Source organism: Leucoraja erinacea, chromosome 4 (assembly GCF_028641065.1).
Source record: "Leucoraja erinacea ecotype New England chromosome 4, Leri_hhj_1, whole genome shotgun sequence".
Lineage (NCBI taxonomy): Eukaryota > Metazoa > Chordata > Chondrichthyes > Rajiformes > Rajidae > Leucoraja > Leucoraja erinaceus.
In genome coordinates, this window is record NC_073380.1 from 16,664,065 (window position 1) to 17,817,497 (window position 1,153,433).

Consider the following 1,153,433-nt stretch of genomic DNA (forward strand, 5'->3'; position numbering starts at 1 on the left):
CAAATTAATGGAAAAGATACTTAGAGATAATATATATAAGCCTCTGGATAAACAGGGTCTGATTAGGAACAGTCAACATGGATTTGTGCCTGGAAGGTCATGTTTGACTAATCTTCTTGAATTTTTTGAAGAGGTTACTCGGGAAATTGACGAGGGTAAAGTAGTGGATGTTGTCTATATGGACTTCAGTAAGGCCTTTGACAAGGTTCCTCATGGAAGGTTGGTTAAGAAGGTTAAACTGTTGGGTATAAATGCCGGAATAGCAAGATGGATTCAACAGTGGCTGAATGGGAGAAGCCAGAGGGTAATGGTGGATGGCTGTTTGTTGGGTTGGAGGCAGGTGACTAGTGGGGTGCCTCAGGGATCTGTGTTGGGTCCTTTGTTGTTTGTCATGTACATCAATGATCTGGATGAAGGGGTGGTAAATTGGATTAGTAAGTATGCAGATGATACCAAGATAGGGGGTGTTGTGGATAATGAAGAGGATTTCCAAAGTCTACAGAGTGATTTAGGCCATTTGAAAAAATGGGCTGAAAGATGGCAGATGGAGTTTAATGCTGATAAATGTGAGGTGCTACACCTTGACAGGACAAATCAAAATAGGACGTACATGGTAAATGGTAGGGAATTGAAGAATACAGTTGAACAGAGGGATCTGGGAATAACCATGCATAGTTCCTTGAAGGTGGAATCTCATATAGATAGGGTGGTAAAGAAAGCTTTTGGTATGCTAGCCTTTATAAATCAGAGCATTGAGTATAGAAGCTGGGATGTAATGTTAAAATTGTACAAGGCATTGGTGAGACCAAATCTGGAGTATGGTGTACAATTTTGGTCGCCCAATTATAGGAAGGATGTCAACAAAATAGAGAAAGTACAGAGGAGATTTACTAGAACGTTGCCTGGGTTTCAACAACTAAGTTACAGAGAAAGGTTGAATAAGTTAGGTCTTTATTCTCTGGAGCGCAGAAGGTTAAGGGGGGACTTGATAGAGGTCTTTAAAATGATGAGAGGGATAGACAGAGTTGATGTGGACAAGCTTTTCCCTTTGAGAATACGGAAGATTCAAACAAGAGGACATGACTTCAGAATTAAGGGACAGAAGTTTAGGGGTAACATGAGGGGGAACTCAGAGAGTGGTAGCGGTGTGGAATGAGCTTCCAGTGGAAGTGGTAGCGGCAGGTTCATTGGTATCATTTAAAAATAAATTGGACAGGCATATGGATGAGAAGGGAATGGAGGGTTATGGTATGAGTGCAGGCAGGTGGGACTAAGGGAAAAAAGTTGTTCATCACGGACTTGTAGGGCCGAGATGGACTGTTTCCGTGCTGTAATTGTTATATGGTTATAAGATACGTAAGTTCATAAATTCATGTGGTCCTAATTCTAAGAGCAGAATTAGGCCATTTGGCCCATCAAGTCTACTCCGCCATTCAATCATGGCTGATCTTTCCCTCCTAACCCCATTCTTCTGCCTTCTCCCCATAACCCCTGACACCTGTACTAATCAAGAATCTAAATATCTATTGACTTGGCTTCTGCAGCCTTTTGTGCTAAATAATCCCACAGATTCACTATCTTCTGACTAAAGAAATTCCTCATCTTCTTCCGAAAGGTACATCCTTTTATTCTGAGGCTATGGCCTCTGGTCGTAGACTCTCCCACTAGTAGAAACATACTCTCTACATCCACTCTATCCAGGCCTTTCACTATTCGCTAAGTTTCAGTGAGGTCTGCAGAGAGTACAGGCCCAGTGCCGTCAAACACTTATCATATGTTAACCCACTCATTCCTGGGATCATTATTGTAAACTTCCTCTGGATCCACTTTAGCGCCAATACATCCTTCCTCAGATCTGGGGCCCAAAACTGCTCACAATACTCCAAATGCGGTCTGACCATCCCTTTATAAAATCTCAGCATTACTTCACTGTTTTTGTATTCTAGTCCTCTTGAAATAAATGCTAGCAATGCAATTGCCTTTCTTACTACCGATACATAGAAACATAGAAACATAGAAATTAGGTGCAGGAGTAGGCCATTCGGCCCTTCGAGCCTGCACGGCCATTCAATATGATCATGGCTGATCATCCAACTCAGTATCCCGTACCTGCCTTCTCTCCATACCCTCTGATCCCCTTGGCCACAAGGGCCACATCTAACTCCCTCTTAAATATAGCCAATGAACTGGCCTCAACTACCCTCTGTGGCAGAGAGTTCCAGAGATTCACCACTCTCTGTGTGAAAAAAGTTCTCATCTCGGTTCTAAAGGATTTCCCCCTTATCCTTAAGCTGTGACCCCTTGTCCTGGACTTCCCCAACATCGGGAACAATCTTCCTGCATCTAGCCTGTCCAACCCCTTACGAATTTTGTAAGTTTCTAAAAGATCCCCTCTCAATCTCCTAAATTCTAGAGAGTATAAACCAAGTCTATCCAGTCTTTCTTCATAAGATAGTCCTGACATCCCAGGAATCAGTCTGGTGAACCGCCTCTGCACTCCCTCTATGGCAATAATGTCCTTCCTCAGATTTGGAGACCAAAACTGCACGCAATACTCCAGGTGTGGTCTCACCAAGACCCTGTACAACTGCAGTAGAACCTCCCTGCTCCTATACTCAAATCCTCTTGCTATGAAAGCCAACATACCATTTGCTTTCTTTACTGCCTGCTGCACCTGCATGCCTACCTTCAATGACTGGTGTACCATGACACCCAGGTCTCGCTGTATCTCCCCCTTTCCCAATCGGCCACCATTTAGATAATAATCTGCTTTCCCGTTTTTGCCACCAAAATGGATAACCTCACATTTATCCACATTATACTGCATCTGCCAAACATTTGCCCACTCACCCAGCCTATCCAAGTCACCTTGCAGTCTCCTAGCATCCTCCTCACACCTAACACTGCCCCCCAGCTTAGTGTCATCCGCAAACTTGGAGATATTGCCTTCAATTCCCTCATCCAGATCATTAATATATATTGTAAATAGCTGGGGTCCCAGTACTGAGCCTTGCGGTACCCCACTAGTCACTGCCTGCCATTGTGAAAAGGACCTGTTTACTCCTACTCTTTGCTTCCTGTTTGCCAGCCAGTTCTCTATCCACATTAATACTGAACCCCCAATGCCATGTGCTTTAAGTTTGTATACTAATCTCTTATGTGGGACCTTGTCGAAAGCCTTCTGGAAGTCCAGATACACCACATCCACTGGTTCTCCCCTATCCACGCTACTAGTTACATCCTCGAAAAATTCTATAAGATACAAATTAACTTTTTTGAAATCATGCATCAGCACTCCCAAGTTCCTTTGCACCTCTGATTTCTGAATTCTCTCCCAATTTAGAAAATAGTCTACACCTTTATTCCTACTACCAAAATGCATGACTCCACATTTTGCTGCACTGTATTCCATCTGTCACTTCTTAACCCACTCTCCCAACCTGTCCAAGTCCTTCTGCAGTCCCTGCTTTCTCTACACAACCTGACCCTTCACCTATCTTTGTATCATTTGCAAACTTGGCCACCAAGCCTTTAATACGCTCATCCAAATCATCGATAGACAACGTGAAGAGTAGTGTCCCCAGCACAGACACCTGTGGAACTCTGCTAGTCACTGGCAGCCAACCAGAAAATAAAACCTTTATTGCCACTCTTTGCCTTCTGCCATCCAGCCAACCTGCTATTCATGCTAGTATCTCCCCTTTGATACCACAAGCTCTCATCTTCTTTAGCATGTGGCACCTTGTCAAAAGCTTTCTGAACATCTAGGTAAACAACATCCACTGACTATCCTTTGTCTGTCCTGCTATTTTCTTCTTCAAAGAATTCCAACTGGTTTGTCAGGCAAGATCTCCCCTTTTAAAACCTTGCTGACTTCGGCCTATTCTAATATATTATTAGATACAATATTACTAAACATAAATACAATGAAGCCAAACAAAAGTACAATAGGTGGAGCGAAGGATTGTAGCAAAACAGTTCCAGAGATAAAAGTCAATGTCTGCAATGAGGAGAATTGGACTGTATTTAATGTTGTTCCTTTGTTTAAGGACAGGAGGGAGAAATCAGAATCTATTCTCCGTTTCCCTTGAACTTCGTCCTCTTTGATGTCTCGCTTTCACACCTTACCCTTCCATATCTGTGTCTGAAGAAGGGTCTTGACCCGAAATGTCACCCATTCCTACTATCCAGAGATGTTGTCTAACCCGTTGTATTACTCCAGCATTTTTCGCTATCTTCAGAAAGTTATGCTGATCTGCTTTACATCAATGATAGGGAATTTCTTGGAGGTGATTCTTAGCGACAGATTTTACTCGCATTTGTAAAAGCATGGTTTTATTGGGGCTGGGCGGTGTGGCTTTGTCAGGGGCAGGACTTGTCTCACAAATGAGGAGGTGATGAAGATGATTGAAGAGGGCAGGGCAGTGGATGTTGTCTCCACGTTTTAAGTGAAGCATTTGGCAAGGTCCCTCATGGTAGACTAATTCAGAGGATTGTTACATAGGATGCATGGGAGTCTCATAAATTGGATCCAAAATTGGCTTAGTGATGGAAGACAGAGAGTATTATTAGTAGTAGGCAGAATAGTAACTAGAGGTCTGTGTTCAGCAGTATTTAAACAAGGAGCAGTGCCAGTACCTCCGTTATTTGTAACATTTGGATGAAAATGCAGGTGGTCTGATATGAGTGGAGAAATGGCAGATGGAGTTTAATCCATATAAATGTGAGATGATACTTTTTGTAGGTCAATTGTAAGAGAAAAGGAAAGCAAATGGCAGGACTCTTAGGAGCATTGATGTACAGAGGAAAGCACAAAGTGCTGGAATAACTCAGTGGGTCAGGCAGCATCGCTGGAGTACATGGATAGGTGACATTTCAGGTGGGGACCCTTCTTCACTGGAGTCTGAAGAAGGGTCCCAACCCGACACATTGCCTATCTAGGTCTTCCAAAGATGTTGCTTGACCTATCGAGTTACAAGTGGCGTGGCAAGTCAAGTTCAGTCAAGTCATGTTTATTGTCATATGCATCAGTAAGGTGCAAATACAATGAAAATCTAGTTTGTAGCAGCATCACATGTACATAGATACCGACAACCACAAACCATAAATTATACATACAGTGCCCTCAATAATGTTTGGGACAAAGACCCATCATTGATTTATTTGTCTCTGTACTCCACAATTTGCGATTTGTAATAGAAAAAAAATCACATGTGGTTAAAGTGTACATTATCAGATTTTAATAAAGGACATTTTTATACATTTTGGTTTCACCATGTAGTAATTACAGCAATGCTTATACATAGCCGCCCCCCCCCCCCGCATTTCAGGGCACCATAATGTTTGGGACACAGCAATGTCATGTAAATGAAAGTAGTATTCTGTTGCATATCCTTTGCATGCAATGACTGCTTGGTCTGCGATTCATGCAAATCACCAGTTGCTGGGTGTCTTCTCTGATGATGCTCTGCCGGGCCTGTATTGCAGCCATCTTTAGCTTATGCTTGTTTTGGGGGCTAGTCCCCTTCAGTTTTCTCTTCAGCATATAAAAGGCATGCTCAATTGGGTTCAGATCGGGTAATTGACTTGGCCACTCAAGAATTTACCATATTTTAGCTTTGAAAGACTCTTTTGTTGCTTTAGCAATATTTTAGGATCATTATCTTGCTGTAGAATGAACTGCTGGGCAATGGGTTTTGAGGCATTTGTTTGAACTTGAGCAGATAGGTGTCTATACACTTCAAACTTCATTAGGCTATTACCATCAGCAGTTGTATCATCAATGAAGATAAGTGTGCCAGTACCTTCAGCAGCCATACATGCCCAGGCCACAACACTTCCACCACCATGTTTCACAGATGAGGTGGTATGCTTTGGATCTTGGGCAAATCCTTCTCTCCTCCATACTTTGCTCTTGCCATCACTCTGATATAAGTTAATCTTCGTCTCATCTGTCCACAAGACCTTTTTTCCAGAACTGCGGGTTGCTCTTTTAAGTACTTTTTGGCAAACTGTAACCTGGCCATCCTATTTTTGCGGCTAACCAGTAGTTTGAATCTTGCAGTGTAGCCTCTGTATTGCTGTTCATGAAGTCTTCTGCGGACAGTGGTCATTGTCAAATCCACACCTGACTCCTGAAGACTGTTTCTGATCTGTCGGACAGGGGTTTGGGTATTTTTCTTTATTATACATAATTCTTCTGTCATCAGCTGTGGAGGTCTTCCTTGGCCTGCCAGTCCCTTTGCAATTAGTAAGCTCACCAGTGCTATCTTTCTTCTTAATTATGTTCCAAACAGTTAATTTTGGTAAGCCTAAGGTTTGGCTGATGTCTCTATGAAACTGAGAAACAGTTGTATTCTTGTTTCTCAGGCTCATAATGGCTTCTTTGACTTTCAATGGCACAACTTTGGTCCTCATGTTGATAAAAAGCAATAAAAGTTTCCAAAGGTGATGGAAAGACTGGGGTAAAGACTAAGTGCTGAGAGCTCTCTGAAACCTGCATTAAGGAGGCAATTAAACACATCTAAGCAAATACAAACACCTGTGAAGCCATGTGTCCCAAATATTATGGTGCCCTGAAATGGGGGGACCATGTATAAACTTAGCTGTAATTTCTATATGGTGAAACCAAAATAGCCTTTAATAAAATCTGACAATGTGCACTTCAACCGCGTGTGATTTTTTCTATTGCAAATCTCAAATTGTGGAGTAGAGGCAAATATATAAATGATGAGTCTTTGTCACAAACATTATGGAGGGCACTATAAACTATAAATAAATTATACATAAGTTATACAAGACAGTGAAAAAGAAAAAGGCAGTAGCATAAAACACAATTATAAAACTATCCATGTTGGTGGAAGAGGTGGTCCATTGTGTTGGAGGGAATGGTGTGTTTGACCTGGATCAGGCAACACACAAAGACCATCTTGTAAAGCAGTGGTTAGTTTCTTATTAAGTTGTTTTATTCAAGGCTTTGAGTTTTACGACTGGGCAATACTCTGAGATAACCAAAGTGTTTCGATGATTCACAGCACCCACAGTGTTTAAGAGGTTTTTAGATAGCCATACGGAAGTGCAAAGAATAGAGGGATATGGATCATGTACAGGCAGATGAAATCAGTTTAACGGCATCATGTTTGGCACAAACATTGTGGGCCAAAGGGGCCGTTCCAGTGCTGTACTGTTCTATGTTCACAGCCTTTTTATATTCTTGCAACACAATGATTACATGTGGATTTTACATCTTTGAAATAATTGATCGGTAGTCTTCCTTCAACTCTGTGTTCCCTCTTAGAAACTCCTCTAACTCCTGGTTACTTAGAAAATCATTCACCCGGCTGCAAGACAACTTGGTGTCACAAATGATTCTCTGATCTCACGATTTATTGCCCTCAGCCTGGTGTGCAACCTCCTATATATCTTCTTCATTCCAACTACCTACGCCTTATAATCTAAACACTTCCTAAATCTATTTTTTGCTCTTCCTAAAATAATCGTTTCCTTACCTTCACTAGGTCAGCCTCTTTTTGCATCATGTTTCCCCGGAATATAAGCTCTTGGGTTACGATATATATTACACAGTTTCCCAAATTTCTTTTAATTTCTAGGATTTCCTACAACAATAGTGCTTTCTTCATGAGGTGTGATTAGGGTTGTGCAAATTGGTTCGAGAACCTGACGACTGTAGGAAACCGTGCCGTATGATTCTAAGTTTAGTGACTGTTGCAGAAAAATGAAGATGCAAGAAAACAGTAAGTATCATTTTAATCTAGTTTTTACAACAGCATCTTAGCGCTGTGACAACAGAAGAGTTACAGTGAAATGATGACATTTCTTTGTGTAATTTTCTCACATACATTTTGGACATAAATTATACCTTTTCACATGATTTAACACAAAAAAGCCTTTGTCGGGTAAATTTAAATGAAATCAACAGTATCTAATTCTGTCAAATCTTAATGTCAAGTCACAATAATTTCTGTAAAAAAGAGATGTAGAGTGTCCCTCCACAGAAATAATAGAAACAAAAACTTTCCATGACCACCACATTTATGAATTTTTATTCCTGATCCCAATTTTCTAAAACTTTCCTTGCTATGATGCTGAGTTTTTAAACTCACTTTGATTCTTGAAACCATCATCGCTTCTTCATATTTAAATCAAAAGTCTTGCACGCTAGTTTTTCACAGGCAGGTTATGTCCTCACAAAAACTATCACTGGTTTTGTATTCTTCTTAAATAAAATGCCCAGCACATCATTCAGTGGAATGTTATGAAAATGTCCAGCAAAAGTAAAAGATGCAATTTCATTCCTTTATCGATCTGATTGCTGCCAAACACGGATATGTCCTTTGGCATCTTAGCGTGTATAGAAACAGAAGAGTGATTCCAAACATTACACTTTCAATAGAAGCTCATTAACCAATTTGACTTTGTAAGCTACATGCATGTTCAAATACATGACATTACAATACATTTTGGTTAGTGAAGCGACCAGTACTATGACTGAAGGCGGAATTCAGTATATTATGGGCATCTTTTGAAGCTATCGGATGCAGTTTGAGAGGAGAAAGCATGTAGGATATTATATTTAAATGAATGCATTACCATATGGAATGGGATTTTATATCTTCACACTCTTAATCTTTCTTGTCCAAATCCAGAGCTTTCTCCATTCTCCTTGCTCGTTTTCAGTTTGACTTGGAGATAATGAATCAGTTGTGTAGTGATTTCTCCCAAGAGCTTTACCCTTACTGGGAGTTTCCATCACCGGTGCAGAAAGAATTCTCTTACAGCTCTCTTTCACGTCAAAGGATGATGCAGCATCTGCAGAGTCGTTGTCCACTGCCACCCACTGAAGGTGGTGGCGTAACAGGGGCGAAATAAGCATGAACTTTAATGTCAGGTAGATGGGCCTGAAAAGAGAACACCATGTTCAGGATTGCAGAAGTTTAAATTCACAGCCATGCACAGCAGTCCCAACGTTTGATTCTGTTACAATGTCAAAGAATACAAGTTCATCTGTAGAAACTCACAGCATTAGCCTCCAGAAGTCAAAGGAATTTACCCCACATACTTAAAAAACAAAATCCACCAGGGTTGGTTGATGCTGTGCCAGGATGCTGGCATTCCTGCAGCAATGAAATGGCAATCTCATTGGCAAACAAGTGGCTGTAGTTTGAACCATCAAGGTAATAAAGTGAGGTTGGCTGTGAGGGTTAAGGGCCTGTCCCACTTACGTGTCCTTGACACGCAAATTATGCGACCTCGTGGTCGCGTTGAGGCGCAAGGTCATCGTATGGCTGGGCGGGGTCGGTCCCACTGAGAAGTGCGGAGGGGTATGTAGTTGTGCGCGACATCGCACGGGGCTCCGAAATTTTTGTAGTGAACAAAATCTTCGTGCGCCAACAGCCTGTCGTGTAACTGACGGCCAAGACCCTGGCGCGACGCAACGTCTCACCTTCAACAGAAGCAGAAGCAGGCAAACGATCGCCGAACTCGGCCTGGGGCTCACGGCCATTGCGGTCCGGATCCGCCCCCACTTCTACTCCAAGAGCGGGGCCAAGAAAATTGAAGATAGACACGAAATGCTAGAGTAACTCAGCGGGACCGGCAGCATCTCTGGACAGAAGCAATGGGTGACATTTTGGGTCAAGACCCTTCTTTCAGACTGAAGAAGTGTCTCGACCCGAAACATCACCCATTCCTTCTCTCCGGAGATGCTGCCGGTCCCGTTTAGTTACTCCTGCATTTTGCGTCCATCTTCAAATGGCGTCACGCACTCCAGACGGCTGTGCGGTCGAATGAAGTCGCGCCCGACCTTCGCGGGACCGTCGCGCCTCAACGCGACCACGAGGTCGCGTAATTAGCGTGCCAAGGACACGCAAGTAGGACAGGCCCTTAAATGAGAGCTGCACTGGGCCAAGTAGAATCGGCACTCAGCACTGAGATGTCAGGCTACGGACCGCAGTCTGGCGTGCATGATGATCCTGGGCCTATACTTGGAATTAGTAGTATGGTCTCCCTGTATTGACAGACCACACACAACTTAATGGCTCTCTCCACTTGGTGTACCCTGGCATCTGAGATAAGTCTCAGGGCAGGCTCGGCAAAGAAAAGAGGAAATGCCAACTTTCATTACACCAAATCAAGAGATGATGTGAGAGTCCATAGGACATGGGCAGTCTGCCAGAGCATGGATAAGGTGCTGTCCCCTTGAATGGCCTGCACACGCCACACTGACCAGCATACAACCCAGAATCCACTCAACCCAACAACAGCTATCACAGGGGTCAAATGCATCTTACCTCAGTGGCTCACTGCACAAGCCAAATATCAATGAGATCACTTTAAGTTCAATTACCGGAGGAGTATCAGTTGAAGGCTGTGCCTGCAAACAGGTTCCCAGCATATCAAAGTACATCGCAGTGAGCACAGATGTCGTGTGGGATTGTAAGGTCATAAGGGACAAGAGCAGAATTAGGCCATTCGGCCCATCAAGTCTACTCTGCCATTCAATCATGGCTGATCTACCTCTCCCTCCTAACCCCATTATCCTGCCTTCTCCCCATTACCCCTGACACGCGTACAAATCAAGAATCTATCTATCTCTGCCTTAAAAATATTTATTGACGGTCTCCGCAGCTTTCTGTGGCAAAGAATTCCACAGATTCACCATCCAATGACTAAGGAAATTCCTCCTCATGTCCTTCCTAAAGGAACGTCCTTTAATTCTGAGGCCATGACCTCTGGTCGTAGACTCTCCCACCAGTGGAAACATCGTCTCCACATCCACTCTATCCAAGCCTTTCACTATTCAGTAAGTTTCAATGAGGTCCCCCCCTCATCTTTCTAAACTCCAGCGAGTACTGGCCCAGCACCGTCAAACTCTCTGGGATCATTCTGGTCAACAGCCTGTGTACCCTCTTCAGACCCAGCACATCCTTCCACAAATATGGTGCCCACAAATGCTCACAATATTCCAAATGCAGCTGACCAGCACCTTATTGAGCCTCAGCATTACACCCTGTTTTTGTATATTAGCCCTCTTGAAATAAATGCTAGCATTGCATTTGCCTTCCTTACTACTGATTCAACTTGCCTTCCTTACTACCGATTAGCTTTTTGGGAATCCTGCACCAGCACTCCCAAGTCCCTTTGCACCTCCGATTTCTTGATTCTCTCCCCATTTAGAAAATAGTCTATGACTTTATTCTTACTACCAAAACTCCACATTTTGCTGCGCTGTATTCCATTTGCCATTTCTCTGTCCATTCTCCTAACCTGCCCAAATCTTTCTGCAGAATCCTTGCTTTCTCTACACTACCTGCCCCTCCACCTATTTTCGTTTCATCCGCAAACTTGGCCACAAAGCATTCAATACAATGTGAAGAGCAGCGGCTCCAGCACCGATCGCTGCAGAGCTCCACGAGTCACTGGCAACCAACCAGAAAAAGCCCCCTTCATTGCCACCCAGCCAACCTGTTATCCATGCTAGTATCTGCCCTTTGATACTGTGAGCTCGCAACTTCCTTAGCAGCCTTAAGGTGTGGCACCTTATCAAAGGTTTTCTGAAAATCTAGGTAAACAACATCTACTGACTCTACTTTGTCCTGCTATTTATTTCTTCAAGGAATTCCAACAGATTCATCAGGCAAGATCTCCCCTTCACAAAACCCTGCTGACTTCGGCCTATTTTATCATGAACATCTAAGTACTCCGTAACCTCATCCATTTTCACACAGAGAGTGATGAGTCTCTGGAACTCTCTGCCGCAGAGTGTAGTCGAGGCCAGTTCATTGGCTATATTTAAGAGGGAGTTAGATGTGGCCCTTGTGGCTAAGGGGATCAGAGGGTATGGAGAGAAGGCAGGTACGGGATACTGAGTTGGATGATCAGCCATGATCATATTGAATGGCGGTGCAGGCTCGAAGGGCCGAATGGCCTACTCCTGCACCTAATTTCTATGTTTCTATGTTTCTATTATATAATGGACTCTAAAATCTTATCAACCACTAAAGCTAGACTAACCTGCCTATAGTTACCACTCTTCTGCTTTGCTCCCTTCTTGTACAGCGGGGTAATATTGGCAATTTTCCAATTGTCTGGAACCACTCCTGAATCTAGTGATTCTTGAAATATCACTATTAGTGCCTCCACAATCTCTAAGGCCACCTCTTTCAGAACCCTAGGGTGCAGTCCGTCTGGTTCAGTTGACTTATCCACCTTCAGCCCTTTCAGTTTCCCAAGCACCATCTGCTCAGTAATAGCTTAGTTACGTTTAGGCAGTCATGTCTTTTGCTGCTTAAAACACCTCCAGCCAAAATAAAGCTGAGAAAGTTGCTCTTTACCCTTATTCTTTTGATTCCTGCCCGAGTAACTTGCTGGCAGTCGTACAGTTCTATTCTCTCCAGGTTGTGACAACTCTTCAGATGTTCAAGTGTCACATCGGTGATGAGAGGACAATTGTCCAGTTCCACAATCTGCAGTCTTTCGTGGCCACAGGGACTGTTACTAAGGTGACGAATCCCATCATCTGTAATCAGTTCACAATGAGACAAACTCTGCAAAACAAAAACGTCTGAAAATATGTGTTTCAGAATTGCAAAATAGCAGCCTTTATTTATTACAGTGGATGTATCAATGCTACGGAAACCCATGAGGAAGTGTTACTAAATCCATAATTGGGAGCCAGTCAATGAACATTTGTAGCAGAACCCAGTGTTTTACTGTCTTGTCCACAGTAACGAATACTCTGGTGATAGGTGATGGCAACCAGAATGGAAAACAATGAAAACAAATTAGTTGCGCTGATTATAATCAAAGATTAGAGGCAGAGACTATACACGTACTTGTAAAACATCTGAAGTACACAAACTCATGGTGCTCTTAATTTACCATTATCATTGATCACCCTTTCTTTTCTTTCACCCTGCACTATGGCCTAAAGTGAGCTGTAGTGAGCAATTGGCAAGGTGGAAAATATACCCACCTCCCAAAAGCAACCTCTGTCAAAACATGGAATTTAAGCACTGAAGCATGGCTGAAAAATATACTTTTCACAATATCTTTTACTTGTCTATTGCCTTTAAGATTAAAAAAACATGATCCAGAAGCACAAAAACAACTTGGGAGCAATGGTCCATTTGTGAAAAAGTGTCGATGCGATTTGGGGAATGACATTTCATCTGGGAAATCAATACTCCACGTCAAGGTCACCTTTATGTATGTATGTATGTATGTATGTATGTATGTATGTATGTATGTATGTATGTATATATCCAGCTCTACAGGGTCATCAGATTGAAAAGTAACAAATTGTAAGAAAGAGAATGAGACCAAATAAAAATCCTAACACCATCACAGTGGCTCAGCGGTAGAGTTGCTGCCTTTTAGTGCCACAGACTCGGGTTCGATCTTGCATTTGGTAAATAATGTAACCATAATGTAATAAAAAGGAACTGCTATGCTTGTTTATACCAAAGATAGACACACAATGCTGGAGTAAGTCAACTGAGTTCGATCCTGACTACGGGTGCTTGTCTGTACCGAGTTTTAATGTTATACCCATGACCTACGTGGGTTTTCATTGCCACAGACGGCTGTGGAAGTCGTCATTGGGTATTTTTAAAGAGGAGATTGACAGATTACTGTACCTCCAACACTCCAAAGATGTACAGGTTTGTAGTTTAATTGGCTTGATATGAATATAAATTGTCTCTCATGTGTGTAAGATATTGTTAATGTGCGGGGATTGAAGATCAGCGCAGACTTGGTGGGCCGAAGGGCCTGTTTCTGCGCTGTATCTCTAAGCTCAACTAAATTAGAAAAAGAGGGTAAATTAGGAAGGAACAGGTCACTTCAGCGATCAAAGGCGTAATCTATGCATGGAGTAGGGGATATGAGTGAAATCCGATATGATGAATCCACCACTGAGTCACCCGGGGGGAGGATGTGGGAGCTGGAGAGCTCTACCAATATTCTGCGGAATATCTATAACAGGACTTACTGGAGCATGTTAGGGTGGATAAATCCCCAGAGCCTGAATGTGATGTCAGAGCCAAGTATGCCAATGGAAGCAAGAGAGCAGATTGCTGAGGCACCGATGGAGATTTTCGGATTTTCCTTAGCCACAGGCAAGATACAAGAAAACTGGAGCATAGCTATTGTTGTCCAATTGTTCAAAAAGGGCAATAGGAATATCTGTAAACTGCAGTCTGGTGAGTCTTACAGCAGTGGTAGGGGAGACGTTGATTCCAAGGGACAGGGTTTATGTTCAACGTAAAGGCAACGTTAAGTGTAGTCCGCATGGTTTTATGCAGGGGAGACCAAATTTCTCAAAACCGACTGAGATTTTCGAAGCAGTAACAAAGACAATTGATGATGGCAGAGTGGTAGATGTAATTTACATGCATTTTAGTAATGTATCTGATTAGGCCCCCCATGGTTAGGTGGGTCCATGAAAATAAAGCCTGAGGGAACTGAGGCATGTTGACAAACAAGATCCAAAATTGGCTCGGCTTTGGGAGGTAGAGGGTGCTGATGACAGATCATTTTTAGCCTGGATAGACACAAAAAGCTGGAGTATCTAAGCGGGCAGACAACATCTCTGGAGAAAAGGAAGAAGGGTTTGAATAAGGGTCTCGACCCGAAACGTCACCTATTCCTTTTCTCCAGCGATGCTGTCTGACCCACTGAGTTACTCCAGCTATATGTGTCTATCTTCAGTATAAACCAGCATCTGCAGTTCCTTCCTCCACATTTTTGGACTGGATGTCTAAACAAGTGATGTATCACAGATATCGGTGCTGGGATCTTTCCTGTTTGTAATGAACATAAATGACTTTGATGAGAATGGTGGTGGTCTGATTAGTAATTTTGCTGAGGGCAAGAAAATTGGTGGGGTTATAGGTAGCAAAGAAGGTTGTCCAAGGATGCAGCGGGGCATAGATCAGTTGGAAAATTGGGCAGATCTGTGGCTGATGGAATCCAGATATATGTGGGTTAAATTCTGTAACGATATGCAGAGTAAAGGGCAGGGAGTTTCAGAGCATAGATATACAGAGTGACCTTGTGGCGTACGTCCATGGCTCCCTGAAAATGCCAACACAAGCGGACAGGGTAGTGATAAAGGTATTTAGTATGCTTGCCTTCAAAGGCACAACATTGGACTACTTAATAAGAGTCGGAACATCATATTGCAGCTGTACAAACATTAGTTTGACTGCACTTAAAAGTACAGGTAATTCTACTATAATGTTTGTTCCCATAACATGAAATGGATATAATGCAAGTGATAAATTAGTGAACACTATCTACATTACATGGGACAATTTGGTTATTATTTCAATTACACTTGGGAAATAGAGAACCAATTAAAAGTTACTTTGGAAACTGACATGCAGCGAAAAAGCTGTCTTGCATTTAAACAGCATTGGGGGAAAAAACCCCGTTCCCATGTAACCTCCCCACAGTAATTGCAAGTCATTGTTTCTTAAGAATATAGTGGCTACATTGACTGTGGGGGGGACATTGAAATTGAAGAGCAATCACTTCTATTGACACTTGTGCAATGATACTCTATTGAAGTATCTAGAGTGTTTTACTGCTCTATGTCCCGAAAAGGAACACTGAAATTCTCACTTGCAGCAGCAGCAGCATGACACATTTGGAAACACAGTACTCAATTGATAATATAATAAACAACAAAAACTTCAATAAATAAAAAACCCAATCTAGTACAAAATCAAACAAAGCCCAAAGTCTCTGGGTCAACGCAGGTAGTTCGTAGTTTAGAGTTTAGTTAGAGTTTGCAGTGTTCAATAGCCTGATGGTAGTTGGGAAGAAGCAGTTTCTGAAACTGGACATTACAGTTTTCAGATTCTTATTCCTTCTTCCTGATGGCAGGAGTGAAATGGGAGTGTTGCCTGGGTGGTGTGGATCTGTGACGATGCTGGCTATCTTTTTGAGAGCAGCTCTTATAGATCGCTTTGAAGGTGGGGAGGTCAGTGGACCGGGGCAGTGAACACCACTTTTTGTAACATCCTTTGTTCTTGAGCATTTGAGTTACAGAACCAGGCCTTGATGCAACCAGTCAATATGCTCTCTACTGTACACATGTAGAAGTTCAAGAATGTATTCGTCGGCATACTGAATTTCCTCAATCTTCTAAGGAAGTAGAGGTATTTATGGCCTTTCTTTATGATTGCATCACTGTGCTGGGTCCAGGGCGGATCTTCAGAGATATGCACGCCCAGGAACTTGAAATTGCTGACTCTCTCCACCACCAACCATTAATGAAGACAAGTTTGTGGATCCTTAGTATTCCACTTCGAAAGTGACCAATCAGTTCCTTGGTGTTACTGACATTGAGAGCAAGTTTGTTGTTCTGGCACCATTCAAACATAAACCTTTATGTTATAAAAACCTTTATTTTTTTAAACTCTGCAGGAAAAATAATTTTGTTATAGTGAGTCTAAGACCCTCTAGCCACTGACCCTATCAGACAGTCTTTATAATGCAATTTTCTATAACACAGGGTTTCTTAGGAATGCATCTATTGTGATATATCAGAACTACTAGTGCTGTGTATCATTCTGGTCACCATACTACAGCAAGGATGAAGCAGCAATAGGGTATTGGAAATTCACCAAAATGTTATCTGGCACGGAGGGCTGTACTTAGTGGACATCTGATAAGTCTTTTATTATCCTCATTGGAACATTTTGAGGGGCTCAGATAGTCAAATTATTTTACCAAGTAAAAAAAGTAAGTCTTAATCAGAATGGTATAGGTTTAATTTTAAGGAGATCTAAGGGATAACATTTTCACACAGAATTGTGAATATGTGGAATGAGATGACAAAGAAAGCTGTGGGTGCAGATACACTATAACGTTTAAAAGACATTTGAATATAGAAAAGTATGGATGGATACAGACCTAATGGAGGCAAATGATATTAGCATCACAATCAGTGAATAAAAAGGGCCTGTTTCTGTGTTACATGGTTTTATGATTCTCATTTACAGCATTCAGTACTCCTGATGTGGCCTCCTCTACATTGGTGAAACCAAGGGTAGACTGGGAGACTATTTTGCCGAATACTAGTGCTCAGTCCGCCTGGGCCTGCTAGATCTCCAGTTAGATAACCATTTTAACAGCCTTTCCCATTCCCACACCAACCTTTCTATCCTGGGCTTCCTTCATTGCCAGAGTGAGGTCACCTGCAAACTGGATTACAGCACCCACATATTCTGCTTGGGGAGCAAATAACATCCAATGGTATGGATGTTGAATTCACTGATTTTAAGTAACTACTTATTCCACCCCCCTCGCCCTTCTCTCCCCCCCACGCCTCAACAAGCCCCCTCTCCCCTGTGCCCCTCCTAGATACACCTATTCTCCCCCCCCCCCATCAACAAGCCCCCTCTCCCCTGTGCCCCACCTAGAAACACCTATTTCTCCCCTCCCCCCCCAACAAGCCCCCTCTACCCAGTGCCCCCTACTCCTATTTCTTCCCCCCCCATCAACAAGCCCCCTCCTCTGCACCCCACCTAGATACACCTATTTCTCCCCCTCCCCCCCATCAACAAGCCCCCTCCTCTGCGCCCCATCTAGATACACATATTTCTCCCCTCTTCCTTCCACCTACGTTCTTTCTTCCAGCTTTACGTTTTCAAACTCTTCAACCCATCTTTCTCACACCTTGTGTCTTTGCATCTCTGTCCTTTGTCCATCATCTGCCTATCAAAGACCCCCTACCTATATCATCCACTTGCCTAGCCTCTCTTCCAGCACTCTTTCTCCCCCTTCCCCCCCAAAATGCATTTGAAGAAGGGTCCTGACCCAAAATGTCACCTATCCATGTTCTCCAGAGATGCTACTTGCCCGACAGGGCACGGTGGTGTAGCAGTACAGCTACTGCCTTACAGCGTCAAATACCTGGGTTTGATCCTGACAATGGGTGCTTGTCTGTACGGTGTTAGTACGTTCTCCCCATGAGTTTTCTCTGAGACCTTCGGTTTCCTCCCACATTCCAGACGTATAGGTTTGTAGGATAATTGGTTTTGTATAATTGTATGAATGTAAAATTGTCCCTAGTGTGTGTAGGGTAGTGTTACTGTGTAGTGATCGCTGGTCGGTGCGGACTCTGTGCTGTATCTCTAAATTAAACCCGCTGAGTTACTCCAAAACTGCGTCAGTTTGCAAACCTGCATCTGCAGTTCCTTACGACCACCTATCACTTGCAAGGCTTTTCCCTTTTCTTGCCTCTTTTCTAGCTTTCTCCCCCCCCCCCCCCCCCCTAATACAATCTGAAGAAGCACCCCAACCTGAACCATCTGTATGTTTCAAGGTAGTTATGGAGAAGGATTAGGATTGTCCACTAAATTGGAGGAGAAACAATTTCAACAACGCAAGACGGCACCTGGCAAAAGTAAATTGGCAGCAGCTGCTTGTGGGTAAAACAACATCTAAGAACTGGAACTGTGGGAGCTCAGGACAATCTGTTACCATGAGGTTGAAAGGTAAGGATGGGAAAATTAGTGAGCCCAGGATGACGAGCAATGTTGAGAAGTTGAAGGAGAAAAAAGGAAGCTTATTATGGGCATTGGCAACTAGAATCCCTTTGAGGAACATAGATAATACAGGACAGTACTTAAAAAGAAGATTTGGACAGCATAAAAGGGCCACGAAGTATCATTTGAAAGTACAAGTAAGACCAAGTTATTCTCTAAATATGTTGAGAAGAGTCACAGGGTGAAGAGTAGGGATAAGAGTTGCAATCTGTGTGTGGACCAGATATGTGAGGCAATGTCCTAAATTAATACATCTCATCCATAATGACGAAGGACATGCTTGAGGAAGCATTCAGGGCATGGAATGGTGGTAATCTGGTGCATGTTAGCATTAGAAAGGAACGTTTTGTACGAATAATGGTGGATATTTGCCATGGGACCAAGGAGGTGCATCTCAGATAGCTGTCGGAGGCAAGAGAGGAGATTGCTGGATCATCTTTAGCTGTTGATGAAGTACTGGATTACTGGAGAGAACAAATGTTGTTCCTTTATTCAATAATCAAGTTTGTGGTTCTCACATGATAGGAGGAGAAATTTTTCAAAGGGATAGAATTTATCTTTACATGCAAAGCCTGGGATTGATTAGTGTTTTTCATAGGAAATTCTGTCTCACTCATTTGATATATTATTTAATAGGTTTCTTCACATATTGACATATGAAGTGGTATGTCTTGCCTACATGGGCTTTAGTGAGGCCTTTGACAAGATCCGGGACATTTGGGTACTCCACAATGTTATAGCACAGGACATTCAGAGCAGGCTTCCAAATTAGATCTAAAACTGGCTTGGTAATAGTGGCCGAGTGTGGTGGTCAAGGGGATGCTTTTTCAATTTGAAATCTGTGATTAGTGGTGTTTGCCATATACAGTGCATTAGGAAAGTATTCAGGCCCCTTCATTTCTTCCACATTTTGTTATGTTACAGCCTTATTCTAAAATGGATTAAAACCATTTTTTTATCATCAATCTACACATAATACCCCATAATAATAAAGTGAAAACTGGTGTTTAGAAATTTTTGCAAAATAATTAAAAAGAAATAACTGAAATATCACATTTATTTAAGTATTCAGACCCTTTACTCAGTAATTTGTTGAGGCATCTTTGGCAGCGATTACAGCCTCAAGTCTTCTTGGGTATGACGCTACAAACTTGGCACACCTGTGTTTGGTAATTTCTCCCATTCTTCTCTGCAGGTCCTCCCAAGCTCTGTCAGGTTGGATGGGGAGCGTCGATGCACAGCTATTTTCAGGTCCCTCCAGAGATGTTCGATCGGGTTCAAGTCCGGGCTCTGGCTGGGCCACTCAAGGACATTCACAGACTTGTCACAAAGCCACTCCTGCATTGTCTTGGCTGTGTGCTTAGGGTCGTTGTCCTGTTGGAAGGTGAACCTCTGCCCCAGTCTGAGGTCCAGAATGCTCTGGAGCAGGTTTTCATCAAGGATCTCTCTGTACTTTGCTCCGTTCATCTTTCCCTCGGTCCTGACTAGTCTCCCAGTTCCTGCCGCTGAAAAACATCCCCACAGCATGATGCTGCAACCACCATGCTTCACCGTAGGTATGGTATTGGCTAGGTGATGAGCGGTGCCTGGTTTCCTCCAGACGTGACTCTTGGAATTTAGACCAAAGAGTTCAATCTTGGTTTCATCAGACCAGAGAATCTTGTTTAGAGAGCTAGATAGGGCTCTTAAAGATAGCGGAGTCAGGGGATATGGGGCGAAGGCAGGAATGGGGTACTGATTGTGGATGATCAGCCATGATCACACTGAATGGCGGTGCTGGCTCGAAGGGCCGAATGACCTACTCCTGTACCTATTGTCAATTGTGTATTGTCTATGCCTTTTGGAAAACTCCAAGTGGGCTGTCATTTGCCTTTTACTGAGGAGTGGCTTCCGTCTGGCCACTCTACCATAAAGGCCTGATTGGTGCAGTGCTGCAGATATAGTTGTCCTTCCGGAAGGTTCCCCCATCTCCACTGAGGAACTCTGGTGCTCTGTCAGAGTGACCATCGGGTTCTTGATCACCTCCCTGACCAAGGCCCTTCCCCCCCCGATTGCTCAGTTTGGCCGGGCGGCCAGCTCTATGAACAGTCCAGGTGGTTCCAAAGTTCTTCCATTTAAGAATGACGGAGGCCACTGTGTTCATCGGGACCTTTAATGCTGCAGAAATTGTTTATACCCTTCCCCAGATCTGTCTTAACACAATCCTGTCTCGGAGGTCTACGGAAAATTCCTTCGCCTTCATGGCTTGGTTTTTGCTCTGACATGCACAGTCAACTGTGGGACCTTATATAGACAGGCATGTGCCTTTCCAAATCATGCCCAATCAATTTAATTTACCACTGGTGGACTCCAATCAAGTTGTAGAAACATCTCAAGGATAATCAATGGAAACAGGATGAATCCAAGCTCAATTTTGAATGTCATAGCAAAGTTATTTATTTTTAATTACTTTGCAAACATTTTTAAATACCTGTTATTGCTTCTTCATTCTGGGGTATTGTGTGTAGATTGATGATAAAAAAAATGAATTTAATCAATTTCAAAATAAGGCTGTAACATAACAAAATGTGGAAAAAGTGAAGGGGTCTGAATATTTTCTGAATGCACTGCACATTAACTATTTGCAAGTGAATGCAAGTGGATGTCTAAGGCAACGGCATGATATATTTTAGCTGCAAGGTTGGATGGGGCAATGGCAAATGGAGTTTAATCCAGACAAATGTGGATTGATTTCCAAACTCTTCTTATAGCTGTAACTCTCTAACCTAAGTCCATGGGTCTCTGCTTGAAACAAGCAAAGAAACAATCAGAGAAACAAAGAAATGCAGATGCTAGTTTACAAAAAGAAGGCACAAAGTTATGGAGTAACACAGCAAGGTCAGGCAGTATCGCTGGAAAACATAGGAGTTGTTTTGGGTGAGGACCCTTCTTCAGACTGATTGTGATGGAGGGGGGAAAAAAGCTGGAAGAGAGGAGGGCAGGACAAAATCTGGCAAATGACAGGTGAGTGAGGTTTTTGATAGGCAAAGGTCGGACAAAGGCCACCGATGTCAAGACATAATGTGTGAGGCTAGGATAAAAAACCAGAGGGAGGAATGTTGGTGAGGGGAGGCGAGAAATTGGTGTGAGCCCAGGTGGGGCACAAGGAAGAGAGGGGTTGGAAGGAGGAGGGATGGGTATAGGTTAGTTATCTAAAATTGGAGTATTCAATGTTCATGCTGTTGGGTTGTAAGCGACCCCAAGCGGAATATAAAACAAGCATGTGGGATGCTGGCACATGACCGTTCAAGGTGGAGGGAAACAAAGGACAGGTTGCAAACCTTGAGTTTACGCACTGGGAGCGCACAAAAGCTCTATGTAAATGGCAGTAAGAATATGCCATCTCACAAACTCCACAGGCATGTGCCCTATCAGAGACCTGTGGAAAAGTTTGTCTGTTCAGTCAGCTCAGAACCCACAAACAAGTCAAGTCAAGTCAAACATGGAAGCAAGTCATGCTCAACCCTGAGGGCTGTGAAGGATGAAGAAACATTCTCTGGCGTTTCCCAGTTATGCTACCTTCCAGTCTGCCATTTGAAGGTTATGCATTTTCTCTGTGAATTTGTTTGGTTTTCCAGCTGCAGTAAAAAGCTACATTCACCACAGTTGACGATTATTTGGGCTAAATATTGATTGTTACATTTGGTACAACATTTAATCAAATAGAAGCAATTATACATGTATAAATAATATAATACTGATTCCCAAAGTTCATTCCAGAAGGTAACTAAATGTAAGGTAAACCCCAGGTGGTTACAGCTTACAGGTAGAATGTAAGTTGTTCTATCATGATTCACCTGCGATACAAGTTATTTGAGCTCACTCACCAGTGCCTCAATCCGTGGACAGTGAATCGATAACTGAATCAACGTGTTGTCTGTGATCTGTGGAGAAACACATTTGTTATTGAAACTATTTGTCTTCCACCAACCAATTTACAAATATAATGGGCTGGGTTCAGACTGCCTACTTGGAATCACTACCCACCGTTACCTAGGCTAGATGCAAAGGGATGAACCTGCCGAATCACCCATCAGAGTCCAGCTTAATCGAAATGGCAACAGAGCATCGGATGGCGCAAGTCATGGGTCTGACACACCTCTCATCATCATTAAAACCCAACAAGACTGGGGCAAAACACTACCAAAAGCAGATGGCGGCATTTATTTTAATAGATTTTAAACAATTGTGAGAATCAAATTGGAATAATTCAAAACAATTTAAAATGTTACCAAAAAGCAAAACTAAAAATTAAATGAATATTTAAGAAATCAAAAACAATTTAGCAAAGTAAATTAACGCCACCTTAATCTTCACCATATCCTGCAAATGGTGAGGTAATTCTCCAGCACAGTGCTCCACAGTTAGCAAACAGACAGATCAGGCTCTATTAATCTCTCAATATGTCTCATATTTCACAGTATAGAACATAGAAGTACAGCACTAGAACAGACCCTTTGGCCTACAATGTCTGCCGAACATGATGCCAGGTTTAGTTTAGAGATACAGCATGGAAACAGACCCTTTGGCCCACTCAGTCCATGCTGACCATCGATCACCCGTTCACACTAGTTCTATGTTATCTCACTTTCACTCCACTCCCTACACACTAAGGGGAATTTACAGAGGCCAATTAATCTATAAATCCGCGCATTTTGGGAATGTGGGAGGAAACAGGATCACCTGGTGGAATCCCACGCAGTCACAGATAGCAGCCGGGTCTCTGGCGCTGTGAGGCAGCAGTTCTACCAGCTGCACCACTGTACTGCCCTAATCTAAATTCCTCTGCCTACACATAATCCGTATCCCTCCATACGCTGCATTAGGATTCTCCTTAATGTTATCTGCAGAGCTATCTCCTGTCCACTTCTTGCCATCCCGATTTCTTTCTTAAGTATGCTCCTCAATCCCCTAAACTCCTCCAGTGATATAGTTGATCAAAGATGCCTATACGTGGCCGATGTCTCTTTTTTCCTGACCAGAGCCTCAATTTCTCTCATCAGCTGGGATTCCTTACTTCCAGCTGCCTTGCTCTTCACTCTAATAGGTCGTCCCTTTGCCCATGAACATCCTACTTCAATCAGCCGTAGGAAGATCCTGTCTAATACCATCAAAATTGGCCTAGCTCCAAATCAGAATCTTAACTTGTGGGCTTACCCTGCCCTTATCCATATATATTGTAAAGCTAATAGAACTGTGGTCGCTGTTCCCAAATTGCTTGCCCACTGACACTTCAGTTACTTGCCTTTCCCAATTTCCTAAACTTTGCCCTCTCCCATGTGGGGCCCACTACATATTGCCTGAGGAAACGTTCCTGAACACATTTGACAAATTCTACCCCTTCTAAGCCTTTGGCACTATGACAGCACCAGTGAATATCGGGAAATTTTAAATCCTGTAGCGGCACCAAACGTGGTCAGGAAAAGGCCAGACGCCGTCAGGTTTAAACAGCAGTTTTATTCAGGTGTTACATGTACGTTTGGTCCGCTAACGTAATTGTCATTGCTGCTGTAGCTGAGCGAGGATGTTCTCTCGGGCTCAGCTACCTGTTGACTCCCCAGATCTCAAGGTGAGATAAGCTTAAGTAACAGGACATTCCCCCTAGCCCATGACCTCACGTGCCAGCCCTTGTAGCTACCGACGAGTGTTCGACCAGAAGTGGTCTGTGTATCAGCTGATGCCACAGGACCCCCCCAAGAACCGGAGGAAGGAATAGAATGGTCGAGGGCGGCTCCTGCATGTGGGTCGGGGACACCCCGGGCGTGGGTGGGGACGGAGGGCCCTGCGGGCGCAGTCGACGCTCCGGCTGTGGGCGATCCCGAGGTATGCCGAGGGGTGTGAGGAGACCAATGCAGAGCCGCCAGACGGAAGAGGCACAATCGTATCTCCTCAACCAGCTAAGGGATCGTGTCCTGAGAAATACGGCCCCCAGCAACGGCTGGGAGACGTCGGCAACAATGAAGAAAAAACTAAATAAAATAAATAAACTGATTGCTAAACCTGGCGTGGTGATACAGTGTAAACAAAGTGAAAAGAAACAAAACAAACTAAAGTGAGCAATCACGTGCAAAGTGGTAGGTAGGTTCAAATTGTCCAGTGTCCATGGTGCAGGATGGGAAGCTGTGCTGGAAAACCAGAGGTTGCAGTGACAGCCTCCGACCTGAATGAGGCGCTGTTGCCGGTGGTCAGGCTGCAGGGACGGCATCCGGCTGGAAGGTGGCGCTGTGGACGGCGGTCAGCGGCCGCAGCCTCTCAGCTCCGGTGGTCGGCTCCGGGCAGGTCATTCGGGAGTGCTTGATGGCCGACACACAAGGACTGTGACTGGACCGCACTCCTTGACCCGGGCGGCCTGCGACATACCTTAGGATAGGGACGGGTTGGCGGCAGCGTCGTTCTGCAGGGCTGGGTAATCGGCTGCAGACATCAGGTCTCCCGAGGCTGCGAGCGTCGGGAGAAATCCAAATTTCCAATTTGGATAGTCGGGGTCACCAATGTAGTGGCACCAAACGTGGTCAGGAAAAGGCCAGACGTTGGGCAGGTTCAAACAGTAGTTTTATTCAGGTGTTACATGTAAGTTTGGTCCGCTAACGTAATTGTCATTGCTGCTGTGGCTGAGCGAGGGTGTTCTCTCGAGCTCAGCTACCTGTTGACTCCCCAGATCTAAAGGTGAAATAAGCTTAAGTAGCAGGACCCTCCCCCTAGCCCATGACGTCACGTGCCAGCCCTCATAGCTACTGATGAGGGTTCGACCGTAGTCTCCCATGACTAATTTTTACTGCACAGTAGTTAATTCTTTCTCTGCAAAATTATGAAGTGCTTTGTAATCGGGCATGCTCCCCAACATTCAAATATGGGATACGGGATTCACAATACGGGATTGAATTTGAACCCAATAATCTGGGCTGGTTTGAAACACAACAGGCAAAAACAATCTTATATTGCTACCCAGTTTCTCCTTCCAAAAAATTACATGAATTTCTTCTGATGTTCTTAAAACGCATGAAAAGCAATATTGCAATATTCACAGAAAAAATAAATTCCTACCAGAATGCACTCCTCCAGATCCATTTTTTCAAGTTCATGACAATTCTGGAAGATAAATCAAGAAAATCACTAATGAATTTCAGTATAATGTCCTACTTAAGTTTTAGGCTCTCTGCCAAACATATCAGCATAATTTAAAATCGTGTTTAGCATAAATATGGTAAACCCTCGTTATAATGGGCTGTGGTAGGGAGGGGGGGGGAGGGAATGGTGTCCGTTATTGCTGATTGCCCGTTTACACAGAAGAGACACAAAGTGCTGGAGTAATGCAGCATTACTGGAGATGACGTTGGAACCTTTCTTCTGACTAATTTAGTCTGCTGAGTGATTCCAGAACGTTGTGTCATTTCACCTTAATACTAGGCGCTGATGCCGCTGGTTTGCATCAGTGAGCCCTTCGTCTCTCTCTGCATGGTCTGGTGACACGACTTGTTGCGGCACACGTTGTAGCCGCTAGCCATCGGTGCCTTCTTCAGAACACTGCTGCCGACAAGAAACACTTGGTCACAATGGGGCTCTCTCCCCTCTCACCTGCTGCTGCTGCTTCCAAGCTGGAGTACGTTGGCGACTCCGGGAAATGACGAGAGGAGGAGGCGATGGTGGAAGGGGGGGTGGAGGAAAGGTTGAATGGACAGAGGGCAGGAAAAGGAGGAGGCAGCGATGGTTGAGCGGGGAGCAGTCAAGGCGACGAGCCAACAGGAAAAAGCAGCAACAGTTGGGAGGGCAGAGAGCTCTATGGTGACCGAGTGTGTCCTGTCGGTGGTGGTGGCCTGGGAAAAGCATTGTCCCCAGGGGCTGCAACGTGAACCACAACAACAGCTGCTTCAACCGGACCATGTGGTGATGAAGAAGGGCTCGCTGGTGCATCTTGCGAGTCGGGAGTGGCGTTGGAAACTAGGCCTCGAAACAGCCAGAGAGGCACTGCGTGCCAGGGGGTGATGTTCACAGGTCCGTCCGCTACCTCTAAAATCCCTAAAAAAAAGGGTCTGCTATAAAGGGGTCTATTAAAATTAGAGTTTAATGTAGTATCTTGCTCTTATGACTGATCTTCTGAAACATACTGACTGTTTAATATATTTTTTAAATCCGTTGTTGGTATTCATTTAAAGAAGGATAACATTGAAAACAGCATGATGCTAAGCTTGTTTAGAACCACACTGTGCATTATGAACAATTCAGCTCTCTATTATACATACAAGAATAGAGGCCCTTGAGAAGATGTACAAAAATCATAAAATATGAACCAGGATTAAGAGGATATCTCAGTAGCACAATCTCCAAACAGAAAAAGCATATTCTTTATTCCTTGTTGCAAATGCCTATTTCACTAACTGGACAATGCTAGCACTGTTCATGTTAGAGGTAAGTTAGAGAGAAAGCAGTCTCTTGGGACCAAATGGCAGCAGCAGCAGCCAGATCGGTGACATTATAAGTGGCTCTGTTGTTCATCAATGGTAGGTCGAGGTGGGAAATAGTGATTAGTCAGGGCACAGATGGGCATTTCTATAGTAATGAGCAAAACTGCAGGATAGCGTATTGTCCCGCTGGTGCCAGGGTCAAAGATGTGCCTGTGTGACCACAGTACATTTTGAAAGGAGAAGTTGAGCACACAAGAGGTTGTGGTCCATTTTGCGACCATATTAAAATGTTTTATTCCATATGTTGTTGAGTTGAAACCACAGCTGTAGACGTCATCTGTTCACGATTCCTAAAGTAGTTAAAGTGAAAAGCAAACTCTGTTCCCGAAAGGACAATCGACCATTGACTTCACTTGTCTATTGTTTTTCAGCTCCCAGTTACCTTGTTCAGTAATACAATCTTTTAGAGCAGGATCTACAAGCTAGATTAGATGTATGAATGATTGAAATGTTTGAAAGATACAGCATGGAAACCGGCCCTTCTGCCCACCAAGTAGATGCACATATTTACACTAATCTTATATTATCCCACTTTCTCATCCACACTTGGAGCAATTTATAGAGGTCAATTATCCTGCGGAAAGAACCTAGAGCACCCAAAGGAAACCCACATGGTAACAAAGTAACTATTATCTTTAGGTTGAAGAAAAGCCTCTTCCCATCAAATGTAACTATGTTTTTAAATGTTGTTTAATTTTTAATATTATATAAAACAATTGCTGAAAGTTTTAAAAAAATGTATTAATTAAATTAGGTGATCAGGCCCTTAAACAGTTGAAGCAGCTTTTGGGATGATAATCAGCCAGAGACACCAATAGCAAAAATCAAATACACAGGACAAGATGTTAAAAGTCCCTTGTGCCAATAGGTGGGGAGCATTTCACGACATTCGTTGATTGTTGAGAGTGGTAGACGCTCAACATCGGTGGGGGGCGGGGAGGGTGATACGTATATCTTGGCCTGTGTAACCTTCAGGATAGTTGGGCACAGGACACATCATCAGTAGTGTACCCTTGCATCACTGGGTGTTTCAGCCTTTTAACACTATACACCCTCCACAAGGGCGGCCCGCTGCAGGATGATCAGCCCTCAGCGCGTGTCCCGTGTCAAACCATTCCAAAGATTCACCCTGAGGTACTTGGGGCCCAGCATAACAATATGCACACCAGCATATTTTTGTCTGCAAGAAAAATACCAACTTAGAATAACTGATAATTTATTGTCTATTTATTTGTTGTTGTGTGGCATCTAATGTAATGCTGCAGCAAGCAAAACTTCTATTCTTCCAGTTCGTATCCAGTGCATATGACAAATAAACATTCCTGATCTTGTATTTACCTTTTTAAAGTGATTTTCACAAATATTGTCATAGAATCTCACAGCATGGAAATAGACCCTTCAGTCAAACATGCCCATGCCAACCAAGATGCCCCATCTAGTTGTCCCATCTGCCCACTTGGCTCGCATTTGGCTCATATCCCTGTGAACCTTCCCAATCTATTTTAAATGTTGTTATAATACCTGACTCAGTCAGCTGGCTCACTCAGCTCGCTCTCCCTGGATCCCATGTGATCTAACTTTCCATACAGAAACTTAACAAATGTCTTGCTGATGTCCATCTTGACAATATCTACCGATCAACCTTTATGCTTTGCCATAGAGCCACACCGCGTGGAAACCTGCCCTTTAGCCCACACTGGCCAACATGCCCATATCCTTTAATTAACTCCTAGATCCCTCTGCTCTTCAATACACACGAAAGCCATTCTATTCACTGTGAAGGTTCTGCCCTGATTTGACTTCTTAAAAAATAACTCCTTGCACTTATCTGCATTAAACACCATTCCTTAGCCCAAACAATCAAGATCCTACTGCAATTTTTTTACAACAATATTCGCTCTACTTCACAATCCACTCACTTTAGTTTCATCTAGAAACTTACTAATCATGCCTGGTATGTTCTCATTCAAATAATTGATATGGTTGGCATACAGCAATGGGCCCAGCACCAAACTCTGAAGCACACCAATAGTCACAGGCCTCCAGTCCGAAAAACAACTTCCACCACGCTTCTTTCCATGAAGCCAATTTTTAATCCGGTTAGCTAGCTCTCCTTGGATCTCATGCTATCCAACCTTCCAGAGTGCCTACCATGCAGGACCTTGTCAAATGCCTTACGGAAATCCATATATACGTGTAGCTCTGCCCTCATCAACCTTTTTGGACACATCTTCAAAAAATGCAATCAGATTTGAGAGACACAATCCCCCATGTACCTGCTGACCATCCCTAATCAGCCTTTGTCCATCCAAATGCACGAATATCTTATCCCTCAGAATACTTTCCAACCACAAATATTAGACTCACTGGCCTTTAGTTCCTGGGCTGTTCCTTGCAGCCCATTTTAAATAGAGACACAACATTTGTCACACACCAGTCTTCTGGCACCTCATAAATCTGACTCATAAATCTTACGCAGGGCTCCTGCAATTTCTTTTCTCTCTTCCCAGTGTCTTCAGATATATTTGGTCAAACCTGGGAAATTTGTTTACCTTCATATGCATTAGTACCTTCAGCACCTCATCCACTGTAATATTGACTGCCTTCAAGACACTCCATTGGCTGCCCTAAGTTCCCCGGCACTCATGTCTTTCTCCATAGTAAAAAAACAGAGGGGAAATGCTCATTAAGGGTCTTGCTAATCTCCTGTGGCTCCACACAGATTTGATTCCTGAGTGGCCACATTCTCTCTCTGATTACTCTTTTTCCCTTAATATACTTACAAAATCTCTGGGGATTATCCTTAATATTATCTGCCATTTATTCCTGCCCCCTCCTGATTTCCTACTTTAGCGTGCTCTTCGGTTCCCAAAACCTCTTCAGGAATACACTTGATTACAGCTGCCTCCACCTGCTCCAATGCCTCCTTCTTATACTTGACCCGAGCCTTAATTTCTCTCTTCATCGAAGTTTCCTTACGCTCTTCAGTCTAACAGGAACATGCATGCCCTGAACTCTTGTCAGCAAACTTTTAAAAATATCTCACTTTCCTGACATTACTTTTCCTTCAAACTACCTGCTCCAATCAACTTGAGCAAGTTCCTGTCTAATATCTTCAAAGTTGCCCTTGCCCCAATTTAGAATTTTTACTTGTTTATTTTAATTGAATTTGTTAATTTAACTGCCCTGTCTCTATCCATAACCATCTTAAACCTAATGGAACAGTGGTCGCTGGGCCCAAAAGTCTCATCCATAAACACTTCATCCACTTGCCTCTCCCAATTTCCTAAAAGTAGATCAAGTGTTGCCCACTCCTTTGAAGGGCCCTCTGCACATTGCCTGAGAAAACTTTCCTGTACACATTTGACAAATTCTGTCCCATCTAAATCTATGACAACCATATTAGTTCTGCAGCTGCCTGCAATCTCCTGGTATGTTTGCACTTCTAATTTCCGTGGACTATTTAGGGGCCTATAGTACACCCCAACAAGGTGATCATCCCTTTCTTCTTTCTCAGCTCCACCCATATAGCCTCACTAGACGAACCACCAGTTATTTAATCTCTGACCACTGCCATGACATTCTCCTGAATCAATAAAGCAACACCCCCTCCTCTTTCACCACCACCTCTACCTCTCCTGTAGCATCAGTACCCTACAACATTAACCTGCCAGTCCTAAACCTCTCTTAACCAGGATTCTTTATTGACTACAACGTCCCAGTTGTGCACACCTATCCACGCCCTGAGTTCATCTGCCTTACCCGTCAAACCTCTCGCATTAAAATAAGTGGAATTCAAACCAACAGTACTTACTCGTTCCCTACAATTCTCTTGCCTATTCTGTCCGCTGAACTTTCTTTCATCACCTACCATTCTGACTTCCAGCCTCTCATCTACCTTGGTCCTGCGTAGGATCCCACCCCCCTGCTAATCTAGTTTAAATCCACCTGTGTAGGACTAGCAAACCTGTCTGCCAGGATACTGGTTCCATGCTAATTATCTCTAATAAGTCCCTGTCTATCCAAGTGGACAAGCATATGCAATGTAGGAGTAACAGGGTAATTTGACACAGCAATCTGCTGAATTTAGTTGAATTTCAGATTCAGATTCAGATTCAATTTTAATTGTCATTGTCAGTGTACAGTACAGAGACTACGAAATGCATTTAGCATCTCCCTGGAAGAGCGACATAGCAAACGATTTGAATAAATAATAATAAGTGTCCGGGGGGGGGTGGTGATTGGCAGTCACCGAGGTACGTTGTTGAGTAGAGTGACAGCCGGAAAGAAGCTGTTCCTCGACCTGCTGGTTCGGCAACGGAGAGACCTATAGCGCCTCCCGGATGGTAGGAGGGTAAACAGTCCATGGTTGGGGTGAGAGCAGTCCTTGGCGATGCTGAGCGCCCCCCGCAGACATGGGGAATTTGACCCATTCCCCATGCCCTTTGCCCGTGTGTGCTTACTAGAATAGTATACAATGATTCTCCACGCAATGAATTCTCCATCCTGGGGATCAGACATAAAAGCATAGCAAGATCTCATTGGTAGCAAAATAGCACCACTGTGGCTCTATATCCAGTATTTCGAGGTAGTTTTTAAAAGAACACAACGTTGGAGCATCGCTTTGGTTCTTATCAAAGCAGAGGGGCATTAAAATGTCTCTGATAATTAAAACTATTGAGAATTTTGCTTCCAAATGACATATTCACTGTGTTACAACTTCAAAGTTAACTTGACTTTTTATTTGCAACTGATAACATAGCTACATGCTTACTCTTGCAGTAGTGTGATCATTGAAATCAATGGCTTTTTAAATGATAATTCACAGATACACACACAATTATAACAACTATGATGAATCTGCATCCCAAAGAAACTTACTCTTGCTAACACTGTAAAGCCAGCATCTGTCAAATGTGAACATCGCGCTACCTCCAAGATCCTGAAAAAAAAAAATACAGCAGCCCCCGTAAATCATTTTAAAATCCAACTGTACCAGATTCAAAGTCTTTAATCTCTGCAGTTATTTATAATTCTTGATGAATTAAAAAATTGCAGCAATGTAGAAAATGAAATAATGGATCTCAATGATTACTATTTTATTGAGACAAGAAACTGCAGATGCTGGAATCTTGAGCAGAAAACCCAAAGTGCTGGAGAAACTCAGTAGGTCAGGCATCACCTGGGGAGGAAACAGACTGGCAACATTTCAGGTCAGAACCCTTCTTCAGATTGTCCATTTACTCAATGGCTGCTGTCTGACCTACTAAATTCCTCCAGCAGTTTTAAAAAAAAATCACTATTTTTTTCACTTGCCATTAATTTAGCTAACCCCAGAATTTGTTTGCATTAAGATCAATTTCACACATTATGTCCAAGTATTACAAAACTGCAGTGACTATTAACAGATATATGGACCCCCCTTTGATGGTTTTAATTGAACCAAAAGTACAGACTATATTTCACAAAGTATTATGCAGCTTTGCTTTTTCCTAATGTACAAATATACTGACCTTTAAACACTTCCATTTTACAAAAAACTTTGAGGAGGATTACAAAAAGAACATTCTGGAAGTCAAACTGTTTACAATTATGGAAGTGTTTGCAACCAAAAGGCAATTTATCCTATTGTCATTGTGAGCATGATTAAATGTTCTAATTTAACAGTGTATGTTGAAAATAAATGGTGTGAACTTAGAAATAGTTTAGAACTTATTTTGAGACTCCACATAGCCAGAGTAGTAGGTTAGAGGGTGAAAGATGCACTTCCAGGTGATACAGTAAAACTGTAATGAAAAAGAGGGTGAAAATGCACTTCCAGGTAATAATGTAATAAAAAGAAACTGCAGATGCTGGTTTATACCAATGATAGACATAAAATGCCGGAGTAACTCAGCGGGTCAGGCAGCATCTCTGAAGAAAATGGATAGGTGATGTTACAGGTCGGGACCCTTCTTCAGACTCCTGCCTTTAGCCAAAAAAAACACAGACTATCAGTGCACCTCCTTGCCTGGGGTCATCTGTTACTGGCCCTGATTTCACCAGTTTTTAATGCTTCCAGTTTTTTTTTCACCCACTCTCGCTACTACAATCAGTCTGAAGAAGGGTGATGACCCGAAACGTCTCCTATTCGTTTTCTTCAGAGATCTGCTGATTTACTCCAGCATTTTGTATCTATCTATGGTATAGTAAGAATGCAGACCATGGTGGCTTAACTGTGCTGAATCTCAGCTGCAACAACAAGAAGGTTAGTGCAATTACTCCGAGCTGGAATAGCACAAGAGATGATACAATTAGCTTCAACCAATTAAGATAGGTGGTGATGATCTGGAAGACACTGATGTTATGGACAGGGGTGAATTGCAAATAATACTCATCCAGATTCTTGCTCAGGTGATTAGCATTAACTTATAAATGGCATAAACTACAAAAATCTAATAGCCCCAAAATTGAACCATGAATTTTCAATATTTTGAACAGTCATGCAGAAACCTCCTGGCTTCCAATACTGAAGACCAATATCAACAAGAACTAGATGATGGACAGCTGTACAGGAGTGAATCTCTCAGTTCCTTACTTTTTCAGACTTTCTATCTACATCATTTCTCAATCAGATATGATAAAAAATGAACCACCACCCACTTCAGCAATTCAGTTCAGCAACATTTAAAAAGTTGAGAATTTTTAGAACAAACTAGTCTATTTCAGTCGAGCTCATCATAAAATTGAGTCTTCATTCCCAATCCATTATGTACTGCAGCCACTTACCAAGTTTATTTTTCAACACTTCCCAGGTCTGCAACCTCTCTCCCTTGGAGAAAAACAGGACATCAAATTCAAGAATAGACAGCATCAAGATCCCCCTTTCCCATCACAACATTTTGAGCTGCAGCTATTGACTAATCACATTGCACAGCTGAAGCTGCAGATGGACTCACAATAGAGCATCCGCAATCTCCTGGACACTGCGGATGGCACAGTTGTTAGCCTGTCAGCCCAAAAGTAATAGATGCACAGGGAGAGAAGTGATGAGTGACCACTAGAAAAAGCAGTAGACACAGGCAGGTAGGACTGGAGTCCCTTGTGGCCAACACCAGCATAAACAGATATACACTGTGTCTACTGCTCTGTGGACACTGTTAAGGAGCTACCTGATCAGGAGAAAACCATCTCCTAAAACTGTAGCAACACATTTGACTCTGTTCCCCGGAAGAAAGAGAGCGCTATTTTGGAGGCAATATTGTGAAGGTAACAGACTAGCTTTGGTCCTTTTTTTGGGGGCCATCGATGAGGCCCTGAGATGGTATGTTGCCTACCTGTTGCCAGAGTCAAGAGTATCTCACAGTAGGTGCAGAATATTCTGAGGGGGAGGATGGTGAATAGTTAATGGTTAATGGACACGTCTGTACCAACGACATAGAGAGGAAAAATAATCAGGTCCTGCAACCGCCACGGATGTAAACTTTGGATTATTTCTGATGCCTGGCACTCCTGAGCAAAGAAATAGGAAGATAGGTGGATATAATATGTGGCTGCAGCAATGGTGGCAGATCATTGGGACTGTTTTGGGGGGTAGGTGGGATCTGTGCAAGTGAAATGCAGATACAAGGAACTGCAGATGAGGGTCCTGCCCCTCCTCTCTTCCCGCTCCCCCACCCCCCATCACAATCAGTCTGAAGAGGGGTCCCAGCCCGAAACGTCACATATCCATGTTCTCCAGAGATGCTGCCTGACCCGCTGAGTTACTCCAGCACTTTGTGTCCAAGGCAAATTGGATCCAAAATTGGGTTGATATTAATTGATGAGAGGCAAGGACTATTTATATGATTGGAAGTCTGTAAACAGTGGTACCCGTGCCCTTACTGTTTTCCATCCACATTTATGACCTAGATTTTAATGCAGGATTTGTAAATTTGCAAATGACACACAAATGAATTACAAGCAGGATAGTCTCGGATTACAGAAAGATATTATAGGATGGTAAATTGGGCAAAGCAATAGCAGATGGAATTTAACCCTAATGAGTGGGAAGACAGTCATTTTGGAAGGTCAAATAAGGGTAAAGAATGAAGGTAAGGATAACAAGGTATGGAGGGCACATGGGGAAGAAATTCTTCACTCAGATTAACACTACAGAGATTCTCACAATAGTTATAATGTATCTAGTAGAAGACTTGATATAAAACTATAATCTAGGTGCTGGTAATTGAGATTAATCCAGATGGGTCTGAAGGAGCACAGCCAGTCAGAAAGCATCTGTTGAGGGAAATCGACAGTCAGTATTTCAGGTCATGGATTGAAAGATTAGTATAAAGAAGCAAGGGACTGGGGTGGGCGCTAAAACTGGATAGATACATTCAGGTGAGGAAGGGTCGGTTGGTGGATAGAGTCATGTGGGGGAGGGCATGGATGGCAACAGCTTGTACAACAGTCAAGAACCTTAAAGCTAAATAAAACAATGTAGTCCACTTAACTGACAACCCATTTCCCCCATAACATGAATTCCCTCCATCAACAGCACACTGCTTCGGCACATGTACACAATGCAGTTCTTGCCACAGAAACCTCTTTAGCATCTCCCAATTACACAAGCAGTAACGCTGAGGAAATCCACACATGCATGTTCCCCTCCCCTCCAAATCACAGAGCATCCTGACTTCAAAATATAATGTCATTCTTTCATTATTGCTTGGTTTCCTGGAGTTCACATCCTGAAAATGCCGTGGAAATATCATCCTGCAAGAACTGCAGCAGTCTTGCAGTGATGTTTAAGGCTGCAGGTCACCTTCTCAAGGCTCATTGAGACTAATCAATAAATGATGACTTTGTCCACATTTCAATATTGGAATAAAGAATAATTTTCGGCTCACAATCATGCAGGCAGCACAGACACAAAGAATACAGATTCTAGGAGAAAGCCATCACTAATTTCTAATAGCAACTATACTCCAAACCGCGGAGTGTCCCGTCCCAACGTCAGAGCTTCGATCATCCCGACGAGAGGGCCTGTACATGGGGCCGTCTGTAGCGGCGACTACGGAGGGTCAAGGCCCAACACGGGTGAACAAAAAGCAGGAAGACTGACTGAATTTTATTGCCTTACATCACAGTGATCACTGTGGTGGATGTTTATGTTAAGTTCTATCGTGAATTGTGTTCTTTTAATTGCATGGCTGCATGGTAACTCAAACATCACTGTACCTTAATTGGTGTATGTGACAATAAATGTGAACTTGAACACAGGAAACAAGTGCAAACTTGCTCACTTGACCCAGTTCCTATGGACAAACTTGTGCTGGACAATGTGAAAAATAGTAACACACTACATCGTTGCTTAGCAAAAAACAACAATTGCCACGATAAACAACTCATTGGAAGATTGTTGGCAACAGTGCTAAGATAATTTCTTCAGTAAATTGGAGGCAAAAGAAGGAGAAAATCTACACCTGATGTCTAGATTATAACAATCTAACATCGTGCACTATACACTATAAATGGATTTCTTACCATTTATAGAGTATTTTAAATTACATGATATTAATTTTATATTTGATCTGTGTATCAATTGCCAAACGAGCACAATCTTACTGGTAAAATCATTGCAACAACATCCAGAAACAACTAAAGTTAAATAAAATTGTGAAATCACACCAAAGCCTCTACTTCCAATGAAGGCTTAGGAATTCGGCATGTCCCCAATAACCCTCAAGAACGTCTCCATATGTGCTGTAGAAAGCATTTATCGGGATGCATCACAGCATGATTTGGGAACAGCTCCATCCAAGACGGCAAGAAACTACAAAAAATTGTGGACATAGCCCAGACCATCACACAAACTAACCTCCCTTAATGCATCGACTCCATCTACACATCAAGCTGCCTTGGCAAGGTCCACCATCATAATCAAGGAGCAGTCTCATCCCGTCACTACCCCTTCTCTGCTCTCCCATCAGGCAAGAGGTACCGAAGTTTGAAAACGCCTACCTCCAGATTAAGGGACAGTTTCTTCCCAGCTATTATCAGGCAACTGAAACTGTTGTTTCACCAACTAGAGAACCATCTGTCCTCCTATCTATCTTATTGGAGACTTTCAAACTATCTTTAATTGTATTTTACTAGAGTTTATGTTGCACTAAATGTTATACCCTTTATCCTGTATCTGTTCACTGTGGACAACCTGATTGAAATCATGTATATTCTTTACTGGACAGCACACAACAAAAAGCTTTTCACTGTACCTTTGCAACCGTGACAATAATAAACTAAGCTAAACTAAATAAACTAAACTATGTACAAGAACAAAAAGTCATTGGGTTCAAAGAGGATGTCTGCACTTTGCTAATCTGAAATGCCACCTAGTCATCATGTCAGTTTTCCTTAATCCTATCTCTAATGACATTGTATTGTATTGCATTCAAATTTATTGTCATTGTCTCAATTTGAGACAACAAAATGAATTTCCCTTACAGGCAGTATCATAAAAAAAAAAATCCAAAAAATAAATAAATAAAAAATAAATGATAAACATATTAAAAATAAAATTGAAATTGAATTAAAAAAAAGCACAAACACAGAAAGTCCACGACACAACATAACGTAAATGGCACCAAGGTGAGGATGGCACTATAGTCCAGCCAGCCTCCCCTCCGTGTTCATCCGTGCTTATGTCACCATTTGTTTGTATGGGCCTTTTTTTCCATCTTGTCATTAATTGGAACCATCCTCACATAATTTCCTTATATTTTGTTTTTCTCTTTAAACTGGTTCCATTAGAGCTTCGTTCGCATGAAGCAATTTTAACCATCAAATTATCTCAACTTTTTGATTTTCCAATGAAAACCAGTGTTCAGAAAATAATTTTAATACTATAAAGGCTTAATTATATACCATACAAGTGCAGTAATTATGTGATTAGATAACCAACTAAATAAATACATTCTTCGTCTAAATGAAGAATGACCAACACTGCTTTTAATTTACTCCCTTGTTAATGTTGCTCAATGAAAACATTGTAAAGAAAAAAGTTGCATTTATACTGTGTTTTTCACTACCTTTGGACATGCCAAAGCACTTTATAGCAAATAATGCACATTGGTGTGGCCACCATTGTCATTTTGAAACTCCACGCAAAAATCTCCCACCAACTCCTTTATTGATTAAAGTTAATAACGCAATGACTTCCGGCTTTATAAATTACTGTAAAGGAGAGAAAATAAAGTATTGATTTAATAAATCTAAAATATGCTATTCCAGAGATCATTGCACTTCCTCAGCATTGCATGGGAGCATCAAACCAGCATTTGTTTTCAAGAATATGCAGTAGGATGTGAATCTTCTAACTCTGATTCAAGAGTAACACCAATTGAGCCATGGCTGACAGCACAAAACTACATCACCCTCTTCAAAAATGGGTTGGATATTAAACTGTGAAATATTTGGAATGTTTTGTGACCTAAAGGTACTATGTAAATTGCAAATTATAGTTACTGCAAATAGTAGATAACTATAAGCATTTTATTTTCAGTATTAACACTTGAACATCGGATCTGATTAGTACTCACTTTATTCTAGGACAATTCAATCCCAATGCGGTTATGGAAGCATCAGTAATATTTCCACATCCAGATACACAGAGAAATTGGAGTTTGTGGCAACCTCTGCAAACACTTACTAATCCTTCATCTGTGATTTGCTACGACAACAAACAAAATTTACAGATTATTAACTTCCACAAAATATCACATTGATTACAAATCAAATAGATGCTCAGAATTTGTGGATAATCACATGGAGGCCACATCAGGTATTAATTTTTATCACAAACAGTGATGCCTCAAGGAAGGGTTTCCTCCCAAAAGGTCATGGAGTCTCTGGCAACTTGTTTCATGCCCCCACCACCCTTTGTGTCAAAACGTTACCCCCTCAGATTCCTATTAAATCTTTTTCCCTTCACCTTAAACCCATGTCCTCTGGTTCTTGATTTCCCCTTCTCTGGACAAGAGCCTCTGTGCATCTACCCGATCTATTCCTCTCATGATTTTATACACCTCTGTAAGATCATCCCTCATCCTCCTGCACTCCAAGGAATAGAGCCCCAGCCTACTCAACCTCTCTCTGTAGCTCAGACCCACTAGTCCTGGCAACTAGTAGTGGTAGGCTAGAAAATAAGAAATGGTCAGTTCTCAAGCAAACAATCCCAATCTCTCCACACTTACGCAGCACCTGGCTGCTGAGTAGGTGGGGGTGTGAACAAAAATACTTGATTGATTTTGGATATCCATTTCTTTGGAAACTGTAACATGCTCATTTGGTGGTCCTTCATATTCTGTGGTCCAAATAGAGAAGCCAAGACCCAGGAAAAATTAATGACATTTCACACACAAGGTAATCAATGAATGGCATAATAACTAATTTCAGGTTCTGGACATTCCTGCTTTCAAAGTGTAAAATACATCAATAAAAGTATTGTGCAAAGAATATTCTCAAAAATCCATTATTGATTTCTGCTCCAAATAACAGCGTCTCCTTAGAATTACTTGAGTTTGTCAGTTAGTGAAGGATAATTGGATTCATTGGAAATGCATCATGCTCATCATGTCACATGAACAGATTTCATAGAGCTGTGTTCATTGCAGACTCAAGTGCAGAAAGTTGTGGTTCATGATTCCAGAGCACTTCCTGGTGGGTTTATTGGCACAAATTTCAGGCAAAATCATAATTACGGACAATGATGAGTACTTTATGTAATACATTACACATTTATGAAATCACCAAACATCGATTAAAGATGCTTCAGCAGTGGGAGCACAATCGCCAAATAAAATCGATCAATATAATCTGGTCAAAAAGAATTAAATAATCAAACAATATTTTTTTTAACATCAAGAGATTAGAGTGGGTCCTTTAGAGATTAGACATTCCATTGAACTCCAAGGGAGCAAATTTTTGTATATAGTAATTATCATTCCCAGTTTCAGAACTTCCCCTTAAAGGAAACTAATTAGTAAATTAGAATAGCAAATGGAAAAGAAAATTGAGAATGCTAACTATACACAGAAACATGGGCGGAAATCCTGGGGTGGGGGGGGGGAAGGGATACGGCCCTCCCATGGTTTGAGAGGTGGGGGACAACCCACCCCATGTTTTGTAATCCGGATTTTGAAATTTGGTGAAAAAAAATTGATTAAAAACGCTGTTTACCATGAGACAGTGGGGGTGTCACTGTTAACCGCTTGTTAAATGTCCCTACCAACATCGTATTAACACGATGTGTCACCAATTGCGTTTTGACCTTCAAGTATTACTGAAGGTATTCACGGAGAATTTCTTAAAGTGGTGGATGGGAAAGATTTAAAGGGTATCGGATTTAAATGGGTCAGGTCATTAAGGGCTCCGGTCGAAATTGGGTTTCCTGGCTGGCTTGCAGGTAGGTCCCTCATTCACGGTCACTCATGTTATTTAGTATTTTTTTCCATCTTTCTCTCTCTCTCTTTCCCCCCTCCAAGGTTGGTTCTTCTGTTTGCCTTTATTTGCTTCAGTTTTGTTTAAGGTGTTATTTATCACATTGTAGCTTTTGAAAGATTCAAGCGGGTATCGGGTACTTTCTAAGGGCTGAATCGGCCAGTTTGCGGGGCCTTTCACCGCCCGGCACGGCTTAAAATCAAACTGCTGCATCAAGGCAATCGAGGCTCGCGATGTTGAAGCTGGCCGATTTTAAGCCGCGCTGGGCGATGAAAGGCCCTGCGAACGGGCCGATTCAAGCCCCACGATTCGGAGCGACGAAGCTGCTGTTGCTGGAGTTCGGAGTCGGTCATCAACCAGGTCAGCTCCCATGTGTGTGTGTGTGTGTGTGTGTGTGTGTGTGTGTGTGTGTGTGTGTGTGTGTGTGTGTGTGTGTGTGTGTGTGTGTGTGTGTGTGTGTGTGTGTGTGTGTGTGTGTGTGTGTGCACACATGCGCGTGGCCACCAAGAAATTGTGACCCCCCCCCCAATTGTGTCCCTCCCATGTTTTTATAGCGATTTCCGTCCCTGCACAGAAATATAAAATAAGATAACAACCACGCTGAAATGGATTTTAGTTATTAAAAGAACAAAACCGTTCGATTTTAAAGTAGGCTACATCGTTCTCAACTCTCAATAGTATTTCCAAAGCAAACTACCATCTCTCTTATCCTTGCTGGTCACTTTCATGCCTGTACATTGAAATGTTTTTAAAAAAAAAGTTATGGTTCAGAAGCTGGAGCAGTGGTGTACTGAGCTGAGAGACTAAATGAGTACGGGTGAATTGTTTACTTTTAAAAAAGGAATGCTTTTACATTAAGTTTTAGAACATTATGATAGTTTAAATGTTTTTAATAATTTTTATGATCATATGTACAGTTTTTAAATATCTCTTGAGTAGCAGTAACAGGGATGTAGGATTTAAGTTTGGCTACACCAGCAGGAACTCTGGTTAACCAGTCTAAGTTATAGAATTATGCGGCCCAGAAGCAAGACCTCAGACCTAACTCCTCCATGTTGATCGGGTTGCCTTTTTGAGCCAGATTCATTTTCCTTCATTTGGCCCATATCCTTCTACATCTTTCTTATCCATGTACCTGCCACAATATCTAGTTAAAAGGTATGTATACCTTTCTCTACATTTCCTCCGGCATACATCAACGACCCAGTGTGTGAAAAAATAGTTCCCCATGGCAACATCCTTGTGAATCTTTTCACACCCTCTCTGGATTAATCTCATCCTTAAAAACAAACTGCAACATAACCAGAACTGCTCACAATATTCCAAGTACAGTTTCACCAACGTCTTGTACATTGGCAACATGATGTCCGACTAATGAAGGCAAGCATGCTATATGCTTTCTTGATCATCCTGCCTAACTGTATTATAATTTTCATGGACCTCTGTTCTACAACACTCCTCAGGGATCAGCTATTCACTGAATATGTCCCACACTATGTTAACTTCCCAAATTGTATCATACTGCACTTGTACAAGTTATATTCTATTTGACATTTCTTTATTCAATTTCCCAGCTGATCTTGATCCTATTGTAATCATAGATAACATTCTTCATTGTCCGCTATACCACCAGTTTTGGTGTCATCTGCAAACTTACTAATCATGCCAACTACATTCTCATCAAATCATTAATATAGATGACAAACAACAGGGGAACCAGCACTGATCCCTGCAACACATCACTGATCACAAGCCTCCAATCTAAGAAACAATCCTTCACTACAGCCTATGTCTCCTTCCACCATATATTCTGTATTCAACTGGCTAGCTCACTCTGGATGCCATGTGATCCAACCTTTCAGATCAGCCTACCATGTGAGACTCATATACGGTCTTGCTAAAGTCCACGTGGCCAACATCTACTGCCCTATCATTGACAATCCTCTTCGTTAACTTCTGGAAAAAAGTTAAATTCATAAATATGATTACCCACACTCAGCCATGCTAACTATATCAACTTTCATTTACAAATGCAGGTAGATTCTGTCTCTCAGGATCGCCACCAGTAATGTTTCTGCCACTGTTAAGCTCACAGACTTGGCTTTGCAGCTTTTCTTAAATAAAATTCCAACATTAACCACCCTCTGGTCTTCCTGTACTTCCCTGTGGTTACCAAAGATACAAATATTTATGCTAGGACCCCAGTAATTTCTCCCCTGCTTCCCACAAAATCCTAGGATAAACTTATCCACCTTCACATGCTGCAAGACCATCCACACCATTTCTTTCATTATGTGGATACATTTCAGTGCACTACTATTCAATTCCCTGAACTCAGTAGCTTCCATGACTTTTCCCACAGTAAATACAGGCAAGACATGTTCACTTAACACCTCACCCATCTGCCATAGCTCCACACATAAATGAGCACACTGATCTTTAAGAAGACCTATTCTCTCAGATCTCAGCTTGGCGGATACAGTAGGTACAATGAAATTCCTTGTTAGCATGAAGCTCAGAGAATAAACATTATATAGTAATGATATACCCGAAACATCACACATTCCTTCTATCCAGAGATACTGCCTGAGTTACTCCAGTATTTTGGTGTAAACCAGCATCTGCAGCTCCTTCCTACACACGATTATAGTGTAATCTGAAGTAATACAAAATCAAAATACCGAAGTACAATAACATAGTAACCAAGTGACTTCATGATTTTTCTGGCCTGTGACCAGTGGAGTGCCGCAGCGGACGGTGCTGGGTCCACTACGTTTGTTTAAAAAACCCAATTTGGATGACAATGTAGTTTACATTGTTAATACATTTGCAGATAACACCAGATTTGATGGCTTAGTAGACAATGAAGAAGGATATCTTAGTTTACAACATGATCTAGATCATTGGGAAGGTGGGCCAAAGAATTGCAAATGGAATTTAACTCTGACAAGTGTTAGTGTTTTGGTATGCACTTCCTGGAGCAGGACTAACACTGTGAATGTCTATTCCTGGAGAGTACTGCAGAACAGAGAGAACTGCACGTGCAGATGCATGTGTTCCCCAAAAGCGGTCAGTCAGGTAGACAGAGTGGTGAAGAAGGTGCTTGCACACTTGCCTCCATTGGACCACACTTTGAGCACCGCATGCAGTTCTGTTTGCCCAGCTGTAGAAAGGATGTTAATAAGTTGGAAAGGATGCAGGAAAGGTTCACCACATGTTATTTGAACTTGCGCTTTTCAGTTCAGTTCAGTTTAGTTTAATTCAGTTTAGTTTATTGTCACGTGTACCGAGGTACATGGAAAAGCTTTTGTTGCGTGCTAACCTGTCAGCAGAAAGACAATACATGGTTACAATTAAGCCATTTACAGTGGATAGAAAGCTATTTAAGAGCGTGAAGCGATTGTAAAATACGTTTGGGAGAGGTTGGATAGTTTGGGACCTTATTTTGTAGCATAGGAGGCCGAGGAGTGATCTTAATGAGGTGTACAAGATCATGAGGTACATGGATAAAGTGAACAATCCCCAGGGTAAAGGATTCTAAAACTTACATGGCATAGGTTTTAGGTGAGAGAGGAGAGATTTAAGAGAGGCCTTATGGGCAACCCTTTCATTCAGAGGGTAGTCCGTATCTGGAATGAGCTGCCAGAGGAACCTATAGAAGTGGATACAATTATGACTTTTAAAAGACATATGCATAGATATATACATAGGAAGAATTTGAAGGCTATGGGCTAAATGCAGGCAAATGGGACTTGCCCAGTATACCAACATGTTTAAGAAAGAACTACGGATGCTGGAAAAATCAAAGGTAGACAAAAATGCTGGAGAAAGTCAGCGGGTGAGGCAGCATCTATGGAGCGAAGGAATAGGTGACGTTTCGGGTTGAGACCCTTCTCCAGACTGAAACGTCACCTATTCCTTCGTTCCATAGATGCTGCCTCACCCGCTGAATTTCTCCAGCATTTCAGTACACCAACATGGTCTGTACATACATAGTGGGCCGAAGAGCCTGTTTAGCTGTATAGCTCAATGACATTTTAGAAGTTTGAAAGTTGTGGGGAAGAAGCTGTTCTTTTGTCTGATGTCCAAGCTTCCAAGCACCTGTATCTTCTTCCAAAAGGTTGAAGAGAGAAAAGGGAGTAGCTTGGATGACAGGCATCCTTAACGATACTTCCAGCCTTCCTGATGCAAAGCACTGTGAAATGGACTGGATGGAATGAAGTGACAAGCCTGTGATAGTTGGCCAGTGTTCACCACTCTCTGCAGTTGCAGGCAATCAAGAACAAAGTAGCTGCCATACCAGTTTGAGATACATCCTGACAAAATACTACCCCCCCTGGCTTCCCTTTTACTCTTAATGTACTCAGAATCTTTCAGGTTTCTCTTTCACCTATCTGCCAAGTATATCTCATATCGCTATTTGTCCGCCTGAGTCGCTTCTTAAATGAATTCTGTATCTCTTCTTCTCACAAAGTGATTTACTTGATCCCAGCTGACTATACCTGACATATGCCTTCTCCTTTTTCCTGACCAGAGTCTCAATATCTCTCGTTCCCTGGTCAATATCACCAAGATTCCCTAGTGCTCACAGCCTTGCTCTTCACTTTAATAGGAACATGCTGACCTTGAATATTCCCTGTCAAACTTTTTAAAATGTCGTACTTGACAGATATCCCTTTACCTGCTAACAGCCACTCCCCAGCAACCTTTGCAAGTTCCAACCTAATCCCATCAAAATTACCTTTGCCCCAGTTGAGGACTTCAACATTAAGACCCGTCCAATCTTTTTCCCTAACTATGTTAAAACTAATAGAATTATGGTTACTGGTCCCAAATTGCTTCCCCATTGACCCTCAGCCATAAAAGATCGAGTGTAACCCTTTTTGTATCTATATATTGCTTGTGGAAACCTGTCTTGAGATATTAAATATTTTCTACCCTATCTAATCTCTTAGTTGTATGGCAGTCCCAGTCCACAATAGGAAAGTTAAAAACACCTGCTATTATTCTGACATTTATCTGCAATCTCACTACATACATGCGCTTCTATGTCCTGATAATATTGGGAGCTTATAGTACAATCCCAAAGAGATCACCACCTTCTTATTTCTATGTTATCCCCACATAGCCTCGCTGGACATAACCACAGCAATATCCTCTGTAAATACTATAGCCATGTTCTCCCTGAACATTATCACAGCTCTCACTCCACTCTTATCACCACCTCTATCACACCTGCAGCTGCCAGTCCTGTCCATCACTCAGACATGTCTCTGTAATAACTATAATCTCCCAGTCCCATATACCTATCTATGCCATGAATTAATCTGCCTTACATGTCAGGCTTGTTACATTTTTAAAATCGATGCAGTTTAGCCTCAGAAGCATCTTCACTCATTTTCTGGCCTCTATCTGTTCTATCTACTGTTCTTGCTGACTGTAACTTCTATCGTTTCTTTAACTATCTTTTCTGCTACACCGCGCTGGATTCCATCTCACCGCCAGGCTAATTTAAATGTTCCCGAGTATTAAAGTAAATCAAGATATTGGTCCTCCTCCAGTTCTGGTGCAACTAATCCCTCATGTACAGGACAACCTCTGCCATAGAACAGATCTCAATGGTTCGGGAAGCTGCAAAAGGATCTGGGAAGTCTACTGGGAAGCAATGGTTCTTCCAAGTTGTGGATTACTTACAACAGGCAGGCGAAAGTACTGAAAAAATACCATTTACACTAACTTTGCAAAGTCCTCCAAATTAATTGGAAGGATAGGTGAATCAATGTCAATATTCCATCCTAGGCTCACATTGAAACCATAATTATTTTCAGTCAACTACACTGGGCAGAACACATCAATCGCAGGCCTGATACAGAGCTTTGTTATTGGAGAAGATTTCTAGACAGAAACAAGTACGTTACCCAAAGTTTCCTGGGTAAAGTACAGCATCCCTACTGACTACTGAGAACCTCTTGACCATGACAAAATGCTTAAGGAAAGCCGTGCTCAAGGAGATATTGAGAACCTTCATTGAAAATAAATTGGAAGCACACAGAAGTCCTGGATAAGTAATAAAAGGAGCACACCACCTCATCAATTACCCACCTGCCTGGCTGACCAATCAGCCTCATCGTTACCTATATACAGAAGAATCTACAGTGCCCATATTGGCCTCATTAACCGCCTCATACCTCACAGAACCAGATTTGAAAAGTTATCCTCCGTACCAAGGCCCGTGTTGCGGGGTTGAAGAGCTCCTGGAGCGGGGCCTGACATCACTGCCCCGCGCAGCTGGAATGGCCGCGGGACTTTGCGAGCGCACGCCGGGGGCTCTAACATCAAGACCCGGTGTGCGACCTCGCACCACCCGGCGTGGCTTCAATGGCCGTGGGACAATCGCCATCGCCAGCCGGGGGCTTTGACTTTGACTCTGACATCAGGGGGGGGGAGAGTGCAGTGGAGAGATAAGTTTTTTTGGCCTTCCATCACAGCTATGTGATGGATGTTTATGTAAAATGTAATTATGTTGTGTCTGGGGTCTATTTGTGTGTAATGTATGGCTGCAGAAACGGCATTTCGTTTGTGGACCTCCAGGGGTCCAAATGACAATTAAATTGACTCTTGACTCTTGACTTGACTTCTCAAGACCTCACTCCCACCAATTCTACTTTAGTAGAGATATTGTTTTTTATTGATTTTGTCAGTAACAAATATATATTTAGTTTTTGATGTAAAAAATTAAGTAAAATGAAGAGTAGTGATTATATTATAAAACGGTTTCCATAACTGACATCAATATTAATTAGAATCTTTGCAGTCAATCGGTCAGACACAAACACGAGATCTAAAATTACTTAACAAAGAAAAATGTAACTAAAAATTTGAATAAACCAGTACTCACTGAACATGCTTGCAAATTAAGTGTCATTAGTTCTGGACAGTGGATCTGAATGTGTTTCAGCGAGTCATCATCGAGCTGTTGGAGAAACATACCCATTTTACTCTCTTTGCAACAATAGATCACAATCAGATTACAACAGTGATCTAGGCAAGTCTGAATGGAAGCACGATAATGGATGTTACTTTCGTCATGTAGTTAATAATGATCTTTGCAACAGGAACCACAGGTCGTTCTGCTTTAACGTGTATTGAGCAATTCAAAAACATTATTTGTATTACGAGGGTCTAATTGGGTAAAATTTGATTTTGATTGGGAACCAGTCATAGATTCAGAGTCATCTAGCAAGGATACCGGCCTTCAGCCAATCCATCCATGCGGACCAAGATGCCACATTTAAGTTAGTCCATTTTCCCGTGACTAACCTATATTGCGCTCAACATTTCCTATCCATGTACGCTCGAAGGTATTTTAAATGTAGTTACTGTACTTGCCCCAACTACTTCAACTGGAAGCACATTTTATCAACTCATATATACAAGTGCTTGTAATGCTGCTGCAAGTAAGAATTTCATTGTTCTGTTGTCAGTACATACGACAATTAAAGTCTCTTGACTTGACTCGTTCACTATAATCACTACTCTGTGTGAAAATGTTGCCCTCGGGTTCCCATTATATTTCCCCTCTCTGCACCTTAACCTATGTCCTCCAGTTCTTGACTCCCCTTCCCTGCGCGTTCACCCTATCTATTTCTCTCATGATTTTATACACCTCCTCAGCCTCCTTGCGCCAAGAAATGAAGTCATAGCATGCCAACCACTCCCTGAAGCTCAGGTCCTTGACTCCTGGCAACTTCCTCTCTACACTCTTGCCAGCTAAATGGCAACTTTCCTATTGCAGGGTGAGCAAAACAGAACACATTACTCCAAGGGCAGCCTCACTTACTATGCATAATGTCACAACCTCTATGCTCAATTCCCCAACTGATGAAGGCTAGCTTGTCAACACACGTCTGCACCGCCTATCTACCTGCAACGTCACTTTCAGGGAAGTATGTGCAGTTCTTGTACTCCTGGAAAAAACACTTAAAAATTACTTTGTAAATTTTCTTATTAGAACACAGCTGATATTTTCACCATGGGTTGCCACAGATATTGACAAGCAGTCTCTCTGTGTAATGATGTACTCTTAAACAGTGTAACATGCAGCCTTTAGTATTTTTTAAACTAACCATTTTTAGCTTGCAGTAACAAAAATAAACTTATAGCTATTAGAAATACCTTTATTTTTGAAAATCCTGCAAGGAATTATTATGAGACTGAAACGCCCCTTTTTTACTCATTAACACAATTGTATCCTTTATCTGTGCACTGTGAACTGCTCGATTGTTAATCACGTATAGTCTTTTATTTGACTGGATAGCAGCCAAACAAAAGCTCTTCACTGTGCCTTGGTACATTATTATTTATTAATAATAAACGACACTAAGCCAAAACTAAACTTCCTCACTAAAACTTGCTCAGTGGAACTGAAATCTGCTCAGACCCACCATAGCTCCAAATATTAGATCTTATTTTAAATATGGAGACACAATGGGAAGACAAATGTGTGTTCTCAATGTCAGAGAAAGTTCAGATAAGGTGTGGCACCAAGGGATTTAAAATTAAAAAAATGGAAATTGGAATCAGCAAGAAAGCAGATTTGTTGATAGTATCACACCATGCACAAATGAAGATGGTAGTGTTTATTAAGTTATCCTTAGGCCATCACTGCAGGTTCCTGCAATGAATTATCTTCAGTTGCTTTATCAATGATCTTTTTTCTCTATTATAAGCTAGCACTTCTCCATAAAGCATTTTCATCAATATCCTGGGAAGAGAGAGAGAGACAGGATTATTATCATTGACCACAAACTCTATTGGACTAACTCAGTAAAATGTGTACTTGTGCAGGTCAGAGGCTAGGCATTCCATGGTAATGGAGTTGACTTCTTGGTGCACAAAGCAGTTCCCCTAACTGCAAGATATGCATCAGCTATTTGATGGAAGACTCTACACTTGCCTGGATGGATACAGCTGCTTCAACATTCAAAGTACTCAACACCAGGTATCATCATATTCAACTTGATTCTACAACTGGCACACCTTGGCTGCATTAATCACTAGTTTAGTTTAATTTAGAGGCACAGCATGAAAGAGGCCCTTCAGCCCACCGAGTCACCGCCGACTAGCAATCAACTGTGCACTAGTTCTATCCTCTACAATAGGGACAATTTCCAAGTCAATTAATCTACCAACCTACATGTCTTTAGAATGTGGGAGGAAACTGGAGCATCTAGAGAAAACCTTGCGACCTGGTGTTGAGATAACAACCTTCTCTCAATTTCAGCAAGACAAAGGAGATAGTGATTGACGTCAGGAAGCAAAGCGGTACACATATTGACGGCATTGAAGTAGAGATGGTTGAAAGCTTCAAATTCTTAAGTGTAAATTTCACCAACAACTTCTCCTGGATCACCCATATTGAAGCAATGGCCAAGAAAGCACACCAACACCTCTACTTCCTGAGAAGGCTTAGGAAGTTCGGCATGTCCCCAACAACTCTCACCAACTTCTACAGATGTGCCGTAGAAAGCATTTTATTGGGACGCATCACAGCATGTTTGGGACCATGTGCAGGGAGGAACTGCAGATGCTGGTTTACACCGAAGATAGACACAAAAGGTTGGAGTAACTCAGTGGGTCATGCAGCATCTCAGGAGAAAAGGAATAGCTGAGATTTCGGGGTGAGATCCTTATTCAGACTGAGAGTCAGGGGAAAGGGAAACAAGAGATATAGACGGTACCTAGGATAAATTAATGGAAGATATGTGGAGCCCTCTACTAACACTCTCTGCTGCATAGCGAGCTGGTCGTCACTCTCTACAACTTCTCCTTTGACTCCTCCCATATCCCCCAAATCAAAGGCAATTGCATGGGCCTCTTTGTAAGGTATGTTGAACAATCCCCGTTCCAGGTGTACACTGGCCCTATCCCCAACCTCTATCTCACTACATTGACAACTGCATTGGGGCTACCTCCTGCACCCATGCAGAACTCATGGACTTTAACTTCACTGCTAATTTCCATCCTGCACTCAAAATTAGTTGGACCATTTCCAACACCTCCCTCCCCTTTTTTGATCTCACCATCTCCATCACGGGAGATAGACTATCGACAGACATCTATCGGAGTGGCGGCGCGGCTCTGGCCGCAGCGGCTTACCGGCAGTCCCGTTGTTTTGTGTTTTTTATGTTGTTTATTTTGTTTTGGTTAGTCTAGTTTTTTAGTTTTAGTTTGTGTTTTTGGGGGTGGGGGTTGAAACGGGGTTTGCAGTCTCTCACTGCGGGGGAATACGACCTTTTTGTCGTATTCCCCTTCTCTGCCTCCGTCTGCGATGAGGCGTAATGGAGCTGACGACCTCGAGGCTCCGGAGGCAGAGCCCGCCAGGACTCGCAATGAGCTCGCTCCCGTGAGGGCGGCAAGCCCGTGGGTGGAACGAGGCTCGCGTCGGAGCGGCCGAGCTCGGGGAGGTGCGGCGCTCGCAGCCCGAGGGAGGTTCGGCGCCCAAGTCGGGGTGGCCCGGTCCGGGGGAGAAGCGACGCCCAAGTCGGTGCGGCCCGGTCCGGGGAAGAAGTGACGCCCATGTCCGGGGCAGCCCAGCCCAAGGCTGAAGAGGGCGCAGTACTCACGTGAGGGTGGCTGGGACGGTGTTCTGGCGGTGGTGGCCTGAGTCCGGGGTTCGGCCGCGGGCCAGCGGCTGCGTCTGCAGAACTGGTGGGCGGCAGCTTCAACCACCCCGGGCGGTGTTTGAGCCGCGGGACTGTTTTTAACATCGTCCGGGGAAGTATCGCCCCAGCGCAGAGGGAGAAGAGGAGGGAAGAGACTGCAGATCTAAGACTTTTACCTCCATCACAGTGAGAAGATGCTGGGTAGACTCACTGTGGTGGATGTTAATATGTGTTTATTATTGTTTTATTGTATTGTATAATATGTATGACTGCTGCAATTTACTTCAGACTTCGGTCTGAATGACAATAAAAGGCTATCTATCTATCTATTACAAACCTTATGATTCCCACATCTATCTAGACTTCCCCCACAACCACAGGAGATGCAACATCTGTCTCTATACCTCCACCCTTCACTCTGTCCAGGCACCCCAACAGTCCTTTCAGGTTAGGCAGACATTGACTTGCACCTCCTCCAACCTCATCTACTGTATCCGCTGTTGCAGGTGTAAAATCCTATATATCGGCGAGGACCAAGCGCAGGCTGGGCGTTCGTTCCGATGAACACCTTCGCTGTCTGCCTCGGTCTACGTGAAATCCCAGTTGCCAAACACTGGTTTGGGAATAGCTCCATTCAAGACCACAAGAAATTGCAGACAATCGTGGACGCAGGCCAAACCATCACACATACCAACCTCCCTTCCATTTACTTCTCATGTTGCCTCGGAAAGGAAACCCCCAGCATAATGAAGGATGAGTCACACCCTGGCCACTCCCTCTTCTCCCCTCTCCCATCGTGCAAAAGGTATAAAACAATGAAAAATCACACCTCCAAATTCAGGCAGTTTCTTCCCAGCTATTATCAGGCAACTGAACCGTCCCACAAACAACTAGAGAGCTATCCTGTGCTACTATCAACCTCATTGGAGGTCCTTGGACTATCTTTGATTGGACTAAGCATTATTTCCTTTATCATGTCTCTGTACACTGTGAATGGCTCCATTGTAATCAAGCATTGCCTTTCCTCTGACTGGTTTGCCCTGAACTCAAACCCCATGCGGTCACAGGGAACACATACAAACTCTGTACAGACAGCACCCTTAGTCAGGATTGAACCTGGGTCTCTGGCGCTGTAAAGCCAATTCTTGGAGGTTGTCCTGTAAAGTGGCAGCGATAGAGTTGCTGCCTTAAGGGCCTGTCCCACATTCCCAAGTTACTCACGAATTCTCCCGAGTTTTCCATTTGATTCACTCGGAGAATTACGGTAATAGCCAGCTATAGGTACTCGGGGCTATTTTGTTTCACTCGTGGACATTTTTCATCATGCTGAAAAAACGTCCCGACTTACCTGATGCCCCGAGTACCTACGGCTGGCATTACGAGCCGCTACGAAATATCTACGGACGCCTACGGCCTCCTACGGGCTCGCTACAGACATTCTCCGAGTTTGAAGCAAGGGGAAAACTCGGGAGAATTTGTGAGTAACTCGGGAGTAACTCGGGAAAGTGGGACAGGCCCTTAAGGCAACTCTACCGCTGCCACCTTACAGGACAACCACCAAGAATTCTTCAATAGCACCTCCCAAATCTGCAACCCACACCGCAGACAGGACAGATGAAGCAGCTGCAGCAAGAATAAAACAATTGAGGGGCAGCACAGTGGCGCAAAGGGTAGACCTGCTGCCTCACAGCACCAGAGACCCCGATTCGATTCTGACCTTGGGTGCTGTCTGTGTGGAGTTTTCACTTTCTCCCAGTGACTCCTGGTGCTCTGGTATCCTCCCACATTCCAAAGCCGTGCGGGTTTGACAGATGTAAAATTGCCTCTGGTGTGTAGGAAGTGGATGAGAGAGATAACATTGAACTAGTGTGAATGGGTGTCATGGATAGTCAGCAAGGTCCCGGTGGCTGAAAGGCCTGTTTCCATGCTGTACCTTTGAACTTGAAACATCATAGTTATTTATCATTTCAACATGGAAATGGATAGTTGATTGTCAATGGTCAAAATCAGCACAGTAGGTCCGTACTGACCCTGGTGGCAAACGGCTGCCTTTTTGAGTTGCCTGGTTCTTGGATGCCTAGTTCTGGACTCCCCCTATATTGGGAATATGTTTCCTGCATCTAGCTTGTCCAATCCCTTAATAATTTTATTTGTTTCAGTCCGAGTTTGGTGTTTCACAGAATGACCATTGGGTGGATGGGACGAATGGTGTTTTTGAAAGATTTTAGTTTAGTTTAGAGTTACAGCGTGGAAACACCGAGTCTGTGCCAACCAGCGATCACCTGTAAACTACTTCTATCCTGCACACTAGGGACAATTCAGTGTGTAGGGTAGAACTACCGGAGTGGTTCTATGTTTCCTCCCACATTGTAAAGACAAAGACATTGTGACGGGATGGGTTTGCCCCGGAAGCTGCGCCCCCCCCCCCCCCCCCCCCCCCCCCCCCCCCCCCCCCCCCCCCCCCCACCATGCGGCCACAGGGGACCCCCGAGACCAGGATCAAACCCAGGCCAATGGGACCGCGAGGTAACATCTCCACCAGCGAGAAGTAAACCAACATCGCTGGAGGAAAACTAAGTGTCCTGGACTGAGGTCAGGATGTGGCACTGTAAGGTAGGAACTTTACCGCAGCGCCACTGTGCCGCCCCATGGTATTGTGTATTTTGTGTCCTTTACTCTTTATTGTGTAGGGTATGTTTATTGAATGTTTACTGGTAATATACGGTTCATATTAAACCCCTCATTGGTTTATAGCAGACGTTTGGTAATAACGGACACCATCACCCCCAGTGCGGACTGTTATTGCGATGGTTTACTATAGTGAACAATCTCCAAGCTGCACTCTATCTTATTGGCATTACACGATAATTAAAAGTGTGCAATGTTTTACAACATGGTTGTCCAACAATGTCTGTATCAAAGAAAGGCTCGAGAAGAATTACAGAAGAATAACTGTTATTCAACAGCCTCGCAGACTCCAAATTGCAAGTAAAATGAACCCTGCCTTACAGGCGTTTTTCCAATCATCTCAGCTTCTGGGATTGATCTTTGAGAATAAACAGGGCAGGAGCAGAATATTTGTTCTCCTCATTCCTGCTCTGCCATTCAACATCCAAGTTAATCTGCCACCTCAATGCTGCTTTCTTAACCATAGCATCAGATAAATAAAAACAAGTGTGATGTAGAAGAGAAAACTTGACAATATTTTAACAATCAGCACAGGAGCACCTCAAGGCTGCGAGCTCAGTCCCCTGCTGTACTCACTCTATACTCATGACTATGTAGCCGGACATGGTGCGAACTCCATCATCAAGTTCGCCGACGACACCACTGTTGTGGGATGTATCACTGATGGGGATGAGTCAGAGTATAGAAGTGAATCGACCGATTGACCAAATGGTGCCAGCACAATAACCTGGCTCTCAACACCAGCAAAACCAAGGAACTGATTGTGAACTTCGGAAGGGGTAGGATAGGGACCCACATTCCCATTTATATAGATGGTGGAAATGGTCAAGAACTTCAAATTCCTGGGCGTGCATATTTCAGAAGATCTCTCCTGGTCCCATAACACTGATGCAATCATAAAGAAATCATCAGCACCTCTACTTCCTGAGAAGATTACGGAGAGTCGGTAGAAGTTACAGGAGCCTGAAATCTACAAAATCCAAGTTCAGGAACAACGACCTCCCCACAGCCATCAGACTATTAAACACAACTTCAAACAAACTCTGAACTATAACAGCCTATTGCACTTTATCGGTTTATTTATGTGTATGTATATATATATTCTATGGTATATGGACACACTGATCTGATCTGTATTTATGCCTACAATATTCTGTTGTGCTGCAGCAAGCAAGAATTCTATTGTCCTCTCTGGGACACATGACAATAAACTATCTTGACACTTGACTTGACTTGAGATCTGTGGTGTTGTAGTTTGTTTTTCTGCATGGTGGTTACCTATAAATAAGATCATAAGTGATAGGAACAGAATTAAGCCATTCAGTCCATCAAGTCTACTCTGCCATTCAATCATGGCTGATCTATCTCTCCCTCCTAATCCCATTCTCCTGCCTTCTCCCCATAACCTCTGGCACCCATACTAATCAAGAATCTATCTATCTCTGCCTTAAATATATCTATTGGCTGCCTCCACAGCCTTCTGTGGCAAAGAAGTCCATAGATTCACCACACTCTGACTAAAGAAATTCCTCCTCAAATCCTTCCCAAAAGAAACTCCTTTAATTCTGAGGCTAAGACCTCTAGTCCTAGACTCCTCCACTAAATAGGCTCAACAGTTGGAAAGAGTGGTTTCATCCATAACATAATCTGTTATTGATTGAAGTACTGTTTCTGATTGTTGATGATTCAACTACCCCAGTGGCTCTGATGCTGATTAGTAGGATAATCCTGAGGTAGTGGTTGAATGATGACTTCTTTCCCCTTAAAATATTTCAAACATTTTTGAGCAACCTTTTAAAGCACTATAAATTGTTCCTAAAGAGACTAATCAAAATGAGAATAACAAAATTGGCCACTGAATAGAAATTATATTAATTTTAAAGTGTCATCAATGACAAAACTTGAGAATGAGTACATTGGGATGATCAACTTTGTAGACGGAATAAAGAAAAATAGATGGTCAAAGTTACACAGAAAATTGAAACACTTGTCTAAATTACCACAAATATTGAAAGAAACAAGGCACGTGTTAATGAGAAAGAATGAATATGACAAACATCTTAAGGGAAGAGAGCGGATGCAAACACTGGAAGTGATACTAGCATGACAGCGTTAGAGGAATCAAGTGACTTTCCAGGGTTTGTACAAGATTCACAAAATGTACAGTTCTTTAGTCATAGCCTCTCATGATATGGCAATGCATTCGTTTGTTTATGAAGTTTGAATGGATGGATGAGGAAGAACATAATTTATAGTAAAATAATTGGTGAATGAAAATTACCAACCTGAGTGCACCCTCTTAAAAACATGGCCTTCAGACCACTGCATCCTCCCACTAGAGCCTCTATCCCATCCTTGGTCACCTGATCACACCAGGAAATGTTTAAATGCTCAAGGTTTCGATTGCCCTCACTGAAAGGCAAAAACAGATGCAGTTCAGCAAAGGTTTCATATATTTTATAAACTTAAAAGTTAATTGATGCCTCAAATTAAGTTATTAAACCATACAATATGTTTCTTAAAATCACTTCTTGACCACTTTGCGATGTTAGCAATGCTTTAAACAATAAATTCTATTGATGGCTTCTGACAACATCAAAACACAATTGTATTGCTACCATCTGGTGACAAAAATAGGATTTTGTCTCCTTGGTTTTACATGTTGCTAACAATATGAGGTAAATCTGTATTGTATGAAACTGCTAATAAATGTTTTGTTTTGTGACAAAATAGCACCCTTAGTCAGGATCAAACACAAGTCTCTGGCACTGTAAGGCAGCAACTGCCACTGCACCACTGTGCTACCTTGGTTTATTTCAATAACAGTACAGTAAAATTCTGTTAATCAGGCATTGACTTTGGTGATGCTGGATTGACAGTACCTCAGGAATTTTAGATGTTATTCTAATTAATCTTCCAACACACTTCTAACTTTTTAAAGATATTACACGGTAGTAGAAATAGTACATTTTCCACTGTACCCTGTAAATTTAATGGGTATGAAAAACCAAAATTGTTAAATTTCAAGTGCAAATGGAATCCAGTGAATTCTAAGAAAGCATAAGAACTGGGGCCCCAATGTGTTCATGGGTAAAGCAGGGTACAATGAGCTTGGTGCCGAACCATCTAAACAATCAGATAGCGATTACTGGAGCTTCACTGTACTTCCATCTTAGTCATTTGCTGCCAAAAGTTTGATTAAAAACCTCCATTAAAGTATTTTACATAAATCATTATGTTGAGATACTGGGGAGAGAACTAAAGCAATGTGGGCAGGGGAAGGTTGTTCAGCCTCCAGGCCTGCTCCTCCATTCAACAAGATCATCTTTGGCCTTCCGTCTCAACACCTTTTTTCTACCTCATCTCCATAATTCTCATTCTTTCTGATATCCAGAAATATACCCATCTCTACTTCAAATCTGAATAATGAACGAGCCTTCACAGCTCAGTGGGTAGAGAATTCCAAATATTCTTTCTCTGACAGAAGAAACATGTTCCCTCTTTTCAGTTTTAAATGGCCCATACTTATTTTAAGACCAAGAGCCCCAGTGGGGCAAAACATCTTTCTTGTGTTGAAACATCTAAAATACTTAGAGGGCTCAGAGGTTATTTCTCTTTTCTCTGAATGTCAGAGGACAGAGGGCCAACTAGTTCAGCCTGTCCTCATGTGACAAATACACCATCCCAGGAACCACCAGCCTGGTTACTCTTCATTGCATTTTCCCTTTAATCTTTACCTCCATTCTTAGGTAAGAGGACTAAAATTACAAATAATATTACAGGCACAGATTGTCCCAGTCCTTCAAGTCTACTTGAAATCTGTGAACCAATAAGAGACAATTCATAGATGAATCCACAATTCGCTAATATTAACACGTACAAAAAGTTTCTATTCAAGCTTCTATTCTATTCTAGGATGGAACTGCAGATGCTGATTTACACCGAAGATAAGATAAAATGCTGGAGTAACTAAGCTCACAGGCAGCATCACTGGTTAGAAGGATTGGGTGACGTTTCAGCTAGAGACCCTTCTTCAGACCAATGGGTGACGTTTAGGGCTGAGACCCTTCTTTAGACCTGAAGACCGTTCTCTTCGCTACTCCTTGGTTCACTCATCCCTTCCCATCCAAACCACCCCCTCCCAGGTACTTCCCCGCTTGCAGGGGATGTAACACCTATTCCTATACCTCCTCCCCTGCCTCCATCCAGAGACCGCAGCTGTTCTTCCAGGTGAGACAGAGGTTCACCTGCACTTCCTCTAACCCCTCCCAACGTCTACGCCCCACACTTGTACACTGACAATGACATCAGGTAAAATATGAGTTTATCTGAATCTAAAAAAGGTCTTTATTGTGTGTTCCTGATGGCGTTTTAAGCTTCTTCAGCTGTTCACTTTTAATTATAAGAATTATATATCACCACATCATCAGGATTTTAGAGGTGATTAGGTGGGGCATGGCCAAAAAAAGGTTGGGAACCACTGCTCTAACCTCATCTACTGCATCTGGTGTTCCTGATGTGCCTTCTGCACATCAGCAAGACCAAGTGCAGAAACGGTCACTGAACACTTAGCTCAGTCACCCAAGGCCTGCTGAATGTTCCGGTTGCTAACCACTTTAACACCTCTTCCCATTCCAACCTTGCTGTCCTGGGCCTCTTCCATTGCCAGATTGAGGCCATACGCAAATTGGTAGAACTGCACCTCATATTCCGCTTGCAGCTCAACGATGTGAACATTGAATTCCCCAATTTTAGGTAACAGCTAATAAACCCCGCTCTCCCCCTCTCCTTTCTTCTCCACATACCCGGATCTCCCCCTCCTCTCTCTCCTCCACGATTCCTGCTCTCCCCTCCACTTACCTCTCTACCCCCCACCCCCTGTGCCGTACCTAGACGCACACATATTTCTCCCATCCCCCTCCATTCCTTCATCTGGATTCACAATTCGCAACTCTTCGCTTTTGACTCACATCTTTTCTCTTCCATCTCAGGCCTTTGGCTAACCATCTGCCTATCAACCCCCCCCCCCCCCCCCCCCCCCCCCCCCCCCACCGCTTGTGTTAATCTATTACCTGCCCCTCCTCTAGCTTTCTTCTGATCTCCAATCAGTCTGAAGAAGAGTCCTGACCCGAAATGTCACCCATCCAGGTTCTCCAGGGTTGCTGCCTGATCTGCTGAGTTCCTCCAGCACTTTGTCTTTTTTTCGTACATTTTTCAATTAACTGTTTGGGATTGAATTTATGTGGCAAATGAAAGAACATTATTTCTTCCAGTGATAAGAGTAAATGTAGATGCTGTTGAAAATATTGTAAAAAATGTTGATTAAAAAAAATGCTCCATAATAACAAGGGTCTGAAGAAGGATTTTGGCCCGAAACATTGCCTATCTCCTTCACTCCATATATGCTGCTGCACCCGCTGAGTTTCTCCAGCATTTTCGTGTACCTCCATAATAACAATGTGATTATAACCATAAGCAATTTTCTTATATTGGTCTTTGGGTTCATATTCCGTAAAATAACTTTTTATGTTTCAGTGACACAAAAATAATAAGCTGGAGGGAATTGTTAAGATCTAAACCACAATTGAATGAATTCGATTAAAGGAACATTTTGACAAAGAACATTAGAAACAGATTAGAAAAAAAGATGTGCAGAAGAGTCAGTCTTACAGCACAGAAACAGGCTCTTCAGCCCAAAGTGTTTAAGCCAACCATCAAATACTCTTCGGCACAACACCCATTTCTTAGCATTTGCTCCATAGTCTTCTATGCCGTGGCAATTTAAGAGCTCGTCTAGGGACATTACAGGTATAAGTGCATGAGAATACCATCCACTTGGGTAGTTTGTTTCACATTCCAACCATGGGTGGAAATACCGGGGGTGGAGGGCACAAAGGGGACACACCACCCTCATTTATTGAGAGGTGGGAACAATCCCCCCCCACGTTTTGTAATCCGTATTTTGAAATTCGGTGAAAAAAAAAAAATGTTAAAAATCTCCGCTATCTGTGGCAGTGCGGGTGGGACTGATGATTGAGGGCGCCGATTGGATGAGAGAGACGGCAGTCAGCAGGCAGGGTGGGGGGGGGGGGACATGATGATTTAGCGCGATGATTGGAGGAGGGGGGTGTAAGGGGGTGAGAAGTAAGGGGGTGGGACTGAGGATAGAGCGCTGTGATTGGAGGAGGGAGACGTCCGGGTGAAGCAAAGATCACAGAGCGGAGCTTGAATCGGCCCGTTCGCGGGGGACTTTCACCCGGAGCGGCTTAAAATCAGCCGCGGGATCTTCCACCGACACGCGGTCAAATTGCTGCATCGAGGCGATCGAGGCTCCCGATGTTGAAGCCCCCGCCGGGCGATGGAAGATCTCGTGGCCAATATAAGCTGCGCCGGGCGATGATAGGCCCTGTGAACCGGCCGATCGAAGTCCCACGATTCGGAGCGGATGAAGCTTCTGTTGCTGGAGTTCAGAGTCGGTCCCCAACCAGGTCAGCCCCCGATGTTACCGTCAACAGGGCCCACGGCTGAAGCCTCGCACGTGTGTGTGTGCGCGCATGCGCACCAAGAAATTGTGTCCCTCCCCCATGTTTTGATACCAATTTCCACCCCCGATTCCAACCACCCTCTAGGTTAAAAAAACCCTCAGGCTCTCTCTAAATTTCTACTGTCTTACCTAAACTCTCTGCTTTTAAACACCTCTTCACAATTAATCAGCATTATCCTGAATCCGAAAACTAGTCAGAGTATGAGAGATAATCAGTATGAAACAAGTCCCTCGGCCCATCACTTCTGTGCTGACCAAGTTGGCATTTTGGGCTTGGCCCGTTTGCCTGCATTTGGCCCACAGCTCTCTAAACTTTTCATACATCTGTCCAAATGCCTTTTAAAAGTTGTCATTATATCTGCTATAGCTTCGCCTGGGAACTCTTTCCTGAAATTGACTATCATCTGGGAGGGGGGGGGGGGGGGGGGTATGGGAGGGGGGGGGGGGGGGGGGGGGGGGGGGGTATGGGAGGGGGATGTCTGGGAGGGGGGTATGGGTCTCCCATACCAATGTCCCATTGGTATGGAACTTTTGCATTGTTCAGCTTGAAATTGTGCAATCTGGTGCATACTGTAGTGAGTCTTTTAACTTACACTTGAATGCAATATTTATGCTTTAAATTGGATTATCTATGAATAAGGTTAGGCTACATTACATCCCTAATTACATTCCACAGTAGAGCCAAGCTCTGATCAACAGGTGATTCATGTATGGAAATCAGATTATAATCAAACACTTGGCCCATGTTGACCAACCTGGGTCTCACTGCACACCTGTTACTGCTCCTGACCCTGACTCCAGTTGCATACCTTCTCTCATTCTGACCCTGAGTCCAGCCTTACACCTGGCCCCCTATTCTACCCTAATCATAGCTGCTAACCTGCTTAGGTCCCTAGTGCTGAACACTCCCATTGTCCCAGCTTTGGCTGCACACCTAGTACCATTCCAGACCTTGACTCTGGATGCACACTTGGCCTTTCTCCTAGCCCCTCTGCACTGACAATATATCTGGCCCACACATAAAGCCCCATATCTGACGCCCTGGACTTAACCTATTACGCAAGTCCACAGATGCTTATCTAATGCGGTAATCTTTTATGCGGCACTTCACAGCCCAAATTTTGTATAACAAAATTTGCTACATCCATTGTCTTCCTTGTTATCTAACATGCTAGTTACTTTGTCAAATGTCATCAATTGATTGAACACAATTTCTCATCCATAAAATTATACTCACTCAGCTGTATAAGTATTCTGTTACCATTTCCTTCATTTTCCTAACCAACTGTCCAGAAGTCATTTTCACCCCCAATATTTTCAGTATTTTGCTGTCTTCCTCTCAGCTGGGACTTTTCCGAAATGCAAAGTCCAATAACTATATATACAAGCAATATTATTCTATTAAATGTGATCTTGAGAGTACATAATATTTTCTGTGGTATTCATAACACAACAATGATCATATAGCCGCACAGAAATAGATCGATCAGCCCAACTGATTCATGCTGGCTAAAGTCCTTACCTGAGCTGGTCCCATTTGCCTGCATTTGGCTCATGTTACAGAAGGTTCCTGTCCAAGTTCCTATCTAAATGTTTTTAAACATTGTAATTAAACCCACCTCTACTACTTCACCTGGCAGTTTTTTTTTCATCTACCACCGATCTCTATGTGAACAAAATGTCCCTCAGGTCCCTTTTTAAATCTGTCCCCTTTCGCCTTAAATCCATACCCGAGTTTTAGATTTCCCACCCAGGGGAAAAAACTTTGACCATCCATCGAGAGTACATGAAGTCTTCTAGCTTGGGTAAGAAACAAGGAAGCTTTATGATCATAACCTTGGCAATGATGGACAATCAAACTAGCCTCTAGCATGAAGGAGTATCAAAGAAAGCAACAGATCAAAGAATAAAGAATGCAGCTTCCACTAGCACAATTTCAATGAAATAAAGCTAGTGAAAGACAGCTATTTAATAATTAAGAATGAACTGTTATTTTTCAGACTGGTAAGGATGAAAAGTAATGCTGGATAAATATTTTCCCTTTTCCAACTTGACAGGTGTCATTTGGAGGAGTTTTAGCTGGCAAATGCTGCAAGCACGAATAAAAACCTCATCCAGAGGTTAGGGGGTGGATTTCCAATGGCGTAAAAGACACTGAGGGATGTGTGCAAAATTGTTCTACTCAGGTTAAATTGGTTTCCAACTGCACAGCATTGTTTTACTCTGTTGTGTAAAAGATTTTCTAAGCCTAGATTCTCTCCAAAAGCTGTACAGTAAAAGATAATAAAATGCAAAACAACTACTTGTGCAATAAATGAGCATCACATAACAGAACAACTCCTTGCAAGAATGTCCATACAGCATCACGCTGAATCAGCAACTCTGCTTCTCTCCCTTACAATATCCAACATAATCAATACATCAATATTTTACATTTATATTACACATAGAATGGCCAAAAATCAAACAGCTAGTTTTAATCCCAAAAGGATTACAAGAATATTTCATACAATCCTAAAATATGAAGATTACTCTATTCCCTGAGTAATTTACTGATCTTAACAGGGCAAGTAAAGGTTGTCTCTGTAGGAGAAGAATTAAAAAAATCATTTCGCAGTCTAGTATATTAAAAGGAAAAATAAATCCAAGACAAAAAACATTTTAATGCATACCAGGAAAAATCCTCCAGAGCAACAATTTTCCAACCATTAATAATCTTCGAATATACATAATTATAAATATTCCTAGATCAACTCTAAAGTTTACACTTTATTATTCAACTAAACAACAGTTTGCCTATTTTAATTGTAAAGGAATGAGTATTTATTGCATCTGGGAAAGGGACGCAATCTTAATAGAAAAAGTACCATGACTATGTACTATGACCAAAGGAAAGTGATTCAGTACAACTCTCCAAAACCCAGCAAATGGGTGCAGTCCATTTTAATATCATATTTGTTTGAACATAGTGGGAAGGTGAATAATGAATGAGCTACAATCTCCAGTGTAAACTCACTTACACAAGTCATCAAAATGGTATTCAATAAATATACTTTCCTCGGATCTCACTATATTGAATTCAATTTAGAAATAGTGCAATTTATAAGTAGTGCAAAAGTCTTCACAGAAGCATGAATTTTCCGAATTTTATGTATTATTACTGGGCAGTGCATATTAAGAATATGATTTATTGGTTGGATAGTTCTACACAACAGACAGAATGGATAAAAATGGAGAAGGAGGATTGTCATCCTTGTAATATAGGAACGATCCTCTTTTCCCCAAAAAAACGGAATAACACAATATATAAGAAGAACCCAATTATATATGGTACAATAAGAATTTGGAAACAAATAAAATTATCTTTAAAATTAAGAAATCTATCACTGTTAATGCCAATAGCGAATAACCCTTTATTTAAACCATCTCTTATTGATAAGACATATAACCAATGGGAAAGTCTCGGAATTAGAAGGATCAGGGATATGTACGAAATGGGAAACCTACTATCATTCCAACAACTACAATTAAAATTTAAATTGAAAAACAACCAATATTTTAAATATCTTCAGATTTGCGACTTTGTGAAAAAATATATACAAGGATATCAAAAAGTAACTCCTGACTTATTGGAAGAAGCAATGAATATTGAAGCTGACTCACAAAAATTAATATCCTATTTATATAATAGTATTCTAAATATAGACCTACCATCGACAGAGGTACTTAGAGAAGAGTGGGAACAGGAATTAATGCTAAAAATTACGAAGGTTAAATGGGAAAAATACCTGATATATATTCACAAATGTTCAATTAATGTAAGACATAATCTAATTCAATTTAAAATTGTACATAGATTATATTATTCAAAAACAAGATTGAACAAATTTTACCCAAATATATCCGCCACTTGTGATAAATGTCTAGCCCAAAAGGCAACTATAACACACTCCTTAGTTTCCTGCATAAAACTTTATAGATTTTGGAATGATATTTTTGAAATACTTACAAAATTATTCAAGACAAGAATGGAACCTAATACTGAAATGATTATATTTGGTGTAATGGAAGATGGGAATAAATTGAACACATCTCAAAATTTATTCCTTAACTATGGTTTAATAATAGCAAAAAAATTAATACTTAAATTTTGGAAGGGTACATCAATACCAACGCTTAAAATGTGGATTGCAAGTATGTTGGACACCGCTCATCTTGAGGAAATGCGATTCCTCCTAATGGATAAACCAGACCAATTCATAACGAGTTGGTCTCCATTCGTCGTTTTTTTGGAATCATATGGTGCAACACAATTGTAAAAAATAACTGTTTCAGGACTGGACGAGGGTTGGTCAAGATTATAAATAATGATCTCCTTTTCTTTTCACTATTTTCTCTCTCAACTTTCTTCATTTACTCGTTTTCTTTCTTCACACACTATATATTTCACATCTTTCTATCCTTTACTATCTAACTTAAAAAAAAAAAAAAAAAAGAAGCATGATTCAGGCAGTTCTGCTACAATGCAATAGTTGTATTCCTAAGAAACCTTGTGTGTGAGCAAAAAATGTGTAAAACAATTACAATGAGAAAAATGGGGACATGTGCTAAAGAGATCTGTAAAAAACATTCTGCCCCCACCCCACCAAGGATTTTCAAAAATAACGGTCTTTTTAATAGCTACGAGTTTATTTTTGGTACAAAGGCTGTATGTTATATTATATAATAGCATATAGTTGCACAAGTGTCAATAGAAGCAATTATTGTCAATTTAATCGGCTGTTATTAAGAGATAATGATGTTTGACTACTGCGGGTGGGTTAGAGAGGGAGTGGGGGTAGGGGATGTTGGTAGATGGAAACAGTTTATTTTCAGTACACTGTGTCGTCGTCGTCCCCAAGACAGCTCTCCTTTCTGCTGCTAACTCATACCAAGTCCTGTTCACCCCATAATCTGTGTTTTTGAAAACAAATTCAAGCTATAGTTTCTCATATTACCCTTGCAAAGTTATTTTGAAATACTTAATACTTCACTTTTTACCCTTTCTTTGGTTGGTATTCCCACTTAAAACACATTGGAATAGGAGCAAATCAATATTCAGCATCTACCAATCAGGACTGTGGAGTCAAAGTCATCGAGTCTGAGCAATTTTGGTGCTGCTGGAGTCGGAGTAGGTAAAAAAGTCCCGACTCTGACTGACCTCAACATAAATTTCAGAGACTACGTAAATGGGAAAAAATCCCACTTTTTAAACATACCGCACACTTTATTTCCACCCGAGAGAATAAGAAATCACATTGGTGCTGCCATCTGGCTGCAGAACGACGAAAAACAAAAGGTAAACATTTAGCTCATACCTGTGGCCATAATTTAATATATTTAATAAATTATAATTTAACTCAATGGAATTTTAATTTTGTCATAGTCCTATATGTTTTTTTTTTCTTTTAGCATAATGAATTATGTTTATCAAGAATAAACAATAAAAAAAAAGCCACAATAGCACAGCTACAACCATTAGACTAAAAACTTTAAGGACATGGGTTTAAAAGGCAGCCTGATGATTCATGTAGTTCTTATGAAGTGCCATCTTGTGTAATGTCATCATAGCAGATTTAGAATGATTATACCTAGGAGTCGGAGTTCGGATACACAAGAAATCAAGGAGTCGGGTGTTTTGGGTAACAACTCCACCGCCCTGTTACCAATGCCCATGACCATTGCCAAGACAGTTTTCCCATGTCTGGCACCAAACTGGATACAATATTGCCCACCCCACTCTGATCTGCCTGTGGCCAACAGCACTGCCACAATGAGGCGCAATACAAACATCTTTTCCAAACATCCAAACTCAATATTTAATTCTGTACCTTCAGCGAATTCGCTTTGGGTATAGTAGACTGGCCATTTCTACTGCAAGTTGTCCACCTGTGGTACTGGCTCAGTATAAGTCAATGAGCAAAGCTAATAGCCTTGTCCGACGGCTCTGTATCCCATAACCTTCTAAAAGTTATTTTGTTCATATTCACATAACTGCCATCATTTCTTAGCTCCCTTCACTTTACAACTTCCCTCATTATCATCACAACAACCAGTCTCCCACCCTACATTCTCTGCAATTTAAAACTAACTAGTCTTTATTTATACATATTAAAATATTTTCAACAGATGCTACTCGAGTTCCTTGCATTTTCTGTCCATATTTCAATCTTAAATTAAGGAGTCAGCCATTCATTATGGATGAAAAAAAAATGTCTTCATCTAGTGGATACGCAGATAATTCCCAGGATTTACCAAGAGCCATGGAGTACAGGCACTGACTATATTCTAGACAGAAATAGTTTAGAGTTTTAGATACGAAGAGAATCAATGGATGCGAGATTTGTGACGAAAGGTGGCACTGAGATAAAAGATTAGTCATAACCTTCTAAAATACGAAAAAGGAACAGGTGGACCAAATAATCTACAACTATTTATCTTTCTTGTATTCTTATCCATCACCTATGATATAGCAATTCATGATTTCTCTTAGATTTTTCCACTCTCTCCACTTACATTTACCGTTTCACTATTTTTCATGCAGATTTAGCTTCATCTGCTAGATCAATGTCCCCGTCAAAATTCTCGATCTCATACATTCTCCGCAACATCTTCTAGTCCAGCTTCGCTATCCAACCTCCCATGTGACCTTTCAATTTTGTCCTACGTATGCTTTCTGCTCACCAGCGAGCATGTCAAAAAGTTCAGCTGATTCCATCTTATTATTTTGAATCCCCTTCTGCATTGTTATCGCTCGCCTCATTGGAACCTTGTTACAAATTAGTGCCCATTCTCCCACGTGGGATATTGTTGTATTAAGGATAGAAAAGAAATGCAGTGATAATCATTAGTTTCACTAACTGAATTATTCTAAAACTGAACACTAGATGACAGCAAACACAGCAAGTTTCATTCAAACTCACCCAGCCACTTTCCATCTGAAGGGCAGCTCCTATGAAGCTCATACTTCCATGAACTAAAATCTTTTGAGTCTGTTGGATTTAAAATCATTTACTTAGGTGGATAAATTAAGCACAATTTTACCACATCCTCCTAATTCATCCTGCTTTATTTACTCCAATACAGCTTATTGTCTTTTCCGGATCCAGAAAAAGTAACAGAACACTTAGCAGACAAGATACTCCACGATCAATAAAAGATGAAATGTATCTATTTGACTACAGCACCATGTGGACCTAGCATCAGTTAGGCAAGAGGACAAAAAGTAACTAACAATCTTCATCTTCAAGGACAATGCACTGGATCATCAGAAAAAGACATAGGAAAGTCTCTGAAAAAGATAAATAATCCTTGCCCTGAAGGAAATTCACTGCAATATAAAACATCGGATCAACTCATGTACCTGGAGAATCTCTCCCTTTGAACAAGTGATCCCATGACAATGAGTTTCAATAACATATGTGCTTTATGGAATGCTTATTCTCCAAATGAATTCCCGACAAGACTGGAGTAAATACAAGACTGTAGGGACTGTAAGAACTTCACACAACAATGCCTTCATTTAGGTTACATATACAAATTATTTCAAAAATTCAAAGCCTTTACATGATCCCAGTGGCACTCCACTGGTTACATCTTACTAACCAGAATAGACTACTAATGCCTACTCACTTTCCTGTTAGCCAGCCAGCTTTCTGTTTGTGGCAAAATGTTACCTCTTGCACAGCGAGCTTTTATTTTCCATGATAATCATTGATCCAGTGCCTTATCAAATGCCTTTTGAAAATCCAGGTTTAAGATATCTACCAATTCTTCTTTAACTATTACAAATTATCTCTTCAAAGAATGCCAATAAAATGGTCAAACATGATTTCACTTTCATGAAACCATTCGAATTTTCTTGATTACCGTCAATTTTAACGTGCAGCCAGCAGTATTTAAAAAAAAAGTTTCTAACATTTTGTGCAGTAACATGTTCAGTTAACTGGCATGCAATTTCCAGCTTTGTCTCCCTTCCCATTTATATAAAGGAACCATGTTCACCTTTCCCCAATCTCATGGAACATTTCTCCAAATCATGGGAATTATGTAAAATTAAAACCATGCATCAATGACAACACATGCCACAATTATAACCCCAGGATAGAGTTCGTCAAAACCTGAGGACTTGGCAGCTTCCAATTCCAACAATTTGCTCACTACCACTTCCCTGGTGATTGTAATTTTCACTCCGTTCCTTCTTCCCTTCCCAGAAATAAATGTAACAAGGGAATAGATTATCACTTTCATCTTTTATAAAAGTCCTCCAAAAACCTTTCAGGAAGAAAATCTCATACTGGGTAATGGAGAGATCCAATTAATTATTGGACTATTTAATTGGAAATTACCAAGATTTAAGTATATAAAATGAATTGTTAATCAAATCATTGAAATCTTTGAAAATGACTGCAGAAAGAGGAAGATCACAACTATGTATCCATATTGCAATTTGGATGAATAGCAATTACAACCAGCTAATAAGGCTTAATTTTTGAAAGGATCCAAACTCAAAATTCAGATCTAACAATTCTATGATCATCAGTCACAAAATTGAAAAGACCAAGTAAATATCTGTAAATAGATACAAAAAACTCAGCGGGTCAGACATCATCCCTGAAGAAAAGGAATAGGTGATGTTTCGGGTCGAGGCCCTTCTTCAGACTGAGAGTCAGGGGAAAGGAAAATGAGAGATATAGATGGTGATGTCGAAAGATATAGAACAAATGACAGATATGCAAAAAAGTAACCTTTATCATTGTGACCAAGTTTGCGGATGAAAGATAGGTGTGAGGCAGGTGGTGTTGAGGAATCAGGGAAGCTGCAGAGGGACTTGGACAGGTTGGGAGAGTGGGGAAAGTAGCAAATGGAATATAGCATAGCAAAGTGTACAGTCATGCACTTTGGCAGAAGGAATTAAGGTGTAGATTACTTTCTAAATGTTCAGAGGATTCAGAAATCAGAGGTGCAAAGAGACTTGGGAGTGCTAGTGCAGGATTCCCAAAGTTAATTTGCAGGCAGCATGTCTGGAGAAAAGGAATAAGTGACAATTTGGGTTGAAACCCTTCCTCAGACTTCTTCTTCTTCGCGTCCGTTGCAATCTCAGATGTCGTTCTGCCAGTATCTGGCGCAGGTCACAGCTGGTCGGGTTGGTTCAGCCAGGTCCTGGGGGCTGCATTGGGGGGCGTCGTCACACTCCAGTAGGTGGGACATTGTCTGTACTGCTCCACAGCTGCATGTGTCTTCTGCCTGGTAGTTCCATGCTTTCATAAGTGCTTTGCACCTCACCTGCTCCACTCGTAATCTGTTGAGGGTCTTCCAGGTTGGCCATGGGAGGTCGTGCCCGCTGGCGAGGCATTCAGTCGGAGTGATTCCTCTCTCCATCCAGTCGTGGGCTCGTGTGTTGAGCTGGTTCCATTCATCTTTCCAGATGTTGGTCCTTGCTGTTTCTTTGGTTGTCTGGAGAGGTGGGACTGTCTGCAAGAAACTGGCTCTAGATTTCAGTCGGGGTGGAGGTGCTGTGTGTCCGTGCAGGGGGTGCCTGGTATCGATCTCCTGTGCTCTCCGCTCGTCTTGGGCGACGATGGATCGTCTGATATGAGGGGGAGGGGGCAATACCAGCTAGGGCGTAGAGGCACGGGACTGGCGTTGTCTTTATGCATCCCGTGATAATGCGGCAGGTGTCGTTGAGGGCTGTGTCAACCAGTTTGGTGTGGTGGGAGCAGCTCCAGCTTGAGCACACGTATTCAGCTGTGGAGAAGCACAGGGCTAGGGCAGTTGCACGGATGGTTGGTGGATCAGCGCCCCACTTTGAGTTTACCAGTTTGCGCAGGATGTTGTTGCGAGTGTTGACCTTGGCTTTGGTGTTCTGAAGGTGGGTTTCGAAAGAGACTGAAGCATCATCTATTCTATTGTTATGGAGATGCTGCCTGACCCGCAGAGTTGCTCCAGCAGTTTGTGTATATCTTTGGTGTAAACCAGCAACTACAGTTCCTTCCTACACAGGTTAATTTGCAGGTTGAGTCAGCGGTTAAGGAAGAAAAATGCAATGCTAGCATTCAGTTCAAGGGGACTAGAATATAAAAGCAAGGATGTAATGCTGAGGCTTTATCAGGAGCTGGTAAAGCCACATTTGGAATATTGTGCGCAGTTTTGGGCCCCATATCTGAGGAAGGATGTGGAAGCCATCATCGGACACTTTTAATGTGGACATTGATAGATTATTGTTTAGTAAGGGTGTCAAAGGACACGGGGAAAAGGTTGAGAGGAAAAAATAGATCGACCATGATGGATAGACCCGATAGGAGCAGAATTAGACCATTTAGCCTCTGTCATGTGGTCTTAAATGGGCTTCTAAACCATGACCAGTGGTAATTGTTTGACAGGCCTGGCATCGGACCCCTGATATTTGTAACCGAGATAAGAGAAGGCATTTGCATACCAAGGCCGACCCTTCTGTTATCCCAGACTATATCTAATGTTGTACAGAAAGTGATTCTGGCAAGGTTTACTTTTGGAAAGGTGCCAAAGTGATGGAGGATGAGCATTTTTTTGCTAGAGGAATAAAGTCGCAATGTGCAGATAACCAAGATTATTGGGACTTGGGCAAAGCGGATGATAAAGAAGCAAACTCATGACAACAGCAGCAAGGGGTGGGGGTGACCATTTAAGTTAAAATAAACCACCTACTTCAGGGAAGATGGATACCTCAAAACTGCCATCCCAAGGTAGTGAACGAAACACTGGATATCTCAATCTTACAGTTTACACCTGCTTCAGTGTTTGTGCAAGTCTCATTTATACATTCAATTTTGGGTGATGCTAAATCAGTGCAGCACCCTGGTTAGTATCTCTGCAACCTTTGCACACATGGAAGCTCTTGTATTAACTTCAGCTAGTTTTTTACTGCTAACATCCATTACTCAAGTTTAGCCACTTATAATTTAAATGTAATTTATAATTCTTAGGTTATATTCCGCATATCAGAGTATTTTTTCTTTATGAGAACTATTTTTTAAATTGTTGTCCCTTTGCATACAAGTGCTCTATGAAGAGAACTGAACTAGATCAGCTTCCCAATGCAAACAAATCTATGTTCAAAAGCTCGGCAATAACTTTGGATAAATGTTAACATTGACAACATAACATGGGCCACCCTGTCATGGATCAATTAAAGTACTCACTAATTGATGAAGACTGTTGCAGGTTCTAAATTGACTACTTTAATTGTTTCATTTTACTTTCTTTAATTTAGTAACATTGTAATCAATGAGTCAAAAGGAATGAGGAGACCAGGCAAGTAGTGTTGGGAACACTTTGGATCAACTACTGTTTGTCAATTGGCAGAGTAGTATTGAGGAGCTGACTAGCTTACTCCTGCTTCTCAAATTCATGAAGAGCATTAGGCATGCATTTCACATTTCAAAAATATATATTTATGGTGGTACAGTTGCACAAGTAATTAAATACAAGTGAACACTTAATTTATGTGGAGAGAGATAAAGCTTCTTGTCAATGATCATACATCAACTCATTAATCTGAAACTTTACTTGTTTCTTTCTCCACTGATATTGCCTGAACTGCTGGGTCTTTTTACTTATTTGAATTCACTTCCTAATAGCCATTCCTTTCATGGTAGTATCAGTTCAGGAACTTGGGGAAAGATTCATTGAATTGGAACCATATGATAATGCACAGGGGCAGTTTCAAAGGTATAATTAATTTGCATATTTTTATAGTTCATGGAATGCTCAGCTACTTACGTTCATATTGTAATTATCTCCCAGAGGCAAAGTATTTGTTTGAAAAAAACAATCATGCAAAAACAGAATCTATTGAGACCAAGTGCACCATTAATTGCATTCCTAACGGCCATCAACAAGAGTGTGGTGAATATAATCCTGAAACTGCTATAGCCTTTGTATTCTCGAAGTGTTGCCAGATAGAGGATTTCAATTATCACTACCTAGCTTTGAAGGATCATCAATACATTTTGAATGCAAGATGATGTGTGGCCTGCGAGTTGCTGGCACATTCGTGCATTTTTTGGGTGGTAGAGATTAGAAGTTGGGAGGCGTCAATGAAGAAACCTTTGTCCATTATAAATGATACATTTTGTACTAATGGTGGGCCCATGGAATTAATGTTGTCATGGATGTGGATGGGTGACAAACAGGTAGGTTAGTTTGCACTGGTTGACATGGAGCATCAAGTAATTTGTAGCAATATTCATCCAACGAGAACAGTCTTGAAAGTTCTGGAGGCATCATGATGGTTAATAAAATGATCTGTAGTATGAAGTTAAGCAAATCAGAAAACTGACATCACAGTGCCATTACCATTGAAAAATGTATTCTGTGGAAATCATTCTCGGTGCTGCAATAGAACTCTGGCACTTCATTATGGATATCAAACTTTTCAATATACCCCCTGAGCGACACCGATTCCTTTCAATAATGAAGGGTTATCTAATCAATCTGGTATTATCAAAGATTTACAGTAGAGTTTGGCTGTATGCTGAGTATACAAGTATAACTTATCCAATAAAGTCAAAATTTTAAATACTCATTTATCTTCAGAATAACATGCACCTGAAGGATAAAAAGACCTTTATCAGCTAAGCTTCGTGATTATTTTTTCTTCAGAGATGGTTAAACACATGATTAGAAAAGTCTAAATTTACTAGTTGATGTCAAAGTTTTTCATTAATTTGAATAGAATATAAAATTGATGAGTCTGCAGACAGTTGTTTACTGCATCAAAATCAAAGGCCAACGATCGAATACTGAAACAAGAGCTTGTGGACAAAGATGATTAATGGGCACTTTAAATGCCAGCATTTAATTATGTAAAAGACATGCTCATTATGGTTTTAAAATTATGCAGGTATGGGAAAACATTAAAATAAACTATACAACCATCATTTATCAGCTTCATTAGTATTAAATAAAATGTTCCAATCTGTCAGTGAGATAGCATTGGATATTTGTGGGGGGAAAAAAGCAATTTGTTGTTCCAGGACTTAAGAAAATGAGCACAAAACAAGCTCCATCTTCAATTCAATTTATTGACACTTCCACGCTGACCAAAAGGTTAGCCTTTTTTTGATTAAATAAAATCATTTTTTCCTACTAAACATCTATTGTTGATTTATTCATAAGTATAATGCAAAAGCAAATCTATTAATCACACTGCTTGTAAATTGACTCCCCATTAGCCGATTGCATTTCACCCTTTCATCGTACGATGCATTGCTTTGTTGTGTCCAAACTCCTTGCCCAAGTTTGGTCCATGATTTCAAATAGCCTGCCCAACAATTTGTGTCTATAGAACAATGGATTAATAGTAAGTAGCCATCTTGTCAAATGACGAATAAAAGTAATTAGTTCAGCTACTAAAAGTAATTAGTAATTTCTGGCTGTAAGGAGGACAAAGAGTGCACAGCCAATGTTATTCCTCTCTTCCAAACCTAACTTGCAGTATGACAAATCCCTCCAGTAGGTTCCAATGTGGTGGCAAACAGTACTGTGTCCCTTGATTGTTATTTATAGCTTTCACTTGGAGAACAGATATTTTCACAAGTATAACATTTGTTCCTTTTCCAGATTCAAATGCTGTGAGCAGCAACTGTTCTTGAAACGGATGCAAAACAAATGCAGGTAGTTAATAATGTGAAACAGCAGTGCTAGGTTTAAGCATCCCAAATCATTGCCTTTCAAAGATTACTCCGAACGCTGTACCTATGGTATTTTTTCTCTCAGCAAACTCAACCCAAGCATTAACCTGCCATGGCTGTTGTCTCCAAATCCACATTTGATGTTTCTGCTTGGTTTTGTGGCTTCCTTCCCATTTTGCAAACACATTTACGAACTAGATAAAATAAGGATGCAGAGAGAGAGAGAATATAAAAAAGTAGGAAGTGACTGAGGAATATGGGAGGAAACTATTCGAGCAAAAGTAGAAATATTAAGAAAATTACGGAGATCTGCCTAATCTTCCTAAAAGATTCAAAATAAGAACTATGTTTAATTCCGATGGCACAAAAATCAAATTGTAATTGTAATCAAATGCAAGACATTGGACAGCTCAATAAAATTATAGTGGTTCAATGAATATTAGCCATAACAGTTGTTATAACAAAAGCGATGCAAGATTTGTTAGAGTTCTTAGAAAAATAACTCCTTCAGCCTAATTTTCCGGAAGTGGCGGCGCTGTTCTGCAGCTGCAGCTCGCCTGCAGTCCGTTTGTCTTCTCTTTTTTTTTGTTTTCTTTTTGTCCTGTTTTAGTTAATTTTAGTTAATTTAGGTTGTGTATGTGTGGGGGGTGGGAGAAACGTGTTTTTTGTCTCTTCCTTCGGGGGGATGCGACCTTTTCTTAGAAACATAGAAATTAGGTGCAGGAGTAGGCCATTCGGCCCTTCGAGCCTGCACCGCCATTCAATATGATCGTGGCTGATCATCCAACTCAGTATCCCGTACCTGCCTTCTCTCCATACCCCCTGATCCCCTTAGCCACAAGGGCCACATCTAACTCCCTCTTAAATATAGCCAATATAGTCGTATCCCCCGTCTCCATCTGCGCTGAGGCCTATTGGCGGAGCTGGGGGCCTCCAACTAGGACCGACATCGAGGCTTTGGAGGCAGAGCCAGGAATTTCCAACGCAAGGCTGGCCGACTTCGGGGCTGTGGTGGCGGTGACCCGACTTCCGACCCGACTTCGGAGGCTCGGCCGCGGGCCCAGTGGATGACATCGTCGGGAGCTCGCAGGTCCCAGGTTGGTGACCTGTTTTCCGGAGCTCCCGCAATGACAGCTTCGTCCGCTGGACTGGAGGGTGGCAGCTTCGGCAGCTTCGACCGCTCTGGGCCGCGGAGTTTGAACTGGCCCGTTCGAGGAGCTCGGATGCGGCCGTTGGACTTACCATCACCTGGCGGGGTCACAACATCGGAAGCCTGGATCGCCTCAACGGAGAGGGAGAACAAGGAGGGAAGTGACAAAGACTTAAGACTTTTGCCTTCCATCACAGTGAGGAGGACCTGGTGAACTCACTGTGATGTATGTTAAATCTGTGTTTATTGTGTGTTTTGTTATTTTATTCTATGTTATGACTGCAAGGCACGAAATTTCGTTCAGACTGAAAAGTCTGAATGACAATAAAGGATATTTTACTTTACTTTAATTTGGTAGTTTAAATAACTGATGACTCCACACTTTGAATGATTCAAGGTAATACAATCTAACACACACCATTATCATTGAACACGTTTGAACAATGGCAAATGCTCACTTTTAGCAAAAAACAGACTCCTGGAGGAAGTCAGCAGGTCAGGCACCACCTGTCAATGAAATGGTCCGCGACATTTTGGGTCAGGACACTTTTTGTATGTCCCCCTGCAGAGATGCTGCCTGTCCCGCTGAGTTACTCCAGCATTTTGTGTCTATCCTCAATTTAAACCAGCATCTGCAGTTCTTTCCTACTCAGTATTAAATAAATTGTTTCCATTTTCCAGAAGCCCAGCTTCTTCAAGCTGCAACAAAATATCTTCAAAAAGAAACCTATCTCTTCAGTTTAGTTTATTGTCACGCGGTACAGTGAAAACCTTTTGTTGCGTGCTATCCAGTCAGCATAATGATAATACAAGATTACATAATGGAAGTAATGAAGGTCTTGGTTTACAGGGTGGTGGTGCTGACTCCCCTTTTTTTTTGCACCAATCTGTAATATCCACCAATTTCAGGTTAAGAATATTGAGTCTTCCACCAGCAGTGCTCGTGTCAAATGAGAAAATCATCTAAAGTAAATACTTGCATCAAAGCCTTACACTTTCAGAATAAGCTCCACTGGATGGGTCAGCATATCCAGATGGCCAAGAACTGTCTCCTTTGTCAAGTTCTCTTCTTCTAGCTCCCCGTTGACCAATGCTCAATAAGGCAGCCAAGAGAAAATGATACAATTGCATGCTCAAGGTTGCCCTCAGTCATCGAAGCAGCGACACCAATACTTAGAAAGAGCAAGCTGCTCAGCATGGCACCATCTGGTTCACCAAGGCACATTCCATTTCAATGCTCCACATCTTGATTCTTGTGCACTTTGCAGTTCCTTGTGTCTCTCAACAACTTGATGCCGTGAGGGAAGCTGACCAGCGACAGCTGCAAGTGATGCTCGACCAGGCAGTAATATGCCCCTACTGCCAATGAATATGTGCACCCAGAGTCAAACTCCTCAATCAGCTGAAGACCCACATCAAAAAGAACATAAATGCTATAACCTTCAACTTAAGGCAGCAGTCTACATCATCTGCAAGTGCAAATAATAACATCTGTTGACATTGCCCCTGTTCACTACTTCAGTGTGAACCATGGGTGAACATAGAGGCAGATGACTGAACTTTTATTGCCTTCCCTCACAGTGGGGAAACGTTGATTCTGCTGTGTGGGGATGTTCATGTTAAATTCTATCATGTGTTGTGTTCTTTTTATTTATTTGTATGGCTGTATGGCAACCCAAATCTCGCTATACCAATTGGTACAGTGACAATAAATGTAAACTTGAACTTGAACTTATCACTTCAAACTACATAGCCTTCACAAATCACAAATCCATGTTGATTTGCCCAAATCAACAGAAAATTTAAGGCATTCCATTTTCCACTACAAATTGAGGAAAAGGTCTAATTATAGTTGGAATATCTCAAAGCTCTCATCAATGCATTCAAATTAATCCTGGATGAACATCTGGAGATATTACTATGATAATTTTAATCCCACTTTTTTTCTCTTATGCTACTCTTGATAAATCCTTGTCCCCTGTTCAATATTCGTTCCTATTAAGCCACAATTAGCCAATGTCTACTATTCATATTGCCCATATTCCCATTTTTAACAACTCCACATTTTACAGACTATCTCCCCCCAATATTAAATGGGTTATGAGATTCCTTGCAATATATTTGTATGTTTAATGTTTGCATTCAATCTTTGAATTTGTACTTCATCCATTCTTGTAGCATTTATTGCCTTGAAGATCTGAGATTTTTTTTGCCTCATTTTAAATCAACATAGAACAATGAGTACAGCAAAAGAGCTGTTGGTCATGACATTAAAACTAAATAAAACAGTGCACACTGTGAGTGAACAATAACAATCCAAGAAAGTCAAATATTACATACCTCAAAGCCTTTAACGCGTTGTTTGTTATAGATACACAAGATGTGAGATCTAGATTTTTCAGTTTAGTGCAAAATTTACTAAGGCTGACACAGGTGCTGCAAAAAAAAAGTCAAAAATATTACTCACCTCACAAATAACACAAATCAATGAAATATAGATACCTTCTACTTACCTATCATTAATTTTTGTGCAACCATTGAGATTTAAATCTTCAATATTCTTACAGTTCTGCGCGAAGGTCCTGAAGGCAAAAACAAGTAGATTCAATTTACAAAATAAATAATGAGAAAATCATAAATTATCCTTTAAACTATTGTTTCTGCAATTCTTTTGACACCAAAAGTATTAATTTCACAAGAAATAATGAACACAGTTCCTTCTCGACATATAGGCACATCAATTTTTCAGGATATCACATTAATATGTGAAACATAATTACTGTAAAAATAACAAGTTCGACTCGATACAAATAATAACCAGATAATTGCACAGGCTACTTCCATTGTTGACTGGTAGTATGAATGACAATAATATTCAACAAGATTGATTTTAGCAGCATGGAAGCAGTAAACCATTCAAGAAAGTAGCATATATGAACAATGTCAAAATAAAAAGCCTACTTCAAACATAGTTTTCTTTACTCTCTAGCTTTCACCACCATGTCTCAGCCAAAGATACTATTGCTCCTCACTAGGTCTCATCCACTGCCTGGCCTATCACAATCCTTTCCTTTCATTCGGCATGAGACAATGTCTATCACTCTCTCCACAGATGCAGCCTAACCTGCTTTCTAATTTGTGAAAAAGACACAAAGTGCTATCTGCAGTTCCTTGTGACTACAGTTTGGGTGTTTGTTTCAGATTTCTGCGATCTGCAGTATTTTGCTGACTTTAAATATGACACAAATGCAGTTAAGAACATGAAAAAGATGCAGGAATAGGTAATTGGACCCTTCAAGTCTACTCTCCTGATCAAGGTTATGGCTGATCTACTATTTTTGCAATATTCTACCACACTATCCCCATAAGTTCCTGATTCCCTGCACATAGACATCCATCATGTTAAGTTTGAACAAACTGAATGAGTGAATCTTCACAGCCCTCACGGTCCAAAGATTCAACACACCCTGCATGAATACATCTCAGTTCTGTTTTTGTTTTAATATTTGTTATTATTTTATACAATTTTTTATAACAAAACTGAACAAAACAAACAACAACAACAAAAAAAATAAAATAAATAAAAACTGAAAAAGACAACAGGAAAAAAAAAGGAAGGAAAAACAAATAATTATAATTTTAAAAAATAAATAAATAAATAAATAAAACAAAGCCGCCAGACATAACAGTATTGGTACAATCCACATGGTGCTACACAGTCATGCATTGCAAAAGCAGAAGTAAAGGTCACAGGACTACATCACTGCAGATAATATGAAATTATGAAATTATTGGACTTTGAGATGGTTGATAAATGGTCCCCAAACACTTAAAAAGTTGTTTGGTACATCTCAGTTCTAAATAGCCTATTCTTTATTCTGAGACAGTGTCTTGACTCTTCAGCCACTGGAAATATCCTCTCTGCATCCGACTTGTTGATGTTTTATACAGTAGACCTGCCATCCCTAAAACCAGTTGAATCTTCATTTCATTCCCTTTATGGAAAGTTGCTGACAGGTAAATTCGTAAGAGTTTTCAGGTGAAAATGATGCAGTTATAAATCGTGTCTGACAAATACTCTGCAGTTTGTTTTCTCTTAGTTGTTGAGTACTTGGAATACTGTTGACGGTTCTGGTCACTCAGCTATATGAATGCTGTCATTACATTGGAAAGGATTCACCAGGATGTTGCCTGCACCTATGGCTTGAGTTATAGAGGGAGGCTGAATATACTGAGACTTTCTTTGGAGCGCATGAGGTTGAGGGGTAACCTGGTTGAAATATACAGAATCATGAGGGGCATAGATAAAGTGAACACTCTCAGTCTTTTTCCCAGGATTGAGGATTCTAAAATTAGAGGGCACAGATTTAAAGTGAGAGAGGAGAAATTTAAGAGGGATCCAACTTTTTCCATTCAGACAGTAGTCCGTAACTGGAATGAATTTCCAAAGGAAGCAGTAGAAGCAAATACCATGACTTCCATAATACATTTGGACTGATATTTGGTTTTGGCGGGAAATGGGACAAATGCCGGTAAATGACTAGCCTAGATTTCCAATTTGGTCAGCATGGGCAAGGAGGACCGAAGGGTCTGTTTTCACACTGCATAGATCTGGGACTCTAGGAAGGGTGAACACATTTGCCCGACCTGCATTACAAGTCATTATTGTAGCCTTAACATGTATAGTAATTTTTCAACTGCTACTGGTATGCCATTGCATTGTATTGGTGGATCTGAACCTCTAATTACAAGCTTTCAAACCTTTGCCCAACAGGAGAAGGGAGAAGGAATGACTATGGTATAAATGGTCTGAACACGTTGGCTGCTTTCCCAAGAGCATGAACTGTAAATGGAGTTGATGGTAAGGGAGTGGGGAGACTAGTTTTGTTGAGGCATTGGACTACATCCATGACTTTGCAATTTCTGGCACTCATCGACAATTCTTATTACCTCAAATAATTCAGAAAGGTTCACATGAACACTTTTAAAGTGTTGAAATTACCTCCTGCAAAAACAATTCACTTACTTCAGAGAAGCATCACCAATGCTAAGGCATCCGCGCAGGCTGAGTTGTCGAAGAAATCCACCACAACGTTTAGAGATGTTTTCCACAACACGACCCTATAGTCGTGGACAAAAACATTGTTTATATTTAAAAGCTCCTATGTTAGAAATCTGCATAAATGTAAATACAGAAGAGGAAGACTCCTAAGGAAGGTGAAACTTATTCTTGAAACAGAAAGGCTGTGTTTAGATAAATTACTAAAGAGAAACAGAGAACACCAATTTGAAGTAACTAGCAAGGAGCCAGAACTAATAGTAAAAAATAAACTATTAATTGAATGCATTGTTTGAGAGCGATGAACACAGATTCAATTATGTTTTTAAAATTGCATTTGTAAATAATTGAGCAGTAGCGAGATCTGGCACATGCAAAAGTGAGTGGGAGAGAGTGAACAAGAGCAAATGCAAGTAAAAAGTACATCTAACTAGACAGCCCCATGAAAGAGGCCTTGTTTCAAAAATTGCACCGTGTGTTTTCTCTTTTCTAGAGAGTAAACTGCTCTGATAAATTATAATATCTCTGTTGCAATATTTTTTCTGCACCATCTTGCGTACATCCATTCTTTTTATAATATGAAGATCCACACAAAACACAGTATTCTGTGTGGTCCAGATAAGTTATAGAAAAGGTAGACACGACACCTTTAATGTTCAAATTCTATGCTAGAGCTCTACTTGTATATTTTGTAGAAATTATCTTGTTCGGCCACATTGTTATCTGTAATTGCTCACGATGATGTGATTGATGTGATGATAAACTTGGATTTTTAATCTAATCTATTCGTTTTCCAAATGCGGCTTTGTGTTTTGTTTATACCAAAATGTACTGCATTACACTTCGCCAAAAAATAATTTACCACTTACACATTAGGTAAATTTAATCAATCTCACTTATATTTCATTATTCGCTCAGTATCAGCTATATCCCAAATTAGGTGCCACCTACGCTATGTGAAATTCTACATTGGCTCTGTTTGTATAAGTAAATCCCAAATTTTGTGCAACTGGCTCACCATCGATCTTCATCACTTCCAGACAACAGTGATCGCAACTTTTACTGAAGTGTGGATGGCCGTTGGCTCGCTAGAAGCTCATCCGCCCCTTGACAGGTCTTGTTTTTGATCCTGCTGGGGGTCCACAGCCCCCTCCTCACCTGGCAAACCAGGTGGTGGAGACGGTTTAGTCGCCAACTTGTTACCAGCACAATATAAGGTGTGAATAAGATGACACTGAAATCACAGTAAAATCTTAACTATTTAGGAAAGAACTGCAGATGCTGGTTTAAACCGAAGATAGACATAAAAAGTTGGAGTAACTCAGCGGGTTAGTCAGCATCTCTGGAGGAAAGGAATAAGTGATGTTTCGGGTTGAGACCCAAAACGTCAGTAAATTTTAACTGCTGCTGTCTTTGGGCAATGTTTCAAATAGTAAGCAATATATGTTTTAAAGTTGCAGAATTCTCTGTGATACACCAGAAATGAATGTACATATTCTAAATTTAATTATATCAGATATAAAAATTTGAAGGTACATAACACTGCGAATAGGTTCAAGAAAATCTTAAGAAAAAGATGTACACACGTTACAAATGCATTCATTTTGGATGCTTTTGCAGTCTATTTAAGAAAACAATAAATATGTAGTTCCTCACCTCTATATCCGTCTGAAAATTAAATAAATCAATCCGCTGCCAGTTGCTGCCATCCAATGCCAGGATATTCCACGCCTGTATAATTAACCACAGCAATTAAGACATCATTACAATGTTGTATGACATCAAAACAAGAGTTTTCATTGGCATCCCAGCATATTTACCATGATCATGCACTGGACATATGCTCAAATTACAGGTGGATTTGTATTACTTACATTTGTTTATTCACAGAGGAGTTAAATATTTCCTTAACGCTGATATTTATATAGCTACATTTACCTTCCTCAAATTTCTTCTTTCATCTGTAAATATATTTATTGTTCTTGAAGCAATTGATATATCACAATCTTAGTAGATTTTTTTCTTTTTATTATGCACCTGTCACAATTCATGCTTTGTTGGACAAGTAACTGATTAATTAATTGGAGTTTCAAAAAATCGCAGAAGATATAATGCATAACAGAAAATGTTGGAAGCAGCAGCAGTGGAGGGAGAAATAAATATTTAGGATAAGGACCTCACCCAAGGTTGGAGGCATTCCAATATCATGTATTATACTGGAAATTCTCTCATTTTGATCTTTTCAATCATCTTTCAAGCATGATATGTGTCAACATGCATATGGATTGTAGAACAGCTCCCTTGGGAGTAGCACCAGAGTCCACGTTTGATCCTGACTACGGGTGCTGTCTGTATGGAGTTTGTACATTCTCCCTGTGACCACATGGGTTTTCTCCAGGGTGCTCCAGTTCCCTCACACATTCCAAAAACATGCAGGTTTGTAGGTTAATTGGCTTTTGTAAATTGTCCCCAGTGTGTAGGATGCAAAATTGGGATTAGGTACAACTCGTGTATATGTGATCGTGGTCGGCGCGGTGGGCCAAAAGGCCAGTTTCCGTGCTGTATCTCTAAACCAAACTTCTTATGATTCAAATATTATTTTTGAATTCCTCCATCGGAGTTTAAATTCCAATGTCTTGGTGTTATCATGTTCCCAGGTAATGTGCGTTATGGTGGTAGTGCATTCCAGGAATGGTACTTCCAGAAGATCAAAGCAAAAATGACCTGCAGTTCCTTCTTGAACATACAATAAATCTATCTTTCTCAACCACAAAGAAATTTTTCAAAACTTTAAATTCCAGCACCTGGGCACAAGTGAAATTTTCAATATCACGATCCATGTGCCAAAGGGTAAACAGTAGAAAATCAAATTGCAGTCCTTAAATAAATGTACTTTCAAATAAAAACTAGCAAAATAGGGCATTGACTTCCTTTTTCTTACAGGCATCAATTCAAAAGGATTATCATCCAACGACAGTGATGTTACCAGCCACGCTGGCTGAGCTATCAGAACAATCAATACAATTTTTGGCTAACATTTTACAAACAGCAAGATTAATGTACCCATTTCAAATTTTAATTGGAAATTATACTGGATTTTGGAAATGTAGAATTTTAAAAACAAAATTACAATTCTATTATTATAAAACTCTGATCTTGGATGTGGATGTATTTATTTGTCTGTGTGTGTGTCTTGTTTGTTTGTGATTCACATCTCCTCGAAAACACGATGTGCTAACAGTGAAATCTTTACGTATTCCGATAGAGATTTACCTCATGATTTCAAAAATCGTCTCAACGGAAAATTTGATGAATTATTTCTTGAGTTTTTTATTAAAATTGTTCACAAATCTGAGATATGTTTTAAAGCTAACGAGCTGATGACGTCACAATCGCTCTGCTCCTCGCAGCCAGCTGCGCAGTTTTCAAAGCGCAGCCTGCTGGCCACTGTTTTTGCACGCGCTGCGAGTTACATTACGTTACATTAACCCCCACCCACCCCCCCCCCCCCGACTAGCAGTCATTTTGTCACCTCCCGCTCGCACTCAGTCAGCCGCCCCCCCCCCCCCCCTTCAGAGGTCCCGCGAAGTCCTGAGGCCCACCGCCAACAAGTTGAAGTCCGCCCTCTCCCTCTCTCTCCCCCCTCCCCCCCCCACTCCCCCACTCCCACCCCCCTCTCTCTCCACTCTCCCCCCCCTCTTCGTCTCCCTCCCCCCTCAGCTGAACTGGAATGGGTCGAATATTCTGGGAGGGAGATTTTCTCATGCTATTCGAGAGGGGTTAAATTAGATTGGCAGGAGTGTTGTTCCCAGAGCAGAAAAGAAGCAAGTGGGTTAAACACTGGTGTCAAATTAGAGCAAGATTAGCAGTCAGGGCCAGACAGATGTATGGTATAGACAGAGGAAATTCAATGACGTAGACTGTATTTATTTCAAAGGTAGAGGCTTAACAGGTAAAGCGGATGGATTCAGGACATGAATTGGCTCAGAGACTGAGATGTTTTTGCCAAAACTAAAAACCTGGCTGAGAGAAGGGCAGACTGGCAGAGATCTACAGGCGTGATAGAGGTGCAATTAAGAGAGGATGACATAATTACAGTGCTCAGAGAGGATACTCTTGGGGGATTATCTTGACTATTGGGGGTAGAACTTAGAAATAGAACTCAGGGAAGGATCACTTTGACGAGAGTGTATTACAGGCTCCCTCCTGTAGTCAGCATGAATTAGTCAGTTGTGTAAGAAGATTGCAGATAGCTGTAAAGATAATAGGGTAGTATTAGTGGGAAATTCAACTTCTTTTATATTGACTGGGTCTCTTAGTTTAAAGGTCTTGGGTGGATGGAATTTGTTAAATGAGCCCAAGAAATCTTCCTTAATCAATATACAGAGGGCTAGCATTGGGGTGGGAGATTGCAACCTTCACATGGTCCACCCTGTTTCAACAAATGCAATCAACCTGGTGTGCACAAACAGAAGATCAAACAGAACAAGTTGGCTTACAACTTTAGGCAGTGCACGCCACACGCAAGAAGAAGAAGAAGGGCGAGCATTTATTTCTAGAGGGCCAGCACTTATTTCGAGAGGGCTCGTATAAAAAAACTGGGATGTAATGCTGAGGCTCTATAAGGTGCTGGTCAGGCTGTATTTGGAATACTTTGAGCAATTTTGGGTCCCATATCCGTGGAAAGATATGCTGGCTCTGGAGAGGGTCCAGAGGAGGTTTACAAAAATGATCCAAGGAATGAGTAGGTTAACATATGATGAGCGTTTGCAGCACTGGCCCTATACTCGCTGGAGTTTATAAGAATGTGGGGGGACTTCATTGAAACGTACAGGATATTGAAAGGCTTGAATAGAGTGGATGTGGAGAGGATGTTTCCACTAGTGGGAGAGTCTCAGACTAGAGGTCAAAGCCTCAGAATTAAAAGACATTCTTTTAGGAAGGAGATGAGGAGACATTTCTTTAGTCAGAGGGTGGTGAATCTGTGGAATTCTTTGCCACAGAAGGCTGTGGAGGCCAAGTCAGTGAATATATTTGACAGAGAGATAAATTCTGGATTAGTACCAGTGTCAGGTTATGGGGAGAAGGCAGGAGAATGGAGTTAGGTGGGATAGATCAGTCATGATTGAATGGCGGAATAGATTTGATGAGCAAAATGGCCTAATTCTGCTCCTATCACATGATCTTATGAGGGCACAACACTGGACTGCCTCTTAAGGAACGATTTCTGGCAAGTGAGTGGAGTGTCAGAAAAGGAGCACTTTGGGACCAATGACAATAATTGTATTTGTTTTAAAGTTGTTATGAAGGAGAATAGAATTGGCCCACAGGTTCACGTTCTGAATTGCAGCAAGGCCAATTTTAGACTCATTATGTAAGAACTGGCACAAATCAATTGGGAGGAACTATTTGCAGATAAGGGGGTGGCTGGCAAGTGGCAGGGTTTCAAGTGAGTTAGCAAGAGTACAAGGGCAGCATGTTCCTGTTAAGAGTGAAGAGCTGGTAAGTTCAGGAAATCCTGGTTGACAAAGAGATGTTGAAGCTCTAGTCAGGAGCAGGAGGCATATGTAATATTAGGCATTTGGAATCAAGAGAATTCCTCCTCGAGTACAAGTGTAGCGGTACACTTGTAAAGTCATGATGCAACTTTGTAGGACGATGGTTTGGCCGCTAGTGGAGTATTGTGCCTAGTTTCAGTCGCCCCATTACAGTATGTGGAGGCTTTGGAAAGAGTGGAGAGGAGGTTTACCAGAATGATGCCTGGATTAGGGGATATTAGCTGCAGGGAGAGGTTGGACAGACTTGGATTGTTTTCTCTGGTACGCCGGAGGTTGTGGGGAGATCTGATAGAAGTATATAAAATTATGAGAGGCATAGATAAGGTAGTCAGAACATATTTCAATGCTCGTAGGCATAGCTTTTAGGTGAGAGGGGCAAAGTTTAAAGGTGATGTGTGGGGCAAGATTTTTTTGTTTACACACAGAGGGTGGTGAGTGCCTGGAATGCTCTGCCAAGGGAGGTGCTTCAAGCTGATTGGCAGCATTTAAAATACTTTTGGATAGTCACATGGATATGCACGGCATGGAGGGATGCGATTTATCTGCCGATACGTGTGATAGTCTGGGCATCATGTTCGGCACAGGGCCGAAGAGCCTATTCTTGTGTTGTGCTGTACCATGTTCCAATGTAATCAAGAAGGCAAAAAAGAGGACATGAAATGCAAATAAAGGAAAATCCCCAATGGTTTTGCAAGTTATATTAGGTGGCTAAGAAAATAATAGATGCCCTTGAAGATCAACATGGCCTTCAGCATGTGTTGAGACAATAAATGTATTAGGAATAGTCAGCATGGCTTTGAGCGTGGGAAATTAGGTATCACAAATCCGATGGGAGTTTTTTGAAGAAATTGCCAAGAAGGGCAGGGCTGTGGACGTTGTCTATATGGACTTTAGCAAGGCCTTTGACAAGGTCCCAAATGATAGGTTACAAGTTAACTCACATGCAATCCAGGGTGAGCTAGCCAACTGGATTCAAAATTGGGTTGGAGGTAGTAGACAAAGGTCATTGTTGAGGGTTGTTTTACGAATTGGATGCCTGTGACATGCAATGCCACAGGGGTCCATGCTGGGTCCCATGCTGTTATATACATTAACGATTTGGGTGACACTGCTAGTAAATTTGAAGCCAACTCCAAAATATGTGGTATAGTAGACAGGGAGGAACTATATGTTTACAACAAGATCTAGATTAATTGGGAAGGTGGGCCAAGTAATGGCAAATCAAATTTAACTATGACATGTGTGAGGTATTGCACTTTGATATCTCAAACTAGGGCAGGACCTGCACAGTATATGGTACATATCCTGTACCATATCCTGTACTATCCTGCAGAGCAAAAGGATCTGGAAGGGCAGGTGCATGGCTCCATAAATGTGGTGTCAGGTGGACAGTGTTGTGAAGGAGGCCTTATCTTCACAATGTTATAAAGGGTATGGCAAACAAAAGATTAGTCCATTCATGTGATGTTTCGGTTATTTCAATTGCAAGAAACTGTAACTAATGTTTTGGTACTTCAATTTGGCAATATACCCAGCAGTGTTCATAGCATTTAGTTCTGGTGATTAAAGCAAGAATACTGTACCTTGGAAACTTGAGCGCACCGACACAATGTGACAACATCCAAGAAGGAAAATATTCTATAAAAACAAAATCAAAATATAACACAAATTGTAATTGCAAACAGATCCTAACAAAATGCCATTCTACAATAATGGCCATCAGATTTTCAGTATTCATGCTACAAAAAAAATCTTAACTGTTCTTGCACTTTTACTACAAGCTAACCATAAAAGTTATTACCGGTGTAATTACTTTGAATTTTCTGAGGGAGAGAACATGCAACCCCCCTCTGTAATTTCCACAAATGATTGTCCCCTTCCTTGGTCACAGTTAGAGTATTTCTGAGATCTCTTGGCTCAACTTTCTGGCACATCCAAATACAAAAGATTTATAGACCGCATGGATGAACTATAAAAATTGTTCATCACTGTAAAAAATTGTATCTAGACTTTGAGAAAGCCTTTGATAATGTCCCACAGGAGATAAGTGGGCAAAATTAGAGCAGGTGGTATTGGAGGTAGGGTATTGACATGGATAGAGAATTGGTTGGCAGACAGGAAATAAAGAGTAGGAATAAACAGGTCCCTGTCACAAAGGCAGGCAGTGGCGAGTGGAGTGCCGCAAGTCTCGTTGCTGGGGCCGCAACTATTTACAATATATATTAACGATTTCCTCAGCTCCCCTGCTGTCTCCTCCCACCCTCCAGCCTTCTGGCTACTCCTCCTTTTCCCTTTCTTGTCCCCCCCCACCCCCACCCCCGATCAGTCTGAAGAAGGGTTTCGGCCCGAAACGTTGCCTATTTCCTTCGCTCCATAGATGCTGCTGCACCCGCTGAGTTTCTCCAGCTTTTCTGTGTAACCTTAACGATTTAGATGATGGGATTAAAAGTAACACTAACAAATTTGCAGATGAAACAAAGGTGGGTGGCGGTGTGAACTGCAAAGAGGATGCTAACAGTTTGCAGGGTGACTTGGACAGGTTGAGTGAGAGGGCAGATGCATGGCAGATGCAGTATCATGTAGATAAATGTGAGGTTTCCCACTTTGGCGACAAGAACATGGAGGCAGATTATTATCTCAATGGTGTCAGATTAGGGAAAAGGGAAGTGCAACGAGATCTTGGTGTCCTTGTACACCAGTCACCAAATGTAAACATGCAGGTACAGCAGGCAGTGAAGAAAGCTAATGGCATGTTGGCCTTCATAACGAGAAGAATTGAGTACAGGAGTAAAGAGGTCCTTCTGCAATTGTACAGGGCTCTGGTGAGACCACACCTGGGGTATTCTGTGCAGTTTTGGTCTCGTAATTTGAGGAAGGACATTCTTGCTATTGAGGCACAGGTTCACGAGGTTAATCCCCGGGATGGCGGCACTGTCATATGATAAAAGATTGGAAAGACTGGGCTTATATTCACTGGAATTTAGAAGGGTGAGAGGGGATCTTATAGAAACGTATAAAATTATAAAATGACTGGACAAGCTAGATGCAGGAAAAATGTTCCCAATGTTGGGGGAGTCCAGAGCCAGGGGCCACATTCTAAGAATAAAGGGGAAGCCATTTAAAACCGTGATGAGAAAAAACTTTTTCACCCAGAGAGTTGTGAATTTGTGGAATTCTCTGCCACAAAAGGCAGTAGAGGCCAATTCACTGGATGAATTTAAAAGAGAGTTAGATAGAGCTCAAGGTGCTAGCGGAATCAAGTGATATGGGGAAAAGGCAGGCACGGGTTACTGATAGTGGATGATCAACTATGATCACAATGAATGGCGGTGCTGGCTCGAAGGGCCAAATGGCCTTCTCCTGCACCTATTTTCTATGTTTATGTTCTAAATAGTGGCAACAGAATCTTGAATTATATACAGATTTAATGCAAATAACTTTAAACATTTAAGGTTTATTACATATAACACAAGACAATTTAGTACAAATACAAGTGTTTACAACACATACTGCTCCAACAACATTTGGACAGGTGTTAAAAAGACATTTGGACAGGTATATGGATAGGATAGATTTCGAAGGACATGGACCAAACATAGGTAGGTGGGACAAGTGTAGATGAGGCATGTTGGTTGGCGTTGGCAAGTTTGGCCAAAGGGACCCTTTCTATGCTGTATGAGTATGACAAATGCACAGATTGGTCACGTTCAGGAATTACAAAGCTTTCCACAATTACTAAACTGTGAATTAAATTAAATTATAGAAAGGCCCAACATTTAAAATTTCAGGTCCAATATCTTTTCAGAGACCCTGGAGGGAGCAGAGATTAAAAAAAAAAAACACTGAATGCCAGATTAAACAAATGTATGGTATGGGAGATTAACTTTGTTCAGAAAGAATAAAAAGATCATTTTAAAAATAAGGTCGAAGAGCAGGATGCCTCTCTGATAAAAAGGGATTTCTGATTTGATATGGGAAGTTCAAGAACATACAGTTTTAGTGTGCAGGTATTAATGGTATTTGCTTTCTCTTTAATGCAAAATGTTTGCAAGCTTCCTTACAATAGGACAAGATTTGAAAAACTACTAACCATTTAAGTCCTATTTGTACGTCAACAAGAATGTACACAACTAAGATTGGGTACAATCTATAAATCCAGCGCAATTAAAGGTAATTCACCCATTTAAAATGGCACAAAACATGATAGCTTCTACCATTTGCAATATTTGGACCAATTACATATGCCGTATTAAATTATTGGTAAAAGGATGCCATTTTTCAAACGGATCATAAATGGCAAATAGATTAATTCACAACTTGCAGAGTGAAGGCTTTGTTGTCCTTAAAATCTTCATGCATTTAAACTCTGCATTTTTCCTTCAACTGTAAGAAAACAGGGGACTCAAAACAAGCATGCACAAATATGGATATCCCAAACCTTTTTGAAAATGCTTGCTGCTGATGTCCTCAACATGTTGAAAAGTCATCTAAAAGACAATTGTCTGGACAAAGTGCTAAAATATGTCGCCGAAAAAAATCGCCAAGTGGGACAGGCCCGTAAGACACCAGATGGAGACAGAAGAAGGTGGCATTATCTAAGTGGACTTAGATACCATGCGGTATTTGAGAAGGTCCCTCATGGTCCAAACGGTTAAGTACATGGTGCATTGGCCAATTTTATCCACAATTGGTTTCGTGAGAGGAGTCAGAGAGCACTGGGGGAAGTTTGCTTTTCTGATTGGAAGTCTGTGATCAGCGGTGTACCATGTTTCGCCAAACACATGCGTTCTGTCTGCCAAGATTTGCTGGATCTCCAGATTGCTAATCATTTTTAGCACAATTAGGCCATTCGGCCCATCATCTACTCCACCATTTAATACTGGCTGATCTACCTCTCCATCCTAATCCCATTCTCCTGCCTTCTCCTCATAACCCCCGACACCCATACTAATCAAGAATCTAACCATCTAGGACTTAAAAATATCAATTGATGGCCTCCACAGCCTTCTGTGACAATGAATTCTACAGATTCACCACCCTTGTCCTACATTGTCTTACTGTCCTACATTGCTAGAGTGAGGGTAGACACGAACTGGAGGAAAAGCACCTCAAATTCCGCTTGGGTAGCTTACAACCCCACGGTATGAACATTGAATTCTCCAATTTCAAGTAATACCCTTCTCCTTTCCAGGCCCCCCTCTCTTCCATGGGCAATCCCCCCACCCTCCAACCTGGTGCACAGTCATTTGCTCTGTGTCTTCAATGCTGGAACCTTTGTTGTTTTTAATATATACTAGACCAAGTGCAGACCCGTTGGGTCTGTTCCCCCAATGTGCGGTTGTGGGGGGGGGGGGGGGGGGGAGGCGGCATGCAGCATCACACACACTAACTATCCCCCCGCCCCCCGCACCCACGCTAATTACCCCCCTTGATATTATATTAATATTATTAATTTGCTCCTTTTACCCCATAACCACCCTATCTACTGACGCATAGCCCCCAACTTGCAGACACACCTAGAGAGATGGAGGCGGGGGTAGAGAGTGAGGGCAGAGAGAGAAGAGGCAGAGACACAGAGAGAGGGTCAAGGGGGAGAGGGGGGGGCGAGGAGGAGAAGAGGGAGGGTGGGTGAGAGGGGAAAGGTGGGGGTGGAGGGGAGGAGAGAGAGAGGGTGAGAGAGAGGGGGAGAGAGTGGGGAGAGGTGTGGGGAGGGGGGGGGAGGGGAGGGGAGAGTGGAGGGAGGGGGAGAGGTGAGGAGCAGGGAGGGTGGAAGGAAACGGGGTAGGGGGTGTGTGGAGGGGAGGGGGGTTTAGGGGAGGGACGGTGGGGGAGGGGATGGAGGGGAGGAGTGGAGAAAAAGAGAGAGGAAAGAGGAGAGGTAGAGGAGAGGGGGAGAGTAGAGGGGGGAGGGAGGGGGGGGGGAGAGGGGGGGGTAGAGGGAGGAAGGGGAGAGGGAGGGGGAGAGGAGAGGGGGAGAGAGGAGAGGGAGAGGTGGGAGAGAGGAGGGGGGAGAGAGAGAGACAAGGGGGGGAGAGAGAGGGGGGGAGAGGGGGGAGGTGAGGGGAGAGGGGGTTGAGCTGAGGGAGGGGGTATGAGGGGGATGAGGAGAGGGAGGGTGGGTTTGTGGAGGGGGGGAAGGGAAGTTGATGTGACCGGGGAGTAGGAGGGGAGGGGGGGAGGGGGTGAGGTGGGGGAGGGGGGGTTAGGGGGGGGTGAGGGGACAGTGGAGGAGGGGATGAGAGGAGAGGGGAGAGGAGGGGGGGAAAAAGGGGGAGGGAGAGGGGAGGGGGGATTGAGGGGGGCGTCGGGAGAAAGTGGTCAAGGAGAGGAGAGGGAAAGAGCATGAGTAGGGGGGAGAGTATAGAGAGGGGGAGGGAGAGAAGAGGAGGAGGGGGGGGAGAGGAGAAGGGGGGGGGGACAGGGAGGGGTGGGGGGAGAAAAAGGAGAGAGAGGGGAAGAGAGGAGAGAGAGAGAGCCTTTTTTATTTCAAAACCCAAACCCCCCCCAAACAACCATTTGCAGGCAGTGCTTTTTTACTTTAACCATATTCTCATTTTCAAACCACATTAAGGGTACTTAGTCACAGTTGTGTGGACATGTGCAGTGTTATTCACAGCTCAGAGAAACGTGACCCTCTGCCTTCCTCCAGCTTGCAGACTAATTGAGGCACACCACTTCCTGGTTTTATAGTCCCTCCCCCATGCCGCAAGCAGAGAGAATGGGGAATTTTGTAAAATCATTAATATCTCTGTCATTTTTCATCGACGGGAAAAATCCTCGGCACACATACGGCGGAGGGGGGCTCTGAGCGAGGTGGCCAAAAATGACGGCCGTAGGTGGCGGCGTTCTCTCGGAAATCGCAGCACAGATGGCCAAAACCGGTCAAGAACAGACTTTTAGTAATATAGATAGATAAGATTAACAACATGGATGCAAATGTAAATGGTATGATTACGTCCAGGATGCAGATCAGAGGGAAAGGGATGGTTGACTAAGTCTGAAGAATTCTGACCTGAAACATCACCTATTCCTTCTCTCCAGAGATGCTATCTTCCTCTGTTACTCCAGCATTTTGCGTCTATCTTCAGTATAAATCAGCAATTGCAGTTACTTCCAACATAGTTATTTTCGTGTGTTGGGCTGAGTCTATGTGCCTACGATGCTGCTACAAGTGAGATTTTCATTGTAGAATCAAGAAACTGCCGATGCTGGTTTATCAAGGAAATACATAAAATGCTGGAGTAACTCAGTAGGTCAGGCAGCATCCCAAGAGAACATGAACAGGTGACGTTTTAAGTCAGAAACTTTCTTCATGCTGAAGAGATTTTCAGTGTACTTGTACTTTGTGCAATTGATAATAAACTTGACTTAAAATCACTATCTGAAATGTCTCCACTTAAAGCACAAGTAAAGGACATCTACATTATAAAAAGTCAGGATGATACAAATACATCGATAGATGCTCCTGAACACATCATCAGTGATGTAACCTGGGGTCATTGGGTGTTTCGGGTCTTTCAACATCAGACACCCTGACCCAGGCGACCCAGCCGTGGTTGATCAGACCACGACTTGTGTTCAGGTGGCATTTGCTCCTCCCCATGGACCTCCTCTCCTGATCCAGAGACATCTCGAGGCCTTCTCCGCTGCCTCTGTGGTGTTCTTGATGGCCCTTCTCCTCCCCACTCCGTTGATGCCCAGTGCACTCAAGGCTTATTAGAGTGATTGCCCTGCAAAACCTCTGCGGCCAACCTCGATGGGCATACACCTTGCCTTCCAGCCCTGCTTGTGGCAGTCTATGACCAGTTCTTCATACTTGGCCAACTTCCTCTCGTGGGCCTCCTCCAGACGGTCCTCCCACGGCACTGTCAGTTCCAACAAGACGATGTTTTTGGTCGCCTCTGAGACCAGGAGGATATCTGGCCTCAGGGTGGTCGTGGCAATGTGCTGTGGGAACTTCAGCTGTTTCACCAGGTCTACGGAAAGCTGCCAGTCCTGCGCAGTCGCCAGGATTCCTGACGGATTCCTGGCTGCTGTGGTTCTTGGCAGCTGCACTCCGGCCTTCACAAAGGTGATCATCTGGAGCCTATTGTTGACAATTCCAATAAAACTCCAATTTAATGAGCCTCTTTTAACCCATGTTACAAACAAATTGGATAACATCCAAATTTGAAAGCCTCATATGTTATAGAGAACACTTTAAGGTTGGAGTAGTACCACTGACCTGAAATTGAATTTCCCACTTTCAATCATCCTATAATCCATTAGTTCAAGGTAGAAACTTTTAGAATGAGAAACAATACAGACTTGGCAGCATTCTGTACTTCATAAGAAAAATAATTCAACTTCATTTTATTTGGATTGAATGACTTACTACTTCTAATAGAATCATTCCAATTGACCAAACTACATGAAAGAACCATCCTTTCACCACCATTCTACACATAATCCACCTCAAGTAGTTATTGAAATCTTCTATTGAAATGTATTATTCCTACTTTCATTATACCTTGTCAGTGCATTCCAGATCATAGGTGTTTTCATTAAATTACCCTGATGAAAACATCACACTCCCACAATTTTAACTTAAAAATGGTTCCTTATGGTTTCCAATTTTCTTTCATTTATCCTTCCATTAAAATCGTTCATGGCACCCATCAAATCAACAATCTGGAAAGGAATGGTCATCCTTTGGGCTTCAAACCCTGCATCAATCCTACACACAAGAACACAGATGCTCAAATGATTGTTGCTCGAGATTAAAGAATCAGCAGTTTTTTGTGAGTCTATCAAATCTAATCTTATAGACCACCCCAACTTCCTTGATTTCTCCTTTTATCGCTGGTAGCATTCAAGCTGAACTCCTGTGCACTCTCCCTCATGCACTGAACATTAAAAAAAATAGAAAGTAATATCCTTGGTGAACCTTACACTTTTCATAAGCTTCCATTTTAATTTTCATATATATTTAGCCATCCAGGAAACCATATCATTAGATCAACTATATCCCCCCTCATATGAGCATGACAACATATCTTTGAAAGGCCTCCTACTCATTCATTTACTATATTACTGGCAAATCTGATTCCAGGATCAGATTCCCTCCTTCAATTTTGTATCTTTACACACATTTTCTTGTCCTTTTCTAGGTAAATGGATAGGAAAGATTTAGAGGGATATGGGCCTTACACAGGCAAGTGGAACTAGTATAGATGGCATCTTGGTCGGCATGGCAAGTTGGGCCAAAGGGCGTGTTTAGGTGCTGTGTTACTCTATGACTCTAGGTGCTACAAATCTGGTGACATTGCAAATACCGTTACATTAATTCTTCCCCACTAAAACATGCTTCATGACTTCCTTCAAATGCCAGAACCTCCTACCTTTATTAGACAATAGACAATAGATGTTTGATGAGATACAAATGTAATGGCTAAATTTAAAACTTGCACTACAGATGAGCAAGACTATTACAAAAAATAGGCAACATGGTTGATCGCTATTGAGACAGAATTGAAAATTAGATGTTATGGTAAAACTGAATGAAGCCCTTGTTGAAGTACTTGGGAGTACTGATTATTGTATGGGGTACTGATTACTGTATGGGGCACTGATGAGTGCGGCAGAGATTTACAAAGATGATAAACAAAAACCAAAACACTGCGAGAGACTTGGGGTCAATCTGGAAAGGTCTTGACCCAAAAGTTGACTGCCTTTTTCCCTCCACATATGCTGCCTGTCCCACTGAGTTCCTTCAGCAGATTGTTTTTTGCTCAGGTGCATCAGATAAATTAAGTGTCAATGTTTCTTAGCAAATGAAAAATTCAAACACAAGGTGATAAGAATCAATTTAACATAAGAGGAACATCCACATACGAGGAAAAGATGAATATCATTTTTTTAGATTAGATGAGATTAGATCCTTTATTTGTCATTCTTTAACTAAACTTTTTTCCCCCAAAATAAAATGACAAATACAGCTATCACCACTTGGATACAGACCCATACAAAGATTAATCTCCAAATAAAATACACCAAGCAGAACAAAGCATTGTTTCCACTAAATGCGTGGATAAACACAAGGCAATTTCTTATGAATACATGTTCTTACCTCAACAGAAGCTCTTTGGGGAGTTTTTTATTGATGAGCGATTCATCATTGCTTGAAAAAACCTAACAATCAAGGAACAAAATGATCAGAGGACCAATATTTAATATGAACTTACAAATCATCTTTGAATCCACATTCATTCCACCCTTTAAATATACTTGTTAAACATTGGAGACAACTCAGTCACAGCTTGTTTGGATTCACAGAAAACGGACAAATTATAAGCAAACAAACAAGAATTTATAATTATTATAATCTATATTACTAAAAGTCTGTTCTTGACCGGTTTTGGACATCTGTGCTGCGGTTTCCAAGAGAACGCCGCCACCTACGGCCATCATTTTTGGCCACCTCGCTCAGAGCCCCCCTCCGCCGTATGTGTGCCGAGGATTATTCCCGTCGATGAAAAATGACAGAGATATTAATGATTTTACAAAATTCCCCATTCTCTCTGCTTGCGGCAGGGGGGAGGGACTATAAAACCAGGAAGTGGTGTGCCTCAATTAGTCTGCAAGCTGGAGGAAGGCAGAGGGTCACGTTTCTCTGAGCTGTGAATAACACTGCACATGTCCACACAACTGTTAGTAAGTACCCTGAATGTGGTTTGAAAATGAGAATATGGTTAAAGTAAAAAAACACTGCCTGCAAATGGTTGTTTGGGGGGTTTGGGTTGAAATAAAAAGGCATTCTCTCTCTCCCCCTCTCCTCTCCCCCCCCTCTCTCCCCCTCACTCGCACCCTCTCTCTCTCTCTCCTCCCCTCCACCCCACCTTTCCCCTCACCCACCCTCCCTCTTCTCCTCCTTGCCACCCCCTCTCCTTCTTGCCCCTCTCTCTGTCTCTGCCCCTTCCCTCTCTGCCCTCACTCTCTCTACCCCTCTCCTCCTCTCCCCCCCCCCCTCTCCTCTCCCCCCTCTCACTCTCCCCCCCCTCTCCTCTTCCCCCCCCTCTCCTCTCCCCCCCTCTCCTCTTCCCCCTCTCCTCTCCCCTCTCCCTCTCCTTTCCACTACCATCCTCTCCCCCTCCTCCTCTACCCACCCTCTCTCCCCCTCTCCCCTTTTTCTCCCCCTCTCCCCCCCTCTCCTCTCTCCCCCCTCTCTCTCCCCCCCTCCTCACCCCCCTCCTCCTCTTTCTCCCCTCCTTTTCCCTCCCACACCTCTCCCCTCCATCCCCTCCCCCGCCGTCCCTCCCCTAAACCCCCCTCCCCTCCACACACCCCTACCCCCTTCCCTCCACCCTCCCTGCTCCTCACCTCTCCCCCTCCCCTCACCTCTCCCCCTCCCCTCACCTCTCCCCTCCCCCACCCTTCACCTCTCACCCCCTCTCTCCACCCCTCCACCCCCACCTTTCCCCTCTCACCCACCCTCCCTCTTCTCCTCCTCGCCCCCCCCTCTCCCCCTTGCCCCTCCCTCTGTGTTTCTCTGCCCCTTCTCTCTCTGCCCTCACTCTCTACCCCCCCCCCCCCCCCCCCATCTCTAGTTTGTGACTGCAAGTTGGGGGCTATGCGTCAGTAGCTAGGGTGGTTATGGGGTAAAAGGAGCAAATTAATAATATTAATATATCAAGGGGGTAATTAGTGTAAGTGCGGGGGGGCGGGGGGATAGTTAGTGTGTGTGACGCTGCATGCCGCCTCCCCCCCCCCCCCACAACCGCACGTTGGGGGAACAGACCCAACGGGTCTGCATTGGGTCTAGTAATTATTTTAAAAGTGAATAAGATTGCCATTTTTAAATGGAGAATTCTTGGGTAGTTACCAACAAGCATTTTAAACCCTTCTGCCAGAAAATAAGTTATTGCAGTTGTTGTAAATTATTTTGATTATATTAGAGTTCACCCTAAATTTACATACAAGGCAAAATATATGTAATAATAACAAAGAACAAAGAATTAGTTGCTCAGACGTTGACATTTTCAGACAATCCAATGCTATAAAGTTTTGAAGAGGCAAATCAGGATAACACAAAGTTATGAAGGTTATTTTGCCCATTGTCTGGATAATCTCTTCCCTGAGAAATCCAGTTAGTCCCACTCACTTATTCATTATTTGTCTACTTGCAATGTTTTTTTTTCATTTATTTATTCATTCAATTCCTTGTGCCGACTACTACTGAATCAGTAACCACCTCATTAATAGTACATTTTAAATTAAGAGTAGGTTCGCCTCTGCATGTAGCCAAATAGGACAACAAAACATTAGGTGAATCAGCTACCTTCCTGCTGAACTTGTAAGAGATGAGGTGTTGCTCACAACTCGTCTCTCCTGACTGCTCAAAACTACCCCAGCGATTATTAGCGTGGCTGCATAAAGAATGTAATGGAACGCTCTCCACATGCCAAGATGGGTGCATCATCTACACTCGTGACACTTAATGCCTTTAAGGACAAGGAGTCATCCTTCATGGGCAACTCAACAACCTTCTCTGAACATTTACTTCCTCCAGCAAAACAAGACAGCAGCATTAACCCCCTACTCAGGAATCTGTAGGAAAATGCCATGGTTCTTCAGACTGCAGCTTCAAATCTACCGCTAGAAAAGATACAACGGGTGTGGGAATACCAATACCTTCACATTCATCGTCTATTTAAGCAATGTGTAGGAAAGAACTGCAGATGCTGGTTTACATCAAAGGTAGACACAAAATGCTGGAGTAACTCAGCGGGACAGGTAGCATCTCTGGGGAGAAGGAATGGGTGATGTTTCGACCTGTAAGGCAGCAGCTCTTCTGCAAATGACCCTTTATTGTCCCATTCTTATTTAAACTAAAACTCACACAATAGTGCAAAAATTGTTTCGCTATGACTTCATCAAGGCACTCGATAATTGGAGTAAGACATTCTTGCTGATATACTCAAAACCTCTTGGAATGAAGGCCAACAAACCATTTGCCATATTAACTAATTTCCACTAATCGAACATAGGAAGCCAATGGATTTCAGAAAGGCATTTGATAGTGCCCTAAGGTAGGCTGATTCAGAAGATTAAGAAGCACGAGGTTAACAATGACTTGGTCGTGTGGATTCAGAACTGGCTTACTGATAGAAGACAGAGGGTTGTGGTGGAAGGATAATATTCAGGCTAGAGGTCTGTGACCAGTGGAGCTTCACAGAGATCTATGATGGGGCTTCTGCTGTTTGAGATATGACTTGGACGTAAACGTAGATGGGTTGGTTAATAATTTTGCAGATGACATCAAGAGTGTTGGGGTAGCAGACTGTGAGGAAAGCTGTCAGGGTAAATAGCGGGATATAGATTAGTTACAGAAATGGAAGGAAAAATGACAAATGGCATTTAATATGAGCAAGTGTGAGGTGTTGCAGTTTTGGAGGTAAAATGTAAGGGGCAAATATTCAATAAATGGCATGACACTTAACAACACTGATATACAGAGGAATCTTAGGGCAGGGTTCGAAATTAGCGGTTGCCCGGTTGCCAATGGCGACCTAAAGTGCCGTCAGGCAACCTAACAGCCGTCCCATTTTGCCCGGCTTGGCAAGCAACTCTGAGCGGCCCCCTTCTCTCTCTCTCTGTGTCACTCTCTGTCTTGGGCCGCCGGGTCTCGGGTCTCCGCTCCTCATCCGCCAGCACGGCAGGCCGCCTTGCACATGCGCACTGCTACGGCCAGCACATCCTTTCCCCTGTACATGCGCACAACCACGGCCAGCGCATCATCAGCTGCCCTGTACATGCGCTCTGCCACGGCAACTGGTCGGCGTCGGCCACTTTCTCCCTCCCTTTGCATTGTGGGAGACCTGGCAGCCATGGCAGTCTGGTCCCTGCGACCACTGAAAACCAACGCAGATCACTCCCTGGAGCTGGAGTAACTCCCTGGAGTAACTATTGCTTCTGGTTTCCTGGTCCTCCAAAAATATTCCAAATGGAATTTATCCCACCACCACCAAACTCCAAACTCGGAAAATAATAGCTTATTGCACTTTATTGTGTATATATATATATATATATATGGTCTTGTGTATTATGGTGTATATATGGTCTTGGTATTGTGTGTATATATACCATGGTATATAGACCATGTGTGTATATATATACCAATGGTATATAGACACACTGAACTTTTATCTCCTGTTCTGAATTATGTTTACATATTCTGTACCAAGCAATAATTTCATTGTCCTATCTGGGACACATGACAATAAAACTCTCTTGACTTGGACTTAAGCAAAAAAGGGTTCTTGGGAAAAAAGAGTAACTTAAATTTAGTTGCGTCTAGTTGGGTAACTATGGTAGGGTGAAGACTATTCTATGCTTTAATTGCGCGGGGGAACTCCATGGAGCTGCCAGCATCTCTGGATAGAAGAAAGTGGATGACGTTTCGGGTAGAGACCCTTCTTTACATTTCCTCTGGTTTTAGTGTTTTTAGTTTAATTTAAAGATACAGCGTGGAAACAGGCCCTTCGGTCCACCGAGTCCACGCCGACCTCTGATCACCCGTACACTAGTTCTATCCCACACATTAGCGATATAAGTCAAGAGTCAAGAGTGTTTTATTCTCTCACGTCCCAGTTAGAACAATGAAATCCTTACTTGCAGCAGCACAACAGAATATGTAAAATATAGTACTCTGTAAACAATGTTATAAACGAGAAAACAAAACAGTGTATATTTATATATGAATATATAAGTATATATATAGAATTTACCTCCTGGGATTAATAAAGTTCTATCGTATAGTATTGTGTGGGTAGGAAGGAACTGCAGATGCTGGTTTAAAATTAAGATAGACACAAAAAGCTGGAGTAACCCAACAGGTCAGACAGAATCTCTGGACAAAAGGAAAATATTACGTTATGGGTTGGGTCTGAAAACAGTTCCTGCATAACTTTGGAATGTGGAAGAAAACAAGCACCCGGAGAAAACCCATGTGATCAAAGGGAAAAGGAGCAAACTACATACAGACAGCACCCATATACAGGATCAATTCCAGGCCTCAGGCAATTTTAGGCAGCAACTTTATGGCCAATGTGCTGCCCCATAGTCTTGAACTGAATTAAAACATACAGTAGCTGTAAAGGGGGACATTGTTCACTTAGAGATTTAAGACTGAAAATGGATAGTTCTTTTTTTTAGTAACCAAAGTTATCAACGTATAATTTTTTGTGTGTTGGAAAATAAAATATAGTGGCACAGCTGGTAGACTTGCTGCCTCACATGCCAGGGATCTGTGTTCGATCCTGTCCTCGGGCACTGTCTGTGTTGAATTTGCACATTCTCCCTGCAAGTGTGTGGGTTTCCTCCCACATCCCATTGGCTTTGTAGGTTAACTTGTCTCTGTAAAATTGCCCCAAATGTGTAGGGAGTGGGTGAGGAAATTGGCATAACAGAACTTGTGTGAATGGGTGTGGGATCGGGAAAAAGAAAGGAAGAGGCGGATCATATTTGTTTCAGAATGCTTCAATCTACAATAACTGAAAATGTTATTCAGTTCTCATAATTTTTAAGAAAGTTATGGGCTTTTATGTCAATTGACAGTCCTAGATCACAGCTTTTGTGTTGTTAATGGAAAAGCTATAGGGAACAAGATGCTAATTTCCAAGTATGAAAATGACCATAACTTTTTTAATACTGAAGATATGAAAGTTAATTAGGTATCAAATTAGTTATTTTTATGCTTTATCTGATGGGATAAATCACAGGCTTGATTTTTAACATCTCAAAATATTCTAACATCCCTACTTCATGGCTTGGTTTTTGCTCTGACATTCACTGTCAACTGTGGAACCTTATATATACAGGCGTGTGCCTTTCAAAATCATGTCCAATCAATTTAATTTACCACTGGTGGACTCCAATCAAGTTGCAGAAACATCTCAAGGATAATCAATGGAAACAGGATGAACCTAAGCTCAATTTTGAATGTCATAGCAAAGGGTCTGAATACTTATATAAATGTGATATTTCAGTTATTTCTTTTTAATTATTTTGCAAAAATTTCTACGCATCTGTTTTTGCTGTTTTATTATGGGGTATTGTGTGTAGATTGATGATTTAAAAAAACAAATTTTAGAATAAGGCTGTAACGTAACAAAATGTTGAAAAAGAGAAGGGGTCTGAATACTTTCTGAATGCACTGTAAATGTTGGAGAACAATATGTTGGATGTGGAGACTGATGGGGTGAAAGGTGACGACCAGGGAAACTCTGTCTGTGGGGGGTGGGGGAGGGCGAACGCGAGCTGAACTGCAGGACACAGAGGAGAAATGTGATGGCCTTGTTGATGACAGAAGGGTGGAGAACGTTTTCTTGAGAATGAGGTCATCTCAGGTGTCTTAGTATGCAGCACCTCATCTTGGGAGCAGATGCAGCGGAGACGGAGGAATTGAGAGTAGGGAATAGGCAGGGTGGGAAGAAATGTAGTCCAGATAGTTTGGGTACTCGCATGGGCCCAATCTATGCCTGCCGCTTGGTCGAGTACGTCGAACAGTCCTTATTCCAGGCATACAATGTCCCCATCCCCCAACTCTACCTCAGCTACATTGACAATTGCATTGGGGCTGCCTCCTGCACCCAAGCAGAACTCATGGACTTCACCACTAACTTTCACCCTCCCTCAAATCCACATCAACTATCTCAGACACCTCCCTCCCCTTTCTTGATCTCTCTGTCTGCATCATAGGAAACAGACAATCAACAGACATCTATCACAAACCTACTGACTTCTCCCAGCTATCTCGACTACACTTCTTCTCACCCTGCCTCTTGGAAAGATGCAATTTCCTACCCTCAATTCCTCCACCTTGCCTCCCGCCCTTCATCCCCCACCCCTACTTTTAGTCTAACGAAGGGTCCCACCCCAAAACGTCAACCATCTTTTTTCTCTAGAGATGCTGCCTGACCTGCTTAGTTACTCCAGCACTTTGTGACTATCTTTGGTATAAATCAGCATCCCAGGAAGCCCTGGCCCTTGCTCGGCCGAAAGGAAGACCCGGCGGATGATAGCTTCAGCGGGAGCCCACTGAGCCGGTCCCTGGTTGTCCCCGAAGATGGGAGGATGGAGCTGGTGATGACGTCGGACAAGAGAGCGGCCAGTAGGAGAGGAGAGGGAACTGTGCCTACTGTGCCCTCGAGGTTGGCTGAAGAAGGCAACCCTGAGAAGAAAGGTGGACGGACAAGCAGAGGGTCGTCATGTCCAAGGAAGGCGGTGGCTGGAGACCTACAGCAGTCTGGGACTTGCCTGGAACGGTCACCTCTCATAAGAACTAGAGTGTGGAATGGTGCCAAAACAAACGGGCTCAGTAGATTATTTCTGTACACTTGCTAATCTTCGATTAGGGGTATGGCAATACCCTACTGAACTGCTTGTAATAAAAATAATTTCACTGTGTGTTAGCACTGCGCACGTGACAATAAAAGCCCCATTGATTCTACATATCGTCTAAAGAACAGTTTATTTCCCACCTATCAGATTCCTGAACTAATCATCTATCTCCCTTCCTGTAGGTGGTGCTGCATACTCTTGCTCTTATCTCCATCTCATTTGGTTATTCCATTATTGAACATTAGTTTTTTTCATTATCGAGTATACTGTGTATTCCTTGAGCTTCATGTGAACAATGAATCCTGTGAGCTTCATTGTGCCCCGTTATATATGACAATAAAGTAATCTGAATCAGAATCCCAACAAGGGACCTGTGTACCTCTTCACTAATCTCTTTCAGTTGTAGAAAGTTTACAGTCTGTTTTCATGCCTCTATCAAGTTACACCCTCTCACTAAATCTCCCTACTCAATATCCTTCCCTTGTAAAAATCATATTTTAACCTAACACAGGTTAGGCCTGCTTTTATTTCAGGCAATTTTATTTAATGTATCTTTGGATCTAAAAACACCATTACTTGTCTTGTTAACTTTGGTTGGATCACCATTTATCTTACATTTTTGTGCCAAAATATACACTATGCAGTTCCTGCATTCATTCTTTAAATGTTAACTGGGATGGGGAGGAGGGGGGAGTGTGGAGTCAATCACAAATTGCATTTATTGATAAGGAACATTGCTGCAAGTAAAATAGAAGGCTTGGATTTTAGTAAGGCCTTTGTAATTTTCCTTATCAGCCCCTTCCAGGGGCTCCAAAGAGAGTAGTTTTCAATAGCAATGGCTTACAACTGCTGCATAATTAGTCTACCAATTAAATATGAAGCAAGAGATTTCCTGAATTTGTAGATTGATGATTTTCCAACTGATTCTGAAGATTATGGTATTTGAACTCTCATTAATCTGAGGAGAATGCTACCCAGGTGGTTCCACCCCTCAGGCAAACGCAGTGCCGTTGTGGTCTGGTGGACTGACTTCTAATTTCTAGAGGCCATATAGCAGTTCTCAGAAACTACCTTATACCTCCCCCTTGACCATGATGAAACCACTGATGAAAAATAGCTCACTGGCTCTCAGAAAGTTACAGATCTCATCACGTCAGGTGGGCAAAAATGCTGGAGAAACCCAGCGGGTGAGGCAGCATCTACGGAGAGAAGGAATAGGCGACGTTTCAGGTCGAGACCCTTCTTCAGAATGATGTTGGGGGGGTGCGGGAAAAAGAAAGGAAGAGGCGGAGACAGTAGGCTTGTGGGAGAGCTGGGAAGGGGAGGGGAAGAAGGGAGAAAGCAAGGACTATCTGAAATTGGAGGTCAATGTTCATACCGCTGGGGTGTAAACTACCCTATTCCTTATCTCCATAGATGCTGCCTCACCCGCTGAGTTTCTCCAGCATTTTTGTCTACCTTCGATTTTTCCAGCATTTGCAGTTCTTTCTTAAACAACTAATCATCACATCAGGTGATCTCCACTCCAGTCTCCAACCTGATTAAAGCGGGAGGTGTGTGATTGGGCTGGTATCTCTTTCCCAAGATCCAGAAAAACCAGCAGTGCCCTGCTAGACCCATAGCTTCTGGTTATTCTTGGCCCACCAACTTGTCTCTTCATACCTCGAGTCGAACCGGTTTACCGTCGTTCAATACCTTCGCACCTACATCCAAAACATCTCTCAAGTCCCCCACCATTTTTTACAACTTCCAGTTCCCTGGCCCCAACCACCCCACCTTCACTGTGGACGTCTATAGTTTATACAACCAGTCCCCCATCAGAATGGCCTTCGGGACCTCTGCTTCATTCTGGAACAAAGTCCAACCAGATCCCCTCACTAACTCTCATGTACTTCTCGCAACAACTTCACATTTGATTCCTCTCATTTTCTCCAAATCAACGGTGCAGCCACAGACACTTCCATGGGCTCCAGTTAAATCTGCTTTTTCACTACGTATGGACAATGGTCCTTGTTCCATACCTAATCTGGCACATTTCCCACAAATCTTTCTCCACTGTATCGATCAGCACATTAATCTGCTTCTTGAACTCATCAATTTTATCACCTTTGCAACTAATTTCTACCCCCTCCTCAAATTCACTTGGACCATTTCTGACACATCTCTTACTTTCTGGATCCGTCACCATTTCAGGTGACAAACTATCCACTGATATTTACTGTAAACTTACTGACACCCATAATTATCTTGACCACACCTCCTCACACTCTGTAGGCACACCATCTCCCTTTTCTCAATTTCTGCTTCTCCACATCGGTTCTCGAGCTGAGGCTTTCTATTCCAAGATTTCTGGTGTCTTTCTTTTTCAGGAAAGTTTGTTTTCCATTTATTGATAGGGTCCTCACATACTTCCTCCAATTTCTCCCCTATCTTGATCTCACTGTCTCCATCACAGGAGATTATCGACCGCCGTCTATTATAAACCTACTGACTCACACAACTATCAAGACTACACTTCTTGCCACCCTGCTTCCTGCTAAGACCCTATCCCCTGCTCCCAATTCCTCCATCTATGCCACATCTAAGCCCAAGGTGAGGTGTTCCATACTAGGAAATCCAAGATGTCCTCATTCTTTAGGGAACTGGGGATCCCCTCTTCCATCAGAGATGAGGCCCTCACACGTGTCTCCTCGGTATGCCACAGCTCTGCTCTTGCTCCCCTTCCCCCTAGTCACAACAGGCACTGGTCCTTACCATTCACCCCATCATCTCGCATACAACACATAACCCTCTGACATTTCCCACCTCCTAAGAGATCCCATCATTAGTCACATTTTCCCATCACTACCTCTTTCCGTCTTCCGCAGGAACCAGAGACCTCCATGTCCCTGGTTAATTCATCTCCTCCCACCAAAACCACTCCCTCTCCAGGTACCTTCCCCGACAACCGCAGGAGATACAACACCTGCATATCTTCCCTCTACTTTGTCCAGGGACCCCAACAGTCCTTTCAGCTTTGGCAGAGGTTCACTTGCACCTCCTCCAACCACATCTATTATTCCAGATGTGCTCGTACACATCGGCGAGATAGAATGTGGACTGGGTGATCGTTTCGCAAAACACCTTCGCTAAGTCTGCCTAAACCTGCCTGATATCCCGATTGCCAAACACTTTAATTCCCCTTCCCATTTCCACACTGGTCTTTCTGTCTTGGGTCTCCACCATTGTCAGAGTGAGGCCAAACGCAAATTGGAGGAACAGCACCTGATATTTCACTTGGGCAGCTTACAACCCAGTGGTGAAAATATTGATTTCTCTAACTTCAAGTAAATCTTGCATCCCCCCCTCTATCCATCCCTCCCTCACCCAAGTCGTACTAGCTATAAAGTTGTCTTGTTGAGTCTCATTATCTGTAACTCATTTTCACCTAGCCCCCAGCTAACAATGGCCTGTTTCTTTTATCATTGTTACATTTTTTGCATTTCCTTCTTTCCCCCTCGTTCTATATGTCTCGATATCACCATCTGTATATCTTGTTTCCCTTTCCCCTGACTCTCAGTCTGAAGATAGGTCTCGACCCGAAACGTCACCATTTCCTTTTCTCTACTGAGTTACTCCAGCTTTTTGTGTCTATCCAAATCGTTAATGTCGATAACAAACAACAGCATCAATTGTTGTGGCACACCACAGACCAGAGGCTTCTAACCCAAAACACAACCTTTAACTCCATCGTTCAAGATCATTTTGAATCGAGTTGATTGGCTCAGCTTGGATTCCATGTGATCTAAACTGCCGGACTAGCCTACCACGTGCCTACCTAGGCTTGTCAAAAGCTTTGCTAATGTTCATGTTGCCCACATCCACTGCCCTGCCTTCATCAATCCTCGGTGATCATTTCCAAAAACTCTGATTTGTGAGACACTATTTCCCATGCACAAAGCATTGCTGACTATCCTTACCCAGTCCATGCCTATCCAAATGCTGGTAGATCCCATCCGTAAGATTCCCTTCCAATAATTTTCCCTTCAATGACGTTGGGTTCACATTTCCATTGCTCCTTGGTTTGCCCTTGCTGCTCTTGTTAAATAATGGTACAACACTGAGCACCCTCCAGTCTTCTACAACTTCACCTGTGGCTAAAGATTCTCTCCGCAAATATCGCTGCAAAGACCTCTGCAAGTTCCTCCCCATTTTCAGCCAGTTCGAGGTGGCACGTGGTCAGGCCCAGGGATATATCCACCTTAATGTGCTTTAAAACCAACAATTCTTACAATTTGGTAATTTGCATATGCTCTAAGAGCACAACTCCAATGCTTCAATTCCATAGCTTCCACGATCTTCTCAGTTAAAAAGTGAGAAACAATATCCACCATTTCTTTTGGCTCTGCACAAAGCCGACCATGCTGATCATTAAGGGTTCTACTCTTCCCCTGCCATCATTTTACTCTTAATATACGTAGAATAGATACTAGCACACATGAAGTATCTATTCTCTGGAACATCCATGGGCCTTCTCTCAGCCCTGTTTCTATTTTGGCTATAATGTCCTAGTTCACCGATCCAAACCATGCCTGTGTTTCACCTGTAGCATTGAAGCCTCTAGCATTGAAACAAATACAGTTTAAACCATTGTTCTTTCCTCTCTTTCTTGTTCTCTTTGACGGCAATGGTATTTCCCCCAACTTCTTGGCTGTTATAGACAGTGAAGAAGGCTGTCAGAAGATACAGCGAGATATAGATCAGCTGCAGAAATAGGTGGAGAAATGGTAGATGGCATTTAACGCAAGCAAGGGAATGGAGGGATATTAATTACCGGATTTCCCAGCAATAAAGACGCTATTTTTTACCCAAAAATAAGGCAGGAAAATTTACCTGCGTCTTGGAGGCGGAAGGTTAGGTTGTTAGCCAAGAAAGATTGAATTGGCTATCCCTCAGTACAGCAACATCAAGAACGATGTTGCTGTACTGATACAGGTGCGTCTTCATTGCCGTGTAATACGGTATGTGCAAGTAGGTAGGAGATGATCTTGCCATCATGTTCGGCACAGACATTGTAGGCCGAAGGACCTGTTCTTGTGCTGTACTGTTCTGTGGTCGACTTCTCTAATGCTTCTTGCCTGAAGCCAATTTACATGTAGCTCAGGCAAATAATCCAAGGTTTGCCTTTGAGCCTTTGCTTTGTAATTTGGTGCTTCAAACTGACTATGCAGAATCTCTTTTCCTGTCTCAAAATAAATACTCTGAATAGACATCATTAGAAAAACAGGTATTTGGTGATATTAATTTTAGAGAAGGGCCTAAAAATGTGTGTACACTCAAAGGGTGTTGGGGTTGGGGCTTTGACAGGAAAAGGGAAAAAATAAATTCATAAAAGGGCAATTATTTAAATGTAAAAGAGAAGAAACAACATGTGATAACTTTAGAGTTCTTGACTGGCAACACCATTGTAAAAATATCCTATTGCATGGTGGCAACAAATAAGGCAATTTAAAAAAAATCAATATTTAATTGAAACAATGAGGCAATCCTGCTACTTCATTACATATATATGTGATGAAGTAGCAGGATTGCCATATCACTTGTATATACAACCAGACAATGCTACAAAAGTACCTACCAAACTATTGTCGGTTGAATGCCACATTCAAAAACATTAGCTAATTTCAAACATGAATGGTTAATATCCCAGCTATAGTATCTGCAAACAAACTAATCATCCTCTTCACTAAATTCAGGCTTCAGCTCACCTATCAATTATTCTTCATTGATCCACCACCTCTCACAAACAGGGTCTTGATGGGATTGACTTCAAATGACTGCCAGATTACAACATCAGAAATGCTGTGTCTCACAAATCTGATACGTTTTATTTTAAAGAGGTCACTAAAAGAGGATTGATGAGGGTGTCATGTCTATATGGACTTCAGCAATGCCTTTGACAAGATCTCACATGGTAGGCTTCTCCAGAAGACTAGATCACATGAAATGTAAGGTGAGCTAGTCAACTGGATTCAAAAGTGGCTTGGTGGAAGGAGTCAAAGGGAAGTTGTGATGGGTTGTTTTTCTGATTGTGTGCTGCTGTGGCAAATGTTGGGTCTGTTGCTGTTTGTATGTTAATGATTTGGATGATAACGTAATTAATATTGTTAGTGAATTTGCAGATTACACCAAATTTGGTGGTTTTGTAGACAGGGGAAGAGTATCAAAGTCTATAACAAGATCTAGATCAGTTGGGATGGTGGGCCAAGAAATGACAATGGAATTTAACTCTTGACAAGTGTGAGGTGTTGCAGTTTGCTATCCATACCAGGACAGTGTTGACACTGTAAATGGTAGAGTCCTTGAGAGTATGGCAGAAGAGATTGATCTGGGAGTACAGATGCATGGTTCCCTAAAACTGGCCAGTTAGGTGGGCATTATGGTCAAGAAGGAATTTGGCCTTCATTTACCATCATTGGGAAAGGTGTTGAGAACAAAATTTGGGACATCATGATAAAGCTGTACAAGGTATTGGTGAGACCGCACTTGAAGTATTCTGTGCCCTTCTGATCAGCCAGCTGTAGGAAAAATGTTATTAAATTAAAATGGGTGGAAAAGAGATTGATCAGGATGTTACCTGGCAGGCAGACTTGAGTTACAGGGAGCGGATGGGATTATTTTCTTTGGATCAGAGTAGGGGGTGATCTTATTGAGGTGTACAAGTTCATGAGGGGCATAGATAAAGTGGTTGCCAGTCTTTTTCCCAGGGTAGGGGATTCTAAATTAGAGAGCATAGGCTTAAAGTAAGAGGAGAGACTTTTCTACTCCGAGGGTAGTCTGAATCTGGAATGAGCCGTCGGAGGAAGCCATGGAAACAGATTCAGGTACAACTTTTAAAAGTTGGTCAGGTAAATCGATAGAAGGGTTTAGAGAGGTAAGAACCAAATCCAGGCAAATAGGATTAGCCCAATATGCCAACTTCGTAGGCATGGAGGAGGGGGGGGGCTATGTTTTTATGCTGTACAACTAGCAGTATCTCAAAAAATATGACAAATCAAAATATATACCTACAATTGAAATAGAAAATTTAAAAGCCATTGCTGCATATGTAACTTTAAAGTTTGCATACGTGATCATGTACATATATAAGGAAAACCCAAGATATTAATTAATTCACCTTTCGTTATTTATCCCTGGCATTTCTATGAAGCCGAATGCTCACTCTGAAGGCACCTGTCCATCAGCAACAAGTATCTACGTAGTCCAAAAACTAATGGCAGCAAACATCGCCCCCAAAACACTGAACAAACACCGACGAGACGTGAAGGCAGATGACCAAGATCTTGTAGATTAGAAAGAGCGATTTAAAAGACAGAACGGGAGGAAGAGGTGAAGAAATTGTGAAGGAGATGCAGATGAAAGCTGAGCAGTTGTGGGGTGATTACATTCTGGGGATGCCAGAGCTCTCCACAATTAGGAGTTCGCAGAATCGATGCACTAAATGATTGTTTTGCAATGGGTTATTTCCTTCTGGAAACGCCTCTTAGTTTCCAAGACAGTGGCCGGGCCGTTGCCCGTGTCCCCAGCCCAGTGTAGCCCAGCCCAGTGCAGCCCCGGGCCGCAGCCTCTCCACGCCAGGCCGGGGACCGGCAGGCCCCGATAGCATCGGCACTACCGCCGTGGAGGGAGGGGGGGAGGGGGGAGGAATACACACCCACTGTGGGACCGACTAGCGTGGGAGAAGCGCTCACCTCAAAGCGGCACCTAGTGATGCCGTTCATGGCCGCCGCCGCCGCCCCTCGCCGCTCCAACATGGACACGGTCCGCCCGGCCCGGCCCGACCCGACCCGCCCGGCGCCTGACGTCAGCCCGTCAGCACCAACACCAGCACCAGCACCAGCACCAGCCAGGCAGCGCTGTAGATGCTGGTCCACACCGAGTGGACACACACACACACACACAGTGCTGGAGTTACTCAGTGGGCATAGTGCTGGAGTTACTCAGTGGGTCAGGCAGCATCTGTGGAGATGGACACACACACACATAGTGCTGGAGTTATGGGACACATCACTGTGATAGACACACAGTGCATAGTGCTGGAGTTACTCAGTGGGGTCAGCAGCATGGACACAACACAGTGCTGGAGTTATGGTCAAGCACACTGTGGAGATGGACACACACATATGCTGGAGTTACTCAGCGGGTCAGATGGACAGCATCTAGTGTGGAGATCAGCGGGACACACACACACACATAGTGCTGGAGTTACTCAGCAGGTCAGGGCAGCATGCATCTGTGGAGATGTGATAGACACACACACGGAGTTACACACACACACACACACACATAGTGCTGGAGTTACTCAGCGGGTCACGCAAAATCTCAGGAGATAGACACAGAAGACTGGAGTTATTCAGCAGGTCAAGCAGCATCTGTGGAGATGGACACACACACACATGCATAGTGCTGGAGTTACTCAGCGGGTCAAGCAGCATCTGTGGAGATGGACACACACACACACATAGTGCTGGAGTTACTCAGCGGGTCAAGCAGCATCTCTGGAGATGGACACACACACACACACACATAGTGCTGGAGTTACTCAGCGGGTCAGGCAGCATCTGTGGAGATGGACACACACACACAGTGCACAGTGCTGGAGTTACTCAGCGGGTCAAGCAGCATCTGTGGAGATGGACACACACACACACACACACACATAGTGCTGGAGTTACTCAGTGGGTCAGGCAGCATCTGTGGAGATGGACACACATGCATAGTGCTGGAGTTACTCAGAGGGTCAAGCAGCATCTGTGGAGATGAGATGGACACACACACACACATAGTGCTGGAGTACTCAGCAGGTCAAGCAGCATCTGTGGAGATGGACACACACACACACATGCATAGTGCTGGAGTTACTCAGCGGGTCAAGCAGCATCTGTAGAGATCGACACACACACACACATAGTGCACACACATAGTGCTGGAGTTACTCAGCAGGTCAAGCAGCATTTGTGGAGATAGACACACACGCACACAGTGCTGGAGTTACTCAGCGGGTCAAGCAGCATCTGTGGAGATGGACACACACACACACATAGTGCTGGAGTTACTCAGCAGGTCAAGCAGCATCTGTGGAGATAGTGCTGGAGTTACTCAGCAGGTCAAGCAGCATCTGTAGAGATCGACACACACACACACATAGTGCTAGAGTTACTCATCGAGTCGGGCAGCATCTCTGGAGAGAAGGATTAGGTGACGCTTTGGGTCGAGACCCTTCTTCAGCCTGAGAGTTAGGGGAAAGGGAAACGAGAGATAGAAATGGTGATGTAGAGAAATATAAAACAAATGATTGAAAGGTGTAAAAACATAACGATGATAAAGGAAACATTGTTGGCTGTGGTCTCGGTGAGAACGAGAGTCAACTGGACAACTTTGAAACGAGTACAACGACCTGGGTGGGGGAGGGGAGAGAGAGAGTGGATGCAAGGTTTACTTGAAGTTAGAGAAATCATTATTCATACCGCTAGGTTGTAAGCGGCCCAAAATATGCTGGGAATATGAATATGAAGGAGTTGCAAGCTGCCCCAGCCGCTGCACCTCCATCCCTGTGGGGAAAGCACACATACATTTCTCTGGAGGGCAACGCTGTTCCCCTTCAAGTACTTGAAGTTTACATTCAGCACCATGTCCTGCGTGCTTGCCATCATGTACCCTGTGGAGTGTGTTTATTTGCATTTATCATGTTACAATGTATCTCAAGAGTTTTGTATGTTTTCCCAAAATTCATCAGAAAAAACAATCTGCATGTGCTATCCTGTGTATCCTTTTCTAATGTCTTATTTCCTTTGCATTGTTAAATGTGCCCTCCATTCTTTTGGGTTTTCCCCAATAAAAAATAATGTTATTTTCCTTCACCTCTTTATTTCTGGTGTTATTTTATATTTTATATTCTTACCGTACTGTACATTTTATTCTCTTTTTCTCTATATCTCAGGCTTCTGGCAGAGGTGCTTCCCTTCACTCAAACAATATCAACAATTCACAGCAAATAGAACTGGAACTTTAAAACAATGCGTTAAATGCCAGGTGAAGCCATATTTACTGGGCTCCAGTAAATGTGCACATTAATCGTTTTATACTGGTTTTGAAGATAACTGAGAGATATCCCGGCAGAGGAGGCAATGCATAGAAGTGCTCAAAGCTAAATTACATTTTGTGATTTGAGGACATTAGCTCGAGAAATCTGGCATTTCAAACTTCGAGGGAAACAATTGAAAGATACTAATCCGTTAACATCCCCATCTCATTTTTTAGCTATTCTAATAGCAGTAAGGTATTCAAATACAACTTGTACATTCCTGATTAGAGATAGTCAACATGGGACATCGAGTCGCACTAAATATTTTGAAGTAGTAACCGAAAAGGTTGATGAGGGCAAAGCTTTTTGAGGCTGGGCAACTGACTGAGGTGTCAATTGGGAGCACCATGGGACCAGTGATCATAATTCCATTAGGTTTTAAATAATTATAGAAAAATATCGGACTGATCCACAAGTTAAAAGTCCTAAATTGGGGCATTGTTAATTTTGATAGTATAAGACAGGAACTTGCAAAGTTTGTGTGGGCGAGGGTGTTTGCAGGTGAAGGGACATCTGGTGAGTGTGAGGTTTTTAAAAGTGAGACCAGGGGGGAGCTCAGAAAACTCCACATGTTCCTGTGAGAGCGAAGAGTAAGCCTGGCATGATTGGGGAATCATGATTGATGGAAACATAGAAACATAGAAAATAGGTGCAGGAGTAGGCCATTCGGCCCTTCGAGCCTGCACCGCCATTCAATATGATCATGGCTGATCATCCAACTCAGTATCCTGTACCTGCCTTCTCTCCATACCACCTGATCCCTTTAGCCACAAGGGCCACATCTAACTCCCTCTTAAATATAGCCAATGAACTGGCCTCAGCTACCTTCTGTGGCAGAGAATTCCACAGATTCACCACTCTGTGTAAAAAATGATTTTCTCATCTCGGTCCTAAAAGACTTCCCCTTTATCCTTAAACTGTAACCCCTTGTTCTGGACTTCCCCAACATCAGGAATAGAAACATAGAAACATAGAAATTAGGTGCAGGAGTAGGCCATTCGGCCCTTCGAGCCTGCACCGCCATTCAATATGATCATGGCTGATCATCCAACTCAGTATCCCGTACCTGCCTTCTCTCCATACCCTGTGATCCCCTTAGCCACAAGGGCCACAATCTTCCTGCATCTAGCCTGTCCAACCCCTTAAGAATTTTGTAACTTTCTATAAGAAACTTATAATGAGAATTATCTTCTTCTTATCGAGTCCACACACAGGATTAGAAGTTGTTCAGCCAGAGCTGAACACACTTCTCGGCATCTGCATACAATGGTGTCTGTCTTGTCGCTTCTTGTGCTTCTTGTGCGTGGTGGTGGAAAGATTGGTGGAAACAGGGCCGCGACGTGAACGCTCTTTCCTTGACCCCATGAGAATGATGAAAGATAATAAGGCTCTAGTCAGGAAAAAGGTGGCATGCGTCAGGTATGGTCAACTGAGGTTAAGCAAATACCTTGAGGAGTATGTGATGCAGGATTATCTACACGTTAAGGACTGCTATGGTTCACCACCACCTTCTTAAGGCCAGTTAGGGATGGGCAATTAAATGTTGGCCAAGCCTGCGAAGTAATGAATTGAATATGATGACCAAGACAGTCATGGAAGTCAGTGAGTTCTGGTAAGAGATCAGTGGTGCTCGAAAACATATTGGCATTACAATAGAGATGTTTGCCGTCTTGAAGGACATAAAGGGGTTAAATCCCTGGGACCCAAGTACATCTTAGGATGATGTGGACCGCAAAGGAAGAAATTGCATCTTCATTGGCCACGTGTGGGGTACCGGAAAAGTGGAGAGTAGTTAATGGTGTGCTTTGATTTAAGAAAGGCTGCAAGTTTAGGCCAGGGTGCTCCAGATCAGTGACCCTAACATAAGTTACTGGAGGGGAATCTGAAAGAGAGGGTCTATCTGCATTTGGATAGATCCAAACTGATTAGGGATAGTCACCATGGCTTTGTACGTGGAATATTCATGCCTCACTAATTTGACTGAGTTTGATTATCAACCCTCAAGTGGATTGATGAGGGCAGGACAGTAGATGTTATCTAAGTGAACTTTACCAGGGCCTTTGATGAGGTCGTGCATGGCAGGCTGGTAATGAATTTGACTCAATCTCCCAACCAATAAAGCCAAGTATGCCATTCGACTTCTCCGCCGCCCTGTCTAAAAATGTCACCACTTTCATGGATCTACGCACTTGTACCCCTGGGTCTCTTTATTTTGCAACACTCTCCAGGGCTCAAATATTCACAGCCTTGGTTTAACTACCCAAAAAGCATCATTTTGCACTAGTCTGAGTTGAATTCCATCTGCCAATTTCTTTCCCATTTAACCAGTTGTCCCAGATCCTACTGTAAGCTTAGACAATCTTCTTCACTCGACTGCACCACCGATTTTGGTGCAATTCACAAACCTACTAATCATGCTACCTACATTCTCATTCAAATTATGAACATATGACAATCAACAGGGGACCTGGCACTGATCCCTGCAGCAAAACACTGGTTCCAAGCTTCCAATCTGAAAAGCAATCCTCCACCACTATCGTCTGACTCCTTCCACCAACCCAAGTTTATATCCAATTGGCTAGCTCAGCCTTTATATCCAATTGGCTAGCTCAGCCTGGATCCTACATGATCCAATCTTCTGGATATGGGTCAAATGTGTGACATTGTCAAAGACCATGCTAAAGTCCACCTACACCACATCTACACGACAAGTCCACACCTGGATGGATGTGTGCTGAACCGGTTGCCACACGTTGCGAAGATGTCATTAACCTAGGGAGGGTGCAGGAAAGATTCACAAGGATATTGCTGGGACTGACGGGCCTCAGGTGTAAGGCGAGACTGTATAGGCTGTGACTGTTTTCTCTGGAGTGAAGGAGGTTAAAGCGTGACCTATTCGTGGTTAATGATATCTTAAGAAGCATAAATAAAGTAGATAGCTACAGTTTTTTTTCTCAAGGTAGAGGAGTTCAAAACTAGAGGGCATGTTTAAAGTGAGGAAAAATATTTAAAGGGGAATTTTCACACAGTGAGTATATGGAATAACCGAGAGGAAGTGGTAGCGGTGGGTACAATTACAATATTTAAAAGACATTTGCGCAGGTACATGGACAGGAAAGATTGAGAGAGATAAGGGCCAAATGTGGGCAATGGGACTTGCATAGGTAGAAACCTTGGTCACCGCAGACGTGTTTCTATGCTGTGCGGTTCTGTTGAATAGGATTGCTCTGAAAACCAGCATATATGTCCAAGTCTAAATATTCATGTCCAATGCTTTACTGTATCTATTTTACAAGTCCCATCCTCAAAGAACTCCAGAATGTTTGTCAAACATGATTTCCCTTTGTTGACTATTTATCCCCATTGGTATTTTCAAAGAGGAAGGTCAAACCTGTTTTCATTGACGGATCGGTGGTGAAAAGAGTCGCCAACTTTAAGTCCGTGGCCGTGCATATCTCTGAAGATCTGTCTTGGACCCAACACATTGATGAGCTTTCTTTGTGATTGCATCAATGCCTCTTGAGAAGATTTGGTATGTCGCCGAATGCCCTCTTGAACATCTACAGGTATATGACAGAGGACACATTGTCTGGTTGTACCATGTTCTGGTTCAGCAACTCGAATGCCCAGGAATGAAGAAGATTACAAAAAGTGGTAAGTACTGTCTGGTCCATCACGAGTACTGATCTCCCTGCATCAGGATCCATACGAGACACTGCCTCAAAAAGGCAACCAATATCAACAAGGACCCACACCACCCTGGCCACGATCTCATTTCACTCCATTGGTACAAGATACAAGAGTCTGAAAACTGACATTTAGGTGCAGGAACAGCTTCTTCCCAACAACCATCAGGTTATTGAACACTATGAACTCCAAATGAACTACGAACTGCATTGGTTGCACTCGGGCTTTATGGTGTGTGGGTTTTTATGCACTATATTGGGTTTATATGTGTTGAACTTTTCTCATCCTTCATTTGTTTATTTTATACTCTATTGAGTTCTCTGTTTACAAACCTCTCATGCTGCTGCAAGTAAGCATTTCATTATTCCATTTTAGTACATATGACAATAAAACACTCTTGACTTTCTCGTGACCGTTGACATTTTCCTATTTGCGTGTCCTTTATAATAGGCTGTCGATTTCCCTGCTACCGATGTGAAGCTTTCAATTTGGTAGTTACCTGTTTTTTCTCTTTAACCTTTCTTAAATAGTAAGGCGACATTTGCTACTGTCAATCCACAGGAGCAATTACAAATTCTATGGAATTTTAGAAAATGTTAACTGACATTTCTCTATTCATGTCTTTTGAAACTTTGGGATTTGGTTTTTTCTCTTTAACCTTTCTCAAATAGTAAGGCGACATTTGTTTACTGTCACTTCACAGGAGCATACTACAAATTCTATGGTCATTCAAAAGAGAAAATGACAAAACTGACATTTTTATTATCTCTTTTGAAACTTTGGGATTTGGTCGGAATTGGTCTATTATGTCACATTTATCAAGATACAGTGAAAAACTTTGTTTACGTAACATCATGCAAATCATACTACATAAGTACACAAAGGTCATTCAAAAGAGAAAGACAAAACAGAATGCGGAATACAGTGTTCGACTGAAAAAGTGCAGATAACAAAAAGTGCAAGACTGCAACAAGGTAGATCGGGAGATCAAGAAGTCATCCTTAGCATATGAGAGTTACCATAGCTCATTGGGATTTACTAGCTTATAATCTCATCAATTTATCTTGTTGGGAATTGTACGAGAAGGTCACAAATGTTTGGTCTAATTTCAGTTTTTAAGTGACAAATGGGTACCGTTGACGGTGTCATCGCATGCCCAAAAATATGAGGGAGAATTGTACCCTCTGTTGGGTGAATCTTGACAGGAAAGGGCAGAATGTCGAAATGAGTGCAAAATACTTCAAAATATGAGTAAAACCCAACTTTTGTGCTAAATATGGATAAAATAAACAAACCTAAATGGACAGAATTTATTGGTGTTATTTTTGATGTCGATGTTAGCCGTAACCACCATTTCTCATCAAACAGAATTGGGAAAGAAATAGTGCTAATTCCTACCTTGACAAATTGATTTTTGTACTTCTTATTTGTTTCTAATCATATCACTTTTTACATTTTGTTTTGCGGTTCTTTATGAGCCAAAATTGTGCTTACCTGCAGTTGTTGAAACACCAGCCATTATCTGCTCAATGTCCAGAAGGTGTTGGATTTCTGCACGTGTGCATGAAAACTCAGATGTCTGAGAATCTTTAATGACACACTGAGTTACTCCAGCTTTTTGCATCTATCTTTGGTTTAAATAAGCATCTGCAATTCCTTCCTACATGACATTTGTAATATCAGGTGCTACTACATCTGACGTACACTGCTCCATTGATTTTGTTAAAAAGTCCAGTGGTAGTTATTCATTCTTATTTCTGAAGATATCTTTGCAAATGACTTAAATCAATGTGAATAGTTTGTAAATGTCTAACTTTCAAAGATGTGAAAGAACTAATCTGCTTGTTGATGCAAGCTCACTTTACCAAAGATCTTATAGCGAGCAAGACAGTCCACTCGACGAAAAAGATGTAGTGCGGTCATGGGCGGTTTCATGGGTGATTTAAGGCCCCATTTCCGTAACCGGCTTCCGTCTCCGCACCAAAGATCCCACAGGATAATAGTGTGGAGAAGGAAGCCGGTTACGGAAACATCCTCGTATAAATAAAAGTTATTTGGTAAAAATCTTCTCATTTTATTAACACAAATTGTGCCCTCGTAACGTTGATTACACTGCGAGTCGGGTCGGGTCTGGTTACGGAAGTGGATGAAAAAAAGGCCCACGTTCCGTTCCGTTGCGTACTACACGTCAGCCCATTGCATTTAGCAGAAGTGGTCTATCTTGCTCCGCTATAGGATCTTTGCACTTTACCACACAGGTTTGGAGGGGTGGCTGGTGAGGTGTGATCACATTATTCAACCTTCCACATCTAGTGGTTATACTGTAGGTTTGGGATGGGCAGTAGCAAAGTACAGAACAATATGAACCAATATTTCCCTCAGTACCCCAAGGGTGAACACTGTTTGTTAAGATTATTTTTCCTGTTTTGTTTGGTTTTATGTTATCTCTCATCTCTTTTACACTCAATTCTTTTTTTTATAGGTGGAATATATGAGAGGACACATGGGTTCTACAATAGAACAAACAAATTTAAAGGGAAGCAGGAATAGATATTTTCGTCTCCCTATTTGTGTTTTGCCATTGAGTAAGATTGTGGACAGTCTAGCCCTACATCGTTTGATTCCCTTACTATCTAAACATCTATTGATCCCAGCTTTGAATATTCTTAAGTCTGAGTGTCCCAAAGTCGTCATGTGTAGAGAATTTCATAATTCACCACCATCCAATTGAAAAAAAATCATTTTATTTCTGTCCCGAATGGCCATGCCTTTATTTTGATTCTCTGAGTAGACAATAGACAATAGCTGCAGGAGTAGGCCATTTGGCCCTTCAAGCCAGCACTGCCATTCAATGTGATCATGGCTGATTATCCCCAATCAGTACCCCGTTCCTGCCTTCACCCCATATCCACTGATGAGTATTGGCTACGGGCACTCCATCCAGGACAAGCATCAGTTCCAGTGGTAGGGAAGCTATTGGAGAGGATTATTTGGGATAGAATGGACACGCATTTGGAAGAGAATGGGATTAGTAGAGTCAGAGTCATTGCTTTGCCCGTAACAGTCGTCAGAGTCATTGCTTGTAATCATCGCAAGGTCTCCAACCCCCGGACGCTTTGGGCACCATGTGTAACAGGAAAGCCCAGGGGCTATCCGACCGCCGGACGATCCCTAGGTCCTCCTTAAGTTGAAACTCGTCTCGTGCGATGCGCAGTTTATCGGGTGGGAGACGGCGCGCGCGGGCGTGTACCAGTGGGCCCTTGAGGGGAATGTGGTGGACCACGAACAACCCAGGGAAGTCAGCGAGCAGGTCTGCGAAAGGTTGCTGGATCTCAGCTACCTCGTTGAATTGCTGTAGGGGCGTTGACGGATGGCGCGGCCTGGCAGGGCACGGGCCCGACACAGGGACCATGCGTCCACCTCGCACATCGACTAACAGGGAGAACGTGCAAAAGAAATAGTCTCCCATGGATCGGTTGGGCGACGTCAGCAACGATAAACTTCCACCTGTACTGGCGGGAGCCGAAATTTAGGTTCGCGGTCCGCGTACCGTAAGAGCGAAGATAGCCTTTGCATCTTTCCTGTCATGGGTCAACCAGAACTGTATGCAAACACTTCAAATGCAGTCTAACCAAAGTAGTGTAGAGAAAGCAGGGAACCTACAGAAGGACTTGGATAGGTTGGGAGAGTGGGCTGAGAAGTGGCAGATGGAATACAACATAACACAGTGTGGAGTCATGCACGTTGGTAGTAGGAATAAAGGCGTGGACTATTTTCTAAATGGGGAGAGAATTCAAAGAGAGTTGCAAAGGTCCATGGGAGTGCAGGATTTCCCAATAAGTCAAATCAGTGGTAAGAAAGGCAAATTCAATGCAGTTTTGGACCCATATCTGAGGAAGGATGTGCTGGCAATGAAAGGGGTCCAGAGGTTTACAAGAATGATCCTGCGAATGATTGGATCAACATACAATGAGCGTTTGAAGGCACTGGGCCTGTACTCACTGGAGTTTAGAAGGATGTGGAAGGACCTCATTGAAACCTACCGAATAGTGAAAGGCTTGGATAGAGTGGATGTGGAGAGGATGTTTCCACTAGTGGGAGAGTTTAGGATTAGAGGCCATAGCCTCAGAATAAAAGGATGTACGTTTAGAAAGGAGATGAGAAAGAATTTCTTCAGTCAGAGGATGGTGAATCTGTGGAATTCATTGCAACAGCCGGCTGTGCAGGCCAAGTCAATGGATATTTTTAAGGCAGAGATTGATAGATTCTTGATTAGTACAGGTGTCAGGGTTTATGGGGTGAAAGCAGGGGAATCGGACTGAGAGGGAGAGATAGATCTGCCATGATTGAATGTTGGAGCAGACTTCATGGGCCGAATGGCCTCACTGTGCTCCCAGACGTTAAGAACATGAACTTGTTATTTATATTACTCTCCGAGTTTATGTTATTCTCTGCGTTGCTCCCTTAGTCTTCAATGCTGCCTATCTTGCTCTCCCAGATATTGCTCTGTAACATTCAGTATATGTTGCACTCTCCCCTCTCTGTGTACCTCTCTCCCACCTCCAGATTGTGATTCTTTCTGTCTTCTATCTCTTTGTGTTTTGTTCCCCATATTCCTGTTGCTCGCTGAGTTCTTCCCTCCATCTGTCGAGTCATCATGGTAACATGCCCTTCGACCCAGCTTCCCCATGCTGACTAAGCTGCCCCATCTACACTCATCCCATCTGCCCGCATTTAGTCCATATCCCACTAAACCTTTCCTATCCATGTACCTGTCCAAATCTCTTTTAAATGCTGTTATAGATTCTGCCTCAAATACCTCCTTTGGCAACTCATCCCAAATACCCTTCACCCTCTGTGTGAAAACGTTGCCCCACAGATTCCCAATAAATCCTTACCCTTAAACCTATGTCCAGTTGTTTATATTCTGTAACAGGTTGTGGCGTTTGTAGTCTCTTGTGTCTCCATGATTAAAAGGCAATTGTCTGAGGAAGTCGGGTCAAGCAACAAGAACACTAGAAAAAAGCATGGTGCGCAATTTCCAAATTATTGTGAGCAGTTTTGCACCCATATCTGAGGATGGATATACTGGAGTTGGAGAGTGTCCAGAGGAGGTTTACGAGAATGATCCTGGGATTGATTGGGTTAATGTATGGTGAGTGTTTGATAGCTTTGGATCAGTACTCGCTGGAGTTTAGAAGGAAAGGGGGGGGGGGAATCTCATTGAAACTTACTGAATAATGATAGGCCTGGATAGGTGAGGATGCGGCACAGCCTCAGAATAAAAGTACGTACCTTTAGAAAAGAAAAAGGAAAAAGGCTGTGGAGGCCAAGTCAATGGATATTTTTAAGGTAGAGATAGATAGATTCTTGATTAGTATGGGTGTCGGGGTTATGGGGAGAAGGCAGGAGAATGGGGTTGAGGGGGAGAGTTAGACTAGCTATGATTGAACAGCGGAATAGACTAGATGGACTGAATGGCCTAATTCTTCTCCTATCACTTAAGGGCCTGTCCCACGAGCATGCGACTCCATGCGGCAAACGCAACCTAAAGGGCCTGTCCCACAAGCATGCGACTCCATGCGGCAAGCGCGAACTAACGTGGTCGCTTGAGCTTTACGGCCTCGCGGGACCGGTCCCACTTCGATCGCCGGAGCCATATGGAGTTGTGTGGCGCTGGTCCCGACATCGGGCGGGGCTCCGAAAAACTGACCGTATTCAAAAATTCCGCGCGGCAGCGGCCTGCGGGCCCACAGCCGCCTCGACGGGCATACGCAGTGTCTTGATGCCATACGCACCATCTCAACGCCGTACGTCACGCGAGAACTTCCAGCGGACTTCGCTCGAACTTCATGTCACTCACTCGACCTGCGAGCGGCCCCTGCTTCTGGTTTGGTCGCGCTTGCCGCATGCAATCGCATGCTCGTGGGACAGGCCCTTTAGGTCGCGCTTGCCGCATGGGGTCGCATGCTCGTGGGACAGGCCCTTTATGCACTTATGAAGTTCTTTAGCCAGAGGCTGGTGAATTTGTGGAATTCATTGCCACAGACGGCTGTGGAGGTCGTCCTTGGGTATTTTTAAAGCAGAGATTTTGATAGGTTCTTGTTTAGTAAGGATGTCAAAGGTTATGGGGAGATGTCAAGAAAATGGGATTGAGAGGAAAAGATAGATCAGCCATGATGAATGGCAGAGTAGACTCGATGGGACGTGGCCTAATTCTGCCCTTATGACGTGAACTTACGAACATGATAATATTAAGTTCTCCCTTATTGTACTTAGTCTTGTCATTATGTGTAATTAGTTATACTCTATTATTAAAACAGTTATATTGATTGTTTCTTCAACTTGATTACAACTATACCACATCCTGAGGTGTTATTGAGGTCCTTTCAGTATTGCAGATGAGAAACCTCTTTATTTTCTGCTCATAATGTTCAAAATTAGTTCCAACAGGCGTGCCATCTTGAATTTTGACGACAAAGTATAAACCTGATGAACTGCAACCATGTTCTTCGGACAGGATTTATTTGCAGGGGATAAAATGTTTGCCGCTTGCTTGGGCCACCAAACCCTGTAGCTTTATGACAGAGCAAAAATATATTGTGTTCCAATCATAAATCTGCTCAAAAGAATATATTGTGTTCCAATCATACATCTGCTCAAAAGAATTTTGAATAAAAATTTAAAAACTTGTTTCTCACAATGTTCTTGGTTTACATCTTTTCCTATTCTTCCAACAATTATTTGAACTGTGTGGTTATCCTAACATGAGTTCCTTCTAAGACTGAATGTACATTTGCTTGGAGTGGTGCAATTGCACAACAACAGAAACTCCGTCACGGGGAATAAAGCATGAAAACCACAAATATGCAAATCGCATCTTTTCACAGGCTTAATAAGGTGTCAGAATGAAAAATTACTGCCTTGTTACCAGTAACATTCAACACCTTTCTTGTTCCCTCTTGGGGCTTCCCTTTTAACTGCTCTTTTAATATTACACTTGCAAATTCCCAAATTTCCTTTCATCTCTGTATCTTGTGTAGTAGTGTGACTAAACAGGCACTCTGTTAATGTGAGTCATTTCTACACTAAAAATTGCAACTGAACTCTGAGACCATGTTCCTTGCGCAAAGCAGGTCTCCCATCCTGCACTCCCGGTATTAAGAACTTACATTGGTGTCCTGTTTTCCATTACATATTATACAGGCAGGTAATTAATGAATTAAGGTAATCAGCTTAATTGGAACCAGGATTCAGTTGTACATGAGGCCCATGGTTATTCATTGCAGGCTGGGTTAATAAGACTCTAAGTCACTTCTGTTGACTTGATCTTGATAGGTTAGTCATGGAGTCATAGAGCGATACAGCATGGAAAACAGAACCTTCGGCACACCTTGCCCACACCGGCTAACGTGCCCCAACTACACTAGTCCCACCTGCCTGCGTTTGGCCTATATCCCTCCAAACCTGTCCTATCCATGTTGCACACACCCACCATCCTTTGTTACCCCTCGGATTCCAATTCAATCTTTTCCCCTTCCCCTTAAACCTATGTTCTCTAGTTCTTGACTCCCCTACTCTGGGCAAGAGACTTTGTGCAGCTGTCCACTCTATTCCTCTCATGATTTTGTACACCTCCATAAGATCACCCCTCATTCTCCTGCACTCCAAGGAATAGAGTCCCAGCAATAGTTCCTGTGTAAATATCACCAGTTACTTTTTTTTTTGACGAAATACATCTATTTTTTCTTTTCTTTTATCCATTTACTTATTTGTTTATTTATTTATTTATATTGAAGCATTGTACATACATCTTAGTCATGATATGCAACATGATACATTTTGTGTACAACTTCTCTTTTTTTCCTTTTATAAACTTTAACCTGTAATAGAAAAAGAGAAAAGAGAAAGAAGAGAAGAATGAGGATAATAGTGAAGTGTAGTCCGCAGTAGTTGGCGTTAAATGAATGATGATCGTTAAGTAAACTGCGTGCTTGAGAATGTGAGAGAAAAAAAAAAGGAAAGAAAAAAGAAAAGAAAACAGGCCCCAAAGAGAAGAAGGCCTTAAGAAGGGAAAGGAAATAAGTAAAAAATCCAAAGAAGGTAGAGCTAAACAAAAAAGAAAGGGAATAATAGAAAAAGATAGATAGCCTTTTATTGTCATTCAGATGTGAACGAAATTGTGTCTAATTCATAACGATTCACACCCATCACCTAGTTTTAAAACAATAACTTTCTAGGGTTATGCTGCACCATATTATACTTGTAACAAATCAATAAAAGGTGACCATATTCTTAAGAATTGTTCTTGTTTTCCTGCTAGAACAAGTCTCATTTCCTCGAGATGTAATATTTCCAACATATTTGTGATCCACATTTGGGATAGGAGCGTTTTTCCAGAATTTAAGTACAAGTTTTTTTGCCGTTATCAAACTAGTTTAGGAAACATCGTTGAAATATGGTTAGTTCAGAACAGGCCTCCCTTGCCCCAAAAATAATCAATTCTGTATTTGGGTCCAGTCTTAATTTCAATATTTTTGAAAAGCTTTCAAAAAGAAGACATCTATTTATGTATGTGGATTTGAGCAATAGGATCACAACCTGAATCAGGCTCAAACTTTTTACCTTGGATTCTGCAATTTTCAAAATTGTGTTACATTTGCTGGTGAAATAAAGGTCGTTATTTTGAGCACAAGAATCTTAGTTGCATCTCAAATATCACCAAATATTACTGTTGAAAATACAGAACTGCAGTCCTTGATGCAAGGCATAGCTGATCTTTCTTGAGGTTCATGCCTCCAACAGGAAATAACATTTCTTACTACCATCCAAAAGTAGCTTATTAGTTTGGCAGCAGTGAAGATGATCCATGAAAAGATGGATAGGAAATCAGAACTGCTTGATGCGATGCTGGTGTTTTGTGTGCTCAGCTGGAAGATATCAACCATCGGAGAACTACTTTGGAGTCATTGGAAATCTTTAGGAAGGAACTGCATATGCTGGTTAACACCATGTGTAACTCAGTGGGACAGGCAGCATCTTTGGATAGAAGGAAAGGGTGATGATTTGGCTCGAGATCCTTTTTGAGGAACCTCAGCATCTCATATTTCGCTTGGGCAGCTTACACCCCAGCGCTATGAATATTGACTTCTCTAATGTTAAGTAATCCTTGCTATCTGTCTCTCCATCCCTCCACCATCCTAGTTCTCTGACCAGTCTGACTGTCCTCCTGATCACATTTTATCTTTGTATGCTTCGTTCTCACCTTCCCTGAGCTAACAATAATCTATTCTACTTTTCCTTTATCTTAGAAACATAGAAACATAGAAATTAGGTGCAGGAGTAGGCCATTCGGCCCTTCGAGCCTGCACCGCCATTCAATATGATCATGGCTGATCATCCAACTCAGTATCTCGTACCTGCCTTCTCTCCATACCCTCTGATCCCCTTAACCACAAGGGCCACATCTAACTCCCTCTTAAATATAGCCAATCAACTGGCCTCAACTACCCTCTGTGGCAGAGAGTTCCAGAGATTCACCACTCTGTGTGAAAAAAGTTCTTCTCATCTCGGTTTTAAAGGATTTCCCCCTTATCCTTAAGCTGTGACCCCTTGTCCTGGACTTCCCCAACATCGGGAACAATCTTCCTGCATCTAGCCTGTCCAACCCCTTAAGAATTTTGTAAGTTTCTATAAGATCCCCTCTCAATCTCCTAAATTCTAGAGAGTATAAACCAAGTCTATCCAGTCTTTCTTCATAAGACAGTCCTGACATCCCAGGAATCAGTCTGGTGAACCTTCTCTGCACTCCCTCTATGGCAATAATGTCCTTCCTCAGATTTGGAGACCAAAACTGTACGCAATACTCCAGGTGTGGTCTCACCAAGACCCTGTACAACTGCAGTAGAACCTCCCTGCTCCTATACTCAAATCCTTTTGATATGAAAGCCAACATACCATTCGCTTTCTTTACTGCCTGCTGCACCTGCATGCCTACCTTCAATGACTGGTGTACCATGACACCCAGGTCTCGCTGCATCCCCCCCTTTCCCAATCGGCCACCATTTAGATAATAGTCTACTTTCACTTTTTTGCCACCAAAATGGATAACCTCACATTTATCCACATTATACTGCATCTGCCAAACATTTGCCCACTCACCCAGCCTATCCAAGTCACCTTGCAGTCTCCTAGCATCCTCCTCACAGCTAACACTGCCCCCCAGCTTGGTGTCATCCACAAACTTGGAGATATTGCCTTCAATTCCCTCATCCAGATCATTAATATATATTGTAAATAGCTGGGGTCCCAGCACTGAGCCTTACGGTACCCCACTAGTCACTGCCTGCCATTGTGAAAAGGACCCGTTTACTCCTACTCTTTGCTTCCTGTTTGCCAGCCAGTTCTCTATCCACATCAATACTGAACCCCCAATGCCGTGTGCTTTAAGTTTGTATCTTAGCCCCCTTTGATGTCTCATTTTCACACCTTGCCCTTCTCTATCTCTGTCTTTCTCTCCCCTGACTCTCAGTCTGATAGAAGGGTCTTGACCCAAAACGTCGGCCATTCCTTCTATCCAGAGATGCTGCCTGTCCCACTGAATTAATCCAGCATTTTATGTCTACCGTTGGAAATCTTCTTTGCATCCCAGTGTACAAATGCAAGACAGGAAGTGCAGTTATTGTGAATCTCCAATGTTTGCAACTGTTGATCAAAGCTCGAAATTTTAAGGCCTAATTGCCAGCTGAGCGAACTATGATTTTCCAAACTGCGTATGCATCTATAGTATGCTTGTCGTAAGTATTATGCTTCAACAAGGGGCAATATCTGTGTGAAGGGTGGAAATTAGTTGCATTTTTAACATAATTATAGGGCGGTACGGTGGCGCAGCGATAGAGTTGCTGCCTTACAGCGTTTGCAGCGCCATCAGCGCCAGAGGCCTGGGTTCAACCATGATTATGGGTGCTCTCTGTACGGAGTTTGTACATTCTCCCCGTGACCGCGTGCGTTTTCTCCGATATCTTCGGTTGCCTCCCACACTCTAAAGATGTACGGGTTTGTAGGTTAATTGGCTTGGTATAAGTGTACATTGTCCTTAGTTAGTGTGTGGAGGTTAGTGTTAATGTGTGGGGATCGCTGGTCGGTGTGCAGACTCGGTGGGCCAAAGGGCCTGTTTCTGTGCTGTATCTCTGAACTAAACTAAACTAAACTTTCAATTATGCAATGGATTGATACTGAATATTTTTTTCAATTTAAAAGAGCACTGGGCTAGTGTAGTGAGCTAATGCTGGCCCCTCTTTCCATTAGGTTGAACCAGGCTCCTCTTTTACCTGTTTTAGCTGCTCATCGATTCACTGAGCTCATTCATAGCATTGTATCCATTCAACAATCTTTGGAGCTTGTGCAAGCAGCCCCATCCAATAAATAATAATCTTGGCTGATGAAAATTTTACGTTCTGTTCAATAATAGGGAGAGGTTGGGCAGGCTAGGACTTCATTCCTTGGAGTGCAGGAGGATGAGTGGTGAAGCTATAGAGGTGTACAAGATCATGAGGGGAATAGATAGTCCTTTACCCAGAGTAGGGGGATCAAGAACCAGGGGACATAGTTTTCAGGTGAGAGGGGTAAGATTTAATAGGAACCCGAGGGGCAATTTTTTTACACAGGGTATATAGAAACATAGAACTTAGGTGCAGGAGTAGGCCATTCGGCCCTTCGAGCCTGCACCGCAATTCAACATGATCATGGCTGATCATCCAACTCAGTAGCCCATACCTGCCTTCTCTCCATACCCTCTATAATAATAATAATAATAATAATAATAATAATAATAATAATAATAATAATAAATTTTATTTATGGGCGCCTTTCAAGAGTCTCAAGGACAACTTACAAAAATTTAGCAGGTAGAGGAAATACATGTAAGGGGAATGAAATAAATAGTAGAGACATGACTAGTATGCAAAGTAAAGACAGAATTCAATACAAAACACAATATGAGGCAATTAATGCACAGATGAAAAGGGAGGGGGGGCTAAGGATAGGCAGAGGTGAAGAGATGGGTCTTGAGGCGGGACTGGAAGATGGTGAGGGACACGGAATTGCGGACCACATCTAACTCCCTCTTAAATATAGCCAATGAACTGGCCTCAACTACCCTCTGTGGCAGAGAGTTCCAGAGATTCACCACTCTCTGTGTGAAAAATGTTTTTCTCATCTCGGTTTTAAAGGATTTCCCCCTTATCCTTAAGCTGTCCTGACCCCTTGTCCTGGACGTCCCCAACATCGGGAGCAATCTTCCTGCATCTAGCCTGTCCAATCCCTTAAGAATTTTGTAAGTTTCTATAAGATCCCTTCTCAATCTCCTAAATTCTAGAGAGTACAAACCAAGTCTATCCAGTCTTTCTTCATAAGACAGTCCTGACATCCCAGGAATCAGTCTGGTGAACCTTCTCTGCACTCCCTCTATGGCAATAATGTCCTTCCTCAGATTTGGAGACCAAAACTGTACGCAATACTCCAGGTGTGGTCTCACCAAGACCCTGTACAACTGCAGTAGAACCTCCCTTCTCCTATACTCAAATCCTTTTGCTATGAAAGCTAACAGATTCAGATTCAGATTCAGACCAGTGTTCGCATTTTTCTTCACTGCCTGCTGCAGTCACCGAGGTACTGCATGCCTACTTTCAATGACGGATGGTGTACCATGGTTGGGGTGACAGTCCCAGGCACCCTCCGCAGACAGCGCGCTTTGGCACTCAATACCATGTACCATGACACCCAGGTCTCGCTGCATCTCCCCTTTTCCTAATCGGCCACCATTTAGATAATAGTCTGCTTTCCTGTTTTAGCCACCAAAATGGATAACCTCACATTTATCCACATTATACTGCCAAACATTTGCCCACTCACCCAGCCTATCCAAGTCACCTTGCAGTCTCCTAGCATCCTCCTCACAGCTAACACTGCTCCCCAGCTTAGTGTCATCCGCAAACTTGGAGATATTGCCTTAAATTCCCTCATCCAGATCATTAATATATATTGTAAATAGCTGAGGTCCCAGCACTGAGCCTTGCGGTACCCCACTAGTCACTGCCTGCCATTGTGAAAAGGACCTATTTACTCCTACTCTTTGCTTCCTGTTTGCCAGCCAGTTCTCTATCCACATCAATACTGAACCCCCAATGCCATGTGCTTTAAGTTTGTATACTAATCTCTTATGTGGGACCTTGCCAAAAGCCTTCTGGAAGTCCAGATACACCACATCCACTGGTTCTCCCCTATCCACGCTACTAGTTACATCCTTGAAAAATTCTATAAGATTCGTCAGACATGATTTACCTTTCGTAAATCCATGCTGACTTTGTCCAATGATTTCACCACTTTCCAAATGTGCTGCTATGCCATCTTTAATAACTGACTAGCAGTTTCCCCACTACCGATGTTAGACTAACTGGTCTGTAATTCCCCGTTTTCTCTCTCCCTCCCTTCTTAAAAAGTGGGGTTACGTTTGCTACCCGCCAATCCTCAGGAACTACTCCAGAATCTAAAGAGTTTTGAAAGATTATTACTAATGCATCCACTATTTCTGGAGCTACTTCCTTAAGTACTCTGGGATGCAGCCTATCTGGCCCTGGGGATTTATCGGCCTTTAATCCATTCAATTTACCCAACACCACTTCCCGACTAACCTGGATTTCACTCAATTCCTCCAACTCCTTTGACCCGCGGTCCCCTGCTATTTCCGGCATATTATTTATGTCTTCCTTAGTGAAGATGGAACCAAAGTAGTTATTCAATTGGTCCGCCATATCCTTGTTCCCCATGATCAAATCACCTGTTTCTGACTGCAAGGGACCTACATTTGTTTTAACTAATCTCTTTCTTTTCACATATCTATAAAAACCTTTGCAGTCAGTTTTTATGTTCCCTGCCAGTTTTCTTTCATAATCTATTTTTCCTTTCCTAATTAAGCCCTTTGTCCTCCTCTGCTGGTCTCTGGATTTCTCCCAGTCCTCTGGTATGCTGCTTTTTCTGGCTAATTTGTACGCATCATCCTTCGCTTTGATACTATCCCTGATTTCCCTTGTTATCCACGGATGCACTACCTTCCCTGATTTATTCTTTTGCCAAACTGGGATGAACAATTTTTGTAGTTCATCCATGCAGTCTTTAAATGTCTTCCATTGCATATCCACCGTCAACCCTTTTAGAATTAATTGGCAGTCAATCTTGGCCAATTCACGTCTCATATCCCTCAAAGTTACCTTTTTTTAAGTTCAGAACCATTGTTTCTGAATTAACAATGTCACTCTCCATCCTAATGAAGAACTCAACCATATTATGGTCACTCTTGCCCAAGGGGGCACGTACAACAAGACTGCTAACTAACCCTTCCTCATTACTCAATATCCAGTCTAAAATAGCCTGCTCTCTCGTTGGTTCCTCTACATGTTGATTTAGATAACTATCCCGCATACATTCCAAGAAATCCTCTTCCTCAGCACCCCTGCCAATTTGATTCACCCAATCTATATGTAGATTGAAGTCACCCATTATAACTTTTGCCTTTGTCGCACGCATTTCTAATTTCCTGTCTGATACCATCTCCAACTTCACTACTACTGTTAGGTGGCCTGTACACAACACCCACCAGCGTTTTCTGCCCCTTAGTGTTTCGCAGATCTACCCATACCGATTCCACATCCTCCAAACTAATGTCCTTCCTTTCCATTGCGTTAATCTCCTCTCTAATCAGCACCGCTACCCCACCTCCTTTTGCTTTCTCTCTATCTCTCCTGAATATTGAATATCCCTGGATGTTCAGCTCCCAGCCTTGGTCACCCTGGAGCCATGTCTCCGTGATCCCAACTATATCATAATCATTAATGGCTATCTGCACGTTCAACTCATCCACCTTATTACGAATACTCCTTGCATTGAGACACAAAGCCTTCAGGCTTGTTTTTACAACGCTCTTACCCCTTATTCAATTATGTTGAAAAGTGGCCCTTTTTGATTTTTGCCCTGGTTTTGTCTGCCTGCCACTTTTACTTTTCACCTTGCTACCTATTGCTTCTACCCTCATTTTTACATCCCCCTGCCCCTCTGCTCTTGTACCCATCCCCCTGCCATATTAGTTTAAATCCTCCCTGACAGCACTGGCAAACACTCCCCCAAGGACATTGGTTCCATTTCAGCCCAGGTGCAGACCGTCCTGTTTGTACTGGTCCCACCTCCCCCAGAACTGGTTCCAATGCCCTAAAAATTTAAATCCCTCCCCCTTGCACCATTTTTCAAGCCACGTATTCATCTGCAATATCCTCCTATTACTACTCTGACTGGCCCGTGGTACTGGTAGTAATCCAGAGATTATTACCTTTGAGGCCCTACTTTTAAGTTTATCTCCTAGCTCCCTAAATTCATCTTGTAGGACCTCATCCCTTTTTTTACCTATATCGTTGGTGCCAATATGCACCACGACAACTGGCTGTTCACCCTCCCCCTCCAGAATGTTCTGCAGCCGTTCAGTGAGATCCCTGACCTTTGCACCAGGGAGGCAACATACCATCCTGGAGTCTCATTTGCGGCCGCAAAAACGCCTATCTATTCCCCTGACAATTGAATCCCCTATTACTATTGCCCTTCCACTCTTTTTCCCCCCCTCATGTGCCGCAGAGCCACCCATGGTGCCATGAACTTGGCTGCTGCTACATTCCCCTGATGAGCCATCTCCCTCAACAGTATCCAAAATGGTATACCTGTTTAGGAGGGAGATGACAGCAGGAGACTCCTGCACTACCTGCCTACTGCTTTGCTGGCTATTGGCCACCCGTTCCCTTTCTGCCCTCTTACCTTTTACCTGCGGTGTGACCAACTCGCTGTACGTGTTATCCACGACTTTCTCAGCATCGTGGATGCTCCAGTATGAATCTAACCGCAGCTCCAATCGTTCAATGCGGTCTGCCAGGAGCTGCAGCTGGACACACTTCCTGCAAACGTAGTCACCAGGGACACCGACCATATCCCTGATCTCCCACATGTTGCAGGCTGAGCAAACCACGGGGCCAATCTCCACTGACATATCTTACTCCCAAATTAACTCTATATTAAATATTAAAAAACACAAAACTTTATCCTTTAAACTTTACTAATAAATATTAGTAAATACTATACACTTAACTCACAGAATCCTTAACCTGAAGGCAGAAATGTAAAAATGTAAACCCGGGGTTGCACCCAATCAGAGGCTTCCACCAGACTCCTTCTCTGGAACGTTGCCGATTTTGGTGTCAGGTCCCTGGGCCTCTGTGAAAGCAAGCGCCGCGATGTATTTTATACTTACAGCGCAGGTACTCCTCCCCTCGCACCAACGGTTCCCTGGGCCTCTGTGAAAGCAAGCCCCGCGATGTATTTTATTTTATATGGAACGAGTTGCCAGATGAAGTAGAGGATACAGGTGCTACACCAATATTTAAAAGACATTTGGACAGGTACATGGATAGGCCAAGCATAGGCATGTGGAACTTGTGTAGATGGGGCATCTTGGTTGCATGAACAGGTTGTGCCGAAGGGTGTGTTTCCATCCTCCAATAGTTACAATGGTTACGATTGTAATTTATTTGTCACATGTATCGAGGTACAGAGAAATGCATTTTTGTGTACAGTTCAGTACAAGTATCGCTATACATCAGCACTTACAGTAGATACATCTTAGATAAGCATCTCAGATACAGTACTAGTGTACGGCAGTAATACACTGAGACGGTGTACAGAGTGTCCAGTTTGGCACCATTTACAAGTCCCCGTTGTTGTAAGTGCAGGGATCTTGATCTGATCATGAAGATCTGTTGTCCTGGCAGCATTGCAGGGACGGCCTGGCCAAGCGTGGCTGTGGTGCCCCCTGGCCAGCGCTCCACCGTTGCAGGCCGTGTCAGATCCACGTGCTCGGCCATTGAGAGCAGCGCCCGGTCCAGCCGAGCCCCAGGCTGTTGCAGGGCCACCACCAACCCACTCCCCCGTCAAGACCGTGCATTCCCTTCCACTGCCAGTTTGTCTCCAGGCCCTCCGTCCCACTCCTTCCACTAGGATTGCAGCCTAGTGGTGGGTGACTCCATTGTCTGAGGAATCGGACAGGAGATTTTGTGGCGGCAGACGAGATGCGAGGATGGTCTGTTGCCTCCCTGGTGCCAGGGTTCAGGATGTCACAAGCTGAATTCTGAACATCCTCGAGAGAGAGAGAGAAGGTGAACAGCCGGCAGTAGTTGTGCACGTAGGCACAAACAACATCAGAAAGAAAAGGAAGGAGGTTCTCCAACATGAGTTCAGAGAGTTGGGAAGAAGACTGAAAGGCCAGACTTCTAGGATGGTTACCTCTGGATTGCTTCCAGTACCTCGTGCCAGTGAGGACAGGAACAGGGAGATAGGGGATCTGAATGTGTGGTTGAGGGGCTGGAGCATGGAGCAAGGATTTAGATTTATAGACCACTGGGATCTCTTCTGGGGTAGGGGTGACCTGTACAAAAGGGATGGGTTACACCTTAACTGGAGGGGGACCGACATTCTGGTAGGCAGGTTTGCTAGGGCTACATGTGTGGGTTTAAACTAAATAGTAGGGGGGAGGGATTGACAAATTGGGAGTATAAAGATGGAGTTGAAGGGGAAGTAGCTACAGGAAAAATTACAAAAGTTTCTTGAATTAATGGAAAGGAAAGCTTGAGAATGGACAACCGAGTAAGGGTCAGGGCCAATTGTGAGGGGGGAGGTGAATACGGATGTCAAAGTACTGTATATGAATGCTCGAAGTATAAGGAATAAAGTGGACGAGCTTGAAGCTCAGTTAGAAACTGGCAAGTATGATGTTGTGGGAATTACTGAGACATGGCTGCAAGAGGGCCAGGGCTGGAAACTGAATATTCAAGGGTATACCTCCTATCGAAAAGACAGACAGGTGGGCAGAGGGGGTGGTGTTGGCCTGTTGGTGAGGAATAAAATTCAGTCCCTTCCAAGGGGTGACATTGAAACAGGAGATGTGGAGTCAGTATGGATAGAACTAAGGAATTGTAAGGGTAAAAAGATACTAATGGGACTAATCTACAGGCCCCCAAACAGTAGCCTGGACATAGGGCACAAGTTGAATCAGGAGTTAAAATTGGCATGTAGCAAAAGTAATGCTGTGGTTGTTGTGGGAGATTTCAACATGCAGGTAGACTGGGATGATCAGGTTGGTACTGGACCCCAAGAAAGGGACTTTGTAGAGTGCCTTTGTGATGGATTCTTTGAACAGCTTGTATTGGAGCCTACCAGGGAGAAGGCAATTCTGGATTTAGTGTTATGTAATGAACCGGATTTGATAAAGGACCTCGAGGTTAATGAGCCATTAGGAGGCAGTGACCATAACATGGTCAGGTTTAATCTACAATTGGAGAGGGAGAAGAGTAGATCGGAGGTGTCAGTGTTGCAGTTGAATAAAGGGGACTATGGGGCCATGAGGGAGGAGCTGGCCAAAGTTGACAGGAAAGATACACTAGCAGGAATGACAGTGGAACAACAATGGCAGGTGTTTCTAGGAATAATACAGAAGGTGCACGATCAGTTCAATCCTAGGAGGAAGAAAGATTCCAAGGGGAGAAAGGGACGACCATGGCTGACAAGGGATGTCAGGGACAGTATAAAAATTAAAGCGAAGAAGTACAACGTAGCAAAGATGAGCGGGAAGCAAGAGGATTGGGTAATGTTTAAAGAACAACAGAAGATAACCAAAAAGACAATATGGGGAGAAAAGATGAGGTACGAAGGTAAGCTAGCCAAGAATATAAAGCAGGATCGTAAACGTTTTTTAGGTATGTGAAGAGAAAAAAATTAATTAAGACCAAAGTTGGACCCTTGAAGACCGAAAAAGGTGAATTTATTATGGGGAACAAGGAAATGGCAGATGAGTTGAACAGGTACTTTGGATCTGTCTTCACTAAGGAGGACACAAACAGTCTTCCTGATATAGTAGTGGTCAGGATCTGGGGTGACAGAGGAACTGAAGGAAATACACATTAGGCAGGAAATGGTGTTGGATAGACTGATGGGATTGAGGGCTGATAAATCCCCAGGGCCTGATGGTCTGCATCCCAGGGTACTTAAGGAAGTGGCTCTAGAAATCGTGGATGCATTTTTCCAATGTTCTGTAGATTCAGGATCAGTTCCTGTGGGTTGGAGGGTAGCTAATGTCATCCCACTTTTTAAGAAATGCGGGAGAGAGAAAATGGGGAATGATTGAGTGCCTTTCATCATCAAGCCAATGCACCCATGCCCCCATTTGCAGTAATGCATTTTAATTTCAAGCCATTGCACTCAAGCCACCATCTGCAGTAAGTAGTGCCTTTCAACTTCAAGCCACATCCAAGCTTTAGAACCAATAGTAATTTTTTTGCAAGCTTTAGAAACAATAGACATTTTTTTTTGCAACCTTTAGAACCAATAGACATTTTTGTGCAAGCTTTAGAACCAATAGACATATTTTTGCAAGCTTTAGAACCAATAGACATATTTTTGCAAGCTTTAGAACCAAAGAGACATATTTTTGCAAGCTTTAGAACCAATAGACATATTTTTGCAAGCTTTAGAACCAATAGAGACATTTTTTTGCAAGTTTTAGAACCAATAAACATTTTTTGCAAGCTTTAGAACCAATAGACATATTTTTGCCAGCTTTAGAACCAATAGAGACTTTTTTTTGCAAGCTTTAGAACCAATAGACATTTTTTTTGCAAGCTTTAGAACCAATAGAGACACTTTTTGCAAGCTTTAGAACCAATAGAGACACTTTTTGCAAGCTTTAGAACCAATAGACATTTTTTTGCAAGCTTTAGAACCAATAGATATTTTTTTGCAAGCTTTAGAACCAATGGAATTTTAAAACATGGGTAAAATTATTATGTGATAAACCGATGGCGAGAATTTTAACTAATAACATGTTATCTCAAAAATTTCAACTATCAAGGGGTAATAGGCAGGGATGTGCACTGTCACCCCTGCTATTTGCCCTTATGATAGAACCCCTGGCTGAAAGTATAAGAATTCATCCAAATATTCAGGGCTATAATACCAGGGACTCAAAGAATAAAATCTCATTATATGCAGACGATATACTTTTATAACATTTTACAAAGTCAATAAACACATTCTGCAAATTTTTAGAACTTAATAGAGGACCATTTGGGTTTTTTCTGGATATAGAATAAACTGGAACAACAAGCAAAAGCAAAATCATGACATTAAAACCTCAAGAACCTACTTATTGAAGTTCCCCTTTAAAATCGCAACAACAGAAATTTTTAAATATTTGGGTACCAGATTACTAGAAAATATAAAGCATTATTTTCAATGCTAATTTCATAATTTTATTAAAACATTAAACTTAATACACATTTTAAATTTTGGAAAACACCTCAGCACCCTTATCATTATTAGGAAGAATAAATGCAATAAAAATGATCTTCCTACCACCAATTACTATACCTATTTCAGTCTATACCGGTATATATACCAAAATATTTTTTTCAAAATTAGACTAACATTACAAATTATATTTGGGGACTATAAATCACATAGAATCACAAAAAAAACATTTATGTAAACCAAAAGAGGTCAGGGGAACTGTCACTTCCGAATTTTATGTATTATTACTGGGCAGTGCATATAAGAATATGATTTATTGGTTGGATAGTTCTACCCAACAGACATTTGGATAAACCTGGAGAAGGAGGATTGCCATCCTTGTAATATAGGAACGAATCCTCTTTTCCCCCAAAAAAACTGAATAACACAATATATAAGCTCCCAGAACCCAATTATATATGGTACAATAAGAATTTGGAAAACAAATAAAATTATCTTTAAAATTAAGAAATCTATCCTTGTTAATGCCAAATGCGAATAACCCTTTATTTAAACCATCTCTTATTGATAAGACATATTTGCAATGGGAAAGTCTCCAATTAGAAGGATCAAGGGATATGTACGAAATGGGAAACCTACTATCATTCCAACAACTACAATTAAAATTTAAATTGAAAAACAACCAATATTTTAAATAAATATCTTCAGATTTGCGACTTTGTGAAAAAAATATATACAAGGATATCAAAAAGTAACTCCTGACTTATTGGAAGAACCAATGAATATTGAAGCTGACTCACAAAATTAATATCCTATTTATATAATAGTATTCTAAATATAGCCCTACCATAGACAGAGGTACTTAGAGAAGAGTGGGAACGGGAATTAATGATAAAAATTACGAAGGTTAAATCATAAAACATACCTGATATATATTCACAAATGTTCAATTAATGTAAGACATAATCTAATTCAATTTAAAATTGTACATAGATTATATTATTCAAAAACAAGATTGAACAAAATTTTATCCAAATTTATCCGCCACTTGTGATAAATGTCTAGCCCAAAAGGCAACTATAACACACTCCTTAGTTTTCCTGCTTTAAACTTTAGGATTTTAGATTTTGGAATGATATTTTTTTGAAATACTTACTTTTTTATTCAAGACAAGAATGGAACCTAATACTGAAATGATTATATTTTGGTGTAATGGAAGATGGGAATAAATTGAACACATCTCAAAATCTATTTTCCTTAACTATGGTTTAATAATAGCAAAAATTAATACGATAAATTTTGGAAGGGTACATCAATACCAACGCTTAAAATGTGGATTGCAAGTATGTTGGACACCGCTCATCTTGAGGAAATGCGATTCCTCCAAATGGATAAATCAGACCAATTCATAACGAGTTGGTCTCCATTCGTCGTTTTTTTTTTGGAATCATATGGGTGCAACACAATTGTGAAAAAATAACTGTTTCAGGACTGGACGCGGGTTGGTCAAGATTATAAATAATGATCTCCTTTTCTTTTCACTATTTTCTCTCTCAATTTTCTTCATTTACTCGTTTTCTTTCTTCACACACTATATATTTCACACCTTTCTATCCTTTACTATCTAACTTCTTTTTCTTATTCTCATCTTTTTACAATGTAACAAAAAAAAAAGAAGTTGTACATAAAATGTATTATGAAAATATATATTAGGCACTTTGGTGCCATATGACTGTACTTACTTCTAATAAAATAAAATATTTAAAAAAAAGAACCAATGGAGACATTTTTTTGCAAGATTTAGAACCAATAGACACTTTTTTTGCAAGATTTAGAACCAATAGACATTTTTCTGCAAGCTTTAGAACCAATAGACATTTTTTGCAAGCTTTAGAACCAATAGACACTTTTTTGCAAGCTTTAGAATCAATAGACACTTTTTTTGCAAGCTTTAGAACCAATAGACACATTTTGCAAGCATTGTAGAACCAAAAGAGACACTTTTTGCAAACATTTTAGAACCATTAAGGACATTTACATTTGAGTTGACATGTGTTCAGTGTTATTCACAGCTCAGAGAAACGTGACCCTCTGCCTTCCCCCATCTTGAAGAGACTGTGTGGCACACCACTTCCTGGTGTTATAGTCCCTCCCCCTGCCGCCAGCGGGGACAGCAGAGAGAATGGGGAATTTTGTAAAAACATTAATACCTCTGTCATTTTTAATCAACGGGAAAAATCCTCGGCACACATGCGGCGGAGGGGGGCTCTGATCAAGGTGGCCAAAAAATGACGGCCGTAGGTGGCGGCGTTCTCTCGGAAATCGTAGCACAAAACCGGTCAAGAACAGAGTTTTAGTAATATAGAAGATATAGATAGATGGTTATATGGTATGGAAATGACTGAAGTATAGGATTGGTCAGTGAACATTTCTAACTTTGTTGACGCCAGAAACATGGCAACATTTGTGTACTATGTATGTGAGATCTTCTGCCATATGAGTTTACTGGGTTGTATGCAAAGCAAAGCATTTCACTGTACCTAGGCACATGTGACCATAAAATATCATTGAATCATTTAAGGTACAGTCTTCTCCCTACTCAAAACAACCTTAAAACTTATTATGATCACGATCCTCAAAATATTCTCCCACTGGAACACCAGTCACATAGCCAGGCTCATTCCCCAAGTCAAGGGGAGTTGGGAAATGAACTCAATGTTCCCTTCTCAGGTTGGATTCTCAGAAAATCTCTTGGATACACCTCACAAATCTAGACCCGTCATGGTCTTTGGCACTGAGAAAGTCCCAATTAACACAGGGGAAGTTGTAGCCACCCACTAAGACAACCCTGTTTCCGAAATCTGTCCACATATCTGCTCCTCTATCTCCCACTTGCCATTGGAGGGCCTATTGTATAATCCCATTAAAGTGCTAACACCTTTCTTACTTCTGAGCTCCACCATATCGCCTTGGTGGACAAACCCTCCATTATATCCTCACTGAGTGCCGTAATGACAGTCTCAGCACAACTGCTCCACATTCCATGTCCGAAACAACAAAACCCCAGATCATTGAGGTGCTAGTCATGTCCCTCTCGCTACCACGTATCTACAATGGCCACAACATCATCATCCCAAGCACTAATCCAGTATCTAAGTTCATCTGCTTTCTCCATCATACTCCTTGCATTGAAATAAACACGCTTCAGCCCTTCAGCATGATCATATTCCTTCACCTCTCTTTGCTTGTCCTGCCTTTGAGCCTTACTGATCCTAACCATCACCTTCCCATCATTCCTTCACATTTCTGACCTACTACTCTGATTCCCACCCCCTGCCTTTCTACATTAAATCCTTCTGAGTAGCACTAGCGAAACCCTGCAAAGGATATTGGACCTCCACTCCAATTTAGATGCAACCCGTTCCTCTTTTTTTGATCATTTAGTAGGCACCCCTCGGCCATGACTGACCATGGGTGATGCATCCTGGTCGGATGCAAGCCTGGGCGATGTCATATGGAGGACAGCTTTCAGCTTTGAAGCTTTCAACCATCTCTACTTTGGCGCCGTCAGTGCAAACTGGGGTATGTGTACCGCTTCACTTGCTGAAGTCGATCACTATCCCCTTTGTCTTGCTGACATTGAGAGAAAGGTTGTTGTCTCGACACCAGGAGACATGGTTCTCAATATCCTTCCTGTACTCCGTATCATCATTATCTGATATCTGACCCAGAATGGTACAGCTTTATGTCTCACTGAAACAGTACAGAAGGCCGTAGACTAATGGGTCAGAGTGGGATTGTGATGGAGAATTAATGTGGAGGGCAATGGGAAGCTTAATGTTCTCCCTGCAGATTAAATGCAGGTGTTCTGCAAAACAATCACCTGCGTCAAACCAAACCTCCGTTTGGTTTCTCTAATCTGGAGAAGCCGCGTTGTCAACACCAAATGCACTACATTCGATTGGAAGAAGTGCACATGAATTGCCCCATCACCTGGAGTTTGCAATGGAAAGTGTTGTAAGAAAGGGAGACTCCCTGGGAAGAACAGAAAGGAACAAGCCGTTGCAACGGGAATGGTCTCTGTGAAATGCAGAAAAGGAAGAAGCGGGGAAGGGGTGTCTGGTGGAGGAGTCTGTTTTAAGGTGGTGGAAATTGCAGAGGCTGGAGGGGCGGAAGGTGAATACAAGGGGAGCCGTATCCTTGTCCTGGAGAGAAGGAATGGCTGAGGTTTTGGGTCGAGACCCTTCTTCAGACTGACTCCAGCATTCTGTGTCTGTCTTTAGTGTAAACCAGCATCTGCAGTTCTTTCCTACACATGTATCCTTGTCCTGTGACGGTGGAGAGCAGAGGTATGGAAAATGGATGTGATGTGGTCAAGCACTTTGTTAACACTGAAAGACCAAGTTCAACAAGAAGGAAGTCGTCTTAGAGACACTTGAAGGAAAAGTCTTGTCATTGGAGCAAATGTGGAGAGAAAGGCACTAAAATGGAATATAGGAAAATGGATTAGGGTTTACACTTGTCCTCGGGTAAGGTGGGACAAATGGTAGTCAGTAGAATTGTAGCTAGCCTAGTGATGGCGAGGGGTCAAGGAAAGAGCGTTCACGTCGTGGCCCCGTTTCCACCAATCTTTCCACCACCACGCACAAGAAGCACAAGAAGTGCAAGACGCCATTGTATGCAGATGCTGAGAAGTGTGTTCGGCTCAGGCTGAACAATTTCTAATCTTGTGTTGTGTGTCACAGCTCAGGAGACGTTCCATAGTCTGGAATCGCAATCTGCCATACAAGAGGACATGACTCAAACAAGAGGACATGACTTCAGAATTAAGGGACAGAAGTTTAGGGGTAATATGAGGGGGAACTTCTTTACGCAGAGAGTGGTAGCGGTGTGGAATGAGCTCCCAGAGGAAGTGGTGGAGGCAGGTTCATTGGTATCATTTAAAAATAAATATGGATGAGAAGGGAATGGAGGGTTATGGTATGAGTGCAGGCAGGTGGGACTAAGGGGAAAAAAAATTGTTCGGCACGGACTTGTAGGGCCGAGATGGCCTGTTTCCGTGCTGTAATTGTTATATGGTTATATGGTTATATCTTCAGTATAGCCCACTTCAGCTTGCTCGATTTGCTCCTTCCCATGCCCGTCCGCAGTCTGTTGAGACTGTGCCAGGTTATCCACTTTAAGGCTGAAAGCCACTGCATCTTAGTTTATTTTTGATAAGATCTTAGGTGAAAAGCTGATATTTTACCATTATGGAAGCTTTAATGGATTAGGGATAAATGTCTAAAATTTCCTGATTTTAAATTGTCTGACAATAATCTTAGTGTCTGTAATAACGTAAAATATCTAGGGCATTTTATTACAGAACAAATTACAGATGATGAGGATATTTATAGGCAACGACACATGCTGTATGTACAGGCGAATATTCTCTTGTGTAAGTTTGGTGCGTGTGCAGATGTGGTGAAGATGTCGCTGTTTAGAGCATACTGCGCACCAGTCTATACTGCGCACCTGTGGTCGAACTATGGAAAGACAAGTTTGCAGAGACTAAAGGTGTCATATAATGATGCCATGAGAACACTGCTAAGGAAACCTAGATGGTGTAGTGCTAGTAACATGTTTGTGGCTGCAGGAGTCAGTACATTAGAAGCTATCCTAAGAAATCATATGTATAAATTCATCTGCAGGATAAATGACTCTAAAAATGTAATTATTGTGGCCTTGTCAAACATAAGGTTTAGCACTACACGCTACGAATCCCAGTTGTGGAGACACTGGTATCGTTGTCTTGTTGTAGGACATTGATCATTCTTTTTATTCTGGATTTTAATTCATGTATTGTGGTTTTTTTAACATATATTTTATGTGATATACTAACATTTTATATGTACTTTATGATGTTTTTAATATGCAATGCATTTTTATGTAATGTTGCCCCTTGTCTGGATGTTTAGTTTGAAATAAATAAAGTTTATTCATTTCAGTGTGATTAGTAAAAAAAACTGCCTGATTTATTAAATTCCTTATTGTAACTTGCAGCATGCCCCGTTCAAATTAGAAAACTTTCACCAAGAGTTGCTGGATATACAAGTTGATGATGCTGCAATGAAAACAATAGGCCTCCTGAGGCCCCAGAGAACAATGCAACAAACAGAACATCTCCCTGACAAACGAGATTTAAGGCTTGACAAATAAACAAAAGGATGACTAAGATAGAGGATGAATTCTCTTGAATTAAAATTAAAACTCTCTTGAGTTTAAACTCGTTGGAGAATTAAAACTCGTTGTGGAAGTCCAGAACAAGGGGTCACAGTTTAAGGATCAAGGGGAAATCTTTTAGGACTGAGACGAGAAAAACATTTTTCACACAGAGAGTGGTGAATCTCTGGAATTCACTGCCACAGAATGTAATTGAGGCCAGTTCATTGGCTATATTTAAGAGTGAGTTAGATGTGGCCCTTGTGGCTAAAGGGATCAGGGGGTATGGAGAGAAGGCAGGTACAGGATACTGGGTTGGATGATCAGCCATGATCATATTGAATGGTGGTGCAGGCTCGAAGGGCCGAATGGCCTACTCCTGCACCTATTTTCTATGTTTCTATGAATTAAAATGGACAAATTCAATGTCAGATAAAGTGGAGAACAATAATTTAAAAGAAAGTAAAGAGAAAAAGGAAAGTAAGGCAAGTTTCAAATTTGCCATTTAAAAAAATCTCTGAAACCAATTTGTACCCGAAGGAAAGAGACTTTACATTTTGTATAGTTACTTTCTGAACAAGGGAGGATAATTAAAAAATCATTAACAATCATATTTTAAAAGATTATTTAAGTTCATAATTATTTGTTTTCACTTCGGCTGATGGTTTATTGGGCAATTAATTTGCTAAAAGACAAATAGAGATTAACAGAAATTGCGTCAGAAGGAATTGCAGATGCTGGTTTAAACCAAAGATAGGCACAAAATTGTCTGTTCCTAAAATATGTTGTTATAAGAGATAAGAACAGAATTAGGCCATTCGCCCCATCAAGTCTACTCCACCATTCAATCAAGGCTCATCATCTCTCCTTCCTAACCCCATTCTTCTGCTTTCTCCCTCTGACAACCGCACTTAAGCAGTTAGGTTCTGCCGCCTAAATTTTGTGCACCTTAGGTTAGGTCAACATTTATCATATAATTAAGTTTTGAATTGTGATGTTATATGAATATTTTTCTCTTCCATAGATGAAGTGGTGAAGTGGTGGGCCTGATCTCAGACAACGATGAAAAGGCCTACCGGGGAGGTGGCTGATCTAGCACTCTGGTGCCAGGATAACAGCCTCCTCTTGAACATCAAAAAAACGAAGGAGCTGATCATGGACTTTAGGAGGGCACATCATCCGAGGAAGTACACTCCATTGAGTATAAATGGGGATCCTGTGGATAGGGTGAACTGTTTTAAATATCTGGGAGTCCACATTTCTGAGGATATGACATGGGCATCACATGCCTCAGCACTCGTGAGGAAGGCAAGGCAGCGCCTTTACCACCTCAGGCAATTGAGGAAATTCAGAGTGTCTCCGAGGATCCTCCAGTGCTTCTATGCAGCGGTGGTGGAAAGCATCTTGTCTGGTAACATTACCATCTGGTTTGGGAATTGTTCTGCCAAGGACAAGAAGGCTCTGCAGAGAGTAGTGCGTTCGGCCGAACGCACTATGGGAACTTCACTCACCCCCCTGCAGGAACTATACAACAGGAGGTGCAACTCCAGAGCAAACAAAATCATGAGAGACCCTTTCCACCCCTGCAACGGACTGTTCCAGCTGCTACGGTCAGGCAAACGCCTCCATTGCCATGCGATGAGAACGGAGAGGTTGAGAAGGAGTTTCTTCCCAGAGGCAATTCGGACTGTAAACGCCTATCTCACCAGGGACTAACTGTACAGAACGTTTTTCCTTCTATTATTTATTATGTAAAAGAATATGTGTGTTATGATTGTGTTTATAATTTGTTTGGTTGTTTTGTTGTTTGTCTTTTGCACAAAAAATCCGCGAGCATTGCCACTTTCATTTCACTGCACATCTCGTATGTGTATGTGACAAATAAACTTGACTTGACGAGTTACCGAGGTTACTGCTTGACTCTAAGACACCGCCAGAGGGAGCGTGTGCTCGCTTAAAACTCACTGCGACCTGTTGATTATGTCTAACTAAAATATTGGTGGTTCGATAGAAAAAATGTTATGCGTTCATATTTGAATTGAATCAGGTTACACAAAATAAGTAAATCAACAAGTCCGATTTCATTTTACTACATGGCCACAGTTACATTTCATGGCAGTAAACATGTTGCTGCAATGTTTAACTAAATGGATGGGTGCGATTCCAAAAACATTTTAAATCCCCTTGTATCAATGACAAATACGCTAAATTAAAGGACTAATCGTTTCCAACTACAGAAATTCTGACAAGAATTTAAACAGAAAGGTGTGTCGTTTGGATTCCGTCTGAAGAAGGGTCTCGACCCGAAATGTCACCTATCCCTTTTCTCCAGAGATGCTGTCTGACCCGCTGAGTTACTCTAGCTTTTTGTGTTTATCTTCGGTTTAAACCAGTACCTGCAGTTCCTTCCTATACATCATTTGCTTAATGTTAATCGCCTTTTGGAAAATCACAGAGAAAGATCGACAAGGAGGCAGATCATAGTGTGGGTGATTTTTCTGGTGTAAATCTATTGGGGGCGCACATTCCTTGGCTGCCCCAAGAGATTTACACATTCCTTGTAAACCTTGCTATCCCTGGAATTTGCAGTGTACACTTCTTCCCTCTAGAGTTCAGGAACTGCGTGGCTGGGCAGACTGCTGTTGTCATGTGTCTCGCGGAAAAAAACTAGTACTCAGCTGCTTCAACACTTTGATTTAGCGCTGTGAGAATGCAAGGTTTTTCCTTGATGAACGAACCTTAGTTGATGTTCACAGCTCCTCAGCACCGAAGGTTCTTCGGTCAGTTGGGTCCGCCTCTTCCCAACTTTCGATACCTTTCAAACTTTCGGTCAAATGTTGCCGGGGGTTTGAGACGGGTATCGAATTAAATAGGATGGCGTCCTTCGGGAGACACCGCCTGTATCGGGTTAGGTGTGAGTTTGGCCTTCAATCGATTAGCCTGTATAAATGGCACATTCGCGCCAGATATCCATCTGTCTCCCGCGCACCTTTGACCGTCAGTGCGTATGGTCCCCATTCATAAATGAAGAATGCCCATGTTTCTGCAGCGCCTTGCACATCCGCAGGATGCCCTAAAGCATTGGACCATCACCTCTAAAGTGTAGGCATCCGTGATTTACGAAAACGTCTCAAACCAAATTGCCTTCAGCAAGGTGGCGCTGAAATCTGCGTTAGTATAATGTCTCTACTAAATACGGGGATGGCGGTGATAAATAAGCACAGCTTTTAATTCTGCGCGACCTTTGGCAAACAGATCGAAAGACATAAACTGGAAAAAGGGTACCGCCAAAGTTAACAATGGACGATATTAGTAACATCTGAAGAAGGGTTTCGACCCGAAACGTTGCATATTTCCCTCTCTCCATAGATGCTGCCTCACCCGCTGAGTTTCTCCAGCATTTTTGTCTACCTTCGAATTTCCAGCATCTGCAGTTCCTTCTTAAACTTTTTGTCTACCCCTGATATTACATGGGTGGGATAATTGCACCGCATTTTGGGTTATCACACAAATGTATTACAGGTTCCAACAAGTGGTATATTCTGAAATAATCGTCGAGTTCCCAGTCATGAAATAAACCTGGATTAAATAAAACACTCAATAATTTAACCATGAAACCACCAGATAACAATAAAACTCCACATGGTTCCTTCATGTTATTGCAGGAAGGACATCTGTTGACCCTACCTCGTTTAGGTGACGCTTCGGGTCAAGACCCTTTTTCAGATCTCGACCCGAAACGTCACCTATGCCTTCTCTCCGGAGATGCTGCCTGTCCCGCTGAGTTACTCCAGCTTTTCGTGTCTATCTTCGGTTTAAACCAGCATCTGAAGTTCCTTCCCGCACGACGCAACCTGGTTTGGTCTGTGTGTGACTTCGGATGTACCAACGCAGTTGATTCTTAACAGCCTCCTTAATCCGGGGCGGGGGCATTCACAGAGGAACAAAACATACTGGCATTGCCCCGATGCCCACGTCTGGTGAACGAATAAAGAAACGGAACCGTCTGACAGAAAAGGGGTGCCAGAGACAGATTTTTTCCCCCCAAGATGTAATGGTTTAGTGATTTTCAATAGACTAATTATTAGTCCTTGGCCATAGATGACATGTTTTATTAATGCAACCTAACCTGGCGTTGTGTAGTTCGTGCCTTAAGCCATAACCCTAATAATTCTGCAATTGGTTTTAATGTTTAAACCTAAGACACAGCCAGATCTTTTAGAGTTAGATTAATTTATTGTTAGGATACACTGAAATCCCCTGTTCGCATGAAGCCCACAGAGTGCAAGGTGTACATGATGGCTACAGCAATGGATACAGCGCCGAATGCAAAACAGCAGAATGGTGCGAAAATTGTAGTGCAGTCTGAATTAGTGCAAAAAAAAAAACCCAAACCCCCCCAAATTAATCTAATATCAACCATATCAATAACCCCCACAAAGGGTAAAGACAACCTCAAAACGAATATTTTCTGGAGGGCACGAGATATTTTTCCAATAATTTTATCAATGCAGTCTATAAAATATCGATTGTCATGGGTAATACTTTTTAAAAATATACTCAGGCGCCCATTAGGACACTTTTCGGTTTCTTATTAATACAATGAGATTCTATAAAGCTTATGTTGGACACCTGTTATATCTGTTTTTACATTCCCGTTCGGGAAGTGTGGGAAATAACCAACAAATCCCCTAAACGCAACCTCAGTCTAAAGAAGGGTTTCGGCCCGAAACGTTGCCTATTTCCTTCGCTCCATAGATGCTGCCTCACCCGCTGAGTTTCTCGAGCATTTTTGTCTACTTGATCCGAACAAGTTCAATTCTTGATATATTTTCGAACGTGTTTAAGAAGATTCATTCTCAATTCTGGCGGAAGAGTTTCGACCTGATACGTTTCTCCTTCTTGTGTGCTGAGTGTCTGCATCTTGTTGTACTTGTAGTGTAATCCTTGTGTGTGTGTGTGTGTGTGTGTGTGTGTCGGGTCTGCCTGCCTGGGGGGGGGGGGAGAAGAGGCCGAGTTCATTTGTTTATAGCAACAAAAACGGCGGGTCGGTCTGCAAAGGGTTCACGACGTGAAACGTCAGCTGCCCATTGCCATCCACAGATGCTGCCTGACTTGGCGAGTTCCCCCAACACTTTGTGTTCTGCTCAAATTCCCAGCATCTATTTACTCTAGTGTCTTTCTTGTTTTGTCAATAGATTTGTAGTCCTGTTAAAGTGTTAATCCTTAAATCAACCTGTTAATGTAATGTATTTAAGAAGGAACTGCAGATGCTGGAAAATCGAAGGTACATAAAAATACTGGAGAAACTCAGCGGGTGCAGCAGCATATATGGAGCGAAGGAAATAGGCAACGTTTCGGTCCGAAACCCTTCCGAAACCAGTTAATATAATGCATATTGAAGTGGAATGGCTTCCTGAAGTTCAACAACAGCAGAATATATTTGGACCGAAAATGGCCATGAAAGAACAAGGCAACCTGGGCATAAAGCAGTGCGTGTAGTTAGGAACTGCAGATGCTGCTTTGCACCGAAGATAGACACAACAAGCTGGGAGTAACTCAGCGGGACAGGCAGCGTCTCTGGAGAGAAGGAATCGGTGACGTTTCGGGTCGAGGCCCTTCTTCAAACTGAGAGTCAGGGGAGATGGGGACTCCGAGATAGTTAGTACCGAATATAGACACAAAAAGCTGGAGAAAGGCAGCATCACTAGAGAGACGTAATGGGTGACGTTTCGGGTGGAGACCCTTCTTCAGACTAGTTAGGGATGAGGGAAACGCGAGATATAGACGATGATGTAGAGAGATATAGAACCATGAATGAAAGTTATGCAAAAAAAGTAACGATGATAAAGGAAACCGGCCATCGTTAGCTGTTGGGTGAAAACGAGAAGCTGGTGCGGTTTAAGTGTGTGTGTGTGTGTGTGTGGGGGGGGGGGGGGGGGATAGAGAGAGAGGGAAAGCAAGGATTACTTGAAGTTAGATAAGTCAATATTCATACCGTTGGGTTGTAAGACGTCCAGGCGAAATATGAGGCGCTGTTCCTCCAATTTGCGTTGGATCTCTGATAGTGGAGGAGGCCCAGGATGGAAAGGTCAGTGTGGGAATGGGAGGGGGAGTTGAAGTGTTTTACCAAAAGGAGTGAAGCTTGCGCGGCCTTCTCGGTCATCACAAAGCGATCACTATGTGTCTCTTTCCGCGGGTACTGCCTGACTCGACAAATGTTCCATGCATTCTCCGTTTCGGTTAAGGAATTTGATGTGATTGACTCAGAATGGATAAAACACCAATGGGACCCGAAGAGCAATTCATTATTTTGATTCCGATTTTCATCGCCGGGAAGGGTTTTAAATACTGCTTTAACACGTGGACCGCGTGACTCCATTCATATACTTAAAGCTGTTTTTTTCTTTGAGGTGTTCCATCTAGTAAATATTTATTCTAAGAAACATTTCGTATATAAACCGAAGATAAACATTAAACCAGAAACGAGATGGAAATGCACACACACACACATACTCACTAATAATAAATTTTAAAAAGTGTGAAATCCTCGCCTGTTTATTTTACTCGATGTTAAAGAAAGTAGTTGTGTAGCAAACACGATTGGTCTTGTATGCTGAATCAGTGCTAGTTATTTGATGTGAGATGCGACCCCCATATTGCTCAGGTATTCCAGGCGTTATCTGACGTCCGCGGGACTTTCAGGCGCCTTTGTACTTCTAGGTTCAAACACGCACAAGGACCTATGCGTTCCTCCCAAATCTCCATTACTTACTGGTGCTGGTTGCGGTTAAAGAGGATGCTGCTGAACGTTCTTCGAGCATGAAGCTCGTGTGCTAGATACAGATGGTGCGGGTTGGAAACGGCACAGACCAGGAAACATTAGGGAAGATTAATGATTGAGGCAAAGTAAAGAAAATTGGCGAAATCGATGTCATGCCATTTGAACCGCGGCACACCCGTGCGTGCTGGTTTGAAACATGAACCATTGGAGAAACATCAAGGAAACGGCACCTCGCATTCCCAGAGTTTGCCTGTTAACATTGTCGGTTCCATTGCCTATCTCCCCCATCCCATAACATAGTTGCATATACAACTCAATTCTTTCTACAATAGTTTTATTTTACCCCATTTGAAACCTCGAGTGTGCGCGGTCACTTCAGGACTCTCGTTTCCTCGCTTCTCTGTTCCTCTCTCGCCACACTTCGAATTCCACTTTTGGTGAATATGTTATTTTCTTTTTTCCCCAAATCTCACCTTTCCCCGTTGTAATTACTTCGTTTACTTTCTATCCCTGACTTTCAAACTCCTTACTCTTAACTTTTGTTGCCTAACTTCAGCGAGCCTTCTCTCTCTCTCCCTCTCGCAAACTTTCGTTCTCAAACTTCATTCTGTTGTGAAGTTCTCAGCTCATTCATTCGCCTCTTCCATCCGTCTCCACATCCCTCCCCCTCCCCCCCTAGCTTCATTCCTTCAACTTTCTGCTGTTAAAGTGAACTCTCTGCAGCATCGCAGGAGCAGCCTCCCGGTCAGACAGTGGGCCGGGTCCGGGGGGGAGGGGAGGGGAGGGGGGGTGTCAGGCTGCCCGGGAGGGGAGCGGGTCGGGTGGGTGGGGGTGTGTGTGTGGGAGGCCGGCCAGTGACAGGACCGGCTTGAGGGAGAGCGGGAGTAGCGAGTGTCAGGCCGGCCTGGGACAGGAACGGGTTGGGGGAGCAAGTGAGTGGAGCCGGGACAGGAGCGGGTCGGGGCGGGGGGAGTGAGGGAGTGGGGCCGGGACAGGAGCGGGTCGGGGGGAGTGAGTGAGTGGGGCCGGGACAGGAGCGGGGGGAGTGAGTGAGTGGGGCCGGGACAGGAGCGGGTCGGGGCGGGGGGGGAGTGAGTGAGTGGGGCCGGGACAGGAGCGGGTCGGGTCGGGGGGAGTGAGTGAGTGGGGCCGGGACAGGAGCGGGTCGGGGCGGGGGGAGTGAGTGGGGCCGGGACAGGAGCGGGTCGGGGCGGGGGGAGTGAGTGAGTGTGGGGCCGGGACAGGAGCGGGGGGGAGTGAGTGAGTGGGGCCGGGACAAGAGCGGGTCGGGGGGGGGGGAGTGAGTGAGTGGAGCCGGGGCAAGAGCGGGACAGGAGCGGGGGGAGTGAGTGAGTGGGGCCGGGACAAGAGCGGGGGGAGTGAGTGAGTGGGGCCGGGACAGGAGCGGGTCGGGGCGGGGGGAGTGAGTGAGTGGGGCCGGGACAGGAGCGGGGGGAGTGAGTGAGTGGGGCCGGGACAGGAGCGGGTCGGGGCGGGGGGAGTGAGGGAGTGGGGCCGGGACAGGAGCGGGTCGGGGCGGGGGGAGTGAGTGAGTGGGGGCCGGGACAGGAGCGGGTCGGGGGGGGGGGAGTGAGTGAGTGGGGCCGGGACAGGAGCGGGTCGGGGCGGGGGGAGTGAGTGAGTGGGGCCGGGGAAGGAGCGGGTCGGGGGGGGGGGAGTGAGTGAGTGGGGCCGGGACAGGAGCGGGTCGGGGCGGGGGGAGTGAGTGAGTGGAGCCGGGGGCGGGAGAGTCAGACTGACAGCCCGACTCGTGGGCCCTCATTGGCCCAGGAGCAGGCAGCGAGGCTCGGCCGGGCCGCTGGCTTGTGTGAAAGCCCCACTTTGTTGCAGGGGGGTGGTTTTCCTTTTCAATAAATAAGTATTTGATTTGCGAGCGGGGTGCCGAGGTCAGCGACTCTTCACACTGTGGCGCTGGAGGAGCGCGCTCGGCGATCGCAGGACTGCAGCTCGCAGCCGGTAAGTGTTTCTTCGTGGGGCATCCGTTCGGATCCCCCTCCACGGACACAAGCCTCCCCCTGAAACTGCTGCAAGTTGTGCATGTTTGCAGCGCGCCCGCGTACCTCCATCCACTCTGCCGGGCGGGCCCAGGCTCCGGCATCACTCCGGGCTTGCGGGACACTCACTTGGGGAAGTTTTTTTTGTTTCCCACTCAGGGAATTTCAGGGAGACTTTTTTGGCAAACTTTCTCTCAGGAGGTTTCTCAGTCCGTCCTCGTCCTCGTCCTCGTCCTCGTCCTCCTCCTTCCCCTCCCCCTCCTCCTCTCCCGCCGAGATTTGTTTTCTTTTCAAGAAGCGGCGAGGCCGTCACTGGGGGAGCGGTTTCTCTCTCTCCCTCTCCCTCCTCCCTCCTCCTCCGGGACTGGCAGCTCGGCAACTTTGCGGACAAACCGCAACGGACGCGGGAGGAGGGAGCGTTTCCCACTCACACCGTCAGACTGTGGCGCGCATCCCGGGTTGACTTTCTGCGCTGTTTTTGTCTGCTTGCAGACATGTTTTCCCTCCTAGAAGTTGCTTTTGACCAAATGAAGAGGAATTAGAGGAGGGAGGGAGGAGGAGGAGGGGGGTCCTACATGCCCCAGTGGAGCGGGCGGGAGGATGAATCGCGTTTCCACTTTAGGCTAAAGTTTAGCGCTCCGTCTGAAAACTCGAAGAGGAACGAGAAGCAGAGTTTGGCTGAATCCCCCGAGCTGTGTGTGTGTGTGTGTGTGGATGTGTGCCAGCCTGCGTGTGTATGTGTAAAACATTTTATAACAAGTTGCTTCCAGCTGTTCAACAGATCGCGTCTGCCAGCGAAACTCTGCGCTGGGACCATTGGCTCACTGGAGGGGCTGTGAACCGCCTTTTTTTTTTGAGTGCGGCATTGATTCGGGAGACACAGTCCATTTCAGTGCGAGTTATTTTTCCTTTGATTTATACGAAGCGAACTGAACAGCGCAAATAATGTGAAGTAAAGGTGTGGGGATGAGTTTTAATTCTCGGCATCTCTCTGGTAGTCTAACGTACACCGAGTCCAGGGAGCAAATCTTGAATGGCATTTAAACCAAATTAGTAAAAGTTCCCAAAGTTTCCTGCAGGAATTAAAGGCCTTCAATTCAAAAACATGCAGACATATTTTAGCTGGTTCCAGACAAAGTGGGGCAGAACGAGTCTAATTTGTCGAATCGCACCTCCTTTCGTCATTGAATCGGATTGAGGCCGGAATGGGTTCATTTTAAAGAAAGTATCGCTGAATGTGACACCCCCAGTATGTTGCCTCCAGTATTTGCATGGTAATTGAAACCCGCCAAATACTTATGTAAATTAAAGTTGAGGTTTTTAATAATTCAGGCATTATTTCTCTTCTGGAAATTAAGGATTTGCAGCTGTATTAATGTCCGTTGAATGAGTTGCAGTGTCTCCCAAGGAGAAGAATATTTGTAAATTCCTATAATTTAGTTGTCAATTGCCGCCAGCCCCCCCCCCCCCCTTTCCAACGTGTACACATTTTTACCATGATGTTCTCAATTTAATTGCACCAGGAGGGTAATGCGAAGTGGCAGTTACCAAATTGCAGCTGTTTCTTGCCTGTAAAATAGAATGATGTTTCTGGATTCTGGTTAGGGCAGTAATTTCATTGAATACCGTGATCACGTTTTAGTTTCGGGATGTTTACGCCAGAAGATCCCCCAAATCATCTCCTTTTGCATAACTGTTCTTAATTCTTGAATACAAGATCCCATTTGCGCAGTTGGTCGCACTCCCGTGATTTAAATATAAATGCTTTAAAGACAAATATTTTGCTCATGCTGCCAGTTGTAATTGGTAATGGATTACAATAACATTCTTTTAAAACATTCTTCATTTTGTACACTCAACCACAAGGAATTTCCCAAATACCAGCAATGTGTTTGCTCACTGTTTTTAGGTTGACATGTTCAAAATAAAATAATTCAGTGTGGCTGGCTCTTGTTAGCTTATAGGTGAAATATCTCTTTCAGGTCTTCTGATATGGTTATGGTTTAATTATAACGCGTTCAGTATGGCCACGAATAAGTGAGATTCTTTTATGATTTTCTTCCACTTTCATTGATTTTGTTTTGTGCTTCTTTGAAATATACCAGTAGTCCAGGGAAGGAGCAAAACCAGAATTTTACACTTTGATGGCTTTGTCTTTGATATCTTGACAGCAAAAGGCTACAATTGCTTTATATAGCACAATCAGTAACATAGGGCAGCAGACGAGTGAGTGCCTTGGTGCATTTGTGTTTAAGTGCAGAAGAAAAAGTGATGATGGGCAGCATGGGTTCTTATCAGTTTTCTAATCCCAGATCCCACAATACCTTGAGGGCACTTCTCAGATCTTGGTAAAATCAGCGTAGACTGTTCCTGTTTGCAGATACGCTCTGTATTCCTGACTTCAATAACAATTTTATAAGCTCACAGTGCTTCCTGTTCTATGTTTTTGTTTGAACTTTAGCATATGCTAACAGCAGCCCATTATACTATGTTCATTTTTAAATCTGTAATATCTACTAGGTAAGATATGTTGAGAATGATATGGACCTTTCTAATCAGTGTGTCTTTTAAGAATAAAAACGTGATAAATAGCAGATGCGCTGTATTTTCTGAGGAAGTATATCCAGGGGCAGTCAGTGCATGATTTTTAAACACCTAACGTCCCACTGCATTGCATATCATCTCCAAATATTCTTGATTTCAAACGTAACCACTTTGTGCATTTATAACATTTAAAATGATTTTAGTCCGTGTAGTGGATTCTGTATGAATCATTTGAGAAATGGGAACTGGCTGATAGTTATATGTTACACCAATGTACAACTCCAGTTGTTTTAAAAGTTATCTGGTGCTGAACTAAAGGAGGAAAATTCTATGATAGTGGGGGAGGAGTTGTCCGGTTAGATACAGCATTTAATAGCCTATTCATTGGCGTCAAATTTTTGTAGCATTTTATCTATCTTATGAAATATGTTCTTCAGTACTCCGATACAGAAATTATGACATGTTAAACCATTTTATAATGCAAATTATGCAGAGCAGCATGCTGAGTATCATTGCTGTTCAGCAGTCAGTAAAAATTAATAAGTGTGTCAGGTCCCTTGCTATAGTAGGCAGTTATGAAGTATAATACACACATTAATAAGGTTTTACACCAGAGCTAATGTTTCAGTCATGCTATAATGTGATCTTTTAAATATATATTCCTAATGCCGCAAAAAGACAGACTATCACTTATCTTAGAAAAGACCAATTAGTTTGCAATTGTTAGCATGCTACTGAATTTACCAGAAAAGCATTATTAATCTACATGGCATTGGTGTAAATTATTCTGTGAAATACTTCGTTTCTTACTTCCATTCCATTGGACTATGTAAATAGTTTTTGTATTTGGCTAAAAAAATGTAACTCTTCTTCCCAACAATTGTCATTCCTCTCTTAATGATTGGTTTATGATTATCTAAATACTTATGGTCTCTTCTAAAAGTTAGATTCTGAAAGCAATGTGCTGCACTGCATTGTTTGTGTTTCAAGTGCTCAAATATAATTACCCATGTGATAATGTATTCCGTTAAATATTCTAATAGACTCACTGGCTATTGAACAACCTTCACGACAAAATAAAACGAGGTATCCGTGTTTCAGTATATTGTGAAGGCATTACTTCTGCAGACTCCTCTGCTTTTAAGAATATAGATGTTTGCTGGTGGTTAAAGGGTTTAAGTACACATTCTAAAGGTGATTACTTTTCTCATTGTGATACCTCAAGCTTTTGAGTTACTCAACCATTAAAAATGTGCAGAGAACGTACTGTTTACATGCTTGTGATTTAAACAGCATTCTGCAGTATCTGAACAAACCCAGTTTTTCCATATGTATGTATATTTAGAGATTAAAAATATCTGCTGCACTATTATTATTCAGTAACATTGAATAGTCCATTTTTCTTATCACAGATTATTTTGTGAATTAAATTATATAAGCTTTTTTTGTTTCCATAGTTTTAGTTAGCTCTTAAACTCTCAGCTTGTCCCGCAATGCTTGTCAGCATGTCTGGGTCATTAGTCATCCATGTATTAGTGATGCCTTGAGGGTGTGCGCCCGGTCCTCCTTAACACCATTACAGATACAAAAGTATTTGTACTCTTCGACTTGTAGAATTACTGGTTATAGTTCTGCCTGACTGACTCGGAGGTAAGCTTCTCTATGTCTCCAAGCTGAATGTAATCGTCTTTGTCTTCCAGGGCTAAATTTGGCTCTGATAAATGGTGAAGAAAAATCTCTTTTTCCCTGTACAATTACAGATATTGCCTCGGAGTCACTTCTCTCATTCAGTATGTGGTTGATGAGATGTGTAGAGCCCAGCTGGATTTTATTAAAAAGTATTCGAAAGAGCCATTTAGTAACTGGTTTAAGTGAAAACAGAAAAATGTCAAATTGGCCTTGGCATTATGATATTGTTCATATTTATAGATACATAATTTTTATTGAAAATTAGATTTGCAATTTGGTTTTGAAATTGGTGATTGTAGCCACCCAAAAAATCTAAACGGTTATGTAAAATGTAATAGATGCACAGCCCGGTAGAGTTGTTTTTGAGAGATTACCTTCTAGGCAGAATGGTGCTGTAAATAAGCATGTAGCAGTAAAGAATGCCATTGGATAGTTTATTGTTAACTTACCTATAAAATACTGTAAAACTATGCATCTATCATGTGCACAGTTCATTTATATTTAGTATTGCTGAAAACAGCAACAATGTTTATGCATCATCAGTTTATTGCACAGGTGTAATGGGTTTAACACATTATATTTCATTGAAAATGTTTAATGGAAACATGTTAGGTTATAGATTCTGCTCCAGTGTTTAATGTGAAGATAAATTGAATAACTAAGGATTTTAACGTCCAAAAACTTTTTTAGTGCTTGTATGTTTTATAAAATATTTGTTATCTTTCGTCAGTATAATTGATGTAAAATATGAAGCCAAAGCTTATGATAATTACAGCTGTGAATCGTTGAAATGAAAAGTTGTGTTTGAGGAAAAACTGTGATTTCCATCAGTGTGTAGTTATAGGCATGTTAAGTGCTCCAGACACGGATGCCTTACCCTTCCACCACCGATAGCTTGGTAATTATTTGTTGGTAATGCTTGAGTAATGATTGCAGCATGGTGGAGCACTGTATGAAACGAGGAACATGAGTAATTAAAAGTGTTTTGATTTTCAGCCAGCGTTGAATATTTTATAGAAATGTTGAAATACGTCCTGTAGTGTTTCCTGCCATTGTGATGTTTGTTAAATGTTGAGGGTTATTGTTGCTAAAAGAGCTGAATGGTGTGTACAGAGGAAGTCTTAATTGAGGAGGGGGGGAGGGGGGGGGGGGGGGGGGGGGGGGGGGGGGGGGGGGGGGGGGGGGGGGGGGGGGAGGGGAATGTGAACCAGAGCCAGGCTTAAGAATCGCACCTATTTTTGTTCTAGCTTCTGGCTAGTCGAATAATTTATCTTGCTGGGATCTGGTTTTCTCCTCTTTTCTATGGAACTGATGCTGATGCATAGTTCTTCATTTTTTGCCATTTTAATGTTATCTGTATTACTTGATTTCAGCGTTTAATTTTTTTTTAAATAGCAACAATTGTAAAATGAAAGGTAGAGTTCCATTTAACCTACATCCTATCAATTGTGCCTGTTGGAATAATTTAAACTCCGACTGGTACTATGCATTTAAGGGAAGAGAAAATTGATCACGTTGTGCAGTACCATAATGTGAAACAAAATTCTCAGATAACTGCCTCTCAGTAAAAGAGATCATGATTATTTATTACTCAGAGCTAGATGGCGTATATGTACATGTTTCATTTAGAGTGCTCAATATTATATTTTACAGAATCTAGTGCAAGGGTTCCCAACCTGGGGTAAGTTTCACCTACCCAGGGGGGTAAATTTGTTGATTCTGGATTTGTAAATATTTTTTCTCAATTTCTGACTGCGTTTGGCTCTGGTATACCAGTATCTGTTCATTAGTTGTGCATAAATAAGTGAAATAACATTGTTATGTGCTATTAAAGTTGCCAGGGGTAAACGGGATGAAAAAGGTTGGGAACCCCTGATCTAGTGACTGTACATAACTTGCATTTAATTTTGTTAACCGATGCTTGAATGACCAGTATTTACCAGTTTTTACCTGTTAAAATATTGGGAATTTGGTCGTATACTTCAGCATTTGCATTTTTTTTTTTCCCTGTAAGTGGACCCTCTAGTATCTTGCTTCCTAGAATTTTGTTGACCATTAAAATGGCCTACTTCTGCTTCTATTACTGATGCTCTAATGAAGTACTGAACTGAATTTATTGCTCAATCATTGATTAGTTTTAAAACTCCAAAGTGGATCAAGAAATTAATATCTCATTAAGACTTGTACAGATGCATAACATTGTGTCACAGACATGTGGAAATAGTTTATATAAAATAAGAGTTAACTTGTTGAAACATTGAAATTGAATTTGAGGCCTGTAATGTGAAGAGTTATGTGACTTGCACTTACCCCAATGAATGATGCATTACAAGGAAAAATCTGTGACTTGCACTTACCCCAATGAGTGATGCATTACAAGGAAAAATCAAGAAGAAAGTATTCAGTTTAAATGCATGCAAAGTTTACTTTAAGATCGTTTTATTATTGTGGTTTGGGTGAGCAAATAGTAGATCTTAAAGAAGTTGTTTAATGAAACGCTGGTTCATTAAACAATCTTAATACCATCAAAATATCAATAGATATCTATTGGACTTATTAAATTGCGTGGTGCAACAATTCTAGTATTAACATCAGTACAAGAAAAGTTGGTTTGTTAGATGTCTCTCAAAGTACTCATAAGCCAGTGCAGATTGATATTTTGTCACTATAGATGTAGACTATGTTTTCTCAATGTGATGTACAACCTGTATGACAACCTGGTAGAGGCTGCTTATGTAAACAGAGGGTGTAACTTTGCATGAGAATAAGTTGACTGGTGTAAATAAATTGGATAACAATAATAAATGGCGTCTAAGAGTTGGTGACATTTACATATAATGCTTTCTGTAGCTATAAATAAGAATACAATTTTAGAGGACTAAATGATAGTGACTGTGAAGCTTTTCGTTCAAGAGATAAGCATCAATATTAGAAAAATGAATAATTGTTGTATTCAGGAAAGGAATGACCCTCAAACATAACGCATTCTTGTAGACTGTTAACTTGCCCTGAATTACTAGGATCTCAGCCACTGTGTTGCCTACATCTTTAATGGGAAAGTTAAGTTATAAATTGGCATAGGAATTCAATTGGAACAAACTTGCTGTGACGGGGGATATACCATCATGTTATTAGAAGTCTTCCTCCAGTGTTGATTGAATTGTCAGGAGAGACTACATTGTCTGGGACTGTTCTCCCTGGAGTGAAGGCGGCTGACAACCTTGTAGTGCTGTGTAAAATCATGGGATGGATGGACACAGTCTTTCTCCTGGGGCAGGGTAGTTTAAATCTAGAAGGATCTAGGTTAAAGCTGAGAGGGGAAAGATTTAAAAGGAACCTGAGGGACAACCATTTCATACAGATTCATGGGTAAATGGAACAAGCTGCCAGATAAAGGGGTAACAACAGGCACAATTATGAATTACAACGCTTGAAGAAACTTGGACAAGTACATGGATGAGGAAGGTTTGGGGGGATGTGGGCTAAATTCGGGTAAATAGAACTAACTGAGATTGGGCACCTTGATTGGAAGTGGATGAGTTGAACCGAAGGGCCTGTTTTTCTGCTTATCTGTTTATTAGGAGACAGTATTTTGTGAGTAGATGACACTTCTGTAAACCTCATCAACCACTGCAGGGGATTTGACCACAGTCATGCTTCTTAATATTTCTAGGGCTTTGCAGACACCAATGCCATACAAAGTCATATCTGGACTGGATAGTTTTTATTTTGTTAATACATGTCATGGAAATAGCAACACAAGAAAATAGCCTAAGGATCACAGACAATTCTGAAATTGATAAATTAATCTAGATTATAGTCGAAATATAATTTTACTTATAACTTGTGTTACTTTTATACTCGTGCACGAGGGACCTACAGAGAATAGGCCAGATTGAACATTACCTGACCCATGCATCATGGTAATACCGTGTAGGAGGGAACTGCAGGTGCTGATTTTCACCAAAGATAGACACAAAATGTTGGAGTAACTCAGCGGGACAGGTAGCATCTCTGGAGAGAGGGAACGTCTGAAACATCACCCATTCCTTCTCACTAGAGATGCTGCCTGTCCTGCTGAGTTACTCCAGCATTTTGTGTCTATCTCATGGTAGTATCCACAGTTGCATTATTCATTTGTGGATATGCAGTTCTCAGTGACCTCGAAGATTCATTGCAGTGTCTATTTCATACAGAGTAGGTCTAGGTGTTCAGGCTGACCGCACCGTTATTCCTTTGACAGCTTGTCCTATCGGAAGACCTTTCCACAATATCCAAATGCCTCCAATATTTAAATCTTTTAAAACAATTTGTAATGAAATGTAAAAATGCATTGACCTGATATTAATTGGAAATATTAATAACTTGTAAAATGATGGGGGAAAAAAAGGACAAACAGCTTACCTAAACTCACCCTTGGTGGAGGTGGAACTTGGCCCATACCCTGTCCCTGTGTTGTAGCAGTCCCCAAGCCATCTCCATTCTATGTGAAAATAGAAAATGGACCATACCTGCAGATATATGATGTGCAGATCACTAAAGAAAGTGGGTGGGAACTATACTCATGACGGTCTGCATTGTAATGACTACCTTTCTGTGTGGCTGCATCATGTTATGCTTTGACCTGTATAAACAAGCATCAAATGTAACTATGGCCTGCTGACTCTCTTTTCATGGCGTCATGAAGAATGGGTTTTGATGCTGCAGAATATTCCATTCAACTGGACCATCACCGCGGTACTGCTTGTTGTCACTACAAGGTTTGTGCAGAAGAAGAGCTTTGACTACAGATCAATTAGTCATCAGCCTGAATGGATAATTCTCAAGGACAAGCAGGGAAAAAAAAGGTCAATCATGTCAGATGGTTCCTGGAGTAGACTGTCAATGTTATTTTGGCGGAATATCTCATCACCAGAACTTGTTTGACTGATAGCGAGAAGGGTCCTCACAGACGGATCCTTCATTTACAGTTGCAATCTCAACGCCACTGCATGCTGGTCCAAAGAAGGCTGAAGTGGGGATGAGTCCTGCATCCGTTTCTTGCTGGATTCTGTGTTTGCAAGGGAGTATGCAGAAAGATGGTGTGGTCTTTGTTAAGATGCTTCCAGTACAGCTGCATAACACAAGACTTTGCTCAGAAGCTTATTTCCAGGAATATACACTAAGACAAACATCAGCAGCTGCTGGAAGATTATCTGTTTGGTGAAAGTTAAGCACATTCAGATCCAGGGCTATGTGCTGATGGATGAACTAAAGATTGGTACATCTGCTACAATGCACTGTATATGTCAATGCAAGCATGTATTCTGTCGTGGAAAAATCTTGTATCTGACCCCTCATTGCAGCAACTTGAGAATGAGTCCATGGATTGGGCAGGAGATCAGATGCTCATGTTTTTGAACCAGATAATTTTTGACTTTTGAGATGCAGTCAAGGTCGTAGTTTTATACAGTGTGGAAACAGGCCCTTTAGCCCAACTTGCCCACACGACTAAACATCTACATTGTCACACCTGCCTGCGTTTGGCCCATATCTCTCTAAACCTGTCATATCCGCGTACCTATTTAAATGTATAATAAATGTTGCGATTATACCTGCCTCAACTACCTCCTCTGGCGGCTCATTCCATACACCCACCACGCTGTATGTGAAAATGTTGCCCCTCAGATTTCTATTAAATCTTTCACCCCTCACCTTAAACACATATCCTTGGTTCTCGATTTCCCCAACTCTGGGCAAGAGACTATGTGCGCCTTCCCTGATCTATTCCTCTCGATTTTGCACACCTCCATAAGATCACACCTCATCCTCCTGCACTACAAGGAATAGAGACTGAAGAGGCTGTCCCACTGCGGCGACCTAATCTGCAAGTTTAGAAGAGTTTGCCCTCGACTCAAACTCGCAGCATGGTCGACACATGGTCCTAGGAGGTCCTGTGAGGTTACTGGAACTCTCCTTCATGCTCGAGGGAAGTTCCCGCATACTCGCGGCCTCAGCTAGGTTGCGGAAAAATTTTCAGCATGTTGAAAAATTTTCCGCAAGTAAAAATTTGGTCGGCATGGTTCCTTTTAACTTGTGGTGCAGTGGAGTGGGGTCGCTATTTAGTTACAGGCAGTCGCGGGCAGCCGTAGGAAATCAACTTCGCTGACCGGGCATTTTAATTGGCTCATTGGAGTTTTCAGGACCAAGGAAAACCGACCGGCCTCAGCCTTTGCTGTGTGTGTGAGCTCACGGTTTCATCGCCTCATCAACGTCTTATATAACTGCAACATGACCTCCCAACTTCTATACTCATTGGCCCTCATCAGTCAGGTTATTGTCCAAAAAGGTACTATGTTCCTGCACTCCCAGATACCTTTGCTCTACAACACTCTTTCCCTGTGCCCGGCCTGGACTGGCGCCCATTTCTCCTCTCCCTCTCCTCTTCCATCTACATTCCTTCCCCAGGCTTCACAATTTGAAACTTTTCTATCCTAACTCATACCTTCAAACTTTTCATCTCTGACCTTTATCCAATCATCTGCCTATGAACCTCCACCCCCCCTGCCAAACTACAATCAGTCTGAAGAAGGGTCCCGTTCTGAAATGTCTCCTATCCAGAGATGCTTATGTTAATTCAGCACATTCTTTTGTAAACCAACATCTCATGCACCCATGCAGAACTCATGGACTTCATCAACTTCACCACCAATTTTCATCTTGCACTTAAATTTACTTGGACCATCTGCGACACCTCCCTCTCCTTTCTTGAACTCACAAGCTCCGTCACAGGAAATAGACTATTGACTGACATCTATTAGAAACCCACTGACTCCCACAACTAACTCGACTACACTTCTTCCCACCCTGCTTCCTGCAAAGGATCTATTCTCTAGTGCCAATTCCTTTGTCTATGCCGCATCTGCACTGAAGATGAGGTGTTCCATACTAGAACATCCGAGATGTCCTCATTCTTTGGGGAATGGAGGTTCCCCTCTTCCACCATAGATGTGGCCCTCACTCGTGTCTCCTCGGTCCCTCGCAGCTCCATCCTTGCTACCCCTCCCCCTACTCGCAACAGAGACAGAGTCCCCCTAGTCCTTACCTTCCACCAAATCAGCCATTGCAAACAACACATAATCCTCCGAAATTTCCGTCACATCCAACGGGATCCCACTACTTGCCACGTATTTCCATCTTCACCCCTTTCTGCCTTCCGCAGAGCCATTCCTTTGGCAACTTCCTGGTTAACTCATCCCTTCCCACCCAAACCACCAAACCCCAGCTCCCTTCCGCTGCAACCGCAGGAGATGCAACACCTGTCCCTACAACTCCTCCCTCGTCAGTCCAGGGACCCCAACAGTCATTTCGGGTTGGCAGAAGTTCACTTGCACCTCCTCCAACCTTATCTACTGTATCCGTTGTTCAAGATGTGGATCTTATACATCGGCGAGACCAACCGCAGACTGGGAGATCGCTTCGCGGAACACCTTAGCTCAGCCCGCCTGAACCAACCTGATCTCCCGGTTGCTAAACACTTTAATTCTCCTTCCCATTCCATCAGAGACATTCCTGTCTCCTCCATTGTCAGAGTGAGGCCAAACGCAAATTGGAGGAACAGCATCTCATATTTCGCTTGGGCAGCTTACAGCCCAGTGGTATGTATATTGATTTCTCTCACTTCAGGTAGCCCCGACATTCCCTCTCTCCCTATCCCTCCCCCACCCAAGTTGCACTCGCTTCTAATTTTTACCCTACAAACAGCTAACAATGGCCTGTTTCCTTTACCATTTTTACTTTTTTGCATATCTTTCATTCATTGTTCTTTTATCTCTCCACATCACCATCTATATCTCTCGATTCCCTGATCTCTAACCAGTCTGAAGAAGAGTCTCAACCTGAAATGTCACCTATTCCTTCTCTCTAGAGATGCTGCATGTCCCGTTGAGTTACTCCAGCTTTTTGTGGCTGTTTACAGTTCTTTGTTTTCACTCTAGATTACTTATTGGTTGCTAATTGATCCTTCATAGTTTTTACTTGAAACTTGGATTAGGTTTCCATATTAATCTTTGAGATTAATCCTTTAACAAACAGAGGCCCAAAGAGAAAATGTATTGACCTTGACCTGCAGTGATTGAATTTGAAAGATCATGTATATTGCATGTACTTGTCAATTTATTATAACACTCCTGTTAATTCCCAGTTATCCTTTCCCATTGTGGACCTTGAACTTTATCTCTGTAACTACAACACTACAATGCTGTGACATTATATTCTGCACTACCTATTGCACTTTGTGTATGACAGGATTGTATACTCGTGTGTAGAATGATCTGACTGGATAGCATGCAAACGCAGCTTTTCATGTACCTGGATACACACGACAATAATAAACAAATGCAAAATACCGTTTTTCTAATGTATAAATGTAATTATAAAGCGGTACTGCGTGAAATGAGGCCATTCAGCCCAGCAGGTTTGCTCTGATTCTTTGGAAGAGCCATTAGTCGGTGCTACACTCCTGCACTTTTTCTATGTCCCGACATTTTTTTATCTTCAACTATCTGCAGGAATTATTTTAGTTCTCAACCTAAACTTGAGGTTTATCTCCTGATTCAGTTTGCATGTAGAGAATAATCATTAGATGCTTCTTGTTTTATTTAAGGCTATTCCATTGCCATATTCCAATTAAATAATGTAATATGATGGTACATACACTTCCTGTTGAAGCACGACAGTGAGGATTAATAATACATACTCTAACTATTATTTGGGATACTGAATTTAAAACAATGAAGTGCAACTGGCTGTCTGTCCGATAATCACCATTTTGCTCTTATTATTGCATTCCCATTTGTCTTTGGTTTTCAAATTAAATATTAAGGTTGCCTGACTGGATCCAAACAAATTAATGCTGGAAAGTGGAAAAATCTTGTAGCAGTTTTGATTTGGGATCCAAATGCAGTTGCTTCACCATAGAAAGTGGTGAACCAAACCACAGAATATTCTGGGCACACAGTGAAGAAATGTATTTTTGGCACAGAGTCTGCTTGAACCAATAGAGCAGAGACAAATGACTGGCTTTCCTGAAAAGAGTTTGGAAGCTATAACTTGAAAACTTTGAATCAATCTTTCAAATCCTCTTTAAACCTTGGAATGCACATGTGTGCATCCAATCCTATAACTAAAGCTTCTTTTTTATAAAGTTAGTCTTCCACAAAAAGTATAGGTTGGCATTTGTGAGCCTACGGAAATCAAGCAAACTTCTAAGCATAGTTGTAAGTTCTGGTCCACCTCTGAGGGCCAAATGACATGGAAATATTTGAAGTCTTGTTAGAATTACCACGTTCAAGTTTGTGGCATATTGAGACTATAATCAGTCCAATAAGCTTTTATGGTTTTCCAATGAAATGTTTTTTTTATACAGTTCCAGTTAAAACCGACACAGCCGGATGGAAATGGAACATGGAGCTGTACCCATATTTTAAAATTAACATCGAAGGAGTTTATAGGAGCTAGACAAAAATGCTGGAGAAACTCAGCGGGTGTGGCAGTATCTATAGAGCGAAGGAATGGGTGACTTTTCAGGTCGAGACCCTTCTTCAGATTTTATCGTGCATTATTAAATATTCTGCTGGACAGTGAAGGGATTTCTGTTGTTGAGGGATATTCGTGCATGTACATGTCGTTTTCCTTCAGATTTAATTCCACGCAGCACTGTTTTTCCCTCTTGATTTGCTATTCTTGGTTTTAGCTGGTTTCTGAAATGGAACACATCATTCAAAGTACTGTATTTAGGTAGAATTGTTTCCCCTGCTACGTTTTTTGCTGCCTGCTAGCCTGGATTGTATCATGTCACATGGCTACAGTGAAGACTTAAAGAAATATGAAGTGAAGCAGTTGAATTGTAAAATGGTTACAGTGTTGTGTCAGTGCCCAGTTGAGAGCATCTTGAATTCTAAAGTATTAAACAACTATTCCAACAGAATGTGCGAGGCATGTGTGCAATGCCAGTGTGGTTTTAAAAAATGTAACCATACAATTATGGAATAAGCTTTGAACATTAACTGAAACACTGGTTGTTGTGTAGAAACATCCCCATTTTTTAATTACAGAGTTCGTCAATATTTTGTAAGTGAATGTAGATATTGGATATTTCTCTTTTCTGCACTTGCAAGTAAGTAAAGCAATTCAGATATTTCGATTAATTTTAAAATTAGATAGCTGGTGGTATGATTCTACTTTTGGTACTTGCCCTTAGTTTAAGCACCACTTATAGTTACAAAATAGTAGAAACAAAGCAGTATCAGAATCTTGATTAATATTAATATTTATGATTTATATTGTTTACAGTCCCAGGATTTCCAACTGTTTCTTATTGCAAAATGGTTGTTAACACCACTTTGTTAGCCAGTAAGTTGGAGTCAGCGTGCGACTTGCAACAGTCTGAAGTAAACAGTCTATTTACTCAGCAAGATGAATTTGTTTGAAGAGTTCTATACAGCATGGGTCACTGTGAATTGCAGTAAATAGAATGAAAGAGCAAAAGTATAGGAATGGGCAGATTGGAGTGAGATTCGGGGTCATTCTTACAGTTACCACTTCCCTGGGCTGGATGCAGAGGATTGACAAAGATGATCCTCTGCACCAGGGAGGTCCCCAGTGAGGCATAGTGAAGCCACTTGGCAAATAGGCCCAGAGAGTGGCTTACTGTTGAGGCCTGTTAGCCTGACCTGACAGCCTTTTCCCACCCTCCCCTCCTCCTGCCTTGCCTCCTCTTAGAGGTTTATCTCCCGCCTAAGCTGTCTACATATTGTAAAAGTTTATGAATGTCTCTGACATTCACATATATTTAACTGAATATATGTGAATGTCGTATCGGCTCTTGACCCGAAACTTCACCTATTCCTTTTCACCAGAAATGTTGTCTGACCCGCTGAGTTATGACAGCTTTTTGTGTCTATCTACGGTACAATCTGCAGTCTGTTCTTGACCAGTTTTGAATAGTAGAATAGTTTCTTTATTGTCATTGTAACATGAACCATGTACAACGAAATTTAAAAATGTCAGCCAGTCAGTGCACCATTCAAACATTTCTAAAAGCTAACGATACATACAAGGTAAAATATTAAAAGATAAACAACTAAATAAATATCACGAAAATAGCACGCATAAACACCCAACCCTCTGTGGGTTGGCCATCTGTGCTGCGATTTCCGAGAGAACGCCGCCACCTACGGCTGTCATCTTTGGCCGCCTCGCTCAGAGCCCCCCTCCGCCGTATGTGTGCCGAGGATTTTTCCCGTCGATGAAAAATGACAGAGATAATAATGATTTTACAAAATTTCCCTTTCTCTCTGCTGCCCCTGCTGGCAGCAGGGGGGAGGGACTATAAAACCAGGAAGTGGTGTGCCTCAATCAGTGTCTGCAAGCTGGAGGAAGGCAGAGGGTCACGTTTCTCTGAACTGTGAATAACACTGAACACATGTCTACTCAAATGTAAGTGTCCTTAGTGGTCTAAAACGCTTGCAGAATATGTCTATAGGTTCTAAAATGTTTGCAAAAAGTGTCTCGGTTCTAAAATACTTGCAGAATGTGTCTTTTTTGGTTCTAAAATGTTTTTTAGGTCCCCCTACCCCTTTCCTCACCCCCCTTTCCTCTCCCCCCCCCCCCTCTCCCCCCCCCCCCCCCCCCCCCTCCCCCCCCCCCCCCACCCTTCCCCCCCCCCCCCTCCCCCCCCCCCCTCCTCCTCCCCTCCCCCTCCCTCCCCTCCCCCCTCCCCCCCCTATCCCCCCCCCCCTCTTATCCCCCCCCCCTCTTATCCCCCCCCCTCTCCTCTTATCCCCCCCCCCTCTTCTTATCCCCCTCCCTCTCTTCTCCCCCCCCCCTCTCTTTCTCCCCCCCCCCCCCCCTCTGATTTTAGATGATCAGCCATGATCATATTGAATGGCGATGCTGACTCGAAGGGCCAAATGGCTTCCTCCCGCAGCTATTTTTCTATGTTTCTATGACCTTATCTTATCTGTCTTATTGCAACATGTTAATGGCTTTACTTTTAGATGTGTGATACACAGCCATATTTGCAGGAATTATGGCCAATACCCAGCCTTGAATAATTTTCAAATATGCCAAGTGAATTATTGTTACTGACAGGTACACAAAAATGCTGGAGAAACTCAGTGGGTGCAGCAGCATCTATGGAGCAAAGGAAATAGGCAACGTTTCAGGCTGAAACCCGTCTTCAGACTGACATGTTACTGACAGTCTTCATTCTTAATGAAAATTAAATTTTAAGATTATCTTATTAAAAAAAATGAACACACCTTTTGTATTTTGCTATGCTATTTGCATAGATGGGAGAATTATGCTGGATATAATTCCCATTGATTTAGTGAAGATGTTGGTTTGATTTAGTTGCGATAAAATTTGTAGTGATTTAATATAGTTAGAAACAGATTAGAGACATATATTGGATTAAGATAGATTTAAAGTAATATATTAATGTATAACAATAGCTTCCCAGAATAGTCCTTTAATGCCTGTACTAACCATTGACATTTATGGAGATAGACACAAAGTGCTGGATTAATTCAGCGGGTCGGGTAGCATCTCTAGAGACAAGGGATGGGTGACCTTTTGCATCAAAGCCCTTCTTCGGACTTCATTTCTGCCAGCATTTAAATGCTGACATGATTAGAGGCTTGTGAGTTTTAAATAATCACACCATAGTTTCATCATGGAAGGAGACTTGTGGCCTATGGGAAGAGAGGGTTGGGCCCTAAATCGTTTGGGCCTGTTTTCCAAGGAGAAGAATGAGAGAGAATTTGAGAAGAATGAGAGAGAACCTTGTTTCAACGTACAAAACCGAAATAAAACTTGATGGGGATAGATGTTGGAATGTTTTGCTATTGGGAGCTACTCATACAAGGAGACATAACTACAAATGGATGGGCCAGTCTTTTAAAACTGAATAACATTGAAAATTCTTCTTGCAAAGGCTAATGACTGGAATTCTCTGCCCCAGCAGGCATTGGAAGCCGGATCTTTAGAAGTATCTAAAGTGGAGGTAGATAAATATTTGATAGATTAAGGAATAGAAGGATCTAGAGAAAAAGAGCGGTTGAGGCCTGCGTAGATTAGCCATGTTCAGATTGAATGGTGGGACAAGTACGAAGAGGCTGTGGCCGACCCCTGCTCCTATTTCCTTGTGATCTTGTGAATGTGCACCAGTTCTGCACTGGAGCAATCAAACTATTCCCACTCCTTGGTATCTCTCTGTAACTATAAATACTTTCATTTCAAATATCTAATTGCAGCAACACTTTCTATTGAGTCTGCCATGACTATTATTTTTGGAATGTATCCCAATCCCAAATCACCCACTGATTACAAAATACTGTTTTGTCAATTTCCCTTATCTTATGTCCCTTGATCATTCCAATAGGAAGTTTTCTCTCTGCCCTGTTCAAGATTTTACTCACCGTTGTCAGATCTTTAACTCGCTCAGAAATTTAATATACAGAAATGAAATAGATTCAATGCAGTTCTATGATCCTCACCCTAATAATGTAATTACAGAACTCAAATCTTAAATGACTAGCTCCTTGACACTTGTGTGTGGGAGCTCGTGATGCACACTCATCTTAAGTTCATATTGATGCCATGTGTTCATTAGTGTATGTGTATGGTTGATGTACCTCCAAATCACAGTCAGTAGACCAAGAGGCAATAGATTTCCTTGGAACTTTATGCTGTCTTCCAATGTCAAACAGATCCATTGACTTTCATGACTGTGCACTTTGAGAGAAATTCGAGTGGTCTCCTTTGTGGCTGGAACGACCTTCTGAAACCTCCCATTATGGTGCTTTGATATGACAAAATGAAAAACATATTGGTTTGTAGGACTTTTTTGTGTTTTCAAAGGGCAGTCATAAACTGGATCGTGAAGCTTCAGTTTATACTGGTAATTCTGGTAAATAGTGTTGCGCAATCATCAACATCATTAAGAACATGTTGCAAAAAATCATTGTAAATACATGGATCCTGAAAATGCCTCTTAGAATTTTGTGAGCGGCATGAATTGATCCAAACATGGTTTTAAATATGGTTTACCGTGCGTTAAATTTATTTAATTTTTATAACACAGAAAAGTTCAGTGCCCTATTATCCGACTCCTTGACATTAATCAATCCTGTGTTCTAATCTCATTTTTCTCCAGATTTTTTTTTGTTAGCTTAAATGGCTTATCTTTTATCTATTGATACCACGCTGCCTTCCTCCAGCAGTGTGTTTTTTGTTACATACAGGTCCTCTCCAGGTTATAGTGTAAGTACATACAAACGAGCCCTTGGCAGAAAAGTGGGATGGATTTTCTGGCTGCTTCGGAGCTGCAAACATCGTCTGCTCTGTGGGAACTTGATTTTGTGGCTGCTCTTCCGACTTGTGAACTGTCCGGGTTATGAATAGTTCACAGGGGCACCACCCTGCTGTAACCTGGGGAGCAGCAGTTTGATGAATTCTGCCTGGATTTTAATCTGTAGTTAATGATGAGGCCAACAACATTCATCATAATTTATATGTAAATAGAATGTCAATTGTGGGTGTCTGCTCATGTGCAGCTAAACATTGATTCAGAAACTGCTATCTAGGTCTGAGATCTCAGGAGAGGAGGACTGTCACACCTTCCAACTTGAAGATGTGCAATTTGTTGTGATTAAATTGTGATTAGCAACTAAATATTGATGTGGTTGGACAGTGCAGTGACTAAAACATCATTGCACGACGCACTGACATTTCCAGGGAAAAGTCTCTTAAATAAATAGTAAATAAATTAGTTTTTGATTAGATTGGTTTAGGTATAAAAATGACAAGGACCACTTGGGAATTTCCAAAAATAGTGTCATCAGACTTGTGTCCATGTAAGAAGATAGTGTTGGACTTCTGTTTAGAATCTCACCTGGAAGGAAGAATCTTGAACAACGTGGCATTCCCTCAGGACTAGACTAGAGTTTCATGCCAGGGCACAAGAGTGGGACTTGAACACATGACTTAAAGGTGGGCCTGTCAAGGGTGACAGATTATTGTAGGTTAACAATTTTTGGCAGTAGTCTTAAAACAGCATTGACTAGTACGCACACAGAGATTTGTGAGTCTGTGGAATTCTCTGCCTCAGAGGGCGTTGGAGGCCATTTCTCTGGATACTTTCAAGAGAGAGCTAGATAGGGCTCTTAAAGATAGCGGAGTTGGTTACAGATTGACTGGGCCACATCTAACTCCCTCTTAAATATAGCCAATGAACTGGCCTCAACTATCTTCTGTGGCAGAGAGTTTGGCCATTTGGCCCATCAAGTCTATTCTGCCAATCGATCATGGCTGATCTATCTCTCCCTCCTAACCCCATTCTCCTGCCTTCTCCCCATAACCCCTGACACCTGTCAGACATTTTTGTGCACTTTTAATTTGTCTATGATTAATATAATTGTCCCTTGTTCTTGGTTACCCAGTTGGGTAAATATACTGCTTTTTACTTTGTGACTGTTACCATTCTCTATTATCTTGCACTTCCAAAAATTGTTGGCACAAATATTTTAGGGAAGGTGCCCAGACCCAGCCATATTTGGCCCTGTGATTTCACCACCTCATTGTGGAGCCATTTTACGTTAAAAATCTGAAGAGAACAGCATGTTCAAGCAGCAAAGTGGTAGGAACTTTCATTGGCTGAAAAATTGCGGCTCAGATGAAAAATAATCAAGCAACTTTAGAAGCAAATTAATTTATTTAGGACATTTCACTCAGCAATAACCAAAGGCAACAAGGCAGCCAATTTATGAGTAACATGGTCCTGCAAATGGGCAAGAATGTCTAATTATTATATGTACTGAAAACTGAACAATGAAATTCTTACTTGCAACAACATAACAGGTCTGTAAACATGGTACTTATAGATAACATGATAAGCAAAAGTTCAATAAATTAAAAACCCTAATATTAGTGCAAAAAAAGACAAGTCCATAGTGCAAATAAGACAGTTTATGTTCACAGAGTACTGGTGTATGTAGTATTCAAGAATCTCATGGTTGTTGGGAAGAAGCTGTTTAATCAACCCTGAGGTCACAGTTTTCAGACTCCGATACAATCTTCATGATGGCAGGAGTGAAATTAGCGTGTGAGCAGGGTGGTGTGGCCGGAGTGCCTCCTATAGATCCCTTCAACAGTGGAGAGGTCAGTACCTGCGACGTACTGGACGGTATCCACCGCTTTTTGTGATCTCCTTTGTTGCTGGACATTCAAGTTGCCAACCAGACTATGATGCAACCAGTCATTGCGATTTCTACCGTACACCTGTTGAAGTTCAAGAGAGTATTCGTCAACATATTGAATCTCCTCACTCTTCTAAGGAAGTAAAGACATGATGGCTTTCTTTATGATTGCTTCAATGTACTGGTCCCAGGACAAATCTTCAGCGATGCACATGCCTAGGAACTTCAAGTTGTTGACTCTCTTGATTGCCAACCTGTTGATGAAGATAGGTTTGTGGATCTAACTTGCACAAGATAGATCCTTCCTCTTCAAAAAAAGAAAAATCAATTCCTTGGTTTTACTGATGGTGAGAGCAAGGTTGTTGTTCTGGCTCCATTCAATTTGACGATCGACATTCCTCCTACACTCTGATGTCTCTCCTATATTCTGACATTATTACCCAGAATTGATAAGATGGAAGACTAAATCTTTTTCTGCCTGTTGTCCAGTATATCCCCTAAGTGTTGTTAGTTTTGTGTGTAATAGTACACGTAGTTCTGCTATAGAACAAATTGGACCTAAAATGATTGATGAATTAGGGAACTTTATTTGTATTACGCAAGCCTAATTGGTTATAAAGTTTGTAAATTGGCAGGAAGAAAAAAAGCTGTCATGGAGAAAAAAAGTTTCCACGTAGCCTCCCCGCAGTGAACGGATACCATTGTCTCTTTACAACTCAGCTGCTTCTTTCACTGTAGGAGGCCATGGTAATTGACAAGCGATTGCTTCTATCAACACTTGGGTAATATTACTCCATTAAACAATCAAGGAATAAAGTTGTCACCATAAAGGCTTTAGTACTTTAGCTTGTAGTAACAAAAAATGATTTGTAGATATTAAAAAGAACCTTATTTTGAAAATCCTGCAGGGAAAAATAACATTATTATTGCGTGTCTGAAATTCTCTTGGACCTCATTGCCCCTTGCCCCCTTTTCCCCATTGTCCCAGTTTTTATAACACTATTTTCTAGAACAACAGGTATTTTTGTAATGCAACTCTAACGTAATAGCAGAACTATCTGTGCTACTATGTAATTATATTTTAGTACCAAAGAAAGATCAGTCCCCGAAAGACATTAGTATGTTTTTCAACTGAGCTAAGTGGATGTCACGACAACAAGGTTTGGTGCAAACTCTTACAACTTGACTGAAGAACTGAGAAAATTGCAGTTAATTAGCAAACAAAGTAGGTTAGTAGGACCCTAAAATTAGTGGTTTAGTGGACAGTTTAAAAAAAAAGTCAAAATTTACAATAGGATCTAGATCAGCTGGGAAGATGGGCAAAGAAATGGTAATTATGAAGGGTTTAGAAACATGGAAACATAGAAAATAGGTGCAGGAGTAGGCCATTTGGCCAGCACCGCCATTCAATATGATCATGGTTGATCATCCAAAATCAGTACCCTGTTCCTGCTTTCTCCCCATATCCATTGATTCCGTTAGTCCTAACTGTTATATCTAACTCTCTCTTGAATACAACCAGTGAATTAGCCTCCACTGCCTTCTGTGGCAGAGAATTCCACAGATTCACAACTCTATGGGTGAAAAAGTTTTTCCTCATCTCAGTCCTAAATGGCCTACCTCTTATTCGTAAACTGCGATCCCTGGTTCTAGACCCCCGCAACAATGGGAACATTTTTCCTGCATCTAGCCTGTTCAATCCCTTAAGAATTTTATATGTTTCTATAAGTTCCCCTCTCATCCTTCTAAATTCCAGTGAATACAAGCCCAGTTGATCCATTCTTTCATCATATGACAGTCCCGCCATCCCGGAAATTAACCTTGTGAACCTACGCTGCACTCCCTCAATAGCAAGAATGCCTTCCTCAAATTAGGAGACTAAACCACAAGACTCCGGTGTAGTCTCACCAAGGCCCTGTACAACTGCAGTAGGACCTCCTTGCTCCTATACTCAAATGCTCTCGCTATGGAAGAAGGTTTTAGAAGGCTATGGGCCAAATGGGCAAATGAGACTAGACCAGAAACCAACTTGGTCAGCATGGAAATGTTGTGTTGAAGGACCTGTTCCCAAGCTGTACTGACTCTATAATAAAAGGTGAAGCAGCGCAAAGTATCTCTTTCCTTTAGGACTAATTATATTGATACAGGGTTAGTCCTTCTGTAAAGGTGCATGGTGTGAAAACATTCCGTGGGAGCTCTTTATCATTTCATCAGAACTAATCAATGACTTATGCAAAATAGTTTCTCGGAAAGTATTCTCAGAAACAGGGAACAAACTATTGACTGACATCCACTACAAACATACTGACTCCCATAGCTATCTTGACTACACTTCTTCCCACCCTGCTTCCTGTAAGGACCGCATCCCCTACTCCCAATTCCTCCATCTATGCCGCATCTGCACCCAGGATGAGGTGTTCCAAACCAGGGCATCGGAGATGTCCTCATTCTTTAGGGAACGGGGGTTCCCCTCTTCCATTAGAGATGAGGCTCTCATTAAGGTCTCCTCGATATCCCATAGCTCTGCTCTTACTCCCCCTCCCCCTATTCGTAACAAGGACGGAGGCCCCCTTGTCCTCACCTTCCACCCCATCAGCCACGCAAACAGCATATGATCCTCCAACATTTTCACCACCTCTAATGGGATCCCACTACTGGCCACATCTTCACAACTCTGCCCCTTTCTGCTTTCCTCAGAGGCCGTTCCCTCTGAAACTCCCTGGTCAACTCATCCCTTCCCACTCAAACCACCCCCTCCCCGGGTACTTTCCCCTGCAACCGCAGGAGATGCAACACATGTCCCTTTAACTCCCCCCTCGACTCATCCAAGGACCCAAACATTCTTTCCAGGTGAGACAGAGGTTCACTTGCACCTTCTCCAACCTCATCTACCCGCTGTTCCAGGTGTCAACCTCTATCCATTGGCGAGAGAGAGCAAGCACAGGCTCGGCGATCGTTTCGCTGAACACCTCCGCTCAGTCCGTCTTAACCTACCTGATCTCCCTATGGCTCAACGCTTCAACTCCCCCTCCCATTCCCAATCTGACCTTTCTGTCCTGGGCCTCCTCCATTGTCAGAGACCCAGCACAAATTGGAAGAACAGCACCTCATATTTTGCTTGGATAGTTTACACCCCAGCGGCATGAACATTGACTTCAGATAGCCCTTTCTTTCCCTCTCTCTCCATCCCCTCCCCCTTCCCAGTTCTCCCACCAGGCTTACTGTCTCCGCCTACTTTCTATCATTGTCCCGCTCCCTCCCCTGACGTCAATCTGAAGAAGGGTCTCGACCAGAAACATCACTCATTCCTTCTCTCCAGAGATGCTGCCTGTCCCGTTGAGTTACTCCAGCATTTTGTGTCTACTCTCGGAAAGTATTACCAGCTCCACTCTGTTTCTTATTCTTGTAGGTTATTGTGTGAATATCAGCAACATGATTCTTTCTTTGATGTTGTTGTATCGTGCAGAATGATTTACTCCTTATTTAGATGATAAATTGCAAACAGATTTCTAGAGGCAGCAGAAGACCAGGTTAGTTAATACATGCACAAACAATGCATTGTTTTCACAGGGAGGTTGTATTATTCGCTGTTTAGAAACAAATGGGTGTTGCGCTTGCTTGCTGCAATGTTCAGAGAATCTGTGTGACATTATGAAATGATTTTGATCGTACCGTGAACAAGATGAAACTTACAGCTGTTGAATGTGTAAGAACTCAACATGCGTCTTTACCTTTCTGTCCTGGGCCTCCTCCATTGTCAGAGTGAGGCCCAGCGCAAATTGGAGGAACAATACCTCATATTACCTCAAGCTTACACCCCAGCAACATGAACATTGACTTCTCTAACTTCGAATAGCCCTTGCTTTCCCACCCTCTCCATCCCCTCCCCTTCCCAGTTCTCCCCCCCAGTATTACTGTCTGACTACATTCTATCTCTGTCCCGCCCACTCCCCTGACATCAGTCTGAAGAAGGGTCTCGACCCGAAATGCCACCCATTCCTTCTCTCCAGAGTTGCTGCCTGTCCCGCTGAATTACTCCAGCATTTTTTTTAATGTGTCTTTACCTCTCAATTTCATTGCTCAGGACTTGACAATAATACAGATTTTACAAAATATCCATATAGGTAAGCTCATAAAAAGACTTTCCTTCACAATTCATTACATTTAATGTGGACTTGTACTATTCACTCATGATTGCATAGAAATGATGCAGGACATTTAACAGCTAAGTTTTGGTGAAATAAGCAATAAAGCCAAATAGTTATTAGTATTAGTAGATTTTAGCAAGGAATATCTCTCTGAGTTTTGGCCATTTTGCGGCATTTCCAAGATCTTGGATGCAGTTATAGACAGCTTTCGAACTAAGCTCTGACTCTTGCAACTCTTGAACTGTCATTTATTTTTGTCCATTTAATATTGGTGTTGATCCATTTCTTTCAAATTTGTTAATAAATAGCACACACAGGAAATTAGCAGCTAAAATAAAGGAATGCATAGGAGAAAGGGATTAATGGGCAAAGGTGAGATCAGAAAGGCCAGATAGATGAACTATCCAGCTCCGAGGAGGATATTTTGCCATGGGGTGATGTGATAAATTGGACAGGGGGAAGGGGGTACATTTTAGGGGTTACATTTTACGTTTCAAGGCCTAATTCTACATACATCATTATGAATTCACAGGGATTGCATATATTTTTTTAAATTAAACACATCATCCTTTAAAATCACAAGATTGTTGCTCTCCAGAGTTTCACTTAAGATCCCACTCTACATTTGTAGTTTTTTCAAACAGAAGTTAAATAGCCGATTCATTTGGTTAGTATTTTGTCTCAAATGGTAAAGGTAGTATCATTTGTGAACATACATTAAAGTATTCATGCCTCACAAATAATTCAGGGCATGATCAGCCACGTGCCCTTGAAGGTTATGCATTTCTTTGTTATTTGATAAAACTACAAATCTGTTTGAAGACAAGCGAGTTGGAATGGTTGAATTTGCCCTTCTGATCGGTCTCTGAATATACTTCAGTGTCTCCATTGAAGGCTCCTTCACACAGACCCCTTTTTTTTTGTTCCTTTGCACTAACTCGGAGCACTTGCACCTCATTAACCAATGAATGCACTTGATTCCTTCCTTTTCAGAAAAAAAGGATGCAAATTCAGAATGAGATCTTAAGTAAAATGTTGGAGGGTGGCAGTCATGTAATTTGAAGGCAGCTGTGCAAAATCAAAAGTTGCAGTGCTGTGTGATTTCTCTTGTTTGGATAATGGCATATTCATCTGTATGCCGAGATTGAATAGCATTCAAAGAACGTTGTGAGAATGTCCCCAATGTCGTATTCCTGCTTGAGAGACTGGATACTTGATTTGTGACTTCACCTCTGCTCTTTGTCATGCTGATGGAGACCCTCTCTTTTGAAACACAAAGCAATCAAAAGATTGCTGGGGAGTAGATGGCATGGTTAAGGTGTAACCTTTCCCAATCCATTTCTTTGCTATAAAAATGCCTATTCACTCAAGATGCTGTTTAATTACAGTTAAATTGGAACAAGGCCACTATGAAGGTGGTCTTTGATGTTGTGATAGATTTCCACTATTGTACACTTAGTTTAGAGCTACGGTGCGGAAACAGGGCCTTCGGCTCACCGAGTCCACACTGACCAGTGACAGTAACGCTATCCTACACACAAACACGAGGGACAATTTTACATGTATACCAAGCCAATTAAACTACAAACCTGTACGTCTTTACAGTGTGGGAGGAAACCGAAGATCTCGGAGAAAACCCATGTAGGTCACGGGGAGAACGTACAAACCCCATACAGACAGCACCCGTCGTCAGGATCGAACCCAGGTCTGTAAGGCCGTAGCTCTAGTGCTATGCCAACATGGCATTTTAATACTTTCACAGCACTTGATATTGACCCGATGACCAGGATAAGCATCTTTCTGCAGATAAATGGTACCTGGAGTAGAAACAATGAGAAGCCCCAAAATTAACTGTTTATAAAGCTAGCTACCTAGTCGGTCCAAAATACTAATGTAATTAAGAACGTTGACAATATAGTTGTAAAGGAAATATACCATCCTAATGTTTAATTTAACAAGTCTGTTTGAAGACTCGGCTTGTACTCGTTAGAATTTAGAAGATTGAGGGGGGATCTTATAGAAACTTACAAAATTCTTAAGGGGTTGGACAGGCTAGATGCAGGAAGATTGTTGGGGAAGTCCAGAACAAGGGGTCACAGTTTAAGGATAAGGGGGAAATCTTTTAGGACTGAATGAGAAAAACATTTTTTACACTGAGAGTGGTGAATCTCTGGAATTCTCTGCCACAGAATGTAGTTGAGGCCAGTTCATTGGCTATATTTAAGAGGGAGTTCGATGTGGCCCTTGTGGCTAAAGGGATCAGGGGGTATGGAGAGAAGGCAGGTACAGGATACTGAGTTGGATGATCAGCCATGATCATATTGAATGGCGGTGCAGGCTCGAAGGGCCGAATTGCCTACTCCTGCACCTATTTCCTATGTTTCTATGTCCTTCTTTGCCAATATTATTTTCCATTTGCCCTTCTTGTATTTAATTGTATTTTACTGCATAAAAATGATCCAGATGAACAACCAATGAGACCTGGGTACCAACATTATTGGGTAGAAATTGGAAACTTAACGACGTATTATTTTGCCTTTGATTCTTGGTCATCAGCCAGCCAAATTGAGAGGCTGGCTGTCTTTCATTCAGACTGACATTGCTACGAGTTTAAAGTCAGTGAGGACAAAGAAGGAGGTATGCAGAAGGCCAGTGGGTGTGTAGATTGAGGAAGATGATCAGAGGCCAATAATGGAGGATGCATAGTGGGTGGGTGCAGAGCTAGGTTTGTTTGGAAATGGTTTGTTTGGAAATGGAGGGAAAAGGAATAAAAGCCTACTTTAAAAGGGCACCAATAACACCAATGCCCAAGAATAAAGTGACTAATGCTTCAATGACTACGGACTCAATGACACAGCCAGCGATGAAATGCTCTGAGAGGTTGGTTATGACATATATCAACTCCTATCTCCGCAACAACCTGGACCCATTACAATTTGTCTATCACCATGATAGATCAGCAGAGGATGCAATCTCGCTGGCTCTCCACTCCGTACTGGACCACTTGGACAATAATAACACATACGTCTGGCTGTTGGTCATAGCCCATAGCTCTAGGTTCAACACCATCATCCCCTGAAAACCTGTTACCAAGCTCGGGGAACTGTGTCTCTGTGCATACTTTTGCAACGCCACCCTTTACTTCCTCTTCCACAGAACACAATCAGTACCAATTGTCAAGAACACTTCCTCCTTGATTGCCACCAGCACAGGGGTACCTTAGACTGTGCTTAGTCCCCTGCTCTACACACTGTATACTCATGACTGTGTAGCCAGACACAGTGCCAAATCCATCGTCAAATTCGCTGAAGTCGCTGCCATTGTTGGACGAATTACAGATAACGACCAATCAAAGTATTGGAGGGAGATCGATCGGCTGATTGGTGCCAGAACACCAACCTTGCTCCCAATGTCAGTAACACCGAGGAACTGATTGTTCACTTTAGACGAAGAAGGCGGAGGATCCAAAACTTATCTTTATCAATGGCCAGTGGTGGAGAGAATCAACAATTTCAAGTTCCTGGGCATGCATTTCTTTGAAGATCTGTCCAGAATCCAGCATGTTGTTGCAATCGTAAAGAAAACCCATCAACGCCTCTATTTACTGTAGAAGATTGAGGGGATTCGGTACATTGATGAATATTCTTTTCAACTTCTGCAGGTGTACGGTAGGATGCATATTGACTGGTTGCATCACAGTCTGGTTCGGTAAGTCGAAGGTCTAGGAATGAAGATTACAAAAAAGTGGCGAACACTGCCATCACCCAGTCCATCCATACACTGATCTCCCCACCATTGAAGGCACTGTCTCAAAAAGGCAGCCGCTATTATCAAGGACCCAGCTCACTCTGGCAACGTTCTCATTCACTCCTGCCATCATGAGGAAGGTTTATGTCTGAAAACTATAATGTCCAGGTACAGGGACAGCCTCTTCTCAACAACCATTGAACACTACGAACTCCAAATAAACTATGAGCTGACTGGCCAAAATTTAATTATCTTTGAAGATTAAAATTATCACTGGATATTTATCAAGTGTTGTTACGATTTCTGCCCAGCTTTCATTCGGCATTCCTGATTGCTATGTGGCTTGATCATGTACATAGTCACTGAATTGCTGGTCATTTTTTAATTAAAAAAACTTAGTTTCCATAGTAATATATGTTTTAAATAGATATCTGCAATAATTATGACTTCAGATTTATTCAGGAAATAAGTTCCCATCGTTTCTAAATGTAAAATGTATCCCTGCTCATGCTCTAGACTTCCCATGTCCTGAATCACTTGAAGGCCCAGAAAGGAATTGTAGATATCAATATAAGTCACTAAACCATATTGCGGCCAGATTGACCTCGAGCAACTAATCTCTAATGAAATCTTCCGTACTTCACTCTCTGGTAATAGCTAGAGAAATGTGATTTCTTTGGTTATCTTTATGTCTTAATGCCCTTAACCAAAAGGCTTGGCAGTCAGTTTGGTGGTGATACTGTCACAAGTGGTATCTTTTTATTAATAGGATGGCAAGACCAAGTCTTTAAAACTACTGAAGATTTCTACAGATGTTGAACAGAACTTTCATCAGATTTATAAAGAGCCGCAAATAGTCATTATCAACACATCAGAGCAAAAGGAATGAAATTCCAATTTGAAATGTTTTAAAGTAATAATGGCCTTTACTTCAAACATGCCATGGTAATACCACAAAGCAAACCTACCATACATTTTATAAAAGTAAAATATTGTAAACCCTGGAATCTGAAATGAAAGCAGAAAAAATCAGAAACACTCAGCAAGTCAGGCAGCATCTTAGAGAGGAATGTTTAACAATCAAAATTAACCTGTTCACTGCCAAGATTTCTTTCACTATTAGCCATGACATGAGTATACTCGGGGGTGGCACTGAACAGGTTAATGATCTTTCATGATTTTGCAACCTGATATACCTTCAACATTTTGTCTTTTCATTTTAGGTGTTTAGGCATACTGTAATTGATGCCCAAGTGTATTTTAGATCAGTACCAGTTAAAACTATGAGTTGGAATTCAACATGGTAGTTAGACTCCGTTCTTCTGGGTTAAGGAAGAGGAAATTGTTCTTTAACTTCTTGTTCTTCAGCTCATATTTAAAGTGCCTGACGTGTGTCAAATTAAACAAGAAAACAAACATTCTCTCCACCACTGACATTGATGTAAACTTAGCTGTGATGCGTGCCATCATCACAAAGTCTTTGGACAACAGGAACTGGTCATGTGGCCCGGTGGCACCTCAGGGATTCTTAAACATCTGATCCTTTTAAAGAAGTGAAGAAAGGGTTAAGAGGTATTTGGAATGAAAACCACATCCACATCATTTTGCTAAACCCCCACCTTTACCACTCTTTGTATTCCATCTTACAAAAGTTGCCCATCATGATTTATCTTTGGATAATTTCAAAAACATTAGAATAAATGTTCTGGAATTCCTCCCTTAAACTTTTTAATTTTTCTCTATTCGAACATGGATTTTAATTTTAAATGATATCTGTCCTGTTGTTGCCATAACTTGCTCATTACAACATGAGGGACTATGTGTTCCATGCCAACTCCCAGCATAATGATCCTGTCCGATTCTCCTTATTTTCCTTTAGTTCTGCAACTTAATCTGATGCATGCTCATCAACACCTCTTGATCATTTTCCCACTTACCTGCACTGAGGGTGTGTGTGTGGGGGGGGGAGGGGGGGGTGGGGGAGGGGGGGGGGGGGGGGGGGGGTGGTTCAGTATTAATCTTTCAATCACCAACATTAAAAAAAAGTTATTAGACTATGAGAGATGCTGTGGGGAAACTGCCTGCTACATTGTAAACGTTACACTTCAAGAGTGCTTCATTAACTGTAAAAGGTTTAAAGGCCTCGTGATGAGAAATTGCAAGGTGTTATGCAATGGATGCCCCCTTTCCTTTATTTCAATTAGCTGATGGTTGCTTCAATTTAATTTTTGTTTGAATGAAGCTGTTCTATGAATGTTTTAAAGCTTTGCCGTTCTTAATGATCACATTTGTGAAGATTATAGCGAGGTTCCCAGAGCATGGAGAAAAAAAGTTAGTTAAGGCAATGCTGAAATCACAAAGGAATCCTTAATATAGAGATTAGGTAAATGGCAAAATGCAAGAAGCTAATTGAAATCCTCTAATCTGGGACTTCAGTTGAAAGTGCTCCCTGATACCATAAGATTGCTGCTGCTATGTGACTTTAAGGAACTCATCTAGCTAATCTGGTATTTAAAAGATAGGGGGAATTCATTTTAACAGGTTTTAACATAAATGGTGTTCATGTTAAATTTTACTAGGTTAAATAAAAATTTGCAAAATAATATTATAAAGCAGAATATTCTTTTAAATAAGATTAGGATATTTGCTGTTTTTTATAATCTCGCTCTCTCGCTCTCTCGCTCTCTCTCTCTCTCTGTCTAATTGCTTAAAGTTCAGTCCTGAATGATCACTTCTTAATTAAAGAGCTTATCACGGGGTCATAGTCACACAACACAGGGTTTTTGGCTCACTGGGTCCAGGCTAACCTGTTAAGTATCCCCCGACACTACTGAGATTTCCCTACACTTGGCCTGTATCCTTCTATGCCTGGGCTTGACTGAATACTTCTCAAATGAGACACTGCTTCCATCACTCCCTCAGTGCGTTTCAGATTCCAACCACCCTCTGGGTGAAAAACAAAGTCTTCCTCCAATCTCTTCTGAATTTCCAACCTCTGGTTCTGGATAACTTTGCTGTGGGGGGGAAGGTTCTTTCTATCACACACATTGGGGCGGCACAGTGTTGCAGCTGGTAGAGCCACTGTCTCACATTGTCAGAGACCCGGGTTTGATCCTGACCTCTGGTACCGTCAGTGTGGAGTTTGTGCATTATCGCTGTGGGTTTCCTCCGGGTGTTCTGGTTTTATCCCACGTCCCAAAGACATGTGGGTTTGTAGGTTAATTGGCCTCTGTAAATTAACCCTAGTGTGTAGGGAGTAGATGCAAAAGTGAGTTAACATAAAATTAGTGTGAACGGGTGATCGATGGTCAGCATGATCTGGTGAGCCAAAGGGGCTGTTTCCGTACTGTATCTCTCAAACGGGGGTTGGCAACCTTGTTCTGCATAGGGGCCAGGCCCCATGTCTGTGAAAGGATGGCGGGCCACATCTATCGCCATTGTGTGACACTTGGTGTTGTTTTTCGCATTAGTTTTCACGTGTTTTTCAATTTGTTTTCTGCAGTTCCGAGATCCCCTGCGTGCCCCGGAACTGGCTGTGGTTCCCAGATCAGCTCACGTCCCCGCGACTGGCTGTAGCGCCCAGGTCAGCTCGCCTGCCCCGGGACTTGCTGTAACGCCCAGGTCAGCTCGCCTGTAGTGTTCAGGTTGCCTACGTGCCCCGGGACTGGCTGCAGTTCCCAGGTCGCGAAAAGTAATTGAAAATAAATACGCCTGTGGGCCGGATGATTTCGTTTTACGGGCCGGATCCGTCCCATGGGCCGTAGGTTGCCGACCCCAGCTCTAAAACATCAATGTACAGCATAATTGTATATGCGTAAAATCCGGTTTTCCTCGGCCATCTCTGCTGCAGGGAAAATAACCCAGCCTATACAGTCTCTCATCACAACTGAAATGATCCATTCCAGACCACAATTATATAGAACACTTCAGGCATGACACATCAATATTATATAAACATTTTACCCATATATTCTAGCCCCAGCTGATGAAGATAAATACTTTATATGTCTTCATGTATACTGAATCTACCAATGTTGCCATCTTCAGGAATCCTTGGATTTGTGCACAGAGGTCCTTCTGTCTTTGCGTTCTTCCTAGAGCCGTACCATACTTGTATTCTCTTGAAGTGCATCATCTCACACTTATCAGCCAAATGCCAGTCGCCAGTACTTTGCTCACCATGCTAACTAATCAATTCTGTCCTGTTGCCGAAGACTATCATCTCTGCTGTCACCTACAACACAAATTATCATTTCATCATAGAAGTTGCATTCACATCTAAATTGTTAAGCACCAACCTCTAAGGTACGCCACTGATCACAGGGTTCAATCATAAAAATAGCCATTCAGAATCATCCTCCGCTCTAATTATCAAACCAGTATTGGATCCAAATGACCAATGATCCTATGGGCTCCAACCTTTTGGACCAGTCTTTATTGGACCTTGTTTAAGGCCTTACTAAAGTCCATGCAGACTACATCAGTTATTCTGCCATCATCAATAGATTGGGTTACCACTGCAAAATGTAATCCAATTTGTCAGAAAGGATCACACCCTAATAAAATGATGCTCGTTCTCTTTGATTAATCCCTGCCTTTCCAAGTGTGGTTAATCTTGAGTCTCAGAATTGTATTTGCAATAGCCTCCCTGACATTAGACTCATGGCTCTTTAATTAAAAAGCTTATCACTGCTGCTCTTTTTGAGTAAAGGCATCACATTTACTATCCTTATTATGTGGCACCTCTTCCATGGCTGGCAAAGATGTTCAAATATCAGTCAAGGCTCTCTTGCCTTCCACAGCAGCCTGAGACACATCATATTAGGGCTTGGTATTCAACCCATTTTAAGTCTGCTAATTCTCCATTTTAATGAAAGTATCTCAAAATGTCATTGCTCCTCTCCTCCCTGAATTCTCCATCTATGATATCCTTCTTAATGAATACAAACGAGGAGCATTAATTTCTCAGCTCACCCATGTCCTCACAAACCCAGCGTTTGTAAATTTGGTTAGTGATGGACCCTACTGTTTCGCTGGTGTACACATTAAAAAAGTCACTCCATCTCAGCTTTTTCACATCAAGGTGATCTGAGTTAGCAATTTTCTATGTTTTGTATGCATATTCCCTCTTCTACTTCCTCATGACTGTTAGAAGGCCGTTAGCATACCTCCAGCCTATCCCCCTTTTATCTCTAAGGTCTACCCATACAGCTCATTCAAAGAGCCTTTTGGGGTATTCACTGCAATAATGGACTTGTAGAACAAAAAAGTTTACAGCATAGGAACAAACCCTTCGCCCCATGATGTCCGTGCGGACTTTGATACCAAATTAATCTGCACATCTTCATTGTCTACATGCATCAATTTCCTGCCTGTTCATGTGTTTATCTAAATTCCTCTTAAACGTTACTTCCATATCTGGATCTACCACTTTCCTTGGCAATGCATTCTAGGCATCTACCACTAACTGTAATAGAAAGACTAAGTAAATTGTCTTTAAGCTTTCCACTTTCACCTTTTAAGTTATGCCGTCAAGCATTTGACATTTCCACCATGGGAAAAGAGTCTTGCCTATCTATCTTTACTAGCCCACCCAGATTTTATATACTTCTATCCAGTAACTTCTCAGCCTCCAGGATAAATGATCCAAGTTTGTTCAACCTCTCCTAATAATCTCCATTCCAGGCAACATCCTGGTGAACCTCTTATGTACCTTCTCCAAAACCTCCACATCCTTCAAGTAATGCGATGACCAGAACTGTGCACAATACTGCAAATGTTGCTTAATGCAGCTGACATGACTTCCTAAATCCTGTAGTCCATACTCCGCTCCATTAAAGGCAGTCATGCCGTATGCCTCTTTTCCACCCTATCTACTTGTGTGCCACTTTAAGAGAACTATGGATTTATTTCCTGAAATCTGTGATTATCAAAGTATACAAAAGACACCATGTACTTTGGTAGCCTTCCTTACTCCCCACAAACCCAGCCAATTTCTGTGACATCTGCATACCTTCATGTGCCACCTCGTTTACATTCACCACCATGCCAGCTTCTGAAAATGTAAATGTATATTTATTTCCCCTTTGCAGTTACACAGGTGACTTTTTGCAGCTACTATCGGTGTTCTTCAGTGTGAAATTAATATGCACATGGTGTGCTCAGAGTCACTATTTGGGTTGACAGCATTAGCTGAGGTAAGCTGCAATGGAACTATAGGTAACAGGCTTGACTTTGGAGAAAATATTAATTGGCAAATTGGAGATCTAGTTCTTTCTAAATTTGAATTTATTTACTGCACAGTATTGTTGAATTCTTAAATTCCCCTGATATTTTCTCAGAGTTCAATAAGACTGATAAACAGCCCTTTCTGCTTGAGTTTAATTTACTGCTTACTTCTCTCTCCTTTTCTGCTTCTTTTGCTTGTAGTTTATACCATTTGAGTTTTATTGTATCCCCGAAGACCGCTTCAAATAGAGCAATCCGAGCTGTGCAGGTGCAGATTCAAATACTCAGGAATATTAAAAAAAAAATTAAACCTTATGTTATTTTGCATGGTGATCAGAGTGCTCTTTACACTGATAACAATCAGTATGAACTTTCTTGCTGCTGATGTAATGATGATAAATGCTGTGACACTGCTATTTTGGACAGCTCTTCCCAGAGGAGGAAAAGCAATTGCTAATGAAATGAATAAAAGTAAGACTGCGTGAGGAAAATTGGGCATACTGAAAGAGAAATAAAGTAGGGATGAAGTCAGAGGAGAGAACAAACAAAAAAAAATCAGTTAAAGCAAAATACGAAAATGAGATCTAAAGAGATCCAAGAAGAAATAACTTCACGGCAGACTTAAGGAAAGAATAGACAAAGAACGTTTACCAATTTAGATCTGGAAAGTGGAAGTAAAAAACTGAAAGCATTGGACAAAGAAAGGAATGGAGCTTAGTTCACATTACAGGCGGTATAAGTAGTTGTCTTCAGATCTTCATTAAGGAATATTCATGGAATTGTAGGATCCCAGAATGTTTGTGATACAGAAGGGCATTTCAGGCCATTGTATGTATGCCATTAAAAAGATCTATCAGCCAAATGTCAGCTTCTAGCGTCTTTTAGGTCATGGCTCTTCAAAAAAATTAGCTCGGCTAAAAAAATCATTGGGTAATGATGAGTACAGGAAGGAGATGGATGATTTGATTGGATGGTCCCAGATTAATGATCTTACTCTAATGTCAGCAAGACCAAGAAGCTGATTGTTGACTTCAGGAGGGAATCCATGAACCTGGCTTCATCAACGGGATGGCAGTGGACAGAGACAACAGCTTCAAGTGTACATCTCTGAAGATCGGTGCGGGACCCAGCACAATGATACAAGAACAAAGCAAGCTCATCAATACCTACTACTTCCTCAGAAGTTTGGGAAGATTTGGTCTGTCGCTGCATTGTAACTTCTACTTCAAATTTCTACAGCAGCATTGTAGAGAACGTACTGACTGGTTGCAACAAGACTTGGTTCAGTAACTTGATCTCCCAGAAAGTGGTAGACATTTCCTGCTGCGTTATGTTGGGGGGGTCCAGAACCAGGGGCCACAGTTTACGAATAAGGGTTAAGCCATTTAGAACGGAGATGAGGAAACACTTTTTCACAGAGGGTTGTGAATCTGTGGAATTCTCTGCCTTGAAGGCAGTGGAGGTCAATTATCACTATGCTTTCAAGAGAGAGTTGGATAGAGCTCTTAAAGGTAGCGGAGTCAGGAGATATGGTGAGAAGGCAGGAACGGGGTACTGATTGTGGATGATCAGCCATGATCACAACGTATGGCGGTGCTGGCTCGAAGGGCCGAATGGCCTACTCCTGCACCTATTGTCTATTGTGCGTAGTGACCATTGAAGGGATCTGTAGGAGGCGCAGGCTCAACATGCAGCTGATATTGTTAAAGAATTTAACCACCCTGGCCATGTTCTTATCTTGTTTCTACTATGGGGAAGAAGGTACAGGAGTTTGAGTTCAGCAGGTATAAGAACAGCTTCTCTCCTGCAACCATCAAACTCTTGAAAGCTGTACAACATCAACCAATACCTAAGCAACTATGACCTGCTATGAATTTAAATTTGATTGCTCTACTTATTTTGGTATTACACTATTATGGTCTGGTTATTCTAATTTTGCTAATTTTTTTTACTAATATTGTATTGATTATTTGTTATACAGCACAAAACAGTACAGTGGCACAAATCCACGGCAAAGTAATACCGAATTTCATTGTTTCTATTGCCAGTGCAGTTTTATGACATTTAAGTATGCAGGCAAGAAAAAGAAAACTTCCAAGAAATGGGAAAAAGTGGACTCCCTATCAGATGGTAGAGAGTAGGGTGAAACTATTTTCCTCATCCTTTGATCTAGAGATTACTTAAAATGTATGCTCCTTTAACAGACAAATCGATTCCTATTTGTTCAGGATTCTCATAATTTAATTCAGCTCAATAAAGTTTGCACTGAATCCCAGGTGTTTAAAGAAACAAGAATTGTTTATCTAATCTTTCCTCCAAGATAAAATGTTCCTATTCTGATATATAAAATCAAGGGTTATTTATGTGTGGCCCATCAAGTCTATGGCAGCTTTTGAAACAGTCCCATCAATTCTATGTCTTCACTTATTTCACTACAATCCATTAACAACTCCATATTTTCCTACCACTTAAAAAGCTCCACTTGGGGAAATCGTACAATAGTTCACTTCTCCACAATTTAAGTCAGCTCAATTTTTGGAATATTGTGCCCAGCTGGTGTATTAAAGAATCTGTCCACCTAATCTTTTCTCAAGAAACCTGTGCATTGATTCTGATATATTGTTCTTTTATTGATGTGTATATCACTCCATAAAGTCTATGGCAGCTTTTCAGAAATTTGCTTCATGCATACTTTGATGGAATGGATTTGACTACAATTTATTAACACTCCATATTTTGCTACCACCAAGCTCCACTTGGGGAAATGTACAATAGGCACTTCCCCAAGCAGTAAGCACATTTTTGGAATATTGTGCACAGCTGGTGTATTCTTTCAATCTGTCCACTCCGTGTTCTCAAAACCTGTGCATTGACTGGGTTGTTCTTTGTGATTACATATATCACTCCATAAATTACGTTCAGTGATTTGATCAAAAATACAAATGTCATGGACTTCAGATAGACACAAAATACTGGAGTAACACAACGGGACAGGCAGCATCTCTGGAGAGAAGGAATGGGTGACGTTTCAGGTTGAGACCCTTCTTCTGAGTCTGAAGAAGGGTCTCGACCCGAAACGTCACCCATTCCTTCTCTCCAGAGATGCTGTCTGTCCCGCTGAGTTACTCCAGCATTTTGTGTCTATCTTCGGATTAAACCAACATCTGCAGTTCCTTCCCACACAATAACATAGACTTATTGACTCAAAACTTAGAGAACCCTTTTTTCTGTTTGCTTGTGAAAGTTGATGCATCATGAAAAGTTTAAATTGGAATTTATCTGAGAAATAATCAAAACAGGCCCTTAGTAGTCTGGTGAGATGGGATGCGATTTAAAAAAAAATTAAGCTCATGGGGCAGAATTTCAGGAAAGGTGTGACTTATAACTTTCCTGAAACTTATTCTTGCTTCCGTGATGAATGATATTTGAAAAAAATCTTCCTTGAGTTGCTGGGGGAATAGAAAACTCTGTCAGACTAATATGCTTACAGTTTGCTGGCATTTTGACATTTCACCTGCATATTTGTGAAGCTGCGCATCTTATAAGGAGAAAGATTTTAAATTAAAGTAATGTTCCTCAAGTAATCCCACTTCATGAACACTGATTATTTTTTTTCTTTTCCTTATAGTTGTGCTGGTGTTAAGAACTGACGGAATGAGAAGTCAGCATGGATGCCCAGTCACGCAGAACTACTGCAGCTGAAAAGAAAAAAGTCGAAAATTCCATTGTAAAGGGATCGTGCACAGATGTCAGTGAAAAAGCCATAGCCTCCAGTACTACGTCCAATGGTAAGTAAGTGATGTCGTGTACAGGGATTTGCCAACAGTGAGAGCAGCAGTTTTTTTTTTGTTCACTGCATTCTTTGTGAATGGATCATCTGCACCTGGATTTCTGTTTGTTTTGGGAAAGTGGTAGTGGGTGGAGGAAGAAGAATTTGGAATTATATTAAGCTCTTTTATAAGCCTACCATTGAGCAACTTTTCTTTCGCACTGCTGGGTTTTGCAGTCGTCGAAACCTCTGTAATTGGCGAGATTTAATGTGATTTGTTTTTCCCTCTCCCTTTTTGCTAGCGGGGTAATTGTTTGTGAGGAGTTGTAGTCACTTGCATGGTTGTGCAAAGTGATTTTCCTTCCTCCTTTTAAAAAGTATATTGGCATGTGATGCTTGTATTCAGTGTCATTATTGAGTGTGCAGGGCATGCTCTGGCTAAGTGTTATTAATGCGTGGATGGAAATAGCACAGATTGTACAGGTGATGGCCCAAATTAGAGCTTATTGATTAGCCCTATGTTTTGCAGTCCTGGAGTCACGAAATGAAATGTTAGATTCAGACGAAACTACAAAATTAACAAGCATTCTGTGTGCACAGCTGGAGACTGCCTTACATGAATTGAGAGGTTCAGAGAGGAGGGACGATGTGGAGAGATGTAAAAAGCTGTGATCCTTTTCTTTTTGGCAGGAAGTATGAGAAAATTTGATCACTATTTAATATTTTCTGGAGATTTTGTGCAGTAATAAAAATAAATTGTTTCCATTAATAGTAGAGTAGAATCAGAAGTCACAGATTTAAAATGATCGACAAAAGATCCAAAGGCTGCACAACAGGTCAGAAACTGCTCTGAGAGTTGTGCAAAGCCTGTGCGAATAGGAGACATAGTTGCAGTAACGACTTTTGAAAGGAAATTGGATAAATACTCGATCATAGGGGAAAGAAATGGAGAAATGGGCGTAATGAATGGACATGATTGGCTGAGTGGCCTGTGATGAAAGATTCTGTGTAAATATCCTTCATTTGTTCAATGTGCTGCAATCTTCTGACTGTTTCTTCAGCATTCAGCTTGTACTTGAGACGAGATGGGATGTCACAATCAGTCCAAACATGTTTGTGTGTTTGCTGCAATGATTTTATTTTCCTGCTTAACAGGACAGCTGAGCCCCTAAGAAGGGTCCCAACACAAAACCTTGTCTGTCCATTCCCCTCCACAGAGGCTGCCTGACCCGCTGTGTTCCTCCAGAACTTTTTGTTTTGCAGCTGACTCCTTGGCGTTTCTGATATTTTTTAAGTGTTGTTATTTGATTAATAAGCAGAACTTTGGAACCGCAAGGATTTCTTCAGAATCAGTGAATCTGAGCGATGGCTTGGAAATGTGTAAGATATTGCAATGCGAAAATTAATGAATGCAATGACGTAATGAAATCTACGTCATTGCCAAGGATTACATGGAATCATCTTGTGTTCCAAAGGCATGTGGACATTTCAGTTTTTATTTCAATTCTGCAAAAGCTGATGCTGCAGAGTTTGAAGCATGCCAAAAGGAAATGAAGTTGTTAACATTTTCACCCCAGTATCGCTCTCCACAGCCACCCATTGTCCCCCAACGTTGTGCTGGATCCTAATTCCACCTATCCCCTTCCTTCTTTATTTAGCATTGTTTATTCTGTGGAGCCAGAACAGAGGGAACAAAACATAATCATTGTGGGGTGGCAATAAAAAAAAGCAGTGGGGCTCTTGCTAGAGACACTTCCTGTTGTAGTGATCGCTTGTATTTTCCAGCCAGTGCTGCTGTGAAACCTTTTACCCATTTATGGGCCTCATGGTCAGAATGAAGTAATATATGAGTCACATCGTGTGGGTCAGAGTTGAAGAAAGGCAGTGAGCAACATGGAGAGCTTTGCATTTAATATTCTGAAGGGCAGGGGAGGGGGGGGGGGGGGGGGTGCTTATATTATGATACAAGGCGGTCAGGAATGCCATGAAACCCAATCTACAGTGTCTGATAAGGATCTCTGATTCCTCTGGGACAGACTAGATTTTAGCCCTATTAAGGAAACCTTTCTTGCAACCATTCTGCACTCTCCAACCTTGTTCTTCCCCCTCCCCCAATCTACCCACCTAACAAAGTGAAAAGGAAACATTCCAGAATCTGCTATTTAAAAAAAAAAATGCTTTTATCTGTTTGGAACACAAAACGTTTTGAGATGGAAACATGTTCCACTGGAGTTTTTATTTTTGCTTAATAACAGTTCAGTTTCACAAAACTGCTGGATTTTTTTTTTTATGTCCCCAAAAAAGTTCATGCATTTTGCATTGTTTTAACAAAGTTCGATGTAATTTTCTTTCTGGCAAGTCAGTGCATTTTTTGTATTTAAAGGTTTTGGATTGCTAAGTGGACCTCAGAATCTTTAAGTATTTATTATTCAAACTCATTGAACATACCTGATTTGGAGAGTTAAGTTGGAAAGTGGTAAAGGCTAGGGATTTTCTATTAACTTTCCTTTCATTTGACTGGGCTAATGCATGCTGTTTTTGTTAGTTAAAGTTGAGTACTATCCCAATTATTAAATCTTAGGAGACCAATCCTGTATCTTTCTATAAATGGTAGCTTCATCTCGGGTCCTTTCATCTCTTTTCCACCTCTCCTAGTTTGACAGTTGAAAAGGTCTGACTGTGCAACACAATGGTCTGATTGGTTTCTCTGGGGATGCTGTTCTCTGCCTCATCATCCGCCAGGCAGGTGGACCAGAAAGTCTTCTGATTCTTTTGTTGCTTTGCAAAGTCTGGGCTCTTTGAGAGAATAAATCCACCGTCATGGGATAATTTGCTAAAGGAGACTGGAGGAGATGAGAGAAAAGCCTCACCACTTGGGCGCGGAATTAATGAAACACTGATGTTCCAATCCTTGCTATTGAAAATCTCCAGGAATGCAGTGGGTGGAGAGATAGCACATTATGCTTCACATTTAAAGAAAAAGACGTTTATTTCATTCCGTGAAATTTAAATAAAAGTGAAATTTGCCAAATTATGTAAAGTAGAAAGTAGCACTGGCCTTTCTCCCCCATGCATAATTTTCAATTATTTTAAATGTATTTTGTTGGGAGAAGTGATCAAAATTCGTGCAGAAAAGATCAAGTCTCGCAAATACTCCTTAAGCCTTTAGATTACCCACTAACAGAAAATAGTCGGAATTCCATGACAGAAGTAAGCTTAAGTTAACACAGGATAAAAAGTAAATTACAGATAGGATGTCCTCAGCCATCTTTGTGACTGTAGATAAGGTTTCATTTCAGAATGGACAGGCGACTTTTTCACTTCCAGCCCCATTCTGCTGCACCTGTGATAACAACTCCGGATTCTAATTGAAATTGGTTTGAAAATGGATTTTTAGTTTTCTGTGTCTGTGAAAATATTGAATGGAGTCGAGCTGCCAGTAAGAATCCCAGACAGTGGAAATGTGGCAGGAAACTGGAATCATCTTTCAAGCTTGTATCAATGGTATGACAGTTTTGTGATCTGTCATATTAATGAAATCATTGATCACTTGATGGAGTGGGTAATAAACTGCTTTCTGAGAAAATTGTTCAGAGGGGTTGATCAAAGTCTGTGGAGATGAAAAACTATAAAGCTCAAAATTGTTGAGCCACCTACATTAATAGATGGAAAGAAGCTTTTGTTGTATGTCTTTTCGAACAACATATATCTATTGATTTTTGAATTTGGCTTCAAATATATCGCTGAAGGCACATTAATCAAATCATGGATGTTACGTGGGCAGTTTTACTTCTGAGCATTTGAAGGAGTGCCCGTTCATATTACTTTCTGTTTCTGTGTCATCTTTCTTCAATGTAAGACGGCATAACAAATTCCTAGTTTTTTTCCTCTCATTTATTTTTTCTATAGCCCTGTCCTCACTTGCTGATTCTGGTACCTTCTCATTTTCGAGATCGTTTGCTGTCACTTTTACCCGGGTGCAGAAGTGTTACTGTGGCTGTAAGCTTCCTGAAACTGTTATCATTGAGTAACATGCTTTTTAAAATTTTACATATCATATTCATTACCAAACGCTCTTAACTTTAAGACCTGTATTTAACTTTGTGTTATTTGTGGAGGTTAATCTAAATTGTATTTTTCTCTGCTAAGAGAATTTTTATGTGGTAAGCTTGTGAAACCGATTGGAATCATTCATTTTATTCATTTGGTAAATGAATTGGTCGATCTCGGTCACCGAAGCTGATGGGCTTCTTAAATGCCTGTGTTTGAGGGAAATAATTTCAGCTAGGATTTCTGCTGGTGATAACTTTACCTCGGTGTGTGTGCACATTGTACTGGTGCAGATAAATGCTGGATTGTCAGATGCCATTTGAACAATCTAATGGCCAATAAAACCAATGCTTGTGTTTATCGGGTAAGTAGTTAGGTGGGGTAGTGGCATCTCTGATACTACAGTATTAGATCAGCAAGTGTATATTTGCGAGATGTGACACCAAAGCTGGTTAGGACACAGAACAGTACAGCCCAAGAACAGGCCCTTCAGCCCACAATGCCTGTGCTTAACATGATGTCCAGACCATCACTTATATACATGCTCACATCCCATATCCTTTATTTCCCTGCATAATCATATACCTATCCAAAAGTCTTTCAAATATGACTAACACATTGCCTCAACCAGCACTGCTGACAGCACGTTCCAGGCACTTCCCAACCACTGTGTAAAATAATAAATTTGATCTACACATCTCCTTTAAATGTTGCCCCACTCTCCTTAAAGCTGTGCCCTCTGGTATTTGATTTTTTCATCATTGGGAAATAGATTTTTAATGTCTACCCTTTCATAATTGTATCTATACTTTATATATACAATTATCTCCCCGCAACCTCTGGCATTCCAGAGAAAACAATATAATAGCCCTGTCCCATGATACGAGTTCATTCCAAGATTTCTCCCGAGTTTGCCCTGATTCGAACTCTGAGAGTTGCGGTAATGGCCGCTCGTCGGTACTCGGGGCTCTCGTGGACATTTTTCAACATGTTCAAAAATCTTCACGAGTCTTCCTGAGTTTACCTGCCATAACCGAGTCTTCCTGGGTACCTGCCGTTAGCGTTATGAGCCGCCAAAAGACGTCCCCGAGCTCCGACGTACCCGCTGCGTTCAATCTCCATGCTTACCACAAGTTTGATTTTTTTTTAAAACTCGGGAGAGCTCTTGGAATGAACTCGTACCGTGGGACAGGGCTTTAAGTCTGAAGATAGACACAAAAAGCTGGAGTAACTCAGCGGGACAGGCAGTATCTCTGGAGAGAAGGAATGGGTGACGTTTCGGGTCGAGATCCTTCTTCAGACTGGTTAGGGATAAGGGAAACGAGATATAGACTGTGATGTGGAGAGGTAAAGAACAAGAATGAAAGATATGCAAAAAAGTAACAATGATAAAGGAAACTGGCCAATGATAACAATGATAAAGGAAGCTGTTTGTTGGGTGAAAATGAGAAGCTAGTGTGACGGGTGGGGGAGGGATAGAGAGAGAGGGAATGCCAGGGTTACCTGATGTGAGTTAAATCAATATACATACCACTGGGCTGTAAGCTGCCCAAGCAAAATATGAGATGCTGTCAAATTTGCATTTAGCCTCCCTCTGACAATGGAGGAGGTCTCTGTTGTGACTAGGGGGAGGGGGAGCAAGGGCGGAGCTGCGGGGTACCAAGGAGACATGAGTGAGGGCCTCATCTATGATGGGAGAGGGTAACCCCTGTTCCCTAAAGAATGAGGACATCTCGGATGTTCCTGTCTGGAAGACCTCAAGTTGAGCGCAGATGCGGCGTAGATGGAGGAATTGGGTGTTGGGGGTCTTTGCAGGAAGCAGGGTGGGAATAAGTGTAGTGGAGACAGTTGTGGGAGTCAGTGGGTGTGTAATAGAGGTCAATCAATAGTCTATTTCTTGTAGTCTGTCCATTCTCTCCCTGTATCTTATACCCCCCTAATCCAGGCATCATTCTGGTAAACGTCCTCTGTACCCTTTCCAAAGCCTCCACATCCTTCCTGTAATGGGGTGACCAGCACTATACACAATACTGCAAATGTGGTCTAATTAAAGTCTTATAAGGTTGCATCATGACTTCCTGACTCTTGTACTCAGTGTCCTGACCTATGAAGGAAGCATATCATATGCCTTCTTTACCATTCTATCTACTAGAATTGCCACTTTCAGAGAGTAATGGGCTTGGACTCTGAAGTTCCCTCTGTATGTTAATGCCGTTCGGGGGTGGGGTCCATTGCTGTTTGTCATCTACATCAATGATTTGGGTGAGAACATACATGGCATGATGAGCAAATTTGCAGATGACCCAAAAGTGGGTGGTTTTGTGAAGATGGTTATCAAAAAATGCAGCAGGTTCTTGCTCGGCTGGGCAGGTGGGCGGAAGAATGGTTGAGGGAATTTAATGCCGAGAAATGTGTGATGTTTTAATTTGGAAAGACTAACATGGGTAGGACCTATACAGTGAATGGTAGGGCTCTGAGGAGTGTTGTAGAGCACTGTGATCTTGGAGTGCAGGTACATAGTTCCTTGAAGGTGGAGTCACAGGTAAATGGGGTGGTCAAAAAGGCTTTTGACACATGGGCCTTTATTAGTCAAAGTATTGAGCCCATCTATGCTCATCCAAATGGTTAATGTAAATGACAAACAACAAGGGATGGCACTGCATCGGTTACAGGACTCCAATCTGAAGAACAACCCCCCACTGCCCAGTACTGGGCCCAGTTATCATGCCCAGTACTCTCAAACTTGTGACCACCAATGCAATTTTATACTGAGGAAGGGTCTTGACCCGAAACGTCACCCATTCCTTCTCTCCAAAATGCCGAGTTACTCCAGCATTTTGTGTCTATCTTCGGTTTAAACAAGCATTGGCAGTTCCCTCCTACACAATTTTATATCCGATTACGGCGGAATGGTGGTACAATGGTAGAGTTAGAAACATAGAAACATAGAAAATAGGCACAGGAGTAGGCCATTCGGCCCTTCGAGCCTGCACCGCCATTCAATATGATCATGGCTGATCATCCAACTCAGTATCCTGTACCTGCCTTCTCTCCATACCCCATGATCCCTTTAGCCACAAGGGCCACATCTAACTCCCTCTTAAATATAGCCAATGAACTGGCCTCAACTACCTTCTGTGGCAGAGAATTCCAGAGATTCACCACTCTCTGTGTGAAAAATGTTTTCCTCATCCCTTATCCTTAAACTGTGACCCCTTGTTCTGGACTTCCCCAACATCAGGAACAATCTTCCTGCATCTAGCCTATCCAACCCCTTAAGAATTTTGTACGTTTCTATAAGATCCCCCCTCAATCTTGTAAATTCTAGCGAGTACAAGCCGAGTCTATCCAGTCTTTCTTCATATGAAAGTCCTCACATCCCAGGAATCAGTCTGGTGAACCTTCTCTGTATTCCCTCTATGGCAATAATGTATTTCCTCAGATTAGGAGACCAAAACTGTCCTCAATACCTCAGGTGTGGTCTCACCAAGACCCTGTACAACTGCAGTAGAACCTCCCTGCTCCTTTGCTGCCTTACAGCGCTTGCAGCGCTGTAGATCCGGGTTCGATCCTGACTATAGGTGCTGTCTGTACGGAGTTTGTACCTTCTCCTCGTGACCTGCATGGGTTTTCTCTTGAGATCTTCGGTTTCCTCCCACACTCCAAAGATGTACAGGTACATAGGTTAATTGACTTGGTGTATATGTTAATTGTCCATAGTATGTGCAGGATAATGTTAATGTGTGGGGATCGCTGGTCGGGCGGACTTGTTGGGCCAAAGGGCCTGTTTCCGTGTTGTATCTCTAAACTAAACTAAACCAAATTCTCTTGCTGACCCTGGATCCCATCTGATCTATTCTTCCAGCCCAGCCTATCACCTGGGTCCTAGATAACATCTACCACTCTGCCCTTGTCAATCCCCTTGGTTATTACTTTAAAAAGTCTAATAAATGAGTCGTTTTTCCACATACAAAGCCATGCTGACCATACCTAACCTATCATTGCCATTTCAAGCGCAAATGGTTCCTTTGTGTCAGAATCACTATCAGTAATTTTCCCACTGCTTATGTCAGGCTCACAAGTTGTTGTTCCCTTGTAGTCCTTGTTAAATAAAGGTGCAATATTACCACTCTCCAGTCTTCCTGCACTTCACCAATGGCTTCGGAAGATACAAAAATCGAAACCATCTTCTTCTTCTTTCGTGTGGTGTGCACAGCCTAAAGTTGTTGGACAACTTGTTCTATTTGATCTTCCGTTTGTGCGCGTCGAGTTGATTGCATTAGTCGAAACAGGGCGGACCACGTGAAGGTTGCAATCTTCCACCCCATCGAAACCATGGTCCTTGTATTTTCTTCCCTTCCCATAATATCCTGGGATACACTTGGTCAATCCCTGTGGGTTTATTCGCCTTTATATGCCTCAAATCTGCCAACACCTCTTTTGCTGATATACTCAGTACACTGCTGTTCTTGTAAACTGCTTTGAGCCAACTCTGCAGAACATTGTGTATTGGGTTCTTTCATTTCTTGTGAATGCACAGGCTAATGGCCCACTGAAGATAACAGTGTCTTGGTAATTTGCTGTCCCTCGCAAACCAATTGCTGCTCGTGCTGATGGTTATATGCTCATTGATCTCTATTGGTGAATCCATTAATAGGCTGATGAAAGTGAGTTGATCTGCAAATTATATCCCGTGCATCTTTTGAAGTGTCAGGGGCAAATGTCGTAAGTGGTGGTTATAATTTTGTCTGTTATTTTAGTCAGCATTTGTTTTTGACATAATACCACTGTTATCTTCTGACTATTTTCAGGGTCATATGACAGGCTGCTGTGATCACTTGTTGGTGAAGGAATAACTCATTTTTAACTGTTCATATCTCTTGCTGAGATCCCAGTTTATGTTCTCGCAGTGTTCCTGACTATTATATCTAGAATCATAAAATCGTTCAGCAAAGCTCACCCTAACCATCATGATACTGATCTATGCTATTCCCATTTGCTTGAATAAGGCATGCATCCCTCTTCACATTTCCTATTAAGGAACTTGTCCAAATGTCTTTTAAATGTTTTAATAGAAGCTGAATGGATTCTAATCTGAAACTTTAACTTGCTCAAATGTGAAAAGTTATTTTGTTTAGGAAGGAACTGCAGATGCTGGTTTACACCGAAGATAGATGTAAAATGCTGGAGTAACTCAGCGGGGCAGGCTGAGTTACTCCAGCATTGAATGAAAAGTTATTATTTAGAAAACAGAATTGAGCTGACAAATTTTAGAAAGTAATTTCATAGTAATTCCTTTGCAGGTTATTTAATGTGAGTTTGAAGTGCTGTGCAGAGTCACCAGAGTTCATTTGATAGGAGATTTCAATTTAAATTCTGTCCTGTACAAAGTGTGTATTGTTTTCCTTTATTTTTCCCTCCTTTCCAAAGAACAATTTGATGACTGCTCCTATTTTACTGTGTTGTCTCTGAGGTATTCGCTCCATGCTTTTTATAAACCCAGGTCACTCCAACTGTGATTGTAAGCAGGAAAGAAGATCTGTGATCAAAGATTTTAATGATATCATTGGTCTTTGGTGATTGATTGAGAACAGAAGATTCTGAGGCATTTTGCATGCATGACTTTTTTCCCCCCATTTTTCCAGATTGTGTGAATTTCCATCAGCGATTGGTAAAGTCTACATTTCTTTTGCAATTTATATCCATTAAATTATGATTTTTTTTAAAAAGCAGAAAGAATACTTATATTGCCTTTGCTACACAAGAAGGCTTTTGACATGAACTAGGATTATGTGGAGCCGATCCAGAAGCAAAGAACGGATAAAGTAATTTAATATATCAGCACCTTTTGAAAGGCCTTTCAACTAAGAGCTGATGTGTTTACATTGATGTAATATTAAAAAATAATTGCAAATATGCCATTTTTAAATCCTAACGAGAGGCATTGCAGTTTTACTTTTGTTTCCTGTCCTGACAAATCCAAATTGGCTCAGAAGTTGGAGGGTAATTTTCCAAGAAGATTGTGGGAGCTTTCCTGTGATTATTTCAGGTGCAATTGTGTAAATCACTCCGCCTGCACCAGGATGAGATTATTTCCACAGCTCACCTCCTCCCCCCCCCCCCCCCCCCCCCCCCCCCCCCCCTCCCCCCACTCCCTTTCTTCATCATGCCCAAATTTAGCACAAGGCCATCAACCCTTCATTGTGCTCCCACACTGTGAACTAGGCCACAGATCCTCACTCTCCACTACCCTGTCAGGGATAAACCGTGGAGTTGTCAAGATGGGGGTATGATCGAGAGTCTTTAATTGTCATCTGTACCAGCAATGCGACAATGAAATTCTTACTTGCTGCAGCTTTAAAGACCCATTAATGGCCCCTAACACACAAATTAAAATAAAAAAAATAAAAATCAATGATACAGTGAAGGAATAATCAGTAATACAAGGGAACCAGACAATGAGAGTACAGAACCGAAGTGCGCAATGCAACCAAAGCAAAGTCCATTGCAGATCATCGTTGCTGATGTAACGTTGTGGTTAGTGTTATGCAGTGTTCAAGATCCTGATAGTGATCGTGAAGAAGCTGTTCTTGGACTTGAACTTCTTGCTTATGGTAGCAGAACTTCTTGCTTATGGTAGCAGCAAGAAGAGAGCATGGCCAGGATGGTGTGGTTCTTTGACATGACCTGCCTTTTTGAGATCCTTCAGATACCTTTGATGTTTGGGATATAGCAACTGAAGAAAGGTCTTGACCCGAAACGTCATCCATTCCTTCTCTCCATAGATGCTGCCTGTCCCGCTGAGTTACTCCAGTTTTTTTGTGTCTATCTTCGGTTTAAACAGCATCTGCAGTTCCTTCTTACACATGTAGCTACCCGTGATGGATGCGGCAAAAGCTACCTTTTTTTGTGCAGCCTCCTTTGTTCCTGGGCAGTTTGAATTACCAAACCTGGCTCTGATGCAACCAATCAGTATAATCTCTACCAGACATCTGCAGAGGTTCGATATAGTATTCGGCGACATACCAAATCTCCTCAACCTTTTAAGAAAGTTGAGGCAACTGATGTACTTTTCACACCAGGAAGCGATGAGTCTTAATACATTCCTTTTATCACATTTAATTCGATATGCACCTCATAAAAAGTGTACCTCGTAAAAAGTTTTAGTTTGATTGCACTTGAAATGAATTGTTTACCGAAGTTCCAAGTTGCTAATCCCTTTAAAGAAGCAAAATGCAGAGGAGCTATCAATCACAATGTACTGTGTAAGAAGGAACTGCAGATGCTGGTTTAAACTGAAGATAAACACAAAAAGCTGAAGTAACTCAGCGGGAGACTGACTTACTATGTTTCAGCATTTGCTATTACAGAAGGTTGCTGCAAGCTTATAGTTCAGCGGCACTTTGTCGACAGGCCCCTGGAATGGATTGATAACTGTGTTTATAGCCTTGAGGGACAATCTATAGATAACAGAAAATACAGATAGATTATTACAATGAGATACTAAAGCATTTATAGATTACACCCGGTGTATTTGAATGGCATCTTTTGTACAACTAGCTTTGTCTTTGCAATTTTTTAGCCAGATTTTTTCTAAATTTTCTCAATACCTACACACCATAACTTAATGGGGCACTCAACTAAAGAATTTGGGGATGTTTTTGTTGTTAAACTTTGTGAGCTGCTATTGTATAATACATTGTAGTCCTGCAAACACATATGTATTTTGTTATTCAGGCTGGCCAATATGCTTCTTTTCAATATTATTATCTGACATATTCTGAATTAGAGTATAATTAAATTAACTATATAGCTGCAACAAACAAAAGCAAAACATAGACATTTTTTACAGGTATGAATTATTCCTTTGGTGTTTATATGTTTTTAAAAGTTTAGTTCAATTCTTCAGAAAATAAATTTGTGTTTCAATATTTTCTGAAGTATCACATTTATTTATAGCTGAGTGTTGGTACAGCCAGTGGATGACCTGCATGTTTTCATGCAGTTTGTCCCTATCACTATAATTATGAAATGATGGTATATTTTGATTGAACTATCTCGTGCATTTGGCACAAGCCGCTCTTAAAAATAAAATTTAGTATTTTGCCACCATTAAGAGTTGTATATGTGACATATATGTCACCCTCAGTGACTTTTTCTTGCTATACTCATATTTTAAATTGGAAGATTACAACCATTTGATATTTTTCCTCCTAAAGGCAAGTTGTGATTTGTATTCATAAATCCAGCATTATATAACAGAATATGATTGCCTGAAAGGGTGTTTACTGCAACGAGCTACAATAAAATTTGACGTTACTTTGCACAAATAAGAGGTTCCCTTTTGGGAAACTTCTCCAGTTTTTATTTTCTGAAAATGTGTTCGTTTTGGATTGGTTGAACTGGTTGACCTCTTAGCCAGCAGTTAATAGAAACAAGAGCCATGTGCCTCCATTTTCGGAATGCCTCAGAGGAGTTGTGGATGGTGAATGGCTTTATTATACCCTTTGAGGTACTGTGTGTACTTAAGCTATGGATGAACAAAGTGTCGATTGCAGTTTATACAAACACTCTGCATGGACAATATGCCCTTGAAGGAAGTGATATGTTATAACAGTTTTACTATTTTTGGATGTGTCACTATCTTTTGTTAAAAGTGGGAAATCGGGTTAATCTGAAGTAGCAGTCAACAAAGAAAGTGACAAAGCCATTGTCACCTCTTTAGCAAATGATTAACGTTTCATTGTTTAGATTAGGTCCAGCCAACTCAAAGCCCTAGTAATAAGGACTCATTATTTTCTTTGCACAATAGTGTTTTAACACTCCTGGGCAATTTGTCCTAAATGAGAAATCTAATATTTTCCTGGTAGAAAAAATGATGCTGCTGTTCTATTTTTAGAAGTCATGGATTTCCACATTGTTAATTATCTGTGCGTTGTTACCATAATTTCCATAAGGGGTAGCGTGTAGGATATGGTTGAATTTCATAAATGACACAAGGTATTGGAATGCAAATTCAGACATGCAAAGAATAGCTATTCTTAAATATATTTTTATACTCGGGGATGGGGATGTTTTCTAGCAGGGTTAGCATCTACTGCCGATCACTGATTGCCCTTGAAAGGATGACATTGAGTCAGTAAACAATAGGTGCAGGAGTAGGCCATTCGGCCCTTTGAGCCAGCACCACCATTCACTGTGACCATGGCTGATCATCCGCATTCAATACCCCGTTCCTGCCTTCTCCCCATATCCCCTGACTTTAAGAGCTCTATCTTGAAAGCATCTAGAGAATTGACCTCCACTGCCTTCTGAGGCAGAATTCCACAGATTCACAGCTCTCTGGTCACAGATTCACAGCTCTCTGCTGTAGTTCTTCCACATTGAGAAAACACCCTCCATAATTTAAACAAACTGCTGGAGGAAGTCAGCAGGTAAGGCAGCATCTGTGCACAGTTGACATCTTTAGAATCTGAAGAAAGCTGGAAGAGAGGAGGAGTAGAACAAAGCAGATTAATACAAGTGAATATGTTTTTTTTGATAAGCAGATGGTTGGACAAAGGCCAGAGATGAAAAAGATTGAAGAGTTGCAAATTGAGAATCTAAAGGAGGGAATGTAGAGTGGGGGAGGGGAGAAATAGGTGCAGGTCCAGGTAGGGTGGGCCACAGCAAAAAGGAGGGTTGGGGAAAGGTGGGTAGGGAAAGAAGGAGGAGGTGTGAGAGAATAAGGCAGGGGTTCCTAACCTTTTTCGTCCTGTTTACCCCAGGCAAGTTTAACAGCACATAACAATGTTATATCACTTATTTATGAACAACTAATGATGAACAGATACCGGTATACCAGAGCCAAACACAGTCAGTCATTGAGAAAAAATATGTACAAATCCAGAATCAACAAATTTACCCCCTGGGTAGGCAAAATATACCCCTGGTTGGGAACCCTTGGAATAAGGGATGTGGAGGGTAGTGGGTTTGTTGTTACCTAAAATTAAAGAATTGCCTCACTCTGGCAATGGGTGAGGCCCAAGGCAGAAAAGTCTGCATTGGTAGGAAGGAACTGCAGATGCTAGTTTAAACCAAAGATAGACTCAAAAAGTTGGAATAACTCAGCGGCTCAGGCAACATCTCTGGAGAAAAGGAATAGGTGATGTTTTGGGTTGAGAGAGAAGTGTCAGTATGGGAATCGGGAAACGCAGTAGGCCTTGGTGGATTGAGCGCAAGCATCTAACAAAATGGTCACCAGTCTATGCTTGGTATCGCAGATATAAAGGAGGCCACATCGGGAACTCCGGATGCTGTAGATCTCTCTAAAGCTAGAGTTTGAAGAAGGGTTCTGACCCAAAATGTCATCCATTCCTTATTTCCAGTCCAGCTGAGTTACTCCACATCTTCTGTCTATATTCTGCATAAACCAGCATTTGCAACTCTTTCCTACACATATGTCTGACTGTTGCCTACTTGTAATTATCAGGGACACCGATATCAAGTGCAACTCATTGGGGAGAACAGATGGGAGTTTTTATCTTTTGTAAATGGACCACTAGGGTGTTTTAACATGTCTGATTCTATGATCATGTAGGTAATTCCCAAGGGCCTTAAGAATGTTTATATCCCTTGATATCTGTCACCGGGTGGTTGTTTAGGTGGAATTTGGTGAGGATGATAGCAACATTTTTGATTGGAAGCTTACTCTTGAACAAGAGGATGCACTGATCTATTTACATTGGGCTCCGTGTAATCCACACTTAAGGAATGTGTCTTTTTTTTGGCGGGGAGTTGGTGTAAAGTGCCAAGTAATTGAGTGATGGACGTAGCTCTGTAAATATATTTGTCAGGTTTATATATTTTTTGAATTAAACTCAAATGCAATTTTACTCTTTTGCACATTATTCTGATGTTGTAGTAACCTTAATCTGTTTACTGTTATGGTGCCTGGAGAGAAAAGAGCCAGACAGCAAGATTTTAGTTACTTCAATTAATTGGCTAATGGGAGATCCATTTTGTTTTAGCCAAGATTATTGAGTTTAAAACCAGAACAAGTCAACCCTTTAAAAGCTTTGATTTCAAACCACTAACACTGTTGTGCCAAATATCAATTCAATATATTTTAGTTACACAGTTTAGAGAAGTAAATGAAATGATTGATGTTACAGATTTTAAAGTAGCAGTAGCATGACCCTGAACACATTGATACGCCGATTGTGCAACTCTCAACTGGACCAAACAGATTCAATGTGTAGGAAGGAACTGCTGATGCTGGTTTAAACCGAAGATAGACACAAAATTATGCAGTAACTCAGCAGGGCAGGCAGCATCTTTGGAGATAAGGAATGGGTAACGTTTCTGGTCGAGAGCCTTCTTCAGACTGATCTACCAAGTTTGATCAACAGATTAGATTCAAAGAAGCCATTGAAAATTTGGCCCCAAATTTCTTTAAACCAGAATGTCATTCAGATCAGATTCAGATTAGTGTTATTGTCGCATACACCAGGGTACAATGAATTGCCTTGTACACATAAAACGCAGTGTAAACAATAAACATTACAGTATTGATAAAAACTGCAATAAATACAAGGGTCAAAAGTGTTTTATTGTCATATATCCCAAAATGGAACAATTAAATTCTTACTTGTTGCATCACAACATATATGTAAATATAGTACTTTGTAAACACCATAATAGACAACAAAAAATAGTTCAATATATATGTATAGTGCAAAGACAATAATAATAGCTCCAAGTCTATGTAGTTAGGAGCTTATTTGGAGATTGTTGTGTTTAATAGCCTGATGGTTGTAGATAAGAAGCTGCTCCTGAACCTGGACGTTACAGTTTCCAGGCTCCTGTATCTTCTTCCCGATGACAGGGGTGAAACTGGAAAGAGGCCAGGGTGGGTCTCTGATGATGCAGGAAGTGCAAAACTGCAAAATTGTGTAAAGATTGTCACGCTATTTGTCATCTATATTAATGATTTGGTGAGAATGTACAAGGCATGATCACTAAGTTTACAGATGATACCAAAGTTGTATTGTGTAGAGAGCGAAGATGGTTGTCAAAAATTGCAGCTGGATTTTGATCGGTTGGGCAGGTGGGCTGAGGAATGGTTGATGGAATTGAATACAGAGAAATTTGAGGTGTTGCATTTTGTGATGACTAACATGGGCAGGACCTACACAGTGAATGGTTGGGCTCTGGGGAGTGTTGCAGAGCAGGGGGATCTAGGAGTGCAGGCACATTGTTTTTTCAAAGGGACATCACATAGATAGGGTGGTCAAAAAGGCTTTTGGTACATTGGCCTTCACCATTCAGAGTATTGTATAGAAGTTGGGAGGTCATGTTACAGTTGTATAAGATGTTGGTGAGGCTACATGTAAAGTATTGTGTTCAGTTTTAGTCATCCTGTTATAGAAAATATGTTATCAGCTGGAAAGGGAGCAGAGAAGATGCACAAGGAAGTTGCCAGGACTTGAGAGCCTGATCTATAGGGAGAGGTTTTGCAGGTTAGGTCTTTATTACTTGGAGCATTGGAGGACGAGGGGTGATGATGATGAGGTGTATAACATCATGAGGGGAATAGATAAGCTAAATGCACAGGGTCTTTTACCCAAAGTAGTAGAATCGAGAATCAGAGGACATAGGTTTAAGGTGCGGGGGAAAGATTTAATAGGAACTTGAGGGACAACTTTTTTTTATAGAAAGGGTGGTAGGTGTATGGAACGAATTATGGAACAGATACTACACAACGTTTAAAAAAACATTTGGACATGTACATGGGTAGGATTTGTTTAGAAGGATATGGGTCAAATGCAGGCAAGTGGGGAGAGTGTAGTTGGGGCACGTTGGTTGGCGTGGGAATTTTGGGCCGAAGGGTTGGTTTCCACTTTGTAGGACTCTATGACTCTCTATCACTCCTGTATTAACTTGACTTTATGAAGAATAAGCCTAGTATAGAAGACAGCTTATTCCTCATAATGAAAGATAGATGCTGGATTTAAAAAAATAATAATTAGCCCAAATTCATATTTATCAGTTGGAAGAATGGCACTTGTAATATTGCAATGAAGGTGTAATGTTGGAAATACCCAGCACAGTCGGGCTGTCTATGTGGAGAACGTAACAATCTAGGATATGACATTTTACCAAAACTAGAAGTGGCTCGAATTTGAAGGAACAGAGAAATGGGCATTGATTTAAATTCTTCATTGACCATCGCTACCATCTTTTCCCATTAACCTGCTACGTAGATGTACGTTGAATACTATATGTGTACAGAATTCTTACTTACAAATTAAAATCGGGAATAAATAATGTTGGATGTGCAGTTTTGGTATATCATGTCAAGTTTTGTGTAGCACATTTTAGGAAAATGTTTAGGAAGTACGTGGTGAACATGGAGAGGAAGTCTATTAGTTATGGAAGTAACAATGCAGGACTTGTGTAGAGACCAGATCATCTGCTGGTGCCACCAACCACAAAGTGCTTCTAAAATCTCAGTGGATTATTTCTTTACGGTAGTTTCCTTTCAGCATAGTCCACTGAGATATCAATCACCCAGGTTCCACTTCCCACACTTCTGCTCTCCTCTCACCCAGAATAAGGATGTCCCCCCTTGCTCTTGCCTTCTGCCCATTAGCCTTGATTTGAAGCAGAATTTGCAAATATGATAGGTTGATCTTTTTTTCCTTTAACTCCTCTTTCAGCCTTCTGAAGGGATTGTTCCCTCAAGAGAGACTTGTTTGTTCTTGTGTCACCCACTCCTCTCAAGGTATCTTCCAATTCAACCACGAAAGTTGCAATTCCTATTAAAGTAGAACCTAGAACAGTACAGTTAAATTCTTTAGTTTTACGTTCCATGACCCAGAGCCACGGAAACTCCACTCTGGTGAAGAAGTACATTACTTGCACAGCTTCTAATTTAGTTTAAGGCATGTGTTACTCACTATGTGGTCTCCACTACATTGGAGAAACTCTACACAGATTAAGTGTGTTTACAGAATAGCTCGGTCCAGTCCCCAAGGCGATTGTGAGCTTCCATTTACCTGTCAGTTTAAGTTTCCATCCAACTCTAGATCTGATTACTGCCTTCGCTGCAAAGAGCTTGACGTAAGCTTAAGATGTATCATCTCATCTTTTGCACGTTACAGTTTACTGTAACTGCATTCAATAATTTCAGGTAATCAATAATTTCAGGTAATCAATAATCAGCACTGCATTCAATAATTTCAGGTAATCAGCAGGTAATCAGGTCATATACCACACACCTGGTATGCAATCTTTATTTCTCTCTCCAGGTATTTCAAATTTCATCCTTCACGTCCTATTTGCCCTTTCTTCTGGACATAAATTCACCAAACACTCTGGCCTAACAACTTTCCTACTTGTACAATTCAAACTCTCCTGATCAATGCTAATCCCAGGCCTTTCGTTTTCTCCACCATTCTTCCTTATTTGCGACTGAATTTCTAATTTCTAATGGGCCTGTCACACTTAGGTTATTTTTTAGGTGACTACAGGCGACTAGGCTGTCGTCACATGGTCACCGGGGTGTCACCTGTATGGTCGTGAGTAGTCTCCTCAGTCGCCCAAAGAGTTGTAGCGCCATTCTGGTCGCCCCTGGATTTTCAACATGTTCAACATTTTTCGGTGACAGTCGGCGACAGTAGCTTGACGTCTCCTGATGTAGGTGCTGTCGTAGGTTGTCACTAGGTGATGTAGGTTGTCGCCGGGTGCTGACTTCAGTGAATTCCATTGGCGACTACCTACGTCAACCGGCGACAGGTACCGGCGACTCAGTTGTCTTCAGTTGTCGCCGACAGGGTCGTAGCTTGTCGCGGGTGGACGTAGGTTGACCGGTTGTCGTAAGTTGTCGCCTGTGTGGTCGTAGGTTGTCGTAGGTGTGGTCATAGGTGGATGTCCTAATGGGTTGTTGGTTGTCGACTAGGTGGTGGGTTGTTGTAGCTTGTTGTAGACATTGTCGTAGGGGTGTCCAGTCGCCATTTTTTCGGAGACCTGCTACGACAGTCGGTGAAAAAAATCACCTAAGTGGGACAGGTCCTTAACTCTTCTGAAAAGGGGAAAAAACATTTGTTCGGCATGGACTTGTAGGGCCGAGATGGCCTGTTTCCGTGCTGTAATTGTTATATGGTTATATGGTTATATGAATTCTGATGATAGGTTATTGATTCAGAGCATGGACTCTGATTCATTGTCCATAGATACTGCCTGACTGCTACGCATATCCAGCATATTTTGTCGTTATTTTAGAAATGCTGGATTGTTCTCTATAAATTGTGGAAATTCAAGGAAGATTTTATAGAGTGAAAAAAAATAGGGGAGTATTTTGAGGAAGAACATAAAGGCAGCTGTGTCGTGTATCAGAAGGCGCAGTTACAGGTAATTGAGAAAAGAACTGAAACCATTTACAGATATATTTACAAAATAAATTAATCTTTAGATTGTGAAATGAGAAAATATTTTAAGAAATTAGAACACTGCAAATCAGTGCTAATTAACATTTTATGTTTACCTCCTTAAAAACATTTTTTATTTTGAAGTCTATAAAAATGAATGGAGTTGTCCCCATGGACCCTGGATTGTTGTTATAAAAGGCATCAGTAAAATCCCACCAATGAGATAGTTGCGCGATTGTAGTTCATGCAGGATAATAGTGAGCAGCTACAGACAGGGTCGGGAAAATGACATGTAGCATTCCACAGTTGGTTATTTACTGAACATGATCATTAGCAACTTGCATTATGCGATTCAAAGCCAAATTACTTATGTTTTCTAATCTACAAAGATAGATGCTGTATAAGCAGTAAAGAAACATTATTATTTATAGAAAATAGGTGCAAGAGTAGGCCATTCGGCCCTTCGAACCAGCACCGCCATTCAATATGATCATGGCTGATCATCCTAAATCAGTACCCTGTTCCTGCTTTCTCCCCATATCCCTTGATTCCGTTAGCCCTAAGAGCAATATCTAACTCCCTTGAAACCATCAAGTGAATTGGCCTCCACTGCCTTCTGTGGCGGAGAATTCTACAGATTCACAACTCTCTGGGTGAAAACGTTTTACCTCATCTCAGTCCTAAATGGTCTACCCCTTATTCTTAAACTGTGACCCCTGGTTCTGGACTCCCCTGACATTGGGAACATCAGGAAATATAGCTGGTGACATAAAATTACAAATTGGTTAAGTGAATGGTCAACACTGGCAAAGTGATCTCAGCATTGTCATCCAGGTTGAACCTTAAAAGCTTATACTGAGTACCGAATAAATGGTAGAAACGGGTCACTTGTACCGATGTTGAAATTTCATGATAGGTACATAAACAGCACTAGAATCCAGGTGGTACAAGTCATGTCAATGCATTACAATCCCTAATTTAGCTTCACATGGTATACCGATTGTTTGATTTATTGAAAAATACAGCATTGAAACGGGCCCTTTGGCCGACTGAATCCATGCCGATCTTCGATGACCTATTTACACTAGTATTAGAAGATTAGTTAGTCTGAAGTAGTGTCTCGAACCCAAATGTCACCCATTCCTTCTCCCCAGAGATGCTGCCTGTCCCATTGAGTTACTCCAGCATTTTGTGTCTACCCACACTAGTACTATGTTATCTCATTTTTGCATCCACTCCCTGCACACTAGGGTGATTTACGGTGGCCAATTAATCTAGAAGCCCAAATGTCTTTGAGATGTGGTCGCAGGAAAAAACATGCAAACTCCACACAGATAGCACCCAAGGTCAAGGATTGTGCCCAGTTCTCTGGCGCTGTGAGGTGGTGGCTCTACCAGCTGTAATGCTGCTGTAGACTGTTGGCAGATCTGGGCATATCTTATGCATTGTTTGAAAGATGGATTACCCTTGGATGGGCAGTGAAGTAAAACAAATACTTGCTATTTAGCATGGTTTCTCTTCAACATATGTCAATGGTCTGAAATATTTCTTCCAGTGTAAGAGAATCCAGAACTGGAGAGCATAGGTTTAAGGTGAGAGTTGAAAGATTTAATAGGAACCTGATGGGCAACATCAGACAGAGAGTGGTGGGTATATGGAACGAGCTACCAGAGGAAGTAGTTGAGGCAGGTGCAATAACAAGCATTTTAAAAGTCCTTTCGACAGATATATGTCTAGGAAAGGATTAGAGGGAAAATGGCCAAAGCTAGGCAAATGGGATTAGCATTGGTGGGCATTTTGATTGGCATGGACGATTTGGGGTAAAGGGTTTGTTACATGTTGTATGAATCTGCATCGTCTGGTTTTCGATCCTCCTGCCAGTGAAAAACTATTCTTTCCATTTGATATATCCAAACCCTTCCAGTTTTCAACACCTTTATTAAACCTCCTCCTTACTGCCTCTGCTATAGTGCAAACAACTTTAAATTTTCCGAGTCTCTTCGTGCATCGGAAGTCCCTCTTTTCTGGGATTGTTCTACTCCATTTACCTAACCCAAGGCTGTGTTTAAGTGTACTGTTTTTTGGAACTGAATAAGTTGTAGTATGAGACATAACTTGTACAAAAGTGTGTTGTATGGAATTGTATACAGTATTCTACTGAGATCTAAATATTGATCATATAAACTTTAAGCAAAACCTCATTGTTTTTTTTTTATGTAGGTTCACAGAATATGATTGAATTTGAATCCATATGACAGTGCTCACTAAATGTTCACCAAAAAAATGACTAGCATAATAATGATTTGTAACTTGGCAGCTTGTGGCTCTCCTCTCTCGAAGAGGATGTTAAGGGAATGTTTCCACAAATCAGTATCTGCATTCATTTACCAAGCTTGTTCAGGGCAAGTTGCTATTATATGTGGGCCTTGACACTAGTAGTTGCTTTTTTTTTGTTGAGAAGTAGAGGAAAAGTGTGGAGGAGGAAGGCGGTACAATGTTTCAGTGGTAAAGTTGCTGCCTTACAGCGCCAGAGACCCGGGTTTGATCCTGACTGCAGGTTCGGTCTGTACGGAGTTTATATGTTCTCCGCGTTTCCTCCCACACTCCAAAGACATATAGGTTTGTGGGTTACTTGGCTTCTGTTAATTGTAAATTGTTCCTAGTGTGTAGGATAGTGCCAGTGTATCGCTGGTCGGCACAGACTTGGTGGGCCGAAGGGCCTGTTTCCACACTCTATAAAGTCTAATGGATATGTTTAAAGGATTTCCAATCATAGATACATAGATACATAGAAAATAGGTGCAGGAGTAGGCCATATGGCCCTTCGAGCCTGTACCGCCATTCAATATGATCATGGCTGATCATCCAACTCGGTATCCCGTACCTGCCTTCTCTCCATACCCCCTGATCCCTTTAGCCACAAGGGCCACATCTAACTCCCTCTTAAATATAGCCAATGAACTGGCCTCAACTACCCTCTGTGGCAGAGAGTTCCAGAGATTCACCACTCTCTGTGTGAAAAATGTTTTTCTCATCTCGGTCTTAAAGGATTTCCCCTTATCCTTAAGCTGTGGCCTCTTGTCCTGGACTTCCCCAACATCGGGAACAATCTTCCTGCATCTAGCCTGTCCAACCCCTTAAGAATTGTGTACGTTTCTATAAGATCCCCCCTCAATCTCCTAAATGCTAACGAGTATAAGCCGAGTCTATCCAGTCTTTCTTCATATGAAAGTCCTGACATCCCAGGAATCAGTCCGGTGAACCGTCTCTGCACTCCCTCTATGGCAATAATGTCCTTCCTCAGATTCGGAGACCAAAACTGTACGCAATACTCCAGGTGTGGTCTCACCAAGACCCTGTACAACTGCAGTAGAACCTCCCTGCTCCTAGACTCAAATCCTTTTACTATGAAAGCTAACATACCATTCGCTTTCTTCACTGCCTGCTGCACCTGCATGCCTACTTTCAATGACTGGTGTACCATGACACCCAGGTCTCGTTGCATCTCCCCTTTTCCTAATCGGCCACCATTTAGATAATAGTCTGCTTTTCTGTTTTTTTGCCACCAAAGTGGATAACCTCACATTTATCCACATTATACTGCATCTGCCAAACATTTGCCCACTCACCCAGCCTACCCAAGTCACCTTGCAGTCTCCTAGCATCCTCCTCACAGCTAACACTGCCCCCAGCTTAGTGTCATCCGCAAACTTGGAGATGCTGCCTTCAATTCCCTCATCCAGATCATTAGTATATATTGTAAATAGCTGGGGTCCCAGCACTGAGCCTTGCGGTACCCCACTAGTCACTGCCTGCCATTGTGAAAAGGATCCGTTTACTCCTACTCCTTGCTTCCTGTTTGCCAGCCAGTTCTCTATCCACATCAATACTGAACCCCCAATGCCGTGTGCTTTAAGTTTGTATCCTAATCTCTTATGTGGGACCTTATCGAAAGCTTTCTGAAAGTCCAGATACAACACATCCACTGATTCTCCCCTATCCACGCTGCTAGTTACATCCTCGAAAAATTCTATAAGATTCGTCAGACATGATTTACCTTTCGTAAATCCATGCTGACTTTGTCCAATGATTTCACCATTTTCCAAATGTGCTGCTATCCCATCTTTAATAACTGAGTCTAGCAGTTTCCCCACTACCGATGTTAAACTAACTGGTCTGCTTTACTTTTGCTTTACTTTGCAAATTGTTTTACTTTGGCATAATCAAAGCACAAACTGGTGGATGAATATGATTTTGTGTTACTTCCCAATTGGTGTCAATGGGATGAAGTGCAAGTTGTGATGGCTATTTTACGCAGATGGAAAAAGTCAGTCAGAGCATGACCTTGCTCTCAACAGTAATTAGCACAAGTGTGTGCCCCCTTGGGTCACTGGCTGAGTTTTCTTCTGTCTTGCTCACCCACTCAATCTAAAGCACAGAGGCAAACAGCAATAATCCACTTGGCATTTACTTCTCAGCTGAATAATTTGATGTGTGCCTTTGGGGAATTATCCAGAAGCTATTTTAGACTCGACATTGAATGAAACAATTTCAGTTAACCAGTTTCTCCAGTTTGTATCAAACTAGCCAGTTGTGATGAAAGTTCATCAACCTGTAATGAAATCTCTGATTTTCTCTCTCCAAGGATGCTGGTTGACTTGCTGAATATTTCTAGCATTTGTAGTATTCTTTATGGGTTTTTTGACTTAGATCTACATTCAACTGAGGGGTGGGTAGCCTCGTGTGTTGGCTGAAGCTGCAACCAATGGCATAAGTTAACTGCAAGTATGGGTGAGAATGTTGACTATCACATTGGCTAGAAATTAACTAAGGCAGAGCTCCCAAGTAGTACGGATTTTCAGTATTTTGTACGGAAATGCGATAAGAATACGGATGTACGATTTTGCTTTGTTAAATACGGATTTTTGAAAAAATCGGCCCGACATCCTTTTATCTTGCTGCTTAAAAAATGCAAGGATATAAAAAGTCATACTGTGTCACTAAAAATTATAGCAGATTAAATCTATAAGTATTTTAAATTTCAAGTTCTGGATGATTATTTTTGTAAGCTTTGATCTGCCTGTCCCGCTCCAGGTTTAATAGCGCTATCAGTTTAGCGTGTGGGAATTTAAGCAAAGAGCTGTCGGCTACAGCTCTATGGGTTCTAAATATAGCGCTACTGGCTGGAGTGCTATGGGCCTTAAACATAGTGCTATGGGCTTTACATGGGCTGTTCGGGGAGAGAGAGAGGGAGGGAGGGAGAGAAGGAGAGAGGGAGGGAGAAAAAAAAGGAAGGAGAGAGAGAGGGAGGGGGAGGGATAGAGGGAGAGAGGGAAGGGGAGAGGGAGGGAAAGAGAGGACGGAGGGAGAGAGCGAGGGAGGGAGGGGGTGGCTTCCAAAATGGCTTCTACATCATCTGGTGCTAAAAGTGTGAAGCAGCCGTTCAAACAACAGTATACAAAGAGATGGCAATGAATGCACTATCAAGTAAGTAGCATAGAAGATGTCAATTGGTAGCAAAGTTATGCATTCTTGTACTCTTACATGGGTATGACCGCACATTAAAAAAAAACAACATTTTTTTCAGCATAATGGCACCACGTAAAATACTGATTTCCTCAGCAAAATATTGATTTTCAGGTATTAGAATATTGAAATGCTCTGACAAAACTTGGCAGCTCTGCTAAGACTTGTGACTCCCCTTTGTTGCATCTCTGCCAGAAGACAATGGACCATTTCCAATACCCCTCTCCTATATTTTATCCCTTTTACCATCTCGGGAGACAAACTGCCCACTGACATTGAAAATCATACTGACTCCCACACTACCGTGTCTACTCCAGCTCCCACTCTGACTTTTGTCTGGATGCCATCCCTTTCTTTCAGTTTCTCCATCTCCACTGTGTTTGCTCTCAATATGAGATTTTTCACTCAACGACACCTGAGATGAGCTCCTTTTTCAGAAATGTGTTTCTGCCCCAACCTCCCATATTCTCATCACTAATGTGGTTGGCCAAGCCCTCACCCAGAACTCTTCTATATCCCACACTTCACCCCACCTCCCCCTGGTCAGAATGGGGGATACTCATTGCCTTTCATCCCCCTCACCCCTGCACCAGGTCTCTGCATCTACCACATTATTTTTCAACATTTCCAGCTATAAAGTGATCCCACCACTCATATCTTCCCCACCCCATCCCTCTCTGCTTTCCACAGGGACCACTCTGCATGACTCCCTGGTTTGACCACCCCTCCCTCCCCAGGTACTTTCCACTGCAATAATAGGAACAACACTTGCCCCTATAAATCCTCCATTACCTCCATCCAAGGACATCAATAGCCCTTCCAGATGAGAAAGAGATTGACCACCTCCAATCTCATCCTCCAACTGCATTTGGTTCTCTCGAAGTGGCTTCCTCCACATCAATGAGACCAAATGCAGACTAGGCGATCACTCTGATGGCTGGCAACTACAATATCTGTTCTCCACAGGTATCTAGATATCCTGGTGCTAACCATTTAAATTCCATCCCCATTCTCACACTGATCTGTCTGTACTTGGTCCCCTCCACTGCCAGAGTGAGACCATATGCAAACTAGAGGAACAGCATCATATTTGGATATTTTTGGTGCCTTCCCTCACAGTGAATTCTGCTGTGGGGGGACGTTTCATGTTGATTTCTATAGTGTACTGTTTCTGTGTCTTTTTTCTTTTTCTCTTTTTTCTCTTTTTTTGATTTGTATGGATTTATTGCATTGATCTGTTCAATTAATTTAATCAATCTCTGTAAAGCACTTTGGTTCAAATACTGGTTTTGTTGAAAAGTGCTATATAAATATTATTATTATATATTCAACCAAGGTAGTGTATAAACCAATAGCACACATTCTCGAATTTCAGGTAACCTGCACCACCTGTCTCTTTCTTTCCTATTCACCTTGGTCTTCACACACATCTACTCCCCCCCCCACCACTGCTCTTCCATCCCCTCCCTCTCTTGTTCACATCTGCCATGACCCCTTTCAATTTCCCTCCATAGATGCTGTCTGATCTGTTGAGTTCTTCCAATTGCTATATATTCCAGCATCTGTAGTGTTTTGTGTCACCACATTGAGGGTACCCTTCATCATGATATTTGGCACTATTAATTTGTTGAAGAGTCGAGCATTCACAAAAAGCTCTGGTTCAATGACAGTGCAAGAGACATGCTGGGAACAGCAATAGGTAAACACACCCAAGATGAAATACCATCCTGACAAAATTGTAATGCAGGACTGCTTGCATGCTAATCAGCAAACCAGTAGTTAGAACAAAATGATAAAAAAATAAATCCCAACTGCTCAGAGCAAAGTTTTGCCACATGTGGTGTGAACGGTGGCCAAATGGAGAAAGAAGAGGATTCTCATTATCAATGCAGCAGGGCCCAGCATGTGAGTACGAGAGAGAAGAGGGAAGCAAATCCAGCCAGAGGTGCTGAGAGCACAGTACATTCAGCTTTCTTTTGATATTCCCGCGTGACAACAGCTATTCCTCAGCCACCTTGATTGACTTCACATGGTCCAGGAATGACTGGATTGCTTGATCTTGCAAAGGACCAGACAACCTCTTGACCATAGGACTGCAGACATGGTCCAAAGCTTGCTGGACCTCCAATCAAACTGGCCCAATATAGTTGCACTTTGGCAGTTACTTGGCTAGGAAGGATGTAGAAGGATGCAAAACCTAATGCTGGTTTGTGGGATTAATGTAGATAGGCATCACGGTTGGCATTGATTAGGTGCGCCCATCCATTTCTGTGCTGTATCATTCTGCAATTTGCACACAATTACTTAGTTTAAGCAAATCACGGATTCACCACCTCTTCAGATTAACCATACTGTTCATGGTTGATAGTTCAAAAGCTTTGGTGACTGTTAAAAATCTCGGAGCCATGGCACAAAGTACACAATTTGGGTATTGTATTATATAATAAAATGTATTGATGAAACAGAAACATCTGCGAATGGGTAATTAAAAAGTTTTGTATAATGAGCTGTAGAAAATTGACATGCTGATATTATCTTGCAGACAATATAACTTTCTAAGAGTGCGAAACAATAAAAAAAACTCTGTATTTGTACAGAGGGATTTATAACCTTGGCATTCAAAAACATTTTGCAGCCAATAGTTATAGGATTGCTATTGGCTGGAAGAACATAATGCTCATTTTGGCTTTCTGCCGACCAATCCATGAAGCTCCGCGATAACCCCATGGCCATGTAAGTTTGTACATGATAATGTGAGGTCAATCCTATAATGTTGTTCTTGTTGAACTGGAGGGGCTGTAGCAACTGACCGACCTTAACTGACCACCATTTCATTTTCTCTTATCGTGTGAACTTTACAACCCCTTTTCTCTTCTCGCTCTTTAGAAGCACCAACATTTACTTGGAAATTTAAAAAAAAGTAGTGGGGATGATGAAAAGAACTAGCGGATCAGGCAGCATCTTTGGAAAGAGATACAGATAACATTTCAGGTCTGCTGCCCTTCTTCAGAACAAGGGGGTTTGGACCTGAAATGGTAACTATTGGTCTTTTCGCAAATGCACCCTGAATTTTCTAGGGCAGCTCGTTCCATACCCACCACCCTCTGCATGGAAAACGTTGCCCCTCGGGTTCCTATTAAATCTTTTCCCTCTCATCTTAAACCCAGGTTCTCTGGTGCTTGATTCCTAAGTCTGGGTAAAAGACTGTGCATCTACCCCATCTATTCCCTTCATGATCTTATACGCCTTTTTTTTAGATTACGCATCTTCCATGCGCTCCAAGGAATGAAGTCCTAGTTTGCCCAATGTCTCCCTCAAGTCCTAGCAACATCCTTCACTCGTTCCAGCTTAACAACATCTTTCCTAAAGGAGGGTGATCAAAACTGAACACAATACTCCAAGTGTGGCCATACCAATGTCTTGTCCAACTGTAATATCACATTCCAACCTATACTCATGACCCTAACTGATAAAGGCCAATGTGTCAAAAGCTTTCTTGACCACTCCATCTACCTTTCAAGGAACCAGGCATGGGCGGAAATCCCGGGGGTGGGAGGGGGTAAGTCCCTCATTCATGATCACTCATGTTATTTAGTTTTTTTTTTTCTCTCTCTCGCTCTCTCTCCCCCCCCCTCCAATGTTAGTTCTTCTGTTTGCCTTTATTTGCTTCAGTTTTATTTGTTCAAGTGTTATTTATCACATTGTAGCTTTTGAAAGATTCAAGCGGGTATCAGACGCTTTCTAAGGACTGAATCGGCCCGTTCGCGGGGCCTTTCATCGCCCGGTGCGGCTTAAAATCAAACTGCTGCGTTGAGGCTCCCGATGTTGAAGCCCCCGCCGGCCACTTTTAAGCCACACCGGGCGATGAAAGGCCCCGCGAATGGTGTGATTCAAGCCCCACGATTCGAGGCTGACGAAGCTGCTTTTGCTGGAGTTCGGAGTTGGTCACTAACCAGGTGAGCTCCCGATGTTACCAGGGCCCACGGCTGAAGCCTCGTGTGTGAGTGCGCGCGGCCACCAAGAAGCCACAGCCCCAAATTTGGTCCCCCCATATTTTGATAGCCACCGCTGGAACTATGTACATGCACTCCTAGATTCCTCTGCTCAATAAAACACTCACCAGAGCCCTGCCTTTTTCTGTGAAGGTCATGCCCTTGTTATACTTCCCAAAATGCAACACCTTGCTATTAGCTGTATTAAACTCCATTAGCCATTCTTTGGCCTATTTACCCAATTGATCAAGATCCTGCTGTAATTTTTGATAAGATTCTTCACTATCGATAATACCACACTCTTTAGTGTCATCTGCAAACTTACTAATCATGCCTTGTACATTCTCAGAGAGGGATACTTATTACCCAAAAGAATTGTGACATATCTACGAAAAGAGATACTGATGTCTGAAAAGATGCGAAAGTAAAATCAGGTCTATAAAACCATTTTTAGTCTCTGGATGTCCCAATGTATGTTCCATTTAATGAAATATAAGAAATCCACAGGCCAGCTGAGGTGAAGCAAAGTTACGACAATACAGCATGAGAGTGGCCAGATGATCTGTTTGCTGATGAAGTTTAGTTTAGAGATACAGCGCGGAAACTGCCCTTCGGCCCACCGAGTCCGCACCGACCAGTGATCCCCGCACATTAACTAGGGACAATTTACACACAGCAGGGACAATTTACAATTATACCAACCCAATTAACCTACATACCTGATGTCTTTGGAATGTGGGAGGAAACCAAAGATCTCGGAGAAAACCCACGCAGGTCATGGGGAGAATGTACAAACTCCATACAGACAAGCACCCGTATTCAGGATCGAACCTTGGACTCTGGAGCTTTAAGGCAGTAGCTCTACCACTGCGCCACTGTGGCGCCCATCGTGCCGAAGGTTGAGAGACGAATTCTAGCCAGTGAAATGGCTCTTATGTTTGCGAGTTCTGTTGAGCAGACATTTCAATTTAACGTCACAGCTGAAAGACAATGACTTTGTTCTCGTTCTTCTGCTGAACTGCATCAAATTGTCAGTCTAGATTATGTGCTCAAATTTTTGTAGTGAGTTTGGAGTTGGAGCTACAAATACTACCACTGAACCTAACTGGTGATTCAGTCACTTCACTCTAAGCCTCGCGGGTCGGAGTTGCTCGGGCCAGAGCCCGTGCCTCGCAGGTCGGCGGCAGAGCCTCACGAGTCACCGCGGATAACGGTCGACAGAGCCTGCGGCTGACGCCGGGGTTGGTGCCACGGATGTGTCTAGAGAGGACCCGGTGGCGAGAGTGGCGAGCTTGGTGCGGCGGGTTGGTGATGGCCCGATGGCGGCTGACGCCATGTGGGTTGTAATGAAGGAGGCCACGGACCCAACTTGGGGGGGGGGGGGGGGGGGGGGGGGGGGGGGGGGGGGGGGGGGGGGGGGGGGGAGGACAAAGGGGGACCTTTGTAAGTGCTCTTTATGGGCGACTATTTGTATACCTTGGATATGCTAGCAAAGAATTTCACTGTGACTTGTCACATGTGACAAAGTATTATTCATTAATTAATCCATAAGGGAGGTAGGCTGGGATTTTCCTGCAAACTGTTTATAATCATTTACCCAAAATGTGTCATGAGACTTGATTCTGCTGCTGTCTGCTAAAAAATATGAAAGGGCAAACTGAAATACTGCGTCTGGATCTGAATTCAAAAGAAAATATTATGTTATTTGGTTTACTTCCCATTGGGACATTGCATGAAATTCCAGTTTACATATGTTGTAGACTCATGAATGAAGTCATGATGACACAGCACAGAAATAGACCCTTTGATGCACCCAGTCCACATGGATTGTCAACCAACCAATTGCACTAATTCTCAGTGAACAGCAATTTTTTATTCCTTACTTTCCCATAACTTCACTAGGTTTTACTAGTTAACAATCACTAAGGACTATTCATAGTGGCCTATTAACCTGAAGTGGTCGCAGAGAGAATGTGCAAACTCCACACTCAGAATCAAAGGTCGGGATGGAACCTGGGTCACCAGAGCTAGACAGTGGATTTGCTAACTGCATCACCCTGCTGGATGCTGTAATTTGGAGACATTTTACTTGTTTCTGTGTTGAATATTGAGCAAGTAATTTAGTTCAGTTCAATTTGGAGACACAGCATGGGTACGGGCCCTTGGGTCTACCGAGTCCACGCTGAACATCACACACACATTCACGCTAGGTCTACGTTATCCCACTTTCCCAACCACTCCCGACACACTAGGGGCGTTTAGCCTACCAATCTGCACGTTTTTGGGATGTGAGCAGAAAACAGGACCTGAAGGAAAGTACACAAAATGTTGGAGCAACTCATCGGCTCAGGCAGTATCTGGAGGACATGGATAGGTGACATTTCAGGTTGAGACCCTTCTTCAGGTGGATTATGACAGGGGGGGGGGGTCTAGAAGGAAGCAGGACAAATCTTGGCAGATAATAGGTCAACACAGGCGGCAGATTTTTTTTTGAGTGGCAGTAGATGTGAGATTGTTATGCAGAGTTGAAGCCAGGGGGAGGAAGGTAGCAGGATGGGGTTGGAGGGGAGAAATACGTGGGGCCCAGGGAATGGGAGGGGGGAGGTTGGTTGAAGGTTATCTAAAATTGGAGAATTCAATGTTCATACCGTTGCATTGTAAGATGCCCAAGTGGAATATGAGGTGCTGTTCCTCCAATTTGCATGTGACCTCAATCTGACAATGGGGGAAGCCTGGGACAGAGAGGTCAGTGTGGGAATGGGACGGGAGGTAAAATGGGGAGATCGAGTAGGCCTTGGTGTACCAAGGGCAGGTGTTCAGAATGGAAAGCCTCATCTTGGGAACAGATGCGACGAAGATGGAGGAATAGAGAGTAGGCGATAGCATCTGTGGAAGAGGCTGTGTGGGAAGATGTGTAGTTCAGATAACAGTGGAGTTGATAGGTTTATAGTGGACATTAGTCAATGATCTGTCCCTTGTAGATGTCAGAGATTGTCCAGGTGAATTTGAGGTCCGGGTGGTAGTTAGTCGTGACGATAATGAAATCCACGGGTTCTGCATGGGTGCAGGAGGCAGCCCGATACCGTCATCGACTTGGCAGAGAAAGAAGTGTGGTATAGGGCCAGTGTACGTCCTAAACAAGGACTGTTTGACGTAACCGACAAAAAGGCAGGCATGGCTTGGGCGCATGCCTTTAAAATGGAGGAAGTGAGAGGAGTCAAAGGAGGAATTCTTGAGGGAAGGAAACCCAGGTGGTCACGGGGAGAAGATGCAAACCCCTCAAAGACGCACCCAAGGTCAGGTTTGAACTCTGGTCTCTGGCATTGTGAGGCAGCGGCTCTACCAGCTCCGCTACTCTGCCACCCCAAATATAGTGAAATATTTAAATTGGTTGTTCACAGTCAAGAGCTTCAGCGGGAATCGAATTGCTTGTGCTAGCAATGAATGATTCAGCAAGTTAAAGTGTGGATTCTGTGTAATCTTCTGTCTGATCTTCACCACATTATGTCTTTAATGTGTTTCAGAACAGATAGAACAAAAAATATTTGAAGCACTCCTTCATCTCACATAGCTGTTATCAAAGGAGTAAATCACCCTTCCTGACTAATATTGAGAGTTGCATTCACAATGTTATGCATCTTCATTACCCACTGTCTGTGTACTGTGTTCCTGCTTGCTGCTTCTGAATCTTATCAGTTGGGATGTACTGATATGTTTACAGTATCACTTGCATTCCGTTTTAAGCAAATAATGAGTCATTGAATTTTGTGATGGTCCTTTTTGTGTTTAAAATCTTTTTCAGAAATGTTTCACAATGGGTCCTTAGAATTTTATGGATAGTTTCTTATTATGCTACATATATATCTTAAGGGCCTGTCCCACTTACGCGGCCTATACAGGCAACTGCCAGCACCCTTGATAGGTCGCCAAAATTTTCGACATGACTCTTTGGAGACCTCTCACAACCATAGGAGACCTCTCATGACCATACAGGCTGTATGATGGTCGTGAGGGGACTCCAACGAGTTGTAGTGTCTTTCTGGTCGCCGCTGAATTTTCAACATGTTGAAAATTTTGGAGACCTATCATGGGTGCTGGTAGTCGCCTGTATAGGTTGCATAACTGGGACAGACCCTTTAGACTATTTATTAAAAATACTTGATATTTGTTAAGTTTCTTAACCTATCAATTATATTATTAATTTTTAAATTTCCATTTTATATATAAGAGTTTTGAAAATGGTGTATCGAATTATAAAATTAAAGTTTTAAAACTTGGTAAAGTGTGCCATCCAGCTACAGCAGGGAGCTTCAAGTTGTCTTAATTCAAAATTAATTTGGGGAAAGTTTTGTTTTCATGGTGCCTTTCAAAATTTCAGGATATTCTCAGCCATTGTACGTCCAATGAATTTTTTCTTGAAATATAGCCACTGCAGTAATGTAGGAAATCTGGCAGCCAATTTGTCATCCTGAAGTCTAAAAATGTCACAACCAAACTGCCAAGGTTTGTTTCATTTGCAAACTTTATAATGCAGCTTCTTGCATCTGAATCTAGGACATTCATAAAACTGTGTGAAATTTGCATATCCAAAATTGGAAGTGTACAATTAGTGGCTGTTTCCCTAGGACTCCAACCTATGGCAAAACTATACATTCAGTGGTTTGCCTTTCAAAGTTGCAAAAAAAGGAATGAGCAAAATGTTTTACCGTAATGACACAACATTCAATGTTTAGCATGTTGAAACCTCCAGTGATTTATCTTGGTACTTTGCCAAGAATAAGAGTGGGAGGTCATAGCCAGGTCTTCTTACTTGACAGAAAAAGATAAAGTTTATTTAAAAATGGGGAATTAATGTGATGCTATCCTATGATAAGGTTGTTTGAATTCAGAAAGGAAAAAAAAAGGCAGATTCATACAGGAAATAGGACATTACTGCCTTGGTTAGAATTGGTTACTGTTAGAACCTGTAGTTTATGGACAATAAGCCCTGTATTTGGGTAAACAACTCTAATGCAGAAAGACTTGACCAAAAAATGAAATTATTTAACATTTTTAACACAGTTTACCTGTTGATGCAATGTCACTCTTGAGTTCACTGCAGAAATGTGATTTTCAAGTTTAATTGCAGTTTGCTTATGGTAAGTGAGTGGCCTGGCAAGGTAGTCTTGGACAGCTTTGGCTTCTGTTGGCCTTGCATTAATGAATCAAACGACAACTGCTGGTTTTCATTTTATCTGTTGGTTGTTTTAAAATTGTTGCATTAACGTTGTTTTTATCATGATTTGAGAATAGTTGCACTTGCTGTCAAATCTGTTCTGAAGATAGGTAAAGAAAGCTTTTTTACATTGGCCTTCATCACTCAGGATATTGAGTATAGAAGTTGGGATGCTATGTTACAGAGTTATACCTTACGGAGGCAAGCCCTTCAGCTCAAGACCAAAATGCCCCATCTACACTAATCCCACCTGTCTGTGTTTGGCCCATATCCATCTAAACCTTTCCTATCCATGTACCTGTCCAAATGTCTTTTAAATGTCATTAACATACTTTCCTCAACTACTTCCTCTGGCAGCTTGTTTCTTATACCCATCACCCTCCATAAAAATAGTTGCTACTTTCTTCTTGATTCTCGTACTCTGGTAAATGATTCTGGGCATTCACCCCATCTATTCCCCTCATGTTCTTATACAACCTTATAAGATCACCCATCATTCTCCTGAGTTTCAAGGTCGTCGCTTGCCCAACCACTCCCTATAACTATGGTAACAGCCTCATAAATCTTTTCTGCACTCTTTCCAGCTTAATAACATAATTCCCAAAGCAGGGTGACCAAAATGAACATAGTACTGCAAATGCAGCCTCACAAATGTCTTGTATAACAGTAATATAACATCCCAATCCCTCCACACCTTCCAGCCTTACTGGTTCCCCTGCCCTGCACTGTCCATTTTACCTTCTCCCCAAAATACACAAACAGAACTTCCCTAGCAGACCCACAGAGCTGCCTGAGCCTGCCTGAGCCTGCCCGACTAAACATCTCACATATCTTGATTCCATTCTATCCCCCCCCCCCTCCGGTCCGGTCCCTTCCCACCTACATCCAAGACATCTCGTACACCCTTCAACTCTTCCGTAACTTTCATTTTCTAAGCATTCATTGCGTCATCTTCACCATGGGCGTCCAGTCCCTTTATACTTCTATCCCCACCAGGAAGGTCTCAATGCCCCCTAGTTCATCCTCAAACCCAAACAATTTCCCTCTACTAACACTCTCCTCTGCCTGGCGGAACTTGTCCTCGCCCCCAACGACTTCTCTTTTGACTCCTCAAACTTTCTCCAAGATTAAGGTGTAGCCATGGGCTCCAGCGATGCCTACCTTTTTGTCCGTTACGTCAAACAGTCCATGTTCCAGACGTACACGAACATCATCCCCCCAACTCTTTCCCCACTGCATGGATAACTGTAGCGGAGTTGCCTCCTGCATCCATGTAGAACTCATTGATTTCATTAACTTCACCACAAACCTCCACCCTGCCCTCAAATCCTCGTGGACTATCTCTGACACCTTTCTCCCCTGCCATACACTGTGAAGATCCTGCCCGGTTTGAGTCCCTGAAATGCGAAACCTCACATGTATCTCAATTAAACATTCCCTGCCCATTTGTCCAACTGATCAAAATCCTGCTGTAAAATTTAATCACCGTCTTTGCTTTTGACGACGCCACTTTTTTAGTTTAGTTTTGGAGATACAGCGCGGAAACCGCCCCACACACTATCACTATCCTACACTAGGAACAATTTACAATGTTTCCAAGCCAATTAGCCACCAAACCTGAACGACTCTAGAGTGTGGGAAGAAACCGGAGATCCCGGAGAAAACCCATGCAGGTCACGGGGAGAATGTACAAACTCTGTGCAGACAGCACATGTAATTTGGATCGAACTAGTGTCTCTGGCACTGCAAGGCGGCAATTCTATTACTACGCCACCGTGCTGCCCACTTAGACACCTACTTTAGTGTCTCTGCAAACTTACTAATCAATCATGCCTTCTACAGTGGTAGACCACAGACAACAATGGGATCGGCACTGGGGCATAGAAACATAGACATAGAAACATAGAAAATAGGTGCAGGAGTAGGCCATTCGGCTCTTCGAGCCTGCACCACCATTCAATATGATCATGGCTGATCATCCAACTCGGTATCCCGTACCTGCCTTCTCTCCATACCCCCTCATCCCTTTAGCCACAAGGGCCATAATCATAACAGGTCGCCGAAAAACTGGCGACTGGAACCCTCTACGACAATGTCTACGATAAGCTACAACAACCTCCCACCTAGTCAATGTCAAACTACGGCAAGCTACTGACAAATTGGCGACCCATTAGGACGTCCATCTACGACCACACAGGCGACAACCTACAACAACCGGTCAACCTACGTTCACCCACGATAAGCTACGACAAGTTACGACCCTCTCAGCGACAACTGACGACAAATTCAGTCGCCGGTACCTGTCGCCAGTTGACGTAGTTAGTCGCCAATGGAGTTCACCAAAGTCAGCACCGGCAACAACCTATGACAGCACCTACGTCAGGATAAGTCAAGCTACCGTCATTGACGTCAACCCACTGTCGCCGACGGTTGCCGAAAATTTTTGAATAAGTTGAAAATCCAGTAGTGACCAGAAAGACGTCTACGCTATTTGGGCGGCTGAGGAGTCTACTCACGACCATACAGGGGACACTCCGAACGGCCTTGTGGCGACAGCCTAGTCGCCTGTACTCACCTAAAAAATCGCCAAAGTGGGACAGGCCCTTAAATGCTTTGCATATTGTAACGGCAATTTCTTAACTTTCCAATGTACAACTTTTAATTGCCAACACTACTTGGGAATGTCAGAGTGAAAGAATTTACGCAGTCGCTGATAGTAAAAACAAATCTTTCAGTTGTTATTTCCAGTCCTTTATTGAAGTAGTGCAAACAAAAAAATGATTCATACCAGGTATTCCTTATTTAATACAAACTTTTCGTTCTTACTAACTGTTGTGTGGTAAGAATTGTCCCTGAGGTTAATCTAATCTGCACATTCCCTGTGGCTTCGTTATCCTCCTCAGATGTAGACACACCCATCTACGTATCAAAATCCCTCCCCCAAGCATACAAAAAAAATACAGCTAGAAATATCTAAACAAAATAACACAATATACTAACAGTAACTAACTTAAGCATGAATGGCTCCTACACATATTGTAGTTAGTACACACGGCAGTATTGGTATGTTAGTTTAGTTTAGAGATAGGGCATGGAAACAGGTGAGTCCGCACTGACCAGCGATCCCCGCACACTTACATTATCCAACACACACTAGGGACATTTTACATTTATACCAGGCCAATTAACCTGCAAACCTGCACGTCTTTGGAGTGTGGGAAGAAACTGAAGGTCTTGGAGAAAACCCACGCAGGTCAAGGGGAGAACCTACAAACTCCATAAAGACAAGCACCCACTGTCAGGATCGAACCCGGGTCTCTGGTGCTGTAAGGCAGTAGCTCTAACGCTGCCCATGGTTAATGGGGCAGAAAATCATTGTTCAAACTGGTGAATTGGATGCCAATCAAGTGATTGTTCTGTGTGCTATTAATCTTTTGAGTGTTGGAACTTAGTTATTTCAACCATCTAAATGTGGCTTGGAAATGGTGAAACAGCTGATCAAGTTCCTGGTTTCTGAAGATGTTGAGTGTGGGGTTCTTGGCATTGGTAATGTCATTGACTGTCATGGATGTGTGGTCAGACTCTCTTATATTGGGTCATTTTCTGCCTTGCCTGAATGCTGTTCAGGCCTAGCTGTGTCCATACATGGGTTGCTACATTTATTGAGAAGTTGCGAATGGCATTGAACTTGTGGAATTTTCTGCAAACATCTCTTCCAACATGGTGGAAGGAATATCTTTGGTGAAGATATTGACGAGTCTATCTTGATAGTCAGAGCGTTTGATGGCACTTGGCCAATACTGGCTGGAGTTTAGAAGAATGAGGGGGGACTTCATTGAAACATACAGAATAGTGAAAGGCTTGGATAGAGAGGATGTGGAGGGGATGTTTCCACTCGTGGGAGAGTCTAGGACTAGAGGTCATAGCCTCAGAGTTAAAGGACATTCTTTTAGGAAGGAGACGCAGAGGAATTTCTTTAGTCAGAGGGTGGTGAATTTGTAGAATTCTTTGCTACAGAAGGCTGTGGACGCAAAGTCAGTGGATATATTTAAGACAGAGATAGATAGATTCTTGATTAATACGGGTGTCAGAGGTTATGGGGAGAAGGCAGGAGAATGGGGTAAGGAGGGAGAGATAGATCAGCCATGATTAAATAGCGGAGTAGACTTGATGGGCTGAATGGCCTAATTCTGCTCCTATCACTTATGAACTTATGATAGTGTTCAAAGCAGTTGGTACTTTCAGTTGCCTACATCTGCATCTTGGAGAGTTATAACGGATCACAATTATCGCCTTCGATGATGGGAACTGGAAGAAACAGATTTAAGTTGCCAGGGCAGCACTTCTACTGAGCAGTTATTTAGCTACAGGAGATTTGAAAAATAGAATGTAGCATCTCATTTTTGGTGTTACTCGGAATGCCAGCATCAATTACCCATTCTTAGTTGCTTTTGAGTAGGTGATGGTGAGTGCTTTTGTAAATCACTATGGTCATCTTGTGCAGTTGAGTAGGGAGTTACAGGATTCAGATCCATTGAAAAAGAGGGACTGGTGATATTTTTCCAAGTTAGGATGGTATATAGTTTGGAGAAGAATCTGTTGGTGCTGTGGTGCCCATGCTGTCCTGGTCCTTCTCGCTGGTTAGGGTTGTGGGTTTAGGAATGCTGTTTGAATATTCTGGCTGAATAAGTGCTATGTATTTTGAAAGTAATGTGCAATTAAGTTATTGTGTGTGGATTGTGGAGGGAATTTGTAGGGGGATATATGGGGTGCAAATAAAATGGGCAAATTGTCTTGGATGGTGCTAGACCTTTTGTTTGTTTTTGGAACTGCACTCATCTAGGCAAATGGGGAACATCCCAATGCATTCTTGACTTGCCATGTAGATAGAGGAAAGTGTTTGGCATCACAGGAGATGAGATGAGTCCTTGCTGCAGGATATTCAGCCTCTGATCTGCTCTTGTAATCGTGTCTGCTGGCACTGTTGATTTTCTGGTCAATGAGATCGATGACAAAGATGATGATGGATGGGTTTGGCAATGATAAACCCATTGAATTTCAAGGATAGATTCATCACAAAGATGCCAGTAAACCCATTGTTTTTGTATTGATTAAACAAAATCTATCCTGTCTAACTCCACTCTTCACTATTAGGTCTATGGCCCAGCATTTCATAATTCCTAAAGTAAATGCCCAAGTTTACTCATTTGACACGGTAGGTTACCCTGGAAGGTTAGATCGCATGGAATCTGAGGAGATCTAGCCGACAGGATAGAAACTTGGCTTCACGGAAGGAAGCAGAGGATGATGGTGGAAGGTTGTTTTTTGGTCTGGAGGCCTGTGACTACTGTTGTGCGTCAGGGTTCAGTGCTGGGCCCATTGCTGCTTGTCATCTACATAAATGATTTGGATGAGAAGGTACAGGGCATGATTTGTAAGTTTGCAGACGACGCAGAAGTGGGTGGTTTTGTAGATAGTGAAGATGGTGGTCAAAAATTGCAGCAGGATCTTGATCGGTTGGGCAGGTGGGCTGAGGAATGGTTCTTTTTCTTGCAAATGAAACATAAATAAACCAAAGGAATAGTTAGATCTCAAGCCAGAAGTTGAACAGCCAGGTTGTTGTCTCTGCGTTAATGTCTGCCAGGCCCTGAGCTCCATTTGGTGGGTGGTAGAGCGGGCACTCAGAGATGACATGGTTGGCTGTCTGTTGTTCTGCTCCGCATTCACAAGCTGGGCTCTGGCAGAGCCCCCATCTCCACATGCTGGCATTGAAATGCCCAACTCCATACAAAGTCTGTGGAGCTTCACCCATGCTCCTCTGGGGAGGTCAGACCTTGGACAGCTTTTATCTGGTGAGGAATGGTTGATTGAGTATAAGACAGATAAGTGTGAGGTGTTGCATTTTGGGAAGTCTAACCAGGGCAGGACTTACACAGTTAATTGAGGTAGAGCAAAGGGGTCTAGGAGCGCATAATAATTAAATATGATAAGCTTTCCGCCTCTGCCACATCTTTATGCGGTGATCTCCAGACCTCGCTACTCTCTACTTAATAGGTGTTTTCCACATTTTCCCTTTAATCCTTTCCCCAACCACTCTTCTCCCCTGGTTGTTGACTTAACTGTTGAGGAAAATAGTAATTACCAATGACATTATCAAGGACTCTCATAAGTTTATACACTTCAAGTAGGTCATCCTGTTCTAACGAAAACAACTATAGTTTATCCAATCTTTCCTTTATATTCACAACTTTCCAGTTCTTTCATAATTTTCATAATTTTTCATACATTTTTGTATAACTATGTCTTTCATATCATGTGGTAATCAGAACTGTAAGTAATACTTAGCTGCAGGGTAACCAACATGACCCCCCTGTTCTTATATTCTATGCCTGAATCCATTCAGGAAAACATCTGGTATATATTTTTAACTACCTTATTCATCTGTCCTGTGACACACAAATGTCTAAACATAAACATTTGGAGTAGAAGTAGGCCAATCAGTCACTTGAGCTTGCTCGTCCAGTCAATAAGATCATGTTATTTAAACTTTACCAGGGGTAACCTTTAATGTTCTTGTTTATCAGCGGTCCATCCACTTCTGGATCAGTGGACATACACCCAAGATCCATTTGTTCCTTCACATCGCTTATTGTATATGGCCTTGTCTTGTCGCACCTCTCAAAATCCATTTCCACACACTTCTCCATGTTTAATTCTCTTTGCCACTCTTCTGACAATTTGTTTCTTCCCACAGTCTCATATTTCCTCCTCAATTTTAACCAAAGGCTAATTTTTGTATAATCTCCAGACTTATTCATTATATAACCTGCATTTGATCTAATTCTTACCATTAATAACGAGGGACCAGTGAAACCCATTTGGGAACAGCTCTCCTGTCACAAAAACACCTGTCAATCCTAATCCTTTGTTTCTTATACGGAATCTGTTTGGAGCAAACCTCCCCTTAGATCCCATAGTCTTAGAAATGATCAACCAGTTTGCCACGTGTAATCTTGAGAAAGTTTTGCTAATATCCATTCACTGTATCCTATACATGGGACACATTACCCTCATTGACATTTCTTGTTTTCTCCACAAAACTTTTGGTCAACTTTATCTGACATGATATTTTATTAATAAAGTTATGTAGACTATCCCTAATCAATCAGGAACTTTAAAAATGTTTGCGCCGTCCCTCAAAAAAAGATTCCCGTTGCTGTCCACCATTGAAATTAAATTACAAACAAAAGATGCTGGAAATACTTAGCAGATGAGATGGCGTCAGTAGAAAGAGGCACAGAAAGAGGAACAGAAACTGACAAAGGGTGTGTTCATGAAGGATTCTGGACCTTCTTCTTCTTCTTGCGTATGGCGTGCACAGCCTAAAGTTGTAGGCCAACTTGTTCTATTTGATCTTACTTGATTGTGCACGCCAGGTTGATTGCATTCGTTGAAACAGGGCGGACCACGTGAAGGTTGCAATCTCCCACCCCATTCTGGACCTGAAACAATACCTTTGTTTTTAGTTGTCCTGATGGGAATCAAGGCCAACAGAAACAAAATATATGCCCTGTCTAATCGGTGGCCTTTTCGTGTGCTCCTGTGATCTTTACTATCCTTGTTATTAACTCGCATTGTTGAAATTAACGTAGTTAATAGGAAAATATGCTATTCTTAATGTACATGCTTTGTGTAAAAAAACGAGTGAGCTGGGACAAGTAAAGGTTACTCATAATTAATTGAGGTATTGCCAATTTGTTGAATGCTCCTAAGCCATTAACAGAAAAAAATGAAAATCAGCTTCCACTTCCAGACCAACATCCACTGAAGAATGTGAGCCTTGACCCGAAACATCACCTGTTCGTTTTCTCCAGAGATGCTGTCTGACTGCTGAGTTACTCCAGCTTTATGAGTCTTACCTTCCGCTGAAACACAATAAGCCTGCTGTAATAGATGGTTCATATCATCCACTGTTCTAACACCAAATTCCCAAAACAAGCACTACAAGTTTCAGCGTGGTTAGTGATTTTCAGATGGAAAGAGAAACTGTTTCAAAGTCTAATTGGAAAAAAAATGTTAATGTCTTTACTGAGAGGAATTACTGGCCCTGCCCGGCAGAGGAGAATTTCGGAAGGCAATCTGCACTTGAGCCTCTCAGCGAAGCACAAAGCTCAAACGTGTCTGCAACCCATCCACCTCTGTCATCATGTTCCACCTCCCCAGCTGTGATAAAGTCTGTAGACCCTGCACGGGCCTCATTAGTAACCTCAGAACCCACAGAGCCAAGTGAATCAAGTCATCCTTGACCTCGAATGACTGCCTAAGAATGGAGATCTTTAGATTACTTCATTGTTTTAAAACTTTAAAAGCTTACTTAGTACCAAGGAAGATTTTAAAGACTTTGCATACCTCCTGTCAGGTGTGCCAACATGTCAGCTGCTTAGATCAATGAAGAAAACAGCAACAGTGGACAGAAAGCAATCTCCTCTTTTTTTTGCATTCAGACGCTATACAGGTTAATTCTACGTAGCAGGAGCTAAATTTTGACGTGTTTAGGCATCAAATTCCTAAAGGGGCAAGAGTACACATTCTCCTATTTTTTACTGTGCTGACTCATCGCTAATCCTTTAAATGTTAGAGATACTTTTATTTGGCAATGGCTTTGGAAATTGAAATGAATTTTCCAGTATTTTGCAAAGTTTTTATGTTTATATGGATTTATTTTCTTCTCTGTTCAGTCTTCTTGAGGGATTATCCAGTAACATGCAGGGGCAAGATACCACACTGAAGTTATATGAACTTCTCCACAAGTTGCTTGTCTATTAACTCCTTCAGTGCTATTATGAAGTAAACACAGCCCATACACAAACATCGACGACAGACACAAAATGGTGGAGTAACTCAGCAGGACAGGCACCATCTCTGCATAGAAGGAATGGGTGATGTTTCGAGTGCAGATAACCCATTCCTTCTATCCACAGATGCTGCCCGTCCCGCTGAGTTACTACACCGTTTTGTGTCTATCTTCGGTGGAAACCAGCATCTGCAGTTCTTTCCTACACAAAACATGAACATGTTTGTTTTAATTTTATGTAACCAAGTGCGGACCAATTGGGTCCCATTCCCCCAACGCAATATTTCACCAAAGTGTGCATCCGCACTGCGCAGGCCACATTCAAAGTTGTGCCGGTGACAGCTGAAATTAAGTTAAAGTTAATAAATCGAAGAGGGGACCCGTGGAGGCGTTTGCAAAAATAGAAAGAAACTTGCCCATTGAGCCGTGTGTCCCCGTTGTGAGGCAGGGCATGTACAGGGGAAAGGGAAAAAAAATGGCGGTCTGAAAATCTGCAAAAGGCTCAACCGCGCAGGTGCAGGCAGCTGAGGGGTTCCTGTTGTGACGCCAGAGATCCCTGTTGTGAAGCGAACGGGAACTCTCCCACAACTGCACATGGGCGCCTGAGGGCACTGTTTTAAGTTATTTTAAGTTTTAAATGTCAATAACCTGTAAAATATAATATAAATCTGAAGGAAAATTGCTACTGCACATCCCAGGACAATGGTGAGTAAGGTGGGCCTAACATTGTTGGGTTATCGTCTGCCGTTTTGCGGAGTTTCGGAAACAAATATAGGTACAAACAAATATACAAACAAACAAGATGAGAGTTTTTGTAATAGAATAGATAGAAGAATAGAATAGAATAGATAGATAGATAACTTTGTTTGCCACAGTACATGATGGCAACAAATGTGTTTTGGCAGTATTTTCAAATAATATGAATAATGCAAACATTTTAATAAACCAAATAACAAATGGACTCTTGCAAAGGGATTGACAAGATGGTCCTTTAAATGGGCCTATCCAAAATGTTTCTACAGTGAGTAGAATCTTGTTTCTCAGCAGAAATAATGATAACTTTCTCCTACTAAAGCAAAAAAAGAAAATATTAGTGATGGAATTCAGAAATGCACGTTAGTTATTGCCTTATTTAGCAGAATGCATACGCAAGCATCTGTGGCATTAATTGCACAATTTTTAAAATCTATCTTCCAAGATGGAAATTAGTAAGATAATTTTGACATGGCCAGAGAAGGCCAACTTTCTTTAGTTTAAAAGAATATCCTAAAATATGCAAGAGGAAAGGTCAAGGGATGGGTGGGAAAAACATCATAGGTATCATGGGAGTGAACTAGGCCAATGCCATGGAATCGAGAATTACTAACTGGATGGCCACTTTGGGAAAAAGCAATATGTTTTCAGTATTAATGTACAAAAATTTGAAGAAGTCTAAAGAAGGGTCTTGACCCAAAACATCACCCATTCCTTCTCTCCAGAGATGCTGCCTGTCCCGCTGAGTTACTCCAGCATTTTGTGTCTATCTTCGGTTTAAATCAGTTCCTTCCAAAACAAAATAAATGTTTTTATTTTTAGAAATTGCTTCTTGATCTGCTTTTGGATATTTTTAAATAATCTAACCATTTTACATTTACAGTTGCGGACAGATGAAAGATCACATGACTTCACTATCCACTCCTGTGTTCTTTTCTCCAGAGCCCTGCAAAGTTTAACTTAAGAAATATACATTAAATGTATTTAATTTAATTTAATTTTATTTTATTTTATTGTCACTAACCTGTCAATAACCTGTCAACAATATGTTGCTTTGGCAAGTAAGGTGAAAGTAAATCCAAAGGGTTTCTACAGCTATATTAATAGCAAAAGGATAACGAGGGATATAATTGGTCCATTGGAGAGACAGAGTGGACAGCTATCTACAGAGACAAAAGAGATGGGGGAGATATTGAGCAATTTCTTTTCGTCGGTATTGACCAAGGAGAAGGATATTGAATTATGTGAGGTAATGGAAACTAGTAGAGTAGCTATGGATACTATGATTTTCAAAGTAAAAGAAGTACTGATACTTTTGAAAAATATAAAAGTGGATAAGTCACCAGGTCCTGACAAGATATTCCCTAGGACATTGAAGGAAGTTAGTGTAGAAATAGCCGGGGCTATGACAGAAATATTTCAAATGTCATTAGAAACGGGAATAGTCCCCAAGGATTGGCGTACTGCGCATGTTGTTCCATTGTTTAAAAGGGGTTCTAAGAATAAACCTAGCAATTATAGGCCTGTTAGTTTGACTTCAATGGTGGGCAAATTAATGGAAAAGATACTTAGAGATAATATATATAAGCATCTGGATAAACAGGGTCTGATTAGGAACAGTCAGCATGGATTTGTGCCTGGAAGGTCATGTTTGACTAATCTTCTTGAATTTTTTGAAGAGGTTACTAGGGAAATTGACGAGGGTAAAGCAGTGGATGTTGTCTATATGGACTTTAGTAAGGCCTTTGACAAGGTTCCTCATGGAAGGTTGGTTAAGAGGGTTCAACTGTTGGGTATACATGCAGGAGCAGCAAGATGGATTCAACAGTGGCTGAATGGGAGAAGCCAGAGGGTAATGGTGGATGGCTGTTTGTCGGGTTGGAGGCAGGTGACTAGTGGGGTGCCTCAGGGATCGGTGTTGGGTCCTTTGTTGTTTGTCATATACATCAATGATCTGGATGAAGGTGTGGTAAATTGGATTAGTAAGTATGCAGATGATACCAAGATATGGGGTGTTGTGGATAATGAAGAGGATTTCCAAAGTCTACAGTGATTTAGGCCATTTGGAAGAATGGGCTGAAAGATGGCAGATTGAGTTTAATGCTGATAAATGTGAGGTGCTACACCTTGGCAGGACAAATCAAAATAGGACGTACATGGTAAATGGTAGGGAATTGAAGAATACATTTGAACAGATCTGGGAATAACCGTGCATAGTTCCTTGAAGGTGGAATCTCATATAGATAGGGTGGTAAAGAAAGCTTTTGGTATGCTGGCCTTTATAAATCAGAGCATTGAGTATAGAAGCTGGGATGTAATGTTAAAATTGTACAAGGCATTGGTGAGACCAAATCTGGAGCATGGTGTACAATTTTGGTCGCCCAATTATAGGAAGGATGTCAACAAAATAGAGAGAATACAGAGGAGATTTACTAGAATGTTGCCTGGGTTTCAACAACTATTCCCCCCCCCCCCCCCCCGCCCCAGGTCCCTTCTGGGTTTTTTTGATTCTTGTCTTTTTGCTAAATTGTATGTATGCACTGAGAGTTGATGTGGATCAGTTTCACTGTACAGTATAGGGAAGAATCAAACAAGAGGCATATCTATATCATAGGGACAGAAGTTTATACTAACCTGTCAATAACTTGTTTACAATATGTTGCTTTGGCAAGTAAGGTGAAAGTAAATCCAAAGGGTTTCTACAGCTATATTAATAGCAAAAGGATAACGAGGGATATAATTGGTCCATTGGAGAGACAGAGTGGACAGCTATCTGCAGAGCCAAAAGAGATGGGGGAGATATTGAGCAATTTCTTTTCGTAGGGCCAAGATGGCCTATTTCCGTGCTGTAATTGTTATATGGTTATATGGTTACTTGTACCGAGGTACAGTGAAAAGCTTTTGTTGCGTGCTATCCACTCAGTGGAAAGACCATACATGATTCCAATCGAGCCATTTACAGGGTATAGATACATGATATGGGAATAACGTTTAGTGCAAGGTAAAGCCAGCAAATTCCGATCAAAGATAGTCCGAGGGTCAGCAATGAGGTATATCCAGTTTATAGCTATGATGCAATGATGGGGTATAGTCTTAAATGAGAGAACATTTAAAATTGAATTACTTAGAAATGTATTTTCGCAAGATTTGGCAAGTCTCAGGAATTCTTTACCTTGTGGAAGCTAACTCAGAATAACTTACAATTAAAGTTTGAGAGGTTGAAGGCTTTTGGGATCCACACAGAGGAGGAGTTGAGGCCTGATGAAGAACAGCCATAATCAAATTGAATTGCAGGGCAAACTTGAGGTGGCCTGTTCCTGCTCCTATTTCCTTGTGTTCTGTGTTCAAATTTAACATCACGGGGCCCGTGATCCCTTTGCCAGGGATGGACCTTGGAGCTCCAACCGTGGATGCTTGCGGACTTAACATCACGGAGCCCGCGGTCTCTGATCAGAGACCGACTTCGGTAACTCGAAGCTGCAGGAGTTTCGAACGTTCCCGACGCTGAATTTTTGACCCCCCCCCCGAAGCGGGAGTTTCGATCTCCCCGACGCTTCGACCACCAGCTGCGGGAGCTTCGATCGCCCCGATGGATGGTTCGACTGCCCCGAGGAAAATAAAGAGGAAGAAGATTGGCCATTTTTGCCTTCCATCACAATGAGGAATGTGGGGAATCCGTTGTGGTGGATGTTAATGTTAACTTTTATGTAGTTGTGTGTATTGCCCCAATACGCTTTTTTCGCGTATGGCTGCATGGTAATTTGCATATCACTGTACCTTAATTGCTACACGTGACAATAAAAGACCTTTGAAAACTTTTGAAGTTCAGTTTGACTGGCAATTTCTATCACTGGGCAAAGTAGGTTTGTAAGAGTATTACTCCTCATGGTTCTGGGGCTGCTGTACCTTATTCCCGATGGTTGCAATGGTTTGCAAGCATTGCCAGGCTGGTGTCGGTCTTTGAACAAAATAGCTGCCATTTTGTGGCTTCCTGTGGCTCCCTTCGATGGTCGATAGGTCAGTACCCTTGATGGACCGGGCAATGTCAACCACTTTTTGTAGCTTCCTTCATTCTTGCATATTCCAGTTACTGAACCAGCCCATGATGCAACCAGCTAGTATGCTCCCTCCTATACACCGGTTCAAGAAAGTATTTAATGACATACTGGATATCCATAATCTTCTACAGATGTAGAGGTGTTGATGAACTTTCATTGTGATTGCATCAACATGTTGGGCCAAGTACAAATCTTCAGAGATATTCATGCCCAAGACCTTGAAGTTTTTGACTCTCTTCACTGCTGTTCCATTGGAATTGTAGAATCATACAACATGGAAACAGGCCCTTCGGCCCAACTTGTCTGTCTACCGAGATGACCCATCTACACTCAGCCCATCTGCCCACAACTGGCCCGTATCCCTCTAAACCTTTCTTATTCATGTACCTGTCCACAAGTCTTTTAAATGTCATTATAGTATCTGCCTCAACTACCTCCTCTGGCAGATCATTCTTTACAACCATCGCCCTCTGTGAAAACGTTTCTCCTCGGGTTCCTATTCAATCTTTCCTCTCTCACCTTGATGAAGACAGGTTCATCGATCTTTGGCTTTCCCTTCCTGAAGTCAACAATCGGTTCCTTGGTCTTGCTAATGTTGAGAGCAATAGTATTATTCTGGTACAGCCATGGGTATGGAGAGATTAGAGCAGGCGACTGAGCTCACAGCCTCTTGGTGCCCCCGTGCTGATGGTCAATAAAGAGAAAGTGTTTTTGCCAATTTTTGTTCTGATAGAGGTCTGACTTTGAGAAAGAAGAGGAGCCAATTGCACATGGACATGCAATGACCAGTTCTCTGAATTTGCTGATAAGTTTAGAAGAGATGATAGTGCTGAACACCAAGCTGTCATTGTTGCACTACAGCCTGATGCATGTGTTCCTTTTATCCAAGTAAGCCAGTGGAGAGCCAGTGAGGCCACATCTGCTCTTGACCCATAACCAACCTCTCAAAGCACTTCATCAAAGTAGTGGCGAGTGCCACCAGTTAGACGCTATTAAGTGTTGAACTCTTGTTCTTCTTGGACACCGTTAATGTGGATGTCCTTTTAAAGCAGGTGAGGACCTCAGACCTCAGACTTCAGTAGTGACCAGTTGACTAAATGCCCTAAATGTGGTCCTTAGTAGATTACAGACCTCTTTGTTCATCCATGGCTTCTGGATATGGAACATTTTGATGGACTAGGTGAGAACATACTCCTCCACACATTTCGCCAAAAAGTCGATAACAACTGTGGCACATTTGTTGATGTCCATTGTTGAGTCATAGAGTTATACGACAGGCTCTTTGGTCCATTTTGTTCAGCACTGACCAAGATGCCCATCCAAGCTAGTCTCATTTGGCCCCATCCCTCTAAACCTTTCCTATCTATGAACCTATCCAACTATCTCTTAAATGCTGTTATAGTACTTGCCTCAACTACCTTCTCTGACAGCTTGTTCCATGTACTCACCATCCTCTGAGTAAAAAAATTGTCTGCATTACACCTTGCCCTTCTCACCTTAAACCAAAGTCCTCAGGTTTTTGATTTCCCTATACTGGGTAAAAGACTCTGCAGTCAAGTCCTTGATCATTACTGAATCCACTGACGTCAAACAGTCGCAGCTTCACTCCACTACCTCCCCTGGCGAGCTCTGTACAATCCTCACCGATAGAGCTGTGCTCTCCAGCCATTACCTGTATGCAGGAAGAAGAGGCACAGCCAGGTGGCCCCTGTGATACTCTTAAATTAAACTGCTGAACCTCTTGCTTCAGTATTGAAACCTAAAATTGCACTTCAGACAATTTATTTAACTTTGTTGCAGAACTGGGCAATTTCACCCAGCCATTAAAATCATTTTTGTCATCAAAACTAAGAGCTGACATTGGATGCTTGGGAGAGCTGTGAATTGAATGTGTCAGTTCTCTATAGTACAATTTGTTCTTCAGTTGAATGACAATTTAAGTCGGGATCAATGACTACTAAAGCTTGCCCCAAATCTTGATTATTTAATCGTGCAGACATGGAAAAACACCATGCATGGCATTGTTCTAGTCTAAAATTAAGTTGTCACAGAGGATTTATGGCAGTGCATAAATAACAAATACATTGATGTTCATGAACCAGCTGAACCAGAAAATGTTCTCAATTTATCTTGATATTCAACACCAAGCAGAATATCTGCAAAACATGACATGTCTGTTTTGGCCAAATATTAGAAGTTCATTTTTTTAAATGATTGTAAATGATCTTTCACCTGAATCTGTTAATGACAGAACAACTGCAAATTTTGAGTAATTTAATTGTTTTGGTTTGGACTGGTAAGATAGTAATTTTCCAGCTCTGACAGAAGCTTTATTGTACTGCAAGGGATTGTGAGGCTTGATGTTTAACAAATTAATATTCCAATTTTAACAGGTCACGGTGAACTGGAATGAAGCATAACTAATATGTGTTGATTATTGTCTTGTTGTGTATAGGACATGAATGGCATTGCCAGCATTTATGGCCAAAACTAATCCCTCTTGTCAAGGTGACAATGATGAACTATTGTGGACATCTGATGGAAGTTACATCCACATGGGACATTGGTGAGGCCTCATTTAGAGTTTTGTGTTCAGTTCTAGGCACCATGTTAGAAACATAGAAAATAGGTTCAGGAGGAGGCCATTCGGCCCTTCTTGCCAGCACCACCATTCATTGCGATCATGGCTGATCGCCCCCAATCAATAACCCGTGCCTGCCTTCTCCCCATATACCTTGATTCCACTATCCCCTAGAGCTCTATCTAACTCTCTCTTAAATCCATCCAGTGACTTGGCCTCCACTGCCCTCTGTGGCGGGGAATTCCACAAATTCACAACTCTGGGTAAAAAAGTGTTTTCTCACCTCGGTCTTAAATGGCCTCCCCTTTATTCTAAGACTGTGGCCCCTGGTTCTGGACTCACCCAACATTGGGAACATTTTTCCTGCATCTAGCTTGTCCAGTCCTTTTATAATTGTATATGTTTCTATAAGATCCCCCTCATCCTTCTAAATTCCAGTGAATACAAGCCTAGTCTTTTCAAACTTTCCTCATATCTCTTGAATCTAGGATGCACTGCCTCAATCACAAGGATGTCCTTCCTCAAATTAGGAGACCAAAACTGTACGCAATACTCCAGATGTGGTCTTACAAGAGCCCTATACAACTGTAGAAGAACCTCTCTCTTCCTATACTGAAATCCTCTTGTTATGAACTGAAATCTTCTTGTTATAAGAAAGGTGTTGTCAAGCTGGCAAGGGTACAGAGAAGGTTTAGGAGGATGTTGCCAGGTCTAGAGGGTCTGAGCTATAGGCAGAGGTTGAATAGGCTGGGACTCTATTCCTTGTAGTACAGAAGGTTGAAGGGTGATTTTATAGGAGTGTATAAAATCATGACGGAATAGATTGGGTAGATGCACAAAGTCTCTTGCACAGAGTAGGTGAATTGAAGAGGACTGAGGTTTAAAGTGATGGGGAAAAGATTGAATTGGAATCTGAGGGGTAACTTTTTCCCACAAAGGGTGGTGGGTGTATGGAACAATCTGCCAGAGGAGGTAGCTGATGCTGGGTCTATCCCAACTTTTAAGAAACAATTATAGACAGGTACATGGATAGGACAAGTTTGGACCAACCGCAGGCACAGGTGGGACTAGTCTAGCCGGGACATGTTGGTTGGTGTGGCCAAGCTGGGCCGAAGGTCCTGTTTCCATACTGTATCACTCTATGACTTAATGACTCTATGATGCACTACCATTTAGTGCTGAGTTCTAGTATTTTGACACAACGCGAATGAAAATACAATGATGTATTTCCAAGTCGGGATAATCTAAGTGCCTGCAGACCGTGATGTTTCCATGTATCTATGAACCTGATAGAGGCCATAGATTAGGGAGGCACTCATGAAGAAACTGAATTCCTGCAATATATTTTAGATAGTATAATGTGACAGAAAGAGAGTTAATGTTTAGATTGGGGGAATCAGTGGCAATCGTGATTTAACTTTCATGGTACGGAACCTTGAGTGTTATTTGTGGCTGTACTCATCAGAGTTCGAGGAGGCTTTGCCATTGTATTTGTGAACTTGTAGATAGTTGAAAGGACATGAAGTGTCAGGAGATGAGCCAGTCATCTTAGGATCTTGCAATGTTATTGAATCTCAAGAGCAGATGACTAGTCACTCTCGGGCTGGAGATGGTCAATTATGTTGCAGAAATGTCACATCACTTCTCAGCCTATACCTGTTTCATGTCTCAGACCTGCTGTAAGCAGGAATGCACCACTTCATTTTTTCAAGTGTTACAAATAGAATTGAACATTGTGCAATCTTCAAGCAAACATCCTCACTCCTGCCCTTTTCATAGACGAGAGGCCATCAAAGATACACCATTCAGTGTAGAAAAATGCTCTGCAAAGCTCCATGAAAATTTGGAGCTGAAACCCCTGACCTCTAATCACCACAATTATCTTTCTTTTGTGCAAGGTATGATTCCAATCCTTTATTGATTATAATTACTTTGATTTTAGTACCGAATAGTGAATAGAGTGGATGTGGAGAGGATGTTTCCACTAGTGGGAGACTAGCCTAGGACTAGAGGTCATAGCTTCAGAATTAAAGGACATTCTTTTAGGAAGGACATGAGGAGGAATTACTTTAGTTAGAGGGTGTTGAATCTGTGGGATTCTTTGCCGCAGAAGGCTTTGGAGGCCGTGCCAGTAGATATATTTAAGGCAGAGATAGATAGATTCTTGATTAGTACAGGTGTCCGACGTTATGGGGAGAAGGCAGGAGAATGGAGTTAGGAGCAAGAGATACATCAACCATGATTGAATGGTAGAATTCATGATGGGCTGAATGGCCTAATTCTGCTCGTATCACTTATGATCTTATGACCTTAATTCATTCTGCTTTGCTCTGAATACTAGGCAAATTTTCCCGAATATTGGAACATGCCTATGTTATAACTGCAATGGAATGACGTATTCGCATTACATCTTTTTCTTGAGCACATCAACCTTTTAACCATATAACAATTACAACACGGAAACAGGCCACCTCGGCCCTACTAGTCCGTGCCGAACTTATTCTCCCCTAGTCTCATCTACCTGCACTCAGACCATAACCCGCCATTCCTTTCCCATCCATATACCTATTCAATTTATTTTTAAATGATAAAATCTATCCTGCCTCCACCACTTCCATTTGAAGCTCATTCCACACAGCTACCACTCTCTGAGTAAAGAAGCTCCCCCTCATGTTACCACTAATCTTCTGTCCCTTAATTCTCAAATCATGTCCTCTTGTTTGAATCTTCCCTACTCTCAATGGAAAAAAATTAACCACGTCAACTCTGTCTATCCCTCTCATCATTTTAAAGACCTCTATCAAGTCCCCCCCCTTAACCTTCTGGGCTCCAAAGAATAAAGCCCTAACTTGTTCAACCTATCTCTGTAACTTAGTTGCTGAAACCCAGGCAACATTCTAGTAAATCTCCTCTGTACTCTCTCTATTTTGTTGACATTTTTCCTATAATTTGGCGACCAAAATTGTACACCATACTCCAGAATTGGCCTCACCAATGCCTTGTACAATTTTAACATTACATCCCAACTTCTATACTCAATGCTCTGATTTATAAAGGCCAGCACAGCAAAAGCTTTCTTTACCACCCTATCTACATGAGATTCCACCTTCAGGGAACTATGCACAGTTATGCCTAGATCCCTCTGTTCAACTGCATTCCTCAATTCGCTACCATTTACCATGTACGTCCTATTTTGATATGTCCTGCCAAGAAGTAGCACCTCACATTTATCAGCATTAAACTCCATCTGCCATCTTTGTGCCCACTCTTCCAAATGGCCTAAATCTCTCTGTAGACTTTGAAAATCTACTCAATTATCCACAACACCACCAATCTTAGTACCATCTGCATACTTACTAATCCAATTTACCACACCATCATACAGATCATTGATGTATATGACAAACAACAGTGGACCCAACAGTGGACCCAAAAGTGGATCCCTGAGGCACCCCACTAGTCACCAGCCTCCAGCCTGACAAACAGCCATCCACCATTATTCTCTGGTATCTCCCATTCAGCCACTGTTGAATCCATCTTGCTATTCCACCATTAATACCCAACAATTGAACCTTCTTAACCAACCTTCCACGTGGAAACTTGTCAAAGGCCTTACTGAAGTCCATATAGACACCATCCACCACTTTACCCTCATCAATTACCCTACTGTATGTTGTCTGACCTCCATACCCTCTTCGGGATTCCATCACTTTTGGCTGTTACTTAACATTGAATTGGGTGAAGATTAGCTTCCTTGATAGTGCCCCTGCAGAAAGCGGAGAAATATTACCCACACTGGTTAAAATTGGTTGTAGATAGCTTTGGATCTTACTGATTGGCCCTTATCATCATTTGGGATGGAGGTGTTGATAGAGCATCCTCCAATTTGCGTAGATTGTTATAAAACTATATCATTCATGGATAAGGGTTGCTAGTCAGAACCTTTTACCCAGAATGGAGAAATCGAATACTCGAGGGCATAGCTTTAAAGTGAGAGAGGCAAAGTTTACAGGAGATATACAGGACAAGTTTATTTTAATTGAGGCTTGTGAGAGACTGGACCATGTGTTGAGGGAGGTGGTTGAGGCAGATGCGATATGACATTAAATGCCACTATGTTTTTTGGATAGACATATGGATATGCAGGAAATGGCAGGATATGGATTATATGCAGGTGGATCAGAAATGCTATTGACATCATGCTCAGCACAGAGATTGTGGTTGAAAGGGCCTGTTAGTGTCTGTGCTCTACTGTTTTATGTTCTATGTCACCACACTCAAAATATTGAACATTTGCACATAAGAGGAATGTAGTCTTTGATATGGGCTGTGACAAGGTATTGCAAAGCTGTCTGGTCCAGAAGGTTAGAGAACATGAGATCCAAAGCAAACTAGCAAATTAGATATGAAATTGTCTTGCTGATAGGAGGCAGAGGCTGGCAGTGGAGCAATCTTTTCTCATTGGAAATCTGACCAGAGTTGTACCTGTATGTTTACACCATACGGTTCAGCTGGAAAGTTGTGTAGAGCAATAACGGATGGAATTTAATCCTGACACATCGGAGGTGACAAAGTTAGACGGAATGTGGGGGGTAATTCAGCGGGTCAGGCGAGATTACATTTTTCGGTCAGGTCCTGATCTGAAACATCATCCATCCTTTTACTCCAGAGATGCTGGCTTACCCGCAAAGTTACTCCACCACTTTGTGCTTATCTTTGGTATAACCCAGCATCAACAGTTCTTTTGTTTCCACATTGGAGGTGATGCAGTTTTGGTAAGAGAAGTAATAGTTTTTTAAATTTTAACTTTTATTTTAATATGTTTTATTTATTTAGTATTTATTTTTTATGATGCTTGACTGTAAGGAAAATTAATTTTGTTGTCTCTAATATGAGATAATGACAATAAATTGAATACAATACAAAATACAATACAATAGTAGGATATATACAGTAAATGGAAATGCTTGAAGGAGTTTTTTTCTTTTTCTTTTTTGAATATTTTATTAGAAGCAATTGTACAGGAATAAGGCGATCGACATAACAGTTATACAATTATTGTACAGCTTCATTTTAACCATTGAGAACTAAATCAAAAAGAAAGAAAAAAAAGAGAAAAAAGGAGAGAACGAAGAAAAATAAGTAAATTAAAGGAAATAAAAGAAAAGACCCCTAAACTACCAAAGAAGTGCAAGAGGAAAGAAAAGAAATAAGAAAAGAGAAGATGGAGATATACCTTTCACCCCCTCTCCCTGGCATCGGTTTTAAATTTGTGTTTAACCATTCTGTTGTTAAAGAAATTCATTGAAAGGCGACCATGTTTTAAGAAATTGATCTGCTTTTTCAGCCAAGACAAGCCTAATGTTTTCTAAATGTAGTGTCTCGTACATATCAGTGATCCACATCTTCACTGTGGGAACTGTTGTCTTTTTCCAAAATTTGAGTATTAGTTTTTTGCCGTTATTAGGCCGTAGTCAAGGAGGCTTGAAAGAGTTGATGAATAAGAGACCTTGACAACAAGTTCATCGTACTCTAAAAGTGGCAACACAGATTGATAGGGGGTGAAGAAGGCATATGGCGTGTTTGCCTTAATCGGACCGGTTAAAAACATAAAGTTGGGATGTTATATTACAACATTCAAAATGCTGGTGAGGTAGTAATTAAGCATTATGTGCAGTTCTGGTCACCATACTATAGGAAAATGCAATTGAGCTGGAGAGAGTGCAGTAGAACTTCACCAGAATGTTGCCTAGATGGGAGCATTTCAGTTATAAGTGCCTGAAAAAAAGACAAAGTGCGAGAGTAACTCAGCAGGTCAGGCAACATCTTTGGATAACATGGATAGGTGATGTTTTGGTTTGAGAACCTTCGGGCTGGGTTTGTTTTCATTGGAGGAAAGGAAGCTGCAAAGTATGTAAAATTATGAGAGGCAATGTTAGGGCAGAAAGTAAGAATCTTTTTCTCGTGGTGGGGTGCCTTAAACAAAAATGCATACAGTGAGGAGGAGCTTTGGAGGGGATAAAGTAGGTATGTTACAAAACCTACCTGAATCGTGGCTGAGAATCTGCCCCACCCCGTGTGCGCGATTTTGGCGCTGTTTAGAGGGGGCGGGTTTAAAACGCGATTTTTACTAGGCTGTTGCAATCGAAAATGTTCAGCCTAGTAAATCATTAACGAAAAATCGCTGAAAGACCCCGTCACAAAAGGTATTATTAGTTTTTATGGCCTTGTATAATAGTTATAGTAGTTTAAAAATCACTCTCTAAACCCGCAGCCCCAGGGTTTTATAAAGCAAACAATTAAAGGTATGTACCTTATTTTTACATTAAAAGGGGCTTCTTACGAACCCTGTATATAAAGTTTTCTATAGCGAGTAGCTAATTTTGGGCTCTTTATATCCCGCAGTGTTTTTCTGGGCATTTGAGGGCACAAATCCACTGCAATGTGAACGTTCTAAACCAGCGCGTTCACAGGATCCCACTAGAAAGCCGATTTAAAATGGACTTTAATTTACAGCAATTGAACACTAAATTCCTTCCATTTGGCCTATAAATTAATGTAAATTAGATTTTAAAATCATGTTTTATTGTGAATTATTTATGAATATTATTTGGACACTTGGGCTATTTAAAAACGTTAATCATTTATTAAGAAATGGATAGATGTTTAGATCTAGTAATTGAAGTTTGAAATTTGCTACACTTGGATAACTAACTAATTATATGCTTTAATTTCAGGTCATCCAAGTTAGATTATTTTATGTTTGTTTCAGAATGGTTCAATCTACGATAACTGAAATTTCATTCAGTTCTCTTAATTTTTAAGAAGGTTATGGCCTTTTGACTGTCCATGATCACAGCTTTTTTGTTATGTCCATAGAAAATCAATAGGGAACAAGATGCTAATTTCCGAGTATGAAAATGGCCATAACGTTTTACATACTTGAGATATGAAAGTGAATTAGGTGTCAAATTAAACTTATTTTTATGCTTTATCTGATGGGATAAATTACAGACTTGATTTTTTAAATCTCAAAATTTTGTAACATTGCTAGATAAAGGGGGAGGTGGGATTTTCGCACAGTGGGGCATTGCCAGAGGAGGTAGTGAAGGCAGATAAAATTCACACATAAGTATCTAGATAAGGTACTTGATAAGCCAATACATAGAAGAGTACAAACCCAGTGCAGATAAAAGGTTAGTAGAGATAGGTGTAACAGTTGACCTGGACATGGTGGGCTGAGGGACCATTTCTATGCTGCACAATTCTATCACACTTAAATGTTGCCGATCCTGCCTATTCTCAAATATTCATATTAAATTGATCTTTATACGATACGATACGATAGAACTTTGCTTATTACAGGAGGGAAATTGGTCTGCCATCAGTCATATAACACAAGATGCATTAAATTAAAGTGACATGCAAATTCCATTATTGGGGATGTGCAAAGATTGGGGAGGGAGGGGGGGTGAAGAAGGGGAGTCGGTCTACCCCACTTCCGAAGGGGAGGAGTTGTACAGGTTGATAGCCACAGGGGAAAAGGATCTCTTGTGGCGTTCTGTGCTGCAGTAATTCTGAAGTAAATGTTTTCATGTAATGTAAGATAATACGCTGAACCCAAAACAATTCCTCTATGCCTTTGCTTGAATGCTTCGATCTGTTGTGATTTATTCACCAGATTTCTTACTACTTTGAAAAATCCTTTTTTTAAGAACCTAAATGTAGCTGTTCATGCAAATAAGGAATGAAATGCATCATTTGATTTTGTTTCACTCAATTGGATTAAATCCTTAAAACAAACGTTAAGAAGTTCTATTTAAATAATGATGCATAAATCTTGCACGTGCACATTGTGGGTTATTTACTGCACCCTTGAGAGCAGGTTGTAAAAAATTACACCAAGGATATATTCATCACTGATGATTTATTTTTCTGTGTGCACCATCTTCCAAGTAATTTGCTTCCTTGCATGGAAGTCAGGAGGTCATTCAAGCAGCTGAGGTGTCAGGTAAAACTAGAAGCCCTAATTTTGAACTTTTCTTGAATTTTGCATTTCACAATGATCTAATTTCACTGACCAGTGATGTTTAGAAAAATACTTAGTTATGCCCCTGTCCCACTTAGTAAACCTGAACAGAAACCTCTGGAGACTTTGCGCCTCACCCAAGGTTTCCGTGCGGTTCCCAGAGGTTGCCGGAGGTTGCAGGTAGGGAGACTGACAAAAACCTCCGGGAACCGCACGGAAACCTTGGGTGGGGCACAAAGTCTCCAGAGGTTTCCGTACAGGTTTCCTAAGTGGGACAGGGGCATTAGGAACTGCGGATGCTGGTTAACACCGAAGATGGACACAAAATGCTGGAGTAATGCAGCGGGACGGGCAGTATCTCTATAGAGAAGGAATGAGTGACGTTTTGGGTGAGACCCTTCCTCAGACCTTGCTTCTGGAAGAAAATGCTTCTTGAAATCCAAGCTTAGTAACCATCTTTTGTTGTTGGCATCAGTGTGAGGAAGTGCGTTATTCGTGGTGCAGAAGAGCAGTTACCCTTATTGTGCTACCTCCATCGTGGGATCGATCAAATTCGAATTCTGTTCAGTAACCCTGTGAGACCAGTTGCATTTCAAACAAACATAAATAGTGTATGTCTGTGAGAGTCAGGAGCAAAGTGTGTGCAGTCGTTATTACCAAGGGGAAACATAGAAACATAGAAATTAGGTGCAGGAGTAGGCCATTCGGCCCTTCGAGCCTGCACCGCCATTCAATATGATCATGGCTGATCATCCAACTCAGTATCCCGTACCTGCCTTCTCTCCAAGGTGTTTGGGAAGCTGTAAGATCTAAATGTGAATAAGTCACCTGGACCAGATAGATCACAAATGGAATGTTGCTTAGAAATAGTGCAGGGAAAGCATAAACTAAGGGAATAGAAAATAAATGGAATTCTAAGTGTTATTTTTATTTTGGAATATAACTGGCCTGGCATGATGTGAATGTGCTGTCTGGGTTAGTGATGAGAGCAGTTGAGTGCCAGACCTTTTTTGTATTGTACTACTGGTGATACTACTGTATAATTGTACATTCTGTACAATTTCCATCTTCGCTTGTGCTTTTTCATATCTGTACCAGTGCATATTTTTCACTGGAGAATGTTACACTAACTCCATGACAAACTAAAATAATTTGCTCTATTGGTATGGAATTTCTGTTTATTACTTAAAATGAGGTATCAATCTATTTTAAAAAGTGTCCAGGAAGGAACTACAGATGCTGGTTTAAACTGAAGATAGACACAAAATTCTGGAGTAACTCATTGGGACAAGCAGCATCTCTGGAGAGAAGGAATGGGCGATGAAGGGTCACGACCCAAAACGTCACCCATTACTTCTCTCCAGAGATGCTGCCTGTCCCGCTGAGTTACTCAGCATTTTGTGTCTATCTTGTATTTTAAAAAGACACATTTTATACTTTATTTAAGATTTCAAAATCCTGAACATCAAATCTGGTGTCGGAACACTTTCGCAGAGACGTGACCTTTAGTGTTACTTCTTCAGGTTGAGACCCTAGAACACAACCTTATAGTATGTAAAAAGCAAATACTTAGTCATTCTTGAAGTGGCAGATATTTCCATTGGAATGTTTCCTAGATGACTGAGAGAGCAGAGAATTAAGAAACTGGTGACCCATGGCAGCTCAACGACTGTTTGGTGATTGAAAGCTTTGAGGTGAGTTTAGCAGTGGGAACGTTTTGAGATTGGGGCTTCCTTATAATATAGACAAAGGTAATTCAGAAAAACGTCCCAATAGAGCAATCCCATACTTCTGAATCCCCTTCTTGAGTAATCGCTATGCTTATTCACTCTGCAACAAATTCTCTATCATATATCCATCACCTCCCATTTGGTGGTCTTCTACTTCCCTACAATAACATACAATTTACAATAACCAGTTGACCGACTCACCCATATTTGGGATGTATCAAGGAGCCAGAGCACCCATCTGCAGCCACAGGACAAATGTGCCACGTCTGTGTGGACAGGTTGTGATTGTGGTGACAGTTTAGAGGCTGGCATCATTGTGCCACGAGAAGCCAGGGAAGTATTGAGGTTGGGGTGCGAGGCTAGTGTGCACCAAGTTTGCTTATAAACACCTGAATGTTCTGAGGTTAGGTTTAGAAATTGGATCTTACTCAGATTTGGGTTAGAAATTGGCAATGCTAATGATGGAGCTGGAGATGGACACAAATAGCTGGAGCAACTCAGTGGGCCAGGCAGCATCTCTGGAGAAAATGAATAAGTGATGTTTTGGGTCAGGACCCTTCTTCAGACTGAGAATGTGGAAAGAGAAACAAGAGATATGGACAAAGACATAGAAATATATTGGGACAAATGAATGAAAGACGTGCAAAACGTAACAATGGTCAAAGAAAGGTGGAGCCCACAATGGTCCATTGTTGGCTTTGGGCTAGGTAATAATGAATTATCCAGACAGTGGAACTCAACAGGATGACTGTGAAACTAGTTTGATGACTGGGATAGTGGAAGGACAGAGAGAGAGGGGATGCTAGGGGTACTTGAAATTAGAGAAATCAATTTCATATCGTTGGGGTGTAAGCTGCCCAAGCTAAATATGAGGTGCTGTTCCTCCATTTTGCATTTGGCCTCACTGTGACAGTGGAGGAGGCCCAGGCCAGAATGGTCAGCATGGGAATTGGAGGAGGTGTTAAGGGCCTGTCCCACTTTCACGACCTAATTCACGACCTCAGTCGAGTTTGCCCTTGACTCATACCCGCAGTATGGTCCTAGGAGGTTGTAGGAGGTCGTAGGTAGGGCATAGGTAGGGCGTAGCAGGTCATGATGCTAGTCGTAGGTACTCGTGGCATCAAGTAGTTCGGGGCGTTTTTTCAACATGATGAAAAATGTCCACGAGTAAAAAAGGTGGTGAATTAGGTTGTGAAAGTGGGACAGGCCTATTAATGTGTTTGGCAACCGGGAGATCATATAGCCCAAGGTGAACTGAGTGAAGGTGTTCATCGAAACAATTGCCCAGTCTGTGCTTGGTCTCGCTGGCTGGGAAAAACTGATGTTGGGGTTGGAGGCCAAGGGTAAAGAGGCAGGGACATATTGAGGTTGTGGTTTGGGTGACATTGAAATTGTTTCAAGATTTAAATGTAGTGAAATGGGATTTATTAAGGTTAGGTTAGAAGCTGGGAGAGAGGAGTATTCCGGTTGTTGTGAGAAATTTTGGAAATAGATTCTATTTAAAGGTAAAGAGTTAATAGTTGAAGATAGACACAAAATGCTGGAGTAACTCAGTGGGACAGGCAGCATCTCTGGACAGAAGGAATGGGTGATGGACATTTTGGGTCGAGACCTTTCTTCATTGTTGAAGGCTCGGCGTTACTAAATTTGAGATTAGAAACCAAGAGCTGACAACCGCATTGGGCAATCTGGTTATAACTGTGGTCTTGATGCAGTGAGATCACTGCCAGTTACAGATTTGGTCATTCATTTTAGTTTTTGATATTTTTACACATGACAGCATATTTGCACCTATAATTTCCTGTAATAATTAATCATCGTGCAATAGTAGTCCATTTAATGAGCCTGCAGCATACTGGCAATGTTTAATTCACGAAAGCAACTTCAAGAAGCCTTTTAGTAACCAAGCTAATGGGCCCCATAGCAGAAGCGTCCATGTCACAGGGCTGGAAACTGGAAGTGTCCTGAGCTAATTCTCCTACCACCATCATCTACTGCAACAAGTGATGGCTCCCACTGATTGTCGCCTGAAGCTCGTCAGGACGGACAAAGACAGTGATGTCAACATTTGAAACGTGGAAGATGGAACCGAAAGAAGACCAAGCTAGTTCCTGCAGCCACAGACCATTACACCTCTGTAATATTTGATGTTGTTAGCTCAACACTAACATCAGATAATACATGGATTCATCACAGTTGCATCTGGAAAGCATATTTCCCTTGAATTATGGTTTCAATAAATAGGCGTGCTGCAAAACTTCATGCCAAAAGTAGGTCATGGCAATTTTGAAGGGGGAAAGTATTTACAAGTATTGACAGAGGATCACCAACAGAGCAGACAGTGGAAGATTTTGAAGCTGGTATGTCATTTAGGATGGTGGAGGTTGCTCAGGCAAATTGATAAGCCTGCTGTACAGTGCTGGCAACTCCATGATGAGGCCACCACGGGCGTGCAAGCTGCTAGCTCTCAGAAAATTATGAACAGCAATTTCTGGATTTCTAAATTCATTTAGAAATGGTGGCACAGCAGTAGAGTCACTGCCTTACAGCGCCATAGACCTGGGTTCGATCCCGACTACATGTGCTATCTGTGCGGAGTTTGTATGTTCTGACCTGTGTGGGTTTTCTCCGAGATCTTTGGTTTCCTCCCACACTCCAAATACTACTGGTTTGTAGGTTAATGGGTTTGGTATAAATGTAAAAAAATTGTCCCTCGTATGTGTAGGATGGTGTTAATGTGCGGGGATCGCTGGTTGGTACGGACTTGGTGGGCCGAAGTGGCCTGTTTCCATGCTGTATCTCTAAACTAAACTGAACTAAATCAAGAAGTTGCGGTCTCTTTTATGGAGAAATAACAGGGAGTGCTAGCATCTAGCAGGCAATACAGAATTTGAGTGCAGATAATGGAAGAGAACGTCTTGCTGTCGGCAGAAGCAATGCTACGTAGATCTTCCCACGTCTGCATTTATCCCTTCACTTTCATTTTTTTTCCCATTATTTTCCCGGGAGTTAACACACCTCCAAAAAATCAACTGATATCTTCTGTCAGGGATTTGTTGAAACATTCTGAATTTAATTGCAATCAAACTTTTAATAGTCATATATTGTACAAGGGTGCTTACAGTATGCTTCTTTACAACAGAGTGTATATAGGTTTAAAGTTAACCTCGTGGTCATTTATCTTCTCCAGTTCGAGATATGCATCACTTGGCTGGCTGCTTTGTAACTATTATTGCACCCTAGCGGTGAGTTTGTTCATTCTTCTGGTAGCAGGCTTGTGTCACCACTGTAATTAAATGTAGTACCTTGTCTTGTGTGCCCACAATTCTATGGGCTGAAAGACAGGATATTTTTGGCTGATCTGTCTGATCAATGAGAAATTGAACCATTTTAGTGTGTTTCTTTGCAGTGTTTTGATTGAGTTGCCAGCGCTGAACAGTCGGTTGCATGATCAGTGGAATCCCGAGGAATCTCTGGTGGGAGTAATTATGTGCAAAGTGTGACCTTTAGTTTTTATTCAAGTCAAGTCTCGGCCCGAAATAGGGTCTCGACCCGAAACGTCACCTATTACTGCTCTCCAGAGATGCTGCCTGTCCCGCTGAGTTACTCCAGCTTTTTGAGTCTATTTCAAAATCAAATGTGACTTTGATTTTGAATGTCTGCTTTGCTATGTAACCATACAAGACATGTTTGCAACTGATATGTGAATGCAGTTAATGTAATAACTGCAGCTTATAACACTTCAAATTTGCATTGGGACAATAAATTTGAGTGCATACAGTATTTTTTGACGAAAGAAACTGTAATTAATTTCTTTTGGAATATGATGGGTATTAAACTTAATTAAGTTCTCGCAAGCTCTTGCAGTCATACCAGTTTTCATTCAGCGATAAGCAGTTCAATGGACAGCAAATTATGCAATTTACCATCTTGAAACACTTAATTTGGGAGATTTTTAATCTTATTCCCAGTCATTTCACTAATCCCATTTACTTCCAAATCCACATGTGTGAAAAGTTGATATTAGCTACCATCCGTTGATACCAGTGTATGTACTATTAAACAGTAGAAAGTAATTTTTATCCTCTTGAGAGTGTTCTTGGCTTCTTTGAAGTGGGTAATTAGCTTGCAAAAAGTAAGTGGTGACTATAACAGCTTAATAGAAGCTGCATAGATTTCTCTTGCTTCGTTATGCAAATTATTAATCAGGGACAGCTTTCTGTAGGAAATAAGCAGCTTTTCTTCGTTCTGTAATGCTTGGGTCCTGTGGCCTTGTCACAGTAGTCGTTTTCTCAAGAACGTCTTGAGCATCTTCATAACCCTGTTCTGCACAGTGTGAATATTTGGTGGGAGCAGCATGGAGTTTGCTGTGGTAGGTAGTTGCCCACTGCTGTCTTGACAAAAGTCCAAACAAATATTGCAAGTGTGTGGCTTTGATCAAATCCAGATGAAGTTTGTCCCATCACTGTGACCGCAAACTCAACAATCATTTAAACATGTTTTATAATTAAAAATGATTGCTTGTGCTCAGTGATGAGGATTCGATGTAACATCGAGATGGACACAAAATCGGGAGTGGCAGCAACTCTGGAGAGAAGGAATGGGTGACGTTTCACAGTCACTTCTTCAGAGTCTGAGTAATTTCTGTGTTATTACAGTTTGGCATGATACCATCTCAATAAATAACTCCAATCTTGACATATTGAGTTATCTTCTATAAAGATATCCTATTATCCTTCTATTGTATGTGGTTTATATTTTTTAAAGTTCATGCTAAAGATATTATCTTCAGGTAGAAAGATTAATATTAATTTGTCTGATGTTTTGATAACTGGTTAAATGGTTTGGATTCTGTGCCATGTTATTTTCAACTTAAGATTCTGATGAATCTCACTTTTATTTAAAAGTGGGTAGTGAGGGGAGCAGAAAGGATCATTGGTGTCTCGCTACCCTCGGTACAAGAACTGTTCCAGAGCCGCTGCCTGAAAAAAGCACTGAGCATAGCAAAGGACAGACTGCACCCCCTCCACACACATCTAGATCTCCTGCCATCAGGAAAGAGATGCCGCAGCATCAAAGTCCGGACATCCAGACTGCTAAACAGCTTCCTTCCACGGGCTGTGAGGCTGCTAAACAGTCACTCCACCTGATTCTGGTGCTTTTGCAATGACAATTTAATAACTGGCACTGAGTAATAACTCTGGCACTGGCTCGGGCCACTTAAATCAGCTGCCCTGGACATTTTATGACTGTTTTTTTTTTTTTACTTGTATTTTAATGTTGCTTATTTTTACCTGCACTTTTTTTTAACTATTTGTACTGTTTTTTATCAGGAGCTGGATTATTTTTTTTAATCGTTTTTATTTATGGGTGAAATGTTCAATTTTTTATGTGCGATGCTCCGGTATTCCCTGGGAAACGTCTTCTCATTTTGCACTGTACAATTGTTGCTTTGCAAGATGACAATAAAAGGATGATAATAATAATAATGATGATAATACACTCACTTAAAAAATACACTCACTTATTTTAATACAAAAATTGCACAGATTTTGTTAAATAGTTACTTTCAGTTCTTTACATTGACTCTTTCAAATTACCCTCCCAACTTGAGAAAGAATGGCAAGTTATGATATCTGGTATTATATTAAATATTAAAGTTACTTTCATCAGTTCAATAACGTGAAAGTCAAAAGTATGACAAATGCTGGAGTTCTGACATAAAAATCAACAATGCTCTAACTGGGGGGGAGGGGGCACAGCGGTGGAGACAAATGTTGATGCAGAGTTTGCTGATTCTCAATGTGGGTTTCTTTGGAGTGGTCCAATTTCCTCTTGCATCCAACGGACGTTGGTTGGTAGGTGACTTGGTCACGGTAAATGTGTACGTGTGTGGGCTAAATCTGGGAGTAAATGATGGGAATGAGGAGAGAATAATAATCTTGGCTCGGTGTGAATGGGTGTTTGATGGACGGTACAGTTTCAGTGGGCCGTTGGTCCTGTTTCATACTCTATGACTTTAAGAAATACTTAACGTGCCAGGTAGGAAATACAGCATGAAAACAGGTCCTTACAGGCCCACCACGTCCATGCTGACTATTGATCACTTGTTCACACTGGTTCTATGCTTTATCCCATTTTCAACCCCGTTCCTAAAAAACTATTTACAGAGGCCCATGAACCTACAAACCCACACGTTTTTGGAATGAAGAGCAAACCGGAGCACCCGGAGGAACACGCACCGCCACAGAGATATTGTGCAAACTCCTTGTGCAGGAAGGAACTGCAGATGATGGTTTAAACCAAAGATAGTCACAAAATGCTGGAGTAACTCAGCGGGCCAGGCAGCAACTCTGGAGAGAAGGAATGGGCGACGTTTCGGGTCGAGACCCTTCTTCAGACGGGTCTCGACCTGAAACATCACCCATTCATTCTATCTAGAGGTGCTGTCCATTCCGCTGAGTTACTCCAGCATTTTGTGTCTAGTGCAAACTCCACACAGACATTACCCGAGGTCAGGATGAGCAGAGGTCTCCGGCACTGTGAGGCAGCAGCTCTATGTGCTGTGCCATTGTGCTACCCCTCATTTGTGGAGTGATAAACAGAATTAATTTGATTTGTGGAGTTAATGTTTCCAGTAAGTTAACCTTCATCATGAACAGAAAAATTGAGAAAGCAAATATGTTTTGCAGAGAGGATGAAATGTATTAGCTTTGGTAGTACTTTATCGATTGAAACGCAATGGTCTCGACAGCATGCAATGGTCTCGACCCAAAACATCACCTATTCCCTTTTCTCCAGAGATGCTGTCTGACCCGCTGAGTTAATCCAGAATTTATTTCCTGCTGTGTACTTTGACAGCCTCCCTCGCAGTCCGCAGCAATCTTGGCATCATCTGCAAAAACTTAATAAACAACCCGTCTATGTTCATGTACAAGTCGTGTATATATGTATCACAAATAGCAAAGGTCCTGGAACAGATCCATGGGGGTCTTCAATGGTCACAATCCTTCAGTCTGAATATTGTCCTTCCACCACACCTCTCTGTCTCCTATCAGTAAGCCAATTCTGAATCCACACGACCAAGGCCCCTTCTTTCAACATCTCCACCAGTGCCGGATTTAGATGAAGAGAGGCCCTAAGCTGTTCCACTTGTGAGGCCCCCAACAACCGGACAGCCATGGCGGCCAAATCTCCCACAATTCAAAGCGAGGGAGAAAGTGCCCAGCGCCGACCAGTTGCCGTTGCAGTGCCATTGCGCAGGGCGGCCGATGATGTGCTGGCCGTGGTTGTGCTCATGTGCAAGGCGGCCTGCCGTGCCGGCGGATGAGGAGCGAGCGGAGCCCGGCGGCCCGGACACGGATAGTGGGGGGAGATGGAGAGAGAGAGATAGAGAGGGGAGCCTCGTGGATGAACGGTAGGTGTCCTGCCTTGGCCGGAGGCCCCCCTAGACCTCGAGGCCATCAATTTTTTCAGGGGGACCCTAGAAAGTGGGGGCCCTAAGCTATAGCTTGTTTAGCTTATACGTAAATCCGGCACTGATCTCCACTGACCTCCTTACCCCTCCTCCACACTGCTTCCTCTCCCAGTTTGACCTGGTCACCCCTATTGAAATCTCCAAACTCATCAGCTCTTCCAAACCCACTACCTGCTCCCTCGACCCTCTCCCCACTCCCCTGCTGAAGTCCTGCCTCCCCGTTCTCTGCCCCTACCTCACTAATCTCTTCAACTCCTCATTGTCCCAAGGAATTGTCCCCTCCGCTTTCAAAACTGCTGCTGTCACACCAATCTTAAAGAAACCTTTAAGTCTTGATCCCTCCTCTCTCATTAACTATCGCCCAATCTCAAACCTCCCCTTTCTTTCAAAAACCCTGGAGCGTATCGTTGCGTCGCAACTTCATTCCCACCCCCTTGCGTATAACCTACTTGAACCGCTCCAATCTGGCTTTCGCCCCCTCCATAGCACAGAAACTGCTCTCCTCAAAGTCCTCAACGACGTCCTCACCTCTGCTGACATTGGTTCCCTCAACATCCTCATCCTCCTCGACCTGAGCGCAGCCTTCGATACAGTGAACCATAACATCCTGCTCACCAGACTCAAAGACCTCGGCATTGAAGGCTCTGCACTCAGCTGGCTCCGTTCCTACCTTTCCAACAGATCCCGTTTCATCTCTCTCCACAACCACTCTTTCCACACCCTGCTACAGCCACCAGTCATCTTAATTTTCTGGATTAGCCTAAATGGGGGTGGGTTCCAAAAATCCATGTAGACAACATCACCGTACTCAGCGCCTCCTCCTCTTCATCATTCAAGTTAGTAAGACAAAATTGGGAATAACTTCCCTATTTTTTGGGCATCTTTGTATTTGGGATACTCCAGATTCTTCCACTTGGGAAGCATGGACTTCCAAGCCCCCTACGTCGATGACACCCAGATCCATCTTTATTTTTAACTTATTTTAAACTTTGGGGAACATGGACTCAATCCCCCACAACAGGACCCCTACCCCCTTCCCAGCCCCATTTTGATTTTCTTTCCTTAAGTGTGTAGACCAGCAGTGCAGTGAGAATCCTGACCTTGCATGAACCTTACCATTTCTGCAAGAACTATACTTTTGTTCTCCCTTTCAACAGTTAAAGCGATAAAACAGAATTCTGTGTCCCTCTCTATAGGCTCCAAAGTCACACATCAGCAAAATCATGGTGGCGCAGCGGTAGACTACTCACCATCGACGGACCCACTGTTCGAACCTGACCCATCTCCCCAGCTCCCCGCAACCTTGGCATGATCTTTGATTCCACCCTCTCCCTTGAGCCTCACATCCGCCATGTCATTAAAACCTCCTTCTTTCATCTCCGCAACATCGCCAAACTCAGACCCTCTCTCACACCTCCCGCTGCTGAAAGACTCATCCATGCCTTCATCTCCTCCCGACTGGACTATTGCAACTCACTTCTCCTTGGCATCAGCTCCACTAACATCAACCGACTCCAACTGGTCCAGAACACAGCCGCCCGACTCATCTCCCACACCAAATCCTGGCATCACATCACTCCAGTCCTCAAACAACTTCACTGGCTTCCCATCTCCCACCGGATCACCTACAAAATCCTGATCCTCACCTACAAAGCCCTCCACCATCTGGCCCCCCCATATCTCACTGACCTCCTCTCCCCCTACCAACCCTCACGGTCCCTCAGATCCACATCAGCCGGTCTTCTCTCCATCCACAAGTCCAACCTCCGCAGTTTTAGGGACAGAGCCTTCTCCAGGGCAGCTCCCAGGCTCTGGAACTCCCTCCCCCAACTGATCCGCAATTCCGTGTCCCTCACCATCTTCCAGTACCGACTCAAGACCCATCTCTTCACCTCTGCCTATCCTTAGCCCCACGTCCTCCTCCCTTTTCATCTGTGCATTAATTGCCTCATATTGTGTTTTGAATTTAATTCTGTCGTTACTTTGTGTACTAGTCATGTCTCTACTATTTATTTCATTCCCCTTACATGTTTTTCCTCTACCTGCTAAATTTTTGTAAGGTGTCCTTGAGACTCTTGAAAGGCGCCGATAAATAAAATGTATTATTATTGTTAATACCATGCATCTTAATTTTCTGGATTAGCCTAAATGGGGGATTTTATCAAATGCAAAATCCATGTCGACAACATCGAGCACCATACCCTTTGTTTTTGTCGCCTCCTCAAAAAACTCATTCAAGTTAGTAAGACAAAATTGGAATAACTTCCCTATTTTTTTAATGGGCATCTTTGTATTTGGGATACTTTTCTCTAGTTGCAGATTCTTCCACTATGGGAAGCATCCTCACCCTACAAAGCCCCCTGATTATTTATGTTTCAGGATGATCACATCTTATTTTTAACTTATTTTAAACTTTGGGGAACATGGACTCAATCCTTCTTGCAGGACATTAACTCTATCTGAAGGACACCTTCCCAGCATTACATTTCTGATTTTCTTTCCTTAAGTATGTAGACCAGGCAGTGCAGTGAGAATGTGACCTTGCCATTTTTGCAAGAACTCATACTTTTGTTCTCCCTCTCTCTTGCAGTTAAAGCAAATGTTTCTTTTGCCTTCCCAATTACTTGCTGTGTCCACGTCTATCTTTTTCTATGTCTTTCATAAGAACAGCCAGGTGGAATGGTGGCGCAGCGGTAGAGCTACTGCCTTACACCACGAGAGACCCAGGTTCGAACCTGACTACAGCTGCTGTCTGTACAGAGATTGAACGGTCCCCCCCGTGACCTGCGTAGATTTTCTCGGAGATCTTTGGTTTCCTCCCACACTCCAAAGACATACAGGTTTGTAGGTTTTGGAATTGGTTGCTTTTAATGTAAATTGTCCCTAGTGTGTGTAGGGTGGTGTTAATGTGTGGGTATCGCTGGTCGGTGTGGATTCGGATGGGCCTGTTTACGCACTGTATCTCTAAATTAAACTAAAAATTAAACCAATCGCTGTAACACAGTTGGTATCAATTAAATACCGTTTTGCTTTGCTATTCTTTTTCCAAAATAGATAACCTTGCATTATACTCTATTTGCCATCATTTTGCCCGTTCACTTAACATGGTGATTCCATTTTACACTCTCGTTCCTTAGAACACCTTCTGTGGATAAAATATATTACCAATGTTATTGTGTTTAGCACAGTAATGTTGCTGGCCCCAGTGATAACATGGAAATAGATTATTTGTTCAGTCTATGTCATTGACATTTGGGGGATTTTGTGCATTTCCCCACATTACAAGAGTATGAGTGCTTAAAAAATAAATAGCTGCTATAAGAAATTCAAGATTGTTACGGGTTAAATTTTAGTAGAATAGGAATTGATGTTGGACTTTAGAGATACAGCGTGGTAAAAGGTCCTTCGGCCCACCGAGTCCGCACCGACCAGCGATCACCCCATACACTAGCACTATCCTACACACTAGAGATAATTTACAATTTACAGAAGCCAATTAACCTACCAACCTGTTCGGGTTGGAGTGTGGGAGGAAACTGGAGGATCCGGGGAAAAACCAAGTAGTCAAAGAGAGAATGTACAAACTCAGTACAGACAGCACCCATAGTCAGGATCGAACCAGTGTCTGTGGAGCTGTAATTCTGCAAGTCTACCACTGCACCACCGTGCCATCCCTGGTCAAAATGCTCTTGGTGAAGTGAGAAATCTCACTAAGGCTGACTGACCATTAGTAATGATAGTGATGTAACCTGAGTAGGAATCAAAGAAAAAGATTTAGCATTTGCAGACCAAGATTTAGTTTATTGTTGTTGTCCATGAAGCCTCTGCTTTAGCAAGGTTTGAGGAGAGTGGAAGCACATTACTCTCTGTGGATGTTTAACTGTTCTTGGAACTGTGCATGAAAATATTTTGTTTTAACACAAGCAATCTAACTTTGACATACCTTCAGTCTGAAAAGGTGGAAATCAAAAAATCTGCTTCATTTCTTACCACATTTGTTTCCCAGTATATCATTTGAAGAATCATTCTTCATGATGTTGATTTATGGAGCACTGAATATTTAATAATGGAAGAACAGACAAGGAAACTATTAATCATCGTGTTATGCAGCATGGCATTCCATGCTGACCAATTTCCTTACCTGAGCTAATCCTATTTCCCTCCGTTTGGCCCATATCCCCCAAGATCTTCTCTGTCAATGCACTGTCTAAATGTATATTAAATGTTGTTCATTTACCTGTTTCTCTCTCCTGGCAGTCTGTTATACATACCCAACATATTGAAAGAGTTGTCCTTCAAATCTTTTCTCTATCATCTTAAATCTACGCCCTCTGGTTTCAGCCTGGGAGAATGAGTGTGTTTGAAGACACCTTTCTGATTTTCTACACACTTGTTGCAGTTTGTCAGTGTCAGTGTCCGCTGTGGTTAAGAAGTTATTTTCCAGCTTAACTACTAAACATTTAATTCAGTAATTCAGCCGAAGAGAACAATCTCTAACCGAGAAAGCCTTTCTTGGGTGTGTGGTCAGGTAAGTGACTTGTGTGAAAGGCCTTAACATCAGGTGAATGTCATCCCCCACCTTTCAGATCAGGCAGCTTGTTATTTAGAGGCCTTGTACAGTGTGTTTTACTGTCTATTTAACATCCCTTCTACTACACAATTCCGACCAGTGGCTTTACTTTGCATAAACACCACTTATTTGTCCCCTAAGCTTAGAAATATTTGAGCCTGAACACAAACAAATAAGTAAAATGTTGACATGTGTCCAGGAGCTGAGTGAAACGCTGCAAGACTTCTCTGTAGAAAGCAATCCTGAGTTGTTGCTCCCCATGGGCCACTGTTTTGTATTGTGTGCATTCTGCCAGAACTTTTAAGGGCAGTTTCGAGGGCGGAAGCTTGTAGTTGAGTGAAAATATGATAAAGCTCAGGATGTCTGAAACAGCAATAGCTTTTGTGATCAAGGCCAAGAAGCAAGCAAAGTCATCTAACACGTTTTCTCTCTTGCTGCTCCCGTGAGGGGTAACCTGTCAAGCAGCATTTGGAAAAGAGAGCAGTGAGTTTGATGTATTGGTGCAAATCACCTTTCTTGGGATTTGAAACTTCCCTGACTTGATGATTACTTTAGCTTTGAAGATTGTGCTGCTTAAACGGATGCAGAAATCCAAGTAGCACGAAGAACATGCTCGGGTTGAGCACTGCATTCTTGGCGATGATATCGGAGCTCGTTCCATGTCAAAAATCCAAGGTTTGTCAACCTCTCCTTATAGATAAAATCCATTAAACAGGCAGCATTGCAGTAAATTTCTTCTGCACCCTCTCCAAGGTCTCCACATCCTTCCGACAATGACACAACCAGACGATACTCCAAATGCGGCTCGATAAAAGTCTCATAAAGCTGCAACATGGCCTCTTGTAGTAATGCTCGTTACCCAGGCTGGTGAAGGCAAGCAAATTATATGCCTGCTTTACCACAATAGACACAAAAAGCCGGAGTAACTGACAGCATCTCTGGAGAGAAGGAATGGGTGACGTTTGGGGTTGAGACCCTTCTTCATCCATTCCTTTCGCTCCGGAGATATTGCCTGTCCCGCTGAGTTACTCCAGCTTTTTGTGTCTATCTTCGGTTTAAACCCAGTATCTGCGGTTCCTTCCTACACATTGTGCCTGCTTTGCCACTCTACCTACTTGTGTTGCAACTTTCAGGGAGTTAGACCCTAATGTCCCTGTCCCACTTAGGAAACCTGAACGGAAACCTCTGGAGACTTTGCGCCCCACCCAAGGTTTCCGTGCAGCCCGGAGGTTGCAGGTGGTTGCTGGAGGTTGCAGGTAGTGGAAGCAGGTAGGGAGACTGATAAAAACCTCCGGGAACCGCACGGAAACCTTGGGTGGGGCGCAAAGTCTCCAGAGGTTTTCCGTTCATGTTTCCTAAGTGGGACAGGGGCATAAGACTCCACTGCACATCAATGCTGTTATGTGTCTTTCCCCATACAGTATACTTTCCCCCTACATTTGACCCCCTGAAGTGTATTGCCTTGCACTTGCTCTGTTTAAATTCCATCTGCCATTTCTCTGCCAAGTGCATGGGAATAATTTTGGAGCATGTCCCATGTTAATTATGTTCTTTTTGTGGATCATATCAGAATATGTTTTATGTCTTTGTAGATGATGTCATCTTTGTAGGTGATGTCAGGGCTTGTTCCATTTTCATGCATCATCCTTTGGATTGATAAATTCACTGGTTCTAGGAGCAGAATTAGGCCATTCGGCCCATCAAGTCTACTCTGCCATTCAACCATCGCTGATCTATCTCTCCCTCTATCTCAACCCCATATTCCTGCCTTTGCCCCATAACCCCTGTCACCCATTCTAATCCTGAATCTGTCAATCTCCACCTTAAAAATATTCATTGACGGTTTCCACAGCTGTCTGTGGCAATGAACTCCACAGATTCACTACATTTTAACTAAAGAAATTCCTTCTCATCTCCTTTCTAAAGCTACATACTTTTATCCTGAGGCTATGGCCTCTGGTCCTAGACTCTTCCACTAGCGAGCCTCTGTGGCAATGTGGGCCTCGGTGGCGGTGGGGCCTTGTGGTCGATGAGCGGTCGGGAGGGGGAAGGGCAAGACAATGGGGACCTGGCGTGGGGGGACTGCCGTGAGGGACGGTGGGAGAACAAAGGGGAACCCGGTGTGGGGGAGGGGTAGTTTAGAATCCTCTGTCCAGGGGATCAATCTGTGTTTGTTTGTTTGTTCATTTGTCCCAGTGAAGGTGCTGTGCACATGGCAACCACTTTTCACTTTTAATTTCACGTTTTTGGCACATTGTGTGTTGTGACTGTCGGCAGACCAATTTCCCTCCGGGGATGAATAAAGTTTATCGTAATCGTAGTGGAAACATCCAGGCTTTTCACTATTCAGTAAGTTGATACTGAAGCCTGCTCAATGTTGAATGCATCTCGTTGTAGATGGAATCGGAGGTTCTTCCATGTTTAGTGCACCTGTATTTTCAATGGTATTTGAACTTGTTCCATGTTGAATTCTTGAGGATATTTTTAGCTTTTCTCGTGACAGATGCTGGAATTTATTATGAAGGGATAGAAAACATGCTACTTAGACAAAAAGATTGGACAGACTAAAAAATGATAAATCCCTTTATCTCGAGGTTGGTGAATCCTTTGAATTCTCTACCCAAGAATATTGTGAACACCTGGTCGCTGAATCCTATTGAAAATAGAGATTAATGGACTCTTTGCCATTGGGCAATGAAGAGATAAGGTCACAAGTGATAGGAGCAGAATTAGGACGTTTGGCCCATCAAGTTTTCTCCGCCATGGGGAGTGACTGGGTCTGGGGTGAGTGCAGGAAATTGGGACTTAGGAAAAAAAAATTGAATGATGAAGCAGGCATGGGGAGCCAAATGGCCTACTCCTATCACTATTTCTTATGTTCCTGCGGATATTAGGACTTGGGTACTGGAATAGTATGGCGTTCTTGTGAATTATATCGGAACATGTTCCAAGACCCGATAACTTCCCCAGCGAGCGCACCCTTGCTGGGGAAAATATCAGGTCTTGCTCCAGGTTGAGTTTGGGAGCATAAATGAGATTGTTCCATGTTAGCCTTCTTTGATGATTAGAGAGCTCTCTTCCTTGTCAATTGCTTTTTTATCAGGGTGATATCGTTTGATGTGGAGGAAACCTTCTTGGGTGTGATTAGGCGTGCTTGCTAAATACCAAGTGGACACTCTTTGGGGATGACAACAGGGTTTGTTCTGTGTCAAGTTCACCATCTCAGTTACGAAAGCTCATTCCATATCTTGTGCAATCTTCATGGCGATGATATCAGATGTTATCCATATCAGATGCAGACTGGCTGCATTTTTTATCAGACAGTTTTCAATGCCAAGTGCTTCCATGTTCATCTGCAGTTCTTTCTTAAACAATCTGTGTGATTAATGTTTAAAGCATAGGAAGGAACTGTACATGCTGGTTGACACCAAAGATAGACACAAAAAGCTGGAGTCTGAAGAAGGGTCTGTACCCGAAATGTCATCTATTCCTTTTCTCCAGAGATGCTGTCTGACCCGCTGAGTTACTCAATATTTTGTGATTAATATTTAAGCGTGTTCCATTTTTAGGTTAATTTTCTTGTAAGTTTATATTAAATCAAAGTTTTTTCAAGGTGAGCACCCCATTCTTGGTGGTAATATGGGAACTGATCCTGCGCTGAATACTAATTTAGTATTGGATTCCAGAATCATGTAGTATGCATCCATTATCTAGATGTTGTCGGAGCTTGTTTTATCTAGACTGTTCCCTCTTTGTGAGCAGTTTCCATATTTTTTGTCTTTCTTGTGGATGATATCTGAGTTTTGTCTTTGTCACGTTCATCCTTGTTGGGGTTCTTATTGGAGATAGTTCCATGCCAATCACACCCTTCTCAGGATGATACTGGGGATTTTCAAATGTGGAATCTGATCTCACTGGTTAAAATATCAGAGCTTGTTCCATGCATCACATTGCCCATTCAGTGTTAGTTCTCAAGTCAAGTCAAGTCAAGTCAAGTTTATTCGTCACATACACATACGATATGTGCAGTGAAATGAAAAGTGGCAATGCTCGCGGACTTTGTGCAAAAAAAACAAACAAACAAACAACCAGACAAACTACAAGCAGAATGGAACAGAATTACATATTCTTTTACATATTAAATATTGTGGGCGGAAGGAAAAATGGAAAAAAAAACAGCAATTTAAAAAAAAAGCAGTAAATTGGTACAGTAAAGTTAGTCCCTGGTGAGATAGGAGTTTACAGTCCTTATGGTCTCTGGGAAGAAACTCCTTCTCAACCTCTCCGTTCTCACAGCATGGCAACGGAGGTGTTTGCCTGAACGTAGCGGCTGGAACAGTCCGTTGCAGGGGTGGAAGGGGTCTCCCATAATCTTATTGGCTCTCGAGTTGCACCTCCTGATGTATAGTTCCTGCAGGGGGACGAGTGTAGTTCCCATAGTGCGTTCGGCCGAACGCACTACTCTCTGCAGAACCTTCTTGTCCTGGGCAGAGCAATTCCCAAACCAGATAGTTCTTGTTGAGTTACTTGTTCTTGGGCATGATCGCAGAGGTTGTTTTATGTCACGCACCCTTGGAACATAGAGCATAGAACAGTGCAGCTCAGGAACAGGCCCTCTGGGCCACAATGTTTGTGCTGAACACCTTGCCAAGTTAAACTGATCTCATCTGCTTGTACATGATCCATATCCCACCATTCCCTGGACTTCCATGTACCTAATGAAAGGCCTCTGAAACAGCACAACATATCTTCCTCCACCACCACCCCTGGCAATGCGTTCGAGGGCTCCACTACGCTCTGTGCAAAAACAACTTACCCCAGACATCTCCACAAAACTTTCCCCCTCTCACCTTATAGCTATGTTGGACATTTTAACTTTGGGGGAAAAAAAGTTCTGACTGTCTACCCTCACGTAACTTTGTATACTTCTATCAAGTCTCCCCTCAAACTTTCACAATCCAGAGGAAATAATCCAAATCTGTAGCTGATGGCCTCTAATCCACGCAGCATTCTGGTAAACCTTCTCTGCATTCACTCCAAAGCCTCCACATCTTTCCTAAAATGAGTCGTTCAGATTGCATGCAGTGCTCCAAACGCACACTATCCAAAGTCCTATAGAGCTCCCTACTTGGAGTCGTTATCAGGATGTGCTGGTTTTTGAGCACCAGCCTCGTGTGGATGACATTGGAGTCTGTCTCACAATTAGTGCATCCTTCTTGTGAACCATTTAATGGCTCTTCCATGTAGGTTGCTCCATTTTTTGTACTGACATTGGAGTTTGTTTTACATTGTGCACCACTCTTGCAGGTATTTCCACACCACATCATCTCCCCTTGCTGATCATTTCAGTGCTTATTGCATGTGAGGTGCACCCTTGCTTATCATCCTTTTTTTTTAATTGTCATCTTGCAAAGCAACAGTTGTACAGTGCAAAATTAGAAGACGTTTCCCAGGGAATACCGGAGCATCGCACATAAAAACCTAAACATTTCACGCATAAATAAAAACGTTAAAAAAAACAATCCAGTTCCTGATAAAAACAGTACGAATAGTTTATATATTAAAAAAAAGAAATTTAAAAAAAGCTGCTGATCATACCAGAGCTTGTGCCATGGCAAATGCACCCACCTTGCAGTGGATATCACAGAACGTTCCCTGTGGACACAACACTGATGCGGCTGATAGAATTGCTGCCTCACGGGGTAGTTGTCAGTGTTAAACTCTGACCTTGGCTACTGTTGTGAGTGCATGTGTGACCATGTAGGCTTCCTCTAGGTGCTCCAGTGGCCCTTCATATCCCAAAGGTATGGGATTGATAGATCAATTGGCCACTGTAAATTGTCCCTCGTGTGTTGGCGAGTGGTAGAATCTGAGAGCAGTTGATGGGAATATGGAAAGAATTTAAAAAAAAGGATTGAGGCAGAGTTGTCATAAATTGATGGTTCATGCAGACCCATTGCTCAGAATGTTCCTGCACTATCTCTCTGATCAACCTGTCCAAGTCCTCCTGCAGAGTCCCTGCATTCTCTCCACTATCTTCCTCTCCACCTATCTTCGTATCATCTGCAAACTTGCCCACAAATCCTTCAATTCCTTCATCCAAATCATTGATATACACCGTGAAGAGAAGCGGCCCCAGCGCCGACCTCTGCTGAACTCCGCTAGTCACTGGCAGCCAACCAGAAAAATCCCCCTTTATTTCCATTCTCTGCCATCCAGCCAACCTGCTATCCATGCTAGTATCTGCATTCTGATAATAATAATAATAATAACAATAATAATAATATATTTTATTGTCATTGCACATCAGTGCAACGAGATTTAGTATGCAGCTTTCAACCGACCTTATACCATGGGCTCTTCTTTGGCAGCCTCACATGTGGCACCTTATCAAAGGTCTCGGAAGATCCAGGTAAACTATATCACTGACTCTCCTTTTGTCTATCCTGCTAATCACTTCTTCAAAGAATTCCAGCAGTTTCGTCAGGCAAGATCTCCCTTTCACAAAACCATGCTGATTCTATGAACTCAGAAACCGCGTCTTTTATACTCGACTAAAATCTTACCAGCCTCTAACCGGCCTATAGGTTCCACTCTTCTGCGTTGCTCCCTTCTTGAACAGTGGAATAATAGTTGAAAAATTCCAATCATCTGATTGCTTTACTAATTTAAAGTTTAATACGGTGATTTTAAACAAATTATGAAACCAAAGCATACTGCATTTATGCCCCCCCCCCCTCCCCTCGCAGTTTAGTTTAGAGATACAGCGTGGAAACAGGCCCTTCAGCCGACCGAGCCTGCACCAACCAGCGATCCACTCACATTAACACTACCCTACACACACTAAGGACAATTTAAAATTATAACAAGCCAATTAACCTATAAACCTGGATGTCTTTGGAGTGTGGGAGGAAACCAAAGCTCTCAGAGAAAACCCACACAGGTCACAGGGAGAAGGTACAAATTCCATAAAGACAGCAGCCGTAGTCAGGATCGAACCCGTGGCCCTGGCGCTGTGAGACAGCAACTCTACCGCAGCACCACCGTGCTGCCAATTTACCTGTTGCTGTATGTTCGAATCCCATTTTCCTGTTGCGACCGACATCAATAAATTCTATCTTCTTTTGGTTTTAGTGTAAGTCCTTGTTGTGGGGTGGGAGCTTTGTTCTTGTTATCATTTTTATCAAAGATTAATTTTCCTCCTGTAACACATTCTCTGAGAAGAGACTCTAAAATCATATGTGTAAGCAGGAACTGCAGATGTGTCGGCAAAGGGTGGTAAAATTCCTCTTTCATGTCTTTTACATTCTTAAATTGAATGATTTTTCATTGATCGGTTATAACTGGAAAACTGGTGTTATAACCAATATCATTTTCACATAAGATTGGAACTGAGATGTCTGAGCTATAGATAAAAAAGCATACATGTCCAATACACTTGTTCTTTACCTTTTATAGGTTTAGCTGGTTTAGAGAAACAAATGTAAGCACTTCTGTGAAACTGTTTGATCATTGCTCTCTTCACTATTTTTGTGTGTATTTGTTTTACAAAATTAGTTCATGAATTGTTTCTTGCAATACTAACTTAAACTTCAAACTCATTAAAAGCATTTAGAGCTCATTTGTTCATTTCATTAGTATTTGGACAGTGTGGATACATAAGACATTAAGATACCTTTCCTATTATTGAGGGAACTATTGAGAGAACTACCAGAAATAGAATCTATGCTCTGATCACGGAGGCTGTGGGCACAATTACGTTATTTCAAATCCTTCTGTGACACTACAGGGGGAGAAAGGACTTTGAAACTTGAAAGGCTAGAGTTTGCTTTCAACCTCAAAAGCAAGGAGGCAAGGGCTCTGAAATTTGCGCAGTACTCCCAATTCACCATTAGCCTGTTTCTTCCTTTAGCCTCAAGGCATTCTACACTATTTGAAAAGACGTTAAGAAATTCAATCACAATAGAAGGCCGAGTTTTGAACTTGTTTCAGTTGGTGCATTGTGGTTTGGTCTTCAGGCTTTGTGTGGGGTGAATTGAACTGAGCAACCATTGGAAACTGAAAAAAAAAGGTGAATGAACTGCCTGTGTGCAGACACAAATCTTGGCAGAGCAAAGCCTGCCCTTCCTTGATCTTTGCATACGCAATGTATTGGAGCCTGCTTGTGGCAGAGTTTGAAGCACAGCCCATGCTAAAGTCAATACAGAGCACTTGGTTTAATGTGCAATTCTTGTTGAGTTTGTCCTGCAATTGAAGCTGCTGTTGACCTTTTCTTGGGGACCATTTGTAAAACCAATTATTCTGCATAAACTGAAATAATAAACCTTTTTTCCGTGAGGCCGATTGTGATGGTGTGACATTCGTTTGATTTAATGATTAGCCGTCTGACCTCTGAGCTCCGGAGAGCTGCTTAAATAGAGAATAAGTTCACTAAGAGACACACTGATAGAATACTAATGAGCTGGTTAAACTTTGCTTGGCACCAATCAGTTTTTTTTCCCTGAATTACTCTAATGGGAGAGGATTTGTATGTGAGAGAGATTACGGAGAATTGCCCTGATGCCAGATATTTTCAAACAAGACCGAATGGCTCCAAATAATACATTTTGGACTGGGCTAGATGTAGTGTTAAAGCTTGTTGTCTGTGTCTCCATCACATACTTCAGGCGTACTTTTGTGTGCGAACATTGCAAACCTGTGATATTTTTCTGTTGTGAAGTGCCTTTAGCAAGAATAAAAATATATACCCTTTGATGAGTAAATCTTGGGAATATATAGTTTCATTTCTTTAGTTACATTATTGTGCACACCATGTTTACTTGACATTATTGCTGATGTTCAGCCAACAGAAAAAACAATATCTATCTATATACTTTTAAAACTGTGTGTGTGTGTGTGTGTCTCTCTCTCTCTATCTCTCTCTCTCTCCACCTCTCTCTCTCCCTCTCTCTCCCTCTCTCTCTCTCTCTCCCTCTCTCCCCCCCTCCCTCTCCCCCTCCCCCTCACCCCCCCTCCTCCTCCCTCTCCCTCCCCCCCCTCCCCCTCTCCCCATCTCCCCCTCTCCCCCTGTCTCCCTCCTCTCCCCCTCTCCCCCCTCTCTCCCCCTCCCCCTGTCTCCCCCTCTCTCTCCCCCTCTCTCTCCCTCTCTCCCTCCCTCTCCCTCTCCCCCTCTCCCCCCCTCCCTCTCCCTCCACTCTCTTTCCTCTCTGTCTCTCTCTTTCTCTCCTCTCCCCTCTCCTCTCTCTCACTGTCTATCGCACTGTCTCCCTCTCTCTCTCTCTCTCTGTATCTCTCTCTATGTGTCTCTCTGTCTCTCTCCCTCTCTCTGTCTCTCTCTCCCCCTCTCCCCCTCTCCTCCCTCCAAGTATAATAGCCAAGTGTAATAGGGATCGATGTGAAAGGTGAGATGTGTAAGGAATTAAAAGTATTGTATATGAATGCACAAAGTATAAGAAGTAAAGTAGATGAGCTTGAGGCTCAGTTAGAGGTTGGTAGATATGACATTGTGGGGATTACTGAGACGTGGCTGCGGGAGGATCGGGCCTGGGAACTTAATATTCAGGGTTATACATCCTATAGAAAGGACAGGCAGGTAGGCAGAGGAGGGGGATAGCTTTGCTGGTGTGGGATGGAATCAGTCCCTTGCGAGGGAAGACATAGGGACTGACGAATTAGAGCCACTGTGGATAGAGGTGAGGAATTGTAAGGCAAGAAGCCACTAATTGGTGTTATCTACAGACCCCCAAATAGTAGCCCGGATGTAGGGTGTATGTTGCAGCAGGAGTTAAAACTGGCATGTAACAAAGGTAATGCCACTGTGGTGATGGGAGATTTCAATATGCAGGTAGACTGGGAAAATCAGGTTGGTTCAGGACCCCAAGAAAGAGAGTTTGTAGAATGCCTCCGAGATGGATTCTTAGAGCAGCTTGTAATGGAGCCGACCAGAGAAAAGGCAATTCTGGAGTTAGTGTTGTCCAATGAACCAGATATGATAAGAGAACTCGAGGTAAAGGAATCGCTTGGAGGTAGTGATCATAATATGGTTTGTTTTAATCTGCAATTTGAGAAGGAGAAGGTTAAATCGGAAGTGTCAGTGATGCCGTTGAACAAAGGGGACTATGAAGGCATGAAAGGGGAGCTGACCAAAGTAGACTGGAAAGGGATCCTAGCAGGAATGACAGTGGAACAGCAATGACAGGAATTTCTGGGCATAATCCGGAAGACGCAGGATCATTTCATTCAAAAAAGGAAGAAAGATTCTAAGGGGAGTAGGAGGCAACCGTGACTGATAAGAGAAGTTAGGGATAGAATAAAACTAAAAGAAACGATGTATAAGACAACAAAGAGTAGCTGGAAGCCAGAGGATTGGGAAACTTTCTTAGGCCAGCAGAAGGAAACAAAACGGGTAATACGGGCTGAAAAGATGAAGTACGAAGGGAAGCTGGCCAGGAATATAAAGAAGGACAGTAAAAGCTTCTTTAGGTATGTTAAGGGAAAAAGAGTAGCAAAGTCAAATGTGGGTCCCTTGAAGACAGACACGGGTGAAATTATTATGGGCAACAAGGAAATGGCAGAAGAGTTGAACAGGTACTTCAGATCTGTCTTCACTAAGAAAGACACAAACAATCTCCCAGATGTACGGGAGGACAGAGAATCTAAGAGGGTAGAGGAACTGAAAGAAATTTTCATGAGGCGTGAAATGGTATTGGGTAGGCTAATGGGACAGAAGGATGATAAATCCCCTGGACCTGATGGTCTGCATCCCAGAGTCCTCAGGGAGGTGGCTCTAGAAATAGTAGACGCATTGGTGATCATTTTCCAATGTTCAATAGATTCAGGATCAGTTCCTGTGGATTGGAGGATAGCTAATGTTATCCCACTTTTCAAGAAAGGAGTGAGAGAGAAAATGGGGAATTACCGACCAGTTAGCCGGACTTCGGTGGTGGGAAAGATGCTGGAGTCAATTATTAAAGAGGTAATACTGGGGCATTTGGTTAACAGTAAAAGGATTAGACCAAGTCAACATGGATTTATGAAAGGCTTGACTAATCTTCTGGAATTTTTTGAGGATGTGACAAGTAAAATGGATGAAGGGGTGCCAGTGGATGTAGTGTATCTAGGCTTTCAGAAAGCCTTTGATAAGGTCCCGCACGGGAGACTGGTGACTAAAATTTGAGCACATGGTATTGGGGGTAGGGTGTTGACTTGGATAGAAAATTGGTTGGCAGACCGGAAGCAAAGAGTAGGAGCTGAACGGGTCGTTTTCAGAATGGCAGGCAGTGGCAAGTGGAGTGCCGCAAGGCTCGGTGTTGGGGCCACAACTGTTTACCATATATATTAATGATTTGGAAGAGGGAATTAGGAGCAACACTAGCAAGTTTGCGGATGAGACAAAGCTGGGTGGCAGTGTGAACTGTGAAGAGGATGTTTGGAGGTTGCAGGGTGACCTGGACAGGTGAGTGAGTGGACAGATGCGTGGCAGATGCAGTATAATATAGATAAATGTGAGGTTATCCACTTTGGTGGCAAAAACAAGGGGGCAGATTATTATCTCAATGGAGTTAGGTTAGGTAAGGGGGAGGTGCAGCGAGACCTGGGCGTCCTTGTACACTGAAATTTGGCTTACGTGTACAGCAGGCAGTGAAGAAAGCTAATGGAATGTTGGCCTTCATAACAAGAGGATTTCAATATAGGAGTAAAGAGGTTCTTCTGCAGTTGTATAGGGCTCTGGTGAGACCACATCTGTGTTGTGTACAGTTTTGGTCTCCTTGTGATTGAGGCAGTGCAGTGTCACGAGGTTGATCCCTGGGATGTTGGGACTGTCATATGAGGAAAGATTGAAAAGACTAAGCTTGTATTCACTGGAGTTTAGAAGGACGAGGGGGATCTTATAGAAACATATAGAATTATAAAAGGACTGGACAAGCAGGAAAAATGTCCCCAATGTTGGGCGAGTCCAAAACCAGGGGTCACAGTCTTAGAATAAAGAGGAGGCCATTTAAGACTGATGTGAGAAAAAAACGTTTTCACCCAGAGAGTTGTGAATTTGTGGAATTCCCTGCCACAGAGGGCAGTGGAGGCCACGTCACTGGATGGATTTAAGTGAGAGTTAGATAGAGCTCTAGGGGCTTGTGGAGTCGAGGGATATGGGGAGAAGGCAGGCACAGGTTATTGATAGGGGACGATCAGCCATGATCACAATGAATGGCGGTGCTGGCTCGAAGGGCCTAACAGCCTCCGCCTGCACCTATTTTCTCTGTTTCTATGTTTCTATGTAAAGCAATGACCAAAATTACCTTTGGTTTCTCGCGTGCAGATAAGAGCCCTTTGTGAATATTGACTGTGCCATACAAGATTAAAAGTTGCTAAACACTTTAACTCCGCCTCCAATTCCCACACTGACCTTTCTGTCCAGGGCCACCTCTACTGTCAGAGTGAGCCTCAACTTGGAGGAACAGCATCTCATATTTTGATTGGGCAGCTTACAACCCAGCGGTATGAATATTGACTTCTCTAACTTCAAGTAACCCTTGCTTTCCCTCTCTCCCCATCCAGGTTCTCTGACCAGTCTGAGTGTCCTCCTGATTACATTTTATCTTTGTATGCTTCTTTGTCACCTAGCTAAAAATGATCTATTCTACATTTTCCTTGCACTTTGTACCCTTTGATGCCTTGTTTTCACACCTTACCCTTTCCTATCTCTCTGTCTCCTTCTCCCCTGCCTTTCAGTCTGAAGAAAGATCTCGACCCGAAACGTCACCCATTCCTTCTCTCCAGAGCTGCTGCCTGTCCTGCTGAGTTACTCCAACATTTTGTGTCTACCAGTAAAAAACAGCATCAGCAGTTCCTTCCTACACAGATTAAAATAAATTATCCTCTCAAACAAAGTTCAGAGGGGAAGTGCCATGGCTTGACACTTCTGTCCCTATTGAGGTCATGAAACTATAAAGTGTTGAAATGCTTGCACACCCTTGTATACACATGTACAAACAAACAGACATGGAAACACGAGAATATTTGCCATGTGTTATACAAATTCACGGATGATTACCGTTGCCTTTAGCATATCTTGCATTCATTGTCCTAAGCCGTCTTTGTCTGTTATTCCCCTTTCCCTTGAAAACATCACCTTACTCCTTTACTCCTGAGAAGCTGCCGGAGGCAGCTACTCCAGCTATTTGTGCCTGTCTTCGGAACTATGTGCCTGAGTTTGGGACTATGATTATATTGGTTACATTCCCATGGCAGCATGACTTGGAGATGCAGTTAATGGTGGGGAGCCTGGTCATGTGTTGGGCTGGGCTACATCCACAATTCTCTTCCATTTCTTGCGGTCGTGGACAGGGCTGTTCTCAAACCAAGTTGCGATGCAACCTGATGCTTTCTGTGGCACTTTCGTTGAAGTTGGTAAATGTTGTTGGAGATATGCAGAACAGTCTTCTGAGGGAGTAAGGGTGTTAGCGTGCATTCTTTGTTTTAGTTCGAATATAGTTGACCAGTTGACCAGGACTAGTTGTTTGTGATATTGATGCCGAGAAACTTGAAGATCTCAACATTTTCACTTTGGCAACATAATGGGACATGTACTTCACCATCACGATTCAGCCCATTACAGTAGTCCAAGTCAGAGCAGAATTTGGCTTCACAACCATGAGTGAGTGTACTTTGCGTGTAGTAAGTAGCTGAGAACAGAATCGTGTGAGACAACAGTGTTGGGAATTATTGTGGAGGATGTTTTGTCATCTATCCATACTGATTGTGATTAATGGGTCAGATTGCAGTAATTCTGATCCTTATGTCTGGATTTTGTCTTTCTTCTAGATGATGAAAGTCCTGCCACCTATCACAGAGAAAGAAGAAACGCAATTGCAATGCAGCCACACACAGGTGGGCAGAGTTTGGGCAAAATCGGTGAAGAGCCATCAACTTCCAGTGAAGAGCGAGCTTCTCTAATAAAGAAGGAATTCCATGGGTCTTTGTCACATATACCTGAGCCTTCTATCCCCTACCGCGGGGCACTCTTTACCATGGATCCAAGAAATGGCTACATGGAGTCACACTATCGTAAGTATGGCCTCAATACTTCCATGATAAATAACCAAAGAGGTTAATATCAATGTTCAATGTTTCTTTATTATCACGTGTACAGATGCACAGTGAAATTCCTTTTTTGCATACAGTTCAGTAAAGTATTGCCATACCTAAGCACAATCCCTGATTAGTACAAAGTGCGTAGAAATAGTCCACTGAGACTGCATGGAAGAGTCGCCAGGTTTTGGCCCAATTTTCTAAGTCCAGTCTGGTCTACTTGATCTTCTTGTGCGACACCTGATCCAGGCGAGCCCCAGGCTGCTGCAGGGTCACTAGCTGTCGCCTCCATCCAGATCGTCCAGTGAACCGTCATCCCTCTCCTCACCCGGCCACCTTCACACTCCTTGTCCCCAGGGCACGTCTTGCAGCCGATCTGGGGGGCGCGGAAGGCAAGACCTTGATTCACTCTCTTACCGACCCCTGCTCTCACGTCCGCCATTGGCGGCTTCCTCCATCCTCCTGTCCAGTTCTTCAGTCCTTGTGGCTGGCTTGGCAGCTTCCCTCTGCAGTCTTTCCTCCCGGCCTCTATATCCACCGTGCATAAAGATGTTTCTGAGTCGGTACTATCCTATGAATGCAAATATCTGCTAAACCTGTCCACCGGGGAAATGATCCAAGTAAAGTAGTGCTGAAAAGATTACAAAAGTTCAGGAAATCTATTTTATAGTAGTTGCAAAAGATTGAGCTGTTTCAGTTACCCAGTAGATCAATGTGTGCTGTTTTGCTAAAAGACCATCATGCCTGTACTAATCGTATGATCCCTATTTTGATACATAAATCCGATCTCACTGTGCATGAAACTTCAGAGAATGCATTTGAAGATAGCACCGCTAATCTCATATGATCAGCTTGTTTATTTTTTCTATTTGTTAAAATGGTCGCAGTGTGATTACGAATAAACATCTTAAATCAAATTAAATGAAGACAATTGAGGGATTATTTTGTTTATCCAGTGGTGGTGTTTTGTATTTAATTAATGTCTACTAGTGTCCACCAGAGGAGGTAGTTGAGGCAGGCACTATCCCAACACTTAAGAAACCGTTAGACAGGTCCATGGAAAGGACAGGTTTGGAGGAATGTGGACCATTCGCAGGCAGGCGGGACTAATGCAGCTGGGACATGTTGGCCGGATTGGGCAAGTTGGGCTGAAGGGCCTATGACTCTATGAGTCTCTAATGTTCATTTGCTATTTAAAATGTAAGTCATTTTAGTACTCTCAAGACAGCTAGCCACCCATTGCAGAGAAGAAACAACTTGTAGCAGATTTCCCCCTCTTGGGATAAATGAGATGTGCACAGAGTGAAAATCGCAGCTGGGTTGGCACTTTAAATATTAAATCATGATTTAGCACATCCATATATTAAAAAAAGCATCTGAGATTTGGTTGAAAGGAACATTCTTCTTGTAAATTCAAGATGGATTATATTTAAACAGCAAGCTCAAAGTTAATGCACTTCTAAGTTAGAAAGACATCTTTGAATGAGAAATATTCTTAGGTTTAAACATTTTTGGGTGTATGAAAATTTTTCTTTACAAAAATAAAGAGTGATAAAAATAGCTGAGATTTGAATATTAACACTTCAAAATTGTACTGTAGGTTGTTTGTGATGTTCCCGTCATATATATATTTTTCTGTGAGAATTGACCAAATTGCAATGTTTAATACCGTAATGAAGTATTTTCAACGGGTCTTGATACACTTAATGTCCAGGTTTCACCAACATAGACTTTGCACTGGGACAGTATTAAATCCCATTACGTTTTAGTTTCTTCTGCACATGGTGATGTTGGGGTGAGGGGCAAATGGAGGCTGGAGACACCAAAGAGTTGTAATCATGCCTGTCCCCTGACGCCTATTTGTTTTTTTTTCTCCCTTCTGTGACCTTTTTTCTGTAAGGTGCATTGTTTTCTGGGTGTGTAAAATGCTAAATCAGAACTGAAGGAAAAGGGTATCTAATTTTCGGTATCTTTTCTGGAAAAGGGAATCAAACTCTTTAAAGTGTAAGTGCAACACTTTCTACCGCATGTGAGTTTTGCTAATGGTTTCAGTTTGCTTCTTGTTTTAGCTCGAGAATTCTAATCTAAGCTGCACTAAAAAGAAGTGATTCAAAATTGAGCACTCTGCGAATTAAACATGAATTAATGCCCATGCATTTTCTTGCACAATGTAAAGTGTCCTTGAATTACTCATAATTCACTGTTCTGTCTTCCTTACTAATCAATTTCTTGAAGAGGGAGAATGAATATAACCAATTAGTTAAAGGTAGACAAAAATGCTGGAGAGATTCAGTGGGTGAGGCAGCATCTATGGAGCGAAGGAATAGGTAACGTTTCCGGTCGAGACTCTTCTTCAGTCTGAAGAATGGTCTCGACCCGAAATGTCACCTATTCCTTCTCTCCAGCGTTTTTGTCTACCTTCGATTTTTCCAGCATTTGCAGCTCCTTCTGAACCAATTAGTTAATGCACAATTTAAATTAGTTCACCACACATGAAATAATGTGTAGTGTTTATTCTGCATTTATGTTTGTAGAATAATGCACTTTCTATTAAATGGAAATTGGACTGCACACTAACGTGCTGTACTGAAGCACAACTGTTTTTTGGTTCTATTCCCAAATTGTCCAGAATATTGCCTGAAAGAGAGTTCTGCCTTAAGAAATTGTGAATCGGGTCTGATGAATTCCTATTGCGACCTTACCCAATTTCATAACACTTTTACGCAACATTCAGAAAGGATTGTTAGCATGGCAGCAGGAAAGCAGACACATGCACTTTGCCTGCCATTGCAGAGGCAGGTTGCAAGATGAAGGTAGACGACCACTGCCACAGCAAAGGAGTAGATAAATCTTGGGCCAATGTTCATTGACTGCAGCTCTGCATTTAACACCATCACCTCTTCCAAACACGTCATCAAACTCAAGGGACTGAGTCTCTGCCCGTTCCTATGCAACTGGAACCTTAACTTCCTTATGGCCTGTCCCACTTACGCAATTTTTTCGGCGACTTGCCGGCACCCGTCCTAGTCGCAACAGGTTGCCGAAAATTTTCAATATGGTGAAAATCCAGCGGCGACCAGAACAAGGTACGACTTGAGCCTGTATGATCGTGAGCCTGTATGGTCGTGAGTCGTCTCCTCAGTCGCCCAAAGTGTCATAGTGTCTTTCTGGTCGCCGCTGAATTTTCAACATGTTGAAAATTTTCGGCGACCTGCAACAACTTATGACAGGTGCCGGCAGTCGCTGAAAAGGTTGCGTCAGTGGTACAGGCCCATTAGCAGCAGACCTCAATCAGCATGAATTGGCAACACTTCCTCCTCAATAACCATTACCAATGGAGTACCTCAAGACTCTATTTTACTCTCTCTATCCCATAGCTGTATAAACAGGCATAGCTTGAATGCCTTCTTTAAATTTGCCGATGACACCACAGTTGTTGGATGAATAACAGGTAATGGGTCAGAATACAGATGGGAGATTGAAAATCTGGTTGAGTGATGTCAAGACAACAATCTGGCTCTCAACATCAACATTCAGGAAGTGAAAGCTGTGGGGGGCCATGCACCTGTTGTCATTGGTGGGACGGCGAGAGAGAGAGAGTTAACAGCTTCAAGTTGCTGGGTGTACACATCACTAATGACCCGTCCAGAGCCTGGCACATGGATGTGGTCACAAGGAAAGAATGCCTCTACGTTTACAGAATTTCCACAAGGTTCGGCATATGCAGCCCACCAAACTACTACCGGTGTACAAGGTGGAGCTTACTGATTGAATCACAAACTGGTTTGGTAATTCGAACGCCCAAGAATGAAGGAAGCTATGGAAAATGGTGACATTACCCTGGCCACTCTCTTATCTGGCTGCTGCCATAGGGAAGAAGGTACAGGAGCTGAGAACCACTCTGTCCAGGTACAAGAACAGCTTCTTCCCAACCCCCATCATCAGGTTCCTGAAGCACCCTGCACAACCCGAACCACATCTCTACCTCAGAATCATACTGCTTTGAACTTTGTATTACTCAGGTTGCATCACATTCTTTGGCTTGCACTTTTATTGTCTGATTTATCTGGTATAACCTGTGCAGTTTAACCTGAGGAAATGTGAGGTGTTGCACTTTGGGAGGTCAAATGTCAGGGGAAGGCATATGGTTGATGGCAAGACTCTTAACAGCATGAATGTGCAGTGAGATCTTGGGGTAGCTCCGACAAAGTGGTAACACAAAGAAATAGTGGTGAAAAAAAGGCATATTATATGTTTTGCCACCTTTTGTCAGGAAGTGAGTATAAAAGTCAGGATGTCTTACCGAAGCTCTATAAGACTTTGGTTAGGCCTCATTTGGAGTATTGCATGCAGTTCTAGTTGCCCCATTAGCGGAATGATATAGAGGCATTAGAGAGGGTGCAGAAGAGACTTACATATTGTTAGAAGTTGGACAAACGTAGATTGTTTTCTCTGGAAGACCAGAGATTGATGGAAGATCTGATAGAAGTGTATACAATAATGGGAACCATAGATCGGGTAGTCTGTCACAATCGTTTTCCCAGGGTGGAAATGTCAAGGAGGAGAGAGCATTAAGGTAAAGGAGCAAAATTTAAAGGAGATGCAAGTTTTATTTTACATAGACTGCGGTGAGTGCCTGAATGTTCTGTCAGGGATGGTGATGGAGGCAGATACAAGAGAGGTATTTAAGAGGATTTTTAATAGACGTGTGGTTATGCTGGGAATGGAATGGGGGGGATATGGATCATTGAGTCTGTCCTCACCATCTCCATCATGGTCCGGTTTGGCTCAGCCACCAGGCATGACATCCAGAATCTGCAGCGCATCGTTTGATAAGCCAAGGTTGTTGACTGCAACCTTCTTCCCCCCCCTCCCCCCACCTCCCCAACACCACCATTGACGAATTGCAAGGGCCAGGAAGCGAGCGGGTAAGATCATCTCTGATTCCTCTCACCCTGGCCATAAACTCTTTGAAGCACTTCCCTCTGGAAGGCGATTCCGGACTGTCAAAGCTGCCACAGCCAGACATAAAAACAGCTTTTTGTCCACGAGCAGTAGCTCTACTCAATAACCAAAAATCTGTAGCCTCCTTTTGCTCTGGTATTTTATTTTATTCTTCACACGTTTAAATTATAATGTTTTATTTTTAATTGTCTACTGTATATCATGTTGATATCCTTGCGAGCAAAGCACCACGGCAAATTCCTTGTATGTATACATAGAAACATAGAAACATAGAAATTAGGTGCAGGAGTAGGCCATTCGGCCCTTCGAGCCTGCACCGCCATTCAATATGATCATGGCTGATCATCCATCTCGGTATCCCGTACCTGCCTTCTCTCCATACCCCCTGATCCCGTTAGCCACAAGGGCCACATCTAACTCCCTCTTAAATATAGCCAATGAACTGGCCTCAACTACCCTCTGTGGCAGAGAGTTCCAGAGATTCACCACTCTCTGTGTGAAAAAAGTTCTTCTCATCCCGGTTTTAAAGGATTTCCCCCTTATCCTTAAGCTGTGACCCCTTGTCCTGGACTTCCCTAACATTGGGGACAATCTTCCTGCATCTAGCCTGTCCAACCCCTTAAGAATTTTGTAAGTTTCTATAAGATACTTACTTCTATATACATACTTGACTAATAAAATGTATTCAATTCCATACAGGCAGACGAAGGGCCTGTTCCTGTGCTGTACTGTTCTATGCTCGATAATTTATGATTTATTGTAGATTTATTTGTTGTGGTTGTTATGCCAGTAAAGATGCAGCAAGTAAGAATTTCATGGCTCTGATACTGAATCATATTACAAATAAATTCCCTTGAACCTTGATACCACATGCTTTGAGAGCAGCCAAACCCACCCGAATTCAGCCATAGTAATTTCCTTCAGGCATGAGAATGCAATGGAGTAATCCACGATCTCACAGTGATCTGCGTACCATTCTTTAGACCCGTGGAGTGGAGATCCTCACAGTAAATGTTCATGCATGGGTCTAAGCTCTTTAAGTAAGGTACTACTTATCTGGAATGTCACCATTGCAAGTAAGTAAGTTGAGAGCCATTGTGACTATACCAGCATCAGAGAGGAGTATATGCATGAGAGGAGGCAGATTGCCAAATGCCTCAGTGATGAGAGCTCGGAAAACCTGAGCCGACAAATAGATTGTGTAGGGAGGAACTGCAGATGCGGGTTTAAACTGAAGACAGACACGAAAGGCTGGAGTAACTCAGCGGGTCAGGCAACATCCCTGGAACAAAGGAATAGGTGAGGTTTCGAGCTGAGACCTTCAAACTGAGAGCCAGGGGAAAGGGGAACTCCGTAAAGACAGCACCCATAGTCGGGATCGAACCTGGGTCTCCGGCGCTGCATTTGCTGTAAGGCAGCAACTTTATTGCTGTGCCACCATGCTGCCCTTAGGAAACGAGGAATGGGAAATTTATCCAGAGATGTTGCCTGACTCAAATAATATAATAATCGGATTGTGACATTCCATCGTGATCATTTGAGCTCCGATTTGGAGACAAATTGACACTATGTGAATACGGTTTTACGTGACTGATGATAGGAGACTGCCAAGTGAACACATGTGGATTGTGCACTAAAGTGCCTGTTCCAGTTTTTCCACCTGGGGCTATTTCAGCTCAAAATAATGTCCAGCAGAATTGGGTCCAGGGAAAGTGAAATGAAACTGTGTGGAGGACAAGGAATGAGAGCAACAGAATCCTGTTTCTTGGCCTGGGTGTTGCAAGTTAAACACTTGATTGCAAATACCAGACATGTTTCCAATCAACATACCGAGGCACACAGAAGGGACTGATCTGGAGGTTTATACATTAGCCAGAAAGTTTATTATCTCAAGGTGAAAGGTCATTGGACAGATGACTGGATTAGCCAAGACAGCTGATTAGTGCAGGTTTTAGCATCCACAGTGCCAGGGATGAAAGCAGGTTTGATTGACTCATTAGCTTGGCAGCAAAGGGGAATGCACACTTTATTGGGCCTGATCAAAGGGACTCTAAATGTTGATCTGGGTACTAAAATTAGTGCAGAGAGCCATTTTGTTCCTCTTTTTGGCCAATTGTACATAGTATGACAATGGTGTTTTATAACAGAGAATTCTATCAATTCAGTAGTTGTAAATGGGTCTTTGCAGATGAATGCCTGGGACAACTGATACAAAAAAGATTACTTATGATAATGTTTCAAACTGATTGGAATCAATTCTAGGACTTGTTGCTGCTGGTGCTGTGGTAATGGGCGGACAATCGCGTGTTTCTGCAAATAGAATCATATGATTTTTTTTTAACACTGAATTCACCTTTTTTCCCCCAAAGCAAACCGTTTATTTGCTTTTCTGAAATTGGTAACTTGTCGGCACAGACCCACCTGCATCAATACCTATCCAATTTGAACTCAATTGTGGCTAGGCTTTCAATTACCAATATGATCATATCTTCATTTAATGCGCATCTTATCACGTTCCAGCAACGGCCTGTCTTTGTCCCAGCAGAAAGCCAAAAGCTTTCCATCCTAGACGTAGATGCCAGACTGGCTTCCTTTCTTCCAGGGATGATCGTATATTATTCCCCCTCCATTATCCCATCTAAGATTATCAAGCTCACATCAGAGGAACCACTTCTGAAAACCTCAGGAACATGGCAAGGACTGTTTTTTTTTTAAATGGCAAGAGTTATGTGCAGGTTAAGTAGATTTCAAAGGGACTTTGAATAATATTAATCCCTATGTTCAGTCCAGCTCAGTATACGTTCTTCATCGGGGTAGAGTGAGTGTGGGTGAAGCAGATTTCTAACTTACATTTATTTCACAATTCATCAAGAAATTACAAGTTTTGTCTGTATCTTATCTTATATATTACAAGTGTCTTATTTGTAGTTTGACAGTGAAACATACAGCTGTGGATGTTCAGATGTAAATCTCAAACAGATTAAATAATGGGAGTATTTCAAACTGAGACTTTATTTTATATCATTTGTTCTAAAATGACTTTGGCTTTATTACTTTTTGATATCAGTCACGGATTACTATGGGCATTAATTAGTGGACCTAAGAGAAAGCCCTTTACACATGCGATTTGCAAGCTAAGGTTATAATGTACAGTGTTCACTCTTGTTCAAACAGGCCAACATATTTTGTAGATTAGCTAACTCCTGAGGAGATGGTATCTCAATAGGGTTTAGTTTCAAGTCTGTTGACCTTGATGCTGTTTAAAAGGGAAAGAGAGTGTGAAAGATAACAATAAGATGGATAATGATTTGCTATGACACATATATTGATGACCCTTGACTTTCTGCTGTACCTCTTAAATCTATCGCAGGTGTGGATTATAACAATTCGGACAATACAGCACTGTTTTGCAAAGAACGTTCTTATTTCTGTAATGGGGTGATTTTTTTCCACTCTTATGTAACATGCTAACAGCTGCAGATATAACCACCTGGCTGTCAGTCCCCTGATGCAGTACTATTTAGAAGTCTGTTGTTGCAGAATTATTTTGAAGAACTTTGTTGCTTGCCATAGCAAAAATAATTTAGATGGTAAAGACATTTTTAGACGTCTATATTTTGCAATCCCTTGAGAGTGGTTACAGAATGAAGACCCGCAGCTTTTGCATGCTCATCTTCTTCTGCTCCAAATCAAGCCTGGAGACCTACGATTAGACATTACAAGGTAGGGTATTGCCTCCATTCTTGTGTGGAGAGAACATTAGCAGCTCACAAGACCTACGGAATGTGATCTCTGCGCTTGGCTCAGAGAGTACCAACTGTGGGGGATGGGGATGGCAGGAGATTGGGAAGAGTGCACACCACTAGTGCACATAAAATAGGAGCAGGATAGGTCACCTTGCTCCCAATGCTAGCATCACTATTCAATATGATCATCAACTCCTTTTCTGTGCCGGTTCCCATAGCACTCAATTCCCTCATCTTTCAAAACATTTTTTTATTTCTCCTCCAATCTAGCCTCCACAGCACTAGGGGGTAGTGAATTTCTGAAAGCCACCATCCTCTGAGCATAAATTACCACAAATCTCATTTTACAATGACCTTCATTTGAGACTCTGCCACAAATGGAACCATTACAACTTCTTTCCTGTCATAGCCCTTGAGATCATGCATGTTTCAATAAGATCCCAGGAATTAGTGCACTGAATCACCTCTGGCCTGCATTCAAAGCTGGTACACCACTCCTTAAATAAGCAGACCAAAACTGTGCACAATACTCACACGGCAGTCTCACATATCAAGTACGATTGTAATACTATTTCTAGACTGGAACCCTTTTGCAAAACCTGCCCATTAACCTTTTATGATTCAAACATATGAATACCTGAATTCCCCGTTATTCATTTGCAATCTCTCTTTATTTAGATAATTGTCTTTTATTTCTCCTACTGAAGGTCATGACCTCGCACATTTCTACATGAAACTCTATTTGCCAAGTTTTCGCCCACTCGCTCTACCTCTCTCAATCTATTTACAGACTCCAAATATCCTCAACACAGCATGCACTTCCGCCTATTTTTCTATAATTGGCAAACTTGGTTACCTAAAGTCACTCTTTCACATCAATGTTTTGCTTATTGTGACGTGTACAGAGGTACAGTGAAAAGATAATAAATAGGGTCTTTTCAAATATAGTGTACTGCAAGTCCACCAGCAAGTTCACAGGCACGGGATATTTTGACAGTCTGAAGAAGGGTTTCGACCCAAAACGTCACCCATTCCTCCTTCCAGAGATGTGTGAGGCCTGTGTGAGTTACTCCAGCATTTTGAGTCTATCATTTTGATCGTTGTTATACATTTCACAACAGGGCCCATGCAGTCATTGCTCAGTATTATTTCTAACAAGTGGCAGAATATGACTTTACAATGATTTTTTGTTGTTGGCATGTCTTCTTTATTTGGTCAGTGAAATCCATTTTATTTCCCCAGTCTCTCTGACCTCCTTTGAAATCTAGGTTGTTGTCTAGAACAGGCAAAGTAAGATACACAGGGATGAATAATGTGTAGGAGGGAACTGCAGATGCTGGTTTAAACTGAAGATAGACACAAAAAAGCTGGAGTAAATAAGCAGGTCAAACAGCATCTCAGGAGAAAAGGAATAGGTTACGTTTCAGGTCAAAATGCCTACTATTCCTTTTCTCCAGGGATGCTGTCTGACCCACTGAGTTACTTCAACTTTTTTTGTCTATCTTCAGGGATGAATAATTGTCTGACCAACGTACTTCTGGAGGTCAACGGTTTGGCAACTGGCTCGGTGGAATTGGGGGACAAGATGGGTAGTGGAGGGAATGGAAGAATGGGAATCTTAAGTAAATAAACAAGAAGAAAGTGAATGGCATGTTGGCCTTTATAACAAGAGGAATCGAATATAGGAGCAAAGAGGTCCTTCTGCAGTTGTACAGAGCCCTAGTGAGACCACATCTGGAGTATTGTGTGCAGTTTTGGTTCCCCAATTTGAGGAAGGACATTCTTGCTATTGAGGGAGTGCAGCGTAGATTTACAAGGTTAATTGGCGGGGCCAAATAGCCTACCCCTGCACCTATTGTCTATTGTCTATTGTCTAAATTAGGAAACATTTTCTGTGAGTGTCTATAGGAATGCCCAAGGAGATGATGTGAAATGCAAATCTGGAGTGATATTGGAAATGGGAAGGAGTTGGGTTTGTTTAGGAAAGAGGTCAGTATGTTCCAAAATGCGAGGAGAAAAACATATTGTTATTACAATTTGATAATTAGTAACATAAATGCTGTGGGTTTTTTTCTTATCATGACATCTCTGTATTAGAGTTAAGTGAGATTTTGATTTGGTTGCTTATTACCCTTGAATGTAATATTAAAGGATCTTCAGGAGTTTCCTGAACAGTAGAAGAATCGTTAGCCAGATCAAAGATCGATTGGATCATTATCACCAGTTCAAATTAACTCGCGTAAAACTTGGTAAATATGATACGATAAAGCTTTATTCATCCCCGGAGGGAAATTAGTCTGTCGAGTGTCACAACACACAACGTACACAAAAACCTGAAAAGTGAAAACAAAAAGAAAAGGACATGGTGTGTGAAGAACATAAGTGACTTTTAAGCAAGTATTTGAAAGAGTGGCTGTTCACGGTTTTACTTTAGATGGGAGTTGCGATGTCCGAGAGGCGTCTTGCCAGCAAATGATGAACTGAAGCATAGATCCAGGCACTAGATTGTAGCACATGTTTCCATTTCTGTTTATAATTGTTGCGAGCTTGTTTCTGGGGAATTTTAATTTTTTAGACAAACGATTTAAGTTTGGGAAAAGGTCCATGCTAATTATGCTCCATTCTGTTTTCTTTCAGAGTTAATTCCTATCAATCAAATAAACATTGTAAGTAATGGCAGCTGTGCTGGGTATAAAAATGTCACCGGTAACAGTTACAGCATTGATGTACTTTTGAAACTGCACATGCAAGCAAGGATAGACTCAAAATGCGGGAGTAATTCAGTGGGTCAGCCAGCATCTCTGGAGAAAAGGAATAGGTAACGTTTCAGGTCGAGATCCTGATTCAGACTGAGAGTCAGGGGAGATGGAAACTATAGGTATGAAGAGGTTCAGTAGAAACGGGAAAGAGTGGTCCAGGCATGTATGTCATCAATGACAATAGCCTTGGGAAAACCTGGGCTTGATGAATGCATCGTTAATTGGGAAGATCCAGGTAGGATGCAATGTCTCTGAAGAATCTGTTTGCTGATGGGCATGCTGTATGTAGCCTCATATTCTGAGCTCCCTGACCGATGCAGCATGGCCTGTCATGCCACAATAGCACCCCCAGTAACGCAGTTCCACCCGCCGTCTCACATCTGAGAATGCCACTCAATATGTGCTCAGCAGCTTGATACTGGAGAGAAGCACTCTCCGAGAGTATAAATGAACTTTGTGAATCTCAGATGGTGTTCAAACAGCTGTAGTGAGTTCTAAAGATGCTCAGTTAGGTCTTCCAATATCGGTAGAGTGTCACTTTTAAATTGCAAAAGGAACAAGAAGCTGGTGTAAAGTGTGTCCAGTTGTATAGAGACTGCCTCGTGTCAGGCGTAATGTGAGCTTTCTGCTAGAGTTCCCATCGGTGTGGGTGGAAATCGTCAGAAAATGCGTGTCTTATGTCACGAGTCAAGAGTATTTAATTGTCATATATACTGGAACGGAATCATTACATTTTTATTTGTAACAGCACAATAGGTTTGTAAGCACAGTGTTCAATAGATAACATAATAAACAAATAAAAAGAATGTTTAAAAAACTAATAAACACCTGGGTAGTGCAAAACAAAACTTAAGTCGAAAGTTACTAGTGCAACCAAGACAGTTGTTTGTTCAAAGATTAGTTGGTGTTTGCAGTGTTCAATAGCCTGGAAGATGCTATTGGACAGGTCACGGTGGTGCAGTGGTGGAGTTGCTGCCTTACAGCAGATACAGCGCCAGAGACCCGGGTTCGATCCCGACTACGGGTGCTGTCTGTACGGAGTTTGTATGTTCTCCCCGTGACCTGCGTAGGTTTTCTTGGAGATCTTTGGTTTCCCCCCACACTCCAAAGACGTACAAGCTTGTAGGTTAATTGACTTGGTAAATGTAAAAATGGTCCCTAGTGGGTGTAGGATAGTGTTAATGCGCGGGGATCGCTAGTCGGCACGGACCCAGTGGGCCGAAGGGCCTGTTTCCACGCTGGATCTACAAACTAAACTAAACACTGTTCCTGAACCTGGAGATCACGGAATTCAGACTCCTGACCACCTTCCTGATGGCAGGAATGAAATGAGAATGCGCCCAGGGTGATCCTGCTGATCTGATGCTCGATGATGCTGCCTGACTTTTGGAAGGCAACACCTGCTATCGATCCCTTCAATGTTGGGGAGGTCAGTGCTTCTTGTAATCTACTTTGTTCCAGGGCATTCGAGATGCAGAACCAGGCTGTGATGCAACCAGTCCATATGCCCTCCACCGTACACCTGTAGAACTTTAAGAGAGATCCGTCAACATACCGAATCTCCTTAAACTTCCAAATGTCAGGAAAAGGGCAGGTAGACACAAAATGCTGGAGTAACTCAGCGGGTGAGGCAGCATCTCTGGAGAGAAGGAATGGGCGACGTTTCGGGTCGAGACCCTTCTTCAGGAAAAGGGCAGATGCAGTAAAGAGGAACGTATGTGCTGTCTAATTACACAATGGTGTGATTTCATTTGGATATGATCAGTTGTAGGTAAAATCAGAATTGGATCGTCAGTGGCTAAAAATACTATGCAATGAAGTCTGTATGCTCATAGGAGCTAGAAACATAGAAACATAGAAATTAGGTGCAGGAGTAGGCCATTCGGCCCTTCGAGCCTGCACCGCCATTTAATATGATCATGGCTGATCATCCAACTCAGTATCCCGTACCTGCCTTTTCTCCATACCCTCTGATCCCCTTAGCCACAAGGGCCACATCTAACTCCCTCTTAAATATAGCCAATGAACTGGCCTCGACTACCTTCTGTGGCAGAGAGTTCCAGAGATTCACCACTCTCTGTGTGAAAAAAATTCTCCTCATCTCGGTTTTAAAGGTTTCTCCCTTATCCTTAAGCTGTGACCCCTTGTCCTGGACTTCCCCAACATCGGAAACAATCTTCCTGCATCTAGCCTGTCCAACCCCTTAAGAATTTTGTAAGTTTCTATAAGATCCCCTCTCAATCTCCTAAATTCTAGAGAGTATAAACCAAATCTATCCAGTCTTTCTTCATAAGACAGTCCTGACATCCCAGGAATCAGTCTGGTGAACCTTCTCTGCACTCCCTCTATGGCAATAATGTCCTTCCTCAGATTTGGAGACCAAAACTGCACGCAATACTGCAGGTGTGGTCTCACCAAGACCCTATACAACTGCAGTAGAACCTCCCTGCTCTATACTCAAATCCACTTGCTATGAAAGCCAACATGCCATTCGCTTTCTTTACTGCCTGCTGCACCTGCATGCCTACCTTCAATGACTGGTGTACCATGACACCCAGGTCTCGCTGCATCTCCCCCTGTCCCAATCGGCCACCGTTTAGATAATAATCTGCTTTCTCGTTTTTGCCACCAAAATGGATAACCTCACATTTATCCACATTATACTGCATCTGCCAAACATTTGCCCACTCACCCAGCCTATCCAAGTCACCCTGCAGTCTCCTAGCATCCTCCTCACAGCTAACACTGCCCCCCAGTTAGTGTCATCCGCAAACTTGGAGATATTGCCTTCAATTCCCTCATCCAGATCATTCATATATATATTGTAAATAGCTGGGGTCCCAGTACTGAGCCTTGCGGTACCCCACTAGTCACTGCCTGCCATTGTGACAAGGACCCGTTTACTCCTACTCTTTGCTTCCTTTTGCCAGCCAGTTCTCTATCCACATCAATACTGAACCCCAATGCCATGTGCTTTAAGTTTGTATACTAATCTCTTATGTGGGACCTTGTCGAAAGCCTTCTGGAAGTCCAGATACACCACATCCACTGGTTTCTCCCCTATCCACGCTACTAGTTACATCCTCGAAAAATTCTATAAGATTCGTCAGACATGATTTACCTTTCATAAATCCATGCTGACTTTGTCCAATGATTTCACCACTTTCTAAATGTGCTGCTATCCCATCTTTAATAACTGACTCTAGCAGTTTCCCCACTACCGATGTTAGGCGAACTGGTCTGTAATTCCCCTGTTTTCTCTCTCCCTCCCTTCTTAAAAAGTGGGGTTACGTTTGCTACCCGCCAATCTTCAGGAACTACTCCAGAATCTAAGGAGTTTTGAAAGATTATTACTAATGCATCCACTATTTCTGGAGCTACTCCTTAAGTACTCTGGGATGCAGCCTATCTGGCCCTGGGGATTTATCGGCCTTTAATCCATTCAATTTACCCAACACCACTTCCCGACTAACCTGGATTTCACTCCATTCCTCCACCTCCTTTGACCCGCGGGCCCCTACTATTTCCGGCAGATCATTTATGTTCCTTAGTGAAGACGGAACCAAAGTAGTTTTCAATTGGTCCGCCATCATCCTGGTTCCCCATGATCAACTCACCTGTTTCTGACTGCAAGGGACCTACATTTGTTTTAACTAATCTGTTTCTTTTCACATATCTATCTTTTTTTGCAGTTGATTTTATGACTGCTGCCAGTTTTCTTTCATAATCTATTTTTCCTTTCCTAATTAAGCCCTTTGTCCTCCTCTGCTGGTCTTTGAATTTCTCCCAGTCCTCCGGTATGCTGCTTTTTCTGGCTAGTTTGTACGCATCATCCTTTGCTTTGATACTATCCCTGATTTCCCTTGTTATCCATGGATGCACTACCTTCCCTGATTTATTCTTTTGCCAAACTGGGATGAACAATTTTGTAGTTCATCCATGCAGTCTTTAAAGGCCTTCCATTGCATATCCACCGTCAACCCTTTTAGAATTAATTGCCAGTCAATCTTGGCCAATTCACGTCTCATACCCTCAAAGTTACCCTTCTTTCAGTTCAAACCCATAGTTTCTGAATTAACAATGTAACTCTCCATCCTAATGAAGAACTCACCAATTATGGTCACTCTTGCTCAAGGGGCCACGCACAACAAGACTACTAACTAACCCTTCCTCATTACTCAATACCCAGTCTAAAATAGCCATCTCTCTCGTTGGTTCCTCTACATGTTGGTTTAGATAACTATCCCAGCTACTCTCTCCTGCTTCTATGTTGACTGTTTCTGCTAAACCCCCCCAACCCTCAACTATTTCTTCCCACTAGTTCTCTCACCACCAGTCAGACATCTTAATGTTTGATGACCTTGGGATTTCCCACATCCTACAGTGCCAATGTTCATAAAACTAAATTAAATGCACATAACCTTCCATTTTAATACCTCAAATATACAAGAGAGAGAATTGAAAATTAATTAAACAATAAATGTGATATGAATATTGATTTCTCTAACTTCAAGTAACCCTTGCCTTCCCTCCCCCTGTCACCATCCCTCCCCCGTCCTAGTTCTACTGAACTCCTGATTAAATATTGCTGATTGTATACCGTTGTCACCTTCCCCTCAGCTAACAATGAACCATTCTTCATTCCCTTAGTGTCATCTGCTTTGATCTGTTGTTTTCACACCTTACCCATCCATATCTTAGTGTCTCCCTCTCCCCTGACTCTGTCTGAAGGAAGGTCTCGACCTGCAACGTCACCCATTCCTTCTACCCAGAGATGCTGCCTGTCCCGTTGAGTTACTCCAGCATTGTGTGTCTATCTTTGTGGTAAGTGGAAGGCAGTTTTTAAATTGTGCAGCAATATTTAATTGTTTTAGGCATATGCAGCAGCCTCAAACCTCTTTACAATAAGAAGACATAATCATACAGAGCATGAAAACATGCTCTTTAGCCCACTGAATCCACACTGACTACAAACCACCCATATAATCCTCCACAAATTCTACACCAATTCCTTTTCTTTTATTCTCCCTGCACCCTCATCAACTTTCCTCCCCTCTCTCACCTCCCAATCCCAAATTCTCCCACTCATTTATACTCTGGAGCAAATTGCAGTGGTAATTTATCCTCTAAACCTACACATCTGTGTAACGTGGGGGTGGGGATAGGGGAGACCAGAGCACCCAGGGTTAAGAGGGAGTAGTGCCAACTCCAAAGAGCCACTGTAGATGAGGATTTAACACGGATCTCTGGCACTGGGCCACTGGTTATGGAGGTTCAATACATAGCAGCTATGAAGTTAGATTAACTTGGAATTTTTGTGGAATGTTTGCCAGTTTCTGAACAGCTGTTATCAGATGCTATTTAAATATTTTCCTTTGCCAGTCTACGTGCAATTTCTAGGCTGAGTAAACAATTTTTTTAAATAACATTTTTATTTTGCTCCTGGCGTTAAAAAAAAAAATCTTATGAGTTATGACAACCGGGATGTATAAATCGAAATACCCAGTGGCTAACAAAGGAAGCAAAGCGGACACTAAGACCGTTTGGCTGGCTGGTGCTAATGCAACTTTTGAATGCCGTGAAAGAAAAGTGAACTAGTCTCCACGCTATTCCACCAGGTCAATCTCGCAAACGAATTAACCGGTCTTAAAATCTATTCAATGCCACTTAGGTTTTAAAAATGTACTTATTTTATATTCTAACGTGTTCCAACCTGAATGTTGGTTACCTGTTTGAGTGCACTGCAATTACTGTAGTGTGTGTACACCATATCAAAACTGTGAAGTTGAATAGGTTGTCGGAGCTGTTAGATGACCCAGCAGCCAGATCATAAAGGTTCCTTTGGTCAGGCATTTAATGAAGTCTGTGGGCAGCACGGTGGCAAAGCGGTAGAGCTACTGCCTTACAGCGCCAGAGACCCGGGTTCGACCCAAACTACATGTGTATGTCTCTACAGAGTTTGTACACCCTCCCTGTGACCTGTGTAGGTTTTCTCCGAAAACTTTGGTTCACTTCCACACTCAAAAGACGCACAGTTTTGTAGGTTAATTGGTTCTGTATAACTGTAAAATTGCCCATAGTGTGTGTAGGGTAGTGTTAATGTGTGGGGATCGCTGGCCGTTGCCGACTCGGTGGGCCAGAGGGCCTGTTTCCATGCTGTATCTCTAATCTAAACTAGTCCTTGCTTTCTCCCTCTTTCCCCTCCCCTTCCCAGCTCTCCCACATCCCACTGTCTTCTCCTCTTCCTTTTCTTCTTCCCGCCCCCCCCCACCCCACCTCACATCAGTCTGAAAAAAGGGTTTTTACCCGAAACGTCACCTATTCCTTCGCTCCATAGATGCTGCCTCACCCGCTCAGTTTCTCCAGCATTTTTGTCTACCTTCGATTTTTCCAGCATCTGCAGTTCCTTCTTAAACAGGAAGGAGATTGTTAATTTTGATTAAATGGTTTCAGAACAACAATCTGTTCTGACAATAAAGATAGACACAAAATGCTGGACTAATTCAGGCAGTCAGGCAGCATCTCTTAGGAAGAGGATTAGGTGATGTTTCGGTTTGAGACCCTTCTTCAGACTCTTCTTCAGAATTATTCTGACAACATTTGCTCTCAACCTCAGCAAGACCAAGAAGAAACTGAGGATCCAGATGTGGCATTGGGAAGCGAGAGAGAAAGGGGATGTTTGTTGGTTATCTACCTAAAATTTGTGCTCCACCTGGATGTGCACCCATTTCTCCCACAATCCTGCCCCCCCCTCCCTCCTGTCCCCTTCCATCTAAGTCGCTGCCTAAGGTTCAATGTTTTATACCTCTTATCTCACATCCTTTTGTCTTTTCATCTCTAACCTTTTGTCCAACCCATTCAATTAATTCAATTTAAAAATTTAAATAAAAAAATTTATATTGCCAAATTTTTATAACATGACATACATATTTAAGATGCATAAGTATAAATACAAGTATACAGTGCATGGATAGATATGTCCCTGTACATAAACTCGCAATAGGCCTATAGCCCTTTATTGATTGCCACACGTTCTTGCAGCTGTAAGCAGTACAACACAATAACAAGTTTAGCAATTCAATATTAATTTAACAAACAAATCTCCCTCACTTGTATCCCCCTCCAACTTGGATGGCTTTGTCCTGACCCCACTACAATTGGTCTTGGGAGGGGTCCCAACCTGAAGCTTTGCCTGTTCAGATCCACTAAAGATGGTGCCTGATGCTCTGTTACTTCAGCACTTTGTGTTTTTTTTTGTTAACTCGCATCTGTAATCCCTAGTGTCTACTTGAATACTTCTCCTCAGTATTCGTCAGGGAGAAGGATGTGCAGGCTGGTGAATAAAGGGAGGGTATTAGTTACATTCTGGAACACTTCAGCATCAGGAAAGAGAAAGTTTCAATAAAGCATTTATTTATTTATTTATTTATTTATTATTTATTCCGAACAAGTAAAGACATTAAAGACATTAATAGTAACAAAATCGAAATTATCAAACAATTGGACATTACAATCAATATTTACAACCAATGAAAAGAACAAAAAGCAAATTTCCAATGTCCAACTCTGTGTCTGTACAAGCTCGAAAAGGAGTGAGAAGAATAACTTATTAAATCTCACCCCTTTTCCCCAACACTTCTACCATATTTAAGAATTAATTAATTAATAATAATAATACTACCCCAGGCAATTTCCCATAATACCTACAGACATATATATACATACATTTGCCAATGTTCTGCCTGGTAGGGTAATCCATAAGGTTTGGGCACAAGGAATTCGAGGAGTATTGGCAATTTGCTCACAAATCTGCTTGGTAGTAGGAGGCAAAGGATAGTAGTGGATGTTTTTTTTTCCCAACTGGAACGTCTAACAAGTGGTGTACAACAGGAATCTCGACTGTGTCCTTCAATGTTTGTAACATAAAAGTGATTTGGATGGGAATGTAAACAGAGCAAACAGCAGATGCTGGAATCTTGTGCTGGATGAGTTCAGTGGGTCAGGCAACATCTATCCAGTTTCTCCAGCGTTTTCTGTCTATCTTCGGTGTAAACCTGCATCTGCAGTCTGAAGAAAGGTCCTGACCTGAAACTGCGGCTGTCCATTCCCTGATCAGATGCTCCTTTACCTGTTAAGTTCCACCAGAAGGTTGCTTTTTGAATGAGAATGTAGATGGTCTGATTCGCAAGGTTGCAGATGACACAATTGCCCTTTAGCAACCCTCATTGTTATCTAGGGAATCGATATGATATGATACAATAGAACTTCATTTACGCCATGAGGGGAATTAGTCTGCCAACCGACACAAAACACCACACGATACATGAAATTAAAGTGATGACTGGAAAGTCCAGGATAGTCATAGATAACAAAAAGATTTGCCCAAAGATTTGAGCAGAGCAGTGGCATCTGGACAGACAGCATGCTGCCTTTCCCGTTGAGTTACTCCAGCATTTTGTGTCTATCTTCGGTTTAAACCAGCATCTGCAGTTCCTCCTTACCCAGTGGCATCTGGAATTGAGTTCAGTCAGGTGTGAGGTCAAGCACTTGGGAAGTCAAATTCTCAAAGGACAAATGGAGCAAATAGCAGGGACTTATGGAACATTGATGTACAGAGGGACCTTCAGATGCAAACCTGTAGCTAGCTGATGTGACGGCACACAATGCCCTAAATAGGGTAGTGAAGGAAACATTTGGTACACTTGCCTTCATAGACCCAATATTGACATAAGAGATGAGGTGTTGTGTTGTAGATGTGCAAACCCTTGATTAGACTGCACTTACAGTTGCCGTAATGCGTACATTTCTGGTTGTCACGCGACAGGGTAGAAGATGAGGGTTGGGAAAATTGGGAATAAAATGCATTGGACATTTTTTTTCAAAGAAAGTGGGACCTACACAGTGAATGGCAGGGCTCTGGGGAGTGTTATAGAGCAGAGGGATCTAGGAGTGCAGGTACATAGTTCCTTAAAGATGGCACCACATGTCAAAAATACTTTTGGCACATTGTCCTTCATACGTCATTGAGTATAAAAGTTGGGAGGTCATGTTCCAGCTATATAAGATTACGGTTGCCAACTTTCTCACTCCCGACGGCAATTCGTTGACCAACTCAGCCGTGGCTGGGAGAATGATGAGTTAGCCGGGGTGCTGGACTGCACACAAAGCTCAGCCAGCGGGGCCAGCTGTGGAGTTTTGGCCCGGGCGCCGGGGGAATGCAATGTCGCGCACAAAGTCCGACATCCCGTCCAACTCATGAACCGATGATCGGCCATGAGAAGGAAGGGTGGTGGTGTCGACCGAAAGTGAAGGTCCGAAGGTCAGACAGCTGGCCGGGCTGCCGATGGGGCCACGGGCGAGGCGCTGCTGCTGCACTCCATGGGACGGGTGAGGCGGGGTCAGACGCGGCGCTCCGACCCGACAGTCCCCTTGACCCGAGTAGTAGCAGTCAAATACGGGACAAGGGCGGTCCCGTATGGGACAAACCAATTCAGCACAAAAAACGGGATGACCCGGTTAATACGGGTCAGTTGGCAACCCAAGTCGTTATATCGTTGGTTGTGTCAGGGCAGGTGCAGACTCCTAGGTTCAGGGGTTTGGACATGAGCTTGATTGGGATTATAATGTTGAAGGTGGAACTTTAGTCAATAAATAGCAGTCTGATGTAGGTGTAGATGTAGATATTTGGATGTTCAAGAGATGAGTGTAGGGCCAGGGAAATGGCATCTGCCATGGACCTTTTGCGACGATAGGCAAACTGCAACGGATCAACGCTCTCTGGGAGACTGGAGTTAATGTGCTCCACGACTAGTCTCTTGAAGCACTCCTGAAGATGAAGTACTTATTATATTGTAACAAAAATTTCACTTTCCACCTTTGAAGAACAGTTTGCAAAACCATAACAAGTAACAGTGATGCCTCTGGAAAACTGTACTTCTCATTATTTACACTAAGTATAAAATTGTTATTTAAATGCGAAGAGGAAATTTGAAGACGGGGGCCTCATAAATATTAAACTAATTTTAAACTAATCTCATCATCTTCCTTCATGCGATACATGGTGTTTTACACTGTTTTTGATGTTGGATTACATTCATTCGTTACCTCAGGACTGCTTGCTGTATCCAGGGTATCGGCACGAGCAGTAGGAGCTCAGATTTCTGTAACTAAAGACAGCTGAGTCCTTTTAGTCTCGGGCTGCTTCAGTGAGCACACGGTTACACGTTGTCAATGAAATTTAATTTAATTCTTCCATAAAGAAAAGGGTAAGGTAAGATTGGGACCAGATCTTTGAGAGTAAATGCCAAAAGCCGAGCAATAGTTTTACAACCTTACACTATTTGTCAAAGTCTCATGAAGATTAAGATTTTCAACTGCAAGGTACACTGAATTGGATTTACGTGTTTTGTTTTCTGTCAATTGCAGCTTACAATTTCCCAGCAAAATACTAAGTACTTTATCTTCACGAGTGCTTCAAGAGGCTAGTGGTGGAGCACATTACCATTACTCTATTAATCTATTGCACGTTCTCTCAGCTGCTGTAGTGTAGTCTCACCAGTTGATCTACGCAGCTCATTCTTACAGGGAAGTGTTAGCATTTAATTAATGGAGTCTGTTATGATGAGAGAGTGTAGGGAATCATAGAGTCAGACATCAAGGAAGTAGGCCCTTCAGCCCAACTCATCCAGGCCGACCTAGATGCCACATCCAAACTAGCCCCATTAGCCTGCATTCAGCTTTTATCCCTCTAAAACGTTCCTACCCATGGGCAAAGACTAGTAGTGAAATGGAGGTAAAAGGGTGTTGGATAAGGAAGGGAAGGGAGGAGTGAAATATAGAGCCAGAGGGAGGGATATGGGTGGGAGACAGGAGATTAAAAGGAAAAGAGGGATGGAGTAGGGAGTTTGGAGATGAGTGGAAGGGAAAAGTGATAGTGATGGAAGAAAAAAGTGCATATGGGAGGTGGTGGTGAGGAGAAATAAGAAGGGGATTGGGGGGGGGGGCGGAGATTCGAAAGATTCACTTGAAATGGGAGAACTCAATGTTTGTACCTTTGGGTCGTAGGCTACCCAATTGGAATATGAAGTGCTGGTTATCCAGTCTGTATGTTGCCTAACCCTGGCTGTGGAGGAGGCAGAGGACAGAAAGGTCAGCATGGGTCAGCAAGTGTTAAATTGGCTGGCATGCAGGAGCTCCAGCAGAGCTCGCCAGACAGAATGCAAGTGTTCAGTGAAACTATGACCTAGTCTACGCTTGGTCTTGTTGATGTAGAGGTGGCCACATTTGCTAGCACAGAATACAATAGACAATTTTGGAAGAGATGTGGTTGAACCAGTGTCTGATCTTCATATTTCACTTGGGTAGCCTGCAGCCCAAATGATCTTTGCTCATCACTATATAATTGGATCCTTGATATCATCATTGTCAGACCACAATCAGCATGAATTGGTAACAGTACTTCTTCCGTTATAACCATTAATACAAGGCTGTCTGCTCCGCTACTCTCTCTGGAGCCATCATTCTGTAGCAGACACTGCTCAATGCCATCTCTAAATTTGCTGACAATATCACTGTTGTAGTATTGTACTTCCGGTGGCGCTGGTGCCAGCAGCCTCCACCTACAGCCCGGTATCTTTTTGTTTTTTTGTTTATTTAGTTATGTTAAAGTGTGTTTTTTTGTGGTTTTTTTGTGTTTTTATGTGGGGGAAGAGGGCACGGTGCGGGGGATACCGTCCTTCAGCCGCTTCCTGGTGAGGACGCGACTATTATTCGAGTCGCGTCCTCGCTCCCCCCCCCCCCCCCCCACAGCGGCCTACCTACCTGGATTGGCGCGGCCTTTCCTGCCGGGATCGACCGGAGCTCCAGCAGCGGCGGGACAGCGCTGAAACATCGCGGGGCTGGCGATGCCTTACCGGGGGGTCGCCGTCTGGAGCCCGGAGTGCTGGACCTGCTGCACCAACATCATGGAGCTGCGGTTTGCGGAGCTCCCAACGCGGGCGGCGCTGATGGACAGCGCGGGGTCCTGCGACTCTGCCCGGCTCGACCTGCGGACTCAGGAGCTGCAGACTCCGGCAGCGGGAGGCGGCTGATCAGGAGGTCCGGGCCGCTGAGGAGGAGGATGCTCACCGTCGGGGTTCGGCGTCGGCGTTCCACCAGCCCGGTGTGAGGGCCTGAACATCGGGCCAACCGGGGCGGCGACTGCGGGTGCTCAGAAGGCCCCGACCACGGATGAACATGGAGGGGAGGCTGGCTGGACTATGGTGCCATCCTCGCCTTGGTGCCATTTATGTTATGTTGTGTCGTGGACTTTCTGTGTTTGTGCTTTTTAAAATTTTTTTAATTCAATTTCAATTTTATTTTTAATATGTTTTATTAATTATTTATTATTTATTTTTATTATTTTTTTGTGATTTTTTTATGATACTGCCTGTAAGGGAAATTCATTTCGTTGTCTCAAATTGAGACAATGACAATAAATTTGAATACAATACAATACAATACAATACTGTTGTTGGACGAATAATAGGTAATGATGAGTCAGAGAACAGGAGGGAGATTGAAAAATCTGTTTGAATGGTGTCAGAACAGCAATCAGTTCTGACAACAATTGCTCTCAACATCAACAAGACCAAGATGCATATTGTTGACATCAAACACGGGATTGATGAAGCTGTCTTCATTGACTATACTGCAGGGGAGAGAGTCAACAGTGTCAAATCCTTGGGCATGTACATCTCTGGATATTTGTCCTAAGCACAGCGTAACAATGCAATCACAAAGAAAGCTCATCACTACCTCTGGTTCCTGAGGAGATTTTGTCAGTGAATACACCCTTGAACTTCAACAGGGTGTACAGTAGGGGGCATGTTGTTCGGCTGCTTTACGCTTTGGTTCAAAAACGACTGGGAACCAAGGAAACTACAGAGAGTGCTAAACACAGCCACCCCAAGTGCTGTCTTCTCCACCATTGAACGGATTAACAGGATGGGCAATCAATATCAAAGACCTTAGTCACACTCACATTCTGCGCAACCATTGGGAAGAAGGTACCAGGAGCTTCAACAGTGACCATCGTGTGCAAGAACAGCTTTTTCCCCCCAGCAACCATTAAGCACTTGAACACGATATAACACTGAGTAACAGAGGGGATCATATTGAAACATATAAGATTACTGATGGGCCTGTCCCACTTAGGCGACTTTTTAGGCGACTGTAGGAGAGTATGCAGTCGCCACATGTTCGCGGGTGGTTGCCGGGGAGTCGCCTTCATGGTCGTGAGGAGTTCCCGCATTCTGGGAACTAGTCGCGGCCCCATTATGGTTGCCACAAATTTTTCAACATGTTGTAATATTAATGGCAACTAGAATGAAGCCACCATGGAGAGTAGCGTGATTTCTCGTGGGTCGCCAGGAGGTCCTAGTGGGTCGCCAGGAGGTCAAGGGTTCTCGTAGGTTCTCGTAGGTTGTAGCCGGTGCTGACCGGTGAATTTCATTGGCACATTGGGGGAAAAAAACATAAGCAGTAATTTACAGAACCAAGGATAACGTTAAATGTCCGCCGAGCTTCACAGCCACGTATCTCTGGCTTCTTAAAAAGTTGTCTCCACCCCTTCTCTCCCCCCTCTCTCGCCCTTCTCCCCCCTCTCTCGCCCTTCTCCCCTTCTCCCCCCTCTCTCCCTCTTCTCCCCTTTCTCCCCTTCTCCCCCCCCCCCCCCTCTTTTAAAGGAGTTACCGTACACTGTGATTTTTAGCTTCTTAATTACAGCGCCAACCTACCTGTTCATCGCTGTGTGTGTCTGTATCACCATTGGCTTTGCACCGTGCTCCCCCACTTGCCCTGTCCCCCGCCTGCATAACGGGCTGGTGAAGGAAGCGCTGTGTTTGTGTGTGTGTTCCACTGATGGTCGCCGTTCCTGTCGCCGGCATTCGCCTGAAAAATCGCCTAAGTGGTACAGGCCCGATGAGAGTTTGGACACGCTAGAGGCAGGAAACACGTTCCCGGTATTAGGGGAGTCCAGAACAAGGGGCCACAGTTTAAGAATAAGGGATAAGCCATTTAGAACAGAGACGAGGAAAAACCTTTTCACTCAGAAGGTTGTCAATCTGTGGAATTCTCTGCCTCAGAAGGCAGTGGAGGCCAATTCTCTGGATGCTTTCAATAGAGAGTTAGATAGAGCTCTTAAAAATAGCGGAGTCAGGGGATATGGGGAGAAGGCAGGAACGGGGAAAGGGTACTGATTATGGATGATCAGCCATGTTTACTGTGAATGACGTTGCTGGCTCGAAGGGCTGAATTGGCCTACTCCTGCACCTGTTGTCTATTATCTATTATTGTCTAGAATCTCAGCAATAATGAACCGGTGGACTGTGTCCATGGTTGCTGGAATAGGGACTTAGTTTTTGCACAAATATGGTTATCTGGAGTGATGGTTATTAATTTATTGTATTTTTGACAAATTATATATTTGTGTGTCATTGCATTGACTGGCCTGTGAAGCTGTAGCAAGAATTTCATGGCTCCTGAAGAAGGGTTTCGGCCCGAAACGTTGCCTATTTCCTTCGCTCCATAGATGCTGCTGCACCCGCTGAGTTTCTCCAGCTTTTCTGTGTAACTTTCATGGCTCCTTGATCAGTACATTGGCATTTAAACATTTTTGACTTGAAGTCTTAGTACTCAAAGAGGAAAGAGGATGCAGTTTGAATCTTGAATCTTAAATAAGATAGATTCAGAAGCTGCGGGTTTCATAAAAATTGGCACCCTCGCGCTTGCAGTCCTCTCATTATCAGATGAACACAGTTTCATGCGCGCAGGCAGATGGATGCAGACACGTACTCTGATGGCGGACAAGTTTCCAAATTTGACTTCGTTTTGGTCAAGTTTCAACTCAAATTCAGATTGAGGAAAAACGTGTGAACTCCAGCTGGGCTGTCTGAAGAAGTGTCCCAACTCAAAATGTCGCCCATCAATGTTTCCCAGAGATGCCGCCTGACCTGCTGAGTTACTTCAGCGTTTATCTTTTTTGTACACCCTTGTGTCTACTGATGTTTGATGCATGATGTTTGCCACCTTGGCTATTGTGGGCATTTGTGGATTTAGCACCAGAATGGAACTTGGCGGTGGATATATGGAACAAGCTGCCAGAGGTGGTAGTTGAGGCAGGTTCTCTATAACACCATTTAAAAGACATTTGAACAGGTACCTGGATAGGAAAGGTTTAGAGGGATATGGATGAAACACAGACAAATGGGACTAACTTAGATGGGGCTTGGTTGACAAGGTCGAGTTGGGCTGAAGGACCTGTTTCCTGCGCAATATGATTCTCGGACTCGACTCCAGCCTGTCTGTGTGCCCTGCCTGCTATCCCATCACAAGGTGCACTTGTCCACAGAGGCATTTCAACATTTGTTTAAATGTTTAAAACTCACACAAAAGATAATTAAAGATGTGCAGTGTAAAGGCATAGCGGATAGATTACAGTACTGTTACCATTATTCACACGCAGGCAACATGAAGGAAATTGGATGTTGCTTAATAACAGGCAGCGGCACTCAAAAACCTGTTGTCAGTTTCCAGGCTACGTAGCTAGGGGTTGTCTTTGAGCAGATGCTGGAAGAGTACTCTCTGTGCTCTCTGCCACGACTGTGCTGCTAGATGTAACAAACCAAGAAATGAAGAGAGACATAAAAGAATCAAAACCCAAGGAGGTCAGATCCATCATGGGTTTAGCATTTGCTTCAAAGAAGTCTGGTGTAGCATGGGACAGCTGGCATTGCACGACAATCAGGGGAGAGGCATCCGCTAACACTGAGATAAGAGATTCCTGCAGAATCCTGCTATCTGGTCCCAGCTCTCTTTGATGTAGCTTAGCAAGAGAAAGCTTTTGGGGACAGACTGCTGCATCCTTAATCATAGCTGGCTGTTGTTCAGTCTTTTAAGGTCTCATTACAGTGGTCCTTGAGGATTAATCCGCTTTATGGTTTACATGCCATAGTTTTGTCTTGGGGGCCCTGCCAGGATCTGTGATACCACCTGCATGAAGCACAGACACATTCCTCTGTAAAGTCCTTTTTTTAATGGAATTTTTGCGAAGGCTGAAACTTTCTTCTCTGTGACTTTTGGAATATTTGTTGCCAATTTAATTTAAATGCTGGATTGCAGGCTTCAGACTATTAGTACTAAATTACATTCTTCCGGTTGTCATAACTTTGGCTCATAACTCTTGGCTGAATTGAAAGGAAGTGATCCAAAAATGGCTCCCATCTATTAACTTGTGAACTTGTGGCCTTTATACGTTATGTGAAAAATATTTATTGCAATCCTGTCTTGAAAGTGAGGTAAAGAAAACCAAGCTGGTTCTTGACAATTTGCATAGAAATCACTTGCAATAAGGATTAACATCTGAAAACATCGGTTTAGAATAGGTAGACAAAAATGCTGGAGAAACTCAGCGGGTGAGGCAACGTGTGTGTGTGTGTGTGTGTGTGTGTGTGTGTGTGTGTGTGTGTGTGTGTGTGTGTGTGTGTGTGTGTGTGTGTGTGTGTGTGTGTGTGTGTGTGTGTGTGTGTGTGTGTGTGTGTGTGTGTGTGTGTGTGTCTGAGGTCGGTAGCAAAGATCGCTGTAGGATCTTTGGTCAGTTGATGCATCTCACGCTTCGGTCGAGGCTTTCAAGGCAAGTGGCCAAAACCCCTGGCGACTCATGGAAACCTTGGGTGGGGCACAAGGTCTCCAGAGGTTTCCGTTCAGGTTTCCTAAGTGGGACAGGAGCATAATTAACTAACTGCAGGAAAAATGTTTCCAATGTTGGGGGAGTTCAGAACCAGGGGTCACACGGTTGAAGAATAAGGGGTAGGTCATTTAAGACTGAGATGAGAACAAACTTTCTTCATCCAGAGAGTTGTGAATCTGTGGAATTCTCTGCCACAGAAGGCAGTAGAGGCCAATTCACTGGATGTTTTCAAGAGAGAGTTACCTTTAGATCTTGGGGCTAGCGAAAAAACAGGAAAGAGGTACTGATTTTAGATGAACAGCCATGATCATATTGAATGGCAGTGCTGGCTCGAAGGGCTTTATAGCCTATTCCTGCAACTATTTTCTATATTTCTATGCTTGAATATATTGCACATGACCACTTGATTTTGAAGCATTTATGTATGGTGGAGGTATAATGTAGTCATAGAGTGATACAGTGTGAAAACAGGCCCAACGGCCCAACTTGCCCACACCCGCCAACATGTCCCAGCTACACTATCTGCTTTTGGTTCATATTCTTTCAAACCTGTCCTATCCATGTATCAGTTTCATAAATGTTGGGATAGTCCCTGCCTCAACAACCTCCTCCGGCAGCTTGTTCCATACACCCACCACCCTTTGTGTGGGACAGGATACCTCTTAAAAAGTTACCTCTTAAAAATACTTCAAACAAAAGACATTGAAATCATACTTCTACAATGCACTAAAACATGATTTTAATACATCAAATTTCAAAATGTCCCCACCGTGGGAGGGAAGGCACCCCCCTCCCACACCCTCTACCCACTTGGTCACTCTACACCCTCACCGGGTACCCCCAGGGCCAGTGATCAGTGATCACTCAGCCCCCCCCCCCCCACTTTTAAAAAACGCTCCGCGGCCCCTGGTTCAGATGGAGAACACTGCCTGATGTGAGCAGGGAACTGAGGCCAGTTGTCTGTGATGTCTGGATCCCAATGCTCAGCGCCTCGTGTTTCGGAGTTGGTTAATGTTTTTGATTTGTAATTAGCCTGATTTGTAATTACTTGACAAAACCTTAATTTATTAATCTGGAATATCCAGGAAGATGGGATAAGTGTAATATTAAAATGACGTGCAAGGTGTCAAGCTGTCTGTCACAACATACAGCCCTGATAACCCATTATTTCCTTCAGTTAAATAGGTAGCACTATTGTCATTTTCCACCCAACTATTACATTTGTTTACCTCACCTACTATTTATAACCCCCCCCCCCCACAAAATTCCTTTGATAGGTTGAATAGAAATGTCCCCAATCTTGTTGTTTTATTAATTGAACACGTTGATGAACATCCTCAAGGAGTGTAATCAGATGGAAACTGATTCAGATGCGATGTTTAAGAGCTTGTTCAAAGAAGGGGCATATTTTAAAGGAGTGACAGAGATACTTGCAGGGGAATGCGTGAGAAGATTATTATTTGTCTTTAGTTTTAGATTGAACCAGGACATCTGAAGGTTCAAAGTTTAATATAGTAATTGTGCTGATACTGACTCCAACCAACCACATAATGAACATCATCTATTCTGGAGGTTTTATTTTTCTGATGCTATTTGAACTTCACTTGGATTTCAATCACTTTAATGTAAAAGTAATTGGGAATGGGGAGAATTGGAACAAATTTGCCCTCTGTACATATTAACTGTAATATAATAAAGTATGGGTGTTGGTAGGTGCAATCAAAACAAAGATCTTTTTATCATTGTTGTGTTATGAATACCACAGAAAATATGATGTACTCTCAAGATCACATTAAATAGAATATTATTGCTTAAATATATACTTATTGGACTTTGCATTTCGAAAAGTCCCAGCTGAGAGGAAGACAGCAAAATACTGAAAATATTGGAGGTGAAAATGACTTTGTTAGGACAGTTGGTTAGGAAAATGAAGGAAATGGTAACAGAATACTTATACAGCTGAGTGAGTATAATTTTATGGATGAGAAATTGTGTTCAACCAATTGATGACTTCTTTGACAAAGTAACTAGCATGATAGATAACAAGGAAGCCAATCAATGTAGCAAATTTTGTTATATAAAATTTGGTCCGTGAAATGCCCCATAAAAGATTACCGCATTAGATAAGCACCAGTGGACTTGAACATAATAAATTAAGTCCAGGGGATCAGATATGGGGCTTTATGTGTGGGCCAGATATATTGTCAGTGCAGAGGTGCTAGGAGCAAGGGCAAGTGTGCATCCAGAATCAAGGTCTGGAATAGTACTGGGTGTGCAGTCAAAGCTGGGACAATGGGTGTGTTCAACAGTGGGAACCTAAGCAGGTAAGCAGTTATGATCAGGGTAGAATAGGGGGCCAGGCGTAAGGCTGGACTCAGGGTCAGGAATGAGAGAAGGTATGGAACTGGAGTCAGGGCCAGGAGTAGTACCAGGTGTGCATTGAGAACCAGGTTGGTCAACATGGGCCAAATGCTTGATTATAATCTGATTTCCATACATGAATACACTAAGATCACTCATGTGTTGCACCTGTTCATCAGAGCCTGGGTCTACTACTGTGGAATGTAATTTAGCTGAACCTTATTCATAGCTCATCCAATTTAAAGCATAACTATTGCATTGAAGTGTAAGTTAAAACACTTGCTACAGTGTGCAACAGATTGCACAATTTCAAGCTGAAAAATGCAAAAGCTCCGTACCAATGGGAAGGGGGGCATCCCCCTCCCACACCCTCGCCCGCCCCTCCCCCTCCCTCCCACACCCTCGCCCCCCGGTCACTACGCTCCCTCGGGCTTGGTCTCTCGCAATTTCTCACTCCCAACTCTCATCCAATGTTGACAGCCCTTGTATTGTAAAAAGTGAAAATGCTGGAAATACTCCAAAGTTTGATGTCCCTTAAAAAGTGGCAACACAGGACGATAGAGCAGCAAAAAAGGTATAAGGTGTGCTTGCCTTCATTGGTCAAAGTATGGAACTTTGAGTCAAATTCACAACTCTTCAATCCTTTTGTCTTACACCTTCTGTCTTTCCATGTCTGGCCTTTGTCTATCAACCCCATCACTGTATCCACCTATTACCTGGCAGGCTTTGTCCTGCCCCACCTCTCTCCACATCCACCCCCCCCCCCCCCCCCCCCCCCCCCCCCCCCACCTTCCACCCCAAACATTACCAATCCATGTTCTCCAGAGATGCTGCCTGACCCGCTGATATACTCCAGCACTTTGTGTCTTCTATTTGAATATGAGCAAGAAAGTCATTACACGGCTTTATAGAATTTTGATGTGGCTGTATTTGGAGTATTCTGTGTATTTGTACTCCCCCCACAGCAGGAATGTTGTGGAGGCTTTGGAAAGGATGTGGTTTACCAGAGGATTAGAGGCTATTAGCTACAAGGAGAAATTGGACAGACTTGGATTGTTTTCTTTGGCAAGCTTGAGGTGTAGGGGAGATCTGATAGGTATTTTAAATTATGAGCGACAGATAGGGTTGACAGTCAGAACCATTTTCTCAGGATGGAAATATCAAATACTAGAGAGCATAGCTTTAAGGGGAGAGGAGTAAAGTTTAACAGATGTGTGGGACAAGTTTTTTTTACACAGATGGTGGTGATTGCTTGGAATGCTCTGCGAGAGGTGGTGGTAAAGGTAGATAAGATAGTGGCATTTTCATGGCTTTTGGATTGCAGATACGCTGTAGAAAGCATTTTATCTGGATGCATCACATGTTTTGGGACCAGCTCCATCCAAGACCACAAGAAATTGCAGAGAATTGTGGACGCAGCCCAGACCATCAATAGACAATAGACAATAGGTGCAGGAGTAGGCCATTCGGCCCTTCGAGCCAGCACTGCCATTCGGCCCTTCGAGCCAGCACTGCCATTCAAGGTGATTATGGCTGATCATGTCCAATCAGTATCCCGTTCCTGCCTTCTCCCCATATCCCCTGACTCCGCTATTTTTAAGAGCACTATCAAGCTCTCTCTTGAAAGCATCCAGAGAACCTGCCTCCACCGCCCTCTGAGGCAGAGAATTCCACAGACTCACCACTCTCTGCGAGAAAAAGTGTTTCCTTGTCTCTGTTCTAAATGGCTTCCTCCTTATTCTTAAATTGTGGCCCCTGGTTCTGGACTCCCCCAACATCGGGAACATGTTTCCTGCCTCTAGCATGTTCAAACCCTTAACAGTCTTACATGTTTCAATTAGATCCCCTCTTATCCTTCTAAACTCCAGAGTGTACAAGCCCAGCTGCTCCATTCTCTCAGCATATGACAGTCCCGCCATCCCGGGAATTAACCTTGTAAACCTTCCTCAAATTAGGGGACCAAAACTGCACACACTACTCCAGGTGTGGTCTCACTAGGGCTCTGTACAACTGCAGAAGGGCCTCTTTGCTCCCATATTCGATTCCTCCTGTTATAAAGCTTTCTTCACTGCCTGCAGTACCTGCATGCTTACTTTCATAGACTGATGTACAAGGACCCCCAGATCCCGTTGTACTTCCCCTTTCCCCAACGATGCCATTTCGATAGTAGCATTTACATCACACAAACCAACCTCCCTTCCATTGACTCCAATTACATCCCAAGCTCCCTCTGCAAGGCCAGCATCATAATCAAGGACGAGTCGGACCCCGGCCGCTCCCTCTTCTTCCCTCTCCCATCAGGCAAAAGGTACAGAAGTGTGAAAACGCTGATCTCCAGATTCAGGGACTGTTTCTTCCCACCTATTATCAGGCCACTGAACCATCCTACCACAACTAGAGAACAGTCCTGAGCTAGTTAATTTACCTCATTGCAAACCCTCGGGCCATCTGTGATCGGACTTTACCTTAAACTAAACATTATTCACGTTATTCCCTATATCATGTATCTGTACACTGTGGATGGCTCGACTGTAATCATGTATTGTCTTCCCACTGACTGGTTAGCACGCAACAAAAGCTTTTCACTGTACCTTGGTACAAGTGACAATAAACTAAAATTCATAGCATATTTGAAGAACTCACTACAATTCTGATGTTGGAAAATTGTAGTTGTTAATTAACCATCTACAAAGCTCAGAAAACAATTATGAAACAGAATTTCAGATTTTCTAAATATTGTGTAAATCAAAAAAGGACAAGGTAGATGCAGGTGACATATGACATTTTGATTTGAAACAGATGCTGAACTCTGGTTGTCCTGTGATCTGTAAGTTGTCACTCAGTTTTCAGTGGTCATGCTCTTATTTGTGCCGCAGAAGGATTCTAATCCCATTCCAGAAAATGAAATGCATAATCAAGGCTGATACAACATTGCTGAGTGTGTGTCACACCGTGGGAGGTGCCGTCTTTCAGATGAGGTATTAAATTGTGATCTTGTTAGCTTCCCCATTGGATGTAAAGGTTCGAATGGCATTATTTGCAGAAGTGCAAGTCATTTCTTCCTGGGGCCCCAGCTGATGTTCGTTTCACAATCAACACAAGCATCTCATCTGACCTAATCATTGATCATTACTGTTTGTGGGATTTTGTTGTGCAATGATGACTGCAGCATTTCCTATTTCACAACAGTGACTGCATTTCAGAAATACTTGATTGACCATAAAGCACCTTGGAACATCCTGAGAGTGAAAAGTGCAAGTTCTTCTGCATTTATCTGCTAGAAGGAAATAGCTTTCAAATATTTCAACTATGAACAGTAGGAGGAGAAAAATTATATTAAAAATAAATTTTAGAAAATTAGGTATACTAATTTGCATTGCAAATTTTAGTTTAGATATACAGCATGGAAACAGGCCCTTCAGCCCATCAAATCCTCGCGGACCAGCGATCCCCATACACCAGCCCTATCCTACACACTAGAGATAATATACAATTTTTACCAAATTAACCTACAAACCTGTACGTCTTTGGAGTGTGGGAGGCAAACCGGATCACCTGGGCAAAATGTACAAACTCTGTACAGACGGCACCCATAGTCAGGATCAAACCTGGGTCTTTGGCGCTGTAAGGCAGCAACTCTACCACCGCGCCACTGTAAACTGTAAACAGTTTTTCATGCGGGAGCTATTACTTTTGGCTGAACTGGTTCAACTTTGGTTGACTTGATTTTTTTCAGCAAAATACAAGCCATGAACAGCATGCGCATTGGACCCTAGGTCATTTAGCAACTTTTCACATTTTAGTATGCGTAGCCTTGAATGAAGGAAATCAGATTTAAAATAATTAGATATTTAGTATACGAATAGAAGAATGGTGTGAATGGCCGATGATACTTTTCGGTGGTGCATAAAATGTCTCTTTACTCTTTCATTTTTGCAATAACCCAAGAGCTGAATGATTAATTGTTTTGTTTTGCCATATTTGCTTTTGAAAGCAGCAGCGGTATTTTTGAATGAAGTGATTTGTAGGGTATGGAAGATTCCCCAAATGTGCCTGGATTTGATAGTAAAAGCTATAAGGAGAGGTTGGACAAACTAGGATTATTTTCTCTGGAACATCGGAGGTTTAGAGGAGACCTGGTAGAAGTATATAAAATGATGTGAGGCACGGATATACTAGATTGTCTGAACTTTTTCCCCAGGGTGGAAATGTCAAAGACTGGAGAGCATATTTAAAGGAAATGTGTGAAACGGAGCAAATTTAAAGGAAATGTGTGAAACGATTTAAAATAAAACTCTATGAGAGTGGAATATGCCTGTAACGTGCTGCCATGGATGGTTGTGGAGGAAGATAGTGATGTTTAGGAGGCTTTCAGATAGGCACGTGGATGTGCAGGGAATGGAGCGATATGGATCTTGTACGTGCAGAGGAGATTAATTTAACTTGTCCTCCTCCACCAGTCTGAAATGTGACATTGAAGATAGACACAAAATGCTGGAGTAACAGGCGGCATCTCAGCAAGACAGGCGTCAGGCCACTCCATCCAAGATGCCACCTGACCTGCTAAGTTCCTCCAGCATCATGTAGTTTGGCCCAATTTTTACCAGAAGGGAGATGCGGGGATAAAACAACCTGCCCCAACCAGGAACTTTTGAGATTTAAAGCCTTCACAAAACTGCATATCTGTGATAAGTGCTGCAATGTATCAAGAGTCAAGAGTATTGTATTGTCATATGTCCAGAAATGGAACAATTATTTTTGTATTAGGATCAGCACAACAGGTATGTAAAATCTAGTACTCTGTAAACCGCCATAATAAACAACAAAAGCAGTTTAGTATTAAAAAAAACCAAACAATAATAGTGCAAAGTCAAAATCAATGTCCCCAAGTCTATGTAGTTCAGAGCTTATTTGGAGGTTGTAGTGTTTAATAGCCTGATGGCTGTCGGGAGGAAGCTGCCGCTGAACTTGGCCGGTAAAGTTTTCAGGCTCCTATACCCTTTTCCCGATGGCAGGAGTGAAATGAGAACTTAGCCAGGTCAGTGAGATTCTGATGATGCTGGCTGTCTTTTCGAGCAGCAACTCCTGTAGATCCCTTCGATGTGGGGAGATCAGAACGTGTGATGGACTGGGCAATGTTCACCACTTTTTGCAATTTTCTTTGTTCTTGGGCGTTGTTGTTGACGAACCAGGCCGCGGATGCAACCAGTCCATATGCTCTCCACTGTACATCTGTAGAGGGTCAAAAGAGTATTCGTTGATATAGCAAACCTCTTCAATCTTCTAAGCAAGTGGAGGTGTTTTGGGGCTTACTTTATGATTGCATCAATGTGCTGGGTCCAGGACTGATCTTCAGAGATATGCACCCCCAGCAATGCAGAGTATTTGACTCTGTCAGCACATATCCCCGGGCATTTTCTGAGCTTTAGGTTATATTGTGCTAAATTCTAGTATTCTTTCAGCATGTATTGTTGTATGAGGTAAACTGTTCAGCATTGCTCCAGGAATGTTATGCCTACATGTACAATGGGTAGCTTTCTTGCTCCTTGCACTGTGACCATGGAGTTGTGGTTTAAAAATGCTTATGAATTGAAAAGCACAGGGAATAATACTTTATATCATAATTATAATGAGCAGTGCTAGCCTGATTATAGATACTTCCAGCAGAATGTGGTTTTTGATAAACCCAGTGAAGATCATTCACTCCCATCTTGGGTAGAAAATTCCAAAGATTCACTATACGATGCGATACGATACGATACAATAGAACTTTATTCATCCCCGGAGGGAAATTGATCTGCCAATAGTCATAACACACAACAAGGTACACGAAAACCATGAAACTTGAAACTACCCTCCCGTTAACTGATTTCCTTTTAGTTCTCGTTGGATAATTCCTAAGAGAGTGTGACCACTCATTCTAGATGCCGAAACCAATGATAAAAATCATCCCTGTATCTATTCTGTCATGCCCCACACAAATTTTGCATGTTTCAATAAATATCTTGTCTCAGATGCTACACTGTCATTTCTTTGTCTGGGATTGTTGGCTCAAGTATCATTGCAGATATTTTAATGTACAACCTTACACTTGACTTTCCAGTGCGTGGCTGCAGGAAAGAAAGAATTGAATTTATTATGGACGTTCCAAAGTGCTTTTGATGTTTAGTTACTGTTGTAATGTAGAAAAGGTGACAGCTATTTCATGCATTGAAGTGATCATCTTTTTATTGATGTGAGTTGAAGGATAAATGTTTCATGAAATGATCCCTTTGAATATAAACATATAAGTGTGGGACTGGAGTAGTCAGTCCCTCAAGCCAGCTCCACTAATTCATTGGATCATAGATGTTTGTAACCTCAATTCTACATTCACATTTACTTCTGGTGGCATTTCACCTCTATGTTTATCAAGAATATATCTACTTCTTTTAAAATGCGGTCAAAGGTACTGCTTCCACCTTCCCTTGAGGAACGGAGTTCCTACTTTAAAATTCCCTCAGAAATAGAGGATTCACGTTGTTAGTTTTCCTATTTACACATTATACCTGAATTATATTCTTTTGAGAACAATGTACAGGAACACCCAGAATTGTTTGCATCTCAGACCTGTGCAGTCTCTCACTATTAAGAAATCACATTTCTATTTCTCAAACAAAATTTTACAATAGCATCTTGTCCTAGATTACCAGATCTTTGTGCACTCACATCACCCACCTATATCCCTTTGTAGCCTCCTCCTGTCCTCTTCACAAAGTACTTTCCCACTTAAGATAGACACAAAAAGCTGGAGTAACTCAGTGGGTCAGACAGCATCTAAGGAGAAAAGGAATAGGTGACGTTTTGGGTCGAGATCCTTCTTCAGACACTTTCCTTCAGGTAGTTTCAGGTACACGTAAGTTCCTACTTGTCTTTGCATGATTAGCAATTATGGCATTAGCTCTGTCTTATCAGGTAAACAAACAGCTTAGCACTCTGTTTCTTGCCAATCATAGAACATAGAAATTAGGTGCAGGAGTAGGCCATTCGGCCCTTCGAGCCTGCACCACCATTCAATATGATCATGGCTGATCATCCAACTCAGTATCCCGTACCTGCCTTCTCTCCATACCCCCTGATCCCCTAGCCACAAGGGCCAATTTCCTCTTAAATTTCTACTGGCCTCAATACCCTCTGTTATCTCAAAGACTCACCCCAAATTAATATGTTTCTCCAGCATCCCAAATTTCTGTTCTGTGCAACAACCTTTAATGTAGGTATACACAAAAAGCTGGAGTAACTCAGCGGGTCAGACAGCATCTCTGGATAAAAGGTGAAGTTTCGGGTTGAGATCCTTCTTCATTTAGTGTAGTACCTTTTCAAATGTCTTCTGGAAGTGCGGTTCCCCTTTCAACAGAGCACGTGATACTTCATCAAAGAACCACTAAATTGGTTAAACAGAATTTTCCCGAATGCATGGAATGTTTCTAAATGTCTCACTATACTGACTTTAATAATAATCAAATCTAACATTATCCCCATGGCAGATATTCAACTAGCTGACCTGTGATTTCCTGGTTTCTAATTCCATTTCATTTTAAGCAAAGAACCTATTAAAGAAATTAAACTTGCCATTTTCTAATCTAATGGGCCTGTCCCACTTAGGCGATTGGGCGACTGCCGCAAAATTTTCAACATGTTGAAAATGTTTCGGCCAATGTGGCGACAATTTTTGCTGTAGGTTGTTTTATGTTGACATAGGTGCTGTCGTAGGTGCTGTCGTAGGTTGTCGCCAGGTGTCGTAGGTGAATTCCATTAAAACTAGTCCCTGGCAGTCACCTAAAGAGTCGCCTAAGTGGGGCAGGCCCCTAATGGTACCTTCATTGAATCTAAGATTTGCTGGAAAGTTAAAACTAGTTCATCAACAAGTGCATGAGTACTGGCTTTCCAAGAGGACAGATGGGGATTAGTTTAAAATCATCTCTAAGTTCAGATAGAACAGAGGAGGTGCTGCAATGTTGGATGTGTTGTCTTACAGTTAAAACTTTCTGGGTGAATGCAAATGCAAGAATCTTGATCTTTGGTGCGCCATCTTATTTTCCATCCCAATATTTCAAATATTGGATGTGGAGAGGATGTTTCCACTAGTGGGAGAGTCTAGGACAAGAGGTCATAGCTTCAGAATTAAATGATGTTCCTTTAGGAAGGTGATGAGGGGAAATTTCTTTAGTCAGAGGGTGGTGAATTTGTGTAATTCTTTGCCACAGAAGGCTGTGGCGGCCAAGTCAATGGATATATTTAAGGCAGAGATAGATAGATTCTTGATTAGTATGGTTGTCAGGGGCTATGGGGAGAAGTCAGGAGAATCGGGTTAGGAGGGAGAGGTAGATCAGCCATGATTGAATGGTGGAGTAGACTTGTGGGCCGAATGGCCTAATTCTTCTATCACTTAGACCATAATCGCAGCAACTACACTGAGCACAGATAGATGTGAATTACGATCAATGGGTTGTAATAATGCAGTTTTGTCCAGATATTATAGCCTCTAATTCATGAATAAAAGTTGATGACTGTGTCATGCAGAATGACACCGCTTTGCTCAGTTTAATGATATTTTCATTCACTTGTTTGAAATGGAGTCGATCCCTCGGCAGCACCTTTCTTAATTTTTCCGGCTTTCATTTTAATGGGCAAAATGCATGTAATTGTCAATTTCTCAAATGTTTTGTGATTATGAAAATCTGGCCGGTTGGGAAAGAGTTCTCACCGCTCTGGAAACAGAAGCTTTGTTCTCAGACGTCAGCATTGTTCAGTCCAGGATAAATCAGCAATGTATTAGTTAGATTGCTGCTCCCAAAAGGCAGAGAGAAATAAACCTTCTCTTCCAAGCCTTTGGGAAATGAACAAACAGTCATGTTCCACTCGGCTCTCTCTATTAAACAAAGACCTAAGTGTGCACAAATTGGTGTGTAACACAATTTATAATGATACTACCTCAGATATGTCAGGCAGAGCAGAGCTATTAAACAACATTAGCTTATCAGGCGCATTCCAGTTACATAATTGCAGTGGTTCATCTTCCTTTCTAACAATTTCCTTCACAAATACAGGGCATAGTTGGTATAAAATGGGTGAAATTAGCCCATAATATGAATGGACTACTACTAATTACTGTGTTTCAAGTAAGAAAACTAAATTTTCAGAGTGAAATGCTTTGTTTCTTTTATTGTTGTTGTCACCATTTGGCCAAACCAAGATTAATGTTGTTATCATCTTACAAAGTTCCCCTGATCCTCATCTTGTATTATTGAATATTAGTATAATATAATAATATCGAATATTATTGAATATTTCTGCATTTGATTGCATGTGCACATGCCCAAGTCTGAAAAGAATGTCAGCGAATGTCACCGGTGTTTTGTAGAGCTTAACTACGTTTGCTGCACAGACACAACAAGCTGGAGTAACTCAGCGGGACAGGCAGCAACTCTGGAGAGAAGGAATGGGTGTCGTTTTGGGTCGAGACCCTTCTTCAGAGTTTGAAGAAGGGGCTGGACCCAAAACATCACCCATTTCTTCTCTCCAGAGATGCTTCCTGTCCCGCTGAGTTACTGGAGCTTTTTGTGTCTATCTTTGGTTTAAACCAGCATCTGCACATGTTATACACATTATGTTTTCTGCATGTTCTTCTGTGTGTTATTTCTCTATAGACTATGAGCCCATATAGCAACCAGCAATTTTGAACTCACAGCTCTGAAAGAATTTGAAGAATATTTAGGTCATGAACAAAGCCATATCACTTGGTACTGTGAGATCTTAGGCTTTATTTTGACATTTTAGATTCCAGCTCGACCTTGCCCTTTAACCAAAGGTGTGGAACCATTTGCACTTCCAGTTTTTATTCAGTATGACTCTCACCTACCTTTCTCCCAGATAGAACAGAGAGTCTTCGCTCCATAGATGCTGCTGCACCCGCTGAGTTTCTCCAGCAATTTTGTGTACCTTCGATTTTCTGGCATCTGCAGTTCCTTCTTGAACAGAGAGTTTTCTTGGTGTTCTCGGGTGCACCTTCTTCCCACATAACACCCAGCCCACCGGGAGTCTCTTTCCCCCCTCCACTCACCTACTCCATCTACTCACCCAGGCATTCATCGCACTGAATCCCCCCCTCCCCACTTCTCACCCCTCCCCTCCCCTCCCTATGTGTGCATTCAATTGCTCAACAAGTTTCCTGAAGTCGACATTTTTACTGGCATGTTACAATTGTCATTCATATCGTGAATTTCAGTCAGCCGGTTTTGTTTTAATTTTCAGCATATCTATATCATTTTTGCATTATGATTGATCGCACTCTTCCTCTACTTTAGTTTAGTTTGGAGATATTACATAGAAACAGGCCCCTCGACCCACCAAGTTCTATACCGACCATCGATCATCCGTTCACTAGTTCTGTTATCCCACTTTCACATCCTACACGTTAGGGGCAATTAAAGAAGCCAATTCACCTACAAACTGAAGAAAGGTTTGTTGGGTACTGTTTGAAGAAGGGTCTCGGCCCAAAACGTCACCCATTCTATCGCTCCAGAGATGCTGCCTGTCCCGCTGAATTACTCCAGCATTTTGTGTCTATCAAACCTACAAACATGCATGTCTGGAATATGGGAGAAATTCTCATCTGGAGAAAGCCCATAGGGTCACAGGGATAACAAAAATACTCCACACAGAGAGCGCCCGTAGTCAGGATCGAACCCGGGTCTCAGGTGCAGTGAGGCAGCTGCTCTACCGCTACAGCAATGTGCAGGCCCCATAGTGCCCCCTCTTACTATTGATTGCACCATATATGATTAGGAATAGGGAACATATGTATTCTGGGTAGTGGGGCTGCGCATATATTTCTTTCTTAATGTCTATATCTATTAATATTTATTCAATATAAACATTAATCAAACTAAATTCAAGAGAGCGTTAGATATACATGGCTCTTATGGCAAACTGAATCAAGAGATATGGGGAGAAAGCAGGAACGGGGTACTGATTCTGGATGATTAGCCATGATCATATTGAATGGTGGTGCTGGCTCAAAGGGCTGAATTTTCTATGCACCTATTTTCTATGTTTCTAAATTCAATCGGGGCATTTGGTATGGACAGACTTTGACTTATGCTCACATAATCAGACTGGCTTTTTCTGCCAAACTGTATCCATGTTAATAACCATTTCAGCCCTGCTACATTGCATGTAAACCAGACGTGGGGAGGTACTGATAAATTGATGTCCTTGCTGTGGCATATTCCATCTATTTCTCACAAAACTGTGCCATGAATTAAGCACTGGAGCATTGGTTTTAACATACGCTATTCATTGGCATATTGTTCCGGTAGGCGGCGCGGCTCTGGCCAGCAGCGGCAACTCTGCAGTCTGTCCGCGTTTTTGGTTATTTTCTGTCTGATAAGGGTTTTGGATCTTATTTTTTGTCTTTTAGTTTTTTATTGGTTTATTGTGTATGTGGGGGGGGGGGGGGGGGGGGGGAATTTATGAACAGCATTTGGGCGTTGTGGGCTACTGGGTTCCAGTGGGGGGGGGGGGGAACAAATGACCCATGGGGGGGGGCAACTTTTTAAATTTCTCCCCTGGCCACTTGGAGATGCCACCATTTTTTTCTCGTCGGGTTCGCCCGCATCACGTTGAGGGAATGCTGGAGGAGCGGCCTCAGCACTCTGGAGAAGAAAGGGATCTGGTGTTTCACTCACCGTCGCCGTTATGGGGCTGGCCGAGTCAGAGCGGTTGCCGGAGCTTGGTGGAGGAGCGCTGCTGCTGCTGCTCTACCGCTGCTGCACGCTGCTGTGCAGGCCCCATAGTCGGAGGCTGCTGCTGATTGTCACCAGGCTGCTGTTGCGGGTCTTGCGGACAGCGGCGCCGGGAGCCCCCGCGGATCCCTGGAGATAGACCTTTTTGTTGGGCTCCTATTTAAAGGCCAATTCTCCCGCAATGCAGTTGATTCGGGTTTGAAGAGCTCCTGGAGCGGGGCCTTACATCACTGCCCCGCGCGGCTGGAATGGCCGCGGGACTTTGCGAGCGCACACCGGGGGCTCCAACACCAAGACCCGGTGTGCGACCTCGCACCACACTGGTGTGCGACCTCGCACCACCCTTTGGCGTGGCTCAAAGTGGCCGCGGAGACAATCGCCATCGCCAGATGTTTCTAAATTTGACTTTGACTTAATAACATCGGGGGGGGGGGGGAAGAGTGCAGTGGGGAGATAAGTTTTTTTTGGCCTTCCATCACAGCTATGTGATGGATGTTTATGTTAAATGTAATTTTGTTGTGTTTGGGTCTATTTGTGTGTAATGTATGGCTGCAGAAACGGCATTTCATTTGGACCTCTAGGGGTCCAAATGACAATTAAATTGACTCTTGACTCTTGACTCTCTCTTGACTCTTGACTCTTCATTGACCTTGTGGCAAAGTTCACTTTGTGTTTCTCCACATATTGGATGAAAATTGCAACTACATTGTTATTCCAACGATGTGTGAGATATGTTGGTTGTTCCCTTCAGATAAGGGTTGTTGGATCTTCATTTGCACCTCTTTAGTTTTACTAATATTGGTTTATTGCACATAATTTGGACCTCCAGCTATGAATCTCTGAAGAATTTATGAACAGCATTTGAGCGTTTTCCATCTGCAGGTCCAGTGGGGAACCTACTGGAACAAATGATGAGATGAACATATGTGCAGCTCGGCTTTCAGGCCTGTCCCACTTAGGCCACTCTTTAGGCGACTGCCAGGGACTAGTTTTAATGGAAAATTGCAGCAGTCGCCTGTAATCGCCCAAAGCATCACCTAAGTGGGACAGGCTGCTGGAGTAACTCAGCGGGATAGGCAGCTTCTCTGGAGAGAAGGAATGGGTGGTGTTTCAGGTCAAGACCTTCACCCTTATGGGCCTGTCCCACTTAGGCGACTCTTTAGGCGACTGCCGGGGACTTGTTTTAATGGAATTCACTTACGACTCCTGGCGACAACCTACGACAACACCTACGACAACACCTATGTCAACCTACAGCAGCAAAAATTGTCGCCACTGTCGCTGAACAATTTTCAACATGTTGAAAATTTTGCGGCAGTCACCTGTAGTCGCCCAAAAATATCGCCTGAGTGGGGCAAGCCCATTAGATGTTGAGTTTCAATTTACAGCAGGCATTTGAATAATATTGAGCTGCTTGTGTGTGCAGTCGTGTACTGTAGGATGTAAATGGAACAATGCAGGAAAATTCTTGAGTCTGGTTTGTTTCTGCTGCTCCCTCAAATATTGATATAATTTTCCTTGAAATATTTCTACTCCATTGACCTCCATGTGCACATCTTCTCATATGACTACCACATGATCCTAGGTGATTTACACTTTGCTGAAGTTAAAATTAAACTTAATGCTCTCCATTTGTTCGGAGTGGGCCAAAGGTAGCTTCCAGAGTCATGAGCCCATACTTGCTCAGAAAATTCTAAATTTTATTTCACATAATTAATAATATTTCGAAATTAATAAAAAGATAATTTGTTCAACAGCATATCGTATTAGGATATTGAGGGAATCGAGTAAAATGAATTTAGTGCAGGTAAATACAGCTGAGATAAAAGATCAGCTGCAAATGTTTGAAGGTTGAAGCAGGCGCAAAGAGCCATATGGCCCTGGCTCTCTTTCTGGTTTGCCAGACAGGTTAATGTAAGCAAAACATTTGGATGGAGTAAAGAACTGAAAAAATGAGAGAGAGGATAGGAGAGTTAAGGCTGGCACTGCATAGAAGGGAAATTGTCTGACATTTGGCAAACCAGGTTGAATTTAACGATGAAGGTCCCTGCCAAAGTTCCTCACTCAGACCCCCTTCCATTCCAAAACAAGTAATAATGTGGGAACCTACCTGAAGTTCTCTCAGCCCATGTCCTGATTTCCAGTGCTGTTGTGGGCTGAAGCTGGCAACAGCATTTATCTGTCCTGCTGCTGACTGTGCTGAACCAGAATTCCTCATCGGATGCAGCATGAAGCACAAACAACTGTAGGGTTTCCCTATCCTCAGGCTGGGAAAACTGCCCATTCAGCCTGCGCAAGGAATCATAGAATCGAATGGGTGGAATCAGTAGCTGGGAGAGCATAAATGGATGGTTTTATTATTCAATCAATACTTTCATTGATTTTAACCCCATATGCTTTTTAGTGTTTTATAATTAAAATCCTTTAGCAATATTTAATTATTTAAGCTGGATCCCAAGTGTTATTGAACCTTTGTGAATTTTCCAAACAATCCGTATTGTTGTCGGCGAAGATTGACACAAAACGTCGGAGTAAATCAGACCGCATATCTGGAGAAAAGGAATAGGTGACGTTTCGGGATGAGACCCTTCTTCGGACTGAGAGTCAGGGGAGAAGGAAACCAGAGGTATGAAAAGGTACAGAACAAATCAGCTGGCACTGAAGACCAAGGAAAGGTGGAGCCCACAATGGTTTATTATATTCTACTCCGCCATGAATCCTTATCAATTCACACCAGTTGTGGATGTGAAAGGCTGGACAACTTCCACAAGAGACACTTGTAGTTCTGTTTTCACCCCCAATGCAGAAAAGAGTGCAATATGCAAGTGGGAGATAGAGGATTATACTCGTGGTTTGTACTGTCGACAATAGCAAGGGTTGCAGGACAGAAGGACTTGGCCTGTTCAAAGATCCTTAAACATGGTAGTACAGCCTGTACTACAGGCAGGCAATGTGGTTAAGTAAGGCAATGGGACATTGGCCATCATTATTTGGGGCATTGAATGCAAGTGCAGGAGGATTAGGCACTAACTTTATAAACCTTTGTTCAGACCTCAGCCAGAGAAACACATGTCATTCTCATCACCACACGAGAGGGAATAAGTGATTGAGCTAGAGAAGGTACATTGGGTTGGGTTGATTGGGTTGTTGCCCAGGATGGAGCTGTTCAGTTACAGGAGGGACTGGAAGGTTTAGATCTATAATCCCCCAGAGAGGAAATTGTGGATACCCTGATTATTATGTGTCTCATCAACCCATGTCAGAAACATTTGAAAATGTACTCTCTTCTGAAGATGGCTTTGACTTTTAGTAAATGTACAGAAGAATCAGAAAAAAATATCATGCAGATTTGTTTTTGATTGAACTTGAGCGAGTCGGGATGGAGAAATGTTTTGGAATGCACACGTCCCATTTTAAATGAGGGTGTGTTTTTCTTTAAGCTGGGGTTCAGGTGCTTTCAAGATTCAAGATTCAAGATTCAAGATTCAATTTAATTGTCATTTGGACCCCTTGAGGTCCAAACGAAATGCTGTTTCTGCAGCCATACATTACAAACAAATAGACTCAAGACACAACATAATTTACATAAACATCCATCACATCGCTGTGATGGAATGCCAAAAAAACTTATCTCTCCACTGCACTCTCCCCCCCCCCCCCCATGTCAGAGTCAAAGTCAAAGCCCCCGGCCGGCGATGGCGATTGTCCCGCGGCCATTAAAGCCACGCCGGGTGGTGCGAGGTCGCACACCGGGTCTTGGTGTTAAAGCCCCCGGCGTGCGCTCGCAGAGTCCCACGGCCATTCCAAGCCGCGCGGGGCAGTGCTGTAAGGCCCCGCTCCAGGAGCTCTTCGACCCCGCAACTCGGGCGGGAGAAGTCGCCGTTGCGAGAGCCCTGAAAAGTGGTCTCCCTCCAGGGACCCACAGGCTCCCGGTGCCGCCATCCGCCAGACCCGCAGTTGCAGCCTCCAAATCTCCGGAGGTCGGGCCGCAGCAGCAGCAGCGCTCCACCACCGCTCCACCCGCTCTGGACTCGGCCAGCTCCGCGACGGTGAGGTGAGTCGTCGGCACCAGAGTCCCCGGTCTTCTCCTGTTGGAGGCCGCTCCTCGTTGCAGCCCCAACGACAACGGAGACCCGACAAGAAAAGGTCGGGTCTCCCGTGCAGGGAGAGATTTAAAAGTTACCCCCTCCCTCCCTACCCTCCCACACACACACCCCAACAAAAAATAACAAAAACTACATAGAAACATAGACAAAAAATAATAAAAACGCGGACGGGCTGCAGAGGCTGCTGCTGACGAGAGTCGCGCCGCCTACCGCTTTTTGTGGTGCAGTGCAAACGGTTCTGGTTTCCATCTTTACCATCTCTAGTCCTGTTAGTAATTAGTAATAGGAATCAGAAGGTAGTCAATTTTACCCTGCCAGGTCCCTCTTCATCTTAAACATTTAAACAGAAAACAAATGTTTTGTTTTAAACAGCCTTGGGGTTGGCAGGATAAAGACAGATCAAATTGCACATTGTTATCGACGTCATTACCATGAGATGATTCTCAGTGCTACTGTGCGCTAACGGTATGATAAAGCAATGTGCACACTGAAGGTGATAATTTACAAATATGCTTCATGCCAAGATCATGTGTTTTCTCAGTTTTATAATATTTTTATTAAAGCTTCTCAGTATTCTTTGCCGTTCTGCAGAGTTTTCCAGAAAGGGACTGCCATTCATGTTTTTTGTTTGTGAGGTGATATAGCACATCAATAAGCATAATTAGCTGTTCAGAGTTATCCACCCAGGTGCTTTTTCTCTTTCAGGTGGAGGAAATAACTTTGCTGTGCTTGCTATCTTGTTTTATTTTAGCGCATCCTGTCATCATGCTACATAATAAATGGAGATGATGATGCATAAAGAGAATGGGGATCTGGAACATATTCAGCTATATACTTGCCCTGGGGAAATAACACACTTACTTGTGGGAACATTGTGTTTTTCCTCCGGTGGTAGATGATAGGATTGTGACCTTCCTGGTTCCTTTTACTTTTATTGGATCTAAACCTGTTCCTGTAGGTCAAAATAAGTCTCTTATCTGCTCAATGGATAGGGCAAATCAGAACATTTCAGGGTGAACCTTTACAGTTTAACCCTGACAAGGTATGGGTAGAAGGAAGTCGGCTTTCTAGCCCTGTAATCTTGTCCACTTATTATATTGGAAGGTTTGTGTCCGGACCTAAATCGGAGTAAGATTAACTAAATCATGGTGCCCCTCTCAACACTCAACTGATACTATGTAGTTTGGCATATAACATGAAGGCAGTTGGCCAAATTTGTAGAACAATAGAGGCATCTATTACAGTAATATGAATTGTTGACGGCCTGAGAGCAGGAAAGGAATTATGAAAGATCCACGGTCATATGTATTTATTTGATTTTTCTATTTTTCGTGGGAGGAATTAAAAAAAAACAAATGGATTACAAAAGCCTTCAATCATAACAAATGATCTAGCACATTATACCCATGCAATATGCAAGTTTTTAATAAATATCCTGATTGTTTTTGTCAATGTTATTGTAAAACTCTAATGGAGCTGGACTGATGGATGATAGCATGTCATCTTTATTTTGTGCCTCAGTTTTATTATTGAAGAGCACAATTTGGATTACTCTGAATTTAGGGGAATACTTCTGGAACAATGTAACTTAGCTCATAATTGGGCAAATGGGATGAATGATCTAAATGCAAGCGGAAATACTTTATGTTCACTGGGGAATTTGTGATCATTTGTAACTAAATAAATTTGGATTAATACCGAGCATGAGCATTTTAAAGGAGAGAAGGAATGGGTGCCGTTTTTGGTCGAGACCCTTTTTCAGCTGAGCCTTAGTCTGAAGAAGGGTCTTGACTCGAAACGTCACCCATTCCTTCTCTCCAGAAATGCTGCCTGTTCCCCTGAGTTATTCCAGCATTTTGTATCTACCTTTGTGGTAAAGCAGCATCTGCAGTTCCTTCCTAAACACAAAAGTTTTAAAACTTTTCATATAGGTTTTTAAAAATCCATCTGGTTTACGCATGTCATTTAGGAAAGGAAATGTATTGACCTTACCCAGTCTGACCTCTATGTTAATCCATATTCAGAGTAATGTGGTTTGCTCCAAACTGCCCTCTGTAAATGATCTGGGAAGTTTCCCAATTGTAACACACTGTTAGCACCAAATATAATAAGAATAAAACTGAACAGACCACCCGGCATTAACTGATGCACTAGATTCAACACAGATGTCCCTGGGCCATGCCAAGCCTGAAAACTGCTCTTCACTATCCCACACACAAGAACTATTATGTCTGATGAGCACATCCTCACAGAAAGATGTCTTCAGCCAATGTCTTCATCATTTCCATTTCCAGTCCTGGCTATGGAGGTCCAGTCCAGTCCAGTCTCTTGAAGATAGTGGAGTCAGGGGATATGGGGAGAAGGCAGGAATGGGGTACTGATTGTGGGTCACATTGAATGGCGGTGCTGGCTCGAAGGGCCGAATGGCCTACTCCTGAACCTATTGTCTATTGTCTATGCCCTGTCCCACTGCCAGAGGTGGCACACAGGCACACAGGGGGAGATAATAATTTTGGAAGTCTTTAACTCTGGACCTTTTAAATTCTTGTGGTTTTCAATCCAGCATAATTACTCCTATCAATGGTCACATACTTTTCTTCTTCAGCTGAAGGGGGCTGAGTGCAGCAGTGGCTCAGAATGTACTATAAGTAGAGGACCTTTAGTGTGGCTTGGTAACACTACCATTGACTCACTGCAATGTTGTAGAGCATCTGGTCTTAGTGGGTAACGTGTGGAGAGAACACAATGGAAAAGGCCATTTAACTGTGAAGCCACTGTCCCCAATGTTGGCATTGGTCAATGAGTGTAGAACAACATGCCAGGAGAAGCTTCAGGTATACTGAAAAATAAAGTTCCTCTCTGGTTAACCACCTAACAACATCATTCAATACACGCTAAACAGCAGAAACAGAGAAGAGGAGAGAAGAGGAGAAACAGTGTTCCATAAGCCAAGTTAATTGATCCCACAACTACCAGGTCAGATCCAATCCCTGCTCTTCTGCCATGAATGGTCGAAAAGTGTTAAATGACGAAAAGTGGGAGGATGCTTCATGATATGCAAGTTCCTTCATCATCATTGAATCTAAGCCCTGAAGCTCCCTGCTCACGAGCATTGTGAGGGTATCATCACCAGCAGGACTGCAGCATTCATCATTACCACATATCAAGGACAATTAGAGATGGGCAGAAAATGGCTGCCTGGCCAGGAAAACCTACTTCCTGAAGAAAGATTTCAATTGAAATGTTTTGTGAAAGAATATTTTCACCGGCGGAAGTGTAGAACAAGCGTCTGGATTTTTAACATTGTTAACTTTTAGAATAGAATTGATTCTTCTTCACTTAAAAGTTGCTGAATCTTTGTATCTCATTGCAGCAAAGTGATTTGGTTTCCTCGTAAGTATATCTAACACTGATAGATGTTTGGGGATCCAGGGAGTCATAAAGTTATAACGTCATAAGTGATAGGAGCAGAATTAGGCCATTCGGCCCATCAAGTCTACTCCGCCATTCAATCATGGCAGATCTACCTCTCCCTCCTAACCCCATTCTCCTACCTTCTCCCCATAATCCCTGACACCCGTACTAATCAAGAATCTATCTATCTCCACTTTAAAAATATCCATTAACTTGGCCTCCACAGCCTAATGTGGAAAAGAATTCCACAGATTCACCACCCTCTGACTAAAGAAATCCCTTCTCATCTCCATCCTAAAGGAACATCCTTTAATTCTGAGGGTATGACCTTTAGTCCTAGACTCTCCCACTAGTAGAAACATCCTCTCCACATCCACTCTATCCAAGCCTTTCACTATTCTGTACGTTTCAATGAGGTCCCCCTTCATTCTTCTAAACTCCAGCTAGCACTGGCCCTGTGCCAACAAACGTTCATCATGTTAACCCACTCATTTCTGGGATCATTCTTGTAAACCTCCTCTGGACCCTGTCCGGGGGCAGCATATCCTTCCTCAGATATGGTGCCCAAAATTGCTCACAATACCTGCAAATGCGGCCTGACCAGCACCTTATAGCACCTCAGCATTACATCCCTGTTTTTTTATTCTAGCCCTGTATTCTAGTCAAGGAATGTGAGGAGAGGAGTTGTAGAATTTGCTGTGCTAATCCCATGCAATAGCAGTACTGGCTAGAGGAACTGTACAGCTGTACATAGAATCATAGCCATAGAATCATACAATATGGAATTGCCCCTGCTGACCAAGATGCCTCACCGACACTAGTCCCACCTGCCCGTTATTGGCCCATAGCAACCTTTCCCATCTATGTACCTGTCTTCCTATGACTTCCTACTCTTGCTTCGTATATTCTTAAGCTATCAACACTTTTTGTGTCAAGAATTTATCTAACATATTAACTTTGTTAGGATTTGCTGAGGATATCACGGAATTTCTGGGGTTTTCCCCCCTAGTTTTCCACAGTATATTGCAGGAAATACACTTCTTGCCTGCATTCCTGAAATTCCTAGCGCTAATATTAAGCATCTTCATATTGTGTAGGAAGGAACTATAGATGCTGGTTTACACAGAAGGTAGACACAAAATCCTGGAGTAACTCAGCGGGGGGACAGGCAGCATCTCTGGGGAAAGTTTTGGGTCAAATAACAGAAGAAGTCTGAAAAAGAGTAAAAACCCGAAACATCACCCATTCTTTCTCTCCAGAGATGCAGTCTGACCTGCTGAGTTACTCCAGCAATTTGTGTTCATAATGTATTGGGTTTCAGTGTCAGAAGAAATGGTTTCCTATTAAACCTTTATGGACATAGTACTCCAGTTATTTGAAGTGATAAAGTTGCCTCTCTTTGGAGGCCAAAATGAATATAATGTTTAAATTATAGATAATATATGAGACTTCTAGCATGTGCAGTTTAATATTTAAACTAAATGTACTGGGACAAAATTGTGTTCTTTATTGTTTAGAATGGACTATAATTGAAAACAATGGAAAATTGACAATAACAATAGATGCAAAAATTAAGTATTTGTTTGTTGACATCAATTGTGTAGCAAATTGTCTATATTATTTTCTGTCTAATCAGTTTATTAACGAAAATGTGAGATGCATGGAGCATAATTTTACCATATATTTTAGTAACATCTTGTTTTATTCAACTATTAATAGAGGCCTTCAAGAAGTCAAAACAATTTTCCAGTAATCACTTCCTTACTTCCCAAGTATCCTGTTACCAAAGGCCCAGTGACAAGTCTTGTGTTCCATGTTTTATAATTTCTGTAATTCAGAGTTTTCCTGCATGATATCAATTTAATAAAGGTTCATTTCCGAGGCACCAGTGATTTGGTGAGTGTTATCTGTTTATAATGGATGTACAAAACACAGGCCTTGGCAGTCTAGCTTTGAAACCTTGTTAGCTTGGTGCTATTTTGTTCACACTAATGACATTTATGGATCTGGAGGTTTAGAAAGGTTTTCAGTGATTTTTCATCAAAATAGTATGCCATGTTTTTTTATTAATAATCAAGGGATGCAGAAGATTTTGGTACATATCCATAAATCAACAAGTTAAGCTGATACCATATGTAAAAGAGTTTTATTAGAGATCAGAATCCATTTTGTCCTGCCTTTCCATTCCTTATTGTCTCTTTAAGTCAAAAGTAACTGGTCTTCTCACTTCCAAGTTTGTTGAAGGGTCTTTGACCTGAAACCTGTAATCCACAGATACTGCTTAATCCATCATAGGGAAGGGGGGGGGGGGGTAATACTATTAGTCACATCTCCCCTCTCCTTATTTCCCTGCACCTGCAAAATATTCTCTCTCTCACACATGCCTATCAACTTTCATTTGATTTTTTTCATGCAATACCACATTTGCAGCACAATTTAACCTGCCAGCACAGATTATGGCAAGAAACCACGGCACCCAGCGGTTACTGAAATGGTCACGGATGGAACATGCACACACCAAGAAAGAAGATATGTTGCGAGATCACGGCTAGTGTAAAAATCTTGCTTTGGCTTAGTTTGTTAAAGCAGTCCTACTTTAAATAGGCAATATTCATAAGTTTTGAGGTGTATCTTCCATCTTTGCTTTAGAAAAAAGGAATTATGTGCTGGATGCCAAACAGAAGTGAAATTAGTAGAAATTAAGAAATAAGAATATTAAAATTAGTTTATGATTGTTGTTTGTACGGAGTAGGAAAGGAAAATGTCATGACCATAAAATTTGTTATTGGTGTACAGAATAGATAAGAGTACATAAGTTATTTTCCTTGATTATTTGCCTCTGAAAAGCTAATTATGTCCTATTGCTCTGAATATCTAGTCTATTTTGTTGTCTCAACATGAATACAAAACAAAAGTATTTCCCTTGGAGAACAAAATGAGTAATAAGAGTTTTTTTAAAACAAGCTAGTTAAGGAACATATGCACTGCAGCGTAGAGATGGTCAGGGTATTAGAAGTATGTCTAGACGAGACTAAGCACTCTTGTGTTTTTTAAGACAGCAGTTATTGAAAGGTATGTTTTATATTATAGTTGATGGCTTATATGTTGGAATTTCCTGTTTAAAACTTCATTTCCTCTTCTAAATCATTAAGAGACCAATAAAATTTCCACCGTTATTTGTATGTATCACAGGGCAACCTGGCTGTTTTGTAGAAGGACACTAATTTAATTAGTTTCCAAAACTCTGTGCTTGCCTAATTGAAACTAATGGTGCTAGTTAAAACAACAATTTGGTAGTGTTTTAATTATTTTGATATTAACATATTCATGCGATGTTGCAGAAATCATTTTCTTGGGCATTAATGAAGACATTAATTTGAGAATTTGTGGTTTCAAATGAATGAATGTGAAAGAAATGTCCTTTAAATTGTGTTTTTTGTAGGGTTTTTAATCGTGTGGATTTTCACTATAAAGAAATTGGTTTAATTGCAGTGTTTTGATGTGGGTGGAATAGATTCATTTCCTATTTTATATTCAATGTGGGAACCAAGTGGGTTAGAATGAATGTTGGAATATTAATCACTTGTTGGTGCAAATCCACTTACTCATTACTGTTTGAATGTATCAGAAGTTTCCAGGTAAAAGGAACTATGAACATATCCAAATATTATTTGAAAAAAAATCTATGTCAAAACGTGGCAAACTGATAAATACGTCCCAATACTTTCTCTAGACTGCACAAAGTTTTACGGGCCTGATAATGTGATATTTACCATTAATAGTGAAGATGTGCTTCCACTTGTATTAAGTGATCAGAGAACTACCAATCACCGACATTGAAGGATCCATATCTCTTTAAAAAAATCCATGAAGGTTTGGATGAGAAAACCCTCAGAATAGAGGCACTTTTCCTGAGCCTGTGAAAACATGTATAGGTTGTGTGGCCCAAGTATGTTCATGTGCAAGACTCTGTAGCTATTTGGCACTCTCTTATAGCATGCATTTGCATACATTTCGCTACATTTAGCTCCATCTAAGCTGCATTTGTATACAATCTATGTGTGGACCAGATCCTAAATTAAGCCTTTAAACTGATCTGCTGCAGAAATTGCAGTTGCACTGGATCTTCATTGCTAACGTTCTGTGCTGTTAGCACATGCTTGCTCCTGCAATTCAATCATCTTATTTGCCTTTGACCCTTAGGGGAGATATCCTTGGTGCTCTTTCCTTTTTGATACTTAATAAATCAGATGAGTGTGAGGTATCAGTCTTTGCAGTCTGTGATTTAAGGAAGTACACAGTCCATGGAGCTGTGAGTCTCTTTTTATGTTGCTGCTCGTTTGAAAGAGTGAGTGAGTTGCAGAAGAATGTAGAATGTTAAAGGAATGCTTCTCACCACCTAATCTACCAAGGCTGACACCCTCACCCATCTTTGGACTTGTACACCAAAGTCCGTCTATTCCTCAACTGAGTATTCTTCTCATGGTATCAGTTCTCCTTTATCGGGCAGACACTTCAAAAGGTTGGCGTGGATGTGGTTGGCTCGAGGGCCCGTCTCTATGTTGCACAAGTCTGTATCCCCCAAAATGTGCCATTGCGTACATTTCGTGAAATTTCACCTGCCATTCCCTTTCTTTCCCTTGCACATTCGCAACACATCACGGCTGACTTTGTACTGTAGGTCGTGAAGGCAGGGGTCTTGGCGCCAAAGATAAGACACAAAAAGCTAGGGTAACTCAGCATCTCTGGAGAGAAGGAATGGATGATGTTTCAGGTCAAGACCCTTCTTCAGGCTTGGTTCCATTGGTCAGGAATGTTTCATTGGTCTTGTGTGTATTTCAGGCAGATGGCAATTGTATGCTCAGCATTTTTTTTACTGCTGCAGCTATACATTACTGAATTTTAGCTCAGCTCAGGGTAAGCATTATCACAAATAGTTCACCTTTCTTAGGTTCATTAATTATTAAAGCTTTCAATTTCTCCGTATGAGAATGCCGGAGATCAGGTTGAGGAATGATGACAGATGGAGACCTTTAGGCTGAGACTTCCTAGCCATTATATATGTATGGCTTTGAGTAGGGAGGACTTCAGTCAGTCTGGTGATTCGTGTTCTTGTGAGAATCAGTTAAGTCATTTGAGGACAAGAGGCCAATAGTCCTCACTTTGAGGAGAAAGTTCACAGGGTAGCACAGTGGCTCAGTGATAGAGTTGCTGACTCACAGCGCCAGAGTCCCAGGTTCGATGCTGACTACGGGTGCTGACTGTATGCAATTTGTACATTCTCCCTATGACTGAATGAGTTTCCTCCCACACTCCAAAGATGTACAATTTAGTAGGTTAATTAGGCTTCGGTAAAATTGTGAATTGCCCCTAGTGTGTAGGATGGTGCTAGTTTACAGGGGTGATCGCTGGTTGGCATGGACAGGGTGGGCTGAAGGGCCTGTTTCGGTGCTGTATCTCTAAAGTCTAGACTAAAATCTAAAGTTTAAATCTATAGCTGTTGTCAGCTGGAGGATTGCCTCAAGTTTTAAATATTTGGTGGAACAATTCTACTGTAGTATTGTCTGAGGATCCATGGGCAGCTCTGCTCCCTGTCATTGGAGGTGATTTTCTGTAAAAAAGGGACAGAAACTGTGACATGTTCATAAACGCTAGGTGCAGAGTAGGGCCATTCGGCCCATGAAGACTACTGTGCCATTCAGTCATCGGTGACCGATCTTTCCCTCTCAACCCCTTTCTCCTGCCTTCTCCCCATAATCCCTGACACCCTTAGCCCCTGTCCCGCTTAGGAGACCTAAACAGCAACCTCTGGTGACCTTGCCCGCCACCCAAGGTTTCCATGAGGTCACCGGAGGTTTTGGTCACTCTCCCTAATGGTCGAAAGTGGTTTCCGCGTGGTCGAGGCTTCATCTAGGTTGCTGCTATTTTTTCATCATGTTTAAAACCGGCCTCGACTAAAAATAGGTTGCCGTTTTAAAAATCGCCAATTTTTTTAGTCGCAGGTCTAGTCGAAGCCGGTTTTCTTCATAGTCGAGGAAGGTTTTCAACATGTGCGTGGGAGGTTGTAGGAGGTTGCAGGTCACCTCGACCTTGCTTCACTTGCACCTCCTCCAACCTCATCTATTGCATCTGTTGTTTAAGATGTGGACTCGTACATCGGCGAGATCAAACGCAGACTGGGCGATCGTTTCGTGGAAAACCTTTGTTCAGCCCGTGTGAACCAACCTGATCTCTTGGTTGCTGGACACCTTAATTCTCCTTCCCACACTGACTTTTCTCTTCTATGTCTCCTCCACTGTCAGAGTGAGGCTAAACAGCAATTGGAGGAACAGCATCTCATATTTCGCTTGGGCAGCTTATTGGGCAGTGGTATGAATATTGATTTCTCTCACTTCAGGCAGCCCCGGCATTCCCTCATCCAAGAATTCTCTATCCCTCCCCAACCCAAATCACACTACTTTCTCATTTTTACCCTACAAACAGCTTACAATGGCCTGTTTCCTTTATCATCGTTACTTTTTTGCTTATATTTCATTCTTGTTTTTTATCTCTCCACATCACCGTCTATATCTCTCATTTCCCTTATTCCTAACGAGTCTGAAGAAGGGTCTCAACCCGAAACGTCACCCATACCTTCTCTCCAGAGATCCTGCCTGTCCCGCTGAGTTGCTCCAGCTTTTTGCGTCTATCTTCAGTTCAAACCAGCATCTGCTGTTCCTTCATACACAGGGCATTATAATGATTATGATGTATTTTGCTACCAGATATTTATGTCCAACTTCAGACTACTTTTATTTCCATTCATTCTAACCCATGCTGACATTTGTTACATTGTATCTTCCTGCATGAAAGTTGGATGGGTTAAGCCCCTGTCCCACTTAGACAATGTTTTTGGTGACTAGGCTGTCGCCACATGGTCGAGAGTAGTCCCCTATAATCGCCTAAAGAGTTGTAACGTTTTTCTGGTCGCCATTGGATTTTGAAATGTTCAAAACCTTTTGGCGACTGTGGGCTTGACGTAGCTTGCCTTCTCCTGCAGGTGCTGTCGTAGGTTGTCGCCAGGATGACGTAGGTTGTCACCAGGTGACGTTGGTTGTCGCCGGGTGATGACTTCGGCGATTACCATTGGCGACTACCTACGTCAACCGGCGACAGGTACCGGTGACTGAATTGTCTTCAGTTGCCGCCGACAGGGTTGTTGCTTGTCGTAGCTTGTCGTGGGTGGACATAGGTTGACTTTGGTTGTCGCATGTGCGGCTGTAGGTTGTCGTAGGTGTGGTCATGGGTGGACGTCCTAATGGGTCGCCGGTTGTTGGTAGCTTGACATCGACTTGGTGGTAGGTTGTCGTAGCGTGTCGTGGACATTGTCGTGGGGGGGGGGTCCAGTCGCCACTTTTTCGGCGACCTGTTACGACTGTGACAGTCGCCGAAAAAATTGCCTAAGTGGGACAAGCCCATTAGACCTGGCAGTTTTGTAGAAAGTGTCCCTTGGCTTTCAAACTTTAAGAAAGAAATCCGTTCCACCTTATGCTTTTCAATTTTTGGATGGAGAACTTGGATACTGGCCCTTTGACCCACTGGGTCCATGGCGACGTTGATCACCTGTTCACTGTTCCATGTTATCCCGCATTCGCATCCCTCCATACACACCTGGGACAATTTACAGGGGCCAGTTATCCTACAAACCCACAAATCTCCTGTCCACTCCAATTCTGCACATCCATTTAAAAAATCACATCACCTAAACTATGAAATATTGTAATAACCTCCCAAAAGTTCTCTTTTTCCTTTGTGATCCAACTTAAAGACTTCCCCTGCTTTCTATATGTGGGTTGCTGTTTGATTAATCACCTATGGCCAACCTTGTAACTTTCAGCAGCTAAAGATATCGTTACTGTTGTTGCCAGACAGACAGGCCTCTTCTTAGATTGATAAGAGATTTAGCCACTTAGTTTTGTTCAATGAACCCTGGGATTCATATTAAATCAAGTCCTTGAGCGGAATTTACTGATCACTGTGGTACATGAACTCGCTATAACATCTGTAATGTCCTCAGAAAATGACTGAAGTGTTTGTCAACTCTTATGGACAATTTTGGAGGACGTTTACCAAATCAATAAATGTAATTAATAAAGTGTAGAATTGGATTGGAGCTGGAGTTTTCTTCCAACTGATGTGCTTTTAGTAAGAAATTCTAACCAAATCTCTGTGGTGCAATTGTAAACCTGTGGCTAACTTACTTACATTTTAAAACATTAGTCTTGTGTCAGCTCTTTCCGATAATAGTCACTTCCTTGTAAAGTGGGGAGAAACTGTTAAATTAAGAAGGGCGGCACAATGGCATAGTGGCAGAGTTGCTGCCTTACAGCGGCAGAGTCATGGGTTCGATCCTGACAACGGGTGCTGTCTGTACGGAGTTTGTACTTTCTCCCTGTGACCTGCTTGGGTTTTCTCCAAGATCTTTGTTTTCCTCCCACACTCCAAAGACGTTCAGCCCTCCAACTGTTAAATTAGTCTTTCTCTAACAGGATCTAACTGAATTAGAAAAATCTTCAGGACAGTGTATATTTTAGTAATTTTTTAATCACCATGAACCATTTTTACTTTTCTTTTGCGCTAATGCTAATAAGGTAGTAGAAACCAGAATTATGGGCTCCAAAGTAGTTTAGTTGGGAAATGTTCCTTTGAGGGATCTTATCGGCAAAAGTAAGCACAACAAGTTGGAATAACTCGAAGGTTACACAGAAAAGCTGGAGAAAGTCAGCGGGTGCAGCAGCATCTGTGGAGCGAAGGAAATAGGCAACGTTTCGGGCCGAAACCCTTCTTCAGGAGCGAAGGAAATAGGCAACGTTTCGGCCCGAAACGTTGCCTATTTCCTTCGCTCCATAGATGCTGCTGCACCCGCTGAGTTTCTCCAGCTTTTCTGTGTAACCTTCGATTCTCCAGCATCTGCAGTCCCCTCTTAAACAAGTTGGAATAACTCAGCGGGTCAGACATCATCTTTGGAGAAAAGGAAAAGGTGACGTTTCAGGTTGAGACCGTTCTTCAGACCTTTTAACCTCTGCAGTTCCTTTCTACACATGTATCTTATTGGCCACAGATTCCTCGTGGTGTTACACCAATGTTTGCTGCTCCTTGTACCAGTACCTGCTGAATCATTAATGTCAGTCGAGCAAGCTAACTTGCATTGCCTGACCATACATTTGCAGTTGGCTGCCTGGTGACAACTTCACTTGCAAGCGGCCTCTGGTGTTTGAGTGGAGAATCTGACGGTGCATCATTCGAATTTCTAGTGATTTAAAACAGCTGCCTGTCCCTTCAGTTCATTTTAGCCAGAGGAAAAGTGAATGTGTCGGGATGTTTCTGAATTTGAATTTTTTTAAAAAAATCAGCAATCTGCTTGTTACAGCTAGGTTTCAGTCAGAGCAAAAGAAAAGCCATTGAAGAAGTGATCTTATTTAGGGCGGACCAGTGATTGCAGAATTCACTCATGCTTTGAAGGTGTCAGGAGGAGAATCATGGCACCAGGGGTTGCAGACACAATGGTGCTCATCTCTGCATTTGTCTAATGATGTAGATGTGCTGTGTGCTTTGGCTCGGCAGTGCCTTTGAGTTGAAGTGAGTATGCACTGCTCTCAGTTCAGCAGTAGCTCTGATTTATTATCACCACAGTACTTTGGACTTCATTCCAGCCCTTCACTTCATGCAAGCATGTAAATTAGGCTTTTGTTTTGTGACAGAAATTGCATTATTTTCTTTTCATCCTCTGAGTGTTTTGTAGTGAGATTCTATGAAGTGGATATTTGCATTGAATGACTGAGATAAACATCTCCCCCAAGTTCAGAGGTATGCAGATTAGCTCTGGAGGGTAACATAATACACACCAGTATCTGTGTAGCACGTCCAAGGGAAAACTTTTGAAGTGCTATTCTTCACTGATGCTGCTTTGTGTCGGGCAGAGCCTTTCCTTTGTGCTTTGTAGCTTTCTGTTCAAGTAGTAGCATTTTTGCTAGCGTAATGTTTGCCTTTCAAATGAAGTGAACCGTTTGTTTATATATGTATATAAAAGGTGAAGGAATGTATTTAAACAGCAGCTAAAGTAAACTGTGAATTGTTCAAATAAACTTTGGTTATCAGGTCTGTAAACTTGGAAGGACTGTTTGATTTGAATGTTCCTTTGGGATTAGGATTAAGGGGACAGTGTAAATAATTCAGAGTTTGGTTATTGATAATGGTTTAAGTGTTTTGTAATTGGATCCCGCATGACCAGAATGTAAACTGTAGTCACCAATACCCCCGCACTTTCTTTACACAGACTTCTTTAGATGTTTTAATCGACTTCTGTTTTGAGATTAAACGCGGAATATTTGAATGCTTTATATATAAAAAAACATTGTCCCAGAAATCCAAAATCTGTTTTTGAAGAACAGGTTTCATTGGCAGAAACGTGGAGAAACCCTGTTGAGAACTTGTAGGCATTATGCTTTATATCCAATTGGGCTGAAGTTGTGAAGCTGGGAGCTACATTGGATGTGCCGTTTTGGAAAATAGATACTGAATCCATTTCTGTCTGTGTTCTGCTGCATATAATTTAGTTGCCAGTGCCTTTTTAGTAAGACCACTGGTACGCTGCAGGTTTTTGTGGTGGTAGGCCTGATCTCCGATAACAATGAGAAGGCCTACCGAGGAGGAGGTGGCACTCTGGTGTTCAGGACAACAGCCTCTTCCTGAATGTCACAAAAACTAAGGAGCTGATTGTGGACTTTAGAAGGGCACAACATCCGAGGACGTACACGCCACTGGAGATAAATGGGACTACTGTGGATAGGGTGAGCTGCTTGAAATACCTGGGAGTCCACATCACAGAGGATCTGACATGGATATCACATGCTGCCACACTGGTGAGTAAGGCAAGGCAGCGCCTTTACCACCTCAGGCAGCTGAGGAAATTCAGAGTCTCTCTGAGAATCCTTCAGTGCATCTACTCTGGGGCTGTAGAAAGCATCTTGTCTGGCAACATCACAATCTGGTTTGGGAATTGCTCTGCCCAGGACAAGAAGGCTCTGCAGAGAGTAGTGCGTTCGGCCGAATGCAGTATGGGAACTACACTCGCCCCCCTGCAGGAACTATACATCAGAGGGTGCAGTTCCAGAGCCAACAACATTATGAGGGACCCCTTTCACCCCAGCAACGGACTGTTCCAGCAGCTACGGTCAGGCAAATGCCTCTGCTGTCATACCGTGAAAACAGAGAGGATGAGATGGAGTTTCTTCCCATAGGCCATTAGGACTGTAAACTCCCATCTCACCAGGGACTAACTTTACTGTACCAATTTATTGTTGTGTTGTCTCTTTTAAACATTTTTGTTTTTATTTTCCAATATGTAAATGACTGATTCTGTTCTGTAGTTTTTTGGACAATCCGCAGGCATTGCCACTTTCATTTCACTGCACATCTTGTATGTGTATGTGACAAATAAACTTGACGACTTCATGGTTTTTATAGCTTTAATTGCTAAAGGCTTGGGTTATAGCTGTAGGACAGCGCATCCAGGCTGTTGCAACTTTCAACAAAATAGCCGTTGTTTGCCAATATTATGGTCTACAGTAATCCCAACTCTTTCAGCAAACTGTTTTCATGAGATACGCAACGTGACATGTAGTGGATTTCTTCAGTCAAATACATCGTCTTTACTGGATCCATGAATCATTGAGTAACGAGGAGCGGCCCTTAAATTGACTCTCTTTTCAAATGCCGTAGCTGGCCGGTTTGGAGCGGTGGAGGAGCGCTGCTGCTGCTGCTGCTGCTGCACTGTGATGCTACCGGAATAGGCTCCAACGACAGGTCTGTACGGCGGGCGGGAGGCACTGGAATACCGCTTTTTCGGGGCTCCTCAACACAAGTTTCCTGCCCGAGTTGCGGGGTTTTTCTTGCTCTTCAGCATTGTACGAATTACCGGGGAAATGCGGAGTAGGCTATGGCCGGGGAAAATTGGGCATATGAACATCGAGCCGAAGTTTAATTTGGCCTTCCATCACAGCTATGTGACCAATTTAAAGAATTAAGATGTATATTAAACGGCATCCTGACCTCCAGGGGGACAATTAAATTGCTGACTCCTGTTTTCATGACTGACGTTTGTATTTCTCAGTCAAATACCGTGACATGAATCATTGCGTAGGATTTTTCTCCGAGACTGGTTTAAAGGCACTTTGAGAAATACCAAGATTATGGCAGGCACAATATCAACACAAGTTTCTCTTTTTCTTGCTCTTCAGCATTGCACGAATTAGGGAAATTGGCGTAGGCTATGGGGAAAGTTGTCATATAACGAGCCGAAGAAGATGACCAATTTAAAGAAAAATTGGCTGTTAGTGTCCGAGATCTTTGGTATGTGTAATGTTGTCCCTAGTGTGTGTAGGATAGTGTTGACATGCGGGGATCACTGCGGTGTGGACTCGGTGGGCCGAAAGGCCTGTTTCCGTGTAATCTGTAACCTAAACTAAACTAAATTAAAATAAAGTGTTTATTTTGGAGATACAGCATGGAAACAGGCCCTTTGGCCTACCGAGTCAACACCAACCAGCCATCTCTGCACGCTTACACTATCCTGCACACACCTAGGGACAATTTTTACATTTCTATCAAGCTAAGTAACCTACAAACCCGTATGTACTTGGAGTTCTCAGAGAAAACCTGCGCAGGTCACTGGGAGAATGCACAAACTCTGTACAGCCAACTCCTGTAGTCAGGATTGAACCAGGGTCTCTGGCTCTGTAAGGCAGCAACTCTACTGCTGCGCCTTCGTGTTACATTGAACAAAAATATGAGATATGTATTGCTCCAGCATGCTCTTGGAAAATGCTGTTTTAACTTTTTCCAGCATGTTTGTGACCACTGCCATCATTGCAAGGACTGTGTCAATGCAGACAGCTGGCCGCACTCACAGACTGGCCTGATACACGGGCGCACCGGCTGTCAAATCTGCTGCTGCTGCCCTTGAATATTTATGGACACCATGCAGACAAAGGAGCCCACTTGATTGACATCATCCGCTAACCTAAGTGATCACTTTGTCCCTCCAAATGCACAGTGGCTGTAATGCATCATCCATGAAATGCACAGCAATGACTCATTTTGGTCATTCCACAATAACCTCCCACAGAGTCTCTTGCCCAGAGTAGGTGATTCGAGGATCAGAGGACATAGGTTTCAAGTGAAGGGGAAAAGATTTAATAAGAATCTGAGGGGTGACATTTACACACAAAGGGTGTCAGGTGAATGGAACAAGTTGCCAGAGGAGGTAGTTGTTGCAGGGACTATCCCAATGTTTAAGAAACAGTTGGACAGGTACTCGAATAGGACAGGTTTGGAGGGATATGGGCCAAACGCGGGCATGTAGGACGAGTGTAGCTGGGCGGTGTGGGCAAGTTGAGCTGAAGGGCATGTTTCCACACTGTATCCCTCTATGACACTATGAGAAGGGCAAGGGCAGCATATGTATAGGGACCCTATCATTTTGTAGGTTCCATTGTCGTACAGCAAGGAAATAGGTTCTTTGGCCCACCATGTCCGTGCTGCCTCTATATGGCCGTAGCTATGTGCACTCGCATGGGGCCCAGCTATTCCTGCATCCTTGTAGGGTATGTTGAACAATCCCTGTTCCAGGCGTACACAGGCCCTATCCCCAAAATCTATCTCCTTTACATTGACGGCTGTGTCTGTGATAGCTCCTGCACCTATGCAGAATTCATGGACTGATTGATCCACTGAAAGTGCTGCAAGGACCAGTGCTGCTGTCTCAGATACTGTATAAAACATTTTATTTGCAATATTTAGAAAAAGGAGTTGTCGATGCTCATTTATACAAAAGATAGTCACGGGTGTCAGAGGCTATGGGGAGAAGGCAGAAGAATGAGGTTAGGAGGGAGAGATAGATCAGACATGATTGAATGGTGGAGTAGACTTGATGGACCAAATTACCTAATTCTACTCCTATCCCTTATGACCTTAAATGTACCCACCACTGCTACAGGTCTGTGACAGACACCATCTCCCTTGTCCTTCACTCATGCTTGGAGCATCAAGCCATCAATATCAAACTCCTAGCTATTGACTGTAGATATGTCTTCAACCATAATTCCAATCAAAATCATCTCCAAACTATCCGACTTTGGACTCAGTACCCTCCGCTGTAACTGGAGGCTTGACTTCCTGACCCATAGTCCACAATCAATAAGGACAGGGGATGAAATATCCTCCACGGCAATTCTCAACGCCGGTGCCATGCTTGGATGCATTCTAGGACCACTATTCGGCCAAATTCTGCTCTAACTACCATATGGTCCAGATCTCAAACAATGATGAGACATATTACAGGAAGGAGATAGAGCTTAGTAACAGGGATGCAAGATCACAACCCCTCTTTTAACGTCAGAAAAAACAATGGAGCTAGGAAAAGATCGTGAACGTCATGTTTCCAGGTGTAAATATCACCAACAATTTATCCTGGTCCAACCATACTGTCACTAAGGCCAAGAAAGCAAACCAACACCTTCTTCAGAAGGTGAAGGAATTTTGCCATATATGCAATGGCTCCTACCAATTTCTATAGATGCACGGTAGAAAATATCCTCTCACAATGCGTCAAAGCTTGCTATGATAACTACTCTGTAATGATGGGCCATGTTGAATGGTATTTACATGGGGGATGAAACAGCATAAAGCCAAACCAAGCTGATGCCAAGTCCCCAATCTGAACGTCAGACTAAAGGAATGCCTATTTATGATTAGGATGAAAAATAATTTCTTCTCTGAGGGCTGTTGCTTACTCCAGACAGCTGTGGGGGTGGGGGGTGGAGTCCTTCGGCATATTTAATCGGATATAGATTGCTTTCTAATTAATAAGGATATTAAGGATTATAGGGAAAGGGCAGGAAAGTGGACTCAAGAATTGTCCTATTGAAAGGTGGAGTTGGGGAGCTGAATGGCCTATTCCTGTCCCCGTTTCTTATGGTCTTATTAATTTATTTTATCTTCTTAAATATCTTTTGTGCCAGTAATGCAAGGAACAAATTTATTATGCAATTGTATTCTGTAAACCTTTCATCATTTTAACAGTATTTATTATGGCATTATTTTGTCTCAGTATGGGTCTTCTAATCTTCAATATTGTAAATGTAATGCTCCCAGTAAGCAGTGTATTGGCCCTGTCCCACTGTACCGGCTCATTCAAGAGCTCTCCCGAATTTAAAAAAAATCAAACTCGTGGAAGCACGTAGAATGTACGTAGCAGGTATGTCGGAGCTCGGGGACGTCTCTTAGCGGCTCGTAATGCTAACCGCAGGTACTCTGGAAACGCGGTAAGCTTGGGAAGACTTGTGAAGATTTTTTCAACATGTTGAAAAATGTCCACGAGAGCCCCGAGTACCTACGAGCTGCCATTATCGTAAATCTCCGAGTTCAAATCGGGGCAAACTCGGGAGAACTCTTGGAATGAACTGGGACATTGGGACAGGGCCATAATGGATTTTCATGCCTGCAGTTTAGAGGATGCAAATAAAACATTACATTTCAATAATTAAACACATTGATGTAATTTCATTTCAAAAGTTCAATTGGCCTGGCTACAAATTCAAAAGTTGCAACATGGCCACGTGGGATTAACAGTGAAGTGCTGCAAGGATTAGTGCTGCAGTCTCAGATACTATATAAAACATTTTAGTTGCAATATTTAGAAAAATAAGTTATCGATGCTGGTTTATACCAAAGATGGACACAAAATGCTTGGGTAACTCAATGGGTCAGGCTGAATCCCTGGATAACATGGATAGTTGATATTTTGGGTCAGGACTTCTTCAGACTGATTGTTGTGTGTGTGGGGAGCGGGGAGGAGGGGGGTGACGATGGGGTAGAAACAAAAAGTGAGAGAAAAAACAGGACGTATCGGAACCGGCAACAGATTGCCACAGGCAAAGAGGTCAAGAGTGTTTTATTGTCATATTTCCCAGGTAGAACAATGAAATTCTTACTTGCAGCAGCACAACAGAATATGTAACAGTACACTGAAAACAATATAATAAATGAGAAAAAAAATTCAGTGTGTGTATATAAAACATACTCTCATGTATACTGATTATAAATACATATATGTATGTGTATATATGTATATATATATATAAAACTCTGATCTTGGATGTGTGTGTATTTGTCGGTTACATTTTTACATATTCTGATAGAGATTTACGCCAAGATGTCAAAATTCGCCTTATCTAAAAATTTCATGCATTATTTCTCGAGTTATTTATGAAAATGTTCACAAATCTCTAGAAACAACTGTCTCTCGCTTATCCCCTGTGATTCGCCCTGCTCACAACATTGTTGCTATCCAAGTACACTGTTCTGCTAGCTAGCAAGTGCAAATGCATCTTTTTTAATTTTAAAAATGAGGGAGGCTGATTAAGGCGAAATGAGCAGCCCCTGCGCAGTTGTCGGCTATGGGTGAGTGGTGGTATATTGGGTTGGGGAACGAGTTGTGTTGGAGAAAGGGGAACGTGTTGCATTGGGGGACCAGGCCTCCCGTGGGAGCTATTGGTGAGTGGTGGAACATTGGGTTGGGGAACTGGTTGTGTTGCGGGACCAGGCCTCTATATATACTCGACCAAGTGGGACCCATTGTGTTCCATCCCCTCAACGCGCGGTTGCGGGGGGAGGGGGTCGCCCTGCGACATCACGCACACGGTGGAGGGGGGGGGGGAGGGGGAGGGAGGTGGAAGGGGAGGGGGGGGGGAGAGAGGAGGGGGATAAGGTGGGAGAGAGATGAGGGGGAGAGAAGGGCGATTGAGGAAGGGTAGGGAGGGAAAGGGGAGGGGGGAGAGTATTGGATATCTTTATTGTCATTTCCTGAGTATTCACATACCCAGAGGAAACAAAAAAACGTTGCTCAACCAGTGTCCATTCAGTGTGCATTAAAAATAAATAGAAACAAAAAATACATGTATCATGAACAAATTTAACAATCTACTAAACATTCAACAGGCGTTCCGATCGGCAGCGGCACGACAGTGGCTCTGCTGCAGTATGTCCAGGTTGGGGGTTTGTGCGCGATACTTGGCAGGGGGCAAAGTCCATTTAGCAGTTTTATAGCCTGTGGGAAGAAGCTGAGGAGCATCCTGCTGGTTTTGCAGCTAATGCTCCTGTACCTCTTCCCAGATGGCAGGATGGAGAAAATGTCATGCGATGGGTGGTAGGGGATGATGGAGATGGCTCTGCTGATACATCTCTTCCTGGAAGGGGAGTGGAGCACCAATAATCCTGCTGGCGGTCTTCACAATCCTGTCTAGTTGGTGCCGTTCGTACGCCTTGCAGCTCCCGAACCAGGAAGTGATGCCGTAGGTCAATGTGCTCTCGACAGTCCCCCTATAAAAAGTCCGTAGGTGTGTAGTGGGGAGACCTGCTTTACGTAGTCTTCGGAGAGGGTGTAGTCGCTGCTGGGCTCTCTTGACCAGTGCTGTGGTGTTGGCCGTGGACGTCAGGTCATCAGACAGATGTAGTCCTAGGAACTTCACGCTGCTGACCCTTTCCACATCAGCTCCGTCGATGTGCAGAGGTGTATGGTGTTGTTTCCCCGCCCTCCTGAAGTCAACCACCATCTCCTTAGTTTTTCCCACGTTAAGAATGAGGTTGTGGGATTTGCACCAACCTGTGAGCAGCTCCACCTCCATCCTGTACGCCGATTCATCATTGTCACTGATGAGACCCACCACTGTTGTGTCATCAGCGAACTGCCATCGAGTGTAGGGGATAGTGGAGGGGACGGGGAGAGAGAGTAGAAGGGAGAGAGGAGGGGGGTAGAGAGGATGGAGAGGAGAGAGGAGGAGGGGGGGAGGAGAGGAGAGGAGGAGGGGGGAAGGAGAGGAGGGGAGTCAGCCGAAAGGGCTGCGAGCGATCGTGCTGCGGGGTCCACGGGAGTCGTCGAGAAACCCGAGCAGAGGCGCGAGCGTTGGACGATGGGATAAATCTCTACTGGAATATGTAAAAGATTTTATGTTAGCACGTCGTTTCTTCGAGTAGACGTGATCGCACACAAGCAAATACACACACGCACGCATGCAAACGCAATGGCCCTGTGAACCTCTAAATGCACCCAACGGGAATTTGTACCCTCTAAATGCGAAGGATTTGACCCTCAACACGAATCCCATGGGCGGTTGGACCCTCTAAATGTGCCCCAGCTGGCGTCTTTATCCTCTAAACGCATTCAGTGGGCCTTAACCCTCTAAACTTAAACCAGCCAGTGTTTGGACCGTCTACACTGGAGTGTGGGCTGGTGGAGAGAGCTCGGAGAAAAGATGGGGGAAGAGCCGTTGGGGAGAGGGGGGTATCATGGGGGAGGGGCAGGAGCCAGCGAGGGGGACAAGAGGGGAAGGGGCTGGAACTGCGGGGCATTGCGAAGGCGGTGCGTTTGGGATTCACAGCGGGCGCTGGACGCTCTCCTCGGCCGGGATCAGATTCACCTCATTCCGTTTGGCGACATCGCCGTGCAGCTTCCATCCCTCCGAAAATTGTGTCCGATTGGAGATCTCCGCCGACCTCCATCAGCTCCAGTGAAGACTCGATGGCGCAGGAAGGGGCGGCCCATCCCGGGGAGTGACAACAGAAGAGACTAATCTGCGTGGTGCTGACTGGCAGGAGTGTAGATTGATCTGCGCAGTTTTTACAATTTTTGAACCTCACTAACTTTTCTAATAAACCGCCGATCGGATCAAAACTTGTTGCATTTGCAGCACAAGAGAACGGCGAGTGAGCTGGTAACAAATCGTAGTGCTATCTCGTACCGTTTTTGCGCAAATAGAAAAACCATGCAAACCGGAAGAGCACAAGATCCGAGCTCTTGTTATGTGTAGATATGTTCTAAAGGGGGTTGCCAAGTTAGATGCTGGGAGGCTTTTTTCTATGGCTATAGGATCAAGAACAAGGAGGCATTGTCATGGGATAAAGGGCCAGACATCTAGGACTGAGATCAGCAGCAGCTCCTTCAATGAAATGGTAACAATTTGGAATATGGAGATTGGACAGGAACATAAGGTTATGCTAGAAAATCAGCTGCGATTTATCCTAATGACAGAATGCACTGGTGGTCCACTTGTTTGTTTTGCTAATGTTAATAATTCATGAAAAATGTCTTAACCAATCTTAGAGAAAAACTCACTACTGTCCATTGGCACTTATATTCCCGATAATCTTCTTCTTCTTTCGTGTGGCGTGCACAGCCTAAAGTTGGTGGACAACTTGTTCTATTTGATCTTCCGTTTGTACACGTCGAGTTGATTGCATTAGTCGAAACAGGGACCACGTGAAGGTTGCAATCTTCCACCCCTTCACGATAACGAAGTGCTTTGATAGACTGGTTACAGCACCAATCAGCTCCTGCCTCAGTAATGTCCTGGATCTCCTTCAATTTGCCCATTGTGACAAGTGGTCAATAGCAGGTGCTATCTCACTGGCGCTCAACTCAGTTCTGGACCACCTGGATATTAGGAACGCGCAGGGCAGGCTGCTAGTCTATCGACCCCAACTTGGCATTCAACACAATCACGCTTCAACTCATCGCCAAGCCCCAAGGTCTGAGCCACTTAACCTTCTTTTTCAGATGGATCCTTGACATCATCCTCATCGGAAGACCTAATTTAGTGTGGATCAGTAACAATATCTCCTCCTCAATGGCCATCATCCCAAGTGCACGTTAAGGCAATGTGCTTAGTCCTATGCTGTACTCTCTTTACCTCCCGTTTTGGTGCCAGGGACACCACTGCTGTGGCTGCACCATTGGTAGTAATGAGTCAACATACAAGAGAAATGTAAAACACTTTGTTGAGTGTTGTGGCAACGACAGCCTCTCGCTCAACATCAACAAAACCAAGGAATTCAGTTGAGTTCAGAAAGGGGAAGGCAGAAGGCCACGTGCCAGTTTTAATTTGTCGGTCGATGGGGAAGAGAGCTAACAGCTTAAAATCCCTGGGTGTTAGCAGCGTGGATGACCTGTCCTGTCCTGGGCCCAGCACATAGATGTAAGCATGAAAAAAGCGCCTCTACTTGGTCGGAAGTTAAAAGAGATTCAGCATGAGACTGAATGCACTGACAAACGTTGGCAGATGGTCAGGCACTTCCACTCCACAGGAACACGAGGTTTCAAAGAATGGTGGGCTCAGTCTGATCTATCACAGGCACAGTCCTCCCCACCATGGCAAGCAGCTACATAAGCCGAGGCGACATCCATTGTCATGAATCCAGGCCCGTTAGGCTGAATGTAAAGAAGCCTAAAGTCGCACACGACCTGGTTCAGGAACAGCTATTTTCGGCAGCTACCAGGTTTCTGAACTGACCTACACTACCCTAATCCTACCTCGTCAAAGGAACACCATGGACCATCTCTTGCACCACCATGGACTTATTTTTCTTTTGTGTACTTTCCTTTTGTGTACTTGTTTTTTTTGCAGTGTTTTTCTTTCTACTGTTCTTGTGGAATTTTATGTGGAATCTCTCTATGATTTATGTTTCAGTGTGTGGTCTGAGTGTATGTGCCTGTGATCCTATCTTACTAAGATTTTTCATTGTACCTGTACTTCACTCTATGACAGTAAACTTGACAGTTGCAGGAAGGTTTGTTAAAGGGCCTGTCCCACTTGGGCGTCATTTGCACGTCACGCAGATGGTGCGCAAAGATTTTGTACATCCCAAAATCCTGGGTTGCCGCGCGCGACCCTGCTTACGTCACCGCGCACCATGCACACAATGATGTCGCGTAAATGACGAGCAAATGGCGCCCAAGCGGGACAGGCCCTTTAGAGTTGTTGAAAAGCATGCACAAGGTTGATGTACAATTGAGGGAATGTGCAATCAAATATAGAAGTAAAAGAAAGTCAGTCCAGTAGACCGGGTATATAAATGAGGATAAGGTATATTAGACGAATGTAAGGCTCAAATGCAATTATTTTAATGCATCGAGTGTACCCATGGAGTGGACTGAGGAGCATGACTAAGAAAGAGATTAGGAGGGCAAAAGGGGGGCAAGAGATAGCTCTGGCAGATAAGATGAAGGAGAATCCAAAGATACTATTTAATGTACTTACTTACAAGGGAAAGAGGGTGACTAGAGGGAGAATAGTGCCGCTCAGAAACCAAAGTGATCATCGATGCGAGGAGCTTCAATTATACAATGAAGAAAGACATGAAGACTAGGAAATATGGTACATGAAATGGAGATGTCTTGAGGACAGCCCGGGCTACGGTTAAGAGGATGTGGGACATCTTGTGATGTATGAAAGTATATAAATCCCCCTGGTCTGATCCGATATATCTGAGGGCACTTTGGAAAGCTGCAGGAGAAATTGCAGGAGCCCTGACTGAGATATTTGAATCATTGTTAGACACGTGAGGTGCCGGATGTCTGGAAGGTGGCTAATACTGTGCCTCTATTTAAGAAGGGCTGTGATAAAAAGCCTAGGATCTATAGACCAGTGAGCATAACATCTATGGTAGGTAAGAGGTAGGAGACGATCCTGAGGGATAAGATATACAATGGCTTGCAAAAGTTTTCATACCCCTTGAACTTTTCCACATTTTGTCACATTACAACCACAAACGTAAATGTATTTTATTGGGATTTTATGTGATAGACCATCACAAAGTGGTGCATAATTCTGAAGTCGAAGGAAAATGATACATGGTTTTCAAATTTTTTTACAAATAAAAAAGGTCTTTAACAAGGTCCTTAAAGTTCCATATGGCAGTCTGCTCTGGAAAGTTACATCCCATGGCATACAGAGAGAGCAAGCTGCTTGTATACAGAATCGGTTTCAACGAATGAAGCAGAGGGGTGTAATGATGTTTTCGGACTGGAAGCGTGTGACTAGTGGTGTGCCTCAGGGATCAGTGTTTGAAGTTATATCAACGGTTTAGATGAGAATGTGCAAGAAGTGATTAGTAAGTTTGCAGATGACACTAGGTGGTATTGCAGGCAGTGAAAATGGTTATCAAAATGGCGTTTAATGAAGATGAGTGTGAGATGTTGCACTTTGGGAAGTCAAACCAGAGCAGGCCATTCTCAGTGAATGGTAGGGTCCTGAGGAGTGTTGTAGAGCAGAGGGGTCTAAGAGTACAGGTACACAAGTTTTCAGAAAGCAATGTCACAAGTAGAAATGATGGCAAAGAAGGCTTTTAATACATTGGCCTTCATCAGTCAGGGTATTGAGTATAGAAGGGACGTTAATATAGTTGTACAAGACGTTGATGAGGAAGCTTTTGTAGTTTTCGGTGTTCAGTTTTGGTCAACCTGCTATAAGAAATATGTTGTTGAGCTGATTTGCGAGTATGTTTCTAGGACACGAGGGCCTGAGCTATCCGGAGAGAATGGGCAAGCTAGGACTTTATTCCTTGGAGCGCAGAGGTTAAGGGGTGATCTTATGGGGTGCATTAAATCATGAGGAGAATATGGGGTGCATTAAATCATGAGGAGAATAGATATAGTGAATGGACAGAGTCTTTTACCAGTGTAGGGGAATCAAGAACCAGAGGTTTAAGGAGAAAGGGGAAAAGATTTAATAAGAATCAGAGGGGCCGCATTTTCACTCAGTATATGGAATGAGCTGCCATAAAGGTAGTTGAGACAGGTACTATAACAACACCTAAAAAGAGCCTTGGACAGGTACATGGACAGGAAAGGTTTAGAGGGATATGGGGGAAATACGGGCAAACAGGATTAGGTTAGAGGGGGCGTCTTGGTCGGCGTGGACTAGTTGGGTGGAAGGACCTGTTTCCGTGTTGAATGACTGTGTAACATGCATTCAGCTTAGAAACCAAAATTTGTTGGGAATAGTTCAGGCCTCCTTACAGTCAATGGGTGATGGAGGAACACATGTACAGTATGTCAACAAATCACAGAGAGGTGTGACACTAATAGGATTATAATCGTGAGGGATTTCAACTTTCCCAATATTAACTGGGGTCATTTTGCTGTGAAAGACTGAAATTTTGAAAGTGATTTTTTTAAAGCTTGCCGGGAAAGCTTTTTGAGTCGTATGAGAGAATACCAAATCTCAGTCAATGTAGCTGGGGCTAAATTTACGTCAATACCATAAGACAATGGGTGTCATGGTTGTGCAGCATTAGAGTTGCTGCCTTACAGCGCCAGAGAGCCAGGTTTGATCCTAACTGCGGGTGCATGTCTGTACGGAGTTTTTTATGTTCTCCCAGTGACCTGCATGGGTTTTCACTGAGTGCTCCAGCAAATGTGATACTTGCTTTCATTAGCCAGGGATAAAATAGGGAGGTAATGCTACAGCTTCATAAAACATTTGAAGTATATACAAAATTATATACAAAATGATGGGGCATAGATGAGGTAGATTCTAAGAATCTTCTCCCCATGGCAAAGGTGTCTACAATCTGAGGGCATAGGTTTAACTAGTAAGGGATAGAGGGCTTAGAGCAGGTTTGTGGAAGAATATTTTCTTTCCAAGGGCTGTTTGGAATCTGGAACACACTGCCTGTGGCGATGGTGGAGGCAGAGCCTCTCACAATATTTCACATTTTGAATCGCCAAGAAGCCTCAGGCCCAGTACTTGGAATGAAATGTATGTAAATGTTAGTCGATGAGTTAATGTATTGAATGATTGAGAGAACACAGGTCTAGAGTTTAAGTCATCTTTAATTATAACATATAGAATACAGCAGGTTGTTCATTCATCACTACCGCTTCCAAGACTACCTAACGTAGGAAGTGGGTGTTAATATAAAGCATAGAGTAAGGTGGGGTTAGTGATGCTACACTACTCTGATTGGTTCACATACAATAACCAATCTACATCCTTTCCCGTAAAGAGTAAAGATAGTTAGGCAAAGGTTAAACACACGGATTTCGATCTCGATGAGCCTCCATCGTTCTCTGATGTCTGAATCGAAGATGAGCTGCGCTGGTTTGCGGCACGAGTGAGCCATGGTAATACAAATAAAAACTGATAAAACGCAAATAAAACCCGATATACAGACGCTGAGGGTCATGTCACGCTGTCTGACACCATGTAAATGATTGAAAGAACACAGGTCTAGAGTTTGTCATCTTTAATTATAACATATAGCATAGCGGAACAGCAGGTTGTTAGTTCATCATCACCGCTTCCAAGACCTAATGTAGGAAATGGGTGTTAATATAAAGTGTACAGTAAAGTGGGGTTAATGATGCTACACTACTCTGATTGGTTCACATGCAATAACCAATCTACAGGGTTCTGGCAGATACCCCTAGATAATGAGTCCTCGAACCTCATTTCCTTTGCTACACCATTTGGCAGATTCAAATTTCTTAGAATGCCATTCGGCATCAACTCGGCCAGCGAAGTTTTTCAAAGAACCATGGAACAGTTGTTCGCAGGCCTCCCGTGTGCCATCATCGTAGATGACATCCTGGTGTGTGGCAAAGACATAGTGGAGCACGACCACAACCTCAAGCGGATTCTGGACAGGGCACAAGAGATTAACCTAAAATTCAACCCAAAGAAATGCAAGTTCCGCGTTCCAGAGGTCACCTATGTCGGACACGTATTCACTTCTGATGGTCTTAAGCCTGACCCGAAGAAAACTGCAGCCGTCCGAGAAATGCCTGCCCCTACCAACGTACTCAGCCGACAACGCTTTCTGGGTATGGTGAACTATCTGGGAAAGTTCATACCGAATCTCAGCGAACTCACTTCACCACTGAGGCAACTCACCCGCAAGTGGACCTGGTACCAGCAGCATCAACAGGTATTCAATTTTTTAAAACTACAGCTGGCCAGCGCCCCTACCCTGACATACTTCGATCTGAAGCGACCTGTCACGATAACCTGTGATGCCTACGTGGAAATGGTGGGCAGAAGAACCTGCTGTCATATTTCATGACTCTATCACTCCATGTTGGTCAGCAGCTGCAGAAGGATAAATTGGTTAAATATTTTACCTGTGAAACTTTTATTACTTCAGAAAGTGAAAAAAAGCATTTTGAAAAAGGTTTTGTGCCCTCAAAATATCGACATCGACATCAAAATATCGACATCGGTTTCCTGTGGATGCTGCTTAAAGTTCCTGTCAAATCTGGATTTACCTCAGATTGCCAGTGTTCCATGCTCCGCATTTTGCTTATTACCAGGAAGGAACTGCAGACGCTGGTTTACACTGACGATAGACACACATGCTGGAGTAACACAGCAGGACAGGCAGCATCTCTGGAGAGAAGGAATGGGTGACGTTTCGGGTTGAGACCCTTCTTCTCAAGGATTTTGCCTACTCAGCAAGTTCATCAGACTGTGAAGAGTAAGCACATTGCTGTAGGTCCGGCATAGTGAAGTAGGTGGGCTTTTATGATGATCTGGTAGTCTCTTGGTCACCATTACTGCAGATAGGTTGTTCTGCCAGATTTATTCATTTGCTTAGATTTAAAGGCTCCAATTGCCAAGGTGAGATTTAAATTCATTGTGGCCGATGAATCAGGCAGATCTGCTGTCCATATCCCTCTAATTAAGGTACTATTCTACCTTTAATAATAATAATAATAATAATAATAATAATAATAATAATAATAATAATAATAATAATAATAATATCTTATTATTGTCATTGCACATAAGTGCAACGAGATTTGGTTGCAGCTTCCATCCGATGTCATAACTTAAATCTATATTACTAAAAGTCTGTTCTTGACCGGTTTTGGCCATCTGTGCTGCGATTTCCAAGAGAACGCCACCACCTACGGCCGTCATTTTTAGCCACCTCACTCAGAGCCCCCCTCCGCCGTATGTGTACCGAGGATTTTTCCCGTCGATGAAAAATGACAGAGATATTAATGATTTTACAAAATTCCCCATTCTCTCTGCTGCCCTTGCTGGCGGCAGGGGGGAGGGACTATAAAACCAGGAAGTGGTGTGCCTCAATCAGTGTCTGCAAGCTGGAGGAAGGCAGAGGGTCACGTTTCTCTGAGCTGTGAATAACACTGAGCACATGTCTACTCAAATGTAAGTGTCCTTAGTGGTTCTAAAACGCTTGCAGAATGTGTCTATTGGTTCTAAAATGTTTGCAAAAAGTGTCTATTGGTTCTAAAATGTTTGCAAAAAGTGTCTCTTTTGGTTCTACAATGCTTGCAGAATGTGTTTTTTTTGGTTCTAAAATGTTTTTTTGGTTCTCCCCGCCTTTCCTCTCCCCCCCTCTCCACCCCTCTCTCCCCCTCTCCTCCCCCTCTCTCCTCTCCCCCCTCTCCCCCCTCTCCCCCTCTTCTCCTCCCCCCCTCTCCTCTTCTCCCCCTTTCCTCTCCTCTCTTCCCCTCTCCTCTCCTCTCCCCCCCTCTCTCTTTCTCTCTCTCTCTCTCTCTCCTCCTCCCCTCTCCTCTCCTCTCCTCTCCTCTCCTCCCTTCCCCTCTCCTCTTCTCCCTACTAATCTCCTCTCCCCTCCCCTCCCCCTCCACCCCCTCACCTCTCCTCTCCCCCCCTCCCTTCCCCTCTCCCCCCCTCCCCCTCTCCCCCCCCCCTCTCCCCCCTCTCTCCCTCTCCTCTCCCCCCCTCCCTCTCTCTCCCCCTCCTCTCTCCCCTCCCCCCCTCCTCCCCTAAACCCCCCTCTCTCCCCCCTCCCCTTCCCCCTCCCTCTCAGCACACCTTCCTCTCCCCCTCTTTCCCCTCTCTCCCCCTCTTTCCCCTCTCTCCCCCTCTTTCCCCTCTTTCCCCTCTTTCTAATATCATTTAGATTTAGATACCCCGAGATACCCTTTTCCCTCTAACAATTCTTACTCCATTTGGGATTCTGGGAGGTGAGGGAAGTGCTGTTTTATTTGTTATATGGTGTTGTATCAAACTCTGTTAAAGTCATAAAAAATAAACTAAACAAATTGCATCCATATTGCACCTTTATGGCAGAGAAACCAAAGTGTATTAAATACAATGAATTGCTTTTGAAGTGTGGCTATTGTTTAAGGGTAAGAAGCATAGAGGGGAATAGTGCAGCCTCCTCAAATACAGCTAAGAGATCAACGCAGAAAATAGAAAAGCTTCGAAGCTACTGGCTTAAAGCTAATCTTGCTTCACTCAACTGAGCAATTTTGGCGGTGCACAGATATGACAAAATGCCTCTTCGATACAAACAAACATTGCACTCGGTGGCAAAAAGATCCATCTGGTTTGATGTGCTTTGGAGTCCAGTTAGCATTAAAATCCTGGGAGAACTAATTCACAGAGTAAAATTGATTCTACTGCTGCTCCCCATTATTCTCGCTGTCTTCCATTTAGCATGTTAGTTTCCTGACAGTAGAGTACACAGCACTTAGCAGCTGGTTTGTGAAACCATCAGTCAGGAAATTGCATGATAAATAGCAGGTATGGAGGTTTAGTGGCATTTTGTTCTGCTTCAGCAGTTTCAGCCTGACTTTGGAAAAGTCATCATGTGGCATTTTGTCAAGGGCTGCAACAGAAGACGGTAACAGTACGGTAACTTATTACACAGACACTTGAGTTATGATGTTCTCCAGATGTATTGTTCATGTGTGAATAATAAGTCAGGGGATGGATAATTATCCTGGATCTAGTCATGCAGACCAATTCCAACCACACGGCTTTGTCCTAAGCAGACTATGCAGTAATGATGGACTGTCTCTGTATTGTGGCGAAAGGCTGTTGGAAGACAGGGCAAGAGATGAACGATTGCTCCAAGAGTTGAGTTCATTTATTTATGGTTGAGTTCTGATGGTAATGAAATTCATTGGTTTTGTTCCATTTGTGACAGTTAAAGTGCTTGTGTATGTGTACCAGCTTACCTTTGGATAGTTTTCTTTTTTTGTTGCAGAGTGTTCACTCAGCAGATTTTTAATATCACAAATGTTAGTGTTAAAGGTTCCCTCTGTTTGAATTATGTTTAGTTGGTGCATTGTAAACTATTGCTGAGTGAAATTCCCTCCTTTGTCTCAGGCCTCTGCCAATGTAACTGAAGCAGACCAGTTTGGGAATTCACAGTCCCAGTACTCCTGGAATAGTGCATATTATATGTGGATTCCATTTGGTGTTGAAGAAAAGTGTAAAGTGAAATAAAGAGGTGAACTAGATGTTGTTACAAACACTGCAAGGAAAGAATAAGAAGTGAAGTGGGGGCTCTATTCTCCTGCTACCTGCAGGTCAAGTAGGACCAGGTATCTTGATATTACTTCATCTATCGACTACGGTTAAGGTGCCTGTCCCACTTTCACGACCTAATTCACGACCTCTGCCGAGTTTGCCCTTGACTCGTACTCACAGCATGGTCGTCACAAGGTCATAGAAAGAAACATAGGACAGAAACATTATTTTACTAAATCATGGGTGCAGGGATATAGAAACATAGAAACATAGAAATTAGGTGCAGCCCTTCGATTCGGCCCTTCGAGCCTGCACCGCCATTCAATATGATCATGGCTGATCATCCAACTCAGTATCCCGTACCTGCCTTCTCTCCATACCCCCTGATCCCTTTAGCCACAAGGGCCACATCTAACTCCCTCTTAAATATAGCCAATGAACTGGCCTCAACTACCCTCTGTGGCAGAGAGTTCCAGAGATTCACCACTCTCTGTGTGAAAAAAGGTCGTAGGTAGGTCGTGATGCTAGTCGTAGGTCCTCGTGGCATCAAGTAGGTCGGGGCGTTTTTTCAACATGACGAAAAATGTTCACGAGTAAAAAAGGTGGTGAATTAGGTTGTGAAAGTGGAAAAGGCCCTTTAGGTTGCTGCTGTAGATTTGTTCACCAGCTGTTTATTCACATTCTCTCCTGCATGATTGATTCCATGAAGAGTCCTAATGTTGAAATGGATCAGAGGGGTTTTTCGTATTGTGGTAATAAACTCGCCACTCCAGTTCATAGGGGGTCGGGTAAAAATGACAAATGATTCTCAAGAGAATTATTTAAAGATCCAAAAGTTTGGGAAGAAATTTTAACACTGCATATGTGGCAGAAATAGAAATGGCAGGGTTAAATAAAATAATGCAGGGTGACACAGTGGCACAGTGGTAGAGTTGCTGCCTTACAGCACCAGAGACTTGGGTTCGATCCTGACTACGGGTGCTGTCTGTGTGGAGTTTGTACGTTCTCCCCGTGACCTGCGTGGGATTTCTCCGAGATCTTCGGTTTCCTCCCACACTCCAAAGGTGTACAGGTTTGTAGGTTAATTGGCTTGGTATAAATGTAAAGTGTGTGTAGGATGGTGTAATGGGCCTGTCCCACTTACGCGACTATTTCGGCGACTGCCGGCACCTGTCATAGGTCATTGCAGGTCGCCATTTTTAAAATACAGTGGTGACCAGAACAAGGTGCTGGCTCGAAGGGCCGAATGGACTCCTCCTGCACCTATTTTCTAAGGTACGACTCTTTGGGCGACTACTCACGATCATACAGGCTTCACCCCGCGACATGTCGCTGGTGTATTGCTCTTACGGTCGTGAATAGTGTCCTCAGTCGCCCAAGGAGTCGTAGTGTTTATCTGGTCGCCGCTGGATTTTTAACATGTTGAAAATGTTCAGCGACCTTTAACGACCTATGACGGGTGCCGGCAGTCGCTGAAATAGTCGCGTATGTGGGACAAGCCCATTAGTGTGTGGGAATTGCTGGTTGGTCGGTGTGGACTCAATGGGTCGAAGTATCTCTAAACTAAACTTGGCCTCTGCTTGCTTAAAATGCCTGGGTTTAGGAGTATGAGTCAGGTACTGTTTCCACTGTCACTAAGACCTGGATCCCATGCAGCCTGATAGTCAGTGGACAACCGCAGGACCATAGGATCACAGGATCGCATGCTGTTGTGAAATACTCATAGGTTGGTTTATAGTCTATTAATGTTGAGGAAGGAACTGCAGATGCTGGTTCACACTGAAGATAGACACAAAACGCTGGAGTAACTCAGCAGGTCGGGCAGCATCTCTGGAGAAAAGGAATAGGTGACATTTCCGGTCCAGACCCTTCTTCAGACTGGCAGTCACGGGAGACGGAAACTGGAGGTATGATAAGGTACAGAATGGCCATGGAGCCCATAGAGTCACTTGAAATTAGAGAAATTAATTTTCATACCAGTGGGCTGTAAGCTGCCCAAGCAAAATATGAGATGCTGTTCCTCCAATTTGCATGTGGCCTCACTCTGACAGTGGAGGTGGCCTTGGGCAGAAATGTCAGTGTGGGAATGGGAAGGGAAGTTGAAATGTTTGACAACCTGGAAATTGCGTAGGCCAGGGCGGACTGAGCGGAGATGTATCAGCTCCAGACAGCTGTGCGTACGCATGAAACTGGGCCCAACCATCGCGGCTCAACGCGATCTCGTGGCCGCGTAATTTGCGTGCCAAGGACACGTCAGTGGGACTGGCCCTTTAGGGTCCTTCGATAGGGACTGGTATTGCATCTTCTGCGATTGCAGGGGACAGTAGCTAGTTTGGGTGGGAAGGGATGAGTTAACAAGGGAGTTGCGGAGGGAACAGTCTTTGCGGAAAGCGGAAAAGGGTGGAGATGGGAAGATGTGACGTGATGGGATCCCGTTGCAGGTGGCCAACATGTTGGAGTATTATGTGCTGTATCCGACCGCTGATGGGGTGAAAGGTGAGTTCCAGGGGGACTCTGTCCCTGTTTTGACTTGGGGGAAGGGGGAGTAAGAGCGGAGCTGCGGGGTACCAAGGAGACCCGTGTGAGGGCCTCAGTTATGATGGAAGAGGGGAACTCCCATTCCGAAAGAATGAGGACATCTCAGATGTCTGATGGAACAATTCATCTTGGGTGCACATGCAGTGGAGATGGAGGAATTGGGAGTAGGGGATAAAGTCTATGCATGAGGAGGGTGGAAAAAAGTGCAGTCTAGATAGTTGTGGGAGTCAGTAGTTTGTAATAGACGTCAGTTTAGATAGCTGTGGGTGCTCTGTGATAGACTGGCGTATTTCATTGAACATCTACACTCATTACACATGATCTCCCGGTTGGCAAACATTTTAACTCGCCTTCCATTCTGACCTCGCTGCCCAGGGCCTCCTCCACTGTCAGTGTGAGGCACAATGCAAATTGAAGGAGCCGCATCTCATATTTCACTTGGGCAGCATACACCCCAGCGGTATGGACATTAATTTGTCTAATTTCAAATAACACTTCCATTCCCTGTCTCTCCATCCCTCCTGCACCCAAGTCGCCTGCGTTATCGCCTCCTCCATGGCCAACAATCGACCATTGTGTGCTCCTTGGCCATTGGTGCCTGCTCTGATTTGTTTTGCACCTTTTCGTACCTCTGGTTTCCCTCTCCTCTGACTCTAAGGAAGTGTCTCGACCCAAAATGTAACCTATTACTTTTCTCTAGAAATGCTGCCTGACCCGCTGAGTTACTCCAGCATTTTGTGTCTATTCATATACATGACCATATTGTGACCCTATTGTGATACCTTTGTGTGACCATATTGTGATAACTGTTTTGTTGTGAAGTGTTGATGGGGTTAAAGTTGGATGCAGGTCAGAGCTCCACCCTTTGCGCAAAGACTGTTCCCTCCACAACTCCCTGGTTAACTCATCCCTTCCCACCCAAACCACCTCCTCACTAGGTACTTTCCCCTACAACCGCAGAAGATGCAACATACTTCTCTTTCTTAGTACCATCAAAACCTGAGTCACTCCAGTATTTTGTGTCTTTTTGCGTAAACCAGCATCTGTAGTTCCTTATGTTCCCACTATTATCTGCTCCTTGTTTTTTCTTTGCTTCACCCAACCTTATTTTCTTATTTTCAGAAATAAAATACTTCCTTTCTATTGGCTTCATCCCATTCTCTAATATCAGGGTTAACTCATGATTTTCCAATTTTGCTCATCTCTTCCAAAAGTATTTGTGGAAAGTTAAATCCCATCATAGTCATTTTCCAAACACACCTTTGATGGAATTAGATTATACCGTTTTTCCCCCCGTATTAGGCCCATTAATCACGATCCCCTGGCATGCTTTAAGATAATTATTTAAAAGCAATAAAAACATGCTTGGATATGAGGATGAATCCTAGAGGCTGGCAAGGTTGGCATTCATAGCATCTAGCCTACACTATGTAGACTGAATGGCGCCCATCTGGTCTGCACTGTGCTCTGCTATTCCTGGGACATTAAGAATGTTTTTTAGTTGAAGTATTGATTTTTGTTAATGGCAGCTAACTGTTTAGAATCATGTCCTGTCAGCCTTGCACTTAGTTATCTTTTTGTGCCCAGTAAGTTCCAGTAAGTCCTTATTCAGGAAAAAGTTTATGGTACTTCTCAGCATGAATAGAGTGGGAAGTCCAGTAATGGCTCGCTAGAAGCTCATCCGCCCTTTGACAGGCCTTGTTTTTGGTCCTGCTGGGGGTCCATAGCCCCTTCTCCTCACCTGGCAAGCCAGGTGGGGGAGACGGTTTAGTCGCCGACTATCCGATCGTGGAGCAGGTAGCACGGAATTACATGGTACCCGTGGCGGGGGGAACTCCCCCCCGACCTGACCTGTTATGACAAGATTTCAAATTACCAATAAAATTAATTGATAATTTTCAGACAAGTGAATTTTTTGTTGATTGTTTGGTTAGATTGTGCAACCTAAATGAGATTCAAAAGCAATTTTTAGTGATGTCCAGTGATTTGATCTACGCTTTCTCTCCAGATAATTTATTTTAATTTATGCTGCGCTGACCAGCGATCCCCGCACATTAACACTATCCCGCACACACTGGGGACAATTTACATTTATACCAAGCCAGTTAAACTACAAACCTGTACGTCTTTGGAGTATGGGAGGAAACTGGAGCACCCGGAGAAAATCCACACGGGTCACGGGAGGGACGTACAAACTCCGTACAGACAGCACCCGCAGTCAGGATCGAAGCCAGGTCCCTGGCGCTGTAAAGGCAGCAACTGTGCCGCTGCACCACCGTGCCACACATTTTTTACAACTTGACTATGAACAAAAAGCTATTGCCACCTCTATTGCAAAGGTGTAAATGTAATAGTTTATACTTTGTTACCATTTAACTGGCAGACTATAGGACAGGAGGCATATTTGAATTATTTTACTATTATATCTATCATGGGACTGACACTGGATATAGAAACATAGAAAATAGGTGCAGGAGTAGGCCATTCAGCCCTTCGAGCCTGCACCACCATTCAATATGATCATGGCTGATCATCCAACTCAGTATCCCATCCCTGCCTTCTCTCCATACCCCCTGATCCCTTTAGTCACAAGGGCCACATCTAACTCCCTCTTAAATATAGCCAATGAACTGGCCTCAACTACCTTCTGTGGCAGAGAATTCCACAGATTCACCTTTCTCTGTGTAAAAAATGATTTTCTCATCACGGTCCTAAAATACTTCCCTCTTATCCTTAAACTGTGACCCATTGTCCTGCTTACCCAACATCGGGAATAATCTTCCTGCATCTCGCCTGTCCAACCCCTTAAGAATTTTGTAAGTTTCTATAAGATCCCTCCTCAATCTTCTAAATTCTAGCGAGTACAAGCCAAGTCTATCCAGTCTTTCTTCATATGAAAGACCTGCCATCCCAGGAATCAGTCTGGTGAACCTTCTCTGTACTCCCTCTATGGCAAGAATGTCTTTCCTCAGATTAGGAGACCAAAACTGTACGCAATACTCCAGGTGTGGTCTCACCAAGACCCTGTACAACTGCAGTAGAATCCCCTGCTCTTATACTCAAATCCTTTTGCTATGAATGCTAACATACCATTTGCTTTATTCACTGCCTGCTGCACCTGCATGCCTACTTTCAATGACTGGTGTACCATGACACCTAGGTCTCGTTGCATCTCCCCTTTTCCTAATCGGCCACCATTCAGATAATAGTCTACTTTCCTGTTTTTGCCACCAAAGTGGATAACCTCACATTTATCCACATTATACTGCATCTGCCATGCATTTGCCCATCACCCAACCTATCCAAGTCACCTTGCAGCCTCCTAGCATCCTCCTCACAGCTAACACTGCCTCCCCAGCCTCGTGTCATCCGCAAACTTGGAGATATTGCCTTCAATTCCCTCATCCAGATCATTAATATATATTGTAAATAGCTGGGGTTCCAGCACTGAGCTTTGCGGTACCCCGCTAGTCACTGCCTGCCATTCTCAAAAGGGCCCGTTTACTCATACTCTTTGCTTCCTGTCTGCTAGCCAGTTCTCTATCCACATCAATACTGAACTCCCAGTACTGTGTGCTTTAAGTTTGCATACTAATCTCTTATGTGAGACCTTGTCGAAAGCCTTCTGAAAGTCAGATATAACATATCTACTGGTTCTCCCTTATCCACTCTACTAGTTACATCCTCGAAAAATTCAATAAGATTCGTCAGACATGATTTACCTTTCGTAAATCCACGCTGACTTTGTCCAATGATTTCACCACTTTCCAAATGTGCTGCTATCCCATCTTTAATAACTGACTCTAGCAGTTTCCCCCACTACCGATGTTAGACTAACTGGTCTGTAATTCCCCGTTTTCTCTCTCCCTCCCTTTTTAAAAAGTGGGGTTACATTAGCTACCCTCCAGTCCTCAGGAACTACTCCAGAATCTAAAGAGTTTTGAAAAATTATCACTAATGCATCCACTATTATGCATCCACTGTTCTTTTCTCAGTTACTAATCCATTTTAGAATCTTTTATGCAAAGGAGTGATGGAATTGATTTTTAAGCCCCTGAATATGCAAAATATCTACAGCCAATGAAGTTGTTGTAAAATCCAGTCGCTGTTAGACCTTTGCAATTACAAAAGCCACTTTGAAAGGAACATACTCCCTCAAACAATAATGAAACGATGATTGGATGGGTACCTTGATAGGAAGGATTTGGAGGGATATGGACCAAATGCAGGCAGATGGGACTAGCGTAGGTGGGGCATCTTGGTTGTCATTGACAAGATGGGCCAGAGCCTAGTTCCATGCTGTACAACTCTATGACTCGTTATACGGGTTGAGGGGTAGAAAATTGCTGGGACATCAGATCAACTCCCCCTGTTCGACTCCAAAATAGTGCATGAGATAATTTATAATACGTCACAAGAACACTTCCTTGATAATCATCAGCACAGGAGCACCACGAGGCTGTGTGCTCACACCCTTGCTCTACTCATTCTATACCCTTGACTGTGTAGCCAGACAGAATTTCAATGCCGGCTTTACATTTCTCAATGATGCCACTGTTGTTGGTCGATTAATGGGTAATTACAAATCAGAGTACAGGAGGGAGATTGAAAATCTGCTTGAATGGTGCGGGAGCAACAATCCTGCTGTCAACGCAAGCAAGACCAAGGAGCTGATTGTTGACTTTACATGGGGAAAGCCAAGGATCCTAGAACCTCTCTTCATCGATGGAGAGAGTAAACCAACTTCAAGTTCCTGGGCATGCATATTTCTGAGACCCAACACATTGATCAATCATTAATTGTATTGTATTGTATTCAATTTATTGTCATTGACTCAGTTAGAGACAACAAAATGAATTTCCCTTACAGGCAGTATCATAAAAATAAATAAATAATAATGAATAATAAAACATATTAAAAATAAAATAGAATCTTAAAAAAAGCACAAACACAGAAGTCCACGACACAACACAACACAGTGGCACCAAGGTGAAAGAAGGCACCATTGTCCAGCCAGCCTCCCCTCCGATCTTCCCAGTTGTTCCCCGTGGTTGGGGCCTTCCGAGCACCCGCAGTCGCCGCCCTGGGTGGCCCGATGCCCAGACCCTCATGCCGGGCCGATGGAATGCCGACGCCGAACCCCGACGGTGAACATCCTCCTCAGCGGCCCGGACCTCCCGATCAGCCGCCTCCCACCGTAGTCCGCAGCTCCCGGTTCCGCAGGCCGAGCCGGGCAGAGTCGCAGGACCCCGCGTTGTTGGTCAGCGCCGCCCGCGATGGGAGCCCGCAAACCGCAGCTCCATGATGTCGGTGCCGCAGGCCCAGCACTCCGGGCTCCAGACGGCGATCCCCGGTAAGGCATCGCCAGCCCCGCGATGTTTCAGCGCTGCCCGCCGCTGCTGGAGCTCTGGTCGATCCTGGCAGGAAAGGCCGTGCCAATCCAGTAGGTAGGCCGCTGGGGAGGGGGGGGGCGAGGACGCGACTCGAATAATAGTCGCGTCCTCTCCAGGAAGCGACTGAAGGATGGTATCCCCCTTACCGTGCCCTCTTCCCCCACATTAAAACATAAAAAAAAACATCCAAAAAAACACTTCAACATGACAAAAAAAACAACACGATACCGGGCTGTAGGTGGAGGTAGCTGGCACCAGCGCCACCGGAAGTACAATATCGCCACCGGAAGTAAGAAAGCTTACCAACACCTCTACTTCTTTGGAAGATTCAGGAGAGTAAGGTATGTCGACGTATGTTGGTGACTCGAATTGACTTGACTATACGATAGAGAGCATATTGGTCGATTGCATCATGGCCTGGTTCGGCAACTCGAATGTCCAGGAATGAAGATTACAGTGAATGGTGGACACTGCCTGGTCCATCACAGATACTGACTACCCCATCATCGAAGGGATCGATAGGAGGCACAGCCTCAAAAAGGCAGCCAATATCATCAAAGACCCACACACCCTTGGTCATGCCCTCATTTCACTCTTACCATTTGGAACAAGGTTCAGGAGTTTGAAAACCATGGCCACCAGGTTCATGAATAGCTTCTTACAAACACCCATCAGGCTCTTGAATACTATGCAACACTAACAGCAAATATGGACCATGGATTGTCTTTGGTTGCACTAAAGACTCTGGGTTTTTTGTGCACTAATATTGAGGCTACTGATTAATTGTTTTTTTGACTGTATATTATCATGCGTATTGTGTTTACAGGCCTGTTATGATGCTGCTGCAAGTAAGAATTTCATTGTTCCGTTGTCAGGACATTAGACAATTAAACACTCTTGACGATATTTATCTGAGTAGTCAGATGAGACCTCTTCTTAAAAGGCAGCACCATCAGCAGGTCAAGTTTGCATTGAATAATGGACTCATACTCAACTCCCTGGTGTAGACTTTGAGTCCTAAACATATTCACTCTGAGGTCAAGGTACCGCGACTTTGTCAATCAAATTGGAAAAAAAAAGGTACTTCGTGTAAAATGATATTAGGTGATATTTTTAATATAAAGAAGTGTTGATCTTGTTCTAAAATATATTTGCCAAATGTAATGCAGGCTTGCTGACAAAATCCCATGCAACCCTGTGATGGTTAAATGAGCTTTGAGATTTGCCTCTGGATTTTCAGCCTCTTTTTTAATTCACTTTACAGCTCCACACCCCCTTTTCCCGTCCTTCCATCCACCTGTTCCAATTGATGCCAGACATCACGAAGGACGTTACCACTATGACCCAACACCTCTTGCCCCGCTGCACCTGTAAGTATGATTCCTCATTGTACTACTGATTAGTCTCGGTGAACTAAAACATACCATCAAATGTATGTGATTAATTATTTATATGGTCCAGTCAAATAAGATTATGTGTACGCAATTTAAAACAAAAAAGCAAATAGTACGCTTTACTTCTGTATCAGAGTTTGTTTTTAAAAATTAGCCTTGATTCTTTGCTATGAGACTATAAGTGAATTGTCTTATTATTCTACAAATAACATTTGTACCAATTGTTTCACAGTAAGAAACTTGGCATTCACAGACAGGGAAGGGTATGATGAGTTGTTACTTTATTATAGAGCATGCTAACAAGAAGTTGTAGTTTGACCATTTAGGAATGTGAATCTTTGAATACTTTAATTAGATACATTCCTGCAAAAATCCTCTCTGGCACCAATAAATGACTTTTACAAAATATATATTCTACTGATTTTCCCCTCTTCCTTGATTTCCGTTTCTGTATACTTGACATCTAAATATTACTAAAAGTCTGATCTTGACCACTTCCTGTTGTTCTGTATATTGATTTTTTTAAAAAAACGCTGCCACTTGCGGCTGTGATTTTTTGGCCATTTTACTCAGAGTCCCCCTCCGCTGCGCAGGACAAGAGGGTTTTTCGCATTGATGAAAAATAAGAGTTATTAGTTTTTTAAAAATGTTGAGATTCTCTCTCCTGAAGGCCACGCCCCTTCCAGATGGACTATAAAGCCCGGAAGTGTTGAGTGCCTCAGTCAGTCTCTGCAAGATGGGGGAGGGAGATGGTTACGTCTCTCAGTCTGAGCTGTGAATAACACTAAACACATGTCGACTAAACAGTGGTTTTACTGACCTGTCAGTGCCCTTAATGTGGTTTGAAAATATAGTTTGGAAATGCTAAAGCTGCGTTGCTTTGGTTTGGAAATGCTAAAGCTGTGTTGCCGTTGGTTTGGAAATGCTAAAGCTGTGTTGCCTTTGGTTTGGAAATGCTTGTTGCCTAATTAAAGTTGCCTTGCCTAATTAAAGTTGCCTTGCTTAATTAAAGTTGTCTTGCCTAATTAAAGTTGCCTTGCCTAATTAAAGTTGCCTTGCCTTCTATATAATTAAAAGTCTAATCTTGACCACTTCCTGTTTGCGCTTTATATTGATTTAAGAAAAATTGCTACCACGTACGGCTGTGATTTTTTTGGCCATCTTACTCAGAGCCCCCCTCATCAGGTGCCGAGGATTTTTTCCATCGATGAAAAATAAAAAAATTATTAGGGTTTAAAAAATGTTGAGATTCTCTCTCCTGTCAATCACGCCATGAAGGCCATGCCCCTTCTGGTGGGAGGGACTATAAAACCCAGAAGAGTGGGCGTGGCTCAGTTTCTGCAAGGTGGAGGAGGCACAGGTCGTGACTCGCTGTCTTTTGTGGCCTTGCACTCTGCTTGAAATGGTATGAAACTGCACTTGAATTTGGTGGCCTTGCGCCCTGCTTGAAGTGGAATTTCAAGGAATAGCTATGAGTCAACTGCCAGCCCACCAGCCGTGAGTGAGTAAGCAGCCAGCACAACAGGCTTGAGTGACTGAGCCGCCATCTGAAGAATCCATTCGGCCCACAATGTCCATACTAGCCCTCTGGAAACCAGTCCCTTCAGCCCACAACGCCTGTACTAGCCCCTCCCCCCACCCCCACTGGCCACCAATATTGGAATTGGTGTGGAGGTGGAATATTGAGTTGGGGGACCAGCCCTCCCGTGTGATGCTGGGCACAACGGGTCACACTTAGTCTAGTTGAATTCTATATTCTAGTTTACACTTGCTTTAGACTGAAATCTTTGAGATGATAGCACAGAGAGTTGATGAAGGCAGAGCAAGATATCATGTGGCAAGATGATAAAAAACGTAAAATCCCATGGGATCCCTACATTTTCCCTCATCCCCCAGCACTCCTTTCCCTTGCTCTTCACCCTCCCTCTTCTTTCCCCTCTCCTCCTCCCCTCCCCCAATCCCTCCCACACTTCTCCCTCCCTCTCCCCTACCCTCAGTCACTCTCTCCTCCCTCCATAACTCCTCTCTCCTCGCTATCCCCTATTTTGGTGTGTGTGCTTTATGAAAATAAGCATGCAGGTACAGCAGGCAGTCAAGAAAGCGAATGGCATGTTGGCCTTTATAACAAGAGGAATCGAATATAGGAGCAAAGAGGTCCTTCTGCATTTGTACGGAGCACTAGTGAGACCACACTTTGAGTATTGTGCACAGTTTTGGTCCCCTAATTTGAGGAAAGACATTCTTACTATTGAGGGAGTGCAGCGTAGGTTTACAAGGTTAATTCCCGGGATGGCAGGATTGTCATAAGCTGAGAGAATGGAGCAGCTGGGCTTGTACACTCTTGAGTTTAGAAGAATGAGAGAGAATCTCATTGAAACATATAAGATTGTTAAGGGCTTGGACACGCTAGAGGCAGGAAACATGTTCCCGATGTTAGGGGAGTCCAGAACCAGGGGCCACAGTTTAAGAATAAGGAGTAAGCCATTTAGAACGCAGACGAGGAAACACATTTTCTCACAGAGAGTGGTGAGTTTGTGGAATTCTCTGCCTCAGAAGGTGGTGGAGGCAGGTTATTCGGATGCTTTCAAGAGAGAGCTAGATGGGGCTCTTAAAAATAGTGGAGTCAGGGGATATGGGGAGAAGGCAGGAACGGGGTACTGATTGGGGATGATCCGCCATGATCACATTGAATGGCGGTCCTGGCTCGAAGGGCCAAATGGCCTACTCCTGCACCTATTGTCTATTAACATCGTTCCTTACAATGCTATGTACGACAGTGATCGCAACTTCTACTGAAGTGTGGATGGCCGTTGGCTCGCTAGAATCTCATCCATGGAAATTCCATGTTTCCATCAAGGTCATAGAGTAAACAATAATTACACGAAGTACAACAATAAATACAACATAAATAAAACAGCAGAAGGGTGCATTCTTAACGTGGGAAAAACTAAGGAGATGGTGGTTGACTTCAGGAGGGCGGGGAAACAACACCATACACCTCTGCACATCGACGGAGCTGATGTGGAAAGGGTCAGCAGCATGAAGTTCCTAGGACTACATCTGTCTGATGACCTGACGTCCACGGCCAACACCACAGCTCTGGTCAAGAGAGCCCAGCAGCGACTTCACCCTCTCCGAAGACACGTGGCCTCCCCACTACAAACGGACTTTTTATAGGGGGACTGTCGGAGCACATTGACCTACGGTTTAGCTCAAGGCCGACTACCAACTAGACAGGATATGAAGACCGCCAGCAGGATTATTGGTGCTCCACTCCCCTTCCTGCTGGACATATACAGGAAGAGATGTATCAGCAGAGCCATCTCCATCATCAAAACCCCTACCACCCATCGCATGAACATTTTTCTCCATCCTGCCATCTGGGAAGAGGTACAGGAGCATTAGCTAAACCAGCAGGATGCTCCTAATTGTCCCACAGGCTATAAGACTGCTAAATGGACTTTGCCCCCTGCCAAGTATTGCGCACAAACCCCCAACCTGGACACACTGCAGCAGAGCCACTGTTGTGCCGCTGCCGGTCGGAACACCTGTTGAATGTTTAGTAGAGCGTTAAATTTGTTCATGATACATGTATTTTTATTTCTATTTATTTTTAATGCACACTGAATGGACACTGGTTAAGCAACGTTTTTTTGTTTCCTCTGGGTATGCGAATACTCAGGAAATGACAATAAAGATATACAATACCTAGGTGCTGTCTAAGGAGTCTTGGTGAGTTGCTGCAGTGCATGCTGTAGATGGTGTAAGCTGCTGTTACAATGCATCAGTGGATGTGGATGGCTTGCTCTGAGCTGCTATGTCCTGTGTAGTGTCAAGTTTCTTAAGCGTTGCTCAAAGTGCATTCCTTCATATAAAGGGGGAGTAATTTTTTCACACGACTGATCATTCCATCATACTCCTGATATGAGTATTGTTGGTGGTGGGCACACTTTGGTGAATTAGGAGGCGAGTTTGTTTAGTTTAGTTTGGAGATGCAGTGTGGAAGCAGCCCATTCGGCCCACCGAGTCTGCACCGAACAGCAATCCCCGTACACTAGCACTATCCTACACACACTAGGGACAATTTATAATCTTTACCAAAGTCAATTAACCTACGAACTTGTGCATCTTTGGATTGTGGGAGGAAACAGGAGCACCTGGTGAAAACCCATGCGATGCCTGGGAGAATGTACAAACTCCGTACAGACAGCGCCCGTAGTCGGGATCGAACCCGAGTCTCTGGTGCTGTAATGCAGCAACTCTACCGCTGCGCCACCGTGCTGGCCCTTACTCGCTGCAGGATTTCTAGACTCTAACCTGCACCTGTGGTCACATTGGGTTTTACTCCAGTTGATTTTCTGGTCAATGGTAAACCCCAGGATATCAATCATGGTGGATTCAGTAATTGTAATGTTGATTAACATCAGGAGATGGTGAGTTGGATTTTCTCTTGGTGAATGTACGGAAAACCCACGCAGTCACAGGGAAAACGTGCAAACTCCGCACTGACAGCACTTGAACCTGTGAGGCAGCAGCTCTACTGCTGTGCCACTCTGCCATCTGTTCAATTGTGGGCTATTGGGTTCATCTATGGCAACCAAGTTTTAGTTTTTAACTGTGCAGTGTGACGAGCCCCACAGTGCCTGCGGTCATTAATAGATATGGCTTAAGATAAACAAGCTGGTACTGTTCATGGCAAGGTGCTAGCCTCAGTCTGAAGAAGGCTCTCCCATTCCTTCGCTCCAGAGATGCTGCCTTTCTCCAGCTGAGTTTCTCCAGATTTTTTTGTCTATCCAAGTATTAATCAAAATGGATTATAGATACTCAGATTTATAACAGAAACATAAATGAAACCAACTGTTTAAGAAAGAACTGCAGATGCTCGAAAAATCGAAGGTAGACAAAAATGCTGGAGAAACTCAGCGGGTGAGGCAGCATCTAATGAGAGAAGGAATAGGTGACGTTTTTGGTCGAGACCCTTCTTCAGACTGATGTCGGGGGGGTGGGAAAAATAAAGGAAGAAGCGGAGCCAGTGGGCTTTTGGGACAGCAGGGAAGAGGAGGGGAAAGAGGGAGAAGGCAAGGACTACCTGAAATTGGAGGTCAATGTTCATACCGCTAGAGTGTAAACTACCCAAGCAAAATATGAGGTGCTGTTCCTCCAATTTGCGCTGGGCCTCGCTCTGGCAATGGCAGAGGCCAAGGACAGAAAGGTCAGATTCGGAATGGGAGGGAATGTTGAAGTGCTGAGCCACCGGGAGATCAGGTTGGTTAATGCGAACTGAGCGGAGGCGTTGGGCGAAGCGATTGCCAAACATGTACTTGGTCTCACCGATGTAGATCAGTTGATATCGAGAACAGCGAATGCAGCAGATGAGGTTGGAGGAGGTGCAGGTGAACCTTTGCCGCACCTGGAAAGACTGCTTGGGTCCTTGGATGGAGTCGAAGGGGGAGGTAAAGTGACAAGTGTAGCATTTCCTGCAGTTGCAAGGGAAAGTACTGGGGACGGGGTGGTTTGGGTGGGAAGGGACGAATTGACCAGGGACTTACGGAGGGAGCGGTCTCTGTGGAAAGCAGAAAGGGGAGGAGATGGGAAGATGTGGCCAGTGGTGGGATCCCGTTGGAAGTGGTGAAAATGTTGGAGGATTATATGTTGTATGCGACAGCTGTTAGGGTGGAAGGTGAGGACATGGGGGACTCTGTCCTTGTTATGTGGGGAGTGAGAGTGGAGCTGCAAAATATAGAGGAGACCCTGGTGAGAGCCTCATCTATAATAGAAGAGGGGAACCCCCGTTCCCTAAAGAATGAGGACATCTCCGATGCCCTGGTCTGGAACACCTCATCCTGGGTGCAGATGCAGCGTAGACGGAGGAATTGGGAGTAGGGGATGGAGTCCTTACAGGAAGCAGGGTGGGAAGAAGTGTAGTGCAGTTAGCCATGGGAGTCAGTGGGTTCATAGTAGATGTCGGTCAGTACTCTGTTACCTGCGATGGAGATAGTGAGGTCTAGAAACGGTAGGGAGATGTCGGAAATGGTCCAGGTGAATTTGAGTGCCAGTTGGAAGTTAGTGGTGAATTGAATCTGATCATTTTCACATATCAGTTTTATCCAGAATATATATTATACGATTACAAATCTGTGAATGTTGGGATTAGTGTCAGTTAGGTGCTGGAAGTTTGCCAACCGTGCAATACAGTAGTAGATGTGGATCAATTAGTAATGTTTTCTAGCAGGTTGAATCATTATGGATTCACCATACATCAATGTTTGAGTGGGTAGCATTTAGGCTGTCATTTTGTTGCTATACCTGGAGAGCACTGCACTGTCAGAGGAGACCACCTTGAGATGAGACATTAAATCAAGATGTCATCTGCCTGTACAAGCAGACATAAAACACTGCAATGCAACAGTCGTAAACTATGCACATATCACATAATATCAACTAAAGGCTTATTAACTAATTCTTTGATTTTTCCATGGGATCTTTCACTGTGCAATGTGACAGACAGTCGAGATTACAGTACCTGCAGTAATTAATAGATATAGCTTAAGATAAACAAGCTGGTACTACTCATTGCATGTTTTTTTGAAGGAACTACAGATGCTGGTTTAAACCGAATTAGACATAAAAAGCTGGAGGAACTCAGTGGGGCAGTCAGCATCTCCGGAGAGAAGGAATAGGTCGGGACTCTTCTTCAGATTGAGAGTAGTTAGGGGAAACCCTGACTCTCAGTCTGAAGAAGGATCTCGACCCGAAACATCACCCATTCCTTCTCTCCAGAGATGCTGACCGTTTATAGCATGGTATAATGGCACTGTATTTAATGAGGGGAAACAAATATGTAGTCATTGCAAAAAAAAAAAAAAAAATTTGTTATGAAGCCCTTTTGGGGTATTATAGAATGTTGTGTCAAATAAATTGTACTAAACCACTTAATTCTGCACTCTTCACCACTCATTTAAAATTGCTGGTCCTTGTGGGGGGGGGGGGGGGGGGGGGGGGGGGGGGGCGTTTTAAATATTGATCTGCTAGCAAAGGCTGAGTCTAGATTCTGCTGGTGCTGTGGGCTGGTGCCTACTCAATGAGTTTAAGGCCCTACATTCCCTGCTTTGCACTTCCGCAGCTTTAGTTGAGCACACTAATCAATCATCGCATGCTGTTTGGGTCAGTGACTTCTGCATGCCTGTTCGGCCCTGAAGAGGCAGCCTGCTGGTTTCCACAAAGATGTTGACTGGCTAGGATGCGAGCAACAGCTGCAAGTAGACCCTGGAAGGTGGGTTCTTGGGGTTAGGAGGCAAGGTCAGAGTGGAAATAAACAGTTTTTTTTATGGGGTCTGAAGAATACCATTACCTTTAAGCCTGATACATTCCCGACATATTTGGGACAATATAGAGGCCGCATAACTTACGAACCATTGGAATAAATTTAATAAATTAGTGGTCATTACTGTGACTTATTCTGTCCTTTGAGATCAATGATAATACAGTATATTGAAGATATTTGTTTGGGTTAGCTGGGTAGTTACTATACTGACAGTCCATAACCACAGGTTTTGACCATATAAGCACGACATTGTTACTCCTCTGCCCCATCCATAGCTGGGTATCAGACATCATAATATATCAGAGCCATTCATGTTAGAAATAGATTAAAGATATGCTGCTGCAAGAGTCTTCACAATATACCCTTATAACAGTGACCTAGTCATATACTGTAGTATGGGTTTTGATTCCGTGGATGTCAGCTAACTTTACACTGGTGTTTACACTTTGACTAATGGTTTATTCTCTCTCACGCAGTGATACTTGTAAATTCATACTGTTGGTGACTTCCATCTAATAATTAATTGTGGGTCAGGTCTTTTCATGTCTTGTTAATGTTCAACTCCCAGTGAAAGATAACTATAGCATTATTTAAGAGCACGTTATGTTTGATTCTCATTTGGGAAAAACAAAACATCGTGAATTTCAGATTTATAAAATCAATTTGCCATGCGAATATGACAGTGATGGTATACATTCACTTTTTAAGTTAATATGGGTTAGATTTTCTTGAAATTAGAAATGTTACGAATCGGGAAAACAAACAATATTTACGCAAGATTGTTCTAGGAAAGAAACATGGGTGCTCGTGAAAATAGTTTGTGGAGAAAGCGAGTAACATGAAAGATTGTACGGGACCACATTTAGCTTGAAATTTCTCATCATTACACTTGATGCTGCTTTGTAATGTTAGTCTTTCCTGAAACACCACAATTACCTACAGTGAAAATGTTATGCTGCATTTCCATGGTCTCCACTGTCTGCATAAACAGGCACAGGATGATTGATGGGAATGTCATCTTCACAAAGTAACAAATGTCGTACAGCGGTAGGCTCAAAGGAAGATAGTAGAAACGTGAACGAGAGTGCAGGAGATAGAAAATATAAGTTTCGGACAGAAGGAGATAAATTTACCATATTAGGCAAATAATAGATTTACTGCAAACAATAGGTCGATGCGTACAAATATTTTTAATGCATATAGATTTAACCATTTTATGGTTAGCTGCATCCCTAATGCACCGGTTGTATTTATTGAGGAGCTGATTTAGTTTCATTAGAATTGACTAACAAATGCAATCAATGTGCCACCGCGAGTCAAGTGCTAATACCTTTGATACATCAGAATGCTCATGTCGCATCCAGCCATGCTTATGGTAATGAAATAAGCGCCAAAATATATTCATGAATCTCTGTTATTAGAAGATCAATTGACATGTTGTTCGCTTTGTCGCACTTGTCATTCGGGGAGTAGAACAGAAAGAAGAAACTGAAGGAATCGCGCTCTGATTAATGGCTCCGCTCCTTCTTTGGTTTTAACCATCTTTACAATAGCCTGTAGGGTGGTTAGTTCTACAAGGAAGGAGGATTTGATGGGCTCCCACAACCCAAACAATGTGAGGAAGCCACCCACACCCACCAGAGGTGCGTATCATTCAGAAAACCAAAGGATTACTCGGAGGAAGAGCATTGACTTTGCGAGGAGGGGATTGTCGTGCAAACTCGGTCACCGAGCCAAAGATCTACTCCCATCAGATATGTTATTGACGTCCAGAAATGAATTAAAGAAACACGAAACCTTTGGCATGCAAGCTCTTTGAGAGCTGTATTTAAAACTCTTCAGTATAAAATGTCACAGCCAGTGCTTAGTCATATTTTCAGATCATACTTCGTTTGTCGGGATGATCAGACATCTGTATTTACAAGGAAATCAAATTTAATATTGTGGGAAATGAGTCATATTTGGAAAGCACCATGCATACCCATGGCAGTCAGTTACCACCTAGTGATTGCATGGACTTTGAAGAAAAAATGAAATTGTTTTAAAGCAAGTCTTCGACAGTCAACAGAAGGATTCATTTTTAACCCACTTAACTGAACGCTAAACACATGCCTAATATTTTACAAATACTTTTCGAATCAGACTGCCATTGTAATTACAGAGCAAATGTGCCTGCAGCTAGGTAATAAATCTGATGTAATCTCTGTGTGCATTAAGGAGAATAATGGGGGCTGTTTGTGCATCAAGCTCTGAGAATTTGCGAGTATGGGTAGACCCTGATATTGTGGACATCACCCACTCATGTCCAGTGTCAGAATCTTGTTATTTCAGTTATCAAAAATTGGGTCCAAAAGGCTTATACAGACATGGCTAATCTGGATAAGACCGCATCCTTTTAGTGCCATCAATAATATGAAATTAAATTAAATTAAAAGCTCATAAAATGAAATATGTTTCATATTAGCCACTTGACACTTAATTTGCCCCTGTATAAGGAAGGAAATCACAAATTAACCTGCCTATGTTTTTCTAGGCAGGTCTTATTAGGGTTAGTAATAACTGCAATTATCTCTGTGATAATATTAACCTATGAGTATATGAATATGTTCTCAAGAGTGGTGCCTTCGAAGTTTTTCTGAGTCAAGTGCAACCATCTTGCCTTGGTTCATTAGGCAAAATGATTCTTGCAATAGAAGCAGTGCTGTGAGGCACAGTATGGAGCCATTGAACATTTTCAAGCCTCAAACTTTCGCAACATAATAGATCCACACTGCTCCAAGTAGTGGCTCCTGTTACTTCTCCTCTGGTTTTCCTTAAATAGTGTCAGCCTAAACTCAAGGTGTGTGTGTTCTCCTTCTACGAAGTTATGCGGGTCGAGTTTCTTTTGGAGAGGTGAGTCTTGCTGGCATCCGCAGTACTGTACAATGTATTTTCTAATGTCCCAGTGGGGCTGAGTGCGCACATTCTTTATCCCAACATCAGTGAAAGAGCAACAGGCAAGTGTCGCAAAGTACTTTGCCCTTTACCTTTCAGCTTGTGACACTGAACATCTCTGATGATTTACTAGATTATTCACTTGGAAATAGTCCTCTAAGCCTCCTGCCGATAATCCATTTTATAAAATGTGTGCCTAACTCCCAATTCAAAGTACCATAACATATTATGGGCTAAATGCAGTATGCCTATGTATTACCTTAGTATATATGTAGTTTACAGATCAAAAGGTGATAAAAATTGATTGTAAATTGGGTATCAAAATGATGGGGTTGGAAGTAAAGATCCAAAAGGCAGTTACTTTTTGACCTTATAAAACCTTATAGATGTTGTCAATAATAATTACCTAGGGAATGAAGCCTAAAGATAGTATTTGAAAACCTGTGGAATTTAGTGCAAGGAGCTGTTGCAAGGTTATTTGTGCAGTAATCAGCAGTATTAGTCAAGCAAGGATATATTGAGTGAAACATTGGCATGCACTGAACCAGAATTAAGCTTCACCCTTTAGAGGCCAATGTTAAACCTGTTGCAGCCTCTAATCTGCGAGGAAGTGGACTGTGACAGGCTTTTCAAAACACAATACTCGAATGACTATTAAAGGCAAGGATATTTTGCAGTAGGACGGAACAGAAAACCAAGCCATTATCTGAACGGCTTTGTCTCAGAGATGCAGAACAGAGAGAAAATAAAGCATTTGTTTCTGAAAACTGACTTTGTTGCCCAAAACAAAGCCAAGTTCAGAATTGATTATAAAACCATTTAGTGTTTCCATGTACTTGTAATAATTATAAAATGAGAGGATAATTACAATCAAGTTAGAGGTTGGTCCTGTTGAGTTCCTTGGGTTTCAGGAGAGTCAGTCAACTGTAAACATGATACTGTTTAAAGACAAAGAATGGTCTTTCCATTTAAAAAAAAAAAACCCCCATCAGTATTGCCTACGATATCACAGAACAGACGGTGAAGACCAGGTTCATTTATTGTAATCGGAGTGTTTCCAGGCTCTCAGCCAGGAGAAAGCATGCCTTCTGTATTCAGAAGAATGTTGAACCAAGGCAGAAGAAAATGTCCCATTTGTTGCCTTTTACCTAGAGATGAACATTCCAGACACTCATCAGCTACAGTAACAGAGTTGATGTATTTTGTTCATCTTACTTATAGCAAAACTGCCTTAAAACAATTACAGGGTTTTTGTTTGGGTAAGTGAGAGGATCATGATCTTGCTTTCATGAAGAATAATGAGTGAATTCTATTGAGTGCTGTAGCTAATATTGTTTCCACGATTTAAAAAAAAACGCAAAGATACAACATGCAAAGATACTGAAAGGATCCAACTATTTCAAATGATGTTTCAAATATTTAATTCCAACAACTATATTACATATCACTGGATGATGCTGTGGCGTAACTAGTAGAGTTGTCTTTGTGAAGTTTGCATGTTCTCCCTGTGACAGCATGTGCTTCCTTCAGGTGCTTTGGTTTCCTCGACTTCCCAAACTATGCAAGTTTGCAGGCTTTTTGTTTTGTTTCATTTCTCTCAATTTTCTCATTCCACTTTGAATGGAGTTGCCAACAAAGTAGAGAAAATAAAATAATAGTTGAGCTGATAATATTGTTAAAGATTCTTAAAATCTCCTTGTTTTATAGACTCACGTACCATTTAAATGGTGACTATCCTATATTTTGGATAAAATATTCCAGCTGTCTGTTTAGGGTATGAAAGACATTCTTGCCATAGAGGGAGTACCGAGAAGGTTCACCAGACTGATTCAGGACTGATGGCAGGACTTTCATATAAAGAAAGACTGGATAGACTCAGCTTGTACTCGCTAGAATTTAGAAGATTGAGGGGGGATCTTATAGAAACTTACAAAATTCTTAAGGGGTTGGACAGGCTAGATGCAAGAAGATTTTTCCCGATGTTGGGGAAGTCCAGAACAAGGGGTCACAATTTAAGGATAAGGGGGAAGTCTTTTAGGACCGAGATGAGAAAATCATTTTTTACACACAGAGTGGTGAATCTCTGGAATTCTCTGCCACAGAAGGTAGTTGAGGCCAGTTCATTGGCTATATTTAAGAGGGAGTTAGATGTGGCCCTTGTGGAATGGGATCAGGAGGTATGGAGAGAAGGCAGGTACAGGATACTGAGTTGGATGATCAGCCATGATTATATTGAATGGCGGTGCAGGCTCGAAGGGCTGAATGGCCTACTCCCTCAGCTATTTTCTATGTTTCTATGAAATATTTCTTTGATTTTCAAAATTTGTGCCCATCGTTGTATACTTCTAACAGAAGGCACTCCACAGAAAATAGGAAGACAAAAATTGTTGCTACCTTGAACCAAACAATGATTGGATTTTTGGTATTCAACTTGTCGCCATCAGATTTTTTAAATCTTTGTGGTGAACGAATATTTTGTGAATCAGATTTAGAATTAAATTATCTTTTTTAGCTTGCAGCTAAATTGACCTCAAGAAAATGTTTTAATTCAGAAAAGATCACAAGCTGTCCTAAATGATCCCAGCTCTGTCACATTCAATGTGCTCAACTGAAGAAGGTTTTGATGCTGCCAGCCAGATGTACCACACAGCAATAGTTTAGATTGTTTGTGATTTGCTTTCCTGATGATCAGCTAATGATTTGACTGGCCACCTTTTATGCAAAGTGCAACGATGGAGGCTGGGAATGCGGGAGATAGCAGTTTCTGTCTGATGAGTAAAATGCTCAGTAATGCATATATAAAATTAGGTCCAGCATTAGAGTCATGGAGAGATGCAACATGGAAAAGGCCTTTTGCCAAGCCTACATTGACCACCAAGCATGCATTTTTGCACCAATCCTACCCTAGTGCCTTTTATCCTCTCCACAGTCCCATTAGCTCTCATCCTCTCCTCAATTCATTGTTGGCAGATCTAGTAAGAAGTTACCTGAGCTTGATATGTTCACACATTAATCTGGCCTGACCCACCAATGAATGTGAAAATGTTGTGAGTTCCTTGTCATAGTGTCCTGAAAAAATAAAACAGTGAAACAAGCATTCCTTGGATCCAACTAATCCACGTGGGATGATATTCTTTCTGCACCACTTCAGATAATCCTTCAAGGAAGGAGAGATTTATGAATGAACTGATCTGTTAAGGTATAAGGTTCAGTAGGTTCCTCATCCTTATATTTTAAGGTTTCAAAGTTTTGGCTTCATCACCAAAGCCCTTATAACCTCATAGAAACAGAGTGTTATAACTATGAGTGGGTTAAGTATCAATCATCAACAGATAAACAGGCCCTATGTTATGTTGATAGTCAAATACCTATCTACACTAACCACAATTACCTGGAAGACATAAAGCTGGCTCCTGCTCCTAATTGGTGTGTTTCTGTGCAAGCAGTGGTCTACCTAGTTACATATGCACATGCAGCGTAACTACCTGTTTTTGTACTCTGTGCCACAGCTAATGAAGGAAAGATTGTGTTTGTCTTTTTAACCTGTTATGCAATCTTTAAGGATTTCAGAATGAACACGCACCCAATCACATAAAATCATTTGGGTAGTATTTGCAAAATCCCGCGCGACAATTTTTATCGACTTTTACAATGAAATTTGATTGTTTTTAACAAGGGGTACAAGATGCTTAAGAAAATTTACAAAGGGGTACACGGGTATCAAAACTTTGGGAATCACTGCTTTATCCTTTCCTCCATGCATTTTGCCATCTGGGGAGCAAGAGATTTGGCCTCTTCAATTTTTTGCAATATAATATATTCTTAATTCCATGAATGTACTTTAAATACTCCCAATGCTCTGAGACTGAATGATCTAATAGCTGTTTCCAGCCACGTTTTGCTAAATCACTCTGTTGAATAAAATTGTTTTACCTCCATTTCAAAACGTTGTTCCTGTCTTGTGTTTTTTCACCTGCCCCAATGACCATGCTGAATTATTACAATAATCTCTGCAAAATGGTCTTCCACTAATACCCCACCCCCCGCCCATCTTTATTCCTTAAAATCCAACGTTGTTACATACTGGCTAAAAGAGTGCTCCTGGAAGCAATTGAAGAATTTCCTTTCCCTTTGTTTCTTTTACATTGACCATATCCAGTTAATACCAGGTACTTAACCATTACAGGTATTGACGCTGGTAGCCGACCTGGTGATTTTTCACTTGTCTGAAATCTGACTTCCATTATCTCAATTCATTGAACTTCTTCAGTTATATGCCATTAAACTCAACACAACTTCGTCCAAAAGCAAAAAAACTACAGATGCTGGAAATCTGAAATAAAAACTGAAAACACTGGAAATGCTCAGTAAATCAGGCAGCATCTCTGATCTGAAATATCATCTCAGTTTCTCTCTCCTGAGTTGCTGAGTATTTCACAGCATTTTATTTTTTTCCTTTATCTTTTTTCTAACCTTTGTTTGCTCATCTCTACAGACCATTACTTGCTTTCTTCCTTCTATCTGCAGTTCTGCTTTTCTCACTACTCGGTCTATGTTCACCTTCCTATCCACCCTACCAAGATAGTATAAAACATCCCTGATCACACCAACAAACAAACCTACCCACAAGGATGTTGATTCCATTCTTAGTGACTTGCAACTTATTTGGGCTACACAGATCTCATCTTCCCCAGAATCGATCCCAATGCCCAAGGAAACTACAGCCTTCCCTCTGACACCATCTCCCTTTACACACACTCATCTTCATTATCCTCCAACATCCATACTCACTGTGTATGGCACTATTAATCTCTTTCCTAACGTCAAAATGTCCCTGCAGCATGTCATCCCATTATCCACCTATGGTGTTGCTACCAGTGTGGATCATGACTTTTGGCTGTTCAACCGCCCCGTGAAGAATGGTAATCATTACCCACCCTGTTGAAGCTCGGGATTCCCTCAACTATATTTGTGTTAAGGAAGGAACTATAGATGGTGTGTTAAACCGAAGATAGACACAAAATGTTGGTGCAACTCAGCGGGACAGGCAGCATCTCTGAGGAGAAGGAATGGGTGACATATCGGGTCGAGACCCTTCTTCAGACTGCAAAACAAATTCTTCTCTCCAGAGTTGCTGCCCGTCCCGCTGAGTTACTCCAGCATTTTGTGTCTATCTATATTTTGTGTTAAGTTGTAAATGCTGCAGTTGGATGCTACGAAATCAATCCACATCTTACCAGCTGTAGTTCATTAGCACAAAGGGTGAACTAGATGCACTCTAATGACAAAGGTAGAGCATATAAATTGCATGAAATATGTAAATCAGCATGTTCAACTATTTGTTGATTACACTGTGTTTTGAGGACTGCCAATGCTATTCTCTCTAAGCATTTAATTGTTTTTTCATGCAGAGGTTAATTATTTTTTTAATAATTATTGGTTTACTCAATCAAGAGTAAAGAGTGTTTATTTGACATATGCACCAAATATAACTGGTAACAATGAAATGCATATATGCTGCAGCCTTACAGGCATATTAGATGCAACAAAAACAACAAATATGCACCAGAATTTCAGTTGCGTTGGAGAGAACTGTGGATGCTGGTTTAAATCGAAGGTAGACACTAAATGCTGGAGTAACTCAGCGGGACAGGCAGCATCTCTGGAGAAGAAGGGTCTTGACCTGAAACATCACCCATTCCTTCTCTCCAAAGGCATTTCGTTGTCTCTGTACTGTACACTGACAATGACAATTAAAATTGAATCTGAATCTGAATCTGATCTGTCCCGCTGAGTTACTCCAGCACTTTGTGTCTACCACAGATTTTCAGTAATATTGAGTAGAGTAGACCATGATAGTCCAAAGACAAAAGTAAATAGAGCAGCCATAGTAGATAACCTCCACAGATGCTACCTGTCCCACTGAGTTCCTTCAACAGGACACAAAGTGCTGGGGTAACTCAATGGATCAGGCAGCATCCCTGGAGGACATGTTTCGGGTTGAGACCATTCTTCAACCTGATTGTAGGGCATGGAGGAAGAAAGCTGGAAATGTGAGGAGGCTGGGCAAGTAATAAATTGACATTGACGAGGTTGGTTTTATTGATAGGCCGATGGTTGCAATAAAGGCCAGAGGTAAGAAAGGAAGGGGTGGGATAGGTTTAAAGAATTACAAATTGTAAAGCCAGAGGGCGGAAAGAGGCAGAAGGGGTGGTGGTGACTGGAGGGGAGGTGTTTGAAAAGGAGGGCGGGGTCGTGGGAGAGAAATGAGGGGAGTGGTTTGAGGTGGGGGTTAGTGAGAGGTTACCTAAAATTGGAGAATTCAATGTTTATACTGTTTGTTTGTAAGCTACCCAAGCAAAATATGAGATGCTGTTCCTCCAGTTTACATATGGTCTCACTTTGGCGATGGAGGAGGCCCAGGACAGAAATATAAATCCTGGAATCGAAATGGGAAGGGGTTGAAATGGTTAGCAACCAGCAGATCCATTAGAACCCAGAGCAAGTGTTCAGCCCAGTCTACGCTTGGTCTCACCGATGTCCATTCTGTTATCTCCAGCAGTTAATTTGTTGCTCAAAGGTCTCGGCGTGCCTAGTCTGCAACTGTGGAAAGACACTACCAGAAAACACCACTGTTGGCTTGATGCCCCACCATAATTTTAGCATTATCCCAGCCCAGAATAAGTTGAAACCAAGGCCTCCAGAACAGACAGTATACCTTATGCAGGAGAGCTTCGACCACTGGCTCTGCGGTGCTTCTGTCTGCGGCGTGATGGGGACTTTAAATCTTCGACCGCCGGCCTGCGGCCTACACCAACCTGAAGCCGCGGTCTCCGGTGGGGAAGCATCGATTCAGGACTTACCTGGACTTTATCTGCACTTTGCCTTGTCTGAACTTCTGGACACTCTCAGCGGCGGCTGCGGAGGGTTGAGGCCCCGGCCAGGGGGGGAAGTGGCCAATTTTGTACCTTCCACCACAGTGATGAATGCTGTGGTGGATGTTTGTGTTACATTTTTATTGTGTTTTTGTGTGTTCTTTTTGGATGATCAGCTATGATCATATTGAATGGCGGTGCAGGCTCGAAGGGCTGAATGGCCTACTCCTGCACCTATTTTCTGTTTCTTTTTTCATTGTACCGCTGCTGGTAAATTCATTTCACTTGCACTTTAATTTTTGCACCAATATTTATATTGAAAACATGGTGCCAATGTTCCTCTGAGCACAACTTCTCCCACTCCTCTATCTGGGAAGAAGGGACAACCCAGGGGTCTCCAATCTCAGACCATTTGTAGGTAGACGTGAACTAAAAGCTTCTGGCTGAGGTGTTTCAAAACCAGTCAAAATCCAATTCTTTCCCCCCAGAGATGCTGCCTGTCCCGCTGAGTTACTCCTGCATTTTATGTCTGTCTTTCGTGTAAATCAGAATCTGCAATTCCTACCCACACAAAATTAAATGGTAATATTTAAAATCTGTGCCCAGGTATATATATATATATATATATATATGAGCAAAACGTTAAGACCGTTATCAGATGATATAAACGCCCCAAACTTATTCTGCTATCCATAGGGGAACTCTCGACATCAAACTTACAATTTCAAGTTAAAACAAAAACAAATAATTGTATTCATCAGCTCTTAAAGAAGAGTAGATCGTACGGTAGGCATTGTGCTTACAATTGCATTTTGTATCTGCCGTGCAACACTAATGTGTTAGTACTTCAGGACGCGGGCAAACATTGCTTGTAGTTAGTTGCAAGCTGTGTGGTGGGGAAGAGCGCGATGCCGGGGGGATGAATGAGCGGCGGAGGAGGGGAGAATGACGTCAGGAATATCCTAGAAATGCACAAAACATACTCGAAATACTGTATAAACGGAACATAAACCCCTTCAGACGATAAATGTCCAGTGGAACATCTCCAGCGTGTCGGAAATATTTAGTAACTGCTCCGAACTATGGGCTCCTACTTGGTTTTTGTTCTTTTGTGTTTCACTCAAGAGGTTTCTTTGATGGGCTGACCATATCCTGCGCTGAAGACTGAATGAATTCAAGCGCCCGGAACACCAGCGTTTGGCTGCCTTTGTTTTCTTTTGCTGAACTGTTTATTTGTGTTTCTTCCCACGCTGTTCGCTGTCTTCACTTGGACAACTGCTTTCCTGCATGATTAACATTCCTCGAGGTCTTGTCTCCAAATTCTTCCGGCCGACTTGCTTTTGCGCTCTTGGTTACTTCCCCACTGAAACTTTCACTTCTATTACAATTATTAGCTCGTTCGTTTTTTTTGCCCAACTCAATTATGTTTTATCTGCGGTAATTGGCGGTTTGGGTTTGGGTATAAAGTGTTTTGTTTGTGTGCAGGAAGGAACTACAGATGCTGGTTTAAACCGAAGAGGTACAAAAAGCTGGAGTTACCCCAAAGTTTATTTTTCAAGGGTGGGAGGGAGATGAATGAACCCCACCCAATAAATGAACTAGCTAGCCGTCGGTATCGGCCTGAGAAACGGCTGTTGGGTTAATGGTCGGTTTAGAGGAGCGATTCTTTGCGCGGCTGCAGCGATCTCTTGCATCAGAAATTGCCACCTCGTCTACATTTGATGCAGCCGCTTCGTGTGGCACGGGGCTATTGCCTACATACGATACGATATAACTTTATTTACTCAGGAGGGAAATTGATCTGCCAACAGTTATACAAACACACAATCTACATGCATCCACTTGTAGAGGCAGGGCATGTTTCGTGACATAAATGGAGTCTGCTCATGACCAATAAATATTGTCCCATCCTGAGGTAAAAGGTCAAGCAAGTAGGCACACAAAGCTGGAGTAAATCAGCATCTCTGGAAAAAAGGAATGGGTCACGTTTCGGGTTGAGTCCCTTCAGACGCGGGTCTCGACCCGAAACGTCACCCGTTCCTTCTCTCCAGAGATGCTGCCTGTCCCGCTGAGTTGAAGTGCTGGGTAGAGTCTATTAAAGCAACTGACCGGGGTGGGTGTTACAACTCATCCTGCAGTTTGTTGACATGCAGAATTTGCTGAGTGTGTGGAGGTTACAGACAGTAAGTGTGCGTGTCTGGCCCACAGATGGCGTTGGCTCTGAACCGCTCATTCTGCTCGTGTCAATGTTGTACCCCAGCTAACATCTTCACATTAGCGACTTGTCCTGTGTGCATTGCACTCTTTATGAATTGTGCAATTTAAGAGGCGATTCGGTTTCTTGTGATCAGAACGGGACAAATGAGCTTAAAGCGCATGCAGTAGTCGTGAGATGAGTGAATACTGCTTCATCTCCAACAGTTTTTTTTTAGAAAGCCCTGGTCGCTGTCCGCACGCTGAGTTCATTACTGCGTCTCACATGATGCACGAACGCTTTAACTTGCTGCAGGTTGAAGATTTATTACCGTCAAGGAGAACTTGGCCGCTTGTGGGTTAAGTATAGTTGCTGCATTTCAGTTGGGTCCTAAAATCCACCGAGATCCAGCGAGTTGTTCTCAAGCATGTTCAAGTTATTTTTTAAAATACCGAGAAATATCCCCAACCCTTCTTCTCCTACTCAGCATTCCCTTTTTTTGAACAGAGAGTTTAAAACCAACGAGTGATTTATAAAGCGAGAATGCTGAGTATCTAGTGTGGGAGTCTGGGTGAATTCCCCCTGTATTATCTTTCTGCCGTTGACATTGTGCATCCCGCCCCCGCCCATTAACCCCTAACACCCATTCCATCCTAGATTCCCCGAGGCGTCACAGCAGCACCAGGCTGACAGACAGGCGATTCACTCCCTGGCTTCTATCTATGTTGCTTTAATCCCACCACTCAGGGACACATGAGGATGTGTTTATTGATTTCTCTATTACTAGGTTCCTTGCCCCCGAGGTCTTGCTGAGATCGTGCTTTGGAAACATGTGAGGCTGGAAATGAATTGGCATTTTATAACGGCAAAGTATATGCCGATTAATATTTAAAGAATAAAGTTTAAACCCAGATAACCTTACTGTAAGGAGGATTTTTCTTTTCCCCCCCCCCCCCCCCCCCCCCGACATGCCCCGGACACTTCTCAGCAAAGCGGGCGAAGCTGCGAGAGCAACCATATAATAGTACCCTAATGATATTGTGATATATGTGCAACAATTCCCGACCCTTTTGCCCCATTGCTCGTTCATTCACACGCAGTTTCATATTATATGTGGTTTTTTATACAGGAGTAGGCCATTCGACCCTTCGAGCCAGCACCACCATTCAATGTGACCATGGCTGATCATCCCCAATCAGTACCCCGTTCCTGCCTTCTCCACATTTCGTTGTCTCTGTACTGTACACTGACAATGACAATTAAAATTGAATCTGAATCTGAATCTGAATCCACATATCCCCTGACTCCGCTATCTTTAAGAGCCCTATCTAGCTCTCTCTTGAAAGCATCCAGAGAACCTGAGAGGCAGAGAATTTACCTTTTATTTCCATTTATTTAATCCCCATTTCCACTCTTGGCTGGTTTGCATTCTTGACGGGTAACCAGGTGGGTATGCTATTAAAGATAGACACAGAATGCTGGAGTAACTCAGCGGGACAGGCAGCATCTCTGGAGAGAAGGAATGGGTAACGTTTCGGGTGGAGACCCTTCTTCAGACGTCTCGACCCGAAACATCACCCATTCCTTCTCTCCAGAGGTGCTGCCTGTCCCGCTGAGTTACTCCCGCATTCTGTGTCTATCTTCAGATCAAAGTGGCCGAAGCTCAAGGAAAATGTAGAATGAATCATTCATTACCAATGGATATTAAACCCTGCTCGAAACATTGAGGAAATAAGTAATGATGTGAGAAATGCTGGATCTTTGTAAAACTAAATGGCGGCGCGGTAGCGCAGCGCTAGAGTTGCGGCCTTACAGCGCCAGACACCCGGGTTCGATCCTGACTACGGGTACTTGTCTGTACGGAGTTTGTACGTTCTCCCCGTGACCTGCGTGGGTTTCCTTCGAGATCTTCGGTTTCCTCCCACACTCCAAAGACGTACAGGTTTGTAGGTTAATTGGCTTGGTATAAATGTAAATTGTCCCTAATGTGTGTAGGGCAGTGTTAATGTGCGGGAATCGTTGGTCGGAGCAGGTTCGGTGGGCCGAAGGGCCTGTTTCCGCGCTGTATCTCTAAACTAAACTAAAGTACAACATTTTAATTTGGGGACTTTCAAAATGCTCCAAGGTACTTCACAGGCAATGAAATGTACATTTGGGGGGAAAAAGGGGAACCAGTTCTGACACAGGGAATGCAGACAAAAAAGCTGGAGAAACTCAGTGGGTGAGGCAGCATCTATGGAGCGAAGGAAATAGGCAACGTTGAAACCCCTATTCAGACTCTTACCCGAAACGTTGCCTATTTCCTTCGCTCCATAGATTCTGCCTCACCCGCTGAGTTCCTCAAGTATTTTTGTCTACCTTCGATTTTCCAGCATCTGCAGTTCCTTATTAAACAAGTTGATCTGAAGAAGGGTCTCGACCCGAAACGTTACCCATTCCCTCAATCCAGAGATGCTGCCTGTCCCGCTGAGTAACTCTAGCAAGTTGTGTCTATCTTCGGTGTAAACCAGCATCTGCACTTCATTCCTACACATTGAGTGTGAAGCATGATCTTTTCTTCATTTGTTGACCTCATAATATACGAACTTTTGGATTACTTTCTCGCTCGTTTCTTTCGCTACCGCATTCCTTTGCTACATCTTCAGTCCTTTTTTTTCCTGTGGCGAGTCTTTCAGTTTCACACACGGCCCATTGTATTCACTGGGTGTTGTGGCGAGCAACGTTAGTGCCATTAGACGCGCTGAAGGAGGGCATTTATTTAGCGTCCCGTGACTACTGCAATTAGCCTGAACCCTTTGAAGTACTTCATTTGTACAATTTAGTTCACGCACTAAGATGTTGAGATTTAATCAGCTCAAGGCTAACCGTGAAAACTCGAGTCTTATTTTAATTATTTTTAAATGATCCTGATGACCTAATGTGATGGTTAAGTTTCGTTTCGCCAAAAAAAAAATAGGTGTTTGGTTTGAAAAAAAAGCGCTGAGTACATTCGCCTGTTCAGTTTTTAATTTAATTATTTTTGTACGATGCGGTTTCCGTCTATAATAAAAAAATATATAATGAAAAAATATATATTCTCAGGAGCATGCAGCAATGTGGCCTCATTAATCTAGGAGGGGTAAAATAGAGCGCCAGCAATGAATGAAATAGTGAAAGGGAAGAGAGTAGGTCAGTTGCCACTTACAATTGTATATGTGTAGATCGGTGGGACAGCTAGCGAGATGGTAAGGCGTCGTGATTAATGGCGTTTATTCTTGACATAAGCCCCTTTATTTATCTGCAGCGCAGTTTAGTGATAATATCGCTCACCTGATGAAAAATATTCAGTCATACCAATATTGCGCTGTAAATTGAGTAGAGTCACTTTTTATTCTATCTTCAACCCTTATCGCCAGCACAGTAATTTTCTCGCTGAGGCTTGATATGGAGAGGCAGGATTTAACTGTACTTGACACAAATCTGCTTCAATTTCCACTAGAAGTCCGAGTTGCTCGCGGATAAATATGGGGAACGTGTCTCCTCTCAGAATAAATGCTGATAAGTATTTCATTAAATATGTAAACAAGTAATAGCCTAGAATATTTGGACCTTCCTGACACTCAACTGCAGACCCAAGTGCTGCTTGTTTGCATACCGCGCTTGTCGTTTCACTTTCGTCCAATCAATCATCATCCAATTCCAATCAGCATGCAAGCAGACACTATCATTTATCCTGAGAGTAATTTTTGAACTGGATACACTGAGCTTATAATGACCATGCGGCACATTAGTCACCGCGATAAGGCCCGACGACATCCGCTGAAAAATTCGCTACATTCTCGTGACGTGCTCGGAAATTAGAACAAATGTTAAACAAATGTTTATTCGATTAGCTGGCTTTAACGACATTAAACGTGAGGGGAACTTGTGACATTGAAGTGACTGGAGCTTTTGGAAGTGTAGCTGCATGTTGTACTATCCAGGCAAGGCATCAATGTTCTCGCTGTGAGTGACTCCAGCAACGTTTTGGGATTCGCAGCCTCCGGCAGTTCTGCCTCTTCCGAAGTACACATGCTGCCGATTACGAATTTTTAAGCCTTTCCGAAAATAAAGCACCGTATTCTGGAGATTTATGGTGTACGTTTCTACAGTTGCAGGTCACTATTTCCTGGTGGTTTACCTGCTTCTGATTAACATTTTACTCCGGTGGCCAGGGTCCATTGGAGCCCGCTCAGCTGTTTCTGATGTAAAACTGGCATCTTTCCGAATCATCTTTAAATTGCAGCAGAGGGATCTCTATGATTGTTAGTTCATCAAACAGCCGTCCCAACCCCACACGTATTTACAACAGTAAATATCTTCTTGAAGCGACCTTCAATAAACGATGCATACAGTTCTTTAAACCGTGGATGACATTTTACATTCTCACAGTCAACACAGTTCTAAAATTGAGCATGATTTTATATTTTTAAAAAGGCTCCGCATCAATTCAAGGCACCTGCAGATTTTTTTTTTTAAGGCACAAACCAACCGTTTAGTGGAGGAGATTTGTTATTTTTACCTGGTCTGTCGCTTATGTGACTTCAGGCTCATGGCAATTAGGATGACACTAAAAAGCAATTCAGGCAAGGCATAACAAGCCAGAGGTAATTATGATGGAGAATAACTGTCAACGATGTCCACATCCTGAGAAAAACTATTAATTAGTGGGGCAGCATATTTTACTGTATCTGCCTCATAGCGCGAAGATCTGGGTTCAATCCTGACCTTGGACACTGTCTATGTGGAGTTTGTGCATTTTCACTGTGACCATGTGAGTTTCTCTTGGGTGCTCCGGTTTCTTCCCATATCCCAAAGATATGATTCGTTGATTGGCAGGTGAATTATCCACGGCAGATTGCTCCTGATGTGTAGTTTAGTGGGGTGAGTTGAAGAGAATATATAGGAGAAAAAAACATAGAATTAATGTCGGATTAATATAAAAAAGAGGTGGTTAATATTCAGCATGGACTTGATGGGCTGAATTTCCATGTTGTATCACTCTATGACTGGTAGGGATAGCATTGCATAGAGGCCGCATAGAGGTCCTGGTTCTTGGAATGTGTTGGTCAGCAACATTCACTCAGGGCAAAGATAGACACAAAATGCTGGAGTAACAGGCAGCATCTCTGGACAAAAGGAATGGTCGATACCCTTCTTCAGACTTCACTCTTAAAGCTCTACTTGGAAGACTAGTTTTGGGGTTGGTTCTTGCGTCTTTCACCAAGATGACTGCATTTCAACTGTTTTTGGTAATTCATCTTGGTATGTTTCCCAGAGAAGAGCTATAGCATCATTTTCAGTAATCAGGTTGTTGGGGATGACCCAGGGCTGAAACCAATGCATCAGTCTCTGCATAATGGAAATTTCAGCTGGTGGTGGATGATAGATTCATCCCAGCCCCAGTGCCACGGGCAATGTGTGCTGGCACTGAGGCTCTGGCCATCAGCCTGAAATAAGATCCCAACCCCAACATCATCCATGATCCGATAAAGAGTCCCAACTCAAAACACCATCCATCAGTCTGAAGTAAGGTCTCAACCTGAAACATCGTCCATCTATTCCCTCCACAGATGCTGGCTGACCTGCTGATTTGCTCCAGCGCTTTGATTTTTGCTGAAGATTGCAGCATTTACAGTGTCCTGTGCCTCCGTTGAGACTCCAAGAGTGTTGGTAGGGAGTCTAGCGAGGGTCTTCCTCGTCACCAACTGGGCAAAATCCCTGTGCCTATTGGATATGTTGCAAATGGTCCAGTTGGGAAAATGCACGAGTAAATTCACAGCACAGTGCTAACGTTAGGGGCTGTGTCTGTCGAGTTTTCATGTTCTCCCTATGACCATTGAAGTTTCTCCAGTGTACAGGTTTCCTGCCACATCCCAAAGATGCGGAGGATGACAGATTAATCAGGCACTGCAATCTGCTTCTGGTGGGCAGATGAGGTTGGCTTGAGAAGAGAGGAGAAAATGGGATTTGTAATGGGAAAGTGAACATTTATTGGTAAACAAAATTGGTGGTTGATAGTTGGCAGGAATTTGTGAGATTAAAAAAACTGTTTCTACGCTGTATGATTGTATACTATGTACCACTCCCTCCCTCCCTCCCTCCCTCACCCCCCTGCATGTGTAATTGCATGGTTTGGTGAGAAAAAACACCCTCTGCTCTCCTGTGCCTTGCCTATGTCCTTGAATGGGGGCTGGAATGAACTTTGTGACATTGGCAGTCAAGGTTCCTGGTTGAACAGGGGTTGTAAGTAGGGTCCCAGAAAATGAACCCTTGGATCACTTGAGACATAAAGGCGCTATGTTGTAAAATATCCATGGAAAATTACCCCAAACAGTTCTTATGATTTACTAATATTAATTTATAATAAAAGTAATCATATTTTGCTATCCCTTTATGCATGGCCAGAAATTAGAGACACAAAGTGCTGGAATAACTCAGCGGGTCTGATGCAAAACTTTGCCTGTCCATGTTCTCCAGCAATGCTGCCAAACACACCGAGTTACTCCATATTTCCTTGTCTCTAAGAAATTAGAGGTTCCTTAATTGCAGAAAGAAGTTGTAATGTTTTATTTGAAGTTTTAATGAGTAGAACAGGCTGGCTGAGAAAGGAAATGCATTTCCAGATCGCCTTGTTTTCTGGATTACGTATGAATTAGCTGAGTTGCTGTTTGTTACAGGAATGTGTAGTATTAAACAGTAGCTGCTAATTAGTGCTCAGACTAACTCTGTAAATGTCAGTCAAACTGTTAGGTTTAATTAACTGCACTGCTTCAGAAGCAAGCTTCCAGGTAATAAAATACATTTCTATTTCCTGCTGTTGGCTGAACTGAGAAGTTACTTTGAATTCTAGAATATTAGAGGCAGACTAAGTGATTGTTTTAGAAAGAAAGCTGGATTTATAAAGCATGTTTCACACTAATACTAACTGTAACTAATGTAAATTTAAAATGTTGTCAATGTTGCAAAGCAGAAAATTCAACATTCAATTTTTGCACAGAAATCCTACCAATGACCCTATAAAATGAGACAATGCTGAAAACCCTCAGTAGGTTTTAGTTTAGTTTAGAGATACAGCGCAGAAACAGGCCCTTTGGCCCATTGAGTCAGCTCCGACCAGAGATCCCCGAACATTAGCACTATCCTACACACACTGGGGAAATTTACATTTATACCAAGCCAATGAACTTACAAACCTGTATGTCTTTGGCGGTTAGGCAACTTATGTGGAGAATGAAACAGAGTAAATGGTTCTGCTCGATAACTCTTCATCAAGACTGGAGAAGTAAGAAAATAACATTTTTAAGTAGCAAAGAGAGTGGAGGAGAATGAATAGGACCAAGGCAATATTGGGATTGGCCATGGTCAGGGCTGCCAAGCTGGTTGCTCCATTTACAGAGCTGTCTGGATGATAGTTCATACATTCGTTATTACGCTTTTTGTCTCTCTACAGATGCTGATCCACTAGGTCTCAGCAACAGTTCTGACCTGCATTCCACCTCTTTTGCATGCTCTGCTTTTTTTTAATTTAATTTAATTTTATCTCTCTTTCTCTTTCTCTTTCTCTTTCTCTTTCTCTCTCTCTCTCTCTCTCTCTCTCTCTCTCTCTCTCTCTCTCTCTCTCTCTCTCTCTCTCTCCCCCTCTCCCCCTCCCTCCCCCTCTCCCCTCTCGCTCTCCCTCCCTCTCTCTCCTCTCTCCCCCTCTCCCCTCTCCCCTCTCCCCTCTCCCCTCTCCCCTCCTCCCTCTTCTCTCCCCCCCTCCTCCTGATCAAGGGGTATGAGAACTCTGCTGTTCTCTTATTTGCATCCATATGGGTAGGTTAACTTTCCATGTGAAAGTTATAAAGCACAATATAAGTAGGTTCTGCAGTACAGAGAACTTTGGAAGAATGGATGGATATGCATTGATGGAGGGATATGGATCATGTGCAGGTAGATGAGATTAATTGATGTTGGTATCATTGATGACACAGACATTGTGGGCCGATGGGCCTGTTCCTGTGCTATTGTTCTATGTAACAATATACCTCATATTCTGCAGTCTAGACTAATCTACAATGGTACCAATATAGGAATTTCCAATTTCAGGTAACCCACACCCCCTGTACTCCTTTCTCTCTCCCTCTGATCTACCCAGGCTCTCCCCTCCATTAAGGGCCTGACCCACTTACTCGATTTTTTCGGCGACTGCCAGCACCCGTCATAGTCGCAGCAGGTCGCCGAAAATTTTCAACGCTGAAAATCCAGCGGCGACCACAAAAAGGTACGACTCCGTGACATGTCGGCAGTCGCCAAAAATATCGTGTAAGTGGGACAAGCCCTTAACCTGGATTCATTGGTCTCTGTGAGAAGGAACTGCAGAAGCTGGTTTAAACCGAAGATAGACACAAAATGCTGGAGTAACTCAGCGGGACAGGAAGCATCTCTGGAGAGAAGGAATGGGTGACGTTTTGGGTCGAGACCCTTCATCAGACCTATTTGCCTATCACCCACACACTTTATCTACTGAGACCAATCCCAAATCCTTCATCTCTCCCTTTTCTGCTTTCACTCATCACCTTCCTTACTTATCAGATACCAGCATTTGCAGCCCCTCGAGGGTCTACTTATCACCTTCCAGCGTCTGTCTCTCCTGTCCCATCCACTCCCCACCTGGCTACATCTGCCCCTTATCTCTCTGCTTACATGTCGCTACCTAACCCACTATCCACACTCTGCCAATAACCACTTTCTCTCCACATTCCCCTCCTCTATTTGTTCCATCTAATACCTCCCAGCTCCTGCCTCATCCCTTTATTCTGGGTATCTTCTCTCTAAACTCACATCCTGATGCAGGGGTTTGACTTGAAACTTTTATTATTCTTTTGCCTCCACAGATGCTGCCTGACCCACCAAGTTGCTCCAGCAATTTGTTTTCTACTAACAATTCTCGAGATGCTTTCTGTAAGTCAGCAGATGTAATTTTCACTCCACGAATATACTGAAGTAGCACTAGAGTGTCAACCTGGACCCTGAGTTCTTGGCTCTTGGAGAGAAGCATGAATCCAAACTTTTTGCCATACGTGGGAGAGTTATTCACTGAACTAAACTAATATCTCAAAAAGTGCTTATGCAGTGTGTTGAATGTATTAGTCCTGTAGGACTATTTCTATTTACATTCAATGTTCAGGTGACCGCTGGCATTTGATGCAGTTGAGTCCCTGCTGCTGCTTTATAAGGATAGAAGGAATGGGTGATGTTTCGGGCCGAGAGTCTGAAGAAAGGTCTCAACCCGAAACATCACCTATTCCTTCTTTCCAGAGCTGCCGCCTGCCCCGTTGAGTTACTCCAGCATTTCGTGTCTATCTTCAGTTAAAACCAGCATCTGCAGTTCCTTTCTACACATTTAGTCTGTTGCTTTACAATATTGCTTCTTCTTATCGAGTCCACATCACAAGATTAGAACTTGTTCAGCCAGGGTTCAACACCCTTCTCGTGCTTCTTGTGTGTGGTGGTGGAGAGATTGGTGGAAACTGGGCCGCGATGTGAACGCTCTTGCTGCATATAGCTGCAGCACATGGGTGAATAAAATGTTCCCTGAATGTTAATCAAGTCTTCATTTACTCTGTTTCTGGCAGTTTTTTAATAAAGCTTTATTATGGATGGTTATATTCAATAGACAATAGGTGCAGGCGTAGGCCATTTGGCCCTTCGAGCCAGCACCGCCATTCAATGTGATCATGGCTGATCATACCCAATCAGTACCCCGTTCCTGCATTCTCCCCATATCCCCTGACTCTGCTATTTTTAAGAGCCCTATCTAGCTCTCTCTTGAAAGCATCCAGAGAACCTGCCTCCACCGCCCTCTGAGGCAGAGAATTCCACAGACTCACCACTCTCTGTGAGAAAAAGTGTTTCCTCATCTCCGTTCTAAATGGCTTACTCCTTATTCTTAAACTGTGCCCCCTGGTTCTGGACTTCCCCCAACATCGGGAACATGTTTCCTGCCTCTAGCGTGTCCAAGCCCTTAACAATCTTATATGTTTCAATGAGGTTCCCTCTCATCCTTCTAAACTCCAGAGTGTACAAGCCCAGCCCAGCTGCTCCATTCTCTCAGCTTATGACAGTCCCACCATCCCGGGAATTAACCTTGTAAACCTACGCTGCACTCCCTCAATAGCAAGAATGTCCTTCCTCAAATTAGTCATCCTCCAATGCATTGGCTAGGTTGGCATTATTGGAAAATAATTTGACAAAAGGACCCCAGCCAATTTGTTTTTTCTTTGGTAACTCAGGAGTACTAATTGTTACAGCCTGAATGCTGCTCTGGTTGACAGCAGCTAATTCAGCACACATCTTGGCCTTTCCTGTTCTTTGCAATTTGGAGACAAGATGGACAGTATTATTCTTAAAAGTAAATTAACAGTTTCCCAATAGCAGAACTGTGAGGTTTATGCAAAATAAGTTGTGTTCATATATTACAGCGTTGAAACTATGGATCAGTGAGAGGAAATGGCAATAATAAAGAGAATTATCAATGTTGATCATTCCAAGATACCTAGTTGACAGGCCTTTCCAATGAATTTGCCACCACAAACCATATTTTCTTGTTAGCTTGGCCTTAATTGTGCTCATAGACTTGTCTTTATCTCTGTGAGCACTCTCGCTGCCAGTCACTTATTTACAATCAGTGATGAGTGACTACAAATTGCACCCATGTATTCAGTAACAGTTTTCACAAGCAAATTAGAAGCAATGAAAAAGTTGCCAATGGATTGGTACTGTATTGCCACCAGAATGGCTCTGACATTTGTCAATGGGTTGATTGTTAATCAATGAATAGAATCCCAAAACACATCACTACACCAAAGATATTGATGTATCTGACTGGGCTGTTACATTAAACTGACTGGTGAGGGGTAACTATGGTCCACTGTGCAAGCATTTGTTTTGACATGCAGACAAGAGAATTTTAATTTAATGGAATTGATTGAAACAATGATTGGAATGAATCACAAATGTTGTTCAAACATAGTTGTTGCTTTCTGGATAGTTCTCAACATTATTTTATTTAAATCCCACGATTCCTGTCTTATAATGGCAATGTTTTCCGTATCGCAAAGTTGACAAAATTAGTAGGAAGGAACTGCAAATGCTGGTTTAAACCGAAGATAGACACAAAATGCTGGAGTAGCTCAGCGGGACAGGCAGCATCTCTGGAGAGAAGGAATGGGTGACATTTTGGGTCGAGACCCTTCTATAGACTTTAAAAATCAGAGTGAGTGAGGCCCAGAGCTGCGGGAGAGTCAGAGTGATGGTCTACTGGTGCCAGCGCATCACAGCCAGTGTAGAAGGCAGGGCATGAAAGAAGAACTGTTGCGAAAAGCAGCAGATCGACTGTCGGTACCTGTAATCCGGATTGGGCCTGAAGAAGGGTCTCGACCCGAAACGTCACCCATTCCTTCCCTCCAGAGATCCTGCCTGTCCAATTGAGCATTTTGTGTCTATCTTGTGTCAGTTGACCCAGGAATTACATTCAGGTAAATTAGACTTTTATTTGTATTTTCTAAAATATTAGTTTAAATGTCTATTTAAAAATGTTAATACCATCAGCTATTTTACAAATTGCCATATGAAATATTTATTCTTTTGGGGCTATTGAAAATTCTAGAATGGGGAAACTAGGCACTTGAAAAAGTTTTAAAAGAAGGCACCATCAAACAGGCCCGTATGAAGATTTTCAAAAATGGGGGTGGCATGACAGGATTACAAAAAATGTAATGTGAAATAATGTGCGCGCTGCACACATCACAAGCGCGAAGCGTGAAGTCCCTCGAAGCTCAGGGGTTTCAGATGCTTTCTGATGCATTCTGAGCCTTATTTTGGAGTATTTTTGCATCAAATTATGACCAATATTTCCGAAATTAACTGGAATCTGAGAGGTATCTTTTTCACACAAAGGGTGGGGGCTGTATGGAACGAGCTGCCAGAGGAGGTAGTTAAGGCTGGGACTATCCTAATGTTTAAGAGACATTTGGACACGTACATGGATAGGACAGATTTAGATCGATATGGGCCAAACGCGTGTGAGTGGGACTAGTTTAGATGGGACATGTCGGTCGGTGTGGGCAAGTTGGGCTGGATTGCCTGTTTCCACACTGCATCATTCTATGACTAAAAAGTGAAGAAGAAAAATGCATGTAGATAAGTAGAGCAGATTTGAAAGAGGAGTGAAATGTAAAGGCAGAGAAGGTATATGGGTGGAAAGGAACATAGTATAGTAGGGGGGAGAGTGGGCTTGGGCAGATGGGTGAAGGGAAAATAGACACAAAGTGCTGGAGTAACTCAGTGGGTCAGGCAGCATCTGCGCAGAATATGAATAGGTGACGTTTCACAGAGTGTTGGACTAAGTCAGCGAGTCAGGCAGCATCAGTGGAGAACATGGATAGGTGACATGTCACAGAATGCTGGAGTAACTCAGTGAGTCAGGCAGCATCTCTGGAGAACATGGATAGGTGACATGTCACAGAGTGCTGGAATAACTCAGTGGGTCAGGCAGCATCTCTTGAGAAAAGGTATAGATACTATTTCAGGTCAAGACCGTCTTCAGTAATATTCATGATGTGCCATGAATAGACATTCCTGAATGTTACCCAAACCATCATGATCTACTTTGTTACGGTGCTTGCCCTCTCCTATAACGTCTCTGCAGCCTTGGGTGATGCAGGACAGGACACAAGCTTTGGGACACGGTGTGAAGCTGTTGCCGTCTGTCCCAGTCTGGTAAAAACCTGGATGGAGTGGATTTGGAGACGATGTTTCCACTAGTGAGAGAGTCTAGGACCAGTGGCCACAGCCTCAGAATTAAAAGACATTCCTTTAGGAAGGAGATGAGCAGGAATTTCTTAAGTCAGAGGGTGGTGAACTGTAGAATTCATTGCCACAGACAGCTGTGGTGAAGTCAATGGACATTTTTCAGGAGGAGATTGATGGATTCTTGATTGATACGGGTGTCAGAGGTAATGGGGAGAAGGCAGGAGAATGGGTTTGAGAGGGAAATATAGATATTCATAGAGTGATACAGTGTGGAAACAGGCCCTTCGGCCCAGCATGTCCCATCTACACTAGTCCCACCTGACCACGTTTGATCCATATCCCTCCAAACCTGTCCTATCCACATACCTGTCTAACTGTTTCTTAAATTCTGCGATAGTCCCCGCCTCAAATACCTCCTCTGGCAGCTTGTTCCATGCACCGACCACCCTTTGTGTGAAAAACATACCCCTTAGATTCCTATTAAATCTTTTGCCCTTCACCTTAAGCTTATGTCCTCTGCTCAATTCACCTGCTCTGGGCAAAAGACTCAACCATATCTATTCAAATCATGATTTTATACACCTCTATTAGATCATCCCTCATCCTCCGTGCTCCATGAAATAGAGTCCCAGCCTACTCAACCTCTCCCTATAGCTCTGGCCCTCTAGTCCTGGCAACATCCTTGTAAATCTTCACTGTACCCTTCCCAATTTAATAACATCTTTCCTTTAACATGGTGCCCAGAACTGAATACAATACTCTGAATCTGGCCTCACCAACTTCACCAACTTATGCAACTGCAACATGACCTCCCAACTTCTATAAGCAGCCTGACCCGCTGAGTTACTCCAGCACTCTGTGAAACGTCACAGAACAAGGCAAGATTAGCAAGTTTGCTGATGATACAGAAGTGAGTGGATTCGCAAATAGTGAAGATGGTTGTGAAAGATTGCAGCAGGATCTGGCTCAATTAGCCGGGTGGACAGAGGAATAGTTGATGGTTACATGGTTCCTTGAAGGTCGAGTCGCAGGTATATCAGGTGGTCAAAACGTATTTTGCACTTTGGCCTTCATCAGTCAGAGTATTGAGTATAGAAGTTGGGAGGTCATGTTGCAGTTGTATAAGACGTTGGTGAGACCGCATTTAGAATATTGTGTTCAGTTCTGGGCACCATGTTATAGGAAAGATGTCAAACTGAAAAGAGTACAGAGATCCCCATCCTGGATCAGTCCAATCAGGGTTGTGTCATCCGCAAACTTGAGAAGCTTGACAGGGGTGTCTGTGGAAGTGCAGTCATTGGTGTGGCGAGAGTAGAGGAGAGGGGAGAGTACGCATCTCGCTCCTATGCTGGGCGTTTGCGGGTCCGAGATATGCTTTCCTGCCTCACATGCTGCTTCCTGTCTGTCAGAAAGCTGGTGATCCACCGACAGAGGTTCAGTCAACTCCGAAAGTTTGGAGAGTAGTAGCTCTGGCACAATGGTGTTGAATGCAGAGCTAAAATCAACAAACAAAATTCTTGCATAGGTTCCCTGGCGGTCTAGGTGTTGGAGGATGAAGTGCAGGCCCAGATTGACTGCATCATCCACAGATCTATTGGCCCAATATGCAAAATGCAGAGGGTCCAGCAGGGAGATTATGATATTTTTCAGCTTGGCCATTAAGGGTCTTCAAGACTACAGAGGTCAGTGCAACAAGCCTGTAGTCATTAGGACCAGTAATCGTTGCCTTTTGGGGTACAGGGACAATAGTGGTGACTTTGAAGCAGGCAGGAACTGTACATCTTTGCAGGGACTGGTTAAAAATGAGTAATTGGGTGTGAAATGGTGATTGGAGGGGGGTGGGTGTAGAAGGGCCCAGTCTTTGCAGACTGAGGTCAGGCTGTGAGTAGGTGTGAAGTGTTGGTTGGGGTGGGAAAGGGTCCACTCTTTTCATACTGGAGTGTTTCCTTAAGAAGGTGTGAAGTGGTGAATGGGAAGGAGAGGGTGCAGGGTCTATTCTTTGCAGACTGGCTGTGTTTGTTGGGGAGGGGGTTTCAGGGTTATGTTTCTGATTTTCAAACCTGCTGTAAAACTCATTCAGGTCGTTCGTCAGCTGATGATTGTCCAAATGCTCAGCATAGGAGCACCACATGATTTCTTGCAAGCCCTTCCAAACTGAAGAAGAGTCATTAGCTGAGAACTTGCTCCTCAACTTCTCAGAATACCTTTCCTTGGCAGCTCTGATTCCCCTTCACAGCTCTTTATTGATTAGGCTATCTTTTAACTCTTTAACGAGTAGGCTATCAGCGACGCATATTTGCCCCCACTCCCCCCCCCCCCCCCCCAGATCTTGAAATGGAAATCTTACATCTGTATATAATGGTCCCATTAAAATGTATATTTATGTCACAAAATATGGAATTCATATTTTTCAGTATTGTTATCAAGGAAAAGAAAGCAGTTCCAATTGTTTGATATTTGATATTGTTTAAAATTATTCATATGGAGGAGAAAATATAATAGCTCTAAAACCTACCTTAATTTTGCAATCTCACTAAAGATAATCCCCCTTTTCCCTCTCCCCCTCCCCCATCTCCCATCTCCCTCTCCCCTCCCCCCCTCTCCCTCTCTCTCATCCCCCCCTCTTTCTGGTAAGGGGGGCGCAGAGATGAAAATCATTTTTGCACAGTCATCTTTCTTAGATGTTCTAAATGTGACCATTATGAAATCTGTAGTCCAACCAGCATTAAATAGTTTTATCAACAATTCCTTACTTTTTAAATCACAGTCATTAATAATTAATTAATAATCATTCATTAATAATTCATTAATAATCCTATTTGCTTTGTGGAACAATCTCCTCAACATTAAACTACCTTCAAAGATGTGTGTAGTGCATGCTCAGATTTCACTGTTCCTTTCAATTTAGCATCATTTTATTTATATTGCATCCTCTCATGATCGCTGCCACAAGGTATTGTAGTTTGCAGATGCTGGTTTAAACTAAAGATAGACACAAAAAGCTGGAGTAACTCTGCGGGACAGGCAGCATCTCTGGAGAGAAGGAATGGCTGATGTTTCGAGACCCTTCTTCAGACCAGCCTGTAGTTTGTTTCTTTGTTAAGATGTTTGAATTAGTGATAACTGCTGCAGCTGTCACCAAGCTTTTGGGTAGATTTGCACCCCGCATGCTTATGACCAAAACCTCTTTACTTCCTTAATTGTATTTGTGCTTTTGGAAACAATGTGAAAAAGTTATTTTCAAATATTGCTTGACCCAGCCTAACTGCATTTCCAGTCATTCAACCCAAAAGACAGTTATAAAGGTGGAGCACTTCCTCTCAGGCGCTCGAAATGTGAATTTATGGGAAATTGTATAGAAGAGCTATGAGATGAGATAGACTTAACATGTTCCAAGGACTTTGTGAGGTAGACTGTTTCTTGTGCAGGATGTATTATTACTTTAGGTAATGCAAGACTACCAACTTTGAATTTCTCTATATCTTACTGTGGGTCAGGATTGTGCTCCATCTGCACACTAACACATCCAGTGCCGTGTATCTTGAGGCAGTACCAATTTGCCATGCGATGGCAATATTACAGCAAGCTATGCTATTAAAATGGTGATGCTGGTTTACCAATAAAGATACAAAGTGCTGGAATAACTCAGCGGGTCTGGCAGCATCTCTAGAGAACATGGGTAAGTGACGTTTCGGGTCAGAACCCGAACCCGGACCCGAAACGTCGCCTATCCACGTTCTCCAGAGATGCTGCCTGGCCCGCTGTGTTATTCCAGCAATTTGTTATCTTTTTAAAAAAATTAAAAAGGTGCAAGGATTTGGTGCTAAAATCTCCTTATGGGATTTAGTAAGGTAAAGTTGTATGTCCTGGTAATACATCCTTATGTCATTCATATTGTCCTTAGCATATCCACAAAAACCAAAGACATGCATGTCAAGTGTTCTCTTCTGATTTAAACTCTGAAACACTCCCTTGAAATTTCAAAGTTTTGGTCGTGTCTAGATAAGCAATTTAAATTGCACTAAACAATGAAATACTGGGGGTTATAAATCTCATTATGGTGTGAGTATTTTGATGTGATGAATTAACTTCACGGACCATTAACTTTCATTTCTTTCGAGGGTTATTTTAAGCATTATCTAACTTGGGCTTGGGCATTAGGAGCACAATATAAGGCAGAATGCTCAAATTACCTGCATGATTTCCCCAACTCAATTTTGGCTGTACCTTGTGCATGCTCACTGTAATTGTGCATTCCATGTTGAATTTGCTGCAGCATGCCTGTCTCAGCAGCTGTGCATGAACATGGTTACAGGGCCCATTTATGATATTAGCAGTCAAAAGCCAGTTCCAAATGAAGACACTATTGCAAGATCCTGAATGAAGCATTGGCCATCCTTAAACAATGAATAGAATAAAAGTTGTTACATGGATTGCCTCTCGTGGCAATTGCACATTTCAGGTATCACAGCATACAAGTGAACTTCTTTCCATTGAGTGATAAAGTATGGAAACAGGCCCTTCAGCCCAACTTGCCCACACCAGCTAACATGTCCCAGTTACACTAGTCCCACTTGCCCGCATTTGGTCCATATCCCCCCCAAACCTGTCCTATCCGTGTACCTGTCCAACTGTTTCTTAAAAGTTGGGATAGTCCCTGCCTCAACTACCTCCTCTGGCAGCTTGTTCTATACACCCACCACCCTTTGTGTGAAAAAGCTACCCCTCGGATTCCCATTAAATCTTTTCCCCTTAAACCTAGGTCCTCGACTCACCTGCACTGGGCAAGAGACTCTCTACATCCACCCGATCTAATTCGTCTCATGATTTTACACACCTCAATAAGATCACCCCTCATCTTCCTGCGCCCCAAGGAATAGAGTCCCAGCCTACACAACCTCTGCCTATAGCTCAACCCTCTAGCCCATGCTATATCCCTGTAAATCTTCTCTGTACCCCATCCAGCTTAACAACATCTTTCCTATAACATGATGCCCACAATATTGTAAATGTGGCTTCACCATCATCTCATACAACTGCAACATGACCTCCCAACTTCTATACTCAAGTCTAGCAAGATCCACACATCATTTAAGCATGGCTAATAAGTGGCAAATAACATGTGTGCCACAAAAGTGTCAGCCAATGACCATTTCTCATCATCTGCCTTATCATCACTGAATCCCCCAACTTCAATAGCCTCTGGGTCACCATCGACCAAAAACCCAAACAGGCCTTTCGGCCCACCAAGTCCGCACCGACCAGCGATCCCCGCACATTAACACTGTCCAACACACATTAGCGACAATTTACACTTATACCGAGCCAATTTGCCGACAAGCCTGTACGTCTTTGGAGTGTGGGAGGAAACCGAAGATCTTGGAGAAAACCCACGCAGGTCACGGGAAAAAAATAGAAAACCCCGTACAGACAGCACCTGTAATTGGATTGAACCTGGGTCTCTGGCGCTACAAACGTTGTAATAATAATAATAATATAATAATCTTATTTATATAGCACATTTTTAGTCAACTTGCATTGACCCCAAAGTGCTTCACATAATTACATTACATTTACACACAGGCAAAGGTGGGTGAAGTGTCTTGCCCCAAGGACACAACGACAGTATGCACTCCAAGTGGGATTCGAACCGGCTACCTTCCGGTCGCCAGCCGAACACTTAGCCCATTGTGCCATCTGTCGTCCCTAAGGCGGCAACTCTACCGCTGTGCCACCATGCAGCTATAATACCTACATAATTATGTGACTGCCAGAGCAGGGCATGAGCTGGAGCTTGACAGGATACGTATTGAGATGTTTTTACCAGTGGAACTATTCTGTTCCCCAGAGGGTGGATACTAGATATATTTATTATATATATTTAAGGTGGAGATGGATAAGTATTTGAAAGAATGTTGAACTCTTTCATTCTAGCTGAATCTAAATCCTAGAACTCCAGACCCCTTCACCAGGAATTCACTTTGTCGCCAATTTCCAAAGGGCAGTTAGGGGTGGGCAATAAACAATAATGTTGCCAATGACGCCCCAATCTTGAAAAATGAAAAATTCAAAGGGCGTATTGCCCTATTTATTTTACCATAAAGACAAGCAGGAAATGCTACAAATATACAACAGATTGGACGGTATCCATGGGGTGAGAATCAGAGAATGTTTGAGGTCAATGACCTTTAATGAAGACTATTGGTAAATGGATCAGTTGGGACAGAGAGACACAAAATGCTGATATAGCTGAGAGGAACAGGCAGCATCCCTGAATAGAAGGAATGGGTGACGTTTTGGGCCAAGACCCTTCTTCAGAGTCGGGAAGGGGAGACACAGGGTTATGGAGGGGTGAGGTGTGAAAATGAAACAACAAAAGGGACTAAGGTCAAGGAAAATGTAGAATAGATCATTATTCGCTGGAGAAGATGACTACAAAGCAGACAAAGATATAATTTAATCAGGAGGATAGTCAGACTGGTTGGAGAGCTAGGATGGGGGAAGGGTGGAGAGAGAGGGAAAGCAAGGTCAAGATTCATACCGCTGGGGTGGAAGGTGCCCAAGCCAAATATGAGGTGCTGTTCCTCCAATTTGCTTTGGGCCTCACTTTGGCAGTGGAGGAGGCCTAGGACAGAAACCTAGGCCAGTATGAGAATGGGAGGGGGAGTTAAAGAGTTTAGCAACTGGGAGATCATGTGTGGCTGACTGAGCAGAGGTGTTCAGCGAAACGACAGATAAATCGGAAGGGAAGGCCTTGTGTGATAATGTGTGGCCCAGAGTGATTGAATAATGCAGGATGGCACCAGCTAAATAGGAAGAAATTAATCTGAAACCAGAAGAGGAGACGGGGGGGAAAAAGTGAATGCAAGAAATATGGAACCGAGTACAAGAAAAGCTGTATTTATTAAATTTAGTGGTGGACCTTAAAAGCTCCATTAGAAAAGGAGATGCTGTTCCTTACATGGCACTTCATTGGAAGAGTGCAGGGGACTAAAGACTTGGCGGGATCTTAGATAGGAGAATTAAAATGACAGAGCTGAATAGAGACCTCTGCAAAATGCACGCAATTTTAATTTGGTTTTTCAAGTCCAGAGGAGAGACCGCATCGTGAAAGACATATGTAGTCCTGTATCAAATATGGCTCTCTGCATGCTCCATACTTGCCTAACACCATTATTTGCATCTATTTCGGAATGTGACACTGGGGCAAAATTCATCAAACATCATAATTGTTTTTTTATATATAATGTTAAAATTCATTGTAACCGTGCATGATCTTTTGTGACCAGATGATTTTTTGCGATGATCATAAAATATCATGGCATATGTATTCATCAATTGCATTTTAAAGATGAGCATGCGAAAGAAAGCGAAAACTGTTGAGTACTTTAAGTAAACCTTGTGAAAGACTATTTACAATGGAAGGAATAAGTGATCTGGCTCTCCTTGATCAATGCAGCTAAATCACTTTCAATTGCAGTTAGCCTGATTACTGTGCTAGAGCAGTATGAGAGGCCAGCATCGTCAGAAATTGTCTATTTAACTCTGAAACTGCCTTAATTATTGCACTTCAAGTTATACATGTCAGTGTTAGAATCAGATTGTATGAAGATTACACTGTATTCAAAGTATGTTATGTATAATGGCATAATGAATAGTTTGAAAAGGGATCAGGGTTTGGTTTGTGTTTACTTCTTTGATCCTTAAATGTTGTAAAACATTTTGCACAATATCTATTTCATCACATTTATTTTTGCATTATTATCAGCCATTTTGCAGGGAATGCATGTTATAATAATTGCTAACGTTTACCACATGTAAAGCGAAAGAGAAAAATATATGTAGTTGAAATATTGCAACGTGTAATGTCATGGACAAGTAAGGAATAACAGCAGCTTGGTATTCCCTACGTCCTGACCCTCTGAATTTGTTTTAGTGAGTTTTAGTTCCCCTGGAGATTAACTTTGATCTTTGTCGAATTCAGATATTTCAAGCCCCTTGTAACTGATAACTAAGAGGAATTGGTTTCTCACATCAGATTACAGTCTGTCATGGTGATTGGTGCCAACAGCAAACACTGATGATCACGGTCTCCAAAACTCTGCTGCTACATTCTCATTGCATCAAAGGAATGTGCTCCCCCCACTGCTTTGACAGCTGCTCCCAGTGGCTTTTTCCTTACACAGTAAATTAATTGGAAAAAACAGGGGACAAAAGCCATTACGTGGGGTCAGTGCTGCAGCTAACTTATGATGGCCTCTAATGACTCTGTTTCGCAGAGAACCAGGTTACTGGAGCCAAACACTGTCCCTGGGAGAGGACAGGAATGAGAGCCTCACCGATATCCCAGCACGCTTATTATAATCACTCAGCTTTAAACCAGTGCTTCAGTGTAAGAATCTGATGACAAAACTGTGTCAGGTGCCTGCTCAATGCTATCCTAGCACAACTCAAGATGTAATCTTATTGAGATTTTTTTTTAATAAACTGTGCAGAAAGACCATTTTGTAAGATCCAATTAATCATATCCTTTAATATTTCTGTCTGTTTTGACCAGGGTATTTTTGATCTACAGTTTAGTATCATGCATGGTTATGTCCAGTTTGTGGAACACAACCTCATTTGATGAAGAGAAATGAATGTAAAGTTCTTAAGATTTTCGGCGCTCCTCTGATAATGTTTTCCGTTTCAGGCCTCACTCCCTTTCAGGCAGCCCAGCATTTTCCGACATCTCGCTCATCAGAATTTCCCCACTCAGAACTCCTGTAGGCACTTCAGAGCCTGTGTTTAACCCACCGCATCCATACATTAACCCCTATGTGGACTACATCAGGTCTCTACACAGCAGCCCCTCTCTGTCAATGATCTCAGCAGCAAGAGGACTCAGCCCGAACGACGGTGAGCAACGTGTAAAGTTTTGCTTTCTTGGCGTGGATAAGAAATGGTGATGTAAAAATCATATTTCAGCTTAATGATTAAATTATCACAAACATTTTATAATTTAAAAAAAAAAATGTAAACATCACATTATTAATGCAACATTTCAAAATGTTAATGAATTTATGGTGGTGTCTATGTACACAGTTATTATGTGTTTTTGTTTAAGTGAAATCCACTTTGAACAAAGACGTATTTTTCATTTATTTTACCACAGCAGCTTAATTTCCTCAGTGTTGCAATGTCTGCTACATGTAGTACTGCATGTACCCTGCAGTGTATCAGCAATGGCACTGGATGACTTGAGTTCTTGGAGATGATGCCCGAATCAGAGCAGCAGGAAAAACAGAGACAGACTTTGATTTTTGAACATTTTACATGGAAAAAATTAAAAACGCATTCCTGCCATCTACCACACTTCCCAAAAAGACAGTAGCAGCATAATTTTTGTATTATATTTATAATTCAATTACCAATGAGGCAAACAGCTTCTGTAAACATTCAGAACTCAAAGAAGCCAAACCAACCAGTAAGAAATACGAGCACATTAAATTACAATCTAAACACAACGCACTTGTGCTATAACACCAGGATAAGCCACTCAACTATGAAAACCAAGCCCAAAGCATTATGTAACTATCTAACTGACTATACCAACTAATGCTAAGGACAATAACTAATTCCATATGCAATAAACAGCTACCTACTTGCAACTAGCTCATTTAAAAGAAACTGATCTTATTTATTCAAATATATAATTGGGGTTATCAAGTGAGCATCTCCCTTCACTGGTGTTTTATTGAGTTAGGCCCACACCACCTCAGGAAAGGTTAAGTTAGTTCTGGTACCTCATAACAACCCACCTCAATACCTACTCTCACCACCGATGCTACCTGTATCGACTAAATAAAGGAAACTACAGGCAATTAACTCATTCTACAAATGCTAAACACCTGCATCCTATCTTCCACTTATCCAAGCCCATCACTAAACTAGTATTGTGTTCTATAAGTTTCAAGGGCTTGAAGGCCACAGGTTGTAAATGGAGTTGGAAGTTATCACTTTGTTACACCAGCAGTACAATTTATTGAGTCCTATAACAGAGATACCCACTATCATGTAACGGAATTGACATATTTTTGCTGACAATTTGTGCTGTGTGGAAATCACAGTACCTCCCTGAATGCTCAACAGCTCCCTGCAGGAGGAAGGGGTGCTCCAGGATTGAATCCCCTCATGTCTAGATGGTCCCCTCAGTGACCAGCAGCAGATTCATCAATAAGGGCCTGTGTTTGGATTATGTGCAAAATGGGAAATGGTCTTTAAATACGTGGTCCATGAATAATATCTGCTCTGGAATCTAACACAGCAATCTGATATATCATCCTAAAACTCAATCAATGAGAGAAAGTCCCTTAAAATGCTATGGAGAGAGAATTCAGGTAAGAGCAGAGTGGGTTGAACTAGTTTTGCTCCCTACAAGTAAACACCACCCGGAATATTGGATGCACCTTCATTTTTTCAGATGAGTTATCTGACCAAAGGTCTTTATAATTGTAACAATACCTTCTGTCATAAAAAATAAAAGATTTCAGTGGTTAAAAAAGGCATAACATGATGAGATGAACATTTTATATGTTCTACGCATTACTTGTTGCTTTATCCTTGGTGAGTTGATTGAGTTTCTGAAGATGCGACCTAAAAGGTTGATGAGGGCAGAGCTGTTAGCATTGCATATATGGACTTCAGTAAGGCACTTAGCAAGGTTCTGCATGGTTTGCTGATGTGGAAGGTTAGGTCACATGGGATGCAAGGAGAGATAGCTGAAAGAATAGAAAATTGGCTTCATGGAAGGCAGCAGAGGGTGATGGTGGAAGGTTGCTTTTCAGACTAGAGGTCTGTCATTAGTAGTTTGCCTCAGGGTTTGGTGCTGGTCCCATAGATGTTTGTCATCTATATTAATGATTTGGATGAGAACGTACATGGCATGTTTGTAGATTAATATGGGTGGTATTTTTGATAGTGAAGATGGATGTCAAAAATTGCAGCAGGATGTTGATTGGTTGAGCAGGTGGGCTGAGAATTGGTGGATGGAGTTTAATACAGAGAACTATGAGGTGTTGCATTTTGGGAAGTTTAACCAGGGCAGGACCTACATGGTGAATAGCAAAGCTCTGGGGAGTTTTGTAGAGTAGTCATCTAGGAATAAAGGTCAATACGCCATTGAAGGTGGCTTCACTGGTAGATAGGGTGGTCAAGAAGGCTTTCTGCACAATGGGCTTCATCAGTCAGAGCATTAAGTATAGAAGTTGGAAGTTCACATTACATTTGTACAAGAGATTGGTGAAGCCACATTTAGAGTATTGTGTTCAGTTTTGGGCACCCCGTTATAGTAAATATGTTGTTAAGCTGGAAAGGGTGCAAAGAAGATTTAGGAGGATGATGCCAGGGCCTGAGCTATAGGGAGATGCTGAGCAGGATAGGTATTTGTTCTTTGGAGTGCAGCATTATTTATTTATTTATTTATTTATTTAATTTTTTTAAGCTTTAAAAAGAGAAAAAAGTAAAGAAAGTGAGAAAGAATCGTGATAGTGCGAAAAGGTGATCAAAAAGAAAGACCCATTAAGCAAAGAGTTAGGGAAAAAAGTTAAGAAATAGGCCGTAGAAAAGAAAAAAGAGAAAAAGAAACAAAAGCTCTATTATGAAGACCGAGCAGAAAGGGATATACCAACTTCGTATTTTTCATATCCCCCCCCCTTACCAGATCCTGAAACCATTTATTTTTAAAGTACTGTTGCACCTTATACTAGTGCAGCATTATGGGGATGATCTTATAGAGGTGTACAAGGGCATGGAAGGAATAGAGAGGGAAATGCACAGAGCTTTTAACGCAGAGTAGAGGAATCAAGAATCATAGGTTTAAGGTGAGGGGTGAAAGATTTAATAGGAATCTGAGGGGCAACATTTTTAGAAGGCTGATAGGTATATGGAACATAGAAACATAGAAAATAGGTGCAGGAGTAGGCCATTTGGCCCTTCGAGCCTGCACCGCCATTCAATATGGTCATGGCTGATCATCCAACTCAGTATCCTGTACCTGCCTTCTCTCCATACCCCCTGATCCCTTTAGCCACAAGGGCCACATCTAACTCCCTCTTAAATATAGTCAATGAACTGGCCTCAACTACCTTCTGCGAGAGAGAATTCCAGAGATTCACCACTCACACCACTCAAACAAGTTTGTGAGGCAGGTACAATCACGTGTTTTCAAAGCATTTGGACAGATACATGGATATGATAGGTTTAGAGGGATATGGGCCAAACGCAGGCAAGTGGGACTAATGTGAGATGGAGCATGTTGTTCAAATGGGCAAGGTGGGCCAAAGGACCTATTTCCATGTTGTGTGACTAGAACTGAACTGAGAAAGTATCCTCTTTTATTTTGCCTCTTTCGCCTTCCCCCATATTAAATCCAGCTACTCTTGCTCATTATGTCTATCTCAACAAACCCTTGCCTGGTATCATTGCCTGTAACCCTACTTCCTGCCTTGCATCCCATGCTGGTTGATGTTGTGCATTGTTTTTGTTCTTCAGCTGCAGCTTGATATCCCTTTAAACCTGCTATCATCTTTCTTATTCCCTCAAACGTCATAAGGTCATAAGAAATCGGAGTAGAATTTGGCTATTCAGCCCATCAAGTCTATTCCAACATTCAATCACGGCTGATCTACCTCTCCCTCCTAACCCCATTCTCCTGCTTTCTCCCCATAACGTCTGACACCTGTACTAATCAGAATCTATCTATCTCTGCCTTAAAAATATCAACTGACTTGGCCTCTACAGCCTTCTGTGGCAAATAATTCAACAGATTCACCTCTGTCTGACTAAATACATTTATCCTCATCTCCTTCATAAAAGAATGCCCTTTAATTCTGAGGCTATGACCTCTAGTCCTAGACTCTCCCACTAATGGAAACATCCTCCCCACATCCACTATATCAAAGCCTTTCACTGTTCAGTACGTTTCAAAGAGGTCCCCCTTCATTCTAGTAAACTCCAGCGAGTGCAAGCCCAGTGCCGACAAACGCTCATCATAGGTTAACCTACTCATTCCTGGTAGACAAAAATGCTGGAGAAACTTAGCGGGTGAGACAGCATCTATGGAGCGAAGGAAATCGACGACGTTACGGGTCGAGACCCTTTTGCGATCTACTCCTTCCTGGGATCATTCTTGTAAACCATACACTTTGTTGTTATCCAGTTTATAATATTGGATGAACTGCAGTTTTCTTCAGTTTAAGTTAAGGACTGAAGCCAATGTCTTTGGTCTCTGCCACGAGATTCATTTCCTTGCCAATGTATCAATCTCTCTGGTCACTCTCTCAGGCAAAATCAGGCCATTTGCAAACTTAGCACATTATATATCCTTGAATTAAACTTTAACCCACACATTTTCGCCATCACAAAGACTTAGTTTCTGCCACCACATTATCACCATCTTTACATCTGACAGATGTTCTTCTTCTGTGAAAGCCTTTACCTATGACTTTGTTTCTCAAGGCTCAATAGTCCCAAAAAGTTCTGGACTGATTTCCCTTCACATTATTCAAAGCGTTAATGCTGACTTTCTAGTTCACATCAAATACTGTATCAAATACTCAACCATTCTTGTAGTTACTCAACACTTATAATATCAAATTTGCCTTCGGTTTTGCCGTTTCATTCCCTGAATTTCATGCATTGATTCGCGTTCTCTAATATTTCTCTAATTTCTTCCAGCCCTTCAACCCCAACCCCACAATTCTCATTCTGGATTATTATGGATCTCCACCCATCACCACTGCAAAACGATTCTATCCGGCCTACAATATGGAATTTTGTTGCTACAATCTATCTCTCCCTGGTCCGTGTGCGTTCCTTAAGAAATATTTGTTGCACCATTCCCTTTTTTCGTCCTACAGCTTATCATTATATTAGCGCATATTATGAAAGCAGTTGTACAAGGCCTGAGTGTGACCACACCTGGAGTATTGTGTGCAGTTTTGGTCCCCTAATTTGAGGAAGGACATTCTTGCTATTGAGGGAGTGCAGCATAGGTTTACAAGGTTAATTCACGGGATGGCGAGATTGTCATATGCTGAGAGAATGGAGCAGCTGGGCTTGTATACTCTGGAGTTTGGAAGGATGAGAGGGCATCATATTGAAACATATAAGATTATTAAGGGTTTGGACACGCTGGAGGCAGGAAACATGTTCCCGATGTTGGGGGAGTCCAGAACCAGGGGCCACAGTTTAAGAATAAGGGGTAAGCCATTTAGAATGGATACGAGGAAACACTTCTTCACACAGAGAGTTGTGAGTCTGTGGAATTCTCTGCCTCAGGGGGCGGTGGAGGCCAGTTCTCTGGATACTTTCAAGAGAGAACTAGATAGGGCTCTTAAAGATAGCGGAGTCAGGGGATATGTGGAGAAGGCAGGAACGTTGTACTGATTAGGGATGATCAGCCATGATCATATTGAATGACGGTGCTGGCTCGAAGGACCGAATGGCCTACTCCTGCACCTATTGTCTATTGTCAAATAGTAGTTGTGTTTTTTTTAATCAATGTACAAACAGTTGAACAATGTTGGTTATTGAGATGAATTATATCTGTTTTTTTGCATCCAATGCTCCTAGTTTCAATTCCCGTGCAGGCTTAAAAAAAATTCAAATATTACGGATGAATATTATGTTAGCACCCTGATTAGATACTTGCCTTTTGCCTGATTAACATTGAGGAACTTACATCACGTAACTATGCTGTGACTGCCATAGATTGGAATTGCAACGGTAAAAATACGAAGAACCCTGTAAAAATGATCGACGAGGGGTGGAACAGAAGCATTAGATGATAAAATCTGGTTGAACTCAAACATTGCCTGAGTTATTCCACAACTTCCTGGTTGAGCTGACTCTATGAAGCTCTAGATCTATGCTCATTCAGTTGGCATTACAAATTGAAATAATCCCCCAAATAAATCCTGGCATCTTCTTCAATGGAACGATATAGTGTGTTGCAGGGTGTCATCATATTATGAGAATCAACTGAATTTATTAATAAATGTCTTCATCCATCACTTTGCTCTTTCAATCTTTGATATTAAAGCATTTGTCTAGATAGGGTATTAATTTGAAATAACTTTTCAAATCAACTTTTAAAAAATTGTTTGAAGAGCAGTAGAGGTTTTGTGAATATTAGCATGTCTATGGAATGTAACTGACTCATTTTGTTTGACATTGTGAGGTTGGATTTTGTCCTTCTGATCATTGTAATAAAATAATAAGTCAATAAAAAGAAAGTATTTAAAAAAAGAAAGTACGGAAGAATTTAATTGTCCCATCTGGGACGCATGACAATAAACTCTCTTGACTTGACTTGACTTGACTTGACGACTTGACAATTACTCTACAAGAGAAATATGCTCATGTATTTTATCATGGTCTACGATGTCTTAAAGCAATAGAGAGGCTTGAATGCTGACAATGAAAACATGGTAGACATTCAAATCAGTCATTGATAGTGCCTGAAAATGAAATGTAAGTCTAGTTATTGGGATTTAATTTGAAATCTTTGTTTTTTCAGTACCACATGCTGGAGTCAACCCAGCAGAGTATTACCACCAGATGGCTCTGTTGACTGGTCACCGTAGTCCATATAGTGACATCCTCCCTCCGGCTGGCACGGCTAGTGCACTTCACATGGACTATCTCCATGCAATGGAGGGTAGGTAACAACTCAAGAAAGCACGGATGAAAATTCATCAAATGGAATATTCAGTTAAAGGTCTTAAAATTGAAATGTGGCAAAAAAATTAATAACTTTCAAGACACAAACCTGTGCTCTGTCATTGAAATTGGTGTATTTGAGTATTATCAAATGGGTGAATAAGGTTTATGACAGAAAGGAAGGTACACAAAAATGCTGGAGAAACTCATGGGGTGCAGCAGCATCTATGGAGCGAAGGAAATAGGCAACGTTTTGGGCCGAAACCCTTGGGTTTCGGCCCGAAATGTCGCCTATTTCCTTTGCTCCATAGATGCTGCTGCACCCACTGAGTTTCTTCAGCATTTTTGTGTACCTTCGATTTTCCAGCATCTGCAGTTCCTTCTTAAACGTTATGACAGAGAGGAGTTGGCAGATTGAGGCTGGTGAGGATTTTGAAACCATCATTGAGCTCACAACAAGGCGGCATAACAGCGCAGTTATCAGAGTTGCTGCCGCACGACTGCAGCAATACGAGTTCACTCCTGACCCGTGCTGTGTGTTAGAATGTACACATTCTCCCTGTCAATGCATATATTTCCTCTGGATGCTCTGATTTACTATCACCTCCAAAAGGTGTGCAAGCTGAAATGCTAATTGGTTACTGTAAATTGCCACTAGCGTGTCGGTGAGTGGTAGATTCTGAGGGAAGTTTGTGTAAATATGGGGAAAATAAAATGGGATTCAATTTAAATTGGAGCTTGATAGTCTATCTTTATTTGGTGGCCCAAGTTCCTGTTCCCATGTTATATATCACTCTATAAAAGTACATTTGATGATCCATGATTCCAATGACATGCCTGTAACTCAATGATGGATTTTTTTGCAAAAAAGGGAACAGTTGTAAATGGAATGAGGTGCAAACATTAACCATGTATGAAACGACTAGTTTCTATGCAATGAAATGTCTGTTTTACTTTTCTATATAGAGTACGGCAATTTGAAATCATATTTTGAGTGAAGGAAAAAACCTAATTTTATTCCCATTATTAAATAACTGATAATTGTTGAATAAATGTGCAGTGCTTTTGTGCACACTGATATAATGAATATAATTTATCTTGTAGTGTGAAAATTAAAAGATATGTAACCTTCCAGCTGAGGAGAGTCTGTTTAGGCATTATGTTTAATCAAAACAATATGAATTTAGCCTCTTTCTTTGTACAAAGCATTTTAAAAGTGTCTAAACACCAATTCCTGTCAAATTTCAGTCGGCATTGCCATATCCTCATGTCTTCCCTCTCCTGTTACTACAATTGAAACAGAATCATTCAGAACGTTAAAATGACTATTACTGTACACGATGCAGTGAATTTTAGAAATGATTTAAAATGGGTGGCAGAGACTAGGGTTCGATCCTGACTATGGGAGTTTATACGTTTTCCCTGTGACCGCGTGGGTTTTTTTTTCCATTGCTCCTGTTTCCTCCCACACTCCAAAGACATGCAGGTTTGTAGGTTAATTGGTTTCTGTAAACTCCTCCAGTGTGTCGGATGCAAAAGTACGATAACATAGAACCAGCGGCCAGTGATCACTGGTCATCGTTGACTTGGTGGGCCGAAGAGCCTGTTTCCATGCTGTAGTTGTAAACATAAACTAAAATGTAAACATTAATCTTAAACTTATTTGATTAGCTGAAAGGAGTTTTACTGATCCTATTATATGGTTTGGTTTCTGCAGAATTGCTAGATTTCTATATGATTGTAATATTCAGTTACCTACAGTAACTTAAATACTGAAAGCCAATCAAGTGAAATATTCTGAATGTGAAACAAAGTCCAGTTAGTGCTTATGTATCAAATTCCTTTCATTAATGCTCTGTTCAGGCAGTTAAGTAACTGCTAAACTGTATGTAAATCATTTGATTCAAGATTCAAGAATCTTTTGCTACTTTGATACCAAATCAGATGCAAAATCTTTAAAACCATTATTAAATATCACGAATGTGCTTTCTGTCCGACAACTTCTAAGTCAACAGTGACATATTGTCATGAATCAGGGAAGAATAAGGAGTTTGGCTTTGAAACTGAATGAGAGACCAATGAACTATAACGTTAATCTCATTTCCTAAAAGGAAAAGAGAGATTGATTGTGTAGAAAGGATCTGCAGATGCTGGTTTAAACCAAAGATAGACCCACAACGTGTAAGAAAGAACTGCAGATGCTGGTTTAAACAGAAGATAGACACAAAAAGTTGGAGTAACTCAGCAGGACATGTAGCATCTCTGGAGAGAACGAATGGGTGATGTTTCGGGTTGAGACCCTTCTTCAGAAACACAAAATGTTGGAGTAACTCAGCGGGCGGGACAGGCAGCATCTCTGATTGATGGAAATGTGAGATCAATGCAAGTTGGTACAAGGTAAAAGTCTCTTTTTTCATTAATTTCCCGTGAGTTTTCCTCACCCAATTCCCGTTAAAGAAAAGCTATTGCAGTGTCACCCCATTCTCCAAAGCTATATGGTAAAACTCAAGAAGATGAATTGCATTTCTGGATGTCATAAAGCACATTGCAGTGAATGAAACACTGTTTAAAATGTGTTTGATGTTACAATTAGATAATCAACTACTTGGGTTTTAGTATAAAAATAATTGGAGGGAAAACTTTCCTCCTGCCCAGTGTTTCAGTGGGATCAATATCAATTCGCAAGTTGGTCTCTTGAATCAGAAAGCTGAGAGTTCACATCCATTACAGAGATATATCAACAAAAGTTTGTTGACTTTCTGGCACGTTATTGCGCTGCCAAAGGCATTGCCAGCATCACAATCTCCCCTCTTACCTTGATGTTTCAAAGGTTTCAAAGGTCTTTTATTGTCACGTGTACCAATTAAGGTACAGTGATATGTCATAGATGCAACAGCATTATTCAGAAGAAGAGTAAAGGAGTTGTCCAGGGAGTCTAGCTAAGATTTTTCCCCTCAACCATTATCTAAAAACTAATATCTGTCCATTATATTTATTGCTACTTTTTAGAACAACATTTGCCTCGGAACTTTCCACTTTACGACAGTGATGATACTTCAGACTATCAACATAGTGATTGATAATGGAATCCTCCTTAAGCAGAGAATAAGTTGAGTTGTTCATAGTGTGAATTCAGTGCTGAGAGAAGGAGCTGTTATGTCCCCAGTTCATTTAGTTGTTTATATAATTTGAAACTGGATTTACAATTTTGCTGATTGTTTCATACCTTAGTGTAAACACTTATCAATGTAAAACATTTTTTTAATAATTCGCCCAAATAAAAGACAGTTATTGTTTAATTTATAGACGAAAAGGTTGCGTGGCAGAATTGTAGAGTCAGAATTTGTGAAAGCTGCCCCAGATGAACAAATGTTTGTATGTAATCTCTCTAGCATCGAGTCAGGAGCTGGAGTGTAGGTTAAATCCATTTTTTTTTTTTTGCATATACTTTCACTATGGATTATTGCAAATTACCCCAAGATAATCAATGGGCTAATTTTAGATAAAAGGTAGGGACTTGCAAAAATCAAGGAAAGAAGTATTTCCACGACTCACAAACCACTGGGACCCACTTGCCGACAGCCCAGGATTTTTAAGAAAGTGGCTGCACAAACAGTGGACACATTAGTTGAAATTTCAAATGAAGTTAAATTCCAGAAGGGTACCAGAAGGTTGGAAAACATCCAATGCGACTCACTTGTTCAAAAAGGGAGGGAAACTGTCGGCTAGTCAGTTTAATATCAATTTCTGGCAAAATGATAGTCAATAGTCCGAGGAGAAATAACTAACCATTTAGAAAAGCTGAATATAATCAAGCTTTATCAGCATGTTTTTATGAAAGTTATATCATCATGTTAGACAAATTTGCTCAAATTCTTTAAGAATATCACAGTGAGAGTTGACCGAGGGAAACTCATAGAGATTGTGTGCTTCGATTTCCAAAAGGTATTTGACAAGGTGCCACATAAGACAATGGTGCATAATTTAAGTGACTCGGGTGTGGAGAAAATGTTTATGCACGCGTTCAAAACTAGCTGTCACGGAGAAGACTAGAGATGGAACGTAGACACAAAATGCTGGAGTAACTCAGTGGGACAGGCAGCATCTCTAGAGAGAAGGAATGGGTGAATCAGGGTCTCGACCCAAAACTTCACCTATTCCTTCTCTCCAGAGATGCTGCCTGGCCCGCTGAGTTACTCCAGCATTTTGTGTCTATCCTGGGCATAAACCAGCATCTGCAGTTCCTTCCTATACAAAGAGTTGGAATAAATTAGTGTTTTTCAGGCTGGAGGGTTGTAACTCCAGGAGTACCCCAGGCATCAGATTTTGGCCCTCAATTATTCGCCGTTTACCTTAATGGTAGGTAAAGGAAATGTCATGCCTGAACAACTGAAAGAACCTGATAGTTGTTGGAAAGTAGCTGTTCCATGTTGTTTTGCACATTAAGCATATCAAGTATTTTGCCTGGCTCTGGTTTTTTGCCCTTTTACCAATGGTGACATGAATTGCCCTCTCACAGTGTGTTTTGTCATCCTCCAGAACAGTTCACTTATGTTTTCCTTCAATATTTGGCTTTGCAACTGGCAAAATCACATCCATGGTTTTTCTGATGTGGTGTTAAGAGGGCTAATATTGCATAGATTTTTTCAGCAGAGAGCACATCACTTGGCCTTGCATATCATTGCCAGAGGTTTCCTCATGCTCCATCACGCTCTTGCAACATTCATTTGGAGCCTTGTTTCCCATCTACATCTCGCTTTCCCTCAAAGGCATCTGTGCCACTTCATGTGAGAGCATTCACTGAGAAATAATACACATCTTTATAAATTGAGGCTGAGATTATATATCATTGCTGAGATCATTATCATATAACCATTATAATAAAGTGCATTTGAAAGAACCTTTACTCAACAGTGGACTAAATCCAAAACAATGGATGATTTACATTGATACCAAGCGAATTAACCTACGAACCTGTACATCTTTGGAGTGTGGGAGGAAACCGAAGATCTTGGAGAAAACCCACACAGGTCACAAGTAGAACATACAAACTCCATGCACCTGCAGTCAGGATCGATCCTGGGTCCCTGTAGCTGGAAGGCAGCAACCCTACAGCGCCACTGTGCCCCCCAGTAGGTTCCTACTGGGATTTAATCATAATCATACTTTATTAGCCAAGTATGTTTTGCAACATACGAGGAATTTATATTGAGGTTAATTAGAACTATAGTTTAGAAACTCCTCTTTTGGCCTTTAAGGATGCACTCTAGAAAATGGAAACAATTCATAAAACTTCATGTGGGAAGGAACTGCAGATGCTGGTTTACATCGGAAGATACTCAAAATGTTGGCGTAACTCAGTGGGACAGGCAGTATCTGTGGAGAGAAGGAATGGCTGATGTTTTGGGTTGAGACCCTTCTTCATAAAACTTTGTATTAATTATAATTGTAAAAGGAGCAGGTGATAAAATTATTATTATTAAGCACCTAATTTTATTATACAAATGGTGAATTTTAGGTAAATTTTAATGTTTGCATACAGTGTGAAAATCTTTAAATGGATACTGATAAAAAAAATGCAACTGCTAATATTGGGTATTTGCTGAAAAACCTGCTTTGTTTGCCTTAACATTGAGGAAATTTAATATTCTAGTCTGAAGTTTAATTATAATGCCACTAGTAATATGCTTTTGTCTCATGTTAAATTCATAATGTCTGCATTTTCCATCCAATTTATAAAGGACAGGATACTCGGAGCCTGCTTAATTAGGGTAGAAAGAAAATTGTTTGAATTTTACGCTCATTCATATTGTACTGGCAAACCTCTGCTAATATTACCCAGCAAAGACTAAGAATCTTTCACGATCCAAATTCATGTTTGGGTATATACTCTTGATTTTTGTTTTGAAAATCTGTTTAATATCATTCCTTGATAATTGAGTGGAATGAATACAATGGAAAAAGAATTATGCGAATTATGAAAAAAGAAATACATGTTTGTAATTCAGGTACGGAATTGGCATTTGATTGCCAATAAAGGGGTGGTATCATAGTTTAGATTGATTAGATCCACGAGTTGGTCAAACAGCTTTTCTCTTTATATCATACCATTAATCTGGCATTTACACAAGAACGAGTTTTGTCATGTTTCTTGAAAGGAGTTGGGCGACATCAACATGACCCAGCTTCTTAGCCCCACCTCAGCCTAACGTACACCATCTCTCCCTACCCCACCCCACCCTACCCCATCTACATTCTTAGAGCTACAAACATAAGGTATTATAGTCATTCATCCCAGAACTTTAATTTGCCTCCGTTACCAGTGAATCTTCGTTATCTTACATTTTGTTACCCTATTAGTGATGGAGATTATAGAGATAGGAATTAGGTAATGTTCTTTTAATCATTTTAAGATGCAAAAAAAATGGAATGAAAATTTCCCCGAGCTCCTGCCCCCACATTCACTTGCAACTTGGACAGATGAAATGTGATCCTAATGTAACCCTCATTTACAGCTGACTATGTACCACAGTTAAATTATTACTCTGGTCACACACATTTAGTGAACAAGCATAAAAGACATCTTGGTTGTTTTATACATGTTCCATTTTAGTTTAGTTTAGTTTACAGTTGCAGCGCGGAAATAGGCCCTTCGGCCCACCGAGTCCGCACCGACCAGCGATCTCTGTGCATTAACACTATCCTACACACATTAGGGGCAATTCACAATTATACCAAGCCAATTAACCTCCAAACCTGTACGTCTTTGTAATGTGGGAGGAAACCGAAGATCTCGGAGAAAACCCACACAGGTCACGGGGAGAACGTCCAAATTCCGTACAGACAGCACCCGGAGTCAGGATCAAACCCGGGTCTCCTGGCGCTGTAAGGCAGCAACTCTACTGCTGCGCCACTGTGCTGACCTAAAAGGTGCCCTTTGAGCAGCTGAAGGTAGCCATAAAACTGTACTATTTATATTCAATTTGAAATTTCTCAACTTGTATTTTCTATACAGTCAACTTTTGTTCTGAAGGTTTCCTTATTCCTGGTGCAGGACTGAACCACTGTCTCACTGGTTGTGGTGAATTAATGATGTGAATGTCTAAGCAGCCGTCAGATTCATAAATCACTAGAAATGAGAGGGGCAATACATAGAAGCCTTTTCTTTTTGTTTAGCAATTTATCATTTTGCTTGCACATTAATAAACAGAGCTCCCCTGAGGTAAGATAGTGGAAGATAAATCCTTCTTTCTAATTTTTCTCAATTGTAGCCAGTAGATCACAGGTGAGAAGTAAGCTGCTTATCAGAGAAAGTCATTTTTGGAGCATCCTTCTGCACATTACTTGGGCATGATGAATAAATGGACATTTTGAACATGAAATACTACATGGTACTCTGCTCTAATTCTTTTCTTTAATGCAACAGGCTGCCGATTCCCCAGTCCAAGGCTGTCAGCCAGACCAAGCCGAAAGCGCACCCTGTCTATATCCCCATTGTCTGATCCCAACTTTGACCTTCAGACGATGATAAGAACTTCCCCCAACTCCTTGGTCACCATCCTCAATAACTCCCGCAGCAGTTCCTCCACCAGTGGCTCCTATGGTCACTTATCTGCAGGTGCAATAAGGTAAGAGGGATTTGCTCTTTCTCAGGGATGATTGGATGTGAGACTTCATCTTGGTGTATTCAAGTGATTTATGGTTTGATTTTTTAAATCTAATTGCATTTTCTGCTTTATTTTCTAAACCCCATTTTCTCCTTCTGCCTGTTTTCTGCAATGTTTGTGTTGTTAGCCCTGTATTTAGATGATTATTTTGTGGAGTTTTCTTGAAGTATAAGTAGTTGTCAAGGATGGATTTGTTGCTATTGTTTAATTAAATATTTTTATGAATGTTCCAATTTTTCCTTTCACATAGAGATAAAAGCCATTCATTATTTCTGCTGCATGGCATGTATTTCCATGTAAAAATGTCTGTTTAACTTTATTGTAGATGATTTTTGTCGATTGAAATTTGACATTTTTCTGCTATCCTCAGTCTCTCTGTACTAAATATCTAAAGAGGGCTTGGTCATGAATTGCTAACTGCAGTCAAATGATCCAGGTATGAGACAGAGCCAAATGTATCCGCTAAATAACTCCTTCATGACTTAGCTGTTGTGAGAGAAATGCTTGCAGCCTCAATGTAGATGTCAGTAATTTGGTGTCAAACTTAATTGTTCCACTGCTGCGATCTTGCTGGGTGAAGAAGGTTGGGTTTAAATATCACTGTTGATGCTCGGATTGAATAGACTGAAATGGAGGGAAATTGTACCACAGCAATTCACATGGGGGGGTTTTTCCTTCCTCCTATTGATTAGAAACATGTACATTTTTGGTTCCTCTGATGTTTCTAACTGTTTTGCCGTTGGTGAATTAGTCTGATTACAAGACCGCTTGTTACAGACTGATGTAAAGCTCTCTTCATGGTGACTGGAAGTAAGTCTGTTGTTGAAGGTGGCGTCTGTTGTGTCTCTGATGCTCTCTGTGCAGCCAGGAATAGCTCAAATTTCAGTGTCCCAAAGGGGTAGCAGGTATTTGAGTTGCAGTAGTTAAGAGAAGGCAGGGAGATCCATTGAGCTTTGCAGATTTTGAGATGGCATTTAAAAATATCCTGATTTTAAAAATATGGTTACATAAATGCTAAGTTGACATTATTATCAAGCCGTTGTCACTCTAAAAGAATATTGTGCAAGTGGATTAAGATATACGTGAGTCCCAGAATTTGAAATACCATTGATGATATCAAAATGTAATAATTAATATAGAATTTTATACTGAGTGCATAATGTCTCTTTAATTTCAGACTTTTTTTTCCCCCCATTTTGAGTTATCTGGTTGATGAGTTTGCATAAATAATAACCATGATACCTTTTGAGGTAAATTTGGATATTGTAATGTAATTTGCAGTTCAACTAGAAGAATAAACAGCAGAATTTGGATATTAAATTGAGCTAGCAGCTAAAGCAGCACATAGTCCTCACTGCCTGAAGAGGATCAGCCCAATCTTTGCATGGAAATATTAAAAACCTCTGCAGTGGGGCAGATGATGGTGTGTTTTTGCTTCATGGTTATGTACAGTACATAGCATGAATTAACTCTTACTCATCCGAAGTATAATACGGTGGCACATGGTCAAAGTCTCTACTATCCTGTTAGATAATTAGAGGAGAGAGTTAAGTCATTTTGCTTTTTGATGAATGGGTAGTATGTTGAGAAATAAATTGGACAAACTGCTTGTGAGCTCGGTAAACATGAAATTTACCATTAGAGGTATGCTCGAGAACAAATTTTGAATTTGATATGCATCTTCTGATTAATACCCTATCAATCATCCCTACTGTCTGCCACGGCTTTAGTCCATTGGAATAATTCATGGCTACACGGGCACATTCGCAATGCAGAATAGGCTTTCGAAGCAAATTTTTTTCACGTTTCATTCAGAGGTTTTGATTTTTTTTTTGTCCTGATTTGTTGTTTGCCTTTTTTTTTATTCCCTCGTTTGTGGATCTTTGTCTTTATATCACTTGAGGCAAGTGACGTTTTTTTGAGAGCAGGCTGTGTGAAGTGTTCATCTATGTGTAAACCTGACAGAAGTCAATCCTCTTAGCCCAGAACTGGGACGATCCAGTGCCAGTGGTAAACCAGATGCCGTTACACACAATTGCGGTTGCCATTCATGCTGTTGCTGCCCATGGCATGGAAGGTAACACCGTAATTTCATGTACCTCATACTTAATTTTTCTCAAAACCCTTCTCCAATTACCATTACCCCCTGGTTTGTTCTTAACTTGAAAATAACTGTGCTGATCCCTAAAAACATTACAATCATAAGGAACAGTTTCAAGAGCTCAGTTTAAAATTATCTGTGTGACTTTTACATACAAATTCTACCAGAGTTGTTCTGCAAAGTGTTCCAGTCAGAGCCTCTAGTTTACGCTACTGATAATACAAGAGATTTCATGATTGTGGGGAATGGATTTGGCAGCTTGTTCATTTATTACCAGTGCTGTGGTGTAAGTTGACATAGAGTAATTCAATTCCTCTTGTGATTTGCTGTAAGGCATTCACGGATTTTTATTGGTGTTTTGAGAATCGTGTTCTGCATTTTTCCAATTTTTTTTTCTAGAATACCTGAAGCGAGGGCAGGGTGTAGGGGGTAAAAATCACATTGTCTGCCAACAATGTTCCCAAATTGCAAGCTTGGATCTTTACTATAATGAACCATTTTTATTTCATGGGTGTATGTGATCACGAGCAATACATTCCTATTTGCCCTTGTGAAAGTGGTATGAGCCATTTTCTTTGAATTACTATGATCTTTTTGGTAAAGGTGCCCCTGAAGAGTGCAGTTAGGTAGGAGTTTCCAGCAGTTTGAAACACCAGTGAAGAAAAAATATCATTCTGCCAGAATAGTGCATTATGTGAAGGGGTACTTGCATGCGGTGGCTTTGCCTTGTACCTGCAGCCCTTGTATTTCTGTGTGATAGAGCTGAGGGTCCCCTCAAGAGAACTGACAGATACTGAGTATCTGCGTAGATGGTGCATAGTGAGCCCCAATCCAGGAATTAATAAATGTTTTAGGTGGAGAATGTGTTACTGATCAAGCAGGATGTTTTAATATAGCATTATATTGATCTTAATAAAAAGACACAAAGTGGATACAAAGTGGATACAAAGAATTTTCGTGCTTTCGAGCTTTCTCCCCTATACTCCATCAGTATAAAGAAGAGTCCTGACTTGAAACGTTGTCTGTCCATTTCTTTCCACAGATGCTGCCTGACCCTCTGAGTTCTTCTGGCACTTTGTTTTTTGGAGTGTAATGCGGGTAATAACAATGTCCCCAATGGCTGCATTATCTGGAGATTGCCCTGTTTGTGGTAATCAGGTACAATTCCCATTGCTCAAGTTTGAGTTAATGCTGTGAGATTATATGGAGTCTGAATTAAATGTTGGAGCCGACCTGCCAATTGTACATCAACGTGCGCCACTATGAATGGGGCCTCCTTAGGGTGGCAATGGACATTATCCAGAGTGGACACGTCTGGTACAATTCTGCAAATATGCCCTTGTCAGGCTATCGTATGACTGGTCTCTAGTACAATGCTGCCAGATTTGCTGTGCTATGCTGCCCTTCATCAGCCAAGGCATTGAATACAAGAGTCAGGAAGTCATTTTGCCGCATTATAAATTTTGGTTGGGTTGTAGTTGGAGTATTGTGTACAATTCAAGTCACCTCGATACCGAAAGGATTTGGTAGTTATGGAGAGGGCGTAGAAGAGGTGTACCAGAATGCTGCCTGGTATTAACATATCAGAGGGCATTAGCTATAACAAGAGGTTGGACAAACATGGATTGTTTTCTCTGGAGTGCCTGAGGTTGAGGGGAGATCTGTTGGAAGTATTATATAACATTATGAGAGGGAAAGATAGTGTAGACAGTCAGGGTGGAAATGTCAAAGGCGAATGGGCATGGTTTGAAGTTCAGAGGAAGAAAGTTTAAAGGAGAAGTGCGGGGCAAGTTTTACACGGGCAGCGGCAGGTGCCTGCAAAGTACTGCTGGGTGGTGGTGGAAGCAGATTCATTAAATGGTGTTCAAAAGGCTTTTAGATAGGCACATGGATATCACCCAATCAATCAATCACAATAATACTTTATTAGCTAACTATGTTTTGCAACATTCGAGGAATTTCATTTGCCAAGTCAGTCATAAAAAATAAAAAGCAATGGAACACACATAACAAATGTTACCATAAACATTCACCACAGTGACCCTCCACATGCAGGTAATGGCGGGATATGCATCACATGCAGGAAGAGAAGACTAGTCTAACTTATCATCATGTTCGACACAGACATTGTGGGCCAAAAGGCCTGGTTATAGACAATAGACAATAGGTGCAGGAGTAGGCCATTCGACCCTTCTGTGCTGCACTCTTCTAAGTTCTGCGAGGATTGAGCACTGCAGTTCGGACTGCTGTCAATATGTTCTCCACATTTGCAAAGGTTTTTGCCTAAGTTGCAAGCAGACATCATCGACATAAACACATTTCCACAACATTTTGGCCGGGGTGTTGCTCAAACTAATGCTGAAAAGTATCAGAGCAAGGGCACCACCTTCTGGAGGTTTTCAGTCAAAAGTGTTTGATTGTCATAGGCAAGAGAATGGAACAATGATATTGTGACTTGTTGCAGCTTTACAAACACATTAATGTAACAATACAACAAATAAATATTCAGTGCTCAATAATAAAATAATCAGTAATGATAGCCTGCCTAAATTCCCCGTATAACTCAGCTCCTTGAATCCTGGCAATATCCTCGTAAATCTTCTCTGCACTCTTCTCAGGTTCATGGCATCTTTCCTTAAGCAGAGTGATTAAAACTGAACACAATACTTAAAGTGTGGCCTCATCAATGTCTTCTACATCATAAAGCCCCAACCTCTGCATTCAATTTCCTGACTAATAAAGGCCAGCGTGCTAAAAGCCTTCTTCACCACCCCTATCTAAAAACGATGCCACTTTCAGTACGTTCTACTGGATCCATCCCCTCTGCAAAACTCTTCAGGGCCATAATGTAAAGGTCCTGCCCTGGTTTGACTTCCCAAATTGCACACCTCACACTTATCTGATTTAAACTCCTTTAGCCCAGCTGATCAAGATCCCACTATAATTCCTGATAACTATCTTCACAATCTACAATATCACCTATTCTGGTGTCATCTACAAACTTACTAATCATGCCTAGTACATTCTCATCTAAATCAGTGATATAGATGACAAACAGCAATGGGGCCCAGCACTACTCCCTGAGGTGCTAGTCACAGCTGACAAAGCAACATTCCACCACCATCCTTTGCGTCCTACCATGAGGCTGATTCTGTACCCTGTCAGCCAACTCTCCCTGGTCCTATGCGATCTAACCTTCTAGAGCATCCTTTCATGTGGAACATTATCCAAGGCCTTGCTGAAGTCTATATCGACTACGTTTATGTTTCATGTTTCTCCTATCCTAGCTTCCTCCCAGCTGCTCACTCAACAGTGAAACTATCGGTGGTTTGGGTCTTTGATGATATTTAGTTATCTTCTTGAGGCAGCGCATCTTGCAGATCCCTTCGATGGTAGGGAGGTCAATAATCCTGATGGACTGGGCAATGTCCACCACTTTCGGCAGCTTCCTTCTTTCCTGGACATTTGAGTTGCCAAAATATCATGATGCAGCCAGTCAGTCTACACACTACCTGTAGAAATTCCATAGAGTATCTCCTCAATCTTCTTAGGAAGTCGAGGCATTGATGAGCATCCGTTGTGATTGCCTCAGTGTGCTGGGTCAGGACAGATGTTTAGAGATATGTGTCTCATCAATGAAGACAAGTTCATTGATAATCAACTTTCCCTTCCTGGTCAACAATCCGCTCCTTCGTGGTCTTACTAACATTGTGGGCAGAATTGGTCTGTTACCGTTCCATCTGATTAGCAATCTCCCTCCTGTACTCTGACTCATTGTTATCTGTTATTCATCCAACGAAGGTGATATTGTCAGCAAATTTACAATGGCTTTGGAGCTGTGTCAAACTATTCAGTCATCGGTATAGAGAGAGTAGAAGAGTGGGCAGAGTGCACAGACTTGTGGTGTCCCTCTGCTGATGTTCATCAAGGAGGAAGTGTTGTTGCCAGTTCATTCTGATAGAGATCAAGCAGTGACTAAGTTCTATGAGTTAAAGGTTTAGAAGTGATGATAGTGTTGAACATCGAACTGTAGTTGATGGACAACCGCCTGATGTGTATATTCTTATTGTTCCAGTGGGCTAAGGCAGAATGGAGAGTCAGCAACATTGCATCCCCTGTTGATGTTCTCAGTCAGTGAGCAAATTGTAGTGGGTCCAGGTCTTTACTATGGAAGGTGTTGATGTGTGTCATAACCGATACCCAGACGTGGCGTCGAAGGACGAAAAGCCGAAGCAAGGAAGTCGAAGCTAAACAGCCGGATGGAAACAAAGCCGAAACGCCAACGAACCGAAAGGGCGGGACGCCAAAAAGCCACCTAACCGAAATGCTGCATCGTCTACAAGCCAACTATCTGAATGCCGCTCTGACGAAAAGTCAAATATCCGACATGACGTCGCCGGGGGGACGGGAATGTCGGTGTTTGTTCCAGACCCCCGCGTCCATCACATCACTGGCTGGTGGAGATGGGACGGTGGGGGTCATTTTCCCACACAAACCATTTGGCAGAGTGGCATTCGGTTAGTTGGCTTGTAGGCAACGCAGCCTTTCGGTTAGGTGGCGTTTCGGCAGAGCGGCCATTCTGTGAGTTTGCTTTTAGGCGTCGCAGCCTTTCTGTTAGTTGGCTATTCGCCGTCCCGCCCTTTCGGTTCGTTGGCGTTTCGGCTTCGTATGCGTTCGGTTTGTTGGCGTTTCGGCTTAGTTTCCATTCGGCTATTTGGCTTCAACTTCTTTGCTTCGGCTTCTCGTCCTTCGACGCCACGTCCGCACACGGTCATAACCAACCTCTCAAAACACTTTATCACCGTGGACATTAGCTGGTAGTCAATGAAGCATGTCACCTTATGTAGGAAGGAACTGCAGATGATGGTTTAAACCAAAGTTAGACACAAACATCTGGAGTAACTCAACGGGTTTGACAGCACCTCTGGAGAGAAGGAATGTGTGATGTTTCAGCGGTTGAGACCCTTCTTCAGACACCATACTCTTGCTCTTCTGCACTTCGCCTTGCTCTTCTTGGGCACCGGTAATGTGGATACCTTTTTAAAAGCATGTGGGGACCTCAGATTGTAGTTCAGTTTAGTTTATTGTCATGTGTACTGAGGTACAATGAAAAGCTTTTGTTGCGTGCTAACCAGCCAGCAGAATGACAATCCGTGATTTCAATGGAGCTATTTACAGTGTATAGATACATGATAAGGGAATAACGCATTGAGCAATTGAAGATATCTGCACAAATCTTCAGGCAGTAGGTACATCATCAGGGCCGGATAACTTCCGATGTCATGAAGGATCTATGACTGAGATTACAGTGTCATGGTAGCTGTGGAAGCGCAGCAAGCAACATCAAAGATTCCGTTTTTGAATCGAGCATAGAAAGCATTATGAAATGATGGCATCTACGCCCTGTCAAGGCTGCAAAACTGCCAGTCTGACTCTTTAGTGAAGACCGAAAATATTTCTTCACCTTCTCAATGACGTCCATGGTTTATCCCCTTTGGGGTCACACCATCCCTAGTTAACAATCGACCCATCGGAACCACCCTGCATGACATCGTCTGTTGCCGGTCCTAATCATTTGGTAGATGCACAAAGCTGGAGTAACTCAGCGGGACCGGCAGCATTTCTGGAGAGAAGGAATGGGTGACGTTTCGGGTTGAGACCCTTCATCAGACCTAATCTTTTCTTGCTTCCAGTTCCTCCCCTCTCCAATTAGTCTGAAGGGTCGTGACCCCAAAAGTAATTTGTCCATTTTCTCCAGAGTTGCTATCTGACCTGTTGAGTTACTCCAGCATTTGTCTATTTTTCCATACTCAATATCCTGACTGTTGAAGGCCAATGTGCCAATTGACCATTCTATCTACCCGTGACACCCCTTTCAAGGAACCATGTATTGGCTCCTCTATGCCTCTACTTTGCAACATTCCCCAGAGCTCTGTCATTCACCGTGAAGATCCTGCCCTGGTTTGACCTCCCTAAATGAAATACCTCACACTTATCTACATTAACGTACATTAACTATTCCTCAGCCCACTTGTCCAACTGACCAAGATCCTGCTGCAATTTTTGATTAACCATCCTCACTATCCACGATACCACCCACTTTAGTGTCACCTGCTAATTTATTAATCATGCTTGTTACATTCTCATCCAAATCATTGATATAAACCACAAACAGCAATGGTCCCAGCACTATCTCTGAGGCACACCACTAGTCACTGGCCTCCAGTCCAAAAAACACCCTTCCACCATCACCATCTACTACCTTCCATGAAACCAATTCTCCATCCAGTTGGTTAGCTTTCCCTGGACCCCGTGCAGTCTAATCATCCAGAGTAGCCTACCATGTAGAATCTCTTCAAATGCCTTGCTGAAACCCACATCAGCAACATTTATGGCTTTGCCCTTATCGAGCTATTTGGTTACTTCTTCAAAATACTGTGTTTTGAGGTGACCACTTGCAAGGACTGTTGGAAATTAAGATAACCTTCCTTACTGTCCAATATTCCACTACATTTGATGTCATCTGAAATTTTACGAACAGCATTAACTACATTGTCATAGTTCATGTGAATGGAGCAGAATTAGGCCATTCGGCCCATCAACTCTACTGCGCCATTCAATCATGGCTGATCTATCTCTCCCTTCCAACACCATTTTCCTGCCTTCTCCCCATAACCCATCTCCCATAAGCGGAGGTGTTCAGCCCATCGATCGCCAGACCTGCTCTTGGTCTCGCCGGTCAGGCTCGGCGATCGTTTCGCTGAACACCTCCGCTCGGTCCGTCTTAACCTACCTGATCTCCCAGTGACTCAGCACTTCAACTCCCCCTCCCATTCCCAATCTGACCTTTCTGTCCTGAGCCTCCTCCATTGTCAGAGTGAGGCCCAGCACAAATTGGAGGAACAGCACCACACAATTTGTTTGGGTAGTTTACGCCCCAGCAGTATGAACATTGACTTCTCTAACTTCAGATTGCCCTTGCTTTCCCTCTCCATCCCCTTCCCAGTTCTCCCACTAGTCTTACTGTCCCTGAGTACATTCTATCTTTGTCCCGCCCCTTCCCCTGATCAGTTTGAAGAAGGGTTTCGACGCGAAACATCACCCATTCCTTTTCTCCAGAGAGGCTGCCTCACCCGCTGAGTTACTCCAGCATTTTGTGTCTCTCTGGGAATTATTGGTTGGGTACCAGAACGATATCATCAATCACATTTGAACCAAGTATCCATTATTTCCGGACGAAATGTGTCAGAAGGAACTGCGGATGATGGTTTACACCGAAGACAGACACAAAATGCTGGAGTAACTCCGCAGGTTGGCAGGCAACATCTCTGGAGAGAAGGAATGGATGATGTTTCGGGTCGAGACCATTCTTCAGGCTCTGGGTGACGTTTTGGGACGAGATGCTTCTTCAATCTGAAGGCGGGTAATGACCCGAAACGTTGGCCATTCCTTCGATCCAGAGATGCTGCAGGTTCCACTGAGTTACTCCAGCATTTTGTGTCTATCCATTATTTCTAGACAGACCACCAGTAAGCTTCTTTGAAATGCAAGATGGGGGAGGGTGAATTTTGTAGGCTCCTGCGGGAGGTAGAAAGCAGATAAAGTGGAAGTCCTCATAGTGACGTGAGTATCTGTTAATTGCCATATATATGCAGTAAGTTATCCTTCCTTCTGTAGGAATCTACACTCCATGGCTCTATCAACCATGCACAGATACAGATTAGTTTATTGTCACATGTTGCACCCAGGATGCAAAGAAATTTCTTGCTCACTTGAAACTCACAAAGTAGACAGTGATAAATACAATGATAATGTGACAAGTGCAATCAGTAGGATGCTGCATGATTGTGGTGCAATATTGAGTAGTCCAACAGAATATTAACAGAATAATCAAAGAGGTAGAGATAAAATGTAAGATTACATAGCAGCTGCTCTGGGAATGAGGTGTGAAAAAGGTACTTGGTTCTGGAGTTTGATAACTGTGGGTGGAAGCTGTTCTTGAGTCTGCATTCCGAGCTTTGAAGCTCCAGTATCTTCTCCTATGCGGGAGAAGAGAGAAAAGGGAATGGCCAGTGAAGCAGGCATCTCGGATGATACTTCCAGCCACCCGGATGCAATGCACTGTGAAGATGTCCACAGATATGTCATGCAAATTGAACTGTTTTCGTGGTTACATTTTTTGATCTGTTAAGTTTGGCTGCTTATATAAAATCAGATGTAAGTTAAACAATAGTTACATTTCAGCTCAAGAAACTAAAGAGGAGCTGTCCAAGCTTTAAAAGTTGTATTAATCGTGGCCTTTACTAAAGTCCGACGTCTTTAAAAATATTAAAGTTATAACCTAAATTCAGAGAATTTTAAATGACTCAAGTTGAGATGATCCAAATCATTGTCATTATGAAGTAATGTCTTGTGTGAATGCTATGTGTTGGAATGATTACAGTTTTTGTAAATGGATACACAGCAGGGAGGAATAGGATTGCGATATTATGTCGTGCTAACTGGTTTTGACAACTAATATAAGCATTAAGTAGGCCACAGCATAGTCTAACAATGGTCTGAGAGTACTGTCGAGTAATGAAGTGATGACAGGTATTAGCATGTGTAATGTGCTTTAATAGACATTTAATGACATTTAATTCAAGGAGGGGGAGAAAAAAACCTTCCCAGTGGAATAGTCCATCATTGAAACTCATTGATCACCAATTTAGGCAGTTTCACAGTGGAGAGGTTAATCCATCAATTCTGTTAACTAAACAAGTCTGATGGAAATTCTGTAGGTGACACTTTGTATGGTCTAAGCTTTCTGTCTTCACAAGTGAATGAGTGATATGACAACATGAAGCTCACAACAGATTGAATTGATTGATTTTTTTCTCTCTTTGTAATAAGATCTAGAGGCATATGGAAAGACTTAGTTCATGCCGGCATTGAAATCTACCACATTAAATGGAAAATGAAATATGAATATATGTGCAATAGTGCACTACCTCACTGACATTAAATCAGCTGCTTTCTGCCCTGCAGTTGCTAAGTTTTGGCAGAGTGGAGTTTGACAAATATCCCAATTAGCCTCCAGTAAATGTTGTATAATCTTGGCAATATTTTTTAATGGGAAAAAAAGGTTTAATTTTGTTGCTCTTTTGATGGTTAATTTCCATGACTTCATAATGATGTTTCAGTTTTTAATTGAGATTTGATCACCACAATCCGCGTACACCCGTGTACACATTATGTGACTGCAAATCCCAATAAGCATGCATGCTCTCTCGCTCCCTCTCCCCCTCCCCCCTCCCCTCTCCCCCCCCCCCCCTCCCCCTCTCCCCCCTCCCCCTCTCCCTCTCCCTCTCCCTCTCGGCTCTCCCTCTCCCTCCCTCTCTCTCCCCCCCCCCCCCCCTCCCCCCCTCCCCTCTCCTCTCCTCTCTCTCCCTCTCCCTCTCCCTCTCCCTCTCCCCCCTCCCCCTCCCCCTCCCCCTCCCCCTCCCCCTCCCCCTCTCCCTCTCCCTCTCCCTCTCCCCTCCCTCTCCCTCCCTCTCCCCCCCCCTCCTCTCCCCCTCCCTCTCTTCCCTTCCCACTCCCTCCTCTCCTCCTCCCCCCCCCCTCTGTCCCTTTCTCTGTCCTTCTCCCTCCCTCTAACACACTCAAATGCCAAACTCATGGGTTGAATAAGGGTTTTACAAGTTCATGACGTGCCTTCTAACGTGGTAACCAGAATAAAATCTGTCATCAGAACAATTTATCAGAATGAGATATTCCAGCAACTAGCATCTATTCCCCAGTGCTAAATGCAGTCAGATAATGTTTCTCTAATTTAGAGCCCACATTTCCTTTGCAGCTTAAAACGTATTTTATTTCCACCAATTCCTGGTTCTGACGAGAGGCTATTACTTGAAATATAACTCTGTTTTCCTCTCCACAAATGCTGAATGATTTTTTTTAATTTTAAAATGTCTCTATACATATTCAAACAACACATTTTCTATGTCTGAACCCATTGCGGAAATTAGGTTAGAAGGATAGTAACTAAAGTCCATTCAAGGGTTAAGTGTGTTTAATTGTCATGTATAACAGAACAATGAAATTATTTCTTGCTCTGAATTCGAACACTAAATTCTCCATTTGTAGGCAGCACCCCACCTTATCCAACAGTCACTTGGTTGGCAGACAGACACAAAAAGCTGGAGTAACTCAGCGGGTCAGACAGCATCTCGGGAGAAAAGAAATAGGTGATATTTCGGGTCGAGGTCTTTCTTCAGATGGTTGGCTTTGTCTCACCCCTACATCTATCCCAGCTTTCCTTCCCGCTCTTCCCAATCAGTCTCAAGAAGTGTCTGGACCCGAATCGTCACCTATCCATGTCCTTTAGAGATAGATGCTGCCTGACCTACTGAGTCTTGGGTTCTACACAAGATTCCTGCATCTGAAGCTCCTTGTGTCTAAATTCTTACTTTTATGCTAATTTATAGGCCCAATAATGCAATGACACAGTAATACAATAACACAAATAAATACACAATAATGTATGACAATAAATTAATAGCACATCGAATATAGAACAATACAGCACAAGAACAGGCCCTTCGGCCCATAATATCTGTGCTGGACATGATGCCGAGACCAATCCTTATCTGCCTGCAGATAATCCCTATATCCTCCATTCCCTGCAAATATAGACATGCCTATCCCAAAGTCTAAATGCCACTGTCGTATCTGCCTCAACCACCACCTCCGGCAGCGCATTTCAGGCACTTGCCACCTTCTGTGTAAAAACCAGCCCTGCACATCTTCTTTAAACTTTGCCTCTCACTTTAAAGTTAAGCCCTCAAGTATTTGATCTTTCCATCCCGGGAAAAAGGTTCCGACTGCCTACCCTACCTATGCCTCATAATTCTGTATACTTCTATCAGGTCTCGCCACAATCTCCAGCGTTCCAGAGGAAACAATCCAAGTTTGTCCAACCTCTCCCTGTAGCTAAAACCCTCTAATCTGGTAATTCTGGTAACACTCCTCTGCACTCTCTCCAAATATTCCACATATTTCCCTGTAACGGGGTGACCAGAACTGTACGTAATACTTCAAATGTGGCCGAACCAAAGTCCTATAAAGCTGCACCATGATTTCCTAACTTATACCCGATACCCTGATCTATGACAGCAAGCGAACCATATGCTCTCTTTCCCACTCTATCTACTTGTGTTGCCACTTCCAGGAAGTTGTGGACATGGACCCCAAGATCCCTACGTGCATTAATGGCCATGCCATTGTATAGTTTCACTTTATATTTGACCTCCCAAAGTGCAACACCCCAAATTTGTTCGGTTTAGACTCCATTTGTCATTTCTCCACCTATTTCTATATCTGATCTATATCCCACTGTATACTTTGACAGGCTACCCCACAATCTGCAATCCCAGTAATCTTGGTGTCATCTATAAGCTTACTAACCAACCTGTCTACATATACATCCAAGTCACATATATATAGATATATATATATATATATATATATATATATAGGTATAGATATATAGATATATATACATCACAAGCAGCAGATGTCCCAGCACAGATCCCTGTAGAACTCCACCAGTCACAGACATCCGGCCTGCATATTGTCCTTCCACCACAACCCTCTATCTTCTATCAGTAAGCCAGTTCTGAATCCGTAGCACCAAGTCACTGTTAATCCGTTGCATCTTAAGTTTCTGTGTCAGCCTGCAATAGGGACTTTATCAAATGACTTACAAAAGTCCATGTAGACAACATCCACCGCCTTAACAATAATCAGTAATCCTTGAAAAGCAGACCATAATAGTGCAAAACTGAGTTACCAAAACGAGTCCATAGTCAGTCATAGTTGCGAGAGAGTTGTGCTTTGTGTTGTGCAGTATTCAAGAGGCTGACGGTTGCTGGGAAGAAGCTGTTCTTGAACCTGGAGATCGCAGTTTTTAGGCTCCTGTACTTTCATCACAATGAGAGCAAGGCCAGTAGGCTGGCTCGAAGGGCCGAATGGCCTAGTCCTGCATGTATATTTTTCTATGCTTCTATTATATTCTTTTAAAAAGCTGGGGACATTGGACCTTAATAATGAGAGATTGAAGATGTCCATACCAAATCTAGCCAGTTTCTCTGTGTAGGTGCTCCCTCATGAAGGAACTTCTCACATTGGCCTAGGTGATTGAGATTTCAGTACCATTGGGGGTTGCGGGAGCCTGAGAATGTTCTCCTTTTCAAAACGACCACAGGGGATATTGAGCTGGCCAGGAACTGATGCCTCGCTGTCACTTGAGCTACTACTTGGCTTTTCCTTTTATGAAACATTGGACCAAGCAATGCCGCAGCTACCGATATTTTTCTGATCCTCCAGTTTAGACTGGAAGTGTGTCTTCGCTTGCTTGACGGCCTTATCGAGATCGTACCTGGACGTCTTATGTGACCCTGTATTGCCTGCCTAGAATGCCCGAGATCTTCTTCTCTGTCATTTGTGGACTTCCTGGTTCATCCAAGCCTCAGGAAGGGTCTCGACCCGAAACGCTACCTATTCCTTCACTCCATAGATGCTGCCTCACCCGCTGAGTTTCTCCAGCAGTTTTGTCTACCTTTGATGGTCTTGGTGGGAAACATTCTCTATGCATTTCCTATTGTAGTCGAAATGAAACATGGTGTATTCGCTCAGGTCTGTGACAGACTCCTCAAATATCACTATGTCTTCTGACTGCATAAATACGTGGTACTCCACCTGCAACTGCTCGGACAGGAAGGCTCTGCAGAGGGTAGTGAGGGGAGCAGAGAGGATCATTGGCGTCTCCCTACCCTCGGTACAAGAACTGTTCCAGAGCCGCTGTCTGAAGAAAGCACAGAGAATTGCCAAGGACAAACTGCACCCCCTCCACACACACCTGAATCTCCTGCCATCAGGCAAGAGATATCGAAGCATCAAAGCCCGGACTACGAGGCTGCTAAACAGCTTCCTACCACAGGCTGTGAGGCTGCTAAACAGTCACTCTGCACCCACAGTCACTTTACTTGACTCTGCGGCTGGCACGGACACTTTAATACTGGCACTGGCCACTCAAATCAGCAGCCCCGGACATTTTTTATGATTGGTTTATTGTATTTTAACATTGTGTTTTTTTTTTACCTGCTTTTAACTATTTATACTGTTCCATCAGGGACTGGATTGTTTATAGTTATTATGTGTGAAGTGTTTTAAGTTTCATGTGCGATGCTCCGCTATTCACTGGGAAACGTCTTTTCATTTTGCACTGTAACAACTGTTGCTTGCAAGATGACAATAAAGGTTGGTTGATTGATTGATTGATTGATTGAAGCCAAGCAGTCACAAAGTCACTCCTCTTTCTCCTCTGATGTTCTCCGTGCAGTCCTCTGTGTTATTTTAATAGTTGAAGCAATGGGCCGCGGAGTATGCCGATTGACATGCTACCTTACACAATAGCATTTTTAAGTCTGCTTATTCCTAGGAATGCTCCTTGATTTCAATTGAGATAGCAGTGGAGGTGTAGTAGAGATAGCCAGCGTAACCAAGGGGAATGTTACGATCATGCAAGATAGTACAGAAAGCTGGAGTAACAAATACCAACATATATTGGAAGGAACTGCAAATGCTGGTTTAAACCAAAGATAGACACAAAATGCTGGAGTAACTCAGCAGGTCTGGCAGCATCTCTGGAGAAAAGGGAGGTGACGTTTTGGATCAAGACCCGTCTTCAGACTGCTTTTTTGGTCACATCTTCAAAAATCTTAATCAGATTCTTGAGATGATCTTGCACGTACAAACCGTGCTGACTATCCCTAATTAGCCCCTGTCCATCTAAATACATGTATATCATTTCCCTCAGAATACTCTCTAGTAACATTCAACTGTAGATGTTAAACTCACTGGCCTGTGTTTCCTTGCAACCCTTCTTAAATAGAGGGACAACATTTGCTACCCTCCAGCTTTCCTGTATTTAATGATGACATAAATCTCAGCCAAGGCGCCTGTCATTTCCTCTCTAGTTTCCCTCTGCGTCCTTGGATATATCTGATCAGGCCACAAGAGATCTGTCTACCTGAATACATGTTAGGACCTTCAGCAGCTCCTCGAATGTCATACTGACTGCGCTCAAGACACTTCTATTAACTGCACCAGGCTCCCTGGTCCACCTGTCTTTGTCCGTGGTAAAAACGGAGGATAAATATTCATTGAGGACGTTGCCCATCTCCTGTGGCTCCACACAGAGTTGACCACTTTGATTCCTGAGTGGCCCAATTCGCTCTCTCCTTACCCCTTTTCCCTTAATGTACTTATAAAAGCTCTTGGGATTATCTTTCATATCTTCTTCTTGCGTAGGGCGTGCACAGCCTAAAGTTGTAGGATCTTATTTGATTGTGCACGCCGGGTTGATTGCATTCATTGAAACAGGGCGGACCACGTGAAAGTTGCAATCTCCCAGTTGCAATCTGCCAGAGCTATCTCTTGTCCCCTTTTTTGCCCTCCTGATTTCCTTTTTCAGCACGCTTCTCAGTTCCTGAAACTCCTCCAGGGTTACACTTGATCCCAACTCCCATGTTCCCCCTTGTGAGCAGCAAAACATAAATCCCGCCTCCTCTCAAGTTCTTGGTCATATGGTACGTGCGCACGTCTGCACAGTTAGTTTATGAGTGTGTGCGTATGTCTTTCTGTACAGGCAGTCTGCAGATTAGAAAAATGGTTTAGCCCTGAGAGGTGTTTGTAACCTGAAATTCTTGTCAATCGGATAACACAAGAGCCTGTCCCACTTGAGCGTGTCATTTACGCGACATCATTTACGCGTCACGACGCACGACGTGCACGTGATACGCACATGGTACGCATTACACGCGCATGGTGCGTGATGTCGTAGGCAGTGACCCGCGGTCGCATGTGGCGCCCCAGGATTTTGAGATGTACAAAACCTTCGCCCGCCATCTGCGTGACGCGCAAATGACGCCAAAGTGGGACAGGCCCTACAGGGTCACAAAAACAGTTGCGATGGGAGAGTCAGCGAGTGCAGGGAGATTGGCCGCGACCTAGCCTCACTTATTCAGTGAGCCAGCCAGTCTTCACAGCACTCCCATCTCCCGTCTCAGCATTCCCAGCCCAGTGGGGGAGGATGTGGGGGGAGGAGAAAAGGCACATTACCATCCGAAAAAAGAGAGCTGCAACCAGCAAATCCAACCCCATCTATATCCCACTGGTCTCCCAACTGCAAAAAAACATTCTGCTCGATTCCTAAAAAGACCACATGCAGTCGCCAAATCCACCCGCATGTCAACCTCCAAACACCCGACACTGATCCTCAAATCACTAACTCCTGCTGAAAACAGTACCTCCACCTGAGCAAAGTGTAAGCGCACCAAAGGCCTCTGACCACACTAGCCAACTCCAAATCTCACTCATCTCACTGAAGCTCTCAGATTCAGATTCAAATTTTATTGTCATTGTGCAGTGTACAGTGCAGACACAACAAAATGCAGTTAGCATCTCCCTAATGCAGTTAGCATCTCCTGATCCTCTGTTGTGACGTTAGCGAAGCAAAGTCTGTTTCAAACAATTATTTAAAAAATTAATCGGAAACATTTTGTAAAGTCTAAAATTTGTAAACCAGGGCTTTGTTAACCCAGGGATTGCCAGCCTGGTTTGGAAGGTATGGCTGGTTGTTGCAGTAGTGAAGAACTTCAATAAAAATGTTAACTTATGTTAATTTGGACATGTTTTGCCTTACTCCTGATGAGTAAAATTGAATTGTAGATAATTCCCCAGTTCTTCCTCAGAAAATACCATGGAATCCTTTGCACAAAGTGCTGGAGTAACTCAGCGGCTCAGGCAGCATCCCTGGAACATATGGATAGATGATGTTTTGGGTCGAGCTTCTTCAAACTAGTCAATCTGAAGAAGGGTCCCGATCCAAAACGTCACCTATCCATGTTCTCCGGGGATGTTGCCTGACCCGCTGAGATTCTCCAGTAATTTGTGTCTTTTTTTGTAAATCAGCATTTAGAATCTCATCCAAGAGGTAACAACAGCATTGGTCCTGCATGTCTGCTACTGCACTAAAAAGTCAGCTTAAATTTTAACCTTATGTCTCAAGTGAAACAGTTTTGGTGGAATAAAAAAACCCTGGCAAATGAACATTTAATAGTTTGCACATGTGATCATCAATATAGTTTGTGAGTGTTGTTACATTTGGAATTTTCGAAGTTGTTATGAGAACAGGTAACATTCAGCTTTCCCTGTATTGGTGAAACAAGTGTAGATTAAACAATCGTTTTATGGAGCAACTTCTCTCTGTCCGCAGCAGCCATATTGGGTTTCCAGTTGCTCTTTAACTCTTCTTTCCACTCCCACGCCAACCTGTCTGTTATTGATATTCTATATTACTATAGAAAAACCAAATGCAAATTGGACCAATGACATCTCATACTCTGCCTGGGCAGCTCATACAATCCAATGGGATGAATATTTTCCAATTTCTGATAACCCGCAACCTCCATGCACTCCTCCACCAACATTCACCTAAAGGGGCCAACAATATTAAAGGGAACGTTGTAATTTTGGCTGCGCCTTGTGGCGACTCTTTTGCGAACCTGGTATGCAAAAACAAAGAATTTCACTATACCTTCCCGCTATATGTGACTGTCTGTCTGTCTGTCTCTGTCTGTCTCTGTCTGTCTCTGTCTGTCTCTGTCTGTCTCTGTCTGTCTCTGCCTCTCTGTCTGCCTCTCTGTCTGCCTCTCTGTCTGCCTCTCTGTCTCTATGTCTCTGTCTGCCTCTCTGTCTCTATGTCTCTGTCTCCCTCTCTGTCTCCATCTCTGTCTCCCTCTCTGTCTCCCTCTCTGTCTCCCTCTCTGTCTCCCTCTCTGTCTCCCTCTCTGTCTCCCTCTCTGTCTCGCTCTCTGTCTCTCTCTCTCTCTGTCTGTCTCTCTCTCTGTCTCTCTCGCTCTGTCTCTCTCTGTCTCTGTCTCTCTCTCTCTCTGTCTCCCTATAGTTTTCTTAGACTTTTGTTCACTTTTCTCATTCCCTCTCCATCTGCTTCCATTGGCTCAATATCTCCTTCCCATCTGGTTTCACCTATTGCCTACCAGTCTATTTTCCCTTCCCTTTTGTACTGCTATATACTGCCTATCGTTCACTTTTTGGTCCCCACTCAAAATATAGACTTGCACCTTTTGCCTCCACAGATGCTACGATCTGCTGAGCGCTTCCAAGCATTCTGTTTGTTGTTCCAGATTCCAGAATCCGCAGTCTCTTTTATCAGCGTTTGGTTTGTGCTGGCGATCTCCACTTAATCCCAAGATGCATGAGTCAAATGGTCCGATTACCCATTGAAAGTGTAAAAAAATCCTACTTTGCAAAGATTACACAGTTACTTACTTTGAATTCACTGGACAATTTTTGTGTGTGCAAAGAACAACATTCCTAATGTAAATTGGATAATATTGTGCTATTTTTTGGTTTAATAATTCTTGCAAAGCAAATTGACATTCTATTTAAATGTTTATGTGACTTCTTCTAAATATACATTGACAACATCAGAAATATTTTAACATACAAAGAGAAATGTTTCTTTGTTCTTCGATCATGACAATCTGGTAATGCTCTTGTGCATCTTGCTTTTACATAGTCCCGCTCTCAGCTTTCCTTATCCTGCTACGCCGGTTGCCATCCAACAGATGCACCACCAGATCATGAGCCGTCAGCAATCTCTGGGCTCTGCCTTTGGCCACAGTCCTCCTCTCATCCACCCTGCTCCAACATTTGCTCCACAACGCCATGTGCCGGGCCTATCCACTGTACTCGCCTCTGCTCAGATCGCCTCCTGCCCGTCCGAATCTGCTCAGGTAAGAGACAACAGAATGAAAAGAATGTGTGTGTGAAGGCTCGGAGCATATACTCGCTGGAATTTAGAAGGATGAAGGGGTACCTCATTGAAACTTACTGAATAATGAAAGGCCCGGATAGAGTGGATGTTGAGAGGATTTTTCCACTAGTAGGAGAGTCTTGAACCAGAGGGCATAGACTCAGGATATATCTTTAGAAGGAGATGAGGAGGAATTTCTTCAGCCAGAGGGTGATGAATTTGTGGAATTCCTTGCTAGAGACGACTGTGGAGGTCAAGTCTTTGGGTATCTTTAAAGCGGAGATTGGGAGGTTCTTAATTAGTAAGGGTGTCAAAGTTTATAGAGAGAAAGCAGAAGAATGGGTTTGAGAGGGAAAGATAGAGTGACCATGGTTGAATGTCAGAATAGATTCGATGGGCTGAATGGCCTAATTCTGCTCATTTGTCATGAAAAAATGCAAAGTAAAATCAATCAGAAAGATGGTAATATAACTGTAATGGATATTCTTCAATGAGAAACATTCAGAGACCTGGGCAATTCAAAACCATAGTACATAGAGCAATATGTCACAGGAACGGGCCCTTCGGCCCACAGTGTTCATGTCGAACATGATGCCAAGTTAAACTGATCTCATCTGCCTGCCATATCCCTCTCTTCCCTGCACTTCCATGTGCCTATCTAAAAGCCTCCGAAACACCACTGTCGTATCTGCCTCCACTACCACTGGCAATGCATTTCAACCCCCACCCCTCACCACTCTCTGTGTAAAAAACTTGCCCCATACATCTCCATTAAACGTTCTATCTCTCACCTTATAGCTATCCCCTCTAGTGTTGAACATTTCCACCTTGGGGAAAAGGTTCTGACTGTCTACCCTATCTATGCCTCTCATCATTTTATATACTTCTATCGAGTCTCCCCTCAACCTCTGACATTCCAGATAAAGCAAGTCTATCCAATTGTTCCCTGTAGGTGAAAACTTCTAATCCTGGCAGAATTCTGGTAAACCTCCTTTGCATTCTCTTCAAACTCTCCTCATCTGTCCTGTAATGTAGCAACCATGCAATACACCAAATGCAGCCGAACCAAAGTCCAATGTAGCTACACCATGACCTTGTGACATATCCAATGCCTCGAGCAATGAAAGCAACAAACAATTTGCTTTATTTACCACCCTATCTACTTGTACTGCCACATTCAGTGAGCTATGAATTTGGACTCCAAGATCCCTCTGCACATTAATACTGATAAGGGTTTTGCCATTAACTCAATACTTTCCTTTACATTCAGCTTCCCAAAGAGCAACATCTCACACTTGCTTGGTTCAAATTCCATCTGCCAATTCTCCAGCCATTATGCAACTGATGTATATCCCCCTGTGTCTTCTGACAGCATTCCTCAATGTCTGCAACTCCTCCAATTTTGGTGTTGTCAGCAAACCTAAGGGCCTGTTCCACTGTGCGAGGTAATTCAAGAGTTCACCCGAGTTTTCCCCTGATTTAAACTCGGAGAATGTCCGTAGCGGGTCCGTAGGAGTTCATGGATGTCTCGTAGCGGCTCGTACGAGGAAAAAGTAACTTTTTTTTCATCACGAGTATTTTTTTTACAGGGGATCTGTTCTCCGCCACCCTCAGTGGCAGATAATTGCAGAGATTCACCATCCTCTAAGAAGAAGTTTCAAAGCATATCAGTTTCAAATGACAGGCCCCTTATTTTGCACTTTGTTCACCTGCTTGTGATGTTCCCATTCCAGAGAATATCTCAACATCTACTCAGAAGCCCAGTCTCTTGCACAGAGTAGGTGAATCGAGGACCAGAGGACATAGTTTTAATGTGAAGAGGAAAAGATTTAATAGGTATCTGAGGGGTAACCTTTTCACACAAAGGGTGGTGGGTGTATGGAACAAGCTGCCAGAGGAGGTAGTTGAGGCAGGGACTATCCCAACATTTTAGAAGCATTTAGACAGGTCTTCTTTTTCTTGCGTATGGCGTGCACAGCCTAAAGTTGTAAGACAACTTGTTCTATTTGATCTTCTGTTTGTGCACGTCGAGTTGATTGCATTAGTTGAAACAGGGTGGACCACATGAAGGTTGCAATCTCCCACCCCGTTAGACAGGTGCATGAGTAGAACAAGTTTGGAGGGATATGGACCAAATGCTGGCAAGTCAAGTCAAGTCAAGTCAAGTTTATTTGTCACATACACATACGAGATGTGCAGTGAAATGAAAGTGGCAATGCTCGCGGAACAACAAAACAACCAAACAAATTATAAACACAATTATAACACACATATTATTTTACATAATAAATAATAGAAGGAAAAACGTTCTGTACAGTTAATCCCTGGTGAGAAAGGCGTTTACAGTCCGAATTGCCTCTGGGAAGAAACTCCTTCTCAACCTCTCCGTTCTCACTGCATGGCAACGGAGGCGTTTGCCTGACCGTAGCGGCTGGAACAGTCTGTTGCAGGGGTGGAAGAGGTCTCTCATGATTTTGTTTGCTCTGGAGTTGCACCTCCTGTTGTATAGTTCCTGCAGGGGGGTGAGTGAAGTTCCCATAGTGCGTTCGGCCGAACGCACTACTCTCTGCAGAGCCTTCTTGTCCTTTGGCAGAGCAATTCCCGAACCAGATGGTAATGTTCCCGGACAAGATGCTTTCCACCGCCGCTGCGTAGAAGCACTGGAGGATCCTCGGAGACACTCTGAATTTCCTCAATTACCTGAGGTGGTAAAGGCACTGCCTTGCCTTACTCACCAGTGCTGAGGCGTGTGATGACCATGTCATATCCTCAGAGATGTGGACTCCCAGATATTTAAAACAGTTCACCCTATCCACAGGATCCCCATTTATACTCAATGGAGTGTACGTCCTCGGATGATGTGCCCTCCTAAAGTCCATGATCAGCTCCTTCGTTTTTTTGATGTTCAAGAGGAGGCTGTTCTCCTGGCACCAGAGTGCTAGATCAGCCACCTCCTCCCGGTAGGCCCTCTCATCATTGTCTGAGATCAGGCCCACCACCACAGTGTCATCAGCAAACTTAATTATTGAATTGAAGCTGAACCTAGCCACACAGTCATGTGTGTACAGGGAGTACAATAGGGGGCTGAGGACGCAACCCTGGGGCGATCCTGTGCTCAGGGTGAGGGACTTCGATGTATTCCCTCCCATCTTGACTACCTGGGGCCTGGCGGTGAGAAAGTCCAGGACCCAGGCACACAGGGAGGTGTTGAGCCCCAATTCCAGTAGCTTCCCGGCCAGTCTGGTGGGGACTATTGTGTTGAAGGCTGAACTGTAGTCTATGAACAGCATCCTCACGTAGCCCCCCTTCTGGCTGTCCAGATGGGAGAGAGCGGTGTGCAAGACCTGGGAGACCGCATCGTCCGTGGACCTGTTCGGACGGTATGCAAACTGCAACTGGTCCATGTTCCGAGGGAGGAAGGCGCAGATGTGATTCTTCACCAGCCTCTCAAAGCATTTCATGACTACCGAGGTAAGGGCCACCGGACGGTAGTCATTCAGGCAGGCTTGGGAGGCATTTTTTGGTACCGGTACAATGATGGATTTTTTGAAGCAGGCAGGGACCACGGACTTGTCCAGGGAGAGGTTGAATAATGTAGTGAGCACTGGAGCTAGCTGCGTAGCACAGGACTTGAGTACTCGCCCCGAGATGCCATCGGGGCCTGCAGCTTTTCTTGTGTTCACCCGTGTCAGTGCCCTCCTCACGTCGTGCTCGGACAGCGAGAATGTGTGCATATTCCTCCCTTCAGCTTCGGTAGCCAGCCCGCTGTCGGTATTGTCGATAGCCGGCAGACCTGGAGTGGTGTTGCCCCTCTCGAAACGAGCGTAGAAGGAGTTCAGGTCGTCAGCTAGGGAGGTGCCGGCACATGCGGACGAGGGAGCGGTGCTTCGGTAGTTGGTTACAATCCGTAGCCCCTGCCACAGGCTTCTGGTGTCCTGCTGCTCCATCTGTAACTCCATCTTGTCCCTGTACCTTCTCTTTGCGTCCTTCACCGCCCTTCGCATTCGGTAGGACTCTGCCTTGTAGACATCTATGTTTCCTGATGCCAAGCCCGAGTTGTAGGCAGCGGTGCGAGCATTTAGGGCCACACGAACAGATCTGTCTACCCAGGGTTTTTGGTTCGGGAAGGTGCTTACCCTTAGCGTGGGGACGATGTTGTCGGTTATTGTTGCGATGAAGTCCATGACTGCTTTCCGCGAACTCACTGACGTCACTGGAACTTGCTTCGAACATATTCCAGTCGACATCACTCAGTGCATCTTGCAGCATGGCCTCTGACTGGTCGGACCACCGCTTTACGTCCCTCGTCTCTACCGCTTCCCGAACTATCCTCTGTTTATACTCCGGCAACAGGAAAATAGCAGCGTGGTCAGATTTTCCTAGGGGAGGGAGTGAAACGGCCTTGTAGCCTTTCCTGAACGGTGTGTAGCAGTGGTCCAAAGTTCTCTCCCCCCTGGTGGCACACGTGATGTGTTGGTAGAAGTTCGGCATGACCTTCTTGAGATTTGATTTATTAAAATCTCCAGCCACCACCATAGCCGCATCCGGGTACTTGTTTTGATGTCGACATAGCACATCGTGTAGGGCCGAAAGTGCCACGTCGGTGTCCGCCTGCGGTGGAATGTAGACGGCTGTGACGATCACTGAGCCGAACTCCCGGGGAAGGTAGAATGGGCGGCATGAGATTGTCAGGTGCTCCAGATCCGGCGAGCAGGAACGGGAAAGCATCTTGATATTTCCAGGGTTGCACCAGTTGTTATTGGTCATGAAGCAGACTCCTCCACCCTTGGATTTCCCAGATGCTTCTGTTCTGTCAGCACGGTGGACAGTGAAGGACTCGGTTGGGCAGATTACCTGATCCGGAATCAGTGAGGTCAGCCATGTTTCAGTCAGGCAGAGGATGTTGCAGTCCCTTATGTCCCGCTGGAATCTGATCCTCGCCCTGAGGTCATCCAGCTTGTTTTCCAGGGACTGGACATTCGCCAGAAGAATGCTGGGCAGAGGGGGACGAAAGGCTTGGGCTTTCAGCCTATTCCGAATCCCCCCCCCCCCCCCCGCTTCCCTCGATGTTTTCTCCGGGTTTTCCTTGCAGCCGAGCTCCCTTTGTTGTTGCAGCAGCTTCTGTTGATCTCTGCTGGCCATGCTGGATCAGTGAGTAAAGAGTTTAAAAAGTCTCCGTTTTCCCTGGAGTTTAGATTTAAGAGGGTTTCCCTGTCATACTTTGTTAGTACTAGGGAGTTAGAACTTAGAAATAAGTTAAAAAGGAACATAAAAGTTAAAAACACACACAATTTTCGCGGAGCTGCCACAACGGCGACTGGACAGGGCCGCGCCAGCAGGTGGGACTAGTGATGCTGGGACACTTTGGCTGGTGTGGGCAAGTTGGGCGAAGGGCCCATTTCCACACTGTATCACTCTATTACTCTATCCTGTCCAACCCCTTAGGATTTATATATTTGCATGATGTCACCTCTCATCCTAAACTCCATGGAATACAGACCTATTCTGTCTAGCCTCTCTTGATAGGACAACCAGATCAACCTGGTGAATATGTTTGGCCTGGTGAATCTCTTTCAGGCTGCCTCCAATTGTGTTATATCATTATTTAGGTAAGAGGACCAAAACTACAGATATGTTTAGTTTATTGCCACGTGTAACGAGTTACCGTGTAAAGCCTTTGTTGCGTGCTATCCAGTCAGCGGAAAGACAATACATGATTACAATCGAGCCATTTACAGTGTGTAGATACATGATAAGGGAATAATGTTTAGTGCAACGTAAAGCCAACAAAGTCCGATTAAGGTCACCAGAGTAGAGGAACTAGGCACAGCATTTCAGCTCATTAACATCCTCTACAATGATCACTATTCTTAAACTCCATCCTTTAATGCACCATAACTCTGCTCTCACTGTAGATAATGTAGTCTCATTGCACAACACTGTTGTTATCACATTTGTCTCTAATGTACTATAATGGCTGGAACTGTAGTTAACACCTTGTTACTCTATTCTTACCACTGTTGACGTACTCCAACTATACTCTTACTGTATTGCCTGGAGGCTCTCTTGAGGGGGGCTTTTAAGCCTTTGAAACATTACACTGTTAAACTGTAAGTTGGTAAAGCAGCTACTGATTAATGGGGAGTCCCCTCTAATTATTGTATAATACATTGACCACTCAATTCGGTGAGCAGTCACATTTGAATAGGGAATTTGAATCAATATTGTTGTTCAGTATAAACCTGTAGGAAGGAACTGCAGATGCTGGTTTAAACCAAAGATAGTCATAAAATGCTGGTGTAACACAGCGGGTCAGACAGCATCTCTGGAGAAATTCTGGAGGAAAGGAAAAGGTGACGTTTCAGGTCGAGTCTGAAGAAGGGTCTCGACCTGAAAGGTCATATAGAAACATAGAAAATAGGTGCAGGAGGAGGCCATTCGGCCCTTCAAGCCAGCACTGCCATTCATTGTGATCATGGGTGATTGTCCACAATCAATAACCCGTGCCTGCCTTCTCCCCATGTCCCTTGATTTCACTAGCCCCTAGAGCTCTACCTAACTCTCTCTTAAATCCATCCAGTGAATTGGCCTCCACTGCCCTCTGTGGCAGGGAATTCCACAAATTCACAACTCTCTGGGTAAACAAATTTTTTCTCACCTCAGCTTTAAATGGCTTCCCCTTTATTCTAAGACTGTGGTCCCTGGTTCTGGACTCGCCCAACATTGGGAACATTTTTCCTGCATCTAGCTTGTCCAGTCCTTTTATAATTTTATATGTTTGTATAAGATCCCCCTCATCCTTCTAAACTCCAGTGAATACAAGTCTAGTCTTTTCAATCTTTCCTCATATGACAGTCCCACCATCCCAGGAATCAATCTCGTGAACCTACGCTGCACTGCCTCAATCACAAGGATGTCCTTCCTCAAATTTACCTATTCCTTTTCTCCAGAGGTGCTGTCTGACCGTCTGAGTTACTCAGGCTTTGTGTGTCCATCTTTTGTTGTTCAGTGTCTCTGAAATACTGCTTCTGTTATGATCAATCATTGTTTTTAATTTCTTTCATCTTTCTAGAGTAAGCCAACGAGTGAGTCTGCAGTCAGCAGCACGGGTGATCCAATGCAACATAAGCGTTCACGGATTAAAGCTGATGAAGAACTGCCGAGCCCAGGAGGTGGGAGTGAGCAGGTATAACCACAACTTCATTAATCAGCCCCCACTCCTTCTCGTAACAGATGCATTCGATAATACGCGCTGCTTCCACCAAGAGTGCTCAGGGACCAATTACAGAAACCTTTTTTTGTCTTTCATGTTGTTTGCTTTCCTTTTATAGGTAAGCGATTAAATATAGTCTTTAAATTAGTAGTACAGTTTTGATAGATACCTTGGATTTGTTGTGGTGATCATGCCACATTCAGTGTATAATCTCAGCCTTGAATCAGACATCAATTTGCATTCGAGGTGTATCTCTGTAACAACACATGGGACTGCCGCACTTACAAATGCTGAAGTCACTGTTTTCAATCAGTCCTCTAAAAGCCTCTGCTAAGAAAATGTTGTGAAGTTTGAAACTCAGGATCTGACTCGCAAGAGCACCAGATGAAGTTGGTGTGTGGACATCACTGGCAGATAGACTTGAGCTCACCTCCCACCTACACCCCAGCCACTACCTCTTCTCCCCTCTCCCATTGGGCACAAGGTAAAGAAGTGTGAAAACACACACCTCCAGATTCAAGGACAGTTTCGTCCCAGCTGTTATCAGGCAACTGAATCAACCTAACGCAATTAGAGAGCAGTGCTGAACTACTGTCTACCTCATTGGTGACCCTCACACCATCCTTGATTGGACTTTAGCCATCACTACCTCTTGCACTAAACCCGTCACTTCCCTCATGTATTATGCAACAAAAGCTTTTCACTGTACTGTGTACAATGACAAAGTCCCAAGCTTTCCGTCCCTCAGAATATGGAATTTGCATTCAGGTGTATCTCTGTAACAACACACTGCTGACTTAATTCAGCATGTTATATTTCTTGCAGTCACTGTTTTTTCAGTCCTAAAAAAGCCTCTGCTAAGAAAATGTTGTGAAGTTTGAAACTCAGGATCTGACTCGCAAGAGCACCAGATGAAGTTGGTGTGTGGACATCACTGGCAGATAGACTTGAGCTCACCTCCCACCTACACCCCAGCCACTACCTCTTCTCCCCTCTCCCATTGGGCACAAAGTAAAGAAGTGTGAAAACACACACCTCCAGATTCAAGGACAGTTTCGTCCCAGCTGTTATCAGGCAACTGAATCAACCTAACGCAATTAGAGAGCAGTGCTGAACTACTGTCTACCTCATTGGTGACCCTCACACCATCCTTGATTGGACTTTAGCTGGCTTTACCTTGCACTAAACGTTATTCCCTCATCATGTATCTATGCAACAAAAGCTTTTCACTGTACTTTGGTACACATGACAATAAACTAAACTGCTTCTTTTCGTGTCCATCTTGTTACAAATATTGATCTCGCTGTCATCGTCCATCCTGAAAAGGACACAAGCTTCCAGCGACAATCAGTGGGAGCCGTCACTTGTTGTAATAGATGATGGTGGTAGCAGAATTAGCTCAGGATACTTCCAGTTTCCAGCCCCACGACGTGGATGCTTCTGCTATGGAGGCCAATAAACTAAACTGAACTGAACTGAACTTCATACGCTGGTTCCAAGCTATTTTCCAAGTCCCATAAGGTCCATGGCGTCTATTGTGAACATCTTAGTGATTATATGGAATATCATTAATGCAGTAAGTGTGCAAATGGTCTTATTTGTTCTCATATAACCTTAAAATGTGACAGCTGAGGTACAATATTCTATGCAGAGTGGACATGAGAGCACAACTTAATTCAGCATGTTATATATCTTGCATTATAGATTTTGTCCCAAGATCTGTCCTGCAGGAATCAGCATATTTTAACTGCAAATATGAATCTGCTATGATATAAAATTGGTACTAAATCTGTCATTTTTTTTGTACATTTGCTAGTTTAGAAACCTTGGCACATGATTTTCTTTGGTCAATGGTGTCATAGACTCAGAGTTATACAGCTTGGAAACAGGCCCTTCGGCCCAACTTGCCCACACCGGCCAACATGTCACAGCTACACTGGTCCCACCTGCTTGCATTTGACCCATATCCCTGCAAACCTGTCCTGTCCATGTACCTGTCTAACTGCTTCTTAAACGTTGAGATAGTCACAGCCTCTGGCAGCTCTTCCATTCACCCACCACCCTTTGTGTGAAACAGTTATCCCTCAGATTCCTATTAAATCTTTTCCTCTTCACCTTAAACCTATGTCCTCTGGTCCTCGATGCACCTACACTGGGCAAGATACTCGCAACATCTACCCGATCTAATTCTTCTCATGATCTTATACACCTCAATAAGATCACCCCATCCTCCTGCACCCCAAGGAGTCCCAGCCTACTCAACCTCTGCCTATAGCTCAACCCTCGTGCTCCAGAACCTCTGGTCCTCGATTCATCTACACTGTGCAAGAGACACTCTGCATCTATCGATCTATTCCTCTCGTGATTTTACACACCACTATAAGATAAGGTGTGTTAGGAGCTTTATATAAAAGTGGAAAATTATTAGCTCCCGAATACAACGGGCACGCACTTATTTTTAGAACAGGCTTGCTCACTTTTAGAAATTCTGGCTGATTCTGTAAACAGCCTCCTGTGATCTAATTTTCAAAGCAAAAATAATTATTCCCGGTTATGTAGTTGCATCAGCTATTACCCACAGCTAGACATTATTCAACTCTGTGGAGTCACCTTGAGTTACTGACATTGTTTGGAGCACTGAACATTTAACTTTTAAATTCAATAACTTAGATGACTGTTTCTTTCCACTGGCTTTCACGTCTAAAACGTGAAGATGTTTTTACAATTTTTAACATTACTCACCGATCTTATAGCTTTGCATAAATAAATGGGGAATGGTCTTGAAGGAACATGATCAGTGGAGGAACAAGATTGCAATGTAGAGCACTGAACAAAACAGATAGCATTTGGCAGACAATGCTGAGACATTGGGATAGATATTCAGCTTGCCTACTTGTGAGCCAGATGTTGCATGGTAGTCTTCCTTGATGGAAACTACATAAAAAATCACCATGAATCAAGTACAGCCCATCCTTGGGTAGCAAACGGCCAACATGCGGACACACACATTTACAAGCGAGCTCCCATAATATTAATTTCAAGTTTGAAGTATGTACATACCTTCATTCCTAAAAGCCCTGTCCCACTGTACGAGTTCATTCAAAGAGTTCTCCCGCGTTTGCCCTGATTCGAACTCGGAGATTTACGGTAATGGTCGCTTGTCGGTACTCGGGGCTCACGTGGACATTTTTCAACATGTTGAAAAATCTTCACGAGTCTTCCCGAGCTTACCGCGTTTCCCGATTACCTGCCGTTAGTGTTACAAGCCGCTAAGAGACGTCCCCGAGCTCCGACGTACCCACTACAATCATTCTCCATGCTTACCACGAGTTTGATTTTTTTTTAAACTCGGGAGAGCTCTTCAAAGAACTTGTACAGTGGGACAGGGCCATAAGAATGACACCACTTGGTTCTATTCTCTCTCCACATTTAGTCGTTTCTCATCAGGTGTATCAGCTTTTGATGCTGTGCACTGCAGTCATGTGGAGGTATGGTTAACACACCAAGTGATTTTTGAGCTTTTCTGACATGGACTAAATCAACTATAGATATTTGGAAAGGATGGAATACTTTGATTATTCGGGGCAGCCTGGAGCTTTCACAATGAAGTCATTGATCTGCAGAACCATTCGTACACTCAGCTGGAAGGATTAAATTTTACCCCCATCGTTATGTTTTCATAAACAAAGGGAAGAGGTGTTTTCTTTGTGAGTTAAAAATAAATGGGTCAATTAAAATGTGATCAGTTCTTGGGAAAACAAAATCTGTTCATATAAAAAATGTTCGTACTGTAGAATGTCCTAAAGTCCTTCACAATTCTATTAGAAGTTATTAAAACAGAGTACAGCATATGAATGAACACTTCACCCACAAGTCCATGCCGTTCATGATGCCATTTAAGCTAAAACTGTGTGTCTGCACATGGGTTTATAATCCTTCCATTCAATGCCTGTTGATGTTTCAGTTTCACGTCTACCGAGGCACAGTGAAAAGCTTTTGTTGCGTGCTAACTAGTCAGCAGAAAGACAACACATGATTACAGTCGAGCAATTTACAATGTATAGATACATGATAAGGGAATGACGTTTAGTGCAAGGTAAAGCCAGCAAAGTCCAATCAAGGATTGTCCGAGGGTCACCATGGAGTTATAGTAGTACAACATGTCCAGCATAATGTGCTTGTCTTATTGCCTCTTAAATGTCGCTATCGTATCTACTTCCACCATCTCTCATGGCAATACTTTCCAAGCACCTGCACTCTATTTGAAAAACCTTACTTCGCAAATCTCTTTTAAAATTTCCTCCTCGCACCAGATTTAAGTTGTCCTCTGTTATATGACAATTCAACCTGGGAAAACACTCTTACCTACTCTGTATGTGCCTCTCATAATTTTAGAAACTATTATCAGGATGCCCCTCAACATCTGATGGTCCTGAGGAAACTATTCAAATACTCTCCAGTCTGAGAGGCATCCTGGTGACTTTTTCTGCACCCTAACCCTAGCCTCGCATCCTTTCAATAATGCAGTGTCAATAACTGCACATAATATTCCAAATATGGCCTGAATAAAGTTTTATAAAGCTGTTGCATGTCTGTCCAACATTTATACCGTTACGCCACAACTAATGCAGGCAAGCAAGTATGTTGGATGCTTTCTTTACCACACGATCTACAGTCCCAGGATGGCGGGACTGTCATATGTTGATAGAATGGAGCCACTGGGCTTGGATACACTGGAATTTGAGGGGGATCTTATTGAAACATATAAGATTATTAAGGGATTGGACATGCTAGAGGCAGGAAATATGTTCCCAATGTTGGGAGAGTCCAGAACCAGGGGCCACAGTTTAGAATAAGGGGTTGGCCATTTAGAACGGAGATAAGGAAAATCTTTTCCACCCAAGTTGTGAGTCTGTGGAATTCTCTGCCTCAGAAGGCAGCGGAGGCCAATTCTCTGGATGCTTTGAAGAGAGCTCTTAAAGATAGCGGAGTCAAGGGATTATGGGGAGATGGCAGGAACCCTGGGGTACTGATTGTGGATGATCAGCCATGATCACAGTGAATGGCAGTGCTGGCTCGAACAGCCGAATCGGCTACTCCTGCACCTATTGTCTATTGTCTATTCAGGGAGCTATGGACTTGCACCTCAAGATTCCTCTGTACATCCATGGTCCTAAGGTTCCCACTGTTTACTGTTTACCACTTACATAAAAACCTCCCAAAATGCAACAACTCACACTGAAACAGATTAAGCTTTAATTGGCCATTATTCCACCAATATTTCCAACTGATTCACGTGCTGCTGAATTCTTTGACACCCTTCCTCACTATCCATAATTTTGGTGTCCTTTGTAAATTTATAATCAGATTCCCTACACTTCTGTGCATATCATTTATATATCACAAAACTACTGTTTTGTGATATATAACACCACTTGTCACAGACCTCTGGTCTGAATAATGCCCATCACCAGTACACTCTGTCCCCTGTGGCCCAGGCTTTAGAATCCAATCTACCAAGTTTCCATGGGTCTCATGAGCCTTATTCTTATGGATTAGGGGCCTTGTCAAATGCCTTGCTAAAGCATTAGAAAATATCCACTGCCCTAGCCTAATCAACTTTCTTCATCACCTCCTCAAGAAACTCAACTAAGTTTGTAAGACATTTTAGTTTAAATGCTAGACACTATTGTAATGGAGAAGTATGGAGTCCATTTGCACACATCAGTATTTCACAAACATGTTAAAGGAATAAGAAGATCATAATTTCTAATTTATCTTAAGGTATAAATATCAGTCATGACCCTGGAGATAACTCTGTTTCACTTTGGCTTGTTGCCTGGGATCTTTCATGCCGAAATACAAGATCTTCCGGCCTCAGTTGAACAACTTATTTGCAAAATTACTGTGCTGATACTGCAGTGTTCTCTCAGCATGATACTGGGATGTTCAACTGCATTATCTGCTCTTTAATCTTGAGTGGAGATTGACAGACATACTTTCTGACCTAATGACAAATCCCACCATTGCACATCATCTTGTGCACTGCAATTCCCAACATTATAATATTCAGAGTATATCTCTCGTTTCCCTTTCCCCTGACTCTCAGTCTGAGGAAGGGTCGCAACCTGAAATGTCACCTATTCCTTTTCTCCAGAGATGCGGTCTGACCCACTGAGTTACTCCAGCATTTTGTGTCTTATCCTCGGTTTAAACCAGCATCTGCAGTTCCATTGTGCACATTATTCAGGGAACCTATCTGTAAGCCATTCAGATACACGGGCCTCTGTATGAGCTGTGTGCAAGAGCCTAGAATGCTGTAACAATTCAGGCATTAGTGGATTGACAAGTGGATTTCTCTATAACAGGAACAGCCAGAAGGAATGACGCTGGTCAAAGAGGAGGTGGATAAAGATGAAAGCAAGCAAGAGCCAGAAGTCATTTACGAAACAAACTGCCACTGGGAAGGGTGCTCAAGAGAATTTGACACACAGGAGCAGTTAGTCCATGTAAGTAATCGAAACCAGAGACTGCTGTGGTTCTCTACAGAATTCCTGAAGGTCAGATTTTTTTTGATTACAGGATATCATATTTCTTAGCCTGAAACACTGAGCAATAGAGTGCATATTATTTATTCCAGGGAACTCAATGCTGCAAAGCTTGACCTCGTCATACATCTGAAGACAAAAGGAAATATTTTGTCAATTGCTCAATGAAAGAATGCTTGTGTTTTGGATTGTGCAAACGGAAGTGTGAATCTTTCCGAGAATGAAATAAAGGGCATTTTCATTTAAAATGTTATCATTTCTCAACATGTGCCAGAGCGTTTGAGATGAATCTAATCATTGAAAGAACAATTGAGAGGAAGTGCTAAGAAACTGCAAAGGTAAAAAGACCCTGATGGGAGTTATACACAGGTTTGTGATGAGTAGCCAGGATATAGGGTACAAATGACATCAGGAGACAGAATCGGCATGTAAGAAAGGCAATGTTACAGTGGTCATGGGCGATTTCAATATGCAGTAGAATGGGAACATCAGGTTGGTACTGCAAGAAATTCCCAAGAAATGGAATTTGTAGAGTGCCTCCGAGATGGTTTCTGAGAGCAAGCTTGTAGTTGAGCCTAGCAGGGAAAAGGCAATTCTGGATTTGGTATTGTGTAATGAACCAGATTTAATTAGGGAGATTAAGGTAAAGGAACCACTAGGAGTGACCATTGATATAATTCAACCTGCAATTTGAGAGGGAGAATATGAAATCAGATGTGTCAGTGTTATGGTTGAGCACAGGAGACTACAGAGGCATGAGGGAGGAGCTGGCAAAAGTTGATTGGAAAAGGACCCTAGCAGGAATGATGTTGGAACAGCAAAGGCAGGAATTTCTGGGAATAATTTGGGAGATGCAGAATCTTTTCATTCCAAAGGGGAAGAAGGATTCTGGGGGGAGAATGAGGTTACCGTGGCTGACAAGAGACAGCATAAAACTAAAAGAGAAGGCCTATAACATTGCAAAGAATAGTGGGAAGCTGAATGAGTGGGCAGCTTTTAAAAAAAACTACAGAAGGTAACCAAAAAGGCAATATGGGGAGAAGGGATGAACTATGAAAGTAAGCTGGCCAATAATATAAAAGAGGAGAGCAAGAGTTTCTTCAGATATATAAAGATATATAAAGAGTAAGAAAGAGGCGAGAGTAGACCGCTGGAAAATGATGCTGGAGTAGAGATAATAGGGAATAAAGAAATGGCAGAGGAATTGAATGTTTTTTGTATCAGTCTTTACAGAGGAAGACCACAGACCAGCAACATGCCTGAAATTCATGAGAGTTAGGGGGTGGAAGTTAGTGGAGTGGCTCGTACTAAGGAGAAGGTGCTTGGGATGCTGAAAGGTGGATAGGTCAACTGGATCGGATGGACAGCACCCAATGAATCTGAAAGAGGTGGCTTTAGAGGTTGTGGAGGCATTAATAGTGATCTTTGAAGATCACTAGAGTCATGAGTGGTTCCAGACAATTGGAAAATTGCAAATATTAAATGTTCAAGAAGGGATTAAATTAAAAGAGTGGAAAGCATAGGCTGGTTAGCCTGACTTCAGTAGTTGGTAAAACTTTAGTCCATTATAAAGAATGAAGTTTTTGAGTACTTAGAACCACATGATAAAAGAGTCGATGTGGTTTTGTAAAAGCAAAATCTTGGCTGATGAACTCGTTGGAATTCTTTGAGGAAGTAAATAGCAGGATAGACAAAGGAGAGTCAGTCGGTGTTGTTTACCTGGATATTCAGAAGGCCTTTGAAAGAGACTACTAAAGAAGATGAGAGCCCATGGTACTGGAGGATCGATACTAGCTTGGACAGCAGGCTGGCTGAATGGCAGAAGGCAAAAGAGTGGCAATAAAAGGGGCTTTCTTTGGCAGTGACAAGCCTTGGGAGTGCTGATGCAGGATTTCCAAAAGGTTAATTTGCAAGTTGAATCAATAGCATGGAAGACAAATGCAATATTAGCATTCATTTCGAGAGGACTAGAATATAAAAAAAAGGGATATAACGCTGAGGCTTTATAAGGCACCAGGCAGACCACATTTACAGTAGTGTGAGCAGTTTGGGCCCCTATATCTGAGAAAGGATGTGCTGGCAGAAGAGAGAGTCCAGAGGAGGTTAACAAGGATGATTCCGGGATTATTGGGTTTATGAATAATGACCGTTTGACGGCTATGGGCTTGTACTCATTGGAGTGTAAATGTATGAGGGGGGGACCTCATTGAAACGCACCCAATATTGATAGGGCTGGAAAGAGTGGATGTGGAGAGGATGTTTTCACCAGTGAGAGAATTAAGGACCAGAGGCCATAACCTCAGAATAAAAGGACATACCGTTAGAAAGGAGATGAGGAGGAATTTCTTTAGTCAGTGGGTGATGAATCTGCAGAATTCATTGCTACTGCCGACTGTGGAGGCCACGTCATTTGGTGTTTTTAAAACTGAGATTGCCAGGTTCTTGATTAGTATGGGTGTCAAAGATTATGGGGCGAGGGCAGGCCACTTGGGTTGGGAGGGAAAGATGGATCAGCCGTGTGTGAATAGTGGAATAGACTCGATGGGCCGAATGGCCTAAATCTGCTCCGAAAACGTATGAACTTATATAAACATTGATAAAGTCAAAAGCATCAACTTCAAATTTAACTCACTCATTACCATGATCAGCCATGATCACATTGAATGGCGGTGCTGTCTCGAAGGGCCGTATGGCCTACTCCTGCACCTATTGTCTATTGTCATATGCATCATCCAGGTTCTCATGCTGAAACAATCTGATCATCGTTTATGACTCAAATTGAGTTTTCACTCATATAACCTGTTCATCTGCCCGTCCTCGGCTCAGATAAGTGTTTTAGTTGAACTACCGGAGGATGCTTCTGAGAATCTGCCAAGGAAAAGTTGAAGCCTTGGGATGGCCAAGGTAAAGAAATATATATAAAGCAGAGCATGTCTCCTGTTTGTTGTGTGGCTGTGTCACTGAGGTTTTTTTGGCAGCAGCATGATTGAGATAGGTTGATGTTTCACTGTAGACCAGCAGCCTGTACTCCATGCTTTATCTCAATTACATTGTTAAGTCAATTGTCATGGGATTGTAAGTGTCGATTGGACTATCTTTTCCAATCAGAGAGACATGTTCATTGAGTTTGCCAGATATATATAGAAAGGAACTGCAGGTGCTAGTTCTGGAGTAACTCGACAGATTCAGACTGTCTGAAGAAGGGTCCCGACCTTAAAAGTTACCAATCCCTTTTCTCCAGAGATGCTAGACAAAATGTTCGGAGGGAGGAGGAGTCTGAAGAAGGGTTTCGGCCCGAAACATTGCCTATTTCCTTCGCTCCATAGATGCTGCTGCACCCGCTGAGTTTCTCCAGCACTTTTGTCTATCTCCAGAGATACTGCCTAATCTGTTGAGTTACTCCATAACTAGCATCTGCAGTTCCTTTCTACACAATCTGAAAGAAAATATCATTGGCAAACTCAATAAAAATGTCTCTCTGATTGGAAAATATAGTCCAATCGACACTTATAATCCCAAGACAATTGACTTGTTAACAGTGTAATTGAGATGAAGCATGGAGTTCAGGCTGCTGGTTTACAGTTGAACATTAACCTATCTCAATCATGCTGCTGCCAAAAAAATCTCAGTGACACAGCCACACAACAAACAGGAGACATGCTCTGCTTTATATATTTTTCTTCCCCTTGGCCATCTCAAGGCTTCAACTATTCCTGGGCAGATTCTCAGAAGCATCCTCCAGTAGTTCAACTGGTCAGTCTGAAGAAAGGTCCCAAGCCAAAGATGCTGCCTGACCCGCTGAGTTACTCCAGCACTTTGTGTCTATCTTTTTGTTTCAGCTTGTTTTTTAATGTAGAAGGACGGGTGAATTATGGCCCTGTTGTGCTGGCAACTGTGCTTGCTAAAACAAGTGTTGGGTTAGCTTCATGTCTGAAGTTGACTCTCCATGGGACATGCACAGTTTAAATTATGAGCAGGCTGTTTTTATAAGTGCAGGGTGCACGTGAGTGTTACCTTTCAATGTTTTTTTCTGTTGGTGGTTCCGTAGGTTAATAGAAAACAGGACCAGCTCAGGCCATAGTCGCCACTCTCAATAATTGTTATCCTTCTCTGAAATAAGGCTGTTGACTGCATTTCAAGGTCTTTGTTAAAGGTTTTCAGTAATCCTAACAACTTTTGCCCTCGGTGATGCACCTTTGAAACTTCTCTGGTGGAATGTCAGAGTTGTTGAACTATGGAGCAGAGGCTACATGTGTTTCACATTAGTCAAATCACAAACATTGATGGAAGCACAAGAATTCTTCTTATGATTACATGCCAGAACAGACTCATTTACATTAAGCCTGAGAAAGGAAAACTGATGTTGCATTTAGATTATTAAACAGTGGGCTGGATGGTTCAAAGTTTCAATAAATGTCCTGCCAGTGTTTCAACTTATGTTGAAAACATCCATATGGGTGTTGGAAGGGGTTTTCTTTGCTCTGAGGTACCAATACTTATGAAATAAAGTGCTGCTAATCAAATGTTTAGATGGGTTCATGCATAATCTATGCTGAGGGTGGTCACAAACAATGTTTAAATATGATTTTCAAATGTGAAAAAAAGTCTAGATTGATTAGGTAACTTTGTGCTTTATTTTACTTGTGATGTTTTTAGTCAACCCAGTTTGTAATTATTTTCGAGGTTGCAATGCATTAGCCGACTCTGCAGATGTTTTTGTCTAAGTTCACCTATCCTATTTCCAGCCATCATCATGCTATGAGACCTACGTTGTGAAGGTATACAGTGACTTGTAATTGCAGAGCAGTCGTGTCTTCTTGAAGCTCCTTTGAAATTAATTTTTAGGGACAGCACTTTGGTTTATTAATGTGTTCTCCATTAAAATAAAAGGCCATATATTATTTTAAAAATCTCATTTTTATAGCATTCATGGTTTATTTTTCTCTAACAACTTTCTCCTTCTGACTCTGCATATTCCCTTTCTTCCTTTAAATCTGATCCCTGGAGCAAAGATCTGTGTTGTTTCAATTTCCCTTCTAGTTGATTGGCATTCTGCCTGTTACAACTCTCTTGGTCCCACTATGCTACCATTTTATTCTACGTTACCCTTACTTGTTTCCATAGTACTATACTATGCTCTAGTAACGGTTGCCAGTCATAGTTATTTGGGTGTAATTTGAACGATTATATCAGCTGCAGTAGTTATATGCTCAGTGCAGTCATCTACAAAGTTAAAGTATGTCCCCTATATTAAAACAGGAATAAAAAAATAAGGGTTCAGAAGCCTGTATTTCCCACCAATTTAGTATAATGTTATAAAAATAACACCTGGGTGGGACAATTTTTCTCCTGTTTACTCGGCTGCTTAATGCCAATATCATTTGGCTCCCCAGGTAACCATTGTATGAACACACAAATTAGGAGAGGCAGGAGGCCATTTGGTCCCTCGAGACTACTGCTCCATTTAATACGATCTTGGCTAATCTGATTGTAAAAAACGTAGAAGTCTAACACTAAATGCTATCTAGTTATTCATTGAAGTGGGACAATTCAAGCCTAATCTTGCGGTTGTTCTGCAATCGCACATGTCCAGTGTTTGTTATGGTTACCGTGATAATTTAACAGACAATTCATCTTCCCAACCTACCTACCCACACCCACCCAAGTTCACAGCAATTGTGAAGCTAAGTTACTCTGTGCATACTTCACCTCCTTCATTCAGCAGGAGGTGTCTTCACCACTTAGACCTCCATGTTTTGGAATTTCTTCCCTAAAATCTTGTGTTTCCTTAATTGCCATCACACAAACTAATTAGGAGCAGCGGCACTCTCAAGCTCAGTGGTATTGAATAAGACGTTCCAATTATTACAAATCTGCTTACCTTGGCCTTTCACCCTCTTGCTCAGCAAGCATCTCTCTACCTCTGCCTTTAACATATTTAAAGATTATGCATGTCTCAACTAGCAAGGAAAAGTTTCCCAAAGATTTCACTACACTTGTCTTAAAAACTATGACTGCTAGCTCTAAATTTTTACAGAAGTGAAAATAATCTCTCCACTTCCATCTTGTCAAAACTCCTCAAGATCCTGTACATACCAGACTTCTGCAAATCATTCACTGGACCTTCTGGATCTAAGACTTAGCAATTTCCCACCATTTAAGGTCTCAACCCGATATTCTCCAGGGCTGCTGCCTGACCCACTGAGTTACTCCTGTACTTTGCATCCTTTTGACCATTTAAGGTAATATGCTTTCCTTTTCTTTTCTAGTCCCTATGAACAAATTTACCACATTATAATCCCTGTACCCGATCTTTGCACGTTGTCCTGAAACCTTTGTAGCCTCCTTATGTATTTTCCACAACTCGGTCTCCTACTCATCTTTGTATCATCAGCAAATTTAACAACCATAACTTTGGTGCCCTCATGCAGATCATTGAAATAAATTGTAAAAGCTGAAGTCCCTGCACTTATCACCAGTGGCAGACCACTCATTACATCTTGTGAAAGGCTTATTTGTGTCTCGGCTCTGTTCCCAGTTAGCTAGCCAACCTTCCTTCCGCCACCCATATGTTGCTGCCTATACCATGACCTTTTATTTTCTGCAGTAACCTTTGATTCTGCTTTTCTATGTTTCAGGTCGCGACTTATCTTCAGTTATAATGGTTTTTATTGTTCTCTGTCAGGATGTTTTTAAACCCTATTTTTTGTACCATCACGCTATCAATCCTACATTTAATAAACACTGTACAAGAGACAATAGAAGTAGAAAATGCAGGAAAAATTCAACGTCGGGCAGAACTTGAAGTACATACATGCTCTTGAAATAATTAGAGGCAATCTCCTATGCAACAAAAGCAACTCTTCTATTGAAATTGAAAAGTAAAGAACTTTTACGCTGGAAACTGCATATGCTGGAAGTCTAAAATAAAAAGTGAAAATTCTGGAAGCAAGCAGTAGATCAGTATCTGTAGAAAGATGCTGGGGGTGGCACGGTAGAGTCCTTTACTTTTCAATTACAAAAGAGAACGAGATATTGCTTCCAAATTCTTTAAAACGCATGTGTATCTGAGCTGTTTGTATTACTATATTCTCTTGATAATACAAGAACAGGAATAAACCACTAAGTCGCCATGGCTGACCTATACTTCTTTGGCTGACAAAAGTGCTGGAGAAACTCAGCGGGTGCAGCAGCATCTATGGAGCAAAGGAAATCGGCTCGATATTTCCTATTTCCTTCGCTCCGTAGATGCTGCTGCACCCGCTGAGTTTCTCCAGCACTTTTGTCTACCTTCGATTTTCTAGCATCTACAGTTCCTTCTTATATACTTCTTTGACTTCGTTCTTGACTCCACCAGTATTCCCTGTGTATCCATCCTGCTGGATACACAGTGCCAGCAATAATTGTAATAAACTTTGTGCATTTCTGTTGAGTAGAGCCAGCATTTAGCGAGTCATTGGGAATCAGTGGGTGACATTTCCACTGGCTTAGTTATTATCTGACACTTCATGACTCAGGGTGATGAAAGTCACTTGGTTGATAGATTCTCTGTAATATTGAACCTCAATTGTAATTGCAACTTGGAAAGATGGACATTGCCAAGGAGAATTGATCTCAGGTTAATATTATACAACACTGCTTGTACAGTGAAGTGTCGAGACTTTGAAGCATCTTCACCACAAGAAGCCTTATCCTATTTGGACGTGATGATATATAAATGTTGTATTTTTTAGCTGGAATTTAACCCTTTGCTCCTCCGGCAAATGGCACTAACATTGTTTCTTTGCTGGGAACAATTCAACAAGCACTGATACAGCGTGTGGTAAAGATGCTTAGACACTTCCCGAAACAAGCACTAAGACCTGGCTTGGAAAGGTTCCACAACGACTAATGTAATGCAATATGGAATGGAATATTTTATTGTCACATGTGACAAGGCACAATGGCATTCTTTGCTTGGATACCCAATGTATACAAATAGCGGCCACCTACAGCACTGACAAAGTTACAAAAAAACATTTCCATAGGGACTGACTCCTGACCTTGAAGAGTTACATGGGGACCAACTCCCGGTCTGGAAACATTTCCACAGGAATTCCGTTCCGACCAGGAGCTACTCCACACGGACCAACTACTGTCTCAATATGGTTCCCCAGGGACCATCTCTGGGTTTCGGTCCCACAGTCATGTGCTCTCGGCAGAGAACAGCTCGACATAGTTCAGGTCATAGTTGATAGCATCTCTGCTGATGCTTTGTGCATCTGGGAATTATCGAAAATGAAGAAGTTTGTCAGGCTGGAGGAAAGTATTGTACCTAGATGCTGAAATGAATCAGATTCATTTGTATATAGTTCTTAATTTGCAAATTGAGCATAAAACGGTTTCCTGCATATTAGACTGGAGATCGTTTCTGAATAGTTTCAGTTTAGTTCATTGTTTTGTGCAGCAAGGTACAGTGAAAAGCTTTTGTTGCGTGATATCCAGTCAGCGAAAAGACAATACATGATTGCAATTGAGCCATTAACAGTGTATGAATGTTTAGTGCAAGATAAAGCGAACAAAGTCCAGTCAAGGACAATCCAAGGGTTACCAATGAGATAGATAGTAGTTCAGGACTGCTCTCTAGTTGTGGTAGGGCGATTCAGTTGCCTGATAACAGCTGGGAAGAAACTGTCCCTGAATCTGGAGATGTGCCTTTTCACACTTCTATGCCTTAATCATGCTGCTGGCCTTGCCGAGGCAGCATGAGGTATAAATGGAATCAATGGAAGGAAGGTTGGTTTGTGTGATGGTCTGGGCTGCATCCACAATTTGTTGCAGTGTAGTGGCCATCAGGAAGTGGCTTCCTGCTCATTCATAGTCAGTTACTGTCAGCGTGCCTGATATTTGCAGAGTGCCAGTCATGCAGCTAATGATGTCGTGAGTCAATTGGTGCATGTTTTCTTCTCTGCCAGTTGAAATTTGAGCTTAGGATGGAAATTTACAACCTTTGTTCTTCACCTACAAAATTAATAGGAACATATCACCCAAAATTCAGGAGTGAGATACTAGTTAAAAGGGTTACTCTGTTGCATCAATGTCTTGCCAACAAAATCACCAAGTCTCATTTTTCAATGGCCAACATATTGTTAAATAGCTGATTACAGCCGTTTACAAAAAAATGTTCAAAGGTTCCCGGAGCAGAATTAGGCCATTCTGCCCATCAAGTCTAATGCGCTATACAATCATGACTGATATATCTTTCCCTCTCAACCCTATTCTGCCTTCCCATAAAGCCTGACACCCTTACTAATCGGCCCATTAAGTCTATTCCGCTATTCAATCACAGCTGATCTATCTTTCCTTCTAAACCCAATTGTTCTGCCCTCTCCCCATAATCTTTGACACTCATAGAAACATAGAAAATAGGTGCAGGAGTAGGCCATTCGGCCCTTCGAGCCTGCACCACCATTCAATACAATCATGGCTGATCATCCAACTCAGTATCCTGTACCTGCCTTCTCCCCATACCCCCTGATCCCTTTAGCCACAAGGGCCACATCTAACCCTCTTAAATATAGCCAATGAACTTGCATCAACTACTTTCTGTGCCAGAGAATTCCACAGATTCACCACTCTCTGTGTGAAAAAAATAATTCTCATCTCGGTCCTAAAATACTTCCCCCTTATCCTTAAGCTGTGACCCCTTGTTCTGGACTTTCCCAACATCGGGAATAATCTTCCTGCATCTAGCCTGTCCAACCCCTTAAGAATTTAGTAAGTTTCTATAAGATCCCCCCTCAATCTTCTAAATTGCAGCGAGTACAAGCCGAGTCTATCCAGTCTTTCTTCATATGAAAATCCTGCCATCCCAGGAATCAGTCTGGTGAACCTTCTCTGTACTCCCTGTATGGCAAGAATGTCTTTCCTCAGATTAGGAGACCAAAACTGTACGCAATACTCCAGGTGTGGTCTCACCAAGGCCCTGTACAACTGCAGTAAAACCTCCCTGCTCCTATACTCAAATCCTTTTGCTATGAATGCTAACATACCATTCGCTTTCTTCACTGCCTGCTGCACCTGCATGCATACTTTTAATGACTGGTGTACCATGACACCCAGGTCTCGTTTCATCTCCCCTTTTCCTAATCGGCCGCCATTCAGATAATAGTCTACTTTCCTGTTCTTGCCACCAAAGTGGATAACCTCACATTTATCCACATTATACTGCATCTGCCATGCATTTGCCCACTCACACAACCAATCCAAGTCACCTTGCAGCCTCCTAGCATGAATGAATGAATGAATCTCTTTATTGTCATTGCACATGCTACAATGAAATTTAAAAGTCAATCCCACGGTGCGATTCACAAGAGCAATTTTAAATATATAAGAAAAGGTAAAAATATATACATATAAAAAAAAAATTACAGATAAATAACAATAGCAGCTGAGGTAGAACCATTCAGTTGAATGTGAGTGTTATTTCTTATTTTGCAATGTTAAGTTTACGTATGGCTATGGGGTAGAAGCTGTCTCTGAGTCTGTTTGTGCGAGTTTAGAAAGACCTGTACCGTCTGCCAGAGGGCAGCAGGTGGAACAGGTTGTGTCCAGGGTGGGAAGGGTCCTTCAGGATGTTGGCTGCCCTGCCAAGGCTGCCCTGCCATCCTCCTCACAGCTAACACTGCCCCCCAGCTTCGTGTCATTCGCAAACTTGGAGATGTTGCATTCAATTCCCTTGTCCAAATCATGAATATATATTGTAAATAGCTGGGGTCCCAGCACTGAGCGTTGCAGTACCCCACTAGCCTGCCATTCTGAAAAGGGCCTTTACTCTTTACTCCCACTCATACTAATCAAGAACCTGCCAATCTCAGCTTTAAAAATATCCAATGACTTCTCCTCCACAGCCATCGGTGGCAATGAATTCCACAGATTCACCACCCTTCGACTAAAGAAATTCCTCCTCATCTCCTTTCTAAAGGTATGTCCTTTTATTCTGAGGTTATGGCCTGGTCCTAGTCCATTATAAAGAATGAGGTTACGGAGTACTTAGAAGCACATGATAAAATAGGCTGAAGTCAGCATGGTCTTGTGAATGGGAGGTGTTGCCCGACGAACCTGTTGGAATTCTTTGAAGATGTAAATAGCAGGACAGACCAAAGGAGAGTCAGTGGATGTGGTTTACCTAGATTTTCTGAAAGTCTTTGATAAGGAGCCGCTCATGAGGCTGCAAAAGAAGATGAGAGCCTATGGTATCAAAAGGGAGATACTAGCAGGTTGTCTGCATGGCAGAAGACAAAGAGTTGCGATAAAGGATTTTTTTCTGGTTGGCTGCCAGTGACTAGCAGAGTTCCACAGGGGTCGGTGCTGGGGCTGTTGCTCTTCATGTTATATATTAATGATTTGGTTGAGGGAATTGAAGGCTTTGTGGCCAAGTTTGCAGATGATACAAAGTCAGGCAGAGGGGCAGGTAGTATAGAGAAAGCTGAGACTCTGCAGAAGGACTTGATTAGTTTAGAGATACAGAGCGGAAACAGGTCCTTCGTCCCAATAAGTCCACACCGACCAGCAGGCCCCACACATTAACACTATCTACACACACCAGAGACAATTTTACATTTATACCAAGCCAATTAACCTACAAACCTGTATGTCTTTTGGAGTGTGGGAGGAAACCGAAGATCTCAATGTAAACCCGCGCAAATCACTGGGAGAATGTATAAACTCCATCTACAGGCAGCACCCGTAGTCAGGATCGAACCCGGGACTCAGTCGTTGTAGGGCAGTATGCCTACCGCTGCAACACTGTGCTGCTCCACTTGGACAGGTTGGGAGAGTGGGCAAAGAAATGGCAGATGGAATACAGCGTAGCAAAATGTGGAGTTGTGGATTTTGGCAGAAGGAATATAGGTGTAGACTATTTTCTAAATGGGGAGAGAATTCATCCAAATCATTGATATTAATGATAAAGAATAGCGGCCCTTAGTGAATCCTGTCTGCTGCAATCACTGACCATCGATAAGCCCACAGCTTCCAAAGGTTTGGGACCAAACATGGCACAAGAATCAAACAGACCAGTTTAGCACCAACGGAAGAGGCCAGAATGGAAAAGAGAGCGCCATGATGGTCCAATTTTATACTGCCATCATAGAGTCTGTCCTCACCTTCTCCATCATGGTCTGGTTGGGCTCAACCACCCAACACGACATCCGGAGGCTGCAGCACATCATTCGATCAGCCGAGAAGGTTATTGGCTGCAACCTTCCCCCCATCAACGAACTGTACACTGCAAGGGCCAGGAGGCGAGCGGGTAAGATCATCTCTGACCCCTCATACCCTGGCCACTAACTCTTTGAATCACTTCCCTCTGGAAGGCGACTCCGGACTGTCAAAGCCACCACAGCCAGACATGAAAACAGCTTTTTTCCAGTAGCAGTAGCTCTACTCAACAGCCAAAAGTCTGTAGCCTCCTTGTGCTCTGCTATTTTATTTCATTCTTCACATGTTTGAATTATAATGTTTTATTTTTAATTGTCTACTGTATATCGTGTTGTTACTTGCGAGCAAAGCACCAAGGCAAATTCCTTGTGTGCATTCATATTTGGCTCATAAAATGTATTCAATTCTATTCAATGTCACTCAGCCACACCAATCCCAGGAAGCCTCTGCTGCTGTTCAGTGGCAATAATGGGTGAGAGCTCTTTCATCAATAACTCGCATCCCAGCTGTTTGCATGGCAACAATAGCAGAGCTGTAAGCTCTACACACAGCTCCCAACAGGAACAATGAGGTACAGTTGAATCGGTGTGCGCTGCGCATGCCGCTTTTGCCCATTTCCATGAAATTTTACAGGGGATCCAAATGGCTTTAAAGCTACTTGCAGCCCAATTTATCTCAGCAAAACGGGGCGATCTCCAATTCCGAGGCTACCTGAAGTGGTTTGAAAACAACATTGGAAACTCAGATCATTGTCCTGCTCTGTGCAAAGCCAATTATAATGAGCTCACTGCTGTCTGAACAGTGAGATCAGCTCTCAGGACTGGGAATTGAAGTGGTGTTCTGAATGAGCAGCTTTTTTTTGTTGATAATAACAAAATAGAATTTAAATGACTGTTTCATATTTATTTGCTTGTGGTTTCAGTGGAAGCTTTTAGTTTATTGTTGTATCTGACTGAGATGACAGATAAAAATCCCATTTAAATGAGTAGCAAATTTGTGCGATGTCTCAAAAGGAACAATGGTCACTTGCAGGTCATTCACTGTCAGTTACTAAATGGTTATTGCTTTCCATTTTAGTCTAGATGTGACATTGCTGTTTTTAAGAATATTAACAAAAACAATGCATCTACACGTATAAGTCCTGTGCCCTACAGACAACTGAGATTCCATATCCAGCAGAAGGAGATAAAAGTTGTCAGTCGAAAATGAAAGAACGTTCTTTCCTGTTCTCCCTCCTTGTGTTCAGGCGAGATAAACTACAGTGGAGTTTGAGAGCTGTACCATTTTGCTCCTGGCAGGGACTTTAATTGGTATAATGCAGATTTCTTTTTTGATCAACACCGATTATTCTGCTTATCTATCCTCACTATCAGAGTTTGTGATGAAAAAGCCTTTGGTGAAACATAGATGTCGTGTTTCCCAGTAAAGTAGTATGGCGATTGACATCTGAAAGAAAAAGTCTGATTTACCAGCCTTTAATTGATTACATTGAGGGCTAAGTAACAATCCAGACCCAACCGATTTGTAAAATTGCTTAAAATGCAGTCTTTTTGTGATTGTATTATATAAATCTATTCAGGCCACTGGAAAGACTTTGTTCATCTTCCGAGATACTTGGGTATTTGTAACTGTTAAATCTATCTTGTTGTGCTTATGCAGTAGTTAGTAGATGAACTGGTAGGGTAAAGATTAATAACCAGTTGCACTGCTATCAGCGCCTGCTTGTCGATTTTCTGGGATTGGGCTGTCTATTCAGCATGAAAATTATTGATTAAATAAAACTTGTTATTAGGGCAGGGTGTGAATCATAATCACAAACAGTAGTGGACATCGTTCTTCCCAAGCAACACTCATGCATCAAAATCTTCCACAATATTTCATGTCACCTGCTCTCTTTTACTTTGTTCTACTGGGTGTAGACAGAAACACATAGTCTTATTTCGCCTCGCAACCTTTGCTTTCTCAAAAGATACTGATGTCCCATCTCAGCCAATACTGCAATTGCCAGCAAACCTTCCTAAGGCAGGCAAAGCACGAATATATCGAATACAATTACACTTCATTCAGGAAATCTGCAATACCTAGTCCCTATTCAAATTATGTTTCTAATACTATTTCCTCCCTCTGTGACCGAGTTAAATAGTTGGAAATAAAAACATAAAATGATGGAAGCACTCGGCAGTTTGAGCAGCATCTTTCGAAAGAGAAATGGGGTTAATATGTTTTTAGCTTTTAGTTTACTTTAGTTTAGAGATACAGGGCCTACAGATTAGAGATACAGGTTTAGTTTGTAGATGCATGTGGAAACAGGTCCTTCGGCCCATCAAGTCCACACCGACCAGCAATTCCCACACACTTGCACTATATTTTACACACTAGGGACAATTTACATTAATACTAAGCCATTAACCTACAAACCTGTACGTGGTTGCAGTGTGGGAGGAAACCGAAGATCTCGGAGAAAACCCACGCAGGTCACGGGGAGAACATACAAACTCTGTACAGGCAGCACCTATAGTTAGGATTGAACCCGGGTCTCTGGCGCTGTAAGGCAGCAACTCTACCACTGCGCCATCATGCCGCCCTGGTCAAAGATTGTTTTTCAGTCTGACCCTGCATAATCTGCTGATTGGTTCCAGCATTTTCAATTTTTATTTCTTATTTCTAGCATCAGCATTTTCAAATTTTCATTTATTGGTGTGTAGTTTGGACATGTAAAATAATTAGGATTACACTGTGGAGGATATTTTTTGTAACTTTTATTTGATTGACCTTTTAACTTTACATTTTGTATTTTTCAATATGATGTTACATATTTAACAATTGGAGAGTGTGTATGTGGCTGTATGTGTGCATGCATGTTGCCCATTTGTGTTGTGGCATTTTAGGCTCTAAAATGGGTTCCATTCCAAATGGACAAGTGAAATGTAACTCCTTTTTTATATTTAAGTATTATTAGTCTTTTATTAAACTGCAAATAATTTCCTACAAATGTAATTCACAATAAAGGCATTCTCAAATTTTAAATGGTTTTATATAATGCAACTATCTTCACTAAATTATATTTTGAGTAAAATGTGTTTGCTAATAAAACATTGATATATTTTAAGTCCACTTAAAAGGTATGATATAGGCAATATACTTGTAGCCATTGCACATAAATCATTATTATTTGCTAACAGTCTTGGTACTTGAAAAGAGTGTTATTATCCTGATGCTTCGAAAATAGTTTAAACAATTGATAACATAATGATGGAGAACGCTTTACTGGGATGATGACTCATGGATCTGTAATGGGACATATTCTGCTACTTCAGAATTTTTTATCGAGATGGTTCTAACTTCAAATTAAGAAGCAAGATGAGGCATTTCACACAGAGTTGTGAGTGTGTGGAATTCTCTGCCTCAGATGGAGGCTGGTTCTCTGGATGCTTTTAAGAGAGTTAGATGGAGCTCTTAGGGATAGCAGAGTTAATGGATATGGGGAGAAGACAGGAACGGGGTACTGATTATGGATGATCACATTGAATGGCGGTGCTGGCTCGAAGGGCCAAATGGCCTACTCCTGCACCTATTGTCTATTGTCCATGGAGACCTTTGAGGCTGAATGACCATTGAGCTCAGTTCCACTTGCCTCCTCAGCAAATCTCGATCAGCTGGCTAACAGGGGTGCTGTCGAAAGCCATAGAAAGATATATGTATATATATATAAACTGTTAGTTAGATTTTTCAGACTTTCCTTCCAGCTTCTGATTCTCCCTCTCTATACATATATATATATATATATATAATGGAGAGAGAGAGAAAGAATCAGATAGAAGAAGCTGGAAGGAAAGTCTGAAAAACCTAACTAACAGTTTCCTGACTGCAGTCAAGTCAAGTCAAGTTTATTTGTCACATACACATACGAGATGTGCAGTGAAATGAAAGTGGCAATGCTCGCGGAACAACAAAACATCCAAACAAATTATAAACACAATCATAACACACATATTATTTTACATAATAAATAATAGAAGGAAAAACGTTCTGTACAGTTAGTCCCTGGTGAGAAAGGCGTTTACAGTCCGAATTGCCTCTGGGAAGAAACTCCTTCTCAACCTGAAGACTGTATGCACGTAAATATATTTATTTATTGCTCATATTCTACATTGCTCTTCTAGCGAGATGCTAACTGCATTTCGTTGTCTCTGTACTGTACACTGCACAATGACAATAAATTTGGATCTGAATCTGAAGAAGGATCCTGATCCGATACGTCACCTATACATTTCATCCACAGATGCTCCCGACCCGCTGAGTTCCTCCAGCCCTTTGTGTTTGACTCAAGGCTCCAGCATCTGTGTTTTTTGTCTCCAGGGTGCTTTTAAATTTGCTTTTAAAAATGCTTTTATTCATCGGGTTGCCATTTCCAGACTTTTAGCTAAAATAATTTTGGTAACATGACATGAGGCCAGGAGAAAGGTTGAGATAGTTCTCTCCCATTATTTAGAACATAGAACAGTAAAGGAACAGATCCTTCAGCACACCATGAAACTGCCAGCTATGTTGCCAATGTAAACTAATAGCATCTGCCTGTACATGGTCGCGATACCTCCATTCCCTGCCGATCTCATGCCTGTCCAAATGCCTCTGAATCATTACTCTCATATCTGTTTCCAGCATCTAACCGCAGCACATTCCAGGCACCTACCACCCTCAGTGATTAATATGGGCATCTAGGGGAGAAGGCAGGAGAATGGGTTTAGGAGGGAGAGATAGATCAGCCATGATTGAATGGTGGTGTAGACTTGATGGGCCGAATGGCCTAATTCTGCTCCTATCACTTATGGTTCTAGGTACCTACCACTCTGTGTGTTCCAGGGACCAAACACTCTCTGTGTTCCGTCTCTTCTCTTCAACCTATGTGCTCTAGTATTTCACATTTCCATCATAGGAGAAAGACTTGGACTGTTTACCCTGCCAATGCCTCTCATAAATGGATACAGTCTATTGGCTCACTAATCGGCCTCCAGTGCTCCAGAGAGAACAATCAACGTTTGTCCACAGTACAAACTCACTGTGAAATTACTTTCTTACAAACAGCCCAACAGAGTATCACCATCATCCATCCCCAATTAGCAGTTGTATAGAAGTAGTCTACTGGTGCCTTGGTTTGGCACCATTTTCCAAGTCCAGTCCATGCTCAAGTGGTTATGAGCGGTGCCCGATTCTGGCAAGCCCCAGACTGCTGAGCACCTCCAGCCATCGCCTTCCTTGGTCAACCAGCAACTGACATCCTCTCCTCACCTGCCCACCTTTGTACCCCGGGGACACCTACTACAGCTGACTTTAATGGGGTAGTCCAGGCCCCGGTTCCCTCTCCTCTCCTACCAGCCTTGCTCCACTCCCACCGGGTCTGTCGCCAGTTCCATCTTCCTTGTTTCTGGAGGCCATGGACCGCTGGGTCTTGTGTTCGGTGTGATCCACTGCGTCGTGTGATCCATTGGGTCTTGTGTTCCATGTGATCCACTGAGCCTTGTGTTTGTTGTGATCCACTGATTCTTGTGCTCGGTGTGATCCACTAGATCTTATGTTCGGTGTGATCCACTAGATCTTGCATGCAGCTTCCTCCGTAAGCCACAGCACCCACTGGGATCCCTTCACCACCGCGAAGCACGGCACGCTCTGTGTAACCCTCCGTGACTTCTGGACCCTCTGGACCAGCTTACCCTGAGGGACATTGATGGGGCAATGGCTGCTCTTCACTGGGCTCTTTCCAAAATTCCAATATGGGAGACCATCATGAAGCTTCCAATCCTCCATCTTCCTAGAATTATGCAGAGAGACCTTAAAACAATTTGCTAAATATCTGTAACCTTACAAAAATGTTTTTAAATGAGCTATAATTCTAAAAAAATGTTGCCTGCGGGAATCTTCACAAGGTTAGAGCGGGTGCCGGCAAAGCTGCAGTTTATTTCAGTTCTTCCTTTTTACAAAGGCTGCACTGTTGAATAAACCAATAACTTTAATTTAATTCCTTGCTGAATTGCTATGGAAACATTGTTTAAAGAGTCTTCTCACTGGCAGTTTCCTGACTCAGGCTCAACTTTGCTGCCAGTTCATTTCAGTTAAGTTTTGATTGTCATTCAATTCACACTTGCGCGGTTGTAAAATGATGTTTGTTTCATAGAGATTCAATTATGAGAAAATTGGTCAAAGCATTCACGCTGTTGAAATAAATTGTTATTTATGGCATGTAACCAATGAAGCTGCAGTTGTTTCCATGTGCTTGATTTACTCAGATCATGAAACTCTGATTTATACAGATATATGGAACGCATACACTTAGGACCAAAGATTAAAAATAACTCTGGATTCCCTCAGTGATTCGACAAATGAGTTGGCGCATGAGAGGATTGGTATCTAAATGGAACAATAGAGGACAGAAAAAGAGCTGTGACCACAATTTACCTGTGACTGTTGTTTTAAACAGTTAGACAATTAATCTTCTGATTATCCCTTCAAACCTCTCTTCTACAGTATACATCGTGTTATCACACAAGATTCAAGTTTAATCTATTCCCAACTTGCTTTCCGATAGACACAAAGTGTTGGAGTAACTCAGCGGGTGAGGCAGCATCTCTGGAGAGAAGGAATGGGTGACGTTTCGGGTCAAGACCCTTCTTCAGACTGTTGTCAGGGGAGGGGGCGGGACAAAGATAGAATGTAGATGGAGAAAGTAAGACTAGTGGGAGAACAGGGAGGGGGGAGGGGACAGAGAGGGAAAGCAAGGGCTATCTGAAGTTAGAGAAGTCAATGTTCTTACCGCTGGGGTGTAAACTACCCAAGCGAATTGTGGTGATATTCCTCCACTTTGCGCTGGGCCTCACTCTGACAATGGAAGAGGCCCAGGACAGAAAGGCCAGATTGGGAATGGGAGGGGGAGTTGAAGTGCTGAGTCACCGGGAGATCAGGTAGTTTAAGACGGACTGAGCGGAGGTGTTCAGCAAAACGATCGCCGAGCCTGAGCTTGGTCTCGCCGATGTAGAGAAGTTGACAACTGGAACAGAGAATACAGTAGATGAGGTTGGAGGAGGTGCAGGTGAACCTCTGCCTCACCTGGAAAGACTGTTTGGGTCCTTGGATGGAGTCGAGGGGGGAGGTAAAGGGACAGGTATTGCATCTCCTGCGGTTCCAGGGGAAGGTATCTGGGGAGGGGGTGGTTTGGGTGGGAAGGGACGAGTTGACTAGGGAGTTTCGGAGGGAACGGTCTCTGCAGAAAGCAGTAAGGGGTGAAGATGAGAAGATGTGGCCAGTAGTGGGATCCGGTTGGATAGTGTATGTTTCTGTGCATTACTTGTTGTTTTTAAAAAAATGCCTCCTCCTATCTTAAATCGTTCTTCTCTGATTAGTAATTTTTTTTTCGAGTGGGAACAATTATTCTTTAGGTAATAGAATCATTTTAAATTTGAACGCTTCCAGTAAATTTCTCCTGACCCTTGAGAGGTCAGGTTCCTCTCTGTTCAGCCATTAATCCCAGGAACCTCCAATCTGTTAACGTTCATTTTGTAAAATGTTTCAAAATGCTCTCTGAAAATCCACTGAATAACCATTTTCCCTTCGCCAGCTCTATCTATTATTACACTCAGGTTTGTCAAACGTAATTTATCTTCAAAAAGACATGGTGGCGGCCGTGTGGAGCAGCGGCAGAGTTGCTGCCTTACAGAGCCAGAGACCCGGATTTGATCCAGATTACGGGTGCTGTCTGTACGGAGTTTGTACATTCTCCCTGTGACTGCATGGGTTTTATCCAGGTGCTCAAGATTCCTCCCACATTCCAAAGACGTGCAGGTATGTAGGTTAATTGGCTTTGGTAAAAAATTATAAATTGTCCTTAGTGTGTGTAGGATAGTGCTAGTGTATGGGGTGATCGCTAGTCGGCACGGCATCCGTGGGCTGAAGGGCCTGTTTCCGTGCTGTATCTCTAAACTAAGATAATTCACATGAGTGGTCTATGCCAGCCAATCCATAAAGGAAATTGGGTGGGGTCGTGTTCTGTTGACTGGAAAATAAATTATAATCCCTTCTTTGCAGCTTAAAACTGCCAGTTATTTTTGTTTTACTTGTTTGTGTAATGTAAAAATGTATTGGCTTTTCTTTTTGATCAATTGATGTACTATGCTGTGCAGGGAACCATTGGTGCTAATAACTCCATTGTCACATATTATGACAGGGAGAGGAGTGGGTGGGGTTCAGAGAGTTGATTTATGGATTCAACTCTCTTTGTGAAGCCTACAAAACATTTGTAAAAGAGATGAGAAAGTAAGTCAAAAGGAAGGAAAATCAGAATTGTATATATTTATGCATGGACTTTTTGTAGAAAGATTGCTCACACTACTCCATCACATTTCCTGGATACATTCCATCTCTTCAGCAGGACCAACTCACAAGAAATGGTAGCACAGTTGTTCATAGGCAGACTGGAGAAACATTGGAAGCCTCAGTATTGACTCCAAATCGCATGTGGTCTCATGGGGTCATGTCATAGAAACATAGACAATGGAGGAGGCCATTTGGTCCTTCGAGCCAACACCGCCATTCATTGTGATCATGACTGATCATCCACAATCAGTACCCCGTTCCTGCCTTCCCCCCCATATCACACGTGGGAAGGAAACCTCTCCCTGATTACCAACTACAGGTTAATCCTCCATCAGCTGATGTCTTTGCGGCTGCAATGAGTGAACCAACTTGAGGATAGGTTTAACTGACCGTGTCCTCTCTGATCCACTGGTGGCAAAATAATCTGTCCACTGGTAGAAATGACCACCACACAGCACTTAGAAATATAGAAAATAGGTGCAGGAGAAGGCCATTCGGCCCTTCGAGCCTGCACCGCCATTCAATATGATCATGGCTGATCATCCAACTCAGTATCCTGTACCTGCCTTCTCTCCATAACCCCTGATCCCTTTATCCACAAGGGCCACATCTAACTCCCTCTTAAATATAGCAACTCCCTCATTAAATATAGCGGAGATTGTGGAGCTCCTCAAATATAGTGGAACTTGTGGAGATTGAGTCCTATCTTCACACTGAGGACACCCTCTACCCTCTACCATATCATGTGGCATCACACAGATTCAAAACAGCTGATAACTGAATCTATGAAGTACTGTGAATCATATTAACAGAAGTGTACACTTTTGCAATCAGACTCATGACTCCACATAATCTTCACTCTACCATTACTATCAACCCTGGTTTAATAAGTGTGATGGGCAATACAAAACTTATTGCATGCAAACAGGAAAAAATAGCAATAGACATAACTAAATTATATTCCAACCAACGGGCCAGATCAACACACTATGGTTCTGCCACAATTAGTCAGGAAAGGTGGTGGACAAGCAAACAGCTAACTGAAGAAGGAGGTTCCAGAATGTCCCCATTCTCAACAATGCTAAGACACATATGAGAACTGAAGACAAAGGCAACCATGTTCAGCCAGAAGGGCCAAATAGATGATGCATCCAGACCTCCTCCTGAAATCTCTACCATCACAAAAGCCAATTCGATTCAATTCAAAGGTCACAAAGTGTTGGGGTAACTCAATGGGTCAGGCAGCATTTCTGGAGGACATGGATAGGTGTTGTTTCAAGTCATAGACACATAGAAACATAGAAAATAGGTGCACGAGTAGGCCATTCGGCCCTCCGAGCCTGCACCGCCATTCGATATGATCATGGCTGATCATCCAACTCCGTATCCTGTACCTGCCTTCTCTCCATACCCCCTGATCCCTTTAGCCACAAGGGCCACATCTAACTCCCTCTTAAATATAGCCAATGCACTGGCCTCAACTACCTTCAGTGGCAGAGAATTCCACAGATTCACCACTCTGTGTAAAAAATGATTTTCTCATCTCGGTCCTAAAAGACTTCCCTCTTATCCTTAAACTGTGACCCCTAGTTCTGGACTTCCCCAACATTGGGAGTAATCTTCCTCCATCTAGCCTGTCCAACCCCTTAAGAATTTTGTAAGTTTCTATAAGTCAGGACCCTTCTTCGGCCCCTTCTTCAGTTTCAATTCATGTGATATCAAGTAATTGTTGAGTGCATCAGACACAGCAAAGATTAAAAGACCAAACAACATCCCAGTGTTGTACTCAAGATCTGTGCTCCATTAGTAGCTGCAAAGTACAGCTGCAACATTAGTATCTGTCTGACAATGTGGAATATTACCAAAATATGTTCTGGTCATGAAAAGCAGAACAAATCTAATCCAGCTCACTACTGCTCATGCATTCTATGCACATACGTCAGTAAAATGATGGCAGATTCATATCACTTATGGTGATATGAATCCTCCAAACCATTCTTTAATTTTAACAACAACTATTGTTATTCTGGCGTAGAACTTCTGAGATATTTTATTTTGCCTGTTTCTCATAAATTATCTCAGTTTTCAGAAATAGCGGGGTTTTTTTCTCGATGATGCCCTGCAATTCTTGAGCACTTTATTTAAGTTGGTAAGTCTCATCTGAGGATTGGTGAACTGAACCAATGCTTCAAATGATTTTGTAAATATATTTAACGAACAAGACTGCAGGCCAGATGCTGGAAAGAGAGATCAATGCAGATGGATATTTGATGTTTGCTTTGGACTTAGTTGGCTGAAGGACCTGTTTCTGTGCTGTCTGATCTGTGCCACTACAGATACCCTCAGCACATGTATGCCCTGGGCTGAGATTTTGATACATGACTGTAATACCTTTAAAATAGGGTCAGACCCTTCTCAATGCCCTTCTCTCCCTAGAGGTCAAGAGGTCCTACCCAATGCTCCACATTCAACTGTATTCCCCAATCTTAAAGGCTCTCCATCCAATTGTTTTTTTGATGTTGTTTATTGTTCACTTTGTGATGCCAGTGATGAGCTCCAGAGGACTGAAAATATTGCATTTGCGGCACTTCAGATCTTTCAAAGCTTTTCATGACTAACAAAACATCTAAAATGTGTCAGCATTCTTGTAAGCAATACTGGCGATCTAACGTGAGTGCTCCCACATAATACAAAGGAGTTTGAACGGTCATTTAACTAAATTTGGCACAGGGAATGAAGAGAGGAATGTTGGCCTGGGTATTAGAGAATATGACACAAACTGTTTTACAAAGTGCAATAGAACCGTTTGCATCCACTTGCCTGAGTCTATGTTGACTGAAAACTGTGGATACTGGAATCTTAAGCAAAGTACAAAGAGTGGGAGGAATTCAGCTGGTCAGGAAACATCTGTGGAGGGAATGGACAGATAATGTTTCAGTCGAGGCCCTTCTTCAGACGTATGATGGTTTGGAAGATGGTGGTCTGGTGTTCGTCAGTGGGGTCATGGTCAAAGGGTGGTAGGTGTCCGAGAGTTGTCGCCTGACCTCAGTACGGTATTGATCCATCCACAATTGCACCTCCCATGTCAGTAGATTTGATGATATTATTGGGATTGGCACTGAAGGAGTGGAGGGCTGTACGATTGGAGGGTTGAGATTGTAGCGGGTATGAATGGAGAAGTCGAGACTGTCAACAGTAAGGTCTTGGCCAAGTGAAGAAGTGCCCCGACCTGAAGAACTATCCATTCCCTCACACATGCTGCCCGACAAGTTAAGTTACTCGAGTACTTTGTTTTTTTGCTGTATGTCGACTGAGTCTTTTTCCACTTTGTTTGAGTCCATGTGCAAGTGATGCTGCTGCAAGTAAGAAATCCACTGTTCATGTCTCCACTTGCATATGACAACAAACTTGATGTGAAATATAACTTTCTTTAGTCAGAGGGTGGTGAATCTGTGGAAGTCTTCGCCACAGAAGGCTGTGGAGGCCAAGTCTGTGGATATATTTAAGGCAGAGATAGAAAGATGCTTGATTAGTACAGATGTCAGGGGTTATGGGGAGAAGGCAGGAGAATGGGGTTGGAGGGAGAGATAGATCAGCCATGATTGAATGGCAGAGTAGTTTTGATTGGCTGAATGGCCTAATTCTGCTCCTACTACTTATGGATCATATGAACCCCACATTTCACACGTGTCCTTTAATGTGTGTCACCACAAACAAACAATACCCTTCCAACTCCTCAGGCAGGCTGGTAAGGCCTGACTGCAATGATGACAGAGGCCATCAATGAGGCAGAGGAACCTGGTGAAAAGCAGTGCACACTGACAGATGCTTCCTTGAGCAAAGAGCACTTACAAGGAAATGTCTAAAGACAAGAGTGCTACAAATAAATGTGCTGAGGGGAACCTTGCAATGCAGGCAAATGCCTCTTCCGTCTATGAATGCAAACGTTTTATTAATAAAAATAGAAGATTCCCCACGGCTCGATGGTGCTGAACTAAGCTGCAGAGTGATATGTGCGACGCATCACAGCAGAGGCAGCTTGGAAGGATTCTGAAATAAGGTTTCTGTGAGTGAGGGAGACTCTTGTTGCAGACTCCGAGAGAGGTGCACATACTTGTTTGTCTATCGATTTTTGGAACTGGCAAAAGGCGAGTAATCATATATGGTGTAAATTATTAAATTGGCATCAGGTTGTTTTGAAGAAGGGTTTCGGCCCGAAACGTTGCCTATCTCCTTCGCTCCATAGATGCTGCTGCACCCGCTGAGTTTCTCCAGCATTTTTGTGTGCCTTTTTAATTTTCCAGCATCTGCAGTTTCTTCTTAAACAGGTTGTTTTCTTATTTGTTTGTGTGTTGTTCCACTGTTTTTGCAGTATAGTCACCAACATATTACAGCAGCAGATGTTGAGAAAGAAATTGGGCTCTGGCTTTAGAAGAATAAAGCTGAAGCTTTTTAACCACACTGGTTTCAGTCTGTGCTTGGATATCCTAACCAAAGATGCGCAGATAGTTTGGTTAAATGGCCACTGTAAATTGTCCCCAAGTGTGGATTGATGGTAGAATGTTGAGAAAAGTCTGTGAGAATGTGCGGAGAATGAAGTGTGGGATGAATGTGAGATGAGTGTGATTGGGTGGTTGACCGTTGGTGCGAAGGGCCTGTTCCCCCCCCTCCCCCCCCGTACTAACTACATGGCCATGAAATTGCTGAATATCCGACAGTGTGTGGAAGAATGTCCACAGATAATTCTTTAGACCAAAAGTGATAAGAGAAGCATCCTTCATAAAGAATGACATCTGTTTACCATGGAGCAGGTCAGGATGAGCGTGGTATTGACAGCACCTAACAACACTTAATCCATTGTTTAAAATTGCTTTGCCTGACAGCATTTCTAAATCCTCCAGCACCTGGCACCTCTTTGTTAAAGTGAAGTACACATGCGCTATGGGGAAATATGGCAAGAATTTAGAAGCTCATGAATATGCAGATCCAAAAAATGCTTTGGTCTAGATTTTCCTAAAATGCCTGCACTCATTGTCCTTGTTACCCATTCCATCAGAGACTCCCTTGCTGGATTCAGAAAGATAATCTCATCTGTGCCAGGGGACTTGGAGCTACTTTACTTGGCCCTGAATGGGGCAGGACCTTGAATAGCACAATTCAAGTATGTGGGCCGGAATAAGCCCTACCCTCAGAACTCCTTTGGGTTGCTTTTGTCTCGATTTTTTTGTTTGCATAAAAGATATTGTGTGCAATTAAAGGGGCTGTCCCACTTGGGCCACCTAATCCGTGAGTTCTGGCCAGTTTGCCCTCTTCTCATACTCGCAGCATGGTTGACACGAGGTCGTAGGAGGTCTTTGTAACTCTCCTTCATGCTCGAGAGTAGTACCCGTGTACTCGAGGCCTCAGCTAGGTCGCGGCGTATTTTTCAACATGTAAAAAAAGGTCGCCTTGGAAAAAATCGATACTTTTTTTGCTCGTAGGTTTAGTCGTAGTAGGTCGGCATGTTAGCCGTAGGTAATCGAGGGTAGTCAAAGGTAATCAAAGGTAGTCGTAGATAGTCTTCATCATAGTCGAAGGGAGGTCGAAGGAGATCGAAGGAGGTCGTCTTCACTCTCCACTATTCGGTGTCCAATATTTCCGAAGTTATTCGTAGCTAGTCGAAGCAAGTCTTCTACATAGTCGAACGAGGTCTTCTACATGACGTTTTTTAAAACTCTCCTAAACTCTACTAAACTCGCCAATTAGGTCGCCCAAGTGGGACAGCCCCTTTATAGTCTATATAACGTGTGTAAATTTATATTTTGTGTGTTTGAGTCTATGAGCTTGTCATGTTGCTGCAAACAAGATTTTTACTGCACCCTATGCATCAATGTACTTGTGCTTGTGATAACGACTTGACCTGATTGATGCGTCTTTAACTTTTAACAAGGCTCTGTCCCTTCTTTGATGATAGTTAAATCTATCAAGATTTTTCTAGTTATTTGACATTTTTAAGATTATTTGTTTCAAAAATCAACTATAACTATCAAAAAGCATTGAATGACACAGAAATAGTTTAGTTTAGTTTGGAGTTACAGCACGGAAACAGGCCCTTCGGCCAACCGAGTCTGCACCGACCAGTACACACACTAGGGACAATTTACAATTAAACCAAGCCAATTAACCTGGAGAAAACCCCCGGAGGTCACGGGAAGAAGACGGTACAAACTCCACATAGACACCACCTGTGGTCAGGATTGAACCCGGGTCTCTGGCGCAAGTCTAATGCTGTACCACAGTTCCGTTCAATAATTTGAATGTTTTTGTCTTGCCCAGATCCCTACAACCTACAAGCAAATGAATGGGCATGTGGGGTCCTTCACCTGGTCTAACTTAGTGCAGGATCCAAGTCAGATCTCATTGCATGAATGCTGGCCAACTGCAGCAAACTCCTGCCCCACCACTGGATTTCATGGGGAGTTTTCCAGTGGAGTGCAGCTGCAAAGTGGTCATTAAATGCAAGACGAGCACATTTATACAGGAGTCCTGAAACAGACTGACTTCTATGCTGAAGACTTCCTGCCTTTCCAAACAGAACTGCTGAGAAAATCAGGCATAAAATCCAGGTTTAACACAAAAGTGAAACTGATGAGCCCTCTTCTGGTACACTTATAGCACTGCAAGCTTCACTTCCTTTTCGCAATGTTGTTATATTTTCCCAACCAGTGTTTCAATAATAAACCCCTGAAGCAACTGATTCACATTTAGAAGGAGTGAGCATCCTGACAGATTTTCATGGTATTAAGGCAGAATTCTTTACGCCTTAAATTATATCTTCACACTCCCATAGACAGAACATAGAACAATGCAACATAGCAACATGCGATGCCCTTCATCGCACCGTCTACACTGACCAGCATGCTAAATTAAACTAATCCCACATGGTATGTGTCGCTCTAATCCCTGGCTATTCATGTCCCTGTTCAAGTACTTCTTAAACATAGCTATCATATCTGCTTTCATCATCTCCCCTGGCAGCATGTTCCAAGCACCTACCATCCTCTGTGTAAAAAAAACTTGCCTTGTAAACTTTTCAATTCTCTCCCTCTTACCTTAAATCTGTGGCCTCAAGCATTTGACATTTCTACCCTGGGAAATAGACTCTGACTCTCCTGTCTCACATAATTTTGCATACCTCTATCAGGGTGCCCTTCAGCCTCTAATGCTTGATAAACAATCCAAGTTTGCCCAACCTTTCCTTGTTGCGAATAATCTTTAACACTGACAACCTCCTTGTGAACCTTCTCCAAAACCACCACTATCCTTTTTGTAATGTGATGACCAGAACAGTAATGGAGCACAAAATAATCCAAATGTGGCTTCACCTAAGTTTTATAGTGCTACCACATGACCCGCGAGCTTTTATACTCAGGAATTGAGTCTAAACCCCAAAGAATTGTCTTCATCACTTCTCAATGAAAAGTGTTTGACCAGTGAGTTTACAAAGAAGGAAAGATTATTGTGGTCTTGCTATCTAGTATTACTGATTATTAATTGTTGTATATTTTATTGTCATGTTATTGCAGCAGCTAATAGCTTTGTTATTCAATTCCTGGTATATATCACAATTAAACACTCTTGAATCTTGATGTGTCTTATATTTTGATTGAGATTAGAATTTCAATTAGATTAAGATCCCAAAATGTTTCAGATCTCGAAGGGTCGAATGGCCTACTCCTGCACCTATTTTCTATGTTTTCTATCCAGGGAAAGGATTGTGTGTCAAATTAAAGGAGACATGGCAGCTGGTTTACACAAAATTAGTTCCTATAAACAACCAGTTAATGACCAGAATACTTGATTTTGCAAGGTTCACTGCAGGATAAGGACTGGCCAGTTACCTCTCCTCTCCTCTTCTTTAAAATAGTACCATAGAATCTTTTGCATCTTTCTGAGAGGAAAGTTGGGCCCTCTGTTTAATTGCACTTCTGACAATGCAACACTCCCTCAGTAAAGGAGAGCTACCTTAGATTTTTTGTTTTAAGAATCTGGAATGGGACTTAGCTGCTATTATTTTGATTTGAAATCAAGGGTGAGTTCCAACAGTGCAAAAAAAAAAACATGGGACGGCATAGACAATAGGTGCAGCAGTAGGCCATTTGGGCCCTTCGAGTCAGCACCACCATTCAATGTGATCATGGCTGATCAGTCCCAATCAGTACCCCGTTCCTGCCTTCTCCCTATATCTTCTGACTCCGCCATCTTCAAGAGCCCTATCTGGCTCTCTCTTGAAAGTATCCATAGCGTGGTGGCGCAGTGCTAGAATTGCTGCCTTCCAGTGCCAGGGACCTGGTTTGATCATGACTACAGAAGCTGTGTGATGGAGTTTGTACATTCTCCCCCCACATTCTAAAGATGTACAGGTTTGTAGGTTAATTGGCTTGGTATAAATGTAAATTGTCCCTAGTGTGTGTAGGGTATTGTTAATGCATGGGGATCGCTGGCCGGTACAGATTTGGTGGGCCATAGGGCCTGTTTCCGCGCTGTATCTCTCAATTAAACTAAAAAATAAATGAGTGATGTTTAAAAATAATGAATTAAATGATGTAATAATATGGATAGGTTGTAAGACGGTGGATATTTACTTGCAATATTTGCAAAACAATGACAGGGTGGATTTTCAGAGACTTCAGTACCGATCCTGAGAAAAGGGCTGGTATGATCATTAATGTCAGTTCTGTTTATTTTCAATCAAAGTTACAATGAACAGAACTGAGAAACTTGGAGGACATCCTTTTGCACTGAAGTAAAGATGATCATCCAAGAATCAGAATTTTGTAAAGTTGAAATAAATTGATAGAGACACAAGGAACTGCAGATGCTGATTTGCAAAAAGGGACACAAAGTGTTGGAGTAACTCAACGGGTCAGGTAGCATCACTGGAAAACATGGATAGGTGACATTTCCGGGCCCTTCTTCAGCTTGATAAGTTTTGCTACTCACAGAACACGTTGTACGAAGTCAAAACACTTATTTGCAGACAAGGTGTCAAGATGTTCACTGATATTCTGCCTGTTTATTCTCTAATCAGCACATTAACAATGACCACATCCACGGAGAGAAGAAAGAGTTTGTGTGCCGGTGGCTGGACTGCTCTCGAGAACAGAAGCCATTCAAAGCCCAGTACATGCTTGTGGTACATATGAGGCGACATACTGGGGAGAAGCCGCACAAGTGCACTGTGAGTTTGTTCATGGAGTTTTTGCCTTTGTCATTATTCTCCAAAGGCCACTGTCCTATCACTGATAAAAGTGATTCTCACCATTGTATATTCTAATGTCTATTTTCACTGTTGCATTCTATCTGGTTAAGCGCTTTTTTCAAGTCTATCCAACACAGCAAAACAGTATATTTTTCTCCTTGACTTATTCCAGGAATAATGAGTAATTTTGTGCTTCCATTTCTTACTTTGGTTTTATCAGGTGGCTACTGGCTAAAATGTCAGACCTCAGTTTAATTTAGTTTAGTTTGCAATTGTTACATGTACTGATATATAGTGATAAGCTTTTTAATTGCCTGCTATCCAGTAAAAGAAAATACTAAACATGATTACAATCAAGCCATCCACATTGTACAGATCTAGGATAAAGGGTATAACATTTAGTAGCAATGTTACAAAATTTTGAGATTTTATAAAGCAAGTCTGCAATTTATCCCACAAGCATAAAATAAATTTAATTTGACACCTAATTCACTTTCATATCTTCAGTATTAAATAAGTTATGGCCATTTTCACACTCAGAAATTAGCATCTTGTTCCCTATTGCTTTTCCATTGACTTACCACAAAAGCTGTGATCAAGGACAGTCAAATGGCCATAACTTTATTAAAAATTAAGAGAACTGAAAGAAATTAGAAATTAGAATCAGTTATTCTAGATTGATGCATTCTGAAACAAATATTAAACAATCTTACTTGGATGACCTGAAATTAAAGCATATAATGAGTTAGTTACCCAATTGTAGCTAATTCCAAAATTCAATTACTAGATCTAAACATCTATCCATTTCTTAAGAAAAGATTTACATTTTTAAATAGCCCAAGTGTCCAAATAACGTTCACACAAGAATTCACAATAAAACATGATTTTTAAATCTCATTGTCATTAATTTATAGGCCAAATGGAAGGAATTTAGTGTTTAATTGCTGTAAATTAATGGCCATTTAAATCAGCTTGCGAGTGGGATTTTGTGGAACGCGCTGGTTTGGAACGTTGCGGTTGCGGTGGATTTGAAGCCCATGTCGGCATGTAAAATAATGCTGGTTCGGATGGGCTCCAAGTCACCTTCTCGCAACTTAAAATTTTGATTAAAGGGAAGTTAAGCAACACTTTTTAATGTAAAAATAAACAGCCTACCTTGCCTTGTCCCCTACATGCGATCCGTCACAGCGATTTTTCGTCAGCAACTAAGCAGGCTGAACAACATCGATATCAATAGCCTAGAGAAAACAGCGTTTTAAACCCGCCCCCCCCTCTCAAAGGCGCCAAAGTCGAGCACACGGGCAATGACAGAACTGCAGTGCCGCTGAAGGTTTTGCAACATACCTACATTTAGTGCTAGATAAAGTCCAATAAGGTCTGATTAAAGATAGTTCAAAGGTCTCCATTAGGGTAGGACTGTTCAGTTGCCTGATTGCATCTTCGTAGAAATTGCCCCTGAATCTGAAGGTGTGCTCGTGTATCTCATTTGGGAAAGGGGAGAAAAGGGAGAGGCTGGGGTTAAACTGCTCCATGATTATGCCGATGGCCTTGCTGAGGCAGCATGAAGTCCAGATGGAGTCTATAGAATGGAAGTTGGTTTTTCTTAATAGTCGGGCTGCGTGCACAATTCTCTGTAATTTCTTGCCGGAGCTGTTCCCAAAACATGCTGTGATGCATTCTGATAAAATGCTTTCTACGGTGCATCTGTAGAAACTGGTGAGGGTTTTTGGGGACATGTCCAACATCCTAAGCCTCCTAAGGAAGTAGAGGTGTCAATGTGCTTGCTTGGCCATTGTTTCGACGTGGCTGGTCCAGGACAAATTGCTGGTGATATTTAATCCTAAGAATGAAGTTTATGGCCATCTCTACTTTGGTGCCATCAAAGTATACTGGGGTGTGTGCACTGCTTCACTTCCTGAAGTCATCACAAACTCCCTTGTGTTGCTGACATTGAGGGAGAGGTTGTTGTCTTGGCACCAGGTTACGAGGTTCTCAATCTCCTTCCTGTACTCCATCTTATCATTATTTGATATCCTGTCCACTACGGTGATGTCGTCTGTTGACTACTTAGCAATGCAGCTCTTGGAGTGAATGCTGCCAATCCAATGCCATTACTCATTGTAGAGACTTTTAAATCTATGCATTGACATGGAGCTTGTCAAATGGAATACTTTAAGTAAATACGCCACATTATGCTATCGACTGTTATTGCTGAATCCTTCAGTAAAGTTTCCCACTTATCATAGAGTGCCTTGTATATTCTGGCATGACCGAGAATTAAGATTGCTCACATTTTCTTCTTTGTGGCTAATACCACATTGGTTCCACAGTAGTGCAAATGCACAAATGAGAGACAACTATTTTACTAAATACAACTGAAAATTACAGAGATTAACTCAACAAAATATTATTTTCAAAAATGTGGAGCTATTCCCAAAATTATGCAGATAAAAAAATGAATTTATTTATTATTCATGCATTTAACGCATCCCATGTTCTTCAAAATGAGTTGATTTGTTATGAATTATGGTCAGTGTTGCAATGCAGGCAGTCGTCATGTTACAAAAGGGTTCTGAGAATTCCACATTTTTCATAAATTGGAAATAAATAAAAACAGTGTGTGGCAGGGGAATTACAGAAGCAGCTGTGACAGTGGAGTTATCAGGAACTGAATCATTCTACCGTAACCAGAGAGCATACCTGAACTACTCTCTACCTGATTGTTGACCCTTGGACCATCGTTGACTGGACTGATCGCTGGCTTTACCTTGCACTAAACGTTATTCCCTTGTCATGTATCTATATACTATAATGGCTCGATTGTAATCATGTATTGTCTTTCTGCTGACCGAATAGCACGCAACAAAAGCTTTTCACTGTACATCGGTACACATTACAATAAACTAAACTTTAATAACGGTATGAGGCTCATGTTGCTTGGACTGCAATCAAGCCATTATGGTGTATAGATACATGATAAGGGAATAATGTTTAGTGCAAGGTAAAGCCTGATTATCTACCTGTCGATGCCTCTCATAATTTGTTCACCCTTTCCATAATCCCCACATCCTTCCTATAGTGTAGAGACTAGAACTGCTCACCATACTCTAAATGTGGCCCAAATAAAGTCTTACACAACTGCAACATGACGATACAACATCCTGACCAATGAAGGCAAACATGCCCCTCAACTTAGGCACAAAATGCTGGAGTAACTCAGCGGGACAGGCAGCATCTCTGGAGAGAAGGAATGGGTGACGTTTCAGGTCGAGATCCTTCTTCAGACGCTCCTCAACTTTACAACTTTAATACTTAATATCCTGACCAATGAAGGCAAACATGCCCCGACACTTACTTAACCTCCTTAATTCACTTTCAAAGATGTATGGACTTGCAATCCAAGATCCCTCTGTACATGAATATTCCTCAGGACACTGCATTTTAACGTATACTCTCCTCTTCCTTTGGCCTCCTAAAATGCAACACCTCACATTTGTCAGAATTAAACTCTATCTGCCATTTCTCTTGCCAATTTTCTGACTGATCTATATCTTACCGTATCATTTCACAACTTTCCTCAATACGCTCAATTGTACCAACTGAGGGAAGGTCACGGTGACGTAAAGGTAAAGTTGCTGCCGTACAGCGAATGCAGCGCTAGAGACCCGGGATCGATCCCGACTATGGGTGCTGTCTGTACGTTGTCAAAATCATCTTCACGTCTTGTTTTGTCTAAGCCGGAACAAATCTGTGAATGGAGTGTAATAAAATGGAACTGCAGATGTACAATACAATACGAGTTTATTCGTCACATAAAGTGCAAGTGAAATGAATATGTCAGCAGCGATACAATGATAAAGAACACACAATACACAATAAATATTTAACACAAACATCCACCACAGCATTCATCACTGTGGTGGAAGGCACAAAATTTGGCCAGTCCTCCTCCATTTCCCCCTGTGGTCAGGTCCAGAGTCAGTCCAGGATCGGCTCTTCCCCACCAGAGACCGCGGCTTCAGGATGGTGTAGGCCGCAGGCCGGCGGTCAAAGATTCAAAATTCACGCTGCAGCCAGAAGCACCGCAGACCGCAGAGCCGGCGGTTGAAGTTCCCCTCTAGGGGTGATGGTAAGTCCACGCCGGGCCCGCGGTAGAAGTTGGCTGCGGGCCGGCGACGGAAGCTTCTTCTTCTCCCGGGTCCCCCACGAGGGATCCTGGGCTGCGGACGCCGCGCCAGCATGAGCCCTGCAGACCGCGGCTTCAGGCTGCCGGCTGCCGCGGGCCAGCAAAATGGAGCGCTCCAGCGAGCCCTGGCGAGGGCTCGCCCGCTCCACGCCAAGAGTCCACGCTGCGCCCGCCGCTGGAGCCCCGGGCGCGTCTACGGGAAAGGCCGCGCCGATCCTTGTTGTTAGGCCACGGGGGAGGCAACCTGGAAAAAGTCACCTCTCCATGGAGGAGGCGACCAAAGCGGTTTCCCCCTTGCCCCCCCCACACCACCCCCCACACAAGACACACAAAGAAACACAAAAAACACACTTTAAAGCATGTCGGTTTATACCAAAGATAGACACAAAATGCTTGAATAACTTAGTGGATCAGGCAGCTTCTGACCTGAAACGTCATCTATACATGTTCTCCAGAGTAGCTGCCAGTCCCGCTGAGTTACTCCAGCCTATCTTTGTGAATGGAGTGTCCTTGATGAGGCCCTAACTGGGCATCAGCGAGGAGATTATTTATGAGTATGCGCTGCCTGGTAGCAAAGTGCATGGCACCTTCCATTACTTTAGAGATATGATGGAGAAATGACTGTAGACAGCAATTAGGTGAATTCAATTTGTCCCACATGTTATACTCCACATTAAAATTGAGTTCCATTGACTTTGGATCCAGTATAGTTCTCCAAAGATGAATATTGATCCCTTTGCTTTACCCGATAAGGTAAGCCAGCTTGATTCTATCATTGAATAGGGATGGATAGTTATATATTCAGTAATTGTACCCAAAACAAACCTTAGGAAGGATATTCCAAGAGGTGCATCCAGCGAGACCATTTGGTGAAAGTAGAAATAAGACAGTGTAATCACTTTGATGGGATGGTATTACAGGCCTCCCAATAGTCAATGGGAATTAGAGGATCAATATGTGGGGAAATATCTGACAAGTTAGGGACAATAACATTGTAATAGCAAATGGTTTTAACTTCCCTCACATTGACTGGGACTGACAAGAGTTCCAAGTGGGGCGGAATTTGTTACGACTGTCCCGGAAAGTTTCTCAAGCAGTAAGTAGATTCCTTACTAGACAGGGAGCAACATTTTCTAAGTTGTTTCTTGCCCAGCAAGTAGCCAGCTTACTCTCGTTCCAAAGTAGACAATAAATCTGCAATTCACCGCACAAGCAGACAATATATTCCATTGAAATGTCATTTTCTGGGATAAGAAGAATTGCCTACTGTCTAATCTTCTTCATTTTCCAAAACTTGGCCGAACCATTCATGAGTCTACTACTCTGTGGAGAAATGCAGACCTTCAATCACTTATGTACATTATGCCACTCACAGCTTTCACAAGCTCCTTTGCCAACAGTGTTTTTTTGTTAATACATCATGTCATAAGCACCATGTCAGCTCATTTATAACCAAGACCTACTCTAGATTTTAGGATTAAAAGCAACTGTCAGCCACGTTGTAGGTATATCTCTATCCCGCTCTGTAAAACATAGCCATTCAAAAATGTTACTCATTTGCAAATCATGCCAACATTTGCTATGTAAATGCTTTGAAGGTTACTTTGTGTTATTTTCCTATTAAAGTACAACGTGCATCAGGAAATCAGATTCAACACCTCTTGTCATGATTCATCCGAATGCAATATAATTGCCCTGTCACTTTTCATTCATGCACTGACATCATTGAGATATTCAGCATCCATTCATTACATACTGATGTAAATGTCAGCATATTAAGACTACTGACATACTTCCAGTGAATCAGCAAGTAAGTGGCACAGCAGCTGCTTCCTGCATCCCTTAGGTGATGCTTTAATATTTCTTAAAATGACAATGTCCTAATTCGGTGCTTTCTATTTTTAAAGACATTTGATTTGGCATTTGGGTAAAGTTATGTCCAATTAATGCACCAAAAAGGGCTGAAAACCCATTTTCTAAATTAACATCTCCAGACCAGGGCAGCACAGTGGTGCAGCGGTAGAGCTACTGCCTTATGGTGCCAGAGACCCGGGTTCGATCTTGACCACGGGTGCTGTCTGTACAGAGTTTGTACGTTCTCCCTGTGACCTGCGTGGACCTCCGAGATCTTCGGTTTCCTCTCAAACTCCAAAGACGTACAGGTTTGTAGGTTAATTGGCTTGGTGTGAATGTATAAATTGTCCCTAGTGTGTGTAGGGTAGTGTTAGTGTGCTGGTCGGGGTGGACTCGGTGGGCCGAAGGGCTTGTTTCCATGCTGTATCTCTAAACTAAACTTAACGAAATCTCCTTTGCATCAAATGGAGCTAAGAGATACTTGATTAGTGCATGTTCTATTTCTCATATCATATGTCCCGACTGGACAGTAAAGATAAATGCCCCAATTGGGGAAAATGTTGGCTTGCACCATTCACAAAGAATCCCAGTAAAGGTTTGCTAAACAAGATGTCCAAACTGTCAAAGCATCATTTTGACTGCACAGTACATTCATTCCCAGTGATCACTGCAGTGAACCCTGCTTCAATAGATCGTTCCACATAGTAAATGGATGAGGCACACAAATTTTGGAGCTGTTCCAGGTATGGTACAATAACATGATCACGAAGCAGGCATTCTTAATCATCCTGGCTCCCATCTATCACAAGTGAATTCTACACAGAAAAATGAAACAAGTAGGTTCTTCCATGGGATCTGCTTGACCTCTGCAAAAATGCAACATTCTATAGCCTAGTGACATAAACAAAAACAAACAAGTTATTATTTAAAGTGCACATGTAATGTTCTTATTAGAAATAATTGTTAGGTTATTGGTACTGCATCTTCTTCATGGCCAAACCCAGAATTCAATAATTCAATGTATGGTAAATGAATAGTTATATTTCCTTCTTCCATCGGTAACATTAAGAGAGTTAAATAATTGCAAGTAATGTGCAGCTAATTTGTTTTGTATAGTTTGAAGGCTGTGCAAAGGCCTACTCCAGACTAGAAAACTTGAAAACACACCTGCGGTCTCACACTGGAGAAAAACCGTACGTCTGTGAGCATGAGGGCTGTAACAAAGCGTTCTCTAATGCATCCGATCGGGCAAAGCACCAGAACAGAACTCACTCTAATGAGGTAAGCTGTTTTCCGGCATGCGCTGCTGATTTGGTGCATGTTGGTCAGTTTATTACAGTACTGATTCAGTGAATCTGTTTTAAACATATTTTTCTCCATTTAAAGCTGGATAGTCTATTTTATTATGCATAATTACATATAACGCAAGGCAACATTGGGTCGATTGGCATTACAACAATATGATATAATGATAGGGGAGCATAGTCTAGGAATTTCTTCTCTCAGATTCATGGTGTTTTGGAATTCTCAGGGGAGCTGTGGAGGGTGAGTCACAGAGCATATAGACCGAAGATCCTATAACGGAGCAAGATAGACCACTCCTTCTAAATGCAATGGGCTGACGTGTAGTACGCAACGGAGCGGAACGTGGGCCTTTTCTAATCCATTTCAGTAACCCGACCCGACTCGCAGTGTAATTAATGTTGCAGGGGAACAGTTTGTGTTAATAAATTATAATTCTGAAAATGAGGAGAAGATTTTTACCAAAGAACTTTTATTTTTACGAGGACGTTTCCGTAACTGGCATCCGTCTCCGCACTAATTATCTTTGCTCCTCTATGGGATCTTTGGTGCGGAGACGGAAGCTGGTTACGGAAAAGGGCCGAAGATTACCCATGAATCTGCCCATGACCGTACTACGTGTTATTCGTCGAGTGATCTATCTTGTTTGCAATAGGATCTTTGATATAGACTGGAGAAGTGGGAAGGTCAAAGGGGAACGGGTGGGAGAATGGAGTTGAAGCCAAGATCACATCACCCATGGACTTGTTGGATGGCTGAGCGAACTTGAGAGGGTGTAAGACCCATTCCTGCTCCTAAACCTGATGTTTACCCTGAGGAAGGGGAGGAGACACCGAACTCAGAAAAATACCTTGACTCCATCCTATCACCCTTGGTTTGCATGACTCCCCAAACGGAATGTCCAGGTTACACCTCAGACAACTCTCCGGTGTCTCCGCGCATTCAACCCCTGGAGGCCCTGGTCAAAGCAATATTAAGATAAGGAAATAGGCACCTTTGTAGGGTACAAGCAAACCAAGAAGGAAAACCTTGGATTCCCTTTTGCTATGCCTTGATCAAGTTCTTTATGCTCATGGCTCTATGTGAAAATTTGAAGTTCAAGGCTCACTTGAGCCCATCGTTTGAGATGACTTTCCTGCATAGAGCAGATGAATTGCTGCAGTTTAAGATGTGCAACATTTCAAATGATGCATTGATGCAAAGCCTAGTTTTCAGTTAAAATGAAAGATGCAAAGGCTTAATTTAAAGTGCAACTGGGAGTGTTTCTAATGTGTTAAATACAACTAAATACTCACAGATGTAGTTTAATATATATAGGAATGTCATATGCTTTTATCTGCCTTTCATGTTTCATGTTTCTCCACATTATATTTGCACCCCTTTTGGGGATGTGATAAGAAACACCATCAAAACAAGTTTCTGTTTCAGAAGGACTTGGTGGTTTGTAGCACCTTTCATCAATCAGCCTGCCCCAAAGAGATGGCATGGTTGTGAATTTGCAATCAGTAAGCTTCTGATCATGATAAGATAATATGATTTTATCATGATGGTAATAGTTATGCTGAGTGTGCACCCATTTGCACGAGTCCTACAATAATCCTACATTCCCATCAACTCTCCCTCAGATTCTGCTACTGACCCACACACTAGGGGCAATTTTCAGTGACCACTTTAAACGATTTTGGGACATGAGAGGAAACTGGAGCACCATAAGGAAGCCATGTGGTCCCAGGAAGAATGTGCAAACATCATCATTCCTTACAATGTTATGTACGACAGTGATCGCAACTTCTACCGAAGTGTGGATGGCCGTTGTGCTAGAAGCTCATCCGCCTTTTGACAGGTCTTGTTTTTGGTTCTGCTGGGGGTTTAGTCACCGACTATTTGACCACGGAGCAGGTAGCACGGGATCACATGGTATCTGTGGCGGGGAGAACTCCTCCTGACCTGACCTATCTAACAATGATTCACATGGTTCCCTGATCTTCATGTCTGAAAACAGGGAAGAAATATTCATTAAGGTCCTTGTTGGTCTCCTGCAGCTCCCCACATTTCAAGCTGGAAAGGGTACAGGGAAGATTTACGAGGATGTTGTCAGATCTAGGGTGTTTGAGTGATAGGGAGAGGTTGAGTAAGCTGGGACTTTAATCCTTGGAGCGCAGGAGGACGAGGGGTGATCTTTTTCGAGTCGAGACCCTTCTTCAGGCAGGGTCTCAACCCAAAACGTCACCTATTCCTTTTCTCCAAAGGTGCTGACTGACCCACTTAGTTACTCATGCACTTTGTGTCCTTTTGAAATCAGATCTGAAAAGTCCAATCATGAAAGAAATGTCACAATATTCCATTTGTTTCTTTGTCTACTTGTTGGAAATGATTCTTCTAATTCTCTTGATGTTCATTAATGTTTTATAGAAACCTTACGTCTGTAAGATACCTGGCTGCACAAAGCGCTACACTGATCCCAGTTCCCTACGAAAACACGTTAAGACAGTTCATGGCCCAGAGGCTCACATTACAAAGAAACAACGTGGAGATATTCACCCAAGACCTCCAGCACCCAGGGATTCAGCCAACAACTCCCAGTCCAAATCACCTGGACATCAGCAGGCTGAGCTGAACAACGCTACCTCAAAGCGCGAAGAATGTCAACAAGTTAAAGCCATCAAGAAAGAGAAACCAATGGTATGTACACATTTGTTTCCACAAATCTAACAAGTCATTTAGTATGAAGCATTTCATTTCCAGATTATTTGCTCTCTTGCTTTGAAATTTCTCATCGCCCCTGACTGTCGCATGGGTGACAACAGGTCACTGATGCGCCATACATGTGAACGTTCTTCAGGTGACAAGTGAATATTTGCAGGCTCCATCGGTCGCAGAAAGGGGGACACAGTCCAGGCCTGTTTTGTCAATAATCAATGATGATTAATATTCAGGCACCTTTTCAGCAGTCGATGGGCACATTTGGAGTGAATCGCCTGCTACCCGGAAAGTGGCCTGTATATTCCTACTTCAGTTTCCCGTCTATAAACCAGTTTCCCACGCCAGTATTGATATCCCCAATCCCACACGCTGTAATATTGTATTTTAATTTATTTTGCGAGATCTTCTGAAAGTTCGAATGCACCACATCCACTGCTTCTCATAGCATCATACAGCACACTTTCCCCATGACTGATGTCAGGTTCAAACTGTGAAAGACAAATGTAGAAGCAGGAGGTCAGGATCTTCTGCTCTGATCCTACTATTCTAACCAGGTAACACTGACCTTTTGGACTATGTGTTTTCACATGGCATTCTGAAACATTCAAGGAACCACACTGCTGGACTTGCCTCCTGCTCCACTTTGCCAAGTCGACGCTGCTTTTATACAACCAAGGATGGATGGAGACTGAGCAGTTTTAAAATACTGTTGCTTGTTTGCAACAGAAACAGTTCCCTCCCCAAACTACTTCCCTACTGCCACCAACATGGTGACCTGTTCTGTCAATGGCATCACCTTTTGTGTCATAGAGAGATACACCGTGGAAACAGTCCCTTCGGCCCAACTTGCCCACTACAGCCAACATGTCCTGGCAACATTAGCCCCACCTGCCCATGCATGTTCCATATCCCTCCAAACCTGTCCTATCCATGTACCTGTCTAACTATTTCCTAAATGTTGGGATAGTCCCTGCCTCAATTACCTCGTCCGGCAGCTTGTTCCATACACCCACCACCCTTTGTGTGAAAAAGTTATCCCTCAGATTCCTATTAAATCTTTTCCCCTTCATCTTGAACTTATAGCCTCTGGTCCTCGATTCACCAACTTTGGGCAAGAGACTCTGCATCTACCCGATCTATTCCTCTCATGATTTTATACATGATTTTATACATTTTATGGTGTCTGTTTTCATCTCCCTTACATCCTTGAAATAAGTTGTTCCCTCTCCTCCTCCGTTTTACTTCGGAGTCATGTGAGTGACTACGTGAAGAAGAACCCCGCTGGGACGCATGCGTGTCATATCGCTACACGCATTGCAATGAGTCACAGCAGGGGGAACAACGTTCCCCTTAGCGGCAGAATTTAAAAGCGGGGAACAGCAGGTAAGGAGACTCTGCGTTCTTTCCACTTACTTCACAGGTGGAGGCATAGACAGATCCACGAGAAACAAGAAGGCTGCGAAAAAGCTGGTGGGGGAGAACCGCGGAGTTGCGGGCAGCCAGCAGCAGCCAACGGCACACCAATCTCCTGTAATGGGAACAGCTGTGCCCGACTTCGCTCCTGCTCCGGCCAAATCAACACCACGGCCGGGCGGTAAAGCGAAGCAAAATACAGACAGAGTCGTTGACTCCGATGAGTCCGACTTTGAGCAGCCGCGAGCGGCCAGTGCCCGTGAGCATTGGGGCTGGTTGGAGCGGCTTCAGGAGCAGCCGCGAGCCGCCAGTCCCCGTGCGCATTGGAGCCGGTTGGAGCGGCTGCAGGATCAGGAACAGCCGCGAGCGGCCAGTGCCCGTGATTGGCATTGGAACCGGTTGGAGCGGCTGGGGGAACAGGAGCAGCCGCGATCGGCCAGTGCCCGAGAGCATTGGAGCCGGTTGGAGCGGCTGTTGGAGCAAATACTCCAAAGTGGCAGGCTCCGGGAGATGCAGCCTAGTCACAGTGGGCAGCTAGTAAGTCCTACAGCAGTACCTCTTGTAGGGCTGCACAGTGTTTCTTCCTCATCAGAGGGGAGTACGGGGGGTCAATTCTGGGCTGACCCTGAAGAGGGGTGTACAGAACATACCCCTAGTGTGCATGGGGTGCAAGAAAACCTATTGGATATGGTGTTCCAGTTTATTCAACCCGACCAAACTGGCCAAAACCTGGAGCCCAAAATAGCTGCAATTATCGACTACATGCCATTCAACCAGCTACAAGGACAGGCATTATTGAACACCTTGGTGGAAGATTACAATTCTATCTGGATGCATGGAATAAGTTAACTAGACACTTATATTTTAAGCAGTATCCAGGGTTATACCATAGAATTTATACAAAAACATTCCCCTCCAGTTCAGCATGTACCGAACCGAATGTTCGTGCTTACAGGCAAAGAAAAATCAAAAGCACATGCTGAACTACAGCGGCTTTTTAAAAAAGGAGTAATTGAGAAAACCCAACATGAATCACAGGAATTTGTGTCCAAAATCTTTATCAAAAACAAGAAAGATGGTGGTTGCCGCATCATCATCGATTTGACTAATTTGAATACTTTCGTACAATATATTCATTTCAAGATGGAAACCTTTGTTACTGCTAAGCAATTGATTTCCAAAAGTTGCTACATGGCAAGCATCGATTTAAAAGATGCTTACTATACAGTACCCATAAGAGGTGACCACAGATGTTATTTAAAATTCAACTGGATGGGTCAGCCATGGCAGTACAGGGCACTACCTTATGGGCTAACATCAGCCCCCAGGCTGTTCACTAAAATTTTGAAACCAGCCCTAGCGTTTCTGCAGAAACAAAAACACATGGTAATGGCATATCTAGATGACATACTTATTGTAGGCAAAACTTTGGAATTGGCTAAACAAGCGGTAACAGCCACAAAACAATTATTTGAAAAACTGGGGTTTATCATCCATCCAGTTAAATCTAAATTAACGCCTTCAACCACAATGGATTATCTGGGGTTCACCATTAGCTCAGTTCACATGTCAGTGATTTTGCCGGAAGAAAAGGTTACAGCCTTAATAGAGGCTTGCACCAAAATCATTGACATCACTAAACCATCCATCAGACTACTAGCAAGAATAATTGGCAAAATAGTGGCTGCGTTTCCAGCCACACAATTCGGACCTTTACATTATCGAAATTTACAGAGGGCTAACATACGAGCACTCAAAATTAATGGTGGTCATTTTGACAGACCAATGAAGCTACCGACAGAAGCCATAATGGAACTAAAATGGTGGAAAGATAACATTAGGCATTGTTCCAATCCAATCATTATCAGCAACCCGTCTATGGTACTACAAACTGATGCCAGTGCACTTGGTTGGGGTGCTACCAATTCCATCTCCAGCTGTGGAGGGAGATGGAATGCACAGGAGGCATCATTATTACAAACACTGGGCATAAACTACCTGGAGATGTTAAGTGCATTCCATGGCCTTAAGTCATATTGTTCTGGGTTATATCACCAGCATGTTAGACTACAAATTGACAACACCACCGTGGTAGCATATATCAACCATATGGGTGGAAACAAATCGACATCATGTGACAATCTGGCCAACACAATTTGGCAATGGTGTATCCAGAGAGATATTTGGATATCAGCTACCTACTTACCAGGTAAACTAAATTTAGTGGCAGACACCAGGTCACGCAAATTCAATGAAAACACTGAATGGATGTTGGATAAAAATGTATTGCTGAAATTACAACACGATATGGAACACCAGATATCAATGTTTTCGCATCCAGGCTCAATCACCAGTTATCAAATTATGTTTCATGGGAACCAGACCCTGGGGCAGCGGCAACAGATGCATTTTCGCTGCATTGGGGGAAATTGTTTATTTATGCATTCCCACCTTTCTGCCTCATCAGTCGGGTATTAAGGAAAATACAGCAAGACTCTGCGTCTGGTATTTTGAAAGTACCCGATTGGCCTACTCAACCATGGTTCCCAGTGATACTCGACATGGTATTAGAACCATGCATCACCATCCATCATAGACCTAAATTACTGGTTCATCCCGTTACAAGGGAAAGTCACCCATGTCATAATTATACAAACCTATTAATTTGTAGAGTTTGAAAGCACCGCTACTACACCTGGGACTGACGGACCGAACAGTGGATATTATTTCAGCGGCCCACAGACAGTCCACCAAAAAACAGTACTTGGTGTACATCAAGAAATGGGAAATGTACTGTCACAACAATAACATCACCCACAGATCTATGAACATCCCGTCTGTTCTGGAATTCCTGGCAAGCCTCCATTACGATGAGGGGCTCAGTTGTATTGCCATCAACTGTGCCAGAAGTGCTCTGTCAACATACCTGTGGCAAGGAACAGAGCGGCATTCTGTTGGGACACACCCCCTGGTAACCAAACTCATGAGGGGCAATGTTAATCCCCCAAGAACCAGGTACTCCCAAATATGGGATGTGAGCATTGTACTGACCATGTTAAGAAACTGGTCTCCACCTACAGCTCTGTCCCTACAGAAACTGACTATGAAAACAGTCATGCTGATGGCCTTGGTCACGGCACAAAAGGTCCAGTCGCGACAGAAACTAAGGCTGGACAACATGACTATTTCATCTGGAAATTTAACTTTTCACATCAATGAATTAGTCAAACAGAACAGACAGGGGTCAACAGGCCTAAAAATAGAATTCAGGGCCTACCCGACAGATGATCGTCTCTGTATTGTAACACAATTTTTATTATATATGGAGTATACTAAGATCATCAGAGGCAAAGTAATGGCACTTTTAATCAGCTACAAACAGCCACACAAAAAGTGACAGTCCAGACCATTGCTAAAACAGGTCCTAATAAAGGCTGGAGTCGACACTAACATTTTTAAATCTCACTCCACCAGGGCTGCAGCTACATCGGCAGCTATGAAGTTAGATGTTCCTATGGACCAAATCCTCAAGACAGCAGGATGGTCAGGGGAAAACTTTCCAACGATTTTATAACAAACCAGTAATTGAACCTGGAACATTTGCAGAAACAATTTTAAGTTCTGTAATATGATTTTACCCCATAAATAGGGGCTATAATTTGGTGTTAATAAATTTATCGTTGTTTTTCAATATCGTATTGATGTCTAATGATGTTAACACTATTCTCCCCATAATCAAGGCAGATGTGATGCATGGACTCGTTTCCACAGCATGAAATCACAGAGCTTTAAAATCTTCACGTAGTCACTCACGTGACTCCGAAGTAAAATAGTAAGATTAAACGAGAACTTACCAGTTTGAAGTTTGATCGTTATTTTATGAGGAGTAACGTTGAGGGAATACGTGCCCTCCGCTCCCACCCTTGATCATATACTCAACTGGTATCTCTTCTCTAATCTTACTATGTTTAGTCATTACAGTTATCTGTGATTTCACACCGCTGCTTTGAAGAATGACACGCATGCGTCCTAGCGGGGTTCTTCTTCACGTATTCTCTCAACGTTATTCCTCATAAAATAACGATCAAACTTCAAACTGGTAAGTTCTCGTTTAATCTTACTATTTCTATCTACTGTTCTACCATTAAGACTGATGCCCTAGTTCAAACCCATGGTGAGACCCGTTATGATTCATAATATCAATAAGATCTCTGTCCTAGGATCTCTTCTTTTGCTCTGAAGATATGAGACTGAAGTCGGATGTGTCGAATGCCATGATTGTGTAATGATACAAGCAGGCTTCGAGAATCTGGATCGATGATGGAGAAAAAAAACTTCAACAATGTAAAGTTAAAAACAATGCATTTATTAAAACATCAAAATGTAGCAACAAGGATCATGCACTTCTGCCCGCCAAGGACTCTTTCTTCAGAAGGCTGGTCTGGAGAGCTGGAGGGCTTTGGCACAGTTCCGGATCATGATCGGAAGGGTAGTCTTATGAGCTTGCAAGCAGCTTACACTTACATAATCAATTTAACAGCCTTTTCCCTTAATTTACAAGCAGATGGCAGCTACATTGGGGAAAAAACAGCTAGCCTACCTCATAAAGAGATAAAGTTATTAACAATATAAAGTTATTTACTGCACTCAGCTTCAAGCTAGTCTAAATCCCCTTCTTTCATAAATAAGTTGCCACATCCCACTACTTTATGACATGTTTTACAGCTGCATTCCTCAAGGCTTCATGATTTACTTGTTTTTTTATTAAACAAGGTTACTTACTTACTTAGCCTAGGTGCTGTTAGCTGACATTGCATTATCGTTCTGACACCCGCTGAGATACTCCAGCTTTTTGTGTCTATCTTCGGTTTAAACCAGCATCTACAGTTCCTTCCTACACAAAGTCAATTTCCGTCACAGGCATGTGTTAACCCTTGCATCACAGTGGGGGGGGGGAGAGTCTGTCCCAGTCTCAAGCAAATTCTAGGATCTTGCGGGGAGATAAGATTTAGGAATTGTCCTTAGAAGCCAGAAAGGTAGAAAAATCTCAACATGAACAGGTTTACATGAACTGAGAGCAGTTAACAATGGCACAGAAGATCTTGGGACAAAATAGGGAAATGGGCTGGGAAAGTCAGGATTAAGCACAGTCTTGAAACTGGCGATTTTTCCAAACATTTCTCAGGCAAAGCAGGCAAAACTCAAATGTTCAACCCTGGGAGCACCTACATCCAGTCAACTTTAAAAAAGAAGAGCACAGAAACAAGGAACTGCAGATGCTGGTTGACAAAAAAAAACCGCAATTTTAGTAGCACTGCTAAATTTGTGGAGTCTTTATTTTCTTTGTGGCCTCGGGGCTAATACTCCTGTGGGTATTAGGTCACGTGAATGGAAGTTCGGGTCTTTTGAAGGGCTCTCCCCCAGTCCCATAACCAGAAATGCCTGTTAAAGTGAAACATAAATACTGTACGTTCATTCAAAAATAGATTTTGTGGGGTGAAATACCCCCAGTTTGTGACTCGTATAACAAGCCCTCGCACGTTCAGCACTAACAGAATGATCAGCAGTGGGGTGATGGCTAAACTGAGATCCCTACCTCTGCTGTGGCAAGCTGGCATCAGAGTTCCAAAGAGCAATGTATGGCGATTATGCTAATGAGTACATTTTCACTTGGTTGTAGCAAATTTGGGATTGTAGATTGACCAAAATTAACTTCTGGAGTTTGGAAGAATTGCAGCATCTAACAATTCTAACTATATTCATTGGAATTTAGAAGGATGAGAGGGGATCTTATAGAAACATATAAAATTCTTAAGGGATTATCCAGGTCAGATGCTGGAAAAATGGTTCCGATGTTGGGGGAGTCCAGAACCAGAGGTCACAGTTTAAGAATAAGGGGTTGGCCATTTAGGACTGAGATGTAGAAAAACTTTTTCACCCAGAGAATTGTGAATCTGTAGAATTCTCTGCCACAGAAAGCAGTGGACGCCAATTCACTGGATCTTTTCAAGAGAGAGTTACATTTAGCTCTTAGGGCTAATGGAATAAAGGGATATGGGGAGAAAGCAGGAACAGTGTACTGATTCTGGATGATCAGCCATGATCATATTGAATGGCGGTGCTGACTTGAAGGGCCGAATGGCCTACTCCTGTACCTACGTTCTATGTTTCTATGATCCATGCCTCAGATTCACAGGCAGTGGCCCATATTGGATCAGGCCTTTGATCAAAGAACAAACAGCCCTCAATCCTCCTATTAAGATCTTTTCCATGGCTTAAGTTCCACGTTGATTTGGAACCTCATATTTCATGCAATTGAGCAATTAATGTCCATTGATGCCATATGTCCAGCATATTTGTTAAGCTGAATACTAGGAGGATCCAAATGGAATTTTCAGAAGTGCACTCTGCATTCACATGCTTTAAATAACACTAACATGTGCAGCGCTTAAAATATTCTGCATTGTGAGAAATTTTCTGCACAGTTGCATTTAATGATTCTCTGTTTTAAAAAAATGCACATGCACAAATTCAAAGTGATCAGTGCAATGTTATTGATCAATCTACAAACTCCGACACATTACTGCTGCAAACTTATTGAATTCTGTGGCGTGTAAAATTCAGGTCGATTACATCTGACTGGAGCACTAGCCTTTCTTACGTGGACTGGTATAAACTCAGAGCATGCACTATTGATATTTAATATGAATCCAAAATGTAATGCACTGTGCAAATTATTAAAATGGTACAAACATTTTTTTACAGTCAAAATCACGTTTGCTTGGTTGCAAATGAAATGTATTGATCTATTATTTTGATTAACTCAATCCTACAATTAACTGCGTCAAACTGAAAGTAACTGACTGTTCTCTTTCTTGTTTTCACTAACTTGCTGACATTACTGTCTGGTGCTTTCTTGTTCTGTCTTCCTAAGGACAGTGGGTAATAAGGTGAGATTTTATTGCCTGAATTCCTCCTCCATTGTTTGAACAATTTTGTGTTAATGCTTTGCGAAGGCATCGAGCTGTGAATTTATGGAAAGTTTTAATTCTGTAGCGTACGGGAAGTCTGTGGCATGTAGCCACCCCTGAGAAAATGGTATCAGGCCATCTGCCAAGAGGATAGTTAGAATTCAACCATATTGTTCAGCTATGGATAAATCCGGTTTTGTTACCTGTTTGACACTATAATCTGAGTATCTACCTCCAATGCTGAAAAGCCACAAATTCCCCAATACATTTTGGGAACTCTTCCAATTGTAACTTTATTTCTTATTAATAATATGGCTGAAGAAATAATAAGCAAAGAATGTTTCAAAGATAAGAAGTTTGCTTTAAAAAAAAAAACAGGGACCTTCAGGGTGGTTAATGCCAGGGCAATTTTGTTTGCTTTATCCTTCTCCGTCCTCTTCCAATTTATTAATGTCTAATTTTGTAACTTTTATCGTTCTTTATATTCTCATAACCTTAAAAATCTTCTTTGCCCATAAATTCCTGTAGTTTAATTCCAAGCCATACAATGTCTACAGAAGCCCATTCCTTTGGAACTACTGATTGATTGACTTGCTATTTTTGATTTAAATCCTCCAGTTAATGAACTGCAGCACAATTTGACAAGCTTTCATTCCTATTATTTCAGGATAGATCCTTTTCCATCTCCTTGTAGTAAGTAATTATTTCCCATTCAAATCCTCAAGCTTTCCTATTCCTACACTGAAACCACTTACACAGCAGTTCCCTGGTAGTTCCTTTCTTTTGAGATTCAGAACAACATCCAGGAGAGCAACATCAGTGCATGCTTGTGGTGTCATCTTGTAGTGTCGTTCAGTTGTGGCAAGTGTATACAGGTGTGTAATTCTCCTGCTTGGTGTTAAACCACTCAAATTTCTTGCTTTCTTTCAAATAGTTTAAAAAATATTTTTTTTTTTTTTTTTTTTTTTTTTTTAAGTTTAAAGTCGAAATCAGACCGTTATTAATGATATACTGGCATAAATTGTTCAAAAAAGAGAATTTCACCAAAATAATTTAATCTTTAGTTTTGTGTAGCTTTTACTATGTCATTGGACCCACTCGCTAAAGTGAGTTAAAGCTAAAGCAAGCTAAAGAATTGATCCATTTCTTCCTCTCCCTCTGGCAGACATCTCAGCCAAGCCCTGGTGGTCAGTCTACGTGCAGCAGTGAACCGTCCCCCTTCAGCAACCACTCCAACAGTGGGATCGAGCTTCATCTGAATAGCGGAGGCAGCGTGGGAGATCTCAGTGCCACTGATGAGACACCGATCATGGACTCTACAGTTTCCACAGCAACCACAGCATTAGGCCTGCAGGCCAGAAGGAATTTGACAGGGACCAGGTGGATGGAGCAGCTAAAGGTGGAGAGGTTGAAACAAGTCAATGGATTCCTTCCCAGAGTCAACACTGTGCCAGCAACCAAAAACATATCTTTGCCTCCTCTTCCAGGAAGTGGTAAGGGGAAAAAAAGCGCAAGTGCTTTTAATTATTTCTTAAAACTGCAGAGAAGAGAGCCATATCTATATAAAATGAATTCTAGATGTCGTCAAGCTGGAAGGAATACAGAGAAGATTTACGAGGATATTGCCAGGTTGGGGCTATTAGGGAGAGGTTGAGTAAGCTGGGATGCTAAGATCATGAAAGGAATAGATAAGGTAGATGCACAAAGTCTCTTTCCCAGAGTAGGTGAATGGAGGACCAGAAGACATAGGTTTAAGGTGAAGGGAAAAAGATTGAATAAGAATCTGAGGGATAACTTACTCACACAATGGAATGAGCTGCCCGAGGAGGTAGTTGAGGCTGGGACTATACCAACGTTTAAGAAACAGTTAGGCAGATACATGGATAGGAGAAGTTTGGAGGGATATGGTTAAATACAGGTAGGTGGGACGAGTGTAGCTGGCACATGTTGGACGGTGTGGAAAAGTTGGGCCGAAGGGCCTGATTTCATGCTGTATGACTCCATGACTCTAAAACCAGGGAACGTTTACTTAAGTTTAAAATGTAAACATCTAGAGGCAGTGAGGAAGAGCGGAAAATTGTTAAAACTGAAAATAAGTACTTATTTGATTCAATTTCTATATCACTAGTTTAAGAAAAAAATTAATAACAATAAAGGAATTCCTGAACATTTTACAAGAATGTATCAGGGTCGACAGACCAAAAAATTATTAATGAGTCATTGTCATTTTGCTATTTTTAAAACAATAGCTATTACAGCCTAATGTTAACCCAGGCCCTGGGTTCAATTATAACCTAGATAGATCAGCAGAGTAAGTGGCCTAGGAACAACACGGTGCTTTAACACAGCCCACAGAGTTTGCCAAATTGCACCCGACTCAGGCATTCATGAGTTGTGTACACTAAGTCATGCCGTGGCCAGATATTGAATGCATGGTTGATCACCACTCACTTAAAATTCTTCTGTGCAGTTGTGGCTTGTGGCCGTTCATACGCAATCAGGTCTGTGCAACACGTCTAAACTTATTTCAGTGAATCTAAAAGAAGGCTATCTCTACAATGTTCAAGGCTGTGGATTCCAACACTTGAATCTGCTCCCCTTTGTTCCCACCACTAACCCCTGCGACTCCCATATCCTAACCCATTCTCCTGTGCTCCAAGTCTCCTTCTATCCTAACACCCACTTATTTCCCATCAGAACCACCTCTGCTCCCAGCCATTTGTGACCATGGGCTGGAGCTTTGATTCTTCCTCAATTCCAGCCGCCTTGCCACTGGAAACTCACTGTGAGACCCAACATCTAATTGAGTTTCTTGGCCGACTCCAAACTGGTAAAATGAGGGAGAGGAAAGGCCTTTGTTTGTCTAACGCCAATTTTAATGCGTACGACACCTTCCAACACCACCCTCTCCCAATCTCATCTCTTGAAGATGTTATTCGTAGTGTGGAGCAAATATAGACCTAAAGTAATCGATTCCCAATGCTATGCCTTTTTGTTTCGCTTCTTGAAGTGCTACCTGAAGTAAACTTGGAAAAACCTTAATCCATGTTCCGAAAAGACAGGACCTATTACAACCGATCTTCCGCACAAGCCGAAAGGAAGTCTGACTAATGGAATTTAAAAAGTCATGGTTCTTGTGTTGCAGGAGGCCTTGTTCTATGATTAGGACATGTGATGGTGGTTAGTGCAGGGAGCTTCTTACATGAGCTTGCATGTATTTTACCTGAATTAGAGAGTGCTCGGTGTTTACTCTTCCTCACACACATTAAACCTCTTCATAAAAAGATTTTCAAAGTAATTGTGATATCTTGGTGATTATAATTGTGTAAATGCTGATGTGTGTGATTTCACCTAAGAGTTAAAAGTTTATAAATTTATACATTTTTTGTCTGAAAAATGTACAATGAATAGATGTTTCTATGCAGAAACAACTTGTAAGTTCCCATTGCCATGCAATTAGCATTAAGCGGTAAAACGTTGCTGCCCAAACATTTGTTTGTCAAACAGAATAGCCAAGTAAAGTGTGCTGTAATATTCAAAATTATATTGCAATTGCTGTTTAATTTAAAAAATGCTTTCAGACCTGGAAGTAAGTTTAGTATGGGGCTAAGATTCCACTCTCTCACTGAAGTCATTTAAATGATTAGGAAAATGGGAAAGGTTCTAAATTATGTATATGTTTCCATGTTCTTGCACTTAAGTCAGAGATTTTTACATTATGGTTCTCAATGGCTTCTTTGTCCTTCGAGTCTTTCAAGTCTGGGAAAGAATTAAGGAAAGAAAGTTGTGAGACTCCGCTGCTGGCATGTGGTCTTGCTTGCCAGTTACATCAATTCCCCATGTGTTCATTGCCCTATAATATTATACATACCTCAGAACATGAATCGTATCCTATTGAAACTGTTTTTAGAGATGCCATCTCATACTATCATAACAGATTGTACCCTTGTAGTATGTATTGAAACTATTCAAGTTTCTCCCCAAAGTATGAAAAATGCTTTAAAGTTCATTTTTAAATCTTAATTATGCGAGGGGAATAAGTACAAATCATAATAACATATGATTTTGCTTTATAATTTCTGGGTGAAAAAAACAAAGGAATTTTAACTAATTTTTCATTCTGGGTTAAATATGGCTTGTAGAAGTTATGGATTTGAACTTTCTTTAGTCATTCTATTTTTTTTTTAATTCAACATCCTACGAACTGTGCTTTGAAGCCTCTTCTGGTTGTACGCAAATGAACTGTAAAACCGTGTCAAGTTATAACTACTAATTAACATCTTCCACTTAAACGCAGGCTCTCAGCTGGACAGCTCTAGTGTTGGAGGATCCATGACTATCATGCCAAACAGAAATGAACTTTCAAACGCAGATGTCACTACGTTAAATAAGCTGAATGAGAGACGAGACAGCACCACTAGTACCATTAGCTCTGCATACATGAGCAGTCGCAGGTCTTCTGGCATTTCACCATATCTTTCAAGTAGAAGGTCCAGTGAGGTCTCCCAGGCTGAAGGCCGACCACACAACCTGAGTGTCACCGATTCATATGATCCCATCTCAACAGATGCATCAAGGCGATCAAGTGACGCTAGCCAATGTGGTGGGCTGCCTGGACTATTGAGCCTTACTCCAGCACAGCATTATAGGCTGAAAGCTAAATATGCTGCAGCCACTGGTGGGCCTCCTCCAACTCCATTGCCAAATATGGAGCGGATGAGCTTAAAGGCAAGGATGGCCCTGCTGGGTGACTATAGAGATGCCGATATATTTTCATTGCCTCAAATAAATGTTTCTCGGAGGTGCAGTGATGGGGCATACAATACATTTGGCAGGAGGCCACTGTTGCCTAATGATGTGTCAGGCCATGGAATACGAAGAGCCAGTGATCCAGTGAGAACAGTTGCAGAATCCTTCTCGACACACCCAGTACATCGTAATAACAGTCTTAACAATATTAATCCTGTCGCTGTGCCTCCCTCATTGGAGCGACATAACTTCAGCCTTCAGAACTACACTCGCTCTGATGGGAACCTCCATCGAAGTATCTACTCTCCTTGTCCTCCAAGTATCAGTGAGAATGTTGTTCAGGAGGCCATTGCTATGGAGGCTTATGACCACATTGACGAGGATATCTTGCCGGATGATGTAGTCCAGTACATTAGCTCACAAAGCAATGAAGTAGGCAGTCGCCTACAGAGTGAACTAAATATGGCAAATCTGGACATATATGACCACCTGCCAAACATGCCCTTAAGTGAAATGCAGCAGGATCACATAGTCGCCATGCCTTCTTTTGACCAGTCTCAGTCTGCAATCCAGCAGTTTGCCAGCCCACAGGTGAATTCCCAAACAAATAAGGATGACCTGCCAATTCAATGGAACGAAGTTAGCTCAGGAAGTATTGACATGTCACCTCAAAAACAGAAATACAGGCAACGAGCCGTGGGTAGTGTGCTACAGAGTCGGATGCCTGGGCTGTTTACCAGCACCACTAATCCCCCACAAAACCTTCCAACGGTTCACCAGAATGCATTTGCATGTCAGCCAAATGGGTATCAACAGTGCATGGAAGTGGCGCCGAATGTTCAACGAAGTATTAAAATTCCAGCTCCCCAAACAAACAAAAGTCATCAGCATAACCAAAACCTCAACAGGCAGATGTTCATTCCTGCAACTGGGGAGTTCCCGTACGTTGCGGATTTACCAAACCGAGAGTTGGAGTCAGATAACTTACAAGGCGTTGGCAGCCAAGATGGATCACAATACCCTTCATTAGTGTCACGGCATCCAGCTGCAAAGGTGACCAATGGGATGCAAAACCGAAACATGATGGTGCAGAATTTCAATCAGTGTCAGCAAGTTGCCAATCAGCAAACAATGGAAGGGTTACTTTTCCACTATGTGAATGGCTCTGCTCCAGCAAGCATCAGTGATTTAGGCATTATTGGATTTAGTAACCAGCCACCTCAAGCTGCTGTTTTTCCAGGGCTTCAAGGGTCCCAACAAATTTCTCACAGTTCAGGAAATCAACAGTTTGCCGTGCATACACCGAAAGGTCATCAAATGTATACAAGCCACAATGCCAACAAGCAGCCAAGTCTACCGACGAACCGAGTTACCCACCAGCAAAGCAGTTTAGGTAACATGAACCCAATTTACCGCATGACCAGTATTAAGACAGAGATACAAGACATGCCACAGAACCTGAACAGTTCATGCTCCAATGTGCAGCATTACATTCGGCAAGGTTATAACCAAAACTCTACCTTCAAACAGCAAGCCAGGAAAAACGTCAAGTTCACAGGTCAGGAGACTAACTTCCAGCTGCAGCAGACTGGCCATAGCAAGTCAACAGAGCTGCTTTCTCCAGGTTCCAATCAAGTGACTAGCACTGTTGATGGCAATAGCCTAGACACTGTACAGATTGATTTTGATGCCATCCTAGATGATGAAGACCATCGCAGTTTAATTTCAGGAGCCCTGAGTCCAAGCATTCTGCAAAATTTCTCCCAGACTTCTTCACGTCTCAATACCCCACGCACATCTCTCACATTCCATAGCATGCCCGTGAGCACCACAAATATGGCCATTGGTGATATGACCTCCTTGCTGACTTCACTCGCAGAAGAAAGTAAATTCTTAACAGTGATGCCATAAAGATCCAGATAATGGGCAGGGTATTTTTTTCTCCTTTAGCCACCTATGTACATTTTAGCAATTTCGACCCAACAAAGGGATGCATTCTACTAAATCCCTGATGTGGGATTAAAGGTGTCCCCTCGTGCCATGCATGGGAGAATGTGTCTTCCACTGCAGTAACAGATTTAAATTGAACAGCGTCAGTATTTTAAGTTAGTTTGTGTTTCTTTTTCACTTTGTTTACTGAATAAAGAACTACGGTAAATGTTTAATATGCATGTTTAGAACATTTAAAGGCCAAACATAAGCACTGTTCCCTGTAGTTATTGTAATGACAATGTTTTTGTGCATTTCGTGTGATGTCAACATTTTTACAAGCGATATTTCACACAAGGGTAATGTTTAATGAGTGACTGTCCTTGTGAAACTATTGGCAAATATGATTGGTTTCACAATCGAAACCAAGAGAAGTCGTTTGCTCAGGTAGGTCTTATTGATATTTCTACTCTGTTGACCTACAGAAGTATTAAACGTGATGTGAAGGCTTCACAGCCAGGATGCTTTTATTGACTGTTGAATGGAATACTTGTACGGTTTTCAATTGTTTCATTAGTTTTTGTTTTTGTTTAACTTTTGTTTGCCAAGAAAGCCATATGGAGACCAGTACTAGTTGTAGAACATTTAGTATAGTGTTTGTTTGGATCTGTAGTACTGTATACATTCTAAAGTAGATGTGATCATTCTAGGGAAGCATAGTAAACTAGAACATATTGGTTGTGCTTCACAAAAAGCAGCATGTTATTTGCTGGATGTTGATAAGGTATGTGCCTTATTTCTTGTCAGTTTTACACATCGGGACCAACAGTACTGCCAAATCTTAGACTTGATAGCTGTGCTTGATGTTAAGCCATTCGTACTTTATTGTTTAGTATTTCCTGTTTGAGATATCACATTGGCAGCTTAGGACTCGTGCTTTAAAGCTTATTGTCTATCTGATTTTAAAAAAAAAACTTTACCATTGTAGTTTATCTTGTAAAATACACACTGTACTCTCAGTATTTTTCAGTATTTTTTAGATTTTTTTTCAGTGACAGCAATGATAAAATGTAATCCTTTTAATGTAAATACCTTCATGTAGAATTAGAATAGCCATACTGAATTTCATTGGTGTTGGCACTTTAAGCTCCACCAAGACATCAAGCGGCTTTCCATCGGACTCAACTCTGTAGCAGTGTATGTAAACATTGGACTTATTTCGCTTTGAGAACTACTTAGCGGTTGTGCAACAAAGGAACAAAAGTTTGTACAATTTTAATAAACCTCTCATTCTTAGCTTTTGTTATGTCTTCTTCTTGTCAGCTGCACATTTTGATTTTGATTTTCACATTGATAGTACAGGAACGGGATAATGTTCCTATTCCAACACTTTTGAAGTTAACATTTTTAATTTACATATTGATGACTTAAAATGGTTTGCAATATGTCTGAAAAACAATGGTCACGTTAAATTATGTTTCTGAGATCAGAAGATGTGTCAGAATTGACCTAATGCTGCGTTTATGAAATATTCCATTGGTTGTTCTTTCTGAGGGTGTGGAAGGCAAAATAAATGCATTTGAGCAAATTCTTTCAAGTTCCTTAGTTTCTTAAAACTTTTCATGTTTTGATATTATTACCATACTAGAATCATTGAGGAACTTTTTGTGCTCTACATCACTCATGCCACTGTTGCATCATTTGTTTCTTCATTCTTTTAATGTTGCCGATCTTGGGTCCAAAACAGCCATTCAAAGCCAATTTGTTCCAATGTCCAGTAGAATTCCTTGATAATGCTACTCAGTCCGAGTTATTCAGCACGGAAACAGACCCTTAAACCCTACTCATCCATGCCTAACAAGCTGCCTATTTGAGCTAATCCCATTTGCCCTCATAAGGCCCACATCCCACTGAACATTTCCTATCCATGTACCTGTCCAAATGTCTTTTAAACATTGTCATTTTTCATGCCTCCTTCCTCTGACAGCTCATTCCACATACTACTCTTTGTGTGAAAAAGTTGCCCTTTAGGTAATTTTTTAAATCTCTCCCCTCTCACCTCCAACCCATGCCCTCCAATTTTAGATACCCAACTTTAGGGAAATGACTGTGACCATTCACCATTCACCATTATCTATGCCCCTCATGATTTTATTGACCTCTGTGAGGTCAACCCTCTGCCTCATTTGCACCAGGGAAAATGTCCCAGCATATCCAGCCTATCTTTATAACTTAAATTCTGCAGATCCGGTAACATCCTTGTGAGTCTTTTCAGCATCCTTTCTAGCCTAGTGACATCTTTCCTATAGTTAGGGGACCAGAACTACACAAAATACTCCCAAGTGCAGTCTCCCAAAAGTCTTACGCAGTTATAACATGATGTCCCGACTCTTGTACTCAATGGTACACAAAAATGCTGGAGAAACTCAGCGGGTGCAGCAGCATCTATGGAGCGAAGGAAATAGGCAGCGTTTCGGGCCGTTGAGTTTCTCCAGCATTTTTGTGTACCTTCGATTTTCCAGCATCTGCAGTTCCTTCTTAAACTCTTGTACTCAATGCCCTGACCAATGAAGTCAAGCATGCCAAACTTCTTCCCCACTACTCTGACTACCTGCATCTCCACCTTCAGGGAACTATGTACTTCTGCTCCAAGGTCTCTCTGTTCTGTAACCTACTCCAGGGCCCTATTATTTACAATGTAAATCCTGCCCCATTTAACTTACAAAGTGCATCTTTTTGCACCAATCTTTGACAAACTTCTCCAATTAATCCAGATCCAATTGTAATCTTAGATAATCTTCTTCATTGTCCATAATACCACCTATTTTGGAGTTATCCACAAACTTACCAACCATGCCAACTACATTCCCATCCAAATAATTAATGCAGACAATGAACAAAAGTGGAATCAACAGCGATCCCGATGGCATACCACCAGTTACAGGACTCTAGTGTGAAATACAATTGTCCATTACTATCCTTGACTCCAACCAGCTAGCAATTTTTATTTCTGGTTGGCTAGCTCCCCTCATGATCCGATATGATCTAACCTCTGGACCAGTCTACTTTTCGGGATTTTGTCAAAGGCCTTGCTGAGGTCCTGTAGACAATATCTTGTCTTGTTAATCCTCTTGATCACCTCTTCAATATATTCTGAATGATTATGTTTACAATTCTGCTTAGCTTTACTGGATTAACTGGCTGAAAAATTATCAAACATTTATTGACTTAACCAGGATATCTATTAAAACTCACTGACTCCCACAACTATCTTGACTACACTTCTTCCCACCCTGCTTCCTGCAAAGACTCTATCCCCTACTCCCAATTCCTCCGTCTGTGCCGCATCTGCGCTGAAGATGAGGTGTTCCATACTAGGACATCCGAGATGCCCTCATTTTTTAGGGAACGGGGGGTTCCCTCTTCCATCATAGGTGAGTCCCTCACTCATGCCTCCCCGGTACCCTACAGCTCTGCCCTTGCTCCCCCTCCCCCTAGTCGCAACAGGGACCGAGTCCCCCTGGTCCTCACCTTTCATCCCATCAGCCATCGCATACAACACATAATCCTCCAACATTTTCGCCACCTCCAACGGGATCCCAACACTAGTCACATCTTCTCATCTCCACCCCTTCCCGCTTTCCGCAGAGACCAGTCTATCCGCAACTCCCTGGTTAACTCATCCCTTCTCACCCAAACCATCCCCTCCCTAAGTACCTTCCGCTGCAACCATAGGAGATGCAACACCTGTTCCTATACCTCCTCCCTCGACTCTGTCCAGGGACCCCAACAGTACTTTCACATTAGGCAGAGTTTTACTTGCATCTCCTCCAACCTCATCTACTGTATCCATTGTTCAAGATGCGGTCTCTTATACATCGGTGAAACTAAACATGGAATGGGCGATCGTTTCGATGAACACCTTCGCTGTCCACTTGAACCTATCTGATCCAAAGAGTAGGGATTAACGGGTCCCTTTCAGAATGGCAGGCAGTGACTTGTGGGGTACCGCAAGGCTCGGTGCTGGGACCGCAGATATTTACAATATACATCAATGATTTAGATGAGGGGATTCAAAGTAAAAATTAGCAAATTTGCAGATGACACAAAGCTGGATGGCAGTGTGAACTGTGTGTAGGATGATATGAGAATGCAGGGTGACTTGGACAGGTTTGGGTGAGTGGGCAGATGCAGTTTATGGAGGGCACAACCATATTGCACTGTGGATAAATGTGAGGTTATCCACCTTGGTAGCAAAAACAGGAAGGCAGATTATTATCTAAATGGTGTCAAGTTGGGAAAAGGGGAAGTGCAATGGGATCTGGGGGTCCTTGTTTATCAGTCAATGAAAGTGAGCATGAAGGTACAGCAGGCAGTGAAGAAAGCGAATGGCATGTAGGCCATCATAACAAGAGGAGTTGAGTAAAGGAGCAAAGAGGTCCTTCTGCTGTTGTACAGAGCCCTAGTGAGACCACACCTGGAGTATTGTCTGCAGTTTTGGTCCCCTAATTTGAGGAAGGCATTCTTGCCATTGAGGGAGTGCAGCGTAGGTTTACAAGGTTAATTCACAGGATGGCGGGACTGTCATATGCTTGTATACTCTGGAATTTAGATGGATGAGAGGGGTACATTGAAACATATAAGATTATTAAGGGTTTGGACACGCTAGAGGCAGGAAACATGTTCCCAATGTTCGGTGAGTCCAGATCCAGAGACCACAGTTTAAGAATAAGGAGTAAGCCATTTAGAACGGAGATGAGGAAACACTTTTTCACACAGAGAGTTGTGAGTCTGTGGAATTATCTGCCTCAGAGGGCGGTGGTGGCTGTGTCTCTGGATACTTTCAACAGAGAGCTAGATAGGGCTCTTAAAGATAGCGGGGTCAGGGGATATGGGGAGGAGGCAGGAACGGGGTACGGATTGGGGATGATCAGCCATGATCATATTGAATGGCGGTTCTGACTCGAAGGGCCGAATGGCCGACTCCTGCACCTATGGTCTTGTCTATTGTCTATTATCTCCCGGTGACTAAACGCTTTAATTCTCCTTCCCATTCCCACACAGACCTTTCTGTCCCAGGTCTCCACCATTGAGGCTGAACACAAATTGGAGGAACAGCATCTCATATTTCGCTTGGGCAGCTTACAGCCCAGTTGTATGAATAATGATTTCTCTAACCCTCTGAATTCTTCTGCCTCCGGCTCCATCCAAACTCGTGCTTGGATTTGGAACACCTCATATTTTGCAATTCTTCTCCTTTTTCCTTCTCCCCACGCTTTTCCCTCAGATTGAGGATGAGCTGTTTGCACCCCAGCTATTTTGGGTTCTCAGGTGAGACTAGTGTGTGAACTGTGAACTCTTCCACAAATGGGGTATGAAACGACTAATGAACAGTCTTGTTGCTCGGGTAGTTTGTGAGGTGGTCGATAGCTTACTCGTACCTTCTGCACTATCTCAATGAATGGTTTCAGGATTCTCAATACCTCTCCAAATGCTTCTTTGTGAATTTGACCAGGCAAGGGCCAGAGGTACCAGGTATCAGTGGGGATATTGCATTTCTTAAAAAGACTTTGAGCACATTGTTAATATTTCTTCTCTGACCACCTTGCAACACCCTCTTGCAGTACAGCTGTTTGCAATGAGATGTCTGTTTCTGGAGTCCAGTGTGTCGGCCATGCTAATGACATGAGCTGCCGACTGACAGTAACTAATTTTAATTAATTTATTAGCCAAGTATGTAAACATACACGGAATTTTATTTGCCAAGTCACACAAAAAAGCAACAAGATACATAACCACATAAAAGTTAAACATAGACTAAAACAGCCACCACAGCGGCGTGTGAGAATCCCCAGGGCACACAGCATTAGCGGAGACCCACAGCCATCAGTTCAATGTCCGGGCCACACACACACGCTCCTTCAATGTCCGGACCACACACACACGCTCCTTCACCATGATGTGACCAGAGTTGTATCAACTGCTGTCACTCTCTCTGCAGTCCCTGTCTACCCGAACAGTCAGAAAACCATCCACACTGGCACTAGGCTCCGGGATGTTCTCACGGCGTGATGTCCACGCAAATAGTGAGATCACTGCACTCACGGCACGTCCTCCAAGTCCTCACCAGCGCAGGCAGCACGTCCATCTTGGTTTTTCGGTGACCTCACATTCCCCACTGTGATGGAAGGCAAATAACTTATACCTCCTTTCCACCTTTTCTCCTGCGGTCGGGGGGCAATCGAAACTTCTGCAGTCGGGGCGATCGTAGCTCCCGTGATCCGGGCGATCGAAGCTCCCGCGGTCGGGGTGGTCGAAGCTCCCGCGGTCGGGGTGGTCGAAGCTCCTGCGGTTGGAGCTCCCGCAGTCGAGCCCAAACAAAGGGACCGCCAGCTCCATGATGTTAAAGCCGCTGTGCTGATGGAGATACGATTTTAAAAATCACCATCGAGGAAAGAGATAAAAAAGGTTTCTCCCAACCCTCCCCACTCGCACATAATACAAAACTAAAGGTACACTAAAAACATACGTAAACACATTAAACACAGAACAAAACAGCAAAAGAAAAGACTCCTCAGTAACGTGGATGTTGGTCTTCATTTACCCTTCCAGTGAATTTGGAGGATGTTACAGAGCCAGCACTTGTGATATTTTCCCCCCATGCTTTGGGATGCTTGTTGTATGATCATCATTCCTTCCTGTGAAGTCTTGATTTTCAAGTATCTTCCCCTTAATCGACCAAGGCTTTGCTGACACATAGAAGGCAGTTGTGCATTTCATCAACGCCAGCTGCCTTGCCAAGAAATGGCTCTCGAGATATGGAGATTGGCTTTCCAGAGTCTAACTGTGGACATTTATTGTGGAAGGGCAGTGCAGGGCCCAGAGGCATGTTGCTGGAGGTCCTTGGTCTTGCAGATGTTGAGTATAAGGCCAATCACCTCATATGTTTCATTGACTGATTTGCAAATGTCTTAAGACCTCTGATTCTAAGTATGTGCAAATGCAAGCATTGCCTGAATGCTGCATCACATCAACTGAGATTTGGCTGAGTTTGGTTGTTGAGATCGGTTGGAGCTGGATTTTCCCGTACTCTGCTGGAGGCCTCTTAATGCAAACCCAACAATGCCCAAACATTGCAACATTCATGTACAGTTGCACAGTTTCTGGTTGATTGAAATTACTGCACCATGTGGTTAGTATGAGAGAACACCTTTCTAATGATGGACAATTCTCACAGCGTTTCCATTCCTCCATCATTCACGTCAAAACCCCCTGTAAATTCACCACTACTGCATTGAGGACATTGGACTTTGTCTAAGGAACTGATGGGCTACAATGTGCTACAATGCTGAGAACTAGATTCTGCACTCTGTATTTTCCCCTTTGCTCCATCCATTGTTCTTGAGTTTGAATTGATATAATAATAATATGTTGCATTATTTCCCTTTAGTTATTCAATGAGCTCAGATATATTGTAACTCACATTGGCAGTTGTTATAAATATCGTATGAAATTTCATTCTTTCACTTTGTTTCTATCCCACTTACATCGAGGGAGTTCCAGATGATAAATGCTCTCCATTGATGCTTTTTCCAACATCACCTTATGTGTTTGAACCAGAGGTCATTGGCCAACAACACCTGGGATTAGGTTTCTCTATTCTACACAAACCATTCAGATCTTCTACACGTCCAGCAAATCACCTGTCAACCTTCTTTGGTCTTGGATATTACTTTGGAAAATAATTGATCTCAATTGCATAATGGTAGAAGTAAGCTGTGTATTTGATTTTAACATCTGGACAATAATAAAATGAATATTGCAAGATAATAGACAAAAACAATGAAACCTATTGATGTACAGCTTTCCGCACACTGCAGATAATTTAATTATACCAGAGCCTGCCTCAAATCTGTCTTTGCATGGGGTTGCTGACAGCACTGTCCGCTGATGTAAAAGTCTAACAATATATTACCATCGAATATAGACAAAAAGCTGGAGTAGCTCTGCAGGTCAGTCAGCATCTCTGGAGAAAAGGAATAGGTGACATTTCCGATCGAGACTGCTCTTTGGACTGACGTTTCAGGTCGAGACCCTTCATCAGACGAAGAAGGACCTTGACCCAAAACGTCACCTATTCCTTTTCCCCAAAGATGCTGACTGACCCGCTGAGTAAAGCCAGCTTTTTTGTGTCTATCTTTGGTTTAAACCAGCATCTGTAGTTCCTTCCAACATTTCACCGTCATTGTGTACTTTTGCCGAGAGGTTGTTTTAATGATTTGCTACTGAGGGAGTATGCTATGCCTTGCTATTTGTAAATCCCAGCTATTCAGTTACTCTGATGTGGCAATTAGTGGAGAACAAAAATCTACTCTTGACAAATTGGGAATGAGCATATTTGTGCACGAAACATTGAGGTACTGTAAACAATGTAAAAACTCATGTTTCTGTTTTGTTTAAATGCAGTATATTTATCTACCTAATATAGAGATATATAGATGTAGATAAAATCATTGATCACCCATAAATATAATTATCAAACTCAGAGGGAACGGCAGCGAGAACTGGTCTGGCTGGAAAAATCTCCTAATGTGTTTCACCCGAGCACAGCATATTTTCAAAGTTCTTGCTCAAGTTCTTTATGTTTGTGGTTGAATTCTGACCTAATTGACGATGATTCACTTGAACAAGATGTTTTTGAAGGAGGGTCCCATTATCCCATGCTTGGAAAGTGGGTTTGGTTGAAAAGACAAACACAAGGTTTCAGATAGTGTTTGTGTTTCTCCAGATGCCTGGACCGCTGGACATTTATGAATTGTAGACACAAGAAACCGCAGAAGCTGGAATCTTGAGCAAAATACAAAATGCTAGGTTCATTCAGCAGTCGGGCAGCATCTGCGAAGGGACTGGACAGGCGATGTTTCAGGTCGGGATACCCTCTTCAGACTGATTATATTAGGAAGGGAAAAGGGAGGTGGGGGTGGGACAAAGCCGGGTGAGTGATAGGTGGAAGATAGGCACAAAAAGCTGGAGTAACTCAGCAAGTCAGGCAGCATCTCTGGAAAAAACGACATAGGTGACGTTTTGGGTCAAGACCCTTCCTCAGATTGAGAGTTAGGGGAGAGGGAACTGAGAGATATTACAAGGTACATAGAACAAATTAATGAAAGATATGCAGAAGGACAGATCAAAGCCACCAATGATGATCATGGCAGGGTGGAGCCCACAATGATCCATTGTTGTTTGTGCGGAAGATGAGAACGAGTAATACACACAAAGGAACTCAACAGGATGACAGTGAAACTAGTACGATGACCAGAGTGGGGAGGGACAGCGAGAGGGGGATGCAAGGATTACTAGAATTTACAGAAATCAATACTCATACTGCTGGGGTGTAAGCTGCCCAGGCGAAATATGAGGCGCTGATCCTCCAATTTGCATTTGGCTTCACTCCGACAGTGGAAGAGACCAAGGACAAAAAGGTCAGTATAGCTATGAGAAGGGGAATTAAAGTGTTGACAAAATAGAGAGAGTACAGAGGAGATTTACTAGAATGTTGCCTGGGTTTCAGCAACTAAGTTACAGAGAAAGGTTGAACAAGTTAGGGCTTTATTCTTTGGAGCGCAGAAGGTTAAGGGGGGACTTGATAGAGGTTTTTAAAATGATGAGAGGGATAGACAGAGTTGACGTGGAAAAGCTTTTCCCACTGAGAGTAGGGAAGATTCAAACAAGAGGACATGACTTGAGAATTAAGGGACTGAAGTTTAGGGGTAACATAAAAACATAGAAATTAGGTGCAGGAGTAGGCCATTCGGCCCTTCGAGCCTGCACCGCCATTCAATATGATCATGGCTGATCATCCAACTCAGTATCCCGTACCTGCCTTCTCTCCATACCCCCTGATCCCCTTAGCCACAAGGGCCACATCTAACTCCCTCTTAAATATAGCCAATGAACTGGCCTCAACTACCCTCTGTGGCAGAGAGTTCCAGAGATTCACAACTCTCTGTGTGAAAAAAGTTCTTCTCATCTCGGTTTTAAAGAATTTCCCCCTTATCCTTAAGCTGTGACCCCTTGTCCTGGACTTCCCTAACATCGGGAACAATCTTCCTGCATCTAGCCTGTCCAACCCCTTAAGAATTTTGTAAGTTTCTATAAGATCCCCTCTCAATCTTCTAAATTCTAGAGAGTATAAACCAAGTCTATCCAGTCTTTCTTCATAAGACAGTCCTGACATCCCAGGAATCAGTCTGGTGAACCATCTCTGCACTCCCTCTATGGCAATAATGTCCTTCCTCAGATTTGGAGACCAAAACTGTACGCAATACTCCAGGTGTGGTCTCACCAAGACCCTGTACAACTGCAGTGAACCTCCCTGCTCCTATACTCAAATCCTTTTGCAATGAAAGCTAACATACCATTCGCTTTCTTTACTGCCTGCTGCACCTGCATGCCTACCTTCAATGACTGGTGTACCATGACACCCAGGTCTCGCTGCATCTCCCCCTTTCCCAATCGGCCACCATTTAGATAATAGTCTGCTTTCCCGTTTTTGCCACCAAAATGGATAACCTCACATTTATCCACATTATACTGCATCTGCCAAACATTTGCCCACTCACCCAGCCTATCCAAGTCAACTTGCAGTCTCCTAGCATCCTCCTCACAGCTAACACTGTCCCCCAGCTTAGTGTCATCCGCAAACTTGGAGATATTGCCTTCAATTCCCTCATCCAGATCACTAATATATATTGTAAATAGCTGGGGTCCCAGCACTGAGCCTTGCGGTACCCACTAGTCACTGCCTGCCATTGTGAAAAGGACCCGTTTACTCCTACTCTTTGCTTCCTGTTTGCCAGCCAGTTCTCTATTCAATACTGATGCCTTGTGCTTTAAGTTTGTATACTAATGCTTTATGTGGGACCTTGTCGAAAGCCTTCTGGAAGTCCAGATACACCACATCCACTGGTTCTCCCCTATCCACGCTACTAGTTACATCCTCGAAAAATTCTATAAGATTCGTCAGACATGATTTACCTTTCGTAAATCCATGCTGACTTTGTCCAATGATTTCACCACTTTCCAAATGTGCTGCTATCCCATCTTTAATAACTGACTCTAGCAGTTTCCCCACTACCGATGTTAGACTAACTGGTCTGTAATTCCCCATTTTCTCTCTCCCTCCCTTCTTAAAAAGTGGGGTTACGTTTGCTACCCGCCAATCTTCAGGAACTACTCCAGAATCTAAAGAGTTTTGAAAGATTATTACTAATGCATCCACTATTTCTGGAGCTACTTCCTTAAGTACTCTGGGATGCAGCCTATCTGGCCCTGGGGATTTATCGGCCTTTAATCCATCCAATTTACCCAACACCACTTCCCGGCTAACCTGGATTTCACTCGATTCCTCCAACTCCTTTGACCCGCGGTCCCCTGCTATTACCGGCAAATTATTTATGTCTTCCTTAGTGAAGACGGAACCAAAGTAGTTATTCAATTGGTCTGCCATATCCTTGTTCCCCATGATCAACTCACCTGTTTCTGACTGCAAGGGACCTACATTTGTTTTAACTAATCTCTTTCTTTTCACATATCTATAAAAACTTTTGCAGTCAGTTTTTATGTTCCCTGCCAGTTTTCTTTCATAATCTATTTTTCCTTTCCTAATTAAGCCCTTTGTCCTCCTCTGCTGGTCTTTGAATTTCTCCCAGTCCTCCGGTAACATGAGGGGGAACTTCTTTACTCAGAGAGTGGTAGCTGTGTGGAATGAGCTTCCAGTGAAGGTGGTGGAGGCAGGTTCGTTTTTATCATTTAAAAATAAATTTAATAGTTATGTGGATGGGAAGGGAATGGAGGGTTATGGTCTGAGCGCAGGTATATGGGACTAGGGGAGGTTATGTGTTCGGCACGGACTAGAAGGGTCGAGATGGCCTGTTTCCGTGCTGTAATTGTTATACGGTTATATGTTATTATATGGTTGAACAACTGGGAGATCGTGTAGACCTAGGGGAGCTGAGCAAAGATGTTCAGCAAAAGGATTGGCCAGTCTGTGCTTGATCTCAGTGCATTCAGAAAGTATTCAGACCCCTTCACTTTTTCCACATTTTGTTACGTTACAGCCTTATTTTAAAATGGATTCAATTCTTTTTTTTTATCATCAATCTACACACAATACCCCAGAATGAAGAAGCGAAAACAGGTGTTTAGCAATTTTTGCAAAGTATATAAAAAGAAATAACTGAAATATCACATTTACATAAGTATTCAGACCCTTTGCTGAGACACTCAAAATTGAGCTTAGGTTCATCCTGTTTCCATTGATTATTCTTGAGATGTTTCTATAACTTGATTGGAGTCCACCAGTGGTAAATTAAATTGATTGGACATGATTTGGAAAGGCACACACCTGTCTATATAAGGTCCCACAGTTGACAGTGCATGTCAGAGAAAAAACCAAGCCATGAAGGCGACGGAATTGTCTGTAGACCTCCGAGACAGGATTGTGTCAAGACACAGATCTGGGGAAGGGTATAAACAATTTCTGCAGCATTGCAGGTCCCGAAGAACACAGTGGCCTCCGTCATTCTTAAATGGAAGAACTTTGGAACCACCAGGACTCTTCATAGAGCTGGCCGCCCGGCCAAACTGAGCAATCGGGGGAGAATGGCCTTGGTCAGGGAGGTGATCAAGAACCTGATTGTCACTCTGACAGAGCTCCAGAGATCCTCTGTGGAGATGGGGGAACCTTCCAGAAGGACAACTACATCTGCAGCACTACATCGATCAGGCCTTTATGGTAATGGCCATATAGAAACCACTCCTCAGTAAAAGGCACACGACAGCCTGCTTGGCGTTTGCCAAAAGGCATGAGCAACAAGATTCTCTGGTCTGATGAAACCAAGATTGAACTCTTTGGCCTGAATGCCAAGAGTCACGTCTGGAGGAAACAAGGCACCGCTCATCACCTAGCCAATACCATACCTACGATGAAGCATGGTGGTGGCAGAATTATGCTGTGGGGATGTTTTTCAGCGGCAGGAACTGGGAGACTAGTCAGGATTGAGGGAAAAATGGAGCAAGAGATCCTTGATGAAAACCTGCTCCAGAGCATTCTGGACCTCACACTGTGGCGGAGGTTTACCTTCCAACAGGACAATGACCCTAAGCATACAACCAAGACAATGCAGGAGTGGCTTTGTGACAAGTCTGTGAATGTCCTTGAGTGGCCCAGCCAGAGCCTGGACTTGAAACTGATTGAACACCTTTGGAGGGACCTGAAAATAGCTGTGCATCAACGCTCCCCATCCAACCTGACAGAGCTTGAGAGGATCTGCAGAGAAGAATGGGAGAAATTACCCAAATACTGGTGTGCCAAGTTTGTAGTGTCATACCCAAGAAGACTTGAGGTTGTAATCGCTGCCAAAGGTGCCTCAACAAAGTACTGAGTAAAGGGTCTGAATACTTATGTAAATGCGATATTTCAGTTATTTCTTTTTAATTACTTTGCAAAAATGTCCAAACCTCTGTTTTTGCTTTTTTATTATTGGGTATTGTGTGTAGATTGATGATTGAAAAAAAAAGAATTTAATCCATTTTAGAATAAGGCTGTAACGTAACAAAATGTGAAAAAAGTGAAAGTGTCTGAATACTTTCTGAATGCATTGTATAGGAGTCCACACTTGGAACAGCGGATACAGTAGATGAGGTTGGAGGAGGTGCAAGTGAGCCTCTGCCTCACCTGAAAGGACTGTCGGCATCCCTTGACAGAATCGAGGGAGGAGGTAAAGGGACAGGTGTTGCATCTCCTGCAGATACAGGGGAAGGTATCTGGGAGGGGGTGGTTTGGGTGGGAAGTGATGAGCTAGCTAATCAGGGAGTTGTGGAGGGAACGGTCTCTGCGGAAAGTGGAAAGGGGTGGAGATGGGGAGATGTGGCTAGTGATGGGATCCCGTTGGCAGATACCAGTGAGGCGGTTTGATTGGCAAATGGTTGAAGTATGTGATAAATGAGAGACATGAAAAGGAGACAAATAATGTCAGAAAAGGTGAGAAGAGGAGTGAAATACAAAACCAAAGGGATGGATGTAGGTGGAAGGGTCAGGGGGCACAGGAGGTAGGAAAAGGGAGGGAATGAAAGAGAAATTATTAGATTAGATTAGATTAGATTAGACTTTATTAATCCCTTTATTCAGGGGAAATTCAGATGTCCTTGCAGCACACTAATAAAAATACAACATAGTATTCATGAAGAAATTCAACACCAAACATAAAACATCCCCCCACAGTGATTCCCACTGTGGGGGAAGGCACAAAGTCCAAATGAGGGACTCGGGGATAGGAGGTGAGTGTACGAAGGAGGGGAAAGGATCAGGTTATGGGAGAAATGAGTGTGAATCAGAGTGGGAGATGAGGGCACAGGAAGGGGAAAGGGGTTAGGAGGGGTATTAATTAAAATTGGAGAATTCTATGTTCATGCTGTTGGGTAGTTAGCTCCCCAAGCAGAACATGAGGTGCTGGTCTCCATTTTGCGTGTGATCTCACTTCGGCCTCAAGTGAGGGTCCTGCCTAGAAAGAATGAATGTCAATGTGTTTTTTAAGAGGATGTTAACAGGCACAGTATCCTGGGGAATATTCTTGTGTTAAAGTGACAAAGACCAGGTTCAATCTGGTATTGGGAGCTGTTCTGTTTGGAGTTTTCACATTCCCTCTGTGACTAACCATATAACCATATAACAATTACAGCACGGAAACAGGCCATCTTGGCCCTACAAGTCCATGCCGAACAAATTTTTTTCCCCTTAGTCCCACCTGCCTGCACTCGTACCATAACCCTCCATTCCCTTCTCATCCATATGCCTTTCCAATTTATTTTTAAATGATACCAATGAACCTGCCTCCACCACTTCCACTGGGAGCTCATTCCACACCGCCACCACTCTCTGCGTAAAGAAGTTCCCCCTCATATTACCCCTAAACTTCTGTCCCTTAATTCTGAAGTCATGTCCTCTTGTTTGAATCTTCCCTATTCTCAAAGGGAAAAGCTTGTCCACATCAACTCTGTCTATCCCTCTCATCATTTTAAAGACCTCTATCAGGTCCCCCCTTAACCTTCTGCGCTCCAGAGAATAAAGACCTAACATTCAACCTATCTCTGTAACTTAGTTGTTGAAACCCAGGCAACATTCTAGTAAATCTCCTCTGTACTCTCTCTATTTTGTTGTTTGACTGTATGGGTTTCTCTCAGCTGCTCTTGATTCCTTCCACATCAAGATGTGTAAATTGGGAGATGAATTCCCCTTGGTATATAGGTAAATGGGGTGAGTTGATAATATATGATGATTATTGCAGGATTAGTGTAACTGGGTGGTCAGCGGTTACCATGGATTCTTTGGGATGAAGGATTTGTTTCCATCCTTCAAGGCTCCATGTTACCTAAGAGCCATAATCATAGATTCACAAAGCATGGAAACAGGCCCTTCATCCCAACTTGCCCACACCAACCAACATGTCCCATCTATACTGGTCCCACCTGCCTGCGTTTGGCCCATGTCCCTCTAAACCTGTCCTATTCATGACCATGTCTAAATGTTTCTTAAATGGTGAGATAGTGCCTGTCTCAACTACGTCCTCCAGCAGCATGTTCCATATACTCACCACCCTTTGTGTTAAAAAGTTACCCCTTAAGTTCCTATTAAATCTTTTCCCCCTTCACCTTAAACCTTTGTCCTCTGGTTCTCGATTCCTCTACTTTGGGCAAGGGATTCTGTGCGTCTTATCCGATCTCTTCCTCTCATGATTTTGTACACCTCTATAACATCACCCTCATCCTCCTGCGTTCCTAGGAAGAGTCCTAGCCTACTCAACCTCTCCCCAATGCTCAGGCCATAGGGTCCTGGCAACATCCTGGAAAATCTTCTCTGCAACATTTCCAGCTTGACAACATCTTTCCTATAACATGGTGCCAAAAACTGAACACAATACTCTAAATGTGGCCTCATCGTTGTCTTTTACATCTGCAACGTGACCTCCCTATTTCTATACTGAATACTCTGACTGATGAAAGCCAATGTACCAAAAGCCTTTTAGACCACCCCATCTGCCTATGGTGCTACTGTTAATGAACTAAGTACCTGCACTCATCGATCCCTCTGCTCTACAACCCTTCCCAGAGGCCTAACCTTTCACTGTTTTGGTCCTGCACGTTATTCTTTCCAAATTGCAACACCTCGCATTTCTCAGTATTAAATTCCATCATCCATTCCTCAGCCCACCTGACCAATTGATCAAGATCTTGCTGCAATTTCTGACAAAACATTCTTCACTATCAACAATCCCACTCACTTAAGTGTTATCTGCAAACTTTCTCACCATGCCATGTATCTTTTCATCCAAATCATTGATATAGATGATAAACAGCAATGGGCCCCGCATCAAACCCTGAGGCACACTACTAATCACAGGCCTCCGGTCCGAAAAGCAACCTTCCACCATCACCCTTTGCTTCCTTTCATGAAGCCAATTTTCTATCCACTCAGCTTTCTCTCCTTGAATCTAATGGAATCTAGCCTTCCAAAGCAGCCTACCATGCAAAACCTTGAATGTTTTTTTCTGAAATCCATATATACAATGTCTACAGCTCTGCCTTCATCAACCTTTTTGGATACAAACGCTTTTGTAATGAATACAAACGTTTTTAAAGCCTTTCAAGCCTTAAGATGCTGGTCTGAAGAAGGGTCTTAACCCGAGATGTCACCATTCGTTCTCTCCAGAGATGCTGCCTGTCCCGCTAAGTTACTCCAGTCCCCGATACTGGAAGCACCAGCTGTACTTTGTCCAGCAGAGGGCACTGTTGCACCATGTTCAGCTCAACACTGGAACTTGGTCCAGTGAAAATGAGGTCCAGGAAGGCAGAAGACTAGACTCTGCTGCGTGATGTTAACGGATGGATGCACAGGGTACACATACAGATGCCTATCTGCGTGATGTCCAGTGCTAAAAAGGCCCTGTTAATCTTAAGGAACAATGACTCCACACTAGCAGTATGGTGACGCAGCAGTAGAGTTGCTGTCTTACGGCGCCAGATACCCGAGTTCGATCCTGACTACAGGTGCTTGTCTGTATGGAGTTTGTCCGTTCTCCCCGTGACCTGCGTGGGTTTTCCGCGGGGAGTTCCGTTTTCTTCCCACACTCCAAAGACGTTCAGGTTTGTAGGTTAATTGGCTTGGCATAATTAATTAATAATAAATTGTCGCTAGTGTGTGTAGGATAGTGTTAATTTACAGGGTTCACTGGTCGGCACGGTGGGCCGAAGGGCCTTTTTCCACGCTGTATCTCTAAACTAAACTGAACTAAACTAAATGACTCCCCTTACATCTGGGCCAACACAGCCTTCTGGACTCGAGATCAAACTCAACAGTTTCAGGTAACTTGCTTTTCCTGTCTGTCATGGAACTGGCCATTAGTACAGTAGATCTTTATCCGTAATATTAGCTCAGTTTTTATTCTCTCCCATGATCTGCTGGGTGTTTCTTACAGCTCTGACTTGCAATTGGCAGTTTTCATATTTTCCTGCTTTTGTCCTCGCTCTCGCTAACTGTCCTCATTAACTATCAAACCGTTGTCTTCATCTACAATTTATCACCATGGTAATTCTGGTCTCTTCCTAACAGATTCCCAATCCTTTGTACTAACCCAGTTCAGTTTAGTTTATTGTCACGTGTACCGAGGTACAGTGAAAAGCTTTTGTTGCGTGCTAATGAGTCAACAGAAAGACAATACATGATTACAATGGAACCATTACAATGTATATATACACGATAAGGGAATAATGTTTAGTGCAAGATAACTCCAGTACAGTCCAATCAAGGATAGTTCGAGTGACATCCTCTGCACGGTCCATCCCCTCCGCAACTTAAAAATAAATTATGTTTGTTCTTTGCCAGATTACATAGAAAGCCTTTGACATAAAATGTATTCCTTTTCTCTTGTCTGTGATGCCGTCTGAACCGCTAAGTTTTTGTGTTAATTTCTGATTTCATTCTACATAATCCGGTGTTGTGGTCGTGAAATAAATAAGAGCATGCTCATGTCATTCTGTCTATCTCATTTCAATATACCTTCTCTTTACATATACAGGTTCATGCGGCTTCAAGAGGTCATGTCTATGTTAGATGAGTTTTCTTTGCAAAATGTTGGTCACTAACAACATTTCTATTACTTTAGTTGTTCAACTGATTGATCAGCCAGTTAAAAATATTCATAGAATGCACAACTGTTAGGAGGTCCATGTAAAGCCAGAATTGTCATATTTTCTCATAATGACCATAACTAATTGGCCAACATACATCAGTACCTCACTTTAATAAATTTTTAATAATACATTTTATTTATGGGTGCTTTTCAAGAGTCTCAAGGACACATTACAAAATTTAGCAAATAGAGTAAAAACATGTAAGCGGAATAAAATAAATAGTAAAGACATCACCAGTACACAAATTAAAGACAGAATCCAATCCAAAGACAAAAATCAAAAACACAATATGAAGAGAGAGCTAAAGCGGCAGCTAAAGCTCTCCCTTCCGGCAGCCATCTTGGACACAGAATTAAATAATCATTTACACACAAAAAAAACATCCCCCCACAATGGTTACCACTGTGGGGGAAGGCACAATGTCCAGTCCCCATCCCCAGTTCTCCTATAGTCAGGCCTATTGAGGCCTCCACAGTTGCCTCTACGGAGGCCCGATGTTCCTGGCCGTTCTCGCCGGGTGGGGTTGCTCCGGCATCAGGAGAGTCCTCACAGCGGCTGGGACGGCTGGAACGGCCGATTCCCTACCGGAGTCCGTGGCTTCGGAAGCCGACAGGGCCGCGTCGGTTGGTGCTCCGAGGCTCCCGATGTTAAAGTCGGCGCCGCCGCCCGCGGCTGGCCGCTCCACAGTCCCGCAGCTCGACGGTGTTGATCACGGCGGTCTCAGCATACCGGAGCTCCAGCGCGGCAACCCAGCGCGGCGACCCAGGCAAGGCATCACCCGCTCGCTCCGCAATAGCGCTCCAGCGCTGTGCCGCCACCGAAGCTGAAGGTGCTGGGCGGTCCCCGCCAGGAAAACGCCGCTCCACTCCCGCTGGTAGGCCGGAAGGACGGGTCGACGGTGCAGCTCGGGGAAAAAGCTGCCTCAACGACCAGGTAGGGACCTAGAAAATAGTTTCCCCCTTCCCCCCCCCACATAAAAAAGTCAAATTCCCCAACAAACATGGGACAAAATTCACTAAAACTAATTAAAAAAGTGAATTGAAACGGATAGCTGCTGGTTAGCAGCCGTTCCCCAAGATGGCTCCTCCCAATGTGTACTCAGAATGCATAATCAATAAGCAATAGTAGACATAAATGCTGGAGAAACTCAGCGGGTGAGGCAGCATCTATGGAGTGAAGGAAATGGCGATGTTTTGGGTCGAGACCCTTCTTCAGACTAATCAATAGTGTTTTTTATTGTCACATATGTTACTTGTTAACACAGTGAAAATCTTTTCCTTGCAACCAGTCCAGTAATCTATCACCTTACCCCAGATCAGCAAGTGTACACGGATAATCTACTGAGCCGCTTGCATGAGGCACCAAGTTTTGGTGCCATGTTCAAAGTCGTTGGTCTAGTTGTTATGAGCGGTGCCTGTTCCAGGCAAGCCCCAGGCTGTTGCTGGCCTCCAGTCACCTCCTTCCTTAAACACCACGGCACTGTCCTTGCCCATCCTTTGTTCCCCAGGGCTGCCTCCCCCAGACAACCGTGAGGCCAGACCCCGGTCACCTCCCATCTCCTACTGGCCACACTCCTTGCCCCGCTCCATCCTTAGTTCGTTAGTTAGTTTGTTTAATTTATTGTCTCGTGCACCAAGGCACAGTGAAAAGCTTTTGGTGCTTGCTGACCAGTCAGTGTAGAAACTATACATGATTACAATCTAATAAATGAATAATGTGAATAACGTTTAGTGCAAGATAGAGCCAGTAAAGTCCAATCAAACATTGTCTGAGTGTCTCCAATGAGGTGGATAATAGTTCAGAACTGTTCTCTTGTTGTGGTAGGATGATTCAGTTGCCTGATAACAGCTGGGAAGAAACTGTCCCTGAATCTGGAAATGTGCGTTTTCACACTTCTGTGCCTTTTACCAGATGGGAGAGGGGAGAAGAGGGAGTGGCCAGGGTGCGACTCATCCTTGGTTATCCTTCCTGGGCAACGTGAGGCATAAATGGAGTCAATGGAAGGGAGGTTGGTTTGTGTGATGGTCTGGGCTGTGTCCACAATTCGCTGCAATTTCTTGCAGTCATGGATGGAGCTGTTCTCAAACAAAGCTGCAATGCACCCTGATAAAATGCTTTCTACAGTGCATCTGTAGAAGTTGGTGAGAGTTGTAGGGGACATGCCGAACTTCCTAAGCCTTCTAAGGAAGGTAGTGCCAAGCATGATTCTCTTTACTGAGGAGCTCAGAGAATAGCTCCATTATCTACTCAACTTGCTGTTCTCGAGTTTCTTTCAACTGAGGCGTGGTCTTTTGATATTGTTGGCTTTTAGCACCAGCAAGGTGTTCCAGATCTTATAGTTTCAAATCCAAACTGATGTTTTTTCTCAACACTTTTGACCCATTACCAATGCTAACACTTGCTGACCATTATTTTTGAGACATCATGGCTTCAAATGCTCTAACAGGAGTTGCTTCACAATACCACAGTTACGTGAGCCACTAGTTCAGGCAACAATGCATATTACTCCATTCTCCTTGGCTGAACATTAAATACATTTTTAAGGTGAGTGGCCTGTATGTTTGGGTGCTTTTGTTTATCTTCACATTTTAACCTTCATCCAATCCTCTGCGTCACCTTCCTTTAAGCTTGAGTAAATTGGTTGTAGAATTGACTCTCAGCGTTCTCTCACCTTATTGATTAATTTTGCCAATAGGTTTTAATATAATCTTGTACGGTGGATGACATAGAGTTTGTACGTTCTCCCCGTGACCTGCGTGGTTTTTCTCTGGGATCTTCGGTTTCCTCCCACACTCCAAAGACGTGCACGTTTGTAGGTTAATTGGCTTGGAATACTTGTAAATTGTCCCTAGCGTGTGTGTGATACTGTTAATGTGCAGGGATTGCTGGTCGGCATGGACTTGGTGGGCCGAAGGGCCTGTTTCCGGCCGTGTCTCTAAACAAAGCTAAACTCAATCCATCAATATCCTGTTGCAGAATAACAATGCCCTGATTGCATGGCCTTCCACCTGTTTTTGTATCATTGGACAACATGGAAACTTTACATTTCCTTCTTTCCTCCAGATCATTAATATAAAGAGAAAACAATTGACGGCCAAGAACCAATCCCTTTCAGGAGCAAAGTTAGAAAGTGTACATGTATTTGGGACTCGCTTTAGTATAGTTTAGTTTAGTTTAGTTTAGTTTAGAGAAACAGAGCGGTAACAGACTCTTCGGCCCACCGAGTCTCCACTGACCAGCGATCCCCGCACATTAACACTATCCCGCACACACTAGGGACAATTTACAACTATACCAAACCAATTAACCAACAAAACTGTACGTCTTTGGAGTGTGGGAGGAAGCCAGAGCACGCGGAGAAAATTCACGCAGGGCACGGGGAGAACGTACAAACTCTGTACAGACAAGCACCCATAGTGAGGATCGAACGCGGGACTCTGGCGCTGTGAGGTAGTAGCTCTACCACTACGGCATTGTGCCACCCTTCTGCAAATGAAAATTGATGTGAGATCAATTGTTCATTTTAAAACAGCAGGTGGCAGATATTTTAAACTAAAGTTATGAAAGAAGTGTCTCGACCTGAAACGTCACCCATCGCTTCTCTCCAGAGATGCTGCCGGGCCAGCATTTGGTGTCTATCTCCAATCGTCTTGGCCCCGCTCTGGGAGTAGGAGTGGGGGCGGACCTGGATCTGCATCGGCCGTGAGCCCCAGGCCGAGCTCGGCGATCGTTTGCCTGCTTCTGCTGCTGTTGGAGGTGAGACGTTGTGCCGCGCCAGGGTCACTTTGGCCGTCAGTTACGCGACAGGCCGGTGGCGCGCGAAGATTTTGTTCAGGACGAAGTCCACACTCCCCCACGCCACTCCACACTCCTCCACACCACTCCACGCCCCCGTCCCGCGCTACCTACACGCTGCCTACGCGCTAGCAGGTCGCGTAAATGGTGCGCGAATGATTGATGGCCAAATGGGACAGGCCCTTAAAAAGGCAAGAAGCAATATTTTAGCAGGATCAGTAATGGGAAAAGCAAGCTAACAATTCCCTCTCCATCTTCCTCACCTTTCCCCTCCTGAGATAGAAGATGGCATGCTTTCATCCCAGATCTCCAGCTTCCTTAACCACTTCTCCAGCCAATGAGGGCCCTACAGCCTTGCCACAAATGGGTGAGGATGCGTTGGATGAAGCAGACAGATGAGTACTTTCAGACTGGAGCACCCTTCCACAGTTCCAGCGTTCCTGAGCGAGGGAATCACGGATCTCTGCATTATCCTGAATGATGGTTCTCCTGCCTGAGCAGTTGTGAGCCAGTGATTCCCTTGAGTCAGTGTGAAGGCGAACGTTTCTCAAAGAAGCCCTGACAACATAGTTTCATCATTTCCTCTGAATATCTTTTAGTTTAGTTTAGTTTAGAGGCACAGCGCAGAAACAAGCCCTTTCGGCCACCGAGTCCGCATTGACCAGCGATCCCCATACATTAACACTGCCCTTCACACACTAGAGACAATTTGCATTCTTACCAAGTCAATTAACCTATAAACCTACATGTCTTTGGAGTGTGGGAGTAAACTGAAGATCTCGGAGAAAACCCACGCGGTCACGGGGTGAACGCACAAACTCCGTACAGACAGCACCCGTAGTCAGGATTGAACCCGCGTCTCTGGCACTGAAAGCAAAGTAAGGCAGCAACTCTACCGCTGTGCCACCATGCTGCCCATTTGATGTGATGGAACTCCAAAGAGAGTGCCTTCTTCTGGAGTCTGATATGGGTCTGCAAAATACGTGGACTCCATTGGAACTAACTGAGTGTAATTAGAGTCTAGATGCTGGATCTTGGTTGATGAGAGGACATTGAGAGAACATTCACAAGAGCAGGAATTCCCACTGATTATTGGACAGTGTGATTTTTTATAAGGTTTGCAATCTTGGTCATCAAATACCCTGTGCCCCAGACCACCAAAGGCGATTTTGACCTCAGAAGGTATTGGTACATTTCATCATTAATGCTTGCCTTCACTGCAAGGTGACTGCTGAGCTATGGGGAACATTGTCCAGGCCTCATCATGGAAACTGTTGTTAGGGGGCAGTGTTGTACAGTGAAAGCAGTTTCATTCATGGACTCTGGCATACACATATTGAGCGTTGGCCAGTTTTTTAATGTTTTCATAAAGGAGTCTATATTAATTCAGAGCTCTCGTTCCAATCGTCCATATGTTCAAGTGTTGTCTATTGTCTATTGTGTTGCTTGCATTCCGTTGCTCAACCATCAACAAGCGTATCACCTTGCTTTTGAAGTGGACATGATGTAGGCTAAATATTTTTCCATTTGTCCTGCATATTGGCTCCATCCTAGTGGGATATTTGTTGGAAATGAGGTGCAACGTGCTGACAGGTAAGATTATTGGGGCAATGGTATCAAGCAAGGCTGGCTCATGCACTTTCAGACAGAATGAATCCAATGGGTGATTTGGGCACTCAGCTATAACAAAGGGTGATTTGAGAATGGCCTTATGATGGCTTTGCCTGAGGCAGGCACGCAGGAGACGCCTCGATAGGACCGCAAGAGGATTTGTTCAATAATTGAATGATACTTCATTGTCACATGTACCGAGGTGTAATGAAATGCTTTGCATCGCATACAACCCGGTAAAATCATGTAGCAGACCTCACCTAGGCAGCACACAAAGTGTCGCCTCGTTTTGGTGCCGAACAGTCCCCATCTACTGCCTGCTGCCGCATGTGGCATCAGCCCCACCCATCTGGTCCTCCATCTTTCTGTGTGGTCACCCTCGCTGGGTCCACCCTTCTCCTAATGCCTCCACAATGTCTAAGTCTAAAGCTACCTCTTTCAGAACCCTGGGGTGCAGTTCATCCGGTCCAGAAATCCAGACCAATCCACATTCAGCCCTTTCTGTTTCCCAAGTACCTTCTCTTTAATAATATCCACTCCACTAACTTCCACCCCTTAATAGCCCTGTCCCACGGTACGAGTTCATTCCAAGAGCTCTCCCAAGTTTGACCTGATTCGAACTCAGAGATTTACGGTAATGGCCACTCGGGGCTCTCGTGGACATTTTTCAACGTGTTGAAAAATCTTCACGCGTCTTCCTGTGCTTACTGGCCATTAGCGAGGCTTCGCGAGTACCCGCCGTTCGCATAACGAGCCGCTAAGAGACGTCCCCGAGCTCCGAGCTCCGACGTATTCCTGTGCTTACGTTTCATTCTTTTCTCGGGATGCTTGGAACCATGAGTTTGATATTTTTTCATGAATTTCCAGCACAACTCTGTGGGAGAGCTCTTGCAAAAATCAAATTCAGTTCCTTAACTTTTCTTTATTCCCCGTGGGATACCTGGCGATTTAACTCTCATGATGATTTCCAGCACAGAGGAAACATGTCTATCCTCTGTGAAGACTGATGCTTAAAAATCTTTTTTTTCCAGTGTCCTCTGTTACCTTCGGTTTTTTTTTAAAAGCTTCCCAATCCTCCCCCATTATCTTTGCCTGTCATTCTGTACTGCACTTGATTGTCCAGCCACAGTAGCCTCAACGCTCCACTTATGACTTCTTTACCTATCTGGAACACTTTTGCTGTTTCCTTTATCATCGTAATATTATCATTCTAGCTTATATCTTTCATATCACCATCTATATCTTCCCCTTTCCTCTTTTTCTGAAGGGTCTCCGTATTGCCTGTCTTTTTTCCAGAGATGCTGTTACCCTTACTCCAGTTGTATGTGTTTTAAGAAACCAAACTAAAGCACTCTACAATTTTCCTTCAGTTGCAACCTGATTTTCCCAGTCTAATCCCATGACCACCGCTACAGCCTTACATGCCATCTCCTATTTGTATATGCTGGCTACTGTTGACCCTGTCTCCCTCAAAGTATTTTTATTCTCTTGAATTCTAGTGGGAGCTAAGTGTAACTTAGATATTACCCAAGATGTACCTAAGGCTCAGACACCCCCCCTCAGCCATGTCTCTGTAGGATGTAACCCCACTACGTCGTACGTCTACACAATTTCAAAATGTGTCACATTCCTATCCACTTTGTTCCTGATACTACGTGCATTAAAATATAACACTTTACTTCAGTATTCACTGCCCCTCCTCTCACATTAGTGCCACCTTTACCTGACCTTAGTTAGTTTTAGTTTAGTTTAGTTTAAAGATGCAGCGTGGAAACAGGCCCTTCAGCCCAGGCGAGTCTGCATCGACTAGCACTATCCTACATGCACTAGGGTCAAGTTACAATTTTACGATGCCAATTAACCTACAAACCTGCGCAGCTTTGGAGTGTGGGAGGAAACCTGAGCACCTGGTACAAACTCCGTACAGACATTACCCCTAGTCAGGATCGAACCCACATCTCTGGTGCTGTAAGGCAGCAACTCTACCACTGTGCCACCTTTCCGCCCTTTAGGGCCTGTCCCACTTGGCACGCAAACTACGCGACCTCGTGGTTGTGTTGAGGCGCAAGAGCATCGTGGGGCCACGTGGGGCCGGTCCCACTGAGAAGCGCGGAGGGGTATGTAGTTGTGCGCGACATCGCGCGGGGCTCTGAAATTTTTGTAGTGAACAAAATCTTTGCGCGCCAACGGCCTGTCGCGGAACTGACGGCCAAAGTGGGACAGGTCCAAGACCCTGGCACGACGCAATGTCACACCTTCAACAGCAGCAGAAGCAGGCAAACGATCGCCGAACTCGGCCTGGGGCTCACGGCCGTTGCGGCCCGGTTCCGCCCCTCCTGCTACTCCCAGAGCGGGGCCAAGAAAATTGAAGAGAGACACAAAATGCTGGAGTAACTCAGCGGGACCGGCAGCATCTCTGGAGAGAAGCAATGGGTGACATTTCGGGTCAAGACCTTTCTTTTCAGACTGAAGAAGAGTCTCGACACGAAACGTCACCCATTGCTTCTCTCCAGAGATGCTGCCGGTCCCGCTGAGTTACTTCAGCATTTTGTGTCCATCTTCAAATGACATCACGCGCTCCAGATGGCTGTGCGGTCGAATGAAGTCGTGCGCGACCTTCGTGGGACTGTCGTGGCTCAACGCGACTACGAGGTCGTGTAATTAGAGTGCCAAGGACACGTAAGTGGGACAGGGGCTTTACTCTCTTACACTCTTATTCCTTCTTAAATCTTCCGTCCTATTACTTCTGGAGACTTCCGTAACCTCTCCTGCACTCTCCTTTCCTTTAACTTCACCCATACACTTACAATTTGTTGACACCCCCCCCACTATTTAGTTTAAATCTCTATCAACAGCTCTGGTTATACGGTTTGCCAAGATCCTAGTCCCAGCCGGGTTCAAGTGGAGTCCGTCCCATCTGAACAGTTCCTCCCTTCCACAATACTGGTGCTAATGTCCCACAACTTCAATCCACTTCTTCCACACCGATCTTTGAGCCACATGATCAACTCTTTGATCTCTCAGCCAATTTGCACAAGGCACAGGTAGACAACCCCTCCACTCCAAGTTCCTCTGCAGGTCAGACGGGATGTCCTGAACCCAGGCACCAGGCAGGCAACCACGGTGCCCTGCTCAGGTTGCTCATCCTTCCTACAGCCCCCAGACTCATCTGCACAGGGAGCAAGAATCTCAGACACGCCTGATAAGCTCAAGGGCTGAGGCTCCTCTAACACTGCCCTCACCTCTATTCCCCTGCCTGACTCACTAACAGTCGCACCCTCCACGTGACCATGGACCAGCTACTCTAACGGTGTGAGAGCTTGATTTTCATCAGCTGAAGTCTACAGTCTACATCGCAGAGTCCTCTGGAACAGAAATAGTTGTTACCTTGCTGTCCATGTAACTTGCACATGGGCTGCCTCCACCTCATTCCTTGTCTGCAAGCCACTCATCTGTCTGCAAGCTGGTCAGTCAACATTTGTAAATCCCATGTCTTTCTGACAATTGAAATGGACAGGATGGGGATAGGAGGATAGGATAACTGACAGTAGACAATAGGTGCAGGAGTAGGCTATTCGGCCCTTCGAGCCAGCACCACCATTCAACGTGATCATGGCTGATCATCCACAATCAGTACCCCGTTCCTGCCTTCTCCCCATATCACTCGACTAGAGGTTGGGGTGGTTGGCAAGTACAGATGCAGCATGTGTAAGAAAGAACTATGGATGCTGGTAAAATCGAAGATAGACACAAAATGCTGGAGTAACTCAGTGGGCGAGGCAGCATCTCAGGACACAAAAGTCTGAAAAAGGGTCTCGACTCGAAACGTCGCCCATTCCTTCTCTCTTTAGATGCAGCATAGTACCCTTTGGCAGTTTGTAAATCAGAAAATATAGTCAACAAGGGTAGAGTGTGCTTGAGAATGGTCAGATATGAGGATTACTACAGGCTTCAACCATTGTCAAGCCTCCTTCTCCGAGTGTGTTGAGTCATTAGAAATTGTTCGGAGAGGCTAGCTGCTGCCCATGTTGGAGAGCGATGGGAGTGGTGAGTGGCTAGCCTGCCATACCAGAAGTAGGAGCTGAGTTTTAAACATGCCGACACATTGGTACAGCTGGTAGAGCCGTTGCCTCACAGCACCAGAGACCTGCGTTTGATCCCTACCTCGGGTGCTGTCTGTGAGGAGTTTCCACGTTCTCCCTATGACCGTGTTTGTTTCCTCCAGATGCTCCGGTTTCCTCCCACATCCCAAAGACGTGCAGGCTTGTAGGTTTCAAGCTTTCAAGGTCAGTTTATTGTCACAATACATCACAATTGTCAGGTTAATTGGCCTCTGTAAACTACCTATATTGTATGGGGAGTGGGAAAAGTAGGACTGGTGTGAGCTGGGGCGGCGGACTGGAGCGGGGGCGGCGGCCCGGAGCTGATGCTGTGGCGGGCCGTCGTGGAGCGGAGACGGCGTTCCGGCTTTCGGCGGCGGCGACATCATCACGGAGGTCCGCTGGACTGGAGAGCGGCATCTTCGGCCTGGATCGATCGCCTCAGCGCAGAAGGAGAACAAGGAGGGAAGAGGCGGAGACTAAGACTTTGCCTCCGTCACAGTGAGGATGTGGTTGGTGAACTCACTGTGGTGGATGTTTAATTTGTGTTTATTGTATGTTTTGTTATTATTGATTCTGTGTATGACTGCAGGCAACATAATTTCGTTCAGACCGAAAGGTCTGAATGACAATAAAGGATCTATCTATCTATCTATCTATCTATCTATCTATCTATCTATCTATCTATCTATCTAATGGGAGGATTGTCGGTCAGTGTGGACTCGGTGGACCCAAGGGCCTGTTTCAATACTGTTTCTCTAAACTAAACAACACTAAACTGGCCTAGTTGACTAGCTGGTAACACACAGAAGCTGTGATGTTTGTTTGAGGCATGGAGTCATAAAAAGATATGAAGGTACGATGCAGCCCCTCAATACTAAGTGTTAATCCTAATTAAGGAGAGTGCTGGCCATGTGTGGAGTTGTATTGCACAGAACAGTGTGAGGATGGTGGTAGCTTCAGCTCACCAGTTGCATTTGGAATCACCAGTTGCATTTGTGTGTATTTACATAGCTGAACTCTAAACCCTTCAGACTGCCTCAAGTTTGTCACTTATGTGACCCCCCCACTTAATTCTGATTCTTTCATTTTTAATGGCACCTGATTTTTCCTATCCTCCGTGAAATGTGGTTATTTTTAGTATTTCATCCTGGAGTCCGATCTGCAGCCAAATTAATTTCATACCATCTCTGCAATACTTATTATCATGTTGGACATTAGCCACACCTGTTGAGATGCAACCGCTTTGTCTCTCCTGTCCTTGAGCTAATCCCTATCCCCATGGAAACCAAAGCCATACAGGTATCTCTTACACGCACCAATTAACCTGCTCATCCTATCACTGCTCAGAGCAGTGGGAGCAGGCAGGATACCACTGTTTGTGAAGTAGTGCTTTAAACCTATCCCCTATGCTCCTGAAATTCTAGCCTCAACCATTTTCTTTCTTAAGTCATCGATTCTCACATCTGGCAGAGTAGGAAGTGAAACATTTCTTGCACATGTGCATATTCAGGACAAACAAAGCATTGTGGACTTTCCACAGTGTACAGGAATTGCAAGCAATGAGGTACAGCTGCCCTGTCATTTTGCTTTAACTTCGATGAATTTGTCTTGTGAATATAAATATCTCTACTGATCGATGGCTTCTAGCTTTCAAGAAGCTCAATCCTTATTCTTCTGAACCCGGTAAATACCTGCACCTAATCTCCTCATTGTTTCAGTGATCAATGGCATTTCTCTGCTCCATGACTCTATCTGTGGCGTTCAGGTCAGATGATCCAGACCTGGGCAGGTCATCTTGGTCCAGCCTTTGCAAAGTCATCAGGGACAACAAGAGATAATTCTGCACCTCTAGATTCTCAGCATAAACCCAATGATTGTGGCAAGGCTTGCATGCTTGTTGGACAGATATCTAGATAGAAATGGTTGAGTGGGCTTTGGGCCAAATGCAGGTCATTGGTGACCCTCGGACTATCCTTGATCAGACTTAGAAACAAAATGCTGGAGTAACTCAGCGAGAAGGGCAGCATCTCCAGATAGAAGGAATGGGTGACGTTTCGGGTTGAGGCCCTTCTTCAGCATCTGCAGTTCCTTCCGACAATCCAGAGTTGCTGCCTGTCCCGCCGAGTTACTCCAGCACTTTGTGTTTATCTTCGGTGTAAACCAGCATCTGCAGTTTCTTCCTGCACACTTGATCGAACATTGCTGGCTTAATCTTGCACTAAACATTATTCCCTTATCAGGTATCTGCATACAGTAAATGTCCCAATTGTAATCATGTATTGTATTTCTGCTGACTGTCTAGCACGCAACAAAAGCTGTTCACTGTATCTCGGTACATGTACAATAAACTGAACTCATATTAGAACTGACCCAATATGTCAGCTTGGTCATCGTAGACAAGATGGGCTAAAGGCTTGTTTCCAGGCTGGATAGCTCTATAACTCTATGACGCATTACAAAGTGAAATTGAGTTTTATAGTTCACAACAACACGTCCCTCCCTGATAAGATGAATGCATTCTGTGCTCATTTTAAACAGGGATTCAGTGAAATTATGTCACCTCGTTTGAGATGCTTGAGTGCGCCAGTGACCGCAGTCATGTCACAGACGTCACATCAGTCTTTATGAGAGTGTACCCTCAGAAATTGACACATCTGGATAGCCCCCAATGTATTCAGAGCCTGAGCAAACCAGCGAGCAAGGAGTATTCACAGACCTCTGCCCTGCCTACGCCAATCTGTGATTCACATCTGCTTTAAGAAGACCACAATCTTCCCAGTTCCCAAGCGAAAACAGGATTGCGTGCCTTAATGACCATCGTCCAGTGGGTCTGACATCCACCATCATGAAGTACTTGGTGCCGCTGTTCATTTTGTATATCAACTCCAGCCTCCCAGACAGCTTAGATCCACTACAGTGGACATACAATTAAAACAATTAGATCCCTGGGCAATGCCTTCACCCGGGATCTAAACTAATGTCTGGAACATCTGGATAATGGAAAAGTCTCCATCCTAATTATTGACCAAAGCTCTGCCATCAACAGCACAATTCCAACTAAACTCATCTCCGAACTCCCGGACCGAGGAGTTAGCACCCCTCTCTACAACTTGACCCACGACTTCCCGACCCATAGACCACAATCTGTGAGGTTAGCAGCAAAATATCCTCCACGATAATTATTAACACCAGTGCTTTGCATAGATGCATTTTCAACCCCGTACAATACTCCCGATACACTCACGGCTGTGTGGCCAAATTCTGCTCTAACTCCATTTGCAAGTTTGCAGATGATATACCACAGTGGCCCGGAACTGGAACAATGATAAGCTGCATACAGGAAGGAGATAGAAAGCTTGGACAGCACGGTGGCGAGGCGGGAGAGTTGCTGCCTTACAGCGTCAGTGACCCGGGTTCGAACCCGACTATGGATGCTGTATGGAGTTTGTATGATCAACCCATGACCTGTGTGGGTTTTCTCCGAGATCTTCTCTTTCCCCCCACTCTCCAAAGACGTACAGGTTTGTAGGCTAATTGGTTTGCTATAAATGTAAATTATCGCTCGTGTGTGTAGAATAGTGTTAGTCTGTGGGAATCGCTGGTCAGCTCGGACTCGGTGGGCTGAAGGGCCTGTTTCTGCGCTGTATCTCTAAACTAAACTAAACCAAACTATACCCTCTCCCTCAATGTCAGCAAAAGAAGGAGCTTGTTATCAACTTCAGGTAGCCTTATTCTGTCCTCTGCTGGAACTTATGTGCAATAGCGCCATCTATTGGACTTTTATTGTTAAAGGTCAGTTGCACACAGGAAGTAGAAAGGAGGAAGCAGGAAGCAGGAAGTAGTCTCCTGTCTTATTTTTTCTGTCATGTTCAACAACAGAAGCAATCCATCCAAATCCTAGCTTGCTACGCTTAAGAAAGCAGTGGCTGTAAGTTTATATAGTTCACTGTATGTTTGGAATGCTATATTGGAGAATATTTATGGCAGATGATGTTTAACTAATTTAATTAACTTCATAGCATTTGTGAATGTTTAGATTGTTAGTCGGTGGCCATTTTGTAGCACCTTACATACAAGGAATAGGATTTGCTTTAATTGTTAATTGGAATGTTTAGTATATATTTGCCCTATATGGTCTACAGTTTAGAAGATTTGGATATTTCTGTAAACGAGAGTAATTTGTGTATCTTTCTTCTCCTCTATAGTTTTCATTCGTTTTCCAATATTAAGAATGGCAGCACTGGAAAATTATTAAACTAAAGAGCAGAGATGCTAACTTCCTGACTCGCGTCTGATTATTGAATCGAGTTTGGCTGGCTGTTAATCTACGTTCTACTGTTAACAATCACGTAGGGAGGACAGTTCAAGCCTGATAGAACACATCTGTATCAATGGAACTGAGGTTGAGATGATTGAGGGCTTTACGTTTCTATATATAAATATCAGCAACAATTTGACCTGGTCCAACCACATTGATGATATAGCCAAAAAGCACACCAACTTCCTCAGAAGAATAAGGACATTCGACATGCCCCATTGTCTCATATCAATTTCTACAGATCCACCCTCTGCCACTTCCAGTTTAAAATCCATTTGGAATATTTTGGATGACCAAGAACCAAGAACTATGTTTCCTATCAAGATGCAAGAAAGCTTGGTATGACATGTGCTCTGCCGAAGACCATAGAAAACTACAGGGAGCTGTGGACACAGCCCAGTCCATCGTGCAAACCAGCAATTTATCAATAGGTTGAATCAAGATGCAAACCAGTCACACACGCTCCCCCCAACCCCCACCACTGATGTCATCTCCACCACATTGCCTCGGCAAAGCGGCCAACATAATCAGGAACTGCTTACGTCACAGTTTTTCTCTCTTGTCCCCTCTGCCGTTGGGTCAAAGATAAAAAAAAACATGAAGGCACATGCCACCAAATTTAGAAACGACTTCTTCCCTGCTGTTAGCAGACTCTTGAAAGGATGTACTCCCAAACTTCCAATGTACTTTGTTGCATTTCTTACACGTTTGATTCTGCTCTTTTTCTGTAGTTTAGATGAGAGTTACAGCATGGAAGTAGGCCTTTCTGCCCACCGAGTGCATGCCAACCAATGATGAACCATACACTATTTTTATCCTACCCACTAGGGACAATTTACAGAAGCCAATTAACCTACAAACCAGTACGTCTTTGGAATGTGATAGGTACACTGGAGCACCCAGAGAAAATCCACATGGTCACAGGGAGCACGTCCAAACACAGTGCAGACAGAACCCGTAGTCAGGATTGAGCCTAGGTCTCTGGCACTGTGAGGCAGCAACTCTACTGTGGCACCACTGTGCCGGCCTAGTTAAATCTAGTTGTAATACTATATTCTGCACTTAATTTTCTTCTTTTCTGTTGAACTCATGGATGACATGATTGCTCTCATGTGTGGTATGATGAGCTGCTGTAGATTTGGAAGCAACAGCAGGAGAAGATAAGCAAGAGAAAACACTGATTGGCTCTAGCCCAAGTGGGAGGAGAGAAGTGAGTCAGAGGGGGGAAACAGTTGAAAACTGAGGAATTTGGTTTGTAAATTGGTAAATTAGGCAATTTATCAGTCAATATAAGCAAGACGGCTCTTAGAGAGTGGCAGTGAGTGAGCAGCCCTGTGAAACAAGTGTGAGTCTTTGGCTCGAGAGTCTTTGGCTCGAGAGTCTTAGGAGAGGAGGCTTACCAAAACACTGGAGAGGGAGAGATGAAAGAAGGAGATGTCAGGCAAGCTGATTCGGTGTGATGCTTGCAGTATGTGGGAGGTCAAGGACACCGCTGGTGCCTCACTGCTACAAATGCGAGAAGTGCATCCAGGTAGAGCTCCTGAAGGACCGTGTTGGGGAACTGGAGAAACAAGTGGATGACCTCGGGTTTGTCCGAGAAACTGAGTCGTTCCTCGACAAGTCCTACAGCAAGATTGTTACACCTAAGGTACTGGAAGAGAGAAGGTGGGAGACAGTGAGAAAGGGAGGGAAGCATGGAATGCCAACGTCCCCGGGTGTTGTACCTCTTGTGAACAGGTTCACCCACTTAGAAGCTGTCAGGACAGAAGACGTTGTGACACTGAGCGGCGGACTGGCTTGCGATGCAAATAGGGCTGTTGAGCCAAAACCAAATAGGCCAAAGTCAGGCAACGCCATTGTAGTGGGAGACTCCATTGTGAGAGGTACGGACAGGGGTTTCTGCGGCAACAGACGGGATTCGAGGATGGTGCGCTGCCTTCCTGGTGCCAGGATCCAGGATGTCACGGACAGAGTGCAGAAAATCCTCAAGGGCGAAGGTGAACAGCCGGAAGTCGTAGTGCATGTCGGCACAAATGATGTCGGAAAGAAGGGGATGAATATTCTGCATGGTTGACCGGTCTATTCTGCATTGCTGGATGACCTACAACAATTGTTCACCCCAGTGGTTGGCAAAAAAATAAACTCACGGGAAGGAGATGACGTGGATAATTAGTATAAACAAAAGAGGAAGGCGTGACTTTAGAGAGCTGGGAAAAATGCTGAAAAGCAGGACCTCCAGGGTTGTTATCTCCGGTTTGCTTCCAGTTCCTTGTGCTGGCGAGAGCAGGAACAGGGAGATACGGGACCTGAATGTGTGGCTGAGGAACTGGTGCACGGGGCAGGGATTTAGATTCTTAGATCACTGGGATCTGTTTTGGAGTAAAGGGGGAACTGTACAAAAGGGACGGATTGCATCTTAACAGGTGGGGGACCAACATTCTGGCAGGCAGGTTTGCCACTGCTACATGGGTGGTTTTAAACTGAATAAGGGGGGTGGGGTGTCAAATGGGATAGTTGAGGATGGAGTTAAAGGGAAAGGGTTTCTTAAATGTGTGAGCGGAGAGACAGAGGGGTGTAAAATGAGGGTAGAAGCAATAGGTAGCAAGGTGAAAAGTAAAAATGGCAGGCAGACAAATCCAGGGCAAAAATCAAAAAGGGCCACTTTTCAACATAATTGTATAAGGGGTAAGAGTTGTAAAAACAAGCCTGAAGGCTTTGTGTCTCAATGCAAGGAGCATTCGTAATAAGGTGGATGAGTTGATTGTGCAGATAGCTATTAATGACTATGATATAGTTGGCATCAAACAGGAAATTAGAAATGCGTGCAACAAAGTTAAAAAAATTATAATGGGTGACTTCAATCTACATATAGATTGGGTGAATCAAATTGGCAAGGGTGCTGAGGAAGAGGATTTCTTGGAAGGTATGCGGGATAGTTTTCTAAACCAACATGTAGAGGAACCAACGAGAGAGCAGGCTATTCTAGATTGGGTATTGAGTAATGAGGAAGGGTTAGTTAGTAGTCTTGTTGTGCATGGCCCCTTGGGCAAGAGTGACTATAAAATGGTTGAGTTCTTCATTAGGATGGAGAGTGACATTGTTAATTCAGAAACAAGGGTCCTAAACTTAAAGACATGTAACTTTGAGGGTATGAGACGTGAATTGGCCAAGATAGACTGGCAATTGATTTTTAATGGGTTGACGGTGGATATGCAATGGCCATGATCATATTGAATGGCGGTGCAGGCTCGAAGGGCCGAATGGCCTACTCCTGCACCTATTATCTATGTTTCTATGTCTGTTTCTATGATCTGCCTGGATAGCAAGCATAACTACGTTTTTCCACTGTTTCTCAGTCCATGTGGCAATAATGAACCATTGCCAAACCAATAGCAGAATACAATGCATTTCACATTTTGAAAGTGCCAGAAAATAAAGGGTTTAGTTATGTTACTAAAACCAAGACACTAGAGGTGCTCCTATAACGAAAGAATTGAAGGTGTTCCATTATGAAATTGAATCTATATTAATTGAAGAAGAGTCTCGACCTGAAACGTTACCCATTCCTTCTATCCAGAGATGTTGCCTGTTCCGCTGAGTTACTCCAGCATTTTGTGTCTATTATAATACTAAGCTTGGATGTACTCCTATAATAAAATAATTTAAAACGCTCCCTTTGTTAATGAGTTGAATATACTTATTTTATCAATGGGTGAATCAAGATGATGGAGTACAAGGAGTAATGGTTGTGGATTATTCATAGCTCAGCTCAGCTTGCAGTACTGCGTGCGCTTGGCCAATAGTTGGAGATAAGTTGGATGTCAGTTGTCAGCAGATCTGAAGGTACTAAGAAGGATCGCAGCCTGAAATGTCACCCATTTCTTCTCTCCAGAGATGCGGCCTATCCCGCTGATTTATTCGAGCATTTTGTGACTATCTATTGAAGCTACTAATGAGAGGATGAAGACTCAAACCCTCAGCGTTACTTCATGGGATCAGTGACACTTGTTTGAAAGGGGTCACCAATCTTGTGTAGATACCATTTTGCATGTTTTTCCTTTAATTTTAGTTTTAGTTTAGTTTATTGTCACGTGATACAGTGAAAAGCTTTTGTTGCGTGCTAGTGTTGTTCAGAGTTATCCAACCCAATGCTTTGAATCTGCTATTGTAATGGATGCATTGAAAGTAACCCATTAATAATTGGACATGCTTTTCATTAAGGGATTAAACAACATGCTAGTTTTTGTTTGTTCCTACTTTAAAGATATTGAGTGTTGTTTTAATCAAAAGGTTATATTTGATTATGTGATTGTGTTGCAGACAGTGCTGTGGAGAATTTTAGGTTTTGTTTAAGGTTTGTTATTGTCATGTGTATCGAAAGTACAGTGAAAAGCTTGGTGTTGCATGCCATTCAATCAGATTATATACTACTATACATAAATACAATCAAATCAAACTCAAGCACAACGGTTAGTGCAGAGGGTGCAGAATATAAATGTCAGCATTATAGCACATCAGTTTCATAGTCCAATGTCTGCAATGGGATTGAGGTGAATCAAACATTACTCTAGCTAATGGAAGCACCATTTTCAGAAGCTTGATAACAGATGGGAAGAAGCTGTCCCTGAGTCTGGTGGTGCACACTTACAAGCTTCTGTATCTTCTTCCATATCGGAGCAGGGAAAAGAAGGAATCACCAGGGTGGGACAAGTCTATGAATTGAATTGAATTGAATTTCTTTATTTGTCATTCAAAAACAAGTTTAAACAAAATTTTTGTTACCATGCAGATACAACAGTAAAAAAGTAACAAAACACACAATTAAACACAATTAAGCACAAACATCCATCATAGTAATAGCCCTGTCCCACTGTACGAGTTCATTCAAGTGCTCTCCCAAGTTTAAAAAAAAAAATCAAACTCGTGGAAGCACGTAGAATGAACATAGCGGGTACGTCGGAGCTCGGGTGTCTCTTAGCGCTCGTAATGCTAACGGCAGGTACTCGGGAAACGCGGTAAGCTCGGGAAGACTCGTGAAGATTTTTCAACATGTTGGAAAATGTCGACGAGAGCCCTGAGTACTTACAGGAGGCCATTACCGTAAATCTCCGAGTTCGAATCAGGGCAAACTCGGGAGAACTCTTGAATGAACTTGTACAGTGGGACAGGGCTTGACTTTCCTCCAGACACCCCCTCACTGTGATGGAGGGTAAAAAAAAGTCTTATCTCTTCCTTGCTTCTTCTCCCACAGTCAGGCAGTCAAATTGCTGCGTCGAGGCGATCGAGGCTCCCGATATTGAAGCCCCCACCGGGCTTGGCTCCAAGATAGCGTTATGTATTGATGGAGTCAATGGTGGGGAGTCAGTCTCTGCGATGGTCCCGGTTGTATACACAACTCTCTGAAATGTCTTGGTGGAACTGTTCCCAAACAAAGCTGTGATATATCCCGACGGTATGCTTTGTAGAAGTTTACGAGAGTCTCTGGAGACATGACGAATTTCCTTCTTGGCTGTCACTTCAATGTGGACGGTCCACAGCGGACTATCGGTAATATTAATAAAAAGCTCTCAACCATTTCCATTACGTCTGTGTCCGGGTGTGGATAGAGAGGGAATACGCCCTGTCTACGGGCACCCTGAGGGAGTTCCGCGACCACTGGGCACCGAAGGGGGTTGAATGTATCCTGGACAAGGATTGCAATGTAGTTGTTTAGCAGTTGCTTAGCATATTTGTTCGTCTTGTATTTATGGTGGTGTTTTGTTTTATTGTATTGTAAATACTATTTTAATATTTGAATAAATATTTTTGATTTAAAAAAAATAAAAAATAAAAAAAAACATTTCCACTACGGCACCACAGTTGTTGAAAACTAGCTCCTTCATCTTCCAGACATTGAGGGAGAGGTTGTTGTCCTGACACATTGTTACTAAGCTCTCTATCTCCTCTCTGTACTCTGGCTCATCATTGTTTGTGATCTGGCCCACCACAGTGGTGTCATCTGCAAACTGTAGACGGAATTAGACGAGAATTTGGCCGCACAGTTACAAGTGTATGGAAAAAAAACAGTAGGGGACTGAGTCTGAAGAAGGGTTTCGACCCGAAACGCTGCCTATTTCCTTCGCTCCATAGATGCTGCCTCACCCGCTGAGTTTCTCCAGCATTTTTGTCTACCTAGGGGACTGAGAATGCATCTTTGCGGTGCACGTTTTGAAAATTGTTGTGGAGGGGGTGTTGTCACCTGTCCTCACCGATTGTGATCTGTCGATCAGAAAGTTGAATCAATTGCAGAGAGGGGAGCTGATTCCTAGGTCCGGGAGTTAGGCGATGAGTTTGGATGAGATTATGGTGTTGAAGGCAGAGCTATAGGCAACAAATAGGAGTCTAACATAGGAGACCCTAGGCGTTCCAGGGATGAGTTTAGGGCCAGAGAGATGGCATCCGCTGTAGACCAGTTGCGACAGTAAGCAAAGTGCAGTGAATCAAGGCTGGCTAGGAGGCTGGAGGCTGGAGCCAACACCAGTCTCTCAAAGCACTTCATGATGGTGGATGTCATAGCCAATTGATCTTAGTCACTAATGCTCCTGTCCCACTTAGGAAACCTGAACGGAAACCTCTGGAGACTTTGCGCCCCACCCAAGGTTTCCGTGCGGTTCCTGGAGGTTGCAGGTGGTTGCCGGAAGTTGCAGGTAGTGGAAGCAGGTAGGGAGACTGATAAAAACCTCCGAGAACCGCACGGAAACCTTGGGTGGGGCACAAAGTCTCCAGGGGATTCCGTTCAGGTTTTCTCAGTGGGACAGGGGCATAAGGCACACTACCTTACACTACCTTGGCACGGGGTTGATCGTGGTTTTGATTAGTTTAGAGATAAAGTGTGGAAACAGGCGCTTCGGCCCACTGACTCCGCACCGACCAGCGATCTCCGCATATTAACACTATCCTACACACACTGGGGACAATTTTACAATTATACATTTGTACTAAGCCAATTAACCTACAAACCTGTACATCCTTGGAGTGTGAGAGGAAACCAAAGATCTCAGAGAAAACCCACGCAGGTCACGGGGAGAACTCTGTACAGACATGCACCCCTAGTCAGGATGGAACCCGGGTCTCTGGCGCTGTTAGACAGCAGTATTGCTATGCCACCTTTTTAAAGGTCTTATTAATGGAGGTGGGGGCCTCAGAATAGGTTAAAGATTTCTGTAAACACCTCTGTCATCCAATCTGCATGGGTCCTAAGGATGTGGCCAGGGACTCCGTTTGGGCCAGTTGCTCTCCACACATTTACTCTCAGGAAGCATAATTTTACATCTGCAACAATAACACGTGTTCCAGGCGCACCCAAGACTGGCAGGGTGAGACTTGTTCCTCCACTGCCCTTCGTTCATAGCATGTGTAGAATGTGTTGAGTTCATCGGGGAGGAACCTATTGTTTATCAACGATACTGTCCACCTTCACTATGTAGCTTGTTACAGCATCAGGGTGTTGCCTGGATCGGCTGACTTTAGTTATGGGGATAGATTGAATAAAGTGGTTTTATTTTCCCTAGAGCAAAGGAGAATGAGGAATGAACTGATAGAAGCTTTTGATTATGAAAGGCGTACATATGATTGAGAATCAGAGCATTTTTCACATGATAGGGTTATTGAAAACAGAAGATAGAAGTTTCAGGTGAAATGAAGTTCTGAGGGGAAAGATTTTTTATAGAGAGAATGGTTGATATCTGAAAGGCACTACCTAAGGATGTGATGTAATCTGATACAATTACGATGTTTATGAGGTACTTACGGGCTTGTCTCACAGCAATTTTTTTCAGCGACTGCTGGCATCATATCAGTGTCGGTGAAAGATTTTGTGCATTTCAAAATCCAGTGGCGACAAAAAAAAAGTTGCGACACTTGAAAAAACAGCGCGCGGCAAACGTCACCACCGCTGTGTCACGCCGCGTCACAATGCATCACGATGCATCACGTTGCGTCACCGCCGCATCACGCCACAAATTATTCGGTGACCTGATACTTCAGTCAATGATGCCGGCAGTTGCCGAACATCACCAAGTGGGACAGGCCCTTTAGACAGACACTTAAACTGGCAAGATGTTCTATATGAAGAAACAAAGAACTGCAGATGCTGGTTTATACCAATGATAGGCACAAAGTGCTGGAGTAACTCAGCGGGTCAGGCAGCATCTGTGGATAAAATGGATATATACGGTTCTAACACAGGCACTTGGGATTAGTGTAGATGAGCAATATCACATTTGGTGATAATATCATGGGCCAAATGAACCATTTCTGTTCTATATGACAGTACAAATCCTTGTTTTGATGATCCTTCCGTAAAAGTGTTAAATGCAAATCATCAAAAAAGTCTTTAGACATGTGTTTATGATAATTTAGTAGCAAATGTTTCTATTGACATAGTGCGTGCTCCTTTAATGTCATTGTGTTAATTGCAGCTGGGGGTTGGATGTGGTGCTATAATTTATTAGATGAGCTTCATTATTTATGACATGGATTTGCTTCTGTTCTAATTGGACATTGAATGTGTTCAAACATCAAAGCCGTTGAGGGACTATAATTGAGGTAGTTAATGTGTTACCACAATAAAGAAAATGGATGTATGACTGTGCGAAACAGAACTGAATGTGTTCCATGATGGATGTAATTGATGTTCCTGTTTTATTGATGGGCTGGATGTGTTTGTAAAATGGTGTTATTCAATGTGGTCTTATGATCAAAGAATGGAATGTGCTGCTGTGGTGAAGTGTTTACATGGTACGTTCCTTGTAATTGAGAGGTTAGTTGCATATTTTCTGATGACAGAGATGGAAGTAATTTGGCCCATGCGGTCCATGGTAACGCTTAGAGCAATCTCATTAACCCAATTCCAATGATCATTTCCAGGTAACCAAGTCTCTCTCAGGTGCTTAGCACCCACCTCCACTAGGGGTAATGTGTAGGAAGGAACTGCAAATGCTGGTTTACACCGAAGATAGATACAAAATGCTGGATTAACTCAGCGGGACAGGCAGCATCTCTGGATAGGAATGGGTAACGTTTCAGATCTCGACCCAAAACGTCACCCATTCCTTCTATCCAGAGATGCTGCCTATCCCGCTGAGTTTCTCCAGCATTTTGTATCTATCCACTAGGGGTAATTTACAATAGGCAATTAACTTACCACACAGCATATCTTTGAAAAATCCATGTATTCAAAAATATACTGTCTATATAGCTTCTGATATATATATATATATATATATATATATATATATATATATATATATATATATCAGGATTGAACTCAGGTCACTGGTGCTTTGAGGTAGCACTCTCTTCTGCTTCACTGTGCCGCCCAGACATGGGGTTTGAGGTGGTTTTATTACTCTGAGATTGATGGGCTCTCATAATACATTTATTGGTTCATTTATTGTAGTGTAAGGGGAAAATATACAATTAATGACAAGACCCAAATCAGCATTGTTGCGCAAAGGTATCTTGGGGTCCAAGTTCATAACTCCATGAGTGGTGAAGATTGTTTATGGTATGCTTGCCTTCCTTGGGTGAGGCATTGAATATAAAAATCAGAAAGTCATGATATAACCTTTTTGGAATTGGTTAGGCCACATTAGGTACTGTGTGCAGTTCTGGTCGCCATTCAGATAATAGTCTGTGGATGTGATTCAGATTCAGATTCAGAAAACTTTATTGTCTGTCGTAACAGAAAGTCTTCTTTGTGGAGGCTATTGAAAGGGTGCAAAAGGGGTTTATCAGACTGGTGCCTGGATTAGAGGGTATTACCTACACAGAGAGGTGGGCAGACATGTTTAGTTTTCTTTGGAACGCCAGAGGGTGAGGGAAGTTTGATAAAAATATATAAAATTATGAGTGGCATAGATACAGTGGAACGCACTGCCATGGTGGTGGTGGAGGCAGATATTAGACATTAACAGGATTTGGATGGCACATGGATATGCAGGGATGATGGGATGTGGATTATGTGCAGGCAGATAAGAGTTTGACTTCATGTCCAATTCAGTACAAACTTTGTGGGCTGAAGGGCCTGTTCCTGTGCTGTATCTTTCTATGTTCTCTCTTCTATGGAGTATTTGGATGTTTAAGTAAAAATAAACTGCTAGATATAATTAACAGTTCAGGAGACATTTATGCAGAAAGAAACATGGCATCGGTTTCAAGTTGATGAACGATAACAATTTGTATTGACTTCAGTTTGACATTTTCCCGAAGCACTGAATGTTCTTCAATAATTAGAGTGTTGAATGTACTTTGACAGTCAAGGAATAGGGCATTCTCCCATGATAGAAGGTTTGGATGTGGTCTTGCAATAGGTTTGGATGTGTTTCCATCTCGGAGAGACTGAATGTGACATCTCCATTGACATGTTTGATATATTTCAATATAAATGTGGTTTTGGGGAGAGATTTGACTAGCACCAAGTAAATGTGATTGTCATTCTACATTAAAAGCATAATCTGTGATCTTTCAATGAGGACATTTCATTTTCTGCTCGAATGGAGGATGGTAAGCATTCCAATACTGAAGAGCTTGTCCAAGCTGTAATAGTGGAATGATTGGGCGCTCTGCTGTTATCCAGGCAATGGATATCTGCCAAAAGTGGGGAGTTGAAGTTCTACATTCAACAGCTTTTAATACTTGTCCAGTTATAAAAATGGATGTATTGACATAACGGAAATGATGGACAATCCAGTCATAAAAGGAATGGACATGTTGCACAATGTCTGAACTTGATGTGCTTCCATATTGAATGTATTGAATGCCCTTCAATAAAAGAGCACTTGATGTGCTCAAGTAATGGAAAGAATGGATATTGTGCTATAAGGCTGTGTTTGCATGCACCCCTATAACAAGAGACTGGTATATAGTTTTTCTTTATTCATTCATACTATTATGTTGTTGCTGACACAGTAACATGTGGATACATGTGAGGTTATCCACTTTGGTGGCAAGAACAGGAAAGTAGACTATTATCTGAATGGTGGTCGATTAGGAAAAGGGGAGATGCAACGAGACCTGGGTGTCATGGTACACCAGTCATTGAAAGTAGGCATGCAGATGCAGCAGACAGTGAAGAAAGCGAATGGTATGTTAGCATTCATAGCAAAAGGATTTGAGCTTTGGAGCAGAGAGGTTCTACAGGGCCTTGTACAGGGCCTTGGTGAAACCCCACCTGAAGTATTGCGTACAGTTTTGGTCTCCTAATCTGAGGAAATACATTCTTGACATAGAGGGAGTACAGAGAAGGTTCACCAGACTGATTCCTGAGGTGGCACAGCTTTCATCTGAAGAAAGATTGGATAGACTTGGCTTGTACTCGCTGGAATTTATAAGATTGAGGGGGGGTTTTATAGAAACTTACAAAATTCTTAAGGGATTGGACAGGCTAGATACAAGAAGATTGTTCCCGATGTTGGGGAAGTCCAGAACAAGGGGTCACAGTTTAAGGATAAGGGGGAAGTCTTTTAGGACCGAGATGAGAACATTTTTTTTCACACAGAGAGTGGTGAATCTGTGGAATTCTCTGCCACAGAAGGTAGGCCAGTGAGGCCAGTTCATTGGCTATATTTAAGAGGGAGTTAGATGTGGCCCTTGTGGCTAAAGGGATCAGGGGGTATGGAGAGAAGGCAGGTACAGGATACTGAGTTGGATGATCAGCCATGATCATATTGAATGGTGGTGCAGGCTCGAAGGGCCGAATAGCCTACTCCTGCACCTATTTTCTATGTTTCTATGTTTCTATGTATTGCCTATTTCTTATTACCATTGAGAAATTGATGGTGACTCTTTTGAACCATTACACTCTATTTGGGAACAGTATTCCTGCAATTTGTGCGTGTGATGAAGGAACTTTCTCAGAGTATGGAGAAGGAATAAAGGGACAATGATATCTTTCAAAGTCAGGCTGGTGTATGTCTTGCAGGGTTTGATGTTTCCAGATACCTATTACACATTGACCCACTTGCTCTTTTATCTCCTTCCATCCTGTCATCAAAGGAGCCAAACACTACTCCCACATGAAATAGTCAACTGAACTAGTTGCAATTCTGATATTTAGTGTGTAGTGCATTCAGTGCATATGATATGCGGTCTCTACTATTTCTTGCATATGGCGCGCACAGCCTAAAGTTGCAAGACAACTTGGTCTATTTGATGTTATTTGATTGTGCAAGCCAGGTTGATTACATTCGTCAAAACAGGGCGGACCACGTGAAGGTTGCAATCTCCCACCCCTGCTACATTGGTGAAATGCAATTTCAAAGCCAGGCCCTTTAATTTGCATCTCCTTTCCACTCTGGTCTTTTGTATTGTTCGATGAAAGCCCGAGGAATAACATCTCATCTCCCCAAAGGGCACATTGTAATTTTCAGGACTTAAAATTAAATTCAACAATTAAGATGAGTCAGCCTACAGGGATGAGATCCAGCACCTGACAGCCTGGTGTGCCAACAATAACCTCGTCCTCAACTCCAAAAAGACAAAGGAGATTATTGTTGACTTCAGGCAGACCAGAGGAGGCAGTCATACCCCCATCCATATAAACGGGACTGAGGTGGAGCGGGTCTCCAGCTATAAATTCCTTGGAGTACATATCTCGGAGGATTTGTCCTGGTCCCTCAACACCTCCAAGCTGATCAAAAAGGCACAGCAGCGCCTTTACTTCCTGAGGAGGCTCAAGAAAGCCCACCTGTCCCCCGGGATCCTGACCAACTTTTACCGCTGTACCATAGAGAGTATCCTGACCACCTGCTTCACGGTATGGTACAGCAGCTGCACTGCTGCGGACAGGAAGGCACTACAACGGGTGGTGAAAACCGTGCAGCACATCATCGGTGCCCCGCTCCCTGCCATGGATGCCCTCCACCGAAAACGGTGTCTGAGACGGGCTGGGAAGATCATCAAAGACCCCTCACACCCCAACCATGGACTGTTGCCCTCCTCCCATCAGGGAGGCGGTACAGGAGCCTCAGGTCACGTACTAGTAGGATGAGGAACAGCTTCTACAACAACACAATCACACTGCTGAACTCGGAGTCCCGATGATAGATTTCTCTGGTCCCTCTGTCCCCATTGTTTAATTATTCTGTATTTCCTGATTATTCTGTATCTTCCCTCTTTCTATTTTTTTTGTTTTCTTTATGTACAACTAGTACGGACTGACGCAAAACTGCATTTCGTTGTACTGATACTTGTATTTGTGCGATGACATTAAAGTTGAATTAAATTGAATTGAATTGAATTGAAGATAGTCGGACATTCCAAAGTTGATCCTCACATTTACAGCATTCTGTTCTTTTCACTCTCTATCTCAGACTTCATTCATCTCCTATTTGTATCGCTTGCAGAGATACCATTACCTTCATCTTTCAGCGAGCACCACTAGTAATATCATTCAATCTCCTGTATCCACTGCTCTAGGTGTAGACTCCTATATATTGGCAAGACCAAGTGCAGGCTCAGCGATCGTTTCGCTGAATACCTCTGCTCAATCCGCCAAGGCCCACGTGATCTCTCGGTTACTAAACACTTTAACACCACTTCCCATTCTCATGCTGACCTTTCTGTCCTGGGCCTCCTCCACTGTCAGAGTGAGGCCCAACTAACATTGAAGGAATAGCAACTCATATTTCACTGGGGCAGCTTAAAACCCAACGGTATGAATATTGACTTCTCTAACTTCAAGTAACCCTTGCTTTCCCTCTCTCTCCATCCCTCCCCCATCCTAGTTCTCCGACTAGTTCTACTGTCCTCCTGATTACATTTTATCTTTGTATGCTTCAATGTCACCTTCCCCTCAGCTAACAATGAACCATTCCACATTTCCTTATCATCATCTGCTTTGATCTGTCCTTTTCACACCTTACCCTTCCAAATCTCTAAACATCCTGTCCCATGACTCTCAGTCTGAAGAAGGGTTTCAACCCAAAATGTTACCCATTGGTTCTCTCCAGAGATGCTGCCTGTCCCACTGAGTTACTCTAGAATTTTGTCTCTATCTTCAGTATAAACCAGCATCTGCAGTTCCTTCCCACTCATTCAATCTCCCCCTGGTTGCACTCTATTGCAGACTTTTCCTTTACTTCCCATTATCCTGTTCCACTTTCTTTTCCATTTAAAACTTGTTTGATTTCATTTTCCCAATTCAGATGAAAGGTCCTGACTGATTGCATCATGGCCTGGTACGACAATTGCAATGCACAGAAATGCAAGAGGCTGCAGAGAATGGTGAGCTCAGCCTGGTCTACCACACCCCTTCCTACCATCAAAAACATGGTGATGCTTCACGAGGAAGGCATCTATCATCAAGGATCTACCATCCCTGCCATGCCCTCTACTTGCTGCTACAGTTGGCCAAGAGATACATCAGGTTCTTGAACTGACCTGCACACCCCTATTCCTACCACAGTAATGCAACAGACCACCTCTTGCATTATCATTGTACCATGGACTTGCTTTCGAGCTGTGTTTTACACTAACATCTTGTTTTTGTGGGGGTACGGGAGTGGGTGATTCATAAGTATATAAGAGATAGGAACAGAATTCGACCATTCTGCCCATCAAGTCTACTCCGCCATTCCATCATGGCTGATCTATCTCTCCCTCCTAACCCCATTTTCCTGCCTTCTCCCCTGGCACCTTTATTAATCATGCATTATCAGTCTTTGCCTTGAAAATATCGATTGACTACCCTCTGGTTAATTCTCCTTATGTCCTTTCTTAAGGTACGTCCTTTTATTGGTTCTAGACTCTCCCACTAGTGGAAACATCGTCTCCACGTCCACTCTATCCATGCCTTTCACTATTCGATTCATACCATTGTCTTGTGGGGTTTATGTGTAATTTAAGTATAAATTGTAGTTTTGTGCCACATTTTCTCCTGAGATTAAATTGCAGAATGTGGTCCCATGGTGAGTAGATTGGATACATCCTTACCATCAAGCTGCTGGATTTTTGTTTTTAATGCAGATATTGGATATCCTCCTGTATTGAAGAATTTGGATGCTCTTGTATCAGCAAAGGATTGATTATGCTGTAATAATTAAGATATTAAAATAGAACATGCACCAGTACAGCACAGGTGCATGCCATTCACCCCACGGTGTCTGGGCCGACCTTAGTACCAATCAAATCCAACACCAGAACCCCTGAAGCTGTGAGGCAGCAACTCTACCAGTTGTGTTATTTTGCCAACCTGGTGTCATGAGGTCATAAGGAATAGGAGTAGAATTAGGCCATTCGACCCATCAAGTCCACTCCGCTATTCAATTATGCATGATCTATTTCTCCTTCCTAACCCCATTCTCCTGCCTTCTCCCCATAACCTCTGATACCTGTACTAATCAAGAATCTAACTATCTCTGCCTTAAAAATATCCACTGACTTGCCCTCCACAGCTTTCTGTGACAAAGGATGCCACAGATTCACCACCCTCTGATTAAAGACATTTCTCCTCATCTCATTCCTAAAAGAACGTCCTTTCATTCTGAGGCTGTGACCTCTAGTCCTAGACTCTCCCACTAGTGGAAGCATCCTCTCCACATCCACTCTCTCCCAGCCTTTGTGTGTTATGACAGTCGAAGCTTTCAGAAATTACAAAAGTGAAATGTTTGTGATATTTATATCTGTGCTCTTCATTCACATGGACTGACTTTCCTTAAACACAGGTAGCCACCTCATGGAAAGTAGCACCAGGTTAAATCTGCTTGTGCTCTTGGTCCTTTGAATTAATGTCCCTGTGTACACTTGCTTTGTAGGCATTTCTCCTCTTCCCATGTCATCTGTGCAATCATAAATACTTGGGAGTAAGTACTTTCATGTAAAATGATATACTGTTAAAGTTAATAGGCTACAAAAACAATGTCAACATCCCAACTTCTATACTCAATATCCTGACTGATGAAAGCCAATACACTGAAAGGCTTTTTGATCAACCTTTCTACCTGTCAATCAACTTTCAAGGAACTATGTACCTGCACTCCTAGATCCCTCTGCTCTACAACTCTATCTAGTGCTGTGAAGGTCCTGTCCTGATCTGACTTCCTAGAATGCAACACATCACACTTATCTACATTAAATTCCTTTAACCACTCCTCAGCCCAGTTGCCCAACTGTTCCAGATCTTGCTGCAATTTTTGATAACCACTTTCACTTTCCATGACACCACCCAATTTAGTATCATTTGCAAACTCGCTAATCATGCCCAATAATTTATCATCCAAATTGCTGATATAAACCACAAACGGCAATGACCCAGCACAATGCGTGAGACACACAACTAGTCACAGGCCTTTAGTCAGAAAAATAACCTTCCACCATCACCAGCTGCTTCCATCTATGAAGCCAGCTCTCTATCCAGTTGACTAGCTTTCCCTGGATCAATGGGTTATGAATTTAGGCAATCCTTTCCTCATTCTACTTCACTGTTACCTGGTGAAGCTCCAATCCCTGGAACTGTTCCTTTATTTGCGATGTTAGAGATAAATTATTTTGGGCTTAAAAAATGTCATTGGAATAATTATTATCTATTGGTAGGTTCTACAATTGCTTGGCTTAGTTAGAACATTGGCATTCCTTGAGTCTGAAGATTATGGATCAAATATTAGATGCATAGATATATAGACAATAGGTGCAGGAGTTGGTCATTCGGCCCTTCGAGCCAGCACCGCCATTCAAAGTGATCACGGCTGATCATTAGTTTGAGTCCATTTTGGAAACTGGCATCTTAGGTCTTATGAAACATTGTTTTCCGCTTTTTGGAAGAGACACAAAGAACAGAATGTGAAAATACCACATCCGGAGACCAGAGAGTTCTGCCATGTTTGTGGTCAATGTTACGTCCTCAGCCAATACCACCAAATACCGATAATCTCCTTGAGCTTCCATCTGTTTTCTTTCAGAAAATACACAAAGTGTTTGTCAATTTCTATTTTGTAAAACTGTGTCTTCACCAAGTTCCTTCAGTCTTATGAAAGTGCTGGATAGTGAACCAGTGGAACATTTGTAAGTTACAGGTTCTACTACCTTGGAAAAATAACAACTTCTTTGCATTATTATAGTATGAGATAATGTGGACAGCTGCAGAAAACTATTTTCATCAGTAATGATAAGGACTGGGTGAGGAGAAGGACGTTGGTTCTCTGGATGATCCAGATGCTCAAGGAATGCAATGGCTGGAGGCCTTGCAGTAGCCTGAGCCTTGCCTGGATCGGGCGGACTTACCTGGAGGGTGGACTGAAAATGGCGCCAATACTCCTCTTGCATGCGGCTCAATGGACTATTCCTGCACACTTTGCTAATCGGGGATTGTGCTTTGGTATGGCAATACTTTACTGGACTGTGAACAATAAAAGGATTACTGTGCATTTACACTCTACAAAACAACAACATTGACCGTTTTCCATTGACCTAGTCTAGCGTAATGTTTTGAGTAGGTTCTATGACTTGTATTGCAAGTAGGTTACTTTCAACATCATATTGGTTAACTTAAGGGACTGCCCCACTTAGGCTATTTTTAGGCGACTGCCGGCGATTGTCATAGTCGTAGCAGGTCGCCGAAAAACCGACGACTGTACCCCCCTTCGACATACTTTACTTTACATATCGTTACTTTAACAACAAAAAAAACGAAGTCAGCACCGGCGACAACCTACGTCACCTGGCAACAACTTACGTTAATTTGGCGACAGCACCTACGTCAGGAGAAGTCAAGCTACGCTCATTGACGTCAAACCCACTGTCGCCGATGGTCTCAGAAAATGTTTCAACTTGTTTAAACTCCAGCGGTGACCAGAAAGACGCTACGACTCTTTGGGCGACTGAGGAGACTACTCACGACCATACAGGCGATACCACGGCAATCGTATGGTGACAGCCTAGTCGCCTGTAGTTGCCTAAACAATAGCCTAAGTGGGACAGGCCCTTTATTGTCTTCAACTTATGATTAGAAAATATGGCAATCATATACATTCCGAGCAGTTATTGCATTTGAAGTAATGGTTCTGTGAATCACTGCTGAGATAGACTGGCACCGACTAATTGCTGGCATCATTGGACATCATTCTTACAAAATATAGAAAATAGATGCAAGGGTAGGCTATTCAACCTTTGAGCCAGCTCTGCCAATCAAGGTTGATCCTTCATCTCAAAATCATATTTTCATTTTCATCCCTAGTGCGTGTTCTACCAAAAGAGCTATTTGACTCTTTCCTCAACACTCTGAGGACCATGAATTATATTACCATCTCAGTCATGGAATCAAAAACTCTTTTGTTGCACAGAGGGTGATGGGTATATGGAACGTACTGTCAGAGGATGGAGTTGAGACATTTCAGACATTTGCACAGGAACATGACCAGGAAAGGCAGGTGGGACTAGCATAGTTGGGGCTAGACACAAAAACGCTGGAGTAACTCAGTGGGTCAGGCAGCATCGCTAGTGAAAGAATATGTGATGTTTCAGGTCAGAACCCTTCTTCAATCTGAGCTACTCCAGCATTTTGTGTCTATCTTCGTTATAAACCAGCATCTGCAGTTCCTTCATAAACAGCATTGTTAGGGCATTTGGTCAACCAGGCCAAGTTGGACCAAAGGACCAGTTTCCATGCTGTGTGATTATGACTCCATCGGTTAATATAGTCTAATGCTTTGAAAATTAATAAAAGTGTCAACACATAGATATCAACAAAAACTCATATTCTGGGTGATTTATTCCACGATACATCTGATTAGAATTGCAAGAAAAGAGAATGTAACAAAAATGAAAAAAAACGTTTGCATTGTGCAGGTGGTTCAGTTGATGGGACAAAAGCTGTATTGCAATTGCAAATTGTTCTTAGTTTGTGTATGATAGTGGCCGTGTGTGCCGATCGTTGGTCGGCATGGACTCGGTGGGCCGAAGGGCCTGATTCCACGCCGTATCTCTAAACTAAACTAAAGTCCTGAAAGAGATTGATAAGATAAATAGCAAGAAGCTGGTTCATCTTTCTCAAGCTGAGTTTGGAACCGGTCAGGTAATGTAACAAACTTTGGCTGCATTTAACAGTGTAATACCCATGCAGCAGATGGCGCTGATGGCATCCCACAATGGCTAACTGGTGGTTCAGATCTGGTGATGCTTGGCCACAGGGGTGCACACATTCCCATCCACGAGGGCCTCGGTCAGTGGAGTTTGCAAAATTGGTGTTGCATGATTGCAGGCAGCCCCCGGTTGCACTATAGGGGACTTAGCGGGGACTACCACTGGCAGAGTGAGCAGGGATTGCCTTACAGGGAGGTGCCTCTCATTCGCATTCTGTGGAGTTAGATTTCCACGGCACAACAGACATAAGAATGTAGTGTTTTATGTTTGGAGAGAGATTGGAGAGGCTTGGTCTGTTTTCCCTGAAATAATAAAAGTTAAGGGTGTAGGAAAGAACTGCAGGTGCTGGTTTAAACCAAAGATAGACACACTCTGAAGAAGGGTCTAGACCCAAAACGTCACCTATTCCTTTTCTCCAGAGATGCTGTCTGAGTTACTCCAGCTTTTAGTTTCTAAGGTTAAGAAGGGACATGATTGAAATAGATAAAATTGTGAGGTGCAATGATAGAGGAGATTGCCGGAATCATTACGCATTCTCGTCGGTGCATAAAACTAGGGGGCATTGATTTAGGGTAAGGGGTAAGAGATTTAAATGGGTTATGAGGGGGACCTTTCTTCACTTCGGGGATGGTGAGTACTGGGAATGCACTGTCACAGAGAATGGTAGAAACAAAGCCACTAACAGCATTAAAGAGGTGTTTGCTGTTTAATTTATTGTCACGTGTACCGAGGTACAGTGAAAAGCTTTTGTTGCATGCTATCCAGTCAACGGAAAGACAATACATGATTCCAATCGAACCATTTACAGTGTACAGATACATGATAAGGGAATAATGTTAAGTGCAAGGTAAATCCAGTAAAGTCCGATCAAGGATAGTCCGAGGGTCATCAACGAGGTAGAAGGGTCTTGACCTGAAACATCACCTATTCCTTCTTTCCAGAGATGCTGCCTGTCCCGCTGAGTTACTCCAGCAATTTGTGTCTATCTTTGGTAGACCATAATCTGCAGTTCCTTCATTCACAGGTATATAGTAGTCCAGGACTGCTCTCTGGTTGTGGTAGGATGGTTCAGTTGCCTGATAACAGCTGGGAAAAAATTGTCCATGAAGCTGGAGGTGTGTGTTTTCACACTTCTGTATCTATTGCCCGCGGGGAGAAGAGGGAGTGGCCAGGGTGCGACTCGTCCTTGATTATGCTGCTGGCCTTGCTGAGGCAGCGTGAGGTATAAATTGTCATGGATGGTATCTGGTGATAAATGGTACCTGGATGGGCACTTGCCTCGGCATTGAAGGCCAAGGGGTGAGTGCTGGAAGATGTGATTATTAGGGATGGGTGCCCACTGGTCAGCATGTTTGCGCAGGGCTGAATGTTCCATGCTATATCCTGATTAAAAACTCAAATCCGTCCGCTGTACGGATCCTTCCTGCCTTTTGATTCTGAAAAGCTTCAACTTCGCAAAGTTGCAAGAAAGGAACTGAATTTTCAGGTGTCACAGGTAGGGAGGTCGAGGAGCAGGGGAGTGCTGGAAACTTACTTTGCAATCATTGATGGAGGAGACGGGTGCATGGTGGAATATTGGGTTGGGGGAATCACACCATTGGGGGAGCAGACCCAACGGGTCTGCACTTGGTCTAGTGTGACTCTAAAAGTTAACACTGAATAATCCTCAGGTGTCACAGTAGTCGTCGAGGAGAAGTTGACTTTGCAATATTGATCAAGGAATGAATTACTCAAGGGTCAAGAGTGTTTATTTGTCATAAGAACTGGGACTGGAGCAATGAAATTCTTACCTGCTGCAGCTTTGCTGGCACAGTAAATGCATCAACATAACCAATAAATAGACATCAAATTATCAGTCAGTCTATTTAAACCATACATGATAGTGCAAGCCAGAATACATTATGCAGCCTTTGTAGAGCAAAGTCCAGGGTAGTATGGTGATGAGGTATACTTAAGGTACAATTCGGCTTGTACTCGCTAAAATTTAGAAGATTGAGGGGGGGATCTTATAGAAACTTACAAAATTCTTATGGGGTTGGACAGGCTAGATGCAGGAAGATTATTTCCGATGTTGGGGAAGTCCAGAACGTGGGGGTCACAGTATAAGGATAAGGGGGAAATCTTTTAGGACCGAGATGAGAAAATCATTTCTTACACAGAGAGTGGTGAATCTGTGGAACTCTCTGCCACATGTAGTTGAGGCCAGTTCATTGGCTATATTTAAGAGGGAGTTAGATGTGGCCCTTGTGGCTAAAGGGATCAGGGGGTATGGAGAGAAGGCAGGTATAGGATACTGAGTTGGATGATCAGCCATGATCATATTGAATAGTGGTGTAAGCTCAAAGGGCCGTATGGCCTACTCCTGCACCTATTTTCTACGTTTCTACACTTGTGCAGGGTGGATCAAGATGCTAATAGTTGATGGAAAAAAGCTGTTCTTGAACCTGGAGGTAACAGCTCTCAGTTTCCTGCCCGTCGCCCTGATGGTAGCAGCGAGATGAGAGCATAGCCAGTGTTTTGTGGGTCTTTGATCATATCAGCTGCCTTCTTAAGGCAGCACTTCCCGTAGATACCATAGATGATGGGAGATCAGTGATGATCGCGGAAAATGTCCATCACAGCACAGTGGCGCAGCGGTAGAGCTACTACTTCACAGCGCCAGAGACCTGGGTTCGATCCTGTCGACGGGTGCTTCCTGTGCGGAGTTTGTACATTCTCACTGAGACCGCGTGAGTTTCCTCCGGGTGCTCGCTTTATCTCCAACATTCCAAAGACAAGCAGACTTGTAAGTTAATTGGCTTCTGTAAATTGCACCCAATGTATGGGATGCGAAAATGAGATAACATAGAATTTGTGTACGGGTGATCGATGGTCGGTGTGGACTTGGTGGGCAGAAGGATTTGTTTCCATGCTGCATCTTTAAACTAAACTAAACTAAACTAAACTTTTCGGAGCCTCCTATATTCTTGAGCAGTTGAATTACTGAAGAAGGACAAGATACAACCAGCGTGCTCTCCAATGCCACTTCAAACACTCCTCTCAGTAACATTCCCTAGGTATGACTAGGCCCTTTCCCGAATACAACTGATTTCTCTTATCATGTAAAGGGGAAGTACAACGGGGTCTGGGGGTCCTTGTTCATCAGTCTATGAAAGTAAGCCTGCAGGTACAGCAGGCAGTGAAGAAAGCGAAAGGCATGTTGGCCTTTATAACAAGAGCAGTCAAGTATAGGAGCAAAGAGGTCCTTCTGCAGTTGTACAGAACCCTAGTGAGACCACACCTGGAGTATTGTGTGCATGTTTGGTCCCCTAATTTGAGGAAGGACATTCTTGCTATTGAGGGAGTGCAGCGTTGGTTTACAAGGTTAATTTCCGGGATGGCGGGACTGTCATATGCTGAGAGAATGGAGCAGCTGGGCTTGTACACTCTGGAGTTGAGAAGGATAAGAGGGAATCTCATTGAAACATATAAGATTGTTAAGGGTTTGGACACGCTAGAGGCAGGAAGCATGTTCCCGATGTTGGGGGAGTCCAAAACCAAGGGCCACAGTTTAAGAATAAGGAGTAAGCCATTTAGAACGGAGACGAGGAAACACTTTTTCTCACAGAGAGTGGTGAGCATGGAATTCTCTGCCTCAGAGGGCGGTGGAGGCAGGTTCTCTGGATGCTTTCAAGAGAGAGCTAGATATGGCTCTTAAAAATAGCAGGTATGGGGAGAAGGCAGGAACGGGGTATTGATCAGCCATGATCACATTGAATGGCGGTGCTGGCTCAAAGGGAAGAATGGCCTACTCCTGCACCTATTGTCTATTGTCTATTGTCTATTTTATCTGTACTCTGTGAATGGCTCGATTGTAATCATGTATTGTCTTTCTGCTGGTTCGTTGCACGCAAAAGAAATATTTTTGCTGTACCTCAATGCCGTGACAATAAACTAAATTAAACTAAACTATTTTTGTAGTGGGTCAAAAAGGTTTCCTGGATTAATTTTGATATCCTGCCCCTCTATACCTTTCACACTAAAGTCATCCCAATAATAAATTGAAATCCCCTTCTACTATAACTCTACATTTCTGTGAGAAATGTGAGGTTATCCACTTTGACGGCAAAAACAGGAAGGCAGATTATTATCTAAATGGTGTCAAATTGGTTAAAGGGGAAGTACAACGGGATCTGGGAGTCCTTGTTCATCAGTCACTGAAAGTAAGCATGCAGGTACAGCAGGCAATGAAGAAAGCGAATGGCATGTTGGCCTTCATAATGAGTATCGGAGCAAAGAGGTCCTTCTGCAGTTGTACAGGGCCCTAGTGAGACCACACCTGGAGAGTTGTGTGTAGTTTTGATCTCCAAATTTGAGGAAGGACTTTCTTGCTATTGAGGGAGTGCAGCATAGGTTCACAAGGTTAATTGCCGGAATGGCGGGACTGTCATATGTTGATAGAGTGGAGTGGCTGGGCTTGTATACTCTGGAATTAATAAGGATGAGAAGGTATCTTATTGAAACATATAAGATTGTTAAGGGTATGGACACGCTATAGGCAGGAAACATGTTCCCGATGTTGGGGGAGTACAGAACAGGGGCCACAGTTTAAGAATATTTAGAACGGAGATGAGGAAATACTTTTTCACTCAGAGACTTGTGACTCTGTGGAATTCTCTGCCTCAGAGAGCGGTGGAGGCCGGCTCTCTGGTTGCTTTCAAGAGAGAGTTAGATAAAGCTCTTAAAGATAGCGGAGTCAAGGGATATAGGGAGAAGTCAGGAATGTGGTACTGATTGTGGATGATCAGCCATGATCACATTGAATGGCGATGCTGGCTCGAAGGGCCAAATGGCCTCCACCTGCACCTGCTGGCTATTGTCTATTTCTCCCCTGTCTGCTCTGTCTTTTGCTATCTGTTAGGAGGCCTATATTATACTCCCAAGACGTACAGGTTTGTCGGTTAATTCGCTTGGTAAAAATGTGAATTGTCCCCAGTGTGTGTAGGATAATGTTAATGTGCGGGGATCGCTGGTCGATGTGCTCGGTTGGCCGAATGGCCTGTATTTGCGCAGTAGCTCTAAATTAAACAAAAGTAAAAAATTTGCTTCATGAAAAAGCAGGGAGCCCCTGTGTTACATGAACGTCCCCATTCCAGAGAACTGTCTGTAAACCAAATCTTCTGTATGTTAAAATACATTTCAATGTGGGTTGATTAACGAGTATATTTATTCATGAACATGTATTACAGTCTTCCCCTGTTTCATTACAATGGTACAGAATTACATTTCGAAGGCCTTGAAGTATTAATGGATCCCACTGTCTCTGCTGCCTCACAGCGCCAGAGACCCAGATTCCACCCTGACCTCAGGTGCTGTCACTGTGGAGTTCTCACGTACCTACACTCGCAAGTATACAAATATCCAAACATTCTGTAGCACCAATTAATGATCAAAGGGTCATGATTCCTCCAGAGAAACACGTACCCGCATTTTACTGCCTGGAAACATCAGAGGCCATTCTACAAATATTTAACATATTTTATTGTCACAAAGGGACATAAACATGTCAAATGTACCCAAGCAACAAAGAAGCACATACCCACACCCAAAACCTCAAGTCAGTGCACGACATGGTGCAGAAAAACAAAGTCCATTATGCCACGGAATTGGCTGTCATGGTTTTACTGTTGCGATCCTTTACGTGACAAGCTCCCAACCTCTGGTTTATTTTGCTGGGTCCATGTTGAGTCTTGTGGCTTTGCCAGATGGGCAGACAAAATATTCAGCTGAGACTGCATGACTGAGCAGATTGATAGCGGAGTCAGGGAATATGGGGAGAAGGCAGGAACGGGGTACTAATTGGGGATGATCAGCCATGATCACATTGAATGGCGGTGCTGGCTCGAAGGGCCGAATGGCCTACTCCTTCATTGCCTATTGTCTATTGCCTATTGTCTATAAAATCTAGGGAGAATGTGAGAATTGTTATCCTCTTCAGGATGCTAATGAAAAGCAGTTTCTCACTATAAATAGGAAATAAATATTTAAGATTGAGGCTAGATACAAAATGTTGGAGTAACTCATCAGAACAGGCAGCATCTCTGGAGAAAAGGAATGGGTGACGTTTTGGGTTGAGATCCTTCTTCAGACTGAGGTGGGCCTCTCCAAAGATGGGGATAAAATGTGGGAGTGATTTTTGGCTGAAGCCTTCGCTTTCAAATGGGAGTCATTGCTGGCAAGTGAGCAAAGCCCTGTTGGTCGTTATTGGGTTATTCCCACAACATGAGAATAACACAAGAAAGTGAGCTGAGGACTGGCAACCCTCTAAACATTGGGAATAAACATGGGGAAGTGAACTGGGGTCTGGTAACTCTTCAGAAAGCTGAAATAAAAACAAAATTAACTGAGGTCCCTCACCTCTCTGTAAAAAGAGAGTAAACTCTGGAAAGGGAGTGCCAGGTGGTGTCACTGCACCAAACAAGAATAATCACTAGAGCATGATTGAGATATTTAGGTTCAAATGTCCTGCAGAAAATGTATCCGTTGCAGGATCTTGAGGGAATAGCAACTTAAAGATACCATTGAGAGGGGAACATGGCCATTCGTATTTCTCAGGAAAATATTTCATGGTTAAAAGAAAACCAAATCCTCACCATTCCAGTACCTACAGGGAATGCACTCCTACTTTGCATGACATAGACTCATAGCCAATTTGCAGGAGTAGGCCTCGGCCCTTCGAGCCTGCACCGCCATTCACTTGATCAATCTGATCATCATCCAACTCAGTATCCCGTACCTGCCTTCTCTCCATACCCTCTGATCCCCTTAGCCACAAGGGCCACATCTAACTCCCTCTTAAATATAGCCAATGAACTGGCCTGGACTACCCTGCATCTTATTTGAAAATCTGAAAGACACTGTCTTTGTCCTCTTGGGTAATCCTTCAGGATGGAGGATGATTTATATAGATTCACACTGTAAAGTTATGCCTTATTACATATTTTTCTGGGTTTATCCCATCATGAATGGTAACACGTTTGAGTTGTGAATTGAATAATTAGGTATCAATTCAAATAGTGGACAGAAATTCATTTGTATCAAAAAATGGAAAGGATGCTCCATCCATTGCCCAATCTCCTGGCATTGAGGCCGATGATAAGATTACATATATACTGTGCGAGAGACAGACATGTCCATATGTACAAATATGTGCTGACACTCCCCGACCTACGTAAGGCTTACGTTCCAAATACCCTTACATAAGTCAGATGTTAGTCGGAATTAAGTTTAGGTAGAAACAAGGAACTGCAGATGCTGGTTAATACACAAACTGACACAGTGCTGGAATAATTCAGCATGTCAGGCAGCATTTGTGGAGAACATGATTAGTGACATTTCAGTTCCGTACCCTTCTTCAGGTGAATTCAATCCATCGAGTAATTCTAGCACTCTGTTGTTTCACCTTAAAATTGGGCGCTGATGCCACTGGTCTGTACCAGCGAGCCCCTCTTCACCAGCTGCCAAACCGTCCGGTTGATGTGGCTGTCATTTCAGCTCACATTATAGCTCCTGACCAACAGCGCTATCTTCAGGCTGCCACCACCGACAGGATGCACACGTTCATCATGGGGCTCCCTCCTCTCTCACCAGCTGCCGCCTCTTCCTGTCAACCGTTGCTTTGTCCACTTACCCACCCCCCCGCTACCCTCTCACCCTTTTCCCTCATAGTCATGACACCTTCCACTTTGGAATATGTCGGTGACTGAAGGGATATAGGCCAAATGTGGGCGTGGGACTAGTGTAGACGGGGCACCTTGGGCAGCATGGGCAAGTTGGGCTGAATGACCTGTTTCTGTGCTGTATGACTCTATGAAACAATCTCCCATGTTATTTCTATATCTCCCTGCAGTATGTTCAACTATTCAGCTAATTGCCATTTAATGGTCCCATTGAATTTGTATCTAACATTGTGTCAGGCACATCTTGCCCACTTGTTTGGATCGGAAAGTTGTCTTCATATTGCCTTCGGATTGTTTCCCAAATATCTCAAATCTTTGCCTACTGGTTATCAGCCTTTCAACCAATGAGAACTATTTCTTTATTCAAGCTATCTAAACTCTTCCATTAAACCTCTACTTAGCCTTCTTATTTCAGAGGAGAACAATCCCAACCACACATCTCTCCTTGTATGTTAATTGCTTAATTTATAATTTTGTAACTGTTACTCTATTGGCTTGTTTAGAAAATATCTTTGATTTACAAAGCTCGCGTTCAATATTGTGGAGGTGTAGGGTCAGAACGAGAGGGTGTGAGCTACAGGGAGAGGTGGAGTAGGCTGGGACTCGATTCCTTGGAGCGCAGGAGAATAAGGGGTGTCATGGAGTCATTGAGTGATGCAGTGTGGAAACAGGCCCTTCGGCCCAACTTGCCTACACCGGCCAACATATCCCAGCTACACTAGTCGATCTTGTAGAGGTGTATAAAATCATGAGAATAGATCGGGTAGATGCACAAGGTCTCTTGCCCAGGGTAAGTAAATCAAAGTCAAGAGGACATAGGCTTAAGGTGAAGGGGAAAATATTTAATCTGAGGGGTAGATTTTTCACACAAAAGGTGGTGGGTGTATGGAACAAGCTGCCAGAGGAGGTAGTTGAGGCAGGGATTATCTCTATGTTTAAGAAACAATTAGACAGGTATTGTGTGGGCGTTGGGCCGAAGGGCCTGTTTCCACACTGTATGACTCTATAACTCTATGTAGCATTCTCTGCCCAAAATACATTTTACACTTGCCATGCCATCTTGTCTTCATGAAGATCACAATGCTCTGGTTATTGAGATTTATGACAATAAATTTTGTGCATTCTTTAAGATGGATTCAAAATGACCTGGCAGTGCAGAAGATTTCGCTTCCTCTAAGAGATCACAGCAAGCTATAAACAGTAGTGCAAAGCTGAATGTAATTAATGAAGTGAAAGTCGTGAAAGTTTGTGGATATTAACTGCTAACTTTTAAAACAATGAGCAATCTTTAATACTGTTGGCAAAGTAAAACGTGTTGCAGCAGAAGTACATCATGTGTTGCAAAGACCAGAGATGTTATATTGCCAAAGTAGTTTAGAGTGTGTGAGGAACAATCAACAACATGTGCTCCTAAGTTTCATGATAACCCAAGAATTAGTGTGATCATTATGGCATGACATGAAAGTATGAGAGGCTCCTGCTGTTCCTCTTTAAAATCTTCCCATGTTCTGGAACATGTGCGGCATGGTGGCGCAGTGGTAGAGTTGTTGCCTTACAGCACCAGACCCGGATTCCATCCTGTCTGTAGGAAGTTTGTACGTTCTACCCGTGACCTGCGTGGGTTTTCTCCAGGATCTCCGGTTTCCTCCCACACCCCAAAGACATACAGGCTTGTAGGTTGTTCAAGAAGGAACTGCAGATGCTGGAAGATCGAAGGTACACAAAAATGCTGGAGAAACTCAGCGGGTGCAGCAGCATCTATGGAGCGAAGGAAATAGGCGACGTTTCGGGCCGAAACCCTTCTTCAGACTGATGGGGGGTGGGGGGGAGAAGGAAGGAAAAAGGGAGGAGGAGGAGCCCGAGGGCGGGGGGATGGGAGGGTTAAGGAAGGGGAGGAGACAGCAAGGGTTAGCAAAAATGGGAGAATTCAACGTTCATGCCATCCGGACGCAAGCAACCCAGGCGGAATATGAAGTGCTGTTCCTCCAATTTTCGAAGGCTTGTAGGTTAATTGGCTTTGGCAAATTGTCCCCAGTGTGTGTAGGATAGTGTTAGTGTGCAGGGATCGCTTGTCATGCAGACTCAATAGGCCGAAGGGCCTGTTTCCGCTCTGTACCTCTGAAACTAAACTAAAACAATAAACTGAAGGAAGGTGCTGGATCTTATGAGGGTGCTGATATATTCTAGGCCAGCCACAACTGGTTTTTACCTATAAAGAAATGTGCCAATTGACATAATATTCATCTTGCTGGGGAGGCAAATGTCATGTTGGTAGAATTGTCCCTCTTCCATCTTTCAGGCTATTCATGTTCAATTATTCAAACATGTGTGGCTGATTTGAATCCACATTTTCTGCCTACTTTTGTAACCTTTGGAGTCAAAACAATTTGCAGATACTGGAATCTTGTGCAAAAATCAATCTACTGGTTAAACTCAACAGGTCTGTGTACATCTGAGGAGGGAATGGACGGATGGCGTTTCTGGATGAGATGCCAGTGCCTCTTCCTGACCATAGACAGCAAGAGACTGCGCTCACGCAGAAGCAAAGGCTGAGCCGCCAGGATAAGCCAGTGACTGCCAGCGCCTCCTCTGGATGCAAGGATGGATGCAGAGAGAAGACTGAGATCGCCAGGGCTGAGCTGCCAGGACAAGCCCGAGATCACCAGCTCCACCGCGCATGCATCCTGACGGTAGGGGGAGCGCCACCATGGGGTCACTGTAAATAAAACACATCAGCTGAGTTCACCACACGCCACAGGGGATAAATCTTTGGAATTGTCTATCCCAGACTAGGTTACTCTGATCGCACTCAAAACAGAGGTTGGTGGATTTCCAGACGGTAGCGGACTGGAGGGATAAGGCAACTCTGCAGGAGATAGATCAGCCACAATTGTATTGCATTTTGGAGCAAGCATGAATTCCCAGTGGCAATCTGCTGCTCCTTTGTAAAATCGTTCCATGTTCTGGAACAGCGGTAGAGTTGCTGCCTCACTGCGCCAGAGACCCGGGTTCGATCCTGACTTTGGGGACTGTCTGTGGGTTTTCTTTGAGATCTTCGGTTTCCTCCCACACTCCAAAGACGTACAGGTTTGCAGGTTGTATGAAAAAGCAGCTAATGCTGGTTTAAATCGAAGGTAGACACAAAATGCTGGAGTAATTCAGCGGGTCAGGCAGCATCTCTGGAGAGAAGGAAGTAAGGTCTCGATCCGAAATGTCACCCATTCCTGCTCTCCAGAGATGCTGCCTGGCCCGCTGTTGGGAGCCTCGGGAAGTGTATGTGCATGTGTGCTGATTTGATAGTGGAGTGTACACACATACACGTGGTGCCTTGCGGACTTGCGAGGTAATGAGCAAACATAACCACAGTAGGAAAGACAGCTTTATAGTACACACGGCTTTAGTTTTTACTGGAGCGGTGATAATATCAATTGATATAATAGTTTCACTTTCTCCACAAGAAACAGCAAAGTCTGATGGCACGGTGCTAATATTTCAAGTGGACTCTGTCAAATCCCGCCAGCCTCCAGCAGCCGGGTCAGTAGTGTTTAAATCTCTCGTTTCCCTTTCCCCTGGCTCTCAGTCTGAGGAAGGGTCTCGACCCGAAACGTCACCTATTCCTTTTCTCGTGTAGTGAACGGCAAAGATCATATAAGGGTCCTTATGTGATATTTGGTGAGTTAGCGGGTTGCGGTTGTGGGACCAGGGGTAGATTAGCCTGTCGAACACTGGGTTAAACGAGTCTCTCGTTCTATTTGGTCTGTATTACGCCGCGTTCTTTACAGAGATTACAGACACACGTGGAGAAAGGGGAGAGCGAGATTGAGAGATGAAAGACGCGCAAGAGAACAAGCGCTCGGAGACAATAGACAATAGGTGCAGGAGTAGGCCATTCGGCCCATCGAGCCAGCACCGCCATTCAATGGGATCATGGCTGATCATCCACAATCAGTACCCCGTTCCTGCCTTCTCCCCATATCCCTTAACTCCGCTATCCACATCTAACTCCCTCTTGAAAGCATCCACAGAGCCAGCCTCCACCGTCCTCTGAGGCAGAGAATTCCACAGACTCACCACTGTCTGTGTGAAAATGTTTTTTCCTCATCTCCGTTCTAAACGGCTTACCCCTTATTCTGAAACTATGGCCCCTGGTTCTGGACTCCCCCTATATTGGGAACATGTTTCCTGCCTCTGCCGTGTCCAAACCCTTAATAATTATATATGTTTCAATAAGATTCCCTCTCATCCTTCTAAATATAAGAGTGTACAAGCCCAGCCGCTCCATTCTCTCAGCATAGGACAGTCCCGCCATCCCGGGAATTAATCTCGTTTACCTACGCTGCACTCCCTCAATAGCAAGAAAGTCCTTCCTCAAGTTTGCAGACCAAAACTGCACACACAACTCCAGATGTGGTCTCACTAGGGCTCTGTACAACTGCAGGAGGACCTCTTTGCTTCTATACTCCTCTTGTTATGAAGGCCAACATGCCATTCGGTTTATTCACTGCCTGCTGTATCCGCATGCTTGCTTTCATTGACTGATGAACCCCCAGATCCCGTTGTACTTCCCCTTTTCCCAAGGGAGAAACACAGATGACAAATAGATGGGGATATTCCAGACTGGGTTCTTTATTAAGTCATAGCATCAGAGAGCTTTCTATGAGTCTGACTCACACTCTTGTCCAGCGCGATGACTTAAGCAGACAGACGCACGGGTTGGTCATACGCCGCGGCAGCCTGTCCTGACCTGCTCAAAGGACCCAAGACAGAAATCGTCACCTCGGAATATTTTACCCTGAGGCACCGCTGATCCACTCTGCGTGGATATGTGTCTACAAACTATCCCGATCGTAATGTTTACTGGAACGCTGCCCCCTCCCGCCTAGTACATTCCCTTGAACTTGAAAAATAAAACCGATTCAGGCAAAGCAAACTTTTTCTCTTTCCAAAACGTGGCAGCTTCGCTCGTTCCAGCAACCAAGAAGCAGGAATCCCTGAAGCCGTCGCTAATACGAGGGCCGACAACGGCCACAGTTTGGTCTTTTCAGTGTAGTTAAAGTCCATTGTTGTACTGTGATAAATATTAACTGACAATGCACACCCATGTTTATAAATAGGGGTCTGGTCGCTTTAATAAGGTTACGCCAGCCCTTCGAAACAAAGTTCCTTCTCGCGTCTTATTCTTTAGACGCAGACCGCTGTTTCTGAAAAGAAATGGTACAAAGTAGGAAACTTGGCGGGGCTTCGATAGTTTTTACACCATAAACCAACTAAATGCCTTCATTTCGCAGCGATTTTTACATCTGGCGTTCTCGGAGGAGGTTAATGTTAGTGATCGGTACTTATGTTCACCCTTGTGGGCAGAGTCAGTCATGACTATAAATAATTCCTTTAATTGGTGCATATTTAAATGTTAAAATGTCCAATTTGCTTGAAATCCCGATGCTGGTGCGAGCTAGGATTTTTTTGAGACAATATGAGCCAGTGCCGGTCTCAAAGCTGAGGTGCTGTCTGCGGTTTTCTTTGATTCCGTATTAAAATATTTCAGGAATCTATTTCTCTCTCTCCCCCCCCCCCCCCCTCCCACCACCTGGCCAAAGGGTTAAATAGCTGCACAAGACGCCGAAGGTCGCATTCGTCCGTCTCCACCCACTCTCGCCCCTCCTCTCCCTTTGTCGGCTCAAGCTTCACTCGTTAAGTTTCTCAATTGTAAAGACCTTTCCCCTCCTCCTCAATCGTTCCCCCCACCCCCAGACCGGTCCAGCGCAGTCATCTCTTCCTCTCTGACGCTCCTGCCAGTCAGCTCACAGCCCCGTGGTCCCCTCACCAAAAGTCTCTTGACTGGAGCAGTTAAGAAGACAGTGAGAAGCACCAACATCTCAAAAGCGTCGAGCTTCTACGCCGAGGAAGAGAGAGAGAGAGAGAGAGAGAGAGAGAGACTTCATCCTCCTGTCAGAGAGAGACAGAGCTGAAGAAACAGTGAGAAACTTCAGTGGAAGTCGGGACAATCATATTTATTGAGCAATCTCTCTCCTCCCAGGATATCAAGCAACTTTCCCGTTATTTTCAGTAGGATTTTGAAGAATTTTCTATATATTGTACAAAATCAGTTAAACTTTTTTTTAAATTATTTAAAAATACTTTTTAAATTTTTCTTTGGGGAAATCTCTCTCCAAGCGCAAACTTTCCTCCTCCCTGCCGGTAGTTTGAAGATGGCAATGTACCTGCTCGGTGGGATGTTTCTGCTGCTCGGTGGGATTTGGGCGCGGGCTTCGCCCACTTTACCTGCTCAGGAAGGGCGGTTGACTGACTGTCCGACTTGCTCCATCCCCAAACTGCCGTCGGATCCAGTCGGCGCAGACAACCAGCTGGTGGAAGCCGTGAAAAGGCACATCCTGAATATGCTGCATTTAAAAAATAGGCCTAACATCACCCAAACGATCCCCAAAGCTGCACTTTTAAACGCTTTGAAGAAGCTGCACGTCGGGCGAGTCGGAGAGGACGGGCGAGTGGAAATCGAAGAACAGTCTTCCGAGCAGTCAGCGCCGCGAGAACCCGAACAGGCATCGGAGATCATCAGCTTTGCTGAAGCAGGTGAGATCAATTGCACGCCAACGCGATTTTATTCGGATTTAAGAAATATGACTTGCAATTGAAATGGACGAATCGCTAAATGTTACTTCCATCGTTGGGGGAGGGGGGTGGAGGAGTTTGTAGACCGCGATCACCACTGCCAGTTAAAGTCCGAAAGCCGGCGTCCAGTGAGGGCGCGAGTCTGGGATGGCAATGCCATGCATGCACCTGTAGGATGCAAGGGGTGACTCCAATTGGCATGCTGAGTGAAGTGACTAAGGACAGGTACCATGGTAGGCGTGCCGGGTGGGGGTTGAAATGGATGACAAGAAAGGTGACTGCATTGAACGCTGAAAGGGTCGTGGAAATGGTTCCATGTTAAAACTCAAAAGTGAAATTGGATGCAATCTGTAATTTAAAAAGCATTGGGGTAAAAACGCTAAATGGGTAAGAAAATGGGTCACAAGTCTGAAGAAGGATCTCGACCCGAATCGCCACCCATTCCTTCTCTCTGGAGATGCTACCTGTACCGCTGAGTTACTCCCAAGTTTTGTGTCTATCATGTGATGAAGTCCAGTACGACTTCATCACATTTTCTAGCACTTGTCCCAGTCTTCAATGCCCTGGAGATCGGTGCCCGGGAGGTGGAGGAGGGGGGGGGGGGGGGGGGGGGGGGGGGAGAGGGGGTGTCTCACTGAGTTACTCCAGCATTTTGTGTCTATCTTCGGGGTAAAAATAAGTCGGTAACTCTTCCAAAAAGTCGGCACAAGTGCGATGGGTAAATAGTCCCTTCCTGTAATGAACAAGATAGATGCTTGCTAGAGGAATGTCGATGACACAGCCGGTGGACTACAAATTTGTACTGTTGGTTTATGCGTTTAATGGGACATCTGTGCCTGTAATTGCCTTGGTCTCTTGTTCCTGTTGCTCACCTTTTCCCTCCTCCCTCCCTTCTGCTCCTCAGGTCCGTCCCAGGATGTGGTGCACTTTCAGATTACCAAGGAGGAGGATGGCGAGCTGTCTTTGGTGGACCAGGCCAATATCTGGCTTTACTTGAAGCTCTCGAACAAATCGAGCCGAAGCCGGAGTAAAGTGACCATCAGGCTGTACCAAGGGGATAACAGTAAGGCCATCAGCGAGAAGCAGGTGGATATCAAGGGGAGTGGTTGGCACACCCTGCCCGTGTCGAGGACAGTGCAGAACATCCTGGCGACACGGGAGAGATCTCTGCTCCTGAAGGTGTCCTGCGATCGGTGCCAGGAGGCCGGCGCCTTCCCAGTGCTCGTGGAGTCGGCGGGGAAGAAGGACGAGTCGCGCCGCCCCTTCCTCATGCTGCTGGTGCGGGAATCGGAAGCTCACGAACACCGAATCCGCAAGCGGGGGCTGGAGTGCGAGGGCAAAGTCAACATCTGCTGCAGGAAACAGTTTTATGTGAACTTCCGAGACATCGGCTGGAGCGATTGGATCATCGCGCCGACCGGGTACTATGGGAACTATTGCGAAGGCGAGTGCCCGAGTCACATCGCCGGCACGTCGGGTTCATCGCTCTCCTTCCACTCGGCCGTCATCAACCATTACAGGATCAGGGGTTATAGCCCCTTCAACAGCATCAAATCGTGCTGCGTCCCCACCAAACTCAGAGCAATGTCCATGCTGTACTACGATGACGTGCACAACATCGTGAAAAAGGACATCCCCAACATGATCGTAGAAGAATGCGGCTGTTCATAAACTCCAGGGATGCCCACATTCTCAAAGAGGGAGACCCAGCCAATCTACACACATACACAGACTCACGAACAGAGACGGGGAACCCACCGACACACGCTACACTCTCGTGACGCTAGAGATGCTATAACTCTGTGTGTAATTTTCCAGAGCTGTGAAACTAGCTTAAACTTAAGTCTACATGAGGGTTTGTGGCAAGCATCGGGACCAAACCCCAGATGGCCATAATGGTCACTTAACTATGGGGGGGACAGTGATGACTAGCACATTCGGAACCACACACAAACAACTGGCTCCTGACATCGATTCACTTTTCATCATGGCACTTTCCCCAGACAAGATGCACAAGATCTCACTTTTTGTTGTGATCATGGGATCGAGCTGTTACCAAGAAGGTGCACTGTTTTTATTTACAAGACTTCTTATGCACGTGTCAGTCCAGAACTATGCAAAACAAAGGTTTTGGCCGAACGGGTTTGGCTCGAGAAAGACACGCTTGCTTCCACTGGAAGTAGTAGACATTGTTGAAGGAAACTTGAATGGAACGCGTTCGCCCCGCTTATGGGCCAAAACATTTATTTTTAACTGTGTGACCTTTACGATTTGCACTAAAATGACATTTGCCTGTCTAACCGTATTTATACAGAAGCGTTTGAAAGGATAGGGGACTGCACTCGAGAAGAAGAGATTTAAAAAAAAATGACATTTCGTATCAATGGATGAACATACACCAAAGAGACTTGTGTAAATGTTATTGTGATTTCTACAAGGATAATATTTTGTTTAAAAAAAACTAAAACGTATATACACAAAAACACCTGTAGATGAATATGGCTCCGGTATCAATACATTTGATACATCAGCACATATACATCTGGATGTCACGAAGCTCCAAGCATCTGACTCGCAGTTCCCAGGTGTAGTTTGCACACTGTCTGAAAGCGATTAGCTAAAAGCACTTCCCGCGCTCAGCGTTTATTCTTATTTAAGAACTTTGAATCAGCGTATTCGAGAAACAAATCCGAAATTTTGCTTAAAATAGTAGGCATATTTTTGTAACGACGTCGCCTCGGGGCGATTAAAAAGTGTTAAATAAACATATTGTTTTAATATTTCATGTGGAATATTGCAAAGATTATTCACCAGTCTGCCAGTTTAATGAGGCGGAGGATATTCGGTTTATATCATGTTTCCTGGCATCCAGTTAATCTGTTGATTTCAAGTTATTTTGTTCCTGATGTCAGAACGTCGCGCTTTAAGTTTATCGCATTCCTCACGACGTCTTTTTATTGTTAAATTGGTAGAAGAGGGGCTTTGTTGGTTAGTTGTTGGTTAGAGCTCAGCTCGTTCCCACTATGCATTCGACGTGGCATATTTTTTTTAATTTTGATGAGGCGGGTAGCCTTCAGAAGCCAATGTCGAGCAGTAACGGGTCAGTGCTGATACTGGGTCGCTAGACACTGCCTGTCCTGTGGGGAACCCGCGGCGGGCTGACAGCGAGAGCTCTGTAGCCAGGGACTCGGGGGGTTGGCCGCTCTAGCAGGAGGGCGGGCCGCTGCCGCTGCCGGCAGCATATTGGTTGGGACCGGGACTCCCAGCGGAAATGGGAGTGGAAGATCTGCACATTTGGGAATAAGCGCTGACGCTGCGGGCGTGTAAAACGCGGCTCTTCAATCACAGAGACATTCCGAGGAGATCCCGTGCTACATTTCTGACTCGCTGCTAGTTGCTCCTTCGTCAGTAGCAAACATTTCTGCAGCGCTAAACACCAAAAAAAAGAATATTTTATGTGTATTTTTTGGATTAGATGTATTTTACACATCGTTGTACAGTGCGACCAGATTAGTTCTTCTCCAGAGATGCTGCCTGACCCGCTGAGTTACTCCAGCATTTTGTGTCTTTTTCGGTAAACCAGCATCTGCAGTTACTTTTTTTTCCCTAGAGAATACGTATAGTCTTCAACCCGCAGATTTGTTATTGCCTTAAACTTGTTTTTCTTTGTTGGTCTGGACAAGGGTGTTTTTAAAATTGAGTGTAGAAGATGATTTGAACATTTTACAAAGTAAATCTAAACTGGTTGGGTACATCGTGAATGAGCTTGTGTAGTAGGTCGAGTATTGAAGGTGTGTCGGGATAGTCTCAGTCCCATCTTCATACAACCCTGCTCATTGTTTTCACTCAACTATTGGCAATCCCCGCGTTACGGCCGTTCGGGCTATGGAATTTAGACCTTACGGAATTCACAAATCACTATCCAAAGTGCCTCCGAATAAAATTCACTCGCGTTGAATCGATCTGAAAAATAAATAATAACCCCAATTTTTTTTTGGTCAACTCGCATGCACAAATGGCGCGACTTCGTATTGGCTTTTGAAAGTATTTATTAAATCTTACTAGTCACTCCTTCAGGGGGTGCTTTTCAGTTCAAAACTACTGACAGATGTAAGTGCAATGTTCCACACCTACATTGCGGCTATTTTTGATTTTTATTGCACCATTGACAACATTTTAAAAAACAAAGCAATTAGGACCATTTGCAATGCCACAATTAGGATGTTTGTGAAAGGTGCCATTTAAATGCAAACCTGAAAAAAAAGGATCTTGAAGAGTATTATAACACAAGTAGAATGGGAGAGAGATTTGAATGGAAATTCCGGGCTCAGTGTTTAGCTTTCTTAGTGCGGTGGCGCTGATGGGGAAAGACAGATAATGCCAGTAAATGATATGAGAATAAAAATGAGAAGAATGTTAAAATCAAAACTTTGCTTTGATCATGGCAGGGATCCTGTTAGCATTCCTACATGTCATCCTGGTGTTGCTTTACAAAATGCCGATGACATGATCACAAAATTCACCACAGTAAACAAAGCTGTCTTCTGCTTCCCCACTTAATTTTGACAAATGATTGGTCGTGAGATGGAACTGTGAACACTATGGGAAACCATACAAATTATGTTATCATAGCTAAGGCACGACGTGTATAATTTTGTCATAGATTCATAGAGTGTGGAAACAGGCCCTTTGGCCCAACTTGCCCACACCGACCAACATGTCACATCGACACTAGTCCTACCTGCCTGCGCTTGGCCCACATCCCTTTAACCCTTCAAATGATCTTTGATCATTTACCAATGTAGCTATACAGGGTTTTGAATAAAATTGAACATGTACCCCCCCTCGAAACATAGCAAAATGCTGCATCTTCCAATATTCCAGTGAATTAAATGACACTTCCTGCTTACTTTCAAGTGTTTAACCACTACAGCTCAGTCATTTCTAAAATACATACTTACCATGAGAAGCAAATAGAAGTGACAGTAAATATTCCTGTTTAATTTTGATTTGATTTGCATCTTATCCAGACCAACAATCCCAAGTTGTGTTTCATATTTTGTTCATTTGAAATTTGATGCTTCTAAAAGAAGTTTGGTAGACTAATATGATTTCAAAAGTAAAATTAATTTATGCACTCCTGTAAACAGTATAAATTGATCATTTGATATTTATTGTACAAACAGTAAACAAATGTTTATTTTTCAGTTGTATAAGGGATATTAACATATGTTGCAAAATAATGGATGCTGTTTATAGAATAAAGCTATCAGCATTAAAAAAAAAATGCTTAAAGTGTCGCCTCAGTGAAGCCACCACATTGCCTACGCCCAATGATAAACTAACCCATGCCTACGTCAGTCTTTATAATGCTATTTTCCAGATTGTTAAGGGTTTGGACACACTAGAGGCAGGAAACATGTTTCAAATGTTGGGGGAGTCCAGAACCAGGGGCCACAGTTTAAGAATAAGGAGTAAGCCATTTAGAACAGAGACGAGGAAACACTTTTTCTCACAGAGAGTGGTGAGTCTGTGGAATTCTCTGCCTCAGAGGATGGTAGAGGCAGGTTCTCTGGATGCTTGCAAGAGAGAGCTAGATAGGGCTCTTAAAAATAGCGGAGTCAGGGGATATGGGGAGAAGGCAGGAACGGTGTATTGATTGCGGAAGATCAGCCATGATCACATTGAATGGCGGTGCTGGCTCGAAGGGCCGAATGGCCTACTCCTGTACCTATTGTTTATTGTCTATTGTCTATTTAAGTTAGATCTTTGCAATGGGTTTACTTCTGGACATTCAGTTTCCCTCGATTGCCTACACATTTTGTTTGCTACACTGCAAAATCTGCTGAAGGTATGTCTACTTTGAAGAAGTTCTCCTCCTCTCTCCGACAAGAGTTCTACAACATCCTCTCTCCCCCTCTCCCCTGACTCTCAATCTGCAGAAGGGTCTGCGTACAGTTTTGTTCTCCTATTCTGAGGAAAAACATTCTTGCCATAGAGGGAGTACAGAGAAGGTTCACCAGACTGATTCCTGGGATGGCAGGACTTTCATATGAAGAAAGACTGGGTAGACTCGGCTTGTACACACTAGAATTTAGAAGATTGATTCTATAAGATTCTTATGGAAACTTACAAAATTCTTAAGGGGTTGACAGGCTAGATGCAGGAAGATTATTCCCGATGTTGGGGAAGTCCAGAACTAGGTGTCACAGTTTAAGGATAAGAGGGAAGTCTTTTAGGACCGAGATGAGAAAATATTTTTTTACACAGAGTGTGGTAAATCTGTGGAATTCTCTGCCACTGAAGGTAGTTGAGGCCAGTTCATTGGCTATATTTAAGAAGGAGTTAGATGTATGTGGCCCTTGTGGCTAAAGGGATCAGGGGGTAAGGAGAGAAGGCAGGGTTGGGATACTGAGTTGGATGATCAGCCATGATCATATTGAATGGCGGTGCAGGCTCGAAGGGCCGAATGGCCTACTCCTGCACCTATTGTCTATGTTTCTATGTTTCTATGAAACGTCGCCCATTCCTTCTATCCAGAGATGCTGCCTGTCCCACTGAGTTACTCCAGCATTTTGTCTCTACCCTTATCCCTGTGGGTTAGCTCAAGCCCAATGCTGGACAACTGAACATGGCATTCAGGCTGTTCTTATAGTACGCCACAGTACTGATGGAGAACGTCCTTCAGATGAGCTGCTTACCCTCTCAGGACAAGGCAGTCGCCCTGATATCTCGGACAAGACTTACCCCTCATCCAAAAGCAGTAAACCCAAATTATGTCATTATCATTTTGTTGCTCATGGGATATTGCTGCAAGAAAATAGATTGCTATCTTTCCTCCATTGCAGCAGTAAAATGTACTGAGAAAGAGGTCTTGTTTACACTCACTCAACTTACCACATTAGAACATAAAACACTGAATAGTACAGTACAAGAACAGGCCCTTTGGCCCACAATGTCTGCACTGACGAAGATGCCAAGATGTAATATCCCTCCATTCCATAATCCACATACCTCCATTTCCTGCATATTCATATGCCTATCTCTTAAATGGCAATATTGTACTTGCCTCCATCACCACGCCTGATAGCTCATTCAAGGCACTCTGTAAAAAAAATCTCCCACACATCTCCTTTAAACTTTGCCCCACTAACCTTAAAGCTATACTCTCAAGTATTTGACATTTCCATCCTGGGAAAAAGATTCGAACTATCCACCCTACTTGGGCCTCCCGTAATTTAATAATGCTTCTATCAGGTGTCTGCGTAATTTCTGATGTTCCAGAAAAAATAAAATCCAATTCTGTCCAACCTGTCCCTAGACCCATTACCCCCTAATCCGGGCATCCCTTTTCAAAGCCTCCATATCCTTCCCGTAATGGGGTAACCTCTGGTTCTGAAAAATGTAGCCGTTGAGGCATTAGTAGTGATCTTTCAAGAAGCACTAGGTTCAGGAATGGTTCCAGAGGAATGAAAAATTGCAAATGTAACTCCACTGTTTAAGAAGGGAGTGAAGCAAAAGACAGGAAATTATAGGCCGGTAAAATTCTGTGGTTGGTAAAATTTTAAACTCCATTATTAAGGACAATAGACAATAGGCAATAGGTGCAGATGTGCTGATTTGTAGATTAATTGACATAGAAACATAGAAACATAGAAAATAGGTGCAGGAGTAGGCCATTTGGCCCTTCGAGCCTGCACCGCCATTCAATATGATCATGGTTGATCATCCAACTCAGTATCCTGTACCTGCCTTCTCTCCATACCCCCTGATCCCATTAGCCACAAGGGCCACATCTAACTCCCTCTTAAATATAGCCAATGAACTGGCCTCAACTACCTTCTGTGACAGAGAGTTCCAGAGATTCACCACTGTGTGAAAAATGTTTTTCTCATCTCGGTCCTAAAAGATTTCCCCCTTATCCTTAAACTGTGACCCTTTGTTCTGGACTTCCCCAACATCGGGAACAATCTTCCTGCATCTAGCCTGTCCAACCCCTTAACAATTTTGTAAGTTTCTATAAGATCCCCCCTCAATCTTCTAAATTACAGCGAGTACAAGTCGAGTCTATCCAGTCTTTCTTCATATGAAAGTCCTGACATCCAGGAATCAGTCTGGCGAACCTTCTCTGTACTCCCTCTATGATAAGAATGTCTTTCCTCAGATTGACCTATGTAAAATTGAATGACCTATGTAAAATTGTCCCTAGTGTGTAGGGAGTGGATGTGAAAGTGAGATAAGACGGAACTAGTATGAATGGGTGATCGATAGTCGGTTGCCAAACACTTTAATTCCCCTTCCCTTTCCTACATTGACCTCCTCCATGGTCAGAGTGAGGTCCAATGCAAATTGGGGGAACAGCATCTCGTATTTTGCTTGGGCAACTTGGGCAGTTCCTTCCTACACACCTTTATCTGTCGACTGACATTGATTCCCAAAGATAGTTGCGATGGTCTGCTTACTACCCTCTGTCAGCCAGCTTCCCGTCTTCTAATCTATTCACATTGTTCAAAGAGGCTTTAAAGGCCCTCAACATTCAATGCAGTTCTTAAAGTCATATCTCTGAACAGAAATATCAGCTCGAAGCCCAGGACCTTGAAAGAGATTGATGCCATTATGTAAATATTTGGTAGGCTATAGTTCTGTTTGAGGGTTCATACCTGAACTTTTTCCGATCGTTTCACTGAACACCTCTGCTCAGTCCGCCTAGACGTACATGATCTCCTGGTTGCTAAACACTTTAATTCATCCTCCCATTCCCATACTGACCTTTCTACCCTGGGCCTCCTCCACTGGCAAAGAGTAAGGCCCAGAGCAAATTGGAGGAACAGCACATCATGATTCACTTGGGCAGCTTACACCCCAGCGGTATGAATATTGACCTCTAACTTCAAGTAACCTTTGCTTTCCCTCTCTCTCCATCCCTCCCCCATCCTAGTTCTCCGACCAGTCTGACTGTCCTTCTGATTAAATGTTATCTTTCATTGCCAGCATCCCCTAGCTAACAATGGTCCATTCTACATTTTCCTTGAGCTTCGTCTTCTTTGATCTCTCATTTTCACACCTTACCCTTCCACATCTCTGTTTGCTACCAAAGCGAAATGAACCTCTGGATGCCTTTGGAGTGTGGGTACCATGTAATCCCGTGCTACCAAGACCTCTTCCAATTGAAGAGTCCAAGAAACGCAATACACAAATAATGATGACATCTCAACTGGTAGTCAATTCGCACGGTATTCACGACAATCTGATGTCACTGCATTCACGACAGCATGCAAATGTGGTCGTGAATGCATTTAGTGCAAATCACTGGAGAAAGAATTACTTTGACCCTCATAAGCTGATCAGAACATAGTCACCACTAAGCATAATCAACACTAACATATGATGAGCGTTTGACTGCACTGTACTCGCTGGAGTTTAGAAGAATGAGTGGAGACCTCATTGAAACGTGCAGAATAGTGAAAGGCTTAGATGGACGTGGAGAGGATGTTTCCATGAGTGGGAGAGTCTAGGACAATAGGTCATAGCCTCAGAATTAAAGGGCGCTCTTTTAGAGAGAAGATGAGGAGGAATTTCTTTAGTCAGAGGGTGGTGAATCTGTGGAATTCTTTGCCACAGAAGGCTGTGGAGGATGTGACTGGATATTTTTAAGGCAGAGGTTGATAGATTCTTGATTGGTACGGGTGTCTGGGGTTTTGGGGTGAAGGCAGGAGAATGGGGTTTGGAGGGAGAGATAGATCCACCATGATTGAATGGCGGAGTAGACTTGATAGACCGAATGGCCTAATTCTACTCCTATAACTTATGATCAAATATGAAGTGCACTGTTGCCACAGATTCTCCGTTTTTGGACTCTCTTTGTTGATCCCCCAGGAACTATGCGACAATGAAAGCTTTGTGGAAAACACTCTGCTGGAGGAAACTTTCCTAAGAGCAGAAGCCACTGTAAATCAGATGTCATATTTCGCAATTGTCAGCTGGTCTGGGAACAGTGTAAATGTTGAATACTATTTCAGCAGAACATCAGGATCCCTCGACTTCAATATATCCTCAGTCACTCTCAGTGATCCAGTGATATTTGCACTCAAGTACATACTATTTCCTCTCCGTTGGATTGCAACCTTGTCGTGGTCGGGGAGCTTGTGTGTCTCAGTGACCCCTAGAGCTATGCCAGCGGGAGATTTGTCTCCTGTTAGGGTCTCCCATGCCGGACAGGTCGACGGGTAGAGGTGAGACGAAGAGCGATCCACTGGTCCTCCAGGTTGGAGGTTGAGCACAGGGCTAATGAGCTGTCTCGTAAATCAAATATGTTACAGAAACAGCAACTGAAGGAATCAACACTGAATTACATGCCAGGAGGCATAATAGGCAGTAAGTAAGTAAGTAAGTAAGTAAGAAATCAAACCTGGCTTTCTCTAGTCAATCTACGCTTGCTAAACTGACTGTCAATAGTTTTCTGTAACCTTTTCCATCATAGAAGATAAAGAGGGAAGTTATAGGGAAGTTTATTCCTACACTCTTTTATGCATTTTTGCAATTTTCCTCAGGCCCCATCTCTGAATCTATAGATGCTTGTGAGCATGGCCATGATCTTTGCCATTTTCGCCCTTACATTGAAGACGCAAGAGGCTGCAGATGCTGGAATCCCGAGCAAAATAAACAAGCTTTTGGAAGAACTTAGCAGATCAGGTAGCATCGGACCTTTTTGTTACTTTCTCACTGCCTTCAGTGGTGGCCGATTGGGAAAGGGGGAGATGCAGCGAGACCTGGGTGTCATGGTACACCAGTCATTGGAGGTGCAGCAGGCAGTAAAGAAAGCAAATGGTATGTTAGCTTTCATTGCAAAAGGATTTGAGTATAGGAGCAGGGAGGTTCTACTGCAGTTGTACAGGGTCTTGGTGAGACCACACCTGGAGTATTGCGTACAGTTTTGGTCTCCAAATCTGAGGAAGGACATTATTGCCATAGAGGGAGTGCAGAGACGGTTCACCAGACTGATTCCTGGGATGTCAGGACTGTCTTATGAAGAAAGACTGGATAGACTTGGTTTATACTCTAGAATTTAGGAGATTGAGAGGGGATCTTATAGAAACTTACACAATTCTTAACGGGTTGGACAGGCTAGATGCAGGAAGATTGTTCCCGATGTTAGGGAAGTCCGGGACAAGGGGTCACAGCTTAAGGATAAGGGGGAAATCCTTTAAAACCGAGATGAGAAGAACTTTTTTCACACAGAGAGTGGTGAATCTCTGGAACTCTCTGCCACAGAGGGTAGTTGAGGCCAGTTCATTGGCTATATTTAAGAGGGAGTTAGATGTGGCCCTTGTGGCTAAGGGGATCAGGGGGGTATGGAGAGAAGGCAGGTATGGGATACTGAGTTGGATGATCAGCCATGATCATATTGAAAGGCGGTGCTGGCTCGAAGGGCCGAATGGCCTACTCCTGCACCTAATTTCTATGTTTCTATGTTTCTATGTTTCAGCGATCCAAGTGGATTAGACAATTTATCTACTTCAAATGAAACTAGCCTATCCAGTACCTTCCTTTCTTCAAGTATTCAACTATGTGTTCCTTTGCTGAGACTGATGTGCCAAGTCCAACACTGCCCAGTCCATCATCGGCTCTGACCTTCCTTCCATCGAGGGGATTTATCGCAGTCGCTGCCTCAAAAAGGCTGGCAGTATCATCAAAGACCCACACCATCCTGGCCACACACTCATCTTCCTGCTACCTTCAGGTAGAAGGTACAGGAGCCTGCAGACTGCAACAACCAGGTTCAGGAATAGCTACTTCCCCGCAGCCATCAATCTATTAAACCTGGCTCGGACAAAACTCTGATTATTATGAACCCATTTTCTGTTATTTGCACTTGATCAGTTTTTATTTATTCATTTGTGTATATATTAATACTATGGTATATGGACACACTTGTCTGTTTTGTAGTAAATGCCTACTATGTTCTGTGTGCTTAAGCAAAGCAAGAATTTCATTGTCCTATACAGGGACACATGACAATAAACTCACTTGAACTTGAACTTGAACTTGTGTTATGGTGTTTTATTTGTCACGTACCAAGGTACAGTGAAATTCATTTTTGTGTACAGTTCAGTACAAGTATCTCTATACATCAGCACTTAGATCCATCTTAGATAAGCATCTCAGATACAGTACTAGTGTATAGCAGAAGTACACTGAGACAGTCGCCAGTATGGTGCCAATTACAGTCCCAGTTGTTGGAAGTGCAAGGATCTTGGCCATGACTATTCCAGTCTTCATATCAGTTTGCACAGTGAAAGTATTAATTTACTATCTCAGCCATGTTCCCCAGCACAACATAGATGTTGTTCCCTGTATCTGATCTCCTTTCCTCCTATAACATTTTTTTAACTTAATATTCCAATGGAAATTTGTTGTTTTCCCTTTTATATTTGTCGCTTGTCTGTTCTCCTTTCTTCATCTCTACTTCTGCTAATGTCTTGCTTTTTGAGCAACCTGTCATGTCGTCTTTCTTTCTCTAGAAAGATAGCCACAAAGTCCTGGAGTAACAATATGGGTTGGGTAACATCTCTGGTGAAAAAGTATGGGCTGACGTTTCGGGTCGGGACCCTACTTCAGAACTTTGGCAGCACTTTGTGACTATCTTTGGTATAAACCAGCATCCGCAGTTCTTTGCTTCTACATTCAGACTTTTTTTTCTATTCGGTTTTACAGAGTGTCAAGCAACTAAGGGTGGCATGGTGGAACAGAGGGTTCGATTCTGACTACGGGAGCTTGTCTGTACGGAGTATGTACATTCTCCCCGTGACCTGCGTGGGTTTTCTCCGAGATCCTCGGTTTCCTCCCACACTTCAAAGATGTACAGGTTTGTAGGCTAGTTGGCTTGGTATAAATGTAAAATTGGCCCTAGTGTGTGTAGGGTAGTGTTAATGTGCGGGGATCAGTGGCCGGTGTGGACTCAGTGGGCCAAACGATCTGTTTCCGTGCTGTATCTCTAAACTAAACTAAACTACAATACCTTCCTTGTAGATGGAGGCCCATGGCAGAGTGCCACTGGTGCGATCACATCCCTATTGTTTCTTAATTCTGAACAGATAGAATTTGACCTTGATCCAGCATATCTTCTCTCTCTAACGCATTATTACATCATATTACCTAATGCACACCTCTTTTTTTCCCTTCCCTATCTTTCCTGAATACTTTGTGTCAGTTGTATTTGGAACCAATTCACTCACATTTTTTGTAACTGAGTCTCTGTAATTGCCGCAACACCATTACTTCATTTGGTTAACTGTAGCTGAGCTCATCAATCTTGTGCAAGAGATTTCTTAGGTTTATAGAATGTATGTAAATGCATGTCCTCTCTCCCCAACAGGCCCTGGCTATAGATGGATACAAAATGCTGGAGTAACTCAGCGGGACAGGCAGCATCTCTGGAGAGAAAGAAGGGGTGACATTTCTGGTCGAGACTCTTACTCAGACTGAGAGTCAGGGAGAGGGAGACACAGAGATAAGGAAGGGTAAGGTGTGAAATGATCAAGGAATCAAAGGTCAAGGAAAATGGAGAATAGATCACTGTTAGCTAGGGGAAGTTGACAACGAGGCATACTAAGATAAAATGTAATCAGGAGGAGAGTCAGAAGAGTCAGAGAACTTGGATGGGGGGGGGGGGGGGGGGGGCTTGTTGTCACATTCTCTCAGCTAATAATTATCTGTTCCCCTGGCTAATAATGATTTTCCTTGAGCTCTGTCCCCTTTGAACTCTTGTTTTCACACCTTATCCTTCCATATCTCTGTGTCTCCCTCTCCCCTGACTCTCAGTCTGAAGAAGGATCTTTAAGAAGTAGAGTAAAATCTTCGCTATTAACTTCCCTGAGTTTGTTAGCAGCCATGGCTTTCTCTATGGTAAATATAGATGAGAAATAATCGTATTGGACATCACCCATCACTTTGGCTCTGTACACAGTTGACCTCATTGATCTTTAAGGGGCTCTATTCTCTCCCTGGTTACTTTTATGCCCTTAATATTCTTGCAGAATGTCATTGGATTTTCCTTCACCTTATCGGGCAAAGCTATTTCATGTTGCCTTTTTGTATGCGTAAGTGTACTCCTGCACCCACTGTACTTTTCAAGGATTTCACAATCCAAATTGCTTATACCTGATATGTTCCTCCTTATACTTGATATCTCAATATCTCTTGACATCCAGCCTTGCCCTCCAATCTAACAGTAACCTGTTGGTCTTGAACTCTTGCTGTCTCACGTTTAACCATGATTATACTTTATTAGCCAAGATTGTTTTGCAACATACGAGGAATTTCAATTGCCATATAGTCATACCAATAAAAAGCAAAAGAACACACTCTCTTAAAGATAGCGGAGTCAGGGGATATGGGGAGAAAGCAGGAACGGGGTACTGATTGGGGATGATCAGCCATGATCACATTGAATGGCGGTGCTGGCTCGAAGGGCTGAATGGCCTACTCCTGCACCTATTGTCTATTGCCTATTGTTTAAAATACATTTTAACATAAACATCCACCACAGTGACTCCTCCACATTCCTCACTGTCATGGAAGGCGAGAAAAAGTTCAACCTCTTCCCTTCTTTGTAGTGCCTCAGTCGGGGGCCTCGAGTCTTCCATTGACAGGGTGATCTTGGCTCCCGTAGCTGGCAGTCGAGCCCTCCGCATTGGGGCGATCAAGCTTCCGAATCTCAGCTCCCCCACGCCGGACGATCCCCATGTTGGGGCTGGTCGAAACCTTCTGATTTGTTTGCTGCTCCTGATATCTGTCTCTACCCGAGACTGCGAGCTCCTCGATGGTGAAATCCACAGGCGTCGATCCCAGGCAAGGGATCGCAGGCTCCGATGGTAAGTCCACATCCCCGTGGTGGGGCTCAAAGTCAGTCTCGAGTAAGGCCTCCAGCTCCATGATGTTAGTCCGCAGAGCGACCGGAGATATGATCTGGAAAACAATCGCATCTCCGGCAAGGTACGAGATTGAAAAAAAAGTTTTCCCCTCCCCCCCTCGACCCCCCCCCCCCCCCCCCCCCCCCCCCCCCCCCCCCCCCCCCCCCCCCTACCCCCCACATAAAACAAACCAGAGAACATTAACCCAAACTTTTAAAACACACTAAAAGTAACAAAAAACAGATGAAAAGACAGACAGACTGTTGGTGAGGCTGCCATCGCTGCTGGCGTCCACCCGGTGGACTAGTATAACTGTCCCTAGTGTGTATCGGATAGTATTAATGTGTGGGGATCGCTGGTCGGCGCGGACCTGGTGGGCCGAAGGGCCTGTTTCCACGCCGTATCCCTAAACTAAACTAAATACAACTAAAAGATATTGTGTTTTGGGAAAAAGTAGAAAAAATGCGCTCTTGCCCCAAATGCATTATATCATCCTTCTCTGGATTAAATTTCATTGCCATTTTACTGCCCATCTTCTCATGACTTCACTGTTAAACACTGTCATTTTTGTCTTACCTCCATATCTGTTAAAGCACTTGCACCAACATCTAAATCGTAATGGACAAGCAGGCTTTTACGTTTTGTGACTAGCATGTGCCAGGCGAGTCAAAAACGTGGCATCATCTCAGAAGCCTTGCTGAAATCTATTTAGATTACATCAGACACTGCCCTTATTGATGCTTCTTGTTTCCTCTTCAAAAAAGGTAGTCTGCTTTGACAGAAACAGACTATCCATAACATTGCATATTGGCTGCCCTTATTAATCCTTGAACATAGAACTGTGTATTGCAGTAACAGGCAATGTCTGTTGGAAATAAGGCCAAGTTAATCTCCTCTGCCTGTATGTGATCCATATCCTTCCATTTATGCAATCTATGTGCCTCTCAACAAGCCTCTTAAATGCTACCATTATATCTGTTCCCACCACCTGAACAGGCAGTATGTTCCAGGCACTCACCACTCTCTATGTAAAAAGACATGCCCTGCACATTTCCTTTCAACTTTCACCCTGCAAGTTTAAAGCAACGTCTTTGACATTTGGCTTTCAAAAGGAAACATTATACTATCACTTTTTAAAAGATGTAATAGCAGAGCCTTTGGAAAGAATGCCAAAATTGATCAGTCAGTATGGAGTTAGAGTCGCAGAGATAGAGTCATAGAGTAATACAGCATGGAAACAGATAATTTGACCCAACTTGCCCAAAGGGGCCAACATGTGCCATCTGCACTCATCCAACCTGCTTGCATTTGGCCCATATCGCTCTAAACTTGTCCTATCCATGCACCTGTCGAAATGCCTCTTAAACGTTGCGATTGTACATGCCTCAACTACCTCCTCCGACAGCTTGTTCCTAAGGAATAGAATCTTAGCCTGCTCAACCTGTCCCTATAGCTCAGGCCCTCAAGTCCTGGCAACATCCTTGTAAATCTTCTCTGTACCTGTTCCAACTTGACAAATTATTTCCGATAACATGGTTCAAAACTGAACGCAATACTCTGAATGTGGCCTCACCAACGTCTTATACAACTGCAACATGAACTCCCAACTTCTATACTCAATATTCTGACTGATAGCCAATGTGTCAAAAGCCTTTTTGACCACCCTATCTACCTGTGACGCTACTTACTTTCAACGAACTATGTACCTGTACTCCTAGATCCCTCTGCTCTACAACACTCCCCAGAGCCCTACGGTTCACTGTTTAAGTTCTGCCTATGTTAGTGCTCCCAAAATGCAACATCTCACATTTCTTTGCATTAAATTCCATCAACCATTCCTCAGCCCACCTGTCCAATCGATCAAGATCCAGCTGCAATTTTTGACAATCATCTACGTTATTTACAATACCACCCACTATTGCGTCATCTGCAAACCTGCTCACCATGCCATGTACGTTCTCATCCAAATCATTGATATAGATGATAAATAGCAATGGGCCCAGCACCAAAACCTGAGACACACCACTAGTCATAAGCCTCCAGTCCAAGAAGCAGCCTTCCACCATAACCCTCTACTTCTTTCCATGAAGCCAATTTTCTACCATGCAGAACTTTGTCGAATGCCCTACTGAAATCCATGCATACAATGTCTACAGCTCTGCCTTAATCGATCATTTTGATCATATCCTCAAAAAACTCAATCAGATTTGTGAGACATGACCTCCCATGTACGTTGAATATCCCTAATGAGCCATTGTCTATCTAAGTGCATGTACTATATATCATATCCTTCAGTACACTTTCTAGCAACTATCTGACCACAGATAAGCCAACTCACTGGCCTGTGGTTCCCAGCATTTTCCCTGCAGCCTTTCATGAATAGAGGCACAGTCTCCAGGCACCTCTCCTGTATTTAACGGCGACTCATAAATCTCAGTCCGGGCTCCTGCAATTTCCTCTCTAGTTTCCCACAGTGTCCTTGGATATATCTGATCATGCTTGGGAGATTAGTCTACATGCATACGTGACAGGACCTTCAGCACCACTGCCACTGTAATACTGATGTTATAAAAACATTTCCAGTGCCTGCCCCAAGTTCCTACTGTTCCACTGTAATCCACCCGAGATGAGAATAACTTTTTTCACACAGAGAGTGGTGAATCTCTGGAACTCTCTGCCACAGAGGGTAGTTGAGGCCAGTTCATTGGCTATATTTAAGAGGGAGTTAGATGTGGCCCTTGTGGCTAAGGGGATCAGGGGGTATGGAGAGAAGGCAGGTACGGATACTGAGTTGGATGATCAGCCATGATCATATTGAATGGCGGTGCAGGCTCGAAGGGCCGAAGGGCCTACTCCTGCACCTAATTTCTATGTTTCTATGTTTCTAAAACAGAGGAGAAATACTCGTTGAGGACCTTACCCATCTCGTGTGGCTCCACACAGAGTTGAGGGGGTCCCTCTCTCTCTGGTTACCCTTGTTTCCTTCATGTGCAAATAAAATCTCTTGCGATTATTCCCAAGGCTATCTGCCAGACCTATCTCCTTTTTGCCCTTTAGACTTCCTTTTCTTTAAAGCATACTCTTTAGTTCCCAAAACTTCTCCAGGGATACACTTGATCCCAGCTGCCTATACCTGTCCCATGCCTCTTCTAGACCAAAGCCAAAATTTCCCTCATCATCCAGGCTTCCTTACATTTGCCTACATGGAATGGATTCCAATAGTTTGCATACAAATGAAGATAAATTAACAGTCTTGTAGTTATCCCATGCTAGGCTTCCTTCTTAGAGTCATAGAGACCTATAGTGGTCCAGTGTAGAAACAGGCCCTTCGGTCCAATTTACTGAGTTCCTGTAGTTCATTAAGCAGTACCAGATTCCTTATTTTTGGTCAACTTCGATCTATTGTTTGCTCTCCCTTTTAACTCTGTACCATTTTTACATCTGCTTTTCTTCCTTCTGCTTCGAAGCTTAGCTTCTCATTCTGAGGCCAAGCAAGTTTCACCCATCGGAAACAGCACAAGCTCTCAATCCCATGAGGATATCAGTCCCTGCCTGCTCTATCTACAGGTCCTACCTTCCTTGGAAACAGATCAAATGTTCCAGCAGGCTTAAGCCCCTGTCCCACTCAGGAGACCTAAACAGCAACCTCTGGTGACCTTGCCCGCCTCCCAAAAAAAAAATCATGGTCGAGGTGACCTGCAACCTCCTCCCACCTCCCACGCATATGTTGAAAACCTTCTTCGACTATGAAGTAAACCGGCTTCGACTAGACCTGCGACTAAAAAATGATCTATTTTTGAAACGGCAACCTATTTTTAGTCAAGGCCAGTTTTAAACATGATGAAAAAATAGCAGCAACCTAGATGAAGCCTCGACCATGCGAAAACCATTGGGGAGAGTGATCAAAACCTCCGGTGACCTCATGGAAACCTTGGGTGGCGGGCAAGGTCACCAGAGGTTGCTGTTTATGTCTCCTAAGTGGGGCAGGGGATTTATGCCCTGCTTCCTGTACCATCTCTCCATCTCAACACTCATCTGCATTATCCTTCTATTCCAATGCTTACTGGTGACATAAAAAGAAATTCAGAAATTACAACCTTTTGAGGTCTTGCTTCTAAATGTATTTTCCAATGACCAGAACCTGGCCTGGCTGCATGAACATCATGGCTTCAAGACCAGCTCAATGTCCAGGTATTCTACATTCAAGTGACTCGCTTCCTGGCAGTTCACTGTATTGACTAAACATACTTTTGGAGAGAGATGCAGTAATCTTAGTTTCGTGGTTGCAGGATCCTTGACACCCACCGTCCATTTGATTTACACCCCATCAACAACCCATCTCTTCCACTCACAGTGGCTGTAGTGTGTACTATCTCCAAAAGTACGTGCATGAAGTAATTGTGCGATCTGCACCTTCCAAACAAATGATTTCCAGCACCAAAATGGACAAGGGCTTCAAATGTATATCATGCCTCTCGGACTATCCTTGATCAGACTTTACTGGCTTTACCTTGCACTGATGTTATTCATTTATTATGTATCTATATATTGTAAACTGAACTGAACAGTGATGGAGATCTCTCAAACTTACACACCATCCTGACTTGGAAATATATCACCATCTCTGTAAAGTCACTGGGCTTAAAACCTGGAATAGCCCAGCTAGCAGCATTGTGGGTGTACCCTCACCAGAAGGCCTGCAAGCAGTTGAAAAAATGCAGCCCACATCTTAAGGGCAATTAAAGATAACAGCACATGTTGTCCTTGTGGGTACCCACATCCTAAAAAGTGAGTACTAACTTGAAACAAGGCACTATAGCACAGTGGTGCAGCAGTAGAGTTGCTGCCTCACACCTCCCGACATCCGGGTTTGATCCTGACTATGGGTGTTGTCTGTATGGAGTTTGTACGTTCTCCCCGTGACCTGCGTGGGTTTTCTCCGAGATCTTTGGTTTTCCTCCCACATTCCAAAGACGTACAGATTTGTTGGTTAATTGGCTTGGTATAAATTGTCTCTAGTGTGTGTAGGATAGTGTTAGTGTGCTGGGATCAATAGTTGGTGTGGACTCGCTGTATCTGGAAACTAAACTAAACTAAACTAAAGTCTTGGTCAGCTGGCATGAAGCAAGATCTGATTAGATTCTCTTTTGTCATTTGATGTTGGTTTCCTCGATTATATGGTTCTGTGGCTTGTTTCTTTCCTTCTTCATGGAAAATGATGGGAACACAGCAAGTCAGCAATATCATTGGGGAAAGAGAGTAAATGGTGAATGGTTATGTTAATAGCATTATCATGGCTGTGTCACCATTGACCAGAGACTCAGCAGAACCAATCACAAGAATTTCCTTGTGCCTGACCTTCTTAGTTTTTCGAGCATTTTCTATTTTTTCTTCAGATTTCAGTATCTATGGTTGTTCTATGGTTGTTTGGTTTTTGATTGGCTCACCTAATCCTCCTTCTATTTCGTTAGAATTAAATGCAAAATTATACCTGCGAATAGATCATTGCAAACAAATTCTATTTCCCGATGATAGAACATTATCAGGAAGATCACAGAAGCGTCTTCCTTTCTTTTCAAGAGCAATCCAGCATAGCAAAGTAAACTGCGAAGGATTCAAATGCAGCAGATTAAGCAATGAGGGACAGCTTGGTTTGGGAACAGATCCATCCCAAGACCACGAGAGATTGCAGAGAATTGTGGATGCAGCGCAGGCCATCGCACAAACCAACCTTTCTTCTATTGACTCCATTTGTACCTCACGCTGCCTCGGCAAGGCCAGCAGATTAATCAAGGACGAGTCGTCACACCCCGGCCACTCCCTCTTCTCCCCTCTCCCATCGGGCAAAAGGTGCAAAAGTGTGAAAACGCACACTGCCAGATTCAGGGACAGTTTCTTCCCAGCTGTTATCAGGCAACTGAATCATCCTACCACAAGGAATGCCCTGAACTACTATCTACCTCATTGGTGACCCTCGAACTATCTTTGGTCGGACTTTATTGGCTTTATCTCGCACTAGGCGTTATTCCCTTATCATATATCTATACACTGTAAATGGCTCGATTGTAATCATGTTTTGCCTTTCCGCTGACTGTATTGCACGCAACAAAAAGCTTTTTACTATACCTTGGTACACGCAGCAATAATTAATTTAAAGCTAATTGAGCAGAAGAAGGCTCTCTTGCAATGATTGGCCATTAGCGATACTTATTTATTTTTATTTACACTTTTTTTTGCTTCTTTAGTCATTAAACTGATCTCTGTATTGAACGGGCATGTCATACACCTTAGGTTTTAGCACCACATGATATTGCAACCTACACACAACACTGATCCTGTTATTTGTCCAGTTGTGAATTGCATCTTCAGTGTGTACCATGCTTTGCGGGTTAATGCAATTGGTTGCATTACATTAAAATGTAGACAAATGGAATGTTATTTTCCTGAGGTTATATTCAAATTAGGTTAAGTTTTCTTTGGTACAGTGCTGAAAATGCTGCTTATGGAATGAGAAATAAATTGACATCAGAGATGCTGGCAGTGAGTCAGAGGAGGTAAGCCATGGTCAAAAGGTAAGGTCCAAGTCAAACAACAGGTGTCCTCCAATTGTATTTTGTCCATTTTTCTGCTTGCACGAAGGCAAGACAGTTTTTGTTTGAATAATGAAAATAATTTGTGCCACCTATTTCATGATGTACATTAACAGATTTTTAGGATGTATTGCTTTTGTCATGTACTATTGGTCATAGATCCAACATGGAAACACTACCTTTGGTCCAACTTGCCCACGCCGGCCAACATGTCCCAGCTACACTTGGCCCACCTGCCTACAATTGGCCCATATCCCTCCAAACCTGTCTTATCCATGTAAATGTTGGTTAGTCCCTGCCTCAACTACCACCTCTGGCAGCTCGTACCATACACCAACCATCCTTTGTGGGAAAAATGTGGTTGCCACAAGTTCCTATGGTTCATTGATCCCAAATTGCAGATTGTAAAAGAAGATGCAAAATTATTGTCTTCCACTTCCCAAGAAGCAATTCAATAAAACAATGCACTGTGAACAGGACTTTTAACACATCAAGTTTACCAGTAACTTGTATGCTTTGTTTCTAAGTTCACCCTCGCGTTATATCTGGATGTCTGCACAATGTAATGTCTATGAAATAAAAGGCAATGATTACACCCAACTGTGAAACTGTAAATTGGTTACTGGTGTGTTGGCTTGTAGTTGTAGAGTCATAAAGTCACAGAGTCATAGAGTGATACAGTATGGAAACAGGCCCTTCAGCCCAACTTACCCACACCGGTCAACATATTCTAACTACACTAGTCCCACCTGGCTGCGTTTGGTCCATATCCCTCCAAACCTGTCCTATCCATGTACCTGTCTAACTGTTTCTTAAATGTTGGGATAGTCCCTGCCTCAACTACCTCCTCTGGCAACTTGTTCCATATACCCACCATCATTTGTGTGAAAAGGTTATCCCTCAGATTCCTATTAAATCTTTTCCCCTTCACCTTAACCCTTTATCCACTGGTCCTCAATTTACCTACTCTGGGCAAGAGACTGTGCATCTACCCGACCTATTCCTCTCATGATTCTATGCACCTCAGTAAGATCACCCCACATCCTCCTGCGCTCCAAGGAATTGAGTCACAGCCTACGCAACCTCTTCCTACAGCTCGCACCCTCTAGTCCCGACAACATCCTCGTAGGTCCTTTCTGTCTTCTCCATGTATTGTCACCTTGTCATGGTGGAGAAGCTTGTGTGGACCTGAGATCCTGAGAGCGATGCCGCCTGGAGCTACGCTCCTGTTAGGGCCACCCATGGAGGTAAGGTCGAGGGGCATGTCCCTGACAAAGAGCAATCCAACCAAGACCTCAACGGTGGAACAGGCGGACTACGATGGCTGACCTCAGTGGAGCGTCACAACGGCTGGGAAGGCGGATGAAGGCTGCAGCAGAGAAGGGGCTCCGGTGGTCTTGGACTCCATGCTACTGGATCCTGGTCCAGATCTGTCAAGAACCATGTGATGGCTGTCTGTGCACCAGTCTCCCCACGTTAAGGATAGGTTGGTTAAGAGATAGGTTGAACAAGTTAGGTCTTTATTCTCTGGAACGCAGAAGGTTAAGGGGGGACTTGGTAGAGGTCTTTAAAATGATGAGAGGGATTGACAGAGTTGATGTGGACAAGCTTTTCCCTTTGAGAATAGGGAAGATTCAAACAAGAATACATGACTTCAGAATTAAGGGACAGAAGTTTAGGGGTAATATGAGGGGGAACTTCTTTACTCAGAGAGTGGTAGTGGTGTGGAATGAGCTTCCAGTGGAAGTGGTGGAGGCAGGTTCATTGGTATCATTTAAAAATAAATTGGATAGGCATATGGATGAGAAGGGAATGGAGGGTTATGGTATGAGTGCAGGCAGGTGGGACTAAGGGGAAAAAAAAATTTGTTCGGCACGGACTTGTAGGGCCGAGATGGCCTGTTTCCGTGCTGTAATTGTTATATGTTATATGGTTAAACAAAGTCACGCACAGGCGGCCTCCCAAAACAGGACAGTCATACTCGTTTTGAGTGACCGCCGATGATGGCGATGATGATGGTGAGGATGAAATCCTCTCTGTAACCTTTCCAGCATGACACCATCTTTCCTATAACATGGTGTCCAACACTGAACACAATATTTTAAATAAGGATTATTTAGTAAGGACACAGACATTAACAAAGCGTTCAGTACCTATGCACTGGCTGTTCACTTGGTTTGCCAGGAAAGAGAAATACAGAGTTTGTCAAAACACCTGACTGCTGTTTCTAACTTTTGGGTCTTCAAAAGAGAATAGACAATAGAGAATAGGTGCAGGAGTAGGCCATTAGTCCCTTCGAGCCAGCACCACCATTCAATGTGAGCATGGCTGATCATCCCCAATCAGTATCCCGTTCCTGTCTTCTCCCCATATCCCCTGACTCCGCTATTTTTAAGAGCCCTATCTAGCTCTCTCTTGAAAGCATCCAGAGAACCTGCCTCCACCACCCTCTGAAGCAGAGAATTCCACAGACTCACCACTCTCTGTGAGAAAAAGTGTTTCCTCGTCTCCGTTCTAAATGGCGTACTCCTTATTCTTAAACTGTGGCCCCTGGTTCTGGACTCCCCCAACATCGGGAACATGTTTCCTGCCTCTAGTGTGTCCAAACCCTTAACAATCTTATATGTTTCAATGAGATCCCCTCTCATCCTTCTAAACTCCAGAGTGTACAAGCCCAGCTGTTCCATTCTCTCAGCATACGACAGTCCCACCATCCCGGGAATTAACCTTGTAAATCTACGCTGCACTCCCTCAATAGCAAGAAAGTCCTTCCTCAAATTAAGAGACCAAAACTGCACACAATACTCCAGGTGTGGTCTCACTTCAGCCAGGCTTGAGTTCACTTTGGGTTGACAGATGATTGGCAGGCAGTTATCCATCCTATGCCAATACTTGCCCAGAAATTCAGTTTTGTTCAATTGTAATCAGGCTGGGCAGTCTTCAACAGCACGCACCGGCCAATTCCCACTAAAGTAGCAGCTCGAGTCTTAGCTGTAAATAAAGACATTTCAGCAAGGGTTCATTCAGAATTATGTCTGATATTCCCAATGCCCCTGCATGTGCCACAGCAGTAGAAACATTGTTGAATAGTAACTGCTATCTAATTCTCCTTGTGGGTAATTTGCCTGTTGCCAAAGCACAGCACTGGGCTTGAAATTAATGACTGAACTCCAGAAGTTGCATCCAACAATGAGTTTCATGGTCATTGCCAATAAACTAAGCCAAACTAAACTATAAAATGGTGAAACATGCAAAATAAATTAAATTATTTAATGGGTTAGTGAGCACGGTGCTTGTGCTTTAAAGTATTTAAAGTGTATAACGGAGGTCAATACAGTTGCACCATCATCTAAATTCATATTTAGCAGGAAACCCTATTGCTACATAAGTTTCTCGTTAATGTTCTGTTGCATCAGACACGCAGGACGAGGTTTCTCTGGAACTGCTGCTCTGGTGTCAGATCTGAAAGGCAAGCATTACGCACACCAACACAACTTACTCTCAATGTTAACGTTGTTTTTCTGCAAGTGGGTGCTTGCATAGTGGGAAAAAAGCTTGTAGTACGACTACCCTCAGGCAACTCTTGTCGCACAGGACATTTCCTCTTCCCCCCTCTCCCCATCATAGCAATGTGAAAACGCACACCACCAGATTCAGGGATAGTTTTTTCCCCAGCTGTTATCAGGTAACTGAATCATCCTACCACAACCAGAGAGCAGTGCTGAACTACTATCTACCTCTTTAATGACACTTGGACTATCCTTGACCAGACTTTGCTGGCTTTACCTTGCACTAAACATTATTCCCTTATCATGTATCTATGCCCTGTAAATGGATCGATTGTAATCATGGATTGTCTTTCCGCTGACTGGTTAATCGCGCAACAAAAGATTTTCACTGTACCTGACACATGACAATAAACTGAACTGAACTGAACTGAATGTCCAGTATTTTCCATTGTTGACCCATAAGTCAATTACACTGAGGAAGGGTCTCAACACAAAATGTCTCCCATTCCTTCTCTCCAGAGATGCTGCCTGCCCAGCTGAGATAGAAACATAGAAATATAGAAAATAGATGCAGGAGTAGGCCATTTACCCCTTCGAGCCAGCACCGCCATTCAATACGATCATGGCTGACCATCCAGAATCAGTACCCCGATCCTGCTTTCTCCCCATATTCCTTGGGATACCTTGGGCTACAGGGTACCAAGGAGACACACGTGAGGGCCTCTTCTTTGATAGAAGAGTGATAGAAGTATGATACCTGTGCCTGTTCACCAGCCATTGACCATATATATATATCAATGCTTTGAGTTAGGGAACTTTCTCAATTGATTGGAAACAGGATAAATTGCGAAGAGAATATAAAGAGGCTTCAATGTCATTTAGACAAGTTAATTAAGTGGGCAAATTCATGGCAGATGCATCATAATTAAATGTGAAAATAAATGTCAGTAGAAACATTATTAAAATGAAAATAAAATAAAAAGTGCGGTGTTCGTGTAAACCAGAGTAAATCTGCAAGTGAAGCAAACAGTTTAATATGAAGACAGGTATGTTGATCCACATTGCTGGAGGTAAACTTAAGATATCGGAGTCAGGGGATATGGGGAGAAGGTAGGAACTGGGCACTGATTGGGGATAATCAGCCATGATCACATTGAATGTTGGTGCTGGCTCGAAGGGCCGAATGGCCTGCTCCTGCACCTATTGTCTATTGTCTATTGTCTATTGTTTTGAGTGCAGGAGTAAGGATGTCTTACTACAATCGCACATCGTCTTGATAATTACATACAGTTTTGGTCTCCTCATTTCAGAAAAGTTGCACTTTCTGGAGAAAGCATGCAGCAAATTTTCATTTCCTGAGAATGACGTGTGCAGATGATGTTGGTTCTTGTTACAAAGAATCGTGATACATCGCATTTTCTTGGGGTCTGTACAGAATTTGTACGCTCTCCACGTGACCTGCGTGGGTTTTATCAGGGTGCTTCGGTTTCCTCCCACACTCCAAAGACGTTGAGGTTTGTGGGCTAATAGGCTTCGGTAAAAATAGTAAATTGTCCTTCGTGTGTGTAGGATTGTATTAATGTGTGAGGATTGATGGTCAGTGCGGACTCGCTTGTTTCCTTGCTGTATCTCTAAACTAAACTACAAACAGTGGATAGATGTATCTCTATACACAAAATAATCAAGTTACTGAGAGGTAGGATTGGCCATGATCATACTAAATGGCAGCGGAGCATCAAATCTCTAAATAACTGAATCCTGCTCCTTTGGGATTTCATTGTGTCAGGACTGGTTCGTTCTAATGTCAGGACATCTGCCTGTGACAAATTTTTTTTTTTCTTAAGCCACAGATGCCATCTAAGCCATTGAGTATTTTTGGCATTGTACAGCGTGGAAACAGGTCCTTCAGCTCAACTTGCCCACAGCGACCAACATACCCCATCTACACTAGCCCCACCTGCCTGAATTTAGCCCATATCCCTCTAAACCTATCCTATTCATGTACCTATCTAAATGCTTCTTAAACCTTGTGGTAGTAACTCAATTACAGTACCTCCTCTGGCAGCTTGTTCCATACACCCACCACACTTTGTGTAAGCAAAAAGGTTACCCCTCAGGTTCCTCTCAAATCTTTTCCCCCTCCCGTAATTTCCCCTCCTCACCATCTCTTTAACTTTAGATTTCCAGCCCCTGCTGTGGTCAATATTTCACAGTTCCATAATGTTGTTTTTTCTTCTCTATCCACTCTCACTCACTTCCCCTTTGAACACCAATCAGTTGTGAATAAATTGATACTGAAAGCAACTCTGTGACCTGGATAACTTTGATCTCCACCTTATCAAAGGCATTCTCTTTCTTCTTGTCATTCACCCTTTGCAGCAACACAAAACCTACTTATTTTATCACTTGTCCAGTCCTCGTGAAACTTGGAAGTTTCTGTCTTCATTGATCTGCCAAGTAGTTCCATAATTTTCCTTTTTAATTTCAGAATTCCAGCCCCATTGAAATGTTTTACTTTTCAATGAGGGTGCAATATCTTGAGCACCTTCAGTTCTTGTCTCCGCTTGAACTCAAATTCCTCTTCTAAATCCGATCTTAATTTCACTTTCTCAATAAATATATTTTCTATTGTTTTAGTTGGAGGAGTCATCTCAAAATCAATGGAGAGATGTTGCCAGCATTCCAATTCAAATGAATAAAGATGCAATTCGCAAACTTGATCTTCCTGCAAAGAACCAGAGAACTCCCAGTTGGGAGGGTAGAGGGGTTGTTGAGGGAGGGAGGGAGGGAGGGAGGGAGGGAGGGAGTGACTGGGGGTAGGGGAAAGGAGAGGGAGGGAGAGGTGAGGGAGGGAGTGGATGAAGGAGGAGGAGAGGGGAGAGAAGAGGGTGAAGAGGATGGGAAGGAGAGAGGGGAGGGCCATGAAAGGGAATGAGCCGTGCCTGCGCAGTTGTTGGCTATGGCTATGGGTGGAATGGTGGGGGAATGGGGTTGCGTTGACGGGGGAATGGTGGAATATTGCGTTGAGGGAATGGGTGGTTTGGGGGAACTGGTGCGTGGGGGAAATTGCGTTGGGTTGGTTTGCGGGGGGAAGGGGTGAGTGGTGGAATATTGCGTTAGGGGAATGGGTTGCGTTGGGGGGGAGTAGTGGAATATTGGGTGAGTGGTGGAATGTTGCGTTGGGGAAACGGGTTGCATTGGGGGAATGGGTGAGTGGTAGAATGTTGTGTTGGGGAAATGGGTTGCATTGGAGGAACGGGTGAGTGGTGTAATATTGCCTTAGGGAAACGGGTTGCGTTGGGGGAATGGGTGAGTGGTGGAATGTTGCGTTGGGGAAATGGGTTGCATTGGGGGAACGGGTGAGTGGTGGAATATTGCGTTAGGGAAACGGGTTGCGTTGGGGGAATGGGTGAGTGGTGGAATATTGTGTTGGTGGAATGTGACCGAACGGGCCCATTTGGTCTAGTGTTGCAATAGAACTTATTGTATCTTTAGTAAGCCAGACATGAGCGTTCGTCAAACACTCTTCTGATATAACTTGAAGATGAGTGCTTGTATTAATTGTTGAAATAAGAATAACACCATCTTCATCCAGTGGTTTATGAGCCCATAAGCCCAACTAACCAGGGACTGAAAACTATTTGGGGATTTCATATTACAAAGTGACAACAATTGGCTCAAATTGAATGCCAACTTAACAACTTGAAAACCTGGGATGTAATATTGTTCAACGGTTCTTTATTATCATGTGTGCAAATGTACAGTGAAATTATTTTTTTTGCATATAACTCAGTAATTATTGCCATGTCAAAGCACAATCCCCGATAATACAAAGAGATTAGAAATAGTCCACTGAGACCGCATGCAGGAATCATCCAGTTTTGGCGCCATCTTTAAAGTTCGGTCTTGTCCATGCGCTTTGTCTTCAGGAGCGGTGCCTCAGGCTGCTGCAGGGCTTCCAGCCGTAGTCCCCATCTGGATCATCCAGTGAACCATCATCCCTCTCCCCACCTGACTAACTTCAGTCTTCATGGCTTCGGGGCACCTCACACAGCTGACCACAGGGAGGGCGCCGAAGGTTCACTCTTTTCTCGGCCCCCATCTCTTGCGTCCGCCGACTCCCTCCGTCTGGGGGTAGAGCAGGGACCAGGCCCGCTGCCTCCAACCTCCCAGACATGTGGCCCATTGTCTTCCATAACCTGCCTCCAACACAATATATTAATCATGTATTGTCTTTCCGCTGACTGGTTAGCACATAACAAAAGCTTTTCACTGTACACGTGGTAATAAACTAAACTGAACAAGGAGTTTATGCTTATTTCAACAACCTTCATCTTATTAAACCGGGGACTCTTGGTGGCATCAAACGCACACCCGGCTGGTGATGCCGAAACATATTTATATTGTGCTATATCTTGCATTTTTATACATACAAGGAACATTTATTTGGCTCACAATAGGAGCCTTTTCTCAGTGTTTTAATTATTGAAAGATTTATGAGTCACATGAATATGGCATTTGCTTTTGCGGCTTGGGAAATATGCACAAACATTTCTATTGGATAACTGAATGTATTCTTGAGGGGACACAGTCTCTGAAAATCCATTCTGGGAAGTCACAATTCACTGATTTTATAAAAATGAGTAAAGGATGGGTGGAGTTTTGCCACTGATAACTTAAACTTTGAAAACCATCACATCTGCGACTCTGAGAGAGGGATTTCACTTTGCAGCTCTTTTATGGCTATGGAGCAGTGGTAGAGTTGCTGCATTTCAGCACCTGAGACCCGGGTTCGATCCTGACTACGGGCGCTTGTCTGTACGGAGTTTGTACGTTCTCCCCGTGACTTGCCTGGGTTTCTCCAAGACCTTCGGTTTCCTCCTATACTACAAAGACGTACAGGTTTGTAGGTTAATTGGCTTGGTGTAAATGTAAAATTGTCCCCAGTGTGTGTAGGATAGTGTTAATGTGGGCAAAGAGCCTGCTTCCGCGCTGTATCTTTAAACTAAACTAAACTAAACTAAAGAAAGTGGATCACAGTATAACTCCAAACTTGTCAGTTTTGAAAGATATGAAAAATGTCATTGCACCAGCTTGATGAAAGGACTTTCTCCTCAGCTAATGCTAACTAAGAGTTTCTCAACTCACATCACTAAAAACAGTGCATCTGGTAGGTATGTTACAAAACTTACCTTCAGCAGCGCTGTAATTCTGCCACTGGCCGTGTGCGCGATTTTGGCGCATTTGAGGGGGGGAGGGGAGGGGTTAAAACAGGGTTTTTCCCCGACCTGGTCCTGAATTATATTTTGTTGGAATGCAAGATTTTGCTAAAGAATCGTTCCTACGGCCGTTCTGTGTGTTTTTTTTTTTTTAATTCACCCGACAAGTTAATCGCTGGAATGATTTTAAAAAGCAGCTTCTGACGCCGTCAAAACCTACAACTGGGACGGATTTTATGCAGGACCAGGTAAAAGAAAGTAGTTTATTTTTATGTATAAAAGTGTTGCTTAAGATGTATTTAATTCACATTTTACGGTGATTTTTCCCCCTGAAGAACCGGCAGTGTATTTGCTGCAGATATGGGGGTATAAATTCACCGCATCTGAACGTTCTAAATGGTCCCGTTCCAGTAAAACCCACTTGCAAGCTGATTTAAATGGCCATTAATTTACAGGTATTAAACATTAAATTCCTTCCATTTAGCCTATAAACCCATGACAATGAGATTTAAAAATTATATTATATTCTGAATTATTGTGTGAATGTTATTTGGACACTTAGGCTATTTAAAAATGTTAATCTATTCTTAAGAAATGGATAGATGTTTAGATCTAGTAATTGAATTTTGTAATTAGCTACAGTTAGGTAACTAACTAATTATATGCTTTAATTTCAAGTCATCTAAGTAAGATTGTTTCATATTTGTTTCAGAATGCTTCGATTTACAATAACTGAAAATTTCTTTCAGTTCACTTATATTTTAAGAAAGTTATCGGCCTTTAAATGTTCTTGATCACAGCTTTTGTGTTAAGTCAATGAAAAAGTAATAGGGAACAAGATGCCAATTTCCGAGTATGAAAATGGCCATAACTTTTTTAATACTAAAAATATGAAAGTGAATTAGGTGTCAAAAACTTATTTTCATGCTTTATCTGATGGGAGAAATTAAAGACTTGATTTTTAAAATCTCAAAATGTTGTAACATTGCTACATCTGGTTGTGGTCACATTGTTGCTCTGTGCAGGTTGGTTGACACATTTTCCATTTTACAAATTTGTCAAAAGTTTCAGTTTCAGTTTCAATTATCACAGATAAGGCGTAATATCCTGACCAGCTAACGACCCTAGAAAGGTACACCGACAAGATCAATCACAATAACTTTCTGCTTATGAATGGTGCATATACGAGTTTCAGACCGTATCTTTGTTGGCAATATTGGTGTGAAATGGAAAATGTCTGTATCTTTGAATTGTCCACCAATGTGATTCTGCTGTTTCAGTATAGTTTATTGTCAGGTGTGAAAAGCTTTTGTAGTGTGGTATCCAGTCAGAAGAAAGACAATACATGATTACCATCAAGCCATCTACAGTGTATGGATCCATTACAAGGAGTGACGTTTAGTGCCAGAAGATATGTTTCTGTAGGAGTAGGGATTTAAGAGTGTGGTGATATTGTAATATGTAATTGTCGATCTGCTTTTGTGGTTAGCGTGCAAATAGTTGCATGGATTGGGTGCCAAAGTATAGTTGCTCTCTCAATAATATAAATAATGCGACAGGAACGTAATGTATTTTGGTCTCAAACTGGTAGCATAATATAATGCAAATGAATTAAACTGATCCAGTTTCCTGAGCCAAGAGTAAATCGAAGTAAAAATAGGAGTTCCCCATCTATTCCAATGATTAATTATCTACTGATTCCAAAATGTATTCTTGACTAGATCAAGATCAGGATCGAAACCGGGTCTCTGGCGCTGTGAGACAGCAGCTCTACCACTGTGTCACTGTGCCAGTCACTGTAAGGCCATGGAGTGAACGCGTGTAATAGGGACTGAAATAGAAACATAGAAAATACGTGCAGGAGTAGGCCATTCGGCCCTTCGAACCAGCACCGGCATTCAATGTGATCATGGCTGATCATCCAAAATCAGTACCCCGTTCCAGCTTTCTCCCCATATCCCTTGATTCCGTTAGCCCAAAGAACAATATCTATCTCTCTCTTGAAAACATCCAATGAATAGGCCGGCACTGCCTTCTGTGGCAGAGAAATTCACAGATTCAAGACTCTCTGGGTGAAAAGGTTTGTTCCCATTTCAGTCCCAAACGGCCTACCCCTTATTCTTAAACTGTGACCCCTGGTTCTGGACACCCCAAACAGTGGACAGTTTTTTCCTGCATCCAGCCTTTCCAATCCCTTAAGGATTTTAAATGTTTCTACAAGATCCCTGTGAATAGTGGATGATAGAACAGGCCTATGGGACTGAATGGCCTACTCCTGTTTATATTCCTCAATAGTATGTTCAAATAATAAGACACAATAATTTTCAATGGAGAGTGATCAATATAAAGAATGGAGATAAGGTACTGCGGGTAAAAATACTGTCCTTTTTTAAAGATCATAAGGTCATAAGTAATAGTAGAATCAGGCCATTCAGCCCATCAAGTCTATTCTGCCATTCAAGCATGGATGATCTATCCCTCCCTCCTAACCCCATTATCCTGCCTTCTCCCCAAAGGAATGCGAGTGGTTGTGATTTGGCAGGACGTTATCTTCCTTCTAAATGAATAAACTAAAAGGGACTAACTTTTTCCTTATTCGTATGTATAGTTTGATTACAGTGATTATTGTAAAAAGAATTTATAATTTTCTAAATAAAGTATGCAACTATAAATTGTCAATGTCAGTGAAGAGATATGCAGGGAGAGACATCTCATTATTAGTTTGCAGATGAATTAGTCAGAGGTAATAAAGGTCAAAGCAGCTGTGCAGGAATTGTTTTTAAAATGAAGCTGAATACTTTAAAAGTTAAACGTTAGAATGTTAAAGGTTACCCCCTACCTGTTTAATTTACCACTTATACGTGTTACATACTGTAGTTATCCACTTTGGACAAAGCACTCTTCTCTCTGATAAAATATGTAGGAAAGAACTGCAAATGCTGGTTTAAATCAAAGATAGATACAAAGTGCTGGAGTAACTCAGCGGGACAGGCAGCATCTCTGGAGAGAAGGAGTGGGAGACATTTCCACACCCCAAAGCTGTACAGGTTTATGTTAATTGGCTTGGTATAAATGTATATTGGTATAAACATTAATAATAATAAAACATTAATGATAAAACACCATTGATCAAGCATGTGAACCAACAAAATACCAGATCAAAGGGAGAGTACAGATTTTTGGCTGTTGAATAGAGCAACTACTTGTGGATAAAAACTATTTTAATGTCTGGCTGTGGCAGCTTTGACAGTCTGGAGTCGCCTTCCAGAGGGAAGTGATTTACCTATTCCATTACCTATAATGGGCATTTTACCTACTTGGTCCTGAAAACTCCCATGAGCCAATTAAAATGTCCGGTCAGCGAAGGAGTTTAGTCGGCGACTAAACCGTCTCCCCTACCTGATTTGCCAGGTGAGGAGGGGCCTGCGGACCCCCAGCAGGACCAAAAACAAGAACAAGGCTTGTATTCACTGGTGTTTAGAAGGATGAGGGGGAATCTTATAGAAACATATAAAATTATAAAAGGACTGGATAAGCTAGATGCAGGAAAAATGTTCCCAATGTTGGGTGAGTCCAGAGCCATGGGTAACAGTCTTAGAATAAAGGGGTAGCCATTTAAGACTGAGGTCTTTTTCACCCAGAGAGTTGTGAACTTGTGGAATTCCCTGCCACAGAGTGCAGTGGAGGCCAAATCACTGGATGGATTTAAGAGAGAGTTAGATAGAGCTCTATGGGCTAGTGGAGTCAAAGCATATGGGGAGAAGGCAGGCACAGGTTATTGATTGGGGATGATCAGCCATGATCACAATGAATGGCGGTGCTGGCTCAAAGGGCCGAATGGCCTCCTCCTGCACCTATTTTCTATCTTTCTATGTTTCTATATTTCTAATCCTGTTTGTTGATAGCCATTGTGTAAAACAGTGATTACTGGTTCATTCATGACTGTGATGTAAAGAATATGTTTGTTTTAGTGAGTTGACATTTCTGAAATAGCCCAGCTATCAATTGCTGGCATTGTTGGCAGCAGTGATGGAACCAATGAGACTCAACAAGTGAATCTCATCAGAGTGACCCTGCACGAACACTGTCTTGACGTGAATAACCTCATGGGAATGGACATGGAGAGTTTTTTCAAGGTCGGCAGAAACTTAATCTCTGATCAGCTCATGATGCAACTCTTTTTTTACTTTAAGCAAAAACAAACGCTCAGACCTCTTTAAATCTTCTGTCGGGCTGTGCTGCATGCGGTGCAGTGGGTGGGGGTGAGGAGAATGAGCAAAGATTATGAGCTGCTTTCAAAAAATTCATTCCCTTCCGCTTGGCGCAGACTGACAGCGATAAATTACAAAAGTAACTTTTCATGAAATCCACCTTTTCTTTGTCCATTGATAATTATTAGGGTGACAAGAGGCAGGCCTAAAGACTCCTGTGTCACCTGGGATCTGTCGCAATGCAGGTACATTTGAATGCAGCTCAAGTATTTTTTCGCAAGCGGGATAATTTCAGCACAACAACTTTGAACTTACCCCGTTTGCGAGATAGCTGAACAGTACTGTTGAATAAACGGCCAAGAGTTTAAAATCACTGCTTCTGAAAATCATTTGACACAATAGCTTTCCTGAGCCTCTGTCAGCTTGCACAAGTGCAGCAAGGATGAAGCGATATCTCCCAGCACCAGTGTTGGGTGGATATTCCCTGTTCAAATAGCTTGGACTTCTTACATGTCACCAGACAAACATAGACCAGCTTGTAATACTACAGCTGCTCGTGGTGTACACCCATACTGCTGCCCCTGCCTTCAGCTCACCCCCAGACAACTCTTGTAAGTCCCTGTGGTGAAGGGTAGGCCAGATGTCGTTAATAATGGGCATGATCATTTTCCCTCTTAGCAGGAGAAAAATGGGGATCAGATTAGCCTCCACCAATAGTGCAAAATAAATTCATAGGAAATTGGTTATCTGTTAAACTGCATCCTTCTGTTTCTTTATTTTGAAGATTAAAAAAATAAGGCACAGTTTGGAATGGTCGGCCATTTTGACGTTGCTTGTTGTGTCCCTTGGGCTAAAACTCTCATTCACCGTCAAAAGCTTTGGCACCTGATAAAAAGGTGACAATGGTTTTAGTCTTCACGGACTAAAAACAATTAATTCCTAACTCCATATCTATTGCCACTGATCCATCAGATCAATGTTTCAATCTGCAAAAAAACAAATGTAAACCTTTATTAAAATCTAACTAACTGCTGATTACTGCACTCTGGTCAAGGACCACTCACTCACAATCATGGCAGGCAGGGTGGCAGAGGGTATGCATGGCTCTAGCAATCTACTTCACTTAAACATAGTGGATTGTGATGGAAAACACAGAAAACTGAATTATGACACAAACAGCAAATAGACAATCATGTATTGTCTTTCCACCGTCTGGTTAGCACGCAACAAAAACCTTTCACTGTACCTCGGTGCACTTGACAATAAACTAAACTGAAACAACAGAATCGCATCAGTGGATAATTCAAGATGCAGACATTTTCAAAGCACATCAATATTGCCAATAAATATATAGTCTGAAACTCGTATACATTCATAAGCAGAAAATTAATGTGATTTGATCTTGTCAGTGTACCCTTTCTAGGGTCATTAGCTTAAGTCAGGATATTAAGCCTTATCTGTCATAATTATTTACCAGTATCATTACTTCAGGGAGATTACACAGTATAGGGTGATTTCACGAAAGGTCACTGGAGCGTAGATCCGCACCCATGTGACCGAAAATTTAAACTGGAGTACACTTGGTACTTCCGGTACATGTTAGTGAATGGGAAAACACGCACTTTCACACCCGTTAAAAACATCGAAAACGGACAGGTTTTGAGCTGCAATTTACTGTGCCAGTCGGGGTGACCGTGAGGCACAGCTACCTAAATTTACAGTCCAAAAAAAAGATAGAAACTAAGGTAAATTTTCAAGAGGGAGCTGAAGGTGCAAAACCAGTGGAAGTGCTTATCGGACGTTTGTCGTGGAGATTTAAAGATCCAAAATATCGGGAATTATCGCGTTTGCTCGCTGCATTTCATCAAAAGTAAGGCATTATTGACTTTTTTATCTTTATTCATTTGTTATATGAAGAGTTTTAAAAGTGAAAAATCCGTCAGTAAAATTGCAAAATCGCCCATGGTTCTCAGGTAGGTTTTAACATGCAAAATGAAAACGCTTCTGAAGCTACATTTCCCATTTAAATAATCGTAAACTATCAATGCATTTTGAAATAAATTTTCCTCAGATGCATGCTCAAGAATGTGATAATTGTCAGCTATTAGTTTGACAAAATTAGGACATTTTATTATTTGCCAAAAGATATTTCTCAATGTTTCTTGTTTAAAGCCTGCACAATCACCCAAACTATTTATTTATTTATTTATTTGGGTGATTGTGCAGGCTTTAAACAAGAAACATTGAGAAATATATTTTGGCGAATAATAAAATGTCCTGATTTTGTCCAACTAACAGCTGACAATTATCCCATTCCTTAGCTTGCATCTGAGTAAAATTTATTTCAAAACGCATTGATAGTTTACGATTATTTAAATGGTAAATGTAGCTTCAGAAGCGTTTTCATTTTGCATGTTAAAACCCACCTGAGAACCATGGGCGATTTTGCAATTTTACTGACGAATCTTTCACTTTAAAAACTTTTCATATAACAAATGAATAAAGATTAAAAAAGTCAATAATGCCTTACTTTTCATGAAATGCAGCGAGCAAACGCGACAATTCCCGATATTTTGGATCTTTAAACCTCCACGGCAAATGTCCGATAAGCACTTCCGCTGGTTTTGCACCTTCAGCTCCCTCTTCAATTTACCTTAGTTTCTATCTTTCTTTTGGACTGTAAATTTAGGTAGCTGTGCCTCACGGTCACCCCGACTGGCACAGTAAATTGCAGCTCAAAAACAGGCCGTTTTCGATGTTTTTAACGGGTGTGAAAGTGCGTGTTTTCCCATTCACTAACATGTACCGGAAGTACCAAGTGTACTCCAGTTTAAATTTTCGGTCACGTGGGTGTGGATCTACGCCCCAGTGACCTTTCGTGAAATCACCCTATAGTATTAACCAAAATTTCAAAGATTAGATGACTTCACTACCTCAGCCCCTTTTCTGAATGGGTTTCACTGTCAATAATTGTCAACTATTACTAGTAGTGAGTTGCAACTAACAAAATTGTTTAGACACAGTTATATCTTTAAATGAGGAATGTTTAAATCTGATAAGTAATTTCTTCCGAGGTTATAAATTGCAATGGATTTCCAAAACACAAGTACAATCCTAAAGGGGCTGTCCCACTGCGGCGACCTAATCTGCGAGTTTAGAAGAGGTTGCCCTCGACTCAAACTCGCAGCATGGTTGACAAATGGTCCTAGGAGTTCCTATGAGGTCACTGGAACTCTCCTTCATGCTCGAGGGAAATTCCCGCATACTCAGTTTGGTCGAGGACATTTATTTAGCATGTTGAAACATTTTCTGCGAGTACAAATTGGTCGGCATGGTTCTTTTGAGCTCGTAGTGCAGTGGAGTGGGGTCGCTATTTAGTTACAGGCAATCGAGGGCAGCCGTATGTAATCTCCTTCGCTGACCGGGCATTTTAATTGGCTCATTGGAGTTTTCAGGACCAAGGAAAACCGACCGGTAACGTTAAATGCCCGCTAAACTTTATTAAACGTTGTCTGGCTTCTTAAAAGTGGCTCCACTCCTTCTCCCCCCTTCCCTCCCCCCCTCCCCTCCACGCTCTCTAAAGAACTCACCGTACACTGTGCAGCCGTCTTTTACTTTCCTGTTCATCGCAGGTGTGAATTTCAGACAGCTCTCCCCCGCTTTCCCTGGCCCCCGCCTGTGCGATGTGTCTGTTTGTGTGTGTGTGTGTGTGTGTGTGTGTGTGTGTGTGCGCGATCCGTCGATCCAGCTCGCTGTTTCATCGCTGACGGTCGTTCCAGCTCGAGGTTTTTCAGGCGAGTGCCCTCGAGCTTGAAGGCCAAAGACAGTCACTGAAAGGTCGCATCAGTGGGAAAGGCCCTTTACAATACCAGAAAAATAAAATGTGTTGCAGCCAAACACATCAAGGACAAAGGCGGGGGAGTGGATTCGATGCCATTTGCCTGTAAATCCTGCACATATATTCTGCATATATTCTAACATTTGTACTGTTTTCTACTAGTCGACAACATCTGTATGTGATGATTACAATGACCAGGCCCAGCAAATCGCTTGACTTGATTGGTCAGAGTGGACCTTATTTTTCTTTTACTAAAATCACAATCATGATTAGGTAACCGTGAAATTTATAGTTCTATTGGTTTCTATTTAGTTCAGTTTAGAGATACAGCGTGGGCACAGGCCCTTCGGCCCACCGAGTCCGCACTGACCAGAGATACCCACACACTAACACTATCCTACACACTAGGGACAATTTACATTTATACCCAGCCAATTAACCTACAAGTTATGGGGGAGGCAGAGGGGGGGAGAGTGAGTCAGTTCAAGATGTTTTCTGTTCAGTATCACAATTTCCATTGACACTGTGGCCTACCACATGTGTACTTGCTGATACAGCTAGAAATATACTTATAAGAAAAGAAATATAGGAACTACCTGAATTCTCAAAGTCACTGATTTATGCATCAAGTGCATAGACAATCAACAAAGTATGACCTTGCACATACACAGCATTTCTCATGGGTCTGGAGGGAACAGAACCACATCACGGCTACTTAATGTCTTCTGATTGCTGTAATTGCTTTAACGTAGGAAATACAGAGGGCAGTTTGCAAAGAATAAGATCTCACGATCACTAGCGTAATATGGAAAATAATGTATGTTTTACTGATATTTCATTAACGTCACACCAATGAAAATTCAAAATGAAGAGCCTCCTATCCTGGAGACTCTTCCTAAAAGCTGGAATGTGAATTAAAACCTGTCCCCTCAATGTTGGTTAAGCCAATAAATTGGTGAAGTCTGAATAAATTTGTTCAAATTGAATAAGAACTTTAAGTGCTATTGTTTAACAATCTGTTTGGGTAGAACTGGATTTAAAGGCAAATCACTTGAAAAACTAAGAATATGGTCATCCAAATGATCTAATTCCTTCACATTTCTGCTAAGTCCCTCCAATCCTTTAGTTTCCAAGATACTTCCAATATTAATTCTTGAAGATTAACTGAGCCTTCACAGTCCTCTGAGATAGCAAACCCCAGAACCATAATGCTCAGAAAAAAAGTGATTTATTTTCTCAGTCCTAAATGGTTATACCCTACCCTTCTCCTGAGATAAGATTCCCTAGTTAGAGATTATTCACCAGACAAGAGAAAACAGGCTTGTTACAACCAGCCTCCTAATCCCGCTCGGCCATCCACATGTTCAATGAGACCAGCTCTCATTTTTCTAAACTCGAGCAAGGGACAATCTTATTCACCAACTTAAATGCCAATGTATGCTTCTTTAGATAAAAAGACTAAAACAGCTGATATCAGCGTGGTTTCCCAAAGTTCTATACAATAATATTGTTTTAATTCTTGTACTAAAACCTCTTTGCAATAAATGGGTATCAGTACCCTATTCCTACTTTTTCCCCATATCCCTTGATTCCTTTAGCCTTAAGAGCTAAATCTAACTCTCTCCTCAGAACTGTAAATTATGCCGAGACCATCACTTATCTACCTGCAGATAACCATATCGCTCCATTCCCTGCATATCCATCTGCTTATTCAAAAGTCTTTTAAATCCCACTAATGTATCAGCTTCAACCACGACCCCCTGTAACACGTTCCAGGCACTCATCACCCACTGTGTACAAAAACTTGCCTTGCACATCTCCTTTAAACTGTGCCTATTGCACCTTAAAATATCACCTTCAACTATCATCTCAGGTACCAGCATTGTTAGAAATGAACTGATTTAATCGATGTGTTGTAATGGGGAGAAGCACAAAACACTGGGGGTTTGCATTCTTAATGTGCTAGAATCCTAGTGTGTGGAAGCAGTTTGAAGCTTTAAAGGAATCAGGGGTAGCATCATGTTCTCATTCAGCAATGGGTGGCATGGCATGTTGGCATAGTGGTAGAGTTGCTGCCTTACAGCACCAGTAGACCCAGGTTCGATCCTGACTATGGGTGGTGTTTGTACGGAGTTGTACGTTCGCCCCGTGGCCGGCGCGGGTTTTCTCCGAGATCTTCGGTTTCCCCCCACTTTCCAGAGATGTACAGGTTAGTTGGTTAATTGGCTTGGTATCAATGTAAGTTGTCTCTAGTGTGTGTAGGATAGTGTTAAAGGGCTGTCCCACTTGGGCGACCTAATCCGCAAGTTCTGGCGAGTTTGCCATACTTGCAGCATGGTCGATACGAGATCGTAGGAGGTCTTTGTAACTCTCCTTCATGCTCGAGAGTGGTCCCCGTGTACTCGAGGCCTCAGCTAGGTCGCGGCATGTTGAAAAATGCCCGCGATTAAAAAAAGGTCACCCTGGAAAAAATCGATACTTTTTTTCCTCGTAGGTTTAGTCGTAGTAGGTCGTCATGTTAGTCGTAGGTAATCGAGGGTAGTCGAAGGTAATCGGCACAGTGGTAGAATAGTCTTACAGCACCAGTAGACCCAGGTTCGAAGGCTATGGGTGGAAGGGAGGTCGAAGTTGAGATCGTCTGGCACTCTCCAGATCTTTGGTTTGTCCAATTTTCCCGAGAGTTAGTTTGTAGCTATTGGCTTGTAGCTCGTCGAAGTTGTCTTCAACTTTGTCGTAGGGTAGTCTTAAACATAGTCGAACTAGGTCTTCCTCATGACATTTTGGCGAAACTCTCCTAAACTCTTCAACATTGCCAATTAGATCGCAGGAGGTCTTTGTAACAGCCCTTTTAGTCGAGAGTGGGGGTACTCTGGCCTCGGTGCGGACTCGGCATGTTGAAAAAGGCCCTGTTTTTGTGCTGTAGGTCTTTGTATTGATACTTTTTTGTATTCAAAGGTTTATTGTCGTTGTCCTCATGTTTTGAGACAATCGAAATGAATTTGGAGGTACAGCAGTATCGTTAAAAATAAAAAAAATCACAAGAAGAAATAATAAAAATAACTATTTAATCCAAATAAATAGTCGTAGCTAGTCATAGCTCGTCGAAGCTAATCTTCAACTTTGTCGAAGGAGGTCTTCTACATAGTCGAACTAGGTCTTCATCATGACATTTTTTCAAAAAGTCCACAACATAACATAACATAAATGGCACCCAGGTGAGGACGGCACCATAGTCCAGCCAGCCTCCCCTCCGTGTCCATCCGTAGTCGTCCATAATATCTCTCATCTCTAAACTTAACTAAATTAAACTAAACTGAAATGAACCATCACTTGCAACCAGGAAAACATACTGCTGCGATGTAAGCTGCCCGAGCAAAATATCAGCTGCTGTTTCTCCAATTTGCACTGGGCCTTACTCTGTGTTACTCCAGCATTTTATATCTATCTTCAGTGTGAACCAGCATCTGCTGTACCTTCCTACACAGTTGTGTTTCAGGGTCTGTCAAGCAGATCTGCCTTGGGTTTGGAGTTTGAAACAAATGTTGTGTGATCTCGGTGTTAGCAGATTATCACCATCCAGATCATTGCCCATCCAGCCTCTGCCAGGACCTCAGTGTCCACTCTCACAAGACCAATATTTACCTCAACTTCTGATTTTCATGCAGCTCATTCACCCACGTTCGACTCCCACCCATCCCAGTCTGCTCCTTGGCCTCTGGCAGTGCAGTCCAACCACGACACGAGGATTTCCTGAATACTTAGGAAGGAAATCATGAGATATCCATGGCAGATAGGTGTGCCAAGAGAAAAATAGATATTGAAGAAGAGTCCTGACCTGAAACATCACCTATTCATGTCCTGCAGATATGCTGCCTGGCTGGCTGTGTTCCACCAGCACTTTGTGTTTCTTTTGTTCCCAGCATCTGTCATTCTTTGTGTCTCAGGGATTGTATATTCGGAACACTTACTAAAGATAGTGTAGGTTCCCTTAAGGATCAATGTGGAGCCATAGGGCATGGCCTGGATCGTAAATTAATATCTCTCATCTGTCCTTATTGTGGAGAAGGTTATAGTTGCTATGGAGGTCAGGGAAGAGAATTGTGATGTTAAGAAACATACCAATATTATGAAAGAGATAAAGATGAATAATCCCCAGGGACAGAGCAGGTGAATCCTAGATATTTGTTGGAAACAAGGGAATTTCTTGTGCTTTGGCAGAATATTTTGTATCATCCTTAGTCGTGGGTGAGATACAGCAAGACTGTAGGATGGTTAATGTTGTATCTTTATGTAAGAATGGCAGCAAGTGCAAGCCATGAACTATGGAATGGTCCGCCTAGCATCAGTGGAGGGAAATCATAAGAGGAGGTTCTGAGAGACAGGATCTACCAACATTTGAAATACTGACTTTCTGTCCTGGGCCTCATCACCCTTTGTGTAAAAAGAAACTTGCCCCCGCAAATCGCCTTTAAATTTTGATCTTCCCATTTTAAAGGAACTGCAGATGCTGGTTTACACCGAAGATAGGCACAAAAAGCTGGAGTGACTCAGCGGGGCAGGCAGCATCTCTGGAGAGAAGGAATGGGTGACGTTTCGGGTCGAGAACCTTCTTCAGTCAGGGGAGATGGAGACATAAAGATATGGAAGGATAAGGTGTGACAACGAGAGATCAAAAGGGACGAAGTCCAAGGAAAATGTAGAATAGATCATTGTTAGCTAGGTGAAGGTGACAATGAGGCAGGCATACAAAGATAAAATTTAATCAGGAGGACAGTCAGACTGATCAGAGGACTTGGATAGGGGGCTCTCCATCACTCTCCCATCCCAGTTCTCTGACTAGTTTCCCTGTTTAACTGTAATTCAAGTTAATTTGGTTTCCCTTCTCATATCCTCACTATCCTCACTGCCCCAATCATTTCTTATTGTAAAGCACGAGATGTTTAGATGTGAAAATGCAGCCGGTCATGGCATTTAAGTTTGAGATTTAGAAATGACCAATTTGTTCCTCATTTTCCACAATCTTCATTAATGGAACCCGTTTTTTCATATTTTAATCTGCACAATCTTCAGCTGACTATACCCTATCAATCAAACTATTAACATTATACAAACTTGACTTCTGGAAGGTGGACCAGACCTTTCATCCTCACTGGGAGATGTGCAAGCCATATTTTGTCAGCAGAGTATTTTTGATTCACAGTAATTCTAATACATTAAGAATGTGGTATGTTGTATTCTTGCATAAATCAGCAATTTATAATAAGCATGGGGGTTGGTTGCAGGTTGGAGGGATTACATGCATCAATGAAATAATTTGTGTTTAACATTATTTCACTGACTCCGATAAGGGTTATTACACTTATCTGCACCACTGACCTGCAACATTTGTTTCTCCTGTTCTCCAAAGAACACATTATGTGAACTAGCAAATTGTATCTCCAGGCAATAGGAATTACTCAAGATGAACGTCAGTCGTTGACTCCTACACAGAGCTCTCAATGAACGTGCCAATATGCGATGAACCTTGGAAATCAATTTACTATCCAGACGCGTATTGTTAAGGGCATGTCCCACCTTCATGACCTAATTCACAACCTTTTTTACTCGTGGACATTTTTCATCAGGCTAGAAAAAACGCCCCGACCTACTTGGTGCCACGAGTACCTACGACTAGCATCACAGCCTGCTACGACCAACCTACGACCTCCTACGACCTTGTGGCGTCCATGCTGCGAGCATGAGTCAAGGGCAAACTCGGCAGAGGTCGTGAATTAGGTCATGAAAGTGGGACAGGCCCTTTAATATTACACGATTTAAGTTGGACACGCATGAACACATGAGTGGTATCAGCACCTTCAGTTCAATAGTAGCTGGACAAGCTCTGTCATAACTTATCTCACCACAGTCTATGGGAACCATCTTTATTTCTGAATTCTAGCTTAGTTTAGTTTAGAGATACAGCATGGAAACTGCCCCTTTGGCCCACCGTGTCCGCACCGACCAGCGATCCCCGTACACTAACACTAGGGACAATTTACATTTATATACCAAGCCAATTAACCTACAAACTTGTACGTCTTTGGAGTGTGGGAGGACACCGAAGATCTCAGAGAAAACCCTCGCAGGTCACGGGGAGAACGTACAAACTCCCTACGACAGCACTTGTACTCCGGATTGAACCTGGGTCTCATGCTCTGTATGGCAGCAACTCTACCGCTAGGCCACTGTGCCCCCCAAGTTTGTAATGATCTGGATAGAATGGTCTTCAAATATTGACCTGCATACGTTCAAAGGTCATTCTGCATTTTATTGTAAACCAAATGGAACAAATCCCAACAGCACTAACCCTGAGCATTAAATTCCCCAAGGTTTGCGTCAGACATGTAATCTCAATCTCTGCATGTACTTCATTCCTTCATCACATTGAAGAGTATTGCCTGAAGCACAGGCTATTCAATATGGAAAGCAGGAGCAATTAAATCTTACATGATAATAGAAATAGAGAAAAAAAGAAAAAAATGATTTGCATTTAAGTAACTCAAGCATCTCAAAATATTTTTAAACAATACAACGACCTTTAGTTTCGTTAGAGGGTGTCAGAGTCGGAGGGTGGTGAATCCGTGGAATTCTTTGCCACAGAAGGCTGTGGAGGCCAAGTCAGTGAATATTTTTAAGGCAGAGATACTGAAGATAGATTCTTGATTAGTACGGGTGTCAGAGGTTACGGGGAGAAGGCAGGAGAATGGGGTTCGGAGGGAGAGATAGATCAGCCATGATTGAATGGTAGAGTAAACGATGGGCTCAATGGTCTAATTCTGCTCCTAATCCTAATGACCTTATGAACAACCCTTTTCTCTGAGTGTAGTGACGTGTTTTGTTTTCTTATTAATGTGAAAATAGCAAATGATAATATTGAAATTGTCAATCTGTAAATTAACGCCTGCCTTTATATAACATTCATAACCTTATTATGTATCTGACTGTTTTATGGCCAATGAAGTAAGAAGTAAGTAAGTAAGTAAGTAAGTAAGTAAGTAAGTAAGTAAGTAAGTAAGTAAGTAAGTAAGTAAGTAAGTAAGTTTATTGGCCAAGTATTCACATACAAGGAATTTGCCTTGGTGCTCCGCCCACTAGTAACAACATGCCATACAGTGACAGTTACGAGTGACTCAGAAAACACTAAACATTAATAATAATAAAACATTAATGATAAAACACCATTGATGAAGCATGTGAACCAACAAAATACCAGATCAAAGGGAGGCTACAGATTTTTGGCTGTTGAGTAGAGCAACTGCTCGTGGATAAAAACTGTTTTTATGTATGGCTGTGGCAGCTTTGACAGTCCGGAGTCGCCTTCCAGAGGGAAGTGGTTCAAAGAGTTTGTGGTCAGGGTGAGAGGGGTCAGAGATGATTTTGCCCACTCACTTCCTGGCCTCCTGGATAGTCATTGCTGTGTGTAAGGCTTGGAATGGCCCACATCTGGACACAGTGCCTGTGCAAATGCAATGTCTGGACAGATAATAATAATAATAATAATAATAATAATAATAATAATAATAATAATAATTTGATTTATAGAGCACTTTAAAAACAAACATAGCTGCAACAAAGTGCTGTACATCACTAATCATTGACAAAAAAGTTAATACACACCAAAAATAACAATCAAAAGAAATAGTAGGAAAAGACATGTAAAATAAAGAAACATCAAAAACACCACAAACAGAAGCAAAGCCTCAGGCACCAAAATCTGTTTCACTAATGTTGATTGAGGGCTATCTTTTTATTCATTTACAGGATATAGGGAAAACGAAGATGTATCATCTGTTCCTAATTGTTGTTTAAGTGATGGTGAGCTCCCTTTGTGAACAACACCAATTCCTCTGAGCTGAGGTACTCCCACAATGCTGCTTGGTAGTGGTCAGACTTAAACCCAGTGACCATGAGGTAATGGCAAAATATTCCAACTCCGGATGGTGTATGACTCGGACGAGGACCTGCCAGTGGTGGAAATTACTTATACCTGCGACACTTGTCTTTAATTATAAAGTATGTGGGTTTGGAAGGCACTGCCAGAGATTAGCCTCAGCAGGTAACTATATACAGTACCATGGTGGTAGAGTTGCTGCCTTCCAGGGCCTACAGCGCCAGAGACCCGGGTTCGATCCTGGCTACGGGTGCTTGTCTGTACGGAGTTTGTACGTTCTCCCTGTGACCTGCGTGGGTTTTCTCCAAGATCTTCAGTTTCCTCCAACACTCCAAAGACATACAGGTTTGTATGTAAATGTAAAATTGGCCCTGGCGTGTGTCGGGTCGTGTTAATATGCGGGGATCGCTGGTCTGTGCGGACTCAGTGGGCCAAAGTGCTGGTTTCCGCGCTGTATCTCTAAACTAAAGTAAACTAAACAGACCAAGTCATTGGTATTTTATAAATCAGAGGTTGATTGGTTCTTGATTAGAAAGGGCTTCAAAGGTTATGGGGAGAAGACTTGAGAATGTAGTTGAGAGGGAAAAATAGATCAGCAATGATCGAATGGTGGAGCATACTTGATAGGCCAAATAGCCTAATTCTGCCTTATGTCAATTTGTAAAGAGTATGCATATGTAGCTATTGTGCAACAGTGGTGTGGAGATTAAATGTTTAACATGGGGGAATGGGTTTTCAATCAAGTGAGCTGGATGATGTTAAATCATTTGAATGGCATTGGAGCAGCACCCACCCAGGCAAGTGGACAGTATTCCAGCACGCCACTGACTTGTGCTTTGGAAAGTCCAAGCAGCCAACTTAGTGCTAGAATCCCACGTTCTATGGAGAGCACAATGTCACTGTGCAGGAATTTGACAATCCAGAAGATTGGCATTTGATCTTTGGCACACGCTGCAGAATGTAGCTTCAGAATGTTCCAGCTTTTACTCTGGCCATCGATTCAGAGACGAGAATGCTTCCACTAAATGAAAGCATTGATACTGTACTTTTCCAGAAGTGCGCATTCAGCTTCCAACCAGGTCTCGCCACTAATTCTTTGCTTTAAAGTTTTTGACTGAAAATTTCAGGATACATATCAAAGTCATCCTTTCCATTGATACTTTGGTTCTATTTGCAGCGAAAAAAAACCCAGACTAAACACACAAGAAGGAGAAGAGATAGTGGAGCAAAGGGCAGCTAGTAGAGCCACTGTTCCACAGGATTAGAGTTCTGTTGCTGCTGGGTGACTATGTGGTTTCTTCCTGTACGTCGGTTTCCTGCCACATCCCACAAACATGTGGGCAGATAAGTTCAATTGTCTACTGCAACATGTCCCTATTGTGTACGTTAATGTACAATCTAGAGGTTTATTTAAATGAAATGAAATGAAATGAAATGAAATGATTCAATTTATTATCATTGTCAGTGTACAGTACAGAGACAACGAAATGCATTTTTAGCATCTCCCTTGAAAGGGAGACACAGGGCGTCGCGGTGTGCCCGCGCCTGCCGCCGTACATTCCATTACAGGCAAAGGTGGGTGAAGTGTCTTGCCCAAGGACACAACGACAATATGCACTCCAAGCGGGATTTGAACCGGCTACCTTCCGGTCGCCAGCCGAACTCTTAGCCCATTGTGCTATCTGTCGCCTCACTTTAGCTCAGTTTAGTTTGGTTCAGAGATACAGCATGAAAACAGGCCCATTCACACTAGTTCTATGCTATTCCACTTTCTCATCTGCAGAGTAGAAGGAGCAATTCAGGGAGGCCAATTAACCTACAAACCCGCAAGTCTTTGGGATGTTGGCGAAAACTGGAGCACTTGCAGGGAACCCACGCAATCACGGGGAGGACATGCAAACTCCAAACTGACAGCAACTGTGGTCAGGATCGAACCCAAGACTCTGATGACATGAGGCAGCAGCTCTGCCAGCAGCGCCACTGGATCGCGAATGTAGGGAGATGAAAAAATTGGATTAATATATGAATAGTGGAAATGGCTGGCACAGACTGGTTGTGAAGAAGGGCCTGTTTCTGCGATGTATTCCTCTATGGCTCTAGCATCTCTGGGCAGCACGGAGGTGTAGTGGTAGAGCTCACAGCGCCAGAGACCTGACTACGGGTGCTTGTCTGCACGGAGTTTGGACGTTCTCCCCATGACTTGCGTGGGTTTTCTCCGAGATGTTCGGTTTCCTCCCACACTCCAAGACGTACAGGTTTGTAAGTTAATTGGCTTGGTATGAAAGTAAAATTGTCGCTAGTAAGTGTAGGGTAGTGTTAATGTGCGGGAATCGCTGGTCGGTAAGGACTTGGTGGGCCGAAGGACCTATTTTCACACTGTATCTCTAAACTAAACTAAACTAAACTCAACATTTGCTAATGCAGTTAATTTTGGGGAAAAAATGTACGAGCTCCGCAGTCAATCATTCTCATTTGAGACACTAATAGATTCCCAAACACACAATATTTGGCCTTGAAACAAGGTGACATTTTTTTATCAATGCTAATATAGGCCTTCACATGAGGCCACATCTACATTCTTGGAGATAGTGTTCATTCTCTTTGTTTATTTTCCTAGGAGGAAGTAAGTTTGAATGTCAACAATAAAGCGTCTAAATAGATGGTCTAAAATAGGTTAGGGTGTATAATCCAGTGTGGACTATCAGTACCATTCAAGTATCCTCTTTTCATTGACACTATCACCAAAAATAGCTGTTATTTATATAACATCTTCAGCGTAAGAAAACATCCCATGGCATTGCACAAAGGCATATTCAGAAAATAAAGCCAACACCAAGCCAAAGACCAAGGCACAATTGACGAACTACTTGGCCAGTGAGGTATATTTTAACCAATTTCTTAAGAAACATGGAGAGAGAATTACACATCTTGGAGTCTTGACAAAAAGCTCTTGCAGAAGTGTTTCAGCGTGAGCATCTGAAAAAGACGTTTGGCCTTTTGCAAATGCAGGAAAACAACCTGTTTGTGCCCCCTTTTTGCTAAGCTTGTTTGTGCCGTGCATGCTGTGATCAGTATTCTCAAAGACTAGTCGGCCAACTGGGTGTTCCATCTGTGGTACCCACAGCGGAGTTGACAGAATGTGTGACTCTGAGTCAGATGATTGGGGCTCAAGTTACACTCCAGATTCGTAAGCACAAAACACTGGCCTGACACTACAGTGTAGCACTGAAGGAGTATTGTACTGCAAGAGTTATCTCTGTCTTTGAAAAACAATGTAAAAACAATGTACCATCGCTCCAAATGAAGCAAAAGAGTTACCTCTAGTGCCCTGGCAATTATTTAACCGTCAGTAAAATTATGAAATCAGAAAAACTGGTCATTATTTCCTTTGGGAACTTGACTAGATTTGACTATCACATTTCCTAAATTACGTTAAAAATTGCACTCTTTAGGAATTAATGAGAGGGATGTGTATGGTGATATATAAATGTAGGTCTTTCATTTCTGTTTGCTTCTTTGTGGTGCTAGAACTACCATGTTAAATCCTAGAGCCCACCACCACAGCTTACTTGACTCCTGATTTAGTTTAGTTTAGTTTAGAGATATATCACAGCAACAGGCCCTTTGGCACACCGAGTCCCACCGACCAGCGATCCCTGCACATTAACACTATCCTACACACACTAGGGACAATTTACATTTTATACCAAGTCAATTAACCTACAAATCTGTACGTCTTTGGAGTGTGGGAGGAAACTGAAAATCTCTGAGAAAACCCATGGGGAGAACGTACAAACACCGTACAGACAGCACCCGTAGTCAGGATCGAACCCTGGTCTCCGATGCTGGAAGGCAGCAACTAAATTGCTGCGCCACCATGCCGCTTGTAAATTGATCCCTAATCCAGCTGGCATCTGAATATGTCAAACCAGGTGCTTTCCAGATCAGGAATGAATTGAATTGAATTGAATTTCCTTTATTGTCATTCAGACCTTTCAGTCTGAACGAAATTTCGTGCCTGCAGTCATACATACAATAATACAATAATAAACAACAGAACAGACAGTAAACACAAATTAACATCCACCACAGTGAGTCCACCAAGCACCTCCTCACTGTGATGGAGGCAAAAATCTTAGGGCTGCAGTCTCTTCCCTCCTCTTCTCCCTCTGCGCTGAGGCGATACCCCACCGGGCGATGGTAAATCAGTCCCGCGGCTCACCGAGCTCCACGAACGGGCCGGTTCAGACACCGCGGCCCGGGGGTGGTCGAAACTGCCGTCCTCCAGTCCAGCGGACGCAGCTGTTGACGACGTCGTCCACTGGCCCGCGGCCGAACCCCGGACTCAGGCCGCCGCCGCCAGAACGCCGTCTCAGCCACCGGAGCACCGTTCCAGCCCCGAGCCGGGTCGCCCTCACGTGAGCGTCTCAGCCCCGCGCCAGGCCGCCCTCACGGGAGCGCCGTTTACCTCGGGCTGGGCAGCCCTCACGGGAGCGCCGTTTCCCACGAGCTGGGCCGCCCCGACGGGAGCGCCGTTACCCTCGAGCTGGGCCGCACCGACGGGAGAGTCTCAGCCCCTCACGGGAGCGTCACAGCCCCTCACGGGAGCGTCACAGCCCCTCACGGGAGCGCAGTTCCAGCCCCGAGCTGGGCCGCCCTCATGGGAGCGAGCCCAGGGTGAGTCCTGACAGGCTGCCTCTGGAGCCTCGAGGTCGCCAGCTCCGCCGTTAGGCCTCAGCACAGACGGAGGCAGAGAAAGGGGATACGACAAAAAAAGTTACATTCCCCCGAAAGGAGAGACAGCAAGCCCCGTTTCACCCCCCCCCCCCACATAAACACAACCTAAAAACCAAAAACTTAGCTACACAAAAGGAAAAAAACAACACAAAAAAGTAAAAACAAAGGGACTGCAGGCGAGCCGCAGACGTTCACCAGCGCCGCCACTTCCGGAGTGGTGGTCACAATTCACCTGTGAAATGCGATGACCAGAAAAATTCCCTTTGGTCATCCCAACGGGCTCTCTAGACCTCTGCAGTGTTACTCAGCACTGGAATCACAGATTATGCAGACCCCCCACAAGCTTCAGACTTCAGATTGAGAATCCTACCGGTGGGCCTGAACAATGCAGCCAGCAGAAGCAATTAACAGCCATGTTCTGAGCCGTTATCCCCATTTACGAGGATGTTGCCAGGACTAGAGGGTCTGAGCTATCGGGAGAGGTTGAGTAGGCTGGAACTCTATTTCCTGGAGCACTGGAGCAAGAGGAGTGATCCTATAAAGGTGTATAAGATCATGAGAGGAATAGATGGGTCCTACACACAGCTTTGGAGTATTTTGAAATGTCAATGTACTTCCAGCTTAATTTGGTCTCTGCAATGCTCTTGCCATTTATTTTTATTATTCGGGACATGGAATAGGACGACACCTGTTGACAAGTTAAAAAAAACTCTCCCTTCAATCTAAAGAGGGGTCTCGACCCGAAACGTCGTCCATTCCTCCTCTCCAGAGATGCTGCCTGTCCCGCTGAGTCACTCCAGCATTTTGTGGCCATCTCCATCACAACAAAGTTAAAAACCCACATTTCTGATGGGCCTTGTGTGACTCCAGAAAGCCACAAAATACATAGCAGCCAATTCATTAAATAAAACCACAACCACACATCAAAATAAGTGTGGAAAATGAAGTGAACAATTTGCAAACAGCAAGATGCCACAAATAGTGATAAGATATTCTCCATGTTATCTGTTTTGGTGATGCAGTTTGAGAGATAGATATTGGCTGGGCGCTCCCTTATTGTTTCTTGAAACAAACCCATGAGATTTTTCTCGTCAGCCAAGATACTGCAAAGTTACTTGATTGAATCTTTGAGCCAATGGACAGTACGTCGTACGACATTACAACGGAATGTTGGTCTAGATTAATTCAAAGGATAAGAAGATTCCTAGAATGGTTTAAGAACAATAATGTTGCATCATGGTGACAACGTCACAATGTATAAAAATAAAAATAATGCATTCTTGCTGTGATAAATAAATAACAAATAACAGTCCATGCACCTTGAAATGCCATGTATAGCCCACACAAACTAAATCAGGCATGTGACATTTGAATTCTATGTCCTGGGTGACAACAACATGGTGGGTGGCACGGTGGTGTAGTGGTAGAGCTACTGCCTTACAGCACCAGTGATCTGGGTTCGATCTTGTCTGTGGGTGCTGCCTGTAAAGAGTTTTCACACAGAGAGTGGTGAATCTCTGGAACTCTGCCACAGAGAGTAGTTGAGGCCAGTTCATTGGCTATATTTAAGAGGGAGTTAGATGTGGCCCTTGTGGCTAAGGGGATCAGGGGGTATGGGGAGAAGGCAGGTACGGGATACTGAGTTGGATGATCAGCCATGATCATATTGAATGGCGGTGCAGGCTCGAAGGGCCGAATGGCCTACTCCTGCACCTATTTTCTATGTTTCTATGTTTCTATGTTTCTATGTACGTTCTCCCTGTGACCTGCGAGGGTTTTCTCCGATATCTTCGGTTTTCTCCCTCACTCCAAAGGCGTACAGGTTTGTACAGGTTTGTAGGTTAATTGGCTTGGAGTTAATGAAAAAATAACGTCACTAGTGTACGTAGGGTAGTGGTAATGTGCGGGGATCACTGGTTGGTGTGGACTCGGTGCTCCGAAGGGCCTGTTTCCACGCTGTATCTCTAAACTAAATTAAACTAAACTAAACTAAACACCAGATCTGCTCAGTCCCCTGACTGTGTAGCCAGACACAGACCCAAAACCCATCTTTAAATTTGCTGACAATACCACTGTTGGACGAATTCAGCAGAGTACACGAGGGAGATTGTTAATATGATTGAATGGTCCCACGACTGCAATCGTGCTCTCAATATTAACAATATAAAGGACTGATTATTGACTTTAGGAAGGGAAAGCCGAAAATCCACGAACTAATGTTCATCGAGGGAATAGAGATGGAAATAGTCAACAGTTTCCAGTTCTAAGGTGTGCATATCTCTGAAAATATGTAACACTCTTCGCCCTTGATTCGTGACTCTTGACTTTTGATCCTGGTATCTGAGAAGCAGCCAACTCTCTCTGTCTGAACCTGGTAAGATTTTATTTTCATATAAAATAGTTGTTGAAGAAAAAATATGGAAGCCAAGGACCTGTCTTGAGAAGAGAGAGAAATATGTTTATTCTGCAACCTCAGTTTCTGCAACATTGTGGGATGGGGAATAGGGTCATTAGAGTCATCGAGCTATATAGCATGGAAACAGGCCCTACGGCCCACCTGCCCGCATTTGGTCCATATCTCTCCAAACCTGTCCTATCCATGAACCTGTCCAACTGCTTCTTAAACGTTGGGATAGTCCCAGCCTCAACTACCTACCCTGGCAGCTCGTTCCATGCACCCATCACCCTTTCTGTGAAAAAGTTACCCCTCAGATTCCTATTAAATCTTTTCCCCTTCACCTTATACCTATGTCCTCTGGTCCTCGATTACCTACTCTGGGCAAGAGGCTCTGCGCATTTACCAGATCTATTCCTCTTATAATCTTATACACCTCTATAAGATCACCCCTCATCCTCCTGCGCTCCAAGGAATAGAGTTCCAGCCTACTCAACCTCTCCCTATAGCTCAGACCCTCTAGTCCTGGCAACAGCCTTTTTAAATCTTCTCTGTACCCTTACCAGCTGGACAATATCTTTCCTATTGCACGGTGCGCAGAACTGAACACAATACTCTAAATGTGGCCTCACCAAAGTCTTATACAACAGCAACATGACCTCCCAACTTCTCTACTCAATACTCTGACTGATGAAGGCCAATGTGCAAAAGCCTCATCTACACTAGTCCCATCTACCCCCATTTGTCCCATATCCCTCTAAACGTTTCCCAACCGTGTACCTGTCACAATGTATTTTAAATGTTGTTAAAGAACCTTCCTCAACTACCTCCTCTGGCAGCTCTTCCATATACCTACCACCCTTTGTGTGAAAAAGTTGCTTCTCGGATTCCTATCTTTCCTCTCTCACCTTAAACATATCCTGCTTGGTTCTTGATTCCCCTACTCTGTGTAAAAGACTCTATACATCAACCTTATTTATCCTCCTCATGACCTAAAACACCTCTATAAGATCATACCTCATCCTTCTCAGTGCCACCTATATAGCCTCAATATTATTGACTTAGATGAAAGAACCAAGTGTAAAGTGTTCAAGGAAAGACACAAAATGTTGGAGTAACTCTGGGTGGCACGGTAGCAAGGTGGCATGGCGGTAGAGCTACTGCCCTACAGCGCCGGAGACACAGGTTCAATCCTGACTACGGGTTCTTGTCTGTACGGAGTTTGTACGTTCTCCCCATGACCTGCGTGGATTTTCGCTGAGATCTCCTCCCATACTCCAAAGACGTACGGGTTTGTAGGTTAATTGGCTTGGTCTAAATGTAAAATTGTCCCCAGTGTGTGTGGAGATGGCTGATCGGGCTCGATAGGCCAAAGGGCCTGTTTCCATGTAGTATCTAAAAATTAAACTAAACTAAACAGTATAACTCCAAACTTGTCAGATATGAAAAATGTCATTGCACCAACTTGATGAAAGGACTTTCTCCTCAGCTAATGCTAACCAAGAGTCTCTCAACTCACATCACTAAAAACAGTGCATCTGGTTGTGGTCACATTGTTGCTCTGTGCAGGTTGGTTGACACATTTTCCACTTTACAAATTTGTCAAAAGTTTCAGTTTCAGTTTCAATTATCACAGATAAGGCTTAATATCCTGACAAGCTAACGACCCTCGAAAGGTACATCGACAAGATCAAATCACACTAACTTTCTGCTTATGAATGGTACATATACGAGTTTCAGACTATATATTTGTTGGCAATATTGGTGTGAAATGGAAAATTGTCCCTAGAATGTTAGGGTAGTGTAAATGCACGGGGATCGCTGGCCGGTGCGGACTCAGTCATTTCCACTCTGTATCTCCAAATTAAACTAAACTCAACTCAGCTGACCAGGCAGCATCCCTGGAGAACATAGATAGGTAATGTTTTGGGTCAGGACCCTTCTTCAGACCCCTCGTTCCGACTCAAAAAATCCCCTATCTATGTTCTCCAGGGATGCTGCCTGGCCCTCTGAGTTACTCCAACATTTTGCATCTTTCCTTGGTAAACCAGCATCTGCAGTTACTTGTTTCCACACCCTGTAACGTGTCCAGGTTTGTTGACGATACAAAGACTAGTGGGGAAATTAGTTAAGAGGAAGATGCAAGTATCAGTTCAGGGATGTGAACAAGTTAAAAGAGTGGGCAGAATTGGCTGCTGGAATTAAATATCGTTAGGTGTAATGGTAATGTTTTTGTAGGAAGGAGAGCAAAGCAGAATTGCGCAGAAATGCAGTGATATGGCAACATGGAAACATAGACAATAGGTGCAGGAGGAGGCCATTTGGCCCTTCGAGCCAGCACTGCCATTCATTGTGATCATGGCTGATCATCCACAATCAGTAACCCGTGCCTGTCTTCTCCCCATACACCTTGATTCCGCTAGCCCCAAAGAACTTTGTCTAACTCTTTTAAATTCATCCAGTGAATTGGCCTCTACTGCCTTCTGTGGCAGAGAATTCCACAAATCCACAACTCTCTGGGTGACAACGTTTTTTTCTCATTTCAGTTTTAAATTGCCTTCCCTTTATTCTTAGACCGTGGCCCCTGGTTCTGGACTCCCCCAACATTGGGAACATGTATCTAGCTTGTCCAGTCCTTTTTATAATTTTATATGTTTCTATAAGATTCCCTCTCATCCTTCTAAATTCCAGTGAATACAAGCCTAGTTTAACCTTGTGAACCTATGCTGCACTGCCTCAATCACAAGGATGTCTTTCCTCAAATTAGGAGACCAATACTGCACACAATACTCCAGATGTGATCTCACCAGGGCTCTGTACAACTTTACTCCGATACTCAAATCCTTTCATTATGAAGGCCAACATGTCATTAGCTTTCTTCACTGCCTGCTGTACCTGCATGTTTACTTTCAGTGACTGGTGCACAAGGACACCCACGTCTCGTTGCACTTCCCTTTTTCCTAATCTGACACCATTAAGATAATAATCTGCCTCCTTGTTCTCGTCGCCAAAGTGGATAAACTCGCAATTATCTACACTAAACTGCATCTGCCATGCATCTGCCCACTCACTCAACCTGTCCAAGTTACCCTACAACCTCCTAGCATCCCCTTTGCAGTTCACACTGCTACCCAGCTTTGTGTCATCTCATCTGCAAATTTACTAGTGTCACTTTTAATCCCATCGTTTTAATCATTAATATATATTGTAAATAGTTGTGGCCTTGCGGCACTTCACTCGCTACTGCCTTCCATTATGTCAGGGGCCTGTTTATTCCCACTCTTTGATTTCTGTCTGCCAATGAATTCTCTATCCATGTCAATACACTACCCCCAATACCATGTGCTCTAATTTTGCTCACTAATCTCCTGTGTGGGACCTTATCAAAGGCTTTCTGAATGTCCAGATACACTACATCCACTGGTCTCCTTCATCTATTTTACTTTTCACATCCTCAAGAAATTCCAGAAGATTTGTCAAACAGGATTTCCCTTTCATAAATCCATGCTGATTTGGACCAATCCTTTTACTGTTATCCGAATGCGCCTTTATTACTACTTTAATAATTGACTCCAGCATCTTCCCACCACCGATGTCAGGCTAACTGGTCTATAATGTTTTCTCTCTCACTCCTTTCTTGAAAAGTAGGATAACATTAGCTACCCTCCAATCCACAGGAACTGATCCTGAATCTAGAACATTGGAAAATGATCACCAATGTGTCCACGATTTCTAGAGCCACCTCCTTGAGTACCCTGGGATGCAGACCATCAGACCCATGGGATTTATCAGCCTTCAGTCCCATCAGTCTACCCAATGCTATTTATCGCCAAATGCAAATTTCCTTCAGTTCCTCTGTCTCCCTAGATCCTCTGTCCTCTAGTACATCTGGGAGATTGTTTGTATCTTCCTTAGTGAAGATAGAACCAAAGTACCTGTTCAACTCTTCTGCCATTTCCTTGTTCCCCATAATAATTTCACCTGTTTCTGCCTTCAAGGGACCCACATTTGTCTTTACTAATCTTTTTCTCTTAACATACCGAAAGAAGCTTTTACTTTCATTCTTTATATCCTTGGTATATTGAGGTTATCCACTTGGCCAGAATTCTGACTTCCTCAAATTAAGAGTCAGGGAAGACTGAGAGTCAGAGATTCTGACTCTCAGTCTGAAGAAGGGTCTCGACCAGAAACATCACCTATTCCTTTTCTCCAGAGATGCTGCCTGACCCGCTGAGTTACTCCAGTTTTTTGTGTCCTTCTATGCTCTGTCCTGTTCTGTCCTATCAAAGTAGCATGGTCATAGGTGTTGTTTCGGGTCAAGACCTTTCCTCGGGGTGAGAGTCAGGGGAAAGGGAAACGAGAGATATAGATGGTGACATAGAGGGATATAGAACAAATGAATGAGAGATATGCAAAAAAGTAACGATGATAAAAGAACCAGGCTATTGTTAGCTGTGGCCAAGGTAAAAACGAGTATAGACAATGAGACTCAACAAGACTTTGTAGCTGGTATGACTTGGGTGGGGGACGGATGGAGAGAGAGGGAATGCAAGGGTTACTTGAAGTGCGAGAATAATTCTGGTCGATCTTCCCCCTGCCTCCACTTCCTGACTGGTCCTGACCTTTCCACATGCCCACTTTAACCCCAGGATTCAATCCTTCCAGATTCCACTTACATCTCGTGCCCTCTTGATAACTGGTGCCAGCCAACCCCGCACTGGCCCTCCCTACTCCACCCTACGACTCCTCAGACACTGCTTCGGTCCCAAACACCATCTTTTGAGTATATACGTCTGTCTTTAACCTGAAACTGAATTGAAATTTGTGACGAGTGAGTGAGTGAGATAGTTCAATAGCAAGATGTGGTTAGGATTTGGAATCACAAGCCTATCTAGGCATGTACTTTTTAAGCAATGAGAAACTAGTAGTTTAGTTTAGTTTAGAGATACAGAGCTGAAAGAGGCCCTTCGACCCACTGAGTCTGTGCTGACCAGTGATCTCCGCACACTAGCACAATCCTACACAGTAGGGACAATTTACAATTTTGTACCAAGTCAATTAACTTACAAACCTATATGTCTTTGGAGTGCAAGAGGAAACCGGAGAATCCGGAGAAAACCCATGCGATCACAAGGAGAACATACAGGCAGCACCCGGGTCTCTGGCGCCATAAGGCAGCAGCTCTACCACTGCGCCACCGTGCCGCCCAATGTGGAGTGCAAGAAACACATCAAACAAATGTGCTGCAATCATGCAGGGCATCACCCCATTTACAGTGTTGGTTTCCTTAACTAAGGAAGGATGTATTGCCTTGAAGGTGATGCAGTGTAGGTTCATTCCTGGGAAGGTTAGTGTTCCTGTCACGATTGAATAGGATAAGCAAAAAGATAATCTAATTGAAACGTGCAAAATTCAGAGTAGCAGTTTAAATGCTGAGACACTGCTAAGAGTTCAGAACAAGGTACCGTGTTTCTGTATAAGAGGCTTTTTGTTCAACTGAGATGTCTGTTTATATGAGAGTGGGTTATCAATCTCGAAAGAATTTTGGATGCACAGTTGCTGAGTTTATAAAAAGGCTGAGTGATTGGTTTTTGGACGCTAAGGAAATCAGGAAATGTGCAAGGGGTAGGAATGTGGACTTGACGATCAACCATGATCTTCCAGAATATTGGAGTAGTGCAAGAAACATTATGACATTAGCCAATTCCAAAGTACATCAAGCGAGTGAGTCTCAATCCTGAATGAAGTGAATAAATAGTTCTAATGTAAGCAGAAAACAGACATTTTTAATGAACAGAAATATTAGGTGACTTAAGGGTTAATTGAAAATTGTTTACATGTTGATGAAATGTTTACATGTTGATGGAATATCCAATTTCGTCATTCCAAAGTCCTTCAGAAATGAGGAATGAAGGTATGGGGTCAATTATAGACGACATTGGCATGAGATTGTGCATTTACATTTTTTCCATTTCTGAGTTATCAACGCTATTGTTTCTGGTTTGGATGAAGGAAATGAAAACACCACAAAAATAAATGAATACAACAGATTGCTTCCAGATTCCACAGACAGTGGCTCAGTGTTATCACGCGGAATTGCAATAAGCAGCGGATGGGTAATACAGTAAAAACATAACAAGTGCCAAGTGACAATGGAAAGTTTGCGATGCTGTTTTTGAGTGTCAGCTTTAGCTAAGTGGTAGCGCCTCTACTGCTGTGAGAATAGAACATTCCAGGAAATAAAGACCACTCATGCCCTTTCGGATCAGTAATCTGATGTCTTCACACAGTCTAGCCTGTTTGTGACTCCAGACTCACGGCAACACAGTTAACTCTTGAATTCCCTTTTAAAATGGCCTACTTATCCTTTTACATATATCAAAGAGCTGTGAAAGATAATGCCAAGAATAAAACCAAATTGATCAGTTGGCAAAAAAAAAACTTGGAGCAAGACATAACAAAGGCAGTCATGCAAATTTAACCCCGCAAAGCCTGTTCGTTAATATTTGGGCCCGCGTGCGAAAATTGAGAGCCACTCAAAAACAGGTCAAACTGCAGGCTGACACTGTTATTCCCAAACATATGTTTTAGATAATATCCTACAAGTCCTGAACCACCTATGGTGAGGTTTAATCGGGAAGGCATGGTCATATTTAGTGGATTGACACTCAACACCAGTAAATCTCATGACATCAGGTGGAGCCTGGCTACAGAAACCTCCTAAGATGGACACAAAATGCTGGAGTAACTAAGCAGGAAGGGCTGCATCTCTGGAGAGAAGGAATGGGCGACGTTTCGGGCCGTGACCGTTCTTCAGGCTGAGATGTCACCCATTCCTTCTATCCAGACATGCTGCCTGTCCCGCTGAGTTACTCGAGGATTTTGTGTCTATCTTCGGTGTAAAACAGCATCTGCAATTCAATCCTATGCACTACGGAAACCTCCTGCTGATTACTGTCCGCCCTCTACTCTTAGATCTCCGACACATCAGTTGGAACAAGAACCAAGGGAAATAGGGCCGAGAATATGCACAGCACATAAACATTAGTTTAGTTTATTGTCACGTGTACCGAGGTACAGTGATTTATTGCATGCAATACGGTCAGCTGAAAGACAATACATAATTACAATTGAGCCGTTTACAGTGTGCAGATGCATGATAAGGGACTAACGTTTAGTGCAAGGTAAAGCAGCAAAGTCCGCTCGAGGATAGTCCGAGGGTCTTTGAGGACTATGAGGTAGATAGTAGTTCAGTGCTGCTCTCTGGTTGTGGTAGGATGATTGAGTTGCCTGATAACAGCTGAATCACCGTACCACAAGCAGAAGAATGATCCGTAGGGTGGCTGCCAAACACAGTGGCTGAGTTCAGAATATCACTGCCAGTTCGGGCCTTGTAACCATGGCAACCCTGGCTCCCTGTCAGAGATATTCCCTTTGACCTATCCATCCTTTCCACACCCTCTCTGTAATTAAAGCTAACTTTTTCTTCCACTTTCCCAGTTCTGATGAAAGATATTGATCGGATACATTGACGGTGTTTCTTACTACACTGGTGATGTCTGACCTGCTAAATGTTTCCAGCAGTTTCCGATTGTATTTTAGGTTGTAATAAAAATGGCCTACCTTAAGATTGGGAATCGGGAAGCACTGCAGTATATCAGAGGCAGAGGAATGTAATTTCATGGCCTGACATATTCCGTTATCTATCATTACCATTACGATAAACACATGAAAACTGTTGGTGGTTGGAAGGGTTACAGACTCATTGTGATCAGCTGGTTAATTGGACATGGCAATCACAGGCAACTTCCTCCTACTTATCCTTAGACCATGATCCCCACAGATGATCACCAGGCCATAATCTCTGATGCTGCAAGTGCTGCAAGACCGCCGATGCTGCAAGTGCTGTGAGGCCACAACTCTACCTTTGCGCCAGCATGCCGCCCTAAAAGACAGATGCTTGATCTTCAACATTGACATTGTGCGCCAAGGCGCCTTCTTCAGAGCTGTCTCACTGTACGATATACCATATCATACATTTTCCCTACAACACTGAAGAAGAGCAAGTTTATGGCAGTTCTCGGAGCATGCTCTTCCCCACATTTATCTCCCCGTATCCTTAATCGTTCAAATGCCTGTCAATACTCTAGTCATTAGCAAATTGATGGAGGGTTTCAGCAGCAGTGCAATCAAACAGGCCTTACTCAACAAAGTCTAATGAGAAGTCTAGGTTCCATCAGGACTACTCATATTTTGGTCTGAACATGGACAAAGGAGTGAATTCCAGAACTTTATCGAGGATGATGTCATTAGACATCAGCGCAACACTTGACCAAATGTGATTTCAAGGAACTCAATTAAAAGTGATTGATGAGAATCAGAGCGAAAACTCCAGTTGTTTAAAAAAAATGGCCTGGATTGTTGGTGGACAATCATCTCAAGTCATGAGGGCTGTGGGAGTTCCTCAGGGCATTGTTCTAAGCTATGTGTAGTTGCTTTTCGTGACCTCTGTTCATCTCATGTTTTCTGATGATTCCAGGTGGAATTCCTCAGATACTGAAGAAACATTTGGAAAATATTCAAGTTTGGATTCATAGACAGCAAGTAAAATCTGACACAGAAACTACAGGCAAGGAACAGCTCCAAGTGGAAATAATCTAACCATGTTCACCCCCCTGGCCATCACTAATCTCCAAACCATCAAATCCCTGCCATTATTGCTCAGAAACGTAACTGGACCAGCGACAAGACCAGCTCGGAGTCTTCTGTAGTGAGTGACTCATTTGACTACTGCATTTCAAACATTTTCCCCCATCCAAATAAAAGTTAGCAAATTATCAATCTGTATCTTATGTGGCCTAATCGTACACAATTGACTATTGAGCTTGCGTACGACATAACAGCAACTACACTTCAAATGTTTTTTAGTGGCTAAATAACACACAAGGAAATTGGGAGGTTATAAATATGCTTAAGAAATGCCATTCTTTCAATCTTTCAAAACACTGATAGGAAGCGGCCTCATACTGTCTGGAATTGTATTCACATTTCGACCTTTTCATCAGAGCTGTGGGTCTGAAAATTATTTCTTATTCCAGCATGGAATACAATTACAAGTCATGCAACTCCAGAAATGTAATCATGAAGGAAGGAACTGCAGATGCTGGTTTAAACCAAAGATAGACACAAAATGCTGGAATAAATCTGCAGGGCAGTCAGCATCTCTGGAGAGAAGAAATGGGTGATTTTTGGGGTCAAGACCCTTCTTCAGACTGAAAGTCACGGGAAAAGGGAACAAGAGTTATAGACGATGATATTGAGAGATAGAGAGGGATTGCATATCTTTCATTCATTTGCTCTATATCTCTCTACATCATCGTCTATATCTCTCGTTCGCCTTTCCTGTGACTTTCAGAAGGGTCTCGACTCGAAACCTCACCAATTCCTTCTCTTCTAAGATGCTGCATGTCCCGCTGAGTTACTCCACCATTTTGTGTCTATCTCTAGAAATTTCATCCACTGCTATACTCATACAGCATGGAAACAGGCCCTTCAGTCCAACTCACCCATGCTGACCAGGATGTCCCACCTGCCTGCGTTTAGTCCATCTATATATTACTAAAAGTAAGATCTTGACCACTTCCTGTTTTCTGTTTCATGATTTTTGAAAAACCGCTGCCACTTACGGCTGTGAATTTTGGCCATCTTACTGAGAGTCGTCCTCTGCCGAAAAGGACAAGAGGATTTTTCCCATCAATGGAAAATAAAAGAGATATTAATGTTTTAAAAATGTTGACATTCTCTCTGCTGCCCCTGCTGGTGGGAGGGGGGAGGAGGGAGGGACTATAAAACCCAGAAGTGCTGTGCCTCACTCAGTCTCTGCAAGCTGGAGGAAGCGAGAGGGTCACATCCCTGTGAGCTGCGAATAACACTGAACACATGTCCTTCTCAACTGTGAGTGCCCTTAATGTGTTTGCTTTGAAATGCTGCACTGCAAATGGTTGTTGTTGGTGGTGGTAACTGCTTTGAAATGCTGCACTGCAAAAATGATTGTTGTTGGTGGTAGTAACTGCTTTGAAATGCTGCACTGCAAAAATGGTTGGCATTGGTAGTGGTAACAGCCTTGAAATGCTGAACTGCAAAAATGGTTGTTGTTGGAAACTTGACAACTTCCTGTTTGCACTGTATATTGGTTTTAGATAAAATGCCACCACTTACGGCTGTGATTTTTGGCCATCTTACTCAATCGCCCGCCGCTCATCAGGTGCAGAGGATTCTTCCCATCAATGAAAAATAAAAGTGTTATTAGTGTTTTAAAAAATGTTGAGAATCTCTCTTCTGTCAATCATGCCATGAAGGCCATGCCCCGGTTGGAGGGGGGAGGGATTATAAAACCCAGAAGTAAAACTGCACTTGAATTTGGTGTCCTTGCACCCTGCTTGAAATGGCATGAAACTGCACTTGAATTTGGTGGCCTTGCACCCTGCTTGGTGGCATGAAACTGCACTTGAGTTTGGTGGCCCTGCACCCTGCTTGAAGTGGTATGAAACTGCACTTGAATTTGGTGGTCTTGCACCCTGCTTGGTGGCATGAAACTGTACATGAGTTTGGTGGCCCTGCACCCTGCTTGAAGTGGTCAGAAACTGCACTTGAATTTGGTTGCCTTGCACCCTACTTGAAATGGAATTTCAAGGAATAGCCACGAGTCAACTGCTAGCCCACCAGCCGTGATTGAGCTGCCAGCACATCAGGCTTGAGTGACTGAGCTGCCACCCCAAGAATCCATTTGTCCCACAATGTCCATACTAGCCCTCTGGAAACCAGTCCCTTCAGCCCACAATACCCATACTGGCACTCCAGAAAGCCCCCCCTGCCCACCAAATGGCCACCAATATTGGAATTGGTGGAGAGGTGGAATATTGCTTTGGGGGACCAGCCCTCCCGTGTAAACATGGGACCCAACGGGTCCCACTTAGTTTAGTATTCCTCTAAACCTTTCCTATCAATGTACTCATCCAATTGTCTCTTTAAAATTGTTATAGTACCTGCCTCAACCACCTCCTCTGGCAGCTCGTTCCACATACCCACTACCCTTTGTGTGAAAAAGTTACTCTTCAGTTTCCTATTAAATCAGTACTCTGGTTCTTGATTGTCCTACTAAAGAATGAATTAAAAAACTGTGCATTCACTCTATCTATTCCACTCATGATCATGTATACCTATATAAGATCACTATTCAATCTCCTTCACACCGATCAATAAAGTCCTAACCTGTACAACCTCTCCCAGTAGCTCAGGCCCACAAGTCCTGGCAACACCCTGGTAGATCTCCTCTGTTAGAGATTGGAGAATGGGATAGAAGTAGATCAGAGATTAGAAATCAGAAATCTGGACCAAACTCTTTCCATTTTAAGAACATCCTTCCTGCAGCAGGGTGACCAAAACTGCACATGATCCTTCACATGTGGCCTCACCAACACCTTGTACAACTGTAATGTAACATCTTAACTTCTGACTAATGAAGGCCAATGTACCAATGTACCATCTAGACCATCCTATCCACCTGTGCCTCCACTTTCAGGGAACTATGTATCCTGTGACCCGTCTGCTCTATAACACTCCCCAGGGCCCTGACACCTATTGTGAAGGTCCTGCTGTAATTTCTGATAACCATCTTCACTGTCTATGATACCATCCATGTTAGTGTCATCTGCACCCGCATCTGCTTCCATTTCAAATTCATCGTAATGTGATTTCACTGTCAATGGTGAGGCAATATTATTCTTCATGCATCGTGGAGGAATTGAGACAAGATACCTCGAAAGGAACCATCATTGAATAACTCAGTCTTTGCATTGCAGGTCGAAATTCGCAGATTTCCGAGTCTCATATTTTCCTTTGGTCACCCGCGGTGATCCTTTCTCCATCAACGTAAGGTATCGATCTTCAGATTTCTGTTCTACTTCTATATCATTCCCAAATCTCTAGCACAACCCACTCTTCCCCCTCCCAATTGGCCTTAATTGGTCAAGTTGGCCAAATCTCACAATGGGACCAAAGTCTCTAATTGCCCCACAGAGCCAGCTACTTATTTCCATGCACCCAGCCTGTCCTTGATTGTAGACGCTCCATCTATCCAATGGCAAGCACTGATTGCTTGCTAGTGTCAGAATGGCTGCCAGATTCCTTTGGATATTCAGTTATCTTCCCACTGGTGTTCCAGACATGGAAACCAATCCCTCTCGTCTGAACCAATCTGCCCTACATGTAACTGCAGTCCCAAGCTGTGTTTGACACTTAATAACCTTGGGGCAGGGGCCTATAAACGTCAAGAACAAATTTAAAATATTGTGTAGGAACGAACTGCGGATGCTGGTTTAAACTGAAAATAGACACAAAATACTCGAGTAACTCAGCGGGACAGGCAGGGTCTCTGGAGAGAAGAAATGGGTGACCTTTCGGGGCGAGACCCTTCTTCTGACGATTCGGGTCGGTCTCGACCTGAAACGTCACCAATTCCTGCTCTCCAGAGATGCTGCCTGTCCTGCATGTCTGTCCCTGAACAAATCCATGCTGACTGTCTTTGATAGAACTGTGGCTTTCTGAATAATTTTGTACTTTCAAATGGAGCTTTAAATACACGGACTTTTGCTCTGTGGAGTTTAGTCTCTTTACTAATCATTTTAATTACGCTAGAGCAGTCAGCAGAGAGAACTGTGAAGGATCTGTATTTCTATTTAACACTTCTACAATTTAAAAAATGTGATATTATTGTAGCATGTTGTTTAAAGTTTTTTTGGTGGAACAAGCACCAGAAGCTGGAGCAGAACAAGGATCTGTTGAGGGTAAGTCTTTTGATCACTTTAAGTCTTTGTAGCTTTCTGTTCTTTTTCTCTGACAGTCTTGTGTTAAATGTACTGTTCTATTTCCTAGCTGGAACACAAACAGCAGCCACTGATTGGAATTTATTGTTTACTCATATTTTAACTGGAGGGAAAACAAACTCAACGTCATGACGAAAGAAGATAGACAAAAAATGCTGGAGAAACTCAGCGGGTGAGGTAGCATTTATGGAGAGAAGGAATTGGCGACATTTCGGGTCGAGACCATTCTTCCGGGTCGAGACCATTCTTCAGACTGGTGTCGGGGGGGGGGCAGGAAAGAGAAAGGAAGTAGGCAGAGACAGTAGGACGTGGGAGAACTGTGAAGGGGGAGGGGAAGGAGGGAGAAAGCGAGAGCTATCTAAAATTAGAGAAGTCAACGTTCATACCAAAATACCCAAGTGAAATATGAGGTGCTGTTCCTCCAATTTGCTCTGGGCCTCACTCTGGCAATGGAGGAGGCCCAGGACAGAAAGGTCAGATTGGGAATGGGAGGGGGACAGTAATCAGATTCAAAAACTCATTGTGATTTGGATATTCATTATTTGGAACTACCACCGCACCTACGGGCAAAATTGAGCAGATTCCCTGGAAGCCTGAAACAAATAGACACATGATAGAAATAATGAGTGCCAATGTATCTATTTGGTAAATGTTCATGTTGGATTTCATCAGTCTCTGGCCTCTTGTTCGCTTGGTCATTTGCTTGTGGTATGACCCACCCAATCAGCTAACGCAAGGTTGGCTGCAGTATATCTTTCCATAAAGGTCTTTGATGTAATTACATTATTACATGCTGCCAAAACTCTTAAATAGTGCCAGACAACTGCCAAATTTATTATTTCATAAACCAAATTATTTAATCATAAGATGCAATTGAGGTTGTAAAGTTTAAGAACATAGACACAAAAAGCTGGAGTAACTGAGCGGGACAGGTAGCATCTCTGGAGAAAAGGAATAGGTGGCGTTTCGGGTCGAGACCCTTCTTCAGACTGAGAATCAGGGGAAATGGAAACGAGAGATATACTGTAGATGGTGATGTAGAGAAATAGAGAACAAATGAATGAAAGATATTCCAAAAAGTAACGATGATAAAGGAAACAGGCCATTGTTCGCTGTGACCAAGGTGAGAACGAGTACAGACAATGAGACGCAGCAAGACAAGTTGGGTGGGGGAGGGATGGAGCGAGAGGGAATGCAATGGTTACTTGAAGTTAGAGAAGTTACTTGAAGCTGCCCAAGTGAAATATAAGATGCTGTTTCTCCAATATGCGTTTGGCCACACTCTGACAATTGAGGAGGCCCAGGACAGAAAGATCAGTTTGGGAATGTGAGGGGAATTCAAGTGTTTGGCAATCGGGAGGTCAGGTAGGTCCAAGCGGACTGAGCAAAGGTGTTAGCTTTAATATGAAGGTGTCTGTGTCTCTGCGCATATGAGTCATTTGACAAACTGATAGCTCAGCAGCCAGTCTCGTCAGAGTGAGAGTCTGTATGGTGGAAGGATATCATCTTTTACACTTATTTTGGAAATTATGTCTAATAGCTATTTTGTTCATTTATAAGAAGAGCCGTAGAGAATTGCCACTATCAACCACATACTCATCTCTTCCGATGTTCACCTTGTTGACTGTCCCTCAACTTCCATTAACTTATGTTCATTCACAATTTTATTGTCTCGACCCTGCTTTGTACCACTCACCCATTACCCAGTTTCACCATCCTATTTAAGCACCTTTGAGATCGTTTTCAAGGGTTCTGATCCAAAACGTCACCTATTCCTTTTCTCCGGTGATGCTGCCTGAACATCTGAGATACATCTGCATTTTGTGTCTATCTCCAATCCATACCCAGTGAGTATGTGGATAAACAGAACCTGATTCTGGGCTGGGAATTAAAATATTACACAATGATTAGTCTGAAGAAGGGTCTCGATCCAAAATGTCACCTATCCATGTTCTTCAGAGATGCTGCCTGGCCTGCTGAATTCTTCAGCGTGTCGTGTCCTTTTCTAAATATAATAAAACTTTGCTCAGCAGGTACATTTTTCACTCAATCCATGTCTCTGGCTACCCAAAGCCTGGTTTGGTTTAAAAATTCCAAACAATTGCTTAAGCAATATATCAGTTTATCTTCACCACACTCAACTCGAGGAGATACGGACATCCGGTGGTGCTGTTGTTAGCTGCCTCCACCCACGGTCTGGTTGTTTTTTTTAATTTTGTTATACTTAGAGTGTGTTTTTTTTGTTTTTTTCAGTATTTTATGTGGGGGGAAGCGGATAGGGTAAGGGGGGATGCTTCCTGGCGAGGATGCGGCTATTATCCGAGTCGCGTGCTCGCCCCCTTCGCAGCCTACCAACTGGATTGGCGCGGCCTTTCCTGCCGGGACCGGACCAGAGCTTCAGCAGCAGTGGCGCTGCGCTCGATACATCGCGGAGTGGGCGAGGCCTTATCTGGGATCGCCGCTTGGAGCTCCAGAGTGTTGGGCCGCTGCTCCAACTTCACGGAGCTGTGGGTGCAGAGCTCCCAATGCGGGTGGCGCTGACTTTAACATCGCGGAGTCCTGGGACCCTTTGCCGGTGGTCGCCAGTGCGAATCTTCGCCCAGCGCGGCCTGTGGACATCGGGAACCACGGATTCCGGTGGAAGGTGGCCAATTCAGAGGTCCAGGCCGCTGAGGATGTTCACCCGTTCGACTTCGGGGTTCCATTGTTCCCGGCGAGACGGCCTGGACATCGGGCTGCCCGTAGCGTCGACTAAGGGGTGCTCGGGAGGCCACGACCACGGGTGAACATTGGGGAAGATCAGCAAGGAGGTTGACTGGACTTTGGTTCCTTCCCTCACAGTGGGGAACTTTGGTGCCACTGTGGGGATGTTTGTGTTGTGGTCTAATGTGTTCTGTGTTTTTGTGTTTTTTTAATTTTATTTTTTGCATGTCTGTAAGGGAAAGAGAATTTTGGTGATTCTTAATTGAAGACAATGACAATAAATTATATCAAATCAAATCAAAGGTGTACACTGTTTGCCTCCTTATCTCAAAGGAATTTGATTGCTATCGAATAAAAACAAGATTCACCATACTGGTGTCAGGAAAGGTAGGTTTTTCATATAAGGAGTGATCGAAAAGGCTTGGCCTGTATTCCGGGAGCTTTGAGAAATGAAAGGTAACCTCCCTGAAACTTAGAAAATTCTCAGGTCAGATGCAAGAAGGATGTTTCCCTCTGCTGAGGAATGTCGAACAAGCAGTCGTAGAGTCAAGACAAAATTGTCAAGAACAGTGTGTGGTGAATCTTTGGAGGAATTTTCTATCCCAGAAAGCTGTGGATGCTCAGTCATTGAGTTCATCCAAACAAGAGATCTACAGATTTCTGGATATTATGGCAATCAATGATATGGGATAGTGCAGGAAAATGGCACCGTGGTTGAAAATGATATGGGAACAGTGCAGGAAAATGGCACCGTGGTTGAAAATCCCTAGCCTATGCTGAAGTAACTCACACATGGCACGGTGGCGCAGTGGTAGAGTTGTTGCCTTACAGCGCCAGAGACCTGCCTTCGATCCTGACTACGGGTGCTTATCAGTATGGAATTTGTGCTTTCTCCCCGTGGCCTGCGTGGGTTTTCCCCAGGTGCCCTGGTTTCTTCCCCCACTCCAAAGACTTACAGGTATGTAGGCTAATTCACTTTGGTAAATTTGTAAATTGTCCCTAGTGTGTGTGTAGGATAGTGTTAATGTGCAGGGATCGCTGGTCAGCGCAGACTCGGTGGGCTGAAGGGCCTGTTTCTGCATAGTATCTCCAAAGTAAATTAAACTAAACTAAGTAAAACAGTAAAGGGCCTGTCCCACCAGCATGCGACTGCATGCAGCTAGCGCAACCTAACGTGGTCGATTGAGCCGTACGGCCTTGCGGAGCCGTTCCCACTTCGAGCGCCGGAGCCATATGGAGTTGTGCGGGGCTGGTCCCGACATTGTGCGGGACTCCAAAAAACTGACACTGTCCAAAAATTCCGCGCAACAACGGCCTGTCGTAGAGGCCGTACGCAGCGCCTCGATGGGCGTACGCAGCGTCTTGATGCCGTATGCAGCGTCTTGACGGCGTATGCCTAGCGCATGGCGTTGTGCGATTATGTCAACGCCCAGCGTGCCGTTGCGTGATGATGTAACCGCACGACTCCGTGCGATGTCCAAATTCAGTCGGCCCGCCTCCTGCCCAGCTGATTGGTGAGTATGATGTCGGGACCAGCCCCGCACAATTCCAGATGGCTCCGCGGTTGGAAGTGGGACCGGCCCTACGAGGCCGTATGCCTCAAGCCACCACGTTTGGTCGCGCTAGACGCATGCAATCGCATGCTGGTGGGACAGGCCCTTAATTCTGCCATTGTCCCAGATTTCCACAACAGATCAGAAAAGACACGGAGCAGTTTGTTCATGACCACATGTTTATACCACCAAAATATTTTGTGAGCCTTCGTAGTTCAAAGAAATCTTGTATCATATATCGTAAATAAAACTATAATATAAATAATACCAGTTCATTTCCCTAAGGGCTATTCTGTTGGGAAGTGCAATCTAAGAACCAGGTTTCTTCTCGTCTCTTCTAATCCTTCCCATTCCTGCCATTTTCATTGTCACATTCCAAACTTATTAAAGAAAGATGACACATAGGCAGTCGATCTACCAGCACCAACTGGGAGCATTATGAACATCTCCAAAGTCCTTTCACTCCCTCTATTGGAACTTTTAATGTGCTGAAAGCTTAGTGGAGATCTTTGCAGTTTGTGTTTTGGAATGCAATAATGCAACAGTTTCCTAGTATCCCCTAGATGTAATAGTCAATGTTTTAGTTTAATTTAGAGATACGGCGCGGAAACAGGCCCGTTGGCCCACCAAGTCCGCGCCGACCAGCGATCCCCACACATTGACATTATCCTACACACATTAGGTACAATTTACATATACACCAATTTACCTACAAAGAGTGTAGGAGGAAACCGGAGATCCACGTAGTCAGGATCAAACCCAGGTCTCTAGCGCTGCATCGCTGTAAGGCAGCAACTCTCCCGCTGTTTCACCATGACACCCCAATGTATTTGCCATTGTAATGAGAGGATGGGTGCTAGCCCATCCCACCAGAATAACCTACAGTATATTAGATTGCTCTGGCCTTTTACATTTTACATAACATTATGCAATTTTATTACCCTTAACAATGTTTGTCTGCATTATTCTATTGTTATAAATGATACAATATTTTATCACTTCATATTTGTGTACTATGCTGGATAAATTGAATTCCACTGTGTTCTTTAAGCAAGTAATCTGCTTCTTTTGTTCCTGACCAGTCTTCAGAGTCTCCTTTATGTTTATTCTTGTGGCCGCTCCTTCCCCTTTTACCACCTGGTCTCTCCTGGTAATGTTTCAAGTTTGCGTAGTCCTTAGTCACAGTACATCCATTTCTACCCTCTGTACCTCTCTTAACATCCTCCAAAGGACACATCGAGGCTGCTTCCATTTGAAAAGCAAACCAAACTGCCCCAGTATTCTCTCCTCCTGTTAAGCTTCCTGAGCTGCCTGTCCATAAACCATGTTGGGTTTAATCTTCTCGATCATTTTTTTCTATCGATCTTAATTGGTTATAACAATAGAGAAGGTGGCCATTCAGCCCATTTCCATGCTGGTTCCCAATAAAGCAATTCTATCATTTGGGTGGCATGGTGGCGCAGCGGTAAAGTTAAGCCCCAGTCCCACTTAGGAAACCTGAACGGAAACCTCTGGAGACTTTGCGCCCCACCCAAGGTTTCCGTGCGGTTTCCGGAGGTTGCAGGTGGTTGCTGGAGGTTGCAGGTAGTGGAAGCAGGTAGGGAGACTGACAAAAACCTCCGGGTACCTCTGGAAACCTTGTGTGGGGCGCAAAGTCTCCAGAGGTTTCCTAAGTGGGACAGGGGCATTACTGCCTTACTGCATCAGAGACCCGGGTTCGATCCTGACTACGGGTGCTGTCTTTACAGAGTTTGTACGTTCTCCCTGTGACCACGTTAGATTTTTCCAGGTGCTCCGGTTTCCTCCCACACTCCAAAGATGTACAGGTTTGTAGGCTAATTGGCTTCAGTAAAATTGTACATTGTCCCTAGTGTGTAGGATAGTGATAGTGTACGGGGTGATCAGTGGTCGGTGTGGACTCTTGCAGGCCAAGAGGGCCTGTTTCCACGCTGTATCTCTGTACTAAATTAAAAATCAGGCTAACATTGCGGAGCCTGCGATCCCTTTGCCAGGGATCGACCTCGGAGCTCCAACCGTGGGTGCTTGCGAACTTCACATCATGGAGCCGCGGTCCCTGGTCAGAGACCAACTTCGGGAACTCCAAGCTTCGGGAGCTTCGATCGCCCCGACATGGGAGCTACGACCGCCAGCTGCGGGAGCTTCGATCGCCCCGACGCGGGAGCTACGACCGCCAGCTGCGGGAGCTTCGATCGCCCCGACACGGGAGCTTCGATTGCCCCGACACGGGAGCTTCCACCGCCAGCTGCGGGAGCTTCGACCGCCCCGACGCAGGAGCTTCGACCGCCCCGACGCGGGAGCTTCGACCGCCCCGACACGGGAGCTTCGACCGCCCCGACACGGGAGCTTCGACCGCCCTGACCGACGGTTTGACTGCCCCGACCGCAGGAGAATAAAGGGGAAGAATATTACACCTTTTCTGCCTTCCATCACAGGGATGAGTGTGGGGAATCCGCTGTGGTGGATGTTTATGTTAATTTTTATGTAGTTGTGTGTATTGTTGATTTTGTTTCGTATGGCTGTATGGTAGTTCGCATATTACTGTACCTTAATTTGGTACATGTGACAATAAAAGACCTTTGAACATATACCAGCCTACTGGTACAACAGTGCACTTCCAGTTGCCTATCCTTGGTCTATCTATCATAATCAAGAGCATGTATGAGAGCACAGGCAAGATTAGATCGGTCATCATCTTAATGAGTGCGGAACTATCTGAGGGGCAAAATGACCTCCTCCAGCTCCTCCTGTTCCTATATTCTTTCACCACCAGCTGGGCCTCAGAATAGGAAGAATGATAAAGTATTGGCAAAGATACAGAGATGTACCACAATGGTTCCATCAACAAGGATCTACATTTTGTTTTTGAGATACACGAGAAGGATGTGAGAGATAGAAAAGTTATAAAATACTTAGTGGGAGTTTTCAAATTAGGAAAGTTTTCACTAGGGTAGAGTGTCTGTTTCTGCAAATGGGGATCAATTAAATGGAACGGAATTGAATACTTTATTGTCACATGTGACTAGGCACGATGAGATTCTTTGCTTGCATATACAATGTATACAAATAGCAGCCACCTACGGCACTGACAAAATTACAAAGCACGCCGGCTCCCCCTTTTGTTCTCCCCTCCCCCCGCATAGATTAAAGAGAATTGGTTAAAGACCCAGTTGGGAAAGGAGGAAATTTGTTCTTCAACACGTTGATCAACTTACATATTGTATTAATAGTAACTGCGAACTCTGGAGGGACTCAATAGGTCAGGCAGTGCTGGGGGGAGGCGGGGTGGTGGGATACTGAGTCAAGGAACCTTTATCGGAACTGGAACATAGAAAAAACAAGTGTGTTAAATTGCAAAGCGGTGAAGAGGCCGAGAGATCAGAGGAAACGTTCCGTGATAAGATGCAGTTGTCAAAGTACCAATTACTTTAAAAGCTGGCAATTGGAGGGAAGCACAAAATAAAATTACATAAAAATACAGCCACTTGTTTAGTTTAGTTTAGAGATACAGTGTGGAAACAGGCCCTTTGGCCCACCAAGTCCATGCCGACTAGTGATCCCCTCTCTCACACCTCCTGCTGCTGAAAGACTCATCCATGCCTTCATCTCCTCCCGACTGGACTATTGCCACTCATTTCTCCTTGGCATCAGCTCCACCTACATCAACCGACTCCAACTGGTCCAGAACGCAGCCGCCCGACTCATCACCCACACCAAATCCTGGCATCACATCACTCCAGTCCTCAAACAACTTCACTGGCTTCCCATCTCCCACCGGATCACCTACACAATCCTGGTCCTCGCCTACAAAGCCCTCCACCATCTGGCCCCCCCATATCTCACTGACCTCCTATCCCCCTACCAACCCTCACGGTCCCTCAGATCCACGTCAGCCGGTCTCCTCTCCATCCACAAGTCCAACCTCTGCAGTTTTGGGGACAAAGCCTTCTCCAGGGCAGCTCCCAGGCTCTGGAACTCCCTCCCCCAACTGATCTGCAATTCCGTGTCCTTCACCATCTTCCAGTCCCGCCTCAAGACCCATCTCTTCACCTCTGCCTATCCTTAGCCCCACGTCCCCCTCCCTTTTCATCTGTGCATTAATTGCCTCATATTGTGTTTTGAATTGAATTCTGTCTTTACTTTGTGTACTAATAAATTTAATTTAATAAATACTTTATTGATCCCCTCAGGGAAATTCAGAGACTAGTCATGTCTCTACTATTTATTTCATTCCCCTACATGTTTTTCCTCTACCTGCTAAATTGTCCTTGAGTGTCCATGAGACTCTTGAAAGGCGCCCATAAATAAAATTTATTATTATTATTATTATTACTATCCTACACACACTAGGAACAATTTTTGACATTTATACCAAGCCAATTATCCTACAAACCTGTACATCTTTCTAGTGTGGGAGGAAACCGGAGCACCCAGAGAAAACCCATGCGGCCACGGGGAGAACGCACGTGGAGAAAGAAAAGAATGTGGTCACCTGAAATTGTGAATTGCAATATTAACTCACATGAGCTTCCACATACCAAAGACAGAAGAGGAAATGTTGTTCCTCGTGGACATTGGACACCGTTGGCACAGTGCAGGAGCTGAGGATGAAGAGGTCACTGTGTGTGTGAAGGGTAGAGAACTAAACTGACCGATGATGTAGAGCTCAGGGTCACCCTAGGGAATTAAAGAAAGATGATCACCTAATTCATCTTTGCTTCTTGTACAATACAGATGCATTTGTTCCATTGAGGAAAGCGTAAAACCACCTGTGCTTTCAAAAGAAAGATGAAATATGTTGTGGCGATTATTTACACCCTTCATCTCGCTGCAATTTAACACACTTGTTTTCTCACTTTTTCAGCTTGGATGAAGGGTCTTTGACTCATTCTCCTCCCGGGTGAGGCCTGACCTATTGGTTATTGTTTAGGAAGGAATTGCAGATGCTGGTTTAAACCGAAGATAGACACAAAATGCTGGAGTAAACTCAGTGGGACAGGCAGCATCTCTGGCGAGAAGGGATGGGTGCCGTTTCAGGTCGAGACCTTTCTGTCCGTTTCTGTTCTGTTCTGTCTACTGTCTGTTGACCATTTCTACCAGTATTTTCCTAATTAATAATAATAGCTAGAATGGATGCCCTTCAGTACCAGATACAGTCAAGCCCATTTTCTATTGCAGATAGTGAGCAATGGAAATACAGCAATGGCTTGTGGCTTGTAACCAACATCACATCATCTGAATTAAAGTGACATAAAATTGAGCACTAAAGGAAGTGCTCGCTCAATCCATTGTATCTGCACTAGATTTTTGAAAACTTTTTCCCTTTAATCTTCAATAATAATTTTCAGAAAATTAATTAAATATATATATATATATATATATATCAGTTAACAAATAATTCAAATCTCATTCTGAAAATGAAAGATTTGCCTATCCATGGGGAAGAAGCATAGGTACAATTCATCAGCATTACAATGGGATGAATGGCCATCTTCTATACTGCAAGAGTCTGTGACACTATTATCACTACAACTCATATTATTCAACTGTATTTCCCGGTGTTTTTCTGATTCATTATTAGTTGGAAATGCTTAACTCATTGAGGTCTAAAGAATATGAGTAGCAATTGCCGTCACAGTGTCTGGAATCCACTTTCGCACTACTAGCTTTTATCAGGTTATAATAGTTGTGTTATCAAGTCCCAAAAGTTTGTTTTTATTCACGTTAAAGCCACCATAATACATGCTGGTTGATATGTCATTCTCATTGTATTACGCATATGCTGTTACGTTTATTTTGTACTTTATTGTTTTGTTCAATTTTGCATCCTATTTTTAATCCTGTTTCATGGACATTCCAATGGACATTTCAAGCATTTCTCTTCGCACAAATATTTTTGGTACCATTCCTCAGCCAGGGTTAGACTGGCCAAGGTCTCTCGAGCTGTTCATGTCCATTACTAAAATTAGTTTTTGTGTTGTCTTGCCAGGGGTTATATTTACTATGGAAGTAACTAATAACAAAACATCCACACCTAGCAGTGGTTAGCTCCACTTATGAGTAATGCGCTTACGTAATATCGGGTCTGTCTATATCTGTCACCCACTACTTCTCTGTATTCTTGGAAATAGTTTAAAGAAATAATAATTTTAACTTGTTATTGACTCGAAACACATTTTAATATACTTGCGTACAGTTTCTATTGGCTGACTCACAAAGGATAAGGCCATGGCTAATGAGCGGGATGACAGTTGAATCAAACTTTTTTTCCCCCCTCATAATACTAAAAGTCATTACAGGCTCATGTTGTTGTCTGCCGTAACCAAAATAAAAAAATGGTGTTGATTGTAACTCTGTGAAGATGGCACGCTGCATGTTTTTGGTGTTGCCTACCAAAGCAATAAGTCTCTGCTGTAGGCATGTGAAGGTGATGCCTTACATGTTCTTACCTGTGCAGTCTGCCAAAGCAACGCTATGAAATACACACTGCGGTAAACAGTGTACTGTGGTCAGGACCCTTTTTAAATACTACAGGAATTAATGTCTGGGGAGGAGTGCTCCTATTGAATCCATTTTTGGAAGTTTTTAAACTTGCAAATATTTTAAACATGCAATAGGTTACCAACTGCTGGCTATTAAAAGGTATTTTAAAAATAAGTTATGTTATCCACGCTTGACATGGGGAAACATTGTGTAATATCGTGCTCTTATCTGATATCAAATGGAGGGATATAACAACATTTAACCACATAGAAAAATAGAAAAGCTTTTTCAAGTTACTGAAAGTTATTTTCAAGTTATTTTTTTATTAAAAGATTGAAAATATTAAATAGTGAATACAATCAAAGCACTCGCATTCTCCCAGTAATCTATTGTACAATGTTTATTTCTGTTTTTGTGAGATATTGCATAGTTTAGATCTGTGACTAGTTTTCTGAAGTAATTACATATATAACCGAGAATGTAAAGTTTCTAAGACGACATTGAAGAAAAGTGAAATCTGATAAGTTACATAACTTGTTCAAAGAGTTGACACCTAAGGACCTCTCCGTATGATTTTCTAGTAAAGACCATTCATTCAATAGACAATAGACAATAGACAATGGGTGTAGGAGTAGGCCATTTGGCCCTTCAAGCCAGCACCATCATTCAATGTGATCATGGCTGATCACCCCAATCAGTACCCCATTCCTGCCTTCTCCCCATATCCCCTGACTCCGCTATTTTTATGAGCCCGATCTAGCTCTCTCTTGAAAGCATCCAGAGAACCTGCCTCCACTGCCCTCTGAGGCAGAGAATTCCACAGACTCACCACTCTCTGTGAGAAAAAGTGTTTCCTCGTCTCCATTCTAAACCCTTGACACTGAACTCCAAAACACACAGCCAAAATTTAATTTGGATAGCAATCTGATGATGTGATAAATTCTGAAAATTTAATTTTCCAGACTTGCACAATTGATTGATCATTATTTTCTTCTTGTGTTTTGACTGTGGTTTCTTAGGTGGAGCAATGACTGAGTGAAGTGTCGTAGATCCAAATGTCAGACACGTGGGCAGGACGTTGAAGTGTGGGGAAGTGTGACAGACCTGAAAAATACCCAGATGGTTCATAAGTATCAAAACTGTGGTAAATGACTGGGCTGGGAAATGAGACACAGGGAGGATGTGAGGTAATGGATAGGATACTCTTAGAGTGGGGAAAACAGATCTGAAAAAAACATCTGGGCAACACTAACAATGAATAATCACAGTCACAGTTCATTCTTTTTTACAGTAGCATTTAAAGTTTGCTTGCAGCACCATACAGTTTCAACAATAACTAGCATACTGTTGGCAGTATGGAGACAGTAAATAATGTACATCAATGCAAAAAGTTCTTGACTGCTATTGAAAGATCGTGAGTGGGCAGACCAGTGGTGGATGGAGTTTCATATGGAAACATGTGAGTTATTAAAGTTGGGCCTAAGAAAGATAGATCATTCTCTGGTTAAAGCTGGTATTAACTGCAAAGGAGCAGAGTGAATGAAGGACATTAAAATGTTTATGGAGAAATACATTAAAAAGTAGCCTTTATTTCAAGAAGGCCCGTATATCAAGTTAGATGTTAGGCTGCAAATGTACCAACCTCTGATTGTATTTGGATTCAGTTCCAGACACCTTCCTCAAGGAAAGAGGTTCTGACTTTAGAGGGGGTAGAGCTCAAATGAAACATGTCAATAGGGTAAATGATATACTGTGAGAATAGGTGCATAGATTTGTATTTCCTTAAAGATAGAAGATTAAGAGTGAGGCAACTGAGGTAGGTTCAGGTGGTTAAAGGATTTATTTGGACAGATGGTAAATGTTTCTTGCTTGTGGGGTGGTCCAGAATGGGGGAACAGGATCCTTTCAGGATGATGAAAAAGAACACCTTTTCAAGTAAAGGGCAGCAAGAATCTAAATAGTAATTATATGTCCATAAATTGTCCACTATTTAGTCACTTTAACATAATTTACTCACCACGCTTTATAATCCATACTGCTGCAGTACCAATAGATAAAACAATGCTAGAGGCATGATAACAAGGCAGATCTTTTGCTGGCTACTGCACTGCCTAAACTTGCTTCCTGTCTGCCCTTTGCACCATGCTGTTCCTGAAAAAATGGTCCCAAGCATAGTCTTTAATAGGAAGGCCACGCTTGCTGTGGCCTTTTTTTGCACTGTACAACTGTTGCTTGCAAGATGACAATAAAGGTTGATTGATTGATTGATTGAAGCTGACCGAAAGACATGGCATTGCTCAGAGCCTCTTCCAAGTCAGGTGTTGATGAGGTCCTGTGCCCCAGCTTGTTGGCTGTCTAAGATTGAATGTTTGTATATTTGGGCAGCACCAAAAATGAGAATTAGATTGAAAGATTCCAAATAATTAATATGCTCCTACAAAATGAAAACACTAAACCAGCACAGACGCACTTAAAAACAATTACGCACATTTAAACTTTAAATCAGGTAAAGAAGCTGATTTATTGTTCCACGGAGCTCTTTGAGGATCAGGCTGCTCTGTTGCTCTCCGCTCTGAAGCCCGCACTCAACTGGAGAACAAGGTGGGACTTTAGCCTGTACTTGGGAGATCTAAGCCATTACCCAGTTACTTGTGTTAAAGCAAGCAGATTAACTCTTTCTCCACAGATGCTGCCTGACCTGCTACATTTTCCAACAGTCTATTGTTTTGTGTTTTGACTAAGATCCCAGCTGTGATTTTCATGCAAGATTCCTACAATCTCCTCTTTGTCAGGATTCTGTCTTCCTCCATCCGAGAAAGACTACAAGCCTCCATCACTGAATAATGCTCTGATTTCTTTTTTCTCATCGCTTCGGGCTACAGTCTTTGGGTGAGTCACAAGGTGTTGCTTTGATAGAAAATTACCTCACAAGGAGTTGCCTTGATAGAAAACTGCCTGTATTACGATTTTCAGCCTCTGTCTGTGCATGCGCGAAGAAACACAAGATTAAAAATAAATTCCATGAGAGCAAAGCAAAATCCTCACAACACTTCCTTCAGTAAAAATTCCTACTGGAATTTCCTCTGGCTAGAATTCTTCATCTGTGACTGGCCTCTCTACTCTAAATGAATTCAATCTATATTTCTCCTCTTAACCTATTGTACGAAATTGGCTTGATTGTATTTGTGTGTAGTATTATCTGACGTGATTAGAAAGCATGCAAAGCAAAGTTTTTCACTTTACCTCGGTATACTTGACCGAAATATATCTTTCTCTTCTGTTCACTCTATTCCAAATGTTTTTTCCAACTTTTCCACATAAATTCCATAATGATTCCCCTCGATGGACATGAACATGTAATTGCTCTTGACAATCCATGTCTAATGCTTTGGGAGCAATTTATTAAAGGCCTTGAGTGGATGCACTTCCTATTCTCATCCTTTATATCTATCGTCACTATTTCCTCCATGGTTGAACAGCATAGTAATTTGTCACAAGCACACAGCTTCTTATTCCATCTTTGGAAAATACTGTATGCTCTGAACAGGGGAGCTATTGAAAATAGGCTCAGTGTTACCAGGGGAGCATCATTAGTCAGTGTGTCCATACTTGAGCATCTTTAACAAATGCTGTTGTGTGTGTCCCGCCCCCCCAACCCCCCAAATCTGCTCAATTTCTTCCAGCTGCTTATTTATAGACCCCTTCAAATCCAGTTTGATTTTGTGTACGCAGTTTAGTTTAGTTATACTGTGCGGAACCAGGCCTTTCGGCCCACCGAGTCCGACCAGTGGTCCCCGCACATTAACACTACCCTACACACACTAGGGACAATTTACAATTATACCTAGCCAATTTCGCCCACAAACCTGTACGTCTTTAGAATGTGGGAGGAAACCGAAGATCTCTGACAAAACCCACGCAGGTCACGGGGCAAAGGTACAAACTCTGTACAGACAGCACCCATAGTCAGGATCAAACCCAGGTCTCTGGCGCTGTAAGGCAGCAACTCTATCGCTGCCCACAATGCCGGCGAATTTTTTAATTTTTTTTTAACTTTGACGTGAGATGGACAGGACTGGCAGCTGAATGTTCCAGGGTATCAATGTTTCAGACGTGATAGAGAGCCAGGCAAAAGAGGCAGAGGAAAGTCATTACTAATAAGGGAGAATGTTACAGCTACAGGACACACAAGAGGGATCATTCACTGAGGCAACTCAGCGGGACAAAGTTTAGTTTAGAGCTATTATCAGCCTGAAGAAGGGTCTCGACTCGAAACGTCACCCATTCCTTCTCTCCGGAGATGCTGCCTGTCCCGCTGAGTTCCTCCAGCATTTCGTGTCTACCTTCAATTTAAACCAGCATCTGCAGTTCTTTCCTACACATTCACTGAGGCAATATGTGTAGCGATCAAAACTAAGAAAAGTGCAATCACCCAAATGGGATTATATAATAGGCCTCACAAGAGCTAACAGAAGATAAAGGAACCAAAATGTGAACGCATTATAGTTAAATGTAAAATCAACAGGAATGTCATAGTGAGTGACTTTAACGTTCCCAATATTGGCTGGGTCTTCTTTCGTTCAAGAGATGTAGATAGGCCAGAATTTCCCAGGCATTTCCATGAGGACTTCTTGAAGCAGTATGTGGATAGTCTGTTTTGAGGATGGACCACACTGGGCCTTGTCTTGGGAAACGAGCCAGGCCAGGCAACTGGCATTTCAGTGGAAGAACATTTTGGGAACAATAATTAAATTTCCTTGTTTTAAGAGCTTAATGCTTTATTGTGTCATTCCTAACTGTCAGTGTACATCATGTTGTTACTTGCGGGCTGAGCACCAAGGCAAATTCCTTGTATGCGAATACTTGTCCAATAAACTTATTGGACAAGTATGCAGCAGGCCATGGACCGAAAAGTCACATGGACTGAGCTCTGGCAGGCTGAACCACAGCGCATCAAGTTCCTGGTCCAGGCAGTGTATGATGTCCTGCCCAGCCCATCGAACCTCTTCATCTGGGGCAAAGCGGAATCTCCAGATTGCCCACAATGCTCAGGCAAGGGGACGTTGGAACACATCCTGAGCTGTTGCCCAAAGGCTCTTGGGCAGGGCCGGTACACCTGGCGTCACGACCAGGTTCTCAAACCCATTGCAGAAGCCATCAGCATGGGAATCAGCAGCTGCAGACGAGAACGCCCCACCACCCAGATGATCACCTTCGTGAAGGCCGGAGTGCAGCTGCCAAGAACCACAGCAGCCAGGAATCAGTCAGGAATCCTGGCGACTGCGCAGGACTGGCAGCTTTCCGTAGACCTGGTGAAACAGCTGAAGTTCCCACAGCACATTGCCACGACCACCCTGAGGCCAGATATCCTCCTGGTCTCAGAGGCGACCAAAAACATTGTCTTGTTGGAACTGACAGTGCCGTGGGAGGACCGTCTGGAGGAGGCCCACGAGAGGAAGATGGCCAAGTATGAAGAGCTGGTCATAGACTGCCGTAAGCAGGGCTGGAAGGCAAGGTGTATGCCCATCGAGGTTGGCTGCAGAGGTTTTGCAGGGCAATCGCTCTACAAAGCCTTGAATGCACTGGGCATCAACGGAGTGGCGAGGAGAAGGGCCATCAAGAACACCACAGAGGCAGCGGAGAAGGCCTCGAGATGCCTCTGGATCAGGAGAGAAGGTCCATGGGGAGAAGCGAATGCCAGCTGAACACAAGTCGTGGTCTGATCAACCACGGCTGGGTCGCCTGGGTCAGGGTGTCTGATGTTGAAAGACCCGAAACACCCAATGACCCCAGGTTACATCACTGATGATGTGTTCAGGAGCATCTATCGATGTATTTGTATCAATTCATTCATTCAAGATGTTTATGAATAAGTATAAGTCTAGACCTTGGGGAAAGTATTACATTTGGGGAAGGGAAAATTCCTACATTATTAGGTAGGAGCTAGGGAGAGTAAATTAGGAGCGGCTGTTATTGGGCAAGTCCACACTTGAAATGTGAATCATTTAGAGACTAGTTGATCATCGTTCAGGAATGGCTTGTTCCAGTTGGGAGGGATGAGGATCTGAAGGTATTTTACACATACAGTAAAAACAAGAGGTTATCTTGAGGGTCTGGTGACTCAAGGAGAAAGGTATGAATTCATGCTTGGAGTCAGAGGAGGTAGGCGAGGTAGACTGAGGAAAGAGGTGTGATCCTTCATGACTGCTTTGAACTGATGGACAAGTTCATTTTTCAGGGATTCTGCAGCTACTGAGATGAATGTGCCACTGCTTACACAGACATCATCAGCGAGTGTGTAGAGGACTGTGTACCAAAGAAGATGCTGTGTGCATTCTCCGACCGGAAACCATTGATGAAGCACGAGTCCACTCGTGATGAATTGTGGACGCAGCCCAGACCATCACACAAACCAACCTACCCTCCATTGACCGGTTTTGCCTCACGCTGCCTCGGGAAGGCCAGCAATAAAATCAAGGACGAATTGCCCCCTCCTCCCCTCTCCCATCAGTCAAATGGTATAGAAGTGTGAAAACTCCAGATTCAGGGACAGTTTCTTCCCAGATGTTATCAGGGAACTGAATCATCCTACCACAACCAGAGAGCAGTGCTGAACTACTGTCTACCCCATTGGCGACTCTCGGACTATCTTTGATCAGACTTTACTGGCCTACCTTGCACTAAACGTTATTCCTTTATCATGTATCTATACACTGTAAATGGTTTGATTGTAATCATGTATTGTCTTTCTGCTGACTGGATAGCAGGCAACAAAAGCTTTTCACAGTACCTTGGTACACGTGACAATAAACAAAACTAACTAAACTAAGGTGAAGTCCATGTCTCCAGAGTTCAAGTCAAATGATCCCATTTGGTATGATTAAGAAGGAACTGCAGATGCTGGAAAAATAGAAGGTAGACAAAAATGCTGGAGTAACTCAGCGGTTGAGGCAGCATCTATGGAGCGAAGGAATAGGTGATGTTTCGGGGTCGAGACCCTTCTTCAGAAATCTTTTTATGATTTTCGCAACAACATTCAAGATGCCAACAGGAAAGTCCGGACCAATCTGCCATTGGCGGCTGTAGATTGTGGCAAGGCTTGCATGGCATAACAAGCTACAAAGTGAACATAGAAACATAGAAATTAGGTGCAGGAGTAGGCCATTCGGCCCTTCGAGCCTGCACCGCCATTCAATATGATCATGGCTGATCATCCAACTCAGTATCCCGTACCTGCCTTCTCTCCATACCCCCTGATCCCCTTAGCCACAAGGGCCACATCTAACTCCCTCTTAAATATAGCCAATGAACTGGCCTCAACTACCCTCTGTGGCAGAGAGTTCCAGAGATTCACCACTCTCTGTGTGAAAAAAGTTCTTCTCATCTCGTTTTTAAAGGATTTCCCCCTTATCCTTAAGCTGTGACCCCTTGTCCTGGACTTCCCTAACATCGGGAACAATCTTCCTGCATCTAGCCTGTCCAACCCTTTAAGAATTTTGTAAGTTTCTATAAGATCCCCTCTCAATCTTCTAAATTCTAGAGAGTATAAACCAAGTCTATCCATTCTTTCTTCATAAGACAGTCCTGACATCCCAGGAATCAGTCTGGTGAACCGTCTCTGCACTCCCTCTATGGCAATAATGTCCTTCCTCAGATTTGGAGACCAAAACTGTACGCAATACTCCAGGTGTGGTCTCACCAAGACCCTGTACAACTGCAGTAGAACCTCCCTGCTCCTATACTCAAATCCTTTTGCAGTGAAGGTGGCCAAAGTGAATTATCTGCCACAGAAGGTAGTTGAGGCCAGTTCATTGGCTATATTTAAGAGGGAGTTAGATGTGGCCCTTGTGGCTAAAGGGATCAGGGGGTATGGAGAGAAGGCAGGTACAGGATACTGAGTTGAATGATCAGCCATGATCATATTGAATGGCTGATTCGAAGGGCCAAATGGCCTACTACTGCACCTATTTTTCTGTTTCTATGAATAACCGGTCCCTCCATGATGAGCTCAATGCATTCTACACCTGTCTTGAGCATAAGGTCAATGGTAAAATGCCACCTGTCCCGCCAATCTTTGGGTGCCCCTGTACCAACAGTTACTGTGGCACATGGGCCTTCCTGAGAGTAAATCTGTGGATAGCAACTGGCCCAGATGGAGTCCCTGGCCACTCCTCAGGACTGTGTGGGCGAGCTGGCAGAGGTATTCATAGACATATTCAACCTTTCACTACTCCATACCAAGATTCCCATTCACTACAAAAAGACCACAATCATCTCCGTGCCAAAGAAATACAAGGTAGTGTGCCGTAATGACTATCGTCCAGTAGCTGTGGCATCCACCATCTTCAAGTGCTTTGAGATGCTGCTACCGGTGCTCATTAACTCCAGCATCCTAGCCAGACTTGATCAACTGCAGGTAGACACAAAATGCTGGAGTAACTCAGCGGGTGAGGCAGCATCTCAGGAGAGAAGGAAAGGGCGACGTTTTGGGTCGAGACCCTTCTTCAGACTCTTGATCAACTGTAGTTTGCTTACCGTCATAAGAGTGCCACAGTAGAAACCATCTCCTTGGTGCTAAACCCATCTCTGAAACATCAAGACAACGAGGGCTCCTACTTTAAACTCCTATTTATCGCTTATAGATCCACCTTCAACACCATCCAAACTCATCTCCAAACTGCTGGACCTTAGACTCAGCAACACCCTCTGCACTGGATCCTTGACAATAGTTCTCAACATCGGGGTACTGCACCGATGCATTCACAGTCCCCTACTATACACCCTATACATTCACCACTGTGCGGACAAGTTTTGCCCTCATTCCAGCTCCAAGTTTGCAGCTCAGAGTTTGCAGTAGAGGGCCGGATCATAAACAAAGTCACGACGGGGTACGGGAAGGAGGTAGAGAAATTGGTAACATTGTGGTCAGGACAACAACCTCACCCTGAACAAGACAAAGGAGCTAGTTATTGAATTCAGGAAGCGGGGATGAATACATGCCCCAATCAGCACCAATAGTGCGACAGGGAAGCAGTTGAGAGCATTAATATCACCAACAAACTATTGTGGACCAGCCACGATGAAACGACTACCAAGAAGGCACGCCAACGCTTCTACTTCCGTGGGTGACCAAAGAAATTTGGCATACCTCCAGTGACTTCTTCAAACCGCTACGGATGCACCATAGAATGCATACAGTCGGGTTGCATCAGAGCTTGGTGTTCAAACAGCTATGCCCAAGACCACAAGAAAGTGCAGAGAGTTGTGGATGTAGCTCAGCTCACCACAATGACCAGATTCCCCACCACTGACTCCATCTACACTACATGATGCCTCGAAAAGCAGCCAGCATAATCAAAGACATGTCCTACCCCAGTCATTCCTTTGGGCAAAAAAAAGGGTAAGCTTGCCAGCTTGCACCACCAGACTCAGCAACAGCCTTACAAAAAAGTCCTTTGTAATCAGGCTTCTGAATCATCCTTCCATAAGCTAGAGTAATGTCGGATTCACATCTACCCCATTGTGGACATTGGACTTTGTCTGTGAAAGTGGTGCGTTACAATGCTGAGAACTATATTCTGCACTGTGTATCTTCCTCTTTGCCCCATCAATTGGACTCAAGTGTGACTTGATTGTATTTATGTATCGTTTTATCATATCTAATTGGATAGCATGCAAAACAAAGCCTCGGTACACATGACAATAGTATAACTAAAGCTGCTAGATGTGTACTCTGCATCAGTATTCAGCAAGGAGAAGGACATGGAAGAAAGTGAGGTCAATGGTGGGGCAGTTTGAGATCAAGAAGGTGGGGGTTTTGGTGCTCTTGAACAGCATTAAGGTGGTTATATCTTCAAGCCATGATGGGGATCTATCGCAGGTTAATATTAAAGGTAAAAGATGGACCTTGAGAAATACCTTTGTATCCTCTCTATGGTTAGGTGAGAACCTGGAAGACTGAAAATAATGTTGATCCATTGTTTAACAACGCAAAGAGGTATAATCCAGGACATGTTCGGCCAGTGAGCCTCACATCAGCGGTGGGAAAGATAATGGAGAGATTTCTTAAGGATAGGATTAACCCATATTTGGAAGAGAAGGGGATAATTAGAGGCTGTCAGCATGGCTTTGGCCAGGGCAATAAACAGGTCTTTAAGCTACCATGCCAACCATTATACTTATCTGTACTCATTCCAATTCCCTGGATTTGGACTGTAGCCTTCTGCAACTTGGCAAATTCAAGTGCTTGTGTAGATGCTTCTTAAATGAAGTGGGAGTACCAGCCCCTGCCACTGCTGCAGCCACCATTGTCCAGTGTCCAGCCAATCAATGTGAAAAATTTCCCCCTTAGATCCCATCTAAAAATCCTACCTCTCACCTTATACCTATTGCCCCTTATTTTATACACCCCTATTTTGGGGAAAAAGGTTTGTACTATCCACCTTATAAATTGCCCATCATAAGCTTTTCCCTATCAGGTCACCCCCAGCCTCCTCAACTTGAGGGAACACATGCCCAGCATTTCTAGTCTCTCCTTATAACTGAACTGCTCAACCCTGAAACAGCTTGTTCTTTGCGTAAGGAACAAAGTAAAGAGAGCAGCGTTCTGTCTCAGGCAACATCTTAATGAAGATAGACTCAAAATGCTGGAGTAACTCAGCGAGACAGGCAGCATCTCTGGAGAGGAATGGGTGACGTTTCGGGTCGGGATCTTTCTTCAGACTCAAAGTCACGGAAAAGGGAAACAAGAGATATAGACGTTGATGTGGAGAGATGAGGAACAATGAATGAAATAAATGCAAAAATGTAACGATGGTAAAGGAAACAGGCCCTTGTTAGCTATCTGTTGGGTGTGAATGAGAAGCTGGTGCGACAGGTGGGGAAGGATAGAGAGAGAGGGAATGCCGGGGTTTACTTGAAGTTAGAGAAATCAATATTCATACCACTGGTCTGTCAGCTGCCCAAGCGAAATATGAGATGCTGTTCCTCCAATTTGCGTTTAGCCTCACTCTGACAATGGAGGAGACCTAGGACAGAAGGTTTGTGTGGGAATGGGAAGGAGAATTAAAGTGTCCAGCAACCGGGAGATCGGGTACTGAGCGAAAATGTTCAGCAAAACGATCGCCCTGTCTACGCCTGGTCTCGCCGATGTATATGAGGCCACATCTGGAACAACGGACACAGTAGATGAGGTTGGAGAAGTTGCAAGTGAACCACAGCCTAACTTGAAAGGACTGTCGGGGTCCCTGGACATAGTCGAGGGAGGAGATGCAGGGACTGGTGTGGCATCTTCTGCGATTGCAGGGGAAAGTACCCTGCAAGTGGGTGGATTGGGTGGGAATGGATGAGATCTTGACGAAGTTCGTCTACACCCACTCATGTGGAATCATGGTCTATGACCAGAGAGTTTGTTTGGCATAAGGAGAGGCATTGGCTACACATGCCTACTCTACAAGGAAGAAGGAGAGAGCTTTAAAGGGCAGGGGAGCATTAGGTAGACTTTATTAAAAAACAATCTGTTATGAAAAGGGATGGAAGAAAATAGGCTCGTTGAAAATCAACAAAAATGGAGTGAGTTGAAATGAAGTTCCATTTATTTGCTGAGTTGGGCAGTAGTAGAATCGTGGAACTGTAGAACGCCAGAAACAAACTAACATTTTGAAGATTCAATACATTTCAGATACTGCATTTCAAAGTGCGAAAATATATATTTTTGGTGATGTGCTTGAATGATATGATCTTTAAGCTTTATTTTCCAGTCATAGTCTATGACTCGAAATTACAAAAAAACTTTAAAATCATCATTACATTTCTTTCCAGCACATCACCAAAAAACAATGACAACACGTCTGTTCGGCAACCAAAAATGGCATGACGATAGATGGAAAATGTATATAAAACAGACATTTGGCCTTTAGAGGCAGGGGACTGCACTGTTGAGAAACAGAATGGGACCAACTGTGATATTAACTATTGCGTCAGATTGTGGAAACATTTTGTAATGGAATAAACCCTGTTACTTGTCTGAGAAGCAGATAGACAGGATTTATACAAAAATAATGACTTCGATTCATAGAGTCATCGAGCTTTACAGCATGGAAAAAGGCCCTTTGGCCCAACTCCTCCATGCCGATCAAGTTGCTTAACCGAGCTAGTCCCAAATGTCTACCGCTGGCCCATATCCCTCCTACCCTTTCCTATCCATGTATCTGTTCAAATTACTTTTAAATGTTGTATCTGTACCTGGCTCTCTATCACTTCCTCTGGCAGCTTGTTCCAAATATGCACTGTGTGAAAAAAAGTTGTCGCGGAGGTTCCTTTTAAATCTTTCCCCTCTCGACTTTGATCTCCCGTTTTAGATTCCCCACTGTCTGAGAAATGACCGCGGCTATTTACCTCATATTTACCCTTCATGATTTTATAAGTCTCCTGCACAAACTATGGGCAAAAGCAACACTCTTGGATGGCTTGGCAGCGGCCATCCAAGATCAGAGTTGTAGATTCCCACCTTTTATAACATGCTTCACGGATTAAGTTTGCGGTCTCTCTGCTATGATATGGGAGCTGTTCACTCTATCCTTCGTAAGACCAAAGGCCTGACGGGGGGAGGGGGAAATCTCTGGCATTTGCGCCCCATTGCGTACCAAATAATTTGCCATAATGGACAGACCACAGCAGTCACACTCAGCCTCTTACACTCCAGAGCAAAAACGACACAGTCTATCCAGCTTCACCATATAGCGCAAACCATCCAGATCCGGTAACATCCTCATAATTCTATTTTTTGCATCTTTTCCAGTCTCCCTATATAGGGGCAATATGAACTGTACATATTACTCCAAATGTGGCTTTAACAACAACCTTTGCAGTTGTAACACAACGTCTCAAATCCTATGTGCAATACCCTGCACTGCTGCTAGAATCAAGGGTAACCTATGATGAGCGTTTGTCGGCACTCGCTGGAATTTAGTAAAATAGGGGACATCATTGAAACATACAGTATATTGAAAGGCTTGGATAAAATGGATTTGGAGAGGATGTTTCCACTAGCGGGAGACTCTTGGACTAGAGGTTATATTAAAGGATGTTATATTAGGAAGGAGATGAGGAGAAATGTCTTTAGTCTAAGGGTAGTGAATCTGTGGAATTATTTGCCACAAAAGGCTATGGAGGTCAAGTCTGTGGATATTTTTCAGGCAGAGGTAGATAGATTCTTGTTTAGTGCAGGTATCAGAGGTTATGGGGAGAAGGCAGGAGAATGGGGCTAAGAGGGAGAGATAGATCTGCCATGATTGAATGGTGTAGACTTGATGGGCCAAATGGCCTAGTTCTACTCCTATTCCTTATAATTGCTGCCTCACATTGCCAGTGACCCAGTTTGACTCTGACCTCGGGTTTTGGCTGTGTGGAGTTTGTATGTTCTCCCTATGACCGCGTGGGCTTGTTTCCCTCCCACTGCAGTTCGTTTACTGTTGCAATAGGTCCCCAACAGATGCCATCTCCTTAGCCCTAAACTAATCTCTGGAACATCGAGACAACAAGGACTCCTATGTTAGCCTCCTATTTATCGATTATAGCGCTGCCTTCAACACCATAATGTTGGTAAGCTTTGGCTGAGACATGCCAAACTTCCGCCAGTAATACATTTTCTAGTCTAGACAAGAATTGTGAAGCTAGAGGATTGATGTGGTGTGAATTGTGATGCGGGAAAGTCACGGTCACACAGCAGTAGAGTTGCTGCCTTAGAGCAAAATGCAGCGCCAGAGATCCGGGTTTGATCCCGACTACGGGTGCTGTCTGTATGGAGTTTGTACGTTCTCCCCGTGATCTGCGTGGGTTTTCTCCGAGATCTTCGGTTTCCTCCCACACTCCAGTGACGTACAGGTTTGTAGGTTAATTGGCATGATTAATTGGCTTGATAAAAATGTAAAATTGTCCAAGTTGGCGATATGCAGAGTACTGCCGTGCCGACTACAAAATTCAGAAGGTTCAGAATTGTGAAGCTGGAGGATTGATGTGGTGTGAGTTGTGAAGTTAGAGGATTGATGTGGTGTGAGGTGAAGCTGGAGGATTGATGTGGTGTCAGTTGTGCAGCTAGACGATTGATGTGGTGTGAATTGTGTTGCATGGGGAAGGAATGTAGGTGGAGGGGGAGGGAAAGGGAGAGATAGGAGCAAGGTTAGCCAAGGCTCAGGGGCGGAGAGGGGGGAAGAAAGGAGAGGGTCAATCCTCTTGCTTTCCAGTATGTAACTCAATTATCCTTTTGTCTCACACCTTGTGTGTGTTCAGCACTGGGCTTGGTCCAACTATCTGTCTACCAAAAAAACCCTCTCACCCATGTTCAACTACGACCTGCTATGCTTTGCCCTGCCCTAACACTGCTCGGTTTCCTCCCACTCGCCAAAGATGTACAGATTTGTACGTTGATTGGCTCGGTATGAATGTAAATTGTCCCTAGTGTGTGTAGGACAAGTGTTGGGATCGCTGGTCGATGCGGACTTGGTGGGCTGAAGGGCCCATTACTGCGCTGTTGTGGGAGCTCCGGAGAACAGGTCACCAACCTGTGACCTGCGAGCTCCCAGCGTTGTCGTCCACTGGGCCCGCAGCCGAGGCTCCAGAGTCGGGTCACCACCGCCGCAACGCCGCCACAGCCCCGAAGTCGGCCAGCCTCACGTTGGTAAGTCCTGCTTATAAAATAAGTAACTAGTACATAATGTACAGAGAAAGATGGCTACACACACACTCATTTTGGAATCAAAAACAGGAATGGTTTATTTCCAAGTCAAAGGTCACTGACTGATTTACTGAGCAAGTGCGAGAATGAGCACAGCTCGTATGCATAAATTATTGGGATATTGTCACAGATGACTAATGTTTCTTCCCCGTTGTTCTTTAGAATGTACTTGTGTGTGCACTTAGATGTTTTCAGCACTTGACGGTGATCATAGATCCCAGTGTAATTTTATCCTCACTGACACTAGATATAATTTCTCAAGAATCCTTGAAAAAGACATTTCTATCTAATACAATATTCTCAGGCACCATGTTCCAAATAATAAATTCAAAGCTACATCCTGTGAATGCTTGCAGCTTTTTCGACCTCTCTACAAGTATTTGCGCCAAGCACATTACATTCATAATTCATGGGACGACAGATGGCACAATGGGCTAAGTGTTCGGCTGGCAACCGGAAGGTAGCCGGTTCGAATCCCGCTTGGAGTGCATACTGTCGTTGTGTCCTTGGGGCAAGGCACTTCACCCACCTTTGCCTGTGTGTAAATGTAATGTAATTATGTGAAGCACTTTGGGGTCAATGCAAGTTGACTAAAAATGTGCTATATAAATAAGAATAAGATTATTATCGGGCCGCGAGGTCAGTGAGACTGAAGCCCCCACAGGTCTGCGCCCGCACAGGCGCCACGAATCAACGGAGCCAACAGCCGATGGAGCCAGGGTCGGCGGAGCCTGCGGCTGGTGCCGGGGTCGGCGCCGTGGAGGCGTCCGGAGTGGATCCGGCGGCGATAGTGGAGACGTCGGTGCGGTGGTCAATGATGGCGCCGACTGACGGATGAGGATGGACCACGTGCCAGGGGGAAGGGACAAAGGAGGATCTGGCGTGCGGGGCTCGCCGTGAGGGAGGGAGGGGGGAGGGGAGAGAACAACCGGATATTCTGCAACTTTGTAGCGCCCTTGAGGGCAACTATTTGCATACCTTGGCTATGCAAGCAAAGAATTTCATTGTGACTTGTCACATGTGACAGTAAAGTATTCATTCATTCGTACATCAAGTTAGAGACACTCTGTACACACCTCTTGGTCTAGCCCAGGCCATTCCAGCTTCATGCAGAGCACGTGTAGTGACAAATGTAGAACATCATTCTGCAGCATGAGGGCACAATCTTGCAAATATACTGCAAGGATAAGGAGACCCAGGGCATCACCGTCTATATCTCTAGTTACCCTCTCCCCTGACTCTCAGTCTGACGAAGGGTCTCAACCTGAAACATCACCTGTTCCTTTTCCCCAGAGATGCTGTCTGACCCGCTGAGTTACTCCAGCATTTTGTGTCTATCTCCTGTCTCTATCTACAGTATATATTTTCAAATGTAAACTACCCAAACACTGATTCAAGTATATTTTTTGGCCAATTTGGTTCTAGATCGAAACACAACCATGGGCATTAAAATGGGTGCGGTATGAAGTAGAACATGTAATTCTAACTATCTTTACATGCTAAGCACATCTTTGCAGTAGACTGCATTACCTATAAACAGACAGCTGGATTCAAGATTATTCATTTGTGAACAATGAGCAACATTGAACCATGCATGTAGCATACCTTTCATAATACTAGTTAATTATCAATAACATGTCAGACATCATATTGTGTTGTCTAGCCAGTGCTTTCTACCACAATCAAGTTCATAGCTGCATTGATATTAACAGGGGCTACTTTGGGAAGCCAGTGATCTCAGTCATTTGGATTCCTACACAAACCTCTGTGATCAGCAGTAGCCCAGTTACAACGTGTTTAAACGTACAGATAAGTGCCATTAAAGATACAATGTAATCCTGAATCGCCCAAATTTTGAGCATTATTTAAACAGAAATTCATATATATTAAAAAATAGGAATAGGAATTTTTAATCAGAAGTTCATACAACATTGTTAAGCTGGAAAGGGTTCAGAGGACGTTGTCTGGACTCAAGTGCCTGACCTGTAGGGAGAGGTTGAGCAGTCTCGGACTTTACTCCTTGGAGCACAGGAGAATGAGGGGCGATCTATGTAGAGGGGTAATAAGACCATGAGAGGAATAGATAGGGTAAATGCACAGAGCCTTTTACCCACACCAGGGAATCAAGAAACAGAGGGCATAGGTTTAAGGTGGAAAGATTTAATAGGAACACTCGACTAAGTGGGACCCGTTGGGTCCCTGTCACACAGGAGGCTTGGTCCGCCAAAGCAATATTCCACCACTCACCCATAGCCCCCAACTGCACAGGCGCAGCTAATTTATTTTCATCCCTGGCACTCTCTCTTCCCCTCCTCTTCATCCTCCCTCTTCTTTCTTCGTTCCCCTCTCCTCCTCTCCTCCCCCATCCCTCCCTCACCTCTCTCTCTCCCTCTCCTTTCCCCTACCCTCAGTCACTCCCTCCTCCATAACTCCTCTCCCCTCCCTACCCCCCGTCCTATCCCTCAGGACAGCATGTCTGGAGAAAAGGAAGTCTGAAAAAGGGTCTCGATCCTAAACTATTCCTTTTCATCAGAGATGCTGACTGACCCGCTGAGTTACTCCAGCTTATTGTGTCTATCGTAAGTTGATTTAATCATTATTTCTATAGAATAGTGCTATAGTAGGTAGCGGATGCGCTCTACATGTTTCCATACGTGGAATGGCAGTAAATATTCCTTGAGGCAAACAATATTTTCGAGTCGGTGCATGTGGCTGCTGCCGATCTTGATGGTCTCGACCCAGTCCAGAAAAGTGCAGTTAAAATGCACCATCATTTATTAAAATTGGTTTTACGGGACATGTATTATTTAAAAGATAGCATATATTGGCTGTCCCCGATTGCCTTTGAGAATAAGGTGGCGAGTCATTTTTTGGTTAACTGTAGTGCTGCTGAATATACTCCTGCAACAGAACCAGATATAATCCCAATAACAATAAATGGCTGGTGATATATTTACAATTCAGCAATGAAGGAGAATGAGCAGTAAGTGGTGTTTGCATGAGCTCCTTTTAGGTAGAGGTGGCAGCTTTGGAAGATGTTGTTAGATATTTCACTTTGCGAGTGATTCTGCTGCGCTGTTGTGTGATCATTGGGGAACCTGTTTAGGGTTATGGGTGTGTGTCGATTCTGGATGGAGTTGACCTTCCAAGTGTTAATGGAGGTACAGTCACCCAGGTCAGTGCAGCACACATAGCCTGGAGGAATCCCTGCAATGGTGCCATACTTCCAACCATCTTCAGCTCCTTCAACATTGACCTTCCATGCATCACGTGGTCAGAGTGAGGATGTTCGCCATAATAATAATAAACTTTATTACGGACTCAAGGTCCAGACAAGGGGCAACATTACATAAAAAATGCATTGCATATTAAATATCATAAGATACATATAAAAACTTAGTATATCACATAAAAACATCATAATTTATATATTTTTTAAAACACAATACATAAGTTATGTTCAATTCCATTTGCAGAGAGTGAAGAAGTCCATCCCGTGAGCAGCAAGGCTGAGATAGCAATCAGGCGTGTATAAATTCCTGATGTTAGGGGAGTCCAGAACATGGGGTCACAGTTTAGGAATAAGGGGTAGGCCATTTAGGACTGAGATGAGGGCGAACCTCTTCACCCAGAGAGTTGTGAATCTGTGGAATTCTCTGCCCCAGAAGGCAGTGGAGGCCAATTCACTGGATGTTTTCAAGAGAGAGTTAGATTTAGCTCTTAGAGCTAAAGGAATTAAGGGATATGGGGAAAAAGCAGGAATGGGGTACTGATTTTAGATGACCAGCCATGATCATATTGAATGGCGGTGCTGGCTCGAAGGGCCGAATGGCCTACTCCTGCACCTATTTTTCTTATGTTTCTATAAGTGGCAGGTAACATGGCCAGATTTGCACAAGTTACCATAACCATTTCCAAATCCACCACCATCAATATTCAAGGAGTCAAAAGTGACCAGCTGGAGTGGTCACCTCCAAATACCCAGATAAACACAAAGAAAAAATATATTTATATAAGAATGTTTTCATTCATTGTATTATTAGTTTTATTAATATTATTAAGGCTGATATATAAGATAGGCAAAAAGTCAGTCAATTAAATGTTGGTTTTCCCACTTAGTTTAAATCTTTGCCCCAGCCTAAGGCAAAAGCAGTAAAACTCGCCCACTGGTCAAGTATATGGTGTCATGTGAAATCAATCCTATTTTATCAATTTGCCTCTCACTCTTAGCTGACACTTTCTCGATCTCATTTCCTTTCAAATTTTTAATGCAACACAACTAGTCGAGAAAGGAGGATGAGAGAAATATTGGATTATAGACCAATTAGCTTGCCATCAGATGCGAGCAAAGTGCTGAGATACATTAAGAAGTAATGGTAACTGGCCACATAGGAAATAATGAAACAATTAAGCTGCATCAATGTGGGCTTTCATTGGATTGCGATTGTAGAAAACTAATAGATTCTTTGAGAACTAAGAAGTCATAAAGGAAAACCAGATTAATGAGCAGTGACAGGGTAGATACTGAAAGGGTGTAGATACTGGAGAATCCAGAACTAAGGGGCCTTATCTCAGGATAAGGAAACAACCACATATGGGCCTGTCCCACTTACGCAACCTTTTCGGCGACTGCCGGCACCCGTCATAGGTTGTTGCAGGTCGCCGAAAATTTTCAACATGTTGCAAATCCAGCGGCGACCAGAACAAGGTACATCTCTTTGGGCGAATACTCGCGATCATACAGGCTTCACCCCGCAACATGTCACCAGGGTGTTGCCTGTATGGTCGTGAGTAGTCTCCTCAGTTGCCAAAAGAGTCGTAGCGTCTTTCTGGTCATGTCTTTGAGATGCGAGAAGAAACTGGAGCACAAAGAGGAAACCCACACAGTCACAGGAAGAATGAAGATGACATATCACACAAACAGTGCCCTCAGTTAAAATTGAACTGAGGCTGTTGATGCTATGAGACAGTCTGAAGAAGGGTCTCGACCTGAAGCTTCACCTATTCCTTTTCTCCAGAGATGCTGTCTGACCCGCTGAGTTATTCCAGCCTTTTGTGTCTATCTTTGGTTTAAACCAGCAGCTGCAGTTCCTACCTACATAACTCTAATAGTCTTTGTTCCACCCTTTCCATCTACAGTTCCATGATTTTATTGAATGATGGACTGTGAAGTCTACTTTATCTTCCATCTGCTTTAAATAGTTAATAAACTGATGTTCAGGAGAAATATTCTGCAGCTGCAGATCACTCGTCTTTGAAGAGAGTCTTCAGAAGAGCTTTAAGTTATGGATAACTTTAAAAAATGTAGGCAAGCTGAACAGAACTTAAAAGTCGACAGTGCTTTATTTCATTTGTTACGTTCAACTGTTTTCCCCTATTTAAACGAAACATAGAATATAGGTGCAGGGGTAGGCCATTCAGCCCTTCGAGCCTGCACCGCCATTCAATATGATCATGGCTGATCATCCAACTCAGTATCCTGTACCTGCCTTCTCTCCATGCCCCTCAATACCTTTAGCCACATCTAACTCCCTCTTAAATATAGCCAATGAACTGGCCTCAACGACCTTCTGTGGCAGAGAATTCCAGAGATTCACCACTCTCTGTATGAAAAATGTTTTTCTCATCTCGGTCCTAAAAGATTTCCCCCTTATCCTTAAACTGTGACCCCTTGTTCTGGACTTCCCCAACATTGGGAGCAATCTTCCTGCATCTAGCCTGCCCAACCCCTTAAGAATTTTGTACGTTTCTATAAGATCCTCCCTCAATCTTCTAAATTCTAGCGAGTACAAGCCGAGTCTATCCAGTCTTTCTTCATATGAAAGTCCTGCCATCTCAGGAATCAGTCTGGTGAACCTTCTCTGTACTCCCTCTATGGCAAGAATGTCAAATGACGATAAATACAGGGGAGGAATGCACAGGGAAGTGTGTTCTGCCTTATGGATGGAGTTTTTTTTCTTTTTGGATGCTGCAGTGGGGGCCGTCAGCTCGTAGATGAGAGAGGCTCTCCCCCACAACTAGGCTTTTCCTCAAGCCTAGCCCAGAGTCATCCACAGGAGCCCCTACCTTGGAATCATGCCTTTGGTTTTTTTTGTGTTCTTTTGTTCTTGTCTGTTCAGGGAGTAGATCTGTTATGTCTTATTTCACCATGTTACTGATACACAGAAAGTTAAATACAAATGGCTAATGGCAGGGTAAAATTAATCTCTTTTAATGTGAATGGACTTTTAAACTCAATCAAACGCAGCAAAATTCTAACTAAAACAAGGAAAGAACAAGCCCACACAGTCTACTAGCAGGAAACCCATCTAAATGGCAAAGAACACAACAAACTTAAAAGAATGGGTTTCACTAACCTCGTTTTCTCCTCATATATATCAGGACGTTGGAGAGGAGTCGCTACTCTCATCTCAAGCAAGTTAAATTTTGAGAAAGTATTTGAAATGAGTGATAAGACAATAGACAATAGGTGCAGGAGTAGGCCATTCGGCCCCTCGAGCCAGCACCGTCATCCAATGTGATCATGGCTGACCATCCCCAATCAGTACCCCGTTCCTGCCTTCACCCCATATCCCCTGACTCCGCTATTTTTAAGAGCCCTATCTAGCTCTCTCTTGAAAGCATCCAGAAAACCTGCCTCCACCGCCCTCTTGAGGCAGAGAATTCCAGACTCACCACTCTCTGTGAGAAAAAGCGTTTCCTTGTCTCTGTTCTAAATGGCTTCCTCCTTATTCATCAACTGTGGCCCCTGGTTCTGGATTCCCCAACATCGGGAACATGTTTCCTGCCTTTAGCGTGTCCAAGCCCTTAACAATCTTATATGTCTCAATATATCCTCTCATCCTTCTAAACTCCAGAGTGTACAAGCCCAGCTGCTCCATTCTCTCAGCATATGACAGCCCCGCCATCCTGGGAAATAACTTTGTAAAATCTACACTGCACTCCCTCAATAGCAAGAATGTCCTTCCTCAAATTAAGGGACCAATACTCCAGGTGTGGTCTCACTAGGGCTCTGTACAACTGCAGAAGGACCTCTTTGCTCCTTTATTTGATTCCTCTTGTTATAAAGGCCAACATGCCATTCGCTTTCTTCACTGCCTGCTGTACCTGCATGCTTACTTTCATAGACTGATGTACAAGGACCCCCAGATCCCATTGTACTTGTAAGGAGGGTAGGTTTATTTTAGTAACGGGGAATATAGATGGGAATAAAGTTACGTTGCTGAATGAATATGCACCTCCTGGAAGTGATTTTAATTTCTTCAAGAGAATTATTAATGTCATGATAACGGAAACGGTAGGCCTTCTTATTTGTGGGGGAGACCTAAATATACATTTACAACCAGAGGTAGACTCGTCCAGTAGAAAAACTCATGATACAAAGTCTTTACATAAGAAAGTCAAAACTCTTTTTAAAGAGGTTGGTTTAATTGATATATGGTTGGATCTTTTTCCCTAATAACCATATAACCATATAACAATTACAGCACGGAAACAGGCCATCTCGGCCCTACAAGTCCATGCCGAACAATTTTTTTTTCCCCCTTAGTCCCACCTGCCTACACTCATACCATAACCCTCCATTCCCTTCTCATCCATATGCCTATCCAATTTATTTTTAAATGATACCAATGAACCTGCCTCCACCACTTCCACTGGGAGCTCATTCCACACCGCCACCACTCTCTGCGTAAAGAAGTTCCCCCTCATATTACCCCTAAACTTCTGTCCCTTAATTCTGAAGTCATATCCTCTTGTTTGAATCTTCCCTATTCTCAAAGGGAAAAGCTTGTCCACATCAACTCTGTCTATCCCTCTCATCATTTTAAAGACCTCTATCAGGTCCCCCCTTAACCTTCTGCGCTCCAGAGAATAAAGACCTAACTTATTCAACCTATCTCTGTAACTTAGTTGTTGAAACCCAGGCAACATTCTAGTAAATCTCCTCTGTATTCTCTCTATTTTGTTGACATCCTTCCTATAATTGGGCGACCAAAATTGTACACCATACTCCAGATTTGGTCTCACCAATGCCTTGTACAATTTTAACATTACATCCCAGCTTCTATACTCAATGCTCTGATTTATAAAGGCTAGCATACCAAAAGCTTTCTTTACCACCCTATCTATATGAGATTCCACCTTCAAGGAACTATGCACGGTTATACCCAGATCCTTCTGTTCAACTGTATTCTTCAATTCCCTACCATTTACCATGTACGTCCTATTTTGATTTGTCCTGCCAAGATGTAGCACCTCACATTTATCAGCATTAAACTCCATCTGCCATCTTTCAGCCCATTTTTCCAAATGGCCTAAATCACTCTGTAGACTTTGGAAATCCTCTTCATTATCCACAACACCCCCTATCTTGGTATCATCTGCATACTTACTAATCCAATTTACCACACCTTCTACCTCAATAGAAGGGATTACGCCCATTACTCAGCCCCACACTTTCTATACACAAGAATAGACTATTTTACTTTGGAGTCACGTGAGTGACTATGTGAAGAACCCATCCAGCACGCATGCGCGAGATTGCGTTCACGCAATGCAACAGCGACGCAGCGGGAGTACAGGCGCTCCCGCTACAAGCCTGAAGGAAAGGACCGTTAGGTAAGTACTTACCTTCAGTTTTAATTCTCGACTTGCGTTCGTTTGTTGCTCCAGGGGGAGCAAAGCAGCAGAGGCAAGCGGCCCCATTGAACTCCAGGGAAGGAGCGTTCCGTCAGCGGAGGGGGGAGAGGCGGCACTGGGTCCACACACGCTGCAGACCACAGCAGGGTACTGAGCCGATGCCCAGTCCGCTAATAGCTGTCTGTTACGATGAGGGATTACTTGCCCTCCACTCCCACCCTCAACAATAGAGGTCAAACGGGTAACTAAGCTCTCCTTTTCTTTACTATCTTTATTTCAATTACTGTGTCCGTCTGTGATTCCACACCGCTGCTTTGAAGTATGTCGCGCATGCGTGCTGGACGGGTTCTTCACGTAATCCCTCATCGTAACTCCTCATAAAATACAGATCAAACTTCAAACTGGTAAGTTCTCGTTTAATCTTACTATTTTATAACATTTGGAAAGGATAAAGATAAAATACAAACCTGTGGAATTGGAACAATAGATTTAAGCAACCATGCACCTATTTACCTATCTGTTGATTTAGACCTACGTCCAAAAAATGATACATGGAAACTGAACTCGAGCCTACTTAACTTTAGATCTTAACTTTAAGGAACAAATTAAAAAGGAGATAAGTCTTTATTTAGAAATCAATGATAACGGAGGGGTCCCTCCCCCTATTTTGTGGGATGCTTTGAAGGCTGTACTAAGAGGAAAAATTATAGCAATATCTTCATATAAGAAAAAAAAAGGAATAAAACATTTGAAGATTTGCAAAATAAGCTGAAGGAACTAGAAAGGAAACACAAATTGACGCCGGCGAGGAATACATTGGAGGAAATTAGGAATACTAGGAATGAAATTAACAATCTGGCTGCACAAGAAATCAAGAAAAAGTGAATGTTCCTTAAACAGAGGCACTATGAAAGTGGGTCTAAATCTATGAAAGTATTGGTGTGGAAACTGAAAAAAAAATGGCTGAAAATACAGTTCACAGAATCAGAGACCCAAGAACAAAATATTGAAACATAAATTAAGTGAAATTCAGGAAGCCTTTGAAGTATTCTACAGAACGCTGTATTCTGAAATTCGAGGAGGTAGCCAAACTCAAGTAGACACGTTTTTTCGGCATGCAAAGCGGCAGCCGGGAGTCAGGGCTCCCGAAGAAAACGAGAGAGAATCTAAGTTTAGGTAAGTACTTACCTTTTCCTTTTACAGCCCCTTTGCGTCTGCTTGTTTTTTCCCGCAGGGACGTGCAAGCGGCCCCCTTGGACTCTGGCAGGAGTTTCCCGTTCGAGGGAGGGGAGGAAAGACGCTACCAGGGAGACAGAGCGCCGGCGGACCATGAATGGGACCTGTGCCGGTGCCGAGAAAATCTCCCCAGGGGCTACAGCTGACAGCTGGAAGACGGCGCTAGCGCTCTGTTGGGGGTTCCCCTTAGTCCTCGCTCGCTCTCCACGCACTGTCCAGGTGAGGCAGGCAGGCAGGCGGGCGGGAGGAGGCTTCCGACATTTACGGAGCCGTTAGGGGAACCCACTGTGCAGAGCTGGCGTGGAGTACGCTGCAGCCCGAGTGCAGGTGAGCAGCAGCCCGAGTACAGGGAGAGCGAGGTCCGCTAATCAGCGGCCCGCTCCCGACTCTGCACCAAGCCCGCCAGCATCAGCTGGGGGCTGAGGGGGGAAATATGCTGCACCTGCCCGCTCAAGAGAGAGTCAGGGCAGCAACAGGCGGTAGGACCGCTTAGCGGGCGGTCCGCAAACCCGACATCGGGACCGAGCCAGCCCGCTAGCCCTGACCACGTCAACGGCAAAAGGGAGCGGGCTGGATGTGTGGAAAACCCGGCAGTGGAACGACATTGGACTGGGAAGTCTCTCCACCCAGGAGGGGGAGAGACAGCTGCCTGAGCTGCAGGAACGACTCTTGGGCATTGGAAAGGTGAGTTTGCAGTTGTGTTTTATTACAGAGTTCAGGAACACAACGCAGAACTCGCAAAGAGGAACTGCCCCGCTCCAACTCTACCAGCGGGGCAGCAACCAGCGGCAGCGTCGCTCGTAGAGCGGTTTTCGCTATCCCTGAGACCGAGCCAAGCCAGTCTCGCCAGAGCCTGTCTCGCCAGAGCCTACACGGCGGACTGGGAAAGGGGCTAGGAAGCCAAACGGCCGGTCGTCTCCGATTCGTCGGAGGGAGGGGAAATGTCCACCCCAAAGCGGGGGAGAGACAGCCGCCTAAGCTGCATCCAGCAGCTATTGGAGGGGATGGTCTACCAAGAGCAGCAGCGCTCTCGGACAGACAGGACAGGCGCCCCCTCCATGGTGCTGAGTCCGGCACCTCCCTTTGCGACCTCGGACCAGGAATGGGAGGTTAGCATCGGTGACCAGGGGCAGGCTGGTCTGAGTATGGGGCAGGCGGAAGGAGCCGAAAGAGAGCAGGGTGTGCAGGAAGAGCTGCTGGGGGTCGTAAGCCGATTCGTCGCTACCCCACGGGTTGGAGCAACACTGGAGCCAAGGATGGCTGCCAGCATAAACCATCTCTCCAACAAACCACTGCAGGAGAAGGTGCTCGCCCAAGTGCTTGAGGAGCACACAGCCCCGGATAATTGTGAGGCTCTCAAGGTCAAGAGCCTCAATCCTCAAATATGGGGCAACGTGGGGCGACCGATTCGGACACAGGAGGTCAAACTCCAGCGCATTCTTCGCCTCCTCACGGCGGCTATAACAGCCTATGCGCGGGGTGTCGAGACCGTAGATGACATCTCACCAACAGGATGTCCTGGCACTCATGTGCACGACACAATATGAGCTGAATAACCTGAGAAGAGACAACATCAGGCCGGCCCTCAATCCTAAATTTGCAGGATTATGCAAAACTCCATCAGTAGAGACCGACTCATTTTTTATTTGGGAAGGACTTGAACAAACAGCTCAAAGAGATGGAGGAGGCGTCTAAGACCTTTAGCCTCATGAGGGCACCACCGGCAGCGAACATACCAAAGCTCTTCATTCCACCCAGGCGGCAGCACACCACTGTATCTACCAGTCGGCGTCCCGAATATGCGACTGGTCAAAGCTTGGGGCCGCACTATCCCCAGAAACCTTTTTAGGTCAGGGCCTGCAGCGGACCCCCTGGAAAATGCGCCTCCCCCCAACATCGCCAGCACATCGACAGGGAAGAACACTCAAAAAGAAAAAACACAACCCCGCCAATAACCATGGAGGTAGGTGGGTCTGGTTCCTACCAGCAAATAGAGCGCTTTCTTGGACTATCTTGGCTTTCATATTAATTCAGTCCACGTAACTTTAATGTTGCCAAGAGACAACATAGTTGAATTGGCACAAACAAAGAACAAATTAATGGTCAAACTACCAACTACTCGACAAATAACAGAGTAATTGGGGGAAAATGGTACCATTTTCTGTCTACATGATTCAGATGTTAGTATCAAAATCAACATATAGGTTGTCATTGAGCATCTCATGAAGTTACCCACTGAAATAATATCAGAAAGACAGTGGTGGGGTTACCACTTATACTGGGGCTCGGGTGAAAATTATGAGTTTAAGCACTTGCATGTATGGGTATAAATAAGACTACACTATGGAGGTGGCCTATATTAACCATATGGCAGCATAAAGTCGGTATCATATGACAAGTTGGTCAAAACAATTTGGCAATGGTATATCCATAGAGGTATTGGACTATCAACAACTTACCTGCCTGGTAAGCAAAATAAGGTGACAGACACCAGGTCACATAAAAGTAAGGACAACATCAATTAGATGTTTTCATATAAAGTTTAACAAAACTATCAAGCTATATGATGCAACAGATATTAATGCATTTTCATTGTCGCTGTACTGTACACTGACAATGATAATTAAAATGGAATGTGAAACTGATATCGATTATTTGCATTAACGCTATATCACCAGGTGTTTGGGGATGTCCTATGTATGTCGCGGGGGGAAACCAGACCCTGGGCCAGTGGAATCCTCATTAAAACATTTCTCTGGGACAGATAGTTCCAGCAGAAAGATCGTCAGCTATATATATTAACTTTTCTGGCCTATAGGTCATGTTGTCATTCAAGAATGTATTTATAATATTGATAGACAAATGCGTTCACGCAGCATTGGTGAAATTAATTTTATGTATTTTTCCGTTCTGCCTCACCAATCGAGAACAACGCACAGTACAAAAGGATTCTGCTTCAGGTATTTGATAGTACCTGACGGACTTACGCAGACCTTGTTTCACTTCACGCCATGATATGGTTGTTGGAACTTGGATGGTGTTTTTCCAGTACCCAGAATTATTAATATCGGAGCCGGGCACAAATCTACTGTGCCATGAGAAATAAGCTCCTGAGCTGCAGATTCTGCGCAAACCTCTGGGACTGGGATTGTTATACTGAATAATCGACACCATGTCAGCATCCTTTTGAACATCCACTGGACTACAACACTTGTCCAGCATCAAGAGAAGTACTGCAAGGATAAAGGGGAAAACCTACTCATCCGAATCAGGTACTACGAACTGGAATTCCTGGAGAACCTTCATCATGATGAAGGATTCGGCTACAGTGCCATCAACACAGCTAGAATTGCCCTGCCTGTTCTTTTTCAAAACAGCTACAGGACAACAGGCCATGGGGTCACTGGCTGGTGGTAATGAAGGGTATTAAAACTCTAAACCCCTAGACAATGTACACCTATATATGGGATGTCACAGTGGTTAACCACACTTCAGGGGATCCCACCAGCCAGAGTCCAAAACCTGAACCTTCTATGCACTAAAACATATGTTAAAGGCACATGGAGCAGCACAGAGGGTCCAGTCACTACTCCTATTTCAACTGGACACCATGCTCACAGCTTCAGACCAGATCTCTATCATTTGTCCAGGGAATGGTCAAACCAGACCAGGAATACTTTATCCAGTCATAAAATCCGGGCTTACCCGCCAGAGAACACGGTAATGTACCAAGACCCTTTTTTACCTTACATAGACACAACCTAATTATGCGAGGGAGATGAAAAGCCTTGTGGGTTGGTTACAAAAAACCTTGTGGTCGGGTAACAAGCCTTTTTTGAAATGGCTCAAGCAGGTTAAAGCTCTTGGGATAAAACTAACATGTCAAAGTTGTCATCCCACAGGAGAAGCTTCCACGTCAACGGCAAAAGAATGGACGTACCTATAAACCACATCCTGGCTCCAGCAGAATAGTGGGGGTAAAACGTTCAGAGAGAAATAATTTATTATAAACTGTTGACAAAACCTGTTTTTCATTTGCAGGAAAGATTCCAATCTGCAAATATTCAGATTAGCCAAAGGGAGCATTAAATTTCTTCAGTGTCTATTGTAAAATACCATTGGGTTTTCTATAACAGAATCATTGGTTGGTTACGATACACACTTCCTCCCTCAAAGACTTCGGCAGTGAGTGTAGTAAAACTGTTACACGGTTTGAAATCACAGAGCTTTGAAATCTTCACGGAATCACTCACGTGACTCCGAAGTAAAATAGTAAGATTAAACGAGAACTTACCAGTTTGAAGTTTGATCTGTATTTTATGAGGAGTTACGATGAGGGATTACGTGCCCTCCGCTCCCACCCTCATTACATGGATCAAACTGATAATGGATGTCTCTTTGTTCTTTACTATGTTACTTCAAATACTTGTGTCTTTCTGTGATTCCACACCGCTTGCATGAATTATTACTCATCATGGCCAAACAGTTAGAACAGTTCTTCATAAATTAATACACCAAAAATCGGCAACATTTGATTCTGTGAACTGGAATTTTCTCTATCAAGTTCTACATAGATTTGGCCTGCATGACACTATCATTAAAACCATACAGGCACTATATAATAAGCCCACTGCTAGAATTAAAGTTAACGGATATTTATCAAAGAGTTTTTCTCTAGACGGGGGTTCAATACAGGGATGTGCGTGGTCACCATTACTCTTTGCATTATATTTCGAACCACTAGCTCAATATACAAGACAAAATTAAGAAATAAAAGGTATTACTATTCAAGGGATGAAACATGAATTGGCCTGTTATGCGGATGACATTTTGATTTATTTGGGGCAACCAACAAACTCTCTACCTAAATTGATGCAATCACTCGAACAATACGGTCAACTATCAGGATACAAGATTAACATAGGTAAAACACAACTGCTTACATATAACTACAGCCCATCAGGAGAAGTCAAAACTAGGTACCCTCTGGCATGGCAAGCAGAACACCTCAAATATTTGGGCATCATTAAACCAAAGGATCTTACAGAACTATCAGAATGCAATTATTCAGCTATACACCAAAACATTAAGGAGGATATATCTAGATGGAACTATTGAATCTATTAAAATGAACATATTGCCAAGACAGTGATATTTATTTCAGACCCTACCAATAGAGATTAATCAAAAACAATTTAATGAATGGGACAAAATAATGTCAAGATATATAGATGGCAAGGTAAACCGTCTCAAAACCATACAGTTAACAAAAGAAAGGGGGGGGGGGGGGGGGGGGGGGGCAAAAAATGTTGGAAAAACCCAGAGGGTGCAGCAGCATCTATGGAGCGAAGGAAATAGGCAATGTTTCAGGCCGAAACCCTTCTTCAGACTGATGGAGGGTGGGGGGGAGAAGAAATGAAAAAGGAAGAGGAGGAGCCCGAGGGCTGAGGGAGAGCTGAGAAGGGGAGGAGACAGCAAGGGCTACCGGAAATTGGAGAATTCAATGTTCATGCTGCTAGGGTGCAGACTGCCCAAGTGGAATATGAGGTGCTGCTCCTCCAATTTCGGGTGGTGCTCACTCTGGCCATGGAGGAGGCCCAGGACAGAGAGGTCAGATTCGGAATGGGAGGGGGAGTTGAAGTGCTGAGCCACCGGGAGGTCAGGTTGGTTAATGCGGACCGAGCGGAGGTGTTCGGCGAAAGATAGCCAAGCCTATGCTTGGTCTCACCGATGTAGATCAGCTGACATCTAGAGCAGCGGACGCAATAGATGAGGTTGGAGGAGATGCAGGTGAACCTCTGTCGCACCTGGAACGACTACTTGGGTCCTTGAATGGAGTCGAGGGGGGAGGTAAAGCGACAGGTGTAGCGCCTCTTGCAGTTACAAGGGAAAGTGCCTGGGGAGGGCGTGGTGCGGGAGGGAAGGGAAGAATTGAACAGGGAGTTACAGAGAGAGCGGTCTTTGCGTAAAGCAGACGGGGGGAGATGGGAAGATGTGGCGAGTGGTGGGGTCATGTTGGAGGTGGCGAAAATGACGGAGTACTATTTGTTGTATGTGGCGGCTAGTGGGGTGAAAGGTGCGGACTAGGGGGACTCTGCCCTTGTTATGAGTGGGGGGGGGGGATGGGGAGAGAGAGCAACATGATCTCCCTTGAAAAGGGGGATGATGAAAAAGGGGCAACCTTTTCTCAGAAGATGATGGATATATGGAACCAGGTGCCAAGTGAACTAGTTGAGACAGGTACAACAAGAACATTCAAAAGACATTTAGACAGGTACATGGATAGGAAACGTTCAGGGATATGTGTCAAGCACAAGGCATCTTGGTTGGCAAGGATGAGTTGGACCCATGGGTCTGTTCCCATGCTGTATGACTCTCTGACTCTGTGACAGTCTTAACAATGTTCAACAAGCAACAAATATACTTTTTTTCCCCATAACACTTTGAGTAAATGGTCCCTGATATCACCCCTAAATATTTACACTCACATTGAACTCACCATCATCCTATGCTTCCCTCCTCCCATGAAAAAAGAGCATATATACCAGAGTTTTCAAAGAGCACGCGTTAGAATTTTATCACTCAATTAACTGTTTTTTAGTGATGTATCTTCACATGCTAACTTAGTCATCTGTAGAAAGGTAAAGCTGCAGGAACTCAAGAAAGTCTTAGTCCATAAAATATATTAAAAGCTTTTAAACAATTGCATACTATTGTCGGAATGTTGATGCAAATAGATTTCCCTGTTTACCAAAAAACAGAAAATACTGCAAATGGACAGACTGAAAAGAGACTTCTTTATGTGGGTGGGACCACTATTTGCTGGAGGTGAATTACACTTCCATTAGTGTTTAGTTCCATTGCACAATCCTCCTCTCCTCTACTCATATGCATAGTTCCTTGGAAGTGGCACCAGAGGTAGACAAAGTGATGAAAAAGTCACAAGGCATCCTTGCCTTAATTAGAAGGGCATTGAACACAAGAGTTGGGATGCCAAATTACAGATGTTGGCGAGACCGCATGGAGTATTGTGTGCAGGTCTGCATGCCATACTAAAGGAACAATGTGATTGCGTTGGAAAGGTTACAGAAAGGATGCACAAAAATGCTACCAAGACTGGAGAGCTTGACTTATAAGGAAAGACAGGAAGTTGAGCGGTGACCTTATCGTGGTTTATAAAATCCTATGGAGCATAGATAGGGCGACAGTCTTTTTTCCAGGGTAGGGGGGTGTCTAACAGTAGAGGGGATAGATTTAAAGTGAGAGGGGAAAGATTCAAAGGAGACCTCAGGGGTAGGTTTATCCACACAGAGGGTGGTGGGTATCTAGACTGAGCTACCAGTGGAAACGGTAGCAGTGGGTACAATTACACATTTTTTTTTTAAATCACTGGTTCATGGATAGGAAAGATTTTGGGGGATTTTGGGGGAGGGGGAGAGAGAGAGAGAGAGAGAATTTGCTCCTGGAATTTTAAAAACATTTTTAGAGATACAGCGTGGAAACAGGCCCTCTGCTCCAACCTGCGATCATCCCGTACACAAGCACTATCCTACACACACTCAAGATCATTTACAATTTTACTGACATAAATTAATCTACAAACATGTACGTCTTTGGAGTTTGGGAGGAAACCGGAGCACCCGGAGAAAACCCACGTGGTCACAGGGAGAACTCTGTGCACACAGCACCCATAGTCAGAATCAAACCCGGGTCTCTGGCCCTGTAAGGAAGCAACTCTACCACTACTCCACTGTGCTGACTAGGAGATTTGGCAGTGAGGCTAGAGGAAAATATGGTACAAATTAATAACTACACCATATCTTTCCAAAGTTCCAAATACATGAAAAAGGAATTAAATTTCCATTAGAATAGCATACTTCAGAATCAATTATCAATGGCAGTTATTGATCATAGCCAGTGAGCATTCAAGCACATAGCCTTGTGAATGTATAATGTACAGAATTCCTTTGGTTCTTGCCAACTTTATGTGGGGGAATAGTGCAAGATTTTGCCACATCACCAGCCTGCTCGAAACAATCAGGGCTTTCCGCTAACTGATTAACACGCAACAAAAGCGTTTCACTGAACCTTGGTCCACGTGGCAATAAACTGAAACTAAACTAAACTGCGAGACTAAAGAATAAAGGCAGGGTCTCAGCAAGTCTGGGTTTCTTCACTTGATCTGGTGATCTACAGGTTCCTACCCTGTTGTGGATTGCAATTTCAAATCCCTAATGTTGCTCGGGTTTCCTTTACTACCAAGGCATTTAAGAAATGTGGCCAGCTTTTGTCAAATGTATTTGTCCTTCTGAAATATAGGCTATGGAAACCACAATAAACTTTTTAATTAATTCCCTTGGTTCACCTGAGATGCATGCAACAGTAAAAGTTGCACAGACCTGTTACTGTAACAATATTGTATGGTCATTTGACCTAATGAGTAGGATTTCGTTGCATTAGTCTACAAAATAAGTAAATTAGCTCCCTCTCCCTCAGCAGAAAGTCGTGTCACATCTAGTATCTAGGTACTTAATCACTTCCCCAATAATAGTCATATTTTTGTGATCATCGCTAATAAGTGAGAGGCTACAGGAGTGACAGAATTTTGATCCATGTACAGACCAAGGAATTTATAGTTGTTTTTAGGGGGAAATTTGATAGATGAATCCAAAATTACACGAGATTTTGATAGAATAAACTAGACTAAGTGGGACCCGTTGGGTCCCATGTTCACATGGGCGGGCTGGTCCCCCAATGCAATATTCCACCTCTCCACCGATTCCAATATTGGTGGCCGGGGGGGGGGGGGGGGGGGTGCTTTCTGGAGCACTGGTATGGGCATTGGGGGCTGAAGGGACTGTTCTCCAGAGGGCTAGTATAGACATTGTGGGCCAAATGGATTCTTGGGGTGGCAGCTCAGTCCCTCAAGCCTGATGTGCTGGCTGCTCACTCACGGCCGGTGGGCTGGCAGTTGACTCACGGCTATTCCTTGAAATTCCATTTCAAGCAGGGTGCAAGGACACCAAATTCAAATCCATTTTCCTACCATTTCAAGCAGGGTGCAAGGCCACCAAATTCAAGTGCAGTTTCTTACCACCAAGCAGGGTGCAAGGACACCAAATTCAAATGCAGTTTCCTACCATTTCAAACAGGGTGCAAGGCCACCGAATTTGTGCAGTTTCCTACCACTTCAAGCAGGGTGTAAGGCCACCGAATTCAAGTGCAGTTTCATACCACTTCAAGCAAGGTGCAAGTCCGCCAAATTCAAGTGCTGTTTCATACCACTTTAAGCAGGGTGCAAGGCCACCAAACCCCCACCAACCATTGGCGGTGCTTTTACTTCAACCCAACCCCCCACCAACCATTTACACTGCTTTTACTTCAACCCAAACCCCCACCAACCATTTGCAGTGCTTTTACTTCTATCCAACCCCCACCAGCCATCTGCAGTGCTTTTACTTCAAACCAACCACATTTTCATTTTCAAACCACATTAAGAGCACTCAAGGTCAGTAAAACCATACTCAGTTTAGTGAACATGTGTTCAGTGTTATTCACAGCTCAGACTGAGGGACATGACCCTCTCACTTCCTCCATCTTGCAGAGACCGAGTGAGACACAACACTTCCTGGTTTTATAGTCCCTCCCCCCTCGAACTAGCAGGGGCAGCAGAGAGAATCCCAACATTTTTAAAACATTATTAACTTTTATTTTACATCAATGGGAAAAATCCTCTTGTCCTGCGCAGCGGAAGGGGACTCTGAGTCCAAAAATCACAGACTTAAGTGGCAGTTTTTTTTTCTAAAACCATGAAACAGAAAAACAGGAAGTGGTCAAGATCAGACTTTTAGTAATATAGATGAAGAGGAACCAGTTGGAGGATCAATTAAATGCTAGTTTAACATAATTGGCAAAAGAGTCATGGAGACATGAAAACCAATTATTTTGTGTGTGTGTGTGCATGGAAAGTCATTATAATCTGAGGTACGTCCCCAAGTGGTCATAAGGTCATGTGATAGGAACAGAATTAGGCCATTCAGCCCATCAAATCTACTCCGCCATTCAATCGTGGCTGATCTACCTCTCCCTCCTAACCCCATTCCCCTGCTTTCTAAATGCAACATTTAGTGAAAGGAACTGGGGTGCATATTGACACGAGAGCAAGAAAGAGACTAAGTGCAGACTTGGTATATTTTTCACTTTGGTAATGCAAAGCTGAGATTGATATTGGAACCAGGATATGTTGTCAGAATTGAGGTTTTTAAAGCGAACGATCTCTTCCTTTAGCTCCCAAATTTTTTTAAAAAGGCAAGCAAATCCATATAGTGATATCTGCCCAAAATGTCATCTTAATATAAAGCTGTCAATCTTGCAGCATTGGCTGGGACTAGCAAGTTAACTCGTGTAGTGTGTAAAATGGTACATTAACGTTTTAATTTATAGCACAGTTTGGTACAAAGTGAGAATGTTTACAATGACTTCGTGCCATGTAGTTCAAATACACATCTGTTTTACATAGAAACTTTTTATTGCCGCTACTTCGTCATGTTTTATTAACTTTAGGAGGGTAGGCGGCTCATTACGTTTTTGTCAATCGCCTTGAAATGCAATAAGCGCGCAGCATGAAAAACACAATAGCTGTTGCATACACTGGAACCCGGTAGCCCACATAGCTCGGCATTTAGGTTTACACGCAATGAAGTGGAGTGAGTTTTGTTCCAACGATAAAACGGGAGGGAGGGGAACATTTTTTTTTTGTCATGTACAATGTTTGACTGCAGTCCAGTCAAAAGATCCAAACGTTTCCTTAACTATACGCAGTCTATTTCGTATTTTTCAGGCTATAAAGTTAATTTACTCTGCATGCACACTCCTTCAATTCAGGCAGTGAGACCCCCAACAGGTTGGGCAGTGAGACCCCCTCAACAGGCAGCCTTACCTAATTGCTTCAGAATGGAGCCAATGCAATGTAGAAGTCACAGTGGGCTTTGCAGCAAGTGCATTATTCAGCCACACTCTTGAGGCGCCGCGGTCATCCGAGGACACGGCTCACCAGTCTGCCGAGGGACGCACTCAGTTCCATTTAAATCGGCTCTGAAAGAAAAGGACCTGACAACAGCACTTCTTATTTACGATTTTGGCACGGGGCAATTGACCCGATTTACGACGCCTTTATCTCCATTTGCGCATATTATATCTATTATTACAACGAGGACAGAGAATCTGATTCGCACTCGATTGCAGGTGCCAGTTTGTGGAGATTGGCCATGTTCTATATATGTGAAACTCTTTATACAGCAATATGTTTCAAATATTCTCAGATGAGAACCCCACCTTGGAATTTTTGAACACTTGAAATTCAGTTTCAATTTGGCCATGATGTTAGATAGAACGTGTAGGTTAGCAATGGACACAAAGACCTTTTCAAATTACCTCTTACGTTGGCTCACAATTTATTTTCACAGATCCTCCTTGTTTTTGGAAGGTGGAGAACAATATTAAACAGGACTTTTAACTATCAAATGGATGTATCAGACTGTAATGAAACTGCTCACTGCCCACTGTAATAGGAAAAGAAAGATGGAACCAGGGATGGTGGGTGGGGAGGTAGTGTAGAAAGGGGAAAGGTGGAGACAGCTGCCGGAGGGAGATAAACAGGAACAAATAGGTTGGAAGTAAATTGAACCATTAAGGAAGAGATTATTATTGGGTTATGGACTACCCAAGTGTTGTTTCTCTCTTTTACATTGGCCTCCACAGGCAGAGGGAAATGTAGCGGTCAGGCAGCATCTGGAAAGGGATGGACAGCAATGTCATGGGTACGAACACTTCTTCAGACTTAGGTGTGGCCAATCATGGATCTCTTTATTGCCTCAAACAAAAGTCGTCCTTCAATCCAAGTAAGTGTAGGAAGGAACTGCAGCTGCTGGTTTTCACTGAAGATAGACACAAAATGCTGGAGTAACTCAGCGGGACAGGTAGCATCTCTGGAGAGAAGGAATGGGTGATGTTTCGGGTCGAGACCCTTCTTCAGACTACAAATGACTTCATCAGAGGAGAGTCTAGAGGTATGGAAGGGTAAGGTGTGAAAATGACAGATCAAAGCAGATGATGATAAGGAAATGTAGAACGGCTCATTGGTGGCTGGGGGAAAGGTGGCAACGAGGCATACAATCAGTAATATTTTATTATGAGGACAGTAGATCTAGTCGCAGAACCAGGATGGGGGAGGGACGGACAGAGAGCAAGGGTTACTTTGAGTTAAAGAAATCAATGTTCATTCCGCTGGGTTGTAAGCTGCCCAAGCTAAATATGAGGTGCTGTTCCTCCAATTTGCATTGGGCCTCATTCTGACAGTGGAGGAGGCCCAGGATAGGAAGGTCAGTGTGGGAATGGGAGGGGGAGTTGAAGTGTTTCAAGTAATCCAAGTTGTTCAATCAATCTATGACGACCATTGCTGGTGCAGCTATGTACTTTGGCCATCATATTCTGCTCTGGCTACCTCATTATTAATGTATTGTATTAATGTTTCTTGCACATTTATTTATCATGCGGTTGTGTCCATGTGCCTACAATGCTGCAGAAAGTAAGAATGCCATTGTTCTCGTACAGTTTTGGTCTCCAAATCTGAGGAAGGACATTATTGCCATAGAGGGAGATGCAGAGACGGTTCACCAGACTGATTCCTGGGATGTCAGGACTGTCTTATGAAGAAAGACTGGATAGACTTGGTTTATACTCTCTAGAATTTAGGAGACTGAGAGGGGATCTTATAGAAACTTACAAAACTCTTAAGGGGTTGGACAGGCTAGATGCAGGAAGATTGTTCCCGATGTTGGGGAAGTCCAGGACAAGGGGTCACAGCTTAAGGATAAGGGGGAAATCCTTTAAAACCGAGATGAGAAGAACTTTTTTTCACACAGAGAGTGGTGAATCTCTGGAATTCTCTGCCACAGAGGGGTAGTCGAGGCCAGTTCATTGGCTATATTTAAGAGGGAGTTAGATGTGGCCCTTGTGGCTAAGGGGATCAGGGGGTATGGAGAGAAGGCAGGTACGGGATACTGAGTTGGATGATCATCCATGATCATATTGAATGGCGGTGCAGGCTCGAAGGGCCGAATGGCCTACTCCTGCACCTAATTTCTATGTTTCTATGTTTCTATGTTTCTCATCACCTTGCAGATAAAATTAAACTCTCATTGCTTTCTCCCAAAACAATGACAAGCAATTGGATTAATCAACCCAGCAGTTTATCTCTCCCGTGAAAGATACCTCCTGCTCGTTCTGCTCACCCTCAATAGAAAACAGTTGAGACATTTCTGTACGCATGTACCTGAACTAACCACAATAGCAATGCAGATTCTTATAGTTATTTTCACAATCAAAAAGGTGGCCTTAAGTGTGTTGTTCCTATCATCCTCCTTGTTTAGTAATTCTTGCCAATAACCTTTAGTGTTGATTCAGTGAATGTTTTCATTTCAACCTCTTCATTAAGCAATTTTACTATTGGCAGGCAACCCAACAGGACTGATCCATACCCTTAACATTAGTGAAGGGTATTAGTATGAAGCAGCCTCAGCTAGACTGAGAGAGAGGCAAAGAGAGAGAGTAGCAAACAAAAGGGAAGGGTCTTGACCCGAAACATCGCCTATTCCTTTTCTCCTTAGACGCTGCCTCACCCGCTGAGTTTCCCCAACATTTTTTGTCTACTTCTGAATATTAGTGAGACTGTTTCTACTTTCAAAACTTGAAGACAGTGGGAGAGCAGCCATCTTGCTGAAAGCAAGATTCTGCTTTAAAAAAAACATCTAAAAATCATCAGGAAGAGGTTGCCGAGTGTTCTTGCTGATTGTGGAGGTGGGGCATTAGTGTGAAGCAGGCCTCCGGTGGGCTCAGTGAGAGATCGAAGCAAATAAAGAGAAAGCAAGTTCTGGCGGAGTGGCCATGTTTGGGCTTGAGTGCCTTGTTGAGGCTTGAATGGCTTGTTGAGGAAAATGCAACTTGAGGCTTTGGTTCAAGAGGCTTCAGCGTGAAGGGCGGAGGAGAGAAATGATGTTTCATGTACTCCACATGCATGGTGCTATCCTCCCACACACATGCAACTGACCACTTGGTTACCTCTTCCCTTGGTGATCATAGAGTCATGGAATGATACAGTGTGGAAATAGGCCTTTCGGCCCAACTTGCCTACACCGGCCAACAATGTGCCAGCTACACTAGTCCCACTTTCCTGTGCTTGGTCCATAACCCTCCAAACCTGTCATATCCATGTGCCTATCCAACTGTTTCTTAAACAATGGGATAGTCCCAGCCTCAACTACCTTCTCTGGCAGCTTGTTCCATACACCCACCACCCTCTGTGTGAAAAAGTTACCCCTCGGATTCCTATTAAATATGTTCTCCTTCAACTTGAACCTAGGTTTTCTGGTCCTCAATTCCCCTACTCTGGGCAAGACTCTGTGCATCTACCCGATCTATTCCTCTCATGATTTTAGTATACCTCTATAAGATCTCCCCTCATCCTCCTGCGCTCCATGGAATAGAGGCCCAGCCTACTCAACCTCTCCCTATAGCTCACACCCTCTAGCCCTGGCAACATCTTCGTAAATCTTTTCTGAACCCTTTCAATCTTGACAATATCTTTCCTGTAACATGGTGCCCAGAACTGAACACAATATTCTAAATGCGGTCTCACCAACGTCTTGTACAACCGCAACATGGCCTCCCAACTTCTCTACTCAATGCTCTAACTGATCCCTCTCATCTGCTCTCCCACATGCTTGCAACTGCCCATCATCCCCTCCCATTGCATCCACCTCATCCTCCCTCACCCCCTTCACACTGCTACATATTGGCAATCTTTCCTGTTCCCTCTCAGTCCTGATGCAGAGTCTTGAGCTGAAATATATTTTATACTATTTATGCCGACTTACATCTTTTGCCTCCAAAAATGTTGATTAACCTGCTGAGTTCTTCCAGCATTCTGTTTTAATTTTAGATTCCAGCATCTAAAGTTGCTTTTGTAATTATAGTGTGCATGTGGCCGCGGTATAATCTCGCATGTCAATAATCTTAATTTGCACACAGCAGTGCAGCGGTAGAATTGCTGCCTTACTGCACCAGAAACCCGAGTTCAATCCTGACAACGGGTGATGCCCGTACGGACTTTATACGCTCTCCCCGTGACCACGTGGGTTTTCTCTGGGTGCTCCAGTTTCCCTCCACATGACAAAGAACTACAGGTTTGCAGGTTAATTGGCTTTTGTAAATTGTCCATATTGTGTCGGATGGTGCTAGTGTATGGAGTGATGACTGTTCTACGCGGACTTGTTGGGCCGAAGGGCCTGTTTCCATGCTGTATTTCTAAGTTGTAAAGTCTAATGCAGGCTGGGATATATGACAGGACTCTATGTTTGCACTGCTGCAGTATAAGCTGCATATGGCAGGTGTCTGAATTTACCTGGCACCAAGTTTGCATGGCACCAGTCTAAACAGGTTGCATGACAATCTGAGCCTGCATGACAATAGTCTGATCTTACCAAACAACTGTCTAAATTTGCATGGCGGCAGTTTCAGCTCACCTCACTTGGCAAACATCTAAACTGAATTGAGGTCTGGGATTGAGGTCTGGGTCTGCATGGGTCTAAATCATTATGGTTGAGTTTGAACTTGATCCATTCACAGATATGTAAAATGTAATTTTATTCATGCACGGAGTCTCTTGCCCAGAGTCGATTAAACGAGGACCAGAGAACATAGGTTTAAGGTGAAGGGGAAAAAATTAATTGGAATCTGAGGGGTAGCTTTTTCACACAGAGGGTGGTGGGACATGTTGGTCAGTGTGGGCAATTTGGGCTGAAGGGCCTGCTTCCTCGCTGTATGGATCTATGTAGCAATGTTACAAAATTTTGAGATTTAAAAAATCAAGTCTGCAATTTATCCCATCAGATAAAGCACAAAAAGAAGTTTAATTTGACACCTAATACACTTTCATATCTTCAGTATTAAAAAAAGTTATGACCATTTTCATACTCTGAAATTAGCATCTTGTTCCCTATTGCTTTTCCATTGACTGAACTCAAAAGCTGTGATCGAGGACAGTCAAAAGTCCATAACTTTCTTAAAAATTAAGAGAACTGAATGAAAATTTCAGTTATTATAGATTGAAGCAAATATGAAACAACCTTACTTGGATGACCTGAAAGTAAAGCATATAATTAGTTAGTTACCTAATTGTAGCTAATTACAAAATTCAATTACTAGATCTAAACATCTATCTTAAGAAAAGGTTAACATTTCTAAATAGCCTAAGTGTCCAAATAACATTCACACAAGAATTCACAATATAACATGATTTTTAAATCTCATTGTCATGAATTTATAGGAATTTAATGTTTAATTCACGTAAATTAATGACCATTTAAATCATCTTGCAAGTGGGTTTTTGTCGAACGCGATCGATTGGAACGTTGCGGATGCAGTGAATTTGAACCCCATATCGGCAGGAAAAACACTGCCGGTTCGTATGGGACCAAAATCACATTTTCGCCAATTAAATTTGGATTAAAGTCATCCTAAGAAGCAAGTTTATATGTAAAATAAACGACTTACATTATGTTTTGTCTCCTACGTGAGATTGTCCCGTTGTAGGCATTGAGGACGTTGGAAGACGCTTTTTTATTTTACTCCAGCGATTAAATTGTCCCACAATTTTTTTTTTAAACTTCCGAGAATGGAAGTCGGAACGATTTTTCTGCATCAGATAGTTGCCCGAGAAAATATATCTCGGACAAGCAGGAGAAAACGGTATTTTAATCCCGCCCCCCCCTCAAAGGCGCCAAAGTCGCGCACACAACCAGTGGCAGAACTGCAGCAATGCTGAAGGTAAGTATTGTAACATCGCTACTCTATGACTCTAATTGCGATCCCGATACTGACACATGCCTCCACATTGATTCTTACTGACTGCATAACTGCAGTGTCCTGGTTAAGATTGGATTGTGCCCATTGATAAATACGACCACAAAGTTAATTGACTGCCAATAGTGAACATACGGTAATTGCGTACAATTTAGAATTTTAGAACAAATGGTAAAGTAAAAAAATCCAGCTTTCTCTGGCATGGCAAAACTTATTGTTAAGTGTAAGATGGCAAAAAATGGTCATAAATCTGAGTCCTGGCAGAAACTAGACTGCTACAATACTCCCTGGCCATAATCCTCCAATACATATGGAGATAATCTGTTTAGTAAATTCTCGGGACTCTCCTGAATGTTGAAGGAATCTGCATCTATTTATCAATTACCAGTTCTTGATGACCAAGCAAAGCATAATTTAAAATTATTGAGATGTTTATGGAATTACCAAGGAAATAATTTTCTATCAATTGAGAACTTGTCTTTACTCTGTTCCAGTTGTTAGTGTAAAATGAGTTCACATAATGCATCTGTATGCCCACCCCGTTGTTTTTAAATATATCTTCTAAACGAGTAAAACTGCTTTGGACTTTCTGACTTGGGCACAATGAATCATTGCAGCAGAACTAGCATGAGTAGCCTAGTTTAGTTTAGAGATACAGCGTGGAACCAGGCCCTTCGGCCCACCGAGTCCGTGCCCACTAGGAACAATTTACAATTACAGGCTCAAGGGACAATGGCCTAACCTACAAACCTGTACTATGTACTAGTTTAGGAGTGTAGGGGAGGAGTAAAATCGGCCCTAACGAGCCTGGATTCAATATGAACCCACATGGTCCAATCAGGGGAGAACGTATAACCTCCATACAGACAGCCTAGTTTGTTTAGAGTACAGGGCGGATCGAACCTCCGGTCTCCGGCGATTACAAGGCTAGCAATTACAATTACACCAAGCCAATTAACCTACGCTGTGCCACCTGTGGGAGTAGGACCAAATAGCTTACCCACATGCGTGCACTTACTCTTTTGACAAATCAGCACCTAGGATCGCGTTATGACCGCTGCAGTAGGCATGCGTATTTTGACAAATAGCACTGATCGCTGAGCAGAGCATGTATGATAAGATCAGGGAGATGGAACCATCAACATCACTTCTGGAATCAGTAAGATTATTTGGCAAAGCAACTGTTTGTGGATTGGGATGCACATCAATCTTTGATAATGTATTCATTATCTGCATTTTGGTTTGCTATTATTTTGTAAATCAGACCTAACTGCTTCTGATCAACAAAATTAGTGTCTGATTTTGGGGGGTAAGAGAGGTCCTTCATGAAGAATTCCTTGGTTTAGGAATATGTATTTTGCAATTAGTTGTCCATGTACAAAAACTTTCAGAAATGCGTAGTAAACTCTTGTGAGACTCCCCAATGTGTTAAGGACTTGTCGCATTTGGCGTAATTTGCACGTCATTTACGCGACATCATTTATGCGTAACGATGCACGTGATGCGAGCATGGTGCGTGGTGACGTAGGCAGTGACACGCGGTCGAGCGCAGCGCCCCAGGATTTGGGATGTACAAAATCTTTGTGCGCCATCTGAAATGTTCAGGAAATACCATCAAATTTCAGGAAATTTGGGATTCTATTTAAGGAATTTTTTTTTTTGAGGTGTGGAAGCAATGGGCCAAATAGACAGTGTTTATGGTGATGGTGCTGGAGATGGCCAATAATAATGTAAATAATGTAAATAATGGCCAAATAGACAATAGGTGCAGGAGTAGGCCATTTGGCCCTTCGAGCCAGCACTGCCATTCAATATGATCATGGCTGATCATCCCCAATCAGTACCCCGTTCCTGCCTTCTCCCTATATCCCCTGACTGCTATTTTTAAGAGTCCTATCTAGCTCTCTCTTGAAATCATCCAGAGAACCTGCTTCCACCTGAGGCAGAGAATTCCAAAGACAAAAAAATTAGTGTGGAAGTGGGAAGAAGAGTTATAATTACATGCTGTCTGAAATTCAAAATAGTCACTGTAGACAGAGCAGAAATGCTCTGCAAAATGCTGACCAGTTTCACCAGCCAGTTTCACCAGTGTAGAGGAGACCACATGATGTTCCAAATACCAAATTGGAATTAGTGCAGATAAACCTCTGCCTTACCAGGAAGGGCTGTCAGGATCCCTGGAGAGTGACTCGAGAAAAGATGAAACGACAGTGTTGCCCCAATCTCCCCTCTCCCCATGGTTGCATCTGCTCATCATAAGGTCATGTTCATAAGTGATAGGAGTAGAATAAGGCCATTTGGCCCATCGTCTACTCTACTATTCAATCATGTTTGATCTATCTCTCCCTCCTAACCCCATCCCCCTGCCTTCTCCCCATAACCCCTGACACCCGTACTAATCAAAAATAAATCTATCTCTGCCTTAAAAAATATCCATTGGCTTGGCCTCCACAGCCTTCTGTGGCAAAGAATTCCACAGATTCACCACCCTCTGAATGAAGACATTTCTCCTCATCTCCTTCCCAAAGGAACATCCTTTAATTCTGAGGTTATGAGCTCTGGTCTTAGACTCTTGCACTAGTGGAAATATCGTAATTCTCTTCAGTTATCCAAACAACTATCATCCCCCTTCCCATCCTCCTTTATACTGCTACTCACTCATTTTTCTGCTTCATCCCTTAATGTAGGATCTTAGCCTGAAACATCAACTTACACCGTTTGGCTCCACAGATGTTATTGACCTACCAATCATTCTATTTTATTGCTCTTGATTCCAGCATCCACATTCTCTTTTACCTGCTGAATGAACAGTGAGATTTGTTTCTGCCAGTTTAAAAGGCTGCAGAAACAAAATGCAATGCTGAAGAATTATTTCAATTATTTCAGCTAGTTTTATGTTTGTGCTACATCTGCACTACTAGAATTTGAGGCCATAAGTTAACTTCAGTTCCCTCTGGGTTGCATGTGGTTGTACAGCCGATGATTTTCATCCATTCATTTCCTGAGAAATATAGTCACGCCAGGATTACCAGATCACACAGGAACCTACTTTTTGTTCCCCAATGCTGTAAATAAGAGGTTTTAGAACTTATTAGGGGGGCGGGGGGCAGGAGTCATTGAGTAGTGTGATGTGATAACCCAAATGCCCTTTCAAGAATCACTTCTACCTCCAGAATTAAATTTACGAGGTCTCAGCTGCAAGATTATGATTTTGTCAGAGCTTTGGTTTTACTATTTCCTCCCACATCCTTTGAAGGAATTCTGTTTTCCCAGTTATTTTTATAGCTCTGTTTCCCAGTTAATCTTCTGCTGGGCTTTCTCCATAGGACCAAGCATTTGATTGAAGTGTATCGTGCCATTTCCCTCAATGTGTCATGTTAATGTAGTTGTTGATCAGCATAATTACCTGCAATCTCAGTGGCATAATAAAGGGCCTGTCCCACTTGGACAACCTAATCCACGAGTTTAGAAGACCCTAGACGAGTTGAAAAAAATGTCAAGGTCGTGGTGACTCGCCGAAGTAAAAGACCTCCTACGACCTCCTACGACTATGGCTACGACCTCCTACAACTATGTCTACGACCTCCTGCGACCCCCTCGACCTCAGTCTTCCACACCTAAGACCAACTACGACTAGCTACGAGTGGAAAATGATCACATTATAAAATGATGTAATGTTTGCATTTTTTATCTCGGGCCAGTTACCGACCTACGACTGTCTACGACTACCATCACGACCTACTACGACCTACCTACAACCTACCTGCGAGTTAAAAGTATCAATTTTTTCCATGCAACCTTTTTTTTTACTCGTGGACATTTTTTATCAGGCTGGAAAAAATGCCGCGACCTACTTGAGGCCACGAGTACGCGGAGACCACTCACGAGCATGAGGAAGAATTACGAAGACCTCCTACGACCTTGTGGCGACCATGCTGCGAGTATGAGTCAAGGGCAAACTCGGCAGAGGTCGCCAATTAGGTCGTGAAAGTGAGACAGGGGCTTAACAGTGCACATAGCTACGCGATGGCAGCATATGATCCAAATGTAAGATGTTTAACTTCTCATAGTCACAGACTCTTAGAATCAATAGAATCAACCGTCTGCCACTTTCTTACACCAATCCTGCAACAGGACCAGTTATTAAAAGAGGAGCTCATAAGTGATAGGAACAGAATTCGGACATTTGGAATGTCCCATGGACATGCAATGTGATTTATTTACTGGCATGGTTGTGATGGAGTGATGGTGGAAAAGCTTTCTGTTGCAATGGGACTTTAGTGAGAGATGCAGTCAGAATTAATCTAAGGTCATGGGAGCAGCAATATAAATACAATGCATCCTCCTTTTCACTTCTTCCTACTTTCGCTCTGAAGCCAAGCGCTATTACATCAGAAATTTCTCATATAGTATAAGGAAACTTCACCAGGCTGAAAGATTTCCTCAGTGATCCAACTAAGTTGCCAACAAAAATTAACGTCAACATTAGGAATTGGGAATTACCTCTGAGTTTCAGCAATCACCCTGCAATTAATGTCAGTCCCATAATAAAGGCTTCAGCCAAGATTAACAAAACAAAGTGTACCATACTTAAGAACAAAAGACAGGATATGGGACCATGCAGCAGAGGAATACGTGTGAATGAACTATAAAAGTAATAAGAAAAACAGAATTCCTTCAAGAGATTTGGGAATCCTTTTTCCTTATGAGAAAATAGCAAAGACCAAGCCTAAGACAACGAAAGGTCAAAAAAACAAATGGCTAAGGAAGATTACTTTAACAAATGTAGTGAGGCATAGAACTCACACAAAGGTTAATGGAGGATAGCCACATTGAGTATTAGGGGGTAAGAAGTGGAACATTTGGTGCTGTGAGCCAAAGAAAATGTCTGGCTATGGAAAACCTAGATGGAGTGTCAAAGAACAAGCAGGTCTTTTAAAGGATGTCAATAGATATACTTTAAAGGAATCAGGAAATAGCAGATGTGTTGACATATTTTTTCCATCAGTTTTCAGAGAGAAGAACTGCAGACATTCCAAGTCCATACAGGCTTGGGAATCAATTGCTTCCATGGAGTTAGTAAAGTGCTAGCATGATAAGGAGGCACAGATAAATAAATATGGCTAAAGCACTGGAACCAGATGAGAAAATAAGCTCATAAATGATAGGAGCAGAATTAGGCCCATCAAGTCTACTCTACCATTCAATCATGACTGATCTATCTATCCCTTTTAACCCCATTCTCCTGCCTTCTCCCCATAACCACTGACATCCGTACTAATCAAGAATATATCTATCTCTGCCTTAAAAATATCCATTGACTTGGCCTCCACAGCCTTCTGTGGCAATTAATTCCACAAATTCACCACCCTCTGACTAAAGACATTCTTCCTCATCTCCTTGCCTAAGGAACGGCCTTTAATTATGAGGCTGTGACCTCTGGTCCTACACTCTCTCCCACAAGTGGAAACATCCTCTCCACATCTAAGCCTTTCACTATTCCGTAAGTTTCAATGAGGTACCCCCTCATCCTTCTAAACTCCAGCGAGTACAGCCAGTGCCATCAAACACTCATCATACGTTAATCCAAGAATTCCTGGAATAATCCTTGAAAATTTCCTCTGGACCCTCCCCAGAGCCAACACAAAATGGTGTGAACATGAAAGCAACTTAAATATAGCTCGTGATTCAGCTAATATGTTAAAGTTACAGTAACTATTAGATCCATCATTACAAATTAATATTGTTGGATGAATGAGGTTGTGGAGCGGGGACTATTTGGTTAATTATGCCACATTATTGCAGTGTACTTAACGGCACTCATTTACACATACACACTCACCAACAATGAGTTGGAGCTCAAAACGTTCCGAAATGGGGGAGTGAAGACCTGATTTTATGAATGATCATTCTGAGCCGTTCACTGGCATTGTTTCAGGAAACAGCAGGCATACGCTTCATGATAATACACCTCGTACCTTGAGGTGGAAGATTCAATTTTTGGATGAACAAAATCTTATGTTTTGTCTATCAGACAAAAAAACTTGTGTTGTATTATTTGATATAATATTTCATCAGTGCTGGTTGCATGTTAACCTGTCCATTCTGGACAATTAAATTGGATGTATTGGAGTTAAGGAGGCCAGATAAATTAATAGAGGAGACGAGAATAGAAGATAATAATAATAACGTTAGTCAAAGAAAGACAGGAATTAAACTTGAGAGAAGCATATTTACTGCATCTTATCCAATACCATCTTCCCATCATCTCTCTTCTTATGGAAATCTCCAATTGCATTATCCAGTATATGGATGTGGAAAGGCACAACATACTGGAGTAACACTGCGGGACAGGCAGCATTTCTGGAGAGAAAGAATGGGTGACGTTTCTGGTAGAGATCCTTCTTCAGACTGAGAGTCAGGGGAGAGGGAGACACAGAGATAGAGAAGGGTAAGGTGTTAAAACGAGACATCAAGGGACGAAGATAAAGGAAAATGTAGATCATTGTTAGCTAGGGAAAGGTGACAACAAAGCATACAAAGATAAAATGTAATCAGGAGGACAGTCTGACTGGTCGGAGAAGGGATAGGGAGAGAGGGAAAGCAAGGGTTACTTGTAGTTAGAGAAATTGATATTCATACCGCTGGATGGGAAACTGCCCAGGCAAAATATGAAGTGCTGTTCCTCCAATTTGTGTTGGGCCTCACTCTGACTGTGGAGGAGGCCCAGGACAGAAAGGTCAGTGTGGGAATGGGAGGGGGAGTTAAAGTGTTTAGCAACCGAGAGATCATGTAGGTCTAGGCAGACTGAGCGGAGGTGTTCAGAGAAATGATCGCCGAGCCTGCGCTTGGTCTCACCGACATATAGGAGTCTACACCTGGAACAACGGGTACTGTAGATGAGATTGTAGGAGGTGCAAGTGAACCTCTGCCTCATCTGAAAGGACTGCCGTGGTAATGTGGGCATTTTTTTCCCCTTTTCCTTTTCTGCAAATGACTAATTATCTGCGGCACGGTGGCAGAGCTATTGCCTTACAGCCGCAGAGACCCGGGTTCGATCCTGACCACGGGGTGCTTGTCTGTATGGAGTTTGTACGTTCTCCCCGTGACCTGCGTGGAATTTGTCCAAGATTTTCAGTTTCCTCCCACACTCAAAAGACATACAGGTTTGTAATTTAATTGGTATAGATGTAAAAGTGAATTGTCCCCAGTATGCGTAGGATAGTGTTGATGTGCAGAAGCAATGGGCCAAAAGGACTGTTTCCGTGCTGTATCTCTGAACTAAAAACTAAATTAAATCAACAGTCTACCCTCCATGTAATCCTCAAGGCCTGACATTATGCCTCTGTCATGTTATCATTGAAAGCAGAGCATTTAGCTATCATGGCCAGAATTTTAGGAAACATCATCCCATACCAAATATGAAAGAAAGTATAGGTTAGGCATAAAAAGGCTTCTCATTTCATCATGTTGTGTGGAATATTAGAAACAAAATATTCACAGAAATCATACTATAGTCTAGTTGGTGTAAACATTGCGAGATGATTTTTAAAACATACTGATAATAGGAACGTATTTATTCATTAAAGTTCAAACAGATTTTCCGATTTATGGAAATATGTGCCTGATGAGGTGCTTTTTCAATCAGCAGAACTTATATTTGAATTCAGTCAAGTCTGGTCACTTATCTGAGGATATTTTTCAGGGTCTGGTTTTTAATCTGAATTTGTTTACCGCCTATGAAGAGACAACATCAAGTCACAGATGTTCTGTAAATGGTTAAGAGAAGGAAATTAACTCAAACCAAAATTATAGGATCGATTTTCCTAGTGCATGCATGTGCCGCACATTAAGAGTTTGTTCTTAATGAATGTGTTGATTTATTTTATGAATGGTGGTCCCAAAATTATAGGGATTCAGAAAATCTAACTTATGTTATATATTTTAGTAGCAAGGTTGGCAATCAATTAATATTTTTTATTAACTCGGCGGGTCAGACATCTTTGGAGGAAAGGAATAGGCGACATTTCGGGTCGAGACCTTTCTTCAGCCTGAGAGTCAGGGGAAAGGGAAATGAGAGATGTAGACGGTGATGTAGAGAGATATAGAACAAATGAATGAAAGATACGCAAAAAAGTAACGATGATAAAGGAAACAGGCCATTGTTAGTTATGGCCTCGGTGAGAACAAGTTACAGACAATGAGACTCAACTGGACGACTTTGAAACTGGTACAACGGGTGGGGGAGGGATAGGGAGAGAGGGAATGCAGGGATCACTTGAAGTTAGAGAAATCAATACAGACCACTGGGCTGTAAGCTGCCCAAGGTAAATATGAGGTGCTGTTCCTCCAATTTGCGTTTGGCCTCACTCTGACAATGGAGCAGGCCTAGGACAGAAAGGTCAGTGTGGAAATGGGAAGAGGAATTAAAGTGTTTGGCAACCGGGAGATCAGGTAGGTCCAGGCGGACTGAGCGAAGGTGTTCAGCAAAACGATCGCCCAGCCTACGTTTAGTCTCGCCGATGTATAAGAGTTTGCTCCTTGAACAACGGATACAGTAGATGAGGTTGGAAGAAGTGCAAGTGAACCTCTGCCTCACCTGAAAGGACTGTTGGGGTCCCTGGACAGAGTCGAGGGAGGAGGTATAGGGACAGGTGTTGAATCTCCTGCAGCTGCAGCGGAAGGGAGCTGGGGAGGGGGTGGTTTGGGTGGGAATGGATGAGTTGACCAGGGAGTTGCGGAGGGAACAGTCTCTGTGGAAGGCGGAAAGGGGTGGAGATGGGAAGATGTGACTAGTGGTGGGATCCCGTTGGAGGTGGCGAAAATGTCGCAGGATTATGTGTTGTATGTGAGGGCTGATGGGGTGAAAGGTAAGGACTAGGGGGGGACTCTGTCCCTGTTGCGACTGGGGGGAGGGGGAGAAAAACGGAGCTGCTGGGTACTGAGGAGGCACGTGTGAGGTCCTCATTTATGATGGAAGAGGAGAAACCCCGTTCCCCTAAAGAATCTTGGATGTCCTGGTATGGAACAACTCATCTTGGGCACAGATGCGTTGTAGACGGAGGAATTGGGAGTAGGGAATATAGTCTTTGCAGGAAGCTAACTGGGAAGAAGTATAGACTAGATTGCTGTAGTCTAGATATCTGCGGTTTAAACCAGCATCTGCAATTCCTTCCTAAACTATTTTTTACCAGATGTAATTAAGCTTAACCACTGTAAGAATATGCACCATGGCTCTTCTACGTCCGTATCACTTTTACAATAGACAATAGGTGCAAGAGTAGGCAATTCGACCCTTTGAGCCAGCACCGCCATTCACTGTGATCATGGCTGATCATCCACAATCAGTATGGCATCCACAATCAGTATCACAAAGACATGTGGGCAGATGCCCAACCACAAGTTGGGCTGAAGGACCTGTTTCCACATTGTATTACTCCATGACTATGAGTATTAAATCTCGAGCCCACCGTCTCAGAATTAACTGTTTTTTTCTCTCATTGCTCTTTGGAGGATCTGCTTTTGTGCAACAGTTAATCTATTTGTTTATACAGCAATGGGTTGCAAGATCTGAAAAAGGTGGGAAGTAACATAAACCAAATTACAAATTAAGCCTCTTGAATGCCTTCTATTTATAGATCCCAATGAATGTATTAAGTCAAAACTTTTTTCCAAAAAATATTAATCCTAAACAAGCGTATGATGAATAACATTGACGTCAGAATATTTTAAAAACTACTGTGAAATAAACTTCCCAAATGCTATTATTTTTAAACAATACAAAAATCTTTGGGCTAGATAATTGAAGAATCATAACAAAACTAGACATCATTCGTTTTGTTGTGTTAACTTCAGACCATTGAAAAAAATTATTTGAGTATTTCATCACAGCACTAACGATGAACATGCCACCTCAAAAAAAATTCCACTCTTTCAAAGATCATTGCAAGTAAGCAAACACAGATAAGGAAAGCTGCTTCAAGGAGAAAGGGAAAATAATGGCAGAACCCAGGGACAAATGCACATAAAACTTTGCATTGCGTATTTGATTGCCATCTTCATATTTTCTGTTGTCCTTCATCTGGAGACAATTTCAGTTTTGAGGGAGTGCCACAGATTGTAATACAGTGCCCTCCATTATGTTTGCGACAAAGACAAATGTATAAAAATGGCCTTTATTAAAATCTGACAATGTGCACCTTAACCACATGTGATTTTTTAATATTACAAATCTCAAATTGTGGAGTACAGAGGCAAATAAATAAATGATGGGTCTTTGTCCCAAACATTATGGAGGGCACTGTATAACAGGGTTACTGATGTCGTTTTCGAGGGTGCATGCAGCAACTTAGAAACTTTTAAATGTTCGCCTCTACCCCACATCCCTTCACTGAACCGATTTAATGAATTTGATGGGTGATGCTTGTGATCTGATATTTATTATCTGGAAAGTATCCAAACCTAAATTCTTCTAGGGAGCAAAGCACTTTTTTTTGTGCCCACTGCCTTTCTTTGTTAGTTAATTCATCAAGTGCTGTCAAGGCTGACTAAGAAACTACTGTATGTAATAAAATCGCAAACTGATCCAGCATGGAAACAGCTTCGCAATTCCTTCAAGGTCCCTTGACTGACTCAGAAATGTTTGTATATCAAAAAAAGCCACATAAAATAGATAGAAATGTTTATTCTGACAATATCTGTGAGGTTGTCCAAACTAATGATATGTAAACAATTTACATGCTGTAGTGTAGATAATTGATTCCAGTAAGAAATGTGGGATATAATAACAGTTTTATCAGTTCCAACATAGCACAGAAGTATAAAATTAGCTTCTTAAAAATACTTATCGATTGCTTTTATTTGCATTGTGATAATTGAAACATTTCTGAAACTGATTGTAAAATTGCTGCATTACATTGAACCAATGCATGCTAAGAGCAGTTTCTAACAGTTGTGCAAAAAAACAAAGTGCTGGAGGAATGCAGTAGGTCAGGCAGCATCTGTGGTGGAAATGGATGGACAATGTTTGGGTTAGGACCCTTCCCTCCACATATACTGCCTTACCCTGATGCTGCTGAATTCCTCCGGCACTTCGTTTTTTTTTTTGCCTACGATTCCAGCACCCACAGATCCTTGTATCTCCATTCTAGCAGCAGGGCTTTGGCAGGTTCAGAGTGGGCCTTGCATTTATTATCACTGACATTTTGTGTTTCAGCCACATGTCACACAATGTTTCTGGCTTGGGAAAGTCAATTTTCCATTTAGTTAAAGTGAATGAGTTTGTGCATTACAAACACCACCGTATTCATGAATTTTGCATACTTCAAAAGACATCTGTCTAGAAATTTCTGAACAGTTATTTTAAATTCCATTAAGGCACCGTCTGTGAAAGAGCACACCATGACCACATCTATTTAGTTTTGTTTTTTAGTTTAGAGGAACAGCGCGGAAACAGGCGCTTGTTCGCACCGACCAGCGATCCCCGCACACTAATACTATCCTACACACTCTAGGGACAATTTTTACATTTTCTACCAAGCAAATTAACCTACAAACCCGTAAGTCTTTGGAGTGTGAGGGGACACCGAAGACCTCGGGGAAAACCCACGCAGTCACAGGGAGAAAGTACAAACTCCGTATTGACAGCACCCGTAGTCAGGATCATGGCGCTGTAAGCGCTGTAAGGCAGCAACTCTACCTCTGTGCCACTTTGCCACCCATCTATTATATGTCTTCATTAACCATTCTGTGGTTAAATATATTAAAGCAAACTCTGCCTTATAACAAGCTGGAGTATCATTTGTAGGAAAGAACTGCAGATGCTGGTTTAAACCAAAGGTAGACACAAAATGCTGGAGTAACTCAGGGGGACAGGCAGGATCTCTGGAGAGAAGGAATGGGTGATGTTTCGGGTCGAGTTTGAAGAAGGGTCTCAACCCAAAAGGTCACCCATTCCTTCTCTCCAGAGGGCGGTGGAGGCTGGTTCTCTGGATACTTTCAAGAGAGAGCTAGATGGGGCTCTTAAAGATAGCGGAGTCAGGGGATATGGGGAGAAGGAAGGAACGGGGTACTGATTGGGGATGATCAGACATAATCACATTGAATGGCGGTGCTGGCTCAAAGGGCCGAATGGCCTACTCCTGCACCTATTGTCTATTGTCCATTGTCTATTGTGTCTACCTTTGGTTTAAACCAGCATCTGCTAGTGTCTATCTGGAGTGTCATTTACCTTGATTCGTTAGTTGTAAGCAATTCTAAAAGATTGTGATTAAAGTGTGAAAATGGTTATCTCAGAAAGATCAAAACTACTTTTATGATGCAGATTAGCCTTCAGTCCAATTCATGCTGGGTGACTGTTCCAGCTGCGATCAGTTCATTGATGAAGCTCTCACTGTATCCCAGCAGAGTCATCAATACTTCAACAGTGTGCTGTCCAATTAAAGGCGGTGGCTTTGGGTTTGATATCTTGAAGTCACTGAATCTAACCGCAGGACCTGTGAAAAAGAATTAAAAAGAGTTTATTGAAGCTTGGGAACTAAGAGTTGTTGTAATTTCACATGAGGTTAACGATTCATCATCATCGTTGAAAACATCAATGGGCACAATGCTATAGACGACAGTGATCGCAACTTCCACTGAAGTGTGGATGGCCGTTGGCTCGCTAGGAGCTCATCCGCCCTTTGACAGGTCTTGTTTTTGGTCCTGCTGATTGATCACATTTTTAAAAAAAAATTATTTTTAATATTTTTTATTTTTATTAGAAGTAAGTACAATAATATGGTACCATAGATACTTAGTATGTATTGACATGTTACATTTCATGTACAGCTTCTTATTATTTTTATTTTAACAATAAAAAGTAGACAGAAAAAGAATAGGAAAGAAATAAGAGACGTGTGTGATATCAGAAAGTGAGAAAAGGAAGATGAGAAACGAAAGAAAATGAAGAGAAAAGAAGCAGAGGTAGAAGGCAAAAGAATAAAGGAGAGATAGCTATTTGTTATTCTTGACCACCATTCACCCAGTCCTGAAACGGATTGTTTCTACGTTTTTGTTGCACCATATGCTTCTAAGAAGTCGACAAATGGAGACCAAATCCTTAGGAATTGGTCTACTTTGTGTGTTAGGAGGAAACACATTTCTTCAAGATGTAGGGTTTCCAACTTGTTTGAAATCCACATTTTAAGTGTTGGTATCGATGTATTTTTCCAAAATGTCAGTATAGGTTTTTTTTGCCGTTATTAAACCATAATTAAGGAATGATTTTTGAAACTTATTCAATTTATTCTCGTCTTCCAGTAATCCAAATATAATCAATTCAGTGTTAGGATCAAGTTTTATCTTAAGTAATTTTGTAAAAATTTCAAAAATTTGTGTAATTTTATACAAGAAACAAAAGAGTGTGTTATAGTGCCATTCTGAGATAAACATTTATCCCAAATGGGAGAGGTATTTGGGTAGAATTTGTGCAATCTAGTTTTCAAATAATATAATCTGTGTAGAATTTTAAATTGAATTAAATGATGTCTTGCATTAATCGAACATTTATGTATATATATCAAGTGTTTTTCCCAAGTTTCTTTCAGGATTTTTATCAGTAGTTCTCTTTCCCATTCTTCTCTAAGTGCCTCTGTTGGTGGTAATTCTATATTTAAGATACTATTGTATAAATATGATATTAATTTCCTTGATTCAGCCTTATTGTTCATTGCTTCTTCCAATGAGTCTAGTTAAAGTTTGGTATCCTTGTATATATTTTTTCAGGAAGGATTGATCACATTTAAAGTACATTAATCCAGCAGATTAAAAGAGTTAGGCATGTGTTGGAAATGGAGTAACAGTAAGAGAAAACTTAAGAAATGCGCACCTAAGTGTGAGGTGTTGCACTTTGGGCGGTCAAATGTAAGGGGAGAGTATACACTGAATGGCATGACCATTAACAGCAATGATGTGCAGTCAGATTTTGGAGTGCAAGTTCAATAACTCACTGAACATGGCAGAACAAGTAGATAGGGTTGTAAAGAAGGCATACAGTACATTTGCCTTCATCGCTCAGGGCATTGAATATAAGTCAGGAAGTCATGATGCGACTCTATAGGACTTTGGTTAGGCCACATTTGGAGTATTGCCTGCAGTTCTGGTCACCGCATTACAGGAAGCATGTGGCGACTTTGGAGAGAGTGCAGAGTAGGTTTACCAGAATGCTGCCTGGATTAGGGAGTTTCAGCTACAAGGAGAGGTTGGTTAAACCTGGATTTGTTTCTCTGGAATGTCGGAGGTTGAGGGGAGACTTGATAGAAGTATATCAAATTATGTGAGGCATAGATAAGGTAGACAGTCAGAACCTTTTACCAGGATGGAAATGTCCAACACTAGAGGGCATAGCTATAAGGTGAGAGGGGTAAAGTATAATGGAGATGTGCGGGGCAAGTTCTTTACACAGAGTGTGGTGGGGGCCTGGAATGCATTTCCAGGGATGGTGGTAGAGGCAGATACGATAGTGGTATTTAACAGGCTTTTAGATAGGCACATGGAAGTCCAAAGTATGGAGGGATGTGGATCATGTACAGATCTGTATGAGGGAACTGCAGATGCTGGTTTACACTGAAGAAAGACACACAATGCTGGAGTAATTCTGCGGGGCAGGCAGCAACTCTGGATAGATTCAGTCAGGATCTCAGACTGAACAAGGGTCTCGACCCGAAATGTTACCCATCCCTTCTATCCAGACATGCTGACTTTCCCATTGAGTTGCTTGGAAGGTCATTTGGAAGAGAGTTTAGATAGGTTTTCATGCCTGGAATGATTGGCGGTGAGCATCAGACCAAAGATGACTAATGTGAAGATAGACACAAAAGGCTGGAGTAACTCAGCGGGACAGGCAGCATCTATGGAGAGAAGGAAAGGGTGACAGGTTTCAGGTTGAGACCTTTCTTCAAAGGGGCATTTGCTAATTGACTCATGTGAAAGTGGACGATTTATGTGAAAGGGAAGATTTTCTGAACAGGGTACCATTGAGACTTGAGGAATCTAAAATTGAGGATATAGCTTGCCAGGCAGAGGGAGCCAGTAAAGTTGGACAAGGTTGGAAGATGATGGAAAATGTTATTGAACTCTATATGACATGAAGCTTGTAACCATGTTACTTATGTTACAGGAGGAGAGAGACTGACAAGCAAATCTTTGAGTTCTTGGTCCTGGAGATGGGGACGATGAAACAGGAGGAATCCACAGTAAAGAGGTTGGGAGAATGTAGTCAATGGCAATTATGTTCAAGAAAGAAGGGTGCCTTGACAACAAGCCATATATGTGGTAGGTAGCATAATTTGGAATCGGCCCTCATGTAGCTTGGGAAAGTGATAGTGGGCAGAGTTTAAATTAAATTCTTTTGATGTAATTAAATGACCATGTTCCTTTACCAGGAGAAAACATTAGAAAAGCATAGATAGACACAAAAAGCTGGAGTAACTCAGTGGGTCAGGCAGCATCTCTGGAGAAAAGCAACATGTGATGTTTCGGGTCGAGACTCTTCTTCAGACTGAGAGTCGGACTCAGTCTTCCCTGACTCTCACAAAACGTCACCTATTCCTTTTCTCCAGAGATGCTGAGTTACTCCAGCTTTTTGTGTCTATCTTCGGTTTAAACCAGCATCTGCAGTTCTTTCCTACACATTAGAAAAACATACCTGGATGTGAAGGAAATAATGATCACTGAGATGATTATCACGGAAGTTACAAATTTCCTTCACTCTTGAAGGGCGGCACAGTGGTGCAACGGTAGATTTGGTGCCTCACAGCGCCAGAGACCCGGGTTCGATCCGGACTATGGGAGCTACCTGTACAGAGTTTGTATGTTCTCCCAGTGACCACGTGGGTTTTCTCTGGTTTCCTCCCACTTTCCAAAGGTGTGTAAGTTTGTAGGTGAATTGGCTACTGCAAATTCTCCCTAGTCTGTAGGATAGGACTAGTGTATGGGGATTGCTGGTCGGTGGGTACTCAGTGGGCCGAAGGGCCTTTTTCCACGCTTTATCTCTAAACTAAACTAAACTGAATATTCAATTTAAAACTGCACAAGTTCACTGAATAAGCTCGACCTCATCCAGTGACGGTATTCGAGTGTTGCGTTTACGTTAAGGTGTGTGACTATTAAGAAGCACGTTATTCAATCTCTCTTGAAACAATGATGAACCTTCAGACCGCACTAAAAATGAGTCTGTGATTATTGCTGTGTTTACATGGACCTAAATAGAGCTGAGGAGCTTGAAATAGCGGGAAAATCAATTAGTGACACAGTGAAGTAATTGTGGTGGGAAACAAGCAAAGCAATGCTTAGTTTAATTAAAATTCCTGTTAATCCACCATCAGTCAATTCTGCTGCATGACTGATGAATTATAACACTGCCGCATAGTTTTCCCCCAGTAAACAAACTATTTTGTAATGCATAATATTGTTATTAAAGGGGCATTGCCATCTTTAAAAAAACCTTATTGTTTGAAGAGCAGTCAAGTGTTTCACTATGACCACACTATGACCACAGAGAGTTGATATGATAATGCAATTTCATACGTTTGCGAACACAGGAATACTGGTTTGACAAGCAGTATTTTCTTGATTTGCTTCCCTTTTAAACTTTAAAAAAAGGCCAACAAGTAAACGTCTTCTTGTTCCTAAAGTAGATGTTCCGCCTAGTTTGACCTTTTAATTGGAGATATGGGAACACACTGACCATATCATCAACAGAGCAGGAAAATAAACATATTCTTTAGTTTGTCAGAAACTTGTTACCAAGTTGTGAAAGAACATAAACAGGGGTGGAATACTCAGAAGTAATGCCCAGTTAAACACTCCACGACGGCACGAATTCAGTAGTAATTGGTAGCCACAAAGAACTCTAATGTATTCACACATACAGAGGTAACATTATTGCTGGATAAACCATTTGCACAGCAGATATTATGATTTAGCCTTTCTAAATGTTCCACTGCTATAAGACGTACAGGTTTGTAGGTTAATTGGCTTGGCTTTGTATACTTGGTAGAAGCGTAAATTGTCCCTCGTGTGTCTTGGCTTGTGTAAATGTGCAGGGGTCGCAGGTCTGTGCAGACGCGGTGGGCCAAAGGGCCTGTTTCTGCGCTGTATCTAAAAAAAAGAATGGGTACAATATCCCATCCAAATCGCACACTTCCCTGAAATCCCTAACACCATTTTGGAAGAGCTATTAGGACGAGGCCGACTGAGGTTCATGATGTCCCACCAGTATGGTGTTAGTCATGGCTCAGTGGCAGCACTTTCATTTTTGAATCATAAACCAACCTCCAGCTTGACACATGAATGCTCAATTGAAGAAGTGTTTGTACAGTTGACAGTGCCAGGGGCCCCATCTGTTTTTCCCAAAGATCCCATGAGGCCATTTGGACGGACTGTGAAAGAGTTCTCGTGAGAATCGCCAACAATTATTTTTCAATTTATTCACGCAACAGGTAATCAATTTACTTAATTGCCTTCTGTGCTCTCGTTGCCTGTTGCAAAACTCATGCTGCAAAAGTAGTAACTCCACAAACACTATTTCAGATATTTTACCATAACAGATATTTTGCTATCTGCAGATATTTCACGATCTGTAAAGCAAAATGCAAGGTTCTGAGGTTATGAAAGAAGCTATCTGAATAAAATTTATTTTTCTCAAAATCCGTTCTTTAACTCTCCTATTTGTTAAAGTCCAATATCTTTCAAGCAACCATATCGGATAGGTCGCTTGAAAGATGATTTTCCTCCTAAATCAATGATTTCCCTTTTTAAAACACCATGTGGTCACACACAACAGTGCCAACTGATGCTGATCCACAGCATTGAATTTGCCACTTTATGTGGAGTGAGATAAATAGAAATAAAGCGTGGCACACTAGCGCAGCTGGAAAAACTGCTGCCTCACAGCAGCAGAGACCTGGGTTCAATCCTGGCCTCAGGTGCTGTCTGTGTGGAGTTTGCACGTTCTCCCTGTGTCCATATGAGTTTTCTCCAGTTGCTCAGGATTTCTCCCGCATCCCAAAATGCGTGCAGGTTTGTAGGTTAGCTGCCTTCTAAGATGCCCTGGTGTGTAGGAGAAATGAGAAAGTGAGATAACACCAAACTAGTGTGAATGGCGTTTACCATGGACTTGGTGTGCCAAAAGACCTGTTTCCACAATGTATCTCTAAACTAAAAAGTAAATACGTTGTAAATTCTGAACTGAAATTTCACGAATTCCAAACAAGTTTACATTTGGATCCACTGCAGCTCTGCTTTGAGTCTTCCATGTAAAATTTCATTTGCAGGCAGTTTTCAATTGCAATTTAACAGGAGTTCAAACTAATAAGTTAAATATGTTAATTTATCCAAAATAGTATGCTAAAGAGAAACAGTTGGCCCATCATTGGGACTAGTAAAATATCAGGGAAATGTAACAGAGATAAGGAATGCCTCAAACCCCAAGAAGTTGTGTAATTTTAGTGACATAGCAATAAAATCTTGCAAAATTACATTACCTTGACATCAGGCAAGAATTCCAGGGAAATCCACAGAATTCAGCATCCTCTGACTAAAGAAATTTCACCTAATTTCCTTCCTAAAAGAACGTCCTTTAATTCTGATGGTATGTCCTATGGTCCTAGACTTTCCCACCAGTGGAAACATCCTCTCCACATCCACTCTGTCTAGCCTTTTATCTTTTTCATCAATGGCCTATGTCCAACGATCTGCCTAGCAACACTACCCCCCCCCCCCCTCATCACCTGTATCCACCCTTCACTTGCTATGCTTTGTCCTCTCCCCTCCTCTCTTCCAGCTTTCTCCTCCTGACCACAACCAGTCTGAAGATGTGCCCTGACCTGAAACGTCACCAATCCATGTACTCCAGAGATGCTGTCTGACCTGCTGAGTCTACTTCCTTAGAAGGCTTAGGAAAGTTTGGCATGTCCCCTACAACTCTCACCTTCTACAACTTCTACAAGTGCACCATAGAAAACATTTTATCTGGATGCATATGAACCAGGATGGTTTGGGAACAGCTCCATCCAAGACCGCAAGAAATTACAGCGAATTGTGGACGCAACCCAGACCTTCACACAAACCAACCTCCCATCCACTGACTCCATTTATACCTCAGATTCAGATTCAGATTCAATTTAATTGTCATTGTCAGTGTACAGTACAGAGACAACGAAATGCATCGGCAAGGCCAGCAGCATAATCAAATACGAATCGCACCCTGGCCACTCCCTCTTCTCCCCTCTCCCTTCAAGCAAAAGGGATAGAAGTGTGAAAACGCACACCTCCTGATTCAGGGATAGTTTCTTCCCAGCTGTTATCAGGCAATTGAATCATCCTACCACAACCAGAGAGCAGTCCTGAACTACTATCTACCTCATTGGTGACCCTTGATCGGACTTTGCTGGCTTTACCTTGCACTAAATGTTATTCCCTTATCGTGTATCTATCTATACACTGTAAATGGTAATCATGTATTGTGTTTCCGCTGACTGGATAGCACGCAACAAAAGCTTTTTACTGTACCTTGTTACACGTGGCAATAAACTAAACGGAGTTACTCCAGTACTTTGTGTCTTTATTACAGTAACACTATTTTTTTATTAATTAAAGAGATGTGGCGTCATAAGAGAGCATTATCTTGCTATTTTGCCTTTATTTGTTAAAAATTCTATTTCTATTATTATCTGAACTAAATATTCAGTTTCACATTATCCAACTTAGTCAAGCTTGTGTCTAATTTTATTTGATTTCAAGTTCACATGCGAGAACCTTAAAGGAAGTCCACAAATGTTATCAGAAGCAAACAAGTCATCAAAAGCTAATAAAAAGTTTGAGAAACATTAATTTTGAATACTTGGTGATAGAAATTGTTAAATGTTGCACAGTATTTGTTTTCTGTCTGTAAAATGGGTCCAACATGAAAATATTTAGCATTGGGCCTGTCCACACCCAGACTGCCTGTGCCAGACTTTCTCAGACAGCTACACAGGCATTAGGTTTGCTGCTTATGTTAGTGTTAACATCATCACATCTGTTCAAGGAGCCTCTGGGATATTTGTTTCTGATGAGCTAAGAAGATATCAGGTCTGATCTACTCAAGATCAAATTGATCATTCTGAGCAGAAGTCCCAAAAGAGCCAAGATTGAATATTTAACCGATTCAGGGAAGTCTTCTTGCAGCACAAGTGGATCAGGACTGTTCTTCTCTCTGCCGGAATCGGGTCCTAACACCACCACACCCAGTCTACGTTCACCCAGCTTTCTCCCATCGCTTACTCACTTCCTGGAACCGCCTCATTCACGTTGACTTTTATGCTCCAGAAATGTCTGAGCTGTCCCTAGAATGTGGCAGCTTTGTGTAAAACATGTAAATGAGATGTGAGAAATACTCAGAAACATAGAAACATGGAAAATAGATGCAGGAAAAGGCCTTAGCCCTCGAGCCAGCACCGTCATTCAATATGATCATGGCTGATCATCCAAAATCAGTGCCCCGTTCCTGCTTTCTCCCCATATCCCTTAATTCCGTTAGCTAAATCTAACTCTCTCTTAAAAACATCCAGAGAATTAGCCTCCATTGCCTTCTGTAGCAGAGAATTCCACAGATTCACAACTCTCTGGGTGAAAAAGTTTCTTCTCATCTCAGTCTTGAATGACCTACTCCATATTCTAAAACTGTGACCCCTGGTTCTGGACTCCCCCATTTGGAGCTAATTTTGGGTTAGCTTCAGGTGCCACATTTTGATGAGCACATGCAACACTAACGCTGGTCTTGTAACTGGCACCAACCTAGAACCACACTTTTCAATGGTGAATGTTCAAAGTTTATTCCTAATCTTTAATTCACTTCCTCGGCAGGTACTTATCCCAATTGGTAAGGAGAATCCTAGGAGTGCCAAAAGAGATTTAAAATATATAAATCAAAGAACATTGCAAGAACTTGTGGTTATGGGGAGGGCAGGAGAATGGGGTTACCAGGGGACTGGGAATTTTAGAAGAATCAACAGCACGAGATGAAAAAATTAATAAGCAGAAAGAAAAGTGATTACGAGAGAAAACTAGCAAGTAACATCAAAACAAATAGTACAGGCATCTATGATATATGAAAAGGAAGCGGGTAGCTAGAATAAGTATGGACATGTGAAAAAGTGAGACTGGGGAACACAGAGCGAGCAACACTGGAAATTGGAGGAACAGCACCTCATATTCCGCTTGGGGAGTCTGCATCCTGCGCGCTTGAACATTAAATTCTCCCAATTTTGTTAGCCCTTGCTGTCTCCTCCCCTTCCTCAGCCCTTGGGCGGTCTCCTCCCATCCCCCAGCCCTGGGGCTCCTCCTCCTCCTTTTTCCTTCCTTCTCCCCGTGGCTCCCAAAAGAAGCAGGGCCTGCAACTGTCGTACTGCTAGACGATTTTCGCACGATAGTCACTACCGGCCTGTCACATAAATGGCACCCAAGTGGGACAGGCCCTTAAGAGTTCACACCTCGAACAACGGATACAGTAGATGAGGTTGGAGGAGGTGCAAGTGAACCTCTGCTTAACCTGAACAGACTGTCGGGGTCCCTGGACAGTGTCAAGGGAGGAGGTATAGGGACAGGCGTTGCATCTCCTGCGGTTGCAGGGGAAGGTACCTGAGGAGAGGGTGGTTTGGGTGGGGAGGGATGAGTTAACCAGGGAGTTGTGGAGGGAACAATCTCTGCAGAAGGCGGACAGGGGTGGAAATGGGAAGATCTGACAAATGGTGAGGTCCCGCTGGAGGTGGCAGAAATGTCAGAAGATTATGGGTTGTATGCGAGGGCAGATGGGGTGAAATGCGAGGACGAGGGTCACTCTGTCCCTGTTGCGACTGGGGGGAGGGGGAGCAAGGGCGATGCTGCGGGGTACCGAGGAGACATATGTGAGGGCCTCATCTATGTTGGAACCAGCAGATTGGAAAACTGCAAACGTGACTTTGTTTCCAAGAAGGGATAAAGTTACCATGCCCGATACTATAAGCCTTTTAGTTTTAACATCCCTTCTTGGCAAGGAGCTGAAAGCATAATCAAGGAATCAAAGAAGAAGTCACTTAGGGAAACTTATTGTAATTAAATCCAATCAACTTGATGTTTTGAAAAGTATATCATGTTCGACAATTTGAAAGAGTCTAGAGTTCTTCAAGCATTTTCAACATGCAGATTCCATAGAAGAAAACTTGTTGATGTAGCAAACTTGGATTTTGAGAAGGTAGTGACAAGGTGGCACATAAAAGACAGTGTACAAGAGCCCGTAGTATTTGGTGAAGTGTGCTAACATGGATTGCAGATTAATTATCATACAGAAAACAGAATTGGTATTATACAGATCTTTTTCAGGGTGGAAGAACATATCTAGAGGAGTGCCTCAAGGACTAGTTCTTGGCTCTATCAATCATTTATGATTTATATCAATAAACTTGAGGAGGGGGGCAAACCCATATTGCAGGTATCCAAGTTGGCCGTTGACACACAAGTCAGTGGGGGGAGGGCATGTTGTGATGAGGATATCTGCACTAAAGCAGGACATAGATACGTTGAGTGGGTGGGCTAAAACGTGTTAAATTGAGTTTAATGTGGGAAATGTACAGTGCATTGAGAAAGTATTCAGACCCCTTCACTTTTGTTACATTACAACACATTTTGTTACATTACAGCCTTATTCTAAAATTGGTTAGTCATTTTTTTAATCATCAATCTACACACAGTACCTCATAATATAAAAGCAAAAACAGGTGTTTAGTAATTATTGCAAAATAATTTAAAAAAAACTGAAATATCACATTTACATAAGTATTCAGACCCTTTGTTGTGACTCTCAAAATTAAGCTTTGGTGCATCGTGTTTCCATTGATTATCCTTGAGATGTTTCTACAACTTGATAAGAGTCTACAAGTGGTAAATTAAATTGATAATACATGATTTTGAAAGGCACACACCTGTCTATATAAGGACCCACAGTTGACAGTGCATGTCAGAGCAAAAACCAAGCCATGAAGATGAAGGAATTGTCTGTAGACCTCCAAGACAGGATTGTGTTGAGACACAGATCTGGGGAAGGGTATAAAACATTTATTTGGAGCATTGCAGGTCCCGAAGAGCACAGTGGCCTCCGTCATTCATAAATAGAACTTTGAAACCACCAGAACTCTTCATAGAGCCTGGCCAAACTGAGCAATCGGGGGAGAAGGGCCTTAGGATAGAGACTTACTAACATATTCAGGGAGGTGACCAAGAACCTGATGGTCACTCTGATAGAGCTCCAGAGTTCCTCTGTGGAGATGGGAGAAACTTCCAGAAGGACAACTATATCTGCAGCACTCCACCAATCAGGCCTTTATTGTAGAGTGGCCAGACAGAAGCCACTCCTCAGTTAAAGGCACATGACAGCCCGCTTGGAGTTTGCCAAAAGGCACCTAAACAAGATTCCCTGGCCTGATGAAACCAAGATTGAACTCTTTGGCCTGAATGCCAAGTGTCACATCTGGAGGAAAACAGGCACTGCTCATCACCTGGCCAATACCATGTCTACGGTGAAGCATGGTGGTGGCAGCATCATGCTGTAGGGATGTTTTTCAGCGGTAGGAACTGGGAGACCAGTCAGGATAGAGGTAAAGATGAACGGAGCAAAGTATAGAGAGATCCTTGATGAAAACCTGCTCCAGAGCGTTCAGGACCTAGGACTGGGGCAGACGTTCACCTTCCAACAGGACAACGACCTAAGACAACGCAGGAGTGGCTTTGTGACAAGTCTGTGAATGTCCGTAAGTGGCCCGGCCAGAGCCCGGACTTGAACCCGATCGAACATCTCTGGAGGGACCTGAAAATAGCTGTGCATCAACACTCCCCATCCAACCTGAGAAAGCTTGAGAGGATCTGCAGAGAAGAATGGGATAAATTACCCAAATACAGGTGTGCCAAGCTTGTAGCGTGATACCCAAGAAGACTTGAGGTTGTAATCACTGCCAAAGGTGCCCCAATAAAGTACTGAGTAAAGGGTCTGAATACTTATGTAAATGTGATATTTCAGTTATTTATTTTTAATTATTTTGCAAAAATTTCTAAACACCTGTTTTCACTCTTTTATTCTGGGGTATTGTGTGTAGATTGCTGATAAAAAAAAATAATTTAATCAATTTTAGAATAAGGCTGTAACGTAATAAAATGTGGAAAAAGTGAAGGGGTCTGAATACTTTCTCAATGCACTGTAAATGCAGTAAGAAGATTTTTAATTTTAATTTCAGTCTGAAGAAAGGTTTCAACCTGAAACGTTGCCTATTCCCTTTGCTCCAAAGGCTGCCTCACCCGCTGAGTTTCTCCAGAATTTTGTCTGCCTTCGATTTTCCAGCATCTGCAATTCCTTCTTAATCAAGAGGAATTTTAAGATAGATTCAATCTAAATTGAAGAATCAAATGGTAACAATCAGAACTGGGTGCAAGGAACAGACATTGACCACTGCCTGAGCACAGAGAGTGATGGGTGATATGTAATGGGATGAACTTCCATGTGGGACAGAGGGGAATGGGTGGGGTGGGGGAGGGGGGGGGGGGAAGAGAGAAAGCGAGAGAGATTTGATGGTTAGTTACCTAAAATTAGAGAATTCAACGTCCTCTATAATAATTCCAGCATCTGCAGTTCCCTAAGTCATAAGATCATGTGATAGGAACAGAATTAGGCTATTCGGCCCATCGTCTACACCGCCATTCAATCATGGCTGATCTATCGCTCCCTCCTAACCCCATTCTCCTGCCTTCTCCCCATAATCAAGAATCTATCTATCTCTGCTTTAAAAATATCCATTGAATATGACCCTTATTCAAGGGTCATAGGATGTCACCCTTATTCTATTTGAATTCTGCTTAGAGTTCCTTATATATTTTGAGGCTACTAAGGCACAGGCAGCTTTGCTGTTGGGTATTTGTTGAGTATGTTGTTTTGGACAACATGTCGATTCGATTTGGCTTTACTCAGTCTGAACTCTCTGTTGAAATTGACAACAGAAGACGAGAGGACCAGAAGGGGTTCCTTGAAACCTACAGCAAGTTGGGGTGCTCTGGGCCAGAAGGATCCTGCAAAGTGTGAGGTGAGTGACTTAAGGTTTGGGTGACTGCCTACATAGCCATGTTCACATGCATGGTGAGGGAACTCTCCAACCAAATCAGTCACAGTACATGTGTTTGAGTAGCGGTCCATAGGATATCACATCCAAGAGATCCTATGGGAGTTTGCAGATTACATCTGTCCATTTATTGGTCTTGTCCTTCCACAGATGGCCATGAAATGTGCTGGTATGTGTTATACCTCTCCAAGGTGTACTATTATCTCACAGTAAATGCTCTCTCCTTAGAAAGCAACACTGAGTGTTATAGTTTCCTGGCTGATAGTGATATAGAATACAGTGGTCATAGATTGTTATTGGATTTGGCCACAATCACAACATAGAGTATTAAGGTGATGCAATTATGTCAGCCATCAAAGTGTTCTCATCAGCCTTAGAAGTTTTTTACCTGCACATCAGCGGAGACAACTTTTCCTCAACTTTTTGCCAAATATATCGCTCATATCACAGGCGGCAAAGTGACACAGCGGTAAAGTTGCTGCCTTACAGCGCTAGAGACCCATGTTCGATCCCGACTACGGGTACTGCCTGTACGGAGTTTGTAAGTTCTCCCCGTGACCCCGTGGGTTTTCTCCGAGATATTCGGTTTTCTCCCACACTTTGTCTGTTTGGCTGTTAATTGGCTTGATATAAATGTAAATTGTCTTTAGTGTGTGCAGGATGGTGTTAATGTGTGGGGATCACTGGTCGGTGCGGACTCGGTGGGCTGAAGGGCCTGTTTCCGCACTGTATATCTAAACAATACTAAGATAAACAAGTTGAAGAGCATGTGTCTGAGGATATTATATTTGAGTAGTACATCACAGAGACCTCATGGTTTGCTGATGTATCCTGCTGGTCAACTGTTTGATACCTTAAATACCTTCCGGAAGTGGCGGCGCTGCCCTGCAGCTGCGGCTCGCCTGCAGTCCGTTTGTCATTTATTTTTTTGTTTTCTTTTGGCCTGTTGTTTCAGTTTATTTTAGTTGTGTATGTGTGGGGGGTGGGGGAAACTTGGTTTTAGTCTCTTCCTTCGGGGGGATGCGACCTTTTCTTGCCGTATCCCCCATCTCCATCTCCGTCTGCACTGAGGCCTAATCGCGGAGCTGGTGGCCTCCAACTGGGACCGACCTCGAGGCTCCCGAGGCAGAGCCAGGACTTTCCAACGCAAGGCTGGCCGACTTCAGGGCTGTGGTGGCGTTGCGGCGGCGGCGACCCGACTTTGGAGCCTTGGAGGCTCGACCGCGGGCCCAGTGGCTGACAACGTCGGGAGCTCGCAGGTCCCAGGTTGGTGACCTGTTCTCCGGAGCTCCCGCAACGACAGTTTTGTCCGCTGGACTGGAGTGTGGCAGCTTCGTCGTTCGCCCCGGGCGGAATTTGAACCGGCCCATTCGTGGAGCTCGGATTCGGCCACGGGACTTACCATCACCCGGCGGGGTCACAACATCGGAAGCCTGGATCGCCTCAACGCAGAGGGAGAACAAGGAGGGACATGGACTTTATGACTTTTGCCTTCCATCACAGTGAGGAGGTGCCTGGTGGACTCACTATGGTGGATGTTAAATCTGTGTTTATCGTGTGTTTTGTTATTTTATTCTACGTTATGACTGCATGGCATGAAATTTTGTTCAGACTGAAAGGTCTGAATGACAATAAAGGATACTTTACTTTTACTTTACTTAGATGAAACAACTCAGCACAAGGGAGCAGCTTGAGAACAAACCCATATTTCAGGAACATTTCATATTGATTATAAGTTTGTACAAGTTCATTCTGTTTTGAGACCATTGTGGAATCCAGCCTCAGTGCTCATCACCAACATGAGAACTTGATTTGCTACAGATTTGTTGGGGTTGAAAACCTTCTTACTCAGTAGGATGTTGTTGATGAAACCGATTCTTTGAAAAGTAAGTACTCTATGCACTCCTGCAGATGGGGCAGAGTAATGGGCTTAGCCTAGACAGAGCACTTTGAATAGGTGATCAGTTTCCCACGGTGACGTTTCGGGTTCAGACCCTTCTTTAGACTGATGTGGGGGTGGGTGGGCAGGAAGAAGAAAGTAAGAGGCGGAGACAGTGGGCTGTGGGAGAGCTGGGAAGGGGAGGGAAAAGTGGGAGAAAGCAGGGACTACCCGAAATTGGAGGTCAATGTTCATACCACTGGGGTGTAAACTACACAAGTGAAATATGAGGCGCTGCTCCCCCAATTTATGGTGGACCTCACTCTGGCCATAGAGGAGGCCCAGGACAGAAAGGTCAGAGTCGGAATGGGAGAGGGAGTTGAAGTGCTGAGCCACCGGGAGATCTGGTTGGTTAATGCGAATCGAGCGGATGTGTTGGGCGAAGCGATCGCCAAGCCGACGCTTGGTCTCACTGATGTAGAGCAGCTGACACCTAGAGCAGCGGATGCAATAGATGAGGTTGGAGGAGGTGCAGGTAACCTCTGCCGCACCTGGAAAGACTGCTTGGGTCCTTGGATGGAATCAACGGGGGAGGTAAAGCGACAAGTGTAGCACTTCCTGTGGTTGCGAGGGAAATGACCAGGAAAGGGGGTGGTTTGGGTGGAAAGGGACGAATTGACCAGGTCATTACGGAGGGAGCGGTCTCTGTGGAAAGCCGAAAGGGGAGGAGATGGGAAGATGTGGCCAGTGGTGGGGTGGTTTACACCCCAGCGGTATGAACATTGACTTCTCCAATTTCAGGTAGCCCCTGCTTTCTCCCTCTATCCCCTCTCTTTCCCAGCTCTCCCACAGCCCACTCTCTCGCCTCTTCCTTTTTCTTCTTCCCACCCACCCCACCCCCACATCAGTCTGAAGAAGGGTCTCGACCCAAAACGTTACCTATTTCCTTCGCTCCATTGATGCTGCCACCCACTGAGTATCTCTAGCATTTTTGTCTACCTTCGATTTTCCAGCATCTGCAGTTCCTTCTTAAACAAGGTGATCAGTTTCAGGATGGAGATGAACATCGCCTCTTGCCAGATTTGTGGAATATTACCATTGTTCGATACAGTTGGTCCCCCTCCCTGAAAAAGGATAAGCTGGTGTTGGAGGGGATCCAATCGAGATTTACGAGAATAATCCAGGGGATGATTGGGTTGATGTACAGTATACGCATTTGATGGCTATGGGCCTGTACTCGCCAGAGTTTAGAAGGATGAGGGGAGATCTCATTGAAACCTACATAATAATGAAAGGCCTGGATAGTGGATGTGGAGAAGATGTTTCAAGTGGTGGGAGAGTCTAAGAACAGAGGGCACAGCCTCAGAATAAAAGCTTGTACCTTTAGAATTAAGATGAGGAGGAATGTCTTTAGTCAACTGATGGCGAATTTGTGGAATTCATTTCCACAGACAGAGGTGGAGGCCATCGATGGGCATTTTTAAAGTGGGGATTAATAAGTTCTTGATTCACAAGGATGTCAAAGGTTACGGTGAGAAGGAGTTGAAAGGGTAAAATAGATCAGCCCTGATTGAATGATGGAGCAGATGCGATGAACCAAATGGCCTAATTCTGCTCATATGTCTAATGATCTTATGATAAAGGAGCTAGAATTTGCAGGTCCACAATCCGAGACAATAGAGAGCATCCAGTAGAAATGGATATTTACCACAAGCAGTCACTACTATCTACCTCATTGGTGACCCTCGGACTATCCTTAATTGGACTTTATTGGTTTTACCTTGCACTAAATGTTATTCCCTTATCATGTATCTAAACACTGTAAATGGCTCGATTATAATCATGTATGTGCTATATGTACATAAATGCTCGAATAATGTTGGACACATCTCAATCCAATGTAAAATTTTACATTAACTATATTACGTGAAAACATAGAAACATGGAAAATAGGTGCAGGAGTAGGCCATTCATACAATTTGCTAGGATTGTTCTTCAGTCTTTCCACTGGTTAGTGGAAGATCGAGGAACAGATATGCAGGTAAATTACAGAGAGTTGCAAGAACAAATGGATTATGATACTAGCAAATTTTAACTGCCCCATTCTCAACACGGATCATCACTATGAGAAAGGATTAGAGAGGTGGAATTTTTAAAGAGCACCTCGGGAGCCTTTTGAGCCAGTACATAGTCTACTATAGAAGGGTGTGTCCTGGATATAACCTTGGTTAATGAAGCCACAAAAGGAATTGAAATGTCTGTGGAGAAGATTTTTGGAAACTGACCATAATATTTGCGTGATTGAAGTCGATTGTAAAAATTCCTGATGCTGCGGCGAAACCAGCGGCCAAGAAGGGCCCCAAGAAAGCCGCGTCCAAAATAGCTCCCAAGGGCGGTAAGAGGCGCAGGAAGTCGAGGAAGGAGAGTTACTCCATCTACAAAGTCATGAAGCAAGTTCACCCCGGCACCGGCATCTTGTCCAAGGCCATGAGCATCACAAACTCATTCGTCAACGATATTTTCGAGCGCATTACGGGCTAGGCTTCCCACCTGGCCCATTACAACAAGCGGTCGACCATCAGCTCCCGGGAGATCCAGACTGCCGTGCGCCTGCTGCTGCCCGGGGAGCTGGCCAAGCATGCTGTGTCGGATGGGACAAAGGCGGTGACCAAGTACACCAGCTCCATGTAAAGATACACAAAACAAACTGTGACCATGATGGGCCTGTCCTACTTACAGGCGATTAGGCTGTCGCCGCATGGTCGCCGGCGTGTCGCCTGTACGGCCGTGAGTAGTCCCCTCAGTCGTGAGTCATCTCCTCAGTCGCCCAAAGAGTCGTAGCGTCTTTCTGGTCGCCGCTGGATTTTCAACATATTGAAAACAGTCAGAGACAGTTGGCGACAGTGGGTTTTACGCCAATGAGCGTAGCTTGACTTCTCCTGACGTAGGTGCTGTCGTAGTTGTCGCCAGGTGACGTAGGTTGTCGCCAGTGCTGACCTTGGGATTTGTTTGTTGTTAAAGTAATGATTCTATTTCAAACTTTATGTTGAAGTGGGGTCCAGTCGCCGGTTTTTCGGCGACCTGCTATGACTATGACAGTCGCCTAAAAATAGCCTAAGTGGGACAGGCCCATAACTCTGCAAGTTTTAAGGTAGAAGGGTGGGACAACAATTATCCTGAGTTTAATGAAGACCATTTTGAATATCACAAGCAGACTGGGAGTAGCTACTTACAGTTAAATCTACATCTGGTGAGTGGGATTTTATATTGCAAGTAAAATAGTGAGAATTCTGCGCCAACATATACTTAAGTGTGAAACATAAGGAAGACAAGTTCCAGGAACGCTGAATGACAACGAATATCAAGAGTTTTATGAGAAAAAGCAAACGGCAGGATAAAATTAAGGAACATTTTTTCTGCCAGTGAAATTTTGTGGGTACAGCAGGCAGTGAAGAAAGCGAATGGCATGTTGGCCTTTATAACAAGAGGACTCGAATATAGGAGCAAAGAGGTCGTAATTTTGGTTTTGGTCCCCTAATTTGAGGAAGGACATTCTTGCTATTGAGGGAGTGCAGCGTAGGTTTACAAAGTTAATTCCCGGGATAGCGGGATATGCTGAGAGAATGTAGCAGCTGGGCTTGTACACTTAGAGGATTTAGAAGGATGAGAGGGTTTCTCATTGAAACATATAAGATTGAAACATATAAGGGTTTGGACACGCTAGAGGCAGGAAACATGTTCCCGATGTTGGGGGAGTCCAGAACCAGGGGCCACAGTTTAAGAATAAGGAGTAAGCCATTTAGAACGGAGACGAGGAAACACTTTTTTTCACAGAGAGTGGTGAGTCTGTGGAATTCTCTGCCTCAGATGGCGGTGGAGGCAGGTTCTCTGGACGCTTTCAAGAGAGAGCTAGACAGTGCTCTTAAAAATAGCGGAGTCAGGGGATATGGGGAGAAGGCAGGAACGGGGTACTGATTAGGGATGATCAGCCATGATGACATTGAATGGCGGTGCTGGCTCGAAGGGCCGAATGGCCTACTCCTGCACTTATTGTCTATTGTCTATAGTCTATATTAAGAGCAGGATGGTGACTCGGGAAAGGGTTTGATGTGGACCAGAGAAGTAACCTCTATATGCAGCCAGATAATATGGGTGAGATCTGGAATGAGCGGTTCTCATCTGTATTTACTGAGGAGAAACCCCAGGACTAGCTGAGATGTATCTGGATTGCTATGGGAGGCAAAGGTGGATGTTGGATGAAGCCCGGAGGGAGAGATTTAAATCTTCACTATCCACACGTGAGATGCCAGATGACTGGAGGAAATCAAAAGTGGTATCTTTATACCACATTTGGGCAGCAGGAATTTCAATGAATAGGGAATGTATTGGAAAACATTTTTCCAAGGGGCAGGATGAGTCTAAACATGGCAAAGAAGGGATTAATCAGGGATCAGCGTGCCCTTGTTGGTGGGAGATTCTGTTTGACCAATTTTTTTCTGTGGCATCAATACATAGTCTGAAGGCAATATGAATTACAGTCTATATTTTTAGTTTTAGAGATACAGCATGGTATCAGGACCTGCATGGCCCACCAAGTCCATGCTGACCATCGATCACCATTCTCACTAATTCTATGTTATCCCACTTTTTCATTCCCTTCCTGCACACTTTAGCAGCAATTTGCAGAAGCAATTGACGTACAAACCCGCACATCTTTGGGATGTGGGAGGAAACAATAGCACCCAGAGGAAACCCATGTGGTCACAGTGAGAGCGGGCAAACTGTACACATATAGCACTAGAGGTCTCTACCAGATATGCCACTGCCGCTCACATAACAGTAAGGCCTTGACAAGATTTCAATTGGAAGGCTGTCCAAAACATTAGAGCCCGAGGCAAATTGGGCAAATGGATCCAAAGGTAGCTTGGTAATAGGAGGCAGAAGGCGATAGTGGACAGTTCCTATTGTGATTGTAAGCCTTTAACTCGTGGCATACAAAGAGAATGGTCCCAGAGACCATTACGGTTTGTCATACACATTGATGATTTGAATGAAAATGGAGAAAGTACGATTAGTAAGTTTGAAGGAGGGAAAAAAATTAGCAGTGTTATTGAGAGTGGGGATGGAGCCCAATGTATCATCTGATGTTGAACAGATGATACATTGGGCAGAGCAATGGCACAAAATTTAATCCCAATAAGTACAACGCAAATGCATTTTGGAGGTCTAATAAGGATGAATGATATATTACTAAAAGTCTTATCTTGACCACTTCCTGGTGTTCTGTATATTGATTTTAGAAAAACGCTGCCACTTACGGTTGATTTTTAGACATCTTAGAGTTCCCCTCCACTGCACAGGACAAGAGGATTTTTCCCATCGATGAAAAATAAAAGAGTTATTAGTGTTTAAAAAATGTTGAGATTCTCGGTCCTGAAGGCCACGCCCCTTCCGGAGGGACTATAAAACCTAGAAGTGTTGAGTGCCTCAGCCAGTCTCTGCAAGATGGGGGAGCAAGAGGGTCACGTCTCTCAGTCTGAGCTGTGAATAACACTGAACACATGTCTACTAAACTGTGAGTGGTTTACGATGAAAAATAAAAGAGTTATTAGTGTTTAAAAAATGTTGAGATTCTCACTCCTGTCAATCACACCATGATTGGAGGCCACGCCCCTTCTGGTGGTGGGGAGGGGGGGGAGGGACTATAAAACCCAGAAGTGTGGGCCTTGCACCCTGCTTGAAATGGTATGAAACTTCACTTGAATTTGGTGGCCTTGCACCCTGCTTGAAGTGGTAAGAAACTGCACTTGAATATGGTGGCCTTGCACCCTGCTTGAAATGGAATTTCAAGGAATAGCCGTGAGTCAACTGCCAGCCCACCGGCCATGAGTGAGTGAGCTGCCAGCACAACAGACTTGAGTGACTGAGCCGCCAGCCCAAGAATCCATTTGGATCACAATGTCCATACTAACCCTCTGGAAACCAGTCCTTTCAGCCCACAACACCCATACTAGCACAGCACCCCCCCACCCCACTGACCACCAATATTGGAATTGGAGAGGTGGAATATTGCGTTGTGTGACCAGCCCTCCTGTGTGATGCTGGGACCCAACGGGTCCCACTTAGTCTAGTATTGTATAATGGGACTATTAAAAAAGAGGGAATACAAGTCTATAAATCTCTAAAAGTGGTAGCATACTCAAATTGGGTTGTACAGTAGCATAGATAACAGAGTTGCTTCCTCACACGACCGGTAATCTTGCTTTAATCCTGCCATTCAGTGCTGTACATGTGTTTAAAAGTTCTCACAAACAAATGAGTTTTCTCTGCGCTGTCAGGTTACACCCCGCGTGCTAACAACAGGTAGGTCAGTACATTATTTGGCCACTGTGAATTATGGGGTGTTGATCGAAATGTGTGTAGAATAAAATGGAATTAGTATAAATGTGTGTGTGTTTTGTGCTGTATGATAAGATGGTGATGATGGTGGCTTGCAGCTTCTCACCTTCAATATCCTGGGCATGTGGAGAGAGAAAATCTGACTAGATCTGAAGCAGAGGAAACAAGTTCCTTGAAACTGTGGAATTCAATATAAAATCTTATGGGAACGTTATGGGGAGGAGGCAGGAGAATTGGATTAGGAGAGAGGGCCACGATTGATGGGCCGAATGGCCTAATTCTACTATTCCTTGTGATCTGTAATGTTAACTTTTTCTCCTGTTTCATTTTAGATTTTCAAATTGGATTCATATTTTTTTAATTTTATACACATTTAGAATCTGACAACCCCATAGATACTACATTGCAATTTTATAAATTCCTTGAGACTTACATTATAGTAATTGGATTGTTGTATCAAATTAACGCTTCCATCTATATTACTAAAAGTCTGTTCTTGACCGGTTTTGGCCATCTGTGCTGCGATTTCCGAGAGAACGCCGCCACCTACGGCCGTCATTTTGGGCCACCTCGCTCAGAGCCCCCCTCCGCCGCATGTGTGCTGAGGATTTTTCCAGTCAATGAAAAATGACAGAGATATTAATGATTTTACAAAATTCCCCATTCTCTCTGCTGCCCCCGCTAGTGGCAGGGGGGGATGGACTATAAAACCAGGAAGCGGTGTGACTCAATTAGTCTGCAAGCTGGAGGAAGGCAGAGGGTCACGTTTCTCTGAGCTGTGAATAACACTGAAAACATGTCCACACAACTGTGAGTAAGTACCCTTAATGGGGTTTGAAAATGAACATATGGTTAAAGCACTGCCTGCAAATGGTTGTTTGGGGGGTTTGGGTTGAAATAAAAAGGCACTCTCTTGAGTATTGAGCTGCGATAGGTTTCTGCTGGGCTTGCGAGATGACGTTTTGAAAATGTGCAGTTTGCTGTCCGTGTGGGAGGAGATGATGTGTGAGAGTCGCGGAAAATCATCGCTAATGGCGATGTGAGAGTTTCACCCAGCGTCAACAAGGGAACTGTGAACCCGAGAGCGGGGCACTGCCCCAGCCCAGCCCAGACTAACCCAACCCGGACAAACACAGCTCAGACCAGCCCAGCCCAGATTAACCCAAACCAGCCCAGACCAACCCAGCCCGGACCAACCCAGCCCAACGCAGACCAACCCAGCCCGGACAAGCCCACCTCAACCCAGCCCAGACCAGCCCAGACCAACCCAGACCAGCCCAACCCAGCCTGGACCAGCCCAGCCCAGCCCAGATCAACTCAGCCCGATCCCCAACCCAGCCCAGCCCAGCCCAATCCAGTCCAGACCAACCCAACCGAGCCCAGCCCAGCACAGACTAACCCAACCCGGACAAACCCAGCCGAGCCCAGCCCAGCTCAGCCCAGCGCAGCCCAGCACGGACCAACCCAACCCAGCCTGGACCAGCCCAGCCCAGCTCAGATCAACCCAGCCCAGTCCAACACAAGCCCAGCCCAGCCCGGCCCAGCCCAGCGCAGACCAACACAGCCTAGCCCGGATCAACTCAGCCCAGCCCAACCCAGCCCAGCCCAACCCAACTGAGCCCGGACCAGCCCAGCCCAGCCCGGACAGGACCGAACCAGCCCAGCCCAGCGCAGACCAACACAGCCCAGACCAGCCCTGACCGGACCAGCCCGGACCGGACCAGCCCAGCCCAGCCCGGACCAGCCCAGCCCAGCCCGGACCAGCCCAGCCCCAGACCAGCCCAGCCCAGCCCAGCCCGGACCGGCCCAGCCCAGCCCGGACCGGCCCAGCCCGACCGGACCGGCCCAGCCCGGACCGGCCCAGCCCAGCCCGGACGGGCCCAACCCGGGCCAGCCCAGCCCGGACCAGCCCAGCCCGGACCAGCCCAGCCCGGACCAGCCCAGCCCAGCCCGGACCAGCCCAGCCCAGCCCGGAGCCCGGACCAGCCCGGACCAGGCCCAGCCCGGACCAGCCCAGCCCGGACCTGCCCAGCCCAGCCCGGACCAGCCCAGCCCAGCCCAGACCAGCCCAGACCAGCCCAGCCCAGCCCGGACCAGCCCAGCCCAGCCCGGACCAGCCCAGCCCAGACCAGCCCAGACCGGACCAGCCCAGCCCAGCCCGGACCAGCCCAGCCCAGCCCAGCCCGGACCAGCCCAGCCCAGGCCCAGCCCAGCCCAGCCCAGCCCAGCCCAGCCCAGCCCAGCCCGGACCAGCCCAGCCCAGCCCAGCCCGGACCGGACCAGCCCAGCCCGGACCGGACCAGCCCGGACCAGCCCAGCCCGGACCAGCCCGGACCAGCCCAGCCCAGCCCGGACCAACCCAGACCAACCCAGACCAACCCAGACCAACCCAGACCAGCCCAGACCAGCCCAGCGTGCCCACGCACCTGACATGTCGTACCTGCGCACAGCTGACTCACATATCTGACCCCCGTCCTTTCAAAAGCAGGTTGAAGAGAGCTACTAATACTCGGTCATACCTTTAAACACCACGGAGAATAAGAGACAAAAGTAATAGAAACAACAGAGAAAAGGCCTTTATCATTGTTCAGAATTATTTTGAATTAAGTGTATGTTGGGGGGCTTTATTATCTTTATTATGGTGTGTGAAGAGTCAGACAACTTTGCATCATGGAAAGGCACATCGTGCTGGAGTAACTCAGCGAGTCAGGCAGCATCTGTGCGGCACATGGACAAGTGACGTTTCGGGTCTGAAAAAGTCTCTACCTGGAAAGTCAACTATTCATGTTCTTCAGAGATGCAGCCTGACCCTCTGAGTCACTTCAGCATTTTATGGCTATTTTGTAAACTAGCATCAGCAGTTCCTTGTTTCTACATAAACTTTACATCGTGGTTAATATGGAAATTACAATGCTGCATTTCAGTGCACAAACTCTCTCGGGAGAATATGAAAGCTACTGCTGGCCTACCTTCACAAAACCCTGTGAAATATGATGACATTGTTTGTGCGATTTGACAGTTGCAACTACACAACATTGATCGCTCTCTCGAAAATAGCACCCTGTACGCACCGGCTGCCTTTCGCTCAAAAACATGACACTACCCATTTGACATTACTCTTGCAATGAATTACATTGCACAGTTTAAACAATATGATGCATTGAAACTATTTTGGGCAGTTCAAGCAGATGTTTTACACCTTTGGTGATGAATTGAACAAAGCCGCAAAATTCCTGCATGATTTCCTGCCTGGATTATTGCCATGTCATGCTTGTATCAATGAGTGGATTTCATGTTGGCAATTCAAGGCAGAGCAAGTTTGCACGTTTGAACATTTTATCATGATGGGTAATTAGGGGGATGAAGATACCTTCCTTTCTCAACTTGTTGCCTTCATTGAACAATATTTGTTTTGTGGCCAAACGGCATTTCATGTCAAGTTGAGCCAGCTTTCTTGTCATGTGTAAATGTACGGGTACAATGAAAATCTTGGATGTAACAGCAGCTCAGGCAGGTGGGCTCAAACAAAATGCAGACCATAAATTATACAAGAAAAAGTCAAAAGCATGGGTACACAGTGTTTTCCTGCATGCTGCCTTCAAACTGGTGCATCTTTCCAGTGCCTTTCTTATCCCGAGTGTTCTTGTATTTCTGTATGTCAAGGTCCATTAGTTCTTAACCACTGATAGATAGATCCTCAGTATATTTAAGTTTGGTTTATTCCAGTTGAAAATATGTATATAGGAAGTCTATAGAATGCATAATTAAAAGCAGAATTTAGAAATGTGTGGTATTATTAAAGGCAACCATCATGAATCAGTTAATGTTATTTCATGTTTGACATATATTTCTGAAGACGTCATAGATTGTTGGGAAGCAGTGTGCCTTTTCCAACAAAGGAAGCTTGCTGGAAAAACATTGAAATCATGGTCCATGTAAAGATGTAGCTGTACAAACAGTACACATTTCACAGAAAGGTTCACATTAATTGACATTTTCACATTAGAGAAGCAATGAAAGAGGTAATTAGGTGAGGCAGAGGTTCATTTGCACCCTCTCCAACCTCATCTACTGTATCTGCTGTTCCAGGTGTGGACTCTTATATAACGGCGAGACCAAGCTCAGGCTCGGCGATCTTTTCGTTGAACACATCCGCTAAGTCCGCCTATACCTACCTGATCTGATAGTTGCTAGACACTTTAATTCCCCCTCCTATTCCCACACTGACCTTTCTGTCCTGGGCCTCCTCATTGTCAGAGTGAGGTCCAGTGTTAATTGGAGGAACAGCACTTCATATTTTGCTTGGGCAGCTTAAACCCCAGCGGTATGAATAATGACGTCTCTAGGTTCAAGTAACCCTTGCTTTCCCTCTCTCCATCCCTCCCCCTTCCCAGTTCTCCGACCAGTCTGACTGTCACCGATTACATTTTATCTCTGTTTGCTTTGTTGTCACCTTCTCCTAGCTAACAATGATCTATTCTACATTTTCCTTGACCTCATCTTTTTTGATGTCTTGTTTTCACACTTTACCCTTCCTTATCTCTGTTTCTCCCTCTTCCCTGACGCTCAGTCTGAAGAAGGGTCTCGACCCGAAATGTCACCCATTCCTTCCAACCAGAGATGCTCCCTGTCCCACTGAGTTACTCCAGCATTTTGTGTTTATCTTCAGTTTACTTCACTGTTGGGTCTACTTTTGTTCAACTCGTACATTTCACTGTGACACTCAGCTTTAAAATAGTCAAAGTTGTATACAGGAGAGAGATCAACGAATTTGAAGTCCACCCACAATGGCCATTGTGAAGCTATATTTCAGGGACCGAGTACAACACATTGTGTTTAGTTCATAACATTTATTGTGCTATTGATGGAATGCATTTCTACAATTTTTGTTTCAAATAAATCACCAGTAGCTCTCAACTTTCAATGCAAAAGAGATTTGACTTAACAAGTAATCATACCTCACAGGCTCTCATCTCCAACATTGGTGCTGATATAAAATTGTTTCCTCTGAGTCAATGCTGTAAAAAGCCTAGGGACTGTCCCACTTGCGCGTCATTTAAGCGTCATCATTTACGCGTCGTGAAGCACGACATGATGCACGCATGGTGCTCATTATGCTAACATGGTGCGTGGTGATGTAGGCAGTGACGCATGGTCGCGCCCCAGGATACTGGTATGTACAAAATCTCCGCACTCCACCTGCGTGACGCGCAGATGACGCCCAAGTGGGACAGGCCCTACCTCTCATTCATGAGATGGACACACAATGCTGGAGCACAATGCTCAGTGGAACAGGCAGCATCTCTGGAGATAGTCACAAAAGAGTGGAGTAACTCAGAGGGACAGGCAGCATCTCTGGAGAGAAGGAATGGGTGACGTTTAGGATATCTCTTTAATCAAGTTTATCAATTCTATAAATGTTACACATGGAGAGGGAATTGGAAGTAATCAAGAAAAGGGGGAATGAATAAACAGAGATTTACGACATTAACCATTTCCCAATCTTCTTCAGACTGGAAAATAGTGAGTTCTGGGAGAGTTTAGTTTAGTTTAGAGATACAGCGCAGAAACAGACCCTTCTGCCCACAGAGTCCGCACCAACCAGCGATCCCCGCACATTAACACTGTCCTACACAAACTAAGGACAATTTACACATACACCAGGCCAATTAATCTACATACCTGCATGTCTGGACGGAGTTTGTACGTTCTCCTAGTGACCTGCGTGGGTTTTCTCCGAGATCTTCGATTTCATCCCACACTCCAAAGATGTACAGGTGTGTAGGTTAGTTAGCTTGGTATGAATGTAAAATGGACCCCAGTGTGTGTAGGGTCATGTTAATGTGCGGGGAGCGTTGATCGATGCGGACTTGGTGGTCCGAAGGGCCTGTTTCCACGCTAGATCTCTAAACTAAACTAGACTAAATCAAAGGAAGGAATGGTTATAAATACAGATGAGGAGCTGAATGTGGATGTAAAATAAATTTGCTAAACTGGAATAAATTAAATTATACAATGATATAATTTGGAATGGCTAAATCATTTAAACAGTTCTTTTAGAATTCGCATTCTTCTATCTTATGTAATTCCTGCCTACTGGGTTTGTTTTACTGGGGATGTAAGTGTGGCAATTTGTAGCATAACTTTGATTTTGGCCATCGTTTTCTTATCAAAGCCAGTGTATGTTCTTTTAAATTAATGAAATGTACTACTTTGTAAGCAGATAAATATTTCAAAAAGTTCTTCAACACCAGTTTAATCACTGTTGCAATTTATATCTTAATGACTATTTGTAGTTACTGTCTGGGTAACTCTGCTTCACAGTAACTTGTGAAGAGCATTTTTTATTTAACTGCAGCAATTTACGTGAATAAGCTTTCCTGAGTCAATAGCGCCAACATTTCTCTATCAGCTGCCAAGCTTTGTACGGTCTATACAAGCCAATACGATTAAACTAGTAGAACCAACCTGGCTTGATCAGTTTAGGTAGCTTCACTTGATTTAGTTTGGTCAGTATAACTAGTTTGACCTGACTTAGTTTGGCCAGTTTAGGTAGTAGTTTGACTTGATTTAGTTTGGTTTAGTTGAGGCTGTTTGACTTGTTCTGGCTCGGTTAAGGGCCTGTCCCACTTTCCCGAGTTATTCACGAATTCTCCCGAGTTTTCCCCTTGATTCAAACTCGCAGAATGTTCGTAACGGGTCCGTAGATATATTGTAGCGGCTTGTTATGCCAGCCGTAGGTACTCAGGGCATCAGGTAAGTCGGGACGTTTTTTCCAGTCTGTTAAAAAATGTCCACGAGTAAAAAAAATAGTCGGGAGGATGCCCAGAGTACCTACGGCTGGCATAACGAGCCGCTACGATATATCTACGGCCGCCTATGGACTCGTTATAAACATTCTGCAAGTTTAAATCAAGCGGAAAACTCGGGAGAATTTGTGAATAACTCGGGAAAATTTGTGAATAACTCGGAAAAGTGGGACAGGCCCTTTAGTAGAGCAGTTGACTTGGTCTGGCATGGTCAGTACAGCTGTTAGCCTGGTTTGTCGCAGGCAGTTGAGGCTTTGGCAGCATTGTGTGGCAGATTGGTTCCAATAGCAGAATCATAGAAACATAGAAATTAGGTGCAGGAGTAGGCCATTCGGCCCTTCGAGCCTGCACCGCCATTTAATATGATCATGGCTGATCATCCAACTCAGTATCCCGTACCTGCCTTTTCTCCATACCCTCTGATCCCCTTGGCCACAAGGGCCACATCTAACTCCCTCTTAAATATAGCCAATGAACTGGCCTCAACTACCCTCTGTGGCAGAGAGTTCCAGAGATTCACCACTCTCTGTGTGAAAAAAGTTCTCCTCATCTCGGTTTTAAAGGATTTCCCCCTTATCCTTAAGCTGTGACCCCTTGTCCTGGACTTCCCCAACATCGGAAACAATCTTCCTGCATCTAGCCTGTCCAACCCCTTAAGAATTTTGTAAGTTTCTATAAGATCCCCTCTCAATCTCCTAAACTCTAGAGAGTATAAACCAAGTCTATCCAGTCTTTCTTCATAAGACAGTCCTGACATCCCAGGAATCAGTCTGGTGAACCTTCTCTGCACTCCCTCTATGGCAATAATGTCCTTCCTCAGATTTGGAGACCAAAACTGCACGCAATACTCCAGGTGTGGTCTCACCAAGACCCTACCCCTTCACGCAATCACTTCAATTAAGCAAGTGGAGATGGTTTTGTCAAAACAAGTTGCTTAGCTTGGTTAATAGAGCTAGTTAGGCTCCATTAGTAAAGCCAGCTTTGCCTGCTCAGTGGAGGTTGCTCCATCTATAGTTTCAGCTTAGTTGTCAGCAGACTATGGGCTTGTGTAATTGACATATAAGAAATTTGCGGCAGACAAAAATGCTGGCGAAACTCAGCGGGTGAGGCAGCATCTATGGAGTGAAGGAAATAGGCAACGCTTCGGGTCAAGCCCAATTGTATGGGAGAGTTATAGAAACTTAGAAAATGGGTGCAGGAGTAGGCCATTTGGCCCTTCACGCCAGCACCACCATTCAATACAATCATGGGTGATCATCCCCAATCAGTACCCCGTTCCTGCTTTCTCCCCATATCCCTTGATTCCGTTAGCCCTTAGAGCTAAATCTAACTCTCTCTTGAATACATCCAGTGAATTGGCCTCCACTGCCTTCAGTGGCAGATAATTCCACAGATTCACAACTCTGGGTGAAATTTACATTGTCAGAGATGTCAACATGACACAGTCAATGAGGAAGTACAGTTTGTTTTCCATTATCTTGGATAAATGTTGCCTTTAACCAAGTTTGAAGCAGCTTCACTTGAACATTGGGCCCATAGCAGAAGCGTCCACGTCGTGGGGCTGGAAACTGGAAGTATCCTGAGCTAATTCTGCTACCACCATCATCTATTGCGACAAGTGATGGCTCCCACTGATTGTCACCATAGGCTTGCGTCCTTGTCAGGACAGACGATGACAGTGATGTCAACATTTGAAGCATGGAAGATGGACATGAAAGAAGAAGACTTGAACATTGTAGGACCATCTGTCTGAATGTTGGCCTTGAAAGCCTTCTCTTCCCCCTCGCTGCTCCCCTTGGTTTCAAATTGATTTGGTTTCTTTGCTTTCCTCTCACTTTGTCTACTTTTGTTTCTCTTTCAGTTTCTTTGGCATCAGGCGTGACCTCTGTACAGAGTCAGAAGATGTGCAGGAGGAAGTAAATGAGACCCAGACTCAGAATTTAACCAGACCAGACTGAAAGATAACTAAACGTCAAAAGCTTGGTGCTGTTTCTGTATGACTAAACTCTGAATAAGATTTGAATAATAAGGTAATTTTTATGAATAAACCATGTCAGAGTTATTTTATGACTGCACTTTCAAATTAAGCAGAGGGACTTATCCTTTCTTGAAGTGACTGATTCATAGTGATGCACCCTCATGACAGTTCTTGACGTATGAACTTGGAAAGTCAGTCTTACTAATTTGGCACCATGTGAAACCACCAAGAAATTTCTGAATTTGTGGAATTTTGAGCTAGGTGCTTAGCTCTATTTTGAAATTGATTGTTACTTAATTTCACATAAGCGATGTTTGAAACAAAACTAATAGAGGACTTTAATCCCGATATTTTGCTGTGGATTCAGTCAGGTTGAAAAGCTGGAAGAACCATATGTGACCATAAGCCCCTGGAATTTCTGTGTCATAGTTGTGAAATAAGAATCCATCCACTATTTTATCCACAATGTTAAGCACATCTAAACAAAGAGCAATTTATGGCAAGTAAGATGAAAAATGGGCTCCTTTTAATGTACAACAGAAACAGTCAGCTTCATACTGATCTTTTGACTTCTGTCTTTCAACACAATCACAGTTCCTTTATGATCTTTCATTTCATGTTTCCAATAAACATTTATATGGCTTTAATTTCCTCAGTGCACATAAATTCCCAGCTGAGTTATATTAATACTTTACTTAACCCATTAGCATCTGTGTTTGAATGGTGTAGAATTGAGGTGGCCTGGAATTTGCTGTGTGGGGCCCGCGGTCTGCCTGCTATCTGGATACCCGACTGCCATGCACTAACCTGCTCTGGATAAATATGGAAAGCACAAATTACTGGTTGAGTGTCCTGGACCTAATTGGTAATACCCTGTGCAGTTCCAGGGCTTTGCATGTATACTGTGGACACATGGGTGGCCGGAAGAGCCCTTCCTGTTGAGCTGCTGTGAGAACCTTTGAAATATGTTAAAGCACTCACTTTTGACATTCAAAATCTAGAAAAACTAAAATCACTAATATGTTAAATTGATAATTTAAAAAAAAGAAATCACCTAAAAATATTTCATTTTTAAACATTATCACTAGCATCAATAAATAAAAATGTATGTCAATTTTTTTCATTGTAGCTGTTAATTTACTGTCAAAATGCTTGAGCTTCTGGTTTCTATGCTAGGTTGATCCTGATGTGGGAGTCTTACCAAGTTTCCATTTCATGCTGAGTCTAGCAGCAGAGCACATGGACAGATTTTCGATCAAAGATCTGACTGCATATTAGGATTGCTCATTCCCGATGTTGGATGGAGGCATCGGTGAATATGATAAGCTTAATGCACAAGGTAAATGAAACCCATTGGTTTAGTTTACTTTAGAGATACAGCATGGAAACAGGCTCTTCGGCCCACAATGTCCACCATCGATCACCAGTTTACACTAGTTCTATGTTATCCCACTTGCTCATCCGCTCCCTACACGCTACGAGCAATTTACAGTGGCCAATTAACCTACAAACCTGCACGTCTTTGGGATGCGGGAGGAAACCGGAGCACCCAGAGGAAACCCACACTGTCACAGAGAGAACATGCAAACTCCACACAGACAGCACCCGAGGTGAGGATCGCACCTGGTTCTTTGGCGTCACGAGGCAGCGGGTCTACCAGTTGCGCCACTGTACTGTGGTTCACATTACAAAGCCCATTCAATAAACTGAAAAGGAACGTTTTCATCATTCCCCCTCCTCACCTGAATAGTTTATCCTTGCTGCTTCCATGGGAAAAACAAAAAATCTGCAATGCTGAGCAGGGCCGGATTTACCTATAAGCTAGAAAAGCTTAAGCCTAGGGCCTCAAAATCTAGGGGGCCTCCGGCCAAGGATGGACACCTACCGTTCAACTCTGGGCGGGCCCCCCTCTCTATCTCTCTCCATCTCCCTCCGCTATCCGTGTCCGGGCCGCCGGGCTCCGCTCACTCCTCATCCGCCTTGCACATGCGCATTGCTGCGGTCTGCACGTCCTCCCCCCTGCACATGCGCACAACCATGGCCGCCCTGCGCATGCGCACTGCAACTGGTCGGCGCTGGGCACTTTCTCCCTCGCTTTGAATGTGGGAGATTTGGCCCCATGGCTGTCCCGTCGCTGCCTCGCCGCCAGCGCTGAAAACCAACGCGGAGGGGGCCTCACAAGCAGAACAATTTAGGGCCTCTCTTCATCTAAATCCGACCCTGATGCCGAGGCTTGCATTAAGTTCTGTTCACTAATACTCCCGTTCTTGCTGATCTACGCGGGATACCAGTTAAACAAAACCTTTTTTATTCAAAATCTCTTCCATACTATGGTCTCCCTTCCATATTATCAAATTCTGTAATTTCAAGTAACCCTTGCTTATCTTCTCACTACATCCCTTCCCCATTCTAGTTCTCTGACCTGTCTGACTATCTTTCTGATATACCTTATTGGGTACATGTCTTATTCCCAAAATGTCACTTGTTGCTGAATAAACTAAGGATGCCATTGGTTCAGTTTTCAAGGGATGCCATTTAAACATTTTCAGGCTTCATGCTCTTGTTCTCCATTAGCTTTACATTTACACTTTATCGTGACCACCTCTTGCACCTAAAACTTAAAAGATCTCCATCGTCCTGCAACTCTGGCTGCTTTCATGTTGTCTATTTCCTTTCCCCCCCCTAGCACGGACACAAAGTGCAGGAGTAACTCAGCAGGTCAGGCAGCATCTTTGGATAACGTGGATAGGTGACATTTCAGGTCAAGACCCTTCTTCCCCTCCATTTGCAGTTATCGCTTCAGGTGCATGAACCCTAATTGGAATTCCGTCCTTAAAATCCCCACCTTTCACCTCCTTTAAGTCATGCCTGAAAACAGGTCTTTTGGGTTACTTATTTGAGTTTAGTTTAGAGATACAGCACAGAATATTTAAACTAAATTTCCCACCCTTACTGAATAAACTACATAAGAATATTCAATACTGGAAAACACTCCCCATTTCTATGCTTGGGAGAATTAATGCTATAAAAATGATTTTTTTACCGCAACTGCTGTACCTATTTCAATTAATTCCGATATATATCCCAAAAACTTTTTTCAAAAAAGTCGACTCCATTGTTACATGTTTTGTCTGGGATTATAAGAATCATAGAATAAGTAAAACACATTTATGTAAGTCAAAGATAAAAATGTCTTATTTTATTTTTGGGCAGTCCATATTAAAAACATGAATTTCTGGCTGGAAGAAATGGATCGACAACCAGATTGGTTAATGATGGAAAAGGAAGACTGTCTACCTTTTGAAATTGGTCCGATCATATTTGCCCCCACAAAACTGCACAAAAAAACCTATAAAGAAAACCCCATAATACATAGTGGAATACGAATTTGGAAACAAATAAAAAAAGATTTAAAATTGAATAATATACCACTATGCCTTTCCATTGTAAATAATCCTTTGTTCAAATCATCCTTTATGGACAAAGGTTTCACACAATGGAAAAAGTATGGAATCAAAAATATTGGACATCTTTATGGGAAAGGCACTTTTCTTTCATTTCAAGAGTTACAACAGAATTATGGACTGCACTCAAATAATTTCTTCAGATATCTACAAATTAGAGATTATGTTAAATCTAATACACAAGTCTACAGGAGTAGGGAATCAGAAATTCTTGATGAATGTTTGAACAAGCATCCTAATACTGAAAAACTAATAGCTTATATTTATAACACCCTACTAAACAACGAGGTACCACCGACCAAACCATATAGATACAAATGGGAAAATGAAATAGGTCAACCTATAACGAAAGATATGTGGGACGAAAGTTTACAACAAATACATCAATGTTCATTAAATGCCAGACATACTTTAAAACAATTCAAGGTATTACATAGACTACACTACTCTAAAATAAAACTAAATAGAATCTTCCCACAAATCTCTCCTATTTGTGATAAATGTCTACATCTAGAGGGTAATTTAACACGTACGTTTGCAAACTGTATAAAACTTAAACATTTCTGGACTGATATTTTTGAAACAATTTCAGAAGTTATTAATACAAAACTGGACCCAGAAAATTAATAATACTTGGAATATCGGAACAAAGTTTAACACTCACAACAAACCAAAGAAATTTCCTTGACTATAGTATAATAATCGGGAAAAATTTAATATTAAAATTTTGGAAAGGCCCTACAACCTCCACAATTAAAATGTGGATTACGGAAATGTCGGAGACCCTATACTTAGAAAGAATTAGACTCGTCTTAATGGACAAACAAAATCTTTTCGATAAAATCTGGGCTCCATTCATTAACTATCTGAAGGGATAGATTGGCACAGCACGAGGACCCAACTGAAACTTGAACTCAGGATTAGATGAAAAGCTATATTTTATAATCTACGAACCGATCTCCATTGACGTATTATAGGCAACCCATTCCACCTCTTCCATTTCTCTGTTTTTTTAAATTTGTAACTTTCTACCCTCTCTTTCTATAAAAAATAAAAATACTCGAAGCAGAAGTAATTGATAATTGAAAATTTTAACAATGTATGATTGATGTATATGAAAGTCTTTTTACTATAACATGTAACTATACTTTATAATATGTCTATTTCTAATAACAATAATATAAAAAATAAGAATAAAAAAAGAGATACAGCACAGAAAGGCCCTTCGGCCCACGAAGTCTGCTTTGATCAGCACATTAACACTACCCTGCATACACTTTTACAATTATACAAAGACAATTAACCCTCAAATCTGTACGTCTTTGGAGTGTGGGAGGAAACCAGAGACCACGAAGGAAACTCCCACAGGTCACCCCCGGGGAGAACGTACAAATAGGCACAAAAGTGGGTCAAGCACCATCTCTGGATAAAATGCATTGGTGACGTTTTGGATCGAGACCCTTCATCGGACGTTTTTGACTTCAACCTTCACCCGTGCACTAGTTCTATGTTATCGCAGTTGCGCATCCTACACATTAGGGGCAATTTACAGAAGCCAATTAAGCTATAAACCTGTACATCTTTGGAATATGGAGGAAACCGAAGCACCCAGAGGAAAACAGTGCAGTCACAGAGAGAACGTACAAACTCCATACAGGTAGCACCCATTGTAAGGATCGAATCTGGGACCCAGGTGCTATGAGGCAGCAGCTCCACTGCTGGCTGATGTTATTGAGTGGCAGTAGACTAGGATAACTGCCTGTAGGACACTTGTGAAGGCTTTACTGACATGCATGCTGCTGAGTGGGACACAGGGAGAGAGAAAGATGAACAGTGAGAATCTGTTTTACACATCCCTTACAAACTGTTTGGATAGCTGACAATGGTTGAGGTCAGAAAGTAAAATTGTCATTTGCCGTCCTGGTTCAGAAACTGTGCAAAGACAACATCAACGAGGGTGATCTAAAGGGCCTGCCCCATTGCGGCGAATTAATTGGCGAGTTTAGAAGAGTTTGCCCTCGACTCATACTCGCAGCATGGTCGACATGAGGTCCTTGGAGGTCTTTGTAACTCTCCTTCATGCTCGAGAGTAGTCCCCGCGTACTCGAGGCTTCAGCTAGGCCGCGGGGTATTTTTCAACATGCTGAAAAATGCCCGAGAATAAAGAAAGGTCGCCATGGAAAAAGATCGATACTTTTTTTTACTCGTAGGACTTTAGTCGAAGTAGGTCAGCATGTTATTCGTAGGTAATCGAGGGTAGTCGAAGGTAGTCGTAGATAATCTTCAACATAGTCGAAGGGAGGTCAAAGGAAAAATCGAATCAAAAGAAAAGGAGGTCGTCGTCATTGTTCTATCCATGTACTCTGTCCTATCCAAAGGAAAGCAAAATTAAAAAAGGGTAGATGCAAAGCTGTGTGAGCAAAGATTTCTTAGAAATCTCAAATTCATTCAAATAATTCATACTAATTGTGCACATCCAGTAATGAAGATGATCCATCTATGGTGTGATCAAGTGGTGAAGTTGGGATGTAAATTGGGAAGTATAAAAAAGGAAGAGGTCTGACAAACTGACTCATGCCAACTGGTATGTATGGATGACTGCTGTGCTGTAAGGTTTTCCGCACTAAGTCATGACGTTGTATACTGGGAAACATAAGATAAAATAAACAGTAAATTAAAATACCATTCATCCAAGTGCTTCAGTTGTCATGTGAACATTACTGAGAAATGTGTAAGCTGGTTGACATTTTAACAGTTAGTAATATAAATATTCCCAGTTTTATTTTCTGGAAGGCTGCTTTATCATTGCTGCCTCACAATTGTGGTTTAGCCACATCCTTAGGATGCAGCCAGTCTGTTTATTGATATCCTGACTCTATTATGAACATAACATATGGTTTCACCACGGACTACAATAGTTAACATTCATATGGTAATATTGACTTAATAAAGCAAATCGTTCTTTTAATTACTTCTCATATATATATATATATATGTTGTCATCAATAACGTTTTGCTTGGTTTGATTAACAAAACAAATGCACAAAGGTTTTGCGAGGCCTCATATTTAATCAGAACACACACATTTGCGACAGGAAAAGCATTACAGTGCTGTAATGCTGAGGCTTCGTAAGGCACTGGGCGTACCGCATTTGGAGTATTGCGAGCAGTTTTGGGCTCCATATCTGAGGAAAGTGTGCTGGCTTTAGAGAGGGTCCAGAGGCAGTTTACGAGCATGATCCCAGGAATGATTAGATTTCCATATGACGAGCGATAATCGACACTGGGCCTGTGTTCGCTGGAGTTTAGAAGGATGAGGGGACACCTCATTAAAACTTACCAAATAGTGAAAGGCCTGGATGGAGTGAATGTGGAGAGGATGTTTCCACTAGTGGGCGAGTCTAGGACCAGAGGCCTTAGCCTAAGGATAAAAGGACGTAAGTTTAGAAAGGAGATGAGGAGTAATGGAGTCAGAGGGCGGTGAATCTGTGGAATTAAACAGCTGTGGAATCTGAAGAAGGGTTTCCACCCGAAACATCACCCATTCCTTCTATCCTGACATGCTGACTGTCCTGCTGAGTCACTCCAGCATGTTGTGTCTATCTTCGGTGTAAACCAGCATCTGCAGTTCCTTCTTATGCATATCTCATATTTTAGCTTTGTATGCTCAAAGGATATGCTCCAGCTTTTCAATTAGAGACTGACTAAATGTACCAAGGACTTGAAAGAGGGGAAAGAGGAGGAGTTATCCCTGTGAGAGGCAAGGTGCAGGGTGCAGAAATGTAATTGTGTAACTGGAAGTCTCAATGGTGTGCTACATACTACAATGGTCAGCACAAATCTTAAAAGCAGTTCCGCATCTGGCTTTACAGTTCAGTTTAGTTTATTGTCACGTGTACCGAGGTACAGTGAAAAGATTTTGTTGTGTGCTATCCCGTCAGGTTTCTGAACAGTGCTTCTTAAACTATTTCAGTGTCATTCACCTTTGAGTCTTTATCACAAAATTTCATTCACCCTCGACACCCTTGTGTATAATTTTATATATAATTTATTTTTTCATACGAGCAAATAAACATAAATGAACTAATTTCTTAAGTGTTTATTTGATTCAACTTTTTGAACATCCTAAAAATATGTAAAGAAAAATAAGTGAAAAAAAAACAGAAGTTAATTACCACTGTAGTTGGAAAATCATTCTATTAGAAACATTCCAACGTCTAAACACTGGGCTTCAGCCCGATCCTACCCTTTCGGGCTTTAATTACCAGTGTTGCCATTTATAAAGCTATGATCCCATTAGCTCGTCTGGTCTTCCCTAAAAGGTTATATTACAATAAATTTGGGAAATAACCTGCTACAGGGTACTTTGAAATTAGAAAACCAGGGAAAAAACATCTCAAATTTCCAGCTCCACTGCCATTAAAACCAATAAGAGCTTACTAACCACTTAAATGGCAATGCCTTTTTTAAGTATAGAAAAAATAAAATAAAATAAAATTCTGAATAAATTAAGCCTTCAAGTTTAATTCACCCTAAAATAATTTCATTTGCCCTTGGGTGAACCATTCACCAGTTTAAGAAGCACTGGTTTAGAACACTGCAAATAGACACAAAATGTTGGAGTAACTCAAGGAGCATCTCTAGAGAGAAGGAATGGGTGGTGTTTTGGGTCTCGACCCAAAATGTCACACATTCCCTCTCTCCAGAGATGCAGCATGTCCCGCTGAGTTACTCCAGCATTATCTTCGGTTTAAACCAGCATCGACAGTTCAATCCTACACATTTAGAACACTGCAACATTAGTTAAGCACAATAACGGTACACATTGGAGGTATCATAGGTACCTAATCATTTTTCCCAGGTAAGCTAGTCCATGGCTGCATGTGGGGTATCAGTGGATCAGGCTGCTGTCCTCAAAAGTGATACCCAGGTCACAAAAACAGGTAAACACGATCCAACAGGTAGGATCACCGAGCCACAACAGCACCAGATCGGTTGGTTCAGATTCACACCACCACAGGGAGGTCTGTGGTAGTGTCTGAAGACACTAAATATCAGTAAGCTGATATGAAACCTTGCAAATTACCAGCACACATCCTCCTTCCCCAAGATAAATGGCAGGTCAGTATTCAAAGGTGTGCTGCCTATCTGGTAATTCACATTTGGAACATTCATACATCGCACACCAAATGCAACAGGATATCCAGGTTGCATTTCTACAAAGTGACCAAATGCCCTTCTGTTCTCGCATGGATAATGATTTTTCTCGTTGGGAAACTGTTTTGTCCATGCACTGCACACTGTGACAGTTTTCTGCACAGACTCGACAGTTACGAAATAAAGGTATTGTTTCAAAATCCTGTTGTCTTACCTGCACTCTCTTAGCCACTTTAAATGAGTATCAATTTTTTTCAATTTATTCCACACAGCCATAATCCCTCAGTAAATCCTGCTGGAATGTGAGATATAATTCTGTGACTTTGTACATTCAATGCCAAGCCTTGCCTCCCTGGAATGTAAATCAGAATTCTGGACACTCACACACATGCCTGATGTCCTCTTGGTGGATGAAGGTCCACACCCAGAAAGATAATTAATTGAAAGCATTTGCTTTCTCTCAGAGTTCTACTGTTGTTTTTACAATACAAATAACAAAAGGATCATTTTCCAGAAATACATAACAATTTGGAGCATCATTTACATGAACTTTTTTGAAACTTGTGCAATATGGGTGAAGCAGAGGTAAATCTGACGGAGGACATCTTCAACATTCGTGAATTACCTTTTCAGATATTAATCAATCCAAGGATTATCAAATGATTGGTAACTGCAGAAAGAATTGTCATGTATGGGAAGGAACTGCAAATGCTGGTTTACACCAAAGATAAGACACAAAATACTGGAGTAACTCAGAGGGACAGGCAGCATCCCTGGATAGAAGGAATGGGTGATATTTCGGGTCAAGACCCTTCTTTAGACTGAGAGTCAGGGGAGAGGGGAACGAGAGATATAGACGGGTAAGGTGTGAAAACGAGAGATCAAAAGTGACGAAGATTAAGGAAAATGTAGAATAGATCATTGTTAGCTTGGGGAACTTACAATCCAGCAGTATAAATATTGACTTCTCGAACTTCAAGTAACCCTTGCTTTCCCTCTCTCTCTCCATCCCTCCCCCATCCTAGTTCTCCGAGCAGTCTGACTGTCCTCCTGATTACTTTCCATTCTCTGTCTCGCTGTCATCTTACCTTATCTAACAGTGATCTATTCTATATTTTCCACGATCTTTGTCAATTTGATCTCTCGTTTTCACCCTTCCATATCTCTCGATTCCCTCTCCCGACTCTCAGTCTGAAGAAGGGTCTCGACCCGAAAGGTCATCTGCTCCGTCTCTCCAGAGATGCTGCTTGTCTCGCTGAGTTCCACCAGCATTTTGTGTCTATCTTCAAAAGAATTGTCATGTTGGCAATGAATCAAAACCCAACTTTGCACGATCAAGATCTGCAGGATGGCAATGTTATCCTGAGGCAACAAAATAGCAGCTGTAGAAAATAGAGATGTTTGTGGGATTAAAATGATTAATATTGTTGCATGTACATCAATGGTAAACTGTAACTGAAGTTGATCTTCAGAATATCCACAGAAATGCCACTAAGTTCATTGAATAAAGTCATTATTATGGTTATTTGGCAAAATGAAAGAGCTTGAGTACAGTTACAGTGGCAGTCTCTCAGAAAAATATCATAACCAAAACGAGAAGGGGGTCAAAATAATAATGTTCATTGCACAGAGAAGATTTGCACCCTAGAAGAAACCTATTTATTCCCCCTACTTTTCTACTAGAAAACAAAAACTTATCTTTCTCTTTCCTGCAGCTCTGAAATTAAATAATTATGAATCTTTGCACTTTGACCATGTCAATCAAGAGGTATTAATTGCAGATAGACACAAAAAGTTGGAGTAACTCAACAAGTCAGGCAGCATCTCTGGAGAAAAGGGATAGATGATGTTTCGGGCCGAAACCCTTCTTCAGACTGAGAGGCAATGGAGTGCATCCATTAATTGTACTAAGTTTGGATACAAATAGAGAAGAGTTTTATGAGTGTGAAGAGAGTTTCAATGCACAACAAAGAGAAATTAATTTCTTATAATAATCAGTAAGAAAATTACTGCAGAAAATATTTTGCATTCCTAACATTCAGCAAGGAGATGGACTACATCCATTATAAACTAAGCTCCAAAGATACAGAGTAAAACGCAATCTTGGCTGAACAGATTTACAGCACCTGAAGGTATAGCGTGAGTAGAATAACAAGCTGTTTTAGTCAAATGAAATCAAGCTGCCAAAGTTATTTAGTGCATGTTGGTGTACCTAGCAGGGAGCTTTTCAGTAGGAAAGATCAATCTGAAAGAAAGAAAGTTATTTTAACTTATAACAGCACTGAAAATCCAGGTCTTGGCTCCAATCTTAAAACAGACAAGTGCTGCGCTGTACAAACTGACAACAGCATGGTGAGCTGAAACATCCCAGCAGCTCGCAGATGGAGAAGAGGTGTGCAGATGGGAGAAGTAAGTCTGAATTATGTTTTAATTCAGCAGCAGATCATTGGACTGAAAATAACTATGCAAGGGAGTAATAAAAGAAAACAATAGTGGAGGCTGTTTAAAAAAAATGAAGTAATTTGGTCTAAAATGCCAAGGATAACACACAAATGATCAATGAATGGAATTGCAAAGGAAATTCGACAGAAAAGAAAGATTTGGTCTCCATTTATCGAGTTATTACAAGCATGTGGTGCAAAACAACCATAGAAATTAATTGTGTCATAACTGATTGAAGGATGGGTAAAGATACGAAGGAGGCATATCCCTTTCAATTTCTCTCTTGTTTTTCCTTTTCTTTTTCTCTCTCCTCTATTCTTTCTCTTTCTGCTTATTTCACATCACCTTCTTCTTTCCTTTTTCGGGTTATTATAATATTCTCTCTCTCTATATTTATTGCTTTTCTTACTTTTTTTTTCTACTATTAAATTTAAAATAAGCAGTTGTACATGTTGTTATTTATGTCTTATAAAAATATTTAAAAAAAAAAGAAAGATGGTAGAATTCCAGGTGTCCAAAGATGAAAATGCTGCTGGTGGAAATGTATTACCTTTTTGTGCTCTGTAAGCAGAGGTTTGTAGTTCTCCAGTATCTCTGTAAATGCTTCATCACAGTCTACCTCTGCAATGTCCATGTTACACAACTTTTTCTTTACATCCACCATATTTTCTTTGTAATGCAGCAGAAATGATTGTGCATCAATAGTTTCTTCTGCATCCATCTCTCATGGAAAGTGTTGTAGAAGCATAGAAAATAGGTGCAGGAGTAGGCCATTCGGCCCTTCAAGCCAGCCCCGGCTGTCAATATAATCATGACTTCTTCTTCTTCCTGCGTATGGCGTGCACAGCCTAAAGTTGAAGGACAACTTGTTCTATTTAATCTTATTTGATTGTGCACGCCAGGTTGATTGCATTCGTCGAAACAGGGCGGACCACGTGAAGGTTGCAATCTCCCACCCCATCATGACTGATCATCCAAAATCAGTGCCCCATTCTTGCTTTCTCCCCATATCCCTTGATTCTGTTAGCCAGAAGAACTATATCGAACTCTCTCTTGAACACATCTAGTGAATTGGCCTCCACTGCCTTCTGTGACAGAGAATTCCACAGATTCACAACTCTCTGGGTGAAAATGTTTATCCTCATCTCAGTCCTAAATGACCGACTCCTTATTTTTAAACTGTGACCCCTGATTCTGGACTCCCTCAACATCAGGAACATTTTTCCTGCATCCAGCCTGTCCAATCCCTTAAGAATTTTATATGTTTCTAAAAGATTTCCTCTCATCCTTCTAAATTACAGCGAAGTCGAGAGAGGCCTTGAGTGTCGTTGAGAGAGTTCAGGAGAAATGTATTTATTCATGCAGTTTTTACACGCGAAATGTTTTGAAACAAGAATAAATCTTAACCAAAGGATCAACAATGGATCCAATATATATCACTCATTCAAAATAACCACAGTAGCCTTCCTGTCATCTACTTCATTACTGTTTGTGGCAGCTTGCTCTCTGCACATTGACTGATGATGATTTTTCCTGCATTACTACTGCAAATGCACTTCAGGTGTGCTTTTCTGGTTGTAAAGCACGTCGAGATATTTGGAGATAAAGAAAGGCATTACATCAATGTAAGTTTGTTCTTTCTTACTATGTTCAAAAATTGAATTAATTCTGTTCAGTTTGCCAATGATTTTCCACAGGTAATTATATATATTATACTGTGTAGTGACACAACATTCACCACCTTTACTTTCCATTATTTTAAAAGTTTATTCTGTTGCAACTTGCTCCAGCTTCTAAGCGGTATTGAGGTTTTTTTATTGCATTCAGGAGTGCAGGTATCTTCACACCTGAAATTACAATATGGAAAATTTAAAACACTGATATAACCGTGAGCCTGTGCTGGCAAGGGTGGCACGGTGGCATTGAGGTTCAGCTACTGTCTTACAGCACCAGAGACCTGGGTTTGATCTTGACTACGGGTGCTTGTCTGTACGCAATGTGACCCAGCTACACTAGTCCCACCTTGGCCCGTATCCCTCCTTTAAATCCTACAAAGAAACCAAACATTTAACATTGTTAAATAATCCTTAAATCCGTCCAAGTACTTTCTGTTGATCATCTGTGAAGACAATTCACTGCCCCATCTTTTCAATTGATATCTATCTTAAATAGGCACTGGTCATTGTACATACATCCTCATACTATACTATGCAACTAGAAAGCCCCTAAGGCTGCCACACTAAGATTGTCTGCAATGACTGCCTTGGTTCAGTTGCAAGATGCTAGAATGACTTTTGCAGGATAAGAGCATCCCGCTCTATTTTTGTGTCCACTCTTGTTTGGCTCCTGGTAAAGCCGAAGAGCAGAATTACAACTGTAGAATAAAACCATGAGCAACTGCCCTCATGCTAATTACCTCCTCAAAATGGGAACTATTGTTTGAATCTGTCAGGAAAGCCTATGCAGTATACTCCCGAAAATCTCCCACTTTGTCACGGTTTGTTGTTTCCTCCACAATCTGGCATGTTAATCATAATCATACTTTATTAGCCAAGCATGATTTGCAACATACAAGGAATTTGACTTGCCATACAGTCATACCAATAAAAAGGGATATATTACGGGCATGTTACTGCATAAGAGGAGAGGAGGAGAAGGAAACAAGAGTTAGTGAAGAGTCTGAAGAAGGGTCTCAACCCAAAGCATCACCCATTCCTTCTCTCCAGAGATGCTGCCTGTCCCGCTGAGTTACAGCAGCATTTTGTGATTATCTAAGAAATTCCTTCTCTGGATTCACAGTAATGGTTCACCTTATCATCGTATCCCCAGATACTAACGTCACAGATGGGGAGATAGTGTATGCCCGAATGCACGAGGAACGTTAACATTTCAACTTGGAAAGAAAGTGGCAAGGTGCCATTATATTGCACCAGTCCTTAATAATGGCCAACTTCATCAACAGGAAATGACTCAATTTTCCCATCATATTTAACAGCATGATCATTCCGCCACTGGTAATATATTGCCAATTACCACTGACCAGAAATTGACCTAGATCAGCCACTTCATTATTATAGTTGCAAGAATACGTCAGAGGCTGCATACAATGTTACAAGGAATTCACTGATCTTGCAAAGACTTTCAGCGTCCATGAAACACAAAATGGATTTCTGAGTGTTCTCTACAAATCCAAAGATATTGAAAGTTGCATTCTACCAACCTCTCTGAATTTAGTGCCAAAGACCTAAGAAAAATCAATTTAGCACAAAGACTGCTACATTAATTCCCATTAACTATGTTGAATTCTCACTGCAGTCCAACATGCAACTACTGAAGACTTCATCTCAATCAGACAAATTATAGTTATGAACTGTATCAGAAAGGAAAAGGGCCATTGTCCCGAGATCGTCGGCATCAAAGACATGCAGTGCTTCTCTTGGCTCCAGACTACCACTCCAACATTTTTTAAAAATTCATCCAATGATTCAACCATCATTCCCCGCTGAGAACCACTGCTGAAAACTCACGCCTTTAAGTTTGTGACTCCCGAAATAACATGTGTTTAGTGAAAATACAATGTTTATGCACAAAATTCCTTGCATATTGAGAGCATAACAGTTTACTGTGAGCTGCGGTCCATCCCAACCACAGGCCTGGCTCAGCCGCTTAGTTTAGATTAGTTTAGAGATACAGCATGGAAACAGGCCCTTCGACCCAGCGAGTCTATCTATCCCTGCACATTATCATTATCCTTCACACACTAGGGACAACTTACAATTATACCAAGCCAATTAACCTACAAACCTGTACGTCTTTGGAGTGTGGAAGGAAACCGAAGATCTCGGAGAAAACCCACGCAGGTCACAGGGAGAACGTACAAACTCTGCACAGACAGCACCCGTAGTCAGGATCGAACCCAGGTCTCAGTCACTGTAAGGCAGTAGCTCTACGTGCCATCCTTGCCTGCTACAAGAGGAGGATGGCGGTCGCCGGAGAAAAGGCCCGGTAAGAAGAACCGAAAGGTCTTACTTTCTGCAGCCTCATGTTTGGCTGCGGGAGACGTCCCCTGGGGATTAAGGACTGAAGAGGGCTGTTGAGTGAGGACAACAGTTTTCAAGACAACCAGGTTGGAGGCGACGGCTGCAATGGACCTTTGTGGCCAGCTGCAGCTGGGACTGTAAAATGGCACCTTTAGCATACAGACTCAGTAGGCTAGTCTTTAAATTCTGGTCTAACTAGGGGATTGTGCTCATGTATGGTTATAGCCTTGCTGAGTTGTAAGCACAATTTCACTGTAGTTGTGTACACTTGATAATAAATAAACCATTAAATTGTTATTGCAACACTTGAGAATTCAGTCATAACCAAGGCATAAGATTTGGATGTAAGATTTTGGGCGGCAGAGTGGTGCAGCGGTAGAGTTGCTGCCTTACAGCGCCAGAGACCCAGGTTCAATGCTGACTAGTAGTTGCTGTCGGTAGGGATTTTGTACATTCTCCCTTTATCTGGCTGGGTTTTCTCCAGGTGCTCCGATATCCTCCCACATTCCAAAGACGTACAGGTTTGTAGCTTAATTGGCTTTGGTAAGTTGCAAAAACATTTGTCCATAGTGTGTAGGATAGTGTTAATGTACAGGGTGATCGCTAGTTGGCATGGACTTGGTGGGCTGAAGGGCCTGTTTCAGCACTGTTTCTCAAGTCGATTCCAAAATGGTGCTCGTATTTAAAGATGAGCTGTCTGATCTGACGTTGCATCATAGCCTGGTTCGGCAACTCGGATGGCCCGGAACAAAGAAGACTGCAAAAAGTGGTGAACACTGCCCAGTCCATCACGGATTCTGACCACCCCACCAACGAAGGGATTTACAGGAGATGCTGCATCAAAAAGGCAGCCAGCATCATCAGAGACCCACATCACCCCGGCCACACACTCATTTCACTTATTTTCAAAAAGAAGTTATCGGAATCTGATGTGCTACTGCAAGTTAAAATTTTATTGTTCTGTTTTGGGACATATGACAGTAAAACACTCATGACTCTTGTCTCCAGTTTGGTTTGTGATGGGTGGGCTGAGGATGTAGATCAAAGACTGATTAGTCTGCAGATGCTGGAATTTGGTTAAAAAAAACCCATATGCTGTAAGAGCTCAGCAGGTCAAGCAGCATCTGTGGAGGCAAAAGGTGGAAGTCTATATTCTGGGTTGAGTCCCAGCATTGAGGCTCATAATTGCCAACGGGCCACTCCATTCAACAGGGTGAGAGTAATACCTCACCATAGCAGGAGTGAGTTATGACAGCTAGCTCTGGACAATGTGGTACAAGTTCTCCTGCAATGTCCCAAAAGGAATAAAAACTGAAAATTCTGGAAACACTGAGCAGACAGACAGGCAGAAACAGTAATGTTCCAGGTCTGCAAACTTCTCAGGTTCCTGCAGCCTAAAGGAGAATACGTGGGGACATTGCCAGAGTGACACGTGACTGGATGTGCAGTCAAAATTCACCATTTGGACCCAAAATAGCTGGAAACAGTATTTACACAGGTTGTATCAATTTTCAATTGCATGGAAAATACAGTGTTGTGCAATCCGTCTTTCTGGGTAAAGTGGCTTTTCGACGTTCCGAGGACATGGAAAATGTAGGACACATTTAGGATTTTTTTATTTTAGCTTGAAAAGTAGCAAATTATTAATCACAGAGCTCTATTTTTGCAATCATGAATAAATATAACCAAAGAAGCCTGTTAGTGTGGCATAATTTGAAGCTGGCAGAATAAGCAGTATGTTGCAGGATAGGACCCTGGGTGGGCCTTGGTCAAAGTGGTTAAAATACCTCTGTTTGATGGGTCAGTATGGCATACAAGAGAACATTTAACCCAGACTTTGGAAAATATTGCTAACAAATGCAACTGTATTGGTTTTCACAAACAAAGCTGATAGAACTGCCCTGGTATTGCTTTTGGAAGAATATTGTACTGCTTGAATAATTCCCAACAAATATTTCCTTTACCTTTGGAAGAAAGAGTACTTTGGGGTTTTCTAAGTGTTTTAAACGTTTTCCCTTTTCACTTACTGTTAGTAAAGTGTGTGGCTTCCCATTTTATTACGCATCATTTCATCAATTTACACAAGTCTCTGTAGACCTCTGTCCTTCTAACGATTCCCGCCATGTGTTTTCCATTTTAACACTGATGACTTCCGCATGTGCAGCTTTTGATTTGTTGTCCTGCAATGAATGTTGTAGTATGTTTTTGTACTTTTATTAAGCTCTACACTTTAAGGGCCTGTCCCACTTACGTGTCCTTGGCACGCAAATTACGCGACCTTGTGGTCGCGTTGAGGCACATGGGCATCGTATGGCCGCGCGGGGCCGGTCCCACTTAGAAGCGCGGAGGGGTATGTAGTTGTGCGCGACATCGCGCGGGGCTCCGAAATTTTTGTAGTGAACTAAATCTTCACGCGTCAACGGCCTGTCGCGGATCTGACGGCCAAAGTGTGACAGGCCCAATACCCTGGTGTGACGCAACGTCTCACCTCCAACAGCAGCAGAAGCAGGCAAACGACCGCCGAACTCGGCCTGGGGCTCACGGCGTCGCGGTCCGGATCTGCCCCCACTCCTACTCCTAGAGTGGGGCAAAGAAAATTGAAGATAGACACAAAATGCAGCAGTAACTCAGCGGGACCGGCAGCATCTCTGGATAGAAGCAATGGGTGACGTTTCGGGTCAAAACCCTTCTTTTCAGACTGAAGAAGTCTCGACACAAAACATCACCCATTGCTACTCTCCAGAGATGCTGCCAGTCCCGCTGAGTTACTCCTGCATTTTGTGTCCATCTTCAAATGACGTCACCCGCTCCAGACGGCTGTGTGTACGCATGTAATCGCGCCCGACCTTCGCGGGACCGTTGCGGCTCAACGCGACCACGAGGTCGCGTAATTTGCGTGCCAAGGGCACGTAAGTGGGACAGGCCCTTAACAATAATTTTAACTTTGCAGTGTTTATTCCTCACTCTGACACCAGCATGTCATCCCAGGCATAAGTTCTCAGTCAACAATTTGTTATCCCCAAACTCTCACTTGTCCAGAAATCAGATAGAGAAGGCACTGATTCATTCATGTGTTCACACTACTGTGATAGACTCTAATGCAGGCAATGCAAAATATATACAAACTAAAGCTTCAAATTTGTCTTGTAGAAGGATAGGTTCCTGCTATCAATATGGTTTCCTCCCGCCTCTGCCAAACAGTGACAGTTAGTCTGTTAACAGTTTATTTGCCATGACATAAGCCTCAGAATTACTCTATTTCAATACCATTGCCAACAATTTCAATATAGGTCATCAAAAGCAGTAGTTGCTTAGTGAGATGGAAGTATAACACATTTTTAATTCATATATCATTAAAAAAATATTAATTGAATATATAACATTATTAATATAACATCAATAGTGTTATTGTAGAATATAATTGTTAAAATCAGTATTATTGTTATTTACAGTAAAAGGCACTATTATTGTTTGTTATATATATATAAATATATATATATATACATATACATACACATATATATACACATATATATACACACACATACATATATATATATACATATATACATACATATACATACATACATATATATACATATACATACATATACATACATATACATACATACATATACATACATATACATATATATATATATATATATATGTGTGTGACAATAGACAATAGGTGCAGGAGTAGGCCATTTGGCCCTTCGATCCAGCCATTCAATGTGATCATGACTGATCATCCCCAATCAGTACCCCTTTCCTGCCTTCTCCCCATATCCCCTGACTCTGCTATTTTAAGAGCCCTATCTAGCTCTCTCTTGAAATCATCCAGAGAACCTGCCTCCACCGCCCTCTGAGGCAGAGAATTCCACAAACTCACCACTCTCTGTGAGAAAAAGTGTTTCCTCATCTCCGTTCTAAATGGCTTACTCCTTATTCTTAAAATGTATGTATATTTGAAAGTTATTAAATCGTAATGATATACCACAGTAATGAAAATGGTCCAACCTATGATCCTTTTGAGCTAATTTGTGATCAAAATTTGACCAAAATTTAATACTTTCAAAGTTTGAAAAAAAAAACCAAAGCGAAAAAAAAACTATTTATAAGACATATAAGACATACGGGACATTTACTGATTTCTTAGCTCCCTTACAAAATGTCGGCACCTAACCCACCACGAGGCCCGTAGTTCACGCCAGAGTCATTATACTCACCTTGTTTGAATTTTTTTTTAATCGCAAAGAGTGCCCAATTATAGCGTTGTAAAATAGCGTTGACAACCTAAGACAACGGGAGGGACTACAGAATGAGACATCGCTAAAATAGGTGAGCAAACTAGGTTTTTATTTCACGATTTTAAGCTCTATTCATTATTAAGTAATTCAATGGAAAGCTTAAACATAAAATATCAACAATTAAAAAAATAAACAAAGAATATAAAATGTTTACTCTGCTTTTAATTAATTCATTTCACATCGTTGTGCTGCAAAAACTTGGGGCATCATAAAACCATCTTATCGGGTAATAAATGATTAATCAGAATTTGGCTTATATAGTTATTTACTTGCAAAATTAATGTAGTCTTTCTGGTATAGGGGGGTTGCAGGTAAGGCCATCGGGTCAAAGGGCGTGATGCACGGAGCAGCTCAATCCATGTGGAGTACATGGCAGCTTCCGGCATATACTGTAAATACACGAAACGTGTACTTTCTTACCCGTTAAAAAAATGCAGAAATGGTAATATTTTGCACTGTAAATAATTGTGGCAATTGGGGTAAGCGTGAGAGACATTTATCCTACTTCAGAATTCCACAAGTGAGGAGAAATTATGATAAAGAGAAGCTGGCTGTTTGAGTCTTCCTGTTTGCCTGTGGAATAAAGATTCTCTGGAGAGAAGGAATAGGTGAGTCTGAAGAAGGGTCCTTCTATCCAGAGATGCTACTTGTCCCGCTGAATTACTCCAGCATTTTGTTTCTCTCTTCAGTGTAAACCAGCATCTGCACCTCCTTCCTACACAAGAACCTATCTATCTATCTCTGCTTTAAAAATATCAATTGACTTTGCCTCACAGCCTTCTGTGAAGATTCTCCTCTTCATTAACAACCCTCCAGATAGAGTTTGGAGAAGGCTGCAGCCTTGGATGATGATGATCAGGTGTTGCACTTCCAAAGGTTGAGTGTAAGGTATACAGTAAATGGCAAGACCCTTAAATATAACAGGACTGATGTACAGAGGGATCTTGGGGTCCAAGTCCATATCTCCCTGAAAATGGCAACACAAGTAGATAGAGTGGTATAGAAGGTATTCTATGCCTAAGGTCTAAGGATAGAAGAGTACTCGGCTTGTACTCACTAGAATTTAGAAGATTGAGGGGTGATCTTATTGAAACTTACAAAATTCTTAAGGGGTTGGACAGGCTAGATGCAGGAAGATTGTTCCCGATGTTGGGGAAGTCCAGAACAAGGGGTCACAGTTTAAGGATAAAGGGGAAATCTTTTAGGACTGAGATGAGAAAAACATTCTTTACACAGAGAGTGGTGAATCTCTGGAATTCTCTGCCACAGAATGTAGTTGAGACCAGTTCATTGGCTATATTTAAGAGGGAGTTAGATGTGGCCCTTGTGGCTAAAGGGATCAGGGGGTATGGAGAGAAGGCAGGTACAGGATACCGAGTTGGATGGCCTACTCCTGCACCTATTTTCTATGTTTCTACGTTTCTATGTATCTGGTATCTTTCCCTTCATCGGTCGGGGCACTGAGTATAAGAGTCAGGAAGTCATGTCGCAGCATTGTAAGACTTTGGAGACCTCGCATTTGGAGTATGCTGTGCAGTTCTGGTTGCCCCATTACCTGAAGGATGTGGAGGTTTCAGAGAGGGTGCAGACGAGGTTTACCAGAATGCTGCTTGGATTGGGATTGGGACAAAATTGTATCTGGGGCATAACTTGTGGGTGAGAAGGGCAAGGTTTAAAGTGTGGGAATTAGTACTAACAAAATAAGAATGCTTGTAAAACGGGATCATAAAACCTTTTTAGTGTTATACATTTGAAAATTGGTTTAACCTGGAGTTAATCATACCAATCCATAAATATATCAGGCATTTCTGGTTGGCATCTATACTGCCGTGAATCTAAACCCATACCAAGGTAAATGACTCTTCAATCGCTTTTGAAATGGTCCAAAAAGCAACCCACTGTTCAAGCACAATCATGAATTGACAATAAGTGTCAATGATAACAACTTGCCATGGATTAATTAAATCAAATGTGGGTCTTCAACAAGACTTCTGCAAATGAATAATGCTCATGAAGTTGTTGCATCATAAGGCAAGGACAAAGCATCTTCCTGGGTTCCTCTCAGAATACTGCCCTGTCGCTTTATCTTTATCAGCATTTGTCCAAGCAATTACCAATGTCAGAAAATAAGTACAGCGTTTGATAAACAATTTTACTTTCAATAGGAAACCAAAATTCCACACAGCTGCCAAAGAATAAAGAAACAGTTTTGTTTTTAAGGGGCCTTCCATGACTTTAGGACATCCCAAAGTGCTTCACACTCAATGAGGTACAAGGGCCACTGCATCAACGGAATGTATAAGGTAATCTGTGGAATGCCTTACACAGGTTGTACAGGTTTGTCTTCCTTCCCAAGTTTCCTTATTGATCCTTCTCTGGCTTTAGGTTGCATTTCGTTCAGTCTGGGTTGTCATATTAAGTTATCCAGATGTTGTACACATTATTAGCAATGCAGCAACACAGCAGATTGTGTGGGTATGAGATCTGAGAAAATCCTCTTCTCTGGCAATTGATGAAGAATGTTAGCATTCTTATGTAGCTGAATACAGGGGGAACTTCAGAAGGTTTTTGAATTAAAGTTCTTAAGATGTCGGTCACATTGAAATTTACTTATTCACATGGTCCACTCCTGACTCTTGCCTTCACATTCTTGGCAGTTCTATCACTACCTTAGGGGATAGGGTTAGTGACCAATATTCATTATAAACACATCAATTCCATAGCTAGCTTAACCCCACCTCCTCCTACTCCATTCCATTTTCCCATTGTCTCTGTTAAATTTGATCTGATGGTGAGACTTTCCATACCAGTGCATCCGAGGTTGTCCTCCTTTTCCCTTGAACACGACTTTCTCTTTCTCCTGGTAGACACAAAATGCTGGAGTAACTCAGCAGGTGAGGCAGCATCTCTGGAGAGAAGGAATGGGCGACGTTTCGGGTTGAGACCCTTCTTCAGATTGATGTTGGGGGGCGGGGGGAGGACAATGATAGAAGTTAGGCGGAGACAGTTAGACTAGTGGGAGAGCTGGGAAGGGGTAGGGGATGGCGAGAGAAAGCAGGGGCTATCTGAAGGTCAATGTCCATACTGCTGGGGTGTAAACCACCCTAGCAAAATATGAGGTGCTGTTCCCCCAATTTGCGCGGGGCCTCACTCTGACAAGGAAGGAGGCCCAGGACCAATTAGGAATGGGAGGGGGGCGTTTGTAGATAGGGACGGACTCTCAGCGCTCTGACAAACATTTTGAACGCTCCAAAATAGAGTTGGTGGGCCCAGTGAACTTAGCAATGAGAAAGACTTCACCAGCAGAATCGGGAGGGGCGTTGGGGACCGGCCAAGTTGAGGAGCAGAGATGCACGCGTCTCAGCGGTGGCAGCAGGGTGGGCGATGGTCACATAATGCTGAAAATCACGTCGGAAGACATCCCATAAAGGCACATGCACTAGCTATCTACAGCGTTGAAGTGCGGGCCACGGGGAGATCTGCTAGGTTAAGACGGACTGAGCGGAGGTGTTCAGCGAAACGATCGCCGAGCCTGCACTTGGTCTCGCCGATGTAGAGAAGTTGACACCTGGAACAGCAGATACAGTAGATGAGGTTGGAGGAGGTGCAAGTGAACCTCTGCCTCACCTGGAAAGACTGTTTAGGTCCTTGGATGGAGTCGAGGGGGAGGTAAAGGGACAGGTTGCATGGGCAAGTCCCTACGGAGGGCATGGTTTAGGTAGGTAGGGACGAGTTGACCAGGGAGTTACGGAGGGAACGGGCTCTGTGGAAAGCAGTAAGGGTAGGAGATGGGAAGATGTTGCCTATCCCCATCCTTCCACTCTCATCCTCTTTTACTACACCAACACCATAGTCATAGAGTGATACAGTGCAGAAACAGGCCCTTCAGCCTAACTTGCCCACACTGGACAACTTGTTCCATCTACACCAGTTCTAACTGCCTGCGCTTGGTCCATATCCCTCAAAACCTGTCCTATCCATGTACCTGTATAACTGTTTGTTAAATGTTGGGATAGTCCCCGCCTCAACTACCTCCTCTGGCAGCGTGTTCCATACACCCACCACCCTCTGTGTGAAAAAGTCACCCTATTAAATGTTTTCCTCTTCATCTTAAACCTATGTCCTCTGGTCCTCGATTCCCCTACTCTGAACAAGAGACTCTGTGCATCTACCCGATCTATTCCTCTCACGATCCTCTGTAAGATCAGTCCTCATCCTCCTGCACTCCAAGGTATAGAGTGCCAGCCTTCACAACCTCTGCCTATACCACAGACCCTCAAGTCCTGGCAACAGCCACATAAATCTAAATATATGGATAGGGTTCCCATTATTTTCAACTTCCATCCCACCAGCCCCACATTCAAGGATCATCAAGGATTTCCATTGCCTTTGATGGGATTCTGTCACCAGATACATCTTATCCTTTTCTCCCTTTACAGTATATGGAAGGGACTATTAACACTGTGACTCCATGGTTCAGATTCTCAACTACACTAATCACTTGCAATATTATCCTATGCAATTGAAATGCAATGCCTATCCTTTTATCTCTTTCCTTTCCACTATCTAGGAACTCAAACAACCTTTTTTTGGTGAAGCTACAATTCACTTGCACTTTTTTTTCCAAATGTTGTGTATATTGGATCTGGTATCCTCAATAATGAAGAAAAGAAACGTAGATTTGGGTGGTCACTTTGCAGAATACCTCTGTTCAATCCACAAGAAACAGCACATTAGTTTCTATCAGGATACTTTGCAACCCTGAAGGGCCTGTCCTACTTGGGCGTCATCATCGTGACGTCCATGTGATGCGCGCATGGCGTGTATTACGCGCGCATGGTGCGTGGTGAGGTGTGGAGGCTTAGGCAGTGACACGCGTCGCACGCGGTGCCCCAGGATTTTAGGATTCACGCAAATGTCGCCCAAGTGGGACAGGCCCTTGAGGAACTAAATCATTTCAGTCCTCCACCTCTCTTCACAAATGTGGGTGGACCGTTCTGTTAAATTTATTTAAATTCTCTCTTCAGTCTATTGTTTATAAGTAATTGTTACGTTGAAAACTTTGGTCTACTGATATTCATTCTGATCTTCACGAATATTCCCTATGATCTTCTCTCCCTCCCTCTCTCTTTTGCAATTTAACAAACTTGTTTTCTCACTTATCCTGCTCCAATGAAGTATCCTTGACCTGCAACATTGTTTCCCTCCCCACTGTGGCAGATTGACCCGCTGGTGGCTTCCAACATACTCAGTTTTTGCTTCAAATTTCCAGCATCTGCATTTTTACGCTCCAATAATTGAACTTTATTGCCTTGGAAAGATGGCAGTGGACCTTGTTTTGAAAGTATTTCGATACAACAGAGAGGCTTGCTGAGTCACTTCAGAGAACAATTAAAACTCAGCTGCTTTGATGTGGGACTGGTTCTACATGAGGTAAACTAATTAAGGATAGTAGGTTTCCTTTTCTCACGTACTTAAGGAACAAGTTGAGCATTTTATGACAATCCGACAAGCAATGTAAAAGATGAAAACTAAAAATTAAAAAACGGATTGGAAAATCATATTGCAGAGAAATGATGAAGGGAATAGTTTAGTAGGATGGAAGAAAATTATATTAAAATGTCATCTCAAAAGATGTCAAACAGAGAGTCAGGGCATTTCATAAATATTTCTGAAATACTGAGGTGATTCCAGATTCCCTGTTCGAGGCTCAGAGTTGAGAGTTGTCACAATCAATATCCTAAAGTGTTAGTTCATGGGCAGTGGGCAGGTGCTATCGACCTGCCCGGGAACGTAGACGCTCCCGCCCCCATGAGTTTCGGACAGATGGAGCTCGTCAGCCTGGGAAGGCAGTCTATCTAGGAGAGGGAAAACTGATGCCTTGTGGCCATATCCAGTCATGGAAAAGGCTCCAGGCGTAAACTTCAAGAAAATCCGGAGTCGGAGCCCCTAAGGCAGTTCGTCATTGTCTACAACCTCGCTCTGGCAGCTCCTGCGACGGCACTGGTGCCAAACTGTAACGGCCCTTCTGTTCCTTTGGATCGATCAGCGACGTGGAGAGGGGGGACGTGCTGCTTGGGCAACAGCCTGTCCTCCATATGACATTGCCCAGGCTTGCATCCCCCTTAATCAGTCCTGGCCAAGGGGGGCTTACTACTTAGTTCACAACTTAGTTTCAGCCTGTGCACAGCTTCCAGCACAAAAGGGAATGCAGTGTCTTATGTATCTCACAGCTCATCAAGGAGATCTAGAAATGATGACAATTCTGGAAATCCTAGTCGTACAGTTTTAGCAAACATTACGATGCAGCGACGAGAAGTAAACAAAAATCAGAGCAGAAGAAAACGTGCAAATAAATTTTAAAAATATTTTGCAACCAAACCTTTCCAGCCTTGATATGGAAGTATTTCTGCTCAATGTTATCTTCCTATTGTAAGGTTTTCATCCAAATGCATTCCCTATTCCCGATAATAGGTTGAAAAGGAATATGTAAGTAAGTTTATTGGCCATGTATTCACATACAAGGAATTTGCCTTGGTGCTCCACCCACAAATAACAACATGACATAGAGTGACAGCTACAAATGACTCAGAAAACACTAAACATTAATAATAATAAAACATTAATGATAATACACCATTGATCAAGCAGGTGAACCAACAAAATCCCAGATCAAAGGCAGGCTACAGATTTTTGGCTGTCGAGTAGAGCAACTACTCGTGGATAAAAACTGTTTTTATGTCTGGCTGTGGCAGCTTTGACAATCCGGAGTCGCCTTCCAGAGGGAAGCGATTCAAAGAGTTTGGGGCCAGGGTGAGAGGGGTCAGGGATGATCTTACCTGCTCGCTTCCTGGCCCTTGCAGTGTACAGTTCATCAATGGAGGGAAGGTTGCAGCCAATAACCTTCTCTGCTGATCGGACGATTCTCTGCAGCCTCCAGGTGTCGTACTTGGTGGCTGAGCCGAACCAGACCATGTTGGAGAAGGTGAGAACAGACTCTACGATGGCCCTGTAGAATTAGACCATCATTACCTGTGGCAGATTGTGCTTCCTCAGCTGCCGTAGGAAGCACATCCTCTGTTGTGCCTTTTTGACTGTGGAGTTGATGGTAGCCCCCAACTTAAGGTCCTTGGAGATGATGGTTCCCAGGAACTTAAAAGACTCCACAGATGTAACTGTGGTGTTGTTGATGGTGATTGGGGTGAGCTCCAGATGTAGCAAGTTTTGAGAGGTGGGGGACAAGTCCCCCCATGTTTTGTAATCCGGATTTTAAAATTCGGTGAAAATTTTTTTAATTAAAAATCTCCACTTTCCGCGAGACAGTGAGGGGTGCGAACGATGATCGACAATGCCGATTGGATGAGAGGGACATCGGTCAGCAGGCAATGGGGGTGGGGACATTATGATTTAGCGAGATGATTAGAGGAGGCAGGTGTCGGTCAGAGGCGGAAATAGTGGGGTGGGACTGAGGGTAGAGCGCGGTGATTGGAGGAGGGAGATGTCCTGGTGGAGCAAAGATCATAGAGCGGAGCTTGAATCAGCCCGTTCGTGGGGCCTTTCATCGCCCGGCGCGGCTTGAAATCAGCCGCGGGATCTTCCATCGACCCGTGGTCAAATTGCTGCGTCGAGGCGATCGAGGCTCCCGATGTTGAAGCCCCTGCCGGGCGATGGAAGATTCCGCGGCCGATTTTAAGCCACGCATTGAAAGGCCCCGCGAATGGGCCGATTGAACCCCCACGATTCGGAGCGGACGAAGCTACTGTTGCTGAAGTTCAGAGTCGTTCACCAACCAGGTCAGCCCCTGATGTTACCGCCAACAGGGCCCATGGCTGATGCCTCCGAAGCCGTGTGTGTGTGTGTGTGTGTGTGTGTGTGTGTGTGTGTGTGTGTGTGTGTGTGTGTGTGTGTGTGTGTGTGTGTGTGTGTGTGTGTGTGTGTGTGTGTGTGTGTGTGTGTGTGTGGTGTGTGCGCGTGCGGCCACCAAGTTATTGTGTCCCCCCCCCCAAGTTTTGATAGCGATTTCCACTCCTGTGTGGGAGTTTGCACGTTCTCCCCGTGACCGCATGGGTTTTCTCCTAGATCTTAAGTTTCCTCCCACACTCCCAAGACGTGCGGGTTAGTAGGTCAATTGGCTTGGTAGAAGTGTAAATTGCCCCTAGTATGTGTAGAATAGTGTTAATGGGTGAGAATCTATGGTCGGTGCGAACTTGATGGGCCAAAGGGCCTGTGTTCACTCTGTGTCTCAAAACTAAACTAAACTAAAGGTAGACAAAAGTGCTGGAGAAATTCAGCGGGTGCAGCAGCATTTATGGAGCGAAGGAAATAGGCAACGTTTCGGCCCGAAACGTCGCCTATTTCCTTCACTGCATAGATGCTGCTGCACCCGCTGAGTTTCTCCAGCACTTTTGTCTACCTTAAACTAAACTAAATATGCTCAAACAGTATTTAGAATGAGGTGCAAATGTCTAAAAACAGATATAGCAAGCCATTTCAGTAATTAGGTTGGGAATTCATTCATTTATGTTTTAAGATCTGTTGTCGGGCCTGCAAAAAATTCCAAAGGAATGGGCTCGTCACTGATGGGCATAAGTTTTCCTCTCGGTCAGTGTGAGAGGCATTGCCAAACTGATGCCCCAGTAATGTAATGACTCTGCAGCCACTGGTGACTGGGAAGCCACTGAGCTACCCATTGAATGAGCATCACAGCAGCTGATGCTGGAGAAAGCATTCACTTTTAGCTATAGCGCCATTGGAAGTGCCTTGAGCGGTCTGCAATTACATCCGAGGTTGCCCAATAACTCTACCTGGTGTTAGCAGGGTCCTTCTCCTGACCAGACGAGACTGCAAGAGGGAGATTGCACCAAAACCCCTGCCCTTTATCCCTGTAGCTAAGAGCCGCCCCCGGACTCGTCTATTCTCATGCCGAGGGGTTCGACAGTGGAAATGGCCCAACCCTTGGGAGCCGCCACAGTATAATATTTCTTCAGTACTTTCAACAAAACTGTTTTCTTCAGTGGAATCATCTTTAACATATACTTATTAATGTAATTTGCAGAAAACATGTTATCGGCAAATAACCATGAATGGCTGTTGCTGGTCTGTACAGCCTATACTATCCACAGATCAGTACATTAGTGCAATGAAGAAAGCGAATGGCATGTTGGCCTTAATAACACGAGGAATCAAATATAGGAGCAAAGAGGTCCTTCTGCAGTTGTACAGAGCCCTAGTGAGACCACACCTGGATTATTGTGTGCAGTTTTGGTCCCCTAATTTGAGGAAGGACATTCTTGCTATTGAGGGAGCGCAGTGTAGGTTTACAAGGTTAATTCCCGGGGTGGCAGGACTGTCATATGCTGAGAGAATGGAGCAGCTGGGTTTGTACACTCTGGAGTTTAGAAGGATGAGAGGGCATCTCATTGAAACATATAAGATTGTTAAGGGCCTGGACACACTAGAGGCAGGAAACATGTTCTCAATATTGGGGGAGTCCAGGCCACAGTTTAAGAATAAGGAGTAAGCCATTTAGAACGGAGACGAGGAAACACTTTTTCTCCCAGAGAGTGTTGAGTCTGTGGAATTCTCTGCCTCAGAGGGCGGTGGAGACAGGTTCTCTGGATGCTTTCAAGAGAGAGCTAGATAGGGTTCTTAAAAATAGCAGTCAGGGGATATAGGGAGAAGGCAGGAACGGGGTACTGATTGGGGATGATCAGCCATGATCACATTGAATAGCGGCGGTGCTGGCTCGAAGGGCCAAATGGCCTACTCCTGCACCTAATATCTATTGTCTATTTTACTGTTCAAATCTTGCAGCAACGAGCACAAATGTTAATTTTTAGATTCTCTTTTTACATCACTGGAATAGAGTCTTAACTTTTGAGATTTGCTCACAAATTTGCAGGAAATGAGATAAACTTCTCAGGAGATAATTCTTTAACCCAGCAGATCATTGAATTGTGGCTACTTACACCGGAACCGATAGCTATAGAAACTCTCACAATTCTGTAAGGCTTTGGGAGGCTAAGATGGGAAAGATTGTTTCCATTGGTTGTTGAATCGATAATAAGGGGTATGAATTTAGGATTATCACCAGAACAAAATGGAAGCTAGAAGATAATTATTTTCAGATGGTTACTCCAACATTATAACAGAAAATGGAAAAAAGAAAAATGGGACAGAGTAGACAGCTACATAGGAAGGAACTGCTAAAATCGGCACATTTGCTGAATGTTCTCCACCTGTGGTAAAATGGTGACATTTTGAAGCCATGATGAAGCTTTCTATTTTTCTTAACTCTGAAAAGCTTTGCAATAAATTCCGTTGTAATACATTACTTTCAACAAAAGTGTTTTAGAAACAGACAGTTCAATAAAAACTCCATAAAGATCTGACTATCCTGACATGAGTTGATTGTCAAAGGCCATTGAACCATCCATGTTGTTCAACCATGAGTGTATTTATGATTACTACCCCAGGTGTTTGGGAGTTAGCCAGTACAGCTGGACTGTTAGGTATTACATTTATAATCCTACGTTGGCCTGACTTGATTCTGTTCTATTTTCCTGTTTGCACTGCAATAAGATGAAACTAAATGAGGCGTTTTGTCAGCTGTAGTACACAGTGGGAAACAGGCATTCCAAGAACCTTTCCAATGAATATCCAGTCTGTTAATACTAATCCTTAAGTTTTATTTTTTTGCTTCACCAAACTAAGATGCATGGAAATGGGAAAGAAAATGCTCCATTAACAAACAAGACCTGTGCCAATCTTGAGAATAATCTGTATCTTTCCATACATGTGTACATACCTTCCGTTTCTCCATTCCAAACTATCCTGCCTTTCAGTAATATAAGACGGCGGTTTTGTATTCTGAGTGTATTATAAATAGCTTCAAAATTGAATCCATCACTCTACTGTTTCTTTCAACACTTTGTGTCACACGGTGATCGCAGGCTAAGCAGGCCTGCAACTGTAAAGGCTTGGATAGAGTGGATGCAGAGAGGATGTTTCCACTAGCAGGAGAGTCTAGGTCTAGAGGTCATAGCCTCAGAATTAAAGGATGTTCTTTTAGGAAGGTGATGAAGAGAAATTTCTGCAGTCAGAGGGTGGCAAATCTGTGGAATTCTTTGCCACAGAAGACTGTAGAGGCCAAGTCAGTGGATATTTTTAAGGCAGAGATAGATATATTTTTGATTAGAACAGGTATCAGAGGTTATGGGGAGAAGGCAGGAGAATGGGATTAGGTGGGAGAGACAGATCAGCCATGATTGAATGACAGAGTTGACTTGATAGGCCGAATGGCCTAATTCTACTCTTATCACTTATGACCTTATAACATCACTGCAACAGTTGCAACAGCCCTTAAGCAACGCTAATGAGCTCTTTTACAATGCATTATAATTACATTTCTTTGAGAATGAGCATGTGGATCACCCAATGTGCGTTCAAGTACCAAATTGACTTGCAGCCCAACCAGTATTATTCACATCAAGTGTTGAATTAAGAATAAAAATCTAGATATTGCGTCTGTTCTTCAGGAAAATGAACATGGCCCAACTGAGTGTTTTAATGGATATCTTTTTAAATGCAAGAGAGTGCACTCAACTTAAAGTTCACCCTCACTTTTGCATTGTGTTTTTAATTAACACAGCCATAAACAGTACAATACTGGGTTCAGTACATTAAACATTAAAATCATATTGCTGACAGCTGGACAAAGCAGAGTGATGAACAACTTATTTCTTGGTGCAGCTTCACAGAGTAACCCATGTGGCCCAGATGCAACAAATTAAGGCTCGTCCCTGTGTATAAAAAGATAAAATAAATATCTCCAAACTTTTGGGGTATTTGAAAACAGACTTAAGTGAATTTCATCAGGATTAATGGCCCATATCTGTGATTTCTTTTTATTTTTTGCAGGAAACTGGATCCGTTTTTAATGCTTTTGTAACAATACTCAATCTCCTTTAGACTTTTAAAGCAACAGTATCAGTAAGGTATTAAATCTATCACATGTATTAGGTTTCATCTGATCCGTCAATACTGCATGTAGTTAGCATAATTTCAAGTCGGAAGGTGGGTGGATCAGCAAAGTTCGTCCGTAATTACCAAAAACAGACCTTCTAATCTGTCTAGTCCTCGCCTTACTCAGACTTCCGGACAGTGTGCCAATGGGCAACCATCCATTCCAGTGATCCAAGCTCCAGGGCTGCTGAATGAAGGAAGTCTCTGGCCGACTGAGATCTTAGCAATAAATGAGGTCTGTGTCTTGGTCTGGGATTGGGTAGTGGGACAAAGGGTGAGAATAAGAGAAGGGCCATTTGGGTCGGAAGGAACTGCAGATGCAAGTTTACACCGAAGAAGGATGCAAAATGCTGAAATAACTCAGCGGGACAGGCAGCATCTCTGGAAAGAAGGAATGTAGGTATGTTGCAAAACTTACCTTCAGCGGCGTTGCAGTTCTGCCGCTGCCCGTGTGCGCGACTTTGGCGCCTTTGAGGGGGGCGGGTTTAAAATGTCGATTTCTCTAGGCTATTGAAATCAAGGTTGTTCAGCCTGCTTAGTTGCTGACGAAAAATCGCTGCGAAATTCGTTCGCTGCAGGTATTTTTAAATTAAATTGGATTATTTAATTACTATAGTAGATTAAAAATCATCCTCTAAAGCCGTGAACACCGACAACGGGACGGATCTCATGTAGGGGACAAGGCAAGGTAGGCTGTTTATTTTTTACATTATAAAGTGCTTCTTAAGATCCCTTTATTCAAACTTTTAAGTTGCGAGAAGGTGACTTGGGGCCCCATCCGAACCGGCAGTGTTTTTCATGCCATGGGCTTCAAAATCACTGCAATCGCAACGTTCCAAACCAGCGCATTCCACAAAATCCCACTCGCAAGCTAATTTAAATGGCCATTAATTTACAGCAATTAAACACTAAATTCCTTCCATTTGGCCTATAAATTAATGACAATGAGATTTAAAAATCATGTTTAATTGTGAATTCTTGTGTGAATGTTCTTTGGACATTTAGGCTATTAAAAAATGTAAATCTTTTCTTAAGAAATGGATAGATGTTTAGATCTAGTAATTGAATTTTGGAATTAGCTACAATTGGGGGTAACTAACTAATTATATGCTTTAATTTCAGGTCATCCAAGTAAGATTGGTTAATATTTGTTTCAGAATGCTTCATTCTATAATAACTGAAAATGTCTTTCAGTTCTCTTAATTTTTAAGAAAGTTATGGGCTTTTGACTGTCCTCGATCACAGCTTTTGAGTTAAGAATGGAAAAGCAATAGGGAACAAGATGCTAATTTCAGAGTATGAAAATGACCATAACCTTTTTAATACTGAAGATATGAAAGTGAATTAGGTGTCAAATTAAACTTTGTTTTATGCTTTATCTGATGGGATAAATTGCAGACTTGATTTTTAAAATCTCAACATTTTGTAACATTGCTAATGAATGGATGACGTTTCGTGTTGAGACCCTTCTTTAGACCTCCATTTAGGCTCAGAATGAGGGGTAAGCCATTTTGGACTGAGATGAGGAGAAATTTCTTCACATAGAGGGTAGTGCATCTTCAAAATTCTTTAGTATGGAGGGCTCCAGGGGCTCATTGAGTTCCTTAAAATTAAAAAAAATCATAGATTTTTAGATATTAAGGGAAGCATGGGTTAAAGGGATAGTGTAGGAAGATGGTGATGTGAAATGTTGGGGAGGCCGCATTTAGAGTACTGTGTTCAGTTCTAGGCACCCTTATAGGAAAAAGTTGTCAAGCTAGAAAGGGTACAGAGAAGATGTACGAGGATGTTGCCAGGACTAGAGGGTCTGAGCTATAGGGAGAGGTTGAGTAGGCTGGGACTCTATTTCTTGGAGCACAGGAGGATGAGGGGTGATCTGATACAGGTGTACAAAACCATGAGAGGAAAATATTGGGTTGATGCACTCTCTTGTCCAGGGTAGGCAAATCGAGGACCAGAGGACATAGGTTTAAGGTAAAGGGGAAAAGATTTAACAAGAATGTGAGGGGTAACTTTACACAAAAGGTGGTGGGTGTATGGAACGAGCTGCCAGAGGAGGTAGTTGAGGTTGGGACTATCCCAAAATTTAAGAAGCAGTTAGACAGGTGCATGGATAGGACAGGTTTGGGGGAATATAGACCAAATGCGGGCAGGTGGGACTAGTGTAGCTGCGACATGTTGGCCGGTGTGGGCAAGTTGTGCTGAAGGACCTGTTTCCACACTGCATCACTCTATGACTCTATGCACCATGACCTTGATGATAAGAGCTGCAAAGACAAATGGTCTATTCCTTCCCCTATTTCTTACGTTTAGCTATATTGACAATAATTGTTGCTATAAGGGATTAGGGCAAAAAGGTAACTACTACTGATTGTTAGCTGAAACGGAAATGTGTGCAGGTTTGGGCCGAATGGCTCTCTTATGAGACATTTAACTGGTTTGTTTGTATAAGATAGTCTCAATGTAGGTTCCCCTTTTTTAATATATTAACTTTGACAAAGTGCTATCTGAGCAGCAATAAACGCTATGCCAACTGGAACCAGCAAATATCAATGCTGATTCTCCTTATGACACAGTGTGGGGATTTACACCAAGTTTAGTATGCACAGTATAACTTTAACAAAGGATGTCACACTAACATTCTGACACATTTACAAAAACTCATGGTCAGAAAGTGGACATAGTATTATAACAATTATCTCTTCTTTAGTATTATAATTGTGATTCGGCCTTCAAAGTGGTGTACCATCTTAGAGAAAATAACAAGACACATGCATTTGACATCTGCCAGAGTATGCAGACTAAATAGATCATTGTGATCATAAATTGATAAGCGATAGCAGAATTAGGCCATTTGGCTCATCAAGTCTACTGCACCATTCAATCATGGCTGATCTATCTTTCTCTCTTAACCTCATTCTACTGCTCCCGACAACCCCTGACGCCTGTACTAATCAATAATTTATTTATCTCTGCCTTAAAAATATCCATTGACTTAGTCTCCACAGTCTTCTGTGGCAATGAATTCCACAGATTCACCACCCTCTGACTAAATACATTCCTCCTCATCTCTTTCCAAAAGGAACGTCCTTTAACTATGAGGCTACGACCTCTGATCCTCACTCGTGGAAACATCCTCGCCACATCCACTCTATCCAGGCCTTTCACTATTCCACTATCATCAAGACTGATCTGAATTCAGCCAATGTTCTCTTGTAATCTTGAGCCATTTGACATCTGTTAAGGCGCAGGAAGGAGCTCTATTTAGGAAAAGAAAATGCTTCCAATGTTTAACATGTCAAGTAACAACTTTGGAGAGGATTCAGAATTAATGTGTTGGACTGATGATGCTACATCCAAGCTGTTGATGGTTGCACTTGTTAGCTTGTCCCTTGGAACTGGGCTCACCTCAGGAAAGTGCAGGCTTAGATTATCCTGAGAGGGAGAAGGGAGAACAGGTATGAAGGAAGGCCATATCATTCCAGGATGTTCAGGGAGTAATTTTCTGAAGAACGTCACAAAGGGAAATAATTTGATACCCTAATGATTGACTGTGTAGTTCATTACCAATATCTGTCGACATTTCCATTGCCATTTGATGTCAAACTGATGGAGCAGGAACTTTTATGTGCTGTCAACTCTGCCAACTTCTACAGATGCGCCGTAGAAAATATTTTATCAGGATGCATCACAGCATTGTTTGGGAACAGCTCCATCCACGTCCGCAAGAAATTACAGACTTGTGGGTGTAGCCCAGACCGTTGCGCAAACCATCTTCTCTTCCATGAATTTTATCTGCACTTCATGCTGCCTCGGCAAGGCCGCCAGGACAATCAAGTATCAGTCTCACCGCGGTCACTCCCTTTTCTCCCCTCTCCTATCAGGCAAGTGGTACAGAACTTTGAAAATGCACATCTCCAGATTCAAGGACTGTTTCTTCCCAGCTGTTATCAGGCAACTGAAACCAGCCAGAGTGCAGCCCCGTCCTCCCATTGACCACATTGGAGACCTTTGAACTATCTTTAACTTCATCAGAGTTTCTTGCACTAAACGTTTTACCCTTTATCCTGTATCTGTAAACTGCGGATGGCTTGATTGCAATGATGTACAGTCTCTTCATTGACTTGATTGCACACAACAAAAAGCTTTTTTGCTGTACCTTGGTACACATAACAATAATAAACTAAACCTAACCCGAGTGGGGCCACAACAACATATTGTGCAATGTCAACAAATCTGAGGAACTAATTGTTGATTTCACAAAGGAGAAGTTGGGAGGCAATGTGTCAATTTTCATAGGTGTGTAGGCAATGGAGAGAGTTAAGGGCCTGTCCCACCAGCATGCGACTGCATGCGGCGAGCGCGACCAAACGTAGTGGCTTGAGGCGGTCCCACTTCCAACCTCGGAGCCATCTGGAGTTGTGCGGGGATGGTCCCAACATCATACTCACCAATCAGCTGGGCAGGAGGCGGGCCGACTGAATTTGGACGTCGCACGGCGTCGGACGGTTACGTCATCACGCAATGGCACGTGCTAGGTGTACGCCATCAAGATGCTGCGTACAGCATCCAGATGCTGCGTACGGCGTCAAGACGCTGCGTACGGCATAGAGACGCTGTGTACGCCCGTCGAGGCGCTGCGTACGGCATCAATGCGGCTGCGGGCCGACAGGCCGTTGCCGTGAGGGATTTTTGGACAGTGCTATCGAAGTGGGACCGGACCCGTGAGGCCGTATGGCTCAAACGACCACGTTAGGTCGCGCTAGCCGCATGCTGGTGGGACAGGCCCTTTAGTAGCTTCAAGTTTCTGGACAATCTCGGATGATTGTCATGGGCTCAGCACATGAATGTAATCACAAAGAACGCATGTCAGAACCTCTACTTTCTAAAATGTTTAACGAAATCCAGCATGTCATTGAATCTACTAACAGACTTCTACTTTACATTCGACTTTACTTTAGTCTTTAGAGATACAGTATAGAAACAGACCCTACGGCCCGCCAAGTCCAAGCCAACAAGCGGTCATCCCATATACTAGCACTTTCGTAAGATTTTCATTGTATCTTTACCTTATACTTGTGCATGGACATGAACCAGTTCATTCCTACCAATTCTGCTCAAAAAGGGTGGCAATTGGTCAAAACATGATTTCCATTACAAATGTTCAAGCTGCCTGTCCAATCATTTTTTCCCAAATATCCTGCTACCATTTCTTTAATGATAGATTTAATTGGTTTATAGTTTCCTATTTACTTTCTGTCACCTTTCAAAAATGGCAGGTGCTATCTTACAATAAGACGGAATGTCTGTGATTTTTGACGATGACAACGCATTCATCAACTATCTTCATACACTTCAAAATCCAGAATGAATCTCTGCAATTCCAGATTTCTACCAACATTATATTCTTGCCTTTGCGTGGAAATGAGATTCTGTATCCATTGCTTTTTATGGAGATGGAGTTCTGTTTATTTTCATATAAAGGCAAAAACTATGTTTAATTTCTCTGCCATTTCCTTATAATCCAATATAATGTCTCCTATCTTGGTCTGTAAGGAGCCCACTTAATTTTAGCTATTTTAGAAACCCTTTCACTTATTTATAAAAGTGTTTACAACGATATCATGTTTCGTCCTAGGCCGGTCTCTTATTCTGCTTATCAGCGCCTTGGTCCTTCTTTGAAAACTATGAAAATTTCCCAATCTTGGCAATGTTATGTTTTTTGCTATGGCTTCAGGTTGAACAAAAACAGCTTGAATCTTTGCATAAAATGCTGCCATATTCCGATTACTGTCTTCTCTTCACAGATGCTGCCTGAACATATACAGTTTTCTTTGTATTTTAGTTTCAGATTTTCAGCGTTTGTTGTTTAGTGCTTTGCATGGAAGGAAAGTCTCTGCCTTACTAATCGGGCCAGAAGCTGAGAAACAATTCTAAGATTGCAATCTAGACAGCTTGTTTTTGCACAGCTGTACATGAAGAATGAATTCCAGTAAATTACCAGTAACTTCAAGCCCAATTCCCCATTCGCAGAGTCCTCAATTACCAGGCATAATTTAATCCTCTTGTCCACAATGCGCAAATAAGAGCCAACGCAAAATAAACATACAAATCAATTTTCTAAACAAAATAAAGTCTTGTTGGATTATAGTTCAAACAAAACCATTGTTGTGCATTCCTTCCTGCAAGTCTTCCATGTGCCTTTGCTCATTCTTGTGCTTTCATGCCATGTGACTTTATTGGTTTCAGTAGAGTTACCAACGGCTGCTGAGTGTGAAGACTTGCAGCTGACTCTGTAGACCAATCTTGAGCAACATTTGGGCGGGATGGCCCTGATTACAACAAGTTGGCATGGACAACCAACAGTGTAGGTTTGGTATTTTTACAATCAATGGAAATGTATGGATGGACTGACTGGAGTTTGACTAGAATTATGTCATTGCGACACTGAACACAAGGTTTGCTTTCCAGAAAACCAGTCCAAGTTTCTGGCAACCTTCCTGATGCAGAAAGCTTTCTGCAAGCCTTTTACTGTAGGCTCGCAATGCGGTTGACTCTTAACTGCTCTCCAAAAGGGCCTAGTAAAGGCACGGGGTGCAGCGGTAGAGTTGCTGCCTTACAGCACCAGAGACGCAGGTTCGATCCTGATTATGGGTGCTGACTGTATGGAGTTTGTACGTTCTCCCTGTGACCACGTGGTTTTTCTCCGGGTGCTCCGGTTTCCTCCCACACTCCAAATACTTACAAGTTTGTAGCTTAATTGGCATTGGTAAAATAAATTGTAAATTGTCTCTAATGTGTAGGATAGTGCTGGTGTATGGGGTGATCACTGGTTGGTGCAGACTCTGTGGCCCGATAAAGCCTGTTTCCGCGCTGTATCTCTAAAGTCTAACTTCTAAGGTTATTCCATATAACCATATAACAATTACAGCATGGAAACAGGCCATCTCGGCCCTACAAGTCCGTGCCGAACACCTTTTTTCCCTTAGTCCCACCTGCCTGCACTCATACCATAACCCTCCATTCCCTTCTCATCCAAATGCCTATCCAATTTATTTTTAAATGATACCAATGAACCTGCCAACACCACTTCCACTGGAAGCTCATTCCACGCCGCTACCACTCTCCGAGTAAAGAAGTTCCCCCTTATGTTACCCCTAAACTTCTGTCCCTTAATTCTGAAGTCATGTCAGTTATTCAGTTATAATAATCTATCAGAAGGCCACACGGAAATTTAACTGGACGAAACACCCAGAATCAACTGAGTAAAATTTGCCCTGTGCAATAAAAAGTCCTCCTTAACAACATCTAGAAGTTGGTGCCAAAATTGTGAGAGCTATAACATGGATCAGTCAAGTAACAGTTTGACATGTTCATACACATGGAATCATACCTTACAGTCAAAGTCCCAGTGACTACCATCTCTATCCCCAGTATACCCTGTCCAACTGGCAGACAGACCTAGCAGAAGCAGTGGCAGAGTAGGGAAGGAACTCCCGAACGCATGAAATCTCATGGAAAGAGTAAACTGAGCAGGAACTGATTCCCTGCCTCACCCTTGGCATGATATTACTCTAATAGAACTCATGGCAACCGAGTGGCAAAGATGATAAACTTGAGGGGAACAAGGCCAAACCCTGAGTGGCTCAGTAGCACCACACTGAGCTGACTGAAAAGAACACTGCTGCTAGATTGATCCCATGCCAGGAGGTGAGGTAATCATCACAAGAGGAAAAAGCCTATTAGATCCTCACCAATCTGCATGTGGCAAATGCATCTATTCACCCTTATGCCCCTGTCCCACTTAGGAAACCCGAACGGAAACCTGCAGGGACTTTGCGCCCCACCCAAGGTTTCCGTGCGGTTCCCGGAGGTTGCAGGTGGTTGCCGGAGGTTGCAGGTAGTGGAAGCAGGTAGGGAGACTGACAAAAACCTCCGGGAACCTCACGGAAACCTTGGGTGGGGCACAAAGTCTCCAGAGGTTTCCGTTCAGGTTTCCTAAGTGGGACAGGGGCATTATGGTATAAACTGAAGCAGTCCTTTTGGAGACAAAATCCATGTTCACAATGAAAATCCAGTCCATTACGTGGTGTGTAGCTAACACCGTGCTGAATGGATTCGACTGCAAACAGATCAAGCAGCTCGAGACTGGGAACCCATGACATACTGCAGGCCACCAATGGAACAGATCTATGCTTTGCAGACTTGCCACATCCAATAGTGGACAGTTAAACAACTCATTTGAGTAGGAAGCTGCACAAATATCCATGTCCTCAACCGGGGAGCCCAGTGCATCAGTGCAGAAGAGGTTGAAGTATTTGCAAGCACCTTCTGCCAGAAGTTACGATTTAATGATACATTTTGGCCCACTCCAGCAGTCCTCAGCAAGACAGGTGCCAGTCTTCAGTCAATTCGATTCATTCCATGTGATACCAAGAAAGAGCTAAAGTCTACTCCGCCATTCAACCATGGCTGATCTATGTCTCCCATTCCCCTGCCTTCTCCCCACAACCCCAGACACCTGTACTAATCAAGAATCTATCTGTCTCTGCCTTAAAAATATTAATCGACGTGGCCTCTACAGCCTCCTGTGGCAAAGGATTCCACATTCACCACCCTCCGACTAAATAAATTCCTCCTTAGCTCATTCCTAAAGGAATGTCCGTTGATTCTGAAGCTATGACCTCTGGTCCTAGACTCTCCCACTTGTGGCAACATCCTCTCCACATCCACTCTATCCAAGCCTTTCATTATTCGATACGTTTCAATGAGGTCCCCTCCATTCCAGCGAGTGCAGACCCAGTGCCGTCAAACGCTCACCGTGTGGAAGCTGGTAGGGTGAAGGGTGAGGACAGTGAACTGTATCCCTGTTGTGTCTGTGGGAAGGGTCGGAGAAGGGAGGGAGGTGTGAGGAGCACTGCAGGATATGGACAAGACAAGGGTGGCAGCTCCATCCAATGCAGTGGGAATCATAATCTTACAGAAAAGAAAGATGACAGTGGTGGCTCGAAGTCAATTATTTAGTTCAGTTTAGTTTATTGTCACGTATCAAGTGTCAAGGTATAGTGAAAATATTTTGTTGCATGCTATCCAGTCAGCGGAAAGATTATACATGATTACAATTGAGCCATTTACAGTGTATAGATATTTGATAAGCGAATAACGTTTAGTGCAAGGTCAAGCCAGCAAAGTCCGATCAAGGATAGTCCGAGGGTCACCATTAAGGTAGATAGTAGTTTAGTTTAGTTTAGAGATACAGCGCGGAAACAGGCCCTTCGGCCCACCGGGTTGTGCTGACCGGCGGTTCCCGCACATTAATACTATCCTACACACACTAGGGACAATTTTTACATTAACCAAGCCAATTAACCTACATACCTGTGCGTCTTTTACTTGCTCAATTTTTTTTTTTTATCACAATATGTCACTACTATGTGTTTTTTTTTCCACGGACAATCGCAAAAGGGATCTACCAAGGAAGTTAGTAATATAAACGCCCCATAATATACAGAGTCCTGAGGTATGGAGGCACCGTAATAAATAAGGGTGGTGGGTGGGACTCTCTGGTTCTGTGCTGGACTGGTTCAAATCTTACTTGAAAGATCGGGATTATTTTGTTTCCCTTGGTAATTTTGAATCCGAAAGTACAAAACTCACATGCGGGGTTCCTCAGGGATCCATTCTTGGACCCATTTTGTTCAACATTTATATGCTCCCCCTAGCTCAGATCATAGAGCATTTTAACATATCCTACCACACTTATGCCGATGACACACAAACTATATATCGCAGTGTCACCACATGACCATAGTACCCTACACTCACTGCGCCAGTGTGTCAAACATATCAATGAGTGGAAGAACCAGAACTTCCTCCAGCTCAATGCAAATAAGACAGAAATTATTGTCTTTGGTCCCAAAAAAAACAAGGCTAGAGGTGAGTGCTCAACTCGACTCAATTGCACTGAAAACCACAGACAAAGCCAGAAACCTTGGTGTAGTTATGGACTCGGATTTGAATTTTAACAGCCATATAAAGACCATTACCAGATCTGTCTATTACCATCTAAAAAATATTGCAAGAATCAAGGGATTTCTGTCCAAAGAAGACACTGAAAAACTTGTTCATGCATATATTTTTAGTAGGTTAGATTATTGTAATGGCATCTTTACAGGTCTCAATAAAAAAATCAATTAAACAACTGCAGCTTACTCAAAATTCCGCTGCCAGAGTCTTGACCAACACCAAGAAAATGGACCACATTACACCTGTCCTTAAATCTTTGCACTGGCTCCCTGTGTGTAAGAGGATAGATTTAAAAATTCTGTTGCTGACCTACAAGGCACTGAATGGTCTAGGTCCAAAATACATCTCTGACCTACTTGTTGTATAAGAGGCGCATAGACTCCTCAGGTCTTCAGGGACAGGTTTACTCTGTGTTCCCAGGGTCAGAACTAAAAAGGCTGAAGCAGCATTCGGTTTTTATGCTCCACACCTGTGGAACAAACTCCCTGAACACCCGAGGTGTGCACAGACTGTAAGTGCATTTAAATCAGGCCTAAAAACACTGTTGTTTACTATAGCTTGTCCATAATCCGACGTGCAGGTAATCTTAACCGTCTAATTTTAACCCCTTTTATGTGCTTCTTAAAATCGTTGTATTGTTTAATTGGCGTTGTTTTATTATTCATACATTTGTCGTATTGCTTATTTTGCGATTTTTAAATTATTGACTATTTTATTTTTTCTTTCCTGTAAAGCACCTTGAATTGCTGTTTGCACGAATGGTGCTATATAAATAAACTTGCCTTGCCTTGCCTATTAAAATCAGAGAAAATGCAAGATGATAAACAAAAGAAAATGTGAGGAATCACACTGTGCAGCTGGAATAGAAGGGGTATTAATGAACCAATTAAAAGGGGCAAAATACTAGCTGTTGAAATCACATAACACGGACATTACTTTTCTACAGGAAATGCACCTTAAACATCAAGATCAGATGAGATTGAGGGTGAATTGGATAGGCCAAACATTTCACTCATATACTTCGAAATCCAGAGGCACCGCAATTATTATTCGCAAAGGAATACCATTCAAATCAAAGAACATTATATCAGATAAGGAAGAGAGATATCTTATAGTTACAGGAGAGATCCATGCTACGCCAATCACTTTGGTAAACATATATGCGCCCAATTTTGATAATCCTCAATTATTTAATAAAATCCTGAATACAATCACAGAATTTAACTACCAAAATGTTATAATTGGAGGAGACTTCAACTGTGTTTTAGATCCATACTTAGATAAATCGATGCAAAAACAAAGAGGTAATATGAAATCTAAAACTAGCGAACTCTTAAATACATATATAGCAGACGTCTGGAGGATCGCGAATCCGACTGGAAGGGAATACTCGTTTTATTCAATGGTACACAAAATATACTCATGTATAGACTACTTCCTAGTGGATACAAAACTAATCCCTTATACTATGAACCCTAAATATCACACCAATACGATTTCAGATTACATCCCCGCTAACTTTTGTTTTAAAATTAGAAGGAATGTCTACGAACAAATCGTTCTGGAGGTTTAACTCGCAAATTCTGAAAGACCCACAAGGGAGTATATATCTTAAAAAACAGATGGACCTATTTTTTGAGACAAACGATACACCAGGTATATCGCCCACTTTACTATGGGAATCCTTCAAAGCATTTATTAGAGGAGTCATTATCTTGTATCAAGCTTTTCAAAACAAAGACAATTAGAAGAACAAATCAGACAACTAGATATAGATAATGCTAAAGATCCAACTATGGATAAACATAATAAAATTTTAATACTGAAATTTAAGCTAAATAAATTATTGTCAGAGAATGTTATAAGATTATTCCAAATTACAAAACAAGAACATTTCGAATTTGGGAATAAACCCCCTAAACTTTTGGCACACCAACTGAAAAAACGGGAAAAAGATCATGCATTTTTAAAGATTAAATCAGATAGAGGGGAATTATTAACACTACCTAATGATATCAATAAAAGATTTGCTCAATTTTACAAGAATTTATACACATCGAAAACGCTAATAGACAATAATAAAGTTTTAGAATTTTTGGACAATTGTAACCTTCCAAAACTAGAACTGAAGGAACAAGAGGAACTGGGAGCACACATTACATCTAAGGAAATAGAATACACAATAAACACACTTAAGAATGGAAAAACACCAGGACCAGACGGATTCAGTAATGAATTTTATAAATGTTTTTACAACATAGTTACACCATGTCTACAGAAAATGTATACATATGCTTTTAAAGAACAAATCTTACCTGAAACACTAGCAGAATCAACGATCACATTAATACTTAAAAAAGATAAAGATATAGAAGAACCAGGCTCATATAGAGCTATTGCTTTGTTAAATACGGATCAAAAAATATTAGCGAAAACACTAGCTAGAAGACTAAGTCAATATGTTAGTAAATTAATAAATGAGGATCAAACGGGATTTATACCTAAGAGACATTCATTGAATAACCTGAGACGTCTGCTTAACATAATGCACTCTCACAAACCTCAAGAACAAGAGTTATCTATCATTTCATTGGATGCAGAAAAAGCATTTGATCAAGTAGAATGGGATTATATGATTAAAGTATTGCAAAAATTTCAAATGGGAGAGAACTTCATCGCATGGATAAAATTATTATATAACAAACCCACGGCTAGAATATTAACTAATAATATACTATCTACGAAATTCCAATTAACAAGGGGCAATAGACAAGGATGTTCATTATCACCGCTGTTATTTGCTCTGGTAATTGAACCTTTAGCTGAAAAAATGAGAACACACCCGGATATTTACGGTTATAATACAAAATATTCAAATAACAAAATATCCTTATACGCAGACGATGTACTACTGTATATCACAAAACCCCAAATCAGTATACCAAACATATTAAATCTAATTGAGGACTTTGGATCTGTCTCAGGATACAGAATAAACTGGAACAAAAGTGAAATTATGTCGATAAAACTGAAAGACACAACACATCTCTTGAAATTCCCCTTTAAAATAGCCACAGAAAATTTTAAATATTTAGGAATTGAAATCACTAGAAACTATCACGCTATGTTTAATGCCAATTATAGCCCCTTACTTAAGAAACTAAATAATCTAATCAAATTCTGGAAAAAGCTCCCGATGTCTTTAATAGGTCGAATAAATGCTATAAAAATGATCTTTTTACCACAAATCCTATATTTATTTCAATCAATGCCAATATATCTTCCAAAAAAGTTTTCAAAAAACTAGACTCAGACATTACAAATTTTATATGGGATTATAAATCCCACAGAATACAAAGAGCACACATTAGTAAACCAAAAGAGATGGGTGGTCTAGCGCTCCCTAACTTTATGTACTATAATTGCGCAGTAAATATTAAAAATATGATTCACCTGCTGGACAACTCTGCCCAGCAGGTGGACTGGATTGTAATGGAAAGAGAGGACTGCTCTCCGTGTAATACAGGAGCGACTCTCCTCTCACCAATGAATCTGAATAACAAAAATTATAATAAAAATCCAATGATACATAGCACAATTAGAACTTGGAAACAAATAAAACAGAATCTAAAATTAAGAAATCTATCTCTTTTAATGCCAATAGTCAATAACCCGTCGTTTAAACCTTCAATTATAGATAAATAATTTACACAATGGGAAAGAATGGGAATCAAAACGCTCGGAGACTTGTATGAATTAGGAAAATTATTATCATTTCAACAACTACAACTGAAATATAATTTGAAAAATAATCAATATTTTAAATTTCAAATCCGTGACTATCTGAAAAAACACACGAAAGACTATCATAACATGCCCAGACTTATTGGATGAAGCCATGAAGACAAAGGCTGAATCAGCAAATCTAATATCATACTTATACAACATTATTTTAAATATAGAAAGACCTACAACCGATGGTATTAGAAGGGACTGGGAACAAGAACTAGCTATAAAAATTTCAAAAGAGAGCTGGGATAAACACTATATGTGCATAAATGCTCGATCAACGTACGACATACTCTAATTCAATTTAAAACATTACATAGACTATAGTATTCAAAACTAAAATAAATAAACTTTTCCCCAATGTCGCACCCATTTGTGATAAATGTCAGTCACAAGAAGCTACCATAGCGCACTCTTTTGTTTTTTGTACAAAAATCCAAAAATTCTGGAACAAAATATTTGAAATATTCACAAAATTAATTAAAATAAAACTTGTACCAAAAGCAGAATGGATCATTATTGGAATATCGGAAGGTAACCCCGAACTAAACGCGTTTCAAAATAACTTACTTAATTACGGGCTAATAATGGGAAAAAAAAAGCTTATACTCAAATTTTGGAAAAATGCTCCAATACCAAAAATAAGAATGTGGATTTCAAACATGTTCGAAACACTACACCTGGAAGAGATGAGACTCCTCCTAGCAGGCAAAGCAGACCACTTCCAAAAGACGTGGTCTGCATTTATGGAACTATTACAAGCATAAGGTGCAATAGTAATTTAAAATATAAATGGTACCAGGATCTGGTAACTGGGGTATAAAATAAAAAAAAAAACACGGTTGGTATATCCTTTTTTGCGGAGTTTTGTGTTATAATAAAGCGATTGTTTTTCCTTTTTTTTCTAGGGTCTATTTCCTTTCTTTACTTCCTTCTCTAACTTCTTCCCCAAGGGGCTTTCTTTTCCCAACACTCTCCTGCACCTTCACGATTCTTGCTTACTTTCCTTACTTCTTTTATTTCTACGTTTTTTAAAGCTCGAAAAACAAAGTGGTACAACAAATGTAATAAGTATATATGTGTATTACTGTAATTTACTGTACTTCTAATTAAAAAAAAATTAAAAAAAAAAAAGACTATGTAGAAGACCTTCTTCGACCATGTTGAGAGCTAACTTCGACTAGCTTTGGGAAAATTGGACACCGAATAGTGGAGAGTTAAGACGACCTCCTTCGATCTCCTTCGACTTTCTTTCGACCTCGCTTCGACTATGTTGAAGACTATCTATGACTACCTTCGACTACCTTTGACTACCTTCGATTACCTACAAATAACATGCCGACCTACTACGAGCAAAGAGTAGGAGTAAACAGGTCCTTTTCACAATGGCAGGCAGTGACTAGTGGCGTACCGCAAGGCTCAGTGCTGGGACCCCAGCTATTTACAATATATACTAGACCAAGTTCAGACCCGTTGGGTCTGATCCCCCAATGTGCGGTTGTGGGGGGGGGCGGAAGGCAGCATGCAGCATCACACACTAACTACCCCCCCCGCACTCACGCTAATAGAGGGGAGGAGGGGGAAGAGAGAGGGGGAAGAGGGAGGGGGGAGGGGGGAGAGGAGAGGGGGGAGGGGAGAGGGGGAGGGGGAAAATGGAGGGGGAGGGGGGGGGGGGGAGGGGGAGGGGGAGGGGGGAGGGGGGAGGGGGGGGGGGGAGGGGGGGGGGGGGGGGGAGGGGGGGGGGGGGGGGGGGGTGGGGGGGGAGGGGGGGGGGGGGGGGGTGGGGGGTGGGGGGGGAGGGGGGGGGGGGGAGGGGGGGGGGGGGTGGGGGGAGGGGGAGGGGGGGGGGGGCGGGGGGGGGGGGAGGGGGAGGGAGGGGGGGGGGGGGGGGGGAGGAGGGGGGGGGGAGGGGAGGGGGAGAGGGGGGGGGGAGAGGGGGAGGGAGGAGGGGGGGGGGGGAGGGAGGGGGAGGGGAGAGGGGGAGGGGAGAGGGGGGGAGAGGGGGAGGGGGAATAGAGGGGGAGAAGGGGAGAGAGAGGAGGGGAGAGGGGGGAGGGGAGGGAGGGGGAGGGGAGAGGAGGAACTATCAGGAGAGAGGAGGGAGGGAGAGGGCCCCTTAGGAGAAGAAGGGGGGGAGAAGAGGGAGAGGGGGGAGAGGAGAGGAGGAAAGGAGGGAGGAAAAGGGGGAGGAGAGGAATTTAGAAAGGGGAGAGAGAGGAGGGGGGAGGGAGGGGGGAGGGGAGAGGGAGGGGGAGTACAAAGGGAGGGGGGTAGAGGAGAATGAGGGGAGAGAGAGAGTGCATTTTTCTTTCAGCCCAAACCCAAACAACCATTTGCAGGCAGTGCTTTTTTACCTCTAACCATATTTTCATTTCTAACAAATCAAATTAAGGGGGGTAGACATTTGTCAGAGTCATTCAAAGCTCTGATTGAGGCACACCATTTGCAGAGACTGATTGAGGCACACCACTTGCAGAGACTGATTGAAGCACACCACTTCCTGGTTTTATATTCCCTCCCCCTCCCTCCAGCGGGGGCAGCAGAGAGAATGGGGAATGTTGTAAAAACATTAATATCTCTGTCAATTTTAATCGACAGGAAAAATCCTCGGCACACATGCGGCGGGAGGGGGGCTCTGAGCGAGGTGGCCAAAAATGACGGCCATAGGTGGCGGCGTACTCTCGGGTGAGTGGGCAAATGCAAGGCAGGTGCAGAATAATGTGAGGTTATCCACTTTGGTGGCAAGAACAGAAAAGTAGACTAGAAAAGGGGAGATGCTACGAGACCTAGGTGTCATGGTACACCAGTCATTGAAAGTAGGCATGCAGGTGCAGCAGGCAGTAAAGAAAACAAATGATATGTTAGCATTCATAGCAAAAGGATTTGAGTATAGGAGCAGGGAGGTTCCACTGCCGTTGTACAGGGCCTTGGTGAGACCACACCTGGAGTATTGCGTACAGTTTTAGTCTCATAATCTGAGGGAATACATTCTTGCCATAGAGGGAGTCCAGAGAAGGTTCACCTGATTCCTGGGATGGCAGGACTTTCATATGAAGAAAGACTGGATAAGTACACAAAAAAGCTGGAGAAACTCAGCGGGGGAGGCAGCATCTATGGAGCGAAGGAAATAGGCCCGTTTCGGCCCGAAACGTTGCCTATTTCCTTCGCTCCATAGATGCTGTTGCACCCGCTGAGTTTCTCCAGCTTTTTTGTGTACCTTCGATTTTCCAGCATCTGCAGTTCCTTCTTAAAAGACTGGATAGACTTGGCTTGTACTCGCTAGAATTTAGAAGATTGATTGTGAATCTTATAGAAACTTACAAAATTCTTAAGGGGTTGGAAAGCTAGATGCGAGAAGATTGTTCCTGATGTTGGGGAAGTCCAGAAAAAGGGGTCACAGTTTAACGATAAGGGGGAAATCTTTTAGGACCGAGATGATAATTTTTTTTTTCACAGAGAATGGTGAATCTGTGGAATTCTCTGCCACAGAAAGTAGTTGAGGCCAGTTCATTGACTATATTTAAGAGGGAGTTAGATGTGGCCCTTGTGGCTAAAGGGATCAGGGGGTATGGAGAGAAGGCAGGTACAGGATACTGAGTTGAATGATCAGCCATGATAATAGGGAAGGGCGGTGCAGGCTCGAAGGGCCGTGTTCTGTGTCTTGTGTCTACTGTTTGTGGGTAAGTGTGTCTGTTTAGTGTTCAGCCATGAGCGAATGGCGGTGCGGGCTCGATGGACCTGGTGGTCTGCTCTCGCACCTACTTTCTATGTTTCTATGTTTCTATGTGTGTGTTTTCACACTTCTACACCTTTTGCTACGTCATCTCTGCAGGAATTCATTAGAATGGTGTTTTAGGCCCAACCATCTGCAGCTGCTTCATCAATGACCTTTCTTTCATTGTAAGTAGGAATGCTTGTTGTTGACTGCACAATGTTCAGCGCCATTTGTGAGTCCTCAATGGCCTGATTGTAATCATGTATTGTCCTTCGGCTGACTGGATAGCATGCGGCAAAAGCTTTTACCTGTACCACTGTACACATCACAATAAACTAAACTGAAGTAACATTTGTGCCAGGCAATCACTAAATAAAACAAGACAAAACGCAACAATCACACAATGACATCCAATGGAATTACCATCACAGAATCCCCCACCATCAATATTCTGGGGGGTAACAACTGACCTGAAACTGAACCGGAGTTGTCATATACACAATGTAGCTACAAAAGCAGATCAAAAAGTACACAATCTAGTCTATCTCATTACTCCCCAAAGCCTCTCTACAAAGCTCGTCAGGAATGTAATGCAATACTCTCCACTTAACTGGATGAATGCACTCCAACAACACTCAAGACATTTGACACCATGCAGAACATATAACCTGCTTGATAGACTCCACATTCATAGGCACTTACTCAGTTCGCCACCACTGTGCAGCAGCAGCTGATGGTACCATCTACAGGATAGAAACATAGAAACATAGAAATTAGGTGCAGGAGTAGGCCATTCGGCCCTTCGAGCCTGCACCGCCATTTAATATGATCATGGCTGATCATCCAACTCAGTATCCCGTACCTGCCTTTTCTCCATACCCTCTGATCCCCTTGGCCACAAGGGCCACATCTAACTCCCTCTTAAATATAGCCAATGAACTGGCCTCAACTACCCTCTGTGGCAGAGGGTTCCAGAGATTCACCACTCTCTGTGTGAAAAAAGTTCTCCTCATCTCGGTTTTAAAGGATTTCCCCCTTATCCTTATGCATTGCTACAACTCACCATGATTCATTAAACTGCACCTTCCAAACCATGGTGACTACCAACTAGAAGGATATGAGCAACAAAAGCATGGGAACATCCTCATCTGGAAGTTGCCCTTCAAATCAGACATCATCCCGACTTGGAAATACAGTTTTAGAGTCATATACAGCATGGAAACAGGCCCTTCAGGCCAACTCACCCATGCCGTCCAAGAGCCCCATCAGACCTAGCCACATTTGACTCATATCCCTCCACACCTTTCCAATCCAATTTTAGATGTTGCTCATGTACCTGCCCCAACTGCTTCTTCAGGCAGCATGTTCCACACAGCACAGTACCTGCCTCTGTGTGAAAAATGTGCCCACAGGTTCCTATTAAATCTTCCTCCTTCCACCTTACACCTACACCCTCCAGTTCTTGATTTGCCAACCATCGGAAAAATATTGTGCGCATTCACCGTTCCATGTCGTTCATGATTTTATGCACCCTTCAAAATCTTTAACACGAAGGAATAAAGACCTACAGTTCTGTACCTCTAGTCCTAACAATATTGTTGTGAATCTTTTCTGTACTCTTTCAGATTAATGGCATCTTTCCCGTAGCAGGGTGACTAAAACTGAGCACAATACTCCAAGTGCAGCCTCACCAACGTCTTGTGTAATTGCAACATAAACAACCTAACATCCATACTATCTGCTGTGACTGATGAAGGCCAGCATGCAAATAGTCTTCTTCACCGTCTCATCTATCCGTGGCCCCACTTTCATGGAATGCTGTACTTGTACTCCTAAGTCCCTCTGTTCTATAACACCCCAAAGATCCCCACCGCTCACTGAAAATCCGACCATGGTTTGACTTACCGCAGTACAAAACCTTGCACTTATCTGTATTAAACTACTTTTGCCATTCCTTCACCCACTTACACAGCTGATCAAGTTGATCTTCTTCACTGCCTACAATAGCACTCATTTTAGTATCATGTGCGAACTTACTTACCATACCTTTGTAATTTTGCTGCTTGGCTGCTAATATTTTATTCATTTTTCGTTTGGGAGGCAATGGTGAGTGTTGATGCTCCAGCTGAACAAGATCTGCATCAATGGTTTAAACAGGGATGTATACAAGTGCGATATATACAAGTTTACCTATGATACAAAGCTAAACAGCCGTGTGTGCTGTGAAGGAAGTGAATAGGGATAAAGATGCACTTAGTTTAGTTTAAGGATATAGCGTGGAAACAGACCCTTCGGCCCACTGAATGCACACTCAGTTAATATGCAAGAAGATAAGAAGGCAAACAATATATTGGCTTTCATTGCAGGAAGATTTGAGAATAAGAGCAGAGATATCTTGCTCCAATTATATTGGGCAGTTGTGAGACAGCATCTGGAATCTGTTTCAGTCTCCCTACCTGTGGAACGCTGTAATTATGATAGAGGGACTGTAATAAAGTTCACCAGATTAACTCCTGCATTTGTCATGTGCAGAGAGATTAAGGGAACTGCATTTACATTCTCTATTTTATTAACATTGTATTACTACATCTGTTATTATTCCATTCTTTCAATCTGTCCAAATCAACCTTGAGCTTTCCTCTATCCTCCACACACCCAGCTTAGTGTTCTCTGTAGACCTGGAGAATTGGAGTACATTTAATTCCTTCATAAATATTAGCTTGGTCCCAGCATTGATCTGCATGGCACTTTTATGTCTGGTTACTCTGTCCCCTCTCTTGCAAAATGGACATTAGAACAGTGTATACTTGTCTATATATTTAATATGTCTTCCCTTTCCTAAAGTACATTAATTGAATACCATTATTTATTTCAGTGCAACGTTAATTAAACTGTGCTTATTTTAGAGTGAAACTTGTTTATGGCCATTTCACGCAGATGCAGAAACTCAACCCGTCATTTCCAAGCATATGTCACAATTTCACACAAGATGATGTCAAATCTTGTGCAATTTTCGTTTTAGAGAAATTACATGGCAACGTCTACCATGTTGTTCCAAGAATAAACAAACTTAGGTAGTCAAGGAAAAATGTGGTCTTCTCAGTTTAGGTCCAGGCTAGGATATTTTCCTACATAATTTGTTAATTTCTTTCACCCACTATTATTTTGCAACAACACATAGATCCCCTGTCCGACACCTCCAACACCATGAATCCTGATTTCCATCGTTATTCCATAATTTTCCTCTCCTACCTCTTTCTTCCAAGCTCAACAAAGGCCTCAGTCCAAACAATGGTCTGTTCCTTCTAACTTACACTCCTTTTCGTCACCATTCATACTGTTGAACTGCAGATTTCGCTCCACTTCTCATCCAGAATCTGTGATCCAAAGGTCATCCTCACCCAGCAACAATACTGGCCCATCTGATGCTGAAGATATACAGTGTCCATCAATTACATCCAAGGAAATGGTTTCTGCTTCCCTGCCGCTGTATTCATCTAATATACCCATTGGAGTGCACTTAAATAAATGTGGAGGCATTAAAGTATTGCCTCATTTTGACATATTTGATAATCACAAAGAGAACTATTGAGATTGAGCTGCTTCGTGCGTTACGCTGTTTGACCCCGATGACCTTACATGCAACCCCCCTACTGCAGTCAAGAAGTTATCTGAACAAATTCACTGAATTAAAGTCGGTTAGTTCTGTGGTAATTTTGGTTCGTGAATCAGTTCTGAAATAGGAGGGAATTGATCTCAGTTTTCTATTGGTTACTCCGTTTTGGTATTGGAGAAACATGCTTCTGTGCCACTGTTTCAGAATTAATTAGTTTAAACACAATGGATCAAAAGTTGTGTGTGTTTACAATTATAAAGTAGACTGAATACTTTGGAAAACATTGCAAGTGTTGATGCAGGCAGTTGGGTAAATATTATAATAATAATAATAATAATAAACTTTATTACGGACTCGAGGTCCAGACAAGGGGCAACATTACATTTTTTAAAAATGCATTGCATATTAAAATATCATAAAGTACATATAAAATCTTAGTATATCACTTATAAAAGCATCATATATTTAAAAAACTACACAATACACAAGTTAAAAATCCAGATTAAAAGAATGATCAATGTCCTACAACAAGACAACGATACCAGTATCTCCACAACTGGGATTCGTAGCGTTGAGTGCTGACCCTTATGTTTGACAAGGCCACAATAATTACATTTTTAGAGTAATTTATCCTGCAAATGAATTTATACATGTGATTTCTTAGGATAGCTTCTAAAGTACTGACTCCTGCAGCCACAAACATATTACTGGCACTACACCATCTAGGTTTCCTTAGCAGTGTTCTCATGACATTGTTATATGCCACCTTTAGTCTCTGCATACTTGTCTTTCCATAGTTCGACCACAAGTGCGCAGTGTAGAGTGGTGTGCAGTATGCTCTAAACAGCGACATCTTCACCACATCTACATACGCACCAAATTTACGCAAGAGAATATTCGCCTGTACATACAGCATGCGTCGTTGCCTATAAATATCCTCATCATCTGTCATTTATTCTGTAATAATTTGCCCTAGATATTTTAAAAATAGAAAATAGGAGCTACAGAGGGTAATTTGGCTCCGATAGCGGCTCCTCTTCTAATTACCATCTTCCCACTCTCACTCCACAACCTCTATTGCCCTTTATGTCCACTCGTTTATTGTGCGACGTTTATGTGAAGGGTGATACTTATTTGATGCACATGGGATGAAAAGGACAACAGTAACTGAGACACAAACATCGGCTGGAGGATAAAAGACGGCAATGAATGTGGTAATATAGGCATTTCTGAACAAAGGATTGGTTTTCTTTTTGTATACAAATGTCTGGGCCTTGAACAGAGTCATGGAGCTGGACAGCACAGAAATAGGCCCTTCTGCCCAACTTATACATGCTGACCAATTTATTAACTCACTTGTTTGCGTTAAATCGCTATCCATCCAAACCTTTCCTATCCGGTGCCTTTTAAAGGTTGATACTTTACCCACCTCTACCACGTACTGTGGCAGCTTATTCCATATAAGCACCATGTTCTCAGTGCAAATGTTACTCCACCGGTCCCTTTTAAATATGTCCACTCTCATCTTAAACCTATGCCGTCTATCTTATGATTTCCCCACCCTGCGAAAAAGACTGTGGATTTTCACCGCATCTATGTCCTTCATAATTTTATAAGGTCAAGTCTCAGCCTCCCATGCTTCAGGGAAAAGAGACCCAGTCTATCCAGCCTCCTTATATAATTCACTTACACAAACTCAAACTCATTCTTACACCCCCTATACTCCTTAAGGGATTCACTTGATCCAAGCTGCCTATTGCTGACATGTGTTTCCTCCTTTTTCTTGACTAGAGCCTTAATACCTCTCGTCATTCAGGGTTCCCTGCCAGTCTCCCCCTTCATTCTAACAGGAACATGCTGGCCCAGAGCTCTCCCTATCTCATGTTTTAAAAGCCAGATGTTCCTTCACTCACAAACAGTCTCCCCAATGAACTTTTGAAAGTTCCTATCTAATACCATCAAAATTTGATATAAGGAGTGAATTGTGAAGTGTGCAGGGGATACAAAGCACTGTAATAAAATAGAAAACGATCTATTACCAAATGTGGCCAGACTTGTAAAATAGGCAGACACATGGGAGATATATTTTGATGTTTTAAAGTGTGAATTGATGCAGTTTTGGCAAAGGAACTTTGAGATGTTTCACAATTAAAATGACACTATTGAGGTGGGATGCAAAAGTACTTGCCTCATAATAGAGAGATGCATTTTCCATATGACTGATTTTCATCTAAACGGCTTGGTTTTCCCAACATCCTTTCTGAAATAACAATGTTATGTTTACCACCTTCTCATAGAGGTGTATAAAATCATGAGAAGAATATATCGGGTAGATGCACAGTCTCTTGCCCAGAGTAGATGAATCGAGGACCAGAGGACATGGGCTTAAGGTGAAGGGGAAAATATTTAATAGGAATCTGAGGGGTAACCTTTTCACACAAAGGGTGGTGTGTGTGTGGAACAAGCTGCCAGAGGAGGTAGTTGAGGCAGGGAGCATCCCAATGTTTAAGAAACAGTTAGACAGGTACATGGATCGGACAGATTTGGAGGGATATGGACCAAACATGGGCAGGTGGGACTAGTGTAGCTGGAACAGGTTGGCCGGTGTGGGCAAGTTGGGCCGAAGGGCCTATTTCCACACTGTATCGCTCTATGAATCTATGACCTTCCAATGCATTCTGAAAGGCTAAAACCAAGGCAGCACTTCCTCCTTAACAATCTGGTGAGCTTCATAATTTGTTAGATTTTAGTCCCATTAATTTATCTAATATTATCTCTTTACTAATTCACCATACTAACTTGAATCCCTGAAGTTTTTTCAAGTTATATTAAGGCCGATGTAAAGATACATTATCAACCTCCGTCCTTTCCACATGCCTATCCAAAAAAAAAACCATTAAAGATTCATGATTAACAGAAATAAAGTTTTTTTTAATTACTGTAGAGGATGAAAAGTTGTGAAGGGTATATGGGCGCTTTAAAACAGATGTACATAATATTACAAATGAAAATAAGGAAATAGTTGCTGAATAATTATGTGGTGTCCATTTTCCCTGGAGAAGAAAAGGGTAACAATATACCTGACAATGGGAGTGATAATGAATCAAAAACTGGCACTCACTGAGTGTGAACATGAAAAAGAAAACTGTATTAGAAAATTAATGGCACTCTAAAGACTGACAAATCTCCAGGATCTGCTGATTTCTGCCCCAGGGTTTAAAGAGGAGTTGGTGAAGAAATTGCAGATGTTTTTAACCATAATCTTCCAAAATGTGCTCCATTCGGGGATTTTACTTTTAGATTTTAAAACTGCAAAAATAACTCCATTATTTAAGATAACTGAGAGAACCAGAATATTATGGACCTGTTCACCTCGCATCTGTGAGAGGGAAGTTGGTGAAATGTATAATTAAGGATAAGGCGAAGAGTACTTGGAAGATAATTGGACTGATTGGAGAGATATTATGGATCTGTAATAAATGGGCCATGTCTATAAAACATAATTTCATTTTTTTGAAGTTGAAGTAATTGAAATGGGCATGACCGTAGATATTGTTTATATGAACCTTCAGAAAGCATTCAATTAAGTTCCACATGAGAGGCTGTTCCTAAAAGCTAATGGGTTTAAATGTTAAATATACAGGATTTGCCAGTATAAGGCAGCATTAATAATTAGAATAAATACCTCTGAATTGAAATGATTAACACATTTCACTGTTGCAAATAACAAATAAACCATTGAACCATCTAAGATGTGACTATTGATTTCCCATGAGTACATGTTAGCAAGTGTTGCATTTTCAAACAAAAGGACTTTTTTAAAAAAAAGATGAAAAACTCAGAACTGTTGTGGTCTAAAGGATATTAATGCTCCATATGCATGGCGTATCCAAATGTAGTGGTCCTACACTTAAAATAATAAATTTGAAAAATGGAGTGCAAGCATGTAAATAGGGAAGGAAATTAGTGAAATGTCGGCTAATCCACACACAGTGTATAGACTTGGGCAATGCACCTAAAAAAAACGTACTGGTGGACTGAGTACACTGCAGATTCATTAAGTTCCAGTAATGGGGAAAGATCACACATTGCCAGTCTTGTATTCAACAGAATACAGAAGGTAAATGTAGATGTACTTTAAGGTTTTCATTATCTTGACAGGAATTAAATAATCGATTGAGGGAACTGTTTTCCACTGATGCCTGGAGGAGAAGCCTAGTCATACAAGTGGGAAACTGCCAGCCACAAAAAGCAGTAAGTGCTCGCTTAATTAATATTTTTTTGTCCCAGCTAAAAGTATTAAAGGATTATGGAACCCAGATGGAAGGGTGAAATCAGGAAATGGATCAGCCATGATCGTATTATTTTATGGATCACATCCAAGGGACTCAATGTCCTACTACTGTTCCTATATTCTTCACCACTCGAGCATTATGTAGGCTTAAATTTCAGAGCTACCAAAATACATAATAGAAGGGATTTATTTTCCTTTTTCTGCCAATATATGATGTAAAACTTACATTAAGGATCTGCAATATTCATCTCCCATCCCCTATTCCCCCATTTCCTTAAATCCCCACTTCCCCACCCCCATATCCCTCATTCCGGCATTACACTTTACTCCTCCTCTTTTTTCCTCATCTGATACCATTTTGCCTCCTTTTCACCTTTATCACTTGTTCCATCCATCTCACTTGTATCCATCTACTGCATCCGCAGTTCCAGGTGTCATCTACTGCATCCCTTTTTCCAGGTGTCAACTTCTCTACATCTGCGAGACCAAGTGCAGGCTCGCCAATCGCTTCGCCCAGCATCTCCACTCAGTTCGCACTAACCAACCTGATCTCCAAGTGGCTCAGCACTTCAACCCCCCCTCCCATTCAAAATCTGACCTCTCTGTCCTGGGCCTCCTCCATTGCCAGAGTGAGGCCCAGCGCAAATTGGAGGAACAGCACCTCATATTTTGCTTGGGTAGTTTACACCCCAGCGGTATGAACATTGACCTCTCTAATTTCAGATAGTCCTTGCTTTCTCCCTCCTTCCCCTCCCCATTCCTACCTCTCCCACAAGCCTACTGTCTCCGCCTCTTCCTTTTTCTCCACCCCCCCTAACATCAGTCTGAAGAAGGGTCTCGACCCAAAACGTTGCCTATTCCTTCTCTCTATAGATGCTGCCTCACCCGCTGAGTTCCTCCATCAATGTTATCTACCTTCACTTATATCCATCTATCATTTGTCAGACTATGCCCCATCCCCACCTTTCTTTTCCAGCTTTCTCCTCCATACTCCCAATCTGAAGAAGGGTTCCAAATCAAAATGCCATCTGTCAATTCCCTCCACAGATGATCACTGAGCTGCTGTATTCCTCCAGCACTTTGTTTATTGCTCAAGATTCCTGCATCTGTAGTTTCCTGTAAACTTGTGAGGATTCCTTGCAAACCAAAGTGCATCTTCATGCCTTGTTGTATTAGTTAGGCATATCATGTTAATCTGTTAAAAGCAATGGATGGTTCTCTCTATAAAAGGAAAAAAACTTACTGGTTATTTTTTTCCAGTTCAGATTAGTATAAGAATTCTAATTCTGTTACGCGGACTTTGCAAGACTCATACTTAGAAATCTGGGTTTTCCAACTGGTTGCTCTCCGATTTTATTGGTAATTAGAATTGCTGCACAAATCTTGTAAACTCTCAAATCAGGTTTACGTTGCATGGTGTGTAGGAAGGAACTGCAGATGCTGGTTTACACCAAAGATAGACACAAAATGTTGGAGTATCTCAGCGGGACAGGCAGCATCTCTGGAGAGAAAGAATGGATGACGTTTCGTGTCAGAAGGGTCCCCCATTCCCCAAAAAGTCCCCCATTCCTTCTCACCAGAGATGCCGCCTGCTCCAGTGAGTTACTCCAGCATTTTGTGTCTATCTTCGGTGCTTGATTCTCAGCTCACTGCTCATATTGAGCAATTGGTGTAGGAGAATTAGGTATCTTCCAGCAGTATGCATTCATTGACTGAGAATAAAAAGCTGGCAAGTGCCATGCAGCATTTAGCTGGTATGCTGTCATGGTGATGCTGTCAATGGAGCATGCAGTGTTTAGGTACACAATTCAAAAAACTCTGCTTGTTAATGGCAGTTAGTGACCCCCTTAGGCAAGAGATGGTACTGCAGTTATTAATAAATTATTAATATTGTAAAAAAAACTGCTCTCCCTTTCTCAAAGAACCAGTTAGTTTTGTCTAGTTTAGAGAACAGGCTCTTTGGCCTACCGAGTCCACGCTGATCAATGATCACCTGTTCACATTAGTTCTATGTCATTCCAATTACTCATTCTCTCCCTACACATCAGTGGGACAAGTTACAGGGGGCAATTAATCTACAAAACTGCACGTCTTTGTAATGTGGGAGGAAACCAGAGAGCACGGAGGAAACCCTTGCTGTCACAACGAGAAGGTGCAAACTCCGCACAGACAGTACCCGCGGTCAGGGTCGAACCTGGGACCATAAGGCCATCAGATTAGGAGTGGAATTTGGTCATTCAGCCCATCGAGTCTACACCACCATTCAATCATGCTTCTTAACCTACCTGATCTCCCCGTGGCTCAACACATCAACTCCCCCTCCCATTCCCAATCTGACCTTTCTGTCCTGGGCCTCCTCAACTGTCAGAGTGAGGCCCAGCACAAATTGGAGGAACAGCACCTCATATTTTGCTTGGGTAGTTTACACCCCAGCGGTATGAACATTGACTTCTCTAACTTCAGATAGCCCTTGCTTTCTCTCTCCATCCCCTTCCCCATCCAAAGTTCTCCCACCGGTCTTACTGTTTCCGACTACATTCTATCTTTGTCCCGCCCCCTCCCCTGATATCAGTCTGAAGAAAGATCTCGACCCGAAACATCACCCATTCCTTCTCTCCAGAGATGCTGCCTCACCCGCTGAGTTACACCAGCATGTTTTGTCTACATTCAATCCTGCTTGATCTATTTTTCCCTCTCTACCTCATTCTCCTGCTATTTACAGGTAACTTCTAATGCCCTTCCTAATCACGGGTCCTTGGAGTTGTGCAGCTGTTTTTATAATGTTTAATGTTAAAATTTACTTGATCCATGAGAAGGCTTAAATTTCTGAATGAGAACGCTATCCCATTTCCAAAAGAACCTTGATCTATATCTTAACCAGAGATTTAGTTCAAACTCACTGATAAATAAACTAAACTAACTCGAAAAATTGGAGGAAGGAATAATGGTAATGCAATCTCTTCAGAGATCTTATTAATGAGTGAATAAAAATGGCTAAAATCAATTCAATAAGTTTTACTTCTGTCAGACAGTATAATAAAAGGAATCCAAAGAATTTATAAACATTCTTTGATCCTTGAGCTTTGAAAAATCTCCTAGTAATAATAATATGTGTGATTTCAATTTCATCTACATTGAGTTGCCAGTGCAACTCTTGTGGCTATTTGTGCTGTCTGTCTATAAGTTCACAATTAGCTTCATATTACATGACTCCCATAAGTTCATAAGTGATAGGAGCAGAATTAGGCTATTCGGTCCATCAAGTCTGCTTCGCCATTCAATCGTGTCTGATCTATCTTTCCCCTCATCTATCTATTCTCCTGCCCTCTCCCCATAGGCCCTGACATCCGTACTAATCATGAATCTATCTATCTTTGCCTTAACAAAACATCCATTGGCAGCCTCCACAGCCTTCTGTGACAAAGAATTCCACAGATTCATCACCCTCCGATCAAAGGAATTCCTCCTCATCTCCTTATGCACCTCTGAATGACTGTGGAAATCCACGTGCTCACATGGGTACTCCTGCATATGTTGCCGTTACAGATGTAAACGGTATTTTTTTTTAAAGTTAGTTGGGGAAACACGTAGCATGTCGAATTCAAAGAGCAGAGGCGGACCGTTGGGCCTTCATGACCAACGTTGGGGTGGAAGATTACAACCTTCACGTGGTCCGCCCTGTTTCGACGAATGCAATCAACCCGGCGTGCACAATCAAATAAGGTCAAATAGAACAAGTTGTCCTAAAACTTTAGGCTGTACACGCCCTACGCAAGAAGAAGAAGAAGAAGAAGAGACGAATGACCAACGTTCAAGCTTTGTCATGAGCCTCCTCTCCCTGCACTTCATCTATCCCTAATGTCACATTCAATAATAATAATAATAATAATAATAATAATAATAATAATAATAATAATAATAATAATAATAATAATAATATCTTTATTGTCATTGTACAAGAACAACGAGATTAAGATTGCAACCTCCATTTAGGATGCTCTCTGTGGTGTCACCAACATCTGTTGGGGCAGACCAGCTTTTTGTCCCTCATCACTGATCCAACTTGTAATTTCATGAAATGCTACAGAGCACATTGGCTGAAGGGAATGGTTGTAAGAGTGCACACTGTACCACCAGGATTGCATCAGAAAACCCTCTCATCTACTAAGTTCCCTGGGGTTTTCTATACATGAAGGGGCTGCAATGAGGTTAATTCTGAAAAGGTTCCTCCCAAAACCTAATGTAAGTATTGAAGGAGACAAGTCAAAGCATGCTTCATAACTTTAGATTTTAAAAATCCCCATTCCAATTCTTAAGTTGGCTTGATATGTATATTTGTTTTTGTAATCAAATACAATTAAGCAATGACCAACTTTCGTAATTCTGCCATCTGAGCACACTATGCCATTTGTCACTGAAAAAAAAACCTTATTAAAACCGCCACAAACTGCTATTTAGAGTCATAGAGTCATAGTGATACAGCGTAGAAACAGGCCCTTCGGCCCAACCTGCCCACACCAGCCAACATGTCCCAGCTACACTAGTCCCGCCTGCCTGCGTTGATTCATATCCATCCACATCTCCTGGCCGTGTATTCCAGCCACTTACTATTCTCCGCATATATAAACAAAACCTGCTTTGAAACACTTTCCCCTTAAACCTAAGCCCTCGAGCATTTGACTTTGCATCAAACTCAGGGAGATGGGGTTCTGCTTGACCCTGCGTAACTGGATCCGCAATTTCCTCGTTGGTCGACCACAATCAGTATGAATTGGCAACCGCACTTTCTCGTCGATTACCATCAATACAGGAGCAACCCTAAGGTTGTGTGCTCAGTCCCCTTCTCCACTTTCTCTATCCCCTGAACTGTATAGCCAGACAAAGCACCAAACCCATAATTAAATGAACAGACGATGCCACCACAGTTAGACGAATAACGTGTAATAATTAGTTAGAGTACAGGAGGAAGATTGATAGTCTGACTTAATGATGCCAGAACAACAATCTTCCTAAAACTAGGCGGCTGATTGATGACCTGACCAAGGTTCCATGACCTGTCTTCATCAATGGGATGGCAATGGAAAGAGACAACAGCTTCAAGTTTCTAGTTGTACCATTATCTGAAGATTTAGCCTGGGCACAGCACACTGATGCAATGACAAAGACAGCTCATCAACGTTGGTGTAAACCAGCATCTGCAGTTCCTTCCTACCCACTCATCAATGCCACTACATCCTTCGAAGAATTACAAGACTTGGTAGACACAAGGAACTGCAGATGCTGGCTTACAAACAAAGACAAAAAGGGGTGGAGATACTCAGTGGGTCAGGCAGCATCTCTAGAGAACATGGACAAGTGATGTTTTAGGTTGGGACCTTTCTTCAGAGATATGATATGTCACTTGAAAACTCTATTGAATCTCTACATGAGTACCGTAGAGGGCACATTGACTGGTTGCATCACAACCTGGTTCAATAACTCGAATGCCCCAGAATGAAGGAGGCTGTAGAAAATGGTTGACATTACCTGGCCCATCACAGGTACTGACCTTGCCACCATTGAGAGGATCCACAGGAGGTGCAGTCTCAGTGAGGGGGCTAATATAATCACAGACACACACCTCCCTGGCTATGCTCTCATCCCGCTATTACCATTGGAAACAAGATATAGAAGCTTGGGAATTGTGACCTCTAGGTTCAAGAACAGCTTCCTCCCAGCAATCATCAGGCTCTCGAACAATGCACAACACTAACCATAACCCTACCCAAGCAACTGTGATCTACCATGGTCTTGGTTTGGTTGCACTACATACAATAGTTTTGCACTATTATGGTTTGGTTACCTAGTATACAGATTATTAATTGAATGTATTATTGATTATTACATATTTACTTGTGTGTTATTGAATTAATGGGCCTGTTACGGTGCAGCAAGTAAGAATTTCATTGTTCCTTTGCTGGTACTTGCGACAATTAAACATTTCTGACTCTTAACATTTCTACCCTGGGAGACAGACTCTGACTATCTAACCTATCTATGTCCCTCATCATTTTTGAATCACCCTGAAAGGTTAACTTCCGCGCATGTGTGCCAGCATCGTGCCACGTAACAATTGACGCCCAGTTTTAAAATATATATATAATTAAATGGCACTTCAGGCTCCTAATCCGTTCAGGCCCGTGGTAACGGTAAGACCAATAGCAGTGGCCTGGCTGCAATGGAAGAGGAACCTCCAGGACGACATTGTGCTTTTACTGATTTTAACACTGGTGATGACTAGAGGAAGGGCTAAGCTCAAGATGCTCTGCATGCACTTGGGAGAGCTCGGGCAGAAATATTTTGAAGCCCTTCGACTACACAACGAAGCAGGTTTGCCCAATGTGTTGTCGGCGTTAGACAGGACAATGTCTTCACAGCCCACTTCCCGTTCTCACAGCTGCGACAGACCCCCGAAGGGGATGTGGATTATTTCATTACCAGATGAACTTTGGCGATACAGGAGTGTAAGTACAAAGACATCGCTCCAGACAAAGTCGAGGAAGCCATTCTTGTCCAAACTTTAATCGTGAGAGCTCAGGATGAGAAGACCCGGGAGAGCCTTCTCTCTAAAAAGCATGACCAGGGGAGCAGGGAGGTAGTGAAGAGGGGCCTTTAACACAGATCCCACCTCCCCAATCACCACTGATCCAGACAGTGCTGTAACAAGAGCTGCCTACAGAGAATGTCAACGTTTGCCAGCAGTTGCTGACACGCAGTTCCCAGCCAACAGCACATCAGCATACACATGGATGTGCCATCGCTGTGGAGAAGGCCAAGTTAGGTGGGCCGAATGCAAGCATCAAAAGTAGTCTGCCAGTTCTGCCAAAAGGTAGGGCATCTTGAGAAGGTGTGCTTAACCAAGAACCAAGCTTAACCAACCTTAGCCATGGGGAAACAACAAAAATTCAGGCATCAACTCCACACATGGAGATGGCCCGTGCGAAGATTCAAATGCTGTTCAAACCAGTGAACCAGGCAGCCAGGACCAACCTCCTTACGTTGTTATACCTACGGTTGATAACCACATGGTGAAATTGGAGCTTGATACAGGGTCAGCTGTCACCTTGGTAAGTGAATCATCTTTGCCACACATTTCTCCACCACTCCCAGCTCAGCTATAAAAGGGAGACCAAAGCTGAACACAATACTCCACATGTGACCTCACCGATGTCTTGTACAACTGTAACATAACCTCCAAACTTCCACACTCAATATTCTGACTGATGAGGGCTAATCTGCTGAAAGTCTGCTTGATCACCCTATCTACCTGTGATGTCATTTTCAAGGAACTATGTACCTGCACTCCGAGATCCTTCTGCACTCCAACACTCCCCAGAGCCCGACCATTCACTGTGTCGATCATGGCCTGGTTAGACTTCCCAAAATGCAATACCTTGCACCTATCAATATCCTTGCAACCCCATCAACCATTCCTCAGTCAACCTGCACAACCGATCAAGATCCTGCAGCAATTTTTGCTACCATCTTCACTATCCACAATACCACCCACTTTAGTATAATCTGCAAATACTAATCATGCGTTGTACATTCTCACACTAATCATTGATGTAGATGACAAACAGCAATGGGCCCAGCACTGAACACTGAGGCCCACCACTAGACACAGGCCTCCAGCCCTAAAGACAACCTTCCATCATCACCTGCTTCCTTCCATGAAGCCAATTTTCTATCCAGTCAGCTAGCTCCCCTTGGATCCCATGCGATCTAACCTTTCAGAGCAGTGTACCATGTGGAACCATGTTGAATGCCTTGTATACATGTATAAAACACCTACAGCTCTGCTCTCATCACCCGTTTTGGTCACATCTTCAAAAACCTCAATCCCATTCAGGAGACACCACCTCCAACATACAAAATCGCACTGACTATGCCTAATCATCTCTCTAAAATCATGTTTATCGTAACCCTCAGAATACTCTCCAGTGACTTTCTGACCACAGATGTTCGACACTGGCCTCTTGTTCCCAGGCTTATCCTCACAGCCTGTTTTTAATCCAGCCACCTTCCAGTTTTCTGAAACCTCACCCATATTTAATGATTACTCATAAATATTAGCCAGGGCTCCTGCAATTTCTTCACAAGCTTCCCACTGTGACCACAGATATATCTGATCAGGCCTGGGAGATTTGTCTATCTGCATGCGCATTAAGACCTTCAGCATCTCCTCGACCATAAAACTGACTGCCCTCAAGACTTCCATTGACCACCCCAAGTTCCTTGGCCCTCATGTCTTTCCCCACAGTAAACACAGAGGAGAAATACTCATTGAGTTGCTCATCTGCTATGGCTCCCCATAGAGACCACTGTTTTGATTCCTGAGGAGATCTATTCACTGTTTGGTTACCCTTTCACCCTTAATGTATTTATAAGATCTCATTGTTTTGGCCTTAATATTATCTTCCAGAACTATCTCATGTCCTCTTTTTGCTCTCCTGATTTCCATCTTTAGCCTGCTCCTCAATTCATGAAACTCCTCCAAGGGTACACAATCCCAGCTGCTTATACCTGCCCCATGTGTCCTTCTTATTCTTGACAAGAGCCTCGATTTCTCTCCTCATCCAAGGTTCTATACGCCCACCTGCTTTGCCATTCTGTCCAACTTGAACATGCAGGTTCTGGACTCTTGTCAACACACTCCTAAAAACATCCCACTTAACGGACCTTCCTTTTCCTGCAAACAATGTGTTCCAATCAACGAGCAACTTCATGTCTAATACCTTCAAAATTGGCATTGCCCCAATTTAGAGGCCCCACCCTATCTTCATCGATAACCATCTTAAACCTAATAGAACAGTGGTCGCTGGTCCACAAACACTTCAGCCCCTTGCCCCTTCCAATTTTCTAAGCTTTGCCCTCTCCCATGCAGGACCCGCTACATATTGCCTGAAGAAACTATCCTGAACACATTTGACAAATTCTGTCCTGTCTAAAATTTTTGCCAGTCCCAGTCAATATTAGGAAAGTTAAAATCCCCGACTATGACAACCTTATTAGTTCTACATCTGCCTGTAATCGCCTGGCATATTTGCTCAAATTCCCGTTGACTACTTTAGGGGCCTGTTGTTCACTCCCAACAAGGTGATCATCCCTTTCTTGTTCCTCCACTCCACCCATATAGCCTCACTGGACGAACAATCAATAACGTCATCTCTGACCTCTGCCATAACATCCTCCTTAATCAATAAACGAACACCCCCCCTCCCTATTTGACCCCCATCTATGTCTCTCCTGAAGCATCTGTATGCTGGAACATTAAGCTGCCAGCCTTTTTCATCTCTCAACCAAGTTTCTGCAATGGCTACCATGTCCCGGTCACACGTACCTATCCACACACTGTTCATCCGCCTTACCCGTCAGGCCTCGCGATTTAAAATAAATGCAATTCAAACCAACAGTCCTTCCTCACTCCCTGTCTTGCTCATGCATATTCGCTCCACTGAAGTTTCTTTCATCAACATCCATACTGACACAGCCTCTCACCTGCCTCGGTCCTGCTAGGATCCCACAGTATTATACGATCATAAGTAACATAAGGCAAGGTGTAAAACAGACCGACTGGTTTCCCTCCATGTTCTACAAAATTTCTCTTTCACTTTTTGACCAGGCGGAGGTTCCAAAAAATAACCAAGATCTTTTGAACCCCACACAAGAACCGGTATGCATGAAGAGAAATAGGGGTGGCACGTTGGCACAGAGGTTGAGTTGCTGCCTCACAGCGCCAGAGCCCCCAGGTTTGATCCTAACTACGGATGTTGTCCCTGCAGAGATTGTACGTTCTCCCAGTGACCACGTGGATTTTCTCCGGGTGCTCCGGTTCCCTCCCACTTTCCAAAGATACCCAGATTTGTAGGTTAATGGCTTCTGTAAAAAATGCCTCTCTTGTGAATGACGCTATGGTGAATGACCGATACGGGTGATCGATAGCGAGAGTGGGCCGAAGGGCTTGCTTCCGCGCTGTATCTCTAAACTAAACTAAATAACAATGAACAGTTTTGGTAGCAGCTAGATACTCTGGTTCATTTTATTTGTTTCTGCAGCTCTTCTAGTGTCCGATGCAGCACAATAGTGCCACTCTGGGAAGCAGCGTTGTAGTTATGTGGGTTATAAATGGAGTGGATAGGGATTTATTATGACGTATATTGACAGACTACCTAACCTGATGCTTCCTACATAGTCCTCTAATTCAAAGAGATGATTGTTCAGACAAAGAATCCAGCCCTGACTCTGAACTAGATCATGCTACCAATAATCTATATTACTAAAACTCTGTTCTTGACCGGTTTCGGCTTTCTGTGCTGCGGTTTCCAAGAGTACACCGCCACCTACAGCCGTCATTTTTGGCCACCTCGCTCAGAGCTCCCCTCCGCCGCGTATGTGCCGAGGATTTTTCCCGTCAATGAAAATTGACAGAGATATTAATGTTTTTACAACATTCCCCATTCTCTCTGCTGCCCCTGCTGGAGGGAGGGGGAGCGACTATAAAACCAGGAAGTGGTGTGTCTCAATCAGTCTCTGCAAGTGGTGTGCCTCAATCAGTCTCTGCAAGTGGTGTGTCTCAATCAGAGCTTTGAATGACACTGACAAATGTCTACAGCACTGTGAGTACCCTTAATTTGGTTTGAAAATGAAAATATGGTTAGAGGTAAAAAAAGCACTGCCTGCAAATAGTTGTTTGGGTTTGGGTTGAAGTAAAAAGGCACTCTCTCTCCCCCCCCCCCCCTCCCCTCTCCTCTCCTCCCCTTCTCCCCCTCTCCTCTCCCCTCCTCTCCTACCCTCTCCTCTCCTCTCCCCACCTCTTCTAGTTACCTCACCTCTCCTCTCCTCTCCTCGTCTCTCCTCTCCTCTCCCCTCCTCTCCTCTCCCCCGCTCTCGCCCCCCTCCTCTCTCCCCCTCTCCTCCCCCTCCCTTTCCCTCCCCCTCTCCCTCCCCCCCCCTCTCCTCTCCTCTCCCTCTCCCTCTCTCCCCCCCCACTCTCCCAGGACAGAGAGAGGGAGAGAGAGAGGGAGAGAGAGAGAGAGAGAGGGAGAGGGAGAGGGAGAGATTTCCATCATCCCCCCCTCTCACTTCCCTCCCCGCTCCCCCTCTCTCTCCTCCCCCCCCCTCTCCCCCTCTCCTCCTCCCCCCTCCCCCTTCCTCCCCCCCCTCTCCCCCCCCTCTCTCCCTCCCTCCCCCCCCCCTCTCTCTCTCTCTCCCCCCTCTACCCCTCCATTAGTGTGAGTGCGGAGGGGGGGGGGGGGTGGTGGTTAGTGTGTGACGCTGCATGCTGCCTCCCCCCCCCCCCCCCCCCCCCCCCCCCCCCTACAACCACACGTTGGGGGAACAGACCCAACGGGTCTGCACTTGGTCTAGTATACAGTATATCTTAGTTTAGTTTAGTTTAGAGATACAGTGCGAAATCAAGCCCTTTGGCCCACTGACTCCGCACTGACCAGCGATCCAAGCACATTAACACTACCCTATACATATTAGGGACTGCGCCACTTTGCCACCCTCTTATCTTAATCAGATAGAACAATTACAGCTGCAAAAATTGTTTGGATAGTGAAATCCAATAAAAATTTACAGACAAGGGTGGCAACTTAAAGCTAGCTAGGTGGTGAAGCAATAGAATTGCTGCCTTACAGCGCTTGCAGCGTCAGAGACCTGGGTTCGATCCCAACTACGGGTGCTGTTTGTACGGAGTTTGCACTTACTCCCCGTGACCTGCGTGGGTTTTCTCCGAGATCATCGGTTTCCTCCCACACTCCAAAGACGTGCAGGTTTGTACGTTAATTGGCTTAGTATAGATGTAAATTGTCCCTAGTGTGTGTAGGATGGTGTTAGTGTGCGGGGTCGCTGGTCGGCGCAGATCCGGTGGGTCGTAGGGCCTGTTCCTCGCTGTTTCTATAAACTAAAAAAAACTAAAATTACAGCTGCGAAAATAGTTTGGATATTGACTCAACACTTAATGAAAACTACAGACAAGGTGGCAACTAAAAGCTAGTTATCAGTAAATATCATTAGCAGGAATTGTTTTGGAAATAACCCGAGCAAAATTGTCACTTTGAAAATATGGACTAATGTTTTAATATATATGTTGAGACTAGTTTAAAACCTGGTGAAATGCAGTAGCATTAATCAAATATTCTTATGTAGCAATACATAAAAAGAATGCCTCACATGCCGAAGTTGTGTCAAGAGAGAAAAACCTTTAAATTGAGAAAATGTATATTTTGTTGGCCATAACACTCCTTTTAATTTTACTCCTTCCGGCGATTCAGAGAAATTATGTGCATTCTTCAAGTGCCCGATAATGCTCCATTTAGACATCCCGATGGTACAGTGTGTGGAAAGGAACTGCAGATGCTGGTTTATACCGAAGATAGACACAAAATGCTGGAGTAACTCAGTGGGTTGGGCAGCATCTCTGGAGATAAGGAATAGGGAACGTAATGGGTAGGAACCCTTCTACAGACAGGAGGTGAGATTAGAGTAGGTAAGGGGACTGGAAAAGTTAAGACGGTTGATGAACTTCGAAATGAAAATGTCCAGAGAGGGTAGAGGCATCATCTGGGTATGGAATTGGACAGGTTTGCACCCTTCTTCAATATTTAATTTTGCTGGATTAACAATGCACTTTGATATTATTGCACTAACAGATGTATTTCTGAATTAACAGCACTACATAATATCATTGGACTACCAGGCATATTCCATTGACAGTTGTATCCTATATTGTTCGATTAACAGCATTATCTATATAACAAAAAGTCTCCTCTTGACCACTTCCTGTCTGCGCTGTATATTGATTTTAGAAAGAATGCTACCACATATCACTATGAATTTTGGCCATCTTACTCACAGCCCTCATCCTCTGAGGCTGCCCCAATGATTTTTCCGATCGATGAAAAATAAAAAAGTTATGAGTGTTTAAAAAATCTTGAGATCAGCTGATTGGTCCTCTCGCCTGTCAATCACCACAATTAAGGTTACGCACCTTCTGCGGGGGGGAGGCTAGAGGTTGAAGGACTATAAAACCCCGGATGCCTGGACGTGAGTCAGTCACTCTGGAAGATCGCAAGGGAGAGTCCACAACTGTAATTCTAAGCTGTGAATCAACTGAACTGTGATTCTGCAATGTACTTGCAATAAATGATTTGTTAGCCCTTAATGACAATGCAATGAGTTGTTTGGCAATTTGGTGGCCTGCACTCTGCTTGAAATGCTATGAAATTGAATTTGGTGGCCTGCACTCTGCTTGAAATGCTATGAAATTGAATTTGGTGGCCTGCACTCTGCTTGAAATGCTTTGAAATTGAATTTGGTGGCCTGCATTCTGCTTGAAATGCTATGGAATTGAATTTGGCGGCCTGCACTCACTCTGCTTGAAATGGAATTTCAAGGAATAGCCGTGTGAACTGCTAGCCCACCAGCCCTGAGTGACTGATCTGCCAGCCCACCAGCCCTGAGTAACTGAGCTTCCAGCCCACCAGCCCTGAGTGACTAAGCTGCCAGTCCACCAGCCCTGAGTGACTGAGTTGCCAGCCCACCAGCCCTGAGTGACTGAGCTGCCAGCCTACCAACCCGGAATGACTGAGCTGCCAGCCCACTAGGCCTGAGTGACTGAGCTGCCAGCCCACCAGGCCTGAGTGACTGAGCTGCCAGCCTGATGGACTGACCTGGCCTGAGCGACTGAGCTGCCAGCCCAAGAAACCATTCAGCCCACAATGTCCACACTAGCCCTCTGGAAATCAGTCCCTTTGGCCCACAACACCCATACTAGCATTCCAGAAAGCCCCCCCCCCCCCCCCCCCCCCCCCCACTGGCCACCAATATTGGAATTGGTGGAGAGGTGGAATATTGCATTGGGGGACCAGACCACCCGTGTGAACATGGGACCCAACGGGTCCCACTTAGTCTAGTTTAATATTATTGTTTTAACTGTTATATTTGATTTTAATAGGTCAACAGCATCAAAAGTTTTATTTAATTTTGCTCATTTCACAGCACAATTTCAAATCATTGGATTCACACGATTATTTATTTTCACGGGTTTAATGGCAAATCTCCTACGAAGCAAGACTAATATTTTTAACAACTCTGAAGCTGAAGGGCACAAGATGGCTGTAATGAAATATATGCAGGGTTCAAGGATTCAGATCTATGAATGGAGGAAGCACATGGTGAAGAGCACAAATGACTATTTATTAAAGCAAACACAAGTAACACACAGAAAAAACACTACCATAAAGAAGCAAAAAACGCATCAAGTATCAATCCCCGAAAGAAAGCAACTTTTTGAAAAACGCACTTGTTTACCCTCTGGAAAGACTTTGCGCCCTAGCTCACCAAGGTTTAACCCTTATGCCCCTGTCCCACTTAGGAAACCTGAACGGAAACCTCTGGAGACTTTGCGCCCTACCCAAGGTTTCCATGCGGTTCTCGGAGGTTGCTGGTGGTTGCCGGAGGTTGCAGGTAGTGGAAGCAGGTAGGGAGACTGACAAAAATCTCCGGGAACCTCTGGGAACCAGACGGAAACCTTGGGTGGGGCGCAAAGTCTCCAGAGGTTTCCGTTCAGGTTTCCTAAGTGGGACAGGGGCATAACATTACAATGGCACTGGAAATGTGGTGGCACCTGGAATACTGCCTCAATCTACTATTTTACAAACTTGTACTTAAGTATGATTGTGCCTAACGCATAGTAAGATTGACACTGAGCTATATGAGCTATAATGTTGGTCCCCTAATTTGAGGAAGGATATTCTTGCTATTGAGGGAATGCAGCGTAGGTTTACAAGGTTAATTCCCGGGATGGCGGGACTGTCATATGCTGAAAGAATGGAGCAGCTGGGCTTGTACACTCTGGAGTTTAGAAGGATGAGAGGGAATCTCATTGAAACTTATAAGATTTTTAAGGGTTTGGGCACGCTACAGGCAGGAAACATGTCCGCGATTCTGGGGGAGTTCAGAACCAGGGGCCACAGTTTAAGAATAAGGAGGAAGCCATTTAGAATGGAGACAAGGAAACACTTTTACTCACAGAGAGTGGTGAGTCTGCGGAATTCTCTGCCTCAGAGGGCAGTGGAGGCAGGTTCTCTGGATGCTTTCAAGAGAGAGCTAAATAGGGCTCTTAAAGATAGCGGAGTCAGGGGAAGGCAGGAACGGGGTACTGATTTGGGATGATCAGCCATGATCACATTGAATGGCGGTGCTGGCTCGAAGGGCCAAATGGTCTACTCCTGCACCTATTGTCTATTGTCAATATGCAAAAAGAATTTCACTTTCTGGTACCCAGGTACATTTAACAATAAAGTACAACTGAACCATTGAACAAGACTATTTAATATTGCTGAACTCGCAGTACTGCTCAATATCAAGGATTGACACCAATTTTGGATTAACAGCTCTATTGTTGCTTAATTAACGGTAATTAATTGTTGCCATAATTAACGGTAATTATTATTATCATTGGATTACCAGCTATCTTTAATATCATTGGATTTACAGCACTCTTTAATTTTGCTGGAGTAACTTTAGTTTTTATTATTGCTATTTTAAAAATAAATGACAAACAGCTTTAATAGCCTTGGATTGACAGTGCTCTCAAATTTACATAGTTTCATTAGATTATCAGAAACATTTAATGTCACTGAATTAATGACACTTTATATTTGCAGAGCAAGAGCTAATTAATGGGATTAGTACGGATGGGAATTTATAGCCATGATGGGCCAAAAGACCTGTTTCCTTGCTATCACACTATGAGATGGACGGTATTTGGCCCATTGAATTTTAAAGCAATCTCACTTCTCCCATTGATTTCCCTGTAACCTGCTCTATCAGACATGCCCATTAACGCCTCCAATACCTACACTTGGCACAATTAGTTGTCAATTAACACGTAAAATTATGTATTAATGTATTAATGTGATTTACTGTACTGCTAATAAAAATAAAATTAAAAAAAAAAAAAAAAAACACGTAAAATTCCTTGGGATCTGAGAAGGAAGTGGAAGATCCATGGGAAATCCCCTGCAGCCGAGGATGCAAAATTCACACGGCGGCACCAGAGGTCAGAATGGAGCCTGGGTTGCTGGAGCTGTGAGGCAGCTACATTGCCGATCGTACAATTGTGCCACATTCCTCCACAATGACTGAGATCATTGTGGTTGATGTGGAAGCCCAAAGAGGAGCAGCATCTGAGTAAAATCCAACAATCTATTTAATGATTACAACTCAGCTGATTCTATTGACAACTAAAGGCTCCTCAGCAAAAATGTAAAGAATGGTGCATTCTTAAAGTTTTGCACAGATTGAGCTACTTTCAACTCCAAAGGGTTGTTTGACTGCACTGTTTCTTTGCAATAAATATTTGGATATTGTTACATTAAATTCATCCTGCACAATGATTCATCTTATTTTTCAGAGCGCTTTGCATGTAAGCATGTTTCATGCCATGGAAAATTAAGATCCAATATCCACACTGTGCTGTCAGGTACCAATTTCAAAAAGCTTAATAAACACTATTCCGTTTTTGAGGGGACATTTCCAAGAATGCAGCATTAAGGGCCTGTCCCACTTACACAACCTTTTCGGCGACTTGCTGGCACCCGTCATAGTCGCAGAAGGTCGCCAAAATTTTTCAACATGTTGAAAATCCAGCAGCGACCAGAAAAAATGTACGACTCTTTGGGCAACTACTCACCACCAAACAGGCGACAAGTTGCAAGGTGACGCCTGTATGGTCGTGTGTAGTCGCCCAAAGAGTCGTACCTTTATCTGGCCACCACTGGATTTTCAACATGTTGAAAATTTTCGGCAACATGCTATGACGGGTGCCGGCAGTCGCCGAAAAAATTGCGTAAGTGGGACAGGCCCTTAACAGTATTACCAATACTGTTAGGTTAAAAGCACTTTTTAATATCAGTGGTTAAAAACATGTTTGCATGTGGTTGATATAACATACTACTGTCATCCTTAGAATAACAATACCAATAAGCAGTGAATTGGCAGCATTATTCAAATTAAAATCAGTGGATTAAGAAAATTACCCAAAGCTCCAATACCTTTTAACCGTATGGAATGTTTCAATACAATGATCATTCTGAACATTTTGGGAAAATTGATTTGGTGCAAGAATATTTTAATTTTCTTATGTAGCAACTTCAGACCAGAGCTGTGGGAAATATATTTTAATCTTTCTTTCTTTCCATCGTATCACAGATCTACCTTTTCGTTCTCACTTCCCTACTCCCCATTCCTGCTTCTAGATCACTTAAACATAATGCATCTCCATATATGTTCTAGTTAAAATGGTTATCAGATGAAAAAATATTCTAATTGTTAAATGAAGGCCTTGGACAAGTTTGTTCCTCAATTTCTCTTATCTCCCAGAAGAGCTTAAGGGAACCTTGCATTAATATCTCTCCAAATTGACAGTAGCTCCGGCAATGTAACAGGATTGCAATACTGTCCTGCAGTATTCCAAACCAGGACTACCAATTAGGTTCCCATGTAACAAGCTTTTTGGGGGGGAAGAGTCATATGAGCCTTTGGATTTGTTTGGTCAATGGGTCACATCTGGCTCTCAGGCCCTTGCCATGAGATACAGAACATTCCTGAGCTTTGCCATGACATCAATCTTCCAAAGGTTTTAGTTCAAGATCAACAACATCAGCCTAAGCTCACTGCAAAGATGTAACAGGTCTACATTCAATACTCAGGTCAAAAAACACTCAAAGAACTAAGCATTAGTAAATACAGAAAATAATGGTGTGTCTATTATTTTTAGGAGATCTTGGCTTAGACAGTAATCACTGAAACATTTTGTTCTTTTTCTTGCAAAGTAGCAGCCAAAGCAAACTAACAGCAAGCACAGCAGCAAGAGATGCTTTGTTGTGTTTTAACAAAGAGAAGAGACCTTTAACCTACCTGGAACAGCTATGCTCCCTGCAGTTGGATGGTCCATTTCTAAAATGAGATCATTGTGTATAACCTAGAAAAAGAAATAGTGGTCTTAGCTACACGATGTGTCAATGTTTAAAAACAAATTGTGCCTATTTGGACACTTAAAATTCATAGCTATTCTTACGATCTACTAAGAAAATATAATGGGCCTGTCCTACTTAGGCGATTTTTTCGACGGCTGTCATAGTCATAGCAGGTGGCTGGACCCCCCTACGACAATGTCTACGACAATGTCTACAACAACCTACCACCAAGTCGAAGCCCAGCTATGGCAAGCTACCGACAACCGGCGACCCATTAGGACGTCCACCTACGACCATACCTATGACAAACTACATCCACCCGCGCAAGCTATGACAAGGTAAGACAATTCAGTCAGCAGTACCTGTCACCGGTTGACGTAGGTAGTCGCCAATGAAATTCACCAATGTCAGCACCTGCGACAACCTACGTCATCATAGCGACAACCTAGGACAGCACCTTCATCAGGGGAAGTCAAGGTATGTTAATTGGCGTTAAGCCCACTGTCGCCGACTGTCGCCGAAAAGTTTTAAGCATTTCAAAATCCAGCGGCGACCAGAAAAACGCTACGATTCTTTGGGTGACTGCGGAGACTACTCACGTCCATCCAGGCGACACCCTGTCCACCATGTGGCGACAGCATAGTCACCTGTAGTCGCCTATAAAATCGCCTAAGTGGGACAGGACTTAAGGCCTCATATACGATTCTACAATGCTAGGGAGAGTGGGTAATAACATTGCAACCTTGATCCTCATTCCATGGAATCACAAGCTGAGTTTCTAACAGGCAGCAGAAAATTGTGGAAAAAACTCAATTGAATAAAGTAGAAACAAGGAACTGCAGATGCTGGGGTTACTCAACAGATCAGACAGCATCCCTGAAGAACATGGATGGGTAACTTTTCGAGTCTGGACCCTTCTTAACACTAATTGCGGGGTGGGGAGGGGGCAGAAAGATAGAAGGAGGGGCAGGGCAATAAATGGCTGGATATAGGGTACACAGGTGAGGGTGGGTTTTTGATAGGCAGATAGGAAGAGGTATGGGACAAAAGGGTAGAAGAGTTACGAATTGTGGAGCCTGAGAGTGGATTGTAAGTGGAGGGAGAGGGGGAGGGGAGAAGGAGATATGAACCTTAGTGGGAGGGTGGCTGAAGAAAGGGGTGTGTTGGGGGAGAAAAGGGGGAGGGTGGAAAGGGTTATAGCAATTGGTCAATTTAATGTTCATACCATTGGGTTGTAAGCTACCCAAGTAGAAAATGGGGTGCTGTTCCTCCAGTTTACATTAGTGTCTGAAGGAGGGTCTCAACCTGAAACGTCACCCATTCCTTCTCTGCAGAGATGCTGCCTGTCCCACTGAGTTACTCCAGCCTTTTGTGTCTGCCTCCAGTTTACATATGCCCCCACTCTGGCAATGGAGGAAGTCCAAGACAGAAAGCTCAGTATGGGGATGGGAAGGGGAGTTAAAATTGTTAGTGACTAGGAGATCTAATGGGCCTTGGCAGACCGAGCGCAGGTTTTCAGCAGAACAGTCACTGAGTTTATGCCTGGTCTCAAGGGATGTACAGGGAGGACAATTTGGGAACATCAGATACAGTAGATAGGTTAGAGAAGGTGCACCTGAACCTCTGTCTCACCTGCAACAACTGTTTTGGTCCCTGGATGGAGGCAAAGGAGGGGGTATAGGGGCAGGTGTTCCATCTCCCGTGGATGCAGGGGAAGGTACCTGGGGAGGGGGTGGTTTGGGTGGGAAGGGATGAGTGAACCAAGGTGTTTCGGAGGGAGCAGTCTCTGCAGAAGGTGGAAAGGGGTGGAGATGGGAAGTTGTGACTGCTGGTGGGATCAGATTGGAGGTGACAGAAATGTCAGAGGATAATATGCTGGTTGCCGAGGTTTAAGGTGTGGACCAGAGGTGTGGGCGACAGATAGCACAATGGGCTAAGAGTTCGGCTGGCGACCGGAAGGTAGCCGGTTCAAATCCCGCTTGGAGTGCATACTGTCGTTGTGTCCTTGGGCAAGACACTTCACCCACCTTTGCCTGTAATGGAATGTACGGCGGCGGGCACACCGCGACGCCCTGTGTCTCCCTTTCAAGGGAGATGCTAAAAATGCATTTCGTTGTCTCTGTACTGTACACTGACAATGACAATAAATTGAATCATTTCATTTCATTTTTCATTTTTTTCAACTCTATGCTTGTTCCACTGCGGGACACAGTGGAGAGGCGGGTGAATAAATATTGGCCATCGTATCAAGGTAGTTACAACAGTTAAGCAAATCCTCTAAAATGCCAACTTTGTATTTAAGTACTGTATCTAATAAACAATGACACAACACTTGCAACAAAAACAACACATTAATTTCACATATTGTTTGGAAGGTGCTCATTAGTACACGCTCAGAGCAGAAATGATATCACAGTTTTGAAGAACCGATACTATCTTAATTTAGAAGTGTTATTGTATTTATACAAAAATTCTGATTTATCAGAGCCTCCACAATTCAGTGTTTTTGTAGTCTTTGCATTTTGGATTGAGGATGCACATTTTGCATCAGAATCATATCTTGTTTTTTAATTTGGTATAATCGGTCTTCAAAATATTTAATGAAATATAATTAATGTTTTTGCCAATTTTTTTTCCTGGTTTTTGCATCGTGTTCGTAATTAAATAAATTATTTTTGATCCAAAAAAATAATAATAATAACAGCCCACGAATGGCCTCTTGACAGGTCACTGCTGTCAATGGCCTTTCCAACAGGTTTACAACTACTTTCAACAACTGACTTGTCTTCTTACTGTCTTGACTATCGCTGGTGACCCAGACACATTTAATAAATAGTTCAAATATACTTAAATTATCGAAAAATATATGAAAAATGTATTTCAGAATTCCAAACGATTAGATTCCCATGTAAAGACTTTTTTTTGGTGGGGGGGGGGGTGGGGGAGTCATGTGAATCAATTTTACAATGAGAGATGGCAATAATGTTATGAGCATTGATCAAAATAGGTGAGAGAGTAAGGAAAGGAGAGTTATTAGGGTCCTTCTTAAAAATTGTAAATAATTAAAATATAAAAACAAAATAAAATAACCTTTTTTTTACAAGTTTGGCAATCCCATTCCCGTGAATGAGGTGATTTTACTTGAACTAGCCCTCGCCATTCAGTGCACGTCAATGCATTTACTGCTGGACTTAGTGATAAATCTCGCACTTCAGCAGGTCAAAGGCCCTTTATTGGAACAGTTCTAATCAAGTGTCTTTGATCTTGAACATTAGCCCTGTTTTTTTTCCTCTCGATTGCAGTTTGGCCCGCAGAGTAGCTCCAGCATTTTCACTTTAAAGTTTTGATTTTCGTTGGGGGATTAGATGTGTTGGAATCTGTTGGTCACAGCCACGGTACAATGTGCACTTGTGTAAACCACAGATGGAGTGACCACAAAGAGGTCAATGCCAAATGTTCCCCACAGAACCGCCCGCTAAAGGTGAATACACCCCCAGTCCAATGTCAATATTTATCTCGTCCTCCCCCACCCAAGTCGTACCAGCTTCAAAGTTGTCTTGTTGTCTACTCGTTTTCACCTCGCCCATAGCTAACAATGGCCTGTTTCCTTTATCATTGTTACTTTTTCGCATATCTTTCATTCATTTGGTCTATATCCCTCTACATCACCATCAATATCTTGTTTCTCTTTCCCCTGACTCTCAGTCTGAAGAAGTTGTATCAGCCCAAAACGTCACCTATTCCTTTTCTCCAGAGATGCTGTTTGACCCGCTGAGTTACTCCAATTTTCAGTGTCCATCTTAAATCTCTATCCCTGCAGACATTGGTTCTCCCATATACATGGTGACCATTTCATTCTCATAGACTGGAATTGGCTCCTTAAATCCCTTGATCGTTTTACTTTCCACCTCTCCTTCAACATGCTCCATAATAAATGCATATTCAACTAAAGCCATCACTTTTGAAGTAAACTATCTAATGATTTATAAAGGCTGATGTACGCATTACAAAGTAATAAATGGCAGTGTACTCTTTCATATGGATGATGATTCTCAGATCAAAAAAAATAATTGGGCAATTCCTCAAACATTGCAAATTGTACCCATTGCAAACTGTGGCCTTAAAAATAAATTATATAAAACTAGTGTATGGTCTATGCCTGTTTCATGGTCTTAATCAACTCTTAACACACCCTGCTCTTTGTACATCAAAGAATGAAGATGAAAATATGGGCCCATAATAAGAGTGTGGGATTTTTCTAGGCGCTTCGGTTTCCTCCCACATTCCAAAGACGTACAGGTTTGTAGGTTAATTGGCTTGGTATAAATGTAAGTTGTCTCGAGTGTGTATAGGATAGTGTTAATGTGCAGGGATCGCTGGTCGGTGTGGACTCAGTGGGCCAAATGGCCTGTTTCCCTGGTGTATCTCTAAACTAAGCTAAACTACTACCTGGTTTGAACAGTGAGAAAGCCAGATCTTTCTTGGTATACTAAGATCAACTGAAGCATCTGAATGTACAATGGATGATGTAAAACAATTACCTGAGTGGCAGAAATGATTTCAAAACAAATTCGACATATTACAACAAACATTTGTTACCAGTTTACCAAAAGGTGGAAAACTGATGGGTTCTTCTACGGACCTTTGTCCCATCAGCAGTGAATTGATAATCACAAAGAGTTTAACCACCATTGTTCCGCATCTCTATGTATTCCCACAACACTGTGCATTACATCTCAGAAGATGCTATGGCCTTGGACCAAGCTGACTGGAGTGCTCCTCAATCAAGAGTGTGTAATGAAGTGCTGAGCAAAGTTGGTTGTGGCACTAACCAAGTGCTGCCTCAGAAATGATCTGCATCTTCTTCAATGTGCCTGTCGTCACAGCAGGTCAACCCAAGATGCGACACCACTGGCTCTCCGCCTTGCTCTGACATACACGAGGCACATCAACTACAGCTCAGTATTCACACAATCATCCCCTCCACAACTATCACCAAGCTCCAACATGTGAACCTCCCTATCAAAACAGACCCTTGACTTCTGCACCAACGGATTTCAATCAGTGGAGATCGGGAACATGGAAAACTTGTTTGAGTGGTGCTGCAACAACAACCTCTCTCTGTACACCAATAAATCACTTGCCTTCAAACAGGAGAAGTCGTGGAGACCACGTGCCTGTTTTCAATGGTGAGTTGGTAATGGAGAGAGTTCTGTGGTGTCTTGATAAAGGGGAAAGGAAAAATCTGGAGTGAAAAATTTTGACGTTACTGTTTAAAAACTAAAGGTTACTTATTTAATAGCCCTATAGCAGAAGCGTCCATGTCACGGGGCTGGAAACTGGAAGTATCCCGAGCTAATTCTGCTACCATCATCATCTATTGCAACAAGTGATGGCTCCCACTGATTGTCGCCGGAAGCTTGCGTCCTTTTCAGGATGGACGATGACAGTGATGTCAACATTTGAAACATGGAAGATGGACACGAAAGAAGAAGACTTATTTAACACAGAAAACAAACTTTTTTTTCTGACAGAGGTTGTAAATCATTGGAACTCTTTTTCTCGAGGGTAATGAAAGCAGAGTTTTGATTAAGGCAACATAGGTATACTCTCAGTAAGTGAGTCAAAGGTTTCCATGCGTAGATACAAATGCAGATTTGGCCATCCACTCAGGTCAGCTATTGAATGCCAAAATAATATTTACAGTATCAATAAGTCCTCAGGTATATCTTGTTCTTCCCACATGTGGGCCACTCGATCATTCATTTGTGATTGAAGCTCCTTATCACTGAGTTTGACCATCTTTGCTTGAGGCCTTGGTTTTTTAGTTGGAACATGAGCTTAATGACTTGTTGCTCTGGAGTGCAACTAAAATGATGGAATTGATGGCTGTGGGATGGAGTCCGCAGCACTCACATCAGTGGGTCTCCAAAGTGTTCCTTCCCACATTTGTTCTCACACCTCGCTTCTTAGCTCTGGTGGGTTAAGCTCTTGGATGTTCTTAACAGCACTTCAGAACCCTTTCCAGCAACCATCTGTTCCTTAAGTCATTGGTTTTCTGCCGAAGCTGTGCCTTCAAGTTTCACAAATTTTCCTTTCGGCACAGAAGGAGATAATTTAGCCCATAGTTGGATTCTGGGGGCAATTCATCAAATCCCATACACCCACTTATTTCTATGTAATTGATTGAGCTATTTTTGATCCCTTAAGGATTTGTGTTTCTTCCAATTCAGTACATCTGCGATTAATCAGCTACATGAATGGATCCATGACTTCCTGTACCTTATGCCACAATCAGTCAGGATAAAACACCCTCTACGATAATTTTCAATGTTGGTGCCCTTCATGGATGAGCTCACAGCCCCTTACCATATTCCTTATACGTTCACTACTACATGGCAATATTCTGCTCTAACTCTTGTCTGTAAATTTGCAGATGACACCACCGTAGCGGGTCAGACCTTGAGCTATGACACGATGGAGTACATGAAGAAGAGCGCAAACCTAGTAACACGGCGCAAGACAATAACCTTTCTCTCAATGCCAACAAGACGAAGGAGCTGGTTGTTGACTTCCGGAGGTGAGGTGGAGTACATGCCCAATCCCATCAATGGTGCCGAAGTGGAGATGGTTGAGATCTTCAATTTCCTACACGTAAATATCACAAAACAATTTGTCCTAGACCAACAAAACTATGACCAAGAAAGCACACCAATGCCTAAACTTCCTCAGAATGGTCAGGCCACACACAATGGTCAGGCCACACACAATGATGGTCCAATTCTACACGGCCATCATAGAGTCTGTTCTCACCTTCTCCATCATGGTCTGGTTTGGCTCAGCCACCAGCATGACATCCAGAGGCTGCAGCAAATCGTCCAATCAGCTGAGAAGGTTGTTGGCTGCAACATTCCCTCCATTGATGAACTGTACACTGCAAGGGCCAGGAAGCGAGCGGGTAAGATCATTTCTGACCCCTCTCACCCTGGCCACAAACTCTTTGAATCACTTTGCTCTGGAAGGCGACTCCAGACTGTCAAAGCTGCCACAACCAGACATAAAAACAGCTTTTTTTCCACAAGTAGTAGCTCTACTCAATAACCAAAAATCTGTAGCTTCCTTTTGCTCTGGTATTTTATTTAATCCACATGTTTAATTGATAATGTTTTACTATTAATGTTTAATGTTTTATGTATCATCCCTAAATGACACTGTATGTCATGTTGTCACTTGCGGGCGGAGCACCAAGGCAAATTCCTTGTGTTTGAATACTTGGCCAATGAATTCATTCATTCATTCATGGATTCATTCATGCATTCATTCATGCATTCATTCATTCATGCATTCATTCATCCATGCATTCATTCATTCATGCATTCATTCATCCATGCATTCATTCAAATCATGCATTCATTCATTCATGCATTCATTCATTCATTCATTCATATCTCTTACCCATTACTACAGATGCGCTGTATAAAGAATCCTGTCGAGATGCATCACAGCTTGGTTTGGGAATAGCTCTGCTCATGACCATTAAGAAATTGCAGAGTTGTGGATGTAGCACAGTCCAGCACAGTGACGAACCTCACCCACCAACTCTATCCACGCTTCAAGCTGTCACAGGAAAGTAGATGTAATCAGGGACATCTTTCACCCCTGTCATTTCATCTTCTCCTCTCCCCCTTCAGACGGAAGGTACAAAAGCTTGAAAGCACTAATGGGTAGTTTACACGGGGCGACTTGACGCAAGATGTAGCCAGAGTGGAGTGGTCGTGGTCTAGCACGATATCACACGATATAACGGGGGGGTAGACCAAGAGTTCCCACGGTACTCGGCAATTCTGTCATTTGTGCGAGTGACTTGTCCGTCTCCCGATCTTTCCCGAATGAACATCGTGGACTGTAGTGTAGTTAATCACGTGGCACAAATGATGTTACTTTGTTGTCATACACTCTATTCGTTTTTTTCACCCGAGCTCTTTAATGAGCTGAAGAATAATCTGTTTTTTTAGACAAATGTTGTTTGGTGTGATGCACCTTCTCTCAATATGTGCAAGAAGTCGTCTTTTTATTTTGTCAAATATGAATAAAGACTGTATCTCACATTGACCGTGATTATTGTGTTATTTTATGATCTACTGAGAGGTGAAACTTTCAGTCTGAAGAAACTTTCAGCCCGAAACGCCACCCGTTCCTTCTCTCCAGAGATGCTGCCTGTCCCGCTGAGTTGCTCCAAGCAACTGGTGTCTATCTTCAAAGGACTAACCAGGACTGCCTCTCTCTCTCTCTCTCTCTCTCTCTCTCTCTCTCTCTCTCTCTCTCTCTCTCTCTCTCTCTCTCTCTCCCCCTCCCTCTCTCTCTCTCTCACACAGGCATGAATGGATGAACTCCGCGGGCCAGGCAGCATCTACAGAGAGAAATGGACAGACGACCCATTCTTCAGGCTGCCTTATGTCTCTCTCCCCCCCCCTCACCCCAACTCCCACCCACACACGCGAATGCTGGAGAAACTCAGCGGGTGCAGCGGTGCCGAAACGTTGTCTATTTCCTTCGTTCCATAGATGTTGCTGCACCCGCTGAGTTTCTCCAGCATTTCTCTCTGTAGATGCTGCCTGGCCCGCGGAGTTCATCCATTCACGCCTGTGTGAGAGGGAGGGAGGGGAGAGAGAGAGAGAGAGAGAGAGAGAGAGACAGTCCTGGTCAGTCCTTTGAAGATAGACACCAGTTGCTTGGAGCAACTCAGCGGGACAGGCAGCATCTCTGGAGAGAAGGAACGGGTGGCGTTTCGGGTCGAGAGCCTTCTTCACACTCTCCCTCCCTCACTCTCACACAGGCATGAATGGAGGAACTCCGCGGGCCAGGCAGCATTTACGTTCCTTCTCTCCAGAGATGCGGCCCGTCCCGCTGAGTTGCTCCAAGCAACTGGTGTCTATCTTCAAAGGACTGACCAGGACTGCCTCGCTCTCTCTCTCTCTCTCGTCTGTCCATTTCTCTCTGTAGATGCTGCCTGGCCCGCGGAGTTCATCCATTCACGCCTGTGTGAGAGGGAGGGAGAGAGAGAGAGAGAGAGAGACGCACACACAAGGTGGATGCGAAATCTTACCTGCCTGTTTCAGTGACAGACACCCACCGCCAGTAAATGAATACACCCCCATCTTTCAGACAAAAAGAGACACACTGACATTAATGAAATGCTTAGCTAGTTTTATTAGATTTGTATGTAAATAGCAAACTGGCTGGATTCACTCTATCCAACTTCCGGGTTCACCATTCGCAGGAGTTCCCACGGTGACCGCAAGAGTTACTACCGATATCGCACGGGACACTTCGTTCATAAAATGTTGCAATGCTTAACCACAAGTGCACAAGACACTCTTGGACAAATTCAAACATGTTTGAATTTTCTCCCCGAGTACCCAAGGTACACGATTAACTGCCGTTAGCGCCACGGTGGTCCACGAATGCCGTATTGTTACCGCACGAGGTTCCCACGATGTCAAACTCTGGTTACCTCTTGCGTCAAGTCACACCGTGAAAAGGGGGTTTTACCACCAGATTCAGGAACAACTTCCTCCCAGCTGTTATCAGTCTACTGAATGGTCTTTCCATAAGCTAGGGTGTAATTCTGATTTTCCAACCTACCTCATTGCAGACCTTAGATTTCTTCTCTGTAACTAATGTTTAACTATTCTGCACTGTTGCCATGTTTCTCTTTCCACTCCTGTTGTACTTGTGTGTGACTTGATTGTACTCATGTATCGTATCTTTTGACATGGAACAAAGCTTTTGATGGTATCTGGGTACATGTGATTGTAATAAACCAAAACCAGTTCCACCACGTGCAACAACACTTGATAAATAATGCCAACAAAATCTCATTCATCGTTCTGCAGTATGCAGACAACGCCTGCATTTGTGCACGCATGGAGCCATCTTCCACTTAAACAATGAAGCAAACAAGAGGATGCATCTTGCATTCAACAACCACAGCATCCTCTACTAACCTGGTCCCAAGACTAAACATTCATGATGAACCTTTAGAAAATGTGAACCACTTCTCATAACACTGGAGCAATTTCTCAGCAGAGGCAGATGATGAAAGTTGGGGAGAAGGCATGCGATTGGGGTTAGGAGGGAGAGATAAATCAGCTATGATTGAATGGCGGTGTAGACTTGATGGGCCAAATGGCCTAATTCTGCTCCTATCACTTATGACATGATTTCAGACTTTCATGTATGTTAGAGTTACCCAAAACTCTGTTTCTATCCATTGTAGGAAAGTGATTTTAGGCTAAGTTGGGTAAAATACCACATGTCATGCATGTATGTCCATGTGCTCTACTTTTCATTTCTTGATGGGCTGGAGACTCATACTTTCTTCCCTATCATTGGGCTTGGCTACTTTTTCTGTTCAAGGGCAGCATGGTGGTGGCAAGATGGCGCAGCGGTAGAGCTACTGCCTGAAACCCAGAACGTCAGAGACCCGAGTTCGATCCTGGCTACAGGTGCTTGTCTGTACAAAGTTTGTACATTCTCCCCGAGACCTGTGTGGGTTTTCTCCGAGATCTTTGGTTTCCTCCCACACTCCAAAGACGTACAGGTTTGTAGGTTAATTGGCTTGGTATAAATGTAAAATCATCCCTAGTGTGTGTAGGGTAATGTGCGAGGATCACTGGTCGGCGTGGACTCAGTGGGCCAAGGGGCCTAGAAACATAGAAATTAGGTGCAGGAGTAGGCCATCCGGCCCTTCGAGCCTGCACCGCCATTCAATATGATCATGGCTGATCATCCAACTCAGTATCCAGTACCTGCCTTCTCTCCATACCCTCTGATCCCCTTAGCCACAAGGGCCACATCTAACTCCCTCTTAAATATAGCCAATGAACTGGCCTCGACTACCCTCTGTGGCAGAGAGTTCCAGAGATTCACCACTCTCTGTGTGAAAAAAGTTCTTCTCATCTCGGTTTTAAAGGATTTCCCCCTTATCCTTAAGCTGTGACCCCTTGTCCTGGACTTCCCCAACATCGGGAGCAATCTTCCTGCATCTAGCCTGTCCAACCCCTTAAGAATTTTGTAAGTTTCTATAAGATCCCCTCTCAATCTCCTAAATTCTAGAGAGTATAAACCAAGTCTATCCAGTCTTTCTTCATAAGACAGTCCTGACATCCCAGGAATCAGTCTGGTGAACCGTCTCTGCACTCCCTCTATGGCAATAATGTCCTTCCTCAGATTTGGAGACCAAAACTGTACGCAATACTCCAGGTGTGGTCTCACCAAGACCCTGTACAACTGCAGTAGAACCTCCCTGCTCCTATACTCAAATCCTTTTGCAATGAAAGCTAACATACCATTCGCTTTCTTCACTGCCTGCTGCACCTGCATGTCCACTTTCAATGACTGGTGTACCATGACACCCAGGTCTCGCTGCATCTCCCCTTTTCCTAGTCGGCCACCATTTAGATAATAGTCTGCTTTCCTGTTTTTGCCACCAAAATGGATAACCTCACATTTATCCACATTATAGTGCATCTGCCAAACATTTGCCCACTCACCCAGCCTATCCAAGTCACCTTGCAGTCTCCTAGCATCCTCCTCACAGCTAACACTGCCCCCCAGCTTAGTGTCATCCACAAACTTGGAGATATTGCCTTCAATTCCCTCATCCAGATCATTAATATATATTGTAAATAGCTGGGGTCCCAGCACTGGGCCTTGCGGTACCCCACTAGTCACTGCCTGCCATTGTGAAAAGGACCCGTTTACTCCTACTCTGTTTCTGCGATGTATCTCTAAACTAAACTGAACTGTCAGGAGATTATATGTGATGGAAGGCAGCTGTGCCTGGGCATTGGAGGTATGGGTACCTACTTTCAGCATTTCTGGCATCATAACCCTGACAAGCTGGTCTGATGGGCCAGATTGCTTTTCCTGATGTACATTTTTGTGTATTTATATTTTAATATGATCAAATTGCCATCTGAAGCAGGTAAGAAGTATAATGTAAATGTTTTAAAGGACAAATTGGGCAGAAATGCTCCACAGGAAATAGCAGATGTGTTAAGTTTATTCCTCATATTGTTTTCACAAATGAAGATAGTGGATGAGTTCCAGATTCCAACTAACTTGAGAATTAATAATTATGTGGTGAGGAAAACATGTGTTCATAAGAAATGGAAAGCAATAAATAAAAACAGGACACCTTTGCCAGATAATATGCATCCTCGAATTCTCAAGGAAATGAGTAAGGAAGCAGGTGAGATTCCAGTGAATGACTCTTAATTCCTTTGGGACTGTCTGTGGAATGGACAGATGCGGAGACTAGACGATAAAAAATGGCCTGAGGAAAGATAGGAGATCATTCAGTGCCTTCATTTGCCACATCTCCATGTAGAAGATGTAACGACTAACAGAAACTTCTGTGAGAGAAGTACCATGATGGCACAGTGGCACAGCAGATAGAGCTGCTACCTCACGGCACTGGAAACCCGAGTTTGATCGTGGCCTCAGGTGGTGTCTGTGTGGAGTTTGCACATTCTCCCTCTGACCACGTGGGCTGCCTCTGGGTGCTCTGGTTTCCTCCCACATTTCCAAAGACAAGTGGGTTGGTGGGATAATTGGCCTGGGTAAAAGTGCCCCAGCGCGTAGGGAGTGGATGAGTGGGATAACGTAAAACTAGTGTGAATGGGTGACCAATGGCAACATGTACTCGATGGGCTGAAGGGTCTGTTTCCATGCTGTATCACTAAACTACGCTAAGTAATCTGCCTTTCCCAGTCATTAGGTACACATGACGAGGTCATAAAACTGTCGGTTGATAGATTTCCATGAATTCCGGTAAATTAAAGAACCTGTGATCCAGGTTCTTCAGTTTCGAAACATAGAAACATAGAAAATAGGTGCAGGAGTAGGCCATTCGGCCCTTCGAGCCTGCACCGCCATTCAATATGATCATGGCTGATCAACCAACTCAGTATCCCGTACCTGCCTTCTCTCCATACCCCCTGATCCCCTTAGCCACAAGGGCCACATCTAACTCCCTCTTAAATATAGCCAATGAACTGGCCTCAACTACCCTCTGTGGCAGAGAGTTCCAGAGATTCACCACTCTCTGTGTGAAAAAAGTTCTTCTCATCTCGGTTTTAAAGGATTTCCCCCTATCCTTTAGGTGAAATAGGGGATCCAAGAAAATTCCAGGGCATCGATTCAGAATTTTCCCAGCAGATCCCATTCATGAAAAAGTCCAGTCAGCTGTAGAACTCAATTTTAAAGAGAAAAGGTAATTGATCACCCACCACAGGTTTTGCCGTTCAGACAATGGGCAGCACGGTGGCGCAGTGGTAGAGTTGTTGCCTTACAGCGCCAGAGACACAGGTGCGGGTTTTGATCCTGACGGCGGGTGCTGTCTGTACGGAGTTTGCACGTTCTCCCTGTGACCTGCGTGGGCTTTCTCCGAGATCTTCGGCTTCCTCCAATGTAGAGGTTCACAGTTCAGCATTACTTCTGCCTTGTTCTCGTGTAGCTTTGACACATTGAAGGAGTGAGGCTTCAGCTGGGCAACACAACAAGGCTACGGATTTACGGAGGCATTCTTAGCCTTCTTGAGTAGCTAATAGTGAAATACATATCAATATTCCAAATTGACAGGCAAGGTGATTCATGTATTTATGGACCAATTGGCAATAGAGAGACAGAAGTCCCAAATTATTTTATATAACTGTAGCAATTACGGTATGACATTTGCTTCTCTGCCCTTATAGCATTTTCCTGGAGCCAGATTAAGATCAGGCAAGTCTCAAAGGATGGTTAGCAGGGGTTAGGAATCCATGGGCCACTTTTCAGAAGATCTGTTTTAATTGTTTGGAGGCTAAAAATAAACAAATTTAGTGACCAAAGGTTGTCTGGTAAATATAATTTACAATGATGCGGTGCATCTCTTCGTTTGAAGTATTCAGTATCAAAGCAGAATGCAGTTTAAAAAAATTTAATGAGAGAAAACTGTTGTGTCAGGCAGTTAGTTTCAAACAAGGTGGAAATTGTGCTGTGCAAATGAAGGAAGTGGATCTACAGGTTCCCCCCCCCCCCCCCCCCCCCCCCCCCCCCCCCCCCATGCCCATGCCCATGCCCGTCATTCTTCGATGTTTGTTTTAAATGCAGACGATGCCAGGATGATCCTGAGTATGTAATTCATATTGAGATCCTTCGCGGCCTAACAACTTGGATTGGTGCGGCCTTTCCCGGAGACCGGCCCAGAGCTTCAGCAGCAGGGGCGGTGTGGACTTTAACATCACAGAGCCAGAAGAATGGCTCTGACTGCCGGCCTGCTGACTTCAAAATCGTCCCTTGCTGGAGCAGAGCTCTGACCGCTGGCCTGCCTGCGGCCTATAACATCGAGACGCCGCGGTGTCCGGTAAGAATGTGGACGATTCGGGCACTCCAAGTCGCGGAGTGGGTTCCATCCGTTCCGACGTCGGAGCTTTGATCACCCCAACGAAAGGGCTTGTACATCTGGCCGTCCGTAACGGTAGCTGCGGAGGGTCAAGGCCCCAAACCCGGGTGAACAAAAGGAGGAAGACTGACTGAACTTTATTGCCTTCCGTCACAGTGATCACTGTGCTGGATGTTTATGTTAAGTTCTATCATTATTTTTAATTGTGTTGTGTTCTTTTAATTGTATGGCTGCATGGTAACTCAAATATCACTGTACCTTAATTGGTGCATGTGACAATAAATGTGAATCCGAATCTGATTAAGGGTTAAGTTATACAGCAGGTGGCAGGTTAAATGTTCTCTTGCTTTCAGTTTCAGTGGCATCCAAAATTGCATTGATATCAGATGTGCATCATTCAAGGCTATTGTAATAGTAACAATTAAGATTAACTGCGATTGCCCTAACTTCCTACACTGCTGCCTTGAGTAATTTAAAATTGACAGAGGCTTATCTTCCCCCAATTCCCAGAAAATAAAAGATGTATCTATTAATTTTTCCAAAAGAGAAAAGAATACTATAGAGAAATGTAAATGGAAAGATATTTCCCACATAATATCACAGCTGGGAAGCTGTGATCAATTGAACACATCCACTTATTCCCACTGACTGAGTGAATGTAGATCAGATATCCAACACTGCTTTTATTGGCAATGGCCATGTACAAAACAGTTAAGACTGTCTGACACAGATCCGGCTTCAACAGGACGCTTACATATTTAAATCCTTCTCTAGACAAATGAAAGGAGATAGTGTCAAAAATATTTTTTATGTAACTTAACATCAGAGGCTTCATTACAGATTGTCTCCAGCTGATTCCATTCACCACAGTTCGAAGAAGGATCCCAACATGGATCAGTTTCTTTTTAATAAAGTTGAAGACATTGTTTTAGTGAATAATGCAGAATTGAACAGAGCAAAATGCTACAACCTCCATTAAGTTCTGAACTACATGAACTATTATTGTTATTATCATACTATTATCGTTGTTTGTTTTTCTGTGTACATATGTGCGTGCGCGTGTGTGTATATATACATATATATATATATGGGTGTGTGCGTGAGTGAGCATGAGTATACATACACACATTTTTTTTCTTGTTTATATATTGTTTACAATGTACTATGCATATATATTCTCTTGTGCTGCTGCAAGTAAGAATTTCATTGTTCTATCTGGAACATATGACAATAAAGCACTTGACTTGAATGCTTTGATGGAATAGGGAAATTTGATTTCATGGAAATTAACAATGTTAACAGCACATGATCCGTTCAGGTAAATTCATTTGAACAAGCTTATGACACACTGGTTTGGATTAATTTATCTTGAAGTTTAGAAATTTCTCTAGAATGGTGATAAAATAGGTAACTGTCAGCAACAGCTCTGACAGATGGCCATTGCTGACAGATGGCAAGCATTTTTAATCCTCACATATGGCAATTTGATGTCAAAATAACCTTAGTTTAATCATCACAATATCAACTGAGATTTGTTACAGTTTTTCTATGGAGGAAAGGAGAAGTTACACAAGCATAAGTATGTGAGGCTGTAGGAGATAAAATGAGCATGTGTGGACCTGTACTAGCGGCATCTCAAAGTCCAGACAAACAATTTAAGACAATAGACAATAGGTGCAGGAGCAGGCCATTGGCCCTTCGAGCCAGCACCGCCATTCAATCTGATCATGGCTGATCATCCCCAATCAGTACCCCGTTCCTGCCTTCTCCCCATATCCCCTGACTCCGCTATTTTTAAGAGCCCTATCTAGCTCTCTCTTGAAAGCATCCAGAGAACCTGCCTCCACTGCCCTCTGAGGCAGAGAATTCCACAAACTGAGGCAGATAATTCCACAGACTGAGGCAGATAATTCCACAGACTGAGTCATTTGAAATATTCCTTTTATTTGCACCACATGTTTTGTATCCTTTCATTACACTTTACTGCTCTTCTACTGCTATATTTTTTGTTGTACTTAAAGAAGCCATTTTATTCCATCAAAACCATCTTGCCTTCGATTGTCGATTGTGATTAGTTATTTGTACAAGTAAATGTTCTGTCATAGGAGGCACAAAAGGTTGCAGATGCTTGAATCTAGAGTAAAGGGATGAGTGCTGGTGGAAATCATCAGGATAGATAGATAGATGCTAATTATGCATCATATCCAATAACTAATTCATATATAAACAATCATCAAGGGTTCAACCCAGTTAATTGTGGTCAATTTATGCCTCAGCATTTCAAACTCGGAGAATGTCCGTAGCGAGTCCGTAGGATGCCGTAGGCGTCCGTAGATATTTCGTAGCGGCTAGTGATGCCAGCCATAGGTACTCGGGGCATTAGGTAAGTTGGGATGTTTTTTTCAGCATGTTTTAAAATGTCCGCGAGTAAGAAACATAGCCCCGAGTACCTACAGCTGGCTATTACCGTAATTCTCCGAGTTCGAATCATGGGGAAAACTGGGGAGAATTCGTGAGTAACTCGGGAAAGTGGGACAGGGCCTTAATAAAAATAGTGGTCTCCTAATAACTTACTAAATGTCACTGCGATCTTGGAGTGTTACACTTAGGAGACTTCCTGCAACATGAATCAAGCAATTAGCAAATACATGACATAATGTAATGTATTCTGCACCCTGCTCTCCAACCTCATGCACACCAAAATGCCCATTATTAGGTCATCTTTCAACATAAGAAACTAAAAGCAGAAAAAAAAGAGATCAAGGAGAATTTATTCAGGGAATCAATTTTAGAGGATCTCAGTTACGAGGATGTTGCCAGGACTAGAGGGTCTAAGCTATAGGGAGAGGTTGCGTAGGCTGGGACTCTATTCCTTGGAGCCCTGGAGGATGAGGGGTGTTTTATAGAGGTGTATAAAATCACGAGAGGAATAGATCGGGTAGATGCACAGAGTTTCTTGCCCAGAGTAGGTGAATCGAGGACCAGAAGACAAGTTTTAAGGTGAAGTGGAAAATAGGAATCTGAGGGGTAGCTTTTTCACACAAATGGTGGTGGGTGTATGAAATAAGCTGCCAGAGGACATAGTTGAGGCAGGAACTCTCCCAACATTTAAGAAACAGGTGGGTACATGGATGGGACAGGTTTGGAGGGATATGGGCCACACGCAGACAGGTGGCACTAGTGTAGCTGGAACATGTTGACTGGTGTGGGCAAGTTCGACCGAAGGGCTAGTTTCCATGTATAACTTATGACCTTAATTAAGTTCAAGTGAGTTTATTGTCATGTGTCCCTGATATGACAATGAAATTATTGCTTTGCTTCAGCACACAGAACATATTAGGCATTTACTACAAAACAGATCAATGTGCCCATATCTATATTACTAAAAGTCTGTTCTTGACCGGTTTTGGCTTTCTGTGCTGCGATTTCCGAGAGTACGCCGCCACCTACGGATGTCATTTTTGGCCACCTCGCTCAAAGCCCCCCTCCGCCGCATGTGTGCCGAGAAATTTTCCCGTCGATGAAAATTGACAGAGATATTAATGTTTTTACAAAATTCTCCATTCTCTCTGCTGCCCCTGCTGGAGGAAGGGGGAGGGACTATAAAACCAGGAAGTGGTGTGCCTCAATCAGTCTCTGCAAGTGGTGTGCCTCAATTAGTCTCTGCAAGTGGTGTGCCTCAATCAGAGCTCTGAATGACACTGAAAAATGTCTACAGCACTGTGAGTACCCTTAATTTGGTTTGAAAATTAAAATATGGTTAGAGGTAAAAAAGCACTGCCTGCAAATGGTTGTTTTTGGTTTTGGTTGAAGTAAAAGGCACTCTCTCTCTCCCCTTCCCCCCCCCCCGTCCCTCTCCTCTCCCCCCCCCCCCCCCTCTCCTCTCCCCCCTCCTCTCCTCCTCCCCCCCCCTCTCCTCCCCCCCCTCTCCTCTCCCCTCTCCTCCCCCCCCCCCTCTCCCCCCCCCCTCCTCTCCTCCCTCCTCTCCTCTCCTCTTTCCCCTCTTTTCCTCTCTCCTCTCCTCTCCTCCCCCCACCCCCTCCCCCCCCCTCCCCCTCCTCCCCCCCACCCCCCCCCTCACCCCTCCCCCCCCCCCTACCTCTCCCCCCTCTCCCCCCCCCCTCTCTCCCCTCTCTTTCTCTCCCCCTCCCTCCCCCCCCCCCCTCCCTCCCCCCCCCCTCCTCTCTCCCCCTTCCCTCCCCCTCTCTCCCCCCCTCACCTCTCTCTCCCCCCCTCTCTCTCCCCCTCTCTCTCCCCCCCTCTCTCTCCCTCTCTCTCTCTCCCCCCTCTCTCTCTCTCCCCCTCTCTCTCTCTCTGCCCCCCCCCTCTCTCTCCCCCCCCTCTCTCCATCTGCCCCCCTCTCTCTCTCTCCCCCCCCTCTCTCCCTCCCCCTCCCCTCTCTCTCTCTCCCCCCCCTCCCCCCCCCCTCCCTCTCTCTCTCCCCCCCCTCCCCCCCTCCCCCCCCCTCCCCCCCTCTCTCTCCCCCCCCTCTCTCTCTCTCTCTCCCCCCCCCCCTCCCCCCCCCCCCCTCTCCCCCCCCCCCCCCCTCTCTCTCTCTCTCTCTCTCTCCCCTCCCCCCCCCCCCCCCTCCCCCCCTCCCCCCCCTCCCCTCTCTCCCTCCCCTCCATTGCGTGTGGGGGGAGGGAGGGGGATAGTTAGTGTGTGACGCTGCATGCCGCCCCCCCCCCTCACAACCGCACGTTGGGGGAGCAGACCCAACGGGTCTGCACTTGGTCTAGTACCATCATATAAATATATACACACATGAATAAATAAAATGATAAAGTGCAAATAACAGATAATTGGTTATTAATAATCAAAGTTTTGTCCGAGCCAGGTTTAATAGCCTGATGGCTGTGGGGAAGTAGCTATTCCTGAACCTGGTTGTTGCAGTCTTCAGGCTCCTGTGCCTTCTACCTGAAGGTAGCAGGGAGATGAGTATGTGGCCAGGATGGTGTGGGTCCTTGATGATGCTGCCAGCCTTTTTGAGGCAGCGACTGCGATAAATCCCCTCTATGGAAGGAAGGTCAGAGCCGATGATGGACTGGGCAGTGTTTACTACTTTTTGTAGTCTTTTCCTTTCCAGGGCGCTCAAGTTGCCAAACCAAGCCACGATGCAACCGGTCAGCATGCTCTCTACTGTGCACCTGTAGAAGATAGAGAGAGTCCTCCTTGACAAACCGACTCTCCGTAATCTTCTCAGGAAGTAGAGGCGCTGGTGAGCTTTCTTGATAATTGCATTAGTGTTCTCGGACCAGGAAATGCCCTTAATACTACTGGGAGCCAAGAATGTTAATATTTCACAATGTTTGCTGCATTCATTGCAAATAAGGCCTCAGATCCCCTCAGCTGTTTCTGCAACTTAGAGGATTATTACTTTATAAATTCTGTTTAGTCTGTACCTCCAGCAGAACATAAGAGAATGCTAACAAACTGGAATAAACAAATGTCAGCACAGTAGCAAACATAAAATCATGACTGCTTCAACTCTATATATCAAAAACAAATCAAATCTGTCCAGGGGACTTGGTCTTTGGAACTCCATCCTTCAGGCTCAAAACGATCTCTGGCACATGGCATCAAGTCCGAGCAGATAAATGTTGACTTGAATCAACAGTCTTAAAATTTAACAACATGTTGTTTTATGGACATTTACTGTAATTGTTTCTGTTTCTTTTGGCAGGGAATAAAACCAGTACGACATCATTCTCCCGTCGCATTATTTGAACAATACATTTTACTTACCCACTTTTCCTTAAATTAGATGACTCTGCTCTCATAAGGAAGGAATTATCAGTGTGATAAAAAGTTCAAAGTAGTCCAGGAATGCTACCAACAAGAAATGGAAAACTACGAGTTTGCTCCTCGTATAAATGCTAGTGTTGGGCCCATTCCTGTATGACTCATCACCTCAGACATAACTGTTTTGGACAGACATGAAAACAGAGCACATTGAAAACGAATCTTTTCAGTCCATGTTGATAACATGAAGGAGGATGAACTCTTGTCACTACATTTCATAGATAAAAGAAAATTACCACTTGCAACTCAATCAGCTGTCATCAAGATTGCAATATTAAGAGTACAAGAAAGTAAATGTTGGAACACGTTTCACTTCATGTAGATTGTTATTTATAGTATTCATATCCTTTTTCTTAAGTGATCTTATTTTTTAATAGCACAAAAATAAAAAAAATTGGACTTTTTTTCAAGAATTTTAATAGTCTCAATAGCATTTAAAAAAAAGTTTTTCAGCGTGCTTTAATGATTATGTTCATCAAAGACTTATGTTTATCTCCTTAACAACCAAATTTGAGGCTGAGTTTCACTGTCTCTCAAAGTACTTCTGCAAAACACTTCACGTTCGGCTTTGCTGAACCACAGTATGCCTTCCTTATCAGCTGAGAGCTGACTGCACATGGTGTGCAATTGGAGTAAGAGATGAAGCAACTAGTGAACTCAGGAAGCTCAGATCAATGCAAGATCTGGACCATCTAATCAGGACCCACTTTGCCTTTTGCTGTGGCCATAAAAATACTATCAATTAAAAAAATGTGCTGGAGGAACTCAGCAGATCAAGCAACATCTGTGGAGGAAAACGAACAAAACATGTTTCAGGTCGGGACTCTTCACAGATTGATGGAGTCATGGTGAGAAAGCTCGAAAATAAATAGCCATGGGCCAAAGCCTGACAAATATAAGGTGTCTGAAGGCCAGAAGGGTGTTGACAAATGGGTAGAGATTGTGACAAAAACTATAGGTGAAATAGAGACAAAGGGTGTCAAGGAGGAGTGGAATGTTTAGTTCAGTTTAGTTTATTGTCACGTGTGCCGATGTGCAGTACAAAGCTTTTTGTTGCCTGCTATCCAGTCAGCAGGAAGACAATACATGATTACAATCGAGCCGTTTACAAGAGAGAGGGATATGTGTTGAAGGCAACATGGGGAAGGGGAAAGAGGGGGATATAGAAACATAGAAAATAGGTGCAGGAGTAGGCCATTCGGCCCTTAGAGCCTGCACCGCCATTCAATATGATCATGGCTGATCATCCAACTCAGTATCCTGTACCTGCCTTCTCTCCATACCCCCTGATCCCTTTAGCCACAAGGGCCACATCTAACTCCCTCTTAAATATAGCCAATGAACTGGCCTCATCCACCTTCTGTGGCAGAGAATTCCAGAGATTCACCACATAAAGCGAATGGTATGTTGGCTTTCATAGCAAAAGGATTTGGGTATAGGAGCAGGGAGGTTCTACTGCAGTTGTACAGGGTCTTGGTGAGACCACACCTGGAGTATTGCGTACAGTTTTGGTCTCCAAATCTGAGGAAGGACATTATTGCCATAGAGGGAGTGCAGAGAAGGTTCACCAGACTGATTCCTGGAATGTCAGGACTGTCTTATGAAGAAAGACTGGATAGACTTGGTTTATACTCTCTAGAATTTAGGAGATTGAGAGGGGATCTTATAGAAACTTACAAAATTCTTAAGGGGTTGGACAGGCTAGATGCAGGAAGATTGTTCCCGATGTTGGGGAAGTCCAGGACAAGGGGTCACAGCTTAAGGATAAGGGGGAAATCCTTTAAAACCGAGATGAGAAGAACTTTTTTCACACAGAGAGTGGTGAATCTCTGGAACTCTCTGCCACAGAGGGTAGTTGAGGCCAGTTCATTGGCTATATTTAAGAGGGAGTTAGATGTGGCCCTTGTGGCTAAGGGGATCAGAGGGTATGGAGAGAAGGCAGGTACGGGATACTGAGTTAGATGATCAGCCATGATCATATTGAATGGCGGTGCAGGCTCGAAGGGCCGAATGGCCTACTCCTGCACCTAATTTCTATGTTTCTATGTTTCTATAAGGCATGTGGGAGGGAGACACAATGTAGGGAGGGGTGTGAGATCAATGGCAGGAATAGGTCAAAGGAAGAGTTGACGAGGTGGTGGGATAAAGGTGTTGGGGGTTTACTTGAAACTGGAGGATTCCGTGTTCGTGCAAATAGTTTGTAATGGCCTCACTGGCAGTGGGGGAGGCTGAGGCCGGCAACCAGGACGTTTCTCCATTTCTGCTGCATCTGCTCCCAGGCTATGGCTTTCTAAATCCAAGATGTCTTAATTCCCCAGTTAACGTGGACCCCCCTTGCTGTTGTGGATGGAGCTCTTCCCCATGCCTATTCTGATCCTGCTCTCACTCACCCCCCCCCCCCCCCCCCCCCCCCAGTAGGAACACGGACAGAGTTTCCCTGGCCTACATCTTTCACCCCACCACCCCCACATCCAACACATCATTCTCCAATACTTCTGTCACATTCAGCGTGATCTCGTCACTAGTCACATCTTCCCATTCCCATCCCTTTCCACTTTCTGCAGAGACCACTCTCTCTGCAACTTCCTGGTTTGCTCATTACTCATCAGTTCAGTCAATTCAAAAGTTACAATTTAATACAACCTAAATAAGGGACTGAACTTGCTTCACATTTGCTAATTTCTAGTTTCAGCCGGTGCAGTGACTAACCAGATAATGTGAGATTAACTGGTCTGGATTCTAACAGCCAGCATCATTTTTAACTTGAATTGGTAGGTTTAAAAGGCCGAAGGAAATCTGACAAGTGAAACCAGATGAGTAAAGTTGAAATACTAAGACAAGACATCTTGTGGTGAAAATGGATTAGAGTATTTCTTCCATGCTAAACAAATTCCATTGTAAAACCCTCTCTGAAAGTTGCTATCCATTGCTTGCCTCACCCCCCATTCATCCTAATCACAGGGCCCGTGGCCATCACCGACAAGCATTGGAAATCTTCATCTTCCACCTCTGTTGCAGGAATACCCATGTGGCACTTCCCAAACCCCATAACCATAACCTCCTTCTATTGCGGTCCTATGCTGTAGACTTCCTTGCACCTCAGACACAGTGTCACGTTCTCCTTAAAAGCACGGGCAATCATTTCACTCACGTTGGCACATTACGGAATACTTTGTGCAGGTCTATTTACACAACATCAATTCTCATCCTATCTATCTCCGAATACCACGGATAATGGAATTTTCGAAATGAAAATGGAAAATAGGAGAAAAATCAGCAAGTCAGGCAGCAGTTATGGAAAAAAAAAACTGAGTGTATTTTCAGGTTAATAAGGACATAAGGTTATGTGATAGGAGCAGAATTTGGCCATTCAGCCCATCAAGTCAACTCCGCCATTCAATCGAGGCTGATCTATCTCTCCCTCCTAACACCATTATCCTGCCTTCTCCCCATAACGCCACATCCCCGTTCTAATCAAGAATCTATCTATCCCTGCGTTAAACATATCCATCGACTTGGCCTGCACAGCCTTCTGTGGCAATGAGTTCCTGATGGTCCCTCTTTGTTCTCATCAGTCCACCTCCCATCCCCTGCCGGGTCCCTTAGTTCTCATCGGTCCGACAGCCTCTCTACGACCTGACCTCGGTCCAACATCTCCCCACTGCTCGTCCTTGGCCCGAGCCATCCCACTCCCCTCCAGTCCTTCACCCTTCATGCCCAGGAGGGGGGGCGGGGGTGCCTCCTGCAGCCGAACTTGAAGGATTGAGAGATTAGACCCCCCCCCCCCCCCCCCCCGCCCCGCCCCGGACCTCCTCCTGCTGACTCTCTGTCCAGCACCCGTGGGTGTCACTGACTCTCTCCTCCCCCTCCTTCCGGATCCCGGTCTTGGGGACGAGCGCGGAGTTTCGCCGTGGACCCTCTCCAACCGGCTGCCTGTCGGGGTTTGGCCAGTGAGGCCCCGTGTCCGTCGACTCAGGGCTGTGTTCGGAGGCAGCTCCCTTCGACAGACTACCGCAGGCCGATTGGCCCTTTGTTGTCCAGCCACGTGGCCCGACAGTCCTTTGATTGAAAAAATATCTGTGTGGGGCACTAGTGTTGAGAATTATTTTGGAGGAGGTGTTGTCTCACAGATTACACCTTCCATTCCCACAGATCTTCCTGTCGACATGGTCGCAGGAGTTGTTGCATCTGTCCTTTTACAGTATCTCATCCTTTCCCACCGTCTAATGTGCTAAACTCTCCTTCCTAATGAAACAATGATTTACTATTTTTTTCCAATTGAGTACATTAATTTGATGTTCATAAGTGGTCTCCGCTTCACAATTTGGAAAGTCAAATTGAATGTCAACTTTGCAGAATACTTTTGTACGTACAAATACGCTACAGTTAGCTAGAGCTACTGCCTTAGAGCGCCAGAGGCCCAGGTTCGATCCTGACTATGGGGGCTTGTCTGTCCGGAGTTTGGACCTTCACCCTGGGATCTGAGTGGGTTTTCTCCGAGATCTTTGGGTTTCTTCCCACATTCTGAAGACCTACAGGTTGGTTGGTTAATTGGCTTGCTATAAATGTAAATTGTTCCTAGTGTGTGTAAGATGGTATTAATGTGCGGGGAACGCTGGTCGGAGTGGACTTTGGTGGGCCGAAGGGTCTGTTTCCGTGCTGTATCTCTAAACGAAACTAAACTAAGCTAACATAGAAACATAGAAATTAGGTGCAGGAGTAGGCCATTCGGCCCTTCGAGCCTGCACCGCCATTCAATATGATCATGGCTGATCATCCAACTCAGTATCCCGTACCTGCCTTCTCTCCATACCCCCTGATCCCCTTAGACACAAGGGCCACATCTAACTCCCTCTTAAATATAGCCAATTAACTGGCCTCAACTACCCTCTGTGGCAGAGAGTTCCAGAGATTCACCACTCTCTGTGTGAAAAAAGTTCTTCTCATCTCGGTTTTAAACGATTTCCCCCTTATCCTTAAGCTGTGTCCCCTTGTCCTGGACTTCCCCAACATCGGGAACAATCTTCCTGCATCTAGCCTGTCCAATCCCTTAAGAATTTTGTAAGTTTCTATAAGATCCCCTCTCAATCTCCTAAATTCTAGAGAGTATAAATCAAGTCTATCCAGTCTTTCTTCATAAGACAGTCCTGACATCCCAGGAATCAGTCTGGTGAACCGTCTCTGCACTCCCTCTATGACAATAATGTCCTTCCTCAGATTTGGAGACCTGCTAACCTGCAGATATGACTCGGAGCTTCCAGTTACCTGTCCCCTTATTTCTCCAAGCAAAACACAAAATGCTGGAGGAACTCCAGTGGTGAGGCAGCATCTGTGGAGGGAATGGACAGGTGATGATTTGGGTTGGGATCCTTCTTCAGTCTGATAGGAGGAGGGGGACAAAGGTTGAAAAGGGAGGTTGGGGAGGACAAAACCTGGCAAGTGATAGGTTGATACAGGTGAGGGGAGGGGGCGTGAGATTTGATTTGTGTAAGTGCCAAGGGCTAAAGCTGAATAGGAGAGAAAATGGTGAGGAGAGAAGGGATAAAAGGCAAAGCCAGAGGGAGAGATATGTATGGAAGGGTAGAACGAGGGGAAGGAGGGGATAAATGGGAAACGGGGGGACGGGGATGGGTGAAAAGCATTTAAAGAAGGGGAAAAGAGACAGGTGTGGTGCGTGGGTCTCAAAATGAGGCAAGTAGTCCGAAGTTTGAGAAGCACTTTACTTTTATTCCTCCCGGTTCAGGGGAAGACGAAACCAGGTTAAGATGGCACCCAAACCCTGCCTTTTATACCCTCCGGCTAAGGACCGCCTCCGGACTGCACCACTCCTGTGCCGAGGGGTTCGGCAGTATAATGGGACGACCCTTAGGAGCCGCCACACAGGATGATTATGAGGATGGGAGATGGTGGGAGAAATGTGCACACACTAGGGTGGGGATGGGGGACGGGAGGGAGAGGCTCATTGCTCAGATTGATTAAAATGAAATAAATAAAAATACCCTCTGGGTAAAATGTATTTATATACAGTACATGTATTAAGTTCTAAATGGCCAAGAGTTTTCAACAATGTTGAGTTTGGTATCTTAAAATAAATGGATATATCTGTTCTTTATTGTGATAATAGTGCTTAATCACTTGCAGCAATGCATTCTCATGTGGCTCAAATCCTTGGACACTCATGTTTCAGATCCAAATAACATTAAGGAAACTCGAGCATACACGGAAAAATATTATAATCTGCACCGGGCCTCACAAAATGCAGACTCAGCTGTGTACACACTATTATTGAACTGCATAAGAAATGTTTAAGAAAGAACTGCAGATGCTGGAAACAATCGAAGGTATACAAAAATGCTGGAGAAACTCAATGAATGAGGCAGCATCTATGGAGCGAAGGAATAGGCGATGTTTCTGAAGAAGGGTCTCGACCCGAAACATCATCTATTCCTTCCTTCCATAGATGCTGCCTCACCCTCTGAGTTTCTCCAGCATTTTTGTCTACCTATAATTGGACTGTAAGCACCTTTGGTCAGTATTGGATAACAAAAGCAACAAAGGTGCGTGTTTTCCCAGCCATGACAATCAATACCTTCTGTGTATGGTTATATTCAAGTATTACGAGGGCCAAAAAACACTTGTACATAAAACAGATTTCTAAACCACTGATCTGTAAACAATTAATAGAAAGACAAATAGAAAAATGAAAAATGATTTACTGACATTTGTGTTAGGACATTTACCAAACACTAAATATCTCCTTTGATGATCTAATGTAGAATACATGGAGGTACTAAGTCTGGGAACGATAAACTAGGTAGGAAGACAAAGGAAAGATGTAATCCAAAAGGCTGTCCCACTGCGGTGACCAAATTGGCGAGTTTAGGAGAGTTTGAAAAAATGTCATGTTGAAGACATCCTTCGACGATGTAGAAGACCTCCTTCGACATCTTTCGTAGTCGTAGTAGGTCGGCATGTTATTCGTAGGTAATCAAAGGTAGTCGAAGGTAATCAAAGGTAGTCGTAGATAGTCTTCAACATAGTCGAAGGGAGGTTGAAGGAGATTGAAGGAGGGCATCTTCACTCTCCACTATTCGGTGTCCAATTTCCCCGAGTTAGTCGTAGCTAGCCTGTCCAGAGTTTGTAACTTCACCCCGTGATCTGTGTAGACTTTCTCCGAGATGTTTGGGTTTCTTCCCACACTTCACCTCTTGATCTGTGTGAGTTTGTACATCCCCACACATTAACACCATCCTACACACACGGGACAATTTACATTTATAGCAAGCCAATTAACCACCAAACCTGTACGTCTTCAGAGTGTGGGGAAAAAAACCCAAAGATCTCGGGGAGAAGAAAGCAGAAAGGAAGAGGAGAAGCCTGAGGGCTGAGGGAGAGCTGAGAAGGGGAGGAGACTGCAAGGGCTACCGGAAATTGGAGAATTCAATGTTTATGCCGCTAGGGTGCAGACTGCCTAAGCGGAATATGAGGTGCTGCTCCTCCAATTTCCGGTGGTGCTCACTCTGACCATGGAGGAGGCCCAGGACAAAGAGGTCAGATTTGGAATGGGAGGGGGATTTGAAGTGCAGAGCCACCGGGAGATCAGGTTGGTTAATGCAGACCGAGCGGAGGTGTACGGTGAATCGATCGCCAACCTACGCTTGGTCTCACCGATGTAGATCAGCTGACATCTAGAGCAGCGGATGCAATACATGAGGTTGGAGGAGATGCAGGTGAACCTCTGTCGCATCTGGAACGACTGCTTGGGTCCTTGAATGGAGTCGAGGGGGGAGGTAAAGCGACAAATTTAGCATCTCTTGCGGTTGCAAGGGAAAGTGCCCGGGGAAGGGGTGGTGCGGGAGGGAAGGGAAGAATTGACCAGGGAGTTATGGAGGGAGCGGTCTTTGCGGAAAGTAGAGGGGGGGGGGGGGGAGATGGGAAGATGTGGCGAGTGGTGGGGTCACATGGAGGTGGCGAAAGTGATGGAGGACTATTTGTTGGAGTTAGAATGGGTGACTTCAATCTACATATAGATTGGGCGAATCAAATTGGCAGGGATGCTGAGGAAGAAGATTTCTTGGAATGTATGCGGGATAGTTTTCTAAACCAACACGTAGAGGATTGAGTAATGAGGAAGTCTTAGTTAGCAGTCTTGTTGTGCGTGGCCCCTTGGGCAAGTGTGACCATAATATGGTTGAGTTCTTCATTACGATGGAGAGTGACATAGTTAATTCAGGAACAAGGGTCCTGAACTTAAACAAAGGTAACTTTGAGGGTATGACGTGAATTGGCCAAGATAGACTGGCAATTGATTCTTAAATGGTTGACAGTGGATAATAATAATAATAATAATAATAATAATAATACATTTTATTTATGGGCGCCTTTCAAGAGTCTCAAGGACACCTTACAAAAATTTAGCAGGTAGAGGAAAAACATGTAAGGGGAATGAAATAAATAGTAGAGACATGACTACTACACAAAGTAAACAAAGAATTCAATTCAAAACACAATATGAGGCAATTAATGCACAGATGAAAAGGGAGGGGGACGTGGGGCTAAGGATAGGCAGAGGTGAAGAGATGGGTCTTGAGGCGGGACTGGAAGATGGTGAGGGGCACGGAATTGCGGATCAGTAGGGGAAGGGAGTTCCAGAGCCTGGGAGCTGCCCTGGAGAAGGGTCTGTCCCCAAAACTGCGGAGGTTGGACTTGTGGATGGAGAGGAGACCGGCTGATGTGGATCTGAGGGACCATGAGGGTTGGTAGGGGGAGAGGATGTCAGTGAGATATGGGGGGGCCAGATGGTGGAGGGCTTTGTAGGTGAGGACCAGGATTTTGTAGGTGATCCGGTGGGAGATGGGAAACCAGTGAAGTTGTTTGAGGACTGGAGTGATGTGATGCCAGGATTTGGTGTGGGTGATGAGTTGGGCGGCTGCGTTCTGGACCAGTTGGAGTCGGTTGATGTAGGTGGAGCTGATGCCAAGGAGAAGTGAGTTGCAATAGTCCAATCGGGAGGAGATGAAGGCATGGATGAGTCTTTCAGCAGCGGGAGGTGTGAGAGAGGGTCTGAGTTTGGCGATGTTGCGGAGATGAAAGAAGGATATTTTAATGGATGTGAGGCTCAAGGGAGAGGGTGGAATCAAAGATCACGCCAAGGTTGCGGGCCTGGGGAGATGGGGAGACAGTGGTGCCGTCAATGGTGAGAGTGGGGTTATTGATTTTGCTGAGTGTGGCTTTGGAGCCTATGAGGAGGAATTCTGTCTGATCGCTGTTGGGTTTGAGGAACTTATGTTGCACCCAGGTTTTTATAGCTGACAAACAGGAGTTGATATGGGAGAGGGGGGGTTGTGGGGGGATTTGGTGCCGAGGTAGATCTGGGTGTCATCGGCGTAACAGTGGAAGTCCAGGTTGAAGTGGCGGAGTATCTGACCAAGGGGGAGGATGTAGATAGATGATGAAGAGGAGGGGGCCGAGTACGGAGCCTTGGGGAATGCCTTGAGTGACTGTGGCTGTAACAGAGGTGTGGTTGTGGAGAGAGATGAAGTGGGATCTATTGGAAAGGTAGGAACGGAGCCAGCTGAGTGCAGAGCCTTCAATGCCGAGGTCTTTGAGTCTGGTGAGCAGGATGTAATGGTTCACTGTATCGAAGGCTGCGCTCAGGTCGAGGAGGATGAGGATGTTGAGGGAACCAGTGTCAGCAGAGGTGAGGAGGTCGTTGAGGACTTTGAGGAGAGCAGTTTCTGTGCTATGGAGGGGGCGAAAGCCAGATTGGAGGGGTTCAAGTAGGTTATACGCAAGGAGTATGTATGGATATGTAATGGAAGGCATTTAAAGATCGCATGGATGAACTACAACAATTGTTCATCCCAGTTTGGCAAAAGAATAAATCAGGGAAGGTAGTGCTTCCGTGGATAACAAGGGAAATCAGGGATAGTGTCAAAACAAAAGATAAAGCATACAAATTAGCCAGAAAAAACAGCCTACCAGAGGATTGGGAGAAATTCAGAGTTCAGCAGAGGAGGACAAAGGGCTTAATTAGGAAATGGAAAATAGATTATGAAAGAAAACTGGCAGGGAACATAAAAACTGACTGCAAAAGCTTTTATAGATATGTGAAGAGAAAAAGATTAGTTAAAACAAATGTAGGTCCCTTGCAGTCAGAAACAGGTGAATTGATCATGGGGAACAAGGACATGGCAGACCAATTGAATAACTACTTTGGTTCTGTCTTCACTAAGGAAGACATAAATAATCTGCCGGAAATAGCAGGGGACAGGGGGTCAATGAGATGGAGGAACTGAGTGAAATCCAGGTTAGTTGGGAAGTGGTGTTAGCTAAATTGAATGGATTAAAGGCCGATAAATCCCCAGGGCCAGATAGGCTGTATCCCAGAGTGCTTAGGGAAGTAGCCCCGGAAACAGTGGATGCATTAGTGATAATTTTTCAAAACTCTTTAGATTCTGGAGAAGTTCCTGAGGATTGGAGGGTAGCTAATGTAACCTGACTTTTTAAAAAGGGAGGGAGAGAGAAAACGGGGAATTACAGACCAGTTAGTTTAACATCGGTAGTGGGGAAAATGCTAGAGTCAGTTATTAAAGATGGGATAGCAGCACATTTGGAAAGTGGTGAAATCATTGGACAAAGTCAGCATGGATTTATGAAAGGTAAATCATGTCAGACGAATCTTATAGAATTTTTCAAGGGTGTAACGTAGAATGGATAAGGGAGAACCAGTGGATGTGTTATATCTGGACTTTCAGAAGGCTTTCGACAAGGTCCCACATAAGAACTTAGTATGCAAAGTTAAAGCACACGATATTGGGGGTTCAGTATTGATGTGGATGGAGAACTGGCTGGCAGACAGGAAGCAAAGAGTAGGAGTAAACGGGTCCTTTTCAGAATGGCAGGCAGTGACTAGTGGGGTACCGCAAGGCTCAGTGCTGGGACCCCAACTATTTACAATATATATTAATGATTTGGACGAGGGAATTGAATGCAACATCTCCAAGTTTGCGGATGACACGACGCTGGGGGGCAGTGTTAGCTGTGAGGAAGATGCTAGGAGGCTGCAAGGTGACTTGGATAGGCTGGGTGAGTGGGCAAATGCATGGCAGATGCAGTATAATGTGGTTAAATGTGAGGTTATCCACTTTGGTGGTAAAAACAGGAAAGTAGACTATTATCTGAATGGTGGCCGATTAGGAACAGGGGAGATGCAACGAGACCTGGGTGTCATGGTACACCAGTCATTGAAAGTAGGCATGCAGGTGCAGCAGGCAGTGAAGAAAGCGAATGGTATGTTAGCATTCATAGCAAAAGGATTCGAGTATAGGAGCAGGGAGGTTCTACTGCAGCTGTACAAGGCCTTGGTGAGACCACACCTGGAGTTTTGATTTCAGTTTTGGTCTCCTAATCTGAGGAAAGACATTCTTGCCATAGAGGGAGTACAGAGAAGGTTCACCAGTCTGATTCCTGGGATGGCAGGACTTTCATATGAAGAAAGACTGGATAGACTCATCTTGTACTCGCTAGAATTTAGAAGATTGAGGGGGGATCTTATAGAAACTTACAAAATTCTTAAGGGGTTGGATAGGCTAGATGCAGGAAGATTGTTTCCGTAATGTTGGGGAAGTCCAGAACAACGGGTCACAGTTTAAGGATAAGGGGGAAGTCTTTTAGGACCGAGATGAGAATTTTTTTTTTCACACAGAGAGTGGTGAATCTGTGGAATTCTCTGCCACAGAAAGTAGTTGAGGCTAGTTCATTGACTATATTTAAGAGGGTTAGATGTGGCCCTTGTGGCTAAAGGGATCGGGGGGTATGGAGAGCAGGCAGGTACAGGATACCGAGTTGGATGATCAGCCATGATTATATTGAATGGCGGTGCAGGCTCGAAGGGCCGAATAACCTACTCCTGCACCTATAATCTATGTTTCTATGTATGTGACGGCTAGTGGGGTGAAAGGTGAGGACTCGGGGGACTCTGACCTTGTTACGAGTGGGGAGATGGGGAGAGAGAGCAGTGTTACGGGGTATGGAAGAGACCCTGGTGAGAGCCTCATCTATAGTAGGGGAGGGGAACCCCCGTTCCCTGAAGAATTAGGACATTTCCAATGCTAGGACCTCATGTCGGCCATGCGGCGAGTATGAGTCCTGGAATGTGACCCCTCTGGTAGCCACGGGGGATGGTTTTCTTGCCTACACTAATAAGCATGTTGCAGTAGGCTTGGTAGGAAGAGTCCAGGTTGGTGCTGTCTGGGGTAGGAAGGCCCGAGGGGGCTGTGTTGGTAAGTTGTTGGTACTTGTCCCAGTCGGCCTTGCGGAAGTTCCACCGCTTCACAGGTTGTTGGTGCAACCAGTGTGTTGTGGTGATGAGTGATGATCGGTGTTTTAACCGTGGGAACTTCTCCAGAACCCTGCACGTTGGTGGCTGATGGTTCTTTGTGTTACTGGCAAAGGCCAGGTCTGGGTTTGTACCAGTGTTCCAGTGGGCTGAACGGAAGCTGTTTGGCTCCTTTGGATTATACAGAAGCTTGAGGTCATTGGCAGATGCCCAATCTATGAGGACGTTTCCATCACTATTACATCTTGAGTAGCCCCATTCGGTGTGGTGGCAGTTGAAATCACCTGAGTATACATAGGGAGGGGTGAACTGGTATGGATGTTGTTGCCAGACCCACTGGGGGAGGCTTGTACTCATTGACGATGGTGACATCCTGGGCCTTCACTGCAAGCCATTCCAGATCTGTGTCTTCTGCAGACTGCCCTTCTCTAGCCCGATCCGTGTCATCTCTGATGAAAGTGGCCAGACCATATTTACTACTTGGTGTGAAAGTAGCTGGTGTGAATTCAGGAATTGCGAGTTTCTCCACTGTTTCGCAGTGTGTCTCCTGCAGGAGTATGACATTGTTGGCGTTGTTGGCGTATGCTAGCTGCTCAATGATGGATATCTTAGCACGGGTGAGACCTTCGATATTCAACTGTAGTATCCCAGCATTCTTGCCTTTGACGGCAACCGTTGCCCACTCTGAAAAGAGCGCGAAGCTTGGCTCAGGGCTATGACACTCAGTCTTTCTCCGATCCTTGGTTTGGTTTTGTCTTATCGGCATCTGTCTCCACGAAGTATTCCACAAGGGAAGACTAAATGGATTAACAGGAGAGACCACGAGAAGGTTGCCGACAACTCTGAGTAGTGATGAACCATAAGGCAGACTGGAGAACTGGGCTTTGAGATTGTGATTAAAATAAAACAGACGCTGCAGGAAATGCTCAGCATGTTATGCAGTGTCTATGGGCATGAAACAATGTTAACATTTCATCAGGTTATTGCCATGAAATGTTAACACTCACTTTCCATAGCTACCTTTTATGCTCTAATTTCCATAAAATCTTCACAAGTGAATTAATAGTTGATAGTTTGTAAGGCAGGGCGTGCTTCTACCAAATGCACCCATTGCATGGATTCAAGATGCAGCAGACCTGTATCTATCTGTCCTGGTCTTGCATTTCTTACAATCTAGTGGATTGCATTCAGTGTTCACAATGTGGACTCCTCCAGGTTGGGAGAAACCAAACACAGATCACACTTGCACTCATTTCTCAGGAATGACCCTGATCTTACTCAGTAGTGACCCTGCCTCCCACTTCAGTTCACCATCACACTGCCACTTTAGTTCACCATCCTACTACCACGATAGTTCACCATCCCACTGCCACTTTAGTTCACCATCCTACTACCACGATAGTTCACCATCCCACTGCCACTTTAGTTCACCATCCCACTGCCACAATGGTTCACCATCCTACTGCCACGATAGTTCACCATCCTACTACGTTAGTTCACCATCCCACTGCCATGATAGATCACCATCACACTACCACGATAGTTCACCATCCTACTACCACTTTCCACTCTTGGCTTTCTATCTCTGGCCTCCTTCTGGGCACTTTGCAGCCATCCAGGACACAGTGTCAAAATCTCCAGATTTAGATAGCTCGATCTCGATACTCAGACCTGGTGACTTTGTCTTCCTGCCTTTTATTTCCTCCACGTTTTCATTTCAAGAGTCAAGCCAGCTAGACATGTCCCCAGTGTGCCTGACAATGCAACATCACCAACACAAAAAGGAGCAGAATTACCCTTGAATGACCATGTTATTTCATCCCGTTAGAGATATCCCCTTTGCATCACTCACAGCCCTGTCCCATCTTCTTAGAAGACTTGTTTTTCTCTTTCTCAAGTCTGGTGAAGTCTCAGACCTAAAATGTTTCCCTTTCCAGCAAATGCTGCCTCACATGCCGAGTATTTTCTGGCATTTTCTGTGTATATTATAGCACCTTGTTTATTCCATAAATGAGTGGGATGTTCTTGTCCTATTTTAAACCTACCGATGCCTAAAAACAGAATCATCAGCTCTCAAACAGAAGCCATCCACTAATTCCCACCATGGCCAGAAATCACTCAAGAGCATTGCAGAAGTCTCTGGCTGTGAGTTTTCAACCACGAGCAAGGAATGTGCAATACATTTGGAGATGAAGATCTTGACATCTGATTGGCTGATCCAGCAGCATAATCAAAGACGAGTCGCACCCTGGCCACTCCCTTTTCTCCCCTCTCCCAAACAAAAGTATAGAAGTGTGAAAACGCACACCTCCAGATTCAGGGACAATTTCTCTCCAGCTGTTGTCAGCCAACTGAATCACCCTACCCCAACCAGAGAGCAGTGCTGAACCACTATCTACCTCTTTGGTAACCATCGGACTCTCCCTGATTGGCATGGACTCAGTGGCCAAAGGGATTTTTTCTGCGCTGTATCACAAAACAAAACTCGACAAGTTGATAATTTTTACAAATCTTCTCATTGTATTGCATCTTTGCAATACAATTTTGTAACCTCAGTTACAGCTGAAACAATGAAGCTAAGAGAATGTGAGGATCATTTTGGAGCATTATGAATGAACCTCCATCATCATGTGATATAAATATAGAATCCTAACAGCCATTTGAGATTAGTTGTTGTAGAAGGCATTAAGGCCCTGTCCCACTTAGGTGATTGTTTAGGCAGTCGCCACATGGTCGCCAGAGTGTCGCCTGTATGGTCGTGAGTAGTCTCCTCAGTCACCTAAAGAGTCGTAGCATTTTTTTGGTCGCCGCTGGATTTTGAAATGTTCAAAACTTTTCAGTGACATTCGGCGACAGTGGGCTTGTCGTAACTCCTCTTCTCTGGATGTAGGTGTTGTTGTAGGTTGTCGCCAGGATGGCGTAGGTTGTCGCCAGGTGAAGTAGGTTGTCGCTGGTGCTGACTTTGGTGAATTCCATTGTCGTAGTATAATAGCCGGCAGTCGCCTAAAAAAAAAATCGCCTAAGTGGGACAAGCCCATTAGCTCAGTCGCTGGTTTTTCAGCGACCTGCTACGACTATGACAGTTGCCTAAAAAAATCACCTAGTGGGGCAGTCCTTTAGGTGTCTGCAGAGGATAGGAAATGTTGGTCTTATCTTCCCTGCAAAATGGGTGTTCCGTTTGTAGACATTACAAAACAACTTTTATTGTACTTATCCTAAGGATTTATCCTTCGTCTTGAACTCCAATATTCCAGCCAACTTTAATAAAATGGTATGGTGGTCCTTATATCCGCACAAATTTCCTCTCACACACCTAGTTTCCAGGCCATTGGTGGAGCTTCTTTTACTGAAGTCTTCCTTCGGAATGGATTAAAACATCTAAACTACTTAATTTAATTATATGAAATATACTAAATCATCACAGAAGAGAACATAACTACACATATTCCCTTTCATCAAGAATGAAAGCTTGCCCAAGTTAATCCACAATTAGGCAATCTGCAGCAAACAGCCTTGTTCCCAGGAGTATTTCACTTTCCTTCTGTGAGTAGTCAGTTAATAGAAACTCTGATGTACAAAATCCAAATGTGCTGCAGGTATCCTTTGCAGATGGGTTCAATACAGTCACAAAATCAATATTTGATAATTAAAGGGGCTGTACCACTTGGGCGACCTAATTGGCGAGTTTAGAAGAGCTTAGGAGAGTTTGAAAAAATGTCATGTTGAAGACCTCCTTTGACTATGTAGAAGACCTCCTTCGACCTCCTTCGACTATGTTGAAGACTAGCTTCGACTAGCTAGGTCAAGCTACGATTAACATCTGGAAAATTGGACATCGAATAGTGGAGAGTGAAGACGACCTCCTTCGATCTCCTTTGACTATGATGAAGACTATCTACGATCACCTTCGACTACCCTCGATAACCTACGACTAACATGCCGACCTACTACGACTAAACCTACGAGTAAAAAAAGTATCGATTTTTTCCAATGGCGACCTTTTTTTACTCGTGGGCATTCTTCAACATGTTGAAAAATACGCCGCGACCTAGCTGAGGCCTCGAGTACACGGGAACTACTCTTTGAGCATGAAGGAGAGTTACAAAGACCTCCTACGACCTCATGTCGACCATGCTGCGAGTATGAGTCGTGGGCAAACTCGTCAGATCTCGCGGATTAGGTCGCCCAAGAGGGACAGACCCTTAACATACAATTGCACAGGTTTACTCCTGTAAGGGTTTCAGTCGTGTCCGATTGTGACAGATAAATACATTTCTAATTGAAGCTGCTGAAAATGAATCGACAGAAATGCTTCCTGCACACTCACTGTCAGCAAAAATAAGGTAAGCAAGGTAGTGCTACAAATGATTAAAAACCAACACCAGTGATGAATGGACTGGGGACAGCGGCATGAAACAATCCAAATGTCACTGTGCAGGGAAAGGTACAATGTTGCTGTCCCAGTATCCAGTCTAGATCCAAAGTAGCTCGAAATCTCACAAAACAGCTTGGAGTGCGCAAATGGTAAACAAGTAAATCTTCTCATTAGAAATAGGTCTGGGGCAAGATACTTTCTGCATCGACCAATATTACAACCCATCTCCAACAAATCTTAAGAGGTAAATTGTCATTTACAACAAAGGAACAGTGTTGTTAGTTTATTTCTTAGAGTCATAGTCATACAGCGTGGAAACAGGCCCTGTGGGCCCAACTTGCCAACACCGGCCAACATGTCCCAGCTACACTAGTCCCACCTGCCTGTGTTTGGCCCATATCCCTCCAAACCTGCCCTATCCATGTACCTGTCTAACTGTTTAAATGATTCTTGTCCTTCCTTCCTTGAACATAAGACATTCTATTTGACACAGTTATTATTTATATTCTTTCATTAAAGGAGCAAATTATTTATAGATATTTCTCACATTAGAGAGTAGTTTCATTGCATGACAATGGAATAATTTACCTTCAGTGTTTTGCAGCAATTTCCTTTGTTATTGTCTTATATAATCTATGTGGTATACATGTAGCATGGAGGGATTGTCAAAAATCTTGAGTATAAAATCAAACACAGATATTCAACGAAGTACATAGTGGATTAGTTACCATTTTCTATAAAAAAAAGTTCCATTTGTCTGAAGGAAAAAAATGGCAAGTTGACTTTAACAAGCTTTGATTTCTGAAAGCATTTCCAAGTTGATGTGCCAACTGCAACTACAAAGTGATGCAAGACTCATGTTAAATTCAAACAAGTTCCAGATCTTGCAATGAACTGCTAAACATGAGCAATAATCAGGAGACACACAGAAATGCAGATGTTAGAGTCTTGAGCAAGACACAACGTGCTGGGAGAACTTGAGCGGGGCAAGGGATATCTGTGGAGCGAGTGGGCATGTGACATTTCGGGTCATCACCCTACTTCAGAGGAATTATCTGTTTTTGAAATCCTCACCACAATATCTTCTACTTGCTGTGAGGGATAATTCTGCAATCCTTTTCTTCACCAGAGCAAACTGTGCTTGAAGGAAATGTAGATCAGATATACTGTTATAAAACTCTCTGATCCAATCTTACTTTGGGAACGGTGCCTTCTTTCTGTGTGGAATAACAGAATTACCCCATAGCCTAAAGATATTAGTTCTGGTGAATGTGTTACAAATAACAGTTATCTTTTTGTTTTTGTGTTATTGAAAAACTGGATTAATATTTACAAAACCCTGAAAACAATGAAACTTAAATAGGACAAAATGGCCTATTGCAAACACGTTGATATCACTATGAATGAATGAAAGAATGAATATGTTTATTGGCCAAGTATTCACATACAAGGAATTTGCCTTGGTGCTCTGCCCGCAAGTGACAACGACATACAGTAACAGTTAGGAATGACACATAAAGCATTAAACATTAATAGTAAAACATTATTGATTAAACATGTGAATTAAATAAAATACCAAAGGAAAAGAAGGCTACAGATTTTTGGTTATTGAGTAGAGCTACTACTCATAGAAAAAAGCTGTTTTTATGTCTGGCTGTGGCAGCATTGACAGTCCGGAGTCGCCTTCCAGAGGTAAGTGATTCAAAAAGTTTGTGGCCAGGGTGAGAGAGGTCAGAGATGGTCTTACCCGCACACTTCCTGACCCTTGCAGTGTACAGTTCGTCAATGGAGGGAAAGTTGCAGCCAATAACCTTCTCAGCTGATCGGGCGATTTGCTGCAGCCTCCGGATGCCGTGCTTGGTGGCTGAGCCAAACCAGACCATGATGGAGAAGGTGAGGACAGACTCTAAGATGGCCGTATAGAATTGGACCATCATTGCCTGTGGCAGATTGTGCTTCCTCACTGCTGCTGGAGGTACATCCTCTGTTGTGCCTTTTTGACTGTGGAGTCGATGGTAGCCCCCCATTTAAGGTCCTTGGAGATAATAGTTCCCAGGAACTTAAAATACTCCACAGATGTGACTGTGGTGTTGATGGTGAGTGAGGTGAGGGGAGGGGGAGCTCTCTTAAAGTCTACAATCAATTCCACTGTTTTAAGCGCATTGAGCTCCAGGTTGTTGCGATGGCACCAGGCCGCCAGCTGTGACACTTCCTGTCTACAGGCAGATTCTTCCCCATCCTGGATCAGTCCAATCAGGGTTGTGTCGCCCGTAAACTTGAGAAGCTTGACAGAGGTGTCTGTGGAAGTGCAGTCCTTGGTGTAGAGAGAGTAGAGGAGAGAGTACACACCCTTGCGGTGTTCCTATGCTGACGATTTGCGGGTCCGAGATGTGCTTTCCCAGTGTCAGGAAGCTGGTGATCCACCGACAGAGGGGTTCAGGCACAGTCAACTCTGAAAGTTTGGAGTGTAGTATCCCTGGCACAATGGTGTTGAACGCAGAGCTAAAATCAACAAACAAAATCCTCACATAGGTCCCCTGGCGGTCTGGGTGCTGGAGGATGAAGTGCAGGCCCAGGTTGACTGCTTCATCCACAGATCTATTGGTCCGATATGCAAATTGCAGAGGGTCCAGCAGAGGAGGGAGGGGGGTCATGATATTTTTCAGCTTGGCCATCACAAGCCTTTCAAGGGTCTTCATGACTACAGAGGTCAGTGTGACAAGAGATGAAGATTGAATAAAATAATTAGGCCACGTCTAAACACAATGCTGGGTTTGCTTTGAGATTCCAAGAAAATGTCATATTTTTAACATAAACTAAAACAACAGCATCCATACAACAAGCTAACTCTTATGCAGGAGTTTTCAAATAATCTTACACATATGTCATTTGGTCGACATAACTTGAATAGCAAGTACTAGTTTTGTTTATTGAAGTTTTTTAGTTTAGTTCGCCATTCCCAAAAGCCAACAATGCCGGTTGTGTTCAATTGCTACTCAAATGTCTCCTTATTTATTCTTCCCTCCACTTAACGTCATAATGATCTCGTAAACAATCAATACACAATCCCAAACATTACATTCTTAATGTCTTTACAGAGTCAGTCATGCCACACTATTTCATTGCTACAATGAAGAGAGAATGTCTTCATCGACTCTTACAATGGACTAGATTGAATAGATGAGATCTCTGTTGATCTCCACAAATACTTCCTGACCTGCTGAGCATTCCCAGCATTTTCTATTTGCATTTCAGATTTCCAGCATCAGCAGTTTTTTTGCCTTTGAAACCAGTTCTGTGCTATGTAATGGGCCTGTCCCACTTGCATGAGTTATTCACAAATTCTTCCGAGTTTTCCCCTTGATTCAAACTCGCAGAATGTTCGTAACGAGTCCATAGGAGGTCATAGGTGTTCGTAGATATATCGTAGCGACTCGTTATGGAAGCCACAGGTACTCGTGGCTTCAGGTAAGTCGGGATGTTTTTTCCAGTCCGATAAAAAAGTAAAAAAATAGTTGGGATGAAAGAAATTGCAACTTTTTACTCATAAGGAGGGCATCGAAATAGTCGTGGGAATTCGTAGACATACTCGTAGGAGTTCGTGAACATAGTCATGGAAGGTCGTAGGAGTTCATAGATTACCACAATCTTGATTTTTTTTTTAGGTCCTTTAAACTCGGCAGATGTTTTGAATTAAGTCTGGAAAGTGGGACGTGCCCTTAAGCAAGACCCTGCACCTGTACTTATAGAGTTGGCTGGTCGCACTAATCATATATATTGGTAGGCTCACAGATGGTCAGGCACTGGGATGCAACCCCCTTGAAAAGGGAAATCAGATGGCCTTTTTAAAAATGAACGTGTTATCTTACCGGGTGAGGCTGTTATCAAAGTAGCATCTGTGCTTTATGCAGAAATGATAATATCATGAAAGATGAGGGAATACATTTTCAATCGGAATACTGGCATTGCCTGTGCATGCTTTACAAGTCAAGAGCCCTTTTCAAAACTATAACTGAAATTTATGTGCATTCCATTTCCACAATGATTATGACAAATTTCATTGCTGCTGACCCTTTATATACAAACCTGACTTCTGACTGGAAAAGCAGAAATTTCTGACAACTATAAACTTAGTTTCCATGTAAGGTAATTTGTAGGAGAAAATATAAATAATATTTAAGGCTTTCCATGGGAGTGTGGAGAGTGCTTCAAATTAATACAAAAGAACAGGGAGGACAATATAAAATTGCATGTGGAATAGAGGCTTGTTTGAATGTTGAGTAAATGCAATTGTACTGGGCCAGATTTTGCTGCCTCAAGGGCCTGTCCCACTTACCCGAGTTATTCACAAATTCTCCTGATTTATTCACAAATTCTCCCGAGTTTTCAAACTCGCAGAATGTTCGTAACGAGTCCATAGGAGTCCGTGGTTATATCGTAGCAGCTCGTTATGCCAGCCGTAGGTACCCGGGGCTATTTTTTTCACTCGTGGATATTTTTCATCAGGCTGGAAAAAACGTTCCGACTACCTGATGCCCCGAGTACCTACGGCTGGCATAACGAGCCACTACGAAATATCCACGGACTCCTACAGCCTCCTATGGACACGTTATGAACATTCTGCGAGTTTGAAAACTCAGGCGAATTCGTGAATAACTCGGGACAGTGGGACAGGCCCTTGGCGCTTAGGCAGCTTTCAACCCAGTGGTATGAACCTTGATTTCTCTAACTTCAAGTAATCCTTGCATCCCCTCTCTCTCTGTTCCTCCCCCACCCAAGTCATACTAGCTTCAAAACCATCTTGATGAGTCTCATTGTAAATCGTTTTCACCTATGCCACAGCGAACAATCGCCTGTTTCCTATATTATCCTTACTTTTTTGCTTATCTTTCTTTCATTTGTTCTCCATCTCTCTATATCACTGTCAATATCTCTCGTATCCCTTTCCCCTGACTCTCAGTCTGAAGAAGGGTCCCGACCTGAAACGTCACCTATTCCTTTCCTCCAGAGATGCTGTCTGACCCGCTGTTACTGCAGCATTTTGTGTCTATTTGAGTAGACACACAGTTTGCAAAACCTGGCCCACTTTTATCCCTCTTTTAAGAGTAAAATGCATCCATTTAATAATGAATTGAACAAAATATTCTTGTCAAAAGAAACAGTCACACTGACTTGAACACACCCTGTCAGAATATGTTTAGCACTGCTTCACAGGGGTCGTTCCACAATCAGACACTCCCAGAGAAGGGTAAACCTTGGAACGAGTGCATTATAGAAAATGTTGCCCCAGTGGTTTTAACTCAATTGAAAGGATTCAAGTGTAAATCATATTCTATTAGCTTTCCAGTTTAATTGCTATACCTGTGTGTACCTTTAGCAAGTCATGCAACAAAACATCAAGATCCCCTTGCATCTCGTAACTCTGCAATCATTCTCTCGCCATTCAGAAAATATGCTTAATATTTATTTTTCCACCAAAATGGATAATTTCACATTTTTTATATATTATACTCAAACCTTTGTTTGAGACTACAGGCTGGAATATTCCATCATAAGGACTAAGTCACCGTGTGCCATCAAAGAGGTCTTACAACCTTTATTCTGTGATTTCTTATTATTAAGGATAGTGAAATCGGAGATGATGTGTTGAAGACTGAGATCATGGCTGAAAATGTTTGGGGTGGGGAAGATATCAAGGGAAGAAAGAGGTTCATGGCAGTTGTTTGTAGAAGGGGGGGGGGAAATAGTTTACTTTTGTTTTTTTTTAGTTTAGAGATACAGTGCAGAAACAGGCCTGGAAATACTCAGTAGGTCAAGATGTATTGTGGTGAGAAAAATAGAGTTAACATTAAAATTAATCAGAACAATGCCGAGTCCTGAATTTTGAGCATTTTCTCTTCATTCACTTAGCTTCTCTTGTTAGCTGTGGAGGATCACTCATTCCATGGAAATTTCATACCATGGAAATTTCATACCATAAGAATGTACATTTGTTGGCAATTGTGAATCATTTCCTTAAATGGTTATGTTTCCTTACCTATCAATTTTAAAATCTAGTTTTCCATTCAATCTCAGCTAACTTGTTCCTTTTTAGTACATAACCTGCTTTGTTAGGTTTCGGACCACAGATTCAGACACAACTTAATCACTTTGAAATTTCACAGAAAGTTCCGATTGGAATCCCATTCGATGCAGCTGAGGAAAGAATCCATTCTCCTCACGAGACTGTTCCCTAATATCACCAGGTAGACACAACATGCTGGAGCAACTCAGCGGGACAGGCAGCATCTCTGGAGAGAAGGAATGGATGATGTTTCGGGTCGAGACCCTTATGCCCTAATATCACCATGTACATCGAACATGTGTGGTAAATCTGCAGAATATTAAGGGAATAAAAGGTAACTAAGGAGAGAATAAGGCCCCTCAGAAACCAAAGTGGTCATCTATGTGTGGAGCCACAGGAGATGGCAAAGTCTTCAACGAATATTTTCATTCTGCTTTTACGGCAGAGAAAAACTTGGGAAGGTTAAGGGCAAAGTCTTGGGAACAGTCTGTATGTTACAGACTGTGGAAATGTTGAATGCCATAAGACATGTAAAGCTAAATAAATCTCCCTGGCTTCACGACAATGTGGGAAGCTAGAGAAGAAATTGCAGGAGTCCTTACTGAGATACAGTGAATCATCGTCAGACACGTGAGGTTTAGTTTAGTTTAGAGATACAGCGCGGAAACAGGCCCTTCGGCCTACCGGGTCTGTGCCAACCAGCGATCCCCGCACATTAACACTATCCTACTGGGGACAATTTTTACATTTACCAAGCCAATTAACCTACAAACCTGTACGTTTTTGGAGTGTGGGAGGAATCCGAAGATCTCGGAGAAAACCCACGCAGATCACAGGTAGAACGTACAAACTCCGTACAGACAGCGCCCGTAGTCAGGATCGAACCTGGGTCTCCGGTGCTGCATTCGCTGTAAGGCAGCATCTTTACCGCTGTGCCACCGTGACCACCCTGAGGTGCCAGAAGACTGGAGTGTGGCTAATGTTGTGCCTCTATTTAAGAATAGCTGCAAAGAAAAACCTGATGGCTAGAGGTCTTTAAGCTTACATATGTGGTAGGAAAGTTTCTGGGTAGGATTCTGTGGGTAAAAATAGACCTGGTTTTGAAAGGATAGGGATTGAATCAGGAATAGTCAGCTCATTTTTGTGCGTGGATTTTCACAAATTCTCATGTCGATGCTCACATATTTGATTGAATTTTTTGACGAAGCAACAAAGAAGGTTGATGAGGGCAGGGTCATCAAAGTAGTCTACGCGTACTTCAGGAAGGCCTTTGATAAGGTTCTGTATGGTAGGATGGATGCACTGGAAGATTAGATTACATGGGATCCAGGGAGAGCGAGCTAATTAGAAGTTGAAGATAGACACAATATGCTGGAGTAACTCAGCTGGACAGGCAGCATCTCTGGAGAGAAGGAATGGGTGATGTTTTGGGTCGGGACCCTTCTTCAGACTGGTTTGGGATAAGGGAAATGAGAGATTTAGACGGCGATGCGGAGAGATAAAGAACCTCCTCCCTCGACTCTATCAGGGACCCCGACAGTCCTTTCAGGTTAGGCAGATGTTCACTTTCACCTCCTCCAATCTCATCCACTGTATCTGTTGGTCAGGGTGGAGGCTCTTATACATCAGCGAGACCAAACGCAGACTGGGCAATCATTTTGTGGAACACCTTCGCTCAGCCTGCCTGAAACTACCTGCTCTCCCGATTACTGAACTTTAATAGTAAGATTAAATGAGAACTTACCAGTTTGAAGTTTGATCTTTATTTTATGAGGAGTTACGTTGAGGGACTACGTGAAGAGATCCCATCCAGGCGCACACGAGTCAATCTTCAAAGCAGCGGCGTGAAATCACAGATGATAATTACCGAAGCATAATAGTAAGCCACGTGAGACAAACTTAAACTTACAGTAGATCTTTATGAAGGTGGGAGCAGAGGGCACGTAGTCCCTCAACGTAACTCCTCATAAAATAAAGATCAAACTTCAAACTGTAAGTTCTCGTTTAATCTTACTATTTTACTTCGGAGTCACGCGAGTGACTACGTGAAGATTTTAAAGCTTCTGTGATTTCATGCCGTAGATTCAATCCAGGCGTCTCACTGCATTGATTGACTCTAAATGAGTGAAAACAATTTTTGTCCCCTTTTTTTAAAATCGCAGGGGAACATTTAATACTGAATCCAAAACAGCACCACCAAATACCCCAGGGTCTGCTATTTCTTTATGGTAATACTTGTGAAACATCCGTTCACTTGCCCATACTGCGGCCGCGAGGATATGGTCTATTGGAACGTCCAAATCCTTGGCCGCCGATCTTGCTGCCGCCCTGGTGGAATGAGATTTAAATTTGTCAGTATTAATTCCTGCATCAACCAGCACCTTCTTCAGCCACCTCGAGATAGTCTGTACTGACACTTTCTTATGTGTTTTTAAAAAATATTTATGGCTGATAAATAATGCTAATTCTGCACCTCTTAAGTCCTTGGTGGTCTCAATGTAACATTTTAAATGTGCCACTACACATAGTCTTGGATCCGTAGGATATGCTGCAAAGACCAATTTACACCCCGTGACTCCTGGTCTGCTCTGTTTTAGTAAATCATAGACATAGAATGTGATTGCATTTGCTGTCATTACCATTCTATCTACACGTACTTTATGTAATGTCTGTACTCTTTGTGCTGAAAATAATGCCATTAGCATGACTACCTTCATGGTAATTTTGTCTAAAGACAAATCATCAGCACATCCCTCACATTCCAGATTTCTGTATATCTGGGTCTAGGAGGTTTGGCATTGAAAATTCCCTTCATGTACCAACAGACCACAGGGCGTGATCCTAGAACCTGTTGTTCTGATGCTCTTCATAAATATGCAGAGAGGGCACTCCTTGCAGTATTGATCGCACTACAACTTAAATTGACATCAACATGCAGTGTTGACAGAACTTCTAAACCATCTAATATGTCTGCAGTGTGGTATGAAATATTCTGCCTTGAGCAAAACACCTCCCATTTCTTAATGTAAGAAATGTACTGCTTCTGGGTACTATCCCTCCAGGCTCCTGCAATTACATCCATAGTGCGATCTGATAGTCCTCTTCCGAGATATGGCCTTTTTAGAATCTGCAAATCAACAAATCAATACAATCATGTAAAGGATGAAAATCACCAGATACAGGGTGCACAAGTAGGTTTTCTTGTCTTGGAATACCCATAAGAGGTTCTGTGACCATTTTTAGCACTAGTGGGTACCATGGTTGTGTAGGCCAATCTGGGACCACCACCAACCCTGAAGCAGCATCCTGCTTGATCTTTTGTAGATACCTACTAATGAGGTGGAGGAAATGCATATAAAACATTCCACCTCATTTAGCAAGAATGCATCCACCGCTATTGCACCTGGATCTGGCTCCCTTGGAACATATTGAGGCAATTGGTGGTTCAGTCTAGATGCAAACAAGTCAATTTCTGGCATTCCAAATTCTGCAACAATTTTATTAAAAATGTCACGATTTAACATCCATTCTGTATTGTCATTAAATTTTCGTGACCTGGTGTCTGCAATTATATCGAATCTACCTGGGAGGTAGATTGCCGAAAGCCAAATGTTTCAAATAATACACCTGTGCCAGATAACGTTTGCCAATCTGTCACAAGACTCTGACTTGATTCCACCCATGTGATTGACATATGCTACCGCCATAGTGTTGTAAATCTGAACCTGCACATGCAGATTTTGCACATTAGAGCAATAAGCTTTAAGCCCATGAAATGTACTTAACAATTCTAGGTAGTTAATTCCATGTGCTTCGAACAAAGATACCTCTTCCACATTCCATCTACCTCCACAGCTGGTAATGGTATCAGTAGCGCCCCAACCTAGTGCACTTGCATCAGTCTATGGATCGATAGGAGGTGATTCAACCAGAATTTTCCTTTGCTTGTTGCAGTTGCTGATAATGCAGTGGACCGAACTATATAGCTGGGAATGAAGCGATTAGTTTCCCAAGTAAGCTCGCCACTTGCCTAATTGATGGTTGATGCTTTGCAATGAATTTGCTACAAACCTCAATTGACTGCAGCTTTTTATCCTTGGGTAAAGTCACTATCATGTGTTCTGAATTAATAGTGAACCCCAAGTAATCAATTGTTTTACTTGGAGACAATATAGATTTATCTGGATGTATAACAAAACCCAGCCTTAGAAATGTGAGCTTGACTTCTGATACTGATGCTTCTGTTGTAGCTTGAGTATCACCCACAATTAAAATATCATCCAAATAAGCCATTACCAAATGGCCCTGAGCTCTTAGCAATGCTAGGACTGGTTTTAACAATTTTGTAAATAATCTAGGGGCTAAGGTTTAAACCATTAGGCAATGCTTTGAACTGTCATTATTGATTCATCCAGTTAAATATCGTCGATCTTTACCATGCACAGCCACAGAGTAATATGCATCTTGCAGATCTATGCTAGCCATATAGCATTCTCTTGAAATTAGCTGCATAGCATTGATAAATGTCTCCATTTTGAAATGCTTATACTGTACAAAAGGGTTAAGACTTGTTAAATCAAGAATGATTCTACAACCACCATCCTTATTTGCTCTAGGAATGCTGGATACAAATTGGTGGTTTTGATAAACTGTCTTTTCAATAACCCCTTTCCTACTTAATATTTCAAGCCCTGCTTGAATGTTTCTATTCTCTTCTTTAGAGAAAACATGCGTTCGCTTTGGAGCATGTAGTGTAGGAGGATTCGAATGTGTGTAGAATTCAATTCTAAACCCCATAATACTGCACAGTATAAATGCATCAGATTTGCACCATTCTTTTTAGGAAGAATTGTAACCTTCCCCCCAATTTTTGAATGTGAAACATTTAATATGTTTCTTCCAGGTCCAAACCCACCTACCTCAAGGTTTACGGGTGTCAAATGTTGTACCTTGCCTCCCCCTTCGGTATGGATATTGCCTTTGAACTGATCTGCCAAACACCAGTGGTTTAATCATGCCCACGATTTTTGCTTTTCAGGTATTTCACCCTTTTGCTAGTTTCTCCAAAGAGTAAGTTCGGCAATTGTATATTTGATGGTTTATAAAGCCTGCAAACTTAGGATCTATGTTAGGTCTTATAGCCGTTTTACGAATACAGTTTATTTCAAAGTGTGCATTACACATTAGTGTCAAAACATCCTGTTGTGATGTTGTCACATGTTCTTCTCCCAGGTCTCTGGCAAAAGCCATAATACTTGATCCTATTAACCTCAGCACCCGCTATAACCTCATTTCTTGTGCGCATACTGCGGTGCCCAAATAGCCCCATATTACATTATTTACTGCTGGGAGTGCTAGCAGTGCGCAATTCTGCGGGATTTCATATTTTTTGACAGTCTCATCCATAGTCAGTTCTTACAACTGATGGGAAAGCAAATAATATATACAGTAGTTAATATTATTTCTTCTGACAATGGTTGTCCCTTCAGTCTGGGACCTGAGAATTTTTGGACCAAACCTGGTACTTTGGGCTTTATTATTGGGCTTTGGTCCTCATATGATTCATTATCAGAATCTTCTGGATATTCCTCCTCATAGTGGGGTTCATCTGGTATTTCATCTTCAGGTGTTTCCTGCGCTGGCTCTCTTATAGGCCTACGCTTAGTAAAACCTTTATCGGGTATTTCTCTCACTGGCTCTTCATAGAACCATAATCTGGCAGCCCTTTTTTGGTTGCTGCTAACGCTGGATCTCCTGTAGACCAACGCCTGTATTGTCTTTCTTCAGACATTTCTGGTGCTGACTCTCTGCTAGGCCAACACATATATTATTTTTCTTAAGGCATTTCTGGCGCTGGCTCACTTGTAGGCCAACTTTTCCCAGGACCTCTCCTGGGTGTTCCATATGCTGGCTCTCCTATAGGCCCGCAGTAACTGTACTCCTTCTGGAGTGTGCCTTTGTAAATCATTTTTCCTATGAGGAATTCCAATTGTGCGACCCGATCTGACATGACCTCCATGGTCCGACTCATCCGAGTCTACTGGCCTGTTTGTTTTTCTTTTTGGCCTTACACCTTATAGGTGTTTCAACGGTACTTTTTTCTACCGTTTCTATAGTCGCTGTTTTCTACAGCCGACTTTTTAAATGGGGCGCCCACTTCTCTCAGACACTCTGTCCTCTTAAGTTTTAGCTGCGGTGCGCTTCCCTTTACTTTTCCCATTTTTCTCCCTATTTAGACTTGCCCGTTTGTTAGCACACAGTCTCTACGGAAGAAAAATGGCCTGAAGTGAAAGTAAAAATACATACCTTCAGGTTTTCTTTCACTCACCACTTGGAGAGGGCTCTGCTCCTTCCAACGCAGTCGCAGTCGCTATGCGTCTGACGATATGACGCGTGTGCGCCTGGACGGGGTCTCTTCACGTAGTCACTCACGTGACTACTCCGAAGTAAAATTCTCCTTCCCATTCCCACACAGACCTTTCTGTCCTCAGTTTCCTCCATTGTCAGAGTGAGGCTTAAACGCAAATTGGAGGAACAGCATCTCATATTTCGTTTGGGCAGCTTACAGCCCAGTGGTATGAATATTGATTACTCTCACTTCAGGTAGTCCCAGCATTCCCTCCCTCTCTATCCCTCCCCCACCCAAGTCGCACTGGCTTCTCATTCACACCCAACAAACAGCTTACAATGGCCTGTTTCCTTTATCATCGTAACTTTTTTTGCTTATCTTTCATTCATTGCTCTTTATCTCTCCACATCACCTTCCATATCTTCCATTTCCCTTATCCCTAACCAGTCTGATGAAGAGTCTCGACCCTACACGTCACCCATTCCTTCTCTCCAGAGATGCTGCCTGTCCCGCTGAGTTATTCCAGTTTTTTGTGTCTATCTTCAGTTTAAACCAGCATCTGCAGTTCCTTCTTACATAATTAGAAATTGAATGTGCTTCATAATAGAAAACAGAGGCGGAAAGTAGTTTTTCAGACTGGAGGTGTGTCACTTGTGGTGTGCCTCGGGGATTGGTGCTGGCTTTATTTGTGCTTGTGGTTTATGAGAATGTGCAGGGCATGACTTGAGAATTAAGGGAAAGAAGTTTAGGGGTAACACGAAGGGGGAACTTCTTTACTCAGAGAGTGGTAGTTGTGTGGAATGAGCTTCCAGTGGAGGTAGGTTTGATTTTATCATTTAAAAATAAATTGGACAGTTATATGGACGGGAAAGGAATGGAGGGTTATGGTCTGAGTGCAGGTAGATGGGACTAGGGGAGAATAGGTGTTCGGCACGGACTAGACGGGCCGAGATGGCCTGTTTCCGTGCTGTAATTGTTATATGGTTATATGATTAGCCAGTTTACAGATGGCACTAAAATAAGTGGTATCATAGACAGCGATAATGGTTATTAAAAATTACAGCTGTATCTTGATCACCTTGACAAGTGGAGCAAGGAGTGGCAAATCAAATTCAGATAGGGGTTCAATTACTATGTCATAAATTTAAGGTGAGGGGGGGGAAGATTTAACAGGAACCTAAGCGCTAACCTCTCCACACTGAGGAGAGTGGGTATATGGAACGAACTGCCTGAGGAAGTAGTTAAGTAAGGCAAATATAAGGAAAAAAATTATGTTTAGTTTGTTTAGAGATACAGTGTGGAAACAGGCCCTTCGGCCCACTGGGTCTGCACCAACCAGCGATCCCCGCATATTAACACTATCCTACACACAGTAGGGACAATTTTACATTCACACCAAGCCAATTTACCTACATACCTGTACGTCTTTGGAGTGTGGGAGGAAACCGAAGGTCTCGGAGGAAACCCACGCAGGTCACGGGGAGAACGTACAAACTCCGTACAAACAGCACCCATAAACAGGATCACACCCGGGTCTCCGGCGCGGCATTCGCTGTAAGACAGCAACTCTGCTGCTGCGCCACCGTGACTGCATGTGCCATACTGTACCGTGAAGACATTTGGACACATATATGAATAGGAAATGTTGAGAGGGTCATGGGGCGGCAAATGCAGGCAAATGAAAAAAAAAGATTCAAATAGTACAGAGACAACGAAATGCATTCTAGTTCTAGCTTAGATGAGGCCTTGAATGGCGTGGATGAGTCGGGCTGTTGGGTCTGTTTCTATGCTGTAAATGACTATATCTGTTGTGACAGCACAGTCCAGAGATTAACCTTGCGTAAAAATCTTACCCCTCAGATCTCATATAAAACTCTTTCTTCCCACCTTAAACCAATGACCCCCTTCTTAAAACACCTCAAAAGGGAAAAAGATTTTGACCATCTACCTTTCTATGCATTTGATAACCTTATATATTCTATCACATCACCCCCCCAGTTTACTTTGCTCTTGGGGAAAAAAAACAATCTTCCAAACTCACTGAAACTAAATTCTTCTCCTCTGCACAATCACCAGCTCAATCACACCCTGCTTATCATGTGGTGACCAGTACTGCACACAGTCCTCCAACTGAGGTGTAAACAGCGTTTTATGAAGTTGCAACATAACGCCTAAACCCTTACATGCATTGCCTGAACCCGAGAACCACCTTATTGACATATTAGAAATACTCAGCGAGTCAGGCAGCATTTGTGGAAAGTGAACGGCTATTAATCCGAAATATTAACTCTGCTTCTCTCTTCATGGATGCTTCCTGCCCTCCTGAATTTTCCCAGTAATTTGGTTTCTAGTTCAGATCTTCAGCTTCCATAGCATATTACTTTTTGATCAGTGGATGAGGCAACGGGGTGAGGAGGACGGGATTGGTTGTTTGCATAGCGTATCTGTTATTCCTTTATAAAAAAATTCTTCTGAGCCTGGCTGCAGGCTGGAGGCAGCGTTACGAAATTAGAGAAGCTCAGCACATACCGGGTGGTAAACCACAAGTTGTAGGTTCATAATTTCACAATTCGCAATCCTGACATGTACAGATGCTCCCGACTTACGCAAGATTTACTTTGCAAGTTTGCACACACCCTTGTGTAAGTCGGATGTTACATACATTGGAAACAGAAGTGCTACTGTGCACGTGATCATTCACTATTCGACGTAGAGACCACGTGGGAGCTACAATGCAGAGACCACGTGGGCACCAATGGGCTAAAGAATAGTAAGATTAAACGAGAACTTACCAGTTCGAAGTTTGATCATTATTTTATGAGGAGTACGTTGAGGGAATACGTGAAGAACCCCGCCAGGACGCATGCGTGTCATTCTTCAAAGCAGCGGTGTGAAATCACAGATAACTGTAATGACTTAAACATAGTAAGATTAGAGAAAGAAATACCAGTTGAGTATATGATCATGGGTGGGAGCAGAGGGCACATATTCCCTCAACGTACTCCTCATAAAATAATGATCAAACTTCGAACTGGTAAGTTCTCGTTTAAGCTTACTATTTTACTTCGGAGTCACGTGAGTGACTACGTGAAGATTTCAAAGCTCTGTGATTTCATGCCGTGGAAACGAGTCCATGCATCACACCTGCCTTAATGACTGTAGGAGGAATTGTGTCAACATAATTTAGACATGAATCCGTCATTAAAATCCATGAAATTTATTAACACAAATTATAACCCCTATTTATGGGGTAAATTAAATTACAGAACTTAAAATTGTTTTTGCAAACGTTCCAGGTTTCATGACTGGTTTATTATAAAATAGTTGGAATGTTTTTTCCCCTGACCATCCTGCTGCCTTGAGGATTTGGTCCATTGGTACATCCAACTGCATAGCTGCCGATGTAGCTGCAGCCCTGGTGGAATGAGATTTAAAAATATTAGTATCCACCCCAGCCTGTGTTAGAACCCGTTTCAGCCATCTTGAGATGGTCTGGGCCGTCACTTTTTTGTGTGGTTGCTTATGGCTGACTAAAAGTGCCTTCTCATTGCCTCTGATGATTTTCGTTTTCTCCATGTATAACGACAAATGTCTTACTATACAGAGACGATCATCTGTTGGGTAAGACCTAAATTCTATAGGCCCGCTGATCCCCGTCTGTTCTGCTTCACTAATTCATAAATATGAAACGTAATATTTTCAGATGAAGAAGTCATGTTGTCCAGTCTTAATTTATGTAATGACTGTATACTTTGTGCCGTGACCAATGCCATTAGCATGACTGTTTTTAATGTCGGGACAGAGCTGTTACTGGAGACCAATTCCTGAGCATCTTCAGGACAATACTCGCATCCCATATTTGGGAGTTACTGGTTCTTGGGGGATTGGTATTAAAAATTCCCCTCATAAGTTTTGTTACCAGTGGGTGAGTCCCAACAGAGTGACGCTCTGTTCCTTGCCATAGATAAGTTGATAAGGCACTTCTGGCGCAGTTAATGGCACTATAACTGAGCCCCTCATCATAATGCAGGCCTGCCAGGTATTCCAGAACAGAGGGGATGTTCATATCTCTGTAGGTGATGGTGTTTTTGTTACAATACATCTCCCACTTCCTGATATAGACCAGATACTGTTTTTTGGTGGACTGTCTTTGGGCCGCCAAAATCATGTTCACTGTTTGGTCCGTCAGTCCCAGCTGTAGTAGAGGTATTTTTAAACTCTACAAATTAATAAACTCAAATAGTTATGGCATGGGTGGCTATCCCTTGTTACGGGATGAACCAACAAGTCTGGTCTATTCGGGATGGTGATACATGGTTCTAATACCATGTTCCGTATCACTGGGAACCATGGTTGAGTAGGCCAATCGGGTACTACCAAAATACCAGACGCAGAGTCCTGCTGTATTTTCCTTAATACCCGACTGATGAGGCAGAAAGGAGGGAATGCATAAATAAACAATTTCCCCCAATGCAGCGAAAATGCATCTGTCGCCGCTGCCCCAGGGTCTGGTTCCCATGAAACATAATTTGATAACTTATCATATGTTGAACTGGAGGGCTGTACTAAATTTAGTTTACCTGGTAGGTAAGTAGCTGATATCCAAATATCTCTCTAGATACACCACTGTCAAATTGTATTAGCCAGATCGTGATATGATGTTGATTTGTTTCCACCCATGCGGTTGATATATGCTACCATGGTGGTATTGTCAATCTGTAGTCTAACATGCTGGTGATATGACCCAGTACAATATGACTTTAGGCCATAGAATGCACCCAACATTTCCAGGTAGTTTATGCCCAGTGTGAGTAATAATGATGCCTCCTGAGCAGTCCATCTACCTCCACAGCTGGAGATGGAATTGGTGGCACCCCAACCAAGTGCACTGGCATCAGTTTGTAGCACCATTGAAGGGTTGCTGATAATGATTGGATTGAAACAAAGCCAAATGTTATCTATCCACCATTTTAGTTCCATTATAGCTTTGATTGGTAGCTTCATTGGTCTGTCAAAATGACCAGCATTGATTTTGAGTGCTTGTATTTTTGCTCTCTGTAAATTTTGGTAATGTAAAGGTCCAAATTGTGTGGCTGGAAAGGCAGCCACCATTTTGCCAATTACTTTTGCTACCAATCTGATGGATGGTTTACTGATGTCAATGAGGTTATTGCAAGCCTCTATTAAGTCTATAGCCTTTCCCTTTGGCAAAGTCACCAACATGTGAACTGAGTCAATGATGAACCCCAAATAGTCCATTGTAATGGAAGGCGTTAATTTAGATTTAACTGGATGGATAATAAACCCCAGTTTTTCAAATAACTGTTTTGTGGCTGTTACAGTTTGTTTGGCCAATTACAAAGTTTTGCCCACAATAAGCATGTCATCTAGATATGCCATGACCATGTGTTTTTGTTTCCGTAGAAACGCTAGGGCTGGTTTCAAAATTTTTGTGAACAGTCTGGGGGCTGATGTTAACCCATTTGGCAGTGCTCTATACTGCCAAAACTGTCCCATCCAGTTGAATTTTAAGAAACATCTGTGGTCACCTCGTATAGGCACTGAACAGTAAGCATCTTTTAAATCGATGCTAGCCATGAGGTAACCTTTGGAAATCAATTGTTTAGCAGTAACAAAGGTTTCCATTTTTAAATGAATATATTGTACAAATGTATTCAATTTGGTCAGATCTATGATGATGCGACAACCACCATCTTTTTTGGTTTTGGTAAATATATTGGACAGGAATTCTGGCGGTTCGTGTTGGGATTTTTCAATTACACCTTTTGCGTAAAGCCTCTCCAGTTCAGCATGCGCTTCTGATTTCTCTTTACCAGAAAGTACGAACATTCGGTTCGGTATATGTTGAACTGGAGGGCTGTAGTGTATAAATTCTATTGTATATCCCTGGATACTGCTTAAAATATAAGTATCGGTAGTTAACATGCTCCATGCATCCAGAAAGGAGTGTAATCTCCCCCCAACCTCCATGCTCCCTGTATTTTGTAGGGAACCAGACCCACCTACCTCCATAGTTACCAGTGGCAGGTTTACTTATTTTTGTAAATCCTTCGTTGATGTTGAGGCGGTGGTGTCTGGGTTTGTGGTTTGGTTGATGTTGGAGGTTCGCGTATCTTCCAAGAAGGCCGGCCTGGGCCATGGCCTAAAAAAAGACTCATGTTTGGTGTACCGGACCTTCGAGCTTTCACCAGTCGGTCTTGTTCTACTGGTGGGTGCGTAGGGATGCTGTCTGTGGCTGTAGTGGGTTTTTGATGAAGTTCCTTTTATGAGTCCCAGGGTTTTTGCTTCCTCATCGAGCTCCTTGACTTGCTTCGATAGGTTACCTCCAAATAGTAGTATTGGTGGTTTTATGTTCCCAGGTTTGCACAGACCCGCGAATTTCGGATTTAAAGTGGGTCGGATGGCATTCTTCCTGATGCTATTTATCTCATATTGAGTGTTGCAAAGCAATGCCAGTGCATCCTGTTGGTCCTGGGACATGTCCTTCTCATCCACTGTGCGGGTGAATGCTGTTATCCCTGCTGTTAGGAGTTTTAATACCTTTTGGAGTTTGACATCCATGCCTCTAACTCCTATTCCAATATGTTTCCATATACAAGTATTGACTACTGGAACATTCAGGGATATACAGTTGCCCGGTGCCAGGTGTCTTGACGTGGTGTCCAATACAGCCTGTTCTTGTAGCTGGTTAAAAGACATATAGTCTATACTGGCAGCAAGCTTTTGCTCCAGGTTTTGGCCAGTCTGGTCTGGCTGTATGAAGTTGGACACCATGTCCAGCAGATTTTCTCGTTCCTGCATCCCCTGCACACTTGATTTTTCTTCTGCGAACCCCTCTTCAGGATCAGCCCAGTACTGACCCCCAGTGCTCCCTTCTGATGAGGGAGAAGCACTGTGCAGCCCTACAAGAGGTGCTGCTGTGGGTTTTCCATAGAGCCCACAGTGACTCGACTCCATCTCCCGGAGCCTGTCACGTTGGAGCAAATGCTCCACACACCGCTCCATCCGGCTCCAGCGCTCACGGTTGCTGGCCGCCCGCGGTTGCTCAAAGTCAGACTCCTCCGAGTCCACGACTTTGTTTGTTTTTTGTCTTGCCTTACAGCCCGGCCGCGGAGTGGATCTGGCCGGTGCGGAGGCGACATCGGGCACAGCTGATCCCATTATCGGTGATTCAAGTGCCGCTGGCCACTGCTGGCTGCCCGCTACTCCGCGGTCCTCCCCCACCAGCTTTGTCGCAGCCCTTGTTGCTTTCTTAGACTTGTCCATGCTTCCCACCTGTAAGTTGGTATAGGAAACACACAAAAAGACTGCAGAGTAACTCTTACCTGCTGGTTCCGGCTTTTTAAAACTGCCGCTGTGGGGGAACGTCGTTCCACCTCACCTGACGTTTCGCAATGCGTGTAGCGATATGACACGCATGCGTCTTGGCGGGGTTCCTCACGTAGTCACTGACATGACTCCGTAGTGTGTGTGTGTGTGTGTGCGTGATGCTAAGAATATTTTAAAACAATGCCCTGCAGAGTGTCAGAGAGGCAAAAGCAAATGATGGGATCTATGAGATTGATTGTATTCAGAGCAAAAACATACACCTGCAGACATTCAGGTCTCGCAGCATGTGCTGGGAGAACTAGACGGAGGGACCCTTCTTCAGTCTTAAGTCCATCACACAACCAGCCTCCTCCACATCGACTTATTTTTAAGGCAGAGATAGATTCCTGATTAGTACGGGTGTCAGGGGTTATGGGGAGAAGGCTGGAGAATGGTGTTAGGAGGGAGAGATAGATCAGCCATGATTGAATAGCGGAGAAGACTTGATGAGCCGAATGGCCTAATTCTGCTCCCATCACTTATGACCTTATGACTTCATCTATACTTCACAACTAGGGAAGGCAGCCAACATAATCAAGGACCATTCACACTCCTCGTCTGATACCAAAACTCAAAAGTGCATACCACCAGATTCAAGAGCAGCTTCTTCAATAGACAATAGGTGCAGGAGTAGGCCATTCGGCCCTTCGAGTCAGCACCGTCATTCAATGTGATCATGGCTGATCATCCCCAATCAGTACCCCGTTCCTGCCTTCTCCCCATATCCCCTAACTCTGCTATTTTTAAGAGCCCTATCTAGCTCTCTCCTGAAAGTATCCAGAGATCCTGCCTCCACCGCCCTCGGAGGCAGAGAATTCCTTCCCTGCTGTTATATCCATGAACGGACCTCTCAAATGCAAAGGATGCATTCTCAATCTTCCAATCTACTTCATTGTGGCCCTTCCACTTTAAAAAAAATCTGTATTTCCCTGTAGCCATGACACTATATTCTTCACGCTGTGTCCTTTCTCTTTTTGCGCTACTTGTTGTACTAATGTATGATATGATTGCACTCATATACAGTATGATTTGCCTGGATAACAAGCCAAATAACTTTTTACATGGTGACAATACTAACCCACACCAATACCAATTTAAGTAGGCTCTGTTTAAAGTTCTCCTTTTGCACCAACCCCCCCCTCCCCACACTCACTCAAGCTCATAGTGCCCACCATTACCGTTCAAGCTCCTGACCCTCTCCACTCACTGAACTACTCATTTAACTTTTGATTTTCAAATCCGGCAATCCAACACCCCATATGACATAACATGTCATCTTTGCTTCTCTCTTGATGGATGCTGTTAGATCTACCGAGTTTTGTTATCTGAATCTTCATTGCATGTGTTTACTGATACAAGGAAGAAAGGCATCAACAATGTCAAGATGGTAGACAAGCCAGAAGTGTTGTCCTGCAGTAGAAACAGTTAAGGACATATTTGATAGATGCAAAATATTAAGAAATTTGACAAGGTAAGTAGGATGAAATTATTTTCCGTGACACCCAATATCATCAGGTCATGTGATAGGAGTGGAATTAGGCCATTCGGCCCATCAAGTCTACTACACCATTCTCTGATCTCTATCTCCCTCCTAACCCCATTCTCCTGCCTTCTCCCTATAACCTCTGACACTTGTACTAATCAAGAATCTATCCTGGCCTTAAAAATATCCACTGACGGCCTCCACAGCCTTCTGTGGCAAAGGATTCCACAGATTCAACACCTTCTGACTAAAGAAATTTCTCCTCGTCTCCTTCCTAAAAGAACGTCCTTCAATTCTGAGGCTATGACTGCTAGGCCTAGACTCTCACACTAGTGGAAACATCCTCTCCACATCCACCCTATCCAAGCCTTTCACTATTTTGTATGTTTCAATGAGGTCCCCTTCTAAATTCCAGCATGTACAAGCCCAGTGCCGACAAACGCTCATCATAGATTAACCTACTCATTCCTGGAAGTTCCCATAAGAATGACACAATAAAATTCCATAGGTATCTGTGCAAGGCATTTGAATATTTTGTTTAACTTAGTTTACAGAAACAGTACAGAACTATGCCCTTCGACCCACCGAGTCCATGCTGACCATCGATCACCTGTTCATATTTCTAAGTTCTAACTTATTCCACTTCCCCATTCTCTACACGCTTGGGGCAATTTACAGTGGCCAATTAACCTACACACCAGCACATCTTTGGGATGTGGGAGGAAATTAGAGCTCCTGTAGGAAGCCCACGCAGTCACAGGGAGAACGTGCAAACTCCACACAGACTTCATCCGAGATCAACATCGAACCCAGATCTTTGCGCTGTGAGGCAACAGCTCAAACAGGTGTGCCACTGTGCCACCCAGCTACGCTACTGCGCTGTCCAGCCACGCAAGTGTGCATAGAAAAAAATAACTGGAAAACTGTGCTATACATATCATTAAAGGACACAAAGTGCTGAAGTAACTCAACGGGTCAAGCAGAATCTCTGGAGAACATGGATTGGTGAAGATTTGGGTTGGGAGAAGGATCCCAACCGGAAAAGTCACTTATCCATGTTCTCCAGAGATGCTGCCTGTCCCGCTGAGCTATTCCAGCACTCTGTGTCCTTTTTTGTAAACCAGCATCTGCAGTTCTTAGTTTCTATACATATCATTACTGTGCATGGGTCTTTGCAGTGCCCAAATAGGTTATGGTGCTTCCTAAGATAATAACTAAGCTTCATAAAGTGCTTTCCACGCTGTGGAATATTGTGGGACCAATTGAGGTCTCTACAAGAAATAAATTATTGATTACAATTTGCATATCAAGGACTCAAAGCGAGATTGCAAGTCCTCTATACCGTCTTCCATGTGTCTATCAGTGGCTAAAGGGCCTGTCCCACTTGGGCGTCATTTGCGTGTCACGCAGATGACGAGCAAAGATTTTGTACATCCCAAAATCCTGGGGTGCCGTGCGCGACCGCGCGTCACTGCCTACGTCACCACGTACCATGCACGCATAATGCGCACCATGCACGCATCACGTGCATCGTGACGCGTAAATGATGGCGCGTAAATGACGCGCAAATGACGCCCAAGTGGGCAGGTCCTTAAATCAAAGTTCTTAAAGAGATGTAATGTGTTGTGTCGTTATGGGAATAGATATGAAAGAAATTGCCACACGACCATGCAATACGTTCAAATATTTTTACAGTTGTTTGAGAGCAAACCTTTTTTAACCATAGCGTTGGCACCTTCCAGTCTCAATTTTAGCATACTGTGCAATGTGGCATCCCAAAGCTCATATCACTATGGAGATGCATGACCTGTTCTGACCTGCATGTTAACTTTATAAATAGAATGCTCATGTTTACAACAGAATACAATAATCACTGACTAGGTTACTGTTGACATTATATAATCTTGTTCATGCAAAATTCTTTTTCTTGTTACTTGAGCATATAAATTATTTTATTAAGTGATGTGTCTGTTGCTTGGCTCAAAGCAGCTTCCACCTCAGATCACATAATACTAACAAACTGCCATGAAAAATAGACACAGATGAAAGCAACTAAAATAAATCTGAAAATAACACAATGCCAACAAACCAACCTAATGTAATTCAAATCCAGTGGGTACATACTCTGCCTGTATATTATGGGGAAGATTATTTTCCATAATATATCTGAAATAAAAATGCTGCAGGATTATTGTTGTGTATGCTAGTAAACAGGTTTACTGCACCAAATTTGAAATATTATTAATTTCTTTGGTCGTGGAGTCATAGAATCATACAGTGTAGTAACAGGCCCTCGGCCTAACTTGCCCACATGGACCAACATGCCTCATCTACGCAAGTGCCACATGCCCGTGTTTGGCCCATAACTTTCTCAACCTATCCTATCCATGTACCTGTCCAAATGTTTTTTAAATGATGTGATCGCTCCTGCTTCAACTACCACCTCTGGCAGCTCATTCCATATACCCACCCACCCTTTGTGTAAAGAAGATTCCCTTCAGGTTCCTATTAAATCTTTATCCCCTCACCTTAAACCTATGTCCTCTGGTTCTCAATTCCCCTACTCAGGGTAAAAGACTCAGTGCACTTACCCAAAGTATTCCTCTCATGATCTGATACGTTAATAAGATCGCTCCTCAATAAGATCACTCCAACGAATAAAGTCCTAGCGTGCTCAACCTCTCCCTATAGCTCGGGCCCTCGATTTCCAGTAGCATCGCACAGAAAGTGGTGAGTCTGTGGAATTCTCTGCCTCAGAGGGCGGTGGAGGCCGGTTCTCTGGATACTTTCAAGAGAGAGCTAGATATGGCTCTTAAAGATAGCCGACTCAGGGGATATGGGGAGAAGGCAAGAACGGGGTACTGATTGGGAATGATCAGCCATTATCACATTGAATGGCGGTGCTGGCTCGAAGGGCCGAATGGCCTACTCCTGCACCTATTGCCTATTGCATCCTTGTAAATCTTCTCTGCACTCCCTTCTCGTATGCCAAATTTTGTTCATATTGGTTTCAGTAATGAGGAAATAGTTTTACAACCCCAGTCTGTTGCTGTAAGATGGCTCTAAATTTCAGAAAACAGTTGGCACAAAATTTCAATTTTAAAAGCACAAAAGGAAATCTCATTAGCATAAATTAGTATGTAAAATACTGGATTAAAGAGTGACGTCATGTCAAAAGGTAATGAGACAATGCTGGTCCCCTGGAGATAATAACAGTTCAGAGAACCAGACTAGGCAGGTTCTCATAGCATCTACAGATGTAACTGTAGGTCGATTAAAAAAAAATGAATGTGACTGCAGTAACCTTGGTCCTAGCAAATATTTTCTGCTTCCAATTATTCATTCTTAAGAAAACGGCAATGTAGAATTAAAATGCATCTTTTCCGCTACTATTTACACAAACAAAGACATTTTACTGCATGGTACTGAAGGCAGGACCTTGTGCTGTTTGGTCCATGATGGTATATACTGTTCCAATTAAGATTGCCGACTACTGATCTCTTGCAAGGATCATATTAAATGGATTATTGAACTATTTTAAGAAAATTGGGTGCTTCCTTTCATTTTGCAGGTTATACAGATGGTTTCACAGAATTAAAAATCATCAGATCAAATGCTTGCTTTCCAATTGGTTTTTATCCTACCCATGGCAAGGTTAGAGCCTTGTCCCATGGTACGAGTTCATTACAAGAGCTCTCCCGAGTTTGCCCCGATTCGAACTCGGAGATTTACGGTAATGGCCACGTCAGTACTCGGGGCTCTCGTGGACATTTCTCAATGTGTTGAAAAATCTTCACGAGTCTTCCCGTGCTTACCTGCCATTAGCGAGTCTTCCCGAGTACCTGCCGTTAGCGTTACGAGCCGCTAAGAGACGTCTCCGAGCTCCGACGTACCTGCTACGTTCATTCTCCGTGCTTACCACGAGTTTGATTTTTTTTAAACTCGGGAGAGCACTTGAATGAACTCGCACCGTGGGACAGGGCTAGTAGGATACGAAGTGTTTACGAAGGAACTGCAGATGCCGGTTTACACCGAAGATAGGCACTAAAAGCTGGAGTACCTCAGCGGGCCAGACAGCATCTCTGGAGAAAAGGAATAGGTGACGTTTTGGGTCAAGACCTTTCCTCCAGAGATGCCGTCTGATCTGCTGAGTTTGCCAGCTTTTTGTGTCTGTTTTAGGACAAAAGTGTCCCATGAGCAGTGGCAGAAGCAAGGCAGGCAGGTGGTCACATCAGGAAACCAAACATTCAACAGAAGTACACACTAATAATTATTGAAAAATATTGTTTAAAATTTTGGTAACAAGCAATATTTTAAATGTTGTGCACACAGCCAGTATAAACAAGAAAGTTGGTTGGCATGTCATCATTAGTGCCTACTTAACAAATTAGACAATAAATACCATATTGGAAGCTCACTAGTAAGCCGTAACCTAATAGAGAAAACCCTCATTTTAGCCGACCCCTTTATAACAGATTTTGGCTATAGCGGACGTACCTGCCCACCCATCCCTGGCTCGCACCTCCTCCCCTGCTGCTTACAGCCCCGGCTTCCAATGCCACCCCCAGCTCGCAAGGTGCACCAGCGAGTCCTTCTTTACCCACTGCATGGTCCTGTTGATGCCTCTGTTGTTACAGCTCATGCAATAGCCCCTGGGGACAGCGCTTTCCTCAGCCCACCACCACTGACGGCAGTGTTCGGTCACCATGGGGCTCCCTCCTCTCCCACCATCTGCCGTTTCCTCCTGTTGGCTGTCGCTATGTCTGCTTCCCCCTCCACCTCTGCCTTCTCCTCTTTCTTCCATTGCTCTGCCACGCGGGCTCCCACCCGTTCTACTGCCGTCTCGCCCTTCTTGTCCCCCGGAGTTGTGGACATACTCCACTGTGGAAGATGTCGGCGACTGCAGGGAAGAAGATGGAGGAGGCGGCGGTGAGGTGGGGAGCAGACAAACTGACAACCGGCAGCTGATGAGAGGGGAGGGAACCCCATGGTGACCAAACTAGGCTTGTCATTGGCAGCGCCCTGAAGAAAGAGCTGATGGCCAGGGGTTACAACGCGAGCCGTGTCACCAGACCATGTCGTGAGTGAAACATAGAAAATAGGAGCAGGAGTAGGCCATTCGGCCCTTCGAGCCTGCACCGCCATTCAATATGATCATCCAACTCAGTGTCCTGTACCTGCCTTCTCTCCATACCCCCTGTTCCCTTTAGCCACAAGGGCCACATCTAACTCCCTCTTACATATAGCCAATGAACTGGCCTTAACTACCTTCTGTGGCAGAGAATTCCACAGATTCACCACTCTCTGTGAAAAAAATGTTTTTCTCATCTCGGTCCTAAAAGATTTCCCCTTTATCCTTAAACTGCGACCCCTTGTTCTGGACTTCCCCAACATCGGGAATAATCTTCCTGCATCTAGCCTGTCCAACCCCTTAAGAATTTTGTAAGTTTCTATAAGATCCTCTCAATCTTCTAAATTCTAGCGAGTACAAGCCGAGTCTATCCAGTCTTTCTTCATATGAAAGTCCTGACATCCCAGGAATCAGTCTGGTGAACCTTCTCTGTATTCCCTATATGGCAAGAATGTCTTTCCTCAGACTTGGAGACCAAAACTGTACACAATACTCCAGGTGTGATCTCACCAATACCCTGTACAACTGCAGTAGAACCTCCCTGCTCCTATACTCAAATCTTTTTGCTATGAATGCTAACATACCATTTGCTTTCTTCACTGCCTGCTGCACCTGCATGCCTACTTTCAATGACTGGTGTACCATGACACCCAGGTCTCGTTGCATCTCCCCTTTTCCTAATCGGCCACCATTCAGATAATATTCTACTTTCCTGTTTTTGCCACCAAAGTGAATAATCTCACATTTATCCACAGAAGGACTCGCTGGTGAAGAAGGACTCGCTGGTGCAGACCAACAGCATCGGCGCCTTGTTTTAACGTGAAACCACACAAAATCCCAGTCACTCAGCAGACCGAATCAGTCTGAAGAAGGTTCTCAATGTCACATATCCTCATTTTCCAGAGATGCTGCCTGACCCGCTTGGGTTACTCCAGCAGTTTGTCCTTTTTTGTATCAACCATCATCTGCAGTTCTTGGTTTCAACTGCATGCAATGATAATACCTCCTCAGTTATAGTGAACAATCGGCAATAACGGATAGCATTGCCCTCCTTATGGTCCATTAGAACAAGGGTTTACAGTATTCATAAAATATGTTTACCAACATCAGACTTTCCCCTATGGAACAAAGGTTTTCTTTTTTACCAGCATTAAATAGGGATGGGAGATTGCAACCTTCACGTGGTCTGCCTCGTTTCAACCAATGCGATCAACTTGGTGTGCACAATCAAATAAGATCAAATAGAACAAGTTGTCTTACAACTTTAGGCTGTGCACGCCATAAGCAAGAAGAAGAAGAAGAAGAAGAAGCATTAAATAAATTATGTCGGCTTCTGAGATGAGGTACTTACTTATAATGACACAGAGGAGACCATTTGCCAATGCCAGTTTCAATAGAGCAACATTATCAATCCCCCTTTTCCTTATCTACAACTTATTTTCCCTCACGTATCCTTAACGCCTCTCCACCAAGGTGGCAATTTACAGGAGTTGATTAATCTACCAATCTGTCTTTGGGATGTGGAAGGAAATTGGAGCAACTCGCAAAAAAAAACATGCATGTGGTGGCAAGGAGGACATGCAAATTCCACACAGACGTCACCTGAGGTCTGGTTCAATCTGCACCGCTATGCTGTGGTATCATTGATAGTACACAGTGCTTTATGTTGCAATGCAAATAAGCCGATGATTCCTTATAGGACATTACCAGTCCCCAGTCAGTGTCTCTAAAGGTTATTTACTTACTTGTGTAAGATTGGAAGAACTGTCCCCATAAACTCTATGATGAATTTTACAAATGGAGTTCTTTGGTAATACCAGGCAGGTCCGCACCCACAAGAGGAATAAGCCTATTTTGTAAGTAGGCGTCACGGAGGCGTAACGGTAGAGTTACTGCCTTACAGCACCAGAGACACGGGTTTGATCCTGACTACAGGTGCTTGTCTGCTGATGTACAAAACCATGTGATCAAAAAACATTTGCAGTTTCTTTGTATTCTTTTTCTGATACTAGTTTTAGTTTTTTAGTTTATGAGATACAGGCCCTTCGGTCCACCGAGTCAGTGCCGACCAGCGATCCCCGCACATTAACACAATCCTACACACTAGGGACAATTTGCATTTATACCAAGCCAATTAACCTACAAACCTGTACGTCTTTGGAGTATGGAAGGAAACTGAAAAACTGAGAAAAAACCAACACAGGTCACGGAGAGAACGTATGAACTCCATGCGGACAGCACCCGTAGTCGAGATCGAACCCGGGTCTCTGGCGCTGTAAGATAGTAGCTCTAATGTTCCGCCACCGTGTCGCCCCAATAAGAGAAAGGGACAGGAAGCGAGCGGGTAAGATCATCTCTGACCCCTCTCACCCTGGCCACAAACTCTTTGAATCTCTTCCCTCTGGAAGGCGACTCAGGACTGTCAAAGCTGCCACAGCAAGACATAAAAACAGCTTTTTTTCCATGATTAGTAGCTCTACTCAATAACCAGAAATATGGTATTTTATTATTAATGTTTAATGTTGTTTGTCTCATTCCTAACTGTCACTATGTCATGTTGTCACTTGTGGGTGGAGCACCAAGGCAAATTCCTTGTATGTGAATATAATTGGCCAATAAACATTCATTCATTCATTATTCATTCATTCAATCATTCAATGTGGAACACAGAATGGAGGCTGAAGTCAGCGTAAAGATGAAATTGGCTGCACCTACCACCTTGGCCGATGATGGAGCAGTGACTCTGACAGTGAGATGTGCAGTCAGGTGATACACCCTCACTCCTACTGCATTCACATTAACTTTTCCCCCATTAATAAGCCCATGCTGACATCAACAGCATGCTTGGATGCATCCTCAGGAGAGATGTGCACCTCGATTGAGATGAGATTCATTCTCTTGATGTCAGGACAATTAAGATTTTAAATGTTGCTGAGATTAATATATGGTATGGATTGATGCATTAATATCAAATGGGGAAGTTGGTTTAAAGCAGACAAAGGTGTGAAACATTTATGCAGAGATCGGCTTAGGGGGAGAGAGGACAAATTTAAAGGGAATTCGACAGGTTTTTCAAAGGGTGCTTGGTATTTGGAATGTAGAGGCAAGAACAATTATAGCATTCAAAAGACATTTGGATGGGTATTTGGATATGAAAGATTTAGAGGGATACGGTCCAAATACGGGCAAATGGAAAGAGCTCAGGTATGCACCTTGGTCTATAAGGACATCTCTCTGGCAGATATGTAGGGAGATTGCAGCTAGCTTTAAAAATAAGTAGGTAGTATTAGTGGGGAATTTCAGCTCTCCTAGTATTGGCTGGCTTTCCCATTGTTTAATAGCTTGGCTGGAATTGTTATTTCTTTAAATTGCCAAGAAAGTTTTCTTAATCTATATACAGTGCATTCAGAAAGTATTCAGACCTTCAATTTTTTCACATTTTGTTATGTTACAGCCTTATTCTAAAATGGATTAAATTCATTTTTTTTTATCATCAATCTACACACAAAATCCCATAATCAAAAAGTGAAAACAGATGTTTAGAAATTTTGCAAAGTAATTAAAAAGAGATAACTGAAGTATCACATTTAGACCCTTCAGTATTCAGACCCTTTGCTCAGTACTTTGTTGAAGCATCTTTGGCAGCGATTACAGCCTCAAGTCTACTTGGATATGATGCTACAAGCTTAGCACACCTGTATTTGGGTAATTTCTCCCAGTCTTCTCTGCAGATCCTCTCAAGCTCTGTCACGTTGGATGGTGAGTGTCGATGCACTACTATTTTTAGGTCTCTCCAGAGATGTTCGATCGGGTTCAAGTCCGGGCTCTGGCTGGGCCACTCAAAGACATTCACAGATCTGTCACAAAGCTACTCTTGCGTTCTCTTGGCTGTGTGCTTAGGGTCATTGTCCTGTTGGAAGGTAAACCTCCGCCCCAGTCTGAGGTCCAGAACGCTCTGGAGCAGGTTTTCATCAAGGATCTCTCTGTACTTTGCTCCGTTTATCTTTCCCTCTTCCAGTTCCTATCGATGAAAAACATCCCCACTGCATGATGCTGCCACCACCATGCTTCACCGTAGGTATGATATTGGCCAGGTGATGAGCGGTGCCTGGTTTCCCTTCAATGTGACGCTTGGCATTTAGGCCAAAGGGTTCAGGTTTCATCAAACCAGAGAATCTTGTTTCTCATGCCTTTTGGCAAACTCCAAGTGGGCTGTCATGTGTCTTTTACTGAGGAGTGGCTTCAGTCTGGCCACTCTACCATAAAGGCCTGATTGGTGGAGTGTTGCAGATATAGTTGTCCTTCTGGAAGGTTCCCCCATCTCCACAGAGGAACTTTGGAGCTCTGTCAGAGTGACCATCGGGTTCTTGATCACCTCCCTGACCAAGGCCCTTCTCCCCCAATTGCTCAGTTTGGCCGGGCGGCCAGCTCTTTGAAGAGTCCTGGTGGTTGCAAAGTTCTTCCATTTAAGAATGATGGAGACCACTGTGCTCTTCGGGACCTGCAATGCGGCAGAAATTGTTTATACCCTTCCCCAGATCTGTGTCTTGACACAATCCTGTCCCGGAGGTCTACAGACAATTCCTTCGTTTTCATGGCTTGGTTTTTTCTCTGACATGCACTGTCAACTGTGGGACCTTATATAGACAGGTGTGTGCCTTTCCAAATAATGTCTAATCAATTTAATTTACCACTGGTGGACTTCAATCAAGTTGTAGAAACATCTCAAGGATAATCAATGGAAAAATGATGAACCTAAGCTCAATTTTGAGTGTCATAGCAAAGGGTCTGAATACTTACTTAAATGTGATATTTTAGTTATTTATTTTTAATAATTTATTTGCAAACATTTCTAAACACCTGTTTTCACTTCTTCAATCTGGGGTATTGTGTGTAGATTAATGAATTAAAAAAAAGAATTTAATCCATTTTTAAATAATTAATCATTAATTAATGTAATGTAAAAACATGTGGAAAAGGTGAAAGGGTCTGAATACTTTCTGAATGCACTGTATAGTGAGCCCAACTAGAGAAGGAGCAATACCGAACCTACTCTCAGGGAATGAGGGAGGACAAGTGACTGAACTGTCTGAGGGAGAACACTTTGGGACGAGTGGCCATAACTCTACAAGTTTTAAAGTAGTTATGGAGAAGAATGTAGATACAAAGAACTGCAGATGCTAGTTTACAAAAAAAAAGGCACAAAGTGCTGGATAATTTTCCACTCTGTGGGTCAGGCCAAGAGTCAATTTAATTGTCAAGAGTAGTCAAGAGTCAATTTAATTGTCATTTGGACCCCTGGAGGTCCAAACGAAATGCCGTTTCTGCAGCCATACATTACACACAAATAGACCCCAGACACAACATAATTACATTTTACATAAACATCCATCACATAGCTGTGATGGAAGGCCAAAAAAACTTATCTCTCCACTGCACTCTCTCCCCCCCCCCCCCCCCGATGTCAGAGTCAAAGTCAAAGCCCCCGGCTGGCGATGGCGATTGTCCCGCGGCCATTGAAGCCACGCCGGGTGGTGCGAGGTCGCACACCGGTTCTTGGTGTTGGAGCCCCCGGTGTGCGCTCGCAAAGTCCCGCGGCCATTCCAGCCGCGCGGGGCGGTGGTGTCAGGCCCCGCTCCAGGAGCTCTTCAACCCCGCAACTCGGGCGGGAGAATTCGCCGTTGCAGGAGCCCCGAAAAGCGGTCTCCCTCCAGGGATCCGCGGGCTCCCGGTGCCGCCGTCCGCAGACCCGCAGTAGCAGCCTCCGACTCAGCAGCAGCAGCGGCATCGGCAGCAGCAGCAGCAGCAGCAGCGGCAGCAGCAGCAGCAGCGCTCCTCCACTGCTCCGGTCTCGGCCAGCTCCGCGACGGCAACGGTGAGTCGGCACCAGAGTCCCCGGCTTCTTCCCGTTGGAGGCCGCTCCTCGTTGCGGCCCCAACGACAACGGAAACCCGACGAGAAAAGGTCGGGTCTCCAGTGCAGGGAGAGATTCAAAGTTTCCCCCCCCCCCTCCCCACCCCACCCCCATCCCCCCCACACACACACCCCAACATAAAATAACAAAAACGACATAAAAACACAGACAAAAAATAATAAAAACGCGGACAGGCTGCAGAGGCCGCTGCTGACCAGAGTCGCGCCGCCTACCGGATCTTGCACGAAGGCAAACCTTCTCTGGAGAAGGTGGATAGATAATGTTTTGTGTTTTGACTCTTCTTCAGACTGATTATGGTGGGCAAGCTGGAAGTGATGGGCTGGAAGAGATGAGGGGCATATGATAGGTGGGTACAGGTGAGAGGGGTTTTTGATAGGCAGATGGTTGGACAAATGTTAGTGGTGAAAATGCAAAAAGTGTGAGAGAAGGATAGAAGAGGTCAAATTGTGAAGCCAGAGGAAGGAATAAAGGTGGAATGAGAAAAGAGGGTGTGGGGAAGGGAAAAATTGGGTAATTGGATGTGAGCTGATAGGGGAGGGAGAAAGAAGGAAGGATTGTTTTTCGGTTAGTTACCTCAAATTGGAGAATTCAATGTTCATACCATTAGGTTAGGTAAGCTAACCAAGTGGAGTATGAGGTGCTGTTCCTCCAGTTCTCATGTGGCTTCCCTCTGGTAGTGGAGGAGGCCCAGGACAGAAAGGTCAGTATGGGAATGGGAATGACCTTTTGCAATGTACAAGGGTCATTGGATAAAGTCAACACTGGTAGTCATTTTCCCATAATAGAGGATTCTAAAATGAAAGGGCATAGTTATAAGGTGAGATGGGGGAGATTTAAGACGATCCTCAGAGGGTGGTCCATACTTGGAATGAACTGCCAGAGAGCAATGGAAGCGGATATAATATTGAAATTTGAAAGACATTCAGACATTTAGAAAGGAAGGATTCAGAGGGCCAAATGTCAGAAAATGGGACTAATCCAAAGTTGGTTGGCATGGACAAGATGGGCCAAAGGGCCTGTTTCCGTGGATTGTCACCTTATCGTGGTGGAGAAGCTTGTGTGGTCCTGAGATGCTAAGAGCGATGCCGTTTGGAGCTATGCTCCTGGAGGGCCACCCATGGCGGTAAGGTCGAGGGGGAGGTCCCTGACAAGGAGACATCCAACCAAGACCTCAATGGTGGGACAGGCGGAGGATGATGGCACACTTTAGTGGAGCTTCACAACGGCTGGGAAAGCGGATGAAGGCTGCAGCAGAAAAGGGTCTGATGGAAGGCCATTTTTTGGAATCTTTGAATTTCATCATGTTAGAAGTCCATCAAAGATTAGAAAAATAACTACATTCCCTTGGTAACACCTTGAGAACTTTTGGTTTGAAATAAAGTTGTGTAAGGTTGTGGAAGACTGTCCCCTTCCAAGGAAACTATCTGCAAGCATACAAAGAATCTGCACAATTCTCGATTTTCAGAGCCACAAACAAATCCATCAAAATAGTATAGGTAGGGGGCAAAATGCTGGAGTAACTCAAAGGGACCGGCAGCATCTCTGGATAGAAGGAATGGGTGACAGTTCAGGTCGAGATCCTTCTTCAGGCCGAGAGTCAGGAGAGAGGCAGACACAGGCTACTCCTCCTTTTCCCTTTCTTGTCCCCACCCACCCCCACCCCCGATCAGTCTGAAGAAGGGTTTCGGCCCGAAACGTTGCCTATTTCCTTCGCTCCATAGATGCTGCTGCACCCGCTGAGTTTCTCCAGCTTTTCTGTGTAACCAGAGATAAAGAATGTAAGGTGTGAAAACAAAACATCAAAGGGAACAAAGGAAAAGGAAAGTGTAGAATAGATCATTGTTAGCCAGGGTAAGGCGACAACAAAGCACACAAAGATAAAAAAATAATCAAAGAACAGTCGGGCTGGTCGGAGAACTGGAATGGGGGAGGGATGGAGATAGAGGGAGAGCAAGGGTTACTTGAAATTAGAGAAGTTGATATTCATAACGCTGGGTTGTAAGCTGTCCAAATGAAATACGAGGTGCTGTTCCTCCATTTTGCGCTGGGCCTCACTCTGACTGTGGAGGAGGCCCAGGACCGAAAGGTCAGTGTGGGAATGGGAGAGGCAGTTAAAGTGTTTACCAACCAGGAGATCATGTTGGTTTAGGCAGACTGAGGGGATTGGACTATCAGAATGGAGTTGATAGCCCTGTGAGAGCGAGAGTAGGTGATAGGGACTAAAATAGAGGAATGGGACGCACTGCAAGCAAAGTATTATGAATTAAGATGAATGCAAATATTGGGACCATAAATGAAAACCGATGTCAGTAATAACCCATTTACAACTTATAAACAACAGCCTGAGCACTAACAGGCTGGTTGCAATATGTGGTTTCAGATGGAAAACTTTTGTGCCTAACTATTCAGGGATTATCCTGACTGACATGTTTTACTTCAGAAAAACTCCAGAGCTGGCTGTAGTGGCATATGGGTAAGATCAATCACCAGGATACGTGGGGAGAGTGTGGATCCGAGAGGATGTTACAACAGAAGAGGAGGGAAATCCGATCGGAACCCATAAGGAGGGTGGGGTATGATCCCAGGAACAGGATGTGATGGGGAGATAAACATCTGCGTTCTTCACGGCAAGGAGTACCATAAATATGAAGAGACACAAAAAGCTCAATGGGTCAGACAGCATCTGTGGAAATAAGGAATTGCTGACGTTTTGGGTCGAGACCCTTCTGATCTGAAGAAGGGTCTCAACTCGAAACATCACCCAGTCTGAAGAAGGATCTTAACCCGAAGCATCTCCCGAGTTTGATGAAGGGTCTTGACCCGAAACATCACCAGAAATCACCAATTTCTCCAGAAATGCCGTCTCACCCGCTGAGTTACTCCAGCTTTTTGCGTCTATCTTCGGTTTAAACTAGCATCTGCAGTTCCTTCCTACACGTACCATAAATATGCTTGCCTTCACCTGCAATGCCACCCTTCCCTCCTTCAGTTGATAGTTTCCAGAAAACCTGAGAATTAAGGCCAGTTTCTTTTAAACAAACTAATAACTAGTCTAATTGAAGTTGTCAACTTACCTCCATGGAGCAGACAGGTTACCAGGATATTATCCTATTTCTTTCAAACTCGATTTATACTGTTTTTATACTGTCTTTTTAGTTTAGTTTAGAATCCACGAGGAAACAGGTCCAATGACCCACCGAGTCCCAGCGATCCCAGCACATTAACACTATATAAGATCCCCTCTCAATCTTCTAAATTCTAGAGAGTATAAACCAAGTCTATCCAAGACTGGATAGACTTGGTTTATACTCTCTAGAATTTAGAAGATTGAGAGGGGATCTTATAGAAACTTACAAAATTCTTAAGGGGTTGGACAGGCTAGATGCAGGAAGATTGTTCCCGATGTTAGGGAAGTCCAGGACAAAGGGTCACAGCTTAAGGATAAAGGGGAAATCCTTTAAAACCGAGATGAGAAGAACTTTTTTCACACAGAGAGTGGTGAATCTCTGGAACTCTCTGCCACAGAGGGTAGTTGAGGCCAGTTCATTGGCTATATTTAAGAAGGAGTTAGATGTGGCCCTTGTGGCTAAGGGGATCAGGGGGTATGGAGAGAAGGCAGGTACGGGATACTGAGTTGGATGATCAGCCATGATCATATTGAATGGCGGTGCAGGCTCGAAGGGCCGAATGGCCTACTCCTGCACCTAATTTCTATGTTTCTATGTTTCTATCACACACACACACACACCAGGGACAAGTTACATTTATACCAAGCCAATTAACCGACAAACCTGTCCGTCTTTGGAGTGTGGGAGGAAACCGAAGATCTCGTAGAAAACACACGCGGTCATGGGGAGAACGTACATACTCCGTACAGACAAGCACCCATTGTCGGGTCTCTGGCACTGGGAGCACTGTAAGGCAGCAACATCTACCATTGCACCACCGTGCCGCCAACTATGGCTTGTATTCACTGGAATTTAGAAGGATGTTAGGAGATTGAGAGAAACATAAAAAATTCTTAGAGGTTTGGACAGGCTAGATGCAAGGAAAATGTTCACAATGTTGGGGAGACCAGAACCAGGGGTCACAGTTTAAGAATAAGGGGCAGGCTATTTTGGGCTTAGATGAGGAAAAACTTCTTCACCCAGAGAGTTGTGAATCTGTGGAATTCTCTGCCACAGAGGGCAGTGGAGGCCAATTCACTGGATGTTTTCAAGAGAGAGTCTTAAGTGCCTGTCCCATTTAGGTGATCTTTCAGCAGACTGCCGGCGAGTGTCAAGTCCGCGGCACTCACCTGAAAACCTGGGAACTGGAACGGTGGCTGTCAGAGTGGAACACACACACATCGCAAAGGCGGGCACCAGGGAAAGCGGGGGAGCACTGTCTGAATTTCACATGGTCCAAAGCCGAGGTGATACAGACACACACACCGCGATGAACAGGAATGTTAAGACGGCTAGCATCGTGTACCATAAGCCTTTTAAAAGAGGGGGGTGGAGGGGAGATGGGAGAAGGGGAGAGAAGGAGTGGAGACACTTTTAAGAAGCCAGAGATACACAGCTGTGAAGTTCAGCGGGCATTTAAAATTACCGGTCGATTATCTTTGGTTCTGAAAACTCGTGCTTACTTTTTTTTCCCTAATGAGTTAATGAAAATGAACGGTCAGCAAATGCGATTAACTAAAACTACATGGCGACCCCACTGCAACTGCCCTACGATTATAGGATTATCGATTTTCTCCATAGCGACCAATTTTTGGTGGCAGAAAATGTTTCAACATGTTGAAAAATTTGCAGCGACCATACTGAGGCCGTGACTAGTTCCTATAATGCGGGAACTCGTCGCGACCATGAAGGAGACTTACCAGAGACCACCAGCGAACAAGTGGCGACCATGTGGCGATCAGGAGGCGAGCGAGGGGCCGAATGGCCTACTCCTGCAGCTGTTTCTCTATGTTTCTATACTGTTGCTGAGTTTGTGGAATGGTTTTTTAGAACCAAAGTGTATCTATGCAGGGTGAGGGATCAAAGGTGCTCTGTTAGTTTCCTTCCACAGGTCAGCCTATTTTCAAGCGGGAAGCGTTGAGAGATAGTTTATGGTCCAAGAGGTTTTATGGAGATCATTTGAGGAGGGAGATTTGACATTCTTTTCAGTCACAGATGCCATTGTCTCAGATTTGTAGACACGTACATATGATTACAATATCTCAAAAACAATGAAGTAAAGAAACCCAGTATGTTTTTCCATCCAGTCCAATGCATACCTGAAAGCTATGTGTTCTAGTTGTCCAATGTTTACTGCATTCGAGTACGGATTCAGTGGTTTACCAGACCACTAGTCCAGAGTTGGAGACTAACAGTGTAGAGACCACTGTTCAAATCCCACCATGGCGACTGTGAAATCTGTGTTCAGTTTGTAGTTTGGAATGAATTAGTAATTAGTCTTGACAATGATTACTACCCAAACTACTGGTTTGTTGTTAAAAACCCATGTGATTCACTGCACGGAAGGGTCACTCTAGATTTACACCATACAAGCCACTCAATTGAAGGTGCTCCCAATATACATGAATAAATCTGGAAGAATTCCAATGTGGATCTTTCCGAAAATGATGATGAGAAAAGCCTGGTCCCTTCTTCGAGACCTGCACTGCAAAAGCGAAGACAACATAATGAATATTTTGAGACTCTCGGTCAGAAACTGGGTAGAAGATGCGATAAAATCCAAGTGTCTCTTCCCTTCCATGGCCATTCTCATTTGTCTGTTCTCTTTGGCCATTGAGGTAACATCTCACGCAGACAGGAGCTCCTTGAATAAGTGAAAATTAGCTATTTTAATTGGGATGCAAGCAGAAGCCTCCACGTGGCACATCCCCGGGCAATGCTGACGACAGAAACTGTACCACAGTGACTGACTGAAGTAGCCAATTCTGCAACCACCGACCGTCAACTGTCACTGACCGACCGGAAAGATGTGATATAGAAGATGGCCGGACACAAGGAAGATGCAATTTTGATGCATACCTTACATAATGTCTTCCAGTAAAGGTAGGTATAAGATTTAAATTTATAAAGCTGGGAGGCACTGGGATATTCCTCCCAATATTGCAGAGAAATTAACAAATGCTGGCACTGCCACCCTATAACTTGAGACAGAAAACTCTCCTGTACAACAAAACCACAACTTGTCCCCAAAAAAAAAAAACTTTCCACAGTTTCCAAGCATACACAATTTCCAGATGTCCGGGACATTTATAGATGCTCAGTTTTGAGCAGTATTTCATCTGCGAATTGTTGGAGGACTGCTGCTGTTCGTTAAATTAACAAGATTATGCTCTCATGCCAAGCCTTAGTTGCTCTATATGCACACAGGGAAATCACGGGTACACCATCCAGTAGAAGTAACAAGAAGGTTCCCCGCTGAGATCACATTTTCATAAAATCAAATGGAGCTGGCAGGAAAAGGATATTATACTTAAATTCCAGAGCGATTATCATTTAACGGAGAAAGTGCTTTCAATAAATGTCTCATAAAATATATTTACAAGTTCAGTTACCTTACGTGGTCCTGCAATAAACTATGAATAATGTCAGTTTGGCAACATCTAACTTTTCGAGGAGCAACAAAAATCAGAGATGGATCTTGAGCCATTTACAATTGATGTTGTGTTGAATGAAATGTCAAGTCATTGGAAGGTGTTTATTTCTTTGAAGATACAACGCTAGATGGGAAAATGATTTGTGAGGAGAATGCAAAATGTCTGCGAAAGGTTGTAGATAAATAAACGGGAAAGAAGATGGCAGACAGAGTATAAAGAGGGGAATCGGGAGATTACTCATTTTATAGGGAAAAAACAATAGAAGTATCTCAAGAGTTAAGAGTGTTTTATTGAGGAATGGAACAATGAAATTCTTACTTGTTTGCAGCTTTATAGCACATTAAAACAACAACAAGTAAATATATAATACAGAGTAATACAATAAATTTTCAGTGATACGAGGTAACCAGATCATAAAAGTGCAAGTCAAAGTATGTCATGCAAGCTGCAACAATTCCATAGAGTAAAGTCCAGAATAGATTTTTTTTACTTAGATAGGCCTGAGGTTAGGGTTATACAATGTAATTCAAGAGCTTGATGGTTGATGGGAAGATGTTCTTGAATCTGGAGGCAACAGTTCTCAGGCTCCTATACCTTCTTCCCAGAGGCAGCAGCAGCAAGATCAGAGTGTGTCCATGGTGGTGCAGGTCAATACCTATGAAAGACCAGGCAATGTCCACATCTTTCTGTAGCCTTCTTCGTTCTTGGGGATTGAATTTACTGAACCAGGTCGTGATGCAACAAGTCAGTACGCTATTACACTACACTGTTGAAGTTCAATAGCGTATTGGGTGACATACAAAATGTCCTCAAACCCCCGAAAATGTATAAGTGTTGCTGATCTTCCTTTGTAATCGCATCCATGTGCTGGATCCTACGTGGATCTTCAGAGATGTGTACTCCCAGGAACGTGAAATTGGTGGCTCTCTCCACTGTTGGTCCTGCTGATGAAGAGAGGTTCATGGGTCCTCTGTTTTCCCTTTCTGAAGTCAATAATCAGATCCTTGGTTATGCTAACGTTTAGAGCAAGGCTTTTGATCTGGCCTATTGAATTAGACTGTCAATATCCCTCCTGCACTCATCGTTATCAAGTATTTGTCCAATAGCGGTATCGTTGGTAAATTAGAGATGGTCCCCTAATTTGAGGAAGGACATTCTTGCCATTGCGGGAGTGCAGAGTAGGTTTACAAGGTCAATTCCCGGGGTGGCGGGACTGTCATATGTTGAGAGAATGGAGCAGCTGGGTTTGTACACTCTGGAGTTTAGAAGGATGAGAGGTAAACTCATTGAAACACATAAGATTGTTAAGGGCTTGGACATGCTAGAGGCAGGAAACATGTTCCCGATGTTGGGAGAGTCCAGAACCAGGGGCCACAGTTTAAGAATAAGGAGTAAGCCATTTAGAACGGAGACGAGGAAACACTTTTTCTCACAGAGTGGTGAGTGGGTGGAATTCTCTGCCTCAGAGAGCGGTGGAGGCAGGTTCTCTAGATGCTTTCAAGAGAGAGCTAGATAGGGCTCTTAAAAATAGCGGAGTCAGGGGATATGGGAAGAAGGCAGGAACGGGGTACTGATTGGGGATGATCAGCCATGATCACATTGAATGGCGGTGCTGGCTCAAAGGGCCAAATGGCCTACTCCTGTACCTATTGTCTAATGACATTGGAGCAGTGTCTAGCTACACAGGATATGAAGAGAGTAGAGCAAGGGAAGACAGTACTCAGCCTTATTGTGCAGTTATATGAAAAGCACTAATTGAAAATGTAGATTTAGCTCATTATTAAGGAAGCCAAATGCTATGTTGGCTTCTATTGAAAAGGGGGTAAACTACAAAATTAAGCAAGTCTTGCTGAAATTTTAAGCGGTTTTGATGAACATAAATGGAGTAGTGTGCACAATTTTAGTCTTTGATTAAAGGAATGGTACTAACGGAATCAAGGGATATGGGGAAAAGCAGGGACGGGGGTACTGATTTTAGATGATCAGCCATGATCATATAGAATGGCAATGCTGGCTCGATGGGCCAAATGGCCTACTTCTGCACCTATTTACAATGTTTCTATTGCTATGACTGATAGAAAAGCATGCTCCATTCTTGAAGGTATCTCGTGCGGGATTTGAAATCCCCGTCAAGTCATAACGTCCTAATAAAGATGCTGTAACGGGTATAGCTTGGACCCAATAGCAGCACAGAATCAGGCAGGTATAATTGGTAATGAACCTTATAACGATACTGTAACACAGAGTAGTAACACAGGAATGGGTACACCGTACTCACACAGAGGCTCAGGATTGAGCGAGGGTTCTGAAGAGGGGCAGGCAGGAGACGTAGTCGGGGTAGCGGAAGGTCCGGTAACCAGGAGATCCAACACACGATGCAAACAAACCAGCGAGGGACAGACGAAAGGAGAGTCGAAGCCAGGCAGGTAGTCGAGGAGCCGTTGCAGGGATACACCAAACAGCCCAGGAGAGAGGCAGACAGAAACCAGGAGGTCGGGGACAGAAGGCTGAGGTGCTATCCGGGAAGACGACAGGACGGAATGGTCAGGGGCAGGCAGGTTCGAATCCGTGTAGGCAGTCGGGAAATCGCTGGAGAGTCTTGCATGAATGCTGAGAACAATCTGGCACTGTGTGAACGGTGAGGAGAGTCTATATACCGGGTTAATAGGTGATCAGAGGCAACTGAGTGCAACAGGTGAGGAGAGTTAGGCTGATGAGAGGGGAGTGGCAGGCAGGCAGGTGAGGAGAAGGAGGGACCGGTGGAAAAGTACTGGGAGGTGAAGTGGATGAGAATGAGGAGAGGGCAGACTGTGACAGATGCTCTGCTTTCTTTCCATAGATTATCTGCTCTAGTTTAGTTTAGTTTAGTGATATAGCACGGAAACAGGCCATTCGGCCCACTGGGTCCGCACCGTACAGCAATCCCCGCACACAAACACTATCCCACACACACTAGTGCCAATTTACATTTGTACCAAGCCACTTAACCTACAACCTGTACGTCTTTGGAGAGTGGGAGGAAACCGAGGATCTTGGAGAAAACCAATGCGGTCACGGGGAGAATGTATAAACTCCGTACAGACAGCACCGGTCATCAGGAAGGAACCCGGGTCTCTGGTGCTGTGAGGCGCCGACTTTACCACTGCACCACCGCTGCGAAGGTTTCTTGTGCGAAATTTGAAATCCCCGTCATCATAATGAATCAACAAAGATGCTCTGTTTTCTTTCCATAGATTATCTGTTTAGTTTAGTGGAGAGATACAGCACGGAAACAGCTCTTCGGCCCACCGAGTCCGCACACGAACATTACCCCTGCACACGAACACTATCCTGCACACAGTTCTTCAGACTGAGAGTCAGGGGAGAGGGAAACTAGAGGTATGAAAAGATATAGAACAAAAGATACAGAACAAAAAGATACAGACACAAAATGCTGGAGTTACTCGGCGGGACAGGCAGCATCTCTGGATAGAAGGAAAGGGTGACGTTTTGGGTTGAGGCCCTTCTTCAGACCCTTCAACCATTGAACCAGCTCATTCTGTGAAACAGTGCAGGGCAATGCACCTTCTAGTTTTGTCCAGCACATTGGGGAAGTGAGTTATGCTTTACTCTAAAACATTGGCAACAAAAGTCAATGGCCCCCGCCCCGCCCCGCCCCAACAGAAAGGAACCGCAGCGGTTGTTATCCATGTTCATTTAAAAAAAAAAAATCCGTATTTAACAAGGCAAATGTTTTTTTTTAAATTGTATTTAGCAACGTGAATTCGTATTTCCGTACGAAATACGAAAAATGAAAAATTAGCGCGGGGCCCCCCATAGGCGCAGGGCCCAATTGGGACAAATCGGTCCAATCGGCTTAAGGCCGGCCCCGGCCACACTCACTGAAGTGTAAAAGATTCAAAGGCTGATTTTGATAGGAAGTAATGTGATGGATGTTTTCTCAGGCTAGTCTGTCCAGAACATGGTGGATTGTAGTCAAGGAAGACACATCTGGCCACTTCGAACCAAACTAAGAAATTTGATCACTCAGGTGGTGGTTCTCTACTTCTGAATTCTCTACTTCTGCATCTGTAAATGCTCTGCGCCAGAGTAGATTAAACGCCGAGAATGACAGTGAATCAAAGGATGCAGAGTTGAGCAGGAATGTTGATAAAATAGAAAATGAGCCATGGTCTTACTGAATAACAGGGGAACCTTTATTGACCTTTTGACTGCCAATTCATCTCATGTATTGATCTTCCTGTCTATACGCATCGATTGATGGTTGAAAATGTTCATTCAACTTTGGACTTTGGCCTTTAGATAATAATGTCTAATATGAGAAATTCTTAGACCATAATATACACTGTGGAATGGTACATTCTATCTGTTAGGTATCAGATGCAGAAAATGCTGTGTGATACTTATAATTAATATAGACTTAGAACAATACAGCACAGGAACAGGCCCATCAGACACAAATGTCTGTGCCAATCATGATGCCAAGGCCAACTCTTCCCTGTTTGCATATATTCCAAGTTATCTATTATCTGCACGAAGCCCCCTCCTCTACTCCCTCTTCACCTACGACAGCACACCTGTACATGGTACTAACACCATCATCAAGTATGCAGATGATACAACAGTGATTGGCCTCATCAGCAAAAACGATGAGTCGGCCTATAGGGAGGAGGTCCAGCTCCTAGCAGCCTGGTGCGCTGACAACAACCTGGCCCTCAACTCCAAGAAGACCAAGGAGTTCATTGTAGACTTCAGGAAGTCTAGGGTCGGCACGCACACCCCCGTGTTTCCAGCTTCAGGTTCCTGGGGGTCAACATCTCCGATGACCTCTCTTGGACCCACAATACCTCAACTCTGGTCAAGAAGGCTCACCAGCGTCTCTTCTTCCTGAGGAGACTAAAGAAGGTCCATCTGTCTCCTCAGATTCTGGTGAACTTCTACCGCTGCACCATCGAGAGCATCCTTACCAACTGTATCACAATATGGTATGGCGACTGCACTGTCTCCGACCGGAAAGCATTGCAGAGGTTGGTGAAAATTGCCCAACGCATCACCGGTTCCTCACTCCCCTCCATTGAGTCCGTCCAAAGCAAGTGTTGTCTGTGAAGGGCGCTCAGCATCGCCGAGGACTGCTCTCACCCCAACCACAGACTGTTTACCCTCCTACCATCCGGGAGGCGCTACAGGTCTCTCCGTTGCCGCTCTTCTAGGGAGATGCTAACTGCATTTTGTTGTCTCTGTGCTGTCCACTGCACAATGACAATAAAGTTGAATCTGAATCTGAATGTGCCTATCTAAAAGTCTCTATTCTATGCTTCTATTCTATTTGCCTCCACCACTACCGTGTTATAGGCACTCGCCAATCTCTGTTTAAAAACATGCTCTGTATACCCCCTTTAAACTTTGCCCCCTCACCGTAAAGCTCTGCCTTCTAGTATTTGATATTTCCATCGGAAAAAAATTCCGACTGTCTACCTTAACTACGCTATCTATGCCTCTTATAGTTCTGTATACTTGTATATCTTATATTAAAAGTTTTATTCCTTTTTTAAAAAATTGGCACTAATTAGACATAATTGAACAATAATCTGACTGCCAGTGGGCAGAGTGGGGGTCACGGCAGTAATGGACTGGGGCAGTGCCAGGCTGGGGGAAGGCTAAAGCATCTTCCACTAGAGAAAAAGTCCTAACCCTAACCTGCCCCCCTTCCAGAGCTTCCCACGGCTGGAGCTGGAGCGCTTTGGGACCGGCTGCGGGCTCCGTACGTGTGGCCGCTCAGTGCGTCAACCCCGCCCAGCATGCCCTTCTGGATCATCATGGTGATGATGGTGGGGAGCAGCACTGCCCTGCACCCCGGGCAGACTTCAGCACCTCCATAGGGCCAGCTCCGTCTGTCCGCCTGATCGCTCGCTGCAACACTGTTCCGGCCGACAGCCCGACTGATCCTTCGCTGCACTCACTGGCCTACCGACAGCCCGACTGATCCTTCACAGCATCCACGGTCCAGGCCGGCCCGACAGCCCGACCGATTCTTTGCAGCATCCACTGGGCCCACCGACAGTCCAACAGCCCGACTGACTGACTGACCGATCGGCTTCTGACTGATCGTCTGACTGACTGACCGACCGACTGACCATAATCCTAATCCTAACCCTAGCTCAAAATCTTTATTTATCATTTTTATTTTACAGTTCACGTCATAACTTTACGCAGATAAATCAATTGTGAAACAAATTTATCAGCAAGGTTAGCATTACCTTTATTCCTTCGAAACCTTGCTATAGTTTTGATGTAATTAGTAGGCGGCCATGATCCATCCAGAGTGCTCTCTGCCTAGCTACCAGGAGAGCTCTTCAGCGCGTCGTCCACAGAGCACAGAGGATTATTGGGACACAGCTACCAGCCTTGGAGGGCATCTACCACACACGGTGCCTCAGGAAGGCCGTCAGCATCCATAAAGACTCCTCACACCCTTGTAATGGACTGTTCAAATTACTTCCCTCCGGCAGACGTTACAAGGCCTTCTACGCCCGAACCTCCAGACTCAGAAACAGCTTTATTCCCAGAGCTATAGCGGCTCTGAACCGGCCCTGCTGAGTGCCCCCCACCCCCCCTGGACTGTCTCCCTTGGATGGTCACGTCACACAGCTTATTTATTTATTTTACTTTTCTTTTACATCGGTTGGAAGCTGCCTACTAAATCTCGTTGCACTGATATGCAATGACAATAAAAGATATTATTATTATTATTATTATTATTATTATTATAAAGCGCGTGATTGGTCAATTGGCGTCCGCGCAATGTCAAACATGCATTGATTGGACAATTACTACTCGGAAAATTGGAGGTTTTTCTCATCCTTTAAAAATATGTGTAGGGTTTGGCCTTGACGAGTTTCAGGTATGATTTATATAATATTTTTACACAATATGTTAAAAATTCAGGTAGTTACGTGATTTGGGTCACGAACAAACGAAAAAGCACCTCGGCCCACAGCCTTAAAGGTTGGGCTGGCTCTATAATCAGATCTAGTCCATTTCCTGCACAGGTGTTGCCTGACCCGCTGAGTTCTTCCACCACTCTTTGATTTGCTCAAGATTCCAAGTTTGGCAGTTCCTTGTGTCTACAGCTCTATAATATTGTATCAAAGAAAATACTTTCAACAAAAATTCAGGTGAATATGCCAGTTTAATATAGGAGTTGATTAATGATGTGATTTCCAAATGCACTAAATCAAAAAATGAATGGGTTGTAGTTAAGGTATTAGGTAGCAGTCAAAGAATGTGCCTTCATGATTTTCCATTCCAGTAAAATTAAAGGGACACTCCCCAATGCGAGCACAATTTCACAAAATCAACTTGAACTGACATGACAAGGAAATCAAGTTTAAATCCCAGATTAATGCAGGGCTGTCACTTAACTTTTTTCCCTGTTGTCAGCCGGGCAACCTTGGCAGCTTTTTAAGTTGCCAAATGACAGTTTAGGTGGTCATTTAAGACGGCTTGCATGACGTGTGCGATAATGTGCTCGGACGAAGTGCGTAGTTACCAGTCGGAATTATGCTCAATGAAGCATTCACATATTATTTCTGCTTCAAATAAAGTCACAAACTAAACAGATTCACCAATCAAGACATGATATATATACCACAATGACATGCAGCAAAATTATAATACAGTATCTCAATTCTTTTTACACATTGCAATTAGTGCAATTTCTATTATTTCTTTACATTTGCAAACAAAAATGTGGTTGGATTATTCAGCGTATGATCAACTTGTGTCAATAAATCCTAGACCAAGATAGATAGATAGATAGATAGATAGATAGATAGATAGATAGATAGATAGATAGATAGATAGAGAGATAGATAGATAGATAGATAGATAGATAGATAGATAGATAGATAGATAGAATTTTATTTGCCACACAACCAGGGTCGGTGGTAATTGGGTTGCCAGCAGCGGTACAGTAATAACATATATGCTTAGCCATGCACACTACAGATTGATGCAAGCATGTTTTCTGTGAAGGACTGAAAATGATCATGACATGGCCATAGCATGAGTCGTTATTGCTTTTGGTACAGAAACACTCTCGCTTCCCAAATAATTTATCCACAACAAAAATTACAGGTTGCAAGGAATTTTCTAAAGGCATTTTATGATAAAAGCTGTCAAAACTGACTATACCCATCTGACAGGTTACACTACATTACACTAACTAACAAGAGATGGCAAAAGGACATAAATGCAGCAAATGTTCTTTTGGTAATATATTTAAAGGTGTTAAGACGCCACATTACCGGACATTCAGATAGTTGTACGTGTTGTGAACAGCAATGAAGATACCCAGTTTGTAAGCAACAAATTAAAAAAAAATCGTTGATAAACGCTTTTTCCATGATTCCCACTTCAGAATTAACGTTAACATTTCAACTAAAATATCACCTGACCAAATTTGTGATGTATATGACTGACTGTACAAGTAAAACCTGGATAAATCCAACGTATAGTTGTGAATGTTGCTCATTAAATAACTACAGTACTGATACTCCATATTAATAGCATTGATTTGCCGTAAAAATGAATTCTGTAATAACGTGTCAACGGTAGCAGTGACAATCGAACACTGCGGTTTTAATGTTTCACGTGTTCACAATTTAATTAATCCATCTTTAAGGATTAAAACAAATAATAACATTGGGAATTAAAACATATTTGATTGCATTCCGTTATCAAACATAGTCAATGTTCGCTCTGAAGACATTTCCAGCACAATAGGGTCGGGGGGTGTTTGTGTGAATCAGTGCGGGATGGATTGATAGCGGGGGGGGGTGTGAAGGCAATCGGTGCAGAATGGATGGATTGAGGCAGGAGAATTATTGCGTGTTGGTTGGAGTAGGTGGGTCAGTACAGGATCAATTGGGGGACCAGTGTAGGATTGCTGGAGAGTGGCAGGTGAATCAATGAGTGGATTGGGAGATCAGTACAGGATGAATAGATTGATTGGGGGGGGGGGGGGGTAGATGAGGAGGGGAGCACAGGGGATGTCAGTGAGGACTGAATAGAGGCTGGAATGTGAATCAGTGCGGGATGGAGAGGAGGGGTCTCAGGATAAGGGGAGTGGAGATGGGCGTAGAGAGAGAGAGAGAGAGAGAGAGAGAGAGAGAGAGAGAGAGAGAGAGAGAGAGAGAGAGAGAGAGAGAGAGAGAGAGAGAGAGAGAGAGAGAGAGAGAGAGAGAGAGAGAGAGAGAGAGAGAGAGAGAGAGAGAGAGAGAGAGAGAGAGAGAGAGAGAGAGAGAGAGAGAGGATGGGGCAGAGGAAGTGGGAAGGAAGGTCAGCGCTCCTTGGACAAAACCGGCATCATCGCTCAAATCACTATAAAAATATGGAGGGGACCGGGGGACAGAATATCTTGGCGGCCGCGCGCGCATGCGCATGCACACACTCACACACACGCGCGAGGCTTTGGAGTCCCTGTGAACGGTAATTTCAGCTCAATCCAGCTCAACTCTGCCTGTCTCGCCTACAGCCCTGTCTCAATCCAGCCAGGGAGAGGCAGAGTTGAGCTGGTTTAGCGCTGCTGCTCTGCGCTGGCTGTGGGCCTGGGGGCACCGCTCCCGTCTGACTCCCGACGCCTCTGGCCATCCCCGGGCGTGGGGCTCTCGGGTGGGGACGGGGATGGTCCAGTGGCCGTTCGGCAGCGATTGCAGCGCCGGAGACCGGGATCGATCCTGGCTGCAGTGCAGGGCTGCCGAGAGTGTTTTGGCACGTCTCCCTCCTCCAATCGCCATGCCCTATCCTCAGCCCCCCCCTACTACTTCCGCCTCTGACCGACACCTCCCTCCTCCAAGGATCAGCAAAGATCCTATAGCATTATCAGGCCGGGCGGGGCGCGGGAGGGGGATGAGATGGAGCCGCCGCTGCTGCAGTGCGGGGCCCGTCATTCGCTCCGACCCTCCGTCACGCCACACTTAGCATCTTTCGCACGGTATATCTTCGGTATAAACCAAGTTGCCCAGCCGGGCAAAATGACTCGCCGTTTAGGTTGCCTGGCGGCACTTTGAGTGGTCAGTGGCACCCAGGGCAACCGCTAATTTCGAGCCCTGTAATGATTATTTAATGTTACAGATGAACAACGTTGCAAATTTCAGTAAGTGTACTAAAAAATACTTTGAAGACACTGGGAACTGGAGATTCTGCTTTCAAAAAAAAGATAAACAATGCTGTAGTAACTCAGCAGTTCAGGTGGCATCTCTGGATAACATGAATTGGTGATGTTTTGGGTCGGGTCCCTTCTCCAGACTGTCAGAACATGGTCTTAGAGCTGAAGAGCACAAGGTATCACAGAGGGGAGCAGTGTGAGAGGGTTACACAGAACTCCCATTGGAGAGAAGAAGAGAACTTCTTCAAAGTGGGCATACTTTGAGGAGATTTTGCAGTGAAGTAGTAAGATGAGTCTGAAGAAGGGTCCCGACCTGAAACATCACCTGTCCATGTTCTCCAGAGATTAATCATATGCGGTTCAATAATGCACAATTTTGAACATCTCAAATGCAACTAATTTTGATATGTCTATGACCTTGATAACTTAGAGAAACTACAATGAAAACCATTGGACTACTATCAAAATTGAGAATCCATTCATGTCCTACCTTATCTGGGTCATACTTTTGATTCCAGTACACTCTGCATGGCTGAGCTTTAGTTCCCTCAAGGCTACAAAAAAAATGAGCTACAAAATGCTGCCAATATTCACAAAACAAATACTACAAAAAGATATTAGGGATATTTAAACAAATCCAAATTAGGATCCACAGGTTGCACATTACAGAAAGACCGACCATAATTACATCCTATGGGTAAACCTACAGATTGAAATAATAAGTTGGCAACTTTATTGGTGGATACTTTGGTTAGTTAGTAAACTAAAGTATTAAAATTAATCTCCATCATCATGCTATGTGGCAAGTCCAGCAGTCATATTGTGGGTTCCACCCAAATACTGAGATCATGACATTATTTCAACTTTCATTATGTTGTTACTATATTTGACATGTGCATCTCTTTCTAGAAAGCTTAACTTCATCGTAAATTGACAAAGAAAGCTTTGTTGCTAGAAATTCTAGCCACCACATACAGTTTTCAATGAGCAGAAGTATAGTGTTGTCAAATAACACTTTCTGAAATGGTTGATGGTTTGTATGCTTACAACAGTGCCCAACTGGCTAGCATATGTATAGAAAATCATATGTATCACAGATATGCTTGGCTGCAGTACAGATGGAATGCCTGGCTATTCATGTTAGGTATAATAGTTCCTAATTAATATAGAATGCCTTTGGTACATGAAACTACTGTCAACTTTGATAATAACACTAAAAGCATCAAGTTTGTTTTTTGCGAGCATGCGTGAGTGTCCCCAGCCAGGCCTTTTCTGCATTGTGGTTATTTCCATAGATGGATTGTGTAATCACATGAAACGTGAATCAAGAGAAATAATCCCATGAGCTTGCAATTCAAGTGGACAGCTAATCTGGCAAGGAAAATGAGTTAAAGAATCATGGCTACGATATTGTAATCCTATCTCCAACCTATTTTCCTGGCAGCGTGGCTTCGCAACTGGAGGACCAAAATTCCAAGTAGGTTAACAGTAATATTCCTAAATCAAGTACACTTTTTGTAATAATTGCAAACATTTGCTGTTATTTCAGAACACAAAACTTGAAGCAGGGAAAGGCTATTTAATCCCTCATTTCTGTTCTGCAATTCACTAAGAGTGTGACTGATCTTTTAAAATCAGCAGCACTTGCCTGTTCTAATCCCATATCTCTTGATTCCTTTAAAGTCCAAAATCCCTGACTCCTATCTTAAATATACTCAGTGATTGAGCCTTTCCAGCAAGGCACCAAACAAATATATTGGAACATGGCGCTATGCTTCAATTACACATTGTTTTGAAGAAATTAAGTCTTCATCTTTAAATTGCAATGTCATGTTTTAAATGTTGTTGTGCATCTTAAAAGTACCTAAAATGTTCTAAACAGAAAGGAAGGAAACACTGATTAGCCAGTGGAACATTGAACTATATTACGGAAGTAGTAGAAGTCTGCAAATTCTTGATCAGACATGGTACCATTCAGCTTAGATCACAATTTGTTCACTGCCACTTACACTGGCTGATGCAATAGGTCAACTTCTTTGGGAATAGTGCAAAGAAAGAACATCTGGCTCTTCTCAGAACTCCAAAGCTTATGATATGGAAAGCGAAAGAAGAAGGATTTCTCAATTGACCAACAGACACATCTGAGAATTTATTTGAGAAAGTTATATAAAACAAATGCTATATTAGAAAAGGTGAATCCATTCTTTCCCATTAAATTATAAATGTAAAACAAAGGACAATGGCTCAAAGTATTGAAAGGCAAAACTGAGACTAATGTCAGGAAAATCTACCTCACACCAAAGTGATTAACACAGAATAAGCTCCAGTATACAGTAATGCCAAAAATCTCATGTGAATTAAAACATTGTGCCCCTGATGGCATTGTGGTGAAACTTTAGATCCAAGAAGAGTCAAGTCAAGAGAGTTTTATTGTCATCTGTCCCAGATAGGACAATGAGATTCTTGCTTGCTGTAGTGCAACAGGTGCACAATATAGAGCATACTGACTGGCTGCATCGTGGCCTGGTACAGCAACTTGAACGTCCAGGAGCAGAAAAGGATGCAGAAAGTTGTGACCACTACCCAGTCCATCATCAGCTCTGACCTCCCCACCATCGAAGTGATCTATCGCAGTCGCTGCCTCAAAAAGGCTGCCAACATCATCAAAGACCCACACCATCCTGGTCACACACTCATCCCTCCATTGCCATCGGGAAGAAGGTACAGGAGCTTGAAATCTGGAACATTCAGGTTGAGGAACAGCTTCTTCCCTACAGCCATCAGGCTATTAAACACAACATCAAAAAAGCTCTGAACAATAACAGTCTATTATTACTATTGCACTTTATCTGTTTATTTATTGTGTATATATATGGTATTTAGTCTATAGACGCACAGAACTTTTATCTGCCGTTCTGTATTATGTTTACATATTCTGTTGCGCTACAACTTCCCCCCTTCTACCCCCCTATTTTAAAGGACTTACCGTACACTGTGCTTTAGCTGTCTTAATTACAGCGCCAACCTTCCTGTTCATCGTGGTGTGTCTCTATCACCTTCGCTTTGCACCATGAGAATTTCAGACAGCGCTCCCCCACTTGCCCTGGCCCCCGCCTTTGCGACGTGTTTGTGCGTGTGTGTGTGTTCCAGGTCCCAGTTTTTCAGGCGACTTGACAGTCGCCGGCACTCCGCTGAAAAATCGCTGAAGTGGGACAGGCCCATAAGAAACAGTGGTGTCTGATTACAGCAATAAAGTTACATGGGAACAATATTTTCCACCAATACTGTAGGTACGGTACAAAACTTACCTTCAGCGGCGCTGCAGCTCTGTCACTGGCCGTGTGCACGATTTTGGCCCCTTTGAGAGGGGGGCATGTTTAAAATGCCGTTTTTCTCTAGCCTGTTCAAATCGATCTTTGTCAGGCTGTTTAGCTGCTGAAGAAACATCGCTTCGACTGCAGTTTTATCAAGTTTATTAAAAATAGCGTTGGATAATTTAATAGCAGGAGTAAAATTAAAATAATCTTCTAAAGCCGTGAACGCCGACAGCGGGATGGATCTCACGTAGGGGACGAGGCAAGGTACGCCGTTTATTTTTACATATAAACGTGCTTCTTAGGATGCCTTTAATCAAAATTTCACATGGCGAAAAGGTGACTTAGGACCCATACGAACCGGCAGTATTTTTCCTGCCGATACGAGGTTTAAATTCACCGTAACCGCAACATTCCAATTGATCACGTTCCACAAAATCCCACTCGCAAGATGATTAAAATGGACATTTAATTTACAGGAATTAAACACTAAATTCCTTCCATTTGGCCTATAAATTCATGACAATGAGATTCAAAAATCATGTTATATTGTGAATTCTTGTGTGAATGTTATTTGGACACTTAGACTATTTAAAAATGTTAACCTTTTCTTAAGAAATGGATAGATGTTTCGATCTAATAATTGAATTGTGTAATTAGCTACAATTAGGTAACTAATTATATGCTTTAATTTCAGGTCATCCAAGTAAGATTGTTTCATATTTGTTTCAAAATGCTTCAATCCATAATAACTGAAAATGTCATTCAGTTCTCTTAATTTTTAAGTTATGGGCTTTTGACTGTCCTTGATCACAGCTTTTGAGTTAAGTCAATGGAAAAGCAATAGGGAACAAGATGCTAATTTCCAAGTATGAAAATAGCCATAACGTTTTTAATACTGAATATATGAAAGTGAATTAGGTGTCAAATTAAACTTCATTTTATGCTTTACCTGACGAGATAAATTGCAGACTTGATTTTTTAAATCTCAAAAATTTGTAACATTGGTAAATACTGTTTAAATCCAAGACAACTTTTTTCTGCTTGTCAATTTCCCAAATATATATTTTTTAATTGTACTGTAGTTACCAATCAAAATCTCTTAACAACCATTGCATAATGCAAATAGCGTTCTATAATTCATCACTCACATTATGTCCGACTTATGTTATGAAAAGCCACATTACTGCAGAAGTCCTCGTATGTTGCAAACCTAGGAACTCCACTAGCTGGAAGAATGAAGATGACAGGTGGATTGGAATGTCACCACCTCAGATGATGCTATCTTGCCATTCCGCTCCTGAAGAACGGTGGTGCACCATCTTAATGGTAAACTATTTTAAAGTTTAGTTTAGTTTATTTTGTGATATGTACTGAGGCACAGTGAAAAGCTTTTGTTTGCATGCTATCCAGTCAATGAAAAGGCTACATATGAATACAATCAATCTGCCCACAGTGTAAAGGATAAAATGTACAACGTTTAGTGCAAGATATAACATTGATATCCAATAAAGTCTGATTAAAGATAATTGCAAGATCTCCAATGAGGTAGATGGGAGGTCAGGACCGCAATCATGCAATTGAGAGAACCGTTTAGTTGCCTGATAACAGCTGGAAAGAAACGGTTTCTGAATCTGGAGGTATCCGATTTCAAAGTTCTTGCTTCCTGAGAACTGATTGTGATTGGAGAAATCGCAGGAGTGCCAACAACTTTCTAAGATGTGTACTTCAGCACTGCAACCCAAATAACCAAGGCCCCAGCAGCGAACGTCAAGAACAGAAGCATCACAGGTAGAATGGCAAAGAATGTCCACCAAAAGAAACATTTCAAAGGGATTCTCAAATGCGACTCTTCCTTGACCTGGGCATTCTTATTGACATTCCACAGTAGGCTATTCCTGCCAACACTCCTGATGGACTGTGGAGCAAATAGGATCGCTGCTGATGTTCTGAATCTCAGCATTGGGGAGGTTTGATTACAAATCCACAATCTTATTTTACACATCTGTGTAGAGGATATACCAAGGGATCTCAGAAATATTATAATAATAACACCTTTAAGAAAGAGGATAAACCCGGTCATTGTAACAATAAAGGGACCCTCCCTGCTGTGTGTCATGGGCAAAGTTAGTAACACTGTCCTCGCAACTGCCTCCACTCAATAAACCGAGTGCGCTTCTCAAATCCCAGGGGGCGGCATGGTGGCGAAGCGGTACAGTTACTGCCTTACAGCGCCAGACACCCTGGTTCGATACTGACTACGGGTGTTGTCTGTACAGAGTTTGTACGTTCTCCACTTGACTGCATGGGTTTTCTCTGAGATCTACGGTTTCCTCTCACACTCCAAAGACGTACAGCTTTGAAGGCTAATTGGCTTGGTATAAATGTAAATGCAAATTGTCCCTTGTGTGTGTCGGATAGTGTTAGTGTGCGGGATCGCTGGTTGGTATGTGCTCGGTGGGACGAAGGGCCCGTTTCTGCGCTGTATCTCTAAACTGTCCAAACCTGTGTGCTCTAGATTCCAGAATATGCAATCTCTTGTGTCTTCTGGTTATGAGTTTTCAATCAATCAATCAATCAATTTTATTTGTCACAATGCACATAAAGTGCAAGTGAAATGAATTTGTCAGCAGCGGTACAATGATAAAGAACACACAAACACAATAAAAATATAACACAGACATTCACCACAGCATTCATCACTGTGGTGGAAGGCACAGAAATTGGCCAGTCCTCCTCCATTTCCCCCGTGGTCGGGACCTCAACCCTCCGCAGCCATCGCTGCGGCGTCCAGATGGTAAAAGGACAAGGTAAAAGTCAAGGTAAGTCCAGGATCGGCTCTTCCCCACTGGATACCGCGGCTTCAGGCTGGTGTAGGCCGCAGGCCGGCGATCGAAGGTTTAAAGTTTGTGCCGGAGCCAGAAGCACCGCAGACTGCAGGGCCGACAGACGAAGCTCCCCTCCAGGGATCCCCGGCAATCGTAAGTCGCCACCGCGCTCGCGGTAGAAGTTGGACGCGGGCCGGCGGTGGAAGCTTCTTCTACTCCCCGGGTCCCCAACGTGAGATCCCGGGCTGTAGACGCCGCGCCATCTGGAGCTCTGCAAACCGTGGCTTCAGGCTGCCGGCTGCCGTGGGCCAGCGAAATGGAGCGCTCACCTCTGGTGAGCCCCAGCGAGGGCTCGCCCGCTCCACGCCGAGAGTCCACGCTGCACCCGCCGCTGAAGCCCCAGGTGCGTCTCCGGGAAAGGCCGCGCCGATCCTTGTAGTTAGGCCACGGGGGAGGCGACCTGGAAAAAGTCGCCTCTCCGTGGAGGAGGCGACCAAAGCGGTTTCCCCCTCACCCCCCCACACCACCCCCCACACAAAACGCACAGAGGGACATTAAAAACATACATTAAACTATACAAAAAAGTAGAAAAAAATGGACATGCTGCTGACAGGGCGCCGGCTTGCAACGCCCCCACCGACCTGTATAATTTTATAAATCACTTTTCCCCATCATCCACACCACTGTTAGAAAAATATTGAATCACTAGGCATTAATAACTATAGTTTTAAAATCGAATGTAGACATTTGCATCCACTGTACCTCATTTCTTTCCAAATTTCTTAGCCATATATAAAAATAATCAATAGCCAATTCAATAAAGAAAGGATGAATGACTTTAACAATAATTATCTTGCCAAGTCTATTGAACTTATCCACCAATATATAACCATTACTACAGCTTCTCATAATGATCAAATGTCAGAATATTCTATTATGGGCGGCACGGAGGCACAGCGGTAGAGTTGCTGCCTTTCTCGCGCTTACAGCGCCAGAGACCCAGGTTCAATCCCAACTACGTGTGCTGTCCGTACGGAGTTTGTACGTTCTCCCCGTGACCACGTGGGTTTTCTCCGAGATCCTCCCACACTCCAAAGACCTACAGGTTTGTAGGTTAATTGGCTTGGTATAAATGTAAATTGTTCCTAGTGTGTTTGGATAGTGTGCGGAGATCGCTGGTCAGCACGAACTCGAAGGGCCTGTATCCACCCTGTATCTCTAAACTAAACTCAACTAAACATATTGATGGATTACTGTGCATTTATGCAGCTAAGTGAAAAGTAGACACAAGACAACTTCCTAATTTCCCTTGTCAATACTGTGGAAATGCAAAATCAGAGGCACAAATGTTTACCTCATAACCTGCATCCCCAATTAACAGAAGAAATCTACATTTTTTTAACGTCATGATGAGCAGCATAACTTACACCATTGAAATATTTATCTTCATCTATCATAAAGGTAATAGCCTCCAATGTACAAGGGCAATGAACGTTTGTTACTGAATATAAAAAGGTGTTAAAAATTTATTTAATCCACACTTGGCCATGATTGTATTAATGTGTTGCAATTAACTTCATTACAGTTTTACAAACAGACTTGGGTAGTGGAGGCTTGACACTGTTCTCAAAAAATCCATATATGAATTTTTGCATTACTTTAGTATTTAGCAACCAAGCAATGTTGGAATAATTTGTATATTTTACAATAATAATTCTTTCAAATTCTATTCATTTTTTAAGACAACATATCAGCGGGATTTAGATTTAATTATAATGTCTCACGTGATTCCTTCATAATCCCTTAAATAACTGAGAGACCTCTCAAAATGCATGCCTCCAAAGCTATTCCATTTTTTTTTAACATACCTATCATCAGAACCTCTAGATAAACCCTCTGAACTTCATCCACGAGTCAATCTCAGTCAACTGTGTCTGGAAAGATTTATGAGAAGAACTCTACGATAATTTACTGCAGCGCATATTTTTCTTTCAGTAGCCAGTAATGGAATATCACCAAGATAATCAATTGTTTCATGCACAGGATTGTTTTAATCACGTTTGAAGAGTAGTAATAACCGACAGTCCCAGATATTCAAATCACCCTGTTCATCTTCACGATACATGTAGAGCAAGTGTGGAAAATACAAAATAATAAAAGCAGAACCAACACAAAGAAATTAGATACAATTTCATCCCTATAATATATGAACACAAACTATTTAAGGGGATGTCCCACTTGGGCGACCTAATTGACGAGTTTAGAAGAATTTGAAAAAATGACATGTTGAAGACCTCCTTCGACTATGTAGAAGACCTCCTTCCACCTCCTTCGACTATGTTGAAGACTAGCTTTGACTAGCTATGACCAACTTCGGGAAAATTGGACACCGAATAGTAGAGAGTGAAGACGACCTCCTTCGATCTCGTTCGACCTCCCTTCGACTATGATGAAGACTATCTATGACTACCTTTGACTACCTTCGACTACCCTTGATTAACTACTATTAACATGCTGACCTACTACGACCTATTATGACTAAACCTACGAGAAAAAAAAGTATCGATTTTTTCCATGGCAACCTTAAAAAACGCCGCGACCTGGCTGAGGCCTCGAGTACACGGAGACCACTCTCGAGCACGAAGGAGAGTTACAAAGACCTCCTACAACCTCGTGTCAACCATGCTGCGAGTATGAGTCGAGGGCAAACTCGCCAGAACTCGCGGATTAGGTCGCCCAAGTGGGACAGCCCCTTTACCCACTCCAAGCTCATCTACTCTAAATGCACAGCTCTCCGCTCGCTCCGTATCAATCTCAATATTATCATCAAACCTTCTGACCAAGGAGGTGTCATTGTAGTGTGGCAGACTGATCAATACCATGCTCAGGCCAGGCATCAGCTCTTGGAGTGAGTAGGATAGTATTAATGTGTGGGGATCGCTGGTCGGTGCGGACTCGGTGGACCGAAGGGCCTGTTTCTGCACTGCATCTCTAAACTAAATTAAACTATCCATTGATAGGTTTTGTCCCACCCCACCTCCTCAACTTTCTCTCCCGTACTCCAATCAGTCTGAAGAAGAATTCCAATCCAAAATGTCATCTGTTCATGGGTGCTGCCTGACCCGTTGAGTTCCTCCAGCACTTTGTGTTTTGATCAAGATTCCAGTATTTGCAGTTTCATATATCACTTATCCACCACTGTCAACCAATGTTTGCCCCTTTCCTTCCCCCATTTCCATTTACCAGCTTTCTCTCCACTACTCCATTCGTCTGAAGAAGGGTCCCAGCCCAAAATGGCCTTGGCCCGCTTCCCTCCAGAGCTACTGCCTGGCCTGCTGAATTCCTTAAGCACTTTGTTTTCTCCTCAATATTCCAGCATCTTCAGTCTATCGTGCATTAAACAGATTCATATACATCCTATAACCATTTATAGAATTATTGGTTTCAATGCTAATTGGTTCCGATTTAACCTCAACCATCTTTAATCTTGAATCTCATGCTCAGTTATTCTAAAATTTTCATCTCTTCCACTGATTCTTCTGTGCATCGGGCTTCCTTTAATATTTACATGTAATGCATGTAATTTACATTAATTCCTTAATGCCTCTGCCCATCACTTGCACCAGACAGTCTATAAAATGGTATCGTTTTTCTCAATATAAAATCTTGCCTGCTGAGCCATTTCAGCATTTTTGCTTTCACTTTTGATTTACAACATCTGGAATACATAGCGTTTTGAGCAGTTGGGAATGGCAGTTTTCCAGACTGCAAGAGAGGTACAGAGGTGGTGCCAGCTTTTCACCAGTGGCTTCTCAACCCAAGAACATGCTGGGGCTGCGGTTTCTCTTGTCCAAAGCAGGATTACGATTGCTAAATTCAAGTCAGATAAAGATCGATGGCCTGAGCTTGTGGAAAATGGACCTCTGCCTATGATGCAAAAGGAAATAACTAAGATAGAAGAATGTATGAAAAACTTGGAAACTAGAGTGCACAAACTTCGGGACAGTTTTCTCTTTACTTTAGAGATACATCGTGGAAACAGCGAGTCCACGTCGACCAATGCACACTAGTTCTATCATACACACTTGGGACAATTTACAGAAGCCAATTAACCAACAATCTTTGAAATGTGGGAGGAAACCCGGAGGAGTTGGAAGAAACCCATGGGGAGAACGTGCAAACCCCCTACAGACAACACCCGTGGTCAGGATTGAACCCGGGTCTCTGGCGCTGTAAAGGCAGCAACTCTCCCGCTGTGTCACTATGCCGCTCTAAAATTCAACAAATGGAAGAATATAACAGCAAAATTTTAAATAACATTGGAGAAATACTGGAAGGAAAAATAACTTACTGGGATACAGGGAGGAGCAAGAGAGAGGGATTAATCTACAAAAAAAGCTGATGTACATCAAATATAATAAAGATGCATAAATAGCACCGCAAGTTCCTACAGGGCTGGAACTGGAGGTTGCATCAACTGCAGGGAATAATGATAGAGTAGTAATTCAGAAATAACAGTAAATACTGAGTAAAAACAACATTTTAGTGTAATTATTAATCATACACCAGTCTTGAATTTGCAAAGCTAATGAAAGCTCAACCTAAAATTATCTTACTGGAGTAGGAGAAGTGATTCACACATGACCCACTGGCTCATTTTACTGCAGAATCAGCTTTTTGTGGTCAACACATACCTCAACCTAAAAGCTGCAAGGATGCCTTCGACTCCGATCCCCTAGAAAAGATCTGACCAGAAGTAATCCCAGAAAAGAAACATGAATTCTCCTGAGTAATCTTAATGCTAGTCAGAAAGGACACAATCCTCAGGCAGAGTTAGAAAAACTGGGTTCTGGGCCTGACTTTACTTGGAGCATGGTCCTGTCATATCTATAATTGCTTCATTACAAAGACAAGTACAAGATGTCATTGTAACATCCCCGATCAACATGCTGGTACCTATCAGACTATGTCAAAACTCAAAGTCCAGACTTCTAGGATAGCCAGATTATGACTGATACCGATCACACCAAAATTCACTTTGTTGCCTCCATTATAGGCCATTCTCACGGGGCGACTTGACGCAAGAGTTAACCAGAGTTGAACATCGTGGGAACCTCGTGCGATAACCGTACGGCATTCGTGGACCACCGTGTACCACCGTGGCGCTAACGGCAGGTACTCGTGTAACTTGGTGACTCGGGAGAAAATTCAAGCAAGCTTGAATTTCTCCAAGAGTGACTTGTACACTTGCAACATTATATGGACGTAGTGGCCAGTGCGATATCCATAATAACTCTTGCGTTTACCGTGGGAACTCCTGCGAACGGTGAACCCGGAAGCTGGACAGAGGGGACAGAAGGTGAGTAAAAATTGTCTTCTGTGGGATTGAATTAAAAAAATAAAGATTTGCATCTGCATATGGACATCAACTTATTCATGAGATGTTAAGAAAATAACTATAATCTTTAAAAGGGACTTTACTGAAAGGTCCCGCATTTTTATGGTTCGTGAGAAATTTTTCACATGTACTTCTTTGAGAGATACAGCTCGGAGTCCTCGCCGACTAGCGATCGATGCCTTTCCGAAGCAGGGTCCGGAACGCTACCAATCAATGTTCTCCAGAGACCCGTGTAAGGAGTGAACTGCACATGCTGGTTTAAACCGAAGACAGACACAAAAAGCTGGAGTAACTCAGCGAGTCGAGCAGCATCTCTGGAGAAAATTAGGTGATGTTTCGGGACGAGACACATCTTCAGACTCAATTCCGATTAGGATGTCTGAAGAAGGGTTCCGATTCGAATCGCCACCTATTCTTTTTCTCCAGAGATGCTGCCTGACCCGCTGACTTACTCCAGCTTTTTATGTTTTTCTTCCCAGATCTGACTTAGGTAACTTAGGTAACTTACACTCTCTCTCTCTCTCTCTCCCCCATGGTCAGGATCGAACCCCGGTCTCTGGGGCTGTGAGGCAGCAACTCTACCACTGTGCTGCATGTAGTTAGATTTAATAAATTGCTGGTGTTGCTTCCAAAGACAGAGGCATTGATAATATTAGATCAGAATTGCATCTTTCCGCTAATAGAGTCAATTATTAGTCAATTAATAATAGAATCAATTATTGTTGGTGACATTTCACCTACGAATATCAGACTATTTTTCGCAGAGGTAAGGGCCAATTAGGCATAGCAAAAGGTATGAACACTTTTAAACATTTTTTTCCGACTATTTTGTCGAATGCAAATACAGGGAGAATGATCAAAGTGCTCACATGGCTCACTCTGTTAGAAGCGTTCTGAGTTTAAATGTTCCGTGTATTCCTTCTTAAAGTATAAATTTTTGTGTGGCCAGGGATGCGATTGAGAACAGCTGGGAAAGGGCGGAGGGGGAGTCACGAATAACAGCGTTTCCCTGGCCATATTATGGCCCATTCCCCAACCGTAACATTAATCAAGCTCTGTCTAACTCCGCCTTCACACCATCCCCCTGTGACATGGGTTAGTCATCGCTGGGCGGGCTGTGGGCCGAATGGCCTGCCAACGGGAGTCAGAGACTGACACTGAGATCCATTGTGCAGGAAGCAACTGCGGATGCTGGTTTTTACCGAAGATAGACGCAAACGCCACCTTTTCATTTTCTCCAGATATGTTGCCTGACCCATTGAGTTACACCAACATTTTGTGTCCGTGTTCACTATGAACATTGAATTATTTGATTTTAGGTAAATTACACACTTTCTCTCTTCTCCCCCCCCCCCCCATGCAGTAAATGTTGGTTAACCAGGCCAAGGTTTGCAACGATGGTCCCCTCTTGAGATCACACTATCCCTAGCCAACAATTGGCCTATCAGGGAACCAAATATAGACATAAAGTGCTGGAGTGACTCAGTGGGTCAGGCAGCATCTCTGGAGGAAAGGGTTAGGCGACATTTCGGGTCGGGACCCCTCTTCAAAATACCCTGCTGAGGTCATCTGTTGTTGGCCCTGATTTGTCCCGGTCTTTTCTTGCTTCCAGTTCCCCCTTACAATCATCCCGAAGAAGGGTCCCGACCAAAAATGGAATCTATTCCTTTTCTCCAGAGATGCTGCTTGGCCCGCTGAGTTACTCCAGCATTTTGTGTCTAACTTGCTGATTAACCATATAACAACCATATAACAATTACAGCATGGAAACAGGCCATCTCGGCCCTACAAGTCCGTGCCGAACAACTTTTTTTCCCCTTAGTCCCACCTGCCTACACTCATACCATAACCCTCCATTCCCTTCTCATCCATAATGCCTATCCAATTTATTTTTAAATGATACCAACGAACCTGCCTCCACCATTTCCACTGGAAGCTCATTCCACACCGCTACCACTCTCTGAGTAAAGAAGTTCCCCCTCATATTACCCCTAAACTTCTGTCCCTTAATTCTGAAGTCATGTCCTCTTGTTTGAATCTTCCCTATTCTCAAAGGGAAAAGCTTGTCCACATCAACTCTGTCTATCCCTCTCATCATTTTAAAGACCTCTATCAAGTCCCCCCCTTAACCTTCTGCGCTCCAGAGAATAAAGACCTAACATATTCAACCTATCCATGTAACTTAGTTGTTGAAACCCAGGCAACATTCTAGTAAATCTCCTCTGTACTCTCTCTATTTTGTTGACATCCTTCCTATAATTGGGCGACCAATTCAGACAGCTTTTGATTATCAAGGATTCTGCGCTGACTCTTTACAAGTACCACAGACCCCACCTTCATAAATTTCTATCTGGCAGTGTTTTCTGTCTCAGGAATTTCAGCCCTTTGTCTGTAGTTACTGTCATCAAATATAGACAAAGAGCTGAAATTCCTGAGACAGAAAACACTGCCAGATAGAAATTTATAAAGGTGGGGATCTGTGGTACTTCTGAAACACACGTTGGAAATTTAAACTTGGGCGCAACTAACATCGTCTAAGTAATGTGGCATCTTCCTGCAGTAAAGTCACGGCATTAGTACAGGCATGTCTCCAAATGAGCCAATTCAACCAAGGGAGGATATTTATAGTGGGTGAAAAAAAAAGTGACATAATTTGTGCCACGTGACACTTCACAGTTCACAATGTTCATTCAAGATTTAACGGGAAAGCTCGGGAGACGGACAAGTCACTCGCACAAATAACATAAATGCCGAGTACCGTGGGAACTCTTTATCTACCCCCTGTTATATCGTGTGATATCGTGCTAGACCACGACCACTTCACTCTGGTTACGTCTTGCGTCAAGTCGCCCCGTGAAAATGGCCTATTAGCTTGACTCAAGAATCAAGAGTGCTTTATTGTCATAAAACTGAACAATGAAATTCTTACTTGCAGCAGCATGAAGGTTTGCAAACATAGTACTCAGTACCCTAATAAAGATCAAAAATAAAATAAAATAAAATAAAATAAAACCATATAGTGCAAGAACAAAAACCTAGAGTCCTAGTGCAATCAAGGCAGTTCGGAGTTTATTTAGAGTTCATAGCGCTCAATAGCCTGATGGTTGTTGGGAAGAAACTGTTCCGGAACCTGGCAAAGTAACTGAGACAACAAAAATCTTGACTGCTCTGAAGTCTGCTAATTATGGCTTAGAGACATTTGGCTTCTCCAGCAGGCAGCACCAGAACTGATGGATAATGAGAACGAGGGTTTTCATCATTCCTGGTGGTGCTTTATTGAAACATGGAAAGTGAAGCAAGCTGGTGCATCCAAGACTGCAGGAAATTGCAGTGAATTGTGGGCGCAGCACAGGCCATCACACAAACCAACCTCCCTTCTATTGACTCCATTTATATCTCACGCTGCCTCTGCAAGGCCAGCAGCATAATCAAGGACGAGTGGCACCCTGGCCACTCCCTCTTCTCCCCTCTCCCATCAGGCAAAAAGTATAGAAGTATGAAAATACACACCTCCAGATTCAGGGACAGTTTCTTCCCAGCTGTTACCAGGCAACTTTATCATCCAACTGAAACTAGAGAGCAGTCCTGAACTATTATCTACCTCTTTGATGACCCTCGGACTATCCTTGATCGAACTTTGATGGCTTTACCTTGCACTATATGGTATTCCCTTATCATGTATCTATACACTGTAAACGCATTGATTGTAACCATACATTGTCTTTCCACTGACTGGTTAGCACGCAACAAAAGCTATTCACTGTGCCTCGATACACGTGACAATAAACTAGACTGACATTCCAATCAACCAGGAAACAATGTTAGCGCCAAAAGTGATCCCATCAAAACCATGTGTAATTCTTTTCTTTTTTGCCTGTTCACTGCTTGGTTTAATGCTGGAGATTGTATATGAATGTCTCCTATAGCTCAGCAACTGGAGAGAAAACCCTTAAGCTTAATAACTTAATACGTTTGGAAGAAAGGTGTTTTTAATTTTGTCAGCTTAAGTTTTTAATAGAAAGTATCATCTTTCAAATTGAATCAAAGCTCCAGAAATGAAGCAATCCCCGTTCAGCAGATTTATGCCATGCTTGGGGTGACAATTAAAACCACACTTCAGGAGAAATCGGAAGAAATCTTCAGTGACTATTGACCTGAAACCTGTTTTCTACTAAACAAACGTCCATTCAACATATGTGAAAGGTTTAAAGCATCTTTTTTGCAGTTCTATTTTTACGATCACTACAAGATACCGATTCTCATCGACAAAAAATATTTTGGCCTAATTTTCAAGTTTTGATGCCCTAAACTTGGAGTAATTTACCTGTATTTTTTATGATGATTTAATCTTTATTTGCTATGCACAGGAAGAAAGTCAAGGAATGGTATAGAATCAGTTCATGGAAAAAAAACAAACATGGAAACCATTAACAAATTCAAAATCATAGCACTGGGAAAGACAGTGGGCACAGTGCCTTGCATTAGACAGTGTGGTTTTGACATTGTTAGCAATGATCATAACCATTGCAAATGCAGAGACTGTTTACTCTCAGATTCCCATTATCAATGACTGTAAGGAAAGAGCATTAATATCTGCCTCCTCATTTAAAACATTTGCCTTGATTGATCATGTAGAAACAAAGATGCTGGTTAATAACAAAAGGACACAAAATGCTGGAGAAACTCAGCAGGTTAGGCAACATCTCTGGAGAACATGGATAGGTGATGTTTCAGATTGGGATCCATATTCACTTGTCTGAAAAATGACACAGCAGGGCACACAGCATTTCTGGAGACCAGACATCTGAAACATCACATATCCATGTTATCCAGAGATACTACAGGGCATGCTGAGTTTTGCCAGCACATTATGTCCTACTATGAATGAATGAATAAGTTTATTGGTCAAGTATTCACATACAAGGAATTTGCCTTGGTGCTCTGCCCGCTAGTGACAACATGACATACAGTGACAGTTAGGAATGGCACATAAAACATTAAACATTAATAATAAAATATTATCGATTATCACAATGGTATATCCCAATGGGAATCCTGATCTTAAATGTTGGCATCTGAGCTTCAATGTTTGCTTTTTGTATTTACGATTGTATTTAACTGATGCATATGTATTTTTTCATGTAAACATTATATTCTGTGAATATTTTAATACTTGTTATTTTAGTATACCTATTTGTTTTAGGAAAGAAAATGTTCCTGAACCATATGGAACGAGTTAAATCTACAGATTTTAATTAAGTCTTTGCATTGAGTAATTGTGGAAAGAGGAATGAAAAGCTTTAGTTTAGATTAGTTTATTATTGTCACGTGTACTGAGATGCAGTGATTCGTTGCATGCTATCCAGTCAAAGAAAATACTATACATGATTACAATCAAGCCATCCACAGTGTACAGTTAAAGGATAAATGGTACAACATTTAGTGCAATATATTGTCCGAGAAAGCTGCTTAAGGATAGTTCAAAGGCAATGAGGTAGATGGATAAAAAAAAGGCAATGTTGGCTGAAAGGGGATGGTTATAGAAAAGGTCAAAAAAATATTTAACTCAAAGATGACCCATAAGGGGTGAATGATCTAAGTCATGAACCCATGTGGAGTGGGGAAGGTAAATTGAGAACCATATACTGTAGTAACCTAGCTGTATTTGAAAATAGATTCTGGAGTAACCTCAAAAGGCAGCAGCAAGTTGATTGAATGATTAGTGTCACAGCTTTCTTTTGATATCCAGGCAAAGGTTGAGTGTTAAATTATAAAGTGGAAAAGTAGAGGTGCTGTTACTCTACATCAATTATTTAATCAAAATGTCATTTATTAACTAAATAACAGATTTTGCCTAATTAAATATATAATATAGGACTTAGAGGACTTTTGAGGTTGGTAAAAGCAGAACAGGGAAAGTAGATAAATTTTAGTTACGTCAATATTCTGAACAGTACAAAAGCAGCATAAAACATCAATGCCATTGAATGTAAATCCCATGTCATATGTGAACCCTATATAACATCATGTGCTCTGAACACCCATAGTTGAAACATCAGTTGAAACAGTTCATGTTTTGAGAGTCAGAGTTGTGCAATCGCTGGCATCCACATGAATTACGTACTACATTCATAAGAAGAAAGGATGAACAACCAGAGTTTGCTGCTCGTATTAGTAAGGATGATACTGTTAAGTACGAGGGATGATAACTAAATAACAGATTTCTTGCAGACATATTGCAGACACATTTCTTGCAGACATATTTTGAGGAAGCAGGGAAAAGATAAATGGATATGCAATGGAAGACATTTAAAGACTGCATGGATGAACTACAAAAATTGTTCATCCCAGTTTGGCAAAAGAATAAATCAGGGAAGGTAGTACATCCGTGGATAACAAGGGAAATCAGGGATAGTATCAAAATGAAGGATGATGCGTACAAATCAGAAAAAGCAGCATACCGGAGGACTGGGAGAAATTCAGAGACCAGCAGAGGAGGACAAAGGTCTTAATTAGGAAAGGAAAAATAGATTATGAAAGAAAACTGGCAGGGAACATAAAAACTGACTGCAAAAGTTTTTATAGATATGTGAAAAGAAAGAGATTAGTTAAAACAAATGTAGATCCCTTGCAGTCAGAAACAGGTGAGTTGATCATGGGGAACAAGGATATGGCGGACCAATTAAATAACTACTTTGGTTCCGTCTTCACTAAGGAAGACATAAATAATTTGCCGGAAATAGCAGGGGACCGCGGGTCAAAGGAGTTGGAGGAATTGAGTGAAATCCAGTGGTGAATCTCTGGAACTCTCTGCAACAGAGGCTAGTCGAGGCCAGTTCATTGGCTATATTTAAGAGGGAGTTAGATGTGGCCCTTGTGGCTAAGGGGATCAGAGGGTATGGAGAGAAGGCAGGTACCGGATACTGAGTTGGATGATCAGCCATGATCATATTGAATGGCGGTGCAGGCTCGAAGGGCCGAATGGCCTACTCCTGCATCTAATTTCTATGTTTCTATAATAAAAAAGACTGAAAGATAGAAGGACTACTGTACATTCTAACTAAATAAATCAGAGGACAGTGCAGTTGAATGGATGGTTGAAAAGTTTATTCAAGAGTGAATTTTTGATTCTTGGCGCTTTGGGACTATTTCTGAAGGAATGTAATTTAAAAACCAGGTGAGTTACAGCTATGATTCTTCCAGAAAACTCTCGCAATGACAACTCCCTGGAATGACAGCGCATCATGTGCTGCTGTTTACTTACCTTTTTCTCGAAGAGCCATTGCAACGAGCAAACACAATATACTAACACTATCTTCGACTACCTTCGGCTACCTTTGATTACCTTTGACTACCTTTGATTGCCTTTGATTACCTATGATAACATGACGACCTACTTCAACTAAACCTACAAGTTAAAAAAATATAGATTTTTTCTATGCCGACCAATTTTTACTCGCGGACAACTTACAGCGTGTTAAAAAATACTCCTCGACCAAACTGAGGCCTCGAGTATACGGGAACTACTCTCGAGCATGAAGGAGAGTTCCATAGACCTCCTAGGACCATGCTGCGAGCTTGCGAGAGGGCAAACTCTTCTTTTTTTTTTTTTTAATATTTTATTTTATTAAAGGTAAGTACAATCATATGGCACCAAAGTGCCTAATATATATTTTCATAATACATTTTATGTACAGCTTCTTCTTTTTTTTGTTATATTAAAGAAAGATTAGAATAAGAAAAATAAATTAGATAGTAAAGGATAGAAAGACGTGAGCTATATAGTGTGTGAAGAAAAAGAAAAAAGACGAATGAGTGAAGAAAGTTGAGAAAAAGAAAATAGAAAAAAGAGAATAAAAACAATTTAAAAAAAAGGAGATCATTGTTTATAATCTTGACCAACCCTCGTCCAGTCCTGAAACAGTTATTTTTTACAATTGTGTTGCACCATATGATTCCAAAAAGACGACAAATGGAGACCAACTCGTTATGAATTGGTCTGATTTATCCATTAGGAGGAATCGCATTTCCTCAAGATGTGCGGTGTCCAACATACTTGCAATCCACATTTTAAGCGTTGGTATTGATGTATTTTTCCAAAATTTAAGTATTAATTTTTTTGCTATTATTAAACCATAGTTAAAAAATAAATTTTGAGATGTGTTCAATTTATTCCCATCTTCCATTACGCCAAATATAATCATTTCAGTATTAGGTTCCATTCTTATCTTAAATAATTTTGTAAATATTTCGATAATATCACTCCAAAATCTATAAAGTTTTATGCAGGAAACTAAGGAGTGCATTATAGTTGCATTTTGGGATAGACTTTTATCACAAATGGCGGATATATTTGGATAAAATTGGTTCAATTTTGTTTTTGAATAATATAATCTATGTAACATTTTAAATTGAATTAAATTATGTCTTACATTAATCGAACATTTGTGAATATTTATCAAGTATTTTTCCCATGTAACCTTCGTAATTTTTATCATTAGTTCCCGTTCCCACTCTTCTCTAAGTACCTCTGTCGATGGTAGGTCTATATTTAGAATACTATCATATAAATATGATATTAATTTTTGTGAGTCAGCTTCGTCGAATAATTCAGGAGTTATTTTTTGAAATCCTTGTATATATTTTTCACAAAATCGCAAATCTGAAGATATATAAAATATTGGTTGTTTTTCAGTTTAAATTTTAATAGTAATTGTTGGAATGATAGTAGGTTTCCCATTTCGTACATATACCCGATCCTTCTAATTCCGAGACTTTCCCATAGGTTATATGTCTTTGGTTATATATAAGAGATGGTTTAAATAAAGCGTTATTTGCTATTGGCATTAACAATGATAAATTTCTTAATTTTAAAGATAATTTTATTTGTTTCCAAATTCTTATTGTACCATCTATAATTCTTCTTATATATTGTGTTATTCAGTTTTTTCGGGGAGAAGAGGATTGGGCCTATATTACAAGGATGACAATCCTCTTTCTCCATTTTTATCCATTCTGTCTGTTGGGTAGAACTATCCAGCCAATAAATTACATTCTTAATATGTACTGCCCAGTAATAATACATAAAATTCGGAAGTGAAAGTCCTCTGACCTCTTTTGGTTTACATAAGTGTTTTTTTGTAATTCTATGTGATCTATAGTCCCAAATAAAATTAGTAATATTAGAGTCTATTTTTTTTTTTTAATGTTTGGTATATATACCAGTATAGACTGAAATAGGTGTAGTAATTGTGGTAGTAAGATCATTTTTATTGCATTTATTCTACCTAATAATGATAAAGGAAGTGTTTTCCAAAATTTAATCAGCGTATTAAGTTTATTTAATAAAGGTATAAAATTAGCGTTGAATAATGCTTTATATTTTCTAGTAATCTAAATACCCAAATATTTAAATTTTTCTGTCGCGATTTTAAAGGGGAACTTCAATAAATGTGTAGGTTCTTGAGGTTTTAATGTCATGTTTCACTTTCATTCCAGTTTATTCTATATCCAGAAAAAGACCTAAATTCCTCTATTAAATTTAATAAATTTGGTATGCTCGTTTGTGACTTTGTAATATATAAAAGTATATCGTCTGCATATAATGAGATTTTATTCTTTGAGTCCCTGGTATTATAGCCCTGAATATTCGGATGAATTCTTATACTTTCAGCAAGGGGTTCTATCATAAGGGCAAATAGCAGGGGTGATAACGCACATCCCTGTCTATTACCCCTTGATAGTTGAAATTTTTGAGATAACATGTTGTTAGTTAAAATTCTTGCCATCGGTTTATCATACAATAATTTTACCCATGTTATAAAATTCTCTCCCATATTAAATTTTTGCAGTACTTTATATGTATTGCCACTCTACCTGATCAAATGCTTTCTCTGCATCCAAAGAAATAATTGATATATCTTCTTCCTCTACTTTATGCGAGTACATTATATTAAACAGGCGTCTCAAATTATTAAATGAGTATATTTTGGGTATAAACCCCGTTTGATCAGGGTTTATCAATTTACTAATATATTTGCTTAATCTTCTTGCTAAAGTCTTTGCTAAGATTTTCTGATCTGTATTTTAAAGTGATATAGCTCTGTATGAGCCCGTATCTTCTAAATCTTTATCTTTTTTTGGAATAAGCGTAATAGTCGATTCTATTAGTGTTTCAGGTAATTTGTTTTCTTTAAAAGCATGGGAGTATAAATTAAATAAATAAGGGGTCGTTATCTCATGAAATATTTTATAAAATTCATTACTAAAACCATCTGGTCCCCGGTGTCTTACCATTTTTCAACGATTTTATTGTTTCACCTATTTCTTTAATTGTAATTTGAGCTCCAAGTTCCTCTTGTTCCAAAAGGTTCAGTTTTGGAAGATTACAGTTATCTAAAACATTTTTAATTTCACTATCTTCTATTTTAATTTTAGATGTGTATAAATGTTGGTAAAATTGAGCAAATCTAGTATTAATATCTTTAGGTAGTATTAGTAATTCACCTTTCTCTGATTTAATTTTAGTTATAGTATTTTCCTTTTCTTGTTTTTTCAATTGACGAGCTAAAAGCTTATGTGGTTTGTCACCAAACTCAAAATGTTCCTGTTTTGTAATTTGGAATAGTCTTATTACTCTTGCCGATAAAATTCGATTAAGTTTAAATTTCAGTAATATTATCTTATTGTGTTTATCTGTCGTGGAATCTTTAGCATTATCTAACTCTAACTGTCTGATTTCTTGTGCTAACAACATTTGTTCTGTCTTATTCTTTTTATTTTAAAAACTTTGATATGAAATTATAATTCTTCTAATAAATGCCTTAAAAGTTTCCCATAATAAAGAAGGTGAAGTACCTGGTGTATCATTTGTATCAAAAAAGTTTCATTTGTTGTTTTAAATATTGATAGCCTTGCAAGTCATTTAAAATATGTGTATTAAACCTCCAAAAAGATTTTTTACCCGGTATTCCCTCAACTTTTACTGAAAATGTCAACGGAGAGTGATCTGAGATACTACTAATGTGGTATGTTGGATTGTTTGTATATGGCATTAATTTCATATCCACTAAAAAATAATCAATTCTTGAATAAGTTTTATGTACCGAAGAGTAAAACGAGTATTCCCTTGTAATTCCTCCATTCTTTATTTGTCTATCGTCTTGCATTGTAAATCAAGATAGTATTCCTGAATCATATGGTGCAACCAAATACCTCAGAATTCTGGAAGTTGGGTGGTCATCCCAAGTTATTAGATTTATATTGCATCTCCTTTTTGTAAAGTGCCTTAGAAAAATATAGAAAAAATGTGATATACAATTACTTACAAAAAAAATAAACAAATAAAAATCTTGATTGTGCTTAAAAAAAAAGGTGCTATTAAGGTATCTAAGAAAAGATACCTTAAAGACGAATAGCCATCAATGATGGCAAAAAATGTATAGACCTCCGTGATGTTGTTATACATTGAGCTCCTCCCCCTTGGTAGAGCCTCATAAAAAGTTACATACCGTTTCATATTTTGTCTTTTCTTATATGAATTTATCAAACCAGCGCCAGTGAAAGCCAAAAAAAATCAGGAAAAGACATAAGAAGTAAAAAACCAAATATAAAACACAGTATATATGTCTTTCCAACATCTAATCTTAATCTAATCTAAACTTTACCATATATATCCACCCAGGATTCTTAAATAATATCCCATTCTTTAACTACCATACAAGCAGGTACCAACACCATACAAGCAGGTACCAAAGGGTTATCTACCATACAAGCAGGTACCAAGGGGTTCAACTTTTAGCTTTTTGATCAAGGTGAAATATTGCCCTAGCTCTCCAAAAACACATTCCAGAGAGATAAGCTTTATAATTGTCTGGAAAGCTCGGCCATTTTAACCAGTTCAAAACTCTATCATAAGAATTAAAAAGTTCAATCTTCTTCCTTGTTGGCAGCTTCCCCCGATGTTTACTTAATGATATCCTCTGCATACTTTAAAGCTTTTCCGGGATCTGTAAATGAGCGTTCAGTGCTATTATAAGATACCTTCATTCTTCCGGGAAAGACGACCCCATATCTAATTCCAGGAACATCCTTCAGATTGTGTCTTGCCGGTGTGAACAATCTCATTCTCCGGACTACCTCGGGTGGGTAATCTCGGAAGATTCGAACATTATCCCCACGGTATGACAGCTTCTTCCCATGGGTAATCTTTCTCAATATAAATTCCACTGAAGAGATATCATGGAATTTCACGATTATCTGTCTTGAATAATTTGTTCCTCTTGCAACATGCCCAACTCGGTGAGCAACTTGGTTCTTCCGACAGTTCAAAGACATCTTTGAATAAATCAGTAACAAAAGTACATACTTGAGATTCATGTCCCTCTCGTCCTTCTTTTACTCCTAGAATCCTCAGATTTTGTCTTCGAGATCTTGCTTCCAGGTCCAGACATTTATCAGTCATTCTTCCAAGTTTTTCCTCTTCAGTTTTCTGTGATTTTTTCAAACTCCTTATTTCCGTGACCATCTCTTTTATCTCATTCTCCATCTCTTCCATTATCTCATCCAGTTTTCCGATGTCATCCTGCACACCTTTAAATTTCTTGTTGTAATCATTTTCAATTCTGAAATACTCTTGAGTTTAGTCTTTTATCAAATTCCTTATATTGCTTTTTCAGTTCTTTTAACTCAAGTATTATCAATTTTTTTGAGAAATTCTTTCCATGCTAGTCTCCATACTCTTCTTATTACCTTTACACGACACCCAGCAGCTCCAGTAAGTTTTTTTTTTTTAATCGGTGCTGACTTTAAAACGGCTTTTTCTGCAATTTCTGCGGGAGAGAAGCTCAATGCCGCGCCTTAATGCTCCATGAAGTCAGGGTAAACTCTTCTAAACTCACAAATTAGGTCGCCGCTGTGGGACAGCCCCTTAACAGTGACAGTACCAAGTATAGTAGGGTTTAAATTAACCATCTTATGGTAAATTAACCTCGCTGGATAGGTATCGGGATGAAGGATTAGAAGAGAGAAATAGGATGGACAAATATTTGTGAGAGACAAAGAGCACTGGAATAAGATATAGTACAGTCTTAGTTAAAATCAAACCAAGAGATTTTACAAGAATGCCCAAGACAGGTTCACAATGAAAGTATGCAAATGCACGAAGCATAATATGGCTGGAGAACCATGGATCGTAACAGCTATGCAAGAGTATTATGGTTCTGTGACAATGGGGACCGGACTGAAAAAACAGAATGACCAGGGATTGATTTTAGTTTAGTTTATTTAGTTTAGTGATACAGCGCGAAACAGGCCCTTCGACCCACCGGGACTGCGCTGACCAGCGATTCCCGCATATTAACACTATCCTACACACACTATAGACAATTTTTACATTTACCAATTAACCTACAAACCTGTACGTCTTTGGGAGGAAACCAAAGATCTCGGAGAAAACCCACGCAGGTCACGGGGAGAACGTACAAACTCCGCACAGACAGCACCCATAGTCAGGATTGAACACGGGTCTACGGCTCTGCATTCGCTGTGAGGCAACAACTCGACCACTGCGCCATCGTGCCACCCCAAAATTTTATTAGACCTTAGACATACAGCGTGGAACCAGGCCCTTCACCCCACCGAGTCCATGCCAACCAGCGATCACCCCATACACTAACTATCCTACACACTAGGGACAATTTACAACTTACAGAAGCCTCATAACCTGTTTCGAAGGTGGGAGAAAACCGGAGCACCCGGAGAAAATCCACGCGGTCACAAGGAGAAGGTAAAAACTCCGTACGGACAACAGCCATAATCAGGATCAAACCCAGGTCTCTGACGCTGTAAGGCAACAACTCTACTGCTGTGCCACCATTATCTTAAAATATGTCAAATTGGAAAATCTGTTTGCACATTAGGTAAGTAAAATAGTAAGATTAAACGAGAACTTACCAGTTTGAAGTTTGATCTGTATTTTATGAGGAGTTACGATGAGGGATTACGTGAAGAAGCCCGCCCCAGGACGCATTGCGGCATAACTTCAAAGCAGCGGTGTGGAATCACAGACAGACACGTATTTGAAGTAACATAGTAAAGAACAAAGAGACATCCATTATCAGTTTGATCCATGTAATGAGGGTGGGAGCGGAGGGCACGTAATCCCTCATCGTAACTCCTCATAAAATACAGATCAAACTTCAAACTGGTAAGTTCTCGTTTAATCTTACTATTTTACTTCGGAGTCACGTGAGTGATTCCGTGAAGATTTCAAAGCTCTGTGATTTCAAACCGTGTAACAGTTTTACTACACTCACTGCCGAAGTCTTTGAGGGAGGAAGTGTGTATCGTAACCAACCAATGATTCTGTTATAGAAAACCCAATGGTATTTTACAATAGACACTGAAGAAATTTAATGCTCCCTTTGGCTAATCTGAATATTTGCAGATTGGAATCTTTCCTGCAAATGAAAAACAGGTTTTGTCAACAGTTTATAATAAATTATTTCTCTCTGAACGTTTTACCCCCACTATTCTGCTGGAGCCAGGATGTGGTTTATAGGTACGTCCATTCTTTTGCCGTTGACGTGGAAGCTTCTCCTGTGGGATGACAACTTTGACATGTTAGTTTTATCCCAAGAGCTTAACCTGCTTGAGCCATTTCAAAAAAGGCTTGTTACCCGACCACAAGGTTTTTTGTAACCAACCCACAAGGCTTTTCATCTCCCTCGCATAATTAGGTTGTGTCTATGTAAGGTAAAAAAGGGTCTTGGTACATTACCGTGTTCTCTGGCGGGTAAGCCCGGATTTTATGACTGGATAAAGTATTCCTGGTCTGGTTTGACCATTCCCTGGACAAATGATAGAGATCTGGTCTGAAGCTGTGAGCATGGTGTCTAGTTGAAATAGGAGTAGTGACTGGACCCTCTGTGCTGCTCCATGTGCCTTTAACATATGTTTTAGTGCATAGAAGGTTCAGGTTTTGGACTCTGGCTGGTGGGATTCCCTGAAGTGTGGTTAACCACTGTGACATCCCATATATAGGTGTACATTGTCTAGGGGTTTAGAGTTTTAATACCCTTCATTACCACCAGCCAGTGACCCCATGGCCTGTTGTCCTGTAGCTGTTTTGAAAAAGAACAGGCAGGGCAATTCTAGCTGTGTTGATGGCACTGTAGCCGAATCCTTCATCATGATGAAGGTTCTCCAGGAATTCCAGTTCGTAGTACCTGATTCGGATGAGTAGGTTTTCCCCTTTATCCTTGCAGTACTTCTCTTGATGCTGGACAAGTGTTGTAGTCCAGTGGATGTTCAAAAGGATGCTGACATGGTGTCGATTATTCAGTATAACAATCCCAGTCCCAGAGGTTTGCGCAGAATCTGCAGCTCAGGAGCTTATTTCTCATGGCACAGTAGATTTGTGCCCGGCTCCGATATTAATAATTCTGGGTACTGGAAAAACACCATCCAAGTTCCAACAACCATATCATGGCGTGAAGTGAAACAAGGTCTGCGTAAGTCCGTCAGGTACTATCAAATACCTGAAGCAGAATCCTTTTGTACTGTGCGTTGTTCTCGATAGGTGAGGCAGAACGGAAAAATACATAAAATTAATTTCACCAATGCTGCGTGAACGCATTTGTCTATCAATATTATAAATACATTCTTGAATGACAACATGACCTATAGGCCAGAAAAGTTAATATATATAGCTGACGATCTTTCTGCTGGAACTATCTGTCCCAGAGAAAAGTTTTAATGAGGATTCCACTGGCCCAGGGTCTGGTTTCCCCCCGCGACATACATAGGACATCCCCAAACACCTGGTGATATAGCGTTAATGCAAATAATCGATATCAGTTTCACATTCCATTTTAATTATCATTGTCAGTGTACAGTACAGCGACAATGAAAATGCATTAATATCTGTTGCATCATATAGCTTGATAGTTTTGTTAAACTTTATATGAAAACATCTAATTGATGTTGTCCTTACTTTTATGTGACCTGGTGTCTGTCACCTTATTTTGCTTACCAGGCAGGTAAGTTGTTGATAGTCCAATACCTCTATGGATATACCATTGCCAAATTGTTTTGACCAACTTGTCATATGATACCGACTTTATGCTGCCATATGGTTAATATAGGCCACCTCCATAGTGTAGTCTTATTTATACCCATACATGCAAGTGCTTAAACTCATAATTTTCACCCGAGCCCCAGTATAAGTGGTAACCCCACCACTGTCTTTCTGATATTATTTCAGTGGGTAACTTCATGAGATGCTCAATGACAACCTATATGTTGATTTTGATACTAACATCTGAATCATGTAGACAGAAAATGGTACCATTTTCCCCCAATTACTCTGTTATTTGTCGAGTAGTTGGTAGTTTGACCATTAATTTGTTCTTTGTTTGTGCCAATTCAACTATGTTGTCTCTTGGCAACATTAAAGTTACGTGGACTGAATTAATATGAAAGCCAAGATAGTCCAGGAAAGCGCTCTATTTGCTGGTAGGAACCAGACCCACCTACCTCCATGGTTATTGGCGGGGTTGTGTTTTTTCTTTTTGAGTGTTCTTCCCTGTCGATGTGCTGGCGATGTTGGGGGGAGGCGCATTTTCCAGGGGGTCCGCTGCAGGCCCTGACCTAAAAAGGTTTCTGGGGATAGTGCGGCCCCAAGCTTTGACCAGTCGCATATTCGGGACGCCGACTGGTAGATACAGTGGTGTGCTGCCGCCTGGGTGGAATGAAGAGCTTTGGTATGTTCGCTGCCGGTGGTGCCCTCATGAGGCTAAAGGTCTTAGACGCCTCCTCCATCTCTTTGAGCTGTTTGTTCAAGTCCTTCCCAAATAAAAAATGAGTCGGTCTCTACTGATGGAGTTTTGCATAATCCTGCAAATTTAGGATTGAGGGCCGGCCTGATGTTGTCTCATCTCAGGTTATTCAGCTCATATTGTGTCGTGCACATGAGTGCCAGGACATCCTGTTGGTGAGATGTCATCTACGGTCTCGACACCCCGCGCATAGGCTGTTATAGCCGCCGTGAGGAGGCGAAGAATGCGCTGGAGTTTGACCTCCTGTGTCCGAATCGGTCGCCCCACGTTGCCCCATATTTGAGGATTGAGGCTCTTGACCTTGAGAGCCTCACAATTATCCGGGGCTGTGTGCTCCTCAAGCACTTGGGCGAGCACCTTCTCCTGCAGTGGTTTGTTGGAGAGATGGTTTATGCTGGCAGCCATCCTTGGCTCCAGTGTTGCTCCAACCCGTGGGGTAGCGACGAATCGGCTTACGACCCCCAGCAGCTCTTCCTGCACACCCTGCTCTCTTTCGGCTCCTTCCGCCTGCCCCATACTCAGACCAGCCTGCCCCTGGTCACCGATGCTAACCTCCCATTCCTGGTCCGAGGTCGCAAAGGGAGGTGCCGGACTCAGCACCATGGAGGGGGCGCCTGTCCTGTCTGTCCGAGAGCGCTGCTGCTCTTGGTAGACCATCCCCTCCAATAGCTGCTGGATTTCCCCTCCCTCCGACGAATCGGAGACGACCGGCCGTTTGGCTTCCTAGCCCCTTTCCCAGTCCGCCGTGTAGGCTCTGGCGAGACAGGCTCTGGCGAGACTGGCTTGGCTCGCTCTCAGTGATAGCGAAAACCGCTCTACGAGCGACGCTGCCGCCGGTTGCTGCCCCGCTGGTAGAGTTGGAGCGGGGCAGTTCCTCTTTGCGAGCTCTGCGTTGTGTTCCTGAACTCTGTAATAAAACACAACTACAAACTCACCTTTCCAATGCCCAAGAGTCGTTCCTGCAGCTCAGGCAGCTGTCTCTCCCCCTCCTGGGTGGAGAGACTTCCCAGTCCAATGTCGTTCCACTGCCGGGTTTTCCACACATCCAGCCCGCTCCCTTTTGCCGTTGACGTGGTCAGGGCTAGCGGGCTGGCTCGGTCCCGATGTCGGGTTTGCGGACCGCCCGCTAAGCGGTCCTACCGCCTGTTGCTGCCCTGACTCTCTCTCTTGAGCGGGCAGGTGCAGCATATTTCCCCCCTCAGCCCCCAGCTGATGCTGGCGGGCTTGGGGCAGAGTCGGGAGCGGGCCGCTGATTAGCGGACCTCGCTCTCCCTGTACTCGGGCTGCTGCTCACCTGCACTCGGGCTGCAGCGTACTCCACGCCAGCTCTGCACAGTGGGTTCCCCTAACGGCTCCGTAAATGTCGGAAGCCTCCTCCCGCCCGCCTGCCTGCCTGCCTCACCTGGACAGTGCGTGGAGAGCGAGCGAGGACTAAGGGGAACCCCCAACAGAGCGCTAGCGCCGTCTTCCAGCTGTCAGCTGTAGCCCCTGGGGAGATTTTCTCGGCACCGGCACAGGTCCCATTCATGGTCCGCCGGCGCTCTGTCTCCCTGGTAGCGTCTTTCCTCCCCTCCCTCGAACGGGAAACTCCTGCCAGAGTCCAAGGGGGCCGCTTGCACGTCCCTGCGGGAAAAACCAAGCAGACGCAAAGGGGCTGTAAAAGGAAAAGGTAAGTACTTACCTAAACTTAGATTCTCTCTCGTTTTCTTCGGGAGCCCTGACTCCCGGCTGCCGCTTTGCATGCCGAAAACGTAATGCCGCAATGCGTCCTGGGGCGGGCTTCTTCACGGAATCACTCACGTGACTCCGAAGTAAAATCTGGAGTCCAGACCCCATAAAGTTATGAGAATGCTATTTCAGTTGAAACCAAAAAAGAAAGCTGCCCCATCTCAAACTCACAGATTTCTCTCTTGCTCTCGTTATTCTCTCTGAACTCTAAAATCAACCTGCTGCTCCATTAAACCTTTTAATGCAAATCACATTTTCAGTTTCTACCTGTGCTCTAACATCATTTTATTATTACCACCTCATTTGATCCCACCACCCTGCCCAAGTTATCAGAGAGCTAGCGGAACATCCAGTACTGATTGAGAGGTAATTCCTTCAAGTAAGATTCAATAAGAGCACAGGCATATTCTTCATCCTCCATCTCAAAATTTGTCCATCATCGTAAACTCATCCCTTTGCTGAAGCCACAATCTGACGCTGAATCAGGGTGATCACGGGGTGTCAGAGTTATCACTAGATCATAGCTGGTAGAGCTCTGGCAATCATAAGGTTCATATGGTTCATTTATTGTCACATACACCAATTGGTGTGGTAAAATTTCACCGGCCAGGACAGTCATACAATTTAAAAAAGCAATAAACTCAAAATAACACATTTTAAGATAAAACATCCATCACAGTAACTCCTGCACATTCCTCACTGTGATGGAAAGCGAAATAAAGTTCAAGTCCTTCCCTTGTTGTTCTTCCTCGGTCGTGAGCATCCAGCCCCACGTTGACGGGACGGTCTTGAGTCCCGTAACCGGCGGCGTTCGGGCCCTCTGCGACGAGGCGTTCAGCTCCCACATCGGGGAGATGTCAGCTCCCCCGCGCCGGGCGATCAAACCTCACGTCGGGGCTGGTCAAACCTTCTGCGGCATTGGAGCTCCTGACTAGCCTCACCCGAGACTGCGAGCCCTTGATGGTAAGTCCGCAGGCTGCGGTGGGAGCGATCCCAGGCAAGGGATCCGCTCCGATGGTTATTCCGCACCCCGCGGTGGGGCTCACGACAGTCCAAGGCGGCTTTTCAACTCCATCGATGGTAGGCCGCAGAGCCCGGAGAATGTGATCCGAAACTTGATCACCTCTCCTGGAAGATAAGAACCTGACCCCGATCTCCCCGACCCCCCCCCACACCTCACCTCACATAAAACATAATGCAGCGCCGGAGAACCGGCTATGGGCCCTGCCTGTACAGAGTTTGTACGTTCTCCCTCCCTCCCATGACCTGCGTGAGTTGTCCATTTCTTTATATGTTGGCTGTATTTCTGGAAGACATGCATAGGTGATGCTTTCGGTCGGGACCCTTCTTGAAATTTCTTCAGACTTTCATAGTCACATATCCATGTCTTCCAGAGATGCTGACAGACCTGCTGAGTTACTCCAGCATTTTAGTCTCTTTTTGACGTAAACCAGCACCTCCAGTTCCTTGGATGCAGCATTATCTTCGAATTGTACTGAAATCTTCCTCTTGATGCCTGCAGAAATCTGTGGAGTAGTGAGTCCACAACCTCCTGATTCAAAAACTGGAGCTAGGGTTGGCATTTAACTGAATATTCTGAATGTAATAGATACTGCAAAGATTGCTTTTATTGTCATAGAGTTATATAGCTTGGAAATAGGCCTGTTGGCCCAACTCATCCATACCGACTATGATGTCTATCTGAGCCAGTCCTTTTTACCTATATTTGGTCCATATCCCTCTCAACATTTCCTATCTGTGTACTTGTGTTTTAATTGTCATTGTATCTGGATCTGGTGGCTTGTTCTAGGTACCCTCTATCCTCTGTGTAAAACAGTTGCCCTTCACGTTTTCTTTAAATCTTTCCCTCACCTTAAATCACCTTAAGGCTCCCCTGCCCTGGGATAAAAAAAGCTGTGACGATTCACTCTATCTAACCCTTCATGATTTTATATTTTACCGTAAGGTCGCCTATTATGTCTCCTATGCTCATCTTATGCAGTCTCTCCTTATAACTCAAGCCCTCTAGTCCCAGTAACATCCTAGTGATTGTTTTCTGAAAGCGTTTCAGCTTAATGCCATCCTTCCCATAACTGGGCAACTATAACTGCGCACAATACTTCACCAACGTCTTGTCCAGTTGCAATATGATGACCAAACCTGCGTACTCAGTGCCCTGACTAACAAAGGAAAGAGTATCAAACATCTTCCTCGCCACCTTGTCTACCTTTGTCATCACTTTAGGTCTCTCTGTTTAGTTTAGTTTAGTTTAGTTTAGTTTAGTTTAGTTTAGAGGAACTGCATGGAAACAGGCCCTAGAGCATACCAAATCCACACCGATCAGTGATCCCCGCACATTAACACATGCCTACACACATTAGGGACAATTTACATTTATACCAAGTATTCAAAAACAAGCCAATTAACCTATAAACCTGTACGTCTTTGGAGTGTGGGAGGAAACCAGAAATCCCGGAGAAAACTCATGCGGTCATGGGGAGAACTTACAAACTCCGTACAGACAGCAACCGTAGTCGGGTTCAAACCCGGGTCTCAGGCACTGCAAGCGCTGTAATGGGCCTGTCCTACTTAGGCGATTTTTCAGTGGACTGCCAGCAACAGTCAAGTTTCCGGCAGTCGACTGAAAAACTGGCAACTGGAATGGCGACTGTCAGAGTGGAACATGAACACATCGCAGGCGGAGGACAGGGAAGCCGGGGGAGCACTGTATGAGTGAAATTCACACGGTGCAAAGCCAAGGTGATACAGACATACACCCGTGATGAACAGGAAGGTTGGTGCTGTAATTAAGACGGCTAAAGCACAGTGTACGCTAAGTCCTTTTAAATAGGGGGGAGGGGGGGGAGGGGGGAGAGAGGGGGGAGGAGGAGAGAAGGGGGGAGAGGAGGCAGAAGGGGCATAGACAACTTTTAAGATGCCAGACAACTTTTAAGAAGCCAGAGATACACGGCTGTGAAGCTCGGCGGCCATTTAACATTACCGGTCTCTTATCCTTGGTTCTGAAAACTACTGCTTACGTTTTTTTTCCCCAATAAAATTCACCAGTCAGCACCGGCTAAATCCTACAAGAACTTATGACAACCATCGACCTCCTAGCAACCCACTAGGACTTCCTGGCGACCCAAGTACGGTACGAGAATTCTCGCTACTCTCCATGGCAGCTTCATTCTAGTCACCGCTAATTTTTCAACATGTTCAATAATTCGCCACGACTATGAGGCCGCCACTAGTTCCTAGAATGCGGGAACTCCTCACGACCATGAAGGCGACTCCCCGGCAACCACCTGCGAACATGTGGCAACCATGTGGTGACTGCATCATCTCCTGCAGCCATCTAAGTGGGACAGGCCCATAAATCACCTTAAGACTCCCCCGCCCTAGGATAAAAAAACTGTGAGGATTGACCTTATCTAACTCCTCATGATTTTATATATTGCCATAAGGTTGCCTTTTACGTCTCCTATGCTCATCTTATGCAGTCTCTCCTTATAACTCAAGCCCTCTAGTCCCATAAACATCCTAGTGATTTTTTCTGAAAGCTTTTCAGCTTAATGCCATCTTTCCCATAACTGGGCAACTATAACTGCACACAATACTTCACCAACGTCTTCTACAGTTGCAATATGATGACCAAACCTGCGTACTCAGTGCCCTGACTAACAAAGGAAAGAGTATCAAACATCTTCCTCGCCACCTTGTCTACCTTTGTCACCACTTTTAGGTCTCTCTGTTTAGTTTAGTTTTGTTTAGTTTAGTTGAACAGCATGGGAACAGACCCTACAGCATACTGAGTCTACACCGATTAATGATCCCCGCACATTAACACATGCCTACACACGCCAGGGACAATTTACACTTATACCAAGTATACAAACTTTTGCCAATTAACCTACAAACCAGTACGTCTTTGGAGTGTGGGAGGAAACCGGAGATCACGGAGAAACCCAAGGGGAGAACTTACAAACTCTGTACAGACAGCAACCGTAGTTGGGATCGAACCCGGGCCTCTGGCACTGCAAGTGCTGTAATGCAGCAACTCTGCTACTATGCCACTATGGTGCCATGTGTGTTCTAAAACATAGCCAGAGCCCTGTGATTTACTATGCACAACCAGTCCTGGTTTAGCATTCCACAATGCAACACTTTGCACTTGTCTGAGTTGAATCCCATCAGCAATTTCTTGGACCCACTTTCCCAGTTGTTGCAGAACCTGTTGTAGTCTTCAATAACCTTCATCACTGTCCATCATATCACCAATTTTAATGTAATCTGCAAACATACCATCCTATCCACATTCTCATCCAAATTGTTTGTATAGATGACAAACAACAGTGGATCCACATCTATCCACAAGCACACCACTAGCTACTGGACTCCAATCTGGAAAATTACCCATCCATTACTATCTCGATTCCTTCCACCAGGCCAATGTTGTACCCAACTGCTTAACTCAACCTAAATCCCATATGATCAACCTTTCAGACCACCCTACCATGTGGGACCTTGTCTAAGGCCCTGCTGAAGTCCATGTAAAAACAACATCTTCCACTGGCTTATCCCCTTGGTTACCACTTCAAAAACGCAAACAAAATTGTGCCACACGATTTCTCACACACAAAGCCACACTGACTGTCCTGAAATAGTCCTTGTCGTTCCAAATGCAGCTAGAGCTTGTCTTTCAGAAACTCCTACAGTAACTTTCCCACTACTGATGTTAGGGTTGCTGGCCTGTAGTTCCTAACTTGTTAAGGTCATAGGACCTTGAGTGATAGGAGCAGAATTAGGCCATTCAGTCCATCAGTCCATCCAGTCTACTATGCCATTCATTCACTACAAATCTATCTCTCCCTCCTAACCCCATTCTTCGGCCTTCTCCCCATAGCCCCTGATACCCGTACTAACCAAGAATCTATCTATCTCTGCCCTAAAAATATCAATAGACGTCCTCCACAGCCTTCTGTGGTAAAGAATTCCGCAGATTCACCACCGACTAAAGAAATTCCACCTCGCCTCCTTCCGAAAGGAACGTCCTTTCATTTTGAAGGCTAGGACTACCTAAGTAAAGGCATAAAATTAGCAATCCACCAGTCTTCGGATGCCTCAACCATGAGACAAATATCTCTGCCAGAACCGCAGCAATTTCTTCCCTAGCTTCCCCCAATGTCCTAGGATGCAATTGATCAGACCCCAGGGATTTATCCTCCTTTAAGCACTTAACAACCACCTGCATCTCGCCTTTTAGAATATAGATATGTTAGTTTTTATGGGCGATGTCTATCAGAATAAACAATTGACCACTAAATGCACAATGCTGACATTTCTAACATTGCTCTTCTCAGCATTGTTCCCGAAAATGTTAAACCGATGGAGTGGCTAGCCACAATGTTTTAGTAAACCTTTATGCTCAGGACAATGTATATATTTGTATTTTTAATGCAAAGCTCACTCCACGTATTATTACCTAACAATAGGACTCATTATATACGTAGGTGAATCCAGATGCTCTTCAACTCCTCTCAACATTAATGCCAAGTGTGCTCATGTCAGCCTTATTGTTGAAATATGATTCAAGAATTTTGCAGCCAGGAAATACAGCCAATATATAAAGAAATGGCCAATGCAAGGTTTTGCCAAAGACCAAAATGAACGTAAGGTATGTATCTGGTTTGAGTAATAATATAAAAGCAATCTGCTGGAAATCTGAAATAAAAGCAGGAATATAATAGTCATACACCTGGTTAGACAGCCTGCTAGGAGAGAAGATTAGATATGAAGTTCACGGTAATAATCTTTTATCGGAACTGAAAAATATTGGAGATAATTAGGGATCAAGGAATTTGGAGAGAAGGCAGGATCAGGGAACTTAAGTGGATAATCTGCCATATTTATATTCAATGCTAGAGCAAACCCAAGAAGGTGAATTGTTTATCCCTATTTTCTACACTTCAATAAGGCATTATACCATCCATAGCTATGTCAATTGTCGCTGCTTGCTCAGAAGACTGGCATGCCAACTTAGCCGTATAATAAAGTTGAAATGCTGACCATCCAAACTGGGGTATTGAAGTCCCTGCCCTCAATTCAACATGCCAGCATTAACTTGCCTATCTTGCATCATTCCATCTTGCAGTGCCATCCTGAGTCATTATATACTGTACCTGGTCAATGGGAATAGCAGGAAGGAAGCGATGGACTATATGAATTCATCAGAGAAGACTTTTTTTCCCTTGTACATTGCTCTGCAAAGCAATTTCAGAAGCAAGCAATCTGCACACCAGATTGAAAATGTGGTATGTTCATCCCAGATGCACTGCCCTGGTTCAGCAACAATCAATCTGTGCCTTTGATAGTCAGCAGCCAGCTGGGCAATGGGGAATGTTATCCCACTGCCAAGGATAATGTACAGTGGGCATAAATCAGTTTGATAATGCTTCAAACCTTTTCGCATTTGCAGTGCAATGATGCTTAGTAAAATGTAATATTAAAAAAAACATTAATCCGAATAAATACTAAATTCTCTCCTATATCTGTAGATCTGTTCACTTCAGAATCAGCATTACACTAAACATATTAATTAGTTCAGTCTGAAGAAATGTCTCGAGCCGAAATGTCGCCTATTTCTTCGCTCCATAGATGCTGCCTCACCCGCTGAGTTTCTCCAGCTTTTTTGTCTACCTTTACTTTAATTCTGGCTCTTTTATCAACTACAATGTTTCCATTTGACCCTATGTTAAGTACATCACCTGCAAACAAATACAAAAGTAAATACATGTAGCTCATTTAATTATGGCGTGCATGGCTGGACAATTTAGAGTCAATCAAATTTAGAAACTTTTAATAGGTCATGAAAGATAATTTGAAATGTTGGACTAAGCAGTGGCCATCAAATGGTATAATTAGAAGCAACATGATGAGAAGTATAGTCAACAATTTTGAATAAGGCAGCAGGTGAAAAAGAGAAAAAGATATATCATTAGGTCATCTTTATTCAATGAATCAATGTTGATTTTTGTTTTACTGTTACTACTTTCACTTGATGAGAGTGGAGCCAATATGGACTGCGAAGCTACTGGGAATGATACTTAATTGAAAATCAAAAGCAGATGTTTCAGCTATTTTATTAAAGTTCACTCATTGTCGATGTTTTTTAGAACCTTGTTTCAATGAGCATTTCCCTCAGAATCCCTTCCATTGAATTAAATTGAATTTCCTTTATTGTCATTCAGACCTTTCGGTCTGAACAAAATTTCGTGCCTGCAGTCATACATATAATAATAAATAACAAAAACACACAATAAACACAAATTAACATCCACCACAGTGAGTTCACCAGGCACCTCCTCACTGTGATGGAAGGCAAAAGTCTTAAATTATCTGTCTCTTCCCTCCTTGTTCTCTCTCTGCGCTGAGGCAATCCAGGCTTCCGTTGTTGTGACACCGCCGGGTGATGGTAAGTCAGTCCCGTGGCTCAACCGTGCTCCGCGAACGGGCCGGTTCAAGCTCCGTGGCCCGGGGTGGTCGAAGTTGCCGAAGCTTCCGCCCTCCAGTCCAGCGGACGCAGCTGTAATTGCGGGAGCTCCGGAAAAACAGGTCACCAACCTGTGACCTGCGAGCACCTGACAATGTTGAACACTGGGTCCGCGGCCGAGCTCCGAATTCAGGCTGCCGCCAGAACGCCGCCACAGCCCCGAAGCCGGGCCACTGCCACCGGAACGCCGCCACAGCCCGAAGTCGGCCAGCCTCGCGCTGGTAAGTCCTGGCTGGCTCTGCCTCCGGAGCCTCGAGTTCGGTTGCAGTTGGAGGCCGCCAGCTCCGCCATTAGTCCTCAGCGTAGACGGAGACAGAGAAGGGGATACGACAAGAAAAAGTCGCATTCCCCCGAAGGAAGAGACCAAAACCATGTTTCACCCCCCCCCCCACACACACACACATACACATACACAACCTAATAAACTAAAATTTAACTAAAACAGAACAAAAGAAAACAACAAAAAACGAAAAAGACAGACGGACTGCAAGCGAGCCGCAGCTGCCAGGCAGCGCTGCCACTTCCGGATTTCATTCTGGGAATGTGTTTACCAGTATAGCAATCCATCCTCAGAAGTTCTGCAGACTGTTTTGGCAGTAATGAATGTTGCCTGCATGTTCAAGCATTAAAAGTATTTAATTGTCATATGTACCGGCAACGGAAATAAAGTGAGCTTTTTCCGTTTGGCTGCCGGTGATTACTGGTGCTCTGCCGGGATTGGTGTTGGGGCCGCTACTCTTCACGTATATCAATGATTTAGATGATAAAATCGATGGGTTTGTGGCTAGGTTTGCAGATGATACGAAGATAGGTGGAAGGGCAGGTAGACGAAGCAGGGAATCTGCGGAAAGACTTGGACAGGTTGGGAGAGCGGGCAAAGAAATGGCAGATGAATACAACGTAGCAAAGTGTGCGGCCATGTACTTTGGTAATAGGTATAAAGGCATAGATTATTTTCTAAATAGGGAGAGCATTCTGAAATTGGAGGCCCAAAGCAACTTGGGAGTGCTGGTACAGTCAAAAGGTTAATTTGCAAGTTGAATTGGTAGCAAGGAAGGCAAGTGCAATGTTAGCATTCATTTCAAGAGGATTAGAATATAAAAGCAGGGATGTAATGCTGAGGCTTTATAAGGCATTGTCGGACCACATTTGGAGTATAGTGAGCAATTTTGGACCCCATATCTCAGGAGGGATGTGATGGTGTTGGAGAGGGTCCAGAGGAGGTTTGATTGCGTTAACGTATGATGAGCGTTTGATGGCACTAGGCCTGTACCTGCTGGAGTATAGGAGGATGAGGTGGGAACTTACTGAATAGTGAAAGACTTGGATAGAGTGGATGAGGAGAGGATGTTTCCACTAGTGGGAGAGTCTACGGCTAGAGGGCACTGTCTCAGAATAAAAGGATCTTTGGGAATGAGGCGAGGAGGAATGTCTTTCGTCAGAGGGTGTTGAATCTGTGGAATTGATTGCCACAGACAGTCGTGGAGACCAAGTCAATGGATATTTTTAAAGCAGCAATTGACAGGTTCTTGATTAGTAAAGGTGTCAAAGGTTACGGGGAGACGGCAGGAGTATGGGGTTTAAGGGAAAGATCAAGCCAAGATTGAATGGCCTAATTCTGCTCCTATGAACAGAACAAGGAATTGACAGTGTTTCCCAACATCACATCTGGGTGAGGGGTACACACAAGCTGGCAAGATTAATTGGTAGCGGTGCCGATCTGGCCAAAGCATTGATTCAAAAATGTCCTCTAAAAACATCAATCAGAGCTTAAAGCAACACTGGGGTAAGTGGGCATTTTGGGCAATCTCAGTATGGTGTTGGAGGGGGTCCAGAGGGGGTTGGGGCGTTAACTGGGGTTTGGGGGGGGGGAGTCATAGATCATCAGAACCATTGAATGACAGGAGGAACCAGTTTATAATTGATGCAGGAAGGGAGACCAAGTCAATGGATTAAAGCAGATTCAAGATTCCAGAGAGTTTATTGTCATGTGTCCCTGATAAGACAATGAAAATTCTTGCTTTGCTTCAGCACAACAGAGCAAAGTGAGGCATGACTACAGAACAGATCGGTGTGTGGCCAAAGTTGATAAAAATACCTCTACATATCAATCAGAGCCTAATATGGGGGAAACACACAGGCAGTAAAATACACTGAGTTTAAAGTGCAGGAAGGGGAAGAGATTCAAGATTCAAGATTCCAGAGAGTTTATTGTCATGTGTCCCTGATAAGACAATGAAAATTCTTGCTTTGCTTCAGCACAACAGAACAAAGTAGGCATGACTACAGAACAGATCAGTGTGTCCATATACCATTATATAAATATATACACACATGCATAAATACACTGATAAAGTGCAAATAAACAGACAGATGAAAGGAGATAAAAAAGGGCAAATTGGGATGCTAATGGGATGTAAAGAAACAAAAGATTGAGTAGTTCAAATGGACAAACACAATCTTAATGTTAAAACGCATAAGGAAAATACTGTGGATTATAGGAAAAGCTGAAAATGTTAAACTCAATGTTGCTCCATAAGGCTGGAAAGCACTTATTTGGAACATGAGGTGCTATTCCTTGACTGTTTGCAATTTCATATGATGCTGAGAATAGAGAGGTCACAATAGGAGCAGGAAAATGAATTAAACTGATCGACTCATACTAACAGATATCCCCAAGTATTTTGCTTTCATATTAATTTTTAAAAATAATTAAAAATATATATATACACTGGTAAATTTTAATAAGATATAACATATCAAATGTTGATGCAGGAAAAGATGACCCGATTAATTACCAAATAGTTATTTTTCAGCTAGGACCATTAAAGAGGCTACGTGCTCACTATGCACTCTCTATAGTCATGTCTATTCAATAATGAATTTGTGTTACTATCTCTAACCCTTGCTCATGTCCCGCAATATTTATTTCTGCTGCCTGAAAGTGTGTTAATGCAGTAGTCTCACTCCAATTTCTTGTGGCAGTTCAAAAATGGTCCTAATTAGCATTCACATTGAAAAGGCTGTAAATAGTTGCAGATGTGTAGAAAAGTGAAACACACTCCACAGCATTTAGTGTGTTTTATGAATATGTTCAATGATGAGTGGGAAAGCCTCACTTGTAACTTTGTTCTGTCTATCATGTCATGAATCAGTTCCGTGTAAACTTAATGACATTCTGCACTGCTGCTGGAAGCAATAATCCACCAGTAATATTGACGCACAGAGATTGATGCCAAAACCTTTATCTACTTTCATAGCAGTTCAGATACTCTGACCCTTTTTCCTTTAAAAATCACCCAAATGAAGCTCACTTAACTTTGACATAGAAGGCCATATCATTTAAAGATGTCATTATTACGTATGAACTGAAAATTATGTTCAGTCCTGTGAGAGAATAGAGGGCTTTTGAAAAAAAGTGTCTAAAAGAACAAAATCCTGATCTTAGAATGGGAAATGTTTGAATGATCGCAGGAATCTGGCAATATGGAACTGCCTCCACGAATAAGAGATTGGTTCTGAAGAAGTAAATGGGTCTGAAAAGGTAAAAGTCTTGACAGCAACTGGGGTTACTCTGTGGTGGAAACAGTTTGTTGTGAAAAAGAAAATGGCTTGGTGAAGAAGAAAGTAGCTCTGTGAATGAGCTCTGGGGAGGAGTTGATTACAATTTGGATATGGCGAGGTGAGACATAAAGCAGCTCTTGATTAGAAAAAAAAATAACATAAGAAGCTTTGGGCTAGAATCGCCATTGGTAACCACTTCCTTTTGTATTTTTGTATAATGGCAGCTCACAGAACCGCAAAATAACCGAAATATTCTTCTTAAATCTAAAACCCACAAGTGTGCTCGTTCAAGCGTATATAAGACAATAAGGTTCCGATTAAGATATCTGATTTCCCTAAAACATCTGTTGTACCATATGCATACAAAGCAAAATTTTGAAGGAAGAAATTGAAAATGTAACTTTTTTAGATCTTTAGAAGCAGGCTGGATATGTGTATTAAATAATTAACACCTCTTTTAATGCTGTTATTAAAATGTAGGCATGAAAAAAATAATTATTTTCCACCATTGCATGTTTGTTCATGTTTGTTTTGTTCAGTCATTATGAATGTCCAGGCAGATTATCAGGATTGCTATCTTAACTGCGCAGGAATTAGTGAACTGTCATGATTATTGACATTGGCAGCACTCTCATTTTGAAAACTCTACAATTAGTTTCTCAAGTGAAATTGCAAGGCACGTTATAAATAAAAGTATCCAAAATGTACATAAGAAGGCTGCAGAAAATATGAACACAAGTCTCTATACTATATAAAGACACAAAGAACTGCTGATGCTGGAATCTTGAGCAAAACACAAAGCGCTGGAGTAACTCAGCGTGTCAGGCAGCATCTGTGGAGTTAATGGATAGGCGACGTTTCAGGTCAGGACCCATTTTCAGTCTTTATACCTGTTTTTATACACTTTATACCTGTTTTTAAATATGGTGTCGGTAAGTTTAGTTTAGTTTTGAGAGACAGCATGGAAACAGGCCCTTTGGCCCTCCGAGTCCACACTGACCAGCGCACAATATCACTACCTTACACACACTAGGGACAAATTTACATTTACACCAAGCCAATTAAACTAAAAACCTGTACGTCCTTGGAGTGTGGGATGAAGCCGAAGATCATTGAGAAAACCCACATAGGTCACAGGGAGAGCGTACAAACTCCATACAGACAGCACCCATAGTCAGGATCGAACCCGGGTTTCTGGCGTCGTAAAGCCCTACTGCTACACCACAGTGCCACACAGCTTCCTCTGTTAGATTCCCCTGTAAGTTCTATTAAGGTGTTTAGAAATGGGAAGTTCACCCTTCTAACAATAAATACATTCCAGACCAATGTTACCCCCAACTTTATTACTTCTTCTTTAATGGATTTAATCATTACTTGAGCAAAAACAAGCGAAAACAGAGCAAAAATCAGGAACTCTGCAGGACATGCCTGTGGGTGAAATGGACTGATGATGCTTTGGGTGGAAAGCTTATTTAAGTCCAAAGGATTTTCTTCCTATTCCTAATTTCTAATGATAAGTTTGATCTTCTGTTATTTGAACCCTTCATCGTGTTGGCAGTTCCCTTCATAATCGTGCAAACTGAATTAAATCATCTCCCTTACTGTTAAATATGTCCCTCGCCATAAAAAAAAACAATGCAATGGTCGATGTTGCAATCTCAGTATTGGAAAATATAAATACACAAAGAAAAACTGCAGATCACTCTGAGCAACGTCAGCAGAGAAAAGCTAGTAATTATATCGTGGGTACAAAACACAATGTTTATGTTATTCAGTCTCCTAATCTCGAGTCATGAGTTCAAATCTGACAATGGCAGCTTACAATTCAGTTACTTAAGTAAATCTGAACTCAAATACATCGTCTGCAATGTTGGTCTTGAAACCACAAAGCTGTCATGAAATCCATCTGGTTCACTGATGCCCTATAGGGAAGGAAGTCTGCTGTCCTACCTCATCTTGTCTATGTGTGTCTCCAGACCCACACCAATATTACCGGTTTCCTCCCACACTCCAATATTATCCACTCTTTATAGTTCCTCTGAATTGGCTGGTAATCACGCAATTCAAGGATAATTTGGATCGGGCAATATACCATAAAATAACAAAAGGCAATCCGAAGCTCAGTTAGAAGCTAAAGTGGATGTGCAGCCTAAATTGCTTGTCTCTGCTGGGAACTTACATGCCATTGGTACTGTTTTCAACTAATGCTTTGGTGTTACTTAAATTATTATATCGGATTTAAGATAATTGACAAAAATACAAGGAATAATCTTACATTGTGCCGTAATTTAAATTATATTATATACTGTATGTATTTTCCTGAACTCAACGTAGATAGAATGGAGTGATCAAAGTTTTACAAGCTCGTCACGTTATTATAGACACAAATTCACTCAGCAAACAGTGAACACTGTAAACAAAATCTGTACAAGACTGCAATGTTTTGCTTGTGGTGATCTCTCTGGCAAATAGATTTATTGACAGCTAGGTATTGCATAATCCATCAAGCACTTCTAATTAAATCAGTTTTGTGGATTAGGGGACTTCTTACAGGATACTTGGAATTATTATTGGTTCTTTCTAACTAGAAAAACAGGTTATTAACTCAAGATATCCATTATTGCAAGATCTTCCATTTTACTGAAGATACTTTTCATTCAAATTCTCTTTTGCATGCAAGGCAATAAACTGACCTGAGGTTCGGAGAATGCTTTCTGAATGCTGTTTATTGGACCATATGGTACACCACTACCTTCAAACAGTTGCAACCAGTCTTCTGTTGTCTTTTCTGAAAATCTAATCATAAAAGAGTTTTGTGGTTTAAACATGATGTACTGATTTTGAATCAGTACAGCAGAACATGACTTAATTTGCAGTAGCCAGCAAAAATATAAAAATACGCAATTCTTTGCAGAACTAGACTCTTGTCCTGAGGCTGCAAGAGATATTCTCCAGATAAGATGTTTTCTTGACTTAAAAACAAAGTTTACAATGTAATCAAAGATATATCATCGGCAGGAACCTAAATAATTTTATGAAGCTGTTTCATTCTATTTTTCACAATCATTCAGTTTTTCTAAGCTGAAATTCAACTAGCTTTATAAAAAAAGCTGTTATATCTGGAAGTAGTACAAATGATAAGAAAATTACTTTTGAAATTGAAAATGACAAGCAAAATTATGTTTGGAGAGCCATAAATTGTACAACATTGTGCAAAAATATATCATTAAAGTCAGTCAAAATTCAAAGCAATTGTTAACAACTCTACTACAAACCCTCTGACTCCCATGGATATCTGGACTACACTTCTTCCCACCCTGCTTCCTGTAAGGACTCCATCCCCTACTCCCAATTCTTCTGTCTACGCCGCATTTGCACCCAGAATGAGGTGTTCCAAGCCAGGGCATCGGAGAAGTCCTCATTATTTTGGGAACGGGGGTTCCCCTCTTCTACTATAGAAGAGACTGGCTCTCACCAGGGTCTCCTCTATATCCCGCAGCTCCGCTCTCACTCCCCATCCTCCCACTCATAACAAGGACAGAATCCCCCTTGTCCTCGCCTTCCACCCTACTAGCTGTCACATAGAACATATAATCCTCCAACATTTTCGCCACCTCCAATGGGATCCCACCACTGGCCACATCTTCCCATGTCCTTGGCTTTCCGCAGGGACTGCTCCCTCCTTAACTCTCTGGTCAATTTGTCCCTTCCCACCCAAACCACCCCCTCCCCTGGTACTTTCCCTTGCAACCGTAGGGAATGCTACACTTGTTACTTTACCTCCCCCCTCAACTCCATCCAAGGACCCAAGCAGTCTTTCCAGGTGAGGCAGAGGTTCACCTGCATCGGAAACATGTTCCTGATGTTGTGGGAGTCCAGAACCAGGGGCCACAGTGTAAGAATAAGGAGTAAGCCATTTAGAACGGAGTTGAGGAAACACTTTTTCTCACAGAGAGTGGTGAATGTTTGGAATTCTCTGCCTCAAAGGGCGGTGGAAGCAGGATCTCTGGATGCTTTCAAGAGAGAGCTCTTAAAAATAGCGGAGTCAGGGGATATGGGGAGAAGGCAGGAACGGGGTACTGATTGGGGATGATCAGCCATGATCACATTGAGTGGCGGTGCTGGTTCAAAGGGCCAAATGGCCTACTCCTGCACCTATTGTCTATTGATAGAGAATTCTATCGATTCACAATCATCTGAGAAAACACATTCCTTCTCTTCTCTGCCTTAAATGGATGATCATTTATTCTGATATTTGCATCCTAGGTCTGCTCAGTATCAACCCCAAGTTCTCTTATATTATTATGCTTAACAAATATAACTTCTCATTCTTCTAAATCTCAACAACTGCTACATTTATACAAGAAAATGCAATTACAAACTCACAACCTATCCCAAATAAGCTCTGAATGATTTAAAAATCTTTCAATTTAGTGCAACTTTTTCACAAAAATGTGCAATATTGATCAATGAGTGTCCATTATTGGGACTAACCTTGCAGACAGGACATTAATTAGTTCTCTTCTATTCTGTACCCGGAGCTTGTTCGTCTTGTATCTCTGATCATCACTTAATGCAGGTAAAGATAAGATCTGGAAAATAACATCTTTCATTATGAAATTGTCGATGAAGTTGCTAGTCATCCTCTTAAAAGTAGCCACTACATTTTCATTCTGACTACACATCAATGTCTAAATATCATTTTGTAAATATAATATTGGTTTATTATTATCATTAAAAATGCTTTGTTTGCGTGCAATCCGGAAAACTCATAACATTCATGTGTACAATCAAGCCAGACACATACACAATAGGTAGTACAAAGAGAAAAGTACTAGAGTGCAGAATATTGTGTTGCTCTTTATATATCTGTAGAAACATTTGCTCTTTTATATTATTGGCGAGCTTACTTTCATATTTCATCTTTTCTCCCTATATAGCCTTTTTAGTTATGTTTTGTTGGGTTTTTTTAATAGCTTCCTACAAATCTTTGCAATGTTACGTGCCTTCTCCTTTAGTTTTATCGTTATAACAGCCCCAACTTTGCTTTGTGGAGCACTGGAAGTGCAGTATGGGACACGTTAAACTAATTTTCTCAACAGCAGTCACAAAATAGCTCTGTAAAACATTTCCATGTGGGAGCAATATGTATTGTGGACACATCTTACCACAAAGATTCATCAAGGCCACAACTTACCCTAAGCCATAGAGCGATACAGTGAGGAAACAGGCCCTTTCGCCCAACTTGCCCACACCAACCAAAATGCCCAATTTACACTGGTGCCACTTTTTGGCCCATTTCCCTCTAAACCTAATCTATCCATCTACCTGTGTAAATGTTTCTTAAATGTTGTGATAGTACCTGTTCTCTCCCTGTAGCTCAGTTCCTCAACACCAGGCAACATCCTTGTAAATTTTCTCTGCACTCTTAAGGGGTTGGACAGGCTAGATGCAGGAAGATTGTTCCTGATGTTGGGGAAGTCCAGGACAAGGGGTCACAGCTTAAGGATAAGGGGGAAATCCTTTAAAACCGAGATGAGGAGAACTTTTTTTCACACAGAGAGTGGTGAATCTCTGGAACTCTCTGCCACAGAGGGTAGTTGAGGCCAGTTCATTGGCTATATTTAAGAGGGAGTTAGATGTGGCCCTTGTGGCTAGGGGGATCAGGGGGTATGGAGAGAAGGCAGGTACGGGATACTGAGTTGGATGATCAGCCATGATCATATTGAATGGCGGTGCAGGCTCGAAGGGCCGAATGGCCTACTCCTGCACCTAATTTCTATGTTTCTATGTTTCAAGCTTGACAACATCTTTCCTGTAACATGGTGACCAAAACCGAACACAATACTCTAAATATGGCCTCACCAACATCTTATATAACTAATATGACTCTTATACAACATCTATACTCAATACTCTGACTAATGAAGGCCAATGCGCCAATAGCCTACTTGATCACTCTATCCACTTGTGATGCCACTTTCGAGGAATTATGCACGTTCACTCCTGGATCCCTATTCTCCACAACACTCCCCAGAGCCTTAGCAATCCCTTCCGCACTGCGGCCTAACATTGAGGAGTTGGTGGCCCCTGATGGAGACCAACTTCGGGAGCTCCAATCGCGGGAGTCTGCGGGACTTAACATTGTGGAGTTTGGTTCTTGGTTCTTGGTCCTCCAAAATATTCTAAATGGAATTTAAACTGGAGGTGGTGAAGGGAGGGCTTAATCCAGAAATGGTTATTGGGAAGAAAGAGCTACTTTAAATTTAGTTATTTTAGTAAATTTAGCTGGCGATCCCTTTGCCAGGGATTGACCTCGGAGCTCCAACCGTGGGAACCTATGGACTTTAACATCATGCAGCTCATGGTCCCTGTTTCGGGAGCTCCAAGCCACAGGAGCTTCGACTGCCCCGACGCGGGAGCTTCGATCGCCCAGACGTGGGGGCTTCGATCACCATCTGTGGGAGCTTCGATCGGCCCAACGATGGTTCAATTTCCCCGACCATGGGAGATTAAAAAGGGAAGAAGATTAAACTTTATTGCCTTCGATCACAGTGAGGAATGTGGGGAATCCACTGTGGTGGATGTTTATGTTAACTTTTATGTGGTTGTGTGTCTTGTTGCTTTTTCTAGTAGGGCTGTATGGTAATTCGAATATCACTGTACCTTAATTGGTGCATGTGACAATAAAAGACTTTTGAAACCTTCACTGTGTAGGTCCTGCCCATGTTAGACTTCCCAAAATGCAATGCCTCACATTTCTCTGTATTAAATTCCATCAACCATTCCTCAGCCCACCTGCCCAACTGACCAAGATCTTGCGGTAATCTTTGACAACCAGCTTCAATATCTGCAATACCATCCACTTTTGTGTCATCTCCAAGCTTGCTAATCACGCCGTGTGCGTTCTCATCCAAGCCATCAAAATAGAATAGACAGCAATGGGCCCCAGCACTGAACCCTGAGGCACACCACTAGTCACAGGCTTCCAGTCCAAAAAACATCTTTCCACCATCACCCTCCACTTCCTTCCACGAAGCTTATTTTCTATCCATTCAGCCATCTCTCCTTGGATCCCATGCGATCTAACCTTCCAGAGCAGCCTACCATGCAAAACCTTGTCAAATTTCTTGCTGAAATCCATACAACATCTACAGCTCTGCCATCATCATCAACTTCAAACAAAATTCAATCAGGTTCACAAGACACAACCTCCCATGCATAAAACCATGCTGACGATCCCTAATCAGCCGTTGTCCATCTAAATACTTGTATATCTTATCCCTTAGAATATTCTATAGTATATTTCTGGCCACTGTGAAGTGCAGTATGATCAGAGAGGCAGAGGTCTCTAATAAATTTCAGTGATGAAGCTTTAAATACCCCCGAGCAAAGAAAATTAAGGCGTGGTGATGTAGTATTTAAGATATCAATGTCAGAGTGGATATTTTTTTTTTTACTGACAACTTGTGGCTACCGCACAACATGCTCCTAGATTCTTGTATTAAATTAATACTGTAAGTTGCACCCAGGAGGTCCAATTTATGCTAGCAAGGAAAGAAATGTACTGTGCGTGATTTGTGACATCATCGGGTGCATGACTCGTGGGGGAAAAATATCAAACACACATTGTGTTTGGAAACCCTAGGACAATTTCCAAAAGAGCACAATTCTGACACAACCTGACACGGGTTTAAATCACTTTCCCATTTACCCATGAAAGACTGGAACTAATGGATCCGATATCTCGGCTTGGGTCTTTAGGTAGAATGAATCCTTATGGTGTAATTGCTTTGCCAATCTCGGCTTCGTCAAGGAATCAGAGAACAGTTATTACACTTCCTGGAGCCTCTTCAGACAGCTAGAGTTAGCTCCATGGAGTTAACCTTAGCCTCAAATCTATACTATATCAGACAATTCCAAGGCACCATAGGTGATGTATGAAATGCCAGTGAGGGGCAGATCTACATGCTTTTATTTACTACTCTTCTTTACTGTAAATGCCAAGACATCAAATTTGGGCTAATCACTCCACACTTGACCAAGTTAAAACTAATTCTATTCCCAATTGTCATTTCGAACAATCTCCCCACCAACAAGATGAAGGTCACTGTCATCACATGCTTATGTTACATTTACAACAACCACCCTTTCAATAGATGTTTGGAAAATGATGGCCAATACCCAGGAATTTACACTCTCCCTTCAAAGACTTCCGGTGGAAGCACTGATTGTTAACTTGGTTGAGATTAAAATCATGCTTGAATTAATACGACCTTCTCTGAAGATACTCACTTCATTCTTTCTCAGCATTAGATTACTTGGATTTACATTGCATTTATACTGCAACTAAGCTGCCTGGAGGCGTAATATACATGCCAGCAGGCAAAATAGGCAGTAAGTAAGTGAAGTAAGCGGCCTCCATGGTGAAACTACTTCATAGTGTTATCAGTTATAGTGTGAATATATTCTCTGAAAAAATCTGCGCAACTGGAAAACACTAAAATTGTTTCAGTAATTACCCCAATTGGTCAAGAGTGACTACAGAAACAATTTATCATAAATTAAATTTTCGTGATAACTTATTCTTAACAAGCAACTTCAAAAAAGTACATTACCTTGCAAACAATTGCAAACTGCTGATCATTTCCAGCTCCAACTACGAGATAGCCATCTTTTGTCTTAAAAGCCTGCAACAGAGAATGTTTAAAGAAGAAGTAAAAATAAATTCAATAGAAACAAGACATATCATTAGTTTCTCCAATCTATAAATGATATAACTAAAGGTCTAGGAATTCAATAATCAACAGAAACACGTGATTAAATGTTTCTTCTTCTTTTCGTGTCCATCTTGTTACAAATGTTGGCCTCGCTGTCATCGTCCACCCTGAAAAGGCCGCAAGCTTCCGGCGACAATCAGTGGGAGCCGTCACTTTGCGCAATAGATGATGGTGGTAGCAGAATTAGCTCAGGATACTTCCAGTTCCTGACGTGGGAACGTCAGTATTTACTTCTGCTATGGGGCCGATGAAATGCTGCAATGTGTGGAACTTAGGCCGTGTGTTTCGAGAGTCATTCACTCATGAGTTCCATTTGTGCACCTAAAAGATCAAATGTTTAGCAGGAGTGAAATAATTTCCACATTTGTGTGTATCAATAAAGAAATCATTGTGTCGCATAAAGAGCTTTGTACATACAAACATAGAAATTAGGTGCTGGAGTAGGCCATTCGGCCCTTCGAGCCTGCACCGCCATTCAATATGATCATGGCTGATCATCCAACTCAGTATCCCGTACCTGCCTTCTCTCCATACCCTCTGATCTCCTTAGCCACAAGGGCCACATCTAACTACCTCTTAAATATAGCCAATGAACTGGCCTCAACTACCCTCTGTGGCAGAGAGTTCCAGAGATTCACCACTGTACAAAACAAAGGCAACAGGTATGTGGCTCAGCAACCATCTTTCACTAACACTGACCCTGGTACCATAGACTCACAAATGTTGCCTCCAGATGCTGCTTGACCTCTGAGGTCTATCTTCATTCTGTTATGGTACAGTAAAGGTCCCTCAGATATGATTGTATTGTTCCAAGAAGAATGAGCACAAATGTGCAGCCGTGATCGATGCAGCTAGTAAAGGTTCCTGCCTACCAACGAATATCAAAGGACCAACCATTCACCCACACCACATCTCCATGTTTAAGAAAGAACTGCGGATGCTAGAAAAATCGAAGGTAGACAAAAATGCTAGAGGAACTCAGCAGGTGAGGCACCATCTATGGAGAGAAGGAATAGGTGACATTTCGGGTCGAGACCCTTCTTCAGACCTCCAATGAAGGTTACGAATGCCCTACTTATGTCGACCCCATATCTAGAAACGTTTGGGAAACCAGCAGGATGGACTTGTCAGCTCAGCATGTTCTGCCACTTGGCAACTTGACTCACAGCTGCATTTCCCTCATGCAAGCTGCCGAGGTGACGAACAATTCACCGGAATGGAACCCTGCCATACGGGGGGGGGGGGGGGGGGGGGGGGGGGGCACCTGCAGTTCCCAGCAATCAATGGCAGTCATATTCCTTAAAACATGCTCAAATCTACCTTTCACTCAAAAACACTCATCACATGGAAGATTTGCCGTTATTGCACAGGAGTTGGTAGGCAAAAGTAAGAAAGTTTGCTAAAAAAAAACATACATTCTTACACCTTAAATGTTATTTAACCCAAAATATGACATCGCAGGGCCATACCCCACCATATTACAGTTTTATAATTTCAGTTTATTGTCACATGTACCAAGGTACCGTGAAAAGCTTTTGTTGCTTGTGGGAAGACAATATATGATTACAATCGAGCCCTTTGCAGTGTATAGATACATGATAAGGGAATTACGTTTAGTGCGAGGTAAAGCCAGTAGAGTCCAATCACAGATAGTCCGAGGGTCACCAATGAGGTAGATAGTAGTTCAGCACTGCTCTCTGGTTGTGGTAGGATGATTCCTACTTTTAGCCGTCTTTTTTGTGAGGAAGGGTGGCACACAACTGCAGCCCACAGTAACAGAGGGAAGTCGGCTCCCCTCATGCCCACTGGGTTGGGTTGCTGCTTGGAAAATGTGGCACCAAATACAAACTCAGCAACAACAAAAGAGATCGGTCGCCAGGCGGCCACATAGGTCCCAGCTCCTCAAAGAGGATGGTCACATTGAGAACTTAAAGGAGGATAATGATAGGGCAGTCTATTGACAAAACTTAAAGATATTTGGGGTAGTGTCTGAGTGTCCATAGATGCCTTGCATAGCATTGAGCATCTAGTGACTGATGTCGCAGCTTCCATTAAGACACAGCAGAGGTTCCAAAAGTATAATTTCTGTTGTGGAAGCTCAGACATCAAAGATGTAAGCTCAGCCGCTGCCATCATGTTGATGGTGTTGATGAATAGGCCTTCAAGGATGGATGACACACCGATCACTTGTCCACGGAATACTTAGATCACCAAGAGCTTGCTTTAGGTTTAGCTTTAGAGATACAAATCACAGAAGGCATTATGCTCCGCATCATTGCACGGGCTGACATTGAGTGTCTTTACCTTCAATACTTGATACAGTCAAGAGAGAGCTTGATAGGGCTCTTAAAGATAGCGGAGAGGGTATATGGGGAGAAGGCAGGAACGGAGTACTGATTGGGGATGATCAACCATGATCACATTGAATGGCGGTGCTGATTCTAAGGGCCGAATGGCCTACTCATGCACCTATTGTCTATTGTCTATTGTCTAAATGGAATAGCAGTGCCTTTAAAGGTGCAACTTATTGCATCTGTTGGTGGCAGACAATCGCAGCTTTCCAGTAGAGCAAATGCTTGTGGACTTGGTGACCATGCAATATCCAGTGGGCATCAAAGCCACTAATGCCCTCAATTACTCTTCCTCCAGATCCTGCTAGGGCTCTGCTGAAAAGAGATCCAGAACCTCCAAGTTTGTAAACTTTTACCAGTTAGATTGATAGTCGCTTCAGTTTGCTTTTCTGCCAGCTTCCATAGGTCCCGTTTGTTATCGATAGCACACAGTCATCTGTGTACCACCAGGATCATCTCTGCATTATTCTTTCACTCCATCAACGATGAGTGGGTGTGCAAATTCAAGTAGATATCTCTTCTAGCATATGCAAGATTCCAGCGAGCTACCCTGGTACTTTTATTCAGTCGTACTCCAAGCATACAGAGTTCTTTGGACATACAGGGAAATGTACCCATCTGATAACAAATGACACTAAGATGACCAATAAGCAAAATAGTGTTACATTGATTGCCAGATAATTGCCGACTGAAAAAGCCAACAACATCCAAAAGATTTGCAAAAACAGAAAACTGGAAGAGTTCAGTGGGTCAATCAGGATCAAGGTCTAAACCAAATTGCTACACCTTTTGCCTCCACAGATGCTGACGGGCCTGGTGAGTTTTTCCAGCATTCTGGTTTTGTTCTAGCCCAGAATCTGCAGTCTCATTTGGCCTCATCCAAAATAAATCCTTCAGATATCTGGATAAAATTGGAGACACGTTTCAGTATATGCAGGATAAGGTTTCTAAAATGTTCACAGAGCTCTCGCAATTACTCTGCTTTTGGATTTGGACCTGCCAGTGAAACAAGGCATAGAACACAGCTCCTTTTCCTGATATTTTCGAGCAATCCTAGTAAGACTAGGTGGCACTGACTTCACAGATAAGCCTTTACTAATGTCAATTTCACAGTTGCATCCATATACCAATACCAAAAGCAGATACGATAGTCAACTTTCCATCTTCCACTCCCACCACAGAACCACTGATGCAAAACAGTTCTGCAAACGGGAGAAAAGCTAGAGAATGATCCAAGTATAGGGTCGATGGAATTTTACATTCGGCTTAGACAAAAGTGTTGGAGAAACTCAGCAGGTGCGGCAGCATCTATGGAGCAAAGGAAATAGGCAACGTTTTGGGCCAAAACCCTTCTTCAGACTGATGGAGGGTGGGGGGGGGGGAGAAGAAAGGAGAAAGGAAGAGGAGGAGGAGGAGCCAGAGGGCTGAGGGAGAGCTGAGAAGGGGAGGAGACAGCAAGGGCTACTGGAAATTGGAGAAGTCAATGTTCATACTGCTGGGGTGTAAACTGCCCAAGCGGAATATCAGGTGCTGCTCCTCCAATCCTAGGGGGTCCAAGAGGAGGGGAAATGTTGGAGATGGGAGAAGATGTCATTACTGAGAGGGCGAGGATTTCTTCCCATAGAAAGGCCTGGAGGCGGAGGCAGGGAAGAAATGGGATATGGGTGAGATACAGAAATTGGCAGAGAAATGGTAGATGGAGTGTAATCCGAGCAAGTGCGTGGCATTGCACTTTAGGAGGTCAATGTAAGAGGACAATATACAGTTAATGGCACAACCCTCAATGGGATCTTGAGGTCCAAGTCCATGACTCCTTGAAAGTGACAAGTAGATAGAATGGTAAAGAAACCATTTGGTATCTTTAAGGACACAGAGTTGTGGAGTAACCCAGCAGATCAGGCAGCATCTCTGGAGAAAATGGATAGGTAACGTTTTAGGTTGAGACCCTTCTTCCGACGGTTTCCACAGATGGTATATTTTGCCTCTATAGGTCAGGCATTGAGTATAAGAGTCAGGATGTCATGATGCAGCTTTGTAGGACTTTGGTTCAGCCTGATTTGCAACATGACAAGCAGTTTTGGCGGCCCCATTACAGGAAGGATGTGGAGGATTTGGAAAAGTTGTAGAGTATGTTTACCAAATTACCAGATTGTTTTCTGTGGAATGCCGGAGGTTGTGGAGAGACCTGATTGAAGTATATAAAATTATGAAAGGCGTAGAGAGAATAGACAGGAATAAAAGCATGGCATTTAGGTGAGAGGGGCAAAGTTTAGGGTTGTTGGGGTTGGTGGAGGAGACAGATATGATAGTGGCATTTAAGAGGCTTTTGTATAGGCATATGTATATGCAGGGAATGGAAGGATAAGGATTATGCAAAGAGAGATAAGAGATGGTCTTGGTGTCACGTTTGGCACAGACATTATGGGCCGTAAAGCTTGCTCTTGTGCGGTACTACAGACAATAGACAATTGGTGCAAGAGTAGGTCCTTTGAGCCAGTGATCATGGCTGATCATCCACAATCAATACCCCGTTCCTGCCTGCTCCGCATATCCCTTGACTCCGCTACCTTTAAGAGCTCTATCTAACACAATGTTCTATGTTCTAACACAAATAGTATTTACTTCTTTAAAATCATTCAAATATGCTCACAAATCATTCTTGATTATAATATGAAGAAAATCCTGATAGTGCTCCTTTGCCCCATTCAATGTTTCCAGTTCTGAATCTGCATCTGCATTCATTGGAATTTTTGTGCACTCGAGAACGTTGTTTTCTCTGCCACATTATTGTGCCTCCATGAAAAGTGTAACTATAAATTACATTGATCAACAAAAGATTGGCAGCATTTCTTTCGAAAAGATGGAAAGAAATGGATTCCTCTTCCTTTGATAAATGCGATGAGTCCCTATAAATTATCTTAGGCTAAGTGTACACTTGAAAACAAATTCCTCTTTTTGGAATTTCCCAAGAATATTGAATCACCAATAGAGACTTCATTCATAATTACTTGATTCTGTACAGTCTGTATATCTGGCAAGCTTCATTCAACCATGATCAGCAGCAGAAATAAAAAGGAAAATGCACAAAAACAATATTTAATGAGATTCTGTTGTGACAAGCTCGGGTCTGTCACCTCAAATTAGCATGTAAGGGTGCTCTGCACACAAAGCCGGCATCCAATCCTGCCTGTAATAAGAAGTTAACCTTTAGATGACCCTTCCAAATTCACATGTTTTAAAACATACTTTTCAGCAAGAATGAAATGAAATTTAATGTGGGTACTCTGATAAGAGAAGAAATGGCAAGTTTTTTAGGTAAGACAAGAATTTAAAAACACAATTATTTCAGGATGAGATCTACAATACCTTTACCACTGTGAGTACATTGTAATCTATTCTGCAGGTTCTCCAATAAAGGTTCACTCTTTGTTTGCCAGTTAGATTTACTAACCAAAATGCATGACATAAATTCTCTAAGTATTTACTCAGTCAGTATTGTTCCACTAATTATTGTAAAAGATCCCTCCAGTTTGAAAGATGATGACTGACCGAGGATTGATGATGGCAAAATAAAGTTTACCTGCTGCCACAGATTGCAAATGATTTAGAATATGCTTTAGAAAATGTGGAGAGGAGGGTGCGCAGCCCGGGGCAGCTGGGAGAGGGGGTGCACGGCCCAGGGCAGCGGGGAGAGGGAGGTGAGTGGCCAGGGGCAGGGGCAGGGGGAGAGGGGGGCCCTCCCCCCCCGATCTTTGCACAACCCCAGTCCTTTGCGATCGGCCCAGGCAAGGCAGTACGGGGGAGAGGGGGGTGCACGGCCCATCTTGGGGCAGCCATCTTGCTTCCGGGGAGAGAGGAGCCGGAGTAGTACTTTGAAGTGGAGAGAGGTAGTGGTGGCGCAGGAGGGTTGGGTAGGGCCGGGGGGAGGGGGGACGGAGCAAAGATCTTATAGCGGAGCTCCGCTATACAATGTTTGGGAGAGAGAGGTGAAGGTAGGGGCCGGGGTACAGAGATCATGGGGAGAGAAGTGGGGTTGGGGGCTGGTGGGTTAGGGCCGGGGGAGGGAGAGAGCATAGGAGTGGGGGGGGCCGGGGACAGAGACATTGTAGTGTGGGGGAAGGCTACAGCATAGGGGGTGGAGACATTGGGGGGGGGGGGGCGGGGAGTGGGGGGGGGGGGGAGGGGGGGGGAGGGCGGGGGTGAAACTTGGGGGGGGGGAGGAGGGAGGGTAGTTGAGGGGTGGGATAGGGCCTAGTGTGTGTGAAGTTGCAGGGAGGTTTACAATGTTTATTATTTAATGTCCCTTGTCTAGTCTGAAATAAAGTTCATCATTGGATATAAAAATCAGAAGAAATATAATATTGTGTGTTATATGATTATATACATTTATATCACATTCATGTATGTATGTTTATAAACAATTTATTCTAACAAGAATTAACGGAAGTATGAACTAACAGAATTATGAATCTAACCCTATATCACGCACAAAAACTGTTCCCCCGCAACGTTGATTACCCTATAGTCGGGTCGGGTCGGGTCGGTTCCGGTTACTACAAAATCAACTCAAACACAGCTTATGAGCCATTTAAAAATAAATTATTTAAAAAACGTTAAAAAAGACAATTACCAGAGTAAAATTTTATTGTTGACAAGAATTAACAGAAGTATGAACTGACAGAATTATGAATTTAACCCTATATCACACACACAAACTGTTCCCCCGCAACATTGATTACACTGCGAGTCGGGTTGGGTAGGTTCCGGTTACTAAAATGGGCGGGGGAAAATGCCCAGGATCCCCTCTGTAGCGTACTACACGTCAGCCCATTGCATTTCGCAGGAGTAGCCTATTATGCTCCGCTATAGGATCTTTGGTCCTTTCCACTCGTCACTTTAAATTCATGTTTCGTGTATCTTGAGTTTTATGACTATCGGCAGATCAGTTTTTCCCCCCTGGAATAAATAAAGTTCTATTGTATCGTATCGTTTCAAATCAGTCATTGTTTCAGGATGGAGAACTTTTGTCGTAACTGAAAAAGAGACAATAGAAGCTTGTACAGCTCCAGAGAGGATGGGAATAGAGTATAATCTGTAAACAGTCATCTGGTAAATAAGAGCAGTTAGAGTATGAGAACATGGGCAAAAGAACATAGATGAAAGAATGCAGGAGTTGCAAAGGGCATGGGGAAAAAGAGGGAAAGAGCAAGCTGAATGAATCAACGAATAATACAGGCTGAGAAATCTAGTTGTAGATTTCAATATTGAGTCCAGACGACTGCAACGTGCAGAGATGGAAAATTAGGTGTTTCCCTCAAAATTGCATTGTCTCACTGTAACAGTGCAAGAGGCCATGGGTCAGAGGGTGAGTGACAATAGACAATAGGTTCAGGAGTAGGCCATCTGGCCCTTCGAGCCAGCACTGCCATTCAATGTGATCATGGCTGATCATCCCCAATCAGTTCCCGTTCCTGCCTTCTCCCCATATCTCCTGACTCCGCTATCTTTAAGAGCCCTATTGTAGATCTGTGTCACTCATGTTATGAGTCATGCTTTTGTAGTTATGCCCACTAGCTTTACAGTAACCCTCCCTGCCTGGTTCCGGTATTATTAGAAAAACGTGCTCGCATGAAGTTACCAATACTATGTTGTTAATAAAGTCTTTGGACCTTTATCATGGTGTTAGGCTTCAGTTATTTGGACAGCCGCAACACAACATGGTGTCAGAAGTGGGATACGTACCAACACCTCCAATAGGAGACCAGAACATAAGTCCTCCAAGTTGACCACTTTCAGCACTCCATTTGGGCGTTATAAATTTCTGCGCATGCCCTTTGGAATAAGTTCTGCTAGTGAAGTATTTCAACAAGCTATGGAGCAATTTTTTGCAGGCTACCCATGCTCCACCTTAGTTGATGATATCCTCATTGCTGGAAGAATGGTTGAAGAACAAGATGCCAATCTGATGTCTTGGATCGTGCCAAGGCCATCCATCTCAAGCTGAACCCTCAAAAATGCAAATTCAGAGTGAATGAGGTGAAATACATCGGCCATATATTTACCAAAGACGGCCTAAAGACTGATCCAGCGAAAACCAGTGCTATCAACGAGCTCCCAGCACCCTCAGACGTGCAAAGTTTGCAGAGATTCCTTGGCATGGTTAACTATTTGAGCAAATTAATTCCGGGTTTCAACGAAATATCAGCCCCATTGCACCAACTTACACACAAAGACACTGCTTGGACGGCATGAGCAACAACAGAAAGCGTTCAACACTCTTAAGTAGCAGATGTCTAGTGCTCCTACTCTCGCTTATTTTGATCCTAAACTACCGATTACACTGACGTGTGATGCCTCACAACACGGACTAGGCGCAGCATGTCTTCAAAATGATGGCAACGGCAATATGCCTGTTGCCTATGCCTCGCGCACCGTGACTGACACAGAACAACGATATGCCCAAATTGAGAAAGAGCTGTTGGCAGTTGTCTTCGCCTGCAAGAAATTCAATGATTTCATCTTTGGTCACACGGTCTCGATTGAAACTGACCACCAACCTCTGATCAGCATTTTCAACAAACCGATCCATGCCTCTCCGGCGCGACTACAGCGGGTGTTGCTGCAGCTTAAAAAATATGACCGGTGTACAAGGACACCCAGGTCTCTCTGTACCTCCCTCTTACCTAACCTAACCCCATTGAGATAATAATCTGCTCCTTGTTTTCGCCACCAAAGTGAATAACCTCACATTTATCTATATTATACTGCATCTGCCATGCATCTGCCATGCATCTGCCTACTCACTCAACCTGTCCAGGTCGCCTTGCAACCTCCTAACATCCTCTTCACAGTTCACACTGCCACCCAGCTTTGTGTCATCTGCAAACTTGCTAGTGTTGCTCCTAATTCCCTCTTCCAAATCATTAATATATATGGTAAACAATTGCGGCCCCAACACCGAGCTTTGCGGCACTCCACTTGCCACTGCCTGCCGTTCACTCCTACTCTTTGTTTCCTGTCTGCCAACCAATTTTCTATCCATGTCAACACCCTATCCCCATTGAAGAGCAGAGTTGTCTTATGTTTGGTATTCATTGTCAACGGTTCCAAAAAATGAACTCAGCAACTACTACAATCAGAATATCTGGAAGTTAGTGCTGGCCCAGACATTAAGGCAGCATGCCAAACAGATATGTAAAGACCTTTTGATAAGCCAGTTATGCTGTGAAATCACAGCCAAAAGAACTATCACAGAGCAATTCAGTAATCAAAGATTCATAACATGCATGTAGTTTATAAATTGATTTCCTCAAGCAGAGAGCACACAATGCATACAAATGCGAAATTCTGCTGAAAATCTGAAATAAACCAAAAGTGCTCAAAGTGCACAACATCTGCGGAGAGTCAAATAGAGTAAATGTTTAAAAAAGAACTGCAGATGCTGGAAAATCAAAGGTAGACAAAAATGCTGGAGAAACTCAGCGGGTGAGGCAGCATCTATGGAGCGAATGAAATAGGCAACGTTTCGGATCAAAACCCTTCTTCAGACTATTTCCTATTTCCTTCGCTCCATAGATGCTGCCTCACCCACTGAGTTTCTCCAGCATTTTTGTCTACCTTCGATTTTGCAGCATCTGCAGTTCCTTCTTACATATTTAGTCTACTCCACTGCGAAATCACCTCAAGGTATGCCTATTTTGAAGACGTTCTCCTCCTCCCTCCGAAGACATTTTAACAACCTCCGCTCTCACTGCCCCCCCTCTGTGATTCCCCCTTCCCTCCAATTATGAGAGTGGTTTTGCATTGGGAATTAAACCAACAGGCAAGTAGAATCTTGGAATTGAACGTACAGAATGATTGAAGATGCTCTACAAAATAATTGCCAAATCCGTTTTTGAGTTTCCCCAAAGTATGAATGGCCACAGAATACACACCAAATGTACATACACAGAAAGTTTAAACAAACAGCTGCTTCACCTGGGAAGATTGCATTGGGCCTGAATGGTGGGAAGATTTGGCATGAAACAGTGGCATTTATAGAGTCAGAGTGATACAATGTGGAAACAAGCCCTTTGGCCCAACTCGCCCAACCAGTCAAGAATGTCCCCAGTCCCACCTGCCTGCGCTTGGTCCATATCCCTCCAAACCTGTCCTATCCATGTACCTGTCTAACTGATCCTTAAACTGATCCTCAACTACCTCCTCTGGCAACTTGTTCCATACACCCACCACCCTTTGTGTGAAAAAGTTACCCCTCGGATTTCTATTAAATCTTTTCCCCTTCACCTTGAACCAATCTCCTCTGGTCCTCGATTCCCCTACTCTGGGCAAAAGGCTCTGTGCATCTACCCGATCTATTCCTCTCATGATTTTGTATACCTCTATAACATCTCCCCTCGTCCTCCATGGAATAGAGATACAGCCTACTCAACCTCTCCCTACAGCTCACACTCTCTTGTCCTGGCAACATCCTTGTAAATCTTTTATTTATTTATTTATTTATTTTTTATTAGAAGTACAGTAAATTACAATAATACACATCACATATATCCTATTACATTTGTTGTACCACTTCATTTTTCGAGCTTTAAAAAAGGTAGAAATAAAAGAAGTAAGGAAAGTGAGCAAGAATCGTGAAAGTGCAGGAAAGTGTTGGGAAAAGAAAGCCCCTAGGGAGGAAGTTAGAGAAGGAAGTAAAGAAAGGAAATAGACCCTAGAAAGAAAAGAAAAAAAGGAAAAACAAACGCTCTATCATAACACAAAACTCCGCAAAAAAGAATATACCAACCGTGTTTTTTTTTTTAATTTTATACCCCACGTTACCAGATCCTGGTACCATTTATATTTTAAATTACTATTGCACCTTATGCTTGTAATAGTTCCATAAATGCAGACGACGTCTTTTGGAAGTGGTCTGCTTTGCCTGCTAGGAGGAGTCTCATCTCTTCCAAGTGTAGTGTTTCGAACATGTTTGTTGTTGGTATTGGAGCATTTTTCCAAAATTTGAGTATAAGCTTTTTTCCCATTATCAGCCCGTAATTAAGTAAGTTCTTTTGCAACACGTTTAGTTCGGGGTTACCTTCCGATATTCCAAAAATGATCCATTCTGCTTTTGGTACAAGTTTTATTTTAATTAATTTTGTGAAGATTTCAAATATTTTGTTCCAGAATTTTTGGATTTTTATACAAAAAACAAAAGAGTGCGCTATGGTAGCTTCTTGTGACTGACATTTAACACAAATGGGTGAGACATTGGGGAAAAGTTTATTTATTTTAGGTTTTGAATAATATAGTCTATGTAATGTTTTAAATTGAATTAGAGTATGTTGTACGTTGATCGAGCATTTATGCACATATAGTAAGTGTTTATCCCAGCTCTCTTTTGAAATTTTTATAGCTAGTTCTTGTTCCCAGTCTCTTCTAATACCATCGGTTGTAGGTATTTCTATATTTAAAATAATGTTGTATAAGTATGATATTAGATTTGCTGATTCAGCCTTTGTCTTCATGGCTTCATCCAATAAGTTTGGGGGCATGTTATGAGTCTTTTGTGTATTTTTTCAGATAGTCACGGATTTGCAGATATTTAAAATATTGATTATTTTTCAAATTATATTTCAGTTGTAATTGTTGAAATGATAATAATTTTCCTAATTCATACAAGTCTCCGAGCGTTTTGATTCCCATTCTTTCCCATTGTGTAAATGATTTATCTATAAATTGAAGGTTTAAACGACGAGTTATTGACTATTGGCATTAAAAGAGATAGATTTCTTAATTTTAGATTCTGTTTGATTTGTTTCCAAGTTCTAATTGTGCTATGTATCATTGGATTTTTATTATAATTTTTGTTATTCAGATTCATTGGTGAGAGGAGAGTCGCTCCTGTATTACACGGAGAGCAGTCCCCTCTTTCCATTACAATCCAGTCCACCTGCTGGGCAGAGTTGTCCAGCAGGTGAATCATATTTTTAATATTTACTGCCCAATTATAGTACATAAAGTTAGGGAGCGCTAGACCACCCATCTCTTTTGGTTTACTAAGGTGTGCTCTTTGTATTCTGAGGGATTTATAATCCCATATAAAATTTGTAATGTCTGAGTCTAGTTTTTTGAAAAACTTTTTTGGAAGATATATTGGTATTGATTGAAATAAATATAGGATTTGTGGTAAAAAGATCATTTTTATAGCATTTATTCGACCTATTAAAGACATCAGGGAGCGTTTTCCAGAATTTGATTAGATTATTTAGTTTCTTAAGTAAGGGGCTATAATTGGCATTAAACATAGCGTGATAGTTTCTAGTGATTTCAATTCCTAAATATTTAAATTTTTCTGTGGCTATTTTAAAGGGGAATTTCAAGAGATGTGTTGAGTCTTTCGGTTTTATCGACATAATTTCACTTTTGTTCCAGTTTATTCTGTATCCTGAGAAAGATCCAAAGTCCTCAATTAGATTTAATATGTTTGGTATACTGATTTGGGGTTTTGTGATATACAGTAGTACATCGTCTGCGTATAAGGATATTTTGTTATTTGAATATTTTATATTATAACCGTAAATATCCGGGTGTGTTCTAATTTTTTCAGCTAAAGGTTCAATTACCAGAGCAAATAACAATGGTGATATTGAACATCCTTGTCTATTGCCCCTTGTTAATTGGAATTTCGTAGATAGTATATTATTAGTTAATATTCTAGCCGTGGGTTTGTTATATAATAATTTTATCCATGCGATGAAGTTCTCTCCCATTTGAAATTTTTGCAATACTTTAATCATATAATCCCATTCTACTTGATCAAACGCTTTTTCTGCGTCCAATGAAATGATAGATAACTCTTGTTCTTGAGGTTTGTGAGAGTGCATTATGTTAAGCAGACGTCTCAGGTTATTAAATGAATGTCTCTTAGGTATAAATCCCGTTTGATCCTCATTTATTAATTTACTAACATATTGACTTAGTCTTCTAGCTAGTGTTTTCGCTAATATTTTTTGATCCGTATTTAACAAAGCAATAGCTCTATATGAGCCTGGTTCTTCTATATCTTTATCTTTTTTAAGTATTAATGTGATCGTTGATTCTGCTAGTGTTTCAGGTAAGATTTGTTCTTTAAAAGCGTATGTATACATTTTCTGTAGACGTGGTGTAACTATGTCGTAAAAACATTTATAAAATTCATTACTGAATCCGTCTGGTCCTGGTGTTTTTCCATTCTTAAGTGTGTTTATTGTGTCTTCTATTTCCTTAGATGTAATTTGTGCTCCCAGTTCCTCTTGTTCCTTCAGTTCTAGTTTTGGAAGGTTACAATTGTCCAAAAATTCTGAAACTTTATTATTGTCTATCAGCGTTTTCGATGTGTATAAATTCTTGTAAAATTGAGCATATCTTTTATTGATATCATTAGGTAGTGTTAATAATGCCCCTCTATCTGATTTAATCTTTAAAATTGCACGATCTTTTTCCCGTTTTTTCAGTTGGCGTGCCAAAAGTTTATGGGGTTTATCCCCAAATTCTAAATGTTCTAGTTTTGTAATTTGGAATAATCTTATAACCTTCTCTGACAATAATTTATTTAGCTTAAATTTCAGTATTAAAATTTTATTATGTTTATCCATAGTTGGATCTTTAGCATTATCTATATCTAGTTGTCTGATTTGTTCTTCCAATTGTCTTTGTTCATTCTTATTCTTTTTGTTTTGAAAAGCTTGATACGAGATAATAACTAATAAATGCTTTGAAGGATTCCCATAGTAAAGTGGGCTATATATCTTGTGTATCGTTTGTCTCAAAAAATAGGTCCATCTATTTTTTTTGATATATCCTCCCTTGTGGGTCTTTTAGAATTTGCGAGTTAAACCTCCAGAACGATTTGTTCGTAGACATTCCTTCTAATTTTAAAACAAAAGTTAGCTGGGAGTGATCTGAAATCGTATTGGTGTGATATTTAGGGTTCATAGTATAAGGGATAAGCTTTGTATCCACTTGGAAGTAGTCTATACGTGAGTATGTTTTGTGTACCATTGAATAAAACGGTATTCCCTTCCAGTCGGATTCGCGATCCTCCAGACGTCTGCTATATTTGTATTTTTTATATATGTATTTAAGAGTTCGCTAGTTTTAGATTTCATATTACCTCTTTGTTTTTGCATCGATTTATCTAAGTACGGATCTAAAACAGTTGAAGTCTCCTCCAATTATAACATTTTGGTAGTTAAATTCTGCGATTGTATTCAGGATTTTATTAAAAAATGATCAAAATTGGGCGCATATATGTTTACCAAAGTGATTGGCATAGCATGGATCTCTCCTGTAACTATAAGATATCCCCCTTCCTTATCTGATATAATGTTCTTTGATATGAATGGTATTCCTTTGCGAATAATAATTGCGGTGCCTCTGGATTTCAAAGTATATGAGGAGTGAAATGTTTGGCCTATCCAATTCGCCCTCAATCTCATCTGATCTTGATGTTTAAGGTGCGTTTCTTGTAGAAAAGTAATGTCCGTGTTATATGATTTCAACTGAACTAGTATATTTTCCCCTTTTAATTGGTTCATTAATACCCCTTATATTCCAGCTACACAGTGTGATTCCTCCCATTTTCTTTTGTTTATCATCTTGCATTTTCTCTGATTTTAATACCCTTATTTATTACGGTGCATCCAAACCTCAGGACTCTGGATATTTGGGGAGCGTTTATATTATTAACTTCCTTGGTAGATCCCTTTTGCGATTGTCCTTGAAAAAAAACACATAGTAGTGACATATTGTGATAAAAAAAAAATTGAGCAAGTAAAATGACAGTGTCTGGAGTATTCGACACTGTAGTGAGTGCCCCACCCGGCTGTGATATTCGACATCTATTCGACTTCCGAAGTTGATGTTGTACAATTAGCTCCGCTCCCTTTATTACTAGGAGGGCGGTACCATTTCAAAATCAGTTATATTTCACCCAATTACACTATATATATATATATATTTCATTCAGACTTATCAGATCTTGTGTTCAGCTACTATGAAATTTATATATCTAACACTTTCATCTACTAATTATTTATAATTAGTTATACCTTTGATAATAGTAAGCTGTTAGCTGTAAGGGCTAACCAGAAACAGGCTCCTGGTATTATGCCAGGTGCCCGAGTCTCCTCCCTTCCCCAAACGAACTACATAGCACTTAAAATTTCAGTATTATCTACTTTAATTCTAAACTTTGTTCTCTATATACGAGCTAGTCAGTCTTTTTAGCACTTTATTACATTTTGCCCATTATATAGTTCAGGTTAGTTTCCATTTATATTTCTATATTAGTATTGTTAATTATTGTTAATTCTCTATATTTTGTAAAGCTGTTTTAAGATCTTAAACCGCCATTTGTCCTTGTGATGTTTTCCACATTTGGCTCTGCTGTTCATTGCTTATCAGTCTTTCCTTCATTTTGAACAAAGAATGTCCTTGAGTTGAATTCCAAAGCGTCCAAAGGAGATAAGGTGTCTAGACCAGCGCACGTGGAAATGCTCTTCCATTTTAAACTTTTAGAGAATGGTGTTTCTTCCCTTATCTTCAGGTGTTCTCTGTGAAGTAATAAAAGGAAATAATTTGTCCATATCGTCCCGCTGCCTTGATTAATCTTCTGTTTCTGCCACAATCTCTTGGGCATATTTATAAGATGCGTCTGAATTAGTGAAAGTTTTCTCTTTTCCCTTGAAAGTAATGCGCATCCTGGCCGGATAAAAACCGCCACATCTGACATCTTTAACTCCATGGAGAATCTGTCTTGTCTGTGAGAACTTTCTTCTCTTTTGCACGATCTCATAGGGATAATCCCGGAGGAGTTTGATAAGGTCGTTTCCAAACGTCATCTTCACTCCGTATTTGATTTTTTTCATCAGCTCTTCAAGTGCTGAAATGTCCCGAAGTTTGACTATGATCTGTTGTGGGTGGGCTGGATCTGCTTGTGATCTTGGCTTAAATCTAGGTATTCGGTGCCACTTCAATTTCCGGTTCCACAGGTAGATTGAGTACATGTTTGATTAAGTTGGCAGTGAATTCACGGGCGTTGTTCCCCTCTGCTACCTCTGTTACTCCTAGTATTCGTAGATTTTGGCGTCGTGAGCGAGCTTCGAGATCAAGACATTTACCTGAGACTTTCGCCAGTTGACTCTTGAGGCTGTCTAGTTCTAGCTTCATTCCCTGCATATCTTCAGCCATTTGATCAACAATTGTTTCCATGTCTTTCATTTCAGTTACATGTGAAGAAACAATTACATGCACAGCCTCAAACTTCTTCTTAGATTCTTCTTCCCTTTTATTAATTCTCCCCATTAGCTCTTCTTGCACATCCTCAATTCGTTTTTGTATAATGCCAATGCAGTCAATAACTTTTTGATTACCAGCTTTGATGTTCGACATATTTTCCATCAATTTAACATTAATATTTTCCATAATTTTTGAGTTTCCAGCCTCAATATCCTTTCTCAGTTCTCTTACCGAGTTCTTTATCTCCTCCATTTCATTTTCTCCTTAGTAGCCATCTCAGTCTTGGCTCTTGTAGCCATTCCAGAATCCACTTCAGAGGTCTGTTCTTCAGTTTTCTGGGCTTTCAGCAGTTGTTTTGAGATTGTTCTCTGAGGGCTCTGAGCTGAAGACGTTTGTTTCATTTAAAATCCTTTATATATGTTTATATCACAGCGCTTACTGATGACATCATCAGCGCGATGTCCCGGGGCTCTGGTGAGTTTTTTGAATTAGTCCCGACCTCCAGACCCGATTTTAACGCGAAAAATCGCGATTTTACAGCAGCGGAGCTAAATGTTGCGACTGCTAGTCAAGCTTGACAATATCTTTCCTACAACATGGTGTCCAAAAATGAGCACAATATTCTAAATGTGGTCTCGCCAACGTCTTATACAACTGCGACATGACTTCTCAACTTCTATACTTTACTCTGACTGATGAAGGCCAAAGTGCCAAAAGCCTTTTTGACCACCGTATCTACCTGCGACTCGACCTTCAATGAACCATGCACCTGTATTCTGAGATCCCACTGCTGTACAACAATACCCAGAGGACCTACCATTCACTGTGTAGATCCTGCCCTTGTTCGACATCCCAAAATGCAATACCTCACACTTCTCTGTATTAAATTCCATCAGCCATTCCTCCACTCACCTGGCCAATTGATCCAGATCTTGCTGCAATCGTTCACAACCATCTTCACTATCTGCAAAACCACTAACTTTTCATGAACAAACTTGCTAATCTTGCCCTGTATGTTCTCATCCAAATCATTGATGTAGATGACAAACAGTAATGGGCCCAGCGCCGAACCCTGAGGCACACCACTAGTCACAGGCCTCCAGTCTGAGAGGCAACCTTCCACCAACACCCTCTACTTCCTTCCATGAAGCCAATTTGCTATCCATTCAGCTATCTCTCCCTGGATTTCCTGCAATTGCACAGGGAGACGATGTGTGAAGGGAAGTGAATACTGGTGCAGGTGTAACCACTGTGCACTGGAGACTAAAAGGGGAGTGGAAGGGAAGACAACACTTGTGGCATCAGAAGGGAATTGATCAATAATGATCAAATGGGTGTGGGAACTAATGGAACAGAGGACAAGAACTAGTAGTGTCAACATGATGTGAACAGTGTCAGAAAAGACCAGGTCAAGCTACAATGGAAATGTTAAGGTCTTAATCAAGAAGGCCATTTGGCATTCATCCGAGGCTCGTTTTCTGCTTGCTCCCAAAGACCGGGAACCAGAAAGAAGGGTGGAGAGAGCAGTGATGGCGGCGGATAGGCCTGCTTCCACATTGTATCTCTAAACTAAACTAATAAAGATAAACTGAAAACAAATCTTGCGTTAGATGGAATAGATCCAAAACATTCTCCATGTTTAACTGTTCATGTCACCAGCTAAATCTTTGGTTGGAATTGAGGATCAAAATTCACTTCTTGCCATCATGGCCTATTCACCGAGCACTGAGAATGTGATGGTGGTGAAGGCGGAACGTGGAAATTAATTTTGTTTTCTCACCAATTTAGTAAATTATCTCTAAGCTCTGTTTTCCAACAAACGTACATGGCCTAATTATTTTATTCTCATAATATTTATATAACAGTTTCTTAAGACTTAAGACTTTTGCCTTCCATCACAGTGAGGAGATGCCTGGTGAACTCACAGTGGTGGATGTTAAATTTGTGTTTATTGTGTGTTTCGTTATTTTATTGCATGTATGACTGCAAGGCAACAACATTTCGTTCCAACCGAAAGGTCTGAATGACAATGAAGGATACTTTGACTTTGACTTTAAAACATGTAAGCAAAGCTATATCAATGATTTGGATGAGAATGTACAAGGCATGATTAATAAGTTTGCAGATAACATTAAAATGAATAATATTGTAGACAGCAAAAATGTAATAACAAATACAGCAGGATCTTAATCAGTTGGACTAGTAGGATAAAGAATGGTTAATGGAGTTTAATGTAGATAAGTGCGAGGTATTGCATTTTGGGAAGTCAAACCAGGGCAGGACCTTCATACTGAATGGCAGGACTCTGGGAACTCTTGGAGACCAAAGGGATCTAGGAGTGCAGGTTCTTAGTTCCTGAAAGGTGGCGTGACAGCTAGGTAAGGTGGTCAATCAGGCTTTTGGCACATTGTCCTTTATCAATCAGAGGATTGAGTATAAAAGTTGGGCTGTTATGTTACAGTTGTACAAGATATTGGTGAGGCCACATTTGGAGGATTGTTTTCAGTTTAGTGACCCTACTGTAGGGAATATGGACCAAGTCCAGGCAGGTGGGACTAGTGTAGCTGGAACATGTTGGCCGGTGTGGGCAAGTTGGGCTGATTTCCACACTATATCACTCAATGATTCTATGGCTCTATGTTGTTAAGATGGAAAGAGTGCAGAGAAGATTTACGAGGGTCTTGCCAGGACTTGAGGTCCTGAGCTATAGGGAGAGGTTGGGCAGGCTAGGATTTTATTCCTTGGACCTCAGGAGAATGAGGGGTGATCTTGTAGAGGTGCATAAGATCATGAGGGGAATAGATAGAGTAAATGCACAGAGTCTTTTACTCAGTGTAGCGGAATGAAGAACTGGAGGACATACAGCAGTTTTAAGGTGAGAGGGAAAATATTTAATAAGAATCTGAGGGGAAACTTTTTCACCCAGAGGGTTTTGGGTATATGGTATAAGCTGCCAAAAGGGGGTGGTTGAGGCAAGTACTATAACAACATTTAAAAAACATTTGAGAAGGTAGATAGGTAGGAGAGCAGGGGAAAGAACACTAAGGGCTAATAACTAGTAAATAGCGATGTGAATTGTACTAATGTAGCGACAGGGAACCACAGGCAAAGCCTTAAAGTAGAGGCATGGAATGCAGCATTGATTATGTTATAGCATGCATCTATCGTCGTAACAAACAATTGGATGTGCTGTTAAACTTGTGGCTAATCATTTTATTCTATAACCTTGTCCTAGTTTGGTATTTAATTATTTTTTTCTGTAATCATTCTGTAATCAAGATCTAGTTATACAGTTAATCAAGTTTCTGTGTAATCTTGTCAGGTAAGAATGTAAAAGCTGCACCAAAGTCGTGCTCAGGAGTTCAACTTTGATTAGTCTCCTGGTGCGCGCCAGTTTTAATAAATCGACCGTTACTTCGAACAGAGTTGCTTTCCATTTGCTCCAACAGAAAGGTTTCGAGGGACAAACTGCATAAACATCTCGCACATCAGTTGAGAAAAGTGGAAAATGATCATACTAATCAAAAAATTAGATATTAACGAAAGATTTGTCCAATTCTATCAAAATTTATATACATCCAAAACTTCAGCAGAAATTATAAAAATTAAAACTTCCTTGATAACTGTAATCTTCCGTCACTTAACGTGGTGGAACGTGAAGAATTAGGAGCACAGATTACAATTAAAGAAATCTAAGAGACTATTAATTCATTGAAGAATGGTAAAACCCCAGGCCCAGATGGGTTTAGTAATGAATTTTATTAAAAAAATTATGATGTAATCTCCCCGCTTTATATAAACGCATTTAAAGAACAGGCGCTACCACAAACCTTAGTTGAATCAACTATTACACTCATATCCAAAAAAGATAAAGATCTGGAAGAGCCGAGATCATACAGACCAATTGCCCAGTTAAATACAGATCAGAAAATATTAGCTAAAACCCTGGCAAGAAGACTAAGTAAATACATTAATAAATTAATACATTCTGATCAAACTGGGTTTATACCCAAGAGACACTCGTTTAACAATTTGAGACGTCTGTTTAATATAATGTACTCACATAGAACGAAAAAGGAAGACATCAATTATTTCAAATTCAGAAAAAGCATTTGACCAAGTAGAATGGAAATATTTTTTTACAGTTAGGAGAAAATTCCAGTTAGGAGAAATTGTTAGTTCATGGATAAAGTTGCTATATGACAAGCCAACTGCCAGAATACTGACTAATTATAGGAAGGATGTCAAGAAAATAGAGAGAGTACAGAGGAGATTTACTAGAATGTTGCCTGGGTTTCAGCAACTAAGTTACAGAGAAAGGTTGAACAAGTTAGGTCTTTATTCTTTGGAGCACAGAAGGTTAAGGGGGGATTTGATAGAGGTCTTTAATATGATGAGAGGGATAGACAGAGTTGACGTGGATAAGCTTTTCCCACTGAGATTCAAACAAGAGGACATGACTTAAGAATTAAGGGACAGAAGTTTAGGGGTAACATGAGGGGGAACTTCTTTACTCAGAGAGTGGTAACTGTGTGGAATGAGCTTCCAGTGAAGGTGGTGGAGGCAGGTTCAATTTTAACATTTAAAAATAGATTGGATAGTTATATGGACGGGAAAGGAATGGAGGGTTATGGTCTAAGTGCAGGTAGATGGGACTAGGGGAAAATAAGTGTTCGGCACGGACTAGAAGGGCCTAGATGGCCTGTTTCCGTGCTGTAATTGTTATATGGTTAATCAAATACTCTCACCTAAATTTCAGCTATCCAGGGGCAATAGACAAGGGTGTGCATTATCACCCGTTATTTGTCCTTGCGATTGAACCTTTAGCAGAAAGTATAAAAGTACATCCGAATATTCACGGCTATAATACTAAATATTCTAATAATAAAATATCATTATATGCAGATGATGTACTACTATATATCACCAATTCCCAAGTTAGCATTCCAAACATACTAAATATTATAGAGGAATTCGGTTCCTTTTCAGGATATATAATAACCTGGAATATAAATGAAATTATGTCAATAAAACTTCAAGATCCGACACACCTTCTATTGCTCCGGAAAAATTTAAATATCTTGGAGTTCACTTAACTAGAAAATACACTTCTCTATTTCAAGCAAACTTTCCTCCATTAATTACCAAACTAAACGCCCTTATTCAATTTTGGAAAATGCTTCCGATATCTCTCATAGGCGGAATGAATGCCATAAAGATGATCTTCCTTCCACAAATCCTGTACTTATTTCAATCAATACCGATTATATCCCTAAAAACTCGATTCTCTGATCACAAACTTTATTTGGGATTATAAAACACACAGAATCCATAAACGACATCTATGTAAACCCAAAGAAATTGGCGGATTGGCTCTCCCCAATTTTTTGTACTATTACTGGGAAACGAATGTCAAAAACGTAATATTTTGGATGGACAACACATGACAACAGGTAAAATGGTTAATAATGGAGAGAGAAGATTATTCGCCTTTTAATATAGGCGCGGTTCTTCTCTCTCCAATAAATTTGAAGAAAACACTATATGAGAAAAATCCGATTATCCATAGTACCCTACGAATCTGGAAACAAGTGAAGTCAACCCTTAAACTGAGAAATTTATCTCTTCTCTCACCAATTGCCAATAACCCCTCGTTCAAGCCATGTATCTTAGACAAGACGTTCACGCACAGGAAGATTAGGAATTAAAAAACTGGGAGATCTTCATGAGATGGGAACTCTTCTCTCATTTCAAGAATTACAGTCAAAATATAATACAATCATCCCACAGCAGCTGGTGGAGAAGCTGAAGCTGTTAAAGGTGGATACTGGCACTTGCAACTGGGTCCTTAACTTTTTATCACAACGGCAACAGACAGTCAGGGTGGGCAGTCGGACATCAAGAACCATCGCTGTGAGTACTGGCTCACCTTAAGGCTGTGTCCTAAGCCCCCTGCTGTTTAGTCTGCTTACACATGACTGTACTGCTAGACTCAGTAACAACTATATTAACAAGTTCGCTGATGACACAACAGTGGTGGGTCTCATCAGCGACAATAATCAGTCGGCGTACAGGATGGAGATGGAGCTGCTCACAGAATGGTGCAGATCCCACAACCTCACTCTCAATGTGGAAAAAACTAAGGAGATGGTGATCGACTTCAGGAGGGCAGGAAAACAACATCACACTCCGCTGCATATTGATGGAGCTGCTGTGGAGAGGGTCAGCAGTGTGAAGTTCCTAGGACTCCACCTGGCGGATGACCTGACCTCTACGACCAACACCAAGGAAAGCAGGACTCCCTACTGCTCATTTAAGGACCTTCTACAGGGACACCATCGAAAGCATAATGACCTACGGCATCACTTCCTGGTTCGGGAGCTGCAAGGCTTACGAACAATATCAACTCAACAGGATAGTGAAGACCGCCAGCAGGATCATTGGTGCCCCACTCCCTTTCCAGTTGGAGATCTACAAGAAGCGGAGCATCAGTAGAGCCATCTCCATCATCAAGGACCCCTACCACCCATCACACCACATCTTCTCCATTCTGCCATCTGGGAAGAGGTACAGGAGTATCAGCTGCAAAACCAGCAAGATGCTCCACAGGCAATAAGACTGGTTAACAGACTGTGACCCCTCCCCAAATATCGTTCACCAACACATTGAACCTCGTCCATACTTTGACAGTTAGGCACCTGTCAAAGTAAAGCCACTGTCGGTCGGAATGTCTGTTTTTATTCTATTGTAAATTTTAGGCCTACTTTCTGTTTTTAGACATGTTAATTTTAATTTGTTTTTAAAGCTCTATGTATTTATCCTTTTTTACTAACTGCACTGAATGGAAACTGATGGAGCAGTTCCTCTGTGTATGCGAGTACTCAGTGAAAATGATATTAAAGAAATACTGAATACTGAATCTGAAAGGTAGCAAATGCTTTAGATAGCTTCAAATACGAGACTATCTAAAATCATATAGCCAAAAGTATCAATATATGGTTCCAGACACACTAGACAAATGTATGAATAGAAACAGATTCAAACAAGTTAATATCATACCTTTATAATACCCTTTTAAATATACAAACCCCATCATCAGAAGTAATTAGAAGAGCTTGGGAAGATGAACTCGGCCTAACAATTTAAAAAGACAGATGGGAGGAAACCCTTCTATACATACACAACTGTTCTCTTAACGTTAGACATTCGCTAATATAATTTAAAATACTGCACACTCTATTATTCAAAGTCTAAACTGAATAAGATCTTCCCAAATGTTTCTCCTATTTGTGATAAATGTCTCCTGCAGGAAGCAACTATAACCCATTCCTTTGCCTCTTGTATAAAGTCACATAATTTCTGGAGAGGAATTTTTGAATTTTTTTCTAAAACACTTAAAATAAAATTGGACCCCGACCCTGAACTTGTACCTCAGAAGCCTCAGCTAACCCTCATCTGAGCTAACCTTATTTCAAAGACGTTTCCTTAATTATGGCCTGATAACGGCAAAAAAACTAAAACTTAAATTTTGGAAACACAAATCAGTCCCTACTGTTAAGATGTGGATTAAAAACATGTCCGAGACACAACATCTTGAAAATATTGGACTTGCCTTGGCAGAAAAACCAGATCATTTTTCCAAGACATGGACACCCTTCACCGAATTCTTACAAGGATAGTATGGTGCAACACAACTTTGGATTTAAATCCAACTATGGGTTGGGTGAGGTGGGTGGGGAGGGACGAGAGGCAGGTATATCACCACTTTTTTCTCTCTTTTTCTTTTTGTTCTTTTTTTTCTTTTCTTTTTCTTTCTTTCCTTTACCCACTTTTTGGCAACACTACTTTGGCTGTCTAGGGGTAGTTAAAATTGAAGCTGTACATTAACTGTATAATTTTATATGCCGATTGTTGTACATTTGCTTTTGATAAATAAAAATAAATTTAAAAAAAAAGGTTTCGAGGGATATGGGGCAAACGCAGGGAGGTAGGCCTAGTGTAGATGGGGGCACCTCAGTCCGCATGGGCAAGTTGGGCTACAAGGTCTGTTTCCATGCTGTATTATTCCCTAACTGCAATCATTCCAAACATAATTGAGAAATAATTGTTTAATTTTATTGCCGGAATTCAATTATGCGCATCAAATAGGAAATGTTAGTGAAAAGGTACAGAGTACCCGCTCTCTGACTTTACCAGGATACATGTGCTTCACAAGTAGGTCACTGGGTGGGTGCTGCAGCTGACGGCTATTTTATATGAAACAAGTATTTGGATGTGCATTTGGGAGTTTCAGGGGGCTCGAAGTTGGTTAAAAATATTATGAACAAACATATGCCAGTTCTTAAGTGAAAACATCCCTGTACTTAAGGCAGATGCCCTCAGAGCTGCTTGTAATCATGCCTTATCCCCAAAAATGCCTGCCACAGGAAAAAAATGTGTTTTCTGCTCATCTGCCTGTAAAACTGTTTTAAGCACACAATAAATAGTTTTGTAAGTAAATGTTAAATCATAAACATGCTCTTAAAGCTTTTAAAGGAATATAAGCTGCAGACAACTGGCACATAGGCGCAATTATATTGCGTTTGTTTTTACTTCTCATGTAGCCCTTAAAAGCAAACATTTTTCGGTATCAACGCCAATGTTCTTGCCAACATGACGCTGGTCATCATTGAGATCACATTGCTGGAATTACTCCCACTAAGGTTCCATTTTGGTAGCTAAGACATGTGGCTGCTTTGTTTTAATTCACTGGTTGGGCAGGGTTGAGAAATAAGCTGCACATTTCTGTGATCTGTTTCTTCAGTGAACAAAGCTCACCATGTTTTCACAGATCTGCATCTCGATAATCTTTTAGCAGCTCAAAATATAATATTCCAAGCTCCCACATTTCCTCTGATTATGATCCATTCCCAACACTCCTTAAGCTCTTGTTTACAAGTTCACGTTATAGTAAAATAAGTCAACTCCGCCATTCAATCCTGGCTGATCTCTGCCTCCTAATGCCATTTTCCCATTCCTTCTCCACATTCCAATCAAGAATTTGTCCATCTCTGTCTTATAAATATCATAGAAAATAGGTGCAGGAGGAGGCCATTCGGCCCGTCGAGCCAGCACCGCAATTCATTGTGATCATGGCTGATCATCCCCTATCAATAACCCGTGCCTGCCTTCTCCCCATATCCCTTGACTCCACTAGCCCCTAGAGCTCTACCTAACTCTCTCTTAAATCCATCCAGTGACTTGGCCTCCACTGCCCTCTGTGGCAGGGAATTCCATAAATTCACAACTCACTGGGTGAAAACGTTTTTTATTATTTCAGTCTTAAATGATCTCCCCTTTATTCTAAGACTGTGGCTCCTGGTTCTGGACTCGCCCAACATAGGGCACATATTTCCTGCATCTAGCTTATCCAGTCCTTTTATAATTTTATATGTTTCTTTAAGATCCCCCTCATCCTTCTAAACTCCAGTGAATTCAAGCCTAGTCTTTTTAATCTTTCCTCATATGACATTCCCACCAATCCCAGGGATCAATCTTGTGAACCTACGCTGCACTGCCTCAATCACAAGGATGTCCTTTCTCAAATTAGGAGACCAAAACTGTACACAATACTCCAGATGTGATCTCACCAGAGCCCTATACAATTGCAGAAGAACCTCTTTACTCCTATACTGAAATCCTCTTGTTATGAAGGCCAACATTCCATTGGCTTTCTTCACTGCCTGCTGTACCTGTAAGCCAACTTTCAGTGACTGGTGTACAAGGATGCCCATGTCTCGCTGCACCTCCCCCTTACCTAACCTAACCCCATTGAGATAATAATCTGCCCCCTTGTTTTTGCCGCCAAAGTGGATTTGTCACATTTATCTATATTATACTGCATCTGCCACGCATCTGCCCACTTACTCAACCTATCCAGGTCACCCTGCAACCTCCTAACATTCTCTTCACAGTTCACACTGCCACCCAGCTTTCTGTCATCCGCAAACTTGCTAGTTTTGCTACTAATTCCCTCTTCCAAATCATTAATATATATGGTAAACAGTTGCGGCCCCAACACCGAGCCTTGCGGCACTCCACTCGCCACTGCCTGCCATTCTGAAAAGGACCCATTCACTCCTACTCTTTGCTTCCGGTCTGCCAACCAATTTTCTATCCATGTCAACACCCGACCCCCAATACCATGTGCTCTAACTTTAGTCACCAGTCTCCTGTGCGGGACCTTATCAAAGGCTTTCTGAAAGTCTAGATACACTACATCTACTGGCACCCCTGCATCCAGAAGTTTAGTCAAGCAGGATTTCCCTTGACTTGGCCTCCACAGCCCTCTGTGGCAATGAGTTCCACAGATTAACACCCCTCCGACTAAAGAAGTTCCTCCTTTATAAAAGAGCGTCTTTAATTCTGTTCTGACTTCTGGTCCTAGACTCTCCCACCAGTGGAAACGTCCTTTCCACATCCACTCTATCTAAGCTTTTCAATTTATAATCTATTTCAACTAAACACCATCCTCCCGTCTTTGCTTCTTCATTCTTGTATCATCGTTACATATGACGTGAAACACGCTGGTAAGGTTCTTTACCACATGAAAGGCGGGACATAAGTTCAAACTGTTGAAATAACTAATAGGTAGTAGCTGGTCACAATTTTTTTGTTAAACTAAACAATACATGCAGGTTTCATTACTTCACAGATATAATGTAAGAGAGGTTTATCACCAGCTGGTGTAAGAAAACAGAGGAATTACAAAAACAGTAAGATAAGAAATGACATTGTGCAGTATTTTCCTCTTACTTAGCTGAATTTCAGGCAAACTCAAGTAAAAAGACAGGTTTTCAAGGCTTGGAACGGACTAACATTAAAAAATGCTTTGCCTGCAGGAGTGAAAGGAATTTCCACCATAGCTTCTATTCCATTGCCAGATCTGTCCTTTTCAATTGCAGGGGCATCACAGAGTGCTCCTAATTAAATTCACATGCAGTGAGGGATGTTGTGCTTTAATCCTTGCACGCTGCTGTGCTTGCAAACAGATGAGTATTTAAGTCCTTCTACCTCCATCAATCTACCTCCTTCACATTTAAACAGACAAAGGGTGGTGGGTGTAAGGAACAAGCTACTAGAGGAGGTTGTTGAGACTGGGACTATCCCAACGTTTAAGAAACAGTTAGACAGGTACATGGATGGGACAGGTTTGGATGGATATGGACCAAGCGCAGGCAGATGGGACTAGTGTAGCTGCGACATGTTGGCCTGTGTGGGCAAGTTGGGCCGAAGGGCCTGTTTCCACACTATATCACTCTATGACTGCAATCAAGAAACACTTAAAGGGTAATCAATTTTAACAACTTAATTCAATTCAATTCAATTCAATTCAACTTTAATGTCATCGCACAAAATACAAGTATCAGTACAACGAAATGCAGTTTTGCATCAGTCCGCAGTAGTTGTACATAAAGAGAAAAAACAAGAAAAAAAATAGAAAGAGAGAAGATACAGAATAATCAGGAAATACAGAATGATTAAACACAGGGGGACGGAGGGACCAGAGAAGTCTATCGTCGGGACTCCGAGTTCAGCAGTGTGATTGTGTTGTTATAGAAGCTTTTCCTCATCCTGCTGGTACGTGACCTGAGGCTCCTGTACCGCCTCCCTGATGGGAGGAGGGCAAACAGTCCATGGTTGGGGTGTGAGGGGTCTTTGATGATCTTCCCAACCCGTCTCAGACACCGTTTTCGGTGGAGGGCATCCATGGCAGGGAGCGGGGCACCGATGATGTGCTGCGCGGTTTTCACCACCCGTTGTAGTGCTTTCCTGTCCGCAGCAGTGCAGCTGCTGTACCATACCATGAAGCAGGTGGTCAGGATACTCTCTATGGTACAGCGGTAAAAGTTGGTCAGGATCTGTGGGGACAGGTGGGCTTTCTTGAGCCTCCTAAGGAAGTAAAGGCGCTGCTGTGCCTTTTTGATCAGCTTGGAGGTGTTGAGGGACCAGGACAAGTCCTCCGAGATATGCACTCCGAGGAATTTATAGCTGGAGACGCGCTCCACCTCAGTCCCGTTGATATGGATGGCGGTATGACTGCCTCCTCTGGTCTGCCTGAAGTCGACAATAATCTCCTTCGTCTTTTTGGAGTTGAGGATGAGGTTATTGTCGGCACACCAGGTGGTCAGGTGCTGGATCTCATCCCTGTAGGCTGACTCATCGTTGTCGCTGATCAGTCCTACTACCGTGGTATCGTCAGCAAACTTAATAATGGCGTTGGATCCGTACTTTGGGATGCAGTCGTGGGTGAAGAGGGAGTAGAGGAGAGGGCTGAGCACACAGCCCTGTGGCACTCCGGTGTTCAGTGTTATAGTGGAGGAGGTGAGGTTATTGACCCTAACAGACTGTGGTCTGTTAGTGAGGAAGTCCAATGTCCAGTTGCAGAGGGAGGTGGAGATGCCAAGTCCACTGAGTTTGGTGATCAAGCTGGCTGGGATGACGGTGTTAAAGGCAGAGCTGAAATCAATGAACAGCAGCCTGATGTAGGAGTTGTTGTAGTCCAGGTGGGTCAGGGCAGAGTGTAGGGCCGCCGATATGGCGTCCTCTGTAGACCTGTTGGTCCGGTAGGCAAACTGATGGGGGTCCAGTGTGGGGGGGAGGCAGGCTTTGAGGTGAGCCAAGATCAGCCGCTCAAAGCACTTTGCAATGACAGGGGTGAGTGCCACTGGGCGGAAATCGTTGAGACTCCCTGTGGCTGACTGTTTGGGCACTGGCACGATGGTTGATGTCTTGAGGCAAGTGGGGACAACACCCTGGGCCAGTGAGAGATTGAAAATGTCGGCGAGGACTGGGGATAGTTGTCCAGCACATGCCCGAAGCACCCGGCCAGGGATGCCATCGGGGCCGGCAGCTTTGCGCTCATTCACCTTGCTCAGTGCATCTTGTACAGCAGAGGTGGAGAGGCTGAGAGGTTGTTCATTCGGGGGTGGAGCAACTTTAATGGCTGGGGTTTTGTTGTCTCGGTCAAAGCGAGCATAGAAGTGGTTTAGCTCATCAGGCAGGGTGTCGTTGTCTGGGGGAGGGGTGTTAACTTTCTGATAATCGGCAAGGGATTTGATTCCTTGCCACATGCGCCTGGGGTCAGAGTTGTTGTGGAAATGCTCCTCAATCCGCCGTTTATGATTTAGTTTAGCAGTTAATTGCTGATAAGCAGTGGTATTATCAGGAGTTGAGGAGTTTACTCAAGGTGTATGAGCTTTCTGTAGCATTACCATGAAACCAAGGTAATTGAACAGTTTAGATCAGTCAACAAACAAATATGCAAAGAAAGTCTGGCCTCTTAAGTTGACTTTCTCACCTAAGAAAATCCTGAGGAACAATAGCATCTTGGTACCCAAGGAGCCCTAAAGGGTAAAGAAGCCAGAGAGGATATTTGTCTTCATTAACACAGATTTTACTTCGGAGTCACGTGAGTGACTATGTGAAGACCCCGTCCAGCACGCATGCGCGGCATAGCGTTTCACGCAGTGCACAGCGACGGACGGGAGTACGAGCTCTCCCACAACAATTTGAAAACGGACCTTCAGGTAAGCAAATCTTACTCTGAGGACATGGTGTTTTCGAAACCCTGTTTTGCTTTATTTTTAAATAGGAACAGAACAGGGAAAACACCAAGGAAGGTCGTTCCCGTCAGGCTGCAATAGACCAGGAGGGTTCCAGCAGTAGGGGGCGACTGGCGGCACCTGGACCGCACAACGCTGCGGTCCACAGTCACCGGCAGCATTCCGAGCCAAGCCCAGCGCCACTAGCATAGCTCAAAGCAACGGTGGCGACCAACCGCAGCGGACTGGATAAAAGGCACAACGGAAGTCGGACCGGCCGGTTCTCTCAGAAGAGCCCGGCGCGGTAGACTCCCGCCCGAGAGCGGCTAAAGGTGACCATTTCAAGCCTTATGGAAAGGCTCATGGAGCAAAGGCTCCAGCGAGACTTGCTCCAGGAGCTGGGGCAAGCTCGCCAAGGGAGCACAAACACTCCCGCTCCAGTGCACTAACAGCACTGGCCATCACATCTCCCTCAACAGAGGGGAGCGTTGGCGACCAGGGCTGGGCTGGTCAAGAAGAGCGGTCACTGGCTGAACAAAATCGGGAGCATGCTTGAGGTACAGGACCAGGAAGAGCTGCTGGGTGTGGTGAACCGCTACGTGGCAACACCGCAAGCGGAACGGCTGTTACAGCCTAAACTGGCGGCCAGCTTACTACCTGTCCTTCTTCTTCTTCTTCTTTGGAGTTTTACGGCAGCCGGCATCCGCAATGTTACATTGCTGCCCCCTTCTGGCTTCATTCCACAGTACTCATGTCTTTACATTATATCCTTTTTATAAGGCCAGAGGCCCTCAAGAAATCAAACAACACCTTTACTACTTTTCCTTTCCCTCCACACTTTAGAATGTTCTATACTGATATTTCTGTCACTCCAATTTTCTTCATTTCACTGGTCATAATTCCTCTTTCTGTCTCATATCTCCTACATGCAATTAGGGCATGCTGAACTGTTTCCGGCTGATGGCATTCCTCACACAGCCCAGTAGGGTGTTTTCCCAATATTTTTAATGTGCTGTTCAGGTGAGTGTGTCCTATCCTCAATCTTGCTAATACTACCTGTTCCCTCCTGTTCCCCCCTCTTCTTGCTGTAATGCCCACTCTGTTTTGTAGCGAATAGAGGTGTCTCCCCTTTGTCTCCTGTTCCCAGTATTGTTGCCATTCCTGATTTATTTTCTTCCACACAATGTGTTTTCCTTCAGATTTGGATAATTGTAAGTTTACCTCTATGTTTCTTTTTTTTAAAGCCTCCTTTGCTAATTTATCCACCTTTTCATTTCCTAGAACACCAATGTGTGCTGGGACCCACAACAAAGTCACGTCACTGCCCCTCCTTGTCACTTGGCTTAATAGTAGTAGGATTTCATACACTAGGTCAGGCCACCTATGGGATGCACCAGACCCAATACTCTGGATTGCAGATAATGAGTCGCTACATATTAATACTTTGCATGGTTGCACCTGTTCCATCCACCGAACTGCCATCAAAATAGCGTACAGTTCCACTGTATATACTGTCAAATAGTTATTTGTTCTTTTGCAAAGCTCAACATTCATCCCCTGGACTACCACAGCCGCCCCTGTTGTTTCAGCTACTGGGTCCTTTGATCCATCTGTGAAAATTAAGAGGTGTTCCCTGGATCTATTATCTATATGGCTATTATATTCTGTATTTAGGTCTGAATTTTTGGTCCTCCTTTTTGCCTCCCATATCTCCAGATCAACTTTTGGGATGTTCAGTAACCATATTGGCACAGATGGCCACAATACTGCAGGGCAGAACTCTTTGTCCTCTACTCCCATGTCCCTTGCCACAACTCCTCCAACCCAGCCGAAGCTTCCAGACTGAGCCACCCCTCTCTCCCAGCACTCCTGTACTACCTGTTTTGTTGGGTGGTTCTCTCCATGACCCTTAAGGCTTAACCAGTAATTAGCCATTAGTTGTCTGCGGCGCAGTCTCAACGGCATCTCCCCAGTTTCCACCTGTAGTGCACATACAGGTGACGTCCGCACACCTCCTATACAGACTCTTAGAGCTTACCTGGCCTTCAAACCTCCCCAAGACAGGTAGTCATTGAGTCGTTGGACTTATTCACGCCTCCCCCAAAATTGCATTTGCTCAATCTGCCTGCCATTACAGGGGGTACATTGAGCAGGGTATTTAAACCCAAAAAACTTAAAATTGCAAGAAATGTAGATACCCCTGACGTCGGCTATCACTTCACATGCTCATTCCATGGACAGGGTTGACATGCCAAAACACCCTGGCTCTACTGTGCAACACAGTATGTGATTGGCAACCTCCGGAAGGAGGTCATAAATCCTGCCCTCAACCTCAAAAATTCTCAGGACTGTGTAGAACGCCGACCTCAGAACCACAGATCCCGCTATTTGGCAAAGAATTACCAAATCAAGCCTAAAATCTGGACAAAGAATCCAAGGCATTTTGGTCTCATGAGGGCAGGACCTGGAATGAGCAAACCACTCAAAAACCCAGACGGCAGTACCTCTACGCATCCACCAGTAGGCGTCTACTTCATGGTACTGGTGAAAGCTCGGGGCCCGCATACCGTCCCCGCAAGTCTTTCGGGACAGGGCCCAGAGCGGGCCCCATGGAAAACGCGCCATCCCCCAACAACACCACCCCGACAGACAAGGAATCAGAAACCGAAGAAATGAACACACCACTAAACAACAGTGGAGGTAGGCGAGTATGGTTCCTACCATCACATAAAAGGTGCGGGGATTGTGCTAACGGGGGGGGGGGGACCACACCTGGCTTTGAAAGCATGAAGAACTATCACACTTGGTAGTTATATACCAAAAGTATTTAAGGATAAAAATTGAATTTAAGAAAAACTTGCCACCAGTTCAGCATGCACCCCAAAGGGGTTTTACCCTCTCACCAAAAAGGAAACATGAGGGACAAGCTGAACTGGAGAGGACATACAAAGGGGTCATAAAGAAGTCTAAATATGAACCTTTGGAACCCGTATTAAATTTACCAAAAAAACAAAAAAGATGGTGAATGTCGCACCATGATTGACTTAACCACATTGAATACTTTCGCCAGGTATATACACTTTAATGGAACACATTTGTAACTGCCAAACATGGATATCCTAAGGATATTTTATGATAGGCATCGACTTAAAAGATGCATACTATTCAGTACCCATTCATAAAGATCATCGGAGATACCTAAAATTTACCTGGATGGGGTAACTATGGCAGTATAAATTATTGACTGATGGGCTAAATACGAGCCAAAACTGTTTTTCCAAGATATTCAAACCAACCCTGACACTATTAAGGAAACATATTGTCATGGCATATCTCGATGATATTTAACAACAGACAAAACCATGGAATTAGCTAAATCAGCAGCATTAGCTACTAAAAACTTATTTAGCTTGGGCTTTGTCATACAGTCCACATAAATCTACGTTGACACCATCCACAACTATGGACTATCTGGTATTCAATTAACTCAGTCCACATGTCTATAACATTGCCAAAAGGGAAATCAGCATAATTGGCACAAACCTGTAACAAATTAATGGTTAACAATCAACCAACCATTCGACAAAGTGGCAAGAGTAATTGGGAAATTAGTAGCAGCATTACCAGCTACTTAACTTGGACCTTTCCATTAGAGCTAAGGTGCTAGCGTTTAAACAAAATAACCCATATCCAGAACAGGTGGTAAATGGACTAAATGGAGTCATTACCATTACAGACACTGGACATAAAACCTAGTTAGAAATGTTGGGTGCATTCTATGGGTTAAAAGCATATTGTTCAATAGTGCACGATTCAGCATGTTCGTTTACAATTTGACAATATCACAATTGTGGCCTATACTAATCCACATGGGCGGAATAAAATCGATATCATGTGACAAGTTGATTAACACAATTTGGTAATGGTATGTCGTCAAACATATTTGGCTATCAGCAACTTACCTACCAGGTGAGCTAAATACTGTGGCAGACATGTTAAACCAAAGTATTTGCTGAAATTATAAAGCAATATGGAACACCAGATATTGATTTATTTGCATTCCGACTGAATCACCACGTACCGATGTATGTCGTAGTACCCGACTGGCCTACACAGCCATGGTTCCCAGTGATCCTTGAGGTCATTGAAACCCATGACCATTCCCCACGGACCAGATCTACTGATCCACCCTGTATCAGGCGCGAGTCACCCATGCCATGACAGAATAAGCCTACTGGGTTGCAGATTCCAAAAAGACCTTTTGATGGACCTGGGATTGTCAAATAGGACCATGAACACGATGACAGCATCTCACCGACTCCACCAAGAAACAATATCTCCAGTATCTTTCTTCCTCCTAGGAATGAACTGATCCTGCACCTTCTGTATTATTCATAGAAATACTTGCCATTTTTGTCCCACTGTCATCCCTGCTAGTGTATCTTTCCAGTCAACTTTGGCCAGCTCTTCCCTCATGGCTCCATAGTCCCCTTTATTCAACTGCAACACTGACATCTCCGATCTACTCTTCTACCTCTCCAATTGTAGATTAAACCTGACCATGTTATGGTCACTGCCTCCTAATGGCTCATTAACCTCGAGGTCCTTTATCAAGCTACGACAAGCTACGTCAAACGACATCCCAATTCTTTGCGACACGCGATGTCAACCCACGACAGCCTACAACGAATAGATGACAGCCTACGACATCCGAAGTCAACCTACATCAGCCCGCGACAAGCTATGGCAAGTTACGACCCTGACAGTGTCAAGTGAAGACTGGTGATGCGGTGCACTTTTTAATAAATGACGCAACGTGACTTCTCGTGATGCCGATACTGTCGCTGGTTGACGCAGCATGACGTATGCTACCGCCACTTGAATTCACCGAAGTCAGCACCTGGCGACAGATGCCGTCAACCTGGCGGCAGCCCACAACAACCGACGACAGCACCTATGCCAGGAGAAGTCACGCAACGTCAAGTTAACTGTCGCCGAGAGGTTTTGAACATTTCAAAACCAAGCAGTGACAAAAAAAGGCCATGACACTTGAGGCAACAGTTCACGACAATACAGGCGTCACGCCGTGTCACCCCGCCACCATGTGGCCACAGCCTATTTTCCGACTGTCGCCAAAAATGTCGCCTAAGTGGGACAGGCCCTTTACTCCAGCTTTTTGTGTCTATCAGCGATTTATGAAACTGCGTTTCATAATAACAAATAGCATACCATTCTCCATGCACAGGTAGATGCCATTAAATTTCTCGCACTGCATTTAAGCCTTTTTTTCCAACTCTGATATGATCTGATATGAAAATTGTAATAAAAATGGGAAAAGCTGGAAACGATCAGCAGATCAGGCAGCATCAATGTAAAGAGAAGCTGAGACAATAATTCAGGTCAAAAACACTTCAACAGAACTGGAAACTTATTATTTTGCCAAATTACTGCAGTGCTTCAACATGCAGTCAGTACTAACAGCCAGAAATACTCTTCATTGGGTTGTCTGACTTCCAAAATCCCTGCAGGCAACAGTTAAAGGTAGTCTCCATTACTTAAAGCTAGCCTGCACTCTTAAAGTCTTGGTCCACTGTACATAAGCTGCTGAAGATGTTAAAACTACGCAGAACAGAGCTTTGCAACAAGATCTAAGTAACTTGATAAGTGTTTTTTAATGAAGTAATAGAAAGGCTTGTCAAAGGAGCTGCAGTTAATAGGCACTTGACGAGATACCCTACAGTATCTGAAGGGATATGAATTGTGGAGTTCCCCAAAACTCGAACAACAGTTTTGTCTTGTATATTAGTGATTTTGATTCCAGTATAAAAGGCACAATTTCCAAATGAGCAAATGACTGGGTGGCTTAGTGAACGGTAAGGATAGTTTAAAAAAAACCTCATGCAGATAGACTGGCTTCTAAACTAGGTGGAAATGTGGGAGGTGAAATCTGATGCCAAGAGCAGCTTTTTACATTTTTGAGGTGAAAATCAGAACCAATTTTCAGTAAAAGAGAAGTCGCACATCTGAATGTGTTACAGGAACAGAGAAATCTGGGGATATGGGAATAGCTCCTTGTGTGTGGCATGGTATCACAGCTGTTAATTTTCTTGGCATACTGCTCTGGCAACTTGAGTTTGATGTTGACCTGATTGATGCTGTCTGTGTGGAATTTCAAAACTGCTGCTGTCACACTAATCTTAAAGAAACCTGGTATTGATCCCTCCTCTCTCATTAACTACCGCCCAATCTCAAACCTCCCCTTTCTTTCAAAAACCCTGGAGCGTATCGTTGCATCGCAACTTCATTCCCACCTCCTTGCGTATAACCTACTTGAACCCCTCCAATCTGGCTTTCGCCCCCTCCATAGCACAGAAACTGCTCTCCTCAAAGTCCTCAACGACCTCCTCACCTCTGCTGACACTGGTTCCCTCAACATCCTCATCCTCCTCAACCTGAGCGCAGCCTTCGATACAGTGAACCATAACATCCTGCTCACCAGACTCAAAGACCTCGGCATTGAAGGCTCTGCACTCAGCTGGCTCCGTTCCTACCTTTCCAACAGATCCCACTTCATCTCTCTCCACAACCACACCTCTGCTACAGCCACAGTCACTCAAGGCGTTCCCCAAGGCTCCGTACTCGGCCCCCTCCTCTTCATCATCTACATCCTCCCCCTTGGTCAGATACTCCGCCACTTCAACCTGGACTTCCACTGTTACGCCGATGACACCCAGATCTACCTCGACACCAAATCCCCCCCCCCCCCCCTCTCCCATATCAACTCCTGTTTGTCAGCTATAAAAACCTGGACGCAACATAACTTTCTCAAACTCAACAGCGATAGGACAGAATTCCTCCTCATAGGCTCCAAAGCCACATTCAGCAAAATCAATAACCCCACTCTCACCATCGACGGCACCACTGTCTCCCCATCTCCCCAGGCCCACAACCTTGGTGTGATCTTTGATTCCACCCTCTCGCTTGAGCCTCACATCCGCCATGTCATTAAAACCTCCTTCTTTCATCTCCTCAACATCGCCAAACTCAGACCCTCTCTCACACCTCCCACTGCTGAAAGACTCATCCATGCCTTCATCTCCTCCCGACTGGACTATTGCAACTCACTTGGCATCAGCTCCACCTACATCAACCGACTCCAACTGGTCCAGAACGCAGCCGCCCAACTCATCACCCACACCAAATCCTGGCATCACATCACTCCAGTCCTCAAACAACTTCACTGGCTTCCCATCTCCCACCGGATCACCTACAAAACCCTGATCCTCACTACAAAGCCCTCCACCATCTGGCCCCCCCATATCTCACTGACCTCCTCTCCCCCTACCCACCCTCACGGTCCCTCAGATCCACATCAGCCGGTCTCCTCTCCATCCACAAGTCCAACCTCCGCAGTTTTGGGGACAGAGCCTTCTCCAGGGCAGCTCCCAGGCTCTGGAACTCCCTCCCCCAACTGATCCGCAATTCCGTGTCCCTCACCATCTTCCAGTCCCGCCTCAAGACCCATCTCTTCACCTCTACCTATCCTTAGCCCCACGTCCCCCTCCCTTTTCATCTGTGCATTAATTGCCTCATATTGTGGTTTGAATTGAATTCTGTCTTTACTTTGTGTACTAGTCATGTCTCTACTATTTATTTCATTCCCCTTACATGTTTTTCCTCTACCTGCTAAATTTTTGTAAGGTGTCCTTGAGACTCTTGAAAGGTGCCCATAAATAAAATTTATTATTATTATTATTAATTAGCATATTCCAGACATGACGGCAAGGTTTCCCCCAAGCGCCACAGAATGTTCCAACATCCCAAAGTGTGCTGGCAGGTTAGCTGTGTGATTTGCATGGAGCATGTACAAATTCAACAGGGTGAATGGCCTAAGTTCAAGCTGTAATCATGCTGTGATTAGCAATTATATCATGTAACCAAGGCTTTAGACTTTAGAGATACAGCGTGGAAACATGGCCCACGGGTCCGCGCCAACTAGCAAACTGCCTTATTGTTAAGGCATAGATAGATTCTTGATTAGTACGGGTGTCAAGGGTTATGTAGCGAAAGCGGGAGAATGGGGTTAGGAGAAAGAGACAGATTAGCCTTGTAGACTATGGCGGAGCAGATTTGACAGGCTGAATGGTCTAATTCTGCTCCTATCACATGACCTTATGATCACCCCATACACCAGCACTATCCTACACACTAGGGACATCTTACATTTTTTTCCTGAAGTCAATTAACCTATAAACCTGTATATATTTGGAATGTACGAGGAGACTGGAGCACCTGGAGAAAACCCATGCAGCAATAGGGTGAATGTACGAACTCCATACAGACAGCAGCCATAGTGAGGATCAAACTCGGGTCTCTGGCGCTGTAAGGCAGCAATTCTACTGCTGCGCCACTGTGCCATCCTGAATCAGCAGGGGTACAGAAATCTAAGTGCATCATATGACAGCAATGAGAATACTTGCACATGGAACCAATTGCCAGAATCAAACACCTAAGATCTGGAGGCCATGCTGCAAGAACAAAGAGAAGGGGTCAAGTTTGCTGATGCAGCTCCCAATCCTACCAATGGCATCAGGAGCTAAAGCCATACAACAATCTTTTAATATTCACCTCATTACAATCTGCCAGTCCAGAGTTGTCCTACCTAGTAGTAGACATAATGACACTGTAGGCATCCACATTTAACAGCATGCATATCACTGAAACATATGTGTCAATTTACATAAAAGGAGTTACTGCTGTAATTACCTGTAGTTTTGTCCCTAATTTCAGGTCAAGTTCGAAACAAGTTTATTCATGGATAACCCCTTGAGATGGACAGTCATCTCGTTTTCGAGGGGGTCCAACATAGAACATACAGCACAAGACATAACAAGAGGCTCTCATTGACCCACCTACCCACACACCAATCCCAAAACCCCTCCATCCCCACTTGTTATAGTTTATAACAATTGTTAATTGGCTTTACATATCCAATAATAACAATAGTTATGTGTTACAGCATAATGTTAATGCATAATACCATATACCACCTATCATACATCGTACGTTAATACATACTATCAACATTATTACATGATATATTATTTAATGATATTGTGACATAATACAATATAAGACCTTGTTACACTATGCAATACAATAATACATAAGTGTAATGGCCATGCATATACAATAGTTATGCTAGATAAAGGAGCTCGAAGACTCTAATACTAGAAACAGGTACATGGTTTTATAAGGAAGGGTAAAAGTGTATTTTTAAATAGACGGAATGAGCTAATAGTTCTTATGGTACTAGGCAGAGTGTTCCAGTCAGAAGCTGAAGTTCAGGTGAAGTTCCTTGTGGAATGACAACTATTTGACTGACTGTTACGTGGGGCAGTGACAAGTCACTTGAACTCTTGGAGTCAGGAGTGTTTAATTGTCAAATGTACCAGGAATGGAACAATGGAATTCTCACTTGCTGCAACTTAATGGGCCCATTAAGGCAATAATGCAACAAATAAATATGGAATAATCAATATCGCAATGGATTATCAGTTGTATTGGGCAACCAAACCAAATAGTGCAAACTGAAGTATGTAGGGTATCCGAAACAAAACCCTTTGCAGATTGCTGCTGAGGTAGTGTTGTGTTTAGGGTTACGCAGTGTGGTTCAAGATTCTGATGGTTATCGGAAGAAGTTGTTCTTTAATCTGAGGGTCATGCTCCTCAGCCTCCTGTACCTTCTTCCCAATGGTAGCTGTGGAATGAGCGATTGGGCAGTATGATGTGGGTCTTTGATGATACTAGATGCCTTTTTGAGGCAGCGCTCCTTATAGATCCCTTCATTGATGGGGAGGACATTGCCTGGTCCATCAATAACCATGATGGACTGGGCAAAGTCCTCACTTTCTACAGACTCTTTTGTTCCTAGGTTCGCAGCCAATGATTTCCAGGCTGCGCTAAGCTTTTCAGCACATCTCGGCTGACAAATGTTAAGAGACCTCTGGCTGTCTATGACTCTGTTTGGGACGGAGTAGTATGGGATGATGTGTAAAATATAGTCTGATTTTGATAACAAAAGTTAATATTCCAAAGTGGTATCACTGTGACAAATGTAATCAAGGCTTATGTGACGAAAGGGCATCAACCTGAAATGTTCCATATCCACAGGTGCTACTGACATTTCCTGATTTTACCTAAAATCTGAAATACTGATTGGGGATGATCAGCCATGATCACATTGAATGGTGGTGCTGGCTCGAAGGGCCGAATGGCCTACTCCTGCACCTATTGTCTATTTTCAACCTATTGCAAATTCTGAGTATCTGCCATCACTAATACCTTGACTGTTTTGCTGTGTGATCATCTCCTCATAAGATGGTAAATCATTAATAAAGAAGCGTAAGTAGGCTGAAATGGTATACGTAGAAAATCCTCTCTTTATATTGAACTCTTATTGCTGTTGTCAATGGAAATCTTTTCCCATAATCTTGTCAACGCTTAAAAACGTCCTAGCCAAGTTAAATTTCTTGAAATGTTTTTATTCCACAGGGATAATACATATGCTATGGAAATCTATCTTAACCTGTAGTATTTCATCTTTAATTGACCTTTTTGATTAGTTACAGACAAAATGTCACCATTATAACAATATATACTTTAATTACAACAATTTCTCCTTTGAATTGCAGCAAATTGCATATTTTTACTCTAAAATATGAATGACTTCTGATATTGTTATGAACCAAAGATTAAAGCATGGGCTAAAATGTTTTAATTGCTCGATGATTTCAGCAAACTTTTCCTTTTTAAATTGGCTCTGAACCTTTGCTCCAGGCCAGAAGGAGGAAACTCTTCACTCTATGACGCACCATTTGCTATCGCAGCAGGATCCTTGCTGTGCTGCTGGGAGCTGAACCTCTACAGCCTTGGGTCATTCATCCAATATTTTAATTTGTCTGCATAGAATGATTCTACCGAACAAAATCCTTTAAACCTATATTGAAACATAAGTGCCTTTTTACCTTTCAGTTATGGATTGGCTAATGTGTAAAGTGTAGCAAGCTAGGATTGTTTACCTCTCCAATTGATTTTAGTTTGCAATTCTATACAGCCAGTGATAATAAAAGACCTCTGAGTTATTGTTTACACTTAGTTTTATTCTCAAGGGCCTGGCCCACATGCGATTTTTCAGCGATTTGGAACGGCGACTGTCAGAGTGGAACACACACACACACACAAAGACATCGCTTCCTTCACCAGCCCGTTATGCAGGCGGGTGCCAGGGCAAGTGGGGGGAGCGCCGTCTAAAAAATTCACATGGTGCAAAGCCAAGGTGAAACAGACACACACCGCGATGAACAGGAAGGTTGGCACTGTAAAAAGATGCTAGAGCACAGTGTACGATATGTCCTTTAAAGGAAGGGAGGGAGAGGAGAGGGTGGAGAAGGAGTGGAGACAACTTTTAAGAAGTCAGAGATAGAGTCTCCTGCAGTCGCCTAAAAAGTCGCCTAAGTGGGACAGGCCCATAAGTATTTTATACGTATGCCCCTGTCGCACTTAGGCGATTTATTAGGTGACTACAGGCGACTTGGCTGTCGCTACATGGTCGCCATTGTGTCGCCTGTAGGGTCGTGATTAGTCTCCTCAGTCGCGCAAAAAAATGTAGCATCTTTCTGGTCGCCGCAAAACTTTCAACATGTTGAACATTTTTTGGCGACAGCGGGTTTGACGCATATGAGCGTATCTTGACTTCCCCTGACGTAGGTGCTATGGTAGGTTGTCGCTAGGTTAACGTAGGTTGTCGCCAGGATGGTGTAGGTTGTCGCCGGTGCTGACTGGTGAGTTCCATTGACGACTACCTACGTCAACCGCTGACAGGAACCGGCGACTGAATTGTCATAGCTTGTCGCTGTGTGGTCGTAGGTGGGCGTTCTAATGGTCGCCTGTTGTCGGTAGCTTGTCGTAGCATGACGTCGACTAGGAGGTAGGTTGTCGTAGACATTGTCGTAGGGGGGTCCAGTCACTGTTTTTTTGGCGACCTGCTACAACTATGACAGTCGCCGAAAAAAATCACCCAAGTGGGACAGGCCCATTATCCTTTGTCGTGTGTGCCTGTGACCAAGCATTGGTAATCTATGATCAGCTAATCTTCCATCTATGTCAGCAATGTCGCTGATGCAGGACCTGAAATATTAATTCTGGTTCTCTCTCTCAACTACTGGGAATGTCTCGCATACCCTGTTTCTATTTCAGTTTTCCAGCATTGGATTTCAGCTTTCTGATAATGGTTTCCAGCTTTCTGACATTGGATTCCAGCTTTTCAGCAGCCTACATTGTGCCCCATCTGGGATGCAGGTTTCTCACTGCCAGTGTGAACATTCATGAGAACCCATGCATGTCATTCAATGAGTATTGCACAAACCAGCTGACATCTAGGCAGCCAGGTGGTACTGCAGCCTTTACCTTCAAATAGGAAGACAGGTTGGAAGTTCCAGCCCGCTGCATGACACGCATTCATATCTTTCCCTCTCTTGCTGGAAAAGCTGGTGCACAATACAAGGCAGCAGATTCCCGGCGGCACGGTGGCACAGTGGTAGAGTTGCTGCCTTACAGCCAGAGACCCGGGTTCGATCCTGACCCCGGGTGCTATTTGTACGGAGTTTGACCTCGTGGATTTTCCCTGGGTGCTCTGATTTCCTCCCAGACACTAGACATACAGGTTTGTTGGTTAATTAGCTTAGTATAAATGTAAATTGTCCCTAGTGTGCGTAAGATAGTGTTAATGTGCGGGGATTGCTGGCCGGTGCGGACTCAATGGGCCGAGTGGGTCTGTTTCCGCACTGTATCTCTAAACTAAACTAAACAAGGTTGTTCTGGAACCAATCAGATTTTCGATCTCCCTCCTGTACTCTGACCCACCATTACCCATTATTCGTCAATCAACGGGCACATCATCGGCAGATTTAAAGGAGGCGGTGAAAATGTGAGTAGTTACACTGTCATGATGGCAATAGGGTGAGTGGAGGAAGGAACTAAGCACACAAACCTCTGGTGACAAATTCCTGTGCCGATGACCATCAAGGAGAAATTGGTGCCAATTTTTACTGTTTTGTTCTGCCAATGACCAAGTCGAGTATCCAGTTGCACAAGGATGAGCAGAGACACAGTTATCAGAGTTTGATAACAAGTTTGAAGGGGATGATGGTGTTGAATGCTGAGCTGTAGTTGATGAACAACAGCCTGACATGCATGGTCTTATTATCCAAGTGGTCCAGTGCAGAGTGAAGAGACAGCAATCTCATTTCCCTTTGATCTATTGTGCCAGTAGGCACATGGTAGTGAGTCCAGGTCCTTGCTAAGGTAGGGGATGATATGCACCATTTCCAATCTTTCAAAGCACTTCATCACCATACACATTAGTGCCACTGGTCAGTAGTCATTGAGACATGTCACGTTACTCTTTTTGGGCACCGGTAGTATTCATGCCCTTCTAAAGCAGGTGGGATAAAGCAGGTTATTTTGTGTTGTCCTTCTGTTATGCAGTTGTGAACTATATGATATAATGGTTAACAGTAAAGGGTGGTAAACTGTATGTGACTATTTATTGTTGAGGCATTGGACTGAAGTACCAGTATCGCACTTGAGTTTGCTATTTTCCAACAGTCCGGAGATATAAGAGTGTCTAAGCTATAACCATCCTTGTCTCTTCTACTCCTCTCAGGCAACTTGGCAGGTATAGATGAGTTGGGCTGAAGGGTCTACTTCCTTGTTGTGTGCATATGACTCTTCCTCTTCCTTTTATAAGCTTGTCCTACTCTCAATGACCTGAAAAAGTTGTAAATGTTGCCCAGCCCATCACCGGCTCTGACCTCCCCACCATCGAAGGGACCCATCGTAGTCGCTGCCTCAAAAAGGCATCAAAGACCCACACCATCCTGGCCACGCACTCATCTCACCACTGCCATCAGGAAGAAGGTACAGGAGCCTGAGAACTGTATTGTCCAGGTTCAGGAACAGCTTCTTCCCTATAGCAATCAAGCTATTAAACACTACAACCTCATAAGTTATGAACTGCAATAGACTATTATTATTATAATAATTATTACTATTATTATTGCACTGTTACTGTTTGTTCTTTTTTTTCTGAGTTTTTGTTATATTATTTATTATGATTACATATTCTTTTGTGCTGCAGCAAGTAAGAATTCCATTGTTCTATCCGGGACATATGAAAATAAAACACTCTTGACTCATTCTCCCCCTTGTGCTCAATTAAAGGAGTAATACCTATCAATGCACCATGTCTGTGATGTAATTGATTTGTACAGAAGTCTTGACATCCGTAAAACAAAAATCAGCCCCTTCAACACCACTCTGAAACTATACAAAGCACAACAGAGAACATGGCCACACACTCATCGCACCACTGCCATCGGGAAGAAGGTACTGGAGCCCGAGAACAGTAATGTCCAGGTTCAGGAATAGCTTCTTCCCTACAACCATCAGGCTATTGAACACTAAAACCTCATAAGCTATGAACAACAATAGACTACAAGAGACCATTATTATTATTATTGAATTGTTACTCTTTGTTTTTCTGAGTTTTTGTTATATTATGTATTATGATTACATATTCTGCTGTGCTACATCAAGTAAGAATGTCATTGGTTTATCTGGGACACATGACAATAAAACACTCTTGACTCTCTCTCTTGACTCAAGCTTTATTGATCTGTCATGTCTGCATAATTCCAAAAGACTTTCTCTGCATTTGTGCTGCTCATTAATCAGGGTGAAATTCAGCCCACTTTATCAGAATTGTAGGCATGTGTCATGAATTCATTTTTGCTTCCAGCGGCACTCATAATGCCCAAAGTTAAGAAGCCCAATTTTGATCCCAAATACTACTGCCACCTTCAACTATTAGCTTATACTTTTACAGTCCCTCCTGCTTTCCCCAACTGTAAAGGTATAAGCATTTAAGCTGTTTATCAAAAAGTTGAAGATAATGTTTCCTGAGCTACATTGAAACAATTACCATTTGCTTTTACACTGCATGGAAATGAGTTACATACCTGGTACGGAACAATGCTCTCATGTGCTGTCCCCCATCGCTTTGCTTCTCTACCACCAGTGAGATAATTTGCCGCCACATGGGTTAGGCAAGCAACCTGGTTGAAACAAGAATAACCAAATTAACGTGTATTAAAAAAAATAAAAATGCACTTCATTTAAAGTTATTGTCTAGCCATTAAGTAAACTGTCAATTTCAATAGGAAACTAACTGTTACAGGATTATTGGGTGGTCAATTGCCATGTTTTTTTTTGCAATTGGAGAACAAGGGTGCTTAAATGATCAGAGAATATTGATAAGGTGTTAAATTATTTTATTTTGAAGATGGATTAAAAAAAGGTGATGACATTAAAACTCCAATTATCCAGCGTCTGATCGCTTGGAAATCCCGATGGCCTAACATCTGCCTCAGTCATTGGTCTGGAATGTGAGCCGGTGGTCCAGAGAGCAAGGCCAGAGGGTGTGAGGCCAGACCAAACGTTAAGAGTGGTGCTGGAGCCAGGATCCAGACTGTAGGGTGAATGGGCAACCAGAACTGGACTGAGGTCCAGAACACCAAAGGTTAGCAGCGTACATAGGCTTCAGGCCAAGAGCTGGGGTCAGGATCGCTTCATGTTTCCCACTTACTGTGTTCCCTGTAAAATGGATTATACTACTCTGTAAAATATTTTTTAAAGTACATTTGGGTATCAATAGGAGTGACATCCAATAATCTGCTAGACCCAGTACTACTACATTCTGAAGTGTCGACTATCTGCGTTTTACTGTAAACGGTTAAAAGCGGTAATATTACAACAGAATTCTAGCAGGTTCCAGGTAGTTTTGTGTTCAAAACTACCCCTTCTTATGAGCCAAAATGCACCTCCTCTAACATGAGCCAAATGCACTAAAATAATGTAAATCTGTGATTTTTAATGGAGGATTTATTCTGCAACCATGTTTGGGTATTAAACTCAACAAATTAAAGAGCAAAAAAGTACGAAATCAGAACATTTTCCATTAATGAAAAGAATTCAAGCTGATGTAAGAAAATATTAACAGCATGGAATAAAAACTATTTCTCATTAATCAAGTGTAGTCATTCAATACACTAAACTTTAACATCATAAGGTTTCTGTGGCTGGGACTTCAGTAGTAAGGTTGAAAGAGGTAACTATGTTACTCCACCCAAATCCCTCCAATCATCTTCTCTGCCAATCTTTCTACATTCAATGTTTGCAGACGATATGGAGAGGCGGGAAATGGGAACCTGTCACTTCGCATCCAAATCAGTTAATGAATCTTAACTACGATGCACTTCCAGAGTAAACCGTACTAATGGTGATTTTAAACACAATTTCACTTCAAAATACAAAAAAGACAACTTTACAGCCAATTACTTTGAACACTACTGTGAAGATAAGTGCTGCATCATTCTGAAACCAATCAAACACTCGTTTCAAAGCGCTTCTGGCAGAAAATTGAGCCCAGCAGCAACTATTTTTTTGGCACAACCTCTGCCTTAAAATGGTATACATGATGTATGTTCATGTTCGCAGTATGAATTAGGCTAGACAGCATATTGGCAAAAGCATCATTGCATGCCTACAGCAGAAATCCACAAGGAAGAACACACTGCTATTTCAGAGCTTGACATTCCAACCAATGCTCGTATACTTACACGCTCAAAATGCTTTCAACAGTAATAAGGATTCCCACACCAGCATTATATAAAAACAATTATGAGCTATTTACTTGTTGGTTGCAGATTGATTTCTTTTGCAGTTTTTACAGTGTTTTCCATATGGATTAAACCAAATAGGACAGGAATCTGCCCAGCCTTCTATGTTTACAACAAGCTGATAACATAATTATTTCCAGTTGTGCAAAAGTCATGAGAACAAACCAGAAATCCCTATTCTGCAGTGAAATGCAATTTTGTTTCTGGGTGAGAGATTGTAAAACTGTTAATGTAACAACTAATGCTGGAATTTTTCTTCCGACTCTCCCTCCTTGTTACAAACTGAACTCTGAAATATACTCGGGACCATTCCAGTAGTCAACCCCTTAAAGATCCCATGAGAGACAATTTCCACTGAATGACTCATTCACTTCCCTGACTATGGCTCCTGATTCGTTTTAGTTCATTTCAGATTCAATAATTCTCCTGCCTGCTTCATTTGCAATGAGGCCAATACACACACTGCTGACTTTTATTCCCCTCTCCTGATTGCAGCCCTTCCTGCCCACCATAACTCTGTCTTACCATGGAGAGCTTGAGGCTTATACTGATTATAACTGAAGGAATCTTGTCAAAACACATAGATTAAATACAAGAAGGTTATACCCAATGGCGGGAGAATCTAAGATCAGGGGTCAAAATCTAACAATAGAGAAATGTCTTCTCCCAGAAAGTGGTGAATCTGTGGAGCAGTTGAAAGCACATTCTTAAATATATTCTACAAGAAGTCAGATACCTTTCTTAAGGATAGAGGGATATAGGAATATGGGGAGAAAGCTAGAAGGGGGTACTGAATTTGGATGATCAGCGACAATCATCATATGGCATGGTGGCGCAGCGGTAGAGTTGCTGCCTTACAGCGTAAGAGACCCGGGTTCGATCCTGACTATAGGTACTGTCCGTATGGATTTTTGTACATTCTCCCTGTGACCTGCGTGGGCTTTCTCCAGGAGGCTCCGGTTTCCTCCCACACTCCAAAGATTCACAGGTTTGTAGGCTAATTGGCTTGGTAAAATTGTAAATTGTCCCTAATGTGTGCAGGGTAGTGTTAGTATGTGGGGAACACTGGTCGGTGTGGACTCAGTGGGCCAAAGGGCCTATTTCCACGATGTATCCCTAAACTAAACTAAATCTTCTTCTTCTTCTTATCGAGTCCACACACAAGATTAGAAGTTGTGCAGCCAGAGCTGAACACACTTCTCGGCATCTGCGTACAATGATGTCAGTCTTGTGCGTGGTGGTGGTGGTGGTAGGATTGGTGAAAACAGGGCCGTGACCTGAACTCTCTTTCCTTGACACCAACTAAACAAATTCATACTCAATGGTGGATACAGTGGCCTACATGAAGTCCAGATACGACCTTGGTAAGGCCATCAAAAAGGCCAAAAGGGATTTCTACTCCAAACTGGAGGATGAGACAGATGTTCGGCAGCTGTGGCAGGGCCTGAATGCAATCACCTCCTGCAAGGCGAAACCAGGAGGCAGCTCGAATGTCGGCGAAACATCACTCCCTGATGAGCTCAATGCGTTTTACGCACGCTTTGATAGGGAGAACACTAATGTGCCTTCCCGATCCCCCATTCGCTGTGATGGCATTTCAGTCTCAGTCACAGAGGCCGACGTCAGGAAATCCTTCAGAGGGGTGAACCCCCAAAAAGCACCTGGACCCTAAGGTATACCTGGTCGTGTTCTAAAAATCTGTGCGGACCAACTGGCTGGAGTTTTACGGACATTTTCAACCTCTCACTTCTGAGGTCTGAGGTCCTGCTTCAAAAGGGCATCAATTATACCACTGCCAAAGAAGAGCAAGGTGACGTGCCTCAATGACTATCGACCAGTGGCACTAACGCCAGTGATGATGAAGTGCTTTGAGAGGTTGATCATGGAGCAAATCAACGCCTACCTCGACAAAAACCTGGACCCACTGCAGTTTGCTTACCGCCACAACAGATCAATGGTGGATGCGATCTCACTGGCTCTCCACTCCGCTCTGGACCACTTGGACAACAAAAACTCATATGTCAGGCTGTTATTCATCGATTACAGCTCGGCATTTAACACAATCATCCCCTTCAAGCTGGTTTCCAAACTCGCAGAACTGGGTCTCTGCGCATCCCTTTGTAATTGGATCCTCGACTTCCTCATTCACAGACCACAGTCTGTTCGTATTGGTGGAAATGTGTCAGCCTCGATAACAATCAGCACGGGAGCACCTCAAGGCTACATGCTCAGCCCCCTGCTGTACTCACTCTATACTCATGACTGCGTAGCCAGTCACAGTGCATCATCAAGTTTGCTGACGACACCACTGTTGTGAGACATATCACTGATGGGGATGAGTCAGAATACAGAAGAGAGATCGAGCAACTGTCCATATGCTGCGAGCGCAATAACCTGGCTCTCAACACCAGCAAAACCAAGGAACTGATTGTGGACTTTGGAAGGAGTAGGATGGGGACCCACAGCCCCATTTATATCAATGGGTCGATGGTTGAAAGGGTCAAGAGCTTCAAATTCCTGGGCGTGCACATCTCTGAAGAGCTTTCCTTGTCCGAGAACACTAATGCAATTATCAAGAAAGTTCATCACGCCTCTACTTCCTGAGAAGATTACGGAGAGTCGGTTTGTCAATTGAGGGGATTTCTTCCATCAAGGGGATTTATCGCACTCGCTGCCTCAAAAAGCCTGGCAGCATCATCAAAGACCCACATCATCCTGGCCACACGCTCATCTCCCTGCTACCTTCAGGTAGAAGGTACAGGAGCCTGAAGACTGCAACAACCAGGTTCAGGAATAGCTACTTCCCCACAGTCTTCAGGCTATTAAACCTGGCTCGGACAAAACTCTGATTATTAATAACCCATTTTCTGTTATTTGCACTTTATCAGTTTATTTATTCATGTGTGTATATATATATATAATATATATATATATTATGGTATATGGACACACCTATCTGTTTTGTAGTAAATGCCTACTATGTTATGTGTGCTGAAGCAAAGCAAGAACTTCATTGTCCTACACAGGGACACATGACAATAAATTCACTTGAATGACTTGAACTTGCACCAGTGGTCGGGTGGCCTACTTTTGCTCTCATTCAGCCCCTGTGATCTGCGAGGTCCCAATGTTAAAGGCAAAATCTCCACTGCCACAAGCAACAACAAATGCAGAAATCCTTTGATTTTGGACCTAAGTGAACAATACATAAGCTCTCTTCCCCTTTCCTGTCTAGTACCTGTGTCAGTTTATTAACACATTTTATTATGTAAAATGGGAACAAATTTTAAGGGAGTAATTAAAACCCTCAAACTTTCCCAGTATTTGCTTTTCACTGTTGAACCAAGCCAAACTTATTCCTTGTTTAAACAAACAATTCCTGCATGTCAGTATTTTTAAAAGTTTCTTAAACATAATTCAGATAAATGGAGCATCTGTTTTTACCACAGTAATAGGAAGGCTGGCTCTTTGCATATACAGATAACCTAGGTGGCTGGACTTATTGACTCCCTGCTATGCTATTTTGCAAACCACACAGACAACATTTAGAGCCTTCTCACATCTGTTTCTCTCAAGCATAATGGGAGGGAAAAGCACAATTTTTTTGGACAATTCTGTGAATGTGTAACAAATTACAGAGCACACTCAGCCTTCCAGTTCCATTCACAGAGGTACATCTGAAGAAGGGCCTCGACCTGAAACGTCACCCATTCCTTTTCTCCAGAGATGCTGCCTGTCCCGCTGAGTGACTCCAGCATTTTTGTGTCTATGTTCGGTACAGTCAGCCACTCTTCCTGCAGGCAGTAGTGGAGGAGAGCCGGCACAATAATTCAGCACTTAGTTATGTTGTCTGTGTGGAGTTTGCAAGTTCTTTATGGAAGTTTCTGTTGGACACCCCTGTCTCCTCCACATCCCAAAGATGTGCCAATAGGTTAACTGGCCACTGTAAACTGCCCCTAAAGAGTTAAAATAATCAAAGATTCCCCGTTGTGGTGAAATAAGAGGGCAATGGGATTGCTGATTCGTAATTGGCATGGACCCAATGGGCTAAAAGGCCTCCTTCTGAAATAATAAGTAAAGCAGTACAAAAGAAAGGGAATTTGACCATGACGGATCTAGAATAATGTCCTGACTCTGGAAACAATCACAAATATTTTTTCTGATAAATCTTTAATAAAATATCAGTCACAGTTATTAGTAATACAATGATCTTAAAAGATAGTAATCAATTTAAAAATAATATGTCAGCAAAACACATTCACTAAAATAGATTTAACAGAAGCCGCATGTTCTGTCTGGGATACTGTAGGTATCTGGATTTGGTTGAAAAATTTCACAGTTTTCCACAATTTACTAACATCGTGAAATATTTCATGACTCAAAAATAAGGCAAATTAGTTAGTATCTGGTGGCCTTATTTAAAGCGACGATTGGGATTTAAAACATATACAGAGCACGAGGATACAACATGGAAATGTCAAATGAGTTGTAAAATCTGAAGTTATCAACGTATACTTGTAAATTGACAGTACTCTACATATTGTGATGAATTGTTCCATTTCTGCCCTAACAAATGTCTGGAAAAAAAATGTAGGCTTAATATCCTGTGTGATCATATGCATCAGACATAGTCAGAAAAATGTGCAATGTTCGTGCAAGCTGGAAGAATACAGTGCAGGCAGATTGTTCTGGCTTGCCTTATGTAATACTGATTTTTACGCAATTCACGCCTTGGTGGGCTACTTGGGTCATGTGTTCTACACTTGAATCAGACATTTAGCAGAAGGGTGAAAGCCCAAATGCATTAATTAAAAGGATCAGTCATTTCTTGCAGGTTTGTTGGCGGTTGAAAAAAAAAGGTCGATTGTGCAGGTTTGCAGATCGCTATTTCTCCAGGGGGATTCTGCACAGGAATCCAAAATATGCAGCAACAACAGAGTAGGCCAAGAACTGCCTGGCCAGTGGTGTTATTAACTTCACTATCAATGCATTCCTTTAGGAAGGAGATGAGAAGGAATTTCTTTAGTCAGAGGGTGGTGAATCTGTGGGATTCTTTGCCACCAAAGACTGTGGAGGACAAGCCAGTGGATATTGCAGATATAGATAGATTCTTGATTAGTACGGGGTCAGGGGTGATGAGGAGAAGGCAGGAGAATGGGCTTAGGAGGGAGAGATAGATCAGCCATGATTGAATGGCAGAGTAGACCTGATGAGCCGAATGGCCTAATTCTGCTCCTATCACTTATGAATTTCTACAGGTACAATTCTTTCCAGACTAAGGTTGCAAATATAGTAACAATTCAGTTTACAACTTGTCGCGGAATTGAGGGTCAAGGACAACCAGCTTGATAGGGCTCTTAAAGATAGCAGAGTCAGGGGATATGGGGAGAAGGCAGGAACGGGGTACTGATTGGGGATGATCAGCCATGATCACATTGAATGGCTGTGCTGGTTCGAAGGGCTGAATGGCCTTCTCCTGCACCTATTGTCCATTGTCTATTGTCTAAATGTATTTCCTCCAGAACATACATTAAATGCAAAGGGTTTACCTTGACTACAAGCTCGACAATGGCATGTGGCCAATGAATTACCCCTACATTACATTGTGGCTTTCACTGCAACCGAGGTTGAGTGGTGCCATCTGCATGTTGCAGTTTTGCTCACAGGCATGCTTGGCAGATGAGCAGTCCACTCCCAGCAAGAAAGAAAGAACACAATACACAGCAGAAATTCAACATAAAACATAAAACATCCACCACCAGTGGGACCAGCTGTGATGGAAGGCACAAAAGCTCAGTGAGTCTTCCTCGTTCTGTGGACCCGTGGTCGGGGCCCTGAACCCTCCGCAGTCGCCGCTTCGGATGGCCTGATGTACAGGCCCTCTCGCCGGGATGATGGAAACTCCGACGTCGGGACGGATCAGAACACCCTGCGGCTTGGAATTCCCGAATTGGCCGCTACCTACCGGCGACCGCGGCCTCACGGTGCCCAGCGGTTGGGGCACCTCTTCAGGCGATCCTCGGCGAAGGTCACAGGCTGCTCCACGATGGTAAAGTCTGTGCCGCGCCCGCAGCTAGAAGCTCCATAGACCCTACACCTATATAGTCTCCAATGCACCACGCGAAAATTCAAGAACCATAAGTGGAAGCAAATCTTGAATAATCAACTGCCTGTAATCATGAAGATTATGCTCGATATTCAAATGTCTGTCACGGTTCGTCGATCATACAACAATCTGCAATCCCCACACCAGACAGAATGTCTCTACCAAAGTTATATCTGATCTTATGACTTCTTCAGAGCCTCAGCCCGAAGCATCAACAGTTCCCTTTCCTCCACGAATGCTGCTTAACCCACTGAGTTCCTCCAGCAGTTCCTTTTATGGCTTTACCATTCTAATGCAAGCTCGTGAGAAGATAACCTTCTTTGGAGGTTAGAAACATAGAAACAAAGAAAATAGGTGCAGGAGTAGGCCATTCGGCCCTTCGAGCATGCACCACCATTCAATATGATCATGGCTGATCATCCAACTCAGTATCCTGTACCTGCCTTCTCTCCATACCCCCTGATCCCTTTAGCCACAAGGGCCACATCTAACTTCCTCTTAAATGTAGCCAATGAACTGGCCTCAACTACCTGTGGCAGAGAATGCCACAGATTCACCACTCTCTGTGTAAAAAATGATCTTCTCATCTCGGTCCTAAAAGACTTCCCCCTTATCCTTAAACTGTGACCCCTTGTTCTGGACTTCCCCAACATCGGGAACAATCTTCCTGCATCTAGCCTGTCTAACCCCTTAAGAATTTTGTAAGTTTCTATAAGAGTTATAAAAGGTTATATTGCTACTCACAAGATTAGTAACCAAATCATTAAATCATGCTACAAAAAAGTGTTTTGGTTATCTGAATAACTCTGAAAGACCTGTTTAGCATGAAACAGGAAGGTAAAAAGGAGAAATTAAGATGATTTGGGGAGACTATTTCAGGCTGTGCTGTCAGGGGCAACAAACATATTTGAGATTTCAGTGAAAAGGTGAAAGCCAATTGATACTTCTCACAGAATAAAGCAGTTTGTGCAGAAATATCTAGACAATATGCAGCTATGGATGGATATGTAGCACCAACAATTATTTACCACTTATATGCTAAGCATTTACATTACCAAATTTTCAATTATCAACTCACGCAGAGCTCACCATTGACCAGGGAGTAAAAGTGCTGAAGAAAACATATGCAGCCTGATATTCGGGAATTACTACATACTCCAGCATTACAGGGCACAAATCAGCCCAACTCTGACCAATTGACAGGATAGGTGCATCTCCAACATTACCCAAGAGGATTACCCTGCTGGATAAGGTAGCCTATGGAACTGGCACCTAAACTGCCATCCAGAACATTCTCTCCACTACAGGTGTGTTCAGGCTGCAATCTGTACCATCTTGAAAGTCTACCAATGAAAGGGTAGTTGAGGCCAGTTCATTGGCTATATTTAAGAGGGAGTTAGATGTGGCCCTTGTGGCCAAGGGGATCAGAGGGTATGGAGAGAAGGCAGGTACGGGATACTGAGTTGGATGATCAGCCATGATCATATTGAATGGAGGTGCAGGCTCGAAGGGCCGAATGGCCTACTCCTGCACCTAATTTCTATGTTTCTATGTTTCTAAGCTGCCAATGCTTCATCTACTGTGCTGCAACAAGTTGCAACATATACAACATTAAAAGTCCAGGGCTGAAAGTACAGCAGTAACAAGCAACACGCCATCTTGAGTTGGAAATACATCTCCATCCCACCATTGCTGCAGGGCCAAAATCAGAAAACGTCCTGTCTGACAACAAACAACCTAATCACAAAGACTGCAACGATTCAAGCAGAGCATGCTGGTGACAAGCACTTAATGGGTGTTGGCGTAAATAAGGGTACCAACCTGTAGGGTTGCCAACTTTCTCACTCCAAAATAAGGGACAAAAGGTCAAAAATGGGGCAAATTCACAATGGCAATTTGTTGACCAATTCGGCTGTGGCTGGGTGAATGATGAGTTGCCCGGGTGCTGGACTGCACTCAAAGCCCAGCCGGCGGGCCAGCTGAGGAGTTTTGGCCCTGGCCGCGCGACGTCGTGCGCAAAGTCCAGCACCCCATCCAACTCAAGAACCAATGATCGGCCATGAGAAGGAGGGGTGGTGGTGTCGGCGGTAAGCGAAGGTCCGAAGGTCGGACAGCTGGCGGGGTTGCCCACCGACAGGGCCACGGGCGATGCGCTGCTGCTGCACTCCATGGGCTGCACTACGTCGCGACGGGTGAACCATATAACCATATAACCATATAACAATTACAGCACAGAAACAGGCCATCTCGGCCCTACAAGTCCGTGCCGAACAAATTTTTTTTCCCCTTAGTCCCACCTGCCTGCACTCATACCATAACCCTCCATTCCCTTCTCATCCATATGCCTATCCAATTTATTTTTAAATGATACCAATGAACCTGCCTCCACCACTTCCACTGGAAGCTCATTCCACACCGCTACCACTCTCTGAGTAAAGAAGATCCCCGTCATATTACCCCTAAACTTATGTCCCTTAATTCTGAAGTCATGTCCTCTTGTTTGAATCTTCCCTATTCTCAAAGGGAAAAGGTTGTCCACATCAACTCTGTCTATCCCTCTCATCATTTTAAAGACCTCTATCAGGTCCCCCCTTAACCTTCTGCGCTCCAGAGAATAAAGACCTAACTTATTCAACCTATCTCTGTAACTTAGTTGTTGAAGCGGGGCCGGACACGGCACTCCGACCCGACAGTCCCCTCGACCCGAGTAGTAGCAGTCAAAGTATGGACAAGGGCGGTCCCATATGGGACAAATCAATTTAGCCCAATATACGTGAGGTCCCAGCTAATACGGGACAGTTGGCAACCCTGCCAACCTGTGACATGGGTGGCCAATTTGAAAGTTATTAAATCATAATGAAATACCAATGCATTAAAAATGGGCCTACCTATGATACTATTGAGCTAATTTGTTATCAAAATTGACCAAAACTTGACCAAAATGTAATACTTTTGAAAAGATTTTTGTTTATTATAAGATATGTAAAGCACACGGCACACTTACTGATTTCTAAGTTCCCTTACAAAATGTCAGCACCTAACCCACCACGAGGCCCGTAGTTCATGCCAGAGTCATTATAATTGTGTCGTTTGAAAATTTCTTAAAATCTCGACGAGAGCTAAAAAACCCCCAATTATAGCGCTATAAAATAGCGTTGACAACCTTAGACAATGGGAGGGAGTACAGAATGAGACATCGCTAAAATAGGTGAGCAAACTAGATTTTTATTTCATGATTTTAAACTCTATTCATTATTAAGTATTTCAATGGAAAGCTTAAACACAAAATATCAACAATTTAAAAAAAGAAACAATAAACATAAAATGGTTACTCTGCTTTTAAATCATACATTTCACAACGTGGAGCTGCAAAAACTTAGGGCATCAGAAAACCATCTTATCGGGTGATAAATGATTAAAAAAAATCATAAGCATAATCAGAATTTGGCTTATACAGAGATATTTAATTGCAAAATTAATGTAATCTTTCTGGTATAAATTGGCCTAAGGGTTTGATGAAATCCTGCTTGAAAAATGTCACAAAAAAAGGCAAGAAAACATCTGATATTTTTCTTTGTATAAACAATTTATATTATTTTGGGTAGACACACAATGCTGGAGTAACTCAGCGGGTCTGGCAGCAGTTCTGGAAAGAAAGAATGGGTGACGTTTCGGATCGAAAAAGGGTCTGAAGAAGGGTCTCGACCCGAAATGTCGCCCACACCAGAGATGCTGCCTGACCCGCTGAGTTACTCCAGAATTTTGTGTCTACCATCGATTTGAACCAACATCTTAAACCGGAAAATTATCTGGTGATAATTTTCCAATGTTCTATAGATTCAGGATCAGTTCCTATGGATTGGAGGGTAGCTAATGTTAACCCACTTTTTAAGAAAGGTGGGAGAGAGAAAACAGGGAATTATAGACCAGTTAGCCTGACATTGGTGGTGGGGAAGATGCTGGAGTCAATTATAAAATACGAAATAGCGGCACATTTGGATAGCAATAACAGGATCGGTCCGAGTCGGCATGGATTTACGAAGGGGAAATCATGCTTGATTAATCTTCTGGAAATGTTTGAGGATGTAACTAGAAAAATGGACAAGGGAGAGCCAGTGGATGAAGTGTACCTGGACTTTCAGAAAGCATTATGAGTCCTACATAATAAATTAGTGGGCAAAATTACGGCACATGGTATTGGGGGTAGAGTGCTGACGGATAGAAAATTGGTTGGCAGACAGAAAACAAAGCGTAGGGATTAACGGATCCCTTTTAGAATGGCAGGCAGTGACTTGTGCATTACCGCAAGGCTCGGTGCTGGGACTGCAGCTATTTACAATATACATCAATGATTTAGATGAAGGAATTCAAAGAAACATTAGCAAACTTTCAGATGACACAAAGCTGGGTGACAGTGTAAACTGTGAGGAGGATGCTATGAGAATGCAGGGTGACTTGGACAGGTTGGGTGAGGGGGCAGAACCGTGGCAGATGCAGTTTAATGTAGATAAATGTGAGGTTATCCACTTTGGTAGCAAAAACAGGAAGGCAGATTACTATCTAAATGGTGTCGTTGGGAAAAGGGGAAGTACAATGGGATCTGGGGTCCTTGTTCGTCAGTCTATGAAGGTAAGCATGCAGGTACAGCAGGCAGTGAAGAAAGCGAATGGCATGTTGACCTTCATAACAAGAGGAGTTGAGTTTAAGAGCAAAGAGGTCCTTCTGCCGTTGTATAGGGCTCTAGTGACATCACACCTGGAGTATTGTGTGCAGTTTTGGTCCCCTAATTTGAGGAAGGATATTCTTGCTATTGAGGGAGTGCAGCGTTGGTTTACAAAGTTAATTCCCGGGATGGCAAGACTGTCATATGCTGAGAGAATGGAGCGGCTGAGCTTGTACACTCTGGAGTTTAGAAGGATGAGAGGATATCTTATTGAAACATATAAGATTATTAAGGGTTTGGACACGCTAGAGGCAGGAAACATGTTCCCGATGTTGGGGGGTCCAGAACCAGGGGCCATAGTTTAAGAATAAATGGTAAGCCATTTAGAACGGAGACGAGGAAACATTTTTTCTCACAGAGAGTTGTGAGTCTGTGGAATTCTCTGCCTCAGAGGGCGGTTCTCTGGATGCTTTCAAGAGAGAGCTAGATAGGGCTCTTAAAGATAGCGGAATCAGGGGATATGGGGAGAAAGCAGGAACGGGGTACTGATTGGGGATGATCAGCCATGATCACATTGAATGGCGGTGCTGGCTCAAAGGGCCGAATTGCCTACTCCTGCACCTGTTGTCCATTGTCTGTTGTCTATTGTCTATCTGCAGTTCTTCCCTACACATTTATTTATTTTTGCTTCATCTCATTATTTTGGCTAAACACCAAGATCTATACTACTTAAAATACAGGATATGAAACAATGGGAATATTAGTATTCAGTATTTACTTTAATGTCATTTTAACTGAGTACTTACATACACAGATGAAATGAAAAAATTGTTTCTCAATCTCATAAAAAACAGGAAAACACCCTGGAATTTTGGAGACCTTCAGTTTCACTACTGAGTGCTGTATTTATGGAAACACCCTAATACCAATTACTTGCACATGTAACAATGAAGATGGTACAGGAAAAAAATCCTCTTAACAATTTCCTATTGAACTGTGTTTCTATTGGTGATTATTGAATATTTGCTTAACCCTACGTGAAAGAAGATAACACCTATTTATTATTTCAATCCATATTTATACATTAATGTTGACAAATAAATCAGTACTTGCAATTTTCCACATGCTCCAGTGAAAGAGGTTTAAGTAGTGCAGAGGGAGTGTGGGGGAGAAGGCAGGGAAGTGCAGAGGGAGAGACAGAGGTGAGGTGTGAGGAGGACTAGATGTGCAGTCGATGAATTGTTTAGGAACCTTGGAGGGGAGAGCTCAGGGAGTGTGGGGAGAATGAGGGAGATACCCTTAGGAAGTTTAGATGGAGCGAAAGGAGAGAGGTCTGAGCTGTGAGAAGGATGAAGGGAAAGAGTGACCTGGGGGTGTGATGGGAACACAGGAAACAGTGATCTGGCGGGTGTAAATGTAAAGAAAGTGTTGGCGAGTGAAAAAGCGTGCAGGAGAAAAAGGCTCAGAGAGCTATTTTTAAAAATTGCAGTAAAATGCTGTTTAAGAAACATTTAGCCAGGTACATAGATAGGACAGGTTTGGAGGGATATGGGCCAAACGTGGGGAGGTGTGACTAGTGCAGCTGGGACATGTTGGGCCAAAGGGCCTGTTTCCACGCTGCATCACTCTATGACTAAGTGACCCCAAGCTTCGTACCATTGTTTCTGCTGGAGTAGGTTAGCAGCTAAACATGATATTTCAAGTTCGCCAGCAGGGCCAGATTTAGATGAAGAAGAAGCTGTTCCACTTGTGAGGCCCCCTCCACGTTGGTTTTCAGCGCTGGCGGCGAGACAGCGACCAGACAGCCATGGCGGCCAAATCTCCCACAATTCAAAGCAAGGGAGAAAGTGCCCAGCGGCGACCAGTTGCCGTTGCAGTGCGCATGCACAGGGCGGCCGATGATGTGCTGGCCGTGGTTGTGCGCATGTGCAGGGGGGAGGACGTGCAAGGCGCAGCAATGCAGGCTCGAAGGGCCGAATGGCCTACTCCTGCTATTTTCTATGTTTCTATGTTTCTATGCAAGGCGGCCTGCCATGCCGGCAGATGAGGAGCGAGCGGAGCCTGGCGGCCCGGACACGGATAGCAGGGGGAGATGGAGAGAGAGAGAGATTGAGAGGGGGGCCCGCCCAGAGTTGAACGGTAGGTGTCCTGCCTTGGCCGGAGGCCCCCCTAGACCTCGAGGCCCTAAGCTTAAGCTTGTCTAGCTTATAGGTAAATCCGGCCCTGTTCGCCAGGTGGATTCAATGCCCATTTGCTGGGAAATCATATGCTGGGACTTAGCAGGAGCCTTCAGTCTGCCAACATCAGGCCAGGAGAGATTTTCTGAAGAATCTGGGCGGTTTTGCTCTCCTACCAGCTTTGGGCAACACTGCCGCACGACCATACGGGGTTGTGAGCAGCGGCATGGCAAACTCCCCAAGAGGACCAGATACAGCAGGTGGTTTCACATTTGTGGAGCAAGCAGTCACTGTAACTCTGGCAATGCCTGACTTGAGCCAATGCAGCAATGACATATGAAATAGTGACAATTAATTACCATATGAACATTGAATGTTCAAATATTGAAATGGAGTTGGCTATTATTTTCATACTTGGCCAGCACGGCGTGGTGGCTGCCTTACATCGCTTGCAGCACCGGAGACCCAGGTTCGATCCCGACTACGGGTTCTGTCTGCGTAGTTTGAACGTTCTCCCCGTGACCGTGGTGGGTTTTCTCCGAGATCTTTGGTTTCCTCACACATTCCAAAGACATACAGGTATGTAGTTTAATTGGCTAGATATAAATGTAAATTGTCCCTAGTGTGTGTAGAATAGTGTTAATGTACCGGGATTGCTGGTCGGTGCGGATTTGGTGGGCTGAAGGGCCTGTTTGCGCTCTCTATCTCTAAACTAAACAAAACATTTGTCAAATATGTTGTCCAAGCTCTCATTATGGCAGTGTACAAGTTTGGCATTGGGCTTTCCCTATGCTCTTCTATATTTTACAAGATGAACAATGCACTAAGCATCTCTATACTCCTAAAATCAGTCTGAAGAAAGGTCTCAACCTGAAACATCACCTATCCATGTTCTCCAGCGACGTTGAGACAATCCAACACTTTGTGTCCTTTTCTATACCGAACGTTCTTCTACAGACTGTCCACTGATGCCCTCTGCTGGAGAAATCCTGTATAACCTCACCTTGTGGCGAGAAGGCATCTGAGCTCCTCTTTCCCCCCTGTCTAATGGAATGTCACATGCAGATCTCACATCTCAAATAACCTCTTTTGCATATGGACGGTCAGTTCTAAATTGGTCACGGAATGACAGGATGGCCTTTCAGCTGCTTAGTCCATATCCATATGAAGAAATGCACAAGAGGTTACTTAGGGAAGATTCAGAAAAAAAAAAAGCATATAAAGTGCAATTGGCTATTAAAGTTCAGATTTTTGTTTGAGTTGAGTTTAATAGTCTGATGGCTGTGGGGAAGTAGCTGTTCCTGAACCTGGATGTTGCAGATTTCAGGCTCCTATACCTTCTACCTGAAGGCAGCGGAGAGATGAGTGTGTGGCCAGGATAGTGTGGATCCTTGATGATGCTGGAAGCCTTTTTCATGCAGCGACTGCGATAGATCCTTCGATGGTAGGGAGGTCAGAGTCGATAATGGACTGGTCAGTGATTACAACTTTTTGCAGTCTTTCCACTCCTGGGCGCACAAGTTGCCGAACCAAGCCACGATGCAACCGGTCAGCATGCTCTCAACTGTGCACCGGTAGAAGTTCGAGAGAGCCCTCCTCGATATACCGACTCTCCGTAATCTTCTCAGGAAGTAGAGGCGCTGATGTGCTTTCTTTATAATTCATCAAGACCAGGAGAAAGCTTCGGAATTAGGGTAAAAAGAACTGCACGCTTGGTCTATTCACCGCATTTAAATCAGAAGTGATTGTGGGCTAAGGGGGAAGTGGGATTTGAGGAGGAGGATCAGATATGAGGATTCCATCGACTGTGTCTCTCTGTTCCTCAAAGCACCTCCTTTAAAATGTTGCAGACATGGATTTAATTAGCATCAGCTAGTTTGAACTAGTACTTACCCTTGGGTGCACAGTGAGGAAATACTCAGCAAAATCAATGCATGGTTGTTGATTAAATCATGCTAGTGAGGTTGCAGCGCAAAATGTGTTCTGCTTTTATTGGGTCATACAAGTGTGGACTAGCATGGAATACATTATGAGCCAGCACAATCCATTTGATCCTTTTGATTCTCACTATCTATCCTCAAAGCCCCAGAGTTTGAAGGTTTACCCTGTAAAGCTATAAGATTCCTTTTTTTCTGGGAATTTAACCTAATCTGCTTGGTAAATTGGCCAAGTATTCTAAACTCCACACAAGTGAATGGAAATATAGATTAATGCACAGCACATTGGTTTACCATTTTATGGACTAGACTAAAACTTTATTTTATTTACTCGCTGACCAGGTAATGAGAGTAGTCAGCCGAGAATTTCCAAAATACAGACATCACGTTACCAACCCCAACACTCGACCATTGTTACACCACAATCAAGAACGCATATCGTTCTGCTCCACGTACGGCTCTGGGACTCACTGATCATTGTGTAGTTTACCTTATTCCGACCTATAGGCAGAAACTAAAATCTGTGGTCAGAACAATGGAAAATGTGGACAAGCGAGGGCATTGAAAACCTACAGTCCTGCTTTGATTGCACTGATTAAGAATAGACAATAGGTGCAGGAGTAGGCCTTTCAGCCCTTCGAGCCAGCACCGCCATTCAATGTGATCATGGCTGATCATCCACAATCAGTACCCCATTCCTGCCTTCTCCCCATATCCCCTGACTCCACTATCTTTAAGAGCCCTATCTAGCTCTCGCTTGAAAGCATCAAGTAATAATGGATGGGATTTATATAGCGCCTTTCTAGATACTCAAGGCGCTTTACATCGCATTATTCATTCACTCCTCAGTCACACTCGGTGGTGGTGAGCTACTTCTGTAGCCACAGCTGCCCTGGGGCAGACTGACGGAAGCGTGGCTGCTAATCTGCGCCTACGGCCCCTCTGACCACCACCAATCACTCACACACATTCACACACATTCACACACAGGCAAAGGTGGGTGAAGAGTCTTGCCCAAGGACACAACGACAGTATGCACTCCAAGCGGGATTCGAACCGGTTACCTTCCGGTCGCCAGCCGAACACTTAGCCCATTGTGCCATCTGTCGGCCCAAGTAATCCTGCCTCCACCGCCCTCGGAAGCAGAGAATTCCACAGACTCATCACTCTGTGAGAAAAAGTGTTTCCTCATCTCCGTTCTAAATGGCTTACTCCTTATTCTTAAACTATGGCCCCTGGTTCTGGACTCCCCCAACATCGGGAACATGTTTCCTGCCTCTAGTGTGTCGAAACCCTTAACAATCTTATATGTTTCAATGAGATTCCCTCTCATCCTTCTAAACTCCAGAGTATACAAGCCCAGCTGCTCCATTCTCTCAGCATATGACAGTCCCGCCATCCCGGGAATTAACTTTGTAAACCTACACTGCACTCCCTCAATAGCAAGAATGTCCTTCCTCAAATTGGGGGACCAAAACTGCACACAATACTCCAGGTGTGTTCTCACTAGGGCACTGTACAACTGCAGAAGGACCTCTTTGCTCCTATATGCGATTCCTCTTTTTATAAAGGCCAACATGCCATTCGCTTCCTTCACTGCCTGCTGTACCTGCATGCTTACTTTCATAGACTGATGAACAAAGACCCCCAGATCCCGTTGTACTTCTTCTTTTCCCAACTTGACACCATTTAGATAGTAAACTGCCTTCCTGATTTTGCTACCAAAGTGGATAACCTCACATTTATCCGTATTAAACTTAATCCGCCATGCATCTGCCCACTCCCCGAACCTGTCCAAGTCACCCTGCATTCTCATAGCATCCTCCTCACAGTTCATATTGCCACCCAGCTTTGTGTCATTTGCAAATTTGCTAATTGGAATGTGTTCAGGGAAGCAACCACAAGCCTCGATGAATCTACAGACACCGTGACGTCATATGTCAGCTTTTGTGTTGCTTTCCCATTAGGTCCCGATGACGCCTTGGTTTACGGCAGAACTCAGACTGCTGCGCCAATCTAAAGATGAGGTCCACAGGAGCAGGGATGCAGACCTCTGTAGGCAGGCCAAGTACAAGCTGAGAAGAAGAATCAGAGCTGCCAAGGAAAGGTACTCTGAGAAGTTGAGGAGCAAGTTCTCAGCTACTGACTCTTCTTCAGTGTGGAAGGGCTTGCAAGAAATCACCAGCTACAAGAGGAACCCCCCCCCCACTCCCTGGACAATCGTCAGCTGACCAATGACCTGAATGAGTTCTACTGCAGGTTTGAAAGACAGAAGCATAACCCATGTACCCCCTCCCTTCCTCCCCGACACACTCCACCCCAATCACCTGCTTACAGCCTGATTCCAGTCTGCAAAGGCTAGGCCCTCGTCCACTACCCACCCCCTCCTTGCTGCCCAACATCAGTCTGGCCACTTCTCTATCACTAACAATAGAAATTGAGAAGGTGCAAAAGCTATTCAGGAGACAGAAAAGCCTGAAATCTCCAGCACTGGACAATGTTTTCCCCTCTACCCACAAGCTCTGTGCCGAACAACTGGCACCAGTCTACACAGTCATTTTTAACCAGTCCTGCAAATCTGTACTGTCCCTGCCTGCTTCAAAGTCTCCACCATTGTCCCTTTACCCAAAAAGGCAAGGATTACTGGTCTTAATGACTACAGGCCTGTCGCACAGACCTCTGTCGTCATGAAGACCCTTGAAAGACTTGTGCAGGCCCACCTGAAAAAATATCACAAACTGGACCCCCTGCAGTTTGCCAATAGATCTGTGGATGACGTTGTCAACCTGGGCCTGCACATCATCCTCCAGCACCTAGACCGCCAGGGGACCTATGCAAGGCTTTTGTTTGTGGATTTTAGTTCTGCATTCAACACCATTGTGCCAGAGGTACTACATTCCAAAGTCTCCCAGGTGATTGTGCCTGAACCCCTCTGTCAATGGATCACCAACTTCCTGACAGACAGGAAGCAGCATGTGAGGCTGGGAAAGCACTTCTCATACCCGCTGACCTTCTGCATAGGAGCATCACAAGGCTGCGTACTTTCCCCTCTACTCTCTCTACACCACTGACTGCACCTCCACAGACTCCTCTGTCAAGCTTCTCAAGTTTGCAGACGGCACAACCCTGATTGGACTGATCCAGGATGGGGAGGAATCTGCCTCCAGACAGGAAGTGACATAGCTGGCGTCCTGGTGTCATCACAATGCTCAATGCTCTTAAGACAGTGGAATTGATTGTAGACTTTAGGAGAGCTCCCCCTCCCCTTCCAAGTCAAGTCAAGTCAAGTTTATTTGTCACATACACATACGAGATGTGCAGTGAAATGAAAGTGGCAATGCTCGCGGAACAACAAAACAACCAAACAAATTATAAACACAATCATAACACACATATTATTTTACATAATAAATAATAGAAGGAAAAACGTTCTGTACAGTTAGTCCCTGGTGAGAAAGGCGTTTACAGTCCGAATTGCCTCTGGGAAGAAACTCCTTCTCAACCTCTCCGTTCTCACTGCATGGCAACGGAGGCGTTTGCCTGACCGTAGCGGCTGGAACAGTCCGTTGCAGGGGTGGAAGAGGTCTCTCATGATTTTGTTTGCTCTGGAGTTGCACCTCCTGTTGTATAGTTCCTGCAGGGGGGTGAGTGAAGTTCCCATAGTGCGTTCGGCCGAAGGCACTACTCTCTGCAGAGCCTTCTTGTCCTTGGCAGAGCAATTCCAGAACCAGATGGTAATGTTCCCGGACAAGATGCTTTCCACCGCCGCTGCGTAGAAGCACTGGAGGATCCTCGGAGACACTCTGAATTTCCTCAATTGCCTGAGGTGGTAAAGGCGCTGCCTTGCCTTACTCACCAGTGCTGAGGCGTGTGATGACCATGTCATATCCTCAGAGATGTGGACTCCCAGATATTTAAAACAGTTCACCCTATCCACAGGATTCCCATTTATACTCAATGGAGTGTACGTCCTCGGATGATGTGCCCTCCTAAAGTCCATGATCAGCTCCTTCGTTTTTTGATGTCCACTCACCATCAACAACACCACAGTCACATCTGTGGAGTCATTTAAGTTTCTTGGAACCATCATCTCCAGGGATGTTAAATGGGAGGCCACCATCGACTCCACAGTCAAAAAGACCCAACAGATGATGTACTTCCTGCGGCAGCTGATGAAGCACAATCTGCCACAGGTAATGATGGTCCAGTTTTACACCATCATCATAGAGTCTGTCCTCACCTTCTCCATCATGGTCTAGCTTGGCTCAGCCACCAAGCACGACATCCGGATACTACAGCTCATCGTTCGATCAGCCGAGAAAGTTGATGGCTGCAACCTTCCCACCATTGATGAACTGTACACTGCAAGGGCCAGGAAGCGAGCGGGTAAGATCATCTCTGACCCCTCTTACCCTGGCCACAAACTCTTTGAAGTACTTCGGACAATCGAAGCCGCCACAGCCAGACATAAAAACAGCTTCATCCCACGAGCAGTAGATCTCCTCAACCAAAAGTCTGTAGCCTCTTTTTACTCTGGTACTTTATTTTCACATGTTTAATTTATAATGTTTTATTTTTAATTGTCTGCTGTATATTGTGTTTTTACCATGTACGAGCAAAACGCCAAGGCAAATTCCTTGTGTGTAAACAAACTTGGTCAATTAATGTATTCAGATTCCGATTCTGATTCCACTGTCTTTGAATTCTAGTGATATTGTTCAACATAGTTAGAGAACTCAAGACAATAGGAGCTGGAACAAGCCACGTTGGTCCTCGAGAAAGCCCTGTGATTCAGGATGAAGTAATTTGAACTTCTACTCTCTTGATACACAGCTCATCAAAAAAAGTAAAGGCAAGGCAATTATATTTAGCTGGAACCCCTTGTTTACCCCGTCGAGGATTCGCTGAGGGTTCAACTGCAATTAGTACAGGACTAGATTCATGTTTTTAACTGACTTTTCCAAACTATGTCAAAATCACTACTTTGAACAACACAAAAAGACATGATCATAAATGAATGTGCAGCCAAAAAGCCAAGTTTCATGGCTTCCAGACACAATTGTGCAAAGCTTTCGGAATCAAGTCATCTTTGGCCAATTGCAATGAAGCCCTGCAAGCTAAGTTCTGCACCGGGGTTGACAAAAATGTTCTGTATTACCACAAAAGCCTGATTAAATACAAAAGGTTTTCCACAATTCACAAGAGGATCCCTGAAACACTTCTCAGCTGACAAAAACCTGTTGACAGCTTACTAAGAGTGATCATCAGAGCATTCCAGATTCTGACTGGACTTCTGGGTTTAAAAAGTTCTTGCTCAGAGCTCCTCTAAACCTCCTGCCCAAAACCTGTGCCCTCCAGTTTTATAAATGTTTTTTACATTTAAAATGAACATTGATATCATTCATAAGATGGACACAAAAAGCTGAAGTAACTCAGCGGGACAGGCAGCATCTCTGGAGAGAAGGAATGGGCGACATTTCGGGAATCTCCAGCATTTAGTGTACTAGCTATGGTAATAAATGCCAACGTTTCTTACTCAGCGGGTCAGATAGCATCTCTGGAGAAAAGGAATAGGTGACGTTTCCGGTCGAGACCCTTCTTCAGACTTCAGGGAGTCTGAAGAAGAGTCTCACCCAAAACGTCACCTATTTTCTCCAGACATGTCTGACCCGCTGAATTACTCCAGCTTTTTGTATCTATCTTCAATTTAAACCAACATCTGCAGTTCCTTCCTACACATAGCTGTGTTGTTGATAATCCAGACACTGACTGGGGGGAATGAACATTCCATTGTGTTTATCTTCAGTTTAAACCAACATCTGCAGTTCCTTCCTACACATTGATATCATTCAAATTGGGAATGAGGTAAATAAGGCGACAAGGCCACAAGGTTTCCACCACAGAGGATCACAAGCTTTTCATTTATCTAAAAAAAAACTTTGATCTCTAATAGGGGCTTCCTAACAATTCTCAAGACTACATCTAGCTGTCATCTCACGTCAGTGTGATGAAGTGCATTACGATGCATAGTGTCATTTCTCCCAAATGTTTTAAATTACTGGTGGTAGAATCCACAAAATGTTTAAAGTTTACCATAGAAACATTGGTATTTAGTGCATGTTTACAACATAGATTTTCCCAACAAACAGATTTTCTGGGTTTCAAAGAAAATGAAACCGAATTAGCTGTGGTGTTACTCAGTGGGTCAGTCAGCATCTCTGGAGAAAGGGAATAGGTGACATTTCTGGTCGAGACCCTTCTTCAGACTTCAGGGAGTCTGAAGAAGGGTCTCCACCCAAAACGTGGGACGGGCCCTTTACTATCTGCATTGTCAATTATATCACCGTCTCCTGGGGGCATTTTAAACTACTCAAGCTTCCTTCCCTTTCCAATGCAGATTCTTAATTAGGGAAGAATGACCTTGTGTTTGCACAGTCTTACTTATTACATCAGAGAAGGACGCCAGTTCGCCCACTGAATCCATGCCAGTTCCCAGCAAAATAACCTCACCAATCTCAAACCCATCAATTTATTCCCCTGTAGTCCTGCAACTAATGCGGATATAGGCGAGAGGGGGTTTTGATCGGCAGATGGTTGGACAAAGGGGAAAGATGAAAAGACAGGGGTGTGAGAGGAAAAGATGGCATGGTTTTGTTGTGAAGCTAGCAAATGGAATATAGGTGGAAGGGGAGGGGAGAAATAAGTGTGAGTCCAGGTGGGACACAGGGGAGAGGGGTGGGGAGTTTTAGTGGAGAATGTCTTTGAAAAATTAGGCAGAGGACTAGACTGCTGGGGGAATCCTGTGATGTGTAGTTTAATGCTCCAATACTTGAGCATCATTCTCTTCAAAATCAACTCTTCAGCTAGCCTCATAACAACCATATAAAAGATATCTTGTCAATCCACATGATGTATCCAACACAATAATTTGGCAAAACATGTAGTTCTCAGACTAATCAATAATGATTTCTCATATGTACCTCAGTACAGCAACACTCAAGAATCAAATTTGGAATTACATTTGTGAGCATGGTTTCTTTAGACTTGTTGTTCTGCTGAGCAGGAACTCTGTGGGGAACCTTCTGCTGTATTTACAAACTACAGTGAAAACATATCTCTGAATTATTGACATGTCAACAATTATGAACACATTTGTGCAGAATGGCATGGATAATATACAGCTGCAAACATGCACAGCAACCTAATCGTTCAGTATTTATTGTATGGATTTGCTGAGGCTATGTACCCACATTATCCCCGAGCATGAGAAGGTCTGGGTTTCTGGTAACGAATTAGCATTGTCTAGTGTTAATCTTATATGCCATTTGCAGTACGAATTCCCAGCCAGACATCATGGTACATTTTAGATTTAGAGCAGATTTTCACAGATGATTACCAACTCTAAATATCCCTTCTACTTCTTCTTGTGTATGGCGTGCACAGCCTAAAGTTGTAGGACAACTTGTTCTATTTGATCTTATTTCATTGTGCACGCCAGGTTGATTGCATTCGTCGAAACAGGGCGGACCACGTGAAGGCCCCTCTATAAATATCCCTGTTATTATGCATGCAGTAACATAAAAGCAGGAGCAGGACTATAACAAACTGCTCCTCAAGTCTGCTGCACCATGCAACACCATGGTAGCTGGTGACATTTTGGTCTCAACACCACTTCCTACTCTCTCCTCACATCCCTTGACTCCTTTGCAAGTTTAAATGTCTGAATATATTCAATGACGCAGCCTCCATTGTGCTCTTCACTCCAGGGAGTCACAAGAAATGTCTCATCATTTCTGTATGGATGGGCCACCCCTCATTCTGTAACCATCGCCTAGTTCCAGAAACCCACACTCGGGAAATTTCCGCTCAGCATCGACCCCGTCAGAATTTTATATGTTTCAATAAGATCGCCTTTCATTCTTCTATACACCATTGAGTGTAGAGACAATCTGCTCGAGCTTCCTTCTGGCATCCCCGGATCAACTATCTGACTCCAATTTGAGTCCAGCCTTTTTTAAACAGAAGACAAAGGCAGCACACTGTACATTGTATTCCAAGTATGGTCTAACAGAGCACTGTAAAGGTGCATTAAAAAGTCCTTTAATTTACATCCAAGCGATCAATTAGAAGGGCACACGAGGCTAGGAAATGCCATTGGCAAGATCAGATTAAATAAGATCCTAAGGCTTTTTATACGTGCATTAAAAACAACAGGGTAACCAAGGAGGAGGCAGGACTGGTTAATGATAGCGGATGGAATTTCTGCTTGAAGAGCAGTGACGGGCATCTTCATCTGTAAGATCAATGTGAGGAATATTAATATGTTGGTGCAGTTTGAGTTCAAGAAGGTGGTAGTGTTTGGCTCTTGAAATGCATTAAGGCAGCTAAATCCTAATGGGCCTGATGGGATGACATCATGGCAATGAGAGAGACAACAGAGGAGATTGATGAAAATCTCTGTATCTCAGCACAAAGAACAGGACAACACATGAATGGGCCCTTCAGCCCACAAAGTTTGAGTTGACCATGACGCCATTAAACTGATCTTATCTGCCTGAACATGATCCATATCTCTCTATTCATTTCATTTCTATGTGCCTATCTAAAAGCCTCTTGAACACAATATTGTATCTGCTTCCACCGCCATCCCTGGAAATGTATTCCAGATCGCCACCACTCACTGTGTAAACAACTTGCCCCGCACATCTCCATTAAACTTTCCCCCTCTCATATACGGTGCATTCAGAAAGTATTCAGACCCCTTCACTCTTTCCACATTTTGTGACGTTATAGCAGGTGTTTAGAAATATTTGCAAAGTAACTAAAAATAAATAACTGAAATATCACATTTACATAAGTATCCAGACCCTTTACTCAGTACTTTGTTGATGCATCTTTGGCAGCGATTACAGCCTCAAGTCTTCTTGGGTATGACACTACAAGCTTGGCACACCTGTATTTGGGTGATTTCTCCCATTCTTTTCTGCAGATCCTCTCAAGCTCTCTCAGGTTGGATGGGAAGCATCAATGCACAGCTATTTTCAGGTCCCTCCAGAGATGTTCGATCAGATTCAAGTCCAGGCTCTGGTTGGGCCACTCAAGGACATTCACAGACTTGTCACAAAGCCACTCCAGCGTTGTCTTGGCTGTGTGTTTAGGGCTGTTGGCCTGTTGGAAGGTGAACCTACGCCCCAGTCTGAGGTCCAGAATGCTCTGGAGCAGGTTTTCATCAATGTTTTCATCTGTACTTTGCTCCGTTCATCTTTCCCTCGATGCTGACTAGTCTCCCAGTTCCTGCCGCTGAAAAACATCCCTACAGCATGATGCTGCCACCAACATGCTTCACCGTAGGTATGGTATTGGCCAGGTGATGAGCGGTGCCTGGTTTCCCCCAGACATGATGCTTGGCATTCAGGCCAAAGAGTTCAATCTTGGTTTCATCAAACCAGAGAATCTTATTTCTCATGCCTTTTGGCAAACTCCAAGCAGGCTGTCATGTGCCTTTTACTGAGGAGTGGCTTCAGTCTGACCACTCAACCATAAAGGCCTGATTGGTGGAGTGCTGCAGATATAGTTGTCCTTCTGGAAGGTTCTCTCATCCCCACAGAGGATCTCTGGAGCTCTGTCAGAGTGGCCATCGGGCTCTTGGTCACCTCCCTGACCAAGGCCCTTCTCCCCCGATTGCTCAGTTTGGCCGGGCGGCCAACTCTATGAAGAGTCCTGGTGGTTCAAAAGTTCTTCCATTTAAGAATGACGGAGACCACTGTGCTCTTCAGGACCTGCAATGCTGCAGAAATTGTTTTATACCCTTCCCCAGATCTGTGTCTCGACACAATCCTGTCTCGGAGGTCTACGGACAATTCCTTCTTCTTCATGGCTTGGTGTTTGCTGACATGCACTGTCAACTGTGGGACCTTATATAGACAGGTGTGTGCCTTTCCAAATCATGTCCAATCAATTTGATTTACCACTGGTGGACTTCAATCAAGTTGTAGAAACATCTCAATGATAATCAATGGAAACAGGATGAACCTAAGCTCAATTTTGAGTGTCTTAGCAAAGGGTCTGAATACTTATGTAAATGTGATATTTCAGTTATTTATTTTTAATTACTTTGCAAAAAATTCTAAACACCTGTTTTTGCTTCTTCATTCTGGGGTATTGTGTGTAGATTGATGATTAAAAAAAAAGAATTAAATCCATTTTAAAATAAGGCTGTAACTTAACAAAATGTGGAAAAAGTGAAGGGGTCTGAATACTTTCTGATTGCACTGTATCTCATCTAGCCATCAGCAAGGTCCTGGAGGAATGAAGAATAGATATTGTTGTATAATGGGAAGTAGTGATAATCCAAGAAATGATAGGCAAGTGAGCCTCAAGTCAGTAGTTGGGAAACTATTGGAATGGACTCTTCAGGATAGGAATAACACTCATCTAGAAGAGAATAGGTATGCAATTTTGTTCAAACTAAAAGTTTGAATGACAATAAAGGAAACGTTATACTTTATAATATATTTAAGTACAGTCAGCATGGTTTTGGTGGAAGAGTGTTATTCTGGCTGGAGATCTCTGACAAGTGGACTTTCACAAGGATCTGTGTTGGTACGTTGTGGTTTGTGATATATTTAAACAACTTGGACATAAATGTAACTGGTTGGTTGGTAAGTTTGCAGGCAACAGCTAAAATTGGTGCAGTTGTGGACAGTGACGAAGATTGTCAAACTATAGAGGGGATATAAATCAGCAAGCAAAATAGGCGGATTAATGGCATATGGAGTTCAATCAAGGGTGAGATGTTGCAGTTTGGAAGGTCAAACGTAAGTGAAAAGTACATAGTTCACAGCAATCCTCTTAATAGAATTAATATGCAGATGGATCTTAGGGTCCAAATGCAGCATTCCCTGAAAGTGGAAGATAGATAGAGTAGAAAGAGAAGTAAAGAAGGCATATTGTTTGCTTGCCTTCATTGGTCAGGACATTGAGTATAAGAGTCACAAAGTCATGTTGCAGCCTTATAGGACTTTGCATTGGTCGCATTTGAAGTAGTGTGTGTGATTCTGTTCACCTCATTACAGGAATTAAATGGAGGTTTTGAAAAGGGTGCAGAAGAGGTTTACCAGAATGCTGACTGGATTAGAAGATATTAGCTACCTTTATTCCAAGATTGGACAAACTTCTGGAATCTCTGGAAGCTTACAATAATTCTGGGAATTCTGGTAGATGAGAGCCCTTACACCCACTATCTCTGCGACCATTTTCTTTAAGATCCTAGGATACAAACCACTATGTCCTGCTTTAAGTTCATCTCCAATTTTTCCTTGGAAACATCATTACTGATATGCTATGGAGGGTCCTACCATAAATACGGATCCAAATAATTCATTAAAATGTCTGCTTTTCATTATCTATTGCCAGTCCCATCTTCCAAGCGACCAAGGTTTACCAGCAATTTTGTTTTATTTATATGTAGAAGCTTATACTGTCAGTTTTGTATTATTTGCTAGTTTATTCTCATATTCTATATTCTTCTTCATATTTTTCTGCCATCTTTCACTGGTTTCTTAACATTTCCAAAAGCTCTGGCATATCACTAAGTTTCTTTCAATTTGATACCATCCTTAACTTCCATAGTTTACCATGGACGCTCCATACTTTTTATAGAAACATAGATTCTTCATTGGCAACCCTTTGCTGAGATTTATGAACTTTCTCTTCAAATGCGTGCCTCTTCTGATCTGCCACCTTACCCTTAAATCCATTTCCCCAATCAATTATAGCCAATTCTCTTCTCTTACCATTGCATTTGCCATTCTTAAGGTTTTTTGTAGAAATAGAAAGCACATTGAAGAAATAAATCCAAGTAAACCCAATTACATAGAATTAATGTAAATCACAGATTTACAGTGCTGTAGTGGTTCTGCCACAGTGGCACAGTAGTAGAGTTGCTGCCTTACAGTGCTTACAGCGCCAGGGACATGCGTTCAACCACGGGGGATGTCTGTACGGAATTTGTACGTTCTCCCCGTGACCACATGGGGTTTTCTCCGAGTTCTTCGGTTTCCTCCCACACTCCAAAGACGTTCAGGTTTGTAGGTTAATTGGCTTGGTATAAATGTAAATGCAAATTGTCCCTCGTGTGTGTAGGATGGTGTTAATGTGCGGGGATCGCTGGTCAGTGTGGACTCAGTGGGCCAAAGGGCCTATTTCCACGCTGCTCCTCTAACACCTAAACTAAAACTAAACTATGCTTACAAAATACTGAGTGCAGTCAAATATTCACACAAATGCATTTTTTTCTACTCTAAATAAAAAAAGTTGAGTTGTACAATGTCAACATTTAAAGCGGAGCCAGGGATTACTCGTTCTAGTTTCTTGCTTTAACTCATTTCTCGGCCTACATCAACTTTTCTTGAAACCAGAGTAAATGAATGTTAAGTTTGGCAAATATGGCTCAAAAAGTGAAAAAACACAAAATAGAAAGCCCTTGGGGAGAAATTCATATTTTTCAATTTATTTTTGCAAAGAAATTTGAACAAGAGGGCCTGCTTAACAAATTCCTTTAAAACTTCCTCAAATGCTGCGGATTTCAAAACTTAATGCCAATATTCATAGAGTCTAAGACCACTTGTAATAGAAGTGCTGGTTACAATTAAATACAGGAAGGATATTGAAAACTTCCTAAAAACACGATAACCACAACAGAAGAAGTAAACGAAAAAGCATAATTGAAACCACATCTAAAACCCACATCCTTATTATTTACCAGTAGCATCCAAAGGACATTGTTGAGTTGCAAAAAGCACAAGGGTCTTGACTTTTAAAACTTGAAATCGTCCAGCCCCAAAACATGAAAGAACACATCTGTCTAAGGTTAAAAGTTTAAAGCAAGCTTACAACTATAAAGCATTTTTCCACAAAGAAAATTAAACAAGCTAGAAAAGATTAAGGAGAATCCCCAAGAGATTTTACAAGTATATTAAAGGAAAAAAAGAATAACTAGGAAGAGAATAGGGGCATTTAAGGACCAAAGTGGACATCTATAAATTGGAGCCACAGAACATGAGCAAGGTCTTCAAGGAATATTTCTCCTGTTTTTACCTTGGAGAAATTATGAAGACTAGGGAACTAGTAATGCGGACTATCCCCAAGTCAATGATGAAGTCTTTGGGATAGTCCACAATACAGCAGATGAATTATTGGATGTCTTGAAAAGTTTGAAGATAGATAAATCTCCCAGGCCTGATCAGAAATATTCAAGAACAATGTAGGCAGCATGTGAATATATGACTGATATATGCACCACCATTAGCTATGGGTGAGATGCCAAAGACTTGTGGGTAGCGAATGTTGTGGCTGCAAAGAAAAACCTAAAGAATGCCTAACATAATGTGGTAGGTAAGTTATGGAGCAGAATCTGAAGGATAGGATATACCCTGGTACATATATTTGGAAAGACAAGGGTTGATTCGGGGTAGCTAGCACGGTTTTGTCCGTGGGAAATCATGTCTCACAAATTTAAGTGAGTTTTTTGAAGTCGATAAGAGTAGGGCCTATATGAACTGCAGCAAGGTCACTGATAACACTCTGCTTGGTAGGCAGCTCTGGAATCTTGAAAGTGTGCACCACCAGACTCAGGAACAGCTTCTTTCCCTCTGTTATCAAGCTTCTGAAAGGTCCTTCTGAAAGCTAGGATACTGTTCGATTCACCTCTACCTCACTGAGGCCATTGGATTTTGTCTATGGAACTGTTGTGCTACAATGCGCTACAATATTCTCCACTCTGGATTTTCCGCTTTGCTCTGTCTACAGTATCTATCAAACTTGAGTTTGACTTGATATATTTATGCAAGGTATCTGATCTGTTTAGATAGCATGCAAAGCAAAGCTTTTCTCTGTACTTCGGTACATCTGACAATAATAAACCTAAGCCTAAGTCTAGATCGTATGGGATCCAGTGATAGCTAGCTAAGTGGATACAAAAGTAGTCTGATAGTAGGAAGCAGAAGTTGATGGTGTGAGGATGATTTTTGGACTGGAGGCCCATGATTAGCATTGTGCCTCAGGGATCAGTGCTAAGCCTATTGTTGTTAGTCATCTCCAGTAATGATTTGGATGAGAAGGTACATGGCATGGTTAGTAAGTTTGCAGATGACATTAAAATAGGTGATACCACAGACAGTGAAGAAGGTTATCAAAAATTACAGCAGGATCTTGATCACTTGGGTAGCTGGGAATTAAGAACTAGAGGGCATAGGTTTAAGGTGTGAGGAGAAAGATTTTAAAGGAATTTGAGGGTCAACATTTTCACACAGAGGCCGGTGGGTATATGAAACGAGCCACAGGAGGAAATAACTGAGGCAGGGTCAATAACATAATTTAAAAAATTGTTTGGATAGGTATATTGATTGGAAAGGTTCAGAGGGATACAGGCCAAACATGAGTAAACTAGCTAAGATGGAACATTGGTTGGCACTGGCAAGTTGGACTGAAAGGCCTGTTTCCACACTATTACTCTATATCATGAAACGGTGCAACTTTGTGGCATTCCTCAAAATTACGTTCTAGATTTTGTACTCAAATCACTGAAGTACAACTTTTGACCCATGCTGAAACAAAAGCAATTCCCATAATTGACACAATATTTTAATTAATCTCATGAGTACGACTTCTAACTGGCTAGCAAAGCAACTTAGCTTACCTTGCAATTGCAAATGAATGCAATCTATATTACTAAATCTCTGATCTTGACCGCTTTTGGCCCACTGTGCTGCTATTTCCGACAGAACGTCGCCACCTACGGCCATCATTTTTGGCCACCTCGCTCAGAGCCCCTCTCCGCCTTACGGGTGTGGAGGATTTTTCCCATCGATGAAAAATCAGAGAGATATTAATGTTATTAAAAAATTCACCATTCCCTCTGCTGCCCCTGTTGGAGGGAGGGGGAGGGAGTATAAAACCAGGAAGTGGTGTGCCTCACTCAGTCTCTGCACGATGGATGAAGCCAAGGGTCAAATCTCTCTGAGCTCTGAATAACACTGAACACATGTCTACACAACTGTGAGTACCCTTAATGTGGTTTGAAAATGAAAATATGGTTTGTTTGAAGTAAAAAGGCACTGCCTGTAAATGGTTGTTTGGGTGCTTTGGCTTGAAGTTGAAAGGCACTACTTACTGCAAATGGTGGCTTGGGAGTTTTCGCTTGAAGTTGAAAGGCACTCCATACTGCAAATGGTGGCATGAAGTTGAAAGGCACTACTTACTGCAAATGGTGGCTTGGGTGCTTTGGCTTGAGGTTGAATGGCACTACTTACAGCAAATGGTGGCTTGGGAGCTTTGGTTTAAAGTTGAAAGGCACTACTTACTGCAAATGGTGACGTGAGCTTTGGCTTGAAGTGGAAAGGCACTTCTTACTGCAAATGGTGGCTTGGGTGCTTTGGCTTGAAGTTGAAAGGCACTACTTACTGCAAATGGTGGCATGAAGTTGAAAGGCACTACTTACTGTAAAATGGTGGCTTGGGTGCTTTGGCTTGAAGTTGAAAGGCACTACTTACTGCAAATGGTGGTTTGGGTGCTTTGTTTGAAAATGAAAGGCACTACTTACTGCAAATGGTGGCTTGGGTGCTTTGGCTTGAAGTTGAATTGCACTATTTACTGCAAAAGGTGGCTTGGGAGCTTTGGTTTAAAGTTGAAAGGCACTACTTACTGCAAATGGTGGCCTGGAAGCTTTGGCTTGAAGTTTAAAAAAATCACCATTCTCTCTGCTGCACCTGCTGGCGGGAGGGGGAGGGACTATAAAACCAGGAGGTGGTGTGCCTCACTCAGTCTCTGCAAGATGGATGAAGCCAAGGGTCACGTCTCTCTGAGCTCTGAATAACACTGAACAAATGTCTACACAACTGTGAGTACCCTTAATGTGGTTTAAAACTGAAAATATGGGTTGTTTGAAATAAAAAGGCACTGCCTGCAAATGGTGGCTTGGGTGCTTCGGCTTGAAGTTGATAGGCACTAAACAGCAAATGGTGGCTTGGGTGATTTGACTTGAAGTTGAAAGGCACTAATTACTGGAAATGGTGGTGGGTGATTTGGCTTGAAGTGGAAAGGCACTTCTTACTGCAAATGGTGGCTTGGGTGCTTTGGCTTGAAGTTGAAAGGCACTACTTACTGCAAATGGTGGCTTGGGTGCTTTGGCTTGAGGTTGAATAGCACTACTTACTGCAAATAGTGGCTTGGGAGCTTTGGTTTAAAGTTGAAAGGCACTACTTACTGCAAATGGTGACGTGAGCTTTGGCTTGAAGTTGAAAGGTACTACTTACTACAAATGGTGGCTTGGGAAATTTAGCTTGAAATTGAAAAGCACTAACTGCAAATGGTGGCTTGGGTGCTTTGGCTTGAAGTTTAATTAATTGGAATATTTACTGCAAATGGTGGCTTGGGAGCTTTGGCTTGAAGTTGAAAGGCACTACTTACTGCAAATGGTGGCATGGGTGATTTAGCTTGAAATTGAAAAGCACTAACTGCAAATGGTGGCTTGGGTGCTTTGGCTTGAAGTTGAAAGGCACTAATTACTGCAAATGGTGGCGGGTGCTTTGGCTTGAACCTGAAAGGCACTACGTACTGCAAATGGTGGCATGAGGTTGAAAGGCACTACGTACTGCAAATGGTGGCTTGGGTGCTTTGGCTTGAAGTTAAAAGGCACTACTGCAAATGCACTTACTTCCTGTTTGCACTGTATATTGATTTAAGATAAAATGCTACCACTTACGGCTGTGATTTTTGGCCATCTTACTCGGTCCCCCCTCCGCTGAGCAGGTGCAGAGAAATCTTCCCATCAATGAAAAATAAGTGTTATTAGTGTTTAAAAAATGTTGAGAATCTCTATCCTGTCAATCACGCCCTGAAAGCCACACCTTTTCCGGTGGGAGGGGGAGGGGTTATATAACCCGGAAGTGTGGGTGTGGCTCAGCCTCTGCATGATGGGGGAGGGAGAGGTCATGACTCTGTCTGAGCTGTGAATCAACTGAACACACTGAATGTCTACTGAACTGTGAGTTTGGTGTTTTGTGTGGTTTTATGGTGGTTTCACCCTGCATGAAATGGTATGAAGCTGCATTTGAATTTGGTGGCCTTCGACCCTGCTTGAAGTGGAATGAAACTACACTTGAATTTGGCGGCCTTGCATCCTGCTTGAAGTGGTATGAAACTGCACTGAATTTGGTGGCCATGGATCCAGCTTGAAGTGGTATGAAACTGCACTTGAATTCGGTGGCCTTGCACCCTGCTTGAAGTGGTTGGAAACTGCACTTGAATTCGGTGGCCTTGCACCCTGCTCATAGTGGTAAGAAACTGCACTTGAATTTGGTGGCCTTGCACCCTGCTTGAAATGGTAGGAACATGGATTTGAATTTGGTGGCCTTGCACCCTGCTTGAAATGGAATTTCAAGGAATAGTCATGAGTCAACTGCCAGCTCACCAGCCGTGAGTTAGCTGCCAGCAGATCAGGCTTGAGGGTCTGAGCTGCCACCCCAAGAACCCATACCAGCACTCCAGGAAGCCCCCCCCACTGTCCACCAATATTGGAATTGGTGGAGAGGTGAAATATTGCGTCGGGGGATCAGCCCTCCCGTGTGAACATGGGACCCAACGGGTCCCACTTAGTCTATTTGGAGTATATAAATAACTTTAATGAAACTCTTTCGAAATGTATTTTGAAGCTAAAACGACAATATATATTGCAGAAACAGGTCTTCAGCAGCAACACGATAAGAACAAAATTTGGTCCTGATTTCATAACATTTACAAATCATAATCAACACAATCTTAGAATCCACCAAATTTTATTCCAGCTATCTAATTAGTTCCATTCCCAACCGTATACTTAAAAAAAAAATCAAATATATCCAATTATCATTTGAAAGGTTAATGCTGAATTTACTTTCATCACCTTTACAGCTTTAAGCATGAGATTCACATTTTATAAATTTATAGAATCATTTAGTACAGAGGGAATACCGTAACAGAGCCCTACTGGCTTTTAGAAAGAACTGTGAAATGTAATCCTGCATCATTTTGTTGCAAATTACTGCTATTCAAATTCCCATCCAATGCCCTTTGAAAGCTCCTTTGTAATATGTTTGCTCATTATCTCAGACTATCTGAATAATCTTTGCTTAATAAATATCTAATTTCCCTTTACAGCATTATCAATTATTTTAAATTTATAATCTCTGATTAAAGGGGTGCTTAGCAAAGGAAATTTACCCTCGCAAAACTCATCATTCTTTTGAATCTATCTCCAAGGTCTCACCTTAATGTAATAAAAATCATTTTACCTTCCCTAATTTCTCCACTCACCTATTCCTCATGGAGTGATAACATCGTACAGCATAGAGATGGGCCCTTCAACCCACCATATGCTGATCTTTTTGCCTATGTACACTAATCCCATTTGGCGACATTAGGGCCATATGGCCTGAAGATAGACACAAAATGCTGGAGTAACTAAGCGGGACAGGCAGCATCTCTGGAGAGAAGGAATGGGTGACGTTTCGGGTCGAGACCCTTCTTCAGGCCATATGCCCTGCCTATTTAAGTGCCTGTACAAATGCGTCTTAAACATTGCAATTGTATCAGACTCCACCATCTCCTCAAGTAGAGCATTCCAGGTATCAATCATATTCGGTGTTATAAAACACTTTTCCCTCTCCAGATGCTTCTTAAATATTGTGAGAGTCCCTGCCTACACTACTTTCTCAGATGGTGTGTTCTGGAATGCTGAATCTACTTTCTGGGTGATATTTCTTCCCCTCAGATCTCTTCTAAGCCACTTAAAGCATACCTTAATCTATGCACTCTGTTCTGCCATGGGAAAATATTTCTTACTATTTGCCTTATTTATGCCTTTCATTTGGCATACCCTTCCTTCCTCAGCATCCTCTGCTCCACGGAAAACAAACACTACATATATAGCCTCTCCTCCCAGTTAAAACATTCAATTCCAGACAACATCCTGCGAATGTCCTCTTTTCTTCCTTGTATGGCAAATAGAACTGCATCCAATATTCCAGCTATGGCTTCACCAACATTTTATAAAGTTATACCAAGACCACCATGTTCTTATACTCTATGCCCCAGCTAAAGAAGTCAAGCAGCCTGTGTGTTTTATTTACCACATTATCTACTGAGCTGGCACTATAAGTAATGTTTTGATTTTTACAGCAATCTATCTCTGGTTCTTAATATGCATTTCGTTATACTGCATTTCGTTGTTTACTGCATTTCGTTGTCTCTGTACTGTACACTGTACAATGACAATTAAAGTTGAATCTGAATCTGAATTAATATCTCCTGCGATACTACTATTCACAGTATTTGTCTTGCTGTTATTGACCATTCCCCTCTAAATGTATCACCTCACATTTACCGGGATGGAATTCCCCTAAAAATGCCTCTCCTAGCACCTTCTGGGTTAAATTCTATCTGCTGAACTTACTAGCTGACAAATATCACATCAATACCACCATAAATCTTCATCTCGGCTGCAAACCTACTCATCATGCTTGCTACATTGAAATCTAAATCATTAATGCAATTTGAGATCCATTTCACCTTGGATCCCATGGGCTCTAGCCTTTTGTCAAAGGCCTTACTGTAATCCACATCAACCAACCAAGATGATCCCCACCTTACACAGGGTCACGTCATGGGGATCTTTAAGTCGGATGTAGTGCAAGTTGGAAACGGAAGTGTTACTGTGTACACGTAGATTCACTGTTCGACGCGGAGACCACGTGGGAGCTCCGACGTGGAGACCACACAGGTGCATCCACGAGGCCAGCTGACTAGCTTGCGGAAACGACCGCATGCGACAGCAGAAGCCCACTGCCACCTAGACTACCGAGATGTGCAACTTGGAAATAAAACAGTGGGCTTACAGAATTGCTTTTGTGCGTGCGAGTTTACACAAGTTGACTGTTACACAAGTCAGGGAGTGCCTATAATACTGCATCAACATATTTTGTTACCTCTTCAAAAAAATGTAATTACACAGGTCACATCTATCATAAACAAATCGTGTTAACTTTCCCTGACTTTCTAAGTGTAGATTAATTCTGTTGCTCAGAATTCTTTCCAAGAACTTCCCCATCATTGACATTTGACTAACTGGCCCATAATGACCTGGCTTAGCTCTAATGCTCTTCTTGAATAAAGATACCACTTTTGCTGTCTTTGTCATCTTGCAACTCACCTGTTGGGACAAAGATCTCTGACCCTGGGGAAAAGATTCTGACTGTCTAAAGTGGACAGACTCGCACAAATGCACACAAACATAAATTATACATCATTTGTCTAAGAGAAAGAAGATGAGCAAAAATGGTTATGAGCCAAATGCAAGCAAATGGGACTATCCTAGTCTACCAACTTGGTCAGCATGGTCAAGGTGGGCCGAAAGGCCTGTTTCTGTGCCGTATAGCTCTGTGATTCCATGACTCTAAATATAAGACATGAGTGCAAAACCCAATTTGAAAATAATAAGACCATGGTGATGCTAGAGGTTTGTAATGTTCCTTTGTTGAGATCGGATTAGGGCTGTGCGAGTTGACTCAAGAACCTGATGGCGGTAGGAAAGTAGAGGCGTGGAAGGCGAAAATCATAATTACCTCATCCTTCCTATTGTACGGGTCATTTGGACAAGTTAACCTGCTGCCACCTCCATGGCAGAATGCAATAGCAGATACTTTACATTAAGCTAAATGGATGACTATTGCTTCATGTTGGCAAGGACACAAATACAAGAACCAATGATGCCCAGCAAAACCAAAGCTATTTCTACATGGGTGAATATTTGAATATATAATCTTCCTTATAGATGTAGCTTCACGAGGGCCTTGCTGGAATGTTAACCATGCAAACAGTTAAAAAGGCTTTTGTGTTATAAAATATTCATTTACTAGGTACTCGGGCACCTCCGGTAAACTAGCTGACGTTTTTTTCAACACTGTGGGGGGCACGAGTCAAAAAATACTTGTGCAATGCAAAAAAGAAGTTAACTCGTACGAGCCGCTACGTACCTGCTACGTACCTGCTACGTACATTACACAAGCTCGAATCAGGGGAGAACTCGGGAGAACTTGAATTACATCGTACAGTGGAACAGGCCCTTAATCCAGGTGCGTCTTTACCTTGATAATGAATCATCCTGAATGTTGCTTAAATCCAGGACATTGTGACTAAGTTATTCTCCAACTATTTATTTCCCTGGATAGTTATAGAGTAACTATTTAAGTAAATAGGACCTCACGTGTTTAAAAAAAAAAGCTTACGGATGTGCAAATAATTAATTGTGTTTCTTTTTATTTTGGACATTTTTCTGACAAGAGAACTTTAACACGTGCTTCGACTGAGGCGTGGAAGGCGAAAATCATAATTACCTCTTATCCTTCCTATTGTCATTTGGCCAAGTTAACCTGCTGCCACCTCCATGGCAGAATGCAATCTCAGATACTTTACATTCTCTCTTTAAACGGATCTCTCTTCTAGCTTCATGTTGGGCAGGACACAAATACTCTCTCTCAATTTCTCTCCAGCTCTCTCCTCTCTCTCTCTCTCTCTCTCTCTCTCTCTCTCTCTCTCTCTCTCTCTCTCTCTCTGACTTCTAGATGACCAGTTATTTTCTCTCTTTGGGTGAGTGTCCTTCCACCTCAGCCCCCCCTCAGGTCGAGCCCACGAGCCTCGCAGCAGTAACAACAACTTTGTGTTCGAGGACCAACGTGCATGTATAACAAACCTATTATGTCTAAATAAAGTAACCCGTTTATTCACAGACGTTTGGTGCCTCTACACTTGACTAATATATTTATTTTCTTGACATACCTGGGATGAAAGCAAGTTGCAGTCAATATATAAACCTCTCCCCGTCTTCTCTCTCTGCAGCAGTCCCGCCATGATAGCTCCGTGACTGTATAAACCTGTGGCAAGGTCAGTCATGGCTACTCCAGGCCTAACGGGTTCACCATCCTTGTGAAAAAAACAAAAATAAATTGGAAATATCTGACAGACTGAAGACAAATTCTTCTGTCAATAAAGCTTACACAAATCCTAATATCTGTCTTGTCAATATCGTTGCTCTGATTATACCAACATACTGTAAGTGTGTTCATGAATGTGTGGGCATGGATGAAGGAAATGTGTATTTGCAGGCTTGTTTGTGGGTGCTCACCGTTCTGGATGCTTCTTATCTATTTGGTGTCCTTTCTGAGTACTTACTTACTTGCTTATTACAACACAAATGGAAGCTCCTGGGCTCATCAGTTACCAGTCGGTACCGTGTACTCTGCACCCGGGGGCATGAACATCGAATTCTCCCAATTTTGTTAGTCCTTGCTGTCTCCTCCCCTTCCTCAGCCCCCCTGCTGTCTCCTCCCATCCCCCAGCCTTCTGGCTACTCCTCCTTTTCCCTTTCTTGTCCCCACCCACCCCCGCCCCCGATCAGTCTGAAGAAGGGTTTCGGCCCGAAACGTTGCCTATTTCCTTCGCTCCATAGATGCTGCTGCACCCGCTGAGTTTCTCCAGCTTTTTTGTGTAAACCTCATCAGTTACCAGCTGTGCTGCCACAGGACAATCACACCAGTCCCATTCGCTTCTTATTTCCCAGTTGCACTCAAAATCATTACTTGTCACATACCCATCAACCTCATTTTGATTTTTTTTACCCTTACATGTACTACGGGATAATTTAGAGATGGCAATTAACCTACTTGTATGTCATGAGAGGAATCTAGTGGAAATACCAGAAACCTACACATTCATGGGGAGAAGGTGCAAACTACACAAACAGCACCTAGGGCCAGGACTGAACCCAGATCTCTGGGGCTGTGAGGCAACGATGCCAACTGCCCCATGACTGTGCTGCCCAGTAACTGAATAGAGAACGTGATACAAAAAAAAACATTTTGATACGTAGTCAGAAGATCTCCCTGCATCTTGTTAACATTCCTTCAAATTATGCATGCCGTCATTTTATCATTAGTCGGTTAAATTAAAATAAAATTCTACATTTTATCTTTAATTCCCAAATTTAATTGATTGTGGTGTTCAATCTTTCTATGATCTCCCCTTGTCCAGATCTTGCTTTCATTAATTCTCTTTCAGTCTTTCAGTTTAGTTTATTGTCATGTGCAGTACAGTGAAAAGCTTTTGTTGCGTGCTATCCAGTCAGCGGAAAGGCAGTACATGATTGCAATTGAGCCATTTACAGTGATAAGGGAACAACATTGAGTGCAAGTTAAAGCCAGCAAAATCCAATCAAGGATAGTCCGAGGGTCATCAATGAGGTAGATAGTAGTTCAGCACTGCTCTCTGGTTGTAGTAAGATGATTCAGTTGGCTGATAACAGCTGGGAAGAAACTGTCACTGAATCTGGAGGTGTGCACTTTCACACTTCTATACCTTTTGCCAGACCTGGTAATATCAAGCAGCAGTGCTGCTCCCTATTTAATCATATGTTCAAAAAATAGAGGAAGGCCTTCAATATAGTGTAATATAACTTTTATCTTAAGGAAATCTAAAAAAATAACCTGCTAAATATTACTATCATTATTAACTGATAACAACAGATAATTGCATCAAACAGATTGTTAAAAAGGAAGATCGACCACAAAAATACCCAGTTATTACCCAAGGTTGAATAAACAAATAAAATAATAATAATAATGCCTTCTAGAACTTTCTACCTAGTCAAATAAATCTTAATAAAATTATGAAAGAATACAGTACAATGAAAAACAGATAAAACTCTGCATCCATGATCTGCAGCTCAATACATTGAACAGAAAATTAATTATGCGTTTCCATCTCATATGATCAACATATCAAGCCATAATTTAATTGAAAAATACATGACCAACATGGGATGTATATTGATCAGGACAGAATAACATCCCTTGTGTGCTTTCGGATACCATTGAAGTGAATAAAGGACAGAGCTGTCAAGTTATATCAGTGATGAAATAGAAATAAAATCTGTATCTGCAAGTTACAACAAAGATATCTGGTCATTCTGATTCATCTAATGCAATAAGTTTAGGTGCAATTACACTCTCTGGTCTCCATTCCAGATATTGATCATTTGTCGGCGAAGCACTTCCTAGCAACAGATCTTAAATTTGCTATTCACCTAATCTACATTGTCAAACATTGTGAGAGACTTAAATAATCTTTATTGCCTTCGTACAAGTCACTCCATTCTTTTCTGCTGTCATATGGTTAACTTGATTGAAAATGAACGGTCCAATTACCCTGGACTAAATAATTATAAAGCAAGCTTTTTCAATTACTGTGTTGATATGGCAATAACTTGCCAGAAATCCAACAACATAGCAAATATTTATGTGCGCTAGTGATGGAAGTTAATTGGAACATATTGTTCATTCCATCTTCCACGTGGCTTCACAAAATGTTTCCAGATCTTCTAAGCAAACTGTGTGCCCATGGATGGAGGTATTCAAAGTAGTTACTGTTATTACTAAATTCAGTCTGTGCCTTGCAGATGTAGACCTTTGCTATGATTATGAAGCGTGATGTACCGTTGTTATACCCTTAGCGCCAGGTGCTTGTTCCTTGTGCTATTCCCTCCATCAGTAAATGCAGCACAGGTAGGAAGGAATGAAAGAATGAAAATAAGTTTATTAAATATTCAAAGCCTTTTGTATTGCATGCAATGTCTAAAGGGCCTGTCCCACTGTACGAGGTGATTCAAGAGCTCTCCCGAGTTTAAAAAAAAAAAATCAAACTCGTGGAAGCATGTAGAATGTACGTAGCGGGTACGTCGGAGCTTGGGGACGTCTCTTAGCGGCTCGTAACGCAAACGGCAGGTACTCGCGAAACGTGGTAAGCTCGTAAAAACTCGTGAAGTTTTTTCAACATGTTGAAAAATGTCCACGAGAGCCCCGAGTACCTACGAGTGGCTATTACCGTAATTCTCCGAGTTCGAATCAGGGGAAACTCAGAAGAACTTGAATTACCTCGTACAGTGGGACAGGCCCTTTAGGCCTTGTGTAAATAAATGTTGTATGTCTAAACATGTCCACACGTTGGCCCGCTATCTTGCTGCTGTTTATCGAGGCTCTTGCAAAGCAGGATATTTTTTAAGATCAGGATGCAGAAAACAAGCTATTTGTACATCACTGGTAGATTTGTGCAACCCCTATTCGTAACAAGGACAGAGTCCCCCTTGTCCTCACCTTCTACCCCATAAGCCATCGCATACAACATATAATCCTCCGACATTTTCACCACCTCCAACGAGATCCCACTATTGGCCACATCTCTCCATCTCCACCCCTTTCTGCTTTCTGCAGAGACTGTTCCCTCCATAACTCCCTGGTCAATTCGTCCCTTCCCACCCAAACTACCCTCTCTCCGGGTACCTTTCCCTGCAACGGCAGGAAATGCAACACCTGACACTATACCTCCCCCTTCAACTCCATCCTAGGACCCAATCAGTCTTTCCAGTTGAGGCAGAAGTTCACATGCACCTCCTCCAACCTCATCTACTGCATCCGCTGTTCCAGGTGTCAACTTCACTACATCGGCGAGACCAAGCGCAGGCTCGGCGATCGTTTCGTTGTCCATCGTCACCTACCTGATCTCCCGGTGGCTCAGCACTTCAACTCCCCCTCCCACTCTGATCTTTCTGTCCTGGGCCTCCTCCATTATCAGAGTGAGGCCCAGCGCAAATTGGAGGAACAGCACCTCATATTTCGCTTGGGTAATTTACACCCCAGCGGTATGAACTTTGACTTTGCTAATTTCAGATAGCCCTTGCTCAGGGCCGGCCTTAAGTTGATTGGACCGATTTCTCCCAATTGGGCCTCGTGCCTAAGGGGGGCCCTGCGTTAATTTTCCATATTTCGTACGGAAATACAAATTTGCTATGTTAAATAAAGATTTTAAAAAAGACATTTGCCATTCGGATTTTTTTACAAAACAAACATGGATCACAACCGCTGCACGGCCATGAGACACAAACAATTTGTTAACTACTACTGTAGCACTTGTTAACAGCCAGTAGTTAACAAGTAGTTATACAATGTGTCATCAATGCATCGATCCACATTCCTCAGTAAATGTAATTGTGTTTTGAACAAGTATTAATGATGCTGCATTCCTTTGAATACAATTCACGCGGCATCATTAATACTTGAAGAAGGGTCTCGACCTGAAACGTTGCCTATTCCTTCTCTCCATAGATGCTGCCTCACCCGCTTAGTTACTCCAGCATTTTGTGTCTACCTTCGAGTTTATCCAGCATCTACAGTTCTTTCTTACACATTTGTGCATCACTGATAGTGGGAATGCAATCTGATAAAAAAAAACGTACCAGCGTCCCAAGTTATAAACTCTTTGTCACTGCGCATTTGGTGAGAAAACTGTTCTATATTTCATTTCATTTCAGTAATGTGGACTTTAAGCAAAATACTGCATGAAATCATCCCTTTGTTGCTTAGGTTACAGACACAACATGGAAACAGGCCCTTGGTTGAACAAGGCCACACCGACCACTGATCACACATTCATGCTGTTTAAGAAAGAACTGCCAATGCTGGAAAAATCGAAGGTAGACAAAAATGCTGGATAAAAATTCAGCGGGTGAGGCAGCATCTATGGAGCGAAGGAATAGGTGACGCTTCGGGTTGAGACCCTTCTTCGGACTGATGTGGGGGGTGGGGAGGGGGCGCGGGAAGAAGAAAGGAAGAGGCGGAGACAGTGGGGTGTGAGAGAGCTGGGAAGGGGAAGGGAAAGAGTGAGAAAGCAAGGGCTACCTGAAATTGGTTCATGCTAGCTCCCACTTTCTCATCCACTCTTTACATATTAGGGGCATTATACAGAGGCCAATTAACAAACAACAATGAACATCTTTGGGATTGCAAGGAAACCAAAGCACACGGAGGAAACCCATGTAGTAACAGGGAGAACATTTTAAAGTCCACACAGACATTCCCGAGGTTAGGATCAAACCAAGTCTCTGGAGCTGGGAAGCAGCAGCTCTACCAGCAGCGCCACTTTGCCGTCCTGGTTAGGACATGTTTCTAAAAATAAAAGTCACACCATTTAAAGAGCAGGTATCATATCCATAATTAATACTGCAATAAAATAGTTTTGGCATGCTTGGATTTTTTGAGATTTTGTAAATAGCCAAAATATCTGTAAAAATTAAAGAAAATGTCTGTATCAATTTGACGATTCCCTTTTGTTTGCTAAATTATACAACAAGAAATCGAGCAACCTCTGCACAATTCAGATCCATCTTATTATTTTGTTGCTTTGGTTCATTTTTTTTCTTTCTTTCTTCTCCCCCTTTGTTTCTCATTCTTTCATTTTAAGCTGCCTCTTGCTTTGATGTCACTTTCTCCTGCTGGACTGTGATTTGGAGCTCCAAAAGGAGGGGGGAAATAATAGTGAGGAACATGGAGGATGAGAAAGATGGGAACAATAAGATATAAAAAGCCAAACCAAGACACTGCTTTTGGTGAAGACACATCACCTGCTTTACAATTCAGGACCATTGCCTACAACCTTAGGGTGGGATATTGCAACCTTCACGTGGTCCGCCCTGCTTCGACGAATGAAATCAACCTGGCATGCACAATCAAATAAGATCAAATAGAACAAGTTGTCCTATAGCTTTAGGCTCTGTACGCCATACGCAAGAAGAAGAAGCCTGCAACCTTCTTCCCCACTCACTGTCTTCCTACAAGCCAGCTAATACAGAGAGAGCTGGTAGAAATGGAAGCTTGACAAGAATAAAGGAACAAAGAAGTAAAGACAATGGAGCAAAGATACAGTTCAAGGCAGTAAAAGAAGCAAAGCAAGGGACAGTTTAAAAATGAACTGATAGAATAATCAGATGCATGAGATTTATCCCCAAAAGATACACCTTTGTGCCTTTAAAAATATGCAGCAAATACTTTGTGATTCACTACTGCCAACAGAAACAACCTCAGCAATGGAAATAAAATATATTCCAAAAAAAAAAATGACTGGGTCAAAAATAATATAATTCTTATATCCACAGGTCAAGTCAGAAATACGGTCCAACAGGAAGAGCAGATTAAATCAGATCCAAACGTGAGCTGCCCTTGGATGGATCACAGTGAAGCTTTCCTGCTTACAAAAGCAGCAACAGTGTTTAAGATCTTTGTATAACACCATTGAGCACCACCAGCTGTTTATACAACTGTAGACGTGCTTGTGCTGACGATGTCAATGATCACAGAGATAACAAAAGGTTACCAGGACAATACCCAAAAATATGAGAAAATCCAAAAATCATATTAATTATTCAACCTGGTTTTAGAGTCATAGTCATAGAGTGATACAGTTTGGAAACAGGCCCTTCGGCCCAACTTGCCCACACCGAACAACATGTTCCAGTTACACTAGTCCCACCTGACTGCGCTTGGTCCATATCCCACCAAACCAATCTCTCCTACACCCAAATTTATTCTTCTCACCTATCAAACAGCCAACAAATGCCCCTTTCCTTTATCATCATTATTTTTTTGCATATCTTTCATTCATGTTCCATATCTCTTTACATCATCGTCTATATCAGTTGTTTCCGTTACCTCTGACTCTCGTCTGAAGAAAGGTCTTGACCTGAAACGTCACCCATTCCTTCTCTCCATAGATGCTGCCTGTCCTGCTGAGTTAGTCCAGCGTTTTGTGTCTACCTGCACTCCTGGCTCAGAGGTCAGTGGGGGCCAATTCTCTGGATGCTTTCAAGAGAGAGTTAGAAAAAGCTCTTAAAGATAGCGGAGTCTGGGGATATGGTGAGAAGGCAGGAACGGGGTACTGAATGTGGATGATCAGCCATGATCATAGTGAATGGCGGTGCTGGCTCGAAGGGCCAAACTCCTGCACCTATTGTTTATTTGCAGTCCTTCCAGGTGAGACAGGTTCACATACACCACCTCTAGCCTCATCTATTGCATCCAATATTCCCACTACTGGATGCAATAGATCTTTCGGAGCAAGTAGACAAATCCTTTTGTTATTTTTTACCGCTGTGATAATGAGTGTTTTATAATACTGTAAGATTACATGGTACAAGAGTTTGTCTGCTACTACAAAATCAAAACTGCTCCAACAATTAAAAATCTGCTCAAAGATTGGAGGTCAACCACTTCAGAAATTGTATGAATCATCCTATCATAAAAACATACTAAGGATGGCCAACAATATTTCTTCTGACCCCAACCACGTTCTGAACAGTGAGTGCAATTTGTTACCATCAAACTGGAGATATAGGGTTCCAAAATTTAATAAGGTTAGACTGAAGCACTCTTTTGAGTACCAGTCAATCCTCGAACTAAATACGGCGATTAATCCCAAATCAAATGCATGCTGATGGGCCTCAAATGTTGTCTTCTGTTATTGTAATGTTGTGGTGGATGTATGTATTTTTGGGTCCTGTCTTGATGTCTCAATGCATGACTTGTCAATTCTCTTTTATCTTATGTGATGCTGTAAATGAAGCTGCTGCGATGGAAAACAAATTTCAGACTTTGTTCAGACAATAAAGTAATATCGTATGTATCGTATCGTAATATTGCCTCCGATACATCGGCAAGATCAAGTGTGCACTTGGCGGCTTTTGTGTCAAGCATTTATACTCAGTCTGCCAAGGCCTGCTAGATCTCCCGAATGCTAACCATTTTATTTTTTCTTCCCATTCTGTCCTGAGCCTCCACCATTGCCAGAGTGAGGTCACACGCAAACTGAAGGAACAGCATCTCATCTTCTGTTTGGGTAGCTTATACCCAACGGTATGAACACTAAATTTTCCAATTTTAAGTAATTTACACCCCCACCCCCCTTTCCCCTGCACCTCACCTGCACTCACACATATTTGTCCCCTCTCCCTCCCACCTGCATTTCTTCCTCTGCTTACACAATTTGCAACTCTTCAATCCATTTGTCTCACACCTGTCGTTTCATCTGCAGTCCCTGGTTTCTGACGTACATTCACATCTCTATCCCGAATAGCCATTCACTAATTTTGCGACTGTAACCTCAAGTGTAGGCACCCCAGACTGGTGAAACATGTAACCCTTCTCCCTTCTAGTATGCTCAACTCTATCCTGATCCAGGCACCTGAACATAAGCTCAAGGAATAACAACTTTGTTCCAATACTGCACCAAACTTTCAAAATGCCCGTTATCACATAGTGGACATAATATTATTTTTATTTCTTAAAAAGGAGAGTTCTATTAACTACCTTCGAACGTGGAACCATTCTATAACTGTGGAAATTCCAGAAGATTGAAAACAAACATCTAGTTTCTCTACAGCCATTATTTTAAATGTGGTCAGAGGATTTTTTGGGTTAATATCACGTAGCTCCAAAATTGGTTCTTTGCAAAATAAATTAATTTTGTCAAAGCTTGCAGTCTCTAAATATTTTTAGCATTCGCATTTTTAAACGTTTTCAATAAAGATAGAATAATAGTTTAACGTGTCTCCAGTTCTATATTCCCCAATTATTTTGTGCTCTCCCTGAAAAGAATCAAGTGTTTACGTTTGCCAACATCTATTTTACCTTCCAGTAGATGTTTCACAAACTGTTTGTGAACCTTGCATGTCAATAGATGTTTTTTTTTAATCCAAGTCTAATTCTATAATTCTTATTTTTGCAGAAAACTATAACTCAATCATTCTGTTTTTCAAACGTTCCCACATAAAATAAAGATGAGCAAAGAACAATTGAAATAAGTAACGGATTCAGGAACAGTTCATCCGCTCCTAGTGCCTGCTCAATCATGGCTGATCTTTTTATTGGGTGCCACTCTCATACGCCAACCCATTCTCACCATTGAATATTCTAACTGGCTTGAGTAAAGAATTTCAAAGATTCTGTACTATCTGGTGAAGAAACTTCTCATTTCTGTTCTGAGTAGCCACCCCTTAATTTTGAGAATGTAATCCCTGGATCTACAGAACCAAACCATAAAAAACATCAACTCTGCATCCACACTGTCAGTCACCATATGAATTTTGTCCATTTCAATTATGCCAGCTTTCATTCTTTAAATTCCACAGAGTATAGACTGATTAAATGTGTTTCAAATGGCAATCCTAGCATCCCGGGATTCAATCTGATGAACCTTTGCTACTCCACAAAATCCTCTGGATTTTAGTAAGGTACCAACAGATTTGAAATCAGCAAATATACAATAAAGGATACAAAGTGCTGGGGTAACTCAGCAGGAACGACAGCATGTTTGGAGAACATAGACAGGTGATGTTTTGGGTTGAGATGCTCCATCTGACTGATCAGGGGGGGAGGGGAGAGAGAAAAATGGTGGAGAGGAGAGGCAGGACAAAGCGTGGCAGGTAATAAGTGGACACAGACAAAAGGGGTTTTGATGATTGGGTTGCTCCTGGGCCTGGCCAAGCTGGCCATCCGCGGGTTACGGCGCCAGGCGGTGGAGGGCTTTACCTGAGCTGGCTGCCTGCCCCTTTTCCGGGGCTACGTCCGTGCCCGGGTGGGATAAGAAAGGGAATACGACCTGTCCAAGGGCACCCTGGAGGGGGGGGGAGGGGGGTTCCGGGACCGCTGGGCTCCGCAGGGTGTTGAATGTATCCTCAATAAGGATTGTAAGATAGTTGTATAGTAGTTTATTAAGGATATTTGTTTGTATTGTATTATCGTGGTGGGTTCTGGTTTGTTTTATTGTAGTGTAAATATTATTTTTTAATAATTGAATACACTTTTTGAATTTAAAAAATGGGGTGTTTTGATAGGCAGACGGTTGGAACAAGGGCCAGAGATGAAAGCAAAAGGTATGAGACAGAAAGAAGAAAAATTGGGAAGCAAGAGGAAGGAATGTGGGAGAGAGGGGGGGAATGGGTTATTTTAGGTACCCCCAAATAACTCCCTTTCTCCCCACCTCCCAAATGAAGGGTCTGAAGAAGTGTTGCCTTTCTTTCAGCAGAAGCTGCCCGTTTGGAAGACTCAAACTTTCCTGTGGCTTCATTTAAAAATGTATAAGAGACAAAACCCAGTGTCATGGGTGAGAAATTATCACATTCTCATCTAATGTTCAAGCAGGAACTATACATCAGGAGGTGCAACTCCAGAGCCAATAAAATCATGGGAGACCCCTTCCACCCATGCAACGGACTGTTCCAGCTGCTACGGTCAGGCAAACGCCTCCGTTGCCATGCTGTGAAAACGGAGAGGTTGAGAAGAAGTTTCTTCCCAGAGGCCATTCGGACTGTAAATCTCACCAGGGACTAACTTTACTGAACGTTTTTCCTTCCAATATTTAACATGTAAAAGAATATGTGTGTGTTTATGATTGTGTTTATAGTTTGTTTGGTTGTTTGTTTGTTTGTCTTTTTGTCCGCGAGCATTGCCACTTTTCATTTCACTGCACATCTCGTATGTGTATGTGACGAATAAACTTGACTTGACTTGTCTTGAGCTTAAGTTTTCAACTTAAGGGCATGATCATTCTTTTTCTAAGATAGTGTTAATTTGTGTTTATTGTTGTTTATTATTGTATCATTGTATGTATGACTGCAGGCACAAAATTTCATTCAGACCGTAAGGTCTGAATGACAATAAAGGAAATTCAATTCAATTCAATTCAATTCAATTCAGTAGGAATATTATCTTACTCAAAACAATCTCCGTTTTCTCCAGAGATGCTGTCTGGCCTGCTGAGTTACGCCACGCCAGCATTTTGCGTCTACCTCCAATAAAATATGTACATCCTTAAACGGGGGAACCAAAATTGTGCAGAGTACTCCAGATATCCTACTGTACATCCCTACTTTTATACTACAACCCAATTGGCATAGTCAAGAATCCAGAATTGCAAGAGGAAAAAGTGTTTTATTATCTTATGTACTGACATCATAACAATGAAATTCATACCTGCTGCAACTTAACTGGTTCGCAAACGCATAACCACACAGATAAACGTGCCATAATACAATGAATCAATAATCATAAAGCTAGATAACCATAATAGTGGAAAAACCAAAGTCGGTATTGCAACCAAAGGCACAATCCATAGATAATTATAGTTGCTGAGGTTAGTGTTGTGTACTGTTCAAGAATCTGATCATTGCTAGGAAGATCGTTGCTGGTGGGAAGAAGCTGAACCCGGTGTTCACAGTTTTCAGGCTTCTGTATCTTCTCTCCCATGATAATAGCAAAATGAGGGCATGGCCAGCATGGCCTTTGATGATATTGGCAGCCTTTGTAGATCCCTTTCATGGTGGGGAGGTCAGTACCTATGATGGGCTGGGCAGTGTCTACCACTTCCCGCAGTCTACTTTGTTCCTGGACGTTCGAGTTGACAAAAACCAGATTGTGATGCAACAAGTCAATATGTTCTCCCCCTTACACCTGTAGAGGTTTGATAAGATATTTGTTGACATAACGAGTCTCCTCAATGTTCTATCAAAATAGAGGCACTGATGAGCTTTCACTGTGATTGCATCGATGTGCTGGGATCAGATTCAGATCTTCAGAGATAGGTACATCCTGAAGCTAGAAACTGCTGACTCTCTCCACTGCCGTCTTGTCAACGAAAACAGGTCCATGGATCCCCAGCTAAGACCTCCTGATGTCAACAATCAGCTCCTTGGTCTAGCTGACACTTCGATAAAGATTGTTGCCTGGCACCATTCAATCATATATTCAATCTCCGTCCTGTAGTCCGACTCATCATCCAACAGCAGTGTTGTTGTCGGAAATTGGCCTCGTAGGTCTGGAACAATTGATCTTCATCATGGTCCATCGATGTACTCCCTTTCAAAGCAAGCACAGAAAGCATTGAGCTCGGCCAGGAGTGATCCTCCATAGTTACTTGGGCCACTACGTAGTTTGGTCTTGTCGGAAGTGAAGGCATGTAAGCCCTGCCAAACATTCATCTTATCCTCCACAGAAAGTGTCTCTTCACTTTGCTGATGGCCTTGGAGGTCTGACCTGGACTTCGTACATTGCATGCACCCTGCATTGCCAAACTTGAATATCCCAGAGAGAGATACAAGGAAATGTAGATGCTGTTTACAAAAAAAAGACACAAAGTGCTGGAGTAACTCAGCGGAGCAGGCAGCAACTGCTGGTGACGTTTTGGGTTGGGATCCTTCTTCAAACTGATTATAATGGGGAGGGGGGGGGGAGAAATCTGTAAAATAAGAGGAGCAGGATAAAAACTGGCAAGTGATAGGTGGATACAAGTAATGGGGGTGTTTGGAAGGCAGATGGTTGGACAAAGTTCAGAAATGAAGAGACAAAAGATGTGAATTGTGAGACAGAGGTGAAAATTGTGAAGTCATAAGAAAGAATAACTCGATGGAAAGAGAGGGGCAAGGGTGTAAATGTATGTGGTTCCAGTTGGGGCACAGGATGGGAGGGGGAAGGAGAGCAAAAGGTTTTGCATGTAGGTTAGTTAACTAAACTTGGAGAATTAATGGAGAATTGCCAGTGTGAGACCACGCACAAACCGGAAGAATAGCAACTCATATTCCGCTTGGGTAGCTAACATCCCAATCGTGCGAACATTGAGTTGCACAATTGAATTTTCCACCTTTCAGCAGAGCTGCCCGTTTGGAAAATAAAATGCTGTGGCTCAAACCTACCCGTTGTAGTGGCCATTTGGCCTGTTTTGCATGTCACTGATGATGGCATGTGCCTTTAAATTTTAGACTGCTCGTTATATTGTGGATGGGATTTATGACGTGTTTTTAGGCGTGTTTGGATCTTAGATGCTTGCGCAGAAGTTTAGTTTTTAGATTAGTTTTGGAGAGACGATGAAGAAGGTTAACCCTTTGATCATGCCATTGTTACTGAGACACACGAGGAGTTTTATAATGTTTAAAGTTGCAAGTTGGAATTCAAGGAAGATTGCAGTAACGAGTCGGCAGAAACTTGGATGTATCTTGCTGTTGACCATCATTAATAAAGCACTTATTCAACAAAAGACTGTGTGTTGAAGCATTATGAGTGAAGAAGCTCTGAAGGTCTCTGAGGAAGCTTGCATGCATATCGAAGATATTCCCCTTATCCATTCTCATCCAAATAGCGGCTAGAGAATTTGTTTCTCGAAAGATATGAAAAATCTGCCGCTACACCCGTGACTTCATTTAAAAATATGTAAGTGACAACACCCAGGGTCATGGTGAGAAATTGTCATATTAAATGTCATATCTAATGTTCAAGCTTGAGTTTTCAACTTACGGGCATGATCAATCTTTTTCTAAGATAGTAGGAATATTATCTTACTCGGAACAATCTGCACTTGGCAACAAAACCATAGGCATACAGTGATAGAATGCTCCAAGAAACAAGCCAATCTGCACACAAGTTGTCCCCATGGACTATCTAGTCCACTCTCTTGCTCATGCCGGGTTAAGTTTTTTTAAATATTAATTTTAGCCAACATCTATGGAAATAAAATAGAGTATCTGACTTAACAGTGCTATGTAGCTCAGAGATATCCCCTTCTAAGTTCCCTTGCCATAGGAATAACTATCCTATTTTACTCTCAGTACTCATTAATGTCGATTTCTTTTCTGGAATCATTATTCAAAGTAGCAAAGGAAAAGCTTTGAGCTTCTCAGCAAGCAAATGGGGCATCTTGTAGAGGGGGCATCTTGTAGAGGGGGCATCTTGTAGAGGGGGCATCTTGTAGATGGGGCATCTTGTAGAGGGGGCATCTCGAAGATGGGGCATCTCGTAGATGGGGCATCTTGTAGAGGGGGCATCTTGTAGAGGGGGCATCTCGTAGATGGGGCATCTTGTAGATGGGGGTAGAGAGGGCATCTTGTAGAGGGGCATCTTGTAGCTGGGGCATCTTGTCGCTGGGGCATCTTGTCGCTGGGGCATCATGTCGATGGGGCATCTTGTAGAGGGGGCATCTAGTAGAGGGGGCATCTTGTAGCTTGGGCATCTTGTCGATGGGGCATCTTGTCGATGGGGCATCTTGCAGCTGGGGCATCTTGCAGATGGGGCATCTTGCAGCTGGGGCATCTTGTCGATGGGGCATCTTGTAGAGGGGGCATCTTGCAGCGGGGGCATCTTGTCGATGGGGCATCTTGTCGATGGGGATGGGGCATCTTGTCGATGGGGCATCTTGTAGAGGGGGCATCTTGTAGAGGGGGCATCTTGTAGATGGGGCATCTTGTAGCTGGGGCATCTTGTCGATGGGGCATCTTGTCGATGGGGCATCTTGCAGCTGGGGCATCTTGCAGCTGGGGCATCTTGCAGCTGGGGCATCTTGCAGCTGGGGCATCTGGGGCAGCTGGGGCATCTTGTCGATGGGACATCTTGACGATGGGCATCTTTGCAGAGGGGGCATCTTGCAGAGGGGGCATCTTGCAGAGGGGGCATCTTGCAGAGGGGGCATCTTGCAGAGGGGGCGTCGTGTAGAGGGGGCAACTTGTAGAGGGGGCATCTTGTAGAGGGGGCAACTTGTAGAGGGGGCAACTTGTCGATGGGGCATCTTGTCGAGGGGGCATCTTGTAGAGGGGGCATCTTGTAGATGGGGCATCTCTTTGATGGGGCATCTTGTCGATGGGGCATCTTGTCGATGGGGCATCTTGTAGATGGGGCATCTTGTCGATGGGGCATCTTGTAGATCTTGTCGATGGGGCATCTTGTCGATGGGGCATCTTGTCGATGGGGCATCTTGTCGATGGGGCATCTTGTCGATGGGGCATCTTGTTCGCCATGGACAAGTTGGCCGAAGGAGCCATTTCCATGCTGTATGACTCCATGATTACCTATATGGCAATCGATGGTACATGTGGATTCAGCGGGGTAAATGGCCTGTTTCCATGCCGTATCTTTCAATCGATGTCTGTGTCGACCATGATGCCAATTTAAACTGCACGGTGGCGCAGCGGTAGAGCTGCTGCCTTACAGCAAATGCAGCGCTGGAGACCCGGGTTCGATCCTGACTATGGGTGCTGTCTGTATGGAGTCTGTATGTTCTCCCCGTGACCTGCGTGGGTTTTCTCAGAGATCTTTGGTTTCCTCCCCACACTCCAAAGACGTACAGGTTTGTAGGTTAATTGGCGTGGTAAATGTAAAAATTGTCCCTAGTGGGTATAGGATAGTGTTAATGTGTGGGGATCGCTGGTCGACGCAGACCCGGTAGGTCGAAAGGGTCTGTTTTGCACTGTATCTCTAAACTAAACTAAATCTGCCTGACATGGTAAATATCTCTCCATTCCCTACCTATTCATGAGCTGGTCTAAATGCCTATTATAGATACTATTGGACCTGCTTCCACCACATCCCCTGGCAGTGTGCTCCAAACAGCTACTGTTCTCTTTGTAAAAAACCTGTTTTGTAAAACTCTTTTAAACTTTCCCCTTCTCAACTTAAATCTTATGTACATATTTGATATTTTCGTGCAGGGAAAAAGACTGACCGACTATTTGTCGATGCCTCTCATAATTTTGTATACTTTTATCAGGTCATCCCTCAGCCTCCAACTATCCAGAGAAAAGGAAGTTGTTGATCTTTATGCCCTCTAATGGGCCTGTCCCAATTAGGCGATTTTTAGGCGACTGCCGCCGACTGTCATAATCATAGCAGTCCGCCGAAAAAACGGCGACTGGACGAATGTGCCTGTCCCACCGCGATTTTTTAAGCGACTACCGGCGAATACGACAATGGAATTCACCGGTCAGCACCGGCAACAACCTACGTTAACCTGGCGACAACCTACGTCACCTGGCGACAACCTACGTTAACCTGGCGACAACCTACGACACCACCTACGTCAAGCTACGCTAATTGGCATAAAACCCACTTCGCCACTGTTGCCAAAAATGTTTCAACATGTTGAAAATCCAGCGACGACCAGAAAGAATCTACGACTCTTTGGGCAACTGAGGAGACTACTCACGACCATACAGGCGATACCCCGGCGACCATGTGGCGGCTGCCTAGTCACCTGAAGTCACCTAAAAAATTGCCTAAGTGTAGCTTCATTGCAAAGGAGTGGTGGTGGGCACACAAATAGCCTAGTAATACATAAACATATTATTAGCCTACCATTAAATTCGTGCGGTGTTGCAATTAAGCCCACTGAATCATCTCTGCCTCTTGGCTAAAGCAAACTATACACCCAATTCACAAGTTATTTCAACTCTTTAAATGATGCAAAGCAGACCACACCCTTTGTGAACAGCAGGGCATGCAAGGCACAAAAAGCTTTCATTGCACCATATAATTATCAATCAATATCATGTAACTAATTGCCTTATTACGTGTGTGTGAGGGGTTTCAAGAAGTGGAACAGAAGCTATATTTTATGTAAACAAAAAACTATCCAGCATCAGAGAACACCCAGAGAGTTGTGAATTTGTGGAATTATCTGCCACAGAAGGCAGTAGAGGCCAATTCACTGGGTGAATTTAAAAGAGAGTTAGATAGAGCTATAGAGGCTAGCGGAATCAAGTGATACGGGGAGAAGGCAGGCACGCGTCATTGATTGTGGATGATCAGCCATGATCACAATGAATGGCGGTGCTGGCTCGAAGGGCCAAATGGCCTCCTCCTGCTCCTGTTTTCCATATGCATTATCATAGACACAATGCATTATCATAGACTATTGCCTTTATGACATTATTAACTATAGTAACTATTGCATTTATGACTATTAACTATAGTAATTATAGCCTTTAATTCTTTGCTTCTGCCTCCCACAAAGAACAAGGTAAGTTTTGACAGCAGATAGATTAAAAAGATAAAATGTACCTGTGGGCCAGTTATGTGCATAAGACCAGACACAGCACACGCGACTGAATCATAGCCTGCACGCAGGGACATTGGGCCAGTTTGTCCATAACCTACACCAAAAGTAAGAGTTTGAAGTGTAAATATTAATGCACTGTCAAAACAAGATCAAGATCTAAAGTGAACATTGCTAAAAATTCAAAGCAACCAAATTTCTCCTCTCATTGCAATTGATGTTTGCAGATACTGCTTCCCTTATTTTAAACCCTTACGTTGCTGCTGCACTCTTTCTTCAGTAGTGGGAAATGTAACTTGTCGCTCTGCTTCTTAATTTCAATTCCAGCTATGATATGATGATTTAAAAATAACTTGCAATAATAAATAATATATTTACGATTTCCCTTCAGCTAACCTTCCTATGATTTATATACCACTCAGCACTCTCCAATTTCAAAATCTCCATGATGGGAATGAGAAGAAAATGTTATATTTAAATGTCATAGTGTGAAAGATGGCCAAAAGAGAACACATGAAGATAGACACAAAATGCTGGAGTTAACTCAGCGGGATAGGCATCATCTCTGGTTAGAAGGAAATGGGTGACGTTTCGAGTCGAGACCCTTCTTCAGACTGAGACTCTCAGTATGAAAAAAAGTCTCGACCCGAAGCATCACCGATTCCTTCTATCTAGAGATGATGCCTGTCTCTCTGAGTTACTCCAGCATTTTGTGTCTATCTTTGTAAACCAGCATCTGCAGTTCCCTCTTACACCAAAAACATGAAGACCGGTGCAAAAAGATGTAATTCAATTTGTGAATCTGAGGAGAATAATTTTTGATATTAGATCAGCACTTCAAAATAGTGAATGTTTAAGCACAAGATTCACAAAAATCATTAACTTGTTTTTTTTTTAATCTTCTGTCACTCTTCCTCTTCTCTTTATGACATTAAAGCTGATTCTTGTTCGCCTTGTTCTCATTTTCCAGGAAAAATAAGAAAGTCATGAATGGTTAGATTTTGTTAATGCTTGGAATCTTCCAAGGATGATGAAGAAACTGTGCTCACAATTTCCTAAAAGAATAATATCTTGGAGGGAAGATGCAGATTTAGGCTCCATTTAAACGAGTGGTCACAAGATGGGTAGAGAACAAGATCATGAGAGACAATAGGCAAAAGTTCACATGCACCTCCAAACCTTGTCGACTGCTTTCAGTCTTCCCAATCTGGCTTCCTAACATTGGCAAGACCAAGGGAGACCCGACCACCATTGCGCCAAACACTTGCCCTCGTTCCACCGAGACCTGCTGGATCTCCCGGATGCTAACCATTTATCGTCCCTTCCCATTCCAACCTTTCTGTGCTAGGCTTCCTCCAGACCACACGGAAACAGGAGGAAGAGCACCTCATATTCCATATGGGTAGCTTAAAACCCAATGGTATGCACACTGAATTCTCCAATTTTATGTAACAACCCTCTTCACCCTCTCTCGTTCCTGTGTTCCCTCCCATTCCCCCCCCCCCCTCCCCACCCCCGTGAAAACATTTCCTCCACTACCTCACACCCCTTTTCCACTCCTCATCCACTCATCCTCATCCCCCCCCCCCCCCCCCTCACCCCCTCCTTCCCCCCCCCCCCCCCCTCTCCTTATATCGCCCCCCCACTGGCTTCACAACTTCTGTCCTCATCTGATACCCAAACATCTCCTTCTCCTCTCTGTCCGCCCATCTGGCAATGAAACACGCCTCATCTGTATCCACCTATCACTTCTGCCCCCACCTCTCTTCCAGCTTTCTCATCCATTATTACAATCAGTCTGAAGAAAGGTCCCAACCCAAAACATCACAGAGCTACTCCTGCATTTTGTGTTTTGCTTAGAAAAAAAGTTAGCACTTAAAAACAACAAGAAACAATGAATACACCATCCATCATCGCTGCTGGACATTTATCTAATTTACAGTTTGCTCTCAAGGATCCTGGTTTTGGGGAGCAGAAAAGAAGGAAGAGGTAGGAAACAAGGGCATGCTGGAGGCACACTGAGGTAATGTTAAAGACAAGAAGTTCAATTCATGTCAGAAGATAATGATTTCTAAAACATGTCTGACAATCCCAACAAGTGCATGACAACAGGTCTAGACTGCATATTTAAGTCCAGCAACACATTTTAGGTGGTCACAGAGGGAATCATGATCAACATGCATCTCACTTTACATGAAATGTGCACATGTGTGTTTCCAGTCTGGTTCAGAAGGTAAAAGGATCTGGAGCAGAAACCCAGGCCAGTCTTTTCTGCTCCAAACCTGGAGTACATAAGTTAATGGTTATAGATATAGATATAGAGATAGAGATATATATATATATATGTATATATGTATATATATATATATATATGTATGTATATATATATATGGTAGAAGGTAGCTATATGAATTAATCAATTAATTAATTAATCAATCAATCAGCCAAGTATGTACACATACAAGGAATTTGCCTTGGTGCTCTGCTCGCAGGTAACAACACGACATACATTTGACTTTGACTTTGACAACGGGAGAATAATGGAGAGCAGGGGAGAGACAAGACTTTGCCTTCCATCACAGTGAGGAGGAGATTCACTGTGATGGATGTTTGTGTAAATTGTGTTGGTGTGTGTCTTGGTTCTTTTTTTGTTGTACGACTGCAGAAACCAAATTTCGTTTGAACTTTATGTGAGGTTCAAATGACAAATAAACGTTATTGTTTTGTATTAACAATTAAAAATGACACATAAACCATTAAACATTAATAATAAAACATTATAGTTTAAACATGTGAACAAAATAAAATAACAGAGCAAAAGGAGGCTACAGACTTTTGGTTATTGAGTAGAGCTACTACTCGTGGAAAAACAGTTTTTATATCTGGCTGTGGCGGCTTTGACAGTCCGGAGTATATACAGTATATATGCCACATTTCACAGCCATTTGGGTTACAGAAATTTGATCTTACAGTAATCACTAATCTTTACCCAAAAATCTGAGATTGAATAAAATTGGCTGTGGAACTTATATAGGAATAACGAATAAACCAATAAACACAAAATCCATTGTTGTTTTAATTTTCAGCTTGCATTTCTTGATGCATGCGGGCAACGTGGTTCTTTTTCAGTGCAATAGGTTAATTTTGCTATCCAGTAGTTTTTCCTCCCCAAGTGTTTTCCTAATTATGCCCCCTCACGAAGTCTGAAACAAGGTCAACACGCTTTATTGCAAGTTGTAAACCTAAACAACCAGAGAAAGGAATTTCACAGAATCTAAAACTTTTTTTTTTATAATGAATTGATGCCGGAGAAAAACATTTGGGGAACAGCTAAAGCTGTGGGGCTCACGACATCACCTGCAGTCCTCAGGAGCCAGCAAGTAAGAATCTCATTGCTCCGATTCCAGGACATATAACTATTAAACACTTTTCTCTCTCTTGACTCTTCAGAGATTTGCTCTGAAAATTGACCAGGCAAAACCTTGTGCTGTTCGACATACTCGCACAGCATGGTCGACATGAGGTCGGAGGAGGTCTTTGTAACTCTCCTTCATGCTCAAGAGTAGTCCTTGCGTACTCGAGGCCTCAGCTATGTCGCGGCATCGTTTCAACATGATGAAAAACGCCCGCGAGTAAAAAAAGGTCGCCATGGAAAAAAATCAATATTTTTTTTCACTCGTATGTTTAGTCGTAGTAGGTCGGCAGGTTAGTCGTTGGCAATCGAGGGTAGTCGAAGGTATTTGAAGGTAGTCGAAGATAGTCTTCATCATAGTCGAAGGAAGGTCAAACGAGATCGAAGGAGGTCATATTCACTCTCCAATTTTCCCAAAGTTAGTCGTAGCTAGTCATAGCTAGTCGAAGCTAGTCTTCAACATAGTCGAAGGAAGTCAAAGGAGGTCTTCTACATAGTCAAAGGAGGTCTTCAACATTTCGTTTTGTCAAACTCTTCTAAACTCGCCAATTAGGTCGCCCAAGTGGGACACAGCCTCTTCACTCTGGCAATGGTGGAGGCTCAGGACAGAAAGATCAATGCGGGAATGGGAAGGAGAATTAAAATGGTTGGCAACTGGGAGATCCAGCAGGTCTAAGCAGACCAAGCGCAACAGTTAGGTGAAATGGTCATCTACTCTACGCTTGGTCGCGCCAGGGTAAGGCAGGCCCACATGGAGAGCACTGAATGAGATAAATGAGATAAGAGGAGGTGCACGTGAACCTCTACCTCACCTGGAGGGACTGCTGGACTGAGAGAAAGTTGTTGTTAGGGTTGTGCAGTGTGGATCAAGTGCCTGATGGTCGCTGGGAAGAAGCTGTTCTTGAACCTGGATATGCCAGTTGTAATGCTCCTGTACCTTCTTCCCAAAGGTAACAACAAGATGGGGAGGTCATTAATCATGATGGAATGGGCAATGCCCAACACTTTCTACAGACTCCCTCATTCCTGGGTGTTCAAGTTACTGAACCAGGCTGTGATGCAACCAGTCAGTATGCTCCCTACCGTACACCTGCAGAAGTTTAACAGAATGTTTGGCAACATGCCGAATCTCCTCAATCTACCAAGGAGGTAGAGACATTGATGAGTCTTCTTTGTGATGGCATCAATGTGCTGGAATGGGATTAATCTTCAGAGTTATGCACATCCAGGAACTTCAAGCTGTTGACCCTCTCCACTGCCATCCCGATGATGAAGATATGCTCACAAATCCTCGGCTTTCCCTTCCTGAAGTCAACAATCAGCTGCTTGATCTAGCTAATGGTCAGATTATCGATCTAACTCCTGCACTCAGATTCATCCTTATTCATTAATCCACCAACAATGGCGGTCTTGGCAGCAAATTTAAAATGGACATTGTGACTGTGTCTGGCTACACAGTTATGGGTAGAACAGGGGACTGAGCACACAGCTTTACAGTAATCCTGAATTGAGGATCAATTGTATCAATGTATTGAAGCGTAAAGCCCCTGTTTTGGTCTCCTAAGTGGGACAGGGGCTTGAGTGGTCATAAGGTCATAAGTCATAGGAGCAGAATTAGGCCATTCAGCCCATCGAGTCTACTCCACCATTCAATCATGGTCACTTATACTACCGTACCCTACTGAGGGGGTCACAATATACTTAATTTTAATTAGCTCAGCTCATAGATTACCGCTAGGATATTTCTATGGAACATTAATAAACTGAAAAATGGTTCAGTGTTAGACTACTGAATTATTTATGATCATCCAGTTGAAGTTATAAGAATTCATGTGTTGAGATGACAATAGAGAATTCTACTGATCCATTTGACTTTAAGTTCAGAAATTTGTATATCTCTACTGGGTTGTGACTTTAAAATGTGCTCAGTAGTAGTTAACTATCTGGTTCCTTGTAAAATCATTCGGCTGAATCAAAGATCTTTGAGGCAATGAAAATAACTCTGAAATAAAATGTTGCAGAAGAAATAACAATCTACTCATGACTATATGAAGGGTCTCGACCCGAAAAGTTGCCTATTTCCTTTGCTTCATAGATGCTGCCTCACCCGCTGAGTTTCTCCAGCACTTTTGTCTACCATCTACTCATGACTAAATATTTTTGACCACTTTCCATCAAGTTGCCTGGCCTGTTGGGCATATTCATTATATTCTGCTTTTATTTCAAATGTTCAGCATTTCTGCTTTTTCACAGACCAAAAATAACAATTAATCTCATCAGAAACATAAAGTAATAACAATAGAACGTCCACATTATTTCTGCATGAACTAACTGGAATTTATTTAACTCCACCAAGCTTCAAAGGAATAATCATCTACACCACAAAACAAATTGTGTAGGAACTGCAGTTTAAACCGAACATAGACACAAAAAGCTGGAGTAACTCAGTTGATCAGATAGCATCTCTGGAGAAAAGGAATGGGTGACGTTTCGGGTCGAGACCTTTCTTCCGACCTGAATAAGGGTCTCGACCCAAAACGTATTCCTTTTCTCCAGAGATGCTGTCGGACCCACTGAGTTACTCCAGCTTTTTGTGTCTATCCACAAAACAACTTGCTGGAGGAGCTCAGCGGGTGAAAATCTCTACATTGGGTTGTAAATGAAGTGCAGGAATCATGCGCCTTTAGGAGCAATAATTAAATGGCAACTATGTCTTGCAATTTGAGTATAATGGTATCCATGCTTCCTGGCATTCGTTGAGGTGAGCACCTGTGTAACGTCATCTCTGGACAATCTCAGCATCTTCACAAGTAGTGAATAAAAAGTCCTACCACTGTTGTAATTCTACAATCAGAGCAACATCCTCATAATTTACAATACAAAGCTACTTTAAAATGTAGCTTTACAGAAGATTGTGATTTCTCCTGCACCTCAGTAGACTTGCATGCATCACATGCACCAAATAAAGGAACTCGTTAAACCTCACTGTCAGCAAATTTTAGGTCACCCGACCTACTCTTTGGTCTCGACCCAACAGAGTCTGAAGAAGGGTCTCGACCTGAAACGTCACCCGTTCCTTTTCTTCAGAGATGCTGCCTGTCCCGCTGAATTACTCCAGCATTTTGTGTCTATATTCTCTTTGGATCTATTTCCATGTGTTTGTTTAACTTGACAGTGGTTTACATTAAGGTGCTATAAATATTTAATTTGTTAATATTTTATTAAATTGTTAATATTTTATCCAACTGAAATCATCAGTAAGCAATATACACATAAATAATAATCACATTTTGTTAAATGTGCCAAATGTGTGTTTCTTTTCAAACTGACAGTGCAAATCCACATTTAGCTTTTGCTAGCTCGTTCCTAATCTCTACAAATAATTTGCAAGGTTGTCCACTAGCTATTTCTTGTGTTTATTTTTCCATAGAAATGAATATGAACGTTACTCACTTGGAAACAGAACTATAATTATCTTACTGGAGCTTGCCAAATATACACATTCCTCCAAAGACAAAAACTGCAGATGCTGGAAATCTCATGTAAAAACAAATTATGCTGGAAGTATCCAGTAGGTCAAACAACTGATGATTGAAATATTATCTCAGTTCCTCTCTCCAGAGAAGTTGCCTGATCTGCTGAGTGGTAACAGTTATCTTTACACTGAAATAAACAAATCTGTGATTTCAAGATTCAAGAGAGTTAATTGTCATGTGTCCCAGATAGGACAATGAAATTCTTGCTTTGCTTCAACACAACAGAATATAGTAAGCATAAATAAATACAGAGCAGAACAGATCAGTGCGACCATATACCAATGAATATATATATATATATATATATATATATATATATATATATATATACACACACATAAATAAACAGATAAAGTGCAATGGGCTATTAAAGATCAGAGTTTTGTTTGAGTTGAGTTTAATAGCCTGATGGCTGTGGGAAATCAGCTATTCCTGAACCTGGACGTTGCAGATTTCAGGCTCCTGTACCTTCTACCTGAAGGCAGCGGGGAGATGAGTGAGTGGCCAGGATGGTCGGGACAGGACATCAAACTGGAAACTTCATGACTTTACAAATAATGATTTGTGTCATATTCACCCATCAATTGCCATTAAATCCGAGAATACTAATCTCTTGCGCAATATTAAAACAAAAACAAATCTAAATTTATTGCAAACTGAGTTTGATCCTGATCTCAGATGATATCGCCTGGATGCTCGATTTCCATCCATACCGCAAAGAAGAGATGTTAGGCTAATTAGTAAAGTGGATTTCCTTAATGCAGGAGCGTAGCACCAGAATGAGACAGGGGAGTTGACGTGCATGTGAAAGACAATATTTACAGGAAAATCAATGGGGGTAGATAGTGAGGAATTGCTTCCTCCAAGTGAGAAACGATAACTAGCTGAGAAAGTCTCAGGATAAAAGGTCTGCACTTAAAGGAGGAAACATTTTTTCCACTCAAGACTTTATAAATCTTTGTAAATGCAGTTTTCCTCCGTCATCCCAAAGACATGCAAGTTTGTGAGTTAATTGGCCTCTGTAAATTGCCCCAATGTTTACAAGGATGGATGTGAAAATGGGACAACATAGAACCATTATGAACGGGTGATCGAGGTTGGCATGGACTTGGTGGGCCGAAGGGCCTGTTCCCATGCTGTATTTCGCAACGAAAACTAAACTATTTACAGCAGATCGCAGGTACTCTAATCAAATATGTTCAATGTCAAGGTGGAAAGATGGTTGCGTTCTGATGGAATCCAGAAATAATAGGAAAGTGAATTAGGTTGGCCCAAATATTGATTGGGGAGCAGTCTCAAAGAGCCAATAGGTTTAATCTTTTCTAAACTTCTATATACTTACTGATGATGCAATGGTGAACTGAAAACGTAATCCATTGACTGCAAAGTGCTTCTGATCATCCCAAAGTACACAAAAGTCCCATACACAAGCAGGGCTCCTTCTAACTGTCCAGAAAGGACAGCTGCAGAATTTTTAAAAATATTTTATTTACTCTGCATAATGAATAAAAATCTCTGTAAATATATTATCTGATAAATAACATTCAAGTAATTTCTTACCCGAAATTGAACAGTATACTATATGTGGAGCAATCGCTTCTATATCTGTGTATCCAAGGCCCATTTCTGCTAGTTTCCCAGGAACATAATTTTCGATCAATACATCACAAACAGATGCCAACTGCAAGACACAAATCAAAGGAATCTTTTGTCATTATTACAGATTTCATCCATAAAATGGCAAACATTACACTGGAACAGCAATGAGAAAGAACACATTTTGACTACATATGAGATAACATGAATGTGCATCAATCAACTTTAACCTCCGTGTCAATGCTGCAAGCATTTCCTAAGCTATTAAGATAAAACTTGGCTTGGGTTCTAAAAGGGATGAAAACCAATAAACAGCAGATGCTCAAATCAAACAAAAACAGAAATGCTGGAAGAACTCAACGAATCAACCAGCACCTGAACTGAGAATCACCGCCCTGAAACGATGACTGGTTTTCTATTAATACAAATGCTGCTTGATCAGCTGAGTTCTTCCAGCATTTCTCTTTTTATTGGGATCTAATCATTTTCATTGATCCCTCCCTTGGTGTTAGAATCTGTATTTCCATTGTTTAACCACAACATTTCTAAGGATCCATATCGGAGATGTCCTCATTCGTTAGGGAATGGGGGTTTCCCTCTTCTACCACAGACGAGGCCCTCACACGTGTCTCCTCGGTACCCTTGATCCCCCTCCCCCCCAGTCACATTAGAGACAGAGTCCCCTAGTCCTCACTTTTCACCCCATCAGCCATCACATACAGCACATAATCCTCGGACATATTCGCCACCTCCAAAGGGATCCCACCACTAGTAACATCTTCCCATCCCCAACCCTTTCCGCAGAGAACATTCATGACGCAACTCCCTGGTTAACTGAAGAAGGGTCTGAAGAAGGGTTTCAGCCCGAAACGTTGCCTATTTCCTTCGCTCCTTAGATGCTGCTGCACCTGCTGAGTTTCTCCAGCATTTTTGTGTACCTTCCCTGGTTAACTCATCCCTTCCCACCCAAACCACCCCTTCCCCAGCTATTTTCCCCTGCAACCGCAGGAGATGCAACACCTGTCCCAATACCGCCTCCCTCGATTCTGTCCAGGGACCCCAACAATCTTTCAGGTGAGGCAGAGCTTCACTTGCATCCCCTCCAACCTAATTGACTGTATCCGCTGTCCTAGGTGTGGACTCCTATATATCGGCGAGGACAAGTGCAGACTGGGTAATCGTTTCGCTGAACACCTTCACTCAGTCCGTCTTGGTCTACGCGATCTCCCAGTTGCCAAACACTTTAACTCCCCTTCCCATTCCCTTTCTGACTTTTCTGTCCTGAGCCTCCTCCACTTTCAGAGATGAGGCCAAACCAAAATTCGATGAACAGCACCTCATATTTCGCTTGGGCTGCTTACAGACCAGCGGTATGGATATTAATTTCTCTAACTTCAAATAAACCTTGCATCCCCTCCCTCTCTATCCTTCCCCCACCCTAGTCATCGTTCTAGTTTCACTGTCGTCCTGCTTAGATCCACCGTTTGTATCCATTCATTATCACCGTCTCCGCAGCCAACAATGCACCATTGTGGGCTCCACCTTTCCTTGATCATCTTTGCTGGCTTTGATTTTTTTCTTTTGCATACCTTTAATTTATGTATTCTTTGTACCTTTTCATACCTCTTGTATCCCTCTCCCCTGACTGAGTCTGAAGACGGGTCTCGACCCAAACCGTCACCTATTGCTTTTCTCCGGAGATGCTACCCGAGTTACTTCAGCTTTTTAAATCCCATTTATGAATATGTAGCGGATAGAAGACACCAAGAGACCAAATTCAATTTCTGAAATTCAGTCCGAGTGTCAATAGACTGGTCACCACTTTGCCTGTTCAGCAAACATTACAGACAACAAATTTTGATCCCTTTGATTTGAGGCGACTTGTAACTTTTAGGACCCCAGAGTCCACTCTTTCAAACTATGCCTGCACTGATATAAAACCCACCGATATAGCACAGAGGTAGGTATTTGAATGTATGTAAGCACAATCCAGTTATACTGATTTTCCAGCTCCTTCCTTAGAGTCTTACAAATCTTTTCTTTCAATTACTTTTATTCTTTAAGCCTATTCAGTTAAGCCTAAAGGGCCTGTCAAATCACCTCTCAATATTAGTTTATCTTAGTGAAGATATTGCTTTTCCAGTCCATCCCTCTAAATGAAATCCCTTGGAGAGAGACTTCTACAGCATATAAACAGGCCTTCGCCACTGCTTGTCCACGGTGACCAAAATGCCAAACTGAGCCAGTGCCACTTGCCTCTGCCTTTTCAGAATCTCTCTGTCGCTCACTAACATCTTTTGCAAGCTAACAGATGTCTGCAGAGAGAAAAGTTGGTGATTCAAGTTAGCAGAGGTACTTTCTTTTTGGTGCTGCCTTGCTTAACCACAGATTGCACAACAAGTTAATAAAATACACAGCTGATGACATAAATCAAATGGCTGACAAGTTTCCTGGATTAGAAACATGGAAAATAGGTGCAGGTGTAGGCCATTTGGCCCTTTGAGCCAGCACCGCCATTCAATATGATCATGGCTGATCATACAAAATCAGTACCCCGTTCCTGCTTTCGCCCTATATCCCTTGATTCCATTAGCCCTAGCAGCTGTATCCAACTCTCTCTTGAAAACATCCAGTGAATTGGCCTCCACTGCCTTCTGTGACAGAGAATTCCACAGATGGGCGGCATGGTGGCGCAGCAGTAGAGTTGCTGCCTTACAGCGAATGCAGCGCTGGTGACCCGGGTTCGATCCCGACTACGGATGATGTCTATACGGAGTTTGTATGTTCTCCCCGTGACCTGTGTTGGTTTTCTCTGAGAACTTCAGTTTCCACCCACACTCCAAAGACATACAGGTATGTAGGTTAATTGGCTTGGTCACTGTAAAAAATGTCCCTAGTGTGTGTTGGATAGTGTTAATATGTGGGGATCGCTGGTCGGCGCGGACCCGGTGGGCTGAAGGGTCTGTTTCCGCACTGTATATCTAAACTAAACCAAAGATTCACAACTCTCTGGGTGAAATAGTTTTTCTTCATCTCAGTCCCCCAACATCGGGAACAATTTTCCTGCATCTAGCCTGTCCAATTCCTTAAGAATGTTATATGTTTCTATAAGATCCCCTCACCCATCAAAACTCCAGTGAATATAAGCCCAGTCCACCCATTCTTTCATCATATGTCAGTCCCTCCAACCAAGGAATTAACCTGCTGAACCTATCCCTCAATAGCAAGAATGTCCTTCCTCAAATCAGGAGACCAAAACTGCACACAATACTCCAGATTGGATGGTCGCATTTCAATGCAAGATTCTGACTTACTAGCAATTTCCCAAGTGAGCAGCTATCTTAGTTTGCAAACATGCATCAAAAAAGAATCACTTCCCCCAACTCCAACCAATTGCAACTCTGACAAACTCCTGAGTGCCTCCCCACATAGACAATCTTGTTGATCGTTAATGGGCCCTATTCTCCATCTTGTTACTCTTTTGGCCATCAGATACCTGTACATGTAAAGTGTTGGGGGAGTGTTTCACATTTCCAACATAAAACAAGCAAGTTCCCATAGCTACGGGTTTAATCTGGAGAGGGTCAGTACAATGAAGGAATAGTTGAGCAAGAATGTGTAGAGGGAGGTAATACTGGTCAGATCTCTTCTTGAGGATGAATGAACTGGAGGGCCCTCTAAATTTTCTAATTTGCAATGTAGATGTACAGGGTTTTAATTTCCACAGTGAAGATGAGCCAGTTGGAACCAGGGAATCAGAAATTAATAAAATGACAAAGGGTATCAGAAGTAACATAGATTACGTGGGAAGGGATAGGACCCATCAAGATAGGAAGAAGTAGGTTTGGTAGGGCAAGAGCAGGCTCAAATAATAGGTCTACTGGGACAACCCTGCATGGTCATCAGGTCCTGAATTTTATCCACCTTAATGACCTTCCTGGCCCCCGGCATCTTTTAATCTGAAACTGCCCTTGCATAATCGCATTCCCCACACTGATCTCAATGTCCCCCATATCTTTCTCCTTGGTGGAAACAGTTGCAAGGTACTTGCGTCCTATCATTCCTGCATCCCCAGACTACAAGAACAAATTCAATAGACAATAGACAACAGACAATAGGTGCAGTAGTAGGCCATTCAGCCCTTCGTGGCAGCACCGCCATTCAATGTGATCATGGCTGATCATCCCCAATCAGTACCCCGTTCCTGCCTTCTCCCCATATCCCCTGACTCCACTATCTTTAAGAGCTCTATCTAACTCTCTCTTGAAAGTATCCAGAGAACCAGCCTCCAACTGAGGCAGAAAATTCCACAGACTCACAACTCTCTGTGAGAAAAAATGTGTCATCTGATCCTTGAGCAGTCCTACCTTCTCCCTGGATACCGTCTTGTTTTCAATGTAGGTATAAAAAGTTTTCAGATTTTCTTTAGTCTGAATCGCCCGAGCCACTTTTGACCCCTTTCCTAATATTACATAAAGGTCCTGTCTGATACCATTCTCTTAAACCTTGCAGGCACTTCAGGAAGTGGTGGAGGTAGGTCACAAAACTTCAAAAGTCTGTGGACAAGCACTTAAATTGCCAGGTTACGGAGACTGCACACCAAGCGCTAATAAAAGGAATTAGTAAGGTTGGCTACTTGGACGTAGTGAAGGGTGAAATTGAATTCTCCAATATTACGTTATACTGCTCCAGCTGCTCTCTCTTTCATGTGCACCCCCATCCGGCTTCATGCTTACCCATTTCCCCACTATCCCAGCCCCCTCCAACCCTTCTATCTATATCTGCCCCTGTGGCTTTAAATATCATTCCTCTTCTCTCCTTATCTGACACACTTTTGTCTCCTTTTAAACTGTAGCCAACTCCACCTCATCACCTTCAACTATATACACCTATTATTTGCCAGGCTTTGTCCCGCCTGGCAAATCCAGGCTTTGTCCCGCCTGGCAAATCCAGCTTGAAAGTGTGCTCCATTTCTTCCCCTCAGTTATCAGGATTCCAAATATTTTTTTCATTAGCTAAGGTGTAATCCGATTCTCCTCTACCTCATTGCAGACATTGGACTGTGTCTCTGGAACTGTTGTGCCATAATGCTGAGAACTATATGCTGCACTGTGTGTCTTTCCCCTCACTCTACCTGTTGTACTTGACTTTGGCTTGATTGTATTTATATATGGTATTATCGGATTTGATTGAATAATACGTAAAACATAGCTTTTCTCCGTACTCGGTACATGTGACAACAATAAACCTAAACCTGGACAGCGCCTCCTGCGAGTGTGAGGTCGCAACACAGACAGTGGAGCACATAGCCACCAGTTGCCCAAACACCGGCCACCGAATAGTGAACGAGGTCTGATTGACCTGGACGATGACACGTTGGCCTGGCTCACCTCAACGGAGCTGCAGGTCTAGAAGACATACGACAGAAGAAGACAAAGCAGATGGGGGAATCGAGTGAAGGAGACATCAACCTTTAAACTAGTATAAATGTGATAAAAGAATTCAACATCACTTCTAGCAGCAAAGATAGTGGAAACCAAGAGTCTTCAGAAAATTGTGAGAACATGGTTTCTTAGTCTGAAGAAGGGTCTCGACCTGAAACGTCACCTATTCCTTTTCTCCAGAGATTCCGTCTGACCTGCTGAGTTACTGCAGATTTTTGTGTCTATCTTCGGTTTAACCCAGCATCTACAGTTCCTTCCTACACATGGATCAGAAGGTGCTGCACACTGCAGGAGTAGACATGTCTGAGCAATCTACAGTATAGTATTGTGAGAGTGATAAACCAACATAAGGTAAACGAAAGACTACAGCAACGTGGGAACTCTTCACCTAGCAAAACATTTTGCTGATTTTGTGATAGCATAGATGTACTTATTGCTAAACTGAAAACCTAAGTTGAAAGTTTACGCCATATGGGTGGCATGCTGGCGCAGCGTTAGAGTTGTTGCTTACAGCACTTACAGCGCCAGAGACCCGGGTTCGATCCTGACTACGGGTGCTGTCTGTATGGAGTTTGTACGTTCTCCCCGTGAGTTTTCTCCGAGATCTTTGGTTTCCTCCCATATTCCAAAGATGTACAGGTTTGTAGTTAATTGGCTAGGTATCAATGCAATGTGTCCCTAGTGTGTGTAGGATAGTGTTAAAGTGCGGTTGGAGCAAACCCGAAGAGCCTGTTTCCATGCTGTATCTCTAAACTAAATTAAACAAAACCACAGGAGCTGAAGCTAAAAAGTAGAAATGAACAGGATTGTTTACATATTGGGTTCATTGAAACACTGGGATAGAGACTCCATATTGTATTGAACGCTGAAGTCAGAACACTCAGAAACAAATATAAAAGGATGCCAGAGATGCATCACCATCTAGTGGCGTCTTATGATAGTGCGGTAAGTATCAAGTCAGCTAGTACCGCCGACATGGTGAATCACTAATGAATGATTATTGATGAAGTGTATCATAGAGTGATACACTCATGGAGCAGGCACATGCCGTCAGGGTAGGCAAGGTAGGCAAGGTAGGCACTGCCTACCCTGACTAAAATTATAAAATGATAATTATGGTAGGCATAATTCTCCGTGCCTTTCATGCGCAGTACATGTAATACGGGAAAGTCTGTGCAGCTGATGTGCCGTCAATGCTGCTACAAGCTGTCAATGACAAGGGGAGCTGAAGGCAGCTGAAATTCTGCCTTTGCAGCATGGACTGTGTACAGCGCAATACGCAGCGCAAGCGGTTGTAAAATGAGAAGCGGCTGTAAAAGGACAGCGCTGCTGGGAAGGGTGGGGGGGGAGCCTTTCACAGCATGTCAGGAGTCTGGCCAGCGGTAAAGTTGCGGTAGGTCAGGAGCGTTGAGAAGGAGGGGGTCGGGGATCATGCCAGCAACCAGCTCAAGAGCGGGTCAGCAAGCAATAAATAACAGGACAGCGGGCGGTGGTTACTCCATGTGTCAGTGCGAGTAACCTCAATTGGTCCTTTGTTCGCACTGACACAGGAGTAAGCTCCACCGCCCGCTGTCCTGTTATCCATCACCCGCTGACTCGCTCCACTCTATGTACTTTGCTCTTGAGCTGGTCACCTCACTGTTCAGACGGAGAGCACTGCCAGATTTGAGTGGGCCGGCAGAAGGCGCTGAGGTCCCGGCAGCCGCTCACAGCCAACCGAGCTTCTTCCCTCCCCGTCCACAATGCAGTGGCTCCGCACCCGGTGCGCCGCGGCAGTGGTGAGTGAGTGAGTTGCTGGCATTATCCCCAACGCCCTCCTTCTCAACGCTCCTGCCCTACCCGCAACTTTACCCCAGGCCAGACTCGCCACACGCCGTGAAAGAAACTCTCCCCCCAATTGGTCCCTTTAACTAGTATTGTCATTCAATAAGATGACAACTGATTCAACTTGTCCCTATGTGCTCCAGTTTTTCCCACCATCTCTCCACCTGCCATCACCCTCTACCCCGCACCCATTCAGTAATTCAGAATGAAGGAGACTTGGAAGGCTTGGGCAAATTGAATTGTTACTTTCTTTATTTTTATTTTTTATTTTTTACGGAGAGGAGAACAATCTGCGCATGCGTGGTTTAAGATTTTTTTTAAAGCCGACTAACTGCCTACCCTGAGTAATTACTCACGGCACGTGCCTGTCATAGAGTGATACATTCCATCAATATTAATTTATAAATGGCAGCAGAAAAAAATCAGCTCCTCCTGGAGTCCAAAAGGAAGCACAATATTGCAGAAATTCAAATCAAGGGACCTGCATCATATTGCAGGTGGTGCAGGGATTTGTTCTCTATTGGAGAAAAATGACTGCAAGAGCTTAAGCTAAGCATAAATATTTCTAGAAAAGCAAAATTCTGCAGTTGCTGGAAATCTGAAATAAAAACAGAGAATACCAGAAATTGCACGTTATGTTGGATATACAGAGAGAAAAACAATGTTAAAGTTTCACCTTTTGTCATAATTGGAACTAATTGAGAATAAAGACTTTAAGAATCAAGGATGACAAAAATGCTGGAGGAACTCAGCGGGTGAGGCAGCATCTATGAAGCGAAGGAATAGGTGACATTTCGGGTTGAGAGATTCAAGGAAATGGGGGGAGGGAGAGAGAAAATAACACGGCAAGTCCCACGATGCAGTGAAAGGTAGAAGAAAATACACGACAAAAATGTGATACCATAAGATAGCAGAAACATAAAAAAAGATGAAAGTGCAGAATTAATACAATTACCAAACAAATTTGGAAGAAAGGTTGGAAATTTGAAAGAAAAATTCTGGACAAAAAAGTTATCTGAAATGTTGAACTCAATATTGAGTGTGGTAGGCTAGTCAGAAGCTACCACTATCTGTTTTAACATTGCATCTCCTCTCGTCTTGTCTGATGGAAACACATTTTATATTCATGCTCATGGCTCAATGCACTGATATCTTTGAAGACAAATCAGGTCCAATACTTCTCTTTAAAATGCCATTGAAATCTATTGTCATGGTAACAACAATATTGGAGAGGGATAAAGCACACCATCTTACAAAAGACGAATAAACAATCGCCAAATAAGTAATAGTATACACATGAACAAAAAGATGTTGCAAATGCTTTCACTTATTTTAGAACATCGAGTTCCACTTATTTTGTTAATTTCCAAAAAAAAATGCACACAACCTTAAAAGCGCACATGTATAATTGCATAAATATGAGTATTGAAATCCCATACTTCACAATGGTATTTGTTACACAGATTTATCCATCAACAATGCAATTAGTTGCATCTGGATTTCCAAAGTATTGGAAAGTGACTGAAGCACGATGCTAACATCACGTGGGCTCCTCGGTTGGGCTCGCAGGGTAGGAGTAGCGGAAACACACGGCAAGTTCTCAGAATAACACACTTAAGACTACACAAAGCCTAGTGAGAATGAATTTTTCACTTGGCACAATTTATCCAGTTTTCTCACATTATCGTCAGTGGCTTACGGCTGCTGCGGCATGGGAGTGTTTGAAAAAAAAAAATGCAGGCAATAAAAATATCGTTATGCTAAAATAATATTTCAGTGATCATGAGCCAATTCCTCAGAATAATTTGATGGAGGCTTCACACACTATAACAGATTTAAATTAGAGTTTAACTTATGACGTTGGTGTGCTTTTCCTCCCTCACAAGCCCCTGTGTCATTTGAAAGTGATGTAGAAATAGTCATTGGTCCAACTAACCATAAAAATTAACTACAAACTTAAATGCACTTGTTCCTTCTTTTGACATGACAACCAAAGCTATTAAAGAAGTACTGCCCTGGAATTCAAGACATGCATGACTGAGCTACTAATGATAACTAAGGAAGACACGCAGCCCATTGGGACCATGCCACCTTCAAGCAGAGCAACCTCTTCAGTCTCACTCCCCTTTCACTGTTTTCACAAAACCTCCAAAGGAAAAGATGTTGGTGGCAAAATAAATTGAAATGATACAGCTGTTGGTTTTCACCTCTAGGTGGGAGTCTTGAGTACAGACACATACAAACCCTTGTGTATAGGGACAAATCATGTTGTACGGTCTCCAATATACAACTAAAATATAAATACATGCTCCCAATATTTCACAAATATCAGTTTACTTCTAACAGATTTAATCTCGAAAGTAATGGCCAAAGTTCATCTCTCAAACAACACAATTGAAACAGATTATCAAGTTATTTAGAGTCTTTTAGGACTCTGATGTGTGCAGCTGGTTGCCACGGCGCATCACGTCACTGATTGCAATGCAGAAGTATTTGCATTGGCTATGAAACATGCTGGAGCATCCAGAAATGTAAAAGCAACACTTTAGGCATTTCCCAAAATAGAAACTTTTTGAACTTTTGGGTTAATAAAATTAATCCATAACATAACAGCAAACAATAAATATGAGCACCAAGCCAAACCCAACAGAATCTCAGTTTGAGGATTATATTGCCAGTGCCGAAAGGCAATTTGGCACTCCTGCTATCATTTATAGCATCAGGCAAATTTGTAATCGTTCCTCATAAACTCTAAGCTCAAGCCTTGATTTCCCTGCAAATTGTACTACAATTTCACTTCAAGGATCCTTCTGAAGATGGAGAAACAGAAGCGGTACGGTGGCACAGTGGTAGAATTGCTGCCTTGCAGTGCCAGAGAGCCGGGTTTGATCCTGACTGTGGGTGCTGTCTGTACGGAGTTTGTACGTTCTCCCGGTGACCGCGTGGGTTTTCTCCGAGATCTTCAGTTTCCTCCCACACTCCAAAGACGTGCAGGTTTGTAGGTTAATTGGCTTGGTAAATGTAAAATATTGACCCTAGTGTGTGTAGGATAGTGTTAATGTGCCGGGATCACTGGTCGGCACGGACTCAGTGGGTCGAAGGGCCTGTTTCCGCGCTGTAACTCTAAACTAAACTAAAAGTGCAGGTGAGTAACAACACCCTAGAAGCCTGGTGCTTCCTAAGAAACTAGAAAACATATTTAAAACATTCCAAGAATGGAATTTAGCAAGGCATTTGATAAGGTTCCGTACGGTAGGCTGATCTGGAAGGTTGGATTGCACTGATGTTAGGCATGGACAGCTGAGGGTGGGGGGGGGACAGGGATTTGAGGGGGGAGTAATAAAAGGAAGGAAAGTTGTGAACACATTGAATGGCAGGGATAGGCAGGAGGGGCTGAGTGGCCTCCTGCTATGGTCTGCCCCCACCTGGAGAGTTGGGGACAGGGCGAGGAGCAGTGGCTGCGTTTGACGTAGGGGAGGGAATGCGCGCCCCTAATGGTGGGAGGGCGAAACGTTTGTCTCAGAGGGTGGGAGCTGGAGAGCAGGACCTGGGGTGGCGAGAGATTAATACTTGTGTTGAGGGAAGCCCTGATGATGTTGAATAGCAGAATTGGCTAGAGAGGCTGAGCGGTCTCCTGCTATGGTCGGACACAGCCGTTAGTTTGGCGACAGGGTGAGGGAGCAGTGGCTGGGTCTGACCTGCGGGGGGCAGGGTAATTGTGTGGCAGCTCACCTGGAAAAGGCGGGGGGGGGGGGGGGGGGGGGGGGGGGAGGGAGGGAGGGGGGGAGGGAAGGAGGGAGGGAGGAGGGGGGGGGGGAGGGAGGGAGGGGGGAGGGAGAGAGGGAGGGTGGAAAGCCCCAACCTGTAGTTTGGGGAGAGGGCTGAGAGCTTGGGAGGGGGATAAATACCCCGGTCAAATGAATCCCTAATCGCATTGAATGGCAGGGCCAGGCTTGGAGGGGTTGAATGACCTCTTGCTTCGGTCTTCCCCACTGAGAGGCAGCTTGACAACTGGACTATATTGCACTAGACATTATTCCCTTTGTGTGTACACTGTGGACGGCTTGATTGTAATCATGTATCGTTTTTTTCCCGATGATTGGATAGCACACCACAAAAAAAGCTTTTCACTTTACCTTGGTGCATGTGACAAGAAAACGAAAGAAGCAAGCAGGTGATCCAGGGAGAGCTAGCCAACTGGATAGGCAATTGGCTTCAAAGAATGAAGCAGAGGGTGAAGGTGGAAGGTAGACACAAATTGCTGGAGTAACTCAGCGGGTGAGGCAGCATCTCTGGAGAGAAGGAATGGGTGCCGTTTCGGGTCCCGAAACGTCACCCATTCCTTCTCTCCTAAGATGCTGCTTCACCCGCTGAGTTACTCCAGCATTTTGTGTCTACCTTCAATTTTAACCAGCATCTGCAGTTCTTTCTTCCACGTGATGGTGGAAGGTTGCTTTTCAGACTGGAGTCCTGTGACTAGTGGTGTGCCTCAGGGATTGGTGCTGGGTCCACTGCTGTTTGTGGGGGGGAGAGTGTTGTAGAGCAGAGAGATCTAGGAGTGAAGGTACATAGTTCCTTTAAATTGGTGTCGCAGATAGATAGGATAGTCCAGAAGGCTTTCGACACACTGGTCTTCATCAGTCAGAGTAACGAGTATAGAAGTTGGAATGTGTAAGAAGGAACTGCAGAAGGAAGTTGGGATGTTATGTTACAGTTGTGAAAGACATTTTGGTGAGGCCACATTTGGAGTATTGTTCAGTTTTGGTCACCCTGGCATGGGAAAGAGATTGAGCTGGAAAGGGTGGAGAAAAGATTTATAAAGATGTTGCCAGAACTCGGGGGGGGTTATGAGATATGGGGAGGGGGTTGATGAGGCCAGGATGAGGAGTGATCATATTGAGGTACATAAGATCATGAAGAGAATAGATACGGGTATATGCATGGAGCCCATCTACCCAGAGTCAAGAACCAGAGGTGCTAGAGGAAAGATTTCACAGGCACCTGAAGGGCAACCTTTTCACACAAAGGGTGGTATGTACTGTATATGGAACGAGCTACTGAGGAGTTAGTTGAGGCACATACTATCACTACATTTAAATAATATTTGGACAGGCACATGGATAGGAAAGGATATGGGCCAAACAGAAGCAGGTGGGACCAGTATATATGAGGCATCTTGGTTTGTGTGGACAAGTTGGGCCAAACGACTGTTTCCATGGTGTATAACTTTATGACTCTCACCTAGAACATATGTCCCCTTGTTTATGATTCCCCAATCCTGGGTAAAATACTCCGTACATTCATCTGGAGAAACTCAGCGGGTGAGGCAGCATCCATGGAGAGAAGGAATAGGCCACGTTTCAGGTCGAGACCCTTCTTCAGACCTTCTCTCCATAGATGCTGCCTCTCCCACTGAGTTTCTCCAGCTTTTTTTGTCCACCTTCGATTTCTCCAGCATCTGCAGTTCTTTCTTAAACAACTGTACATTCATCTTATCTATTCCCCCTAATGATTTTAAACACTTCTATAAAGTCACCCCTCAGTCTTTTGCTCACCAAGGTGTAGTCATAGCCTGCCCATCCTCTCCCTTTACTTAAGCCCCTCAGGTCCTGGCAACATCCTTTTAAATCTTCTGTACATCATTCCCACCTACTTCACTCTGCTTCATCTGCTCCCCACCAACGTGCGTGTGCGTGTACACACACACCCACACACCTATACCCTGTAGGTAAAAACGTTTCTCTCCTCTTTCTCCTATCTGATGAAGGGTCTTCGACCTGAAACATTGACTCTGTTTCTCTTTCCATGGATGCAGCCTGACTTGCTAAGTAGTTCCGCTATTTTCTGTGTTATTCAAGCTTTACCCCACCATCTCTTCCTCACATAAACCCAATAAAAATAATTTTATTAAGAAACATTTGAAACAACATCTATTTAAAAATAACTTACATCTTTTATTATTCGGACCCCATGAGAGCTCTTCAGATTCACTGCTATGCTCTGCAAAGAATAAAAATCACTTGGTTTAGAAGAGATTATACTAAACATTTTACACCACATAGAATAATCAGCTGCCTGTTGAAATGAGACAAAAAATAAGATTTTCTTCGCAGGATGTGGATGTTGCTGGCAAATCCAGCACTTCTTGTGCCCATAAACTGGCAGCCTTTCTAGACTTGGATAAGAGTCAATTAGAGGTACAGGATTTGCCAATATTGCAAAAAGCCTCTCAAACACCCCTATCGCATCTGCCTGGGCCACCATCCATGGCAGCTCGTTCATGGCACCCACCGCTCACGGTGCAAAAAGCTTGCTCCACACATCGCCTTCAGACTTTGCCCCTCTCACCTTAAAGCTATGTTACACAGAACACAGATGCAGGAGTAGGCCATTCGGCCCTTCGAGCCAGCACGTACCATCATGGCCGATCATCCTAAATCAGTACCCCGTTCCTGCTTTCTCCCCATATTCCTTGATTCCGTTAGCCCTAGAAGCTCTCTCTAATGCTTGAAAACATCCAGTGAATTGGTCTCCACTGACTTCTGTGGCAGAGAATTCCACAGATTCACAACTCTCAGGGTTAAAACGTGTTCGAACATCAACACCCTCCAATGTCTTGCCATTTAATAATGCTGATATTATTTTCCATCATGCAGAGGTTTTCGCATTGTTACATTACCACTGTATATAACTGCATAGATACAAACTTGCAGACTTTTTCATTCCCTTTATACTAAACCCATATTGAACAAACAGGTGAAGAATGCAAGAAACATTAACCATGATTTACATTGTTTCAGCCTCACCTTTTTATTTCGATTGACACTCAGGAAGTAGACACTTTCTGTTCCCACGAACGGTGGACCCCAGGCTCTTGTTTCATCACCAGATCCTATTAACAAGGGTAGATTTTAGCAATACGAATCGATCACATTAAAGATGATTATTTATTTTCTACGCTTAATTTTATGCCTTTCTGGTGTCTAATTTTTGTTTCTTAATATTGTTTGCACTTTCATTTGCATTTTTGTTCCTTCACTATTCTGTTCCAATTACCTGTGGGCTGGTTGGTGCTTGAGTAGAGGCCAAAGAAGATGAACGATGAATTAATATTTTATTGTCACACGTGAAAAGTCACAGTGAAATTCTTTGCTTGCACACCCATGGTATGCAAATAGTTGCCACATAAAGGGCATTTACAAAGTCACAACGTATCCCCGCGCCAAGTCCCCATTGTTCTTCCCACTCCCCCTCCTGCACGGTGGTCCCCCACACGCCAGGTCCTCCTTTGTTCCTGCCCCCCCCCCCGCCCTCCCCCCCCCCCCCCCCCCCCCCCCCGTCAGCGGTGTCCTCACTCCACATGGTCCGTCTTCGTCCATCGGTCGGTGCCGCACCGACATCTCCACTATCGCCGCCGGGTCCTCTCCGACCCCTCCGTGGCTCCGACCTGCGAGGCTCCTCCGACCTGCGAAGCTCTGGCCCCGGCTTCTCCGCGGTCATCTGGGAGGCATCGTAGGCCAAACGGCTTGTTGTTGTGCTGTACTGTCCTGTGGTCTATGTCTCAATAAGGCCATGGAGCCATTCGAGGATTGAGACATCCATTCAGCTGCCTCTGACACTCCCCTTCTTCTCCAAAGCCTGTCAGATCAATCTTCTGTGGAACTTCCCTTGCTCCCTCTCTGAACATTTAATTCTCTACCTTTTCTCGTATTTCCCTTTTCCCTCCTGGTCTGGAAATACACATCTTCGACCCAAAACCTTGCCTATTTCCTTTGCTCCATAGATGCTGCCTCACCCGCTGAGTTTCTCCAGCATTTTTGTCTACCTTCTTATTCCCCAAAGCTTTTTTTGCATTTTGCAAACTACCCGCAAGATGCATCTTAAAACAAACAATGCAATGTTTTAATTAAGTAAACGCAGATGAAATGTTTCGGACACATCTTGTTCGTAATTGTTACAACTAAACTGCAGTCTTGTTAAAGTAACAATTCTGTAGACGCATGGCACAAAGATGAGAAGCAAAGAATGTACTGAAGCACAACCACAGTGGAAGGACAAGCTACCAAGCACAGGATGAGCTGTAACAATGTTCAGTTTAAAATATACAATTTAACAGGACTGAAACATTAACTAAATTAACCGGGAATGTACAAACAACTAGAAGTAGGGGTAGATTGTTTTTTAAAGGACAAAGAACAGAAGATTGCAACGATTGCAAGAAACACTGGTATAAGACCATCTCTTATCTATCGGCACATAATACTTATTCCTCCATTCCTTTCCTATCCGGTTCCAGACTCCTGGTACGGAATCAAGGATAGGAAAATAATCAGTTTTCAAGAGAGGAATCAAGGTTGAATTACCGAGATTTAGAAATGATAAGGGATGAGATCTCTCAGGATAGCTCTGATACGATTGTGTCATTTAAGAGGCTTTTAGATAGGCACATGGATTTGCAGGGAATGGAGGGATATGGATCATGTGCAGGCTTAGATTAGTTTAACTAGGCATCATGTTCGACACAGACATTGTAGGCCAAAGAGCCTATTCCTCTGCTGCACTGTACTGTTCTACATTTGATGATATTGTTAGTTAACATCCGAAATCAAAAAGTAAGTATAAATAAAAGTGGGGGTCAAGAGAGGGAGACAACAGACAGGAAGAGACAGACAAGGCAGAGGAGAGACTACAGAAAACAAAATACATCAAGAGGAAAGGAGATTGTGTTACAATTATTCATAAGAACACCACCAAAGTTGGGTCCCTTCCCCTCAATGCGCGGTTGTGGGAGGGGGCGGCCTGCGGCGTCACACAGGCACTAACCACCCCCTTTGATATTATATTAATATTATTCATTCGCTCTTTTTACCCCTTCCCAGCCCTATCCACTCACACATAGCCCCCAACTGAGTTCCTCCAGCTTTTAGTGTCTATCTTCGGTTTAAACCAGCATCTGCAGTTCCTTCATACACAATGGCCTATATCCAGCCTTGCCTATATATTCACAGCCAGAAAAAGACATATAATGCCTTCTCTCTGAAGGTTCTTCACCTTTGATTGATGCGAGACAAAGGAATGGCTGGAAAGTTAAATGGGTATTTTGTATTGGTCATCGCCACAGAGGATGCAACTAGCATTCCCAAAATATGTGGATATGGAGAAGATGTTTTTTTCTTGTGAATAATCTCGAAAAAGGGTTCACTAAAGATAGGGAGATGAGGTTATAATCAAATCAGCAAAGAGTTTATTGAATAGCAGGGAAGGCCTGAGGGTTTAAGTGGCCATGTCAACTGACCTCAGTCAGGTGAACGACAACAAACAGAGACATCAGCAGCGCCGCCGCTTGGCGCCAACCCAGAGCAGGCGCCCTTTTTAGGGCAGGCACCTACGGATGTCGAACCGGATGGCATCACCCTGCTGGAGACTTGCTGCCTCAAACGCAAGAAGAAGAAGAAGAAGACGCCTCCTAAATGCCACAATCGTATAGACTTGGGGGGGGACGCATTTGTCTTTTTGCACTATTATTGTTTGTTTTTATGTGTATGTATGTATATAATGAATTACTTGCAGCAGCACAACAGAATTATATGCAGCAGCACAACAGAACTCTGTAAATGTGTGTGTGTGTGTAAACGTGTGTGTGTGTGTGTGTGTGTATATATTTTTAATTCTGATCTTTTTTTAAATTAATGTCTTGTTTACAGGGTACTATTTTCTCATATTATGTTGTGTTCCTACAAGTAAGTATTCCTTTGTTCTGTCTGGGGCATATGACAATGACACACTCTTGACTCTAGTGTCCGCATCTACCACCACCCCTACCCGGGTGTTCGTGCCCCCACCCCAACTTACTGTGGGTAAAAATAAACTTGCCTTGCACATTTCCATTACATTTCCCCTCTCACCTTATAGCTCTGCTCTCTCGTCATATCGAATCATATAGCATAGAAAAAGGCACTTTGACCCAACTTGTCCATGCTGACCAATATGCCCCATCTACACTAGCCCTACCTTACTGTCTTCGGCCCATATCTCTCTAACCTGGGCTTTTTATGTACCTATCCAACTGTTTCTTAAATGTTGTGATAGTACCTGCCTCAACTACCTCTATTGGCAGCTTGTTCCATACACCCACCACTCTTTGTATACAAACGTTGGCCCTAAGGTTCCCAATAAATCTTGCCCCCTCACCTTAAACCTATGACCTCTGTTTCTTGATTCCCTGACTCTGGATAAAAGACTGTGCATTTACCCTATCTATTCCGCACATGATCTTATAAACCTCTATAAGATCACCTCTCATCCTCCTGAGTTCCAAAGAATAAATTACTAGCCTACTCCCTATAGCTCAGGCCTTGACACCTGGCTACATCGTTGTCAAGCTTCTCTGCACCCTATCCAGCTTAACACCATAGTTCATGGAATAAGGCGATCAAAACTGAAAACAATGCTTCAAATGTGGCCTCACCAATGTCTTTTACCACAGTAGCATGACCTGACAACTTCTACGCTCAAAACCGTGAAGAAAGGCCAATGCGTCGAGGACAAAGCAAAAACACTTCAATGATGGCAAGGCTTATTTTCAAAGTTGTATTCCTCCACATCAGGCTGCAGCTTCGACAAAATGCATCGCAGCAACTCACCAAAATTCACAAAAAGCAGACAGGGCAAGAATAACAATTGCATGGAAGGGCCAACCCTAGCATCCCTGCCTAGTCACACACTACCTTACGTGTAAGCATCTCCATTTGCCAATAATCGCTGGGTCTTTTTTGCAGAAGTCCCCACCCACAGCTTCCCAATGTACCTATGTCACAGACCAAGCAGCCAGGGTTTGATTTATGTAGAAGCTAGACAAGCTTAAGCTTAGGGGCTCGAGATCTAGGGCGGCCTCGGCCCGCTCCACTAAGGTGTATAAAACTTTTAACATATTCGTATTTTCTGAGCCTTGTCCTTTCAACAGTCAGGAGTGTTCGAGTCAGTGCGCGGCTGCAAGTTTAACAATGTCAGAACCAGCTCCGATTGTGCCCGACCTACCTGCTTCAGGGGAGAAGAGATAAGGCTCCGGACGGGGTAAAGGGTGGGTGGGAGCGAGCAGCCACCCGCTACGATAGGCGGAATGGTCCTTTCTATAGTTAACCCTGTTCAGTCTCTGATGGGGCTGGTTTCCCGCCCACTGGGACCTCCCACACTTTGCCCGCTGACCCTGGCCACTCCACCGCCCTCCAGCAGCCCACAGCCATCGCCTTACCTGTAGCCTGGACTCAGCACCGGGCCTGAAGTTTCCATGATGCAGACTCCAACTTCCCAGATTTTGATTGTGCTGGGTCATCGTGCTAGTCCCCTCAACCCTGGTAACCTCAGTGGCTGTCCCACTGGGTCTTCCCCCTTCCCCTCAAACCATGTGACCCCAGATCTTCCCCACCCACACTACAGTCCTCATACCCCTCTACCCCCGGACCACCCACCAGCCAGCCACCCACCAGACATCACCTCGGCCTCAGTCCACTCACCTGCCTTCCTCTGGCGCCAACCCCCATCCCCCCCTGACCTTCCCCTCTCAGATACCGAATGGTCTGTCCACAGCAGAGGCCTCACCTTTGTCCCCCTCAGTCCCCACCTCAATGAGTTCCGCGCCCGCCGCGATTTGGAGCTCTTCTTCCGAGGGCAGTCTTATGACAATGCTGCCAACATGGCTGGTAGGTACAAGGGTTTGCAGCAAAAAATCCTCGAAAAAAAATTTGCAAGATTTATTCCATGCGCTGCTCACTCATTAAATTTGGTGGGCAGTTCGGCTGTTGATTGCTGCCTTGATGCAGTGAACGGTTTTGGAATTATCAATGCACAAAGAGATGGGCAGTTCTAAAATCATTTTTGCAACCTCAGTCAAAAGTGCCTAAATATTTGTCAGACACTAGGTGGGAGGCACATGCAAAAGCCACAGAAGCTATTTTGGAAAGTTACAGCACTATCAGTGATGCCCTCAGTCATTTGTACTCTGATGTTAATGTGAAGGGTGATACCAGGCTTCAAGCTAACAATCTTTTGCAGAAAATGGAAGAACTGGAATTTATGTTTATGCTGCATTTTTGGACCCGTCTGCTAGGTAATTTCCACAAAGTCAACAAAGCCATTCAGAAATCCAAACTGTTATTGAGTACTTGTGCACGTTTGTACAGTTCACTTCAGGATTTGGTAAGCAAAATTAGAGAAGATTTTGATGAGCTTGAGCAACAAGCAGAGGCCACCTTGCCAGATGTTAACTACAGAACTGTCACAGGGAGACAAAGAGTAAAGGGCCTGTCCCACGAGCATGCGACGCCATGCGGCAAGCGCAATCTAAAGGGCCTGTCCCACGAGCATGCGACTGCATGCGGCAAGCGCGACCAAACCAGAAACGGGGGCCGCGCAGAGGTTGAGTGAGTGACATGAAGTTCGAGCGAAGTCCGCGGGAAGTTCGCGCGTGACGTAAGGCGTCGAGGCGGTGCTTACGGCGTCGAGGCGGCTGTGGGCCGGCAGGCCGTTGCCGCACGGAATTTTTGAACATGGTCAGTTTTCATCACGGAGCCCCGCACGATGTCAGGACCAGCTCCGCATAACTCCATACGGCTCTGGCGATCGAAGTGGGATCGGCTCCGCGAGGCCGTACGGCTCAAGTAACCACGTTAGGTCGTGCTTGCTGCATGGAGTCGCATGCTCGTGGGACAGGCCCTTCAGGAAATGGCAAGGAAATGATGGAAGTGCACCTGGTCCTGATGCTTTAGATAAACTTTCTTCAAGAGATAAGTTTAGGATAAAATCATTTATTCCTATACTAGATGCACTTGAAACCAATTTAAAAAGAAGAGGTACTGTGTGCAGTGAAGTTGTACAACAGTTTTCCTTTCCTGCTAATCTGACCGCATCTGAGCAATAAATTCAGCAAGGTGTTGAACTGTTGATGGAAGCATACCCAGAAGATGTTGACCTGAAACTCACTGATACATTTTTGCACTTTCACTCGTACGTGAGATAAAGCCATAGGCATACAGAAGAGCACTCTGTCTCATACAGGCCGCTATCAAATTATATACAAGGAAAACATTCAGATGTCCTTCCCTAATGTGGAAGCAATCTTGCAGCTGTTTCTTAGCTTAATGGTCACCAACTGCTCGGGAGAGAGGTCTTTTTCAAGACTCAAAAGAATTAACAATGAATTAAGGTCCACAATGTCTCAAGACAGGTTGTCTGCAATGAGCATTCTGTGCATTGAGAGCGACAAACTTAGACAAACAGATCTTAGTGAACTTCTGGACGATTTTTCTATGAAGAAAATTACGATATATATTAATGATTTGGTGAGGGATGAGGGAATTGAATGCAACATCTCCAAGTTTGCAGATGACACGAAGCTGGGGGGCAGTGTTAGCTGTGAGGAGGATGCTAGGAGGCTGCAAGGTGACTTGGATAGGCTGGGTGAGTGGGCAAATGCATGGCAGATGCAGTATAATGTGGATAAATGTGAGGTTATCCACTTTAGTGGCAAAAAACAGGAAAGTAGATTATTATCTGAATGGTGGCCGATTAGGAAAGGGGGAGATGCAACGAGACCTGGGTGTCATGGTACACCAGTCATTAAAAGTAGGCATGCAGGTGCAGCAGGCAGTGAAGAAGGCGAATGGTATGTTAGGATTCATAGCAAAAGGATTTGAGTATAGGAGCAGGGAGGTTCTACTGCAGTTGTACAGGGTCTTGGTGAAACATAGAAACATAGAAATTAGGTGCAGGAGTAGGCCATTCGGCCCTTCGAGCCTGCACCGCCATTTAATGATGATCAATTGAAATAGCTTAGGGGCTGATCATCCAACTCAGTATCCCGTACCTGCCTTCTCTCCATACCCTCTGATCCCCTTGGCCACAAGGGCCACATCTAACTCCCTCTTAAATATAGCCAATGAACTGGCCTCAACTACCCTCTGTGGCAGAGAGTTCCAGAGATTCACCACTCTCTGTGTGAAAAAAGTTCTCCTCATCTCGGTTTTAAAGGATTTCCCCCTTATCCTTAAGCTGTGACCCCTTGTCCTGGACTTCCCCAACATCGGGAACAATCTTCCTGCATCTAGCCTGTCCAACCCCTTAAGAATTTTGTAAGTTTCTATAAGATCCCCTCTCAATCTCCTAAATTCTAGAGAGTATAAAATCAGGTGAGACCACACCTGGAGTATTGCGTACAGTTTTGGTCTCCTAATCTGAGGAAAGACATTCTTGCCATAGAGGGAGTACAGAGAAGGTTCACCAGACTGATTCCTGGGATGTCAGGACTTTCATATGAAGAAAGACTGGATAGACTCGGTTTGTACTAAAGAAAGGGGATTTTTGAGATCGGATGTTCGCGTATATTCTATTTGTAGCCATGTGGGATTGCTCAAAGCTGAGTGACGGTAATGGCTCCAATCATCGGGACAAGAAATTTTTGAAATTTATATTCGATTTGATTAATAATTTTATCAAGAATAGAGAAAAAAATTTATGGGTGATAAATATTTTATTTATTAATACTTACCGTTTAAAAGTAGTATCATTTCAGATAGATCCCTCATTAAATAAATATGCCCACTTAAAATTTCACAAGTAACCATCGGGACATACGGTTTTTTAAGTGGGGGGGGGGGGGGGGGGGGAAAGAATCACCCATATACATTCCACAGATGCATCATAGTAGAGCCTGATTTTAACAATATTTTTAATTCAAATTAAATGTGTTACCTGGTCTTTCTACTTTGATGATTTCTGCACCCAGATCTCCCAAGATCATTGTAGCAAATGGTCCTGCTAACACTCTGGAATGGGCAATGGAAACAGATGATTACATTCTCATTGCTACATTTTCATCCAAGTAACAGATTTTATTTGTGTTAATAAAAATGAATTTACCTTGTGAGATCTAGTACTTTTATTCCTTCTAATGGTTTCACATTTCCTAGAAACCAAAACATACTTTTAGAGGTCTTATCGAGTCACACAATCAACTTCAAGACACACAAAAGATCTTACACATGCATCATAATATTGGCTCCACAAAGGATCACACTGTAAGTTATAGATAACACTCTGCCAGCTCTACAAATTTGAGACAAAGGTGGATTCTGGTGGCATAATCTCACTAAATCATCATTGCACCATTTCTGCTTTGAACCTCGATCATGAATGAGAATTTGCACAGGGTTTTAGGATTGGCAAGGTTAGCACATTTAAAGTATTCCCTCACACCTTACTAATGATCGTTGCTTCCTTTCATGAAACATAGGGCCTATGCACTATGATGCAAACTTCAGGTCACTTAATATGAGTGTTATCAAAATATTGACAGAATTTGACACAGTGCCACAGAAAGGACAGATCACCAAAAATGTGGTCAACTGAATAGGTAACTTGCCTCTTGTAAAGTTAACTGAATTACGGAGCCAGATTAGTTTAGTGTGAGAATCCGAGCTTTAGAACAAGCCAGCTGAAAGCAAAGTTGTCAGCTATTAAAATCAGAAGTGTGCAAAGTTGATACTGTACATGGTAAGAGTAGGATTTTTGTAAGTCAATGGAAATATGGGAAAAGAGATCATTGTTATTGAAAACTAATGGCAAAGAAGGTGGCAATTGACCAGGTATTCATGGTGGCTGAGACTGTGATGCAAAGTGCTTGCTGGTTAGGGAGTTTAATTTAGTTTAGTTTAGTTTAGTGATACAGCACGGAAACAGGCCCTTCGGCCCACTGAATCCGTGCCGACCAGCGATCCCTGCACATTAACACTATCCTACACACACTAGGGACAATTTACACATACAGTGTAAATAGTGTGGGAGGAAACTGAAGATCTCACGCGGTCACGGGATCGAACCCAGGTCTCCTGCGCTGTAAGGCAGCAACTCTACCACTGCGCCACTGTGCCGCCCACGGTTGGCGAGGGGATTGAGGCCATGAAAGGACTTGACGGATGATAAATTCAAAACAGACGTGTGGTTAAAGCAGCAGCCAGCGTAAGCACACAGCCACAGTTGCAATGGATGAATTAGACTTTACAATTTAAGATGCGAGCATCAAAGTTCCAGATTAATACATTTTTATTGAGAGATATAAGATGAACGGGAGTGCACTCATATTATCAAAACCGGAAACAACTAAAGGTATAGATGAGAGCTTCGGCGGATAACCTAATGGAAGAACGGAGACAGGCGAATTTATGGTGGAAATAAATGACCCTAATGAATACAGACAAACACTGAACTGTAAGCCAAACAAACAAATTTGAAAACAGTCTGGCTTCACTGTATACAATATCCTCGATGATAATGTAGAAACAAGGAACTGCAGATAGACACATTAAAGGTGGAGTAACCCAGCGGGTCAGGCATTATCCCTGGAGAACATGGATTGGTGACGATTCTGGTCTAGACCCTTCTTCAGCCTGATTGTGGGGAGGGGGAGGGGAGAAGAAAGCTGAATAAGAAGAGAGGCAGGAGAAAGCGTGGCAGGTAACTGGCGGACATGGATGAGAGGAGTTTTTGATAGAAAAGTGGTTGGAACAAAGGCCAGAGATAAGAAAGGAAGACGTGAGACAGGTTTGAAGTTGCACATTGTAAATCCAGAGGGAGAAAAATGGCAGGAGGGGAGGAAATGGGGGAGGTCATTGGGTGGGAGTCCATGTGAGGCACAGGGGAGGGAAGGTGGGGGGGGGAATAGAGGGGGATCGGGAGGGAAGAGGGGGTTACCTAAAATTGGAGAATTCAATGGTCATCCCTTTGGGTTGTAATCTACCCAAGTAGAAAGCTTATCATTTAGGTAGCTTACAACACATTAGCATACAGTGCATGCTTCAAGAAGACTACTATAATCCCGGTGCCAAAGAAAAGTAAGATCTCACGCCCTAACGACTAACGTCCAGTGGCCATGGCATCCACCACCATGAAGTGCTTTGAGAGGCTAGTTATGGAACACATTAAATCCAGTCTACCAAGCGGCCTTGACCCACTGCAGTTCGCCTACCGCCACAACAGGTCCACAGATGATGCCATCGCCCCAGCCCTACACTCATTCCTGGAACACCTGGACGTGGGTCACCAACTCAGACTCCTATTCACAAACTACAGCTCGGCTTTTAACATCATTATCCCATCCAAGCTCATCACCAAACTGTGGAACTTGGAATCAGCAATCGGATCCTCGACTTTCTGACCAACAGACCCCAATCAGTGAGGAGAGGTGACAAATCATCCTCTACGATAATCCTCAACACTGGTGCTCTGCAAAGAAATGTTCTCAGCCCCCTACTTTACTCCTTATACACCCACGACTGTGCCAAGTATAATTGCAATTCAACTGACAAAATTGCGGATTACACCACCATAGTAGGCCGGATCTCAAATAATGAAAAGACGGAGTATGGGAAGGAGATTGAGAACCTCGTGACCTGGTATCAAGTAAACAACCTTTCTCTCAATGTTAGCAAGACAAACGAGATAGTGATTGACTTCAGGAATCGAAGCGGTACACATACAATATATTTGCTGCAGCAGCTTACAACCCAGTGGTATGAATATTGATTTCTCTACCTTCAAGTAACCCTCTCTCCATCCCTCCCCCACCCAAGTCGTATCAGCTTCAGTCATCTTGTTGAGTCTCATTGTCTACTCGTTTTCACCTTAGCCACAGTTAACAATGGCCTGTTTCCTTTATCATCGTTACTTTTTTGCATATCTTTCATTCATTTGTTATACATCTCTCTACATCACCGTCTTTATCTCATGTTTCCCTTTCTCCTGACTCTCACTCTGCCATCTATTCCTTTTCTCCAGAGATGCTGTCTGACCCGCTGAGTTACTCCAGCTTATTGTGTCTATCTTCGGTTTAAACCAGCATCTGCAGTTCCTTCCTACACATACAATGTACACATACAATGACAGTGCCAATGTTGCAATGGCTGAAAACGTCAAATTCCTCAGAGTAAATATCACCAGCCCCTTGTCCTGTACTAGCCATATCGACGCAATGTCCAAAAAAAACATATCAATGGCCCTACTCCCCAAAAAGACAGGAGATCCAGCAAGTCCACAAAAACTCTCACCACGTTCTACAGATGTACCGTAGAAAGCATTTTCTCAGGATGCATCATCGCATGGTTTGGGAACATCTCCATCCAAGACCGCAAGAAATTGCAGCAAATTGTGTTTGCACCCAAACCAGCTCAACCCGCACCAGCACACAAACCAACCTCCCTTCCATTGACACCATCTCGTCGTGGCTACCCCTCGAGGTCGAGGATGATGGTCTACATTCTGTTGTTTTTATGGACTCTCAGGTGGCTTATGACTTCAATTCTGGCTTTGAAAGTTTTTCGACATTCAGGACAGGTAATTCCAGATGTCAGGTCGGATTATGGTTGATGCTGCCACTCTTTCTGTTTTCTTCCCTTTTCTTCTAATTCTGAGCTTCGAAGATCGCTGTTCCTTCTTGGATGATGGTTCTCCAGAGTTTCCTGTCCTTGGCATTGGTTTCCCAATTGTCGATGTTGATTTCACATTTCTTCATGCTGGCTTTTAAGGCGTCTTTGAATCTCTTCTTTTGTCCGCCTCATTCCGATTGCCTTCTTTAAGCTGGGAGTAGAAGGTTTGCTTTGGTAGACGCTTGTGATCCATCCGAACACCATGACCGACCCACCTGTTGGTTTTTGATGATGAAGGCTTCGATGCTAGATGTTTTCGCTTCATTCAGCACGCTGACGTTGGTTTTTCTATCGTCCCAGCTGATAATTAAGCTGATTCGAAGACAGATGGAATTTTTCAAGTGTTTTCAGATGGCGTCGGTATGTTGTCCAGGTTTCTGATGCAAACAGGAGTGTTGGAATCACCACTGCCTTGTACACTAACATTTGGGTATCTGTTCGGATTTCCCGATTTTGAAAGACCCTCGTTCGAAGACGTCCGAAAGCTGTTCCAGCACACTTAAGACGATGTTGGATCTCGTCATCAAGGTCGACATTGGAGGAGAGGTGACTTCCAAGGTACGAAAAGTGATCCACATTTTCCAGGGTTGTTTCACCAAGTTGAATTGATGGTTCTTCCCGATTTGTCTCAGTTGGCGATTGGTAGATAACCCGAGTCTTCTTGGAGTTGATGGTAAGTTCAAGTTTCGTGTATGTACTGTTGAAGGAAGTCAGGATCTGTTGCAGACGATTTTCTGAGAGAGCTGCAACACAGTTGTCGTCTGCGCATTGGAACTAGATGAGGGATCTCACCCCGGACACTCTTTCTTCTCCCCTCTTCCATCAGGCAAGAGGAACAGAAGTGTGAAAACGCACACCTTCAGATTCTGGGACAGTTTCTTCCCAGCTGTTATCAGGTAACTGAACCATCCTGTCAACAACTAGAGTGGTCCTGAGCTATAATATACCTCTTTGAAGATCCTTCCACTATCTTTAACTGAACTTTAACTTGCAATAGTTTTCCCCTGTATCATGTATCTGTACACTGTTGACGGCTCGATTGTAATCATGTGTAGTCTTTCCGCTGACCAGTTGGCATGCAACAAATCACTGTACCTCAATACACATGACAATAAACTAAACTGTAATCTTTTTTAAATGCTTCAACAACAATTTCATTGACAGGATGAAAGTGTTCATATCTTGATCTGGCAAGTGGGAAACAGCTAGGTCAGATGGAACATTTTTCTTATGCACTATGACCCAATACACATGAATCCTTCTGCAGCATCAGCAGCTTGGGTCACTCATTTGAAAATTCTCTAGGCTTAAAGTGAAAATTACTGGACATCTAATTGAATTCCAGCACCTTTATGGTGCATCAGGAGTGTTATAGAATATATTCATTCTGCCTGGAGGAGTACAACAGTAAAGATACTCGAGAAGTAACAAAGCATCCCATTTAATTGGCATGACATCCACCATCCTAAGCATTCATTCTATTTTAGATAGACAGAAAAAGCTGGAGGAACTCAGCGGGTCAGACAATGTCTTTGGAGAAAAGGAATAGGTGACGTTTCAGGTTGAAACCCTTCTTCAGACTGAGAGTCAGGGGAAAGGGAAACGAGAGGTATAGACAGTGATATAGAGAGACAGAGAACAAATGAATGAAAGATGTACAAAAAAGTAATGGTGATAAAGGTAATCCTTTTTACTCGAGCTACAAGATGCAAAATCGACACGAGGAAGCATAATTCCTCTCCTAGATTACTCCATCAGCACACCTGAACCAGCAACGTCCACCATCAAACACAGCAGGTGTGTGGAAACTCACAGCTTCAGGTTCCCTTTAAAATCACTCACCATCTTGCCTTGGAAATGTATTACCTTTCTTTTATCATTGCTGAACCCGAATTTTGGAACTTCCTATCGAACAGTATAATGGAAGAACCTTCACCAGGATTGCTGCACGTTAGGATGGCAGGTCACTTTCCCAAATGCTGGCCTTGCAATAAAGACGCTTGAAACATCCATGAAAAGTTATGTCAGGAGGTACTGCAGATGCTGGTTTACACCGAAGATGGACACAAAATGCTGGAGTAACTCAGCGGGCCAGGCAACATCTCTAGATAGAAGGAATGCATGACGTTTTTGGTCGAGACACCCGAAACCTCACCCATTTCTTCTATCCAGAGATGCTACCTGTACCGCTGAGGTACTCCATTTTGTGCCTATCCATCAAAAGTTACACCTTATAGATTTTAATGACACAAAAGAGGAACATATAGTAAGACCTGAGTGATCTCCTGGACAAGTGTCGATCGCCTGGATTGGGGTCGGAGAGGAATTTCCCGGATTTTTTTTCCCGAATTGGACCTGGGTTTTTATCCGTTTTTTTGCCTCCCCCAGGAGACCACGAGGTTCTTGGGGTGGAGAGGGGTGATAGCGGTAAAAAGAGGAGGGTAGTGTCTTGTGTTCTGTGTCTTGTGTCTACTGTTTGTGGGTAAGTGTGTCTGTTTAGTGTTCAGCCATGAGCGAATGGCGGTGCGGGCTCGACGGACCTGGTGGTCTACTCTCGCACCTACTTTCTATGATTCTATGATTCAGTCAACGTTGGCTTCCACGGCAGCAATCCCATTGGTCCCATTGACCCTCTCCTTATTCCTTTACTCTACTTACCTATTTTCTCTTACACTCATCGACTTTCCTTGAAATCTTTTTGCAATTCACCTTCAACTACGTGTAATTTATAGCAGACAATCAACCTACTAGAAAATCTTTGGAAAGTGGCAGGTAACTGGAGTACCTGGGGAAAACTTGTGTTAATGCAAGCTCTTATAAACTCCACGTTATAAACTGAGATCAGGAGAGAGTGAGGATCCACAAACATGTCTTCATCGACAGGACGGAGGTGGATGGAGAGAGTCGAAAACTTCAACTTCCTGCGCATGCATATGTATGAAAATGTGTCCTGGACCCAGCACATTGATGCAATCATAAAGAAAGTCCATCAATGCCTCTACATCCTCAGAGGATTGAGCAGAGTTGGTATGTCAACAAATACTCTCTTGAACGTCTACAGATGTACAGAAGAGAGTATATTGACAGGGTGCATCATGGTCTGGTTCGGCAACAAGTATGCCCAGGAACAAAGAAAATTGCAAAAAGTGGTAAAATCTGCCCAGTGACAAAATGGGTGCTGAAGAGATTTACAGGAGTTGCTGCCTCAAAAAAGCAGCCGCCTGCATCATCAGAGACTCACACCACCCTGGCCACACACTCATTTCACTCCTACCATCAGGAAGAAGGTACAGGAGCCTGAAAACTGTAACGTCCAGGTTCAGAAGCTGCTTATTCCCTCCAACCACCAGGCTATTAAACACAACAACCTCCAAATAAGCTCCGAATTACATAGACGTAGGGATATTATTTTTGTCTTGTTTGCTTGTTTTTCAAATAGGCTGAACATTTTAGTTGTTGTTCATCCTGGTGTTTACAGAGTACTATGTTCAATGGTTCAACATTTATTTATTTTCACATATGCACAGCACAGTGAAATTCATTTGCACAGCCACAAATGCAGTCACCATAATTTTGGCACAATTTTTTTTTAAAAGGAAAAAAATACAAACAGTCCAAAGTGCAAATTGCAGTCCAGGTGTTAGTGGTCCTGGTGCGCCTCTCATCCAGGTAAGCCTAGGTAACCTGACCCTCTCCTCTGCCGACTGCCTGTGTCTGGGGGCACCTCCTGCATCCGACCTTGGAGGGGCAGGAGATAATACCCCAGACCCTCTCCTACCGGCCCGCTCCTCGCGTCCATCACCACCAACAGCTCCCTCCTACACTCCCCGGTCTTCAGGGCTTCGACATCCCTCGCAGATGGCCGTTGGGTCTTCGTTCTCGATGGCCGATGGGTCTTTGTCTTTGTCGGCCGCCAGGCCTGTATTTGCCCCTTGTTCACGGGGGGTCCTTGTCCATCCTTTTGTGGCCTGTCCTCGTTCTCGCCAGTCACTTCGACAGCCTGGTTCATCCTTGTTCTGGGCACTTCCTTCAGCTGCCGGGCTCGTCCCTGTTCACCGTGGCTGCTGGCCGGGTCCGGTCGTGATCCACTCCAGCACGGCTGCATTGCACTCACCGGGAGATTCCCTTCTGCAGTTGCACAACGCTCACCAGGGAGCTGCCCTTCTGCACTGGTGCAGTGTCACAGGGAGCTTCCCTTCTGCACTGGTGCAGCGTTCGCTGGGGGCTTCCCATCTGCACTGGTGCAGCGCTCGGCAGGAACTGTTTACATATCTGTTGCACTGCTGTAAGTACGGATTTTATAGTTCAGTTACAGGACATACAACAATTGTCTCTTGAAGATCCCTAGATTTGTAAGACAATGACATTGACTGTTCTACCACTGTGCCTGCCTTGTGGGCTGAGGCTGCAGTGTCACAATATCTCTAAAATGTCACACTTAGCCTAATTTTAAAATATGCAGTAAAATGAAAGAAAGTACAACCAAAAGCGCTTTACAGTCAATTAAGTACTTGAAGAAGTACTTCAAGAAAGGGAATTGGGGCTCAACACCTCCCTGAGTGCCTGGGTCCTGGACTTTCTCACCGCCAGGCCCCAGGTAGTCAAGATGGGAGGGAATACATCGAAGTCCCTCACCCTGAGCACAGGATCGCCCCAGGGTTGCGTCCTCAGCCCCCTATTGTACTCCCTGTACACACATGACTGTGTGGCTAGGTTCAGCTCCAATTCAATAATTAAGTTTGCTGATGACACTGTGGTGGTGGGCCTGATCTCAGACAACGACGAGAAGGCCTACCGGGAGGAGGTGGCTGATCTAGCACTCTGGTGCCAGGAGAACAGCCTCCTCTTGAACATCAAAAAAACGAAGGAGCTGATCATGGACTTTAGGAGGGCACATCATCCGAGGACGTACACTCCATTGAGTATAAATGGGGATCCTGTGGATAGGGTGAACTGTTTTAAATATCTGGGAGTCCACATCTCTGAGGATATGACATGGTCATCACACGCCTCAGCACTGGTTAGTAAGGCAAGGCAGCGCCTTTACCACCTCAGGCAATTGAGGAAATTCAGAATGTCTCCGAGGATCCTCCAGTGCTTCTACGCAGCGGCGGTGGAAAGCATCTTGTCCAGGAACATTACCATCTGGTTCGGGAATTGCTCTGCCAAGGACAAGAAGGCTCTGCAGAGTGTAGTGCGTTCGGCCGAACGCACTATGGGAACTTCACTCACCCCCCTGCAGGAACTATACAACAGGAGGTGCAACTCCAGAGCAAACAAAATCATGAGAGACCTCTTCCACCCCTGCAACGGACTGTTCCAGCCGATACGGTCAGGCAAACGCCTCCGTTGCCATGCAGTGAGAACGGGAGAGGTTGAGAAGGAGTTTCTTCCCAGAGGCAATTCGGACTGTAAACGCCTTTCTCACCAGGGACTAACTGTACAGAACGTTTTTCCTTCTATTATTTATTATGTAAAATAATATGTGTGTTATGATTGTGTTTATAATTTGTTTGGTTGTTTTGTTGTTCCGCGAGCATTGCCACTTTCATTTCACTGCACATCTCGTATGTGTATGTGACAAATAAACTTGACTTGACTTGACTTGTCTGAAGAAGGGGCTTGACCCGGAACGTCACCTATTTCGTTTCTCCAGAGAAGCTGTCTGACCCACTGAGTTACTCCAGCTTTATGTGTCTACCTTAAGTACTTTTGAAGTATAATCAGCACTGATTTAATATAGTAAACACAGCAGCTAGCTTGCACATATCCAGCTGCTAAATTCAGCAAACTGGTAATGTCCAGGATGTTGACTTAAGGCTAAAACATTGGCCAATGCACCCAGATTAACTCTCTTTTATCTTTGAAATAGTGCCAATTGATCTTTTTAAGTATTATGTGACTAGACACGTTAGAGATAATCTCAGTTTCTTATCTCATCTGAGGCACTGTTTGCTCTTTCAAGTGGATATAAAGCACATAAACATACAATTCTGAAGAGCAAAGTGGATATTCTCTTGTTCTGGTTCACATTTCTCCCTCAATCTATATTCCTAAAAGAGCAGATGTGGAAGGTCATTATTGTTTGTTAGTGCTCAATGCAAGCAAATTAGCTAACACATTTCTTCTTTTAAAATATCAGCAACATAATTATTCATTCGCAGCAAAATGCAATAGAAATAAAAGGTACTATGCAACTCTTTCTTTCAACATTTTTGACACATTTGTCTGTTCCTGTGAATGTGAATAAATAAAATTCCCTATTAAACATATTATGTTTTAAATTTGTTCTCTTGTGAACCAGTTAAATATTGACTGATGCCTAAAAATCAAAGAATACAAAAAATATTTATTCCTGACCGAAAACCAGATGTACAGGAAACTGGGGGAATTTTATAAAACACTTAAGCAGAGTCTGGACAGTGGAATCACATTTTTGTAAATGTTTGACAGGGTGAGTAAATGATGGGTGGTTCTGGACGCATTGCAAAGTGAACGTGGCTTCCACATCTGAAGAGACTTTAATTTTATAAATTCTTCATTTTCATTTATTTTGCTGCTTGTACATTTAAAGAAATGCTTCCTATTGGCAATTGGATTATTTTTAATCGCAGTGAAACATCTCAAATCATTCAATGACAAAAGCATCAAACAATACAAATCAGAACAACAATAAAATGGAAGGTGTGTGTGGAAAGGAACTGCAGATTCACGTTTACACTGAAGATAGACACAAAATGCTGGAGTAACTCCACGGAACAGGCAGCATCTGGAAGGACGGAAGGAATGGAAGGAGCTACAGAAGGAACGAGGCAGCAATAATAGGCAGGAATAGTTAAGGTGAATGCAGATTATTTTATCCAGAATAGAGGAATCAAGAACCAGAAGACAGGTTTGCGCTGAGAGGGGAAAGATTTAATACGAACCTGAGGAACAACCTTTCCACAAAAAGGGTGGTGGGTACATGGAACAAACTACCAGAGACATCAAGAGAGTTTTATTGTCATACTAGACTAAGTGGGACCCGTTGGGTCCCAGCATCACACGGGAGGGCTGGTCCCCCAACTTCTCCACCAATTCCAATATTGGTTGTCAGTGGGGTGTTGCTTCCTGGAGCACTAGTATGGGTGTTGTGGTCTGAAGGGACTGGTTTCCAGAGGCCTAGTATGGACATTGTGGGCTGAATGGATCCTTGGGCTGGTGGCTCTGTCACTCAAGCCTGTTGTGCTGGCAGCTCACTCACTCACGGCTGGTGGGCTGGCAGTTGACTCGCGGCTATTCCTTGAAATTCCATTTCAAGCAGGGTGCATGTTGTTTATGGTCCTTATGGCCACCAAATTCAAGTGCAGTTTCTTACCACTTCATGCAGGGTGCAAGGTCACTAAAGACAGCAAGTCGTGACCTCTCTCCCATCTTGCAGAGACTGAGCTATGCTAGGTTTTATAGTCCCTCCCCCTCCCACCAGAAGGGGCGTGGCCTTCATGACGTGATTGACAGGAGAGAGAATCTCAACATTTTTAAAACACTAATAACTCTTTTATTTTTCATCGATGGGAAAAGTCCTCGGCACCTGATGAGCGGAGGAGGACTCCGAGTAAGAAGGCCAAAAATCACAGCCGTATGTGGTCACGTTTTTAAAAAATCAATATAAAGCGCAAACAGGAAGTGGTCAAGATTACTTTTAATTATATAGAAGGCAAGGCAACTTTAATTAGGCAAGGCAATTAGGCAAGGCAACTTTAATTAGGCAAGGCAACTTTAATTAGGCAACACAGCTTTAGCATTTCCAAACCAGAGGCAACACAGCTTTAGCATTTCCAAACCGAAGACAACACATCTTTAGCATTTCCAAACCATATTTTCAAACCACATTAAAGGCACTGAGAGTTCAGTAAAACCACTCACAGTTTAGTAGACATGTGTTCAGTGTTATTCACAGCTCAGACTGAGAGACGTGACCCTCTCGCTCCCCCATCTTGCAGAGACTGACTGAGGCATTCAACATTTCTGGATTTTATAGTCCCGGAAGGGGCGTGGCCTTCAGGAGAGAGAATCTCAACATTTTTTAAACACAGATAGCTCTTTTATTTTTAATCGATGGGAAAAATCCTCTTGTCCTGCGCAGCGGAAGGGGACTGAGTAAGATGGCCAAACATCACAGCCGTAAGTGGCAGTTTTTTTTCTAAAATCAATATAGAGAACACCAGGAAGTGGTCAAGATCAGACTTTTAGTAATATAGATATGTACCTAAAAGCAACAATGAAATTCTTACTTGGATTGCTGGAAGATGGTGGGCGGAATGAGTGCTCACCAGGGGTGGGGGGGAGGGGAAGGTAAACATTGAATTCAAGTAATAACCCAGCATCCTCTACCATCCCCCCCTCCCCTTTTCCTTCACCATCCCTTTCTCCTTTTCCCTTCTCCGTATACTCATTTCTTCACCCTCCCGTCCCTGAGAACCCCATTTCCTTTTTATCCATCTTTTCCCCCTCCCCTTGTCACCTTCCACCCCTAGCCCACCGCTTTTACATTACTCTTCCATTATTTCCTTTGTCTGACCACGTTTGTCTCCTTTTCACCTCCTTCACAATCTCCACCCATCAGCCAATTACTCCTCCACCCTCACTCGTGTCCACCACTTGCAAGACTTTGGTCCACCCCAACCTCTCTTTTCCAGCCTTTCCTCCCCTACTGCGTCTGTCTGAAGAATGGACCCGACCACTAACGTTGATTGTCGAGTCCATAGATTTTGCCTGATCCATTGAGTTCCTCCAGCACTTTGTTTTTTGCTGACGTACATACAACACACTAGGGCGGTCAAGGTGACACAGCAGTAGAGTTGCTGCCTTCCAGCAAATGCAGCGCCGGAGACCCAGGTTCGATCCTGACTACGGGTGCTGTCTGTACGGAGTTTGTATGTTCTCCCCGTGACCTGCGTGGGTTTTCTCCGAGATCTTCGGTTTCCTCCCACACTCCAAAGATGTACAGGTTTGTAGGCAAATTGGCTTGGTAAAATGTAAAAATTGTCCCTGGTGAGTGTAGGATAATGTTAATGTGCGGGGATCTCTGGTCGGTGCGGACCCATTGGGCCGAAGTGCCTGTTTCAACGCTGTATCTCTGTATCTCGAAACATTCTGGAGGAAGAAATAACTAGAAAAAGTAGCATCTTTAGTTTTGAAAAGCGATGGTTTTCATGCACCTCCAGAACAAGGGGTCACAGTTTAAGGATAAGGGGGAAGTCTTTTAGGACCGAGATGAGAATTATTTTTCCACACAGGGAGTGGTGAATCTGTGGAATTCTCTGCCACAGAAGCCAGTTCATTGGCTATATTTAAGAGGGAGTTAGATGCGGCCCTTGTGGCTAAAGGGATCAGGGGGTATGGAGAGAAGGCAGGTACAAGATACTGAGTTGGATGATCAGCCATGAATATATTAAATGGCGGTGCAGGCTCGAAGGGCCGAATGGCCTACTCCTGCACATATTTTCTATGTTTCTATGATGAAGGCACTAACCCAGTACTCGACTGGTTGTGTTGGTAACGCTGAGTAAGAAGGCTGTGGCTTGGGTGCCAAGACAGTACGAGAGAACAATTAGAAGGTTTTAAATAAAATTATACTGGTCTCCGAGTTTGGAATTCTTTCAACCCAAAGCATCTCTTCACTCAATATTGGAAATCACACAAACAAGGTAGAGACTGAATGAAAATGCAACACATACTCTGAAATGCATGTTTCAGTCACGGTCAGCATGAGTCACTGCCAGAGATGCTCACCTTTGAATGAAATACCAAAGCTGCAGAGACTAATCTATCAGACGCTGATAAGACATAAAATGTTGGAGTAACTCAGCCGGACAGGTAGTATCTCTCAATAGAAGGAATGGGTGACGTTTTCAGGTTGAGACCATTCCTTCTCTCGAGAGATGCTGCCTGTCCCGCTGAATTACTCCAGCATTTTGTGTCTATCTTAGGTGTAAACCAGCATCTGCAGTTCCTTCCTACACATTAGGTACAGGCTGAGCTGGTTAAATACCACACAGAACATGGCATATTTCCGCAGAGGGGTGATGTGATAAAATGGATACTGTGACTGAACAACATTGACAGGAAGTTTTGGAATTCTAGAGTTTTACATGATTACATTTGGGGTTCAAAAGCCATTTATACCTAACATAACCTAAAGAAAAATTAACTCGGTGGAATCAGTAGAGCTTACCATCAACAGATGTTGGCTTTAGCAAAGAGCAATAATCTACAAGAGGAGGAAAATGGCAGTGATAATTTAAATATACCCCAAAGTTAAAGTACAGCTTTCAACTGACTTAACACATTGGGACCAGTTATTATTAAACCTTTTCCGACAAGAATAAGAAAAGAAGAGCTGCTCTGGAACATTTTCAATTAATAGCAAAATAAGACAGTGCAATATCTTCAATGCTACCTGATCCCATCTTATTACAATTGTTTTAAAACTCTCTGCTACATCTTTTAGTTTAATTTAGTTTATTGTCACGTGTACCGAGGTACAGTGAAAAGCTTTTGTTGTATGCTATCCAGCTAGTGGAAAGACAATACATGATTATAATCGAACCATTCACAGTGTACAGATATATGATAAGGGAATAACATTTAGTGCAAGGTAAAGCCAGTAAAGTCCGATCAAAGATAGTCCGAGGGTCCCTGATGAGGTAGATAGTAGTTCAGGACTGCTCTCTGACTGCGGTAGGATGATTGAATTGCCTGATAACAGCTGGGAAGAAACTGTCCCTGAATCTGGAGGTGTGCGTTTTCACACTTCTATACCTTTTGCCTGATGGGAGAGGGGAGAAGAGGAAGTGGCCAGGGTGCGACTCATCCTTGATTAATCTGCTGGCCTTGCTGAGGCAGTGTGAGGTATAAATAGAGTCAATAGAAGGGAGGTTGGTTTGTTTGATGGTCTGGGCTGCGTCCACAATTTGCTGCAATTCGTTGTAGTCTTGGATGGAGCTGTTCCCAAAACAAGCTGTTATTCATCCCGATAAAATGCTTTCTATGGCGCATTGGTGAGGGTTGTTGGGGACATGCCAAACTTCCTAAGCCTTCTTCGGAAGTAGAGGCATTACTGTGCTTTCTTGGCCGTTGCCTCATTATGGGAGGTCCATGATAGGCAGCATCACTGGAGAGAAGGAATGGGTGACGTTTTGGATCGAGACCCTTCTCCTATCCATAGAAGCTGCCTGTCCCACTGAGTTACTCCAGCATTTTGAGTCTATCTGCCTTTAGATTCCTATCCACCAAAATTAATAGCGAATTTTCCAACATCAGATAAACAACTTTACCATAATTTTGCATTAACAAGCTTTCTCTCACTGTTTCTTTAAAATTCCTCCGTAATGATCAGTATTTATGCTGAAAACAAAACAGTGCTGTAGTAGCTCAGCAGGTCAAGCAGCATCTCTGGAAGACATTATAGATGACACTGCAGGTCTGGACCCTTCTTCAGACTAATTGTGGTAGTGGGGAGAAAGCTGGGAAAGAGATGGGGCAGGACAAAACACTGTAAGTGATATGTAGATATAGATGTAGGAAGGAACTGCACAAGCTGGTTTAAACTGAAGATAGACACAAAAAGCTGGAGTAACTCAGCGGGTCAGACAGCATCTCTGGAGAGAAGGAATAGGTGACGTTTCAGTTTGAGACCCTTCCGCAGTCTTATTGTATTTTGCAATTCCAGCATTTCGTGTCGATCTTATAGATGAGGGGAGTTTGGAATGGCACATAGGTGGACAAAGGCCAGAAATGAAAAGACAAAAACTGTAAGATGAGGAGCGAAGTTGAGTGAAATCAGCAGTGCTCTTGCTTATCTGTCTTCAATTACCTCCATATGTCTTACACCTTACTCCCCCCCTTACCCCCCCCCCCCCCCCCCCCCCCCCCCCCCCCCCCCCCCCCCCAAATGGCTCTGCCTTGTAAACTGACAACCAACCATGTTTCTCCCAGTTCTGAGGAAGGATCCCCGACTCAAAGCATTCAATTTCTCTGTCCCCAGGTGCTGCTTGACTGTTTGAGTTGAATTTGTGGTTATTCTTGTCCCAAAAAACCTCTGGACGAGGTCTATCAAGATGACACAAAGAAAGTAGGGATATGAATTTGATGGGATTGCTCTGCAATGTATTGTCAGGGACTCAATGGCCTTCCGTGCCAAAATTATAGACAATATACAATAGACAATAGGTGCAGGAGTAGGCCATTTGGCCCTTCGAACCAGCACCACCATTCAATGTGATCATGGCTGATCATCCCCAATCAGTACCCATTCCTGCCTTCTCTCTATATCCCCTGACTCCACTATCTTTAAGAGCCCTATCTAACTCTCCCTTGAAAGTATCCAGATAACTGGTCTCCACCACCCTCTGAGGCAGAGAATTCCACAGACTCACAACTCTCTGTGTGAAAAAGAGTCTGTGTGAAATTAGGCTGATTTTATAGAATGTGCCCAATTATCTAATTGACAAAGTGTTTTCAAAACAGCTATGGAGGCAAATGATGTAGATAATTTTCACACTCTATTCACACAAAAAGCATAAAGTTTAACAGTTTATTTCATACTTAATGTGAAGCACTGCCTTGGTGAGGACTTAGAGAAATTTTCTGCATTTCTTGAAACAGTGAAATTAATTTATTTTTATACCCATCAGGAAGGTCATAAGGGATAGGAGCAGAATTAGGCCATTCGGCTGATCAAGTGTACTCCGCCATTCAATCATGGCTGATCTATCCCGCCCTCCTAACTCCATTCTCCTGCTTTCTCCCAATCACACCTGACCCCCAAACTAATCAGGAATCTATCTTTCTCTGCCTTAAAAATATCCATCAACAGCCTTCTTGACAAAAAATTCCACAGATTCACCATCCTTTGACTAAAGTATTCCGTAACCTGATCCTTTATAATGAACTGTAAAATCTTACCAATCATTGAAGTCAGACTAACTGGCCTATAGTTCCCACTATTCTGCTTTGCTCCTGGGGTAATACTGGCAATTTTCCAATCACCTGGAACCAGTCCTGGCTCTAGTGATTTTTGAAATATCATTATTAATACCTCCACGATCTCTAAAGCCACCTCTTTCAGAACCCGAGGGTGCAGTCCATCCTGTCCAGGTGACTTATCCACCTTCAGCCCTTTCAGCTTCCCAAGCACCTTCTCCTTAGTAATAGCCACTAATTACCACCGCCTGACTCTCTTGAATTTCAAGGAGGTTACTGGTGATTTCCATCTTCAGATTGATGCAAAAAAGTTATTCAACTCCTCTGCCATTTCTTTATCACTGAAGTTCTCCTGCCAAAATGGAAATGGAAACTCAGTTTAACATCTCATTCAAAACCCTGCATTTAATTTATGCTGGATTCACTCAAAACTGCAGAAAACGGGTCTACCTTGTGGGCTCCGAAGCTCAAGTTTCCAAAGCACATATTACCAGTATGATTTATGTAGCTATTTTGCAATCTCCCAAAATCTTTCAAATCCAATGAACACATTTTGAAGTATAGTCTATTCTTCTTCGAATAGTACGATGCAATTGTATAGACCCCATCTCATCCAAAAGATCCAGTACTTCCATACTACTCTGCAATGCAAGTTTACAAAATCTGAAGGATCTCGACCTGAAACGTCACCTATTCCTTTTCTCTAGAGATGCTGTCTGACTCGCTGAGTCACTCCAGCTTTTTGTGTCCATCTACAAAATCGGAGAGTTGGCTGTTGGCTTGAATCCACTAACATTTTCCTTGAACTTTGTCCTCTTTGATCTCTTGTTTTCACACTTTACCATTTCTCAGTGTCTCCCTATCCCCTTAAGGGCCTGTCCCACTTTCCCGAGTTATACACAAATTCTCCTGAGTTATTCACGAATTCTCCCGAGTTTTCAAACTCGCATAATGTTCGTAACGAGTCCGTAGGAGGCCATAGGAGTCCGTGGATATTTTGTTGCGGCTCGTTATGGCAGCCATAGGTACTCAGGGCATCATGTAAGTTGGGACGTTTTTTCAGCATGATGAAAAATGCCCACGAGTAAAAAAAATAGCCCCGAGTACCTACGGCTGGCATAACGAGCCGTTACGATATATCCACGAACTCCTACGGACTCGTTAAGAACATTCCGCGAGTTTGAAAACTCAGGAGAATTCGTGAATAACTCAGGAGAATTTGTGAATAACTCGGGAAAGTGAGACAAGCCCTTTACTCTCAGTCTGAAGAAATGTCTCAACCCGAAACGTCACCCATTCCTGCCTGTCCCGCTGAGTTACTCCAGCATTTTGTGTCTTTAAGTCATTGCTGATATAAACAGAGTTATACTGGAGAAAGAAGCTACATGGGAATGCTGGCAGCCAACAAAACTTAAAAGTAAAAGATAACTACATCCAATAAATATAATTTGCATTCTTTTGTTCTAGAGACTGAACTGGCTTTAACCCTCCATAGTTTATGATTTATAATTGTTTATGTAGAAGCTGACTTTGGTTTTCTATAATCAGCAAAGTGTCTGACTGCTATAAAAAAAAATGTCTCAGACCTTCAGGAAGTGGCTTCTCAGGATGCCAGAATCCAAGCATACAGCCAAAGACTGATCAAGAGGTCACATCTCAGTCTGGTGAACTAGGTCATTGGATGGTGGAACAGACTGCAAACAATTGTTTCCCCTTTTATTTTACCGTCTCCTTTCTTTCCCAATCAACACCAATTGTTATGTTTCGTTTAGTTTAGTTTAGAGATACAACGCAGAAACAGGCCCTTCGGCCCACCGAGTCCATGCCAACCAGCGACCCCCGTACATTAACACTATTCTACACACACTAGGGACAATTTATAGTTTTAACAAAGCCAATTAACCTACAAACCTGTACATCTTTGGAGTGTGGGTGGAAACCGGAGCTCCCAGAGAAAACCCACATAGGTGAGATGTTGAAAATGTGAAATAAAAGCTGCAAATGCCGTGACAGGTAGCATCTGTGAAAGGGGAAACAGTTAATCTTTCAAGACAGAGATGCGGCATCAGACCTCTTTCCTGACTCTGCTGAAGGGTCTGCCACGTGATCCAACATGGAGCAGATTTAACAGGGTCACAATGTACGTCCACTGAAAATAGTGGCAAAACCCCCATCATCCTCATCCTGTCGGCAACCTTTGTGTGTAGCTGCATCAGGCTGAGCATAGAGCCAGTGCACCTTAGTCACCCCCCTGTAACCCGTAAAGGATGGGCCCCAACACTGATGCCACGCAATGTGCCAGTCAGCTGGACATTACTGTGCCACTGGAAAAGTTCTTCCAGACCAACATCTTTGACCACAAGTCCATTGGGAAGTGGTCAGCACGAAACATCCTGCAGGCACCACAGGATAAGGACTCAATGGATCCTGCGAGTGGTTCCCTCAGCAGGCTGACCAGTGTGTCTTGAGAAACGCATCGCCAGAATGCACCAAAAACCACCAACATCTCATTTGGCTGCGGGTGAGAGGGGCCATCCCAGACAGATCCTTCCTGTATCATTGGAGTCTTACATTGGATGCACATTGCTCTCAGGATGGCTGCTATGAAAAGGAGACGGTTGCCCTCTTCATTGCAGAGTGTGAGTTTGTGAAGAGGGTCTAGAGAAGAATGAATGGGCCTTCATCACAATCGATGCCAAACAGCTCCGTAACAGAGGACTCTGAGAGACTCATTGCTGGAAGACAATCAACCTGTTGAAAGTCTCCCTTTGGCCTGCCCGAAACCTTTTGGTATCCTGACAGAGCCAGATGTCCATCAGGCAACGTTGGCGACTAGCCCATTCCAGACTGCAGGAGTACATGCTGAGGGATACATTGCTGCAACTAACGCAAAGGCTTTATGGGGAAGGACCACAGCTTGGGGTCCTTCCGCTATTGAACGTTGAACGGCAAAGTTCAGTGGGAACACCTCTCAAACAAAGGAATGGATATCACCCCACAGGGTGCCACATGAGCGGCAAAGTTGTTCCTTTAAAGATAGGTGCAAACACGACTGAGTATGACGCTATTGAATGTATAGACATGAAGACATTTTGCACAATTTTTGATTTGCAAATATTTTTTATTGTGAATAAAGTTGATTTTTGAAACAAAAAATATTATCCGTTTCTCTTTTCACAGATACTGCCTGACCTGCTGAGTGTTTCCAGCTTTTTTTTTGTTTCGATGATCCAACAAAGCTGTTTTTACTACATGAGCAATCAATAATGAATCATAAGTGGTAAAATAAGACCAACAGGGGCGCCGGGGAGATGGCAGCCCTGCCGGCAGTCTGCTCGTTTTTTCATCTTTTTGTTATTTTTAGTATTTGTTAAAAGTTTGTTTTAATGTACTTCGGTTTGTTTTATGTGGGGGGAGGGGGGAGGGCCCGAACGCCGCCGGCTACGGGAGTCAAGACCGTCCCGCCAACGGAGGGCTCAAGGCCCCCGACTGAGGAAGAACAAAATGAAGGACTTGGACTTTATTTCGCCTTCCATCACAGTGAAGAATGTGTCAGAGTCACTGTGGTGGATGTTCATGTTAAAATGTGATCTGTTGCTTTTAATTGTATGACTGACCTGGCCAAGGAAATTTCTCGTATGTTGCAAAACATACTTGGCGAATAAAATCTGACTGATTCTGAAATATATGATGATAAAGGAATTTATCCTATGCTAGTATTGAAAAGACAACGTCAGTCATTTGTTTATGCCAATTATCTGATTATGCATTCAATTATGAAAATGAATTATAATAACTAGTAATACTGCTGCAGAGCCTATTCCATTGCTGTAGTTTTCTAACTAAATACTTTGGCAATCCAGTGCATAAAATTAACACTCAGTCATTTTCTCAGCATAAAATATTAGAAAACTAGAGGACATACGCTTAAGGTGAAAAGAGAGATATTTAAGAGGGACCAAATGGGCAACTTCTTCATCCAGAGGGTCGTCTGTGTCTGTAAGAAGCTGCCAGATGAATCTATAGAAGTAGATATAATTACAACTTTCAAAAGATATTTGGACAAACATGGATAGGAAGGGTGTAGAGGGATATGGGCTAGATACAGGCAAATTAGACTAGCTCAAGATGCCAAAATAGCTGATGTGACTAAAGGGCCTGTCCCACGAGCATGCGACCTGCATGCGCAAGCGCGACCAAACCGGAAGCGGGGGCCACGCGGGGGTCGAGTGATCCCCGTACAAGGCCGGTCCCACCAGCATGCACCTGCATGCGGAGAGCGCGACCAAACCGGAAAGCATGGGCCACGCAGAGGTCGATTGAGTGACGTGAAGTTCGAGCGAAGTCCGCGGGAAGTTCGCGCGTGACGTACGGCGTTAAAACGCTGCGTATGCCCGTTGAGGCGGTGCGTACGGCGTCGAGGCAGCTGCGGGCCAGCAGGCCGTTGCCGCGCGGAATCTTTGAACACGATCAGTTTTTCGGAGCCTCGCGCGATGTCGGGACCAGCTCCGCACAACTCCATACGGCTCCGGCGATCAAAGTGGGACCGGCCCCGCGAGGCCGTACGGCTCAAGCGACCACGTTAGGTCGCGCTTGCCGCATGGAGTCGCATGCTCGTGGGACAGGCCCTTTAGAGGACCAACAGACCTGTTGCTGTGCTGTGCAGCTCCTTCACCCATTTGGTACTAGTTTAACTAATTTGCAGGCTTGTGTTTCTTAAATCCACAAAACCTTCACAAAAACATCTAGGCAGAGCAAAAGAAAAAGAAAATCACAGTAAATATTCTGCAAAAAGTTTCCATCTGCCTAAATTACTGTCTGATAGCCCCAAGAATGTGTTGACAATAACTCCATTTGACATAAGCCACACTGTTAATTTTTAAATATTAATTGTTAATGATCCTTTATGGAAACACCTCCTTGCATCAGACACTGATCACCTGCATCTTTGTGGATCCATGCCATAAACAGTAAAATCTGAATAGGCATATAACTGTGTAGGAAGGAATTGCAGATGCTAGTTTACACCGAAGATAAAGACAACAATGCTGGAGAAACTCAGCGGGTGCGGCAGCATCTATGGAGCGAAGGAAATAGGCAACGTTTCGGGCCGAAACCCTTCTTCAGACTGATGCAGGGGGGGGGGGGGGGGGGGGGGGGGGAAGAAGAAAGGAAGTGGAGGAGCCCAGAGGGCTGAGGGAGAGCTGGGAAGGAGAGGAGACAGCAAGGGCTATCGGAAATTGGAGAAGTCAATGTTCATACCGCTGGGGTGCAAACTGCCCAAGCGGAATATGAGGTGCTGCTCCTCCAATTTCTGGTGGGCCTCACTCTGGCCATGGAGGAGGCCCAGGACAGAAAGGTCAGAATCGGAATGGGAGGGGGAGTTGAAGTGCTGAGCCACAGTGAGATCAGGTTGGTTAATGCGGACCGAGTGGAGGTGTTCGGCGAAACGATCGCAAGCTTACGCTCAGCTGACATCTAGAGCAGCGGGTGCAATAGATGGGGTTGGAGGAGGTGCAGGTGAAACTCTGTCGCACCTGGAACGACTGCTTGGGTCCTTGAATGAAGTCGAGGGGGGAGGTAAAGCGACAAGTGTAGCATTTCCTGCGGTTGCAAGGGAAAGTGCCCGGGGAGGGGGTGGTGTGGGTGGGAAGGGTAGAATTGACCAGGGAGTTACGGAGGGAGGGGTCTTTGCGGAAAGCAGACGGGGGGGAGACAGGAAGATGTGGCGAGTGGTGGGGTCACGATGGAGGTGGCGATAATTCTAGGACATGCAACTATTTTGACGAATGGGAAATAAGGAAATGTTTTGTAATGCAATCGATGACACATCTAGGATGTGTCTTCCATGGGGAATATCAGGTGGAAGCACTGGAGGCTGCACATGCGTGAATCTTCAGCTGGAGAACAGCTGAGAGGAACTCAGCAGGTCAGGATAGCACTTGTGAAGGAAGATGGTCAGTCGACGATTCAGATTGAGAATTGAAAGAGCAGCGGGGAAGCAGCCAGTATTAACAAAAAGTGGAAATAAACCAGCAAACAATAGATGGAAAAAAAGTGATGGAGCAATCAGCGGGTCAGGCTGCATCCCTGAAGAACATGGATAGGTGATGTTTCGGGTCAGGACCTTTCTTCAGACTGAATGTAGGGAGGTGGGGTGGAAAGGGGAGGGGGTGGAGGATTAAGAAAGCTTGAAGAGAGGAGGCAAGCAAAGTGTGGGAAGTAATAGGTGACACACAGATTGGGGAGTATGCTGAGTTTGATAGGCAGATGATCTCCGGCCGGAGATGAGAAAAACAGAAGGTGCGAGGCAAAAGGACTGAACAGTTGCTAATTGTGAAGCCGGGGGAAGGAATGTGGTGGGGTGGGAAGGGGAGCTCACGTGGGGCACAGAGAAGGGTGCAGAGCAGTGGAGGAAGAAAGGAAAGTGTGGGGAAGAAAAAAAAGGGGGGGGGGGGGGGTGGGTGGGGGGGGAATTGGGTTGCAAGAGGTTACCTAAAGTGGGAGATTCCAATATTCACACCATTGGATCGTAAGCTACACAGGCAGAATATCAGGTGCTGTTCCTCCAGTATTGCGTGTGGCCTCTGGCAATGATAATGCCCCAGGACAGAAAGGTCCGTATGGGAACAGGATGGGTAGTTAAAATGATTGGCAACCAGGTGACCCGGTAAGCCTTGGTGGACCAAGCACAAGTGTTCTGCGAAACAATCGCCGAGTCTACCCTTGGTCTCACCGATATACAAGAGGCCACATCAGGAACGCCTTTACCATCATAGCCCAGGACGTCAACAAAGGCGGCCGGAAGAAAGCACGCCCTGACTGCCACCAGCACGTGCTCTGCAGCACCAGAGGATCAAACACCCATCACCACTGCTATACAACCATCAGAGATGCCTATTTCTCCATCCCTCACCCTCACTTTGGGAAATCATTCAGCTTTGGAAAGCATTCAACTGTGCTACTTCATCCTGCATATACGCAGTGACTGAAGGGGAGGCTGGAGAACGACTCCAGATTCCTTGGGATTCGGTGTTTTGGCTAATGTTCAAGGACTTGGTAACGGACCTGAAAGAAAACGCCACAGTTATTACCAACTTCATAACTAAATGTGTGGAGGATTATGTTCCCATGAACACCATCCGACCAGCTTACGGGGCATCATTTACTCCGAGCGGACAGGACTACTCCGGTAAGACCAGAGGTGGGGGTCTGTGCATTTATGTAAATAAAGCATGGTGCACGGACTCCACCATCATCGAGTCACTGCTCAGCTAACCTTGAATTCCTCTTGGTTAGATGCAGGCCGTTCTATTTGCCCAGAGAGTTTACCTCCACTGTTGTGACTGCAGCCTATATCCCTCCTGATGCTAATGCCAAGCTTGCAATGAAAGAGCTGCATACTGCCCTTAGCAAGCAACAGACACACAACCCCGAGGCAGCCTTCATTGTTGCGGGTGACTTCAATCACTCCAACCTGAAGACTGTACTCCCCAAATTCCACTAATATGTCTCCTTCGCCACTAGAGTAGACAAGACACTGGACAAAGTCTACACTAACATGGCTGAAGCTTAAAAAGCCATCCCCCTCCCCCACCTTGGTCAGTCTGATCACCTCTCATTGTTCCTGCTCCCTAAGTACTCCCCACTCAAGTCAAGTCAAGTCAAGTTTATTTGTCACATACACATACGAGATGTGCAGTGAAATGAAAGTGGCAATGCTCGCGGACTTTTGTGCAAAAGACAAACAACAAAACAACCAAACAAATTATAAACACAATCATAACACACATATTCTTTTACATAATAAATAATGAACGGAAAAACGTTCTGTAGAGTTAGTCCCTGGAGAGATAGGCGTTTACAGTCCGAATTGCCTCTGGGAAGAAACTCCTTCTCAACCTCTCCGTTCTCACCCCACGGAGGCGTTTGCCTGACCGTAGCGGCTGGAACAGTCCGTTGCAGGGGTGGAAGGGGTCTCTCATGATTTTGTTTGCTCTGGAGTTGCACCTCCTGTTGTATAGTTCCTGCAGGGGGGTGAGTGAAGTTCCCATAGTGCGTTCGGCCGAACGCACTACTCTCTGCAGAGCCTTCTTGTCCTTGGCAGAGCAATTCCCAAACCAGATGGTAATGTTCCCGGACAAGATGCTTTCCACCGCCGCTGCGTAGAAGCACTGGAGGATCCTCGGAGACACTCTGAATTTCCTCAATTGCCTGAGGTGGTAAAGGCGCTGCCTTGCCTTACTCACGAGTGCTGAGGCGTGTGATGACCATGTCATATCCTCAGAGATGTGGACTCCCAGATATTTAAAACAGTTCACCCTATCCACAGGATCCCCATTTATCCTCAATGGAGTGTACGTCCTCGGATGATGTGCCCTCCTAAAGTCCATGATCAGCTCCTTCGTTTTTTTGATGTTCAAGAGGAGGCTGTTATCCTGGCACCAGAGTGCTAGAGACTCATCAGACGGGTTAAACCCACTGTGAGGACATTTAAAGTCTGGTCAGAGGAAGCGGACTCCACACTTCAGCAATGTTTTGGAAACACTGACTGGAAGGCGTTTGCAGCCCAGGCCACCCTTGACTCCCACACGGACATTGATTCCTACACATCCTCCGTTCTGGACTTTATAAACTCCACCATCAATAGTGTCACCTCCCTCAAACGGGTGACCATATTCCCGAATCAGAAGCCATGGATGAAAAGAGAGGTCAGGCTACTGCTGAAAACACGGGGACACCGCTTTCAGGTCAGGCGATGCTTGAGCCTACAGTTCATCCAGGGCTAACCTGAAGAGGGGCATCAAAGAAGGCCAAGCACTGCCATAAGCTCAGGATTGAGGAGCACTTCAACAACCACTCCGACTCCCGACGCATGTGGCAAGGCATCCAGGCCATCACAGACTATAGACCCACCAACACCACCCCCACATCCAGCGACGCCTCCTTCCTTGAGGAGCTTAACTACTTCTATGGCCGCTTCGACAGGGACAATCTACAGACCGCCATCAAGGCTGTGCTCCCTGCCGATCACTCAGGGCCTGTGCTGCGCAGCTGACGGACGTCTGGACTGATATCTTCAACCTGTCACTTGCCCAATCAGTTGTCCCCACGTGCCTTAAAACCACCTCCATCGTGCCGGTGCCAAAACACTCCACTGCGGCAAGCCTCAACGACTTCCGCCCAGTTGCACTTACTCCCATCATCACCAAGTGCTTCGAGAGGCTGTTCCTGGAACACCTCAAAGGCTGCCTACCCCCCACATTGGATCCCTGTCAGTTTGCCTACCACAAGAACAGGAGTACGGAGGATGCCATCTCAACGGCACTTCACTCCGCCCTCTCCCACCTCGACAACAGAGACACTTACGTAAGAATGCTGTTCATCGATTACAGATACAGTAAGCTTGGGGGAGAGCTGGGAAGAGGGAGAGGAAGGAGGGTGAAAGCAAGGACTATCTGCAATTAGAGAAGTCAATGTTCATACCAATGACTTCCAAGTAAACTACCCAAGCGAAATACTAGGTGCTGTTCCTCCAATTTGCGCTGGTCTCACTGGAGGAGGCCTAGAACAGAAATGTCTGATTCGGAATGGGAGGGGGAGTTGAAGTACTGAGCCACCGGAAGATCATAGTGCGAACTGAGTGGAGGTGATGGGCGAAGCAACCGCCGAGCCTATGCTTGGTCTCGCCGATTATAGAGAAGTTGATACCTGGAACAGCGAATGTAGTAGATGTGGTTGGAGGAGATGCAAGTGAACCTCTGCCTCACCTGTAAAGACTGCTTGGGTCCTTGGATGGAGTCGAGGGAGGAGGTAAAGCCACAAGTGTAGCATTTCCTGCGGTTGCAAGAGAAAGTGCCCGGGGTGGTTTGGGTGGGAAGGGGTGAATTGACCAGGGAGTTACGGAGGGAACGGTCTCTGTGGAAAGCAGAAAGGGGAGATTGGAAGATGTTGTCAAGATGTTGTCAGTGGTAGGATCTCGTTGGAGGTGGCGAAAATGTTGGAGGATTGTTGAATGCGACGGCTGTGGCCAATAGTGGGATCTCGTTGGAGGTGGTGAAAATGTCGGAGGATTATATGTTGAATGCGACGGCTGCTGGGGTGGAAGGTGAGGACAAGGGGGACTGTGTCCTTGTTAAGAGTAGGGGGATGGAGAGTAAGAGCGGAGCTGCTGGATATAGAGGAGACCATGGTGAGAGCCTCATCTATAATAGAAGAGGGGAACCACCATTTGCTATAGAATGAGGACTTCTCCAATGCCCTGGTCTGGAACACCTCATCCTGGGTGCAGATGCGGTGTAGATGGGGGAATTGGGAGTAGGGGATAGAGTCCTTACAGGAGACAGGGTGGGAAGTCCAGTCCAGATAGCTATGGGAGTCAGTGGGTTTGTAGGTGCTTTGAGAGGTTAGTCATATCCACTCCTACCTCAACAAGGACCAACTACAATTTGTCTACTGTCACAACAAGTCAACAGAGAATGTGATCTCACTGTCTCTCCACTCTACAGTGGACCACTTGGACAATAAAAACACATACATCAGGCAGTTACTCATAGACTACAGCTCGGCGTTCAACACCATTATCCGCTCCAAACTAGTTACCAAGCTCGCGGAACTGGGTCTCTGCGCATCTCTTTATAAATGGATCCTCTACTTCCTCATCAGCCGAACACAACCTGTATGAATTGGCAGCAACACCTCCTTCTCGATAACTGTCAGCACAGGAGCACCTTAAGGCTCCATTGACTATAATAGCCAGACAATTATTTTTCATAATATTGTTCTTTTTTCACCAGCAAGTTGGATGATTTTTCGACAGGGACACCAAGTCTGAGTGTTTGTTTGATACTTTTCAAGAGATATTATGATAATGACTCAATGGAGAACACTTCTTCATGCCATCTTCACAGGGGCAACACAAGGCCGTGCTCAGCCCCCTTCTCGACTCACTGCATGCCCATGACTGTGTAACCATATAATTTCAACTCAATTTTCTAAGATAGACAAAAATGCTGGAGAAACACAGTGGGGTGAGGCAGCATCTATGGAGCGAAGAAATCGGTAACTTTTCGGGTCGAGGTCCTTCTTCAGATCTCGACCCTAAACGTCGCCTATTCCTTCACTCCATAGATGCTGCCTCACCGGCTGAGTTTCTCCAGCATTTTTGTCTACCTTCAATTTTTCCAGCATCTGCAGTTCTTTCTTAAAATAACACAATTTTCAAGTTTGCCAATAACATTTAATTGCTAGCATTTATATCAAGAGGACTAGAATACAATAAAAATAATGTAATGCTTAGGCTCTACAGGGTGCTGGTCAGGCCACGTTTGGAGAATTGTGAGCAATTTTGGGCACATATCTGAGGAAGGTTTTGCTGGCTCTGGAGAAAGTCCAAAGGTTTACAAGAACGATCCCAGGAATGAGTGGGTTAACATATGATGAGAGTTTGACGGCACTGGATCTGAACTCACTGGAGTTTAGAAGAATGAGGGGGGACCTCATTGAAACATACAGAATAGTGCAAGGTGTAGAGTGGATGTGGAAATAATGTTTCCACTAGTGGGAGGGTCAAGGACTAGAGGTATGAGCCCCAGAATTAAAGGATGGTCCTTTAGGAAGGAGATGTGGGGGAATTTATTTAGTCAGAGGGTGCTGAATCTGTGGATTCTTTGCCACAGGCGGCTGTGGAGGCCAAGTCATTAATACGGGTGTCAGGGGTTATGGGGAAAAGGCGGGAGAATTAGGTTATGAGTAAGAGATATAGATCAGACATGATTGAATGGCGGAGTAAACTTGATACATTCAATAGCCTAATACTGCTCCTATCACCTTATGACACCACTGTTATTGAATGAAATACAGGAGGGAGATCATTCGACTGACTAAATGGTGCCAGAACAAAAACAACTTTGCTCTCAACGTCAATAAAACCCAGGAACTGACTGCTAACTTTGGAAGAGGAAGGTCGTGGATCCACAAGATAGACACAAAATGCTGGAGGACAGGCAGCATCTCAGGACAGAAGGAATGGGTGATACATTTGATAAAATTAAGAATGACTGGGAAAGAAAACTCCAAATTTCTTTATCTATAGAGAAATGGGAGAAGATTCTTCAATTAGTTAATACCTCTTCAATGTGTGCAAGACACGCTTTGATACAATTCAAGGTGGTTCACAGAGCTCATATGTCAAAAGATAAGTTAGCTCGTTTTTTATGGTCATATAAATCCTACCTGTGACAGATGTAACTCTGGAGTAGCCTCACTGACCCATATGTTTTGGTCCTGCCCTCTTTTGGAAAAATATTGGAAAGAAATTTTTGATACTATTTCTGTAGTCTTAGGTATAGATTTACAACCTCATCCTATTACTGCAATTTTTGGGCTACCAATGTTAGATTCTATTCATGTCCCGCTCCGCCCATCGGTTGATTGCTTTTACCACAATCGCCAGAATATTTATTTTATTTAATTGGAAAGACTCCAACCCTCCGGCCCCTCCAGTGGTATTCTGAAACAATATCATGTTTAAATTTAGAAAAAAAAATCAGGAGTGGCATTGTTGAACCCTTGGTTAAATTTGATTAGACTTGGACACTTTCATACAACATAAATTTCTCCCTCTTTAACCGTTATAAAAATTATTTTCCTCTATAGGGTGGAACGGACTTGACGACAAACAGACTGTTGAAATTGTTGAAATTCTCAGTTCAGATTCGGTTTTGCTTTGCTTTGTTTTCTTATTTTATTATTATCAACTTTTATTTTTTTCTCTCTCTTTAGTTTAAGGGGGTTTTATTTTTTCCTTTTTTATTTTTATTTTTATTTTCGTCTTTTTATCTTTGTGTTTTTAAAAAAAAAACATTTATGTTTCCTTTTAAAGATTTAACTATATTCACATGGAGAGGTGTATATTCATTGTGTATTTTGACACTGGTCTCATATTAGGTTATACCTGTTATTAATGTAATCCTGATCCCTATAGTATCAATACCATTGTTATGTTTATCATTAATCTTTTTGCTCTGTATTTTATGTTTTATTTTTGTTTGTTTTTTGGAAAAAAAAACAATAAAAAGATTTTAAAGGAAAGGAATGGGTGACGTTTCGAGTCGAGTTAATGTAGTTCAACAAGAAACTGACAAGTTACTAAAGAACGACTTGTTCAGACCAAAGACACTAGGAGTATCCTCTGGGATCTTTGCTTCAGACTGATGTCAGGGGAGAGGGTCAAACAAACCTGTCGTAATCGACGGGACGGTGGTGAGAGTCAACTTCTTTTGCGCTACAATTGTGTTTTTAAAATATATATATTTATTTAACTTGTTGTATATGATGGTGTATATTTTTGGAGAACTGTGTTACAGACCCCAGGGCCCGGGCCTACCTGCACCCCGCTGCCCACAGGCCCGACTCCATCCCGCCGCCGCCCGGCGCCGCAGCAACGTCCTCGCCCCGGAAACAAGGCTCATCCCGCCGCCGCCGCCGCCGCCGCCGCCGCACAGTGCAGCCGGGACGGGGAGGGAAGGGAGGGGGAGCCGGGGGAAAGGTGCAGCGGTCACTCCGGGGCAACGGGGCGGGACCCGCACACAGAGAGACAGGGAGAGAGGGAGAGGGAGGGAGAGAGCACCAGGTGCGGCAATGTCACCGAGACACAGCCAGCGCTGGGAGGCGGACATTCACACAGTCAACCCGGTTTAATTGTTACCTAGACAGCAATTAATGAACAACAAGTGCCTCACAATGGTCCCCTCGGTACCCCGCACATGATTCCCCCCTCCCCCTAGTCGCAACAGGGACAGGTGGAAGGTAAGTACTGTCGCAACAGGGACAGGTGGAAGGTAAGTACTGGGGTGGCCCCCTAGTCCTCACCAAAGATACTAGAGGAGCTTTGGTCCTCACCTTCCACCCCATCAGCCGTCTCATACAACACATAATCCTCTGAAATTTCCGCCACCTCCAATGGGATCCCCCTCACTAGCCACATCTTCCCATCGCCACCCCTTTCCTCCTTCCGCAGAGACTGTTCCCTCCGCAACTCTTGGTTTCTTGGTCCTCCAAAATATTCCAAATGGAATTTAAACTGGATGTGCTGGAGGGAGGAACTCCTTGGTTAACTCATCCCTTCCCACCCAAACCACCTGTCCCTGTACCTCCTCCCTCGACTCTGTCCAGGGACCCCAACAGTCCTTTCAAGTTAGGCTGAGGTTCACTTGCACCTCCTCCAACCTCATTTACTGTATCCATTGTTCAAGGTGTGGACTCTTTTATATCGGCGAGACCAAATGTAGACCGGCGATGGTTTCGCTGAACACTTTCGCTCAGCCCGCCTGAATCTACCTGATCACCCGGTTGCCTAACAATTCCCATTCCCACACAGACCTTTCTATCCTCGGTCTCCTCGTTGTCTAATCGCAAATTCGAGGAACAGCATCTCATATTTCTCTGAGCAGCTTTCAGCCCAGTGGTATGAATATTGATTTATCTAACTTGTAACCCTTGCACTAAACCCACTCTCCATCCCTCCCCCACCCAAGTTGCACCAGGTTCCTGTTCTCACCTAGCAAACAGCTAACAGCACCCTGTTTTCTTCATCGGTTACTTTTTTGCATACCTTTCATCCATTTGTTCTATTTCTCTCTACCTATCTCTCGTTTCACTTTCCCCTGACTGGTCTGAAGAAGGGACTCGGCCCGAAAGGTCATCCATTCCTGCTCTCCAGAGTTGCTGCCTGTCCCACTGAGTTACTCCAACATTTTGTGTCTATCAATAATAATTTATCAGTTATTATCAGATTTCGAGTGAGGAAGACGTTGCAAAGTGAAATTAATATATGCTGGAAAAGGATGAAGGATGAATGAAGGATACTTCATTGTCACATGCAACAAGTCACCGTGATATTCTTTGTTTTGCATGCAATAGTCCCCACATAAAGAGCACTGACAAAGTATTCAATTTTAACACAATCCATTTGTGGTCCCCCTTAGTTCTCGGCAGTTCTCCCCTGGCAGATCCTCCTTCTCCGTCTCTGACCATTTTGGTTCAGAAGTGCTGTCTCCCTGGAACCCATTGTCACTACTACAATGACTTATCTACTGATCTCTCAACTGATGCAACGTTTCTTATAGCTATTTTAACTGGACCTGGGTCTCAGAACCCCCAATCCGCAAATGGATTGGATCTTTAAGGCCCTGGCCCGATAAGCTTCAATCTGAACAGATGGCATAAAATATCTTGCACAGTAATTCTCAATACCACTGCTCCCCATGGCTGGTTTCTGAGTCCCCCCCCCGCCCATATGATTTTCCCAAGACACTCACGACTGTGCAACCAATTCTGTTCTAGATCTATTTACAAGCATCCAGATGACAGTATAAATCAAGACGGAAAGCTGAGTATCATGGTATCAAGACAACCATGGTCATGGACTTCATGGAAGCTAGTCATGGACTTCTGGAAGCAGGGTAGAGTACATGCCCAGCTGAAGTGGAAATAGTCTATAGCTTCAAGTTACGAGATGTAAATATCAACAACAATTTGTCTTAGTCCAACCCCATCGATGCTATGGGCCAAGAAAGCACACAGTGATTCTACTTCTTCAGATGGCTAAGGACATTCTCAATGCCTCTTACCAATTTCTACTGTTGAACCATAGAAACCATCCCATCCAAATGCATCACAGCTTGATAATAGCAACTGCTTCGCCCAAGACTGCAAGAAGTTGCGGAGAGGTGTGGACGCAGTTCAATCCATCACTCAAACCAATCTCTCCCCCCTACTCCATTGACCATCTGCACTTTAAGCTGCCTCTGGTAATCAGCCAACATAACCAAGCACCTCTCACATCCTGCTCAGTCTCACTTCTCAAAAACAGTTTCCCATTAATATCAAACTCTCCTATTATTAAGGATGAATTTTCCGATCTTCCAACCTATCTTGTTCTGGCCCTTGTACATTTAAAAAATATATATTGCTTCTCTGTAACTGTTAACACTGAATTCTGCTAACTCAGTAGGTTAGGCAGCATTTGGTGTTACTCCAGCACTTTATGTAATTTTTTTTTTGTAAACCAGCAACTGCAGTCTTTTGTGTCAACACTATTTGTATTCTGCACTTTTTACACTACCAGATAGTCAATGATGCTTTATTGCCATATATCCCGGCGAGTCTCGCAAACGGCAGGAGTATCCCGGGGAGCTGTACAGGCCCGATCCACCCGCCAAACAACCACGCCGCCACCGACCAGAATGACGACCGACGACCTGATTGCACCCGGGTAGGCCCGACTCGCCTCACAGGCCTCCCAGGGGACCATGGAGAGGCCGGGCGGTAAGGCCTGTCTGGGCCTAAGTAAACTCAACGGAGGCAGGGATGGGAGCCTCGGCGGCAACGGGAGCCTCAATTGTGGTGGGGCCTCATGGTCAATGAGCATGAGGAGGGGAGGGGAAGACAATGGGGACCCGGTGTGGGGGGACCGCCTTGAGGGATGGTGGGAGAACAAAAAGGGACCAGGTGTGGGGGGAGAGGGAAATCGTTTAGAATCCTCTGCCCTGGGGATAATTTCCCTCCAGGGATGATAAAGTTTTATCATATCGTGTAAATACACAGTGAAACCCTTTTGTTTGCATACAGTTCAGCAATGTTTTGCCACACCTAGCACAATCCCCGATTATCAGGGTGTACAGTGATAGTCCTCTGAGACCGCATGCAAAAGATGCCAAGTATTGGCACCATTTTCAATGTCATTGTAAAACTGAAATGATTGTGAATCCTGTACATAGGTTGTAAGTTTGTTATACATGACCAGAGGGCAGAATCAACTGGTTCTCCAAGGTCATACTTCAAATGTGAACAAAATAATTTATGGCAGACAAGTTTAAGATATTATTTTTCAAAGAAATTTTAACAAAGCTAGTTTGAGCTTAAAAGCTCATTCCCACCAGAATAAATTGAATTAAAAGGATATTTGGTAATGATTTTCCTGGATAACTAGCAGAATCTCAGTACACATGACAATAATATAAATTTAGTTTGCTCAGTCTGCCAAGATCTACATGATCTCCCGGTTGCTAAACACAATGCAAATTGGAGGAACAGCACCTCATATTTCCCTTGGGCAGCTTTACAACCCAGCTGTATGAATATTGAGTAAGAAGGAACTGCAGATGCTGGTTCACACTGAAGATAGACAGGTGGTGATCGTTTCGCTGAACACCTCTGCTCAGTCCTGCTAAACCTACCTGATCTGCTGGTTGCCAAACAATAGCTCCCCTTCCCACCCACATACTGACCTTTCTATCCTGGGCCTTCTCCACTGTCAGAGTGAGGCCTAGTGCAAATTGGAAGAACAGCACCTCATATTTCGCTTGGGCAGCTTACAACCCCAGCAGAATGAATATTGACTTATCTAACTTTAATTAACCCTTGCTTTCCCTCTCCCTCCCTCATCCTAGTTCTCCCTTCTCTCCAGAGATGCTGCCTGTCCCGCTGAGTTACTCCAGCAATTTGTGTCTACCTTTAATCTGATTCTGTTGACCACACTGCCTTAAAAAAAATCCCAGATCTGTTTCCCACATTCCCTTGAAACTTACCAGGCTCACTGGAATGTTACTGTATAATATTTATTTTTAAATTAAATTAAAGTGTGTTGAAATGTTAATAGATGGCATCCAATAGTCCAGAAGATTTGCACTGAAGAAGGGTTTCTACCCGAAATGTCACCCATTCCTTCTCTCCAAAGATGCTGCCTGTCCTGCTAAGTTACTCCAGCATTTTGTGTTTATCTTCGGTGTAAACCAGCATTTGCAGTTCCTTCCTACACATCACCAAAGTCCAGTGCATGCTGGAGTGGGGATCATTACACTATCGTTATTCTAACTGTAGCATTGGGTCTCTGATGCCTCCTAGTGGTTATTGTGCAGATCATTAACATTTTTTGGACCAGTAAAATAAATAGATAAATACTATTGCATTTGCACTATTACTATTGCAACCTATTGCAAAACATTTAAGGACAATAAAATACATTTGAATTACTTGTCTTTGTTTGATATAGGAAACACAGATGGAGTAACTCAGCCGTCAGGCAGCATCTCTGGATAAAAGGAATAGGTGACGTTTTGGGTTGAGACCCTTCTTCAGACAGAGTCAGGGGTAAAGGGGAATGAGAGATATGGACGGTACTTAGGAGAAATGAATAGAAGATATGCAAAAAGCAATGATAATCAAGGAAATGTGGGAGAGGTTGGGTGTGGGATAGGTGACAATGAGTATACTGTCAGCGGCACTCAACAGGACGGCAGTAAAACTAGTAAAGGTATAGAGAGAGAGAGGTAGAGAGAGAGAGGAGAGGGAGAGGGAGAGAGAGAGAGAGAGAGAGAGAGAATGTAAGGGGAGAGAGGATGTAAGGGTTACTTGGTTAGAGAAATCAATGTTCATACTACTGCGTTGTAAGCTGTCCAAGTAAAATATGAGATGCTGTTCCTCCAGTTTACATTTGACCTCACTCTGACAATGGAAGAGGCCCGGGACAGAAAGGTCAGTGTGGGAATGGGAGGGGGACTTAATGCGTTTGCCAACCGGTAGATCATATAGGCCGAGGTGGACTGAGCAAAGGTGTTCAGCGAAACGATCGCCGAGCCTGCACTTGGTCTCGCCGATATATAGAAGTCCACACCTGGAACAGCAGATGAGGTTGGAGGAGGTGCAAGTGAACCTCTGCCTCGCCTGAAAGGACTGTCGGGGTCCTTAGATGGTCGAGGGAGGAGGTATAGGGACAGGTGTTGCACCTCCTGAAGTGGCAGGGGAAGGTACCTGGGAAGGGGGTGGTTTGGATGGGATGAGTTAAGCAGGGAGGTACACAAAAAAGCTGGAGAAACTCAACGGGTGCAGCAGCATCTATGGAGCAAAGGAAATAGGCAACGTTTCAAGCCGAAACCCTTCTTCAGACTGATATGGGGTGGCGGGGAGAAGGAAGGAAAAAGGAGGAGGAGCCCGAGGACTGGGGGATGTGAGGAGACAGCCCGAGGGCAAGGGGAGGAGACAGCAAGGGCTAACAAAATTGGGAGAATTCAATGTTCATGCCCGCAGGATGCAGACTCCCCAAGCGGAATATGAGGAGCTGTTCCTCCAATTTCCGGTGTTGCTCGCTCTGGCCATGGAGGAGACCCAGGACAGAGAGGTTGGGTTCAGAGTGGGAGGGGGAGTTGAAGTGCTGAGCCACCGGGAGATCAGGTAGGTTCTTGCGGACCGAGCGGAGGTGTTCGGCGAAACAATCGCCCAACCACCGCTTGGTCTCACCGATGTAGATCAGCTGACATCTAGAGCAGTGGATGTAGTAGATGAGTTTGGAGGAGATACAGGTGAACCTCTGTCGCACCTGGAATGACTGCTTGGGTCCTTGAATGGAATCGAGGGGGGAGGTAAGGGGACAGGTGTTGCATCTCTTGCGGTTGCAACGGAAAGTGCTCGGGGAGGGGGTGGTACGGGAGGGAAGGGAAGAATTGACAAGGGAGTTGCAGAGGGAGCAGTCTTTGTGGAAGGCAGACATGGGGAGAGATGGGAAGATGTGGCGAGTGGTGGGGGTCACGTTGGAGGTGGCGAAAACGACGGAGGATTATTTGTATGTGACGGCTGGTGGGGTGAAAGGTGAGGACTGGGGGACTCTGCCCTTGTTGCGAGTGCGGGGATGGGGAGAGAGAGAGCAGTGTTGCGGGGTATGGAAGAGACCCTGATACGAGCCTCATCTATGGTGGAGGAGGGGAACCCCCGTTCCCTGAAGAATGAGGACATTTCAGATGCCCTGTTGTGGAACGCCTCATCCTGGGAGCAGATGCGGCGTAGGCGGAGGAATTTGGAGTAGGGAATGGAGTCCTTACAGGAAGCAGGGTGGGAAGAAGTGTAGTCTAGATAGCCATGGGAGTCAGTGGGTTTATAGTGGATGTCGGTCAGAAGTCTATCACCTGCGATGGAGATAAGTTTCTCCAGCTTTTTTGTGTACCTTCGATTTTCCAGCATCTGCAGTTCCTTCTTGATCAGTTAAGCAGGGAGTCTCTGCGGAAACCAAAGTGGTGGGATCCTGTTGGAAGTGGCTGCATGCATCACCAGTGTGTGCTGTATTATGAAGATAGACATTTTATGTACATTAAGGGAAAGATGGTGATTCGTGAGAGAATAGGGCACTTTAGAAACCAAAGCTGTCATCTCTGCACAGGAGATGAGCAAGGTTCTTATTGAGTATTTCTCCTCTGTGTTTACTGTGAAGATGTGAAAACTGGGGAATCTGGGACAGTTAATGGAAGGATATTGTGGACAGTTGGTATTAGTGTAGAGAAAGTCTTAAAGCTTATGAAGGTGGATAAATCCTCCGGGCCTGATCAAATATATCAGAGGACACCAAGGATCATCAGTCTCAACCCAAAAAGTCACCTATTCCTATTCTCCGGAGATGTAGTCTAACCCACGGAGCCACTCCAGTTCTTTGTGTCTATTCCTCGTATTGGTTACCCAATTGTCTCTGCATGCTCCTTATCATTCAGGAGCTGTAAATTATTTCCCTAATTTTCTCCCCGAATGATGACTGAAATAACAGAACATGCTTAAACTTCAAAAAGGCATCAACCTAAAACATTAACTCTAATTCTGTCAATGGATGATGCTGGACCTGCTGAGTATTTCCTATTTTTATTACACCGTTAAGACATTGATTTATCCTCAAGTACTTGATTCCATCCAGTTCACATGCTAAATTATCATTCAGTATCATAAACTTAGCCTTGCCTGAGAAGTGTTTCTTCTGGTGTGCCTTTATTATAACCTCAACTTTGGTATAAGACCACGATATAAAATAAATAATTTAGAAGAAACTTTGTTAACTAAAGAATGGTGAAAACGTTAAAAATCACTCCAACACAATGAGGTTGAAGTGAATATTTTCAATGCAGGGGAGTCGAGATGAGCATTACAGGAAAAGAAAACAGAGCATTATACTGATGGATACATGTGTCCCTGAAGTGCAGCATGAAACAGTCATGGACTGATGGGTGTGGGGGCTATTTCTGTGTCATTTATAATCCTATATCATGATGATTAAAGAAATAATTAGGGCACCGAGGAATTGTGTTGATTTTCTTCAATCCTGTGCCTTTGGATCTTCTCTGTATACTTGAGAAAGGATTAGCCTTGATTTACTTACTTACTGCCTATTATGCCTCCTGGCATAATAGTATAAAAATTAAAGCGAAGAAGTACAACGTAGCAAAGATGAGCAGGAAGCAAGAGGATTGGGCAATGTTTAAAGAAGAACAGAAGATAACCAAAAAGACAATATGGGGCGAAAAGATGAGGTACGAAGGTAAGCTAGCCAAGAATATAAAGCAGGATAGTAAAAGCTTCTTTTGCCATGTGAAGAGGAAAACATTAATTAAGACCAAAGTTGGACTCTTGAAGACCGAAAAGGTGAATTTATTATGGGGAACAAGGAAATGGCAGATGAGTTGAACAGGTACATTGGATCTGTCTTCACTAAGGAGGACACAAACAATCTTCCTGATATAGTAGTGGTCAGGATCTGGGGTGACAGAGGAACTGAAGGAAATACACATTAGGCAGGTAATGGTGTTGGGTAGACTGATGGGACTGAAGGCTGATAAATCCCCAGGGCCTGGTGGTCTGCATCCCAGGGTACTTAAGGAAGTGGCTCTAGAAATCGTGGATGCATTGGTGTTAATTTTCCAATGTTCTATAGACTCAGGATCAGTTCCTGTGGATTGGAGGGTAGCTAATGTTATCCCACTTTTTAAGAAAGGCGGGAGAGAGAAAACGGGGAATTATAGACCAGTTAGCCTGACATGGGTGGTGGGGAAGATGCCAGAGTCAATTATAAAAGATGAGATAGCCGCACATTTGGATAGAAGTAACAGGATCGGTCTGAGTCAGCATGGATTTACAAAGGGGAAATCATGCTTGACTAATCTTCTGGAATTTTTTGAAGATGTAACTAGGAAAATGGACAAGGGAGAGCCAGTGGATGTAGTGTACCTGGACCTTCAGAAAGCATTTGATAAGGTCCCACATAGGAGATAAGTGGGCAAAATTAGGGCACGTGGTATGGGGGTAGAGTGCTGACATGGATAGAGAATTCGTTGGAAGACAGGAAACAAAGAGTAGGGACTAACGGGTCCCTTTCAGAATGGCAGGCAGCGACTAGTGAGGTACCGCAAGGCTCGGTGCTGGGACCGCAGCTATTTGCATCAATGATTTGGATGAAGGGATTCAAAGTAACATTAGCAAATTTGCAGATGACACAAAGCTGGGTGGCAGTGGGAACTGTGAGGAGGATGCTATGAGAATGCAGGGTGCCTTGGACAGGTTGGGGGAGTGAGCAGATGCATGGCAGATGCAGTTTAATTCGGATAAATGTGATGTTAACCACTTTGGTTGCGGAAACAGGATGGTAGATTACTATCTAAATGGCGTTTATTTGGGAAAAGGGGAAGTATTACGGGATCTGGGGGGTCCTTGTACATCAGTCTGTGAAAGTAAGCATGCAGGTGCAGCAGGCAGTGAGGAAAGTGAATGGCATGTTGGCCTTTATAACAAGAGGAATCGTATATAGGAGCAAAGAGGTCCTTCTGCAGTTGTACAGAGCCCTAGTGAGACCACACCTGGAGTATTGTGTGCAGTTTTGGTCCCCTAATTTGAGGAAGGACATTCCTGCTATTGAGGGAGTGCAGTGTAGGTTTACAAGGTTAATTCCTGGGATGGCGAGACTGTCATATGCTGAGAGAATGGAGCAACTGGGCTTGTACACTCTGGGGTTTCGAAGGATGAGAGGATATCTCATTGAAACAAATAAGACTATTAAGGGCTTGGACACGCTAGAGGCAGGAAACATGTTCCTGATGTTGGAGGAGTACAGAACCAGGGGCCACAGTTTACGAAAAAGGAGCAAGCCATTTAGAATGGAGATGAGGAAACATTTTTTCTCACAGAGAGTGGTGAGTCTGTGGAATTCTCTGCCTCAGAGGGCGGTGGAGGCAGGTTCTCTGGATGCTTTCAAGAGAGCTAGATAGTGCTCTTAAAAATAGCAGTCAGGGAATATGGGGAGAAGGCAGGATGGGGTACTGATTGGGGATGATCAGCGATGATCACATTGAATGGCGGTGCTGACTCGAAGGGCCAAATGGCCTACTCCTGCACCCTATTGTATATTGTCATGTAGGGCAGCAACAAAGGTCCTCCACTCCAGTCTGTTCTGGGCTAGCTTCTGGACACTACCCCAGGTCAGGTCCATTGTTTTCATTTCCTCCTCTACAGTTCGACACCAGGTAGTTTTGGGTCTCCCTCTTTTCCATTTCCTTTCCGGTGTCCAGTACAGGGCTATTCTTGGGATGCTGTCTGGTTCTCTTCTCAGTATATGGCCAATCCAGTTCCAGCACCTTCTCATGATGATGGTTTCCATGCCTTCTGGTTGGCAGTGAGCAAGGAGATCGTGGTTGCATATCGTGTTTGGCCAAATTATTCTAAGGATTCTTTTCAGGTTCTTAGTAGGGAAGACTGACAGCTGGTTGATGTCGCTCCTGTCATTCTCCAGCATTCCGAGCCATATAGGAGGGTGGAGAGGACACAGCTGTGGTATAACTTCAGCTTGGTCTTGGTGCTTTATTGCTGGGACCTCCATATATTGTTTAGCATTCTGAAAACATTCCTAGCCTTGTTTAGCCGGTTCTTGATGTCATTGGGTGCTTCGCCATCATGTCTGACTTTGCTACCAAGATAGGTAAACTCCTCAGTTATGGGAAGATAGTTTCCATTCACTTGGATTGTCAAGGGGTTTTGTATGTTAAGTGTCATTACTTCAGATTTTTTCTGGTTTATCTTCAGGCCAAATTGTTGTGCAAAGTCACTGAGACAGGATGTTTTTCCTGCATGTGCTTGTCAGTGTGGGAGACCTGAAAAACAACAGTGTATGCTGGTTCTGAGACCACAACATATGTTTCCTTAACCAAATAAATGTTTGCTACAATTTGTAAAGAAATAACATACCACATATCACATGCATCCAAATCACTCAATTATAATGAAGGACGATGCGGCTTAATCCTTTATGCCTGCTTCACAGCTCTGTAAGTATCTATTTAAAATCTATTCTCTTACCCTGAGATTCTCGCACAGAATAGTTGTTTAAATTATTTTGCAAACATGTTTTCCCGTGGCTAGGCTATGTTAACACTCACGCCCGTGTTGGAATGTTACGCCTTTACCTCCCCCCTCAACTCCATTCAAGGACCTAAGCAGTCGTTCCAGGTGCAACAGAGGTTCACCTGCATCTCCTCCAACCTCATCTATTGCATCCGCTGCTCTAATGTCGGCTGATCTACATCGGTGAAACTAAGGTGAGGCTGGGCGATCGTTTCGCCGAACACCTCCGTTCGGTCCGCAAGAACCTACCTGACCTCCCGGTGGCTCAGCACTTCAACTCCCCCTCCCACTCCGAATCCGACCTCTCTGTCCTGGGTCTCCTCCATGGCTAGAGCGAGCAACACCGGAAATTGGAGGAACAGCACCTCATATTCCGCTTGGGGAGTCTGCATCCTGTGGGCATGAACATTGAATTCTCCCAATTTTGTTAGCCCTTGCACAACCCCTTCCTCAGCTCTCGGGCTCCTCCTCCTTTTTCCTTTCTTCTCCCTGCCACCCCCCATCAGCCTGAAGAAGGGTTTCAGCCCGAAACGTTGCCTATTTCCTTCGCTCCATAGATGCTGCTGCACCCGCTGAGTTTCTCCAGCATTTTTGTGTACCTTAGAATATTGTGGATTGAACTCACAATCCAAATGTTTCACCTTGACATTATAAAGAACGATGCTGGTAAATGAGTGAGAAAGACTGGTGAGCAGTAACTGAGAATAATCAAAGCTCATAAAACAGGAACCAAAATCAGTATTGGTGGGGGGAAAAAACTAATAACAAGTGACAAAAAACACAAGTGACAGTATTCCGAGTTCTGTGAGAACCACACTGTTCCCCCTACAAATCAAGCTGCTCTTCAACACTCTTCAATTAGATTTTGTGAGACCTCCTCTCACTGCTCCCCCCTCTGCGATTCCCGACAGGCTCCTTCTCTTCAACGCTCCGGAGATGCTGCCTAATACGTTGAGTTACTCCTCCAATGCATCTTTGTAGTGGTAATAAATATGCTGAGTACTATCAAGAGATAACAGTTTATGACAAAGATTTCTATTTCCAATAGATATCGCAAATCAAATTTGCCAAGTGATTTGGACGACAGGTTCATAAAATACACCTAGGATTGTCTCCCAGAGTTACTTTGCAACAAAACAGTGGGTTGAATTAAACACAAAATGCTGGCAGAGCCACTGCCTCAGTGCACATTGTCCCTGTGAATTTGTGGTATTTCTCCGGGTGTTCCACTTACTTCCCACAAGCCAAAGACATATGGGTTAGTAAGTGTTAATGGGCCTCTGTAAATTGCCCCTTGTGCAGGAAGTGGATGCAAGAGTTGGATAACATAGCCATAGTGTAAATGGGTGATCGATGGTCAGAGTGGACTCAATGGGCCTGCTTCCATGCAGCATCTTTCAATCGTTCAACAGTTCAGGTAGCTTCTGCGCAAAAAGAAATGGAGTAAATATTTTGTCAAAGAACCTTTGTCAGAGCAGGATAGGATGAACTATCTTGCCTTGTGCAATGAGACACAATTAAGTTGAACACAAAAACCAGCACCAAGTGTTGGCCATTCAGTTCCTTGCACCTGTTCCACCATTCAATAGATTCATGACTAATCTGTCACCCCAGTATCATCTTTTCATACCAAGTCTACACACCCAGATTCCCTTAATATCTAAAAATCATTTGATCTCCATCTTGAATGTACTCAATGACTAAACCTTCTTTCGTAGAAAGTTCCAAAGACTCTTATCCCAAATGGCCAACTCTATTTTGTGACTGCAATTTTTGCTTTAGATAGTAATTCAGGGATGATCATCCATGATCACATGGGCTCGAAGGGCTGAATGGCCTACTCCTGCACACATTGTATATAAAAATCATCCATGCAGTGCTCTTTCGTATGGATTTTTAACATTTCATTAAGATCAGCTTTCGTTCCTCTAAAGTGGAGGCAAATCTGGCCTCTATTCTCTAAACTTTCACAACAGACCCCTCATCCCATGAATCTATCTATGTGATGAATAGTTGTTACATTTTTTGATACATAATTATTATTCATCATATTGCCATACCCTTCTGGGAATAACAGGAACAATTTGACAAAATTCTACTTGACACATTTTGTCAGAAACTATATTAATTTAATGAGAGGAAGCAGAGGATGATGATGGAAGGTCTTTTTTCAGCCTAGAGGCCTGCAACTAGTAGCGTTGTTCAGAAGTCAGTGCTGGCCCCATTGTTTCTTGTCAATTATATCAACAAGCTGGATGAAATGTATGAATATACAAACCACAATAAAGTTAGTAGATTACACAAAAACAGGTGGTATTGTGGACTGTAAAGGTTATCAAGAATTACAGCGGTATCTTGATCAGCAACATAAGTGGGGCGAGAAATGGCAAATGGAATTTAATTCAGATAAGTGTGAAGTATTGCATTTTGGTAAGTCAAACCAAGGTAAGACTTTCACAGTGAACGGTAAAGCGGTAGGGAGTGTTGTGGAACAGTCCGAGTACAAATACATACTTCCCAAAAAGTCTCCACAGGTAAACTGCAGTGAAGGAGGCGTTTTGGCACACTGACCTTATCAGTCTTGGCACTGAGTAAAGAAGTTGGAATGTTACAAAAGACAAAGTGCTGGAGTAACTCAGCAAGTCAGGCAGCATCACAGAACATGCATAGGTTATGTTCAAGGTCGGGGCCCAACCTACCTGGCCCACTGAGTTACACCAGCACCAATTTAGGACACCTGCTGTAGGAAAGATGCCATTAATTTAGAAAGAGTGCAGAAAAACTTGACAAGGGTGGTGCCAGGAATTGAGGGACAGAGTTGTAAGGAGAAGTTGGGCAAGTTAGGACATTATTCCTTGTAATGTAGGAGCCTGGAAGATGTATAAAATCAGGAGGGTAATAAACAGGATGAATGGGAAGTCTTTGCCCCCAAGAATTAGAGGACATTGGTTCAAGGTAAGAGGGGAAAGATTTAATAAGAACCCAAGGGGCAGTTTTTTTCCACTCAAAGGGCGGTGGAAATATAGAACAAGCTGCCAGAGGAGGTAGTTGAGGCAGGTACTATAACATTAGCAAATCGTACTAACTTAGATGGGACATCTTGGTATCTTGGTTCTTTTATTGTCACTCAAACTCCTGTAACAATGTAGAACTAGTTCTATAGCAGTTCATAGCAATACCTCATCATCTCCAAAAGCACAACTGTTAACAATTAAGTGCCAACTACAACAGTGCAGAAATTGCAAAAAAAAAAGATACAAGTAGAAAACATGGATTCAATTTCCGCACAGGGTCCCCTAAACAGCATGAGGAAAAATAGCCAGTTCATTGTTATTAACAGTGCTGTCAGGGAAATCAGGGATAGTATCAAAACAAAAGATGAAGCATACAAATTAGCCAGAAAAAGCAGCCTACCAGAGGACTGGGAGTCCAGCAGAGGAGGCCAAAGGGCTTAATTTGGAAAGGGAAGATAGATTATGAAAGAAAACTGGTAGGGAACTTAAAAACTGACTGCAAAAGCTTTTATAGATATGTGAAGAGAAAAAGATTAATTAAAACAAATGTGGGTCCCTTGCAGTCAGAAACAGGTGAATTGATCATGGGGAACAAGGACATGGCAGACCAATTAAACAACTACTTTGGTTCTGTCTTCACTAAGGAAGACATAAATAATTTGCCGGAAAAAGCAGGGGACCGGGGGTCAAATGAGATGGAGGCGCTGAGTGAAATCCAGGTTAGTCGGGAAGTGGTGTTAGGTAAATTGAATGGATTAAAGGTCGATAAATCCCCAGGGCCAGATAGGCTGCATCCCAGAGTGCTTAAGGAAGTAGTCCCAGAAATAGTGGATGCATTAGTGATAATTTTTCAAAACTCTTTAGGTTCTGGAGTAGTTCCTGAGGATTGGAGGGTAGCTAATGTAACCCCACTTTTTAAAAAGGGAGGCAGAGAGAAAATGGGGAATTACAGGTCAGTTAGTCTAACATCGGTAGTTGGGAAAATGCTAGTCAGTTATTAAAGATGGGATAGCAGCACATTTGGAAAGTGGTGAAATCATTGGACAAAGTCAGCATGGATTTATGAAAGGTAAATCATGTCTGACGAATCTTATAGAATTTTTCGAGGATGTAACTAGTAGAGTGGATGAAGGAGAACCAGTGGATGTGTTATATGTGGACTTTCAGAAATCTTTCGACAAGGTCCCACATAAGAGATTAGTATGCAAACTTAAAGCACACGGTATTGGGGGTTCAGTATTGACGTGGATAGAGAACTGGCTGGCAGACAGGAAGCAAAGAGTAGGAGTAAACGGGTCCTTTTCAGAATGGCATGCAGTGAGTAGTGGGGTACCGCAAGGCTCAGTGCTGGGACCCCAGCTATTTACAATATATATTAATGATTTGGACGAGGGAATTGAATGCAACATCTCCAAGTTTGCGAATGACACGAAGCTGGGGGGGGCAGTGTTATCTGTGAGGATGCTAGGAGGCTGCAAGGTGACTGATAGGTTGGGTGAGTGGGCAAATGCATGGCAGATGTAGTATAATGTGGATAAGTGTGAGGTTATCCACTTAGGTGGCAAGCACAGGAAAGTATGTTATCTGAATGGTGGCTGATTAGGAAAAGGGAGATGTAACGAGACGTGGGTGTCATGGTACACCAGTCATTGAAAGTAGGCAGGTACACAAAAGTGCTGGAGAAACTCAGCGGGTGCAGCAGCATCTATGGAGCGAAGGAAATAGGCAACATTTCGGGCCGAAACCCTTCTTCAGACAAAAATATATTTTATATATATAATATTTATATATATTGAAAGTAGGCATGCAGGTGCAGCAAGCAGTGAAGAAAGCAAAAGGATTTGAGTATAGGAGCAGGGATGTTCTACTGCAGTTGTACAGAGCCTTGGCGAGACCACACCTGGAGTATTGCGTACAGTTTTGGTCTCCTAATCTGAGGAAATACATTCTTGCCATAGAGGGAGTACAGGGAAGGTTCACCAGACCGATTCCTGGGATGGCAGGATTTATATGAAGAAAGACTGGATAGATTCAGCTTGTACTCGCTAGAATTTAGAAGATTGAGGGGGTGTCTTTTAGAAACGTACAAAATCCTTAAGGGGTTGGACAGGCTAGATGCAGGAAGATTGTTCCCGATGTTGGGGAAGTCCAGAACAAGAGGTCACAGTTTAAGGATAAGGGGGACGTCTTTTAGGACCTAGATGAGAAAATAAAATTCACACAGAGAGTGGTGAATCTGTGGAGTTCTCTGCCATAGAAAGTAGTTGAGGCCAGTTCATTGGCTATATTTAAGAGGGAGTTAGATGTGGCCCTTGTGACTAAAGGGATCAGGGTGTATGGAGAGAAGGCAGGTACAGGATACTGAGTTGGATGATCAGCCATGATCATATTGAATGGCGGTGCAGGCTCAAAGGGCCGAATGGCCTACTCCTGCACCTATTTTCTATGTTTCTATATAGGACAGGAATATGGGGAGACCTTCCTTGCTGCTCTGCAAATAATGTCACATCTGTTAAACATCTCAGAAGATACCTTGAGCAGTGCAGTCATCTTTCAATCCAGCACTGAAGACTGAATGAAGGTGTTCAATTTTAAGTTTCTTGAACAATGCTTATTTGAAGGGAGTCATACATATTAGTTTTGCTTAGTTTATAGACACAGCATAGAAATAGGCCCTTCGTGCATACCGACAACCATGTATCATACGTTCACACTAGTTCAATATTACCCCACATTCGCACACACTCTCTACATATTAGGGGCAATTTACAGAGGCCAATTCACCTAAACCTACACATTTTTGGGATGTGGGAGGAAACCGGAGCACCTGGAAGCCCACAGGGTTATAGGGAGAACGTGCAAACTCCACACTGACAGCACCCAATGAAAGGATCAAATCTGGGTCTCTGGTACTGTGTGACAGCAGCTCGACCAGCTGCACCACTGTTCTGCCCTAATATTTTTAAGTGATGAGTAGGAAGTTTCTTTACTATCTGCGAGATGTAGTGAGTCACTTTAGATGAATTATGCAGTTAATGTTTGTGTTACCATTATCACCCTAAAATTTTAATTAAGTTTCTTTCTCGAGCTATGCTGACCTGGGGAGTATTTCCAGAATGTTTAGCTTCTATTGCAGCAATCCCCAAGTATTTCTCTAATTTACCAGACAAGGCATTTACGTCAGTTTAACTCCTCCCCTCTTCAAAGCTTTCCCATTTCCCCTCAGTGCTCTGCTATTGTGCAAACCCATCTGAGGCACAGTACATATGCTCCCTGCAGATAATTTTCAATATGAAGCTTCTTTCAGTATATTTTCATACCTCCCATTGTAGCTGGGGCCTTGGGCAAAGGGGTTTGATCAGGATGTGTGCATGGGACATATAGCCCAGCAAATTGATGTGCTATAAAGAATAACATTAAAGACTTTTCTGACTGGGTTCAATGACAAGTGAAGAACACAACAGCTCACATACACCCATAACATTGAAATTCCTTGCACGTCAAAGGTCGTAAATTTGCCTGATTCCAACACATTTATAAGGTGGGACCAGCAATACTCTAAATAGCATGTTCATCTCCCAATACATCTTTTGAGCTAGATTTGCTTAATTTTATGAAAATATGCAACAATAAATTCTATTTTCGAAATAACAAACCAATTTTGGGTGACGACTTTGTTGAGCACCTGTTTCAGATTTCCTGCTACTTTAATTTACCATCTCACTCTGACCTTTATCTGCAGCATCCCGCAGTTACAATAATGCCCACCACAGCCCGAGGAACAATACCTCAAACTCTGTATGTGCATATTGCAGCATTTTGGATTCAATATAAAATCCTCCTTGACATATCCTTTCCGACATCCTGAAATAATGTAAGGGATTAATTAGAAGTATGTTAACTGTTAAACCATTTTTGCTTTCATTGAAGGGGTTCAAAGTCGGCAACATATTGCACATGGTCACTGTGCTCCTGAAAATATAATCTTATAACCAGAAACAGAAATATGTTGGAAACATTTTGGACCGGCACCATCTGTCAAGACGAAAATTGCCAAGGGTGTTTATTTGTCATATGCACCCGATATGAACTGAAACAATTAATCTTTTTGCAAAGTTGAATCTGAATCTAGAAGTACTTCCTAATTTCACAACTGAGTCCTGGCTCTATATTTTGGACTCCTGAGTTCCATACTCCCCAAACATCAGAAATAGATTATCTTTAAATCTAATATTCTTTAACATGTTGAAAATTATCAAATTAACTTTTCAGGAAATGAAACGAAGAGTAATCCTCATAACTGAACCCTTAGACATTCTATTGGATTCTTTCAAGATTCTCAGATCTGCCCAAAGTTCTCCAGGTATAGAATAACCAGTGATCCGAAAGACTGTAGCATATCTGCACCCACTCCCAACCTCCAATGTATTTAAATTCCTATACCAAGACCAGTATTGGGCACCTTTACTGCTTCTATCCATTACATATTGTTGATGAACTCCCTAGTCTCTGCAGCCATCTGATGCCTGTAAATGTTCACTATTTAGAAATAAATATTTTGCAGATGCAAATGAATGCCGACATTGAAATCTATCAGGCATAATTTTGCCCATTTACTCAAAGCCATTATTTTTTTAACGTAATGCTTGGACATACTTTACCTGTAATGTCAGCTATTTTTGTCTCATCGGCAAATTTCTCTCTCATCGTTTATGGCAAATGGTTCCAGTCCCAAAATCAATCCTCTGGGACATTAGTGATATGGATACTTGCTCATTATCCCCAAGTCCATTTTTTATCCATTCAACAATCTGCTTTAAATTCCATAAACTTCAATTTAAGCCAAAATAATCTAATGTAGGACTTTAATTTTATATGGTCAGTGCATACACCAAGGTCTGATTCTCTTGATTTTCACGTTCTATTAATTATACGAGTGTACATGCCGACTGCATTCACAGTGCCCTCCATAATGTTTGGGACAAAGACCCATCATTTATTTATTTGTCTCTGTACTCCACAAATTTATATTTGTAATAGAAAAAAATCACATGTGGTTAAAGAGCACATTGTCAGATTTTAATAAATGCCATTTTTATTCATTTTGGTTTCACCATGTAGAAATTACAGCAGTGTTTATACATAGTCCCCCCATTTCAGGGCACCAATGTTTGGGACATAACAATGTCTAGTAAATGAAAGTAGTCATGTTTAGTATTTTGTTGCATACCCTTGGCATGCAATGACTGCTTGAAGTCTGCGATTCATGGGAATCACCAGTTGCTGGGTGTCTTCTCTGGTGATGCTCTGCCAGGCCTGTATTGCAGCCATCTTTAACTTATGCTTGTTCTGGGGGCTAGTCCCCTTCAGTTTTCTCTTCAGCGTATAAAAGGCATGCTTAATAGGGTTCAGATCGGGTGATTGACTTGGCTACTCAAGAATTGACCAGGCTACGCAAGAATTTACCATTTTTTAGCTTTGAAAAACTACTTTGTTACTTTAGCAGTATGTTTGGGATCATTGTCTTGCTGTAGCATGAACCGCCGGCCAATGAGTTTTGCGGCATTTGTTTGAACTTGAGCAGATAGGATGTGTCTATACACTTCAGAATTCATTATGCTATTACCATCAGCAGTTGTGTCATCAATGAAGATAAGTGAGCCAGTACCTTCAGCAGCCATACATGCCCAGGCCATAACACCCCCACCACCATGTTTCACAGATGAGGTGGTATGCTTTGGATCTTTGTCAGTTCCTTCTCTCTTCCATACTTTGCTCTTGCCATCACTGATATGTTAATCTTTGTCTCATCTGCACACAAGATCTTTTTCCAGAACTGTGGGTGCTCTTTTAAGTACATCTTGGCAAACTGAAATCTGACCATCCTATATTTGCGGCTAACCAGTGGTTTGCATCTTGCAGTGTTGACTGTATTTCTGTTCATGAAGTCTTATGCAGACAGTGGTCATTGACAAATCCACACGTGACTCCTGAAGAGTGTTTCTGATCTGTCGGACAGGTGTTTGGTTTTTTTTCTCTATAGAGATTTCTTCTGTCATCAGCTGTGGAGGTCTTCCTTGACCTGCCAGTCCCTTTGCAATTAGTAAGATCACCAGTGCTCTCTTTCTTCTTAATGATGTTCCAAACAGTTAAGCCTAAGGTTTGGCTGATGTCTCTAACAGTTTTATTCTTGTTTCTCAGTGTCATAATGGCTTCTTTGACTTTCATTGGCACAACTTTGGTCTTCATGTTGATAAACAGCAAAAAATGTTTCCAAAGGTAATAAAAATTGGAGGAAAGACTAGGTGCTCTCTTATACCTGAGATTATACCCTGCAGTAAAAGAGAGCTCTCTTATACCTGCATTAAGGAGATAATTAAACACACCTGAACAATTACAAACACCCATGAAGTCATGTGTCCCAAACATTATGGTGCCCTGAAATGGGGGGACTGTGTATAAAACAGTTGTAATTTCTATATGATGAAAACAAAACGTATAAAAATGGCCTTTATTAAAATATGACAATGTGCACTTTAACCACATGTGATTTTTTTTCTATTACAAATCTCAAATTGTGGAGTACAGAGGGAAATAAATAAATGTTGGGCCTTTGTCCCAAACATTATGGAGGGCACTGTAACTCATTTAACATCCACTTGCCAGCCATCAATTTTTTTCAACACATCAATATCATTTTAAGAGGGGAAATTAAAAAAAAAATTCCCTACAAATCATCTCTTGCAACCTGCCTGCCAAAACTTCATCCTGTATGGGACACGAGGGGGAAAGCGGTGAGAAAGACTGCCCACATGAACCTTTCTATCTTCTCTCCCTCATCTCATGAAAATCAGGAGCAGATACGAGGGCAGTTTATGGAAAGTGTTCTCAGATACACCTGAATATCATCCGGGAAAATGCTCTGCAACATCACAATGAATCGCTAGCTTCAAGCACATCTGGTATGAAAGGGTTTTGAGGCAGACAGTACCTGGAATAGGAAACAGCAGTAAACCAGGGGGTGATTGAAAGCTGGAGTCAAATCAGTAAGTGTACAGGCCCTGACCTCTACCCAACTAAACATTAATATAATTAATTTTGAAAGTAGCAAAAACATTTAGAAAGATAACAGGCAATATACACATTTGGCTGAAAACACTCTACATTTATCTCTATATGCCTGTGACATTTGTATATGTAACCCAGAAACAATAGATAACATTGAATCAGAAATAACATCTTGTGTATACCCTAAATCTGAAATATTGCTAACACAGTGTAAACAAAAAAGACTAGTCTCAGAATTTAGCTGAAAGAATATAATTTGTATTAGGGGAATTGATTACAAACACAGGTGCTTCAATTGTATAAGATGATGGAGAGACTTTATCTGCATTACATACAACATTAGTCTTATTCAGCATCTTGGAACAGCTCAGAGGATTAGAGACTAATATCCAGAAGGAACTGGTTGTCTTGAGGAAAGAATGAGTAAGACAGACATGCATCTGCTGGATTGGAGCAAGAGGCGAATTGATGAAACACAAGATATCGAGGAGACTTGAATGGATGTGGATAAACCATTTAATGTCAGAGAAACTGGAACTACAAATCACTGTTCAAAAAAAAAGGTTATCCATTTAAGGCAGAATCATTTCTTCCTAGATACTTTGCCTTTGAAACTCGTCAAGACAGTGGAAGCAGAGTTTTTCAATATTTTAAAAAAGCTAGATAGATTCATGGCAAGGAAGGAGCAGGTAGTTGCCATAGTAGATGCAAGGTGAGGTACAATCAAATCAGCTACAAGAAGTGGCTCAAATACATCCTGTAGACATATTCCCAATTGATGTGATCTCATCCAAAATATGGGAATATTTGAGGGTTCTCCCCACTTTTGAACACGATGTACCCAATCTTCATGATCCTAGCATCTCTGGCATTTTCTTTTTATGTTTTCTAACGTATTTACATTTTCCTCTGGAGAATCAGACAAGATACAGAAAGAAAATACACTAACTTCTATTTCTAAGCAGAATATTTCATCTTCAATATCCCAACATTTTCTAGTTTTCTTAAAAGAAAATGCATTTGTGCCACTTGAAGAACCACAGTGGATTATTCTTGAACATGATGGGAACACTGTTCCATAGGTCATTTATCCAAGAAAATTAAACAAATGACGATATTAGGAACAGCAGAATGATGGAATCTTGCGGGAAAAACCAAGTACTGGAGGAAGTCAACTGGTAAGGCAACATCTGTGGAGGAAATTAATAGGGAACATTTTGGGGCAGGCAAATGTCTATCTCACTACTGTTTTCTCAGTTTAGATTGGTGGCTGCTATGGAGAGGTTCTAGGGCATAGGGTTGGCAACCAATGACATGATTCTGAAAAATTCTGACGGCCTTTAATTAACTTTAATTAAAGTCAATAAACTTTTTACAGAAAAGTTTAGAAGGAAACATGGAAAGCAGACAATTATACCGTTGCAGTATAGCAAAAATTATTATTTAATTTATATAAATTAAATTAAAAGATTTATTGCTGAAAAACTGTTCAAAAAACCTAGTTCCAAATATTATTGCCCTCAATCATGAACATTTTCTTACCTGTGCAACTCTTTCTTAAATTTTCAATTGTCGATCTCGTTCCACTGCACTCTTGACAATTCTTCAAAAAATCAAATTTTCATTGAATCTAAACATTTATTTTTGCAACTAAGTTAAAGCAGCATTCAGCCGGAGGCTGCGTTTAGTTCAAGGTTCTGCATACTGCCATACATTGAGGAGCAGTATCCATTCCACATTCATAGGGACTGTAGACAAACATAAGTTTTGCAGAAATTAATCTCCATCTTTATTTACAGATCCATACAAAATTACAATGCCAGAATTTAATCTTTTTAACAAATTACATGTAACTTTTTGAAAAGGCCATAGTATTCATAAAACATTACAGTATAAATAGCTTTTTCTTTGAATTCTTCTGAAGTGAATATGAAGTAGGCTAACAGAATGATGTCCTGAAAATGTGAAGAAAAAAAAAACACCCAACTGATTTAGGGTGAAAGGGGAAGCATTTTGCTGCTGGGTTTGAATTAAAATATGAATGTGCCCATTTATCCCCGAGTATATTATAATTTTGGAATGATTTCTAACCTGTACCTTCCATGCACAACAGCGAAAGTTAAAAATCGTCTCAATTTATACAAGTGTAACAATAGGGTTTCTTGTACAGAGCATTTGTTCACAGTAAATATGGATGTCTAGTATGTTTGGGCACCAGAGAACTTGTATTATATGGTTTGTTTAAAAAAAAATGTTGTGAGCACAGGTAATGGAGCAATACAAAATAAACTTGAAATGTACACTTATATTTCAATCAAAATTCTGACTGCAGTTCTAACCACAATTAATAATTACGGGATTATTTTGTTATTGGGGAAAAGAAAGCTTCAATAATTTATGCAGGACTCTGAAAACTTCAACTCACCATATCTTCCAATTCTCTCCACATCAAGGGTAATATCCCCAAAACAGCTATAACTAATTTTATACATCTTTGCCAGATTTGTGTATGGTTGGAAATTTACTACAAATTCTCTGAATATATTACAATGGGCTAAAATGTAAAGTAATAAATTTATTATAACATTTCACTGGTCTATTATCAGAAACATGCTTTTTTTGAGATTGAACTAATGCAAAACATGAAACTGCAAAATCAAATGTGCCTATCAAATACAGCAGTTATTTCATTGCAATGATATTTACTGCTGTCTCCTGCACCAGAAAGCTTGCATAGGACTTGGTGCAACATGGATTATGGTGAGCAGACTAGTGAATCAAGATGTGGAACACCATGCCCAACCCATCATGCTCACCAAGAACAGATCACTTCTCCACAGTTGTATACCTCCATGTGAATTAAATGGCAGGAATTCTAACATAAAAACAGGGATTCTTGATAATTCAATAAACCTGGGACCTTCAAACATGCAAAGAGCTTTAGATCAGTTATGTCCAAAAACAAAACAGAAGTTCAGAGGTGAAAACTCCATTCTGCATTAAATTTTCAACAGGGCAGGTTCCATCTTTCTGGCCGCAGAACCAAATAAACCACGATATGCCCAGAACGGAGTCTCATCAGCTTCATTCGTCACAAGCTGCCTTATGACCATTTCCAATTATTTACAGCAGACAGTGACACTTCAAAGCAACCAAACACTTGTGGGATCTGATAGTTCAGTAAAAGTGGCTTTATAAAGTTGTATAGAGATTCATTTACAAAACATTCATTTTTCAGGAAGTATTAATTGTCATTTGAATTTTTATTTTAAACTACAGCTTACATTGCAAAGGGCTTTGTATTTTTTTAATATAGTAACTGTCTTGTACTGCACACTGTGAGAAAAGTTCACCAATGTCTGTAGATCTCCACTGACACCCCTCTTTTCTGGCTGGCAAATCACTTTGTTTTATGCAATGTAAATTATTTTGTCAACAGGCAAAAAGGAACTGCCCAAATGAACAGAAAGATTATGTAAAATATTGGGGTAACCAGATGTCTGTTACTTTTTGTATTTGTTTCTACTTAATAAGAATTGTTTGTGATAGTAGACTACAAAGCAGCGCAACAGTCATTTGCATGTACTTTACTTGAAGTTTCTGGCAACTGTCCTGTTTTAGAAAAATGGACCACATACTTGCTGTTCTTATTAATATAAAACGGGTAAATCACTAGGTGTTATTTTAGTTCAGGAAGAATGTGAATTAATCACATTTCCTTCAATAATGCCAAGCTCAAGAACTGACAACTACTTGCTAATTAGATATTTATTCTAAAAGCACACTACTTAAGAGATTAGCAGAGTCACAGATAATAGATAGTTGGTCCAAACTCAGAAAAGCACTTCATGTACAGGATTTTTTTTGCCAATCTTTTGACTATAGTCTTGCTAAGTTTTTGTAACAAGTACCTCAAATGTCAGCTAGCCTAGAAATACCATTCTGTTCAAAACTGCTATAATAACAACGGGTGTAACCTGTTAAAAGAGAATCATAAAAATAATCAATTTAAAACAGAACAGAAGAACAGAGGATGGGGGGGGGGGGGGGGGGGGGGGGGGGGGGAAATGTTGCAGTTCATGAGAGAAGCCTAGTGTTTTCTTCATTACTTCTCTGCAAGTACAAATCAATTTTGTAATAGAACACACGTCAAATTTGTCAAATCTAATAACTTGTATTTGCATTCAAATGTACACTTTACATTAAAAAAAATCCCTGCTACAAACGGCATCAATGCAGAGAACTTCCCAGCTTTATTATCAGTGTATCATTCTCGTATACCATATGAAGTCTAGTCTGCAAATCAATATGGTAAACCTCTGCCTCTTCCTCCTATGGTTGGTGTGCTAATATGCCCACTATAGGCATGAGGATAACCTGCTCCGCGCCCAGGGGAACCCCAGTTCTGTCCATGAAGAGGGCCACTGGCAGCTAGGTTCTCTTGTCTGTTGGCAACATATCCATAATTCTGCAGCTTTTTAGCAAGAGGCACATTTGCACTATTAGTACTTTCAGATATTGCTGCAGGATTACTTCCACTGCTACCCAACGGGGGCAGAACAGGGCGGTTGTATTCAAATCTGTGGTCTTTATCTCCTGTAAACTGCATTGCACTGTTGCTGAGATAACCAATCCCTTCTCCGTAACCTGTCACTGAGCTAGAAAAGGCCTCCGAATAACCAGAATGTAGGTGCACACCACTAGCATGAGATGATGGAGCACTGAACGTCGACGAAACTGATTCCAGAAGTGAGCGACTGGGGGCATCTGCACTACCCAGGAAGGTGCCCCTTCCCCCACTGCAGCCAAGTCTGCTGCTGTACCCATCACTATTGAAATTACTAGATGTATACGATGTCCCAAATCCATCCCCGTAGTCTGCAGCAGTTCTAAGGCTGCCACCTGCTCGATAGTCAACAGGTGTCTGACCCTGTTCCGTGGCTTGATGATGGGCTAAAAGCTCTAAAAGGGCTGCCTTCACTCCTGCAGTTGGATCACCCGTGGAGCAAGGTGTGGAATTGTGCTGATCTTCTGCCTGAAAGTTTCCATCTGATGCAGGTGGTGGCTCTGGAGGCTCTGGAGGTCTCTGGTCTGGGGGTAGGATTCGTGGATGTTCATGTGCAGGTGGTGATTGATCGGAGACACCAAGATCCAAATGCCCAGTGGAGTGATCAATAAAATCTGAAATTGCAAGAAGTCAGCATCATGACGATGTTTTACATTACAATACAATTTTTTTTTAAACCACCTTTTCAGGCACATGCATTATGAAGAAAAAGTTGTTTCTCAGCCATGGAACACTCATTCCCTCCCAACTAAGGTCAGTCTCATCAACATAACAATGAAAATGGTGCGAGAGAAGACAAGACAGCTCACTTTAAAAGTTTCTCCCCCACAACAGCAAGTTGTTGAAGATGTCACAGCACAAAACATATGGGTTTAGGCATGCATTATATCAGTTCAAAAGATGGAAAGTTGAAACTTATATCAGAATCGTGGTGTTATATCAAATTTCAAACAATTTTACACGCCATGTGCTGCAACCTTAATTTATCATTATACACAAACTGAATAATAAAGTTGAATTAGTCAAATTTAAAATACAGACTTTCATATTTTAACTACAAGCTCAGTGAACACAGGTATCACAATAACACTACATTCTAGCCATTCTATTAGCCACCTTTGTCTTGCAGCAAAAGGCAGTTTGCAGAAGCAGCTTGACTTTCTAATGCAAGATTCCTGTATGCTTGGAATCATTACAAAAAATAAGAAACCATTATCCTTCAAAGAGAAGGCATTCAACAATCAGGTTTTAGTTTCCCTACTACTTGTCATGTGTTATTTGAGTATTAATCACTTTTTATACAAAAGCCTCACCACTTGTCTTAATTCTGTACTTCCCAATTTAACAACATTTCTGATTGTGGCAAGTTTAGTTTAAGACCATATTTCCAAACCTATTTTCCCCTCAGTTTAATAATTTGCATATGTTTGCCAGGTATCTCTAAGATTTTAAACCAAAAGCTACCCAATGCGATACACATTATAGTTCTCATTTAAACTGTGTGCAAGGCCTTAATGATGCACATTGGCAACGTTTTAATGATCTACAGTGAGCAGAACTCTTTACAAGCCCTACACCACCAATACCTCTCTGACCGGCTGCTACCATACACTCCATCCCGGTCACTTCGTTCCTCCTCAGCTGCAATTGTAACTGTCCCCACATTTAGACGCAGCACCATGGGTGCCAGAGCCTTCAGCTACTCTGCCCCACGTCTCTGGAACACTCTCCCACCTCCCACCCGTCACCTGGACACTATCGATCAATTCAAATCACAACTCAAAACACACCTGTTTAGATTAGCATACCCGACATAACTTCCACCATGTTCACCCTGATTATAATGACTTAAAATGTTTTGTGTATTTTTGTTTTTTGTTTTTAATCAACTTGATTTTAATATTGATAAATGTATTGTGATTTTATGTCCTGTAAGGTGTCCTTGGGTGTCCAGAAAGGCGCCAGCAAATAAAATGCATTATTATTATTATTATTATTAATTCCACTGCCATATTTACTATTAGAAAAGATAACGAGCTGGCTTCCAGCTTCCCCTTTCTGCTTTGAGGTTAATGCTTTATATCAGAATAAACAGGACACTCAATTTAATAACAAGAGAACAATATCTTAAAAGATGTTAAATGAAACTGCTAAAATTCCTTTTCCAAATAACTAATTCCTATAATTAAGGTAAAATTGTAAATTTGAAAGACCTTTCTGGCAGACCACATACACAAATCACTGAGGATGCCAAATGAAGACTGTAAATTCATTCACCCCATCTATTTTCCCTCAATATTTTATACACCTCTATAGATGGATACTTGATGGTCAGTGTGTAGGCAATGGGCTCAAGCACCTGTTTCCTTTCTTTAAGACTCCATGATGCTCAGTTCATTTACTTGAATTTTAGAGAGATTAAAAATTGTTAAAAAATAAAAATCAATGTAACCTTTATAATTTTTTTGCTAAACGTGTTTTTTTCTGTCTAATTCTGGGTACTGGACAAGGAAAACATAGCAACAAAATGTACCCAGGAGGTGAGCCAATATTACACTGAACATGAGGGATATTGCTATGTGAAGTAATTAGAGGCTGGCATTCTTCATTCTTGGACAATATTACCAATTAATGTCTTAATTGGTGTTCAGACAACAATTGGTAAAAGTATTTAAAATTATGGATTGGTTTTACTGATAAGAAGATTCATTAAAATATTACAAACTGAACTAACAAAATAGATGCACAAAGGGGAAAAATTAAATTGGGGGGGAAAGGGCCAAAGGAAGTGCAATTACACAGTTGTACCTACAGTTGCATGCATTTTCACTGTTCTCACAGGTCCAAGAGATTAGTCCAAAGCAGCTCTTTCCAAGAGACAAAATCAAATGAATGGTCACCTCTCCTGTACGATTCATTAACTTCATTGCTCAAGCTCTCTGAACAAAGTGGTACAGGTGCACAACCTTTTATCCGAAAGCCTTGGGACCAGACACTTTTCGTAATTCGGAATTTGTCGGCCTTCGGAATGGAAATTTTTTATATTAGATTTTAATGGCTGGCTCAGTGGTAGAGTGCTCGGCTCATATCCGCAAGGTCGCGAGTTTGCGCCTTGATCCCGGCAGCTCCTCGGTCGCGAGTTTGAGTCTTCAATGTAGTTTTTTCTTGCAGAATAAATGTCTGTATGAAATGCAGTGTGTTGAATGAATTCCTGAATTTGTAAATGTGACCGCAGCATTGAATCACCTTTCGCACTCATGTCACCCTAGCGGGGCTACATGCCCTTAGGCGCCCTAAGGCGACATTTTCACACTCTTATATCCGTGTGCAACAGAGGCGACGTGCGTTTGGCGCCAAACGTGAGCTTTGGCGTGCCATGTTTAGCGCCAAACGTGAGCTTTGGTGTGCAGACGACATCCTGGAAAACATGTCCGGTTTCTTCCAGGTAGGCGATATACCCTCCCGGGCAATATATCCTCCACTTCTCTTTCATGAAGGGGATTTAGTTTCCCTTTCTTCCAGGACCGACCGGAGGTTCCGCTGTCACCTCTGCGGGCCGCCCTGTCTCCCTGTCCCTGGGATAGCAGGGGGCGATCAAACGGCACAATACCCCCCTCCCCCTCCAACTCCAGAGGAATCCGCTCCCCGATGGGCCGCTACGGCGACAAGTGGCAGTTCGCCCACAGCCCGAGCTGCGCGACCCCAAGAACAAGACGTACCTTGCACACCATCAGCTTCTGACCCTACGGAGTTGGAGCGGGGCTGGAATTGCTGATCTGGGATCTCCGTGCTTGCAGTGGGCCTGAGGGGTCGGTGTCCCGTTGGTCCTGACGTCTCCAGCTCGGGCTGTGGGCGAACTGCCACTTGTCGCCGTAGCGGCCAATCGGGGAGCGGCTTCTGTTGGTCCTGATGTCTCCAGCCAGTTTGCAGTTTTCCTCTGGAGTTGGAACGGGGCTGGGCTGCTGCAGGCTGTGGGTCTCTGGGATCTCCGTGCTTGCAGTGGGCCTGGGGGTCGGTGTCCCGTTGGTCCTGACGTCTCCAGTGACTGGCACTGACCTGCTGGCATCGCCGACGTGAAGACAGTGCAAAGCCCCCGCGCTGGTGCAATGGGCGGGGAGCTGGAGAGGGGAGGGAAGGGGTCACACACATGGCCGGGAAGCAGAGGGGTGTAGGTGGGGTGAAACTGAAGGGAGCGATAATCTGCTGCTCCCTGCCCGCTGAGTTAAAAAGTCACCACGCAAGACTCATGATACACTGTGTATCGTGAGTCTACCGTCGGAACTTTTCAACTCAGCTTGCAGGCAGCAGCATATTGTCAATTATTAACCCTCCCGCGCAATATACCCTCACCTTCTCTTTTATGATTGGGGATTTAGTTCCCCTTTCTTCGAGGACCGACCGGAGGTTCCGCTGTCACCTCTGCAGGCCGCCCTCGGTGAACGTTTTCAAGGACCGAAAAAATGTCCGCTATTCGGAGGTTTTCGTTATTTGGATCTTCGGATAAAAGGTTGTGCACCTGTATTTCAGAATGCAAAGCTTTACACTCAAAATGATTCAAATTACAACGTTATGACGGGAATTTCATGATAGCAATTGAAACATGTTTTGCTTTCCCTCCAAAGCTGGATAATGATTTGCATCTCAGAAATAGTCTGCTCCAATGCTCTCTCCAGCCCAAAGTGAAATATGCTCTTATCACTTCTCAGTTAGATATCAGTAAATCTTCAAGATTATGCAGTATAACAAAAAAAAACCAAAATCAACTCATCAAGCTAACATACTATATCACAACTGGAGTAAGTTAATGACCATTGTATCGCCAGCAGCTTCATTCAGGTTGGGACCTTTCTTCAGTCTGAAGGGCCTCAACTCGAAATGTCACCTATCCAGGTTATGCAGACATGCTGCCTGACTCACTAAGTTATTCCAGCACTTTGTCTTTTTTGTAAACGAACACTTGCAGTTTATTATTTCCATTATATACTGCATTGTTGTACCTACACAGTTGCATGCATTGTCACTGTTCTCACAGGTCCAAGAGATTAGTCCAAAGCAGCCAACCTTGGAGTGGATTGGCTCTTTTCAAGGTGTACCTCTGCAAAACAGTTTCATTTTGGGATACAGCTTGTTCAAATGACTCAAGGAATCAAATAGCCAATTATGCAAGTGTGAATCATATAAACAGGAACATTTCTCAGTGGTACATTCTGGAAATGTTTCTAACTAGACAGTAGGAATCATGAGATAGACACAAAATGCTGGAGTAACTCGGCGGGACAGACAGCATCTCTGGAGAGAAGGAATGAGTGACGTTTCCAGTCGAGACCCTTCAGACTCGGTTTAAACCAGAATCTGCAGTTCCTTCCTATAAAGTAGGAATCATAATTTGGTCTTGCATGAAAAAGTGTTGGAATTAAACCAAGATTGTTGATACCCGATGCTATGATAGTTAATTATTAAACATCCATTATAAGAATAGCAACGTGGAAGGAAATATGGAGTGATTGTGTAAAATGTCTGAAGAGAACTGCCACGTGATTTTTTTAAAATGCTTATGTTACGCTCAGAAGAATTCAACATAAATTCACAAAGTGAAAGGAAATTGCATGCCAACATACTGGGAATGGTCGGCTCGGCCGGAGGCTCCGGTGGTTGAACTGGCACCTCCACTTCAGCAGCTATGCTCTCCTTCTCTATGACAACTTCCTTTTCTTTTGGCTGAGGTGTCTTAATCAGCTGAGCCAATAAAACAGCAAGTGCACTCTGAATGGCCGTCTGAGCAGAATCAAGTTCACTTTTGGGTGGTGGCTGTGTTGCAGGTGGTGGTGGTGGTGGTGGTGGTTGAGGTGGGAGAGGTGGTGTTACCAGTGGTGGCTTTTCAACTTCTTGTTGCTGCTTAGCAGCTGCTGCCAAGACTCCAGTTGGAAGGTTAACTGTGCTGAGTTGCTGTTGAGTTTCAGGATTCACTTTAATATTCAGTACTTGAGCAAGATGTGCCAGGCTAAGATTGTTCTTGGACCTCAGTAGGTTCAGAAGGATGGCCAGGTCATTCTGGTTTAGTGTCTGTCCAGTGCTTTTACTCCCTGCAGAAAAATATATATGGTGTTGAGTAAATAAAAGAATAGTGCACGGCTATACATAAAATTAAAACCTTTTGCAAACTTTCAAATATGACACTCACATTCACAAATATAGAAAACTGATAAACTATAACAGTTATCTATTGCAAATAGTTAAAAGAGTATTACCTATGATAATAATGGTAAGCATATTATATAATTTTATTGACTCCATTGGATAATTAGTGTACATAATGGAAATATTCTTGAAAGAATATAAGATTCAAACTGTTATTCAACGGCTTGTATAAACAATGATGGACCTTAAAGTGCAGGAAATAGAGCAACTCAGTGGTAATTAGGTTTTGGTCAGTCAGCAAATAGGGGCCTCGCACATTAATAATTTCTCTGGTGCCAGTGAAATTGGAAACCACAAAAAGGGCAAAGTATGTCCCATGGGGGGGGGGGGGGGGGGGGGGGGGGGGGGGGGCAAAGGGTGTGATCCATGTAAAAAACTAATGACCTAGGAAGGAAGATAGCAAAGGTGCTTCAGTAATTAATAAAGGGGTTGGAAAATGTCAGATTCCAAGCAATCAGTGTTACCTCCACTGTCACATTCTTGCAAGATCAGATTGTGTGGGCTGAGCTATTGGTAACATGCCATGACAGGGAGATTAATTTATCACATCTTCATTATATGAAGGTTATCTAACGTTGTCAGATATAAAGATATATATTATTAAAAGGCTGCACAGATTTAAATTATTGTGGTGGCACAGAAGGTTTTCTCCTTTGGCCAAATATCTGCTAGTTGGTAGGTTGATGGGCTGTTGTGCATGTGAAGGACATAGAATTAGGGGGAGATTTATGGTAATGTTAAACGGATATATGGGATGAATGCAGATAAATGTTTGATGGCCGTTGCAGATAGGGAGGGTCAAAAGGTCCGGATCTATCCTATGAGACAATGAAAGTTAATGGATTATAGAAAACAGCTCATTAAGGAGTACATGTGTGTGAAATTAAATGGTTAGTATGGTTGATGAGAAATGGTAATAACTTGTAATGCTAATAAGGGCAAACAAACAAAAATGGATTAGACACTTATACTTCCTAAGCATACAGCATTCCGAAAGGATAGGGTCGGCCAAAAGAAAATTTAAGGAAAGCTTAACAGTGGTGAAAGGAGAAAATGTATATCATGGGTCAAAGTGATGGAATAATAAACAGCTGTTATGTTTTTAAAAAGAGCATTTTTGTCAAATAATGGAAAACAAAAGAAATGAAAAGATTTCTTGCATATAACTGTTAATTTTAACCAATCCACTAAATTCCACATATTGCGTATAGTTTTGGTCTCCTAATCTGAGGAAAGACATTCTTGCCATAGAGGGAGTACAGAGAAGGTTCACCAGACTGATTCCTGGGATGGCAAGATTTTCATATGAAGAAAGACTGGATAGACTCGGCTTGTACTCGCTAGAATTTAGAAGATTGATCTTATAGAAACTTACAAACTTCTTAAGGGGTTGGACAAGCTAGATGCAAGAAGATTGTTCCCAATGTTGGGGAAGTCCAGAACAAGGGGGTCACAGTTTAAGGATAAGGGGGAAGTCTTTTGGACCGAGATGAGAAAAATGTTTTTCACACAGAGTGGTGAATCTGTGGAATTCTCTGCCACAGAAAGTGGTAGAGGCCAGTTCATTGGCTATATTTAAGAGGGAGTTAGATGTGGCCCTTGTGGCTAAAGGGATCAGGGGGTATGGAGAGAAGGCCGGTCGGTACAGGATACTGTGTTGGATGATCAGCCATGATCATATTGAATGGTGGTGCAGGCTCAAAGGGCCGAATGGCCTACACCTGCACCTATTTCCTACTCTCTCGTTATTGCACTGTTTTGAAAATCCAAGACATCCTGGTGTTTTGGCTAATATTCATGACTCAGAGACGATCAAAACATTACCGCAAATTGCATCCCTATGGCATAATAATAACCAGTTAAAACATGTCAGATTGCAACATTTTAGGATTTCCCCCTCCACCCCCGAGGTTGTGAATTAAAAAACACCATTACTGCTGTGAAACATCTTCAAGATTTTTGGAACAATTTAAAACAGAAATAATTTGTTCTCCAATCTCTGACAGCCAATCAATGCCCAAAGATACACATGATCCTACCTTTACTTCACGTAGCTTTTGACAAATTGATTCTCCATTGACCATGTGCAAAAGGCCTCTATCTTGACAGATCCAAACAATCTGAATGCAGCTCGCACATGTGCAAAGATTTATTTTTCCAAACATGCAGCAGACTCCAAGATGCAAACATGTCTCCACTGCGGTACCTCACTTCCCAGCACTATTTTTATAATCTAGTTGGCATTGATTATATGCATCCCTTGAATGAACAATCACATCCCTGTCACCTGATTTTGTTCTGAAAGAAGCTCTACTTCCAGCTCCTATCTACCCATTTTTGTCCCCTTTCCCAGACTAAACTGTCCCAGCACCCCCGACAATCATTTTTGCCCCCACCCACCTACTACCAACGCATTCCACCCAGTGGATCCCCTCTTTCATCTGTTTCCATCACCATTAAACTCTTCCCTAATAGTCACCCTCTTTTTCACCTTCCTTATATATATCTCACTTCGGCACTGGCAGCCTTTCTGTCCCTGCTTACCGCCCCCAGCAGCAGTCTGCACTTTCACCCATCCCTCACCTGGCTTCATCTGCTTTATCCCCGTCTGTCATCCACCTACCTACCCCCCTCTCAAAATCCCATTACCCCCCCCCCCCCCCCCCCCCCCCCCCCCCCCCCCCCACCTCCTCCTCAGTCCATCAATCACCCACTGTCCCTCGTTTCAAACTCCCCCTGTATTTATACAGGCAATCATCCCTTTCTATGAAGCCCTGACGCAGTTTCGATCAATAAGAAGGACAATTTCCTTCCCCCCCTCCCCCCCTCCATCACACAATGAGCCTATCATTGCTCACTTTTGCCACCTCCAAATTTGATTACTTGTTGCTCTTCCATCCAAGCACATTTCACTGACTTCGAGTCAAAAAGGTATCATGCACAGTTTGTACTAATCCTGCAATTCATCAATATTATCTGGCCGTTCCAAGTATTAACATAAATATAAAACTTTTCTATGCATCTTCAGAACACGAGAACGAGGGTTTGATAGGTAGATGATTGAGATAAAGATAGGAGGTGCGAATTGTGATACCAGTGAGGGGAGTGTAGGTGCGAGGTGCGAGGTGCGAAAGAGGCGGGGGGGGGGGGGGGGGTGTTTGTAGGTTAGTTACCAAAAATTGGAAAATTTAGTCTTCATACCGTCAGGCTGTAAGCTACACAAGCGGAATTTAAGGTGTTGCTGCTCGTTTGCGTGTGACCTTACTCTGACATTGGAGGAGGCCCAGGAGAGAAAGGTCAGTGTGGGAGCTAAAATGGTCAGCAGGCCATGGCGGAATGAACACAAGTGTTGGGCGAAACAGTCACCAAGTCCACGCATGGTCTCGCCGATATAAAGGAAGCCATATTTGGGAACACCGAATGCAGTAGATGAGGTTAGAGAAGGTGGATGTGAACCTGTCTCACCTGGAAGGATTGCTGGGCTCTCTGGATGGATGTGAGCGAGGAGGTATAGGGACAGGTTTTGCATCTACTGTAGTTGTAGGAGAAACGACCACGGGAGGGGTTGGTTTGCGAGGGAAGGGATGAGCAAACCAAGGAGTTGCAGAGGGTAGATACAAAAAGCTGGAGTAACTCAGCGGGACAGGCAGCATCTCTGGAGAGAAGGAATGGGTGACATTTCGGATCGAGGCCCTTCTTCAGAGGGAGCGATCTCTCCCCTTCCTCTGGTTTCATAATTCACACTATTTCTAACCTTATCTCACACCTTTTGTATTTTCATCTCTGGCCTTTGTCCAACAATACACCATGCCACCTGTACCCATTTAACACTGGCCTTTGTTCTGGCCCTCCTCTCTTCCAGCTTTCTCCTCCTCCCGCCACAATCAGCCTGAAGGTGGTCCTGATCCAAAACATCACCTATCAATCGCCCATCCATGTTCTCCAGAGATGCTTTTCTGATAACTCAGTTAAACTAAGCTTTTAATTGTCGAGAATTGCACAATAGGCATGTAGTTATATCTAAATGCTTTTGTTTTTATTACGAAGCAGTCAGGCTGAAATGTAGAGAAAAAGCAAATTTGCCGTCATAATTCAAAACCAGGAAATTGAAGTTCAGCAAAATGAACCAATCCTCTGTATTTCCACAATATTAAAGGCAGAAATTGCATCAATTAAATATTTTGTGCGTGTGGTTGGTTCACATATGTATAGTATCATGCAAAATCAATACCGCAAGCTAATATTCACTTGTCGTTAGCCCACTTCGGAAAGACTGAAGAATCCACATCCAAAATACAGATGGGAGAAATGGGTGAAAAAAGGGATTCCACTGCTGCATTGTCAGCTCATGCCATTGTACATGTACATATAGATATATACAGTATGGATAAGCAAGATGTAGATAAACAAGAGAAAAACAAAAATGCTGGAAAAACTCAGCCAGTTATCAACCAATACTTGCATTTCTGTAGGAGAAACTCAACATTTTAGTAGGAGAAAGAGCAAACTTTTCAGATTGAAAGCCTTTTGACAAAAATCAGTTTCTCTTTCCACCAATGCAGCCGATTCTGCTGAATATTTCCACACTATTTGAGCATGTGCAGATTTTTTTTGATTTTTGCCCAATTTCATTACTTAGAGGAATGGATTATGTGAAATTCAACTATATATCAAGGTAGATCTGAATCCAAAACCAAACATTCAAATTTCATCCATTGCTTTCAGTCAATGTTTAACTAGCCCCATGCATTTCACAGACTGACATGGATCCTAAATGGTAAATGCCACAGCACATTGCTGGAGCTTACATATATGGCTAATATGTCCTGTTCAGTAAATCGAAAAAGAAAAACCAATCACTCAATGTGTTAAAATCACTCCTCACAGAAAGGAAAATGGTCTCAGTTTTTGGAGGTCAACCATATCAGCCTCCAGGCAGTGTCCTCATCGAAATGATCTTCAAATTCTTTAAAGTAACATTTTTTTTTTTTATGAACACTCACCAGACCAGTGAAGAGGGATTGAAATATATGGAAGAGTCCAAGTAAACAGCTGGCTTGCAAAATGATTATACAATCAAGTTAGCAAAACAAAGTGTACACTTGTAATGATTGAAAAGCGAGTTTGAAACAGGCATCTGAAATAAAGTTCAGTGGTCTTTTGAGATGTTTGTTTTCTCATATGGTAAGAAATAGCATCAGCCTCTGGGCTTACTTTTCATCAAAGTATAAACACAAATAATTATTTTAATGCCCATGAATTTTTTTTAGGCAAAGAAATTCACCACAAATAAGCAGATAATCTATTTTAAGACAGATGACATTAGATAAGTGTGGGAAATTAACTATACGCAAGTGAACTTCAGAATTCTTCACTCAATATACAGAACAATGTTAATGCCTTCCTAAATATAGGAGACTTTGATTTACTCGCTAACTTAAACCGCAATTGTGACAATGCAGAACTTTGAGCACTGCATTCAGGTGTCAGTATTGATTGTGTATTCAAGTCCTGGACTGGAGCATGAACCCACACCTTTCCAGTTCAGAGGTGTCAGTGCTGCCAAGCTAAAATTAAGCAAATTAACACATTTGCAAATAAATAGACACGTTGACAGGAGATGTTGTTCAGTGTGCACATATTGGGAAATGGCATGATGCGAGGGAAAACCGAGTAGCAAATGAAGAGGCGACAAAGCTAGATAGCTCAAGGTAGCCACCAATTGAAAGGATTAGAAGTAGCGGGAAAGAGGACAGAACTTTGCGGGCATGCACACACATACTTCAGGGGCCAAAGATACAATCACAAAGATAAAATGGAAATGGGTCAGGAATAAGTAAAGTATCAGGGACCACAAATCCAACAGCCAAGAAGTAATTAAGTGAATAGCGAGGCATTTTATTGACCGGACATTTGATTTCAACAGCTCTTTATCTTAGGTGTTAATTGAAACAAACAAGGTGGTCAGTCTGGCATGTTATCACCAATGCCACTTAGAGCACGTTCTGTTTTATCTGGAGAAATAAGGCCAAATTTACATTTTGAAGCCTTAAGAACAGAACATGAAAACAAGCTGAAGGCATATTTGCAGCAGACCCTTTTATTAATGAACATGCAGCACAAACGAGAAAAACAAAGCCAACAGAAAGCAGAGTTATCACTGACCTATTCCTATACTGGAATTGCCCTGAGTTTTATGTTGAGGGAGTTGTAAGCCTTGAGGTGTGTTGTTCCTGCTATCATCCATACTTAAAGCAGAGTCCTTACGAGAAACTTTGGGTGCTGTATCATCACTAATTCCAGATTGCTTCTGTCTTCTCCGTTTTTTGCTCCATAATTCATGACAATCTTGCCAGTGTGGCAGGCTAAAAGAAATAATATTGATACTATTAATCATGTATAAGCATTGCCCATGCTACAATGTCTTAGCATTTGTGCACCAATCACTATTTACGACCATTTTTCCAAATTCTTATATTTGATCTTATTCTCAAGCAACATGACCAGATTACAGATTTACTGCTAACTCCAGCCAAGTGCGAGTCCGATTCACAGACTTCCATGTCTGTTGTAGATTTTCTCAATTTTATCAGATAAGCAAAACGCAAAGAAAGTTAGCACTCAGGATTGCACAAATATCCATATTAACAAACATGATTCACTCAGAATTGCAGCTGAACATTAAATTGCTATTTTTGGCCATTCAATTATTCAAGGATAATTTCCATCTTGATTCCATGTATCCACCTTGGTTTCAGTTTATTCTTGCCAAACTGAAATCTTACAACCTGAATTTTTTAAATGAAACAGTGCTGGGATAACAACAGGGTTAGACAGCATCCCTGGAGAACATGGACAGGTGATGTTTCAGCTTGGGATGCTTTTTCAGTCTGATTGTGGTGGGGGAAGAAAGTTGGGCCTGGAAATTGAAAGTTATTGAAGAGCCGATGGGCGTATGAGGTGTCTTCGATGTAGGTCGGAAGGGACTGGATATGGGAGGAATAGGATGTAATCAAGATAGTTGGAGTTCTGTGGAGCTGGAACAGGCAGAAACAGTGCGTCTGCCAGGGCAGTCCTGTTTGTGGATTTTGAGGAGGAGATATAATGGGCAGGGCAAGGTTGGGGAACTGCAAGGTTGGAGGCTGTTGACAGGAGATTGGTAGAAATATGGAACGCATGATCTCCAAGTCTGGCGTCGTAAATCTCTTTTGGATTTTCCCCAATGCCAGTATATCCTTTCTAAAATAATTACTAAAATTGTGTACATTCCTGGTGTAGCTGCACTGATAATTTGAACAATTGTAACAAAGTGTCCATATTACTAAACACCAATGCTCTTACAATCAAGGGTAACGCACAAGGTTACACAAAACAGCTGGAGAAACTCAGCGGGTGCAGCAACATCTATGGAGCGAAGGAAATAGGCAACGTTTCGGGCCGAAACCCTTCTTCAGACGCACAAGGGTAACGCACCATTTGCCTACCTAACTATTTGCTTGTAACTTTTTATGCGCGCAGGAACAAGTTCTTCGTACTTTAGTTATCTGAAATATTTCTCCATTTTAAATAAAAACCTCTTACTGAAATGTAAAATCTCATTCCCTTATTATATTCCATTTGCCACGTTTGATCCACTAATTCAACCCATCTATATCAAGTAGCAGATTGCTAACATCCTCAGAGGAACGTGCCCTCCCATATGTTTGTGTCATCAGCAAACATACATTATCTGCTCCTCCAGATTACTATAAATCATAACTCGGGGAATGTCGGTAGCGAGTCCGTAGAAGTCTGTAGATGTTTTGTAGCGGCTCGTAATGCCAGCCGTAGGAACTCGGGGCATCTGGCCAGTTGGGACATGTTGAAAAATGTCCACGGGTTAAAAAAATAGCCCCGAGTACCTACGGACGGCTATTACCGTAATTCTCCGAATTCGAATCAAGGGGAAAACCCGGGAGAGTTCGTGAGTAACTCGGGAAAGTGGGACAGGGCCTTTAGCTTTCATGTGGTATCTTAACAAATGCCTTCTGGAAATTCAAATTCATTACATATACAGTTCTCTCTTTATTGATTCTGCTTGAACATTAGCAAATTTATCAAATATGATTTAGCATTTATAAAACTATACTGATTTGATTGTATTACTAATAGACTATCGATTTCTTCCTTGATTCTGAAATGCAATATTTAGCCAACAGATGTTAAACTAACAGGCCTACTAAATTACATACATTATGTCCTCCTATATTCTAGATCAATTCTCTTGATCACTTTTCAATCCGCTGGTAAACTTCTGGATTTGGCACGTCACATTTTACCCCAATCCTCCATTCATTTCTCTGTTCTCACACACACTTTCCATTCAATTCACTCCCGTAATTCTCCTACGACCTCATTTAGCAGTAGCAAATTCACCTGGAACATCTTTGGGGGGAGGGTGGGGGGGGTGAGGTGAAGAAACTCAGTGATCATAGGGAGAAAATGCAAATATGCAAAACTTCATATCAGATCAAGCCTGCATCGCTTGAGCTGTGGGATGAGCGTTGAGTTAAGTTGAGAGACCAGAGTGTTGCTCGGACTTAACCCACTCCCTACAAAAGTGAAGCCCTGCATGCAGAGTTGACAACATTACTGAAACAGTGGGAGGCTTTGGCGAATGTGTAGAAAATGTTTACCAGGACCCTGCCTGGATGAGAAGGTATTAGCCATCAGGAGAGGTTGGACAAACTTGGATAATTTTCTCTGGAGCATCGGAGGCCAAGGGGAGACCTGATAGAAGATTATAAAATTACAAGGCGCACAGATAAGGTAGACGGTCAGAATCTCCCCCACCCCGCCCCTCCCCAGAATAGAAATTTTAAATATGAGGGGGAAATTTTAAACGTGTGCAGGGCACATTTCTTTTAGAGTGATAGTTGCCTGGAAGATGGTGGAAGCAAATACTATTGTGGCATTTCATCAGCTTTTAGATAGGCACATCAATATGTAGGGAATGGAATGATATGGATCACATTCAGGCAGAAGGAATGATATTAATTGGGCATCATGTTCAGCACAGACATAGTGGGCTGAAATTCCCATGGTGTACTATTTTATGTTGTATTATTTTGTTACAGATACCAAGAATAATCATCTTTTCCACACAACTGCAGATTGGGTTGATTGGAATCCAGTAACTTCCATCCAGAATTGCAATCTCTAACAAAAGTGATGACAAATTAGCCACCAATTAACTAGATAGACTTTGATTTCACCTCACCCCCCCCCCACCTCTACCCCAATCTAGGAATTTAAATGTAAGAACCTAATTTAATCAGAAGGCTGTAAAATGACTTACTCGGGTGGAGGCATTTTTGTTGGATCAACCTCTCGCAGGAAATCAGACTGAAGAGCAAGTTCTGCAGTGCAGCGTTTACTGGGATCCAAAGCTAACATGTGATCAAAGAGATCCAGAGCAGTTGCTGGAATACTGAAAGCATAAACAGTAAATTTTAAAGAACAAACCCAACTTCATCTGTAAAACAAATTCAAACTAAATTCAATAATTAAAGATGCTATTGCATTTCCTTTCATATAACTTTAATTTTACAATCACCTGAAATTAAAAGTAATACAAATATTCTGAAATAAGATTCAAACTTTGAACGTAACACATTTTCAAAACATGCATGCACCGACACCAATTAAATCCAACACCCAGGAGACTTCTCTCACAACTGGGTGGGTTTAGGAGTACAGAAGTTTACAAAGATGTCACTGCAAGGCCATTGAATAAATATGTGCAATATTTCCAGCGAATGGTGCATAAACAGTAAATTTGTGCGAACATCAAAAACCCACAAATTTGGGACTGTCTGGAATTGCAACAGATTTATTTTTCGAAAGTTACTAGCATTGGCAAATTAAGAATGAAGACATGAAGATTCTAACTTTATAAACTAGATCTTTATCAGTGACACCGTGGCTTTGGAAAGCAGCTCTGCAACTCACAAAAGTAAAGACCCAAAATATATATTTTCCCCCCTGGGAGAGAAAATATCTTAAATATTCAAACATGCAACAGGATTTATTGAGGTTGGGCCAATTTGGGACAGGTTAGCCAAGCACTGAAGAGATGATTTAAAAGACAAGAGACAAAAGGAGGATATGCTTAGATATTCACATGATTCTATTTACAATAAGAGTTTTGGGAAATGTTCTCATAGTTGAGTGCAAAGATAGCAGATGCTAAAAGTAAAGAGACACAAGGATCTGAATAAGAGCCCTCAGCCAAAACGTCGTCTGTCCATTCCCTCCACAGATGCTGCCTGACCCGCTGGGTTATTCCAGCACTGTGCGTTTTACTGATAACTTGTTATTCAGCCACTTATGAAAATTAAGGCTCTGGATAGTCTAACTGCTTGAAGTTTCACAATTGAAAAGAGACATAATTAAAAAGTGTCAACTAAAGAACTGTTGCTCTATGGGTAGAAAATATTTCAGCTTGAGATCATGTCCTTCATAAAATCAGAAATTTATAGCACTGACATTTAGCCTACTGCCCATGCCATTAAAGATCATTGACCTTCAAGGAAAATATTTATGATAACCCGTTTAGATTTCTAGGTTTCACAAGTCATCATTCATTTTCCTTTGTTCCACAGGAAACAACTGCAGCCTATCCAATCTTCCGGCAGAATGATAATTCTTCAGCCTTTGTAATATACGCTTCTGAATACCTTCCAATGTCATCACATCGTTGAGGTCGGGTGACCAAAACTGTACACAGTACACTGGCTTAGTTTCAGCGCAATGTCATGGCTTATGTATTTTATGCTTTGGAAAATGAAACAAGCTGCTACTAGGGGGGGGGGGGGGGGAGGAAAGTTAGCCGCAAAAATTCCCTGTATAAAATAAATTACTTCCCCTCAAGCAACAATGGATAATTTTCTTGATCCTGCCTGCCTACGCTGTGGCTTTTAAACCAGAATTTAATCTAAGGTTTTAATCCACTATTCTAGATACTTAAGCCACAAGACAACATTTATAGCAGACAGCCAAGCAGAATTTTCTCCCCACCTCTTATTAAAGGCATCTTTTGTATTTCACCCATTCTTATTCAAGGAAAAAACATCTTAGCTTTGTGTTTGGCTCCAGGAGAGCAATCATATGTTTGCTGATCTACTGATTAGTGTGACAAGTGAAATGCAGTATCAAAAATTATTTTCTGGAATCGGCGCCATGGTCCTTAGTGGCTAGGACACTCAAAGCCCATCTTTTTGTCATCATCCACCATTGTTTTCCTTGGTTTGACATCTATTCTTTTTAGTTCGAATTCTGAGGTACTGGAGGCATTTTGATGATCAACCAGTAACATTTATGCCTCAAATTTATCTTACAATACAATTTTTAAATGGGTTCTACTGAACATTTATATTGATTTAACCATTAGTGAAACACAAAATTACACAATCTTATACAGTGCCCTCCATAATGTTTGGGACAAAGACCCATCATTTCTTTATTTGCCTCCGTACTCCACAATTTGAGATTTGTAATAGAAAAAAAAAAAATCACGTGGTTGAAGTGCACATTGAACCACATGTGATTTTTTTCTATTACAAATCTCAAATTGTGGAGTACAGAGCCAAATAAATAAATGATGGGTCTTTGACCTAAACATTATGGAGGGCACTGTAGAAGTTTATAAGATCATGATGGGAATAAATAGGCTAGATATGCAGACTTTTACACAGAGTAGGGGATTCATGACCAGTGGGCATAGGCTTACCATGAGAGGGCAAGGATTTCGCTGGAAATGGAGGGGAACTTTTTCCATACAGAGGAAAGTTGGTATATGGAACAAGCGATCAGAGGAGGTAGTTGAGGAAGCTACTCTAACATTCAAAAGACATTTGGATAGGTGCATGGCCTGGAAAGTTTGAGGGATACGGGCCAAACATGGGCAGGTGGAATTAGGTGGGGCTTGATCAGCATGGGCAAGTTGGGCTGAAGGACCTGCTTCCATGCTGTATGAGACTATTATAATAATTTTGCAATATTTAATGACATTTGCTTTCTTTTTTTTTTAAACAAACCACCATCTAATATGAATAGCTATAGGATTGGTTCCCCCTTTGCAGCGTTTTGAATTATCTGACTACAAGATTATAGTATCCAACTGCTTCCAGGCTTTCGTTTGTTTCTCAAGTGTGTTCTCCAGAAATGACTAAATTAATCCCAACTAAGAACTAATCAATGTTCGGGTAATCTCATTTGTTCTGGACTTTATTCCTCGATTAGGAAGCCAAGGATTTTGTTTACCTTGAGAAGCCATCTTAACTTGTCATGCCACCAAAAGCTTGTACATAAACATACATTACAAACATGTTTGCACCTTATGAGGGTGAGATGGTTCTTTAGGGTTGACACAGAACATTACCACACAATTGAAAATATTGTTAAATATTATTTTTTTATTTAACGTTAATAACAGAGAAGATTAATTTGAAACATTATAATTTGCATGTTGAAATAGGAATCTAATAGTTTAACACTTAGTAATTTGCTGATTGTAAAGACCCTGTCTCACTTTCCCAAGTTACTCACGAATTCTCCTGAGTTTTCTCCTTGATTCATACATTACAAACATGTTTGCACCTTATGTGGGTGAGATGGCTCTTTGGGGAATGTCTGTAGCGAGTCCGTAGGAGGCGATAGGAGTTCGTAGATATTTTGTAGCGGCTCGTAATGCCAGCCGTGGGTGCTCGGGGCATCAGGTAAGTGGGGACGTTTTTCAGCATGTTGAAAAATGTCTACGAGTAAAACAAATAGCCCCGAGTACCTACGGCTGGCAACTCCGAGTTTGAATCGAGGGGAAAACGAGAGAATTCGTGAGAAACTCGGGAAAGTGGGACAGGCCCTTACCTCTACTCCATAAGAAATGTGCATTTGAAACTTTGAAGCCCTCATTGAAACTTACTGAATAGTGAAAAGATGGATATAGTGGATGCGAAGAGGACGTTTCCATTAGTGGGAGAGTCTGGGACTAGAGGTCATAGTCTCAGAATTATAGGATGTACCTTTAGGAAGGAGATGAGGAGGAAATTCTTTAGTCAGAGGGTGATGAATCTGAGGAATTCTTTGCCACAGGAGGATGTGGAGGCCAAGTCAATGGATATTTTTAAGGCAGAGATAGATTCTTGATTAGTATGGGTGTCAGGAGTCAGCCATGATTGAATGGCGGAACAGACTTGATGGGCCGAATAGCCTAATTCTGCTCCTATCACTTATGGCATTTAATTAGTAAAATTTTGAAAATTGCAATGAGCTATTTTGCTTCTGTTGCACAATAGGTTATGTTGCGCAAGTGTACGGTAGTCCTCAGTAAAGATTAAATATATTTTGTAATGTAGCGTATAATTTTTCTGGCTGATTATTGTAGCATGCCACTCATGAGTTGTGAGAGGGGAAAAAGTCTAAATTCTTCAGCTTAGTGAAAGACCACTTAGTGAAATCAGGGGTCAACTGAAGTTGACTGGGATTGTATTGATCTGCAAGAACATGGGAGACAATAGATGAAACCTGCAGATCTGAGCTTTAGACTTGCTTCTAAGTAACAGTTCAGATGTTTTCATTATTTGGTTTGTTCAAAATTGTTCTTAAATTGAGGGACATGCCACTGTCACTTGCATATCATCATCCTGTTCAATTTGTCTTTGAGGTATTGCAATTTAACAAGGCAATCTGAAATTTGTGATTCATGCATCAAAATGATGTATTTGAAGTCCAACATAAGTAGATGGGGTGAAGCTAGTATATAACGTGCTTGCCTTCAATGGTCTAAAATACAAGAGTTGGGATATTGTGTTTTCACTTTATAAAACACAAATTCAACCACACTTGGGAGTATTGTGTACAAATTTCTTGTCAGCATTAATATCTTACCATCCGTAGACTTTCTAATCCCAACCCACAACCCATTCCCATTTTCTGTTAAGGTAATTGAGCCAGTTCCTTACAACTTGTGGTATAGTTTGCAGCTTAATAGGACCCAAAGTGAACCATTTTTTGTTAATATAGCGAGGGAAATGGCCATGTCCTCCCTTGTTATAGTAATCATCTTCACCCAGTAATAAATTCAGCCATCAAAAAACACAAATTTTCATTATTAATCTTTTAAACCAATTCGTAAGCTTGAAATTTGGCATTTCCTTATCCTGATTTAATAACAAAAACTTATATTCAAACTCTAACATCCTTATTTTGCCTATTGAAAGAAAAAAATTTGAACACACTAGAATATAGGTTTGCACCAAAATTGGGGGAAAAAAAAACCAATTTCAACCGGCCCCAGTGTTTCAAACCAGTTTTCAGTAACATACTTACAAAGAATATTCTTCTCTTAACCTTCTACGATACTGCTTCTTTGGCTTCATTGTGTGGAAATATGGTAGTTTAATCACATCAGGCCACACTGCCGGACATGGGCTACCGCAGATTCGGCTGTCAGAAAAACAAGTTACTGGATGAAGCACAATTTTTTTCCCAGCACATTATT

At 42.9% G+C, this 1,153,433-nt stretch overlaps 5 protein-coding genes across 15 annotated transcripts in view; 2 read left to right on the top strand and 3 right to left on the bottom strand.

Moving 5' to 3' along the window:
• Positions 1-7,750: 7,750 nt before the first annotated feature.
• On the bottom strand, positions 7,751-152,582 carry fbxl2 (F-box and leucine-rich repeat protein 2). 2 transcript variants are annotated; one of them, XM_055633817.1, is made up of 15 exons: positions 152,562-152,582; positions 96,024-96,085; positions 87,499-87,553; positions 82,014-82,088; positions 80,325-80,419; positions 77,812-77,880; positions 77,639-77,734; positions 56,178-56,304; positions 47,439-47,513; positions 38,641-38,771; positions 31,961-32,021; positions 25,662-25,706; positions 22,445-22,501; positions 12,354-12,566; positions 7,751-8,918 (listed from the first exon to the last, which is right to left on the bottom strand). In XM_055633817.1, exons 1-15 carry the CDS (start codon positions 152,565-152,567, stop codon positions 8,811-8,813), a joined length of 1,275 nt encoding a protein of 424 aa, XP_055489792.1. In that variant the 5' UTR covers positions 152,568-152,582; the 3' UTR covers positions 7,751-8,810. The 2 variants fall into 2 exon arrangements, with proteins under 2 accessions (XP_055489792.1, XP_055489791.1); XM_055633816.1 differs by lacking the exon at positions 152,562-152,582 and adding an exon at positions 111,025-111,148.
• Positions 149,703-509,962, top strand: LOC129696187 (transcriptional activator GLI3-like). Of its 4 annotated transcripts, XM_055633813.1 has the most exons (16): positions 152,233-152,457; positions 158,382-158,409; positions 190,718-190,877; positions 276,925-277,167; positions 364,374-364,479; positions 405,336-405,541; positions 412,203-412,343; positions 419,772-419,973; positions 439,758-439,974; positions 447,067-447,180; positions 453,576-453,716; positions 483,391-483,540; positions 490,718-490,882; positions 493,316-493,585; positions 503,156-503,483; positions 506,288-509,962. In XM_055633813.1, exons 3-16 carry the CDS (start codon positions 190,757-190,759, stop codon positions 508,648-508,650), a joined length of 4,767 nt encoding a protein of 1,588 aa, XP_055489788.1. In that variant the 5' UTR covers positions 152,233-152,457; positions 158,382-158,409; positions 190,718-190,756; the 3' UTR covers positions 508,651-509,962. The 4 variants fall into 4 exon arrangements, with proteins under 4 accessions (XP_055489790.1, XP_055489788.1, XP_055489787.1 ...); XM_055633815.1 differs by lacking the exons at positions 152,233-152,457; positions 158,382-158,409 and adding an exon at positions 149,703-149,787; XM_055633812.1 differs by lacking the exon at positions 158,382-158,409.
• A 63,329-nt stretch (positions 509,963-573,291) lies between these two features.
• LOC129696189 (inhibin beta A chain-like) lies at positions 573,292-577,445 on the top strand. The gene is made up of 2 exons (XM_055633818.1): positions 573,292-574,169; positions 575,113-577,445. Exons 1-2 carry the CDS (start codon positions 573,788-573,790, stop codon positions 575,877-575,879), a joined length of 1,149 nt encoding a protein of 382 aa, XP_055489793.1. The 5' UTR covers positions 573,292-573,787; the 3' UTR covers positions 575,880-577,445.
• Positions 577,446-703,388: 125,943 nt separating this feature from the next.
• Positions 703,389-1,107,455, bottom strand: sugct (succinyl-CoA:glutarate-CoA transferase). 7 transcript variants are annotated; one of them, XM_055633819.1, is made up of 14 exons: positions 1,107,234-1,107,455; positions 1,077,321-1,077,366; positions 1,077,153-1,077,226; positions 1,069,214-1,069,299; positions 1,068,357-1,068,407; positions 1,055,104-1,055,224; positions 1,046,601-1,046,692; positions 1,029,685-1,029,828; positions 991,213-991,308; positions 945,775-945,846; positions 941,651-941,748; positions 939,850-939,952; positions 809,793-809,856; positions 703,389-705,214 (listed from the first exon to the last, which is right to left on the bottom strand). In XM_055633819.1, exons 1-14 carry the CDS (start codon positions 1,107,316-1,107,318, stop codon positions 705,051-705,053), a joined length of 1,296 nt encoding a protein of 431 aa, XP_055489794.1. In that variant the 5' UTR covers positions 1,107,319-1,107,455; the 3' UTR covers positions 703,389-705,050. The 7 variants fall into 7 exon arrangements, with proteins under 7 accessions (XP_055489794.1, XP_055489801.1, XP_055489797.1 ...); XM_055633826.1 differs by lacking the exon at positions 1,107,234-1,107,455 and adding an exon at positions 1,107,087-1,107,148; XM_055633822.1 differs by lacking the exon at positions 1,029,685-1,029,828.
• Positions 1,107,456-1,129,894: 22,439 nt separating this feature from the next.
• The window catches only part of cdk13 (cyclin-dependent kinase 13), a 53,416-nt gene continuing 29,877 nt past the window's right edge, over positions 1,129,895-1,153,433 (bottom strand). Inside the window, 5 exon segments of the mRNA XM_055633827.1 lie at positions 1,129,895-1,133,310; positions 1,138,315-1,138,779; positions 1,145,060-1,145,259; positions 1,148,232-1,148,363; positions 1,153,262-1,153,378. Coding sequence (XP_055489802.1) covers positions 1,132,433-1,133,310; positions 1,138,315-1,138,779; positions 1,145,060-1,145,259; positions 1,148,232-1,148,363; positions 1,153,262-1,153,378 — 1,792 coding nt within the window. The 3' untranslated portion in view covers positions 1,129,895-1,132,432.

What these genes read in the sequence shown, in the direction of transcription:
- sugct (XM_055633819.1), bottom strand. Translation starts at nt 1,107,318, where the DNA reads ATGAGCCTTGTTTCCGGGGCGAGGACGTTGCTGCGGCGCCGGGCGGCG. An exon ending in GTGTCAATCGAAATAAAAAG is followed by an intron (nt 1,068,408 to 1,069,213) that starts GTGAGGCTGAAA and finishes TATTCTTTGCAG; the next exon opens with AGCATAGCAGTGAATCTGAA. An exon ending in GCAACTTGCTTTCATCCCAG is followed by an intron (nt 991,309 to 1,029,684) that starts GTATGTCAAGAA and finishes TGTTTCAACCAG; the next exon opens with GTTGCTTGCCTAACCCATGT.
- LOC129696187 (XM_055633815.1), top strand. Translation starts at nt 190,757, where the DNA reads ATGGATGCCCAGTCACGCAGAACTACTGCAGCTGAAAAGAAAAAAGTC. An exon ending in CTACATGGAGTCACACTATC is followed by an intron (nt 277,168 to 364,373) that starts GTAAGTATGGCC and finishes TTCACTTTACAG; the next exon opens with CTCCACACCCCCTTTTCCCG. An exon ending in CCTCTTGCCCCGCTGCACCT is followed by an intron (nt 364,480 to 405,335) that starts GTAAGTATGATT and finishes TTTCCGTTTCAG; the next exon opens with GCCTCACTCCCTTTCAGGCA.
- fbxl2 (XM_055633816.1), bottom strand. Translation starts at nt 111,087, where the DNA reads ATGTTGGAGCGGCGAGGGGCGGCGGCGGCGGCCATGAACGGCATCACT. An exon ending in TGCACAAAAATTAATGATAG is followed by an intron (nt 77,735 to 77,811) that starts GTAAGTAGAAGG and finishes TTTTTTTTGCAG; the next exon opens with CACCTGTGTCAGCCTTAGTA. An exon ending in GCTTTACAGTGTTAGCAAGA is followed by an intron (nt 25,707 to 31,960) that starts GTAAGTTTCTTT and finishes TTTATCTTCCAG; the next exon opens with AATTGTCATGAACTTGAAAA.
- LOC129696189 (XM_055633818.1), top strand. Translation starts at nt 573,788, where the DNA reads ATGGCAATGTACCTGCTCGGTGGGATGTTTCTGCTGCTCGGTGGGATT. An exon ending in CATCAGCTTTGCTGAAGCAG is followed by an intron (nt 574,170 to 575,112) that starts GTGAGATCAATT and finishes TCTGCTCCTCAG; the next exon opens with GTCCGTCCCAGGATGTGGTG.